General features: G+C 38.7%; 34 protein-coding genes, 5 long non-coding RNA genes and 5 other non-coding genes across 58 annotated transcripts; 23 read left to right on the forward strand and 21 right to left on the reverse strand.

Moving 5' to 3' along the window:
• Positions 1–787: 787 nt before the first annotated feature.
• Positions 788–859, reverse strand: Trnaa-ggc (transfer RNA alanine (anticodon GGC)). The gene has a single exon. It is a non-coding gene; the product is annotated as a tRNA-Ala (tRNA).
• Positions 860–18,858: 17,999 nt separating this feature from the next.
• LOC134754594 (uncharacterized) lies at positions 18,859–24,404 on the reverse strand. Its single transcript, XR_010128945.1, has 3 exons — positions 24,331–24,404; positions 22,599–22,664; positions 18,859–22,507 (listed from the first exon to the last, which is right to left on the reverse strand). It is a non-coding gene; the product is annotated as an uncharacterized LOC134754594 (long non-coding RNA).
• Positions 24,405–41,337: 16,933 nt separating this feature from the next.
• On the reverse strand, positions 41,338–42,416 carry LOC134754001 (uncharacterized). Its single transcript, XR_010128861.1, has 3 exons — positions 42,314–42,416; positions 41,964–42,198; positions 41,338–41,485 (listed from the first exon to the last, which is right to left on the reverse strand). It is a non-coding gene; the product is annotated as an uncharacterized LOC134754001 (long non-coding RNA).
• Positions 42,417–57,964: 15,548 nt separating this feature from the next.
• Positions 57,965–60,491, reverse strand: LOC134754121 (glycine--tRNA ligase). The gene has a single exon (XM_063690199.1). It carries the CDS (start codon positions 60,353–60,355, stop codon positions 58,157–58,159), a length of 2,199 nt encoding a protein of 732 aa, XP_063546269.1. The 5' UTR covers positions 60,356–60,491; the 3' UTR covers positions 57,965–58,156.
• Positions 60,492–60,818: 327 nt separating this feature from the next.
• LOC134755048 (homeobox protein extradenticle) lies at positions 60,819–77,796 on the forward strand. Of its 3 annotated transcripts, XM_063691525.1 has the most exons (9): positions 60,819–61,300; positions 61,916–62,068; positions 66,807–66,967; positions 68,116–68,216; positions 68,335–68,485; positions 69,407–69,503; positions 71,430–71,492; positions 75,437–75,626; positions 77,587–77,796. In XM_063691525.1, exons 1-8 carry the CDS (start codon positions 61,042–61,044, stop codon positions 75,616–75,618), a joined length of 1,167 nt encoding a protein of 388 aa, XP_063547595.1. In that variant the 5' UTR covers positions 60,819–61,041; the 3' UTR covers positions 75,619–75,626; positions 77,587–77,796. The 3 variants fall into 3 exon arrangements, with proteins under 3 accessions (XP_063547595.1, XP_063547596.1, XP_063547597.1); XM_063691526.1 differs by lacking the exon at positions 71,430–71,492 and having other exon boundaries at positions 60,821–61,300; XM_063691527.1 differs by lacking the exon at positions 71,430–71,492 and having other exon boundaries at positions 60,821–61,300; positions 75,443–75,626.
• A 9,449-nt stretch (positions 77,797–87,245) lies between these two features.
• LOC134755214 (small ribosomal subunit protein uS12) lies at positions 87,246–92,165 on the reverse strand. The gene is made up of 5 exons (XM_063691736.1): positions 92,033–92,165; positions 91,531–91,690; positions 88,577–88,775; positions 87,799–87,882; positions 87,246–87,329 (listed from the first exon to the last, which is right to left on the reverse strand). The coding sequence occupies exons 1-4, from the start codon at positions 92,034–92,036 to the stop codon at positions 87,814–87,816; spliced, it is 432 nt and encodes a 143-aa protein (XP_063547806.1). The 5' UTR covers positions 92,037–92,165; the 3' UTR covers positions 87,246–87,329; positions 87,799–87,813.
• A 2,018-nt stretch (positions 92,166–94,183) lies between these two features.
• Positions 94,184–94,697, forward strand: LOC134753822 (DNA-directed RNA polymerase II subunit RPB9). Its single transcript, XM_063689764.1, has one exon. The coding sequence runs from the start codon at positions 94,284–94,286 to the stop codon at positions 94,662–94,664; it is 381 nt and encodes a 126-aa protein (XP_063545834.1). The 5' UTR covers positions 94,184–94,283; the 3' UTR covers positions 94,665–94,697.
• Positions 94,698–99,057: 4,360 nt separating this feature from the next.
• On the reverse strand, positions 99,058–134,523 carry LOC134755150 (histone-lysine N-methyltransferase EHMT2). 2 transcript variants are annotated; one of them, XM_063691642.1, is made up of 20 exons: positions 133,645–134,523; positions 131,968–132,091; positions 130,887–131,099; positions 129,479–129,541; positions 126,444–126,565; positions 124,666–124,868; positions 123,630–123,832; positions 123,077–123,276; positions 121,587–121,754; positions 120,897–121,066; positions 119,787–119,950; positions 117,938–118,099; positions 116,291–116,354; positions 113,843–113,976; positions 112,411–112,555; positions 111,672–111,830; positions 107,631–107,747; positions 101,683–101,802; positions 101,152–101,336; positions 99,058–99,816 (listed from the first exon to the last, which is right to left on the reverse strand). In XM_063691642.1, the coding sequence occupies exons 1-20, from the start codon at positions 134,345–134,347 to the stop codon at positions 99,711–99,713; spliced, it is 3,525 nt and encodes a 1,174-aa protein (XP_063547712.1). In that variant the 5' UTR covers positions 134,348–134,523; the 3' UTR covers positions 99,058–99,710. The 2 variants fall into 2 exon arrangements, with proteins under 2 accessions (XP_063547712.1, XP_063547711.1); XM_063691641.1 differs by having other exon boundaries at positions 126,444–126,568.
• Positions 134,524–136,548: 2,025 nt separating this feature from the next.
• On the forward strand, positions 136,549–155,111 carry LOC134753879 (xaa-Pro aminopeptidase 3-like). Of its 2 annotated transcripts, none has more exons than XM_063689837.1 (10): positions 136,549–136,686; positions 136,930–137,198; positions 139,193–139,342; positions 141,257–141,393; positions 144,426–144,652; positions 146,165–146,335; positions 148,318–148,424; positions 150,171–150,308; positions 151,004–151,124; positions 153,169–155,111. In XM_063689837.1, the coding sequence occupies exons 1-10, from the start codon at positions 136,653–136,655 to the stop codon at positions 153,336–153,338; spliced, it is 1,524 nt and encodes a 507-aa protein (XP_063545907.1). In that variant the 5' UTR covers positions 136,549–136,652; the 3' UTR covers positions 153,339–155,111. The 2 variants fall into 2 exon arrangements, with proteins under 2 accessions (XP_063545907.1, XP_063545908.1); XM_063689838.1 differs by having other exon boundaries at positions 151,008–151,124.
• A 3,460-nt stretch (positions 155,112–158,571) lies between these two features.
• LOC134755130 (uncharacterized) lies at positions 158,572–166,178 on the reverse strand. The gene is made up of 2 exons (XM_063691608.1): positions 165,543–166,178; positions 158,572–158,832 (listed from the first exon to the last, which is right to left on the reverse strand). Exons 1-2 carry the CDS (start codon positions 166,093–166,095, stop codon positions 158,828–158,830), a joined length of 558 nt encoding a protein of 185 aa, XP_063547678.1. The 5' UTR covers positions 166,096–166,178; the 3' UTR covers positions 158,572–158,827.
• A 1,722-nt stretch (positions 166,179–167,900) lies between these two features.
• Positions 167,901–210,988, reverse strand: LOC134755232 (amidophosphoribosyltransferase-like). The gene is made up of 14 exons (XM_063691754.1): positions 210,831–210,988; positions 200,672–200,784; positions 186,368–186,476; positions 185,165–185,311; positions 183,246–183,369; positions 181,966–182,096; positions 180,230–180,348; positions 178,821–178,856; positions 177,932–178,021; positions 176,194–176,352; positions 174,337–174,464; positions 173,080–173,301; positions 172,376–172,496; positions 167,901–171,870 (listed from the first exon to the last, which is right to left on the reverse strand). The coding sequence occupies exons 2-14, from the start codon at positions 200,778–200,780 to the stop codon at positions 171,719–171,721; spliced, it is 1,647 nt and encodes a 548-aa protein (XP_063547824.1). The 5' UTR covers positions 200,781–200,784; positions 210,831–210,988; the 3' UTR covers positions 167,901–171,718.
• On the forward strand, positions 197,327–330,310 carry LOC134755243 (uncharacterized). Its single transcript, XR_010129020.1, has 2 exons — positions 197,327–197,369; positions 330,230–330,310. It is a non-coding gene; the product is annotated as an uncharacterized LOC134755243 (long non-coding RNA).
• On the forward strand, positions 213,091–234,026 carry LOC134755173 (bifunctional phosphoribosylaminoimidazole carboxylase/phosphoribosylaminoimidazole succinocarboxamide synthetase). Its single transcript, XM_063691678.1, has 8 exons — positions 213,091–213,246; positions 214,908–215,111; positions 218,868–219,125; positions 220,896–221,021; positions 221,904–221,989; positions 223,499–223,667; positions 226,316–226,533; positions 233,678–234,026. The coding sequence occupies exons 1-8, from the start codon at positions 213,228–213,230 to the stop codon at positions 233,873–233,875; spliced, it is 1,278 nt and encodes a 425-aa protein (XP_063547748.1). The 5' UTR covers positions 213,091–213,227; the 3' UTR covers positions 233,876–234,026.
• LOC134755194 (uridine-cytidine kinase) lies at positions 271,002–296,816 on the forward strand. 2 transcript variants are annotated; one of them, XM_063691714.1, is made up of 6 exons: positions 271,002–271,171; positions 276,322–276,581; positions 278,106–278,245; positions 278,591–278,688; positions 279,805–279,853; positions 296,037–296,816. In XM_063691714.1, the coding sequence occupies exons 1-6, from the start codon at positions 271,076–271,078 to the stop codon at positions 296,180–296,182; spliced, it is 789 nt and encodes a 262-aa protein (XP_063547784.1). In that variant the 5' UTR covers positions 271,002–271,075; the 3' UTR covers positions 296,183–296,816. The 2 variants fall into 2 exon arrangements, with proteins under 2 accessions (XP_063547784.1, XP_063547785.1); XM_063691715.1 differs by lacking the exon at positions 296,037–296,816 and adding an exon at positions 282,552–284,132.
• On the reverse strand, positions 319,896–381,267 carry LOC134755223 (receptor-mediated endocytosis protein 6 homolog). The gene is made up of 33 exons (XM_063691747.1): positions 380,968–381,267; positions 369,833–370,056; positions 366,266–366,433; positions 364,832–365,044; positions 363,088–363,271; positions 362,606–362,797; positions 360,443–360,549; positions 358,342–358,479; positions 357,063–357,247; positions 356,191–356,308; positions 355,401–355,542; positions 354,430–354,533; positions 353,544–353,649; positions 352,684–352,807; positions 351,509–351,609; positions 350,864–350,965; positions 347,452–347,525; positions 345,630–345,753; positions 344,673–344,767; positions 343,889–344,071; positions 341,198–341,428; positions 339,136–339,345; positions 338,139–338,275; positions 336,770–336,932; positions 335,731–335,842; positions 333,843–334,075; positions 332,666–332,811; positions 331,437–331,526; positions 330,546–330,660; positions 327,672–327,819; positions 325,618–325,731; positions 323,412–323,573; positions 319,896–321,768 (listed from the first exon to the last, which is right to left on the reverse strand). The coding sequence occupies exons 1-32, from the start codon at positions 381,259–381,261 to the stop codon at positions 323,430–323,432; spliced, it is 4,821 nt and encodes a 1,606-aa protein (XP_063547817.1). The 5' UTR covers positions 381,262–381,267; the 3' UTR covers positions 319,896–321,768; positions 323,412–323,429.
• Positions 329,876–329,948, reverse strand: Trnas-cga (transfer RNA serine (anticodon CGA)). Its single transcript has one exon. It is a non-coding gene; the product is annotated as a tRNA-Ser (tRNA).
• A 4,490-nt stretch (positions 381,268–385,757) lies between the features above and the next one.
• Positions 385,758–439,424, forward strand: LOC134755229 (dual specificity mitogen-activated protein kinase kinase 7-like). Its single transcript, XM_063691752.1, has 18 exons — positions 385,758–386,047; positions 387,582–387,664; positions 388,252–388,395; positions 389,441–389,531; positions 390,378–390,514; positions 391,186–391,365; positions 394,305–394,451; positions 397,637–397,713; positions 398,293–398,431; positions 401,509–401,636; positions 403,770–403,871; positions 405,235–405,316; positions 407,115–407,215; positions 412,039–412,121; positions 413,955–414,045; positions 415,865–415,971; positions 429,745–429,847; positions 431,750–439,424. The coding sequence occupies exons 1-18, from the start codon at positions 385,900–385,902 to the stop codon at positions 431,826–431,828; spliced, it is 2,022 nt and encodes a 673-aa protein (XP_063547822.1). The 5' UTR covers positions 385,758–385,899; the 3' UTR covers positions 431,829–439,424.
• Positions 414,343–414,415, reverse strand: Trnas-cga (transfer RNA serine (anticodon CGA)). The gene has a single exon. It is a non-coding gene; the product is annotated as a tRNA-Ser (tRNA).
• A 4,856-nt stretch (positions 439,425–444,280) lies between the features above and the next one.
• Positions 444,281–553,164, forward strand: LOC134755238 (uncharacterized). Its single transcript, XR_010129016.1, has 3 exons — positions 444,281–444,433; positions 447,052–447,490; positions 553,032–553,164. It is a non-coding gene; the product is annotated as an uncharacterized LOC134755238 (long non-coding RNA).
• On the forward strand, positions 450,339–452,602 carry LOC134754604 (uncharacterized). The gene is made up of 3 exons (XR_010128947.1): positions 450,339–450,415; positions 450,770–452,060; positions 452,210–452,602. It is a non-coding gene; the product is annotated as an uncharacterized LOC134754604 (long non-coding RNA).
• LOC134755236 (uncharacterized) lies at positions 457,928–470,882 on the forward strand. Its single transcript, XM_063691758.1, has 7 exons — positions 457,928–458,043; positions 460,538–460,681; positions 463,856–463,937; positions 467,041–467,190; positions 468,085–468,214; positions 469,118–469,207; positions 470,680–470,882. The coding sequence occupies exons 1-7, from the start codon at positions 457,946–457,948 to the stop codon at positions 470,865–470,867; spliced, it is 882 nt and encodes a 293-aa protein (XP_063547828.1). The 5' UTR covers positions 457,928–457,945; the 3' UTR covers positions 470,868–470,882.
• Positions 480,676–509,405, reverse strand: LOC134755154 (116 kDa U5 small nuclear ribonucleoprotein component). 2 transcript variants are annotated; one of them, XM_063691650.1, is made up of 16 exons: positions 509,102–509,405; positions 507,151–507,380; positions 505,289–505,540; positions 503,909–504,166; positions 501,702–501,943; positions 500,718–500,851; positions 499,203–499,389; positions 497,488–497,628; positions 495,442–495,654; positions 494,464–494,599; positions 490,769–490,967; positions 489,327–489,469; positions 487,703–487,839; positions 486,898–487,018; positions 485,595–485,787; positions 480,676–480,855 (listed from the first exon to the last, which is right to left on the reverse strand). In XM_063691650.1, the coding sequence occupies exons 1-16, from the start codon at positions 509,284–509,286 to the stop codon at positions 480,702–480,704; spliced, it is 2,925 nt and encodes a 974-aa protein (XP_063547720.1). In that variant the 5' UTR covers positions 509,287–509,405; the 3' UTR covers positions 480,676–480,701. The 2 variants fall into 2 exon arrangements, with proteins under 2 accessions (XP_063547720.1, XP_063547722.1); XM_063691652.1 differs by lacking the exons at positions 486,898–487,018; positions 487,703–487,839; positions 489,327–489,469.
• Positions 532,348–557,279, reverse strand: LOC134755183 (uncharacterized). 2 transcript variants are annotated; one of them, XM_063691691.1, is made up of 9 exons: positions 557,040–557,279; positions 545,214–545,442; positions 544,129–544,246; positions 543,102–543,191; positions 542,010–542,132; positions 539,385–539,432; positions 536,795–536,959; positions 534,988–535,156; positions 532,348–533,115 (listed from the first exon to the last, which is right to left on the reverse strand). In XM_063691691.1, exons 2-9 carry the CDS (start codon positions 545,422–545,424, stop codon positions 533,029–533,031), a joined length of 1,011 nt encoding a protein of 336 aa, XP_063547761.1. In that variant the 5' UTR covers positions 545,425–545,442; positions 557,040–557,279; the 3' UTR covers positions 532,348–533,028. The 2 variants fall into 2 exon arrangements, with proteins under 2 accessions (XP_063547761.1, XP_063547763.1); XM_063691693.1 differs by lacking the exon at positions 539,385–539,432.
• Positions 557,280–557,628: 349 nt separating this feature from the next.
• Positions 557,629–572,771, forward strand: LOC134755180 (delta-aminolevulinic acid dehydratase). Its single transcript, XM_063691686.1, has 9 exons — positions 557,629–557,910; positions 559,114–559,261; positions 564,912–565,049; positions 567,671–567,752; positions 568,573–568,661; positions 569,348–569,491; positions 570,344–570,460; positions 570,977–571,070; positions 572,620–572,771. The coding sequence occupies exons 1-9, from the start codon at positions 557,783–557,785 to the stop codon at positions 572,721–572,723; spliced, it is 1,044 nt and encodes a 347-aa protein (XP_063547756.1). The 5' UTR covers positions 557,629–557,782; the 3' UTR covers positions 572,724–572,771.
• Positions 559,948–560,664, forward strand: LOC134755025 (uncharacterized). The gene has a single exon (XM_063691504.1). It carries the CDS (start codon positions 559,948–559,950, stop codon positions 560,662–560,664), a length of 717 nt encoding a protein of 238 aa, XP_063547574.1.
• A 6,496-nt stretch (positions 572,772–579,267) lies between the features above and the next one.
• Positions 579,268–585,756, forward strand: LOC134755160 (endoplasmic reticulum chaperone BiP). The gene is made up of 4 exons (XM_063691662.1): positions 579,268–579,426; positions 579,955–580,093; positions 582,538–584,167; positions 584,428–585,756. The coding sequence occupies exons 2-4, from the start codon at positions 579,972–579,974 to the stop codon at positions 584,641–584,643; spliced, it is 1,968 nt and encodes a 655-aa protein (XP_063547732.1). The 5' UTR covers positions 579,268–579,426; positions 579,955–579,971; the 3' UTR covers positions 584,644–585,756.
• A 721-nt stretch (positions 585,757–586,477) lies between these two features.
• Positions 586,478–621,567, reverse strand: LOC134753793 (adenylate kinase 8-like). The gene is made up of 11 exons (XM_063689734.1): positions 621,441–621,567; positions 620,130–620,259; positions 619,206–619,291; positions 618,600–618,705; positions 617,469–617,653; positions 616,554–616,767; positions 615,570–615,694; positions 607,845–607,936; positions 588,614–588,761; positions 587,321–587,408; positions 586,478–586,581 (listed from the first exon to the last, which is right to left on the reverse strand). The coding sequence occupies exons 1-11, from the start codon at positions 621,531–621,533 to the stop codon at positions 586,478–586,480; spliced, it is 1,371 nt and encodes a 456-aa protein (XP_063545804.1). The 5' UTR covers positions 621,534–621,567.
• Positions 591,218–603,122, forward strand: LOC134755162 (uncharacterized). Of its 2 annotated transcripts, XM_063691664.1 has the most exons (6): positions 591,375–594,086; positions 594,522–594,640; positions 595,280–595,420; positions 596,225–596,938; positions 597,426–597,585; positions 598,925–603,122. In XM_063691664.1, exons 1-6 carry the CDS (start codon positions 594,023–594,025, stop codon positions 599,431–599,433), a joined length of 1,707 nt encoding a protein of 568 aa, XP_063547734.1. In that variant the 5' UTR covers positions 591,375–594,022; the 3' UTR covers positions 599,434–603,122. The 2 variants fall into 2 exon arrangements, 1 of the variants encoding a protein (XP_063547734.1); XR_010129010.1 differs by lacking the exons at positions 594,522–594,640; positions 596,225–596,938; positions 597,426–597,585; positions 598,925–603,122 and having other exon boundaries at positions 591,218–594,086; positions 595,280–596,192.
• A 690-nt stretch (positions 621,568–622,257) lies between the features above and the next one.
• On the forward strand, positions 622,258–634,768 carry LOC134754667 (folylpolyglutamate synthase, mitochondrial-like). The gene is made up of 9 exons (XM_063691006.1): positions 622,258–622,563; positions 625,204–625,284; positions 626,376–626,483; positions 626,712–626,891; positions 627,306–627,442; positions 628,403–628,490; positions 630,074–630,166; positions 630,539–630,954; positions 634,281–634,768. Exons 1-9 carry the CDS (start codon positions 622,474–622,476, stop codon positions 634,660–634,662), a joined length of 1,575 nt encoding a protein of 524 aa, XP_063547076.1. The 5' UTR covers positions 622,258–622,473; the 3' UTR covers positions 634,663–634,768.
• Positions 631,833–633,967, reverse strand: LOC134754666 (putative RNA polymerase II subunit B1 CTD phosphatase RPAP2). Its single transcript, XM_063691005.1, has one exon. It carries the CDS (start codon positions 633,853–633,855, stop codon positions 632,149–632,151), a length of 1,707 nt encoding a protein of 568 aa, XP_063547075.1. The 5' UTR covers positions 633,856–633,967; the 3' UTR covers positions 631,833–632,148.
• Positions 634,769–635,441: 673 nt separating the features above from the next.
• On the forward strand, positions 635,442–661,354 carry LOC134755186 (uncharacterized). 2 transcript variants are annotated; one of them, XM_063691696.1, is made up of 7 exons: positions 635,442–635,758; positions 641,108–641,259; positions 642,385–642,467; positions 649,451–649,528; positions 650,036–650,163; positions 652,154–652,249; positions 659,834–661,354. In XM_063691696.1, exons 2-7 carry the CDS (start codon positions 641,125–641,127, stop codon positions 660,220–660,222), a joined length of 909 nt encoding a protein of 302 aa, XP_063547766.1. In that variant the 5' UTR covers positions 635,442–635,758; positions 641,108–641,124; the 3' UTR covers positions 660,223–661,354. The 2 variants fall into 2 exon arrangements, with proteins under 2 accessions (XP_063547766.1, XP_063547767.1); XM_063691697.1 differs by lacking the exons at positions 635,442–635,758; positions 641,108–641,259 and adding an exon at positions 641,294–641,419.
• Positions 661,355–667,565: 6,211 nt separating this feature from the next.
• LOC134753814 (nucleolar complex protein 4 homolog) lies at positions 667,566–691,767 on the reverse strand. Its single transcript, XM_063689757.1, has 11 exons — positions 691,568–691,767; positions 691,392–691,500; positions 688,831–689,036; positions 684,037–684,167; positions 681,958–682,109; positions 681,162–681,359; positions 679,848–680,019; positions 677,590–677,753; positions 671,296–671,383; positions 670,819–670,924; positions 667,566–668,755 (listed from the first exon to the last, which is right to left on the reverse strand). The coding sequence occupies exons 1-11, from the start codon at positions 691,709–691,711 to the stop codon at positions 668,621–668,623; spliced, it is 1,605 nt and encodes a 534-aa protein (XP_063545827.1). The 5' UTR covers positions 691,712–691,767; the 3' UTR covers positions 667,566–668,620.
• A 5,065-nt stretch (positions 691,768–696,832) lies between these two features.
• Positions 696,833–704,987, reverse strand: LOC134754024 (uncharacterized). Its single transcript, XM_063690086.1, has 8 exons — positions 704,752–704,987; positions 704,273–704,569; positions 703,374–703,523; positions 702,412–702,500; positions 701,786–701,905; positions 699,676–699,777; positions 697,362–697,431; positions 696,833–697,132 (listed from the first exon to the last, which is right to left on the reverse strand). The coding sequence occupies exons 1-8, from the start codon at positions 704,872–704,874 to the stop codon at positions 696,956–696,958; spliced, it is 1,128 nt and encodes a 375-aa protein (XP_063546156.1). The 5' UTR covers positions 704,875–704,987; the 3' UTR covers positions 696,833–696,955.
• A 256-nt stretch (positions 704,988–705,243) lies between these two features.
• Positions 705,244–711,131, forward strand: LOC134753855 (iron-sulfur cluster transfer protein NUBPL). The gene is made up of 5 exons (XM_063689798.1): positions 705,244–705,449; positions 706,032–706,203; positions 707,063–707,228; positions 710,127–710,311; positions 710,741–711,131. The coding sequence occupies exons 1-5, from the start codon at positions 705,387–705,389 to the stop codon at positions 711,106–711,108; spliced, it is 954 nt and encodes a 317-aa protein (XP_063545868.1). The 5' UTR covers positions 705,244–705,386; the 3' UTR covers positions 711,109–711,131.
• Positions 711,132–714,896: 3,765 nt separating this feature from the next.
• Positions 714,897–731,575, reverse strand: LOC134755193 (surfeit locus protein 4 homolog). The gene is made up of 6 exons (XM_063691713.1): positions 731,416–731,575; positions 726,455–726,616; positions 723,718–723,819; positions 721,204–721,434; positions 716,649–716,828; positions 714,897–715,114 (listed from the first exon to the last, which is right to left on the reverse strand). The coding sequence occupies exons 1-6, from the start codon at positions 731,464–731,466 to the stop codon at positions 715,028–715,030; spliced, it is 813 nt and encodes a 270-aa protein (XP_063547783.1). The 5' UTR covers positions 731,467–731,575; the 3' UTR covers positions 714,897–715,027.
• A 450-nt stretch (positions 731,576–732,025) lies between these two features.
• Positions 732,026–733,047, forward strand: LOC134755219 (ubiquitin-like protein 5). Its single transcript, XM_063691743.1, has 3 exons — positions 732,026–732,165; positions 732,234–732,414; positions 732,992–733,047. Exons 2-3 carry the CDS (start codon positions 732,237–732,239, stop codon positions 733,033–733,035), a joined length of 222 nt encoding a protein of 73 aa, XP_063547813.1. The 5' UTR covers positions 732,026–732,165; positions 732,234–732,236; the 3' UTR covers positions 733,036–733,047.
• Positions 733,048–734,607: 1,560 nt separating this feature from the next.
• On the forward strand, positions 734,608–748,163 carry LOC134755205 (pre-mRNA-splicing factor 38B-like). 2 transcript variants are annotated; one of them, XM_063691727.1, is made up of 7 exons: positions 734,608–734,812; positions 734,882–735,007; positions 737,600–737,724; positions 738,348–738,483; positions 744,948–745,161; positions 746,895–747,020; positions 747,921–748,163. In XM_063691727.1, exons 1-7 carry the CDS (start codon positions 734,797–734,799, stop codon positions 748,126–748,128), a joined length of 951 nt encoding a protein of 316 aa, XP_063547797.1. In that variant the 5' UTR covers positions 734,608–734,796; the 3' UTR covers positions 748,129–748,163. The 2 variants fall into 2 exon arrangements, 1 of the variants encoding a protein (XP_063547797.1); XR_010129012.1 differs by having other exon boundaries at positions 734,609–734,812; positions 744,948–745,429.
• A 2,046-nt stretch (positions 748,164–750,209) lies between these two features.
• LOC134755190 (tRNA N(3)-methylcytidine methyltransferase METTL6) lies at positions 750,210–772,190 on the forward strand. 5 transcript variants are annotated; one of them, XM_063691703.1, is made up of 16 exons: positions 750,210–750,990; positions 751,158–751,312; positions 753,055–753,261; positions 754,546–754,569; positions 755,173–755,223; positions 755,970–756,013; positions 756,594–756,637; positions 757,230–757,276; positions 758,714–758,878; positions 759,859–759,909; positions 760,082–760,125; positions 761,299–761,345; positions 762,776–762,940; positions 764,916–764,970; positions 767,365–767,408; positions 772,094–772,190. In XM_063691703.1, exons 1-3 carry the CDS (start codon positions 750,332–750,334, stop codon positions 753,057–753,059), a joined length of 819 nt encoding a protein of 272 aa, XP_063547773.1. In that variant the 5' UTR covers positions 750,210–750,331; the 3' UTR covers positions 753,060–753,261; positions 754,546–754,569; positions 755,173–755,223; positions 755,970–756,013; positions 756,594–756,637; positions 757,230–757,276; positions 758,714–758,878; positions 759,859–759,909; positions 760,082–760,125; positions 761,299–761,345; positions 762,776–762,940; positions 764,916–764,970; positions 767,365–767,408; positions 772,094–772,190. The 5 variants fall into 5 exon arrangements, with proteins under 5 accessions (XP_063547773.1, XP_063547772.1, XP_063547774.1 ...); XM_063691702.1 differs by lacking the exon at positions 760,082–760,125; XM_063691704.1 differs by lacking the exons at positions 760,082–760,125; positions 767,365–767,408.
• LOC134755271 (small nucleolar RNA snR60/Z15/Z230/Z193/J17) lies at positions 755,026–755,110 on the forward strand. Its single transcript, XR_010129026.1, has one exon. It is a non-coding gene; the product is annotated as a small nucleolar RNA snR60/Z15/Z230/Z193/J17 (small nucleolar RNA).
• Positions 759,712–759,796, forward strand: LOC134755273 (small nucleolar RNA snR60/Z15/Z230/Z193/J17). Its single transcript, XR_010129027.1, has one exon. It is a non-coding gene; the product is annotated as a small nucleolar RNA snR60/Z15/Z230/Z193/J17 (small nucleolar RNA).
• Positions 772,191–795,140: 22,950 nt separating the features above from the next.
• Positions 795,141–868,075, reverse strand: LOC134755235 (innexin inx1). The gene is made up of 8 exons (XM_063691757.1): positions 867,753–868,075; positions 839,197–839,491; positions 834,049–834,156; positions 829,751–829,906; positions 806,647–806,804; positions 801,394–801,588; positions 799,685–799,846; positions 795,141–798,234 (listed from the first exon to the last, which is right to left on the reverse strand). Exons 2-8 carry the CDS (start codon positions 839,443–839,445, stop codon positions 798,177–798,179), a joined length of 1,086 nt encoding a protein of 361 aa, XP_063547827.1. The 5' UTR covers positions 839,446–839,491; positions 867,753–868,075; the 3' UTR covers positions 795,141–798,176.
• Positions 868,076–878,171: 10,096 nt separating this feature from the next.
• LOC134755234 (innexin inx7-like) lies at positions 878,172–888,307 on the reverse strand. Its single transcript, XM_063691756.1, has 8 exons — positions 888,198–888,307; positions 883,450–883,712; positions 882,580–882,757; positions 881,323–881,473; positions 880,789–880,978; positions 879,959–880,109; positions 879,265–879,454; positions 878,172–878,347 (listed from the first exon to the last, which is right to left on the reverse strand). The coding sequence occupies exons 2-8, from the start codon at positions 883,696–883,698 to the stop codon at positions 878,194–878,196; spliced, it is 1,263 nt and encodes a 420-aa protein (XP_063547826.1). The 5' UTR covers positions 883,699–883,712; positions 888,198–888,307; the 3' UTR covers positions 878,172–878,193.
• Positions 888,308–937,542: 49,235 nt separating this feature from the next.
• On the forward strand, positions 937,543–939,285 carry LOC134754078 (innexin inx2). Its single transcript, XM_063690154.1, has one exon. The coding sequence runs from the start codon at positions 937,643–937,645 to the stop codon at positions 938,729–938,731; it is 1,089 nt and encodes a 362-aa protein (XP_063546224.1). The 5' UTR covers positions 937,543–937,642; the 3' UTR covers positions 938,732–939,285.
• Positions 939,286–966,555: 27,270 nt separating this feature from the next.
• LOC134753916 (dual specificity protein phosphatase MPK-4-like) lies at positions 966,556–991,344 on the reverse strand. The gene is made up of 10 exons (XM_063689881.1): positions 990,851–991,344; positions 988,410–988,541; positions 986,514–986,613; positions 985,926–985,979; positions 983,314–983,437; positions 981,093–981,150; positions 979,537–979,710; positions 977,966–978,123; positions 975,795–975,981; positions 966,556–967,565 (listed from the first exon to the last, which is right to left on the reverse strand). Exons 1-10 carry the CDS (start codon positions 990,960–990,962, stop codon positions 967,462–967,464), a joined length of 1,203 nt encoding a protein of 400 aa, XP_063545951.1. The 5' UTR covers positions 990,963–991,344; the 3' UTR covers positions 966,556–967,461.
• Between the last annotated feature and the right edge of the window lie 23,082 nt (positions 991,345–1,014,426).

Below are 1,014,426 nucleotides of genomic sequence, written 5' to 3' on the forward strand. Positions count from 1 at the left end.
CTAACATATTTACGAAGGCTAATTTCGCTGAAATATTAATAATTAACATTTAATTTCATAGAATCAGAAACACGGAACTGCGCTCCAGAACTCGAGTTGTAGATGTAGGTGTCCAGACCGCTAAGCTTAAGTGGGACTGGGCTGGGCATGTCTGCCGCATGCACCCTGAAAGGTGGACCAAAATGGTTACCGAGTGGGACCCACGGAACACCATAGATGGTGCTGGCCGGGGTGCAGGCAGGCCGAAAAGGAGATGGCGGGACGACTTAGACGCATTTCATCCGGATTGGCGGGACACTACAAACGACAGGGTCGAGTGGAGGAAACGAGGGGAGGCCTTTGCCCAGCAGTGGGACACTAAATTAGGCTAGTAAAAAAAATAATAATATTTAAGTATATAGACTGTTGATAAGGTCATAGTTGTCTTTTTAAAGAGCGAGATTACGAAGTAATGAGAGTAAAACGGTTTGTTTACATTGTTCGCAAGTCCTATTGACGACGACTTTATAAAAACATGGGTAGCGTGCGCGAGCGCATTATATGTATTTTTTGGCCTCGTAAAGCCCAATGTGCATTAGAATGTTACTACACTTTTAATATAACAGGTGTCTGCGTGAAATAACAAAGTTACAATTTTATTTTATGCCAACGTGGTTTTGTTTTAAAAACATGTCATATCAACTTAAATGTTTTCCTTTTTTATTGTGGGACGGACCACATTATTACAATCTATAAATTGTATATACAGATGTCAATCACAATGAAAAAAATCAAGGATGATCAACTCTGGTCAACGTGGGACTCGAACCCACATCCTTGGATTGCCGGTCCAATGCGTTACCAATTGCGCCAGCTGACCATCCGTCAATCAACGCGATTCGCGCATCCGGCAGACCAGTTGTTGACCAGAGTTGATCATCGTTGATTTCTTCATTGTAATTGACATCTGTATATACAATTTATAGAACATGTCATATCATTCAACAGTTTGAGAAGGGTGGTCATAAACATGTCTAAATGGATCAGATTTAATACAATTTGCATCCAACACACTCTTTGATTACCTAAGAATAATTAAATAAAGAATAATACATAATTCAACCTGCCTAATAGTGTCCACGCAGGCCCAATGCGGGTCGGAGACTTCACATACACGTTTGAATTTCTTCACGGGTGTATGCAGGTTTCCTCGCGGTATGAATAATTGTTGATTCAGAACAGGCAAAACACCTATAATATGTTTTAATTTTTATGTAACCTCATCCTATTTCAGTATTAAATGTTAAAAAAGTGCAATACGAATACCTATATCTGTGTTATATAATAAATGTTAATATATGTGTGCTTAATTCTATATACCGATGGGATTGCCCGAGTGGTTATTATTTATTTAACCAAGTATTAATTAATGAACCGACTATCTTAACAGCTACTATCGCGCATATATTCTTATTAGTTTTTTAATCTATGAGATCATTTATTATAACTAGAACCTTAATCTTACCACACACGCGACTAACCTAGAAGAGAATTCATATCCATCGATTGTCAAATAAATTTCTATCAAATTGTAGCCTAGGAGGGATCATTTGAGCGGTTCTCGCCTTGAACATACGATAAAAAATATAGCTATTTTTTTTCACCTCAGCAGCTCGAACAAGCCTACTTTCGCGCCTAATAAAGTGCGACTTTCCTCACTCCTGGGAGTGAAAAAAGTATGTTTTTAATTTAGTGAAGGCCAGGAACTGCCACTTCATACTTTTATTACATTTTTTTTTTATTTTTTTGTTTCTGTATTATTCTGTGTAATTCGAAATACATTTTAACCTTTAATAAGTTCTCACTACTGAGGTGAAAGATTATGTGTGCAACACGAGAGCAAAGTTATTTTACATCTCGTGTTTTTGAGTCCCTCGCTACGCTCAAGATTCTAACTTAGAATCACTCGCTTCACTTGTGATTCAATTATAGAATCTTTTGCTTTCTCGGGACTCAAAATAAACACTCGTAAGAAAAACCAACTTTCCTCTCTTCTTGCACAATAGTTATTTGTGTGTAAGGCGCAAGGTTAAAATGTATTTAGAATTACACAGAATACTAGAGACGAAAAAAAAACCAAAGTAATAAAAGTATGACAGTTCATGGCCTTCACTAAATTAAAAAGCTACTTTATTTCACTCCCTGGAGTGAGGAAAGTCGCACTTTCTTCACACCCTGGAGTGAGGAAAGTCGCACTTTCCTCACTCAAGGGAGTGACGAAAGTAGACTTGTTCGAGCTGCCGAGTGAAAATAACTATAGCAGGCAAACGGGCAGGCTAATCGCTAGATGGTAAGCAACTCTTATGGCCGGCAAAACTAGAGGCGTTGCCATCCTTTAAAATGGGTGTACGCTCTTTTCTTGAACATTTGAAGGTCGTATCGGTCCGGAAATACCTCAGGCGACATTCATTCCACAGTTTAGCTGTGCAACGCAAGAAGTTTCTGGAGAAACGAATAGTTGAGAACTGCCAATCATCTATGTGGCGGAGATGGAAACGTTGTTGAATTCATTTTCTTCGTTCAAATAAATTTAATGTGAGTTGTACAGGAGTATCATAAGACAAAATCGTAAGCGAGTTTTATTACTGGCATTACTTGAAAGATGACGCCGATATGGAGAGGGAGCGCAGGGCTCTCGCGGTTCGGTGCAACATGTTGGCTAGACGGTTTGCGCGTTGTTCGAGTGAGGTAAAGGTGACCCTGTTCAAAGCCTTTTGCCAATGTTTTTATACTTGTCAGCTTTGGAACAGGTACACCAGGCACTCCTTCAACGCGCTGAGGGTACAGTACAACAACGCCTTTCGTATTCTGTTGAAACTACCGCGTTTCTGCAGTGCGAAGGGCATGTTTGCGGACGCGAGAGTCCCTGACTTTTTCGCCATTCTGAGAGCCAGGTCGGCTGCCTTCCGGGCGAGACTGCTAGCCTCTAACAATGAAATTCTGTCACTGGTAGCTAAAGACTACAGTGACGAATTTAACAAACATTGGCGTAAACTGCACCGGTCCGAGAACGGCCATCTTTAGACCATAAGTTTGTAAATGTTTTATTTCATTGTTTTAGGTTGTAAGTTTTAGTATTTTGCACTGTATTTTTTTTTTTTTTTTTTTTGTAAATTGTAAAAATTGGGTTTCTTGCCTGCCAAATAAATAATTTATTATTATTTATTATTATTATTACTGTAAACATTTTTGTACGATAATCACTTAGGATATGCGATATGATTTCTCGCTTCAAACCGTACAAGAAAGGCGTACGTTAATAAGTTTTAAAGGAAGGTTGGGCATATAAAATATTTGGAATGATTTAAATAAAGTTCACTTGACTGTTCAAGTGCTCCGTTGATGGTCACCCCGTAAAGCGCTATATATACATTGTGTGCTCTTTTGTACCAGCACAAAGGGCCAATTTTTGAAATTCAAGTGCAATCGAATCTCAAACATCAAACGCGAATTTTTGATCGAAAATAATCGCATGCGACCAATTTTAGCATGAATTTTATAAATACGTATTTTTGACTTCACTCAAAACACCGCACTCTGTAGCATAGAATAGAATGGACTTGCGAGCGCTATCGTCGCTGATGAGTTGTCAGTAGTCACTATGACCACCCCCATAACAAACCCCACGATCTCCCCCCCCCCCCCCCCCCCCCCATGACCACTAAGAGTCACGACGAGGGTATTTTCTATCGCTCTTATTTCAAAAACAGCATATCATCGTTTTCCACTGTTTTTCTCGAAATTTAAAAATCGGCCCCCTGATCGCGTTTAAAACGTACGGATGATGACACCACCGTCTCCTTCGCTCGAATAAGGCAAGGGCGATGGAGAGAGAGGGATAACGATAGGCTTTCAGGACTGACCGTCAGGAGCAGCAAACCAGCCTAAAGGGGTTTTTTTTAAACTTTTCAGAAGCCTCACTGTTGTGGATACATTTTGAAAGTTTTAATTTTGGACGCATTTTTTATTATTTGGTGAATCACCTTCAAGATATATTGTCAGTTGTATAAAATTGTGACCACTTCAGTGATTTGGAACTAACGCTTATAAGTATAATAAGCCACTGACGACGGTAGAGGATTTAAATGCTGCTAGGCCTTCGTATTGCTATGGAAGTAGTATCTCAAGAACCTTGGAAACTCATAAATAAGAGGGTAAAATTGTTAATTTAGTTTATATGTAAAAGAAAATATTCAACGATGTTCATTTGAATACCCTATATGCTTTTGGAAGCTAAAATAACGATGATAAAATATTTGTCGTAATGTTTTTAAAACCCAGGTGCTCTGAAATCGATTGTCATATTTATGATAGATTTGGACTCCTACTAGGCAGTCAATCAATTTGATTTATAGATCTTTCATCTCCTATGAGGCTGTATTATTACTTACTTTTCTAAAATCTGACAAGATTCTATTTGGCCCTGATATAGTGTCGCTACAAGCAGCTTATATATGGCAATAATATTATTATTATTATCATTATAGCCTTTGCTTCCATATTCTTTCTTATTGTTTATTTTTTGTATTTTTGAGCAAGTTGTTTTATTTGTCTTTATGGATCCCTCTCTGGGTGAAGGCCTCCTCCAGTTTTTTCCAACTTTCTCTATCTTCTCCTGTCTCCATCCAGTGTTTTCCGGCTATTTGGGTAATGTCTTCAGACCAGCGTTTCTTCGGCCTGCCTGTGGGGCGTTTGCCGTGTGGTCCCTTCCATGGCAATAATATGCGTACGTCATATTATATCATATTAAAATATCAGTCCTACCGACCGGTCATGTCAACGACTAATTTCAAAACATTATTTATTGGAATGCTACGCAATCCTTCGTCCTTTTATTGATGGAGATATTATTTTGTATTTAACATATTTTTTCTTGCACCTTTGACAATCTTTTTTGACATTTTTATGGTAAAATCGTTTATTGTCAGTGTCCTTGTCAGAAAAATAAATTAGTTCCACTGAAAATCCGCAACTTGGCGAAGGACAAATAAAATCTTGTCAGGGTATTTCAAGAATGACGGTATTGTTAAAGATAATTAACCTAGCAGGCACAAACCGGAATCGGATCTCGCCTGTCATTAGTGAATGTTTTTTTACATTTCTCTGAATGATGCGCCTGAAATCAGTACTTACACTTAACCTTAAACAAGAACGGTAGTATAAGCTTCTATATTAATAGTTATTAAGAATTACATCTAAGTTTATGATTAATCGAATATGATACAAACTATTCCACATCGCTTGGGTTAACGTAGCTGCCTAAATACAGTGAATGCTATTACTTATTACTAACTAACTTATTAGTCTTATTACTTACTACCTACGATGAATAAGGACCTAATTTTCGAGATAATTATCGAGTTCATAGACGCCGCCTTAAAATTTACCGAGTTCATCGATTCTTCGCCTAGTTGCGTCCCTACGACTACGAAGCTTAAACGAAATATCGATTTTTGGTGTTCTGATCGCTATCTCAATGAGTACTTGTTTGTCTTCACAAGAACATTTCGAGTCGTAACCAAGTCACATCAGTTATTGATTCGAGTACACGATCAAGATATTAACGACAGAAATCTTTTATCAGGAACATTATCCAGCTTTTTAAATGAACCGATACTAAATACCGATTTTCCGAGTCTTCTATAGCGTTACGACTATGATATCAAGTTCTTTCCGATCGAAATTATTATGATGCAACACTGAATCAAACACAATCTAACACTGATATTTTAAATACACTACAATATGGAAGTAGATACGAATATTAGTTATTGTTGAATTAAAAACACCGATACTTGACGACACTCACACGACATTAATATACCTATATATTGGCTTCTGCAGACTAGCTCAAAACGACTTATGATTATTACTTTTGTTAGTTGTCATTAGACCTATGCAACTTGACTACTTACACATAAACGGAAGACATGTAATTGTTATATAAAATACATGCCGTTACATATCTTACGAATCGTCAGTTTCTATCATCATTACAATCTTGTGTCCCACTACGGGGTACAGGCCTCTACTCATTTAACAAGATTTTTTCCCATTTTGCTTGGCTGTATCATCAGCATCAAATTCCGAGCGCTGTCCCGGCATTTTTATCATGGCTCTTTTGGAGCCTGTGGTTTTTGCAAGCGCACACACGACTGCCATCTGACCTAACCCAGGGAAACTAGACCTTATTGGGACTAGTCCGACTTCCTCACTATGTTTTCCTTTACCAAAAAGCGGCAAATGTCAAATATGTAGTGCACATGCCGTTACATATCTTACGAATCGTCAGTTTCTATCATCATCACAATCTTATGTCCCACTACGGGGTACAGACCTCTACTCATTTAACAAGAATTTTTCCCATTTTGCTTGGCTGTATCGTCAACATCAGCATCAAATTCCCAGCGCTGTCCCGGCATTTTTATCACGGCTCTCTTTGGGAGCCTGTGGTTTTCGCAAGCGCACACACGACTGCCATTTGATCTAACCCAGGGAAACTAGTCCTTATTGGGACTAGTCCGAACATGCCGTTACATATCTTACGAATCGTCAGTTTCTATTATCATCACAATCTTGTGTCCCACTACGGGGTACAGACCTCTACTCATTTAACAAGAATTTTTCCCATTTTGCTTGGCTGTATCGTCAACATCAGCATCAAATTCCCAGCGCTGTCCCGGCATTTTTATCACGGCTCTCTTTGGGAGCCTGTGGTTTTCGCAAGCGCACACACGACTGCCATCTGACCTAACCCAGGGAAATTAGACCTTATTGGGACTAGTCCGAACATGCCGTTACATATCTTACGAATCGTCAGTTTCTATTATCATCACAATCTTGTGTCCCACTACGGGGTACAGGCCTCTACTCATTTAACAAGATTTTTTCCCATTTTGCTTAGCTGTATCGTCAACATCAGCATCAAATTCCGAGCGCTGTCGAAGAGCTTTATAAGCTTAATTTTGAATGAATTATTAGAATTAAAACTTGAATATAGTACGAGACTTAGTGGATGATGTTGATTCCACTTAAAATTGTGTTTTTGCTAGGAAATGCAAGTCATAAACTGACCTTTTAATTCTAATTAAATCAATTCAAGTTAAATGTTGATGTAATTTGTATTAGCCGTAATAGTTTCCAATATTTCGGTAAATATTACAGTTACATTATGATCGCGAGATATTTAAATACTTTAACAGTTTTATATATATTTTAAATGCTTGAGGTACATTTTATTGTACAGTATGTATATTAACAGTGACCACGAACAACGATTAAGAATTCTTAAGGCTTATAGCTAGGAAGTGAGTCGATAGTCCGATATCAACTGCAGGAACATTTTTCTCTGTCGCTCTCACATATTTTAAGATGGATAAATAGACGAATTCTGTATCCCAAGTCCAATAATCGGTATGATGGGAAGTACGGACGTTTTGTGAATTGGTGTGGACTTGCCGCGCCCGTGTAATGGATGTAAACATGTCACGCCACGATTGTAGTGCTCCGAATCGTGGACCTGCGGTGGCAGCATGGTTGCATTTTTATCGCCTGTCACTTTCGCACTCATATCATTATTACGAGTATATGAATTTAAGAAAGTTGGTGTTGTTACTAAAGGAGAATTATAAACCCAATACATAAAAAAAACCATATAAGATCAGAGAAAATTTAAGTAAGAGAACAATTGATTACCTACTAGTCCGAACTAAACTCAAAATGGTAAATATTGAGAAGTAACTGAAAGCGAAATCTACTTACGTAATGTCAAAAATTACCGGATTATTGTAAACGGAACAATACTTGTAAGTGTAGATAAGTAAAGTTATTTACAGTACATATGGTATTACTTTCTCGCACTAGTGCGTAAAAGAGCACTTTTCGTGCATATGTCGAAAGTTTAAAGGGCCATATGTACTGTAAAACGTTGTACGATACACGTGCGAAAAGGTAATTCGCAACTCGTGTCGATTTAAAACACTCCCTGCGGTCGTGTTTTAATTTATCGCCACTCGTTTCGAATTTCCTCTTTTCCGCACTTGTATCGTAAATAACTATTTCGTTTAATCGTTTATTGTCAAAGTCATTAAAACGTCAAGGTGCGTCAATAGGGTATTACATTGTATTTAAAATAAATTATTTAACAACATGTATGAAATTCCTAGAAAATCGGTTATTTTTGAATGTGCAGTGCAGTAATGTTTTATATAAATTCCATATTAGCAAATCGTTTTGACAGTTCTAAAAAAGAAACTGATTTGACTAGTAGGAGAATACCCTATGGCGTCATAATCGTAAATATCGTAATACGTCAATATCCCGATGTCGTGTTGCGTCAGTCTTGACTCTTGACATGCGTAATCGTGAAATGTCAATGCTGTTGACACAATATAATATTTATCGGGATTTCGATGTGATTGTGGATGGATACCGAATGGGTCTCACAGTAAACAGGAGCAAGACGAAGCTAATGGTAGTAGACCGTGCCAAAAAACTGCCCAGAATAGTTAACATCGTCCCAGGGGTTGATATCGTGGACCACTATGTCTATTTGGGCGCACTTATCTACGATGATGGCGACTGCGTACCGGAGATAAAAAGGCGTATTGGTATGGCTAGGGAAGCTATGACCCGACTGAATGTCATCTGGAAGAAGAGAGGTATAACCAGCGCCACCAAGACCCGGCTAGTACGCGCTCTAGTATTCCCCATATTTCTGTATGGCGTGGAAACATGGACGATACGAGCCCGAGAAAGGCAAAGGATCGATGCATTCGAGATGTGGTGCTGGAGGCGTATGTTGAGGATACCCTGGACCGCCATGCGCACCAATGTATCGATCCTTTTACAGCTTCGTGTCCAAACTCGCCTATCCACAGTCTGTCAGCAGCGCATATTGTCCTACTTCGGCCACATAATGAGGAGGGGAGATGAAAGCCTTGAAAAGCTGATCATTGTTGGAAACACGGAGGGCAAACGAGGCCGGGGACGGTCTCCAACTAGATGGAGCGATCAAGTAAAAGGGGCCCCATCCTCAACCAGCTTTTGCTCGGTCGTCAGAGACGCGATGGACAGGCACCGATGGAGGCAGATTACAAGAACCAGGTGTGGAGCATCCACATCCACTGATGACCACGATCCTCAGTCATGAGGGAGCGACCACAGAGAGAGAGTAGATGGATTGTAGTGAGTAGTGAATATTGCTGTTTTATTAGCATAGGTATTAAACACGATATAATTGGAGTACTTTTAACAACGTATGTAATCTTAATTTCACATAGGTACAAACAGGTCTTAAATGTATAATACAGTATCACTATCTAATTATACCTATATAGGTAAATGACGCGATAACACGACAAAAGCCACAAGGTTTGTAATATTTGATAAAGTTATCGTATGTCGATATGACTGAAGAGATTAGTATTAGTTGAAATGTACGATGCACAAAAAGATGTAACTTAAGTTTTCATCAAAGCGACGGTGAAATGTTTTTTTTTTGTTTTAATTTTTTTTTTTTTTTTATTAGAAAGGTCTTAAGCAACATCTACCAATATGTAGCGAAGGATGTCTATGGCACAAAATGGTTTAGTTTGCATTCGATTCGAGTCCAGCCAACGCTCAATTAGAGATTTAATTAAACACACACATTTTTTAAGGTTTATATAATCCATATATAAGTAAGTCCATATAAACTTTCAAACACTTTTTGACAATATTATTAGATGTTCGAGCTACATACACGAGCTAAACTTATGGCAGTGTTTAAGTTTAAAATCGTAAAACTAAGTCATACCGGCACGGCAAAGAGGAAAAAGCCATAATGCCCCCAAAGTGCCCTTATGGGTGCACATCTATGTTGATAGGTGATTAAAACCAAAATGGAAATAGTTTGAGGTCATCGCTTGAGGTCGCTACGGAGCGCCTCTGATTTACTTTGTGTAGTCAAGAAGAGATAGACTTAATAGTAATTTTCAAGGATGCTGGCTAGTATATAAATATACTAGCGGTCCAGTACGGTTGTTACTATTAAATATCGACTTAGCCTAGGATAGTTTTCATATTGTTATCATAGTAACCAAGATTCCTTATTATAATATTTTCCGCGATCTGTCCGTGAAAATGAAGTTATGATTATGTTAGTTTTAAAAAAAGGCATAAAAACAAGTAGTACCCCTCAATTATAATTACGTATAATAATATCTAGATTCTTGACCCAGAGAACAGTTATGCTAGTTACTTTGTTCTGTTAAGGTATTTATTTATGAAACAATACCCAGATATTCGTAGTACGTAATACATATAAATACATAAATATGTTATTTTAAGTTTCCCTTATATTTATATAATTACAGAGCTGGCCTGAATGTGTTTATAGTAATTTTGAGGTAGAATATGTCTTTCATTGTCAAGCTACATTAGGTACCCTCAAAACGTAACCGGTTGGAGATCAAACTTTTAGAACATTACCCGCCTGTCCATGCATGTTTGAAAGATGGGTGGGATTTGGAATCAGAATCACGCCACTCATTCGCTAAGCAAGCGCCCTTTCTTCACGCAAAAAATCTTTACAAATTTAGAGCGCGAATCGCGTGTGAAGCCATTTCACATCTTGATTTTGCGCCTTTTCCCCCGTTCTTCGACTACAAAAAGAGTGAAATCTTTACTAGTATAAACTTAAATTTATCCGTGGTTCGTTTCCATTCGAGGCTTACACGCGCGATCACGTACTAAGAATGGATCGGGCTTTACAGACGATGGATTTATTGAACTCCCGAGTACAACCGAATCATCACGCATCTACACACAAAGCACATCACAATATTTGAGGCGGTAATCAGTAAACGACACTAGGCACATGTGTATAGCATAGCATTTAACATACTTATTTTCATATTTAAGGGCACCTAATTATCGGCTTGGATGTTCATGACAAGTTTACGCGTCAGCCACGTTTAATTTAAGGCAGTTAATGAAAAAGCCGACAAAGGTCACCTCATCTGAAACGTTACGTCGAATGCCTGATAAATCAGGGTTAAGTTGGACGTTAATTTATCATGTGAATATTGTAAGTATCGCTTGCCAGTCGAGTTAATTCTCCATTTTTGCACACAGTCATTTCCATGGATGTCACTGCCGTGCCGTGAATGTTAGTCTTATTTTAAGCAGTCATTGTATATATGGAAGTCACCTCCATATATATAATTACGCTTACAAAAGCATACCGTTAGGGTTTCCTAATGTGAAAGAGCGAGTAAACGGTAGTGATACCTACAGAAATGACCAAAAGCCAGTCACAGATTTGGTGACAGAATATTAGATTGTCGGGGTCGCCATGTGATACAACGCGTATAACAAATACTTAGCCAAAATGGTTATTGTAGATCGGAATGTGTACATATAGGATACTAGATACAATATGAGGATACACAAACTATACCTATTTATAATTAAGTACATTGCCGCCTCGCCCGGTATCTTACCTAATACTGAGATTTAAGAACTGTTATAAACATTGAAAAGGCGTATTACCCGTTTTTATTCCTACAATATAATTCTTTTGATAAATTAGTCGGCAGCTTTATATATGTGTTAAGTTAATTTTAACATACAAGCTAATCACATAAACGCCTAAACATGACACTGTATGTAATATGTATGTAGATACCTACTATATATGTAACCTCTAACTATTATTATGTTATACCTTATGATCCTATTTGCGATACATGTTATGATATATTATATGTGTTATATAGGATTCTCTCAATGAAGGCTTCCATGGTTTATATAATCTTTATGGTTTGATATATATAATTAAATACTTAGTAAATCATATTGATATAATTATTCTATTCATTGCAATTTTAATTTTACTACGGAAGTTGTACGTGTTATTTTAGTTAAATTTTAATAACGTTTATTTGCGTTGTAAATTATTGTATTTCAAATCATATTAACCCAAATTGTAATGTTTCAATAATGTTATGCTAACCAAAACTTAACAATTTCAACTAAAGCATTTACTGACTTATAAACACGAATACAGCAATAAATAAATATTAAATTATAAACTTGACCGTAGTTATTTCCAAACGTTACATCTATGTATAGGTTTTATTCATATATTATACATATTTATATCTAATAGCATACATTACATAGGTTGCAACAACTGTCCTGTTATTCAGTCCCTAGAATAATATATCTAGAGACTGCCTTGGGTTTTCAGATGTAGATCCCAATCATATTACCTAAGTTAATAGATATCTATATGTCTATGTATGTGGCATATTACATATAAATAAAGGAAGTGGGCATAGAGTGAATAAGCAACTGTATAGACATTGTAATAGCTAGGATGCTGACAGCGGAGCGTGAACTAGCTGTGGGCGAAGTGGCATCTGCGAGGCCCTTTTCTTTCAATGTGTCAAAGTAAAAAAAGGGTTGGCGTGGCCGTGAACGAGGGGCCGCTTCTCCCATGCTAACTACGCCACTGGACGCTGGTTATACACATAGGTATTAAATAGTATTTTTAAGAAGTATAGAAGACATTATTATGCAGATAGATTGATAAGTCATAATAGGAAGATTTGAAACCACGGAACAAACACACACTCATTCAAATGTATCTTTGTGGTCTGCAAGTAAAAGACCACGGAAAAATTACAACGAAATTAACAGGAGAATTCGCAGTGAAAATGCATGAGACTTTGTGGATGGAGGAGTACCACCACGAAAGGGCGCTAAATTCACGACAACGCATGGTTCCAAGACCTTGCCCTTGCAAAGAGGTACAATCCACCTGAAGCTGCAGCCGACATGCCTCCCTCCTTCAGCTGCCACAAATGCGGTCGCAAATGCCGGTCCCGAATTAGCTTGTACAGCCACGAGAATCGTTGTCCCTCGCATACAGACGCTGCATAAAACATTGTAAAATATTTTACAGTAAATATGGTGCTACTTTCTCGCACTAGTGCGTAAAGTGCACTTATTGTTCATATGTCGAAAGTTTAAAGGGCCATATGTACTGTAAAACGTTGTTCGATACACGTGCGAATAGGTGATTCGCAACTCATGTCGATTTAAAACACTCCCTGCGGTCGTGTTTTAATTTATCGCCACTATTTAGTTTCGAATTTCCTCTTTTCCGCACTTGTATCGAAAATAACTATTACAAAAGTATAAGTTGAAGTTCAGATCAGATATAGCCTGTTTAAGGCCAAAAGATAAGAAGAAAGAGATACAGAGGTTACAAAATGAGGACTTACTCGTACGAATCGCCTGATATTAAGCAATTAAGAGGGGATTCAAGTGCGTTTCCGGCGTTTAAGTTGGGAGTACGCTCTTTTCTTGAAGGTTTGGAGGTCGTATCAGTCCGGAAATACCGAGGACGACGGTTCATTCCACAGTTTAGCTGTGCGAGGCAGGAAGTTTCTGCAGAAACACAATTGAGGACTGTCAACCATCTAAGTGGTGGAGATGGAAATGTCGCGTAGACCCATCATGATGGTTCATTTTCACCGTTCAAATAAATTTAATATGAGAGTATTAAATGACAAGACAAAGTGACATCAAGATCGGAGAAACACATTCTCACACACATCACAGAAAATTCTCATTCACAACAAGTGAAGCATTTGCACAAATACACACTGAAGTAGACATAGATTTCAGAAAAAACCTTTACAGACATTCTGTTTAAAAAATAGCGTCATATTTACCACACTTTGCCTCTTTTACGAACGACACACAATATCCGGCTTTAGTACTTTCCGAAAATACTGATCTGCCAACGCAGTATTATAGCATTAATATCAACGATAAGATTAAGAAAAAAGAACAAACTTTCCTAGTCCTAAAGTCGGTCGCTTTGTCATTTATTGTCAAAATTGAAAAATGTCAAATGTATTTTTAAAACGTCTTTAAACGACTTGAATACAATTTATTGACATTATTCGACATAAACAAAAAAACGTCATGATCTCATGATTCAAAACGTCATTAACCCAATATGAAACAGTCACAAGTTTTTACGAAAGTGAGTGCCATGATGGAAGGTCAGGTCCAGAGGGGAAACTAAGGCCTTATTGGGACTAGTCCGGTTTCCTCACAATGTTTTCCTTCACCTCAAAGCGACTGGTAAATATCGAAATTCGAAAGATATTGTGTACCTGCATAAGTTTTAAGAAGCTCAGCCATTTTTCAACACGTATAATATGAAATTAACGCCCCCAGGTCAGCTGATACCAAAAAATTTAAAACAAAAGCGGAGCTCGTAGGTACGTTGCGTGAAATTTCCGCTCAGAAAATTTTCGAATGCATCTCATATTTATGTCTGTACAGGAATCGAAATTTTCTATTTCCAATATAAGGGATTCCTTTTTTTCCTGTGGAATTTTCCTGAAATTTCCGAGATATTTTCCATATTTTTGGAAACTTTCCGTTGCACATCTGTAGTTGCGCACCGTACCTGCTCCGTCAGTACCTACAGTTACCACAACTGTGAAAAATTAAACATATTGCTTAGATTAGAAAGAGTAAGATAGGAAGTTAATTTCGTAGATATTTGCGTCTATTTCACCCCTTTTGCATTCACTATATATTCAATTCAAAAATTTATCGAAAAATACTTTTTACATTCTGTTCATTCGACAATAAGATTTAGATAGAAAGAGAAATTTAGAGACAAGAATAGCTGTAGTAGAAGATTTAGTTATACATCGATTATCCATGGTTATATCAAAGTGAATAAATAGGTAGGGATCTAGATAAATATTTAGATTACATTAATTAGAAATATATATAAACATTGAGACACCTATTTCACATGCAAATGATTTAAGCATCGCCATCCAAAGAATCATAAATAGGTTAACTGTTTTATAAGATAATAGAATATTATAAATATTATTTTGTTTGTGTAATAGAAAAGAGCAACAGTGTCGATTTCATTAAGAGTTGGGTTGCAAATTGTATTTTTTCTTACACCATTCTAGACAAATGTATTCCGACTTCAATTATCTGTATTAAGTATGTCGCACATAACACAAATAATAAAATATCCAATGTATCCCAGGTAGCAAAATGACGCCATTGACGTCATAATGACGGCATTATTACGTCGCTGACGTCATTATGACGTATAAATGCTACTCGGGATATGACTTAGGAAACTTCTAAACATAATTGTTATGTCAGATGGTGATAAAATTATTAGATCTTGCGAAAAAGCCGAACGTTCATATTAATAGTAGTTAAATAATTCTTTTTGTAGTTATTTAGTCTCGCTCACTATGCTCAATCATTCACTTTAGAATACATTTGACAAAAATATTTACAAATGTAGACAAATGTAATGTGCGTTAGAGACAGTTATAATCTGTTTGCTTATTGCCTGTTATAGAAAAATATTTGAATTTATGTGTAAGATTACAAAAATTTGACAAATGAAGTTTACAATGAACGACCGTCAGGATTATTATTACCGTTTTAGTTATAAACATACCCATGTCGTCTAAATTGTAAAAAACATAAAATCGTGTCATAAAACAGTTGTAATTGTAACAAAAGAGTAAAAGTTTAAGTAGAAGTTTCGGTTACAAAGTATAGTTGTCGTGCTGGGATATATTTTTGTAGTAGTATCAATCATTGCAATCATTTCAACAAATCTGCACTGCTTGCTTTAATCCGACTTCACCCTTTAAGGATTTTTTTGGATAGTCTCGTTGGTAAACATCGAATTCGTCCTTCGACCATTCAAAATGTAATCCCCTTATACTTAAAAAATAGGTGCGTACTTTCATTTTATTATTTTTATAAAAAATACATTCATCTATTGACCCCTCCGTAGTTCGCGAATGGTCGTAGTTTTATCGTGGTATTCATGGTCTTGCGAGACTAAACTAGATGTACTTTCTTTGTATTTCCAATTTTCCCAAGCCAAACTAAGTATCCCGGTCATACACATGTTATAGCAAACTCGGTCTCGTTATTCCTGTATACATCGCAAAGTTAAGCAAATTTTTACGCGGCACCTTTCCAGGCGGGATACATTTTTTCAGTACTTGAGAGTCAAATGAGAAAAACGGGATATTTATGTACCACGACGATTAACTTTAATTGTATCGTCCACAGAAGTGACCTTTTTCTAAAATGTGTTTGATCCATCCGCGGCGTATCCGTTTGCTGAGAACATTTATTATATTTATTCTCTTTTGATGTAGGTAGCAGTTCTTTAAATATTTAAAGCCTTTTTAATTGTGCATGAGGCCAAAGCCTACGACAGTTCAGATCGCTAGGGCAAACACTGTCTTAATATGGCCTTTCGAATTGTAATACGGCCCGTAAGTAGAAATAAAATGCTGCACAATAAGTACGTTGAAATTGAAATTACACTCATTCAAAATAATTTGCATATATTCAAAATAACTACCTATACCCGTACCACAAGAACACTGAGATTGTCAAAACTGTCATATACGCTAATGTCTACGTAATTTACTTTCTATACATCTCGCTCGCACTAATATATGAGAGTACGAGAGAGATGCATAGAATAGTTATTTGTTATACAAGGGTGCAAAGTTGTATTTTACCTGCGAGTGTGGAATTGAAACACGAGTAAGCGAAAGGATTCTATAGTTGAACCACGAGCGAAGCAAGTGTTTCTAAAATAGAATTCTGAGCGTAGCGAGTGTTTTAACACACGAGGAGTAAAATACACTTGCACCCGTGTGTAACACAAAACTTTTCCCCTCACTATAGCGAGGAAAGTGCAACATCCACAGGCGTTAGATCATCTTCATCACTGGAATCACTCATTTTTTTACGATAATACGATATTATAACAGAAAACTCTGGAAGTTGTGTATTTTTACGTGTCGGAGTCGGTGAAAAAATTTTTCAAACATCAACATCAAACATTTATTCAGCAAATAGGCTACAGGGGCACTTTTACATGTCAATTTTTACAAACAATAAAATTAACCCAAAATAACTTTGTTGACAATGTTGACATTTCTGACGATGCGTTCTGAAATTGCATCGACTCAACTTGTGCGTTCAGAATTACATTCAACATCATATAAAACAACAAATGTTTCTTATGGAATTTAAGGTTTATGACTTAAAATCATTAAATAAAGCTAAATTTCGTATTTTTTATTAAATGCTCAAACCATTTATTTAATGATAATTAATATCGAGCGAACCATTATTATTAGCGTTTTACGTTTTGTTATCTGTCAAAAGCTACTTAAACACGCTCCATCCAAGGTCAAATTACTTTCCCCACTAGTGGATAAAATGGGTTTTTCCCCGCTTGTTTTAAAGGATAAAAGACGGCTTTCCGAGCTGGTGGGGGGAAAAGTAAGTTACGTTCTCGATAGCGTTTATGTCAGTGCCAAACTGGTGGTAGCCACACTAGTCAGAGTTATGTTACATCAGTTATTGTTAAATTAACTTTAACTGTAAATGTCACACACTAAGGTTCGGTTGCACCAAACTGTTTGTCATCGTAGAGTTCGCCAAATTTTATTGCATTATGTTTCATAGTAAACCGCCGCGGCGCGAAGTTAAAATTAGATTGGATGGTAAAAGTCGCCTGACATGTAAACCGGTGTTAGGACTGTCACTTACGAGTACCTACGTAACGCTTAATTCTAACATCATGTCTGCCGTCGTTATCTCATCCGAGAGTACCTTAGTCATCGAATAACTATTATACACTGTCAAGCTAACTTTTGTCAGTAGAAAAAGGCGCGATCCTTCGTGCCTACATTTTTCAAATTCACCCGGTTTCACTGACAAAGTGGGCTAACCAGAGTATAGTAGTAAGTTTACTAATCCGTAACACTAATTGTGTTTTGGGGAGGTAAAATAAAGATGACTCGGATGTTAACGACTTGAATTTAAAAGTTATTTTATGTAGGTAAAAATAACGGTAAAGGAGTTAATCAGTGCGTTGTTTGAGAGTTAATAAAAATGTGATATCAATAGAATAATATGTGCATAAGATCGATATTAAATCTAAGTTGAGATGAAAAAGATTATAAAATAAGTATATGAAAAACTTGGCTTAAAGACTAGAAACGGCCAAGATCCTTTGACTTGGAACAGTCATAAAAAGTGTTTGAGGACTATTTACTTGTATTGAAACATGGCCAAAAAACATGTGTTACGTGTAAATTGTATGAATGATATTCGCATGATGTAAACCATTTTATTATATAGGTCAAAGAGATTGAACATGAGACAAAAGGACAAGGGAGACGAAAAGATGTGCCAAGTTAAACGAATATTTGTTAAATGTTGAAGATAAGTTTTGAGTTTGTACCCTTCGCCTTAACATAAACTATCGATTTAAATAATTAGTCACATGCATTCATCAAAACTTGTGCATAAAACAAAGTAGTATCACACCCATTAAATAATTAAATTAAAATAAATAGATACCGCATATACACCACCCACCCTATTTCAGTGTGCAATATATAATAAAAATGTACCAGGAACAAGCAAGCAAAAAGTTACCGCGGATGTCGTGCGGTAAACCCACCACCCACCCTGTTCTCATATGTGCTCATTATAAAATATTTGTACCGAGACGAGACAAGATACTTACTAATCCAATGAAATTATTAAAATATGTTGCTGCAGATGATCGCGCAACAATCCCGCCACCCTCCCTGTTACCATGTGCTCTTTTATAATCGGTATCGTCTCGAAACAGCAAAAATCCAAAAATATACTAATATCTACCGTAGATGTACGAACGGTAAACCCTCCACCCACCCTTTAAACTTTGTACTCCTTGAATATATTTTTATAAAAACTCCAAAACTAACTAAAGAGGAATCTTCACGACAATAGTCGCAATATAATAATAAAAAATATATAAAAAACTGGGACTGATTTCTACAATGAAATGCATTGGATAATTGCGTGCGTGCTAACAATATTCAAACAAATTTACACCTAATAAAGCGGACGATGACAAAAAATCGTAAAATTAAGATGCTGGGCTTCATAATGTCACGGATTTGCCATATGTCTAACCGTTAATTTAAGATGACTAGCCTGAAACTTATTACATCAAACCTAACACAGGACACAGAATGGAAATAATCACATCAAACCTGAATACATAAATACATCAAAACTAACTAAACCCATCATAATATTCCGTTCTTAACTTTTTCAAAATCTTATGTCGGTTCTAGTACCTATCTGCTTTAAAATACGCTTGACCAAAACGCAACTATAAAAATAATGACAATTTCCAAAACCAAACGTCAAAACACGAAAACCCAAAAAAAAATAGGAAATCTTTGGCGTCCGACACACCACTATAGACTAAAAAAACTGGAAGTAGACAGATTTATTTCTTAAAACACATGTTTATGGGTAAAATTGGTCGGGAGCTGTCGTGTCTGAAATATTTCAGAGAATATTTGTAACTAGCAACTTTACCCAAAACTCATGTGCTTTAGGAGAAAAGTCCTTCATCACGTAGAGCTGCGAGTCACAGTGCGAATGATCGTTTGTAGAGATAAACTTTTCGCACATCCAGGAAAGATGTTTGCTTGTACGCGCGATTGCATAGAGATAGTAAAGATGATACAGTGTTTCTTCGACTCATCATAAGAAACGAGGCGAGTAGTCGCTCACGTTCCTCGAGGAGCCCGGCTTGGCATGGAAGCGCTGGTGCGCCTCTATACGGACCAAGCACTTTTGGACTCGGAACAACCCACGACCTTAACGACACCGAGAGGCGTTTGGATCTTAAGTTAGGTTCTGCGATTTAGCTACAGAACAGTGACTCCTTAAGAAATAAATAGCAGAATCGAAACCGATTAATCTCCATTGTCACCTAAGGTGTAATTATGCATCTCGTTTCCAATATTCGCAGCTGACGCAAATGTCTGAGTCGACTACGGCACTGCTCTCAAAGTAATTCCGTATCGAATTTGGAAATAAAGGCATTAGAAATTTTACACGCTTTTAAAGGTGCTATGTTACCGTTTTCCACTAAGAACGTATACGCATTCAAGATGGTGACGATATATATCAATACGAGTAATACGACAACACGGATACACAGCCTTTCGCCGCATTAAAAAAACCTGTAGTGGCCAGTACAGAAACGGAAAGCGAAGCGGAAGCGGTTATTCGCTTTAACTTCAGCAACCTTGAGGTTTTAAAAGCGTGCTCACAAATTTAAATTTCAATTAAAAAATCGAAGTCAACTCTTCCAACTGTTTGGCATTCAAGTTGAAAGGAATCACGGCGGCATCAAGATTCTCAAGGCTGTGCTCGACGTACTACGTACCGAATCTAAAGGATTTCGGCGACGCGAACAAGACAGTCGTCGCAGAGTTCGTCAACTCGATGCTGTTAGCGCGCTGCGACGTGGAAGCCAGCGGCGTATCAAAGTGTTATTGTTTTCTCGAAATATACAGAGCCACCCGTGCCAAGGGAGGATATATAATGTCAAGACACTGGGTTTCTCAGCCTCGTTTCGCTTCGCTCGCTCCACTTCGCACTCCGCAGCGCCCCGACGCGGACTGTGCCGAGAATCACACAACGCTACAAGTATGGCCGAGCTTGCGCGCGGGTGCCTCAGCCGCGCGAAAATTAGAGGCAGGACAAGAACGTAAGGACACATTCATGGTCAGCTTACTAGAAAATGAGCCTGCTCTTTCACCCTGCCTAAATTTACGCTAATGTTAAAGGAACGGGGTCTAATATTGTTATGACGAAAAGCAAAATCTTGGAAGATCAAGATTATAGAAACATTTTAAAGTGGTCGATCGGTACAAGACAAAATTAATTTACAAAGTTCTTAAAACTAGTTAAAAATATGACAAATAATTTCAATAAGACGCATCTGAATCCAATTAATTAATTAAGTAAAGCACAGAAAACTGGTCTGACCCGGTCATAAAAGATGTTATCTGACAAAAAGTTGAGCACACAGTTAAATGTCCAGCGGGTCGGACAAATCTGCCGAGCTAAAATATACTGCACTCAAACAATCTAAAATTGTAAAAATCACGACAACAAAAATACCTGATCAAAAATATAAAAGTCAATCCTGATCCGATGCCTGCAAGCAAATGTTTCACTTTTGCGCCTATTCATATCAGTAATGGTATTTTTTTCTGATCATAGTCCGAAAATTTCGCCAAAAGTCTACCTCGACGCACTGACACAACACAAATCACTGGATGGTCTCGTCAAGTATCTGTTCTCGCCAAGAACATGATTTCCCTGGTTGCAGTGAATTCGTCGGTGTCGTTCCATCGACGAATGCAATACACCGAGAAAAATCAAAGGCAAAAGCTGAAGATTCTTCGAGGCATTTCCTATATTTATATCCTTTCCATGGTTTTTATTAAGCCAAAACAAAAAGCTCTTATTACGCAGTCCTCATGAAATACATCGATTAAACGAGCGCTATTTCGTGGTCCATCCGGATCTAAATTTCTTTACTTTCACTGTGGCTTCATATCTGTCTCGTAAACTTATTCAGATGCTTTAGAAAGTTTTTACCGCGTTAAAAGCATGTCTGAACAAGTATGTTATTCCTTTCCATGTTTCAAATAAGATGTCTGTGAAATCATCATTATTTGATGCTTCACGGTGCCTTTGAAGAATGTGTGTGTATGATTTCAATAGCATCTTATTCAAATCACCGATAACATAAGATGTCTTGCTCTGTCCTTTGAACGATAATTCCTTTCCGTGATCTAAATCAGCTAAAACTGAAATCAGCATTATCATAGGTGGTCTCAATTGATTGTTTGATATAGGCTATTGTGATTTCAGTCAGATCTTATTCAAATCATCGGTAGTTATGATGTTAACTTCTTCTTTTTGTGATGATAATTCTGTTGTATTTACATAAATTCATCCTCGTTGCATGTGTTTTTGTTACCATTTTTAAAACCTTCCCATGAGTTCAATAAGAATGTGCCCAAAATTGTCATCTATGGTAATAGCACGCTCCGATGTCTCGTGAAATAATTTAGGTCAATCTTATTCAACTCACCGATAACTTGTTACAAAAACGATTACGGTCTTCCTTGTTTCAGAACTTTTCTCGATTTTCTATCTTCTCCAGCTTATATTTCTCCTGATTTCTTAACATCTTTCGTATAATTTCAATTGTGCCCGCTGGAAACCAGTGGTTGATGTCGCACCCGGGATAAGGTTTACAAAATAGCCCAATTGAAATAATATGTAATAGATGGTATCCTTAACTTTTCAGTCCGAAGATTCACGAGCCTTAATTTTGTCTCATTTTTTTTTGCGACTGGCCTGCTGTCAATCATAATATCTTGACCTCTTATTCCTTTCTTATTTTTTCGGCAAAGGGAGTCAAATAATGTTGCATAGAAGATCCTTTCGAGATAATGGAAGAAAATTGCTGCAGTTGGAGATAGTACAAGGCTCCAGAAGAAAGCTAAAACAAAAGTGTTTTCGTTACATTTCTTTAATCATTTGTCGTTTGTATTTATTATATCTCTTATATACCTAAGCAATGCGCTACTTACCTTAAGTAGGATATATTTTGATAAGGCCCAAATTAAGAAGGAACTCCATTTCGCTCAGAAAGACAGCTACAACAGAACAAAAAAGGTCATTATTAAACAATAATAATACAACATTTCCGTAAAACTAGACATATTTATTTGAATTTTTTTTAAGGACAGTGTTATCACTCTGGTTACTCGTTCTTAGTCAGTCGTAAATTGTCAAAATTAACAATTGTAAATATATTTCTTTGACGTCAATAATCGGTTTTTTTTTAATTTGCACGACAATAGTTATTTACGATACAAGTGCGGAAAAGAGGAAATTCGAAACGAGTGGCGATAAATTAAAACACGACCGCAGGGAGTGTTTTAAATCGACACGAGTTGCGAATTACCTATTCGCACGTGTATCGTACAACGTTTTACAGTACATATAGCCCTTTAAATTTTAGACATATGCACGAAAAGTGCTCTTTACGCACTAGTGCCCCATATGTACTGTAAAGACAATAATGGACGCAGGCTGGTTTTCATTCTATAAAAACAATTCAACAACCAGGCAACGTCGGATCACATCAAAGGATTTTAATATTTAATGTAGTAAAAGGCGGCAACGTCATTTATCGGTCCTGCACAACACTACCATAACCGGAATGACACATCACTAAAGGGGCCCACTGACTATCAGTCCGCCGGACGATATAGGCCTGTCAGTTAGAACAAAAATTTGACAGTTCCGAACAACTGGCAGGCCGATATCGTCCGGCGGACTGATAGTCAGTGGGCCCCTTAAGAGCGTCGTCTATCTTGTAGACCGGTTTTGGGCGTGTACCAGGCCACGTACTATCCAAGACTAAACTCTTATATTTTTTGATTCCCTAATAAATATTTGTTATAATGGTGCTCTGGTGTTTTTCCTCTTACAGTAGTTACCTATTTAGGAATTTTAATCTTTTTTTTATGTAGTTAGACCAAGAAAAGTCTGCAACGGTTTTGATACCTTACGTAGTGCAAGTGTAAAAAATAATAATAATAATAATACGTCATAATTTCATAGAAGTTTGACGTTTAAAATAACTTACTGCGTGTGCTATCGAGATTGTTGCAGACTTATTTTGGTCTAACTCTAGTTATTTAATATCTACTTCAGTTATACAGTAGTGCCTCGCTAATCCGGTAATCTCTGTAATACGGAGAGTCTTGGGCTGGAAAAAACTTCTTTGAGTCAGAATTTTTTTAAATTTCTTTTCCGATTAAGAGGGCCTTTAAAAAAAAGTACGAAAGGAGAAAGAATATAATTATGTGTTTTCTTTACTGCTAGAGTAATGTATATCTATAGTTTTATCAAAGTAATATTATATTACCACAGAATAAGTAATAGTATTATCATACAGAACGGCCACGCACCGCCCCTCCCCGACTTGAATTACCTCGCCCCGCGACACCAGGTTGACGGCCGTTTGCCGGCCGCTCAGTACTATTTTTGAGCAACTTACTCACACAATGACGCATAGAAACGCAAGTGAATTTTGATGTATAGCGTGTCCGCCCTGTGATATTTCATTTATAAATCATTTATTTATTATTAGAACATGAAAATTTTGCAGATGATAATCCGGAAAGCTCTCTAATCAGTCAACGGCCGGTATTTTGCGGGTCCGGATTAGCGTAGTCCTATTCCACAGTTAAACGGAAAATTTAAGCTCAATTTATTTATTGAGAATCGTTCATAAGAAAATAAATTGCTCACCATAAATAAGAGACAAACGAAGCTTGAAGACGGGAAATTGTGCCATGGTGACTTTAGAAACCAATATCAAATAAATCTGAAAATAATGACTTCATTATAGTAGGAGATACGTTATATATGGTCGACTTTCACCGATACGTCTGAAGGATGAAACTTATATTTTATGAAAGAAAATATGTTCCTGAATATAAATAAATAGGGTTGCCTAAAGAAATATGAAATGAAATGAAAGGAAATGAAATATATTTATTTGCATTAAGTGTGGTAACATTCATGGTCATAATATGTAAAATTAGATCACACACTTAGCTAATAATAAGCATGCAATTTTTTTTTTTATGGTCAAAAAATTTTTGATAGTGTATATTTTCGGAAATAATCCCTTTGAAAGAAACAAAATGTGTGTGACAATTTTTTTATAGTTTGAAGTTTGAACCCTATAGCCGTTGCCCTGTAGCGTTGTGGGGTGTCGTTGGGTAGGTCTTTCAAAATAAATAGGGGTCTTTAAACAACTTTTTTTGATAAAGTGAATCATTTCGGAAATAATCGTAATCAGTTAAGACGTTTTTGAGTTATCGCTAAAAGTCTTTCCTTCTTATTTTCTTTAAAAGCCTGGCAACCCTTATTTGTGACCGGATTTTTGCAGGCAACCCTATACCATTGTATTCGCAATAAAATTACCATTATTTTGATATATAATTCAAGCGTCAGACAGATGGCTGCAATTATCGATTTATACTCACATGTTTAAACACGGCAACCTCATGATAGTGACCGGAAAAACATAGGCAACCTAATTTATTTATGTTCTACAAGTTGTATACTTATTTATTTCGTTCGTCAGACAAATCGGTGAAATTTGAAGAAAAAAATATATTTTCAAAAATTTATTAAAAATAGCCTTGACCATATTTCTTTAGGCGACCCTATTTATTTATGTTCAGGAACATATTTTCTTTCATAAAATATAAGTTTCATCCGTCAGACGTATCGGCGAAGGTCGACCATATATGACGTCATAAAGTAAAACTTTTCTCAGTGCATTTGATAAATCATATCGTACATTGAATCACTACAATACGCAAGTATGCAAATATCCGTAGTTATAGGATACTACATTGTACAGCAATACACACTCTATATTATTCTTAAGTCCCCGGCAGAGATGGGCATTAATCGATTAATCTTTTAGTTAACTAATCAATCGATTAAAAATATCAATCGTCATTTTTTAATCGCGATTAATTTAGTTGCGATTAAATTAGTTGTGAGAATGTTCGACTAACAACTAAATAAGTTTTAGTTTCAATCGACTAAATTTCACGATTAAATCTATATTAAAACTACGTAGTCGCCCGTTTTTGCATTTTTTATCTTGCAATATGTAACTACAAGTACGTATGTATGTAACATACGGAGGTACTCGTATGTTGTAACTATGTTAGTTTGGGTAGAATTTTGCGACTTATTTTGAAGCAGATATCTTCATCCGATTGAGCTAAAATTATGTATACACGTTTAATTTGAAATGCTTGAATGACAATGCAAATAATGCCATAATATTATTAGAACGATATATTGGTAATAACGACAAATAGCGAAAAACTGCATTGTTTACAAATCGCAAACAATAAAGTAGGTTGGTGCATTATTAATACTTTGAATTATACGATACTGAGTAAATCTTAGACATAGAAACTGTCAATATTTTGCTGTCTCTGACAATAGTAAAACTCTTTTTAGTGTCACGCGGTGACAAAACAATGGGATAATCCTACTTACCTGGCCTGGAAGTTGTTTGTTGCATTTTGGTGCAAGTGCCGACGCATCTTCTAAAAATAACACGTTCTATTGAATGACACATCTGCATGTTGTTTATTATCTACGCGGTCTATTTTGTTTTCAACGTGTGGTCAACTGGTCATTAAAAATATTTAAACCACTTTGTAAAGAACTCTCAGCGTTAACTATGGTACATTTTCCTTGCGTCATTCTACATTCAAATATATCAATCAACATACATATTTTATTTATTACCGCTATTGCCAATATATTGGACCGGTAGCGAATTGGTCGATCAGCCGCTTGTTTCATATACAAAGTTTGATTTATTATAACTGTGTTTTTTAATGTTTTATCTTATCACATATAAACATCTTACTGTATAAACAGCGTTGATTTTTTTGATACTTTTTGCTTTGAATGTTTCATATACCTTCAAAGTTTGATTTATTATAACTGTGTTTTTTAATGTTTTATCTTATCACATATGAACATGTTATTGTATAAACAACGTTGATTTGTTGATAATTTTTGCTTTTAATTATTATTTTTACGATTGCAAGACTAACCTCATATAGTTTAACTAAATACATATCATGGCTGCTTTTATATTTAATATACAAAGTTTGATTTATATAATTGTGTTTTTTTAAGTGTTATTTTACTAATGCACAAAGTACCCAGTTCTTATTTACCCTTAGATAAGAGAAATTTAATCCAATTTCAGAGAGATGCACTACTTTAGTAGCAAAATAATAGTGAGAACAGATCTCACTCCTTAGAAACGGTCAAAATATCGTAAGTAATACATGACTATTTTATTTTTAAACATCCGTTAAGATATCCTAATCAGTCTGTCAACATAGCCATACCGAGGTATTCTATTCAATTTGCTTCTAACATTAGTCGCGAGAAAATAGTCTAACTAATTAGTCGATTACAAAATTTAGTTGTCCGAAATCAATCGGCAACTAATTTAGTTGCACTCTATACAACTAAGATTGATCAATCGTCGTTTTCAATCGTCAGTCGCAATTAATTATTGTAATCTTAATCGTTAATCGTTAGTCGATTACATTTTGCCCATCTCTGGTCCCCGGCAAGCTCGGTTCTCCATACAAACGTAGTTACGCTCTCATTTTAAAACGACTAGCTAATTTATTCCGTAGACTAAAATTACGTCTATTTAGACTAAAACGTTGTACTTACAATAGGATAAGGTATATCTATGTCTGTAATTAGTTTATGTAGCTTCAGATACCATAGTTAAACACTCTCTTTTTTGGGCAGTCGTGTAAAAAAATACAGCGAATTTAAGTTTTTCATGCAAAACTTGTTTTTGCTCTATTTCGTTTGTTTTATACTAGAGCTATATAAACTAATTACAGAACTATATATATACCTCATTTCATTATATGTGCAAAGTTTCATTGCAATCCAATACGTAGTTTTAAAATGAGAATGAAACTCCGTTTGTATGGGAAGTGTCAATGTCAAGTTTAAGTTTCTGATTTGAAATACGTACTCACCAGGTTAAATTTTTGGAGAACGTATTATTAAATAGTTACGCCATTACAGAGGGTATAATTGAAAACCTGTGGACAAAACGTATGATTACCACCATTGTCAAGAAAGTGCGATGACGTCACTATTATTATCATTATTATACCTATACATTATTATTTAGTATTCGATCAATATTTGATAAAAAACATTTTTTAAAGTTTTATAAATATGTAAAAAAATCGGCCAAGTGCGAGTCGGACTGGCGCACGAAGGGTTCCGTACCATTAAGGAAAAAAACAGCAAAAAATCACGTTTCTTGTATGGGAGCCCCATTTAAATATTTATATTATTTCGTTTTTAGTATTTGTTGTTATAGCGGCAACAGAAATACACCATATCACGGTTCATGAGATACAGCCTGGTGACAGACGGACAGCGGAGTCTTAGTAATAGGGTCCGTTTTTACCCTTTGCGTACGGAACCCTAAGAACGTGAATGCGAGGAAGATGCAATGAATACAATGACACACTTTTTACAGGAATTATTTTATTTATTGATAATATCAAAAAATAAGAATAAATTATCATTTTACCAAAACTACATTGGTACATACTTAACTAAATTATCACAAACAAAAAGGTTAACACTCGCCACATAACTCAGGTTTAGTCACGCTTACGTTTCGTTTAAATAAATACGATATGCGCAATATTCGTATTCGTTATGCCGACGACATTGTTCTGTTTGCCTCTTCTGCAGCAGGACTATAGCAAATGCTCCAAGACCTGAGCAACGCAAGCGTTCAGGTTGGACGGTACTTCAAATGGATCGTGCAAGGGTAGTTCTATGCGATTATTCAGTCGCACCAATCGCTTCATTACCATTCCCACAATAGCACTCCCGTGCTTCTGCTATTCTTGTCTTCTTCTCGTGTCGATGGTTTCAGACTTTTAGACTGTGCGGGACCAAAAGGCAGCGACATTTATCGCCCTGTCCGTCGCATCACGGAGATCCTGCTCTGAGCAGGATTGCGGGCACGCCGGGCAAGATAGCAAGTGTTCCATTGTTTGGGGAGTCGTCCCACATGGACATTGGGCGTCTGAGCCGCTTAGAGCGCCCCACTTCATGGAATTCAGGGGTGCATGGAAGGAGCGTCCCCGCACGACGCACTACGAGCAACTGATATTCCTACGAGGTATCCTAGCGTCTGGCGCACCCCGGGCAACGGTCAACACTTGTGCTTGATCCTTCCACCACGATGGTTTCACTGCTATTCTTGTCACAATGATCCTGTTTGTTTTTATAAAACGACCAATAATATACTCTTTATTTACAAAGTACCCAACCAATAATTGTATAAAAATAAACCCTTTATTTACAATATACAAAATTACCTACTTAACTTATCTTTCAACACACTTTTAGGCTCACAATCCTAGATATTAAACACGCGTGCTTTTTCATTATATTATAGATTATATTGTTAGGTAATGAATAATAATCCGACTGACTTGTATTTTGTATGGAAACAGTAGATTTTACAACACGGACTGGCGGGCGCCGTGGTGATGGTAATGGAGAATCAAAACGCAGTACAAAATCGCATAGAAATCACCCGCATTGACCCATAAATGACCAGGAAACTTGGGGTCGAGGTAGACGGACAGACTATACATTATTTTATTTTATTTTATTTTATTTTATTTTATTTTATTTTATTTTATTTTATTTTATTTTATTTTATTTTATTTTATTTTATTTTATTTTGATAGGTACAATAACATAATGCAGGCAAACAACATTGTAAAATATTTCTTACATAAGCAACTTACACATTACTTACATTACGATTACACTTACAATTGTACACAACATTATCGTGGAAGAATTATTGAGCTAAATACTAACTTTGACTATAAAATCTTCTGTTATTAAAGTTCATAGTAAAAACACAATAAATTGTTAGCACGATAAGATAATAAGTATTTACTTACAAATTTTGAGACAGTAAAACATTTTTGAACTTAAGTAAAGAAAAACTCAAAATATCAAAATCAATATCTAAGTTATTATATAAACGACACAGAGCTAAATACTAATTTTGACTATAAAATCTTCTGTTATTAAAGTTCATAGTAAAAACACAATAAATTGTTAGCACGATAAGATAATAAGTATTTACTTACAAATTTTGAGACAGTAATACATTTTTGAACTTAGGTAAAGAAAAACTCAAAATATCAAAATCAATATCTAAGTTATTACATAAACGACACAGAGCTAAATACTAATTTAGACTATAAAATCTTCTGTTATTAAAGTTCATAGTAAAAACACAATAAATTGTTAGCACGATAAGATAATAAGTATTTACTTACAAATTTTGAGACAGTAAAACATTTTTGAACTTAGGTAAAGAAAAACTCAAAATATCAAAATCAATATCTAAGTTATTATATAAACGACACAGAGCTAAATACTAATTTTGACTATAAAATCTTCTGTTATTAAAGTTCATAGTACAAACACAATAAATTGTTAGCACGATAAGATAATAAGTATTTACTTACAAATTTTGAGACAGTAAAACATTTTTGAACTTAGGTAAAGAAAAACTCAAAATATCAAAATCAATGTCTAAGTTATTATATAAACGACACATTCTAAAGACGGGCGCATTATTGGATACATTGTTATTAGGAACCGTAGGCAAGGCAAACAATTCGAGGTTCCGTGTTCTCTTACTGTTGGCTCTGATGGAAACATCCCGGCGTCATCCCATGGATATGATAGAGCTAATATCACTCTAAACTCCTACCATAAAAAAAAACTGATGGAAACATAATCCATGAGGTTATGTTGACGAGTATATTTACTTGGGCCAGTTAGCCTCTTTCAGGGAGAGACAGGAGATCAGGTCGAACGCCGGGTAATGCCTGGAAGAGCTACTGGTCCACGAAAGAGAAAGTTAATGGTTCCACGTTGAACCGATAGACGGCGCTGTGATTAGTTTACATTTAAGCGTTAAGTAATTGAAGCTACCAAAGATAATATATAAGATAGAGGCAGGGCCGGATCTAGGGTAGAGCAAGTGGAGCGGCCGCTCTAGGCGGATGGCAAGGGGGGCGCCAAAATGGCAAAATTGGCAAATGAGAAAAAAAAGGGTAAAAAGCTTTAACGAAGGGCGCCAAAACCCCATTTCGCTTTACCCTGATCAAGGACTCGGGCTGGCACTGGATAGAGGCCAGGGGTACTGTCATAGTAAATTCTGTAGTCACAGTAAATTTACTGCCATCTATCGACACACGATTAAAACTAAAAATATCAAAAAAATATTATTTATATATGGATAAATTATTTTTTTATTTGTATTTATTATTTTTATACGATTTAGAACCATGTTATTTCACTGATATGTGTTAAAATTGTTAAATAACAAACGAAACCGTCAACGCCATCTAGCCGAGAATAGGCCAAAGATTGGTATTGGTGGTAGCGCCATCTGTGCAATAATCAAATTTCCGAGGCACGTTTTTTCCTTAGACTGTATTCATCTTATACGGAGTTACATACATAGACATATATATTAAAGTATATATATCTATGGTTACATAGGTCTTTGAAGCTATTAATCATTGTATAAGCATAAATGCACGATAATTAAATCCATGAATTATTTTAAAAATGCAATTATTACAGTACTTTGTAGGAGTCTGCGTAAGTGCGTACAAAACATCAGATATTATTAAAATGTTTTTAAAACCCCACTCGAGAAGCGTCATTAAAAATCTGTTCTAAATTGGATACTGATTTGGCATTAAGCCACTATTCTCAGTGTATCTCGCTCACACTTATATAATTGGTGCTATGATATCAAATCAAGTTTAGATTTTTTAAGTTGGAGCTGGTTGGAGTGCTGCTCGTAGCTGCGCACTTCGAGCGACCTTTATTAATTTCGTAATAAAATTACTATACAATACAATACAAATACTCTTTATTACACACGGTACCTCATTACAGAAAACAATACAAAGAATACAGAGAATATGGATGGTATAAAAAGGATCGCAATCTCTTATGGCAGAATTGTTGTAAAAGTGACCGCGTTACGCTTTAAATAATAGTTCCTAATCTCTCCGGTGGCGCTAGTTAGGCTCCAGGACATGAGTATAACATGAACCATATAAGGCAACAAATAACCCGACCAAATTACGTAGGTTGTTTTCGGTAGTATTTCGGTGTATGGTGGCGCCGCCTAATTACTGTTTTTTGATGGACACTTTTCATACATAGAGATTTGGCTCCTTTATATAGTCTCCATGACAGAGAAGAAGAGGTTAAACAACAGACGGTAAGAACTATAAAAATATTCCTCTATTCCTTTCCTACTTCCCTTTTTAGTCTACACGCTTAAATTCCTTCTGCTTTAGTACAAAAAAAAATTAAAACACTTTTCACTGACAGATAAATTAAACTTCACTTTGTTTTAAAACCCATCCAAGAGATGGCGCAATTTTCCTTTATTTTTTAAGTTAATAAACGAATAACATACCGTAGTGTTATCAAGTTATATAAGTGAATATTTTTTAACGTAGCAAATGATTTGTTCTTAAAATCCTACACTCACACGCAGTCAATGATGCAGAAAGGTAATCACACAATTAAACGTCCACCACGGCACAAAAAGGAAATACACTGCCCAGACCACGACGGCACGACTTGAGTACAAAGTGTACTAACTGCTCGCGACGATCGATCCAGGTCTTCTAGTGTACCTATTACAGTGTTGCCAGATCGTCCCAGATAGGACGATTTTCCGTCCTTTTTAATGCCACGCCGTCCCTTTGTCGTCCCTTCCGAACTACCGTCCCTTTCGGGCATCGAGCGTCCAGTATAAAAGATTTTGAAAATCTTTACCAAAATACCGTCCATCGACGGTACATATCGAGTACTTAAGTAGCATGCGCCTATGTATTTGTCTATACATCGATAATTTGCCTGTTTTGAAGAAGCCTGATGTACTAACAACGCACTAACATTGATAATTTTGACCATTTGCATTGATCGCAGGTACACAAATTATGATAAAAATGTTCCAACTTTGTTTTCGTCCCATTGTGATAAAAACCGTCCCTTTTTAGATTACACATCGTCCGTAACTAGGGATACGGGCTGGTAACATTGGTACCTAAGCATGCGCATTAGGTCGGCATGCGCAGATATGTATAAGATTCCTAGATTTAAATCTGCGCGTTAGTCTATCCCTTCCTTCCCTAAGTAGGCCACTTTTAAGTTCACGTTTTGGCACGTCGAGCGCTGACATCACTTTTAGGACTATGGAACTCCGCGCGAGCTCGGATTTATACCTCTCCCATAGAGTAACTTATACTAGAGCGGTACTGTCATAGTAAATTTTGTAACCCCAGTAAATTCACTGCCATCCGTCGACACACTTTAAAACTAAAAATGAAGATTTATAAAAATACGATAGAATGTATTTAAATATAGATAAATGATTTTTTTTATTTGCATTAATCATTTTTATGATTTTGACCCATGTTCTTTCACTGATATGCGTTAAAATTGTTAAATAACAAACGAAACCGTCAACGCCATCTATACGACTGTAGGCCAAAGCTAGTAGCGCCCTCTGAACGAAAATCAAATTTTCTTGATTTTCGAGGCACGTTTTTTCCTTAGACTGTATCCATCTATTACGGAGTTATATCTATCTTTGGTTTTATAAAGGCCGTAACACACCGTTGCACCGCACCAAGGTCATTGTGCGACGCATCCATAAGTAAGAGCGAGAAAGCGATATCTCTTTCTCGCTCTTACTTATGGTTGCATCGCACAATGACCTTGGTGCGGTGCGATGGTGTGGTACGACCATAAGGTGTAGTGATGAGTGAAAGTATTTAAAATTTTAAATGTAACGTTTGAATTTAGAATTTATTGTAAGATTATAAGTATTAAAAGTAGCCCCGAAACGAATACTAACTGAATACTAACTGCTGTGAGGTCTAGACTGGACCGCTAGCGTCGGATGCATCCAGATCGATAGTTAGGACATGCGCTATATGCACTTCTTTGTTCCCGTATTGGATACATCCATACTGTGTAGGCCATAGACATAGTATAGTAGTTATAGACATGAAACCGAGCGATCAGGGGTAAGAGAAAGACATATTCATGTATTGACAGGTTAATGTATGGCAGCATAATCCTTTTCCTCTTTCACTCTTATAAATTTCGGTATGTCACCATCGCCTACCTATGCTGCCATAACCCGACCATGAAAAAAAACCCGGTCGGTGATAAGGACAAAGCATGGCACTATTTTCTCTTTCCTCTTATAGGAATCGCAATAAGACTATCTTTCTCTATCAAAGAGTGTCAGGCCCTTGGTGTAGGCCAACGGCAAGGAAGCAGGGGCCCTACCGCGCTCTTGCATATTCCAGCGATAGAGAGGCAGATAAAGAAAATTACGTTTTTAGCGGTAGGGTCTCAGTTATGTTAGAGTGAGATAACAGACGTTTGTTTGTTTGTTACCGTTGTTGTCGAGTTGTGCTATCTGCATCACTTTCATAAATACGTCAAACGAAAATGATGTAGCGACTCGCAGCGACGCAGTAAGAAACAAATAAGCATTCCATGAAGGGTTTCTTGCAATATGTGGCCACAAAACGATGCCCAAATTTCGGTAACTTTTATTGCAGTACTTAGCCAAAACATAACTTCGATCTCCAATATTTCATATGTACCTATAACATTAGCTACACAAACTATAATCTAATATATATAACCAAACACAATATAAAACAGACACCACAAACCTTATACTACACTTAGCCAATAGATGGCTCTGCAGATTACACCATGGCATTCATTGTAATTACTTGAACATTCAACATATCACTTTGTCCTCTTGTCTGTGCAGGATAAAGATCCTAACCGAATTTTGATAATATTTTAGCATTTTTTTCGAAAACGATTTTTTCTGCTCTATAGAGGTTTGAACTTTTAAACCCATGAATTTTGACCAGCACACACATATGAAACGTTAGACTTAAACCACATAACAGGACAATATTTTTCAAGATATAATTAAATGATTTCAACACTTATATACTTGTAGCCCGATGTATTATTTCACTTGTAGTGTAGGAGCCAAATAAACACATAATTTCACAATCCCACTCAATAAATTCAACACTTGCACTTGCATCTGTAAAGCTCAGGCTTTACACTATTATGAATTATCACTTCACAAATAACTAAACTATAATTCTTGTAAATGCTTGCTTTTTACGCCATTTTCATGTAAGTATTTAAACGTTTACTATAACGTTAACGATTTACGTATAACGTTTAGTTTTGTAAATAAATATTTTACACCTTGTATGAAAGATTGCACCAAAAGATTAATAGAAAAACGCAGACAGCAGTTATTTTTAGACACAATTTCTATTTTAAAACCCGTATAAAACTATAAAGAGTAGGTAATTTGATTGTGACGTTACATGATAGTGTTTCATATAAATTCCATAGTAGCAAAATCGTTTTGACAGTTCGAAAAAAGAAACTGATTTGACTAGTAGTCAAATATCAAGGGCCTGACTGGGCCTGACACTGATAGAGAAAGATAGTCTTATTGCGATTCCTATAAGAGGAGAGAGAAAATAGTGCCATGCTTTGTCCTTATCACCGACCGGGTTTTTTTTCATGGTCGGGTTATGGCAGCATAGGTAGGAGGCGATGGCGAAATACCGAAATTTATAAGAGTGAAGGAGAAAAGGATTATGCTGCCATACATTAACCTGTCAATACATGAATATGTCTTTCTCTTACCCCTGGTCGCTCGGTTTCATGTCTATAACTACTATACTATGTCTATGTCAAATACCCTATTGAATAGAGCCTGTGGAAGAAATGCAATACGCGTTATTCGAAGTTTTTCACTCGCAAGCTGAGCATAAGCAAATAATTAAAAATCGCTTAAGCATTTATGCTAATGAATGAATGAATGAAAGAAATTGAGTGCAACTGTAGATAGCTCTTTGATGGCACTCAATAGATACTAGAGTCTGGCTAATGAAAGTTGAACCTGAAAAACCGCGGCATTTTCAAAAAATCTGTAGCAGGTGGCTCTTTGATTACAAGGATTGCATAACTTTTATACTTTTTTATAATTTTCATATTCTAGAAATCATAAAAAGTATAAAAATTATGCAATCCTTGTAATCAAAGAGACTCTACCGCGAGTGAATTCGCCGCTAGGGGCGCCACTATGGCACGGGTCACTTCGATGCCTCTTTCTTGTGAGATTTTACGAATTATCGTGTTTATTTTGAAAAATTAGCAATTTCATAGTCATTGTGACAAATATATAGGACCGCATAGGACTGCTTGGTCATATATTATAAACGGCATGTAATAATGGCTTTAAAAAAAGCTTTACTACGAAGGTTCAAAATAACGCGGCAGTAAATAATAGCCAATTTTGAAGTTAAGTCAGGCTTGAAAGTCTAATAAAACCTATTTTTGTCAATTTCATTACTATCACTCACTAAATCATCACATCAAACTTGACAGTATTCTTTATCTATCAGCACCGAGAAATGAAGTTCTGAACCGCACTACAACAATCGTATAAAACACCTAATATTTTTCAAACGGCGCCACCTACCGGCAAACCATATAACTCTCTCGTTCCATAAAGTGCAACTTCACCTGCCCTGAAAAAAAGATGGCGCCTTTACCTTGCCCGACACAGGTATCACGCATGCGGTCTGCTGGGCCATAACGGCGAAGTCAGTTTTTCCAAGTGCCATAAAATTCCAAAAAAAACAAGAATTTGACAATTCTAGGGTTTGACAGGGCAAGCTATGCTCGCGCCATCTGTAAAATACTTCCACCGACCAATCCCATTTCGAAAAAAGTAGTTAGTTTCGCCAGAAATGTACCTGTATTTTTTTTCACCGCGATTCTAAACTTATGAGCCACGCTGCGCACGCATCAGGTAGATAAATAATACAGAAGTCTCTTTTCTTCCGTATATGTGTGAGAGAGAATAAATGCGCGTGTATAGAAGTGCAATACGCATGGCGTTTGTTTTTATGTAACGGCGCATATGCGCGCGCACTATTTTCTTGCGTCAGTGTTTCAAATGAGGACAGGTACTTCTTTTGCGACGCATAAACCGAAAATATAAAAATGAAAATAAAATCCAAATAGTATAAATTCATGCAAGTTAGGTACGTTAAAAAAAGCCGGACAAGTGCGAGTCGGACTCGCCCACCGAGGCTTCCGTACTTTTTAGTATTTGTTATTATAGCAGAAATACATCATCTGTGAAAATTTCAACTTTACAACTGTCTAGCATTCACGGTTCATGAGATACAGCCTGGTGCCGGACAGACAGACGGACGGAGAGACAGACAGTCAAGTGGAGTCTTAGTAATAATAATAGGGTCCCGTTTTTACCCTTGGGCACGGAACCCTAAAAAATTAGATACAATTCCTTGTTTAAAATAGAAGAGTAGCATAGAGACTGCATTGTGCTGCGTTCTGCCGTCTTCCTGCTTTTATCCTAAATAAAATAAAATAAAATAAAAACTTACTTTCTTTATGGGCGAACACTGGCCACCAACCGCTGCGCAGTTCCAAATTTAAAACTAAGCAAGCGCGAGCTATTTCGACGCAAAACTAAATTCAAATTTCGAAAAAACCGTTAAAAGAGCTCGCACGCTGAAAAAGAAAAGACTTCCAAACCGGTTACAAAGGAAGTAGAAAACTAGATTTAACCGGTTTGGCTACTCTACTCACCAAAAGAAGACGTCATGTTCGGAACGGAGGCGCGAGCGAAATGGACGAAGCTTAGTTAGAGCTTTAGGTCGGAAGCTGGGTCTAGACCTAATTTGCGCATGCCCATTGGCATCGATTGAACGGAGCCCCAGGACGTCTGGCGTTGCCTAGTAACCCTAGCCTCCCTAAGTGGGATGAGGGCTGTGGTGCTCAAAGTTTACGCGTCTATGTAATTGACAACATGATGAAATGCAGGATACTGATTATGTTTTATTTGATTCAGTGTGATGTGTTTTGATGTGCTTAAATATATATATATATATATATATATATTGTGACTAGCCATATGCTCTATCCATAAATATAAAGCAATTAAATGCTGGGAGGCCTTAGATTCAAAATAAAATTGGTTTTTTTTATAATATTCATTTGGGCTTATGTCAAATTATTTGATTTTATCTTTCTCTAGGGCTTTGACAGGGCATTACAATATAAATACAATTGTATTAAAGTAAAAACAATAAGAAAACTATTAGACAAAATCTTAGAAAATAATATCAACTTTTGAAAACAACGCCATCTGTGGGCCGAGTGAGAAATTCAGTGCATTATGATGTACGTATAAAAGTATTGACTATCGAAACATTATCAACGAGCTGTTTCACGTTCAAGTGGTTGCATAAGAGGGATCATAGATGGCTCTGATTAAGGTATTACATCGTGGTCAATCAAAAACATATCTTATGTATGGGGAATAAGGGTTACGCGAAAGACACGTTGTTACGACTTTTTGTTCTGAGAAATCGAGTGTTCGCACAGGTGCATGTTGTCCAACTTATGTCATTAAACAAAAATGAGACTTAAATTAAAGGACGTAAGAGTTATATTATGAAAATTGCAATCTTATATTTGGTAGGTAAATTCTAATGTAACCATAATGAGACCGTAATGCAACCATAATGCTACCATAATGCGTCCATAATGCGTCTAAAGACTTTCTGAGAATCATGTCGGCATTACGCAGGTGCACCGCAGGTGTTATTGAAATGACGACAAATGAAACCATATAAAAGGGAGTAGGGAAGGATCAGTTTTCAGTTTTACTTTGTGCTTCGGACCGGCAATTGACTCTGGTTTAATAGTGTTTGAAAAAATTACTGGTGGGTGGAAAATCTCTGTTCATTTTTCTAAGTGTTTGACTTTATTTAGGACAAGACTTAGTCTTTGACCTGATGAAGTTAGCCTTTGGAAATTGTGTCTTTGTTTGGCTTTGCGGAAACTATGTTTGTTTTCGTAATGGATAAACTTTGATACTATCGAGCAGTGTGTTTCCACTTTTGCTATTAATTTTAACAGGAGTTTTGTAATGAAGGTTTAACATCAAGTGAATACTCTGCCCATGATATCTATTATTTGGTTTTACTGAGGACAAACGTCTTCAACAAGGCTAAGTTTAGAAGATGTGTTATTTTTCGGACGAATGGGGTCAATGAACTCATATCGTTTGGACTTAATGCATCCGGGCTAAGTATTTCATTATCATTTTATGCCTTCATAAAATAATAATCTAATTAAATTGTTTTGATTAAATATTTGCGTTATGATTGTTTGTTTTAAATGTAAAATATAATGTCTATATGACATAATTTATAAAGTAATAAAAATTATTTGTTTGAGAATAATATCAGAAAACTCCTACTTGTTTTTCTTATGATTCAAAGCCAGATCAGTGTCTAGACAGACAGTAGTCTAGCCTTTCACTTGCTATCCAAAACGGTGACAAACGGCAAATGGAAGGAGGTCTTTCTTTTACCAAGATGAGGGTGTACTTGGCGCTTTCTCTTTACCAACATAGAAAGCGAAATATCTCTCCCTCCCTGGTCTCCAATGCCCAACTGTTAGACTAAAGCGAGGGCATCACGTGCGTGCCATTGAGTGTAAACTCTGCTCGTTTGAAACCTACAGTATTTGGAGGTCTTGTATTTTAAATATATTTATATGTGCCATTTATAGACATAATAGGGACCTAATCTATCCAAGTGCTGTCCCTGTCTCTGTGCAACCCGCCTTGGAGGGGATTAAAAACACAGGCCGTTTAGCTTTGATGTATCAACTTGGCCGGTTGAACGATTAGCTCTCTAATTAGGGAAATCACTTGCGTGTTTTTCAAAGTACTAGGTCTATGGTAAGTATGATCTGTGCTTTGATTACACTAGAATAGGCCATTGTATTAGGAATAGGGTAGCTTCACACTCACCATTTGTTAGGAGTTAGGGTCTCTTTTATTGCTTGATCTGACATATATATTTTTCTTCATTATCCTGAAAAGCGTACGTGTAATAGGCAAGGGGTTTAATTGCCTAGATATTCCTATTTTATAATGTATCTGCGTAAAAAGGTATTGTGGTATATAAAATCTTATACTATTTGGTTTTATTTTGCTAAAATTTCTAGTGTTTTGATGCGGGAGCGAGGTACTGAATATTTCATTCTGGATTCCAAGGTATATACAAAATAAATTCCTAAAATATCAAGCTGGGTTTAGGTATACATACCGTTCTGGAATGGAAGAATGGTTTGTTTTAGGGATCCCTTGGCAGGCAAGAGCAGTCCAATGGGAGGAGTCAAGAGTGGAATAATGCTCGACTTGATATTTCTGTCTCATAAAATAGTTAACAAATAAATTTGGTACTTCGTTTGTGCGTCTAAAAGACTGGAAAGAGTCTATACTTTCAGTTCTGGGTAGTGGAAAAGGGATTAGTATCCCTAGCTTTTGAACATAAAAAAGAAGTAATTTTGATTGACTGATGATACTTGGCGCTTCTTTCATCAGATCATCTAGGAATGCTTAGGTTGCGAAGCGTTGGTCATAGCCCATCTGGCTACAATGTTAGGATAGGTGACCCGATTGATGGTTTGAATCGGGATAAGGCTTTCTGACCCGCATCGAGCATGCGAAGCAGTACGTGTGAACTCACACATCGTTTAGAAGGTGATAGTATAATTATAACTTTTCCTAAAAAGTTAGGGTGTAAATGGGCTTATCCTGGGAGTGCTGCTTCGTATGTTATCCCGAAAGCTTAATAGGCGTAGCGGGACTTCACCAAAAACATTTTTAAACTCATTTTACCAACTACATTTTTAATCTTATACTAACCATGTATGCTGCAATTACCTAAATAACGTCAAATGTAATATGCCTTTAACAGCATTTACATTACACAAATAGATTTAACTAAATTGTAATATTAATTTCATCACTGCGCACGGGGTTCTATTTTAGAGTCCTTCACTACGCTCAGTATTCAATTGTGGAATCCTTCGCTTAGTTTAAGATTCGATGTTCGCCTCTCAGTAAATACGTCATTTTGCTCCCTTGTGACTCAATCTACTATTTCTATTCTTGTAACTATTAAAATATTCTTTAGTGTCATAATAAAATATATCTTCAGTACCATAAATATTTATTCCTTAAAATAAGGGTCCAAAATATAGTTGTTACTCATTAAAGAATCTAGGGTTCCGCGGTTCACTTCGAGGGGTTCTAACGCTAGACTAGACGATCACATGGCCAAATTTTAGAGGTAAATTCTTAAGGGGTAGATTTTTAAGATTTAGAATAAGATTAGTTTTAATGGTAATAGTTGGGGTGGTGACATTTTGGAAGCCGTGACCAGTATCTGAAATGTACCTTGGGGTACATTTTGGTGTAACGTGATGCAGGATTCATTTTACCTTACTATGGTTTTTCAAAATATATAAAAGTAGCCGTTGGCTACATTTTGTTGACGTGAAGCGGAGTGTGTACACTATATTTTGGACTTTTAAGAGAAAATGACTGACCTTTTGGAGATAAAAAGACAAATTTTGACTTCATTATTTAATAACAGGCTTTAAATACATATTTTCAGTTTTCAGTCTTAGTTCAGGGTAATGTTCTTAGAGATACTGCTGCCAGGAAGGTACCCATTTTTCATCTTTCATATTCTTTCATCACTTAGTCACGTTAGGGACTTTTAGGAGCAACCTTCATTTTTGTAACTGCTAGTGTATCTTGTATCTGAGAAATAAAAATAGACACATTAGATTGCCTTATTAAATAGGAAATTTACTAGTAGGTTAAAACTTAAGATGAGTTAAGACAGGATAGCTTTTAGCCGTGTCATGTAAGAGTACTTCAGTTTAGATAATGGGGGGTGAACCTTATTACATTAGCCACAAAACCGAAGTGTATTAGACTGATGATGATGAGCAGTGGGGTATAAAACACTTCAAAATTACAAGTAGTCTAAATGAATGGGGGTGAAGTCTAACTTTTTTTATTAATAACAACGCAAATGTGACACTACATTTGACAAATAGATAGCTAGTAGTGTGCAGCAGTTAAGTTCCAATTAGCTAGGGGTACAGGGGAGACATTCACATTGGGTTCCTTATCGTTAGGTGACTTATTGGTATTTCACTTTCATAGGCATCAGTATTTTATGAATGTACAGAACATATTCAATATGATCGAGTAGGATTAGACTTTAAGGTACCTGACGTTACGCGCTGCAACATATAAAGCCATCTTTCTTGTTGTATCCAGTATAAAAAGCAGCCTTCCTTCATAATAATACTAGAGAAGACATTTAAATACGGGCGTTTTTTCTTGATTTTCTGCTTTATGATCATTTTAACCTCTAACACTGCATTTTCCAATAATTATTGTTGTATTTCATCCATAATTCGCGGCAAAATCCTTTTGTAGATTCATGTGAGTGATATTTCAATCTGTAAATAAGAATTTTCATTGAAAGATTGACACAACGTACATAATTTTCACAAGATTGTTCATGCGGCATTACTGGAACAAAACAATATTTAAGGGCTAAAGTATAATACTAACTTGTTCTTTGAAATTAGTCACACTCCCAACATTTGTTTTATTTGACTTGGAATCACATATCGCCAGTTCACATTTTATGCGAACGTCCATGTTTTGTTTTGAAAGAAAACGTGCGGATGGTTGGTACCATTGGTACATATCACAGATATACTCTGACACGGCGACTTTGTCAGTAGAGGAAGGCGGCTGATTTGAAAAATATAGGCGCAAGATTGACAAGTTAGGTTCGTTTTATTATAGCAATACATCAAAATGACATTTATGCGTTTATCTCGTTACGTTGGTAGTATGAATTTAGTATAACTAGATGAAACTTAAGAGGGAGAGGGGAGATGACCGAGCGGGGTGGTCTTGTGTCTTTTGATAGGAGTAGCAGGGATAGTGCAATCATTGCGTATGTTCTGTGAATGGGTTGAGTTTATCTCGTTAACTTGGTAGTTAAGATGATTTTTACAAATGTGATCTTTTAGGGTTCCGTACCAAGGGGGTGCGAAGGGAGACTTTATGGTGCGACTCTGTCCATCTGTCTGCCACATTGCTAATTATCTCAAGCTGATTAAGCTATCGATTTTTTTATTTTATTTTATTGCTATTTAAGTAGGGTGGTATGAAGTAATTATAGGTAAAATATAGGGACGAAATGGAACAAGGAGGGTTTTGTGGTTTAAAAAATAAAACAAACATCATTTGTGTACCTACATTCATTAACAACTTAATTTTTTTTATATGGACAATATTCATTGGAGTACCTGAAACAAAAGAAAACTTATTAATGGTTACATTTAAATCATCCATTTGAGGGGGTACAGCATCATTTTGAATACTATTTTAATCTAGGAAATTATTAAACAGATCCACAGGAAATATTGTTTCATCTAGAACAAAACTATTCTTCAAAACTTTAGAGAAGTTTGAGAACCTTTGCTTTACAGGTTGTATTTCCATAAGTTTAGATCACGAATAAGCTAGAGATTAAGTTTAGTTAGTAAACAGAATTAGAATAGGGAGGATATGTAAGCCTAAAGACATTTTCATCTTTTCACTCTTTCATCGGGAACTCTCCGTTTAGGCTTTTTGAAATATTTGTGTCAGATGTAAGCATAAGTTTTAAGCATATAATGAGTTTTGTATTTATATAATAAGATAAAATACCTGTCATAAGTGGGAATAGTCAGTAGATGTACAGTGAAGGCCGATATGTTGATGCTGCGGGGGAATGTCAGTTCTCCAGGAAATGCTGGAAACAGAAAGAAAAAGAGTTAGCTAATAGGGTATATGTAAGAAAACCTATTTATAAGTTTTATTTAAAGTATTTATTATTTACTATAGGTATTTCTACTTAGGGTCTTCAGTTAAGAAAAGGGAAAATTAGGATATTTTTGCTTTACGGGGCAAATTTCTATAAATTAGGACACAAATAGGTTAGATTTAGATTAACAGGATTAAAACTAGGTTAGTTAACATAATTAAAATAATATGTATAACGCTAGGAATGTTCTTACTAGGGACCCTCTTCACTTATTCCTTGGGGTTTTGAAATAAGTGTCGGTCTTTGAAAACATTTTTTTTTGTCAAACCTAAGAGTAACTGTCAACTAGTAGTATGGGGTTGTACTTACTTTATATATTTATTTATTATTCTTTTATTCAAGACAATAAATAGTCCAATGAGTGAATGTTTCTTCAAAATACATTTGTCATGGTATCTTCATAATATAGAGCCAATTTATTTTGTTCCGGTAAACAGTTTATGCATCATATCAGCAGAGTTATTTGCTTGCTGTAAAAAAAAAAAGATCAGGTTGTAAGCTTAATTTTCTTTATTTTTATTATATTAGATAGACAACTAAAAACAAACAAAAAATGTTTTAAATACTCATCTTAACTGATTATTTTCTGTTTTGAAACATACAACAGTAGAGGGGAGCATTATATATAGAATTTTAACAACAGGGCTAAGTAGTTACTTATTATTCAACAAGAAACCTTAATGCAAGTCTGTAAGGGACAGGAATCATTAGACAGTAGATTTCATGACAGATAGTTCAATTTGTGATCAATTATTTAGTGCTAAAGTAGGTTTAACATCCTCTAAAAGACATTTTTATCTAACAAATAAATAAATAAAAAAAACCTTACCTTGTTTGTGCAATAAATTCTCCAAGTTTAAAACTCAGTTCATGCACAATAACGATATGTAAGCCTGTTAAACATCCTTTATAGACTGATCGTACGCTGGGTCATAGTAAAAAGCACTAGATTCATCCATAAGTTGACGAGAAAAGAGGAACATTGGCCATATAATATTTCTGAGTTCCCACGTCATTTTATTTTCTACCGATTTTACGATAGGCTATATTACGAAAATTACACGAGCGCTCTCAGAGGCAATCTTTGCTTTGCTTTCTGGTTTTCAAATTAGGTCCATCTGGACAATTTTGTTGTCGCAAATCACTTACGAAACAATGTCACATCGTAGATAGACACGACTTCCATTACAAGAATGGCGTCTTCAGTTTTGTTCCAGCGTTTATCGGATGTTTAGGTATTTGAAAAGTATAACGCCGGTAACTGGAATAGGTAACTGTCCTGAATAATAAATATTAAATAAGAAAAAATGAACGTCGACACGTCGTTTCAAGAAGAAAATAAATAGGTATTTAAACAATTGACAGTAGCGAAGGTTGCCATAGACAAATCAAGTTAAGCAGGTGTTAAACATTTCGATTCAGTCTAGGATAGCTTGGGGTTTTGAAGTTATTAAATTGATTATTTAAATTTTCCCATTGTATAATTGCATCTTTATCATTAAATTAATATGACGTGCAATTTTAAGGCCTAATTAATAATTTATTTTGCTGCGCCATCTATTAGAAACTTACTTAACTAAGTCCGTTACACTACATTCATAGACAAACAAACTATACCCGACCCAATTGCGTGGGTTGTGTTCGGTGTGTTACAGGGGATGTTGTAGCGTGTTTTTGATTTCGTCACATTATACCCACGTGCGCTCGCGCACCTCTAGAAAAGAATATTGTCTATGCGAAAAAGCGGTTTACACTGTCGTTTTCATACAGTATTGAAATTAATTAATGAATCGATTGCTAATTATTTCTTCATAAAAAACAGATTAGATTGATCTTTAGAAAAAATATATGACCAATTAAAAAATCATTTCAATAAAATTATTTCTTTTTGATATTTTGATCTGTCGTTAATAGTCTTGGGTGGTCTTGGGTTTTGGCAATAACCTGGCGGTAAATTTATTTGGTTTCAATTTTGACAGTTCAGTTTGATATTTAATTTGCAAAATAAACAAAGTGAATTTACGGATAAAAGATTGTTTTAGTGAAAAAGTGTAGAAAGTGTAGTGGTATTTGATTCAAATTATGTTAAAATGAGTATAATTTGTGATTATTGTTGTGCGCGAGTGATAAAAATTGGTGAATTTTACAATTAATTCTACTCGACTTTCGAAATCATGGCAGAGGCTTTATTTATCAACAACATTGAAATCTGTGGAATTGCCGAAAATGACACAAAGACGTGCTAGTGCTACAGCTGATTAAGGCGTTCACGCAGCTGCTGGACTTGAACCAGGCAATCAGGAGATATTCAAGAACACAGACAGAAGAAACCTTACCAGACTGAAACTCATCAGATCAAATTGCATATTAGGATCAATCCTTCAATCACGGTTTCCTTGCGCGACAGTAAACACGACGAATGATGTGCAGTTGCTTCAATAAAGGCTCAAGATTTGAATGGAGAAGGAGAGAGCAAGGTGTTCTTTAGATAATCATTGGTACTTACAACATCATAACTACTATGGATGATTAATAAAACAATCAAGGAAACCTCTTTGCAAGTATGTTTAAAGTCAAGATAAACAGGTGATTGCACGAGCCAAGGACGGAGAGAGAAGAATCTTTTAGGTACGCACTGAAGGTGAATTGTGCAAATTCACATCACACATGGAACTTCGGACACTTAGTATGTATTCATTTCGTTTCTTCTTTTGCCTCCTTTGTTTTTTTTTTTGAATTATGGAATAAACCATTTATATGTATGAAATTATCTATATACAGTGGATTTCATTTATTACAACCTTGGTTGTAGCGATTATTCGGCTATAGCGATGTAAATTCCAAGTCCCATGAATTAAAAGCATACTTTAGTGCTGGATTTATGTGAATATAGCGACTTCGGGAGTAGCAACAGTACTTTTAATAAACCATATTTGTAACAAGTTCTTAGAGGTCCCATGCACATATTGCGATCAGAGAGCTTTACTTTCTTAACTTCATTCATTTACCTACATCGACAGATGATTAGCAACTGTTGTGACTTTTGTTTATAGGTGGATAGTTCAGAACATACTCACGTATTTGTATTTATTTCTTTACTTTTGCCTATAACACGTGAATACAAATTTTAACAAGTCCAAAACAATTTCCAGGTTGTATTTAGTATAAAAAAAAATATTACCACTTGTTCACATTATATAAAATATAATACTAAGTTGACGGTTAGTTCTCTGGAACATTCGAATAATTTTATAATCACATGCTTTCTTTTTTATAATCAAATTTTTCTGATTGAAATTCGGTAGGTAACGCATTTACAAGAAATTCCAGAATTATTTGTACATAGGTATATGTGTAGTTATTTGCGTTATATTGTGTGGATTACAAAATTATTTTTTATTTTTTTTATATAAAAAAAAACAAAAAAAAAAACAGTTATTGACTGTGGAATAAGTTGAGTGCGACTCAGGATTATATTTTCATTATTTATATGTACAGTTAGCAAATAGTTAGTCCGTTTGTAGGAATGCAAGGTGGTTAATTTTTCTCTGCAACTGACTGTACAGTTCTCTGTGTCAGTTGTTAGTGTTTTATTTGGAGCGGCAATAGTGAGAAAAAAAAAAGGGGCTAAATTGGTGCATTTTTCTTTCTTTCGTATGAGTCAATTAATTATATTAATTATTTAGTCAAAATATTAACAGATAATGATGAATAAATAAGAAATAAAATTAAAATGATTAAAGGGTATACTCGGGATGAATGCCAATAGATTTTGTTTCATTTAGGGCTAGAAACAATGGGTCATTTATTGGGATAGGACAAGATAGGTGATTTTTTTTTTACTAAATATGTAATTGTGACTTTAATTTTTATTATTTCATTTTGATTACATAACGGAGCCTTGGCTGTCTGTAAAAATCGTGTGAAAGCGTAACTGAGGAGGAATGATTGTGTGTGTGTGTGATTGAGTGTTTATACTTAGTTATGAGTCTGTGATGATTTATGTGAGGGATGTATGATTATGAGATGACGAATGAAAAGTGGACGAATGAACCTTTATTGGAAAAAATGGATTGATACGGATAGACAAGGGCTTGAGTGTAGTCAAACTAGATTTGTCGGCATTTGCAATGGGAACAAAACGGGGGGGAAAATGGGACATCTGGCTGGAAAAATCTTATCAGTAGGTTAAAGTCCATTGGACTAGACCCATTTAAAGGGTAGATTTTTGTAGCCAGAACTACACATGGTAATAAGCCCAATACGAAATTCTACACACCTTGGCTTGGGTGGGATATATCCGACATTCGACATATTTTGATGGGCCGTGAGCGTCTAGAAAGGGCGAGGCTCTTTTCAAGAGGTTAAAGAAGTACAATTATGTTTTCATGAAAGTGAGGTATATTATTGAGCAAATAATTTTAATGTTATTTATTTTGGTTAAGCAATGCTTTAGTTTAGACGAAAAGGTTTTTATCATACCATGATGGGGTATTTATTTGTGTCAAATTTGAGTTTGTTTTGTATAAAAAAAAAACACCCAAACAAACTTAAGTCGGTATATTTTATTCAAGTACAAGACATGCGCCAAGAAAGTGTGACTGAGGGTGATAAGGCAGTGAAAATTGGTTCGAATTTTGGCAATGGAATTTGAAAGCTTCGTACTTATAAGAATTAAAGGTCTCTTCGTTTCGTGTGGGGAGTTCTTGCTGTCTCATTAGATGCTCTTCTACGGAAGTGTGCGGCTCACAGGGGGAAGGAATACCCGACGATGCCGGAATGAACTGGCAAGGAGGAGTTATTAGAACTTATCAGACTCACAACCTGGTATCTCATAGCGGAGCGAGGATTCTGGGGAAAAAGTTATCATGGTTCATTGACAGAATTCTGATGAACTTGTTTCAGAGCTGAGTCATTAACAGTCACTTAGTAATGGAAAACACACTACACGTTTAAACAGGGGGGGAAAAGCACCGACAAGTCTAGAAAAATAGATTAAAGTTTCCATAGCACACATTGTGAGCCATTACAAAACTTGAATCCATTTTGGGGGTGAGATGTGACTAGCCATATGCTCTATCCATAAATATAAAGCAATTAAATGCTGGGAGGCCTTAGATTCAAAATAAAATTGGTTTTTTTTATAATATTCATTTGGGCTTATGTCAAATTATTTGATTTTATCTTTCTCTAGGGCTTTGACAGGGCATTACAATATAAATACAATTGTATTAAAGTAAAAACAATAAGAAAACTATTAGACAAAATCTTAGAAAATAATATCAACTTTTGAAAACAACGCCATCTGTGGGCCGAGTGAGAAATTCAGTGCATTATGATGTACGTATAAAAGTATTGACTATCGAAACATTATCAACGAGCTGTTTCACGTTCAAGTGGTTGCATAAGAGGGATCATAGATGGCTCTGATTAAGGTATTACATCGTGGTCAATCAAAAACATATCTTATGTATGGGGAATAAGGGTTACGCGAAAGACACGTTGTTACGACTTTTTGTTCTGAGAAATCGAGTGTTCGCACAGGTGCATGTTGTCCAACTTATGTCATTAAACAAAAATGAGACTTAAATTAAAGGACGTAAGAGTTATATTATGAAAATTGCAATCTTATATTTGGTAGGTAAATTCTAATGTAACCATAATGAGACCGTAATGCAACCATAATGCTACCATAATGCGTCCATAATGCGTCTAAAGACTTTCTGAGAATCATGTCGGCATTACGCAGGTGCACCGCAGGTGTTATTGAAATGACGACAAATGAAACCATATAAAAGGGAGTAGGGAAGGATCAGTTTTCAGTTTTACTTTGTGCTTCGGACCGGCAATTGACTCTGGTTTAATAGTGTTTGAAAAAATTACTGGTGGGTGGAAAATCTCTGTTCATTTTTCTAAGTGTTTGACTTTATTTAGGACAAGACTTAGTCTTTGACCTGATGAAGTTAGCCTTTGGAAATTGTGTCTTTGTTTGGCTTTGCGGAAACTATGTTTGTTTTCGTAATGGATAAACTTTGATACTATCGAGCAGTGTGTTTCCACTTTTGCTATTAATTTTAACAGGAGTTTTGTAATGAAGGTTTAACATCAAGTGAATACTCTGCCCATGATATCTATTATTTGGTTTTACTGAGGACAAACGTCTTCAACAAGGCTAAGTTTAGAAGATGTGTTATTTTTCGGACGAATGGGGTCAATGAACTCATATCGTTTGGACTTAATGCATCCGGGCTAAGTATTTCATTATCATTTTATGCCTTCATAAAATAATAATCTAATTAAATTGTTTTGATTAAATATTTGCGTTATGATTGTTTGTTTTAAATGTAAAATATAATGTCTATATGACATAATTTATAAAGTAATAAAAATTATTTGTTTGAGAATAATATCAGAAAACTCCTACTTGTTTTTCTTATGATTCAAAGCCAGATCAGTGTCTAGACAGACAGTAGTCTAGCCTTTCACTTGCTATCCAAAACGGTGACAAACGGCAAATGGAAGGAGGTCTTTCTTTTACCAAGATGAGGGTGTACTTGGCGCTTTCTCTTTACCAACATAGAAAGCGAAATATCTCTCCCTCCCTGGTCTCCAATGCCCAACTGTTAGACTAAAGCGAGGGCATCACGTGCGTGCCATTGAGTGTAAACTCTGCTCGTTTGAAACCTACAGTATTTGGAGGTCTTGTATTTTAAATATATTTATATGTGCCATTTATAGACATAATAGGGACCTAATCTATCCAAGTGCTGTCCCTGTCTCTGTGCAACCCGCCTTGGAGGGGATTAAAAACACAGGCCGTTTAGCTTTGATGTATCAACTTGGCCGGTTGAACGATTAGCTCTCTAATTAGGGAAATCACTTGCGTGTTTTTCAAAGTACTAGGTCTATGGTAAGTATGATCTGTGCTTTGATTACACTAGAATAGGCCATTGTATTAGGAATAGGGTAGCTTCACACTCACCATTTGTTAGGAGTTAGGGTCTCTTTTATTGCTTGATCTGACATATATATTTTTCTTCATTATCCTGAAAAGCGTACGTGTAATAGGCAAGGGGTTTAATTGCCTAGATATTCCTATTTTATAATGTATCTGCGTAAAAAGGTATTGTGGTATATAAAATCTTATACTATTTGGTTTTATTTTGCTAAAATTTCTAGTGTTTTGATGCGGGAGCGAGGTACTGAATATTTCATTCTGGATTCCAAGGTATATACAAAATAAATTCCTAAAATATCAAGCTGGGTTTAGGTATACATACCGTTCTGGAATGGAAGAATGGTTTGTTTTAGGGATCCCTTGGCAGGCAAGAGCAGTCCAATGGGAGGAGTCAAGAGTGGAATAATGCTCGACTTGATATTTCTGTCTCATAAAATAGTTAACAAATAAATTTGGTACTTCGTTTGTGCGTCTAAAAGACTGGAAAGAGTCTATACTTTCAGTTCTGGGTAGTGGAAAAGGGATTAGTATCCCTAGCTTTTGAACATAAAAAAGAAGTAATTTTGATTGACTGATGATACTTGGCGCTTCTTTCATCAGATCATCTAGGAATGCTTAGGTTGCGAAGCGTTGGTCATAGCCCATCTGGCTACAATGTTAGGATAGGTGACCCGATTGATGGTTTGAATCGGGATAAGGCTTTCTGACCCGCATCGAGCATGCGAAGCAGTACGTGTGAACTCACACATCGTTTAGAAGGTGATAGTATAATTATAACTTTTCCTAAAAAGTTAGGGTGTAAATGGGCTTATCCTGGGAGTGCTGCTTCGTATGTTATCCCGAAAGCTTAATAGGCGTAGCGGGACTTCACCAAAAACATTTTTAAACTCATTTTACCAACTACATTTTTAATCTTATACTAACCATGTATGCTGCAATTACCTAAATAACGTCAAATGTAATATGCCTTTAACAGCATTTACATTACACAAATAGATTTAACTAAATTGTAATATTAATTTCATCACTGCGCACGGGGTTCTATTTTAGAGTCCTTCACTACGCTCAGTATTCAATTGTGGAATCCTTCGCTTAGTTTAAGATTCGATGTTCGCCTCTCAGTAAATACGTCATTTTGCTCCCTTGTGACTCAATCTACTATTTCTATTCTTGTAACTATTAAAATATTCTTTAGTGTCATAATAAAATATATCTTCAGTACCATAAATATTTATTCCTTAAAATAAGGGTCCAAAATATAGTTGTTACTCATTAAAGAATCTAGGGTTCCGCGGTTCACTTCGAGGGGTTCTAACGCTAGACTAGACGATCACATGGCCAAATTTTAGAGGTAAATTCTTAAGGGGTAGATTTTTAAGATTTAGAATAAGATTAGTTTTAATGGTAATAGTTGGGGTGGTGACAATATATATATATATATATATATATATATATATGTAATTTGCAAATAAAAATGTAATATAAATACTGCCATGATTCGCAATTCTTGAAAATTTGCAAGTTACTTGAAAACAAGCGTAATTCTTTGCCTGTGATAAGTTTTACTTAGTGGCAGCAGCAAGGTTAGCACAATAAGAACGCCGCGACGTATCTCGCCCGCGAGATAGATTACCGTCTTTTTCTAAAGGTATTATTTTGAGAGGGACAGGTACTTAGGCTACTGTCTACCGATTAATAATGTCTTCAGTACAGTCGCCATCAGATATATCGGAGCGGCCGAGTTGCTCAAAAATATCTGAACACTCACTTAACGCCTTGACAATAGAGGCGTGTTCAGATATTTGTGAGCACCTTGGTCGCTCCGATATATCTGATGGCGACAGTACCTACATATATGATATATCCTCTTGATCACAACTTCATCACTATATTCATCTTGTTGTCGCCATTATATTAACCGACTAAATATAATCTGGTTTATAGGTAGCAAAGTAGGTAGGATTGGTATATAATAGTATTAGATGTTAAGGTTTTTCGAACGTTCATTGAGTTTTTTTTAATGTTTGACAAGTGACACGGAGATTTCCCGCGTTTTAGGAAAATAATGACATTGACAGTTGAGAGAAAAAAAAGAGGAACGCTGCAAGCTTGTGTAGATGTCTAATAGAGATTGGATTTGTGATATTCAGTTATATTATCCATTTAACAAATAAACTTTTTATAAAACGTATTTCGGTGTTTACTTGAGTCTTCTTTTAATAGGTAGGTAGGATAACTCAAATAACTGAGGGCCTACCGCGAACACCGAATATCGCAAATTGCGGGAACCTTTCTTTTTTACTCCAATTAAGGCGTAATTAGAGTGACAGAGAAATATGCCGCAATTTGCGATCTTCAGTGTTCGCGGTAGAACCTCTGCTATCTAAAAGTTCTAATACATAATTATATACTAGGATAATACTATTAATTATTCTGTGATACTAGTAAACATACCTACATACGGTTTTCTCAATAAATGATTCTATTCTATATAAAGCCGGACCAGAAACATAATATGATCATTGTCAAGAGGGCGCTGTTATTCTCATGTGGTGACCGTTCAGTTTAGTATGAAAAATTTAGTTCCAATGAAATTCCGCAATATGGCGCGTGATCATATATTACTGGTCAGGCTTTAAAAACGCCCAAGAAACTTTGAGAGCCGCTGCCTCTCTCCCCTTTAAAGGAAGTTTCTGGAACCCTGTGCAACTGCATATACATACTATAAAGTGCAAGTGCTTGTATCGTATCACCTATAACACTACAAAGTTAGTTTTTCATTTGTAAAATGTCGCCACTATCGCAAAACAGAAACCAGTTTTATGTGGCAATATAAGTTCCAATTTTGTCCGCTGAGTATAATAATTTGGTATGACTGGGACGGGCCTCTGAAAAGGCAAGCTGCACCATTAAAATACGTCCTATACCTATCTACCATGTTATACTACCCAATGTTTACGCCTAGAATTACTGCGTCCCTTTTCATTCCCCTTCATCCCTCTTCGTCCTCTTTCAACCCCTTCGTCCCCCTTCATACCTCTTCGTCCCTCTTCCTCTTCCTTCGTCCCCCCTCCTTCGTCCCTTTTCGTCCCCCTACGTCCGTCTGTCCCCCCTCGTCCCTTTTTGTCCCTCTTCGTCCTCCTTCGACCCCCTTCGTTCCTCTTCGTCTTCCTTCGGGGATAATTTTTAATCCTTCATCCTATATCCTCCTTCCTCCGCCTTCATCCCCCTTCGTCCTCCTTCGTCCCTCTTCGTCCCCTTCGTCCCTCTTTGTCCTCCTTCGTCCCTCTTCCCCCCCCTCGTCAGTCGTCCCTTATCGTCCTCCTTCATCCCTCTTCGTCACTCTTAGTCCCTCTTCGTCCTTCTTCATCCCCCTTCGTTCCCCTTCGTCCCCTTTCGTTTTCCTTCATACCTCATCGTCCCCTTCATCCCTCTTCGTCCCCCTTAGTCTCTCTTCGTCCCTCTTCGTCCTTCTTCGTCCCCTTCGTCCCTCTTTGTCCTCCTTCGTCCCTCTTCCGCCCCCCTCGTCAGTCGTCCCTTATCGTCCTCCTTCATCCCTCTCCGTCACTCTTAGTCCCCCTTCGTCCCTCTTCGTCCTTCTTCATTCCCCTTCGTCCCTCTTCGTTCCCCTTCGTCCCCTTTCGTTTTCCTTCATACCTCATCGTCCCCTTCATCCCTCTTCGTCCTTCTTCGTCCCCCTTAGTCTCTCTTCGTCCTTCTTCGTCCCCCTTCGTCCTTCTTCGTTCCCCTTCGTCCCCTTTCGTTTTCCTTCATCCCTCTTCGTCTCCCTTCGTCCTCATTCGCCTCCCTTTGCCCTCCTTCGTACTCCATCCCTCTTCGTTCTTCGTCCCTCTTCGTCCTCCTTCGTCCCTCTTCGTCCTTCTTCGTCCCCCTTCGTCCCTCTTTGTCCTCCTTCGTACCTTTTCGCCCTCCTTCGTCCCTTATCGTCCTCCTTTATCCCTCTTAGTCACTCTTCGTCCCTCTTCGTTCCCCTTAGTCCCTTTCGTTTTCCTTCATCCCTCTTCGCCGTCTTCACCCCTTCGTCCTTCGTCCCCCTTCGTCTACCTTCATCCTTCTTCGTCCCCCTTCGTCTCCCTTCGTCGTTCTTCGTTCCCCTTTGTCCCCTTTCGTTTTACTCCATCCCTCTTCGTCCCCCTTCGTCCTCCTTCGCCCCCCTTCGTCCTTCTTCGTTCCCCTTCGTCCCCTTTCGTCCCTCTTTGTCCTCCTTCGTCCTCTTTCGTCTAATCATCCTCCTTCATCCCTCTACGTCACTCTTCGTCCCCCTTCGTCACTCTTCGTCCCTCTTCATCCTCCTTCGTCCTTCTTCGTTCCCCTTCGTCCCCTTTCGTTTTCCTTCATCCCTCTTCATCACTCTTCGTCCCTATTCATCCTTCTTCGCCCCTTTTCGTCCCCCTTCGTCCCCATTCGTCCCACTTCATCCCCCTTCGTCCCTCTTTGTCATTCTTCGTCCCCCTTCGTCCCTTTCCGTCTCTCTTCGTCCCCCATCATCCCTCTTCATCCCCCTTCGTCCCCCTTCATCCCCCTTCGTCCTTCCCCCTTCGTCTCCCTTCGTCTTAAAATAAGCATCTTTTATTGATAGAAGTTTTTTTTATAAACTGGTCCGTTTAGGAACTAGAGCGATCTGAAGTTTCGAGTTCGGACCTTACCTACGTTTTTTGTTTGGACCAATTTGGACTTAGAAAATTTCGTATACATATTTTTGAGCACTTTGTCCGTATACATATTTTTGACCATTTCCTTATTGATAGCAAGTCGGGTGTGTTGTAATGTAAACGCAAGATACCTAACACTCGGCGGTTAGTCTAGTCTAGAGCGGTAGTCCAACTGAAGAAAATAATAATATGGTAAAACTTTTTTTTTACTCTATTGTGTTAGGTCTAACCCTACCACAACCTAAGTAGGTTCTACCCCTACTCTCTATTCTCGTCGGCTCTAAACCGACTAGAACTTGTACATAGACTTATCTTCGCGGAGCGGCTGACTACTCCCTAAATATAAGCCGTAGGTCGTTCATTATTATCTTATTATCTTTTCCAGTGGATGGTAGTCAGCCACTCCTTTTTATAAAGAAGCCTCAGGTCATAGCGAGGACTTTCTAGGAGTGTGCGTCATAGAGCGTGAACCATCCCCTTCCTTTGTCAGACTTATGAATGTGTGATTATCTGATTATGACAGGCGATTTATGAGTGCAGGGAAGTTCCTCGATCTATTCATCTTCTCCATTGTATCACTCAACCTCTCATCCCATTATTCATCCTTACTAACGAACTTGCTCTTTCTTTCTCCTGACTTACTTACTTACCTACTTACTTAACTACTTATTTCCTTTGCTTTCCCCTAAACTTACTCTTTACAAAAAAGAAGCTTTTCCGTTTAAGATTGCGACAAAGTTTTTTTTCCCGTGGTTTTTGGGGTAATGTAGCATCTCATACCTGGGTCCTAACTCCTAGTCCTTACTCCCACGGGCTGATTCTCTGGATTCTCCAATCTGCTATAATTCCTTAACGCTTTGTTTTGTCTTCCTGTCTGATTCTCGTCTTCCAAATTACTCCCTGAAATTTTTGATTTAAAATGTTTACTTTCTGGCTACCATTTCTAAATTCTCCCTAAACTACTCCTACCCTAATGAGGCCCTGATCCATCCGGTTACTTACCTTGCTATTTTTCTATTCATTTCATGCTTTTAAGATAATTTCGAAGCTATTTGACCTAAATTTCACTATTAATTTTCTTTGACATATTTATTTTCTTTGACTGACGTAATCCGTCAAACTGTTAATTTATTCTAAATTCTTTAGCATGAGGTCGTATTTATTCAAAATGTATCTAAAATTTGTTACTGGTTAACAACTATTTTCAAGGAAAAGGGCGGGAAACTTCGACCTGTGCGCGCGTCTTTTTTCCATCTAACGAATTTTAAATAATTTTTGTGTTAATAATGGTCAATTCAGTGTACGTTTGGTGTAAATAGTTTGTAAATATCATTAGTAGTTAATTTTAGTTAATTATTTAACATCTCATTTATTTACATACAAGATATATACAGTGGTACTACGTAAACGAAATTAATAACTAGCTTAAATCTAAAATAGGCCCTTGAGGCATTGTACCAAGGATGCTGGCGGCATTTCCCCGCTGTATCGCAATGCTGATACGTTGTGCGAGAAAGCCGCCAGCTCTTCGGTCACCAGTTACGTCAACCAGACGCTTCGCGATTTCTGCAAACAACTTATGCGCGCTGGGACCCCATGGACCTACCTATAGAGTTTCAACTCCAAATGGAACGAAATGATACTCTCAAATTAGTAGTTAGTTTATTATATATATTTTGTATATATAAATTTATCATCTAGAGGGGAAACTAGGCCTTATTGGGATTAGTCCAGTTTCGTCACGATGTTTTCCTTCACCGAATCAGAGAAAAATAATAGTTATTTACGATACAAGTGCGGAAAAGAGGAAATTCGAAACGAGTGGCGAATTACCTATTCGCACGTGTATGGTACAACTGGCCTTTTAAACTTTCGACATATGCACGAAAAGTGCTCTTTTACGCACTAGTGCGGGAAAGTAGCACCATATGTACTGTAATAGTTATTTACGACACAAGTGCGGAAAAGAGGAAATTCGAAACGAGTGGCGATAAATTAAAACACGACCGCAGGGAGTGTTTTAAATCGACACGAATTGCGAATTACCTATTCGCACGTGTATCGTACGTTTTACAGTACATATGGCCCTTTTAAGCATTCGACATATGCACGAAAAGTGCTCTTTTACGCACTAGTGCGAGAAAGTAGCACCATATGTACTGTAAATATACTTTTCATTTCTCATACTCTGAAAGAGGGTCATTGTTGTCAAAGATATACTATGTCTATGTCAGAGATAGATATAACTCCGTAATAGATGCATACAGTCTAAGGAAAAAACGTGCCTCGAAAATCACGAAAATTTGATTCTCGATTAGATGGCGCCACTACCTTTGGCCTACTCTCGTGTAGAGGGCGTTGACGGTTTCGTTTGTTATTTAACAATTTTAACGCATATCAGTGAAAGAACATGGGTCAAAATCATAAAAATAATTGTTGCAAATAATAAAAAATTTTTTATCCATATTTAAATACACTTTATCGTATTTTTATAAATCTTCATTTTTAGTTCTAAAGTGTGTCGATAGATGGCAGTGAATTTACTGTGGTTACAAAATTTACTATGACAGTACCGCTCAATCGTATTATATCCTCTTTGGTTATATTTATCTGCTAAGGTGTGACTAGTTAGCTGTAAATCAGCCCGCAGAACGCAAAAAAACTAATAAAAATAGTAACGCAACAGGTATTTGACAAAAACGAACACAATGATGTAATTTTATGTTTATTTGTAGACTGCAAAATAAATACAAAGATTGTTCCAACTGAAAATATGATTACGTAGGTGAAAATTCTGAAACAAATGCACAATTAAGCTTAAGCTAACACTAAAGGAGAGTGCACCTCGATTGCGTCACATAGGACACTTGGACAAACATCTGTTTGCGTCAGAATGCCTCATACTACGCGGCCGCTCCCTTGGTCTCTTGCTGCTCAAATTTAGGGTATTTCCCCTCAACATGGGCCCAGGAGATCTTGCTGTTAGACAGGTCGCGGACGACGTTCGGGACGTCGGCTAGAGGGAGTCGGACCTGTGACATGCTGTCCCGCTCTCTCAAGGTCACAGTGTGAGGCTCCTTCGTCGTGTCAAAGTCGACGGTAATGGCGTATGGCACGCCGAGCTCATCTGTGCGCGCGTAGCGGCGACCGATCGAGCCGGAGGAATCGTCCACTTTGTGGGACACATCTGCAGATATTAACTCCTGAGAGAGCTCGCGAACAAACGGTTGGAACTCGGCGTTGCCGCTCAGAGGCAGCACTGCACACTTCATGGGAGCGACGGTTGCGGGCAGCGAGAAGTACGTTCTCTGTTCATCACCTTCGCGCATCTTGAAATTGTGCTCCAACAGGCAATATAAAATCCTTCCAACGCCAAAGGATGGCTCAATCACGCTGGGTATGATCTCTTCTACATGAATTGTCTTTTCTGACTTCTTGACGCTGACGAGATCGGCAGTAAGCTTGAATTCGCCATTTGGGGTAATGAGATTGTATGCTCCTTCTGCATTCAGTTCCTTCTGTAGTTGGTCCAAAGAGGCATTATCCATGGCTGTCAGGGTGTCATTGATTACTTTAGCATCTTTCTTGAAAGCTTTGCCAATAGCAGCTTTGTTAGCGACTGCTTCTACTACCACTATTTGTTTAGGAGCTGGCAGTTTCTTTTCGGCAGCTAATCTGACGCCGGTAGCTTTAGTGTGTTGTGTCAAGTCATAGGCAGATCTATCAGCACAGCCAACGCACTCAATCCAGCCATAACTAGACAGGCATTCAGCATCCCAGCAGTCACAGGCATAGTGAGCCATCTCATTGCCCATGTGCTGTCTAAACCTAAGCTTGTTAGCATCAATGCCTACTGCTAACAGGTACAAATGAATTCTGGCCATGAAGTAACCGAGGGTCTCATTGTTAACCATGCCTCTGGCCACAGCTTCTCCGATAGTAACAATTTCAGCTGGCCGCCCCTGCTCCTGGTTGTCAGCAGAATACAACAGCATCTTAGTGTCCTTGACTGCCTCAAACTTGGGATGGTCTTTGGAGTCACAGAAGTGCTCAATCTCACACATGGTGAATTCTCTCACTCTGAGCAGGCCAGAGCGGGGAGAGATCTCATTTCTGAACGAGTTCCCAATCTGTGCTGCAGCAAACGGTAGGCGACCCTGGTTGAATTCTAGGAGGCGCTTGAAATTAACAAAGATGCCTTGGGCAGTTTCTGGCCTGAGGAAGCCCTTGATAAGGCCTGATGGGCCAATCTGAGTATTAAACATGAGATTGAATTCAATTGGTGGTGTCAACTCATTCCCGCTGATTGGAGACTTCATTTCAAACCTCTTCATCAGTGCAGCCATCTCATCAGCAGTCATGCCATCGAGCTTCACAAGGATATCTTCAATCTCTGCTTTGAGCTCAGGTTTCGTATTCTTCTCACTCTTGATCTTCTCTAAATGCGCCTTGATCAAGTGGTCCAAGCGGAAGCATTCTCCAGATTTCACATCTTTAGTCATCAGGTCAGCAAATCTCTCCACATGCCCCGAAGCCTTCAGTACAGGCTCTGGTGTGAGAATAGAACAGTCCACTTCCAACATTTGCTCATGGAGAATGAAGTACTTCCTCCACAGCTGGATCATGTTGCTTTTCAGCGCGCAACCCATCGGCCCGAAGTCGAACTGGCCAGTGATACCTCCGTAGATAGCGAAAGATTGGTCGTAAAAGAATCTCCTCTTGATGAGATCTTCCATCTTGGCGCGATCGAAAGACTCTTCAGTAGGCGCCAGCGCCAGTTCCTTGTCTTCCAAAACTTTCTTTCTCGCTTTGAGCTCAGCGACGGCTTTCTTCACGTCGATTTCGGGAGCCTTCTCTTCTTTCAGTTTACGCACTAAATCTCCCTGCTCTTTCACGCTCGCGCGGAGCGGCGCCAGGATCTCCTCGATCTTGGGGTCAGCCATGATTATTTCACGAAGAGGATTGGGTATTTTGATCTTCCTGTGGATCTTATTGCTGCCCCACTGCTGCAGCTGATGCGGCAGGCGGCGCGGTGTTACGACAACTGGCAAAAGTTTACTAAGTACACTACACTTATGAAATAGGGAGGAAAGGTTTCTCATTTATATGAGGTGTGTGCGTTTACATATTATTCACATATGTTTGCCGGTAATTAGGTTTTTGTTCGCGTGGTGGCTGACGGTGAAAGAACGTGAGTGACGAAATTCATAAGCCACGTTCACGGTACATTCTTTTGCAACAGCTGTCAAATTTAATCTGCTCTGCGTTCATGCGAAAAGATTTTTTTATGTTGAACAATAACCATAAATCGGTTCTTGTAAGTCCTAAAATTCATGTTTTTATTAACAAATGCTCCATAACACAAATCACTGTAATTTCAAAATAAAAACAAGTGAGAGAATGTTGTGATAAAGTTTTATTGGCTAATTTTATCTGCATCTAAACAAGCTTTACGACGCGGCGACAAGCCATGAAATCAATTTTGTGCGTCTGTTGTATGGCAACATTTATTTAACCATCTCTTTTACTCTTTAAATCACAGCCTAAGCAATTGTGAGATGAAGCGTGATAGGAATAGTTTTAATTATTTGTTTTCTTTTCGGATACATATCTCAGATTTGACAGCACAAAGAAGTCGGCCATTTTATTGCTTGAGAAGCTGTGGCTATTCTCCCGTCGGGAGACTTGTATTTTTTATCTAATTATTTTTATTAGGCAATCGTTTTAACAGCGTACAAATCGGTATACGTATTTAGTGTTTAAGGATAAAGTTTATTTACGTGAAGAGATGGACGATCCGAATAGAATGATGGCGCATAGCGGCGGGCTGATGGGTCCGCAAGGGTACGGGTTGGCCGGGGGCGAGGGCGCGCCAGCAGCAGGGGATGGCGAGGCCCGCAAGCAGGACATCGGGGAGATCCTGCAGCAGATCATGAACATCACGGACCAGAGCTTGGACGAGGCGCAGGCCCGCAAGCACACGCTTAACTGCCACAGGATGAAGCCAGCGCTCTTCTCGGTGCTGTGCGAGATCAAGGAGAAGACAGGTGACTTCACTACTTTTTCCTTACCCTAATATTGACTTTGGAGTATGAAAACGATATTTAAAAATTGTGTTCATGCTTCACTTGGACAAAAGCCCACGAAATGTTAATTCCAGTAGCTGCAGTCACCTGAATACCTAGTTCAATGACTTTTGTTAACTGTCCTGTGCTAAGTTTTTATTACTATAGTGTGTTATGTAGTGATTTACACACATTACTGCAGATATTGATGTCTACTTTTACAGATATAATTATTTGGGCATCCATATAACACTGGTTCTTTATTATATGGCTGTTAATACATGCATGCATTATTTTGCACTGTTACAGTTAAATCCATATATCTAAAATACCATACTGCTTTTGGTACTACAAGTTGGCCTAATTAAAGTGTGTCAAACATAGTTTCAACGGGGTATTTTTAGGTATGGTCTGCATCTTCTCAAATGATTCCTAACATTCTCTAAGAAATCTAAAAGGTTTAAATTTAAAGAATCTTTAAATGTAATTGTATTTAATGTATTTAATTTTATTGTATGTGTAATTATAAAACTTTCTGTAGATAATCTTGAACAGATTTTTAACACATGTGTCCTCAATGTTTTTTTTTTCCTATAGTACTGTCACTGCGCAACACTCAAGAGGAGGAGCCCCCAGACCCACAGCTGATGCGCTTGGACAACATGCTGATTGCTGAGGGTGTTGCCGGGCCAGAGAAAGGTGGCGGTGCTGGCGCCGCTGCCTCCGCCTCCGCTGCGGCTGGAGAATGGGGTAATTTTCACTTTTGTATAACTGGACTTACAGCATGACATTTGCCTCTGGACAATGTCTAAACCAGGTAGAATTACTGACTTGAGAGCGGCTGTGTGTGAGTAGATGCGCACTAGAATTTTGGAGCCCTGCACAGGCCTTAAAAATATTTTTTTGTACATAGGGGAATATGTGAAGTTTAGTAATACAAAAAATATATACTAAACTCTCCTCATGTGTGTGTTGATAAACACTGACAGTGGCAAATTCAACCTGATCAATTTTGCATGGGTTAAAGGCAGATATAGTTTACTAATTAACATTAACAGTAACATTTTAAGTATTTGTTTGCTTACAATCAACATAGGTATGCAAGGTTGGAAATTATAAAAAAGACAGTTCCTATATATGCTTTATAAGTAATCATTAATTTCTATAGTATAATACTTTGCATATTAGCTGGAAATACTCTAATCAATTTGTATGTTAGGTTTGTTCAGAGGCTGTGGTTATGTTATATTTTGCCAGATCAAGGGTTGTAAGCCCTGATAAAATAAATAAATTGCTTATTCTTATTTCCTCACTTCTATCTAGTGATTAGTATAAGTTCATGTTTTAGCTATGTTTGATTCTTACTTTATTGATATGAATACTTATGCACTTTTCTTTTTGGTCCCAATGCATACCTATTGACCCAAAAAGGAGGTCAGTACTAGTTCTACTATTAAAGTGTTTGTTTCATGTAAAATGAAGCCACCATCTTTCACTTTCATACATTATGGTTTAATGTATAAAATCCATTCATGTATAGTGCCGAAATAAAAGGATATGGGAATGGTAACAAAGATATTAGGCAAAATACAGGATCACCAATCCCTTTAAAGAAACTCTTCATGTTAACTTTTGATCAGATGAAAGAAATATCGGAAATTTACAGAAGGTTACAAGAAAGGCAGAAGATATAAATACATACATATTAATAGCTTAATAGGATACGCATTTGGTGGGCAACATGGATTAAGGTTATGTTAAACTAATATGCTTTATTAACATTATGTACCTATTCTGTGTTCTTTACATTCCTAAGAAGCCGCAAACTTCTAATCATCATATGTAATATTTAATATAAATTTGTTTTTGATATATTTTTGAGCTTTATATAATCCGATATAGGATATTAATAACTTGCGGGGTACCATGGAGACAAGCGCTATTGTTGAGTTAGCCTGAAAAGTACCCTCTTACTTTTTTGATCTTATTATCTTACATTTCCGTGGTTTTCATTTGCTGTGGCACCCAGGTTCAGTTTCGAAGGTGTAAAGGCCCCAGTGCACAGTGGATGGTCCATGATGTACCATTGGTATACAATGGCGGATCACTGGCCATCAGCTGCCTATCGTGGGGCGCAATCGGGAAGTTGTAGCAAAGGAATCGTGGCGTAGCGTGGTCTGTGGTGTTCACACAGTCGCCCATGGCAGTGGCTTGGCGTGGCCCATCGTTAGCCACTTGTGCCTTAAACGTCAAACCACAAATATACGTAGATCGCGCAGATGTAAGCGACGTAACATTATATACAACTAGCTTTTGCCCGCGACTTCGTCTGCGTGGAATTAGTAATTTGGGTACCTTAATTCTTAAACAAATCTGCTTTTTAATCCACCCTTTTTCACCCCCAAATTGGTCCACACTATACATTTCCACCCCATTTTTTACACCCTTAAGGGATGATTTCGGGGATAAAAGTTATTCTATATCCTTTCCCACAGCTCAAACTATCCCCATACCAAGTTTCATCTAAATCGGTTCAGCGGTTATTGATTCCCCATACAAATTTCCACCCCCCTTTTCACCCCCTTGAGGGGTGAGTTCTGGGATAAAAAGTATCCTATGTCCTTCCCCGGGACTCAAACGATCTGTATACCAAATTTCAACTAAATCGGTTCAGCGGTTTAAGCGTGAAGAGGTAACACACAGACAGACAGACTTTCGCATTTATAATATTAGTATGGATAGTGATGGCGTAAGCTGTATACGCAACTGGTGTGTATTGCCTTTAAGATGGGAGTTTTTTTTATAATTACACAGCTATTATTGATAAAGTAAGAAACAAATAGATTTCAAGGAATACCACAACCGTTAGTTCATTTATGGGGACACCGTTTATAGCACTGATAGAAAACATGAACACTTGGTTGCGCTCAAGAAGACTAAATTATAGGTCCAGTGCTTAACTTAGAGACGGTTGGTGAGAATATTTTTTTTATACCACGTCGGTGGCAATCAAGCATACGGCCCGCCTGATGGTAAGCAGTTACCGTAGCCTATGGACGCCTGCAACACCGGAGATATTACACGCGCGTTGCCGACCCTAACACTCCTCTCCCTCGAGCTCTGGCAACCTTACTCACCGGCAGGAACACAACACTATTAGTAGGGTCTAGTGTTATTTGGCTGCGGTTTTCTGTAAGGTGGAGGTACCTCCCCAGTTGGGCTCTGCTCTAGATCTGGAATGACATCCGCTGTCCTGTGCCCTACCACACAAAGCGAGATATCATTCACAGTGCCCATGCCTCTCTTTTATGGGGACACCGTTTATAGCACTGATAGAAAACATGAACACTTGGTTGCCCTCAAGAAGACTAAATTATAGGTCCAGTGCTTAACTTAGACGGTTGGTGAGAAGTTATTTTAGCTTTAGTTCTAAAGTGTGTCTACCTTTTACTAGAATACCGCCGCGCAACTACCTCACTGACCGTCTGTCCTTGTACAATAGTTCGTTTTTTAAGGTTCCGTACCCAAAGGGTAAAAACGGGACCCTATTACTAAGACTTCGCTGTCTGTCTGTCCGTCTGTCACCAGTTTAGCGTAATGGTACGAATACGAAACCCTTCATGCGCGAGTCCGACTCGCACTTGCCTGGTTTTTTTAGCATTAGAAAGAAGGTAAGCGTAAAAATGACTTTTGAAAAATAAATCACAGCAAATATGTTACAATTATAAATCATATACGATCTTTTACATTCTTTTGCTTTCATAAGTAATATAAACAAATTTTTTAATAGCGTTTTTCAATATTTTTCAATAAAGAGAAGAGACGTCAAGATTATTTACCTTTTTTCTAATGCTAAAAAAAGAACAAACTATATGTTGGATACTTTGCTTGGCGATGGAGATGGCAAATAAATATTTCTTTGCGATTTATTTAGCTTTATGCTCCATAATAAAATATATATATATTTATTTATACCACGTCGGTGGCAATCAAGCATACGGCCCGCCTGATGGTAAGCAGTTACCGTAGCCTATGGACGCCTGCAACACCGGAGATATTACACGCGCGTTGCCGACCCTAACACTCCTCTCCCTCGTTGAGCTCTGGCAACCTTACTTACCGGCAGAAACACAACACTATGAGTAGGGTCTAGTGTTATTTGGCTGCGGTTTTCTGTAAGGTGGAGGTACTTCCCCAGTTGGGCTCTGCTCTAGATCTGGAATGACTTCCGCTGTCCTGTGCGAATGCTGGCATTCAGAATTGTTACACAGTAAAATTTGACAAATATATTATTCTTAAAAATAATAATGAGTAAAAGTAAAAATAAAAGTATTTTTAATTAAAAAAAGTATAAGTCTTGAACCCTATAACATTTATTACATATCGGGTAGTGTCAATTTTACTTCATTGTACCTCTTAATCTATATTATAGATTCTGTTTGAAGATTAGTTAGTTTTTTTCTTTCATTTCATTTGTGTTGTTTTATATTTAAATTGTATTACTTCTGGTACACTGGTAGTTCTAGTGTTGTCATGATGTGTTGGTTCAGTTGGTTGAATTAGAGTATTGTATCTAAATTTGAAGAACTATTCCATTTTACCAGACTTAATACTAGTAGCAGTAAAGAAAGTAAGCGTTAAAGTGGTACCTAACCCATGAATTTTACATGAAGGCAACGAATTTTGAGTATTTTTTTGTAAAAATAATATGTTCTCTGAAAAGGACTCAAATCTACAAAACTGTCCGGTCTCGAACAAGTTGAAAATAACTCTAGTCTAACCTAATAGGGAATATTACGCGTAGGTGATGGCGCCACTACCATAATCTGAGGGTCTATCGCGAAATAAGAAAATCGAAATTTCGTTATCTAACATTTCAGTAACTTGCATATTCGAGCGATTAAGAGGCAGATAGCGAAATTTCGGATTCGCGTTTCCCGGTAGGTCCTCTACAAACAAACCGCCTTGATGCATCAATGTCATATTTTATTATCTCTGAAAACTTGTCAAAAACCTGTTAAAGTACAGTATGTATAAGTCTTTCTATGGTTTACTAAAAAGGCTAGTGCTGCACTCTGATGGCAGAACATTGCAGTAATAGGGGGTATTACTGCAATGTTCTGTGTTAATATGAGTCTGAATGCAGGATTCGAATCGTAACCAATACTAAATGGATGATGATGACATTGATGACTGTGTGAGTGTTATTACTCAGATTTGTAAGCTCAATAGCACTTAACTCTGTCTATTATGACTTAATTCTGTCTATTATGTTATTGCTCTTGGCGAATTATTTTATAAAACATTAGCACTGACTCTGATCCTCTGTTCTTGGTTGCCTAGCGATTGTATAGTCAACTGTGATGAATCTTTCCCCAAAGGAAAGTGAAGGTAAAATTAAATATTATTAATTAAAAAAAATAAAGGTATAATTATACTGCTCTTTAATTTTACTTATTACACGTCTAACCTAACCCTTCTATTGCAGACAACGCGATCGAACACTCCGACTATCGCGCGAAGCTCGCGCAGATCCGCCAGATCTACCATCAGGAACTCGACAAGTACGAGAACGCGTGCAACGAGTTCACCACCCACGTGATGAACCTGCTGCGGGAGCAGAGCCGCACGCGGCCCATCACGCCCAAGGTCAGTCACCTTCTCTCTTACATCTGTGTGTCATAGGTCGCGCAGATCCACCAGCTCGACAAGTACCAGCGTGCAACGAGTTTACCACCGACGTGATGAACCTGCTGCGGGAGCAGAGCCACACGCGGCCAATCACGCCCAAGGTCAGTGACCTTCTCTCTTACATCTGTGTGTCGAAGGTCGCGCAGATCCACCAGCTCGACAAGTACCAGCGTGCAACTAGTTCACCACCCACGTGATGAACCTGCTGCGGGAGCAGAGCCACACGCGGCCAATCACGCCCAAGGTCAGTGACCTTCTCTCTTACATCTGTGTGTCGAAGGTCGCGCAGATCCACCAGCTCGACAAGTACCAGCGTGCAACGAGTTCACCACCCACGTGATGAACCTGCTGCGGGAGCAGAGCCGCACGCGGCCCATCACGCCCAAGGTCGGTGACCTTCTCTCTTACATCTCTGTGTCGTAGGTCGCGCAGATCCACCAGCTCGACAAGTACCAGCGTGCAACTAGTTCACCACCCACGTGATGAACCTGCTGAAAAGGATTTGCGCTTGTAATATTAGTTCTAGTTTATTATGCAACACGACCCTGAACGAGTTGAACTAAATCCCCAACCCAGATTACGCACAGCAGTTGCAGCATATTAAGACTTCTTCTTCCCAGTTCGCTCATTGTTGATGATCGCGACCACATGTGTTTTATGTGGTACTATGTGGACTGCACGGTGCAGGCTGTCGCCAACCGACGTTTTCACAGCGTTCGACCATCTCATACGTGCCTCTAGAGTTGTGCATGCTCGTTCACTGAAAAGATGGCTTCCCAACTAGTACAATCTCACAACTGTAGTTTCGGTTTTTTAGTACAGAGAGAGTCGACGTTTAGTTTTAGTTCGGTTGGATGAGTCGGATCACTCGGATCGCTTTGCTGTCATTGTCACTCCTCGGTCCTCGCTCCCATTCTGTTTCGTTCGCGTGTAGTGTACTAAAACGTACTAAGAGCAGAATCATTAGAGAATAGTTCGGTCTAATACAGTGGAGGGAATCGTGTCTTTTTGATTTTAGTACATGTAATACACAAGCCTACGTGCCTCACCTTGAGTACGTTTGCCATTCATTTGGCAGCATATTAAACGTGTGTCTGTATTCGCAGGAGATCGAGCGCATGGTGCAGATCATCCACAAGAAGTTCAGCTCCATCCAGATGCAGCTGAAACAGTCTACCTGCGAGGCCGTCATGATTCTGCGCTCCCGGTATGTACACCATCAAATACATAATAATTTTATGGTGAACCTGAAACTGAACGTTTTAATGGTGTTCTGAGATCTTTATTAGTCTAGTTTATAATATGCATTCTATTTTCTCCTCCAGCTTCTTGGACGCCCGTCGCAAGCGCCGCAACTTCAGCAAGCAGGCGTCCGAAATACTCAACGAGTACTTCTACTCGCATCTCTCCAACCCCTACCCGAGCGAGGAGGCCAAGGAGGAGCTCGCGCGCAAGTGTGGCATCACCGTCTCTCAGGTACGAACCAGAGATCTTTATTTCGATCTCCGACGGTTTGGTAAAGCCCTAAATCTGTGTGTACGACCAAAGATAGATATAACTCCGTAATAGATGGATACAGTCTAAGGAAAAGACGTGCCTCGAAAATCACGAAAATTTGATTCTCGATCAGATGGCACCACTACCTTTGGCCTACTCTCGTATAGAGGGCGTTGACGGTTCCGCTTGTTATTTGACAATTTTAACGCATATCAGTGAAAGGACATTTATTGAGATCCTGTGGTTCTCCACTGCTGGAAAAAGTCTTCCCTCCACTTTTCCATCCGTCTGGGCTCTGGCAATGAGGGCTACCGTTTTTGTGCTCACCAGTTGGCGCCACTGTAGATGTAGGCCCAGAAAAACAGATCTCAAACTTCTTCTATACTTATTTTTATAAAATCAATACGTTCTAATATACACAAAGGTATTTTAACGTCTAAATGTGCCATTTTTTCAACCTGTTTAATTTTGCATATATTTTAGTTGGCACTTTTTTTAAACCATTTATTGAGCTATATCTATTGTTTACCATGATTAATCAAAGATGGACAAAGATTTGCCACAATTATGAATTATGAGTGAAAATTCCCTATAAAAAAGCTTGAAACCCCCAAAACTATGCATTTGACATTTTGAAAGACCTCCATCTACACTAGCGCCCCTAGCGGCGAAAAACGCGGTAGCCCTCATTCCTTAAAAATAACACTAAACACGTTTGATACTGAGTCAAACTGCGGCAGACCTCGCCGACGATGGCGGGATAACTTATTGGGACTCCTTTTTGACTGGCCAGTTACATCTCAAATCCGGGACGAGTGGAAGAAGAGGGGGGAGGGGCTTTGCCCAGCAGTGGGGCACAATAGGTTCGCAATAATAATAAAACTATTGATACGTGTGCAGGTGTCCAATTGGTTCGGGAACAAGCGCATCCGCTACAAGAAGAACATCGGCAAGGCGCAGGAGGAGGCCAACCTGTACGCTGCCAAGAAGGCCGCCGGTAAGGGACACTTTACTTATTGCCCTTCTAAACGTGCGTCTATATCTAGCGACGCCCCGCTAGCTTAAATATAACGTCCACACATAACGAGCGGCTTACCGAGGATATTGATGAGCGTAGAAGATTCGTCTGTGTATTTCCAATTGTCCAATTTTTTCCTCACTTCGTCAAATGGGGTTGGCAACTGTCAAAGGTTTGCAGAGATGGCGCAATCATAGCTTGCCACTTTTTCTATGAGATTTGGCTTAAAGGGCATCCTTGGCATTAAAAAAACAAAAAATTGACACAATTCTAGGAATTGACAGGGCAAGCTATGCTGGCGCCATCTGCTAAACACTTCGACAGGCCAACCCCATTTGCCTAAGGCGCAAATTCGATTCGCACGTCGCTCCGATGTCTGAGTGAGACAACGCTATGTGATGGAATAGGATGCAGTGTGCCATGCGCCTTTTGACTAGGTAATTATACAGCGTGGAAAAAATTGATGGGCCATGGAAGGAAAGTACCTTGGAATCTTAAGTTAGCTCATTTTACTTAAAGGAAACATTCTTTTATTTGTAGAAATAAACAAAACTGCATTCTAAGTTTTTTTTTAATTAGCTTGTCTCGCCCGGGAATCGAACTAACTTAAAATTCAAAAAATACTGAATATTCGATGTTATGGATATTTTATACGATAGGCGAGTCTAAGACCTAATGTGTCTTGGAGAAATGTTAACATTAACTGTATCGACTAGTGGAATAAATAAAATAGCAAGTGTTTTATTTTAGTCGGTTTGATTCCCGGGCGAGACTAAGCGAATTTAAAAAAAAAACTTTGAATGCAGTTTTTTCCTTTTAAAAATAAAAGACAAGTTTCTGAAATTTTCCTATGTGTACACATAGGAAAGTTTCAGAAACTTACTACGTGATGCAAGTGAGTGCAAAAACTTACCCACTGCTCGGGAAAGTTTTTCGTGAAGTGGCGCGATCGCAGAAACTAGATGCACGTTTAGCCCTCGTGTCGAACTGGTGACGAGAAAGCGATGCGACTAGTAACTATTTCCTCATAAAAACTTTAAATCGAGTGTAAATAAAGAATTAATCTAAATTAAAAATCAATTGTCGCTACTCGTTTCTCGCTAAACGTCAGTAGGATAAGTAAAGTTGTAGCTGTAAGATATTTTTTTATGCAGGTTGGCTAAAAATAAGTGCATCCCCGTTGCCAGGGATGTTTTGGGATAATACCGAGCAGGGGTCCCTTTGTTTGACATAATTATTGAAAGTCAATGTAATGATTGTCATATTATCATTAGTCATAATTCTGAAACCGTTAACTTTTCAGGATTTTCCTCAGGTTATCCTATAGATAGGTTAGGTTAAGTTTGTTTTATGGCAATCCTGAAAAGTTACGCGTTTCTGAGAAAAACCAAATTGTACCGTAAACCGAAAATGTGGACAAACAATATATGATGACTTAAAACTATATAGCAAACAATAGAGATCCTACTGAGCAACTTTTACTATGGAACCAACCACGAAATCGCGAAAAAACATTACCCAAAGAAAATGGACCAGCCAAAATGTATGAAACAGCCAATTTTTTCGCGATTTCGTGGTTGGTGCCATAGTAAAAGTTGCTCAGTATAATCACAGGGCGGACACGCTATACATCAAAAATCACTTGCGTTTCTATGTGTGAACGGCACGTCTGTACACGCTTCATGCGTCATTGCTTAAAAAAAGTACTGAGCGGTCGGCAAACGGCCGTCAATCCTGCTGTCGCGGGGCGAGGTAATTCGTGTCGGGGCGGGGCGGTGCGTGGCCGTTCTGTATGATAATACTATTACTTATTCTGTGCTATAATCCTAAAACCTCCCTGGCAACGGGAATGCACTTATTTTTTAGCCACCGTGTATAAATAGTAAAGTGGTGGTTTTCACGCAGACCTGTCCTGGATCGGTGCAGCGCGCGAGCGCTCGCCCCCCGGCAGGGCTACTTCAAATTACAGTAAACGAATAATGATCAGTCATACTCAATATTTTTCTAAAATTACCTTTAAGAACTCTTTGACGTATCCCTGCATTTAAACATTGGGGGAATGGAGCATTCTAAAGTGGCCTTTACGAACGATACTCTTTTGATTTTACTGAGGAGGAAACTGAGTGCCGATTTCATAATGTAATCTTTAGAGTTGGTCAAAGACGCCTAGTCTTACTAAGATGGCATATAGTCGAGAAATTGTGACGGGTACCGCCGTGGCGAGGTGGCCTAGGGGTTCATGGCGTTAGCCGCGATAGCTAGACGCCAGTTCGAATCAGACCTTCACCATTGGAGGGCTGTCACTTTTTTAGGTTTCCGTACCCAAAGGGTAAAAACGGGACCCTATTACTAAGACTCCGCTGTCCGTCTGTCTGTCACCAGGCTGTATCTCATGAACCGTGATAGCTACACAGTTGAAATTTTCACAGATGATGTATTTCTGTTGCCGCTATAACAACAAATACTAAGAAAGTACGGAATCCTCGGTGCGCGAGTCCGACTCGCACTTGGCCGGTTTTCTTTAATATATGATATCTATTTCAGTTTATAATTGATAATGTTATAATACGAGTATACTGAGACACCAAAAATACGCTTTGTAGTATTTACAAGATTAGCGTTCGTGAAATGACACTATAATGTGAATGCTCCAAATTTTGAAAAAGCTCCCATCATATTATTTTACCTAATATGAATGCTACTTATTCTTAGGCTTCTTTACTAAAAAATGTGAATTGAAAATATTTTATTCAAGCCAATTCTGAATATGTCTGTTTTAGCTGGCAACTTTAGTATATTCAATTAAGAGTCCGTCAACGTGCACACTAGCGCCACTGCTAAATAATTGTGATTATTTAAATGTAACGATAGATATTTAAAAAAAGCCGCTACGTACTGTATTTTGTATTTAAGTACCTTTTGAATACATTATAATGGTTTTTACTATGGATGGTATAGAAAAGGATGTCAATCTCTTATGGCAGAATTGTTGCAATAGTGACCGCTTTCAGCTTTAAATAATAGTTCCTAATCTCTCCGGTGGCGCTAGTTAGGGTCTGGGACATGAGTATAACATGAAACAACAAATAACTCGACCAAATTACGTAGGTTGTTTTTGGTAGTATTTCGGTGTATGGTGGCGCCGCCTAATTACTGTTTTTTGATGGATACTTTTCATACATAGAGATTTGGCTCCTTTATATAGTCTTCATGGTTTTTACGTTGCTGGATTCGTCAATGTATGCGTCCGAAGTTAAAACGACCGTTTTTATTTGAGTTCATAGATCGACGAATCCAGCGACATAGAAACTAGTTTGATGTATTCAAAAGGTACTTAAATAGAATAATACTATCGTTAAATTTAAATAATCACAATTATTTAGCAGTGGCGCTAGTGAGCAGGTTTATGGGCTCTTAAAACTTAAGTCATACATGTTGCCTTACAAAATTAAAACACTTGCATTTTTCCCAAACTTAACCTTATTTTTGTACCACAGTTCTGTAACTAAAATTAAAATTACAGGTCATTGGCTAATTTACAGGTTAGCCCAAAAATACGTTGTCTTTTTTTACGCGGCATATTCTTAATAATTTTAACACACATTTGAGTAGTAGTATTAAACACTTTATTGCACAAAACAAGTACATAACACAGAGATAATACAGGAAATGTGTACAAAGGCTAACTTATCTCCTTAAGGGATCTCTTCCAGCTAACCTTTAATTAACATACGAAATGATAGTCAAACTAAGATAATATTTACATGAAGGCAAGACTTCAAAGAGATAGCTAACAAATAACTAGATACGATACGATGCATTAGGTGCATTGAGTTTGTGCGTTAAAGAAATATATTATGAATTTTATATTAAAGGAAAAAATGGAAAAAGTTACACTTCCGGCAGGATTTGAACCCGCAACCTCCGCAATCCGTGCGTTGCTCTTAACCAAAAAAATTTTTTTTTTTTTTTTACTAGCCCATTATGGTGTCCCACTGCTGGGCAAAGGCCTCTCCCCTTGTCTTTCACGACTCCCGATATAGTGCCTAAACAATATAACCAAAAAATATTAAATTAATATAAAATTTGGAGTATCGCTCGCAGACGTATCTGCATGTTGAAAAAAAAATTAATATATTATGAAGATAATAAGTTTTAGTTTAGTTAAATTATTGTAGTTTTAATTTTTAACAACATTTTGTAAAAGAAAAATTGTTCCTAAAATTTTATTGTCAACGTATTTTTGGGCTGCTCTGCGCTACTTCATTCATCTTGCTTTTGTAGTAAAATTACAGATTGGCTTAACAAATTGGGGCAAGCGATCTGTCATTTTAGTATAAGAACAAGGCTCAACCCTTTGAACGCTTCCTTGATCCCTGTTGGAAATGGACAGTTGATTTTGGGCTATAGCCGAGCGCGTCAGTTGACGTCTTTAGCGGTCAAAGGGTCCAGTCCCAATCCTTGGTCAGTGTACACCATAGACATAGTATACATATACATAATTATAGACATGAAACCGAGCGACCAGGGGTAAGAGAAAGACGTATTCATGTATGGCAGCATAATCCTTTTTCTCTTTCACTCTTATAAATTTCGGTATTTCGCCATCGCCTCCTTGCTATGATGCCATAACCCGACCATGAAAAAATGCCCGGTCGGTGATAAAGAAAAAGCATGGCACTATTTACTCTTTACATCTTATAGGAATTGCAATAAGACTATCTTTGTCTATCAAAGAGTGTCAGGCCCTTGGTGTACACCGATTTATACCGTGTAATTTAAACTTCGAACAAAAAAAAGTGGGTAAAAAAATTGACGACGCGACAGGTTTTCTAAGTGTAAGGCCTGAGTGGTCGCTCTTGTTGGGCGTGCGTTGGGGCGCGGCGTGCGGCGTGCATGTTAAACAAATGCAACCGTATAGGAGCGGCCTTACGAGCAGTGCACGCTGCTCACATCACTTGTGAGTCCGACGCCACGCTGCACGCCGAGCCGAGCGAGCGTCCACTCGGGCCTTACACTAAGTGCCAGTTGCACCATCCGCACTTGACAGATCAATGTGACTCGGCGCGCCGCTGCGGTTTACTATGAAACTTTCCATACAATAAAATTTAGCGAACTCTTTAACGGTGACAAACAGTTTGGTGCAACCGACCCTAAGACGGGCGCCCCGGGCGGACCGTCGCCCACAAGCAAATGTGTTCGAGAATTTGAATTTCGAACGAGAATTATAAATTGTTCGAAGTTGGACTACTGGGTCTAAAAGGCACCTTCCTTAGAGCGTTTTCACATTGTCCGACCGGATGTAGGATCCTACATTCGCGTCGTCAGGCCGCGGGGGCGCGCCCGGACGCCGTCTTTAGCGGTCACGCACACTACGAAAAGCATTATGCCTACACTTACGCAAACAAACAAATATTATCGGTCCGACAGCTGACGGGGGGCTCCGACATGGTTGAATTTATCGGAAGCGCTTTTCCGATATCGGATTGCGGAAGGCGCCTGTGACAAAAATAGCTGTAGGAGAGTGCCATTGGCATTAAGTCCGCTTTCTTGCGTTATTTATCGTTTTTAGGGTTCCGTACCCAAAGGGTAAAAACGGGACCCTATTACAAAGACTCCTCTGTCCGTCTGTCTGTCACCAGGCATCTCATCAACCGTGATAGCTAGACAGTTGACATTTTTACAGATGATGTATTTCTGTTGCCGCTACAAATACTAAAAGGTACGGAACGCTCGGTGGGCGAGTCTGACTCGCACTTGTTTTTTTAGTAATAATGCTTTATTAAATGCATAAATACAGGGAAACACATCTTACATTTTACTTCCTTCCGATATCTGATCGGGCAATGTGAAAACGCTCTAACACCGTGTCTTGGTTATGGAGTGAGGCTACATGAGGACGTTCTCCCTAGCCGCAGGCGCGTCCCCGTACTCTATGGGCGCTGCGTCCGGCACGGCGACTCCCATGATGTCCCCGGCGCCCACGCAGGACTCCATGGGGTACTCGCTGCCCGCGCCCGGCTACGACCAGCCGCAGCCCTCATACGACGGATCCATGGGCTATGACCCCATGCATCAGGACCTCTCGCCGTAGTCGGCCAGGTGAGTCACACATCAGTTATCTGCCTCTCCATCGCCCTTGCGTATTCGAGCGACAGAGAAGGAGGGCTACCGCAGTGCACGGAGTACAGCCGCCGCGGACACACGTGCCTGAGGAAGGATTCCCGACGAATCCGAAACCGTGAAACCGTACTGATCTAAATATTTTGAGGGCTACCGCGTTTAATTTCGCCGCTAGGAGCGCTAGTGTAGATGGAGGTCTTTCAAAGTTTTGGGGGTTTCAAGCTTTTTAATCGGGAATTTTCACTCCTTATTTATAATTGTGGTAAATCTTTCTCCATCTTTGATCAATTTATGGTAAACAATAGATATAACTCAATAAATGTGCCATTTTCAACCAAAAGGGTACTTATTGTCGCTTGTCAGTAAGGCGATATTTCCATATAGATTCAATTAGAAATCTACCTTATCGACAAGCGACAATGTGGTACCTTTTGGTTGAAAACGTCACAAATGTTAGTAGTTAAAAAAAAGTGCCAACTAAAATATATCCAAAATTAAACAAGTTGAAAAAATGGCACATTTAGACGTTAAAATACCTTTGTGTATATTAGAACGTATTGATTTTATAAAAATAAGCATAGAAGAATGTTGAGATCTGTTTTTCTGGACCTACATCTACAGTGGCGCCAACTGGTGAGCACAAAAACGGTAGCCCTCATTTGATAACGTTTTTCGGTGTTTGCGGTAGGCCCCCTAGGCTACTAGCTGCCCACGCCCGGTTAGAACCAAACATTCATTACCGTAACGTTAAAAGTATGCAGATAAACCCCCTTATTCATAAAACTTTACGGGACTGATTTACTAAAATTGTGTTCTATCCCTTTCTTACAAAGACACAAGTTAAAATGACAGATAAAGACAAACGATTCATAGCTGATTCAGGCCAGTAACGCTGTCGAACCAAATTCAACTTCGCAGCAATGAGGATATAATAGGATAGAGCGGTACTGTCATAGTAAATTTTGTAACCACAGTAAATTCACTGCCATCTATCGACACACTTTAAAACTAAAAATGAAGATTTATAAAAATACGATAAAATGTATTTAAATATGGATAAATGATTTTTTTTATTTGCATTAATTATTTTTATATGATTTGGGTCAAAATTCTTTCACTGATACGCGTTAAAATTGTTAAATAACAAACGATACCGTCAACACCCTCTATACGAGAGTAGGCCAAAGGTAGTGGCGCCATCTGATCGAGAATCAAATTTTCGTGGTTTTTCGAGGCACGTTTTTTTCTTAGACTGTATCCATCTATTACGGAGTTATATTTATCTTTGTTCGCAGTAAGCAATGCAAAATAAACCAATAAATATGTAATGTAACCTGACTTATGCTGACAGATACAGATCTGTGTCAGCAGAAGTCAGGGTTTGTGTATAACTAAACAGTTCAGTACCCTTACCACGAGCTTGACACTGATATATTCACTAGCTTGTGCGTAACTTACTTTCTATGCATCACGCTCGTACTGGCAAGAGCTCGTAGTGCGAGCGAGATGTATAGAAAGTAAGTTACGCCGAGCGATGTCAGTGTCAAAGTCATGGTAGCCGTACTGGTTGTGAAAATCTTTGATATAGTATATCCAGCCCCTTAAAACTGATAAAAAATGGGGCATTTTCTATGAAAAGGGACCTTATTATCGATGGCGCTTACGCCGCACAGTGTCGCGCGGCATTGTATTTATATCGTAGCATCGTTTATAATGGCGTAAGCGCCATCGACAATAAGGTCCCTATTTATAGGAAATACCACAAATATTTATAAAAAAATAAATAAAAGAAATCTGATTGTTTTACGACATTCCATTCTTTAATTTTATTTCATTCTTTAATTTCGCCTAAATAGTTTATTTAATACTTCAATATTTAACAAAATTGTTTTTTAATTCATCTGTCAAGGTGTGTTAATGAAACATTTTCTTTTTTCAGGCTACGGATATTATTCAATTGCGCAGCTTCCACAGAATTGCCATTTACGTAACTCTACTCTAGGTCCCTAACGGCTCCCAAGCCTTAGCATAATACATTGTATACTGTAACTTATACTAATACTTACAAACTCACATGTAGCGTGCTATTTTTGGAAAGACATGTAATTTCATCTTGTCTCACGTTCGATACGACTGTGTCCAGTATTTATTTATTTAGTTTCGGACGCAAAAAGTACTTAAAAACTTATTCGTACCTCAATTGTACTGTAAAATTGTAAATGGTTGTTGCGTGGATATTCATGCATATGCCGTCCTTGAGTGGCACTTCCGTGGTCGAAAACGGCCTGTTGGACGACATGACAATTGTCATCTGACATTGACAATTCGCCGTAAATTGCTGGTCCAAGAAGAAAGCATTGAAGCTACTACCGTCATTATTTATCGACCGGGAAACGTACAGGGAATTGTCAAGTGTCAGTTGACTATTGTCAGATTAGGTAAAATAGGCGTTATTTTGAAAACGTTTGCAGCAACTCACTCACTCACTCACTTATGATTATAATTAGTAAATGTGTAGCTAACTCGGGGTACGTATACTAAAGTGATGATTATTATTGAAGCTTAGATATGTGCTCATAGAAAATCCACATTTTTTTTTTAATACTACGTCGGTGGCAAACAAGCATACGGCCCGCCTGATGTTAAGCAGTCTCCGTAGCCTATGTACGCCTGCAACTCCAGAGGAGTTACATGCGCATTGCCGACCCTAACACCTCTCCCTCGAGCTCTGGCAACCTTACTCACCGACAGGAACACAACACTATGAGTAGGGTCTAGTGTTATTTGGCTGCGGTTTTCTGTAAGGTGGAGGTACCTCCCCAGTTGGGCTCTGCTCTAGATCTGGAATGACATCCGCTGTCCTGTGCCCTACCACACAAAGCGAGATGTCATTCACAGTGCCCATACCTCTCTTTTGGACGTAGTTTAAGGACATACCCGGGTCTAAAAGGGTATTACTATAAAGAGGTTTGATATTGCTAAAACATCACAATTTAAAATATACTTCACCTTGATATAAACCACAGACCTGTCATTTTTATGCTTACGCATAAAGACAGTTGAAGCGTAGCAAAGGGAAGCCATCACGTATATACGGATCCCATGAGTGCGAAAGAGTCAGACTACAAATGAGAAAACGTGACCATTTTTGAGTGACAGGTCGGCCGCAGTCGGCCTAGAGCGTATTGCCGTATTTTTTAATGTAAAAAATAATAAAGAAATCAGGAAGAAAACGTAGAATAAAGTAATGTAGTGAAGATGGTGTCGTGTAGTGTGCCGGATTGCAGTATCACAGGGCCAAATAAACCAGGCAAATACTCAATTATACATACCTCTTTGAAGGTGCACGGGTTTAGCGGTAAATTTAATATAAATAAGCTGATATCCCTGCCCCTTCCTTTACAGATGTCCAAAACTGTAACCGCCAGAGTACACCCTGGAGTCAGCTCTCAGCGATAACCCAGTTTAATATTTATTTACGGAGCCTGCTGGTTCAGAAATCCAATTCCTCCCCCTGTGGGACGTAGTCGGAGCGTAAAACAAACACCACTTAATCAGATTCTTATTTATTTAGCACTATAAAATACTCTTAACACACTCAGTCTAGACCTTAGGCACTAACTTTAAGCACTAAAAATACTAACACTATAGGTACTTTCACTTTAGCACTATACTAAGGTAAAATAACTAAGCGGTCCACGTAACAAGCACTAAACCAACTATTAACACTGATACTGTTCACTACTTTACTGACTTGCTTCGGAAATGGTTGCGTGCCATTAACAGGGAAACTTGGACTCCACATAAATATTCTGTTGTTTGTGGCAAACATTTTAATCCAAAAATAGTAAAAAAAAATCTCAAGATCGGCTCGATCCCAACAGAATAGTTTTCTTCATTTAAAAATTACCGTGATACTCTCTTGGTCATCCGCGGCCGTTGTCAAACTCAAAAATGGTCAGGTAAAAAAAAATTGATAAAAGAAACAAAGGGAACAACACGATTAAAAAAGTAGTCGATAAAGCAATCAAACACCGATAGATTATTAATATGTTGTAACATGACATCACTATTTTTGATCTCACATAGACAATTTACGCACACACTTGCATTTCATGTTTGGTCACACTTTTATAGCTTGACAGTTGTTCTTTTGTCATCCAGTTCTGTGATCTAAACAATTACATTTAATTAACTTGACAATTGGCAATTTTCGTTAACAAGAACGGCAGGGGGCGACATATTCGTTCACTCGAAAAAACCCTTTAATAAAGATTAAAAAAAAAAAAAGAAAAAGAACGGCAGCTAAAGACTGTTTATATTATCTTCGATTTGGAAACGTACAAATTGTCAGATGACAATTGTCAAGTTATTGAGAAACGGAAGTGCCACGAATAGTCCTTTATTATGGTATTATTTTTTTATTTCGACCAGTGAAATTTGAAATTATTGAAAGTTATTATTTGGCAGTATTAGTAGTGATCACTACGGATGGGTTTCGTTTCATTTTTGTCTTTCTGTACGGTGTATATGATACGATATTTAGATGTAAGCTATCTTATAGTAAGTGTTCGGATAGTTTGTGTTGATGTGGCGTAGCGGTGGAGCACTGGGGCTCACTATACTTATATACCCTGGCCACATACTCGACTAGTGACATGGGAAGTAGGCAGAGACGAGACGTAGTGTGGCCGCGCTACTCGTCATGACCACCGCTCCCTATTTTGTCGGTTTATGGCGCGAGCCAAAGTACCGGCAAATGGAGCGTCGTGGTTAATCGTGGCAGGATCGGGCAACATCGCGATTCGCGGCAGCGCGAGGAGCATAGTGTGGCCGGAGTAATAGATATGTACCAATACGGTATATCAAAGATTTTGTTTACAAATGGTTTTTTTTACATAATTGTTTCATATTTGTTCGAGCTTTCAACAGATACTGAAATCTGTATATAAAAATTTTCCCAAGCTAAACTTATTTTGAACTAAAAATATATAACGTACGATTTAAAACAGATACGCTTGCATTTAATAATTGTGCCATTTTCAACCAAAAGGGTACTTATTGTCGCTTGTCAGTAAGGCGCTATTTCCATATAGCTTTAATTAGAAATTAACCTTATCGACAAGCGACAATGTGGTACCTTTTGGTGTAAAATGGCACAATTAGTTAATTATTTAGACTGAAATACTATCAAATATAAATTGGAGTGTATTTTCTGTGAATCGGGTTTACGCTATCCATAGGGTTACCCTATTCATACTATGTCCGATTGTTTCACCGCACGCCCTGTCTTCTATTTGTGTGCAATTTTAAAGCGCACCGTATTCACTAGAGTATTTGCAATGTAACAATATAACGAAACATTTGTTATATAAAATGACATTAAATGTATGGGCAAAAATGTAAGCATTTCAGTTCCATAATCAGACACAGAGATCGAGCAGGCTCGTTTTAAAACTTTATTTACAAACATGTTTAGTTTAGTTGAAAATAATGAGAAATAGTACTTTTTTCACGCATTGATTATGTTGTGCCGCGGGCGGGGTATTTAACTAAAACCATATTGTGTATTTCTTTAGAGTTTAGACTCTAGTGGATATGGTTGCGCTGAATTTTAAATATTTTATTATTGTAAAGGTTGTGCCTATTAGCTCCGATATGCACTTGATTTGTTCATTCAACAGACTGTAGCTCAACTGACTTTGACCATAAACATGTATACAATTTTTAGGTACAAAAATATATACGCTATTAAATGGCAATTCTTAGACCGTATTGCCAACAAGGGTAACCCTTTAAACGACCTATAACGCGCCATGGAAACCTTATTGGAATGCATTAAGGTTACCCGTGCGCGTTTGTGGACGTCTTGGGCGGTCAAAGGGTTGAGTGTTGCCTTTGTATACATGTTTATGAACGTGACTGTATACGAATCTTCTTCAACCGCCTCTCTCGAACCGTTCTTAGAAGAGAGAGACAAACAATGTCAGCCTCGGACTCACAGTCAGTTGTGCAAAGATCGTTTCTTTAGAAACTTGATCGTACGGCTAAGGTAGGAGTTGCGAATGTCAAACGAAGTATTTTATTATCAAGGCGTTGTGACGAGCGGTGTGCTGCTAACATTTTTTAGAACACTGGTGGCAAACCACAGTAATTGTATTTTTTTACCAAATTTTTTTTTGTCTTAATTTCATAAACCACATCTTCTCTAAAATTAAAAGGCTCCAGCTACTTATGTCGAAGTCAATTATGATGGGAGCCCGTTCTTCATTTGGGTACGGTTTAAGATATTTAGAAAACAAAAAAAAAAAAAAACGAGTGAACAGGCCGTTCGCACAGTGGTTTGCCATCTTTAATAACTTCGTAAGTCCCCGTGTGTTTGTACAAGTACAAATTAAATTCGAGTTTTGAACTCATATAGAAATAAAAGAAAGTTCCAAATTTAAAAGCGCAAAAATTGTCCTGGGTCTTGTGAGGTACCATAGAAATGTATTATCAAATTTAAAAAGGGATTTCTGGTTGAACTTCAAATTGGCGAAACCGTTTCAAGAAAATTTATTGTTTTTTGCTCATTAATGTTGTTTAAAGTGAAATATTCATAGCTTATCATGTAGTAAAGTAACGTAGAAATGTGCAGCTGATGAAGAATCAATCTTGAAACGCATTTCACCATTCTTTAGTCAATACCCGGCAATTCATCTTAATTATTTGTAAAGTCACTTTACTAAAAGCAACTACCGAATAACGTCATGAAGATAAGATAAAGAAAGAAAATATGTATGAAGATAATAATAATGTAACCGCGCACCGCTCGCCAGCCTCTTCAACTCGGTGCTAAACAAACTAGCACAATTATTATTTAGCTATTAGTTTACTCCTGAATCCGTTCACTATCCGCACACCGCGGAATAGGTTATCATTAGCGTATTGGGACTTTAGCACTATCCTGCCAGTTCCTGTACAACCCACTGCTGCTTGTAAAAATGTTCATTCCTACAAACTGCAATAATTAGTCAAAAAAATATTGGTGGAAAAAGCGTGGTTAGTGAAAATATTGCATAATATTGTTCAAATGGCCGGCTTCATAAGCGGCGATTTATTTACCGTGCGCGCCAGGCTCGAGACCCATAAGCTGTCATACGTTTTAGCTAAAAACTATTTGTATGGTGGCCCGGCTTATTGAGCACGCTCGGTGGTTCTTGGTCATGAATGGTTTAAAACAAACAACTATGGGTTTCATATTCATTTTTTTGAAATAGAACCCCATTGTAAAGCGAGGTTTAGACTAGCGAGAACTTGCATGCAATTTACGTTACATTGCTGGTAACTAAGGTAAACTGCATTCAAAATGTTTATCGGATACCGCAATGTAATGAAAATTACATGCAAGTTTTTGCCGGTCTAAACCTCACTTAAAGACTGGCCGGCAATTTTCATTATATGAAATCGGTATCCATGGAAAGATGAAATATAAGCAATAGGGAGGAATAAGAAAGGAGAAAGAATCTCATTTTGGATTCAGAATTAAAGCTCCTAATTAAATAGATATAGAGATTTTAATAAAATGTATATCTATTAGTTTAGCTTGATTGACTATTATTTAAAATTTACCCTATTTATATATTATGTAATTTCAAATATGGACAGCAGTGGCCAAATCCAAATGCCATCTAAGGTGATAGTGCTATAGTTCCCACTTTTATTATTATGTTAGTCTCACTTCAATTAGACTTAGATCGGACTTGAATTCTAGCATTAAGTTGATGTGTTCTAAAACATTATATCTGAGACAGTATACGAATAACACAAATTTAAAAAATGTTTAAAAAAATTCTGAGGTTCGATGTTTTTCAACTGCGCCGCCTGAACGGGAAGACTCGTGGTCTGCATGTCACTTGTTGTTATTGTGATTGTACAGTGCCGGGTACTTGTAGTTAGATTTAGATGTGTTATTTATGTCTTATACACAACTATAATTATAGGATAGACTCATTGGATTAAAGGAGTCGCATCCAGGTTTTAATTGTTAAAATAAAAAGAGACTCATGTTTACCCTGATGATTACTTTTTAGGGACGCCGTAGACACAAATGTTATGGAAATCTGCCTAGTAGGGTAAGTAAGGACAGTAAATCTATGGAACAGTATGCACTTTAGTCTCGGGCGATGCCGCTTGGCACGATTGTTCCTTAGGTCAAACAAAGCTGATTAGCCACGATGCCTATTACTTGCCCTAGTTGCTAAGACCTGGACGATTTCGACCTGGGGAGCCGACCCTTTCCTCCTCCCTTTTTGGCGGGTATGCACGGTACGATCTCGTGGCTACCGGGCCAAATCAGCTTTGTTTCAGCCTGAGACAAAAGTGCATACTCAAGGCGTTACTTACCCTACTACTTATGGTATTTTTTTCTACACACTGTCGCCCGATGGGCTTTATTTTTATTTAGGAACAAGTACCTATTTTATTATATATTTATTTACACGTCCGGCACTACCGTGTGTAACAAGACTACATCTGTACGAGGCGGCGCTACAACATGTATACGATGATAAGTTCAACTTTATTGTGACCATCAGATTTGATTCAAATACATTTTTGTGTAGTTTAGCCGGTTGTTTTAATTATTTTTTCTTACTTTCTTGCGATAACCCGCAAATTTAGCGGGACCGCTCATACAAATGTGATGATCGTGGGTTGTGTCACGCACACGCCAACATCTTCGGTGCAAGCTAGCTATTTTGGCCACATTTGTAGTCGGCGATTAGTCAGCAACTAGTCGGCTAAAAAGGCCGATTAGTCGGCATTTTATAAGTGGCAGAAAAACAGGATAAAAAGAAATGAACAATATCAATATTTATTATTTACCATATATGCTTTAAGTCTAATTTACTCAAATATCTATTTAGGGGCCAAAAGAAAACTTGTTCATATTATTGACCTGGAGTTTTCGTCTACAGGTCGCACTTCTCTCAACCGATTTTCGTGTAATTTTGTGGGCAAGTTCGATGGTTATTTTTTTAAATTCAGTTTTTAAATTGTTTTTAATGGCGGAGCCATAGAGATACGCGAGATTTACCATGTGGGTCTCTTATAAAAAGTATGTTGCTGCTGGAGATAGGTTCTTGATTGGTAGGTAAGAGAAACAGCCTTCGAAATGCCCCCAACAAGGTGTACTCATTCTGGTCAGGATCGCAAATTAAAAAAAAAAATAGTTGAAATTGAATTAGAATCCCTGTGCTACGCTTTTGAACCTGCAAAAAGCACCTTTTAGCAAAGCTAATATGATGAGTAGCGCAACTGAAGGACTAAAATGATCGTTTGTCATATGGCCGACTAATCGGCCATTCGAGCGCCGATTAGTCGGCTAGTCGGCCAAATCAATAGTCAGTACATCACTAGTTTTTAGTGTTCCGTACACAAAGGGTAACCTGGACCCTATTACTAAGACTCATTTTTCCGTCTATCTGTCTGTCTGTCACCAGGCTGTATCTCATATCACCTACCTAGAAATTTTCAACTGTAGCTATCATGGGGGGCCAAAAATAGGCCAAATATGATCACATGATTTCTGGACGACCCCTTACCGTGGCGAGAGAGTGCCCTCGGCGTAGTGCTAAATACTCTGTACGTGTGATCAAGGCCTACGATGGGAGTTTAGTATGAGACAAATTTTCAGCTTGCGTCAAATACTTACCTATTCTACAATGTCTGGTAGACTCCAGCTATCATGTGTAAAGCGTGTGAAGGATAAAGAATGCGTATAACTGGGCCGTAACGCTGGGCCATCGTGTGGAGGAGCCATAACAAGGACAAACAACGTTTTTTTTGCTACTCCTACTGAACGATATACAGGATGTCCTTAGCCATTAGACAAAGCCGAAATGTACATGCATTAGGGTATTTAGAATCAGTATACCAAGTATCATAACAACCGGTGTAGCGGTTACGAAGAAGTTAACAAATTACGATTTTTTACTTTGGCCTGTATGTGTTAATAGCTCCCGAGGTAATGGCTACATAGTAATGGTACTGGTACATGGTACTCTCCAGCTATCATGTGATGTGTAAAGGATAAAGAATGCGTATAACGCTACAAACGAGGATAGAGCTAGGTAAAACAGTTGGAAGATTTGCAAAAAACTACATACTTCGAGGATTTCATTTATTTAATCTTTATTGCACAAAAGAAAAAACCTTACAGTACAAAAGGCGGAGACCTTAAGGCTAAGCAGGAGATTGTGGGCGGTTTATTATGAGGGCTACAAAGACAATTTCGCCTATCGCAAGCTTGGCCGCAAGATGAATTTGCTTTAAAGCTGACGGGTGGCAAAGTTATGTATTTATACCGCCGCAGGTGGAGTACCGCTGTGTTAAGGTACTCTATACATAGAGATGGTTCATATAAGTTGGTCAAGCAAATCTTGTCAGTAGAAAAAGGCGCGAAATTTAATTTTTTTATGGGACGATATCCCTTCGCGTCTACATTTTTTAAATTTGCCGCATTTTTCTACTGACAAGATTTGCTTGAGCAACTATACAAATTGTATAGTGTGTGATGCCCTTAACCCTTAAATGGATCTTGTCATTTATAAAGGACATCTTATAAACATGTCCACGATATTATTTCTACGCTTGCACAAATCGCGTAATTTATACATACTACACTATACTTTTTGCTCAAATATGCTAGATGTGAACTGAACAGTTTTTTTTGGAAAAAAAATCGGTTCAAAAACATCCAATTTCCGATGCTGTTTTCGCTCGTTGTAAGTATAAAAATAAAATTATATTGTAAATCAATATTATATATACTTTTTTCATACTGGTTATGTTAAATTATTAATCATTTTACTATTTTACGTAGTTAATGATTACAATAAGTAGATAATAGCGCCAGGCCACGGTGACCCATGTCAAATATATTTTTGGTATCTTTGAAATATGGATTTCTCTGTTTGCTTCTAACGCGTATGTATCTAGAATTTCAGTATTTTTACTATATTGCACTGATAAGTGTTCTGTTTTAATTTCAAAAAACGTGTTTATATTTTTTTATCCTAATATACCTGATAGAAATGGTTGTTAGCTTATATTATACTTACGTTACTACGTCAAATTAAGTTTCGTTTATTTTTAAAACAGAATTTATTCATGACTCGCATGCGAGTCACTGGCCCTGAATGGGGTAAGAACAAAAAACCGGCCAGTGCGAGTCGGACTCGCGCACCGAGGGTTCCGTACTTTCTGTGAAAATTTCAATTTTCTAGCTATCACGGTTCATGACATACAGCCTGGTGACAGACAGACAGCGGAGTCTTGGTTATAGGGTCCCGTTTTTACCCTTTGGGTACGGAACCCTAAAAACTATACTCTATTTCTTTTGGGTGCTAATACCAGTGTAAGACAAAGATAGAATGATTCTTTATGTTTGAAATGTCCTTTGAGTCAAACTATAGTATGTGACTCACCCACCCTATCCCTTGTCACATTTTCTTGACCCCTGCCCTCTAAACGTGTGAAGTAATTAATGGATGACCCCAAAGGATTAAAGGTTGTTTGCCCTACGAAGGAATGAAAAAGTATGCAAATAAAATACAATTTTGGAGTACGTAGAACAGTTTATTCTTACATGATTATCACTTAACCTACAACCTCTGTCCCGGACCCAGCCGCAGGTTATAACTGAAACAAGGAAAAATATGTTAATACTTTTTAAAATAAAATATGTTTTAATGTAGTGGTTTTCGGTCAGTAAAAAAGGTTACCTCATGGCATTCAGTAGTAGCAAATACATAATTTATGACATCATTTAGGAAAATTAGGGATTTGTATATCTAATTATGGTGTCAATTTATCCTCTTAAGTCAATCCAAGAAAAGTGCAGAGATTTCGACAGCACACGCAGTGCAAGTGTTATTTTAAACGTCAAACTTCTATGAAATTATGACGTATACATAACACTTGCGCTGCGTGTGCTGTCAAAATCTCTGCAGACTTTTCTTGGTCTAACTATTTATCATTTTACATTAAACAGTAGAAAAGGGAATCCCTTAAAAAATTATAAATACTTAAAGAATATTCAAATACTTGCGTAAAAAACTATTCTTGTATTTGAGGTGTAAAAAGGACTAAATATAGTAGGAAATTTTACCTGATTTTCACCATCTTACGATCTTGGCCTCTCCTTCTTTTCTTTGTACAGGGCTAGGAGTGATACGTTGGCTACCTTGACGACCTGTGAAACAAGAGTAAGCAGTCAGAATTTATGTTAGTTTGTCGTTCCACGGGTAAAGGTTCCTTATGGGCGTTGGCGCTTACTACGCCGTAGCACCGCGTAACGCGTATTGGAACGTCGTTAATAGTAGCGTAAAGTGCCAACCGCCATGTGCCGTGGAACATCATATATTGGCAATTTTTCTCTAATAATTTCATTAGAAGGCCTGCACTATAATAATCTAAATTTGTGTAAAAACGATCAAAACCCAGAGTTTTGTTATAGTAAAATATTACTTTGTTTCCAGGAAGGACTTACACAAAGTACTCATACTCATAATCTTTATTGCATATCACATTGTATCTTAACCTATACTTAACATAGAATTGTGTACAACATGACACCCTGTAGGACATAGCAAACAGTTTATTCAAGAGGAGACCAAGATTTTTGTACAAGGTTATATAATGGGTACTTTATTAATTAGAATTATTGGTCGTGAAAAAAATTCATTTAATGTATAGGCTTTTTAATCAGGTGTTCTGCTAATTTTTTAAAGAAAGAAAGAAAGTACGCATCAAACAGATGAACGGGTCATTTTATCTTGCATATCAAGCTATACATTTCAATTGACTACATAGATGGAAGCAGAGGGAAATTAACAGCCTTCATAACATAACTACCTAACCTAAGAAACCTTTAAGTGTTTACACACCTTGAACCTGACTCCGGGGATGTCACCAACAGCGTGACCCTTCCTACCGAAGCCAGCCACTAGAACTTCGTCATTCTCCTCGATGTGGTTGAGACAACCATCGCGGGGCACGAACGCCGTCACCTTCTTGCCGTTCTTGATGAGCTGTACCCTCACGCACTTGCGAATGGCAGAGTTGGGCTGTTTGGCCTCCACACCACTGTTGAACAGAGATGTTAATATTGAAATTATCTTAAGACAGTTTACTATTTTATTTAGGGATATTACAAAACCCAGACAAGGATGATAATCATTGAGAAAAATCGCTTATCGAAATGTAAATATTCATGTCTTTTAATTTATCATTTGTGTTAGATTGTCATCTCAGATAGGCCCCAATCGCCTAATCTCCGCTTCGATAAGTCAAAGCGGAGACCATGTGTGGCACTTAAAACATGTGTTATAATTAAATTAATAAAACTAATGTCTGACTGTTAGTTTAGATAAGAGTAAAAAAACTGTGTGTGACATGGTCAGCCATCAAGTTCTAGATAAAAATGATTTTGAAACATTTTAAGTTTACATTTGGAGAAGACTTCAATAATAGTAACAACAATTGACCGTAGTTATGCAGGAAACGACCAACTCCATTTCTTTATCAATGCAGAGAGCGACCAAATCCACTGAGTTATGGTATGAGTCACTGTGACAAAAATAAAAAGTTTGGTCGCTTACGACTGCGGTCATTTACGAGTCACACAAACTGACACACTGTGTGAATCTTAAGTACCTAGAAATATTAGAGCAAGATACAGTACAACTGTTATATTCCTATCAAGAATCCAGTAAACCATGTTAAGCTACAGGATGGTTGTGGGAGGGCAGACACAACATTAATGCATGTGTATAAAGCTTGCCATACACACTAGGGTATGCCTGCGTAGTTTTCCCTGTACAGTTCAACTGCACGGGTTAAACTGTATAGGAAACTGCACAGTTGAATGCCACACACGCTCCGTATTACCTGTGCAGTTGATAAAACTGCGCAGGCTTACCCTAGTGTGTATATTACATATAAATTTAAATTTATTACATTTGCCATTCTTAAAAATTTAGGAACATGTGTCCTTGTTCAGGTTTAAAGAATTTGCTGCCCGTGAATTAAATCAATGACCTCAAGCTAATTCATTTAAGAGATGATGTAAATCTGCATCATGAAATAACGGCACGGTTGAAAATGTTGGAACATGGTTACTATTTATTATAGATATAAAAACAAATATTAGATATTTAATTATTTAGTTCGGCATTTAAATTATTTAACAGTTCAATTAACTTTTGGCACTTCAGTTAGTTAACCCAATATAAGAGATTACAGATGCATTGCCATTGTAGTAAAGAATTAATTTCGCATTGGTTAATATGAAGCAAAACTACATGGATATGAAATACATAAATGGTTAGAGACTTGGAGTAGCAATAGCATTCTAAACATGATAGCTAATAAGCTAGAATTAGATTGTCCTTTGTTATGGGCAATGGGTCAGCGGACCAAGTCGTTTTTGTTTATAATTTATTAAATACTTGATTAGGCAACTGTTGTTGTTACTAACATAAGGTATAAGCTTATAACAAATTTATGGACCATATGTTGTCTCTCAAATAAATAAATTTAATTTATATTTAAATGTGTAATGACAAGCATATTTAAACTGTACATTCCAGTCAACCTTAAAAGTTACTGTACTACTACTTTTAACAGTAAAATGTCACAGCAGGTAAAAACGTCCATTCAAAACATTATAGTTAAGTTTAGCTACAGTTGAAGCAGACACCATAAAATGGTAATAAAAAAGGTAACAAGCGGACAAGAGCAGGTATAAAAGGTACCTCAGACAAAGGTAGGTCTAACGCTAAAACAAGGGCCATTAGGGCCGAGTTCGGGGAACGCCACGTGGGCCTAACGAGGCTAGGTTATGTACGCGATACTACAATAAATATTACGAACACGTGGTATTTACTACGTGAAAGTACGAGTTTAAGTTTTAAAAGAAGCATGGTGAAATTTTTGCCACAGATCAGCCTAGAATTAACTAAAATAGCCACATAGTAACACTACATTGCAGTTACTTGAAATTTAGTCAACGATATTATTTTTTTATTGTGCTTTGTTACTAGAACTGATATACTAAAGTTGTATTAGTAAAATACCATTTTGGATTAAATACACGCCTGAACAAAGAATTAAAAAGATTGAGAATTTAAGTGCTCCTTTAAATAAAAAAATTGTATTAAACATTAGAAATGCTGGTTACAGTACAAGAATTTTAAACCGTTAAGATTCAAACCATAATTAAACTGAGTAACTACACAAAATGGCGACTATTAAAAAAACTACCTTCCTAGAAACGATTCAGGATGGTGATTTAGCAGAATTAAATGTACAACTTTCCAACAGTTAATGGCATTGCAATGAATTAAACAACACGAATTTAAACTATTGTGAGACATACTAATTTTGTGGTTTCACTCACGTATTCGCGAGTGAAACCGCAATACCAGCTAAATTAAACAACTCGTTAGATGTTTCAACTAATGGAAAACAAGTCAACTAATTGAAATTACTTTGCAAATGTACAAGCTATATATGCAACAAAAAATCGATAATGTAGCACGCGACATGTGTTTATTTACTAAGCTTTCAAACAAAACTCACAAGAAATTGGATACAAACACGGGTTCATTGACCTGATGCGTGGAATCCGGAATCGTAGAGGCCGGGGGCCACCGCTCGCAGTATTATCCTGTGATTGTATAGGAAACACATTCACAGGAATAATACTACGCGCGGGAGCCCCGGGAGCACCCGACGCCGCCACCGGCCCGCAGCGTCGCGCAGGCGCGTCGTAACATTTTCTTCATTGGCCCAACCTAACACAAAATTCACATCGATCGAACATAAGTAGGTTACTCACACTTTTTCCAAGACGATGCCCTTAGCGTGTGATGCACCACCGAAGGGATTGGCCTTCCACCTCGTCCCCATGTGGGCCTTTTTGTAGTCCTTGTCTGCCCATCGCTGCTCTCTGCGATGGTTCACGTGCTTCCGCGCCGTGCGGATTCCCCTCGGTTTACCTGAAAGATCGAGACGCCGGTAACTAACAAGTCCCTACCAGGAAATTAACACACGATACTATCTATTACAATACTTCAGCCGAAATTATAGTGTTACACCTCCTAAACAGAGCCGCGAACTCAGGATGCAAATAGATTACTTTTACACCACGAGAAAAACATGTCGCCGCCATGGCCGACTCGGTACTAGGCGTGCACATAAGTTAAAATACCGAAATAGTAGGCTTAATGAAATAACAAATTCGCTGCCACAATATAAATACTCTTACAAAACACTTAATAACACGTTAAAATAAAAATATAATCAATAAACTAAAATAAAACCACAAAACTGCTCCTTACCCATTTGGATAGCACGACACCGGTCGGCTACAGATGGGAAAAGAAATTGTCAGCTAGACTGCAGCGTGAACTTGACAAAGCTGCCAACAGAACAAACAAAAAAATAGGGTTGCCAGTGTACAACTTTTTTTACCCTGCTACATATGTAACGGTTCTTAAATTATTATTATAATATTTATGAATGTACATAGAAGTTTTATGTCAAAGCAGATAAACAAGTTAATATTACAGAAGACAATACAAACCACTTGATTGTGCTTGCCCACATAGCTTGTTGTTAGGGCTAATAAGGCGCGTGCTACTTTTGCGCCTAATATTTAAAGATCAATAATATTTGAGATCAGTAGACCAAAAGTTTTTGCCTAAGATGACTCCTTATAACATGATAACAATATTATGTCATGAGAAGTAATGATTTTAATGCATTTTTTAATTTATTCTGCAGATAATGATTATGACCTAAAGTGACGCTTACGCGGTATTGAAATCCAATATTAGCCTTCATTACCGGAATTCCAGAAATAGAACCGGTGTCCACATTAACCATTTCTTCTTCTTTTTCTTTTTTTCTGTTTAAGTACATAATATTTTTGGATGCTGGAATTTGCTTTTCACAAAATACATACACAAAATATTGTCTTTCATATTTTTCTTTCTGATAATTCGGCATTTTGAGATTCCGGTATTCATGCCCGAAATTGAAGTATGATTGAATCCATACGTAAAGCCCCCTCCACACTCGCGCCGCGATTCGCGTACGAGTGTAGAGGGAGCTTAATATTAATATTATGAATATTTCATTAGTGCGAATGAGACAGGCAACAAATTAAACAACGTAACATTTTTTAAGTCTCCTTAGCGGCCACCAATGACGGTGGCATAAGCGGTGGGCATATGGCCTTTTGGATGTCCCATATGTACCTAGCACTATAAGGGTTAAAAAAAAACTATATCTTGGAAGAAGCTGTTACAAAATCAAAACCACATTAATTCTGAATTCTATAGGTACTTACAATGACACTAGATTTGATGAATCTTTTACACGTGTTATACTCTGGTAGGTCTACATGTGTTATACTCTGGCTTTTTATTATAGTTGAGAATGCTAGTTCAGTAGGCTACGAGCTACGAACTGTAGAACTTGCGCGACATCGGAAATTTGTGAAGGTGGGAAGTAGGGTCGCCCAGGTCAGACGCCCTCCGCCAGAATCACCTAAACGAATCTCATCATCCATGGCCTTTAACTACCACATCAGCAGCCGAAACTACCTCTGCGGCCCCGCTACTTTTTGCCGTGAGCCCACCTACGGTACCTCACTTGACCATTTCCCGGACTGTGGCTACCGTTTTGCCCGAAATTAGGGCCGAAGCAGACGTAAAACGCGGGTTGGCAATAGCTCAGTCGCCAGGATCCCGGCATCCCTGCTTACGGCGCTAAAATGTGCAGGTCCTAGCACACAACACAAGTGTGGATGTTAGCTGTGACTAGAAAGAGGCACGAATGCCAGTCGCTAGTGACGTTGCCCAGGGTGGACCAGAGGAGACAGGCGGACCTTTGGGCGGGCCGAAGCCCACCCAAACTTCCCCCTGTCTCCCGCTCGGGGAGGTCATCACACCACTCCACCCCCACCTGTAATTACATTATTGGGTAATTTATTAAAAAAGTTTCCCACATGTTGGGAGAAATAATGTAATGGGTAACACTAATTTCTACTATAAAATCCAAAATGCCATAAAATAAAATAAAAAAAGTTTAGAGAGGTTATAGTTGGTCAAACCATTTTGGCAATAAATAAGAACCAAAAAAAACTATACTCATCCTTTTTTTGTGGGTGCTAGTACTAGTGTAATAGTTTTTTAAAGGATTGTCTCATTTCAAACATAGACAGAGATAATCATATTATCTTCGTCTTACACTAGTACTAGCACCCAAAAGAAAAGGATGATTATAGTTTTTTTTTGTTCTTATTTACTGTCAATTTGGTTTGACCAGCTATATTCTCTTTGAGTCGTTGATGCTTTTTTTTTAATAGTTTGATAATGAATAAGAAGCTTTATGGATATCCAGCCTTAAAATTCCACGTGTAGATTCAGCTTAAATTATAAAATCATAGACAAACTAAACTGTCAATGTCAACGGTTGACAGCGTCAAGTCATTAGAAATTGGCTTGTGTTGCTGTTGCGGACCTACTAACTCGTTTTTTCATATATTTCAGTAATTATATTGTTATCCTGTTTAAATAATAGAATATGACGTTGAACTTGGGAAGAAAAGATGGTGGGCCTGGCTACGTCGGCATTCAGTTTTGCCAAGAGTGCAACAACATGCTTTATCCGCGTGAAGACAAAAACAACAAAGTTTTACTGTATGCCTGCAGAAATTGTGACTACAAACAGCTAGCCGACTCCAACTGCGTGTACGTGAACAAAATTATGCACGAAGTGGACGAGCTGACGCATATAAACCCTGATGTGGTGAGTGACCCGACGCTTCCGCGCACCAAGGATCACATGTGCCCGAAATGCAACCACAGAGAGGCGGTGTTCTTTCAGGGCCAGACCAGACGCGCTGAGGAAGAGATGAGGCTATACTACGTGTGTACGAGTTGTAAGCATAGGTGGACTGAGTAAAAATTGTGATTAAGAATAAACTGTTTTAGAATATCTTGTTGTTTCATTATTTTTTTTTTTTTTTTTTTTTTAATTTATTTAGGCAACAAACAGTCATATACAAAAATGATGTAATAATAAGCAATGTGTTAATAGACCTTGAGTGCCCTACCTTAATTAAATAATTTCTAATCTAAAGTAGCTAGTGTAGGAGCAGTAAGCGGAAAATAAAGTTATCATTAATTAACAAACTTATCAGTAACTTGAAGTGTATCTATATTCATTCATCCATGTATATGTATGCACGGGCAGGTTGCTTACTCGTACATACAACCACACGGGGTACACAAAGAAAGTTATAAATTATTTGTGCATAAGTTACCTATTACAATGTTAAATTATAGAAGTTGTTACAAAAGTTTAATTATACCTACTATTATAAATTTATTATTGAAAGCATTGCATCTGACATGTTTCAATTTTAATCTTGTTTACTTGAACATGCATCACTGTAAGATCTTTACTAATATTATAAATGCAAGTCTATCTGTTACCTCTTCTTGCTTAAAAGTACTTCAAACGCTGAATCAATTTAGATAAAAATTATTATGAAGTTAATAAGAGGCCCGGGAAAGGACATAGGATAGTTTTTATCAATCCACACAGACAAAGTAGCGACAGAAGCTAGATCCAATAGTGCCATTTTCAACCAAAAATTTGTGGCCGGTTGTAAATAAGGCACTATTTCCATATAGCTTCAATTTGAAATCAACCTTATCGAAAACCGACAATAATGGTTTGAATCTAAGGGGTTCTAAAAGGATGGTACTGCATCCCCTGGGTTCACCAGTGATCATAAAGGGGTTGATGTCAAGCAACCACTACCACTACCAGACAAATAAATTTTTTTTTATTCGTCCTCTTCAGGTTTGTGGGATGAAAAGTTTGAGCAGCCCCGATTACTCTCTCTTCCATCATATACAATGCATAATCATGGTGGCCAATAGGCAGTAATTTACTTTGCTTCTAAAACCTAAAAAGTTATTTGCTTCTCAATGTATCTAAAAGAAAGGCACTAAAAATATGGCTAGTTAAAAATATATTCATTGGCTCAGTTTAGTAGAACCACAGACAATATAACTCCGTAACAAAAAATAGTGGTCCTACCCACAGATATGAGAAAACTACTGTACTACTACTGGTTTGTTCTTTTTTGTGCTCCTATCCCACCGTAAATCTGAATGAGCGAAAAAAATGTGTCATACATTGTTAAAAATTTACAAAAACCCTTTTTCAAAAGTACCAGAAATCTTTTTCACTGAAAATGAACATCAAATTAGTGTTTATATATATAGCGTAAATTTGGGGTAATGATTACTTGGGTTTTAAATTTTTGGGAAAGATAGTTTGGGATATGAAAATTTGGCAAAAAAAAATCGGTAATGCATCAGTAACCGCCGTTCACACATAGAAACGCAAGTGATTTTTGATTGATGTATAGCGTGTCCGCCCTGTGGTATAGCGGCGTCCCTCTTGTTAGTCACTAAATTAGGATAGTGTAATAAGCTCTATATACTTCCTACAGATGTAGTGCATAATTATTTTCATCTCAGCAGCTCGAACAAGCCTACTTTCGTCACTCCCTGGAGTAAGGAAAGTGCGACTTTCCTCACTCCAGGGAGTGAAACAATGTAGCTTTTTAATTTAGTGAAGGCCATGAACTTCATACTTTTATTACATTTTTTTATGGTACGGTACGGTACGGTACGGTCCGGTCCGGTCCGGTCCGGTCTCGTATCGTATCGTATCGTATCGTATCTTATCGTATCGTACATATTATAATACTTTTTTCTTCTGTTTATTCTGTGTAATTCGAAATACATTTTAACCTTTAATATGTTCTCACTACTGAGGTGAAAAATTATGTGTGCAACACGAGAGCAAAGTTATTTTACATCTCGTGTTTTTGAGTCCCTAGCTACGCTCAAGATTCTACCTTAGAATCACTCGCTTCGCTCGTGGTTCAATTATAGAATCTTTCGCTTTCTCGGGACTCAAAATAAACACTCGCAAGAAAAACCAACTTTCCTCTCTTGTTGCACAAATAACTATTTCCTTCGTATTTTCTCGGAAACGTTCGTATTTGTCATGCTACTTTAGTCAACCTCAGTACTTTTTGTACCTTACTGATGCATTACCGAATTTTTTTTGCCAAATTTTTGATATCCCAAACTATCTTTCCCAAAAATTGAAAACCCAACTAATCATTATCCCAAAATTTACATAATCCAACCTAACCTAACCCAACCTAGTACGTGATTTTCATTTCCCAACTATGGGAAATGAAATGGTTGCGAAATAATTATATGGGAAAGATTGAGTTGACAAATGTGCAGTTTGTAAAGTTTGGTTGGGAAATGAAATTTGGTCAAAAAAAATCGGGATTCGGTGAACGGCACGTCTGTACACGCGTCATGAGTCAAGCGGCCGGCAAACGGCCGTCAACCGCCGCTCGCGGGGCGAGGTAATTCCAGTCGGGGCGGGGCGGTGCGTGGCCGTTCTGTATGATAATACTATTACTTATTCCGTGGCTATACGTGAGAAACGATAGGATGTATCTCTTAACGCGTCTCACCTACCTACTAACTACTAAAAACCTACTAATGGTAAAACATAAAATATGGAACTAACAATATGTGGATCTTGGATAAAAAACTTTTATTTATTTTATTTAATATGTGGATAAAGAACTTTTATTTATTATAGTGGCGTCCCTCTTGTTAGTCACTAAATTTAGTAAAGTGTAATAAGCCCTTAATATGTAACTAACAATATGTGGATCTTGGATAAAAAACTTTTATTTATTTTATATGTGGATAAAGAACTTTTATTTATTATAGTGGCGTCCCTCTTGTTAGTCACTAAATTTAGTAAAGTGTAATAAGCCCTTAATATGTAACTAACAATATGTGGATCTTGGATAAAAAACTTTTATTTATTTTATATGTGGATAAAGAACTTTTATTTATTATAGTGGCGTCCCTCTTGTTAGTCACTAAATTTAGTAAAGTGTAATAAGCCCTTAATATGTAACTAACAATATGTGGATCTTGGATAAAAAACTTTTATTTATTTTATATGTGGATAAAGAACTTTTATTTATTATAGTGGCGTCCCTCTTGTTAGTCACTAAATTTAGTAAAGTGTAATAAGCCCTTAATATCTACGGAAGTAGCTAATTCTTTTACCATTTGCCTGTGTATTATAACTATTATAAGGATCCTGAGTCTAACCGAATTTTTATTACTATCATACTCATCTTTTTGCATTTTATACAGAACTAGCTTTTGCTCGCGACTTAATCTGCGTTAGTAATTACTTTTTATCCAATCTGCTTTTTATCGATTCTCCATACAAACTTCCACCCCCCTTTTCACCCCCTTAAGGATGATTTCTGGGATAAAAACTACGCTATGTCCTTCCCCGGGACTCAAACTATCTATTCTGTACCAAATTTCCACTAAATCGGTTTAGCGGTTTAAGCGTGAAGAGGTAACAGACAGACACACTTTCGCATTTATAATATTAGTATGGATTGCTTTTTCTGCTGTACACCTGAGGCTTGAACTCACGATTTTTGATCACATCTATGCTTGTAACTTGGAGGTACTAACTTGTAATACAAGCGGATGTCACTTTTTGACAGCTTCTGTTAGAAAGGGACTTCCACTTGTATTACAAGCTACAATGCAATGTTAGCTTAGGATGCTTCCATCTGTCCAATATCTTGGCAATGTGTATTTGCGTCTCACATTCTGCTTAATGAGCAAGTGAGACGCAATGCACATTTACTTCCCGGCCTAGGCCTTCAATTTCGTATGAAATTCGTTTACAATTCTCTCGAGTTGCTCCGCCCGAAACGTGATACTTTGAAGCCTGTTTTGACGCACATAACGATATTTCATTGCATGTTTGAGAAAATAACTATTCTCTACCTGAGGGTGTTCAGATGACACAAAACAGGGGATTTGGTTCTCTAATTGTTATTGTAAAGTATTTACGTTTGATCTTTTGATTATGGTATGAAAATTATTGAACATAGCTCGAGGAATTTCTTTCAAAAAGGTTCGTCACAATAATATGTGCTTGTTTTTAAGAAAAAAATATAATTGAGAATAAATTAGACATCGTTAATGCTACAAGCTTTTGAGAAATGGGCCCCTGATGGCAATGATGTTAGATAAATGAACAAAATAAAACAAATTCGTCATACTTCATTACTGTATTCTCATTACATGTTTATATTACAATACTTATAAGTAAAAGTAATACGTAAAAGGTAAATTGAGATATTTTCGATTAGGTAAACTAATCTACAAAATATTATGTAAATAAAATTAGCACAAGCGCTTTATTGAAAGTGATTATTGATTTTAAAATAAATACAAAGATAAATCGGCATTAAATAATCAATACATATAAGTACAAGGACCTAACAAAAACATGCATTATGTCTCGTATTGCCAATATATGTAAAATTATCAGAAATATTTTACTTATGAATATTTTCCTACATTTATGGTATATCAAATTATCACTAAAGTTCCGTTCCGTATTTTATGTAAAAGTTAAGTCTTAAGCTTTTTCTAACTCTTACAATAGTTATTTGTGCAACAAGAGAGGAAAGTTGCTTTTTCTTGCGAGTGTTTGTTTTCTCGGGACTCGAAAACACGAGATGTAAAATAACATTGCTCTCGTGTTGCACACATAATTTTTCACCTCAGTAGTGAGAACATATTAAAGGTTAAAATGTATTTCGAATTACACAGAATAATATAGAGAAAAATATTGTAATAAAAGTATGAAGTGGCAGTTCATGGCCTTCACTGAATTAAAAAGCTACTTTGTTTCACTCTCTGGAGTGAGGAAAGTTGCACTTTCCTCACTCCAGGGAGTGACGAAAGAAGGTTTGTTCGAGCTGCTGAGGTGAAAACGTCTTATTGTTAAGAGCCCATGCGGCGAAATTAAACGCTTTAGCCCTCATAGAGGTGATCTGTGGTTCCCGGCTCACTCGTCGTCGGCGGACTGGTGCGGGTACCTGCACTCTGGGCTGCCGCACTCGCATTTCATCCACTTCGACTTAACCGACCAGAACTTGTCGCCGTAGTCGAAACTGGAAGGGAAATTTATTTTTTATTACAAGCTTTTAATGAACTTGACACGTTCGTATGTATACTTAACTTTTTTTTTTCAAATCTTTACCGCACTTTACTGACGAAACGCTTTTAACAAATTGGCATTACATTGTGACGTCAGCATGTAGCATCGTTATTGATTAGAAGCCGTGGCAAACAAGGAAATCGCGATTTTGTCGGTGAAATATTGTTGTCATACAATGAGGGCTATCGTTTTTTTGCTCACCAGTTGCGCCTCTGTTGATAGTGGTCCAAAAGACTATGGATGGTATAGAACGGATGCCAATCTCTTATGGCAGAATTGTTGCAAAAGTGACCGTTTTTAGCTTTAAATAATAGTTCCTAATCTCTCCGGTGGCGCTAGTTAGGCTCTGGGACATGAGTATAACATGAAGCAACAAATAACCCGACCAAATTACGTAGGTTGTTTTTGATAGTATTTCGGTGTATGGTGGCGCCGCCTAATTACTGTTTTTTGATGGACACTTTTCATACATAGAGATTTGGCTCCTTTATATAGTCTCCATGCAAAAGACTAAAGAACAGCTGTCAGTCATTGAAGTGACAAGTGACATTTGACATTTCGAACTATGGAAAAGACCACCATCTACACTAGCGCCCCTAGCGGCGAATTCATACGCGTTAGCCCTCATTGCGGGTGCCTAAATGTGACGTTTTCAACCAAAAGGTACCACATTGTCGCTTGTCGGTAAGGTTGATTTCTAACTGAAGCTATATGGAAAGGTACCACAAAGGTACCACAAGGTACCACAACCAACCAAAAGGTACCACATTGTCGCTTGTCGGTAAGGTTGATTTCTAACTGAAGCTATATGGAAAGGTACCACAAAGGTACCACAAGGTACCACAACCAACCAAAAGGTACCACATTGTCGCTTGTCGGTAAGGTTGATTTCTAACTGAAGCTAACTGGACATTGTATAAATTTATAGGTATAAATTGAACTATGTTGTAAGATAATTATTATAATTAAGCAGTATTATTCTTATATTCTACTACTCTACTACTGTTAGTAGCGAATCAAGCCAATATACAGTGCATGTACACCTGTATAGGTAGAATCTTAAACTCAAAATATTGTACCCAACACCTACATATGTAACCCAATATTCATATGCAAATAAATCATTCATTCATTGATTCATTCATTCATTCATTCATTCAATAGCGCCTTACTGACAAGCGACAATAAGTACCCTTTTGGTTGAAAATGGTACAAATACTTTTGAGCGGTAGTGTAGGTTGTAACCGCGTGAACAAACACTGAACGACACACGTGTATATATACTCACGAGAGCTCCTCGCCGTGCGCGATGTCCCTGGTGGCGAACAGGCACACGGCCGGCAGGCGCAGGTCGCGACTGCAGGTGAACACCCGCACAGGTGCCAGGTTCGGCTGACAGCTGTGGTTGATGAATCGCGCCGCACTGCCATAACGAGCCGCGTCCACGCACAGCTGAACTTTGTATTCACATTGCTGTGGAGAAACGAACTTATTGAAATACGTAGACCTAACATTACATAGATCAGCTATACACGTGCGTTCGTGAGGGACAAAACATACGCAATGCGACAATATGATTGGTCGAGTAGATTTGTGGCAACCATAAACCGTACAAATTTACGGTGGAGAATAAAAAAAACTGGCCAAGTGCGAGTCGGACTCGCGCACCGAGCGTTCCGTACTTTTTAGTATTTGTTGTTATAGCGGCAACAGAAATACATCATCTGTGAAAATTTCAACTGTCTAGCTATCACGGTACATGAGATACAGCCTTGTGACAGACAGACAGCGGAGTCTTAGTAAAAAGTGATATGACTACCTCCAGCAGGTCCGGCTTCACGTCCAGCGCGAACATGTAGTGGTCCGGGGAGCGCGTGTCGGCGTGGGCCATGCTGAGCAGCTCCCCACAGTACGTGGCCACCGGGGAGCCTCGGGGGACCTGTAGAAACAAAAACCGGCCAAGTGCGACTCGGGGGGTCCTTTTGTTTGACATAATTATTGAAAGTCATAATGTAATGATTGTCGTATTATCATTAGTCATAATGGGGTTGGCCGGTCGAAATAATTAGCAGATGGCGCCAGCATAGCTTGCCCTGTCAATCCCTAGAATTGTGTCAAATGTTTGTTTTTTTAATGCCCTGGATGCCCTTTAACCCAAATCTCATAGAAAAAGGGGCAAGCTATGATGGCGTCATCTCTGCAAACCTTTGACAGTTGCCAACCCCATTCTGAAACCGTTAACTTTTCAGGTTTTCGTAAGGTTATCCTATAGAGATTGAGGTTAGGTTTGTTTTATGACAATCCTGAAAAGGTACGCGTATCTGAGAAAAACCAAATTATGACTAACGAAAATGTGGACAAACAATACATTATGACTTAAAACTATTTGGGAAACAATAGAGACCCGCGAGTCGGACTCGCGCACGAAGGGTTCCGTAACCATTACGCAAAAAACGGCAAAAAAAATCACGTTTGTCGTACAGGAGCCCCACATAAATATTTATTTTATTCCGTTTTTAGTATTTGTTGTTATAGCGGCAACAGAAATAGATCAATTTGTGAAAATTTTAATTGTCTAGCTATCACTGTTCATGAGATCAATGAGGATATAATAAGATAGAGCGGTACTGTCATAGTAAATTTTGTAACCACTGTAAATTCACTGACTTATATGATTTTGACCCATGTTCTTTCACTGGTATGCGTTAAAATTATAAATAACAAACGAAACAGTCAACGCCCTCTAGACGTAGAGTATAGACGAGTGTAGGCCAAAACTAGTGGCGCCATCTGATCGAGAATCAAATTTTTGTGATTTTCGAGGCACGTTTTTTCCTTAGACTGTATCCATCTATTACGGAGTTATATCTATCTTTGATGAGACGTTACAGCCTGGTGACAGACGGACGGACAGCGGAATCTTAGTAATAGGGTACGGCTTTTACCCTATGGGTACGGAACCCTAAAAAAGTAAGTAATAGGGTATTTGGCTACTAGTCAAATCAGTTTCTTTTTACACGACTGCCCAAAAACAGGAGTGTATTGTTTTCAGGGTTCATGTTTGTATGTGAGTTTCTTTATTCCGCCATAACTTCTAAATGCCTTAACCGATTTAAATGTATGATATATCATTAGAATCCTTACGTCATTCCGGGTGACATAGGCTATATGACGTCATAATAAAATCAACATGGCGGACGTAATACACAAAAACGCGCGACAATTGGAAAAAAAAATCTTGTAATTTTATCGAGTGGGTATCAAAATGAAGAGCTTTGAGAGACGATTACAATTCCGCAGTCGCGTTTTTAATTTTGTAATTAATTTTGTTATTGGTAACTGCCAAAACGATTTTGCTACTATGGAATTTATATGAAACACTAGCAGGTCGTCAGAATCAAATTACCTGCTCCTTATAATTTTATACGAGTTAAAATAGAAATTTACATTTAAATTAACTAAAAAGGATAAATTTATTGGAACAAATTAAATAAAAATATAGTAACAAAACTTATAAACTAAAAGTAACTAAAATATACTACCTATCCTAAACCTTAACTAAAATAAAAATTCACCCCTCGGTAAGGTGCCGTAGATGCTGGCAGCATTACCCCGCTGAATTGCAATACTAATGCGCTGTGCGAGGAAGCTGCCAGCCCTACGATCCCCAGTCACATCCACCAGCCTCTTTGATAATGCTCCGAAAAATTTCAGGGCACCGGGACCCCACGGGCCGAGTGTTTCCACACCAAAAGGGGTAAAAAGATATTCTTGGCCGACACAGCTGTACTTGGCCCTTTTTCTCCGCTCAGCCGCATCCGCAGCCGCACCCGATAAGACGGAAGTGCCATGAAGATGGGACGGGGCTAGTGTATCCACGCAAGTAGCGTCCCACACCAACACCCGCCCCATCTCCCACGGAATCAATGACATTCCGTCCGGCCTCTTACCATCGTCCCTGAGGACGCCGGAAGGCTCCAGCAAAGCCGGCACGTTAGCGCTGACGAGCGCGCGTCGCAAGATGTCGTTGAGAGACGAGTGCCTGGAGAAACGCCCCGCACTCTTCTGGCACGAAAGCCCGTGGTGGCCTTGCATATCGACATCAGCACCACAAGGGCACCGGTGAGGAGCACAGACACGGACACCCAGCCGCAAACAGGTTGCCACGCGCATGGTGTTGGGTTCCAAAAAAGTACCGGTGTGCACCGAAGGAAAAGCGTGCAACCAGGCCCCGGCCTCTTTAGTCCCCACCGCCAAGAGTCTGGCACGTTCTGAACCAGTGCTGTGGCTAAGAAGGTCGTCGTACAGAATTTTGGACTGGACGTCATCCCAGGCCCTCTGTGATTCCAGATTCTCGGGCAATTCTTTGCCCGGGCAGGCAATAGACCAGGCGTTCTTGGCCTCCGCTAAGCCAACAGTCTCATAGTTTGATGGGAAATCCCGTAGTATCTTACCTATGAGAACTGCCGTGCTATAAACAGAAGACAAAAACGCCGGTGCGGAGACGCTCGAAATCTTGCGTACCCCTAGCCCACCGTATCGAATTGGAAGAGACGCTTGGGTCCACGATTCTTCGGCCAGCTGTAAATTCAAAACTGATTCCAAAGTTGCTTTAATCATGCTATCCACTGGTGTCAATAAACTTTGGAATTTAGTTAAAGGACAGCAGCGGAGCACATACGTCAATTTGGGTACAAAGAGACAGAACCTCATTATGGTAATAGCGAAATGAGGGCTAATTTCAAGAAGATGACTCTCATACCTTTGAAATTTAAGGACGGTATCCGAAATAAATCCCTGAAAAGACTCTTCAAAAATTGGGGATCCCAATAGGTGAAGTGAGCTTCTGTCAACTACCTTAATACCCGGCATCATGTCGTCGAACTTTTGCTTCACATCTTCCGAACGTAAAGATTCATTCCGAGTTAAAAGTTCGCACTTAGCAAAGTTAAGATCTAATCCAATGGAATGAAACTTAGAAACTACGTCCGACAGATCCGAGAGCACGGTCTCTAAGTCACCGCCTAAGGTTCCATCGTCCAAATACCACACATTGAATTTGGATTTCAAATTTTGAATTATGCGGTTCACGGCCAAACTGAAAATTGCTGGACCGAGTGGGTCGCCTTGTTGGCAACCGACCTCTGAGGATAAAACTTTTTCATGGTAAAGCAATTTTGTAGGGACTGCATAACAAAGGAGAAGATAATTGAAAATTTCCGGGACATTATTCTTAACCTCCGCAAGCAAAGCGTCTCTATTAACTGCATTAAACGCATTCCTAACGTCAATTTTGACCAGAACATCGCAGGGCCCGCAGGAAAGGTATGTGCGCAAAGCATGGACGGCAGCTTCACAGCCTCCCCTCACACCGAAACCAAGCTGGACTGGCTCAAAAAGAGGCCGTAACTTGGACGTTACATGTCTTACAGCAATTTTCGAGGCTAGACGTCTAAGTGTAGTACCAACGGCAATTGGTCTAACCCCACCATCCTTTTTTGTTAAGGCGATTAGGTTTGCCCCGTATAAAATCGGAACTATGTCGGGGTTTACCTTACCGAGATACATGAAATTGATTAATTTAGTAATTGAATCGATTAAACGCTCCCCCGCGTCACCCACGTAATGAGTCGTGAGATCTTTTAAATGCTGGGGTGAAAGCCCGTCCAGACCTGCCGCAGAACCTGCTTTGAAAGATGAAATTCCGTCTATGACATCCTTATTTTTTATTTGCAAGCAGGCTTGGTCTGCCAAGGGAAGGTCAAAAAAATAAGGTGTAGTGGGACCTGCGGGATGTTTTTCTTGTAATGACACAAGGGTGTCTGGGGTGTCTGGAGATAGTACATCACTCGAGAATAGAAGACGAGCAGCACCCTTCAGGTCACCGTCGCTAATCTTAGCCTCAACATTTTTTTTACGGTTGAACGCCGAGAAGGTTTTATTATTGCTTTCAGGTAGAGATGGCTGGTTAGAACAGTTGTTCTTAATCTTCTGTGTAAGCGATATCTTAGTACCATCATCCCGAACATGGAGGGTATGGTACACAAAAAGCAAAAGGTGATGCCAGTCCTCCGTAGAGTTATTTTCGGTGCACTGATCTATTAAACGAGATAAGTGCGAGGCGACGGAAATTCGAGCCCCACGGGGTATTCTCTTTACAACTCTAGTGCTCGACTTTAACTGACTAAGGAGAACGTGAAGAGGAGTGACCACCTGACAAGACGGGGAAATGGAGGACGGCGTGGTGGATGAACTGTTATCAAGAGGCGCTGCATTTTGACTGAGGCACTGTCTGTGGACTTTAGTGATGTGTATATTAAGGCCTTTAATAGTTTTAAAAGATTTTTGGCATAAATAACAATTGTGGTTTTCCTGTGAGCTAGCAACGGGCTGTGTTGCAGCCTGCATTCCAAGAATAGGTAAAACAAAATGCACTGAACACTACAGTACAAGCTAGAAATATAAAACAATTCTAAAAATACCTGGATCTACTAAAAACTAAAACGTACGTGATGTCAAAGTATCTAACGCATATAGGTAACATATATATAGTTTAAAACAATACCAAAGATCTGCAGTTGTAGAGGTATCTACCTAATTCCAATCATTAATGGTAAGAAAACCTACTTCTCAAAACCGTTAAATTAAATTATTTACAACCGTGTACATTAGACGTTAAAAAAGAAACACTAAGTACAACACGAGATGATAATAGACTTATTCAGTGGATCTATTAATAAAAGTGCTTGTTGTCTTCCACACAAAGTACCAATAGTAACCTAATTTATTCACTGGACACTGTCCTAATGCTGCACGGCGGGGTACGTTGGCACGCTAGATATTTAGTTTCTCACACGTTTCTCATAAACTGTGGTCAGTAGCAAGGCCAAATTTATAAGTAAACATTACAAATTTTTGGTTTTACTGTTTGTTTATTTTCTGTATGACAAAACTGATTAACTGACATTTCTTGTGTCAAACGGGCCATGCAGCGGCGCTCCTTTTAGGCTAGGCCTGCACTCTGCAGCCTGCGGCCTCCGCGTAGAAATTGTAGCCGATATGCAATGACTATAAATTTTCCAATTTATTTAACAAAAGATTTGTAGTTATATATTAAATTAAATATTTTTCTCGATGAAACTGATTTCAGTATCGTGTTTACCCGTTGCTAGGTAATAAAAATAGAAATTGTGTCTAAAAATAACTGCTGTCTACGTTTCTCTATTAATTTTCCGGTGCTTTATTTCATGCATGGTGTTAAATAATTTATTTTAAACACAGTCAAATACCCTATAGTATGCCAGAATTGCAGCAAAAATGCATTTTTATTATTTCATAGCCCATATACTAATTCAAAATATTTATCAGTACGGTTTTTACTCACTATTATTTAGTCGCTTTTGGCGACATGTTTCGGATTCTTTGGGAATCCATCCTCAGGCACGAGTGTCCGCGGCGGTTGTACGCCGTGCACTGCCCGCGCCGCCCGCCTCGTCGCTCGTTGCGCACGCGCTGATGGGGCGGGGGCGGGTAGGATGGATTCCCAAAGAATCCGAAACATGTCGCCAAAAGCGACTAAAAATAATAGTGAGTAAAAACCGTACTGATAAATATTTTGAAATATGTCTCACGATAGTTTAAGTGCGATCATATACTAATTATGTCGAAGGACCTTCGGCGGGCCGGATAAGATCCGTTCGCGGGCCGGAGCTAGCCAGCGGGCCGTACTTTGCCCACCACTGCACTAGGTAGAGTTCATAATAGTACCTTGGCCGTTGCGCGGAGCCCCCAACCCTTGGAGCCGCCGGCGCGGAACACGCAGGCGCGGATCATCATGGACCCGTTCTCCGTGGCGCGTGTCACTACCGAATTCGTGCACAGTTTCTGTAAAAATAGTACATTTTGCAGCATGGGGCGTAAGTTAAATATTGCAAACGAGAGTATAGTTTGCAATATTATTACGCCCCCAGTTACACACAATGTCTTTCATCACACTTGCGATACAAAAATGAAGACTTTTCGATGCCTTACAGTTAGTTAGTTTTGTTGTGCATTTTAAGCAAATCGACATCCAAATGTGCCTATTTTGCGTGAAACGAGGTAGCGCTACTCTAGCCACCCTAGCTCCTCCACGAAGCCTAGCAGTCTTCAGGTTGCTAGCTGCCTCCTTTAGTGTGCACGGATTCCCTACAACCCGGTCACAATAAAAATAAAAAATAAATAAATAAAATAAAAATAAATTGATTTTATTTCAGGCAAGCACCCATATAAAACACAGAATTACCCAGAATTATTATTATTACACAGAATTTATTATTATTAGAATTTGATGAGACAAGTGTAAAAAGTAAAAATAACAGTTAAAAATCAAAATCAATAATTATATATTTAAAATTACAATTTAAAATAAAATAAAACAACCTACTACTTCCGGTTCGCATCTTGATGCAGAGACAGCCAAAACCTACAAATTGGACTTCGCAAATCCTCACTAATTACGGCAAGGATACAGTTTTCAGTGCTGCGCATCCTACTCCAAAAGGACGCCACTCTCGACCGAATTACGGCAAAGAAATCGGGGACACGAGCCTCCGCAAACATACTCGACGCACTACACCACCTTGGCAACTTCATCAGGATTCTGAAGGCGTCGTTATATTGAACCCTTAGGGTGTTAATTGCTTTCCTGGTGAAGTTGGTCCAAAGTTGCCCTGTGTAGAAACTTTGACAGAATGCTCTAAAGAGCGTCACTTTGACCTCGTCGGAGCATCTGCCAAACCTGCGCGCGAGCATGTTGCACCTCACTGATAAGGCTCTTCTTTCTCGCTCGATGTCTTTGTCGTCCTTCAAGTTTTCGGTTATAATATGTCCGAGGTATTTAAACTGCTGCACCCTTCGAACAGGTAACCCGTTTAAAAATACGTCCAGTATCCTCTCCGGACCCTTTCCCGCTTTAAATACAAGGTATTCAGTTTTAGAGCCATTATACTTCATTCCGTGAGAAATCGCATATTTCTCACAGAAATGAAGCAACCTCCTGAGGCCCTCAGCCGAGGGGCTGAGGAGCACCATGTCATCCGCATAGCTTAAACTATTAACGCAGACGCCACCTATGTGACATCCGACTCTGGTGCTCCTCAACCCCACAATCAGGTCATTCACGTAGAGGTTGAAAAGGTCCGGAGAGGTTATTCCCCCCTGACGAACACCGCATTCTAACCTATACTCGTTAGAAGTCGCTTCACCCCATTTTACGTAGTTCGTTTGGTTTTCGTACCAGTATCTCAACAGATTGGTGACCTCCGTAGGAACTGTAGTGTTCCTAAGTTTACTCCATAGTAAATTATAATTTACCAAGTCAAAGGCCTTACTAAGGTCGAGAAAACATGCATACACTGATGTTTCACGTGTAGTGTAGTAGTTGACCGTGTGCTTTAGGCTCATTATGGCTGAATCCGTTGAGAGACCAGGACGAAAACCAAACTGAGCGTCATCTATAATACACCCCTCCTGAATCAAAGGTTGCAGCAGCCTCTCAAACACTTTACCGACCACTGTACCTAGAGATATTGGACGATAATTGCTGGCAGATCCCAGATTCCCGGTTTTGTTCTTAACAATAGGCACTACAACCGCCTTCATAAGTGCATCCGGTATAAAATTATACCGAATACACATATTAAACAGGTTGCATAGCCTAGTAGCAATCCACGGTCCTGCATGGAGAATGTGCTCAATACTTAGACCGTCATATCCTGGTGACTTGCCTTTGGTCATCGCTTTTAAGACGCTAATAATATCCTCAGTATTGAATTGCTTTACATCAGTCTTTTTAAATGTCTCATCTCTAATGCTAAGGTTGGGCACATTCTCCACGGCCAAGGGACTAACCTTGAATCTGCCAGCAAACATGCCCGCTATTTCCTTACCGTCCTGTAAGCCCTCCACTGAGACCGGTGACTTCTTGGAGAAATTTAGTTTTTTAACAGATTTCCAGAAATTAACAAAGTTTTTCCCTCTTTGATGGGTAGCCAGTATACTAAGTTTATTTTCTCTTCGTTATTTTGGCACCATTTAAGTTTATTTTTGAATGTTTTTCTATCTAACCTCATTTTGTCATACACCGGTCCAGTAGAGGGCTTACCGGCCTCCGCCCAGCACTGAAAACTGACCCTCGCCCGCTGATGGTGGTCTTGGACATGGTAATTCCAACCAACTACCTTTTTTGCCTGACCTCTGCTACCAAAATGCGACCGTGTACTCAGCTCGGCACCTTTCTGTAAAATATTTATTATATTAGTATAATAGTCATTTACAAATGCATAGTGATCTTTCAAATTACACGTTTCATTTATACATCTCTCACATTCAAATTCCTCTTTCATTTTACTTAGCCTAATATCACAGAACATAGCATATTTCTTTATCTGACTAGAGTTACGCGTTCCCCACAGCACATTATTTCTCTGGGGTAATACATCATTAGAGCTACAGGTTGAAGGATCACGGGCCACCAGTCCTATATCGCTTTTAACTATCATTGGAAAATGATCTGACCATAACACGTCATTCTTAACTGTTATTGATTTAATTGTGTCCCAGCCCGCTGCCGTTACTAAACAATGATCCAACCACCTGCGGCTACCGTGTGCTTCGCTGAGGTAGGTATAAATGTCTGCGTCGCGACCTAAAAATTTAAAGTCAGCGCATTCCCACATATCATTTTCTTCACAGAATTGAAAGAGTTCGCGTCCGAACCTCGCGGTAGGGTGCGCGTTAAAGTCACCCAAGACATATGCGATTTGAATGTCACTATCCTCAACTATTGCACTGATCTTAGATAGACAGTCCGTAAAATCCACAATATTTTCAGGTTCATCCGTCGGTAAATACACACTTAGCACGACAAAAGAACGCTCTCCTTGTAAGACCTTAATACCGGCAATTCTATCACTGCCACAGTCGATTACAGTCACACTCGGAAATCTAGATTTCCGCCACAGTATGCCTAGGCCACCATATGGGCGTCCGCGAAGAACACCGATCGACGTGTCCACAGATGTCGTTGCAATCCCATCGAAGTCCTTATGTATGCTATGTATCATGTCAAGGTCATAAGAAAGAAGCCAGGTCTCCTGTAACGTCAATATATCCACTGTGTCACACAACTCATTTACATACTGTAACGACCTTTTAATGGATTTACAATTAAAAGACGCGAGACAATATCTGTGCACCTGACCTCGTGACGTCATACCGCACCGCACCCCACCGCACCGGGGAGTGCGCGGAGAGGTGACAGGGGAAGCGGGAGAGGCGCCACATTCCAGCGAGGTGCACAGATATTGTGACCGGGTTGTACGTATTTGCTTTTATATACTTCTACCTGTTTACAGTCTAGGAGAATATGTTTTGTTGTTTCTTCTTCTTCCATGCACGCTCTGCACATGGGGCAACAAGTTGTTGCAGCCGCAAGTGTAGTTGCATTGGAACAGCATGGGCTGTTCATGGTAGGGGGGCACTAGCCAGCCCTTGTACCACGAGACTGTGTTTCTCTCTATATTGTTTATCTTACATTGTTGCAGCCGCAAGTGTGGTTGCATTGGAACAGCATGGGCGGTTCATGGTAGAGGGGGACCAGCCAGCCCATGTACCACGAGACTGTGTTCTCTCTATATTGTTTATCTTACCTTGTTGCAGCCGCAAGTGTGGCTGCATTGGAACAGCATGAGCGGTTCGTGGTAGGGGGGCATTAGCCAGCCCTTGTACCACGAGACTGTGTTTCTCTCTCATTAATGTTTATCTTACCTTGTTGCAGCCGCAAGTGTGGTTGCATTGGAACAGCATGGGCGGTTCGTGGTAGGGGAAGTCGGGCACGAGACGGCCCTTGTGGAACCAGCGGCGCACGCCGAGCAGCTGGCACGAGCACGTGTCGGCTGAGCACGTGCCGTCCGTGCACGTGCAGCCCTGGGGAAAAGTATACATCCAATACAAAACTATGATACAATTATTTTTTTCCTAATTTCAAGGATTTTCTAATGAATGCCCCGCAAGAAAATAGTAATATGATAGGATAGCTTTTGCCCGCGACTTCGTCTGCGTGGAATCAGAAACAGCAGCTAGAGTAAGGGTCGGTTGCACCAAACCGTCTGTCATCGTTAAAGCGTTCGCTAAGTTTTATTGTATGGGAAGTTTCATATATCTCTGCTGCGTGACGTTGATCAGTCTGTTAATTGTGTTTGGTGCAACTGGCTCTAAGTTTAGCGCCTGGAGAAAGTGTTATAGCAATCATTCAATTTAAGCATAATACAAATTACACAAGTCAACTCATTAATTATCTCAATTCCACCATGATTGCACCCCGCTTTTCACCCTCTTAAGAAATGATTTTCGGGATAAAAACCATCCTATGTCCTTCCCCGGGAATCAAACTGTCTCTATACCAAATTTCAACTAAATCGGTTTAGCGGATCAAGCGTGAAGAGGTAACAGACAGACAGACACACTTCGCATTAATATTAGTATGGATTTTTTGCCGCTACTATACCTGTAGTGTGTCAATGGTGTCATCGACGTCAACGCGTCGCGGCATCACGTGACGCACCACGTACGTGAAGTCTGCGGGTGCGGGCGTGTCGTCCACTTCGTTGATGCACGGGATGGGGTGTGGCTCGCGTCCGTTTGATATGTCACTGCGGAGGGTAGATATTAGTGTTGGAGGTTAATGGATACTTGAAGGCTGATTTAGATTTGTCTAAGCTAATGTTACTCATAAACGTTTTTCAAGTCTATTAAGCCTTTGTCGTTTGTCCTTGTCTGTCATTTTGACATTTGTGCTTGTTATAGTTCGTTTTTTCTAGCATTAGAAAGAAGGTAAGCGAACTCTGTGACGTCACTTTACTTACTTACTTACTCCTCTGGCGCAGCGACCCAAAGTGTGTCTTGGCCTGACAGTTCGCCACTGATCCCGGTCCTGTGCCGTTTCTCGCCAGTCTTGGACCAGCCGGGCTAGCACATGATTGGCGCGACAGTATCTCGCCGCGACATAGACTACCCGTCCCCCTTTAATTCATACAGTTAGTAAAAGACGGGTAGTCTATCTCGCGGCGAGATACTGTCGCGCCAATCATGTGCTCGGCCTACTGGAGCCACTCCACGTGACTTGGTGTGACGTCACTTTAACTTATTTAAATTATTTTATTAGCTGTACAGTTAAATAACAAGTTATTGGAACAATAATCGTTTTTCATCGTTTAATTTTCTTTCATAATCAGATTTGGGTTATAAAATTACTAATATTTCTTTTGTCAAAAATATTTTATCAAAATCAAATCAAAATTTATAAATAATACTTAATTCGATTTGCTGATCTCATTGAAAAAATGTGACGTCACACCAGGGGGGAGGGGTTTGCCAAATGTGACCAAGTGCAGACGTGTCTCGCTCCGCGATTGCGTCGCGTCGCTACAAGTACCTGCGGCCGCCTCAATTTTGAGGTTTTGCCATAGTAATTACTAATTGCCGCGCACCGCTATGGAACGGACGCCTGCACGCGCTTGCGCCGCCTTGCGCGTAGTATACGCATTTTGTTAGGGATCTGAATCTTCTATACCTAGTACTAATATATAATCTGTGCCAAGTGTGACAAGGAGGGGGGGAGGGGTCAAAAAACCTCGAAAATTATCTCTGTCTTTGTCTTTTGTATGTTATATATTAATTTTGTTGTTTTTCTTGTTACCTGTCGTGATTGTTTCACCGGAAGATAGCGCTGGAAGTCGCCAGCAACATGCTGAGGTGATACCATATCGTGGCACTTTTTCTTTTTTATGTTTCTCTGTTTTGTATAATTTTCTATTTATGTGTGCTAACGAATAAATTATTTCTATTCTATTCTAAATTTGTGTGACGTAATTAATGGATGAACCGAAAGCAGTTTTTTTTATAAATTCAAATCTTTGGCAATAAATTTCATACTAAACCTTGATAGCATCTTGTACCGCGTGAGTTGCTCTCGTGAGGCGATCGCCATTTGCATATTCAGCGAGATGGCGCTCTGACACTGTCCCGTACACACCTCCACTGGCAGCTCACCCGCTATGTTCTCTACGTCGGTCTGAAAGTATCCAACATAGCTTTATCCTCGTGAGTCTGAATGTACATTAAGATGTACATATTCATTGCAATCTAAATTGAACCTTCTGGTGAAACAAATAGAGTAGCATTTCTTTTGTTTCACTGTTTTGTAAAACAAACGAAATTTGTTCCAATTTAGAATAGAATAGAATATATTTTATTTGTAGTTATTGTACATCGTCATATTCAAAAATTATTTACAATTAGAAGAACAATACAATTATTATTACAATTATAAAATTAATAATACATTTAAAAGGCATATGCAAGTCAACATAGCAAGTATAAGTATAGCAGTATAAGTTACGCTATTAACATAGAGTAACTTATACTAGAGCGGTACTGTCATAGTAAATTTTGTAACCCCAGTAAATTCACTGCCATCTGTCGACACACTTTGAAACTAAAAATGAAGATTTATAAAAATACGATAGAATGTATTTAAATATAGATAAATGAAAACGGATTATATCGCGTATATTGAATTTATAATACATCCCGTAAACTGTATATCGGCGCTCTAACCTACTGAGCTAACGAGTAACGAGCTGACTCGTTAGCTCAGTAGGTTAGAGCGCCGATATACAGTTTACGGGATTTATTATAGATAAATGATTTTTTTTATTTGCATTAATCATTTTTATGATTTTGACCCATGTTCTTTCACTGATATGCGTTAAAATTGTTTAATAACAAACGAAACCGTCAACGCCATCTATACGATTGTAGGCCAAAACTAGTAGCGCCCTCTGAACGAGAATCAAATTTTCTTGATTTTCGAGGCACGTTTTTTCCTTAGACTGTATCCACGGAGTTATATCTATCTTTGCTATTAAGTTGATTGAACTATGGTGAACATAATTTTAAGCATGTTTTCATTTAATTGAATTATAAATATATAAAAAAAAATTGAAATGTCATGAAACGATTACATAAAATAAATTATAAGGTTTTGACATATTTAGTCATTCGTCTAGGAATTCTTTTACCGAGTAGTATGATTTTTTTGTGCAAAAAGTTTTGAGTTCGCGTGTGAAACGTCGTTCAGTACTAAAGTTTTTTATTACTTCAGGATTAACATTTTTATTACTTATAGAACAAGGTTAAAATTAAAAAAACTTTATATGTTGGGTCTTACGAGGTTATTCTTTAAACTTACCTGTCTAATTTTAAGATGTGTGTGTGTATTATTATTTCTAATATGTATTGTTGTGATCTGTTTTTCTTTAAATTGTATTTGCATGCATTTTTATGTGTTTGACGCAAATAAATAAATGAAATGAAATGAAATGAAATGAAAATTATACGATAGGTATAATGAGGGCTACCGCGTTTTTCGCCGCTAGGGGCGCTAGTGTAGATGGAGGTCTTTCAAAATGTCAAACGCATAGAAGTTATGGGGGTTTCAAGCTTTTTTATCGGGAATTTTCACTCCTTATTCATAATTGTGGTTAAATCTTTGTCCATCTTTGATTAATCATGGTAAACAATAGATATAGCTCAATAAATGTTAGTGGTTTAAAAAAAGTGCCAACTAAAATATATGCAAAATTATCAAGTTGAAAAAATGACACATTTAGACGTTAAAATACCTTTGTGTATATTGGAACGTATTGATTTTATAAAAATAAGCATAGAAGAATTTTGAGATCTGTTTTTCTGTACCTACATCTACAGTGGCGCCAACTGGTGAGCACAAAAACGGTAGCCCTCATTGATTTAACTTCTATCTTGTTCTATCTAATCATAGAGTAACTTATACTAGAGCGGTACTGTCATAGTAAATTTTGTAACCGCAGTAAATTCACTGCCATTTGAAGATTTATAAAAATACGATAAAATGTATTTAAATATGGATAAATGATTTTTTTTATTTGCATTAATTATTTTTATGATTTTGACCCATGTTCTTTCACTGATATGCGTTAAAATTGTTAAATAACAAACGAAACCATCAACGCCATCTATACGACTGTAGGCCAAAGCTAGTAGCGCCCTCTGAACGAGAATCAAATTTTCATGATTTTCGAGGCACGTTTTTTCCTTAGACTGTATCCATCTATTACGGAGTTATATCTATCTTTGATCTAATTCATTGATCTAGCCTCCTGAGACTCAGAAGCATTTGTTTTGTTTTTGAATTTGGAACCCTTAGTTACTCAACAAAAGTTAAAAATAGATTGTGGAATATTACAAAAATTTGTACGCGGGGTCTTAGAGGAGGTTAACTTCTATCTTGTTCTATCTAATTCTGGATGGGATTGTAGGCCGAGTGTAGAAGTAGGGGCACTTACCCTGGCTCCGTGTGCCAGCAATATGACGACGCACGCGTAGTGACCTTGTCTTGCGGCTACGTGTCTAAAACCAAATGAAAAAAATGTTAACCAAAAATTATAAAGTCCGTAAGTGTACTTTGCCGACTTGAATAGAACCAGGGCCAGGCGCGGCTCACTCCGCGATTTCGTGGTATCGCTACAAGTACCTGCGGCTGCGGTAAATATATTGAGCCTCAAATTATTGCCAAAGACATCCTGTAAAATTTCGAGTTTACTTTATGCAACGATTTAATAAACCCTTATGTACTAAGTTCATACGAAATAAAACGATTTTGTACTGGAAAACGAATTACGGATTTTTTTACGCTTGCCATTTGGTAAACAGGCAATGTACACGAATATTCTGCACTTCATTTTGAAGCTCGATATGTCAGTTAAATTAAAAAAGTAAACTGCACAAAAAACAACCTGTTACCCGACTACGACTTAGCGGTATAATTCTGAAAGTCGATTTTGTATACAATTGTATGGAAAAAAATACGTGTGCTTAAATAGTTATGAGCGGTGGTGTCACTTCGCAGTTTAGGTTCATTTGGCCGGCGCGCCTCCCGGGCAGGCGTATGGCGTTGGGCTGCCGCTCGGATCGCGCAAAATTGAAAGTACATAATGCCTTCGAAATCTAAATCTCGATCTAATTCGTATAAAAAATATTGTTCTGTTTACGGATGTCTGAATAAACGGAAGAACAAGGAAGCAGAAATATTTTTTTTTTTAAATTTCGGACTATAATGACGACATATTTTTAAAGGAATAAGTACTTAAGCTTTACTTTAAGCATAGAGTAACTTATACTAGAGCGGTACTGTCATAGTAAATTTTGTAACCCCAGTAAATTCACTGCCATCTGTCGACACACTTTAAAACTAAAAATGAAGATTTATAAAAATACGATAGAATGTATTTAAATATAGATAAATGATTTTTTTTATTTGCATTAATTATTTTTATGATTTTGACCCATGTTCTTTCACTGATATGCGTTAAAATTGTTAAATAACAAACGAAACCGTTAACGCCATCTATACGACTGTAGGCCAAAACTAGTAGCGCCCTCTGAGCGAGAATCAAATTTTTTTGATTTTCGAGGCACGTTTTTTCCTTAGACTGTATCCATCTATTACGGAGTTATATCTATCTTTGGTCTAAGTATACTTTGCCGACTTGAATAGAACCAGGGCCAGGCGCGGCTCACACCGCGATTTCGTGGTATCGCTACAAGTTACCTGCGGCTGCGGTAAATATATTGAGCCTCAAATTATTGCCAAAGACATCCTGTAAAATTTCGAGTTTACTTTATGCAACGATTTAAAAAACCCTTATGTACTAGTTCATACGAAATAAAACGATTTTGTACTGGAAAACGATTTACGGATTTTTTATGCTTGCCATTTGGTAAACAGGCAATGTACACGAATATTCTGCACATCATTTTGAAGCTCGACATGTCTGTTAAATTAAAAAAGTAAACTGCACAAAAAAAACCTGTTACCTAAACCTGACTTTTGTGAAGGAGTGAATTTTCTGTACTGTAGTACTATTAGTTATTCTGCGGTGGTGTATAGCTTTTTTGGTCCTTCGAACCGGATAAAAGTACTCGGTACTCACAGGGGGGTGTCCCTGTGCGCGTTGACGGCGGCCACGGCCCGCTGTGAGGCCTCCACCAGCAGCCTCAAGCACGGCCCGTGGCCGGCCAGGGCGCACCAGTGTGCGGCCGCGTTGCCTTCTATGTCCGTCGCTGTGGGGTCCGCGCCGTGCTCTAACAGCAATCTGGTAACAGAATATAAAGTCATTTAATATGATTTGTGTGAAATAAAACTATGAAAACGGATTATATCGCGTATATTGAATTTATAATACATCCCGACGTTTCGAACCCTTTACAGCGTTCGTGGTCAACGGGTGACTGAGGAAAAATTACAAAGTGCAAAAATACCCACATACTAAAATAATAAACAATCATAGACTACAAACTTTAAGGCTGGTTGTACATGCAAAATCGGTTCATAAGGCTATCCGTTTTCATAGTTTTATTTCATGAGTAACTATCGCGGTAACCGAAGACAATATTATGATTTGTGTGATTTAATACGTATTCAAAACGCAAAAGTATTAAATGTTATATAAAGTCATTGTTATATATGGGGCATTTTCTATGAAATGGGACCTTATTGTCGATGGCGCTTACGCCGCACAGCGTCGCGCGGCATTGTATTTATATCTTAGCATCGTTTATAATGGCGTAAGCGCCATCGACAATAAGGTCCCTTTTTGTAAAAAATACCACATATAATGTCATTGTTCTATAGTCTTATCAAAGATAGATATAACTCCGTAATAGATGGATACAGTCTAAGGAAAAAACGTGCCTCGAAAATCAAGAAAATTTGAGTCTCGTTCAGAGGGCGCTACTAGTTTTGGCCTACAGTCGTATAGATGGCGTTGACGGTTTCGTTTGTTATTTAACAATTTTAACGCATATCAGTGAAAGAACATGGGTCAAAATCATAAAAATAATTAATGCAAATAAAAAAAATCATTTATCTATATTTAAATACATTCTATCGTATTTTTATAAATCTTCATTTTTAGTTTTAAAGTGTGTCGACAGATGGCAGTGAATTTACTGGGGTTACAAAATTTACTATGACAGTACCGCTCTAGTATAAGTTACTCTATGGTCTTATGCAACGTATGTTCGTAAGCATGATTGATACTTAGGTACTTTATTAGTTGTGTATCCAATTGTTACTTTTGTGTATCTTTCTATTTATAGGCAGTGCCGAACAAGCCCTGTTCCTACTTGTTATCAATATCAGTATGTTATAATTAATGGAACTATAGGTCTATTTGTATATCTGCAAGGTTAAACTTATCTGTATGTGACTGTTTGTTTCCTAAATAAAAAAATAAAAAAAAGTGAAATAAAATTATGAAAACGGATTATATCGCGTATATTGAATTTATAATACATCCCGACGTTACGAACCCTCTAACTACTTGTATATACTATGTCCATAGAGTAACTTATACTAGAGCGGTACTGTCATAGTAAATTTTGTAACCCCAGTAAATTCACTGCCATCTGTCGACACACTTTAAAACTAAAAATAAATATTTATAAAAATACGATAAAATGTATTTAAATATAGATAAATGTTTTTTTTTTAATTTGCATTAATTATTTTTATGATTTCGACCCATGTTCTTTCACTGATATGCGTTAAAATTGTTAAATAACAAACGAAACCGTCAACGCCATCTATACGACAGTAGGCCAAAGCTAGTAGCGCCCTCTGAACGAGAATCAAATTTTCTTGATTTTCGAGGCACGTTTTTTCCTTAGACTGTATCCATCTATTACGGAGTTATATCTATCTTTGCTATGTTATGACCACACACACACACACACACACACACACACACACACACGCGCGCGCGCGCACGCACACCGTACCTCACTACGGCTGCGTGCGAGTGCTCCGCCGCCCAAACAAGCGGCGTCCAGCCGCCGTGGTCGCGGGGGTCGACGAGCGACCGAGCCGAGCTCAAGATGGCGGCGCACGCGTCCTTGTGCCCGTAGCGGGCGGCCGTGTGGAGCGCCGTCATACCTTCGGGGCCCTGAACGTGAAAATAAAAACTAAGTTATGCTTTAAGACCAGGGATGTTGCGAATATTCGCATCCGCATCAGCAACATCCCTGTTTAAGACGGAAGTGGATGGCGGCACGTGAAAGCTTATATATACAAAAGTAGTCCCCGATATGGGATAATACTGCAATGTTCTGCCACCAGAGTGCAGCACTGGCCTTTTTAGTAAACCATAGAGTAACTTATACATGCTGTACCATTAATAGGTTTTTGACAAATTTTCAGAGATAATAAAATATGACATTGATGCATCAAGGCGGTTTGTTTACAGAGGAACTGCCGGGAAACGCGAATCCGAAATTTCACTATCTGCCTTTTTATCGCTCGAATAAACAAGAGTGACAGAGATGTTAGATAACGAAATTGCGTGTTCCTTGTTTCGCGATAGACCCTCAGATTGTGGTAGTGGCGCCACCTACGCAGAGTTTCGCGTAATATTCCCTATTTCCTCTCTGGATATCAACATTATAGAAAATAATTTTAATACAATAGGGTAGTTGTCAATTTTTTCTAATGGTCTCATAATTAAGTCTCATTCGATCAGGTTTGTTTTGAGGACCAAATGTCTGTATGGGACCCATTGTCTTAAAGCAATACAAAGTCACAAATGATGGTCAAAGTCTGGCATCGCCACTTTACTGAGCAAACGCTCTAACACAAATGGCAACACGTCGTGACGTCACTTTGCTTAGAAGCCCGTCGTCGCTCCCCGTCTCGCTCTTGCCATCCTCCTTCTCATTTTCTCCTCACCTTCAATATTCTAAAATTAAAAACACAACAGGCAGATTGGCATCGCACCCGGCGGCGACCAGGTACCGTATGACCTTGAGCAGCTCATCACTTCCCGTCTCGCTCTTGCCATATTCCTTCTCGTTCTCTCCTCTCCTTCAATATTCTAAAATTAAAAACACACTCACAGGCAGATTGGCGTCGCATCCGGCGGCGACCAGGTACCGTATGACCTTGAGCAGCTCGTCATCGCTACCCGTCTCGCTCTTATCGTCTTCCTTCTCACTCTCGGGGTCCACGTCCATTTCCACGTCTGAGTCGGTGTGTTTGGGCTTCGATAGGTTCTTTTTGGAGAGAGCTGAAAAAAAATATTAGAATTTTTGATAAAAATATTGCAAATTTGTCGCATTTCGTGTACAATTGTAGTGGATACGATGGTAAAGAATAGGGTATTCCACAAATTTTTATTAATGGTATCAGTCGATCAGCAGGTTTGTTTTGGGGATCAAATATCTGTATGGGACCCATTGTCTTAAAACAATACAAAAGTCACAAATGATGGTCAAAGTCTGGCACCCGCACTTTACTGACGAAACGCTTCTAACAAATTGGCATTACATCGTGACAGATATGACCGGTAGGTGGCGCAATCTCGAGCAGGCGTCCGTTCCGTAGCGGTGCGCGGCAACCACTATGACTAGACACCAAAATTGGTGTGGGCCGCGTGTACTTGTAGCGGCGCGACGAAATCGCGGTGTGAGCTACCTACGTTTGACGCCAATGTCTGTCTGTGGCAACGTAGCTCTCAAAATGTCCTCGTTATTGCCTGCTGTACCTCCTGGTTGGTGTACGACACTGGGTGTAGCTACTAGACCCACCTCTGACGGCGCACATGAGCGGTGTGAGCGAGCGCGCGTCCTCCGCGTCCATGTTCGCGCCCGCGTACTGTACGAGGTACAGTGCGGCTAAGTGGCCTCTTCGGGCCGCTGCGTGGGCCACTGTGCCGCCGCTGGGTGTGACCGGCTTGTTTATGTCGGGGCAGGACACTGAAATAAAACATTACGATAATTACATTACTACATACTGTCCGCGCGCCAATTCCGTGCATTCGGAGGTCGAGGAAGTGGGAGGGTGTGCGCCGCACTCGTACGTACAAAATGAAACCACTCTGTCATGACGCCCAATATTCCTAACATTCCTCAGCCGGGCACGGAATTCGCGCGCGGACAGTACATAACATAGGTGGGTTTTTTTTTATTTGTTGATCGATTCAGATGTTTATAACTTTGTAAAGCACCTTATTTTAGGCGGAATAAATACAGAATTCAAATTTAGGACCATAAAGTGTCTTCGTAACTTTCGTAAGATTTCGTAGGACATTTAATCAAATTGCGCTTATATTGTGCAGAATTGGCAACTCTTAGGTGTCTATCCGCCAAGTTTTATGAAAATCACACGGAAAAAAAATCGACAACAAATAAAAAAAATGGCTCATAACTTACATGGCAAAAACACAATACTGGCATTCCAATTATATGTGGTATTTTCTATAAAAAGGGACCTTATTGTCGATGGCGCTTACGCCATTATAAACGATGCTCCGATATAAATACAATGCCGCGCGACACTGTGCGGCGTAAGCGCCATCGACTATAAGGTCCCTTTTTATAGAAAATGCCCCATGTGTGAGTATATTGCTTTTCGCAAAAATTAAACGAAAATATGACCTGACAACTGTAATTTATGAGTTCACCTATCACAGGCAGTAGTTCGTCAGCCTTAACCGCCAGTATAGCGGGGTAAAAATCCCCCGCGTCCGTAGCCGGAGGGTCCCGAGTCCGCAAACCCTCGATCAACCATCACCTAGAGATTGTAGGGTCATTATAACGTTACATGGCGACCCTGCCACTCACCTATCATAGGCAACAGTAACCCCTGCCAGTATAGCGGGGTAAAGATCCCTCGCGTGTGTAGCCGGAGGGTCCCGTGTCCGCAGACCCTCGATCAACCATCACCTAGAGATTGTAGGGTCATTATAACGTTACATGGCGACCCTGCCACTCACCTATCATAGGCAACAGTAACCCCTGCCAGTATAGCGGGGTAAAGATCCCTCGCGTGTGTAGCCGGAGGGTCCCGTGTCCGCAGACCCTCGATCAACCATCACCTAGAGATTGTAGGGTCATTATAACGTTACATGGCGACCCTGCCACTCACCTATCATAGGCAACAGTAACCCCTGACAGTATAGCGGGGTAAAGATCCCTCGCGTGTGTAGCCGGAGGGTCCGTGTCCGCAAACCCTCGATCAACCATCACCTAGCGATTGTAGGGTCATTATAACGTTACATGGCGACCCTGCCACTCACCTATCATAGGCAATAGTTCGTCAGCCTTAGCCCCCGCCAGTACAGCGGGGTAAAGATCCCCCGCGTCCGTAGCTGAAGGGTCCCGTGTCCGGAGACCCTCGAGGTCCACCGTCAGCGTCGGCAGTAGGTCTGGAGGGATTATGGGGTCTTGTTCTAAGCTCGTGGGATCCAGGGTGGAGAAGCCGAGATATGCTGGTGTGCTGTAGGAGAGATTAACGAATTGGTGAAACAAAGAAGATTCCTTTTAGCCCTAAGATAGTGCCGCTACAAACCGATTACAATTGCACATGTAAAGTCAAATAAAATGTCAGACTCCACTGTCTGTCTGTCTGTCAGCAGGCTATATCTCATGAACCGTGATAGCTAGACAGACTTGAAATTTTCACAGATGTATTTCTGCTGCCGCTATAACAACAAATACTAAAAACAGAATAAAATAAATATTTAAGTGGGGCTCCGGATACAAGTTTTTTTGCGTAATGGTACGGATCCCTTCGTGCGCGAGTCCGACTCGCACTTGGTCGTTTTGAGCTTTAGTTAGATATAAACTTACCATTGCACCCTCTGATCGGGCAAGAACACCCTCTTATTGGAACATTTAGCCGTTATCCGCACTCTACGGCACTCCCTATTGACTGGTTGCCATCGGTAAGAGTACACGCCGCAGTGGGGGCACCCGGGCTTCTGTTTGGGGTCGTTGGAGATGCCGCAGTCGACGTGGAAATAGTGATTCTTGTTGCAGCGGTAGAACACGCCCTGGGGATAACGTGAACAAACATGAAGTTGTCACGATTGCTATTTATATGGCAATTTTTTGACATGCGCATACGAAAGGTTAAGAGGGTCGAAAGCGGGGCGGGGTGTACCATGGTTGCAATAAAGAATTATGAATTTAAATAATTTATGAAGTTTTAAACTTTCACGATTTTTACTCATTATTATTTACAACGACGGGACTTAATCGCGTAAAATAAGTTTAAAATTTACCTCCGACGTTTCGAGGACGGCGTTGTCCCCGTGGTCTCGGAGAAGACTGGCAAAAGTTGACATCAACATTACGTCGGAGGTAAATTTAAAACTTATTTCACGCGATTAAGTCCCGTCGTTGTAAATAATAATTTATGAAGTGCCTAATAACTTGTGTACAGTCGCCATCAGATATATCTGAGCGGTCAATGCTCTCACAAATATCTGAACACGCCTCTATGAGGGCTATCGCTTTTTTGCTCACCAGTTGGCGCCTCTGTTGATGGTGGTCCAATAGACTAAAGAACAGCTGTCAGTCATTGAAGTGACAAGTGACATTTGACATTTCGAACTATGGAAAAGACCACCATCTACACTAGCGCCCCTAGCGGCGAATTCACACGCGTTAGCCCTCATTGTCAAGGCGTTAGAGTGCGTGTTCAGATATTGTGAACACCTCAGCCGCTCCGATATATCTGATGGTGACTGTACATGAGCAATTAAGCATATGCTCAAATTGCATGATTGCTATAACATTTTATCCAGGCGCTACTCTTACTCTAGCTGCGGTTACTAAGTTTGAAAATAATTTTCACGCCTCGCTTCGCTCGGACCTCACCCACCTGCGTGCAGAAGCAGCCGCAGGCAGCGCACGCCATGTGCAGCCGCAGCTGAATGTTGTGCTGGTCGCACGCGAGCACGTAGGGCGCGCGGGGGCCGCTCCGCACCAGCGGCGCCAGGCCCGCCGGCGTGCGCAGCGCGCTGTGCGAACAGCCGACGCGGATCCCATCCACCAGGTCAATGGCTTGGCAGAACACTGGCTCCTCTGTATAAAAAAAAATCATGTTTAATGAATTGTAATTTTTTTTTATGTACTATGTTGTGGCGTCAAATAAATGTATTTTCTTTCTTTCTTCTTTCTTTCTTTCTAATAAGATTAGTTTATTACAAAAACTCCGAAAATTCTTAATTTTTAGGGTTCCGTACCAAAAAGGTACAAAAGGAACCCTTATGGTTCGACTCTGTCCGTCCGTCTGTCTGTCACATCTCGAGAACTACTAAAGCTATCGATTTGAAATTTGGAATAGTTATGAACAACGCTAACCTAGACATCTTGGAAGTGCATTAAAAATATATATTTTTATTAATTATGGAAAATACCAAATTTAAAGAGGGGGCAAAATTTTAAACTCTAGTTACCAGGTCAAGTGGGATATCATTTGAAAGAGCTTAAATTGTACATTACGACGTCTGGGTGGGTTGTGGGTATAGCTATTCCAAAGTTCACATCGATAGCGTAAGTGTAAGGCCTGAGTGGACGCTCTTGTTGGGCGTGCGTTGGGGCGCGGCGTGCATGTTAAACAAATGCAACCGTATAGGAGCGGCCTTACGAGCAGTGCGCGCTGCTCACATCACTTGTGAGTCCGACGCCACGCTGCACGCCGAACCGAGCGAGTGTGCTTTAAGGCCTTACACTAAGTAGTTCTCGAGATATTCACCAATTCACAGTCGCACTATATGGAAGTAATTTTTGGTTCGGAACCCTGAAATGAAAATTGACAACATTTCTTATCACCCCATTTTTAAAGCTATAAAATTTACGATTTGTCCATTAACAGTGGGCGATGGCAGATATTGAATTCATCAACTAACGACTTGTCTAAAAGTTTGAAGTTAAGGTAAATGTGAGGAAGAATGGAATACAAAAATTTTTGGTTGACTAGACCGTCATAGCACTGATTTAATTTCACGATTTTTACTCATTATTATTCACAACGACGGCCTAGCGCCTAGAAGATGTTGATGTCAACTTTAGCCAGTCTTCTCCGAGACCACGGGGACAACGCCGTCCTCGAAACGTCAGAGGTAAATTTAATATTATTTTACGCGATTAAGTCCCGTCGTTGTGAATAATAAAGACTGTCATAGGGCAAGAAATCCCAGTCGCAGACAAACACAGTCAAAAAGGCAGAACTTCTTCCGCTCTACCAACCTTCTGTCGGTGGAATATGTGTGACACAAAGCGCAAGAGTGAAGCATTTTGTACTGAATATGCTTGTGCCTCCCACTGGTGGAATCACGAATAAGGTAATTGTCATTTTTTTTAATGGTATCCGTCGATCAGGTTTGTTTTGAGGATCAAATGTCTGTATGGGACCCATTGTCTTAAAGCAATACAATAGTCACAAATGATGGTCCAAGTCTGGCATCGCCACGCAACACATCGTGACGTCACTGTGTCACTTTGCTTAGAAGCCGTTCCGATGTATGGAAAACAAGGAAATTGCGATTTTGTCGGTGAAATGTTGCGTTTATTTATATTGTTCCTATACAATACTAAAATTAAATAAAATGTAAGGAATGTTATTTTTTTCATAATTGAAAGTTAAGTTATACTGACCGTCCAAGTCTTTAGGCGAGACATAAACGTTGCTGGTTGCCTCGCAGTAACAAGATGCTGTGACACCAGACTCTTCGTCCGGATATGCAGCCTCCGTATCATCAGCACCCGCTGGGTTCCTACTGCTGAAAAAAAAAAACTATAAAACTCCCTTGAGACACAGACATATTTAAATTATTTCAAACGGGTCGGTGCTACAGTTAAAGATTCTCAAAAACGGATCGAAACCTGTCCAGCGTTTAGAATCAGAATCAGAATATTTTTATTTGTGAAAACATAGGTTGTACAGTCGCCATCAGATATATCGGAGCGGCCGAGGTGGTCACAATATCTGAACACGCACTCTAACGCCTTGACAATAGAGGCGTGTTCAGATATTTGTGAGAGTCTTGGCCGCTCCGATATATCTGATGGCGACTGTACAATAAAATTGTGGTGTTAAATTATGTATAGTACAGGTTTCTCTATGTTTTACCCACGGGTGCAGGTATACAAATTTTTGATCGCATGCAGCATGCATCTTAACTATAGGCAAAGATAGATATAACTCCGTAATAGATGGATACAGTCTAAGGAAAAAACGTGCCTCGAAAATCAAGAAAATTTGACTCTCGATCAGAGGGCGCTACTAGCTTTGGCCTACTGTCGTATAAATGACGTTGACGGTTTCGTTTGTTATTTAACAATTTTTACGCATATCTGTGAAAGAACATGGGTCAAAATCATAAAAACAGTTAATGCAAATAAAAAAAAAACATTTATCCATATTTAAATACATAATATCGTATTTTTATAAATCTTCATTTTTAGTTTTAAAGTGTGTCGATAGATGACAGTGAATTTACTGTGGTTACAAAATTTACTATGACAGTACCGCTCTAGTATAAGTTACTCTATGCTATAGGGTAGCAATTTATATACAACGTAAATTACACCAAGTTAAAATAAGTGATGATAGGACAGGAGTTTATTCGACTTAATAATACGTGAGTACGTAACCCGTTTACCATAATTTTAATATGCCGAAAAAAGTCAATCAACGTAGCCGATATGGGAGTGTAAATAATTGATATGTATGATTGGGGGTCCATTTGTTTGATACAATTATTGAAAGTCATAATGTAATGATTGTCAGAGAATCAGATTATCATTAGTCATAACTCTGAAACCGTTTACTTATCAGGATTTTCCTCAGGTTATCCTATAGAAAGGTTAGTTTAGGTTTGTTTTATGGCAATCCTTAAGAGTTACGCGTTTCTGAGAAAAACCAAATTATGAATAACGAAAATCCGTACAAACTATACATTATGACTTAAAACTTTATAGGAAACAATAGAGACGCGGATGATTGATTTCAAGCGAACATGATGGGTCATTTGTATTATTTTATATCAAAGCAATTTTATACCAAAGCGGCGTGCAGCCCTGCTTTTACTACGAGCATAGAGTAACTTATACTAGAGCGGTACTGTCATAGTAAATTTTGTAACCCCAGTAAATTCACTGCCATCTGTCGACACACTTTAAAACTAAAAATAAATATTTATAAAAATACGATAAAATGTATTTAAATATAGATAAATGATTTTTTTTATTTGCATTAATTATTTTTATGATTTTGACCCATGTTCTTTCACTGATATGCGTTAAAATTGTTAAATAACAAACGAAACCGTCAACGCCATCTATACGACAGTTGGCCAAAGCTAGCAGCGCCCTCTGAACGAGAATCAAATTTTCTTGATTTTCGAAGCACGTTTTTTTCTTAGACTGTATCCATCTATTACGGAGTTATATCTATCTATGCTACGAGTATACCGCCTCATACGCCATATCCTAAATGCCACCTCATTAGTATAAAATAAACTAAAAATAGATAAGCTTACAGCAGAATAATACAATAAATATTATTTTATTCTGGCTTTGGTGTTCAATTCGACCTGAATGGCACGATTTTATATAACCATAGGGTTACCATCAATATAAAATACAATCAACAAGGTAAAATCATTTGACCATAAACATATCACAAAATCACATTTTTCACTCTTCGGCGTGTAATTAAGGCACAAATTGAGTACCTAATAAAATAGTACCCAAAAAACCGAATCCCTGGAAGCAAGTGTTAGTAGCAGTGCTATCTAAACCAAGCGGGTACCTATAAAACACCGTGAGTTACTAAAAATAGGGTATTTGACTACTAGCAGGGGTGCGAATCTCCTCGCTTCGGGCAAACTCGGCTCAGTTCGGCTCAGCATTGCTCCGAGCAATTATTAGGGTTGGCACAACTTGACGTCCCTTTGCGTGCACGAACACAGATAATGACTTGAATCTTGACAACCCTAAATAGCCGAAAGAGATAGTGCCATATATTAAAAAAGGGATAGCATGATTTGACCCTGAACCGCTGTCGAACTTCGGTTTTGTAGGAAGTTTCCTTTCCGTACGGTAGTACTATTATTTATTCTGTGCTACAGTCGAATCAATTTCTTTTTTCGAACTGTCAAAACGATTTTGCTACTATGGAATTTATATGAAACACTAGCATGTGACGTCACGATCAAATTACATACTCTTTATAGTTTTATACGGGTTTTAAAATAGAAATTGTGTCTAAAAATAACTGCTGTCTACGTTTCTGTATTAATCTTCCGGTGCTTTATTTCATGCATGGTGTAATATAATTTATTTAAAAATACAGTCAAATACCCTATGATTTTATATGTATAGAATTGAACAAAAATGTAAACCCGCAAATTTTTGTTTTTATCACAGAAAGACACTGTTGGAGAGATGGCGTAAACAAAATTTTGTCGATTTTTTAAAGTAGCATTTGTAAGCGGCTCGTGTATCGCCTGAATACTCGTATTTAGCCGGGTCCACACGGAGCGAGAATACGCGCGAGGCAATTTCCTCGCGCACAAAACGGCCAGTGTAGACGTGACACGCGCGCGGCTCCTCAGCCGAGGACGTGGCCGTAGACGTGCCTCGGCCGAGCTCGCTCTGTGCGGACCCGGCTATTGACATCCGTTTACCTTTCGGTGTCCGACATGTATTCTACACTCTTAGGTATCCTTGATGAGCGTCGCGGCTGTGATCTGTACGAACGGTAAATCACATAAATAAATACTTAGATATATGTATTATATAGGATATTAGGCGTGGGCGAAGCGGCCTCTCGCACATGGCCTCGCACTTTAACTTTTGAACGCTTCATGTCATAAACAAAAGCGTCACTAGCCGGGTCCACACATAGCGAGCATACGCGCGAGGCAATTTCCTCGCGCACAAAACGGCCAGTGTAGACGTGCCTCGGCCGAGGCGGCGCGCGCGAGGCACGTCTAAAATGTCGATACAACACGCGCGTCTCGGCCGAGGCAAGTCTACACTGGCCGTTTAGTGCGCGAGGAAATTGCCTCGCGCGTATGCTCGCTATGTGTGGACCCGGCTACTGACACGCCGAGCTAATGTGAACCTTAATTGAAAGTGTTTAGGTTACTTTGACGGCGTCCGCTATAACACCCGTAGTTGTTCCTGGCGCTGTGGGACACTAGTGAGGGGGGTGTGAGGTAGTGTGTGGCACTAGTGATGATGACTTTAGGCGTTCTTGGCGTTCATAAGGTTAAGGGGGGCGCGCGGACCATCTCTTTTTATTACCTTGGAACCTTAGAACATACACATTGAAAGGAAGGGGCCTCGCAGATGCTACTTCGCCCACGGCTAGATTAGTTCACGCTATGCCACTGGAGTTCAAAAACACATATCATATCACATTACTTTTTCAAAAACGTAATATTACACCGAGATATCACTGAGTACATCGCCGGAGCGTGAACAGCACACGGGCGCGCGCGAAATGGCACCAACTGAGCGCGAATAGGATAACAAAGTGATGATGGCATGGCTAACAAACATGACACTATCACAAGTGGCATTGTACATTACGCGCACTGTGTATATACTTAAACATGTTGAAAATCTATTTATTGTGATTCAATGTATATCTAGTTCCTGGTAAAATTATTATTATATAAATTATTTTTATATCGAACAAAGCAATCAGTGTTTACCACTTTATTGACCTCTCCCTTGAGTAGGGAACTATGATAGCACCCATGAGGCTGACATGTTCACCTAGAGTGTCCAAAGCCTCCATAAAAACCAGATAATTTTTTTAAAAAAAAAATTACTTTTTATTTTATAAATGACAGTTGGAGGAGGCCTATGCCTTACGGCACACCGAACTGAGAGATATGTTATAATATTAATAATCATAAAATATTCAATTGTAATTTATATTGTTCGGAATAAATGGCTTTACAATAATTAAAAAAAAAATTAGGGTTGGCATTGGCTATATTGTTGCCAACCCTGATTTTCAATGAATTGATTGATGATGGGGTGCTAGTGCTAAATCAGGCATATAATATACATGCTACTCACTTCCCATCTTCTGTCATTTCCTCATCGTCCTCTCCATAGCCCGAGCACAGTCTAGTAGACCTTCTAGGCCTCTCACCGCACGACGCGTCCGCAGCGCAGAAGAACTCGTCGTCATCATCTTCATCCTCGTCGGAACCTGTCTCCACTTCGGCTAGTTTGCTGATGAGCTCTTCGTCCAGTTCATCGTCTTCTAGTTCCTCGATGTCTTCGTCTCTGTTGATGTAAAATAAAAAAATAATATACTATGATGGATTGAGGTGGTACAAAATATTCTGGCCCTAAATTAGAACATTGAAGTAGTTGGCATCATACTTGTATCATAGAGTAACTTTTACTAGAGCGGTACTGTCATAGTAAATTTTGTAACCACAGTAAATTCACTGCCATCTATCGACACACTTTAAAACTAAAAATGAAGATTTATAAAAATACGATAAAAAGTATTTAAATATGGATAAATGATTTTTTTATTTGCATTAGTTATTTTTATGATTTTGACCCATGTTTTTTCACTGATATGCGTTAAAATTGTTAAATAACAAAAGAAACCGTCAACGCCATCTATATGACAGTAAGCCAAAGCTAGTAGCGCCCTCTGAGCGAGAATCAAATTTTCTTGATTTTCAAGGCACGTTTTTTCTTTAGACTGTATCCATCTATTACGGAGTTATATCTATCTTTGATACTATGATGGATTGAGGTGGTACAAAATATTCTGGCCCTAAATTAGAACATTGAAGTAGTTGGCATCATACTTGTATGCACCCAGCATTTCTGCGGTAACTGGATTTTTTTTAATAGGAGGTAAACGAGAAGCCAAATCGCGTAATGGTAAGCAATAGGGTGTTTGACTGTAATTAAAATAAATTATTTTACACCATGCATGAAATAAAGTAACAGAAGATTAATAGAGAAAGTAGACAGCAGTTATTTATAGACAGAATTTCTATTTTAAAACTCGTTATATTAGAACGTATTGATTTTATAAAAATAAGTGTAGAAGAATTTTGAGATCTGTTTTTCTGGACCTACACTTACAGTGGCGCCAACTGGTGAGCACAAAAACGGTAGCCCTCATTACCTGTCTTCAGCCTCCTGGCTGTCACTCAGGCCAGCAGGGTTGATGGCTCTGAGCCCCAGCTCGCAGAGGTGTTTCAGTTTCTTAACATTGTTTGATTGTACTGCCGCCTCCTCTGTCTGGTCTTCTGCAAAGTATTAAATATGTAAATATGATTTCATATAGGAAACATCATTTGAAGGGTACACGGAAAGAACATGTCGTCACTTTTTTCGGAAAAACATATTTTCATTTCAAAATGTAGAGCTCTTCTTCTTCTTTGTCGTAACCTCATGGCTGAGGGACGTGACGAGTGTGGACACTCTTCACCAGCCTGCAGTGTGGCGTTTGTCACTGATGATATTCTGTCCGCCCAACGCGTGGCCATACGTCCATCCCTACGCTTCCGTGCCATGCGGCCAGTAATTATGAGCCTTTCCAGGCTATCTGGCCCTGTCCTGCTCAGATGACCGAAGAAACCAAGTACACGTTGGGAGCAAACAGTGGAGAGCCTCGTTGTAATGTTAAGTTCGTCGAGAATAGACGCATTTGTATGGCATTCAGTAAATGTAATCCGGAGCATTCTCCGCCAGAGCTCTTAATGAACTATTAGTTATTACTTTTGCTACCACTGTATAATATATGTAACACAACTTTTTTTAGTTTAAAAATACCTGGTCACGGAATTACCATACATTTTGACATGTTTCCAAATTTTAAAACCGCGATTACTCAAAATGTTACTAAAGTGACTAGACATGTTCTTTCCGTGTAACCTTCATTTTGAATAATAAATGAGAGGTTTTTGTTTTCAATTTTTTTTATTGCAGATCATAATGTCATCAATCAGCTAGTTTAGCCATAATGAAATTTATCAAAACTAGTCAAACACAGTTAAATATAAAATGGGACTGGGCATAAAGTGAGATATGGTGTGTTACATACTCCTATCAATTAATTAAAATCTATTTTTAGGGTTCCGTAACCAAAGTGAAAAAACGGTACCCTATTACTAGTCTGCCCGTCTGTCACCAGGCTGTATCTCATGAACCGTGATAGCTAGACAGTTGAAATTTTCACAGATGATGTATTTCTGTTGCCGCTATAACAACAAATACTAAAAACAGAATAAAATAAATATTTACATGGAGCTCCCATACAACAAACGTGATTTTATGCCGTTTTTTTGCGTAATGGTACGGAACCCTTCGTGCGCGAGTCCGACTCGCACTTGGCCGGTTTTTATGCATAACACTGGGCACCAGAATCAACATTAGAATTTTTTTATATCAACAAGCTCTGCAAATTGTATATTTACAATTCAGAGTAAACAAGGACGGAAAATGTGACAAATTGATCACAGGAAATTGTTTAACAACAAACATATCAAAACACTAGACATTTATTCAGTAGGGTATTTGACTGTATTTAAAATAAATTATTTTAAAAATAAAGAAATGTAGACAGCAGTTATTTTTAGACACAATTTCTATTTTAAAACCCGTATAAAACTATGAAGAGTAGGTAATTTGATTGTGACGTCACATGCTAGTGTTTCATATAAATTCCATAGTAGCAAATTGTTTTGACAGTTCGAAAAAAGAAACTGATTTGACTAGTAACTAGTAGTCTATCCCTGTTGATCAGTAAAGTGGCATTAATATTGTTCAGCAAAATTAATTAATTATTGAATCAACCTACCTTCCAGTTCCATCTCTTCCGCCTCAATATCTTCTTCCTCCTCAAACACCTTCTCAACTTTCTTCTCCTCCACAGCTTCAAAGCTCTTCCTCCGAGCCGACCGTCGGGTCATCACACCGTCCTCCGACCTGTCTATAACATTACTCTGCGGCTGAGATTGCAGCCACCTCAGTTCCTTATTCCCTAGTACCTTAGGAGTCGGTTTTATCTGCCGAGAGGGCCTCTTGGTAGGTCCAGGGTCGTTATACTTCTCCTTCCTAGCTATGGCGTTCGCAATGACATTTTCAGAGAACTCCTTGCTTCTCCCACGCGCAGAGCGTTTGGGAGTGCTCCCGTCGGAAGCTTCCTCGTTTTCCGACACACTGCTTACAGCTTTTTCTTTCCTGGGCGACGTACAGTCAGCCTCCTCTTCAGAATCCCACATGACGGGTATTCTGATGCGGGTGGAACGGCGCGGCGAGATTTCCTCTTGCTTCTCCTCGGCCGAAACGATTTTCATGTTGCTAGAACGCGTTCCTGTCTTTTCCGAGCGAAATGTGAGCACTATTCGTGGTTTCGGGTCCTCTTCACTTGCCTTCGGTTTCGCGTCGAAATTGTCCAGCTCGGTCTTTTTCTTGTTGTCAGGCGCTGCTAGCATGTTGCTAGAGCGCTCGAGGTCGGATTGGGCCTCGCTCTCGCACTTTTCATCCACGGGTCTTTGCATATCAAAACAAAATACTCGTGAAGGCCTTCACTTTGTTCATATGAAACACATTCTTTCCCGCGACGCTAACATGTTGAAGGAGAAAAGTAAACTAATCTTGATTTATAAATGATCCACTTACTAAAGAATTAATTAAATAAGGTAAATCCAAAATATCCAACACAAAACACAAAATAAAATAAAAGACCATGAAAGTTGATGACAGCAGATTGCGACTTTAGGGCTCTATAGATATGACAATTTCAACAATGGGGTTGACCGGTCGAAATAATTAGCAGATAAATAAAATAAATAAATAAAATTCTTTTATTTGCATAAAATATGGTACAAGGTGATATTGGAAAGGTTTTCCCGTACAGTGACATATTTTGCTGGTTAAGCATGCAAATGTTATCTTAAAGTCTTAATCTATTACATTGTTTACTTAAAACTATGGATGGTATAGAAAGGATGCCAATCTCTTATGGCAGAATTGTTGCAAAAGTGACCGCTTTCAGCTTTAAATAATATTTCCTAATCTCTCCGGTGGCGCTAGTTAGGCTTTGGGACATGAGTATGACATGAACCAACAAATAACCCGACCAAATTACGTAGGTTGTTTTTGGTAGTATTTCGGTGTATGGTGGCGCCGCCTAATTACTGTTTTTTGATGGACACTTTTCATACATAGAGATTTGGCTCCTTTATATAGTCTCCATGCTTAAAACTATAATTTCTATTTAATATTACTTTAATATTTCTATTATATATTGGAAGAAACTTAGGTATGATTGTGCGGTTATATATTTGTATATATTTATTTATATACATACATACATATAATCACGCCTATTTCCCGGAGGGGTAGGCAGAGACCACGGATTTCCACTTGCTACGATCCTGACATACCTCTTTCGCTTCCTTCACTTTCATAACATTCCTCATACACGCTCGCCGGTTTAGGGTTTTCTTGACCTTATTTATATATATATATATATATATATATATGTCGAATAGGGTATTTGACTGTATTTAAAATAAATTATTTTACAACATGCATGAAATAAAGCACCAGAAGATTAATGGAGTAACGTAGACAGCAGTTATTTTTATATCCAATTCCTATTTTAAAACCCGTATAAAATTATAAAGAGTAGGTAATTTTATTGTGACGTCACATGCTAGTGTTTCATACAAATTCCATAGTAGCAAAATCGTTTTGACAGTTCGAAAAAAGGACCTGATTTGACTAGTAGTCAAATACCCTGTTGTGATGGCGGCGCCACCAGTTGTTTATTAATATTTTCATTTTTTTTTGTTTGTTTTTTTGTTAATCATAAGCAGTAGCTCGTGTAAACAATTCGTGCAGATCATAATTGTTCGATCGCTGTCAAGTAGTATGGTAGCGACACCTGTTGACTGTAACCATAAATCATTTAATTTTCTTACTTGCAACACCTTGTTCAAATCTTAATTTAAATAGCGTTACGTTGGCCAACCTGTATACGTGTTTCCGGCTGTTCTTTATTCTGATTTGGTTGTTTAGAACTAAGTTGGCCAACCTGTAGGTACACAGTTTCCGTTCTTGCTTTATTCTGATTGGTTCTTGTTAATTTAAATGGAAACTTTAATTTAGAGTTCAATTGGTCAAACTGATACTGTTTCCGGTCGTTCTATTTTCTGACTGGTTCTCGATTGTATGGCGCCAGCATAGCTTGCTCTGTCAAACCCTAGAATGGTGTCAATTTTTTTTTATGCCCTAGTATATATGATTGTGATTGTGGGTATCAAGAAATATATTTTTTTAACTCGTCCTTCTGGACAGGCTAAGACCATAGGCAATACTGCATGAATCTAGATAAAAGTTGATTTACTTGATTACTGACAAAACAAGATAGAAATTGTCATAGACATAGCGTAAAATGAGGTATAAAGATTGTTTTACACTTACCTCAAATTTGCTTCAGTGCTACAGGTGTGAAATGAAATGGCTAAAAGCTGTTAAAGTTATTACAGACGGGCGTACTACACTGCAACCTTGATTCGGTCAGCATATCTATTCCTCGGTCTCACTTATAGCTGCGTCCATAACGGCGGACCACCTTCCTCTCGATCGAAGAGGCCTCGGACCGGACCATAATCGCAGTCTGGTACGCCCGTCTGATTAATTTTGAACATATTTAATTTTTTTACGCTAGCAACACTTTAGTAAACGTCAGTCACATACAGCACCAAAATTCTTTCGTATTCTTCCACTGGCTCAAAACTCAAATAAACAAATTCCTTTTCTGTATCCTCTATTGCTAATTATTTCCAATTAAACGCAATGCATAATTTTCGTAAAACTTTATTTAATACAGGTATGTCCTAATACATAGGTTATTTCTATGTACAATAATAATTCAGAGGAAACATATATTTTTTGGAAAAATCGCGTATATGTAGTAAATTAATTAATATAAGTAAATTCCTGTAGAATTTACTTGTAATATTTGATCAATTACTTAGAAATATTGTAGTTTCCTTCAAAAATACAGAAGAAGTGAGTTTACGCAACACACATGGCTAGAGGAAAAAAACTTTTTATGATATATTTTTTTCAGTTCCCAAAAGCCGAAGGAAATTATGTGGGAAGCCGGAACAGATAATAAGATGCATGTCTGTCATTGATCATCCTTCTGACGAAAAATTAGTGTCTAAATTTCAAATACCCAAAGGAATAATGGGTCAGCCTACATTTCACACGCACCCTCATCTGATTGAGCCAGATTTCTTAACTTGCGGCATCACACAGATGGAATACAGAGAAAGGCGGGAAACATTGGTTCAGAAATTAGCCGCTGAAGTTCACAATGAGCATCAGTCTCATATAGTAAGTAACTAAATTATTAATTTAACTACTTAGGCATTCCCATTAATGTCACCAGCGTAAAAAAAACTAAGCACATTCTTGACTAAATATATTATACCATGTCAAGCCTGAAGTCTAGCACGTTGCTAGACTCCAGGACGAGAGGTGGATCTTACATGTGACAACCTGGAAAAGTCCATATGGAAAGGAAGAGAAGACCGCCATTGGCACACTGGTCTGACAACATGGTAATAACACAGCGGCTCGTAGATGCCTTAAGTGACCTGTACGGATAGGATGGCCGTTCTTGTGTATGTGAGAGCGTGATAAAACGGTGTCTGTCACTTTCTATCCCATGGTGTTAAAAAGTGACAGTTATTTTATAACATGGTTAAAGCTATCCATAACATGCCTACAGAGGGTGGGTAGCTACTTTGGCCAGAGAATAAGTCTGGCCATCCATAGAGGTAATGCTGCCAGCCTCTTGGGTACCAAACCCCACAAAGGAAACCTGTTATTAGTTTAGTTTTGTAAATAATAAGTATACTGTATTTATTTAATTGTTACTACACTGTGTTACTGTGTTGTTGTTGTTGTTTAATTGTTGTTGTTGTGTTAATAGGACTAGCGACCCACCCCGGCTTCGCACGGGTGCAATACATATAAACCTTCCTCTTGAATCACTCTATCTATTAACAAAAACTGCATCAAAATCTAAGCATACATAGGGACAGACATACAGCAGAAAGCGACTTTGTTTTGATAAATTATATATATTATATATTTGTTCAAATAAATTAAAACATTGATATCATTAGTATTCTAGCCTAAATCAGTGAAGCTGTCTGTAATTATTATGATATTTCTAGTTAACAAAGAAGAATATATATTTTTTAACTATTCAAAGAAAGACCCTTTTTTTTATTCATGTATTTATTTAGGGACTTTTAATCTTAAGATTACGCCAGTCCCATCGTACCTTAATCTAAATTACACTCATCTACGGCCTGTCAGTATACTGACTAATATAATTATACACAAATAAATATATCTCCTTTGCCTCTTCTGAGATTGGTGCCGCCAAGATGCTTTGAAAAGCGCCTACATCTAACCTATTAATATTTAGTGACTTAATCAACAATTGTCTTTTACCTTCGTTCCGTACACATTCCACCAGTATATGTTGAACATCCTCTACAATATTGCAAACTTCGCAGTTCGGGGATGGCTCTTTTTTTCATCATAAAAGCGAACTTCTTTAGAGGAATGTGTCCTGAACGAAGTCTTAACCCTATTTTAATTAATTTCCTACTTAACCTAGCACTCATAAACCAAGGAATATGAGGAGGTTCACATTGCATAGTCCTGTACCATATACCTTTTTCTTTGCAACGCTCATCAAAGTGTTCTTTCCATATCCCACGTACTTTCTTATTGTATTTATGTAACTTTTCTGTAAAGTCTGGTGTATTATAAACTTCTGCTCCAATTGTGCGGGCTTCTTTTGCTAACATGTCAACCTCCTCATTTCCTCTTAATCCTATGTGAAGAAAGACCCTTAAAGCTGTTCCCTGAGCCAGAAGGCGAAAAATTTCCTTATATGATCATGTTTTTCTAAGAGGCCTTGATATTGGTAGATATGAAAAAAATATATGTAGTTCTTGGCTATATTATCATTAATAACATAGCTCCGATACACAAATTATGACACTTCGCTCGATACAATTAATTCCTAAAGTAACCTTTAACTCGGACTTTTAATCAAACTTTACTCGGTTATTTATTATGTGATACTATAAACAAAAAAAAAAGAAAAAACTATCTTACCTTAAATAGTAATTTCATAGCTTTCGAATTTCGATAGTGTAATGTAACGTTTTTAAAATTAATAAAAATCGACAAAATTGATACTTGGCGCGCATGATCTTTCCCATTCTTTCTTGCGAAATGTGACCGTGACAGGGGCAAACCGATGGAACAGCCTTAAACATTAACTTGTATATGTACATTTTCAGATAGTAATACCAGCAGCAAACAAGCAATACATGTCGGACAAAATTCCATATGTGTTCCGACAGAATTCAGACTTCTTTTATCTAACGGGCTGCTTGGAGGCTTCTGCAATTCTAGTCATGGTTAAACCGGCACAAACTGACCACTTTAAGGTAAGTTAACTTTATTTATTAACACATTCACTGCCAGGCGGCGTAATTTTGTATAACGGTGAATGCATATATGGCGTTGCTGGCAGTGAATATGAAGAAAGTATATTTGGACCACCTGTAGTGACAAGAGAAAGTTGAATAACTCTCAGATACAAAACAATCTTGTATGTTAAGTATGCTATGCTTTTGTACAGTTTAACATATTCACTGCCAGAATTTATAAGTGAAAGAGAATAAGGATTATTGACACTTGGCGCGCATGGTCTTTCCCAATTCTATCATAGACTTAATATATATAATAGACCCAATTCTATAGTAGTTATACACATGAAACCGAGCGACCAGGGGTAAGAGAAAGACATATTCATGTATTGACAGGTTAATGTATGGCAGCATATTCCCTATTCTCTTTCACTTAAAAATTTCGGTATTTCGCCATCGCCTCCTACCTATGCTGCCATAACCCGACCATGAAAAAAAACCCGGTCGGTGATAAGGACATCAAAGAGTTTCAGGCTCGAACTGTCAAAACGATTTTGCTCCTATGGAATTTATATGAAACACTAGCATGTGACGTCACAATCAAATTACCTACTCTTTATAGTTTTATACGAGTTAAAATAGAAATTGTGTCTAAAAATAACAGCTGTCTACGTTTCTCTATTAATCTTCTGGTGCTTTATTTCATGCATGGTGTAAAATAATATATTTTAAATACAATCAAATACCCTATTGTTGATAACTTTAACAAACATTTGTGTGTGTGTATCAAAGCTAAAGCAGAATATTTTTAAGATAATACATTTTGTTTGTAGTTTTAATTTTTAATGACATTATGTATAGTCTATTACATCGTCTCAAATGATTTTTACGTTTAAGACGGTAATCTGTTAAACAAAAGCCATTGTCTCTTTTGTGCGAGCTGTCGGCCTTTGTGTGCCATTGTGTGTTGGCGCGTGCCACGGCGCGTGCGGCGCTCACACACAATGGCACACAAAAGGGCTCGCACAAAAGAGATGCATAGTATATAGATAAATTTTTCTCTACTGAGCTCGTTCACTTACCTGTACTAACAATGGCATTCTGTTAAACAAAAGCCATTATTTCTTTTATGTGCGCGCGTGACCATTGTGCCTGAGCGCGTGGCCATTGTGTGTGAGCCTCAGGCACAAAGGCCACGCGCTCGCACAAAATAAACAATGGCTTTTGTTTAACAGACTGCCATTGTTAGTACAGGTAAGTGAACGAGCTCAGTAGAGAAAATTTTATCTATACAAGATGAGTTTGCAGGAAAAATATTCTTAAAAACTGTGTGTCAACATATTTTTTGGGCCAACCTATAGTTATCTTTTCCTGGTTTATTGTTAATTAAGTGTAGTAGTTTATTCAAAACCACCGTTTTTTTTTTAAATCACATTTACAATCGGGTCGGGTTACCTTTATCAAAGATAGATATAACTCCGTAATAGATGGATACAGTCTATGGATAAAACGTGCCTCGAAAATCAAGAAAATTTGATTCTCGTTCAGAGGGCGCTACTAGTTTTGGCCTACAGTCGTATAGATGGCGTTGACGGTTTCGTTTGTTATTTAACAATTTTAACGCATATCAGTGAAAGAACATGGGTCAAAATCATAAAAATAATTAATGCAAATAAAAAAAATCATTTATCTATATTTAAATACATTCTATCGTATTTTTATAAATCTTCATTTTTAGTTTTAAAGTGTGTCGACAGATGGCAGTGAATTTACTGGGGTTACAAAATTTACTATGACAGTACCGCTCTAGTATCAGTTACTCTGTGCCTTTATAAATAAATTCGCGATAGACCCGATTGTAAATGTGATTTAATATGTGTTCAAAACGCGAAAGTTTTAAATGTTACACCATTTTTTTTTGTTATCCTCCAGTCAATCCTCTTTGTGCACGAAAAGGACGAGCACGCCGAGCTGTGGGAGGGCCCGCGGACCGGCTGCCACGCGGCCACGCGCCTCTTCGCGGTCGACGAGGCGCGCCCCGTCGGCAACTTCCCTAGCTACATAGCCAAGTGCGTACAGTGATGATGAATTTAGGGATGAAAATTACGGAAAAAAATCAAATGTTTTTTTCGGCAATTTTACAAGATCTCGTCCTTTTCGGTGTTTTTCCAGTTCTATTCAGTAAAATTTTAAATACGTCACATCACAGCATCACACTGATTAGTGATGCTGTGATGACAGTGTCAACCTACCTGTTTAAATTCCTAATTAAGTATATTAAAAAATACATTGTTTTTTTCGAAAGAAACCTGAAAAAAACGAGCCGTTTTGAAATTTTTCCGGTTTTTTCAACGCTAATGATGATCCTTCCGGCCGATTTAGACCATGGCGATGGCGACCACTTCAGCTCCTAGTAACTTTAGAGTTAACTGTTACTGTTAGCTCGGCGCTCGTGCGCCCGAATATGGCCGACGTAGCCGATCTTCGAGGCATACCCCCGCCACAGATAATATAATAGTTCTTACGAACAGATACTTATCTCTCAAAGAAAACGCAAATAGCTACCGATTTGATACCTACACAAAAATACAGTGGCCTTCAACGCGCCGGTCCCCGCACCGCGCGCGTCGACAGAACGCTAGGGTTGTCGACGCTTCTTTCAAACAGGTGTCTTAGGTAGATATCTAACTATAAATGTGTCGTAAAAAACATTACCTACATCTTTAAAACAATTTAACTAACCTACGTAGCTTGTAACTATCGTAACAATAATAATAGTAGGTGTAAGTACCTATATTGACAATGGTTACTTACGTTTCCTCATCTGTCGAAATAGGAAAAAACTATATTTTTTTAGTTTTGTTGTTTCTGCATCCATCCACACTACAAGCTGTGTTATTTGTTCGTTAGACATTACTTTGGCATAGCGCGCGGTGACGTGCGTGCGTGAGCGCGTGTGGCAACCAACTGGCTAGCTTTAGTACCGCCGGCGGGAAGCGAGTCGTAGGTATAAATCCGAGCTCGCGCGGAGAGTTTCATAGCGAGTGCCCCCGCGCACATTAAGAGCACGTGAGGACACCAACACACAGTAAACTTTACTTGACACGTTACAACGTTTTGAAATCCACGGCTATCGTGCGCGGTGCGTTGTTGTGAACCTGGTCGGAATGCAGGAAGGTGTCAGTCGGTCAAAGGCCGTCCGGGTCACGTGGGCTTGGGTGCGGGGTGTAGGTAAGATGTCGCACGCCCAAACTTTTTCATTTTAAAACAACATGCTGAAATAATATGTAATTTGGCATGATCATTAGCCGGGTCCACACAAAGCGAGCAGCCTCGCGAGAAGTTTCCTCGCGCGGCAAACGCCCTCCCTCTCGCGGCCGCGTGCTTGTGTAACTTTTGCCTCACCCGAGCCAATTTGCTCCAGTCAGCTGTTCAAAATGGCGCCGCACGTACTGACTGCCGTGGCTTGCGTTTCTGTTATTTTGCTTTTTGTGGTTAAATATTTTTATTGATCTCAAAAGAAATTTACATTTCACTTTATGAGATACATGCGCTAATTAATTTTATTCAATGTTAATTTGTTTGTTTACGCCCGTGAGCGATATTTTGATTCTATTTACAATTATAATTTTTAGTTTTATTACACTAGGCATACAAGTAGTAACAATATCAAAATACCAAACCTTAAGTCACAGTATAGTGGGTTGAAGTAAGTTAAAATACATACTTAAGGTAAATTCATACGCGCATTTTTATAGTAGTTCTAAAGAAAAGGAGGAAGAAAAGAAGGAATCATAGATTTTGGGGGTTTTGACAACTTTTGAAGTAAGTATGAACAAATAAATCACACGCACCATAAACGAACACGTCCACACTGGCGCGCGGCAAACGTCCGAGGCGCTTTTGAGCATGCCAAAAAACCGCCGCCGCTCGGGCGAGGCAAACGCGTGCGCCGCCTCGACCGAGGCACGTCTACACCGGCCGTTTTGGGCGCGAGGGAATTGCCTCGCGCATATGCTCGCTATGTGTGGACCCGGCTATTCAAGTAACATATGTGACGTTTTCAACCAAAAGGTACCACATTGTCGCTTGTCGATAAGGTTGATTTCAAATTAAAGCTATATGGAAATAGCGCCTTATTGATAACCGACAATAAGTACCCTTTTGATTGTAAATGGCACATATATCTGTGTCTGGTATTACTTTTCGTTGCTAAATATTGTAATACAAAGAAAACACCCTCTGTTTTCTTACTTACATTTTTGCTAGAAACAGTTCTATGTATTAAGAGGCCGGTGTCGATTTTAGTCGCAAAAATGTAAAATTGATAGATTTAGTCCGTGAAATTTTACACCTTTTGTTACCTAATTGAAATAACAAGTACTGGTTTCTATTAGCACGTCTTCTTATCTTACCTTTTATCAGATCAGTTTTTTGAAAACAGACTCACTAAATTAGTAATGTTTGCTTTTCTGATGGACGTTTAGGTAAACGCGCGTAAAGCACTGATTTTGTCGCTCTTATTTGTAAATTTCGTAATGTTTGGACGGCTAAACATGGTAATTTTGTATTACACATATCCTGTACTTGACGTTTATCAGACTACTTTTTTATTATTATGACTTTGAAGTAGTGTAAATGAAAGTTAGACGAAATCAATTTTCTCCAGAAATTACTTCAAAACAAGTGACAATTTCTCTGAAAATCGACTTAATTTCAACGTAATTTTGATACGTAAACAATCTACAACATTTGCTGAAACTATTCTTATACATCAATTTGTATAATTTACCACCATGATTTTTTGATGAATTTTTAAAAACTGCCCCTTCTCTTCATGCATTACCGGTGACGCACGCTCGCGACCTCATTATTAAAAGGCAGATGAGAAGACGTGCTAATAGAAATCAATACTCGTTATTTAGATATTACGTAACAAAACGTGTATAATTTCAACGACTAAATCTATCAATTTTACATTTTTGCTCCAAAATCGACTACGGCCTCTTAATTCAATTATTTATTCCAGGCAAATGCCCATATAATTTGTAAGTAATACAATTAAAGCAGCCACCTCTATCAATCTGCCAATACTTTCCAGAGTAGCCTCCACCCGCCCCTCCATCCTCTGGAGCCCCCGCGACGCCAACCGCGAGGTCAACGACCTGGTGGCCCCCGTGTGGCAGGCCGGGGCCGCGTCCGGGGACCCGCAGAAGGCCCTGCACGTGATGAGGTCGATCAAGAGCCCCGCAGAGAAGGAGCTCATGAAGGAGACCTGCTATATTGGGAGTCAGGCCGTTAACATGGCCATGGCGGTCACTAAACCTGGTGAGAACTATAGACTACGACTCAGCGGTCGGCAACAGGCGTCCCGCGAACATTTCACTTGCGGCCCGCAAGCCTCCCTGCCATGGTGACTATATAAAGGAGCCAAATCTCTATGTATGAAAAGTGTCCATCAAAAAACAGTAATTAGGCGGCGCCACCATACACCGAAATACTACCAAAAACAACCTACGTAATTTGGTCGGGTTATTTGTTGGTTCATGTTATACTCATGTCCCAGAGCCTAACTAGCGCCACCGGAGAGATTAGGAACTATTATTTAAAGCTGAAAGCGGTCACTTTTGCAACAATTCTGCCATAAGAGATTGGCATCCTTTCTATACCATCCATACTACCTGCCTATTTTGTATGTAATATTGACAAACGACAGTGTCTGATAAAAGTGATAAAGTCACAAATATTAACAAAGTGCGGCCCGCTTCAACTTCGTTAACTACTATGTGGCACGTGGCTACTAAAAGGTTGCCGATCCCTGCTAGGTGATAAGTTTTGATTAATGGTATCAGTCGATCAGGTTTATTTTGAGGGTCAATTGTCTATATGGGACCCATGGCACTCATAAACACACCACAAGCCTCTATAGGGAATATTACGCAAAGCTCTGCGTAGAGTGCGCCACTACCACAATCTGAGAAAATCGTTTTTTTTTTATACCACTTCGGTGGCAATCAAGCATACGGCCCGCCTGATGGTAAGCAGTTACCGTAGCCTATGGACGCCTGCAACACCAGAGATATTACATGCGCGTTGCTGACCCTTTAAAAACCTGTACACTCCTTTGAGAGTCAAATGTCAAATGAATTTAAAAGTGGAAAAATTACTGCCTTGAGTGAGACTTGAACTCACGGCCTCTGGATTTCAAGCCTCAGTCTCACTCAAGGACTTCGTCGTTGACCTCACTGGAGTTCAAGTCACACTCAAGGCAGTAATTTTTCCACTTTTAAATTTATTCTAAGCTTAATAGCATCGATCGCAGACGTTTCTGTTTGTTAAAAATTAAATGTCAAATGGACCACCAGTGCTGGATTAAAACATTTTGGTGCCCTAAGCATTTCTAGGCCAGGCTCACCCTAGATTTTTTCAGATTTGACTGATTTGGTAAATCAGGTGTGGCTGTAATGAAGGACGTGACCAATCTATGGCATTGCGTGGATTGTGGTTATTGTTGGTAAAAACTCGAGTCGAGGAACCCGACTCGCTTTTACGAGACTGACTTTACAAAACTTTCGATTCTTTGTACTCGTACCAAACGTAGTCTCGATTCGAGTCATTTGTTGAATCTATTTTAAACTCAACTCAAAAGGACTCGATCCTTGGAATAAAGAACCCATCAGAACCAGAACATCAACAGGTTTTACTATTAGTCAATTATAAAGATGTACCTAACTGCATGATTAGTGCCGTATTAACAAGCGACAATAAGTACCCTTTTGGTTGAAAACGGCACATTTTTTTGAATTCAGTCCTTTTTTCAAAGCTTAAATATTTTTTCAGGCGTATCCGAACACTACTTGACCGCGGTACTAGACTACAGCGCCCGCGCCTCAGGGGCGGAGCACCCCGCGTTCCCTCCCGTGGTCGCCGGCGGCGCCCGAGCCACGCACATACACTACGTCACAAACAACCAGCTGCTGAACGCCGAGGAGATGGTGCTGGTGGACTCAGGTATGCATTACATGCTCGTGTTATAAGAGAGAAACTTTTACTGCCATCTATCGACACACGATTAAAACTAAAAATAAAAATATAAAATTTTTTAATGATAAAACTTCCGTGAGACACAGACATATTAGACATATTAATAACGGGTCACTCACGTATTTTAAGTAAGTCGAAAAACAATCGACACGTCTCACATGCCTGATGACGCTCCTCGGTACGGAGTAAAACATGTCGAGCGTTTTTCGACTTACTTAAAATACGTGAGTGACCCGTTATTATTTTTTTCTTTATTGCAGATAATTAATATGAGATTAATAAGTTTAATAATATCAAAACCTGTATATATATGGATAAATGATTTTTCTATTTGTATTTATTTTTTATATGATTTTGACCCATGTTCTTTCACTCATATGTTTTAAAATTGTTAAATAACCAAAGAAACCGTCAACGCTATCTAGCCAAGAATAAGTGTTATTGGTGGTAGCGCCATCTGTGTGAGAATAAAATTTTCCTGATTTCCGAGGCATGTTTTTTCCTTACACTGTATTTATCTTATACGGAGTTTCATAGGTATTTGACACAACGAGCTGTAATGTACCGAGAGCTTGGTCTATACACGGTGGCTAAAAATAAGTGCACTCCCGTTGCCAGGGAGGTTTTGTGATTATACTGAGCAACTTTTACTATGGGACCACCACGAAACCACGAGATCTAATTAAATGTAATTATTTCTAATGGGGTTGCAACTGTCAAAGGTTTGCAGAGATGGCGTCATCATAGCTTGCCCCTTTTTAGGGTTCCGTACCCAAAGGGTAAAAACAGGACCCTATTACTAAGACTCCGCTGTCCGTCTGTCCTTCTGTCTGTCTGTCACCAGACATACAGCCTCATGAACCGTGATAGCTAGACAGTTGAAATTTTCACAGATGATGTATTTCTGTTGCCGCTATAACAACAAATACTAAAAACAGAATAATATAAATATTTAAATGGGGCTCCCATACAACAAACGTGATTTTTTTGCTGTTTTTTTCCGTAATGGTACGGAACCCTTCGTGCGCGAGTCCGACTCGCACTTGGCCGGTTTTCTATGACATTTGGCTTAAAGGGCTGGGCATTAAAAAAACAAAAATTTGACACAATTCTAGGGATTGACAGGGCAAGCTATGCTGGCGCCATCTGCTAAACACTTCGACCGGCCAACCCCATTAAATCCATATGGAAATAGCGCCGTATTGACAAGCTACAAGTACCCTTTTGATTGAGTGGCACATATGTGACGTATTCAACTAAAAGGTACCACATTGTCGCTTGCCATAAGGACATTCTGACAGCTTATTCGTATAAAGCCAAAATCCATTTTTGCCCTTAAGTTAAGCGACAAAGTTAAGCCCGCTGTACAACATGTGTTTTTTTAGCAACAATAGATTTAATATCAAGGCAATAAGTTTGTTTTCTTTCTGATCATACTCGCCTAGTGATTAAAAGTTCTTTCTTAGGCTCTTCTATTTTTTTAGCTCTCTCTCTCTTTCTCTCTCTTTAGCCTTTTTCTACCCTTTGGGTGTGGGCCTCCTTCATTTTGCGCCATTCGTCGCGGTTCTGTGCGACTTGGAGCCACTGTTTACCCGCAGTCTTCTTAATGTCGTCGTCCCAACGCATCTGGGGTCTACTATGAGGACGCTCTTCCCCCCATGGTCGTTTTATCTATCTGGACTAAAACTGTTTCTGTGTGCTCTGCCTGGCGCCCAAGTAAAATCTTTAATTTTTTTGTATTTAAACTTTCTTTTAAGGAATTTTCCCACCTTAAGCCTTTACCTTTTCTAGTAGACAGACAGTTCAAATTTTTATGGAGAACGTGGCGTGGTAGCCACCTCACTGAGCCATGGTCAGATTGAAAGAGCGACAGCCCCAAGTGGCTCGTTACATAAATTGGACCTTTTGCTTGAAAACCTCACATATAATGACAGTGGTATAATTGACAGGCAGCCAACGCTGGTTATACAACTCGGATATCTCCCGAACGTGGCCGGTGTCGGGGAAATTCACCAAGCACCAGAGAATACTGTACGAGCTCATTCTTAATGTACAAGTGAGTACAAGCACAACATTCACAACACCTGACTTTATTTATTCCTGAGGTGGATGAGCTTATTGTAATGTGACGAAGCCTACGCTGTGGATCTGATGGTATGCCTTTTTGTTTTTTTTTTGGTTAATAAATTTTTTCTTAAGTCAAGTTAGTTAAGTTTTTTTATTTATTTAATCTTTATTGCACAAAAGAAATACTTATCGTACAAAAGGTGGACTTAATGCCAAAAGCATTCTCTACCAGTCAACCTTAGGGCAAAGCAGAGAGATTGTGGGCGGTGCTACTACTACTAACAAAATATAATACGCAAAGCTAAATTAAAATTTAATATACATATGCAAGACCAGCAAAATACATATACAATATATATAATACCTAATATATACAATATAATATATAAATTATAAAACTAAAACTAAGAATCCTTCATTCTATCAGCAAAGACAGCAAGACTTTCTTATTTTTTATCTTTACATAATAACTCTACATTATTTTATACACTATATTTTTACTCTTAAGAACAAATTACATTATTTTCTATTAAAATATTTTAATTTGTGTTTTTTCAAGTAGACACACTACTTTAGGGGGCGCCACAAGCCTTCGGGAAATTGTCATATACTTGGAAATTTCGACCCATGCCACCGTGGCCGGATAGCCGAGTGGTTCAGGCACCTGTCCGGTAAACGGGGTACGCTGGTTCGATTGCAGCTCTGGACACTGGAGGCTTTGGTCATTTTTTCCTTCGTATATGACATTTATTTCAGTTTACACTATATTTTTAGCTAGATTAAATAATTGATGTAAATAATTGTATATACTGTATAACTGTATTTACATGTACATGTAATAACACAAATAAATAATAATCAGAATCTAAATCACCGTGTTGAGTTTTGGTTTCCTAGGAAAGCGATGCCGTCATATAGAGGACGCAAAAATACCGTCATAGTATTTCTGACGTAAATCGTCTATTAACTTACGAGTATGACGTATAAATAACACTTGCACTGCGTGTGCTATCTAAATCGTTGCAGACTTCACTCGGTCTAACTCTCTCTTTAAGAGTTTTGAATGATTCACGATTAGTTTCACTAATAGACAATTAAGAACTCTCGATATTTCAACGCAGTTACATGCATCTTGTTCACGGGTGACAGAATATAGCGCGCGCGGATAGGGTGCGTCGAAATATCGGCTCATAAACAATACAAAAGGTAATCACGGTCTATATCCCGGTCAATATAAGTGTATACTCTTTGGTCTTATTGTCTGCATACATTATTTGAGCGTTTCTTTTTTTTGCCATTTTTTTTTAATGTGACCTTTTTTGCAACTTTTGTGTTATATATACTCAGAATCACGAGCTCTTTCGATCCTAGTGGGATAAAAAAATATCTCAAGGTTTTTTCCTCTTGTGTTACCATTTCCCCATATACTTTGTATGGCGGTAACAAAAAGGAAAGTTTGAAAAATGTATGGAAATTTTGGGACACTTTTTTTCTCCTATAAGGATGAAAAGGGCTCGTGATACAACAAAAAGGAAAGTTTGAAAAATGTATGGAAATTTAGGGACACTTTTTTTCTCCTATAAGGATGAAAAGGGCTTGTGATACTGACTAGAAATAACACAAAAGTGGCAAAAAAGGTCTCATAAAAAATGGCAACAAAACAAACGCTCATTTCATTTAATAGAATAATGTATTATGTACTCGAAAAATATATTATTTTAATATCTTGTTCCAGAAGCGGTTAATACAAATATTAGGTGAGCACCGACCAGCTTTGGACCAGCTATTTGACTCGATGTGCAGGTTACTAGGCAAAAATCTGCAGCAGGAGGGCATTCTACCTAGGAACATAGACGGGAACGACCTTGTAGGCGTAAGTAGCTTTGTACTGTATACTAGTAGTTACCTAGTGGTTATAGATTCTAGTCTTTACCATTTATGCCCCTTGGGAACAGATGGAAATGATTTCATTTCCGTCTGTTCTCGGATCACTGATGGGAATGGAACTATTCCCTGACCATGGGTGACATATTGGAAGGAATTATTATCGGTCCCTGCTCCATTTAACTTTAGTAGGGACATGATACACCATTAAAGGCGAGCGTCGACCAGCATTGGACCAGTTCGACTCGATGTAGGTTACTAGTCAAACATTTGCAGCAGGGCATTCTACATAGGAACATAGACGGGAAGGATCTTGTAGGCGTAAGTAGCTTTGTACTGTATACTAGTAGTTACCTAGTGGTTATAGATTCCAGAGGTGTATTCTTTACCATTTGTGCCCCTTGGGAACAGATGGAAATGATTTCAATTCCGTCTATCATCACACCCATGACTCAGGTTCAGGTACAAGTGTCTGTGCTCATCACAAATAAATGCCCTTACCGGGATTCGAACCCGGGATCATCGGCTTCACAGGCAGGGTCACTACCAACTAGGTCAGACCGGTCGTCAAAATATGTGATAATATGTGAATATGTGAAACTTATTTTACGCGATGAAGTCCCGTCGTTGTGAATAATAATGAGTAAAAATCGTGAGTTTAAATTAAATATGTGAATATTTCAGAAAGCTTACCGCCTGTGTCCGCACCACGTGTCCCACTACCTGGGGCTGGACGTGCACGACACGCCGCTGGTGCGACGACACATGCCCGTCAGGACGGACATGGTGGTCACCGTGGAGCCTGGTACGTTCATTCGTCATTCACATCGTGAATCTTATCAGCATGCACTAAGGTTGATATTGGGTTGCAGCCGCGCGCGTCAGTTTACGTCTTTGGCGGTCAAAGGGTAAAATAGTATTATCAGTGCGGATTTAGGATTTTGATTTGGGAGGGGTATGTTGAATTCGATGAGGGCAAATGATACAGGGTGGACAAAACTAATGGGCCCCGGAGGGAAAGTGCCTTAAAACCTTAAGTTAGCTCATTTTACTTAAAAGAAACATTCTTTTATTTCGGAAAAGAAACAAAACTGCATTCATAGATCTTTCTTTTTTTTATCTTGCTTGTATAAAAATATTCTTGGGTATTAAATATTCGATTTTATGGATAATTTGTACGACAGACGAGTGTAAGACCTAATGTTTCTTGGAGTAATGTTTTAATATTAACTGTATCGAATAGTAGAATAAAATAGATGGTGTTTATTTTTTGAAATTTTTTGTCGGTTCGATTTCCGGGCGAGACAAAAGAATAAAAAAAAAAACTGAATGTAGTTTTGTTTCTTTTTAAAAATAAAATAATGTTGCCTTTAAGTAAAATGAGTTAACTTAAGGTTTTTTTTTTCGTTTATTCTGAAACCAAACAATCATATAACCATATCAAAAATGCGATACAAAAGATGTACCGCAACAAAAGAAAAATACAACAAAAAAGACCTGAAGGATCATATATTATACATTATGTTAACTGAAATAAATACATTTTTTTACTAATAAATATCTATATCAGAATACTAGATTAAGAACTGCTATCTGTACTTACTGTACATAGGTACTAAAACAACTTACGTGTAACAATATTTTTTAGACTAAGGTTTTAAGGTACTTTCCCTCTAAGGCTCATAATTTTTTTCCCCTCACTAGCTCGGAAAGCCGTCTTTTATCCTTTAAAACAAGCGGGGAAAAACGCATTTTATCCACTAGTGGGAAAAGTAATTTGACCTTGGATGGAGCGTGTTTAAGTAGCTTGACAGATACTAAAACGTAAAACTCTCATAATAATGGTTCGTTCGATATTAATTATCATTCAATAAATGGTTTGAGAATCTAATAAAAACTACCAGATTTAGCCTTATTTAATGATTTTAAGTCATAAACCTTAAAATTCCATAATAAACGTTTGTTTTTTAATAATTATGTTAAATATAATTCTGAACGCGTCGATGCCATTTCAAAACGCATCATTGACATTTCATACGTCAGAAATGTCAACATTGTCAACAAAATTTTTACTTAATAACTTCTCACGTAAAAGTACAGAATTTCCAGAGTTTTTTGTTATAATATCGTAAAAAAATGAGTGATTCCAGTTGATGAAGATGATCTAACGCCTGTGGATGTTGAACTTTCCTCGCTATAGTGAGGGGAAAAGTTTTGTGTTACACACGGGTGCAAATGTATTTTACTTCTCGTGTGTTAAAACACTCGCGGGTAAAATACAACTTTGCACCCTTGTATAACAAATAATTATTCCACACTGTATGTTAAACTGTTTATATATCCTTTGTTAAAGGGCTTATTACACTTTGCTAAATTTGTGCCATTTTCAACCAAAAGGGTACTTATTGTCTGTTGTCAATAAGACGCTATTTCCATATAGCTTCAATTTGAAATCAACCTTATCAACAAGCTACAATGTGGTACCTTTTGGTTGAAAACGTCACATTTAGTCACTAACAAGAGGGACGCCGCTATATATGAGACGCGATAAGAGATACATCCTATCGTTTCTCACGTATAGCGGCGTCCCTCTTGTTAGTCACTGAATTAGGATAGTTTAATAAAGCTTTTTAGCCTATAAATCCGTCATTTGAGACGTTTTCAACCAAAACGTACCACATTGTCGCTTGTTGATAAGGTTGTTCTAATTGAAGCTATATGGAAATAGCGCCTTACTGACAAGCGACAATAAGTACCCTTTTGGTTGAAAATGGCACATTTATGAACGTTGTCAAAGTTTTTACAAGAAAATATTTAAACCGGTAGTTGTAAAAGTACCTTTATTCCAGGTATATACATCCGTCCGGACGACACCTCAGTGCCTCCGGAATTCCGGGGCATCGGCATCCGGATTGAGGACGACGTGCTTATAACGGACGGAGAGCCGCTGGTGCTAACCGCGTCATGCGTTAAAGAGCCGGAAGACGTGGAGGCCGTCGTAGGGAAACATAGTCTGTGACTGAATTATATGGAGTAGGGTGTCCTTATTTTACGATTTTTTTCTATAATTATTTTTTATTTAGAACTTTTTTTCTGGTTTGAACTGCCATCAGTCTTTATTACGCGAAACTGCGTGGAGCCACTACCACAATCTGAGGGTCTATCGCGAAACAGTAAATTCGAAATTTCGTTATCTAACATCTCTGTCACTTGCATATTCGAGAGATAAGGAGGGAGACAGCGAAATTTCAGATTCGCGTTTCCCGGTAGATCCTCTGTAAACAAACCGCCTTGATGCATCAATGTCATATTTTATTATCTCTGATAACTTGTCAAAAACCTGTTAAGTATAAGTTACTCTATGGTTTACTAAAAAACCGGCCAAGTGCGAGTCGGACTCACACACGAAGGGTTCCGTACCATTAACTATAAAAACGGTCACCCATCCAAGTACTGACCCCGCCCGACGTTGCTTAACTTCGGTCAAAAATCACGTTTGTTGTATGGGAGCCCCACTTAAATCTCTATTTTATTCTGTTTTTAGTATTTGTTGTTATAGCGGCAAGCGAAATACATCATCTGTGAAAATTTCAGCTGTCTAGCTATCACAGATCACGAGATACAGTGATACAGCCTGGTGACAGACGGACAGCGGAGTCTTAGTAATAGGGTCCCGTCTTTACCCTTTGGGTACGGAACCCTAAAAAGGCTAGTGCTGCACTCTGGTGGTTAATTCAATGCACTCTAATAGGGGATATTACTGCAATGTTCTGTGCAGTAATATCCCCTGAGTGCATTGAAGTAATTGGGATTTGACATGTGGAACGTTTATTGACTCAAATCATAATTTGAAGTGAAATGTAATGGCATTATTCATAAACGCGCTACAAGTCACAATTAGATATTAATTGTTTGTCTTATATTCGAAGTTGAAGTTGTGGCGCTGTCTTGTGTCGGAGGCCAAGTCTCATTTTGGGTCGCTGAGCCAACGGAGTAAGTAAGCAAGTCAGTGTTTGTCTTATTCTGTCATTTTGTCTTATGTGTTTGTAAGATTGGGATAAAACATGAAATAACTAATTGAGTCTTGTAAATGTTTATGAATAAGGGTATGAAGTTCCTCTGAAAACGTCCTCTGGTATTAAACATTAAATTAAACTTTATTTGTATAGAAAAACAAATGTATTAGGTATATTTAAGTAGCCAGAAAATTGTGTAAATAAATTGGAATATACACATTTAAAAACCGTTTTTTTAGGGTTCCGTACCTCAAAAGGAAAAAACGAAACCCTTATAGGATCACTCGTGCGTCTGTCCGCCTATTTTCTCAGAAGCTACTGGACCAAGTTGAAATTTGGTGCACATATGTAAGTTTGTGACCCAAAGACGGACACGCAACGTAAACAAATGAATTTTAAAGATGGTGGCCACTTTGGGGGGGTAAATGAGAAAATTAAATAATAAAGTTTTTCAAACTATGTCGTGTTGGATATCACTGCGAGCGCTGGTAGCCTAGCGGTAAGAGCGTACGACTTTCAATCCGAAGGTCGCGGGTTCAAACACCGGCTCGTACCAATGTGTTTTTCGGAACTTGTGTACGAAATATAATTTGATATTTACCATTCGCTTTTCGGTGAAGGAAAACATCGTGAGGAAACCGGACTAATCCCAAAAAAGGCCTAGTTTACCCTCTGGGTTGGAAGGTCAGATGGCAGTGGCTTTCGTGCAAACTAGTGCCCACGCCAATTCTTGGGATTAGTTGTCAAGCGGACCCCACAGGCTCTCATGAGCTGTGGCAAAAATGCCGGGATAACGCGATTAAGATCTTGTTACATATGACCATTCTCCCCCCCCGTCCGCCCCTTTGTCTCCGAAACCACTGGGTCTAAAATTTTAAAAATCTTGTACCTTCAAATAACAATTTAGGTAAAGGTTGTTATGTATGGAATGGGGAGTTAATATCGAAATGGAAATTGTACAACAAATCCATTTAACGCCAAATTTTGACTGCTTATCATAAAAAATAAGAAAAAAACTTGGAAAGTAAAATTCTCTTGAGCAGAAACATATCACTTTCTGCACACTTCATAGAACAACAATTACCCACATTTAGAGCATGATAAACGAAAAGTTTTTTACTTTTATTCCGGAATTCATGCCCCAAGGGTGTGCCATGTTGGTTGCACTTTAGTACGGGAGTAGGGGATGGGATGGGGTCAGCTAGTTTATCGACTTTTACACGGATGAAACCTACGAAGTCGCATTCGCAGACACTACAGATAGTTACTGGTTTGGCTGTATTGTCTATAATATTGTCTTCGGTTACCGCGATAGTTACTCATGAAATAAAACTATGAAAACGGATTATATCGCGTATATTGAATTTATAATACATCCCGACGTTTCGAACTCTTTACAGCGTTCGTGGTCAACGGGTGACTGAGGAAAAATTACAAAATGCAAAAATACCCACATACTAAAATAATGAACAATCATAGACTACAAACTTTAAGGCTGGTTGTACATGCAAAATCGGTTCATAAGGCTAGTTATACACTATAATTATTTTTCAAGTAAAGATATATATATATACGCGATAAAAATAAACTATGCCGGCTCCAACCCTACACCACGGACCCGAGAAGATTTAATTCCCTCCTAAATTGTAGGAGGGTATCCCAATATGGGACCGGCAACAAACTCGGCGGGACACATCTTTTCAAAACATCAGAATGTCCAGCATCATCCAACACTACGGTCTCACAGTCTATGTCTCGCTTGCTCCTTTATCAGGTGGACTACAGGATCCCAAGCTGGTGGTAGAGAAAAGCCATCTTCCCTATTAAAGTTTGGATATTTCTTAATCTCAATGGCCTCGCGCAGCATTCTGGGTATGTAACGCTTCTCCTTGGCAAGAACCAGAGGCTTATCAAACTTGATTGAGTGATTGGCTTTATCCATGACATGCTCACAGACAGCAGACCTAGGTCGACGGTGCTTGACATCAGCTATGTGTTCCTTCACCCGAGTGGAAATGCTCCGTTTCGTCTGCCCGACATATGATAGGCCACACTCACAGTCCAGCCTGTACACTCCTGCAGTCTGTAGAGGGGTATTGCATTTTACAGGCCTCAGGAATTGTGACATCTTCTTCATTGGCTTGAAATATGTTTTTATAGAAGCACGCTTCAAGATGTGGCTGATCCTGTCCGTGACCCCCCTGACAAAAGGCAGAATGGCAGGCCTGCGCTCGACTGTGGGGATCTTAATGTGGGACCTCTGGGTATTGTCTATGTTTGAATAAATATTAAGTACTCTAAGAACAAATTAAATTACTTTCTATGAAAATATTTTAATTTGTGTTATTTCAAGTAGACACACTACTATTTCAATTAGAAATCGAAATAAATAAATGTCATATACGAAGGAACAAATGACCAAGGCCTCCAGTCATTTCGATTTTAAATATTAAGTATCTTCGCTCTGTAATAAATAAAATTGTCCTTATTTAAATTCTTACAATAACTATATAGTGAAGTCATATAATTAAAAATAAGTTAAATTTCATTTTTTTTTACAAGCTTTTATCGCTGACTGTACTTTTCTTTCCACAGGCAACTAATACTCATCGAGACAATTCCAAAAACCCCATACACAATAAAGTTTCGTTGTACTATCACAGTGTTCCTATGGCCACCTTTTGTCTCCATCATTAGATCAGCTAGGTACCATAATATTGCATTGTCACCCGACCTACATATATATGTATGCAAATTTTTAGCTTCATCGGAAACGGGGAAATGGGTCAAATTTAACTGGCAAGATTTGACCCTTACAAACATGTTACATACATACTTACATAGGTACATTGCAAGTTAAATAAAAGCTTGTAAAAAAAAACCGCGCCTGTATACTTGAAAACTTCACCATACAACTACCTAACTAACTATTAAAATTACATTATATAGTAGGGTATTTGACAACATTAAAAATATATAACGAATTGCTGTCATCCTGAAAGATAATAAACTAATAAAGTATATTTCACTATATTTGAATGTAAATTATGTTTATTTTTTGGAAAATAAATGAAAGAAAATTTAATATTTTTTGAAATTTCATGAGGGACGTGAACGCTCTGTGATTGGTCAACGCTCGGATGACGTCACACGCGGGTAAAAATTCTTGATTGCCATTAGTGTTTTAACTATTTTATTTGTATTTACTTAATTTTAGTTATTGTTCCACAGTTTTCTGATATATTCCGATTTATCCGTATATATATAGCACAATATTTATAAGAATCTCAAAATGGAGACGAAATATGTGAAAGCTGATAGCGCAACCTATCAGACAGACGCATTAATGGTTGCACTTTTCTTTAAAGATAATCCGGATTACTATGCTGCGGAACTTAGAAATGTAAAAACAGCTGTATGAGTATACGTACAAATAGTTTATTTACGAACATTTCGATTTCGATGATACGAATACGACGACGATATATATATATAGAATACGATGACGAGAATAATATCTTCATACTGCACTTTAGTTTGAAAGAAAAAGTATGCTACTAACTACCTACCTACTAATGCTGAAAGAGCTATGTTATGAGGTTATGTAGTAATACATTAAATACCTAGATCTTGTTTCGTGAAATAACAAAATCCGCTGCTTTAATTACTATATTTATTTACAGTTAAATATTACTTACATCGAAGTGGTCTTCACACATAAAAACATTTATATGCGCTAATATGCTCTTAACAAAGGATTTGTCTGGATTTTTTATAGTCGTACTTGAACATTGCGGAACTATACACCATTTATATACCATTTTACAGTGAAATAATGAATTCAATGCACATAAACCATAAGATTAACTAAGGTAATTGACTGAGTTTACTTGCGCGTGACGTCACACGTGTCACGTGATTAGCCCCTTTGCAAAAACAGCGTTTAAGACGCGTTCAAAATAAATAAACTAACATTGTTTTTTTACATTTAATACAGAAAATATCAATCTAGTGTTACGGAATTATTAAGTCATAACAATAAATTAAAACCATTTTCAAAAATTAGTCAAATAGCCTGTTGGTCAAGCAAATGTTGACAGTAGAAAAAGGCGCCAAATTTAACAAATGTAGGCGCGAAGGGTTATAGTCCCATAGAAAATTAGAATTTCGCGCTTTTTTCTACTGACAAGATTTGCTTGACCAACTAGGTATAACATGTTTTTTTGATGAAAACTGCTAGCTATTAATATAAATTACTGTCCTTCATTTGTAGGTCTACGTGCAGCTTGTTTGCTGTATAATTGCGCAATTGTGCCCATAGTGTCCATGAGATCGAGCACGTTGGCCGCACTCACGATGGTTTGCACGATGGAATTCAATCCGTTCTGTTTGAATATGAGCTTGTAGCTGTAGTTCTTAGCACCTATCATGCGCACCGCGCGGCGAAGAAAGGTGCACGTGTTCCCGATGTTCACGGCCTTTTCCTTTGCAGCTAGTCTAAATACAAAAGGAAGAATATAACGATAAGGTTAACAGTTAAGACTAAACTAAATACGATTATCTACTTACAGTAGCGACCAAAAGTATTTTGACAACGACAAACACTTTGGTATGGATGCTATGGATGGTATAGAAAGGATCGCAATCTCTTATGGTAGAATTGTTGTAAAAGTGACCGCGTTAAGCTTAAAATAATAGTTCCTAATCTCTCCGGTGGCGCTAGTTAGGCTCTGGGACATGAGTATAACATGAACCATATAAGCAAAGATAGATATAACTCCGTAATAGATGGATACAGTCTAAGGAAAAAACGTGCCTCGAAAATCAAGAAAATTTGATTCTCGTTCAGAGGGCGCTATTAGTTTTGGTCTACAGTCGTATAGATGGCGTTGACGGTTTCGTTTGTTATTTAACAATTTTAACGCATATCAGTGAAATAACATGGGTCAAAATCATAAAAATAATTAATGCAAATAAAAAAAATCATTTATCTATTTTTAAATACATTCTATCGAATTTTTATAAATCTTCATTTTTAGTTTTAAAGTGTGTCGACAGATGGCAGTGAATTTACTGGGGTTACAAAATTGACTATGAAAGTACCGCTCTAGTATAAGTTACTCTATGATATAAGGCAACAAGTAACCCGACCAAATTACGTAGGTTGTTTTTGGTAGTATTTCGGTGTATAGTGGCGCCGCCTAATTACTGTTTTTTGATGGACACTTTTCATACATAGAGATTTGGCTCCTTTATACAGTCTCCATGATGGATGCACTTTGGTATTGTATGAAACATATTAGTTTTTTCAACTTAATTTTTGATGGCTCAAAAGCTCTTTGAAATACGTAAAAAGTTTAGTTTCACTGAATGTTAAAGTTAACTTGGCAACATAATTATCAATTTACTGGTTCAAAAATATTTTGACACGTTTCTTTTACAATTTAATTTTTACAGTGGCTGCAGAATTTAAATATTTTGGACGTAAATACAGCAGAATACTTCTCTTAAAATGCCAAAACATAAAGCATAGGTATTCGAACGATTTCAAGCAAGCTCTTGCGGCTGTACTTAAAGGGCCCTCCACACTCGTGCGCAGAGCACAGTTCAGCATGGTGGCCGCGACGTAATGGCTTGGCGATATTTTTTTATTTTTTTCGCCATGGAGTCAGGCCTCTCGTACGAATTGATGGGATAATGGATGGTATGTATAATAAAATATACTCTACACACAAATGATACCCTGTACTGCCATAATGCCATCTCGCTGGGTGTTTCAGCATGATAACGACCCCAAACAATAAAAAAAAGCGTAAAACAATCAAGGTTTTAGCCCTGAGCAGCCCATTGTCCGCGTGGCCGGAGAAAATACAGTGAGTTTTTAAAATGCCTTTTATGGAAAATGATACTTAATAGGGCGATTAATATTAGGGTAAATTAATTTTATGGCATGTTATATTATGACTATTAATATTATGGAAAATAATGTGTATGCATTTTGAAATTATATGGAATATCAAAATTATGGCATATGAATTTATGGTAAATGAGATTAAAGCAAATGACATAACGGATGTCAAGATGTCATTAGCAGAGCCCGGAATTTTAACTATAAAACTCCCGTGAATTTTAACTATAAACATATTAAACCGGGTCACTCACGTATTATTAAGTCGAATAGCTGGACATGTTTCGAATGTTTCGATCCAATTTAACATGTCGAGCTATTCGACTTAATAATACGTGAGTGACCCGCTTTATTTTTTTTTTATTATTCTGGTTCACCAACAGTGGCAACAACAACTTATAGACTAACACACTTGCATACTATTAAATTATTATTGCTCCACCAATGAGGGCTATCGTTTTTTCGCTCACCAGTTGGCGCCTCTGTTGATGGTGATCCAAAAGACTAAAGAACAGCTGTCAGTCATTGAAGTGACAAGTGACATTTGACATTTGGAACTAGCGGCGAATTCATACGCGTTAGCCCTCATTACAGGCGAACACAGCAGGAATTAGTATTTTACTCAAAACATTTTAATAAGATAAGATTATTTAATATGAGCCCGAAATTCTGGACACGCTGGGCAAAACCACAATTTTTTTTTTCAGGTACTTTTTAGGTCCATATAGACGGAGAGCTGGTAGAAATTTGGAGTAGGTCCTTGAGGCAAGCTGAAAATTTGCCTGATGCTTCTCCTATCTTACCCTACCTCAGCACTACAAGTCTGGCTGCAGGGTAGCGGGTCTAAATCAACCTATAAATGTTTAAAGATTTTTTTTGGTGCCCAAAAAAGGTTCTTGAGGCAATCTGTAATTTCTACAAGTGAAAATTGAATATCTAAATAGTCATAAAAAAATAAGCCAGACGATTTGGTCTGGGCCTTCTACCTGCCAGACGATGTAGAAAGTTACGTATGGCACTTACTCGCACGCAAAATTAAGTTTGTTATCCTGTATAAATGTATGCTAATACAAAGTTATTTTTGTAGTGCAGAAAATTAAAGATAGAAAGGTACAAATTTGGATGTACGATGTGATTGTGAGTATGAACAAAGAGGATATAATAAGATAGAGCGGTACTGTCATAGTAAATTTTGTAACCACTGTAAATTCACTGCCATCTATCGACATACTTTAAAACTAAAAATGAAGATTTATAAAAATACGTTAAAATGTATTTTTCTACTCGTCGAGTATAATCTGTGTATTAGAACTTGATCATAAGCAACACTACAACCTTACTCTTGTCAACGTTGGATAGTCTATGGCACTTCCGACTCAAGTATAAGAATTTTATCGATACGGTTGTCAATTATAAAAATTTTGAAAATAGAACTTCATACATTTCGATTAAATATTTCTTGTTTAAGGAGACTCGATTCAATGCAAATTAGCCTACTTAAACACGCTGCTGCGTCGCATCTGCTTTGTGATTGGTTGACTAACAAAAACATTTTATTTTATGTTGTAGTAGAAACAATTGCTTCATAAGTCAGAAACGCGCATGTGACACCCTTCATATAGCAACATCCATACCCTACGAAAACCGCTTAGCGTTGCTTGTTACTCTATAGGCTACGGTGGCAAAATCGAGAAAAAAACTGTCTTAAAATTGAATTTAGCAAGGAGCAGGTACCAGGGCCTCATGAGTTACGAGGAGGTGTCGTTGACCAACCCGCCGGGGGCGCCGGGCCCGGCGGCCGGGGCGCGTACGAATATGAAGGTATCGCGGGCTGCGGCAGCTCGCGTATCTTAGCTGTATACTTTTGGTTTGTTTACCTATATGATTCTACTATGAGAATAAAATTCAATGTACTCGACTGAAAAGCTCTCTATTATATCACGATTGTATAAAATACTATTAAATACGGATAAATGATTTTTTTATTTGCATTAATTATTTTTCTATGATTTTGACCCAGGTTCTTTCACTGATATGCGTTTAAATTATAAATTACAAACGAAGCCGTCAACGCCCTCTATACGAGAGTAGGCCAAAGCTAGTGGCGCCGTCTGATCGAGAATCAAATTTTCGTGATTTTCGGGGCACGTTTTTTCTTTAGACTGTATCCATCTATTACGGAGTTATATCTATCTTAGGTATGAAGATGTGTATATTTATGATAATTATGTGTATAGAATAATGGGTATGAATAGGGTGTGGGCATATTACATATAAAATTAGCGACAATATGTCCGGTTGCATCTCTATTGTAGATCCATGGGTAGTTCATTAGTTATGACGACGGGAAGTATTTTTTCACCTCAGCAGCTCGAACAAGCCTACTTTCGTCACTCCAGGGAGTGAAACAATGTAGCTTTTTAACCGACTTCAAGATTTCAAAGGAGGAGGTTCTCAATTCGGTTGTATGTTTTTTTTTTTTAATGTTTGTTACTCCATAACTCCGTCATTTCTGGACCGATTTTGAAAATTCTTTTTTTTATTGTAAGTATATACATACAGATTGGTCCCGTTTTTGTCAAAAAGCAGTTCTGATGATGGGATCCATGAGGAATCGAGGGAACTCCTCAAATGTTAAAGACATACATATAGTGATTTTAGTATTTTCATCAACAAATCAAGCACTTACATTAAAAAAGTGACATTTGATGAAGTGGAAACTGCTGATAACGATCAGAATGGAACTCTTCGATGACAGTCCACGTTTGGCGATTTGTTTTCTTCCTTATGGACCCAGACCTAAACTTGGACCGGGACTCGGACCCGGACCCGGGTCTGAACATGGACCCCAACCGGACCCAGACCGAACTCTGACCCAGACTTGGACCCGGACAACCGGACACGGACCCGGACTCTGATCCAGACCAAGACCCGGACCCGGAAATGTTACTAGAAAAGTGGGTTAGGTGTGTGGTTGGGTTTTGAACTGCGATTCTCACAGAACAGAACTGCTATCAGAAAAGTAGGTTAGGTTAGAGCTGTGACCCTTACAGAAACGAAATGCTAACAGAAAAGTAGGTTAGGTTAGAACTGCGACCCTTACAAAAACGAAATGCTGCTAGAAAAGTGGGTGGTTTTACCTCCTTTTCTACATAATTAGGCAAAAGATGCTGTCTTTTTCATTTTATTGTCTGGAATCTGAGAGTGCACCATAAGTGAACTTTCAGCGGCCCCCATTGAAGTCGGTTTTTTTTTCTTAAAAATTATTAATTTAGTGAAGGCCATGAACTTCATACTTTTATTACATTTTTTTATGGTATGGTACGGTACGGTACGGTACGGTACGGTACGGTAAGGTCCGGTACGGTACGGTCCGGTCCGGTCCGGTCCGGTCCGGTCCGGTTCGGTACGGTCCTGTCCGGTCCGGTCCCGTCCCGTCCCGTCCCGTATCGTATCGTATCGTCTCGTATATATTATAATACTTTTTTTTTCTGTTTATTCTGTGTAATTCGAAATACATTTTAACCTTTAATATGTTCTCACTACTGAGGTGAAAAATTATGTGTGCAACACGAGAGCAAAGTTATTTTACATCTCGTGTTTTTGAGTCCCTCGCTCAAGATTCTACCTTAGAATCATTCGCTTCGCTCGTGATTCAATTATAGAATCTTTCGCTTTCTCGGGACTCAAAATAAACACTCGCAAGAAAAACCAACTTTCCTCTCTTGTTGCACAAATAACTATTATTTTATTTTAATGTAAACATGGCGTGCATGGCTGTGATCATAAACAGGCTAAAGAGCTGATTATTTTTTTCATCTTTAGGGGTCATATAATATAATTAAATAATAAATAATTAATTAATAATTATTCGAATTTAAACTGTTGTGAGACATACTAACATCAAAGATAGATATAACTCCGTACAACCACACGCACGCAACACACGCACGCACGCACGCACGCACGCACGCACGCACGCGCGTGTACGCAATACACGGTCGTCGTGAACGCTGCTCGCACTATTAGTGCTTGAGAAAGGAGACCTAGGCTCTCCGAAACATGTCGCGCGAGTGACTAAAACAAGTGAGTTTAAACCGTAAAATGATTTAAAATCTATAATAAATCAATTATTTTAGGGGTTTAATATAATTTTAGTCTAATTTAACTTTAATTTTAATCTTAACTGTAATATAATATTTTTTATGTAATGTTATAATGTAATATGTTATGATCCTAAGTTGATTGAAATAAATGAATAAACGAAATGAAATTAAGAACATCACACGTTTAGGGGGGAGGGGATCAAGAAAATGTGACATTTTGTGACAAGGGGAAGGGGGGAGTCACAAACTTTGTGACGTCACTATAACTTATTTAAATTATTTTATTCGCTGTACAGTTAAGTAACAAGTTTTTGGAACGATAATCGTTTAATTTTCTTTTCTCAAACATGCAATGAAATATCGTCCTTATGTGCGTCAAAACAGGCTTCAAAGTATCACGTTTCTGGCGGAGCAACTCGAGAGAACTGTAAAGGAATTTCATACGAAATTGAAGGCCTAGCCTGAGAAGTAATTTTTAATTTTAATGTAAACATGGCATCTGTGTTCATGCGAACAGGCTAAACAGTTGTTTTTTTTTCAGTCGTAGTGCAAAAATAATCAAAAAAATTTTCCCCCGTAATTAAGAAACCCTTAATTTATATTTAAAAAAAAAAAACGCAAAAAAAAACAAATTCTTTATAGGGCTGTATCTCCTAAACCATGCGTCGTAGCGCAAAAATAATAAAATTTTCGTTCCCCTCTAGGTGTCCCTTAATTCAAGGACCTACTCCAAATTTCTACTATTTTCTACCAGCTCTCGGACCAATAGCTTTAAGTTTTTGATAGGAACCAACTCCTCCGTCGGCCATATTTAATTTTAAGGCCGTTATTTTGAATTATAGTTAATTTTTATTATTTAGACACTATAGTCTGTTTTTTTATTCCTTAGACTAAAATGATATTTCTTGTGCTGCTAGATTTTTACGTCTTATATTTATATTAATAAGACGTAAAAAACCTAACAACACATACAATTTCATTTTAGTCTACGGAATAAAAAAACAGACTAAGTGATTCTACATTATTTAGAACTCGAGATATTAATGATATACGTATAATTAAAAATGCCTGAAAAAAATTGGTGTTTTTGCCGCACTATAAGTACCTAGGTATTTAGAAAACGAATATTCAATAATTTTAGTAACATTATTAGTATTGTCACGGAATAAATAATAGAACGTATTGTTACATACCTAAATCAGGGGCACTTTCTGATATTCGCTTCTTATTAGCAAGGCCATCTTTATCTGGTTCGGGCGAATGAATTTCTTCATCACTGCTAATAATAATAGCACTTCCCTCGTCTTGGTAAGTGACAAAATCGTCGATATCTTCACAACCCCGTGCGACAGGGTGTGTTTCGACAAATGAAGTGTCAATTTGAAAAGGACTTTTTGGTCTATCGATGACAAATGTAGTGTCCATTTGAAAAGAACCTTTTGGTCTATCGATGACAAATGTAGTGTCCATTTGAAAAGAACCTTTTGGTCTATTGATGACAAATGTAGTGTCAAGCCCTTTGGTTTTTGAATTGCTTGGGCCAGCCTCGCATAACAAATTTGAAGAGGGCACATTTTGGGTGAGTCCACTGGAGCCAGATAAAGTATTCATTGGAGGTCTCTGGCGTGATTTGTTCAGCAAATGGCCCGGCAAAGTTGGTAAAGGTGCCAGGGGTACAGGAATCCTTGTTCCCGCTTTCTTTGTCTGCTTTTTGTTTAAATTTTCTTTCTTCAGATGTTTCTCCATTTTATTAAGCACTTCAATAAAGTTTTTCTTACTGTTATATAATTCTTTTATCTTATTGCACTTCGACACGACCAGAGCGACCGTTAATATGTTTAAGCTAAAGATGAATTATGCCGGGTAGGTACATAAAAATCTCACAACGGCCACAACGGTTATAAACTACCCTCATATACTTCTCTTACCAAGGAACGTATAACAGGTATAATAACGGACTATCGATCGTATGGTATTTTTTTGTCACTTTATTTTGGCAAATAGCAGCGTTTTACCTGAAATAAAACGCATTTTAAAATACTTACCTCACTGGCTGTGGCAAGCGCTGGAAGCTTAGAATTCAGAGAGCATATCTGTTTACGTCGAATTATCACCAGTCTAGTGCTTTATTTGACTTTTGTTTCCGGCGACAGTGGCGACACCTGGCGGACCGTGTGTGTGAATGTCCGGTGAAGTAGGTGAACTGTTTGTCATTGGCTCAATTTTCACCAGGCAGAAATTAAATGAAAGCTAAGAAAGCTTCCAGTGAGGTAAGTATTTTAATATGCGTTTTATTTTAGGTAAAACGCTGCCATTAAATTACTTGACCGCCACTGGAAGCTTTATCTTGCTTGCGCTCGGGCATTGAGATCTGCCCGCCAGAACACTTTCTCCCAGCGAGGCATCACAGAAATATCCCGGCCGATTGGTTCAAGTTAGCGAGGAAAACCTATTAGAAATGTGTAGTCAAGCGTGGGTCGGACTTAACTACTTAGTTTTTGAACCGACCCCTACGGGTTTTTTAAAGACTCACGTTTCACATAAAAAATACATTGTTAAAAATTGTGTAATGTACGGAACCCTTGGAACGCGAGTCCGACTTGCACTTGGCCGTTTTTTAGGGTTTCGTACCTCAAAAGGAAAAAACGGAACCCTTATAGGATCACTCGTGCGTCTGTCTGTCCGTCTGTCACAGCCTATTTTCTCCGAAACTACTGGACCAATTAAGTTGAAATTTGGTATACATATGTAAGTTTGTGACCCAAAGACGGACATGTAACGTAAACAAATTAATTTTAAACATGGGGGCCACTTTTGGGGGGTAAATGAGAAAATTAAAAATAAAATTTTCGAACTCTATCGTGTTACATATCAAATGAAAGAGCTCATTTTGAGAATCTCAAATGTATTTTTATTATAATTTTAGGATAAACAATTTAGAAGTTATTCAAGAAAATAGGCAAAAAATTACATTTCATAACAACAAATACAAAAAAAACGAATAAATTAAATATTTAAGTGGGGCTCCCATACAAAAAACGTGATTTTTTTGCAGTTTTTTTTGCGAAATGGTACGGAACCCTTCGTGCGCGAGTCCGACTCGCACTTGGCCGGTTTTTTTATTTAAGACTTATAATTTCTTTAATTATTATTTCCTTTATTTATTTTGGGTCTTAGGTTAGGGTTTTATAACATGCATATAAAAGTAAAATATAAAAGCACTTACAAAACAGTACAAAAAATACATAAACACATTATAAAAAACCTAACCTAGGGTGCCGCCGGCAGCGGGGCAGGGCCCAAGCTGCCGGTGGTCAGGGCCGCAGAGAGAGGAACCGGCGGACTATTAACTAATTATTATTATTTAATTTAATAATTGTTTGATAGAACCAATTGAACTAACCATCAAAGATATATGTAACTTCGTATAAGATAAAGTTTAAGGAATAAACGTGCCTGAATATTTAGTAATAGTATTTCTTTCAAATAAATGTATTTTCTTCCTTTCTTTCTTCTATTAGTAGAGTAAATGCCCAGAAAAAAAAACACAATTACAAATAAGTAAATGATTTTAATTCATTCTCAATAATAATGTCGTAGAACATATTCTATACCAATAGGTGGAATGTACTTAATTCACACCTGCTGTCAACTGATCGCACGCAACGCGTTTCCAATATATACTATATTAGCCAGTTTATAGAGTTGAAAACATAATAAAGATACAACTACCTACGTAGCCTTTATACAATTTTACACATCGATTCACTAAAGGCGTAAATGAAATAAAGTAAACTAATACATAAGCATTTTGACTGACGTAAGATAAATGTTGAGAAGACCGACTATCTGATAGATTCTATTAGACAAGACCGTCCACAAGATCTTTCATCACTTTAAGACTCCCCGGCAAGCTCGGCAGAATTTCACCTTCCCATACAAACGAAGTTTCGCTCTCATTTTAAAACTACGTGTTGGATTGTAATGAAACTTTGCAAATACAATGACATGAGGTATATCTAGGTCTGTAATTAGTTTATATAGCTCTAGTATATAAAACAAACGAAATAAAGCAAAAACAAGTTTTGTATGATGAAAAACTTAAATTAGCTATTTTTTTTTTACTATTGTATCTGAAGCTGCAAAAACTAATTACAGGCCTAGATATACCTTATCCTATTGTAAGTACAGTTTCAGAGCAATCTAGCTAGTTGTTTTAAAATGAGAGCGTAACTACGTTTGTATGGAGAACCGAGCTCTACTTACAGAAAGTCATTAGGGCAGAAGGAGCGAAGCTTTCTTTCTGACTGTTTCTGAGTGAAGTAAAGTATTCAAATATGTAAGATCTTGCTCTAAGACGGTCTTCTCAAATAAAAAATATTTGTGTCGATTGCTTTTTCAATCATTTCACGCCAGTTTTGTATTAAAACATAACAATTTGCCAGACGAACAAGGGAATGGCAAAAAAAATAGACTTAATATTAAATAATATGAATCTGATAATCAATCAGTAATATAATTCTATGCCATGTAACTGTTAAGGTCCATAATTTTAACAAAACGTATAAAAATTATAAGTCGACATGGTAATTTATTAATTATATTTATTAAACATTTAAATACATGAACCTTAACGTCAGATCTAACTATTCGAGAATTATCTAAGATCAATAGTTCCTACAGTTTAAGGCAAATGCCTGACCGACGGAAACTACTCACTATATTGTACTCGCCAGCAATGTAAACAGTCACCGACCAATGATTAAAATGTACGTTTCTTATATAATCTACCTCTAACCGCTTTATCGCCGCTGGTCAGACAGTTGCCTAGACGCAGCATTAAAGCCGTAACTGACTACTGCAGCGGACCGCGACCTTAGTGCCGTCGAAATATGGGGCATTTTCTATGAAAAGGGACCTTATTATCTCTAGGTGATGTTTGATCTAGGGTCTGCGGACTTGGGACCCTCCGGCTACGGACGCGGGGGATCTTTACCCCGCTATACTGACGGTTAAGGCTGACGAACTACTGCCTGTGATAGGTGAACTCATAAATTACAGTTGTGAGGTCATATTTTCGTTTAATTTTTGCGAAAAGCAATATACTCACACATGGGGCATTTTCTATAAAAAGGGACCTTATAGTCGATAGCACAGCGTCGCGCGGCATTGTATTTATATCATCGTTAATAATGGCGTAAGCGCCGTCGACAATAAGGTCCCTTTTTATAAATACCACATTTTATCTTCTAACTTATAGCTGTGTCCTTAACGCACGTATGGCGACCACCTTACACATTATCGATACGTGCGCACCGCACCAAGGTCGCGTCCGTAAAGCTCTGGTTTCCTAATTGTCTTATGAAAGCGGTGTCGTCACACAGCGGCCGTCAACCGTCGTATAGCGGACGCGAAAACACGGCCGTCTTTACGGTCTTCACAACCGTCGCACTGTTATGAATCTAGTGTCAATTTGAAATAGTTATTTGTTATACAAGGGTGCAAAGTTGTATTTTACCCGCGAGTGTTTACGATAAGTAAAATACATTTGCACCCGTGTGTAACTCAAAACTTTTCCCCTCACTATAGAGAGGAAAGTGCAACATCCACAGGCGTTAGATCATCTTCATCAACTGGAATCACTAATTTTTTTACGATATTATAACAAAAAACTCTGGAAATTCTGTACTTTTACGTGAGAAGTTTTTAAGTAAAAATTTTGTTGACAATGTTGACATTTCTGACGTATGAAATGTCAATGATGCGTTTTAAAATTGCATCGACTTAACTCGTGCGTTCAGAATTATATTTAACATAATTATTATAAAACAAACGTTTATTATGGAATTTTAAGGTTTATGACTTAAAATCATTAAATAAAGCTAAATCTGGTATTTTTTATTAGATTCTCAAACCATTTATTTAATAATAATTAATATCGAACGAACCATTATTATAAGCGTTTTACGTTTTGTTATCTGTCAACCTACTTAAACACGCTCTATCCAAGGTCAAATTACTTTCCCCATTAGTGGATAAAATGCGTTTTTCCCCGCTTGTTTTAAAGGATAAAAGACGGCTTTCCGAGCTAGTGAGGGGAAAAGGACTTTTTGGTTTTGTTTTTTGAATTGCTTGGGCCAGCCACGCGTAACGAATTTGAAGAGGGCACATTATGATTGAGTCTATTGGAGCCAGATAACGTATTCATCGGGGGTCTCAGCCTTAATTTGTTCAGCAAGTGGGCCGGCAGAGGTGGCAGAGGTGCCAGGGGTACAGGGAACCTAATTGTTTTCGCTTTCTTTTACTTGTCTTACATTTTCTTTGTCTTGATGTTTATCCATTTTATTAAACACTCCACTAATTCTTATTCTTGTATAATTCTTTTATCTTTTTGCACTTCGGGACGACCAGCGCGACCGTTAATATGTTTAAGCTGAAGATAAATTCGCCCTGGATACGTTTCGTTTGACGTTGGTGGCTGACGGTGTGTTATGATTATGACGCCGTGGAACTGTCCACATGTCGTCACCATTGTGAGATTTTTATGTTCCACGGCGTCATAATCATAACACACCGTCAGCCACCAACGTCAAACGAAACGTATTCAGGAGACAAAATGGATTACCTTGATTTAGCTTTAATAATTTCGTTGGAGGATGAACTATCATCAGAAGAGGAAAATAATCGTAGTGCGTAACATCATTTATTCAAATCTCTTGGTGCATTTGAGATTTTAGTAAAAATGGCTTCACCGCTATTAAAAAAACGTTCACGAAACTATCGACACCGTCAAGACAGCCGTCGTGGAAATGGCGGCACCGCTTGTTGACGTTACGCCCTCTAGGAAACCGCGCCATTTTGTTTACATAGACAACGTTCTGGTGACGTCATTCACCGCTGTATTACGCTCGCTATAAGACGGCACCGCTTTACTAGGAAACCAGAGCTTTACGGCTTTTACAAATCACTGTACAGCCAGCATTCAAAGTAACGTATACGAAAATAATAGTCTTTTTCGTAACAAAATCAATGTTATGAAAAGAATTCTCTTTGCTAATATCAATTATTATACTGCGTCTGATATCAATTTAACAAAAATTTACTGTAATAAACAAAACTAATGTCTATTCATTTGTCGTAACCAGCACGACAATTCCTTACTCTAAAAAATACGTGTACTTAAAAAGTATATAAGGCACAGTGTATATGGAAAATGTGTACAAAAATAGATTCTAAACTATGTACTTTTAGGAAACAGTAAAAGTGGTCTAGTTGTACTAATGTCCCTTAAACAGGCTCGGGTTGTAACACATTGACCGTCCAAGACACGCAAAGCCCAAGGTTAATGGACTCGAGCCTAGCCTACAGTTCACCAGTCGGCCTCGGGTAGGCCCCCGGGGTAGTCGCCGGTGAGGCAGGCGGTGCAGTGACCGCCCACGCCGTCGCTCGGCGTCGACTTCATGTTGTAATGGATGGCGCTCACGAGGCCCTCCACGCTCAGGTATTCGAGACTGTCAGCACCTGAAAATAATCAAATGCTTGGTAACCTATGGCTAGGTGATAATTATTTGTTAAGAGCCCATTAACGTGCACAAACGTAGATCTTGACTATATTATCTTTAATAACATAGCTTCAGATACACGAATTATGACACTTCGCTCGATACAATTAATTCTCAAAGTAACCTCTAAATAAATAAATGTTCTTTATTTGCTTAAAATATGGTACAATAACTCGCTAACTCGGACTTTTAATCAAACTTTACTCGGTTATTTATTATGTGGTACTATAAACAAAAATAAAGAAGAAAAGACAATCTTAACTTAGTCATAGCTTTCGAATTTCGATACCGTAAGGTAACGTTTTTAAAATAAATAAAAATCGACAAAATTCGACCAAAATTGACGCTTGGCGCGCATGATCTTTCCCGTTCTCTTGCGAAATGTGACAGTGACAGCGGCTAAACGATGGAACGGCCTTCAGGGGCGCTATTCTGTGCACCCGTGGATATACATATGTACTAACCGACATGTTTGGCGAGCTTTGGTGCTTCCATCTTGTTCGCGATGAGTTCCTCACGCGTGGGTATGTTGATGCCCATGTAGCATGGGTACTTCAGGGGCGGGGACGCTATTCTTATGTGCACCTGTAAGAACATATGATATATTAATACCCACACAATAGGGCATATTACTGCAATGTTCTGCCACCAGAGTGCAGGACTAGCCTATTTAGTAAACCATAGAGTAACTTATACATAATGTACCTTCAACAGGTTTATGAGAAGAGACAATAAAATATGACATTGATGCATCAAGGCGGTTTGCTTACAGATGACCTAGCGGGAAACGCGAATCCGAAAATTCGCTATCTGCCTCTATGTCGCTCGAATATGCAAGTGACAGAGAATAGATGTTAGATAAATAAATTTTCTTGTTTCACGATAGACCCTCAGATTGTGGTAGTGGCGCCCTGGCACATTAATTTATTATTTAAATGATACATTTATAAATAAATTAATGTGCTAAACTTCCAAAAAAATATCTACATGTTGGAAAACATTAACGGGCCCTGAAGGGAAAGTGCCTTAAAACATTAAGCTCATTTTCCTGAAAGGAAACATTCTTTTTATAAAAAGAAACAAAACTGCATTCAAAGATTTTTTTCAATAAGCACAACGGGGCATTCCACGAGAATGTATGTAATACATCATGTAATTTTTAACTCACCTCAGCGGCTCCTGCGTCTCTCAGCAGCTTAATAATCGGTCCAATAGTGTTCCCTCGCACTATAGAGTCGTCAATGAGCACAATGCGTTTGCCATAGACGTTCTCTGAGAGAGCACCGAACTTCTTGGCCACGCCTAACTGGCGCAGTCGGGTGGACGGTTGGATGAACGTGCGGCCTACGTAGCGGTTCTTGCACAGGACTTCCATGAAGGGAATGCCGGACTGGTGACAGAAAAATGAGTGCCTTATAGGTATTACGCTTAATCAGACGAACCCTGTGAACGCTACGATTGTGTACAACTATAGGAATTCATTAAAGTTTATTCTGACTGGTATAGAAGGCATGACATTAAGTCCTGGAGTCTAGCAACATGCCTTGGCCATGTTGCTAGACTCCGGGACGAGAGGTGGACCTTACACGCGACAGCCTGAAAATGTCCAGATGGGAAAAAGGAAGAGAAGACGGCCATTGGCACGCTGGTCTGACGAAATAATTAAAGTAGCGGGGGCCAACTGGATATGGGAGGCCCAAAACCGAAATAAATGGAACAATCTGGAAGAGGCCTATACCTCTTAGGAGGGTTCTGGAGTAATTTTTGATACAGACAAATAAGGTTTAAATCCTAGATTAAGTCGTGTTACCCGGAAATAAAAAGCTTTTAATTTTTTTTTATTATGCTATTTAGTCAATTTTTTGTATTGTCTGCATCATCTCAAATGACTTTTCCGTCTAAGACGATAATCTGTTAATCAAAAGCCATTGTCTGTTTTGTGCGAGCAATTGGCCATTGTGCCATTGTGTGTGAGCGCCGCACGCGCCGTGGCACGCGCCAACACACAATGGCACACAAAGACCGACAGGTCGCACAAAACAGTCAATGGCTTTTGTTTAACAGATTACCGTCTTAGACGGAAAAGTCATTTGAGATGATGCAGACTATACGATACGTTTTTTTGTGCAATAAAAATTAAATAAATATTAAACCGTAACCTTGAGCGTCCTTGGCCTTCTTTAGCGTTCAAGGGGTTAATAAGATATTATAGATGACTACGGTGTGAAGGTTTGCATAATGCCATTAACGTAAATATGAAAAACGAGTTCTCGTTTTTAGGTATCGTCCGGCAAGAAAAGTACTGAGCGGCCGGCAAACGGTCGTCAATCTGGTGTCGCGGGGCGAGGTAATTCGAGTCGGGGCGGGGCGGTGCGTGGCCGTTCTGTATGGTAATACTATTACTTATTCTGTGCTTTGTACATACCTGTCTAGCGTAGCCGTGCGCCGCAGCGGTGCCGGATTCTGGGACCGAGGACACAATATCCGCGTCGACGGGCGACTCTCGCGCCAGCATACGGCCGCATTGCATACGCGCTGAGTACACCATTTGACCTGACGACGAATTGTTTATTGTATAAGGAGAGCAAACTAACATCTAAATCCTCGTACATATGTGTGTGCAATGATAGATATAACTCCGTAATAGATGGATACAGTCTAAGGAAAAAACGTGCCTCCAAAATCAAGAAAATTTGATTTTCGTTCAGAGGGCGCTACTAGTTTTGGCCTACAGTCGTATAGAGGGCGTTGACTGTTTCGTTTGTTATTTATAATTTTAACGCATATCAGTGAAAGAACATGGGTCAAAATCATAAAAATAATTAATGCAAATAAAAAAAATCATTTATCCATATTTAAATACATTTTATCGTATTTTTATAAATATTTATTTTTAGTTTTGAAGTGTGTCGACAGATGGCAGTGAATTTACTGGGGGTTACAAAATTTACTATGACAGTACCGCTCTAGTATAAGTTACTCAATGGTGTGAGGTAAAGTTAAGGTACCCGAAAATATATATTTTTTGGATTATTGGTTAATTTTGGCTAGTTTTTAAACTTATTTTTGTAAGTTCTCTCTTTTCACTTGCACTAACCTTGTGAAGTGCGTGTGTAGTGCACGTACATTACCGCTCAAAAGTATTTAGGCACCCACAATATTGTATACAAAAATAATTTTCAAAATCATACTGTTCGATCGCAGCAAATGACTCTCTTACATGTTGGATTGAATTTTTATTTAGGTAAATATATTGAGCCTCAAATTGTTGTCAAAGACATCCTTTAAAATTTCGAGTTCACTTTATGCAACGACTTTACCCTTATGTACTATTTCATACAAAATAAAACGATTTTTTACTGGAAAACGATTTATGGATTTTTTTACGCTTGCCATTTGGTAAATAGGCAATGTACACGAATATTCTGCACATCATTTTGAAGCTCGATATGTCTGTTAAATTAAAAAAGTTAACTGCACAAAAAACTGTTACCCGTCTACGACTTAGCGGTATAATTCTGAAAGTAGATTTTGTATACAATTGTATGGAAAAAATTACGAGTGCCTAAATAGTTATGAGCGGTAGTGTAGATGCAGAACGCCTGCTGCTTGCCCAAGCCTCTCCGTGCTAAGCCTCTACTGCCACCAGGACACATAAAAACACCCACTTGAGCCCTAAACCCTAAGTACTAACCTTCGAACATGGAGTCGGCACGCGCGAAGTACACATACTCGAATATACAAATCACCTGCTGCTTGCCCAAGCCTCTCCGTGCTAAGCCTCTACTGCCACCAGGACACATAAAAACACCCACTTGAGCCCTAAACCCTAAGTACTAACCTTCGAACATGGAGTCGGCACGCGCGAAGTACACATACTCGAATATACAGAACGCCTGCTGCTTGCCCAAGCCTCTCCGTGCTAAGCCTCTACTGCCACCAGGACACATAAAAACACCCACTTCAGCCCTAAACCCTAAGTACTAACCTTCGAACATGGAGTCGGCACGCGCGAAGTACACATACTCGAATATACAGAACGCCTGCTGCTTGCCCAAGCCTCTCCGTGCTAAGCCTCTACTGCCACCAGGACACATAAAAACACCCACTTCAGCCCTAAACCCTAAATACTAACCTTCGAACATGGAGTCGGCACGCGCGAAGTACACATACTCGAATATACAGAACGCCTGCTGCTTGCCCAAGCCTCTCCGTGCTAAGCCTCTACTGCCACCAGGACACATAAAAACACCCACTTGAGCCCTAAACCCTAAGTACTAACCTTCGAACATGGAGTCGGCACGCGCGAAGTACACATACTCGAATATACAGAACGCTTGCTGCTTGTCAGCGGGCCGCTCCACCACGTCCACAGTGCGGACTCCGTGTCGGGACATCTCCACTATCTCGCCGGGAAGCACTTCGCGTACGTATCGGGCGCCTGTGTAATGAATCGTAAAGTGAATATGTTATGCGACGATAGGTCTTTGGTCTTATCAAAGATAGATATAACTCCGTAATAGATGTTTACAGTCTAAGGAAAAAACGTGCCTCGAAAATCAAGAAAATTTGATTCTCGTTCAGAGGGCGCCACTAGTTTTGGCCCACTGTCGTATAGATGGCGTTGACTGTTTCGTTTGTTATTTAACAATTTTAACGCATATCAGTGAAAGAACATGGGTCAAAATCATAAAAATAATTAATGCATTTAGAAAAATCATTTATCTATATTTAAATACATTTTATCGTATTTTTATAAATCTTAATTTTTAGTTTTAAAGTGTGTCGACAGATGGCAGTGAATTTACTGGGGTTACAAAATTTACTATGACAGTACCGCTCTAGTATAAGTTACTCTATGGTCTTATAGTACATTGTGCAACATGGGGCGTTAAATATGCCAAACGAGAGAATAGTTAAATCGCGACGGCTTGCCGGAACGATTTATAGACTAGAGTTTGCAATATTATTACGCCCCGAGTTACACACAATGTTTTTCATCACACTTGCGATACAAAAATGAAGTATAAAGACAAAAAACTGTTAATTATAATACTAGAAACTAGAAACTTCATAACTCCCTAGGGAAAACGCTTTTTCTCTAGTTTCCGCTAAGCCTGCGTGCAATTTTACATTTACTGAGCGAGTGTGATGAAAAAGTATATTAAGTATTTTTGAAGGGAAATTGTGTCGCTTAACGTCATAATGTAACGAAGCTATTGCTTAGAAGCCGTTTCGATGAATGGAAAACAAGGAAATTGCGATTTGTCGGTGATATAGCGTTTATGTATATATATTGTTGCCATACAATATTTTTTATAATAAAATGTAAGAAATTGAATGGTACTTAACTTTTTTCGTACTTGTTTTTTTTTTTGAAACGTATTTTTTTATTATTCCCATATATTTTTTAAATCCCCGGCAAGCTCGGCCGAATTTCACCTTCCCATACAAACGGATTTACTTTCTCATTTTAAAACTACGTGTTGGATTATAATGAAACTTTGCACATACAATGACATGAGGTATATCAAGGTCTGTAATTAGTTTATATAGTTCCAGTTTATAAAACAAACGAAATAGAGCAAAAACAAGTTTTGTATGAAAAACTGAAATTCGCTGTATTTTTTTAACTATGGTATCTGAAGCTACATAAACTAAATCCAGACATAGATATACCTTATCCTATTGGTAATACAAAGTTTCAGAGCAAACTAGCTACTCGTTTTAAAATGAGAGCGGAACTACGTTTGTATGGAGAACCGAGCTTGCCGGGGACCCTTAACTTTCCAATTTATTGTGATAAATTGCTCATTTTCTATCTATTTAACTAGATTTACTTATAAAATTGGATAAGTTGCATATTTCCTACAATAAATAGTTATATTTTAAGATTTGTCTCGCCCTAGCAGGGTCCATGCTGTACTCCATAATGTTATTGTTATATGTAAACACCTTGTAATACCATGGTTGGCATTCAATAAATGATATGATATGATGAAGGTTCAAATTTCACTTACCAATAGACAAAAATCCGCACGACTCTGACGACACGACCCAACCTTCCGCTCTATCATCTATGCCGTTCTTAGAACTGCCGTTCATCAAAACTAAAAAAAAAAGATATTTTATTAGTATACACAAACACAGAAAGGCGGGATTCCAACAGTGTGGCAGCACTGTGCGGCACAAGCAAATAGGCTCGATGACAAAATATATTTTATCAATAAATGATCGTATCGTATCGTATCGATAGTTGGCAGGCTAATGAGCGGGAAATAATATGCGTCATGTGAATCATGCATTTGGGAGGGGTAACTAGATTAACTGCAAAAAAACATAGGTTTTGTTAGATTGTAAGAATTCTGTATCTTCCACACTGTTAAAAAAAGCGGTTAAAAATCAAAAGGTGTTATTATCCGAATAGTAAGTTAGGAAAAAACTCAAAGTTTGGATCAGATTACTTTGCCCCACATGTGGATAAAATGCAATTGTCTCATCAGTTTTAAAACAATCCAGGGGGCCTCCAGCTGGTGTGGTGAAAAAACATGAACTTTATAGTGGCACCACCACACTATGGCGCTGCAGTTAGCTTACACGTCTATGATAACAATCCTATTGTTAATAAAAACACTAACATAATAAACATATTAATAACGGGTCACTCACGTATTTTATGTCGAAAACGCTCGCTATGTTTCATTCCGTACCGAGGATAATCATCAGGAGTCTGCGCCGGCCCGTCACCGTCGACGCAAGCTCCTGATGACGTTCCCCGGTACGGAGTGAAACATGTCGAGCGTTTTCGACTTAAAATACGTGAGTGACCCGTTATTAATATGTCTGTGTCTCACGAAAGTTTTGACACTAACATAATGTTATTTATAATGGTAATGGAGCATGCTTTACCCTCGTTATGGCGTTCTGATGAGTTTTTGTAGGCATCTGAAAAACATTCAAAGTTGTCATGACATGCTTGTGATAGTAAAACTCCATTGAGTGATGTAATGATAAAAAATAATTAAATTAACAGTCAGGAAGTGTAATGGTCTTACGGTAGATGTCGCTAGTCGCGCCCCTAAGGCACATATGTGACGTTTTCATCCAAAAGGTACCACATTGTCGCTTGTCGATAAGGTCGATTTCTAATTGAAGCTATATGGAAATAGCGCCTTACTGACTAGCGACAATAAGTACCCTTTTGGTTGAAAATGGTACATATGAAGGATGTAGTGACAACATTCGCTGTCAACGGGGAAGTCCAGGCACAGGGCGGACACGCTATACATCAAAAATCACTTGCGTTTCTATGTGTGAACGGCACGTCTGTACACGCGGCATGCGTCATTGTGTGAGTTGCTTAAAAATAGTACTGAGCGGCCGGCAAACGACCGTCAATCTGGTGTGGCCGTTCTGTATGATAATACTATTACTTATTCTGTGGTCTACGTAGCTCACTTGGTAGAACGGCGGGATTGTATCCCCGACCCGCTAGTTCGAGTCTCGCCCGAGACAGTGAGTCCACTTTTTCATTATTTTCAAGCTTTGTAATAGGGTATTTGACTGTTTTTAAAATAAATTATTTTACACCATGCATGAAATAAAGCATCAGAAGATTAATAGAGAAACGTAGACAGCAGTTATTTTTAGACACAATTTCTACTTTAAAACCCGTATAAAACTATAAAGAGTAGGTAATTTGATCGCGACGTCACATGCTAGTGTTTCATATAAGTTCCATAGTAGCAAAATCGTTTTGACAATTTGAAAAAAGAAACTGACTTGACTAGTAGTCAAATACCCTATAGTTAAGAGTTGGGGGAAATTGCCCAAAAAAGGTAGAAATTAAATGAAACCCCGTGCAATGATATTTTCATAGCTATTTACGATACAAGTGCGGAAAAGAAGAACTCGTGTCGTTTTAAAACACTCCCTGCGGTTGTGTTTTAATTTATCGCCACTCGTTTCGAATTACCTATTCGCACGTGTATCGTACAACGTTTTACAGTACATATGGCCCTTTAAACTTTCGACATATGCACGAAAAGTGCTCTTTACGCACTAGTGCGAGAAAAAAAGTTGCACCATATGTACTGTAAAGTGTCATGCAGATGTCTTTTCATAAACCCACACTCGTATTTTTTGCCTCTTATTATGTAACAGTCTCATAAACTACTATTATTAGTATCCCTTGCTTTTAGCTCAAAATTTCAGAGGTCACGGCGCTGTTGGCTTCGGCCCCACACGCTTTCCAAAGGCCCAGGACCACATGGTTCCTAAATGTGAAAAGACATACAATTAATAATAAATAAACTTACATGATGAGCCTAGGGGCAGAATCTTGCCGAGGCAGAGCGGCCGGTTGCCGTACGGATCCCTCACTGCGTATATTTTGTCTTTCAGCATTATTACCAAGGAGTAACTGAGGGGCGCCAACCTGAAAAAAAAATATTTACATAAATATCAAATTTCAAAACTTCCGAAATAAAGTAGAACCTGCTTGGGAAGGGGCGTATAGGCAGGAAATTAGAAGGGAAGAAAAGATATGGCAACCTGCGTGAAACTTGCGATGGAATGGTTTTAAAGTTTTACCTCAACAACTTATGTTTAAAGTTTTGGTGGTCACCTCTCTCCGCTGTATCACTATAGGATGGTATTCCATTTGTCCAATATCTTAGTATTTGCGTTTCAAATTTTGCTTAATGAGAGAGTGAGACGCAATGCACACTGGACAAAGAATATGACATAGCTATGCAGAGTAACGGTAACAAAATCGAGACAACGTTAACCAAAAAAGGTTTTGGTTGGAGTTTGCCCTTGTAATGACAATCAAGTTTCCGTATATACCGTAAGAGTTTATACCGGGGTCCCTTTGTTTGACATAATTATTGAAAGTCATAATGTAATGATTGTCATATTATCATTAGTCATAATTCTGAAACCGTTAACTTTTCAGGATTGTCGTAAGGTTATCCTATAGATAGGTTAGGTTAGGTTTGTTTTATGGCGATCCTGAAAAGTTACACATTTCGGAGAAAAAACAAATTATGACTAACGAAAATGTGGACGAACAATACATTATTCCTCCTATCCTATTAGCCGGCCAGTCGGGCCGTCGGGCACAGCGCCTGTGTGATCACTTGATCAGCTCCGAGTCCGAGTGTGTGGAGAGGCCTATGCGCCTACCTCATGAGCTGGTTGATCCTAGCCGGCCAGTCCGGGCCGTCGGTCTCGCCCTCAGGGGGGTTGAGGCACAGCGCCTGTGTGATCAGCTCCGAGTCCGAGTGTGTGGAGAGGCCTATGCGCCTACCTCATGAGCTGGTTGATCCTAGCCGGCCAGTCCGGGCCGTCGGTCTCGCCCTCAGGGGGGTTGAGGCACAGCGCCTGTGTGATCAGCTCCGAGTCCGAGTGTGTGGAGAGGCCTATGCGCCTACCTCATGAGCTGGTTGATCCTAGCCGGCCAGTCCGGGCCGTCGGTCTCGCCCTCAGGGGGGTTGAGGCACAGCGCCTGTGTGATCAGCTCCGAGTCCGAGTGTGTGGAGAGGCCTATGCGCCTACCTCATGAGCTGGTTGATCCTAGCCGGCCAGTCCGGGCCGTCGGTCTCGCCCTCAGGGGGGTTGAGGCACAGCGCCTGTGTGATCAGCTCCGAGTCCGAGTGTGTGGAGAGGCCTATGCGCCTACCTCATGAGCTGGTTGATCCTAGCCGGCCAGTCCGGGCCGTCGGTCTCGCCCTCAGGGGGGTTGAGGCACAGCGCCTGTGTGATCAGCTCCGAGTCCGAGTGTGTGGAGAGGCCTATGCGCCTACCTCATGAGCTGGTTGATCCTAGCCGGCCAGTCCGGGCCGTCGGTCTCGCCCTCAGGGGGGTTGAGGCACAGCGCCTGTGTGATCAGCTCCGAGTCCGAGTGTGTGGAGAGGCCTATGCGCCTACCTCATGAGCTGGTTGATCCTAGCCGGCCAGTCCGGGCCGTCGGTCTCGCCCTCAGGGGGGTTGAGGCACAGCGCCTGTGTGATCAGCTCCGAGTCCGAGTGTGTGGAGAGGCCTATGCGCCTACCTCATGAGCTGGTTGATCCTAGCCGGCCAGTCCGGGCCGTCGGTCTCGCCCTCAGGGGGGTTGAGGCACAGCGCCTGTGTGATCAGCTCCGAGTCCGAGTGTGTGGAGAGGCCTACGCCTCGGCCAAGTACCTGAGCACAGAGAAATAGATTAATTTGTGACCCAAACTATTTTAAACAAATTAATTAGTTTTGTTCTACGCCCTTATTCGTTATTTTGTTTAATTTCTTCGCACGGGTGCAATGCTGATATAAATATAAACCTTCCTCTTGAATCACTCTGTTTAAAAAAACGCATCCGCAATCCGTTGCGTAGTTTTAAAGATCTAAGCATACATAGGGACAGACAGCAGGAAGCGACTTTGTTTTATACTATGTAGTGACAGTGATAATTCTTGCAGTATCTAGGAATCTCGATTCCCTCTGTGAGAATGCTTGTCTGGGGTTCAACATTGTTATTGTTGGGCTACTATAGGCCACAGATCCAATAACCATCTTCCTAAGAGTGGAGCAGTTGACGAGTTCGCCGTTGTGTGCCACGGCGAACACGCCGTGTGCACAACGAACGATTGGCAGTTCACCTCAGAGGCCACTCGAGTATTTACCCTCCGATCTAGAGGCGAGACAGCTCAAAAGGGCCCTTTGTATCACTGAGGTACCATAGAGAACACGTTGGCTACACTCCCCAGGTGGCAAAGTGACGTTAGCGACGTCATAATAAAGTAATTATGACGTCATAATGAAGTATAAATGCTGTTAGGGTCACCATTTTGCTAAGACTGGAGCAGTTGACGAGTTCGCCGTTGTGTGCGACGGCGAGCGCGCCGTGCGACTAACGGTTGGCAGTTCACCTCAGACGCTGCTACATCGAGTACCCCCGGATCTAGAGACGAGACAGCTCAAAAGGGCCCACTGAGGGACCATAGATAGTATGGCCAAACTAACCATCTTCCTAAGACTGGAGCAGTTGACGAGTTCGCCGTTGTGCGCCATGGCGAGCGCGCCGTGCGACGAACGGTTGGCAGTTCACCTCAGACGCTGCTACATCGAGTACCCCCCGGATCTAGAGACGAGACAGCTCAAAAGGGCCCACTGAGGTATGGTCATACTAACCATCTTCCTAAGACTGGAGCAGTTGACGAGTTCGCCGTTGTGCGCCATGGCGAGCGCGCCGTGCGACGAACGGTTGGCAGTTCACCTCAGACGCTGCTACATCGAGTACCCCCCGGATCTAGAGACGAGACAGCTCAAAAGGGCCCACTGAGGTATGGTCATACTAACCATCTTCCTAAGACTGGAGCAGTTGACGAGTTCGCCGTTGTGTGCCACGGCGAGCGCGCCGTGCGCCGTGTGCACTACGAACGGTTGGCAGTTCACCTCCTCAGATGCTGCGGACGTCGAGTATCTATAGAAAATAAGAGCTATTTGAAATTTACGCGATCAGGGAGTATTACTGCAATGCTCTGCCACCAGAGTGCAGCACTAGCCCGTTTAGTAAATAGAGTAACTTATACATACTGTAACTTTAACAGATTTTTGACAAGTTTTCAGAGATAATAAAATATGACATTGATGCATCAAGGCGGTTTGTTTACAGAGGACCTACCGGGAAACGCGAATCCGAAATTTCGCTATCTGCCTCTTTATCGCTCGAATATGCAAGTGACAGAGATGTTAGATAACAAAATGTCGATTTTCTTGTTTCGCGATAGACCCTCGGATTGTGGTAGTGACGCCACCTACGCAGAGTTTCGCGTAATATTCCCTATAGAAGTGGCCTAAATAAATAACAAATAATCTGAATTTCACATAAAGTGTTGTACACTATAGTAGACCCAAACCAAACGGACGACTGGGATCATATCTCTATCTCTCTCACCCTACTTTCGACCATGCGAGCGTGAATGAGAAGTTTGACCCCGGTCGTCCGTTTGGTTTGGGTCTACTATAGTTTTTAATGTAACATCAATATGAACTAAAAGGTGAAACACATAAATGTGCCATTTTAAACCAAAAGGGTACTTATTGTCGCTTGTCAGTAAGGCGCTATTTCCATATAGCTTCAATTAGAAATCAACCTTATCGACAAGCGACAATGTGGTACCTTTTGGTTGAAAACGTCACAAATACATGAGTTAATCATAGAAATAAGTCACAGTTTGTAATTTTACTTTGTTTACAATACAGATCACTTATTTTCTTACTTACGCTATGTCCTCTAGGTATGCATATAAGAAAAAAAAATAACATTAAATAAGATATCAGTAACGCGCAATAGCGACATGGATAACAGTTGATTTACAAGGAAAATACAAAAAGAAATTTTCACTGCACCAACGCGTAGATAACACTAACTGTAAAACATTACAAATCAAATTCAAATCATTCAAAACCATCACTTAAGTCAATTCTACCAGCCAACTTAAGGATATAGGATAAGCCACTCTGGTGGATAATGAAAGAAAGAAAGAAAGAAAATAATAATGCAACTTTCTCATCAGTTTTTGCAGTATAGAGAGCCTTGCGGTGTAAAATAAAATAAATCTACATAAACCGTACGGTTACACTGACATTTATTCCCTAGCGTGTGCGTAACTTACTTTCTATGAATCTCGCTAGTACTCGCATATTAGTGTGAGCCAGGGATGTTGCGGATGCCGATTTTTTGACATCCGCGCACGTGGATGCGGATATTTAAAGGCTCACATCCGCGGATGCGGATGTCGAGATTAGGCACATAAAAACGTCAAATATTACACTTTAGTATCAGTTTTGCTCCTACTCGCCCCATTTTACGGTAATTTTTATTAAAAAAAAACGAAACTTAGTATTTGAACAAGAATATAGGTGCCCCACAATCGCATTACTATACTAAAGTCCAAATAAAACAAATTATTCACTTCTTGTCGTTGTCCGTCATAGGCTAAAGTGCTCGATCGACGAATCACAAAAACGAAACGAGATTCCTATTGGCTAATGACGAAATAACCTAGCACTTACGCCGCCGCTAAGACGTTCCTGTACCTACCTGTTCCACATCCGCATCCGCATTAAGCTCCGCATCGATTTTATGCGGATGCGGATGTTGAAAATAATGCGGAATTTCCGCGGTTGCGGATGCGAATTCGCAACATCCCTGGTGTGAGCGAGAATGTAAGTTACGCAGACGTTAGCGAATATGTCAGTTTGACAATACTGACCTGGTGTGACCAATACCGAGGTTCCCTTTGAGCTTTTTCATGGCCTCGTCGTTGAATATGTTGTTGATGAGGCCCATGCCCTTGTGCGAGTTGAATGTGCGGGCGCTCTTGCCCTCTGACGTCACTATGCCGGCTGATTCTTGGCCTCTGTAATCAATAAACATATAACATGAGAGGGGACCCTTAACAAGCTCGGTTCTCCATACAAACGTAGTTACGCTCTCATTTTAAAACGACTAGCTAGATTGCTCTGAAATTTTGTACATAGGATAAGGTATGTCTAGGTCTGTAGTTTATGTAGCTTCATATACCATGTTAAAAAATACTGCGAATTTAACACATTCACTGCCCCCAACGCACATGTGCGTTCACCGTCATACAAGTTTGTTCCTAGGCCACGCCCCCTGGCAGTGAATGTGTTAAGTTTTTACAAAACTTGTTTTCGCTCTATTTCGTTTGTTTTACAAACTTGTAGTAACAAGTATATAGTAATATACTAATTACAGACCTAGATATACCTCATGTCATTGTATGTGCAAAGTTTAATTACAATCCAACACGTAGTTTTAAAATGAGAACGAAACTCGTTCGTATGGTAAGGTGAAATTCGGCCGAGCTTGCCGGGGACTTAAGGTTGACGAAATTTAAAGTGAGCCAATCTCTCGAACAAGTTTGAACAAGATCGGTTCACTTTATATTAAATACGTTTTGGTACACGCTTTAACCCTATGAACGCAACGCGTATCGTGCGCGGCGCGTCAAAGTGAACCTTGTGGGAATGCACGAAGGTTGATATTAGGCTGTAGCGGCGCGCCTCAGTTGACTAACCTGTGCTGGAGGGCGACGAGTCCCAAACAGATGACCTGCCCCACGTCGACCTGAGTGGGCCACTCGCCGGTGTCGATGGCGCCGAAAACGCCATATTCGTGTGTGAGTCTTGGGAACAAACTAACCTGTGTTGGAGGGCGACGAGTCCCAAACAGATGACCTGCCCCACGTCGACCTGAGTGGGCCACTCGCCGGTGTCGATGGCGCCGAAAACGCCATATTCGTGTGTGAGTCTTGGGAACAAACTAACCTGTGCTGGAGGGCGACGAGTCCCAAACAGATGACCTGCCCCACGTCGACCTGAGTGGGCCACTCGCCGGTGCCGATGGCGCCGAAAACGCCATATTCGTGTGTGAGTCTTGGGAACAAACTAACCTGTGCTGGAGGGCGACGAGTCCCAAACAGATGACCTGCCCCACGTCGACCTGAGTGGGCCACTCGCCGGTGCCGATGGCGCCGAAAACGCCACATTCGTGTGTAAGTCCTGGGAACAAATTTACGGTGTTATTCGATAGCAGTTTCTCAAAAATATGTTAACGTCTATTAGCGATGATGGTATTTTTTTTTATTTGTTGTCCATTTTTTTTTCCGTAAGATCTTGATGAAATTTGAAGAGCTCATTCTGGGCGGATCTACTGCCTAAGTCTATAGAGATGGTAATGGTGTGACGTTTTCAAGCAAAAGGTACCTAGTTACCACATTGTCGCTTACCATAAGGACGAAATTTGTTTGTATCTTTATACGAATAACCTGTCAGAGCGTCCTTATGGCAAGCGACAATGTGGTACCTTTTGCTTGAAAACGACACAGATAAACATTAAATAGCGTTCTGAACCCTTTTTATGGCGCCTCCTGTTTGCGGTTTTTAATACAATGTAGCCGGCTAACGAGAGCGGTAGTAAATGAAAACTATGTTCTTATAATAAAACAATATCATAATCAAAATATGTACAATAAAATAAACTAATGTCCGTCAGTACACGAGTCTAAACCAATAACTGAACGTTCTCGAATACCAATCTTCGTCGAGCTGATCGATGAATTCCGGCAGCGGGTGCTACTGCGGGCTACGCGGGCTCACCAGGCGCAAGCAGATAAAAACTCCAGCAGCCAATATCAAGAAAATAAGTAGCTTCAATTATGCGTCTTCAGTTTGCAACCAGAAAAAAGGTCTGCGTTAGAGGCAGCGCATTAGATACGAAGTAATTTTAACCAATAATAGAGCATTTAAGCTTTAAATAACATTAAATAAATGTAATTTGAGTTGTGCGATTCGCCTTCAAATTGTCAAGTCAAGAAACATTCACCCATAATTCACCCGAAAGTCCCGAAACAACAAAACATGCGCGCGTTGCAAAGAGTAAAGTAAGTATATAGAAACGCGCGGTGACTGCACCATGCAGGTTTGCCATGTTACAACAATTCTCTCCACAGTTGGAGTAGCTTGAAAACTAAAGACTATAACATTAAAGTATAATTATGATGTAAACAACTGCCGAGACTTTCTCGAACACTGCATAGGTTAATGCACAATTGATCTCGTCAATGAGACCTAATATAAGACAAGAGGTATAGGTAGCTTCATTCAACATTATCATATAAAACCAACGCCGGTTTTCGTGTATCAACCTACACAGATTATTTTAAAACGTGCGTCATAATCAAACCCCGTTATAAATGTTCCTGTTCATTGAAAATAAGGGTTGTGCAGCGGCGGTATCAATGGTCGCATTTTTATCACTTGTCATGTCATGCGTCACTTTCGCACTTACATAACTTGTTAGAACGTGACAGGTTTGATGACAGATGATAAAAAAACCGATCATCTTAGCCCACTAACATAGGCATAGTAGACATGAAACCGAGCGACCAGGGGTAAGAGAAAGACATAAATAAATAAATAAATATTATAGGACATTCTTACACAGATTGACTAAGTCCCACGGTAAGCCCAAGGAGGCTTGTGTTATGGGTACTCAGACAACGATATATATAATATATAAATACTTAAATACATAGAAAACACCCATGACTCAGGAGCAAATATCTGTGCTCATCACACAAATAAATGCCCTTACCGGGATTCGAACCCAGGACCATCGGCTTCACAGGCATGGGTCACTACCCACTAGGCCAGACCGGTCGTCTTGACCGGTCGACATATTTGTATTGACAAGTTAATGTATGGCAGCATAATCCTTTTTCTCTTTTACTCTTATAAATTTCGGTATTTCGCCATCGCGTCCTACCTATGCTGCCATAACCCGACCATGAAAAAAAACCCGGTCGGTGATAAGGACAAAGCATGGCACTATTTTCTCTTTTCTTTCCTTTAGCAGGGCTTAGATGGTCGGCTGTTTATCATCTGTCATCATGGCTATCACGTTCTAACAAATATATACGTATATTACATGTAAATGCGAAAGTGTCGCATGACATGACAAATGATAAAAATGCGACCATGATACCGCTGCAGGTGACCATCATTGATAGAAAACGACAATCGGAACAAATAATGTATGGAAATCATAGACACAGTATTATAAAAGTAGTTATAGACGCGCCACCTAGCGACTGGGGGTAAGAGAAAGAATATTCATATAAAATTTGGGCAGCATAGGATATTTTCTCTTTCAATCTTATAAATTTCGGTATTTCACCATCGCTACCTATGATGCCACCTGGTCGGTGATAAGGACAAAGCATGGCACTATTTTCTCTTTCCTCTTATAGGAATCGCAATAAGACTATCTTTCTTTACGACCATTCTTACAGTGTGTCGCACTCCCTATCTTTCTTTACGACCATTCTTACAGTGTGTCGCACTCCCTATCTTTCTTTACGACCATTCTTACAGTGTGTCGCACTCCCTATCTTTCTTTACGACCATTCTTACAGTGTGTCGCACTCCCGTGTAGCGTTTGGAATCGCAACCGGGACTCGTTTGTGCAATAAATCTAAACAAATAGGGCTCAAGTACAATTAAGTTCATATGTCCATAAACTCTTCCTATTTACAAGGAAGTCTGGACTGTACGCATGCGTGAGGCTATTGATCTAGGTTACCTAGGATGCAACGAGCTGCATCGATCAGGATTCCAAGGACTTCGAGAATATGCCAATGTATAACAGGCTTATGTTTATATAGCAACATACAAACTTAATATAAAGGGGCCCACTGACTATCAGTCCGCCGGACGATATCAGCCTGTCAGTTAGTACAAAAAGTTCCGAACAACTGACAGGCCGATATCGGAATTGATCGGAATGGCCCCTTAACTTGCATCGACTTGGCAAGCGACAGAGTATGAAGGCGTCATAATCCTAGGAAAATAATAAAGTCCTTATGGCGCTGTCGTTGTCGTTGGCGCTGGCTTTGTCGTTGTCGTTGCCCAGTCATGCAGAGTCCGACCACGCCAAGTTTTCATGCCAAATGCAACGTCAAGAATGACGCTACGTAAGGGCAAACCGCAGATCTAGAATGTTGCTTACGCTTATATTGTAGATATGAGGCGCAAACTTAGAGTAGTCGGAGAATAGAAACCGGACAAGTTCGAGTCGGATTCGCCCACCGTACTCTTTAGTATTTGTTGTTATAACGGCAACAGAAATACATCTATGAAGATTTCAACTGTCTAGCTATCACGGTTCATGAGATATAGCCTGGTGACAGACAGACGGACAGTGGAGTCTTAGTGTAAGGCCTGAGTGGACGCTCGAAGCGGAGCGTTCGGCGGGGCGTGAAGCGTGGCGTCGGGCTCACAAGTGATTTGAGCAGCGTGCACTAAGGCCGCTCCTATACGTTTGCATTTGTTTAACAAGCACGCCGCACGCCCCGCCCCGCTGCACGCCTAAGTCGAGCGTCCACTCAGGCCTTACACTTAGTCTCAAAAACTACGCATCAGACCAGTTAGCATGAATTGCGTTGTTGCGCGTGACTCCATACTTAAAGTCGCGCTTGACATGTGGCCAAGTAACGCAAGTCCAACGAACCAGAATAGATATAATATAAAAGTCTTACTAGAGCTCAATAACGACCTCACGTGACTTGTGCCGCTAGCGACTCAACTGTAAGAGCTCCTTCTCACTGGCGTCACAGAATAAATAATAGTATTATCATACAGAACGGCCACGCACCGCCCCGCCTCGAATCAAATTACCTCGCCCCGCGACAGCAGATTGACGGCCGTTTGCCGGCCGCTCAGTACTGTTTTTGAGCAACTTACTCACACAATGACGCATGCCGCGTGTACAGACGTACCGTTCACACATAGAAACGCAAGTGATTTTTGATGTATAGCGTGTCCGCCCTGTGCCGACGTCCAGCTTTTTGCGGGTACGGTTTTCTGCAGGATCCAGTTTTCTGTAGTATGCGTACAGTATCCCGCAAACAGAATGCTCGTGTGAACCTTACTATAGTAGCACGTATACTACTAAAACGGGATCCAGCAGAAAACCGTACCCGCAAAAAACTGGACGTCAGTGGGACAGCTTTAAAATGTGCAGCTTATAGTGACCAATCAGGTGCCAATCAGGCAATCACAACTCTTATTTAACAGCAGCAAAATTGTGTATAGGCGTGGCTCACTCCGCCATTTCGTCGCGTCGCTACAAGTACATGCGGCCCACACCAATTTTGGTGTCTAAGCCATAGTAGTTGCCGCGCAGACGGAACGGACGCCTGCTTGCGCTTGCGCCAGCTTGCGGTCATATCTGTCATAATAGACGCGTTTTGCGATTGCATAATATTTGGTTATAAATTCTAAAAATAAAAAAAAGCAGGGTCAAATTTTGAGGCCTATTCTGTGCCGATCTTTCTTTAGTAGCTAGTGTAAGTTAAGACGCATTACGAATATTAAAACTTCAAGATTGGTTTAAAATCGTAAAAACCTGCAGTAAAAAGTAGAATGACCTCTCTTTATCTTTATCTTACTCAGCTTCGTCCATCATAGACATTTGATATGTGATATTTATTGAAATATAATTTTACAGCATTACAGCTAAGGGCGCCAATGCGCTGTAAAACTAAGTAATTAAGGCTATATGTAATAAAGTTATAGGTGATATGCTGACAATAATTAATAAGGTAACTATGTTGATTCACAAAAACGTAAAAAATCTTTAAGACATAGTATAAACAAGTAGTTATAGACGCGCCACCGAGCGACCGGGGGTAAGAGAAAGAATATTCATATAAAATTTGGGCAGCATATGATTTTTTCTCTTTCACTTATAAATTTCGGTATTTCGCCATCACCTCCTACCTATGATGCCACCCGGTCGCTAAAACTGATAAGAACAAAGCATGGCACCATTTTGTCTTTTCCTCTCATAGGAATCGCAATAAGACTATTCTTCTCTATCAAAAAGTGTCAGGCCCTTGTCTATATGTATTTTTATATCCCGTCATAACGGCCAGACATGACTTGGACATGACACAATGACGTCAGCATTGCGAACTTCATGATGAAATTCGCCGAGGTCAGATCAGCTGACGACCCGCGATAAGCTATGGGACAAATTGGTATTATCTATTGGCTATCTGCCTCGCGTAACCATGGCGATATGTTTAAAATAGTTGATAAATTATGTAAAACTTCCTTAGAAACAGCGCAAAAAGGGCAAAGGGGCCCACTGATTACCAGTCCGCCGGACGATATCGGCCTGTCAGTAGTTCGGAACTGTTCGGAAGTTGTCAGTCTGATATCGTCCGGCGGACTGATCATCAGTGGACCCCTTAAATAACCCTTTGACCCAATATCAACCTTTGTGCACTCCGACAAGAATCAGGATGACGCGCCGCACACAAGATGCGTGGCTTTCAAAGGGTTGATTCAAAATGTTGACTATACATATACCTTATTTTCTAAAATTGCAATGTTAAGGGTAACCAAGCCATGCACAAAAAAAACTGTTTGTAGAAATAGTAGAAACAACCGGCCAAGTGCGCGCCGGACGCGCGCACGAAGGTTTCTGTATGGTTTCTGTATACGCAAAAACTGCAAAAGTGAAACTTTTCTATAGCCCCAAATTTTTTGGGCTATCTTTAGCATGTCGCATTACAGCATTAGCAAAATTCTACTTTATCCCTAGTACTTAGAGTTCATTCATCAGTTCAGTCTTTAAAATAAGCATACGACTATGTTTTCGAAAATCACGGATCCAATACTTCATTCATTAAGGCTGATATTTGCTTGTAATCTCATACACAATTTTAAGGACAGTAGACCTTATAAACCTTAAATACGGTGGGCTTCTGTCAAATTGAATTAGATTCATAGATACGTACGTTAGTCAAATTCAACTTTAATTCTAGTAGTTATAGTTCATAGTCTTTTGTCATTATTTTTGATGTTTATCTAGATTATCTAGAATATTAAACTTTGTAACCAAGCAACAGCTGTTGTTTACTGTCACACAAGTAAATGTCGTAAACAGAGATATTATAAGCTTTTTTTCTCTATTAATTTTAAAGTGTAATCAAAGAAAAATGGAGCAAGCATTAAACACGAGAATGATGTAAATAGGGAAACTAGCATCCCAATATTATACTTATAGTCCTCAAGGCAATTTTAATTTAGTTCACGACAACCATGTCCGAGGACATTCTGCAGAAAATAATGCGATTTGATTTGAAGTATAAATTTACCTATTTTACTGCAGTGTGAAGTTTTGTCCACTGCTACAGCAGAGGGGAGTCCCACTTATCCAACAACGCTATCATGATACTGTTAGCGCTGCCCCGAGTGCCCCGCCAGCGGCTAAGTAAAGAGGCGCACCGCTTCCGCACGATGGATGGATTTATAATTACAATCAACTCAAGTTCGGCGTTGTAAAAACTACCTTATTGGGAAGATATAAGGTTGGTATTATTATGTGTTTGAACAGGATAAGGTCCTAGGTCCGGGCTAACAGGCAGGGCGCATGTGATGCGATTAGTGCGTGCAGTTTCACTATGAGATGGAATAATTCGATAGGATTCATATTTCATATGGCTGTTGCGACGTAATTTGATTACTTGCTATGAGAGCGCAGGTAGATAGTATAGGTGAAGGCAGTAGGGAAAGTTGATCGTATTTAAATGTACTACAGTGGATTTCGGATATAACGACGATAATTTAAAAAGAAAGTTGGACGTGTCAATTCTTTTATTTTCTTTTTGTTCTTTAACAAGAATGCCTAGACCTTGGCCAGTGAGTCTTGTTTCAAGCTATGTTTTAACATTGACTTGGCATCAATTGTGGCTATAAAACGGGACCCTATTACTAAGACTCCGCTGTCCGTCCGTCTGTCTGTCAGTTTGTCACCAGGCTGTATCTCATGAACCGTTATAACTAGACAGTTGAAATTTTCACACATGATGTATTTCTGTTGCCGCTGTAACAACAAATACTAAAACCAGAATAAATTAAATATTTAAGCTGGGCTCCCATACAACAAACGTGATTTAATGGTACGGAAACCTTCGTGCGCGAGTCTGACTCGCACTTGGCCGGTTTTTTTCATATGACAACCCAAGCCAGATGGTTTTTTCATATTTAGAACATCTTTTGTGTCACGACTGGCCAACCGATCCGACCATAGAAATAGTATATATATACAAGTATTTATAAACGCGCCACCGAGCGACCGGGGGTAAGAGAAAGAATATATATTCATATAAAATTTGGGCAGCATAGGATCTTTTCTCTTTCACTTATAAATTTCGGTATTTCGCCATCGCCTCCTACCTATGATGCCACCCGGTCGGTGATAAGGACAAAACATGGCACTATTATCTTTTTCCTTTTATAGGAATCGCAAAAAGACTATCTTTCTCTATCAAAGGCCCTGACACCTTGGATCCGACCCATCGAACTTTCTTACTGCGCACTTCACTCCTGCCACTAGTATGATATTATTGCCGTCGATTTCCCCCATAATAAACAGAGATGCTGTACACGCAAACACCCCCCCCCCCCCCCCTACTGCATTGCATATAGACTTTACCACCAAAACACGTCGTATGAAACACGATACTTCCATCTGCTTACAGCCTATCAATACTGCATCAACTTATCATTCTTATCATTTATAAACCGTATCTCAATGCAATAAGATTCACTGACGGTTAATGTTCTAAATAATGCTCAGCCACCCTCATTTCTCCCCAGGCATTCTAAGAATCGAGGCAACACGCATCTAAACTATTTCATTTATGTAGGTATATAGATCGTGTGAATGTAATGGTTATAGCTTACCTTAGTTAATACATTGAATAGGGATGATGACACATGTTGAGTTTTATAACAAAATCTAGTAACATAGATAGCAAATGAGTAATTTATCACAATAATGTAGATATTAAAATAATATATGGAAATAATACAAAAATACAGGACTTAAAAGTCAAAATTTAAGTAATTTTTCAACTTCCAAAAAAGAAAAAAGTAAGGGTACCATTCGATTCCTTACATGTAACTTATACTAGAGCGGTATTGTCATAGTAAATTTTGTAACCCCTGTAAATTCACTGCCATCTGTAGACACACTTTAAAACTAAAAATAAAGATTTATAAAAATACCATAAAATGTATTTAAATATGGATAAATGTTTTTTTTTTATTTGCATTAATTATTTTTATGATTTTGACCCATGTTCTTTCACTGACATGCGTTAAAATTGTTAAATAACAAACGAAACCGTCAACGCCATCTATACGACAGTAGGCCAAAGCTAGTAGCGCCCTCTGAACGAGAATCAAATTTTCTTGATTTTCGAGGCACGTTTTTTCCTTAGACTGTATCCATCTATTACGGAGTTATATCTATCTTTGGTACGACTGTCTGGCTTTGATTATCATTTCTGACTTTTGTATTGCTTTAATGCAATGGGTCCAATATAGACATTTGATCCTAAAAATGAACCTGATCGATTGATACCATTAGTGAAAATTTGTCATCTAGTGTATTGACAATCGGCTTCACAGGCAGGGTAGTGGGTATTTAACTAGATTGATTAACAAGCGGCCTTAGCTTTGTGCAAGCAAATTGCACAAAGGCCGCTTGGATTGAATGCCAGGCGCTCACTCCGTTGTACTCACAGACTAAAATCGCTAGAACAAAGCTTAGGGTTAAACATGAATCCCAAAACCTAATAATATGGCTAAGGATTAATAACAATACTGTACTTGTAAAGGCCATTTCTATTGAACAGATTTAACATATGAATTCGCATATGCCATAGTAAAAAGAACAGTAATTCGCAATGCAGTCAACAGAAGTTAAAACTTTTAAATTTTATTTAATTTTTTTTTTGTATTTATTTGGGGCATCAACAGCAATACAAAAATTAATACAAACCATAGTGAACAGAAAACATAGCCAATAACAATTTCAAGATCTTAACAGTATATTCAATTCGATTTTAATCTTTTGGTACATTCAAGCGGCCGCTATGTAGCTTAAAAGTGGTCACGGTTTTAGGCTTACGTACTCAAAGGTTAAAAACGGGACCCTATTTACTAAGACTCCGCTGTACTACTGTCTGTCTGTCACCAGGCTGCATCTCACGAACTTTTCACAGATGATGTATTTCTGTTGCCGCTATCACAACAAATACTAAAAACAGAATAAAATAAATATTTATGTGGGGCTCCCATACAACAAACGTGATTTTTTGCCGTTTTTGGCGTAATGGTACGGAACCCTTCGTGCGCGAGTCCGACTCGCACTTGGCCGTATTTTTTTTTTCATTTGAAGTCTGCTTCTTTTACATACATACATACATATAATCACGCCTATTTCCCGGAGGGGTAGGCAGAGACCAATGATTTCCACTTGCTACGATCCTGACATATCTCTTTCGCTTCCTTCACTTTCATAACATTCCTCATACACTCTCGCCGGTTTAGGGTGCTCTTGACCTGGCCTTTCTTCAGGATTTCCCCGATCTGATCAGAGAAAGTTCGCCGAGGTCTGCCCCTTCCAACTCCCGTTTCTACCTCTCCCTTATACACTCTCTTTGTTAGCCTTCTTTCACTCATTCTTTCCACGTGTCCAAACCATCTCAACATACCTTTCTCAATTTTTGTCACTACATCTGCTTCTTTGGATTGGATGCCTATAAACATTTCATGAGTGCAAAAGAAGTTTAACACACTTCAACTACCGTCAACCGGGGTGAATAGGGACAAAACTTAAAATGCGTAAAACCCACGCAAATTGTATCATACAAAGAAGTCAAGGACATTGTCAGGTAAATCACAAAATAAGTTTTGTCCTTATTTCACCCCAGCCATCCCTATTCACCCCGGTTAGCGGTATCTTTAAGCGTAAGCGTCATTCTAGACCTGTGTTAAAAGGTACATAGCACATACCTATTACAGTGTAAAAAGTATAGGTACGTGGACCGACGTCTTTGACGTGTACCGAGCTACTAACAATGGCTAATGTATGCAGCTCGGGTGCGCACGGTACACCCCTCGCACCCCGCAAAATTGCCCTGTCTATAGTCTGTATCTTTAGGTATTTAAAAGAATATAAACAAATTACAATTAGGTATTTTATTGGGAAAATTCTTCAGGTCAATTAATTTAACTCGATGTGCCAAAACTTGCAGAATTTTTACTACGATATATTACTTAATCAACGTAACAACGACGCTGCTATAATCGTACTATTTTGTTAATAAGAATAAATCGAAATGATTTGATTAATCAATAGTAATTTAGTTTTGTAATATTTGCTTTTACTTCGCCCTAGTTATAGCAAATAGATACCTACAAACCAAAACGAGATCGAATATTTATCCATTTGAGGGTACATGAAAACATTCCACGATTAAATGAAATAGGTTAAAGCCAGAACTGATAAATGTTTCAAGCACCGGAAAAGCTAAAACACATTCTTTACATTTATTTAACTACCTATAGTCTATAAACTATAGACTATAGGTATAGAGTACTATAGAGCGCTGGTGGCCTAGCGGTAAGAGCGTGCGACTTTCAATCCGGAGGTCGCGGGTTCAAAACCCCCGACTCGTACCAATGAGTTTTTCGGAACTTATGTACGAAATATCATTTGATATTTATACCAGTCGCTTTTCGGTGAAGGAAAACATCGTGAGGAAACCGGACTAATCCTAACAAGGCCTAGTTTCCCCCTCTGGGTTTTTTTTTATTTAATCGTATGGCATTATGTTAATATATACAGATACAGAGAAATCATAAATCTAACTCCAGAGAATTAATCCACTTGATAGCTTCGTCGTTCAGTTTTATCAGGTCTTCCGGGGGGCCTCCAGTATATCGAGTAGATGGGCACTCTTGGAACCCTTGGACCCCTTGGACCCCTCTGGGTTGGAAGGTCAGATGGCAATCGCTTTCGTAAAAACTAGTGTCAACGTCAATTCTTAGGATTAGTTGTCAAGCGGACCCCAGGCTCCCATGAGCCGTGGCAAAATGCCGGGATAACGCGAGGAAGATGATGAGTCTATAAACTATAGACGGCTTCGTCGATTGACTATATTGTTTTATGGACTGTGCCTATAGTGTGACGTTGTCCCGGTCTTAAACGTCGTATGCGCCGCTTTATAGTCATTCATATAAGACCAAATACTTTTGAAAGAGCAGTGTAACACTAGACCGACCTAGATGTTCACTGACCTTAAATGGGCACTGGATTTGGTTCCTTTAACACAGTAGGTATCTATACAAATAGTAGGTAAGATAGTATTTCGTACCTACCAATAAAGAACAACATAGAACGAATTTAATCGCTGCATAAAAGAAGGTACGTACCCAGATCCGCTTAAAATAAGTAAGGTTGCTCCTATCTTCAAAGGAAAGGTGACACCGAAAAAAAAATCTGGTTGTTGTAACGAGAATTCGGTAGACCCTACAATTTTTATCGTAGTATATATGACAACTCTACAGATAGTAAACTCAACTATTAACTATTATATTAACAAATTGAACATTGTCCGTTACAAACGAATTGTAATCGCTTCAAATCAAATGGTTGGCTAAACAGAAAAAAATGTTAGGAGAACGCAAAATTTGTTACAAGAACAATACATTCTGGTAGTATTGTAAAAAATATTTTTTTCCGTGTAGCAGAGGAGGCATGGATGGCTATAGACCGGTATCGATTATTCCCGCAATAGCAAAAGTCTTTGAGCATGACTTTTTTTTTATGATGAATGGGCAGGCGTTTGACCACGATCCCACCTGATGGTAAGTGATGATGTGGTCTACGGTGGAGCACGCTTACCTATGAGATACCTATTAACTCTTGCCTTGAAGAGCTCCAAATTGTACTCATGCAGAAACACAGACTCGGGCAGGGCGTTCCACTCCTTGGCAGTTCGCATAAGAAATGTGGAAGCAAAACGCTTCGTGCGTATTTTTGGAATTCCTACCATGAAGCGATGCCGGAGTGCCGTTTGTCGTGTGGTCTGATGGTAAAAATGAGACGGAGGAATAAGGTTGTGCAGTTCCTCGGCACACTCTCTAAAATGTATCCTATAAATCGACAAATAGTATACCTGACAGACAGTACGCGTACCGTGAGGGTAGATCCACTACGTCTCTATCCCGCGAACTGGTAAGGCGCATTATGGCGGCTAGAGAGAGTCAGCAGGAGGTCGCAGTCCTGTGCTGTGACCTCTCAAAGGCATTCGATGCAGCCAACCATGCAGTGCTCATAGGTAAGCTGCGCCATTACGGCATTCACGACACAGGATTGTCCCTGTTCTCGAGCCTACTTTAAACTGTTGTGAGACATACTAACATTAAATAATGCATAACATGTCGCGCGAGTGACTAAAAAGTGAGTCTAAACCGTAATAGTACATTTCGATGCTAGTGCGGAAAGTATGTCATTTCTTCACGAGTATCTTGCCACGAGCCGTAGCCGAGTAAAGAATGACATATCCGCACGTGTATCGAACGACGTTTTTTAATACAGTTGCGAAAAAATAAGAAAACCAACAAGTAAGGAATGGAATTCGAAACTTTCATATTATTAATTCTGTGACACTGACATCATTGACATTGACATTATGAAGAGGTGTTTTTCTAGCTTTTATTTGACTAGAATAGATTTTGTTATTATTATTGAACCCACTTCAATGAAAGTTTTTTTTTTTCAAATGCATGTTCTATAAGACAGAAACAATTGTAAATATTAAAACATTGTACTACTATTACCTAAATATAGTTATTTACGATTATTTGTGTATCGTATATTTATAAAAACAATATAGAATGTTGCCTTTGAAAACTTAAAACATTCTTGCAGTAAGAAAATACGCCTCTTCTTTGACAGGCGTTCCGTTCCATTCAGACAACTTATTAAGAACGGTTTTTCAACATTAAAAAATAAACGTGTTATAATACTTATAATGATGAAGAGGTAAGTAATAAAATATTAAATATGCATATTTTTCGTATTCTTACATTAACAGTAGGTTTTTATGTTGATTACGACGTTTAAAGAAAACTAATATTAACACTCATCAATAAGTAGTCATGAATGGAACAAGTAAACATTTAAAAAAATTGGAAAAGTAAAAAGCACTAGTTCGCGAAAACCAACTTTCCGCACGCTAAAGTAGCACTTTTTGAGCAACTGTATTAAAAAATTATTTAACATAAAACGATACACATGTATATTAAATAGATACGCTAATAAGATATTTAATAAGTTAGTTTATAATTATATTTAACTTAGTTGATTTACTATAATATAAAGTGATATATGATAAAACGTTTCATATTCTGCCAAATTTAAAATACAACATTGGTAGTCAGACAACTTCGGGAGTATCTCCAATGTAATTTGGTCTAAACTTCGGCAATGAGAGCTACCGCGTTTAATTTCGCCGCTAGGGGCGCTAGTGTAGATGGAGGACTCAAAATGTCAAATACATAGAAGTTGTGGGGGTTTCAAATTTTTTTATCGGGAATTTTCACTCCTTATTCATAATTGTGGTAAATCTTTGTCCATTTTTGATTAATCATGGTAAACAATAGATATAGCTCAATAAATGTTAGCGGTTTAAAAAAACCGGCCAAGTGCGAGTCGGACTCGCGCACCGAGGGTTCCGTACTTTTTAGTATTTGTTGTTATAGCGGCAACAGAAATACATCATCTGTTAAAATTTCAACTGTCTAGCTATCACGATTCATGAGATATAGCCTGGTGACAAACCGACAGACGGACAGACGGACCACGGAGTCTTAGTAATAGGGTCCCGTTTTTACCCTTTGGGTACGGAACCCTAGAAAGTGCCAACTAAAATATATGCAAACGTAAACAGGTTGAAAAAATGGCACATTTAGACGTTAAAATACCTTTGTGTATATTAGGACGTAATTGATTTTATAAAAATAAGCATAGAAGAATTTTGAGATCTGTTTTTCAGTACCTACATCTACAGTGGCACCAACTGGTGAGCACAAAAACGGTAGCCCTCATTAGCCATTCACGCCTGTTAGTAGGCCGTCCAATAAGTAGCTAAATGCTTTAATTTTGACCACTATAGGCTAACTAAATTACATCTAATAAAATAAGATAAGAAAATTGTAATATATGTTGGAAGACTCGTGTTTCTACAATAGAGGGTAGATTTCGCACCATGATCGTCGATAGATTAAATGCAATACCAAACGTACTCATTAATAAAAAAAAAACTTACCAGATTCGACGGCGCCCCTGCCATGCCTCTTGCTTTTAATTGTGACCTCTCCCTCGCACTGGCAGTTGTCTGCTAGCCTCTCTTCACACGATCCCTTTGGACCGTCCATGGTTCTGCAACAAATTAAAAAAAAAGTCAGCATGTAGGTCACTAGGTCATAAGTTTTTTAGCAAAATTATGTTTAAGAGCCCGTCAACGTGCTCACTAGTGCCACTGCTTAATAATTGTGATTATTTAAATTTAACGATAGATATTTAAAAAAGGAGGCCGCTACGTACTGTATTTTGTATTTAAGTACCTTTTGAATACATCAAATTAGTTTCTATGTCGCTGGATTCGTCGATCTATGAACTCAAAAACAAAAACGGCCGTTTTAACTTTGTACGCATAGATTGACGAAACCAGCAACGTAAAAACTATTATAATGTATTCAAAAGGTCCTTAAATACAAAATACAGTACGTAGCGGCCCCCTTTTTAAAATATTTATCGTTAAATTTAAATTAGCAGTGGCGCTAATGAGCACGTTCATGGGCTCTTAATTAAGAGTACTACAATGTAAAGAAAGCAAATGTTTTTCGTTTAACAACTTCATGTGTTTTTGACGTAAATATAAATTAAGTTTTAGCAAAACTCCTTTTTCCACATTATTTTAGTTCCTGAAGTTTTTTGTTACTTTTTTTACACTCCTAATGGTATGGAGACTGGAGCAGCATAATAATACAGCAGCTTTAAACATATTCACCTTCCGAAAAACCGCTTGGATTATTTAATTTTTACAACTAAAATTATTACAAAAAAACTGCACATAAACTGTCAGTTCCACACACGCCCACCAACCACCAATTCCGCTTCAAAACAAAAGCGCGTTCGCAATTCAAAATTCCAAGATGGCGGGCTGACGTCAAGATGGATAGTGAAGACGAGACTCGTGCGTTGTGTTTTATATGCGATGTGTTGATTAGACCTAATTCGACGTCATTGATAAACAGTTACTTAATTTTTATGATCCAGATAAGAGGCGTCAGTGGACGTACCCTTGTATTTTGGGGTATTATTACGTACAGATGTAGTGCATAATTGTTTGCCATCGTATTTTCACGGAAACGCACGAACGTTATGCTATTTATTTCAGTCAGGCTCAGTAAAAAGTACTGAGGTTGACTGAAGTTAATATTCCCTATTTTGTCAATAGGGAATATTACGGGAAACTCTGCGTAAGGGGCGCCAGGGCGCCACTACCACAATCTGAGGGTCTATCGCGAAACAAGAAAATGGAAATTACGTTATCTCTGTCACTTTTGCATATTCGGGCGATAAAGAGGCAGATAGCGAAATTTCGGATTCGCGTTTCCCGGTAGGTCCTCTGTAAACAAACCGCCTTGATGCATCAATGTCATATTTTATTATCTCTGAAAACATGTCAAAAACCTGTTAAAGGTACAGTATGTATAACTTACTCTATGGTTTACTAAAAAGGCTAGTCCTGCACTCTGGTTGGTCAACATTGCAGTCATGGAGACTGTATAAAGGAGCCAAATCTCTATGTATGAAAAGTGTCCATCAAAAAACAGTAATTAGGCGGCGCCACCATACACCGAAATACTACCAAAAACAACCTACGTAATTTGGTCGGGTTATTTGATGCCTTTTATGGTTCATGTTATACTCATGTCCCAGAGCCTAACTAGCGCCACCGGAGAGATTAGGAACTATTATTTAAAGCTGAAAGCGGTCACTTTTGCAACAATTCTGCCATAAGAGATTGGCATCCTTTCTATACCATCCATAATTGCAGTAATATTCCCTATTGTTTACATTTTTTCCGAGAACGATTTGTTTTTGCTTTATATTACCCTTCGAACACGGTAGAAAACGCTGATTGTTACCAGAAGTATTACGTCATCGTGTTTCTGTGAAGTGGACAAAAAACTGTTCAACAAGCATATAAAGCGCTGATGCCAAAAATGCGACAAGCAAAATCATAAACGTTGGTATACGTATAACTGTTAGCCAAAGCCATAGTATATACAAGTAGCTATAGACGCGCCACCGAGCGACCGGGGGTAAGAGAAAGAATATTCATATAAAATTTGGGCACCATAGGATTATTTCTCTTTCACTCTTATAAATTTCAGTATTTCGCCATCGCCTACCTATGATGCCACCCGGTCGGTGATAAGGACAAAGCATGGCACTATTTTCTCTTTCCTCTTATAGGAATCGCAATAAGACTCTTTCTCTATCAAAGAGTGTCAGGCCCTTGTTTATCATTCACCCAAGCTCATCTGCTAACACTGCGTCTATAACCACTTGTATATACTATGTCTATGATGATAAAGGTGGTGAATGAACGAATAAGTGAATGTGATACGATATAATTATCGTAACCCAGCCCAGCCGTATGAGCCGTACAAGTCCAAAAATTTGCCAGTGAAATTTGAACCTATTAATGTAAGTAATAGAGTGGATTTTGTTATGTTTTAAAATTGAACAAAACAAAGGACTATAGGTACCTATTCTCCACAGCAAGATCGGCCGAATTTCACCTTCCCATACATACGGAGTTTCGTTATCATTTTAAAACTACGTGTTGGATTGTAATGATACTTTGCATATACAATGACATGAGTGATATCATAGAGTAACTTATACTAGAGCGGTACTGTCATAGTAAATTTTGTAACCACAGTAAATTCACTGCCATCTATCGACACACTTTAAAACTAAAAATGAAGATTTATAAAAATACGATAAAATGTATTTAAACATGGATAAATGATTTTTTTTATTGGCATTAATTATTTTTATGATTTTGACCCATGTTCTTTCACTGATATGCGTTAAAATTGTTAAATAACAAACGAAACCGTCAACGCCATCTATACGACAGTAGGCTAAAGCTAGTAGCGCCCTCTGATCGAGAATCAAATTTTCTTGATTTTCGAGGCACGTTTTTTCCTTAGACTGTATCCATCTATTACGGAGTTATATCTATCTTTATCTTTGGTGATATCTAGGTCCGTAATTCGTTTATATAGATCCAGCATATACAACAAACGAAATAGAACAAAAACAAGTTTTGTATGAAAAACTTAAATTTGCTGTAAAATTTTTTAACTATGGTATCTGAAGCTACATAAACTAATTACAGACATAGATATACCTTATCCTATTATAAGTACAAAGTTTTGATATCGGCACGAAGAAACGCTAATTTCATAATCCTGACTGTATGATTGTTAGAATAAGGTGGCAATGTATTAAAACCATCTGTAAGAAACCTGGGAGGAGTGGGAGGGCTACTGCGAACATCAAAATTTGAAGTTTTGTGTACGTCCGATTTCGGAAAGAAATCAGACGGATCTAGTGCGTAAATTACCATAGAAATAGTTCTACGTCTACTTCGGACTATATTTTCACGGATTCGGATCGGACGTAGTGCGAAACCGCTTTCATGTTGTATACCTTCACCGAAAAGCTAAAACAAAAGTGTATTAGAAACTCCGTTCACTCATTGTCGAGCGATCACTTTAAGATCAGAGGGCAGCCCGTACAAACTTGACAAGCTTGACAATGAACCCTATGCAATTACAATAAGGTTTACATTTACAAAACAACACGCAAGCGACGCCGATATGTCATCATACAGCGGGGGGTCTTTTATCACTTGACACCCGTACATTTCCAACAAACAACGATAAATAGCACGATAAACAGTATTTATACTGAGATGATGCAAATTGTTTTAATAACAATGTGACGCTCGGGACACAGATTGTGCAGAGGGGTGATTTGGGGGTGATAATGATAAACACACGTGACACACACATACGCTTATTTGAAGTAAATCTTCTTTAGGCGCGACCAGAGGGTAACTCTTTTTTTTTTTGACGGAAGTAACGCTCAGTAGTGACACACGCACAATAGGACACACGTCAAAGTGCCAACATACCGATAAACGTCATCGTCAAATAAGTTTTACTTCAATCGCGCGTTAACACGCACACACTTTTTTTATATTGGTTCTATTTCTGTTGGTTGATTTTATTCTAAAGCCTGACCAGTAATATATAGCTGGTCAAGCAAATCTTGTCAGTAGAAAAAGGCGCGAAATTCAAATTTTCTATGGGACGATATCCCTTTGCTAGGCGCAAATTTTTTAAATTTGCCGCCTTTTTGTACTGACAATATTTGCTTGACCAGCTATATGATCATATTAAATATATTAATAACGGGTCACTCACCTCCTCGGGTAGCAGGTAACGGGTCGGGATATATTTAATATGTCTGTGTCTCACGGAAGTTTTGTAATTAAAATATATGATCATTGTCAAGAGGGCGCTGTTATTCTCATGTATAGGGTGACAGTTCAGTATAGTATGAAAAAATTAGTTCCAGTGTAATTCCGCAACATGGCGCGTGATCATATATTCCTGGTCAGGCTTTACTTAGGCATAGAATCGCACTTTTTTTATTTGTTGCAACTATTATATTCTACTCTTTTTTAGGGTTCCGTACCCAAAGGACCCTATTACTAACACTCCGCTGTCGTTCCGTCTGTCTGCCCGTCTGTCACCAGGCACTGACTCATGAACCGTGATAGGTGAAATTCACAGATGATGTATTTCTGTTGCCGCTATAACAACAAATACTAAAAACAGAATAAAATGAATATTTAAGTGGGGCTCCCATACAACAAACGTGATTTTTTTGCGTAATGTTACGGAACCCTTCGTGTGCGAGTCCGACTCGCAGCCCTTGGCCGGTTTTTTTCTTATTATTACTAGTATTCTCGCGGAGCCCCAACAGAGGCTTTGCGGAGCCCTAGATAAATATCAGCATTGCGATACAGCGGGGAAATGCCGCCAGCATCCTTGGTACAATGCCTCAAAGGCCTATTTTAGATTTAAGCTAGTTATTAATTTCTTTTAGAATAGAATAGAAATAATTTATTCGTTAGCACACACAAACAGAAAAAATTTAGTAGTACCACTGTACTATATATCTTGTATGTAAATAAATGATTTTAATTAAATAATTAGAAAGAAAGAAGATATTACGGCCGTAGCATAAGCCATGAATAATACACCTACCTACTGAAGATGGTGACTCGATTGATCACAACCTTGGTCTTAAGGGGCCCACTGACTATCAGACCGCCAGACGATATCGGCCTGTCAGTTAGAACAAAAATTTGACAGTTCCGAGCAACTGACAGACCGATATCGTCCGGCGGACTGATAGTCAGTGGGCCCCTTTAGGGATTTGGACATTACTTCTCTAGTAAGTATATAAATAAAGACAAGTGCAAAACTTAGCTTAGGTGACTCGCGTTTTAATTTAAAACATGAATTTGTATGGACTCCGTTGACGAAACCTTTCAAAGCGATTGTAAGGTGCATTAGGATAACTTCGAAAGCGGGGTAATTTTGAAAATGGCAAATACTTATAAAACCATCAGAAGCATTTCATACTTTAGCAACACTTACGCTACTGCACCGATTATAGTCGTTCGATTTGTAGCTGGCCCCGAACGGCTAATCCTTTGTCTATTGTTAAGTAAAACCGCACGTGCTGCCATCTTCTTACTCTTGCTACTGTTGCTATAGAGTATTGCAGAAAAAGCCAAATGCCAATTTAAAACTGGCAGTGCCAATAAGGTATTTGACTGCTAGTCAAATCAGTTTCTTTTTTTCGAACAGTCGAAACGATTTTGCTACTATGGAATTTATATGAAACACTAGCATGTGACGTCACAATCAAATTACCTTACTCTTTATAGTTTTATACGGGCTTTAAAATAGAAATTGTGTCTAAAAATAACTGCTGTCTACGTTTCTCTATTAATCTTCTGGTGCTTTATTTCATGCATGGTGTAAAATAATTTATTTTAAATACAGTCAAATACACTATTCTAAATTAACTTAAGCACATCTATTTATAGGTACCAAGCAACCGGCTAAGTTAAAACACTATCTTCTAGCAATAAATGGGCCAATAACGTGACCCGCCAAGATAAGCCAACTACCTACTAGGGTTGATAGAGTTCGACTCTTAGACCCTTCAAACTGTAATAATAATAGTGTATTTGACTATATATAAAATAAATTACTTTACACCATGCATGAAATAAAGCACCAGAAGATTAATAGAAAAATGTGGACAGCGATTATTTTTAGACCGTATTACTATTTTAAAACCCGTATGAAACTATAAAGAGTAGGTAATTTGATTGTGACGTCACATGCTAGTGTTTCATATAAATTCCATAATAGCAAAATCGTTTTCACCTGAGCAGCTCGAACAAGCCTGCTTTCGTCACTCCCTGGAGTGAGGAAAGTGCGACTTTCCTCACTCCAGGGAGTGAAACAATGTAGCTTTTTAATTTAGTGAAGGGTATGGTATGGTATGGTATCGTGTCGTGTCGTATCGTATCGTATGGTATGGTACATATTATAATACTTTTTTTTTCTGTTTATTCTGTGTAATTCGAAATACATTTTAACCTTTAATATGTTCTCACTACTGAGGTGAAAAATTATGTGTGCAACACGAGAGCAGTTATTTTACATCTCGTGTTTATGAGTCCCTCGCAAGAAAAACCAACTTTCCTCTCTTGTTGCACAAATAACTATTTGACAGTTCGAAAAAAGAAACTGATTTGACTAGTAGTCAAATACCCTATAATCCAATGATTTATTATAACTCAAGATATGTTATAGGCGTTCCAAAATGGAAGCGCTTACCTTGTGACAAATTGTACAAGTTGCCTTTAGTCGCGCCTGGGCAACCGAGAAATGTGCACGTGCTAACGAGCTCCCGCTCACCGAAAGAAAGAGACAAGCTCATGTTTAACAACGAGTAAGACAAAGATGAATGGCATGTGAAAAATCAAATATAACAAATTTCTTCAAAGGTGTAGAAATAAGTATGGAAGTAGTTTTTGTGCTCCTTATGTTTGAGTATAAGTATAACCTATCTATAGATATACTAGCGACCCGCCCCGGCTTCGCACGGGTTACACAAAACCTTAACAAATTATATAAACCTTCCTCAATAATCACTCTATTGATAGGTGAAAACCGCATCCAAATCAGTTCAGTAGTTTTTGTGTTTATCGCGAAAATACATACACACAAACATACAGACGCGGCGGGGTAGTAATAATATCATTGTAATGATCAGATTCAAATTAGTTAATTAATTTGTATTAGGATATATATATTTTTTTTTTACCTGGTGCCAAAGAATTTATTTACATATAAGATATATACAGTGGTACTACGTAAACGAAATTAATAACTAGCTTAAATCTAAAATAGACCCTTGAGGCATTGTACCAAGGATGCTGGCGGCATTTCCCCGCTGTATCGCAATGCTGATATGTTGTGCGAGAAAGCCGCCAGCTTTTCGGTCACCAGTTACGTAGGATATTAAATTTTATTTAAATCTATTTACTAAGTAGATTTAAAAAGAAAGTAAATGTTTTCCCACCATACATTGTCTATGAAAATATCGTTTTAAAAAGTATATGTGACAGGCCATCTCTTTGTTTTATATTTGTTTATTGTAAAACTTATCTAGTGACCTAAGTACATACACTTATAATCTCTTAACTACAACATACTGTGTATAGATCACTCTGAACAGCTAGCCTGCTAAGGTACTTATACTGTTGAACACTATCCCTACTAATAATATGAGTTTTGTAACTGTCTGTCTGTGTGTCCGTCTGTTACCTCTTCACACCCAATTTAGATGAAATTTTGTATGGATATGTTTGAGGCTCAGGGAAGGACATAGTTTTTATCAATCATCATCATCATTCCACACAAAGGCAGAAGCTGGTATTATATATTTGTTCAACGGCATCTTCAAATTTCCAAATTAAAATGTCAGGGCTCAAGACCATATCTACCTATGTCTAGATGCCTATATTTTTGCATTGCACCGCAATATATCATACAACCAGTTTATGATAATAGTGTATTTGACTGTATTTAAAATAAATTATTTTACATCACGCATGAAATAAAGCACCAGAAGATTAATAGAGAAACGTAGACAGCAGTTATTTATATTATGTATATTAAAACCCGTATAAAGAGTAGGTAATTTGATCGTGACATTCGTGACGTCACATGCTAGTGTTTCATATAAATCCCATAGTAGCAAAATCGTTTTGACAGTTCAAAAAAAGAAACTGATTTGACTAGTAGTCAAATACCCTATTCTATGTTTCTAGGCAACCTGCCTCTCCTTTCTATAAACACTAGACTGACTACCTACTAGTGCCTTTTCGAAAATGCTTATTGCTATTATTAGAGTCTGTTCGTAAAGAGAAGAGTCGTGAAATATAAAGTCAAAGTCAAAGTCAAGTCAAAGTCTAAATATTCTTTATTCAAATAGGCCTATATGGGGCCCAATACATTCCACGACTCTTCTCTTTCCGAACAAACTCTATATCGACTGTCGCATGGCTGGCAGAAAGGCAGAATAAATAACAGAAGAGTCAAATCAGTTAAATATTTGATTTACATACTAAAAACAGAATATTGATATCAAATTTGATAAATGGACAATGAACTTTAAGAGGAAAGGGGATGGTTTTTCCTTAGAAATGTAGTCACTATTTTTCTCACTGTCAATATTTTTACATAATTTGATGTAGGTTTATTAACCATAGCTATGCCCCTACGTTAAGACTTTTTTCAATGTTTTTATTATTGTAAAAATTAAAAGCGAAAAACAGGTTTCATACAATCTATAAATTGTATATACAAATGTCAATCACAATGAAAAAATCAACGATGATCAACTCTGGTCAACGTGGGACTTGAACCCACATCCTTGGATTGCCGGTCCAATGCGTTACCAATTGCGCTTTTTCATTGTGATTGACATCTGTATATACAATTTATAGATTGTAATAATGTGGTACGTCCCACAATAAAAAAAAGGAAAAAATATATTAACATTTAAGTAGATTTCATACAAATTTGTAAATGCTCCTCTCTTAAAATAATTAAAAATTCGAGGAAAAACGAACGTATGAACGAGCTGTGGTTGATATACAACAAATTGTGTCAAAATATTTTCAATCATGTTAATATCCAGAGAGGAAAATTAGGATTATGGATGTATGAAACGGCGATTTCGCGCGAGTCCTCCACTTTCAGCTTAATGTTCGTAAGTAGGACAAACTAAGTACAATTTATAAAGATCAAAAGGTCATACAGAGGTATAATACTTATAATTAACTTCAGAAAATTGAAATAAATATGGTCCAGTTTAAAACACAGTTTACAATAATAGTAGATTGTTAATCAAGAGATGAAAAGACGCCTTTCACCCAAGTTAAACACTACTTTTCATTTCGAATACGAGGAAAGTAAAATGAATGTTTTTTTATAAAGTATACATTTTTAAAGTATTTCTTGAGGGTACTTTCAACTAAAAATTTAAGGAAAAGTATCGTTATTTATGGAATGGAGTCAAATATCAGAATGGAAATTGTATAACAAATCCATTAAACTCAAATTTCAATTGCTTATCCAAAAAAAATCGTACTTCAAACGTAAAATGCTCTAGTGCAGACACGTATCATTTTCTGCACACCTTTTAAAAAAACAATGACCTTCTTTCAGAGCATAAGAAATGAAAAGATTTATTCAACAATAGTGGCTGAATGTAAATGCAACACATGACACTAATATTTAACCAATAAAAGAAAATTAAATTAAAAAAAATACCCAGTACTCTTCCGATGTTTGTTGATTTTAACCACAAATGATCCAGTTATTCAATGCACTAAGTAACGCATTAGATTATCTTATGTTATGCACACTAATTTGTGTTAAAACAATTATTTAAATAAACAAAACACTAACCATTTTGTTATGAAAACTTAGAAAGTTGAAACCACATGGCTAAAGTTATGTTAGCATTGCTTCTGTCATTTGACATTTCACATTACAACAGTAAAATAAGAAGGAGTGGAAGAGCATTCACTTTTGGTCGTTTGAAATGCAATATTACTTGGTCGTATGTCGTATAATATAAAATAAATTTCGACAAACTTGTCTTGTTCTCAGCCTCAGCTGATCCAAGTATTTTAAAGTAGCAAACAGTGTCAAATAATGAATAAATGTATTTACCTGTTTTCTGAAGCAAACTGTTGGACTTTTAACTAGTTGTAAGTAACTTCGATTCGTTGCGTAGCGAAGCGACTTCTGCGTAAGTGTATCAAGAAATTAATTGATTGAATAGTAGTTGTATTTGAAGTTAACGTGCGACGGAGATAATAATCTTGAGAGAACGAAACAGCAATATATTACGCCGACTAATGCATCTTGATACTTTAGCACTTTTTTTTTTATACCACGTCGGTGGCAATCAAGCATACGGCCCGCCTGATGGTAAGCAGTTACCGTAGCCTATGGACGCCTGCAACACCGGAGATATTACACGCGCGTTGCCGACCCTTTAAAAACCTTTATACTCCTTTTTTGAAGAACTCCATACTGTAGCCCCTCGGGAAAACCTCGGCGGGGAGCTCATTCTACAGCCAAAGCGTACGCGGGAGGAAATTCCTCTTAAACCGCACAGTACGCGACCATTTAGATGCTATTAGGTATTATAGGGTGTGAGGATGAACACCCTGCCGATCGCGAGCGGTGCGGTGATAGAAAGCGGCCGTTGGCATCATGTCAAACAATTCTGTTTTGTTGTAAGCAGTTACCTCTGCTTAGAAAAAGTTCTTAAAACTAAACTGCTGTTAAGTGTTAGTTAAAATATTAATAGTAAGTCAATAAAAAAATATATGGTTGTCTGTAGTCGGTTTACGGACGATAATTTTGCGTGATAACGTCATAAGAAAATATTGATGAAAAGTGACGTACTTTTATTTATGAATTGAATTGAATTATTATGACTAAATTATCATTATTTTGTATAATACAAAGTTATTGAAAAATACAAACTTTTCAATAAATTAACATTTATTTGCCTTTGGCCGTAACGTTGCCATGGAGATATGACCACAACGTGACACTTTTTCGTGCATGCTACCGGTGTTCATCTATTGTTATCACGTCAAAAATTGAAGAGCGAATGAGTCATGAATTTCTGTTGTGATTTCCTTTTCAGCATTTCAATGAGGTTATACTCATAAGTGGTTCCAGCAGTTATAAACCAAAAAAGTCTAGTCTTGTATATGATTGTTTCTTCGGATTTGGCTTAATTATCTAATGGCACATTATTTTTTCTGTACACTTAATAGTCCCGGAATAGTATTCGGCATTGGAACTTGGATGGAACTTATGAAAAGTCAGCATAGAATAATATAAGCAATAGGCTACTAGTTAAATCAGTTTCTTTTTTCGAACTGTCAAAACGATTAGACAATATGGAATTTATACGAAACACTAGCAAATGACGGTCAAGTTACCTACTCTTTATAGTTCGTTAGTTTTTTTTAGAATCTAAACTAGGTCTGTAATTTAAAAAAAAACTAACGAAATATCTAAACTTTAGATATTTTTGTCAAAACTTGTTGCCTACGCCGAAGTTTTTCTCGAATATAGTGTCATGTCTATTGGTATAAAAATAAATAAAAAATCTTTGAAGTGCGAATTACGTCGGGAGTGCGTACGTTGCGTGGCGGAAAACTAAATTATAGGGCTACCACGAAAACTGAAGCTCGCAAATTGCAGGCATCCTTCCGACCGCAGTTTGGGAACTTCGTTGATCGCGGTAGGCCCTCAGCTCAGTACTCAGTACCCATCAGATATAAGTTCACACAGAAGAACTTATATCGTAGTAAGAAAAAGTAAAACTCTATTTAGAGTTAGATCTAAGCCTCTACCAAAATGGATAGCGCAGGCTGTGCAAGTGTTATTTTAAACGTCAAACCTATTAAATTTGCTTGCACAGTCTGTACTGTCAAAATCGTTGTAGAGTTATCTTGGTCTAACTCTAACTACTAATAAAATTAACCATTGTTTGAATATTAATTACTCATAAAATTTCTAAATTATACTAAATAAGTTACCAAATACAGATTGAACTAATCATATTACTTTTCTAAGAACAATAACAACGACGCGCGCAAAAAAAAAACCGGCCAAGTGCGAGTCGGACTCGCGCACCGAGGGTTCCGTACTTTTTATTATTTGTTGTTATAGCGGCAACAGAAATACGTCATCTGTGAAAATTTCAACTGTTTAGCTATCACGGTTCATGAGATACAGCCTGGTGACAAACACACGGACAGGACAGACGGACAGTCAGACTGTCAGACGGACAGCGGAGTCTTAGTAATAGGGTCCCGTTTTTACCCTTTGGGTACGGAACCCTAAAAATCAAAATTAAGGTACTGTACAATATTTCACCCGCTCAAATATCAACTAGTGTTGATCGCAACGCTTCCTTATCATACCGGCTTGAGCTGCGCGAGAGCACGTGGTGTTTATGCCGACCAGAACTTTATAAAAGGTTCCCACTCCGGCTTGCTCCCATCGTGCTGCCATACACTCCACGCTTCGAAACAAAAAATGTCGCAACCTAACGAAGGTAAGTTTAAAAAAAACTTTAAAAATATACTTTTTGTGTTCTATTATCCGACCAATTTTGATGCGCCGGTTTGAACTGGAACTCGCGGCTTTCGTGACGCTGACGCCATACGGTGACGCGTAATAGTACTTGATTTTGCCGGGTTACCTTGTACGATGTATTGTACATTCAATTACATTGAGTTTTTTCATTGGTGTCATTTAATCATCATTTAATAGCGCCATTTGTATTTACGCATAATTCGGACCTATCTATATGACCTTGAATAAAATTAACCGCCATTTTTGTGTATTATCAATATTAAGATCAGTAGAAAATGCGCGAAATTCAATATCTTAATGGCTGGGCAAATTATGTGAAATAAATACGATATTTCACGTCAATGTATTTCCAAATAGAATTTAGATAACCAACCAAGGGCGCAAAGTTGTTTAACACTACGGCTATTGCGTGAGACTCGATCAAACGAAAGCGGAATCCTAAGCGTTGGGAGGTTTTCAAGTCACGAGTTGAAAGACATCAAAATATGTGCCATTATCAACCAAAAGGGTACTTATTGTCGGTTGTCAATAAGGCGCTATTTCCTTAAAGCTTCAATTTAAAATAAACCTTATCGCCAAGATTTTTTGGTTGAAAACGTCACATTTTTTTGTACTCGTCGACTGTAATTGTTCAATTAAGATTTCGTATACGAAACTGTATTTGGATACTTTTCATGTATATGGGCTCCCAACTCGACTATAATATTCATTTCGAAATGGTTTAGTCAACTATAATGAATATGAACAATTACGTGGCGCCGCGGTCCAGTGGAAAAAACACCGACGCGCGACTATTTCATGAGTAATACCTATTCATATATTATGCACGCGTTGATGTCTTTTGTACTATTGAGTACTTACCAAAGATAGATATAACTCCGTAATAGATGGATACAGTCTAAGGAAAAAACGTGCCTCGAAAATCACGAAAATTTGATTCTCGATCAGATGGCGCCACTAGTTTTGGCCAACTCTCGTATAGAGGGCGTTGACTGTTTCGTTTGTTATTTATAATTTTAACGCATACCAGTAAAAGAACATGGGTCAAAATCATATAAAAATAATTAATACAAATAAAAAAAATCATTTATCCATATTTAAATACATTTTAACGTATTTTTATAAATCTTCATATTTTTCATTTAAAGTATGTCGATAGATGGCAGTGAATTTACAGTGGTTACAAAATTTACTATGACGGAGCGGCGCTCTATCTTATTATATCCTCATTGGTACTTACCTAATTTTCTTTAATTATTTAGGGTTTATAGTAGAAAAAGTATTATTTTAGATGACTCTTAGAAAAAGTATTGTATAGTAGTAGTAGTCATATAATCAAGCTTTTCAATTTCGTACCTTCATTAGGCCACTCAGCAAGCTTCGTGGCCTAAACACGGTGCTCGACTGAAAAGCTGTCTATTATATCACGATTGTATAAAATACTATTATACATTTCAGCTTTGTCAGACGCCTCAACAAGTGACATTCCTACATACGAATAATTGCAAGTTGAATAAAAGCTTGATCTTGACATAAAAAGCGCGAATTTAAAACATTTTACGCGCTTAAGCTAAACCTTATTTTTAAAACTTTTTTTTAATTAATTGTATTTTTTTCCAGTCGCCGGCTACAAGCTCGGAAAGCTGATAATCGAGGGCAAAACAAAGCAGGTCTTCGACCTTCCAGAGGACCCTGGATACTGCCTGTTGATCAACAAAGACCGCATCACGGCCGGCGATGGAGTCAAGGCTCACGATCTCGAGGGCAAGGCGGCTATCTCCAACCAGACCAATGCTAAGGTCTTCGAGATTCTTAACGCTGCTGGTAAGAAACGTATAGTTGGTCAAGCAAATCTTGTCAGTAAATAAGAACAAAAAAACTATACTCATCCTTTTCTTTTGGGTGCTAGTCCTAGTGTAAGACAAAGAAAGTATGATTCTCTCTGTCTATGTTTGAAATGAGAGAGTCCTTTGACAAACTTTTTATAGATAAAAAACACAGTACGGCCACCCCACACTAGCGGCTTTAAACTACAGGATGGCCAACTTGGAGGTATACAACATTTTTTGTCGGCATTTTGTTTTGGCGGTAAATATGACAGTTGTTGCATGAAAATTACTTTGTGTAGATACGATACGGCAAATTTGTTACGGAGCGTTTTACGTCGGAACAACGTGTTTTGACGGAAAATTGCGGCTAATTTTTGGTAGACATTTTTGATTGGCCCCCAAGATCGCCTGATTTAACAGCTCTTGACTTTTTTCTGTGGGGCTATCTAAGGGACGCGTCTATGCTAACAGGCCAATGAAATGAACCTTCAGCAATTAAAACAAAATATTCGAGAAACAGTCACTGAGATAATAAATGCAGGAAATGTGTGAAAATGTGATGAAAAGGGTTCACATCTGCCATGCTGCTATAGGTGGACATTTGTCTGACATTATTTTCCATGTTTAACTGCCGGCCCTAGTATTTAACAGGAATACTTCATATTTTTTATATTTCATAGAATAAAATTACAAAACTAAAGTGTATACCTGTTATTTGGCCAGCCTTTATTACTCTTGAACTATGCTGGGGCCCTTGGGCACTAAAGATTTTGGGGCATTTTTGGAAAGCAAAGAAAGCGAATTAACCCTTAAGGCCGTTCCATCGGTTTGCCGCTTTCTTTGTCACATTTCGCAAGAAAGAACGGGAAAGAACGTACGCGCCAAGTGTCAATTTTGATCGAATTTTGTCGGTTTTTATTTATTTTAAAAACGTTACCTTACAATATCGAAATTCTAAAGCTATGAAATTACTATTTACGTTAAGATTGTTTTTTCTTCTTTTTTTGTTTATAGTATCACATAATAAATAACCGAGTAAAGTAGGATTAATAGTCCGAGTTAGAGGTTACTTTGGAAATTAATTGTATCGAGCGAGGTGTCATAATTCGTGTATCGGAAGCTATGTTGTTAAAGATGATATAGTCAAGAACTACATATATTTTTTCCACGTCTACGAATATCAACGCCTCTTAGAAAAACATGATCATATAAAGAGATTTTTCGCCTTCTGGCTCAGTATACATTTGGTAACAATATGCATTTAAGGGTTAAACTAACATTTTACGACTGATGAGTCTAACTAACTATGAGTAATTACATATTTAATATGTCATTTGCTGCAGTAGTGTGAAGTCGAGGCCGTTGACGGTTCAGCATCTGATGTGTGCTTGTCATTTTCGTCAATCGTCACCTCTTTTTCCTAAGATGAAAAGTCCCTTAGCGTATTTGTTTCATCAGCCGTAAAAAACGAAGTAAGCTTAGGTAGTTTCTCCGCTATTTCTTGTTGAGCTATAACTTTTTAGGGTTCCGCACCCAAAGGGTAAAAACGGGACCCTATTACTAAGACTCCGTTGTCCGTCTGTCTGTCTGTCACCTGTATCTCATGAACCGTGATAGCTAGACAGTTGAAATTTTCATAGATGATATATGTATTTCAGTTCCCGCTATAACAAGAAATACTAAAAAATACGGAACCCTCGGTGCGCAAGTCCGACTCGCACTTGGCCGGTTTTTTTATATACATAGACTAGACTAAGCTCTCAGTAGGTACATTTATGAATTAGGAAAACGGTCCACATGACACACATGTATCAGCAAAGAGAATTAAGTAGACATAGGGTGCTCACTCTCTCTACTTAATGAACTTAATGAAATAACTTATTTTGATTACATCTATTGTATTATTATCGATGTTATTGGCAACCCGACCTCCGACCTGACCGATAAGCTAGCAAGGTTGGTTGCATAAGCTTGCTACTTATCGCAACGATGTTTGTCGTATAATGACGATATTGTCGCCTGTCAATGCAGTTGAACTGATATTGATGGAGTGTAATGTTTGTGGAATGTTCCGTTTATTGCGGGGATAAGACATATAGTTATTAATGGTCAGGGCAATATTGATGTGCCGTCGAAAATATGTCAGCGATTCCTAAATGATAAATTATGGACAGATCTCACGTGGAGAACGTAGTTTTTTCATTACTAACATGATATTGCTCGTTCCGCTGAATGGATGTCTAATTTCACCCTTCCAAGGAGTTTTTTTTTATACCACGTCGGTGGCAATCAAGCATACGGCCCGCCTGATGGTAAGCAGTTACGGTAGCCTATGGACGCCTGCAACACCGGAGATATTACACACGCGTTGCCGATCCTTTAAAAACCTGTACACTCCTTTTTTGAAGAACCTGGAAGAACCCCATACTGTAGCCCCTCGGGAAAACCTCGGCAGGGAGCTCATTCCACAGCCGAAGCGTACGCGGGAGGAAATTCCTCTTAAACCGCACAGTACGCGACCATTTAGGTGCTAGGGTGTGAGGATGAACACCCTGCCGATGGCGAGCGGTGCGGTGATAGAAAGCGGCCGTTGGCATCATGTCAAACAGTTCTTCAGAGCACAGCCCATTGTACAAGCGGTAGAACACGCATAAGGAGGCGAAGTATTAACATATATGGACAAAGAAGTACCTATGGTATAGCTACTTACCAAATATCCTAAACAGTTTTCCTATATTGAGGCTACGCTACGTATACCTATATAAGATTAAATGTATAACCAAGAAAACTTTGTTGAACTGAAAATCATAACTCTAATATAGAAATAAACATTATGCATGTACTTAATAAATTTAAATAAATAAACCTACTCGTCTTGGCTAAGAATCTAAAATAAATATAAATTAAGCTAAGTACTAAAAACATGTGTTGTATAATTCATTATAAGAAATAAACAGATGTTTTTAGGGTTCCGTACCCAAAGGGTAAAAACGGGACCCTATTACTAAGACTCCGCTGTCCGTCTGTCTGTCACCAGGCTGTATCTCATGAACCGTGATAGCTAGACAGTTGAAATTTTCACAGATGATGTTTTTCTGTTGCCGCTATAACAACAAATACTAAAAACAGAATAAAATTAATATTTAAGTGGGGCTCCCATACGACTAACGTGATTTTATAGCAGTTTCTTGCGTAATGATACGGAACCCTTCGTGCGCGAGTCCGATTCGCACTTGGCCGGTTTTTTATTTATTTATTTTATTAGAATTCCGAAAAAAATGGGTTCATCCTAGACCGATCAAAATACATTATACCATCTATTAGCGATTCAAGAAGACCTTGTGACCTGCAGCGAAACACAAATCAAAGAGCAACGGAGCGAGCTACGCTCGGTGTTTCGCTGCGTGATCAAATCAGAAATGAGGAGATCCGCAGAACTAAAGTAGTCGAGAATTGCCAGACTTAAGTGGTAGTGGGCGGGCCACATTGCTCGCAGAACAGATGGCCGATGGGGCAGAAAGGTTGTCGAGTGGCGACCACGTACCGAAAGACGCAGCGTGGGAAGGCCCAAGACTAGATGGACCGACGATCTGGTTAAAGTCGCGGGAAACCGTTAATTGAGGGCAGCGAATGACCGTTAGTTGTGGAGATCCTTGGGGAGGCCTTTCTCCAGCAGTGAACGTCTTTCGGCTGAGATGATGAAACGCAAATAAGTTATAAAAATACCAATTTTACCGTTTTTTTTTTTCAGGTATAAAATCGGCCTTCGTCAAGTTAGTCTCATCTACAGCTTTCCTCTCCAAGAAATGTGAGATGGTTCCCATCGAGTGGGTGACCCGTCGCCTAGCAACCGGTTCCTTCCTCAAGCGGAACGTGGGTGTTCCCGAGGGCTTCAGGTTTACGCCGCCGAAGCAGGAGACATTCTACAAGGATGACGCTAACCACGACCCTCAGTGGTCTGAGGAACAGATTGTGTGCGCGAACTTCAAAGTCAACGGGCTTACTATCAGTGAGTAAGACCATAGAGTAACTTATACTAGAGCGGTACTGTCATAGTAAATTTTGTAACCACAGTAAATTCACTGCCATCTGTCGACACACTTTAAAACTAAAAATGAATATTTATTAATTATTTATATGATTTTGACCCATGTTTTTTCATTGATATGAGTTCAAATTGTTAAATAACAAACGAAACCGTCAACGCCATCTATACGACAGTAGGCCAAAGCTAGTAGCGCCCTCTGAACGAGAATCAAATTTTCTTGATTTTCGAGGCACGTTTTTTCCTTAGACTGTATCCATCTATTACGGAGTTATATCTATCTTTGGTAAGACTTTCCAGATAAAACTAAGTAAATCTTTGTTAAATTTCGTCCCTTTCTAACAAACACAAATGGCAATATGACGGATAAGGACAAACGATTATCAAGGGCTAGTTAGACGTAACAGGCGGTTATGAATAACGTCATTAAACTTTATCTTTAATCGGGGATTTTTGAAGAACAGTTTATTGAAACAGTTTTTTTTTATTAAACTTTAAAAACTTGAAAATTTCGTGAGTAGTTATATCCCACCTTGTAGCAACGTAGACCCACTGCTGTAACTCTTCAAACGTCAAAAATAATTAATTAAAAAATAGCTATTTATGCAACAAGTGCGGAAATCATCTTTATGCACGTGCATCATACAATGTTTTACTATGCATTGTGCGAGTAAACAAAATAAAATCATAAAGGCAAATAAGTTTAATTATTAAAAAATTGAAAACAAAAAGCACTAGTGCGGAAAAGTGGTACTTTCCGCATGATATGGCTCCGTAGGAAACGCACTTTTCGAGCACATGCATTGTAAAAGATATTTATTTACCAACACAAAAAACAATGAATTGCGAGTACAATAAAAAATCAGATAGAATAACAAATATTTGTGCAGTAAAATGGATGAGACTCAGCGAGACCGCTGATTTTCAGTCCCCAACCAAAAACTTAAAGCTAATTCTTAACTAAGTTATTATAGTTATTTACAGTACATATGGTGCTACTTTCTCGCACTAGTGCGTCAAATAGCACTTTTCGTGCATATGTCGAAAGTTTAAAGGGCCATATGTACTGTAAAACGTTGTACGATACACGTGCGAATAGGTAATTCGCAACTCGTGTCGATTTAAAACACTCCCTGCGGTCGTGTTTTAATTTATCGCCACTCGTTTCGAATTTCCTCTTTTCCGCACTTGTATCGTAAAATAAATAACTTAATGTTGAGAATGTTGAGATCTCTTAGAAGTATTTCAAGTATCGAGCGATCGAGGTAGGAACTCGAGACCTTCGTATTTTGTATCGAATTAAGGGGCAGTAGGTTCAGCTAGCAGTTTTTGAAAAACCATAGCGCTTTTTCAAACCACAATATGTTTGCCTGGAATTTAATTAGCAATCTTAAGGCCTTTCTCTAGTAACTTCATCGATTCGAAACCTGATTTTTTGACTTTCGTTCGATAAGCCCACTCCAGACTACGCGGCGCGAAGCCGCGAACGCCAGTGTGGAGTCGATTTCGCTCCACACAGACTCCACACTCGCGTTCGTGGCTTCGCGCCGCGATTCGCGCACGAGTGTGGAGGGGGCTATAGAAAAAAAAACACGAACATAGGTCTAAACTAAAACGCACCTTAAAATTTGTAACAATTTTTGCACAAAAGCTAAAAAATATGAAAATTACTTACAGTTACACGTTTCAAAGTTACAAAAATTAACTAACGTTCATTTCTTGTCCACATATCAGCTCAGGATGAGGTGGATTACATGAGAAAGTGCACAATCCTGGTGTTCGAGATCCTGGAGAAGGCGTGGGCCCTCCGCGACTGCGCTCTTATTGACATGAAGATTGAGTTCGGAGTCGATAGTGAAGGTAAGTTGTTTAAAAAGCGAAAAAAAAAACATAGGGAGTGCCCACACACAGTGCAAGTGTTATTTTAAACGTCAAACTTCTATGAAATTATGACGTATAAATAACACTTGCACTGCGTGCTATCAAAATCGTTGCAGACTTTTCTTGGTCTAACTCTAGTCAACTTTTTTGCGATGTTTCCGAGAACGATTTTTTCTGATCTACACGGCACGACCGAGTATTGACCCATGGTTTTTGACCACCACACACATACGAAAGGTAAAAGTTATTAGGTGTTGGGGGGTTTTTAGAAAAAATGGTACCATTTACTTTTTTTGAAAAACCATCAACTTTTGAGTTATTTAGACTCAGAATCTATTGAATGAGACAAAGAAAAAAAAGTGTCCCCGGTTTTTCATACAAATTTTGGGTGTCAGTTTAGTAACGGTCCATACAAAATGGATGTGAAAAATGCGTTACAAAACTGACATATTTTTTCTTTTTTAATCGATAGTCCTAGTGATTCTGAGTAGAAATAACCCAAAAGCACAGAATAAATAATAGTACTTCCGTACGGAAAGAAACTTCTTACAAAACCGAAGTTTGACAGCGGTTCAGAGTCGAATCATGCTGTCCCTTTCTAATATATGGCACTATCCCTTTCGGCTATTTAGGGTTGTCAAAATTCAACTCATTATTATCTTATCTGTGGTCGTGCACGCAAAGGTACGTCAAGTTGGGCCAACCCTAATAATTGCTCGGAGCAATGCTGAGCCGAACGGAGCCGAGTTTGCTCGAAGCGAGGAGTTTCGCACACCTGCCAAAAGTTGATGGATTTCGAAAAAAGTAAACGGTACACTTTTAACTGAACGTGCCTGTTAACGTGTTTTAACTGTTTGACAGGCAACATCCTCTTGGCTGACGTGATCGATTCTGATTCTTGGAGGCTGTGGCCCTCGGGCGACAAGAGGCTCATGGTTGACAAACAGGTACGTTTTCACCTTTTATAATATAATTATACCCCCCCCCCCCCTTAATACTAGGCCATCGGCGATTTCAACTAGCTCCCCCTCCCAGCCTGTTAACCTTTTGGACGCCAATGACGGATATATCGGCACCCGCAGGTCCAACGCCAAAGACGGATTAATCGGTCAAAGACCACAGAGCAACATAGACCTACGTGCATGTACATAAAGCTCAATTTCAGTTTTGACACTTCGGTGACGTGGCGTCCGTGACAGCTTTTGTGTCTAACGCGGCGTCGAAAAGGTTAAATTGTGTCTCATTCTAAAGGGGCCCACTGACTCTCAGTCCGCCGGACGATATCGGCCTGTCAGTTGTTCGGAACGGAGTAGTCATTAACAGGCGTTCCCCTCTGTCGAAAATAGTCGGCCAATGGTCATACACAATGTATAGTGGCGGACTGATATAGTCAGTGGGCAAATAGAAATGTCAAAGTGCCGAATGAGAGCTACCGTTTTTGTGCTCACCAGTTGGCGCCACTGTAGATGTAGGCCCAGAAAAACAGACCGCAAAATTCTTCTATGCTTATTTTTATAAAATCAATACGTTCTAATATACACAAAGGTATTTTAACGTCTAAATGTGCAATTTTTCAACCTGTTTCATTTTGCATATATTTTAGTTGGCACTATTTTTAAACCACTTACATTTATTGAGCTATGTCTATTGTTTACCATGATTAATCAAAGATGGACAAAGATTTACCACAATTAAGAATAAGGAGTGATTCCCGAATAAAAAAGCTTGAAACCCCCAAAACTTCTATGCATGGAGACTATATAAAGGAGCCAAATCTCAATGTATGAAAAGTGTCCATCAAAAAACAGTAATTAGGCGGCGCCACCATACACCGAAATACTACCAGAAACAACCTACGTAATTTGGTCGGGTTATTTGTTGCCTTAAATGGTTCATGTTATACTCATGTCCCAGAGCCACCGGAGAGATTAGGAACTATTATTTAAAGCTGAAAGCGGTCACTTTTGCAACAATTCTGCCATAAGAGATTGCGATCCTTTCTATACCATCCATACTTCTATGCATTTGATATTTTGAAAGACCCATCTACATCTACACTAGCGCCCCTAACGGCGAAATTAAACGCGGTAGCCCTCATTGGGAGCGGTCATCAACGGTTTGTTATATTTGACACACTTTTATGAATATCGCCAAAAGTCTACCAATCTATGAATATTGTCAATGTTGTCTATTTACAGCAACTGCCTGACACTCTTTGATAGAGAAAGATAGTCTTATTGCGATTCCTATAAGAGGAAAGAGAAAATAGTGCCATGCTTTGTCCTTATCACCGACCGGGTGGCATCATAGGTAGGAGGCGATGGCGAAATACCGAAATTTATAAGAGTGAAAGAGAAAAAATCCTATGCTGCCCAAATTTTATATGAATATTCTTTCTCTTACCCCCGGTCGCTCGGTGGCGCCTCTATTGTATATACTATGTCTATGATTTACAGGTATACAGAAACCTGACCAAGGTCACCGCGGCCGATCTCGACACGGTCAAGCGTAACTTCACCTGGATCAAGGACCAGCTGGACCATTTGAGGCCGACCGTCCACCACAAGGTGGTTGTGTTCATGGGCTCGCCTGCTGACCAGGACCATTGCTTGAAGATCGCCAAAGGTATAGTCTAAGTAATAGTATTATCATACAGAACGGCTACGCACCGCCCCTCCCCGACTCGAATTACCTCGCCCCGCGACAGGTCGCCGTTTGCCGACCGCTCAGTACTGTTTTAAAGCAACTTACTCACACAATGACGCATGCCGCGTGTACAGATGTGCCGTTCACACATAGAAAAGCAAGTGATTTTTGATGTATAGCGTGTCCGCCCTGTGGTATAGTAACGGCACCAATCATGTAACATTATAACAGAAAATTTGAAGTATTTTTTTATTTTCACCGACTCCTGCAAAATTTCTGCCGCTTTATGCATTAAAAGTTGAATGTCCTATTCGTTCTTTATGTTTTTCATGTCATGTATTTAATTATAGATACTTACTATAGGTTTCAATATTATTAACAAATTAAAACAATGTGTTTTTGCCCCAATGTATGGCGCCATTAAATTAATAACTGTTTAAAATTTTAGGTATCTACGTTAAACGGTATCTGAGAAAAACGCATTTAACTGATTTGCAAGACCGAAGTGATCCCATAAGTGTTCCGTTTTTCAAAACAAAGTTTTGCACGGAACACTAAAAACTAATAAAAATCTATGAAAAATAAAACTTAAGCATCCCTATGGCTCTTGTTTTTTTTTTTAAATTTATTTCGTGACCATGGAATGTGGCTCTTGTTTATGGCACAATGTTGCCAGTTTTTAAAAACTGATGATAAATACTTATTACTTTACAGGATTTTTCTATACCATCCCATAACATTCTACGGGCTGTACTTTAGCAAAGAAAACTTGTAAACTTGTAATATAAAGCGTAAATCAATGCTAGTTAGAATAGTAAAGTATATTTAGCCAGAATTCATTACAAGAAACCGTACACTTGTCTAAGATCACGTTTTTTCCTTCATATGTTTACATACACAAAGCTTTTCTCTTGTAAGGTTAGGTTAGGTTACACATGGGAGCATTTCACAGAATTGTTTACCAATGCCCTGTACAAAAGCGAATTTTCTGAATTTTTTATTTTTATTTTTTTGTCACAATGTAAAAAAAAATGCTCAGTATAATAATCATCGAGTTGAAACTTGTATAAAAGGTAATACACGAAATAAAATGCGTTTGTACTATGTACGAGTGAGCTCATGGAATGTCCCCGAAATATCATGCCGACCCCCTTTTGGGGACCGAGATCGGGAATGTACTTATATTGTTCCTCGCACTTCACTGACCCTTTTTAGGGTACCGTACCCAAAGGGTAAAAACGGGACCCTATTACTGAGACTCCGCTGTCCGTCTTTCTGTCTGTCACCAGGCTGTATCTCATGAACCGCGATAGCTAGACAGTTGACATTTTCACAGATGATGTATTTCTGTTGCCGCTATAACAACAAATACTAAAAAGTACGGAACCCTCGGTGCGCGAGTCCGACTCGCACTTGGCCAGGTTTTAGTTCACCCTTGCTTTGATGCTATATGTCTATGTTCATAGCTATATGTCTATGAGTGTATGACGTTCTTTTATTCTGTCACTAATCAAAAGGCTTTAAATTGGATTCAAATAGGATTCGACAAGTTAACTAAGTGCTCGCTATTTTTAATGTCCCGTGCCTCAAAAATAAGTGCATTCCCGTTGCCAGGGAGGTTTTGGGATTATACAGAGCAACTTTTACTATGGGACCAACCAAGAAATCGCGAAAAATTAATTTACCCTCCCATAGAAAATGGACCGGCCAAAATGTATGAAACAGCCAGTTCGTGTTGTAAAATCTACTCAACAAATTTAAGAAGGCTCCGTTTCCATACATATTATAAGCACTTAGTTACCTTTTTAAGTCAGTCGGATTATCATTCATTACCTAACGAGTTCTATAACATAATGAAAAAGCACGCGTGTTTAATATCTATGAGCCTAAAAGCGGTTCAATAACTTGCATGTTACGATCAAGTGTGTTGAAATAGTTATTTACAGTACATATGGTGCTACTTTCTCGAACTAGTGCGTAAAGTGCTCTTTTTGTGCATATATCGAAAGTTTAAAGGGCCATATGTACTGTAAAACGTTGCACGATACACGTGTGAATAGGTAATTCGCAACTCGAGTCGAATTTATCGCCACTCGTTTCGAATTTCCTCTTATCCGCACTTGTATCGTAATAGTACATTATGATACAAGTGTGCTAAGTTGGTCATCACACACGAGGCGATATTGTGCGCGCGAGCTGTAAGCGAGCGCGCAATAAGAAAGCCGATGTGTGTAATGACCAATGCACACGCGTTTCATACGACGTTTTTCAACACACTTGCAAGAAAAAAAATAAACTCATATTAATCAAATTTTAATAGTTAAAACAGTTAGTATTGTGTGTTTCATCTGTCATACTCGTACTGCCGGCCGGCCCTCGCTCGCGCAGGCGGTCGGGCGCGCCGGTGCCCGCCAGTCCGACCAATTAAAGAAGGCTCCCTTTCCATGCATATTATTAGCAATCAGTTAGCTTCTTAACTCAGTCGGATAATATAATGAAAAAGCACGAGTGGAATAATACACTGAAAGAGCACGCGTGTTTAATATCTAGGATTATGAGCCAAAAATTGGTGGAATAAAAACGTCGTTTTGAGCAAGTGTGTTGAAAATAACTATTTCCATTTCCAGCGGCGCGCGAGCTCGGCCTCGACGTGGACCTGCGCGTGGCCTCCGCCCATAAGGCCACCGAGGAGACCCTCCGCATCATGCAGCAATACGAGGACACGCACGGAGCGCTGGTGTTCATCGCAGTGGCCGGCCGCTCCAACGGGCTCGGGCCCGTGCTGTCCGGCAACACGTCCTACCCCGTCATCAACTGCCCTCCACCCGCCGAGCGACTACCACAGGTAACACATCAATGAGGGCTATCGTTTTTTTGCTCACCAGTTGGCGCCTCTGTTGATGGTGGTCCAAAAGACTATGGATGGTATAGAAAGGATGCCAATCTCTTATGGCAGAATTGTTGCAAAAGTGACCGCTTTCAGCTTTAAATAATAGTTCCTAATCTCTCCTGTGGCGCTAGTTAGGCTCTGGGACATGAGTATAACATGAACCAACAAATAACCCGACCAAATTACGTAGGTTGTTTTTGGTAGTATTTCGGTGTATGGTGGCGCCGCCTAATTACTGTTTTTTGATGGACACTTTTCATACATAGAGATTTGGCTCCTTTATATAGTCTCCATGCAAAAGACTAAAGAACAGCTGTCAGTCATTGAAGTGACAAGTGACATTTGACATTTCTAACTTTGCGAATACCACCATCCACACTGGCAAATAGGGTATTTGACTGTATTTAAAATAAATGATAACACCATGCAAGAAACAAAGCGTCAAAAGATTAATGGAGAAACATAGCAGTTATTTTTGACACAATTTATATTTAAAAACCCGTATTAAACTATAAAGAGTAGGTAATTTGATTGTGACGTCACATGCTAGTGTTTCATATAAATTTCATATTAGCAAAATCGTTTTGGCAGATTTAAAAAGAAACTGATTTGACTAGTAGTCAAATACCCTATAGGTACAACAGCAAAACGAAACGTAGGTTTTTGCTATATAAAACAATTTAAAAATAAATTTTTAACAGCCTTAATAGGGGGTATTAATCCAATGTTCTGCCACCAGAATGCAGCACTAGCCTTTTTAGTAAACCATAGAGTAACTTATACATACTGTACCTTTAATAGTCTTTTTGACAAGTTTTCAGAGATAACAAAATATGACATTGATGCATCAAGTCGGTTTGTTTACAGAGGATCTACCGGGAAACGCGAATCCGAAATTTCGCTACATGCCTCTTTATCTCTCAAATATTCAAGTGACAGAGAACAGCAATACGAAACGAGACGTAGGTTTTAATATAAAAAAATAAATTTTTAACTGTCTTAATTAAAAGAGCGGAGTTAATTTATGAAAGTTTTCGAGCGGTAATGTATGTAGGTATTCCGTACTCGTGTCAGTTGTGACGTCGCCTCATTAACTGCATAACTGCGACGTTTTGAATAAAAACAAAAATCACTAGACTAGATGATACATTGCGTTCTAAATTATTTTATAAGGGAAAATAAAAGTCGTAATTTTTTAATAAAACATAATTGTGAGTCAATTCATTGATTTCTGCAGCTTAACATATCCAAACAGACAGTGTAAACTGGTATTGTGTGCCTAAACAAATCTCAAAGTGTGATGTTATGTTGGTAATATACAGGATGATGAGAGATGAGACGTGAGCAGGACTAATCCTGCACACTCAGTAACTGTTGATTGATCGTACGTCGTATTTAGTTGAAACAATCAATCAATCAATCAATGTTAATTTATTTTGAACAAAAGTCCATAATGTGTTAAACATTAAACATCAAACATTTATTCAGCAAATAGGCCACAGGGGCACTTTTACATGTCAATTTTTACAAACAATAAAATTAACCCAAAATTACAAAAAACAATTACATAAATATAAATGTTAAATTACACAAGAAAAAATAATAATAAAAACTATACAAATAACAGAAGTAATAAAATTGTTTAGAGATGTAAAAGTCTCTAGGTGTCAGAGATAAAATGTATATAATAATAAAAAAGATCATCAAATTATCCAGAGATGTAAAGGGTCTCCAAGACTTGAATTGTTATATACCTATAATTAATAAAAAGACAAAATATTAAATCAGACAAACAGACAAGAACCGAATGAAGTGCCTCACGTTAATGCAACTCAAAAGTAAAGTTACATAGGTAAAATGAAGCCCGTGTAAACTTAAACAGACCGGTCTCCACAAACAGCACCCGTTCACGAGTATGACGCGTATCTCAGTTAGTAACATACATACGAGCGAGAGCGAGATATGTTGTCCTTCCGGATCGATCCCACCGACTGGGAAAGGGAGGCTGATGACCGCGACCACTGGAGGAAAACCCTGGGCAAGGGAGCAGCTGCACACGATGAAGCATGGCTTGACCTCCTTCACACTAGGCGAGAACTAAGACACCAGCACGCTGATTTCCCACCTTCATCACCGGGCACAACATTCTCTTGCCCGCTATGCGCTCGCGGCTGCCGCTCTCGCATTGGACTTACTAGTCATTTACGTAAGTGCCGCAGTGCTTAAACCACGCTGTTTAAACCATCATTTAATTGATGTTGAAGGCCAATGATGATGATGAACATACATACTAATACTTAAATCTAGGGTTAGTACAAACATAATATTATGAGTATTATAACAGAATTTTACATAATGGGGCATGTAGCTGCACCTAGTGCTTCAGCCACAGTGTCCCACCGGTCGTCCAACCAAACATAAACACCACATCCCAGGTAGCAAAATGACGTCAAATGACGTCAGCGACGTCGTAATGACGTAATAATGCCGTCATTATGACGTCGCTGACGTCATTTTATGTAATTTTGCTACCTGGGATATACCGCACATTAACAACAACATATACCAGGTGTTTACTGTAACAGGTAACAGGAGCATTAAATTAAGCTGTAGGCTGTACTCCTCAAACTGACTAATATTTGTTCAGCAACTTTTAAAAATAACTTGTGTTTTGATTTTCATTACACTTTAAAGTTTATTCTAGGACGCAATGTATTGCAAAATTTGTTATGTTTAAAGGGTGACAAGCAACGTCAAACACACAGATGGCAGCGTACATTGAAAATAATATTTAATTAGTATGAAAAAGGTATAATCTAAAAATTTCATAATTTTAAAAAGTTGCTGAACAAATGTTGGTCAGTTTGAGGCGTACAGCCTCCAGTTTAATTTATTGCTCCTGTTACAGGAAACACCCGGTATACTACACTTATAAAACATATATACCACACTTTTTCAGATTTTTTGCTTTTTGGACAAATTTAATTCTCTACAATCATGGTTATCCTACAACACCTAATTAATAAACATATGACTACTTAAACCGTAATGGCAGCATTTTGATTATGAAGAAAATAAACTGTCAAACTTGAGTTAGATATGAGTTTTCAAAAGTAACCAGCCTCTGATGACAGACTGACTCAATGGGGTTGGCCGGTCGAAATAATTAGCAGATGGCGCCAGCATAGCTTGCCCTGTCAATCCCTATAATTGTGTCAAATTTTTGTTTTTTTAATGCCCTGGATGCCAACCCTTTAAGCCAAATCTCATAGAAAAAGGGGTAAGCTATGATGGCGCCATCTCTGCAAACCTTTGACAGTTGCCAACCCCATTTGACATAGAATATCGGTAGTTTAGTAAGTATTCTAATTTTAGGGCGACCATGCATGTCGTACATAAATTAATAACTTTTTTTTTCAACGTCTAAAAAAAACATTAATCTCACTAATACTGATACGAAACAGTTGTAATTTACGAAATGCGCATCGTTGATTCTGCTCACGTCTTCTGAATCAGCCTGTATATTACGTGGGTTTATTTCCAGCCTCTATTATTACAAGATCCTTTATGATACCCCGTATCAAAGATAGATATAACTCCGTAATAGATGGATACAGTCTAAGGAAAAAACGTGCCTGGAAAATAACGAAAACTTGATTCTCGATCAGAGAGCGCCACTAGTTTTGGCCTACGTATAGAGGGCGTTGACGGTTTCGTTTGTTATTTATAATTTTAACGCATATCATTGAAAGAACATGGGTCAAAATCATAAAAATAATTAATGCAAATAAAAAAATCATTTATCCATATTTAAATACATTTTATCGTATTTTTATAAATATTTATTTTTAGTTAAAGAAGAATAAAGAATAAAGATCATTTATTTTCAGCTAAAGGTTACAGACATTCCAGGGGTCTCCGCACTAGGCAGTGCCTGTATCGCGGGGAACCAATTATAATTTAAATATCAGACTTTGTTACAATTAAAACTACAAACTAAGGCTTAATCTAGACACAATATTGAAACTAAATTTTGTTAAATATGGCTTCTGTCTCGGCATAATTTTGTGAGTGCAGCAGTTTTAAAATGTGTCGACAGATGGCAGTGAATTTACTGGGGTTACAAAATTCACTATGACAGTACCGCTCTAGTATAAGTTACTCTATGCCCGTATATATGATAAATCAATATCCGACTGCGTCCCGGCGGAGCAACGACCTAGCACGAATGCGTGGGGGGACTGTTGTCAGTATACCTGTGTATTGACCTAAAACCTCGTCCTGGATGCGAGGGCGTTCCTAGTATGTACCTTGTACCTATACAGGGAGTCGTAGCACGGTACGCTTATCACCATGCCTGTCACGTTCTAACAAGTATGTGAGTGCGAAAGTGACGGACTTAGTGATAGGGGAAACCATGCTGCGCGGGCAGGATGTCCTTAGCCATTGGACAGAGCCGAAATGTACATATGCATTAGGGTATTTAGAATCAGTATACCAAGTATCATAACCGGTGTAACGGTTAGGAAGAAATTAACAAATTACGATTTTTTTTACTTTGGATCAGCTTGTATGTAATAAATAGTATGAAACCTTCTTCGACCTTATTGATTCTCTTTTTAGGGTTCCGTACCCAAAGGGTAAAAAGTAAAAACGGGACCCTATTACTAAGACCGCTGTCCGTCTGAGTTGAAATTTTCACAGATGATGTATTTTTGTTGCCGCTATAACAACAAATACTAAAAAGTTCGGAACCCTTGGTGCGCGAGTCCGACTCGCACTTGGCCGGTTTTTTATTTATGACATTAGTAAGATTCTGACTTTTGACAAATGTCATCATTGCCGCGCATTTTCGAACAAGTTGTCAAAAACACTGCCAATGATTAATACAGTATATTTCTTTTTGTTGTCGATCATTAGAATTATTTTTTGTTTGAAATTTATTTTTTATATCTTGTTCTAATTAAAAAAAATATTAACGTTAGAGCATTCCTGAGAAGTAACCCACCCTACGTGGGATTTCAGGGTTTGTCCAATGGCTAAGGTCACCCTGTATACCTATGCTTCACAATCACATACACCGCACTACCTACACCGTTTATGAAGACTGCAAACCACTCATAAGTGCAATTTTACTTGTACAGTCGCCATCAGATATATCGGAGCGGCCGAGGCGCTCACAAATATCTGAACACGCCTCTATTTTCAAGGCGTTACAGTGTGTGCTCAGATATTATTGAGCACCTCGGCCGCTCCGATAGATCTGATGGCGACTGTACCTACTACTGAATATGGCTTTTGTTCCTCCCTAGAATTAATTTCTTTGTAGATATTTCAAATTTACACGAGTACGTACTGGTGGACGCAACTGAAAAAAATTCCGATGAATTTCGATGAGATTTTCCTGAGATTTCCGAGAATATTTCCAAGTCTTTTTTTAACTTTCTGCAACCTACCAACCGTCTTTAGTCCTACGGGTCTAAATTTGCCAACCAATAAAGCAAGGTTGTAAATTTAGAATTTAATTTCGATTATCGTTTTATCGTTCACGACTTAGAAACACTCTAGACGCATATTAATCACATTTAAAATTGGGTCTATCGCGAAATACCCGATAAATTAAAAAAAAAAACAAAAAAAATCGCGATAGACTCTATTTTAAATGTGATTAATATGTGATCAACGACACTCTAGACGCTTCTGCTCCTTTTTTGTCAATAGAAAAAGGCGGCAAATTTAAAAAAAATGTAGGCGCCAAGGGATATAGTCCCATAGACAATTTGGTTTTCGCGCCTTTTTCTACTGACAAGATTTGCTTGACCAACTATATTACTTACGATTACGATTTACGGAGACTGAACGCCGCAGTGAGCTTTTGGGGTTCACCAGTATAGGTTTTATGAAGGATTATTAGTATGGCAGGATCTTCTGTATGGTTGATGATTATAATTGAGAACACTACTTCATTTATTAATTTATTTAATTAAATATGCAGGCACGAAAAGAAACACACAGAATGTCACTATTGTCAAAGATAGATATAACTCCGTAATAGATGGATACAGTCTAAGGAAAAAACGTGCCTCGAAAATCAAGAAAATTTGATTCTCGTTCAGAGGGCGCTACTAGCTTTGGCCAACTGTCGTATAGATGGCGTTGACGGTTTCGTTTGTTATTTAACAATTTTAACGCATATCAGTGAAAGAACATGGGTCAAAATCATAAAAATAATTAATGCAAATAAAAAAAATCATTTATCCATATCTAAATACATTTTATCGTATTTTTAAAAATATTTATTTTTAGTTTTAAAGTGTGTCGACAGATGGCAGTGAATTTACTGGGGTTACAAAATTTACTATGACAGTACCGCTCTAATGCTATTGTTAACAGTTTAGAATTAATCCAATTTTAAGAAGAATGCTCTGCACAGGATAGGTAAGTCTATGTAAGTATAAACACAACCACCGGATTAGTACAAGTCAGTTTTAGGCTTATAGGTTAGTCTATATCACACACTTGTTAGTTTTACTTGATACGCACATTCGCAAACACACAGATGAGCTAAAGGCTCGGCCGCCAACCTCAATTCCCTACAACTATGTAGGTGATGTGCTCGAGTAAGTATTTAGCAAGAAGATGAGCCACCTAAGGGTTCATCCTTTATATAATTACGTCACACTAATTTCGAACGTCCGGTGTGACGTCACATTTTTCAATGAAATAGGTAAATCGAATTAAGTATTTTTAATATTTTATCAAAATATTTTTGACAAAAGAAATATTAGTAATTGTATAACTCGAAACGGATTAGGAAAGAAAATTAAACGATTATCGTTCTAAAAACTTGTTATTTAACTGTACAGCGAATAAAATAATTTAAATAAGTTAATGTGACGTCACAAAGTTTGTGACTCCCCCTTCCCCTTTGTGTGATGTAATTGGATGACCCCTAAGGGCGCACCAGAGAGTGGATCTACACTCTAATCTAATAACGCGAATGAAAAATTGCCTACTCCGGAGCACACAGTCGCAGCATCATCATCATCATCATCATCACTTACGATTATTATCTCTCATGAATACAATTTGTTTCCAGGACATCTGGTCCTCGCTCTCCGTGCCCTCCGGCCTCGGCTGCGCCACGGTGATCTATCCGGACAGCGCCGCGCTCATGGCGGCGCAGATTATCGGCCTCCAGAACTACCTCGTGTGGGGCCGTCTCCGCGCCAAGCAGCTCGACACGGCCGCCGGCCTCCGCCAGGCCGATAAGAAACTGAGAGGCCTAAAGTTGTAAACAGTATTGGCTTTTGAATATCAACAGTTTGAGCGCGTCACGTTTTGACGAAAGACTTTAATTTACTTTTAAGTACGTATCCAGTTTACGTTTATGTTTATGCGTATATGTTTTGTATCTTACATTCCGTAATAAACTTTGTTATTAATAATGTTTTTGTTTACTTACCACAACCGTTACCAAAAAAAAATTCTAAGTTCATCATACTAAACTAGGAATTTCGATAGATGTCGACTACGAAAATAATAGACGTTTTGGTAACAAAACTGATGTATGGAGTGAGCACTCTATGCCTACTTAATTCTCTTTGATATATATAGTTACAGTTTAGAGTTACACCATGTTGGCTGCAATTTTGATACCACAGGCTATACAAGTGTTATTTTAAACATCATTATTTTATAGAAGTTTGGTTTACAATATGTGCTATTGCTGCACTCTGGCGGCAGAACATTGCTCGCAATAGATTCAGAATCTTAATTTCAGATCATGTGAAACGGTCGGGGTGGTCCAAATTATGAATGACAGTTAGTTATGGATATAGAAGAGGCGAAGGAAAGACAAAACAGGCACATCAATAAATGAAAAGAAACGCTATTCACACATGTAAGTTTAAACATTTATTGTCCCATCGACTTTGAGTATAGGTAAAAATACAATTAAATCACAATTCACAACATTCGATACAGACATTAATTGACACAAAGATGTTTTTACACAAACACTTTGTGTCGTTCCTTAGTAAAAGGGCTTTGCGAATTTAGGCCATTCGATGCTTCAATAAAAGGTTCTTAGAGAACGATATTTTTTGGTTTTTGCTAGAATTACAAATGGAAAAACACCTCAGGGGTAACAAAATTTGGTCCGAGTCTGAATACAATTTAAGGTTAATGATCATAATGACATCCGAAAAGTCCACCCCTTTATTAATGCGCGGTTACACTGGATCGAATGTCGCATCCGTAATGGGTCATACAAAAATTTCACCCTGGCCATGCCTATGCGCAAATTTCCAGGAAATTCCGTTTTATTAGCATCTCATTTTTAGTGACTGTAACTCGTGCCCAGTTCCATCTACAACCAAAACAGCTAAGCGGAATCCTTTGGGAATTTGCAAACAGGTAGGTGTATAGCCAGGGGAATGAAAGTAGAGTACTCTAATTTCGACCGTTGACATAACAATGCTTTTATAACATCGCGATGACGAATAATTGGCCTAGTGCTAAAATAAATGCGCTCAACTATTTCGTATTTTGTTACTCGGGCTACTGACGCTTAAATTTTACACTCGATAATTTAATTTCGAGTTAAATTTTAACAAAGAGTTTAAGTTATCCCCAAAGCGTCCTTCAAAAATGGTAAAAGAAAATAAAAATGCTCTTTAAGAGTTGATCTCTATTAGACTTGAATATCCTTTATGAAGTAGAATCACAATTTTATAGTCACACTGAAACAATATACCTAGTACATATTTCAGATAAATAGTGTTGAATTATACTTAAAAACTATTTGGCATTTGCTTATCCACGAAAAAGTCGCTGCTCACGGTTATACTCGTAACATCTAACATCAAAAAAGTATCTTAATTAGAAGGAGACATGTTAACACTAGCCCGACTGCCGCTTTCGACTGTGCATTATCAACAGACAGTCCACTGTCAAACCAAAAGAGAATTAAGTAGTATTAGTTGGGTATAATTTTAAATGACACTCTGAGTACGACTTTTTTATTCCTTGACAAGTCAACAGCCAAAAGCCAGTGAACCAAAGTGACCGCTGCTTATATAACTTTACAGAATGAATAACTGGTTTGAATGAATGATGGAATGATGTCAGTTGAAACATCAATCACATTACTAATTATTTAAATTACGAGTTTTATAAATTGAAATCTGAATTATTTAATTCTGACAACACTAACGGCAAGTGACATCATTCGACATAATAACAACAAACTTAATAATATTTATCTCGACACTACCCAGGTAGCATTTATACGTCATTATGACGGCGACGACGTCTTTATGACGTCATTATGACGTCGCTGACGTCACTGCTACTTGGGTAGATGTTCCGTGTGTCGCGACTGACAAAAAGTGTATTGCTCAACAATTTACAACTAATATCACAGAATATATAATAGTACTAGGTACAGAAGATTCACTCCCTAACAAAACGACTACTACGCGCAAGGCGGCGCAAGCGCGTGTAGGCGTCCGTTCCATAGCGGTGTGCGGCAATTACTATGGAAAAACCTCAAAATTGTGGCGGCCGCAGGTACTTGTGGCGACGCGACGAAATCGCGGAGTGAGACACGTCTGCTAATATCAATAAGTATAGAAGGAAAATAGAGTTCCGGTTAAACCGGTTATAATATTAGCTATAAACCGTTGAGCATTAGACTTTCCGTTCGTCGCGACATCTAGTGTCGAGTAGCAGTACTGATAATTCCGCTACTTGGTGCTAGATGTCGACTACGAAAATAATAGTCGTTTTGGTAACAAAACTGATGTATGGAGTGAGCACTCTATGCCTACTTAATTATCTTTGGTCAAACGCAGCAGTTGACTAAGAAACGCTCAAATGGCCAGCGCTCAAATTCTCACAAATATGTAAAGTTAATATATATTAATTACCGTCAAATGTAAAGGTTTATGAAATCCGACATAATTAACATCAATCACATTTATTTAATTAATGTTAGATATAATACTAAAGTAGCTAATTCCGACTAGATATATAGTTGTTTAATAGTAGGTACGTAGGTACCATTAAATCAGTAACAATATATTTCGCTCCGATGACAAAAGTCCAAATCCAAGAAGTCCAAATGAATCACAGAATATAATATTTTGGTCAACATAGTATCTACCCATTATACAAATTATAGGAACGTTAAACGTTTGAATTATTCTAAAATAGAAACGTTGTTTATAATATGCTTAAGTATCAGACTTCAGTAAATAAGTAGAATTTTCGATGTTGTATCTAAGTACGAGCTTTACCGGGTACCGCCTAGGTAGCAAAATCACGTCAAATGACGTCAGCGACGTCATAATGACGTAATAATGCCGTCATTATGACGTCACTGACGTCATTTTACGTCGTTTTGCTACCTGGGCGGGTTATTTATGAGCTTATTTTAAATTTAAGTACATAATTATATATAAAATAGAACAATCTTGAACAAACAGTGTTACCTACGATTTTAAAACCTTAGGTATATATATAAGTAGGTAGAGTGTAGCTACAATAATTATATTACAGACAACACTTAGGATATACATTAGTGGTCATTTTTCCATACAAAGTTAATTCAACGCTATCCGTAATTTAACTTTCCCAGTAAATACCTATATTGGGCTCTCTTACACAATAGCAGACGGAAAAATCTGGACTTATGGAGTTCGCTCTAGTCCTTGTTAAATAATTCGCATGTCCATGAAAAGTACATCGTGATACGTATATTGATAAAGGGCCTTCCACACTCATGCGCGAATCACGGAGCGAAGCCGCGAACGCGAGTGTTGAGTCGATTTCGCTGATCTGCGACGCTCGCTCCACACTCGTGCGCAAAGCGCGGGCTTAACGATTACAAACAGTTACTTTACTTTGTCGTCCACGGTATAGTTAACGCTATCTCTACTGAGCTCGTTCACTTATACTAACAATGGCATTTTGTTAAACAAAAGCCATTATTTCTTTTGTGTGAGCGCGTGCTGGCCTTTGTGCCTGAGGCTCACACACAATGGCCACGCGCCCAATCACAAAGGCCACGCGCTCACCCAAAAGAAATAATGGCTTTGTATAACAGAATGCCATTGTTAGTACAGGTAAGTGAACGAGCTCAGTAGAGAGCGTTAACTATACATGCAATGCGCGCGAGAAAAACAATAAATTATTCAATTTACAGTATAATTTTGACCGTTTACAAGTAAACAATAGTAGATTGTTAACCAAGGGATGAAAGGCACTCATTTCTGTCGAGGTATTTTAGCGCTCGAACGCAGTGAGAGCGCCAATAGTCCGAGGCTGAAATGAGTGCCTTTCACCCGAGTTAAACACTCTACTTTTCATTTCGAATACGAGGAAAGTAAAATGCATATTTTTTAACCATGACCAAGTGTATATACATTTTTATAGTATTTCTTGAGGGTACTTTCAATTAACAATTCAGGCAAATGTGTCGTTATTTATGGAATGGAGAGTCAAATATCAGAATAGAAATTGTATAACAAATCCATTTAAACTCAAATTTTAATTACTTATCTTAAAAAAATAAAAAAATCGTACTTCGAAAGTAAAATGCTCTAGTGCAGACACGTATCATTTTCTGCACACCTTTTAGAACAACAATGACCCTCTTTCAGAGCATGAGAAATGAAAAAACAGTTAAACACGCTATTAGCCGATTTGTATTCGCGGCTCGTGGCTCGGCTCGCGGCTTGTCTCGTGTCTCGCCTCGAGCTCGTAAGTTCGTCGAGCTAAGGATTACACTCCGCTCTTGGCTCGTCCCGTGGCTCAGCCACAGCTCGTAAGCTCGTCGAGCTAATCGATTTAAAACACAAACGGTATAAGGTTTGTAACCGAATGACAGCCGAACGCGAGCTAGGCGAGCGCGAGCCGAGCCACGAGCCCACCGTTTACACTCGCTTCTCGTGGCTCGCACAGGAATGTAAATCAGCTTTATTATATCGGCAGGGCCGCCATGATGAGGAAAAAGGCTTCGCCCGTCGCTTAGAAGTAGAACGCACGCGCATGCTGTTACCTTAATAATTCCCTAATGTCTGATTTTTCTGAGCATCAAATCTAAGTTCTAATGATTCAATTGATTCACATTAAGTATAAATCAGCCTTAAAAGCCTTCTTAACCTTTATAACAATTTTAGGATAAAGCTCTTTTGAAATTCATTACGACATAGGTAGTAATTAGTACTAATAGTACTACTACACGATTCTCACTATATATATAATAGCCCTGCATTGGTTGACAATATGGTCGTACTTAATATTATAGTCGCTATACGCATGCATTTGGCAAGGCGCTCTTACAAGTGTAATTTTGCTGCATTTGCGTAATTTCGTTACGCAATCTGATCAGTGGCGGATTAGCCAAGTGGCAAAAGTAGGAAAATGCCACGGGCCCCGCGCTTACGTATGCATTGTGGCCGTAAACAACTTCGTTCGTTCACTTCATCCGAAAAAAAAAAACGATCCATGGGCTCTATGATAGAATTTGCTACAGGCCCGCGCTGGCTTAATCCGGCACTAAATCTTATCATGTTTAGGGTTCCGTACCCAAAGGGTAAAAACGGGACCCTATTACTAAGACTCCGCTGTCCGTCTGTCCGTCCGTCTGTCTGTCTGTCACCAGGCTGTATCTCATGAACCGTGATAGCTAGACAGTTGAAATTTTCACAGATGATGTATTTCTGTTGCCGCTATAACAACAAATACTAAAAACAGAATAATATAAATATTTAAATGGGGCTCCCATACAACAAACGTGATTTTTTTGCTGTTTTTTTCCGTAATGAAACCCTTCGTGCGCGAGTCCGACTCGCACTTGGCCGGTTTTATTGTATTGTATTTTCGATGAAAGTTTGTTATTTGGGTCATTCCCTGAGAATATGTCTGTGGTTGCGTTGCGTCTAATTGCCACGACTCTTTTCATACATTTTGTATGGGTTGCGGCAATTGAACCGCAAACATATTCTTTGAGGATGACCCTTTTATCGTGTAGCCTTATATGATAAATACCTACGTATAATTAGAGTTTTGGCTAGGGGCTTAAGCTTAACAAAAAACTTAAAAACAAACAATGGGTAAATGCATGGCGTCACAATAGTGATATTCGCGTAGCAAGTACCTATATAAAATGTAAGTATTATGTCACATTTCCGGATCAACTTTTATATTCGACAGCGCCTAGCGAGCGAGATATTAACTGTCAAGTGCAGCAGTCTACCTAGTGTAAACGCTCTCTTATAGAAAAACAGTCGCTTTGCTCTAATTTCAAAAGAGAATCAACTAATGCTAGACTTAAAATTACAAGAAACACTATTTCAAAATTTTCAACTCACAACACAACTCTGTTTGACACTTAAGATATTTAATATCTGGGAGACCGAGCTTTGCTCGGAAAACATATAAAAACTCAAAAATGCGCATTTTCCCAGAGATAAGAATTAGCTACATCGATTTTTGGCCCCCGAAAACCCCCATATAGCAAATTTCATCGAAATCGTTAGAGCCGTTTCCGAGATCCCCGATATATATAAATATACATATATAGATAGATAGATATATACAAGAATTGCTCTTTTGAAGGTATAAGATATTTTGATATATGTATACCTAATAGATATTGGCGCGTTCACGACATAAAAAATTTAAAACACATATATATAACTAAACTTTTATGCTGGCACCACACTTCGTTGTATGTTATTCGTCCGAATACGACGAAGTGTAGAGGACTTAAGGATGACTCACGTTAGACCGGGCCGTGTCCGGGCCGGAGCTTCCGGCGCTTACTTTTCTATGACATGACAGGTGATCACGTGATGCTTTCCATAGAAAACGAAGCGCCGGAAGCTCCGGCCCGGACACGGCCCGGTCTAACGTGAGTCATCCTTTATTCGTCTGTATTTGCCTTATTCGCACGCATAACGCATAAGCGCAAATAGCAAATACGCGTATCCGTTCACTTGTCGGTTTTTTGACACGTCAAAGGACACGATAAAGACGCAGCGCAATTATTAGCCAAATACGGCTTAGAGCTCATTCATATATTATAATTAAACTTTTGCACATGACAGTCTGCAGGCCCACGATAAAAACAATGCACTTTCGATTGTCGAAATAGTCCTCAGGGTAAATGCGTTCTGCGTTTAGGTACCTAGGTTTGGATCTTTGTGCCTAAGGTTTAGGGCATCTCTTTTCTGCATCAATCACTTGTTTTTTAATACCAATAAGTAGCAGCTTTATCTGCATTTCTTCTTGACTACTTACAGAGGCGGTCGTAGCTTCGCCGGACTTCGGAGGTTTGAAGTTGCGAATAATTATGCATATCTCCTCATCGGCTTTGGATATTTGCTCGTTGGTACCAGTTAGCGTGAGCTGAGTCACAGGTTTATTCGACCGGCGGTTTTCTACTTTGATCTTTGCACCACTTTCCTTTTCTATTTCTCGGATTCTTCGTCCTCCTTTGCCGAGGATGCGGCCGATCTTTTCAGTTGGGACGAAGATAAAGCGTTTTGTTGGTCTCGCTGCGCGCTCGCGTCCGAGCGCGCGCTGTCTGTTCTCAAACTTAACTTGACGGCGTTCCGTTGTTGGGCTTGGTGGACTGGACCTGCGGAATCCTGTCGAGGTGGAAGGCGCGTTGATATCTTCGGCGAGGTTAAACAATCTGTCGTCGTCCACCCACTGCTCCCAGCAATCTTTGACGACGCTGTGAGCAGGTAGGCAGGCCGCTTCGCCTTCTTCAGAAGCCTCCGAGGGATCTTTTCCGTCCATCGAATCCGTTAATTCGGGATCAGGGCCTTCCAGACAGGTCTCCCTTATAGTTGTCCATGGACATTCCGTTAAAGATGTTGTCCTATTTTCAATTTCTTCTTTACTTTTATTTTCGTTGGTTAACTCTGCTTGCAACGCATCGTGGTCCGGCAGAGCCTGAGAATCTGATAAGTCGGAGAGCTCGCAGTCCGAGCGATCAGGGCTAAACAGCAGGCTCGTTTTAGCGGCTGTGGCTGCTAATTGTTCTTTTTCGCCTACTCCGTTGCTTTTCTCCTTGGTGGATTCATCGCTATCCGTTTTTTCTTCTTCCTTATCAATAGCTTCTTCATGAGAGGCAATTTCTGTAGCAGGGACATCAATTTTGCATTCTGTGCCTCTATTTTTTTCCAAATTCGTCTCCGGCGGTGGTTCTGGTGTATTAAACGTGTTTGGAGCCGAGATGCTGCACATAAATTGCAAGTCACCGTGGCCGTTGGGCGGCCCGGCTTGTTGCTGAAGCTCATGAGCCCATCTGCTCAGAATGTTTGGTCCTGGTGGTCTTATAGGTCCGTGGTCACGCACTGATCTTTGTAACTCGACATAATGACCGTACTGGGCTATAACGTCCCACAAGTACATGGGAGGGCCAACAAGAAGTGACGGAGGGATGATACCAGGGCCGAGCGTGCGTCGTTGAATGCCCTCTGGCGCTGACGATGGACCAGCAGCCCCTTCCGAAGCTGATGGCTTTAGCTCTGAGTAGGCTTCCGGGGTGGAGACAGAACGTTGAGGGTGAGGAGGATCTAGCGGCTTCTCATCTATGTCAGCCTCTATGCCGCCATCGTCTTCCTCAGTTGTATCCTCATCGGTACTGCCTACATCCTCCTCACTAGTTAAGTCGTCTCCCAAATCTATTATTTTCACCATTTTTATAAAACTGAACTAAATATTTTAAAATTCAATTTTATGAGCTGAACTGGAACCGGATTCAAACCAGGATTATATATGTTTTTTTATTGGGCGTTCAGACGGGACAACTTTTCGCAGAATCTGATTAAATTTTGATTTGTATCTACCGATCGTCCGGGCGCGACTGGCACAAGTGCCTAAGACGCTACCGTCACAGGAACTAAAGCTCGGACTGTAGTGAGATCATGATCATAGTATAATAACACCGGAACACAAACAAGCCGGACCGGCAAAATTCACGTGTTGCAAAATGCGCACTTTTAAACGGGATGCACTGAGTTCAAATTTGGTGATTTTCGCGATAAGTGCGGAAGCAGTGGGTGGGAGCGATATTTTCCTGCCAGATGTAAAAATAAAGAAATTCAGAAATCTCAGTCAAAAATGCTGAAAGAATATCTGATTCCATTAAATTAATACGTGTTCAACTTATTCATCTTGAATGAAATCCTGATTTGATCCAGATTATGAGAAATATAGTTGGTCAAACCAAATTGTCAGTAAATAAGAACAAATAAAAAACTATACTCATCCTTTTCTTTTGGAAGCTAGTACTATAGTTGGTCAAACCAAATTGGCAGTAAATAAGAACGCAAAAAACTATACTCATCCTTTTCTTTTGGGTGCTAATACTAGTGTAAGACAAAGATAGTATGATTCTCTCTGTCTATGTTTAAAATGAGACAGTCCTTTGACAAATTATAGTAAGACAAAGATAAATATGATTCTCTCTGTCTATGTTTGAAATGTTATGAAAATGTCCTTTGACAAACTATATTTGTAAATCGTTAGTCTTCTAAAACTGATCATTTCTATCATCGGTGGACGCTGTGGTACATTGGAAGGGAACCGCTAATACACAGCCAAATAATGCTCAACCCAAGAATGTACAGCCCAATAATTGGCGTCCATGATGTACGTCTATTATTGGGTCGTGTATTATTGGGTTGAGCATTCTCGGTCCGCGCAGGCTTGGTCCGGGGCGATAATACGAAGCCACTCTTTTCACAGGGCAATAATGTACGACCCAATAATACGCGTCCACTAATTTGAGTCCTTGGCTTTCAAATATTGGGCTGCGCATTATTGGCACACGTCGAGAAAGCCCGACCCAATAATGTACGACCCAATAATAGGAAGCCAAAAACCAGAGACATTCTTTTTTTTAAGAGAGCTGTCAAAATTAGTAGGGACGTTCTGACTCGAGCTCGTGACAGCTTAAAAATAATCGGTTTTTTCTAGTGACATCTTTCAGTGACATTGACAGTATTGACACTTGTTTGGTTTACAATTTGTTATAATTTTTTAATTTTTTGCAACAAAAGTCCTAATATTTTTCCGTACTTAATGTCTTCATTATATACAAGTATGCAAGAAATCATGGCAAGAGATCCTTAATCGTTTTGGAATTAAATGAATTCTAAAAGCAGTAGAGGTAGGTACGGAAAAAATATTAATTAATGGAGAACCTTTGTCCGGTGAACAAGTAATGAATTTGCTAGGTTTTTTCACTCCGTGGTCAGCGTGGAGAAGCCAAAGTTGGAGGTAAGTGGCAGCGAGCACCGAAAACAGCGCGGCGCGGGTTCAGGTTGACAGGCTAGAGACGTGCGGCGAGCCCTTCAACAACTTAAGCCAAAAAAAATCTTCTGGTCCGGATGGACGCGCGTATTCAAGGACTGTAGAATGGTGCTGGCGGAGCCGCTATTGCACATATTGTTAAATACGGTCTGTCTCAAGCTAGAAGTATTCCCAGAAATTTGGAAAATTTCTTGAGTGATTACCAGTACCAAAAGGAAGTACGGCTAGCAATCTTCTTAGTCATGTAGCACCACTGATACTGCTTAATTTGACTTTTAAAAAGCTTTCGATCTTGTTGTAAAACCAAAGCTTGGTAACTTTGACACCCCACATTACTTTTTTTTGCAGACTACATGAGGCACAGACAGCAGTATGTAGATTATGAAGGGCACAGATTGAAACCAGCAGTGACATGGGCCATTTGTTCAATAGAATATCTTGGTTTATCGAAATTGGCTGAGACAGCAAGGTGCAGGTCTCTGGAAAATATATTAGGGTGAGTCCATTGTTTGTGTAAGAATGTCCCTGTAATGTATGGACTGGGTCACTGGTCAATGGGTCAAACACCATCAAAAACTAGATCTTAAGAGCAAAAAATTTGTGTTTGTAGGTTCAGCAAAACTACAAAAGGATACATATGTTGGTGCATCCCCTTTATACAAAGAAACATAACACTTACAAAATATGTATGCTCTAATTATACTGCATAGATATAAATAAAAATAATAAGTACTTAATAATTTTATTTAATGATAATTTATAATGGTCATGTAACAACATTGTTAATGACTTAAGGTCAATGTGGGGCAGACTGGTATATCAACATATGGCCCGCCTGATGTTAAGCAGTTGCTGTAGACTATGGATGCCTCTCTCCTTCTTCTAGAGTATGTGTACAACTGCAAGATTTAAAAGGATCAAAAGAGCTTGTAGTCATACTGAGTGTTACCCCTGATCCATTGCACCCAGCAGCACTCCAGGTGTTCCAGGTCTTGAGTTGCATCTATCATACACTACCAGCGGCACGTTAAGTGTTAGAAGAAAAGAGAAGAGACGGGAAGAGAAGAGATGAGAACCCCCTTACACTCTTACGGGATGATTTTGGAAATAAAACCTGTTCTACAACCTTCCTCGCAACTAAAAATATTATCTCCATGCGAATTTCATCGACATAATATGTACTTACATACATCCGTTTTAATAGTTTTCCATACAAATTTCCACCCCCCTTTTCACCCCCATAAGGGATGATTTCTGAGGTGAGAACTATCCTATGTCCTTCCCCGGGAATCAAAGTATCTCCATACCAAATTTGATGTAAATCGGTTCAGCAGTTTAAGCGTATGGAGGTAACAGACAAACAGACAGACTTTCGCATTTATAATATTAGTATGGATGATAGAACCCTATGAAAGAAATACAATTGTGTACTATAATTGTAATTTAGTATCTTGCCTATTATTTCCAATCATTCCAATCAAAGCTTTGACCCATGTCATCCAGAAAAAAAAATCTTTTCTATAAGACGATTTTCGTAGCAGTGTACGAGTACCTACCTAGTCCATCATTCGGACTTTGTTGTTGATTGTTGACCAAATACTTGGTTTTGGTTGTTTGTTTGAGGCTCTAAATGATAGTGCCGCCCATGACAAACCAAGTTCGGTCAAAACTCAAAAATCAACAAATCCAAATGATGGACTACTAGTACACTCTGAGACGAAAAACGTCTTATAGAAAAGTTTATATTTTTCTGGATGGATGGGTTTAGAATGTTTAGATGTAAAGTTTTGATTGGTAATAATAGGCAAGATACTAAACTACATGAAAAAAAATAGCTTTACCTCTTCCAAAAGTAAGTTGTGTCCAATAACCCTTACTTTTTAAATGTCTCGTTTTAGGTAGAGGTATACCTACAATGGTTTTTATTGAAGGTACACTGAAGCGAAGGTACAATATAACTACATACATTTTGCTTGAAATAATACGAGATTTCATAAGTCCACCCGCCAACCTGACGTCAGGTTTTGAGCCTTGTTTTGAGCTTAGGTCGTTTTAGGGATAGATATACTGATTTCTATTAAAGGTTTATTTATTTTTTTATTTTATTTATTAAAGAGGAGAGCTTGTTACGGTAAACACAAATAGACAAGAATTTTTGGAAGGTCCTCCAATCCTAAAAGCTGAAATAGAAAAGGCAATCAATACCATGAAGGACGGAAAAGCTGTTGGACCCGATGGTATATACTCGGAAATGTTAAAGTTATTGGATGAGACAAGCATGCAAATTTTAGTTAGACTTTACAATGACATTTACGACACAGGACAGCTTCCAGAAGATTGGCTCAAATCCACATTCCTCCCATTACCCAAGAAAGTGAACGCAAAAACATGCGGAGATCATAGATTAATAAGCCTTATGAGTCATGCACTAAAAGTATTTCTGAAAATCTTACACATGAGAATATACAATAAAATAGATAAAAATATATCAGAAACTCAGTTTGGATTCAGAAGCGGGTTGGGAACGCGAGAGGCTTTAGTAGCAGTGCAGGTCTTGATTCAGAACAGCTTGGAATTCAGCAAAGATGTCTACGCATGCTTTATTGACTTTGAAAAGGCATTCGACAACGTGAAACATGACAAACTAATGCAAATACTCAATAAAACGGATGTAGACGGCAAGGATCAAAGAATCATCAGGAACCTGTACTGGAATCAAACAGCCAACATAAAAGTAGGAACATCAAGCGAGCAACGTCGAACGTCGAAAACGAGCGACCTCAATATCCTAAAAGGTGTAAGACAAGGTTGTATTCTGTCACCGCTGTTGTTCAACCTTTATTCAGAATCTATATTTCAAGAAGCTTTCGAAAACGTGAAACTCAGATATGCCGATGATACCGTTATTCTTGCCCACTCAATGGACGAACTTCAGCAGCTACTAGATCGTCTCAACTCTGTAGTAGAAGAATACGGCCTCAGAATGAATATAGCGAAGACCAAATGCATGATTGTGGGTAAGAATGTAACTGAACCGACCTCATTGACTATAAACGGTAATATAATAGAAAGAGTTAAATGTTATAAATATTTGGGTAGCTCACTTAATGAGAAATGGGATCCAGAAAAAGAAATACGCATCAGAATAGAAATTGCCAGAAGTACGTTAATGAAAATGAAGAAACTTTACACAAATAAGGATATTAACTTAAAGTTACGATGGCGCATGGTCAAATGCTACGTGCTGTCGATATTTCTCTATGGTGTCGAAGGGTGGACCATTAATAAGATTATGGAGGCTAAGATCAATGCATTCGAAATGTGGTTATACCGAAGAATGTTAAAAATTTCCTGGAGAGACAAAGTTTCAAACATTGAAGTTCTGAATAGAATGAACAAAAAACTTGAACTTTTGACCACCGTAAAGACAAGGAAAACCTCATATTTTGGACATATCTATAGACACGACAAGTATAACATAATTCGTAACATCTTGGAAGGGAAAATCGACGGCAAAAGGAGCAGAGGAAGGAGAAAGCTAACCTGGATAGACAACATTAAAAGCTGGTCCAATATTAATGACACTGCCAGTTTGTCTAGACTGGCACAGGATAGAACCAAGTTCCGTAAGATGGTCGCCGACATCCGCTGAGGATATGGCACAGCAAGAAGAAGAAGATTTTATTTATTTAAATGTGATTATATTTACAGAGGTACACTGAAAGTACAATATAACTGCATACTTTTAGTGCGGTAGGTATAATGCAAGATATATATCAACCCGCCATCCTGACGCTCACCAGTAGTGTAGTGATATTAGTCAATTGCAATATTTGCAATGTAGTTATGAAAGTAAATACAAGTTCATGTTGCACTGATAAAATCACTTTAAACGACGATTCTAATGGAAATTTACCTCAAATTTCAGGAGCTGATACAGGCAGTGTTGGCCGAAACGTTAATGCAATTAACCATTAACCAGTACAAACTGAACCGTAAACTGTAACTGTCCGTTACGGTTTACGGTTCAATTTGTACTGGTTAATGGTTAATTGCAATTAACGTTCGGCCAACACTGGATACAGGCAGCCAGAATGAGTCTCTGCTGAGTCGCCGTCTGACGTCTTCGTGCCAGGTGCCAGTCGCCAGTTGCAGGGGAAGATGCGAATAGTTATACAAGCGAGCATGATGACGTCTCTCAAAAACTGATAGACACAATACTCTTACTCGCCTTGTTACCAGAGGTAGGTATTACTCAAGTTCACGGGGTAGATTACAGGTGTAGTGCATAATCCTTTACCATTTTGACGACCGGCTTGGTTGGCCTTTTTTTTTTTAACGTAGGACTACCGTCTAAAACCACCAACGAATATCGACTCCGCCTTGTAGAGGAGCGCCGCAGGATCACTATCAGCATTCGACTGCGCCCCCGGCAGCCGGCTGAGCCGGCCCATGGGGGCTTGGTTGGCCTAGTGGGTGGTGATCCTGTCTATGAAGTCGATGGTCCTGAGTTCGAATCCCGATAATGTCCCGAGTGATGGGCACAGCTATTTGTACCTGAGTCATGGATGTTTTGTATGTGGGATTAGTCAATCTGTGTAAGAATGTCCCTGTAATGTTTATTAATTTATTTATCGTATTTTCACGGAAACGTACGAACGTGTCATGCTATTTCAGTCAGTCTTGACTGAAGTAGCATGACGAATACCAACGTTTCCGTGAAAATACGATGATAAAGGAATACAAACACAAAAACAAATCTTTATTTACCGATGTACGCCGAAGTTACAAGTCACAATAGGTACAAATGTAAGCCAATATATCAAACGAAATTATTCATACAGATTATTAATTATACATATTCATTATTCATTACAATGCGATCGTAACATTATAAGTTAACACAGCGTGTATTAAGTACATTGATAACTTATGTGTACGGTAGTTCAAAAAACTTCTCGACGCTGTACAAAGCTAAATTTAGGAGCCACTTTCGCAGTCTACATTTAAAAAAATAGCTGTGGATGCTGCATCTCTGACCGCTGCGGGTAGTCTGTTATACACGGACGGGCCCATAATGTACGGAGGACGCTCTGACTTTGAAAGCTTGTGTTTAAGGCCCATTTACATGGTGCGAGTTTCTCGCCTCGACCATGCGATTATCGTAGCACGAAAAAAAATATGGCATGATGTAAACTTTACGTACGATATCGTACAAGTAGGGGCGATAATCTCCTCGCCTTTGATGATTGGATGTCTCCGTGTAAACAAAACTTAAATGCGAGAATCGTATTTCGAGTTTATATGCTTTTCAGTCGTCATCATGAGTGCATTGCAAGAGGCTGTTATTACTAATATTTACATTATACGTATACCTAGTGGTAAATGATTAGCAACTAATCACTTAAGTTGACTGGCAAAACTCGTATGAAAATCGGCTCGGACCGATTCGTGCGAGTTCGTGCGATACTCGCACGTACGTGAAAAAATGTCATACGAGAACGAGTTTAGACGAGTCGAGAAATCGTAAGCAAATATCTCTCTAGAATGCGGCTCCTCGTGTAAACTATTTCGCCTGGCGATAATCTCCGTGCGAGTATCATCGAATGACATTATCGTAGGCGAGTTTATATTTCTCGCATGAATGTAAACATTTTTATACGATACTCGCCTAGCTATTATTGCATACGATAATGTCATACGATTTCTCGACCCAAAACGTGCGAGAAACTCGCACTCGAGAATCGGCCGCACGGGCCCACACCTCGGCACCGTTTTTTTTCAATTTATTTAGGTACACAAACAGCCACTACAAGTAATACATATTATACTAATTACTACAATGTCTACAATATGTGTGGCCCACACCGCTTACCACTAATTAACATGAATAATGTTCATTCAGAGTCAAACTAATCACCGTCAGTCTTAAGGACTACCGGTGTCAACAACAACATAGAATGGTTGATTATGCATAATATGTTGGGTAGGTACTTGGAATACAGTGTAAGAAACTAAAAGAAGTACTTAGTTTGTAGGGAGTGTTAAAACATCAATAATACGTTTTTTATATAAACACTTAAACGACAACCAAAATCATCAAGTGTATTAAAAGAAAAGGAGTAAAAACCGGCCAAGTGCGAGTCTGACCAGCGCACCGAGGGTTCCGTACATTACATCATTTAACAATGTATTTTTTATGCGAAACGTGAGTGAAAGGTAAATTGCGGTTTACGATTTATGACGTATTAAAAAAAACTACTTACCAGATCTCGTTCAAACCAATTTTCGGTGGAAGTTTGCATGTATATCATATATTTTTTTCAGTTTTATCATTCTCTTATTTTAGAAGTTACAGGGGGGGGGGGGGGCACACATTTTACCACTTTGGAAGTGTCTCTCGCGCAAACTATTCAGTTTAGAAAAAAAATGATATTAGAAACCTCAATATCATTTTTGAAGACCTATCCATAGATCAAACACGTATGGGTTGGATGAAAAAAAATTTTGAGTTTCAGTTCCAAGTATGGGGAGCCCCCATAATTTATTGTTTTTTTTATATTTTTGTGTGAAAATCTTAATGCGGTTCACAGAATACATCTACTTACCAAGTTTCAACAGTATAGTTCTTATAGTTTCAGAGAATTAATTAAAAATATTCTGTGACATACGGACGGACAGACAGACAGACATGACAAATCTATAAGGGTTCCGTTTTTTGCCATTTGGCTACGGAACCCTAAAAACGGGACCCTATTACTAAGACTCCGCTGTCCGTCTGTCTGCCCGTCTGTCTGTCTGTCACCAGGCTGTATCTCATGAACCGTTATCGCTAGACAGTTGAAATTTTCACAGATGATGTATTTCTGTTGCCGCTATAACAACAAATACTAACGACAGAATAAAATAAATATTTAAGTGGGGCTCCCATACAACAAACGTGATTTATTGCCGTTTTTGGCATAATGGTACGGAACCCTACGTGAGCGAGTCCGACGCGCACTTGACCGGTTTTTAAATTAAAATGAATTCTTGTAAAAACTATACACGGCTATTATTTAAATAAATTAAAAGTTTTTGACCAAATCCACCAACACTGTCCGCAATCACGTCTACTGCATCTGATACCGATCCTATCATTTACAGGCAACCTCCAGCAGCAGTGGGACCAGCGCGGCCCCCTACGCCCCCGCCCCGTCCCTCGCCCCTGCAGAGCGGACACCAGCGCCCTCTACAACTCTACCGGCGCCCGCCGTGTCTCCACCTTCTTCAAAAACGACAACCGGTGTTAGATCTCCAATTGACATGACAATACGATGGACCTAGCTAGGCTAACATTTTTATTTTACCTTTTTATCTCTGTATATTCCCAAGTCCCCAAGGGCACAGATGGGAATATCATAATATAGATTACTCCCATCCCCGTCCGCGCCCCCGCCTGATGTGTGGCGGCCGTCACGTGAAGCCTTGACAAATGTGAATACAACCGTTGCCGCCATAACAATAAATACTAAAAACAATAGATAATGGTACGGAACCCTTCGTGCGCGAGTCCGACTCTCACTCTCACTTTCACGACTTTTCTTTCTAAGATTATTTTGATTGGTTTGTCTACCAATTAATTTCTGTATAAATCAGTACCTATAACAAAATTCTTGCCCTTTTTATTTCCCAATTTATAATCTAATTATAGTCTTCATCTTCTCAAATCATTTTTAGCCTAAGAATACATTATAAACCTAAGTAATCTGTTAAACAAAAACCATTGTCTCTATTGTGACGGGCTCTAAGCTTCCAACTTGGGCACGTGGCAAAGCAACAATGCCGTTTAAAAAGCAACTGAATCGCGATAGTACTATAGTTCAAATCTTTTTGACAGCTCATTCAAGATAACACGGTTGCGTAATGTGGATGGTTCGGTCGACCACCCCGATATAGGCGAGAATACACAGCGCTCGTAAGATTTCAACTTTAGTACTATCGCGATTCAGTTGCTTATTAAACGGCAATGTTGCTTTGCCACGTGCCAAAGTTGGAAGCTTGGAGCCCGTTACAATAGAGACAATGGCTTTTGTTTATAGATCCAATCATATCAACTGAGCTAATGCACTCACCTGTACTAACAATGGCATCGTATTATTACAATACTATTATCCGCTTTTGTTCTCGTAGCCGCCACGCCAACTAGTTACTTACAAAATAAGTTAGAAGTGCATTGCATGTATATTCAATTTTCACATCACCAATTCGAAAAAGGGTTTTTTCTTCCCTGCTAGGAGGGATCAAAGTGGCACTTTTCTTCCCTGCTAGGAGGGATCAAAGTAACACTTTTCTGTTCTAGGACACTATTTAAAAACAATTGCACATTATTTTTTTAGCTTAAATAATATTTTTAAACATCATAATTACCTCATAGGTGATGTGAAAAGCAGTATGTGTCACATGGTAGCAAAATTATTTCCATCTTGGGCGTAACACACTTGAATCCCTCACTACGCTCAGGATTCTACTTTAGAATCTTCGTTACTCTCGGGATTCTATTATAGAAACCTTCGCTTCGTTTAAGATTCAATGTACGCCCTCGCCGTAAATATGTCATTTTGCTCCCTTGTAACACAATCTACTATTTTAACCTTATTCCTTGTTGAATGGGGTTAAAATGGTCTAAAATAAAAACATGTTGTAACATATGGTTTTCTACAGAGTGCATTCGTTTTGGGTGTCGACGGTTGTAGAATGCAAATAAAGTTATGTTAGCCATTATTTAGTTAGTGTATTTTGTAGCCTATTTAAAAAATAGAGTCGTTAATCTATACTAACATATCAAGGCGGTTATAATCTGCTTTTACTACGAGGTAGTTATCCTAATTTGTGGTTTACCACTTAATGGCATTGTATTCTTGAGACTCTTTGAGTAAACAGGTAAGTGCATTAGCTCAATTGATATGATTCCATCTATAACAGATTATTGACTTGGGCGAAAAAAACATTTGAGAAGATGAAGATTATTTGTGATGCGTATAGTTTTATATTACTTACCTTTGCCTTCTTTAGCTAAACGGAAAAAGTGGCCGCCATTTGCCGTTTAGATGATGAAGCAAAAAACCGGCCAAGTGCGAGTCGGACTCGCACACGAAGGGTTCCGTACCATTACGCAATAAACGGCAAACGGCCCCATTATTTTTTTTTGTTATTATAGCGGCAACAGAAATACATCATCTGTGAAAATTACAACTGTCTAGCGATCACGGTTCACGAGATACAGCCTGGTGACAGACAGACAGATGGACAGTGGAGTCTTAGTGATAAGGTCCACAAATTGCCCTGTCCCGGCCTCTGCAATAATGTACTATTTCTCAAACATGCAATGAAATATTGATATTATGTTCTTCATATTAGGCTGGAAAGTATCACGTCTCGGGTGCGGCCAGACGAGAGGAATTTAATTAAATTTCGTACATAGTTGCAGACCTAGGCCGGAAAGTAGCTCTTTTTAACCGACTTCAATTTCATAGAAGGAGGAGGTTCTGTATTCGGTTGTGGCTATTTTTTTTTTAATTTCCATTTCACATATATTTGTGACACAGCATCATGGCATTCAGCCATTAAAAAAAAAATTGAAGCAATACTTGCTTTTTGGTTCATTATGACATTCTGTCAATACGCCTATTAAAAAAATAAAATAAACGATGTTTGCTATACTTTACAGTTTTATTTATATAAAATTGACATGAACATAATAAATTAATAGACCGAACTCTCAGTGAAGTTCCGTTTGCAAAAATTGCGGACCGCAGTTTGACTTCTGATCCGTGTAGTGGGGTCCTTCGTCGCTCCTAGAAACCCGATGTTGACCGAGGTTACCCCCACTAGCTTTTTGAATTTCCCCCTTAAGATTCTCATTCTGCGCTGCTGCAGTTTCAAATCTTTGAAACTTATTCTGTTACGTGATGTGTAAGTAAAGATTTTTAATTTGTATTAACTTTAGACGATTCATCTAGTGGATAATCGCCTCATGCTTAACTCATATTACAAAACAGGAAGCAAGAAAGACGAAGAGACGTCATAATTCGTATTCGTATTTTTGTATTAACCAACCTTTTGATTAAATATTCAGTGGGGTAATTGTTGCCGGCTTTGAATAATCTATGCCCAAAAAAGTCTTCATGACATTGCCTCCATTCCATCATGCCTCCATCATTGCCTCGTAAAAATATAAAAAGAGATAGCAATAATAAACGTTGCCAGCTCGTCCTAAGGCACTTTTATACTAGAGAAGCAAACGTTATGTATTTATTATGTATGAAAAATTTTAAAAATTAAAATGCATAATTCTTCGACCTAGGTTGTAATAACATTTATTACTCGTTATGACCCCAGGAATGCGTAGTTCAATTTTTTCCCTTTCCTCATGGGCACCGTGTGTATATAGCTGGTCAAGCAAATCCTGTCAGTACAAAAAGGCGGCAAATTTAAAAAATGTAGGCGCGAAGGGATGTCGTCCCATAGAAAATTTGAATTTCGCGCCTTTTTCTACTGACAAGATTTGCTTGACCAGCTATATCTTTGATTTTATTAAGCAGTGTTCGCACGATCATACACGACGGTCGTTGTAAAGCTCCCCCAATGGAGTCGATTTCGCTGATTGGCGAACGAGATTCCACACTCGCTAGTGTTTCATATAAATTCCATAGTAGCAAAATCGTTTTGACAGTTCGGAAAAAGAAACTGATTTGACTAGTAGTCAAATACCCTCTATTTAAAAATATTTTGACACAATGAGGGCTAACGCGTATGAATTCGCCGCTAGGGGCGCTAGTGTAGATGGTGGTCTTTTCCATAGTTCGAAATGTCAAATGTCACTTCAATGACTGACAGCTGTTCTTTAGTCTTTTGGACCACCATCAACAGAGGCGCCAACTGGTGAGCAAAAAAACAATAGCACTCATTGGTATCAGCTACACCTACGTTTGATTTTTTTCGAATTTTTAATTGTTATAAGTTAGGAGCATTCACAAATTTGATAGATTTTGTTTTTCGCTTCTAATTTTCACAATATTAATCAAAAAAAGTCAAACGAAGGGACATAGCTATGGTATTGTTAATATACATCAAATCTCGATACGGTATCGAAGGCCAATTTCACAAATTAATTGAATCATTTTTAAGGAATCGTAAGCAGTGTACCTACGTTTTAAATGCAAAGTCTAAGCTGGAAACCATGGCTTATGCTGCTGTTCCCCAAGGTTCGACAATGGGAAATTACCTGTTTCTTTTGCTCGTCAATGATATCACATCAGCATGTATCGGCCCAGAGTATGTTATGTTCGCGGACGATACATGCATCATAGTTAATGCAGAAAATTTCTTAGACTTAAAATTCAAATTGGGAGAAGTTATGAAACTAATATCTCGCTGGTTCACAGTCAATGGTATGTGTCTAAAGTAAACGTAGATAAAACGAATATAATTCACTTTCAGCTGCGCAAAACTAACAACACAAAGCTCGACATAAGTTTGAACGATGTACTTGTGCCGCAAGTTGATAGCGTAAAATACTTAGGATTTGTAATTGATGAGGGGCTAACGTGGGAGTCACATATAGATGAAACTTGTAACAAGCTGTCTTCAGCGTCCTATGCCTATGCATTATCTAGGCTGGCTCCCAGTCTGTCTGTAGATAATATAAAGAAAGCATACTATGGATATTTTCATTCCATTCTAACCTACGGTATCGATTTGTGGTGTACCGCAGCTGATCGCGACAAGATCTTTAAAATCCAAAAAAGTGCCATCCGGGTACTAGAAAACCTGTTGATTACCCGGCGCAAGAATTATTTAAAAAACTCAAAATCTTAACTTTGCATAGCATTTACATCCTTGAGGCTTGCAAGTACGTCAGACTGAATCTAAGCTCATACATGAGCAGCGCGCAGCTTCTTGGCTGCGACGCGCGCCGCCACCCGCGCCTACTGCTCGCGCCGAGCGCGCGCCTGGCCAAGACGCGTAAGTCGCTCACTGTATATGGCGTTAAAATTTATAATGCTCTTCCGGCAGATATAAAAAATTCACCAAGTGATGCAATCTTTCTTAGAAAACTTAAACAATAAATCTCCTATCCTAAGCATGGCCTTTTATAGCACTGATGATTTTTTCAAATCATAAAGTAGATATCATCACTAATCCATACGAATCACAAGTAATTAATTATTAGATAGAAATATAAAATAAACACCTGCTATTTTATTCTTCTATTCGATACAGCATCCAAAAAACATTATACATTAAGCCCCCTCTAGTGCGCGAACGCCGCGTAGTCTGGAGCGGCCTCAACACTCGTCCGTCGTACAAAATATCATTAAAATCGAACATTTAGTATTCAAGAATATTTTTAGACAAGCAAAATTGAAAAAAAATTAAAAATCTTTGAACGCAGTTTTGTTTATTTTCTAAAATAAAAGAATGTTTCCTTTAAGCAAAATGAGCTAACTTAAGGTTTTGAGGTACTTTCCCTCCAGGGCCCATTCATATACACGGTGTAACACGAGGAACTGAAAGATTTTAACCACGCATTTCTGAGGCCAAAAGAAGAAAAAAATGTTTTTTTTTGGTTTTATTTAAATTTTTAATATAATCCAACAACGCTTGATAAAAAGCGCTACCGCCATCGTGTGAATAAACACACACGTTTCCATTTGTGTCATTCAAAAGGGCCCTCCACACACATGCGCGAATCGCGGCGCGAAGCCGCGAACGCGAGTGTGGAGTAGATTTCGCTAACCGTTTTAATAACCGTTTTTCCTGTGCTACTTTTGAGTTATTTGGCATTATTTATGTAAATAAAGTAAAATTTATGATAAAATATGCTTTTTCAGGGTTCCGTACCCAAAGGGTAAAAACGGGACCCTATTACTAAGACCGCTGTCCGTCTGTCTGTCCGTCTGTCCGTCTGTTATCAGGCTGTATCTCGTGATCTGTGATAGCTAGACAGCTGAAATTTTCACAGACGATGTATTTCGGTTGTCGCTATAACAACAAATACTAAAAACAGGATAAAATAGAGATTTAAGTGGGGCTCCCATACAACAAACGTGATTTTTGACCGAAGTTAAGCAACGTCGGGCGGGGTCAGTACTTGGATGGGTGACCGTTTTTATAGTTAATGGTAAGGAATCCTTCGTGTGTGAGTCCGACTCGCACTTGGCCGGTTTTTTTTAATCATTCAATTGAAGACGTGAGTGGATGAACGTGCTATGTTACAAAAACATAATTTTGAGTATTATTCAGCTGTAAAAAATGTTTAACAATCGATATGACGATGTTGTTTTTGTGAAAATGCAAGTTATACACTGATAGACCAATAAATTTAATCCTTATTTTAGAAATATACATATTACTATATTTATTTATGAAAAAAGGTACATAACACCTTCATCCACGTTAAAAATTGCCTTAGTATGTTTTTATCCTCTTGTTTTCGCTCAATGATCTAACATTCCATTACTTCGAAACTTGTCTTCGACATAGTCATATACCTATTCAAGTTCAATAAAAAAATACTGTTTTAACAGAAGAATAACCTAATCGCAATACTGACACTTTACTCTTATATGCGAAATTAAATACAACTCGACATGGATGAAGATGCTATGATTCAAACCAAACATGACACGTTCTTCCATGTCAACGGAGTAAAATTGGAAGCACATGCTATGTTGCGAACTTAGTATCTTCATCCACGGAGAGTTTAACTTTTTTGTGTACATAAAACTACCCGCTCATCATTGAATGCGATTTTAATATTTTAAACATCCAGTCTTTTGATCATATAGTTAAAGATAAGGTAATTTGGGGTAACCGAGATGTGAAACAGAGGGACGTGTTCACAAGTGAATGTCATGAGCGATTAAGTAGCATAGATCTTCCTGTTTGTTTCCATGAATGTGCATGTGCAAATAAGTTATGTACAAATTATGAGCATAAGGCTGCTATTGATATATTGTATACTAGCTGTGCCCGCGGCTTCGCCTGCGTGGAATTCGGTCTGTTTCAGTAAGCGGCTAATTCACCCCTAATTTATCTCCCTGTCCCCTGGAGACAGAACTTAAAGTAAAGTTGACAGATGGATACGCTAGAGGACTGTAGTCCAGATAAAATATTTTACAATTAGGTACCTACCACCAAAGATAGATATAACTCCGTAATAGATGGATACAGTCTAAGGAAAAAACGTGCCTCGAAAATCACGAAAATTTGATTCTCGATCAGATGTCGCTACTACCTTTTGCCTACTCTCGTATAGAGGGCGTTGACGGTTTCGTTTGTTATTATCTAACAATTTTAACGCATATCAGTGAAAGAACATGGGTCAAAATAATAAAAATAATTAATGCAAATAAAAAAGATCATTTATCCATATTTAAATACATTTTATCGTATTTTAATAAATCTTCATTTTTAGTTTTAAAGTGTGTCGATAGATGGCAGTGAATTTACTGTGGTTACAAAATTTACTATGTCAGTACCGTTCTATAATATTATATCCTCTTTGCTACCACTAAATAATATTACACTACAAAATGAATATTTTTTTTGCCCTTATTCAAATTTTTGACGTGATTTAAATGGCATAGAGTAGTAGGTGTATATCGAACGATACAGTACCATTTTTGTATTTTTACGTCCTTGACTGTACCTATGCAAATCGGGTACACTACATAATTCCGAAATTTTTTATTTCGAATTTTAGAATGTCGAATTTTAAATCGGAATGATAACCCATCAAAATTCCGACTGTCATAATTACGAATGATGAAAATCACGAAGATTTTTATTTCCGAAAACCCAAAAAGCCGAATATTGTAAATTCCGAACTACATAATTCCGACTATAACAATTCCGATGGTGGCAAACACCGAATTTAACATTTACGATTTTCAAAATCACGAATTCGGAATTGCCCTTATTCCGAATTAACGTGATTCCTATTTTAAATATCCCAATTTTTAAATTTCCACTTTTCTGGCAACAGTTCGTTTTCTTGGGGGTCGCAGTTCTAACCTAACCTAACCCACTTTTCTGGCAACAGTTCGTTTTCTTGGGGGTCGCAATTCTAACCTAACCTAACCCACTTCTGGCAACAGTTCGTTTTCTTGGGGGTCGCAGTTCTAACCTAACCTAACCCACTTCTAGCAACAGTTCGGGTTCGCAGGTTCGCAGTTCTGTCTAATTTATTTATGCCGAATTTTTATGCCAAACATATTTTATGCCGAATTTAACATGATGCGGCACGACAGGTACCCGTAATAATTACTAAAACGTGAGTCTTCATTTGAATATCACGGATTTCATTTTTCCGATCTTGTAAAAAACCGAATTTCTGAATACCGAATTATTTTATTTCCGATCGGACAATGATTTTTCGGAATTTAGGAATTCGGAAAAAAAATATTTTCGGAAAAGTGTAAAATCGAAACTTTAAGCTTTCTATCAAGTGACAATCGGATTTTAAGTTTTCGGAAATAGCACATTCGTGATTTTATTCCATCGTGTTCTTAAAAATCGTAATTTTGATATTTCGGACTTATAAATAATCGGGATTATGAAAGTCGTGGTTATAAAAATCGGAAAAACATATTTCGGAATATTTGGGTGTTCCCATCAAAATCATGTCATCCAAATCGGTCCTCCAGTCAAATCAGTCAAATGACGGGCAGCGTCTGCCCCTTTTTTTTTTGTTTTCGGAGTGGGAAATGCATCTGCCCCTACGACTTGTTGATGGTCATAGCGAAGCAGACGCTCACGGGGACCTGTAGGCGCTTGAAGCGGAACGGGAAGTTGCTCGGAATGAGAAGGATACGCGGGATGAACACGGCTTCTCCGGCGCCACACACCGTCAGGATCTGCGCCTACATATGTATTACGTACGATATATTTGGGATCACAATCGAACTCGCGCTGGCTTGCCGTTTCAGCCGAAAGCGAAGCGACCTGCCTGGCTAGAGCGCCACTGAGTCTCTCACCGTGGTTTTTCTCAGACTCCTGAGACCGTGCCCCTTGTGGCCGCAATGCATTGCGAGACTTTTGCGAAAGATTCGATTTTTTTCGGGAAGGCATGGTAACGCGTTTAAGTCCCAAATCGTTTGACATTTACTGAAAAATGTTTTTTTAAAGTACCCACCTTCGTGACCATTATTAAGAGGAAAGGGCACGGCCGCTTCTCCATGCAAACGCAGTCTCCATTTTTTTGGTTAAAAACTACCCTATGTTCTTCCACGGGACTCAAACTATCTTTATACCAAATTTTATCTAAATCGGTTTAGCGGTTTAAGCGTAAAGAGAAATTAAAAAAAGTTTTTTCATATTTTTTGTGTTTTCATTTGGGAATGGTGTCATTTTGATATCATAAATGAATTCGGCATACCCGATTTATACAAAATCGATACCTAACTTGGCCTAGTAGCTAAAATGATATAGTTATCAAGATAAAGTTTTTAACCGCTTTTTCACCACCATGGGGGATGAATTTTTAAAAACGCTGAAAGTAATTTTCTTGCTTTTTAATATAATAACGCTTTGCAAAGTTTTAAGTTCCTAGCTTAAAATAAAAATTGATCTCCATACAAACTTTCAACCTCTATTTCACCTCCTTAGGGGATGAATTTTCAAAAACGCTGAAATTAGTTTTCTTGTATTTCAATAATATATCTTCTTACGAAGTTTCAAATTGCTAGCTTAAAATAAATCTTGAACCCCATACAAACTTTCATCCCCTTTTTAACCCCCTTAGGGGTAAAATTTCTCAAATTTTTATAGCCTAAAACCTGGCCGTGGATTTTTTCGACAGATTAGTAAAGTTTGCATCAAAATCCGTTCAGCCGTTTTCATTAGTTGCGCGGTCAAATAAACAGACAAACAGATAAACAGACAAACAGATAAACAGACAAAAATTCTAAAAACTGTTGGAATTTGTTCTGTTATCGATTCTAAGTATCCCCAGGCAATTTTTTTTCGAATATCTTCCATGTACAGACTTTCGACCCTCTTCCGCTTTATTATATGTATAGATAGATGAATATCATAGAAGACTTGAGACGTTCAGCTGTTATTAGTAGCTCTAATGCTAAGTGTAATAGAAATAAAGCTGTTATAGGTTGGAATAAATATGTCCGCGAGGCTCACGGGGAGGCCAGACGTATGTTTCAAGCGTGGATGTGGTACGATAGACCTAATTCGGGCCCGGGTCCGGGTGGTAATGCCATGACTGAGAGCAGAAAGTTGTTTAAATCCCGATTGAAATGGTGCCAAAAAAACCAGGATCAAATCAAGCTCGATAAGTTGGCATCATTTCACTCTAAAAAGGATTTTAAGCAATTTTGGAAGTGTACGAATAGGATGAACACTAAACCTGGTCGTCCCGCGAGTGTCGATGGTATGTGACCCCAAACAGATTGCAGAGGTTTTTAAAAATAAATTTTTGGTTCGCTCACCACTAGGACCATCACTTGCAGGGTGCGAGGCTGAGACCATCGCGATCGGGACAAAAATAACCGCCGAGGATGTCACTAAAACGATAAAGAAAATGTCTGGAGGCAAATCCCCGGGTCACGATGGTCCCAGCATCGAACACCTACAATATGCGGGCCCACACGTACCTCGGGTTTCCAAGACACTTTCACAAGTCTTATTCATTCTAATGATGACATCGATAAGATAAATAAATTTCATTATTTAAGAGCATCGTTGGAAGGATCTGCGGCCTTAGTTATTAATTCTATTGAGTTTTCTGACAGCAATTACGAGGTAGCATGGACACTCCTGTGTGAGCGGTATGATAACAAAAGGTTACTACTGCAAAATCATGTATCAGCGCTGTTTAACGTTGAGCCGATCACGAAGGAGTCGTCCGTTCATTTAAAACGGCTTGTGGATCAAGTAAACAAAAATCTTAGATGCCTAGAATCCCTAGGCGAGCCTGTCAAACAGTGGGACACGCTCCTTATTCACATCATTAGCAACAAATTAGACACTACGACATTTCGTGAGTGGGAAGAACATAAAGGAAGCTTTGATAAGAATGTACCTATTTCATTTGATAATTTTATGACTTTTATGCGTAATCGTGCAGATTTGATTGAAACCTTAGAGTTATCGAGCGCCTCAGGCGCCGGTCAGTCTAGTCAGCCGGCTAAAATCGTATCTAAACATAGGGTTTTGCTTTCTACTCAACCCACTGAACACTGTGTCACTTCTCAGTCTCAATTATGTCCGAAATGTAATGGTGAGCATAGCTTAAATAACTGCTCTCAGTTTCTCGCGTTAAGCAACATCGAGCGGCTTAATTTGCTGCCGAATTATAAAGTTTGTTTTAATTGCTTCCGACGTGATCACTATGCAAACCATTGCAAAGGCAGGCTGTCGAATATGTAAGCGTAGGCATAATTCACTCGTTCATGTCACAGAGCATACGCAAAAAACGGAATTTAGTTCGTGCGAGCGGCCATCGTCGTCAGCGCCGGCTACCGCCTCCGTCCCTGCATTATCGGCTCGCATACGAGTAGCAACTCCACACTTGAATGCATCTGAACCAAATGTCGGACTACTAACTACTGCATTAATTAAAGTATATGGGCATGACAATCGCGAGATCATAGCCAGAGCAGTTTTGGATAACGGCAGTGCGTCTTGTTTTATGACTGAGAAGATGTGTCAGCAGTTAAATGTACATACTAATCGAGTAAATAAATCGATTACAGGCATAAACAAATTAAAGTCACGTAGGTAAAATGTGTCAGGTGCCAAGTAAATCCTTAGATGACACCTACTCGACTTATTTAAATTGTTCTGTTTTGTCCTCGATATCTGACGAGATGCCTTATCAACGGATGGATATATCACGAATGAATATTCCGTCTAACATCCGTTTAGCTGATCCTAACTTTCATAAACCTTCCGAGGTCGATTTTTTAATAGGGGCTGACCTATTTTGGAACTTGTTAGGGTCGCATAAAATTGAATTAAGCGATGGACAGACGATACTGTTTGAGACTAAACTAGGGTATACAGTCGCAGGCCCAACAAACAGCGGTCAAGTATCGGCCCCTTCGCGTATTAATTGTTGTTTCACAAATGTCACCTCTTACGCCAGTAATGAAATGCTTGACGATGAGACTCGAACCCAACTCACGCGGTTCCATCAGCAGCCTGCAAAGGTCTGCACTAAACAATCTCATTATTCCTCGAACAACAACGACTTAGATAGAAAATATTTCACTAAGGTTTTCACTCGGCGTCATTCACGTTAAAATAAAATCCATGTCTTCTGAAGATTTTACTTATTAGGTACATACTAATAATATAGCACTGCTATTATTAGTTAAGTTTTTAAATATGTAAACTCATTAGTGTACTAGCTTACTTTGGCTGTCATAAAAAAAGCTCTTGTGAAAGTGTTATATCTTAGCCATTTTTCGTATGTTTTCGTACTAAGTACATCTAGTGCTAGCAGGCGACTTTACTAGTTATATATTTACGAGTACTAGCTAGCATTACTCATTATTTCAGTTGTACTGTACATACAACGGGTGCATACAATGACTTATCTATAAGCGCAGCTATAATTCGCAAGCTAATGCTGCAGCTAGTGATTCGATTATTTTCTAATGTTAGTTCTGCGTGTCCTTCACATTGGAGTTTCATAGGAAGCTGGGGTAAAGTCAACCACATATTATTTAATGAGAGCTGGGTATTGTAATATAATGTTTATCGTCAATGACCTCAACACTGGTTTGGTTGCCACTTCCCACTGGCTTTAATTTCGTCCCACCCAGAAGAATATATTGCTGCCATTTATTTCAATGATGCTGCAAGGTAGCTGCTACCTCTCCATCGGTGACCGTCTTCTTTCATCGGCATCGATTCACGACCTCGAGGAGTACGCTACATTGGCCACTCACAGTCCGTCAGCATTGAGCAGTTGCGGCAGCAGTCAAATCATGAAAGAAGCTTTGGAACCTTCCACCAGAGCCTGAGTGATATACACACGCTCTGCAACTTGACGCCGTTGTGCTCGTAGAAGAGAAGATACCTCTTCACATTCAGTAACTTGGCGGCCCGCTGTTATGATGTACTTACTTCCTGCGTAGAGCAGTTTGGTTGAAAGGCAAGCTTTCAACGCCCGGGGGCATGTTCACAAGAAAGCACACCTCCGCGGATGCTGGCAGTTTATATATAAAAGATAATGTAGCTTCTTTTGTGCTTTTGCATGTCAAACGTCACTTACTCATTTTCCACAAGAAATATTAAACACATATATTTTTACATTTGGAGTTATTTTTAATATAAACCCGTCAGACCCGTAAACAGGTAGTGACCCTGCCTGTGAAGCCGATGGTCCTGGGTTCGAATCCCGGTAAGGGCATTTATTTGTGTGATGAGCACAGATATTTTTTCCTGAGTCATGGGTGTTTTCTATGTATTTAAGTATTTATATATTATATATATCGTTGTCTGAGTACCCATAACACAAGCCTCCTTGGGCTTACCGTGGGACTTAGTCAATCTGTGTACCTAAGAATGCCTATAATATTTATTTAATTATTTATTTATTTATAATAGCTTCAAATCCATATTTATCGCCTTAAATCAAAATCTGATAAATGTGACATAGCACGTTCATCCACTCACGTCTTCATTATTGTTATTTATATTTAATTTCTCTAAAACAGTTTCATTGGCTGAATGAGTAATGCCGTTGACTATTGGCAGTTTTAGAACGAAAAAGTAAAATATATTATAAAATTAGAGGCAATCCCGCTGATTTCTTTTACGAGTACTATAATTAACAAATCCTTTTAAAATTGTTGCAGTTTCCTAAAATATGTTTTTTCATAAATATTGCATTTTTATGTTTTTCGTTATGAAAGTACAAAGTCATGCAAAGTCTCATATTGAAAGTAGGTTCTAAGGAAAAAATCATGGCCATACTTCTTATTACCTTAATAAAGTACTGATTATGCAAATTTGCCTTGTCTTATTTTATCCCTTTGTTAACAATCTTCTATACTAATAGCTCTAGTTTAGCCTATTGTGTCTGATGGAAAACTACGGAACCCTACATTGAGCATGGCCTGACATGCTCTTGGCCAAGGTCGCGGTGCGGTGTAGTAGTCTGTTGTCACACTCTTACAATGCAGTCCGCCTTGCAGGACTGCGGAGTAGGATATAGCTCACACACTTCCTACATTGCAGTCCTATCTACCAGAGGATCTACCACGAAAGACGAAAATCGAAATTTCGCTATCTGCCTCCCTATCGCTCTTGCGATAAACTAGAATATCTAGAGGTCCCTCCACACTCATGCGCGAATCGCGGCTTCGCGCCGTGATTCGCGCATGAGTGTGGAGGGGCCCTTAGTGATAAATTGCTCCAGACTACGCGAACGCGAGTGTGGAGTCGATTTCGCTGATTAGCGAACTAGACTCCACAGTCGCGATTGCGGCTTCGCGCCGCGATTCACGCACGAGTGTGGAGGGCTTCAGGTTTTAACGCGACACTTTTTAAGCTCTCATACGAATGGGGCGTTAAAAAAGCGCTTGAATCTGCCCGCACTAAATTCGATTTAAAGTTGAAAATCCAACAACGCTTGATAAAAAGCGCTACCGCCATCGTGTGAATAAACACACACGTTTCCATTTGTGTCATTCAAAAGGGCCCTCCACACTCGTGCGCGAATCGCGGCGCGAAGCCGCGAACGCGAGTGTGGAGTCTAGTTCGCTAATCAGCGAAATCGACTCCACACTCGCGTTCGCGGCTTCGCGCCGCGTAGCCTGGAGCGGGCTAAACGCTTTTTTAACGCGCGTTAAAAAAACTCTCGTTCTTATGGGGCCTAATCAAAGTACCCCATACGCACGACAGTTTAAAAGCGTTGCGTTATCGCCCTCCAGACTATGTGCGTGAATATTAGCGGCGCGACTTCGCGGAGAGAACATTCGCGACGTTTACATATGATTTCACACTCGCACAATTTCACGGCGATTTCGCAGTTTGGTTTGCGGCACAAGCCCGGTCCAGACTACGCGGCGCGAAGCCGCGAACGCGAGTGTGCAGTCGATTTCGCTGATTTGCGAACTAGACTCCACACTCGCGTTCGCGGCTTCGCGCCGCGTTTCGCGCACGAGTGCGGAGGGCCCTATAGACATAGTATATACAAGCATCAGCTGATCGAACTGTTGGGCCCCATACGCATGAGAGCTTAAAAAGCGTTGCGTGTGTGACGCAACCATAAGTAAGAAGGAGAAAGAGATATCGCTTTCTCGCTCTTACTTATGGGTGCGTCCCACACGCAACGCTTTTTAAGCTCTCGTGCGAATGGGGCCTTAGTCATTTACGGCATCATACGTTTTAACCATGAATGTAGGGCCCGCTCCAGAAAGCCCTCCACACTCGTGCGAGCTTCGCGCCGCGTAGTCTGGAGGAGGCTGAAGGCGCCGCCGCGAAGCCGCGAACGCGAGTGTGGAGTCGATTTCGCAGATCTGCGACGCTCGCTCCACACTCGCGTTTGCGGCTTCACACCGCGATTCGCGCACGAGTGTGGAGTGAGATTTAACTGTATTGTTTGTCCTTGTCACATTTTTTTTAATTCCGCACTGTAAATTTAGTATGGTTTATGGTGGGCTACAAATCTTCTCGACCAATCATATTGTCGCATTGCGTATGTTCTGTCCCTCACGGGCGCACGCGTATGTAATGCTAGGTTTATGCAGGTTTATGCATAAAGCACTCTGCAATGGCTATACCAATTATGGATGGTATAGAAAGGATGCCAATCTCTTATGGCAGAATTGTTGCAAAAGTGTCCGCTTTGAGCTTTAAATAATAGTTACTAATCTCTCCGGTGGCGCTAGGTAGGCTCTGTGACCAAAGAGTATTGTAATATATAGGAGACTCTATAAGGCCCCTCCACACTCATGCGCGAATCATTCGCGCCCTTATGACATGAACATTATGAGGTATAATAATGTAGAGATGAAATGCGGAAGGGCCAGCAAATAACCCGACTAAATTACGTAGGTTTTTTTTTATCTTTATTTATTTATAGAGGGTTTTAAGTTTTAAACAAATGCCACCCTCATAGTGGCTCTCTAAAAAAACTACAACAGACTAACTTTTACTAGGGTCAATAGTATCCTGGCTTGTCCAGCCTCAGAAGAGGCTGGGCTTCTTTATAATATGGTCAAAGACATCATTTAATTTAGAAATTACGTAGGTTATTTGTGGTATGTTGTCAGGAATGTTAAAACGTGTTTTTAATTTTGTCGCATTGCGTATGTTCTGTCCCTCACGGTCGCACGGGTGCACATCTATATAAAATACTAGGTGTATGGTCTAGGTACTTCAGTGTATGGTGGCGCCGCCTATTTACTGTTTTTTACGGTCACTTTTTGATACATGAAGATTCATTTCCTTACCTCTACCTTCCATAATACCAATACCACAACCTCTTAAGGTCCCTCCACACTCATGCGCGAATCACGGCGCAAAGCCGCGAACGTAAAGGGCCCTCCACACTCGCGTTCGCGGCTTCGCGCCGTGATTCGCGCATGAGTGTGGAGGGACCTTAAGTGTGGCGTCACCTTAAGTGTGGCGTCGATTTCGCAGATTGTTCACGCCTTCGCTCCTAGTTCCCCGTTTTTTTTCTGTTTATTAGCCCGCGTCAAAGGAGACGCGAAGCGCGAACTGGACTAGGAAAGACTCCCATTACACACTATTTTGACTCATATGTGGCAAGACAAATAATAATTATATTATATAAAGCGGCTATATTTTACGGTTTTACAACAAAACAAAATAGAAAAATAGCTCAATCACGAATGATGCCATAGATAACTAGCAGTTAAACTCGATCAGCTGATGCTGTTCCGCCATCTTGACGCGAACCAAACTGCGAAATAGCCGTGAAGTTTGCTAGTGTGGAGTCATACGTCAACGTCGCGACATGTTCTCAGCGAAGTCGCGCCGCGATTCGCGCACATAGTCTGGAGGGACCTTTATCACCGGAATGCACCTAAAGGTCTATACAGACAGTGAGTATTATATTCTTTGATACAGACGGGGATAACTTTTCGCCAATCTGATAAAATTTACCGATCATATCAAGCCGTGCGGACGCACCGCCATTTTAAGCTCGCTCCAGACTACGCGGCGCGAAACCGTGAACGCGAGTGTGTAGTCGATTTCGCGTCGTGATTCGTGCATGAGTGTGGAGGGCCCTTATTTGAGCGCTCTAAATAGCTAAACAACATTATATATTTTGGTATCGTTGCGTGTGTGGTCCTTTGCGATACTCGCAGATTTCTGTCGGTATCGGCCGATATATGGGCCCTCCACACTCATGCGCGAATCGCGGCGCGAAGCCGCGAACTCGAGTGTGGAGCCTAGTTCGCTGATTAGCGTAGCGTAGCGTAGACTCGTCCTTATTATCGCTCCGTCTGTGATGAACTTAACTCAAAGGGCCTCGTGAACACCGTACCCACCGAAGTTCGCGAATTGCGGGCATCTTTCTCTGTCACTCCTAATGACGCCTTCACTGGAGTAAAAGAGAAAGTTGCCTGCAATAACGAACTTCGGTTTCCGCGGTAGGCATTCAATATTCTCACCAAACATGGCTACTATAAAGGGCCCTCCACACTCGTGCGCGAATCGCGGCATGAAGCCGCGAACGCGAGTGTGGAGTCTAGTTCGCTAATCAGCGAAATCGACTCCACACTCACGTTTGCGGCTTCGCGCCGCGTAGTCTGGAGCGAGCTTTAGACATAGTATAGTAGTTATAGACATGAAACCGAGCAACTAGGGGTAAGAGAAAGACATATTCATGTATTGACAGATTAATGTATGGCAGCATAATCCTTTTTCTCTTTCACTCTTATAAAAAAAAAACGGTATTTCGCCATCGCCTCCTACCTATGCTGCCATAACCCGACCATGAAAAAAAACCCGGTCGGTGATAAGGACAAAGCATGGCACTATTTTCTCTTTCCTCTTATAGGAATCGCAATAAGACTATCTTTCTCTATCAAAGACTTGGCTACTATAGTTTGTCAAAGGACTGTCTCATTTCAAACATAGACAGAGATAATCATACTATCTTTGTCATACAAGTACTAGCACCCAAAAAAAAAGGACGAGTATAGTTTTTTTGGTTCTTATTTACTGCCAATTTGGTTTGATCAACTATATATGAGCTACCTAATAGACCTAACACACTACCGCCCCGCACCGCGACCTTGGTGCGGTAGTGTTGTATGACTTTAAAAATATACTTAACTTCAGTCCAGACGGGGACAATTTTTCGCCAAATCTGATTAAGGTTCCTGTACACCATGGCCCAGCGTAGACCAGTCTAAGGGACGCAGCTATGCGGTGGAATGAGATAGGAATATCACTTGCTCCCTCTGACGCATAAATGCGTCCCTTGAAATGGCCTACAGTGGGCCATGGTGTACAGGAGCCTTTAAATTGGGCTCGCCCATAGAAGGTAGGATCATATAGAATTGGCCGACCGCGTGCGCCCGTGAGGGATATAACATACGCAATGCGAGTAATGCGACAATATGATTGGTCGAGTAAATTTGTACCATACAAATTTACGTTGGTGAATTTAAAAAAAATGTGAGACTGAAACAAGGACAAACAATTATAACGTTTTCTCTGCTACTCCTACTGAAAAATACTCAAGACTATCCTGTTCTGACAGTTCCCCCACCACTATTGCCTAATCCAGTTTTATACTATAGTTGGTCAAACCAAATTGTCAGTACATAAGAACAAAAAAAACTATACTCATCCTTTTCTTTTAGGTGCTAGTACTAGTGTAAGACAAAGATAGTATGATTCTCTCTGTCTATGTTTGAAATGAGACAGTCCTTTGACAAACTATAGATTCATGGGCTCGCTGATTAGCGAACTAGACTCCACACTCGCGTTCGTGGCTTTGCGCCGTGATTCGCGCATGAGTGTGGGGGACCTTTAAATTTAGAGCGCTCAAATAATGTGACGTAGCTTTAAACTTCCCTAAAAATAATGAAAATATTTTTTTTTATGCATAAAAAACCTATAGCCCCTCCACACTCGTACGCGACTCTCGGCGCGAAGCCGCGAACGCGAGTGTGGGGTCAAGGTTCGCTAATCAGCGAAATCGACTCTACACTCGCGTTCGCGGCTTCGCGCCGCGTAGTCTGGTACGGGTTCAATAATCATAAAGGGCCCTCCACACTCATGCGCGAATCACGGCGCGAAGCCGCAAGCACGAGTGTGGAGCCTAGTTCGCTAAACAGCGAACTAAAGGCGAACTAGGCTCCACACTCGCGTTCGCGGCTTCGCGCCGCGATTCGCGCATGAGTGTGGAGGGCCCTTTATAATAATTATATTTGCCATTAAAATGTCATAAGCCCGCTGCAGAGTACGCGGCGCGAAGCCGCGAACGCGAGTGTGGAGTGGATTTCGCTGATTAGCCACTCGACTCCACACTCGCGTTCGCGGCTTCGCTCCGCGATTCGCGCACGAGTGTGGAGGGTCTTTATGAAATAACCAGCACAGTGCTTATTTTTTGGCGCATGGCAACATTAATGAATCGTACACAATTTTTTTTTGCGCATGGCAACATTATTGAATCGTAATCCTAAAAATCGTCGCCCCATCCCTAGAATATCACTCTATGTGTCAAATATTTATAGTCTGTGGTCTGAAGCGGAAAGTGGACGCCAATTATTGGGCTGTACATTCTTGGGTTGAGCAATCCTGGGTCGAGCATTATCGGTACGGGCCAATAATATGCGGCCAACAATCGGCGTCTATTAAATGGATTCGAATTATTGGGTCGTGTATTATTGGGTTGAGCGTTATCAGGGTGTACAAGCTCGGTCCGAGGCAATAATATGAAGCCACTGTTTGAACAGGGCAATAGTGTACAACCCCATAATACGCGTCCAAAAAAGTGGTCGCCAATTATTGGGCTGTACATTATTGGGTCGTACATTAACCGGACTCCATTGGAAAGTGGGCAACATTTTCTCAAATGTCATGTCAGCAATACTGCAAGGCTGCCGTTTTGCTGCGCATTTCTTCAATAAAAACAGCAAGAAAATTCTATACATTTAAGAAAATGGCTGACAAAACAGTAGATTTTACCACTACGAATGGGTTGGAGAGCAAAACTCCATTCCTGATCGGTGTCGCAGGAGGAACAGCCAGCGGCAAGGTAAGGCTAGATAGACCACATGTTTTATTATTGATTTTCCATTTTATTCCCTACCAAATACAGTTACGTAACAGTCAAAATAAGAGATGAGATGCCGGCGCGATGGTTTAAGATTGGTCTTAGACCAGTTTTAGACGATATTCGAGGATTTAAGTCGAAATTATTAACATAACCTATGGGAATGTAAGGACTGTGATGTTGTCGCGTCAGAAAGATAACATCCGTCGTTCGATTGTTTTTTGCACAATGTATTGATATGGTACGAATTGAGAGCATTGTTAAGATGCTGACTAACTTCTTGATGCCTTAATAAATCAGAACAACTATTAATTTAAGAGTACACATGGCACACTATTTTAATAATGCCTTATGTTACCTATTTACAAAATCAACACATGGAACTAAATATCGATTCATATTGCCTCTGTTTAGGACAGACCACCCTTTCCCATGTCAGGGATATACAGTGCAATATAATAACAATTAATTAGCACTAGAGTAAATTGAGTTATTTTATTTATTTATTTTTAATTTTAATTTTTTTTATTTCTAAAAATACATTAAGTATAGACAGACCTGGGTTGTCGTGGGCTATCACCAGAGCCGCAAGCAAGCAAACAAACCAAGTAGTTGGTCAAAAAGGGTTCCCCTCATCTGGCAGAATATTATTTGTCACAAATTAAATTAAATATGTTTCATAACTTTGACAGAATCACAAATTTATTTACATACAAGATATATACAGTGGTACTACGTAAACGAAATTAATAACTAGCTTAAATCTAAAATAGGCCCTTGAGGCATTGTACCAAGGATGCTGGCGGCATTTCCCCGCTGTATCGCAATGCTGATACGTTGTGCGAGAAAGCCGCCAGCTCTTCGGTCACCAGTTACGTCAACCAGACGCTTCGCGATTTCTGCAAACAACTTATGCGCGCTGGGACCCCATGGACCTAGAGTTTCAACTCCAAATGGAACGAAATGATACTCTCTACCGAGGCTCTTATATTTATTACGTTTTAAAATTTCGGCGCTTTCCGCCGCTCCGCCCGCTTTTACATTAGTTAAATTAAATTAAAATTCATTTATTTCTAGCTATTTGGCTCATATATAACATTACAATTAAAAATACAATTAACATTAAAATAATAAATAACACATTAAAATAATAATAATATAATCAAATTAAATAAATTACTTACTAACTAGCCGATGTCCTGTCCTTACATGCCTGTTGCAACAGTGCGTGATGTAAGGACAGTCAAGACGATCTGCGATCATCGCCAGGACAGTGTTGGCGCTGGCCCGCACGCGCATGGTGGCGTGGAAACAGGCCGTGTGGGCCCCCGCGAACATGCCGGAAGCGCTGCAGTAGCGGTGCAGCCCCAACACCGCCCTGAATGCATTATTGTACTGGACGCGGAGCACGTTGTACGCTCTCTGCGTGTAGTCCGCCCACAGGCTGCATGTGTACAGCCACTTATCGCAGAAAACTTTTAGTCGTAATGATACTTTCGCATAAATATACACCCCAGGCCAAAAGTATGGAAACAAGCTTGTATTTCAATAGAAAAGTGTGATCCTTTAAGCGATGGATTAAAAATAATAATAGAACATTTTAAAAGTAAATTACTCTGGCTGTCATAGTAATTAAAGGGTAGGTATAATTATGTAACTTTTTCCTACTTAATTTTTTTAGCTTTTTGACAATATTTTTTCAATATTTTTTTTGGTTTTAATATTAAGCGTGTATTTTTAATCTTTTGGGTTTGCCTAATGTAAGTCTTAGTCTCTCGCAGGTCATGTAGCAAGATATCAGGATCAAAGGTGGATAAATCTTGTAACAAAATGGCCAGGCCCAGCTGGAAAGAGAAGAGCGGGAAGGCAAAGAAAAAGATGGGCAGATGACATTGTACAGGCTGCGGGAAAAAAATGAATGGATGTTGCCACCGACAAAGAGAGGTGGAGACAGATAGAGGAGGCTTATACCCTTGGGGACCACTAATGTGGGATAAAGCTAAATAATAATAATAATAATATTATAGTACCACGGAAGCGAAGAACTATAGACCCATAACGTGCTTGCCTACACTCTACAAGCTCCTTACATCCATTTTGAGAGCAAAAATTAACGCGCACATTGTCGCTAACAACATTTTGGCCTCCGCTCAAAATGGATGTAGGGTTGGGTCCCGTGGTACTAAAGAGCTCCTCCTCATAGACATGACCATATGCCAGCAAGTTCGGCGGAACAGGGGGGCCCTCTCGGCCGCCTGGATTGACTATAAGAAGGCCTATGATTCGGTGCCTCACTCATGGCTGAGAAGGGTATTAGAGCTGTATAAACTTGATGCAGCTTTAATATCCTTCCTAAGTGCGTGTATGAGGCAGTGGATCACAGTCCTTCGTCAACCAGGAGGTGGAGATGACCGCCCTGGCCCGCAGGACTCTATAAGGATTGAGCGAGGAATATTTCAGGGTGACAGTCTGAGTCCCCTGTGGTTCTCTCTAGCTCTGAATCCTCTCAGCACCCTGCTGAAGGATTCAGGGTCAGGTTGCCGGCTTCGGAGAGAGGGTGAAGTCATTTCTCACCTTCTGCACATGGATGACCTCAAGCTATTTGCGCCAAATAACCAAGACTTGATGGTGCTATTGAAAACAACAGAAGTTTTCAATACCGCCATCAGAATGGAGTTTGGTGTCGATAAGTGTGCGGTTATGCATGTACAGCAGGGGGAGGTTGTAAATTCAACAAATTTACAACTTTCTGAGACAATGTCTTTCAGATCTATCTCTGAATCAGAAACCTATAAATACCTTGGTATGTCACAGTCGTTGGGTATTGAGGGAGAGGGTATTAGACGGTCGGTGAAGGATCGCTTTTTCAGTCGGCTCACAAAAGTCCTTAACAGTCTTTTGTCAGGAGGCAACAAAGTGCGCGCCTTCAACGCCTGGGTAATGCCCATACTCATATACTCCTTTGGCATACTAAGGTGGACTCAGACCGAGCTGGACGCCCTGGATCGGAGGGTCCGTCTAATGCTCACCACACACCGTATGCTACACCCACGCTCGTCAGTTATGAGATTGTACATCTCACGGAAATGTGGAGGTCGAGGCTTCCTTAACGCCAAAGATCTCCACAACCGCGAGGTGTGCAATCTCAGGAATTATTTCCTTAACAACGAGTGTGGTGTGCATCGTGATGTGGTGGCAGTGGACAGGAACTTCACGCCGCTCTCCTTGGCAAACGAGAACTGGCACAAACCTGTGGTACAAAGTACTGCGGACCGCAGGGCGGTATGGGAGAGTAAGGTGCTACACGGGCGGTTCTACAAGGCCCTCATGGGACCCGATGTAGACCTGCTCGCGTCGGTGAACTGGTTACGATTCGGTGACCTCTTCGGAGAAACCGAGGGTTTTGCCTGTGCAATTGCGGACGAAGTTATGATGACGAACAACTATCGGAAATATATCCTGAAGGACGGTACGGTCGACATTTGTCGGGCATGCCGCCGTCCCGGAGAGTCACTCAGGCATATCATTTCCGGTTGTTCTCATCTTGCTAACGGCGAGTACTTGCACAGACATAATCTCGTAGCCAGGATTATTCACCAGCAGCTTGCTCTTCTATATGACCTTATGGACCGCGAAGTACCGTACTACAAGTATTTACCTGTGCCAGTTCTCGAGAATGGTCGTGCCACGCTCTATTGGGATCGATCTATCATCACTGACAGGACTATTGTAGCCAATAAGCCTGACATTGTGATAATAGATCGATCGCAGCGCCGAGCCGTGCTCGTCGACATCACCATCCCCCATGATGAGAATCTCGTGAAAGCCGAGAAGGACAAGTCCAGTAAGTACCTAGACTTGGCTCACGAGATAACCGCCATGTGGGATGTTGATTCGACGATCATTGTCCCGATAGTCGTTTCAGCGAACGGTCTCATAGCGAAGAGTCTCGACCAACACCTTGAGAGACTCTCGCTAGGTGGTTGGATCAAGGGTCAGATGCAGAAGGCGGTGATCTTGGACACGGCGCGGATAGTCCGCCGGTTCCTCTCTCTGCGGCCCTGACCACCGGCAGCTTGGGCCCTGCCCCGCTGCTGGCGGCACCCTAGGTTAGGTTTTTTATAATTTGTTTATATGTATTTTGTATTGTTTTGTAATTGTTTTTATATTTTACTTTTATATCCATATTATAACACAAGAAACATAACATAAGAAAATGAATAAATAAAGAGAATAATAATAAAAAGTCTTAGTCTCAAGGATAGAGTGAAATTGACCATAATTAGAGCCAGATCAAAGTGTGGGAGAGTAGTCAAAAAGGTCAAGCAACAGAAGTGGCGGTGGACCGGTCACATCATCAGAGAAGGGCTAGAAAAGTGGACAAGAGACCTTATAGAGTGGTACCCAAGGGGGCACAAAAGGAAGAGAGGAAAGCCTACTCGTAGATGGTCGGATGACTTTAAAAGGATAGGCGGAGTGGACTGGACCAGGAAAGCAAAAGACCGCGATACCTGGAAGGACTTGGAAGATGCCTATGTCGGAGGACAAGCTGAAGTTGTCGATGGGAACTAGAAAATAGTAAATAGTAATATATATATAATTATAGAGAAAAAATAAGGTATATTTTTAAGTAGATTGTTACAAAACTTCAGAAATAAAGGCTAGTTTTATTTATTTTATAATGTAAGTCTTAGTTTACAAATATATACAATAAAGATGAGATATTAAAGAAAACAACGTTGTTTCCATACTTTTGGCCTGGGGTGTATACTTGCCATAATAGTCATTAAGCATAATATTAATTTGGCAGAATTTTCTAAGTGGGTTAGGTTAGGGTTTTCTGCCAAATAATATTATGCAAAAAAAAATTCTGCAAAATAATATTATGCGAAAAGCAGTATGCGAAAGGATATTCTACCAAATGACATTTCTGCCAAGATTTAATAACTATCTATCTATGAAAAACCATAGAAAAATAACCCTTGTGTGTCTTTTCACAAGGCCTTTTTTTGTATGGTTTTTCATAGAGAAATAAACCCTTTTGAAAAGACACTCCTCAAATGATACATTAATTTTGTACTAGAGGCAAGTAAAATTCTCCTCATTTATCTATGTGAATTTCTTCCTTCCAGTCAACAGTATGCCAACGCATAGTAGAAAAGCTCGGACAACAACACAAGGAACAAACAGAGAGGCGCGTCGTCTGCATCAGTCAGGACTCGTTCTACCGAGAGCTCACACCGTCGGAGAGGCTCCGGGCCGAGCGGGGGCAGTTCAACTTTGACCATCCAGATGCCTTCGATGACAAGAAGTTACTGGCGACACTGAACGGTATACTTCAGGGGAAGAAAGTCGAAGTGCCTGAATATAATTACATCACCAATTCAATTAGGTAAGTACATATATGAATGGAATGAAGACGGAGTCGTCGTCAATGGAACTTGCAAATAATGTACACAAACCATTTTACCTTCATTACTTCGTAATCACGCTCTTTAAAAGGACAACCATGACCTTGTTAACAATCTATATACTTAAACATTTTATCTATATAAATTTTTAGTTAAATTGAATGTTAATTATTAATATTTGGGGGAAAATAACCTTCGTAAAAATGTTAGGTTATCTGTCAAATGCTAACAAAATCTGTCATATTTGTTTATAAGCATAGTTCTATTGATGACGACTATAGTAAAGTTAAAATTACTCATGAATTAGTGGTAAAGTCTATTTGATGCTGACTATACAGCCAGCAGTAGAAGTTGCTAAGCGGGCGAGATGTTCAAAGTTACCTTGACACACTCTTATTCTCTTAACAATAAAGTCGCGTCCAGATCATTTCAAATCAACTTTCATATTATTTTAACAATAGGCGAGATTAAAAGTTTTTTTAAGGGTGATACGGTCGATCCGGTTTGTTTTGAGGATCAAATGTCTATATCGGACCCATTGCATTAAAGCAATACAAAATTCAGAAACGATACTCAAGTCAGGCAACGCACAAAACCTCCCTTACTAAACGGTACGTGGTCGTGAAGTCACAATCACGATCACGAAGCCTTGAAGTATGGAAAACACGGAAATATACTATTTTTACCGTAAAATATTGCGTTTATGTATGTATTTGTACACTATAATAACCATAAATAAACATTTAAAATAAATAAATATTAGGGGACATCTTACACAGATCCACCTAGCCCCAAACTATGCAAAGCTTGTACTATGGCTGCTAGGTGATGATATACATACGTATATAGATAAATACATACTTATATACATAGAAAACACCCATGACTCAGGAACAAATATTTGTGTTTTTTTTTTTTTTTTTTTTAATTTATTGAATAAGGAAGCAAATTACAGTTTTTTAGATCATTACAAGACCCATCGTAGGCAAAACCTTATGGAGGTTTGTGTGCCGATGGGGAGTTCGAGAATAACATAAAGAAAAACAATATTATATCCTATATCTTATCATAAATATGATTCTTAGTATACATAGCTTGTGTCGTTAGTTTTTAATAAGTGCATTTTAACGACATTTTTTATATGTTTACCATTTAAATATTTAGCACAAACAACTTCTGGCAGATCATTCAATATTTTAGGTAATATATATGTGTACAGCCTAGTGCCATATATGTTGTTATATTTGGTATACAATATTTGTTTTGGTTCTGTAGACTTCTTAGTTTTGTACATCTTTTGTGTTCTTTTAGTTTAGTACATCACACAAATAAATGCCCTTACCGGGATACGAACCCAGCACCATCACACTTCGCAGGCAAGGTCACTACCCACTAGGCTAGACCGGTCGTCAGACACCACTAAATACACACAAATAAAAAACCCCTAAATAAAACAAAAAAATAAATGAATAAAGAATAAATTTAACACTAAATTTGTTTGTTAGCAACCGGACGCACACAATCTACCCCGCTGACGTGGTGCTCATCGAGGGCATCCTGGTGTTCTACTTCCCTGAGGTCCGGGAACGGTTCCACATGAAGCTTTTTGTCGACACTGACTCCGACACCAGATTGGCAAGAAGAGGTAACATTGCATTCTTCTGGACAACTATTAATAGCTGGGTCCACACAGAGCGAGCATACGAGCGAGATAATTTCGTCGCGCACAAAACGGCCGGTGTAGACGTGCCTCGGACGTGCCTCGTGCCTCTAAAAATGTCGATACGACACTCGGGCCTTACACTAATGTACAGTCAGTAAAACCATAGATATCTATCTTTGGTAAAACGATTAGCTTAGCACCTTTGCATACAAAATTGTACGCAGGACAGCTAGGCTAATAGTTTTGCTGACTTTACAATAAATAAATACAATAAAGTCGCAAGCTTCCGCTGAACTGGTTCGCTTTTAATGTTAATTTGTCGTCCAGTGCCGCGGGACATCATGGAGCGAGGCCGGGACTTGGAGCAAGTGCTAAACCAATACATGAACTTCGTGAAGCCCGCCTTCGAGGAGTTCTGTTTGCCGGTAAGTACGATACACACGACACCGGCGTATCGTCTACATTAGATCAATGGGGTATTTGACTACTAGTCAAATTAGTTTCTTTTTTCGAACTGTCAAAACGCATTTGCTACTATGGAATTTATATGAAACACTAGCATGTGACGTCACAATCAAATTACCATACTCTTTATAGTTTCATACGGGGTTTAAAATAGAAATTGTGTCTATAAATAACTGCTGTCTACGTTTCTCTATTAATCTTCTGGTGCTTTATTTCATGCATGGTGTAAAATAATTTATTTTAAATACAGTCAAATACTAATTTTGTATGACGAGGACATTTAATTAAATACGATATCTAACTCACAGTCTTTACTGGACATGACTTGATTAGAAATCATAGCACACGTTACGTACCTTAAACAATGCAATAATATGCTAACATGGAGCTGATCTGATGATGCAGTCGGAAGGTAGCCAAAGGAACGGAACTCCTCCATGGAAAAACACAAACACATCAGTTTAGGCTTATAGAAAGGCCACGAGAAGTACTTGATGGTCATGCAAATGAGAATAGATGGGCTAATAGTTTATGGTTGTTTTTGACGAAGCTAGTTGCAGAAATTATGATTTGTATTAGTGTTAGAATAAGGTAAGGACGATGCGTGTGCGTATTACGTTTGTGTTTAAACCACAGGAAACCGCCTATAGAAGCCTAATATTCCCCATTTTGTTCGCGATGCAAATCACAAACCTCTGAGGTGCGACACGTGTAAGCGTAGGGATGGGACATGTTCATTACAGGCAGTGGTACGTACCAGTTGTACCGTAATTTATTGTGGTAAAATTGTTATCAATAAAGTCTACAGAAACAATACTTAATAATATTAAAACAATATAATAATTCATTAAATACCTACGTACTTTATAAATTTATCAAAAAAAAAAAATACTTAGCATATTAATGATATAAAATTCTAAACGTAAAGTACCTAATAAGGGTCCCAGAAAATATGTATGAAATTGAATACTCGGTGTTGCATACATTTTGTGGTGAAATTTACATTCATGAGAGTATGTATGATCAACATTCATGTGTAAGGGGTCGCACATCAATTATTTCCCTTTCCATTTCAGACCAAGAAATTTGCTGACGTCATTATACCCAGAGGCGCTGACAATATCGGTGAGTTACTTTTACTACTATCACATCTCATTTTTCCAGTGTTGCCAGATCGTACCTTTTAAGTACGATTTTACGTACTTTTTGAACAGCATGCGTACTTAAAACGTACCCCGCCCAAAACCGTACTAAAATCGTACTTTTTGGCTAAACCGTACATTTTAGTACGATTTTACGTACTTTTCGTATGAGAAGTTCAAAAATATGCCAAAATAGCGTAGAAATAATAGTGACCGACCAAAAAAGTACGATTTATTTGCGTAAAAATTTGTGACTTTTTTGTTTTGGTATTTTTGTACCTTATTTTTTTGCTTACTAATGTAGTTTCCGTGAATTATCAGTTTAAAAAAATCACCCGTTTCTAAAACGCTTTTGCTATTTATATTGTTTTTGGAACAAAAAATGAAATTGTACTTTTTTTGGTAAAATCGTACCTTTTTTAGATCGGGGTCGAATTTTAGTTTTCAGTGCTCTGGCATCACTGCATTTTTCAGTAGGCGGGTCCACACAGAACGAGCCGCATCTGTGTAGACGTGCCTCGGCCACGTTGCCTCGGGCTAGGCACGTCTTCACCGACCGAGATGCTTCGCGCGGCAATTTCCTCGCGAGGCGGGTGTGTGGACCCGCCGAATATTCCATAGGTTAAAAACTAAACCAACCTGAACTGACCCAGCTGTGGAATAAACTGTCGCCCGCGGTATTTCCGGACCGATGCAACCTTCAAACCTTCAAGAAAAGAGCGTATTCCCATCTTAAAGGCCGGCAACGCACTTACGCCGACAAAGGCTACCCTTTGGTGTTGCAGGTGTCCATGGGCGACGGTAATAGCTTACCATCAGTGATTATTCTGCACGTTTGCCTTCATATGGAAGGCAAAAGTGAATCCAAAGTTCGTTAATTGCGGGCATCTTGATCTGTCACTCTTATTACGCCTTAATAGGAGTAAAAGGGGCATTCCAGGAGAATCTCGTTTACGAAATACTTTTGCCTTGTATGGCAGCTACCTCAATCAAATGTGGAATGCTTAAGAATATAATGTCGTTTTGTTAGCCAAGTCATGAAATATTCATTTCAGCATTTTCAGAAGTAATAAAAGAATGACGTCTCGTAAGCGACATTATCGTAGAATGCCTTAAAAGAGAACTATGCCCGCAATTTGAGAACTTCAGTGTTCTCAATAGACCCTCTCCCAGGTAGCATTTAGACGTCATTATGACGTCCGTTACGTCATTATGACGTATAAATGACGTCATTATGAGGTCACTTGTTCGTCGCTGACGTCACTTTGCGTTGCTTTGCTGTTTTGGACGACAGCGCAGCGGCGGTGGTCGCATTGATTGATTACACCTTTAGGGCGTCGTTATATGTATCAGTCGGCGGTATAGTTTGAAAACATAGTGCAACTATCATATGCCATTTAATATCGCGGTGCCACTTTTTTGGGGTCCTTCGCGTGCTGCGTATTGCGGTTCTTGGTTGTCATTTTGCTCCAGTGGCCCACGGCATTTACCTTTATTTCGGACGAGATAGTTATCGCGGGACTCAAAACGTTAAACAACTCTAAAATTTAGGGTTCTCACTCTTTTTATGTTGCACCTTCTGGCCTATGTTGTGCAACATTGGTAGTGATGTCACAGGGCGGACACGCTATAAATCAAGAATCACTTACGTTTCTATGTGTGAACGGCACGTCTGTACACGCGGCATGCGTCATTGTGTGAGTAAGTTGCTTAAAAACAGTACTGAGCGGTCGGCAAAAGGTCGTTAATCTGCTGTCGCGGGGCGAGGTCATTCAAATCGGGGCGGGGCGGTGCGTGGCCGTTCTGTATGATAGTACCTATTACTTATTCTGTGGTGATGTCGCGAAAGTTTGATGTACTCCAGCCAACGTGTCAACTTCTTGAATTTATCACACATTTTTCTATATACGTATTTATTTTATATGGTTTGTACTTTTTTAAAGGATTATATTTGTAAGTTTTAGTACTAAGCATATTATATTGTAACAACGGTAAGTAGCACAAAGTCATAGCCACTGCAATGAAATGAAAAGAAAAAAAAAGGTGTAATATGTACCATTTGACTAGCCGTCAAAAATAAATGTATAGTACTTTACAACCACAATTTTATAGACTTTATAAGTATGTATAATAAAAAATTACGACAAGCATTAGTCGCAAAATGAAATAAAACTATAGTCAATATATTCTTTATTCAAATAGGCTTAGCAACAAGCACTTTTAAATTGTCAAGTTTTAAAGCGCAAATCCTGGCCATTATAAAAAAAAAAATCGAACTCAATTTACTTTCCACCATTTGTGTCGTTTAACTTTAAAGTCGGGTAAATCCATTCAACCCTCTCGGGCAATATCTACCCTATAACCTTTTCTCAATACCAAAATCGCGTAATTAGACATGGATTTACCCGAATTTGAATTTAAGCTACTCATTTTCTTGTAAACTTTTCATAAAACGTGCCATTTTTAACCAAAAGGGTACGTATAGCTTTGTCAGTAAGGTGCTATTTCCATATAGCTTCAATCAGAAATCAACCTTATCGACAAGCGACAATGTGGTACCTTTTGGTTGAAAACGTCACAAATAGTTGTTCGCTTGTAGGGCGTAAATTGCAGCGGCTATGCCTTAAGTAGCTGCTAAACCGGACCTTACTCCCTCCACTCAAGGTCCATTTTTGTTGCAGTGGCTATTGACTTGATAGTGCACCACATATGGGACATTATGTATAAGAAGCGGTCGCCGCCGCGCCTGAACGGGTGCAAGCTCGAAGAGGAGACCGGGGCGAGGAGGATGTCCGGCAGCTCCGAGGACACGCTGAGTCGATAGGGGGAGGGTGGGGACTTTTGAGATGCACCAGGGTGAAAGGAGACTGAATGATAGTTCCATACAAAGTTGCACATGAGTTGTTGCTTGTTATACTTACTCAACCTCGTATCTGCAACACTCATTTGATGACAAAAACACCCGTATTTCGAATGAAAGAAAAGCGACATTTCCATCAAATGATTGTTGCAGATATAAGGTTGAGTAAGTATAGCGACGATATGTATAGATAAGTTGCACTTCTTAAGTGTCTGAGGATGGTATTCCATCTGTCCAATATCCAATTGGTCTAATGTATATTTGCGTCTCACATTTTGTTTAAAGAGTGAGTGAGACACAATGCACATTGGACCAAGATATTGAACAGATGGAATAAGAACCAACCAACGCAAAGACTTTATAAGTCCACAAAGTCGCACATATTCCCTATGCTGCATCTCGAAAGTCGCGTAGATTAAATCTATTTTAAGTACCTTCTATTGTCACAGTATAAAACAATACAGTGATTGGACTAAGCCGTCTAGACAGGGTATCGTGCGGGGTGCGAGGGGTGTACCGCGCGCACCCTAGCTGCATACATTCGCCATTGTTAGTAGCTCGGTACACGTCAAAGTCGTCGGTCCACTGTATACTTTTTAGACTGTGCTATTGTTATATGTAATAAGAGTATGTGTGATTTTTCAAATTACGAAAACTAATTATACATATATCAACGTACTCTATGTTTAACTATTCCCCACAAATATAACAGTAACTAGGTATATGGATATCATGAAAAAATTATGTCTAAAAATCATACATAAATGAAATAAAGGATATTTAGCAGAAATCATATAAACGCAATGTGCAATATTTGTTAAATTAGATATTTAAATTAGTCTCGTTCATTTCACTTAACAATTTTTTTTGAAAATAATCATGTTTTTTGAAAAATCACAAGTACGCAAGCGGCCCAGTAATAATATACCTATAAATCTGTATTTGTGCTACCTTATTTACTTAATCGTAAGTTACATTATGTAGGCCCTTATGTGATGAAATATATTATATGTGCAATTTTTACAACCAACATTTTGCTATCAATTCGGTGAAATAATTTTCTAGTACATGTACATTATGATTCTCTTTACAAACACGCAAGATTTTTATTTGTATAATCAATGTATTTTTATACAAAATTCCCAGTTAAGACTGCAGACTAGAACTAGAAGCCGCTTATATTTGACTTTTAGGTTATATTTTAGTTGTAAAACTCATTGCATTTCTTGAGGAAAGCATTATACATGTCCCGATATTTTAGGCTTGCCTGCCTCGTATTCAAAACTAATTAAGCCATTCTACTTTTCGTTGACCATAAGATTTCACACGTTTGCTTACCAGCTTTTAAAAATATTGTTTTTGAACAATTAATTATTTTAAATGATTAATGTACTATAGTTGGTCAAGCAAATCTTGTCAGTAGAAAAAGGCGCGAAATTCTAATTTTCTGTGACTTTTTCTACTGACAAAATTTGCTTGACCAACTATATTTTGAAACACAAATTTTATATACTAGTTAAAAATATAGGGTGGCTAAAAAATAAGTGCATTCCCGTTGCCAGGGAGGTTTTGGGAAAAAAAATGTACAACCATAGAAAATGGACCAGCCAAAATGTATGAAACAGCCAAAAAAAATTTCGCGATTTCAGGGTCGGTCCCATAGTAAAAGTTGTACAGTATAATCCTAAAACCTCCCTGGCAACGGGAATGCGCTTATTTTTTAACCACCGTGTAATTTTGCGCAAAAGTGTGACAAACAAAAAGTTGAATGACCTGTTTACCTCCCACACACATCCAATGACCCTGTTACGTGACTATGGCAGTGTAGAGTCAAGGGCATAAATATATATACATTCCCAAACTTTCAAAAATTTGTGTACGCTCTTACACCTTAGATAATAAAGTAGTGTTCACATATTTTGAGCCATTTGTCTGGATCGATATTTTTGCCTTCGACTGTACTGTTAAATTGAGTTGGAACGTGAGGCCTACGACTTGACCGATAATGTAATTTGTATAGTTATATATGGGGCATTTTCTATGAAAAGGGACCTTATTGTCGATAGCGCTTACGCCGCACAGCGTCGCGTGGCATTGTATTTATATCGGAGCATCGTTTATAATGGCGTAAGCGCCATCGACAATAAGGTCCCTTTTTATAGAAAATACCACATATTATATTACATATTACAGTCAGTCAGTTAACCTAGTGTTAAGTACATTGTACTTAACATTCGGTTAACATTTATACTTTTAAAAGGCATCGATTTAATGAAGATATTTGTGCAATATAGATGAAATAAAACGAACGCAATATATTTTATGTAACATAATAATTACGTGCAATAATATTTACACCTTCGGCAGGACACCACCGGTCCAATCGCTTCTGTCAGCTGACTAAGGCCTCAGTTGGCAGAAGCAATTGGACCGGTGTTCCGACGGTCGTAGGTTCGAGTCCTGTCGGTGTAATTTATTCCATTTTCCTTTAATTTAAAAATTTGGAGTAACGCTCGCAGACGTTTCTGCTTCATAAAAAAATAGTTTACGTGCAATAATAATTAATAATTTACATAAATATGGGTAAGAAGTTCTACATATTAGATGATTTTTATTCCGTTGCATAATTTCACAATTGAATGTATTGACTGTTTTTTGTCATACAAACCTATGACGTCACTATATGACTCAGTTCAGCGGTACTGCACTGCGTTTTCATATTGTCCGATAGCTGCTGGAGAATGTCCTATTATATTGGATCGGATAATGTTAAAACGCTCTTAGGCTTGTAATACTGAATTAATATGAATTTCACGGTTATTACATGATTGACACGTTGAATAATACGATTGTAAATGTACGTCCGACTCCTTATCCGACTGTAAAAAAGCAAGCCTGCTATAGTTTAGTTTTTTGTATTGCTAGATAGTCCCGGTGACAATGTAATTTTATAACTTTACTAGTTTAGAACAACAAAGAATTGGGCCGATATTACAACTATTTGTACTGTTTAGGCCAACAAATTTGACGTTCTCAATCTAAAGGTACCACATTGTCGCTTGCCATAAGGACGCTCTGACAGGTTATTCGTATGAAGATAAAAGCAAATTTAGTCTTTATAGTAAGCGACAAAGTGGTACCTTTTGATTGAGAACTTCACAAATGTCTATGCCCCAATATGTAATCCGTAGTTTAATGTTGAAGGTGTTGATTAGTTTATCATTAATGTGTATTTTAAGGCTGATTTTAATTTTGTATTACTTAGTTTCCATAAAGTTTGATACAATTTATGCCACATAGTAGGCCTTTTGCATCAGAAAACCATAGATATGATGATGGCATTATTTTTATGATGATAAAATACCACAATAAAACACCATCCGTTTTTAGGGTTTTGGTATCTCGCTTTTTAAGAGGCCGGTGTCGATTTTAGTCGCAAAAATGTAAAATTGATAGATTTAGTCGGTGAAATTGTACACCTTTTGTTACCTAATTGAAATAACAAGTACTAGTTTCTATTAGCGCATCTTCTTATCTTACCTTTTATCAGATCAATTTGTTGAAAACAGACTCACTAAATTAGTAATGTTTGCTTTTCTGATGGGCGTTTAGGTAAACGCGTGTAAAGCACTGATTTTGTCGCTCTTATTTGTAAATTTCGTAAAGTTTGGACGGCTAAACATGGTAATTTTGTATTACACATATCCTGTACTTGACGTTTATCAAACTACATTTTTATTATTATGACTTTGAAGTAGTGTAAATGAAAGTTAGACAAAATCAATTTTCTCCAGAAATTACTTCAAAACAAGTGACAATTTCTCTGAAAATCGACTTAATTTCAACGTAATTTTGATACTTAAACAATCTACAACATTTGTTGAAACTATTTTTATACATTAATTTGTATAATTTACCACCATAAATTTTTGATGAATTTTTAAAAACTGCCCCTTCTTTTCATATATTACCGGTGACGCACGCTTGCGACCTCATTATTAAAAGGCAAGATGAGAAGACGTGCTAATAGAAACCAATACTTGTTATTTAGATATTACGTAACAAAACGTGTATAATTTCAACGACTAAATCTATCAATTTAAAATTTTAGCTCCAAAATCGACTACGGCCGCTTAATATTTTAACGTTAAAACGTTTTATTTCTCTTAAATACCATTCAATGATATTTCCTAAATACCATTATGGAATATAAATAATATAAAATAGAGAATATCCTTCCATAAGATATAGTTTAATATTGCGCACAAATTGTTTATGTATAAAATGTATACATTTATATAACTAATACTGCCAAACGAATAGCATTTCTATTTTTTTGCTGTGTAGATATAGTTTTATCAATATCTGCATTTGTATTGTTTATTTAGATTTTATTTGTTCTTACTTGTAACTACTTAAAATAGGTTGTCGTGTAAAGTACAGATCATTTATATCCTGGCACATTAATATAAAATCGTCCAACTTTGAACTTATATCTTAACTTTGCCCAGTTACAACTACAAAAAAAAATTACAATTTGTCATTTAAAACACTCAAAAAAATTTTTTTACCTGATTGCGGGGCGCAAAAGGAGGGTAATGTGTGTTGTCGATATTCCTTTCCAGTTTTGAACTCAATAATATAAATACCCGGGAAAAGTTAAAATTGAGGCAAAATAAATTAATTAAATTAATTAATTATTATATTTATAATATATTGTTTCTCGGTGCTACAGAAGTATAGTATACCGGAACAATTCCGACGTAATTAAATTCCAATTTAAAAAATTGTAATGCATTAGCCTATATTAAAATATATACAATAGAAATGGCAAATAATGTAAAGAAATATGTCGGTATTTTTTTGCTTTTGTCATATAATTAACCTAACATTTTTACGAAGGATGTTTTCACTGAAATAATAATTATCATATATTTTACCTATAAATTGATATAAATAAAAGATTTGAGCATATAAACTGTTGATAAGTTCATGATTGTCCTTAAAAATGCGAGATTACGAAGTAATAAAGGCGAATTGGTTTGTTTGCATACATTCATTATTCGCTATTTCCATTGAACTCAACTTTAAATATTACCTTACCTATATTAAATTGATATGTCGTCCCCAATTGTCACCTAGGTTTTACATGCGATTAGCCTCATGCATGAAGTTTATATTTGAACGAAATATGTTTTATTCGGATGTTTGTTACCGTTATATCATGTTACAAATGCATTTCCGTTTTTAAATTACCATTTAATTGCTTAAAATTATAAATAAAAAGTACAAAAATTTGCCCGCGAAAAGCTAGTGAGCGAAACGCTCGAAACGCCACGTGACGTCACGCGTTCGACTAGTGTCATTAGTAGCACTATGTCGAATTCGCGCCAAAAATTATGAGCGTTTCAACCGCTCAAAAATTTACAACATTTTAAATATTTTTTAATAAAATAATGTTAAGGTTTACAAAAGTATTTTTATTATTTCCGGTGTTCCAACGATATAAATTATGAATCCAAAAATAAAAATAAATTCATGCATGGAGCTAATTACGTTTTGTGACATATCATTAGTTACTTAAATTTTGCAGAATTTGCAGACCTGAGGTAGAAATTTCTCATCAAATCTTTACAAAATAGAATATTAAACAGGTACAGTCAAGGGCATAAATATATTTACATTCCCAAAGTTTCAAAAATATGTCTACGCTCTTACACTTTAGATAATGAAGTAGTGTTCACATATTTTTGAGTCATTTGTCTGGATCGATATTTTTGCCTTCGACTGTACCTACGGCAAGTTATTTCATCCGAGTAAAACAAATAAATCCTTATTTTCTTGATATTTAACCTGATTTTCGCACAAAGTAAGTAACATACTTTTTTCGAAGCTAAACTACGCAGATACCTAATAACTACATACATTGCTAGAATGGTCAAGCTCAAAGTAAGTAACTAGGTTACATTGCGCTTACAGAACAACTACTATAAGTGTTGGTGGTACTTCAATTCATATTATTTTTACCATAAAGTAACTTATACTAGAGCGGTATTGTCATAGTACATTTTGTAACCCCAGTAAATTCACTGCCATCTGTCGACACACTTTAATACTAAAAATAAATATTTATAAAAATACGATAAATGTATTTAAATATGGATAAATGATTTATTTATTTGCATTAATTATTTTTATGATTTTGACCCATGTTCTTTCACTGATATGCGTTAAAATTGTTAAATAACAAACGAAACCGTCAACGCCATCTATACGACAGTAAGCCAAAGCTAGTAGCGCCCTCTGAACGAGAATCAAATTTTCTTGATTTTCGAGGCACGTGTTTTGCTTAGACTGTATCCATCTATTACGGAGTTATATCTATCTTTGTTTTTACTAACAAAAATGAAAGTAATTCTTACACTGTTGAAAATTACAAAACTATTATTTTAAACAGTTGCAATAGTTGGGACAAGAATAATACAAATGTTTCAATTTATTTTAAGGGATTGGTTGTATTCTTAGGAAATATAGGTTAAGTGTATTAACGATTACCTATGTATTGTCGTATTATAAATACCGTCTAATTAAAGCATATTAAACATGCATTGGCGTTTCTTCAATAGAAATCCTGCGAATTGTTGTGATAATTTGAAAAGGTTAGGGTATTCATTTTTACGAAAGATATAAATTAGAAATCAACTGTCCTAAATGTCCGGGCAAAGTTGACGTTCAAGCAAGGGACACTTGGAAGCGCGTAAGACTGCGTTTTCACCAGAGATATGCGAGGGATTGCCGACTAGAGCTGCGCTGAGCGAGGATAGGTAAATGATGAATAGATAACACATCTCTCGGTACGCATCCTCGCACATCTCTGGTGGAAACGCAGCTTAAAGGCGTGATCCTACTACTGAAAAACTTGATGCTGTGTTAGTGTTTTTATTCAAACAGTCAAACACAAAAGCTGTCACTCGGACGCCCCTTACCGAAGTGTCAAAACTGAAATTGAACTTTTTGCACATGCACTTAGGTCTATGTTGCTCTGTGGTCTGTGACCGATTAATCAGTCTTTGGCGTTGGATCTGCGGTGCCGATATATCCGTCATTGGCGTCCAAAAAGTTAACAGACACAATGTCAAAGTATGGTTCAGTAAAACCAATTTATAACGGCTTCGCTCTGATATTAGAACTTAATTTTATGATACGCAGCGTGTATAATGTAAGTAGTTTTTTACTACAAACGTTACATGCAATTTATGATCAATGTGGGTAAGACCGGCATATATAAAATATTGATGGAAAGACTTCCATACGTACGTCGCTCAGAAGCAGTCAGAAATGAAGAGGTTCACTCCTTCTGCTCTACTGACCTACACGAACGTAACTTAACGTATTTATACGAACGTAAGAGTTAAAAGCTACGCAATATCTTGTAGACGGTCTTCGCCACATTGACCTCCTACCTTGTATAAATTCGACACTGCATATTGTTTATGACTAATCTTGAAAGCAGACGGACGAATAATTTGAGTTTCTTTTGATTAACTTTATTAACTTCCCTTTATCACAATTTGCTTTGTTTTTAACTTTTTATTATTACGATATAAGAAATGTTAGTTTAGTTAGTTTATCGAATTAGGGAACAAATCAAATTATTTTTATGAAATATTTTGATTTGTGTTTTTTTTTAATTTGTCACACTACTGTATAGTGTGTATGATAGTTTTCTTAAGTGCATGATATCTATTTCAGTTTAGTTGGTTCATTTTAAGCTTGGTGAAACTTTTTCTATAATGTATTTTATTAGTTGCGCGATTAATTGACGCGTTTTTAGTTTATAACTTTACATATTGTATTTCCGGGGATGTGTACGTATATCAATGTTTAATGTATGAAGACTATATGTCTGTGTGTGTCAGGCATGCCTTAATCTTTCCTATGTGTTAGTGGTCATAAATCGTGAGTGTAAACTTCGGTCGCGCCGAATATGCGCCGCGTCGCGAGGGAATTGCCGCGCGTGGCAGCTCGGTCTGTGTAGACGTGCCTCGGCCGCATTGCCTCGGGCGAGGCATGTCTCCACCGACCGACCTGCCTAATAAAGCAGAAGAATCATGCGCAACCAAAATGTTAAAAGATGATTAAATTTTCAGTCAGGATCCTTGTCATACTCAAGAGGTTAATTTTAATCATCAGACTATGTATATTCCAGAATAGCTCACACTTGGTGGTTTCTAAGGTTTAGATTAGACTAGCAAGAACTTGCATGCAATTTAATTTACATTGCCGACTACTAAAGTAAACTGTATTTTCCCCTCACTAGCTCGGAAAGTTGTCTTTTAACCTTCAAAACAAGCGGGGAAAAACGCGTTTTATACACTAGTGGGGAAAGTAATTTGACCTTGGATAGAGAGTGTTTAAGTACCTTGACAGATAACAAAACGTAAAACGCTCACGATAATGGTTCGTTCGATATTAATTATCATTAAATAAATGGTTTGAGAATCTAATAAAAAATATCAAATTTAGCTTTATTTAATGATTTTAAGTCATAAACCTTAAAATTCCATAAGAAACGTTTGTTTTTTTATAATGATGTTTAATATAATTCTGAACGCACAAGTTAAGTCGATGCAATTTCAAAACGCATCCTTGACATTCCATACATCAGAAATATATTGTCAACAAATTTTTTACTTAAAAACTTTTCTCACCGACTCTTCTTTCTCTTTTTCTTTTCTCGCGTAAAAATACACAACTTCCAGAGTTTTCTGTTATAATATCGTAAAAAAATGAGTGATTCCAGTGATGAAGATGATCTAACGCCTGTGGATGTTGCACTTTCCTCGCTATAGTGAGGTGAAAAGTTTTGTGTTACACACGGGTGCAAATGTATTTTACTTCTCGTGTGTTGAAGCACTCGCTACGCTCAGGATTCTATTTTAGAACCACTCGCTTCGCTCGTGGTTCAACTATAGAATCCTTTCGCTTGCTCGTGTTTCAATTCCACACTCGCGGGTAAAATACAACTTTGCACCCTTGTATAACAAATAACTATTAAAAGGTTGATCAGATACCGCAATGTAACCAAAACTGCATTCAAGTTCTTGCTAGTCTAAACCTCGCTTAATACCTATATGTATTTTCTAAACTTATTCGATTAGGTTATTTGTAAATTAGACGTGAAAGTATAATTCTCATTTAAATGAATAAACACACGAAGATGAACTGATCAATGTGAACTTTTATTATAGTTATTCCTTAGAGGTATTTTGTTTTATTAATAATTTTTCAAAAGCATTCAAAGCTACTTCCTGAAAGTTAAGTAACTGTAACTGAGACCAAAATCCCATAGATGAAAATGAATTTGAACAATAACTGAGCTATACAATTGCGTCAATTAACTGTTATACTTATAAACAGGTACAGTCGCCATCAGATATATCGGAGCGGCCGAGGTGCTCAAAAATATCTGAACACGCACTTAACGCCTTGACAATAGAGGCGTGTTCAGATATTTGTGAGCACCTCGGCCGCTCCGATATATCTGATGGCGACTGTACCTACAATACGGGATTACGGGTCAATAATATATCACCTTTGTATGAACTTGTTTTATTCTACTTGTCATCTGAGAAATAATCATCATCATTGGTGATAAACAATAATTGTGGTATTTTCTATAAAAAGCGACCTTATTTACGCCATTATAAACGATGCTCCGATATAAATACAATGCCGCGCGACGCTGTGCGGCGTAAGCGCCATCGACAATAAGGTCCCTTTTCATAGAAAATGTCCCAATTAACAACAGCATTAGATTCATTAGGCTCATCTTTGAATTTTGTATGATGTCTTGTTCTTTTACTACACGACCCAGGTAGCATTTATACGTCATTATGACGTCAGCGACGTCATAATGGCTTCATAATGACGTCTCTTGACGTCTCTTTGCTACCTGGGGGGAGGAAAGTTATACTGTAAAAACATGGAGGTGATATATTATCGGAAGATCAGCGCTGGAAGTCGCCAGCAGCATGCTCAAATGGGGCCATTTCGTGACACTTTATTTTCATGTTCTTTTAATGTATGTCTATTGTCTGTGTGTGTTTACAAATAAAGTATTCTATTCTAAAGTATTCTATTATTGGCCGGTACTGTACATACGCGTAATAGGGACCGCGGGACCTAAATGCCGTTTGTAAGTTATTCACGGGTCTTAATTCGAATAAAAAAAATAGTAGGAAAACATTTTTTCAATTATTTTTTCATTGAATATTAACCTACCTGTTTTTACTGGCTTTGTCATAATAATATACAGGATGGCAAAAAAATAAGTGCATTCCTGTTGCCAGGGAGGTTTTGGGATTATACTGAGCAGCTTTTACTGAGACCAACCACGAAATCTCGAAATAAAATTACCCTCCCATAGAAAATGGCCCAGACTAAATGAATGAAACAGCCAAATTTTTTTTCGCGATTTCGGGGTTGGTCCCATAGTAAAAGTTGCTCAGTATAATCCCAAAACGCCCCTGGCAACGAGACTGCACTTATTTTTTAGCCACCTTGTATGGCTTGTATAATGTAATAATGGAATGTTTTGGCAAATAGAGAGAAGTAAATTATTCACACGTCATTATGATAATTATTATCAATCTTAACACGTAGATACGTAAATTTTAGTAATACAACCTCAATGAAGACTTCCATTTTTGTAGGTACTTTAGCGTTTTTTAACTACAGATTTACGTTTATTATAACTATTATAAGTAATAGTGTGCGATTTTTTTTCGTAATTTAAGTTACAATTTTACTCATAAACTCCCATGTTTCGTATATGTCCATGTCAACATTGCCCACAATTTTGCGTAGCGTGACTGTCCCAATAAGACTTGTATTTGTTCGAATCTTCGAAGCATTTAGTTGTTTGTATCCCTGTAATAAAGTGTGCAACCTATTAAATAGTTCTATTTTATTTTATCCTTCCCATTTTAATGAAATACAAAGTATCTCTAAAGAAAGTGGAATATCGCAAGAACATTCACATTCACAAGAATGTAATGTGATGTGATGCATTGTCTATTTTCATTAGCCAGACTCTAAGGAGAAATTCCGTACATTGACCTGCCAGTTTTTATCTCTATTGCACGCGCATAATTATATAGCTGTCCCGCTCGCACAGTGTCATTAACCGCCGACATCATGGGCGGGTCAATGTACATACGAAATTCCTTGTGCCAAGCGTTGTTTCTTTAGTAGGGTATGACTTAGAAAATCTAATTTTCGCAAATCGCCGCTATACTTACTCAACCTCATATCTGCAACAATCATTTGATGGAAATGTCGCTTTTCTTTAATTCGGAATACGGGTGTTTTTGTCATCAAATGAGTGTTGCAGATACGAGGTTGAGTAAGTATAGCGGCGAAATGTTAGTAGTGGGGCATTCCAGGAGAATGTCGTTTACGAAATGCTTTTTCCTTGTATGGCAGCTACCTCAATCAAATGTGGAATGCTCGTGAATATAATGTCATTTTCTTAGCCAAGTCATGAAATATTACCAGACCAAATATAGATTTTTCAGCATTTTCGGAAGTAATAAAAGAATCACGTCTCATCATCGTGGAATGCCTCTGTGTGAGATATCCGTTATTCTATTGGCAACGTGCGAAGTTACAGTCATAGGAAAGCAAATTGTGATTAATATTCATACATACACAGAATAACACATAACATCGTGCGACATACCCTACTGGGGCATGTCCACTGTGGCAAATTGATACGGCCAAGTTTTGCTCCAGAGGTAGTCACCTGAATGTTACTCTTCGACTGGGAGGATATAACCAAACGGAGCCGCCACGTCTGTAATTTTCTGTACAAAAAAGTCTGCCAATTTTTGCGGGGAGGGGAACGTCAAATGCATACGTAACGTAAATATAGCCATGTCAGATAAACGTCGGTCCATACATTGTGTATGACCATTGGCCGACTATTTTCGACAGAGGGGAATGGCTACTCCGTTTGGTCCTATCCGGGGTCCCTTTGTTTGACATAATTATTGAAATTCATAATGTAATGATTGTCATATTATCATTAGTCATAATTCTGAAACAGTTTACTTTTCAGGATTTTCCTCGGGTTATCCTATACATAGGTTAGGTTTGTTTTATGGCAATACTGAAAAGTTACGCGTTTCTGAGAAAAACCAAATTATGACTAATGATAATATGACAAGCATTACATTAAGACTTTCAATAATTATGTCAAACAATAGAGACCCGTTATATCCTCCTAATTTTTCGAAGGCCGCAAAAATATGTGACGCGTGTCACATATTTCTTATGGTTCTACAAATAAGATCGTGTCAGATATTTTCGCGGCCTTCGTTGTGTTACATATTATAGCAGGTACAGTCGTACCGTAAAACCACCCAACTATAGCAGTGGGGGGGACACTCCTTTCGGGTGAACTCTGCTTCGTTCGGCTCAGCATTGCTCCGAGCAATTATTAGGGTTGGCACAACTTGACGTACCTTTGCGTACACGACCACAGATAAGATAATGACTTGAATTTTGACAACCCTAAATAGCCGAAACGGATAGTTCCATTCATTATAAAGGGACAGTATGATTTGACCCTGACTCGCTGTCAAACTTCGGTTTTGTAGGAAGTTTCCTTTCTGTACGGTGTAGTACCAAGGATAGATATAACTCCGTAATAGATGGATACAGTCTAAGAAAAAACGTGCCTCAAAAATCAAGAAAATTTGATTCTTGATCAGATGGCGCCACTACCTTTGGCCTACTCTCGAATAGATGGCGTTGACGGTTTCGTCTGTTATTGAACAATTTTAACGCAAATCAGTGAAAGAACATGGGTCAGTCATATAAAAATAATTAATGCAGTAAAAAAAAACCTCCCTACCTCGGCCCGCGACAGCAGATTGACGACCTTTTGCCGACCGCTCAGTACAGTAAGCAACTTACACAATGATGAATGGCGCGTGTACAGACGTGCCGTTCACACATAGAAACGCAAGTGATTTTTGATGTATAGCGCGTCCGCCCTGTGGTATTGTGCGCGATCCGCTGTCCAGTCAGCTGCATAGATAAACTAACCCCCCCTGCATAAAAAGTTTTTGTCAACTCCCAGGTAGCAAAGTGACGTCAGCGACGTCACAATGACGTCGCTGACGTCATAATGACGTATAAATACTACCTGGGCTGTCTCTGCAGCTGACTGTACCTTTGCTTAATAGGTACTGAACAATTGAAACTTACCCTGACTTTAATGACTTGCTTTGCTTTCCAGTGGCGATCGACCTGATAGTGCAACATATATCGGAATTTCTGAAACGGAACGTCAGGGAACATAACTTCATGGGCGTGGATTACCCCGGGTTCTGTCCGTCTGTTCCGGGCAGCCCGCAGCGAGGGAAGATTGGACGGCCACACTAAACCGAATGATTTGTGACTGTGAGTGCTGTGACCAAAGTCAGTGGTAGCGTCGGTAAACGATATCTACGCAGTGAACGTGTTAATATCCAGATTATACACCCAGGCAGCAAAGTGACGTCAGCGACGTCATAATGACGTAATTAGGGCGTCATAATGACGTCGCTGACGTTAGGGCAGTTAGTACTCCAATTATAAAGGCTGGCGATGGTAACAAATCATGAGTGTGTGTGTCGATTTTAAAGAGATGTGATAGATGCCGTTACCCCGCCTTTCGATCACGTGATATTTGAACAAAAAAAAAACTATTAGATCGTTTAAATCAGATCATTTATCTACTATATTGACCATCGTGATCAAACGTTTAGAAGTAGTTTAATAGAAGTCATGGACTACTGTCTTATTCTAGCATTATAATACTTTGGACGGCGATGGTTTGTATAGCATGGCGGGCCGTATCGCCCTGCGTAAAAGGAATACATAGTTGTATCAATTGCAATAACTACCAGTACCTACGCCTTTTTAAATATTAAGTAATGGCCAAAGAACATGTGACGTTGCTTTTCGCACTAAATATAAACTAAATTTGGTTGTTAAAATTACATTCGCCATCAGATATTCAGAGCGGCCAAGGTGTTCACAATATCTGAACACGCACTCTAACGCCCTGACAATAGAGGCGTGTTCAGATATTGTGAGCGCCTGAGACGCTCCGATATATCTGATGGCGACTGTACATTTCTAGTAAAAATATGATCTGACGGTGATATTTACATATTGTACTAAATTATTTTCAGCTATGTACTATATAGTAACAATTTACACGCATGTAATGTTCCGACCCAGGTAGCAAAATGACGTCAAATGACGTCAGCGACGTCATTATGACGTAATAATGCCGTCATTATGTCATCGCTGACGTCATTTTACGTCATTTTGCTACCTGGGGAAGGCATACTCGGAAAACCTGTAAATCTAAATTCAAGTCTAATTATAATCGTCATGAAGTTGAGTAGAGTAGAAATATTCATCGCAAAAATATCTCGGGTGATATGGTTCACTTTATACCCTTGGTTAACAATCTACTATTTCAATATGATGATTCATTTATTTATGGATTTCTGCACAAATACTTATAATAATTACTTCAAGTAAATAACATTCAAACATTATTTTATAACAGCATCTCTTACATTACTACACTCTACCTTATGCTATATCTTCTTGCTTTTAGCATCTATTTATAAATAGAGTTTATTCATTGTGAATTTATTGAGGCTAAGTAGTTCCCAATAATATTAAGAGTTTATTAGGTTTTAGGGAAATTTGAGTCACCTATTTATTTAGCTAATTGCTTTGAATGTCGTATTTATTATGCCTATCCCATAACGGAACAATGGTGTTCTGGACCTTTGGGAGGCGTGCGCGTAGCCGAAGCCAACACGTAGAGTCCCTTTTTAACACTTTAATGAAATGTAAGGGGTACACCGAGCGGATGCCCTAGCCCGCATGGGACGCACGCAGAGGCAGCACCCACCAGGGTGTAAGGACTATTGGGAGTTTATGAAATCTAAAATGAAGTAGATTATTGGGTGAAAGGGATGGACTAAGTACTGAGCTATGGGATAAAAAACCGGACGCCTGCCTAATAAAATGGTATGCAATTTTATTCCCGGCAGGCGGTGACTCGCCCTCAAGATGGGCCCCCACAAAAAGCGACATCTAGGATGGCTCAAGGGCAACACCGGTGTTAGCGGCTCCGGGGTGTCGAGAGGTGTGCGCCGCTTTCTGTGGCAGTAACAGCCACTGTCCCAACTCGCGTCATATGCATAATTCACTTCCACCCCTGGAGCTTATAACTCTAACGACTCCACTATATTAATTATTATTATGAGCTAAGTGTATCGATATTGCCCTTAAGCCTTAGATGTCGCTATTTGTGGGGCTTATCTTGTGAGGGCGAGTCACCGTCTGCCGGAAATAAAATTGCATACCGTTTTATTAGGCAGGCGTCCGGTTTTTTATCCCATAGCTCAGTACTTAGTCCATCGCTTTCACCCAATAACCTAAGTTCATTTTAGATTTCATCAACTCTCAATAGTCCTTACACCCTGGCGGGTGCTGCCTCTGCGTGCGTCCCATGACACGGGCAAGGGCAGCATCCGCTCGGTGTACCCCTTACATTAAAGTGTCAAAAGGGACTCTACGTGTTGGCTTCGGCTCCGCTTATGACGAGATACATGATGTTTATTTTTGGGACTGTTAGAAATTTAATTAATATATTCCAAGAGAAAGTCGATTTTAAAGTGTTATTATAAATTCGTGAAAAGGAATAAATAACTTTTACGGCAATAGTATATACCTCAGTATAGGCCTAGCACAGGAGCGCCGTGACAGTATCTCTAGACTACCCGTCTTTTGCTAGCTGTATTGATTCGAGAGGGACGGGTAGTCTAGCTGGCTAGATACACTCGCGGTGCTTTTGTGTTAAGACGAAAGTGGAGGACTCGCGCGAAATCGCATTTTCATACTAACGTAGTCCTCATTTTTCTCTCTGGATATCAACATTATTGAAAATACGTTGACACAATTTGTTGTAGGTGTATCAACCACAGCTATGCCCCTATGTTTGATTTTTAGGGTTCCGTACCCAAAGGGTAAAAACGGGACCCTATTACTAAGACTGCGCTGTCCGTCTGTCTGTCACCAGGCTGTATCTCGTGATCTGTGATAGCTAGACAGCTGAAATTTTCACAGATGATGTATTTCTGTTGCCGCTATAACAACAAATACTAAAAACAGAATAAAATAAATATATAAGTGGGGCTCTCATACAACAAACGTGATTTTTTGCCGTTTTTTTGCGTAATGGTACGGAACCAGTCGTGCGCGAGTCCGACTCGCACTTGGCCGGTTTTTATAGATTTTTTAATTATTATCAAAGAGAATTAAGAAGACAAAGAGCGCTCACTCCATACATCGGTTTTGGTACCAAAGATTATTATTTTCGTAGTCGACATCTAGCGTCAAGTAGCGGAACTCTCAACTGCTAATTGACAATAGATGTCGCGGCAAACAAAAAGTGTAATGCTCAACGATTTTCAGCTAATATTATAACCAGATTAACCGTAGGAGTAGAAAATAAACTCTGATTATAAACGCAAAAAACAGATTTCATACATTTTTTTAAATGCTCCTAACTCATTTAAAAAATTGTATGAAATTAGTTTTTCGCTCCTAATTTTTACGATAATCAGAAAATCAAAAAAATTCAAACGTATGGGCATAGCTATGGTTAATACATATCAAATGTAAAAATATTTTCCATAATATTAAATCACATTTAGAAACGGATCTATCGCGAATTTATTTTGTTACCTTTATTTACCGACGTTTCGACACAGGTTTCACTGGTCGTGGTCGCGGCTAACTGACGTCCCAGCAAAATGTCAAAACAGAGATTTGTGTGACTACCCCACGAAAAGTGCATTTTTGGGATAGACCCGTTTCTAAATGTGATTTAATATGTGTTTAAACCGCGAAAGTTTTAAATGTTATATTTTCCATAATGTCAATATCCAGAGAGGAAAATGGGGACTACGTTTGTATGGAGAAGCGGCCGTTCCCTTTCCTCTTAAGCCTACTGAAAGATAAACTATTTTTAACTTATACCTAATCTAAGAACTTACACATGCCAACTACACTAGTTTCCACCTGAAGTAAATAAATAAAAAACGCACGACATCACTAGGTACATATCGGCGTAGACAATTTACTATTTCATCACGCTTGCTCGAGAAATATCTTATTTCATGCAGGTGTACTGAAGGGAAAAAGCCTATATTGTTCCCGCAGGAGTTATGGATTTAAAAAAAAAGCTATAACTCCCTAGGCAGTTACCACGTAGGTTATAAGTAAAATACTTCGTTTAAAGTCAAGGTATATGGGAGTTTTACTTTTAAAATACTGACGTTAATAATTTATTAAACTCCGGGGGTAAAAATATTGCAAACTCGAGTCTTTAATTCCTCTAATTATAGACCTCGTTTACAAAATCTCGCTTACCCCCCTCGTTGCACAATGTATTCATTGCTAGTCAACTTTTGATTAATTAAAATTGTAAATGCCCAAGCATTTAATTGCTTATTTGTTAGCCAAAGAGAGAACTTAATTGTAAAAAAATGGTTTACTGCAGTGGTTTAGATAGGTGTTTTAAGGTAACGTAAATAACTTCAACATTGCCTAGAAATACCTTATCAGCTTTAAACTTCAAGACAAAAACTTGCCACAGAAATAAATATACCATAGAAGGCGCAAATGCATCTACTTCGCGTGTCCGAACCCCGACCAAGCGTCGTGATTGACCGTCGCTCTTTACAGTCCACGCGCGTCAGTTGTTGCAGCCGGACGTCCGTGAAAACTTAAAAAAATGCTTCGTTGCGTGATAATTAACTGCAACAGCCCAACAATTGCGAGCACCCAAAGGCAAGAACATATTTCCTATCACAGATAAGTAAATTTAAAATTATATTATGCGTAAATTTTGTATGATAAAGTCGGCACGCTTGGTTTCAATACAAATCGTGGTATTTGCGTCATCTAGCGTACATATTAAATCTGTGGTTGAAGCTTACGTTACATGAGTCGAAAGGACCTTTACACTTGAGGTATTGAGTCACACAAACCATTTAAAAACGACATTCTGATATAACACGAAATTTGGCATGAACCAGGCGTGGCTCACTCCGCGATTTCGTCGCGTCGCTACAAGTACATACGGCTCACACCAGTTTTGGTGTCTAGCAGTAGTAGTTGCCGCGCACCGCTACGGAACGGACGCCTGCTCGCGCTGGCGCCACCTAGCGGTCATATCTGTCGTAATAGACGCGTTTTATTAGAGTTAACCTTCTGTATAGTATGAATCTTCTCAAATGATTTTTACGTCTAAGACCCTAATCTGTTAAACAAAAGCCATTGTTTATTTTTTGTGAGCGGTCGGCCATTGTGTCTAAGCGAGTGCCACGGCGCGTGCCATTGTCAGTTTCCAAGTACTATTATTTATTCTGTGCAATATCCAAGTAACATATATCATTTACGCCGGACATTTTATTTAGTTTTATTTCATTTTGGTTTTCTTCTTGTTAGTGATGTTTTTTATATTATGATTTGACAATGTTTTAAATTAATTAGCTATTATTAATAGTGCAATGTAATCATTAATGACATTAATTGTTAATTATTGTACTATATGGATCTTGTTATCCAAATTAAATATATATAAATAAATATCTATGTACTAGTACCAAGTTTTCGTTGCTAGAAATTGGGAGCCAAAGAAATTAGAGTGAATAAAGGTTTACATACAAAACTTAGTACCAGTACATAAATATAACCCATATATGCCCATAACTACCCAAGTAGCAGTGACGTCATAATGACGTAACAATGGCGTCATAGTGACGTCATAATGACGTGTAAATGCTGTTAGGGTAGTTCTGGACTCCTTGAGGTTCTAGGCTCACACCTACTAATTTTAATGCCTAGGAGCGAGTTTTATTCAGTGGGTCAAAAACAACCCAATGGGCATATATGGGATAATGTTACGTTAATGTTCACGCCTAGTTTCAAGTTTGATGTACATTAAGCATGTTGTTTTTAAATGAGAGCATAACTTGGATTGTTGTTGGTTCGTATGACTCAATAGTCTCAATATGGTTTCTTTGCTCCACATTAGAGTAGAGAGGATAAGAAATATATTTAAGTACTTATATCATAGACATGGTATGTATATACCACTTGTATAAGTAGTTATAGACATGAAACCGAGCGACCAGGGGTAAGAGAAAGACATATTCATGTATTGACAGGTTAATGTATGGCAGCATAATCCATTTTCTCTTTCACTTATAAATTTCGGTATTTCGCCATCGCCTCCTACCTATGCCGCCATAACCCGACCATGAAAAAAAACCCGGTCGGTGATAAGGACAAAGCATGGCACTATTTTCTCTTTCCTCTTATAGGAATCGCAATAAGACTATCTTTCTCTATCAAAGTGTCAGGTCCTTGACTTATATTGTACTAGTTTTAGTGTTATGTGTATGTCAGTAGCGCGCGTTGGTTGTGTATCGTAACAAAATAACATATTTAATCGACGTTAATTTTTACGATTTTATTTAGTATTTTGTTTCTAATTATATTAAACAGATGCTTTATTTATTTCGTTAAATTAAAATTATAATTCTTTTTATTTGCATAAAATATGGTACAATCAGATATATCGGAGCGGCCAAGGTGCTCACAATCTGAACACGCCTCTATTGTCAAGGCGCTAGGTGCGTGTTCACATTTTTTTGAGCACCTCAGCCGCTCCGATATATCTGATGGCGACTGTACAACAAGGTGATATTGGTAAGGTTTTCCCGTACAGTGACATATTTTGCTGGTTAAGCATGCAAATGTTAAGCTATAAGTCTTAATCTATTACATTGTTTACTTAAAACTATAATTTCTATTTAATATTACTATATTTGGAGGAACTCATTTGTATCCTAAAGGTGTATAATATGATAATGTTAATAATAGTTTTGTATTTCGTCGCTTAGCTAATTAAACAGCGCAAGTCAGATTCGATTACTTTTCAATAGAGACATATAATTGCATTACAATAGGCTAGATGTTTTTTTTTATTAATGGTATCAATCGATCAGGTTTATTTTTAGGATAAAATGTCTATATGGGACCCATTGCATTAAAGCAATACAAGTCAGAAATGATAGTCAAAGCCCGACAGTCGTACTTCACTCGTGAAACGCTTCTAACAAAACGATAAGTGAACGTGACGTCAAGTTCATTGAGAGCCCATTTTGAATGTATGGACAAAATAAGAAAATTGCGTTTTTGTCGGTGAAATATTGCGTTTATGTATATAGTTGCCGTACAATATTATTTTGGATAAAATGTAAGGAATCGAATGGTACTGTTACCTTTTTCCTTTTTTAAGTTGAAAAATTATTTAAATTTTGAAACTTTCAAGTCCTGTATTTTTGTATTATTTCCATATATTATTTTATTATCTACATTATTGCGATAAATTGCTTATCTGCTATCTATGTTACTAGATTTTGTTATAGAATTCAACATGTGTCATCATCCCTATTGGCGATCAATGAGGGCTAACGCGTATGAATTCGCCGCTAGGGGCGCTAGTGTAGATGGTGGTCTTTTCCATAGTTCGAAATGTCAAATGTCACTTGTCACTTCAATGACTGACAGCTGTTCTATAGTCTTTTGGACCACCATCAACAGAGGCGCCAACTGGTGAGCAAAAAAACGATAGCCCTTATTGTCATGGCCAATTTTTGACACGCGGTATTGTTAGCTAAGCGGCAATTTGTATTTTTTCTTTGTAACAGCATGTTTATTTTTGTGCCGTAATTAAGTACCTGCTAAATATAATTTGATATAATGAATATTATAATCTAGAGGTCCAAGCAGAGATTAGAAAAGAAGATTATAAAAGTCAAAGAAATATATCATGTGGCGCCATCTAGTGCACCTACTGTGTACAAAACAGTGCTTTTTCAACTTTAGCACGCCAATAAGGTCCTTTGGGGTAACTTCGAGAGCCGGATAATTTGGATCATAACAATTATCTACTAAAAACTAGAAGCATTTTCGGCTATAGCAATAATTAGCAAGATGCCTCGCTAAGTGTGGCAGTGGCGAGTAAAACTGGTTTCTTAGGAATATTATGGCCGTAATATTACGGACGCAAAAAGACGGCTTTTTTCATACCACGTCGGTGGTAAGCAGTCACCGTAGCCTATCGACGCCTGCAACACCATTCATTTCATTTTCGAAATTACGCCGCTTTCGAAGTTATTCTAATTCAATTCAATTCAATTTTATTCAATAAAGATAACATTATCTTAATTTTTGTTAGTATATTCTTAAAAATAATGTTAGTACTTAAAAATTAAATTTGATTTTACATTTAAAATGACCATTCAAATATCCTATGCTCTCGAAACCCAAGTCAAAAGTATCAAATCTCGTTGACTTTAAATATTAACTGTTTCGCGCTGCCATTTCGTTTTAAATATTTTAACTGTTTATCTAATTAAAGAACACCCTTTTCATTTTATTTGAACATAACATTTTATAGAGCAAAGTGAGAGTGTCATTTCAATCGTCATAATGTTATTTTTTATATTTTTTAGATATTTGCCAATAATGATGACACTGCCACACTCTGCTCATTGCAAATTCCATGCAAAGTTAGCTTTGTACTCTAAATATATGTATTTTTTTTTGTGTCCGGAAGTTAGGAACATGTGTGATTAAAATTCCCACAATTTTGTCACAGACCGTTATGGGCGATACTCACAATTTAAAATTAGGCAGCAGGCGTGGCTCACTCAGCGATTTCGTCGCGCCGCTACAAGTACATGCGGCCGCCCCCAGTTCTGAGGTCTAGCCATAGTAATGAGGGCTATCGTGTTTTTTGCTCACCAGTTGGCGCCTCTGTTGATGGTGGTCCAAAAGACTAATGAGCAGCTGTCAGTCATTAAAGTGACAAGTGACATTTCGAACTATGGAAAAGACCACCATCTACACTAGCGCCCCAAGCGGCGAATTCATACGCGTTAGCCCTCATTGCCGCGCACCACTGCGGAACGGACGCCTGTTCGCGCATGCGCCACCTAGCGGTCATATCTGTCGTAATAGAGAGTGAATATTCTGTACCCTAGTACTATTATTTATTCTGTGGCAACATTCTTTAGAACATACATTTTTGCTTGTGTATTGACACTATTGACTCAGTTGTGATGCAAGATGTCGCGAGAATTAACAATTAACTTGACATGCGTATTGCCAAAGAAATTTATTTCGTTAAATGTTTTCCTAGTTAATTTAACGTGTGTCTAAATTATTTATTACGCCATTGTTATAGCTTATTAGATTTTGTTTGTTGTTAATGTTTCATCTCATTATAGAAATATGGCATTGATTTTGTGAAATTGAAATGTGGGTAATAGTGAAAAAGAAAGCCGAACTAGAATTACATATATGAGGTACATTTATTGTAGAAACTTATTAACCACTAACGTCCCACCGTCCAAATACTAGTATTAGAACCATCAATTGTCGCGAGAGGTCTTTAATTAATTAATTATAATAAAATAAAACTATGAAAACGGATTATATCGCGTATATTGAATTTATAATACATCCCGACCTTTCGAACCCTTTACAGCGTTCGTGGTCAACGGGTGACCCCTTTTTCATAGTTTTATTTCATGAGTAACTATCGCGGTAACCGAAGACAATATTAATTATAATAAAATTTAATGATTATTAAATGGAATAGAGATGCTTTTGTTTTATTTCGCTCTATTTTAAAACAAAAATTCATTTCTATTTACTAATATCGTTGATTCTAATATGACTGCCAATGTTTCTTGTACGGTGGGCCGCTAGACGTTAATATTTCATGGAATCTTTTTTGTGTCTTGTAAAGTTAGCTTTCGGAAAAAACACATTTACTCATAATATTTATATTTTGGTTTGTTTTGAAGGCAACTATAAAGAGGCTAGTGAAATGATCGTTTCATCCTAGGGTTTTTGATAGTTGTCGATATAAATATGATTGTGTAATAAAACACGCGCATAAGAAGTTGGACAAAAAATAGAATAGATTCACAGCAGTTTAAAAATATATTAGTGACGAATCCGGGTATTTTTACGAAAAAAAAATAGATGTGTTTTCATGAAAATAAAAGGAACTTCATTTCATAGAAATGCATAGGATTTGTACCTGTTGCAATCATATTATATTCTCCTGAAAACATAAGTTCAAATTCACGTAATATTTTTTTTTACATTATGTAACAAATAGTAAAATACTAATGTGCCTTTCGGAAAGTTTCCAAAATAGCGAAATTTCGACTTGGAAAATTTTCGGAAACATCATATTTTTGTATAGTGATCGATATTGTCCATTTCCAAAACGAGTTTCCTTTGTTTCCTGTGAAATTTTTTAAAACTTTTTCAACTTTGTGAAAACTTTCCGTAACTTGCACATTTGTAGTAAAGTCAATACGGCTAAGTGTGGCTGGCCTTCACATTGGGGCCTGTTTACACATTGATTAGTGTTTATTGCTTCATACATTTGTCACTAAACCAGGCGTGGCTCATTCCGCGATTTCGTCGCGTCGCTACAAGTGCACGCGGCCCACACCAATTTTGGTGTCTAGCCATAGTGGTTGCCGCGCACCGCTACGGAACGGACGCCTGCTCGCGCTTGCGCCACCTAGCGGTCATATCTGTCGTATAGACGCGTTTTGTTAGAAAGTGAACCTGTACCTAGTACTATTATTTATTTTGTGACTAATAAACACAAGTAGCAAATGTTTCAACTCGCAATAAACACTAATTAATGCGTAAACAGTATTTATGTTACACAATATCGAATAGACTAATCCAAGGCCTGAACTATTAGGTCCTTACCTATGAAATTGGCGTTTTGTATGGAGAATTTTATGAAAACTGTGATTTTCACACATTGAATTTTGCGGATAATTCGCAATGTCAAATTCAAACCAAATTTTGTTTAGAATATTGAAAACTTTTAAGCTACGTTACACATATTTTAATTACTTAAAAATAGTTAGCATACCCAAACTATACGTAATTGAAACACTTAAACTGGCAGCACATGAAAAGGGAGTTTTCAAGCTTTAATTTGAAACACTAAATTAAACCTATTATTTGTATTTAAAAGCTTTGTCTGTACTACAATTGAAATTAAAAAATAATTTGCAAGTTGCAATTGAAATGAACGTACAAAATAATATCTGTGAAAAAGATGCCAATTTCATAGGTAAGGACCTAATATTTATTCTTTATTTTTAGTCTGTATTTTTAATCAAAATCTAACGTGCCTATAGTTGTTTGTTGTTGTTTTGTTTGTCCCGCCTCTAATCTCTAGTACCCAACGTACTTACTGGTTGTTATATAAGTATTTGTTCATGTACAAATGATTTTATTTTGAATAAAGCTATTTTGTTTAAATATCGGTTTTTGTGTTTATGCTTTAATTTTACCCGGATCATTTTTGAGAATACTTGACATACCTACAGTTTTTTTAGGGTTCTGACCAAAAAGATTAACCTTTTGGACGCCAATGACCAATATATACGCACCGTAGGTTCAACGCCAAAGACCGATTAATCGGTCATAGACCACAGAGCAACATAGACCTACATGCATATGCATAAAGTTCAATTTCAGTTTTGACACTCCGGTGAGCTTTTGTGTTTGAGTTGTTTGACACGGCGTCGAAAAGGTTAAAATCAACCCTTATGGTAAGACTTTGTCCGTCCGTCCGTCTGTCACATTGTCAACTTTCAGTCTAATTACTAGGTCTAGTGGGGTGTTATTTGAAAAAGCTCTACTTGTATCCTCGACTCCTAAACAATTATTTATACAACATTATCATAAACATTACACCAAAAATATCTTGGCAGATATATACAGGCGGCACGACTCCAGGATGATGATAGACAGAAATAAATGCAGAACACGTATTTAGATGTTGCACGGAGTTTATTCATTAAACAACAGCAAGATCTGGTACTTTAAATAATGGATGCATAACGATTAAAGACTTATCTTAATTAGAATTACTTAGCTATAGAGAAACGATGTTAGCCGAGCGCTGTCTAGATTGAAAGAGAGAGATACCAAATCTGTCAAAGCGTAACTGACAGCAAAAGCTATTCGAGACAGTATGAACTTATTTAGGAAATGGTTTACATCGCTTGTGATCCTATATTATTAACAAAATATAATTACACCTCTTATCTTGGTTTTTTTTAATCAACAATGCATATTATGTGTTAATCATACTGGAAATTTATATAAGATTGATTACACTTAAGATACCAAAATAAAGATTGTTTGAATTTGTTTACATAATAAAGAATTATCCCTGAAAACCCAACCTACATACCTATACATTAGGTGGCGCAAATTAGTTAGCCGATTTATTATTATTATTATTATTTTATTTTAGACAGGCAGCTGATGCTGGTACGTCTAAATCATAGTTCACTTAGCACAGCCGGTTTTTAGGGTTCCGTAGTCAACTAGGAACACTTATGGTTTCGCCATGTCCGTCCGCCTGTCTGTCCGAGGCTTTGCTCCATGTTCGCTAGTGCTAGAAAGCTGCAATTTGGCATGGATATATTAATCAATAAATCCGATAAAGTCGTACAATAATTTTTTTAGGGTACCTCTCCTACACGTTAAAGTGGGGATGTAATTTTTTTTCGCTTTATCCCTACAGTGTGGGGTATCATTGGATAGGTCTTTCAAAACGAATATGGGTCTTTAACAAACATTTTTTGATAAAGTGAATAATTTCGGAAATAATCACTGCGAATGAAAAAAAATGTGCCTAAATTTTGAACCATGGGTCCAAAAATAGGAAAAAAAAGCTTAATTAAATTAAAACTATAGCGTACATGGTCAGTTTAGCCGTTTTTGAGTTATCGCAAAAAGTGTCCCCTTCATGGTAAAAAGACGTATTGTACACACCACACACACCCACAGTTATTAAATACGACATTAAATGGATTTTTAAAGTTATTTGGCATTATTCATGTAAGAAAAGTAAAATGTAAGATAAAAAAGTTTTATTTTACTAATCAATTATTATTTAATATTTAATTTCTCTAAAACTGTCTGTCTGTTACCTCTTCACGCTTAAACCGCTGAACCGATTTAGTTGAAATTTGGTATAGAGATAGTTTCGAGTCCCGGGGAAGGACATAGGGTAGTTTTTATCCCAGAAGTCATCCTTTAAGAGGGTGAAAAGGGGGTGGAAGTTTGTATGGGGAATCGATAAAAAGCAGATGGATAAAAAATAAGTTACTCAAATTACCAAATTACTAACTCCACGCAGACGAAGTCGCGGGCAAAAGCTAGTTTATAATATTGCGAATATCTTATTTAACTAAGGTAGGTACTTATTTGCTTGCTAAACAGATTACAAATAACAGTTCGTTAGTCCTAATATAAGGTCAATGTGCTAGTTTCCGTCCATGCTCTAGTTTTCGTCCACTTGACGGATTAGCAAATAATATATTTCATTTTTAATTTGCTATTTGCGAAATATCTTTTTTATATTGCTTAGACATTAATTATAGCGCTTCTCAAATGCACGGAAACAGAAAAAATACCGGTCTTTGTGGCTCGTGACCTTCACCGGCTGCCTCCGGTAACGTTTGATTCAGTTGACGTTACTTGTTTGCTGAGGGACATCAACCAACTAAAATCAGATTTAAAGACCATCAAATTAAATTATGTCACAAATGACCAGTTAGACGAAGTGAAGAAAGAAATTGGCCAAACAAAGAATCATGTTCGCAGGATGACATCGCCGTTTTCAAACGTCAATCATTCAATTTCAAATCTGAACGTCAACTGTAAGAGAGGTGCCTGCGTAGATAGCGGTCCGATGGGGTTCTCGCATTTTGAAATCGACGAATCGCGGAGAACGGATGACAACCTGTCTCACGTAAGCAGCGGGGGAAACATCCTACTATCCCTCTCCCCCCCGCATGTACAGCTCAGTGAAGTATTAACGAGCTCCCACTCTAATGCAGCGAATCCCGAGGTGCATTCTCTCTCGACGACACTTGACGTTTCTAAGCAGTCGACCGACTGCGCGGGCGCGGACGGAATCGGACAAAATGCGGCCCCGGCCCCGTCTCCTTCTAAACCTGGGCGTGCGAGCGAGACACCGATAACGGAGAGTTGCGATGACAGCAAGATGGCGGCCAGTTGCCAAAACGTAAACAACGACCTGGCCGGCGTAGTTAGACAAGATAACTTGAGTATTTTAAATCCTCAACTAGTAAAATCGCCAAAATCGGTACAGAGTGAGATTGAGTGTAGATCGACTATGGCGGAGGTTGTGAAAGACGGCGTCTGGGAACAGGCGTTATCGCGTAAACGAGTGGCAAAACAAAGGAAAAATCAAAACCGCTTTGTGGGACATCGGGGCAAAGCCGAAGCCCTGCTGCAAGGGAAATTCAGAGCAGCGGAGCTGACGATACCTTTGTTTATATCTAATGTTCACAAGGATACTTTGGAGGATGATATCGTTGAACACATTAGAGCGAAAACAAATACTACAATCAAGTTATTGAAGATTAACATGCAAGACAAACAAAAGAGCCATAATGCCTACAAATTATACGTGCCGAGCGATAAAATGAGAATATTTCTAGACGCCAAGACTTGGCCTGAAGGCATTATATTTCGTCGTTTTGTGCATTTCAAGCACAGAAATATAAACAGAGGCAACTCTGAGGGAGCTAACACTGTGACGTAATATTAATGGGAAATAGTAGAACATGTACATTTATAAGTTTTAATTGTAAGAGCGTAAAAAGATCGGTAGATAGCATACGTGAATTATGTGCCTTTGCGGATATCATCGGAATTCAGGAGACGTGGCTGCTCCCAAATGACATACCGTTTCTTTCCACTATACATGAGGACTTCGCGTATACAGCTACATCGGCAGTTGACACTTCAGCGGGGATGCTCAGAGGAAGACCCCACGGCGGCGTCGCGTTGCTATGGAGAAAGAGTCTGTTTCCATCGGCGAGTGTAGTGGAGTGTAACAACAACAGAATTTGTGGTATTCAAATTAATGTAGGCTCTAAGCGCGTTGTGATATTCAGTGTGTATATGCCAACCGATTCCGCTGAAAATTTGCCAATCTTTGTGGAGTGTGTGAGTACTTTACATGCTATTATTGAGGACAGCGAGGTAGAAGCCGCTTATGTATTAGGGGATTTCAATGCCCACCCTAATGAACCCTTTCACAATGAACTTATGAGTTTGTGTGAGGACAGTCAGTGGATTTGTGCAGACCAAGAAATGCTTGGGCTCGACACCGGTACTTATACATATGTGAGTGATAGTCATGGATGTGAGCGTTGGCTGGACCACTGTGTTGTGACCCAGGCGGCCTGGTCTACTATTTCTAAAATATATGTAATGCATAATGTTTACTGGTCTGACCATTTTCCGCTAGTCATTGAATGTAACTTGGATGTGACCCATTCAAAAATATATAATTGTAATGTTGACAGGTCAAAAGTTTTCTGGGGTGACAAACAACCTAGTGATATTATTAAATATGAATGTAAATGTAATGATTTGCTAAAAGGTATTGACTTTCCTACACAGCTCAGTGAATGTGCAGATAGTTGTTGTTATGTCAGTAATGACAACCTGCATAGGGAAGTTATTAATAAGTTGTATAGTGACATCATTTGTGCCCTTAGTTCGGCCTCTGTGTTATGTACAAGTGACTCGCAAAATAGGAAAAATAAACACATTATGGGTTGGAATAAACATGTGGGTGAGGCTCACAGAGAGGCCAGGCTTAGATTTCAGACCTGGGTGGCTAGTGGAAAACCCCGTTCTGGCCAATTATACGAGTCCATGTGTGTAAGTCGCAAAGTTTTTAAAGCTAGATTAAAGTGGTGCCAGCAACACCAAGACCAAATTAAATTGGACCGGTTGGCTTCTTATCATGGTAAAAATGATTTTCGCAATTTTTGGAAGAGTACTAACAGATTAAATTATAGGCCAGGGCTTTCTGTGAGTATTGAAAATGAGACCAATCCTGTAAAAATAGCTAACTTGTTTATGAATCATTTTTCTGTCAAGTCTCCCCTTAGTGCAGAACCCAGAAGGGAGGTGGCATGGTCAGCTGGGTCCGAGTGTACTACCAAAATTACAGCAAATCTAGTAAGTAAAATAATTAAAAATATGAGGAGGGGCAAGTCCCCTGGGCATGACGGGCTGAGCATTGAGCATCTGCAACATGCCGGGCCACACCTGCCCAGGGTTCTTGCCATGCTCTTCTCGCTTTGTATTAGCCATGCTTACCTGCCACCCGATATGATTCGCACTATGGTTGTTCCTATTGTAAAAAATAAGACAGGAGACATAGCGAAGCTGGCCAATTATAGGCCAATTTCTCTGGCAACTGTAGTAGCTAAGGTGTTCGACGCGGTGCTTGATGCTGAGTTAGATAGATATATACGAATCAGTGATGCGCAGTTTGGGTTTCGACCTAAACTATCTACTGAGAGCGCGATACTGGGCCTCAAGCACACCGTCGAATACTATACACAGCGGAAGACTCCTATATATGCATGTTTCCTGGATCTATCCAAGGCGTTCGATCTGGTTAATTATGAGCTCTTGTGGGCCAAGTTAAAAAAGGCGGGGGTCCCTATGGATATTGTGCATATACTTAGGAGTTGATACTTGTGTCAAGTTAATGTTGTCAGATGGGGTAAAGAAGTGTCAGAGGAATACAGGTTGGAGTGCGGAGTGAGACAGGGTGGGAGAACGTCTCCTAAGCTCTTCAACCTGTACGTTAATGCTCTCATCGAGGAGCTCAGCAGCATACATGTCGGCTGCCATATTAGCGGAGTATGTATGAATAATATTAGCTATGCTGACGACATGGTGCTGTTGAGTCCCTCGCCGGGAGGACTTGAAATACTGCTGAAGGTGTGTGAGAAGTATGCATGTAAACATGGCCTCAAATATAACGCTCTGAAAAGTGAACTTATGGTTTTTAAGTCTGGGACGAAATGTCCATCTGTTGTACCGCCGTTATATCTAAATGGCACACCCCTTAAACGAGTGACATGTGTCAAATATTTAGGCCACTTAGTCGATGAAAATCTGCGTGACGACGCAGATATAGATAGGGAACGTAGGGCGCTGGCGATAAGAGCGAATATGATAGCACATAGGTTCAGAGGTTGTACAGCTCAGGTCAAAATAACTCTCTTTAGAGCCTACTGTACCTCTCTTTATACCTGCAGCTTGTGGGCTAATTATTCGCAAAGATCGATCAGCGCCCTTCGGGTACAGTTCAACAACGCCTTCAGGGTGCTGTTGCGTCTGCCTCGCTTCTGCAGCGCGTCAGGCATGTTCGCGGACGCGCAGGTAGACGGTTTCTTTGCCACAATAAGAAAGCGCGCCGCCGCGACGCGTCGCAGAGTGCTTGGCAGTAGCAACAGTATCCTGAGTGTGATAGCGGGTAGGCTCGATAGTCGCTATATGCAGCACTGGTCGAGCCTGCATCGTTCCCTAGCTAAGTATGTATTGTAGTTGTAGATATCTAGTAAGTTAAGTAATAATTAATTGTATCTAACATAGTTTTAAGTTCCTGCATGTTCGACTAACCTGTTATGGATTTCTGTGGTCCGAAATAAATGATTTTTTTTTTTTTTTTTTTTTATTAAGTATTGCAATAAGTCCAAATTTGTGCAGCAATGTAGGTTCATCTTCAAATTTCGTCGAGTGGATGAAAACTAGCGCAATGACCCTATATAATATTGTCTTCGGTTACCGTGATAGTTACTCATGAAAAAAAACTATGAAAACGGATTATATCGCGTATATTGAATTCAGTTATTTAAAATTCAATATACGCGATATAATCCGTTTTTCATTGTTTTATTTCATGACCCTATTGTATACTTTAGATGGAACAGGTCAATAAAAAACAAATTGGAACATGATTATTTATTACTAAATATTGGTAATTCATTGCCCGGATTACATAATATTACCCTAATTAGCAATACATAAGTAACATTTAACAAAAGGCAAGATTTGAAGTTCATGTGTCCAACTCTTATAAAAAAGATATTAAATTATTATTATTTTCCGAAATAAAGATATTTCTTTTATTGTAAATGTAATGCAATACTACTGCATCTTTGCCCTTGTGGCAACTATGCCCACGTTTATTCACAATGGAGACAATATTCACATATTATATAATATAAATGAAATATCAAAAAAACACCTAATGAGGGCTAACGCGTATGAATTCGCCGCTAGGGGCGCTAGTGTAGATGGTGGTCTTTTCCATAGTTCGAAATGTCAAATGTCACTTGTCACTTCAATGACTGACAGCTGTTCTTTAGTCTTTTGGACCACCATCAACAGAGGAGCCAACTGGTGAGCAAAAAAACGATAGCCCTCATTGAAAGAATAGGCAAAAAATGTTTTCACCTAAGCAGCTCAAACAACAACTACTACTAATGCTACTTGCTACTTAAACAGTGAGACAAAATGACATTCAAGTGACCTTTATATTCAAATGTCATTTCAACGTGCGGGGTTATATTCAAATGTCATTTCGACAAGTTCGAAATACTTGGATTCTATTCTCTCTGTCCCTTTCAAGTCGTTAACAAAAAGAAAGAGACAGAAAAAAGTTTAAACAACATTCAACGGTATATTGACGGTTTATAATAAACACGTACGTGTCGTACGAGTATGAATTCTTAATAATTAATTAATTAAAATAAAGTTTAAAATTTGATAAAAACACTACATTTTACGTATTTTATTGTACAATTTAAAATAATGATAAAAAAATCGATTATCATGTAAAGTAAATAACTATACATACTTTTAACAATCTCTACTATAGTTGACAAATCGTAGTATCCGCAATTTGGACAGTATCTTAGTTTTTTTTTACAAAAGAAAAGTTGTCGATCGAAGTGTCAATTGATGTTCGTTATTTCCATATTATTTTACGGAAATTAATTTCGTGTTGTTTTTGTGCTTGGTGCGGTAATTAAACTTCTTCTAAAAAAAAAAACTTTCTTAAGAAAACAAGAGTGAATAAGTGATGAAAAAGGATTAAATTTTTCAGGTTGTCATATGTTCTCACTGCTGAGGTGAAAGGTTGTGTGTACTACGAGATCAAAGTTATTTACATCTCGTGCGCTTTTGAGACCCTTACTACGCTCAAGATTCTATATTTTCTAATCTTTCGCTTGCACGGGACTCAAAATAAGCACTCGAAGAAATATCAAACTTTGCTCTCTTGTACAAATAACTATTTCATTGTATACACATATAAAAATAGTTAAAGATTTTCAACGAAGCACTTCGCGGTTGGCGGTGTAGGTATTCCCACGGTGGTGTTGTCCCCGCCCCCGCAGGGACGGCCCTGAGTTGAATTAAAGGTAGGGCATTGCTCCAGAATACCTATGCCTATTATCAAACTAGATGGTATTTCTTAAGGGGCCCATTGACTACCAGTCCGCCGAACGATATCGGCCTGTCAGCTAGAACAAAAATTTGAAAGTTCCTAATAACTGACAGACCGATATCGTCCGGCGGACTGATAGTCAGTGGGCCCCTTTAAGGTAAGGCAATGGGATTTTAAGGTAGGGCATTGCCCCATGACGCCCCCCTTACTAACGCCCCGGCGCCCCCGTGTGACCGCCGGCATACTACAAGAGGTGGAAACAAATGGAATTACATCCGGTACACTCAGGGGCTCGTTTCTCAAAAGCTTGTAACATGTAATACAAGCGGATGTCACTTTTTTACAGCTTTTGCTGGCGTGTATCACTCCGCGATTGCGTCGCGTCGCTACAAGTACCTGCGGCCGCCTCAATTTTGAGCTATTGCCATAGTAATTGCCGCATACCGCTATGGAACGGACGCCACGCGCTTGCGCCGCCTTGCGCGTAGTCGCGTTTTGTTAGGGAGTGAATCTTCTGTACCTAATACTATTATATATTCTGTGGCTTTTGTTAGAAAGGGACTTCCACTTGTATTACAAGTTACAAGCTTTTAAGAAACGGGCCCCTGGTATGGGCCGATCGGTCCGCAAACGTGCAAAAAAACAATTGCAATGTATGCGCCGCGGACTCCGCGCGATTGTCAAATTATACTCCGCCTTGACCGCATGGGAAAATTTGCATATTTTGGTAATTTCGCTTTCTTGCACATCTGGATAGCCATACCCAGCTCGTGTCGGTGTAAAATCAACTAATTATTTTCTACGAACTCATATCATGCCTGTTGCCAAACAAAAAGGCATTCCGATTATAATTCATTCGAGTAAAAATACATTTAGTAGATTTCTATCACTTTCTTTCCAATAGAGACCATCGTACAACCGATTGGGATAGAAATATAGACTTCTTTCTGGAGTACGACATCCCCTGCTCAATATATAGCTCATAGACATATATTACTTCGTAAAGACCGGCCTTACGAGCACTACGAATGGGGCCGATACATTGGAGTCAAAATCGCATTTAGTTACACCAGCGCGCTCAGTCGTGTGTCGAATTGCGCAGTGGAAAGACGTCGGTGTTCGGTCGGAATTGTATGCATACGCTTATACTTTGTTTACACCAATGGTGACGTGTTTCCACTGCGCAATTCGCCACACGACTGAGCGCGCTGGTGTAACTAAATGCGATTATGACTCCAATGTATCGGCCCCATTCGTAATGCTCGTAAGGCCGGTCTTTACGAAGTAATATATATGTCTGATATAGCTTCTCTTCGTATATAAATATATATGTACAGGTGCGTGATATAGTCTTTAATACATCTAAATAGAAGAATAAATGTTTGTTATACATTTTAGTACGTATATAGCTTAATATGTATGTATCTACATTACTTAGTGTAAGGCCTGAGTGGACGCTCGAGTTGGGCGTGCAGCGGGGCGGGGCGTGCGGCGTGCATATTAAACAAATGCAAACGTATAGGAGTGGCCTTAGTGCACGCTGCTCAAATCACTTGTGAGCTCGACGCCACGCTGCACGCTCCGCCGAATGCTCCGCTTCGAGCGTCCACTCAGGCCTTACACTAAGTGTTATGCACGTTGTCTACTAACTAAAACTAGGCGGACCCGGGCGCACTCTACTAAATTTAGGACATTATACAGTTCAATTTAATATTTAAGGTGCAGTAAGTTCATCCAGCAGTTTCTTAAACATCGTAGTGCTTTTTTTAGATCACAATACGGTTGCCAAAATTTTTATAAGCAATCTTGCGACCTTTAGTAACTTCATCGATCGATCGATCGATTTGAAACCTGATTTCTTACTAAATTACATTTACAATCGGGTCTATCGCGAATTTATTTTGTTACCGTTATTTACCGACGTTTCGACACAGGTTTCACTAGTCGTGGTCGCGGCTAACTGATGTCCCAGCAAAATGACCTGATTTCTTGACATTCGCTCGTTAAAAAAAAACACAAACATGGTTCTAAAACGCACCTTAAAATTTTGTAATAATTAGTGCACAAAACATAAAAAAAATATGAAAATTGCGTCTAAAAATGTGCAATTTCATTTATGATGGAACTCATTATTACTTTTTTACGCTTTTTTCGCCGATTACTTTTTTCTTAAAGCTTAAAAAAATTAAAAATATGATGTCTGTGGTCCCGGGCACGCACAGCCATCTCGCTCACGCTTACGCCCAGTGAGAGTGAGATAAGAACCTGAACCCACGGGGACTTAAATGAAAATCACGTCCAGGGATGTAAATGTAAGTATAGTAAGGGTTTGTTTATGTTTAAAAAAAATTTTTTGATTAATTTGTGACGCACACATTTATCGCAGCTTGTACTTCTTCTAACTTGTATTTAAAGTACTTTTAAGATCTTTCTAATTAGCGTAAACTCGATGTGTTTGTGTTTTTCCTTTGTGACCTAGAATTTTAATTATAATCATAAAAAACATGGCTAGTGAGTAGTATGTAATGTAATCGTTACTCTAGTTAGTAATCATACTAATTATGACGAAAGTTTTGTTGTAATTAGTACTAGTGCAAAAACATAACACGTCGTTATTACAACCAAATTTTCCTCGTAATAGGGAATATTACGCAAAACTCTGCGTAGAGGGCGTCACTAGCACAATCACAGGGCCTACCGCGAAACACGAAAATCGAAAGTTCGGTTTCTGCCTCTCTATCATTCTCGACCAGTAAACAAAGCGCCTTCATGCATCAATGTCAAAAAACTGTCTATGGTTTAGTATGTGCACTATATAGTGCTGCACTCTGCCGGCAGAACATTGCATTAATACTCCCTATTAGTATATTTAAAATTTTGGCAACTTGTATTATATAAGTATATCTATAATAATAAAACACGCACAAAAAATAATAATTAGACAATGGAATCAAGGTCTTAACGTAGTAATTAGTATAACCATTTTTTTCTATGGCATAACTGATTCGTATTCATAATCAACAATTTTCTAATCATAATTTCATAATTATTGCCAACAATTATAACAAAATATTTAAAACAATTTGCTACGACTAAGAAGCTTCATATAAAATTAACTTTCGAGATTCTTTTAATAAAATAATAGAGCCAATACGAGTTTTGACGGGTGTGAAATAGTTATTTACGATACAAGTGCGGAAAAGAGGAAATTCGAAACGAGTGGCGATAAATTAAAACACGACCGCAGGGAGTGTTTTAAATCGACACGAGTTGCGAATTACCTATTCGCACGTGTATCGTACAACGTTTTACAGTACATATGGCCTATTAAACTTTCGACATATGCACAAAAAGTGCACTTTACGCACTAGTGCGAGAAAGTAGCACCATATGTACTGTAAACTTTTTATTGTTACTCGTTGCAATGGTAACGTTGTCTTGGGACATGCTTCAAAACTTAGTTTTATGTTATGTTATAAAACATTTATTTTTCACTAAGAATTTTAATAAAACATGTTACAAGATTCCTTCTACCAAAATATCCTAGTATTGTCGCACAGCTCCCCTACTTCCTCGACCTCCGAATGCACGGAATTGGCGCGCGGACAGTAGCTGATCCCCCCTTTCTTGCACAACGTATCAGCATTGCTATACGAGGAATTGCCGCCAGCATCCTTGGTACAATGTATCAAGGGCTTATTTTAGATACTTACAAGCTAGTTAGTTAGTTGTATATTTAATTATGTTAATGGATGGCTTTTCAACCTAAAAAAATATATACCTAATGAATGAAATACATACCTAGTCTTTGTAAAAAATCATTTGTTGCTGACAGCATTGACCCATAATAACATTTATAATAATATAGAGTAACTTATACTACAGCGGTACTGTCATAGTAAATTTTGTAACCCCAGTAAATTCACTGCCATCTGTCGACACACTTTAATACTAAAAACGAAGATTTGTAAAAATACGATAAAATGTATTTAAATATAGATAAATGATTTTTTTTATTTGCATTAATTATTTTGATGATTTTGACCCATGTTCTTTCACTGATATGCGTTAAAATTGTTAAATAACAAACGAAGCCGTCAACGCCATCTATACGACTGTAGGCCAAAACTAGTAGCGCCCTCTGAACGAGAATCATATTTTCTTGATTTTCGAGGCACGTTTTTTCCTTAGACTGTATCCATCTATTACGGAGTTATATCTATCTTTGATACAAGCTAGTTAGTTAGTTGTATATTTAATTATGTTAATGGATGGCTTTTCAACCTAAAAAATATATACCTAATGAATGAAATACATACCTAGTTGTTGTAAAAAAATATTCATTGCTGACAACATTGATCCATAATAACATCTATAATAAATAAAATAATTAGGTTTAAAATATAATAAAATTTAAAATGATTAAAATCTAGACATTATTAATTGAGCATCTCATTCAAATTAAAATTTAATTCAGATTAAAATTCAGACTAAAATAAAAATCTAAAATTCAGTGGTTAAAATTATATGGTTATGCGAAGTCAAAAATAAATTAGAATGTCAAACTTTAATTAATATTAATTAATATACCTAATGAACGAAGGTATCTAAGTAACATAACTGAAACCACAATTGGTCGTTAACGTTTAGTTTTAGGTATTTCGTTTAATACGTAAATAAAGTTAAGGATCTCGTCCATTAGGTATATCGAACTTTCGGTATTACATGCATTAGGTATATCGATTTTAGGAATTCCGTGGTTTAGGTATATCGAGTTTAGGTATTTGATGATTATATTACTATTTATCGTCGCCAAAGGCGGCCCGCCATTTTATATTTTTATTATTCGTATATTTTATGGATGGTATAGAAAGGATGCCAATCTCTTATGGCAGAATTGTTGCAAAAGTGACCGCTGTCAGCTTTAAATAATAGTTCCTAATCTCTCCGGTGGCGCTAGTTAGGCTCTGGGACATGAGTATAACATGAACCATATAAGGCAACAAATAACCCGAGCAAATTACGTAGGTTGTTTTTGGTAGTATTTCGGTGTATGGTGGCGCCGCCTAATTACTGTTTTTTGATGGACACTTTTCATACATAGAGATTCGGCTCCTTTATATAGTCTCCATGGTATATTTGTTAAATAAAATGTAACTTTTTAGTCGTAGCATATTATTTCGTGTTCAACATGGTGTTTTAATACTAGAGTGCGAGAGGGAGGGAGTGCCGTTATGAGAGTACGCCTCTCTCGCTCTTGACCGCTCTCATGTGACGACATGGAAACTGGCACGAAATTAAATAGATTTGATTTATAACAGTAAAATAATTCTTTGATTTATTGGTTTTTACCTATCAATTTAATTTACATTCTAAAACTTCTTTAGGCGCGACTAGAGGGTAACTCAGTTTTTTTCTGACGGAAGTAATGCTCAGTAGTGACACACGCACAATGGGAAACACTTCAAAGTGCCAACATAGCGTAGTAGCAAGTTTTACTTGAATCGCGCGTAAAGATTACACACATATACTTTTTTAAAATGGTGTTTATTGATTTAGGCATAACATAAATAATGATTTCATATTAATTCACAAAACATAATAACATAATAAAATATTGGTTACACTTACATTAATTAGTCATCAAACATAAGCAAAACCATTTATAGTTAAAAATCGGTTAAATGCAGCTGTCGTCCCAGTTACCGAATCATCACTTCTTATTTCATTACACTTGAGTGCACTAAAATGGTACACAATAGTACTCTGGTCTACTTACGCTAGCTCCAACGGATGTACTTGTGATGTGTATGATGTAGTGCTTTTTTTAAATAATTTACGCCTAAAGGGTTCACCACACAGGCATTATTAAATTTTTAGACCTTTTAAACCTGCACAATGCGGATGAAAAACCAAAATGTATGTATAGTTCCACCGGCCGAATATTCGGCGGTCGCGTACCGAATATTCGGTCGATGGTCAGGCCGAACATAATTCTGTAACTTAAATTATATAAAATGAAGTTTTATTCTATTCTATTCTTCATCCGGTATCCGGCTAAACAACTACCCGTCTCTAATCTGTAGTATGGGGCCGCCAATGTGTGGTGACCTAACGTGCTAAGGCCAGAGCACATCGGCTAAATACGTGTGCGCAGACGGTGTGCCGTCTCTCATAGGATCTGTATATTACAACGCGCGCGCGCGTCTACGCAAACGCATCCGGTGTGCACACGCCCGTATATGCTGAAGCATCTCATGATCTTGTAACTAAAATTCAAAATATATAACTTGATACAAAACCGTCATTTGCACATGCATTCGACCGTCGTATGTGGCCAGAGTACATAAATTGTGTCACTATTGCGAGTAACCAAACGTTGCTATAAAAATCATATAGTGTGATGTCTTTTTTTACGAAACACGGAATACCACTGCTTTTCTGACTTCTTCCCACGCCCATTCTGTAATAAAACAGTGTATTGTTAAGTGATATTATAATATAATGAGACCTGAGACTATTTACAGTACGTATTGTATAAGAAAATACATATTGTGTAACGAAAAGTACGATACATAGTTCTATGCTTTACAGTACCTATATATAAGAAGTGCCGATTACATCACCTCACCACCTGCACTCACACGATCCCATACACCTACACACACACATACACACTCACTCTCTCTCTCACACACACACATACACATTTAATGTAGATAAAATTGTATTAGCTTAAGTTTTCTTTCTGCTTTTGTTAAACTAAAAACTACTTGTTGCTACGGAGGAGCGGGGCTTCCTGATACAGGTATAATATACTTAAAAGGAAGTCCCAACCTACTACCTTGTAATGTAACATTTTATTAATGAAATAATATATTTTTCATTTTTTTCATTTTCATTTCATTTTCAATGAGAGGTATGAAAATAGGAGTGTGGGTTTATGAAACGAGCTGAAAGCGAGTTTCATAAAAACATCACACTAGTGTTTTAATACCTGATTATACACAGTTACATACATTGCTCTATCTACACACATATTATAAACTCTCTATGACGTGTTCACGAACAGCATGTAGCAACCGCATTTTGCATTTTGAAATTATTATTATGCAATTAACATTTTCACGGTTATAAAATTAGTTTGTAACGAAACATTTATCTTAATGCTGGCCGAAATTTGCGGTTATTGAATGCATCATAAAAAATGGCAACCAATTAATTATTTTGGCCCATAGGGTATTTGACTGGACTTAAAATAAATTATTTTACACCACGCATGAAATAAAGCACCAAAACATTAATAGAGAAACGTAGACAGCAATTATTTTTAGTCACAATTTCTGGTAATTTGATTGTGACGTCACATGCTAGTGTTTCATATAAATTCCATAGTAGCAAAAACGTTTTGACAGTTCCAAAAAAGAAACTGATTTGACTAGTAGTCAAATACTCTATTGCATTAAACCAAGGTCCTGACACTCTTTAATAGAGAAAGATAAGTCTTATTGCGATTCCTATAAGAGGAAAGAGAAAATAGTGCCATGCTTTGTCTTTATCACCGACCGGGCATTTTTTCATGGTCGGGTTATGGCATCATAGCAAGGAGGCGATGGCGAAATATCGAAATTTATAAAAGTGAAAGAGAAAAATGATTATGCTGCCATGAAATGAAACTGTCAATACATGAATATGTCTTTCTCTTACCCCTGGTCGCTCGGTTTCATGTCTATAACTACTTGTATATAATATGTCTATGCATTAAAGCAATATAAAAGTCGGTAATGACAGTTGGGTTGACCTGAGTATGGATGGTATAGAAAGGATGCCAATCTCTTATGGCAGAATTGTTGCAAAAGTGACCGCTTTCAGCTTTAAATAATAGTTCCTAATCTCTCCGGTAGCGCTAGTTAGGCTCTGGGACATGAGTATAACATGAACCATATAAGGCAACAAATAACCCGACCAAATTACGTAGGTTGTTTCTGGTAGTATTTCGGTGTAAGGTGGCGCCGCCTAATTACTGTTTTTTGATGGACACTTTTCATACATAGAGATTTGGCTCCTTTATATAGTCTCCATGGCCCTGAGACTTGTGTAGTGTACCTGGGGCCGCACAGCGGGCTAGGAGTCCCCGTACTCCATGGTCTTGATGTACGCGACGGCGGAACAGAAGTGCGTCCACCAGTAGAGTGCAGGGCCCTGTAGCGCCGCGCCGCCCAGCGTGTTGACGAAATCGATCGTCGAGAGAAGGGAGGGGGGGTTGACCTGAGACATTGAAAAGATATTAATACAGTTGCTCAAAAAATTGTACTTTTTGTGGCTGCGTAGCGTGCGAGAAGCTCAATTTCTCGAACTAGTGCTTTTTACTTTTTAGTTCCAAACTATACTTTCGAAACGCAGTTAAAATTGAATTTAGCGCGGAGCAGGTACCAGGGCCTCATGAGTAGTGGTAAAAAGACATTCTTTTCACACTAGTTGTAAAATGTACTATTATTTTATTTTATTAGAAGACCAACAGCTTTTTCTCAAAAATGGACGGCAAAGTCGACGTTGCCGGTTAAAAAGTAGGTCGCGAAGTGCGTAGTTAATGGTCAGTCAAAAAATTAAAGTTAAAAACATTGCAGTCTCGATTTCGGGACTGCAATGTTGCATACAAATTACATTATTTGTCGAGTTCCAAACTTTTTAAAAGTTGAAGTGGCCATATCAAATGAAGGCATAGGTCCATTAAACAGCCAAACAGATGGTCAGTACTTATTATTACAATGTTGGTACCGCGACTATTTAGGTGTCTCAAATAGGTTGGCGTATTACCAGCAGAAAAATACACTTCTATTTCTTATAAAAAAAATAAAAAGGCGGCAAAGCAAAACTTTTTTTTTTTCTGTGAAAATATATACATAATAACGTTGCTTCTGTAAAATATTTCTATTATATTTGTGTTTATTGCGCCATTTTTGAGAAAAGCACTATATGTGACTCGGCTGGAAGGCTACTTGCTGGCTTTGGATTCAATTAAACGGACTCCCAAGGTCGTCCGTTTAAAACGAATCCTCAGCCAGGAAGTAGCTACTTCCGAGCCTCGACAATAACCAAACAAACAATATAGAAAAACAAACAGCAACAATAATTTACAAACAGCATAGACTTATAACTAGGATACAATCATGAAGCCAATAATAGGTCTCCCTAATAGATACAAATGAAAAAAAAAACCGGATTTGCTTAGGTACTAGGTAGGTAGGTATTACAAAATGGTGTGTTTCTGTGGGCGCGTGTGTGTGTGTGTGTGTGTGTGTGTTTACTCCTCCATTTGAATTTTTTTTTTATACTACGTCGGTGGCAAACAAGCATACGGCCCGCCTGATGTTAAGCAGTCTCCGTATTTTATTCGCAATAACATTTTTTTTACGGGTTAATAAAAACCGGACAAGTGCGAATCGGACTCGCCCACCGAGGGTTCCGTACTTTTTAGTATTTGTTATTATAGCGACAACAGAAATACATCATCTGTGAAAATTTCAACTGTCTAGCTACGGTCTAATAATAGGGTGAAATTTTAACCACCTGTCATACTCTACGTAGTGACTTTATAAGTCATACTGAACAACTTTTATTATGGGACCAATGCCGAAATCGCGAAAAAATGTTTGACTGTCCCATAGAAATCAGCGGCATCACATCAGCCGGAATGTATGAAACAGCCTAATTTTTTTTTTCGATTTCGGCATTGGTCCCATTATAAAAGTTGCTCGGTATGACCTATAAAGTCAATGGTTAAAATTTCACCCTGTATAACAAGATCACGCTTGTTATTTGATGGCGATCTAGAGCAGCGAATCAAGGAACTGAACCAAGAAATCACAAAGAAACCAAGGAAGTAGAGAAAAGAAAGGAGAAAAAATATCCGTCCGTTATGCGATTGGAAAGCCATTTTTAGGGTTCCGTACCCAAAGGGTAAAAACGGGACCCTATTACTAAGACTCCGCTGTCCGTCTGTCAGTCCGTCTGTCTGTCTGCCACCAGGCTGTATCTCATGAACCGTGATAGCTAGACAGTTGAAATTTTCACAGATGATGTATTTCTGTTGCCGCTATAACAACAAATACTAAAAACAGAATAATATAAATATTTAAATGGGGCTCCCATACAACAAACGTGATTTTTTTTGCTGTTTTTTTCCGTAATGGTACGGAACCCTTCGTGCGCGAGTCCGACTCGCACTTGGCCGGTTTTTTCAGCTTCATAGCCCATAGGCCTGCGTGAATGTAGAAAAAGGTTAGCCTACCTGCCTACTAAATGTACGTACCTTGAGTATAATGAACACGAGGACAGGCGTGAGGTCGTCAGCGGACGGCGCTGAGCCCTCGGTGAGCCCGAGCACTGCCATGACGCATGTGACGCACCGCATGACGCATTGCAGCTGTTGACAGATAACGCAACTTTTATTAAGCTACAGTACCGGCAAATATATCACCTCCATCATAGAGTAACTTATACTAGAGCGGTACTGTCATAGTAAATTTTGTAACCCCAGTAAATTCACTGCCATCTGTCGACACACTTTAAAACTAAAAATAAATATTTATAAAAATACGATAAAATGTATTTAAATATGGATAAATGATTTTTTTTATTTGCATTAATTATTTTTATGATTTTGACCCATGTTCTTTCACTGACATGCGTTAAAATTGTTAAATAACAAACGAAACCGTCAACGCCATCTATACGACAGTAGGCCAAAGCTAGTAGCGCCCTCTGAACGAGAATAAAATTTTCTTGATTTTCGAGGCACGTTTTTTCCTTAGACTGTATCCATCTATTACGGAGTTATATCTATCTTTGCCTCCATGTTTTTACGGTTAAACTTTCTTTTTATATTTGTGAGTGACTTCCACCTCACTGCTTTAGGTAGTCTAGTAGTATTCCTTTGTACGGGCGATGAGAAAAATTGGTCTCATGTAATGGTTTTTTCATAGTTTTTTTTTATGTGTCAACTTCATTTTTTCACTAGAGGTTTTTTTAGTAATATACTGAGCATCCTATTGTAATTCACAGTATTTCATTGCAGTGTTCATCATATATTTGTATAAAATGACTAGTAAAATATGCAATCTACAAAATAAACTTTATTGTTTACTCTATACAAGCTCATACAAAAACACTCAAAGGTGATATATTATTGGCCGGTACTGTACATAGTACAGGGCACAGATATAAATATATCATAGATGACGCAAATGCATCTACTTCGCGTGTCCTAACCCCGAGAAATCCTCGGGGTTGACTGTCGCTTTTGACAGTCCACGCGCGTCAGTTGTTGCAGCCGGACGTCCGTGAAAACTTAAAAAATGCCTCGTTGCGTGATAATTAACTGCAGCAGCCCAAAAATTGCGAGCACCCAAAGGCAAAAACATATTTCCTATCACAGATAAGTAGTATTAAAATTATATTATGCGTAAATTTTGTATGAAAAAGTCGGCACGCTTGGTTTCAATACAAATCGTGATATTTGCGTCATCTAGCGTATATATTAAATCTGTGGTACATCAGGGTGAAAAGTTATTACGTGCAAACTTTATGAGATGTCATTACAATGATTAATGATTTCTGACTTGAATTCAAAGCTTTTTAAGCTGGGAGTACTAAAGCCCGGTTAGGGTTGTCATATAAACATTTAGAGTATCCTGACAAAAATTCGGTGTGTATGTAGGTATGTACAAAGAGGATATAATAAGATAGAGCGGTACTATCATTCATATATATAAATTCACCGCCATCTATCGACATACTTTAAAACTAAAAATGAAGATTTATAAAAATACGTCAAAATGTATTTAAATATGGATAAATGATTTTTTTATTTGCATTAATTATTTTTATATGATTTTGACCCATGTTCTTTCACTGATATGCGTTAAAATTGTTAAATAACGAACGAACCGACAACGTCCTCTATACGAGTGCAGGCCAAAGGTAGTGGCGCCAGAATCAAATTTTGTTGATTTTCGAGGCACGTTTTTTCCTTAGACTGTATCCATCTATTACGGAGTTATATCTATCTTTGGTATGTATGTATGTAATGTTGTATCTTCTTGCTTGTTGTATTTAACTATTTGTTCATTGTATGTTATTTTATGTGTCTTTTCTTCTTGTCTGTTACCTTCCGTGATTCTTCTCACCGATGGTCTCATCGGAAGATCAGCGCTGGAAGTCACCAGCAACATGCTGAGATGAGGCCATTTCGTGGCACTTTAATCTTATTTTATGTTTTCTTTTGTATTATGTAATGTCTTGTTTGTTTGTGCTTACGAATAAAATCTCATTCTATTCTATTCTATTCTATTCTAATGAGCCCACCTTGTCCCTCGGGGTCCGGTAGACGGGCAGTTGTGTGAGCAGCAGTTGCGCGCGCGCGTACGGCGCCGCCCACAGGTGGCGCGCGCTCACGCCCGCCCGCGACGCCGTCATGCCCGCGCCGAGCCGACGTATGTGCTCCGACACCACTCTGTTTAACATACACTAACAACTCAATTTTGGTAACAAATCAAATTATTTTATTAATTTTTTTTTTTTTTTATTAGCCTACTTTGGTGTCCCACTGCTGGGCAAAGGCCTCCCCTCGTTTTCTACACTCGACCCTGTCATCGGCATTTTCCCACCATTTGGGGTAGAATGCGTCCAAGTCGTCCCGCCATCTCCTTTTTGGTCTGCCTGAACCCCGGCCTGCACCGTCTATGGTGCTCCGTGGGTCCCACTCAGTAACCATTTTGGCCCACCTTTCCGGGTGCATGCATCAGACATGTCCCGCCCAGTCCCACTTAAGCTTAGCGGTCTTGACGCCTACATCTGCAACTCTAGTTCTGGAGCGTAGTTCCGTGTTTCTGATTCGATCAGTTCTTACGTTTATTCATTATTTTTTTATTAAATGACATCTATTATAGTTTATAAACACTAACAAGTTATTACCAGACAGGAATCCGCGGGGCAAATTTTGTTGACAGGTAGCATAGACATAGTATATACAAGTAGTTATAGACGCGCCACCGAGCGACCGGGGGCAGGCCTATGGAACTCTCCGCGCGAGCTCGGATTTATAGGCGGGACTCAAGCTAGCCAGTTGATTGCCAACGTCACCGCGTGCTATGCCAAAGAAATGTCTTCGTCAAGAACAAATAACACAGCTTGCAGTGTGGATGGATGAAACAACAAAACAAATAAAAAATATAGTTTTTTCCTCTTTCGACGGATGAGGAAAAGCAAGTAGACAATCTCAATATACCTACTGTTTTTATTTTTTTACGATAGTTACAAGCTACGTAGGTACTATTCAATTGTTTTAAAGATGTAGGTAATGTTTTTTCCGACACATTTATAATATCTACCTAAGACACCTTAGTATTTGAAAGAAGCGTCGGCAACCCTAGCGTTGTGCCGGCGCGCGCGGTGCGGGGAGCGGCGCGTTGAAGGTCACTCCATTGAATTTGTGTGTAGGTATCAAAACGGTAGGCGTTTTCTTTGAGAGATAAGTATCTGTTCGTAAGAACTATTATATAATCTGTGCCGGGGGTAAGAGAAACAATATTCATATAAAATTTGGTCAGCATAGGATTTTTTCTCTTTCACTCTTATATATTTCGGTATTTCGCCATCGCCTCCTACCTATGATGCCACCCGTTCGGTGATAAGGACAAAGGCACTATTTTCTCTTTGCTCTTATAGGAATTGCAGTAAGACTATCTTTCTCTATCAAAGAGTGTCAGGCCCTTGACAGGTAGGGACTTCCTATATCGACAAATTAAATTATCTGTGTTCGCTCTATATACTAGTGACCAACATTGTGTGTTTTTTGTTCTATTGTTCAACATAGCATATTTTAAATAGGTTATACACGGTGTTTCATGACCCACTGAAAACCTAAAAACAGTTTGTTCAGAATCGATGTGAGAATCGATCGCGCTATGTTTTAATAGGGGTAATTTTTTAATTATTTTTAATTATTTTTACATGCCCATTCTACAGGTTTGTAATGCAACAATATCAATAACTAGCATTTGACACGTTATATGTCAATGAGCAACTGAGCATTGGCCATTGGTAAACCGTATCTCGTTGCAGTAAGGTATGCAAATGGTCAGTTAACAGTGTTTACGATGGTAACTAGCAATTGTTTGATGTCACTAAAACGACGAAGAATCTTGTGTAGAATTACCAGTGGAATAGGATTGTTAAGAAAACTAAACAACTAATATTTTTTTAAATATTTATCGGATTAAAAAATAAATACTCAAGATGAGTTCCTAATAAATAAAAACTGTTGGGGTGTCTCAGGTTTTCAGTGGCTCAAGTAACACCGTGTATAAAGGTAGGGTGTAATACCTATTGCACTAAAAAATCGTTAATATTATTTCAACCTCTTTAGATAATTAAATAAAAGTAAATTACCTACTTAGACACTCACTATAAAACAATAGATACTTCAATGTCGTCGGACAGTGTAATTTTATTACTTATAAACTGTAATAAATGTCATATATTAAAGAAAAAATGACGAAGCCCTCCAGTGGTGAAGGCCGGATTCGAACCGGCGTCTTTAGCTATCGCGGCTAACGCCATGAACCCCTAGGCCACCTCGCCACGGCGGCACCCGTCACAATTCCTCGACTATATGCCATCTTAGTAAGCAAGCGCTGGTGGCCTGCGGTACGAGCGCGCGACTTGCAATCCGAAGGTCGCAGGTTCAAACCCTGGCTCGTACCAATGAGTTTTTCGGAACTTATGTACGAAATATCATTTGATATTTACCAGTCGCTTTTCGGTGAAGGAAAACATCGTGAGGAAACCGGACTAATCCCAACAAGGCCTAGTTTCCCCTCTGGGTTGGAAGGTCAGATGGCAGTCGCTTTCGTAAAAACTAGTGCCTACGCCAATTCTTGGGATTAGTTGCCAAGCGGACCCCAGGCTCCCATGAGCTGTGGCAAAATGCCGGGACAACGCGAGGAAGATGATGCCATCTTAGTAAGACTAGGCGTCTTTGACCAACTCTAAGGGCAAGCAGTACGCGCTTGCACCTTATAAAAGAATTCCTTACGGAATTACGATATAGCGAGGGTTAAGCTCTGGTTTCCTATGATCACTCTCCCTCTTCCTAGAAATGCTTGCACGATTATCTTGCCGATGATACTATCAACTATCATCGCCGATAGTGTAGAGGTGGCATTATAATATACTCACTGGTCGCGGCCGTAATCGCCCTCGCCGATAGGAAAGAGCACGTTCAGGTAGAGACGTGCGAACGCGGCGCGCTCGACGGTCAACTCCAGCACTTCTATTGATGTTGCCGGCGCTCCTGAAAATATTCATATTTGTGATCATCATCATCATATACTTAAGAAGTCTCTTGTCGGTGGAGCAATTTCCGAGCAAGCGAGACATAGACTGTGAGACCAGGGCTCGGAACCGGTATTTAAAAAAACCCCGAAATAGCCCAATATTTAGAATTTTTTTATGCTCATTACGTAGGACTGAATCATGTATTTAGGAAACAATTTTGCATTATTAAAACGTCCCATTAAAAATGAAATTATAAAGAAAAGAACGAAAAAGAACGTAATAATACCGGTATTTTTGTATGGAGCAAATACCGGTTTCCGACCCCTGTGTGAGACCTTAGATGGTGGATGGTGATGGTGGTGTTGGATGATGTTGGACATTCTGAGGTTAATATGTTTTGAAAAGATGTGTCCCGCCAAGTTTGTTGCCGGTCCCATATTGGGATACCCTCCTACAATTTAGGAGGGAATTAAATCTTCTCGGGTCCGTGGTGTAAGGTTGGAGCCGGGGTAGTTTTTATCGCGTATATATAAATATCTCTTTACTTGAAAATAGTTGTATTGGATAACTAGCCTTATGAACCGATTTTGCATGTACAACCAGCCTTAAAGTTTATAGTCTATGATGGTTCATTATTTTTTGTATGTGGGTATTTTTGCACTTTGTAGTTTTTCCTCGGTCACCCGTTGACCGGCATACATTATTGCCATATTTAAGTAAGCTGCCAAATAGAATCTTGTTAGGCTTAAAAAATACACAATATTTTTTATTTTATTTAAGTGAAGTTCTAACCTTCCCATGAGGGATCCGCCTTGACTTCGGCGATGAGGGTTTTAATATTCGCCATCAATCTTTTCGCCTTCTCGTCCATCAGCTCTCCTCCTGCACACATGAACACAATAAAACGTATGCTAATAATCATCAATTATACTTAATCATGGGGCAAAATGAATGGACGGACTTTTGGTACGGAAACCCTTAAAAGTACGGGAGTAGCAATAGTAGATTGTTCACTAAGGGATGAAAGGGATTAACGCCTGCCGAGGTCGTTTGACGCTCGAACGCAGTGACAACGCCAATAGTCCGAGGCTGAAATAATGCCTTTCACCCGAGTTAGACACGCTACTTTTCATTTCGATTACGAGGAAAGTAAAATGAATCTGTTTTTTTTTAAAACATGACTAAGTATACATTTTTATAGTATTTCTAAAGGGTATACTTTCAATTAACAATTTTGGCAAATGTATAGTTATTTATGGAATGGGGAGTTAAATATCAGAATGGAAGTTTTATAACAAATTTATTTAAACCCAAATTTCAATTGCTTATCGTAAAAAAAAAATGTATTTCGAACGTAAAATGCTCTAGTGCGGACACGTATCATTTTATGCACTCCTTTTAGAACAACAATGACCCTCTTTCAGAGCATGAGAAATGAAAAAGTAGTTTTCTCAAAACTGGACGGCAAAGTCGACGTTGCCGGTTAAAAAGTAGGTCGCGAAGTGCGTAGTTTATGGTCAGTCAAAAAATTAAAAAGTTAAAAACATTGCAGTCTCGATTTCGGGACTGCAATGTTGCATACAAATTCCATTATTTGTCGAGTTCCAAACTTTTTAAAAGTTGAAGTGGCCATATCAAATGAAGGCATATTAGGTCCATTAAACAGCCAAACAGATGATCAGCTCTTATTATTATAATGTTGGTACCGCGACTATTTAGGTGTCTCAAATAGGTTGGCGTATTAAAAAAAAAAAAACGGCGGCAAAGCAAATCTTTTTACTTTTTTCTGTGAAAATATATACATAAGAATGTTGCTTCTGTAAAATATTTCTATTATATTTGCATTTATTGCGCCATTTTTGAGAAAAGCACTACCTATATATATGACTCGGCTGGAAGGCTACTTGCTGGCTTCGGTTTCAATTAAACGGACTCCCAAGGTCGTCCGTTTAAAACGAATCCTCAGCCAGCAAGTAGCTACTTCCGAACCTCGACAATAATGTACTATTATCTGTGGTTACCATTGACGGTGGCGTGGTTGTTGTGAGCGGAGTGGTGGCGCGCCAGCCGCCGCAGCGAGTTGCCGCGCTCCAGCTGCTGCAGCACCCGCGCGGCCGCGGCGGCGCGCGCGCACGCCGAACATTCTGCGCGGACTTGGTTGGTTTGTCTGTAAGCATAGAGTAACTTATACTAGAGCGGTACTGTCATAGTAAATTTTGTAACCCCAGTAAATTCACTGCCATCTGTCGACACACTTTAAAACTAAAAATTAAGATTTATAAAAATACGATAAAATGTATTTAAATATAGATAAATGATTTTTTTTATTTGCATTAATTATTTTTATGATTTTGACCCATGTTCTTTCACTGATATGCGTTAAAATTGTTAAATAACAAACGAAACCGTCAACGCCATCTATACGACTGTAGGCCAAAACTAGTAGCGCCCTCTGAACGAGAATCAAATTTTCTTGATTTTCGAGGCACGTTTTTTCCTTAGACTGTATCCATCTATTACGGAGTTATATCTATCTTTGCTGTAAGTAAAGTATGGTTTTTGAAAAAATAGTAGATTGTACAACAAGAGCACAAAGCGATCCATTTCTTTCCGAGGCAATTTATAAGTTCGAGCGCAGCGAGGACCAATATAGTCGAAAATAAAAATGGACATTTATGCCTGAGTTATACACTCTGCTTTTCACTTCGAGTGTGAGTAAAATATACAAAAATCTCCAATACTTTAGGATATTTTACCGTAGTTATTCAAGACTAAAGTAAATTGTACTCGGTTGTGTCGGGGGCGCGCCGGCAGGGCTGGCAGTTTGTATGGCAGATTTTGGACTTTATTACTAAGTCAATAACGGTCGTAATAGATGATTTTACTTTATGCTCTAGAACATAATAAGCAACTTTATGTCGTCTACGCACGACTTAAAGTCTTGCATCTAGATCTGCCCGCAAAACTGCCGCTAGTCGCTCGCAGCGAGCACCCGGGCTACTTCTACTATACACCTAGACATTAAGTAGTAAACTTACCGTCTGAGAGCGTGAAGCGTATGCGTCAACGCAGCCCGGCAGCTAGCCAAATACTTGGCATACGGCCGTCTTGCATCTAGATGTGCACGCAAAGCTGCCGCTAGTCGCTCGCAGCGAGCGCCCGGGCCACTTCTACTATATAGACAACTAGTAGACTTACCGTCTGAGAGCGTGAAGCGTATGCGTCAACGCAGCCCGGCAGCTAGCCAAGTACTTGGCATACGGCCGTCTTGCATCTAGATCTGCCCGCAAAGCTGCCGCTAGTCGCTCGCAGCGAGCGCCCGACGCCGCTAAGGCTCGAGCCACTTCTGCCGCTTGAGCGGACGCGCCGGTTTCGGAGGCGGCCGCGGCGGCGGCTCGCATCCACTCCACTAGGGATGTGCTTGTGCAGCGCTGCGGAATTATTTTGTAAATGTTTTTTTTTTTTATTGAGAAACAAACGGTTATGAAACATAAATTACAATGGTGATCATTGCAAAGACTAAACCTGGAGCTTCCTAATGTTAACAAATTAAGTGCAAACATATTAAAATCCGTAGGTAAACGCTTAGATCTTTAAACATTAAGGCGGTTCCCTGAGCCAGAAGGCGAAAAATCTCCTTATATGATCATGTTTTTCTAAGAGGCGTTGATATTCGTAGACGTGTAATAAAAATATATGTAGTTCTTGACTATATTATTTTTAATAACATAGCTTCCGATACACGAATTATGACACTTCGCTCGATACAATTAATTCCCAAAGTAACCTCTAACTCGGACTTTTAATCAAACTTTACTCGGTTATTTATTATGTGATACTATAAACAAAAAAAGAAGAAAAAACAATCTTAACTTAAATAGTAATTTCATCGCTTTTGAATTTCGATATTGTAAGGTAACGTTTTTAAAATAAATAAAAATCGACAAAATTCGATCAAAATGGACACTTGGCGCGCATGATCTTTCCCGTTCTTTCTTGCGAAATGTGGCAGAGACAGCGGCAAACCGATGGAACGGCCTTAAGTAACTTAACAAAAGGAGTGTACAGATTTTTAAAGGGTCGGAACGCGCGTGTAATATCGCCTGTGTTGCAGGCGTCCATAGGCTACGGTAACTGCTTACCATCAGGCGGGCCATATGCTTGATTGCCACCGACGTGGTATAAAAAAACATGTAATTTTAAAAAGTAAACATGAAATGGACGCCTTTGAAAATTATCAACCGTATCAATGCAGACGCTAGATAGAGCGGCGGATGCTCTGCACGACACGATATGACAGTACCATTTCCTACTTTGTAATCATAATTTATATCGTTTGAACACCGAAAGAAATAAAAATACTTTTGTAAAACTTCCCATTATTTTATTAAAAAATATTTAAAATAATGAAAAATTTTGAGCGGTTGAAACGCTCATCATTTTTGGCGCGAATCCGACAGAGCGGTGATGACGTCACACGTTGGACGGTCCAACTGACGTTTGCTACTAATGACACTCATGTGAACTAATCTGTCGAACGCGTGACGTCACTCGACGTTTCGCTCACTAGCTTTTCGCGGGCAAATTTATATGGGACCCTATTACTAAGACTCCGCTGTCCGTTTGTCTGTCACCAGGTTGTATCTCATCAACCGCGATAGCTAGACAGTTGACATTTTCACAGATGATGTATTTCTGTTGCCGCTATAACAACAAATACTAAAGAGTACGCGAGTCCGACTCGCATTTGGCCGGTTTTTATTTATTATTTTAAGCAATTAAATGATAATTTAATAACGGAAATGCATTTGTAACATGATATAACGGTAACAAACATCCGAATAAAAAAATATTTCGTTCAAATGCAAACTTCACGCATGTAGTGTATAGACGTCTCGAGCGCTTACGTCATGGTGACGTCACTGACAAATAGGGTCAGTCGATGGCAGACCGCGGGCAGAGCAGTTTGTATCACGTGTTGTTTGTGTTGGCGAGCCGTTGAAAATACAATTACATCGTATGATTTACTGTGGTAAATACAGTACTTTACAACGCATGAGGCTAAGTTCAGAATAGAATATCTTACATTGGGCACGTATTCTGTACACAACAGTTCAGGGTTGGAGAGCACGAGTCGCAGTTTCTTCTTCATGCTGTTAAACACCTCGGGGTCGTTGAGGTCCAGTACTCCTTCGCATCTGAAAAAGAAAAGTTTTTACATATTTTTTCTTGCCAATAGGGAATATTACGCGACACTCTGCGTAGGGGGCGCCAGGGCGCCACTACCACAATCTGAGGGTCTATCGTGAAACAAGAAAATTGCTTTATCTAACATCTCTGTCACTTGCATATTCGAGCGATAAAGAGGCACATAGAGAATTTTCGGATTCGCCTTACCCGGTAGGTTCTCTGTAAACAAACCGCCTTGATGCATCAAAGTTATATTTTATTATCTCTGAAAACTTGTCAAAAACCTGTTAAAGGTACAGTATGTATAAGTTACTCTATGGTTTACTAAAAAGGCTAGTGCTGCACTCTGGTGGCAGAACATTGCAGTAGTATTCCCTATTCGATTTATTTTAGGGGCCGAATTGTATGGGTTTTGGATCTATAGGTAGACATAATGTAGCACTGGAATAGGCGATTGAATTTGTCTACTCGTCTACTTTAATCTTAGAATTAGGGCTTGAATGACATACTTTTTAATGTTGAAAATTCTGACACTTCAAATTAAACGGAAATATTCATTATGCAACGATTTATAGATCTATAATATTCATTACATTACATATTCCTGCACTAGTGCGGGAATAAGCACTTTTCGTACCTATATGTCGAAAATTTAAAGGGTTCGTCGATTTAAAACAATCCTTTCGGTCGAGTTTTAATTTATCGCCACTCGTTGGGAATGTCCTATTTTCGCACTTGTATCGTAATATACTATTATGCAACGATTTATAGATGTGTAATATTCATTAATAACTGTCCGCGATGTCGGACACGCGCCGCTGTCCCCGCCGCCGCGAGTCCCCTGAGCTCTTACGCCGGTACACTGCTGGGTGTCGTCCGAGCTTTCAACGGGTTAATACACGGGACACTCCACCATCTACAGTCCATGTACATACCTGTCCGCGATGTCGGGCACGTCGGACACGCGCCGCTGTCCCCGTCGCCGCGAGTCCCCGGAGCTCTTGCGCCGGTACTTGGCGAGGATGTCGTCGGAGCTCTCGGCGGGCTCGGCGCGCGGAGCGTCCTCGCGGAGCGCTTCTTCTTCGGCTAGTTTTATGTCTGACGGAATAAAATCACATTGTAATGAACGGCGTTAAAAGATTCTGCAACTGGTTCATAACTAGTAGTTCGCCCCGAACTGAGAACCCGCGGTTCGCCAAATAGTTGGATCAATTGAATGCACCTACCTACTGTCCGCGAGCCAATTCCGTGCATTCGGAGGTCGAGGAAGTGGGGGGTGTGCGCCGCGCCCGTACGTACAAAGTGACACCACTCTGTCATGACGCCCAACATTCCTAATTCGCGTGCGGACAGTAGTTGGCAAAGGATTGGAAACTTTCATTTGATAAAAAACTCGACCATACTTTCTTGCAAATAAGATGACCAGAATAGCAAGACCCCTCACAAATAACTTTTTGACCTTCTACGCTCTTCTAGCTCCATAACCCCTTGATCGAGCCTGCTCATGATTTAATGACTAAAATATAATGCCTTCATCTACACGTTCACCCAATTTCATTTAAATTAGAACAAATTTACTTAAGTTATTGTCCATCAAACTATCCTATGATAGTTCAGCTTAAAAACATCGAAATGCCGAGACGTGCCCCTAGCCGGCCGTGTGTTCCCAATTGAATGTAAGAACTTCAGTTCGCTTCGCTCGCTCGTTCGATAAGGGTTCTTAAAATACAAGGGACGAAATTACAGAACGAAACGCAGTCGAGTTGTACACCTTGATCTTGTGGAGCAGGTTGCCGGCAGAGCGTTTCACGTTGTTTTCAACTTGTCCAGGTTGCCTACTTCTGTTATACCACGGTTAAAGACGTAGTTTACCGTTCGGGTGCTGGTGCGAGCGGCCCTTGGGCCGGCTGAACATCTTGATCTTGTGCAGCAGGTTGCCACCAGAGCGTTTCACGTTGTTTTCAACTTGTCCTGGTTGCCGACTACTGTTATACCACTGTTAAAGACGTAGTTTACCGTTCGGGTGCTGGTGCGAGCGGCCCTTGGGCCGGCTGAACATCTTGATCTTGTGCAGCAGGTTGCCACCAGAGCGTTTCACGTTGTTTTCAACTTGTCCTGGTTGCCGACTACTGTTATACCACTGTTAAAGACGTAGTTTACCGTTCGGGTGCTGGTGCGAGCGGCCCTTGGGCCGGCTGAACATCTTGATCTTGTGCTGCAGGTTGCCACCAGAGCGTTTCACGTTGTTTTCAACTTGTCCTGGTTGCCGACTACTGTTATACCACTGTTAAAGACGTAGTTTACCGTTCGGGTGCTGGTGCGAGCGGCCCTTGGGCCGGCTGAACATCTTGATCTTGTGCAGCAGGTTGCCGCCAGAGCGTTTCACGTTGTTTTTCAACTCGTCCAGGTTTCCCACGAGACTGTCTTCGGTTATGCGCCGTCTGGAATAGAACGAAATATAGTAATATTTTGTGGGCAATTTCAGAGAAACAGACGTGTGGCGTAACCGTTTAATTATTATTTATTATTAAAGCTGCGTATTTTACTCGTAATACTTTTTGCAAAATGACCAACGAATGAGAGCAACTAAGAACAGTTCCAGGAGAAAAAACCCGCGTCTCACAGTCAATATTTATGTATATTATGAATAGCTCTTTCTTTTCAAAGTACAGTCGCAATCAGATATAACGGAGCGGTCGAGGTGCCCAAAAATATCTGAACACGCACTCTAGCGCCTTGACAATATAGACTAGCGATGGGAAATTGCAGAGAATATTTCCGATTGAGAGAATATTCTCGGTAATGTTACCGTAACATTACCAAAACTGGCAAGTTCTGTATAGAAACTAGATTTTTCATCATCGGAGTTGACTCTTATATCCGTCTGTTATTAAGTATAGCATAGTGTTTACCTCCGACTCTTCTCTGAAGCTGATGCTCTTAGGTATGGCTCCGTGGACGCGGGCTTGGCGGGCGAGGGGCTGACTCGCCGCTCCGTCACGTTCGCGGCGTTGACGTCTCGGCTCGAACTGCGGTTGGATACTGACGTTTCGCTGTTGACTAACTTTTATATCTGTTTGTTAAGTATATTATATTTACCTCTGATTCTTCTCCGCTGTAGCATCGAAGCTGATACTTTTAGGTATGGCTCCGGTGGACGCGGGCTTGACGGGCGAGGGGCTGACTCGCCGCTCCGTCACGTTCGCGGAGTTACGTCCAGCTCGAGCTGCGATCGGACACTGCCGTTTCGCTGTTGACCGACTTTTATATCTGTTTGTTAAGCATATTATACTGTGTTTACCTTTGACTCTTTTCAGCGGTAGCATCGAAGCTGATACTTTTAGGTATGGCTCCGGTGGACGCGGGTTTGACGGCCGGGGGGCTGACTCGCCGCTCCGTCACGTTCTCGGAGTTGACGTCTTGGCTCGAACTGCGGTCGGACACTGACGTTTCGCTGTTGACTGACAGCGTGCTTAGGGACATGTTCGATGTATCGCGCTTCTTTTCGATCCTGGAAAGAATATTAGTGTCATAGGTAAGTAGAATATTCTTGATTATACATCGTAAGGCAAATCCTATAATTTTTAGGGTATTATGATAGATATGTTACATTTTTCAAGCGTAAATCATATGGTCGGTGATGGCAGAACGGTCATAAAAAAACATTTTTTTTTTCATTATACAAAGCTTTTTTATACCTGGAAGACGATATGCTGATAGTCATAAGGTCAGTGATGGCCGAACGGTCATAAATATCTTTCATTTTTTTTATTATAGGTAAAAAGTCTTCTCATATTACCTGGAAGACGATATGCTGACTATACTGGTCCATATCTCCGATTTCACAATCCTAGACACATTGTTGACCAGGTTCGCAGGGTGGATATGGTGGCGGACGATATCCTCGTCATAAGGTCGGTGATGGCCGAGAGGTTATAAAGATTTTTCATTTTTTTTTTTCAATTATAGGCATACCCCGCAATCGAACTAGCAAATCTGTAGCAGTTGTACATCAGGGTTGTCACTGTTGCCAAATGAAGATCAATGTCATGTTGGTAGAAAGTATAATATTTGCAACTTACTTTCTACCAACATGACATTGATCTTCATTTGGCAACAGTGACAACCCTGATGTACAACTGCTACAGATTTGCTAGTTCGATTGCGGGGTATGATTATAGGTACAAAGTCTTCTCATATTACCTGGAAGACGATATGCTGACTATACTGGTCCGTATCTCCGATTTCACAATCCTAGACACATTGTTGACCAGGTTCGCAGGGTGGATATGGTGGCGGACGACATCCTCGTCATAAGGTCGGTGATGGCCGAGCGGTTATAAAGATTTTTCATATTTTTTTTTTCAATTATAGGTACAAAGTTTTCTCATATTACCTGGAAGAGGATATGCTGACTATACTGGTGCATATCTTCGATTTCACAATCCTAGACACATTGTTGACCAGGTTCGCAGGGTGGATATGGTGGCGGACGACATCCTCGTCATAAGGTCGGTGATGGCCGAGCGGTTATAAAGATTTTTCATTTTTTTTTTTTCAATTATAGGTACAAAGTTTTCTCATATTACCTGGAAGAGGATATGCTGACTATACTGGTCCATATCTTCGATTTCACAATCCTAGACACATTGTTGACCAGGTTTGCAGAGGTGGATATGGTGGCGGACGACATCCTCGTCATAAGGTCGGTGATGGCCGAGCGGTTATAAAGATTTTTTCATATTTTTTTTCAATTATAGGTACAAAGTTTTCTCATATTACCTGGAAGACGATATGCTGACTATACTGGTCCGTATCTCCGATTTCACAATCCTAGACACATTGTTGACCAGGTTTGCAGAGGTGGATATGGTGGCGGACGACATCCTCGTCATAAGGTCGGTGATGGCCGAGCGGTTATAAAGATTTTTTCATATTTTTTTTCAATTATAGGTACAAAGTTTTCTCATATTACCTGGAAGACGATATGCTGACTATACTGGTCCGTATCTCCGATTTCACAATCCTAGACACATTGTTGACCAGGTTCGCAGAGGTGGATATGGTGGCGGACGATATCCTCGTCATAAGGTCGGTGATGGCCGAGAGGTTATAAAGATTTTTCATTATTTTTTTTTTCAATTATAGGTACAAAGTCTTCTCATATTACCTGGAAGACGATATGCTGACTATACTGGTCCGTATCTCCGATTTCACAATCCTAGACACATTGTTGACCAGGTTCGCAGAGGTGGATATGGTGGCGGACGACATCCTCGTCATAAGGTCGGTGATGGCCGAGCGGTTATAAAGATTTTTTCATATTTTTTTTCAATTATAGGTACAAAGTCTTCTCATATTACCTGGAAGACGATATGCTGACTATACTGGTCCGTATCTCCGATTTCACAATCCTAGACACATTGTTGACCAGGTTCGCAGAGGTGGATATGGTGGCGGACGACATCCTGGTCATAAGGTCGGTGATGGCCGAACGGTCCTCGTTGCGTTCCGTGTCGATGCCAGAGTCGAAGCGGCGGTCGTATTGGGAGACGGAGAGAGCGTTGAAAGAGCTCTCGCTGGAGTTTAGAGATCTGTGTAATTAATTACAATTATTATTATTTACAACGACGGGACTTAATCGCGTAAAATAAGTATTAAACCCACCTCCGACGTTTTCCGACCAGTCTTCTCCGAGACCACGGGGACAACGCCGTCCTCGAAACGTCGGAGGTGGGTTTAATACTTATTTTACGCGATTAAGTCCCGTCGTTGTAAATAATAATGAGTAAAAATCGTGAAAGTTTAAATCAGTGTAATTACAATTAGCTCTATAATAACAATTTATATCGTTTGAACACCGGAAAAAATAAAAATACTTTTGTAAACCTTCACATTATTTTATTAAAAAAATATTTAGAATATTTGAGCTGTTGAAACGCTTATAACTTCAGCCGGGCTAGCACATGATTGGCGCGAGAGTATCTCGCCGCGACATAGACTACCCGCCCCCTTATATTTCATACAGTTAGTAAAAGATGGGTAGTCTATCTCGCGGCGCGATAATGTCGCGTCAATCACGTGCTAGGCCTACTGGTGCGAATTCTACAGAGCGGTGATGACGTCACACGTTGGACGGTCCAACTGACGTTTGCTACTAATGACACTCATGTGAACCAATCTGTCGAACGCGTGACGTCACGTGACGGTTCGCGCGTTACGCTCACTAGCTTTTCGCGAGCAATTAAATGATAATTTGATAAAGGAAATGCATTTGTAACATGATATAACGATAACAAACATTGGAATAAAAAATATTTCGTTCAAATATAAACTTCATGCGTGAGGCTAATTTATGTTTTTGTATTTTTTAATTAAGAACCGCTTCTCCATACAATCTTAGTCCTCCTTTTCCTCCCTGGATATTGATATTATGGAAAATATTTTTATACAATCTATTGTATATTAACCATAACTATGCCCCTTCGTTTGACTTTTTCTATTTTTAGGGTTCCGTACCTCAAAAGGAAAAACAACGGAACCCTTATAGGATCATTCTTGCGTCTGTCTGTCTGTCCGTCTGTCACAGCCTATTTTCCGAAACTACTGGACCAATTAAGTTGAAATTTGGTATACATATGTATGTTTGTGACCCAAAGACGGACATGTAACGTAAACAAATGAGTTTTAAACATGGGGGCTACTTTTGGGGGACAAATGAGAAAATTAAAAAATTCAGTTTTAAAACTACGTCGTGTTACATATCAAATAAAAGAGCTCATTGTGAGAATCTCAAATATGTTTTGTTTATAATTTTAGGATAAACAGTTTAGAAGTTATTAAAGAAAATAGGCAAAAAATGACCATTCCCCCCCTTTATCTCCGAAACTACTGGATCTAAAATTTTGAATAAAATACACAAAATAGTTCTTTTCCTATAGATTACAGAAAAACCTATTAGAAATGTGCAGTCAAGCGTGAGTCGGACTTAATTACTTAGTTTTTGATCCGACCCCTACGGGTTTTTAAAGACATTTCACTAGTTTCTCATAAAAATTACATTGTTTAAATTGTGTAATGTACGGAACTCTTGGAACGCGAGTCCGAATCGAACTTGGCCAGTTTTTTGAATAATATAAGAGTTAGGAGCAAAACAGAACTTCCATACAAATATTTAAAAGCTTTTTAAGGGGACTCCCATAAAGGACATAGTACAGTTATAATAAAATTAACAAATAACTATAATAGGACATTCTTACACAGATTGACTAAGTCCCACGGTAAGTCCAAGGAGGCTTGTGTTATGGGTACCCAGAGAACGATATACATAATATATAATAAATACTTAAATATATAGAAAACACCCATGACTCGGGAACAAATATCTGTGCTCATCACACAAACAAATGCCCTTACCGGGATTCGAACCCAGGACCATCGGCTTCACAGGCAGGGTCACTACCCACTAGGCCAGAGTCCAGACCGGGGGATACCGCCGTTTAGCCAAAATATTTTTCGCCAAATTTCACTTCCCAACAAACTTATGGCATCAGTTTCATTTCCCAAATGAAATTTTAGCAAGTTTTTATTTCGCAACCATTTCATTTCGCAACCATTTCATTTCGCAACCCCATAGTTGGGAAATGAAAATCACGTACAAGGTTGGGTTAGGTTAGGTTGGATTATGTAAAGTTGGGAAATGAAATTCGGCCAAATGAAACTTTGGCGAAAAGTTGGTTGCCAAGTGAAATTCTGCAATGCAATTTTCGGCGAAAAGGCAGTAAACCCCAGACCGGTCGTCAATTTTTTTATTACGGAAATCATTCCTTGATTAGGTGAAAAGGAAATATAATTTACTATAGAAGAACTAACAACAGAAGCTAGTCTCTTATATTCCTATACCTACGGTCTGGGCCGTGTTGCATAATCAACTACAACTAGAGGAGTTACAAGCGGAACTCCTTTTCTAATTCTACTCATTAGTAAAGGAGTTCCGCTTGTAATATTAGTTGTAGTTTATTATGCAACACGGCCCTGCCCTGAGGATTCCTTACCTGTCCATAATATCGTTTTCATCGTAAGTCTTGGACGTGCTGGGCATGTCGTACTTGCAGAGGGGGAATGGCCGCTTGGACGAGTGGTGGGGAGGGGGGAACGAGTCGTCCACCCATTGGCTGGTCGCGTCTGACTGGCTGTTGGCCGCGCCTTCCAGCGTGGACTCTGATTGGCTGGATTCGCTGTGGAATAAAATAATCCGTATTAATATTACAAATGCGAAAGTCTGTCTGTCTGTGTGTTACCTCTTCACGCTTAAACCGCTGAACCGATTTCGTTGAAACTAGCTTTTGCCCGCTATAACAACAAATACTAAAAACAGAATAAAATAAATATTTAAGTTGGGCTCCCATACAACAAACGTGATTTTTTGGCGTTTTTTGCGTAATGGTACGGAACCCTTAGTGCGCAGTCCGACTTGCATTTGTCCGTTTTTAAGGTTCCGTACCCAAAGGGTAAAAACGGGACCCTATTACTAAGACTCCGCTGTCCGTCTGTCTGTCTGTCACCAGGCTGTATCTCATGAACCGTGATAGCTAGACAGTTGAAATTTTCACAGATGATGTATTTCTGTTGCCGCTATAACAACAAATACTAAAAACAGAATAATATAAATATTTTAATGGGGCTCCTATACAACAAACGTGATTTTTTGGCGTTTTTTGCGTAATGGTACGGAACCCTTAGTGCGCGAGTCCGGTTTTTTATAAACCGATATCAAACATTTTAATTCAATAAAGCGTTGGGTCATTGAAATTTGTGTGCAGACTTAAACAATCTTACCCGTTCTGCGGATTGTAGTCGAATAAGTTGGGCAGGGGCGCCGGCGCGGCGGCCCCGGGGCTCTCGGGCGCCGACGTCGCGTAGCAAGTCATCACCTATGGCAAAAATATACGTGACACTTAGCGCCACTTGCACCAACCACAATTCCACGAACCACCGACGACCGGTCTGGCCTAGTGGGTAGTTACCCTGCCTGTGAAGCCGATGGTCCTCGGTTCGAATCCCGGTAAGGGCATTTATTTGTGTGATGAGCACAGATATTTGTTCCCGAGTCATGGGTGTTTTCTATGTATTTAAGTATTTATATATTATATATATCGTTGTCTGAGTACCCATAACACAAGCCTCCTTGGGCTTACCGTGGGACTTGGTCAATCTGTGTAAGAATGTCCTATAATATCTATTTATTTATTTATTATTTATTTAATTAACAGACTGATTAACGTCAAGCAGCAGAGAGCTATGAAACTTTCCATACAATAAAATTTTGCGAACGGTAAAACGGTGACAGACGGTTTGGTGCAACCGACCCTTAGTGCCAGTTGCAACATCCGCACTTGACAGACTGAACAATCGGTAAATTTTTCATAAATACAAAAATACAAATACAATAGTTATTTACTGTACATATGGTGCAACTTTCTCGCCCTAGTGCGTAAAGAACACTTTTCGTGCATATGTCGAAAGTTTAAAGGGCCATATGTACTGTAAAACGTTGTACGATACACGTGCGAATAAGTAATTCGCAACTCGTGTCGATTTAAAACACTCCCTGCCGGTCGTGTTTTAATTTATCGCCACTCGTTTCGAATTTTCTCTTTTCCGCACTTGTATCGTAAATAACTATTACGACTAGTTATATTCGTTTTCATTTTCCATAGAGCTGACTAGACGCCGACGCTTAGGAGACGATAGTGTAGGGTGGCCCTAAACGGTTAGTAATTTGATATAACTCACGGGATATCCATTGACGAGTATGCTTTTCCTGTTCTCTGGGTACATGGGTGCGGCGGTGGAAACTAGGTCCAGCTCCGCGCCGCGCGATAGTTGCGCTGTGGCGCTTAGGTATCCGCTGCCGGACCTACAAAACATCAATCAATCAATCAATCAATCAATCAAATGTTTTATTCGTGATAAACTTAAAACTAAAATTACATACAAAGGTATAACTAAAGCTATATACATACTTCAAACTTCAACATTTGTGACGTTTAAAACGTTATATCTATCTTTGGTCAAAGATAGATATAACTCCGTAATAGATGGATACAGTCTAAGGAAAAAACGTGCCTCGAAAATCACGAAAATTTGATTCTCGATCAGATGGCGCCACTAGTTTTGGCCTACACTCGTATAGAGGGCGTTGACTGTTTCGTTTGTTATTTATAATTTTAACGCATACCAGTGAAAGAACATGGGTCAAAATCATATAAAAATAATTAATACAAATAAAAAAAATCATTTATCCATATTTAAATACATTTTATCGTATTTTTATAAATATTTATTTTTAGTTTTAAAGTGTGTCGACAGATGGCAGTGAATTTACTGGGGTTACAAAATTTACTATGACAGTACCGCTCTAGTATAAGTTACTCTATGTTTTAAACCAATAGGTACCACATTGTCGCTTGTTGATAAGGTTGATTTCTAAATGAAGCTATATGGAAATAGCGCCTTACTGACAATCGACAATAAGTACCCTTTTGGTTGAAAATGGCACATTTATTCAGCAAATTGGCCACAAGGGCACTTTTACACGTAAATAATTATAAAATCCTACTCACTGCAAATATCAATCCAAACTAAAGTGTTACAATTACTTAGAGATGTATAAAATCTCTAAATGTCGAATTACAAAATAATAATAATCAGTGGCGTAACTAGGGGGGGGGGGCAAGTGCCCCGGGCGCCATCCAAGCAGCAGGGAAACTTTTGTCAGTCGTCAGGGGGCGCAAATTTGGTGACTGCCCCGGGCGCCATAGTCCTTACACCCTGGTGGGTGCTGCCTCTGCGTGCGTCCCATGACACGGGCTAGGGTACATCCGCTCGGTGTACCCCTTACATTTCATTAAAGTGTCGAAAGGGCCTCTACGTGTTGGTTTCGGCTCCGCGCACGCCTCCCAAAGGTCCGGAACACCATTGTTCCGTGATGGGAAAATATGTAACATTCCATAAAGCGCACGATGGTGCATGGCGCGAGACTGTGGAGGCGGATCTACGCGAACTTCGAGTCACCAATAGGGGATATTACTGCAATGTTCTGCCACCAGAGTGCAGGACTAGCCTTTTTAGTAAACCATACCCAGGTAGCATTTATACGTCATTATGACGTCCGTTACGTCATTTTGACGTATAAATTACGTCATTATGACGTCGCTGACGTCACTGCTACCTGGGATAGAGTAACTTATACATACTGTACCTTTAACAGGTTTTTGACAAGTTTTCAGAGATAATAAAATATGACATTGATACATCAAGGCGGTTTGCTTACAGAGGACCTACCGGGAAACGCGAATCCGAAAATTCGCTATCTGCCTCTTTATCGCTCGAATATGCAAGAGTGACAGAGATGTTAGATAAAGAAATTTTCTTGTTTCACAGATTCAAAATTGTGGTAGTCGCGCCCCCTACGCAGAGTTTCGCGTAATATTCCCTAATGGCGAGAGGTCGCACAGGACCGAGAAAAGTGGCGCTGTCTTGTGTCGGAGGCCAAGTGTCATTTTTGTCATTGAGCCAACGGAGTAAGTAAGTATTATTATTACGCACGACTTACCTGTTCGGTTGGTAGGGACGCGGCGTATGCTTCGGACTGTTGCTCACTTCTGCTTTTTTGTACGCGCCGTTCTGCTGTAATAGTTATTTACGATAAATTAAAACACGACCGCAGGGAGTGTTTTAGATAGACACGAGTTGCGAATTACCTATTCGCACGTGTTTTACAATACATATGGCCCTTTAAACTTTCGACATATGCACGAAAAGTGCTCTTTTACGCACTAGTGCGAGAAAGTAGCACCATATGTACTGTAAAAATATAAATCCATAAATCCAAAGTTCGGCAAATTCTGTTTTGTAGAAACTGATAAATCACTTTTGTTACTTACTTATTTTTTTTGCGTGTAGTACACAGACTAAACCGGTTAGTTATAATTAAGTTATCTACAATTCTTTGTAATAGTTTTCTTAGTAATATGTGGTATTTTCTATAAAAAGGGACCTTGTAGATGGCGCTTACGCCATTATAAACGATGCTTCAATATAAATACAATGCCGCGCGACGCTGTGCTGCGTACATCGACAATAAGGTCCCTTTTCATAGAAAATGCCCCTTATATTAAACTTTAGGCCTATTTTTAGCATATTTTGTATGACATATTTGTAAAAGGCTGTTTGTTTAAAAAAAAAAACTAACTAAAACATAAAACGGAATCCTTACAGGATCATTTTGTTGTCCGTCCGTCTGTCTGTCAGTCAAGACCCTTTATCGTGGGAACGCGTGGTGGTAACGAGTTGAAATTAAAGCCATAAAATCAGATCTACAGCCCCTCGAAGCTGTGAAAAAATCAAATTTCTAAAATAACGTAAAAAAAAAAGATACGGCCGTTTATGTCGCAAAAAACGTAATATTTCGACACTCACGGTAATCTAAATTTACTTCCCGTTAACCTAGAACTGTGAAATTTGGCAAGTAAAATCGTCTTACACTCCAAGTACAGGGAAAACCAGGTATCGAATATATATATATATATATGTGTGTCGCAGACCAACTATTATGGATTTATGACCGCTGCGTTTGATGGAATGTCAAGTATTGAAGTTGTCTATGCTTGAGTGTGGCTGCGATACAGTGACTGTTATTTGAATGACCCGAACAGCTGCTTGAATGTATTGGTTCCTGGCTGATTTTGATGACAGCCCAAAAGGGGCTGGCATCCTGAAAGGAACAGTCAGTGAGATTTGAATTGGAAAGTGTCGCAGTCAACCTCACTACATTCCTATTATTTGTATTTTTATTAATTGTATCGTTTTAGCTATGGCATTCATCGAGTATCATTAATCTTCGTCATCATTCATCTATCGCCGACATATATTTCATACAAATTAACCGGTATTCAATTTCGGTATCTCGGTTATTTATGTATATCTTTCCATTTCATTTAGGTGTTCTGATAACTCATTGTTCTTACCTAAACATCATTCTACAATATCAAAGGAGTATTTCGTATGCTTCGTGATATTTTGATTTTAAGTTATACCGGTAACGATCCCTGAGAAAAACTCAAACTACAAATTTGTAAAAAAAAACCTGTCAAGTGCAAGTCGGACTCGCGCTCCGAGGGTTCCGTACTTTTTAGGGTTCCGTACCCAAAGGGTAAAAACGGGACCCTATTACTAAGACTCCGCTGTCCGTCTGTCTGTCTGTCTGTCACCAGGCTGTATCTCATGAACCGTGATAGCTAGACAGTTGAAATTTTCACAGAAGATGTATTTCTGTTGCCGCTATAACAACAAATACTAAAAACAGAATAATATAAATATTTAAATGGAGCTCCCATACAACAAACGTGATTTTTTTGCTGTTTTTTTTCCGTAATGGTACGGAACCCTTCGTGCGCGAGTCCGACTCGCACTTGGCCGGTTTTTAGTATTTGTTGTTATAGTAGCAACAGAAATATTACGGTTCATGAGATACAGCCTGGTGACAGACGGAGAGCGGAGTCTTAGTAATAGGGTCCCGTTTTACCCTTTGGATACGGAACCCTACAAAACCGTTTAATTTGTACGGAACCCTCGGTGGGCGAGTCTGACTCGCACTTGGATTTTCTTGTATGGGCCGCTGAAACCAAAGTAACAGTTTAGTGAAAACATAACTCGGTTAGTTTACACGGTGTTACTTGAGCCACTGAAAACCTGAGACACCCCAACAAATTTTATTTTTATTTTGAACTCATCTTCATTAATACGATAAATATTTAAAAAAAAATCGTTGTTTAGTTTTCTTAACAATTCTATTCGACTGGTAATTCTACACAAGATGCTTCGTGGTTTTAGTGACATCAAACAATTGCTAGTTACCATCGTAAACACTGTTAACTGACCATTTGCATACCTTACTGCAACGAGTAAGGTTTACCAAGTTAAGGCCGTTCCGTCGGTTTGCCGCGGTCTCTGTCACATTTCGCAAGAAAGAACGGGAAAAATCATGCGCGCCAAGTGTCAATTTTGATCGAATTTTGTCGATTTTTATTTATTTTAAAAACGTTACCCTACAATATCGAAATTCGAAAGCTATGAAATTATTATTTAAGTTAAGATTGTATTTACTTCTTTTTTTATTTATAGTATCACATAATAAATAACCGAGTAAAGTTGGATTAAAAGTCCGATTTAGAGGTTACTTTGGGAATTAATTGTATCGAGCGAAGTTTCATAATTCGTGTATCGGAAGCTGTGTTATTAAAGATAATATAGTCAAGAACTAAATATATTTTTTCCACGTCTACGAATATCAACGCCTCTTAGAAAAACAGGATCATATAAGAAGATTTTTCGCCTTCTGGCTCAGGGAACCGCCTTAAGGGTGTTGCTCATTGACAAATAACGTGTCAAATGCTAGTTATTGATATTGTTGCATTACAAACTTCTAGACTGGGCATGTCAAAAAAATAATACTCCCTTTAAATGTAACGCAATCGATTCTCCTATCAATTCTGAACAAACTCATGAAATAAAACTATGAAAACGGATTATATCGCGTATATTGAATTTATAATACAGTATCCCGACGTTTCGAACCCTTTACAGCGTTCGTGGTCAACGGGTGACTGAGGAAAAATTACAAAGTGCAAAAATACCCACATACTAAAATAATGAACAATCATAGACTACAAACTTTAAGGCTGGTTGTACATGCAAAATACATGTATATGGTTTGTAGTCTATGATTGTTCATTATTTTAGTATGTGGGTATTTTTGCACTTTGTAATTTTTCCTCAGTCACCCGTTGACCACGAACGCTGTAAAGGGTTCTAAACGTCGGGATGTATTATAAATTCAATATACGCGATATAATCCGTTTTCATAGTTTTATTTCATGAGTAACTATTGCGGTAACCGAAGACAATATTCTGAACAAAGTGTTTTTAGGTTTTCAGTGGGTCATGAAACACCGTGTATAACTTACCTGATTTTGTTTGATCGCCACCTGTTCCTCCTGCTGCGAAAGCCTCCGCGGCCAAGACGTGTCTGAACGTGCCGCGACCGACACGCAGTCGTCCGTGTCCACCTGAAACAGACTTTATTGTTATACGCGTAAACTTGCTTACATACAATCATAGAGTAACTTATACTAGAGCGGTACTGTCATAGTAAATTATGTAACCCCAGTAAATTCACTGCCATCTGTCGACACACTTTAAAACTTAAAATGAAGATTTATAAAAGTACGATAGAATGTATTTAAATATAGATAAATGATTTTTTTTATTTGCATTAATTATTTTTTGGATTTTGACCCATGTTCTTTCACTGATATGCGTTAAAATTGTTAAATAACAAACGAAACCGTCAACGCCATCTATACGACTGTAGGCCAAAACTAGTAGCGCCCTCTGAACGAGAATCAAATTTTCTTGATTTTTGAGGCACGTTTTTTCCTTAGACTGTATCTATCTATTACGGAGTTATATCTATCTTTGATACAATTAACAACTTGATCAGATAAAAGTTACATTTTGTACGGTAACGCAGCAGAAAAAAGTTTTCTCCCAAAGCAGGAATTGTCAATCTTTTTGACGTTCAAATATAAATAAATTATTATCTACTTTACCTCTGTGTTTCGATCGCTGTCCGACGCGAGAACGTCCATAGACCACGCGGACTCGCTCGCCGTTTCGGACACGTCCGGCGCATTCGTGTTCGCCACTACGTCTGTCAATAAAATGAAGATGTACCACAAAAATAAAAATAAGTTAGGCACATTTGGCACCACACAGAATATTCAGAATCCATACATTCCATACAGACTAGGCTAAAGCTGTGTTTTATAAAAATACTAGCTTTTGCCCGCGACTTCGTCTGCGTTGCATTAGTAATTTGGGTATCTAGATTTTTAAACAAATCTGCTTTTAAATCCATCCTTTTTATCACCCCCAAATTGTTTCACTATAAATTACCACCCCATTTTTAGGGTTCCGTACCCAAAGGGTAAAAACGGGACCCTATTACTAAGACTCCGCTGTCCGTCTGTCTGTCACCAGGCTGTATCTCATGAACCGTGATAGCTAGACAGTTGAAATTTTCACAGATGATGTATTTCTGTTGCCGCTATAACAATAAATACTAAAAAGTACGGAACCCTCGGTGGGCGAGTCCGACTCGCACTTGGCCGGTTTTATGTACAACCTTAAGGGATGATTTGGGAAATAAAAAATATTCTATATCCTTCTCCACAGCTCAAACTATCCCCATACTAAGTTTCATCTAAATCGGTTCATATCGTGTAATTATAATAGTTTTTTCTTCTAATTTTGGCTGTTAAATAAATCTCTCTTTGTAATTACCATGATTGATGTGGAAATGAAGCGCTGGTGGCCTAGCGGTAAGAGCGTGCGATTTTCAATCCGGAGGTCGCGGGTTCAAACCCCGGCTCGTACCAATGTGTTTTTCGGAACTTATGTACGAAATATCATTTGATATTTACCAGTCGCTTTTCGGTGAAGGAAAACATCGTGAGGAAACCGGATTAATCCCAATAAGGCCTAGTTTCCCCTCTGGGTTGGAAGGTCAGATCGCAGTCGCTTTCGTAAAAACTAGCCTACGTCAATTCTTGGGATTAGTTGTCAAGCAGACCCCAGGCTCCCATGAGCCGTGGCAAAATGCCGGGATAACGCGAGGAAGAGAGTTGTGGTAATGAATAAAGTGTTTATATATCTATCTATAATACTAGTATGGATTACAATGTTTTTCACGGAAGTATAGGTAAATGTCAGTTTGTCTACTTACTTTGATTAACGGCGACCAGCGTGTGGTCGCAGGTGTCGCCGATGGTCTCCGAGTCAGAAGCAAGCACGTCAGTGCTCCACGTGTCAGACATAATGCTGACAGTTTCGTCGCCTTCCAGGAGTTTCTACAATAAAAAAAATGGCCAAGTGTGAGTCGGAGTCGCGCACGAAGGGTTCCGTGCCATTACGCAAAAAACGGCAAAAAAATCACGTTTGTTGTATAGGAGCCCCACTTTAATATTTATTCTATTCTGTTTTTAGTATTTGTTGTTATAGCGGCAACAGAAATACATCATCTGTGAAAAATTCAACAGTCTAGCTATCACGGTTCATGAGATACAGCCTGGTGACAGACGGACAGACAGACAGACAGCGGACCCTTTGGGTACGGAACCCTAAAAATGTCATTGGTTATGGCGTGATCACACTGCAATAATTCAAAATTTGCCACTGAAGTTTGAACCTATAGTGTAGGAAATAGAGTTGATTTGCGTTGTTGGAATTAAACGAAACAAAGCCAAAGCGACTCTGTTCCCATTGAATAGAGTTTAAATTTCATCGAACTGAAGACTATAGGCACAATAAGTAATAGTATTATCATACAGAACGGCCACGCACCGCCCCGCCCCGAATGGAATGACCTCGCCCCGCGACAGAAATCTGGCGGACTTCTGGCGTGCTCTCAGTACTATTTTTAAGCAACTTACTCACACTATGACGCATGACGCGTGTACGGACGTGCCGTTCACACATAGAAACGCGAGTGATTTTTGATGTATAGCGTGTCCGCCCTGTGCTATAGGTAGGACCTTAGGCCTTAGGAGGATAGTGGACATTTTCTAAGATTACACAGTTAAATACCTTGATCTCGAATTTGCAGAACTTGTCCTCTATATCGTTCCTGGTTTGCTTGAGCAGCTTGGCCTGCGCGCTGTTCGCCTGGCTGACGGGCACGTTTTGCGGCAACCTGTACGATATTATAAGTAAGTCTAAGTTTAAGTTACAATGATGTCAAAATAAATCCCAATCACCATCATTCTAAGATCCCGGCTTCTTGTCACAGCACGTTAAGGGCATAATAAATAAAACAAGGGTTCCGTACATTACACAATTTAAAAAATGTATTTTTTATGTGAAACGTGAGTGAAATGTCTTTAAAAAAACCCAAAGCCTTTCAAAAACTAAGTGATTACGTCCGACTCACGCTCATCTGCACATTTCTGATAGGTTTTCCTGTGATCTATACGGTAAAGAACAATTTTGTGTATTTTTTTCAATATTTTAGACCCAGTAGTTTCGAAGATAAAGGGGGGGGGGGATTGGTAATTTTTTGGCTATTTTCTTGAATAACTTCTAACCTAACTTCTAAAATTATTAAAAAAAATTGAGATTCTCACAATGAGCTCTTTCATTTGATATGTAACACAGTATAGTTTGAATATACGCAAAATAGGCACATTGGATGTCGAGTTGCGGAAAATGCCCAGCAAAACTAACTAGTATAGTTTGAAAAACTTTATTTTTTAATTTACTCATTTCCACCACAAAAGTAGCCCTGTTTAAAATTCATTTGTTTACGTTACATGTCCGTCTTTGGGTCACAAACTTAACTTAATTGGTCAAGTATTTTTGAAGAGGAAGGCTGTGACAGACGGACAGACAGACAGACAGACGCACGAGTGATCCTATAAGGGTTCCGTTTTTTTTCCTTTTGAGGTACGGAACCCTAATAAGTGAAAAAAGTTACCGTCTAGCCGGCTCGCCCGCCGCGTCTCCGTCTGTGACTTGGGAAGATGGCGTCTCACGACCAGAGATGTTGGGGCTGCCGCGGCCGCTAACGTTGGCCGATACCTGCGTCAAAATCACAATATGTGGTATTTTCTATAAAACGGGACCTTATTGTCGATGGCGCTTACGCCATTATAAACGATGCTCCGATATAAATATAATGCCGCGCGACGCTGTGCGGCGTAAGCGCCATCGACAATAAGGTCCCTTTTCATAGAAAATGCCCCATATTACTTATAACAGTTTTGCAAATAGATAATGAAAGAACACTCTTTATTAATAATGTTTATTTCAAGAATGAGTCGATAGCTATAAATATTGATAACGCTTGGGTCGATAATTATGTAAATCGGATGCGAGTTCTAAATAAATCGGTGTAGTGCACTCACCATATCGGACAGATTATAATTCTGGTCTTCGGTCTCCAACTCCAAGCTGCTCACGCTGTGGTTGGAGGCTGCCTCCGACACTGCTTCCAAGTTGTCCGACGTGTTTCCTAAAGACTTCATCGGGGGACACTGGGATCCCGCTCATGTTTCCTGAATCACCCTGTATGCTGTGCACTCACCATACCGGACAGATTATCGTTCTGGTCTTCCGTCTCCAACTCCAAGCTGGTCACGCTGTGGTGAGGCTGCCTCCGACACTGCTTCCAAGTTTTCTGACGTGTTTTCTAAAGACTTCATTGTGCGACATTGGGATCCCGCTCACGTTTCCTAAATCACCCTGTACTGTGTAGTGCACTTACCATATCGGACAGATTATCGTTCTGGTCTTCAGTCTCCAACTCCAAGCTGGTCACGCTGTGGTTGGAGGCTGCTTCCGACACTGATTCCAAGTTGTCCGTCGTGTTTTCTAAAGACTTCATCGTGGGACACCGGGATCCTGCTCATGTTTTCTAAATCACCCTGTACCGTGCAGTGCACTCACCATATCGGACAGATTATCGTTCTGGTCTTCCGTCTCCAGCTCCAAGCTGGAAGTCACGCTGTGGTTGGAGGCTGCCTCCGACACTGCTTCCAAGTTATCCGACGTGTTGCCTAACGACACCTCATCGTGAGACACTGAAAATCTGAAATATACATAGTTTTATTAATATACTGCTTTATTATATGTACATATTATGTACTAGGAAAAAAAAATTACTGTTCTGTCTGTGCTGTCAATGAGCAATAAATGTTCGGTTTGTGCAAAAGCACATCACAAAGGTAAATATATATAAATAGCTCGTTATTTGTAAATATTCTGGGTTTTATCCGTGTTTGTGTATCTATTTGTATTATATACCGTCATCCGGGGTGAATAGAGATGGTTGGGGTGAATACGGACAAAATTAAAAATGTTATTTCCCAGCCGGGCTAGCACATGATTGGCGCGAGCGTATCTCGCCGCGACATAGACTACCCGTCCCCCTTTAATTCATACAGTTAGTAAAAGACGGGTAGTCTATCTCGCGGCGAGATACTGTCGCGACAGTCATGTGCTCGGCCTACTGGTAATTAAAAAAAATACCCACACAAATTGTATCATCCAAAATTTAGTTTTATTTCGAACCGAATGGCACAATTTGTATAAGTATTTTTTAAGATATCATCAGATAAATCACATTTTAAGTTATGTTCCTATTTACCCCAGCCATCCTTATTCACCCCCGATTGACTATTTCTGTAAAACAAAAGTTTTAAGCGTTTTATTCATCACCGGCGGCCCGATAGCCTACCTCGTCCGTTTCTGCACGGGGGCGCCTGGAGCGGCCGCCAGCGCGGAGCCCGCGTCCTCCGCGTCGCCCTCCGAGCCCCCGCAGTAACACTCAAGCACCTTCGACTCGGGCACCAGACCTGAACCACAGAATAAAAAAATAGTATTATCATACAGAACGGCCACGCACCGCCCCGCCCCGACCCGAATTACCTCGCCCCGCGACACTATTATTAAGCAACTTACTCACAACAAAGAGGATATAATAGGATAGAGCGGTACTGTCATAGTAAATTTTGTAACCACAGTAAATTCACTGCCATCTGTCGACACACTTTAAAACTAAAAATGAATATTTATAAAAATACGATAAAATGTATTTAAATATGGATAAATGATTTTTTTTATTTGAATTAATTATTTTTATGATTTTGACCCATGTCCTTTCATTGATATGCGTTAAAATTGTTAAATAACAAACGAATCCGTCAACGCCATCTATACGACAGTAGGCCAAAGCTAGTAGCGCCCTCTGATCGAGAAGCAAATTTTGTTGATTTTCGAGGCAAGTTTTTTCCTTAGACTGTATCCATTTATTACGGAGTTATATCTATCATAATCATAATATTTTTATTCAAAATAGACTCATACAGAACACTTTTTGAAAGTCAAAAAATTGTAGAGAATAATTAAAAATAGTTGACATTGAATATATAGGTCTATAAAATTATAACTTATATGCCACGCTTCGCTGTACAGATAAGGTATCCGACCATACGTGTTTGTCTGTTATATAATCGTCTACTCTGTAATAGCCTTTCTTTAACTCTTATCTATGTTTCTGTATCTTTGTTATGTGTTTATCTTACTTATGTTTTATCTTTTATAACGTACCGACGTAGTCGCTCTCATCCTGACGAGCCATCTGTATGACGTACACCTCGGGTTCGGGTTCCGGGGTGTCGGTCGCGAGTGACGTGTTCGAACTGCCGCTGCGAGGCAACCGAGGTTTAGGCACTTTCGCCAGAATACTCTTCTTTTGCGTCTCTGCCGCGTCTGCGGGTTGAGGCGGAGATTGTCTGAAAGAACGTAGCAGGTTACAAGTTGTTCTGTGAGTTGTGTGCGAATACAAATCCGCAATAGGGTATTTGACTTTATTTAAAATAAATTATTTCACACCATGCATGAAATAAAGCACCAGATAATTATTAGAAAAACATACATAGCAGTAATTTTTGAACACGATCTAATGAAGGCCGCCGCTGTCACTGTCACATTTCGCAAGAAAGAACGGGAAAGATCATGCGCGCCAAGTGTTCATTTTGATCGGATTTTGTCGATTTTTTTTTTTTTTTAAAACGTTACCTTACAATATCGAAATTCTAAAGCTATGAAATTACTATTTATGTTAAGATTGTTTTTTCTTCTTTTTTTTGTTTATTGAAATTGAAATCAGATGATTGAAATGAGTATCACATAATAAATAACCAAGTAAAGTAGGATTAAAAGTCCGAGTTAGAGGTTACTTTGGGAATTAATTGTATCGAGCGAAGTGTCATAATTCGTGTATCGGAAGCTATGTTATTAAAGATAATATATTCAAGAACTACATATATTTTTTTCACGTCTACGAATATCAACGCCTCTTAGAAAAACATGATCATATAAGGAGATTTTTCGCCTTCTGGCTCAGGGAACGGCTAAATCGGATAGAAATACAAAAAGTAGGTGAGTTGACCGTGACATCATTGTGTAATGTTTGTTTGTACCTCGACTTGCTCAAGATCTTCCTGAGCAGGTCGTGCAACCTGCTGCGGTAGATGGGCTCCATGGTCCGCAGGAAGGCAGTCTGAAGTGGAGGAATGACCCTGCTAGTTGGATGGTAAGGCTGGTGTTACCTCGGCTTGCTCAAGCAGATATTCCTGAGCAGGTCGTGCAGCCTGCTGCGGTAGTTGGGCTCAATAGTTTGCAGGAGGGCGGCTAAACTGGACGCGCAGGCAGAAGTATGACACTGCTAGTTGGTAAAGCTGGTGTAACCTGGGCTTGCTCAAGTTCGGCATCTTCCTGAGCAGGTCGTGCAGCCTGCTGCGGTAGTTGGGCTCCATGGTCTGCAGGAAGGCAGTCTGAGGTGGAGGAATGACCCTGCTAGTTGAATGGTAAAGGCTGGTTATACCTCGGCTTGCTCAAGTCCGGCATCTTCCTGAGCAGGTCGTGCAGCCTGCTGCGGTAGTTGGGCTCCATGGTCTGGAGGAGGGCTGCCAGGCTGGACGCGCAGGCGTCTGAGGTGGATGTGTCGCTGCCAGATTCACTGCTGGAAATGAAAATTAATTATGTAATTACGTATTAATAAAAAATCGCCCAAATGTGCTCATAAACTGGCATTGAGGATGTAATTAGGGAAATTATAGTTATAGATTGGGCAACAAAAGTAGAAGTAGTCACCGACGTAACGGAACGTACAATATTGTGACACTTTTTTTGGTGAAAAGTCTAGTGAGTCTGAGTGAGGTGATCCCAAAAGAGTCCAGATATGCGATAAAAAGTTTTACAAATTATTTTTCATTTCTCATGCTCTGAAAGAGGGTCATTGTTGTTCTAAAACGTGTGCAGAAAATGATACGTGTCTGCACTAGAGCATTTTACGTTCGAAGTACGATTTTTGACATTTTTTTTACGATAAGTACTTGATATTTGAGTTTAAATGGATTTGTTATACAATTTCCATCTTGATATTTGACTCTCCATTCCATAAATAAGGATACTTTTGCCTAAATTGTTAATTGAAAGTACCCTAGAGAAATACTATAAAAATATATAATTAGTAATGTTTTTAAAAAAACACATGCATTTTACTTTCCTCGTATTCGAAATGAAAAGTAGAGTGTTTAACTCGGGTGAAAGGCATCATTTCTGCCTCGGACTATTGGCGCTCTCACTGCGTTCGAGCGCCAAAATACCTCGGCAGGAATGAGTGCCTTTCATACCTTGGTTAACAATCTACTATTTCATTTATCATGCTCTGAAAGTGGGTCGTTGTTGTTCTAAAAAAGTGTGCAGAAAATGATACGTTTATGCTCTAGGGCACTATACTTTCTATTTATGTTTTTTTATTCTTTTTACGATAAGTAATTAAAATTTTGGTTTTAAATGGATTTCTTGTACAATTTCTATTCTGATAATTAACTCTCCACGATATTTTTACCAAAATTGTTAGTTGAAAGTACCTACCCCCAAGAAATACTACTTAGCCGTGTTTTTTTTAAATGCACATGTATTTTACCAAAGATAGATATAACTTCGTAATAGATGGATACAGTCTAAGGAAAAAACGTGCCTCGAAAATCAAGAAAAATTGATTCTCGTTCAGAGGGCGCTACTAGTTTTGGCCTACAATCGTATAGATGGCGTTGACGGTTTCGTTTGTTATTTAACAATTTTAACGCATATCAGTGAAAGAACATGGGTCAAAATCATAAAAATAATTAATGCAAATAAAAAAAATCATTTATCTATATTTAAATACATTCTATCGTATTTTTATAAATCTTCATTTTTAGTTTTAAAGTGTGTCGACAGATGGCAGTGAATTTACTGGGGTTACACAATTTACTATGACAGTACCGCTCTAGTATCAGTTACTCTATGATTTTACTTTCCTCGTATTCGAAATGAAAAGTAGTTTTTAACTCGGGTGAAAGGCACCATTTCAGTCTCGGACTATTGGCGCACTCAATGCGTTCGAGTGCCAAACTACCTCAACAGAAATGGGTGCCTTTCATCCCTTGGTTAACAATCTACCATTACATTAGCGACCCGCCCCGCCCCAGCTTCGCACGGGTTACACAAAACCTTAACAAACCTTAACCTTGACTTTGTTTTGTAAGGTCATAGAGTAACTTATACTAGAGCGGTACTGTCATAGTAAATTTTGTAACCCCAGTAAATTCACTGCCATCTGTCGAGACACTTTAAAACTAAAAATGAAGATTTATAAAAATACGATAAAATGTATTTAAATATGGATAAATGATTTTTTTTATTTGTATTAATTATTTTTATGATTTTGACCCATGTTCTTTCACTGATATACGTTAAAATTCTTAAATAACAAACGAAACCGTCAACGCCATCTATACTACAGTAGGCCAAAGCTAGTAGCGCCCTCTGATCGAGTGTCGAATTTTCTTGATTTTCGAGGCACGTTTTTTCCTTAGACTGTATCCATCTATTACGGAGTTATATCTATCTTTGGTAAGGTGTAGTGATTTATTTACCTATAAGCAGTAGCGTCGGCGGGCCCCGAGCCGCTGGACATCTCCTCTGACGTCACGCTCGGCGTATTGTTGTTCAGCTTTGAGGATATTCGCTTCAGGAATGTTATCTGTAAGAAAAAGATTTACTTATTTTCTGTACAGTCAGCAGCAGAAGTTGCTAAGCGGGCGAGGTGTCCAAAATTACCATTTCATTTCTCATGCTCTGAAAGAGCGTCATTGTTGTTCTAAAGTCGTCGTCAATAGAACTTGCTAATAATGTAAACAAATATGACAGATTTTGTTAGCGTTTGACACATAACCTAACATATTTACGAAGGTTATTTTCAAAACACTGATTTAAACTTTCACGATTTTTACTCATTATTATTTACAACGACGGGACTTAATCGCGTAAAATAAGTTTTAAATTTACCTCCGACGTTTCGAGGACGGCGTTGTCCCCGTGGTCTCGGAGAAGACTGGCTAAAGTTGACATCAACATCTTCTAGGCGCGCGAGTTTTTCGAACTACCCGGACTTGGTCTTATTTATTAACTCCCGGGTAGTTCGAAAAACTCGCGCGCCTAGAAGATGTTGATGTCAACTTTAGCCAGTCTTCTCCGAGACCACGGGGACAACGCCGTCCTCGAAACGTCGGAGGTAAATTTAAAACTTATTTTACGCGATTAAGTCCCGTCGTTGTAAATAATAATAAGGTTATTTTCGCTGAAATATTAATAATTAACATTTAGAAGAAGATAAGATAGTTATTTAAGTTTATTTTTAAGTTAACCGTAGTTATAAGTTTTACTTAACAACTAACAAAATATGGACAATGTCTGAAATAAATGTTTTTTTTTTTTTTTTTTTAACAAAAAAATTATATAAATAAAATATTTAAGTATATAGACTGTTGATAAGGTCATGGTTGTCCTTTTAAAGAGCGAGATTACGAAGTAATGAAGGTAAAACGGTTTGTTTATGTTTGCAAGTTCTATTGACGGCGACTTTAAAATGTGTGCAGAAAATGATACGCGTCTGCACTAGAGCATTTTACGTTCGAAGTTTCTATTTTTTTACTATAAGCAATGAAATTTTGAGTTTAAATTGATTTGTTATACAATTTCCATTCTGATATTTGTCTCCCCATTCCATAAATAACGATACTTTTGCCTAAATTATTAATTGAAAGTTCCCTCAAGAAATACTGTAAAATTTATACTTAGTCATGTTTTAAAAAAAACTGTCAAACACACGGCGTGACGCGATGCCTGTTCAAACAGGTCGCGCGCGGATCGCGCCGGCCTCGCGCTCTCAACACGCCCTCATCGCGCGCGAAAACGCAGCGTGGGCGCGGCGCGATGCGGGCGTGACTCGCGCCCGATACAGCATGCGCGCGCGGAGGGTTTCTCATTCCTTCCGAAGCCATCCATCCATCCAAGGGCCTGACACTCTTTGATAGAGACAGATAGTCTTATTGCGATTCCTATAAGAGGAAAGAGAAAATAGTGCCATGCTTTGTCCTTATCACCGACCGGGTGGCATCATAGGTAGGAGGCGATGGCGAAATACCGAAATTTATAAGAGTGAAAGAGAAAAAATCCTATGCTGCTCAAATTTTACATGAATATTCTTTCTCTTACCCCCGGTGGCTCGGTGGCGCGTCTATAACTGCTTGTACATACTATGTCTATGGATAGATCAGTGTTTTTTTTTTTCTTCTTCTTGATAGCCAATGACACGTAAAAGGGTAGGAACAAAATAAATGCTCTTAGAGCACGACGCTGTCCGGTGGTTGTTGTAGTTGTCTCGTAAAACCGATAGCTGGATTTTACGAGAAGCACGTGGACTACCGGCCGTTGACTCCAAAATGGTGGTTAAACACGCTTTGAGATTAATTCTCCATTCACTGCACACTACCACATTAGATAATTGTATAATAAAGCTATCGATATTACACTTTAAACAATATTAATGAGCAAATAACAAAGGAATTAATCGCGAGGCTACTATCAAGATGGCGTTCGAACCGGAAGTCGATCAGTGTGTTTGTTTGTTGCTACGCTCGCACTACGCACCTGATGTGACCCAGCGCAGCGCCGCGTGCCGCCGTGACGCAGTCTGTTTGACGTCGCTAACCTGTTAGCATGAGCGGCGGTCCGTCAGTTTACTAATCATTGCTTACAAGGTGATGCAGGTCCTGGTGCGAGTAGAGCGCGGTGGCGGGCGCGCACGGCGCGTCGGTGCGGGGGGCGGCCGCGTCGGCGGGGGGCGCGGGCGCGCGGGGCGCCAGCGCGTCCCCGCACACGCCGTCCACCAGCGCCCACACGCACGAGCGGGGGAACAGCGAGTACAGGTCCGTCAGTTTAGAGTCCACCTTGAACAGAAATAAAGTTTTTAGCGAAAATTTCATTTTTTGTACAAGCTTTTATCGCTCATCGAGACAATTCTAAAAACTTACACAGAACCCAGACACTCAAACCACCTCAGTGTACTTGCTGAGGCACAGAATCTGCGCGATCTGCATGAGATTAGTGCGCGCTATGTACGATAAGGGCGCGTCGACCACGCCGTGCGCCTCGGGGCGTATGAAGCTGTTCAGATACAGGTACCGTCCTACTAAAAATTTACCTTATTGCGAACACATAAGGTCCATCAAAGACTCACCTCATTGTGCTTGCTGAGGCACAGAACCTGCAGAATTTGCGCGATCTGCATGAGATTAGTGCGCGCTATGTACGACACGGGCGCATCGACCACGCCGTGCGCCTCGGGATTCAGGATCGCGGGGCAGATGAAGTGGTTGAGCACGAGATCCGTGCATACGCCGTGCAGCTCGCTCTCTGGTATTCTGTACAACAAGTAAAGTTACTGTAGTTTGGATAGCGATTTACGCTACCGGAAAAAGGCAACTTATTTTAAGTCTCGTTGTGGTATAAAAATGCTAGTATTTTGTAACATTAATTTTACAACTCTTCTATAAACGCTTACCGAGAGTGTTGTTTGATGAGATGCACGCTCTGCTGTATCAGCCACGCTATAGACGCAGGGAAGTTAGCCCAATGTTCCCGCAACGACGTAATGAATTTGTTGGTCAGTGATAGACTTCTCTAGTTATATAATAAACACTTACCGAGAGTGTTGTTTGATGAGATGCACGCTCTGCTGTATCAGCCACGCTATAGACGCAGGGAAGTTAGCCCAATGTTCCCGCAACGATGTAATGAATTTACTGGTCAGTGATAGACTTCTCTAGTTATATAATAAACACTTACCGAGAGTGTTGTTTGATGAGATGCACGCTCTGCTGTATCAGCCACGCTATAGACGCAGGGAAGTTAGCCCAATGTTCCCGCAACGACGTAATGAATTTGCTGGTCAGTGATAGACTTCTCTAGTTATATTATAAACACTTACCGAGAGTGTTGTTTGATGAGATGCACGCTCTGCTGTATCAGCCACGCTATAGATGCAGGGAAGTTAGCCCAATGTTCCCGCAACGATGTAATGAATTTACTGGTCAGTGATATACTTATCTAGTTATATAATAAACACTTACCGAGAGTGTTGTTTGATGAGATGCACGCTCTGCTGTATCAGCCACGCTATAGACGCAGGGAAGTTAGCCCAATGTTCCCGCAACGATGTAATGAATTTACTGGTCAGTGATATACTTATCTAGTTATATCATAAACACTTACCGAGAGTGTTGTTTGATGAGATGCACGCTCTGCTGTATCAGCCACGCTATAGATGCAGGGAAGTTAGCCCAATGTTCGCGCAGCGACGTAATGAATTTGCTGGTCAGTGATAGACTTCTCTAGTTATATAATAAACACTTACCGAGAGTGTTGTTTAATGAGATGCACGCTCTGCTGTATCAGCTACGCTATAGATGCAGGGAAGTTAGCCCAATGTTCCCGCAACGATGTAATGAATTTACTGGTCAGTGATATACTTATCTAGTTATATAATAAACACTTACCGAGAGTGTTGTTTGATGAGATGCACGCTCTGCTGTATCAGCCACGCTATAGATGCAGGGAAGTTAGCCCAATGTTCCCGCAACGACGTAATGAATTTGCTGGTCAGTGATAGACTTCTCTAGTTATATAATAAACACTTACCGCGAGTGTTGTTTGATGAGATGCACGCTCTGCTGTATCAGCCACGCTATAGATGCAGGGAAGTTAGCCCAATGTTCCCGCAACGACGTAATGAATTTGCTGGTCAGTGATAGACTTCTCTAGTTATATAATAAACACTTACCGAGAGTGTTGTTTGATGAGATGGACGCTCTGCTGTATCAGCCACGCTATAGATGCAGGGAAGTTAGCCCAATGTTCCCGCAACGATGTAATGAATTTACTGGTCAGTGATAGACTTATCTAGTTATATCATAAACACTTACCGCGAGTGTTGTTTGATGAGATGGACGCTCTGCTGTATCAGCCACGCTATAGATGCAGGGAAGTTAGCCCAATGTTCCCGCAACGACGTAATGAATTTGTTGGTAAGTTGAAACAGACGCTGCACGATCCATTTGCGATAGCGCGCTACTTTAGCGTTGTATTCCGCTGTGTTGGACTGGCCGAATTTCTTTACGCGATCTTGGGGTGAGAATCTGTGGACAAGACAGTGCTCATTAGTTGATGCCAAGACTAAAAAAATACTACCTAAGTCTAGAGTAATGTATAAAATAGATGCAGAGATTTGATGTGTATAGATTAGTTTTATATATATATAATAGTATAATATAATTATATACCTAATAGTATTAAGCAAACGCGGATCGGACCGCGCGAATTCGCCAACTATTACATAAACCAAAGAGGTTTACAAAAGTGGCATGCTGGCAAAAGTTGTATGAATATTTAAAGTGAATAGATAAATAAATAAAAAATAAAAAAAGTTAAGAATGAATAAACAAATAATTATTAGTCCCACATTGAGCTCAATAAGGCTCGTGCTGTAAGTACTAGACGACAACATATACATATATAACAAACCAATTATGTCAATAACAGAAGAATATAAAAAAAAACTATTTATCTCTCTTTCTGGGGTTATGTATTATAATTAATAATACTAGCGCATAAGAAAGATAATAGAATTCTGTCTGCCTATGATCGACTGTCAAGCAACTCTTAACAAAGCGTTCAACCCTAGCCACAAATTATATAATAGTTATTACGAACAGATACTTATCTCACAAAGAAAACGCAAATACCTACCGTTTTGATACCTACACAAAAATACAATGGAGTGACTTTCAACACGCCGCTCCCCGCACCGCGCGCGCCAGCACAACGGTAGGGTTGCCAACGCTTCTTTCAAATACTTGGGTGTCTTAGGTAGATAATGTAGATATCTAGCTATAAATGTGTCGTAAAAACCTTAACTTTATCTTTAAAACAATTTAATAGTACCTACGTAGCTTTTGTAACTATCGTAAAAATAATAACAGTAGGTGTAAGTACCTATAATGAGAATGTCTACTTACTTTTCCTCATCCGTCGAAAGAGGAAAAAAACTATATTTTTTATTTGTTTTGTTATTTCTGCATCCATCCACACTACAAGCTGTGTTATTTGTTCGTGACGAAGACATTTCTTTGGCATAGCGCGCGGTGACGTGCGTGCGCGAGCGTGTGGCAACCAACTGGCTAGCTTTAGTACCGCCGGCGGGAAGCGAGTCGTAGGTATAAATCCGAGCTCGCGCGGAGAGTTCCATAGACCTGCCCTAGCGTTGTTTCACCAGCGCGTTCGGTTAATGACCCGCTGAAGGTCGCCCTATTGTATTAATGTGTAGGGATTCACTTACGTCACAAGTATTTGTTACTCACCGCTCCATGGCGCGGTCGGGGTGGATGTCCAGAAAGAACTCGTCCTCGTGCAGCGCCGCCATGACGGGCGCGTTGAGCGCCGCCACCAGGAACTGCCGCGCCGGCGCGTGCCCGTCTCGGAACACGCCGTATAACGACGCCAGCGCGCATTTGCCGGAGCGGAACAATCTGGAACAGTTGGGAATAGGCTAGATCACAAGTTTTTAGGGGTCAACCATTAATTACATAGCATAAATTTGAAGATCTTATGACCAGTCCTTCCCTCCTTGTCACACCTGGTCACATTTGGCTAACCCCTCCACCCACAGATTTAATATATAAGCTAGATGACGCAAATACCACGAGTTGTATTGAAACCAAGCGTGCCCACTTTTTCATATAAAATTTACGTATAATATAATTTTAAAATTACTTATCTGTGATAGGAAATATGTTCTTGCCTGGGTGCTAGCAATTTTTGGGGTGTTGCAGTTAATTATCATGCAACGAAGCATTTTTTAAGTTTTCACGGACGTCCAGCTGCAACAACCGGCGGCGTAGACTGTAAAGAGCGACGGTCAACCTCGACGCTTGGTCGGGGTTCGGACACGCGAAGTAGATGCATTTGCGTCATCTATGGTATATTTATATTATTTTTTTAAGTTTTTATTATTTTAACAAAAGCAATGTTAGAAATTTATAACACGAAGCCGATAAGGAATAAAAATACGTCCATAAAAACGATTATCATTGCAAAAACTAGTTATTTAACTGGTAACAGCGATTAAAAAAATCAAAACAATTTTCAGTTACAGATGTAGTTAAGGTGACGTCACAAAATTTGCGACTCCCGCCCTCCCCCTTGTCATATGTCACATTTTTTTGACCCCCTCCCAACCCCTAAACGTGTGACGTAATTAATGAATGACCCCTTATTAATGGTGCCAGTCGATCAGGTTTGTTTTGAGGATCAAATGTCTACGAAAGACCCCTTACATTATAACAATCCAAAAGTCAGAAATGATAGTCAAAGTCTGACAATCGCACTCTACGCAACGCAACGTACTCGCTACGCTTGTGGTTCAATTTTGGAATCTTTCGCTTGCTCGGGCAATCTTGTAAAACAAATAACTATTAACTGCCGCTCGTCGTTGTAATAAAGTTAATTCGCAAAGGCAAGAACGTTTTAAACATACGTAATACCAAAGATAGATATAACTCCGTAATAGATGGATACAGTCTAAGGAAAAAACGTGCCTCGAAAATCAAGAAAATTTGATTCTCGATCAGAGGGCGCTACTAGCTTTGGCCTACAGTCATATAGATGGCGTTGACGGTTTCGTTTGTTATTTAACAATTTTAACGCATATCAGTGAAAAACATGGGTCAAAATCATAAAAATAATTAATGCAAATAAAAAAAATCATTTATCCATATTTAAATTGTATTTTTATAAATCTTCATTTTTAGTTTTAAAGTGTGTCGACAGGTGGCAGTGAATTTACTGGGGTTACAAAATTTACTATGACAGTACCGCTCTAGTATAAGTTACTCTATGGTAATACGATATCGCATAAACTATAGTAGGCATGCATTTACTAGCATGTTTATCGTCGTCTAGTCATAATACAGTCACGGATAAAGGGCTACTTTCCTACAAGTCAAATCAGCTACTTTCTTAGAACCTTAGAACTGTCCAAACCATTTGCTAATATGGAATTTATATGAAAACGAGTGACGTCACGGTCAACAACTACTTTTTATATTTCAATCCGATAATTGAAGTCCCCGACAAGCTCGGCCGAATTGCACCTTCCCATACAAACGTAGTTCCGCTCTCATTTTAAAACTACGTGTTGGATTGTAATGAAACTTTGCACATACAATGACATAAGGTATTCTAGTTTATAAAACAACCGATAAAACAAACGAAATAGAGCAAAAACAAGTTTTGTATGAGAAGCTTAAATTCCCTGTATTTTTTTAGCTATGGTATCTGAAGCTACATAAACTAATTACAGACATAGATATACATAGATGTACGGAACCCTAAAAAACACTCGAAAAAATATAATAAGTATTCTACGAGACACTAGGAAAAAAAAAAAAAAAACTATGTTACCCACCCTGAGGTACACCTGTCAAATAATAAACTCTCGTATAGTCGCATAGGCCAGTACTAATTTAATGTTACCTATTCAAATTGACATGCAACTTGTTGATTTCCGCACTTTTATTTACATAACAATTACAAAATACTAAATTAAATTAAAATAAAAAGCAAACGTCAGTTGGACCGTCCAACGTGTGATGTCATCACGCTCTGTCGAATTCGCGCCAAAAATTATGAGCGTTTCGACCGCTCAAACTTTTTCATCATTTTAAATATTTTTTAATAAAAAAATGTGAAGGTTAACAAAAGTATTTTTATTTTTTCCGGTGTTCAAACGATATAAAGTATCATTACAAAAATTAAAAAAAGTTCATGCATGGAGCTAATTCGAAGACCTTATCTTAATCTCAGAGAAATATAATTCAAGAATAGTAAGGTAAGACTATTGCAGTATAACTTCGCTTGCATTTTATATTAAAGGAAAAAATGGAAAAAGTTACGCTTCCGGCAGGACTTGAACCCGCGACCTCCGCAATCCGTGCGTTGCTCTTAACCAAATGAGTTACGGAAGCCTACCAGAACCTTACAAATCAATTAAAAAAATAAATTTAAAAAAATTGGTTTCGCTTGCATTGTTAGCTCTCGAGGCAGGGTAAACTTTCGCATAGCAAAACTAAGAGAAATGGAATTTCTAGTATCGGAACATTTTTGAATATCGTCGCTATACATCCTCAACCTCATATCTACAATCATTTGACGGAAATGTCGCTTTTCTTTCATTCGGAATACGGGTGCTTTTGTCATCAAATGAGTGTTGCAGATACGAGGTTGAGCGGACCAGATTCCAAATCGAAGGTAGCGAGTTTGAGTCGCCCCTCGTAGTCAAGGTGTTAAATATCGACACGTAAAACGCGCCAAAAATATGTATACACTACCCTATACACGGTGGCTAAAAAATAAATGCATTCCCGTTGCCAGGGAGGTTTTGGGATTATACTGAGCAACTTTTACTGTGGGACCAACCCCGAAATCGCGTAAATAAACGTGGCTGTTTCATACATTTTGGCTGGTCCATATTCTGTGGGAGTGTACATTTTTTTCTTACGATTTCGTGGTTGGTCCCACAGTAAAAATTGCTCAGTATAGTCCCAAAACCTCCCTGGCAACGGGAATGCACTTATTTTTTAGCCACCCTGTATAATGTATGGCCAATAACTGTGTCTATATATTTTTTGGCATATAGTGAGAATGTGTTAACTGACGAATATTTTTCTTACATATTACGGCATTTTTTAAGTTTTCACGGACGTCCGGCTGCAACAACTGACGCGCGTGGACTGTCAAGAGCGACGGTCAACCTAGACGCTTGGTCGGGGTTCGGAAACGCGAAGTACGCTGGTCCATCTTAGTGGGCCAGTATGATGGCCCATCGTGTAGAGGAGCCATAAGACATAAGGTCCAACTCAACAACTCACTTCCGAGGATCGCCAGACGTGGCCAGCTGGTGTTTCAGCAGCGACCGTATCACGGCCAGCAGCCGCGTCCGGTCGGCCGGAAGACGGCAGCTGCCGTACAACCCGGCCACCAGCGCGCACGGTAGAGTGGGGGGCATGTGTTCTTCCCCCAGGAGAAGGCAGAGGGAGACGAGGTGGGGGGAGTCGCGCAGCCATCCTAGCAGTTCGCCGAGGGCTAAGGCTTCCTGTGAAAGAAAAAAACTTGTGAGAAATAATTATGAATGAAACTTAAGAGTAACGGACTTGAGTGGACCAGGACGGCCACGTTATACATCAAAAATCACTTGCGTTCCTATGTGTGAACGGCACGTCTGTACACGCGTCATGCATCATAGTGTGAGTAAGTTGCTTAAAAATAGTACTGAGCGGCCGGCTAACGGCTGTCAATCTGCTGTCGCGGGGCGAGGTAATTCGAGTCGGGGCGGGGCGGTGCGTGGCCGTTCTGTATGATAATACTATTACTTATTCTGTGCATATAGATAGAAAATTTATAGAAAGACAATATATTTAAAAAAACCGGCCAAGTGCGAGTCGGACTCGCGTTCAAATGGTTCCGTACATTACACAATTTAAACAATGTATTTTTTTATGTGAAACGTGAGTAGAGATGGGCGCCGGCGGGTATTTTACCGGGAAAATACCCGAAACTACCCAAACTACCCGATATTATATATTATATTATATATACCTATAGATACGGGTTATCTACCCAAATTGTTGGGTATTAATAATTTGTTCGTACAATTGAAAAGATTCATTATATAAATTTAGATATATCAATATTATTAACTTATAAATATGAAAATAAATTAAAAAAAGTATAGAAATCACAATCACACGATATTTTCAGACACAATTAATATATATTTTTCGATGAGTTCATTTTGTTAACTGTTTTGTGGTTTAGAAATGTTAAATTAATAAAGCTATTTTAAGAATAAGAATTTTATACCGTAATATTTACATTTCTTTGTTAATGGGGAAGGCGGCTGCCAAACTTTGCTACTAGGTGGCGCCACTAGTGTTTGTGACATGCATAGACATAGTATAGTAGTTATAGACATGAAACTGAGCGACCAGGGGTAAGAGAAAGACATATTCATGTATTGACAGGTTAATGTATGGCAGCATAATCCTTTTTCTCTTTCACTTATAAATTTCGGTATTTCGCCATCGCCTCCTACCTATGCTGCCATAACCGGACCATGAAAAAAAGCCCGGTCGGTGATAAGGACAAAGCATGGCACTATTTTCTCTTATAGGAATCGCAATAAGACTATTTTTCTCTATGAAAGAGTGTAAGGCCCTTGGTGACATGACATTAGTTTGGCCCCACATTTCTTTGAATAAAAAAAAAGATTAGTTTGGGCTGTGGCGTCGCTTGACAGAAAATGAACAAAACACTTTTTGTCTTCGGTTACCGCGATAGTTACTCATGAAATAAAACTATGAAAACGGATCACCCGTTGACCACGAACGCTGTAAAGAGTTCGAAACGTCGGGATGTATTATAAATTCAATATACGCGATATAATCCGTTTTCATAGTTTTATTTCAAAACACTTTTTATTTGGATCGTAATATATGTATTAACCTGAAATAAACAGGAAATCAATTTTAAATGTTGATATTGTACATTTTCCTTGATATTTTAAGCATAATATTTTCGAGTGAATACAGTACATAGCCAAATATACTTAACCTTTCTATGAGGTCTTTTTTAGGGTTCCGTACCCAAAGGGTAAAACCGGGACCCTATTACTAAGAGTCCGCTGTCCGTCTGTCTGTCACCAGGCTGTATCTCATGAGCCGTGATAGCTAGACAGTTGAAATTTTCACAGATGATGTATTTCTGTTGCCGCTATAACAACAAATACTAAAAAGTACGGAACCCTCGGTGGGCGAGTCCTACACGCACTTGGCCGGTTTTTTTTTATTAGATCGTGCCCCTTATAAAATTTTAAAATTATACCTGACCGGACCTTTTTTTTTATACCACGTCGGTGGCAATCAAGCATACGGCCCGCCTGATGGTAAGCAGTTACCGTAGCCTATGGACGCGTGCAACACCGGAGATATTACACGCGCGTTGCCGACCCGTACCTTTAGTCTAAATAAAAATGTGCCTCGAAAACAGTACTTGGAATTCAAGAGCGATAACAGAACACAATGTAACATGATTACTTACGTTTATAACAAAACAATGCTGCAATATGGTTGAATTTAGAATAGGTACATGAACTTGTACTTATGGATAGTATAGAAAGGATGCCAATCTCTTATGGCAGAATTGTAGCAAAAGTGACCGCTTTCCGCTTTAAATAATAGTTCCTAATCTGTCCGGTGGCGCTGGTTAGGCTCTGGGACATGAGTATAACATGAACCATATAAGGCAACAAATAACCCGACGAATTTCGAACTATGGAAAAGACCACCCATGGAGACTATATAAAGGAGCCAAATCTCTATGTATGAAGTGTCCATCAAAAACAGTAATTAGGCGGCGCCACCATACACTGAAATACTACCAAAAACAACCTACGTAATTTGGTCGGGTTATTTGTTGCCTTATATGGTTCATGTTATACTCATGTCCCAGAGCCTAACTAGCGCCACCGGAGAGATTAGGAACTATTATTTAAAGCTAAACGCGGTGACTTTTACAACAATTCTGCCATAAGAGATTGCGATCCTTTCTATACCATCTATAAGACCACCATCTACACTAGCGCCCCTAGCGGCGAATTCATACGCGTTAGCCCTCATTGAATTACATTGGCTTATAACTTATTTAACATCATAATTTTGACACTTACAGTACCGGCCAATAATATATCACCTTTGATTGTTTTAGTATGAACTTGTATAGAGTAAACAATATAGGTTAATATTGTCTTCGGTTACCGCGATAGTTACTCATGAAATAAAACTATGAAAACGGATTATATCGCGTATATTGATTTTATAATGTTGACCACGAACGCTGTAAAGGGTTCGAAACGTCGGGATGTATTATAAATTCAATATACGCGATATAATCCGTTTTCATAGTTTTATTTCATAATATAGGTTAAATTGTAGATTGCATATTTTACTAGTCATTTTATACAAATATATGATGAATATTGCAATGAAATACTGTGAATTAGAATAGGACACTCAGCGTAGTATTACCAAAAATAGATATAACTCCGTAATAGATGGATGTCTAAGGAAAAAACGTGCCTCGAAAATGAAGAAAATTTGATTCTCGTTCAGAGGGCGCTACTAGTTTTGGCCTACAGTCGTATAGATGGCGTTGACGGTTTCGTTTGTTATTTAACAATTTTAACGCATATCAGTGAAAGAACATGGGTCAAAATCATAAAAATAATTAATGCAAATAAAAAAAAAACATTTATCTATATTTAAATACATTCTATCGTATTTTTATAAATCTTCATTTTTAGTTTTAAAGTGTGTCGACAGATGGCAGTGAATTTACTGGGGTTACAAAATTTTACTATGACAGTACCGCTCTAGTATAAGTTACTCTATGGTATTACTAAAAAACCTCTAGTAAAAAAAATAAGTTAACAATACATTAAAAAAAAACCTCTATGAAAAAACCATTACATGAGACCAATTTTTCTCATCGCCCGTACAAAGGAATACTACTAGACTACCTAAAACAGTGAGGTGGAAGTCACCCACAAATATATAAATAAAACCGGCCAAGTGCGAGTCGGACTCGCGCACGAAGGGTTCAGTACCATTACGCAAAAAACGGCAAAAAAAAATCACGTTTGTTGTATGGGATTAAATATTCATTTTATTCTGTTTTTAGTATTTGTTGTTATAGCGGCAACAGAAATACACCATCTGTGAAAATTTCAACTGTCTAGCTATCACGGTTCATGAGATACAGCCTGGTGACAGACGGACAGACATACGGACAGCGGAGTCTTAGTAATAGGGTCCCGTTTTTGCGGAACCCTAAAAAGTTATACCGTAAAAACATGCGATGCGAGGTGATATATTATTGGCCGGTACTGTATATTAACACACCGATTCGCACTGCACTTTACATCACTGTAAACTTTCAAAAAGATAGTTATTTATTACTTTTTAGGGTTCCGTACCCAAAGGGTAAAAACGGGACCCTATTACTAAGACTCCGCTGTTCGTCTGTCTCTCTGTCACCAGGCTGTATCTCATGAACCGTGATTAGCTAGACAGTTGATATTTTCACAGATGATGTATTTCTGTTGCCGCTAAAACAACAAATACTAAAAACAGAATAATATAAATGGGGCTCCCATACAACAAACGTGATTTTTTTGCTGTTTTTTTCCGTAATAGTACGGAACCCTTCGTGCGCGAGTCCGACTCGCACTTGGCCGGTTTTTTATTTCTATTTATTTTTACTACTCATTAAAATAGTATTTTATACAATAGTGATATAATAGAGAGCATTTCAGTCGAGTACCGTGTTTAGGCCACGAAGCTTGCTGAGTGGCCTAATGAAGGGGTTGAAAGTTTGTATCGAAAACAAATAATATTTATTTGATTGAGGGACTTAAAATTTCGTAATATTTAAGACATTGTGCCAGACAAATATCAAATTATAAACCCAACGACAATTTTTTGTTGCAAGGTAGGATTAAAACAACCAACATAAAATTCCACGCGAACGAAGTCGCGGGCAGCAGCTAGTATTCTATACAGCCCAGACAACGTCATAACCTTTATCCAGGGTAACATTTTACTGGTGACCGATTTCATTGTCGGAAAATGTTTAGTGAAGGACTTTAATATGTGTTCAATGCTTTACAATTTACATAATCGGTAAACATGTGCAAACATGTCATTAGGGCTTACATACGTCAGAGTACTAGACCTTTATACCCATTAAAATAGTATTTTATACAATCGTGATATAATAGAGAGCTTTTCACCGTGTTTAGGCCACGAAGCTTGCTGAGTGGCCTAATGAAGGGGTTGAAAGTTTGTATCGAAAACAAATAATATTTATTTGATTGAGGGACTTACAATTTCGTAATATTTAAGACATTGTGCCAGACAAATATCAAATTATAAACCCAACGACAATTTTTTGTTGCAAGGTAGGATTAAAACAACCAACATAAATTTCCACGCGAACGAAGTCGCGGGCAGCAGCTAGTATTCTATACAGCCCAGACAACGACATAACCTTTATCCAGGGTAACATTTTACTGGTGACCGATTTCACTGTCGGAAAATGTTTAGTGAAGGACTTTAATATGTGTTTAATGCTTTACAATTTACATAATCGGTAAACATGTGCAAACATGTCATTAGGGCTTACATACGTCGGAGTACTAGACCTTTATATATTTCAAGAGTTGGTTAACGCAAACACGAAAATAAATTTAATAAGACATGTTTTCGTGATTTTTAGGGTTCCATACCACAAAAGGAAAAAAACGGAACCCTAATAGGATCACTCGTGCGTCTGTCTGTCCGTCTGTCAGGGGTCGGAAACCGGTATTTGCTCCATACAAAAATACCGGTATTATTACGTTCTTTTGTTTATAATTTCATTTTTAATGGGACGTTTTAATAATGCAAAATTGTTTCCTAAATACATGATTCAATCCTACGTAATGAGCATAAAAAAATTCAAAATATTGGTCTATTTCGGGGTTTTTAAAAAATACCGGTTCCGAGCCCTGCCGTCTGTCCCAGCCTATTTTCTCGGAAACTACTGTACCAATTAAGTTGAAATTTGGTACACATATGTATGTAAGTTTGTGACCCAAAAGACGGACATGTAACGTAAACAAATAAAATATAAACATGGGGGGTAAATGAGAAAATTAAAGAATAAAGTTTTTCAAACTATATTATGTTACATATCAAATGAAAGAGCTCATTGTGGGAATCTCAAATATATATTTTTTTATAATTAGAGGATAAACCGTTTAGAAGTTAAAAACTGTAATAGTTGTCATATATTAAAGAAAAAGTGACGAAACCCTCCAGTGGTGAAGGCCGGATTTGATTCATCTATTACAGTTTTTAATTTATATATAGTAGTGTGACTACTTAAAAAAACAAAAATCAAAATATTTAATAAAATAATTTGATTTGTTCCCAAACTTGTTCTTAGTTTAGAAGTTATTCAAGAAAATAGGCATAAAATGACAATTCCCCCCCTTTATCTCCAAACTACTGAGTATAAAATTTTGAAAAAAAAATACACAAAATAGTTCTTCACCTGTAGATGACAGGAAAACGTATTAGAATCGTGTTGTCGAGCGTGAGTCGGACTTAATTACGTAGTTTTTGATCCATGGTCACTGCCATTAATTTTTTAATTTTTTATTTATTCTATATTAAAATCTTACATTAAATCAAACAGAAAAGTGCCGTGAAACCCTATCGGGTTTGTATCGACACTGCATTCGTGGATACATTTCACATTTAAACATTGTTGTGTTGCGATATATAGGATAAACATTATATAAAGTTAAATGAGATTACTTAATTACAAGAAATATTATTATCGGCGGGTAAAACTAAATAGCTCCCACTCAAGTACACAACCGGCCGTGAATCCCTTATCACTGGGCGACTTACTCGTAATTAGGCGAATCGCTTTCATAATTGAGCACTTAGTGAACCAACTTAGAACGTTTAGCCAGTTGAGAACTTACCCTTAACGTAATTAGGAATGTAACCGGTAGCAAATGGGCGCAACTACTTATGTGCAAAATGGCCGATGTACAACGTAAACGTTTAGCTTGTGAGAGCTTAAATCGATAGAATTAAGGTTCAAAGTTGAGTGGAAATAAATAGGTTTAGGTCTTTTTGGCTCTAGAGAAGTACTGAAGGCAGCATTTCTGAGTAATCGAACGGTATATTGATATGGGCTTTGATCACATTCTGAAAGCTGAGGGCCTTACGCGAATAACTAAATTTCGTTTATGGTCCGAATGTTGTTGGCTGTTCAGCTAAATTTGTTTAGAAAACGCTTAAATTTAGATATTACATAGACAACAGAACTAATTTATTATTAATAAGCATCACTGAAAGGGTCTCCACTCAGCTTAATGTCAAGATACCACTTACGGCCCGGCCACGAGGCGGCGGCAGCGGCGAGCGGCGGCCATAGGTTGGAGCGAGACACAGCAATCGGACCTTTCGTTCCCACCTATGGCCGCCGCTCGCCGCTGCCGCCGCCGCGCGATGTCGTGGCCGGGCCGTTTTAAGGATCTCGACGCTGGTCTTCCGTGGAAACCCTACCGACAGAGCGCGATTTGAATATTATTCATACGATTTTTTTTACGAGAAAAAAAGTCAGCGTGGTGAAACAGGGTTCTGGTGGAGGCAGGACCTATTGTGTCAAAGTCAAGTTAAAGTTATCGATTTAAGCCACCAGGTGGCAGACCCTGTGACACACGGTATTGTAATTATTGTATGCATTCTAACTCGGCAAGGGCATGGCGCTCGTTAGTGAATTATATATGATGTTTGTATTACGGCCGCACGTTCTGCTAGGTTGCCTTTTGTATGTTGATGTCATTATTGAGCTAAGGGGCCATTAATCTTAGAAAAATTTAAAGGATAATCTGGATAATGCGTTACAATATCTACAACGCATCAAGCTACAGTTTAATAAAGTTTATGCCCATCGTGTAAAATCACTTAATTAGTGTTGCTAAGATTAAGATTAAGGATATGATCAAAAGTAAGGACATTAGGGAAAGAACGAAAGTTATCGATGCACTATAATGCGTCAAGAAAATGAAGTGGAGATGGGAAGGACACATAGCACGCTCGAGATGGGCCAAGCGAGTGACAGAGTGGAGAGGACCAGGGAGTGGGGATTGGGGATAGACAAGCGGGACGCCCGCTCAAGCGCTGGGTTAACTATTTATTAATCTGTGGCTGGGTGGATGATATTAAGAAAATTGCCGGCATGGGATGGCCCCATGTGGCCCAAGACCGAGACAGGTGGCAAAAGCTGAAGGAGGCCTTTACCCAAAATAAAAATACTTACAATACGAAAAAAAAAGAAACTACATATACAGAAAATTTTGAAAAACTTGACAATCGCCGGGTCCACCAGGTCTCCGGGATGGAGAATGCTGTCGATTCTGAGTAGAATGAGCACAAGAATGTCCAGATCAATATTTCTTTTAGAAAACACAAATTTCGTCAAGAGTACGAAACCTAGAGCTGGACGAAAACTAACGCACCTATCCTATATTGCTAAAGAATTTATGAATAAAAAATTTGTTGTAAGTCATGATTGCTTGGTAGGGTGACCAGAAGGCTGGCATTGCCCCTCTAGATACCTGGATAGCAATACTGATTCTCCGAGTTTACAACGAAAGTGTAGAGAAAACACGAGTCGCTTAAGGCGGTTCCCTGAGCCAGAAGGCGAAAAATCTCCTTATATGATCATGTTTTTCTAAGAGGCGTTGACATTTGTAGACGTGGAAAAAATATATGTAGTTCTTGACTATATTTATCTTTAATAACATAGCTTCCAATACACGAATTATGACACTTCGCTCGATACATTTAATTCCCAAAGTAACCTCTAACTCGGACTTTTAATCAACCTTTACTCGGTTATTTATTATGTGATACTATAAACAAAAAAAGAAGAAAAAACAATCTTAACTTCTTAAATAGTAATTTCATAGCTTTTGAATTTCGATATTGTAAGGTAATGTTTTAATAAAAAATAAAAATCGACATAATTCGATCAATATTGACACTTGGCGCGCATGTTCTTTCCCGTTCTTTCTTGCGAAATGTGACAGTGACAGCGGCAAACCATAGGCAAACCGATGGATGGAACGGCCTTAAGGGGATCCCATGCCCCAATGACCTTCGATCTGAATCCCTTAGTTTTCTTATGTTTTTTGTAGCTTATCATATTAACAGCAACAGTTTTAAGCAGTATAGTATCCCATATTTACTTCGAAGTTCATTGTTTTCGAGATATTTGGCATAAAAGTTGAAAAATCTTAGGTCATAAAACTGGTTTTCTGGCCATAACTTTTAATTAATCAGTTTAAAATTAAAACCTTAGACAAAAAAAGACGAACCCAAATATCTAGATTTCGTATATGTAGGATCTTTCACAGCAATCGAGATACGAAAAAAGTGTTTTTTTAGATAGTGTTTAAAAAAATCATAAATAGATAAGTATTCATTTCTTTCCAAATCCGGTAGACAAAGGATTGAAGAACCGACAGCCGTTTGTCTTATTATTCTATATGTAGAGCAAAAGTAGGAGATACGATTCAAAATTTCGATGAAAACTTCGGGTAGCCCCTTAACTTCAAACTCAGATAAATCCGACAGTCAGATTGAAGGATTTTGGTATTAAGAAAAGGTAATAGGGTAGATATTTCCTGAGGGTTGAATGGATTTATCCGAGTTTGAAGTTAGGCAACACACATTTCAAAATTACAAAATTATATGTAACACACAGACCCAAAATGTTTATTTAAAAATATTATGTAGTGTACTTTCAATTCCTGTACTCGAGCCAGTGCAGAACTGGTCCGAACAGAGCGGCCGGCCGGCAGAACAATCGGATAAGGAAAAAATGTGTTAATATGCGCTCAGTGCAAAGTGTCGGATTGTTGTAATTTAAATAATAGATTACTTAAATTGAGCATGTTATGAACTTTCCTATGTTGTTGTTATATTTTATTATTGTATCAAATCTACTGCGGATGGTGTACCGAGACAAACCTTACTGGTTTAACGGTACTTTTGTAATTAAGTTGTATATTATGTATTACCTGATTAAAATAAATAATTAAATTAAAAATTGTTGACTAAAAAGCCGCATGTACGTCACCCCTGTCATGTACTTATATTCATAATCATTGTAGGATTTCATAAGCTTAGTATGTATGATAGCTGGTGAAATTCAATCCATACCATAATCAACCTTATGTTTATATTAGAATGATACCTATACACAGTACAATGATATCATAGTCATGCCTGTTCTTGATTCTGCATAAATGAAATATATTCTATCACTCTAAGAACAAATTAAATTATTTTCTATGAAAATATTTTAATTTGAGGTTTTTCAAGTAGACACTACTATTTAAACTATAAACTGAAATAAATATCATATATGAAGGAAAAAATGACCAAAGCCTCCAGTGTCCAGAGCTGGAATCAAACCAGCGTACCCCGTTTACCGGACAGGTGCCTGAACCGCTCGGCTATCCGGCCACGGTGGCATGGGTCGAAATTTCCAAGTATTTGACAATTCCCGAAGGCTTTGGTCATTTTTTCCTTCGTATATGATATTTATTTCAGTTTATGAAATATATTGTTCAGTTTAAAGAAATCTTTATTCTCATAAGAATTACAATAAATTCGCATACATGAGAATTGTACATATTAAGTTATAATAGGTATTGTTATAATTTTTTATTGCCTTATTTTTTATTTATTTATGTTTTATTATTGATAGTGACATTTATTTATTCTGTGTAATAATTGGTATCTGTGAGTTCTGTGACTTAACAATACTGATAATTTTGCCGACATTTTTATAATAACATGTTATCCTCAACTTAATATGCCTGTTATGCACAACTGTTTAGTTTTAAGGTTTTTTTTGTTGTATACCGTGTAAGCGTTTTGGTGAAATACTGTTAGCTTGTGGGAAATAAATAAAATGAAATGAAATATCAATGTTACTTAAAAAGTGGGTGGACATGTAGGGCAGTGCAACAATTTTGAGTTTTTAACACATTTTAACTTGGAATACTTAATTGAAAGTACAAAATTATTGCTTTGATGTTCAGTTTTGATAATTGTTTAGAATAAAATTCATACTTTCACAATTAAAAAACAATTTTGAATAAATATATTAATAAGGGGTCACTCGCGTATTTTAAGTCGAAAAACGCTTGACATCGGTACGGAGTGAAACATGTCGAGCGTTTTTCGACTTAAAATACGTGTGACCCGGTATTATATTTAATATTTCTGTGTCTCATGGAAGTTTTATTATAATTTTTTTGAATAAATTTGATTTCTAAGGTTCTAAGCTTATGAACAATATAAGATAATAAACTGACCTTGTATTTTAGTACTTTGTATATGTCTACGAAGGTTGTACCTTCGAGTGAGCTGACTCTCTGGCAGGCCGCGACCGAGTCAGCCTCGCACCGAGAGTTTATCAGGTCCGTGAGATTCTGTCGTTGTTGAGAGCATATCCAGGCAGCCTGTAGCAATTCTAAGGCACTCTTCTCCACTTCCTCGTTAAGGTTTTGCAGCAACTGCCTTTCTGAACTTATAAATATCTTCTCTCGAGTCAGCTGGTTGGCCAACTCGGCGATATTTAAGCAATCATCTGTCGTCGACTGCATCATACTTCTTTACAATAAAATATATTACAATTACACATGTCGTAAATAGTTTGATTTAGTCTTGCCTGCTTACAAGCAAAGCAAATAATGCGATATACGATAAATGCAAGCTAAGTGAATGAATTGAATGGCACTTTCGTTCTGAAGGAAGCATACGTCAAAATGTTAGGGGCGTTAGGGGTGTGAGTTTCGTAGGAAATGATTACATCAACTGGAAGAACGAAAGTGTTAAGTCGCTCCACACTCGTGCGCGAATCGCGGCGCGGTCTAGTTCGCTAATCCGCGAAATCGACTCTACACCTCTACACTTGCGTTCGCGGCTTCGCGCCGCAAAGTCTGGAGCGACTTTAAAGTGTGCGAGAAATTATGATATCAAAGAAACTTATAAAGGGTCCTCCACACTCATGCGCGAATCACGGCGCGAAGCCGCGGACGCAAGTGTGGAGCCTAGTTCGCGATTAGCTCCACACTTGCGTTCGCGGTTTCGCGCCGCGATTCGCGCATGAGTGTGGAGGGCCTTTAAGCGTTATGATTAAAGAGCTTATTTATTACACTATCCTAATTTAGTGACTAACAAGAGGGACGACGCTATACGTGAGAGACGATAGGATGTATCTCTTATTAGTCATTATTCTGAGTGTGTTCTAAGTCTTATCGCGTCTCACCAGTGTTGCCAACTCGGAATTTAAAAAAATGCTAGACTTATGTCTAAATGAGGGCTAACGCGTATGAATTCGCCGCTAGGAGCGCTAGTGTACGTGGTGCGCTAGGGTAAAAAAACGATTGCCCTCATTATGCCAGAATTATGCTAAACTAGCAAAAAGCAGAGCTTTTTAAGGGCTCGCGGAGTTTTTCTGCCTCTTCATCATATATTTAAGAGACTCTTGTTGGTGAAGCGATTTCCATGCATGTCGGTTCTCTGCCTTCTTCTTGACAGCCTAATACGACGACGCGACGACGCCGTTGAGTTTTTACTTTTTAGGGTTCCGTACCCAAAGGGTATAAACGGGACCCTATTACTAAGACTCCGCTGTCCGTCCGTGTGTCTGTCTGTCTGACCGTCTGTCACCAGGCTGTATCTCATGAACCGTGATAGCTAGACAGTAGATTTTTTTTACAGATGATGTATTTCTGTTGACGCTATAACAACAAATATTAAAAACAGAATAAAATAAATATTTGTGGCGTTCTCAATCAAAAGGTACCACTTTTGCCAGCAACCGCTCGATGTAAGTGTCAAGAGGGACTCTACGTGTTGGCTTCGGCTCCACGCAAGCCTCCTAAGTGTCCAGAGCCATTGTTCCGCGATGGGTGAAAGCATAATTTTCACCAAGTTATGCCGTAGGCTCAGGGCCGGATCTAGGGTAGAGCGAGTGGAGCGGGCGCTCTAGGCGCCGGATGGCAAGGGGGGCGCCAAAATGGCAAATAAGAAAAAAAGGGTAAAAAGCTAAAGCTAAAGGGTAAAAAGAAGGGCGCCAAAACCCCATTTCGCTCTACCCTGATCAAAGACTCGGGCCGGCACTGTGTAGGCTGTAAGTATAATTCGCGTTTAGAGAGCTGTTTTCTATGCTTCTGTTAAAGGTACTTATAGATAGTTACCTCATGATGACTGACGCTCCAATAGAATAGTTTTTCTACCACTACCTTCACATTTTAATATTCAACGATTTTGTTTATTATTGTAACCAGGGTGCGTAGCCCGCATGCCTATCGTTTCCGATCCGTAGCGAAGGAAACGCAGCTGTCACTGTCGCACTAATATGGAAGAGTGATAGAGAGACAGCAAATTCGGCCGAATTTCACCTTCCCATACAAACGGAGTTTCGTTCTCATTTTAAAACTACATGTTGAATTGTAACGAAACTTGTTACGATCCATAACCATGTTTCACTTACCACAGCAATATGAACTTTTTGAAATCTTAACAATTCTTGAAACGATTTAAGCTTGCCTAACAGACTCTGGGCATTCCATTGGATAATATTTAAACTAATGGAATTACTATAACTAGCCATAATTAACAAACTGTAAAAAACCTTTAATTATACTTGAGTCTGAAAAGAATCCTGCCGCCAGAATCACCAGCCATTCCACACATAATTTAATAACGCTTTGAATTTTATCTTGGATACTTATACTATTTAGGAAAATCACCTCCTTTACCCGTCTTAACAGCTCGTTAAATGTCGTTTTCCGATCGTTCTCGTTCTCGTGAGGTCCATTGACATTGTTACTTTGAGCGTTAATTTCTGCATTCCACTCTATCTTGGGAGGGTCAACAGCGGTTTTCTTCCTTTTCTCGTTTTTAGCTTGAATTTTTATTTTTTGTTCTGACGATCCAGGCTTGGAAGTACCAGGTACTGGATCCTGAACTTGATGATTCAGAATAGGATTGACTCTCCCTTCTGAAAGATCATTACTGTACGATAAAACACATGGCGATTTATCAGAGCCTGGTGGAGGACTATGCTTGACTGGAGGGAATGAGTGACTATTCATGTACGGATTTTCTTCCTCCAGTGGTCTTGGTATAGGGGCTGCGTAAAGGTTCAATGCCTTTCTGTATGTACAGTTGAATTCGGACATCAACTCCCGTAGCTTCCTCTCTTTCTGGTATACTGGGCAGATCTTCGCCATCGATATGTGGTTACCACGGCAGTTGACGCACTCGAAAGTTGCAGTTACGCAGTTGGGATGATCGCCTCCGCATTTAGGGCACATAAATAATTTTGATGTACAATTTCTAACGCTATGACCAATTTTCCAGCATTTGAAACATTGGTTCACAGGGTGAACATAGGGCTCTACTTTAATTCGTAAGCCATCTACGTAAACGAAAGGTGGCAGCTTCGAGCACTTGAAGGATAGCCGTGCCACCTCACTCGGGCACCAATGGCCATCGCCTTTATCTCGACGGTTTAATCTTTTGACTGAAATGACATTCTCAGTGCAAGACACTAACTTTAGTATATCTTCCTCGCAAAGATCAAGGTCTACGTTTCTGATGATGCCATAGCTCAGTCCAATCTCCATTGGTCTGTGTAAAACCCAACCTTGTTTAATAATGTTTTCACATTGAAATATTTGGTACATATTTTCCTTGTCAATAAACTCCAGCCGAATTTTATAAGGGTTTAAATATTTTATTGCACAAATACCTTTAATGTTATTTTCTTTTAAAAAACGAGCCATGGCAAATTGTTTGGGTAGTTTTTCTTTATTCGAGATATACACCTGAAGGTTAGCTTTGTCGCTGTCATCTTGAGCCATTGTGATGTTTCTCTCCTTTTTCCTTTTCCTTTCCACTGTATTCCACTCTGGCTCTCCATCTTCACTCCCATTTTCCTTTTCTCTATGTCTTTTGATAGTTTGCCTGCTCATCTCCATCTCCATCAAATGTTCTTCATCATCACTTTTGTAATAGTCGGAATCATCATGGGAATCAGTCGGCAGTCTTACCTCCTGTCCCTGTGCCATATTTTTAATTTTGAGGCTATACGACGAAATAGACTTTGTCTTTGGGAATTTATCTGGCAAAATATTACTAGACGTAGCGTCTTGCCATTTCAGTGTTTGGCCGAGGGCCAACTCAGAGTCCTGAGAATCAGTATCAGTATGTGGTAAACTAGAAAATGAGTTGCTAAGGGCAATACCCGCTTCCTTGTTACTTCCAGCAATCTTGCCATCTGTTTTAGACTTATATTCGCTAATGGGGATGCGGAATCTGGTCTTAAGGTCGATATCCGGCCTTAATCTGCGGGCTGAAATATCGCGGCAGATATCGTTCCTGACAGTTACAAACGCAGCGGGAGACGGCGGGGTCAGAACTGGAGGGTCTGTTGACCCTCCAGGATCGCCGAGGGAATCATTCTCCATTTATAAAATTTTAGGTTCAGTAAGAATACCTACATAAATGGGAGAATAGATCTAGCTACACCAGGTGCTAATCTGATAAATTTAATATATTTAAAAAAAAAAAATATTCGCGTTTGACGCTGTCAATCGAATGAACCACAATCACATCGTAGCTTATTTTTGAGCTTTTATTTTAGCCCGGCTATTTTGCTTTAGTTATTATTCTGAGGGACTAAGGAGGGAACAATGTCATGAATTCGACGTTGTCATTTAGTTCATTCCATTCCTATCGTTTCTTTTAGCATAATAAAGCCTAAGATTCAGGTTTATTCTTTATTCTCATACCATCTCACTTCATTTTTAAAGTTTTTGGTTGCCTAAGTAAACCACTGCTTAAGCAACCAAAAACTTTGAAAATGTAGTATGTAGCTAAGTAAGAAAGCAAATGGGAGAAATTTAAAAAGGGATAATTAAATTATTTTTAGAACTAGTAAATTTTTGTACTTTATAAAGGACAAAGCTTCCTCCACACTCGTGTTCGTAGCAGCGCCGCGATTCGCGCACGAGTGTGGAGCGAGCTTATTCCTAATTTGACCTGTCATGTCATACTATATTAATGTACACAATCTGTGGCACTGCGTCTATAGTCTGTGGTCTCATGGAAGGAAATAAGGATATCCTTGGACTGCAGCTCTTTTTTGATTGTGAATTTGTGTATCAAACAATCAATGTAATTTCACTAATTTCTTAAATGTGTTTAATCGTAGGGCAAACGTGTTATTTATAATGTCGAACCACACAATAGATGGTAAACTGAAAGGTTTAGAAGAGCGCTTCCAGAACGAGTTGCGTATGCGAAAAGAAGGTTCTTTTCATAGTCAAGGTGCTCTCGGATCTAGTAGACCTGGCAGCGGACGGAGGCCTAACAAGCCCTGTAAGTACTACCGATTATATACCGATTTTGGATATCTAGTCGTGAAAACCCATTTTAGCCATTGGCTTTATCCAATTGTCGATGGAGTCATGGTCGTGTGTTTTTTTACGTAAATACATCATTTTGTGTGCTCTAAATTTGATTAACGTATCCACAAGACGCTGATGTTTTGTTAAAAATAAAAACTACAATGGAAATCGAATACGAGGAAATTAAAATGCATGTGTTTTTTTTAAAACATGACTAAGTATACAATATTATTTCTTGAGGGGACTTTCAATTAACAATTCAGACAAAAGTATATTTATTTATGGAATGGAGTCAAATATCAGAATGGTAATTGTATAACAAATCCATTTAAATATATTAATATCTCACGGAAGTTTTGTTATTAAAATCCATTTAAACTCAAATTTCAATTGTTTATCATAAAACTTAAAAAAAAAATCGTACTTCTAACAAAAAATGCTGTAGAGTCTAGTGCAGACACGTATCATTTTCTGCACACCTTTAAGAACAACAATGACCTTCTTTCAGAGCATGAGAAATGAAAAATCAATTATTTAGCCAATGAGCATTTAATAAAGTTGAGTTTTAGTAGTAGTTATGAACCACTTTCCTGATATCTGACTCAGTCGAATTTTGGATGACAATGCAAACTGAACTTGCTACCAAACGGAACACCTTGACGTAAAAACGCACACATCGAGACTAGGCTCATAGAATGTTCTCCACAAGTACTTTATAGACATGCACATGCAGCTATTAAAGTGTGTCACAATGTTTTTTGACAGAAACTTGTATAATTTCAATTTCTTTGGTGTTTTTATTGTGAAATATCTGAGATTTGCATGAAAACTGATTTCATTGTTTTGCAATAGTCAAATTTTGATGATGATTTGATGATTTTTCTGAAATTATTAATTTTCACTAAACATATAACGCATTGTTAAGGTGTTAGAGTGTGTGTTGAGATATTTTGACCACCTGGGCAGCTCCGATATATCTGATAGTGACTGTACCTTGTCACAAACAATAGTATGAGGTCCCTAGCGCCTTTCATATTAATTGTCACTATAACAAGGTACGAAATGGTACGGAAATTAAATTATTTTACTGTATCTATAAAAAGACGGGGTTTGCCGAACCCTGTCCTTAGGAAATAGGGGCTTCAGACTGGAAAATGCTTGTGAAGCGCTGCTGGCCTAGCGGTAAAAGCGTGCGACTTGCAATTCCGGAGGTCGCGGGTTCAAACCCCGGCTCGTACCAATGAGTTTTTCGGAACTTATGTACGAAATATCATTTCTTTTCGGTGAAGGAAAACATCGTGAGGAAACCGGACTAATCCAAACAAGGCCTAGCTCCCCCTCTGGGTTGGAAGGCCAGATGGCAGTCGCTAGCGTTAAAACTAGTGCCTCCGTCAATTCTTAGGATTAGCGTACCCCAGGCTCCCATGAGCCGTGCAAAGAACGTGAAGATGATGATGAGACTGGAAAATGCTTGTTTTGTAAGAAAAAATCACTGTTTGTTGCAGTATTCGGCAAAGATATACCGGCGTTCCCGCCGCGGTCGCCACATGCGGCGGAGACGGAGAACAGGATGAGGGAGGTCCACAAGGTATGTTACATGTAGGCAGATTACATTTCATTAAATTATGACTAATTACAGTTCCTAACTGAGCGTTTTCCAAAAAAAAATTTGAAAACCTGGTTCTTATAAATCAAAATCACTAGCATATTCAATCCTGATGCAAAAAAAGTCCCAAGAATTTGTATGGAATTTTCAGTTTCCACTATGTCACACTCATACAAGTGAAAAGAGATTTCACACTAGAATGTGACTTAATGGAACGGATATTTTGGGACATCTTTTTTTAATGGTAGGATGGGTAATGCTGACGATTCTAAGTAGAATGAGCCCAAGATAATCCAATCAGGTTTTCAGTATTTTTTTTTAAAAACGCTCAAACTTACATAAAAATTGTTTTGCAATTCACTCATACAGTAATTTCTCTAATTGTGTTTTTTTTTCTTCAAATATTGATGTCCGAGCGTAATGATTTATTTATATTTATCAGGATGATTGGTAATTTGAGACAGTCTTTTAAATAGTTGATCAAATGATGTATTAGAATTCTTCATATGGTGATGAAACAAAATACTATTGCTATGCTGCAGTAGTAGACTAAATTGTTATGTGATCAGGTAAGCGGCAACCTGACCGTGAACAACGTGCAGTACCGCTCGAACGTGGACGACCTCATCCACCTCGGCGAGCTCGGCAGCGGCACCTGCGGGCATGTAGTCAAGATGCTGCACAAACCCTCGGGCGCTGTCATCGCCGTTAAGGTATGTAGTCAGGTAACCTGACGGACAGTACCGCTCGAACTTGCACCTCATCCACCTCGGCGAGCTCGGCAGCGGCACCTGCGGGCATGTAGTCAAGATGCTGCACAAACCCTCGGGCGCTGTCATCGCCGTTAAGGTATGTAGTCAGGTAACCTGATAGACAGTACCGCTCGAACTTGCACCTCATCCACCTCGGCGAGCTCGGCAGCGGCACCTGCGGGCATGTAGTCAATAATGATGCTGCACAAGCCTTCGGGCGCTGTCATCGCCGTTAACGTTACGAAGGCTATTTTCCCTGAAATATTAATAATTAACCTTTTGATGTAACTAAAAAAATACATAAATAAGTATATACTGTTGATAAAGTCATGGTTGTCCTTTTAAAGAGCAAAATTACGAAGTAATGAAGGTAAAATGGTTTTCCCCTCACCTGCTCGGAAAGGCCGTCTTTTATCATTTAAAACGAGCGGGAAAAAATGTATTTTATACACTAGTGGGGAAAGTATTTTGACCTTGGATGGAGCGTGTTTAAGTAGCTTTTGACAGATAACAAAACGTAAAACGCTCATAATAATGGTTCGTTCGATATTAATTATGATTAAATAAATGGTTTGGGAATTTAATAAAAAATATCAAATATAGCTTTATATAATGATTAAGTCATAAACCTTAAAATTCCATAAGAAATATTCGTTTTTATATAATGATGTTGTATATAACTGAACGCACAAGTTGAGTTGAAAACTTCCCACCGACTCGACTCACGTAAAAATACATCACTTCCAGAGTTTTCTGTTACAATATCGTAAAAAAATGACTGATTCCAGTGATGAAGATGATCTAACGCTTGTGGATGTTGCAGCACTTTCCTCGCTATAGTGAGGCGAAAAGTATTGTGTTACACACGGGTGCAAAGTTGTATTTTACTTCTCGCGTGTTGAAACATATATATACAACTTTGCACCCTTGTATAACAAATAACTATTGTTTACATTATTTGCAAGCTCTATTGACGACGACTTTAATTAGCTTCGTTTGTTGACAGCAAATGAGGAGATCGGGCAACTCTGAGGAGACGAAACGCATTCTGATGGATCTTGATGTCGTTTTGGGCTCACACGACTGCCTATACATAGGTAAGTGGGATCGGAAGCTAATATGTGGTTTGCAATGACAAAGTTTAGCAATCTCATCGTTATATTAAATATATTAATAACGGGTCACTTTCAAGTTGGTGCAAAGTTAGCTTAGGCGGATTCTGAATATCAGTTAACTGATGCTGTTCATGTATGAAACATGTTTTTAGGGTTCCGTACCCAAAGGGTAAACACGGGACCGTATTACTAAGACTCCGCTGTCCGTCCGTCCGTCCGTTTGTCTGTCTGTCTGGCCGTCTGTCTGTCACCAGGCTGTATCTCATGAACCGCGATAGCTAGACAGCTGGAATTTTCACAGATGAAGTATTTCTGTTGTCAGAGGGCGGTCACGCTATACATCAAAACTCACTTGCGTTTCTATGTGTATTCGGCACGTCTGTACACGCGTCATGCGTCATAGTGTAAGTAAGTTGCTTAAAAATAGTACTGAGCGGCCGGCAAACGGTCGTCAATCTGGTGTCGCAGGGCGAGGTAATTCGAATCGGGGCGGGGCGGTGCGTGGCCATTCTGTATGATAATAAATAAATAAATAAATAAATATTATAGCACATTCTTACACAGATTGACTAATTCCCACGGTAAGCCTAAGGAGGCTTGTGTTATGGGTACTCAGGCAACGATATATATAATATATAAATACTTAAATACATAGAAAACACCCATGACTCAGGAACAAATATCTGTGCTCATCACACAAATAAATGCCCTTACCGGGATTCGAACCCAGGACCATCGGCTTCACAGGCAGGGTCACTACCCACTAGGCCAAACCGGTCGTCACTACTAATACTATTACTATTACTTATTCTGTGCTGTTGTTCCCAGTGCGTTGTCTCGGCTGCTTCGTAACCGACGCCGACGTGTGGATCTGCATGGAACTGATGGCGTCCTGCTTCGACAAGTTGCTCAAGCGCCTCGGCGCTCCCATCCCCGAGGCGATTCTCGGCAAGGTCACCGTCGCGGTAAGTTGTCGTTTTTGAGGTTATTGACCGTATTACTTGTAACAAGGTCCTTTAAGTAAGGCTAAAGAAAACGCGTCTATGTATACACTACCGCTCAAAAGTATTTAGGCACCCGCAATTTTCACCATACAATTGTATACAAAAATTCTTTTCAAAATCATACTGTTCGATCGCAGGCAAATGACTCTCTTACATGTTGGATTGAATTTTTATTTAGGTAAATATATTGAGCCTCAAATTGTTGCCAAAGACATCCCTTAAAATTTCGAGTTTACTTTATGCAACGATTTAAAAAACCCTTATGTACTAGTTCATACAAAATAAAACGATTATGTACTGGAAAACGATTTACGGATTTTTTTTACGCTTGCCATTTGGTAAATAGGCAATGTACACGAATATTCTGCACATCATTTTGAAGCTCGATATGTCTGTTAAATTTAAAAAAGTAAACTGCACAAAAAACTGTTACCCGACTGCGACTTAGCGGTATAGTTCTGAAAGTCGATTTTGTATATAATTGTATGGAAAAAATTACGAGTGCCTAAATAGATACAATTTAGAGGAATGATTGAACCTCCTTTTTACTACAATTTTTACTTGTTTCGATGATTGCGTTCATTTCATCCGTCTCTAACTGACTTGATGTAAAGTTATTTATTTACTTTCAGACGGTGAACGCACTATCGTACCTGAAAGACACCCACGGCGTCATCCACCGGGACGTCAAACCGAGCAACATACTACTGGACGAACGCGGGAACGTGAAGCTTTGCGACTTCGGTATCAGCGGGCGACTGGTCGACTCCAAGGCTAAGACTAGGAGCGCCGGCTGCGCGGCGTATATGGCAGTATGTTTAGTAGACTCTATAACGGTGTAGTAAGGTTGATATTAACTAGCAACATACTACTGGACGAACGCGGGAACGTGAAGCTTTGCGACTTCGGTATCAGCGGGCGACTGGTCGACTCCAAGGCTAAGACTAGGAGCGCCGGCTGCGCGGCGTATATGGCAGTATGTTTAGTAGACTCTATAACGGTGTAGTAAGGTTGATATTAACTAGCAACATACTACTGGACGAACGCGGGAACGTGAAGCTTTGCGACTTCGGTATCAGCGGGCGACTGGTCGACTCCAAGGCTAAGACTAGGAGCGCCGGCTGCGCGGCGTATATGGCAGTATGTTTAGTAGACTCTATAACGGTGTAGTAAGGTTGATATTAACTAGCAACATACTACTGGACGAACGCGGGAACGTGAAGCTTTGCGACTTCGGTATCAGCGGGCGACTGGTCGACTCCAAGGCTAAGACTAGGAGCGCCGGCTGCGCGGCGTATATGGCAGTATGTTTAGTAGACTCTATAACGGTGTAGTAAGGTTGATATTAACTAGCAACATACTACTGGACGAACGCGGGAACGTGAAGCTTTGCGACTTCGGTATCAGCGGGCGACTGGTCGACTCCAAGGCTAAGACTAGGAGCGCCGGCTGCGCGGCGTATATGGCAGTATGTTTAGTAGACTCTATAACGGTGTAGTAAGGTTGATATTAACTAGCAACATACTACTGGACGAACGCGGGAACGTGAAGCTTTGCGACTTCGGTATCAGCGGGCGACTGGTCGACTCCAAGGCTAAGACTAGGAGCGCCGGCTGCGCGGCGTATATGGCAGTATGTTTAGTAGACTCTATAACGGTGTAGTAAGGTTGATATTAACTAGCAACATACTACTGGACGAACGCGGGAACGTGAAGCTTTGCGACTTCGGTATCAGCGGGCGACTGGTCGACTCCAAGGCTAAGACTAGGAGCGCCGGCTGCGCGGCGTATATGGCAGTATGTTTAGTAGACTCTATAACGGTGTAGTAAGGTTGATATTAACTAGCAACATACTACTGGACGAACGCGGGAACGTGAAGCTTTGCGACTTCGGTATCAGCGGGCGACTGGTCGACTCCAAGGCTAAGACTAGGAGCGCCGGCTGCGCGGCGTATATGGCAGTATGTTTAGTAGACTCTATAACGGTGTAGTAAGGTTGATATTAACTAGCAACATACTACTGGACGAACGCGGGAACGTGAAGCTTTGCGACTTCGGTATCAGCGGGCGACTGGTCGACTCCAAGGCTAAGACTAGGAGCGCCGGCTGCGCGGCGTATATGGCAGTATGTTTAGTAGACTCTATAACGGTGTAGTAAGGTTGATATTAACTAGCAACATACTACTGGACGAACGCGGGAACGTGAAGCTTTGCGACTTCGGTATCAGCGGGCGACTGGTCGACTCCAAGGCTAAGACTAGGAGCGCCGGCTGCGCGGCGTATATGGCAGTATGTTTAGTAGACTCTATAACGGTGTAGTAAGGTTGATATTAACTAGCAACATACTACTGGACGAACGCGGGAACGTGAAGCTTTGCGACTTCGGTATCAGCGGGCGACTGGTCGACTCCAAGGCTAAGACTAGGAGCGCCGGCTGCGCGGCGTATATGGCAGTATGTTTAGTAGACTCTATAACGGTGTAGTAAGGTTGATATTAACTAGCAACATACTACTGGACGAACGCGGGAACGTGAAGCTTTGCGACTTCGGTATCAGCGGGCGACTGGTCGACTCCAAGGCTAAGACTAGGAGCGCCGGCTGCGCGGCGTATATGGCAGTATGTTTAGTAGACTCTATAACGGTGTAGTAAGGTTGATATTAACTAGCAACATACTACTGGACGAACGTAACGTAAAGCTTTTAAGAATTCAGTAACAGCGGGCGAAAATTAAAGAGTAATACGTCATTGTTGGAAGAGAGGTAATGTGTGACGACAGAACTGAGACTGCATGTGTTTGTTTATTTATGTTTGATAAGCAAGGTTCCTTTTATACGCTTTTGTTGGGTCGAGCTGTATGTAACTATGTTATGGAATCTAAGGTAACTAATTTAACCATCTTCCAAGGATTGTAGCGTCATGAAAATTGGCAGCTGTATGTAGTTCTGATGACAATACAATAATATGGTACTGTCGAACTGATCTGATGATGGAGCCGGAAGATGTGAAGTGGAACTTCATGATGGAATCGACTAACTATGTAATGGAATCTAAGGTAACTAATTTAACCATCTTCCCGGTTTCCGATGAAGCTAAATATGTGCATATGTATGTAAGTCGGGTGACAAAGCAATATTATGGTACCATTGAGCTGATCTGATGATGAAGACAGGAGGTGGTCATAGGAACTCTGTGATAAAACAACGCAATCTGATTGTGTTTGGGGTTTTTAGAATTGTCTCGATGAGTTTTGGTTGCCTGTGGAAAAAAAGTACAGTCAGCGATAAAAGCTTGTACCAAAAATGAAATTTTTGCCAAAAACTTATTATATTGCTAGGGTTTATCGACCTTAATATCAACCTGCGTGCATTCCCACCACGTTCACGATGATACGCTGCGCACAAGGGCCTGACACTCTTTGATAGAGAAAGATAGTCTTATTGCGATTCCTATAAGAGGAAAGAGAAAATAGTGCCATGCTTTGTCCTTATCACCCACCGGGTGGCATCATAGGTAGGAGGCGATGGTGAAATACGAAAATTTATAAGAGTAATTGAGAAAAAATCCTATGCTGCCCAAATTTTATATAAATATTCTTTCTCTTATCGGTCGCTCGTTGGCGCGTCTATAACTACTTGTATATACTATGTCTATGGCTGCGCACCGCGACGTTGATAGAGTTAAATAGCGCTGTTTTTAAATTTCAACAGTAATATTCCCGTTTACCGTTAGTAATTATCTATACTATTTGCAGCCTGAACGAATCGATCCGCCGGACCCTCAAAGGCCCGACTACGACATACGCGCTGACGTCTGGTCGCTCGGCATATCGCTGGTCGAACTAGCCACCGGCGTGTTCCCCTACAGGAACTGTCAGAACGATTTCGAAGTGCTCACCAAGGTAGGACATCTCTAAAAAGGCTGAATTAAGTTAGAGCTATGTGCCTGTGCCACGGCTCCCCAAACGATGCACATGCTTTCCTGCACAGCGAACCCGCACACATGCTCCGAGCAAGATCTACGGGACGCGACAGACTGGGCGTTAAGCGACGCTACCTTCTAGTCCCGCTTAAGAGCCCGGTAACGATTTTAAGAGCAAAAATGTAATTTTGACACCCACCCGCTATCTTCAGTCACCCGTGAACAAGATGCATTTAACTGCGTCGAAATATCGAGAGCTCGTAAACAATACAAAAGGTAATCACGGTCTATATCCCGGTCAATATAAGTCTAGTGAAAAATGTTAAATTGATAGATTTAGTCGTTGAAATTGTACACCTTTTGTTACGTAACATCTAACAAGTATTGGTTTCTATTAGCACCGCCGATTAGCACGTCTTCTCATCTTGCCTTTTTATAATGAGGTCGAGAGCGTGGGTCACCGGTAAATATGGGGTGGGCCAGTGATATATTCTCTTTTCGTATTGACGTCTTTAATTAAAATGCATTTATCATTGGCCGAGAAGAGAAAGGGGCAGTTTCTAAACATTCATCAAAAAATTATGCTGGTAAATTATACAAAATGATGTATAAGAACAGTTTCAGCGAACGTTTTAGATTGTTTAAGTATCAAAATTACGTTGAAATTATGTAGATTTTCAGAGAATTGTCACTTGTTTTGAAGTAATTTCTGGAGAACATTGATTTCGTCTAACTTTCATTTACTCTACTTCAAGGTCAAAATAATAAAAATGTAGTCTATTAAAAGTAGAGTACAGAATACAAAATTACCATTTTTAGCAGTCCAAACTTTACGAAATTAACAAATAAGACCGACAAAATTAGTGCTTTACGCGCGTTTACCTAAACGTCCATCAGGAAAAAAAACATTACTTATTTAGTGTTTAAAAAAAAAACTATTAAACGGCAAGAAGAAACCAGTACTTGTTGTTTCTATTACGTAACAAAAAAGGTGTACAATTTTACCGGCAAAATCTATCAATTTTACATTTTTGCGACTAAAATCGATACCGGGCTCTTAATATGAAACACGAAATCATCGACACGAGAAGAAGATGTTATTTTCTTCTAGCGACCCGTCCCGGCTTCGCACGGGTATTTCAACTAATTCACACAAAACCTTTACAAATTATACATATAAACCTTCCTCTTGAATTACTCTATCTATTAAAAAAAACCGCATCAAAATCCGTTGCTTAGTTTTAAAGATCTAGGGACAGACATACATACTGAGCGGAAAGCGACTTTGTTTTATACTATGTAGTGAAATATGTTCTAGAATAAATGGTTAGTCGTTGAGCTCCTCCCAAGCATCCTGTAACGTGACTATTAATATTGCACTGGCAACACTTTGCTAGCTAAATTCATAGTGCGACTGAAGGACTTGTATCCATGGTCATGAAATAAATTAAAAAAAAACATAGTGAACGAATGAATACGTTACATCCGGTCGGTGACAGAGTTGTTATATATTCTGGGTGCCGGTTGACAGTTGACACTTCGGAACGAGATGTCTTCGCGTAAGGTTAGTGATACTTTGAATATATTAGTATTTGCTTTGAATAGTTGAATATTTTGTATAATAAATTCGTTAATTGTTGTTTAAAACTATATTTTACCTTTGAAATATCAGAAGTAGGGAAACGTTGCGAAAAAATAAACTTTTCGTACGTACCACGCCACTAGCTCGAACGTTATTGAATTCAAATTAAATTTAAAAAAACGATTAGCTATACTAAAAATATTTGCGAAAATAGAAATAATTTTAATATTTAGACATTATATCGAGTACTGTTTATTTTAAAAATAATCTGTTAGTGAATTGATGCATGTTGGTTTTAAATTGAAATCCTACCGACGTCATTAATTTTCTTTTTTTTTGAAAACGGCCAGTTATTGCCAAAATATAAGTGAAATATTAAAGAACTAACATTATTATATGAATTTATTGTTTTTCATAATAATTATAATACATTTTGAAGGAGATGACCATGGATTAAAGAGAAACGGTTGACAATTTTTGTTTCTTTATTACTTCAAATATCGATAAAATACAAAAATATAGTTAACTACAGAAAGAATAAATATATTTATATAGATTATGTACAATTAATCGTGAAAATAAACAGACATTGATTGGATGTATATGGATATAACAAAGGAAAAGATAACTTTACAACAACGTGCTTTTTTGTGACTTACCCTCACTAATTAATATAGTTGCCTCATAAGTTTCGGCCGATCATGTCAGTGTTTTTTTATGGAACACCAGATTTTTTTGTCGCGATTTCGGGATTGGCTCATTTTTAGGGGGAAAGGGTAAAAACGGGACCCTATTACTAAGACTTCGCTGTCTGTCTGTGTGTCTGTATGTCTGTCTGTCTGTCACCAGGCTGTATCTCATGTACCGTGATAGCTAGACAGTTGAAATTTTCACAAATGATGTATTTCTGCTGCCGCTATAACAACAAATACTAAAAACAGAATAAACTAAATATTTAAGTGTGGCTCCCATACAGCAAACGTGATTTTTTTGCCGTTTTTTGCGTAACGGTACGGGACTCTTAGTGCGCGAGTCCGACTCGCACTTGGCCGGTTTTTAAAAAGTATGGCCAGACATAACAAAATCACCCTGAATTTACATCACGTGCATGTAATACCTAGTTTTATCTGAGTTTTATACATTTTTCAGGTATAGCCGTGTGTAATTTTACGGTTTTACCTATTCTCGTACTAATTTTAGCCATTACGATTATTATGTTTCAAAGCCAAGCGCCAAGGTGTGCCCTTGATAATTCTGTATATGAAGGGTACACTGCAAGAACATGTCTAGTCACTTTTTTCGGAAAATGATATTTTCATCTCTAAATGTACAGCTCTTATTGAACCATTAGTTATATCTTTTGCTACCACTGTATAATATATGTAACACAACTTTTTTTTTAGTTAAAAAAGACCTGGTCACGGAATTACTATACATTTTGACATGGTGCCAAATTTTAAATGATTATTACTTATTTATTACTCAAAATGTTACTAAAGTGACTAGACATGTTCCTTCCGTGTACCCTTCATATATTGAATTTGGTATTTTTTAACCGTAACATTTTCATTGTTCATAACCAGGTGATATCGGACGACCCGCCGCAACTACCGGAGGATAGCAACTTTTCACCGGAATTCAAGTCTTTCGTATCACAATGGTATGTTTTGATCTCATTTATTAATTACTAGCTACCCGCCCCGTCCTCGCGCAGATAGTTCAACAAATTTACACAAAAGCTTTACAAATTATACATATAAGCCTTCCTCTTGAATCACTATCTATTAAAAATAAGGGTTCCTTTTGTACCTTTTTGGTACGGAACCCTAAAAACCGCATCAAAATACGTTGCGTAGTTTTAAAGATCTAAGCATACATAGGGACAGGCAGCGGAAAGCGATTGTTTTATACTATGTAGTGACAATAAAGTAATTCTTTTTAGGGTTTCGTACCCAAAGGGTAAAAACGGGACCCTATTACTAAGACTATATCCGTCAGTCCATCTGTCTGTCTGTCATCAGGTGAACCGTGATAGCTAGACAGTTGAAATTTTCAGATGATGTATTTCCGTTGCCGCTATAACAACAAATACTAAAAAGTACGGAACCCTCGGTGCGCGAGTCCGACTACGGCTCGACTTTGCCGGTTTTTTTTGTTCTTATTTTCTGACAATTTGGTTTGACAAACTATAGTATGCCGTCGATTTACTGTTTGTTTATGGACTGTTTCTTTTGCACAGTCTAACGAAGAACTATAGACAGCGACCGAAGTACGCAAAACTATTGGAACACCCGTTCGTAGTGAAGGCGGCGAGAGGCAACGTGTCCGTGGCGGACTGGTACGCCGACATCACGGGGGTACACCCCACTCCGGCTAAGGTGAGTGTTCAATCAAAATATTTATTGTTGGTCATGACTGTCATGAGTTACAGAGATGTTATTCTAATGTACAACGGTCTTCATGTCCTGCCTCAGAGAGGCGTACAATATGGAGACTTAATTCTAAATGAGATCATTTATGTAAATATATTAACTTGTGCTACACATTACAAAATTGGTTAACATAGTGTTTTATATTATTCTGTTAAAAAATCGGAGATGCTGTAAAAACATTTCTCCACAAGCCAGTGAAAAATTAATGTGGGTGAATAAGTCTCAAAATCCATACTAATATTATAAATGCGAAAGTCTGTCTGTCTGTCTGTGTGTTCCCTCTTCACGCTTAAACCGCTAAATCGATTTAGATGAAATTTGGCATAGAGATTGAGTCCCTGAGAAGGACATAGGATAGTTTTAATCCCGAAAATCATCCCTTAAGAAAGTAAAAAGCGGGGTGGAATTGAGATATTTAATGAAGTGCCTGCTAATTTGTGTGCATAATATACTCAAATTGAATTGCTATAAGAATTTTTCAAGGCGCTATACTTAATTTAGCTGCTGTTACTAAGTCCACGCAGACGAAGTCGCGGGCAAAAGCTAGTAGGGAATATTACGCAAAACTCTGCGTAGAGGGCGTCACTATAGTCTGTATCTTTAGGTATTTAAGAGAATGTAAACAAACCACAAATTTATTTGGGCAAAAATAGATATAACTCCGTAATAGATGGATACAGTCTAAGGAAAAAACGTGCCTCGAAAATCAAGAAAATTTGATTCTCGTTCAAAGGGCGCTACTAGTTTTGGCCTACAGTCGTATAGATGGCGTTGACGGTTTCGTTTGTTATTTAACAATTTTAACGCATATCAGTGAAAGAACATGGGTCAAAATCATAAAAATAATTAATGCAAATAAAAAAAATCATTTATCTATATTTAAATACATTTTATCGTATTTTTACAAATCTACAATTTTAGTTTTAAAGTGTGTCGACAGATGGCAGTGAATTTACTGGGGTTACAAAATTTACTATGACAGTACCGCTCTAGTATAAGTTACTCTATGATTTGGGCAAGAAAATTCTTCAAGTCAATTAATTTAACTCTAAATGCCAAGAACAGAAGTTTCACTACGATATATTACTTACTCAACGTAACGACGAAGCTGCTATAATTGTGCCATTTTGTTAATAGAAATATATTTATTTGATTAATCAATAGTAATTTAGTTTTATAATATTACGCTATTACTTTGCCCTAGTAAAGAATCTAAAACGAGTACGAATATTTAGCCATTTGAGGGTAGATGAAAACATTACACGATTAAATGAAATAGGTTAAAGCCAGAACGATAAGGAACTAATCCAGGCAGTTTTCTATTGTATCAAAGAGGATATAATAAGATAGAGCGGTACTGTCATAGTAAATTTTGTAACCACTGTAAATTCACTGCCATCTATCGACATACTTTAAAACTGAAAATGAAGATTTATAAAAATACGTTAAAATGTATTTAAATATAGATAAATGATTATTTTTATATGATTTTGACCCATGTTCTTTCACTGATATGCGTTAAAATTATAAATAACAAACGAAATCGTCAGCGCCCTCTATACGAGAGTAGGCCAAAACTAGTGGCGCCATCTGATCGAGAATCAAATTTTCGAGGCACGTTTTTTCCTTAGACTGTATCCATCTATTACGGAGTTATATCTTTGATTGTATATATATATATATATATATATATATATATATATATATATATATATATATATATTGTATATATATATTGTATATATATATATATATATATATATTTACATTTATTTAACTACCTAAAGATACAGACTATAGCACAATCACAGGGCCTACCGCGAAACATGAAAATCTAAAGTTCGGTTTCTGCCTAACTATCACTTGTATATTCGATCGATAGAGAGGCAGATGACGAAATTTCGATTTTCGGGTTTCGCGATAGGCCACCTGTAAACAAACAGCCTTGATGTATCAATGTACATAGTGAATACTTGTCAAAAAACTGTTAAAAGCATAGTATTACTTACTCTATGGTTTAGGATGTGCAGTAGTGCTGCACTCTGGCGGCAGAACATTGCAGTAATAATCCCTATTGCGAAATTTCGTCGTTGATAATTTTCAGAAACTCGCATTCTTGTATGGGGATCGAAATTATCCGTTTCCAAAATGAAACTTTTTTCTTAACTTGTTATAACTTGCAATGCACCTATGTATGTACGGGTCAAAACTTCCAAGTTAAATTTGACCCACTTCCCGACTTCCAGTGAAGCTGAAAATTTGCATACGTATGTAAGTCGGGTGACAATGCAATATTATGGTACTATCGAGCTGATCTGATGATGGAGACAGAAGGTGGCCATAGGAACTCTGTGATAATACAACGCAACCTAATTGTGTTTGGCGTTTTTAGAATTGTCTCGATGAGTATTAGTTGTCTATTAAGTAATTAATTAAGCGCTGGTAAGAGCGTGCGACTTTCAATCTGGAGGTCGCTGGTTCAAACCCCGACTCGTAACAATGAGTTTTTCGGTACTTATGTACGAAATATCATTTGATATTTACCAGTTCCTTTTCGGTGAAGGAAAACATCGTGAGGAAACCGGACTAATCCCAATAAGGCCTAGTTTCTACTCCGGGTTTGAAGGTCAGATGGCAGTTGCTTTTGTAAAAACTAGTGCTTACGTCAATTCTTGGGATTAGTTGTCAAGCGGACCCCAGGCTCCCATGAGCCGTGACAAAATGCCGGGATTACGCGACGAAGATGAGAAGAGTATTCGTTGTCTGTCTGTCTGTCCGTCTATCTGTCACCAGGCTGTATCTCATGAACCGTGAAATCTAGACAGTTGAAATTTTCACAGATGATTTATTTCTGTTGCCGCTATAACAACAAATACTAAAAACAGAATAAAATAAATATTTAAGTAGGGCTTCCAAACAACAAACGTGATTTTTTTGCCGTTTTTTGCGTAATGGTACGGGACCCTTCGTGCGCGAGTCCGACTCTCACTTGGCCGGTTTTTAATCCCATGTTATGTTTACAGACGGTGACAACAACAGCGACGCACACAGTGACAAGTGCGCGGGAGTTCGAAGCGCCCGTGACGCCCCAACCCGTCAGGAACATGGTCACCAGCCAGTGGAACGTAGAGCTCACGCCCACGCCCGCTAGGTATTTATTTTACTTACTTACTCCCGGTTGCACCATCCGCACTTGACAGACTGATCAACGTCACCCGGCGCGCCGCGGCGGTTTACTATGAATCTTTTCATACAATAAAATTTTGCGAACTCTTTAACGATGACAAACATTTCGGTGCAACCGACCCTTACTCCGTTGGCTCAGCGACCCAAAATGAGACTTTGCCTCCGACACAAGACAGCGCCACTTTTCTCGGTCCTGTGCGGGCTCTCGCCAATAGGGATGTTGACAGTTTTTTAGATCTGTTTTCATTTTATAAATACACACGTAATTATTGCAAAAAAAATATATTTTTTATTTTTATTCATTGATTTTTAATAAAAAATTAACTTTAATTAGGATAGTATTTAAATTTCGCGCAAAAATTCCCCAAGCCTAGGAGAATATAACCAACGGAGACGCCTTATCTGTAATTTGCTGTACAAAAACTGCCAACTTTTGCGGGGGAGGCGAACGTCAAATGTATACGTAACGTCAAAATAGCCATGTCAGATAAACGTCAGTCCATACATTGTGTATGACCATTGGCCGACTATTTTCGACAGAGGGGAACGCCTGTTAATGGCTACTCCGTTTGTTTATATCCTCCTAGCTCCAAGCTGTCACGTGATCTTGATGACGTGACGGTGTGATAAACAAACTGCTGTCAGTGCCACCTCTGGCACTGACCTGGTGGTCATCACCACCAGGTTTGACAACTTGTCTGTGCGTGTTTCTTACAACGTGACGTCACGCGCTCCGATTTGCGTTTGCAGTCACGTGATGCTGGGCATTATTTTAAATTATTTTTAATTAATTTATTACGCATATTTACATTTACAAAATATGATTTTCAGCATTCTAATATTCCCTGCTATGGTAAAAATATACATTAAATATACATTTTATATTTTCGCGATTCATGTCAACGTCCCTATCTATTGGTGACTCGGAAGTTCGCGCAGATCCGCTTCCACCATGTCGCACTAGCGATACCTGGGGCGTCCGATAGGACGTCTTCCTGGGCGGCCCAGGTATGCTCTTTTCACGTTCCGATCTTCATCCATTCTCTCAAGATGGCCCAACCGACGGAGTCTGTGAGCTTTAGTCTCTCCCATAATGTTAGGTTCAGCCACTAGGTCTTCAATCTAGGTGTTTGAGGAGTGTCATTTCAAAAGGGTTTATTAGTCTATGATAAACCATACAAAAATAAGCCTCGTGTGTCTTTTCACAAGGTTTATTTTTGTATGGTTTTTCATAGAGAAATAAACCCTTTTGAAAAGACACTCCTCATTCATTTTAGTGCGATACATATCGCATATCGGTCTTTTTTAGGGTTCCGTACCCAAAGGGTAAAAACGGTACCCTATTACTAAGACTCCTCTGTCCGTCTGTCTGTCTGTCTGTCACCAGGCTGTATCTCATGAACCGTGATAGCTAGACAGTTGAAATTTTCACAGATGATGTATTTCTGTTGAATAAAAACAGAATAATATAAATATTTAGATGGGGCTCCCATACAACAAACGTGATTTTTTTGCTGTTTTTTTCCGTAATGGTACGGAACCCTTCGTGCGCGAGTCCGACTCGCACTTGGCCGGTTTTTTTTATTTGATATAGATGGTCCCTCTATCCTATATATTTTCTTTGCTACTAGTGTAGTGCAGTCTTCATCGTATGATATGTATTGAATTACCTATTCGCACGTGTATCGTACAACGTTTTACAGTACATATGGCCCTTTAAATGTTCGACATAGTGACGTAATGTGCTAATTATCGCACTAGTGCGTTAAAGTAGCACCATAATATATGTACTGTAATAGTACATAATGCAATATGGGGCGTAAGTTAAATATTGCAAACGAGAGTATAGTTAAATCGCGACGGCTTGCCAGAGCGATTTTTAGACTCGAGTTTGCAATATTATCACGCCCCGAGTTACACACAATGTTTTTCATCAGACTTGTGATACAAAAATGAAGTATAAAGACAAAAAACTGTTATATAATACTAGAAACTTCATAACTCCCTAGGGAAAACGCTTTTTCTATAGTTCCCCTTAAGCCTGCGTGCAATTCCACATTTACTGAGCGAGTGTGATGAAAAATAATGTAACGTGCAGGGCGTGGTGGGCGTCGGCGGGTCCGCACGCAGGAGGCAGCTCCTCTCAGCCCGCGAGCCTCGAGACAGACTTCGCAAACCACTCTCCATATCCTCGGCGCAGGTAACTATGCCTCAGTCAACTAACTAATAGACTTGATGACAAATTTTTAAGGTTCCGTACCCAAAGGGTAAAAACGGGACCCTATTACTAAGACTCCGCTGTCCGTTTGTCCGTCTGTCTCTCTGTCACCAGCCTGTATCTTATGAACCGTGATAGCTAGACAGTTAAAATTTTCACAGATGTATTTCCGTTGCCGCTATAACAACAAATACTAAAAAGTACGGAACCCTCGGTGCGCGAGTCGGACTCGCACTTGGCCGATTTTTAGGGTTACGTAGCCAAATTGCAAAAAACGGAACCCTTATAGATTAGTCATGTCTGTCTGTTTGTCCGTCCGTCCGTCCGTATGTCACAGCCACTTTTTTCCGAAACTATAAGAACTATACTGTTGAAACTTGGTAAGTAGATGTATTCTGTAAACCGCGTTAAGATTTTCACACAAAAATAGAAAATAAACAATAAATTTTGGGGGTTACCCATACTTAAAACTGACTCAATTTTTTTTTATTAAACCCATACGTGTGGGGTATCTATGGATAGGTCTTCAAACATGATATTGAGGTTTCTAATATAATTATTTTTCTATACTGAATAGTTTGCGCGAGAGACACTTCCAAAGTGGTAATGTGTCCCCCCCCCTGTAATTTCTAAAATAAAAGAATGATAATGCAAACTTCCATCGAAAATTGGTTTGAAAGAGATTTAGTAAGTAGTTTTTTTTTACATACATACATACATACATATAATCACGCCTATTTCCCGGAGGGGTAGGCAGAGACCACGGATTTCCACTTGCTACGATCCTGACATACCTCTTTCGCTTCCTTCACTTTCATAACATTCCTCATACACGCTCGCCGGTTTAGGGTGCTTTTTTTTTAATATATCGTAAACCGCAATTTACCTTTCACTCACTCACTCACTCACGTTTCACATAAAAAATACATTGTTTATATTGTGTAATGTACGGAACCATCGGTGCGCGAGTCCGACTCGCACTTGGCCGGTTTTCTTTATTACGGTATTTTTATTCGATCAGGTTTGTTTTTGGAATCAAATGTCTATATGGGACCCGTTGCGTTAAAGCAATACAAAAGTCAGAAATAATGGTCAAAGTCCGACAGTCGTATTTCACTAGCGAAACGCTCCTAACAAAACGGTAAGTGAACGTGACGTCAAGGTCACTGAGAGCCCATCTTCAATGTATGGATTATAAGTAAAATTGCTATTTTGTCGGTGAAATATTGCGTGTATGCGTATAGTTGCTGTACAATATTTGAAAAACTCCGTTCTCGGAGCCTACTTTACCTTAAGTAGAACACTCCCCGTTTGATATGAATTTGAAATAAAAATTGTTTCGCAGGACGCTAGAGGCATGCGTGTCGCCGCCCCCGCCGCCGGCCCGGCGGGTCTCCGCGGACAACCGGTGGAGGCCCTCGCCCGCGGTACGTTATACCAAAGATAGATATAACTCCGTAATAGATGGATACAGTCTAAGGAAAAAACGTGCCTCGAAAATCAAGAACTTTGGCCTACTGTCGTATAGATAGCGTTGACGGTTTCGTTTGTTATTTAACAATTTAATCGCATATCAGTGAAAGAACATGGATCAAAATCATAAAAATAATTAATGCAAATAAAAAAATCATTTATCCATATTTAAATACATTTTATCGTATTTTTATAAATCTTCATTTTTAGTTTTAAAGTGTGTCAATAGATGGCAGTGAATTTACTGGGGTTACAAAATTTACTATGACAGTACCGCTCTAGTATAAGTTATTCTATGGTTATACCAAAGATAGATATAACTCCGTAATAGATGGATACAGTCTAAGTAAAAAAACGTGCCTCGAAAATCACAAATTTGATTCTCGATTAGATGTCGCTACTACCTTTGGCCTACTCTCGTATAGAGGGCGTTGACGGTTTCGTTTGCTATTTAACAATTTTAACGCATATCAGTAAAACATGGGTCAAAATAATAAAAATAATTAATGCAAATAAAAAAAATCATTTATCCATATTTAAATACATTTTATCGTATTTTTATAAATCTTCATTTTTAGTTTTAAAGTGTGTCGATAGATGGCAGTGAATTTACTGGGGTTACAAAATTTACTATGACAGTACCGCTCTAGTATAAGTTATTCTATGGTTATACCAAAGATAGATATAACTCCGTAATAGATGGATACAGTCTAAGAAAAAAAACGTGCCTCGAAAATCACAAAAATTTGATTCTCGATTAGATGTCGCTACTACCTTTGGCCTACTATCGTATAGATGGCGTTGACGGTTTCGTTTGCTATTTAACAATTTTAACGCATATCAGTAAAACATGGGTCAAAATAATAAAAATAATTAATGCAAATAAAAAAAATCATTTATCCATATTTAAATACATTTTATCGTATTTTTATAAATCTTCATTTTTAGTTTTAAAGTGTGTCGATAGATGGCAGTGAATTTACTGGGGTTACAAAATTTACTATGACAGTACCGCTCTAGTATAAGTTATTCTATGGTTATACCAAAGATAGATATAACTCCGTAATAGATGGATGCAGTCTAAGGAAAAAACGTGCCTCGAAAATCACAAAAATTTGATTCTCGATTAGATGTCGCTACTACCTTTGGCCTACTCTCGTATAGATGGCGTTGACGGTTTCGTTCGTTATATAACAATTTTTACGCATATCAGTGAAAGAACATGGGTCAATATAATAAAAATTATTAATGCAAATAAAAAAATCATTTATCCATATTTAAATACATTTTATCGTATTTTTATAAATCTTCATTTTTAGTTTTAAAGTGTGTCGATAGATGGCAGTGAATTTACTGTGGTTACAAAATTTACTATGACAGTACCGCTCTATAATATTATATCCTATTTGGTTATACACAATAAGGCACTTTCAAAATGACTCTTACTGTTTTATGTACACACATATGGCCGTAGTTTACTGAAACGGATCCATCCTCTACAATTTATCATTTAAAATGAATGACTTGTTTTGTTTTTGAACGATAGTTCAAATTATAGGTAGTTTAAAAAAAAAAAACATTTATTGTCGCAGTAAGTATACAAAAAAAAACCAGTAAAAAACAGTAGTAGGTACTTCTCTAAATAATGTGCACATATATCTCCCTATGACGTAATCTACTCTAACATGTGTGTAGATAAAAATTGAAATTTATTATATTTTATTCTAATTAAAACTAAATTGGTTATTACAGAGCTCGGGAAACACAAGTCCTATAGTCCTTCAAAGGTTCTACCACCAGAGCCAGCAGCGGCGGTCGCGGGTCGACTTGCACGCCACGCCCCGCCACCGGAGGTACGTAAAGCTTTGATTTCATACTCTATACGTTTAGCTATTTCTATAAAAGTGAACAAAATCTACCCTCAAATGGCTCCTTAAGCCAGTTGAGGGTAGTTGAAAACGTTACATGATGAAATCATCATCTTCCTCGCGTTGTCCCGACATTTTTGCCAGGGCTAATGGGAGCCTGGGGTCCGCTTGGCAACTAATCCCAAGAATTGGCGTAGGCACTAGTTTTTACGAAAGCGACTGCCATCTGACCTTCCAACCCAGAGGGGAAACTGGGCCTTGTTGGGATTAATCCGGTTTCCTCACGATGTTATCCTTCACCGAAAAGCGACTGGTAAATATCAAATGATATTTCGTACATAAGTTACGAAAATTCATTGGTACGAGCCGGGGTTTGAACCCGCGACCTCCGGATTGCAAGTCGCACGCTCTTACCGCTAGGCGACCAGCGCTTCACATTACATGATCAAATAATGTAGGTTAAAGTCAGGTCGTTCAGTGACAGATCCAAACGGTTTTGTATTTGGTTGGTTAACCAATGAATGTTATAACTACCCGAAAATGTACAAATTGTTTCTTTACTTTTATTTAAATACCTAAAGATACAGAGTATAGGAAAGCGAGGACGCAAAAAGACGTCCGTCTTTACGGTGACGACATGTAAAAAGTTCCATGGCGTCATAACACACAGTCAGCCACCAACGTCAAACGAAACGTGGACGAGAAAATGGATGACCTCGATTTAGCTTTAATAATTTACTTGGAGGATCAACTATCATCAGAATAGGAAAATAATCATAGGGCGGAAGATCATTATTTGTGACGTTTTCAACCAAAAGGTACCACATTGTCGCTTGTCGATAAGGTTGATTTCTAATTGAAGCTATATGGCAATAGCGCCTTACTGACAAGCGACAATAAAGTACCCCATTGGTTGAAAATGGCACATTTTATAAGCTTCTTTAAATAATGCTTTCTTTTGGTTTTCAAATGCATCGCTTACAATATTTTCCGCTTTGCCCTAAGGTTGTTTAGTTAGAATGTCTGATGGCAACTTTCACTTTTCCTTTGGCGAACTTTCGCCTATTGTACATTAAGTTTTCTCTTTTATGCAATAAAGATAAAATGTGGTATTTTCTATAAAAAGGGGCCTTATTGTCGATGGCGCTTACGCCATTATAAACGATGCTCCGACATAAATAGAATGCCGCGCGACGCTGTGCGGCGTAAGCGCCATCGACTATAATGTCCCTTTTCATGGAAAATGCCCCAAATGAATAAATAAATTGATGGTGACAGTTAAACATTTCGATCGATCGATAGGGTCGATAAATGTATAGACAAGTTTCCTATTAAGAGAATATCTACTCAAAGGGTATAAGCGCTAAATCTTGATTCAGTATTTTCTACAACAAGATGTATTTATACCGCAAACATATCTAGGACTTTTTTATGTAGAATTTAATAAGCTTTAATGTTGCCTTACACCATATTTTTATAGAAAACTTAGATTTAGAGCAACATGCGAATTTCTCCAGGATGGTACACATTTTCTAAGATTATAGTGACAGTTTAACATTTTACCATTGCAATGCGAGCGGCGTCGACACGCTATGCCAACTTATATTTCATATATATCTATAACTAATGCGAATTACTTAAGCGAAGCGTGTTCTTAAGCTCCAACCAGCGGTTGATGTGTTTCAAAAAGTATTTTGAGAATTTTTGATTTCATTCTCATCTAACAGAGATACAAATACAATTTTTAAGAAGCTTATGCTAATTATTAACAAGCATAAACGTCTGCGATCGATGCTATTAAGCTTAGAATAAATTTAAAAGTGGAAAAATTACTGCCTTGGGTGAGACTTGAACTCACGGCCTCTGGATCGATACTCCAGCGCTCTGCCAACTAAGCCACCAAGACCTCATCCATAGTCAGCAAATCTTCCCACTATATGGGTCTAGGGGACCCTAGCGACATCTACCGTAAGAGTGTTCCGTTTCCGTTACCGTTTTCCACTCTGTCTGTCTGTTGTTACTTTTAACCGCTGAAACGATTTAGATTAAATTTGGCATGGAAATAGTGTGAGGCCCGCGGAAGGACGAGCAAGATTTATTAGCCTTAAGCTATTTTCGCATTTGAATACAGGAAATGATTACCAAAGTTTGCACTTTCTTATTAATTTGACCATTCTGATTTTGCTGAGCGACTTTGAAATATATTTACTATTTAATTCATTACGCAATCGAACGTTATGTTTTACATGCACGACATTGAAATATGTTGGTTTAATTTTTGAGAAAAATAGTTTGTCTATGGTTTCGCAAAGTGTATAAAACTTCTAAAATGTTTACACAGTATACTGCGTATGTTTGGATATGTGTTCTTCAAATCTTGCAACTTAAATTTGAACCACTTTCTAGTATCTGAACTTATAGTTATGTAATTTATGTAAACGCACACAATACGTTAAGAAATGAGTGTATTTATTCGCCACAAACTGTTTTGCGGTTTGCAGAAATTTCAACGATGTAAAATTTGTTTGTGTATGTTAAAAAAAAGTGATGCAGTTGAAATTTGGAGTACTTACGTAATTCCGATGACAATGCATTTATATCTGGCTCGGAAGGTAATCAAAGGAATTCCTCGATAAAAAAAACAGAGTTAAGGCTCATTCGAAAGCTATCGAGAAGTAGATATACATACAAATGCGAAGATGTATAGCTAGCAATAAAAGTGTGTAACAATTTTTTTTTGACAGTTGATAGATATAAAGCAAAGCTTTATCTGAGTTTCCGCAAAGCGATATCTATTCTGTAATATTAGTTGCCAAGCGAACACTATATGTATATACTTTTTAAGATGAATATATTTTACTCTAGTAACATCAAATAAACTGTGTGTATGTTGGCATTACATACTGTATGTTACTTCCTCTTCCGTCTTACCGTTGCAATAAAAGAACGTGTTCGTTAACAACTCTCGCCTTGTTTTATTTATAATACTCGCTATGAGCTGTGGCAAAAGTTACCAGTCGCTTTCGTGAGTAAACCGAAATTATTCCAATAAGGCCTAGTTTTCTCTCTGGTTTAGAAGGTCAGATGGCAGTCGCTTTCGTAAGAAGTGCCTACGCGAATGTATGTCGTCTATTTGTAATTCTGTGCATCCTTGTATAAGTTTAGTGAGTTTTTTTGTTTCCAAAAAGCTGTGCGATTTTCTTACTGTATAAGCAAGGTGTTTATTTGAGACACATAAATGTGTCGCTTAATCAAACTGATAAATCCATTGGACCTTCTTAGCAAATATCTACCCTATAACCCGATAAAAGCCGATTTTCATGATATTTTTTTAATACTTCCAATATTATTTAAGGCCGTTCCGTCGGTTTGCCGCTGTCACTGTTACATTTCAATTTTGATCGAATTTTGACGATTTTTATTTATTTTAAAAACGTTACCTTACAATATCGAAATTCGAAAGCTATGAAATTACTATTAAGTTAAGATTGTTTTTTCTTCTTTTTTTGTTTAGTGTCACATAATAAATAACCGAGTAAAGTTTGATTAAAAGTCCGAGTTAGAGGTTACTTTGGGAATTAATTGTATCGAGCGAAGTGTCATAATTCGTGTATCGGAAGCTATGTTATTAAAGATAATATAGTCAAGAACTACATATATTTTTTTCACGTCTACGAATATCAACGCCTCTCAGAAAAACATGATCATATAAGGAGATTTTTCGCCTTCTGGCTCAGGGAACCGCCTTAAGTAAAGGTTACAGCTAATTTTGAAACAATCTCAAGTAATGCAGAAGAATTATAAAAAAAGATCCAATATAATTGATCTAAAGTTATAGTTTTTCCCTAACTTTCTTTTTCCTATTGACTGCTATTATATTGCACACGGATGTACAATGATGGAACATAATAATATGGAATCACCATGGTCTTGCCATTAGGCGTACATACAGTAATAGAACAAACCTCCTGAGACCCAGAAGCATTTCTTGTTTTTGAATTTGGAACCCTTAGTTACTCAACAAAAGTTCAAAATAGATTGTGGAATATGTACAAAATTTTGTACGCGGGGTCTTAGGAGGTTACTATAGAGGCCGGGAAACGATGGGTTGCACCAGGGCCTCATGAGTTACGAGGAGGTGTCGTTGACCAACCCGCCGGGCCGCGGCTGCAGTTCAAAACAAATGAAGGTTGCTTTACAGGCTTAGGTGTGTAGTGTGTAAGGCTGTATGAAATTCCTTTACATATCATCTTCACTCATCGCACCGGATACGTAGTATTTCCGGACCTAATTCGAATTTAAGTCATGTCAAACATAGATATAACTCCGTAATAGATGGACACAGTCTAAGGAAAAAACGTGCCTCGAAAATCACGAAAATTTGATTCTCGATCAGGTGGCGCCACTATCTTTGGCCTACTCTCGTATAGAGGGCGCAGACGGTTTCGTTTGTTATTTAACAGTTTTCACGCATATCAGTGAAAGAACATGGGTCAAAAACATAAAAATAATTAATGCAAATTAAAAAAATCATTTATCCATATTCAAATACAATTTATCGTACTTTTTAAATCTACATTTTTAGTTTTAAAGTGTGTCGATAGATGGCAGTGAATTTACTGTGGTTACAAAAATTACTATGACAGTAAATTTCTCTATCTTATTATATCCTCTTTGGTCATGTCAACATTTCATTGAAAGTTTGAGAAAAACTTATAACTAGTTAAAACGTTATCACTTTATGCCCCACTCTAACCCCCCCACCGTGTAGAAGTTCGTGGGATCTAAAAACCCCCCATTTGTTTCAGTCTAAGCCGGGAGCACAGCACGGGGCGGTCGCCGGAGCCCCCGCCGCGCACGGGCCGCCCGCACCCCATGCTCGGACACGAAGGTAATTACAACTATTATTCCCTTAGGGTCAATGGCCTGACACTCTTTGTATTTATTGTTATAGCGGCAACAGAACAACATAATTTGTGAAAATTTCAACTGTCTAGCTATCACGGTTCATGAGATACAGCCTGGTGACAGACGGACAGCGGAGTCTTCGTAATAGGGTCCCGTTTTACCCTTTGGGAACTTTAAAAATAAATAGCCAAATACCCGAAACTTTTCTGGAATGCCCCCGTGAATCGCTAGCGTACTGTCCACGCGCGAATTCCGTGCACGGCTGAGGAATGTTAGGAATGTTGGGCGTCATGACAGTGGTGTAATTTTGAACGGGCGCGGCGCACACCCCCCCACTTCCTCGACCTCCGAATGCACGGAATTGACGCGCGGACAGTAGATGAGTTTGTAACTATGTAATAATTATGTTGGCGTGTGTAATTTGTATTTATTTATTGCGTGTGGTAATTCAGGTTACAATAGCAGGTACAATATTGCATATTACAACATAGTTTCACTGAACACTACCTTTACAGATGTACACGCTTGTATATACTTATTACTCTATTAATAAAAACTAATTATAAAATGTCAAAATAAATTAATATTAAGAATACCGTTAAATAAAAAAAAATATATAATAATTAGCTCCATGCATGAATTTATTTTTATTTTTGGATTCATAATTTATATCGTTGGAACACCGGAAATGATAAAAATACTTTTGTAAACCTTAACATTATTTTATTAAAAAATATTTAAAATGTTGAAAATTTTTGAGCGGTTGAAACGCTCATAATTTTTGGCGCGAATTCGACAGAGCGTGATGACGTCACACGTTGGGCGGCCCAACTGACGTTTGCTACTAATGACACTAATCTGTCGAACGCGTGACGTCACGTGGCGTTTCGAGCGTTTCGCTCACTAGCTTTTCGCGGGCAAATTTTTGTACTTTTTATTCATAATTTTAAGTAATAAAATGGTAATTTAAAAACGGAAATGCATTTGTAACATGATATAACGGTAACAAACATCCAAATAAAACATATTTCGTTCAAATATAAACTTCATGCATGAGGCTAATTATGTCGGTTCAATGTCCATGTATTCTCTTAAACTATAAAAACATTTGTTTATAAGCCGATCCTGAACTGCTTTTTTTTTATTAGCCTACTTTGGTGTCCCATTGCTGGGCAAAGGCCTCCCCTCGTTTTCTCCACTCGACCCTGTCATACTGAACTAAACTTTTAAATTGTTTTATGTCTAATATCTTAAAATTATTGGGCAATCCATACTAATATTATAAATGCTAAAGTCTGTCTCTCTGTCTGTGTGTTACCTCTTCACGCTTAAACCGCTAAACCGATTTAGTTGAAATTTGGTATACAGATAGTTTAAGTCCCGGGGAAGGACATAGGATACTTTTTATCCCAGAACTCACCCCGCAAGGGGGTGAAAAGGGGGGTGGAAATTTGTATGGGGAATCAATAACCGCTGAACCGATTTAGATGAAACTTGGTATGGGGATAGTTTGAGCTGTGGGAAATGATATAGAATAACTTTTATCTCCGAAATCATCCCTTAAGGGTGTAAAAAATGGGGTGGAAATGTAAGTGTGGATTAAAAAGCAGATTTGTTTAAGAATTAAGGCACCCAAATTACTAATTCCACGCAGACGAAGTCGCGGGCAAAAGCTAGTTTATTATAAATGTCAATGCACATCATGAAACAATTTTTGGATGTTAACTTCAGTCTTGCATAGGGCTTATATAGCTTGTATTCGTATTGACTTCTTACCATTCTAGAAGAAATTGCCTGAACCAAATGCCTGTTTCAGCAAACGGTGTGGACTTGGAGCCGCCGTCGCTCCACGACCGGTTGCACCCTCACCCACCGTCGCCTCTCCTGCTCAACAATAGGTACGCGAGGTGAGACAGAATGATCGATACAACTTTCATTGTAAACAATAGAGTTAATGAAAAATTTGCTTGAACAAGTTTGGAATTGGCACTATTATATATGTGGTATTTTCTATAAAAAGGGACCTTATTGTCGATGGCGTTTACGCCATTATTAACGACGCTCCGATATAAATACAGTGCCGCGCGACGCTGTGCGGCGTAAGCGTCATCGACAATAAGGTCCCTTTTCATAGAAAATGCCCCATATAAATTATAAACTGTAATAGATGTCATATATTAAAGAAAAGTGACGAAGCCCTTCAGTGGTGAAGGCCGGATTCGAACCGGCGTCTTTAGCTATCGCGGCTAACGCCATGAACCCCTAGGCCACCTCGCCACGGCGGTACCCGTCACAATCTAAAGACGCCGGTTCGAATCCGGCCTTCACCACTGGAGGGCTTCGTCACTTTTTCTTTAATATATGACATCTATTACAGTTTATGAAGAATTTGCTTATTAAACTTTAAACGCTTGCTTAGTATGTTCTAAATTGCATGTTCCACGTAATAGGGGGTATTAATGCAATGTTCTGCCACCGAACTGCAGCACTAGCCTCTTTAGTAAATCATAGAGTAACATACATACTGTACCTTTTAAGATTTGCTTGAATAAAAACCGGCCAAGTGCGAGTCGGACTCGCGCACGAAGATTTCCGTACCATTACGCAAAAAAACGGCAAAAAAATCACGTTTGTTGTATGGGACTTAAGTTTTTTTAGTATTTGTTGTTATAGCGGCAACAGAAATACATCATTTGTGAAAATTTCAACTGTCTAGCTGTCACGGTTCGGCTATTTTGTCGGGGGGTTGCCTGGTGACAGACGGACAGCGGAGTCTCAGTAATAGGGTCCCGTTTTCACTCTGGGTATGGAATCCTAAAAAAGTATTAAATATATTAAACCTGGTATCACGTTTATAAAGTCGATGATTGCTCGCTCCATAACGAGGAGCATTTTCAATGAGCGCTCGCGTTGGTGGCCCCACGCAGACTGCTGGCTGTAGCTTTTCGCGACATAATAATATGTTTAATATATTTAATATGTCAGCATAGTATAAACAGGGCAAAGTATGTTATCTTCATACAAACGCACCGCGCGCGACTTGTATCTATGGTCGCCGCACGCACACTCAAACAAAATACGGTCTAAGAAAAAAACGTGCCTCGAAAATCAAGAAAATTTGATTCTCGTTCAGAGGGCGCTACTAGCTTTGGCCTACTGTCGTATAGATGGCGTTGACGGTTTCGTTTGTTATTTAACAATTTTAACGCATATCAGTGAAAGAATATGGGTCAAAATCATAAAAATAATTAATGCAAATAAAAAAAAAATATCCATATTTAAATACATTTTATCGTATTTTTATAAATATTTATTTTTAGTTTTAAAGTGTGTCGACAGATGGCAGTGAATTTACTGGGGTTACAAAATTTACTATGACAGTACCGCTCTAGTAAAAGTTACTCTATGTATGAAGATAACATGCTTTGCCCTGTTTATACTATGATGTCAGTGCCTCACGGAAGTTTTGTTATGAAAATTCCTAAAACAGTATGTTTATAAGTATGGAGCCATTAACCTTTTCGACGCCGTGTCAAACACAAAAGCTGTCACTCGGACGCCACGTCACCGAAGTGTCAAAACTGAAATTGAACTTTATGCACATGCACGTAGGTCTATGTTGCTCTGTGGTCTGTGACGCATTAATCCGTCTTTGGCGTTGGACCTGCGGTGCCGATATATCCGTCATTGGCGTCCAGAAAGTTAAGAAACCTTGTGTTTTCCCAGGTTATCTGAAGGCCGCAGCCAGAGCCTAACACGCGCCGAGCCCCGGAACGGGTTCCGTACGGACCTTCCCGCTCCGCACGCTCCGCGGCACCGCCACGACGACCAAGGTACCGTGTCACGACTACGTGTCGTCGTTAGCTGAAAATGATTCATTGATTGTGTTAGATGCATTGACATATATATTACTTCGTATAGACCGGCCTTAACATTAACCTTAATGGGGGCCGATACATTGGGAGTCAAAATCGTATTTAGTTACACCAGCGCGTTCAGTCGTGTGGCGCGCAGATCATTGTTGCGATTTCCAAAGGTATAATGTGCTCGACTTTTGATTGAAAAATAGTTAACAAGTTTGTGAACAAATCAAATTATTTTATTAAATATTTTGATTCGTGTTTCGTCACTTTTTCTTTAATATATTACATCTATTACAGTTTTTTTTTTATTATAAACTGATCGGCGATTGGCCCTAGTCACACCTGATGGAAAGTGAAGACAGGGCAGTTACTTATCAATGAAACACATAAGCTATTAATTCATATGATTAAAATCGAGCAAATATCAGATTTTTTAAGCGCAACGATTGCATCTAATACAGTCAATCAATCTTTGCCTAAACGATGTGGTTAAAAACTATAATGCTTAATAGAGGATAATAGAAAAAAAATGTTTCTTTGACAATGTGACTGCTGTCTTTATGCATATTGCAGATAATTGAAAATTTGAATACCTCGAAAGAGCTTCTAGTTTTTTACTTTGATAACACTTGTTATATAGATTCATTTTAATGATAATAATGATATTTTAATATAATAAAAAAAATATGTCTAAGTCTTATAATTAAATTGACTTTAAGTCTTACAATGCTGCAAATATGGTCAGTTCTAAAAGTCCTAAGTATTATCAATGTTATTTTTGTTAAAAATTTATATTAATTTAATGATATTTTCGATTAGTTACTTTGGATTTTAGTCTGATCAATACAATTCTTATAAACTGCATATTATACCTATACTCAATATTTATGAATAAATTTGTTTTCTTTTTTATCATATAAAATATAGAGAATAGAGAGTTATAACTTCTAGCCACCCAAAAGTTTAAAAGCCATTCCATTTTATTTTTAATCTTTAAACAAATCAAAATTGTTTTTGTTTTGAGTAAATTTGGAATTGTGGGCGCCTAGAAGATACTGCGAAGGAAAGCGTGACGTATAATGCGTTTTATTACTCTGATTTTATTTTTTAAGAACAAATTTAAAACTATCTGCCATTAGTACCGATTTTGTCAGATTAGCTGGACAAATTGTGACAATCGGCACAATTATATTAGTATATAGGAAATTGGGACATTTCACAAAAAGGTCTATTTTGTCGGGGACGTGACGCCAACTAGCAGCTACCTTGATAACCTAAAGGAATTAAGAACGCCAAGAACAGCTCCATCGCTTTGCCGCTGTCACTGTCACATTTCGCAAGAAAAAACGGGAAAGATCATGCGCGCCAAGTGTCAAGTTTGATCGAATTTTGTCGATTTTTATTTATTTTAAAAACGTTACCTTACAATATCGAAATTCGAAACCTATGATATTACTATTTAAGTTAAGATTGTTTTTCTTATTTTTTTTGTTTATAGTATCACATAATAAATAACCGAGTAAAGTTTGATTAAAAGTCCGAGTTAGAGGTTACTTTGGGAATTAATTGTATCGAGCGAAGTGTCATAATTCGTGTACCGGAAGCTATGTTATTAAAGATAATAGTCAAGAACTACATTTTTTTTTTCACGTCTACGAATATCAACGCCTCTTAGAAAAACATGATCATATAAGGAGATTTTTTGCCTTCTGGCTCAGGGAAAGTCGTGCCCACCGCGCCATGGACACCTATAGGTGTTATGTCGGACGCTGTCAAACTAACTTTCACACAGTAAGGTTTACATTAGCTCAATTGCGCCCGGGACGTTGGCGTGTCAGTGACGTGAGGGGATTTTTTTAGTTACTCGAGCGCGTCAGATTAAGATATGAGTGATATTTTGCTACCCCGTGGAGTCTAACTTTACCACTTTTAGCCGTCTATGTTGAGCAGTTGGTTGGCGGGGGGTTCAACAAATCGTTAAGCATATTTTGAATTTTGTCATATTAGTCCAAATTAATGCTATAATTTGTGCTATTACTAAATCTGATGATTATTTTTACGCATTTTCTTAATCTGACGGTTACAATGTGAAAATCGAGCGTCGAACTTGTGGTCGTAGTTATAGAAAAATTCTAGCATTAACTTGGATCAAAACGACCAAATCCACAATCTACTTAACGATTTTTCAACCCTTTTTTTAAAAAAAAAAGTGACATTTTCAACTAAAAGGTACCACATTGTCGCTTGGCAATAAGGTCGATTTTCAATTGAAGCTATACAAAAATAGCGCCTTATTGACAACCGACAATAAGTACCCTTTTGATTGAGAATGGCACAAATTGCGTCACGTACCTGACTTTTTTCTGAAATGCCCCTATTAAACGAGGTACTAAAAAAACCCGCTTTTCCTCTGACCTTAGCATTATATTATAACTCTGTATTCCTACCCGAGGTAGCCAGCCTCCCGGTACGTTCTAATACTGCTGCTTCTCACTGCTGTCATTCACATTAAAGCTGTAGAATGTTGAACAACCCGGCGACACTAGTGCTATCGCTGTCTAACTTGATGGGCTAGAGTAGGATAGCTGCGAGCCATATTAGAGTGTGGTTGACGAAAGTTGAAACAAATAGATTTATGGAGACAGGTGCATAACACTATTCTCCTTTTAGGTTATCATCTACAATAGGGAATATCACGCAAAACTATACAATACAACAATGAGGGTTATCGTTTTTTTGCTCACCAGTTGGCGCCTCTGTTGATGGTGGTCCAAAAGACTAAAGAACAGTTGTCAGTCATTGAAGTAACAAGTGATATTTGACATTTCGAACTATGGAAAAGACCACCATCTACACTAGCGCCCCTAGCGGCGAATTCATACGCGTTAGCCCTCATTGTATACAAAATCGACTTTCATAATTATACCGCTAAGTCTAAGTAGGGTAACAGTTTTTTGTGCAGTTTAGTTTTGAAAATAATTTTTGTATACAATTGTATGGTGAAAATTGAGGGTGCGTAAATACTTTTGAGCGTTAGTGTATTATCTAATAATGTATAAAATTTGATGTTTTTGTTGTGTAGGCTTCATCCATCGCTATGCATTTAACGGTTAATAAGTTCTTTAGTAAGATCTAGTACGGAAAAACTTAAAACAAAATACATTATGCCGAATCATTTGCTCCATAATTGTATCCAGTAGTTAGACTTTCGTTATCCAGACTATTAGAGCGTTTTCACATTGTCCGATCCTACATCCGCGTAGTCAGGCCGCGGGGGCGACGGCTTTAGCGGTCACGCACACTACAGAAAGCATTATGCCTACACATACGCACACAAACAAATAATATCGGTATAACAGCTGACGGGGGGCTCCGGCGTGGCTGTTTTTATCGGAAGCGCGTTTGGATGTCGGAAGGCGCCTATGACAAAATAGTTATTTACGATACAAGTGCGGAAAAGAGGAAATTCGAAACAAGTGGCGATAAATTAAAACACGACCGCAGGGAAGGTTTTTTAAATCGACACGAGTTGCGAATTACCTATTCGCACGTGTATCGTACAACGTTTTACAGTACATATGGCCCTTTAAACTTTCGACATATGCACGAAAAGTGCTATTTGACGCACTAGTGCGAGAAAGTAGCACCATATGTACTGTAAACGTATTTATCGTTTTTTAGTAAATTTGTTTTATTAAATGCATAAATGTGACGTTTTCAACCAAAAGGTACCACATTGTCGCTGGTCGATAAGGTTGATTTCAAATTAAAGCTGTATGGAAATAGCGCCTTATTGACAAGCGACAATAAGTACCCTTTTGATTGAGAATGGCACAAATGAATACAGAGAAACACATATATCTTGCATTTCACTTCCTTCCGACATCCGATATCACATCGGATACAATGTGAAAACGCTCTTACGCTAAAGCAGTTTTCTAAAACAACCAAAGAATGAATTGACTTTACAGAAAAGGTTGTAGAGTCTCTGATTCTGTGATCTTAGTGTCTAATGTTATCTGCAGGGTTTGAACTTTTAGTGCAGATGACGTAAAAATGACGTCGTTTTGCACACAGGGAGCATTCCATCGTTACGTAAGGGACCATTCGGACCCATTTTTTCGACTACGAGCCCAGTTCTTTCCTGGCCTTTTTACAGTGTAATATGGGTATCATCTTAAAGCTGCTTGTTTTCTTAATAAACTGTTTAATTTACTTTTACTATAATACGCAAGTCGACAAAGTTATTCGGAAAGCAAATATTTCGTTAGCGATTCGCATGCAAAATACGCCAATGCTTTGTCCTACACGTAGGCGTTGCATAAATAAACAATTTTGTTAAAAAAATGTAGATGAAAAACTTACCTTTTTCATGGAATGTTCCACAGGAATGAAGTATTATATGTCGGTCGCTGAAAAATGTGAGTTTACCGAGCGAAATTGTGACGAACGACCCAATACTACTCGTATTACTTTATAAAACAAATGCATAGCGGCCGATACTGTCATTGTAGCGGCGAGCGGACGAGACGATACTTACATATGACTGAAGTATTTGTGTCATTTTCAACCAAAAGGGTACTTATTGTCGCTAATCAGTAAGGCGCTATTTCCATATAGCTTCAATTATAAATCAACCTTATCAACAAGCGACAACGTGGTACCTTTTGGTTGAAAACGTAACATTTTTATCGTGGTTTGTCAGTTTAATGTGAGTACTGTCGAGTTAACAAACATACAGGCCAACATTCCAAAATAGTTATATACGATACAAGTGCGGAAAAGAGGAAATTGAAACGAGTGGCGATAAATTAAAACACGACCGCAGGGAGTGTTTTAAATCGACACGAGTTGCGAATTACCTATTCGCACGTGTATCGTACAACGTTTTACAGTAGGCCCTTTACACTTTCGACACGTGCACGAAAAGTGCTCTTTTACGCACTAGTTCGAGAAAGTAGCACCATATGTACTGTAAATATATTTACAGAACCTTACTATCAGTGTCTTAAGGGGCCCACTGACTATCAGTCCGCCGGACGATATCGGCCAGTCAGTTAAAGGGCCCACTGACTATCAGTCCGCCGGACGATATCGGCCCATCAGTTGTTCGGAACTGTCAAATTTTTGTTCTAGCTGACAGGCCGATATCGTCCGGCGGACTGATAGTCAGTGGGCCCCTTTAGAACCAAAAATTTGAGTTCCGAACAACTGACAGGCCGATATCGTCCGGCGGACTGTTGGCTTGTAAAGATGTATTGTAACTCGACTGAACAATCGTCCACAGTTAAACGCTAGGTCTACCAAAGTCCAGTGTTAGTACAGTTTACAAAAAAAGTGTTGCCGCGTATATGGTTCTTGATTGTCACAAAGGTGATTGGAGTTTACTATGATAATTATTAATTATATACAATAATTAGAATCAATCGTCTTTGTGATATTAATTACTGTGTTCAACCTTCGAAAGCCCGAATTGTGTGTGTATAAGTGTGGTGTGAAGTGATTGTATGTGTGCACAATACACACTATAATTATACTTGTACAGTCGCAATCGGATATATGTGAGCGGTCAAGGCCAGGGGTCGGAAACCGGTATTTGCTCCATACAAAAATACCGGTATTATTACGTTCTTTTTCGTTCTTTTGTTTATAAATTCATTTTTAATGGGACGTTTTAATAATGCAAAATTGTTTCCTAAATACATGATTCAGTCCTACGTAATGAGCATAAAAAAATTCAAAATATTGGGCTATTTCGGGGTTTTTAAAAAATACCGGTTCCGAGCCCTGGTCAAGGCTCTCACAAATATCTGGACACGCCTCTATTGTCAAGGCTTTAGAGTGCGTATCTGAACACGCAATTGTGAACACCTCGGCCGCTCCGATATATCTGATGGCGACTGTACCTATTATTTTTTGTTATCTACGCGATCTGAAACAGAACACATCTAACATATCGAATCACTCACTATTGAACAAAAACATGGCTGATTAACCTCTTGCCTGTATGATAAGGATGCTAACTGAATTTTTAGATACCTTGAAATAAAACTTTGAAAACGGATTATATCGCGTATATTGAATTTATAATACATCCCGACGTTTCGAACCCTTTACAGCGTTCGTGGTCAATTTGTGACTGACTCCCGACCACCCAACCGGGTCAGTCACCCGTTGACCACGAACGCTGTAAAGAGTTCGAAACGTCGGGATGTATTATAAATTCAATATACGCGATATAATCCGTTTTCATAGTTTTATTTCATGAGTAACTATCGCGGTAACTTTTAGGTACCTTGTTGCATTTTTTTTTCGAGATCGAGTTTTTCTGCTATATACACAACTGAAGACCCACGATTTTTGACCTCCGTAGTACGTATGGAAGGTTAATGTCAAGCAACAATTCTTTTTTTCGTATTTTCATTTAAATCACCCCAGAAAAATCATTTTTCAGTAAAATAAAACGGATCACACCATGAAAATTTGGATCAATAAATAATATGTTACGCAGAATGCCTGCAAATTAAAATATAAGCTTCGTTTGCAACTGAACGTTTTATACAATAAGCATGTACAAAATTCATTTGTTCATTTGCACAATTTGTTGAAATCGAACGAGATATCTACGAAACTTTCGCTTACCATAGTGTTTATTTATTAAAAAAAGAAGTACCTACTATAGGTTAGGTAATTGCCTAAATTGGTTATGACAAATAAGCCATTTTAATATCAAAACACGCGACAGCATGCATTGGCGGAGCCTACGTCCATCCGCCAACGCGTGATCCCGCCGGAGCTCCTAGTTATGGAGCGAAATATGTCGAGCAATCTTCGACTTACTTAAAAACACGTGAGTGACCAGTTTTAATACAGTTACCTTTAAATAATTAGCTCCATGCATGAATTTATTTTTATTTTTGGATTCATAATTAATATCGTTGGAACACCGGAAATGATAAAAACACTTTTGTAAACCTTAACATTATTTTATTAAAAAATATTTAAAATGTTGAAAATTTTTGAGCGGTTGAAACGCTCATAATTTTTGGCGCGAATTCGACAGAGCGTGATGACGTCACACGTTGGGCGGCCCAACTGACGTTTGCTACTAATGACACTAATCTGTCGAACGCGTGACGTCACGTGGCGTTTCGAGCGATTCGCTCACTAGCTTTTCGCGGGCAAATTTTTGTACTTTTTATTTATAATTTTAAGTAATTAAATGGTAATTTAAAAACGGAAATGCATTTGTAACATGATATAACGGTAACAAACATCCGAATAAAACATATTTCGTTCAAATATAAACTTCATGCATGAGGCTAATTGAATAAAATGTGCATACATACAGTCAGTTCACGATATCACCCATGTCATTCAGTTCACAGCCACACAAGGTGAGCTTTCTGGGGCCTGTTCGAGAACGGTATTAGACTTATATTATTAGACTTTCTTTAAATCTACCCTTGCGAATATAATTTCGTTGCCGTATATTTTTTTTTCATAACATTTACCTTTGTAAAAACGTTTAACAAATATTCCAAAATTACAATATTGCGTCAGCTCCCTCTTAAACTTAATATTTACGCTTCGCGCCAAAAAAACTTCGGGCTCCTGTCCCCCCCCGTACAGTTCATACAATATGTGTCCATGTCAACACTAGCAATATGAGTCTGGCCGTTTGAGATACGGCCCCTGATCTCAATAGATGATAATCATATAGGGTATTTGACTGTATTTAAAAAAAAATTTACACCATGCATGAAATAAAGCACCAGAAGATTAATAGAGAAACGTGGACAGCAGTTATTTTTAGACACAATTTCTAGTTTAAACCCGTATGAAACTAAGAGTAGGTAATTTGATTGTGACGTCACATGCTAGTGTTTCAAATAAATTCCATAGTAGCAAAATCGTTTTGACAGTTCGAAAAAAGTAACTGATTTGACTAGTAGTCACCCTATTGCTTCCTACCGTGAGTCTTTTATTCGTTTTTCGATGCTACTGACTCATAGACATAGTATATACAAGTAGTTATAGACGCGCCACCGAGCGACCGGGGGCAAGAGAAAGAATATATAAAATTTGGGCAGCATAGGATTTTTTGTCTTTCACTCTTATAAATTTCGGTATTTCGCCATCGCCTCCTACCTATGATGCCACCCGGTCGGTGATAAGGACAAAGCATGGCACTATTTTCTCTTTCCTCTTATTGGAATCGCAATGAGACTATCTTTCTCTATCAAAGTCAGGCCCTCGTACTGACTGCAGGCTCGCGTTCATTAGAACTTGCCAAGATATATATAAAAAAAAATAAGCGTGTTCGAATTAACCAGCCACAAAACAACCCAACTGTAAATTAATTTTTAACAACGCCTCCAACGATGTTATTAAGCTTAGAATAAATTTAAAAGTGGAATAACTACTGCCTTGGGTGAGACGTAATATTCTTTCAATCGGAAATATTCTAGGCAAATTCCTATCACTAGGATACTTAATTTACTCTTTGGTTTGCATGGATGGCCCCACCATAGCTTGCCCCTTTTTCGATAAGATTTGGCTTAAAGGGCTGGCATCTAAGACATAAAATTACATTTAAAAAACTGGCCAAGTGCGAGCCGGACTCGCGCACCTTTTAGTATTTGTTGTTATAGCGGCAACAGAAATACATGATCTGTGAAATTTTTAACTGTCTAGCTATCACGGTTCATGAGATACAGCCTGGTAACAGACAGACGGACAGGAGAGTCTTAGTAACAGGGTCCCGTTTTTACCCTTTGAGTACAGAACCCTAAAAACACCATTAAAAATGTGTTACTATTTTTGCACAAAAGCTTTTAACCTGAAAATGAAAACTTTTAGTAAACTATGCAGTAAACATCAAAATACCTTGCACTATGCTCTCTTTGACCGACGCCAGTAGATGTTTGTCGACCTATCTAGGGACACATTTCTAGGGATTGACAGGGCAAGCTATACTGGCGCCATCTGCTAAACATTTCGACCGGCCAACCCCATTAATGATTAATTTGAAGACAAGTCACATTTCCCGAAAGTGCAATCTATTTTAGACCTTGAAGCGAAATCCTTAAGTTGAAATTCTATTGGCGCGTATGTGGTCGATAAAACGTACTATTGACTGGAAAAGGGTTGATAAAAATTCTCTAATAATCTTTAATATCAAAATCGCTGTTTTGATTATAGCAAAGAGGATATAATAGCATAGAGCGGTACTGTCATAGTAATTTTTGTAACCACAGTAAATTCACTGCCATCTATCGACACACTTTAAAACTAAAAATGAAGATTTATAAAAATACGATAAAATATATTTAAATATGGATAAATGTTTTTTTTTAATTTGCATTAATTATTTTTATGATTTTGACCCATGTTCTTTCACTGATATGCGTTAAAATTGTTAAATAACACGAAACCGTCAACGCCCTCTATACGAGAGTAGGCCAAAGGTAGTGGCGCCATCTGATCGAGAATCAAATTTTCGTGATTTTCAAGGCACGTTTTTTTTTCTTAGACTGTATCCATCAATATCTGAGTAATCAATGCTTGGCATTTTCTAATCTCAATTCGAATATAATTCTCGAGCCTGGACCGATATACATGTAAACACACGTTCTTATAGCGTATCAAACCGACTGCTTTCACTTTCCACTGCAATTATGTCTAAACGGCAATCTAATTACCGCCACCATTTTTATCCATTGTAGACCACAGTCATATTTTCTGATGACGTATAATTTTACACAGGAAAGTGGAAGCGACGCTCATCTACTAGTATTACCTACTTGTTGCTAGCTACATGCCGAAAATACGCCGTATTGCAGTATAATGACATGGCCAGCGTAGTATTTAAACATGTACAAAATTATTCTAGAAAACGCTTTCTTGTATACTGATTTAGCTTTAATTACTTATTAATTTTTTAATTCTGCTTATAAAGTGGTAACTTAAGAGTCAATCTGAGAGGAATATGAAAAAATGTCGTAAATATATTAATCAATCAGATCAAAGGGTTATATATGTGGTATTTTCTATAAAAAGGGACCTAATTGTCGATGGCGCTTACGCCATTATAAACGATGCTCCGATATAAATACAATGCCGCGCGACGCTGTGCGGCGTAAGCGCCATCGACAATAAGATCTCTTTTCATAGAAAATGCCCCATATAAATTATCAATGCGATAACGAAATTTCGTGAAAGATAGAGAAATTTCGTTTTTCGCGGTAGGCTCTCGGTATACAGGATAGCGTCTTCTGGTCCAAAATGTGTTTAGTTCTCACTAATATAAGCTAGTGTGTTATCATTTTTAAATGTGTAGTGCTTGCAATGCAAATAATTTTAATAACTGACATCACTGAACAACTTTGGAAACAAATTTAATTATTTAATTAAATATTTTGATTTGTGTTTTAAATAGTCACACCACTATATATAAATTATGAACTGTAATAGATGTCATATATTAAAGAAAAAGTGACGAAGCCCTCCAGTGGTGAAGGCCGGATTCGAACTGGCGTCTAGCTATCGCGGCTAACGCCATGAACCCCTAGGCCACCTCGTCACGGCGGTACTCTTCACAATTTCTCGACTATATGCCATCTTAGTAATCGAGAAATTGGGACGGGTACCGCCGTGGCGAGGTGGCCTAGGGGTTCATGGCGTTAGCCGCGATAGCTAGACGCCAGTTCGAATCCGGCCTTCACCACTGGAGGGCTTCGTCACTTTTCTGTTTAGTCAAAAACAAATTCAGTAAAATAAATAAGTGTGAATGCTTACACATTCTCCTTTTGACCAAACTTGTCACTTGACGCCTATAGCCGTACCACGAGTTGACACTTGACGTTTACGTTAGCGACTGCGTGAACTCGATCGCATTCCCTCTGTATCGCACCAATTAATTTTACACATCGTAAATTATCTGATCTTGAATATAAATCATGGAAAAATCGCATTGCACTCACTAAACATTGGCTGTATTTGTCTGTATAAAACCCTGTGTATACTGTATTTCTGTCGGACGTTTGAACAAACATTCACGAATGTTTGTCCAAGCGTCCCTCGCTTTGCTCTCACGCGCCCCACATCGCCTGCCCATCTGTTGCTCATCACCCGCCTTGCCACACTAAAATACACCTTAACACCTTGCTAGTACGGGCTGAAATCGAACGCTGCAGAAGGAATAAAGTTTAAAGTCTTTTCCGACAGAATTTTCTTTGTATTTGGCTATTGATTGTTTGCAATCTAATTGCCACAGCTCCATAGAAACGACAATGGAAAGTGGTCATAATTAGGTTTTGGTTTAATTGCACCTAATTTTAGTTTTATAATTACTAGATCCCCAAAACAAAATAGTGTCAAAATGCCCGAATCCCAGAATGCCTAAATTTGTTTCTCAAAATACCACATTCTCATAAATCTCATAATGCTTAAACTTCAAATCGACGTGGTATCATAATACCTATATGTCAAATTACCTACATTATTCTATATTACCGTGTTTAGTTTCTGCGGACTGTTAAAAAAAAAACAACAAATTAAACTATAGTTGGTCAAACCAAATTGTCAGTAAATAAGAACAAAAAAAACTATACTCATCCTTTTCTTTTGGGTGCGTGTACTTGTGTAAGACAAAGATAGTATGATTATTCTGTCTGTCTATGTTTGAGATGAGACAGTCCTTTGACAAACTATAATTGTTAATACGACAAAGGTTATAAAATTGCGCTTAAGGCATAGTCAAACTTGTATATTAAAAAACCGGCCAAGTGAGAGTCGGACTCGCGCGCAAAGGGTTCCGTACCATTACGCAATAAACGCAAAAAAAATCGCGTTGTATTAGAACCCCACTTAAATATTAATTTTATTCTGTTTTTAGTATTTGTTGTTATAGCGGCAGCAGAAATACATAATTTGTGAAAATTTGTGCGGAGTCTTAGTAATAGGGTCCCGTTTTTACCCCTTTTTTATGGAACATGATTTAATAAAAAAATTTTTTTTAATATTTAGGTATTTTGTGATTTGGATGATATGAATAAGTCATATGACGTTCGGCTATTTTTGAAGTAAAAACATTGACATTTAGACTCTTTGGGATTAATTTGTGTTGAATTTTGGGATAAATAAAGCCAATGGCATTATATTTAGTTGCAATGAAACCAAAGCATAATTAGATGCAACCGCAGACGTACGTAAGGGTCTTATTACACCTATCCAATGTGTATTTGCGTCTCACATTTTCCCTAATAAGAGATTGAGACGCAATGCACATTGGACACAGAAATTATATAGGTGGAATACCATCCTAATGCCTCCTATACACTACCGGCGATGATCGTTGGTAGTATCATCGGTAAGATCATCGTGCAAGTATTCACATGATCGTCTGTACAACGCAACAACCCGGCGATTTCTTGATGCTTGCCCAAAAAACCGACAACTCACGGGTCGCTGGCGGGGACTATCGAGTATGCCCTCTACATTATCGTGCCCACCAGTCATCGTCTATCATCGCCGATAGTGTAGAGTAGAAATACAGCCAATTATAGCTCCTCGCCTGCGACCCGTGTGTTGTCGGTTTTTTGGGCACGCATCAAAGGGAATCGCCGGGTGGTTGCGTTGACAAACTTACTACAGGCGATCATGTGGATGCTTGCACGATGATAGACGATGATACGTTCAACGTGCAGATAGTTGAAAGTGTAGAGGAGGCATAAAACGAGTGTTCAACGGACAATGAATGAAGATAGTATTCCTTTCATCTGCAGTGTTTTGTTGTAATGGCTCCTCTACACTATCGGTGATGATAGACGATGATACTATAAACGATCATCGCCGATAGTGTGGAGGAGCCATAATGCTTGCGGGCTAGTGGTACTTTAGCTGTACTTAAGTTGATTGTGGATTCACTGAACATATTGCAATAAGTCATTTTTTCTTGCTTTTGTAAATGACAATCTAGTATCAGACCTGTCAGTATTGGTACGAAGGCGATTTATTCCGAAACCGAACATTGCTTTCACGCAGTTCGATTTCGTATACAACTACCGTCGTGCCGAATAATACCATATTGCACAGGCATTAAGGTTGCTTTCTGTATGTGAGCTCACAATCCGGCCTGCTTCTAGCGTGGTGTAGGTTTCATGTCCATTATCATCGCTAACAACCGGGCACATGGCAGTATGCGCAGCTCTTTGGTTCAAAAAATAGTTTATTGTGATTTCCCCAACATTACTTTATCCCTTCCTGATTATTCATTATTCCTATTATGATTGTGACAAGTCAGTTCCACCATATTCGTGTCCCACCTACGTAATAACTACCACCTTTTTATTTTCTATGGACGCATGAGAAACTCACCGCAGATTTCTTTGAAAAAGGCCGTTCACGAACAGTAACATACTGCCCTCTTATATTTAGTACACACATAACTTTAGTAACCCACTTTCTATCATGATACCTAATCTATAGATTTCTCGTCATAATTACCACCGCCTTATAATTTTCTTGACTGCGCTATAACCATTTATCGTCATATTTATGACTATGACCCTGTCTCAATTAATAATAGACACTTTAACTCCTCAACCTTGCCATAATTACCAAATCCTTTTCAATACCTATCACTTTTTAATTATATAAGTATGTAACGATAAAATTGAGAGAAAAATGACCAAAGAGCTCGCGTTGCGGTACGGGGCGTGACCGTATGTCGCGTCGCAGGCTGGCTTCACTCGCTCGCTGGACTCCTCAAGAGGAGGCTGAGCGGTTACGTCAAGTGGCATCACGTTGCAGGCAGGCGGGAGCCGCACCCGCACTCCAACAGGTGAGCTGATACTAGCTAGTTTATACAGGCGGCTTCACTCGCTCGCCTCCTCAAGAGGAGGCTGAGCGGTTACGTCAAGTGGCATCACGTTGCAGGCAGGCGGGAGCCGCACCCGCACTCCAACAGGTGAGCTGATACTAGCTAGTTTATACAGGCGGCTTCACTCGCTCGCCTCCTCAAGAGGAGGCTGAGCGGTTACGTCAAGTGGCATCACGTTGCAGGCAGGCGGGAGCCGCACCCGCACTCCAACAGGTGAGCTGATACTAGCTAGTTTATACAGGCGGCTTCACTCGCTCGCCTCCTCAAGAGGAGGCTGAGCGGTTACGTCAAGTGGCATCACGTTGCAGGCAGGCGGGAGCCGCACCCGCACTCCAACAGGTGAGCTGAAACTAGCTAGTTTATACAGGCCGCTTCCCTCGCTCGCCTCCTCAAGAGGAGGCTGAGCGGTTACGTCAAGATGCATCACGTTGCAGGCAGGCGGGAGCCGCACCCGCACTCCAACAGGTGAGCTGAAACTAGCTAGTTTATACAGGCCGCTTCCCTCGCTCGCCTCCTCAAGAGGAGGCTGAGCGGTTACGTCAAGATGCATCACGTTGCAGGCAGGCGGGAGCCGCACCCGCACTCCAACAGGTGAGCTGATACTAGCTAGTTTATACAGGCGGCTTCACTCGCTCGCCTCCTCAAGAGGAGGCTGAGCGGTTACGTCAAGTGGCATCACGTTGCAGGCAGGCGGGAGCCGCACCCGCACTCCAACAGGTGAGCTGATACTAGCTAGTTTATACAGGCGGCTTCACTCGCTCGCCTCCTCAAGAGGAGGCTGAGCGGTTACGTCAAGTGGCATCACGTTGCAGGCAGGCGGGAGCCGCACCCGCACTCCAACAGGTGAGCTGATACTAGCTAGTTTATACAGGCGGCTTCCCTCGCTCGCCTCCTCAAGAGGAGGCTGAGCGGTTACGTCAAGTGGCATCACGTTGCAGGCAGGCGGGAGCGGCACCCGCACTCCAACAGGTGAGCTGATACTAGCTAGTTTATACAGGCGGCTTCCCTCGCTCGCCTCTTCAAGAGGAGGCTGAGCGGTTACGTCAAGTGGCATCACGTTGCAGGCGGAAACAGGCGAGTCTAGTTTGTTCAATTACCTGGTTCGAATACCAAGCACCGTAAAACCATCACACAGAAGAGTCTTAGCTGGAGGAGTCTTACCCGATCGTAACAAGACGCTAGTTACAAGTGAGATATTAATACCCTTAAAATTTAAATAAGACCATTTCCAAAGCCATTTTGAAGTTACTGGTACCCGTTATTATAATTATCATGATCTCGTCACAATTACCGTCGCACGTTCATATGCAGATTGGTAATTATACAGGTGACTAAGACTATCTCCATTCACCATCTAATCCCGTTATTTTAAATTCTCCGATACGGAGAAATGGTTATTAATCTATCTTTAAAGATGCAGTATCTAAATCGAAACGCATACTTTTCTAGTTAACTTACTATACTATCAACTAACCAAATTGACGGCCGCGGTAGTATAACTTCTCATTCACGCTTACCTGATCATGGCAAGAGTGAGAGGGTTAGTGATATGACCTCGGTCGGCAGTTTGCTTTGCGGCAAGTTTATAGTCTGCATCTTCTCAATTGATTTTTACGCCTAATACGGTAATATGTTAAAAATCCATTGAGTCTGAGCGCGTGCTACGGCGCGTGCCATTGTCAGACACAATGGCCGACCACTCACTGAAAAGGAACAGTGGCTTTTGTTTAACATATTACCGTCTTAGCGTAAAAATCATTTGAGAAGATGCAGACTATGACGATGTGCCTTTCAATAACAAAAAGAGCTCAGCATGATCTATGACGTCACAAACCGATTCTAAACCTGAACTATGTAATACAGATGGGCGCCAGCGGAGAGTTGGAGTGTGCCCGCGTCCCCCCTCCCCCCTCGGGCGCCGCCCCCGCGCCCCGCGGACTAGCGCCGCGACACGTGGTACGTCGACAAGTGGCTCCACCACGTCGCGTACTGCACACCGTAGAGGTAGAGCCACCCACAAACAAGTCACAGTTACGCTTCAAGGTAACCTTGCGTCATGAGATTACAGTCATCGTTTGACATTACAGCTTGAACATCATACTCGGCTTGAGATTATAAAAAGTTGAAGCAGGCAACCCCGCGTTTCAAAAAACTCTACTCAATAGGCGGACTTGTTGTTTGTGATGACATGATTATTTTTTTATTGTATAATTGATAGTCAAGCTTATGTCAAATTTGAGGCAATAGCTTGTTATGGTTATGTCAAACACATTATGTCAAATTGAGTCTCGACTAAATCAAGTCAAACTTTGTACGTCACATTTAACAGTTCGGGTCTATTTGCTTAGATTGTGCTTCATTTCTCGGTTGTTGTCGGCAAGGCTAAGAGTGATCTTGGTTTAAATAAAATTAATAATAAATGTATTAACAAGACTTGACATAAATTGCTTTTTCAAGACTTGGATCATTGTATTTAAAATATTTCCTGTCATTTAAAAAATCTGTGCTGATAACAACCAAGACATGACGAATGAAAAAAACGATCTACCCGTATTAACTTTACGATTTATTGGAATACTATGTATAAGCGACACGAGTCAAAGTAGGCTGTTACGTAGTTTCACAGTTGGGCAACGTATAGTTTGATTTTAACTGTGCTTCAGTTTAGTCTTCACCAAATATTTATCGTTAAATTAGGACCGGAAATACCCGCACTGTCATTGAATTTATTGTTTTGCTACTTTCTGCTTCATTCTAATAAAATGCATGAACATGATGACTGAAAAACACTGTTTATACAATATTTGATTGATTAGCGAACGAAAGTTTATACAATAACTTAACCCTTAAATGCATGAATCTATTTTTAAAATCCAATAGGAAAGCTAAATCGTAAAGAGTTAAAATAATCTATAGATGTGTACTAAATTACGAATATTTATTTCCAAATCAAAATTCTAATCGTATCAGACTGAAGCACACAAACGCAGATAAATCCGGTACTTACGCCGTTTTTTAGATTGTTGTCTCTGTAAGATTTCTTCCAATGTCCTATGCAAATAAAGATGATAATTTTAGACGAGTACTAAGCTGTAATCAAATCAAACTATGCACGGCCCTTGTATTAACAGGTTTATACAAATTAAATCAAGGATACCTAGCCACAAAATTAAATGTAGGTACGATTAAAGCTGTGCGTTGACTTCCAAGTTATGTACATCAATTTAAAAATATTTTAAACGTGTTACTCACGTGAGTATTATTAAGTCCAGTAAACGTTAGAAATGGTTCGATCCGTTTTTGAGGATCGACTGCAGCACCGACTGCACCGTTCGACCTAGACTTAATAACCCTTTAATATTTTCGAGTCTCACAGAAGTTTTATAGCTATATCAAGTGATTTACAAGTTAGGCTAAAAAGTTGTATAATTTTAGACTTAGTACAAACTATGTCAAGTTAAGACTTATTAGAGTATTGCGAATGATAGTATAACAAGTTATCCGAGGGCCATGACATTTCCGAGCGAGCAGCGAGAACCACCGTTCATGTATAGGACATTTTATAAGTTGTACGCTTATCTTATTTCTATTCAGAATCACGAGCTTGTTCTATCCTTATAGGAGGAAAAAATTGTCCCAAGATTTTTATTTTCATTCCGTTACCATTTTTCACAGACTGTATGAAGGTAACGAATTGGAAGGAACGAAATTATATGGAATTTTGAGACACTTTTTCATATATTAGGGTCGAATAGTCGTGATTCTGAGCAGGAATAAGATAAAAAAAATCGAAATCTGATTTTAAAATAAAAAGGCCCGTGTAGTCGACGCTGGCTGTATTTACGTGGCCCTACAGATTTAAATAAAAGCAATTCATTAATGGCCTATGCATTGGTTTGTGTAGACACAATGTACGAGTGTTTTTGTGTATTTGTAAGTTGAGGGCGGGTGCCCTGCGCTTTACAAAATTCGCTTCATACACGAGTTAAGATGATACAAGCGTAGATTTAGGCAAGCTTTAAGAGTAATACATATTTTGTACAGTCACAAGGCTCTGATATTTATTTGCTGTGTATAGTCGTCCGTTTTTGCCTTGTCACTTTTAACTACGTAACCGTGTTGCGACGCGCCATGCTGACAATTGTCGCCTAACATTGAGAATACATTGACGCTATGTACCATACGACCCAGAAATGTACAGAGAAATTTCAGTGGCAGCGGAGGTGCGAAACTCCTCGCTTCGGGCAAACTGCTCCGTTCGGCTCAGCATTGCTCCGAGCAATTATTAAGGTTTGCACAACTTGACGTCCCTTTGCGTGCACGACCACAGGTAAGATAATGACTTGAATTTTGACAACCCTAAATAGCCGAAAGGGATAGTGCCATATATTAAAAAGGACAGCATGATTCGACCCTGAACCGCTGTCATACTTCGGTTTTGTAGGAAGTATCCTTTCTGTACGGTAGTACCATTATTTATTCTGTGAGGGCAGGTGATATTATATACCTCTGTGTCTTGTTACTTTCGGCCCGCCAACGAGGTCATGTCATTTGAATTTATTTGAATTTATTTATTGGAAACAATGTAAGTTTACAGTTTAAAACCAATTCACTTACATGCTAGGAATACAGAAATGAATAGGAACATACAAAGTAACCATATCTAACCTTAACATAAATACTTATAAAAACATGCGCATAAAAATGTCACAACAAATTCTAATTGCAAATTTACTTACATACTAGGAATAAAAAAATCGGGAATAATATGAAACAATGTCAATAAATAAATATGAAACAATGTCAATAAATAAAATCATAGAGTAACTTATACTAGAGCGGTACTGTCATAGTAAATTTTGTAACCCCAGTAAATTCACTGCCATCTGTCGACACACTTTAAAACTAAAAATAAATATTTATAAAAATACGATAAAATGTATTTAAGTATGGATAAATGATTTTTTTATTTGCATTAATTATTTATAATATGATTTTGACCCATGTTCTTTCACTGGTATGGGTTAAAATTATTAATAACAAACGAAACAGTCAACGCCCTCTATACGAATGTAGGCCAAAACTAGTGGCGCGAGAATCGATTTTAGTGATTTTCGAGGCACGTTTTTTCCTTAGACTGTATCCAACTATTACGGAGTTATATCTATCTTTGATAACATATACAAAATACATGTCATAATTAACAAAAGACGAATTTTTTTAAAGTCACTAATACATACAAAATACACAATTATAAGGTTAATCGAGACGTTAATGTACAGAGCATGAACTGAAGTTATATTATGACTACATTAATTTCATCAAAATAATAAGGGTTAGTCAGAAACTAAGGTCAAAGTACAAAGTGTTGCGTTTGTCCCCGCTCTCCCCTACCTATATATGGCTGGTTTTAGTGTCACGCGGACCATTCGTGCGGATTGCTCCGAATATGTAGCGTTTTAGAGTGGTCCGCGCGGACGACCGTCCACGCGGACAGCTTTCTCATACAATTTGACGGTGCAGAGCGATCCGCACGGACGGTCCGCGTGACACTAAAACCAGCCTATAGTCATAGTATAACCAGAGCAAAGTGCTCGCGCTGGTCGTCCCGAAGTGCAATAAGATAAAAGAATTATACAAGAGTAAGAAAAACTTTAGTGAAGTGCTTAATAAAATGGATAAACATCTGGAGAAAGAAAATTTAAACAAAAACCAGACAAAGAAAGCGGGAACAAGGATTCCTGTACCCCTGGCACCCCTGCCAACTTTGCCGGGCTATTTGCTGAACAAATCACGCCAGAGACCTATATGAATACTTTATCTGACTCCAGTGGACTCACCCATAATGTGCCCTCTTCAAATTTGTTATGCGAGGCTGGCCCAAGCAATTCAAAAACCAAAGGCCTTGACACTACATTTGTCGTCAATAGACCAAAAAGTTCTTTTCAAATGGACACTACATTTGTTGTAACACACTCTGTCGCACGGGGTTGTGAAGATATCGACGATTTTGTCACTTACCAAGATGAGGAAAGTGTTATTATTATTAGCAGTGATGAAGAAATTCATTCGCCCGAACCAGATAAAGATGGCCTTGCTAATAAGAAGCGAATATCAGAAAGTGCCCCTGATTTAGGTATGTAACAATACGTTCTATTATTTATTCCGTGACAATACTAATAATGTTACTAAAATTATTAAATATTCGTTTTCTAAATACCTAGGTACTTATAGTGCAGCAGAGTGCTCGAACAAATTGTCGTAAATGTGGACACGCTGGACAAAAGCACCAATTTTTTTCAGGCATTTTTAATTATACGTATATCATTAATATCTCGAGTTCTAAATAACGTAGAATCACAAACTTATAGTTTTTTTTTAAATTTATTTATCTCAATGTACATCACAACAATTTTCTTATAATTATATTCCTCGCCAAACTGCGATTGCAGTTTGTTGGCGAGATAGCGCTCATTTTTACATTTTAAACATTTATGCACTTAAAAAACTAAACTTAAACTTAAACTAAACAAACTTAGATACTATTCCTACTTACTTACCTACCTACCTACCTATACCTACTTAGATACTTAGATTCCGTAGACTAAAATGAAATTTTATGTGTTGTTAGGTTTTTTACTTCTTATGAATATAAATATAAGACGTAAAAATCTAGCAGCACAAGAAATATCATTTTAGTCTACGGAATAAAAAAACAGACTATAGTGTCTAAATAATAAAAATTAACTATAATTCAAAATAATCATAATGTGAGCATATCTTCAAATTCGTTATGCGTGGCAGGCCCAAGCAATTCAAAACATAAAAGAATTTTTATTATTAATAATTCATCTTTAGCTTAAACATATTAACGGTCGCGCTGGTCGTGTCGAAGTGCAATAAGATAAAAGAATTATACAACAGGAAGAAAAACTTTATTGAAGTGCTTAATAAAATGGAGAAACATCTGAAGAAAGAAAATTTAAACAAAAAGCAGACAAAGAAAGCGGGAACAAGGATTCCTGTACCCCTGGCACCTTTACCAACTTTGCCGGGCCATTTGCTGAACAAATCACGCCAGAGACCTCCAATGAATACTTTATCTGGCTCCAGTGGACTCACCCAAAATGTGCCCTCTTCAAATTTGTTATGCGAGGCTGGCCCAAGCAATTCAAAAACCAAAGGCCTTGACACTACATTTGTCATCAATAGACCAAAAGGTTCTTTTCAAATGGACACTACATTTGTCGTCGATAGACCAAAAGGTTCTTTTCAAATGGACACTACATTTGTCATCGATAGACCAAAAAGTCCTTTTCAAATTGACACTACATTTGTCGTAACACACCCTGTCGCACGGGGTTGTGAAGATATCGACGATTTTGTCACTTACCAAGACGAGGAAAGTGTTATTATCATTAGCAGTGATGAAGAAATTCATTCGCCCGAACCAGATAAAGATGGCCTTGCTAATAAGAAGGCCTGATTTAGGTATGTAACAATACGTTCTATTATTTATTCCGTGACAATACTAATAATGTTACTAAAATTATTGAATATTCGTTTTCTAAATACCTAGGTACTTATAGTGCGGCAGTGCTCGAACAAATTGTCGTAAATGTGGACACGCTGGACAAAAGCACCAATTTTTTTCAGGCATTTTTAATTATACGTATATCATTAATATCTCGAGTTCTAAATAACGTAGAATCACAAACTTATAGTCTGTTTTTTTATTTATTCCGTAGACTAAAATAAAATTTTATGTGTTGTTAGGTTTTTTACGTCTTATGAATATAAATATAAGACGTAAAAATCTAGCAGCACAAGAAATATCATTTTAGTCTACGGAATAAAAAAACAGACTATAGTGTCTAAATAATAAAAATTAACTATAATTCAAAATAATCATAATGTGGGCACATCTTTAAATTCGTTATGCGTGGCTGGCCCAAGCAATTCAAAACATAAAAGCGTTGGCAATAGACCAAAAAGTCCCGTTCAAATTGACACTAAACTCGATAATCGAAAACATCGATAATTTTGTTGCTTACCAAGAAGAGCCAAGTGACCCAATTATAATTAGCAGTGATGAGGAAATTGATTCGCTATGTAACGTACCGTATTTACCTCAGTATATCATACGATGTAATGTATTTCCAACGATTCGCCAACACAAACATCACGCGGTACGACTGGCTCTGCTCGCAGTATAACATCGACTGACCCTAACTGTCGGTGACGTCACCATGACGTAAGCGCTAAGTTAATCATAACAATACATAATTACATACCCAACGTTCTATGAATGCGCTGGTACCATTGCCTTGGGTGGACATCTCCAAGACTCCGAGATCTATGACTTACCCCACTTGGGACTTTTGTAATCTTCAACTTCTCTACTGTATTGTCGATAGCTCCTGTAAGTCTGATACCTGAATCCCTTTTCCTTTCCCCCTTTTTCCGTATAGTCTAAGTGCTTACACTTAATCCCCTTGTTTTTATAATCGTCAAAACAGTTCCTAAAATGTTCGTGATATGGATAGTGGACTACATCATCGGGTAATGCCTAACAAAACAATCCGTAGCCTTATTAACTTAAAATTAACTTATTTAGGTACTGAGTTTATTATCTGTATTAATTATGAAATGATTTCATGAAGCTCCAACTGCTCCAAGAGTTAGTAGTTTCCCTCTAGAATCCTCTCATCTAAGTCACTGCATGAGCTAGTGAGCTTATCATTTGCTGAGTGGTCTGTGTGGAAATACTATGATGCAAGGCCTTTAATTTTTCTTCGCCTAGTTGTCCAAAACAGTTCTACCAAAGATAGATATAACTCCGTAATAGATAGATACAGTCTAAGGAAAAAACGTGCCTCGAAAATGAAGAAAATTTGATTGTCGTTCAGAAGGCGCTACTAGCTTTGGCCAACTGTTGTATAAATGGCTTTGACGGTTTCGTTTGTTATTTAACAATTTTAACGCATATCAGTGAAAAAACATGGGTCAAAATCATAAAAATAATTAATGCAAATTAAAAAAATCATTTATCCATATTTAAATACATTTTATCGATATCAGATGGCAGTGAATTTACTGGGGTTACAAAATTTACTATGACAGTACCGCTCTAGTATAAGTTACTCTGTGGTTCTACCAAATAAAACTGTGGCCCCAATTCTTTATATTTGATTAGCTAGACAGGCATACATATACTATTATACTCTTTGATCACTACTAAGATTCAAATCAGTCCAACCGTTGTGCCTTGTGCCTTTGAAAATTTGATCTCAAATGAAAGTGTCTAATTTGTTAGACAATAAGAGCTGAACAATCATTACAGTATTAATGACATTCTTCAATTTTGGTGACAATGACGGTTCTTTTTTTTGTCTATAACCCATGACCATTGAATGCTGACATGATGATCATGTTTTGGTTTATCTCTGGTCCGTTTGTTATTTATTTACATTTCCTATTGTTAAATTTAAATTAAAATTATCAACTGACCTGATTTTTATGTACCTACCCGGCATAATTTCTCTTTAGCTTAAACATATTAACGGTCGCGGTGGTCGTGCCGAAGTGCAATAAGATAAAAGAATTATACAAGAGTAATAAAAACTTTAGTGAAGTGCTTAATAAAATGGATAAACATCTGGACAAAGAAAATTTAAACAAAAACCAGACAAAGAAAGCGGGAACAAGGATTCCTGTACCCCTGGCACCTTTGCCAACGTTGCCGGGCCATTTGCTGAACAAATCACGCCAGAGACCTCCGATGAATACTTTATCTGGCTCCAGTTTACTCACCCATAATGTGCCCTCTTCAAATTTGTTATGCGAGGCTGGCCCAAGCAATTCAAAAACCAAAGGCCTTGACACTACATTTGTCGTCAATAGACCAAAAAGTCCTTTTCAAATGGACACTACATTTGTCGTCAATAGACCAAAAAGTCCTTTTCAAATTGACACTACATTTGTCGTAACACACCCTGTCGCACGGGGTTGTGAAGATATCGACCATTTTGTCACTTACCAAGAAGAGGAAAGTGTTATTATTATTAGCAGTGATGAAGAAATTCATTCGCCCGAAACGGATAAAGATGGTCTTGCTAATAGGAAGCGAATATCACACTATTTGACATTTGGGGACCTCGAGGAGTTGCAGCCATCTTGGAAAATGTGTACCATCCTGGAGAAATTTGGGTTTTACTCTAAATATACGTTCTCTATGAAAATATGGTGTAAGGCAACATTAAAGCTTATTAAATTCTACACAAAAACGTCCTAGATATTATTGCGGAAAAAGTACATCTTGTTATAGAAAATAATACCTGAATCCAGATTTAGCACTTATACCCTTTCAGGGGATATTCTCTTAATAGGAAACTTGTAGGAATATGAATTCCACTTTTTGTACACGTTATACCCCAATATCAACATTTTACTCGACTGCGACTTAAACATGTGGATTTCAATGAAATATACATCTGTAGATCCATAATTGGTACACGAGTGCTATGCAATGCAATAAAAAAAATTGTGTTGCATAGCACTCGTGTACCAATTATGGATCTACTGATGTCTATTTCATTGAAATCCACTCAATAGTTTAGGCGCTAGAAGTAAAAATATGATTTAATATTCGGCACCCTCTCAAGGCGGCTGTATTGATTTTTCATTAATAAAAAAGTGTAAACAGGTTGTGAAGTTCGAGAGGAATCTACCGATAAGTCATTTAAAAAAAATCCGTCCAGTATCCTGAGCTACAAGATGTACTGATTATCAGTATTTAAACCCATAACCCTACTTTCTGTTTGTCGCAGTCGAGTAAAATGTTGATATTGGGGTATAACGTGTACAAATGTATAGACAAAAGTGGAATTCATATTCCTAGAAGTTTCCTATTAAGAGAATATCCCCTGAAAGGGTATAAGCGCTAAATCTGGATTCAGCTATTATTTTCTATAACAAGATGTATTTTTTCCGCAAAGATCTTTAGGACTTTTTTGTGTAGAATTTAATAAGCTTTAATATTGCCTTACACCATATTTTCATAGAGAACGTAGATTTAGAGTAAAACCCAAATTTTTCCAGGATGGTACACATTTTACAAGATGGCTGCGATTTCTCGAGGTCCCCAAATGTGAAATAGTGTGGACATGAAAAAATAACCTTTAATTAACATACATACCAAATTTCATAACTTTGGAAGGATTTCGAGGTTAGACTTAATCCGATTGTACTAAATGTGCCCTCTTTAAATTTGTTATACATGGCTGGCCCAAGCAATTCAAAAAGCAAAAGCCCAAATAATAGACCAAAAAGGCCCGTTCAAATTCACACTAAATTCGTAACAGTGCGACGGGGTTGTGAAGATTGCGACGATGTTGTTGCTTATCAGGAAGAAGAGCCAAGTGTCATTATTATTAGCAGTGATGAGGAAATTGATTCGCCCGAAAAGGAAATATATATCACTGATAAAGATGGCCTTGCTAATAAGAAGCGGATATCAGCAAGTACCCCTGATACGACGTTTTTCAACACACTTGCGAGAAAAAAAAAGATACTCATATTATTCAAATTTTAATAGTTAAAACCATAAACATCTATGGTTAAATGCCCGCCAGTCCGACCAATAGGCTATTTGACTAATTTTTGAAAATGGTTTTAATTGATTGTTTATGACTTAATAATTACACTACATTGATATTTCCGTGAAATTTACTGTATTAAATATAAAAAAACAATGTTAAAGTTTATTTATTTTGAACGCGCCTTAAACGCTGTTTTTTGCAAAGGGGCTAATCACGTGACACGTGTGACGTCACACGCGAGTAGACAGTCAATGACCTTAGTAAATCTTATGGTTTATGTGCATTGAATTGATTATTTCACTGTAAAATGGTATATAAATGGTGTATAGTGCCGCAATGTTCAAGTACGACTATAAAAAATCCAGACAAATTGTTTGTTTCCGTTCCAACGAATCACAAAAAAAGAAAAATGTGGTTAAAACTAGCGCGAAGAGACCCAAAGAGCATTTTGGCGCATACAAATGTTTTTATGTGTGAAGATCACTTCGATGTAAGTAATATTTAACTGTAAATAAATATGGTAGTTAAAGTAGCGGATTTTGTTGTATTTAACGAAACAAGATCTGGGTATTTAATGTATTACTACATAACCTCATAAATAAATAAATAAATCAATAAATCATTTATTGCAGACTAAAAGCTCCATACATGGTTAGCAAACATTACAATCTTATTACTTGTGTTAGTAGCGCATAAAAACTAAAACTAAAAACTAGACGGCAAGTGCATGAAGCCCCTGCCAATGGGGCCATTTTCGCGCTCCATGAACACGCCCAGAATGCTGTTGGGGCTGCCGCGCAGGCGACGCATCAGTGAAGCGCACCTCTTGCGCATTATCGCCGCAAAGCTGTCAACTTGTGCCTCCGCAAACATACCAGAGGCACTACAAAGCTCTTTCAGCATTAGTAGGTAGTTAGTAGCATACTTTTTCTTTCAAACTAAAGTGCAGTATGGAGATACTATTCTCGTCATCGTATTCTATATATATATCGTCGTCGTATTCGTATCATCGAAATCGAAATGTTCGTAAATAAACAATTTCTACGTATACTCACACAGCTTTTTTTACATTTCTAAGTTCCGCAGCATAGTAATCCGGATTATCTTTAAAGAAAAGTGCAACCATTAATGCGTCTATGTCTGGTAGGTTGCCGCTATCAGCTCTCACATATTTCGGCTCCATTTTGAGATTCTTATGAATATTGTGCTACTAGATATACGGATAAATCGGAATATATCAGAAAACTGTGGAACAATAACTAAAATTAACTAAATACAAATAAAACAGTTAAAACACTCAAGGCAATCAAGAATGTTTACCCGCGTGTGACGTCATCCGAGCGTTGACCAATCACAGAGCGTTCACGTCCCTGATGAAATTTTAAAAAATATTAAATTTTCTTTCGTTTATTTTCCAAAAACTAAACATAATTTACATTCAAATCATCATCATCTTCCTCGCGTTGTCCCGGCATTTTGCCACGGCTCCATGGGAGCCTGGGGTCCGCTTGGCAACTAATCCCAAGAATTGGCGTAGGCACTAGTTTTTACGAAAGCGACTGCCATCTGACCGTCCAACCCAGGGGGGAAACTAGGCCTTGTCGGGATTAGTCCGGTTTCCTCACGATGTTTTCCTTCACCGAAAAGCGACTGGTAAATATCAAATGATATTTCGTACATAAGTTCCGAAAAACTCATTGGTACGAGCCGGGGTTTGAACCCGCGACCTCCGGATTGCAAGTCGCACGCTCTTACCGCTAGGCCACCAGCGCCGGTCGCTAGGCCACCAGCGCCGGTTTACATTCAAATATAGTGAAATATACTTTATTAGTTTATTATCTTTCAGGATGACAGCAATTCGTTATATATTTTTAATGTTGTCATATACCCTATTAAAGAAGGCTCCCTTTCCATGCATATTATTATCAATCGGTTAGCTTCTTAACTCGTTCCAATAATATAATGAAAAAGCACGAGTGGAATAATACACTGAAAGAGCACGCGTGTTTAATATCTAGGATTATGAGCCAAAAATCGGTGGAATAAAAACGTCGTTTTGAGCAAGTGTATTGAAAAATAGATAAACATCAAGACAAAAAAATTAAATCAAGGATTCCTTTACCCCTGGCACCTCTGCCGGACCACTTGCTGAACTAATTAAGGCAGAGACCCCCGATGAATACACCCCAGGTCAAAAGTATGGAAACAACGTTTTTTTCTTTAATATCTCATGTTTTTATCTTTGTTGTATATATTTGTAAACTAAGACTTACATTAGGCAGACCTAAAAGATTAAAAATACACGCTTAATATCAAAACATCCTAAAATATTGTCAAAAAGCTAAAAAAATAAAGTAGGAAAAATTTACAAAATTATACCTACCCTTTAATTATAGGTACATGACAAAATGTTGAATTGGCAACTATCACAGCCAGAGTAATTTACTTTTTAAATGTTATATTATTATTTTTACCAAATTGTCAATGAGTAGTATAAAATTCATCGCTTAAAAAATCACACTTTTCTATTGAAATACAAGCTTGTTTCCATACTTTTTCAACTCAAACTCAAACTCAACTCAAAAATTATTTATTTCAAGTAGGCTTAAAAATAAGCACTTTTGACAAGTCATACAGTCATAATCAAGAGAAAATAAAATATAACAAACATTCACTGAATAAAATAAAATTTTGAACAAATACAATTGGTTACAATTAATAAATTAATAGAGAATTTACATACAAGAATTTACATACTTTTGGCCTGGGGTGTACGTTATCTGGCTCCAATGGACTCCATCATAATGTGCCCTCTTTAATTTTGTTATGCATGGCTGGCCCAAGCAAATTAAAACACAAAAACTTTCTCAATAGACCAAAATTTCTTTTTCAAATTGACACTAAATTCGTAACAGTGCGACGTAGTTGTGAAGATTCCGACGATGTTGTTGCTTACCAAGAAGAAGGAGAGCCAAGTGTCATTATTATAAGCAGTGATGAGGAAATTGATTCGCCCGAAAAGGAAATATATTTCACTGATAAAGATGGTCTTGCTAATAAGAAGCGGATATCAGCAAGTACCCCTTATTTATGTAATGTTAATGTTTGTAGCATGGACAAAGAATACATGGGTGATATTCTATCCTACCTTCTACAGTCGCCATCAAATATATCAGAGCGGCCGAGGGACTCAAAAATATCTGTACACGCACCTAGCGCCATGACAATAGAGGCGTGTTCAGATATTTGTGAGCACCTCGGCCGCTCCGATATATCTGATGGCGACTGTACAAGCCGAAACGAAACCAGTGGCCCTCCCATGGGTTAACTGATGACTGATGAAAATTAATTCAGTCCGCGGTGTGGTAACTCGGGCCCGTTTATCAAAAACTTGTGCTGGTAATACAAATGGAAGTCCCTTTTTGACAGCTTTTGTAAGAAAGGGACAGCCACTTGTATTACAAGCTACAAGCTTTTGATAAACGGGCCCCTGGACGCGGTGCTGGCTACGGGCATAGAGTAACTTATACTAGAGCGGTACTTTCATAGTAAATTTTGTAACCCCAGTAAATTCACTGCCATCTGTCGACACACTTTGAAACTAAAAATGAAGATTTATAAAAATACGATAGAATGTATTTAAATATAGATATTTTTTTTTTTTTTTTGCATTAATTATTTTTATGATTTTGACCCATGTTCTTTCACTGATATGCGTTAAAATTGTTAAATAACAAACGAAACCGTCAACGCCATCTATACGACTGTAGGCCAAAACTAGTAGCGCCCTCTGAACGAGAATCAATTTTGATTTCGAGGCACGTTTTTTCCTTAGACTATCCATTTATTACGCAGTTATATCTATCTTTGCTACGGGTAAAGTGAAGCAAAACATGCAGCTGGTGGCCGCGGCCGCCTACTGGGTCGCGTCTAAATTCCGCGAACCGCGCACACCTGCATCCAAGCTTATCGAATTCGCAAAACATGCCTTCACGCACCAGAGGCTGATGGACGCGGAGAAATTAATATTGGTTACATTGGTATTGGTATGTGGTATTTACTGTTTATACTTTTACAATGCATGTGCTCGAAAAGTGCGTTTCCTACGGAGCCATATCATGCGGAAAGTACCACTTTTCCGCACTAGTACTTTTTTTTTTTACAGTACGTATGGTGCTACTTTCTCGCACTAGTGCGTAAAGAGCACTTTTCGTCGAAAGTTAAAAGGGCCATATGTACTGTAAAACGTTGTACGATACACGTGCGAATAGGTAATTCGCAACTCGTGTCGATTTAAAACACTCCTTTTAATAATTAAACTTATTTGCCATATGTTTTTTTTATTTACTCGCACAATGCATAGTAAAACATTGTATGATACACGTGCGTAAAGATGAAACACTTTCCGCAATTGTTGCATAAATAGCTATTTCAGTACATATGGTGCTACTTTTCCGGTTATTTATTGTAGAATAAAACTAATCAAAAAGGCGGCATATGTTTTGTAGTAACTTCAAAAGTCAACATTGACAACCAGACCGCGTGCGACAAAGCGCCTATCGCCCGCGACTTTGTACCACAGAATAAAATAGTACTACCGTACAGAAAGGAAACTTCTTACAAAACCGAAGTTTGACAGCGGTTCCGGGTCTAATCATGATGTCCCTTTCTAATAGGCACTATCCCTTTCGGCTATTTAGGGTTGTCAAAATTCAGGTCATTATCTTATCTGTGGTCGTGCACGCAAAGGGACGTCAAGTTGTGCCAACACTAATATTTGCTCGGAGCAATGCTGAGCCGAACGGAGCCGAGTTTGCCCGAAGGTAAAGGGCTTCCTCTTCCGGTACTCTCACTACAGACGTCTGTTTTGATGTATATAAATGTATTACACTTAAAGTGAAGCCATTTAAATTTAAGAATGAAGTATTACCGCTTATCACTGTATGTATGTACATAGATCAGCTTATGGTACCTATTGGTATCGGATATTCGTAGTCAAATTGTATTGGACTGCACGGAAACCCGACTCGCTGTTTCACAAAGGAAGATATCGAGTATAATAACCTCGTAAGGCCCAATGTGCATTACAATGTACACTCTGTTTCAATCTAATTTGAACCTTACACTAACTGAATTAAGTAGCATTTCTTTTGTTTCATTGTTTTCTAAAACAAACGAAAGTCACCCTGATCTTCTATACAACAAGGTTCAATTTAAAAATAGGTAAACTTTGTATGGTGGGCCTTAGGAGGTTAAAACGCGTAAAGATAGGTGACAAAGACACTTTGAATTTCAAGATCAAAATTGTGCTATCACTGCTGTCAGTATCACCTATGTGACTTGGAATGTATGAATTGATTTTTGACAGTTCTGAAATGACCCTTTTCTAAGTATATACATACTAGCTTCTGTACGCGACTGCGTCTGCGTGAAATGATGATTGATAAAAACTACCCTAAGATAAAATACAGTTACTTTCGCATTATAATATTATACCCCGTTTTTTTTAAGATTAGAATTTTTCTAACCCAACAGTTTAGGTTAGGTGATAAAAACTCTCAAAAGTATTACAAAGATGATAAGAGAAGATATTCAGAGCCAAGCGTCATTATTATTAGCAGTGATGAGGAAATTGATTCGCCCGAAAAGGAAATATATGTGACGTTTTCAACCAAAAGGTACCACATTGTCGCTTGTCGATAAGGTTGATTTCTAATTGAAGCTATATGGAAAGAGCGCCTTACTGACAAGCGACAATAAGTACCCTTTTGGTTGAAAATGGCGCATATTTCACAGATAAAGATGGCCTTGCGAAGCGGAGGTGCGGTTTTAGAAGCGGATATCAGCAAGAGCCCTCGATTTATTACAAGCTTTTATTTAACTTGCAATGTACCTATGTAAGTATGTATGTAACATGTTTGTAAGGGTCAAATCTTGCAAATTAAATTTGACCCACTTCCCGGTTTCCGATGAAGCTGAAAATTTGCATACATATGTAAGTCGGGTGACAATGCAATATTATGGTACCATCGAGCTGATCTGATGATGGAGACAGGTGGCCATAGGAACACTGTGATAAAACAACTCAACCTAATTGTGTTTAAAGTTTTTAGAATTTTCTCGATGAGTATTAGTTGCCTGTGAAAAGAAAAGTACAGTCAGCGATAAAAGCTTGTACCAAAAATGAAATTTTTGCCAAAAACTTATGTATTGTTAATGTTTGGAGCATGGACAGAGAAAACGTGGGTGATATTCTATCCTACCTTTACATGTCGAAACGAAACCAGTGGCCCTCCCATGGGTAACATGGGTTAAGAGCGAGTGATGATTAACGCCATTGATTTGTAGGTATTTAACTTTTTCTACCGTAATGCTAGGGTTCCTATGATATCTAATGTTGCGGTACAATAATATGTTAACGACATTGTAATTCAGTGCACAGTTACTTAGATTTAATTTGGTAGGAAAAAGTTACCACTAATTTTGAGGTTATAAAATTTCTAATCTGAAATAATACGGGGTATTGTATATTTAGGTCATTTCTTAACTGTCAAAAATCAATGAGGGCTACCGTTTTTGTGCTCACCAGTTGGCGCCACTGTAGATGTTCAAAATTATTCTATGCTTACTTTTATAAAATCGTTTTAATACACAAAAGTATTTTAACGTCTAAATGTGCCATTTTTTCAAACTTTTTAAACCACTAACATCTATTGTTTACCATGATTAATCAAAGATGGACAAAGTTTTCCACAATTATGAATAAGGAGTGAAAATTCCCGATAAAAAAGCTTGTAACCCCCAAAACTTCTATGCATTTGACATTTTGAAAGACCTCCATCTACACTAGCGCCCCTAGCGGCGAAATTAAACGCGGTAGCACTCATTCTTACATAGCTCCAATTATAATAGGTACTTGGTGAACTTGGTATGTTGCTTCCGATTCGGGTATCTATGGCAAATGGCCTAGAGGCGTGCTAATTTATGTGTGACTATTCGATAAAATAAAATATGTTATTGAATATCGCGTTTTGACATGGACTTGCTCTCATTAAATACTAGTAGAGGGTATTGACAGGGATACCTCAAGTAAGTCTTATTTTCCTATTAGTTTGATTTTGGTTGCCACTATCTATTTTTTTCACAACCGTATCGTATGTTGATACTTTTATGAACAAGTCGCTATTTTTAAATTCGATTCAGCCTCTGGCTGGCTAACGCCGCGTTTTTATCAAGTTGATAAAAACGCGGCGTTAGCAGTTATCAACAATTAATTGAAAGAGACGAGCAACGAAATGTTCTGATAAGTGTCGGGTACGTGACGCTATTTTTTTGTCACCTGCGGGCTCAGCACGGTCGCATTATTATCGTTTGTCACCATGCCTGTCACGTTCTAACTAGTATGTAAGTGCGACAGGCGATAAAAATGGAACCATGCTGCGCCCGGTGATATAGATAGCCGATATTTGGCATGATAACGTTTGATAATTACGCTTTAAATTCAACCGTATACAATACAGGTTATTAAGGTATCTGCTATACGCGTCACCGACACAGTGGAACTTTGTGGAATTTAAGGCTTTACTGTGACGTACCCAAGTTTGTACCCTCATCTGTGTATACCAAAGCAGCTGACTGCAATACAATCGGCTAACAAGTTTCTAATGAGTGGCCCGTTTATGTTGGCATCTAATAATGAGTGGCCCGTTTATGTTGGCCTCTAATAATGAGTGGCCCGTTTATGTTGACATCTAATAATGAGTGGCCCGTTTATGTTGGCCTCTAATAATGAGTGGCCCGTTTTCGTTGGCCTTGACTATACTTGAACGTGTAAATAATCGAGCTTCATGCAAGGCTGGTACTTTTTCACTGCTCCTTAACGAGTCTTGGAAAGCGAGAAAACTACCCGCAGTAATTACTATTCTATAATAACTATATAGATAATTATAAACTGAAATAGATGAAGAAAAAGTCACCAGGTCCACCCGTGTGTGCACAGTTCTTGACACATTTTGAGTTTCTTTTTTTTGCCATTTTTTTTATGTGACCTTTTTTGCAACTTTTTTGTTATTTCTACTCAGAATCTCGAGCTATGTCGATCCTAATGGGATGAAAAAAATGTCCCAAGGTTTTTTCCTATTGTGTTACCATTTCCCCGTATACTTTGTATGGCAGTAACAAAAAGGAAAGTTTGAAAAATGTATTTAAATTTTGAGACACTTTTTTTCCCCTATAAGAATGAAAAGGGCTCGTGATACTGAATAGAAATAACACAAGTGGCAAAAAGGTCTCATAAAAAAAATGGCAAAAATTTTATTTTATCGTGCTTCTTAAAATAACCTCTTACATCTAATATAGTAATTACTGCTCGTCTGTGTCATGTTTACACTCCTGGGGACCTAGTCAAATGACAATCGTTTGCAGTACGACAAGGAAATGCTATCACTCTTACATGTTAGTGCGATAGAGACGGATAGCGTTTCGTTTCTCTGCGACCGATTGCCATTATGGCTACGGGCCCTAAGTCCGTCTAAGCGAAACTACACCGACCAAACGTTAAAAAATGTTTGGTCCTTAAGAGCTTAGTGACTAACAAGAGGGACGCCGCTATACGTGAGAAACGATAGGATGTGTCTCTTATCGTGTCTCACGTATAGCGGCATCCCTCTTGCTAGTCACTAAATTTAGCAGTGCTTTAGCTTAGACGAACTGTGAGCTGATAAAAAACGTGTCATATTTTACGCCCCCATGTTACACGTACTACTTCCAAATGTTACTTGTCGATGTTGGAATCAATTTAGTGGAAGTTCTTTTTTTTTTGCTTAAATTTCCGGTCGTAAGGGCTTCTACTTAACTTTTATTATCGTCGGCAACGCCCCCTCAACATGGCATGAATTTAACGTTTTCGTTTCACGTTTTCAACCGGTAGGTATCTATATAGACTGAAATAAATGTCATATACGAAGGAAAAAAAAACCACCACCAACCAACCATACTGTTCTACCTTAGAGATGGCCAGGGGGCGCCACAAGCCTTCGGGAATTGTCATATACTTGGAAATTTCGACCCATGCCACCGTGGCCGGATAGCCGAGCGGTCCAGGCACCTATCCGGTAAACGGGGTACGCTGGTTCGATTCCAGCTCTGGACACTGGAGGCTTTGGTCATTTTTTCCTTCGTATATGACATTTATTTCAGTCTATAGTTTAAATAGTAGTGTGTCTACTTGAAAAACCACAAATTAAAATATTTTCATAGAAAATAATTTAATTTGTTCTTAGAGGTATCTATATTTTTATAAATGTTCGTTGGGGTCCTAATTAAAGTCATTTCTACAGAATGGATTCCAAAATCGACCCAATTTTGTCGTGATTATAAGTGCAAACCGATTTTGATCTGTAAATATTATGGATTGTAATTAAGCATATATTTAATGTTCTATAGATGTCATATTTAATTTTTTTATTTTATTAAAACCATTTTTGAGATAAATTCGATGCTTATTTTTTATTGTAAAACTTTATTATGTAATTTTAATTTTTATGACCAAATGTAGGTTTTAAACAAATGTTCTATTAAAGGATTGCCGAATGCGAAGAGTTTCATATATTGACTCTCTACTAAGCGGTGTTGTGCGAGTGTGACAGCATTGTAGTATCGCGCCTGTAAGAAGAACATATATACAGGGTTGCTAAAAAATAAGTGCATTCCCGTTGCCAGGGAGGTTTTGGGATTATACTTAGCAATTGTTACTATGGGACCAACCACGTAATCGCGAAAAAAAATGACCCATAGAAAATGGACCAGCCAAATTTTTTCGCTATTTCGGGGTTAGTCCCATAGTAAAAGTTGCGCAGTATAATCCCAAAACCTCCCTGGCAACAAGAATGCACTTATTTTTTAGCCACTTTATCTTATGGTCAATGAATGAAATTCTTCATCGCTTGGCGACTGTACCTTAGCTTTAGGGGTTATTCTGACAAAGTAAAACTGATTAACAACTACAATTTAAATGAAAACCTTATTACAGTGAACATATGGTCCATAATGACTTGGCGTTGTTACGTCATTTTACTTTGAATAGTAATCGGCTGATTTAAGTTTATCACGAATAAAACATTTGATTGATTAATTGATTTGATAATATCTTCATAACTACGTGATTTTAAATAAAATATTAAAAATATATGTTTTTTGTCCCTTGTACAGTCGCCATCAGATATATCGGAGGCGTTCACAAATATCTGAACACGTCTCTATTGTCAGGGCGTTAGAGTGCGTGTTCAGATATTGTGAACAACTTGGCCGCTCCCATATATCTGATGGCGACTGTACAGACGAGGTAGACCTAATCTTAACGCTCAAGACACAGATATAATAGATACTTCGCGTCCGAACCCCGACCAAGCGTCGGGGTTGGCCGTCGCTACTGACAGTCGTTGGCCGACGTAGCCATCATGTGTGGGTGTCACTAGATCTAGACGTGTTTGTATTTAAAGTATTTAAACCAGCCGAAACCCCAAAGCGTATCGGAAAAGAATGGCGTTCGAGGTCGAATGACAAATGTAACATATGTGGTATTTTCTATGAAAAGGGACCTTATTGTCGATGGCGCTTACGCCATTATTAACGACGCTCCGATATAAACACAATGCCGCGTCGCGCGGCGTAAGCGCCATCAACAATAAGGTCTCTCTTCATAGAAAATGCCCCATATTACGAGTATTTACATGTAAAAGAAATGTTTTACTAAACGTAGTCCTTAAACCCGTATCTTTATATAGTCGTTCGACCCCATACTGGTCCCTAAATACACGGCAACGTCGCGTGCAAGTATGTTGAAATAATTATTGCGAAATACAACTGTGTGAATCAATCATTCATCACAGCATATAAGTTTAGGTGGTGATGAGTCCGACCAAGATAAGTTGCTTAAAAACAGTACTGAGCGGTCGGCAAAAGGTCGCCAATCTGCTGTCGCGGGGCGTGGCCGTTCTGTAAGATAATACTATTATTTATTCCGTTCGAAAAATGGGCTCCAGCGGTGGCAGCATGGTTCCATTTCCAACTGTTACTATGCCCGTCACTTACGCAGTTGTTAGAACGTGACAGGCATGGTGACGCGATAAAAATGCGACCGTGCTGCCGCCGCATGTGAGACTTGCATTCGGCGTTGCCTGCAGCTGTGAGTTCTAAGTAGTGAGCCAAAAGTCATACGGAATTGTTCTAAAATTGTATTATGATACACTAACCGCCATTGCATATGACCGCCATTTGTCATATACATTAAACCTTTAGTCCATAGCGGCAACTTGCCATCATACTTAAAACAAAAACGCATATATAAGAGGTTTCACATTGACGCGAACGCGAGTGTGGAGTCTAGTTCGCTAATCGAAATCGACTCCACACTCGCGTTCCGCCGCCGCTTAGTCTGTAGCGGGCTTTAGGTATATTTCCTTGACATTGGCACAATTGGAACTCTTCGCTCGTGTTTGCCTAGTTTGGACTACGTTAGGAGTATTTGTGACTGCATGCTTAAAGGGTTCTTATGCTCCATGTGAAGCATAGTCCCTTTAGGCATGCAAAGTCACAAATACTCGGCTAAATTACTACACGTAGTTCGAACTAGGGTTTAGGGCCTGTGACGCACCTAGTCGGCACATCGTGCGAGGTAGTTTAGATGAATATATTTTAATATTTAAACAACGATTGACTTGTTTTTTTATTGTAATTATTTTAAAGTGTACTGTAATAAAGGAGGATCAAAGTTTTGTGCTGTTTTTTTTACAACCTGTGGGGCTATCGCGAAAACCGAATTTCACAAATTGCGGGGATCTTTCTCTTTTACTCCAATGAAGGCGTAATTAGTGACAGAGAAAAAAGCCCGCAATTTGCGTACTTCGATTTTCGCGGTTATAGCCCTGATACTTTGTTATATCAAAGAGAAGTAGACATAGAGTGCTGACTCTATAGTTTTGTTACCAAAAATACCATTATTTTCGTAGTCTAAATCTAGCGTCAAGTAGCGGAATTATCAGTACTGCTACTTGACACTAGATGTCACTTGTGTCGCGACTGACCAAAAGTGTAGGTATTGCTCAACAATTTACAACTAATATTATAGGGGCCGTGCGCGTTGGAGGGTCTGCCATCTTGTGGCCTGAATCGGAAACATAAACATGTACATTGCCAAAGCAAGTGCTGCCATCTACCGTTCTCGTACGTTTTGTTGTGCATAGTAGGTTCCGCCATCTTGTGGGCTACATCGGAAGCATTAACTTCACATTTACGCCTCGGGGCAAAAATCTGACGGCACCTGTGCTGCCCCCTATAGTTCATGCACGCTCCCTATAAGCAGAAGGAGTTGAAAACAGTTACCGTTATAATATTCACTGGAAATCGTTGAGCATTAGACTTTCCGTTCGTCGCGACATTTATTGTCGACTAGCAGTACTGATAATTTCGCTACTTGACGCTAGATGTCGGTTACGAAAATAATATATTTATGTATACTTAGTTCTTTTTGGTGATATTGACATTTAAGTCAGGGACCGGCCCGCTATCCCTTATAGGGGTTTTATAAGGGTATTGCATAAGGCTTAACTCACCATACCCTTTGCCAGACGAAACCCTTTGTTTTGGTTTTAAAAACCCTTATATAAAGCTACCACATTTGAGTAATCGGTAACCCAAATACCCTTACAAAACCCTTATCATCCGCTCACCAACACCTTGCATATTGCTTATAAGGGTTAGCCTTATAAAGGGCTTCCCTTTTAGCATATAAGCGTGCTAATTTAAGTCGTCTACCTTGTTCATAAAGCGCACATTACTTCGAATCCGAGCGATCGTCGGCGGCGACGGCGGCGTTCTTTGACTAGGCACTTATTTTCTTTCCTTTTCATACACTACCGTAGATATATACTAATCCTGTCTCTTTCACGCAAAGGGAAACCTTTATAAAAAGCGCTTAAAGATAAGGGTAACCCTTATTAAGTGCTAGCCTTATTTTTGGTTAGCTTTTCGGTTAGGGTTAGTCAAAGGTAAGGGTATGAATAGGCTTGCAGTTCAAAAGGGAAAGTCTTTCAATATGTTAGCCGTGTTTAAGTGTCACCCATTGAAAGGGTTTTATCGCGGAAAGGGTTATCCGGTCCCTGATTTAAGTATGGCTAGCTGGCGTCTATTTCAAGACGCTGACAATTATGATTTTACTGATATTTTCAAATAGTCAATCGATTTTTTTTTTCAAGTAGTCAATCGATTTTTTTAGGGTTCCTTACCTCTAAAAGAAAAAACGGAACCCTTATATAGGATCACTGCGTCTGTCTGTCTGTCCGTCTGTCACAGCCTATTTCCTCCGAAACTACTGGACCAATTAGATTGAAATTTGGTACATATATGTAAGTTTGTGACCGAAAGACGGACATGTAACGTAAACAAATGAATTTTAAACATGGGGGCCACTTTTAGGGGGTAAATGAGAAAATTAAAAAATAAGTTTTTTCAACAATTATTATTTATTCAAAATTTTAGGATAAACCGTTTAGAAGTTATTCAAGAAAATAGGCAAAAAATGACCATAAAACTACTGGGTCTAAAATTTTGAAAAAAATACACAATATAGATCACAGGAGCAACAGAGATTACAGGAAAACCTATTAGAAATGTGCAGTCAAGCGTGAGTCGGACTTAATTACTTAATGAATGAATCGATTTGCTTTGATTTTGTTGGTATTTTCCTTGTCTTGGTGTGGTGAAAAAATTTGTGTTTCACTCGGTGGCACAATTTATTTAACCCTCATGCCTTGAAACACTCGCAACGCTCAAGATTTCATTTTTCGAACCACTCGCTACGCTGATGGTTCAATTTTGGAATTTTTCGCTTGCTCTGGTGTCTATATTAACACGAAAAGTTAAACAACAACTTTTCCCCCGTTTCGTGTGAGGCTTTAGATTTCGGCCACAAAATGGCAGGCAAACCCTCCAACGCGCAAGGTCCTTATTTCGCGTGTTCCTTATGTAACATTGACTATACTGATTACTTACCTAGGCTATTGTCACAATATTCACAATGCTGGAAAATTTGATTAAAATCAACCTAAACCCGCATGGAATAAGAACGTCTTTAGCTGAATTCTCAAGCACGCCAGTTTGTCTACCTTCTAGAACCAGTTTATACAATATTCAACCTTATTTGTTTACGATTAGAACGTCACGGTCCGTATTAGAAGAACAGTCATCGTTGTCGCCTTCCAGCAGTCTGTTTACAGGAATACCGACTTTAAAATCAAGGAATAACGGCGCCGACGACCGCATGGAATGGAAGAAAAGTTGTTTGCGCAGGACCGAGCTTAGCGCGTGCGTGGCAAGGGTTGCAATTTCCTCTGCATTCGCAAAACATTCTGCAATCGATGATGTTCATCCCTACTGTAGCTTGGTCTTTATTTACGTGGTAAGTATAAGTGGGGGGAGGTCAGGCTTACAATGGTTGTTTTGAAGAAGTAATCGGTTAGTGTTGTGGATGACAGAGATGGGAGGGTGCCTTTTGCAATGTAGGAAAGAGATTGTTAGATACCAGATACCCAAAACGGAAGTTTAACAAACCCTGGATTAAAGTATGAGTCATCATTCGCTTGCCCTTTTCCCACCACTTTTTCCTCCATACCTCTGTCGTTCGTCATCTCATCATTTATTACTTTCTTTTCATATCATCTCTCACAGTCCATCCGCTTTTTCCTTGATTTTCCTTTCCTCTTACATACTTTCACATGCATTCCTAATAGCTTTCGCGTCATATAACTTTCATGATATGAAAGAAAGAAAGTGAATGATGACATGACGAAAATGACAGAGTTATGGAGGGAAAAGACATGCTCAATTGATGAAAAAGGGCAAGCGAATGATTATGTGTTTTAGGTATCTGCGTATTTAGTATCAATAGGGATCATCCATTCATCATTCATTACATTCACATTCCATTCACAATATACGTTTAGGGAGAGGGAGGGGGTCAAGAAAATGTGAAATGTTGTGACAAGGGGGAGGGGGAGTCACAAACTTTGTGACGTCACTAACTTCATCAGTAACCGAATTTTAGGGTTCCGTACCCAAAGGGTAAAAACGGGACCCTATTACTATGACTCCGCTGTCTGTCTGTCTGTCCGTCTGCCACCAGGCTGTATCTCATGAACAGTGATAGCTAGACAGTTGAAATTTTCACAGATGATGTGTTTCTGTTGCCGCTATAACAACAAATACTAAAAACATAATAAAATAAATATTTAAGTGGGGCTCCCATACAACGTGATTTTTTTGCCGTTTTTTTGCGTCATTACGATTGTACGGAACCCTTCGTGCGCGGATCCGACTCGCAATTAGCCGGTTTTTTTTATTCCTTAGTAAGTTAAATAACGAGTTTTAGGAACGATAATCGATTTTCTTCGTTAATTCTTTCCTAATCGCTTTTGTGTTATAAAATGACAAAATTACTAATATTTCTTGTATCAAATTTTTTTGAAAAAATATTTAGGTACCCAATTTCGTTGAAAATTGACAACACACCAAATTTGCTTTGCCTAATGTAACCAAGTGTGACAAGGAGGAGGGAGAGGTAAAAAAACCTAGAAATTCGCGTGACATAATTAATGTATGACCCCATATCTCCCGGTATTTCAGTGGTTCCTAACCTTTTCAGTACCCCTTTGAGTAACAAGGGAACTCGATTTTACCCCTCCTCCATAATCATTAATATTCTTTCTTATAGATAGAGTTAGACCAAGAAAAGTCTGCAGATTATGACAGCACACGCAGTGCCAGTGTTATTTATACGTCATAATTTCATAGAAGTTTGACGTTTAAAATAACACCTGCACTGCGTGTGCTGTGAAAATCACTGCAGACTTCTTGGTTTGACCATAGAGTAACTTATACTAGAGCGGTGCTGTCATAGTAAATTTTGTAACCACAGTAAATTCACTGCCATCTATCGACATATTTTAAAACTAAAAATGAAGATTTATAAAAATACGATAGAATGTATTTAAATATAGATAAATGATTTTTTTTATTTGCATTAATTATTTTTATGATTTTGACCCATGTTCTTTCACTGATATGCGTTAAAATTGTTAAATAACAAACGAAACCGTCAACGCCATCTATACGACTGTAGGCCAAAGCTAGTAGCGCCCTCTGATCGAGAGTCAAATTTTCTTGATTTTCGAGGCACGTTTTTTCCTTAGACTGTATCCATCTATTATGGAGTTATATCTATCTTTGGTTTGACTCTAGGTCTTTATCTGATTTTGAACCCCGTAAAATACTAGTTTTATCCCCACGGGACCCTATTACGGCGCTGCGCAGGGATACGCTGTGATACCACTACCAGATACCGGGTATCTGGTATCACAGCGCCTCCCTAGTATCGCAGGCCGGTATCCGACAGTAAGCCCGCGGCATGTCACGGCCGCGCGACGTCGAGCTGGTGCCACTAAAGTCTGCGCTGGCCCGGGACGACCAATATGCGAGGGCGAAACCAGTGCCTGTCTCTAAAAGGTGATGTACAACAACTAATGGTAAAAAAATGTGCCATCCTCAATCAAAAGGGTACTTATTGTCGGTTGTCAATAAGGCGCTATTTCCATATAGTTTCAATTTGAAATCAACCTTATCTACAACCGACAATGTGGTACCTTTTGATTGAAAACGTCACAAATGTAGTTTATATATGGGGCATTTTCTATGAAAAGGGAACTTAATGTCGATAGCGCGTACGCCGCACAGCGTCGCGCGGCATTGTATTTACATCGGAGCATCGTTTATAATGGCGTAAGCACCATCGACAATAAGGTCCCTTTTTATAGAAAACACCACATATTATATTACGTTGCACGTATTATCCTCTAGGACCTCTGGCCCATGTAAAAATTTGTCCCGTTCCATTCTATCTTTTTAAATCTTTATTTTGACAAATTAAAATGCCATAATGTAAACACATATAAAAAACCGCCCAAGTGCGAGTCGAACTCGCCCACCGAGGGTTCCGTACTTTTTAGTATTTGTTGTTATAGCGGCAACAGAAATACATTATCTGTGAAAATTTCAACTGTCTAGCTATCACGGCTCATGAGATACAGCCTGGTGACAGACAGACGGACAGCGGAGTAGTAATAGGGTCCCGTTTTTACCCTTTGGGTACGGAACCCTAAAAAATGCCTTCGTCTTGATAAGTTTTGACTTGTGGGCCGCTAGAAGTTATAGCAGATATTGCAGTAAAAAAACCGGCCAAGTGCGAGCCGGACTCGCGCACGAAGGGTTCCGTACCATTACGCAAAAAACTGCAAAAAAATCACGTTTGTTGTATGGCAGCTCCACTTAAATATGTATTTTATTCTGTTTCTGGTGAAAGACGGACAGACAGACAGACGGCGAAGTCTTAGTAATAGGGTCCCGTTTCTACCCTTTAAGTACGGAACCCTAAAAACAACAACCACAATCATAAAACATCATAAGTTGGCATATTAGATGTTGTTGGGGATTGGCGATCGTATCGACCACATACGCGCCAATATAATTTGAACTTTAGCATTCCGATTTAAGGTTCAAATTTGATTGCACTCTCGTGAAATGTGATTATAAAGGCCGGTAGCGCACTTATAACTTACAATCCCTCTGGTGTTTCGGGTGTCCATGAGCGACCCATCGCTTACCATCAGGCGAATCAACTGCTCGTTTGCCTCCTACTTACATATAAAAAAAAACATTATTCAAGTCGGTAGCTGAATCTAAGTACTTACTATGTTGAGACGCAAAGGTGCGGTGCGATGAGTGACCTTATTAAGATAAAAAAGATATGTCTGTATCACGTTTATCTACCCTTGAAGTAAGTGTAAGGCCTGAGTGGACGCTCGAGTTGGGCGTGCAGCGGGGCGGGGCGTGCGGCGTGCATGTTAAACAAATGCAAACGTATAGGAGCGGCCTTACGAGCAGTGCGCGCTGCTCACATCACTTGTGAGCCCGACGGCACGCTGCACGCCCCGCTGAACGCTCCGCTTCGAGCGTCCACTCAGGCCTTACACTTAGAGGTCGGCGCGGCGCGATGCAGATGTCTCTGCGGTGAAAATAATTGACTGCCAACTCCGACGTTAAGCGCAACATTACTAACTAAAACCGTAAAACTACAACTATGGACATTTACAGAGAACTGTTCTAATTGAACATGGTTTAGATTTTGTTAAATTTTAACACAAAACATAATCAACTAAAATTTTGGTCTTTAGGGTTCCGTACCTAAGGAAAATACGGAACCCTTATAGGATTACTCGTGCGTCTGTCTGTCTGTCTGTCCGTCTGTCACAGCCTATTTTCTCCGAAACTCATGGACCAATTAAGTTGAAATTTGGTATATGTAAGTTTGTGACCCAAAGACGGACATGTAAGGTAAACAAATGAATTTTAAACACGGGGGCTACTTTTGGGGGGTAAATGGGAAAATTAAAAAATAAAGTTTTTCAAACTATATCGTGTTACATATCAAATAAACAGTTTAGAAGTTATTCAAGAAAATAGGCAAAAAATGACTATTCCCCCCCTTTATCTCCGAAACTTCTGGGTCTAAAATTTTGAAAAAAATACAAAATAAAATACATATAGATGACAGGAAAACCTATTAGAAATGTGCAGTCAAGCGTGAGTCGGACTTAATTACTTAGTTTTTGATCCGACCGCGACCCCTACGGGGTTTTTAAAGACATTTCACTCACGATTCGCATAAAAAATACATTGTTTAAATTGTGTAATGTACGGAACCCTTGGAACGCGAGTCCGACTCGCACTTGGCCGGTTTTTCTTGTATGTCTGGGCCTTACCTAAGTAGCAAAGTGACGTCAGCGACGTCATAATGACGTAATAATTACGTCATAATTACGTCGCTGACGTCATTATGACGTATAAATGCTACCTGCCTTACCGATAGTATACCGGCCTTGATTCTTAAGCTGTGGAGTGTGTATCAAAACAAACGGTTAAAACTACAACTTCTTCAACGCAGGTTGTTGGCAAACAAAAAAACCCCGACTGCCCCCACGCAATTGGTGACACTATGCGGCGCGCCGCCCCCCTCCCGCCGCCGTGAGGAGCGCGCCACCATGGACAACCTGCGGAGGAAGGTGGCCCCCGCGCTGCTGCATCACAAGTAAGGGAACCCCACTTCAGTTCTCTTGTCTTAATAGATAGTCACCTTTTCTTTTCAACTTCTTTTACTACCGTAATTTTTTTTATACCACGTCGGTGGCAATCAAGCATACGGCCCGCCTGATGGTAAGCAGTTACCGTAGCCTATGGACGCCTGCAACACCGGAGATATTACACGCGCGTTGCCGACCCTTTAAAAACCTGTACATTCCTTTTTTGAAGAACCCCATACTGTAGCCCCTCGGGAAAACCTCGGCAGGCTCATTCCACAGCCGAAGCGTACGCGGGAGGAAATTCCTCTTAAACCGCACAGTACGCGACCATTTAGGTGCTAGGGTGTGAGGATGAACACCCTGCCTATGGCGAGCGGTGCGGTGATAGAAAGCGGCCGTTGGCATCATGTCAAACAATTCTTCAGACCACAGCCCATTGTACAAGCGGTAAAACCCCGAAACTATACAAAAACCCAAGTGCACCATCACCATTGGTCATAATATGCGGCGCGCCGCCATGGACAACCTGACGAGGATGGTGGCGCCCGCTCAAGAGGACGCCAACACATAGGCACGACGCACATATAAAGCTGGCCTACACCGAACTCACAGCCGTCCCCAAAATGACGGCGAATGACCACCCCACAAGGCGGGGTGCGACACTATGCAGGCTCCACAGCAGGGATGCGGTAGAGCCCCCACACACCCTCCCAAAAGGGCGTCGAGAGAAACACTGACTGACCGCTCAAAAGGGAGTTGCGGGGAAGGATATTTCACACGGATGATGAAGTAAGGACGCAATGTTAGCTCATTTCCACAGCGAAGATAAACATTATAATTTTTAGACTATCAAAAATTGTGACGTTTTCAACTAAAAGGTCGATAGTTGATTTTAAATTGAAGCTTTATGGAAATAACGCCTTATTGACAACCGACAATAAGTACCATTTTAGTTGAAAACGGCACAATTTGTATTCCGATCTCACTTTTGAAAAGAAAAAATATTAAAACCGGGCAAGTGCGAGTCGGACTCGCCCACCGAGGGTTCCGTACTTTTTAGTATTTGTTGTTATAGCGGCATCAGAAATACATAAATTGTGATCAACTGTCTAGCTATCACGGTTCATGAGACAGCCTCGTGACAGACAGACAGACAGACGGACAGCGGAGTCTTAGTAATAGGGTCCCGTTTTTACCCTTTGGGTACGGAACCCTAAAAATGGTAATGATTTATTTAATTGATGTCTTCTATATCGCAAACTTTTTGAACCCTCGTATCTGCTGACTAAAACTGTTTACCACTACACACCACACCATACACCGCACGTTCGTGAGATTGGTGAGATTAATCAAAGTTAAGGAAATTACATTAAACAGTAGGTTGTACCGAATTTGGTGAAATGTGCCCGAATTTCACAAACTTAGGTACTTTTGCTACGAACACGCTACAAAGCAAAGCAAAAAGTGTTTGAATGCAAACCAGCATACATAGAGCTCTGATTGGGTGTAATATGTATATATGTTATAGGTTTAGTTATATTAGAGAGGTTTAGTGGAATTAAAATGTTTTCTTGAATATTTTAGTTGGTGGGGCGGGCAATTTATTATGTTAATCTATCGCGCGCACTGATGCCCCGGCAAAGGGGAAGCTTGGCATAACACTGAAATTCCATTCAAAATGCTATTTTATTTTCATTGGCATAAGACATTGTTTATAATGGCAATTCGTAGTGTTTGAGACATCGATTTGTTACTTAATCGCAGGTCGCCATCACAGCCTCGCGTTTTTTTTATAATTTACTTATTCCAATTCATATATAAAATTAATAAATTTTGAATTACTGAACGCCCATGATACTAGTTATATGTATGATTTAATGATAGTTATTAAGGCGAAGTTACGTTCTAAAGGCGAATTAATTAGAGTTGGTACCTAATTATTAATAATTGTTGGTAATAATTTTTTTGGCAGTTTAATAAGCATCGAAGGCACAGACCCATCGGTATTCAGCCACAATTGAAAATTGTGTAAAAATATTTTAAACGGCTATTAAATTAATCAAATTAAATATTTTTAAACATAAACAAAAATATTAAATTATAAACGTCAGTATTTTATAAGTAAAACTCATTTATACTATACCTAGTTTTTTTTTCACAATCCATAACTCACGCGGGAACAATAAAGGCCTTTGTCCTTCAGTACACCTGCGTGTAATAAGATTTCTGCTTTTTCAAGCAAGTGTGATGAAATAGTTATTTGTTATATAAGGGTGCAAAGTTGTATTTTACCCGCTAGTGTGGAATTGAAACACGAGCAAGCGAAAGGATTCTATAGTTGAATCACGAGCGAAGCGAGTGGTTCTAAAATAGAAATTAATAAAGAATAAATATTCACCACTACCTACTGGGTAAGAATAATTATAATGTAAACTGCTACACCCTAGTAGGGTCCATGTTTGTACTTAATTAGACTTTTTACATCTTTGTAAAATACCATGGTTGCATTGAATAAATGATATGATATGATATGATAGAATCCTGAGCGTAGCGAGTGTGTATATACATTTGCACCCGTGTGTAACACAAAACTTTTCCCCTCACTATAGCGAGGAAAGTGCAACATCCACAGGCGTTAGATCATCTTCATCACTGGAATCACTCATTTTTTTACGATATTCTAACAGGAAGTTGTATATTTTTACGTGTCGGAGTCTGTGAGAATTTTTTTGTTGAAAATGTTGACATTTCTGACAATGCGTTTTAAATTGCATCGACTCAACTTGTGCATTCAGAATTACATTCAACATCATTTAAAAAAACGAATGTTTCTTATGGAATTTAAGGTTTATGACTTAAAATCATTATAAAGCTAAATTTGGTATTTTTTATTAAATTCTCAAACCATTTATTTAATGATAATTAATATCGAACGAACCATTATTATGAGCGTTTTACGTTTTGTTATCTGTCAAAAGCTACTTAAACACGCTCCATCCAAGGTCAAATTACTTTCCCCACTAGTGGATAAAATGCGTTTTTCCCCGCTTGTTTTAAAGGATAAAAGACGGCTTTCCGAGCTAGTGAGGGGAAAAATAATACATACATGTAATGTATGCTCCGCCTTTCGGCGATACCAACTTGCAATTTTTTTCGAGTGTGATATTTGTCGGTTGTTACAGACGCGCAGCACACAACAATAACAACGAACAAGTGGACAACGAACCGGAGAAACTGGACAACAGGCCTAAACTACTGCAAAAGGTACATTACTCACTGCTTACTGCTAGCCTTTCTCCGCAGACGTATTGTCTGGTTGTTCTTGGCATAAACACAGGGCGGACACGCTATACATCAAAAATCACTTGCGTTTATATGTGTGAACGGCACGTCTGTACACGCGGCATGCGTCAATGTGTTAGTAACTTGCTTAAAAACAGTATTGAGCGGCCGGCAAACGGCCGTCAATCTGCTGTCGCGGGGCGAGGTCATTCGAATTCGGGACTAAGTATTTTTTTCAGTTCAAGTACCTATTCTGATGTTTGATATTTCGTGAAACGTTAAACCTCAATCCGGCCTTCGGAAATCCATGGTACACCGGCACAGAATAAGTAATAGTACTAATAGTATTATCATACAGAACGGCCACGCACCGCCCCGCTCCGATTCGAATGATCTCGCCCCGCGATACCAGATTGACGACCTTTAGCCGACCGCTCAGTACTGTTTTTAAGCAACTTACTCATCACAATGACGCATGCCGCGTGTACATACGTGCCGTTCACTCATTCCCATCTTAAAGGCCGGCAACGCACTTACAACCCCTCTGGTGTTGCGGGTGTCCATGGGCGGCGGTAATCGCTTTCCATCAGGTGATCCGTCTGCTCGTTTGCCTCCTATTTCATAAAAAAAAATGGAAACGCAAGTCATTTTTGATGTATAGCGTGTCCGCCCTGTGACGCGGGCCCCCTTTCGAAAGTGACTTAAAACAGGGTCGATATAATAAGTACGAGATTCATATAGAAACTCAACATTGGGCTTTAGTTCACACTTTAATATTATTTTTATAAAGGAGAAGGTAACTCCAGAATGCTGGCGAAGTTTTGCGAAAACACTTGGATCGCTCAGCTGACTTCAGCGTACCTAATGAACGAACTTTTCGAGCAGCGTTCGTGTGGTCCCTATTTCAAGCGGGAGCGGAACTCATTTTTGGTTTAGTTTCTATTATTATTATTACGAGCTCATATTGTCCCACTGCTGGGCAAAGGCCTCCCTCCCCAAGTGGCAGTGACGTCAGCGACGTCATGATGACGTAGTTATGGCGTCATAATGACTTCTCTGACGTCATAATGACGTATAAATGCTGTTAGGGTCCTATTCCTCCACGTAGCCGTATCCCCTTGAAATCTCCCACCAGTCTCTATCAAAGGCGTCAAGCTCGTCTCGCCATCTCCGACAACCGTGACGCCTTACAATTTGTGGGGCCTATAGGGTGGCTGTTTTGGCACACAGAGCATCCGGCATACGGCAGACGTGTCCCGCCCAGTCCCATTTAAGCTTTGTGGCAGTTCGAAATGAATTTAATTAATAACAACCGATTATGTTCAATATTTAGGGATGGATGTATTTTAAAAACCGGCCAAGTGCGAGTCGGACTCGCGCACCGAGGGTTCCGCACATTATACAATTTAAACAATGTATTTTTTATGTGAAACGTGATGAGTGAAAGGTAAATTGCGGTTTACGATTTATGACGTATTAAAAAAAACTACTTACTAGATCTCGTTCAAAGTTTCAAACCAATTTTCGGTGGAAGTTTGCATGGTAATGTACCTACATCATATATGTTTTTAGTTTTATCATTCTCTTATTTTAGAAGTTACAGGGGGGGACACACATTTTACCACTTTGGAAGTGTCTCTCGCGCAAACTATTCAGTTTAGAAAAAAATGATATTAGAATCCTCAATTTCATTTTTGAAGACCTATCCCTAAGATACCCATAAATATGGTCATAAAATTAAAGATGGCCGACGGAGAAGTTGGTTCCTATCAAAAACATAAAGTTATGGACCTTACAAGTACCTGAAAAAAAATTGGTGCTTTTGTGGTGCTAGAGCGCAAATCAAATTGATATTTGACAAATTCCCACATCGCATAGGTGGGAAGCCAGCCGCCCATAGCTCGTGTCTTAAGCCGCTCGCCGGTTTCCTTTGTTTTCGCACGCTATTTTTGCTGAGCGACCCTCGGCCCAGCCGCTTCAGGCGGTCGAGTCAAGGTTTTCTTAAATGGCACAATTACGCGGAAAGGTTATAAACACTTGAAGAAAGAGTTTTGATGAGGTCTTGAGGTTAAATCAAAGGGTCCGTAGCATAATTTCTAAAATCAAATTTCCTAAATGATAGGTTGATTAACCGTAGGACATGCGTCTTTAGGCATTTCATACATTAAACATTTTGATTTTCGATGTTCTGTCTTTAGGAATTTCGTACTTAGGATACTTATTTGATTTTAGAAATAATTCTATTCTACATACCCAAATCATAGTATGGTAAAGTCGGACGAAGATAACTGCAAGTACATTTGCAATAATGTCATCATTAATATCACATTTCTTTAAAATATGAAGTTTATTTTTACCACCTCACTTTGTTCTGTTAAAATCGGTGCAGCGTTCATCATTTTCGCTTGCCCTTGTCCCATTCACTTGGGGTCGGCGCAGCATGTCTTTCTCTTCCATACCTCTCTGATACCCGTCATCTCATTATTCACTTGTGTTCATTTCATATCATCTCGCACACAGTCCATACACCTTTTCCTCTCCTCTCGTATCTCCCTCCACATTCATTCGTAATACTTTTCTCGTCACATGTCATCCTTCCACATCACATGCCGATTGCAAATCGGTACAGCGTTATTATTAGTAAATTATTTTTTATTTAGTTTATTATGGCTTTAATAAGTGCTCGGTATCAAGCTTCAAGATCGAGTAAGGAATGTCGAGATCCGTCGAAGCACCAAGGTGCAAGACGTTGGTTTCGCCATTACTAAACTAAAATGGAGTTGGGCGGGACATGTTGCTAGGCAGAGTGATGGCAGGTGGACTAAAATGTTAACGGAATGGTGGGCGCTTTCGAATGAAAGAAGCCCCTGGCGTCCGTTGGCTCGTTGGGTAGACGACATCCGGAAGATTGCGGGTCACTTCTGGATGAGATTAGCTCAGAACCGGGGCAAGTGGCGTACTAGAAGAGAGGCCTATGCTCAGCAGTGGGCGATAAAGGGCTGATATGATGATGATGATTAGTAAGTAACGAAAAAGCCTGTCAGAGAGAGACATTTCCAATATATGTTTGCCCCTTCGTCCGCAGGTCCTCCAAACGAAGCCAGTTACCATGGTGGTGCAATGGAGTGAGATCCGCACAGCCTGGCAGGACAGTGACTTCATCACCGAATGCCTGTGCTGGCACAACGTGTACCGCCAGCGGCACGGCGCACCGCAGCTCTACATGGCCCCGGAGGTAGTTACTTCTCACACTCAGCTCAATGTGGGTCGTGGGCGACCCACAAACGAAGCCAGTGCAATGGAGCGAGATCCACACAGCCTGGCAGGACAGCGACTTCATCACCGAATGCCTGTGCTACAACGTGTACCGCCAGCGGGACGGCGCGCCGCAGCTCTACATGGCCCCGGAGGTAGTTACTTCTCACACTCAGCTCAATGTGGGTCGTGGGCGACCCACAAACGAAGCCAGTGCAATGGAGCGAGATCCGGACAGCCTGGCACAAACTGAACGCAAAGTGTATAGAAAAATGTTTCGACACTTTGTGACCGAAAAGTGTACACACGGCGACCACACTTTAGTTACTGAAACAATTCTGGTCGCATTATGTACACACTGTTACCACACTAAGTAACCACAAAACTGAACACAGTCGCAATGTGTACTAGCTGTTACGACACCGGTACGACATATCTGACATTTAGTTACTACTTTGATGATTTCTGCGACCGGAATGGTTATAAGGGACACTTAGCATCAGTCACAGCCTGTCAGGACACATCATCTACAATCTACATGGCTCCGGAGCTACCTCATTCCCAAAGCTGTGGGCCGCGCGCGACCCACAAAAACGAGCATAGCAAGCTTCCAGTATGTTTGTAGGTACACGCCAGATATAACATTACATCGATTGGCCAATTTAAATAATTATTTTGCGCCAATCTTGTAGTATAAATGGCAGATCGAATAGACAAATTAAGACAATTATAGTATCTACTTATTTGAGATTTAAAAAAAATATATTTCCCAGCCGTGTAGGCCACCGGGGACCCAAAATATCTAGCGCAGCAGGGCTCTATGATTTTTCACCTATAAATCCGCTTGCTTTTAAACTGTTACAATGTTTTTCAGCTATGCGACTACGCGCAAGCCTGGGCTAACCATCTCGCTCACACCAATAAGTTCTGCTACAGGAACGACAGGGACGTCGGCCAGAACCTCTACCAGCGGCCGGTGAGCGCGCTGCAGCCTGACGTCACAGGTATGACGTCACACAAGCCAGGCATCTCGCATTATACATTCAGTTACAGAGTGCTAAACGGCCTCCTAAGCCAAGTTTTTTCCTCATACCTACAAAAAATACCGGTATTATTACGTTCTTTTTCGTCCTTTGGATTATTATTCCATTTTTAATGGGACTATCTAATAATACGAAGTTGTTACCTAAATACACGATTGAGACTTACGTAAAGCCCGCTCCAGACTACGCGGTGCGAAGCCGCGAACAAGAGTGTGGAGTCGATTTCGCTGATTAGCGAACTAGACTCCAGACTCGCGTTCGCGGCTTCGCGCCGTGATTAGCGCATGAGTGTGGAGGGACCTTAAAGAGCATAAAATAATAATATTGGGCTATTTCTGGTTCAAAAAAACCGGTTCCAAGCCCTAGGCTAGGAGGTTCGAATACTCGAAAATCGAATCGAGAACATCCACAACTCGGGTACAAATTATACACTAAAACCTTCCTCAAGAATTACTCTATTGATAGGTAAATACCGCATCAAAATCCGTTGCGTAGTTTTAGAAATCTAAGCAACGGATCTAGGCTACAGGTTTTCAAATATTTACTCGTGTAATAATTGAACCATAATTTCTCTTTTCTGTACATAGTGTTCGTTTGTCTGTTATTTTTAATTGTCAGTCGCTCAAAGGTTGACTGGAAGAGATCCCTTACAGGGATAAGTTCGCCTTTCTACATTGTATACTTTCTGTTTAATTGTATATCTTAACCTGTCTTATGTGCAATAAAGTGTTTACATACATACATACATAGGAACACACAGCGGAAAGCGATTTTGTTTTATACTATATAGTGACGAACATTCGGGCAAACAATACATGAGAACCAATAGAGACCCATTTTCTAAATGCGTGTGTGTTCCCTCAGGACAAGAAGTATCGTCGTATTGGTACGCAGCAGTTCGCCAGTACAGCTTCTTCAAAGAACCAGACATATTGCATGCCAACGTCAATGCGGGTACGCTATTTCATTTTTTATATACCTTTAAGGCCGTTCCATCGGTTTGCCGCTGTCTCTGTCACATTTCGCAAGAAAGAACGGGAAAGACAATGCGCGCCAAGTGTCCATTTTGATCGAATTTTGTCGATTTTTATTTATTTTAAAAACGTTACCCTACAATATCGAAATTCGAAAGCTATGAAATTACTATTTAAGTTAAGATTGTTTTTTCTTCTTTTTTTGTTTATAGTATCACATAATAAATAACCGAGTGAAGGTAGATTGAAAGTCCGAGTTAGAGGCACGGATTTAGATTATGGTTAGAGGTTACTTTGGGAATTAATTGTATCGAGCAAAGTATCATAATTCGTGTATCGGAAGCTATGATATTAAAGATAATATAGTCAAGAACTATAGGTACATATATTTTTTCCACGTCTACGAATATCAACGCCTCTTAGAAAACATGATTATATAAGGAGATTTTTCGCCTTCTGGCTCAGGGAACCGCCTTAAACGAGTAAACAATTCTTGTATTCTATGTATATATATTTACCCTTCCAGGGTCCATTATGTACCTATGTAACATAATGGTATGCAAATAAATATCTCTATATTTCGGGGATTTCGGAAACGGCTCTAACGATTTTGACGAAATTCGCTATATGGGGGTTTTCGGGGGCGAAAAATCGATCTACTTAGCTAGGTCTTATGTCTGGGAAGACGCGCATTTTTGAGTTTTTATGTGTTTTCCGAGCAAAACTCGGTCTCCCAGATATTTTATCTAATTTCAAGTACAAGCATGAAAACAGTTAATGACCAAGTAAGTCTTATTACAACGAGATAAAATCTACGATTAAAAAAAACTTTTTAATATTATTAAATGTACGATGGAAATAATCACTTTGCCACTGACAAGATTCGAATAGGGGATATCACTGCAATGTTCGGCCACCAGAGTGCAGCACTAGCCCGTTTAGTAAACCATAGAGTAACTTATACATACTGTGCCTTTAACCCTTAAATGCATAATGATGTATATATGCATCGTATATTTGATGGTCCGTGGCTCAATATGCGGCTATCCAAAATATTATTCCCTCAATCTATACAACATGACACATCTATTTCAATTTATTAAAAAGTTATACAAAAAATCATGCATTTAAGGGTTAACAGGTTTTTGACAAGTTTTCAGAGATAATAAAATATGACATTGATGCACCAAGGCGGTTTGTTTACAGAGGATCTACCGGGAAACGCGGATCCGAAATTTCGCTATCTGCCTCTTTATCGGTCGAATATGCAAGTGACAGACATGTTAGATAACGAAATTTCGATTTTCTTGTTTTGCGATAGACCCTCAGATTGTGGTAGTGGCGCCCCCTGCGCAGTACTTAGTGTTTAGAGCGATCGAACCGCTATTCCAAAGGGTAGCGAATTCAAGTTTTAAAATTTCCTTAAAGTGATTTTATGTTTGTTCTTCGTAGGTCACTTCACTCAAATGGTTTGGGTGGCAACTCGATACTTCGGCGTGGGCAAAGCGCGTTCCCGCGCGGGCAAAGTCATCGTCGTTGCAAACTATTCGCCTCCCGGGAACTACTCGGGGCAGTTTGAAACCAACGTACTCCCGCCGCTGCCCGAGAACATGCCCGACGTCCCCATACCGGAGCACTGACAATTTTCTATAAAGGGTAGGAGGTTTTTATTTTATTTTATTTTATATTATTTTATTTATTTTTAATTTTTATAAAAAACGACATGTAATATGAATTATTATGAATATACGAATATGAATATGTTTCAGGCTGACGTGAGGATGAAGAAATTGGGGGTTTAAACCATTAAACCTCGTCAGACCCAGGGCAATTTTTGCGCTTTCGAATTTGGAACTTTCTTTTATTTCTATATGGGTTCAAAACTCAAATTTAATTTGTACTTGTACAAGTACACGGGGACTTACGGGGATGACTTTGCCCTTTTGTCCTAGCTTTGCCAACATAGTGAATGGAACAGAGTGATTGTATGGCACATGAGAAGACAAAAATAAATATTTGGCGTTGATAATTCCTAGGATGTGAATATGTTATAATAAACTTTTTCAAAACTAATGGATATGTAACACACGACACACTTTAAAAATACTACTAAATATTATTATTGTATTGGCTTTGTGCTGCGTAAGGACGAAAGGGCAAAGTTAAATATATTCATAGATATCACATGCAGTTGACGAGACAAAATATGTTACCGTTCCGGCGGAGCCTATCCTTTATAAATATTTTGTGGAAGAGTAAGATGTGGTAGTAAACATTAGTCATATCATATTTTGTTTATTCCTAATTTAATTTTAAATATTACCCGTATTTTTACCTCAGATAAAATCCCAGCAAATGATGAAATAAATATCTGTCCATGACTGCGCGGCCACACACTCGACGAGTGGGATGGGAAGTAGTGAGGGAAGTATGCAGAGCAGTATGGCGGCCGATGACGAGTAACGTGGCCTACTACGTCTCTGCCTATATTTTGCATCTTCTCAAATGATTTTCACGCCTAAGACGGTAATCTGTTAAACAAAAGCCATTATTCCTTTTCTACGAGTGCAGTCCATTGTGTATTGACTGACAATGGCACGCGCCGTAGCACTCGCTCAGACTCAATGGCACACAATGGCCGACCGCTCACACAAAAGGAACAATGGCTTTTGTTTAACAGATTACCGTCTTAGCTACACAGCTACAGCTACAAAACACAGCTAAAAAGGCTAGACCATGTAACTTTTATAATATCTATGTAAAAACCCTTTTTATGTGCAAATAAATGATTTATGATTAGGCGTAAAAATCATATGAGAAGATGCAGACTATAGGGACCGTGCGCGTTGGAGGGTCTGCCATCTTGTGGCCTGAATCGGAACCATAAACATGTACACAAAGATAGATATAACTCCGTAATAGATGGATACAGTCTAAGGAAAAAACGTGCCTCGAAAATCAAGAAAATTTGATTCTCGTTCAGAGGGCGCTACTAGTTTTGGCCTACAGTCGTATAGATGGCGTTGACGGTTTCGTTTATTATTTAACAATTTTCACGCATATCAGTGAAAGAACATGGGTCAAAATCATAAAAATAATTAATGCAAATTAAAAAGAAATATTTATCCATATTTAAATACATTTTATCGTATTTTTATAAATCTTCATTTTTAGTTTTAAAGTGTGTCGACAGATGGCAGTGAATTTACTGGGGTTACAAAATTTACTATGACAGTACCGCTCCAGTATAAGTTACTCTATGATGTACATCACATGTACTTTGACACTTCACACCAAAGCAAGTGCTGCCATCTTGTGGGGTACTTTGGAAGCATAAACTACACATTAACGCCTCGCGCCAAAAACCTGACGTCTCCTGTGCTGCCCCCTACAGTTTATGCACGCTCCCTATACTTCCCATAGGTACCACTCGTCCAGTGTGTGGCCGCGCAGTAATATGATGATTTAGTTCCTAGATACCGTCCGTAAAAAAAGGATTACGATAATAGTTTACTGAATAACTAGGAGTACACTTAGTACAAAGACGTCATACCATGATCATGGTTATAACATTATAATTTACAATTTAAAAATAATATTATACAAACAAAGTAAAAGTAATGTAGTCGATGAGTAAGCATAAGTGGCGGATAAGCCACGTGGCAAAGTACCAAATGCCGCGGGCCCCAAGTTTCACTTCGTCAGACAAAATTAAAACAAACCATGGGCCCCGTGATAGAATTTGCTACAGGCCCCGCGCTAGCCTAATCCGGCACTGGAACAGATTCACAAATCTCTAGTCTCTATATTTACTAACTAGCGAGTCTAGCGACCCGCCCCGGCTTCGCACGGATAGTTCAACTAATAAAACGAACGAATAATTTACACAAAACCTGTACAAATTATACATATAAACCTTTCTCTTGAATCACTATTTAAAAAAACCGCATCAAAATCCGTTGCGTAGTTTTAAAGATCTAAGCATACATAAAGACAGACGGACGGACAGACAGCGGAAAGCGACTTTGTTTTATATTATGTATTGAGTCTGGCAATGTTGCCGTATCCGCAAAATTGTATAAAAATGAAATCAATCAAAAATGATATTTTAAGATGTGGGTAGTCTGCCGTGGTTGTTACATACAGTATTTCATTAGTAAGCTAGTATGTGAGCTATTATATATACCCTGTTAAATTATTTGTAGATTAATCTTAATACTTTGGCAATGTCTTCCCTGATGGTTGTATAAATTCAGTAGTTTCCCGAGCTTCCTCGTATTTGACATTAGGCTTATATTGAGTTTAGCAACATAAAGTGAGCTGATGACAGTTGTAAAAAAAACTTAGTTGCAGTTTTTTTGCTATTTTTTTTTTAACAAAAACTCAATCACATCAACTGGTAATACTTCATCATATTGTAACATTTTTTTTATAAAACCGGCCAAGTACGAGTCGGACTTGCGCACGAAGGGTTCCGTACCATTACGCAAAAAACGGCAAAAATGTTTGTTGTATGGGAGCCCCACTTAAATATTAATTTTATTCTGTTTTTAGTATTTGTTGTTATAGCGGCAACAGAAAAACATCATCTGTGAAAATTTCGATTGTCTAGCTATCACGATTCATGAGATACAGCCTGGTGACAGACGGACAGACAGACAGACAGCGAAGTCTTAGCAATAGGGTCCCGTTTTTACCCTTTGGGTGCGGAACCCTTAAAATGGTCAAACAGAAAATATTTGTAACCGGAATACAGTAGCGAGTTTTTGTTACTTTGCACCGGTGGGCAAAGATGATTATTGCAATGTCAGCTCAAGATGAAGTTTAGTCTAGAAAGAGACATGCATGATAAATAAATGTACAATTTATTATTACATAAGATCATTATCCATTGAAGTCAATTTCACTTTACTAGCAGAAGTATATTAAGTATATTTCACACACATGCACAAATAATAATGACAGATTAACAAGTTTTTTTTTTAATAATACAATTCATCCAATATGCCTTTTCGGTAGGTATATAAAATATTACAAATGCAATTGAGTTTGATACTATTCTAAATATTTATACTTATAGTTGGTCAAGCAAATCTTGTCAGTAGAAAAAGGCGGCAAATAAAAAAATGTAGGCACGAAGGGATATCGTCCCATATAAAATTTGAATTTCGCGCTTTTTTCTACTAACAAGATTTGCTTGACCAACTATAGATGTCTTGAAGTGTTAGAGTTGGACCAAGCTAACTCTGCACAGTGTGGGAGTGTCAGCAAAAATGTCGAATTCCCATGAGAACATGATTACGTTTATAGTAACACATACTTTGTAATTTCAGTTACATAGTGAGGAGAACAATTTATCTTTAGACGTACTAATGGCATAAAATAACATATCTTATAAATCGATAAAAAATGGCAAACTAATATAGAAAGGCCTAAATTAAAGCAGTATTCGTGTTCGCTAAGTAGTCTCTTTTTTGCTTATTTAATTTACAGTAGAAAAAAAGGCAGATAGAAATGAAGTAAGAAATTATTTTTATTTATTATTTTTATTTTATTACAAAAAGGCAAGCATTTGACCGCAATCTCAATTTTAGAGTTGCTTCGGTGTTTATACCATAATATGGAATTATTGTATTAGTTAAATACTAGTATATATATTTTAATTGCATGCCAATTAAAATATTACATTTTGAAAAATGTATGTTACAAATAGTTGATGCATATTTATATTGGAAAAATATTTTGTAATTCATTGTAACGACATATATTTTTTGGCTTAAATATACAGTTCATAATTTATTAACCATTCGCCGCAGTGATAACAAAAAATTATAATTAGGATCTTACACTTTTAAGGTAAATTTTACAATGTACACGCCAAATAGTCTGACAAAATTGTTACATAATATTTGATAATAATAGACAATAGGTAGCCCATATTTTTCATTACATTTCAGTCATATAATATTCATTGTATTTCGCATTTTTTGTTTACAAATATAGATAAATATACCAAAACCGGGCAAAGTTATAAAAAACAATTTAATAATACATATTTATATATTATCTGAGATTTTTGTATCTAAATTGTTTTTTTTATATACTTACCCGTTTAGAGGGTTATCCAAATTAAATATTTATTTAATGCTTATCTTGTAGGCACTAAAACTTTCTTACCTTAATACTGTTGTTACATTTGTACTAATGTTATCTTTGCAATACGCGTTTCTCGTCTAGTGAATGTCATAAAAAATATATTTTAAATTTGTACTTTAAGAGCGTTTTCACACTGTCTGGCCGCGTAGCCAACATGCCAATCGCTTACGCTCCGTAGCGATCGAAACGCAACTGTCACTGTCGCACTAATGTAGAGAGACACAAAGCGTTTCGTTGTCGAAGCGATAGCGATTGTCACCTTGGCTAGGCCGGCTGGTCAGATATCGGATGTAGGATCCTACATCCGCGTAGTCAGGCCGCGGAGGCGCCGTCTTTAGCGGTCACGCACGCTACAACAAGCACTATGCCTACATATACACACTCAAACAAATACTATCGGTCCGACAACTGACAGGGGGCTCCGACATGACTGAATTTATCGGAAGCACCTTTCCGATATCGAATGTCGGAAGGGGCCTATGACGAAAACAGCTGCAGCAGAGAGCCATTGGCATTAAGTCCGCCTGTTTTGCGTTATTTATCGTTTTTTAGTAATAATGATTGACATATCTTACATTTTACTCCCTTCCGACATCCGATATCGGATCGGAGAATGTGAAAGCGCTCTAATATTTAGCTGTCATTAAAGTTGAATATTATAACTGCCATATATGGAAAGCGATTCGCGATTTCGTGGTTGGTCCCATAGTAAAAATTGCTCAGTATAATCCCAAAACCTCCCTGGCAACGGAAATGCACTTAGTTTTTAGCCATCCTGTATATCAGTTTAAGATTTTCGTTACTGGCTGTATTTCACGCCTATAGGTAGTCTAAGTACAGTGTAAAGGGACCTCTACAAGCTTCCAAGGCCTATTTTGTCATTAAGTTCTCATAGCATTTTTGCTGAATAATCTACTTAGAATAATAATAGAGCATTTAAAAATAGAGCTTTCTTAATATAAAATTTACATTTCACGACTCACTTAGACCTAGCCGGCTTAACTAGTTAAACATAGACGTATATATACTTCGTAAAGACCGGCCTTACGAGCACTACTAGTGGGGCCGACACATTGGAGTCAAAATCGCATTTAGTTACACCAGCGCGCTCAGTCGTGTGTCGAATTGCGCAGTGGAAAGGCGTCGATGTTCGGTCGGAATTGTATACATACGCTTATACGTTGTTTACACCAATGGTGACGCCTTTCCACTGCGCAATTCGCCACACGACTGAGCGCGCCGGTGTAACTATATGCGATTATGACTCCAATATAGCGGCCCCATTCGTAGTGCTCGTAAGGCCGGTCTTTACGAAGTAATATGCATATATGTCTATTGTTGTAAATGTTGTTAAAGCAGTGTTGTTGTAGTAAGACACATAGACTTTTGAAGATCTGTTTGGAGTACGCCTCTTGATTTAATAAGTACCATAAAAAACATATTATGTTTATGTGAATTTGGCCAACTTTGACCTTGGGGCAAAGCGTAGCCACCAAAACGAGTAAGTAACAATACTAGAGTTAGACCAAGACAAGTGCAACGATTTTAATAGGACACGCAGTGCGTTATTTTAAACGTCAACCTTCTATTAACTTATGACGTATAAATAACACTTGCGCTGCGTGTGCTATCAACATCGTTGCAGACTTCACTTGGTCTAACTCTAGTGTTGTTAAAATCAATACCAAACTTTAGATAAGTAAAATGAATATCCATGGAAAAGATACCCCGCTGCAGAAATGCTCTATTTGACGTTATTTGTATATTAATAATTTTACAGTGTTATGTTAATGTATTATTCATGTTGATAGTACATATAGTAAGTATAGGCATAACACTAGCATATAGACAATAAACTGCACAACAATAATAAGTAAAGTATAGTTCGTCAAGCAAATCTTGTCAGTAGAAAAAGGAGGCAAATTTAAAACATGTAGGCGCGAAGGGATATCGTCCCATAGAAAACATGAATTTCGCGCCTTTTTCTACTGACAAGGTTTGCTTGACCAACTATAACTCATCTGTTGTATTAAAAAGTATTAGATTGTGCCAAAATAACACTTTAAAATTACCTGCAACTAACATTGGGTGGAAACCGACGTGAAGAGAAATAACAAGACTGTCAAGAATGGATCAATATGCGTAAATAGAAAAAATATTACTCATAACATAACTTGGTCAGCAATCACCATATTAATTTCTACGACATTATATCCCTATTATATTAGTAAAAAACCGGCCAAGTGCGATCCGGACTCGCGCACGAAGGGTTCCGTACCAAAAAATCACGTTGCATGGGAGCCCTACTTAAATATTTATTTAATTTTGTTTTTAGTATTTGTTGTTATATCGGCAACAGAAATACATCATCTGTGTAAATTTTAACTGTCTAGCAATCACGGTTCGTGATTGCCTGGTGACAGACGGACAGACGGACAGTGGAGTCTTAGTAATAGGGTCCCGTTTTTACCCTTTGGGTACGGAAGTTCCGTAACGGAACCTTAAAAATTATCATAATTTGTTACCTTGTATTGTTAATAATAATAATGTTAAGATGATTTAGATATAAGTAAAGCCTGACCAGTAACATATTATCATTGTCAAGAGGGCGCTGTTATTCTCACGTATAGGGTGACAGTTCAGTATAGTATGAAAATATTAGTTACAGGGAAATTCCGCAACATGGCGCGTGATCATATATTCCTGGTCAGGCTTTATACTAATATGCCTTCTTAACTCAGCGCAGTCGAACCGGCAGACGCTTGAAAAAACTGGTTGAATTTTATTGGTTTATAAATTGTAATTCTCAATAAGGCAATAATCAATTATATTCAATGACTAATTGTTGTTATCTAAAAATTGCCATCATGTTCTATCTTTGCCCAAAAATATGATATTAGAAATATATAAAATTTTATCGCTTTCATGTCTTATTAATTGTTTTGTTGTGTATACTTGTTGACGAGATTCTAATGAATACTTTCCTGGGCAAAGTTAACACATTGTGGGTAAAGATATAATTTAATGTTTTCGAAATAAAACTTCTTTAGGCACTAGAGGGTAACTCAAGTTTTTTTTTCTGACGGAAGTAACGCTCAGTAGTGACACACGCACAATAGGATACACGTCAAAGGGCCAACATAGCGATAAAAGACATCCTCAAAGAAGTTTTACTTCAATCGCGCGTAAAGATTACACGCACACACTTTTTCTTTCAGAAGCCGGTGTGATTTGGCCTGAATATATTATAAATTATAATACCTATTGTAGCTAAGTACGTATTTAATTTGCTTCCGTTGTCCATGTAAGAAAAGCTTATTTATTTTATGGAAGCATAATCAAATTATGTTTTTAAATTTAGTGGCTTGGCGAAGCAGGCTTTAGGTTGCTTTTCGCTCATGTCGTCGCAAATATGGACTTATTTGGAATCAGTGTATTCAGTGTGATGTCCTGATTGTCCTGAACACAAATATATGAGATGACAAGCGCGAAAGTGGTGGGGGTAGTTGCTGTGACGTCAAAAAGTCGGCAGTACGAAGTTTTTAACTTTTTTTTATCATACCATGTGGGGTATCAAATGAAAGGGCTTTGTGAGTAGATCACAAATATATAACATACTGTAACATTTTCACTACTTCGTCTAACAAATTATTAAAAAACGTTCAAAAATTTCACAATCCACAATTGACTGAACTGCTCTAAATCGAAAATGACTGAATGGATCATTCCAAAATAATTAACCAGATATAACCAAAAATAAGAAAAGTACATCAAGTTGAAAAAAAGTATAATTTTCTGTTACATTAAACTGCAACTATTATTAAAACAAACAAAAAACCAGACTATTTACATATATTTTTGAAATGGTCTTTTCACTAGCTTTCATTTGATACCCATATTGCTATAGTAAGAAAAAAAAAACAATCCCTTTTTTCATTAGCGGGCGCCATTTTTAAAATTTATATAGCCCATATGAGATGTGGTTGAATTCGTCAAAATTGTGTTAGTTACATGGGTACCAAATGAACGCTAGTGAAAGACCATTTCAAAAATAAATGTAAATAGTCTGTTTTTGTTTGTTTTAATAATAGTTGCAGTTTAATGTAACAGAAAATTATACTTTTGTTCAACTTGATGTACTTTTCTTATTTTTGGTTATATCTGATTAATTATTTTTTAACGTTATATAGAGGATATTCACAGTCACTTGGTATGTATTTTGGAATGATCCATTCAGTCATTTTAAATTTAGAGCAGTTCAAAGTCAACTGTGGATTGTGAAATTTTTGACGGTTTTCTAATAATTTGTTAGACGAAGTAGTGAAAATGTTACAGTGTGATATTTGTGATCTACTCACAAAGCCCTTTCATTTGATGAAAAGTTAAAAACTTTGTACTGCCGACTTTTTGACGTCACAGCAACTACCCCCCACCACTTTCGCGCTTGTCATCTCATATATTTGTGTTCAGGATATTACACTGAATACACTGATACTAAATATGGCCATATTTGCGACGACATGAGCGAAAATCGATTTCCAGAAGACTTCTAGACCGAAAACCGCCGTACTAATTGTACTTATAATGGCTGTGAACTGTTACTGTTATAATAAGGTTAAATGTGGCTTGGCGATATTTTAGTCAAATAAACGTACCTCCTGTATAAATAACGTTGTTGTTATTGCAAAACTGCCTAACCCACAAATCTACATCTACAATGACGCTTATGTCATCTGCTTTCGTCATCACACTGCATCCATCAGTATCTTGGTCGAATTTTAGTCATCTTATTCCATTTTTTTCGAGAATCATTGTTTCTGCTTTATCCAGGTAGCATTTATACGTCATAATGACATCAGCGACGTCATTATGACGTCAATATTACGTCATTATGACGTCGCTGACGTCACTGTAACTTGGGTATACACCACAACCGGGGTTCGGGGTTTGAACCCACAATGTTCGACCACCACGCACATATGAAAGGTACCTATGTCTAATTTTAAGATTTGGGTGTGCTATGTTCTATTGTTTCCCATATAATTTTAAGTCATAATGTATTGTTTGTCCACATTTTCGTTAGTCATAATTTGGTTTTTCTTAGAAACGCGTATCTTTTCAGGATTGCCATAAAACAAACCTAACCTAACCTATCTATAGGATAACCTAAGAAAAATCCTGAAAAGTTAACGGTTTCAGATGACTAATGATAATATGACAAAAATTACATTATGACTTTCAATAATTATGTCAATCAATGGTATCCAGAAAAAGAATGATGATATTTTCTCACATTTATTCACAAGTAAACTCTAAAACTAATTAAACTGCACGTCCTGCCTCGCCAACTCGAGCAACATAGGGTCGTCGAAGAATTTGTTGATGGACACGTCTTCGCTGAGGCCCTTGCGGCGCCGCGTCTTCACCATGAACTCTCGGGCCAGATGCGTGGCGGGCTGGGGCTCCAGCGGCCTGACAATAGGGATGATGACACATGTTGAATTTTAAAATCTAGTAAAATAGATTGCAAATGGGCAATTTATCACAATAATGTGGATATTGAAATAATATATGGAAATAATACAAAAATCATAGACCTAGCATTACATAGATCAGCCCGTGAGGGACAAAACATACGCAATGCGACAATATGATTGGTCGAGTAGATTTGTAGCCCACCATAAACCACACTAAATTTACGGTGGGGAATGAAAAAAATGTGAGACTGTGACAAGGACAAACAATAACAGCGCTTTCTCTGCTACTCCTACTGAAAGATACATAAGACTATCCCGTTCGGTCATTTCCCCCCACCCCTCATGACCGATCCAGTTATACTAGATTCATAACAAAAATACAGGCAGTTTCAAAATTTAAATATTTTTTTAACTTCCAAAAAGGAACAATGTAAGGGTACCATTCGATTCCTTACATTTTATACAAAAAAAGTTTGTATAGCAACTATATACATAAACGCAATATTTCACCGACAAAAAAACAATTTTCTTGTTTTGTCCATACATTCAAGATGACCTCGATGTCATGTTCACTTATCGTTTTGTTAGGAGCGTTTCGCGAGTGAAGTAAGTTTGTCGGACGTTGACAATCATTTCTGACTTTTGTATTGCTTTAATGCAATGGATCCCATATAGACATTTGATTCTAAAAACAAACTTTATCGATTGATATCAATAATGAAAATTTTACATCTAGCATAAACAACTTTAATATTAGAGTTTTGAATGATTCACGGTTAGTTTCACTAGACTTATATTGACCGGGATATAGACCGTGATTACCTTTTGTATTATTTGTGAGCTCCCGATATTTCGACGCAGTTACATGCATCATGTTCACGGGTGACTGAAGATAGCGGGTGGGTGTCAAAGTTGTGTAGACAGCGCTCTGTCTACCCTCATTCTTGCGCGTCGGCTGCGTTCACTTTCAACGTTACCAACGGTCGCATTCACACTTGTTGGTCCGGTCGCGTTCACACTCGTTGGTCTGTCCAAACACACTACACTCACGGTGTCACTACGCGTGTTTGATTCGGATATCACTGGTTTTTTACACAAACAAATCACAGGATTCCACACATTTGACAGTTTAAACCCATCTTCACGATTAAAATTTTTGTATTTGTGAATTTCAACGGCTTCTCTTACCAATCTTGGTATATAGTGGCGTTCTGTCGAAATGACCTTGGGACTATGCAACTCGATCCAGTGATTTGTACCCGACTCAAGGAGATGCTGAGCAATAGCTGACTTGCGAACGTCATTGTTCTTGACCGCAGCAATGTGTTCTTTAATTCTGCAGGCAATAGTGCGTTTGGTCTGCCCAATGTACGAACTACCGCAGCTGCACTCAACTTTGTATACACCAGGTTTTTCCAGGGGAAAATTGTCTTTGGGCGACCGCAGAAATTGTGCAATTTTCCTGTGCGGGGTGAAGATAGTTTTTACAGAGTAGTTATTTAGTATTTTTGATATCTTGTCTGTCACACCCTTGACGTACGGCATAAACGCTGGCTGTCTCTCAACGCGATGAGTAAGGCGCTTGGTTTTTGTGTCCCGCTTGTCCATGTTAACTCTGTAGCCATTCATCCTCAGGACACTCTGAACATGGTTCAGCTCCTGGTTTAGATGTAGCGAGTCACACAGAGCGTGTGCTCGATTAGTCAGTGATGCCACAACCGAGTTTAACTGTCTGGGATGATGGTGCGAGCTCGCGTGTAAATAGCGGTCCGTGTGAGTCGGTTTCCTATAGACTGAGTGTCCCAGCATGCCACAACCTGTAACATTCAGTCTCACATCCAGAAACGCAATACTCCTTTCTTGTTCCATTTCCAATGTAAACGACATAGATCGGTGCATGCTATTAAGGTGTCCTAGCATCAGTTCAGCTTCCTGTTTACCACCCTTAATTATGCAGAACACATCATCCACGTACCTCTTCCAAATTTTAACGGGAACTGGGGGCGCAGAAAGGGCTAGGTGCTCAAAGTGTTCCATCCAAATGTTAGCCACCACTGGAGCCACCGGACTGCCCATCGCTACTCCCTCTGCCTGTATATAATATTGCCCGCGAAACAGAAAGTAATTTGTAGTGAGGCAGTGTTCAAGGAGCCTTACGTATTCTATTGGCATGCCGTTCTCCTGGATCTTGTTTCTTACTACCTCAATGCTATCAATTACAGGTACGTTAGTGAACAATGACTCTACGTCAAAACTGACCATCACTTCATCAGGTTCAATCCTAACGTCCTGTACGATCTCAATAAAATGGCGAGAGTCCTTCACGTACGATTCCGTCTGCCCAACCAACTGTTGCAGCACCTTTGCGACGTGTTTTGCTAAGTCGTACGTAGGAGAATCAATCTGACTTACAATAGGCCGTAAAGGAGAATTCATCTTATGTATTTTAGGCAAACCATATATTTTGGGCGGCAGCACATTTCGGGGTCGCAAAAGAAACTTCACTGTATCCTCGCTTAACACCTGTTCACACTCCTTGACTAGTGTCAATGTAGAGCGATTGTACCGGGCTGTAGGGTTGTAATTTATTTTCTTGTACGTAGCCTCGTCACTAAGTAGTCCATTAATTTTGCTCTCATAATCACTGACATCCATAATTACTGTGGCATTGCCCTTGTCCGCCTTCAAGGTCAAAATGTCAGGATTAGACCGCAAATCATGCAGAGCTTCCCATTCCTCCTTATTAAAATTACTCCGAGGAGGTTTTGCATGTCTCAGAACTACAGCAACATCTTGTCGCAATGAGTCAGCATCGTGAGGTGGGATCTTATTGCGTCTGATTACCTCTTCAGTGCTCCCAATCACCTCTTCAAACGGTATACGTTTCGGGGTCGGAGCAAAATTTAAACCCTTCTTAAGTACACTAAGAGTAGGGTCTGTCAACTCAGTGCTGGATAAATTGATAACTGTTCGAGTTTCATGCGAGTTATCATAGTAGTCAGTATTACCCAACTTAGGAGCGACTAACTTCTCAAATTTACGTTGATGTTTGTTCGCGCTTAATTCACGTGACCTTTGAGCGCTCATATACGTAATTCGATCACATATGTCAAAATCATCTCTTGACAGCACAACACTACACTTAAGATGTAAATTGTATGACTCACACTGCACTTTGTCTAATAGGTACCGACAATTACGAATTGCCCGTCGCAACAACTTTACACTCGCATTCTGCAGAACAATGACGTTCGCAAGTCAGCTATTGCTCAGCATCTCCTTGAGTCGGGTACAAATCACTGGATCGAGTTGCATAGTCCCAAGGTCATTTCGACAGAACGCCACTATATACCAAGATTGGTAAGAGAAGCCGTTGAAATTCACAAATACAAAAATTTTAATCGTGAAGATGGGTTTAAACTGTCAAATGTGTGGAATCCTGTGATTTGTTTGTGTAAAAAACCAGTGATATCCGAATCAAACACGCGTAGTGACACCGTGAGTGTAGTGTGTTTGGACAGACCAACGAGTGTGAACGCGACCGGACCAACAAGTGTGAATGCGACCGTTGGTAACGTTGAAAGTGAACGCAGCCGACGCGCAAGAATGAGGGTAGACAGAGCGCTGTCTACACAACTTTGACACCCACCCGCTATCTTCAGTCACCCGTGAACATGATGCATGTAACTGCGTCGAAATATCGGGAGCTCACAAATAATACAAAAGGTAATCACGGTCTATATCCCGGTCAATATAAGTCTAGTGAACTTTAATATTGTCTTCGGTTACCGCGATAGTTACTCGTGAAATAAAAGTATGAAAACGGATTATATCGCGTATATTGAATTTATAATACATCCCGACGTTTCGAACCCTTTACAGCGTTCGTGGTCAACGGGTGACTGAGCAAAAGTTACAATGTGCAGTATACACATACAAAAATAATGAACCATAATAAACTAAACTTTAAGGCTGGTTGTATAGTTAACGCTATCTCTACTGAGCTCGTTCACTTACCTGTACTAACAATGGTATTCTGTTAAACAAAAGTTATATTTCTTTTGTGCGAGCGCGTGGCCTTTGTGCCTGAGCGCGTGGCCATTGTGTGAGCCTCAGGCACAAAGGCCACGCGCTCACATAAAAGAAATAATGGCTTTTGTTTAACAGAATGCCATTGTACAGGTAAGTGAACGAGCTCAGTAGAGATAGCGTTAAGGCCGTTCCATCGGTTTGCCGCTGTCTCTGTCACATTTCGCAAGAAAGAACGGGAAAAATCATGCGCGCCAAGTGTCAATTTTGATCGAATTTTGACGATTTTTATTTATTTTAAAAACGTTACCCTACAATATCGAAATTTGAAAGCTATGAAATTACTATTTAAGTTAAGATTGTTGTTTCTTCTTTTTTTGTTTATAGTATCACATAATAAATAACCGAGTAAAGTTGGATTAAAAGTCCGAGTAAGAGGTTACTTTGGGAATTAATTGTATCGAGCGAAGTGTCATATTTCGTGTATCGGAACTACATATATTTTTTCCACGTCTACGATTATCAACGCCTCTTAGAAAAACAGGATCATATAAGGAGATTTTTTGCCTTCTGGCTCAGGGAACCGCCTTAACTATACATGCAAAATTGGTTCATAGTACAGTTGAGTTGCTCGCGTCACAATACACGTGGGATGAACTTATAGCACCATTGAGACTTATAGTTATTCTAGTTGATTGTTGTTACCTGATGACAATGCTCTTGTCCAGCGGGTCTCCGGGCACTATCTGCCAGTGATGGAACACCTGCAGACAGAAGGCCTGCCCCTGTGTGTGCGTCCGTAAGTCCGTCTCGAAGCCGAACGAGTCGATGGCGGGCACGAAAGCTTTGATCGTGTATAGTGGCGAACCCGGCACGGGTGCGTCCTGAGTCACGTGGCCTGCGAAAAGTGGGAGGTTAATATCGGACAAAGATAGATATAACTCGGTAATAGATGGATACAGTCTAAGGAAAAAACGTGCCTCGAAAATCAAGAAAATTTGATACTCGATCAGAGGGCGCTACTAGCTTTGGCCTACTCTCGTATAGAGGGCGTTGACGGTTTCGTTTGTTATTTATAATTTTAACGAATATCAGTTAAAGAACATGGGTCAAAATCATATAAAAATAATTAATGCAAATAAAAAAATCATTTATCCATATTTAAATTCATTTTAACGTATTTTTATAAATCTTCATTTTTAGTTTTAAAGTATGTTGATAGATGGCAGTGAATTTACTGTGGTTACAAATTTTACTATGACAGTACCGCTCTATCTTATTATATCCTCTTTGATATCGGATAATTCTGAAACCGGATATTCGGCCTGATGGTCGGCCGAATTACCGGTATCTGGCAGCCGAAACATTTTGAGTATTGCAGTAGGTCGAGCACATGATTGACGCGACAGTATCTCGCCGCGAGATAGACTACCCATCTTTTACTAACTGTATGAATTAAAGGGGGACGGGTAGTCTATGTCGCGGCGAGATACTCTCGCGCCACTTTTTTTAAACCACTCATATTTATTGAGATATACGAGTATCTAATGTTTGCCATGATTAAGATGGACAAAGATCTACCACAATTATGAATAAGGAGTGAAAATTCCCTATAAAAAAGCTTGAAAACCCCCAAAATATGGATGGTATAGAAAGGATCGCAATCTCTTATGGCAGAATTGTTGTAAAAGTGACCGCGTTAAGCTTTAAATAATAGTTCCTAATCTCTCCGGTGGCGCTAGTTAGGCTCTGGGACATGAGTATAACATGAACCATATAAGGCAACAAATAACCCGACCAAATTACGTAGGTTGTTTTTGGTAGTATTTCGGTGTATGGTGGCGCCGCCTAATTACTGTTTTTTGATGGACACTTTTCATACATAGAGATTTGGCTCCTTTATACAGTCTCCATGCCCCAAAACTTCTATGCAATTGACATTTTGAAAAACCTCCATCTACACTAGCGCCCCTAGCGGCGAAATTAAACGCGGTAGCCCTCATTTTACCTCTCCGCTTGGCGAGCACGGTGTAGACGGCGGAGACGCAGTCGGCGGGCGCCTGCACCTCAACGAACAGGTAGGGCTCCATGAGCCGCGGCGTCGCCATCAGGAATGCTGAATATGCCACCTGCACAATGGTAATTATTAAAGTTAGTTTTACGGTTTAATTCACGTATTTTTAGTCACTCGCGCGACACGTTTCGGAGAGCCCTGCCACTCTATTTTCAATCACCAAAGCTCTGGTTTCCTTTAAAAGCGGTGCCGTCATATATATAGCGGCCGTAATATCAAGGACGCAAAAAGACGGCCGCCTTTACGGTGACGACACTTGGAAAGTTCCACGGCGTCATAACACGCCGTCGGCCACCAATCATTTATTCAAATCTCGTGGTACAGAAGGTGCATTTGAGTATCAAATAAAACGTTCACGAAACTATCGACGCCGTCAAGATGGCCGTCATGCAAATGGCGGCACCCCTTGTTGACGTTACGGTGTCAATCGCCGCCCTCTAGGAAACCGCGCCATTTTGTTTACATAGACAACGTTCTGGTGACGTCATTCACCGCTGTATTACGCCCGCTATTATGAGGGCACCGCTTTACTAGGAAACCAGAGCTTAACAGTGCATGAGTCATTGAATTATTAGAACTATAGAGATGCCATACCAAACAGTTAAATTGTCGCCATCACAACCTGTACCACGCGACCAAAGCAAGGCAAAGATAAATTGTATATAACAGGAAATTAAAATCAGTTATAACCCACCGAAATCTAAATGTGGGTAATAGGTACAGAGAGAGAGATACTCACCCGGCGAGCTGTGGGAATGATTTGTCCTCCTCCTCGGTGTAACGGCTCCTGCGCTATGACCGCGTCGAGAATCTTGAACTTCACGTTGCGGATCGGCTCCTCGCATAGCGGGCCTTCGCGTGTGCCCCATTGGAACCCTGAGACAATCAAATTACGGGTATAATCAACTGACGCGCGCGGCTAATGTTTATTATCAACCTTCGTACATCCCAACAAGGTACACGATGACGCGCCGCCATAAGAGCGGGCGTAAAGCCAAAAAATTTGAAGGGTATAAAAGATATGGCAATCGCACGGGTTTTTTTTTTTAACGTTTTACCTGGATAACTCTGAAAATATATTTCTGTTTAAAATTTTGGACACTGAAAATGATTAAAACTAAAAATAAAAACCGGCCAAGTGCGAGTCGGACTCGCGCACCGAGGGTTCGTACTTTTTAGTATTTGTTGTTATAGCGGCAACAGAAATACATCATCTGTGAAAATTTCAACTGTCTAGCTATCAAGGTTCGTGAGATACAGCCTGGTGACAGACGGACAGACAGACAGCGGAGTCTTAGTAATAGGGTCCCTTTTTTACCCTTTGAGTACGGAACCCTAAAAACACCATTAAAAATGTGTAACTATTTTTGCATAAAAGATTTTAACCTGAAAATTAAAGCTTTTAGTAAACTATGCAGTAAACATCAAAATACCTTGCACTATGCTCTCTTTGACCGACGCCAGTAGATGCTTGTCGACCTCGGAGGGAAGTGTGTCGTCGACCAGAATGTTTGGTCCGGTCGCCGTCGGGCCGAACGCCCATATCGAATGGGCGGCTAGCAAGTCCCAGTCGTACCTGAGATGTTATTTAGTAAACTATGCAGTAAACATCAAAATACCTTGCACTATGCTCTCCTTGACCGACGCCAGTAGATGCTTGTCGACCTCGGAGGGATGTGTGTCGTCGACCAGAATGTTTGGTCCGGTCGCCGTCGGGCCGAACGCCCATATCGAATGGGCGGCTAGCAAGTCCCAGTCGTACCTGAGATGTTATTTAGTAAACTATGCAGTAAACATCAAAATACCTTGCACTATGCTCTCCTTGACCGACGCCAGTAGATGCTTGTCGACCTCGGAGGGAAGTGTGTCGTCGACCAGAATGTTTGGTCCGGTCGCCGTCGGGCCGAACGCCCATATCGAATGGGCGGCTAGCAAGTCCCAGTCGTACCTGAGATGTTATTTAGTAAACTATGCAGTAAACATCAAAATACCTTGCACTATGCTCTCCTTGACCGACGCCAGTAGATGCTTGTCGACCTCGGAGGGAAGTGTGTCGTCGACCAGAATGTTTGGTCCGGTCGCCGTCGGGCCGAACGCCCATATCGAATGGGCGGCTAGCAAGTCCCAGTCGTACCTGAGATGTTATTTAGTAAACTATGCAGTAAACATCAAAATACCTTGCACTATGCTCTCTTTGACCGACGCCAGTAGATGCTTGTCGACCTCGGAGGGAAGTGTGTCGTCGACCAGAATGTTTGGTCCGGTCGCCGTCGGGCCGAACGCCCATATCGAATGGGCGGCTAGCAAGTCCCAGTCGTACCTGAGATGTTATTTAGTAAACTATGCAGTAAACATCAAAATACCTTGCACTATGCTCTCCTTGACCGACGCCAGTAGATGCTTGTCGACCTCGGAGGGAAGTGTGTCGTCGACCAGAATGTTGGGCCCAGTCGCCGTCGGGCCGAACGCCCAGATCGAACGGGCGGCTAGCAAGTCCCAATCGTACCTGAGATGTTTGAAAGAAAACAAAAAGAGTTAGAACCAACCACAAGTAACAGACTAATTAATGTCAAGCAGCAGAGAACGATGAAACTTTCCATACAATAAAATTTAGCGAACGGTAAAACGATGGCAGACGGTTTGGTGCAACCGACCCTTAGAGTGGTATTGGTGGAACACCACCATAAAGCGAGGTTTAGACTAGCAAAAACTTGCATGCAATTTTCATTAAATTGCGGTATCTGATAAACATTGTGAATGCAGTTTACCTTAGTAGTCAGCAATGTAAGGTAAATTGCATGCAAGTTCTTGCTAGTCTAAACCTCGCTTAAGAATTGTTTTCTCTTTAAGCAATAAAGGCGAGAAATTCGCACCATCTAAATGGGCATTAACCTTCTCGACGCCGTGTCAAAAACAAAAGCTGTCACTCGGACGCCATGCCAACGAAGTGTGAAAACTGAAATTGAACTTTATGCGAATGCACGTAGGTCTATGTTGCTCTGTGGTCTGTGACGGATTAATCGGTCTTTGGCGTTGGACCTACGCTGCCGATATATCCGTCAGTGGCGTCCAAAAGGTTAACAGCCCCGTTATACAGACAATGCACCGCCGAAACAGTTATACGAGTATGTAGAACCTTGAAATTTGAAACATCTATTTCAAACATTGTAGTTTCGCCAAGAATCATAATTCAGCATATACAGTGTGGAAAGAATGAATGGGCCCTGGAGGGAAAGTACCTGAAACCTTAAGTAGGCCTGTGGAACTCTCCGCGCGAGCGCGGTTTTATGCCTACGAATCTCTTCCCGCGGGCGGTACAAAACCCAGCTAGTTGGTTGCCTCACGCGCTCACGCACGCACGTCACTGCGCGCTAAGCCAAAGAAATGTCTTCGGCACGAACAAATAACACATTTTGTAGTGTGGATGGATACAGAAACAACAAAGTAAATAAAACAATATCCTTTTTTCCTCTTTCGACAGATGAAAAGTAAGTAGAAATTCTCAATATAGGTTACTACTGTTATTATTTTTACGATAGTTACAAGCTACGTAGGTACTATTAAATTGCTTTAAAGATGTAGGTAATGATTTAACGACACATTTATAGTTAGATATCTATCTGACACATAAGTATTTGAAAGAAGCGTCGGCAACCCTAGCGGTGTGTCGGCACGCGCGGTGCGGGAGATTCTTAAACGAATACGACGCGGACCAAGTCGCGCCTGTCGCAGTCACTCCAAGACTCAGCTGTGGCTAGCTTCAGTCTAGACACACTAGTGTCCCTACGACTAGACATGTACTGACTTGTTCTGGAAGAACTCCCCCAGCTTCCGCCTGTCCCACGTGACGCACACGGCGCCCGCCTCTATGTCCTCGGCAAGTCCTCTCTCCAAAGGCTCAGCTATCATTGTGAGCTTGTTTCGTTTGTTAGGAGTCTCCGCGAAGCACTTTAGTGAGGATGTTTCTACTACCGTCTCGCAGAAGGATACTACTGGGTCGGCGACTGAAATGGAATTGAAATGTGAATTAAAAAAAAACCGGCCGTGCGAGTCGGACTCGCGCACGAAGGGTTCCGTACCATTACGCAAAAAACGGCAAAAAATCACGTTTCTTGTATGGGAGCCCCACTTATGTTTATTTTATAGTGTTTTTAGGATTTGTTGTTATAGCGGCAACAGTAATACACCATCTGTGAAAATTTCAACTGTCTAGCTATCACGGTTCATGAGATACAGCCTGGTGACAGAGAGACAGACGGACAGCGGAGTCTTAGTAATAGGGTCCCGTTGAACGAATAACGTGAGAACAAATAACATTTATTTGATTGAGGGACTTACAATATATTTAAGACATTGTGCCAGACAAATATTAAATTATAAATCCAACGACAATTTTTTGTTGCAAGGTAGCATTAAAACAACCAACATAAAATAGCTATCACGGTTCATGAGAAAAAGATGTCACTACTATGGAATTTATATGAAACACTAGCATGTGACGTCACAATCAAATTACCTACTCTTTATAGTTTTATACGAGTTTTAAAATAGGTAATATTGTATTGTAGGGACAACCTTGAGCATTGCAGGATACTTGACAATCTGTACCTCAAAATAACATCCTCGCTATGTGAAGCTTCTTCATACAGTAAGGCCGTCACGAGCGGACAAGGCAGGGTTAAAAAGAAGGTAATAGGATGGAATAAGCATATCAGCGATGCGCACAGAGAGGCGAGGGCTAGATTCCAGGAGTGGGTCTGGTACGGCAAGCCCAGGGTGGGGTCCGTTTTTGATGCTATGTGTCACAGTCGAAAAGTATTTAAATCGAGACTAAGGTGGGTTCAGAAGCATCAAGAACAGATAAAAATGGATTTGCTTGCCACTCACCATAAAAATAACGATTTTAGAAACTTTTGGAAATGCACGAAAAGAATGGAATCTAGGCCTGGTCTGTCTGTAAGTGTTAACGGTATCTCGGATCCTAAGTGTGTTGCTAACGTGTTTATGGAACAGTTCAATGTGAAGTGCTCTTCCACCGCCGTCGGCGAGGCCGAGCCGCAGCAGGTGCTCGATGCTGGCGGAGTGGACGGGGAGTCGCAGACCAGGTTCAGTGCTAGCGACGTAAATAAAATAATAAAAGGTATGAAAAGGGGTAAATCACCCGGTCACGACCACTTGAGCATCGAGCACTTGCAGTGTGCCGGTCCCCACCTGCCTCGAGTACTAGCGATGTTTTACAACTTATGTATATGTCACTCTTACCTACCGCCACTTATGACAAAAACAATTGTAATACCTATTGTCAAAAATAAGACGGGTGACATTTCAGACAGTGCCAACTATAGGCCTATTTCTCTGGCAACTATTGTAGCGAGGGTGCTCGACGGCCTGCTCAACGTACAACTAGATAGGTACTTAAAATTGCACGACGCGCAGTTCGGCTTCCGTGCCGGCTTATCTACCGAAAGTGCTATTATTTGTTTGAAGCAGGCTGTTGAGTACTATACGTGTAGGAAAACACCTATATATGCGTGTTTTTTAGACCTTAGTAAAGCCTTCGATCTCGTTAATTACAATTTACTTTGGAAAAAACTTGACGAAGTGCAATTTCCTCGAGAACTCACACGCATATTTAGGTGTTGGTACTCTGGCCAGAGGAATAGTGTGCGTTGGGGTGACGTGATGTCCGACGAGTACGGACTCGAGTGCGGGGTAAGGCAGGGGGGGTTGACCTCTCCCAAGCTGTTCAATCTGTATATGGATGCCCTGATCGGTGGGCTCAGCAGTACTCATGTCGGTTGTCATGTAGATAGGGTGTGAGTTATGCCGATGACATGGTACTGCTGAGCCCATCGGTCGGTGGTATGAGAATACTAATTGAGAAGTGCGAGTCTTATGCCCAAAAACATAACTTACGATATAATGTCGCGAAAAGTGAGTACATGGTTTTCAAGGCGGGGAGCAGGTGCCCATCATACGTCCCACCCATTCGTTTGAATGGCGAGCAGCTGAGGAGGGTATATTCATTCAAATATCTTGGGCACTTGATCACCGACGATCTGCGTGACGACGCGGACATTGAACGCGAACGTAGGGCATTAGCTATTAGGGCTAATATGATCGCCCGTAGGTTCAGCGGGTGTACAGCGCAAGTTAAAATAACACTTTTTCGAGCGTACTGTACTTCGCTGTACGCCTGCAGCCTGTGGACGAGGTACACGCAGCGTCCTATGAATGCCATGCGTGTACAGTACAACGACGCGTTCAGGGTACTGTTGCGGCTGCCGCGATACTGCAGCGCGTCGGGCATGTTCGCCGACGCGCATGTGGATGGTTTCCACGCGACGCTCCGAAGGGTGCGCGACAGCCGCCACAGTCTCCTGGCCGTCGTGGCAGGGAGATGGGACAGTGCACTTATTAGGCACTGGACCTCCCAACATCTTAGTTTAGGTACTAACATAGTAATTTAAGTATAATTGTAAATAACAAAATATGGATTGTACTATCGTCCGAATTAAATGTTTTTTTTTTTTTTTTTTTTTTTATTGTGTCTAAAATAACTGCTGTCTACGTTTCTCTATTAATCTTCTGTAGCTTTATGTCATGCATGGTTTAAATAAATTTAATATACATCAAACTAGTTTTTATGTCGCTGGATTCGTGGATCTATGAACTCAAAACGGCCGCTTTAACTTCAGACGCATAGATTGACGAATCCAGTAACGTAATAACTATAGTATTCAAAAGGTACTTAAATACAAAATACAGTACGTAGCGGCCCCCTTTTTCAAATATCTATCGTTAAATTGAAATAATCACAATTATTTTGCAGTGGCGCTAGTGAACACGCGCGTTGATGGCAGGGACCGGCCCGCTATCCCTTATCGGGGTTTTATAAGGGTATTGCATAAGGCTTAACTCACCATACCCTTTGCCAGACGAAACCCTTTGTTTTGCTTTTAAAAACCCTTATATAAAGCTACCACATTTGAGTAATCGGTAGCCCAAATACCCTTACAAAACCCTTATCATCCGCTCACCAACACCTTGCATATTGCTTATAAGGGTTAGCCTTATAAAGGGCTTCACTTTTAGCATATAAGCGTGCTAATTTAAGTCGTCTACCTTGTTCATAAAGCACACATTACTTCGAATCCGAGCGATCGTCGGCGGCGACGGCGGCGTTCCTTGACTAGGCACGTATTTTCTTTCCTTTTCATACACTACCGTAGATATATACTAATCCTGTCTCTTTCACGCAAAGGGAAACCTTTATAAAAAGCGCTTAAAGATAAGGGTAACCCTTATTAAGGGCTAGCCTTATTTTTGGTTAGCTTTTCGGTAAGGGTTAGTCAAAGGTAGGGGTATGAATGGGCTTGCAGTTCAAAAGGGAAAGTCTTTCAATGTGTTAGCCGTGTTTAAGTGTCGCCCATTGAAAGGGTTTTATCGCGGAAAGGGTTGTCCGGTCCCTGGTTGATGGGCTCTTAAATAAAATCATACCTTTGATGTCTATCTCAGAGTACATGTCCCTGAGGTCGTGCATGACGCAGTCTAGGTACAGCTCCCCCGTGCCGAGGATCACGTGCTCCCCACTCTCCTCTACGCGCGTCGAAAGCAGGGGGTACGACTTGTTCACCTGAAAACATGCGCGTAGTAAGTACAGATCTAGGAGACGGGGGAGAGTTGTGACATAGTAGATTTTATTGGAATCTATTGACTAAAAACCGGATAAGTGCGAGTCGGACTCGCCCACCGAGGGTTCCGTACTTTTTAGTATTTGTTGTTATAGCGGCAACAGAAATATATCATCTACGAAAATTTCAACTGTCTAGCTGTCACGGTTCATGAGATACAGCCTGGTGACAGACAGACGGATAGTGGAGTCTTAGTAATAGGGTCCCGTTTTTACCCTTTGGTATATTAATATATTATATTAATATTGAGATCGCTACTTCAAATCCGCTCTCTAGTTCACAAAGACACACTACTTTATTAGTATAACACACTAGCTTTTGCCCGCGACTTCGTCTGTGTGGACTTAGTAACCTCAGCTAGAGTAAGAATAGCGCCTGGAAAAAATTTCATAGCAATCTAAATTTGAGCATATTATGCACACAAATTAGCAGGCACTTCGTTAATTATCTCAATTCCACCCCTCTTTTTACTTTCTTAAGGGATGATTTTCGGGATAAAAAACTATCCTATGTCCTTCTCAGGGACTCAACCTATCTCTATGCCAAATTTCATCTAAATCGATTCAGCGGTTTAAGCGTGAAGAGGGAACACACAGACAGAAAGACAGACAGACAGACAGACTTTCGCATTTATAATATTAGTATGGATTAACTAAATCAGCGGCATTATAATGGTCGCATTTTACTTGTCATGTCATGCGTCACTTTCTCAGTCTCGTCGGCACCGACGAACGTGCAGGTCTTCACTATGCGCTGGTCGATGAGGGATAAAGGCTAGACCTACCTTCCTCAGCCCGTCCAGCATCTTGGGCAGCTCCGAAGGATTGACGGGCTCCACGGCTATCTTCACGACAGCCTGCGTGTCGAACCGGAGCGGTCGGAACGTGTGGAGTTCCTCAGTCTCGTCGGCACCGACAAACGTGCAGGTCTTCACTATGGGCTGGTCGATACCTTCGACCAGGGCCCAGCAACCGGCAGGGACACGATTCAACTCCACCTTATAAATATTAGTAATTTATAAACTGAATTAAATGTCATACAGTTCAGGCAGGTGGCTGGAGCCTTCTGGAGAAGACAGGCTCTGGACAGGGACTCGTGGAGGAATATGGGAGAGGCCTATGCCAAGGGCAACCAGACAAGACGTCTGCGGAGAAAGGCTAGCAGTAAGCAGTAAGTAAGTAAATGTCATACACTACCGCTCATAACTATTTAGGCACTCGTAATTTTTTCCATACAATTGTATACAAGATCGACTTTCAGAATTATACCGCTAAGTCGCAGTCGGGTAATAGTTTTTTGTGCAGTTAACTTTTTTAATTTAACAGACATGTCGAGCTTCAAAATGATGTGCAGAATATTCGTGTACATTGACTATTTACCGAATGGCAAGCGTAAAAAAATCCATAAATCGTTTTCCAGTACAAAATACTTTTATTTCGTATGAACTAGTACATAAGGGTTTTTTAAATCGTTGCATAAAGTAAACTCGATATTTTAAAGGATGTCTTTGACAACAATTTGAGGCTCAATATATTTACCTAAATAAAAATTCAATCCAACATGTAAGAGAGTCATTTGCCTGCGATCGAACAGTATGATTTTGAAAACATTTTTTGTATACAATTGTATGGTGAAAATTGCGGGTGCCTAAATACTTTTGAGCGGTAGTGTATACTAAGAAGTAACCAGCCAAATACGAGTCGGACTCGCGCACGAAGGCTGCTGTACCATAACGCAAAAAAACAGAAAAAAAACATGTTTGTTGTATGGGAGCCCCACTTAAATATTTATTTTATTCTGTTTTTAGTATATGTTATAGCGACAACCAAAAATGTGGAAATACATCATCTGTAAAAAATTCAACTTTCTAGCTATCACGGTTCATGAGATACAGCCTGGTGACAGACAGACAGAATGAATAAAATGTGAATGTGACGGACAGACGGACGGGCAGCAAAAAAACCTAACCTAACCCACTTATCTAGTAGCAATTGTATGTTGCCATATTTGTCCGGGTCTCGAAAGGTTAAAGTACCACAACTTCCGTTAAAAATCTCGCATTTGAGTAAACCAAAGATAGATATAACTCCGTAATAGATGGATACAGTCTAAGGAAAAAACGTGCCTCGAAAATCAAGAAAATTTGATTCTCGTTCAGAGGGCGCTACTAGTTTTGGCCTACAGTCGTATAGATGGCGTTGACGGTTTCGTTTGTTATTTAACAATTTTAACGCATATCAGTGAAAGAACATGGGTCAAAATCATAAAAATAATTAATGCAAATAAAAAAAATCATTTATCTATATTTAAATACATTCTAGCGTATTTTTATAAATATTCATTTTTAGTTTTAAAGTGTGTCGACAGATGGCAGTGAATTTACTGGGGTTACAAAATTTACTATGACAGTACCGCTCTAGTATAAGTTACTCTATGGAGTAAACTTTATGTTGCGTTTAACGTTGTTAAATGCATTATTAAAATACATGTCAATTTATAAAAAATAACCATGTTGTTTTTATTTAATACGACATTTAATTTTGTCGAGATTTCACGGTACCTTTAAATCTCTTTATATACATACAAGATATATATACAGTGGTACAACGTAAACGAAATTAATAACTAGCTTAAATCTAAAATAGGCCCTTGAGGCATTGTGCCAAGGATGCTGGCGGCATTTCCCCGCTGTATCGCAATGCTGATAAGTTGTGCGAGGAAGCCGCCAGCTCTTCGGTCACCAGTTACGTCAACCAGACGCTTCGCGATTTCTGCGAACAACTTGTGCGCGCTGGGACCCCAGGACCCCATGGACCTAGAGTTACGGTACCTTGTATCTGGCCTCGTATATCCACAGCCGGCCGACGTTCATAATTCTCGAATCCTCCTCGTCCTGCGTGCTGTAGTTCTCGCCGAGAACGCGCACTGACTGACCCGCGTACAGCGTGCCGGACATTATGCGGGCGAGCACCTGAAATAGTACATTTCGATGCTAGTGCGGAAAGTAGGTCATTACTTCACGAGTACCGAGATATGCGGCTCGTGGCAAGACTCGGGACGAGTGAAGAATGACATTTCCGCACGTGTATCGAACGACGTTTTTTAATACAGTTGCGAAAAAATAAGAAAAACTACAAGTAAGGAATTCGAAACTTTTATATTATTAATTCTGTAAAATTATTGTAATACAGTCGAAAAATAATGTAATTGTAATAAAGATGTTCAAAAATCAATTTCCTGGCCAAAAGGGCCGTGGCTTTGGGCAAAAACGGGGCGTGACAAAAAGGGGCGTGGCTTGGGCCAAAAGGGGGCGTGGCACAACATGGGGCGTAAACAGCTACGTAAAGTAGCACTTTTTGAGCAACTGTATTAAAAAAGTGTTTTAATAGGGTATTCCACAAATTTTTATTAATGGTATCAGTCGATCAGGTTTGTTTTGAGGATCAAATTTCTGTATGGGACCCATTGTCTTAAAGCAATACAAAAGTCGCAAATGATGGTCAAAGTCTAGCACCCGCACTTTACTGACGAAACGCTTCTAACAAATTGGCATTACAAATACAAAGTTCACAACAATTAAACTCACCAAGAAGAAACTGCAGTCATCAGTGGGATACATCTTGGTGGTGTGTGCGATCAGTCGCCCCGACTGGTCGCAGGCGCCACAGTACGTGTGTGCGACTTGTTCACAACAACTATACTCACCAAGAAGAAACTGCAGTCATCAGTGGGATACATCTTGGTGGTGTGTGCGACTTGTTCACAACAACTATACTCACCAAGAAGAAACTGCAGTCATCAGTGGGATACATCTTGGTGGCGCCTGCGACCAGTCGCCCCGACTGGTCGCAGGCGCCACAGTACGTGTGTGCGACTTGTTCGCAACAACTAAACTCACCAAGAACAAACTGCAGTCATCAGTGGGATACATCTTGGTGGCGCCTGAGACCAGTCGCTGAACTGGTCGCAGGCGCCACAGTACGTGTGTGCGACTTGTTCGCAACAACTAAACTCACCAAGAACAAACTGCAGTCATCAGTGGGATACATCTTTCGCAGGCGCCATAGTACGGGTGTGCGACTTGTTCGCAACAACTAAACTCACCAAGAAGAAACTGCAGTCATCAGTGGGATACATCTTGGTGGTGTGTGCGACTAGTCGCCCCGACTGGTCGCAGGCGCCACAGTACGTGTGTGCGACTTGTTCACAACTATACTCACCAAGAAGAAACTGCAGTCATCAGTGGGTCACATCTTGGTGGCGCCTGCGACCAGTCGCCCCGACTGGTCGCAGGCGCCACAGTACGTGTGTGCGACTTGTTCGCAACAACTAAACTCACCAAGAACAAACTGCAGTCATCAGTGGGATACATCTTGGTGGCGCCTGAGACCAGTCGCTGAACTGGTCGCAGGCGCCACAGTACGTGTGTGCGACTTGTTCGCAACAACTAAACTCACCAAGAACAAACTGCAGTCATCAGTGGGATACATCTTTCGCAGGCGCCATAGTACGGGTGTGCGACTTGTTCGCAACAACTAAACTCACCAAGAAGAAACTGCAGTCATCAGTGGGATACATCTTGGTGGTGTGTGCGACCAGTCGCCCCGACTGGTCGCAGGCGCGCATGTCGTCGTGCAGCGGGCCCTCGGTGCCGCGGTACGTGTGTGCCACTTTGCGAGGAGCCGCGTCCAGCGGAGAGGGAATGTGACGGACCACCATCTCTACAAAACCTCTGGAACCAAACATAGGTACTATTTAATTAATAACGAAAATGGCCTGAATGGCTTCGAGAAAAGGATGGTACGGCCGTGCCTCTTTTTTTGCTCGACTTGGCGGATACTTTTGTGGCGGATATTAGTATTTTCTGACATTGGAGACCTAGTACATTTCCAAATTTAATGAAATCCTTTGATTTAGAGACTATACATTTTTTATGTGATAGTAATTATGTATTTTAAGATTATTATAATGTCATGCCACGTATTGGCTGTTGTATTTATAAATGTTGCTATGTATTTTTCATGTCACTATACAGAGTGATCAATCCAAAAGGGTCAGTAGGGAGAAGTCAGAAACTATGAGAGGTAGCGACATCTGTTCTTAGGAACCATGGCTTCAATTTTCGATTTAGTTGTTCTTAAGAACCATGATTATGTATACCTAGGACAAACAGTCCAGTTAGGTAGGTCCAACTTCGAGAAAGAGGTCACTCGTCGAATCCAACTCGGTTGGGCAGCGTTCGGGAAGCTCCACAGTATCTTTTCCTAAGTCAAACGTCGTCGTCAATCTTAAGTCAAAAGTCTTTGACCAGTGTGTGTTGCCAGTGATGACATACGGATCTGAGACGTGGGCGCTAACGAAGGGCCTCATAAGAAGGCTCAAGGTCACGCAAAGGGCAATGGAGTCAGAAATGATGATATCCGCAGTAGAACTAGGGTCACCGACATCTCGCAGAATTGCAAATCTTAAGTGGCAGTGGGCGGGGCACATTGCTCGCAGAACTGATGGCCGCTGGGGCTGACGGTTCTGGAGTGGCGTCCGCGTACCGGAAGACGAACTGCCGGTAGGCCTCCAACGAGATGGAGCGACGACCTGGTGAAGGTCGCGGGAATTCGGTGGATGCGAGCGGCACAGGATCGGTCGGAGTGGCGAGCCTTGGGGGAGGCCTATGTCCAGCAGTGGACGTCTATCGGCTGACATGATGATGATGATGAAGAACCATAGCTTTCGATTTAATCCTTATACTTTCATGATCAATTATACAAACAAATACTACACGCGATTACATAAAGAATATTGACCAGGTTCGATTCCCGGTTATGTATGAGTTTAAAAAAAGTTTGAATTATTATATCTAAAATCGACGCCATGGTTCCTAAGAACAGATTTCGCTATCTCTCATAGTTTCCGACTTCTCCATACTGACCCATTTGGATTGATATCCCTTTATAATGTCACTGTAAATTTTGTATTGACTTGTGAAAGTGTCCTTGAAGCCTACTAACAAGTAACAGAATATTTGTTGGATTTTGGCCTCTACTTATAGAGCAGCAAACGTACCGGAAGTCTCCGAAAAGGCGGCTGCACACGAGCCGCAGAAGCGGGCGCACGTTGAGCTTGGACTCCTGCTTGGACAGCTTTATGTCCAACTCGGCCAGCACCGCCGGCAGCGTGTCGTCCACGTCACCCACCACCTGCACAATGGATTGAGACTTATTTCATTATGCGATGACAACCTACAGTACCTATTCAAGCCATTATCACAATTGCATTTCTATGTGTGAACGGCACGTCTGTACACGCGGCATAGTGTGAGTTGCTTAAAAACAGTACTGAGCGGCCGGCAAACGGCCGTCAATCTGGTGTCACGGGGCGAGGTAATTCGAGTCGGGGCGGGGCGGTGCGTGGCCGTTCTGTATGATAATACTATTACTTATTCTGTGCAATTATGATCGTCGTCGTGAACCTCCTTGTCTTTGAGGTAATGGCTTCTACACTATCGGCGATGATAGACGATGACTGGCGTACACGATATTGTAGAGGGCACAGATTTAATATATACGCTAGATGACGCAACCACGATTTGTATTGAAACCAAGCGTGCCGACTTTTTCATACAAAATTTACGCATAATATAATTTTAAAATTACTTATCTGTGATAGGAAATATGTTCTTGCCTTTGGGTGCTCGCAATTTTTGGGCTGTTGCAGTTAATTATCATGCAACGAAGCATTTTTTAAGTTTTCACGGACGTCCGGCTGCAACAACTGACGCGCGTGGATTGTAAAGAGCGACGGTCAACCTCGACACTTGGTCGAGGTTCGGACACGCGAACTGGGTGCATTTGCGTCTTCTATGGTATATTTACTCGGCAGTCCCCGCCAGTCATCGTCTATCGCTGGCGACCCGTGGGTCGTCAGTTTTTAGTCACACATCAAAGGGAATCGCCGGGTGGTTGCGTTGTACAGACGATCATGTGGATGCTTGGATGATAAACGATGATACTATCAACGATCATCGACGATAGAGAAGGCATTACATACCTGAGCGAAGATCTTGTAGAGCGGCTCAAGAATGAACTCTACGAAGCTTCGCTGTGCGGACGAGTGTGGCTGTTTCTTCGTGAAGCGCCTCGTCTTAGTGTTGAAGTAGACATCGCCCCACAGCCACGTGGCCATGTCGGCGGCGCGGAGCCCTGAAGCGGGGTGAGCGGCGGCGTACATGGCGGCGAACGACTCCAGAGTGAAGCATACGTCGTAGAGGGAGGAGGCGAAGCAGACATTACCTGTGAAGCAAAGATAGATATATAGTTTTTCAAAGGACTGTCTCATTTCAAACATCTTCTTCATTTCCTGTTACCCCCTGCTGGGGTGTAGGGCTCGAATCTTGTCTTTTCATTGACTACGGTCTTGGGCAGCTTGGGTAACCTCCCACCCCATCCCCAATACACCCAGCTCTTGCTCCACAGATACATTTCATTTCATTTCAAATATAGACAGAGATAATCATACTATCTTTGTCTTACACTAGTACTAGTACCCAAAAAAAAAAGGATGAGTATAGTTTTTTTGGTTCTTATTTACTGCCAATTTGGGTTGACCAACTATAACTCCGTAATAGATAGATACGGTCTAAGGAGAAAAACGTGCCTCGAAAATCAACAAAATTTGATTCTCGATCAGATGGCGCCACTACCTTTGGCCTACTCTCGCGTAGATGACGTTGACGGTTTCGTTTGTTATTTAACAATTTTAACGCATATATCAAAATCAAAATTATATAAAAATAATTAATGCAAATATCGCAAATAAAAAAAATCATTTATCTATATATAAATACATTTTTTTGATATTTTTAGTTTTAATCGTGTGTCGATAGATGGCAGTGAATTTACTGTGGCTACAAAAATTACTATGACAGTACCGCTCTATCCTATTATATCCTCTTTGCTATGAAGTGATGGATTTAAGTAGAGATGGGCCGAATACGGAGTTTGTCGAATACGAATATTCGGCCGAATTATTCGGTTCAACTGTATTATTATAATAAACCATTTGAAAACGCTTAATTTATGTACATTAGCAGTTAAAGTGAAAGATGAATCGCTTCCTAGGCAATGGGGTTGGCAACTGTCAAAGTTTTGCAGAGATGGCGCCATCATAGCTCGCCCCTTTTTCTATGAGATTTGGCTTAAAGGGCTGGCATCCAGGGCATTAAAAAAACAAAAAATTGACACAATTCTAGGGTTTGACAGGGCAAGCTATGCTGGCGCCATCTGCTTATTATTTCGACCGGCCAACCCTATTCCCTAGAAACAAACACATCAAAAGGCAAGGATCACTCCAAATAATCAAAACATTCATAGATTCAACATATTTCATATTTCATCATGTGTTTCAATGAAAATGTTACCTAATGAAAGGGAATAAGTATGAAAAGTTGTGGAGGAGCTTATTTACATTTTATTTTAGTGTTGCAACAAGAAAAGTATATTAAAAAATATTTGCGGAATATACGGCACTTTTAACCGAATAATTTGGCCGAATACGAAAATATGCGTCTGCCGGCGGTAGTTTCAGCTCTGACATGAGACGGTCGATCTTGTTGTTGCTAGAGACACCTGCTCTAAGGAATTGTGACTTACCCAGTAAAGGCGAGAACACTGTAGCCGGCTCGTGAGGGTTGTCTTGAGGCTGGTTTGTTTCTATCAAAGAATTCACCTCGTCTATTATATGCCTGAGCTTGTAATACGTGTCTGCCGGCGGTAGTTTCAGCTCTGACATGAGTCGGTCAATCTTGTTGTTGCTAGAGACACCTGCTCTAAGGGATTGTGACTTGTGACTTACCCAGTAAAGGCGAGAACACTGTAGCCGGCTCGTCAGGGTTGCCTTGAGGCTGGTTTGTTTCTATCAACGAATTCACCTCGTCTATTATATGCCTGAACTTGTAATACGCGTCTGCCGGTGGTAGTTTCAGCTCTGACATGAGACGGTCGATCTTGTTGTTGCTAGAGACACCTGCTCTAAGGGATTGTGACTTGTGACTTACCCAGTAAAGGCGAGAACACTGTAGCCTGCTCGTCAGGGTTGTCTTGAGGCTGGTTTGTTTCTATCAAAGAATTCACCTCGTTTATTATACGCCTGAGCTTGTAATACGTGTCTGCCGGCGGTAGTTTCAGCTCTGACATGAGTCGGTCAATCTTGTTGTTGCTAGAGACACCTGCTCTAAGGGATTGTGACTTGTGACTTACCCAGTAAAGGCGAGAACACTGTAGCCGGCTCGTCAGGGTTGTCTTGAGGCTGGTTTGTTTCTATCAACGAATTCACCTCGTCTATTATATGCCTGAGCTTGTAATACGCGTCTGCCGGCGGTAGTTTCAGCTCTAGCATGAGTCGGTCGATCTTGTTAATACAGATAGTTATAGGCACTCGCTCTTGCACGGCATGCCGGAGCAGACGCTCGGTGTTTAGCATTATGCCCTCGGCCGCGTCAACGAAAAGCACCGCGCCTGTTGGGAGAGTACAAAAATAAGTTTACTGGTTTCAATAAGCGGGTCTTAATTCATTGGGACTTTGATTTTTTAGCTTTATTTATGTATGCTTCTCGATTTCTAGATGATTGCTGGAATGATTTAAAAATTATTTTATTTTAATACTTTAGGATGATGGGATCCTGGAGGGAATTCTTTGTTGCATACAAAATTTGTACAGCATTACAGTGAAAACTATACAAATTAATGGATAAAAAAAAATTATACAAGAAATAACAGGAACTTTATGATTACAAGTGACATCCAGAGTTATGAATATATTAAGCACATCTACAGTAACTTGGGTATGCGGAGGGATGAAAGTCATGTCACGAGAAAGGTACTGAGAATGCATGTGAAAGGTACGAGGAGAGGAAAACCGAGGAAAAGGTGGATGGACTGTGTGAAAGTTGATATGAAACTAACGCAAGTGAATGATGAGATGACGGGTGACAGAGAGGTATGGAAGAAAAAGACATGCTGCGCCGACCCCAAGTGAATGGGACAAGGGCAAGCGAATGATGATCTACAGTAACTTGGGTATTTTTATAGAAGCACCATTTGGAACTACTGATGATGACCATAAAATGATTGTATGATAATAGTCTGTTTTGTGTCCATTCTTTTGTTAAAGTTTCTTCAATCTTCATATTGCAAAATATAATTTTTACCTTTATTTTAAAACTAGGTATACTGTAATAGTTATTTACGATACAAGTGCGGAAATAGGAAATTCGAAACGAGTGGCGATAAGGAGGAATTAAAACACGACCGCAGGGAGTGTTTTAAATCGACACGAGTTGCGAATTACCTATTCGCACGTGTATCGTACAACGTTTTACAGTACATATGGCCCTTTAAACTTTCGACTCATGCACGAAAAGTGCTATTTGACGCACTAGTGCGAGAAAGTAGCACCATATGTACTGTAAACTCATTTTTCCCACTGTATAGATACTTGTGTTCCAACAGTTTTTATTATATATGAAAAAACTCATTTAAATATTATAACATGATAGTAATGAATTAATGATGGTCTACTTTAAATCGGCATAATTTAATTTAATTTTGCAAAAATACCTATATACAAAAGAGACTAACCGTCAGAAATCCTCAAAGCAGAAGTGACTTCATCGCTAAAATTCACATGGCCTGGGGTGTCCATGATATTCAGCAAGTGAGACTTTCCCTTGATATTCTTCAGCATAAGTGTGACCGGCATGGCTTTTATGGACACCCCGCGCTCCTGCTCGACGAATAGGGTGTCTGTGTATCGCATGGGGATGGTGGTCTCGTTATTCACGGTGCTGGGGTGGGTCTGGCGCATTAGGCAGTCCACAAACGAAGTTTTGCCTAAAATAATAAAAAACACTTTATTGCAGACATCACATAAAGCTTGTCCCTGAAAAAACCGGCCAAGTGCGAGTCGGACTCGCTTTCCAAGGGTTCCGTACATTACACAATTTAAACAATGTATTTTTTATGTGAAACGTGAGTGAAATGTCTTTAAAAAACCCGTAGGGGTCGGATCAAAAACTAAGTTATTAAATCCGACTCACGCTTGACTGCACATTTCTAATAGGTTTTCCTGTGATCCATAGATAAAGATCTATATTATGTATTTTTTTACAAAATATTAGACCCAGTAGTTTCAGAGATAAAGGGGAGGGAACGGTCATTTTTTGCCTATTTTCTTGAATAACTTCTAAACTGTTTTTCCTAAAATTATAAAAAAAACATATTTGAGATTCTCACAATGAGCTCTTTCATTTGATATGTAACAAAATATAGTTTGAAAAACTTTATCTTTTAATTTTCACATTTACCCCCCAAAAGTGGCCCCCGTGTTTAAAATTCATTTGTTTACGTTACATGTGGTTTCCGGTGATCTATAGGTAAAGATCTATTTTGTGTATTTTTTTCAAAATTTTTGACCCAGTAGTTTCGGAGATAAAGGGGGAGGGGGGGGGGTGGTCAATCTTTGCCTATTTTCTTGAATAACTTCTAAACTATTTATCATAAAATTATAAAAAAAAAATTGAGATTCATTTGACTCTCAACACAATATAGTTTGAGAAACTTTATTTTTTAATTTTCTCATTTACCCCCCAAAAGTGGCCCTCGTGTTTAAAATGAATATGTTTACGTTACATGTCCATATTTGGGTCACAAACTTACATATGCATACCAAATTTCAACTTAATTGGTCCAGTAGTTTCGGGGAAAGTAGGCTGTGACAGACGGACAGACAGACAGACGCACGAGTGATCCTATAAGGGTTCCGTTTTTTTCCTTTTGAGGTACGGAACCCTAAAAAACGTCGTTTTTCGCACCAGTTGCACATCAGACTTCTGACCAAAAGGCTTAAGGAGACTGTTATATGTTAAAAAAATACCTGTTTTCTTATTCTTTATAAAAGGAAATCTCTTTGGTTTACATTTTCGAAGATATCGCCATCACAGAAAAGACTACATGAAAAAATGTTGTACAAACACTTACAAAATCGAGGCATTTCCACGAAAAACTAGCAGTGAAGTTAATCTATGTAGTTACTTAGTAAGACCATTCAAAGGGTGTTCAAACAATTCTAAGAAACTGATGGTAGTCGATGGTGGACTGGAAATCGTCATAAGCCCGGGTTTTCTTATAAATAATACAAATACATCGTATGCGTTGCAAAAAACGCCTATTACCCTGTCTACTATATTTAGCCAGAAGTGCAAAACGTACAAATGAACAATGCAGTCTTTAAAATGTCGGACAAGGTAGTGGACATCCACCAACCTGCTGGCTGGACGCAGTAAAGAAGGCCTGGTAGGGATCTATTCGCTATTATCAGGAAGGCGGAAAATCGTGTACAACGGAGAGCCTTGGTACACAAAATAACGACCTCATGTGGTTGCTACTGCGACCCGCAGTCATGAGGAATCGAGGAAGAAGGAGAAAGAATTTTTGATCCTCACCATTGTGCAGATGCCCCATAAGCGTCACGTTCCTCATAAGATTTGTGTTATCCAGCATGTCAGCCAAATACTCCATATCATATGTGGTCTCCAGCAACTCCTGCTGCTGAATCTGAAACTTCTTGTGCTTGACCGGCTCCACCAGCGGCTTATCCAGCGCTTGGGTGTCTTCCTCCTGGACTACCGTCTCTACATCTGGTCCGTATACTTCAACTGCTTGTGGGTAGTATCTAGATTACAAACATATAAAAATAATGTTTTCAATCAAATGGTCATTGAAGTCAAAAGAGTAGGCTTTTACCTAACAAAGAAGTTTAACAGGGGCATTCCAGAAAAGTGTCAGGTATGTGAGCAACAGCAACAAGCAACAGAAGTGGCGGTGGACCGGTCACATCATCAGAGAAGGGCTAGAAAAGTGGACAAGAGACCTTATAGAGTGGTACCCAAGGGGGCACAAAAGGAAGAGAGGAAAGCCTACTCGTAGATGGTCGGATGACTTAAAAAGGATAGGCGGAGTAGACTGGACCAGGAAAGCAAGAGACCGGGATACCTGGAAGGACTTGGAAGAGGCCTATGTCGGAGGACAAGCTGAAGTTGTCGATGGGAACTAGAAAATAGTAAATAGTAATATATATATAATTATAGAGAAAAATAAGGTATATTTAAGTAGATTGTTACAAAACTTCAGAAATAAAGGCTATTTTTATTTTATTTATTTATTATGTGACACTATTTTATGAACACTCCTGATAAAACTAAGAAGCCAATATTTTACATACTTATTTTTTATTTTAACTAACTGGGACAAATATTTGAAATTGAAAAAGGTTTCGCCGAAACTGAAACCAATCAATGCACGCCTCCTCTAACATTCCTGATGAGCTACAGAAGTATGGCAGTCCCCCTCTAACATTCCTGATGAGCTACAGAAGTATGGCAGTCCCCCTCTAACATTCCTGATGAGCTACAGAAGTGAGGCAATCCCCCTCTCTCCCGGAATGTCTTACTATATTGGACTACCTGCTGTGAATACTAAACCCGAAGGCTGCAGGTATACAGGGCAGTACAGAAAGCTCTAAAGAGAGAGATCCTTATCCCCTTGAGCCCCGTAAACCTCTGAGCTATCATATTCACAGTTTACACGCACTGACAAGGCACTGCACTCCCGTTCGATGTCTATATGTCATCCTTTAGACCCAAGCTCAAGCGGCCTAAATATTTAAATTGGATTACCCTGTCCATAGGACTGCCATTAAGATGATTGCGGCCTAAATAAGCACATGGACTCTATGGGGAAACTTGACATTGCGCGGTGAAGTGGGTGGTGCAGACTGAATGGAGGCAGAGGAGACGCCCTTGCACATCCTCACAGAGTGCCCTTGCCTAATGCATACTCGTGACTTAATCCTGGGTGGACACATATTGCGCCCGGAGAAGTTAGTCTCTCCAGATCAAAAAGATCCTGCAGCTGCTTGAAGTTGCAGGTCTGGATCGAGAGTTGTAGTGTAGTGTGTAGTGGCGATCACAATAGATCAGGGATGGTCGCAGTTGATACATAAGCTCTGGAGCCTTATATGAAGAAGAAGATGAATCGCACTTAAACCTGCCTGAGGATGGATTCCCAAAGAATCCGAAACATGTCGCCAAAAGCGACTAAAAATAATAGTGAGTAAAAACCGTACTGATAAATATTAAGAAGATGAATTGTGGGGAACTCTTAATACTTGTTGCGATCGCACTCGGAGACAACCTACTGGCTTTTTTTCATATTGTATTTTAGACCAAGTCACACCCTAGAATACAAAGTTGCTGCTACTTAGGCCACGCACACTTTGAGCAATGTACGTACACCACAGACCGAGGTGCTCAGAATCACCATGTCGTCCGCATAACTTAAGATATCGCACACTTTGTAACCAATTATTTAGCGATATGAACTTTCAACGCTCACCGTTTGTCTTCATGCAGGACTACCGACATAGGAGCGGCCTCCGGCTCCACATCCGCGTCCTCATCATCGTCCATAGCATCCTCGTCGCCCTCCCGGTTATCATAGACGCTCTGGTCATCGTCAGAATCTGAATCCAGATCAGGTCCTATGTAATTCCCGAATTCGTCATACAAATCACCGTCCATCTCGACGAGGATTAGCTATTTACAAGCGTGTTAAATTTAAAACTAAACTTGCAATTATGTAAAAATCAACAATCAAAACAAAAGCCGCTGAGAACTGCGACTTTTCCAAGATAACCTCAAAATCAGAGTTCGTTGCGTTTAGTTTAGCGTCATTATTGTTGCCAGTGTCACAGATAAAACAAGAACAAACAAGATTTTTTTAAGAAAAAAAAGAAATTTTTCTATAGTTGTCAGTAAATGGTAAATAATAACAAAAAAACTATACTCATCCTTTTTTCTTGGGTGCTAGTACTAGTGTAAGACAAAGATAGTATGATTCTCTCTGTCTATGTTCTAAATGAGACAGTCCTTTGACAAACTATAAAGTTTCGGAATCGCGTTTCCGGTAGGTCCTCTTTAAACATGCTACTTCTTTTTTCGAACTGTCACAACGATTTTGCTACTATGGAATTTAAAGCCTAACCAGGAATATGATCATTGCATATGGAGAATTAATTTTGAAGCGCGTTTAACCACCATCTTGGAGTCAACGGCCGGTAGTCCACGTGCTTCTTGTAAAGTCTAGCTATCGATTTACAAGAGCTAACAAATCACCGTACACTGTCTTGTACAACCGTACAAATTTTTGTCGTTTGTAAACCTCTTAATACCTTGACACTGGCGAAATAGTCCCACTGGGCTGAAGCCATAATTTTAAAAGAAGAAGAAGAAGGCCTAGCAACAAGCACTTTTAAATTGTCAAGTTTTAAATATTACCTTTATGGATGGTATAGAAAGGATGCCAATCTCTTATGGCAGAATTGTTGAAAAAGTGACCGCTTTCAGCTTTAAATAAAAGTTCCTAATCTCTCCGGTGGCGCTAGTTAGGCTCTGGGACATGAGTATAACATGAACCATATAAGGCAACAAATAACCCGATCAAATTACGTAGGTTGTTTTTGGTAGTATTTCGGTGTATGGTGGCGCCGCCTAATTACTGTTTTTTGATGGACACTTTTCATACATAGAGATTTGGCTCCTTTATATAGTCTCCATGATTACCTTAATCTAAATATCAGAGCAATTTATTGATGCAGTTATTATTATTCTTAAAAACATTGAATTATTATAGATATGTCAAACTTAATAATAAGAATTCACAAAAGGATCGTCAAACACCAAAATTGTATAATAAATACTAGTCTAGAAACTTTCTAGAATATTCAGTATTCAGTATTCATTTATTTCTTGCTTCCATGGTACATTTTTGGGTAGTATTTACATATTTCTTATGGTATCACATGGACCCTGAATAGGGTGTAGCAAATACAGATAATTAAATTAAATTACAGTTACTTAACTATATCTAGTGGCTTTTACAAACTTATAACTACGTATATAAACTTTGTATATGATATAACACAAAATTATTACTAGTAACAACAATAATTATAATATATATGTATTACGAGCATATCGATCAATAGGGGACGTAGGGGAGGGGGTAGGTGGGACGACCTATGACTATAATTTCCTTTCTTCCATAAATTCGGTTATTGTATAATATGCTTTTGTTAATAAATGCTGTTTTAATTTCTTTTCAAATGTATTGTTGTTTTCTTCTGATTTGATAAAACTGGGGATATGATTGTAGATTTGTATCGACGTGTAGTATGGGCCTTTTTTATAAATGTCTATTTTTGGTTCTGGTAGAATTAGATCTAAATTACGGCGGGGGTTTGTACTGAAATCAAATAGATGAATATTTTTACGAACAAATATGGCTGACTCTAAAATGCAAATTGAAGGTAAGGTTAAAACTCCTAGTCTAATAAAGTGTGGTTTGCAACTAGTTCTTTGTTTGATATTTACGATTATGCGTATGCATTTCTTCTGCATGACAAAGGCATCATGTGCGTCAGTACTGTGTCCCCACAATAAAACTCCGTATCGTAACAAGGAATGCGCATATCCATAATATGCTGTAAGCGCACATGATTCATTTGTGTTAGACTTAAGTACACTTAAGGCATAAATAAATGAAGCTAGTTTATTTTTAAGTCTTGCTATATGTCTTTTCCAATCGAGATGTGTGTCTATAGTGATGCCCAAAAGCGAACAATCCGATACCTCTTCAATGTTTAATTGTTTTGCTATGTAACTTATGTCTATGGCGCGTTTTTGGTGTGGTCTGAACTGGATAATTTTAGACTTTTTGTTATTGATTACAAGGTTGTGATCTTTTAGCCAGTTTACTATTGTGACGTATGTTTCGGTTATATTTATATAGGCGTCGTTACTCGTGGGGCTTTTGAAGAGTAGTGAAACATCATCGGCAAACATTACGCACTTGTGTTCTGTAATTTTTGGCAGGTCATTAATATATATTACAAAAAGTACACAACCGAGCACGCTGCCCTGTGGAATTGAATTGTTAATGGATATTAAATTAGATTTGTATGTTTGTAACTGACGCGATTGTTCATTGTAATATTCTATTTGGACATACTGTTTTCTGTTATTTAAAATAAAAATCTAAATGTCAAAAAATACAGATTACCTAATATAGGTATTCATTGAATTATCAATTTCATCATTATTAACACAATAATAAATAATTAATTATTTTCAATCACAATCCCACGGTGTTTCATCATTCATGTAGTCTTGTGTGCTATGTATATATCTTCTAGCGCAGCGAGCATGTGTTAATGTAATGTACATTCTCGTGTTTTGTTATATTTTTTTTGTTATTTTTTTATCGTTGCATAATGTAACTCAATGGATGACTGTTATTGGCCTTGTTTTATGTAAACATAATTATGTCTTAGTTATATTTACGGCTGTTGTTATCCTTAATACCAATAAAATAAAAAAATAAAAAAAAATATACCACTGCTTATATCTTGTATGTAAATAAATAAAAAACAACAAATGCTCAAAAAAAGGTCTTCGTATTTAACAACTTTCCAAGAATACATTTGAAATATTAAATATACCTAGCTTTTGGTTATTTTTATTGTGTAATTTTTCTTTTCAGGTAGGTGCAACATTCGGCCGAATACCGAATAGATGCCGAATATTGCTACGATCCTGGCATGCCTCTTTAGCTTCCTTCACTTTCATGACATCATACACGCTCGCCGGTTTAGGGTAAAGAAATATAACACTGCATAATTGGTAATATATTTAATAAAAAAATTATTATAACGATTAATAACAAAACTCATTTAAGAAAACAACAAAAATATAGTAAACTGATTTAAAAATAAAATAAAAATATTCAGTACCTATCTACCAGCTTCTGGGTACATAAGACAAGAACTTAATATGAATAAAAACAAATCAATCAAAATCTAAATCAGCGTTAGAATTTAAATAGGCTAAATATATATAAAATATACTTTCCTAACATTCTTGAAATGTCGTTTCGGTGTCTGCATCTTTCTTCTTTTTTCTCGACGGTGCGTCATCCCTTGAATCTGATCTTCTTTTATGCGCGTTTGAATCTTTTGGCAAATCTTCAAGATTTACCTTCACCGGCGACACGGACCAAAATTCATCAAACTTTCTAGCATAATCTTTTAGATTTTGAACGTTATGTTCTACGCTCTTTTCTTTTTCTCCTTCAATGGAAGCGTTGATTTCAGTGGAGTCGGAGGAGATATTTTCAAGTCTATCTGCACCTGGAAATATACAACTTAATGTGAAGTCAGTTTAGAAGATAAGCCGAGCTCCACGTAGGGCCGAAGGCCAGAAATGTCCAGAAGGTTATATAGTGCTCAAACACAGAACATTATCTAGTACACTGTTTAGTATAGTGTGAAGGGCGCCATATAAATAAATAAATATTATAGCACATTCTTACACAGATTAACTAAGTCCCACAATAAGCCCAAGGAGGCTTGTGTTACGGGTACTCAGACAACGATATATATAATATATAAATACGTAAATACATAGAAAACACCCATGACTCAGGAACAAATATCTGTACTCATCATACAAATAAATGTCTTTACCGGGATTCGAACCCAGGACCATCGGCTTGACAGGCAGGGTCACTACCAAAGAGTAGTAGAATATATGTCACTACCCACTAAGCCAGACCGGTCGTCAAATGTATATGTATGACAGAGCGCGCAAACCTTATAACTCGTCGCAACACAATATCAATAATAATAATTAAGGATCAAATTGAGGGGGTCAAGCTTAATCTCACCAAAACTCACGTGGGGGAGATAGGGGTAGTTATGTTTTTCCGCAAAGAACTTAAGGTAAATTCCAATGTTTCTATACTTAGATATGTATCCAAAGTCTTAATTTGACAATATGTTGATTAATTAATACGCACTTCATTCGTTTATTTGTTTCTAGCTGTTGCCTGCGACTTCGTACGCGTGGATTTGTATGTTGGTAGTTATATATTCTACATGAGCATAACATTAAAACATTATGCAGCAAAATATATCAGTAGGGATGATTAATCATTTGTTAATAAATTAAAAAATTAAATTATGATCTAATAATGAGAAGAAAACAGTAAAATTTCATCGTGTATAAAACCACTTTCTATAAATAGGAAGGTAAACACTAAAAATCAGTCAAAATAATTAAGAATATAAACAATGGTGCCCTATTGATATGCCGAAAAAAAATTCGCCGATTTTTGTTTCGCCGACAACGATTCGCCGACGGGTTCTTTGGCCGAGTAACGATTGGCAGAATCTTATTACGCATAATAGTCGTTTGAAAGAGTAATGAATAAGCATAGCAATTGATACGCATATTTACTATTCGTAGGATTCATAGAATAATCATTTGGAAACTGTCATAATTACCCGAGAAACCATTGGTCGAAACACAATAGGTCGAATGTTCATATTGATTAGCAGAACTTCTCTCTTATTTATGGCTAGAGGACATGACTAACCTACACAATAACTTTTAGTTTGAGTCTGATAAAGATGGTTTTGATACATTTAATTGTCTACTTATGTACCATAAAATTAAAACCTATATTGTATAGGTTTTAATTTAACCTATACCTATACTATGCTTTTGTTCATAGTTAGGTTAAAAATGATCATATATTACTGGTCAGGTTTTATGTTCACCGATTACTCCGAGACCCGTGGTTCGATATGATTTTTTTTTGTCTGTTTGAAAGGAGGTACCTTCAAGGTGGTCCCATAATAATCTGGTTCTGATCTGATGATGGGAACCTTGAGGAATTGAGGTTCAAATTTTAAAGGCACGTGTATAGTGATTTCGTTGTTTTCTAAAGTAACTAAAGCATTTCCTCCCGATAACCACCAATTTGATGTAGTGCAACTGTAGCCTTACCACGAGTTTGGCACTAAATTTTCGCTAACGTCTTCGTAACTTACTTTTGATATATATACTTAACGCATATACTTAAGAAAGGATTATTTTATTTCATCCTTTTTGAAGACGGTTTTTTTGTAACAAGTTTTTATTTCGAAAATAACGATGTATAAAATGTGAAACGTTATTCGACTAAACATTGCTTAAACGAAAAGATTACTCTGCCAAATGAAAATCGTCCAATAATAGTTCTGCTAATTTACACAGAAGCGAACTAAATAGTATGCGAACCAAGAGTCTGCGTAACGTTAGTCGACCAAAAGTTACATCTGCAAATAAATCACTGCGAACCGATGTTCGGCGAATCGTTGTCTGCGAATCGATAATCTGCTAAAAATAATTCGGAGAATCATTAGATACCCATAAACAATATCATAGAGTAACTTATACTAGAGCGGTACTGTCATAGTAAATTTTGTAACCCCAGTAAATTCACTGCCATCTGTCGACACACTTTAAAACTAATAATAAATATTTATAAAAATACGGTAAAATGTATTTAAATATGGATAAATGATTTATTTATTTGCATTAATTATTTTTATGATTTTGACCCATGTTCTTTCACTGATATGCGTTAAAATTGTTAAATAACAAACGAAACCGTCAACGCCATCTATACGACAGTAAGCCAAAGCTAGTAGCGCCCTCTGAACGAGAATCAAATTTTCTTGATTTTCGAGGCACGTTTTTTCCTTAGACTGTATCCATCTATTACGGAGTTATATCTATCTTTGACAATATGAATGTCCAAAATAATTGTAAAAATATACGACGACTTAGTCAGGCGCCCCCATATGTAGATAAGTCTGAATTACAATGTGTAATATGATTACTTTAGTAAAACTAATTTACTTAAGGATATATCATGATTTAACTTACTTTTCTTTGTTTTAAATGCTGGCACAGGACTTGTTTGCTCCGTTTCTCCATTTACTTCAAAGTCGGAGTTTTCACTGTCATACATATCTGAAACATGTAAAATACTAAGTTTTATAATCAACAAATAAAACACTTCTTCTTTTCGTGTCTAGGTTCCTTTCAGGGTTCCGTACCCAAAGTAAAAAGGGGATTACTATGACTCCGGTGTCTGTCTGTCCAACCCAAACACAATTAGTTTGCGTTGTTTTATCACAGAGTTCCTATGGCCACCTCCTGTCTCCATCATCAGATCAGTTCTATGGTATCATAATATTGCACTGTCATCCGATTTACGTGAGCCGTGTGCAAAATTTCAGCTTCATCGGAATACGGGAAGGAGGTCAAATTTAACTCGCATGATTTGACCCGTACAAACAAAGTTACTACATACATATTTACTTACATAGGTATATTGCAAGTTAAATAGAAGCTAGGTATTATTAGATTAGAGTATTAATGTTACAAGACTTCAGTCATCATCTACCTCGCTTTGTCCCGGCATTTTGCCACGGCTCATGGGAGCCTGGGGTCCGCTTGACAACTAATCCCAAGAATTGGCGTAGGCACTAGTTTTTACGAAAGCGACTGCCGTCTGAACTTCCAACCCAGAGGATAAACTAGGCCTTATTGGGATTAGTCCGGTTTCGTCACGATGTTTTCCTTCACCGAAAAGCAACTAACAAAATACAAACAAACCTAAAACACACACACAAAACTTCAGTAATAATAGTAGGTACATTGTGATACAAGTGTGCTAAGTTGATCACTACACACGAGGCGATATTATGCGCACGAGCTGTAAGCGAGCGCGCAATAAGAAAGCCGATGTGTGTAATGACCAATGCACACGCGTTTCATACGACGTTTTTCAACACACTTGCGAGAAAAAAAAGAAACTTTCATATTAATCAAATTTTAATAGTTAAAATAGTTAGTAGAAGTCTTGCATTGTCATACTGCCGGCCGCCCCTCGCCCCGGCTGCGGGCGGCGCGGCGGGCTGGCCGGCCAGGCTGCGCACCGCGCAGGCGGTCGGGAGCGCCGGTGCCCGCCAGTCCGACCAATTAAAGAAGGCTCCGTTTCCATGCATATTATTAGCAAATTTTACCTTCTTAACTCAGTCGAATGAAAAAGCACGAGTGTTCTAATATACTGAAAAAGCACGCGTGTTTAATATCTAGGATTATGAGCCAAAAATCGGTGGAATAAAAACGTCGTTTTGAGCAAGTGTGTTGAAAAGGCTATTTTTTAACACGCTTTTATTAGGTCGACCTGTATGTAACTATGTAATGGAATCTAAGGTAACTAATTTAACCATCTTCCAAGGATCGTAGCGTCATGAAAATTGGCAGCTGTATGTAGTTCTGATGACAATACAATAATATGGTACTGTCGATCTGATCTGATGATGGAGCCGGAAGATATGAACTGGAACTTCATGATGGAACATCGTATCATAGTTGTGTTTGGATTTGTTAGAAAAGTCTTGTAATGAACTTTGACCACGATTAGGTTTCAAAGGTCGGATGATGAAGCCAGAAGATAGGCACTGGCATTCCATGATGGAATCATAATATATCATAGTCGTGTTTGCACTTGTGAGAAAGGTCACGTAATTGGTTTTTACGTGCATTTATTAAAGCGTGTTTTTCTAGTGATTTTAAACTAATTTTTTTTTATTACATAGAAAATAATAAAATAGAAAGTTCTTTATTGTTGCATTTTTAGGGTTCCGTACCTCAAAAGGAAAAAACGGAACCCTTATAGGATCACTCGTGCGTCAGTCTGTCTGTCTGTCCGTCTGTCACAGGCTATTTTCTCCGAAACTACTGGACCAATTAAGTTGAAATTTGGTACACATATGTAAGTTTGTGACCCAAATATGGACATGTAACGTAAACATATTCATTTTAAACACGAGGACCACTTTTGGGGGGTAAATGAGAAAATTAAAAAATAAAGTTTCTCAAACTATATTGTGTTACATATAAAATGAAAGAGCTCATTGTGAGAATCTCAAATATTTTTTTTTATAATTTTATGATAAATAGTTTAGAAGTTATTCAAGAAAATAGGCAAAGATTGACCATCCCCCCTTTATCTCCGAAACTACTGGGTCAAAAATTTTGAAAAAAATACACAAAATAGATCTTTACCTATAGATCACCGGAAAACCTATTAGAAATGTGCAGTCAAGCGTGAGTCGGACTTAATTACTTAGTTTTTGAGTTACTTGGTTTTTTAGACATTTCACATAAAAAATACATTGTTTAAATTGTGTAATGTACGGAACCCTTGGAACGCGAGTCCGACTCGCACTTGGCCGGTTTTTGTTACATACAAATATGTCCGCCAAAGGGGTGTGTCCTTAATGTAATATGTCTTAACCCTTAAATGCATATTGTTGCCAAATGTATACAAAGCAATAATGATGCATTATTAATTAATTATATTACATTAATAAATTTAATCATGCATTTAAGGGGTATTTCATCTACGCAATATTTTTATTTATAAAAATTACATTCGTTTTAAGACAAAATGTCGGAAAATTTGTAACATCCTGAATTTGATGATGTTTAGTATGTGATTTTGGACGTTCTTTTTTCGGGGTTTGTAGGTAATTATTTCATATTTAAAAACTTTATCATAGGTGTATTACAAATAGTGTACCTTTCTGATGTCAGTAAGATTTTTCATATATCTCTTGCTGAAAATTATATATTTACATAAATATGATTTAGCCTGTGCAACTTCTAACACTGATTTTTCAGCGAAAATCGATGTTATAATTTTTTTACAATTTTTCCCATAATCAGCAAACAATTACGTGACACATATATTAATATCGGGCAAAAGGAAAAAATCATGCATTTAAGAGTTAAAAATCAATACATTTATTTTATTCGCGCAGTCTGGAGGGCGTACTCTGGAGTACCAAGTGGCCGAAGACCGTCTGGACGCCCTAGGTACCGCTGGAGAGACGAAGTGCAGAAAGACCTCAGCGAACTCGGCGCCGTCGACTGGACAGAAACGGCTTTGGATTTGGACAGAGTAGCATGGCGGTCTTTGGTGTCGGAGGCCAAGATCCACTTCGGGTCGTCGCGCCACAGCAGTAAGTAAGTACATTTATTTTATGTCGTGTAGCCAATGTACAGCTCACAGGAAAGTGTTACGTTAGTAATGTAATTAGGTACACCTTTTATCATGACTTACCTGGATGAAAGAGCTGGCGATAGTACCTCTTCATCCGTCGTTCTAGACCGACGTAGAACGACGGCGGGTCGTCATGCCGGTTCGGCTCCGCCTCCACGATCAGATCCGGCAGGCTGCTGTCCGGCGACGAGCGGCCCGCTTCAGGTATAGGTGATAGTTCGAACCCTAGCGAAAACTAATTATCAGCAAAGAGGATATGATATTATAGAGCGGTACTGTCATAGTGAATTTTGTAACTACAGTAAATTCACTGCCATCTATCGACACACTTTATAACTAAAAATGAAGATTTATAAAAATACGATAAAATGTATTATGTTGTTGCATGTTTTTTATTTTATTTGCATTAATTATTTTTATTATTTTGACCCATGTTCTTTCACTGATATGCGTTAAAATTGTTAAATAACAAACGAAACCGTCAACGCCCTCTATACGAGAGTAGGCCAAAGCTGGTAGCGACATCTAATCGAGAATCAAAATTTCGAAGTACGTTTTTTCCTTAGACTGTATCCATTTATTACGGAGTTAAATCTATCTTTGTTATCAGTAAAACATAAAAAAACCGGCCATTGTTATAGCGGCAACAGAAATACATCGTCTGTAAAAATTTCAACTGTCTAGCTATCACGGTTCATGAGATACAGCCTGGTAACAGACAGACAGACGGACAGCGGAGTCTCAGTAATAGGGTCCCGTTTTTACCCTTTGGGTACGGAACCCTAAAAACCGGACAAGTGCGAGGTGCGAGTCGGCCTCGCCCACCGTTCCGTACAAATTTAAGTTCTTTTTTTACAAATTAATAGTTTTGAAATTTTTCCCTGTAGCCTGTACCAAAGACTATATGTTACTCCGTATTATATGGATGACAGTCTAAGGAAAAAACGTGCCTCGGAAATCAATAAAATTTGATTCTCGAACAGATGGCGCCACTACGTTTTACCACCATTGGCCTACTCTCGAATAGATGGCGTTGACGGTTTCGTTTGTTATTTAACAATTTTAACGCATATCAATATCACCATATCAGTGAACGAGCATGGGTCAAAATCATATAAAAATAATTAATACAAATATAAAGAATCATTTGTAGTATTTTCTATAAAAAGGGACCTTATTGTCGATGGCGCTTACGCTGTTATAAACGATGCTACGATATAAATACAATGCCGCGCGACGCTGTGCGGCATAAGCGCCATCGACAATAAGGTCCCTTTTCAAAGAAAATGCCCCATTTAAATAAAAGTTTTAATATTTTTATTTTTAGTTTTAATAGTGTGTCGATAGATGGCAGTGAATTTACCGTGTTATCCTGTATGCCTGTACTTTTAGTGTCTTTTTTTTTAAGTTAACTTAGGAGTTTGATTTTTTCACAGCTTCAATGGAGACCTAAGTACATATAATTATCGTTTTAATTTCAACTCGATACCTCCACGCGTTACCTAGATAAAGGATTTTGACAGACAAACGGACGGACAACAAAGTGAATATATCACTTTAAAGTAGGCATTCATAAATTTTTTTCGTATAAAAATTTTTATAGTGCGTGGCGGTGACAATTTCCATACAAATGGAACTATGGCCAAAGTCAAAGATTAAAAATGTTTACAAAAACACTGAATTTGGCATTTTAAAATTAAAATCGTCGTCGTCGTCGAATCGAATTTACCATTCATAGTAAATGTATAGAAGGCGAATTACTGCGATTCAATTCGATTCGCCTCGGCGAGTCTAGTGGACGCCAGCCTTAAGGTACTGCAAATAGGGGCTAGGCACGGTACGATCTCGTGGCTACCGGGCCAAATCAGCTTTGTTATCTAGATTAATTCCTCATCATCCGCACACTTCCACATTAGTTTACTGCATAATAAGCTATCAGTATTACACTAAACAACGTTAATGAGCAAAACCAAAAATTAATCACGACCCGAATCAACAAGATGGCGGTCGACAAACAAATCCTCAAAAGTGTTTTATATAATTAAAATAAAAAGTCGAGTGGGTTCACTCACGAGGGTTCTCCAGGAAGTCCCATGTTATGCGCCGCGGCGTCTTCTCCCGTCTATTGTGAGGAGTCTGCATGTTTCCTCAAAATAATTGCAGCAAAATCACAAAGTTAAACTCGTCTCTTCTCGACCTTCGATGGTATATATGATTGTGAAATTGTGATTGTGGGTATCAAGTTTTTTTTTTTAATTCGTCCTTTTGGACAGGCTAAGACCATAGGCCATACAGCATGAATCTAGTATAATGGGCATAACACATCATCGCACCGCACCAAGGTCATTGTGCGACGCACCCATAAGTAAGAGCGAGAAAGAGATCGCTTCCTCGCTCTTACTTATGGATGCGTCGCATAACGACCTTGGTGCGGTGCGACGGTGTGTTACAACCTTAACTGGATCGGTCATGAGGGGTGGGGGGAAATTATCGAACGTTATAGTCTTATGTATTTTACAGTAGGAGTAGCAGAGAAAGCGCTGTTATTGTTTGTCCTTGTCACAGTCTCACATTTTTTTAAATTCTCCACCGTACATTTAGTATGGTTTATGGTGGGCTACAAATCTACTCGACCAATCATATTGTCGCATTGCGTATGTTTTGTCCCTCACGAACGCACGTGTATAGCTGATCTATGTAATGCTAGGTCTATGCCATACTGCCTCGTCTTCGGTAAGATTAAATTTCACAAGTCAGTTATATAGTTTGTCAAGCAAATCTTGTCAGTAGAAAAAGGCGCGAAATTCAAATTTTCTATGGAACGATAACTCCGCGTCTACATTTTTTTTGCTGCCTTTTTCTGCTGACAAGATTCAAGTAAAGCCTGACCAGGAATATATGATCACGCGCCATGTTGCGGAATTTCACTGGAACTATTTTTTTCATACTATACTGAACTGTCACCCTATACATGAGAATAAACAGCGCCTTCTTGACAATTATCATATATTACTGGTCAGGCTTTAAATCTTAATCAACCCAACTATATCTATAGTTGGGTTGATTAAGATTTAAAGCCTGACCAGTCTTCCTTTTGTTTATGGACGGTATACACTACCTCCACTACCTTTTGTTATATCCAATAATTTGCTTTTTTTTAGCGAACTAGACTCCACACTCGCGTTCGCGGCTTCGCGCCGCGATTCACGCACGAGTGTGGAGTACTATAAGTAGTCCAAATCAATTTCTAAGAAGGTAATATAATAAAATGGTAAAATAATAATATTCTCGTAACAATATTAATATTAGTTTAAATATACAGCAATTAGAATTTTAATTATGTATTTATTTAATTGTCATTTTAGTAAAGATGAAATGGGGTCGGCCAGTCGAAATAATGAGGGCTATCGTTTTTTGCTCACCAGTTGGCGCCTCTGTTGATGGTGGTCCAAAAGACTAAAGAACTTCTTCTTCTTCTTCTTTTAAAATTATGGCTTCAGCCCAGTGGGACTATTTCGCCAGTATCAAGGTATTGAGAGGTTTACAAACGACAAAAATTGTACGGTTGTACAAGACAGTGTACGGTGATTTGTTAGCTCTTGTAAATCGATAGCTAGACTTTACAAGAAGCACGTGGACTACCGGCCGTTGACTCCAAGATGGTGGTTAAACGCGCTTCAAAATTAATTCTCCATTCACTGCACACTACCACATTAGTTTACTGTATAATAAGCTATCGATATTACACTTTAAACAATATTAATAAGCAAAAAACAAAGTAATTAATCACGATGCTAACTATCAAGATGGCGCTCGAACCGGAAGTCCTCGACTAAAGAACAGCTGTAAGTCATTGAAGTGACAAGTGACATTTGACATTACGAACTATGGAAAAGACCACCATCTACACTAGCGCCCCTAGCGGCGAATTCATACGCGTTAGCCCTCATTAGCAGATGGCGCCAGCATAGCTTGCCCTGTCCTGAGAATTTATGCATGTGACGTCACAATCAAATTACCTACTCTGAATAAAATTGTGTCTAAACATAACTGCTGTCTAAGTTACTCTATTAATCCTCTGGTGTTTTATTTCATGCATGGTGTAAAACAATTTATTATAAATACCCTATTAAATCAAATGCCTACTTATAAAAACAAATGTATAGGGGAGAGCGGGGACAAAAGTAACGGCGGGTGAAAACTTGAAAGTAACTATTGCTCTGTAGGTTTATCTAATAGTCAAAACACCACTCCGCTGCTATTAGGTTAAATAAAACTTCACTTAAATCAATCAATAATTTAAAATTGTATTAATAATTATTGCTCTAAACAAAAAATGTACGAATAAAAGGGTCTAATATAGGATAATAGGTAAAAAAGCTGTCTTAATCGATACAAAAATATGTACACGTTTTCTAAATAGGTATAGTAGTGGTTAGATAAAGATGACATTTTAAATCCACTCTCACGGTCCCGCTTGCACACGAGAGGGAGAGGAAGGCAGCTATATGCTAGAGTGAAATGGTCTCTTATTTTCGCAGTTTTGCAAATAGAACCGTGAGTAAGGTCTAAGTCCTAAAAGTTATATATAACTAGGTCTAAACCATAATTTTTATACAACCGCAGGAGTTATAATGAGGGCTATCGTTTTTTTGCTCACCAGTTGGCGCCTCTGTTGATGGTGGTCCAAAAGACTAAAGAACAGCTGTCAGTCATTGAAGTGACAAGTGACATTTCGAACTATGGAAAAGACCACCATCTACACTAGCGCCCCTAGCGGCGAATTCATACGCGTTAGCCGTTAGCCCTTATTAGTTTAGTTTACAATTTTGATAAGACTTTGGATATATTCTACATTTACATTAAGATATTTTATAATAATATTAAATTAATATAGTCACATTGGCAGTCTTTTTCGAGACTATATTGAATAGGGATGATGACACATGTTGAATTTTATAACAAAATCTAGTAAAATATTATAGCAAATCAGCAATTTATCACAATAATGTGGATATTAAAATAATATATGGAAATTATAAAAAAATACATGATCTAAAAGTTTCAAAATTTAACGTTTATTTCAACTTCCAAAAAGGAATAAAGTAAAGATACCATTCGATTCTTTGCATTTTATCCAAAAAAAGATTTTATACCAACTATAAGCATAAACGCAATATTTCACCGACAAAATCGCAATTTTACTAATTTTCCATACATTCAAGATGGGCTCTCAGTGACCTTAACGTCACGTCCACATATCGTTTTGTTAGGAGCGTTTCGCGAGTGAAGTACGACTGTCGGACTTTGACTATCATTTAATGCCTAATGGTCGCATACAGACATTTGCTTCCAAAACAAACCTTATCGACCATTAATAAAAATTTGTCATCAAGCCTATTGTTGGCGGTCTTCACATTGGATGCGAACTCGCACGTCGCTCCGTTGTGTGAGTGGGACATCGCTATATGCGCGCATAGCGCTGTCACGCTCATACACCGGAGCGACGTGCGAACTCATGTCAGTGTCATAACCGCGTAAAACAACTGTGACAATGATAACACGACACGAAGAACACTAAGGCCAGTTACCGTTAACCCAGTGTCAAATTGTACTGGTAACCATGGTAACTCCAGGTTTAACCGGTTAACCCCGGGTTAGTGGGATGGTGCAAGTGGCGCTAACTGAAAACTAAAAGATATGTACAAGAATTGACAAAAGTATGGGAACAAATAAATTGAATCTAACAAGTTATTTTACTTATTTCATACAATCTAAATAATATGTATACATGTATTAACTTAACAAAATACATACAACTAAGAATATACTTAATATTGTGTCCAAACAGATAAAAACGCGCTCCAGGCCATAATTGTTAAAAAAAAAGGGGCATGCTACACTTACCTGATTTGATCAGACAATTTAATCAGTGGGCAAAAATTTACAGGCCTGGAGAGATGAAGTTTTATTTATATTTCTTTTTTTACATTTAATTTAGGTGGTTAGGTTATCGTTATTTGGAAAGGTATATTGTAAAATCCCATGCCAGGATAAAAAAAAAACATTTTGACTAGTCATATTCGCCGGCATATACTCATTACCCCGGTAACCATAAAAAATATTCTATTTAAATTTGTACATTTTACTTTTTTTTTTCAAATTTCGATGTTTTATTTTATTTCTATTCAGAATGAACTCTTTCGATTCTAACGAGAAAAGTGTCCTAAAATTTCCATAATCTTTACGATCCTTCCATTTCGTTAGTGTAAGGCCTGAGTGGACGCTCTTGTTGGGCGTGCGTTGGGGCGCGGCGTGCGGCGTGCATGTTAAACAAATGCAAACGTATAGGAGCGGCCTTACGAGCAGTGCGCGCTGCTCACATCACTTGTGAGCCCGACGCCACACTGCCGAACGCTCCGCTTCGAGAGTCCACTCAGGCCTTACTTACTTACCGTTTTACAAAGTCCATGAAAAACGGTAGGTAACGGAACTGCATGAAAAACAGGACACATTTTTTTCTCGTATTACGATTGAGAGAGCTCGTGACTTTAAAACGGCCCACTAAATAAGCAATGGCTTCTACAAAAATGGCCTTTGAATTCCAGCTCTAATTTGCTTGTTTAGCGTTGGCACAACGGATTTAAGTCTTATTACAATTAAAATAATTTATATTTGGTTAACCAGTATTGTCACTAGAAAAACGCGTGAAATCGAAACCTTCTGTATATACAAAATGAAATTGTAGGAGTTACAGAAGACAGGATTGTTTAGTATAATGACAAATAGCTAGTCAGACCAACAAAAACACACATACATTTACGTGTAAGAATATTATCAAATGTGACGCTTCAACGTCCAAACATTGTTGACACGCGTCATTTGTTATCATATTGTTACAAATTTATGTACTAGAGCCTGTCTAAGCTAACTTCGCACCGATATGAATAGAACGAAATGAGTGTCATTTTAAACTACATATTTTCATAGAAATTTGACATGAATGATGACATTTCCACACGTTATCATTGCTAATGCCATGCAGAGTTATTTAGTTCCGACTCTATGTCCGAATGTTACTTAAGAACTCTTCCTACCATTGGGAACTATTATATCTACACGTATGACCGAAGTATGCTTAAAACTGAATGCGTCACATGTTGACATTGATTTTGTGACGCTTGTATAAAATTCTAGCTCTATGGAAGTAAGATTGATATTCAACACTATTACAACATTGCTTGCTGATATTAAGGCGTACAATATAACATTGATAAAGCTTATTTCAGCATTGCTTTCTGGGAGCTCACGGAACCCACAACAGAGGTTTTCAATAAAAATATTAAAAATAATTAGACAAAATACTGCACTGATAAAATACTGGCGTGAAGTGGCGCAGAATAGGGCAGAGTGGCGCTCTCTTGTGTCAGAGGCCAAGATCCTTTTTGGGTCACTGAGCCAGTGAAGTAAGACAAAATACAGATACTCGAAATACATTGACCTCCCACTGTCAGCTACGAAATACAATAAAACCCGCTTAACGCGTTAAACTTTAAGATTTAGCAGTACGGCTATCACCGTAAGTACCGCCGCCGAACGTGTTAAGAAGATTCCGAAGGGACTACGCCAAAAACACGTCTTAAGCGGAATAGCCTTTGACAAAAATGTATAAAAATAATTTCGGTTTTCATGTATTTTTACTTCCCATATTTTTTTTCCATGGTTTCCCATAATGTGACTCAGTTGACTGTTATTATATTGCACAAAGCTGTATGGGTTAGGGGCCTAGAAATAATAATCGGCTTAAACATAGATAGTGTTTGTAGGAAGGCTTATTTTAGACTTGACGTTTAGTTTCGTCCATGACTTTACATCACTATCGCCTCCGTTGCGGAGTTGTGAGCTCAATCAGTCTAGCACAAGGCCACTGTATGTCTATACTACTATTAAATCGATAAGCTAAATTAATCAAGGCATTAGTTTGATCGGACCTGCTATGACCCTATGTCGTTATCATGATATGCTATGATTTTCTATAAACCATTATTACGTATGAATATGGATATAAACACGTACTATTTTGCAGTAATACCTACATGAAAAACAAGCTTTAGTTTGTACTACAAAACACTATTACTGTGTACTTTAAATTATTACAATTCTTGGTACAGTCGCCATCAGATATATCGGAGCGGCCGAGGTGCTCAAAAATATCTGAACACGCACTCTAACTCCTTGACAATAGAGGCGTGTTCAGATATTTGTGAGCACCTCGGCCGCTCCGATATATCTGATGGCGACTGTACTACAACATTTAAATACAGACATTAGTTGATAAAGACAGATGGATAAATAGTTTAAAAAACATTACCACACGAAATATATCAAATAAATTCCAGCTATTCAGAATTCAAAATGTCACAAATAAGCCTAAAATTAAAAATAATCATAGTCAAATTATTAAACGAGTCCAACTTTACTGTCCGCGCGCGAATACCGTGCACGGCTGAGGAATGTTAGGAATGTTGGGCGTCATGACAGAGTGATGTGACTGGTGTCATTTTGTACGTACGGGCGCGGCGCACCCCCCCACTTCCTCGACCTCCGAATGCACGGAATTGGCGCGCGGACAGTATGTCACATTTAATAATATTATAATTAAAAGTGACACAAATTTATCATGCGTCACATGCGATAATACACTGTAATTAACTCTCGTATCGAATGGTGGTGCCTATGACAATTCCATCAAGTCTTCTTTTGGTTGGGCTTAATAATATTTTTTTAAGAAATATATTATGATTTAATTTAACCGTATTTTTATTACTTAAATGTTACATTCCTGAATAAAATAATGTACTAAACTTCGAAAAAATGTCTTCAAACATTTTACGTGACAGCTACTCCATATAAAAATTAACTGTCACAGGGACCATAATTTGTGACGTTTTCAAGCAAAAGGTACCATTAGGACGAAATTTGCTTGTATCTTTATACGAATAACCTGTCAGAGCGTCCTTATGGCAAGCGACAATGTGGTACCTTTTGATTGAAAATGACACGTTTAATGCGACAGGATTTAGTGGGATTGACGGCAAGCTCGGTTCTCCATACAAAAGTAGTTACGCTCTCATTTTAAAACTACTAGCTAGATTGCTCTGAAACTTTGTACTTACAGATAAGGTATATCTAGGTCTGTAATTAGTTTATGTACAAAACTTTAAGTTTTTTATACAAAACTTGTTTGCTACATTTCGTTTGTTTTATATCTTCTTCCTCGCGTTATCCCGGCATTTTGCCACGGCTCCTGGGAGCCTGGGGTCCGCTTGACAACTAATCCTAAGAATTGACGTAGGCACTAGTTTTTACGAAAGCGACTGCCATCTGACCTTCCAACCCAGAGGGGGAACTAGGCCTTGTTAGGATCAGTCCGGTTTCCTCACGATGTTTTCCTTCACCGAAAAGCGACTGGTAAATATTAAATGATATTTCGTACATAAGTTCCGAAAAACTCATTGGTACGAGCCGGAGTTTGAACCCGCGACCTCCGGATTGAAAGTCGCACGCTCTTACCGCTAGGCCACCAGCGCTTATTTCGTTTGTTTTATATACTAGAGCTATATAAACAAATTACAGACCTAGATATACCTCATGTCATTATATATGCAAAGTTTCATTACAATCCAACACGTAGTTTTAAAAAGAGAACGAAACTCCGTTTGTATGGGAAGGTGAAATTCGGCCAAACTTGCCGGGGACTAAGATCCTTATAAGAATAAGATATATAATTATATCATAATGCCTAAAGACAGAATACAAACTTGTGTCAATCATTTTGAACTCGAATACGTATTTCTGTCGAATACGTTGTTATTCGAGTGTGAATTTTCTTAAAGATACTACTAGACTGTGGTATTTTATTTTTCTGTTTAGTTTGTACCGTAACTTGACGCTAATGTTTATTAAAACTATTGCAAATCGTCATTAGCCGGGTCCACACGGAGCGAGCATACGCGCGAGGCAATATCCTCGCGCACAAAACGGCCAGTGTAGACGTGCCTCGGCAGAGGCGCGCGTGTTATCGACATTTTTAGACGTGTCCCGCGCGCGCCGCCTCGGCCGAGTCACGTGTACACTGGCCGTTTTGTGGGCGAGAAAATTGCCTCGCGCGGATGCTCGCTGTGTGGACCCGGCTATTAACGCTGCGTTTCCACTAGAAATGTGCGAGGATGCGTATAATCGGACGGTTTTAAATTGTCGGAATCCACTTAAAGGATTACCTACCGATGAATGGCATTGTTGTCTTTTGTTGGCATTGTTGTGACTCACATAAACAAACGCTTGGGTGACCACGGCCCTGCATTCCAAAAGGTTCTATATCGAGTACCTGCTATTGCAATTTTAACTTTATTCTTCAAGCGATAAGGTTGTTATCTGTATGGAATCTTTTGTTGTTATTGCATTCCATTTTGCACAGCCAATAAGCGGTTGGGCTTAACAAAAGACAACAATGCCATTCATCGGTAGGTAATCCTTTAAGTGGATTTCGACATTATAAAACCGTCCGAATATAACGAGGGATGTTTGTTATGAACCAATAGAATCACTACACGCTGAGCGAGGAAAACAAATGAAGTGATTCTATTGGTTCTTAACAAACATCCCTCGCTACGCATCCTCGCACATCTCTGGTGGAAACTCAGCCTAATAACTCTAAGTCTCACTTGTGGTATTTTAGATTCTGTTTTCTATCAAGCGAACTTTATAATGGTATACACCGTGTTTTTTTTGAACTCCGTTAATTTCAAAGATTCCTGAGTTTGGATAGGGTATTTGACATTTTTTTTATTAATCGTATCAGTCGATCAGGTTTGTTTTTAGGATCAAATGTCTGTATGGGACCCATTGCCTTAAAGCAATACAGAAGTCAGAAATTATAGTCAGCCTGACAATCGCGCTTTACTGACGAAACGCGTTTAACAAAATGGTAATACATTGTGACGTCACGATGTAATGTCCCTATTGCTTAGAACCGTTTCGAAGTATGGAAAACAAGGAAATTGCGATTTTGTCGGTGAAATATTGCGTTTATGTATATTGTTGCTATACAATTAATGTTTAAAAAATAACTTTAATTTTGAAACTTTGAGGTCTAATAATTTTTATTATTTCCGTATGTTTTTTAAATCTCCTTTTTATTGTGATAAATTGCTCATTTACTAGATTTAGTAATGATATTCAACATGTGTCAACAACGCTATTAAGTTGATTTTTCAAAGACACTATTATTCTAATAAACTCCATTTTGAAGATACACATTTTTTATATTTTTATCTGTTAAGGCCCTTACGAGCGTGTACACTTGCGTTAGGGCCTATTTACATATTCATTAGTGTTATGAAATTAGCGGAGTTTAAAAAAACACGGTGTATATTACGAGACACATTTCGCCAGAACATTTTATTCAATGAAAATACAAACACAGTTCTATTTTGCTTAGTTATTGTTTATGGCAACTCAACTTGAAATATAAAACTTCCTATTCTATTTCATCCACGCAACTTAAAAAACATTATTGCATATATTATGATGACAAATTAAAACGAGTCATCATTTCCACTATTAAGGCATCGAATATTCATATTTCTGTACATCTATTATGTCCATTTTACATTACGATTTTTGAAGTAAAACTTCTTTAGGCGCGACTAGAGGGTAACTCAGTTTTTCTTTCTGACGGAAGTAACGCTCAGTAGTTGACACACGCACAATTAGGACACACGTCAAAGTGCCAACATACCAATATAGCGATAAACGTCATCGTCAAAGAAATTTTACTTCCGCGCGTAAAGGGGCCCACTGACTATCAGTCCGCCGGACGATATCGGCCTGTCAGTTGTTCGGAACTGTCAAATTTTTGTTCTAACTGACAGGCCGATATCGTCCGGCGGACTGATAGTCAGTGGACCCCTTAAAGATTACACGCACACACTTTTTTGTAATACACCGAAAATATGCAAGATTCCAATTAATTATCTATTTAAAACATTTTTCCAAAATGTTTTAATACCCGAGTGAAAGATGTGACAGTCAGCAGCAGAAGTTGTTAAGCGGGCGAGGTGCTCAAAATGATCTTGACGCGACTTTATTAAGAGAATAAGAGCCTGCTTAATAACTTCTGCTGCTGACTGTACCAGGGATGTTGCGAATATTCGCATCCGCATCCGCATAAAATTAATGCGGAGTTTAATGCGGATGCGGATGTGGAACAGGTAATTTCGTCAGTAGCCAATAGGAATCTCGTTTCGTTTTATCGAGCACTTTAGCCTATGACGGACAGCGACAAGAAGTGAAAAGTTTGTTTTATTTGGACTTTAGTATAGTAATGCGATTTGTGGGTCACCTATATTCTTGTTCAAATACTAAGTTTAGTTTTTTCATAAATAAAAATTACAAAAGTGTAATATTTGACGTTTTTTATGTCCCGACATCCGCATCCGCGTCCGCGGATGTCAAAAAATCGGCATCCGCAACATCCACTGGACAACATGGACTGTACCATAACACTATTTCTCTGACAGTCACTTTAACCTATCGTGCGCGGCGCACCATCATGGACCTTATCGCAAGGCACTAGGGTTGATATTGGGCTGAAGCCACGCGCGCCAGTTATCGTCTTCGGCCGTCAAGTCAAGTCTTAATGAGACCTTAGTTCAGTCAAATAAAATCGGTGTATTATAAAAACAAAACCTAACCATTTACATTTATATTATACAACCTTCACGATACAAAAGGGATGTTAAACACTTATACATACTATGTGTGTACAATTGTACAATAAGTATAAATAATAATTAATAATAATGTAAACCTCCAATTTCATTCCCGCCAGTCTTTTTTTTTATTCAATTATTTTCTCGATTAAATATGTTACATGTGTATACATACGTGAAAGTTGTGGAATTCTTTCCAAAGTTTAGAAAAGTTCTAGGAAATTTCATTTCACAGGAAACAAGGCTCATTGCGGAAATGGAAATCGATTCCCATACAAAAATATGAAAATGTATCGAAAATCGCATGCTAGTTCTTAAACCGTCAAAATGGGGCTTTCTTTACTGAATTCAATTGCACTAGATGTCACGAATTAATCCGTAATGGCATAAAAACTACGCAATTATTACTAACAGGTATAATAGGGTATTTGACTGTACTTAAAATAAATTATTTTACACCATGCAAGAAATAAAGCACCAGAAGATTAATAGAGAAACGTAGATAGGAGACACAATTTCTATTTTAAAACTCGTATAAAACTATAAAGAGTAGGTAATTTTATTGTGACGTCACATGCTAGTGTTTCATATAAATTCCATAGCAGCAAAATCGTTTTGACAGTTCGAAAAAAGAAACTGATTTGACTAGTAGTCAAATACCCTGTTACGGCCTTCAAGTCTATTACAGACTACACAAATTTGTCAGACAGGGAGACAACGTTTTTCATGACTGTGTTAAAAGTATCCAATCCACAAAAAATTATCAATAGAATTTGAACTTTCTGTCAAAGAGAAGACATTCATTTAAATGACAAATTTTAGAGGATGGTCTTTTGCAAACTTAATAATGCCAATACTTGATAAATCGTAAGTTTAATAATGTATGCCTAAGTCCATTAATATTTATTTCATTAGTAAAATATGTTATTCATTACAGAAGATTACCTTCAATGATTACGCGCATCAGCGTACCTTTTTTTTGATGTATCATTTATGATACAGACAGAATATAGAGGATGTATCATATACGATACAGTGCTCAACTACTACTACTTCACAATCATGTGTAAAAATACCTCCATGTCAATGTGAGCCTTATGTGCCCGCGTTTAAGGTGCTTTTCTGGTCGTCTCACGCCTGTCGCTTCACCGTGAATGAGTAAGATTAGCACCTGTTTCAAAATGTTCTTAAGCTAAAATACCCGCTACTGCCATGTCAAACTGAGCCTTATGTGCCTGTGTTTAAGGTGCTTTTCTGGTCGTCTCACGCCTGTCGCTTCACCGTGAATGAGTAAGATTGGCACCTGTTTCAAAATGTTCTTACGCTAAAGTACCCGCTACTGCCATGTCAAACTGAGCCTTGTGTGCCTGTGTTTAAGGTGCTTTTCTGGTCGTCTCACGCCTGTCGCTTCACCGTGAATGAGTAAGATTGGCACCTGTTTCAAAATGTTCTTACGCTAAAGTACCCGCTACTGCCATGTCAAACTGAGCCTTGTGTGCCTGTGTTTAAGGTGCATTTCTGGTCGTCTCACGTCTGCCGCTCCGCGGTGAAGGAGTAAGAGTAGTCCCGGTCCAGTTCGAAGCGAGTACGCTTTTTGATCATAGGAAACCGAGTCTGTAAACAAAGTATTAAAATGTAATTCGATAATAGTTATTTACGATACAAGTGCGAAAAAGAGGAAGTTCGAAACGAGTGGCGATAAATTAAAACACGATCGAAGGGAGTGTTTTAAATCGACACGAGTTGCGAATTACCTATCCGCACGTGTATCGTACAACGTTTTACAGTACATATGGCATATGGTTAAACTTTCGACATATGCACGAAAAGTGCTCTTTTACGCACTAGTGCGAGAAAGTAGCACCATATGTATTGTAAAGTATTTTATACACTTTTATTTAGCTTCACTGGCGAGATTTAGAGATATTATATGTATACAGGGTGGCTAAAAAATAAGTGCAATCCCGTTGCCAGGGAGGTTTTGGGATTATACTGAGCAACTTTTACTATGGGACCAACCACGAAATCGCGAAAATATTTATTAGAGATGCCACGAATATTTAGCAATTATTCGGTATTCGGCCTATTCGGCCACTTAGCCGAATATTCTGTGTTTGACGGAATGTTGCCTACTATTCGGCCGAATACCAAATATCTGTTGCACCTACTTAAAAAGAAAAATTACATAATAAGAATAACCAAAAACTAGTTATATTTAATATTTAAAATGTATTCTTGGTAAGTTATTGTTATTAAATACGAAGACACTTTTTTTATCAATCATGAGTCTGATTTGATTGACTCTTGACTACATTAATTAATTCTGTTCAACAAAAATATATCTTAGCAAACGTTGTGCTTTGTTGGCGAACAGTTTTCATAATAATTGTGATTTAAACTATTCAGTGTTCGCATGTCATGCCGAATATTCGGCACTTCGGCCGAGAGAGGGGCCAAATAAATTGTTCTCCACGCCATTGTATTAGTTTTAAGAACTAGCTTTAAGAACTATTTTTAAGAATATATGTGCTATACCCTGTCAGGGTCCATGTGAAACTTTATCAACTGTAACAACATATGTACCATGGTTTGCAATAAACATTTATGATTTATGATTCAAATATTCGGTATTCGGCCTAAACCACAACTCGGGGCGTCTCTAATATTTATTATACATGGGTGAATTAACTTTTTCTTGTCACTCGTTGCCATGGTTACGTTCTCCTGGCTCACTCTTAAAATCCCGATTTTATGGTAATTAAAATAACCAAACATGCATTTTTGTGGTAGATATAGGGCCTTTCCACTGAGCTACCACTAATAAGCACGTTTGTGGATGGTTATACAACATTCCGTCTAACAAACTGTGCTAATATTGTCCCCTGGCTGACGGGACACAATAACAACAAGAAATGTGACGTTTTCAATCAAAAGGTACCACATTGTCACTAGTCGATAAGGTTTATTTCAAATTGAAGCTATATGGAAATAGCGCCTTATTGACAGCCGACAATAAGTACCCTTTTGCTTGAGAATGGCACAAATAGTTGATTCACCCACATAAATAGCCATCCTGACTGTAACAGGTTCTCACAAAGAGGGTCTACAGTATAAGGTTCTTCAAAACACGAGTGTACAGGTTTTTAAAAAGTCGACAACGCGCATGTAACACCTCTGGAGTTGCAGGCGTCCATAGGCTACGGTGACTGCTTACCATCAGCCGGGCCGTATGCTGTATGCTTGTTTGTCACTGATGTGGTATAAAATTAAAAAACTGGCCAAGTGCGAGTCGGACTCGCGCACCGAGGGTTCCGTACTTTTTAGTATTTGTTTGTTTCAGCGGCAACAGAAATACATCATCCTTGAAAACTGTCCAGCAATCACGGTTCATGAGACACAGCCTGGTGACAGACAGACGGACAGCGGAGTCTTTGTAATAGGGTCCCGTTTTTACCCTTTGGGTACGGAACCCTAAAAAGTACTTACTAAAGCGTCGTCCGGAAGCCCCCTAAGCCTAGAGTTGAGCACGAACGGCACGCCCTCTAGGCCGCTGTAGCCGCCGAGCGTCTGATAGTTGTTACGCGGAAGCGGCGCGGGGCCCTTCTTGCGGATCTGGGGCGGCGGTGACGTCACGGGGGACTCCGTTGACGGAGGCCTGTACACATCATAGACCATTACATAGAGATATACGCGTGCGCCCGTGAGGGACAAAACATACGCTGTCGCATTGCGTATGTTAGAAACGGCCTTCCACTTGTATTACAAGCTACAAGCTTTTCATAAACGGGCCCCCGCTGTAATACAGTTCGAGAAATGGGCCCCTGCAGTAGAATCGAGTTGTATTTTACACCATTTTTACACACTTTTATTATTATTATGTACAGTCAGCTGCAGAGAAAAGGTACCCCACGTCCATACTAATTTACAGAACTTTTTATACAGGGGGGGTGCCTTTTCTCTGTAGCTGACTGCACCTGTTGCAACAATAGTACATTATATAGGTAAGTTAAATATTGCAAAGGAGAGTATATAGTTAAATCGCGACGGCTTACCGGAGCGATTTATTGACTTGAAATGATTTTTTTACGCTTGCCATTTGGTAAATAGGCAATGTACACGAATATTCTGCACATCATTTTGAAGCTCGATATGTCTGTTAAATTAAAAAAGTAAACTGCACAAAAAACTATTACCCGACTGCGACTTAGCGGTATAATTCTGAAAGTCGATTTTGTATACAATTGTATTGAAAAAAATTACGAGTGCCTAAATAGTTATGAGCGGTAGTGTATAACCAATGAGGATATAATAAAATAGAGCGGTACTGTCATAGTAAATTTTGTAACCACAGTAAATTCACTGCCATCTATCGACACACTTTAAAACTAAAAATGAAGATTTATAAAAATACGTTCAAATGTATTTAAAAATGGATAAATGTTTTTTTTTATTTGCATTAATTATTTTTATATGATTTTGACCCATGTTCTTTCACTGGTATGCGTTAAAATTATAAATAACAAACGAAACAGTCAACGCCCTCTATACGAGAGTAGGCCAAAACTAGTGGCGCCATCTGATCGAGAGTCAAATTTTCGTGATTTTCGAGGCACGTTTTTTCCTTAGACTGTATCCATCTATTACGGAGTTATATCTATCTTTGATATTATTTTTTTACGCTTGCCATTTGGTAAATAGGCAATGTACACGAATATTCTGCACATCATTTTGAAGCTCGACATGTCTGTTAAATTGAAAAAGTAAACTGCACATAAAACTATTACCCGACTGCGACTTAGCGGTATAATTCTGAAAATCGATTTTGTATACAATTGTATTGAAAAAATTACGAGTGCCTAAATAGTTATGAGCGGTAGTGTATAACCAATGAGGATATAATAAAATAGAGCGGTACTGTCATAGTAAATTTTGTAACCACTTTAAATTCACTGCCATCTATCGACATACTTTAAAACTAAAAATGAAGATTTATAAAAATACGTTCAAATGTATTTAAAAATGGATAAATGTTTTTTTTTATTTGCATTAATTATTTTTATATGATTTTAACCCATGTTCTTTCACTGGTATGCGTTAAAATTATAAATAACAAACGAAACAGTCAACGCCCTCTATACGAGAGTAGGCCAAAACTAGTGGCGCCATCTGATCGAGAGTCAAATTTTCGTGATTTTCGAGGCACGTTTTTTCCTTAGACTGTATCCATCTATTACGGAGTTATATCTATCTTTATTATTTTTCTCTTTGGTATAACAGAATGAACTGCAGGTACCTGGGCGCCGGCCTCGCCGGCTTGATGTTGTAAGACGGACTCAGGGCCTCGTAATCGTGACCCGTGGTGAAATCCTCTATGTTCGGATACGCGCTCACGTTCATGTTCTTCAAGTCCGATATGATCGGGGACAGCTTCGGAGGCCTCTCGGGCGCCACTCGCAGTCTGAAATTAATAGCATTATTGTATGCCTATTCACTCACTTCAGTTTAAATAAGAGTCACGAGACGGATTCTTTAACATTTTAGAGTGATAGGGGATATTACTGCAATGTTCTGCCACCAGAGTGCAGCACTAGCCCGTTTAGTAAACCATATAGTTACTTATACATACTGTACCTTTTAACAGGTTTTTGAAAAGTTTCCAGAGATCAAAATATGACATTGATGCATCAAGGCTGTTTGTTTATAGAGGACCCACCGGGAAACGCGAATCCGAAATTTCGCTATCTGCCTCTTTATCACTCGAATATTCAAGAGTTACAGAGATGTTAGATAACGAAATTTCGATTTTCTTGTTTCCCGATTATGTTAGTGGCGCCCCCTATGCAGAGTTTCGCGTTATATTCCCTATTAAGGGAATGATTAAAGAGACAAAAACGATTTTCTTAATTTTCTTATCAAGCAGAAACGTCTGCGAGCGATACTACTTTTAAATTAAAGGACAAATAAAAAAAAATACACCGGCAGGACTCGAACCTGCGACCATTCGCAGACGTTTCTTTCTGCTTGATAAAACATTAGCTTAGTATGGTTTATCACGTTATTACTGGTGAATTCTCAATATAATTTAAGACTTCAGTGCCTGTTAAGAACATTAAGGTGCTTAAGCATTAAGGGAAGGAATGGAAATTCGCACACAACTGGTAGAGCTCCGTGGCTCAGTTGGCAGAAGCGATTGGACCGGTGTTCCAATGGTCGCAGGTTCGAGTACTGCCGGAGGTGTACATTTTTCCAATTTTCCTTTAATTTAAAAATTTGTTTCAAAGAGACTGATATATTCCTCCGCAAGTAGACCTGCGGGCGCAGCACGGTCGCATTTTTATCGCTTGTCATTGTCACCATGCTTGTCACGTTCTAACAAGTACGTAAGTGCGAAAGTGACGGGCATAGGACAGGCGATAAATGTGGAACCATGCTACGCCCGCTGAACTATGCGTCAAATACTTTTCAAAGTTGGTTTCGTTCAAAAAAAAAAAGTTACACACTTTACGTTACACATTCCATCAAAGAGTAAATTTTCGAACGAAAAGAAAGAATAGGTATTAGACAGTATTTAAAATAATTTATTTAACACCATGCATGAAATAAAGCACCGGAAGATTAATACAGAAACGTATACAGCAGTTATTTTTAGACACAATTTCTATTTTAAAACTAGTATCAAACTATAAAGAGTAGGTAATTTGATCGTGACGTCACATGTTAGTGTTTCATATAAATGAGGGCTAATGCGTATGAATTCGCCGCTAGGGGCGCTAGTGTAGATGGTGGTATTTTCCATAGTTCGAAATGTCACTTGTCACTTCAATGACTGACAGCTGTTCTTTAGTCTTTTGGACCACCATCAACAGAGGCGCCAACTGGTGAGCAAAAAAACGATAGCCCTCATTCCATAGTAGCAAAATCGTGTTGACAGTTCGAAAAAGAAACTGATTTGACTAGAGTAGGTATGGCTAATGAAAGTTGAACCAGAAAAAACGCGGCAATTTTAAAAAATCTGTAGCAGGCGGTTCTTTGATTTTGCATATTTTTTATACTTTTCATGATTTCTAGATAATTGTCACTTCATAAATAACTAGTTTAATAATGCATGTTTGATTAAAATAATAATGAACAAGTTTGGGAACAAATCAAATTATTTTATTAAATATTTTTTTTTTTTTTAAGGAGTCACACTACTATATATAAATTAAAAACTGTAATAGATATCATATATTAAAGAAAAAGTGACGAAGCCCTCCAGTGGTGAAGGCCGGATTCGAACCGGCGTCTTTAGCTATCGCGGCTAACGCCATGAACCCCTAGGCCACCCCGCCACGGCGGTGCCCGTCCGAATTTCTTGACTATATGCCATCTTAGTAAGACTAGGCGTCTTTGACCAGCTCTAAGGGCAAGCAGTCACTTTTTCTTTAATATATGACATCTATTACAGTTTTTAAAATAATAATGTCAATTAAACTTAAATTTAGTATAATTTTTCAATTTGCATGGCTTTTTAAAGTCTAAATGTGTATGGCTCTATAAATAATAATGTAACACCACTGTATACCACATTTAATGGCAAATAAATATAATTTGTATTTTGTTAGAATATGAAAATTATAAAAAGTATAAAAGTTATGCAATCCTTGTATTCAACGAGCCGCCTGCTACATATTATTGAATTTGCCGCGTTTTTTCAGGTTCAACTTTCATTAGCTAGACTCTAGTAGTTAAATACCCTACTGTGTTTCTTATGACTCGTATTTGTGCGTGGCATGCGCTGCAGTGGGATCCCAATCCCACAGATGATTGATACAGTATGTAACATTAGGTGATGAAAACCGTTAGCAAATTCGAAAACATCAAACTCAGGCGACACTAAATACCTATTTGTCCAAACTAAGATGTCATGATACAGTTTCGAAGATACAGAACTGGAAATAAATAATATTTTAACATTACATACATAAATATACATTCAGGGTTACGCCTTTAACATAATTAAGTTCACAACTTCACATACCCATTTAATTATTGTTAGAAAATAGATAGATAAAAGAAATAATCTTTATTGCACACCTAAAAAAAAGTTTCAAAAAAAAGAACACAAGTGACTACACAGGGTGAAATTTTAACCACCGTTTAAACTCTGCGTAGGGGTCGTCCAGAAACCGTGTGATCATATTTGGCCTATTTTTGATCCCCCCCCCCCTCCCCCTTGGTGATATTTGGTGATTTTAACGCAACGCGATTTCGGCATTGGTTCCATAATAAAAGTTGTTCAGTATGACCATAGAGTAACTTATACTAGTGCGGTACTGTCATAGTAAATTTCGTAACCCCAGTAAATTCACTGCCATCTGTCGACACACTTTAAAACTAAAAATGAAGATTTATAAAAATACGATAAAATGTATTTAAATATGGATAAATGATTTTTTTATTTGCATTAATTATTTTTATGATTTTGACCCAATGTTCTTTCACTGATATGCGTTAAAATTGTTGAATAACAAACGAAACCGTCAACGCCATCTATACGACAGTAGGCCAAAGCTAGTAGCGCCCTCTGAACGAGAATCAAATTTTCTTGATTTTCGAGGCACGTTTTTTCCTTAGACTGTATCCATCTATTACGGAGTTATATCTATCTTTGGTACGGTGGTAAAAATTTCACTCTGTATAGTAATATCTATACATCTTATAAAACAAAGTCCTCCTCTGTATGTATGTTCGCGATAAACTCAAATACTACTAAACGGATTTTCATACGGTTTTCACTTATCAATAGTGATTCTTGAGGAAGGTTTAGGTCACAGATTTAATATATACGCTAGATGACGCAAATACCACGATTTGTATTGAAACCAAGCGTGCCTACTTTTTCATACAACATTTACGCATAATTTTTTTTTTTATAGGGACATTCTTACACAAATTGGCTAAGTCCCACGGTAAACTCAAGAAGGCTTGTGTTGTGGGTACTCAGACAACGATATATATAATACTTATACAAATACTTATAGGTAAATACATAGAAAACATCCATGACTCAGGAACAAATATCTGCATGTGTTCATCACACAAATAAATGACCTTACCGGGATTCGAACCCAGGACCATCGGCTTCATAGGCAGGGTCACTACCCACTAGGCCAGACCGGTCGTCAATATCATTTTAGAATTACTTGTCTGTGATAGGAAATACGTTCTTGCCTTTGGGTGCTCGCAATTTTTGGGCTGTTGCAGTTAAATATCATGCAACGAAGCATTTTTTAAGTTTTCACAGACGTCCTGGCTGGCTGCAACAACTGACGCGCGTGGACTGTAAAGAGCGACGGTCAACCTCGACGCTTGGTCGGGGTTGGGACAAGCGAAGTAGATGCATTTGCGTCTTCTATGGTATATTTATTACTGTGGTTTAAGTGTATAATTTGTTAGGGTTTAGTGTTACCCGTGCAAAGCTGGGGCGGGTCGCTAGTAATAATCCCAAGTATTTAATTTTCAATTGATGACCTTTGTTAAAGAGTTAGTGTCAGACCTAACTTTTTGTTTCGGTTTCGGCCAGTTTCGGCCAAAATATAATGTTTAACCGAAGAAAGGTTAGTCCCGTCACAGGGCGGACACGCTATACATCAGAAATCACTTGCGTTTCTGTGTAAAGTGCACGTCTGTACACGCGTCATGCGTCATAGTGTAAGTTGCTTAAAAATAGTACTGAGCGGTCGGCAAACGGCCGTCAATCTGGTGTCGCGGGGCGAGGTAATTCGAGTCGGGGCGGGGCGGTGCTAATACTATTACTTATTCTGTGGTCTTGTGTTCATCCGCATTAAAGAATAAATTAAGAAATTCAGGACAATACTCGGGCGCTGCTCGTACTGACACCGTATATAATTTTGAAAGGGCGGTCATAAAGCGATTCCATTGTTGAACCGTGAAAAATGCCATTGAAGTTTTCGTTTACATTACAATGTACTTTCAACTTGCTTTTTAGTTTAAAGAAAGTTTTTAGCCAAAAATAAACGATAAAATCCAAGCATGTTTTATTTCCCTGCTCAGAATTATTTAATAATCATCATACGAGTACTAAACCATTAGCCAAAAAAAAAAATCGTGAGCCCATGCCTCGCTTGCGCCTGATAGAAAAAAAAAAAAACGGCCAAGTGCGAGTCGGACTCGCCCACCGAGGGTTCCGTATTTTTTTAGTATTTGTTGTTATTGCGGCAACAGAAATACATCATCTGTCAAAATTTCAACTATCACGGTTAATGAGATACAGCCTGCTGACAGACAGACGGACAGCGGAGTCTTAGTTATGGGGTCCCGTTTTTACCCTTTGGGTACGGAAACATAAAGATGCTCTTAGAAAAAAACACAAAAAGAGGGTATAAAATTATATATCTTATAAGATACATTGCCAAGAATTGTGCACTAAAGAGTATTGTGTTGTATTACGAGCATGTGTGACTTTTAGGATTGTGTATTTATGAAAAGTTTGTGAAAAAACTAACCTTCTATTGGCCTCAGGAGTAGTATTGGAGACGACGTTCTCGTACTCATTCTGTGTGTGCGTTGGCGAGGACTCGACGCTGCCGTCGCCGACTTTGTAGCATACCATCTTGCCGTTTATCTCACTGTGAATAAGGCACAGAATTGTGTGTAAGTTTATGATATTTATCCTGGTCACGGCACCAAAGTGCCGTATACGTAAACAGTAAGTAAATATTTTAAGTATTTTATTGTATGTAAAAACAAATTTAAAACAGATTTACAATGTAAATAAAGGTAGCAACGGGCGGTGTAAGCAATCATTTCATTTCATTTATTCATATACAATAATACATTGTGTTTGAATGTTTACATTATTAAATAAAATATGCTTATTTACAAATAATTTACAAATAAATAATTTCATTTACAATTATACAATCCCGTCCGTTATACAGTCTCTTCCCGACAACCTTAGGGTAACAGTAAGCATACACAGTGGCATAATGGCATTACAGCAATAAGAAAACAAGATAAGATAAGGGATATTTTTCTTTACTTCAGTAGCGAATGATATAACATACTAGGATTCATGAAATAAAACTATGAAAACGGATTATATCGCGTATTATGAATTTATAAAACAACCCGACCATTATGAACCGATTTTGCATGTATAACCCAGCCTTAAAATTTATAGTTTAATATAGTTCATTATTTTTGTATGTAATTTTGCACATTGTAGTTTCTCCTCAGTCACCCGTTGACCACGAACGCTGTAAAGGGTTCGAAACGTCGGGATGTATTATAAATTCATTATACGCGATATAATTCGTTTTCATAGTTTTATTTCATGAGTAACTATCGCGGTAACCGAAGACAATATTATATACTTTGATTCAACAAAACAACATGTTTTAGTATTAATATGGGGATTTCCATTTGGCAACCACATAATATTAATACCAAAGCAAGTTCTATTATCGAATCAAAGTGTTTTCTATGTTCCATCACTGAAGTAAAATGGAAAATATGTTGCTTTTTCTTATTCAAACCAGTCCAAAAAAACTTCATAATGTACAGAGTCCTTTATTAGTCTCAGTGAAATTACTCACCCAGCTAATATAAATCCTCGCGGCGCCTGCCGCATCCGCGAGCATACGATCACGTCCGTCACGGGTGGCAAGCGCGTCTCTGCCGCCCCTCTGAATATTAAAATAATATATTAGTTGTTGTGAAAGTCAGAGACACTAATTTAATTATACTGTGGTCAATTTCAGAATGTTTCAGAGAATAGACTATCACTTACAAACTAATTTCCACATAGCGTCTTAGGAAACCATACCATCACACCACACCACACTTTTGAAGCTACTGCAATAGGGGATATTACTGCAATGTTCTGCCACCAGAGTGCAGGACTAGCCTTTTTAGTAAACCATAGAGTAACTTATACATACTGTACCTTTAACAGGTTTTTGACAAGTTTCCACAGATAATAAAATATGACATTGAGGCGGTTTGCTTACAGAGGACCTACCGGGAAACGCGAATCCGAAAACTCGATATCTGCCTCTTTATCGCTCGAATATGCAAGAGTGGCAGAGATGTTAGATAAAGAAATTTTCTTGTTTCACGATAGACCCTCAGATTGTGGTAGTGGCGCCCTGGTGCCCCCTACGCAGTTTCGCTTATATTACCTATTATTGTTGATATTTGTAACTAGCTTTTGCCCGCGACTTCATGTGCGTGGAATTAGTTCCAGCAGTTAAAGTATAGCGCCTGGATAAAATCCAATGGCAATAAAAAGCAGGCAACCTATGTTCGTGATATTTTCTATCGAGCGTAAGTTGTATAATCTGGTTTTGAATCAATTAAGTTACTAGAGAGAGACCTCAAGATTGCTGTTCACATTTTTGGCAACCGTTTCGATTTTTCAAAACTCTGCTGCCCGTGTTATTACAGGTCAGGAACGCCTGTGGATGCCTGTGCGGCTATCCGTCGGGAGTGGGTGAAGACAGGAGACCACAGGCCTCATTGGATGCGACTGTTCCCACGATCTGAGGCGCGGTTAGATCTGTGAAACAACGGGCCGTGGGAACCCACCTTGGAGAATGCACGGATCAATAAGAACAAATGTACCTTGACACTCGTGTACACAAACGCCGCTTGCCCGCCCGCCCGGCCACACTGTAGCCAGACGGGGCCGCCTCGCGTTCGCCGACCACTGCTATACCGTCCATCACGTAGCCCGGGACGCCTGGAACAATAGAAAAACGTTATTATTGTCAGACATCGGATTCTAGAGAGCAAAATTTATGATAGCTATCGATAAGTTAAATTATACGCCCCGTATAAACGCGCTATATAATGTACCTACCTATACTGTCCGCGCGCCAATTCCGTGCAATCGGAGGTCGAGGAAGTGGGAGGGTGTGCGCCGCGCCCGTACGTACAAAACGACCCTGTCATGTCATGACGCCCAACATTCCTAACATTCCTCAGCCGTGCACGGAATTCGCGCGCGGATAGTACATACTATGCCTATTTACACAGAATATTCACTTAGCTTCAGACTTAGGCCGCAGACTCGGCAAATTAAGGCCGTTCACACACTTTGGTCGAGCGCAATGTCTGAATGACGCGGGCTTAGTCTGACAGATGCCGCAGCAGACTCATGTCTCGGGCATTTGGCTACAGTCTAATATCAAGAGAGTACTTGTCTTTTTAGAGCTCTTCCTCAAACTTGAACAGGCAGATATAGTGAGTGGGCTTCCTGCCGAACAGCCCGTTCTGCCGCAGCAGCCGTCGGCATCTTCGTGGTAGGTCCGACTGACAGCATATCCGGGGCATTTGGCTACAGTCTAATCTAGAGAACTTGTCAATTTAGTTAGAGCTCACCCTCAGACTTGGACAGGCAGATGTAGTGAGTGGGCTTCCTGCCGAACAGCCCGTTCTGCCGCAGCAGCCGTCGGCATCTTCGTGGTAGGTCCGACTGACAGCATATCCGGGGCATTTGGCTACAGTCTAATCTAGAGAACTTGTCAATTTAGTTAGAGCTCACCCTCAGACTTGGACAGGCAGATGTAGTGAGTGGGCTTCCTGCCGAACAGCCCGTTCTGCCGCAGCAGCCGTCGGCATCTTCGTGGTAGGTCCGACTGACAGCATATCCGGGGCATTTGGCTACAGTCTAATCTAGGGAACTTGTCAATTTAGTTAGAGCTCACCCTCAGACTTGGACAGGCAGATGTAGTGAGTGGGCTTCTTGCCGAACAGCCCGTTCTGCCGCAGCAGCCCAGCGTCGGCGTCTTCATCGTAGGTCCGGCTGACGGCCACATAGCCGGCGGGGCACTTGGCGATAGTCTCGACTATTTGGAGCGAGAGCAGCGGCCGCGAGTCCGGCAGCGCCCCGTTCAGCGCGCTGAGTACGCGCGACATTCTTACATCGTTCGGGTTCTAGAAAAAACGAAAAGGATGTACCTTGTTTTAGACAATAGATTATGTAGTTTTTTTGGTTATGGTGTAAATCAATCCTAATTACTTTAACGTTGAAATTGGACATTCGAGCAATATAAAAGCCTGAGTGCCCTAAATTGAACGTCTAAGTCGGACCTGGTCATCGTCCTCGCTAGATGGCGCGGTCACACGGACCCGGTGAGCGGGTTAACGAAAAATAGTATGATTACGTCACACGAATTTGACAATTTTTTTACCCCTTCTTGTCACACCTGGTCACATTTGGCAACCCCCTCCCCCCGTGTGACGTCAAATATTTGGCAATTTTGTCTTCAAACGAAATAAGCAATTTAAATAAAGTATCATTATTTTAATTAAAAACATATTTTTAATAAAAACAATATTCGTAATTTTATGACATAAAATCGATTAGGAATAAAAAAAATCACGAATATGAACGATTTATCATAGTAAAACTCTATTCTTTAACTGTACAGCGAATACAAAAAAATCCAAAAAGTGTTTGGAAACAAGTGATATTAAAGTGACGTCACAAAGTTTGTGACTCCCCCCTCCCCCATGTCACATTTTCTTGACCCCCTCCCTACCCCTAAACGTGTGATGTAATTAACGGATGACCCCTAAATGTGAGCTGTGACTTCTTAATAAACAGGTTTAAGTCGGTTTCACAAATGTTTCTTGTATATTTATTTGGTGAATGTCCCTCCTGAGGCCGTAGTCGATTTTGAAGCAAAAATTTAAAATTGATAGATTTAGTCGTTGAAATTATACACGTTTTGTTACGTAATATCTAAATAACAAGTATTGGTTTCTATTAGCACGTCTTCTCATCTTGCCTTTTAATAATGAGGTCGCGAGCGTGCATCACCGGTAATATATGAAAAGAAGGGGCAGTTTTTAAAAATTCATCAATAATTTATGGTGGTAAGATATACAAATTGATGTATAAGAATAGTTTCAGCAAATGTTGTAGATTGTTTAAGTATCAAAATTACGTTGAAATTAAGTCGATTTTCAGAGAAATTGTCACTTGTTTTGAAGTAATTTCTGGAGAAAATTGATTTCGTCTAACTTTCATTTACACTACTTCAAAGTCATAATGTCATAATAATAAAAATGTAGTCTGATAAACGTCAAGTATGGGATATGTGTAATACAAAATTACCATGTTTAGCCGTCCAAACTTTACGAAATTTACAAATAAGAGCGACAAAATCAGTGCTTTACGCGCGTTTACCTAAACGTCCATCAGAAAAGCAAACATTACTAATTTTGTGAGTCTGTTCTCAAAAAAATGATCTGATAAAAGGTTAGATAAGAAGACGTGCTAATAGAAACCAGTACTTGTTATTTCAATTAGGTAACAAAAGGTGTACAATTTCACCGACTAAATCTATCAATTTTACATTTTTGCGACTAAAATCGACACCGGCCTCTTACATAACGGCTACGCTTGCTACAATCACAAGTAGCTTGCTAAACCAATAAATAATGAGGTTAAGGACTTAGCATTATCTACTGGAGTCAAATCTGACTCGCCAAATGTGACCAAGTGTGACAAGCAGGGGGGGGGGAGGGGGAAAAAACCTAGAAATTGGTGTGACATATAAGTGACCCGCTAAGCGGTGTCTGTGTAGTTTGTTTGTGATGTGAAGTATTTCAAAGGATAGTTTCCAGTCGCCATCAGATATATCGGAGCGGCCGAGGTGCTCAAAAGTATCTCAACACGCACTCTAACGCCTTGACAATAGAAGCGTGTTCAGATATTTGTGAGCTCCTTGGCTCCTTTTTTCTTCAAGCTGTTGAAATAAATGTCGCATAATGTACGCATGTTATACGGTCGTATTATTTTATGATATGAGGTACGAGTTCTACTAAAAAAACCGGCCAAGTGCGAGTCGGACTCGCGTTTTAAGGGTTCCGTACATCACACAATAACAACACCACGTTTCACGTAAACCATTGCGGCTGTGTCCATAAAACAGCCTAACCGCATTTTTGGTCTTAAGTCCGACTCACGCTTGAATGTAAATTTCTAATAGGTTTTCCTGACATCTCTAGGTAAAGAACTATTTTGTGTATTTTTTTCAAAATTTTAGACCCAGTAGTTACGGAGATAAAGGGGGAATGGTCATTTTTTGCATATTTTCTTGAATAACTTCTAAACTGTTTATCTTAAAATTATAAAAAAAAATATTTGAGATTCTCACAATAAGCCCTTTCACTTGATATATAACACGATATAGTTTGCAAAACTTTGTTTTTTAATTTTCCATTAGCCCCCCAAAAATGGCCCATATGTTTCAAATTTATTTGTAGACGTTACATGTCCGTCTTTGGGTCACTGACTTACATATATGTGTGACAAATTTTAACTTAATTGGTACAGTAGCTTCGGAGCAAAGAGGCTGTGACAGACGGACGGATGGACGGACAGACAGACGCACGAGTGATCCTATAAGGGTTCTGTTTTTTTCCTTTTGAGGTACGAAACCCTAAAAAGACCGAGTCTGAACGTAGCCGGTTTGATAAACTTTTAAACTGAAGTTACGTAATAATTAACATTAACTGATAATGTTATCTTAGTTTCAATTCAATGAGCCAATGTATCCTATGCGCGGGTAATCGTTTTACCCGACTAGATAATGAGGAACATTCTCTATATAAGATAAGGTGCGTTGGGATTTTGAAAAAGAACTAAGGTGCGTTGGGATAACTTCGTATACCCCGCATTTGAAGTTATCCCAAGGCATGCAATTTAAAATGGCAAATATCTATAAAATCAGATGCACTCACACTTCACCAACACTGACTCTACTGCACCGCTTACCAAGGCATCTTGCTTACTGTTGCAAGTAAATATTCTTTATTGCACCAAAATTATTACATTTTAAAGAAAAATGCGGCCTGATCGCTAAAAAGCAATCTCTTCCAGACAACCTTTGGGTAGCAGGAAATGTAGAACTCATACAAAAGTCAACAGGTAGTGCATGGAGCTAAATATGGAGACTATTAAACACAAACACACATACTATACATACTACTAAGCCCCCGTACTAGACCTCCAGGTTTCACTACCCACCGACGTGTCTGGTGTCTGTTGAACCGCTCCGGAAGTGGGTAACTCCGCATACCACAGGAATAAATGGGGATGGTGTGAATCGGCGGCATGCGGATGTGGAGAACCGGAACAAACTATCCGTCACATGGTGCTGGAATGCCCTAACACCAAATTCGGTGGCAACTTGGAAGAGCTCAAGACCTTGACTGGGAAAGCCGTGGATTATTTTAAGGATTCTAGTTTTAAATTTTAATTTTATAATGCAGTGACATGTAGAGATATGCCATACGATAAATAAATATACATACTACTTATAAATATAAGTATTAAAACAAAACCTAACACACAAAAAAATATACAATACACAGTACAGTAAAAGCGTTTCTAGTTTATAAGATATTTGCCATTTAAAAAAATACCCCAGTGAGTTACAGTAGAATTCGCAGATATTGACATCAAAGGGAAGTGTCAAATACGTCATTGATAAAAATCAACGCAACCACCAAGTTGTTAGTTGGTTACTTGACGACCGCCATCTTGGCGACATCGAGTCGGGATTAATTTTTTGTTTTTGCTCATTAACGTTGTTTGAAGTGTAATACTGATAGCTTATTATGCAGTAAACTAATGAAGACGTGTGCGGATAATGAAGAATTAATCTAGATACGAGTTTATCCAACGTTTTGGCGTCAACGCCAAGTAGCTCCACGTGGCCCTTGTATAGTCGCTATCGCTATACAAGAGCTCATATCACAACTACCGAACAACGTCGTGCTCTAAGAGCATTTGGTATTTCTACCTTTAACCGTATCTGGATAGAGCCCTAGAGGCCATAATTGTATTATTTATACTTTTACCGTACACTGGCTGATTTACATCAAGATTGAAGAAATATAACACGATCCCACGTGGATCCCACTTTGACGTTGGCGAAATCATCGACAGTATCGATGGAGCCATTCTACATAAAGATTGATTGAAGTTGTTAGTTGCCAGTTGAAAAGTCGGCGATAAAAAAGCAATTATTGTTTTATCAAAAAAATTACTTATTTTCATGTTTCGTTAAAAGACAAGCGGAGAACCATCGACCGAAACACCACGAAATTAAATTTTATATTTCAAACTATGTTAGTCACAGTGGTTTCCTAGTAATGCAAATAAATTTATTACTAATAGTTTAATGATAAGCCCATTAGTTAATGTTGTTGGTATCCTTGTTGAGACAAATGAATCATCACTCATTAAGCTATTAAATACCTTTTAATTGTTGTTTATATATTACCCGTGGAATCTTAGAAATATTTAACTTCCAAAAAGGAAAAATTAAGGGTACAATTCGATTCCTTACATTTTATCCAACAAAAGATTGTATAGCAACTATATGCATAAACGCAATATTTCACTGACAAAAACGCAATTTTCTTGTTTTGTCCATACTTCATGATGGGCTCTCAGTGACCTTGACGTCACGTTCACTTATCGTTTGTTAGGAGCGTTTCGCGAGTGAAGTACGACCGTCGGACTTAGTGTCATTTCTGACTTTTGTATTGCTTTAATGCAATCGGTCCCATATAGACATTTGATCCTAAAAACAAACCTGATCCATTGATACCATTAAAGAAAATTTGTCATCAAACCTATTGTGGTTTGTTTACATTATTTTAAATACCTAAAGATACAGACTTGGATTCGCTCATGATAGGTATCTTTGACCTCTCGGTGTGGGTCTAAACAGTTATTTAGAAAGGAGGTCATTTGTCAATTAGCAGAGCAGGTGATCGACTTAACAAATTAACACCAACGTACTGGTTCCTAACACGATGGTTACGGAGTATTATTGACTGACGGATCTTGAGTTAAGAATAATTTCTTAAGAGGATAGTGGACGACCCAGGGACCGGACAACCCTTTCCGCGATAAAACCCTTTCAATGGGTGTCCCTTAAACACGGCTAACACATTGAAAGACTTTCCCTTTTGATCTGCAAGCCCATTCCACATTCATACCCCTACCTTTGACTAACCCTTATTGAAAAGCTAACCAAAAATAAGGCTAGCCCTTAATAATGGTTACCCTTATCTTTAAGCGCTTTTTATAAAGGTTTCCCTTTGCGTGAAAGAGACAGGATTAGTATATGTCTACGCCAGTGTATGAAAAGGAAAGAAAATACGTGCCTAGTCAAAGAACGCCGCCGTCGCCGCCGACGATCGCTCGGATTCGAAGTAATGTGTGCTTTATGAACAAGGTAGACGACTTAAATTAGCACGCTTATATGCTAAAAGGGAAGCCCTTTATAAGGCTAACCCTTATAAGCAATATGCAAGGTGTTGGTGAGCGGATGATATGGGTTTTGTAAGGGTATTTGGGCTACCGATTACACAAATGTGTGTACACAAATATAAGGGTTTATAAAAGCAAAATGAAGGGTTTCGTCTGGCAAAGGGTATGGTGAGTTAAGCCTTATGCAATACCCTTATAAAACCCGGATAAGGGATAGCGGGCCGGTCCCTGGGACGACCGCTTTTCCATACAAACGTTTCCATTTTCGTCTCTGGATATTGACATTGTGGAAAATATTTTTTAGGGTTCCGTACCTAACGGGTAAAAACGGGACCTATTACTAAGACTCCGCTGTCCGTCTGTCTGTCAGCAGGCTGTATCTCATGAACCGTGATAATTTATAATTTATTTGCTAGAATCATGGTTAACACAGATGTTACATCGAAATATTAGTCCAGCACAATTCTGCCTACTTGTGGCGTGCAAATTTTACACACAGCTAGACAGTTGAAATTTTTACATATGATGCATTTCTGTTGCCGCTATAATAACAAAAAAACCGGCTAAGTGCGAGTCGGACTCGCGCACCGAGGGTTCCGTACTTTTTAGTATTTGTTGTTATAGCGGCAACAGAAATACATCATCTGTGAAAATTTCAATTGTCTAGCTATCACGGTTAATGAGATACAGCCTGGTGACAGACAGACAGACGGACAGCGGAGTCTTAGTAATAGGGTCCCTTTGGGTACGGAACCCTCGGTGGGCGAGTCTAACTCGCACTTGTCCGGTTTTTGAATAATAAAATGTTGACTGACAACGGACTAGGTGACAAGTTATTTTAACCCTTGTATAGTCGGCATCAGATATATCGGAGCGGCCGAGGTATTTACAATATCTGAACACACACTCTAACGCCTTGACAATAGAGTGCGTGTTCAGATATTTGTGAGCACCTCGGCCGCTCCGATATATCTGATGCCGACTATACAAGGGTTAAAATAACTTGTCACCTAGTCCGTTGTCAGTCAACATTTTATTATTCAAAATCGACCTTCGGGCATTGCGACAAGGTTCACTATGACGCGACGCGCACGGTCAATGGTTTAGAATAAATTTAAAAGTGTTAAAATCCACTTTCACTTTTAAATCTATTTTAAGCTTAATAGCATAGTTCGCAGGCGTTTCTGCTTGTCTGTCTGTCTGTCACAGCCTATTTTGTCCGAAACTACTGAACCAATTAAGTTGAAATACACATATGTAAGTTTGTGACCCAAAGACGGACATGTAACGTAAACAAAGAATTTTAAACACGGGGGCCACTTTTGGGGGGTAAATGAGAAAATTAAAAAATTAAGTTTTTCAAACTATATCTTATTACATATCAAATGAAAGAGCTCATTGTGAGAATCTCAAATACATATTTTTTATAATTTTGGGATAAACAGTTTAGAAGCAATTCAAGAAAATAGGCAAAAAATAACCATTCTCCTCCCCTTTATCTCCGAAACTACTGGGTCTAAAGTTTTGAAAAAATCCACAAAATAGATCTTTACCTATAGATCACAGGAAAACCTATTAGAAATGTGCAGTTAAGCGTGAGTCGGGATTAATTACTTAGTTTTTGATCCGACCCCTACGGGTTTTTAAAGACATTTCACTCACGTTTCACATAAAAAATACATTGTTTAAATTGTAATTTACGGAACCCTTGCATGCTACCGGTGTTCATCGATTTATAAGACGTTATCACGTCAAAATACTGTCAACCATGGGCGTATGATGATGATGATGAAGATACATAATTTTACACCCTCCTCTTTTCTAAGAGAATTTCTAAGGCACAAACGAGGCTTGAACCCACGTTTTTTTTTATTTGTTAAGAAAATGGTTACTAGCCGGGCAGTGGCGTAACTAGGGGGGGGGGGCGCCAAAATGGGCAAAAGGCAGCAGAAGGGAAACTTTTGTCAGTTGTCACTGTCGTCAGGGGGCGGAAATTTGGTGACTACCCCGGGCGCCATATCCTCTAGCTACGCCCCTGTAACCGGGTCCACACAGAGTGAACATACGCGCGAGGATATTACCTCGCGCGTATTGCTCGCTCTGCGTAGACCGGGATACTGACAAATCTATTTATTAACACGCTTTTATAAGGTCGACCTGTATGTAACCAACTATGTAATGGAATCTAAGGTAACTAATTAAACCATCTTGCCGGTTTCCGATGAAGCTGTATGTCAATGCAATATTATGGTACCATCGAGCTGATCTGATGATGAAGACAAGAGGTGGTCATAGGAACTCTGTGATAAAACAACGCAACCTAATTGTGATTGGAGCTTTTAGAATTGTCTTGATGAGTATTAATTGCCTGCGGAAAAAAAGTAATTAAAATTTTTGCCAAAACTTATTAAATAAATTAACTTACCTATGTGGGTCATTTGAACAACTCAATATATGCATTATGCATTTCGTACCTTGTCACAGTGAAATTCAATATGAAAGTCGCCAGAGACCTCATACTATTGTCACTGTGACAAGGTACGAAATCGTACTGAAATTCAATTCCATGGCTGTACTAAGGTGAACTCAGGTTATCCCAATCCCAAAACACTCCCGAATTCTGGTTATTTCGAAAATCCATCATATCGAGAGTCCATTCCACTCCATTAGGTGATTTTCTTGATTACAAGGTGTGTTACTGGTCCATTCACCCTAATTAATTATAGTGTTTCACGCTCGCAGAGCACACAATCGCAATTGCATTGTATTTTAAAGGATTTCAGAACATTTCCATGAAAAATATAAATTTATAGGTTGTGTTTCTTACTGTTTCTTCAAAATTAAGCCTATATGGGGCATTCTCTATGAAAAGGGACCTTATTGTCGATGGCGCTTACGCCGCACAGCGTCGCGCGGCATTGTATTTATATCGGAGCATCGTTAATATTGGCGTAAGCGCCATCAACAATAAGGTCTCTTTTTATAGAAAATGCCACATATTACCAACCAATATGAGTTTTGTATGGAGAGTAAGAAAGAGCTGTTGAAAAATCAGTGACACAAAATGGATGGAAGAATATCTCTCTCTCTCTCTCTCTTTAGCCTTTTTCTACCCTTTGGGTGTAGGCCTCCTTCATTTTGCGCCATTCGTCGCGGTTCTGTGCGACTTGGAGCCACTGTTTCCCCACAGTCTTCTTAATGTCGTCGTCCCAGCGCATCTGGGGTCTACTTTGAGGACGCTCTTCCCCCCATGGTCGCCACTCGAGTAGTCGTTTGCTCCACGAATCGGTCTTCCGTGCTATATGACCAGCCCATTCCCACTTCAAATTGGCTACGCGTTTTATAACATCATTGACTTTGCTCTGTTGTCTCAGCCATTCATTTGTTTTACGGTCTCTCAATGTGATCCCCACCAATTTTCTCTCTAACGCCCGCTGGGCAACGCTCAATTTACGTAGTATGTCTTTGGTGAAAACCCAGGTTTCAGCTCCATAAGTGAGCACAGGCAGGATACATTGGTCAAATATGCGTGCTTTTTGTTCGGCCTTAAGGTTCATTTTGAAGGCAAACTCGAGATTGGAATAGGCTGCCCAGGCTAGTCGTACGCGTCTGTTGATCTCATTGGTTTGGTTCTTTTTTCCAGTCACTATCTCTTGTCCCAAATACACGTATTTATCGACAGTTTCGATGGCGGTATGGTTAACTGTGATATTCGCCTTGACATCTGTGTTGGTCATAACTTTTGTCTTGTCTAGATTCATTTCCAGGCCACACCGTATGGAAGCATCGCTGAGTTCTTGGATCATGCTTTGAAGTTCAGCGGGGTCGCTTGCCAGCAAGACAATATCATCAGCAAACCGTAAATTATTCAAGCGACTACCCCATATACTCAATCCACGCTTTTCCCAGTTCAGGCTTTTTAAGATGTCCTCTAGGACCAGAGTAAACAGTTTTGGTGAAAGCGTATCACCTTGTCGTACGCCCTTCTCAATCCGAACTGGCTCGGTCAGCGGGGGTAGGTTCACTTTTAGGGTGGCTCTTTTGTACATATTTTCGATTAGAGCAGTATATCGGTGATCTATGCGTGCATTTTGTAGTGATTCTATGACCGACCATGTTTCAACACTGTCAAATGCTTTTTTATAATCTATAAATGCTAACCACAAAGGCATTTGATATTCAGTCGTCTTTTCTATAATGATTCTCATTGACAATATATGATCCAATGTGCTGCTACCACTTTTAAATCCGGCTTGCTCCATTGGCTGATATTTTTTTTTTTTTTTTTTTTTAATCTGGTTTTTATGGAGGCTTTGGACACTCTAGGTGAACATGTCAGCCTCATGGGTGCTATCATAGTTCCCTACTCAAGGGAGAGGTCAATAAAGTGGTAAACACTGATTGCTTTGTCCGATATAGGCTCTGCCAACCAACAATTGATCTGTCCATTGTGCATGGAGCCCAGACTACCAAAAATTCTTTTTGTCAAGTCCGAATTCCGGACGCATTCCAACAACACGTGAGACAAGTCATCAGTCTTCTGACAGTTTGCACACAGTGGTGACGATTTAACACCCATCATGCACAGAAATTTGTTTGTAGGGATGTGTCCGGACCGGACTCGGAAAGCTGAGACTAACACTTTTCTAGAGAGGTTGGCAGAATCAAACCAGGGTATCCACAAGGGTCTATCTTGAATTGTTCTGTACCAATTGGCTGATATGAGTCAAGTTTTTTTGGTAAGGCGTAGAGTAATGATCTTGGTAAAGAGTTTATACAGGTGTGAGAGCAGACTGATGGGGCGATAGTTGTTTAAATCTGCTTTATTTCCTTTCTTATGAAGTAAGATGACTGTGGCACAGTTCCAGATCTCTGGTATAGTTTGTTCCTCCAAGCATTTGTTGAAGGCCGTTTTAAGTAGTTCAGTCACTCTATCTCCTCCATCCTTTACCATCTCAATAATAATGTTATCACTGCCGGGTGATTTGCCATTTTTCATTTTACTGAGAGCATGTTCGATTTCGCTTGTTGTTATTTCCGGAACATCTTCAGAGCCAACGTTCATGGAAGAATATATATTATACAAACACAATACCAAGGTGTCTTGATTTTGAATGCGATATTAATTTCCATTAAATACAGAAGAATTAACAGAAATATGCGATAAACATTGATTATAATATGAATTATCTGAGATGATTTTTTTGGGCTCGGGCCCTAATTTGTTAAACAAAAGCCTTTGTTCCTTTTAAGAGTGGTCTTCAGCGCGTGCCAAATCAGCCATGTCGTTTAAAAAGCAACTATTGTGATAGTATTAAGGTTCAAATTTATGTGACAGCTCATTCAGAGAACAATCAGGGTGGGTTTTTTGGAGATAACAAAACGTGTTATCTCCAAATGGGCTGTTTTATGAATTTGAACCATTAAATGAACGGTAAATTTGCTTAATACCGTTACATACGCAGGGGTTATTAGCAGTAAGCAGTGTCACCACTGCATAAAGGAAACAATACCTTTTATTTAACAGATTAAGGCCAAACCCAAAAAATCATCTGAGATAATTCATACTATAATAAAGGGGTTTTTATGCTACTGGTCTTAGTGGTCATCATTAACATGGAAACATATGTAACTACTTAGTATGTAATGTTTGACGATCATGATAAGAAGATAAGCATAATTTTGACATTGATGCAAATTTATAGTGTAATTTTTATCCTGAAATAAATAAATCTAAATCTAAGTGTAAAATTTCTAACTAAATTTCCCACATTACATATGATTTGCTTACTCAAACATATTTCAAATGCTTTATTTGAAACATCTAAATATAGGCCGGAAGAGTTGACAGTATTTTGTAAGAAGCAGTTAAAAATAAAGATAACAGTCATACCATTTTATCAGCCATTGACAATCGCCCACATGAATAACGCACTGGCACATTGATTGTAACTTTTTTACCGGGATTATGACTTGGGCATTGTATAGCATGCATCCATAAACAAACTACTTACGAGAAACAGGCACAGTACGAATTTCTTGTAAAATTACCAGTTTTATTACGCATTCAGTTTAGTTACGTTCGAACGGCCGACTTGGCACTAGTCCATGCCCCATGCACTCGCGAGAAAAGTAATTAAAATCAATTGAATACTCGAACGATTCTGCCCGACTCACGAGTGCAGCGGAGACTGTATGATAATGACGCTTAATCCGTTAATAGTTCTGTACTCACCAATTTATGACATCACGATCGCCTGAGAGATGCTGAGACCTTTCTTTTCGATTGTATCCTTCAAACAATGAACCACTTAACGGGATATGTAAACAAATTTTAATCAAATATATTGAATTAAAACTTCTAAAAAATCAATTATACTATCACGTTGTCCCACATTGTACTATTAAAGTTATTATGTAAAGATTATTTTATAAATTCATTAAATTATTATGACAACAAAACAGCCGAAATAAAATGGCAGGTTTGGCAGCGACGGCCGACGGGCGGTGCTGCCAGACGCCAGACTCACTGACACCGCTCAATCAATCCATTGTCATTTCAAACCTCCAGCTCCAGCCAATACCAGAATAATTTAAAGTAAACAAAATGTACATGTATTATAAGTTGATTTCTGCGTCCATTTATATTTTGAAATAATAAGTGAACACGGTGAATTTGATTTCTCTAATCTGCTTAATTAGCGATTATAAATTCGATTCTTGATTTTATAAACATAACCACTTTTGCAATAATAAAACGCAAGGCCGTCAGTTTGACATAAGTCAACCAATGTCATTATCGTCCCACAATGTGGTCCCAAGTCCCAATAGTGCCGAGTCGTACTCGTAACCAGTTTTCCTTATTGTTCAATTAAAATAAATTAAATACCAATAACCTCCGACTAAGGTCGTCGCCGCTCTGATAAACTGGCATCTTCCCTTTGAAAATTTTCCTATTTCGTTATATTTAACGAGAGAATGAGTGATCTTTTTGTAAGCCGCGAACATGTATTGCAGGGGGGCTATTTCCATTCCACATTGCGAAAACTTCAAGAGCCCGACACCAGTATTGAGCCTCACAATATTATGTACCCAGTTTTCTTACTGTAAGTATGTTCATTACCCTAGAGTTTCTAAAGTTCTTCTGCTTCTAATCTTTTCGTAACTTCGGTAAATCAAAGTTAATCGTTAATCACGATGAGTTGTAGTTTTTAAGTAGGTATTTAGTTATACGTACGGTAACTGCAGCATTGTTATATTTGTAATGGCTACTTAGCGCTGGAAATGCCCATAATATACTGCAACAGATTTTTAGTATTGTTGATTTCTTTTCAAACCATATTCCTGTCCTCAATTAAGCCCCCAATGACCCTCGATCTGAATCCTTTAGGTTTCTAATGTTTTTTGTAGCTTATCATATTAACGGCAATGGCCTTAAGCAATATAGTATCCCATATTTACTTCAAAGTTTATTGTTTTCGAGATATTAGGCACCAAAGTTTAAGCCAAAAAACTGGTTTTCTGGCCATAACTTTCGTGTTAATTACACGAAACACTGAGCTACGAGACATACTCTTAATAGCTTAATAGATAGATAGATAATTACAGTGTAAACTCTATATAGCGACACTCAAGGGATCATACGTTTTTTGACGCTATAGAAAGTTTTCGTTATATAGAGAGAAATTAACATTAAAGTAAAGCAATATAGATAACAAATGTATACGTTATAGTGACTGAATTGTTATATCGAGTGACGTTATATGGAGTTTACACTGTATCTGGATAATTTGGAATCCTGAATTCTATAGTAATTTAAATTGTATTTTTTCTTATTTACTCGTAATGCATGTTATTTATAAGATGTAATGTTTTGAAAAGACGTGTCCCACCGAGTTTGTTGCCGGTGCCTTTTTGGGATACCTTCCTCCAATTGAGGGGGGATTTAAATCTTCTCAGGGCAGAGGTGTAGGGTTAGAGCCGGCGTAGCTTTATTTGACGTGCATAAGCGCATTGTAATATGTCTACTTGAATAATAAACTATCTTTACAGCACATATGGTGCTACTTTCTCGCACTAGTGCGTAAAAGACCACTTTTCGTGCATATGTCGAAAGTTTAAAGGGCCATATGTACGGTAAAACGTTGTACGATACTCGTGCGAATAGGTAATAAGCAACTCGTGTCGATTTATAACACTCCCTGTGATCGTGTTTTAATTTATCGCCACTCATTTCGAATTTCCTCTTTTCCGCACTTGTATCGTAAATAACTATTATCCTTGTAAAATGTTACCTCTTCTGATTACAGGGAAAATGATGACGCTATCCAACCCGTGGCCAGCCTGCCAAACGTGAACCGGTATGGTCTGAACCAGCTCATCCCGGTGCTCACTGAACTGGTGGAGGAGGGGCTTAAGTCCATACTCATATTTGGCATTGTGGAGACTCTACCTAAGGTATAATTATTTATTATTATTATTTGTCTGTGACCATGGGGTCCGGGACCTTTGGAAGGCATGCGTGGGGCCGAAGCCAACAGCACAGAGGCCCTTAGACAAATTAATCTAAAAGCAAGGGATACTTATTATTATTATTTCTTTATTATTGGGATTATTATTTCATTTAAGACAGGCAGCTGATGCTGGTACGTCTAAATCATAGTTCACTTAGCACGATTTCACAGTTATTTTTAAGCTTTTAGAATAGAATAGTGGTATTTAATTTTTAAACACAAATGGCGTTATTCATAAATGGTTGTCAAGTATAACAAGACCTTGATAATCGAATTGTTGGTCTTTATCTTACATTTTGACATTTGTGTTTCTTAGAAAGGGACAAAATTTAACAAAGATTTGCTGAGTTATAAAACATAGTACGTGATAGTATTGACAGAAATCGTATGGGGAGAACCAACTTGTTCAACGGTTCAATTTTGTCAAAGTTCATCTAGCTATAACATGAATATGGTGCATCATATCCAAAAAATAATATAACCTTTTTTTTATTACGAATTTAACCTAGTAAGTCCTCGTGTACTTGTACAAGTACAAAATTACAAATTAAATTCGAGTTTTGAACTCATATAGAAATAAAAGAGTTTCATATAGAAATTCAAAAGCGCTAATATTGACATGAAAAAGAGATGCAGATTCAAACCGACTTAATAACTAACAGGATAACGGATAAAATAGATGAAAAACTGAAACCTTTAATGGAACAAAATGAAACATTAAAAAAGAAGGTGGATCAATTGGAAAAGAAAATAGAATATATGGAAAAAGAGAAGAAAAGCAACAATTTAATAATACACGGGCTACAAGAACGGGAAAAAACCACAACAGAACTAATAAAATATGTGCAAGAAAAATTCCTGACAGAATTAAACATATCAATAGAAGCTGCCGACATAAACAAAATTTATCGTATCGGAAAAAACAAAAAAGGAGAGAAGCCAAGACCAACACTCCTATCCTTTGTGAGTGGATGGAAGAAAATGGAAGTACTTAAAAACAAGAGCAAGTCAAAGGAACTACAGCTCACGGAGGATTACTCCAAGGAAATTTTAGAAAAGAGGAAGGCATTAATACCACAACTAATTGAAGAAAGGAAAAAAGGAAAGGTCGCCTACATAAAATACGATAAACTGATAGTTCAAGAAAACGAAAACTCAAAAGACAGTAGAAAAAGAGAACTGTCTATTTCCCCATCAACTAACCCACAGTCAAAAAAACTACAAACCTCTACCTCATCAGGGAATAACAGAACGAACGCATTTGATCTAATGAGGGCTAGATCTAACTCAAACTCCTCTGATTATGTGAGGCAGCGGCCAGTAAACGGACCGGAAGAATCGACATAGCAACTAAAACCACAAACAACTAAAACATTAGGTCCCAACCCGGCTGGTCTCCGTGGGACGTCAGACCATCACCCTCCATCAAAGAAAAATAAATCCCGAATAAACAGAGAACCCAAACTCAACTGCCACAAGCTAAACAAAACTATAAATATATGCACTTATAATGTGAGATCCCTGGCAACAACAACAAGGTTGCTAGAGTTAAACAATGCCATTAAAAAACTAAACTGGGATATCATAGGCCTAGCCGAAGTGAGAAAAATGGGAAGTGCCATAGAAGAACATAGCGACTACATTCTTTGCCACATTGGAGAAACCAAAGGACATCATGGTGTGGGTTTTCTCGTGAAGAAAGTATATAAGACCCAAATAACAAGCTTTATAGGCATATCTGAAAGAGTGGCTTTACTAAAAATGAACTTAAATCATGGCCCACTGTCATTAATTCAAGTATATGCTCCAACCGAAAGTGCGGATGAAGAAAAGATTGAGAAATTTTATCAGGACCTGAAAAAAGCACTAGATATGGCAGACAAGACCTTTCTAATCATGGGCGACTTCAACGCGAAAATTGGCCAACCAAGACAACACGAGAACCCAATAATGGGCAACTATGGATATGGACAACGAAATGCAAGGGGTGAACGCTTGATAGCATTTGCTCATGAGAATAAACTCTCCATACTGAATACCTTTTTCAAGAAGAAGGAATCTAGAAAATGGACCTGGAGATCTCCAAATAACAAATCAACAAATGAAATTGATTTCATACTTAGCCCAAACCCCAAAGTAGTAACAAACATAGAGGTCCTCAACAAAATAAATTTCCCATCAGACCATAGGATGCTGCGATGCTCACTGAAAACAGAACAACCTAAAATCAGTAGACGAAAATTTACATCCACAACAAATAAGCTGCAGACTGCGCAAGACAAAGAAAAATATATACAAAATTTAAAAAGAAACATAAAAACTCTGAGTGAAACAACTGAAAACAGGGAAAATGTTCAAATCATCAGCAACACATTAGAAGAAATAATAATAAAAAGCATGAACATAGCCAAAATGCCTGATAAAAGTAATAATTATAAAATTATCAGCGAACAAACATTCAAGTTAATTGAGAGGCGGACAGAGCTGCTAGCTACAAAAAATAAGTCAAGAGAAATGAAGAATGAACTTGGAGAACTATTCAAAAAAACAAGTAGAGCACTCAGAGACGATTACGAGGTCTACAGAAAAACAGTAGTCGAAAAAAATATGACAAAATTCCGTAGCACCAAGAGAGCATATAAAGACCTCTCAACACATAAGAACTGGATACAGGGTTTAAATGATAAAAAAGGTGAATCAAGAGATAGAAATTATATAATAAAACATGCAACAGCTTTCTACTCCGACCTATATAAACAGCCTACAGATACAATACAATATGAACAAAATAACCCTGCTCTACAAGTAATGGCACGAACATCAACAGTAAACCCAATAGACTCAAAGGAAGTAATGGTGCATATCAAAAGATTAAAACCTGAAAAGTGCCCAGGCCCGGACCAAATCACAAATGATGCCTTAAAAATCGGTGCGCCTATATTAGCCGAACACCTTGTCAACATTTTCAACAGAGTATTGGTAGAGGAATTAGTTCCGACACAATGGTGCCAATCCAACATCATATTGCTTTACAAAAAAGGAGACCCGCTGGACATCAGCAATTACAGGCCAATCAGCCTACTTTCCTCAATCTACAAGCTCTTCTCATCAATATTACTAAGCAGAATAGCACCAGAAATTGACAAAAACCAGCCGATCGAACAAGCCGGCTTCCGGCCACAATACTCAACAATCGACCACATACATGCCATCGAACAAGTTGTAGAAAAATTCAAAGAATTCCGAAGACCACTGTATGTGGCATTTGTGGACTACTCAAAAGCATTTGACAGCTTAATACACGCATCAATATGGAACACATTAAATAAGAACAAAATTAATGAAAAATACATCAACATCATAAAGAACATCTACTCCAACAGCGTCAGCAGGGTGAGACTGGAAAGGCTAGGAGAGAAATTCAAAGTCGGAAAAGGTGTGAGACAAGGAGACCCCCTCTCTCCAAAACTTTTTATAGCGGTGTTGGAAGAAATCTTTCAAAAACTTCAATGGGAAAAGGAAGGCATATGGATATCAAATAAAAAACTAACACATTTGAGGTTTGCGGATGATATAGTTTTATTCAGTGACACTGCCAAAGGTCTGGAGACAATGTTAAAGAGGCTAAATTCAGAGAGCCAAAAAGTGGGCCTACACATGAACGCGTCTAAAACCAAAGTTATGACGAACAGTCACAAAAAAAGTATAACTGTAGAAGGAAAACAAATAAAATACGTGGATAACTATGTATACCTAGGTAAAATGATTTCCTTTGACCCCAATAGCAACATAAACGAGGTGGAAAGAAGGATAAACATAGCTTGGAGAAAATACTGGTCACATAAAGAAATCCTAAAAGGAAACTATAGTTTAAAAATAAAGAAAATAGTTATGGATTCCTGCATTCTCCCCAGTTTAACCTACGGATGCCAGACATGGGTCTTCACCGAGAAAGTTAAAGAAAAAATTTTATCATGCCAACATGCAATGGAAAGAAGCCTATTGAAACTAAGAAGAATAAACAAAGTAAAAAACATAGATATCCGGATGAGAACAAAACTGACAGACGCACTACAGTTTAGTTTAAGACAAAAATGGAGATGGGCTGGACATTTGGCTAGATACAAGGACAAGAGATGGACCATACAAACAACCAAATGGAAAGGCCCACTGGGCAAACGTAACTCAGGAAAACAAAGAAAAAGATGGGTCGATGACATCATAGCAATTGCAGGAAATACTTGGGAGAACAATGCTACAGACAAAGAGAAATGGAAAAAGATGGAGGAGGCTTTTACCCTCAAGGGATCACACATCATAAAAACATAACAAAAAAAAAGTCAATTTTATAATAGATGTGCGAGAAACAAAGCTTAAATAAATAAATAAATAAATATTGACATGGGACTTACGAGGTTAGTAAGGATTATTTCTTTCATTGACACTTTTTTCCTACATACATTGTAATATACTTTCCCCAAAAAAAAACTGTCATCCGGGGCATATTTCATGCTAAAGGGGGGGGGGGGGGGGTTTGCGTCAGGTTGAGGGGATGGGACACTAGTGTGTATCATACTACATTTATTTCAAGCTGGCTATAATTTGTTTTTCAAAAAACACAATTTGACCGAATCACACTAGGAGCATTCCATCGTTACGTAAGAGACATTCGGACCCATTTTTTCGACTTTCCGAGCCTGGTTCTTTTTCGGCTTTCCTTTTTACAGTGTAATATTGGTATCATCTTAAAGCTGCTTGTTTTCTTAATAAACTATTTAATTTATCGACAAAGTAATTCGGAATTAAAGCAAATATTTCGTAAGCAATTCGCAAGCAAAATGCGCCAATACTTTATCCTACACGCAGACATTGCATAAATAAAGAATTTTGTTTAAAAAAACTAGATGAAAAACTTACCGTTTTCAAGGAATGCTCCACTACTGGCTAGGCTTTGGGAGGCAGGAGGCCGTGTTTACGAGGTAGTTTAAAAAAACCGGCCAAGTGCGAGTCGGACTCGCGCACCGAGGGTTCCGTACATTACATAATTTAAACAATGTATTTTTTTTATGTGAAACGTGAGTGAAAGATAAATTGCGGTTTACGATTTATGACGTATTAAAAAAAAACTACTTACTAGATCTCGTTCAAACCAATTTTAGGTGGAAGTTTGCATGTTAATGTAAATCATATATTTTTTTCAGTTTTATCATTCTCTTATTTTAAGGGGGGGGGGACACGTTTTACCACTTTGAAAGTTCGCGCAAACTATTCAGTTTAGAAAAAAATGATATTAGAAACCACAATATCATTTTTGAAGACCTATCCATAGATACCCCACACGTATGGGTTTGATGAAAAAAAAAAAGTATAGTTCTTATAGTTTCAGAGAAAAGTGGCTGTGACATACGGACGGACGGACAGACAGACAGACATGACGAATCTATAAGGGTTCCGTTTTTTGCCATTTGGCTACGGAACCCTAAAAAGTGTGGCACTGTAATGATAAATATGAGTTTACTTTTACAATCGCAAATCTGTTTTAAGCCATATCGAAACCCTGAGAAATCTCACAAATTAAACTTCTTATATTTCAGGATCCAACAGGCTCCAGTGCGGACTCACCATCCAACCCAGTTGTCAAGGCTCTCCCCATCCTGAGGGCTACATTCCCTTCTCTGCTCATAGCTACGGACGTGTGCCTCTGCCCGTACACTTCTCATGGCCATTGTGGGGTGAGATTGAATAGGCTAGATGACAAATTTTCATTAATGGTACTAATCATATTAAATATATTAATAACGGGTCACTCACGTGTTTTAAGTCGAGAACGCTCGACATGTTTCACTCCGTACCGAGGACCGTACGAGGAGGAGGAGGGGGAGGGAGGTTAACACGTGAGTGACCCGTTATTAATATATTTAATATGTCTGTGTCTCACGGAAGTTTTGTTATTAAAATGGTACTAATCGATCAGGTGTGTTTTTAGGATCAAATGTCTATATGGGACCTATTGTATTAAAGCAATACAAAAGTCAGAAATGATAGTCAAAGTCCGACAGTCGAAACTCACTCGCGAAACGCTCCTAACAAAACGATAAGTGAATGTGACGTCAAGGTCACTGGGAGCCCATTTTGAATGTAATGTAAAATGTTTTGAATAGTTGCTATACAATCTTTTTTTGGATAATGTAAGGAATCGAATGGTACCCTAACTTTTTAGCTTTTTAGAAGTTAAAATTACTTAAATATTGAAATTATTATTTTAATATGCATCTACAATATTGTGATAAATTACTCATTTGCTATCTATGGTACTTGCGCGATGACCCAAAATGTTACTAGATTTTGTTATAAAATTCTAAGTGTGTCATCATCTCTATTAGCTAGTTCCAATTAAATATATGACTGAGCCGATAGCTCTACAACACCATCAGAAGGTCCAGGCTGTGACCCCATAGTGGGCGGAGGGGGGTAGCTAAATCACACACACGAGTCCACAGTACAATGTTTATAATGAATAATAAGAAATCACTACCACTGGTTACCTAAAACACAACAGTGTGTAAATAAGTTTCAAATAACACGAAGAATTCACAATGAGTTTATAAAAGTTCTTAGACTAAATGTTATCTAGAAACGGAAACGAATCCGTGAGTCAAGTGGCAGGTACTTAACGTTCACACGAATCACACAGCGCCGCGGCTACGAGAGAGCGCGCGACATGGCTTATTAACCGTAGCCCAAATCTTAATGCGCGCTCCGCACCTCTGGCAAAGTTTACAACAAAGAACTAATAACTAATTTCATTATACGTACCATACCGAGACTCACGGCTACGTTCAGCGGTGTTTACAATAACCGCCCCGTTTCAAGGGACAAAGGCAACCTCTGTGACGATCACGCTTAATGTTGTTAACGTAAACATTGGGCCAGGAATGCGGCGGGTCACCTGTCACGGGCCCCTGGCACTGTAAGCTTACAGAGTGCCCCGCGCCGACATATATATATACTCATATGTAAAACCATTATCTACAATATCTTTCCCGTCGAATGATAGTCCCTGTCACAGGAAAAAATAATTGGTGGAACATGTTTCTACCATATTTTTGTTACTTAAATCACACACATTTGGACCCGGGTATGTCCTTAAACTACGTCCAAAAGAGAGGTATGGGCACTGTGAATGACATCTCGCTTTGTGTGGTAGGGCACAGGACAGCGGATGTCATTCCAGATCTAGAGCAGAGCCCAACTGGGGAGGTACCTCCACCTTACAGAAAACCGCAGCCAAATAACACTAGACCCTACTAATAGTGTTGTGTTAAAAAAAAACAATAAAATAAAGTACTAGGTACAGAAGGTTCACTCTCTACAAAACGCGTCTATTACGACAGATATGACCGCTAGGTGGTGCAAACGCGAGCAGGCGTCCGTTCCGTAGCGGTGCGCGGCAACCACTATGGCTAGACACCAAAATTGGTGTGGGCCGCATGTACTTGTAGCGACGCGACGAAATCGCGGAGAGAATGAACATTTGTAGATTTTTTTTGGTTGTTTACTTCCAAAAAAAATTCTACAAACATTCTAACGTGACAGCTACTTCATATAAAAACGAACTGTCATAGTGAGTATAGGGACCATCATGAGCTACGTGCCGTCCTAATATGGCGACTAAACAAAGAGAAAAGCCAAGCTCGTGCAAGGTATTCTCAATACAATATACTGTTAGAGTTAGACCAAGAAAAGTCTGCAACGATTTTGTATACGCAGTGCAAGTGTTATTTATATTTTTTTTTTTTTTTGGGAAACATACAGCACATAATAATACAATAAGGTAAAATATATAGTTAGAACATAGGCCAAAAGAGTTTCCACTTATAGTTAATTACAAAATTCCTTTGCTCCGAAAAAAAAAGTACAATTATTAGGTATTTTGAATAAGTAGTAAGTTGAATTTAACAATAACATCCAGTAATATTCCACGAGCACGATTAAAAATATAACAAGCATAATTTAGAATTTGGAAAATAACAAGCACAATTTTCAATTTAGAATTTGAAATCAAATAGTTACAATTACAATAACAATCATAACAAGACAACACAAGATTACGTTTTTTTTTTACAATTTTATTACTAGCTACAAGTTAACGAAATTTGACATTTTTTTATATATTTTTGATATGTCATAATTTCATAGAAGTTTGACGTTTAAAATGACACTTGCACTGCGTGTGCTATAAAAATCGTTGCATACTTGTCTTTGTCTGACTTTACGCTGTGATTTTGCTCCAGACCACCAACCAAACCACCAAGGCTCTGTTGGGTAAAATTCAAAGGTCGCTTTGTATCAGGTACTAACTGACGCTGGTGCCATCGACCACGCAGCGAGCGTCAAGAGAATAGCCCAAGTCGCCCTTGCCTACGCTAAAGCAGGTAACATTTCGAAATGTTTGTGTTTTTTACCAAACCTTCAGTACTAGAATGTATTTTAAAAGCAGATCGCATAATTAACTCGTCATCACCATACATTGAGACTCCCATACTAATGATGATGATGAAGCTCTCCTGACCGATTTACCCAAACTAATATAACATGATTAAGGTCCCCGGCAAGCTCGGTTCTCCATACAAACGTAGTTACGCTCTCATTTTAAAACGACTAGCTAGATTACTATGAAACTTTGTACTTACAATAGGATAAGACTTATCTATGTCTGTAATTAGTTTATGTTGCTTCCGATACCATAGTTAAAAAAATACAGCTAATTTAAGTTTTTAATACAAAACTTGTTTTTGCTGTATTTCGTTTGTTTTATAAACTCGAGCTAAATATATAAACTAATAACAGACCTAGATCTACCTCATGTCATTGTATGTGCAAAGTTTCATTACAATCCAACACGTAGTTTTAAAATGAGAACGTAACTCCGTTTGTATGGAAAGGTGAAATTCGGCCGAGCTCTCCGAGGGCTCTTAATAAACACAACCGCCCATTTTAGTAGCGTCCGCGTAACAATCTGTACCTACATTTCTAAATATTCTTCACCGGAATTACGGATGACAATTTGAAGCCTTAGGCCGAAGAAAATCAATTTCCCATCTGATTTTGAACGTTATTTCAAAGTGATAGGGTTCAATTTTGCATAATTTCTGACACCCATATGCTTTATAAAGAGTTACTAAAAACTGTATGTATAGGTAGTTAGTTACTAAAGGTTAGACAGGAAATCAGAAAGAAATGCTATGGTTACAGGCGCTCACGTGATCGCTCCGTCGGACATGATGGACAATAGAATAAAAGCTATCAAGGACGCTCTCATTGCCTCCAAATTGGACAACCAGGTAATCCATACTAATATTATAAATGCGATAGTCTGCCTGTCTGTCTCTGTGTTACCTCTTCACGCTTAAACCGCTGAACCGATTTAGAAATCAGACCAGAGAAGACTCGAACATTTTGCAACAATTTTCAATACCAATTCTTTGTTGGCTTACTTGCTACATTATACTCTTTATAATGTATACTAGCTTTTGCCCGCGACTTCGTCTGCGTGGAATCAGTAACAGCAGCTAGAGTAAGTTTAGCGCCTGAATAAAATGTAATAGCAATCATTCAATTTGAGCGTAAGCTTAATTGCTTGACATCAATTATCAGGCAATTCATTAAATTTCTCAGTTCCACCCCCCTTTCTCTTTAGGGATGATTTCCGACATAAAAACTATCCTATGTCCTTCCCCGGGACTCAAACTATATCTATACATCTCTATGTCTTCTCTGGTTTGGTACAGATATAGTTTGAGTCCCAGGGAAGGTCCCTGTGTCTGGAGTTAGCAGTTCTCGCGCCGTGTAAATGGGGCTTAAGTTTCTACAGAAGGCTCACAAGCTTAAAACAATTAAAGTTTCGGCATATTGACTATAGAGTCCAAAAAGTAAGTAGGTAGGTAAAACGAGGAAGCTAACCACGAAGAACCCTGTAAAACGAATCCCTAAACCAGTAGTGACTATTACATATTTTATTATTTCCTAGGTTTCTGTTCTATCGTACTCGTGCAAGTTCGCGTCGTGCATGTACGGCCCGTTCCGCGACACGATGAAGAGCTCCCCGATGGAGGGCGACCGGAAGTGCTACCAGCTGCCGCCGGGGAGCGCCGGGCTCGCTGCCAGGGCTGCGGTGGGTTATACTGGCAACTTAGTATCTTGCCTAGTCCATATTATTGCCTTAGCAATTGATTTTAAACTTGGAACTTAGCTAAGCCTTTGACACTGTTGGCCAATTATAATAGTTCTAAAAGGTATATTAATTTTGTAAATTTGTAGTAAAAGTGCGAACAATCTTAAATTGCTTTTAAACTACTCATGAAACTGGAAACAATGTGTAGGAGTGCAAAGAAACAGAAGAACTACACAAAGTGTTTAAGGCGCTATTACTAAAGGGAGTACCGCAAGGATGAATTTTAGGCCCTGTATTATTTTTATTCGATAAGTTACTAATAAGAGCTCGCGCTCTCTCATATTACTCGTGCAAATTCGCGTCGTGCATGTACAGCCCGTTCCGCGACACGATGAAGAGCCCCCGATGGAGGGCGACCGGAAGTGCTACCAGCTGCCTCCGGGGAGCGCCAGGGTTGCGGTGGGTTATAACTACTAGCACCATGTACCTTGCTCAGGCCATATTATTATCTTAACAATTGGTTTTAAACTTGAAACTTAGCTAAGCCTTTGACACTGTTGACCATATAAAATAATAGGTATATAATATTTCTAAGAAAGGTATAATCTTAAATCTGTTGTAAAAGTGGGAAAAAATCTTAAATTGCTATAGATGTGTACTCTCTATGATTAAATACATTAAATTTAGAGTTGTAAAAGATTTTCAATGTCATAGTAGAGTACTAAGGGGGCATCCCCGAATACTAACAAGATTTGGTGGTGTAAAAACTATCCAAGCGTCAAAATGTAATTATATGAGATACATGTTTCGCATTCCGAATAAGTTTCTATAAGATATATGTATTTGATACAGGCTCGCGATGTGGCTGAGGGCGCAGATTTTTTGATGGTAAAACCTGGCCTGCCGTACCTGGATATCGTTAGGCAGACCAAGAACCAGTTTCCTACCCATCCACTGTTTGTCTACCAGGTATGTTAACATGTTTTTGTAAACTGTAATAGATGTCAAAGAAGAAGTGACGAAGCCCTCCAGTGGTGAAGGCCGGATTCGAACCGGCGTCTTTAGCTATCGCGGCTGACGCCATGAACCCCTAGGCCACCTCGCCACGGCGGTACCCGTCCTAATTTCTCGACTATATGCTTTAGTAATCTAGAAATTGGGACTTTTACTATGGGATCAACCCCGAAATTGCGAAAAAAATATTGGCCTTTTCATAAATTTTGGCTGGTCCATTTTCTATGGGAGGGTAAATTTTTTTTTCGCGATTTCGTGGTTGGTCCCACAGTGAAAATTGCTCAGTATAATCCCAAAACGTCCCTGGCAACGGGAACGCACTTATTTTTTAGCCACCCTGTTATCATAATTTTAATTTCTTTTCTCTTCTTCTTTGTCGGTTTTGCAGCTCCTGTTACAATTTCTTTATTTCCTTTACATCTTCGTTGCAGGTTTAGTTCAACTTTGTAACTTTTTTTTATTGCTGTGCAGGTGTCCGGTGAATACGCGATGATATGCAAAAGCGGCGACACCAGTGAGATCCAGAATACATTGATGGAGACATTGACGTGCATGAGACGTGCAGGTAAGCCTTATGCCTCGTCTACACTATCGGCGATGATAGGATGACTGGCGGGCACGATAGTGTAGAGGGCATACTCGGCAGTCCCCGCCAGTCATCGTCTATCATCGCCTGCGACCCGTGAGTTGTCGGTTTTTTGGCACGCATCAAAGAGAATTACCGGATGGTTGCGTTGTACAGGCGATCATGTGGATGCTTGCACGATGATCTTGCCGATGATACTATCAACGATCATCGCCGATAGTGTAGAGGCATTACATCCAAGCAAACATCTGTGTTGACATAGACTAGATAAAATGTTTAGCCGTTAGACGTTACCATAGAGTAACTTATACTAGAGCGGTACTGTCATAGTAAATTTTGTAACCCCAGTAAATTCACTGCCATCTGTCGACACACTTTAAAACTAAAAATGAAGATTTATAAAAATACGATAAAATGTCTTTAAATATGGATAAATGATTTTTTTTATTTGCATTAATTATTTTTATGATTTTGTCCCATGTTTTTTCACTGATATGCGTTAAAATTGTTAAATAACAAACGAAACCGTCAACGCCATCTATACGACAGTTGGCCAAAGCTAGTAGCGCCCTCTGAACGAGAATCAAATTTTCTTGATTTTCGAGGCACGTTTTTTCTTTAGACTGTATCTATCTATTACGAAGTTATATCTATCTTTGACGTTACGTAATTTTTTTACATTCATAAAATGGTAAGTGATAAATATTTAAATGCTTATGTATGACATAATTTGCCGGAACAGAGAATGGTACATACTTTTGACTTGTAGTCTGATCGGCTACATTACTTAGGATGCTGACTGTATTACGTATCGTTTTCAATTGTGTGATTCATTTCTAAACTAAATATTTGTAGCAATAGAGGCTAATTGATACCTATTAACAATCATCTGTTGGCTGTGTGGTGCGGGTGCTTATGCTCCATTTGCAGAACGTCCTAATGTACACGGAGCATAAGGACCTTTCTCTGATGGAAAGCCACGCAAAAGTAACTGCTTGTCTGTCTGTTACCTCTTCACGCTTAAGAGTCCCCGGCAAGCTCGGCCGAATTTCACCTGCCCATACAAACGAAGTTTCGTTCTCATTTTAAAACTACGTGTTGGAATGTAATGAAACTTTGCACATACCTATACATTGACATGAGGTATATCTAGGTCTATAATTAGTTTATATAGCTCCAGTTTATAAAACAAACGAAATAGAGCAAAAAAAGGTTTTGTATGATAAACTTAAATTTGCTGTAATTTTTATGTATGGTATCTGAAGCTACATAAACTAATTACAGACATAGATATACCTTATCCTATTGTAAGTACGATGTTTCAGAGCAATCTAGTTAGTCATTTTAAAATGAGAGCGGAACTACACGCCACACGACTGAACGCGCTGGTGTAACTAAATGTGATTTTGACTCCAATGTATTGGCCCCATTCGTAGTGCTCGTAAGGCCGGTCTTTACGAAGTATATATATATGTCTATGATAAGAACATGAATTTGATTGTATAATTATATAGACTTATCTCTACAGGTGCCGACTGCATTATAACCTACTTCGCTCCACTGGTGCTCTGCATAATAAACAAAAAGTTAAATGTGTGGTGTATGAAAACCTCCTCTAGCTATAGCGGTTAGCAAAATGAAACTGCACTTTATGTAGAAAGCAAGCCGCTTTGCCCAGTGATAATAATAATAATAATAAGAAAAAGAATAAATAAAGAGAATAATAATAAAAGCCTTTATTAACAATCTAACTTATTTGTAGCTCAATAAATAAAGTAAATATGTATTATTTTCTTTTTTTACCTTTAAATATAAAGAAATATCATCAAAGTTGTCAGTTTTGATGAGAGGGGGCAGTTTCGAATGGGTGTTACGCGCTTTTTGTAATGCGTATAGTTAAAAAACTACTCAACGGATTGTCAAGTTTTTTATTTTATTTTGTAGCTAATATTATCAGGTTTCATTTAAATGAAAGAATATGTGACCATACTATAGAACATTTAGTTGTTATTTTCAGTAGAAGGAAAAAAATAAAAAAATAAAAACATAATTTTCTTAATATTCGGCCGCCATCTATAATTTCTTAAATGGTATATTTTTTTCCGATTACAGGTGTCAATACGAATTGATTGATATATCAATCACTAAAATCGGTGCACCCGTTTAATGTCTACAATTATTTTTAAATTTACAGCCGCCATTTTGGAAAAGGTCCGCCATCTTGAATTCTAGTGGATGAAATTTGTGTTTCCTCGGATGAAATCATTCTGATTGGTCCCTAGTATCACTGGGCAAAGCGGCTTGCTTTCTGCATCAAGTGTAGCTTTCGATGCTAATATCGCCGTAACCGTGTGTGCGTGTCGCATAAGCATAATAAATTATATAAGATGTCTCTTGATTAAATTTGACAGCTGTAATGATGATATACGAAATAAATAGAATATAAAGTCTGACCAGTAATATATGATCATTGTCAATAGGGCGCTGTTATTCTCATGTATGGGGTGACAGTTCAGTATAGTATGAATAAAATTCAGTGACATACTTATTACAAATTTCAAAAATGGAATGTCAATTCGAACACTTCACTCACACATTCAAAAGGGGCTTTAGCTAAGTTTTTTGTAGGGTAGTCTTTTAATATTGGCATTAAGAAAGTGCCCTTTTTATATTTTTTTATACATTTAATTACTGTTTTTTTTTTTAATCATGCTTTTCTCTAACTCGAAAATGTAGAATCTCAATAACAAACACACTGTTTGTTGTCCAAAAGAAAGTGTTAATGTAAAAATAAAAGCACTTGATGCCATAGGGCATTTCTAGCATCTGTTTTTCTCCATAGGTCATCCGACATCCGATATCGGATCGGGCAATGTGAAAATGCTCTTAACCTTTTCGACGCCGTGTCAAACACAAAAGCTGTCACCCGGACGCCACGTCACCGAAGTGTCAAAACTGAAATTGAACTTTATGCACATGCACGTAGGTCTATGTTGCTCTGTGGTCTTTGACCGATTAATCCGTCTTTGGCGTTTGACCTGCGGTACCGATATATCCGTCATTGGCGTCCAAAAGGTTAATCGTAACATTCGTAACGTACATATAGGTTCGGTGACTATAGTTTTAATTAAAATTTTGACGAAAAATAATGGTGCCTGATACAATTATAAGTACAACGACTGTTTTGTTTGTTTCTATTTTTTTATTTTATTAAATGGGTGTTATTAAGCTGGTGTTTTATTTTTGCACACTTTTACCACAGAATACCCCGCCCCGATTCGAATGACCTCGCCACGCGACACCAGATTGACGGCCGTTTGCCGGCCGCTCAGTAAGTCAGTACTGTTTTCAAGGAACTTGTGCCACACAATGACGCGTGCGGCATGTACAGACGTGCCGTTCACACATAGAAACGCTAGTGATTTTTGATGTATAGCGTGTCCGCACGATAGGACGTGGATACAACCTTCGAAGAAAATAACGTACCCCCACCTTAAACGCACTTATAACCCCTCTGGTGTTGCGGGTGTCCATGGGCGACGGTAATCGCTTACCATCAGAGGATTTGCCTGCTATATCATAAATAAAATCGGCCGGCGAGTGTTCCGTACTTTTTAGTATTTGTTGTTATAGCGGCAACAGAAATCATCTGTGAGAATTTCAACTGTATCACGGTTCATGAGATAGCCTAGTGACAGACAGACGGACAGAGGAGTAATAGGGTCCCGTTTTTACCCTTTAGGTACGGAACCCTAAAAAGGGAGCTCTGATGATACAGACGAAAGCCCCAAATCCCATACATTTTATTTTTAAATTCAATATACGCGATATAATCCGTTTTCATAGCTTTATTTCATAACTATCGCGGTAACCGAAGACAATAATAATATTGTCTTCGGTTACCGCGATAGTTACTCATTTGAGTTTAGCTCATATTAGGAATGTCTCTGGAAGTACTTGATCAAGTAAGGACGCTAAGCACGGAAGAATTTCGTACATCGACCCGCCTGTTCCTATCTCTATCGCACGCGCGTAATTATATTACTGTCCGAGTGTCCAGCACGTGATGCCGGCGGTCAATGATACTGTGGGAGTGGGAGTCAATGTATACCTACGAAATTCTTCGTGATAGCCGGGTCTACACTCCACACTCGCGCTCGCTACTTCGCGCACAAGTATGAAGGGGGCTTTAGAGATGCAAAGGAGAAGAAGCACAGTCAGCAAAAAAAACGTGCGTCACAAATCACATGTTCATCGTTCATTCTGCCCTCGTGTTCGAATCGAAAATCCGTAACAGACTACCGCACCGCGACCTTGGTGCGATCGAAATATCTCTTTCTCGCTCTAACTTATAGCTGCGTCCTTAATGCACGTACGGCGACCACCTTACACACTACCGATACGTGCGCCGCACCACACCAAGGTGGCGGTGCGGTCCGGTAGGTTGTCTGTTAGGTACGGCTTGAACTGTTTCTCGATTATTCCCGAAAACAGCTGTGGAAGCAATGTAAATCAACCTTACGTGGCTTTTAACATTTGTGATGTTTTCGACAGGTACCACATTGTCGCTTGTTGATAAGGTTGATTTCTAATTGAAGCTGTATGGAAATAGCGCCTTACTGAAGCGACCATAAGTACCATTTTGGTTGAAAATGGCACATTTGTTTATTGGTAACGGTATTTTACGCCTTACGATTGTCTTAATTCCTTTTGCAACAACTATTCGTGTACGTGTAGGTGCTTCACTTATCGGTCATAGAGATACAGATAAGTCGTGTTATTATATACTCTATCTCACGTTTGACCCCGGTGTCTGGATACCTTTTCTGACTGTGATTATAGGACTCAGTCAGTTCGGTCTATTTTATTTATATAAATCGTAAATCCCAGACTATTTTTAAGATTTGGAAATAGTACAGTCAACCAATGGAGTTGGCCGGTCGAAATATTTGGCAGATGGCGCCAGGTTAGCTTGCCCTGTCGCTATGCTGGATGCACCTTGTTGGCTCATTGGAAATTAGACCTTATTTTAAAAGGCATTACAATTCAGAATCACTTAACGGGAATCTCTAGCGAGCGCCTCTTGCTGAGCTCATTCGTAAGCGAAAGGTTGGTCTTCTCTGGATGCACCTTATTTTAAGGCATAAGAATAAGAATCACTTATGATGACTCTTCATACTGGGTTTCTGTAGAGAGCGCCTCTTGCTGAGCTCATTCGTAAGCGAACGGTTGGTCTTTGGATGCACCTTGTTGGCTCATTGGAAATTAGACCTTAGTTGAAATGGTATAAGAATAAGAATCACTTATGATGACTCTCCATATTGGGGTTCTGTAGTGAGCGCCTCTTGCTGAGCTCATTGGCAAGAGAGGGATTGTTTTGGTTGGTCTCCTCTGGGTGCACCTTTTGGGACTGCTGGGTATGAGGTTTGTGCTTATTTCTAAACCGGTCTTCTGCGTTCTCGTTTTTCTGTTGAATTTAATAATTAAGCCGTATTTACTAAGACGTATTTAGTTTCGAAATCAGATTGACTTGACCACGGACATAGTCGAATTATAGAAGTTTCGTTGACCTTATACACGGTGGCTGAAAAATAAGTGCATTTCCGTAGCCAGGGAGGTTTTGAGATTATACTGAGCAACTTTTACTATGGGGCCAACCCCGAAATCGCGAAAAAAAACATTTCCCTCCCATAGAAAATGGACCAGCCAAAATGTATGAGCCCCATAGTAAAAGTTGCTCAGTATAATCCCAAAACCTCCCTGGCAACAGGAATGCACTTATTTTTTGGCCACCCCGTGTAATTATACTTTTTTAGAAATACTACAACTAAATGATTTGATCAAGTTAGTAAAGTTTCGACGCTACTATGGAACACACACACACACACACATAAACATAGGTAAACCTACAAACAAACACCTATATAATAAACACCTTGCCCTGCTGAAGTCAGATAAAAATGTAAAACAGATATGATTAATTCAAGATTATCCAGGTTTTATCGAGTTCAATAATAAAAACCGGCCAAGTGCGAGTCGGAGTAGTCGGACTCGCGCACGAAGGGTTCCGTACCATTACGCAAATAACGGCAAAAAAGTAACTTTTGTTATTGTATGGGAGCCCCACTTAAATATTTATTTTATTCTGTTTTTAGTATTTATTGTTGTAGCGGCAACAGAAATACATCATCTGTAAAAATTTCAACTGTCTAGCTATCACGGTTTACGAGACACAGGCGGGGACAGACGGACAGACAGACAGCGGAGTCTTAGTAATAGGGTCCCGTTTTTACCCTTTGGGTACGGAACCCTAAAAAGCGCAACACAAGTACTGAGCTTAAATATGTGCCTACATTTTTGTAATAGCAAAGTATCCCGTACGGTAATTCCCGACAATAAAATTATAGGTATTCCCTGCCTGCAACTGCTGGGAATTTTATTCAGGATTTTCATACAACTAGGTATTTTGATTGTAGTTCCTCTCCACCTTAGGCTTACTTACCCATTGTCCAGAAAAAACTACAGCGAGCGTTAAAGGCGGGGCCTGTAGTCCACTTAGCAACTCATTTTAAGGAATTTAACTACTCAAAAGAACGTGTTTCAAACTTTCTGATACTTTAGATCATGCCCTGACGCCCCTGACCCTACGAACCCCAGTTTGGAAGCGAAACTGCGCTCGGCTAAAAGTGCTTGACTATTGCAGGTGACTATACTAATAGTAGGTACGTCTGTTTGGTCGATAATTTTACTGTAGATGGGAATGCCATATATACAAGTGCGAGTCGGACTCGCGCACCAAAGGTTCCGTACTTTTTAGTATTTGTTGTTATAGCGGCAACAGAAATACATCATCTGTGAAAATTTCAACTGTCTAGCTATCACGATTCATGAGATACATCCTGGTGACAGACAGACGGACTCCGGTTCCGTACTCAAAGGGTAAAAACGGGACCCTATTACTAAGACTCCGCTGTCCGTCTGTCTGTCACCAGGCTGTATCTCATGAAACGTGATAGCTAACACAGTCGAAATTTTCACAGATGATGTATTTCTGTTGCCGCTATAACAACAAATACTAAAAAGTACGGAACCCTCGGTGGGCGAGTCCGACTCGCACTTGGCCGGTTTTTTAAATAGATAGTGATTCAAGAGGAAGGTTTATAACTATAGTTTGTAAAGGTTTTGTATAAATTAGTTGAACTACCCGTGCCAGAAAGAGTATCAGTTGACCCTTACTTGTCACTGGTTCCCGCCATCTTGAATTGTTATTAAAAGGTGGGTACACTGTGACAAGGGGCAGTTCGTGTACAGACGAGTTACAGTGTAGACGTCTTGGAATATTTATTGTAAATTGGTTGTTAGTATGTTGGTAGCGAACGAATAAAGTTAAAATATTGGTACAAGTATTAGTTTTCATCATCAACCCGGTGGTAACCTAACATATAAAATGCGCGTACCAACTACCAACTAGCGGACAGATTCTAGACAAATAACTAAAATAACTATAAGTGTTATTATAATAAGTAAATAGAAATTCGCACCTCACAGGGGCGACCACAGCGCCGGGGCATAGGACCTTCGTGCTCCATTAAATAAAATGTTAAACTTATAATTTATCTTTTTCTCATTTTCTAAAATGTAGCGCTTACTTGTGTATTTAGGTGTGTTTACTGTCAGCTCAGTATATAATATAAGTTACTCTATGCTGTCAGCGTTCATGGTGTGACAGTTCCATGTGTTCACAGATATTAGAACATTTTTGACTACATGTAATGCCAAACTGGCCTGATCCAAAGAGACCAAATAATTTCACCTCAAAGGAAGTCGTGGTCATCAATTGTCATCAATCCTCCAGGTTCTTAAATTAAATGTTGCATTCAACTTTGTTGTCAAGAAATAAAGCCCACTCAGAAAAATATTTTAGAAAATTCTAGTCATATCTGGAAATATTTCCCACGTAAACATTGAGAAATTGTTGACAAACTAGTATGAGTAACAAAATTTAAAAATTACGCCAAAGAAAGTGTAACTTTTCTAAGATGCCAGTTACAGACGTGGGCCAATCACGTTGAGCCAGATATGTACACTTGGCGCAATCGCGTGCGAGCATCAAATACGTCACGATTCGGTGGACCAATCACGTTCGCCCACGATCAACGCTAGCGCTAAATAATAGCGGCGGCGGCGTGCGAAACTTCAGTTAACTCTGGAAAATCGAAAGCAAAGGATCACAGAATATCGTTACTGTAGAAGCGTTACTCATTCCAGTGCTGTCGTGGCTGTGAATTACTTATTATCTGAATTATTACTTTACTTTGGTTATCTAATTAAATCGGTAAGTGATTTTCTTCATTAATTTCTCTAAATTGTAACTCATTGTCAAATTCCTGAGACTTTAGCTTGCGTTAATTATAACCTGTCTTTGTGACAATATGTCAGTTATTGTAAGAGAAAAGTTCCAGTTATTTATAATTTCAGCATTGTAGAGTCAAATAAATGGTCTTATTGGAATTTGTCTGGTATTAAATGAAATTTTGATTAGCATACGTAGAGAAAATTCTCGATGCGCGAGACAGGCCGGCGCACTGTCCTACTTAGTCGTAGGCGTATAAACGTACCGTTATCAAATTTTATCCCGTTAACCATCGTTTATTGTACCGGCTTTCCCTTTCTAAAGTCTTTACCGGTCGCTAAATCAGTTCGGTCAGTAATCGGCATTCCAGTTAGGGAGTGACGTGTCCATCCGTAGATACCACGTATACCGTTACCGCGTTGACTGATACCTACCCAAAGACAACTGGTGCTTTCTCTAAGTTTTTTTTTAGTTCAAGTTTTTTAAAAGTTTTTCTTTTCATTATTTCAGTTAATATAGGTGCAACAATGCGGTGGAGTTTACTGGCGTTAGCGTGTGTCGTGGCGGCAGTTTGTGCCGACGACAAAAAAGAAAAGGATAAGGACATCGGCACAGTAATCGGTATTGACTTGGGAACAACATATTCATGGTAAGTTATTCTTCAAAATCTTCATTGTCATTTTTAGGTTATGTTTCCCATAGATGATGTGGTACTTTTTTACTGGTGCCTTTGAAGCAGGGCTAAGATTAGATCCCATTCAGGTGGATATTGTAGAATAATGCAAAGCAAACATATTGTTCCATTTTCAGTAATTATCAATGAAAAATCAAAATTTTTCTGTATCAATGTTATCTCATTTGTAACACTGCAAACTTTGTAAAGCCTCTTGTGAATTCTGTTATTTAAAAAAATGTGACATTTTCAAGCAAAAGGTACCTCATTGTCGCTAACCATAAGGACGAAATTGGATTGTATCTTTATACGAATAACCTGTCAGAGCATCCTTATGGCAAGCGACAATGTGGTACGTTTTGATTGAAAACAACACAAATATGCATGCTGGTCTTAGGATATGCTAGCATATGTGCTTTGAGCATAAATCTATCTGACAACTAATACATAGTTTAGCAAAAAGGATTCACCTCTACAATTTCTCATTTAATTAATGAATTTTCCTTTTGATAATAGAAAGTTTAAATTTTATTGAGCGTTTCGTGGGTTGGATTTTTTTCTCTCAATTACATTTAATTATATTCAGCTTTTGCTTGATTAATTTTTTACATTAATTTTGACACATTAGCAAACAGTGAAAAGAAGCACAGCTGTGGAAATACCTCTAAATAAATCCATTTTAAAGAATTTATAATAAAGGTATAATAACATGCCATTGCCAACTGAAAACTAAAAAAAACCTGGCCAAGTGTGAGTCGGACTTGCGTTCCAAGGGTTCCTTACATTACACAATTTTTAACAATGTGTATTTTTTATGTGATATGTGAGCTACGTGAGTAAAATATCTTTCAAAACCCATAGTGGTCAGATCAAAACTAAGTAATTAAGTCAGACTCACGCTTTACTGCAAATTTCTAATAGGTTTTCTGGTTATCTGTAGGTTAAGCACTATTATGTGCATTTTTTTTTTCAAAATTTTAGACCCAGTTTTAAGATAAAGGGGGTGGGGGGGAATGGTATTTTTTTGTAAACTATTTATTTTAAAATTACAAAAAAATATTTATTTGAGATTCTCAAAATTAGCGCTTTCATTTGATATGTAACACGATATAGTTTGAAAAACTTTATTATTTAAATTTTTCATGTCCCCCAAAAGTGGCCCCCATAAAAATTAAAAATCATTAAAATTAATTTGTTTACGTTACATGCCCGTTTTCGAGTCACAAACTTACATATGTGTACCAAATTTCAACTTAATTTGTCCAGTAGTTTTGGAGAATAGGCTGTGACAGACGGACAGACAGACGCACGAGTGATTCTATAAGGGTTCCGTTTTTTCCTTTTAAGGTATGGAACCCAAAAAACCTGGTAACAAGCAGAAACGTCTGCGATCGATGCTATTAAGCTTAGAATAAATTTAAAAGTGGAAAAATTACTGCCTTGGGTGTGACTTGAACTCACGGCCTCTGGATTGATACTCCAGCGCTCTGCCAACTGAGCAATAGCTGAATTTTCTCCAACACAAAAAGTGTTCAGCATTCAGCTTTATACTCAGATAAATTTGAAAAAATTTGACCAATCAACACTCCAAATCCCATGCTTTGCAAAGCAGAGGCATACCAACTAAATATTTCGTTTAACCAATATTTTTTCGGTAAAAGTAGGCAGTTATTTTTGGCGAGACTTGTGTTTATTCGGCAAACAGTTGTTTCAATTTCAATTATGTCACGTTATTGGCATAGCAACAGTTATGTGTGAGGTCATCAATCTTATAAATTAACTGTTTTAAGCCTAATAGGCAAAGATTTAGTTGACTAAGGTCTAGAAAAAATTGTAGGTAATCCTATAGGGACATAACTTATCCATTATGCTTTTCATTTGATTCAATATATTTTGTTATCATATTTATTTGGAGACACGTGCTTTTTCACATTAACAGGTATATTATAGTAATTTTCTTATCACTCATTAAAATCCATATCAAATAACATACCTTTACCACTGAGATAATAAACTCACTTGTAAGTCTTGTAACTAAAAATAGCTAAAGTGTCAGTTTCTTATTTGCTTTCAGATTCATGATTCTAAAACAACAATAAAGCCAAATAAAACCCAACCCAAGTTTGTTTTGCAAAAGTCTAAATCACTAGAATTTAAACCTAGTATCACACGAGTCATGATTATAAAAACCTCTTTTCACTGAAAATAACTTAGTCAAAATTGTTCAAACTGGTTCTCCCACGCGTTTTTTTATTAATCGTTATAAATATTCATCTAAGTCCACCAACAGATTTTTGTATGCCAAGTGCCAAGTTTCATTAAAATCTGTTGGGTAGTGTAGCGGTAAAAAAAGGAAAAAGCGTCGATTTATGTCGGGTGTATTATGCACCAGGCTAACGAATCAATGTCTTTGTCCACAGTGTCGGTGTGTACAAGAATGGCCGCGTGGAAATCATCGCCAACGACCAGGGTAACCGTATCACTCCCTCATACGTGGCCTTCACCCAAGACGGCGAGCGTCTTATCGGTGACGCCGCCAAGAATCAACTCACCACCAACCCCGAGAACACCGTCTTCGACGCCAAGCGTCTCATTGGTAGGGAATGGAGCGACACCACCGTACAACACGACGTCAAATTCTTCCCCTTTAAGGTCGTAGAAAAGAACAGCAAACCCCACGTCTCCGTCATGACCGCCCAGGGCGACAAGATCTTCGCTCCCGAAGAAATCTCCGCCATGGTCCTTACCAAGATGAAGGAAACCGCCGAGGCGTACTTGGGCAAAAAGGTAACTCATGCCGTCGTCACCGTACCCGCCTACTTCAACGATGCTCAGCGTCAGGCCACTAAGGACGCTGGTGTCATCGCCGGCCTCAACGTCATGAGGATCATCAACGAGCCCACCGCCGCCGCCATCGCCTACGGTCTCGACAAGAGGGAGGGAGAGAAGAACGTTCTCGTATTCGATCTTGGTGGCGGTACCTTCGACGTGTCTCTTCTCACCATCGATAACGGAGTATTCGAAGTCGTGGCCACTAACGGAGACACCCATCTTGGTGGTGAGGACTTCGATCAGCGCGTCATGGAGCACTTCATCAAGCTGTACAAGAAGAAGAAGGGCAAGGACATCAGGAAGGACAACCGTGCCGTGCAGAAGCTCCGTCGTGAAGTAGAGAAGGCCAAGCGCGCCCTGTCTTCCAGCCACCAGGTCAAGATCGAAATCGAATCCTTCTTCGAGGGTGAAGATTTCTCCGAGACCCTGACTCGTGCCAAGTTCGAGGAGCTGAACATGGACCTCTTTAGATCTACCCTCAAGCCTGTCCAGAAGGTGTTGGAAGACGCCGACATGAACAAGAAGGACGTCGACGAGATTGTGCTGGTCGGAGGTTCCACCCGTATCCCCAAGGTCCAACAACTGGTCAAGGAATTCTTCAACGGCAAGGAGCCTTCCCGAGGCATCAACCCCGACGAGGCTGTAGCGTACGGTGCCGCCGTCCAAGCCGGAGTCCTCAGCGGAGAACAAGACACTGACGCTATCGTACTTCTTGACGTCAATCCTCTTACCATGGGTATCGAGACCGTCGGAGGCGTCATGACCAAGCTCATCCCTAGAAACACCGTCATCCCCACCAAGAAGTCCCAGATCTTCTCTACCGCCAGCGACAACCAGCACACCGTCACCATCCAGGTCTACGAAGGTGAACGCCCAATGACCAAGGATAACCATCTCCTCGGAAAGTTCGATCTTACCGGCATTCCTCCCGCGCCTCGCGGTATCCCTCAAATCGAGGTCACCTTCGAAATCGACGCCAACGGTATCCTCCAAGTGTCTGCAGAGGATAAGGGCACAGGAAACCGGGAAAAGATCGTGATCACCAACGACCAGAACAGGCTGACGCCCGAGGACATCGAGCGGATGATCAAGGACGCGGAGAAGTTCGCTGACGACGACAAGAAGCTGAAGGAGCGCGTGGAGGCCAGGAACGAGCTCGAGAGCTACGCCTACTCCATCAAGAACCAGCTCCAGGACAAGGAGAAGCTTGGTGCTAAGGTGTGTATCTTGAATTTTATCTTCATTTTAACTTGATTATTGTTCTCTTAAAATTGTAACCATGATTAACTATTGAAATCCTGAAAATGCCACCTGCATTTATCACATAAGAAAATAAGTCAGGAATGCCATTACTAACAACGAAAATGCCACTACTGCCAATACTGAATTGTTTGAAATTATATGACCACAAGTCAATGTTTTTTCTAGTTATCAAAACATTACAAACAAAACTAACCCCTCCTCTCTATTGTCAACAGGTATCTGATGATGAGAAGAGCAAGATGGAGGAAGCCATTGACGCAGCGATCAAGTGGCTCGAAGACAACCAAGACACAGACGCGGAGGAATACAAGAAGCAGAAGAAGAGCCTAGAAGATGTTGTCCAACCCATCATTGCCAAGCTGTACCAGGGAACTGGTGGAGTACCACCCCCCGGAGCTGGAGAAGATGAAGACTTCAAGGATGAGTTGTAACCACAAGGCCTGCACGGACGGAGACTGCCAAGCTTGGATGAACCGGATCTGAATGTTGATGAACTGTAAAACTGGATAGATTCAAATTCTTCAGAGCCGGCACAGGTCTTTTGTGATCTCCTGCCTATACGGATTATAAACAGTACAATTTGTGGATAACCCGTATCTAAACAGCGTGTAGTGGATATTTATTGTGTGTATGGGGACCTCAGCGCGCGCGTTTAGGTGAAGTATTCTTAATTTAAACTTGCGCGTTTTGGATTGTGTGTGTGTTGGGCGTGTGGGGGCTAGTCGACGGCGTTTTAAATCTAGCGATCAAGCCGGTGGCTGCCTCGTAAATGCATTTTTATTAGATTTTTTTCAATTCTGCTCTCTGTTACTCGTTAGATAAGGGCGTAAGTCCCTTGATTAGGGACTTATGCTCATTTGTGATCACTTTTTGACAACTTCTGTTCGTTTTTTATACGTATGTTATTTTTTTTAATGAATTGATGTCTCCGGACATTAAAATTTGAGATTTTGTTAAAAAGGGATACGAGTAATAGACAACCAAGTCTCGGGTGGTGGCGCGCTGCGTCTATTTGCGTCCCTTTCGCAGTAGACCTGTTAGACAGAGATGGAGCCGGTAGACGCCAGTGTGCCGCTGCCTCAGGTTAAGTGTGTCTACAGTTAATGTATTCAATAATGCCAATTTTAAAACAAATTTAAAAAATATATTAACTAAATAGGATAAATAGTTAAATGTTAAATACAAATTTTAATGCTCTCAATAGTAACCGTTAGTATTTTCATAGTCCCAACGATTAGACGATTGTAAAAAATAGTTGCTTCAAGTATTGGCAGTTGTGGCATTTCTGTTGTTGGTTATGGCATTTCTGTTGTTAGTTGTGGCATTTTCATGATGTGGCATTTCTGCCAGGCTTGATGCATTTACCAGTTGGGGCCTGTTTTCACCTGGATTCCGTGGACATACCGCTCGGGGCGACCTCATTATCTGTATTGTGTAATTATTGTGAGACTGCATCCTCTTTAGGTATAATTAGCAAGTTAATTATGTAGAAGTTAATTTCAAATTGAAGGAGGGAGGGGAGTTACATAATAAAAACATTTTTTATGTAAATTATATTTTTAATTTCTAAATACCTTATTTATGTACTTAGCTGTATAATAAAAACGCACCTTTTTACTACTATTCGTCATATGAAAACTTCACTCGCACGCCACTATACAGAAATATACATACATATTTAAGAAGAGAGTGAACATAATACATAATAACAATAAAAGAACAAGAAAAACAAAATAGTATTTTATACAATAGTGATATAATAGAGAGCTTTTCAGCCGAGTACCGTGTTTAAGCAACGAAGCTTGCTGTTGCCTAAGTGAGGTAAGAGATTGAAAAGCTTGATTCTGGACTGGAGTCCATACATGAAATGTACGCAAATATAGTGGTATACGAAATCTTTATTCGACCATCACAATCGACGAGTAGAAAAGTTAAATGAGGCTTGTAGTTTCATTCATGATTAAGGGGTTAGTGGTTGGTCTTAAGAGGATAATGGGCGACCGCTTCTCCATACAATCGTAGTCCACATTTCCCTCCCTGGATATTGACATGGAAAATATACCGCGCGCCTCTGGGCTGTAGTTTATTCCGTTTATTCTTTGAACCTTGTTGTGGTGCATCGAGAAATTTACGTACGATCGCAGTGAGCGGGGTGCGGGTACGGGTACAGAGATGCTCAAGGCCAAATGAGCGAGTATCGTTTTAATATCGAGAGAGGAAAATGGGAACTCCGTTCGTATGCAGAAACGGTCACGTGACTTTGTCTTAATCGACGCGAGCATTCTCCAGGCCCCCTCCGCTTTGGTTGAAGTTCATGTCGCAGGACGGAGCCGCCATGATAGCCGCCTGAAGCTTCGTCTGCACGTGGTCTAGATATAAAACGGGGCTTATTGCGATTTTCGTTATATGAGCACAGTCCAGTGTACACAACAAGGGCCTGACACACTTTGATAGAGAAAGATAGTCTTATTGCGATTCCTATAAGAGGAAAGAGAAAATAGTGCCATGCTTTGTCCTTATCACCGACCGGGTGGCATCATAGGGACATAGTAGGCGATGGTGAAATACCGAAATTTATAAAAGAGAAAAAATCCTATGCTGCCCAAATTTTATATGAATATTCTTTCTCTTACCCCCGGTCGCTCGGTGGCGCGTCTATAACTACTTGTTATATCTATGGTACACAAATATTTGAACAAAATATATATTAAGGCCTGTCCAGACGGGGACAATTTTTCGCCAATCTGATTAAATTCTCCGATCAAATTTTAAATTTATGGTGATATTTGAGCACTCTAAAAACCGGCCAAGTGCGAGTCGGAATCGCGCACGAAGGGTTCCGTACCATTACGCAAAAAAATCACGTTTGTTGTACGAGCCCCACTTAAATAATTATTTTATTCCGTTTTTAGTATTTGTTGTTGTAGCGGCAACAGAAATACATCATCTGTGCAAATTTCAACTGTCTAGCTATCACGGTTCATGAGATACAGCCTAGTGACAGACGGACAGACAGCGGAGTCTTAGTAATAGGGTCCAGTTTTTACCCTTTGGGTACGGAACCCTAAAGATCATGCATTTAAGGGTTAAAATAACTAGAGAGATTACCGATTGGTTGGTTGGAGTCTATCTCCCAGGCACTGAGTCCGGCAGCCGCCCGCATCTCGGCTATGCCGTCAGAGAAGTAGAAGTCAAGCTACACAAACAAAATTATTTAAAATAGTCTACTATTTTTAGGCCCCTGCGACAGGGGTGCGAAACTCCTCGCTTCGGGCAAAGTCGGCTCCGTTCGGCTCAGCATTGCTCCGAGCAATTGATAGGGTTGGCACAACTTGACGATGACGTCCCTTTGCGTGCACGACCACAGATAAGATAATGACTTGAATTTTGACAATCCTAAATAGCCGAAAGGGACAACATAATTCGACCCTGAACCGCTGTCAAACTTCGGTTTTGTACGAAGTTTCCTTTCTGTACGGTAGTACTATTACGAGCAGGGCTCGGAACCGGTATTTTTTTAAAACCCCGAAATAGCCCAATATTTTTAAATTTTTTATGCTCATTACGTAGAACTGAATCATGTATTTAGGAAACAATTTTGCATTATTAAAAGTCCCATTAAAAATGAAATTATAAACAAAAGAACGTAATAATACCGGTATTTTTGTATGGAGCAAATACCGGTTTCCGACCCCTGATTACGAGTATTTATTCTGTGCCTGTGACAAGAGCGGGATGTAGAAAATTACCAATCGAGTGTAATATCATCGTATACACTGTTAAAGTAAGAACGAAGAATTTTGAACATTGAAATTTTTTAAATAAATAAATATATAGGACATTCTTATACAGATTAAGTCCCACAGTAAGCTCAAGACATGTCTTCTTGCAAGAAGGCTTGTGTTATGGGTACTCAGACAACGATATATATAATATACAAATACATACATACATACATAGAAAACACCCAAGACACAGAAACAAATATCTGTGTTCATCACACAAATAAATGCACTTACCGGGATTCGAATCCAGGACCATCGGCTTCAAAGGCAGGGTCACTACCCACTAGACCAGACCGGTCGTCAAAAAAGCAGTACTAAAGAGTACCGCTACTTGACGCTAGATGTAGACGATGTATGAAGTGAGCACTCAGTGGCGTAACTAGGGGGGGGGGCAAGTGCCATCCAAGAGGGGTCGCCAAAATGGGCAAAGGGCAGCAGTAGGGAAACTTTTGTCAGTCGTCAGGGGGCGCGAATTTTGTGATTGCCCCGGGCGCCATATCCTCTAGCTACGCCCCTGTGAGCACTCTATGCTTCTTTGATTACTTCAATTCAACCCTCGGCCACTGCTGGCACGCACGGCAATGTTGTGTGTGGAATATATTATTTCTGTCATCACCTCAGCCTCGACAACTTCTTTCGTGTCCTTTGGATGAGGCAGCGAGCGCGGAGCGCCGCGTGCTGTCATATTGCCGGTACACCAATCCACGCTGCGCGCCAGGATGCGACTCTTGCACGTTTCCATGTCGGCGTTCATGAAGATTATGCTGCGAAAAATAAGTTCATATCTAGACGAGAATTACATCAGCCTGTCTAACAGTACTAGAATCGGACAGACAGACGGACGAACGAACGTTGATGGACATGGCTAAACTAAAAAATAAGGGTTCAGGTTTTGTTATTTTGGCTACGGAACCCCAAAAAGAATGTAAAAGTTACTAGCATGGAGACTGTATAGTTACTAGGTATTAGAAAGTAAAATTGGGAACAAAAAATTATAGCCAAAATCTTTAATTTAAACCGCTATTCTTTACTGATCTAAAAAACTTCGACCAAAAAAAGGTTTGTAGGTTTTGTAGCATTTTACAAAAGTACAGTTTCATCACTGTACATTTCTTTGTGCTTACTTGCAACCTACATTTTCACCTCAGCAGCTCGAACAAGCCTACTTTCGTTTCGTCACCCCCTTAACAACAAACAACAATGTAGCTTTTTAATTTAGTGAAGGCCATGAACTTCATACTTTATTACATTTTTTTAATGGTATGGTACGGTACACTCAGAGAAAAATCCGGAGACAAGGCTGCAGTTTTACGTTGCGAACGAATTATTGATAAAAACACAAAACTACTTTGGGACATTGACAACCTAGCCTTTGCTAGCGCAGCAACTTTTTTTTTGCGAAACGCAATTATTGCGAAACTAACAATAAAAATGTTGTTAAACTATCAATTTTTCGATGCCTTGTCATAATAGCATAGTTAAAAATGCGAATTTAACATAGTTTGGCTTTGCTCATTGCACAACGTGTGATTTGTGAGTTGTGGTTTTAGCAACTTTGAGGACCTTTGTCAAAATAACAAAAGATAACTCTGCGAAATCTTCACAGTTAAAGTTTGTGCGGTTCGCAATGTTCGCCGACACATTGTTTTTTACTTTGTGACAATAGCAGCTTCAAGAGCCTTTGTCAAAATAACAAAACAGAACTCTGCGGAATCTACACGGCTAAAGTTTGGGGGTTGACAGTGTTCACAACCACATTGATTTATACCTTGTGATGTTAGCAAATTTGAGGACCTTTGTCAAAATAACAAAGAATAACTCTGCGAAATCTTCACAGTAAAGTTTTGTGAGGTTCGCAATGTTGGCCGCCACATTGTTTTTTACTTTGTGACATTACCAATTTCAAGAGCCTTTGTCAATATAACAAAATAGAACTCTGCGGAATCTACACGGCTAAAGTTTGGGGGTTGACAGTGTTCACAACCACATTGATTTAAACCTTGTAATGTTAGCAACTTTGAGGACCCTTGTCAAAATAACAAAGAATAACTCTGTGAAATCTTCACAGTTAAGTTTTGTGCGGTTCGCAATGTTGGCCGCGACATTGTTTTTTACTTTGTGACATTAGCAACTTCAAGAGCCTTTGCCAAAATAACAAAATAGAACTCTGCTGAATCTACACGGCTAAAGTTTGGGGGTTGACAGTGTTCACAACCACATTGATTTAAACCTTGTAATGTTAGCAACTTTGAGGACCTTTGTCAAAATAACAAAGAATAACTCTGCGAAATTTTCACAGTTAAGTTTTGTGCTATTCGCAATGTTGGCCGCCACATTGTTTTTTACTTTGTGACATTGCCAATTTTAAGCGCCTTTGTCAAAATAACAAAATAGAACTCTGCGGAATCTACACGGATAAAGTTTGAGGGTTGACAGTGTTCACAACCACATTGATTTAAACCTTGTAATGTTAGCAACTTTGAGGACCCTTGTCAAAATAACAAAGAATAACTCTGTGAAATCTTCACAGTTAAGTTTTGTGCGGTTCGCAATGTTGGCCGCGACATTGTTTTTTACTTTGAGACATTAGCAACTTCAAGAGCCTTTGCCAAAATAACAAAATAGAACTCTGCTGAATCTACACGGCTAAAGTTTGGGGGTTGACAGTGTTCACAACCACATTGATTTAAACCTTGTAATGTTAGCAACTTTGAGGACCTTTGTCAAAATAACAAAGAATAACTCTGCGAAATTTTCACAGTTAAGTTTTGTGCGGTTCGCAATGTTGGCCGCCACATTGTTTTTTACTTTGTGACATTACCAATTTTAAGCGCCTTTGTCAAAATAACAAAATAGAACTCTGCGGAATCTACACGGATAAAGTTTGAGGGTTGACAGTGTTCACAACCACATTGATTTAAACCTTGTAATGTTAGCAACTTTGAGGACCCTTGTCAAAATAACAAAGAATAACTCTGTGAAATCTTCACAGTTAAGTTTTGTGCGGTTCGCAATGTTGGCCGCGACATTGTTTTTTACTTTGAGACATTAGCAACTTCAAGAGCCTTTGCCAAAATAACAAAATAGAACTCTGCTGAATCTACACGGCTAAAGTTTGGGGGTTGACAGTGTTCACAACCACATTGATTTAAACCTTGTAATGTTAGCAACTTTGAGGACCTTTGTCAAAATAACAAAGAATAACTCTGCGAAATTTTCACAGTTAAGTTTTGTGCGGTTCGCAATGTTGGCCGCCACATTGTTTTTTACTTTGTGACATTACCAATTTTAAGCGCCTTTGTCAAAATAACAAAATAGAACTCTGCGGAATCTACACGGATAAAGTTTGAGGGTTGACAGTGTTCACAACCACATTGATTTAAACCTTGTAATGTTAGCAACTTTGAGGACCTTTGTCAAAATAACAAAGAATAACTCTGCGAAATCTTCACAGTTAAGTTTTGTGCGGTTCGCAATGTTGGCCGCCACATTGTTTTTTACTTTGTGATATTAGCAACTTCAAGAGCTTTTGTCAAAATAACAAAATAGAACTCTGCGGAATCTACACGGCTAAAGTTTGGAGGTTGACAGTGTTCACAACCACATTGATTAATACCTTGTGATTTTAGCAACTTTGAGAGAGCCTTTGTCAAAATCACAAAAGAGAACTCTTAACTACAAATTTTAAGTTGATTTACAATGTTTGCAGGTGTTACAAGGGTAAATAATCCAATAATAGGTTTTTGTTTTAACCTTTTCACCGCCAAAGACGGAAAATCACGTCAGCGGAAAGTCGTACCACTGACGCCACGACATTTGCTCCTATTAGAAAACCATACATTTGGTTTATTGCTTGGCGTCTGGTCTGAGTCACGTCGAATTACTTCGCTGCTTGGCGTTGAAACGGTTAAGACATATTAAATATACTAGCTGTTGCCCGCGACTTCGTACGCGTGGATTTGTATGTTGGTGGTTATATATTTTAAATGAGCATAGAACATTATGCAGCAAAAGATATCAGTAGGGACGGTAAATCATTTGTTAATAATTATACAGCGCATGAAATTTGTCTTTCACAAAGTACAAAGTTTCAAGCCCCTAGCTGAAAAAAATTGTTCGCGATATAAACCCTCTCAACACTCAGATTTTCAAGTCCACTATTTAAAAAAAATGTTCGCTCCCACTGCAAACTTTATTAATACAAACTTTTCAAACACGGTGCAATCAGTTTTCGTCTATTTTAATATAATGCCCTTTTACCAAGTTTCATGTTCCTAGCTAAAACGAAAACTTGTACTACATATAAACTTATATACATCCCCTTTTTAACACCCTTAAGGGTAGAATTATTAAGAACGTTGAAATAACCTTTTTTGTAATATTATACAATGCCTTTCTGAGAAATTTCAATAAGCATTTGTAATGAATTCAAACTTTCAACCCCTTTTTAACTCTTTTAAGGGATGAATATTTAAAAACGCTTAAATTACTTTTCTTGTATTCTAATAATATGCCTTCATACAAAGACTTCTTAGTCCTGTACTCAAAAAAAGGTTTGATCTCCATACAAACTATCAAATAGGGCTTACAAGTTACAAGGGAAGCTTACAAGTTTCCACACATTTTTTTTTTTCGTGGTTGGGTAGATAATGTGTTTGTGTTCCAAAAATTGGTAATTTCTAGAAAAAGGCTTCGTTTTTGGGACATGGTGTTGTATAACTTTTTAATGTGGAATTTAACAAGCTTTCGTTTCGCTATACACAGTATTCACATTAAACCCAGATATTCCGAGAAAAAAAGAAAAACCAAAAAAGACTTATACTTTTCAAGATGGCGTTTGATCCCCGTGGACCCGAAGCTCCAATTTTATGACACGCAAACAGGGATCCCTGAAATTGTAGGTGTCAAATTTCATTACTGTCACTATTATTTAAACCCCATTTAAGACCTAAAATCTGTTTTTGTAGTCACATTTTTAAGTTTTACACATTTTTCCTCCACTTATTTTAGTAAATTTGTATTGCATAGCACTCGTGTACTAATTATGGATCTACTGATGTCTATTTGATTGAAATCCACTCAATAGTTTAGGCGCTAGAAGTAAAAATATGATTTACTATTCGGCGGCTATTCAAGGCGGCTGTATTAATTTTGTCTGAGTCGTAGCACGGTACGCTTATCACCATGCCTGTCACGTTCTAACAAGTATGTGAGTGCGAAAGTGACGGACTTAGTGATAGGGGAAACCATGCTGCGCGGGCTCTAGATTTAGCGACAGCGTCAGTGACAACGTCATGCTCGCGGCCCGCCAGCGCCGCGCTCACAACCCGCCCGCACCGATCTCTCTAGATAAGCAATTATTACCTAAAATAGTTTTTAATCTAACTGCTCTTTGAATCTGTCAAATGCTCACACATAATAAATTATAACCTTCTGTACGTACTACGTGCTGCCCGCACAGCATGGTTTCCCCTATCACTAAGTCCGTCACTTTCGCACTCACATACTTGTTAGAACGTGACAGGCATGGTGATAAGCGTACCGTGCTATGACTCCACTCTCCAGGTTTGCAGTTTTTTATAAGGAACAACGTACTTAATTATTATTATTTGTACTTAGTACCTACTTACTAATGCCTTTACCCTAAAAACGGAATTCTAAGAAAGGTATTTGATTGCTCAAGTCGCAATGTTAGAATTGCGGAATTTACAAGGGAAAAATTTCTCAAGTTAATAATTTCACAACTTTTACATTGCGAAATAATATAAGCATTGCTAGAAACACAATGTTAACTTTGTTAAAATAGTGATGTTGACTAGTCCTTTGCAAAATTGACAAAAGAATCGTTCATTTCGCTGGCAACATTCGTACGGTTAGGATGCGTGACAAATCGCTAACAACGGAACGTATTTATTTAGTGATTATTATTGTCTTTTCAAACAACGAACCGTTCACGTTGTTAAAAATATAAGGAAATAGTTTCTTTAAAGTTAAGACAGTTATAGGTAAATAGTAAATATAAAGGATGGACGACTTAAGTGTGTTTCTGTTCAACTGTGATTTGATACACCTTTTTGGATCGCTAAACGGTAAGTTATAATTTGTATTTACATAGTTCTAACTAGTTACTATTGTAGTTAATGTAATGTGACTGTCGTTGCTAATCGATATTTGTTTCATCCTAATAAACTATTCGAAGTCGAAGATTTCTTAAATCGAATTTAAAACAATTATTTTTAGGTTATTTTTGAATTGCAATGTTGGACCATTTTTTTTTACACGACTGCCCAAATAAAGCAATGTATTGTTGTAGACATTATAGCTCCATCGAAATGGCCATTTACTTCTTATTTTTCTTGAAATCATGGAAAATACACGTTGCAATGAAATTATGGCACTTTGAAGCCCCATGGACAAATATATCTGCAAAAATATTGCCGGCATTGTTACCGCCATGACAGTGCAGTGTAGTGGGTTAAATTTATGCAATATGCAGTACTTATTATTTATCTCTATGCTTATAGATCAGGGCGCGGATCTCGATTTTTTATTGAACGCAAACGACCATGAGTTGTCGTTATTGGTCCCGGCAGCAGTTCAAAAAGGGAAACTGCGTATGGCGTTAGACCGTGAGAGAGAACGCGTGAGCAGTTTCATTTTTTCGTATACCTACTTGATTCAAAATTTAGATGTTTTCATTACTTTGAATCAATTTTTAACCGACTTCAAAAAAGGAGGAGGTTATCAATTCGACCGTTTTTTTTTTTGTATGTATGTTACGTCATAACTCCGTCATTGGTGAACCGATTTGGAAAATTGTTTTTTTTGTTTGAATGTGTATAGTCCCAAGTTGGTCCCGTTTTTGTCAAAACCCAGTTTTGATGATGGGATCCATGAGGAATCCAGGGAAAAATTCTTGAATCTTATAGGCATACATATAGCGATTTTTGTATTTTCATTAATGAATCTAGTATTCACGTTCAGAAAAACTGACATTTAATGAAGTGGAACTGCTGATGATGATCAAAACGAAACTCTTTAACGATGCATAGTTCACTTTGACGATTTGTCCTCTTCGTTATGTTTACTAAGCCAGTAAGATTTATAAAGAATTTTTTATCAAGGTTAAGTCTGATGATGGAGATACAGCGACTTTTGTATTTTCATCAATAAACTAAGCATTAACAATTAAATAGTGCCATTTGATAAATAAATAAAAATAAATAAAATAATGTGAATGGGCATTATGGTTAAATTAATCACTCCTAATTTTATTTTATAGAGAGGAGTTACAAAAGATCCGAGGGATGTAGATGTACAGCAAGTTATAGCTCCAATTAAAAAGCAAGACTCCTTTGTGATTCCATCAAGTAGCCAAAAATCTAGTACATCCTCTGTTGTTACAACATCAACTGAATTATTGGTAATTATAATAATATTTATCTTTACTCTGTATTTAAGGTGGATCATGTTTTTGTTATGCAGAGGGAGTCAACTGTCTGTTCAATCCCCGGTCAGGGCAAATATTTGTGTGATAAACACGAGTATTTGTTCCTGAGTCTTAGGTGTTTTCTATGTATTAAACTATATAAGTATTTATATCGTCACTAGTACCCATATTACAAGTAGGCCAGGAAATAAATACATTTCACAGAATAATTATATTAAGGTACATTATTATTTTGGGTCAAATTATTTCAACTTATTTTAATACGAATTACTCCGACTAATTTATAATACATTTAATTATAATCATATATTTTTAGGGTTCCGTACCCAAAGGGTAAAAACGGGACCCTATTACTAAGACTCCGCTGTCCGTCTGTCTGTCTGTCACTAGGCTGTATCTCATGAACCGTGATAGCCAGACAGTTGTCATTTTCACAGATGATGTATTTCTGTTGCCGCTATAACAACAAATACTATAAAGTACGGAACCCTCGGTGCTCGAGTCCGACTCGCAATTGGCCGGTTTTTTACTATCCAAAAGATTAAAAGTGTAAGCTATTTCTATCATATGTAGTCAATATGAATGTTTTGTTTTTAAGTCTAAAATAAATAAATAACGTTTAGTTTGGGACTAGGTTGATTTTCTGAATAAGATTGTCTCCAAATATTTATTTTATGTATTTATTTTATGTAAATATTATGATTGTGCCCAAATAGTAAATACCCACATGACGTGACTTCTAGTTCTTTAGTAACTTAGTGCTTACTTGATTTTCAGGAATGGGACATCAATTGTGACGATTTACAGTTTATAGATGCAAGCAAACTCATAGGGGCTATAACTGGCGGAAATCTTAAACAAATTTTAGAGACATCCAGTATTGGGAAACCTCTAATCAATAAAAAGGTATTATCGTCTAGTGACCGAAAGATACTGACGGCCCTTATTGTTGAGGCTGAGGTGCGGAAATTGAAAGAAAACACTGACCCAATACGAAAAGAAACCTGGGATACGTGGACATCAGAAATTATAAAGCTTTTCCCAGGTGAAACAAAGGGGGTATATTATAATCCTTTTCGTCTTGTTGATGGAAAAGCTATCCAGGCCAGTGGCCTGATAGTGAACCGATTAATAACAGTACGCAGAAAATTAAATGCAGAAATCCGCAGCCGCAGCAGAAGTCGTAACAGCAGTAATAGCGACAAGAGCAGCGACAGCAGCGGAGACCAAAACAAGAGAAAAAAATCTGCTGTCAAATCTTCTAATGCACGGGTTAGACCTTTTCCTGACACCTTTCAAACAATAAGTACCAATCAAGACTCTGAAAAAGATACCGTGCAGTGGTTGAAGCACTCTTCTTCACCGAGAGAATTGGTAGAAACAAAATGGAACAGTTGTCTACATGAACGCATGGCTGCACTGCAAGAAGGCGACCATGTTAGTTATTTGAGCATCTTCCCAGCACTGCAATGTCCTTGGGGCTATGAATTGGTGAGTCAATGATAATACTAATCAATCAAGTGTCTTCATGCCAGACTTCATGACATCACCAGGCAGAAGTCATCAATTTGTGTTAAGTTATTTTTATACCCAACTGCAGAAAGGAGGTTAAGTTTTTCAAGCGTATGTATGTATGTATCTTTAATTATTTGGCACGCTCTACTGCCTAAACCATTTAGCGGAGTTTAACATATGAGGTGTCATTACATTTGTCTCAGTTTTGCGAGTAAATCCATACTAATATTATAAATGCGAAAGTGTGTCTATCTGTGGCGGGTGGAGTCGCGGGCTAGTAGATTATATTATTATTATGCAGTCGGGTTATTGATTTTCATTTTAAATACTCATATATACACTAGCAACATTTCTCGTTGTATGATTATGAATGATGATTGATGACTAGCAACATTTTTGATTTTGTGAAAGAGCTTTTAAGCTCTAATTGAATAACAAATGTTTGATTTCTGTTTATTTTCAGCTGGCCAGTGACTTTGACAAAATATACCCTGAAATAGAAGGAAAGTTCGAAGAAAATTTCCCGGTAGTGAAAGGTCGCCTGCTATCATTACTAGATGAGAAGGCTCAACAGCTAACACGACCTGACACTTCTATTCAAACTGTTTTGGATCTTGCAACTTGTAAGTTATATTATCGTTTTTTTGTCAAATAGTGTCTTTATTGCCTCTATATGTAAATACAGTATGTACAGTGAGCTTCGAAATTGCATACACTGTACATACTAGGGTGGCTCTAAAAAACCTTTTGTTTTATTTTGTTACACTCATTTTGCTGAAAAAATATTCCCAATTTTGTAACTTTAACTACAAGAGGATGCGTATTTATTATTTAGATTTTTATTTATGTATCTGTTTACACACCATTTGAATATTTGATTTATAAGTTTTGAAGTAAAAAAAAAAAACAATTTCATTTCTATTTTTTGTAATTTTTCAAAAGGTAGATTTTTTTAAATTCACCTAAAAATTCATAAAAATTTGAAATAAAAATGTTTTTTTACTTAATAACTTATAAATCACATTTTCAAATTATGGGAATAAAAATTGTAGTTGAGATAAAGTTGTGATTGATCAACAAAATAAGGGGGTAGAGCTTGAATTTTTCCCATACACACGTGAACCACCCTGGTACATACGTTTTATTTGTTCAGCCATATAGATTATATAGAAGTAAGTACCTAAGCATAACGTTCAAGTTCTTGCAAGGGGCTCGAGTTTGTTAATATTCTTACTCCCGGAGTAACACAGAATCACACTTGCGAAGAAAAAACTAAATTTTATGCGAAAAAATTCTTAAATACGGTGACATTTCAAACATTCGTCCGCCATATTGTGATTTTTTGCCAAGTTAGGCATCTAAGGCACATACCCATCCGGCATTCAGCCACGATTGAAAATTGAGTAAGAATATTATTTTGAACAGCTATTAAATTAATTAACCGAAATATCTAATTATAAACGTCAGTATTTTAAAAGTAAAACTCATGTATACCTACTTGGTTCATATTAAGTAGTAATAGTAGTAGTTATGACATAATAAAAAAAAAGCTGTAACTCCCTAGAGAGTTACACCTTTTTTTCACAATCCATAACTCCTGCGGGAACAATATAGGCCTTTGTCCTTTAGTACACCTGCATGATATTAGATCTTTTTCGAGCAAGTGTGATGAAAATAACATATTATATACAGGGTAGATTTTTTTAACGACACCTGTAGGCCGAGCACATGATTGACGCGACAGTATCTCGCCGCGAGATAGACTACCCGTCTTTTACTAACTGTATGAATTTAAAGGCGACGGGTAGTCTATGTCGCGGCGAGATACTCTCGCGCCAATCATGTGCTAGCCCGGCTGGAAGTGAAGTAGGTACTATAGATAGAGGAGATGACGAATTTTACTCAATAGAAACTTTACCTTAAGTAACCGTTAACCATACTAAGTATTAATTATTTTTGCAGCGGGGGAGGAACAAGCGAATGTTGCGACTTTTCTGGCAGTTCCCCTGTTGCTGAAACAAATGCACACTGTTCCCGTGAAAGGAGTCAGAAAACCCTGGAACCCGTCTAGATTAGAAGTAAGCAACGCGTTTTTAAGCTTGGTGCCATCTACATCGGACCTTCAAAGCCACTTCAGTGAACGGAAGGCCACATTGCAGGAAAAAAAATTGCCTGTTCTTCCATATTTGGTTGCTGTTGGGGCTTGCTGGCAGGATGTTACGCAGTATGATTTAATAATCTCTGAAGACATCAGGTACACGTTTCCCAGCATTTGTAAAGCTGTTTCAAATACTTTTAAGATTCTATGGGCATTAGACTTACCATATTCAAAAGATTGTGCCCCAGTCTGGATGTTTATCCAAAGAAGTATATATGTAATGAAGAGCAAGTTTGACACTGAAGGCACTCCTATGCTAGATTTGCTTGCTTCTGTTTCTAACAGGCACGATGGTGCTGTGTGCAATATGTAAAAGGTCTTTTGTCCAAATGAAGCAATTTAAAACCCATTTTACATTTTATCATCCAGGTAAATGTTATATTTGTCCAAACATGGATTGTGGGAGAACTTATCAACTCTACAATTCATTTAGGCGTCATTATTTGAAAGAACATTCAGATTCTTCTATGTTACAACAGGCTTCAAGTGTACAGGATTTTGCTATTGGACAAGAGACCTCTCCCGTGAATAATGATCCATTACATAATGTGTGTAGCGCAACCGAGTTTCAAATTAAAGAAAATAATAGTACTATACAGAGTGATAGCAAACACAACACACCGCCGCTAAGCGACAGTTTAGGTCAACTTTTCTCATCCCTGTATAGTAATCCCCATTTGCCGAACAATGTGCTAGATACAGTTTATAGCGGTATTCACAACATGTTCACTATGTCAATCAGACCTCTGTTACCAGTAACTTCTAGCTCTGCCGTAGCAAAACTGACAACCGATCTAGAGATGTTTAGTTCAACTTATAAACGACATCAGTTCTTTGAAAGTAAGGGTACTTTAGTTAATCCTGAGCCTTATACTGTAGGGCGACGATTTGATTACGTAAAAAAAAAAGGTAAAACTTATTACCAAGCAGTAGAGTGCATAGCCCATAAAATACCTATTAGAGATGTGTTGCACAAATTTTTTTCGTTGCCTAACATACTTCATGAGACCATCGATGCTATGAAAAAACTGATGGCTCATGACACGTCAAACAGTATAGAGCATTATATGCATGGTTCATTTTGGAGACAGAAAAATCATGGAGATAAGATAGTCATGCCCATATTTTTGCAAATTGACGATTTCGAGACTTTGAACCCTTTGGGTAGTCATAGTGGTGTGCACAAACTAGGAGCCGCATACATTTCTCTTCCTTGCCTGCCGTACTATTGTGCCTCTCTGTTAGGTAACATATTTTTAGTCTTACTCTATCATTCCACTGACAGAGTGGAATTTGGGAATCGTATAATATTTCAGCCCCTGATTGACCAGTTTAATGATTTATTTAAGCATGGAATAGTTTTTGATTTGCCAGATTTCAAGGGCACAATTTACTTTGAGTTGTCATTAATTTTAGGAGATAATTTAGGCTTGCATAGTGTTTTAGGATTTGTTGAGAGTTTTTCAAGCAATTTTCCTTGCAGAACATGCAAAGTAGAGAAAAAAGTCATGGCTAATCAGGTTTATGAAGATGAATCTCTCTTAAGGACCGAGTCAAATTACCAGGATGATTTAAAAACGAATAATTCATCTCTGACAGGCGTCAAAGAAAAATGTATATGGCTCGACATAGAAAATTTTAATTTATTTTCGCAAATGGGTTTTGATGTAATGCATGACATGCACGAAGGCTGTGCCAAATACGTCATGTGCTCTTTACTTGTGGTTTTTGTAGACAAAATGAAATATCTTACAATTGATATTGTTAATAACAAAATTTCCTCATTTCAATACGGTCCCGATAAAAAAGATAAGCCCGTCACGCTGGCCATGTCCAATTTACGAAAAGGCAATATACGTTTAAATGCTGCCGAAATGAGCACATTTTGCAAGTATTTTGGTGTAATGTTTGGTGATTTCATTCCAAGACATAATAAATATTGGCAACTGTATATTCAATTAATGACTGTTTTAGATTTTATTATGTCACCCCGTTTTGTATCTGAGCAAATAGACTATTTTAAGTATATGATCGCTGACTTTTGCGAAATGTACATCACACTGTTTAACCAAAGTCTTAAGCCTAAATTTCACAATTTACTGCACTATCATTCGGCAATGTTACGTTTTGGTCCCTTGAGATTTCTGTCTTCAATGCGCTACGAAGCTAAACATCGCTTCAACAAGTTAGCTGCAAAATCAACAAATAACCGAATTAACATGACACTGACAGTAGCTCGAAAGCATCAGTTGATGTTAAATGACATATTCTTGAAAGAAACTATTCGTTCGCCTCTTTCGTTTGGGGGCCAAGCAGAAGTACCAGTTAGTGAATGTAAACAGATTTTAGATCAAATGCAATGGTCAGATATTACAAAATTATATAAAGTGAGTTGGGCGGCAAAGTGTTCCGAGCGCTACCAAGTAAATTCTGTAATAGTTACTGCTATTAATGAAGAAAACATTTATTTTTCCAAAATTGATGACATATATGTTGATGGAGTGTCTAAGATTAGTTTCAAGGCTAAGCCTTTACAAACAATTGGTTTTGATAATCATTACCATGCTTATAATGTACTGGACTCATTACAATCATCACACATATACATTGATCAAGACACCATGCAGTATCCGTTTTTGTGCAACTGTGTAGTCATTGGGCATAACATTAATCTTCCTGAGTATCATATCGTACTCAGTAAACCGATTTAATTAACCCAACTAGAGTAAGATTTAATAATTTGTAGTAATAGTAAGTATGATTACAATTACTTATGCAGGTATAATGCATACCCTAACTCAGTTTAGTAAATTAAGTTCAAAAGGGCCGTGGAACATTACAGTGTTAACAATTCCTATTTTAAACATATTTTTGTTCGTATTTTATTTTACAGGAAGTAATCAAATGTTATATTACGGTAAATATGTAATGATTATTGATGGGAATAGCCCTCATTATGAAAACAGTTTTGTTCATGCAGTGATAATATGCTAATAACCCAAAAAAAAATAAAAAATCTGCGGATATAATTCGTGGTTTGGAAAATCCCCCCCCCTACACCCTCGAGGACTTTTAGTATGTTTATCTGGACACCACAAGGTATAAATAACTATACCAATTTTCAAAACAACACGAATTATTTCTGCTGATTGATATTTTCGGCTTAATTTGACGTGGCTATAAGTTTAGTTTCTATTTAAACGATATGTAACTACAGTTGTGGCCCTAAGCGCCACTTGCACCATCCTACTAACTAATGAGGGGTTAACCGGTTAACCCCTCATTAGTTAGTAGGATGGTGCAAGTGGCGCTAGATTGTTGTGTTAGGAAACACCTTGCATGTAAGTAGTGACCTGATGTATGAATAGCGTTGTCACTATAATATTGACAGTAAGGTACAGAACTGCACGGGGTGGGTCACGTTATACTGTTGTTGGTTATTACCAGTACTTAGGTTAGGTTAGGTTAGGTTAACAGCAGGTAGATATATCGTCGGGTGATAAGCAAAAGTCACTAAGTACCACCACAAGTTCATAGCCATAGTGAACCGTAATATTATGCGAATAAGGTTGATTTTTGTTTAATTATTTTTCAGTAGTTAGTGAGTTTTGCTTGTTACCTGACGGTATGCTAATTATTATTATTTGTTCACATTTAGCGGGTTCGATTCCCGGATCAGCCAGGCGATTTTTCTTAATTATTTGCAATTCGTATTGTTTTGAAATAAAAATGAAAGGAAGCTATTTTTACTTCTACTCGTCAAATATATGGTCATACTTCTAATCCATTCGCATCCATTTAACTTTGAAATAGTAGGTACAGTCAGCTTCAAATAGCCAGCCAAAGTCGCCAAATATGTCGCAACACACCTTTCTTGCCATGGGAATAAGGTTGTGTTTCGATATATTTGGCGAGTTGTCACCAAATATTTGACGAGTGGAAGTAAAAATAGCTTCATTTCTATATTTATTTAAAAACAATACGAACTACATTCAAAGAATTTGAAAAAAGTCGCCTGGCTGATCCGGGAATCGAACCCGCTTTTTTAGTACTTCTAAAGCGGGTTCGATTCCCGGATCCCGCTGACGGTACTTCTGTATAGTGGCTAGAGGGTAAATAGTATTTAAATAGGTATTTTAGTGTTGAATAATAATCACTTTTATATTCGACTCCGTATATTAAAATAACCAGTTAACTGTACAATGGTTCAGGCGGGACTGGCGTCCCGTTGATCCGTTCCTACGGATATGGGTTTTGGCTAATCAGATCAAATCGCGGTGCACGCGCGCTTGAATATGAGCTGACATAGCTTAACTGTTACTATACCGCTAAATGTGAAAAACAAAAAAAACCTTTCAATTTTACTGTACCGATCGAAAGGCTCAATCAAAGGGTTCTTCAAAATAACATAGCATCTTAAATAAATGTATGTAATTAAGCCTTCCGATCGGTACAGTAAATTGCAGGTCTTTCTTTCATTTAGCGGGTTCAATTCCCATTTTCGAAACACCGAGTGTTTGTTTTTGATTTACATATTAGTAAATAGTTGATTTTTCACTGGAAACTTTTAGTTTCCCATTATTATCTACATTATTTGTATTTTAGTGGGCAACATTTTTTTCTATTCTTACGGACCTGCAAACGTTTTTTAATAATAAAAGTTAGTTTTATAAATATTGTTGTATTTTTTCAGGTAGCTATTGTCGTTCGCGACTTTTGGCATTGCTAGTTCTGCAATGTTGAACGTAAACATTGCTATCCCCGCGATATTCCACTGCGGAGCTAGCAACGTCAGCATTGCTATCCCCGCAATATTCCACTGCGGAGCTAGCAACGTCTGAATTGCTATCCCCGCAATATTCCACTGCGGAGCTAGCAACGTCAGCATTGCTATCCCCGCAATATTCCACTGCGGAGCTAGCAACGTCAGCATTGCTATCCCCGCAATATTCCACTGCGGAGCTAGCAACGTTAGCATTGCTATCCCCGCAAAATTCCTCTGCGGAGCTAGCAACGTCAGCATTGCTATCCCCGCAATATTCCTCTGTGGAGCTAGCAATGTCAGCATTGCTATCCCCGCAATATTCCTCTGCGGAGCTAGCAACGTCAGCATTGCTATCCCCGCAATATTCCTCTGCGGAGCTAGCAATGTCAGCATTGCTATCCCCGCAATATTCCTCTGCGGAGCTAGCAATGTCAGCATTGCTATCCCCGCAATATTCCACTGCGGAACTAGCAACGTCAGCATTGCTATCCCCGAAATATTCCTCTGCGGAGCTAGCAACGTCAGCATTGCTATCCCCGCAATATTCCACTGCGGAACTAGCAACGTCAGCATTGCTATCCCCGCAATATTCCACTGCGGAGCTAGCAAAGTCAGTATTGCTATCCCCGCAATATTCCACTGCGGAGCTAGCAACGTCAGCATTGCTATCCCCGCAATATTCCTCTGCGGAGCTATCAACGTCAGCATTGCTATCCCCGCAATATTTCACTGCGGAACTAGCAACGTCAACATTGCTGTCCCCGCAATATTCTACTGCGGAACTAGCAGCGTCAGAATTGCTATCCCCGCAACATTCCACTGCGGAGTTAGCAACGTCAGTATTGCTATCCCCGCAATATTCCACTGCGGAGTTAGCAACGTCAGCATTGCTATCCCCGCAATATTCCACTGCGGAACTAGCAACGTCAACATTGCTGTCCCCGCAATATTCTACTGCGGAACTAGCAGCGTCAGAATTGCTATCCCCGCAATATTCCACTGCGGAGCTAGCAAAGTCAGTATTGCTATCCCCGCAATATTCCACTGCGGAGTTAGCAACGTCAGTATTGCTATCCCCGCAATATTCCATTGCGGAGTTAGCAACGTCAGCATTGCTATCCCCGCAATATTACACTGCGGAGCTAGCAACGTCAGCATTGCTATAACCACAATATTACACTGCGGAGCTAGCAACATTAACATTGCTATCCCCGCAATATTATTCTGCTGAGCTAACAATATCAACATTGATGACTTCTCTATTCCGTCTTTCAACTTTGCTAAAACTACGACTTCAAAGTAGTTTATATAACGAAGTTCACTTGATAAAACCACAAAATAAAAATTGCTAAAATAGCTATGTTCGGAATAGGCATCAAAGAAAAATTGTTAAAAACTAAATTTGTTAAATTAACAATGTTCATATTGCAATGTAAAGATTTGCTAAATTAGCAATGTTATAAATCACAACTTTTACTATGTATTATTGTCAACGTTATTTCACAATGTCGACATTGCTGAATATTCACAAAGTTAAAATTGCAAAATAGGAGCAGACAGAGTCAAATTGCGAGAAATGTTACGTTGTGAAATTAGCTATATGATTTTTCACAAAGTTGAAATTGCGAAATAGGAGCCGACAGAGTAAAATTGTGAAAAATTCGACTTTGTGAAATTCGCTATGTGCTTTTTCACAAAGTTAACGCTTTCGCTTTGTCATTTACGCAATTTTTTTTCGCAAAATTAAGCTTGCTGCGCCCGCAATTTGACTCTGTCGGCTCCTATTTAGCAACGTTTTTTTGTTATTTTCACAATAGTTTTCTCTGAGTGTACGGTACGGTATATCGTATCTTATCGTATCGTACATATTATAATACTTTTTTTTCTGTTTATGTTGTTTACGTCCGTCTGGCCATCGAATATACACGACATATGCTCCGTTTTTTTGCGACTGATTTTAAGACCATTATTTTCGAGCGTTCTTAACCAACTGTTGAAGTCGCTTTGCAGGTCTTCCACCGAGTCCGATATCAGAGCAACGTCATCTGCGTACAATATACTCCATGGCACAGGTTTCTAGGATTTCTTAGTAAGGTAGTCCATGGTGACATTAAACAGAAGGGGGCTTAGCGCTGAACCTTGATGAACTCCAACCGTGATTTCAAACTTGCCGCAAGTTCCTGCTGAGTTGTATAGACAACACAACACATTGTATGTAACTAGGGGCGTAGATAATAATATTGTAAACTCGTGTAAATCGCTCCGGCAAGCCGTCGCGATTTAACTATACTCTCGTTTGCAATATTAACTTACGCCCCATGTTGTACAATGTACTATATTAAGTAGGACGGTAACAGCGATCAGCAACATGTTAGGTAATAAAACTAGAAAGCCATAATCAGATACAGCTACGCATCTAGATTTTTGAGATAGATTCAAATAAGTAATTGGTGTGGGATGCTACCTGCGTAGACACACTGGCACCGTCCCACCTCCAACGGACTAATGTAAAAGCGGGCGGAGCGGCGGAAAGCGCCGAAATTTTAAAACGTAATAAATATAAGAGCCTCGGTAGAGAGTATCATTTCGTTCCATTTGGAGTTGAAACTCTAGGTCCATGGGCTCCCAGCGCGCATAAGTTGTTTGCAGAAATCGCGAAGCGTCTGGCTGACGTAACTGGTGACCGAAGAGCTGGCGGCTTTCTCGCACAACGTATCAGCATTGCGATACAGCGGGGAAATGCCGCCAGCATCCTTGGTACAATGCCTCAAGGGCCTATTTTAGATTTAAGCTAGTTATTAATTTCGTTTACGTAGTACCACTGTATATATCTTGTATGTAAATAAATTTGTGAATATGTATAATAATAATAAGTAATTACACTTTTACTTTACATAAAAACTGCATGCTTAGATACTTTTGTTATGTGGAATCGAATGCTAAAACCTAAAACGAACCAAAGACCTATAAGGGTCTCCGGCAAGCTCGGTTCTCCATACAAACGTAGTTCCGCTCTCATTTTAAAACGACTAGCTAGATTGCTCTGAAACTTTTTACTTACAATAGGATAAGGTATACATATCTAGGTCTGTAATTAGTTTATGTAGCTTCAGATACAATCATAGTAAAAAAAATACAGCGAATTTAAATTTATCATATAAAACTTGTTTTTGCTCTATTTCGTTTGTTTTATAAACTGGAGCTATATAAACTGTGTACAGACCTAGATATACCTCATGTCATTGTATGTGCAAAGTTTCATTACAATCCAACACGTAGTTTTAAAATGAGAGCGGAACTACGTTTGTACGAAAAGGTGCAATTCGGCCGAGCTTGCCGGGGACTCATAAGCTATATATAACTCTATATAAGATGAATAAAGTCTAAGGAATTCTATAAGATTCCTATAAGAGGAAAGAGAAAATAGTGCCATGCCTTGTCTTTACGAGGCATTTTTTTCATGGTCGGGTTATGGCATCATAGTAATTAAGGAGGCGATGGCGAAATACCGAAATTTATAAGAGTGAAACAGAAAAAGGATTATGCTGCCATACATTAAACTGTCAATACATGAATATGGTCTATAACTACTTGTATATATATACTACTAGCTTTTGCCCGCGACTTCGTCTGCGCGGACTTACTAACAGCAAGCATAGCGCCTGGAAAAAAATTCATAGCAATTATTCAATTTGAGCATATTTTGCACACAAATTAGCAGACACTTCATTAATTATCTTAATTCCACCCCGCTTTTTACTTTCTTAAGGGATGATTTTCGGGATAAAAACTATCCTATGTCCTTCTCAGGGACTTAACCTATCTCTATGCCAAATTTCATCTAAATCGATTCAGCGGTTTAAGCGTGAAGAGGGAACACACATACAGACAGACAGACAGACTTTCGCATTTATAATATTAGTATGGATAGTATGGATGTCTATGCTCTAAGGGCTAACCGATTGGGAGGGATCTCCATGTGTTCAAAAAGCTCGAATTCGGCCCCCGAAGCTGGAAAGCCGGTTATGATGTACCCGTAGTCAATACAATCCTGATGAACACAAGATGAATCACCAACCACACATACTTACTAAATACCTACCACAAACCTTTCAGTTCAGCCAAAGATATCCGTAATAGATGGATACAGTCTAAGGAAAAAACGTGCCTCGAAAATCACGAAAATTTTATTCTCGATCAGTGCGCCACTACCTTTGGCTTGCTCTCGTATAGAGGGAGTTGACGGTTTCATTTGTTATTTAACAATTTTAACGCATATCAGTAAAAGAACATGGGTCAAAATCATAAAAAAATAATTAATGCAAATAAAAAAAACAATTATCCATATTTAAATACATCTTATCATATTTTTATAATCTTCATTTTTAGTTTTAAAGTGTGTCGATAAATGGCAGTGAATTTACTGTGGTTACAAAATTTACCATGACAGTACCGCTCTATCCTATTATATCCTCTTTGGTTCAGCTAACTGCTAGACTAAAACCACAGAATAAGTAATAATATTATCATACAGAACGGCCACGCACCGCCCCGCCCAGACTCGAATGACCTCGCCCCGCGACACCAAATTGACGGCCGTTTGCCGGCCGCTCAGTACTATTTTTAAGCAACTTACTCACACTATGACGCATGACGCGTGTACAGACGTGCCGTTCACACATGGAAACGCAAGTGATTTTTGATGTATAGCGTGTCCGCCCTGTGGTAAAACGCTATTGATAATGCAATCCCGATTTTTTAGGGTTACGCTGCGTCTTATGGCTCTACACTATCGGCGATGATAGACGATGACTGGCGGGCACGATAGTCTAGACGGCATACTCGGCAGTCCCCGCCAGTCATCGTCTATCATCGCCAATGATCGCCTGCGACCCGTGAGTTGTCAGTTTTTTGGGCACGCATCAAAGAGGTAATCGCCGGGTGTTTGTGTTGTACCTACAGACGATCATGTGGATGCTTGCACGATGATAAACGATGATATTGATGATCATCGCCGATAGTGTAGAGGAAGCATCATCGCATCATTTATTCCTAATAACAATTTTACATTGTGTTTTGTCTTGTATAAGCATTACGTAAGCGAACAACTCGTGAGCCCACGCGCGTTCGCAACGGGACCGCCCACGTAGGACACTTCTATAGGTATCAAAGTATTGATTCACAGCGCGCCGCATCGACTAGCAAATAGTGAGTGTAAAAAAATCAAATAATGGATCCGTCCGATATTAGAAAGAAAGAAAATACATTTATTTAACGCCACAACAGATTACATATATGAAAAAAAAAACATACAGACAAAAAACATTGGACGCTAAAATAGGACCCCACTCAACATAATGCCGCCGCGGTAATCCGCGGCGCTGGTTTTCAGTGGGGACCTGACTTAAAACTATGAGTTGGTGGCGACACATACGCCAACGACACAAACAATAATTTTTAAGAAAAAAAAAACGACTTCAATGGGGGATGCCGCTGAAGAGTGATGGTGCACTCTTAGATTCCACACAATGAAATGAAATAACAGCATATTTTGCGTAATTATCCTAATCCATCTTTTGACTAATTTTGCCTAATTGCCTAATTATTATAATATTGCCTAATAATGTAGAAAAGGAGGTAAAACCACTTTTCTAGTAGCATTTCGTTTTTGTAAGGGTCGCAGTTCTAACCTAACCTAACCTAACCTACTTTTCTGATAGCATTTCGTTTCTGTAAGGGTCACATTTCTAACCTAACCTAACCCACTTTTCTAGTAGCATTTCCGGGTCCGGGTCTGGGTCCGGATCCGAGTCCGGGTCCGTGTCCGGCTGTCCGGGTCCAAGTTTGGGTCAGAGTTCGGTCCGGGTCCGGATCCGAGTTGGGATCCATGTCCAGACCCGGGTCCGGGTCCGAGTCCGGGTCCAAGTTTGGGTCTGGGTCCATAAGGAAGAGAACAAATCGCCAAACGTGAACTATGTGTCATTGAAGAGTTCCATTCTGATCATCATCAGCAGTTCCACTTAATCAAATGTCACTTTTTTAAATGTAAATGCTGGATTTGTTGATGAAAATACAAAAATCACTATATATGTATGCATTTCACATTTGAGGAGTTCCCTCGGTTCCTCATGGGTCTCATCATCAGAACTCGAGCTTGACAAAAATATGCCTTAAAAACTTAAGTTGCTTAACAAACATAAAGAAGAGGACAAATCGCCAAACGTAAACTATGCGTCATTAAAGAGTTCCATTCTGATCATCATCAGCAGTTCCACTTCATCAAATGTCACTTTTTAAAATGGAAATGCTGGATTTGTTGATAAAAATACAAAAATCACTATATGTATGCCTTTCACATTTGAGGAGTTCCCTCGATTCCTCATGGATCCCATCATCAGAACTCGAGCTTGACAAAAATGTTTCTTGAAAACCTAACTTGCTTAACAAACATAACGAAGAGGACAAATCGCCAAACGTGAACTATGCGTCATTGAAGAGTTCCGTTCTGATCATCATCAGCAGTTCCACTTCATCTAATGTCACTTTTTCAAATGTAAGTGCTTGATTTGTTGATGAAAATACTAAAATCACTATATGTAAGCCTTTAACATTTGAGGAGTTCCCTAGATTCCTCATGGATCCCATCATCAGAACTGCGTTTTGACAAAAACGGGATCAATCTGTATGTATATACTTACAATCAAAAAAAGAATTTTCAAAATAGGTCCAGAAATGACGGGGTTATGGAGTAACAAACATTAAAAAAACAAAAAAAAATAACAAAAAAACATACAACCGAATTTATAACCTCCTCCTTTTGAAATCTTGAAGTCGGTTAAAAAACACAGACAAAAAAGTAAGTAACTACCAAAAAAAAATCTATATACTAAACAACAAAAGAAATAAAATAAAAAAACTAATGAAATATAAAATGCACAATGAATTAAGTATATATAAAAAACAAAGAATGAAAGCTTACAAAAATTTACAAAAAAAAAAAAACTAAAAACTTAAAGCTAGCCACAAAACAGATATTGACAATACTAGGTGATCATTTCAGCCATCAAACAATAAAATATTAGACTAGCAAAAATGCCAACGACACCCCATCCAAGTACTGACCTGGCCCGACGTTGCTTAACTTCGGTGATCGGTCGAGAACCGGTGTATTCAACATGGTATTGCCGTTGGCGATGGTAAAGACGAATGTTTTCATCCATATATCAATTATGACGTCATTTGCAAGAAAATTTCGTTTTTTAACCGACTTCAATTTCATAGAAGGAGGAGGTTCTGTATTCGGCTGTGGCTATTTTTTTTAGTTTTTTATTATTATTCAGTAACATTGGGGAGAGATGGTTTTATTGGCAAGGTGCGTAGTTGCTGGAGGGAGAACTGGCGCTGATTGTCACAAATGAACGTAATTTTATGGAATGTCCCACGTCTCACATTAATGCTAGCGGCGAACTAATTTGACTCCATGGCATTAAAAGTAGAAAAAAGACCACAAAAAAATGATGGCCGTACCCGTCGTGCATCTAGCACTGCAACAGAGATGCGATTTATTTGAAATACTTCTATTTAATATTAGGTACAAATACAAGATGCAAAATACCTATTTTGCCTTTTAGTAAAAAGCATTTTGTATTTTATTTGAAATACTCATACTCATAATCTTTATTGCATATCACATTGTATCTTATTGTGTACAACATGACACCCTGTAGGGCACAGCAAACAGTTTATTCAAGAGGAGAACGAGGTTTTGTACAAGGTTATATAATGGGTACTTTATTAATTATAATTATTGGTCGTGAAAAAAATCATTTAATGTATAATAGGCTTTTTTAATCAGGTGTTCTGCTATTTTTTTTAAAGAATTCATTGTCGGACTTGGTGTTTTTTATTTCGTTACTAATTTTATTGAATATTTTTATTGCCATCGAGTTAGGACTTTTTGAATGTAGTTTTAGTTTCGAGGGGATAACCTGCACCAACTTATTTTCAAACCTGCTGGCGTAGCGTCGGGGTATGTCTGAATGTTTGGTATAAAATTGAGGGTATTTTTTTACAAACTTACATGTTTCCAAAATGTATATTGATGTTAAGGTAAGTATTTTTAGATCGATGAAGTGGGGCTTACTACTTTCCCGTATATATATGTATGTTAGCCAAGATTCGAACACATTTTTTTTGTAATATTAATAGGCTTTCTACATCTGTGCTATTCCCCCATAAAATGACACCATAGGTAAGCCAAATACCTTTTGAGATGTATTTTGCATTTTTAATATTCATTTCAAAATGCAAAATACTTTGTGATTAAGGTTAGCCAACATTACCAGTCAAACAAAATGAAATGAACGAATGACGCATGTATTGACGAATTTGGCTGATAGAGGCGCCTGCTAGCCATGCGCGCCATTTTTAGGGTTCCGTAGCCAAAGGGCAAAAAACGGAACCCTTATGGATTTGTCATGTCTGTCTGTCTGTCCGTCCGTCCGTATGTCACAGCTACTTTTTTCCGAAACTATAAGAACTATACTGTTGAAACTTGGTAAGTAGATGTATTTTGTGAACCGCATTAAGATTTTCACACAAAAATAGAAAATTAATATAATAAATTTTGGGATTTTTTATTTCATTAAAGCCATACGTGTGGGGTATCTATGTATAGGTCTTCAAAAATGATATTGAGGTTTCTTATATTCTTTTTTTCTAAACTGAATAATTTGCGCGAGAGACACTTCCAAAATGGTAAAATTTAAAGCAAGTAGTTTTTTTTTAATACGTCACAAATCGTAAACCGCATTTTACCTTTCACTCACGTTTCACATAAAAAATACATTGTTTAAATTGTGTAAAGTACGGAACCCTCGGTGCGCGAGTCCGACTCGCACTTGGCCGGTGTTTCTTCTTTGGTCAGAGTGCGCGCCGCGCCTTATGTCGTTCGTCTCTTTTTTCGTTAGTCGAATTTTTAGGGTTCCGTACAAAAGAGTAAAAACGGGACCGTATTACTAAGACTCCGTTGTCCGTCTGTCTGGCTGTCACCAGGCTGTATCTCACGAACCGTGATAACTAGACAGTTTAAATTTTCACAGATGATGTATTTCTGTTGCCGCTATAACAACAAATACTAAAAAGTACGGAACCCTCGGTGCGCGAGTCCAACTCGCACTTGGCCGGTTTTTTATTTTATTTATTTATTTATTTTTCGGAGAACCAACAGCTATCAATTATACAATAGTTATATAAGTAAATAACAAAAAGCCAATTATAGGTTAGGTTATTATTATTAATAATAACCAAAGAGGATATAATAAGATAGAGCGGTACTGTCATAGTAGATTTTGTAACCACAGTAAATTCACTGCCATCTATCGACACACCCTAAAATTAAAAATGAAGATTTATAAAAATACGATAAAATGTATTTAAATATAGATAAATGATTTTTTTATTTGCATTAATTATTTTTATGATTTTTCACTGATATGCGTTTAAATTGTTATATAACAACGAAACCGTCAACGCCATCTATACGACAGTAGGCCAAAGCTAGTAGCGCCCTCTGATCGAGAATCGAGACGCACGTTTTTTTCCTTAGACTGTATCCATCTATTACGGAGTTATATCTATCTTTGTAATAACATAACAGAATTTATTGATACGCGTACCCGCGTATCAATAAATATGACCAAAATGTCGTGCATAAGGTGCCCCATATTATTAGACGTTATTGTTCGGCTCGGCATTGTATCTCTAATTCTCATGATAAATATCTAAAATAAATAAAAATGTCTGAGATTTGGTCAAAAGGTATTTTATTTCGAAAAAGTATTTTGAAAATACCTATTTTTAACCGACTTCAAGATTTCAAAGGAGGAGGTTCTCAATTCGGTTGTTTTTTTTTTTTTTATGTTTGTTACTCCATAACTCGGTCATTTCTAAACCGATTTTGAAAATTATTGTTTTGATTGTAAGTATATACATACAGATTGGTCCCGTTTTTGTCAAAACGCAGTTCTGATGATGGGATCCATGAGGAATCGAGGGAACTCCTCAAATGTTAAAGGCTTACATATAGTGATTTTAGTATTTTCATCAAGAAATCAAGCACTTACATTTAAAAAGTGACATTAGATGAAGTAGAACTGCTGATGATGATCAGAACGGAACTCTTCAATGACGCATAGTTCACGTTTGGCGATTTGTCCTCTTCGTTATGTTTGTTAAGCAAGTTAGGTTTTCAAGAAACATTTTTGTCAAGCTCGAGTTCTGATGATGGGATCCATGAGGAATCGAGGGAACTCCTCAAATGTGAAAGGCATACATATAGTGATTTTTGTATTTTTATCAACAAATCCAGCATTTCCATTTTAAAAAGTGACATTTGATGAAGTGGAACTGCTGATGATGATCAGACTGGAACTCTTTAATGACGCATAGTTCACGTTTGGCGATTTGTTCTCCAGACCTAAACTTGGACCAAAACTCGGACCCGGACCCGGGTCTGAACGTGGACCCCAACTCGGACCCGGACCCGGACCGAACTCTGACCCAAACTTGGACCCGGACAGCCGGACACGGACCCGGACTCTGATCCGGACCCAGACCCGGACCCGAAAATGCTACTAGAAAAGTGGGTTAGGTGGGTGGTTGGGTTTTGAACTGCGATTCTCACAGAACAGAACTGCTATCAGAAAAGTAGGTTAGGTTAGGTTAGAACTGCGACCCTTACAGAAACGAAATGCTATCAGAAAAGTAGTTTAGGTTAGGTTAGAACTGCGACCCTTACTTTAAACGAAATGCTACTAGAAAACTGGGTGGTTTTCCTCCTTTTCTACATAATTAGGCAGAAGATGCTGTCTTTTTCATTTCATTGTCTGGAATCTAAGAGTGCACCATCAACAATAAGTGAACTTTCAGCGGCCCCCATTGAAGTCGGTTTTTTTTTCTTAAAAATTATGCATTTAGCATTTGAAATACAAAACGCAAAACTATTTGGTATTTTGCATTTTTAATAAAGTAGTAAAAATAAGTAAATCTGAAATGTATTTTGCATTTTGTATTTAAATGCTTTTTTAAAACTATTTTGTACATCTCTGGTTGTTTGCCTACGTAGTACGCTGCGTAACCCATCTGTCTGTCCGTCCACGGCTTTGCCCCGTGATCGTTAGTGCTAAAAGCCGCAATTTGGCATGGATATATAAAGGTAAATCGACAAAGTAAAATAAACAATAGAATAAAATGTTTTCAGGGCACCTCCCCAACACAAAAAGTGGATAATTGGGTAGGTATATATATTTTTTCGCTTCAACCCTATAGTGTGGAATATGGTTGAATAGAACGTTCAAAACATGCCCCGACATGCTCTTAGCCGGTTTTTAGGGTTCCGTACCCAAAGGTTAAAAACGGGACCTTATTACTAAGACTCCACTGTCCGTCTGTCTGTCACCAGGCTGTATCTCATGAACCGTGATAGCTATACAGTTGAAATTTTCACAGATGATGTATTTCTGTTGCCGCTATAACAACAAATACTAAAAACAGAATAAAATAAATATTTAAGTGGGGCTCCCATACAACAAACGTGATTTATTGCCGTTCTTTGCGTAATGGTACGGAACCCTTCGTGCGCGAGTCCGACTCGCACTTGGCCGGTTTTTAGACAATACTGTTACCTTCTCCAGTAGACGCCTGCGCACGATCTGCGCTTTCATTTCCATGCTGGGTCCGTGCTGGTGCAGCCACTTTCCAATGTCGTCATCACGGGCGGACGCTTCGGCGAACAACTTCTCAAAGTTTACTAGAAAGTTTCTGAATGTTGGTAGGAGCAGAGTCTAGTAAATAAATAACACTGCTGACAATGACAACCCCCATAGAACGTCAATGTTTCAGATGACACCAGAAATATTAGTTCTTTGCGTAGACCTAGCATCACATAGTTCAGCTATACGCGTGCGCCCTTGAGGGAAAAAACATACGCAATGCGACAATATGAATACAATATGATTGATCGAATAGATTTGTAGCCCACCATAATCCATACTAAATTTACGGTGGGGAATTAAAAAAAATGTGAGACTGTGACAAGGACAAACAATAACAGCGCTTTCTCTGCTACTCCTACTGAAAGAGACATACATACTGATGATAAGACTATCCCGTTCGGTCATTTCCCCCACCCTCATGACCGATCCAGTTCCAGTTATACTAGATTCATGGTTCTTTGCCACCCCTACTAACAATTATAATTTAAAAACGTTAAATTGGACTTGACTGACCGCAGTTATATTCGCAAAAGTAGATTTAAAGCAAAAATAAAGTGTTTTGAGCCCTTCGAATTGGTTTGAAAATTTTAAAACTAGATGGCGCCTTTAATTAAAAATATGCCTATATTGCTTTTATCACGAATTAAGTGGCTTTTATTGTTCTTTAAGTTTACTTTTGTGCACAGAAAGGTGGCCAGGAAAGATGGATTTTAAGCCCCCTACACACTCGTGCGCGAATCGCGGCGCGAAGCCACGAACGCGAGTGTGAAGTCTAGTTCGCTAATCAGCGAAATCGACTCCACACTCGTGTTCGCGGCTTCGCGCCGCGTAGTCTGGAGCGGGCTTTACATTAAAAAGTCATTGGAGATTCTTGATGTGATGATGATGACTTACAACAGACTAAACCGAACTGCTTCGCCAAGGCCGCTGCTTGAGTCTTCCTGCCGGCGCCCCGAGGCCCAATCAGCGCCACGCGGTAGGCCCCCGGAGCGCCTGTAGCGTGGAACCCTTGTTTGGGGCCCTGAGCGCCCGCGGAGCACGCCCGGATTGCGTTGAAGCACTTGCTGGATATGGTGTCGGTGGAATCTGACGGTTCGATGTGGACTTCCTGTAATAACTATTTCATTGAACGACACCCAAGCCTAAATAAAGCCCTATTTAGACGGTTCAAGAACTTATTGCAAATTAAATGGGGCTTTAAGATTTGGGTCAGTATGTTTCAAAAATGACCTAGTTATTTTACGGTGGGGATCCGTTATCTTGCTGCGGGTCTCGTGCGTGCGTAATAGTTTAAAACAAGCTCACACACATGCAGAAGAACAGAGTTGTTCCTGTTCCCAAATATGAAAGGATTATATACATAGGATAGTTACATCGTCTTTTTGCAGGTTTTTTGCCCTCTACAGAGAAGCATATATGTTGATCGGTAATTCGGTAATGCAATAACAAATAGGATGGAAGGACTCGGCCAATGTTTTTATTGGTTTTTGCTATTAAGGCTGGCGTCCACTAGACTCGCCGAGGCGAATCGAATCGAATCGCAATAATTCGCCTCCTATATTTACTTATACAACTGCGTCCATTGGCGAAGAGCCGCGGCGCGCCCGTCAATGGACGCAGGACATGATACTTGGAAACCTAATACTGGCAGTCCATGTATGTGACAACAAGTATGTGAGTGCGAAAGTGACGGACTTAGTGATAGGGGAAACCATGCTGCGCGGGCAGATATGTTTGACGCGCTATCCCTTGTCACTATTAAATTATCAATGCAATCGTGCTTAAATTATAGAATAGTCAGTCCAGGACCTTAAGCGACACTTTATACGCGTATTGAAGGCCCTCAAAGTCCTGCTGAAAAAAGTTCCTCGGCTTAGTGCGGTTGTTAATCGCGGGGGGCGCCACGGGCGGCGTGGGCATGATCGCCAGCGTCACGGTGGGGATCACGCCGTCCTGCTGCAGGCAGCGGGCCTCGCGGAGGGTACAGGGATGGTCTGGAACAGTAACGTGTTTGAACAGGTGGATATTAATATGTACAGGGCGCGCTGCCACCGCTCCCATGCCAGGCGCCCTCACACTAAAAAAACCGGTCAAGTGCGAGTCGGACTCGCGTTCCAAGGGTTCCGTACATTACACAATTTAAACAATGTACCTATTTTTTATGTGAAACGCGAGTGAAATGTCTTTAAAAAACCCGTAGGGGTCGGAACAAAAACTAAATAATTAAGTCCGACTCACGCTTGACTGCATATTTCTAATAGGTTATTCGGTGATCTATAGGTATAGATCTATTTTGTGTTTTTTTTTTCAAGATTTTTGACCTAGTAGCTTCGGAGATAAAGGGGGGGGGGATGGTAATTTTTTGCCTATTTTCTTGAATAACTTCTAAACTATTTATTTTAAAATTATAAAAAAAAATATATTTGAGATTCTCACAATAAGCTCTTTCATTTGATATGTAACACGATATAGTTTGACAAACTTTATTTATTAATTTTCTCATTTACCCCCCAAAAGTGGCCCCCGTGTTTAAAATTAATATGTTTACGTTACATGTCCATCTTTGGGTCACAAACTTACATATGTGTACCAAATTTCAACTTAATTGGTCCAGTAGTTTCGGAGAAAATAGGCTGTAACAGACGGATAGACACAGACAGACGCACGAGTGATCCTATAAGGGTTCCGTTTTTTCCTTTTGAGGTACGGAACCCTAAAAATACGTCGTACTATAGGGCCGGATCATACTAAGAAAGGTGGGCGAAGCCAGACGTACGAGGCGTGTTGGGCGCGCTCCAGTAGGTAATAGGTACTTATACAATAAGTACTTATAGCTTATACTCTTATAGAAACTACATTTTTTTATTATTAGGAAGATAGTTTTTTCTTGTGGTTTGACCAAAATCCAAAGAGCGTTCGTCAGGTTTAAAGTTCACGTACCATACATGAGCCATCCGTTCTGCATCACCTCGTCTTTAATGGTGAGCGCTTTCGTCACCTCCGACATCAGAGCCGGGTCCACGCAGCCTGGCTTATAATCGTCGTGCTACAACAGAGCATATGGTTCAACTCGTTCCCTACTGGAGCACTGGAAGCCTATAAGCTAATTGACAAGCCTAAATTGCACATACCCCGGTATTTTAACCCATCTTTCATGACATTTTATCTACAGTCAAACTACAATTCCATCAGGACTCACGAGGGCCACGAGGCCTTACCGGGATACAGGGAAAAACAAAAATCGAAATAGCTCTTGCATATTCGAGCGATTCTCGGCAGATAGAGAAATTTCGGGTTTTGTTTTTCGCGGTGCCTCAGGTTCCCTTCAATGTGCCGCCTCGGGGTGAAGTAACTCAATATTGGGCGAGCTGGGGCGTCGCCGTTACCTATGAAATTGACTTATTCTGTGCAAGTTACCGTGATCAAATACCTACATACGCTCATAAGCTCATATTAGCTTGTAGGTTTCCCACAAAAGGTGAGCCAAATTGGCTCCGTAGATACGCCCAATGAATTGTTTGGAACCCTGGCAGCTTTTGCTTTTACCTTCTCGTAGTGGTCTAAAATAGTTCGCCTGGTGATCACGAAGAATCCAAAGTCCCTTATCATAGCCTTAACAACGCTGGGCACATCTGTGAACAAATATTTCTAAAGGCCCCTCCACACTCGTGCGCGAACCGCGGCGCGAAGCCGCGAACGCGAGTGTGGAGTCTAGTTCGCTAATCAGCGTAGTCTGGAGGGAGCTTAAAGGTAGGCAAATTTAAAAGTATTAACGTCCGTGTCACATCGTTGTGTTACCAGGCCACCACGTCTTTGGAGGTGGGGGCATCAAGGAATATTTCCAATATGATGTTAGATGTACGACGGCACGACCCTTGGAAGAATAGGCACCAATATATGGCACTGACGCAACGGTGCCTTAATAAATGTACGGCCACAGTGACGAGCGACCAGCGACGCATTCGGCGAGGTGTGCAGCGTTGCGTTGAGCATCCAAGGGCTTTGAGCAGCGTGCACTGAGGCGAACCGCACACGTTTGCATTTGTTCAATATGGACGCCACCGCACGAGCGTCCACCCAGTTTAATACCCTTCGGAACGCTCGCCTATAGCCAAGGACCATACACTCGGAGCCTGCATGCTCGACGCTATTGCCGACCCCGACCAACATACACTTAATGTTAAATAAAACAAATATGTAAGGGGAGGCGTAAGGCCCCATTCGCACGAGAGCTTAAAAAGCGATATCTCTTTCTCGCTCTTACTTATGGGTGCGTCAACACGTAACGCTTTTTAAGCTCTCGTGCAAATGGGGCCTAAGAGAACATACACATTCAACGTTGAAGGGAGTGCGGGGGGTCATCAAATACTACGCTTGGTCACAGGAGCTGGGGAGGGGGCTTAGGTTTTCGTCACGTAGTCAATGTCTGCTAGGAAAAACTCGAGCTTCTAGTTTGTATAAAAGTCTTACCAAAATCCAGTTCCGGCGATACCAGTAACATCAGCTTGATGGCGTCCGTGCCCTCGCGGTTTTTAAGGAAGTTCTTCATGTGCTTGAGAGGGTCCCTTGGCAAGTTCACTATCAGGTCTTGCATCATGTCCTAAAAATTCATTCTGGACCGTTGTAGTTTATAATTGGGTCTTGGATGGAGCAATTTTTAGATACAAAAATTATTCATATTATTACGCTATAACATTAGTGCTGAGTGGTCTTGTCTTTGCTTAGCTTAATTACGACTCGTAATTAAGCTAAGCAGGAATGTCTAAAGACGATTGCCACAATTAAAAAAAAAAAAAAGACATTACGAGCCCTCCGCACAGTGGCGCTTGCGTAGCGTGAAGCCGAAGTTGCAACTGCGTGCCCCTTTTTTTAATGTGTATACCCAGTTAGTTAAAAAAACTGGACAAGTGCGCGTCGGACTCGCCCACCGAGGGTTCCGTACTTTTTAGGGTTCCGTACCCAAAGGGTACCCTATTACTAAGACTCCGCTGTCCGTCCGTCCGTCTGTCACCAGGCTGTATCTCATAAACCGTGTCTGTCTGTCCGTCTGTCACAGCCTATTTTCTCCGAAACTACTGGACCAATTAAGTTAAAATTTAGTATACATATGTAAGTTTATGACCCAAAGACGGACATGTAACGTAAACAAATAAATTTTAAACATGGAGGCCACTTTTGGTGGGTAAATGAGAAAATTAAAAAATAAAGTTTTTCAAAATATATCGTGTTACATATCAAATGAAAGAACTCATTGTGAGAATCTCAAATGGTTTTTTTTTATAATTTTAGCATAAACAATTTAGAAGTTATTCAAGAAAATAGGCAATAAATGACCATTCCCTCCCTTTATTTCCGAAACTACTGGGTCTAAAATTTTGAAAAAAATACACAAAAATAGCCACAACCGAATACAGAACCTCCTCCTTCTGTGAAATTGAAGTCGGTTAAAAATAGATCTTTACATATAGATTACAGGAAAACCTATGAGAAATTGCAGTCAAGCGTGAGTCGGACTTAATTACTTAGTTTTTGATCCAACCCCTACGGGTTTTTTATTTCTCTTTCACTTATAAATTTCGGTATTTCTCCATCGCCTCCTACCTATGATGCCACCCGGTCGGTGATAAGGACAAAGCATGGCACTATTTTCTCTTTCCTCTTATAGGAATCGCAATAAGACTATCTTTCTCTATCAAAGAGTGTCAGGCCCTTGATACTAAGCAATTTAAAGAGGAGGGCCTATGTTGACCTGCATTTATGGGACTGGGTTCCATTGCTTACCTTAAATAACTTGTAAAGCCTATATTTCTCCAGGTAGGGTAAAAATGTTACGGGTATATCAACAGGATTCGCTGCTGCATCTGTTTCAGTCATGTTTTATTAGATATTAGTAATAATTTTCATTTAAAGTATAGGTATATTTACGTCCGCCAATGTGACAATCAACTCTCATTTAAATTAAATATAACCAAATATAACTGATTAAACCAAAGAGTTTGAATTAAACTGCCAATGGTGCATTTCGTGCATTCATACCAAAGAATATAATACTCACTAGGATTGTTGTCTCACTCACTCATAGATAAAAAGTGATAGCGTGTTGTGAATACGATACCTTTTACCAAGCTTTTATTTTTGCCCGGCTTCTTTGCTTTAGTTATTATTCTGAGCTTTCACACTATACCTAGCTGGTCAAGCAAATCTAGTCAGTAGAAAAGCCGGCAAATTTAAAAAATGTAGGCTCGAAGGGATATCGTTCCGAAGAAAATTTTAATTTCGCGCCTATTTCTACTGACTAGAATTGCTTGACCAACTATATACTGACTATACTCAAAGAGTTTATAATGCTGGCACCACACTTCGCTGTATTTGGCAAATATTCGTGTTGCATCCCTTTTGTTTTGTATGTCAAAGGAAAGAGATGCAACAAGAATATTAGCCGAATACAGCGAAGTGTGGTGCCAGCATAACAGTATATAACCACATCCCTTAGTCCACTTCCGATATAAAGTTCGCTACAGACTACGCGGCGCGAAGCCGCGCGCACGAATGTGGAGGGCGCTTAATGAGTAAACAGCTGATTGTCAACATAACACGCCGTAATTTGAGGTTGTTATGAAATTTCAAACAATGTTCAATTTGTACATTCCGGTATTAATTGGTTTCACGTTATGACGATGTGAGAGGTCAGATGTCAGTTTAATCGTGAGATAAGCTTGGGGGCTCGAGCCACGTTCGCGCACCATGTGATTGTACCGTAGGCAAACAGTGTTTTTTTTTCTATAGTTAACCTTAGAAAACACGCATACAGCCGATGATTTATACCTCATATAAATCAGCATTCGCCAGTCTAGGCTCGATTCGTTTCGCGAGAAGGATGTCTTCGTCTAAGTATTCTTACGAGGTATGTTTATAATGTTTATATCACTTTATTATAAATCATGTACACTAGTGCTTATTCTCTTGTTAAAGATTTGTTGTAAACAAATCTGGCAGAAAATGTTTGTGTTTACTATTTAAATGGTTAACACATAAAAAAAGTCATTAAAATGCACTTATTAAAAACTAACGACACAAGCTATTTATACTAAATATCATACTTATGATCAAAGAGTATAATAATATATGTGATAAGATATATTATTGTTTTTTTTCTTGAACTCCCCGTTGGCACACAAACCTCAAGGTTTTGCCTACGATGGGTCTTGTATTTACTTTCTGGACTGTAATTAGTTTGTTTGTTCAATAAATTAAAAAAAAAAAGGTTGAATATGATTTGAGTACTTAAACAAAGTTATGATTGTTTACTTAAGTTTTGAGTAGTGTAAAGTTTTTATATAGTATTTTGTGGTTTCGTTAACTTTTAAATCAAATAATGAATACGAATAAAACTAATCAATGGAGGAATTTAACATAGCTTATACTTTTAGTAATATATTACATTATACATATATCCTTAGCTGCTTGTGGCAATTTTTCCTTATTTAGAGTTTGTTGTTGAAATAATAGCTATTGAGATGTTTGTAGAACTGATATATATATTTTTTTTTAATTAATCTTAATGACATAAGATTCATAAGAAAGTCTTAATTGATTTATTTATGTAGTAGTATATACATTTGACATAACTACAATGATAAACTTTTTTATACAATGCTTCACTTATTTAGATCAGCTTTTCTAAATTGCTTTAATGGAAAATTACCCCAAACATTTAACTTTGTATTTAAATTTAATTGATTATTTACCAGCTCTATCTAGTAGTAATAGCCTTTATTTCATGCTTCTTTTTTACAATTACATTAAATTTCATATTGGTTTATTATTTGCATGTCGCTTGTGCGGAAAAGGCCTCCCCCAGTTTCTCCCATTCCTTCCTATCCTGTGCTGTTCTCCACCAGTATCTGTCGAAGTTCACTAGCTCGTCTCTCCATCTTTTATTTGGTCTTTTTTGCTTTCTCGCTATTCCTATTGGTGACCATTCTGTGACACGTTTAGTCCACCGGTTATCCGTTGTTCGACATATATGGCCAGCCCAGGCCCATTTGCTCTTTTTTATTGCGTATATTATATCTTTTACTCCAGTTTTCTCTCTTATGACTTAGTTTCTGATTCTGTCCTTAATTTTAATTTTTAACATTGACCGTTCCATAGCTCTTTGACAGCTCTATCTACCAGCTCTAAATATAATATATATTCCTAATTAGTCTGGCCCAGTATGAGAAAACTAAATTGGCTTAATGGTCAACAATGAATCTAAATATACATTATGATCTAAGTAGGTATTATAAACACCTAACACATACATATATGTAGCACAGAGTGTATCACAATAAGATCACACAGTCAAGGTCTGTGATGATTTACGTATATATAACTTATGTTAAATGTTTTCAGCCAAACATTCTTGATTTTGATGTTATAACCATCAAACTTTAAAGTAACGGCACCAAACATGAGAAAAATTTAAATAATTTGTGACGTTTTCAACCAAAAGGTACCACATTGTCGGTTGTCGATGAGGTTGATTTGTAATTGAAGCTATATGGAAATAGCGCCTTACTGACAAGCGACAATAAGTACCCTTTTGGTTGAAAATGGCACATTTAGATATTTTACTGATGCCTGTAAAATTTCTACCGTTTTGCACGATATAAGTTTGTTGTTGTTGTTGTCCTATGGCACCCCGGAGGTGCAAAGGGACTTCACAAGCTTGCGCCACGCCTTCCTATCGTCAGTGACACTTCTTGCCTCGCTCCAGCTCAACTTGACCGCTCGTACCTCACGCATTACGGACCACTGCCAAGAGTGTACAGTCGCCGTCAGATATATCGGAGCGGCCAGGGTGCTCAAAAACATCTGAACACGCACTCTAACGCCTTGACAATAGAGGCGTGTTCAGATATTTGTGAGCACCTCGGCCGCTCCGATATATCTGATGGCGACTGTACAGGGCGTTCGTAGCCATATAATTTTGTCTTTCATGAACAGTGAGCAGCAGAAGTTGCTAAGCGGGCGAGGTGTTCAAAATTACCTCGATACGCTCTTATTCTCTTAACAATAAAGTCGCGTCAAGATCATTTTGAACACCTCGCCCGCTTAGCTACTAATGCTGCTGACTGTGACGTGATTATTGAAAGATACTGCAATTGGTTTCAACATGATTTAACAAAATAAAACTTTTTTCCTTTAGTCATGGGCAGTATGGCGTATGGCGCCATTTGGACTCGCGCACCAAGGGTTCCGAACCGAACCGAAAAATCACGTTCGTTGTATGGGAGCCCCACTTAAATATTGAATTTATTCTGTTTTTAGTATTTGTTGTTATAGCGGCAACAGAAATACATCATCTTGGAATATTTCGACTGTCTAGCTATCACGGCTCATGAGATACAGCCTGGTGACAGACGGAAAGACAGACAGCGGAGTCTTAGTATTAGGGTCCCGTTTTTACCCTTTGTGTACGGAACCCTCGGTGGGCGAGTCCGACTCGCACTTGTCCGTTTTTTTTTTATTGGCTAACATATATTATTATATGTTGCAGGAGGCGGTGCGAAAGCTGAACCTGCTGCAGTCCAACAAGTCAACTATAGACCAAATACGGAAGAACATTAAAACAGGAAAGGTGAACTATATGTTACTTTACTTAAGTTTTATAAATATACTAGCTTTTGCCCGCGACTTCGTCTGCGTGGAGTTAGTAATTTGGGTACTTTTTTTTTATCCAATATGCTTTTTATCGATTTCCCATACAAACCCCACCCCCCTTTTCACCCCCTTAAAGGATGATTTCTAGGATAAAAACTACCCTATGTCCTTCCCCGGTATCTTAAACTATCTCTATACCAAATTTCAACTATATCGGTTCAGCGGTTTAATCGTGAAGGCCGTTCCATCGGTTTGCCGCTGGCACTGTCACATTTCGCAAGAAAGAACGGGAAAAATCATGCGCGCCAACTGTCAATTTTGATCGAATTTTGTCGAATTTAATTATTTTATTTACGTTACCTTACAATATCGAAATTCGAAAGCTATGAAATTACTATTTAAGTTAAGATTGTTTTTTCTTCTTTTTTTGTTTATAGTATCACATAATAAATAACCGAGTAAAGTTTGATTAAAAGTCCGAGTTAGAGGTTACTTTGGGAATCAATTGTATCGAGCGAAGTGTCATAATTCGTGTATCGGAAGCTATGTTATTAAAGATAATATACTCAAGAACTACATATATTTTTTCCACGTCTACGAATATCAACGCCTCTTAGCTAAACATGATCATATAAGGAGATTTTTCGCCTTCTGGCTCAGGGAACCGCCTGTAGGAGCAATGCTGAGCCGAACGGAGCCGAGTTTGCCCGAAGCGAGGAGATTTGCACCCCTGAAGGGGGTTAAAAATGAGCTGTCATAAGGACTTTGACTTGACGCGAGAGGTATAGTGCACTTGATGCAAGGGCCTGACACTCTTTGATAGAGAAAGATAGTCTTATTGCATTCCTATAAGAGGAAAGAGATAATAGTGCCATGCTTTGTCCTTATCACCGACCGGGTGGCATCATAGGTAGGAGGCGATGGCGAAATACCGAAATTTATAAGAGTGAATGAGAAAAAATTCCTATGCTGCCCAAATTTTATATAAATATTCTTTCTCTTACCCCCGGTCGCTGGGTGGCGCGTCTATAACTACTTGTGGCTTGATGGCAATATGTGGTTTTACAGAAATGCAACAATTTGGAAGAAATGGCGAACTACCTGCAGAGGACCGGGGTGTCGTTGGACCGTCTGGACGGGCTGTCGGTCATACACGTCGCTGGAACTAAGGGGAAGGTGCGTTAATGCGGTTAACACATTTGCGGATTTATGCGCCGCTCTGGCGTGTGAGCAAGACGGCACTATTCAAGTATAAGCGACCCGTCACAGTCTTTGTACAAGTTGAGGTTGTACTCGTGTTACACGATCTCGCCGCCAAGGCTTCTGAGTATGAAATGTGTTAACGATGAAATGAAATCTCTTGTCCGTCTGTTTGAGACTAACATTATTTTTTCTTTTAATCAGGGTTCAACGAGCGCAATGTGCGAGTCAATATTACGCGCGCACGGCCACCGCACAGGCTTCTACTCGTCGCCACATTTGTGCTCCGTACGCGAACGAGTGCGGCTCTCCGGACGCGTGCTGTCGCGGGAACAGTTCGCCGCGCACTGCCATCGTGTGTACGACGCGCTCACAGCAACTAAGGTATATAACTAACTACAGTTAGAGATAGTTTATTATTCAAATAGGCATATTACAATGCACTTATGAACGTCAAATAAAGCTATGCCGGCTCTAACCCTCTGCCTCGAAGAGTTGGCAGTTCTCAATGTGCGCTATACGCTCCTAAGTCCCAGAATAGATAGTTTCGTTTTTGAATTTGGAACCTTGACTTATTTATATCAAAGTTAAAATTACGTTTTAGAATTAAGCCTTTATAAGGGCCTCTAGGACTCAGGAGAATATATATGACGTTTTCAGGCCAAAGGTACCACATTGTCGCTTATCATAAGGACGAAATTTGCTTGTATCTTTATACGAATAACCTGTCAAAGCGTCCTTATGGCAAGCGACAATGTGGTACCTTTTGACACAATATAATGTTTTTTTTTGTCTCAGGCATTCGAAGGCGACATGCCCAAGTACTTCGCCTTCCTAACCGTTCTGGCGTACAACATATTCCTCGAAGAGCGAGTCGACGTCGCCATAGTAGAGGTCGGGATCGGCGGCGTCGTGGACTACACGAATGTGCTCAGGTATTGTGCCTTATTGCTATAGGGATAAAGTTGATATTACCAAGGCGACATGCCAATACTTCGTCTTCACCGTTCTGGCGTACAACGTATTCCTCGAAGAGCGAGTCGACGTCGCCATAGTAGAGGTCGGGATCGGCGGCGTCGTGGACTACACGAATGTGCTCAGGTATTGTGCCTTATTGCTATAGGGATAGAGTTTATATTACCAAGGCGCCATGCCAATACTTCGTCTTCACCGTTCTGGCGTACAACATATTCTTCGATGAGCGAGTCGATGTCGCCATAGTAGAGGTCGGGATCGGCGGCGTCGTGGACTACACGAATGTGCTCAGGTATTGTGCCTTATTGCTATAGGGATAGAGTTGATATTACCAAGGCGACATGCCAATACTTCGCCTTCACCGTTCTGGCGTACAACATATTCCTCGATGAGCGAGTCGACGTCGCCATAGTAGAGGTCGGGATCGGCGGCGTCGTGGACTACACGAATGTGCTCAGGTATTGTGCCTTATTGCTATAGGGATAGAGTTGATATTACCAAGGCGACATGCCAATACTTCGTCTTCACCGTTCTGGCGTACAACATATTCTTCGATGAGCGAGTCGACGTCGCCATAGTAGAGGTCGGGATCGGCGGCGTCGTGGACTACACGAATGTGCTCAGGTATTGTGCCTTATTGCTATAGGGATAGAGTTGATATTACCAAGGCGACATGCCAATACTTCGTCTTCACCGTTCTGGCGTACAACATATTCCTCGATGAGCGAGTCGATGTCGCCATAGTAGAGGTCGGGATCGGCGGCGTCGTGGACTACACGAATGTGCTCAGGTATTGTGCCTTATTGCTATAGGGATAGAGTTGATATTACCAAGGAACCCGGCCGGAGGCCTTCACCGTTCTGGCGTAGGTATGAACCCAGAATATAGTTTTTTATCTCAAACCTGAATGTTTGTTGCAGACGGGTCCCAATAGTGGGCATAACGACGTTGGGGCTGGACCACACTTCCATCCTTGGACACACATTGACAGAAATCGCACGAGCAAAGGTTTCATTATTTATTATTTAGTTATGGATAGCAAACATAATTGCTACAATAATATATAATAGTCAACTGTGATAGTTGGGACATTGACGTAATAGTATTTCGTGCAATAGTTACATAATAAATTTTCTTAATATCTTATACCTTTAAACGAGCAATTTTTGTATATATATCTATCTATCTATATATATTTTGGATACGTCATTACCAAACTTAAATGGAGCTGGGCGGGACATGTTGCCAGACAGAGTGATGGCAGGTGGGCCAAAATGTTAACGGAATGGTGGCCGCTTTCAGACGAAAGGAGTGCCTGGCGTCCGTGGGCTCGTTGGGTGGACGACATTCGGAAGAATGCGGGTCACTTCTGGATGAGATTGGCTCAGGACCGGGATAAGTGGCGTACGCGAGGAGAGGCCTATGCTCAGCAGTGGGCGATAGAAGGCTGATATGATGATGATATATATTTCGGGGTTCTCGGAAACGGCTCTAACGATTTCGATGAAATTTGCTATATCGCCGCTATACTTACTCAACCTCGTATCTGCAACACTCATTTGATGACAAAAACACCCGTATTCCGAATGATAGAAAAGCGACATTTCCATCAAATGATTGTTGCAGATATGAGGTTGAGTAAGTATAGCGACGATATAGGGGTTTTCGGGGGCGAAAAATCGATCTAGCTAGGTCTTATCTCTGGGAAAACACGCATTTTTGAGTTTTTATACGTTTTCCGAGCAAAGCTCAGTCACCCAGATATAAAGTTACAATACGAGACGAGAATTTTAAGACCTAATTAATTATGTACCGTTGCACACAATATATATTTAAAAGACCGCAGTAAACACATGATAAATAATTACAGGATTAAATCAATTTGGTTTGTAGATCTTTGCCTAGTTAGCATTAAAAAAAATACAACAGTTGTACTATATTATATGAATATTCATAATAACACTTTTACTCGAAACATTATTATGAGTGCAAGAGAGGTTACAAATTGGCTGAAGACCATAACCTATGATGAGACAGAGACGCTATTACATTGATCACACACTCTCACTCACTCACTCACTCGCGCACGCACACACGCACACACACAGAGAGAGAGACATACATTTCTTTTGGACTCATGTATACGATACCCAGCTTTTTTTTTTACCATTCATTTAAATACCTTAATTCTAAACTGTAACCTTAGTTGTAAATAGTATAAACTAGAATTTTTAGCTAGTAAGTAAATAACAGTTAATTAGTTTAGCATAAGTATAATATACTTATAATATAGTAAATAATATAGTTAATAATATAGTTATGTAACCTGAAGGAAGAGCGGCGCCACCCAACACAGTCATTTTTGCTTACCGGGTGGCTCCATCACCTTATATTATGAAATAAGTGTGTCTTACGCAATAAAGAATTTTGAATTTGAATTTTTTTGAACACTGCGGCTTGTCTCACGCGCCGCCGCCACGTTCTAATGAAGTCAAGTTAAATAAGTTAAGTCTATTTTATAGAAATTCTTCGATTCATAATAATTATAGGCATTTCAGAATAGTTTAATAAACTTTTATTATTTTTTGAAGGCAGGGATCATGAAGCGGGGCTGCGAAGCGTACACGGTGGATCAGCCCGAAGAAGCGATGGATGTTTTAAAAAGTGTAGCTAGCGACGTTCAGGTAATCACAGAAAAAAATGTAGATGCAAAATATCAAAATTGTAAAAAAAAATACTAGTCCGTCAAAAAAAGGACTCTACAAGTATAAATAGTATATACAAGTAGTTATAGACGCGCCACCGAGCGACCGGGGGTAAGAGAAAGAATATTCATATAAAATTTGCTCAGATTTGGGCAGCATAGGATTTTTTCTCTTTCACTCTTATAAATTTCGGTATTTCGCCATCGCCTCCTACCTATGATTCCACCCGGTCGGTGATAAGGACAAAGCATGGCACTATTTTCTCTTTCCTCTTATAGGAATCGCAATAACACTATCTTTCTTTATCAAAGAGTGTCAGGCCCTTGCTACAAGTCATCCGTTTTCTTCCAGTGCCCACTGAACGTCGTTCCAACATACGCAACATACAACCTACCAACCGACAACATTCTCCAAGTGGACCTCCCAGCATACCAGACGAACGCCTCTCTAGCCATCCAACTCGCGCACGCCTGGCTACGGCACGCGAAACGGAACGCACTCTTAGAAAAACAAAATTCGAAAAAAGATAAAGTTGGCGGGAAAATCTTAAAGTCAATGTCCATCGACGCCATCTTTACTGAAAATAGAAAGATTAGCGATTCTTTTGATGGATTTATTCCTGTTGAAACTATAGTTGGTTTGAAAGAGTGCCACTGGCCGGGGAGGTATCACAAAATAGACGCGGAGTATGCGACTTTCTACTTGGACGGAGCACATACAGCTGAGTCTATGGATATTTGCGCTAAGTGGTTTCGCGATACTGCAAGGTAATTTTTTTTTACATACAAGAAAAATTTTGAGTCGAAATTGAAATCTATTGCGATAGAAATATGGTTGAATTAATTTTGTTTTTATCTTGAAACAAAAGAAATGCCACTGTAATCCAAACATACATGATTTAAATTACTTTGAAATAATTAGTAAGTACTATTGATAGCTAATATGAGTATATGATCTAATGGGAATAGGTAATTTAAAAAAATTGGCTAAGTACGTGTGAGTAAGCAGACAATGTATAATTCCGTACTGCCCCTCGGACCGCGTGGCCTTGGTCTGGACGGACCGTGTAGACAGTTGTTTCCAAGAAAATTTCATACAAACATTACCAAGGTCAGACGGTCTGAAGGCTTGTCAGCGACCGTCTAGCACACGCTTAAATTAACAATTCATACATTTGCAATGCATTGTGAAATAAATATATTATTATGTAATTCAGTTAAACAAAATTCGCTATGTGCAATACGGCTGCGTTTCCACCAGAAATGTGCGAGGATGCGTAACGAGGGATGTGTGTGTTAATACCAATAGAATCACTTCATTTACCTATCCTCGCTAAGCAGAGCTCTTATAGACAATATTCTATTGGATACTATGTTATTGAAAAACACATCCCTCTACGCATATTTGCACATCACTGGTGGAAATGAAGCCTAAGTCCTATGTTAGTAAATTTCATCAACATTATTTTAAATATTATACACAAATTACGGTGTTCCTTATTCGATTGACCTAAAGTTCTAACCTATCTGTCAGTTTAATCGGTGTTTCTGTATCAGATTTGACACCTCTAAAAAAATAGAATATCATTATTAATAAGAATAGTTTATTTTATCATCATATAATTATACATACATACAATAAAAGTGCAACATGGGGTTCTTCAAGAAGCAGGTATTTAGGGTTCTCAAAGGTTCTTAACGCATAAGTGGCTCCTCTGACGTTGCTAATATCCATGGGCGGTGATGACTGCTTCCCATCAGGCGGCTCGTCTACTCGTTTGATTATTATTAAATAAAAAAAAGTGCATAATCATTAATCATAAAGGATGTGGTGTAAATATTCACTGTCAACGGTCTCAGTCGCTCAGTTGGTAGAGCAGTTTGATATCGAGTTTGAGTCTCGTCGGAGTCAGTGAGTTTTTCCACTTTTTCTTTATTTCAAAGCATTAAATAAACAGATCTTCAGTTCAGTGTCATTTGCGTGCCATTATTATCCAGCAGCCTGTCAATGTCAGTCAACCAGGATATCAGCCTGTCCACATATCCACCGTCCTGCTTATAACTCAGCAACAACAGCTGCATATGCTGGAACGCTGTTTGTTGCTCCAAGTGATATTCTAACCGTTTATCCCGCAAAGAAAGTAGCTTTAACACTATTATAGCTATTAGAGTCCATTGGATTGGCTTAAACATAATGTTATTTGCACTTAACTTAAAAGTGTTTACGAGTAATTTTAACTCTGCACTGACAGAGAAAGTTGATAAACCTAGTGAACGTAACAAGTCTGGTAACACTTTATTCAAATGCTGACAGACTATATTTCTTCGTAGTGCATTCTGAGCATTCTTGTCAACTAACGGTAACTGTGTTACGTTTGAATCCTCGCTGGTGTCATTGGTCTCTGTTAATGACGGTTCTGGTATCTCCGTTTTGCCTTCTAAATATGCCTTTATTTTTAACTGCATTCGTTTGCTCTCTTCCTGTAGTATTGAGTAGTCGGGCAATGGCTTTAACTCCCTCTTCGTTGCTTTAGCATCAATCTTTCTGTCTTCGAGCTCAAGCATGTTCAGCTTTCGGCATAAAGCTTGATATTGATCATAGTTGTTTGAGTTATAGAATATGCTTTGGGCATAGTTGTTCATGTATTCTTTAATGCATTCACCTTTATCTGTGACGAGTTCTCTTACTTTTTCTTCTCCTAATAAGAACATCATGGTATCTATGGTGAACCATTCGGTCAAGCATTTCTCTACTTCAATCGTAATAACAATAATGGCAGGTTGCTTCTTTTGTTGGACCTTTTTACTCTGTGACACTTGAGTTTTCAATTCCGGGGGCTTATTTGTGAGAATGGGGTCTATTTTTCGCTCCGGCCTCTCTACAATTTCTCCCACAATGCTTAGTGGATTCGGAGTAACTTTTGGTTTCATAACTTCCGGTGTTTTTACATTTTCTTGTACTGGTTTTGTTGTACTTGAGCCTGATTCGTCATTTATATTGCTGGTGTTTTCTATACTATTTTTCACTTCAGATTCAGCATCTATTGGTTTCTTTTCAACTTCGTCATCATCTTTATTTTCATCGTCTCCGATTTCATGCAAACTGGCCTTTGCAAAGTCATTAATAGATGTAAATGCTGGGCGCTCCACTGTCTTAACCTTTTCTATGATAGACACGTCTACCTCCTGCCCCATGCTTCCAACGGAGTCCAACGGGAGCAAATGGAACTTTGGTATAACCTCATACTCTCTAAACCATAGAGGACTTGTCAACATCTGTTTTTTCACATGCATTGCTGCATTATAACAGTGGTTACTGCAGAAGCTCTTCCTGTCAGTTATATCATACACCTTGTTCGTTTTCACCGATATTCGGTACTTTTGTTTAGGAATATCCTTCACAGAGATAGGCTTGTCACATAAAGGATAACCACAGATGTGTAGGATGGATCTCTCTTCTATGACGTCCTCGAAGTGGCTCTGGTTGATCTCAGGCAGGCATTCCATTAAGTACGTCTCGGAAATATTGGTTTCTAACAAATTCTCCACGATGGTTAGAGCTTTCGCGTTACTTTCACGTTTCTTAAGGATCGCTTGTCGAACTTGTTCCTTAGTCATCTCCTCGATCTTAGTTGGTTTCTTTCTAGGTTTTGCTGCAGGGGATTCCATGTTAATGTTAAAACGAGACAAGGAGGAATTATTTTATGTGATCTGAGGATTTCTCTCGCTTATTTCCTTTAAAATTGTTGTTACAAAAATATCACTATAAACACGATGGTGCAGGTTTGACACTTGGCGTCCGTTTAGAAACTATCAATTTATCAAATCACATCAACCACGTTCATACGATTTGATTCATTTATAAGCCAGTGGCCTGTTTTAATGTTTAGAATATAAATACGTTTTTTTATAGAACTTCATACTTTAAAATTTTGTGTGAAATTAATGTTAATGTCATGACTCGAATTTCCTAAACGCAAATTTCTGAACGCATCGTAGTCGTTTATAAAGATAGGTAGCAAACAGCCGAGCCGAATAATCGATTAGCCTATCGATAAATTATTCAACACATTAAAACATTTTTTTCTTTGCAGGTCTGAAAACCGAGTTCTCATATTTAGCGTAACAGGAGACCGGGACGCCGAAATTCTTTTAAAACCACTGAAGATGTTGAATTTCAATGCAGTATATTTCGTCATACCAACTGCATACAGTGATGTTACGAAGAAAAATGACAACTATTCTATAACGGAACAGAAAGAGTTGGTAGAAAGATGTCGAAGCTGTGCTGAGATCTGGAAGGCAAATTATGACAGTAGTTGTGAAATATATACTAAGGAAAATGTTTCTGAGACATTAATAAGTATTAAGCATTCCTACAATTCTATAGATAAAAGTTCTGTTCTTTTTACTGGTTCTTTGTATTTAGTGGGAGCGGCTCTGTCAATTATTGACCCAAATTTAACAAGAGATTAACAATTTTTTTTGAGAAATTTGTATTGACCGTAGGTACAGTTGGGTTTGACGTTTTTCTTAGTATGTAAGTAGGCAACAGCGATGTGGCGAATTATTCCTGCACATTAATTTTATTTAGAAAATGATATGTAATAATAAATCGATTATTATTTTTTCTTGTTGTTTTGATTAATAATGCCACTATACAAAAATAAAACTCCATGCATCATTTAGAGATAAAAGTATGACCTATCAAAAAACACTTAGATTGATCTACTCTAAGGACACTTGTTGAAAAAAGCTTTGTCGCTATAATAACTGGATTTGTTTTGTGATATGGAACTGATGGTAGTAAAATTTTTCATATATCTCTTACTGAAAATTATATATTTACATAAATATGATTTAGCCTATGCAACTTCTTACACTAATTTCGCAGTGAAAATCGAGGTTATAATTTTTCCCATAATCAGCAAACAATTACGCAACACATATTCATTTCGGGCAAAAAGAAAAATCATGCATTTAAAGCCCGCTCCAGAGTAAGCGGCGCGAAGCCGCGAACGCAAGTGTGGACTCGATTTCGCTGATTAGCGAACTAGACTCCACACTCGCGTTTGCGGCTTCGCGCCGCGATTCGCGCACTAGTGTGGAGGGCCTTTAAGGGTAAAATCATCGCATACCCTTGGCCATCGTGTTGAATCGATTATTATTTATAATACATACCAGTCCCTAATTTCTCTAAAGCAAACCTCGTAATTGCTCCTAAACGTCAGATTGACATTTGGCAGATTCAAATCAAATTATTTCTTTTCTTCGCACGGTCCGACCTTCCTTTCTCTATACGAATTTTAATTGAAAAACTCACTTTCACCTTATTATCGCGATTTAAATGATATCACGCGCCTCGCATTCCTACCTTGCTGAGTACTATAATTTTCGCTAATAGTTCCATAGTATTATTTACCTAAAATAAGTTCAAAAGTATAAAGATATCTTGTAATTATACTATTTATTTTCTGTTTATCGCATTGATAAGGATGTAGGGCTGTGATAAGAAGTGTGCTGATGGTAAACAGAAGATATTGGAGTTTCAATTGACAGAGGCAACATACAGGTACGCTTTCTAATAAGAAACGGTTATTTTTATATATCCTTGAACTTAGACTTGTGTTTTTAATTTGCTACGATGTATGTGCAAACTATATTAGTACATAAACGAACATTATATATTATATGCACATATTTATATGAAGTACTTGTATATATGTTATACATCTTATAGATATAAAGTTTTGTTTTATAACTTACACTTTGCTTGCACTAGTTGCACTGAATATCATCGAAAATTATTGAATATTGTATTGTATTGGATTGGATGTTAATAAACTTACTTTTGATCTTTATAGGGTTCTGTTTCCAAAGGATAAAAATTAGACCTTATTGTAAGACTCCCCTGTCTGTCTGTCACCAGGCTGTATCTCATGAACCGTGATAGCTAGACAGTTGAAATTTTCACAGATGATGTATTTCTGTTGCCGCTATAATAACAAATACTAAAAACAGAATAAAATAAATATTTAAGTGGGGCTCCCATACAACAAACGTGATTTTTTTGCCGTTTTTTGCATGGAACCCTTTGTGTGCGAGTCCGACTCTCACTTGGCCGGTTTTATTTCTAAATATAAAGCCAAACTCTAGCTATAGGGCATTAACTGATAAGCTATATTAGATAAAGATAATAGATACACTGATACAAGTGTTATATCTTCCTTATTATTTTAATCCCCCTTTAGAAATATATCAAGGATTTCTCCTTTATATACGAATAATGTGCATGTTTCATTATAAACGTAACAATAGCACATTATTTTTTTTAGAAATATACCATTTAAGTAAAAAATATGGTAAAAACATATTTCTTCAATTATTTGGGGCATTCTCTATGAAAAAGGACCATATTGTCGATGGCGCTTACGCCGCACAGCGTCGCACGGCATTGTATTTATATCGGAGCATCGTTAATAATTTATAGAAAATACCACATTTTTTTAATTAACCCCTACCAGATGAGACTTATACCTTAGTACTACCGTACAGAAAGGACACTTCCTACATAAGTTTGACAGCAATTCAGGATCGAATCATGCTGTCCCTTTCTAATGTATGGCACTATCCCTTTCGGCCATTTAGGGTTGTCAAAATTCAAGTCTATCTTAACTGTGGTCGTGCACGCAAAGGGACGTCAAGTTGTGGAAACCCTAATAATTGCTCGGAGCTATGCTGAGCCGAACAGAGCCGAGTTTGCCCGAAGTGAGGCCATGTGTGATGATGGCCATCAAAATTTATAATAAAATCAGCGACGACATTAAATTGCAGACATCAGAAACGCTATTCAATAAGCAGTTAAAGGACTTTTTAATTAATAAGTGTTATTATAGGCTTAAAGATTTTTTGGAAGATGAAATGTAATTCTTTTGTAGTTTAGTGTATTTATTGGACATGTCTCATTTTACAATTTTTAATTTAAGCTTGAAATTGACATTATATAGGTATCGATATTTTTGACATCAACTTACAATCGTTTTAAGCATGTATATTATTATTGTATATTTAATTTTAATTTTATAAATTTTGGTAAAATAAAATCAGTTATTGACTTTAGAAATAACTATATATTATATAATACAACTATGAAATTATTAAAAGTTAAATAAGACACTGTCAAATATATTGTACATATATAAATTAATCTTTAGATTTAAGATAATTGCCTTGCCCTACCAGGGCCCATGTGAAACTATTATATGTGTAACACCTGTGTACCATGGATGCAATAAATAAATATGAATATGAATAAAATATGAATAAGTATCTCCCCACTGACTATATAAAATGAACTGTCGTATTCGTAGAGACCATCATCCGACGCGGGGGTATAGGTTAGAGATGCACCGGATATTCGGTTACTATCCGGTATCCGGCCTAACCGCCCCTTTTTTAATATCCGGCCGATTTCCGGATAGTGACCTACTATCCGGCCGGATACCGGATAGTAACTGCTTGATTTCGGAGTAAACAAATTGAATTTAAGAAACAGTCACGGTCATAATCGTACTCGTTAATTATTTTAAAACAATTTAACCTTTTGGACGCCAATGACCAATATATACGACCGATTAATCGGTCAGATCAACATAGACCTACATGCATATGTACAAAGTTCAATTTCAGTTTTAACACTTCGGTGACGTGGCGTCTGGAAGACAGCTTTTGTGTTTGACACGGCGTCGAAAAGGTTAAACATTCCACTCACTTGCACGCGCACTAATTTCGACCCCTAGAAATGAGTCCGCGCACTAATTTCGACCCCTAGAAATGAGTCCGCGCGAACGTTCACCACGAAACAGACAAAACCTGCACAATGCGCACCTGAAAAATCGAAATGTACCTAAGAATAGTTCCGCCGGCCGAATATTCGGCGGCCGGATACCGAATTTCGGCCGATGGTCAGGCCGAACTGCCGGTATCCGGCCAAACAACGATCCGTTGCATCTCTAGATAGGTACACTACCGCTCAAAAGTATTTAGGCGCCCGCAATTTTCACCATACAATTGTATACAAAAACTATTTTCAAAATTATACTGTTCGATCGCAGGCAAATGACTCTCTTACATGTTGGATTGAATTTTTATTTAGGTAAATATATTTAGCCTCAAATTGTTGCCAAAGACATTCTTTAAAATTTCGTGTTTACTTTTATTTATGCAACGATTTAAAAAACCCTTATGTACTAGTTCATACAAAATAAAACGATTTTGTACTGGAAAACGATTTATGGAATTTTTTTACGCTTTGGTAAATTGGCAATGTACACGAATATTCTGCACATCATTTTGAAGCTCGATATGTCTGTTAAATTAAAGAAGTAAACTGCACAAAAAACTGTTACCCGACTGCGACTTAGCGGTATAATTCTGAAAGTCGATTTTGTATACAATTGTATGGAACAAATTAAGAGTGCCTAAATAGTTATGAGCGGTAGTGTACTTAGCTAATTTGTATTACTTCAGTCGACTCCAAGATATCGTAAATAGATAAACATTCGTTCTTTGACCCGTTCCGTCCATAGTCATTGTTATTAGTTATTTTAGTTTGACACGGTCTATTGTTCTCGCTTGACCGTTCTGATCTCGTGACGTCATGGCGTGTGTCACGTGTATTCATATGAATACAACATGAGATATATAGTTTGTCAAGGGACTGTCTCATTTCAAACATAGACAGAGAGAATCATACTATCTTTGTCTTACACTAGTACTAGCACCCAAAAGAAAAGGATGAGTATAGTTTTTTTGTTCTTATTTACTGACAAGATTTGCTTGACCAACTATATATCTACGAGTATATTATCAATTAAGTACTTCAGTCGCGCATACCTATAACTTTTGATGCAATTTTTACGGCCCGGTCACGACATCGCGCGGCGGCGGCAGCGGCGAGCGGCGGCCATAGGTTTGAGTGAGACACAGCGATCGGACCTTTCGTTCCCACCTATGGCCGCCGCTCGCCGCTGCCGCCGTGGCCGGGCCGTTAGGGCGAGCTAGCTGCTCGGAGCGCACGCACGCTGGTGTCATTGTTGATAAAATCCGTCGCACGCGTCCGCGCCAGTTAGCGTTGCTCATAATATTTTTCGTTAACCCGCTCCGTGTAACCGTGCCGCTAGAGGACGCCCTTAGGGTTCCGTACCCGAATGGTGACAATCGGAGCCCTATAGGTCTATACTGTTTAGCTCAGGCGGTTGGTGAGTTACTATGGCCAGCCATGGATTAGTTTAAGGCTTGGCAGCAAGATACTGATTTGTACTATGTTATTTATAAGTAAATATGAAGGCCGCCAAGCTAAAATGGGACTGGGCGGGCATCCGGAGCACCCGGAGCGCTGCGCTTAAACTACTCAAACTATCCACTGACTGGATCCAACAGGATGGATTTCGGGGCAGAGGAAAACCAAAACGGAGAAGGCGGGGCGACCTAGACGCATCCTCCTCGGTTCTAACGCCGCCACTGGGGTTACTACAACTCTGGCTTGACCGTTTTAGGGCTCCGTAGTCAACTAGGAACCCTTAGGAGAAACCCCGTTTCAAAAATGAATATTACCACTGCCATGCCAGTACATTTTAACTATAGCCATCTTTTTTTTACTAGCCTAATTTAGTGTCCCACTGCTGGGCAAAGGCCTCCATGCATATAGCCATCTATGCATGGAAAAACAGACATTTATTTAAATGAAATGAAATGAATATTCTTTAATTCAGACCATGTCCATATACAATTAAATTACATGTAAAATTAATATTAAATTATATAATAAATTTCATTTGTTAGTAGCAGTATTAAGCCTTACAACTAAGTCTTAAGCCTTACTTTTTTTTTAAAGAGACTCGTAAAACAATATCGATCTATGATCCCTCCCTCAGAAATAATTTTTTTATCAAACAGTCCTCAATATACAGCTATAAGGATATAATAATAAGTTACCAAATAACATAGTCAGTAAAGTGCTATTACTCCTTAAACGAATTCATTACTGACATTTTTAAATAAATAATAAAATTGTGCAAATTAAAATAATGAATATAAAATTGTAAATTTGAAATAACTGAAATAAGCAAGTAATTTGCCATGTTAAATATTAGGTATACCTATGTTAAGTATAGGATTAAGTAGTACAGTCAAGTGTAAAAATATGGGTGCATATAACTTACTCAAAAAAATGTCCCATAGTTCTTAATTCGATGACATAAGAGCTATGGGACATATTTTTGAGTGTGATAAGTGCACCCATATTTTTACAGTTGACTGTACCTATGTAAGTACCTATGTTGTTAATTGTTATGCCCTGACGGGTGCATGTTGTAACCTAAACTATAAAACAATACCTATTGTAACACACATGCAATAAACGATATGATATGATATAGCAAAGATTGATATAACTCCGTAATAGATGGATACAGTCTAAGGAAAAAACGTGCCTCGAAAATCACGAAAATTTGATTCTCGATCAGATGGCGCCACTAGTTTTGGCCTACACTCGTATAGAGGGCGTTGACTGTTTCGTTTGTTATTTATAATTTTAACGCATACCAGTAAAAGAACATGGGTCAAAATCATATAAAAATAATTAATGCAAATAAAAAAATCATTTATCCATATTTAAATACATTTTATCGTATTTTTATAAATATTTATTTTTAGTTTTAAAGTGTGTCGACAGATGGCAGTGAATTTACTGGGGTTACAAAATTTACTATGACAGTACCGCTCTAGTATAAGTTACTCTATGGATATAGTTTCGCCATGTCTTTGATAAAATGAATATTTTCGGAAGTTATTGCTCCTACTCCTATTTTTCTAATAATGTCCTATAATATTGATTTATTATAACGTTTTCTGTCCTCAGGAACATAACCGTCAGCCATGCATATGTGGATGTGGTTTGGTTACGATCTGGGGCCTTTCCTGTTCTCCGGCCTCGACATCACTACGCGCTGGCAGTTCGCTCTCACCTGGATAGTGCTGTTTGTGGTGGCGCTTCTATTTGAAGCTTCTAAGGTATGTCCATTGAAATATAACCACAAGCCATGCGTGGATGTGGTTTGGCTACGATCTCGGGCCTTTCCTGTTCTCCGGCCTCGACATCACTACGCGCTGGCAGTTTGCTCTCACCTGGATAGTGCTGTTTGTGGTGGCGCTTCTATTTGAAGCTTCTAAGGTATGTCCATAGAAATATAACCACAAGCCCTGTGTGGATGTGGTTTGGCTACGATCTCAGGCCTTTCTTGTTCTCCGGCCTCGACATCACCACGCGCTGGCAGTTCGCTCTCACTAGGATAGTGCTGTTTGTGGTGGCGCTTCTATTTGAAGCTTCTAAGGTATGTCCATAGAAATATAACCACAAGCCATGTGTGGATGTGGTTTGGCTACGATCTCGGGCCTTTCCTGTTCTCGGGCCTCGACATCACCACGCGCTGGCAGTTCGCTCTCACCTGGATAGTGCTGTTTGTGATAAGAAGTGCCACATATGAAGCTTCTAGTAAACTAGGCTTTCTAGCAGTAGTTTTTGTAAAAAAAACGCAAAAATATTATTATCAGGGCTTCAGCTCTCAGCCGTTTTCACAAAATATTTTATCTTCGGGTCGTCGTGCTTATCGATCTCGATTGACCATAATTTCAAGAGAAATAATCCAATAATCAATGAAGCTTTAAAGGGCGTCCGCTAAGTGTTGGCCGAAACGTTAATGCAATTAACCATTAACCAGTACAAATTGTCCTCAGGAACATAACCGTCCGTTACGGTTTATGGTTCAATTTGTACTGGTTAATGGTTAATTGCAATTAACGTTCGGCCAACACTGCCACTAGCTGGCGCGATTGCGAGGTGGCGTCCGCTAGCGCGCTTAAAAAACGAAAAAAAAACAGGGGCATCGCTATGGTCAATATACATTAAATTGTGTAAAAGTATTTTCTATAATGTCAATAACACAATACCCAGATGGAAATGGGGACTTCTTTTGTAGGGAGAAGCGGGGTCTATTCCCATTTGTCCGCGCCCCACGTGACCGCCGCCGTACATGAGGTGGTTACAGCTGGGAATGATTTACATGAAGCGCCTATTCCCATCTTTGCCCGTCGGGGACAAATGGGAATACACCGTTCACTATAGTCTTAATTCCACAGGTGTACTTGGCGAGAGTGCAGCGCGCCGCCCAAAAACAGCTGTATCCTTACAGGTCTGACGAGCGACGGAATCTGCTGTGCCGGTAAGTTTAGCGTTTTGCACCTTAATGTTATATGGTGATAGAGTTGATATTAAAATACAAAAAAACCGGCCAAATGCGAGTCGGACTCACACACGAAGGGTTCCGTACCATTAACTATAAAAACGGTCACCCATCCAAGTACTGACTCCGCCCGACGTTGCTTAACTTTGGTCAAAAATCACGTTTGATGTATGGGAGCCCCACTTAAATCTCTATTTTATTCTGTTTTTAGTATTTGTTGTTATAGCGGCAACCGAAATACATCATCCGTGAAAATTTCAGCTGTCTAGCTATCACAGATCACGAGATACAGCCTGGTGACAGACAGACAGACGGACAGACGGACGGACAGACGGACAGCGGAGTCTTAGTAATAGGGTCCCGTTTTTACCCTTTGGGTACGGAACCCTAAAAATTGTGTCCCTGATGTTTGTATGGGAGAAATCTTTTTTCTGCTGCGTTACAGTACAAAATGTTACTTTTATCTGATCAAGTTGTTAATTTTAATGTGTTAAATTAAATTAATACTCATGGATCTAATAATGCCCGTGTAGACAAAAAAGTAAAAAAATCAACATGGTTTTTGAATAATCGATTTCTCTTTGCTAGGGAGTCTAGGGACACGAAATTAAGTGTTCTAAAAGTTGATTACAAAAAAAACAAAAAAATACAAAAATTCTTTATTTAATAAATTAGCTCTTCAAATTTATTTAAAGGGATGGAGCCGCCCAGTAAGCATAAAAATGCCTGTGTCGGGAGACACCGCTTGGCTTAAAGGACTCGCATCCAGGCCATAAATGTTAAAAAAAAAAAAAAAAAAAGGAGACACCGCTCTTCCTTAACTATGTTTTTAAATAAAGACAATAACATGACTAATACAAGCAATTCTAAATGTAACATGCTAACTATAAACTATATAACTATGTAAACAAAGTAACCTAAACTAAACAAACATATAGATTAATCTAACATTTTAGAATTGTTAATTAAATTTTATTTACATACAAGATATATACAGTGGTACTACGTAAACGAAATTAATAACTAGCTTAAATATAAAATAGGCCCTTGAGGCATTGTACCAAGGATGCTGGCGGCATTTCCCCGCTGTATCGCAATGCTGATACGTTGTGCGAGAAAGCCGCCAGCTCTTCGGTCACCAGTTACGTCAACCAGACGCTTCGCGATTTCTGCAAACAACTTATGCGCGCTGGGACACCATGGACCTAGAGTTTCAACTCCAAATGGAACGAAATGATACTCTCTACCGAGGCTCTTATATTTATTACGTTTTAAAATTTCGGCGCTTTCCGCCGCTCCGCCCGCTTTTACATTAGTCCGTTGGAGGTGGGACGGTGCCACTGCCAGTGTGTCTACGCAGGTAGCATCCCACACCAACATCCGTCCCAAGCTCCAAGGAACCAAAATTTAGAATTTAGATTTATATTACATTAGAATTTAAAAGAAACACAATTTAAAAAGTTACATGTAGATGTATGAAATAATACGAGCTTAAAGAGAGATCTTTTCTGTGTGTGTGTAAGAGCGTGTGTGGATGTGTGATGTGAGTGTAGGTGTGTATGTGCGCGCGTGTGTGTGTGTGTGTGCGATTGTTTAGATTCAACGTAGTAAGTTCTCTGTCTCATCATATGATTAAGTTTTTAGCCTATATGTTAGGAGCTTTTTACAATCATGGTAAGATTTTGAGTGTATGTCTAGTAATTTATTAATTTTATTGTAAAGGTGTGCGGATTTTATGTTAAACTGTGAGCTAGCAAATGAGGTTCTAGTTTTAGATGGATTAGCTATATTGACGATCAACCTTTTCTTTTTGTAGTTTGGGTTGAATGGTAGAGTCCTATGTTTTTTTAACCTTTTGAACGCCAAGCATTGACGTAACTCGACGTGACACCGCAATGAAGCAAAATAAAACCTTAGAGAACAATAGTGATTACAAAACAGGATATCGATATTTTCACTGATTTCGTTTTTGACATACTTAGATTAGAAGAACCACTACACAGGTGTTTTACAATATAATATTAGATAATTCTGGCTTTTAGCTATACTAAAAACCTTTAAATAACGTATTTAACCTTTTGACCGCCAAAGACGGTAAATCACGTCGTCGACATTTTGTGCCACTCACGCCGCCGACGTCATTTGCCGTCCAAACTTAATTTATCAAAGACTCTTTAATAAATAACTATATTTCTTTGTTTGTATTTGCATTATTTTATTTTGCCCTTCTACTTTATTGTATAACTTTATTACAATTCAACTATGAATAGAAGGTTAAAAAAAAACAACATTATGTTATAATACGACTTACCCAGTAAATAGCATAGCTAGCCACGCCAAAAACGGCACTTGACGTCGCCTAGTGATGTGACCGAGTCATGGAGGAATAATATTATTATATGAAAGTAACAATCTCCTAATAGAAATCGTTTCGCGCAGTTCCAACCAGAGAGATTTGAGTGGAAGTTACAAGTACATTTTGATATTTAAATACGTTATTTAAAGGTTTTTAGTAGAGCTAAAAGCTAGAATTATCTAATATTATATTGTAAAACACCTGTGTAGTGGTTCTTCTAATCTAAGTATGTCAAAAACGAAATCAGTGAAAATATCGATATCCTGTTTTGTAATCACTATTGTTCTCTAAGGTTTTATTTTGCTTCATTGCGGTGTCACGTCGAGTTACGTCAATGCTTGGCGTTCAAAAGGTTAAATATCAAAATGTACTTGTAACTTCCACTCAAATCTCTCAATAATGCCACATCACTACTTGGTGGTGACGTCAGGCATCGGACGTGAAGTGCCGTCATGGGCGCACGGAACACTGATAAGCGCGCGTTACTCAGAGATGTGCAAACCCGTTGTCGATTATTATTACCTACTAATTAGCAAACTGCAGTATCTTTACAATAAAATAAATGCATAAGGGGTTACATTATCACAAAAGGTCAGTACCGTCTTTCAAACCAAGTTGTTTAAATTAAGCACGAAAACAAGTACCGTAACAGCACAAATAGCAGTTATTTTAGCAAAAACAACTCCTATTACAAAATGTATGGGATTAAGCCATATCTATTATTGATGGCGCTAGCGTGTTTGTCGGAACTGCGCGAAACGATTTCTATTAGGAGATTGTTACTTTCATATAATAATATTATTCCTCCATGACTCGGTCACATCACTAGGCGACGTCAAGTGCCGTTTTTGGCGTGGCTAGCTATGCTATTTACTGGGTAAGTCGTATTATAACATAATGTTGTTTTTTTTTAACCTTCTATTCATAGTTGAATTGTAATAAAGTTATACAATAAAGTAGAAGGGCAAAATAAAATAATGCAAATACAAACAAAGAAATATAGTTATTTATTAAAGAGTCTTTGATAAATTAAGTTTGGACGGCAAATGACGTCGGCGGCGTGAGTGGCACAAAATGTCGACGACGTGATTTACCGTCTTTGGCGGTCAAAAGATTAAGGAAGTCTGCAGAATGTACAATTTTCTGACAGATAGAAGTCCACTAATTTGGTATAGTAGTTCGGTAGGAAATCTATTCTTTTTGAAATACCTTCGTGCTCTTTCAAGGTCTATGAACCGGCTTTTAGCACCCCCCCCCCCAGACAGTCACCCTTTATCAAAAAAGTGTAGTCTAAAACTTTTTCATCTCTCATGCTCTGAAAGAGGGTCATTTGTGTTCTAAAAGGTGTGCAGAAAATGATAGTACGTGTCTGCACTAGAGAGAGCATCTTACGATCGAAGTACGATTTTTTAAATTTTTTTACGATAAATTAGAGTTTAAATGGATTTGTTATGCAGTTTCCATTCTGATATTTGACTCTCCATTTCATAAATAACAATACTTTTGTCTGAATTGTTAAATGAAAGTACCCTCAAGAAATACTATAAAAATGTGTATTTAGTCATGTTTAAAAAAACACATGCATTTTACTTTCCTCGTATTCGAAATGAAAAGTAGTGTTTAACTCTGTTGAAAGGCATCATTTCTGCCTCGGACTATTAGCGCTCTCACTGCGTTCGAGCGCCAAAATACCTCAGCATGAAAGAGTGCCTTCCATCCCTTGGTTAACAATCTACTATTACCCACTTACTCGTATATGAAAGGTAGGTCTATTTAACCAACTCCATCCACCAATATGTACTTGATCGTACGTTCATTGTTTTTAAAATTGAACACAATGGTCATAATACTAAACAATTGCTAGTATTTTAAAACATAAATACGGCCCTCGTGTAATGAAGTCATTTCTGTGCCTGTGTGAGATAATGTGTTAGGTTGGTATTCCAACTGTCTAACCGGACAAGTGTCACAGTCCCTTAGATCTTTGGTCAAATTATTATATACTTTAATTCCATACCCAAAGGGTAAAAACGGGACCCTATTACTAATACTCCACTGTCCGTCTGTCTGTCACCAGGCCGTATCTCATGAACCGTGATAGATAGGCAGTTGAAATTTTCACATATGATGTATTTCTGTTGCCGATAATAACAACAAATGCTAAATAGTACGGAACCCTCGGTGGGCGAGTCCGTCTCGCGCTTGTCCGGTTTTTTTTTAACCGACTTTCCCAATCGTTTCGATGTAATTGTGACGTTTTCATCCAAAAGGTACCACATTGTCGCTTGTTGATAAGGTTGATTTCTAATTGAAGCTATATGGAAATAGCGCCTTACTGACAAGTGACAATAAGTATTACCCTTTTGGTTGAAAATGGCACAATTAATGAGCTGTGTTTTGTATTCTGCCTGTTCACGCCCGATTGACTCATTAGTGCTAATTTATTTGTGTTTGTTTGATTGTGTTATCAGCAACACGATACGTGTAGAAGCGTTTTAAACTATCTATTCACACAGCTGATGTTTTATTTCAACAAAAAAAGTTTGAGTAACTTTAGAGTTTTTGAATGATTCACGGTTAGTTTCATTAGACCAAAGATAGATATAACTCCGTAATAGATGGATACAGGCTAAAGAAAAAACGTGCCTCGAAAATCAAGAAAATTTGATTCTCGTTCAGAGGGCGCTACTAGCTTTGGCTTACTGTCATATAGGTGGCGTTGACGGTTTCTTTTGTTATTTAACAATTTTAACGCATATCAGTGAAAAAAACATGGGTCAAAATCATAAAAATAACTAATGCAAATAAAAAAAATCATTTATCCATATTTAAGTACTTTTTATCGTATTTTTATAAATCTTCATTTTTAGTTTTAAAGTGTGTCGACAGATGGCAGTGAATTTACTGTGGTTACAAAATTTACTATGACAGTACCGCTCTAGTATAAGTTACTCTATGATTAGACTGAATATCGGGAGCTCATAAATAATACAAAAGGTAATCACGGTCTATATCGCGGTCAATACAAGTATAGTGAGTACCTTTATCTAGAACTCAGTCTTTTACACAAAATGATCCACAAAAGATAGGCTTTAGATTAAATAAGAGTCACGAGACGGATTCTTTAACATTTTAGAGTAACAGGGGATTTTACTGCCATGTTCTGCCACCAGAGTGCAGCACTAGCCTTTTTAGTAAACCATAGAGTAACTTATACATACTGTACCTTTAACAAGGTTTTTGAAAAGTTTTCAGAGATAATAAAATATGGCATTGATGCATCAAGGCGGTTTGTTTACAGAGAACCTACCGTGAAAAGCGAATCCGAAATTTCGCTATCTGCCTCTTTATCGCTCGAATATGCAAGAGTGACAGATGTTATATAACGAAATTTCCATTTTTAGGGTTCCGTACCCGAAGGGTAAAAACGGGACCCTATTACTAAGACTCCGCTGTCCGTCTGTCTGTCACCAGGCTGTATCTCATGAACCGTGATAGCTAGACAGTTGCAATTTTCACAGATGATGTATTTCTGTTGCCGCCATAACAACAAATACTAAAAAGTACGGAACCCTCGGTGCGCGAGTCCGACTCGCACTTGGCCGGATTTTTGTTTCGCGATAGACCCTCAAATTGTTTTAGTGGCGCCCCCTTCGCAGTTTCGCGTAATATTCCCTATTTAAAAAATTACACTATTCATTGATATAGGTTAAAGCCAGAACGATAAGGGACATGTCCAGGCAGTTTTGTATTCGGTATCGGTTAATTAAATAATAAATGTTTTAAGCAGGGACCGGACAACCCTTTCCTCGATAAAAGCCTTTCAATTGGCGTCCCTTTAAGACCGCCAACCCTGTAAAAGACTTACCAGTTCGAACTGCTAGCCCATTCATTTGTCTATCCCTTACCGAAAAACTTACCAAACAATAATGCCCTTTGCATTTGCTTACTGCTATCCTAATATGACTTGCAATCCCTTTATAAGGGTCACCCTAACAATTTAGCGCTTTTCCTAAATCTTTACCTTATTGCTTATTAATTCCAAATACAACTTTTGCAGGTGGCCAGTAATGATTGGCATTTATACATATGAATCCTTTTACAATCTCTAGTAAAATGTACACTGTCAATTCCGAGTACAGTCAAGGGCATAAATATATATACATTCCCAAAGTTTCAAAAATATGTGTACGCTCTTACACCTTAGATAATAAAGTCGTGTTCACATATTTTTGAGGCATTCGTTCGACGATCGTTCGCTGTCGGATGCGAAGTAATGTGTGCTTTATGAACAAAGTTGACGATTTAAATTAGCACGCTTAATGTGCTAAAAGGGTAACCCTTTATAAGGCTAACCATTTAAAGCAATATGCAAGGTATTGGTGAACGGATGATAAGGGTTTTGTATGGGTGTTGGGATACCGTTTAGATAAGGGCTTTAAAAGCAAAAAGGGTTTTGTCGGGTAAAGGGCATGGTGGGTATGCAAAACCCGTACAAAATCCTTTATAAGGGAAAACGGGCCGGTCCCTGGTTGAAAGTATCCGAAATAGTAAAAAAAAACAACGTAAATAAATACACACTAAAATATTAATTGCTTCGTTCCAGGGACCTCCCCGTCGAGCCCGGTACCAGTCGCAACGCCAGCCACGGCCAGGTCGGAAGATGGGCGTCTTTAAAGACCAGGTATTTTTTATTTATGAAATGTGTACCATTTACTTTTCTTCGAAAAACTAACAACTTTAGGGTTATTTCGACTGAATCACGAGGATAAAAAGGAAAAAAAATGTCCCCCAGTTATTCATACAATATTTGGGAGTCAGTTTTGTGACGATTCATACAAAATAAATTTGTATTTGAAAATGCGACACAAAACTAAGAAAAAAAAACGTGCCACGAAAATCAAGAAAAAATTATGCTCGAAAAGATGGCGCCATACCTTTGGCCTATACTCGTGTAGATGGCGACACCGTTTGATATTTAACAAATTTAACACATATCAGTGAAAGAACATGGATCAAAGTCATATGGCGTTCTAAAAGTTTTAATCCTGTGTCGATAGATAGCAGTAAATTTACTGTGACTACAAAATTTTATGACAATAAGCCTCTATACACTCTATTCTCTTTGGTACTATTCACTACATCTGTAAATAATGTATTCGGTGTTGGTATAGATGTTTTTCTTTTTCAGGATGCTAGTGAACACCCACCAAACAACCGTGTTCTTGCTTCACAATATAGTCGGTTATCTTCTGATGTTGGCTGTGATGGTGTACAACGTGGAACTAATGCTAGCAGTGGTGCTTGGCATGATGTTAGGTAGGAGAATAGTATCATATCATATCATTTATTCAGTAATAATCATACACTGTCATTGGTATATACATTTCACTGAAAAGTAGGGTCACATTTGTCATTATCAGTAGAGATGCAACGAATATTCGGCCACTATTCGGTATCCGGCCTATTCGGCGACAATTTCACCTTTCGGCCGAATACCGAATAATGGCATAGTATTCGGCCGAATACCGAATAGTACGTTAACACGTAGATAACGGTAAACGAGGGGTAAAAAAGTAACACTTTTGGTTGCCATGTCTTTATATTCCTGCTATACTATACATTTATAGTAAACAAACACTACACACAAACAGTTTTAACCCTTAAATGCATGATTTTTTGTATAACTTTTTAATAAATTGAAATAGATGTGTCATGTTGTATAGATTGAGGGAATAATATTTTGGATAGCTGCATATTGAGCCACGGACCATCAAATATACGATGCATATATACATCATTATGCATTTAAGGGTTAAAAGACAAAATGATAATACTCGCTACAAACATATTTTTTACACACACGACCAAAAGTAACGCACCGCAATATCCGCAATACTGCGTGAAGAATAAGCGCAATTTCTATCAAAGACATGCCTACAGCGAGAAACAAGTTGCAACTTGCACAGCGCACGCACGCGCGCGTTCGAATTTACTTCATTTTAGGTAAAACTTCGGCCGCCGAATATTCGGCTATTTGGCCGATGGCTCCGCCGAATATTCGGTATTCGGCCAAGCCATTATTCGTTGCATCTCTAATTATCAGGGCTCGCCCCACACTAGCGTCTAACATCAAACATTTATTCAACAAATAGGCCACAGGGGCACTTTACATGTCAATTTTTACAAGCAATAAAATCAACCAAAAGTTACAAAAACACAATTACAAATATGGAATCAATAAAATATAAGATACTTTGTTAGAGTTGTATCCAGTCTAAATGTCAAATTACACAAAAAAAAACTAGTAAAAAATATACGAACAACAGACCAGATATAGATGACGCAAATGCATCTACTTCGCGTGTCCGAACCCCGAGAAATCCTCGGGGTTGACTGTCGCTCTTAACAGTGCACGCGCGTCAGTTGTTGCAGTCGGACGTCCGTGAAAATTAAAAAAATGCGTGATAATTAACTGCAACAGCCCAAAAATTGCGACACGCAAAGGCAAAAACATATTTCCTATCACCCTAGAAATAACTGAATATGTTCCAACGTTTTTTTGTTACTCAAATGTTACATTTCTATATCAATTAATGTATTGAACTTCCAAAAAATATCTACCAACATTTTACGTTACTCCATATGTCATATAACAAGTGCGAGTCGGACTCGCCCACCGACGGTTCCGTACTTTTTAGTATTTGTTGTTATAGCGGCAAAAGAAATACATCATCTGTGAAAATTTCAACTGTCTAGCTATTACGGTTGATGAGATACAGCCTCGTGACAGACAGACGGACAGACAGACAGACAGAGGAGTCTTAGTAATAGGGTCCCGTTTTTACCCTTTGGGTACGGAACCCTAAAAATGAACTGTCATATGTCCCAGCACTTGACGCGAGAGGTAATACTATAAATAGTGTTAGTTTTTAGGGTTCCGTACCCAAAGGGTAAAAATAAAAACGGGACCCTATTACTAAGACTCCTGTGTCCGTCTGTCACCAGCCTGTATCTCATGAACCGTGATAGATAGACACTTGAAATTTTCACAGTTGATGTATTTCTGTTGCCGCTATAACACAAATACTAAAAACAGAATAAAATAAATATTTAAGTGGGGCTCCCATACAACAAACGTGATTTCTTTGCCGTATTTTGCGTAATGGTACGGAACCCTTCGTGCGCGAGTCCGACTCGCACTTGGCCGGTTTAAATGTATATTAAATGATATGTGTATGATTTATTTGTGATATAGTCCTTATTGCCTTAATAAACTACCTACATGTACCTATATTTTGCTCGGCAGGTTACTTCCTATTCGGTCCGAAGCTGACGAGACTTCAAATGCAATGTTTCCGCACAAAACGCGTCGTGATATGCACTCCAGAGTGCGATGACACAGGTACCTACCCCCCACACTGCTAACTTACAGTTCGCAACATATCGGATACCGGTATATTTTTCATACAAATTAACCGGTATTCAATTTCGGTATATCGGTTTTTTTGAGTATATTTTTCCATTTCATTTAGGTAATCTGATAACTCATTGTCCTTACCTAAATACCATTCTACAATATCAAAGAAATATTTCAAATGCTACGTGATATTTTGATTTTAAGTTATACCGGTAAAAATCCCTGGTTCGTAAACTAAATGGCCCGTATATGGAACTATCTGTTTGTAACTGGTACATACAAACAGCAGCACTGTCCATTCGTGGACTTTATGCCCTTTCTGTAGTATGAATTATATGAGATGATTTTTTTCGGGCTGGGGTACTAATATGTTAAGGCCGTTCCATCGGTTTGCCGCTGTCACTGTCACACTTCGCGAGAAAGAACGGGAAGGATCATGCGCGCCAAGTGTCCATTTTGAACGAATTTTGTCGATTTTTATTTATTTTAAAACGTTACCTTACAATATCGAAATTCGAAAGCTATGAAATTACTATTTAAGTTAAGATTGTTTTTCTTCTTTTTTTGTTATAAATAGTATAGTATCACATAATAAATAACCGAGTAAAGTTTGATTAAAAGTCCGAGTTAGAGGTTACTTTGGGAATTAATTGTATCGAGCGAAGTGTCATAATTCGTGTATCGGAAGCTATGTTTTTAAAGATAATATAGTCCAGAACTACATATATTTTTTCCACGTCTACGAATATCAACGCCTCTTAGAAAAATATGATCATATAAGGAGATTCTTCGCCTTCTGGCTCAGGGAACCGCCTTAAACAACAGCGTTTGTTTCTTTTATGCAGTGGTTACACTGCTCACTGCTAATAGCCCCGACATAAGTAACGGGAACAAGCCCGTTTAAAAAGCAAATTTACCCTTATATTTATATGGTTCAAATTCATGAAGCAGCCCATTCGGAGATAACACGTTTTGTTATCTCCAAATATCCCTGATTGTTCTCTGAAGCTGTCACATAAATTTGAACCTTAATACTGTCAAGATAGTTGCTATTTAAAACACATGGTTGCTTTGGCACGTGCTGAAGACCGCTCTTAAAATTCCGAATTGTCCGAAATAAATGTTTTTTTTTTTGTTTCTTTTTTTAAAGAAACGCTTTTGTTTAACAGATTAGGGCCCGAGCCCGAAAAAAATCATCTCATATAATTCATACTATAGAAAGGGCATAAAGTCCACAAGAGTGCTGCTGTTTGTGTGTACCAGTTAGAAACAGATAGTTCATTTGTGTCACAAGGGAGCAAAATTACATATTTACGGTGTGGTTACTGTGGTTAGGGACTCAATTGTTGCCCAAGGTGGGGTTAATTTTGCTACCATGTGACACATACTGCTATTCACATAGTCTACGGAATAAAAAAACAGACTATAGGGCTCCGCAAAGCCTCTGTTTGGGCTCCGCGAGAATGCTTGTTAAAATCCGCTCTTCTATAGGAATATTTGGGTGAATCAACTATTCCATGTTGTTATTGTGTCCCGTCAGCCACATTAATTAAGTTATTTTAATTACCATAAAATCGGGGTTGTAAGAGTGACCCAGGAGAACGTAACCATGGCAACGAGTGACAAGTTGATTCACCCATATGGTCCGCAGTGACGAGCGATAATGTTAAATTCGGGGCTCCGTGAAAATATTTCGCTTTCCAAAAGGGTTCCGTCGTCAAAAAAGTTTGAGAACCGCTGCCCTAACCTAACCCTGTCCTGTCATTCAAGACCGTTGCAACACCACCAAGTGTACGTGGGAGGATTGCGACGGCAAATTGTGCAAGTTCATGGACGGAGTGGAGATGCAGACGCGAAACACGAACCTGAACAAGTCAGACATGTCCCATATATTTTGTAGACTTGTTTGACCTTTTGAGCGCCATGTGTCACACGGACACGCTATACATCAAAAATCACTTGCGTTTCTATGTGTGAACGGCACGTCTGTACACGCGGCATGCGTCATAGTGTAAGTTGCTTAAAAATAGTACTGAGAGTACGCCAGAAGTCCGCCAGATTTCTGTCGCGGGGCGAAGTAATTCGAGTCGGGGCGGGGCGTGCGTGGCCGTTCTGTATAATACTACTTATTCTGTGGTCACACGTAGAATTACGGGGTAAAGTTAAAAAGTTTTTTGTTCTAGTAAATATTAATAACTGTTATTGCCCATAAGTTATAATATGCTTATTTTACACAAGTGTCCGGCTTTAATTAAGACAAAATGTGTTTTTTTTTAAATAGCAGCGACCCAATTCATGACAAAATATATATTCATTATAAGTATAATTACATTATAAAACGTTTTTGTGCTAAATAGGTAACTTGACAACCGATCGGCCAATGACATGGTGGTATAATATTGTCTTCGGTTACCACGATAGTTACTCATGAAATAAAACTATGAAAACGGATTATATCGCGTATATTGAATTTATAATACATCCCGACGTTTCGAACTCTTTACAGCGTTCGTGGTCAACGGGTGACTGAGGAAAAATTACAAAATGCAAAAATACCCACATACTAAAATAATGAACAATCATAGACTACAAACTTTAAGGCTGGTTGTACATGCAAAATCGGTTCATAAGGCTAGTTATACACTATAATTATTTTTCAAGTAAAGATATATATATATATACGCGATAAAAATAAACTATGCCGGCTCCAACCCTACACCACGGACCCGAGAAGATTTAATTCCCTCCTAAATTGTAGGAGGGTATCCCAATATGGGACCGGCAACAAACTCGGCGGGACACATCTTTTCAAAACATCAGAATGTCCAGCATCATCCAACACTACGGTCTCACAGTCTATGTCTCGCTTGCTCCTTTATCAGGTGGACTACAGGATCCCAAGCTGGTGGAAGAGAAAAGCCATCTTCCCTATTAAAGTTTGGATATTTCTTAATCTCAATGGCCTCGCGCAGCATTCTGGGTATGTAACGCTTCTCCTTGGCTTGGGATGTATTATAAATTCAATATACGCGATATAATCCGTTTTCATAGTTTTATTTCATGACATGGTGGTAGTTAATGCTTGTAAAATTGAAAAAGAGTACTATTCGTATTAATTTGATAAAACATCTATAAAAAATAAAGTTCTGTCGACGTGATATGGCGTCATTGGCGCTCAAAAGGTTTAATTTCAATTTAGCGCTCTTTAACTCACAGGTAAATGCTACTCATCATCTTCCTCTTATCCTATCCCTTCCTTTCAGTCTCTTATCCTATGTATCTTGAGTAATTTTCGTTTCATGGTATGTTATTGCGTTGTGTCACGGCGTCACTTTCGTTTGATAAACCGAGGAATGAGATTGTACATACTCAACTCTATAATAAACATGAAAAATATTAGTGGTATATATATTAGTAGTTGGAATTTTCTGAGATGATTTCTTGAGCTTAAACTAATCTGATCTGCTAAACAATAGTACATTGCGTAACGTAACGGTGTTTAAATAATTGTTTGCAGTAATAAGGGATCGGAATGTAACATACTGAAATTACTTAAAATTCAGCTTATCAACAACTTTATTCATTAAAAATGCCCAAAAATATGCAAAGTTGACGAAACGTTTTTCATTTCAGTTGCAAGTCCGGTCCGCTATTACGTGATTCTTCTCTTATATAACTCCATCTAGCTAAAGAGATGTCTGTCTTTATTAATGTTGCACATAACACACATTTTAACCTTTTGAACGACACGTTCATTTTAAAATTTATCCATTTTCATGTATAGCCGTCGTTGGCATTCAAAAGGTTAAAATTAATTTTAAAAATCAATTGCTTGCGCGAGTTTTGAACTCGCGACCTGGTAGGCCGACTGCTATGGTTATTGGCCACTTCAATTCATTGTAGTGGCCAATAACAATATCATCCTATACCAGGGATGTTGCGGATGCCGATTTTTTGACATCCGCGGATGCGGATGCGGATGTCGAGATTATGCACATAAAAAACGTCAAATATTACACTTTAACAATTTTTATTTACAAAAATGAACTTTTAGTATTTAAACAAGAATATAGGTGACCCACAATCGCATTACTATACTAAAGTCCAAATAAAACAAACTTTTCACTTCTTGTCGCTGTCCGTCATAGGCTAAAGTGCTCGATCGACTAATCACAAAAACGAAACGCTTTTGTGATTCGTTCCCTATTGGCTAATGACGAAATTACCTAGCACTTATGCCGCCGCTAAGACGTTTCTGTACCTACCTGTTCCACATCCGCATCTGCATTAAGCTCCGCATCGATTTTATGCGGATGCGGATGTTGAAAATAATGCGAATGCGGATGCGGATGTTAAAAATAATGCGGAAGTTCCGCGGATGCGGATGCGAATATTCGCAACATCCCTACTGCCTTGTATAGCCAGTCCACTTACCCGTAAATCTGCTATATCATCAGGTCGGGATTTAAAGTAGGCGTGTCGCATGAAATGGAGGTTGAATTCGGACGGCGGCCGCGCGATTACTGAGCTAATAAGGTGTTTAATTTTGATCTATGGCGTTTATCAATAGGGGATATTACTGCAATGTTCTGCCACCAGAGTGCAGCACTAGACTTTAGTAAACCATAGAGTTACTTATACATACTGTAACCTTTAACAGGTTTTTGACAAGTTTTCAGAGATAATAAAAGATAACATTAATGCGTCAAGGCGGTTTGTTTACAGAGGAGCTATATACCGGGAAACGTGATCCGAAATTTCGCTATCTGCCTATTTATCGCTCGAATATGCAAGTGACCGAGATGTTAGATAACGGGATTTCGATTTCTTGTTTCACGATAGACCCTCAGATTGTGTAATATTCCCTTTTGTCCAATGTAGTTAATTTGGTAGTCTTACATGTATTTGTATTTCTGTTTTTATCTATTATGCTACTTTTCTGCCAGATATGTGCGAGGACGAGGGGTGTGTTTGTTAAGGGGCTACCGGTTTTAATCGATTTTTGACAAGTTTTGAATCGTATCTCCTACTTTTGCACTACATATAGAATTATAAGACAAACGGCTATCGGTTCTTCAATCTTTTATCTTCATTTTTGTCTACCGGTTTTTGAAAGAAATGAATACTTATTTATTTATGATTTTTTTAAACATTGTCCAATAAAAAATATTTTACAGGTCACACTGGACCATTTTAAATATGATAGTTATATTATAGGACATTCTTACGCAGCTTGAATAAGTCCCACGGTAAGCCCAAGGAGGCTTGTGTTATGGGACAACGATATATATAATATACATATAAATACTTAAATACATAGAAAACACCTACTAATAATGAAATTATCACATGGACGTTATGGTAACGAAAGTAACCAAACTACTAAATTTTAAATTTTCAATGGACAACCTAATTTTATTTTTCACCAGTTTATAGTTTTTATCGTTTTATAGTTTTCTAGAGATAGAAAATCTTTGGTAGGTTTTATCGAAGAACGGTATTGTTAGCCAATGCGCGAACGCGAGTGTGGAGTCGATTACGCTGATTAGCGAACTAGACTCCACACTCGCGTTTGCGGCTTCGCGCCCCGATTCGCGCACGAGTATGGAGGGGGCTTAAGATATACGGTCTTAGGCAATCTTCACACCGTCATCGGATCGTGGGATAACCGCTTGTAGCAGTAGTTACGGTAAATGCTGGTAATTTCAACCAGGGATGTTGCGGATGCCGATTTTTTGACATCCGCGGACGCGGATGCGGATGTCGAGATTAGGCACATAAAAAACGTCAAATATTACACTTTAGTAATTTTTATTAAAAAAAAAACGAAACTTGGTATTTGAACAAGAATATAGGTGCCCTAAAATCGCATTACTATACTAAAGTCCAAATAAAACAAACTTTTCACTTTTTGTCGCTGTCTGTCATAGGCTAAAGTGCTCGATCGACGAATCACAAAAACGAAACGAGATTCCTATTGGCTAATGACGAAATTACCTAGTACTTACGCCGCCGCTAAGACGTTCCTGTACCTACCTGTTCCACATCCGCATCCGCATTAAGCTCCGCATCGATTTTATGCGGATGCGGATGTTGAAAATAATGCGGAAGTTCCGTGGTTGCGGATGTGGATGCGAATATTCGCAACATCCCTGATTTCAACGACCCATCAAACTGAGCTTTGATTATTATAGTTGATACGAGTGTTGGTGTATTAAAATCGGGTAGTCGGATCGGATCCAGTGCTAGTAGTAGTGGTATCTAGTAGAGATGGGCCGAATATGGAGTTTGCTGAACTTTTTTTTATTTTATTTTTTAAATACACATAATATACAACTTAATTATAAAAGTACCGTTAAACCAATAAGGTTTGTCTCGGTACGCCATCCGCAGTAGATTTTATACAATAATAAAATATCTTATAACAACAACATAAGAAAGTTCATAACATGTTCAAGTTAAGTAACCTATTATTTAACTTGCAACAATCCGACACCGTTGCACGAATATTCGGTACAGACCTTAACGAACTAATCTGTATAGTTCTAAAAAACCATTTGAAAACGCTTCAATCCAATCACATTAGCAACCGAAGATAAATCGCTTCCCTGGCATTCCTCAGAAACAAACAGGTAAAACAAGACAAGGAACGCTTAAAAAAAATTCCAACTCTCCATATGGTCAAAACATACTATTGATCGAACATGTCTAATCATGTGTTAAATGACAACGGAAACCGTAACTTGTTGGAAGAGAGTACTTTAAAAGTTTGGTGGAGGAACTAACGTTTTATACTTTTTATAGTGTTGCAACAAGACAAACAAAATAATAAATATTCGGGACTTTTAACCGAAAAATTCGGCCTAATACGAACATTGGAAAACTTGCCGAATATTCGGCCCATCTCTAGTGGTCTTTAGCTTGAATAGTGTAAGAATAATATATTTTAGCAGTTTAGTTTCAGTGCTACTATAACACGTATTAAAATTAATTTGATTCAATAGGGGATATTACTGCAATGTTCTGCCACCAGAGTGCAGGACTAGCCTTATTAGGAAACCATAGAGTAACTTATACATACTGTGCCCTTAAAAGTTTTTTGACAAGTTTTCAGAGATAATAAAATATGAGATTGATGCATCGAGGCGGTTTGTTTACAGAGAACCTAACGGGAAACGCGAATCCGAAATGTCGCTATCTACCTGTTTATCGCTCGAATATGCAAGAGCTACAGAGATGTTAGATAACGAAATTACGATTTTCTTGTTTTGCGATAGACCCTCAGATTGTGGTAGTGGCGCCCCGTGCGCAGTTTCGCGTAATATTCCCTATAGAAGCGTGTTAAGATATTTGTGACCACCTTGGCCGCTCCAATATGTCTGATGGCGTCTGCATGTCGTCGCTATACTTACTCAACCTCATATCTGCAACAATCATTTGATAGAAATGTCGCTTTTCTTTCATTCGGAATACGGGTGTTTTTGTCATCAAATGAGTGTTGCAGATAAGAGGTTGAGTAAGTATAGCGGCGATATGTACAGTATAACTAAAAAAACACTTCTCTTACAGCTGAAACCTCCACACCGCCGCTCCTGGACGCCTCTCTCACCACGGAATCTGACTACTTCATCTGTCAGACGCGTACCTGCATCCAACCCTCCCATTATTTCCGCGCCAGCTCATCCCAGGACACACCACCCAGCTGTCACTTCGGAGCCAAATGTCCGTCTAAAGTGGCTAAAGTTAAAACTTTACAGAAACACTGTCACGAAGAGGAGCCGAACGTGGAAGACGCGCAGTTGCTCGGTGACAGTTGTTGTAAAGATAAGGTGGAAGTCCATCAGCCTTCTAGTTCGTGCTGTAAGGAGGATACTGAACAAGTAAGAGAGAATAGCCCTAAAATAACTTGCTGCAGCGCTAAAGCGACGCCGACTGATAGTCAGGAGCAGATTATTTGATAGGTTTTTTCAATGAAATGGGAGGTTTAAGATATTGATTGGTGAAGATATTTCTGGATATTTAAAATGAACTTTGTAATTTTGGATTGTGTTTTTGTCAAAAATTGACTACCAGAGTCGGACCAAACTATCTTTGCACAGAGTTTGCAGTGAATGTGTAACTGCCAAAATATACGTCCATTATGAAAATATGTGACCTTTTCAACCAAAAGTGACCACATTGTCGCTTGTTGATAAGGTTGATTTCTAATTGAAGCTATATGGAAATAGCGCCTTACTGACAAGCGATAGTAAGTACCCTTTTGGTTGAAAATGGCACATATGAGGTTTGTAATGGCACCACGCTTTGTCACTTCAAAGTCTGTGTATGGCGTTCGGTCTATATTTTTTTTTTACATTTTTAATTTACGACTGATACAGATAATTGATGGGTTTTTGTTTCGAAGAAGTTGTAAATATTTTTTGTAAAATATTTATTTTTTGACGTTTTGTAAAAAAAAACCGTCCGAGAAAGAAAAGTAAAAAAATGTGTTTAGAGTCGATTTAGTATTTTATTGAAGAAATTCAGAATAGGTTACCTATCTAGGTAGTCAGAATAGAATTATTCTTGCAAACAATATATAGTTGGTCAAGCAAATCTTGTCAGTAACAAAGGCGGTATATTTAAAAAATATAGGCGCGAAGGGATATCGTCCCATAGAAAAATTGAATTTCGCGCCTTTTTCTACTGACAAGATTTGCTTGACCAACTATACGTACTCGTAGATTGATTCACGCCAGACCCAGAAGCAGTTGTTTTGATTTTAAATATATTTAGAACCCTCTGTAACAGTGAAATCAAGGGCCTGACACTCTTTGATAGAGAAAGATATTCTTATTGCGATTCCTATAAGAGGAAATAGTGCCATGCTTTGTCCTTATCACCGACCGGGGGGCATCATAGGTAGGAGGCGATGGCTAAATACCGAAATTTATAAGTGAAAGAGAAAAAATCCTACGCTGCCCAAATTTTATATGAATATTCTTACTCTTACCCCCGGTCGCTCGGTGGCGCGTCTATAACTACTTGTTTATACTATGTCTATGAGTGAAATAGAGAAATTTATTTGATTGGGTCAAAAACGTGCTCACTAGCGCCACTCGTTAAATTTAAATAATCACAATTATTTAGTAGTGGCGCTAGTGAGCACGTTGATGGGCTCTTAACGTTTAACCGGTTAACCCCGGGTTAGTGGGATGGTGCAAGTGGCGCGAAAGGCCACATCCACCCAGGGTTAGCCACTAACACGTAGTTATCCGTTAGCACAGGGTTTAACCGGTTAACCCCGAGTTAGTGGCTAACCCTGGATGGGGCAAGAGGCCCTAATACGCACAAAATGACGATTTTATTATTTTAGAATAGTTTGTAGTATAGAAAATGTTCCAATGTATATTTTTGTATATCTAGGTGCTATAATGTATATGTTGTTAAACTGTTTGCATGTAGTGTATAGATACGACTGATCCTATGTAATTTTAACATGACACTATATGTTTTTTTATGAATTTAAAGCCTGACCAGTAATATATGATCATTGTCAAGAGGGCGCTGTTATTCTCATGTATAGGGTGACAGTTCAGTTCAGTCTGAAAAAATTAGTTCCAATGAAATTCCGCAACATGGCGCCTGATCATTATTCCTGGCAAAGATAGATATAACTCCGTAATAGATGGATACAGTCTAAGGAAAAAACGTGCCTGGAAAATCAAGAAAATTTGCTTTTCGTTCAGAGGGCGCTACTAGTTTTGGCCTACAGTCGTATAGATGGCGTTGACGGTTTCGTTTGTTATTTAACAATTTTAACGCATATCAGTGAAAGAACATGGGTCAAAATCATAAAAATAATTAATGCAAATAAAAAAAATCATTTATCTATATTTAAATACATTCTATCGTATTTTTATAAATCTTTATTTTTAGTTTTAAAGTGTGTCGACAGATGGCAGTGAATTTACTGGGGTTACAAAATTTACTATGACAGTACCGCTCTAGTATAAGTTACTCTATGTTCCTGGTCAGGCTTTAGTATAAAGGGCGAGAAAGAGATATTGCTTTCTCGCTCTTACTTATGGGTACCTTGGTGCGGTGCGGTAATGTGTTAGCCGCTTTATACTCGCATGCAGGTCGATATTACGCCGCACACCCGGACATGTCGCCGCTATACTTACTCAACCTCGTATCTGCAACACTCATTTGATGACAAAAACACCCGTATTCCGAATGATAGAAAAGCGTCATTTCCATCAAATGATTGTTGCAGATATGAGGTTGAGTATAGCGACGATATGCGGATTTCCTCAATGAAATTGGCTCAACGTTATTTTAGTGTGGATTCTAGTTCATATTTTGTATTACTTATGTACCTCTCGCGTGATGATGATTCCTATAACAGATCCTTTAAGTATCTACTGTCCGCGCACCAATTCCGTGCATTCGGAGGTCGGGGAAGTGGGGGGATGCGCCGCGCCCGTACAAAATGACACTACTGTCATGACGCCCAACATTCCTAATATGGATGGTATAGAAAGGATCGCAATCTCTTATGGCAGAATTGTTGTAAAAGTGACCGCGTTAAGCTTTAAATAATAGTTCCTAATCTCTCCGGTGGCGCTAGTTAGGTTCTGGGACATGAGTATAACATGAACCATATAAGGCAACAAATAACCCGACCAAATTACGTAGGTTGTTTTTGGTAGTATTTCGGTGTATGGTGGCGCCGCCTAATTACTGTTTTTTGATGGACACTTTTCATACATAGAGATTTGGCTCCTTTATACAGTCTCCATGATTCCTAACATTCCTCAGCCGTGCACGGAATTCGCGCGCGGACAGTAGGTTGGCCTTAATAAAAAAATAATTGAAACGTGTTTTTACTGTATTTTTATTGGGTTCCCCTCATCTGCCAGAAAATTATTTGTCAGAAATACACTTCGTATATAGTTAACGCTATCTCTACTGAGCTCGTTCACTTACGTACTAACAATGGCATTCTGTTAAACAAACGCCATTATTTCCTTTGTGTGAGCGCGTGGCCTGAGGCTCACACACAATGGCCACGCTCTCAGGCATAAAGGTCACGCGCTCACACAAAAGAAATAATGGCTTTTGTTTAACAGAATGCCATTGTTAGTATAAGTGAACGAGCTCAGTAGAGATAGCGTTAACTATAACACGTATCGCAGAAAACTTTTACTCGAATGATACTTTCGCATAAATATATACTTGCCATAATAGTCATTTCGCATAATATTCATTTGGCAGAATTTTCTAAGTGGATTAGGTTAGGGTTTTATGCCAAATAATATTATGCAAAAAGAAATTCTGCAAAGTATTATTATGCGAAAGGTAATTCTGCCAAGTAACATTATGCAATACAAAAATATATCAAAAAACTTTCTGCAACAGGACATTTTTATTACTTAAAAATTACATTTCTAAATAAATTAATATCTTACTCCCTGAAAATGTCTACAAATATTTTCCATGACAGCTACTCCATATAAAACTGTCATATGGATTATTATTTAATTCAGCCCCATTTTGACAATTCTGTCATATGGACCATCATGCGCGACTGCAGATAGCGTTAAAGGGTTAAATGAAATTTGACAGCTGTCTGTGCCATTTCCTATTCTTAGGGCCACTTGCATCATCCAAGGTTAGCCACTCGGAGTTAACACAGGGTTCAATCGTTCTGGTAACTCCGGGTTTAACCGGTTAACCCCGAGTTAGTGGCTAACCCTGGATGGCGCAAGTGGCCCTTAGTATATTTTTGTTCGCTGTAATTGTCAGCTTATTAAAAAAAATACCTTTAAAAGTGCCAAATATACCTATTATGTTTACTTGTGTTGTATAACCACTTAGAAATAGAGAAATAAAAACGATTTTCACATTTTTATAGACTTTTACTTATCATAATAAGAACATGTAAATACAGACACTGAGACACTGGACTACATAGTCTATTCAACGAGGACTGGACCTCAACAATAAACTTTCCAGTCCCGATTTTTTTCTTAACCTTTTTTTTTCAGTGCCTCAATATTGTTGAGATCGTACAAAAATAATCCTCCACTTAAGAAGTAATAACGAATTAACCTTTTGGACGCCAATGACGTATATATCAGCACCTCAGGTCCAACGCCAGACGGATTAATCGGTCACAGACCACAGAGCAACATCGACCTACGTGCATGTGCATAAAGTTCAATTTTAGTTTTGACACTTCGGTGACGACGAGTGACAGCTTGTGTTTGACACGGCGTCGAAAAGGTTATAATATACACAGTTATAGTTAACTAGGTTCTGCCCGCGACATTGTCTTCGTAGAAATATGATGATGGATATAAACTATCCCATCTTTTCGCTGGCCTTGAACTTTCTTAATAACAAATTTCAACTAAATCTGTTTCATTCATTCATAGTACTAGCTCCAAATAATTACTTTTTCTTCTTATTTTCCCCTCAAAACTTATACATGTACAATTGATATCAATAGTTTATAAAATATCGTTGGACCTACTGATTAGTAGATCAGATACAGACATAGGTACAACACCGCACTACAGACAATATCCGCAAATTGACTAACATTGTGTCCATTTTGCGTTTTTTTATCATAACTTACTCTACGGGTAATCTTTTGATCCAATGTAACATTTATTTAACAGCTAAACATCGTCACAACAAGATAGAGCTTAAACCTACGGCACAAATAATTCTCTGACGTAAATCTAACGTAATCACTGACGTAAACATAGTGAAATGTATACGTTTAACAGCTAAATCGTACAGTTACTTTTAGATTTAATAAGTTAAAACAGAAAATTCGAGGAATTAACACGAAATAAAATTGTAATTCGAAATAACAAAATGCGTGTTGCAAACACGTAACTAGAATGTCTAGAAACATCAATTAAGTTAAGGTCAATCAGACACATGGAATACAAATTCACAAAGGTGAATAGGCCATAGAATTCTTACTATGAACTAATGACTATAGACTAAGATTAAGTCCGCAGCAAGCTCGGTTCTCCATACAAACGTAGTTCCGCTCTCATTTTAAAACGACTAGCTAGATTGCTCTGAAACTTTGTACTTACAATAGGATAAGATATCTATGTCTGTAATTAGTTTATGTAGCTTCAGATAACAGTTAAAAGAATACAGCGAATTTAAGTCTTTCTTACAAAACTTTTGTTTGCTTTATTTCGTTTGCTTTTTTTTTGTTGAAATTGAAGCCAAAACTGATGCATTTTTACATAGAAAGTGCCTTTTCTTTTTGTATCTGAAATTTTGTGGAATGCCGGCGCGACAATGAATGTAATGTAAAAACAGTTTTTTCGTAAACTAGGCCACTCGAACATATTGTACACGTGATCACATTTTTGAAGTGATGGCGAGTGTGCTTTGATATAAGATTTTTCTGTTTTATATCTCGATTTACTTATTGTGATAGCTGGTACTGTCGAGATTCTTGTCGCCCTTCGTAAAGTTTTCATTTCCCATACATTCCTTCACATTTTGAATGTTACAATTATTTTTAATGCAGTCTTCATTTAAAAACTAATATAGTAAGAATTATCCGCCTTTAGCGTGGCCATTGAAATTGCTTCTCTTATAGTTTTGGTGCGTTGCGCCTTCCTGCCGTCCTAAAGGCGCAGTGGAGTATTTTCTGCGTTCTTCGTTTCGACAGTTGTTTAGCGGTTATGATAAACACATGTGATGTAGCAACAGCTGATAGGTTTTATAAAAACGCATTGTTTTAAGACTAATACATAGTTGTTTATTAGTGATGCATCGTTTAGAACGCAGCGCAAGTAAGCCCGTTACATAGGCGTAATTAGCTCCATGCATGAATTTATTTTTATTTTTGGATTCATAATTTATATCGTTGGAACACCGGAAATGATAAAAATACTTTTGTAAACCTTAACATTATTTTATTAAAAAATATTTAAAATGTTGAAAATTTTTGAGCGGTTGAAACGCTCATAATTTTTGGCGCGAATTCGACAGAGCGTGATGACGTCACACGTTGGGCGGCCCAACTGACGTTTGCTACTAATGACACTAATCTGTCGAACGCGTGACGTCACGTGGCGTTTCGAGCGTTTCGCTCACTAGCTTTTCGCGGGCAAATTTTTGTACTTTTTATTTATAATTTTGTAATTAAATGGTAATTTAAAAACGGTAATGTATTTGTAACATGATATAACGGTAACAAACATCCGAATAAAACATATTTCGTTCAAATATAAACTTCATGCATGAGGCTAATTGTTATGTTAAGGAACACAGGAGTTGCCCATGTTTTATGGTGTAATAAGACTTTGGATTTAGTATTAACAATATCAACCGCATACACCAGCTATAAGGTATTTGTACACGTTTTTTTAAATAAACTTATTAATTTATAAACGGGAGCTATATAAACTAATTACAGACATATACCCCGTGTATGTGCAAAGTTTCATTACAGTACAACACGTAGTTTTAAAATGAGAACGAAACTCCGTTTGTATGGGAAGGTGTACAGCCAAGCTTGCTGGACTCTTACAACGGCACGCCCTTTTCTGAAAGGTCGTACATATATCCAACTTGCTCGCAGTATAGGTTTATATTATCTACCCCATGAAATCCCCCATAGGCATGTGACCCTCCTATGCCTATGGAGTCATCCGTTTCACTGGGGGAGATATCTTATTCTAATTGTCTTAAGTAATACTAACATTAAGCTAATTTTAAGGTTTAACTTGCGTATATTTAATCACTCGCGCGTTATGTATCGGAGGACCCGAGTCTCCATTTTCAAACACCTAAGTGAATAAAGAGGGGTACTGTCGTAGTAAATTTTGTAGTCACAGTAAATTGTGACGTTTTCAACCAAAAGGTACCACATTGTCGCTTGTCGATAAGGTTGATTTCTAATTGAAGTTATATGGAAATAGGGTTTTACTGACAAGCGACAATAAGTACCCTTTTGGTTGAAAATGGCAAAATTTACTGCCATTTATCGATCGAATAGATTCCAAAAAATCGACGATGTCACAACTTACCTCGGCCTCCCCTACTATAGTTAGTTTTTTTTGCATTAGAAAAAAGGTAAACAATCTTGACGTGTCTTTTTATTGAAAAATATTGAAAAACGCTTTTACAAAAATTATTTTATATTACTTATGAAAGCAAAATAATGTAGAAGATCGTATATGATATAACATATTTGCTAAGACTTATTTTTCAAGTGTTTTTTTTATAAAAAGGCACATCAAGTTTTCTAATGCTAAAAAAACGATATAGATAAATATTTATATAGTTTAAAAACAGCCATAACTCGGAACAAATCATCTTCCTCGCGTTGTCCCAGCTTTTTGCCACGGCAACTAATCTCAAGAATTGACGTAGGCACTAGTTTTTACGAAAGCGACTGCCATCTGACCTTCCAACAGGGTAAACTAGGCCTTACTGGGATTAGTCCCGTCTCATGTTTTCCTTCACAGAAAAGCGACTGGTGAATATCAAATATTTCGTACATAAGTTCCGAAAAACGAATTGGTACGAGCCGGGGTTTGAACCCGCGACCTCCGGATAAAAAGTCGCACGCTCTTACCGCTCGGCCACCAGCGCTTCTTCATAACTCAGGAACAACTATTGATAAACACACAAAAAAACGACCTTAGCTGGATTTGAACCCGGGACCGCTTGTTTCGTGGGATGGGTCACTACTGACTAGGCTGAGAGGAGTAGGATACGTAAGTTAAACCGTAAACTGTGGCGTTATCAATAAAAAGGTACCACTTTGTCGCTTACCATAAAGACGAAATTAGCTTGCATCTTTATACAAATAACCTGTCAGAGCATCCCTATGACAATCATCACATCACATCACAGCGACAATGTACCCTTTTGATTGAGAACATCACAAATAAGCAGGGTTCCAAAGGATAATTATCAATGATAGTTATCTTGATAATTATCGTCATTTTTATGCCTGATAATTATCGATTTGATAATAACCTAAAATTTACGAAATATAATTAGATTGTTAAATGATGGTTATTTATTGGTTATCTTATCTGTATCTTGTATTTCAATTGTTAATAAAAAAAACTAATCAATATTAGGTCAGTTTTTGTTTGTAAATAGCACATAACGCCGCAATCATTATTTTTTACTATCAAATAATTCAAAGAAAATAAATAAAGTGTATCCGGGTAATACCGACATTTCGAAGTAGTCGGAATTACCCGAACACACCTTATAGCACCATCCATACTTGGGATAATTATCAGACTATAATTATCTGGATAATATCGAACCCTGCAAATAAGCTTAATGTTTCATTCCCGATTACAAATTTTAAATGAAGTCGGGGATCCGATGCCAGAAAGCGTTCATTTTCCAGTCCTCTTGATCCCAGTAGCGAGTGGGCGACACCTTCACGAAGTTCATCGCTATTGTCCTGAATCGCTTCTTAATCTCCCCTTCGAATTGCTGTGGCGAAAAAAAAAAACAATTGTACTAATGAATAGAATCAGTAAAGCTACTGTTACACATGCTGATTACTGGCACGAAAGTATGCCACTATTCAGCAATTGCTACTTACATAGTAGCATGTGTGTCTAAACATTGCTAATAATGAGCATGCTTATTTCGAGTTTGCTCAAAAATTGACGGTCGTACGATTTTTGCTTTTGAGCGCGTGTCAACAGTACTAATGAATAGAATCAGTAAAGCTACTGTTACACATGCTGATTACTGGCACGAAAGTATGCCACTATTCAGCAATTGCTACTTACATAGTAGCATGTGTGTCTAAACATTGCTAATAATGAGCATGCTCATTTCGAGTTTGCTCAAAAATTGACGGTCGTACGATTTTTGTCAACAGATTTGCTTATTGAGCATGCTAGCTTCGTTCACAGCAGGTGTACGATTTCGCGCTAAAAATGTCTCGCTGGCGCGATGAAAACAACGTAGAAATTTGTGATTTTATATCGGAACAATGAGTGTCTATAGAATCCGCGCATATCACAATGCAAAAACAATTTGCAAGAAATAATGCATAGCAGAGAACACGCTATCAATTGGCATGTGTATTGAAGTGTTTGCTTTGAGCAGCTTATTCAGGAGCGTAATTAAAATGTAGCATGCTTATTGCTAGCAAATGTAAACAGTTCATAAGCATGCTCATATTAAGCATACTGATAGCACGCTTTTTAGCATGCTATTATAGAGCATGTGTAACAGTAGCTTTTGCGGAAATCCATATTAATTAATACAAAAAAATTTTACTTTGCTAATCCGCGAAAAGATAACATGCTATTTGTGCCATTTTCAATCAAAAGGGTACTTATTGTCGGTTGTCAATAAGGTGCTATTTCCATACAGCTTCAATTTGAAATCAACCTTATTGACAAGCGACAATGTGGTACCTTTTGGTTGAAAATGTCACATTTAGTCAGTCAGTGCTAACCCGTTATACTTAATTGCGTATTTTTAACATGCAATTAATGTTCGCACCCTCCCGCCGCAAAATAAAATAGGGTGTGTGGGAATATTATTATTACCCAACTACCGATATCGATAAAAAATGTTTCTAACTGCAAGGTTGCGACAGTCTTTTTTTTTGCCGCGAAAATTGAATGATGATACACAATATGATGCTAAACCGTTGTATAATGGATTGTAATTGAGGTGTGTCTTTCCAAAAGGGTTTATTTATCTATGAAAAAACCGGCCAAGTGCGAGTTGGACTCGCGCACGAAGGGTTCCGTACCATTACGGAAAAAACAGCAAAAAAAATCACGTTTGTTGTACGGGAGCCCCATTTAAATATTTATATTATTCTGTTTTTAGTATTTGTTGTTATAGCGGCAACAGAAATACATCATCTGTGAAAATTTCAACTGTCTAGCTATCACGGTTCATGAGATACAGCCTGGTGACAGACAGACAGACGGACAACGGAGTCTTAGTAATAGGGTCCCGTTTTTACCCTTTGGGTACGGAACCCTAAAAATCATACAAAAATAAGCCTTGTGAAAAGACACACGATAGGCTTGATGACAAATTTTGATTAATGGTATCAATCGATCAGGTTTGTTTTTGGGATCAAATGTCTATATGGGACCCATTGTATTAAATCAATACAAAAGTCAGAAATGTTAGTCAAAGTCCGACAGTCGTACTTCACTCGCGAAACGCTCCTAACAAAACGATAAGTGAACGTGACGTCACGGTCACTGAGAGCCCATCTTGAATGTATGGAAAATAAGTAAAATTGCGATATTGTCGGTGAAATATTGCGTTTATGCATATAGTTGCAATTCAATCTTTTTTTGGATAAAATGCAAGGAATCGAATGGTATCTTTACTTTATTCCTTTTTAGAAGTTAAATTTTCAAACTATTCGATCCTGTATTTTTTTATTTTCATATATTATTTTAATAATCACATTGTTGTGATAAATTTCTCATTTCCTATGTATTTTTACTAGATTTTGTTATAAAATTCAACATGTGTCATCATCCCTATTGTATTGTGTAATTACGTACCATTTCGTCGGAAAAGGATGGCAGTAGGTCGGGCGGTTGAGCCCCGCTGTCCGCTAGAGCGAGCACCTTAGCTGCGCTTGCGCACACTTCTGGCGTAAAGTGTTGCCTGTACCAAAAATATAATAAATGTGTCGTTCTCAAGTAAAAGGTACCACATTGTCGTTTAACATAAGGGTGAAATTTTCTTGCATCTCTATACGAATAACCTGTCAGAGCGTCCTTGTGGTAAGCGACAATGTGGTACCTTTTACTTGAGAACGACACAAATAAGTAAATCTTATAGGACATTGTTACACAAATTGCCGTTAGTCCTACAGTAAGCTAAAGAAGGCTTGTTGTGGGTACTCAGACAACGATATATCCCTACTAATATTATAAATGCGAAAGTGTGTGTCTGTCGATATTCGGCCGAATACCGAATATTCGGTAAAGTGGCCGAATAGGCTGGAAAGGTTAAATAACAGCTTGTTAACTCACTTTAGCGCGGCGACCTCCCACAGCGAGGACTGTATGGCGTTGGTGGCGTTCGCTCTAGACTCTTCCATCTCGAACGGATCTTGCGGCACTGAAAGAGACCGCATATTAATAATACGGATACCAACTATATCTAAGAGTCCCCGGCAAGCTCGGCCGAATTGCACCTTTTCATGCAAACGTAGTTCCGCTCTCATTTTAAAACTACGTGTTGGATTGTAATGAAATTTTGCCCATACAATGACATGAGGTATATCTAGGTCCGTAATTAGTTTATATAGCCCCAATTTATAAAACAAACTAAATAGAGAAAAATCAAGTTTTTGTATGAAAAACTTAAATTCGCTGTATCTTTTAACTATGGTATCTGAAGCTACATAAACTAATTACAGACATAGATATATCTTATCCTATTGTAAGTACAAAGTTTCAGAGCAATCTAGCTAGTCGTTTTAAAATGAGAGCGGAACTACGTTTGTATGGAGAGCCGAGCTTGCCGGGGTCTCTTAAACTCATTAAAACCCGTTGTATATAATGGGTGTATCAATTTTTTTTGTTGCTGTTCTGTCCCGTCAGCCAGGCGACAATAGGGAATATTACGAGAAACTCTGCGCAGGTGGCGCCATCGCCACTACCACAATATGAGGTTCTATCGCGAAACGAGAAAATCGAAATTTCGGTATTTAACATCTCTGTCAATCTTGCATATTCGAGCGATAAAGAGGCAGATAGCGAAATTTCCGATTCGCGTATCCCGGTGGGTCCTCTGTAAAAAAACACTTACTTGAATTACAACAGCGATATATATATATCTATCTACAAACACACACATGACACACATGTACAAATCCCGTACACCACCAGCTACCTATTCATCCAACTACATTAACAACGACCGATGACACTCGTAAACAGTTACAAACACACGATACGCTAACCGCTTCACTGTAATATTGTAACAATTGTAACATAGTTCTTTATACTATTGCTTTTCATAATTGCTCATCATTTTACATATAACGGGCCAGAAAAGATCAACATGCACTTCGTCAGACCTCCAATACAGGGGCCAAACTGAAAACCAGCGCTGGACTTCCAATTTGATCTTGTGTACTGTTTCATTTCAACTGTGGTTACTCATAGAGTACGTCTGAATGTCTGCCAAATTAAACCAGTTAAATCAGCGCTGGAGTTCAGTCTAGCACAAAATTTGATTATCTATTCTATTAGATTAGACAATAAGTTAGTACTACACTTAAACTAGAACTTTTGTATTGTATTATTGTACTAGCTTTTGCCCGCGACTTCGTGTGCGTGGACTTAGTAACCCCAGCTAGAGTAAGAATAGCGCCTGGAGAAAGTCTTATAGCAATTATTCAATTTGAGCATATTATGCACACAAATTAGCAGACACTTCATTAATTATCTCAATTCCACCCCGCTTTTTACTTTCTTAAGGGATGGTTTTCGGGATAAAAACTATCCTATGTCCTTCTCTGGGACACAACCTATCTCTATGCCAAATTTCATCTAAATCGATTCAGCGGTTTAAGCGTGAAGAGGGAACACACAGACAGACAGACTTTCGCATTTATAATATTAGTATGGATTGCTATATTAGTACTATCATGTTTTGGCAATAAAGTGATTTGGATTTGATGCATCAATGTCATATTTTATTATCTGTGAAAACTTGTCAAAAACCTGTAAAGGTACAGTATGTATAATTTACTCTATGGTTTATTAAAGAGGCTAGTGCTGCACTCTGGTGGCAGAACATTGCAGTAATGCTCCCTACAAGAGATAGTAACGTAAATTTAAGCCGTTTCACAATTAATAAGAGTAGATCGTGCGATTTCTTTATTTGTGAATTAAGTAAGCCAACAATGAATGCCGAAAGGGTGATGTCGTTGTTTTCTGCATTAGATTTGAGTAAATTAAACGAAGAGGAAAATAAATCCATTGAGAATATATGCGCAAAATATCCGGATGTCTTTTTCCTACCAGGTGATAAATTAACCACTACAATGCTTTATAACCAGACGATAGAATTAAAACCGGGTAGTTCACCAGTTTATGTAAAACCTTACAGATTACCTTAGTCGCAAAAGGCTGAAATTGATAGGCAGGAACGTTAGATGATGGATAGTCCGATATTGTTAGTTCCCATAAAATTATATTCCTCGAAACAGAATAAATGGCGCGTGACCACCTCCTGTCTTTTTTAATTCATAATTCGTTTATTGTCTGTAGAACATGGGTATATACAATGATGGAACATAATGATATGGAATCACCATGGTCTTGCCATTAGGCGTACAAACAGTTAAACTTATAACTAACTACTACTACTTAAAACATAAGTCATGCAAATTGCAATATATTTACATATAAGTTAACAAAAGCGGTCTCATATGTAATATCTTCATCATCAGATCAGCTCGATGGTATCATAATATTGCATTCTCACCTGACTTACATGCGTATGCAAATTTTCAGCTTCATCGGAAACCGGGAAGATGGTTAAATTAGTTACCTTAGATTCCACTAAGTTCCATTTCACATCTTCCGGCTCCATCATCAGATCAGTTCGACAGTACCATATTATTGTATTGTCATCAGAACTACATACAGCTGCCAATTTTCATGACGCTACTATCTTTGGAAGACGGTTAAATTAGTTACCTTAGATTCCATTACATAGTTAGTTACATACAGGTTGACCTAATAAAAGTGTATTAAAAACGAGGTATAAGAAGGCCTTGTACCACGTTCTATTAAACGCTTAGTATAGTAGATGGCCAATTATGGAAAGGGCTTAAAAAATTTACAATGAAACAAATATTGACAGTGAAGCTAAATAAACGTGTGTAAAAATATTCTACAAACAATGAGCTACTCACCGTTCTGAACTGGCAATCGAAAGACTTGAAAAAGAAAAAAACTCAATATTAGGAGCCGTCTCGTCTTTGCGTGAACTTGCCTCGCCCGAGGCAACCGTGGCTCAACGGACGAGGCACATGCATATACCAAAGATAGATATAACTCCGTAATAGATGGATACAGTCTAAGGAAAAAACGTACCTCGAAAATCACGAAAATTTGATTCTCGATCATGGCGTCACTACCTTTGGCCTACTCTCGTATAGAGGGCGTTGACGGTTTCGTTTGTTATTTAACAATTTTAACGCATATCAGTGAAAGAACATGGGTCAAAATCATAAAAATAATGAATGCAAATAAAAAAAAATCATTTATCCATGTTTAAATTCATTTTATCGTATTTTTATAAATCTTCATTTTTAGTTTTAAAGTGTGTCGATAGATGGCAGTGAATTTACAGTGGTTACAAAATTTACTATGACAGTACCGCTCTATCTTATTATATCCTCTTTGATAAACTAACCTACTAAACGGATCACATTAAGACAATCGAGATCGCAAACTCAAATATAAAAGTTCAGTCATCAAGGGGTGTTGGAATCTGTTACAGAACAATTCAAGATAGATCCTTGTGGATGTTGATTCTGCCAACCTCTCTAGAAAAGTGTTAGTCTCAGCTTTCCGAGTCCGGTCCGGACACATCCCTACAAACAAATTTCTGTGCATGATGGGTGTTAAATCGTCACCACTGTGTGCAAACTGTCAGAAGACTGATGACTTGTCTCACGTGTTGTTGGAATGCGTCCGGAATTCGGACTTGAGAAAAAGAATTTTTGGTAGTCTGGGCTCCATGCACAATGGACAGATCAATTGTTGGTTGGCAGAGCCTATATCGGACAAAGCAATCAGTGTTTACCACTTTATTGACCTCTCCCTTGAGTAGGGAACTATGATAGCACCGATGAGGCTGACATGTTCACCTAGAGTGTCCAAAGCCTCCATAAAAACCAGCTTAAAAAAATAAAAAAAAAGTTCAGTCTTTCGTCGCTTTATTATGTCAGTAAATGTAGTCAAAACTGAGATGTTATGATCGAAGCCCGGAATTTTCGCTGCAAAACAAAAGACTGTCGCAATCTTGCTAGAGTTAGAAACATTTATTTATCGATATCGATAGTTGTGTAATAGAAGAAAAAGACGGTCAACCAAATAAAAACATTATTTCAAAAATAAGTGAGGTTTGTATAAAATTATAATTATACAAACAGATACAATTAGTATACATAATTTAATAGTATACATAAATGGCTTTATAGTGATAAACGAAACTGTTTACTCTCAGAGAAGTTTGAGAAATTCTTCTTCTTCTTCTTTTAAAATTATGGCTTCAGCCCAGTGGGACTATTTCGCCAGTATCAAGGTATTAAGAGGTTTACAAACGACAAAAATTGTACGGTTGTACAAGACAGTGTACGGTGATTTGTTAGCTCTTGTAAATCGATAGCTAGACTTTACAAAAAGCACGTGGACTACCGGCCGTTGACTCCAAGATGGTGGTTAAACGCGCTTCAAAATTAATTCTCCATTCACTGCACACTACCACATTAGTTTACTGTATAATAAGCTATCGATATTACACTTTAAACAATATTAATGAGCAAAAAACAAAGTAATTAATCACGATGCTAACTATCAAGATGGCGCTCGAACCGGAAGTCGTTTGAGAAATTAATGATAATATATGATTGTCTAATCCTGTAACTGTCACAAACCATATATAATGTCATGTGCTGCTGTGTACTGACGTAGATTTTAATTACATAAAAACCTTGCGTAAATTTTCTTATTCAATATTTTTTTTTAATTGGTGGGCCATTTATTTCTTTCATTACCCAACTTTATAGAGGATACCTACTTAGGTACAAATATAAATTTTAATTCGTGTGAAATTCGGTCCTGTTTAAATCAAACCACATCAAACTAACATTAGAACTTGCCATAAGGTACGTATAGGCAAAGATAGATATAACTCCGTAATAGATGGATACAGTCTAAGGAAAAAACGTGCCTCGATGATCAAGAAAATTTGACTCTCGATCAGAGGGCGCTACTAGCTTTGGCCTACTGTCGTATAGATGGCGTCCACGGTTTCGTTTGTTATTTAACAATTTTTACGCATATCAGTGAAAGAACATGGGTCAAAATCATAAAAATAATTAATGCAAATAAAAAAAATCATTTATCCATATTTAAATACATTTTATCGTATTTTTATAAATCTTCATTTTTAGTATTAAAGTGTTTCGATAGATGGCAGTGAATTTACTGTGGTTACAAAATTTACTATGACTAGTATAAGTATTTTTCTCAAAAATGGACGGCAAAGTCGACGTTGCCGGTTAAAAATTAGGTCGCGAAGTGCGTAGTTTATGGTCAGTCAAAAAATTAAAAAGTTAAAAACATTGCAGTCTCGATTTCGGGACTGCAATGTTGCATACAAATTTCATTATTTGTCGAGTTCCAAACTTTTTAAAAGTTGAAGTGGTCATATCAAATGAAGGCATAGGTCCATTAAACAGCCAAACAGACGATCAGTACTTATTATTATAATGTTGGTACTGCGACTATTTAGCTGTCTCAAATAGGTTGGCGTATTTTCGGCAGAAAAATACACTTCGTTTTTCAATTAAAAATAAAATAAAAAGGCGGCAAAGCAAATCTTCTGTGAAAATATATACGTAAGAACGTTGCTTCTGTAAAATATTTATGTTATATTTGTATTTATTGCGCCATTTTTGAGAAAAGCACTATATATGACTCGGCTGCAAGGCTACTTGCTGGCTTCGGATTCAATTAAACGGACTCCCAAGGTCGTCCGTTTAAAACGAATCCTCAGCCAGCAAGTAGCTACTTCCGAGCCTCGACAATAATGTACTATTAATACTATTATGCTCTAGTATAAGTTACTCTATGGTATAGGTAACAGCATATCGTAAAATATGCCAATAATTATAACATTCCGTACTCATTTTAAAAGATCATATCATAGATCATATGTCCCTGCAGTAACCGCAGGGTTTACGCCGTTTTATAAACCGCGCAATGAACCCAGCAATAATTAGTTTTAAAACTTCGTATAATTTTAAACCAGATAGAGTTGAGATGTTACTATAAATTTGTCGTAATAGTAATAAACACTACATGTTTAATTAAATAAATTCAATAGAAAGTAACTACGTAGCTTGTAACTATCGTAAAAATTGCCGGTGTGGCAACCAACTGGCTAGCTTATCTACCGTGAACGGGAGGCGATTCGTAGGTATGAATCCGAGCTCGCGCGGAGAGTTCCATAGGCCTGGTCAGACGGGCGAGCCGTTTGGCGAACGACATAAGGTCTTATATAGGTATGTTACTCACGTATAGCGGGCTGGTCGTTCTTCAGCATTCTCTTGAGCCCCGGGTGCCTGTACACCATGTTGGCGATCAGTCGCAGCAGTTCCTGCGCGTCCTCAGGGGAGGCGACCAGCGCCAGGCGGGCGAGCCGTTTGGCGAACGACGCTATTATGGTCTCGGGGACGCGGCTGGAACAATAGGGAGTATTACCACGCGGACATGCTATACATCAATAAAAACCGGCCAAGTGAGAGTCGGACTAGCGCACGAAGGGTTCCGTACCAATAGAATAGAATAGAATAGAATAGAAATCATTTATTCAGACAACGCATCAATACAACACATATATAGCAAATACAAGACAAAGATAAACGAAACAGTAGAAATAGAGATGTGAAACCGAAATGGTCTCCACTCAGCAATGGTTTTCTGTGGAGCCAGCGGAGTGTGCGGGACAGCATAGTTCGGGACGGGACACGTTGTGAACGACGTGACATAATAACATAGAGTACTAGTAATATAAATATATACATCTAATTTATATATATATATACAAATATACATAACTTAACTGGTGAATAACTAAAGAACAGAACAGAATAGGTAATAATGACGATGACGGGATCCGGATTTTTTAAATATTTAGCTTATAGCAATACGGAAAAAACAGCAAAAAAATCACGTTTGTTGTATGGGAGCCCCATTTAAATATTTATATTATTCTGTTTTTAGTATTTGTTGTTATAGCGGCAACAGAAATACATCATCTGTGAAAATTTCAACTGTCTAGCTATCACGGTTCATGAGATACAGCCTGGTGACAGACAGACAGACAGACGGACAGCGGAGTCTTAGTAATAGGGTCCCGTTTTTACCCTTTGGGTACGGAACCCTAAAAATCACTTGCGTTTCTATGTGTGAACGGCACGTCTGTACACGCGGCATGCGTCATTGTGTGAGTAAGTTACTTAAAAACAGTACTGAGCGGCCGGCAAACGGCCGTCAATCTGGTGTCGCGGGGCGAGGTCATTCGAGTCGGGTGTATGATAATACTATTACTTATTCTGTGGTATTACTGCGATGTTCTGCCGCCAGAGTGCAGCACTCGTGCATATGCTAAACCATATAGTAACATATGGGGCATTTTCTATGAAACGGGACCTTATTGCCGATGGCGCTTACGCCGCACAGCGTCGCACGGCATTGTATTTATATCGGAGCATCGTTAATAATGGCGTAAGCGCCATCGACAATAAGGTCCCTTTTTATATAAAATACCACTATGCCTTAAACAGTTTTTTGACAAGTTTTCACTACGCGAAAATCGAAATTTCGTTATCTGCCTCTCTATCGATCGAATATGCAAGTGATGGAGAGGCAGAAACCGAACTTTAGATATTCGTGTATCGCGGTAGGCCCTCCGATTGTTCTAGTGACTCCCTCTACGCAGAGTTTAACATGCCGTACAGACGGTCTTAATGTCCGGGAAGTCGCTACGCTACCTTATTGTATTAATATAGTCTATATACTTACGTGGAACTTAAAAAAACGTCGGCGATGTGTATGAGGCGCCTCTTGGAGCGAATAGCGAACATGTCCGGTTCGAACATGCCGTAGAGACGGTCGTATATGTCCGGGAAGTCGCTACGCTACTTTATTGTATAGTCTATATACTTACGTGGAACTTAGAAACACGTCGGTGATGTGTATGAGACGCCTCTTGCACCGTGTGGCGAACATGTCCGGTTCGAACATGCCGTACAGCCGGTCGTATATGTCCGGGAAGTCGCTACGCTACCTTATTGTATTAGTATAGTCTATATACTTACGTGGAACTTAGAAACACGTCGGTGATGTGTATGAGGCGCCTCTTGGAGCGAATGGCGAACATGTCCGGTTCGAACATGCCGTACAGACGGTCGTATATGTCCGGGAAGTCGCTACGCTACCTTATTGTATTAGTATAGTCTATATACTTACGTGGAACTTAGAAACACGTCGGTGATGTGTATGAGACGCCTCTTGGACCGCGTGGCGAACATGTCCGGTTCGAACATGCCGTACAGCCGGTCGTATATGTCCGGGAAGTCGCTACGCTACCTTATTGTATTAGTATAGTCTATATACTTACGTGGAACTTAGAAACACGTCGGTGATGTGTATGAGGCGCCTCTTGGAGCGAGTGGCGAACATGTCCGGTTCGAACATGCCGTACAGAAGGTCGTATATGTCCGGGAAGTCGCTACGCTACCTTATTGTATTAGTATAGTCTATATACTTACGTGGAACTTAGAAACACGTCGGTGATGTGTATGAGACGCCTCTTGGACCGCGTGGCGAACATGTCCGGTTCGAACATGCCGTACAGCCGGTCGTATATGTCCGGGAAGTCGATGTCGTGTTCGATGACCAACTCCATGACGCCGCGGAGGGCTATCATGCCTATAGCGGAGCCTGAGGAAATAGGGTTGTATTAATTTTGGAAATAAAATCGCTCGATTAAACTTTTGTCAATAATCTGAAAAAAAGCGGCCAAGTGCGAGTCGGACTCACACACGAAGGGTTTCGTACCATTAACTATAAAAACGGTCACCCATCCAAGTACTGACCCCGCCCGACGTTGCTTAACTTCGGTCAAAAATCACGTTTGTTGTATGGGAGCCACACTTAAATCTCTATTTTATTCTGTTTTTAGTATTTGTTGTTATAGCGGCAACCGAAATACATCATCTGTGAAAATTTGAGCTGTCTAGCTATCACAGATCATGAGATACAGCCTGGTGACAGACGGACAGCGGAGTCTTAGTAATATGGTCCCGTTTTTACACTTTGGGTACGGAACCCTAAAATAAGCGAAATTCATTTATACATATAAGATATCCTTGAATTTTAGGAAAGCTATCCTTCCTAAAATTTTACTAGTGGGATATTAACGAATCGTGTAACCAGCAGCGGCACTCATGGTTAAATATGTACGACTGGCTCACTGTACAACAATACCATGGTTTGCAATAAAGATTTACTTACTTACCGCAATCCAAACTGTCGCACAAGAAGTAGGTAGCTAGCACCAAAGATAGATATAACTCCGTAATAGATGGATACAGTTTAAGGAAAAAACGTGCCTCGAAAATGACGACAATTTGATTCTCGATTAGATGTCGCTACTACCTTTGTCCTACTCTCGTATAGAGGGCGTTGACGGTTTCGTTTGTTATTTAACAATTTTATCGCATATCAGTGAAAGAACATAGGTAAAAAAATAATAATAATTTATGCAAATAAAAAAAATCATTTATCCATATTTAAATACATTTTATCGTATTTTTATAAATCTTCATTTTAGTTTGAAAGTTTGTCGATAGATGGCAGTGAATTTACTGTGGTTACAAAATTTACTATGACAGTACCGCTCTATAATATTATATCCTCTTTGCTAGCACTGGCTTGGTTAATTACGGCATGATACGGTCGACCAGCACGACTAGAGCCCTGCGGTGGTTCTTCTTGTTGGCCCGGAGAGGCATTTGCATGTAAAAGCCCCAGAAACCCATGGTTAACTGTGTACAACTGGCTCACTGTAGAACAGTACTTACCGCAATCCAGACTGTCGCACAAGAAGTCGGTAACTAGCACTGGCTTGGTTAAATACGGCATGATACGGTCAACCAGCACGACTAGAGCCCTGCGGTGGTTCGTCTCGTTGGCCCGGAGTGGCCATTGCATGCAGAAGCCCCAACAGCGGTTGATGTTCTTCTTGCATATATCTGGGTCGAAGATGTCGGACACCATTCCTATAGAAAATAAAGTCAATTATATAACTAATCCATACTTATTATTTATTATTATAAATGCGAAAGTCTGTCCGTCTGTCTATCTATCTGTACTACTTCTACTATACTTCTTAACGCTTAAACCGCTGAACTGATTTAGTTGAAATTTGGCATTCCGGAGAAGGACATAGGATAGTTTTTATCCCGAAAATCATCCCTTAAGAGGGTCAAAAACGGGGTAGAATTGAGATAATTAATGTAATGCCTGATAATTTGTGTGAACAATTAAGCATATCGTCAGGTGACAAGCAAAACTCACTAATTACTGAAAAATAAAATACTATCTATCTATCTATATAAGCCCTTTATCCTGAACTCAGATTTTTCTTCCTTTCTTTGGTAGTTTTCTATTTTTGTTATAATATGTCTCTAAGTTCAGTGTGCCTCCTGGCAAAGGCCTCCTCTAACTCCTTAAAATAAAATACAATACAATATAAAAATCCGACGTCAGCGACCGATGTCAGCGTAGGGGGGAATCAAGCTTAATAAACACACAAATAAAATGCTCACACCATGGGTAGAGTAGTAGAGTCAGAGGTATAGTTAGTAATAAACTTACGGTCTCTCCGAATAAGATAGCTGTCCGCGGTATAAACCTTCTTGTCGTAGTACCTCTCGGGCTGTTGCGGGCGCTCGTTCTGGTTCAGACCTGGTTTCATTATCATGTCGAATAGCTCCAGATAATTTTGCACGTATATGTCACTCGGAGACCTATGGATGAGAGAAAATACCACTTTGTAACTTGGCTGTATTTTTATATTGCATACAGGTTAACAATAGTTATTTGTGCAACAAGAGAGGAAAGTTGGTTTTTCTTTCTTGTTTATTTTGAGTCCCGAGAAAGCGAAAGATTCTACAAATGAATTCTAAATTAGAATCTTGAGCGTAGCGAGGGACCCAAAAACACGAGATGTAAAATAACTTTGCTCTCGTGTTGCACATATGATTTTTCACCTAAGTGGTGAGAACATATTAAAGGTTAAAATGTATTTCGAGTTACACAGAATAATACAGAGAAAAAAAAGAATCTGTAATAGAAGTATGAAGTGGCAGTTCATGGCCTTCACTAAATTAAAAAGCTACTTTGTACGAAAGCCTACGAAAGTAGGCTTGTTCGAGCTGCTGAGGTGAAAAATACATTTTATATATTTTTGAATATTCTTACATACAGTATTTTAGGTAGTGTCCGACTGAAGATACGGTTTCGGTTTCGGTCAGTTTCGGCCAAAAAATCATGTTTCGGTTTCGGCCAAAAAACGGCCTGACCTTTCGGCCGGACCGAAACTTTCTAAAACGTACTTCGGGTCGCGTACGTCTAACTTCGGGTGCACTCGGCACAACCGGCAATATGGCGTAGCATAGAAAAATATGCTTGCTTAAAATTTATTGAAAAAAATTTAGTAACTGTAGTAAACTTTATTTTTTACAACCTTCATGATTTTAAGGTGTGACATTGTTAATATGCGTATAACATTTTATGGTTTCATGACATTTTTTCCACGATTTTAACAGGTCTAAATAAGTTTCTGTTTCGGTTTCGGCCGAAACTAGAGCCTAAGCCGAACCTTCGGTTTCGGCAAAAATACATGTTTCGGTCGGACTCTAATTTTAGGTAAATACCATAAAGCCAGGGTTTTAAGTGACACAGGTGGCCGTAACCATGGCAACGAGTGACGAGAAATGTTGATTCAGCCAGACACTTGTTATACTTCAAATCGGCTAGCACTTTGACCGCGTTCTGCTGTAAATCACGGTACTCTGCAAAGGACTCGACGTATCGGATGAAGACGCTCTGGGACTGCTAAGAGTCCAGTATGACTTGTAAGTTGTATGTAGCCGTGTGTTCACCTCTCCTGCCGTCTATATGTGCCCTGTATGTAAGACTCACTTGTTATACTTCAAATCGGCTAGCACTTTGACCGCGTTCTGCTGTAAATCACGGTACTCTGCAAAGGACTCGACGTATCGGATGAAGACGCTCTGGGACTGCTAAGAGTCCAGTATGACTTTTAAGTTGTATGTAGCCGTGTGTTCACCTCTCCTGCCGTCTATATGTGCCCTGTATGTAAGACTCACTTGTTATACTTCAAATCGGCGAGCACTTTGAGCGCGTTCTGCTGAAAATGACGGTACTCTGCAAAGGACTCGACGTATCGGATGAAGACGCTCTGGGACTGCTAAGAGTCCAGTATGACTTTTAAGTTGTATGTAGCCGTGTGTTCACCTCTCCTGCCGTCTATATGTGCCCTGTATGTAAGACTCACTTGTTATACTTCAAATCGGCGAGCACTTTGACCGCGTTCTGCTGAAAATCGCGGTACTCTGCAAAGGATTGACGTATCGGATGAAGACGCTCTGGGACTGCTAAGAGTCCAGTATGACTTTTAAGTTGTATGTAGCCGTGTGTTCACCTCTCCTGCCGTCTATATGTGCCCTGTATGTAAGACTCACTTGTTATACTTTCAATCGGTGAGCACTGAGCGCGTTCTGCTAAAAATCACGATACTCGACGAAGGACTCGCTGTAGAGACGCTCTGCGACTGTTTAAGAGTCCAGTATGGCTTCTAAGTTGTATGTAGCCGTGTGTTCACCTCTCCTGCCGCCTGTGTATTCCCTGTATGTAGTATGTATGACTCACATGTTATACTTCAAATCGGCGAGCACTTTGAGCGCGTTCTGCTGAAAATCACGGTACTCGGCAAAGAACTCGAGGTATCGGATGAAGACGCTCTGGGACTGCTTAGGGTCGAGGATCACTTCGAAGATACTCTGGAAAGGACGGTAGCGATGAGAACACAACTTGATTTCAACCCCCGACGGAAAAAAAGGACATACACTACGGACAAATATTTAAATAGGGTATTCCACACTTTTATTAAGGTATCAGTCGATCAGGTTTGTTTTGAGTATCAAATGTTTGTATGGGACCCACTGTCTAAAAGCAATACAAAAGTCACAAATGATGGTCAAAGTCTCGCACTTTACTGACGAAACGCTTCTAACAAATTGGCATTACATCGTGACGCTCGTCGTTTAGAAGCCGTGGAAAACAAGGGAATTGCGATTTTGTCGGTGAAATATTGCGTTTATGTATATTGTTGCTATATAATATATTTTTTAATAAAATGTAAAGAATCGAATGGTACCTTTATTGTTTTCCTATTTGAAAGTTAATTTTTTTTTCTAACAAAGCTTGTATTTATTTATTATTCCCATATCTTTTTTAAGTTTCCAATTTTTTGTGATAAATTGCTCATTTTCTATCTATTTAACTAGATTTAGTTATAAAATTCAACTTGTGGAAATAAAGGACCGAGAGGAAAATAGGGACTATGTTTGTATGGAGAACAGGTCGTGCCCTTTCCTCTTAACAGTTGTATCTGTGTTTGTATGTGGCTTTGTAGCTCCAAAACATCTGATCGGTGGAGAAATTAAGAGCAGTTTCGATTAAGAATTAGCTCCATGCATGAATTTATTTTTATTTTTGGATTCATAATTTATATCGTTGGAACACCGGAAATGATAAAAATACTTTTGTAAACCTTAACATTATTTTATTAAAAAAAATTTAAAATGTTGAAAATTTTTGAGCGGTTGAAACGCTCATAATTTTTGGCGCGAATTCGACAGAGCGTGATGACGTCACACGTTGGGCGGCCCAACTGACGTTTGCTACTAATGACACTAATCTGTCGAACGCGTGACGTCACGTGGCGTTTCGAGCGCTTCGCTCACTAGCTTTTCGCGGGCAAATTTTTGTACTTTTTATTTATAATTTTAAGTAATTAAATGGTAATTTAAAAACGGAAATGCATTTGTAACATTATATAACGGTAACAAACATCCGAATAAAACATATTTCGTTCAAATATAATCTTCATGCATGAGGCTAATTGGTGGTACGGTCGCGTTCGCGAACATAATCACAAGCTAAGGTTCCAAAAATATATCTACACGGTCTTAATGTCAGTCAGTTGACCTAGGTTGGCCCTAGCTATGTATACATTGACATCTTTTTTTGTGAAATTTGTTTTATTTTTTTATTTTATTTTTACTAGCCTAATTTAGTGTCCCACTGCTGGGCAAAGGCCTCCCCTCATTTCCTCCACTCGACCCTGTCGTTTGTAGTGTCCCGCCAATCCGGATAAAATGCGTCTAAGTCGTCCCGCCATCTCTTTTTCGGCCTGCCTGCACCCCGGCCAGCACCATCTATGGTGTTCCGTGGGTCCCACTCGGTAACCATTTTGGCCCACCTTTCAGGGTGCATGCGGCAGACATGCCCAGCCCCATGTTTTATTTATTTATTTTATATTCTAGTATTTGATTTCGGTCCTAATGTTTAGTTGACGATCTTTTAGTGAAAGCCTTTGTTTTATCCCTTTTTGTAAGACACTGTGCCTTTTTCTTTAAGAAATAAATATATCTAATCTAATCTAATCAGTCCATACATTGTGTAAGACGTATGGCCATTGGCCGACTATTTTCGACAAAGGGGAACGTATGTTAATGGCTACTCCTGCCATTAGCCTACTTATTATTATACGACATCAATAAATTAAAATAATAACTATTAATAATAAAATTTCAAATCAATTCAATTAATCATTTACCAATATAATTATTTTTGACGATATATTCTTAGATTTAGTTTTAAGATTTGCGGTCATTTATTTTATTTTAATTTAAATTTACTACTAATAAGTAAATGTAATTAGCCTAGAATAATATTACTATTGTGTGCCCTTACAAGGTGTCATGATCTGACATTATATTATGTAACACCTATTATGTATAATATTGTCTTCGGTTACCGCGATAGTTACTCATGAAATAAAACTATGAAAACGGATTATATCGCGTATATTGAATTTATAATACATCCCGTCGTTTCGAACCCTTTACAGCGTTCGTGGTCAACGGGTGACTGAGGAAAAATTACAAAGTGCAAAAATACCCACATACTAAAATAATGAACAATCATAAGACTGTAAACTTTAAGGCTGGTTGTACATGCAAAAACCGGTTCATAAGGCTAGTTATACACTACAATTATTTTCAAGTAAAGATATATATATATATATATACGCGTTAAAAAAAAAGAGATATATATATATATATATACGCGATAAAAAATAAAATAAAAAACTTATTATGTACATGACAATACAATAAATAAATGATGATATCCTCTAAGTATCAACAAGTACGGCTAAAGGAGGGTACAGAAGTCGTAGCACGGTACGCTTATCAGGTATGTCTGTCACGTTCTAACAAGTATGTGAGTGCGAAAGTGACGGACTTAGTGATAGGGGAAACCATGCTGCGCGGGCGGGTCAAAGGGGAGGGGTGTTATTAAACGCATGTCAGTTGGATTGGATGCAGGTCGATATGCATGCAATCAATATATCTGGGACACGCAGTCGTATTTCAAACTGCAACAACGAGCGGTGGGAGGTAAAAGGGGAAGGGTGAAACAGTGGGCTGGTAAATAGGGAGGGGGTGATAGACACAAGCGAACCGCCCCGGCTTCGCACGGGTGCAATGCTATTGTATTATACATATTAACCTTCCTATTGCATCACTATTTAAAAAATCCGGCTTAGTGCGAGTCGGACACACGCATGAAGGGTTCCGTAACATTACGGAAAAAAACAGCAAAAATAATTATGTTTGTTGTATGGGAGCCCCATTTAAATATTTATATTATTCTGTTTTTAGTATTTGTTGTTATAACGGCAACAGAAATACATCATTGTGAAAATTTCAACTGTCTAGCTATCACGGTTCATGGGATACAGCCTGGTGACAGACAGACGGACGGACAGACGGACAGCGGAGTCTCAGTAATAGGGTCCCGTTATTACCCTTTGGGTACGGAACCCTAAAAACCGCATCAAAATCCGTTGCGTAGTTTTAAAGATCTAAGCAAACATAGGGACAGATAGACAGCAGGAAGCGACTTTTTGCCTCCACTATTTGCCTCCAGTTTATGTGGTGTTAAATTTGGTGTTTCACCAGGGCTGCAAAACTTGTTCACTTCAAACCCTCGCAACGCTCAAGATTCAACAGTTTCATGTTAAAAGAATGAGATAGTTAGTTACAAAGATTGAAATGTCAGAAAATATTGTAACATACAGTATATTTTTTATTTTGAAAATATTTAGCAAAAAAAACGGCCAAGTGAGAGTCGGACTCGCCCACCGAGGGCTCCGTACTTTTTAGTATTTGTTGTTATAGCGGCAACAGAAATACATTATCTGTGAAAATTTCAACTGTCTAGCTATCACGGTTCATGAGATACAGCCTGGTGACAGACGGACATCGGAGTCTTAGTAATAGGGTCCCGTTTTTACCGTTTGGGTACGGAACCCTAAAAACAACTAGCAAAATAAATGTCAAATGATTTTATATACCTATAAATCCGGGTTAGAAGCCGTGCTCTTATCGTTAATAATTCGCGTAGCTCATACATTAAAATTATATAAAATCGCACTGCAATGCAAAGCAATAAAATAACTCGCTTCATCAATATTCGCAAGAGCCGACAGTTAGCAGTAGCAGCAGTTTCAAGTGTATTTTGATTGGGATTAATTTAAAAAATCTATAAAATTCTTCACTTATAAATGTCGGTATTTCGCCATCGCCTCCTACCTATGATGCCACCTGGTCGGTGATAAGGACAAAGCATGACACTATTTTCTTTCTCCTATTATAGGAATCGCAATAAGACTATCTTTTTAATACAGTTGCTCAAAAAGTGGTACTTTTTGTGGCTGCGTAGCGTGCGAGAAGCTCAATTTCTCGAACTAGTGCTTTTTACTTTTTAGTTCCAAACTATACTTTCGAAACGCAGTTAAAATGTAATTTAGCTTGAGCAGGTACTGGGGCCTCACTCGTTACTCCTCGGTGTCGTTGAGCAACCCGCGCCGGGCCCGCGGCGGCCGCGGCCGGGGCGCGCACGAGTATGAAGGTATCGCGGGCTGCGGCAGCTCAAGTATCAAGGGCTGTATAGGTACTTTTGGTTTTGGTTTGGTTTGGTGGTATGATTCTACTAATGATATATTAATTTATTATTTTTTCGCAATTGTATTAAAAAACGTCGTTTACAACACGTGTGAAATGTCTTTTCACACTAGTTGTAAAATGTACTATTCTCTATCAAAGAGTGTCAGGCCGTTGATGTTATCAATATTCGCATGAGCCGAAAGTTAGCAGCAGTTTCAAGTGTCTTTTGATTGGGATTAATGCGGGGTGGCTCTGTGTGGTATATGTACATATATACAATGACCTAGATTATGCTTACTTAGGTATAGGGTAGTTGTAGTTTGTTAGTCTTTAATTAAACCTCCTACGAATCGCATCTAGTCTTCGTACTTACTACGGATACTAGACTTCCTCCATCCTATGTTCCTTGATTTTATAACTAACTTACCTTGAGACGCCATTCCGGAAAGCACATAATCCCATGTATGGACAGTGTCGGATTCTCCCCCTCAACGGCCAGCATCTTCAAGCAGGAAGAAAGTGCTTGCTTGCGTGAGCTCTCTTCGCCGCGGCTCATGCAGTCCAGCACACGATTAAACGCCAGGTGGTAGTTCTCACGAAGCCAACGCACGTGAATGAGACCCGGGTTTCCTCCTGTGTATAGTCACAGAATAAATAATCAGAGGCGTAACTAGGGGGGGGGGGGCAGAGGGGGCAAGTGCCCCGGGCGCCATCCTATGGGTGGCGCCAAAATGCCGGGATAATGCGAGAATGATGACGAAATTAAAAAGTTCAAGCTACAATAACATTTGTTTTTGTTAAAAGTTCAATAATATTTAAAATTAACAAAATCCAAAAGGGTTGAGATAAATATTCCCTTTCTCCCATATTCCCCTGAAGGTAGATGATGATGGTGACGGAGTAATCTCAAAACGCAAAGCGCAAAACGTTCAAGTTAATAAACAAGACCAAGTGCGGGTAGTTCGAAAAACTCGCGCGCCTAAAAGATGTTGATGTCAACTTTAGCCAGTCTTCTCCGAGACCACGGGGACAACGTCGTCCTCGAAACGTCGGAGTTAAATTTAAAACTTATGTTACGCGATTAAGTACTACCATACTAACAGAAGAATATCACCATGCTACTAAACTAAAAAAACACAAAAGATGTACAAAACTAAGAAGTCTACAGAACCAAAACAAATATTGTATACCCAAATATAACAACATATATGGCACTAGGCTGTACACATATATATTACCTAAAATATTGAATGATCTGCCAGAAGTTGTTTGTGCTAAATATTTAAATGGTAAACATATAAAAAAAGTCGTTAAAATGCACTTAATAAAAACTAACGACTCAAGCTATGTATACTAAGAATCATACTTATGATAAGATATAAGATTATAATATTGTTTTTCTTTATGTTATTCTCGAACTCCCCATCGGCACACAAACCTCCATAAGGTTTTGACTACGATGGGTCTTGTAATAATCTAACAAACTGTAATTTGTTTCCTTATTCAATAAATTTAAAAATAAAGCCTTTGTTGTGAATAATAAGGAATAATCTCAGACTGAACCTGTCCTGCGGGCCTAAGAAATAAGATCTCACTTTCCTTGGTTCTCATCATGACCACCACTTTCTAACAACTAAGTGTGTGAGACATGACATGCTTAATAATAAAATGTTTATTGCAAAATATACATATAAAATACAATTTACAATTTTAGTTTCAGTTCTATTCCAGTTTTCCAAAGTTTCAAACTTAATGCGCTACCTTTAGATGTTGATTTAGAATAACAAAATAAATAAACCCGGTCAAGTGCGAGTCGGACTCGCGCACGAAGGGTTCCGTACCATTACGCAAAAAACGTCAAAAAAAATCACGTTTGTTGTATGGGAGCCTTTTATTCTGTTTATTGTTGTTATAGCGGCAACAGAAATACATCATCTGTGTAAATTTCAACTGTCCAGCTATCACGGTTGATGAGATACAGCCTGGTGACAGACGGACAGACACAGACAGACAGACAGCGGAGTCTTAGTAATAGGGTCCCGTTTGTAGTATATTCATAAATATGTATGGTGTGGGTAGATTATTAAAAATAATAAATCAGTCTATACCTAGCTGTCTTTATCTTTACTTCATGGTGGCAGGGATTCTAAAAAATGAGTTTTTTACTCCACCCTTACTCACACTTCACTAATTTCTTAGAAGAGTGAGACAGCACAATACGGTATGAGCAAACAAGTAAGATAGGTAAATAAAATCAATGCAGATTTCTATCCCAGACTGCCTGGGTTGGAAAGAGATGGTATGATAATCAATAGTGCACCCACTCATGTCCTGTATGACCTAGAATTCCTAGAAACAACTCTGGCAATGAGTCAATAATCGAGCCATACTTTTTAAAGGAGGAAAAGCAGTTACACATATTGTTTTACCAGGGATGTAAAAAACCGGAGAAGTGCGAGTCGGACTCGCCTATCGAGGGTACCTTTGTAGTATTTGTTGTTATAGCGGCAACAGGAATACAAAATCTGTGAAAATTTCAACTGTCTAGCTATCACGGTTCTTGAGATACAGCCCGGTGACAGACAGACAGACAGACGGACAGAGGAGTCTTAGTAGTAGGGTCCTGTTTTTACCTTTTGGGTACGGAACCCCAAAAAAGGAATAACTAATCACAAAAATGTGTGCCCTAAAACCGCAAAATGTCTTAATAAAAGTTACATTTTATTGCACTCCTTTAAAACATTAATATCTCCATATGTAACATTTGAAACAAGACAGTGCTCCTTTACTAAACAAATTTGTAACCTATAAAGAGTACAACAGGTAGATGCAAGTCTAGATGTCAGAATGCAACAGCATGAGAAAATCAATACAGCTAGCCTAGACGACCTAGATGTTTATTAAAAAAAATAATGCCGGGGAGAATCAATAACTGAAGGATAAATAACCTAACCTTCAAGTGGCCTTGACTATAAAAAAAAAACTTACCGTCCGGCCCTGTGCCTTTGCCTTGTTCATACATTTCACCGCGCTTTAGCAACGACGTGAAGATTAATTCTACAGTTAACAGGAGCGGTGTATAATTCTTCTCATCTTTCTGAAATAAAATAACACATTACAGAACCAATCTAAGCTAAAATAAAGAACAAACCCACTTTACATACGTTAAACATCTCCAAAACTTCACATAAAACATTCGCATTTTTCTTGGAATCGAGGATGAGTTCCGCTTTAGCGAATAGCTCGTTCGGCACTTTCCTCGGCTTCTGAGGCCGACTGTTAAAGTGGCAGATGACTACAGGACGCATCTCGGAGCCAGTCGAAAACAGAATGACCGGTTATCTGGTTATTTGCCGACAACAGTGGACGCAGGACAGTGTTGCTAGGTCCAATCTGAAAAATCCAGAAAATACATGTCCTAAAAATCAGGAGATTTGAAATAAAATCAGGAGACAAAATTTATGTCAAGGGCCCTCCACTGAATGTTAATTATTTTTATGAAGGATCGCGGATCGCGGCGCGAAGCCGCGAACGTGAGTGTGGAGTCTAGTTCGCTAATCAGCGAAATCGACTCCACACTCGCGTTCGCGGCTTCCCGCCGCAAAGTCTGGAGCGGCTTAAGAGGAAAGATAAAATAATGCCATGCATTGTTTGTCCTTATCACCGACCGGGTGGCATCATAGGTAGGAGGCGATGGCGAAATACCGAAATTTATAAGAGTGAAAGAGAAAAAATCCTATGCTGCCCAAATTATCTGTGAATATTATTTCTCTTACCCCCGATCGCTCGGTGGCGCGTCCATAACTACTTGTATGTATATACTATGTCTATAGGACCCTCCACACTCATGCGCGAATCGCCAGTGCCCATGCGGCCGTGATTCGCGCATGAGTGTGGAGGGCCCTTATGGTTCACACGATGCTATTATTTAACTTGCTGACAAGACTCAAGCCCGCTCCAGACTACACGGCGCGAAGCCGCGAACGCGAGTGTGGAGTCGATTTCGCTGATTAGCGAACTAGACTCCACACTCACGTTCGCGGCTTCGCGCCGCAATTCGCACACGAGTGTGGAGGGCCCTTAACACTAGTCTCTGTTTAGGTGCATTCACACGATCATACAATTATTTTTTAGCTGTAGTAAAAAAATAATTTAATGCAAGAAAGGACTCATAAAGATCTTTTGTGTAAAAACTCATTTCCGATTATTAAATGAATGAGTTTAAAAAAAATATATCCCAGTTCGAGCAAAACACAACGAATCGAAACATTCGTCATTCGTTAACGGAACCGGAACCGAACGCACGTTCAGTTAACCGTTCTGGCTAGCTAGTTTTATATTATAGTATTTCTTTATTGACCAAACAAATAAAGTTCCACAGTGAACTGCATAAGAAGTTGTGTTTGGATGTTTACTAATTTATGAGGTAATATGTTTATTCACTTTAGTGTGAGTTACGAATTATGATAATGACTTGGTAACGAGCGTTAAGTTTTACGTCAAACAAATTAACCTATAGGTCTCTCCACACTCGTGCGCGAATCGCGGCGCGAAGCCGCGAACGCGAGTGGGGAGTCTAGTTCGCTAATCAGCAAAATCGACTCCACACTCGCGTTCGCGGCTTCGTGCCGCGTAGTCTGGAGCGGACTTATGACTCAATACCGAGAATAAACAATGGAAACTCAGTGCGTCGGGATTGATTCTCTTCGAAGTTTCATATTCATATTTATTTATTGCATCCATGGTACACAGGTGCTACATATATAATAGTTTCACATGGGCCCTGGTAGGGCAAGGCAATTATCTTAAACCTAAAGATTAATTTATATATGTACAATATATTTGACAGTGTCTTATTTAACTTTTAATAATTTCATAGTTGTATTATATAATATATAGTTATTTCTAAAGTCAATAACTGATTTTATTTTACCAAAATTTATAAAATTAAATGTACAATAATAATATACATGCTTAAAACGATTTTGTTCAGAAACTGTGGCATACTACGATATAATTTAAGGCGGCCTACACTCACTTTAAGAACGTTGACAACGAGACCACAGAAGGGCTACCGCGAAAACCGAAATTCGCAAATTGCGGGGATCTTTCTCTTTTACTCCAATGAAGGCGTAATTAGAGTGACGGAGACAGATGCCCGCAATTTGCGAACTTCGATTTTCGCGGTTATAGCCCAGATTCTTAAGGGCCCTCCACACTCATGCGCGAATCGCGGCGCGAAGCCGCAAACGCAAATGTGGAGCCTAGTTCGCTGATTAGCGAACTAGGCTCCACACTCTCGTTCGCTCTTTTCGTTTCGTTCAGAAACTGGCAAATGTTGATGTTACACACTACGATTGAATGTAAGGCCGCCCTACACTGGCTTTAAGAACCTTGACGTAAAATTTATGTAATAATATTAAATGGTTGTGAACACAAGTGAACTTCTAAAATCCAGAAGATTTTTTGGAAAAATCAGTAGACCAGGAGATACACCCTGAAATCAAGAAAATCTTGGAAAATCAGGAGATTTGGCAACACTGACGCAAGATTTCGCGCACGCCGCGCGCACGTTGCGCAGTGAAGTGAATCTGTCAATTCTGTATCCATGGTCAATTCTGTCATTGTCAGGTCAGCTCTCCGTCGTTTGATTGGCTGTTATTGCTGGTCACAGATAAAGAATATATAAAAGCATCGAGTAATCGTGAATCGGTGCTAATCGATTTTTAAAAATGATGCTCGGAAGAAAATAATTCGTGCCATTCGTGGTATTATTTTATACAACGAAACGGGTTTGAAATTTAGTACTATAATTTAATCTTTAGCTTTTATAAGTAGATTTTATTAAATATTAGGCCGCGCTAAAATATTAACCGACTTTCAAAAAGAAGGACGTAGTACAATCGGATTAAGTTTCACCTCGAAATCCTTCCAAGGTTATGAAATTTGATATGTATGTTAATTAAAGGTCTCTTTTTTATGTCCACACTATTAGACATTTGGGGACCTCGAGGAATCGCAGCCATCTTGGAAAATGTGTACTATCCTGTAGAAATTTGCGTTTTACTCTAAATATACGTTCTCTATGAAAATATGGTGTAAGGCAACATTAAAGCTTATTAAATTCTACACAAAAAAGTCCTACATAACTTTGCGGAAAAAATACATCTTATTATAGAAAATAATAGCTGAATCCAGATTTAGCGCTTATACCCTTTCAGGGGATATTCTCTTAATATGAAACTTGGAGGAATATGAATTCCACTTTTGTCTATACATTTGTACACGTTCTACTCCAATATCAACATTTTACTCGACTGCGACTTAAACAGAAAGTAGGGTTATGAGTTTAAATACTGAAAATCAGTACACCCTGTAGCTCAGGATACTGGACAGATTTTTTTTAAATGACATATCGGTAGATTCCTCTTGCCCTTCACAACCTGTTTACACCTGTTTTATTAAAGAAAAATCAATACAGCCGCCTTGAGAGGACGCCGAATAGTAAATCATATTTTTACTTCTAGCGCCTAAACTATTGAGCGGATTTCAATAAAATAGACATCAGTAGATCCATAATTGGTACACGAGTGCTATTTATATATTTCACTCAATATATATAATATTGAGTAAAATATTTGTAAATTAGGATTTATGTAAGCGAATAATAACATCGATATCGATAAGTTAAGCGTAATGCCAGATATTGGGCCAACCTCAACAAGTTAATGATCAGTTATGTGTTAGAGAGAGCAAGCCTGATTTCGATTTGTTGTTATAGCGGCAACAGAAATACATCATCTGTGAAAATTTCAACTGTCTAGCTATCACGGTTCGTGAGATACAGCCTGGTGACAGACAGACGGACAGCGGAGTCTTAGTAATAGGGTCCCGTTTTTACCCTTTGGGTACAGAACCCTAACAACGAAATTCAAATGTTCCAATTAAGAAGGATGTCAGGGTATCATTAAAACAACCTGTATGTTCTAAATGTTCTAATAAACAAATAAAATAAAACAGTATATTACAGTGTGATGTAGATAGCTACAATGATTTACAGTTATTGCTCATGAATAGGCGGGTCCACACAGAACGCGGAGCAGACGCACTCCCGCCCGCTATGCCTCGGACGAGGCACGTTTCCACAGACCGAAATGCTTCGCGCGGCAATTCCCTCGCGAGGCGGCTCGTCCTGTGTGGACCCGCCTAATAGCACGAATGTTTGTCTTAATGCCAATCAACACGTATGTAGATATACAAAGAGATATTTTGTTCGTAATATTATTTATATATCGAATAACAATAGTCAATTCGTTTTGAATTGTATTAAAATTTGCCTTTAAGGCAAACCCGATAAGAGTCACTTTAATTTAAGCAACAAAACAAGCTTTTAACAATAACAACAGTATTTATACATAAAAATACGAAACGTGACACAAATGCGCTAAATAGCGGCAAAATTTACTTCATGGCTTACAGCCACAGTGACAAAATACCAGCTGACATTTCAAAAATTGTCCCCACAAATAATCTACTAAGTATGCTGTGTGCTGTTTTAAAACGAAAAGCTTAAACTTGAGAATTCGACCAAAAAAATCTACTCTGCCATTTGAAGTGTTAACTGAGACAGCTAAGTCTGGCTGCGGGGTAAGTGTCCTTCAGAATGTTTACACATTGATTAGTGTTTAGTGCAAGTTCATACATTTGTCACTATAATACCCCATCGCGTCCTATGATGGTCCCTATGACAGTTAATTTTTTATGGAGCTTTAATGTAACATTTCGGTATAAAAAAACGGTAAAAACCTATTTGTCGCTTGTCGATAAGGTTGATTTCTAATTGAAGCTATATGGAAATAGCGCCTTACTGACAAGCGACAATAAGTACCCTTTTGGTTGAAAATGCCACATTTTTTAAAATTAAGTCCAACTATAAGATACAGTCGACCATCATTCGACGCGAGAGGTATAAACACATGTCCCTATAGATAAATACCAAGGAAAGTCTGCAACGATTGTGTGCAATTGTTATTTTAAACGTCAAACTTCTATGAAATTATAACGTATAAATAACACTTGAACTGCGTGTGCTATCATAATCTTTGCAGACTTCACTTGGTATAACTCTAGTAAATGTATGAACTTGCAATAAACACTAGACAATGTGTAAACAGGCCCTAATGTGAAGACCAGCCAGCCGTATTTACCCCAGTGGCGGATTAACCACGTGGCAAAAGTAGCATATACCATGGGCCCCGCGCGTTTGTGGGCCCTGCGCACCTACGCGTTGTGGCCGTAAAAAACCAAAGTTTCACTTCGTCCGAAAAAAATAAAACAATGCATGGGCCCCATTATAGAATTTGCTACAGGCCCCGCGCTGGCTTAATCCAGCTTGATTGACTCAATGTTGTTTTGAAATGTTAGCAGATATTTCAATAGGTGATATTTCTCAAATGGGCCAAAGTAATTTAGTTTGAAATGGCCAGCACAACCTACTCTATTATTTTGAAATGTAGCTTAATTTGTCTACTTTGATAAATAGCTAGATTTCATTATTCGACCGTTTTAAAAGGCAGCGCAGTGAGTTCATTTGTGCCTGCCGACGCTGTGAAGTATGGGGATACGTCTGACAGATAGTTGCGTGGTATGAGTCCTATGAGAAGGGCGATCTTGGCTGCTATGGGCGCTTTCTCTTCGTCGTCTATTATCGTGTCCTGGTCCGGCATTACCTGGTGACAATTAAAAATAGAACACATGTTGTTAGGAGGTGGACATAGGAAATCTGTGATAAAACAACGCAACATAGATATGTTTGCGTTAGAATTGTCTCGATATGCAGTCAGCGATAACAACTTGTATCAAAAATTAAATTTTTGACAAAAACCTTATCGTATTTTTGCGCCGAGGAGATTTGAACTCCCGACCTTTCAATTTAAGGACTAAGGGTAGCTTAGGTACCTTATCAGCAACATGTTTCTGGATGAGCCCGTCGCCTCCGACGTAGAATGTGGAGAAGCCGTCATACCATCTAAAACAAATTATTATAAGCTTTAATAAAAGAAGAAATGACTTCACATAACGCACGACATCTATTTATGGTCTTTATGGGGGTCCACACAGAACGAGCCGTCTAGCGAGGAAATTGCCGCGCGAAGCAGCTCGATCGAAGGAGACGTGCCTCGCCCGAGGCAATGCGGCACTCCCAGGTAATAAAAAAGTGTGTTGAATCACATTTACAATTGACAAGTGAAACCTGTGTCGAAACGTCGGTAAATAAACGTAACAAAATAAATTCGCGGTAGACCCGATTGTAAATGTGATTTAATATGTGTTCAAAACGCGAGTTTTAAATGTTAAAAAAAAGTGTGAGCGTGTAATCTTTACGCGCTCAAGTCGCGCCTAAAGTTTTACTTCAAAAATATAACCTAGTCGACCCCTCTCTCCCAACAAATTATCTTACGTAATAAATGAATGGCGCCTTTCCGCGGGCCAGATTGGCAGAAATGGCAGTCTAGGGGGCCGTAGTTTAAAGGCTCCTGTTCTTTCCCTGGTTTCAAAAGACTTACTAAAGTAAGGAAGGACGCTAAGCACGAAGAATTTCTCATTACCTATCTCTATCCCTCGCGCATGCTGCCCCGCTCGCGCAGTAGCATTAACCGTCGGCATTAGAGGGACAGCGATATAATTATGCGCGTGCGATAGAATTAGGAACAGGCGGGTCGATGTACGAAGCACGGATGCTTAGCGGCCTTACTTTAGGGCAAAGATAGATATAACTCCGTAATAGATGGATACAGTCTAAGGAAAAAACGTGCCTCGAAAATCAAGAAAATTTGATTCTCGATCAGAGGGCGCTACTAGCTTTGGCCTACTGTCGTATAGATGGCGTTGACGGTTTCGTTTGTTATTTAACAATTTTTACGCATATCAGTGAAAGAACATGGGTCAAAATCATAAAAATAATTAATGCAAATAAAACAAAATCATTTATCCATATTTAAATACATTTTATCGTATTTTTATAAATCTTCATTTTTAGTTTTAAAGTGTGTCAATGCCAATAGATGGCAGTGAATTTACTGGGGTTACAAAATTTACTATGACAGTACCTCTCTAGTATAAGTTACTCTATGCTTTAGGGTCACCCACCACCTAGCGTCCTCTGAGTGTCAACGTCTAGTTAGCGCTATGGAAAGTGGCGTCGCTGCGCAGTTGCGCCAACGTTGCGTCGAGCAGCAGCCATAGAGTTGACTAGATGTCAACGCTCGGGAGACGCTGGTGTGTGGGGTGGCCCTTAGGCAGTGGCGTAGCGTGAACCAACCTATCCGGGTCACTATCAAATTGACCTTATTTGCTGACTGAGTATTCTACTTTCATGTCGTCGCAGCTGAATTGACTATATGCTGACTGTGTATTTAAATTTTATGTCATCTAGTTGAAATGGTCGTTTAGTTCAGCTGCGACGACATGAAAGTAGAATACTCAGTCAGCAAAAACACAGTTTAGCTGGATGGCTAAGAATTAGAATGAATAAGTAGCCAAACGTCTGAAAATATAAATAGTCCATATGATTAGAATATCTAATGACCCGAAAGTGAAATTAGTTAATTGACATAAACACAGAACGAGTTAATAGCAAAACGTCATGAAATAAAAACATAAATAAAATGCGTTTATTAGTCGCGCATAAACTCGAGAACCGCTGGACCGATTTAGCTAATTTTGGCATTGAAATGTTTGTATTAGACCGCAGAAGGTTTAGACAGTGTAAAACACGGAAAGATTGTAAGGAATATTAGCAATAAAAACATTACACAATCCAGACTTTTTGCTACTTGACTGTTTAGCGTTCATGTCTGTTTAGTAATTAAGACGTTGTAAGATACAAACGTGTTGCTACCGGACCTTTTAGCATTTGTGTCTATAAAGAAATAAAGACATACGAAGATAAAGATGTTTTGCTGCTAGATCATTTTAAATTGTTACGTTCTAAGATCCAGACGTTATGCCAAAGAGGCATTTAGCATTCATGTCTATGTAGTTACAAAGACATAACACAATCCAGACATTTCAGCTATATTGTCCTTTAGCGATAAGGTAAATTTGATAGTGACCCATCTAGCCGTGGGCGAAAACCACATCTGCGAGGCCCTTTTCAATGTGTTTTTCCAAGGTAATAAACAGGTTGGCTTTGCGAGGCCCCCCTAAGTGCGAGGCCGTGGGCGAACGCCCCATTCGCCCACGCCTAGCTACGCCACACCTAGTGACTTACAGCTCTTGATCAGCGAAGGCCTCCTTCATGTTCCACAGCTTGTATTTCCAGAACATGAAGAACACTTTGAACCCGGAGATGCCGCGCACCCGCCACCTCATCCTGAACATAATATACGATTAATTAATCTATGGATCGGACATTTGGTGTCAGTTTGAAGAGGACAATGGAGTGAATGGAGTTATAGTCTGCATTTTCTCACATAAATTTTTCGCCTAAGACGGTAATATGTTAAACAAAAGCCATTGTTCCTTTTGTTTGAGCGGTCGCCCATTGTGTACCATTGAGTCTGAGCGCGTGCCATTGTCAGAGACAATGGTACACAATGGGCGACCGCTCGCACATAAAGAACAATGGCTTTTATTTAACAGATTACCGTGTTAGGCGAAAAAATCATTTGAGAAGATGCAGAATATACCTAGTTATATTTTATGATGGAAGAATATTAATGTAACCACTTATATGCTTAGACAGGGATCGTGGGAATTTAAATCTATTGTTTTAAATGTCAAGGTCACTATTTTAATAATCAAATTTGACAGACGGCACACAATGGGTTAAGACGATAGTAGACGACCGCTTCTCCATACAAACTTAGTACCCATTTTCCTCTTTTCTGTATATTGAATACTGGATAGCATTATCCGTTGTCATAACTGTCTGCCTGCTTATTAAATAATTAAATTAAATGTTTGAGTTTAAACGAAATAGCATCCCCTATGCCTAGATTTTTTTAAATAGTACCTAAAGATGAAATGTGTCGTTTTTAAGCAAAAGATTCTCGCTTGCCATGGCAGGTTTTTCGTATAAAGATACAAGCAATTTTCGTGCTTAGGCGGTTGTCACACTGCCCCCGCGTCTCGTTGCGAGACGCGGATCAACGGACTCGCATGCGGAGACAACGCACCAACGTCCGAGTTTTCTCCGCATCTCCGTCCGGAGCTGCGATGCGCGACGTCCCGCGTTACTTCCGTCTCGCGTTCATTTCACATTCGAACGTTGTACAATCGAGTCATAAAACGCAGAAGACACCGGGTACATCCCTATTTACAAACCAGACCTATAAATGGGTCTTTTGCTAGAGATTACCAAGATTTAAGGCAACACGAAGAAAAAAATGTTAATTGCACCCGTATGTCAACCGCGTCATTTGATTATTTGCTAAGCAAAATTGGAGTGATTATTACTGGCGCGGACACAAATTTTCGACGTTATATTACGGCGGAAGAAAAGCTTTGGCTTACACTCAAGTAAGTAATAATCTACTAAACATATTAATAACGGGTCACTCACGTATTTTGAATGAATGAATGAATGAATATTTTTTATTTCGTGTAACACATGGACATTTTAATATGTTTAATATGTCTGTGTCTCACGGAAGTTTGGTTATTAATAATCTACTACTTCAATCTTTAATTATCCTATTTGCGTGGCGATGGACGGCAGTGTATAATGAATGCCTGAGATTCTGTGAGGCGATGGATGCTAGGTGCTCAACTGTTCCAACATAATTTGTCTGTCGGTCTATACTAATTTTATGTGATATTATTGTTGTTATAATTGTTGCTGTTTTATGTATTATTATTGCTGTTAGTTTTAAGTTTCGTGACGCATTGGTTCAACTGTAATGTCATGTAAACATTCTTATCAATAAAATAAAAAAAGGAATTCCATAAGGAATTTAGATTATGATTAAAACCGATACTATAAAACTAAATACATTTGGAATGAAATAAAAACAATATTTCGAATAAGTAGCATTGGACTTTCAATTTCAAAAATAAACTTATCGATTTCGATATCCATTGCGCCTACGTCCTTGCACTAAAATCCGTACGGCACTGCGGAGCTCGGTGTGACATACCCTGCGGCACGCACCGCGTCTCCGTCCGAGCGCGCGAGACGTCGTGCGTCTCGCACCTACGCGCGTCGAGGCGGAGCCAGTGTGTCGTAACATGCGATTTTTTTATACAAAATCAAGATTACATACAAAGTTAAAAAACACATCAACGGACGCCGCTGCGAGATCGGAGCAGTGTGACGACCGCCTTATGGTAAGCGACAATGTGGGACCTTTTGATTGAAAACGTCACAAATAACCACTAACTTGACAGTAGAGTCCTCCGGGTGCTGGGTTATCTTCATCACTTCGAGGCGCACGTACGCGAACTTGAGATGCCCCACGGTACGAAGCAACGCGATTTGTTTCACATAGTGTATTAGACCGCTGCAATAATAATACACATTGTTCCAAATAAATTTTGAATTGGCGAGTCCACACAGAACGAGCCGCCTCGCGAGGAAATTGCCGCGCGAAGCAGCTCGGACGGCGGGGACGTGCCTCGCCCGAGGCAATGCGGCCGAGGCACGTCTACACAAACAGAGCAAGTCGGACTTGCCCACCGAGGGTTCCGTACTTTTTTGTATTTGTTGTTATAGCGGCAACAGAAATACACATTATCTGTGAAAATTTCAATTGTCTAGCCATCACGGTTCATGAGATACAGCTTGGTGACACACAGACGGACAGCGGAGTCTTAGTAATAGGGTCCCGGTTTTACCCTTTGGGTACGGAACCCTAAAAATTAAAGTGTTTTAAACCAGTCAACTTTCAACGCAATGAGTTGGCAAAGTCAGCAGTGCAATAATGTATGATTTGAAAAATCCTGTGATTTTAGGTTTATGGCATTTCAAAGTGGCAGTGGATGCTTGATGTTTTGACCGAATACATACACGGTGGTCATTCCTCTGATGTTGTTGACAAAAATCAGATTGGGATGGTATATGGAGTAGTCCAGCGGCTTAATGAAGAGCTTGGGCATCTGCAAAAAAAAGGTTGTGAAAAAAAAACTATTAGCCAGGTCCACACATAGCAAGCATACGCGCGAGGCAATTTCCTCGCGCACAAAACGGCCAGTGTAGACGTGCCTCGGCCGAGGCGGCGCGCGCGAGGCACGTCTAAAATGTCGATACAACACGCGCGCCTCGGCCGAGGCACGTCTACACTGGCACTGGCCGTTTAGTGCGCGAGGAAATTGCCTCGCGCGTATGCTCGATATGTGTGGACCCGGCTGCAAAGCTGCGTACGCATTTGAGCGGCTCGGCCCGAGGCATGCTCGCCCCGAGCGGCGAGATGCGCGTGCTGATGTGTTTATGACAGAGTGACACATAATATCAACAAACCAATACTATGTGTCACTCTGTAAAAGTTATTTTTGAGGTGGAATAAAGAGGATTTGTATTGTATTGTATTAAAAACTGAAATAAATGTCATATACCAAAGAAAAAGCGACCAAGGCTAGAACCGAACCCGCATCCTCTGCAATCGTGGAAGATACCTAAAACCACTCAGCCACTTGACCTGGGTCAGTGTGGCATGGGTCGAATTTTCTCTAGTGTATGCATTTCCTTATAGCTTACCAATATTACTTTTAAGGATTTGCCACACTGGATGCGTTCTGCAGTCAGCGGTCAAGTCAAACCCGCATTATGTATGAACAACATTGACAGCAACCTTTGAAGTTGAAGTTTTACCTGACCGCCTCCCGCTGAACACATCCAGTGCGGCAAATCCTTTATGGTACAGTACCTACATGGTCATAGATGCCTCAGATCACGACCATAGTACTAAACTTGCAGTGTTCTGAGGACTAAGTAAAAGCCATTTATTAAAGTAAAAAAGGGATACAACTTACAGTGTCCGACAACACATGGAACACCTTAGCGAGCTGCTCCTCGCTGGGCTTCCCTTCTCTGTCTTGTTCGGAGGGTGCGGGTGCTGGGGTGCCTCCCGTGCTGTACACGGCATTGTACTCGAAGGTGGAGAGGCAAGTTGGTTGCAGTGACTGGAGGATATTTCGTTATATAAAAATACAGTGCATTATGAAGTGTTTACTCATAAAATGCTACAATTAGGGCAGCACAACTGAGTTGTATTTTATACTATTAGATAATGTGACAATTATCTTCAGTCTAATGAGAGAAAATAACAACAAGAAATAGTTAATTTCATTGTAGTTTTACACATATGTAAAATGTATAATTGTTGGTGTAATAAAGAATATTTTACTTAATTTCATACTAAATACATGGGACAACATGAGATTGGTGGTTAAATGAAAGAAAACCTAGATTGCATTAGAGATGGACCGAATATGGACTTTGCCGAATAGAAATATTTGGCCAGATATTCGGTTCGGTATGGGCTGAACCGAATATTCGGCCAAATATTCGGTTGGGCCTAAAACGCTGAAACTAAGTTCATACAGGTCCACGGTCTGAACTCATAATGTGTTTTTGACCCTTCTCTTCCCGACCGACCGGGAATATTTATGAAAAGAAACGGAAACTACTCATACCGTATCGCGAAGTGCATCCGCACTAACTACAGACACCCTAAAAAAAATTAAATATTCGGCAGTTCCGACCAAATTATTCCGCCGAATATGAACATTGAAATATATGCAGAATTATCCAATATTTGGCCCATCTCTATATTGCATCATGTAAACAAGTTTTGTAATGATATGCATCATGTACATAATATTATCTGCCAATCTATGTTTACAATAATAAAATAACTGAATGAACTCACCTCTACATCTTCAAATTTGGATAAATCTATATTTCTAATACTATCATGTGTGTCATTAAACTCAAAAGGTAAGGTCTTCTCCACATAGTCATCCGACGTCAGCCCCAGAGACCTCACAGCTATGCCGTCTTTATAGCAGCTCAGTGAGTTGTACCCATCCCGGTCGGGTCGCTCCTCGCGGTAACCTCGGAGCGAAGCCGCCGTGGTCAGTTCGTGAATGTAAACATTGTCTATATTCGAGTCTACGGCACATCTTGACGGCACTGGACAACTCGAGATGCGCCGGCGATGGAGGAACTGCGAAATTGTGACACACCCTCTAATTGAGTCAATGTCAAGAAAATTCCTATATGGCACATGATAAAAATAACGTGGTTATACACGTAATATACAATTATTTACATCAATTTTAAAGTAAATTATAGTCTATTGTTTAATTAAGAAATTTATTTATAATAAATATATTGTAATATACTCACATCTTCCAGAAATTGTGACCGCACGGGGATTTTTCTAGACAATCGGCTGGAATGATTTTTTGTAGAAACAATACCGTTTATAGGTGAGATTTTGTGGGAAAACGTGCGCAAACATAGCGCCATTTTCACATCGATCGTTTATTCACTTACTAGCACGAGAAATTCGATAATTGTTCGAAAATGTGTCGTAGAAAAATCCGACATATCGCATAAACACATGACAGATGTTCTCTTTTCTTAATTTTAGAATTATCGTATGTAGCGTTGGAATCAGCCATACAGCCACTTGAGTTTTATAAATATTAATATCGTAAATTGATATGAATATCATGAAAATTAAACCTTGATGCGCATTGATAAAAGAATTGAATTAAAATTATAAGTTTACTTATAATTATAAAGGCATGTTAAGCGTTTTGTAACATTTTAAACATGACTGCGTTCCGTTTCACATTTGCGTCAGCGAGCAAGCACTTCAGAGCGAGCAGTCAGTCAAGTGTCAGCTGAGCGCTAGCAATCGTAGCAACCAAACTAATACAAATTTTAACGTATTTCTACGATTTTAATTGTAACACATTAAATAGCGCGTAATTAGAGTTATATATATTTAATCCCGTGTACGATCTCTTCAAACCATGAACGTGCAACGAGTTTTCCAGCGATTACACGGGCAACTATTGATCTCTAATACCTACAGCGTAATACTTTTGTTTTTTCTTTATTATATCACTGATAAATATGTGAATTTGCTTTTTATCACTGCTAGCGAGTCCGAAGTACTACATAATTATGATTGTAGCTTCCTAAGACCTTACTTTGACTGGTAGACTGATGCCAAATGATCCCACTTACATTGAAAGCAGATAAATCTGGATTTAACTATGTATCTTCCAGCATCCTGTTCATATATAATGGTAGAGCATGTGTCTATACAAATGGTTCATTATTCACTTGTACTTTAAAACTTACTAGTTAAAGGTGATAAAAATTAACATTAATATAGGTATAGTCGTTCGTTTTGTAGCTGGCCCAGAACGGCTAATCCTTTGTCTATTGTTAAGTAAAACCGCACGTAATTGGCGTATAATTCTAATTGGCATCTGAGTACGGGCTAGTAAAAAAAAACAGTGCAGCGAAGCAAACACACTCGCGGCTGCAATGCCTCGGGTGAGGCACATGTCCAACTCTCCACCGACCGAGCTGCTTCGCGCGGCAATTTCCAAGCGAGGCTGCTTGCTAATATTGTACCCATTAAAACCAAAGTAATTCTTTCCCTCCAGTCTCTCTCCTGCTTCAGCCAAACACGTCTGAAGCACAGCAAAAATGATCTGGAACAGCACAAAGCCAAGGTGATGGCGCGCGGGTTGCCGGAGAAGAAGGCTCTGCCGGGCGTGAAGAGCATCATTCTGGTGGCCTCGGGGAAGGGTGGTGTTGGGAAGACTACCACTGCCGGTGAGCATTTAAATACCACTATTCATTAGGAGTATTCATATTTGAAAAGTGAAAGGATTTGAAGGGTTTAAATTGACAGTGTAGGCCAGCGATACCGAACCTGCGGCCCGCCGGCCTTTTCTAGGTGGCCCGCCAGGTGATCAAGGTATAGATACCTAACCTTGCCATGCCAACGTCACCTTTAAGCAAATTCATCTTGCGGCCCGCGCGGCCAATCTTTTTGTTTCTCATAAAAAAAAGGTTGAGTATGGCTGGCCTAGGTGTTCATTTGGATTATTTGAATTTCAGGTTAGTTGGGAGGTCAGTTAATTTTTTTCACCAGAACCATGTGATTCAGTTATTCTGCCAATGAATACGCAAACGACTCGTGCTCGTGATTTCGTGGTTGGTCCCATAGTAAAAGCTGCTCAGTATAATCCTAAAACCTCCCTGGCAACGGGAATGCACTTATTTTTTAGCCACCCTGTATACGTCTATCACAAAATGATAGCCATGTCAAAAATCATGATGTGATTTGATTGTCGAAATTAAATTATCGTGAGACATGTTTCAAAATATTTAGATCAGTACGGTTTCACTCACTATTATTTTTCACGCGACGAGGCGGGTGGCGCGGGCAGTGCACGACGTACAGTCGCCATCAGATATATCTGAGCGGTCAAAGCTCTCACAAATATCTGAACACGCCTCTATTGTCAAGGCGTTAGAGTGCGTGTTCAGATATTGTGAACACCTCGGGCGCTCCGATAGATCTGATGGTGACTGTACAACCGCCGCGGACACTCGTGCCTGATTAAGGATTCCCGAAGTATCCGAAACATGTTTTTTTTTTTTAATGATGATTTGTTTGTGTTTTCAGTGAATCTCGCCTGCGCTATGAAAGTGATAGAGCCGGACAAGGACATAGGGCTCCTGGACGCGGACGTATTCGGGCCCTCGGTGCCGCTCATGATGAACATCGGTGGCGAGCCCATGCTGAACGACGACCATCTCATAGAGCCGCTGCTCAACTACGGAGTCAAATGGTGGGTACAGATTAGGCTAATCGTCAACGACTGGCCACTGTTTAATAACTGGGCACTGTTTGATAACTGGACACTTGTTTAATTACTGGCCACAGTGGCCGCTGTTTAATAACTGGTCACTGTTTGATAACTAAAACATAAAAAGGTTTCAAGATGTCTGCTAATTTATTAAATGCCGCCCAACCCAGCTGGATTCTCCTGGAGATCTCCTTCTGCTGGTGTGTTTTGTCAAATGATAGATCTCTATTCACCTATTAATAAAATACATTTTAGTATAAGGTGTCAATAACTGGCCATTCTTCAATAACTAGCCACCTTACGCTAAAATGAATTTTGTTTATAGGTGAATAGAATTCATTTTTGGTATGAGGTGGCCAGTGATTAAACAGTGGCCAGTAATTGACGGTTTAATTGTCTGGATTGAACGAACTACATTAGAACCCGTTTAAGATGATTCTTAGGGGACCTAGCAAAAAACGCGTCTTAAACGGGAAATCGTGTTAAACGTGGAAAAAAAAGTTTGTTTATTTAGCATGGAAGACACAACAAAGATTATAAATCAACATTAGGGTACACAATTTTACTTACATAATTGTAGTATTTTGCGATAAATAAATTCTGTTTATGTTGATATTAAATAACAATGTAATTTCTGTTTTACTTAAAGTAATTATCTATTTTAGTTAGCTTTTAATATGAGTTCTGAATGATTCACGGTTAGTTTCACTAGACTTATATTGACCGGGATATAGACCGTGATTACCTTTTTTATTGTTTCACGGTCTATATCCTGGTCAATATGAGTCTAGCTTTTAATATGGTTACTTTTTCTTGCAGTGATAATGCTTTTCTTTTAATTTTTGAAATCACTGAACTAACTCTAACACGAATGAAGGTAAGAATTTAATAACACATCAATTGAAACTTAAAACAAATCAAAACACCGTAGCGATGATAATGAGCGAATAAAATCTAAATGGGCCCACTGGGCACTGACTATCAATCCGCCGGACGATATCGGCCTGTCAGTTGTTCGGAACTGTCAAATTTTTGTTCTGACAGGCCGATATCGTCCGGCGCACTGATAGTCAGTGGGCCCCTTAACTGTAGCTAGGGTACGAACCAATGAGGGCTAACGCGTATGAATTCGCCGCTAGGGGCGCTAGTGTAGATGGTGGTCTTTTCCATAGTTCGAAATGTCAAATGTCACTTCAATGACTGACAGCTGTTCTTTAGTCTTTTGGACCACCATCAACAGAGGCGCTAACTGGTGAGCAAAAAACGATGGCCCTCATTAGCCGATCGCTTAGTCAGGGCTACAAACTTCTCTGGACAGGCGGAGGTGTCGCGGGAGTCGCGTCACCTTGCGTAATATTAGTACGGCATGGTTACTTGTTTAGTTCCAATCATAAAGGAAGGAATTGAAAGATTTACACGCTTCTGGTTAGCATCCTAAGAAGGACCGGTGTTCCGAAAGTTATACCTAAGTTCGAGTCTTGCAGGAGGCGGTAAATATTTCCATTTTTCCTATAATCCTTTGATCGTTTTATATCATAAACACAAACATCACTCAAACGCCAAGGTCCAAGGCGCGCAAGGTAGAATCGAAAGTGTGAAGGTTACTTTGGCAGCGTCCGCCATACCTATAGACGTCCTTGGCGTTATAGGCACTACTAATAGTAACGACGACTTTAGGCCCCATTCGCACGAGAGCTTAAAAAGCGTTGCGTGTTTGACGCACCCATAAGTAAGAGCGAGAAAGAGATATCGCTGGGTGCGTCGCACACGCAACGCTTTTTAAGCTCTCGTGCTTATGGGCCCTTAAGGTATTCTTGGCGTTAATATAAAAACCGGCAAAGTGCGAGTCGGACTCGCGCATGAAGGGTTCCGTACCATTACGCAAAAAATCACGTTTGTTGTATGGGAGCCCCACTTAAATATTTATTTTATTCTGTTTTTAGTATTTGCTGTAATAGTTAAGTTTTAGTAAAGTTCCTTAATCGTCTTAAATATAAATTCAACTCCTTCGTTGGTGAAAATATAGAAAGTCTTCAGATGCGTAGAAAAAAAAGGGATATCACGTTCTTGTATAAGATTTTGAACAATATGGTTGACTCCGAATATTTTGTAAACAAATTGTCGTTTAGATTACAACCTTTCGTACCAGGTCCGCTTATTTGTTTTCTATTCCATTTAGTCGTAAAAGATATTCAAACAACAAGTATTTAGTAAGAGCATGTAGTACTTATAATAAGAAATATTTACATATAGACATGTTTCACTTAAATCCCCGTAAATTTGTATCTGCAATGAAAGCATCAAATAAGCAAACAAATGATGACAATAATAATAATAAAAAAAAACACTAAACAATGAGCACTAATTTTTATTTATTATTGTTTTCCATTTATTTTGTTACACTAGCAGCTCTTGGAGCTGATGCGTGTTAATGTAGTAAATCAGTTTAAAATTTCTTCTTCTTGCTCTTTTTTTTAAATATTGTCATTAATTTACTTGTTCATAAATTTTGTCATTAAATTGTATAATCTTAGTTTCAGTTTTAGTTTGTAATTGCCTTGTTAATTTACGAATGTGCATGTACTGCATGTTGTTTCTCTCAGAGCAATAATTGTGTTACCTATAAGTGGAAACTGTTCTGGCTGTTGTGTCAACTCAATTTACTATATGTGTAATTATATGCTGTTTGTTTCCCTTTGCAAAAAAAATAAAAATAGCGGCAACAGGAAAATTTCAATTGTCTTAACTATCACGGTTCATGATATACATTACAGCCTGGTGACAGACGGACGGACAGAGGAGTCTTAGTAATAGGGTCCCGTTTTTAGCCTTTGGGTACGGAACGCTAAAAATAACTATACCTAGATACATTTGTTTCAGCATGTCAATGGGCCTATTAGTTGCCGGTGAGAACGCAGTAGTATGGCGCGGGCTGATGGTGATGCAGGCTTTAGAACGTCTAACTCGGAACGTGGCGTGGGGCCCGCTCGACGTGCTAGTAGTCGACACCCCGCCCGGCACTGGGGACACGCACCTGTCGCTGGCACAGAACCTTCCCATTGATGGTCAGTATAGCTAGTAGGAACTTACACGCGTGTGGGGTCGATGTGCCAGTAGTTGACACCCCGCTCGGCACTGGGGACACGCATCTGTCGCTGGCACAGAACCTTCCCATTGATGGTCAGTAAAGCTAGTAGGAAGACATGCGTGTGGGGTCGATGTGCCAGTAGTTGACACCCCGCCCGGCACTGGGGACACGCACCTGTCGCTGGCACAGAACCTGCCCATTGATGGTCAGTAGCTAGTACGGACGTAGAGAAATTCAAATTTTCTATGGGAAGATAACACTTCGCGCCTACTTTTTTAAATTTCCCGCTCTTTTCTACTGACGGAAATTGCTTGCAATATACTTTGCAAATTAAATAAAAGATTCAAAAATTCCATCATCCATCTACTTAATCTACCATAACATAAACATAATTTACTTGTTCCAGGAGCCCTAATAGTAACCACACCGCAGTCGGCCGCCCTCCAAGTCACAAAACGGGGCGTGAACATGCTCGAAAAGCTGAAAGTACCCATCATAGGAATGGTAGAGAACATGTCACACGCAATATGCTCGAAATGCGGCGAGAGAAACTACATATTTGGCAACGAAACGAAAAAAACAGCTCAAGACATGGGCCTTGAGATAATCGAAAGTTTCGAAGTCGATCAAAGCATGTCAGAGTGTATCAACAGTGGAAAACCTGCCATATACGCACTCCCTGATAGCATACATGCAGAGAAGTATAGGCGGCTAGCGAATAAGGTGTTTAAATATGTGGAAACTAGGAAGGAGAAAGCTGAGGCTGAGCAATAGTTTTGAATAAAGTTATGCATGTTGATAGATGTGGTGTTTTTATTGGCTGGTATTTAACTGATCACGAGATATAGTAAAATTTAACACCAAAAAAATCATTTTACCACCAAAAATAATAAATGATCACCAAAATTAGAACTCCATTTTAATGTGAAATGATTACCAAATTTTTTACATTTTGCTATCCTTAAAACATAACACCAAAATAATCATTATTAACCCAAAAATTGTAAATGATCACCAAAATTAGAACTCCATTTTAATGTGAAATTATAACCAAAATTTAAAATTTTGCTATCCTAATAAAGCAACTGACTCCAAACTAATAAACCCAAAAATAGTAAATACCATCAAAATTTTAACCACATCTCGTTATCCCATTAAATTAACTAATCCGTCACCTTTTTTAGTAGCATTTCTTTTCTGTAACGGTCGCAGTTCTAACCTAACCCACTTTTCTAGTAGCATTTCGTTTCTGTAACGGTCGCAGTTCTAACCTAACCCACTTTTCTAGTAGCATTTCGTTTCTGTAAGGGTCGCAGTTCTAACCTAACCCACTTTTCTAGTAGCATTTCGTTTCTGTAAGGGTCGCAGTTCTAACCTAACCTTACCCACTTTTCTAATAGCATTTCGTTACTATATATATTTTAGTTTTTGCACTTGTACCCGTTAAACTGTTATAATATAATTGAGTCAAAACCGAACCTTCAGTTTCGGATTCGTACAAAAAATCCCGGTTCCGTCGGACACTAAATTACAATCAAGTAAAATGTATGAAACAAGGGTGTCTGAAGTGAAAATGAAAAAGCAATTATTAATGTAATTTTTATTCAGAACAAGTCGAGGATTCCAAACGGATCGAAGATTAAATCAAAATAATAAAAAAAATATAAAAATAAATATCATAATTATAGTCTTTTAATTGAAAATATATTTTTTTGTTTAAATCATATATTTTACGTTTATAATGTTACGTCGTGTGATGCCAACCCAGTTAAGTTATGGCTAATGGAATTATACCCACTTACATTAAAACTACTTATTTCATAAAGATTACATCTTTGAATTTTGATTATTTTTACCGCCGAGGAAGGTTGCTAAATAACGTGTAATTATAACTTTTAAAATATAATCTTTACAAAATAAGTAGTCGCTAGAGCTCTTACAACCTTAAATTTATACAATTGTTAAGGGTCCACACGATAAGTACAAAATATATATTTACAACATCACAACAGGGTATACGGAATGAAACATATTGCTAGATAAGGCTCGACAATTTATATAAAATGCCGACGCGCCGACTGTCTGACGCGCGCGCCGACATTTGCACGTGCACGCCGATTAGTTTTCGACGGCGGGCGACTTGGAATATCGCGTTCACTACAGTAAGTATTCAAAATAGCGCACTGCTACGGCGCGTCAAATACAAATATTAAAAAATGGCGAGTCTTATCGTTAACTACGTAAAGGGATCCCTCAGTCATTAAGCTTATATATAAACAATCCGATTACAAAATATCACTCGTTTGTGGAAAAAATCAGTTATAAATCAGTGTATGGAGCGTGGTTATGTGTGCGAATTACATTTAGCGTTATATTATTTAGCACCTACATATTGAATTAGATATTATGCCACATACTTAAACACCTGAACTATGTAAAAAATGAATATGAATTTATAAAAATTGGCAAATTAATTTAATAATGTGCTTATTGTGTCTGTTTCTAAACACCCCGAGAAGTGACCTAATCACTTACGCGCAGATTTCAATCAGACCAAGATCTCTAGCGGACCACTGAGATAACACACTTACAATATATACATATAATTAATAAAAACACTCGGGAATATATATAAGCACAGACCTTAGTGTTAAATGAACATCTACTTAAATGATTCCGAAGAGACAGAGCGTAAAAGTAAACTTAAGCAGGGAAGAGAAATATCCCATAATTACTAAGAAAATAACGGTGGAAAACCATATTAAGCAGGATGTACAAAAAATATCCCGCAATTCGCTTAGCTGTTTAATGTGTGTACTATATAAATTTTAATTTTAACGGTGTTTTTCGCAAAAATAATTAGACATACGCACACACCACCACAAAACTATGAAATACTGATAAAAACAAAAAAATAAGAAGGCTTCGCCTCCATGTAAGAAGACAAAATGACATGGCTGTGTAACAATAAGGTTGAGACCCAGTAATAATGGGGAGTATTCGGAAATTGTGGTCATCGTCAACTGTGCCCACATTATTATTGTCGTCTCGTTAATTAATAATAATTACCCGCGCGTCGGCTATTGAAAATAGAATCTTATTCTCTTAATATTACAGACGATTATGGAGCGCCGCCCGCGCGGGTTAGTCACAAAACATTAGGGAGCCGGCCGCGGCCGCATGATGGCCAGTACAATTCAAAATGTCTAAGATTAACGGCCCGGCCACGACTTTGCCCGACCAGCGGCGGCGGCGGCGGCAACCATAGGTGGGAACGACAGGTCCGATCGCTGTGTCTTGCTCCAACCTATGGCCGCCGCGCGATGTCGTGGCCGGGCCGTAAAACTCATATAATTTTACAGCCTAGGTTACATCCAACAATTCCTTTACGACGCAGTCTTGCGTTATTCTAAGCTATTGTTTCTTGAAACTATTCTGGACAAGGTGATGTTTGAACTGACTTAATATCTGACGTGGACGCCGTAACCATCTTTTAGACGGCGTCGGCGTTTACACATAAAACATTTCACAAGGGACCTAAAACTTAATGATATTGTGACCGGTAAATATACCGGTATCCCACAATGGTAAAATAAATCGCTTAGCTCAAAAAGGTAGTTTTATAAAGGGTTTAAAAATTACTAACACAGACATACCTTTTAGGATACAGGTTACACACCGGTCCCTAATATTCACAAACACACTTTTGACACTTTAATGTTGTAGAGTGACGTTAACATAGACACTATTATATTTAATTGTATACAAGGTAAAAAAAAATAACGGACCCTGGAGGGAAAGTGCCTGAAAACCTTAAGTTAGCTTATTTTACTTAAAGGAAACATTCTTTTATTTTTAAAAAGAAACATAACTGCATTAAATTTTTTTTAAATCCCCTTAGTTTCTCAGAGGCCTGTGCCAAAGGGCAGACTGAAGAATGAAAACATATCGGATGTCAGGAACACAATTAGATTAAGTTAAAGAAATGTTAAAGAGATTCTTTTTACTGTAAAATAATAGTAATAAAGGCTTATTTTATTTGGGTTTTGGACATGTGAATTAAAAAAAAAATCTTCGAATACAGTTTTGTTTCTTTTAAATAAAATTACGTTTCCTTTAACCCTTAAATGCATGATTTTTTCCTTTTGCCCGATATTAATATATGTGCCACGTAACTGTTTGCTGATTATGGGAAAAAATTGTAAAAAAATTATAACATCGATTTTCGCTAAAAAATCAGTGTTAGAAGTTGCACAGGCTAAATGATATTTATGTAAATATATAATTTTCAGCAAGAGATATATGAAAAATCTTCCTGACACCACTATTTGTAATACACCTATGATAAAGTTTTTAAATATAAAATAATTACAAACCCCGAAAACAACGTCCAAAATCACATACTTCAACAATTTTTCAAATTTTCCGACATTTTGTCATAAAACGAATGTAATTTTTATAAATAAAAATATTGCGTAGATTTAACCCTTAAATGCATGATTAAATTAATTAATTATGCATCATTATTGGGCAACAATATGCATTTAAGGGGTTAAGTAAAACGAACTAACTTAAGGTTTTAAAGCGGTTTCCCTCCAGGGCCCATTAATTTTTTCCACACTGTATATAGAGGCGGCCGCGACGCTCCTTTGTCAACGTCATATCGCACCATGTAACGTTCGTACCGCACTGCCTACCACTTCTTCTTGTGTTCGTCCATGCTAACGCCGCCGGGGCCCAAATAGACAATCATGAGCAGACCGCCGATCACGGATAGTGTCTGTGGACAATATTTATAGCATAAAATAATATAAAAATAAATAAATAAAATAAAAACCGGCCAAGTGCGAGTCGGACTCGCGCACCGAGGGTTCCGCACTTTTTAGTATTTGTTGTTATAGCGGCAACAGAAATACATCATCTGTGAAAATTTCATCACGGATCATGAGTTACAGTCTGGTGACAGACAGATGGACAGCGAAGTCTTAGTAATAGGGTTTCGTTTTTACCCTTTGGGTACGGAACCAAAAACGATTTATTCAGTAACTTAATAACTTAACAATATGCAGGTTGGTGTCTCTTTTTAAGTATACAAGATACTTGTGTTACAATACACCGCTCTTCCTTACTGGTTTGCTTAGTAACAATATCAAATATATGTGACATTTTCATCCAAAAGGGTTGGATTGTTGGATTGTCGGTTGTCAATAAGCCGCTATTTCCATATAGCTTCAATTTGAAATCACCCTTATCGACAAGCGACAACCTTTTGATTTACTCAATATTACGTTTATTGATCAAAATGTAAAATTATAAAATAAAAAAAAAACAGAAATGAGCAACGACAAGAAAACGACGCTAGTACAGGTTAGAGGTAGACGGGTTGTGTAGGGCTGCACCGTCATTGAAACCGAAGAAATGTTGGATGGATTTTAATCTGTGCCGTGTCCCACGGATACACATGCTGGTGGCTCGGATTATCGAAATCATAATTTTGGATCTGAGCCAGCCCATTACTACACTAAGGGATCTGTTCCACCGGTCAGCGATGGCTTCACCGAGATGTATGATGAAGGTGGACATTTGCGGAGCGAAGACTCCATGGACGGATGTGACGAGGGAAGTGAAAGTTGCGTGACGTTTTTCGCAGGCGTTCGTGTATTTTCTTTTTTTCTCTTCTTCGGCGGATTTTAGGACGGATGCTACCGGACTTGAGATATAAGAGGGAGCGTCGGTGTCTACGACACGGATATCAAATAACGCCTCCCTCTGTGCATCCCAGACGCCACGGCAGCAGAGATCCCCGCGAAGTCCACCGTCGCCTTCGGTGATGATGGGTTCTTTGACCACGTTCCCCCAAGCGTGCTGGCATAACTCACAAAAAAGATCTCTAATTTCGTTGTGGCGTAGTGTTATTAAACCACCCGTTTTGCAGCAAAGGGCGTGGTCAACGTTGAAGTCATCATTGCCGCAGCCATCACATGATTTGGGCATGGAGACAGGTGTTCTGTGGTATCGCAGTGCCAGTGCGTCTCTAAATTCTAGTAGCGATAAGTCAAAATGGTCTTTCCTTGTCGGTATCAAATTAACGTAATTAACGGCGTCTTTAAAAAAAATAACCCAAAAGTTGATCGATTTTCGAAACAAAGTAAATGTGACGTTTTCAAGCAAAAGGTACCACATTGTCGCTTACCATAAGAACGAAAATTGCTTGTATCTTTATACGAAAAACCTGTCGGAGCGTCCTTATGGCAAGCGACAATGTGGTACCTTTTGCTTGAAAATGGCACAAGTGTAAATGCTTATAGTCTTACCTGGAAGAAGTCGTATTTAAGGAAGTCCCTCAGCGGCTTGTAGCTCGGCACTGCCCACCACGCGTTGTGGTACAGGTTGAGCACGGTGAGAACCAGCACGAGCATTAGCGCGGACAACTTGGTACGGTACCCGATTGTTACTAGGACCATAAGGATGCTGCCGAGGATGTCTTGGACGATCTGTAATGGGAAAAATAAAGTTAGCTTGAAATACCCAACTGGGGAACAAATGAAATTATTTTATGAAATATTTTTTGATTTGTTGTGTTGTTGTTAGCTTGAAATAGATTTAAATGTAGTACATAATAGTAAACACTATTGCACAATACAGGGTAAAGTTGGGTAAATTCTTAAAACTAATAATAATAATAGGCCTTTTCATCTGTGCCAGATGTTTTAAGCAGCATCCCGGTAACGACACTTGCGTTCGTGGCTGTGTAGCCCTATGCGGGAGAGGATCCCTCGTCCACACACGCGGCAGGTGTATGCTCCCCCAGGTGGGCGGGGATTGGAGGCCTGCTCGTGGCGCCCCAAGCGTTTTTCTTTCAAATAGGTAAACCAGGCATCGTCGTGCTTGGATTGGCCATCATGGACAACACGACGCCACATAGGTCGGTGTTCGGCCAGTTTCTGCCATTGGTTGCATGAGATATTAAAGGCAACCATATCACGCTTGACACAATCTTTAAAGCGCACAATCTTAAAAATACTTAATAAAATATTTATAGGAAAATGCCCCGCCCCGCCCCATCTGAATCACATCATCAGTACTGCTGGTTCGGCTGCGGAGTATGCGGCCAAACAGAAGCATATAAAGTACTCTGCCTTGGAACCGACGTATGAGTTCATACCGGTGGCGGTGGAGACTGCAGGATCTTGGGGTGCGGAGGCTAAGGAGTTTGTGTGGCAATTGGGTCGGCGACTAAGAGAAAGGGGTGGCGATCCTCGCTCCGGATCGTATCTGGTCCAACAGATCTCCTTGGCAATTCAACGGGGCAACGCTGCCAGTGTCATGGGGACTTTTGAACCGGCTACGGTCCGAAGTGGGGACTTGGCCTAGTTTAATTTAGTGTTTAAGATTGACAAAGCCTGTTGCGGATTATATCATTTGTTAGTAGGTGACGAAGCCTGTAGCTGATTTATTGTTGTAAGCACTTGACGAAGCCTGCGTTGCTGATCATGAACTATGTGTTGTATATAATAAATGTTTATAGGAAATATATTTAAAGTAGTTAATTCATTTTAGCTGTCAAGTACTACCATTAGTTAATGTAAAGCGAGGTTTATACTAGCAAGAACTTGCATGCAAATTTACGTTACATTGCCGACTACTAAGGTAAACTGCATTCAAAAGTTTGATCAGATACTGCAAAGGCGAACTTATCCCTATAGAGGATCCCGTCCTGGTAACCTTTGGGTAAATGAGTGGAAAACTCAAATTTTAGCTATTGTCATAGCCGTAAGATGTTTATTTATTTATATTTTACATGAAGCACCAACAGCTATAAATATGCTAATAACGACATAAATAGTGATACAGAGTATTATAGGGTCTCACATATAGCAACATGATAATACGAGTAAGATAATAATAACATGATAATAATTTTGTTACGTTAATACTTATATAGTCTCCATGGTTAATACTTTAAAATGGTCTTCCTTGCAAATGGTTTCAGTTTGTTTTAAATATTTTTGTGTTTTTCACACAACTTTTATTACTAGAGTAAACAGGGCCGGATCTAGGGTAGAGCGAGTGGAGCGGCCGCTCTAGGCGCCGGATGGCAAGGGGGTGCCAAAATGGCAAATGAGAAAAAATAATAATCGGCCAAGTGCGAGTCGGACTCGCGCACGAAGGGTTCCGTACCATTACGGAAAAAACCAGCAAAAAAATATCACGTTTGTTGTATGGGAGCCCCATTTAAATATTTATATTATTCTGTTTTTAGTATTTGTTGTTATAGCGGCAACAGAAATACATCATCTGTGAAAATTTCAACTGTCTAGCTATCACGGTTCATGAGATGACAGACAGACAGACGGCAGCGGAGTCTTAGTAATAGGGTCCCGTTTTACCCTTTAGGTACGGAACCCTAATAAGTTTTAAAAGACGCGAGTGTGACGAAGGGCGCCAAAACCCGATTTCGCTCTACCCTGATCAAGGACTCGGGCCGGCACTGAGAGTAAAGCCGTCGCGTCCCTTATAAGTATACGTATAATGTAGCTGGGTGAATCAACTTTTTCTTGTCACTCGTTGCCATGGTTACGTTCTCCTGGGTCACTCTTAAAACCCCAATTTTATGGTAATTAAAATAACCAAACATGCATTTTTGTGGTAGACATAAGGCCTTTCCACTGAGTTACCACTAATAAGCACGTTTGTGGATCGTAATACAACATTCCGTCTAACAAACTGTGCTAATATTGTCCCCTGGTACAACAACAAGAAACAGTTGATTCACCCAGCTAACATTTGTTCCACAATGATTTAAAATTTAAGCGAAATGTAGCTCTCATTTCAACTTCATCTTCCACCCATGAGGCTGACATGTTCACCTAGAGCAGGGGTCGGCAACAGGCGGCCCGCGGGCCGCATGTGGCCCGCGAACCTCTCACTTGCGGCCCGCGAGCCTCCCTGGCTATTTTGTATGTAATTTTGACAAACGACAATACCTGATAAAGTCATAGATATTAGCAAAGTGCGGCCCGCGTCAATTTCGTTAACTGCTATGTGGCCCTTGGCTGCTAAAAGGTTGCCGACCCCTGACCTAGAGTGTCCAAAGCCTCCATAAAAACCAGATTAAAAATAAAAAAAATACGTCATCTTCGTATTTTTTTTGTGATATTCATAATTTCTGTGCGCTTAAAACATTCAAATCACTTTTATACTTAAAATTATTTATGTAAAAAAAATTGAAAACAATTCATAACACTCGCAACCAACACAAGCCATACAACATAACACATTTCATCCAACGCAAGCCATGAATAAATTACCGTTATCCAAAACGGAACGAATTGGAAACTCAATGTTCAAACAAATTTGATGTAGTCTAACTACGTCACGACAACATAACTGACGTCACTCGCCTATCGTCAGAATATTTACCTGTCAAATACTACGAGTATGGGTCGATCAACTTTAATGAGACTTAATATTATGTACGTCTCTTCGAGATAATAAAGGAAACATTATGCTGAGGCAAGCACCTATTTAACACTCATGAATATTTCTTTCTTATGTGCAACTCAATTTCTTAGTTTTTAAGTTTAAATTTAAGGTTTATCTGTAAAAAATGTATTACGCTATCTGTTAACTGCCATTTCATGTAATGTTGAATAAAAATTTTCTATGTCTATCTCTATGAAAATACAGAAATCTTCGTGTCTCTATACACAAGTGACAAAAATATTGTCAGATGCGACTAGGGTTGCCATACGTCCGGATTTGTCCGGACATGTTACGATTTTTGAACCTCTGTCCGAATTGCGGCCGGACTTGGCAAGTGTCCGGATTTTTAGGAAAGACCTCACGATTCAGTACACCGCAGAGTGCAGCGCGTGAAGCGCGTCCCCGGGGCGTCGTTCAAGCTACGCCAAATCTCTGTTACAAGAAATGTCCGGATTTTTAGGGTGATGTCAGGATTTTTATCAGGACATTTAATTTTTTCCATATGGCAACCCTAGATGCGACTGAAGTACAATTACTAGTGGCTATGGGAACTCCAGACTCTAAAAAAAAAGTAAATCGACAAACTTTCCATATAATTATCGATCCAGCAGCAAGTTGAGAAAAGTTACCTGTAGAGGATAACAGCCGGACTTACAAAAGCATTTTTGCCCAAACTTAAATGGAGACACTTAGCGCTCGTTCGGTGAAAATCTTTGGTTTTACTGTAGATACCAGCGGATGAAGCTAGCAGCGGCTGCTAATGGGGTTGGCGGGTCGAAATAATTAGCAGGCGCCAACATAGCTTGCCCTGTCAATCCCTAGCATTGTGTCAAATTTTTTTTTTAATGCCCTGGATGCCAGCCCTTTAAGGCCGTTCCATCGGTTTGCCGCTGTCACTGTCACATTTCGCAAGAAAGAACGGGAAAGATCATGCGCGCCAAGTGTCAATTTTGATCGAATTTTGTCGATATTTATTTATTTTAAAAATGTTACCTTACAATATCGAAATTATGAGTGAAAGCTATGAAATTACTATTTAAGTTAAGATTGTTTCTCTTCTTTTTTTGTTTAGTCCGAGTTAGAGGTTACTTTGGGAATTAATTGTATCGAGCGAAGTGTAATAATTCGTGTATCGGAAGCTATGTTATTACAGATAATATAGTCAAGAACTACATATATTTTTTCCACGCCTACGAATATCAACGCCTTTTAGAAAAACATGATCATATAAGGAGATTTTTCGCCTTCTGGCTCAGGGAACCGCCTTAAGCCAAATCTCATAGAAAAAAGGGCAAGCTATGATGGCGCCATCTCTGCAAACCTTTACAAGTTGCCAACCCCATTGAAAATTAGGTTAACATCTCTTAGCACACTTCGCCTCACCTGTACGAAAGACACCTCGAACCGCAGCAGCGTTATGAACATGAACGCGAGAAGGATCCTCCCAGCGAGCTGGAGGTACGTCTTCGGTTTGTTCTCTCCCAGGGACGGCACGCCGGCGAACAGGCTCCGGCCTTCCGCACGGGCTTCTGCGACCACTAGTAACAGGGCGCCGATGAGGGCGAGATTACGGAGCAGGAATTGCATGTCCCATAGTATGCTGTAGGCGAATGTCTGAAAGGTTTCAATGAGCTTAGATGTAAAATACTCTTTGTAGTCCTATACATAAATGACAGTTCTATAGACTAATTCAAGTGTTTAAAATGTTTAGCGCCCGCTGTTCCAGCTCGTTTTGAGACTATAGCACTAATTTGGCTCGAATGGAATCTCATACCTCAGGTATTGTGACGATAGCTACATTATACTTATTTTATTTATTTTATTTATTTAAGGATCACCAACGGATAATACATCTACACTAGTACATTAGCACAAGGATAATTAACATTGACTGATGTTTAGCCACTTATAGGTGACCACAGCTCACACATGTATATTTCAAAGAGAGTATATAAACAACTAATATAACTTATTGAATAAATTAACTTAAATATTAGATTTACTTAAGGTAGAGAAGATAATCATGCAGACATGCAAACATAGACTTATAGTAACAATAAAAGACCATGGGATTAAATGTAGTGACAATTCCTCTAATGTGGCTTTAGGTGCGAGACAATAGAGTTTCTGTATTTTATTTCAGAATCATTAAATATATCTATACTCCCGGAGTCAGGGATTGAGTTGTATAGCCGTACCATTCTAGAGATTGGCGAATTGGTGCCTAGCCTTGTCCTCCTAAAGCGCTCTTTAAACAATTTGTAGGTTCCTTTTCTAGGTAATCTACTAGGTATGGTAAAGTTTACAGATTTTAGCAACTCAGGACAACATATACCTCTGCAGTTAACTAGCTTATAAAGGAACATCAAGTCGTGAACTTTTCTTCTGTTACTGAGGGATGAGAGTTTGAAAAATTTTAAACGGTCTTGATAGGATCTCAAACACCGGGCTTTTCCGGATGTATAACTCAATATAGCCAAGAAGCGCCTTTGCACTCTCTCAATCCGGTTCTTGTGGACTTCGTAACAAGGTGACCAAACCTGAGGACAGTATTCCAGGTTGCTTCTGACGAGAGTCTTAAATAATAGAAGCTTTGTACGGGCTTGTTTAAAATCCTTGGTGTTCCTTGTCACAAAGCCCACCATTGCAGAAGCTTTATTAGTGATGTAATCAAAATGCGCATTGAAATTTAGTTGATCATCTATCATTATGCCTAAGTCACGCACAACTGTGACTTTTTGTAAGATTAGTCCATTTATATTGAACTCTGTTGGTACTGGGATTTTGTTTCGCGTAAACGTCATGTGGTAGCATTTTCCAGCGTTTAGTGCCATTTTATTACTTTTGCACCACTCGGTTATTCTGTTAACATCGTCCTGCAACATTGCACGGTCTACGTCATTGTTAATAGGTCTTATAATCTTTAAATCATCAGCAAAGAGGTAGGCTTCAGAATTCTTGCAACAGTTGACTATGTCATTAATAAAAATTAAAAAGAGCAGGGGGCCTAAATGTGATCCCTGAGGTACGCCTGATGTGGCAGAAAATGGCTTATGTCCGTTATTTAGACTAATGTTGGTCTCTGACAGGTAAAGATACAAGCCAATTTCGTCCTTATCGTGCTTACGATAAGATGGATTGTCGCTTAGCAATGTGGTAACTTTTGCTTGAAGAATTTCTATAATATAAGAAAGAAAACTAAAGTAACTGACATCATAGAGAGAATACGAAGATTGAAATGGAAGTGGGCTGGACATATTAGTAGAATAAACGACAATAGATGGACAAGGAAAATCATAGAATGGACCCCACCAAAAGAAAAAGGAACACGAAAGCATGGTCACCCAAAGACACGATGGGCAGACATATTTAGGAAACGTTGTGGAACAGTATGGAGAAGATTAGCTCAAGATAGAGACACATGGAGAACACTGGGGGAGGCCTACGCCAAAGAGGCGACTTCCATAATTAATGAAGAATAATTGTTTTAAGTATTTAAAATTAATGTTTAAGTATGTACTAGTAATTATTAAACTTATACTAATATTAATATAATATATTTCATACCTAGTTGTAATAGTGAAAATGGCTTTAAATTTAAAAGACTGTGATAAAAATAGATAATGAAATTGAAATAGAATGTTAAAATAAATCTTTATATTTTATAAATAATACCTACTACTAGTCACTTACCTATGTTATACAATTCTATATTCTAAATACAATACAAAAATGTGCAACTAGAATCTTTATGCATGCAGAGGAAATACAAGAAAAAAAAACTGTACTTAATTATGGTGGAATAAAGGCTATTTTTATTTTATTTTTATTTAACTTCTGCTTGAAAACGTCACAAATGTTCGCTGCCGCTCAGTTTTCACACTAAAAAGAACATACCTGAAGAACTACAATGAAGAAGAGCACACCGCAAGCGATGTCCACCTTCAGCCTTCCGAGCACCATCACGCATCCTCCGATCTGACCCAGCAGATTTATTATCTGTCAACAAAATAAGTTTTGGCAAAAATTTAATTTTTGCTTTTATCGCTGACTGTACTTTTCTTTCCACAGGCAACTAATACTCATCGAGACAATTCTAAAAACCTCAAACACAATTAGGTTGAGTTGTTTTATCACAGTGTTCCTATGGCCACCTCCTGTCTCCATCATCAGATCAGCTCGATGGTACCATAATATTGCATTGTCACCCGTCTTACATATGTGTGCAAATTTTCAGATTCATCGGAAACCGGGAAGTGGATCAAATTTAACTTGCAAAATTTGACCCTTACAAACATGTTATATACATATTACATACATACTTACATAGGTACAGTCGCCATCAGATATATCAGAGCGCCCGGGGTGCTCAAAATATCTGAACACGCACTCTAACGCCTTGACAATAGAGGCGTGTTCAGATATTTGTGAGCACCTCGGGCGCTCCGATATATCTGATGGCGACTGTACATTGCAAGTTAAATAAAAGCTTGTAAAAATACAGTCGCTCATTTACACTTTATGATAATTAAAAATAATATTTCCGCAAAACTAATAAGCCTTGGTGTAGACATGTGCGCTGACAAAAATTGCTCGTCGGCGGCGTTTTGGGAAAAAAATCGGCGTCGGCGGCGCGGTTTCGTCGTTCGCATCTTTTGATAAAAATTTATACAATAATCAAAAGTGGTACAGTCAAATAATTAAATTGCCGACCCATTTTTTTAAATATAATAATAATAATTTAATCAGCTACAATCTACATTGTATATAGTCAAGGAAATATAATTTAAAACACCGATCTCTTAAACTACTCGTACGGCGAATCGGTACATTTGTATTTCGTAAACTATACTCGTTAGTTGTTAGACCATCATTTGATTATTTCACTCGAAAGTAAAGAAATAACCGAATATAATAGCGTATTAAATCGAATCAATTTACAATAGGACGCCCGTATTAAGTAAATCAATGAAAGTTAAATATTTAATTGGTATAAGGGTCACGCGTTGAAAGAAAAGATACCCTCATATTTCCAAAAATAGACAAACTGCCCAAACTGGCTTAGGTATTTATGTATTTGAAAATTTACTCGTATCACATACGACGACTCCTGAATATGTATTAAAGGTAAAGGAAAATTATTTATATGTGTTGTACTTGTACTCTATTAGTAGATGAAGTCGTGTTCTGATATTTCATGCGATAATTCTGTCAGCAAATAGATAGTAACCACAGATGACGCAAATACCACGATTTGTATTGAAACCAAGCGTGCCGACTTTTTCATACAAAATTTACGCATAATATAAGTTTAAAATTACTTATCTGTGTTAGGAAATATGTTCTTGCCTTTGGGTGCTCGCAATTTTTGGGCTGTTGCAGTTAATTATCATGCAACGAAGCATTTTTTAAGTTTTCACAGACGTCCGGCTGCAACGACTGACGCGCGTGAAATGTAAAGAGCGACGGTCAACCTGGACGCTTGGTCGGGGTTCGGACACGCGAAGTAGCTGCATTTGCGTCATCTATGGTATATTTATTTCTGTGATAGTAACGGTCAAAGTGACCAAATATATCGGATCATATCCTCATTTCTATGGTAACAAAGGTGTGTCACGTCGTCACTATATATATTATTTGGCCACTTTGGCCGTTACTATCTAGTCCGTTAGTCTCGCTTCAAAATCGTGGTGAATTAATGTCTCTTATCGGCATATGAATGTCACGACTCAACTTATATCGGATAATAAAAACAACAAACGAGAAATTATAAAATGCAATCTAGACACGAATTCTGTGCATTTTTGAGTTAAACGCATAGCACTTATCTTCCAATAGAATTTGAACTATAGTCGAACCACGCTAAGTTTTTATCCCAATTGCTACGAAAAGTATGGAGCCTATAGGGATATGCGTGTTATTTTCTATAAAAAGGGACCTTATTGTCGATGGCGCTTACGCCATTATTAACGGTGCTCCGATATAAATACAATGCCGCGCGACGCTGTGCGGCGTAAGCGCCATCGACAATAATGTCCCTTTTCATAGAAAATGCCCCATGTAGGTATTCAGGGTATTCTTACTGCCAAGTTCGTGCAAAATTAAGGTGGCCAGAGTCTAACATTCCTCTATCTGAACATTGGGAGACAACACCTTTGCAATAATGTTTAGAAATTGTCAGTTAACATCGTGAACAAGGGCCTGACACTCTTTGATAGAGAAAGATAGTCTTATTACGATTCCTATAAGAGGAAAGGTAAAATAGTGCCATGCTTTGTCCTTATCACCGACCGGGTGGCATCATAGGTAGGAGGCGATGGCGAAATACCGAAATTTATAAGAGTGAAAGAGAAAAAATCCTATGCTGCCCAAATTTTATATGAATATTCTTTCTCTTACCCGGTCGCTCGGTGGCGCGTCTATAACTACTTGTATATACTATGTCTATGATCGTGTACGATACTACGACGCTCACAATCAGGAGCCTAGCCAAGATGCCAATCGTTTTTGCCATAATCGCCATAGCGAACGAAACGCGAATGTCTCTCTGTCGAACTTATATGGAACGCACGTTTCGTTCGCTACGGCGCAAACGATCGGCATATTGGCTAGGCCCTTTGGAAAGATGACTCACCACAAACATGGTAGCGAGGAACTTGCCGCATCCCCACGACATGTCCATGTAGTCCCGCTGTTCCGACCACTGGAACCACATGCGGAGCCCGTCCTCGAGGAACGTACTGATAAGACACAGCCTGGCCACCGTCGGCAGGACATTCTTGCCTTTGCGTATGACCTGGTAAAAAAAAAGCAAAAACAATAATGTCCTCCTCGCCGTGTCCGACGACGGCGACTCCAACCGTTTTTAATGGGAAACATGGAAAGCTCTAATGTGGCTTGCGAAGCCAAACTTGGTTTTGAAGATGCGATTGCATTGTACGCAATGGAGCTGGCCGGCTGAATTGTAGGTATAGGTGTACGAAGGCTTCGGGCGCGTCTTACGGAGATGGCGCTTAGCATCCAAGTCTTCTAAGCGCTGCTGCTCGTATTGCTCTACACTTTTATGAACAGTTGCGCGCCATGCCGTTCTACACATCGCGCTTTCCTCCCAGGAATCGCTCGGTATACCGCAAGTGGATAGGTGACGCTTGAGGACGTCTTTGTGGCGCAAGTACTGACCCCCCTGTTTCCTTTTTCCGCTAGAGAGCTCGGAATAGAACACAGCTTTGGGTAATCTGTTATCTGTCACATTGTCGCTTATGGATTCCGAGATATCAATGATTTTGTAAATCAAGTCGAAATTGACGAAATTTTGTTTTGTTCAGAAACAGTCCAGAACGAAACAGTTCAGAAGCATAATAGTTAATGGCGTAAGCGCCATCGACAATAAGGTCCCTTTTTATAGAAAATACCACAAATAAACGGTACATTACAGCATGTGTCATGTGTTTATCTAATGACCTTGACTGGCCATTAGGAAACCCGCGGCAACATCATGACTATTAACAAACGACACAAGAAATTACACGTTGAAATGTGAATTAAGTAATACTGATAAAAAAAATACTGTCACATAAGCATGATACACGTTTTATATCATATTTAATCAAGGTTATATGATAAAGCGTGATGACCCAATCATTGACTAGTGCCAAATACGCAATTTCCAGTCTAGACTAGATTTGAGGCAAATTCGCATAATAGAAAATTGACACAAAGAAAATATTTTTACATAATTTAATGTAAAGCTGCGTCTTACCAAAGATAGATATAACTCCGTAATAGATAATCAAGAAAATTTGATTCTCGTTCAGAGGGCGCTACTAGCTTTGGCCTACTGTCGTATAGATGGCGCTGACGGTTTCGTTTGTTATTTAACAATTTTAACGCATATCAGTGAAAGAACATGGGTCAAAATCATAAAAATAATTAATGCAAATAAAAAAAATCATTTATCTATATTTAAATACATTTTATCGTATTTTTATAAATCTTCATTTTTAGTTTTAAAGTGTGTCGACAGATGGCAGTGAATTTACTGGGGTTACAAAATTTACTATGACAGTACCGCTCTACTCGCTCTAGTATAAGTTACTCTATGGTCTTACGTAGGCGATCGCGAAGCGGCGCGGCGCGGCGAGGCGCGACGGGCCCAAGGCGTTCGCGTTCGCAACGAGATCGCCCACGTAGGACACTTCTATAGGTATCAAAGGATTGATTCATCCCGCGCCGCGCCGCGCCGCTTCGCGTTCGCGTGCTGTTCGCCTACGTAGTACGCTGCGTAAGTATATTGACCAAAACTATGCCCGTTCGTTAGACTTTTTTCTATCTAGTTATTATTATTATATTACAGTTAGAAGTGAAAAACATATGCCGCACTCATTTTAAAAACTTTTATAACAAAGAAAAAAAGTCTAACGAAGGGGCATAGCTATGGTTAATATAAAAATATTATGTACTATCATGTTAATATCCAGACAGAAAAATGGGCGCTTGTATGGAGATCGACCACTATCGCCGCCGCCGTCATACATGAGGCCTGAAACCTATTGCCATCTGTGCCCATCGGGGACAAATGGTAATTCACCCCGATTTCTTGTCAATCTTGTCATTCAACGGGTTAACAATATTTCATATTTATTTATTCCATTTCATTCCATTAACATTACAAGATTGTGTTTGAAAATATATAACAATAGCACATAACAAATAATTCCTTTTATTTTAAACAGTAACACTTAAATTATATACAGCTAAAAAATAAGTGCATTCCCGTTGCCAGGGAGGTGCCACCCTGTATGCATATGTGAAGAATTGGGCATGTATTAATATATCCAATAAAAATAATATAATAAACATGTCTCAAGTAAAAAAAAATTAAGATTAAACAAAAAAATTAATATTAACATGAAATAAAACTATGAAAACGGATTATATCGCGTATATTGAATTTATAATACATCCCGACGTTTCGAACTCTTTACAGCGTTCGTGGTCAACGGGTGAATATTAACATTCAGATTTAAACATCCACCGGTCAATAGTATTACATATTCATGCCTTAAACGTTTATGCACCTTATGCGTTTGAGATAAGATCGAAAACATGTACACACATGTAACCATTTACTATACAATTGGTTTAAAATCCTTGACCTTCTACCGAGTCAATTACATTCGAGTTCTTAAATATGTATACATTTTTTAACCTTATTGCAATGAAATAAGGTGAAGAATGTATTCATATTTATGAATTCGACTGTACTTAGATGTCCATTTGTGATTCAATTACGCGGTTGTGTAAGGGCCTATTAACACCGCGTTTTTTTAACGCGCCATTGGCGCGCGTTCTAGGAATGGCGTATTTTATTCCACGGCTGGCTGTGAATTCTCCAGGAGAATTCGATTATAGCTGAAAATGGAATGGAAATGCAGGAATTAGGCCAAGAAGGTTGCTCAGGACAGAAAGGCGTGGAAGGATCTTGTGGAGGCCCTATGCAACTCCGGGGTGCCCTAGGACATACAACAATACCAACAATGCTGGAAATACCTGGCAACAGCAGATCCCAAGCAGATGAAACGTCTTAACATCCGGTCTGGCCTAGTGGGTACTGACCCTGCTTGTGAAACCAACGGTCCTGGGTTCGGTTGGAATGATTTATTTATTTGCATTAATTATTTTTATGATTTTGACCCATGTTCTTTCACTGATATGCGTTAAAATTGTTAAATAACAAACGAAACCGTCAACGCCATCTATACGACAGTAAGCCAAAGCTAGTAGCGCCCTCTGAACGAGAATCAAATTTTCTTGATTTTCGAGGCACGTTTTTTCCTTAGACTGTATCCATCTATTACGGAGTTATATCTTTGCTGCTATGTAGCTCTTTGCCAATATTATTAGCATAAAGAGAAAGTTGCCTGTGTGCTACTACCTCAATTATAGCCCAATTTTCACTGAATTTGTACCACTATAACTTAAATGTATGTATGTTTGTTGTATTTTCAACATATTGACATCAGGTTACATTGTTAACTGACTGAAAGGCTTGAATTTCACTAGACTTATATTGACCGGGTCTTGAATTTATTAAGAAAAATATTTTTCATATTAAATAAATTAACCGTGATTGTTGTTGGTCAGTGCCTCCGAGCCGGAAAACTGTTTCGGGTACTATGTCGGTGGACAGTGTGGACAAACCATAATGACGTGAGTGTTGTGTGCAACTCATCATTTGATAATAATGCTGTAAACGAGGGTAGTTTCTCGCCCCGAATCATCGGGCACGGAGGGCTGCTGCCCGCAGTCTTTAGCGTTTTTAGACTTAAAATACATGAGTGACCCGTTATTAATATATTTAATATGTCTGTGACTCACGGAAGTTTTGTTATTAAAAATATTTTTCGTCAAAAATTTCATTTTTGATACAAGATTTTATTTATGATTGTACTTTTTAGGGTTCCGTACCCAAAGGGTAAAAACGGGACCCTATTACTAAGACTCCGCTGTCCGTCTGTCTGTCCGTCTGTCACCAGGCTGTATCTGATGAACCGTGATAGCTAGACAGTTGAAATTTTCACAGATGGTGTATTTCTGTTGCCGCTATAACAAAAAATACTAAAAACAGAATAAAATGAATATTTAAGGGGCTCCCATACAACGAACGTGATTTTTTTCCGTTTTTTGCGTAATGGTACGGAACCCTTTGTGCGCAAGTCCGACTCGCACTTGGCCGGTTTTTTTCAACAGGCAACTACTCATTAAGCCGATTCTAACAAACCCGAACACAATTAGGTTGCGTTACCTGTGACTGTGTGAATTATGACTAATAATAAACATGCACTTAATATTTTTTGAGTAGAGTTATGGCTGTCTCACTCTCATGAAAGATAAAGTGAAAGGAAGTAACTTAACCTTTCATGTGCCTTGTCCCGTATACTAACCACACAATTTGGACTGCAATAGGGTATTTGACTGTATTACTCTGGAAATGGCATAGTGATGAAACATAAATTTCAAACTACCTACATTTCGCATTTATGTAACAGTGAAAGTTATCAATGTTGCATCCTGAACGAGTTTACAGAGAAACTCTTTTTCGGTATAAAAAATACATGTTATTTGTCTCTAGTCGTAACTTTTTTTAAAAACATACTTTGGCTAAGCTGCAGTGACATCAATCACATTGTAATTTATCAGTTTATACGTGAATGCAATAAGAAGATAAGTAGGTTAAAAGGGGCAACATCTGTAAGCCCGAATGTATTAACCCCTTCGTTTTCGACCCACTGAATAAAACTCGCTCATACTCATTAAAGTTAGCAGGAGACAGTCGGTAACGTAACCTGAAGAAGCTAAAACAAGTTTTGGGCATATGTGGGTTAATGTCGACACAGAACACTATGTAATTCGCTGATATCTTTTTGGCACACGCAGCAAAACGTGCCGGAACTATTTTTATTATTTACATTCATAAATCCGTGCAACAGGGTGCGAGCCAACAGGAAAGTTCGGTGACGTGACAGAACCAATCCAAAGTACGACCTGACTTAAGACTAATTGTTATAATGAAACACCCCGAAAGCTGGTCCTCACCTGATCTGCAACATCTTCCGCAGTAGAAACGTATTCATTTGGAATTTGCATTTTCCTCGGCGTATTCACAACCACAATGTCCACATTCAATGAAAAGAAATTCACTTCACTGACTTCTTACTGTCGCTGTCGCTGCGAGTGACGTGTGGATAGTTGGAAGACACTTCCTGTTCAAGCACCTGACTTTATAACTACATTTATGACATTATTGACATTGTTGTAAATTTGTAAATTGTATCATCATTTTTTAATCATGTTTTTGAAATATTTGTTGAAACATGTTTTATATAAACTAATTTCAACATTGTTTAAAGTTTCTCAATTGGGATGTGACGTCAAAAGAAGGTAAAAAATAAGAACGTTTTGATTTCACAAAGTAATGTAATGACAGTGAAAACTTTATCGCACAGTACTCACCAATAATTAAAAATAAACATATCTATATGAACCTGTATGTGTAGGTCATTTTTACAACATGCATAAATGTATACCACGAAATCAGTTTCATATGATAATAATCCGCTTGTTTTACCGACTTATACGTAATTCTGGTAAAGCTTAGACACTTAGATTTATAGCAATATCTAAACGCTCATATATTTAAATATCTATTGTCAGACTACGACATCGATGTCGCTGCATGTTTTATTATTATTGTTTTGTTGACATAACGAAACGTATTAAATAGTGACAAGCACAGTTTTGCTCCAAGAGCAATTAAATTAAATACTGTCACCAATAATCTAAGCTGTAAGTAAACCACACACAAAACGTACTACTAGAAAATAACCTAGCTGACGTTGGTTTTGTTGTCCCAGAAAATGCTAGAAGTTACTTGCAACGATCGTCTTGGGAAGAAGGTGAGGGTGAAATGCAATCCTGACGACACCGTGGGGGACCTTAAGAAGCTGATTGCTGCGCAGACCGGCACGAGATACGACAAGATAGTTCTGAAGAAATGGTACACCGTGTTCAAAGACCACATCAAACTATCGGATTGTATCCTTTATAAAGTTGTTTCATATGTTTCCAATGACTTAAGTTCCCAAGAACGTTTTGTGACCAATGACAACAATAACAAATCATTATGTTTTCATTTCTCATGCTCTGCAAGAGGGTCATTGTTGTTCTAAAAGGTGTGCAGAAAATGATACGTGTCTGCACTAGAGCATTTTACGTTCCAAGTACGATTTTTTATATTTTTTTTACGATAAGCAATTGAAATTTGGGTTTAAATGAATTTGTTATACAATTTCCATTCTGATATTTAACTCCCCATTCCATAAATAGTGATACTTTTGCCTAAATTGTTAATTGAAAGTACTCTCAAGGAAAACTGAAAATGTATGTCATGTTTTAAAAAAATGCATTATACTTTCCTAGTATTCGAAATGAAAAGTAGTGTTTAACTAGGGTGAGAGGCATCATTTCAGCCTCGGACTGTTGGTGTCTGAGCGCCAAACCTCGGCAGAGATGTGTGCCTTTCATCCCTTGGTTAACAATCTACTATTTTAGCCACAGAGTTGGAAGATATTATTTATTATTATATAAAATATTTTCTTAACTCCATACACAGATGAAATCCACGACGGGATGAACCTGGAACTCTACTACCAATAAGTCGTTAATCAACATTACTTTTAAGTTAAATTTAAATCAATGTTCTTTATACCTGTAGATTTACTTTTAATAATATAAATTAACTGATGAAGATACTCGTTTATTTCATCAATTTCATGCCCAATTTTATGGAGTAAGGTGTATTAGGGTAATTCCAAAAGGAAAGAACACAAAAATGTGTAATAAAAAAAAAAAGGTGGATTTCCGAAAAGGGATTTTGAAATGGTTTTCGGAATTATCAGAATACACCTTATATTACTTTAATTAAATTCAAGTCGCCCAGACCAGTGGCGTAGCTAGGCATGGGGAAGTGGGCTGTCGCCCACGGCCTCGCGCCCCAAGCGGAGCCTCGCGCGAGGCCCTTTCGGGCACAGTGAAAGAAAAGAGCCTCACAGATGCGATTTCGACCATGGCTAGGCTAGATTAGTTCACGCTACGCCACTGCAGAGGCCTATCAGAAGGCCTCTTTATTTTAATCTATATCTGGGCGGCTATAGAGTATGTACAACTTCTAGAAAAACGCCTAGTTAATCCTGTAAGATGGTAAGTTTGAAGCCTGGGTGACTGACATAAGACTGCGCCAATGGGGTTGGCCGGTCGAAATAATTAGCAGATGGCGCCAGCATAGCTTGCCCTGTCAATCCCTAGAATTGTGTCAAATTTTTGTTTTTTTTAATGCCCTGGATGCCAGCCCTTTAAGCCAAATCTCATACAAAAAGGGGCAAGCTATGATGGCGCCATCTCTGCAAACCTTTGACAGTTGCCAACCCCATTTAGTAGTAGTAGGATGCGTAGGCAAAAATCCAGGGCAACGCTGTGCTAGGTAGAAGACAGTAATATAGTCTTGTCAAACAACTTTGTCAGTAGAAAAAGGCGCCAAATTCAAATCTTCTGTGGGACGATAAGACTTCACGCCATATATTTTTTAAATTTGCCGCTTTTTTTCTACTGACGGAAATGGCTTGATAAACTATATTTACTACTAATCATAACTAGCGGCAAGATTTATACAGAAACCGCAAACAATGACATTGTGGTAACAATTAATAAAACAAGAATTTAAACTAATAAATTTAAGGGTAAACAAGGTATAGTTTGTCAAAGGACTGTCTCATTTCAAACATAGACAAAAGAAAAGGATGAGTATAGTTTTTTTTGTTCTTATTTACTGACAAGATTAGCTTGACCAACAACTTTATTTTGAGAAAACTGCAGTTTTGCTGCCGTTACAATAAACTATAGTTGGTCAAACCAAATTGTCAGTAAATAAGAACAAAAAAACTATACTCATCCTTTTCTTTCAGGTGCTACTACTTAAGACAAAGGTGTAAGACAAAGTATAAGTCTCTTTTTACGTGCTTTTTATATATTTGAAATGAGAGTGTTTTGACAAACTATAGTAACAATCGATAATTATGAAATATATAGTCGATTCGATTAGCCATCGGCAGAAACACCGTGAATGTCTAGCTTTAGCAAAATGGGGTAATTTCTTTTTACATATGGCAACATTGGACATGGATTCGGTTTGTGTATTCGGGTCATGAAAAAAAAAAATCGGTTTATGTTTCCGGTTTAGATCGTGCGCCGCCATTACTGCATAACGTCATGTCAACCGTGCGTGTGTAGTCAAGACTCAAAATTGTTCAACCCTTATTAATTGTATTATATTGATTGATTTCGTCTTTAAAACATTTTTTAATTTAGTTGACACGGTGCTATAGACTATTCACAACAAGTTTTAACGATAAGTATATTACAATGTCCGAAACTGAAGGTAGATATCGTACCAATTCATCGTATGAGAATGTTTGTTGTTTGATGCTAAACGTGACGTGATTTTCAGATCAACAGCAAAAGGCTGCGAAGACGAGCAAACAGCACAACGTACTACCAATATGGGGTAGTCAGGAAACCATGAATTTGAACCATTTAATATTAGCTAATATTCAGGGTTCGAGTTACTTCAAAGGTAGGTAAGCAAACATAACGACGCAGTGGAGTTTCGACAACAAAACGCATATTTTTTTACTTTCACTACCATTCGGAAAACATTAATTTCTTAACCATTTATAGGACACAATAAGGGAAAAATCACCACCCTAGAATATTATAACGACATCATTTCGTTATTTTTTTTAAGCAGAATTTTTCGAATTAATGTGGCATTGAAGCTTGAATTTAGAATTTATTATAATTTGTTAGAGTTTAACTTTCACATGTGAATCTAATTAAATGTATTGTAATCATGACAGGGGTCGGAAACCGGTATTTGCTCCATACAAAAATACCGGTATTATTACGTTCTTTTTCGTTCTTTTGTTTATAATTTCATTTTTAATGGGACGTTTTAATAATGCAAAATTGTTTCCTAAATACATGATTCAGTCCTACGTAATGAGCATAAAAAAATTCAAAATATTGGGCTATTTCGGGGTTTTAAAAAAATACCGGTTCCGAGCCCTGAATCATGAGCTTTAGGTACATTTATACAGTGATATTTTTGTAAACTCAATTAACCTTAATAATTATAATGAGTGATTCACATCTAATCTAGCAGCCTACTTAATATAACTAAATCTAGTTACTATAACTAATTATGATTCTGGCATAACCCACATAATTAGTATTTAAATGTATTTATTAATATAAATTGGTTTGTTTTTTATATACACGGTGTTTCACGACCCACTGAAAACCTAAAAACAGTTTGTTCAGAATCGATAGGAGAATCGATTGCGCTATATTCTGATGGAGGTAATTTTTTTATTGTTTTTTATTATTTTTACATCTCAGTCTACAAGTTTGTAATGCAACAATATCAATAACTAGCATTTGACACGTTATTTGTCAATGAGCAACACCCTTAACTGGCCATTGGTAAACCTTATCTCGTTGCAGTAAGGTATGCAAATGGTCAGTTAACAGTGTTTACGATGGTAACTAGCAATTGTTTGATGTTACTAAAACGACGAAGTATCTTGTGTAGAATTACCAGTCGAATAGAATTGTTAAGAAAACTAAACAACGAATATTTTTTAAAATTTTTATTGGATTAAAGAATAAATACTCAAGATGAGTTTAAAATATAAAAAATCTGTTCGGGAGTCTCAGGTTTTCAGTGGCTCAAGTAACACCGTGTATAGTATAGTTATCCAGACTCCGGGGCTCAAAAAAAAAAAGAATAGAACATCACACTCACACGTGGGTTTACGCATTTGACCAACAATATTACTTTCATTTATAACTTTTTCATTTTTTAAACCAGGAGTGTCCAAACGCTTATTTGACCTTAAAAATAGCCAAATTTCAGACAGCCTGGGCCAAGGTCATGGTCAATTAGGAGACTCCAGCCTTAAGCCATAGATTATTTTATGAAAAAATGTGCCATTTTCAACCAAAAGGGTACTTATTGTCGGTTGTCAATAAGGCGCCATTTCCATATAGCTTCATTTTGAAATCAACCTTATTGACAACCGACAAGGTTGAAAACGTCACAAATAATGATGTGCCGTCGGAAACTTTCCATTCATTTTTCATCGTTTTTGTATAGGAATATTAGGAATCAAAATTTTTCATTTCAAAAATACACACTATATGATGATTACACATTAAACACCTACACAATAAGAAGAAAACTAAATTATAGAAAAAATACTTGATTTTCCTTTATATGTTTCAGGCTTAGGACTGTAAAGGCTGGCGTCCACTAGACTCGCCGAGGCGAATCAAATCGATCGCAATAATTCGCCTTCTATACATGTAAGGCTGGCGTCCACTAGACTCGCTGAGGCGAATCGAATCGCAATAATTCGCCTCCTATATTTTCTAATGCAACTGCGTCAATGCCTGCGACTCTTCGTCAATGGACGCAGTTGCATTAGAAAATATAGGAGGGGAATCTTGCGATTTGATTCGATTCGCCTCGGCGAGTCTAGTGGACGCCAGCCTTTACTATGAATGGTAAATTCGATTCGACGCGCCGCGACCCTTCGTCAATAGACGCAGTTTCATAGTAAATGCACGTAAATGTATAGAAGGCGAATTATTGCGATCCGCCTCGGCGAGCCTAGTGGACGCCAGCCTTAATGTTAATGCCATTCTTTTATCTCATTCGCACTTGCGCCAGCGTCATTGTGAAACATTTCTTTCCATCTGTTTTTCGTTTCACTCTATCAATCAGCTCACCAATCTCACTGAACTAAAGGACCTAAAGACCGATTAAGAGCATGCAAAAAGATTTAGTTTCTTTCGGTCCTTTACGGGATTTCATTCTTGACAGTCCGTAGTTAGGTTAGCTTAGGTTATACCTATTAGCTGGGTCCACACAGAGCGAGCATACGCGCGAGGCAATTTCCTCGCGCACAAAACGGCCAGTGTAGACGTGCCTCAGACGAGGTGCGCTTGTATCGACATTGTAGACGTGCCTCGCGCGCGCCGCCTATGCGTATGCTCGCTCTGTGTGGACCCGGCTATTTACGAAGCAGTTTCTAGTTTTAAGGCAATCATGTTTATGAAAATAAAAAAAGATATAAAAATATACTAACAACCATCATGTTTCCAGTTCACTTGTTCAAGCTGAAGACCTACCATGAGGTGGTGGACGAGATCTACTACCAAGTGAAGCACCTGGAGCCCTGGGAGCGGGGCAGCAGGAAGACCGCTGGCCAGACGGGCATGTGCGGCGGTGTGAGTATGAGTATGAATTTAACATTTAGTTTATAAGTTAATTGACATGACTAAGAGGATAATGGACGACCGTTTCTCCATACAAACGTAGTCACCATTTTCTTCCTTGAATATTGACATTATGAACAGCCGGGTCCACAACGCGCGCGAGGCAATTTCCTCGCGCACAAAACGGCCAGTGTAGACGTGCCTCGGCCGAGGCGCGCGTGTTATCGACATTTTTAGACGTGCCTCGCGCGCGCCGCCTCGGCCGAGGCACGTCTACACTGGCCGTTTTGTGCGCGAGGAAATTGCCTCGCGCGTATGCTCGCTCTGTGTGGACCCGGCTAATGATTATTATAAAAACAAATTTCTCATAGATGTGGTTAATATACATCAAGTATTTTACAGTACATATGGTGCAAATTTACCGCATTAGTGCGATAATTAGCACATTACGTAACTATACTACGTAACATAACTGTACTATGTCGAAAATTCAATGGGCCATTAATGTACTGTGAAACGTTGTATGATATTTTTTTCATTATTTTTCGCACTTGTATTTCTTTGTATTTTTCGTAATGTACTATTAAATACGGTCAAATACCCTATTATAAAGTCAATAACATATGTATCTCCAGGTTCGCGGCGTGGGCGCCGGCGGCATCGTCTCAACCGCCTTCTGTCTCCTATACAAGCTGTACACCCTGCGTCTCACCAGGAAGCAGGTCAACGGGCTGCTGCAGCATACAGACTCACCGTATATTAGAGCGCTGGGTAAGTTTAACATAGTACTAATAGTAATAGCCTTTATTTCTTCTTCTTCATTTCTTGTTACCCCCTGCTGGGGTGTAGGGCTCGAATCTTGTTTTTCCATTGACTACGGTCTTTTTTTACAGTTACATAAAATTACAATTATTATTGGTTTATTATTTGCATGTCGCGTGTGCGGAAAAGGCCTCCCACAGTTTTTCCCATTCCTTCCTATCCTGTGCTGTTCTCCACCAGTATCTGTCGAAGTTCACTAGCTCGTCTCTCCATTTTTCATTTGGTCTTTTTTGTTTTCTTGCTATTCCTATTTGTGACCATTCTGTGACACGTTTAGTCCACCGGTTATCCGTTGTTCGACATATATGGCCAGCCCAGGCCCATTTGCTCTTTTTTATTGCGTATATTATATCTTTTACTCCAGTTTTCTCTCTTATTTATGACTTCATTTCTGATTCTGTCCTTAATTTTAAAAACATTGACCGTTCCATAGCTCTGACAGATTTTCAGTTTATGAATATGTTTCTCAATGGGGCTCCAGGTTTGGGCACCGTAAGTTAAGGTAAATAGGACAGCAGTATCAAATACCTTTTTCTTTATGACCATCGACATATCACTCTTCAGAATTCAACATACTCATGTTTAACCTTTTCGACACCGTGTCAAACACAAAAGCTGTCACTCGGACGCCACGTCACCGAAATATCAAAACTGAAATTGAATATGCCGTAGGTCTATGTTGCTCTGTGGTCTGTGACGGATTAATAGGTCTTTGGCGTTAGACCTGCGGTGCCGATATATCGGTTATTGGCGTCCAAAAGGTTACGAAAGTGGACGTTCGAACCGGTCGTATAAATTGTCAGTGTTCGGATAATTGAGGTTCTACCACAGAATAAATAATAGTACTACCATACAGAAAGGAAACTTCCTAACAAACAGAAGTTATTAGGGATAGCCTTTCGGCTATTTAGGGTTGTCAAATTCAAGTCGTTATCTTATTTGTGGTCGTGCACGCAAAGGGACGTCAAGTTGTGTCAACCCCAATAATTGCTCGGAGCAATGATTAGCCGAACGGAGCCGAGAACACCCGCAAGGAGGAGTTTCGCACCCCTGGTTCTACTGTAATAAAATGGCCACAAACTTACTACTAACAGGAGATTCTTTTTGAAAAATGATTATTGTTATTGATTTTCAGAGGTTTTTAGCGTTACGAGCGTTCGCGTTTGCGTTATGTCTTTTTTTGTAGGGGATTTTGAACAGCGCGCCAAGCGGGACGTTTTGGAAACTCAAAATCCCATACAAAATGACACTTAACTCAAACGCGTAGGTCACGTCACGCTATCAAATGAAATATACACTGCGGGTACTGTATTATTTATCAAGTTAACTGTGTAAAGACATGAATACTGTATTCAATGTATAATTTTAATATTGTATAATCATGCCACAGAATAAGTAATAGTATTATCATACAGAACGGCCACTCACCGCCCTGCCCCGGCTCGAATTACCTCGCCCCGCGACAGCAGATTGACGGCCGTTTGTCGGCCGCTCAGTATTATTTTTAAACAACTTACACTATGACGCATGCCGCGTGTACAGACGTGCCGTTCACACATAGAAACGCAAGTGATTTATGATGTGTAGCGTGTCCGCCCTGTGGTCATGCATAAGCAATATGTTTTACCATATTCATTGCATTGCGAACGTCATTCGTCTGCAATTCTGTATCAAATTGTAATGATTAGCATCCTGTATATTTTTCTGTGGTTACAAACAAGCGTGCGGCCGCTCTGATACTTAGCTATCCATCATAAGAAGGGGACGACCGAAACACTAAGCCCCCATTTTCCTTCCTGGATATTGACATTAAATATTTTCACATAATATAATGTATATTGACCATGTCAATAAACGCACCTCGGTCTCCATCATCAGAGGTTCCTAAAACTGTCATTATTATTTAATGTTTGTTATAAAACATACACCAAGGCACCTGCGAATGCGAACTATGTTAGTTATTTAAGTCTTATTTGTGACTTTCCATCAGATAATGATCCTTTTACTTCTTAACCCTTTCTGATGGAAAGCCACAATTATTTTTGATGCGCTTGTAGTAAACTAGAATCTGCCGAAGCTAACTTTGCACGGATTTAGAAGAAAGTTATTTGTCTGTATTATCACAGAATAAGTTATAGTGTTATCATACAGAACGGCCACGCACTGCCCCGCCCCGACTCGAATTACCTCGCCCCGCGACAGCAGATTGACGACCGTTTGCCGACCGCTCAGTACTATTTTATGACGCATGACGCGTGTGATTTTTGATGTATAGCGTGACCGCCCTATGCCTATGCGGTATGAATACTTTGGATATTTGATTCTAACTACTAGCTTCTGCCCGCGACTTACTATGCATGTAATGTCGATGTTGATGATTGATAAAAGCTATCCTATGCCTTTCCTCGGGCCCCAAACTAACTCAATACCAAATTTCACCTGAATCGGTTCAGCGGTTTAAGCGTGAAGAGGTAACTGACAGACAGAGTGACTTCCGCTGTTAAAATATTTTTTTTTATACTACGTCGGTGGCAAACAAGCATACGGCCCGCCTGATGTTAAACAGTCTCCGTAGCCTATGTACGCCAGCAACTCCAGAGGAGTTACATGCGCGTTGCCGACCCTAACACTCCTCTCCCTCGAGCTCTGGCAACCTTATATTAGTAGGACGTGAAGTAGCTATGCGGGTTATGTAAAAAAAAGACGCTTTGTACAAGGAATTTGGTACTCTGACCCGGCCTGTTCCTCTCTATCGCACGGATGCGGCACTAAAGCACAGAATAAGTAATAGTATTATCATACAGAACGGCCACGCACTGCCCCGCCCCGACTCGAATTAGTATTATTTTTAAGCAACATACACTGACGCATGACGCGTGTACAGACGTGCCGTTCACACATAGAAACGCAAGTGATTTTTCATGTATAGCGTATCCGACCTGTGAATAAATTATGAATGCCAGTCCTTACTTTAGTGAAAGTAAAGTTTTAGCCCTGGCGAATTTATCTATATGCAGTTTCTCTCGGGTCAAAAACTTTTGCCCCGCGCAGCGCAGCTCGTGGTAACTGCTCAGCGGAGCGAGGTTTTTTTACATACTTATCTCTGTAAATCGCGCATTTTTTAGTTTTTAGGGTTCCGTACCCAAAGGGTAAAAACGGGACCCTAATATTACTAAGACTTCGATGTCTGTCTGTCCGTCTGTTACCAGGCTGTATCTCATGAACCGTGATAGCTAGACAGTTAAAATTTTCACAGATGTATTTCTGTTGCCGCTATAACAACAAATGCTAAAAACAGAATAAAATAAATATTTAAGTGAGGCTCCCATACAACAAACGTGATTTATTTGCCGTTTTTTTGCGTAATGGTACGGAACCCTTTATGCGCGAGTCTGACTCGCACTATGCCGGTTTTTATATGTTTTCCGAGCAAAGCTCGGTCTCCCAGATATTGTAATATTGTAATGTGTAAAATGCTTTAGCGAATGAAACGTATTTATTTACTGGAATAACACACACTTGTACCTAAAGTACTTAATAGAGATAACAATTCTAAATTAATTTTACAAGTGGGCAAAGTTTTTGTTTAACCTCTCGTGCTAATATTGACACCCGAGCAAGTGAAAGATTCCAAAATTGAACCAAGAGCGTAGAGAGTTGTTCGAAAAATGGAATCTTGAGCGTTGCGAGGGTTTAAAGTTGAAGGGTTAAACAAATTTTGCCACCGACACGCGTGGCTCACTCCGCGATTTCGTCGCGTCGCTACAAGTACACGCGGCCCACACCAATTTTGGCGTCTAGCCATAGTGGTTGCCGCGCACCGCTACGGAACGGACGCCTGCTCGCGCTTGCGCCACCTAGCGCCATCTGTCGTAATAGACGCGTTTTGTTAGAGAGTGAATCTTACTTCTCACTATTATTTTATCTTTCACTCACTATTATTTTTATAATAGTGAGTGAAACCGTACTGATCTAAATATTTTGAAATATGTCTCACGATAGTGAATCTTCTGCAAAGCCTGACCAGTAATATATGATCATTGTCAAGAGGGCGCTGTTATTCTCATATAGGGTGACAGTTCAGTATAGTATGAAAATATTAGTTCCGGTGAAATTCCGCAACATTGCGCGTGATAATATATTCCTGGTCAGGCTTTACCTAGTACTATTATTTATTCTGTGCCACCGAGTGAAATACAGAAATGTTCACTTTAGTGAGTTAGTCCTGCCCCGAGTGAAATAAACTATGTTAGTCTTACCCCACCTTACCTGAAACTGAAATAGATTTTAAATAAATATTATAGGTGATTCTTACACAGATTGACTAAGTCCCGCGGTAAGCCCAAGGAGGCTTGTGTTATGGTTACTCAGACCATATCTGAGTATAATATATAAATACTTAAATACACAGAAAACACCCATGACTTGGGAACAAATGTCTGTGTGCTCATCACACAAATAAATGCCGGATTCGAACCCAGGACCATCGGCTTCACAGGCAGGGTCACTACCCACTAGGCCAGACCGGTCGTCAAAAACGAAAGAAAAAGCCGACTAAGCCCGGTGCCGAGGCCGGAATCGAACCGCCGCGGCGTCTTCAGTTTACGCGACTAACGCCTTGACCACTAGACCATCCGGCCAGCGAAGGGCTTTGTCACTTTTTAGGGTTCCGTACCCAAAGGGTAAAAACGGGACCCTATTACTAAGACTCCGCTGTCCGTCCGTCTGTCTGTCTGTCACCAGGCTGTATCTCATGAACCGAGATAGCTAGACAGTTGAAATTTTCACAGATGATGTATTTCTGTTGCCGCTATAACAACAAATAGTAAAAACAGAATAATATAAATATTTAAATGGGGCTCCCATACAACAAGCGTGATTTTTTTACTGTTTTTTTCCGTAATGGCACGGAACCCTTCGTGCGCGATTCCGACTCGCACTTGGCCGGTTTATTCTTTAGTATATGACATCCATTTCAGTTTATAAGATCCCGAAAAATAGAGAAAAGGACTCCTCTTCCGAAATTGGGTACAAAGTGTCAATTAGCTCGTCACATGTTGCCATGGTAACGTTCTCGTGGGGGTCACCCTTAAAACCCCGGTTTTATCGTATTTATATTTAACAAACATACATTTTTGTGGTAGTTATAAGGTCTTTCCACTATAGGTCATCTATTAAGCATGTTAATTAGATCGTTATACAAAAATCCTGAAAACTTTGCTACTATTGATTGTCCCCTGACCGATGGAACAGAATAACAACAAGAAATAGATGATCCACCCTAATACCAAAGAGGATATAATAGGATAGAGCGGTACTGTCATAGTAAATTTTGTAACCACAGTAAATTCACTGCCATCTATTGATACAATTTAAAACTAAAAATGAAGATTTATAAAAATACGATAAAATGTATTTAAATACGGAATTTTTTTTTTTATTTGCATTAATTATTTTTTTAATACAGTTGCTCAAAAAGTGCTACTTTACGTAGCTGTTTAGCGTGCGGAAAGTTGGTATTCGCTTCGCGAACTAGTGCTTTTTACTTTTCCAATTTTTGAAATTAATACTTGTTTTAATTCATGACTACTTATTGATGAGTGTTAATATTAGTTTCCTTTAAACGTCGTAACCAACATAAAAACCTACTGTTAATGTAAGAATACGAAAAATATACATATTTCATATTTTATTACTTACCTCTTTATCATTATAACACGTTTATTTTTTAATATTGAAAATTGAAAAACCGTTCTTAATAAGTTGTCTGTATGGAACAGAATAGCTCTGGAAGGTAGAGGTAGGAATAGCTGCCGAAACGCCTGTCAAAGAAGAAGCGTTTTTTCTTACTGTTTCCAAAGGCAACATGCGATATTGTTTTTATTCCTTACTTGTTGTTTTTCTTATTTGTGCCGTTTTCAACCAAAAGGGTAGTTAATGTCGGTTGTCAATAAGACGTTGGTTCTTCCCATAAAGCTTCAATTTGAAATCAACCTTATCGACAACCGACAATGTGGTACCTTTTAGTTGAAAACGTCACATTTTATCGCAACTGTATTAAAAAACGTCGTTCGATACACGTGCGGAAATGTCATTCTTCACTCGTCCCGAGTCTTGCCACTCGCCTACGGCTCTTGGCAAGATATCTCGGTACTCGTAATGACATACTTTCGCACTAGCATCGAAATGTACTATTATGATTTTGACCCATGTTCTTTCACTGATATGCGTTGAAATTGTTTAATAACAAACGAAACTGTCAACGCCCTCTATACGAGAGTAGCCCAAAGGTAGTAGCGCCATCTGATCGAGAATCAAATTTTCGTGATTTCCGAGGCACGTTTTTTCCTTAGACTGTATCCGTCTATTACGGAGGTATATCTATCTTTGCTAATACTAATTTTGCCTTCCAGGCTTCATGTACATCCGCTACACGCAACCCCCGGCCGACCTATTCGACTGGTTCGCCGAGTACCTTGACGACGAGGAGGAGATTGACCCTCGCGCCGGCGGTGGCGGTACCACGACCATAGGGGCCCTGGTCAGACAAATGTTGATCAAACTTGACTGGTTTAACACGCTTTTCCCGAGGATACCAGTGTCTATACAGAAGCAGATGGAGCTCAAGTAAGTTTATGTTCTTTCAAGGTCGGTACCACGACCATAGGGGCCCTGGTCAGACAAATGTTGATCAAACTTGACTGGTTTAACACGCTTTTCCCGAGGATACCAGTGTCTATACAGAAGCAGATGGAGCTCAAGTAAGTTTATGTTCTTTCAAGGTCGGTACCACGACCATAGGGGCCCTGGTCAGACAGATGCTGATCAAACTTGACTGGTTTAACACGCTTTTCCCGAGGATACCAGTGTCTATACAGAAGCAGATGGAGCTCAAGTAAGTTTATGTTCTTTCAAGGTCGGTACCACGACCATAGGGGCCCTGGTCAGACAAATGTTGATCAAACTTGACTGGTTTAACACGCTTTTCCCGAGGATACCAGTGTCTATACAGAAGCAGATGGAGCTCAAGTAAGTTTATGTTCTTTCAAGGTCGGTACCACGACCATAGGGGCCCTGGTCAGACAAATGTTGATCAAACTTGACTGGTTTAACACGCTTTTCCCGAGGATACCAGTGTCTATACAGAAGCAGATGGAGCTCAAGTAAGTTTATGTTCTTTCAAGGTCGGTACCACGACCATAGGGGCCCTGGTCAGACAAATGTTGATCAAACTTGACTGGTTTAACACGCTTTTCCCGAGGATACCAGTGTCTATACAGAAGCAGATGGAGCTCAAGTAAGTATGTTCTTTCAAGGTCGGTACCACGACCATAGGGGCCCTGGTCAGACAAATGTTGATCAAACATGATTGTAACACGCTTTTCCTAAGGATACTAGTGTCCATACAGAAGCAGATAGCTCGAGTAAGTTTATGTTCTTTCAAGGTCGGTACCACGACCATAGGGGCATTGGTCAGACAAAGAGGGCTATCGTTTTTTTGCTCACCAGTTGGCGCCTCTATTGATTCGAAATGTCTAATGTGACAAGTGACATTAGACATTTCGAACTTTGCGAAGACCACCATCTACACTAGCGCCCCTAGCGGCGAATTCATACGCGTTAGCCCTCAATGCTTATCAAGCTTGACTGTAATGTCACGCTTTTCCCAAGGATACCAGTTCAAGTAAGTTTATGTTTTTTCAAGGTCGTTACCACGACCATAGGGGCCCTGGTCAGACATATGCTCATCAAACTTGCTGTGCGTGTACGAACTTGTTCGGTGCGCCGTCTCATAGGGAACGCCATTCAACACAACATCATCACTGCAACGTTGCCGCTCCGCTCTGTGCATGCGTGCATGCAGCCGGTTTGTCCCGTCGGAGCTGCAATGACGACACACGCGCATGCCCACGTCACCCAAGCGGTGTGTCGTTTCTTATGGGGTTTCTTAAATTACAACGCAGCGGAACACAACCGGTGTGGCCTGGCCTTAAAGCTAAAATGGGAAAAAGGCATGTGAATCGTCTTGAATATTCTATTCTCTGTTTTTTTTTTAAGCCTACTAAGTATCCCACTGCTGGGCAAAGGCCTCTCCCCTTGATTTCCACGACTCCCGATTTGGTGTTTCCACCGGCCAGTTGTTCAGGAAGTTGTCCAGGTCATCCCGCCATCTCCGTTTGGGCCTGCCCCGTCCACGCCCCTCTACCGGCATCCACGTGGTGGCTAAGCTAGCCCACCTCTCCGGATGCATGCGGTGGACTTGACCGGCCCAGTCCCATTTGAGCCTAGCGGTTTTCTCGCCTACGTCAGCGATGCCGGTTTTTGAGCGCAGTTTATAATAAAGAAAGAAATTTACGCAGGTTAGGAGAACACAACAGGAACACAGCGCCAGCCAAGCCGGTGGCGCGGGCCTACAACCCGGGCAGGGCGGAGCCCGACCGGCGCGACCACGACGACCGCGACCGCCGGGATTACGGCGACGACAGGTAGCATTATAATCCGTCACTTAATTAAGATATAAAGGACCACAACCACACACATTAATCTATCCGATGGGTAAAAGTCGCACAATGTTTAAAGACATGTTTTGACTTCTAATTTAAAAAACTACTTCCGGTCGCTGTGAGGTGTTGTAAAGGATTCTTTGAAATTCGACATTATGGACGGTATATAATATCCATGTTCGATGTTTGCGAATGCAAAGTTATCTTGGTCAGACTCGTAACCCATATACAAACGAGACAGAAAATGAGCAATTTATCGCACGAAATTGGAAATTTAATTTTTTTTTTATTATTCCCATATAGAATAATAAAAAAATACCTGTTTCGAAAAAAAAAACTTTTTTTAAACTTTCAAATACGAGAAAATAACGGTACCATTAGATTCCTTACATTTTATTTAAAAAAATATTGTACTGCAACAATATACATAAACGCAACATTTCACCGACAAAATCGCAATTTCCTTGTTTTCCATACATCGGAACGGCTTCTAAGCAAAGTGACACAGTGACGTCACGATGTGTTGCCATTTTGTTAGAGCGTTTCGTGATGTTTATTATAATGTCTGGTTAATACAATTTAATTAAGCAATTAGCATTGTTCATTTTTTTTAACCCCCCATTTTTATTTTATTTTCTGAAAATATAGGTTCATTTAAGATACCAATTTGAATGATTTAGTAATTCATGGCTCGGTTGAATATTATTAATATTAAAACTGTTATTAATATTACAAGGCCATATTATTTGCCAGTGATTACTTAATTATTTAATACCGAAAAAAAATATATATCTCGTATTCGTATTCTTAAAGACATGTCCTCAAATAGGGACAGCGGGCGTAAATGGGTTAATTAACTAAATCTGCATTTTACTCTTACAGATCAAAAGAGAGACAACGAGAGCCTCCAAAGCGCGACGACAGATCGCGAGAACACGACCGCACGCGCGACCGCGATCGGGAGCGGGACCGTGACCGCGACCGCGACCGGCGCGACCGCGACAGGGAGCGCGACCGCCGCGACAGGGACCGGGACCGCAGAGACCGTGACCGCCACAGGTCGCGGTCGCGCGACCGCAGATATAGATAACGTGTAAAGAATAAAGAGTAATTGATAATGTTTTAGGTGATGTTTTACTAGCTCAACCTCATACCCTATCCCACTATACCTCTCGCGTCAAATGATTGTCCAAATGACAGTTCATTTTTTAGGGTTTCTTACCCAAAGGGTAAAAACTGGACCCTATTACTAAAGCCGCATTCACATTTGTCTGTCGTGTTGTGTTGTGACGAGTCCAAGACGAGTCACGTATCGGTTTCGTAAGGGCCCTCCACACTCGTGCAAGCCGCAAACGCGAGTGTGGAGTCTAGTTCGCTAATTCGCGAAATCGACTCCACACTCATGTTCGCAGCTTCGCGCCGCGTAGTCTGGAGCGGGCTATAGATTTCATATGGTTGCGTTTACATTTGTCTGATGCTCCTCGTGAGTATTATATTCTTTGGTCTGATGCCTGATGCATCAGAAAAATGTGAACGCAACCATATTAAATGTATGAAACCCATACCCGTCACAACAAAGCAGAGGGGCTACCGCGAAAACCGAAATTCGCAAATTGCGGGGATCTTTCTCTGTTACTCCAATGAAGGCGTAATTAGAGTGACAGAAAAATGCCCGCAATTTGCGAACTTCGATTTTCGCGGTTATAGACCAGGACATACAAATGTGAATGCAGCTTAAGACTCCGCTGTCCGTCCGTCTGTCACCAGGCTGTATCTTATGAACCGTGATAGCTAGACATTTGCAGTTTTCACAGATGATGTATTTCTGTTGCCGCTATAACAACAAATACTAAAAACGGAATAAAATAAATATTTAAGTGGGGCTCCCATACAACAAGCGATTTTTTTTTCCCGTTTTTTGCGTAATGGTACGGAACGGAACCCTTCGTGCGCGAGTCCGACTCGCACTTGGCCGGTTTTAATATGGAATATCTGTCTCGTAAAATGTATCAGACACTTTGGAAGTGTAGCACATTCATTTATATAGAAATGTAACATTTGTAGAATAAGTGTAATAGCGTAACACACCATCGCACCGCACCAAGGTCATTGTGCTCCGTGACCTTGGTGCGGTGCGATAGTGTGTTACGACTATAAGGTTGCTTAAACTTTAGTTTGTCAAAGGACTGTCTCATTTCAAGCATAGACAGAGAGAATCATACTATCTTTGTCTTATACTAGTACTAGCACTCAAAAGAAAAGGATGAGTATATTTTTTTGTTCTTATTTACTGACAAATGACAATTTGGTTTGACCAACTACAAATGCAGTGTGCAATGCAAGCACTTTATTAACCCATTCTGCGCTAATTACGACACGTCGTTTTGCCTCTACCTGCGTAGCATTATAGCTACATACCGGGAAACCCATGTTAACGGCTACGACCGTAGCTCAACAATGAATGTGTTAAGCATTCATTTGGCTTGATGTTAATCGATTTACATTCGTTTTGTTAGGTTTGGTTTAAGCTAGTTGAACTGTCACCTGTCAGGCTGTCAGTGTCAATTCAATTCATTCTTTCTTCCAGTGTTGCCAACTTGGCATAATTGGTGCCAGATATGGCATAATTTCACACTCTCTGGCATCGAAAATTTCCATTTAGCATCTGGCATCTTTTTTAGCATAATTTAGTGAATCAAGTGATTATGTCCCTAAGCCAAGTTTGAAACTTACTTGTCAGTGATAGACAATCCATGGCACAACCGTCGAAGGAAATTTTATACATACGAGGAATTATAATAAGCCGCACCGCACCGCGACCTTTTTTTCATACGCGTTACTAATTAAATTGTCAATCAGATTGTGCGAAAAAATTGTCTCGTCTACACCCACTAATCTTTTTGTGTTATCTATGGTATAGTCAATGTCATGTCATATGTCATAATGGCCGGTTTTTAGTTACCTATAATATTTTAGCATCTTTTTTAGCACATTTCAAAATTATTTAGCATATTTATGGCATAATTTAGACATAAATCTGGCATTTTTTCAAATTCTGAGTTGGCAACACTGCTTTCTTCAAAGAGCATATAATCAGTACGTTCTATCTTTCTTCTTTGCGTCGCGGTAGGCATCGGTCGGTCGGTCGCCCTCAGAAAACTTTTTGTAAGTTCTTTGGATATTATAGTGTTTTTAACTTAGATTTATTTGAAATAGAGCCGTCAACGTATAGCTATACAGCGTTTAAATCAATCGCTGTAACTTTTGTGTGAAAATACTAAATAAAACGCGTGATGCAAACTGATGAAAAAGACGTGTTCGGTCACCGCTTGAAACAGCTCACCGACGAAGAGAAGCAGCGTTTAGAAGCGCAAAACTCCCGCTTAATAACCGAAGCGAAGGCTCAAAAGCTCGAACGCGACGCCAAGCGCCACTGGGACATTTTTTACAAGCGAAACGAGACCAAGTTCTTCCGCGACCGCCATTGGACCACGCGCGAATTCCAGGAGCTAATTAACTTCGATCCAGAGCAGAAAATCACATTCTTAGAGCTCGGTTGCGGCGTCGGCAACATGCTGTTCCCTTTAGTGGAAGAAGGGTTCGATAATTTCTATTTCTACGCGTGCGATTTTTCGCCGCGTGCTGTCGAGTTCGTAAAGAATAATAAGCTCTATGATCCTAGCAAGATGACTGCTTTTTGCGCTGATTTGACTACTGACGAGTTGTTCGAGAACGTTCCGGAAGCCAGCGTGGATATAGCTAGCCTTATTTTCGTCCTGTCTGCCATTCAGCCGGCATGCTGGGAGATAGTGGCTAAGAACGCATTGAGAGTTCTTCGCCCGGGCGGGATTTTGCTGTTTAGAGACTACGGTCGCTACGATATGGCTCAGTTGAGATTCAAACCTGGGCACAAGATTGCTGAGAATTTCTATATGCGGCAAGATGGAACTAGGTAATAATACCTTACTTTAACATTAGCGTAGCTTAACTTCTCAAGTCATCATCACAATGTTGTTCGTATGAAACGGCTACCTTTTCTCTGCAGCTGACTGCTCCCTTAATTTCTCAGTTACCAAAACAGAATGTAATTCTCTTTAGTAAACATACCCTTAATTTCAGGAGCTACTATTTCAATGAAGAAGAACTGGCGTCTCTGTTCACCGATGCGGGCTTCGAGATCCTCACCAACAGCTATGTGCAGCGGAGAACCGTCAACTTCAAGGAGGGTGTGGACGTGCCTAGGATCTTTGTGCAGGGGAAATTTAGGAAGAAGGGTATGTCGCATGCTGCTTAAAGAATTTTATCTCCTGAAATGGGTTGACCATACTTTGTCAAACTAAAAAGCTGCTAATTCTTTGGACTTACTTGACGTTTTAGTTTGACAAACACAGTGACCAGGGTTTACACACACCATGTGTTTTTTCCAGTCTCGCAAGCATGGTCAACTCTTTTAAGGGTTTCGTAGTCACCTAGAAACCCTTATAGTTACGCCATGTCTGTCTGTCTGTCCGAGGCTTTGCTCCATGATCGTTAGTGCTAGAAAGCTGCAATTTGGCATGGATACATTAATCATTCATTGCGACAACGGTAAAATAAAAAGTATAAAAATATTTATTTATTATTATTTATTTGATACACTAGCAGCTCTTGGAGCTGATGCGTGTATATCGAGCACAAAATACAAAAAAAATTTAGCGTATACAAAATGTTTTATTTTGAATTTTTTTTGCTTTATCCCAATAGTGTGGGATATCGTTGGATAGGTCTTTCAAAACGAATACGGGTCTCCAAAAACAATTATTTGATATACCTAATTACATTTTCGGAAATAATCGCTCCGAAAGAGAAAAAAATATGTGGTCCTCTAGATTTTGAACCATGGGTCCAAAAAATATGAAAAAACTCGTGAAACAAAAGCTTAATAAATACTTTCAATGAAAACTATAGCAAACATGATCGGTCAAGTCGTTTTAGGAGTCTGCCACACTTAGATTTGTGTATAATTTTTTTATTTCTAATTGGGAAATTTTGCAATGCCTCCGGCTCATACTAGAACTGTTGCCACATATTCACACACATATTCGAAATAACAGCGTCCGTTGCTGAAAACCTTTGGGGCTGCTGTGCCCCGAAGCCTCTTTGGCACAGACATCAGCTGAGCCACCTTCCATTTCAATTAGTTTGTAATACTTTGTAAGCATTATCGTGTACTTTTATTATGTACCTATGTTACAACTTCTTAAATAAACGTCTTTTATTTATTTATTTATCTTCTGGAGATAGACGTTTAAACAAACTTTGACACATCTTTTACTGTTGTTACATTGGCCTGTTTTATTGTAGATAGTCGTTTTTTTAAGGATGTTAGATCCATGATTATATTTAGTTGTGACCATGGGCATGCTATTTTTCCATTTTTTTTTTAAGTATAGTAATCAGTAGTTTTTTGGCAGCTTTGTGTAGGAATTGATATATTTTTTTTTGCATTTGAAAACATGAAAATTTGTGAACATTTGTGGATTAATCATAGTCTAGTATCTAGTTCGTATGGGTAGTCAAGTCTGTTGTACAGTCGCCATGGTACTCAATATATATATCTGATGGCGACTGTATTAGACTTACTAATACCTTGAAAAAAAAACATTGAGGCGAACCTCATTTAAAGTTTAGAAAGTAGTATGTAAAGATATCATTATCAATAACATGTCTGCTGAGCTATAACAGGGTTATTTCGATCCCATGCAAACGGTAATTGTATTAAAGTTGCTTGCAACATACTTTAACCTTTCAAGACCTGGACCCATATTCTAGTAAATATAGTTAATATGGCTACCCAGGGAGCCGACGGGTCTTGAATGAAGAAATATAAACTGGCAAATTTTTTTTAATGATGAAAAATGCTAACCATTGATGTACCTGATTTTTGCATGTATATTAGCTCTATCTGAATTAATATGAACAGTAGAGGAATATTATGTCTATCTGGACATCTTTTAATGCAAAATGCTTGTTTCAGACTGAGAGTTGCCGAGAAGATGTGTGAAAAGTGGAAGGCGCAAGACCACAGGGCCCTCCACCAACTAGATGGTAGTTAAGAAGGCCACCTCAGGCAAACTAAATCAAGCGGTGAGGGCTACGGGAGTAATCACAGGAGCTGCAAAACCAAGTGGTCATGATCCTCAGTAAAGAAGTGTGACTAAACAGGAAGGATTATATTCCATGGGTATGTAATGTAGTACTTGTTTTTGCACATTTGCTATATGTTTTTTTAGGGACATTATGTCCTTGCCTGTGACGTTTCTTCGGTGACATGGTTAGGAGTATTCCACGGGCTGTCCCGTACAAACGCATTGTATTTCCTGTGTTGCGACTGTTTTTTCAGCGTTTAAAGCGGATCATTATTTTTCTGTGCATATTTTTGACCGATTGTCACAGAAAAGGAAACTCTTATATCTGCAAATCATGAGAAAATTCGCGTTCGCACGGGACAACGGTAGACAATTTCGTGGAATGCTCCGTTAATTTATTGTGTACCTTGTTAGAATGCACGAAGGTTGATAATCTCTGTCCACCCGAACTTTGCACAAACTTGACAGTAAGAATTCATCCCTATAAACTATACTTGGCATGAAACACTATAGTTTGAATCTTCTCAAATGATTTTTACGGCAAAGACACTAATCTGTTAAACAAAAGACATTGTTTCTTTTGGGTGAGCGCGTGGCCATTGTGCCTGAGCGTGTGCTGAGACAACGGCCACGCGCTCAATCACAATAAAAAAAAAAATGAGAAGATTCAAACTATACTGGGCTGTAGCTGCGCGAGTCAGTTGAAGTCTTTAGCGGTCAAATGTTTAAAGATGTGTGAGCCTGAGATTTTAGTTTGATCAGCTTGTTAGTAATTATTGTAGTAAATTATTTAGAAATTCATACCTATTGTATTTAAAAAAGTACAATTTTTATATGCTTAGTCCGACAAGAAATTGTAGAAAATAAATGAGGGCGCCACTTTCTACGTAACTGTCACATTTTTGACGTAAAATACTTAAACATGGCAACAATTAGTATGGAATATTTTTAGTTTTATTTTATTTAATTTCTACTATTTTTTGTCGCACTATATATGTTTATTTTTTTTAAAACAACTAGCATGCTGTATATCTCGTAGATTGGACCTAAGTTTGGTTAGATGTATTATTGCATCATGAGCATGGTACAAACAATACCAGTCATGATGACAGCGCAGTGCAGCTGAGACCCTCGGACACCTCACAAAAATGTTTACACAGATAGTTAACTCCAGTGTGACTGCGGTGTTCCAGTATAAAGTATGACTAGGCTGAGTGAATAAATGACTGAATGAATGAGTTGCAATAGTTTAGGGCCATTCTTGTGAGATCTGATGCACAAATTGCTCTAAAGCAGACTGAACTGGTTAAGTTTTTTGTTTTGTGTTTATACTATATCTTGTATTGTTGTGATTGTAATTTTTTATTTACTCTTTACAGGTACTAACGTGGCTCCTCTGCATGGTGAGTAATTGCTGTTTATTTTTCTGTTTTGTTCTTAAGTCTCCGGCAAGCTCGGCCGAATTGCACCTTCCCATACAAACGTAGTTACATTCTCATTTTAAAACTGCATCTTGGATTGTAATGAAACTGCACATACAATGACATGAGGTATATCCAGGTCTGAAATTAGTTTATATAGCTCCAGTTTATAAAACAAACGAAATAGAAACGAAATTTTGTATGAAAAACTTAAATTCAATGTATTTTTTTAACTATGGTATCTGAAGCTACATAAACTAATTACAGACATAGATATACCTTATCCTATTGTAAGTACAAAGCAATCTAGCTAGTCGTTTTAAAATGAGAGCGGAACTACGTTTGTATGGAGAACCGAGCTTGCCGGAGACCATAATTTCTTGTAATATGTGACGCATATCGTCAAAAAATATGTTGGTTGAAAATGTTGAATTAAAATCCGATTAAATGATGACTTCATAGTTCAGCTGAATGTTTTGATGTATACTCTGCTTATGTCTTTCGCTCCTATCTGATAATCGTATCTACATAACGGAGCTATACACATATGAGTATGCGATTTATTTACATACATTTTCTTTGCAGAAACATGAGAAAGAATACCAGCCAATGGAGACTACTGAGCACTTTCGATCGGTGATTATATTTTTTATTATACAAGAGTTAATTATTAATATAATTATACAAAAAAATATTGGTTACCAATGACGGAATATAAAATAGACTAAAAACCGGCCAAGTGCGACTCGGACTCGCGCACTAAGGGTTACGTACCATTACGCTTAAAATCGGCAAAAAATTACACGTTTGTTGTATGGGAGCCCCACTGAAATCATTATTTTATTCTGTTTTTAGTATTTGTTGTTCTAGCGGCAACAGAAATACATTATCTGTGAAAATTTCAGCTGTCCAGCTATCACGGTTCTTTAGATACAGCCTGGTGACAGACGGACAGACAGCGAAGTCTTAGTAATAGGGTCCCGTTTATACCCTTTGGGTACGGAACCCTAAAAAATCAAAGTCTAGAGTAATAAAGTTTAAACAAAATCCAATTACTTTTTACAACAACAAAATTAATATTTAGGTGGGGCTTCCATACAACAAACGTGATTTTTTTGGCCGTTTTTTTGCGTAATGGTACGGAACCCTTCGTGCGCGAGTCCAACTTTCACTTGGCCGGTTTTTTTTTAAATAAGATTTGTAATATGATGAATTTTGATAGGGACATCTGATTATGATGCTGTTAACATAACTATCCCTACTGATTAGTTTTTATTTTTGAATAATTGTTATTTTATTTTGAATAATTGTTATTTTATTTTTGAATAATTGTTATTTTATTTTTGAAAGTGCTTTATTCATTATTTTGTATTTGGTTGCAGACGGCAATGGTTTGAAGATCGGTACTAGCTGATATTTCCTTTAGGTAAGTTTTAACGCTCTTTAATAAATAAATAAATCATTTCGTATTTAAAATAAACTTTTGTAGAAAAGAGTAGTCAGAATAAAAAAGTAATTGGATTTTGTTTAAACTTCATTTTCTAGACTGATTTTTTACGGTTCCGTACCCAAAGGGTAAAAACGGGACCCTATTACAAAGACTCCGCTGTGTCTGTCTGTCTGTCTGTCCGTCTGTCACCAGGCTGTATCTCGTGAACCGTGATAGAAAGAGAGTTGGAAATTTCACTAATGATGTATTTCTGTTGCTGCTATAACAACAAATACTAAAAACAGAATAAAATAAATATTTAAGTGGGGGGCTCCCATACAACAAACGTGATTTTTTTGCCGTCTTTTGCGTAATGGTACGGGCACCCTTCGTGCGCGAGTCCAACTTTCACTTGGCCGGTTTTTTTTAATAAGATTTCTAATATGATGATTTTTGATAGGGACATCTGATTATGATGCTGTTAACATAACTATCCCTACTGATTAGTTTTTATTTTTGAATAATTGTTATTTTGTTTTTGATGATGCTTTATTCATTATTTTGTGTTTGGTTGCAGAGGGCAATGGTTTGAAGAGCGGTACTTGCAATTATTTCCTCTTGGTAAGTTTTAAGACTGCTTAATAAATAAATAAATCATTTCGTATTATTTAAATAGTTTTGTAGAAAAGAGTAGTTTCAAAATAAAAAGTCATTGGATTTTGTTTAAACTTTATTATTCTAGACTGATTTTTTATAACATGTGCCATTTTCAACCAAAAGGGTACTTATTGTCGCTTGTCAGTGAGGCGCTATTTCCATATATCTTCAATTATTAAAATTATAAATATTAAAAGGGACCTTATTGTCAATGGCGCTTACGCCGCACAGCGTCGCGCGGCATTTTATTTATATCGGAGCATCGTTTATAATGGCGTAAGCGCCATCGACAATAAGGTCCCTTTTTATAGAAAATACCACATTTATTTGATAGAAGATACAAATAAAAGTGTGACAGTGGTAGAAACAAGACAACTAAAAGAACTTTGACCCGAATACAGCGGCTATGTGCATGATGACTTGACCTTCAGGTCTCCCTCAACAGAGAGAACCCAAACTACACTGTTGACCACCCTTACGTCTGATTTACCAATTGAAATCGAGTATTAAGTTAGTTTGCATACTTTATATTAACAAAGTTTTTCTTTGTTTAAAGGTATTCATCAGAAGCGGGACCATAACTTTACTGCTTAAACATTGGAGGTAAGAACAATTTTTTTTAATACATTTCCTTGAATAATTAAACACATTTAATCCCTGAGGGGTCATCTACTCGTATTAACTACATCACACGTTTAGGGTAGGGAGGGGGGTCAAGAAAATGTGACATGTTGTGACAAGGGGGAGGGGGAGTCACAAACTTTGTGACGTCACTTTAACTTCGCTTGTTTCCACACACTGGATTTTTTGTATTTGCTGTACAGTTAAATAATATTGTTTTACTATGATAAGTCGCTCTTTCATGTGTTTTTTTTTGTTCCTAATCGATTTCATGACATAAAATTATTAATATTGCTTTTATAAAAAAAAAATTGTTATTAAAATATTATTGTTATTAGTATTGTCTTCGGTTACCGCGATAGTTACTCAAATACTCACCACCACGACCACCAACGCTGTAAAGGGTTCGAAACGTCGGGATGTGTTATAAATTCAATATTGTTTCTTGTTTCATAATATAAAAAAAATACTTTATATAATGCGTTTTCATAGTTTTATTTCAAAATAATGATAGTTTATTTAATTTGCTGATTTCGTTGAAGACAAAATTGCAAAATATGTGACGTCACACCAGGGGGCGGAGGGGTTTGCCAAATGTGACCAGGTGTGACAAGGAGGGGGCAGGGGTAAAAAAAATCGTCAAAATCTGTTCAGTAGTTTCATCTTGACAGACAGTAGGTATCCCGCGCTCGCCAATCCGGACGCCCAGTAAGCCGGCAATGTGGTTGGCCGGTCGAAATAATTAGCAGATGGCGCCAGCATAGCTTGCCCTGTCAATCCCTAAAATTGTGTAAATTTTTTGTTTTTTTAATGCCCTGGATGTCAGCCCTTTTAGCCAAATCTCATAGAAAAAGGGGCAAGCTATGATGGTGCCATCTCTGCAAACCTTTGACAGGTTGCTAACCCCATTAGCAACTCACGTGACCCGAATTTAGGCAGTTTATTTATGGGGGTTTTCTGAAAAAATGTTACCATTTACTTTTCTTCGAAATACCATTATGTTTTGAGTTATTTAGACTCAGAATTACGAGTACTGTTGAATGAGACAATGAAAAAAAGTGTCTCCAGTTTTTCATACAAATTTTGGGTGTCAGTTTTGTAACGTTCCATACAAAATGTATGTGAAAATGCGTTTCAAAAATGTCATTTTTTGGTAACATTTTTTTTTTCTTTTTAAATCGATAGTCCTCGTGAATCTGAGTAGAAATAGCCACAAAGTTGATGGATTTTCGAAAAAAAGTTAATGGTACCCTTATACAGCCGAACGCCGGATTACAGAGCGACTGCATTTGATATGTATAATTTGTGACGTTTTCAATCAATAGGTACCACATAATTGCTTGTATCTTTATACGAGAAACCTGTCAGAGCGTCCTTTTGGTAAACGGCATATTTATTGTCTTTTTTTTTATGTAATAGGAAGCAGACGACCCGACCCGCCTGATGGAAGCAATCATCGCCCATGGACTTAAACATCAGAGGAGCCACGGCATTTGGGCAACCTTTGAGAACCCTAAATACCATGCTTCTTGAAGAACAGAACCACAGTCCACATGTCATAGCGCAAGGGAAACGCTTCAGAAGGTACTTTCCACAACTTGCACATTCTGGGCTTTTGCCCAGCACGAACGATACTCGCTTGTTTTGTTGTCTATACAGGGTAACTAAAAAATAAGTGCATTCCCGTTGTCAGGGAGGTTTTGGGATTATACTGAGCAACTTTTACTATGGGATCAACCACGATATCGCAAAAAAAAAAATTCACCCTCCCATAGAAAATGGACCAGCCAAAATGTGTGACAGCCAAATTTTTTTTTGCGATTTCGTGGTTGGTCCCACAGTAAAAGTTGCTCAGTATAATCCCAAAATCTCCCTGGCAACGGGAATGCACATATTTATTAGCCGCCCTGTATAAATCTAATAATTCGGCAATTCCAGCAATTCGCCTTGGAAAAATTTCAGGTGCCGAATTACCGAGCGCCTACTGTATATGTGCCGTTCTCAATCAAAGGGGTACTTATTGTCGGTTGTCAATAAGTGTCATTCTCATTTTAAAACTGCATCTTGGATTGTAATGAAACTTTGCACATACAATGACATGAGGTATATCTAGGTCTGAAATTAGTTTATATAGCTCCAGTTTATAAAACAAACGAAATAGAGCAAAAACAGGTTTTGTATGAAAAACTTAAATTCGATGTATTTTTTTAATTGGTATCTGAAGCTACATAAACTAATTACAGGCATAGATATACCTTATCCTATTGTAAGTACAAAGCAATCTAGCTAGTCGTTTTAAAATGAGAGCGGAACTACGTTTGTATGGAGAACCGAGCTTGCCGGAGACCATAATTTCTTGTAATATGTGACACATTATATCGTCAAAAAATATGTTGGTTGAAAATGTTGAATTAAAATCCGATTAAATGATGACTTCATAGTTCAGCTGAATGTTTTGATGTATACTCTGCTTATGTCTTTCGCTCCTATCTGATAATCGTATCTACATAACGGAGCTATACACATATGAGTATGCGATTTATTCACATACATTTTCTTTGCAGAAACATGAGAAAGAATACCAGCCAATGGAGACTACTGAGCACTTTCGATCGGTGATTATATTTTTTATTATACAAGAGATAATTATTAATATAATTATACAAAAAAAGATTGGTTGGTATGATGCTGTTACCATAACTATCCCTACTGATTAGTTTTTATTTTTGAATAATTGTTATTTTGTTTTTGATGATGCTTTATTCATTATTTTGTGTTTGGTGGCAGAGGGCAATGGTTTGAAGAGCGGTACTTGCAATTATTTCCTCTTGGTAAGTTTTAAGACTGCTTAATAAATAAATAAATCATTTCGTATTATTTAAATAGTTTTGTAGAAAAGAGTAGTGTCAAAATAAAAAGTCATTGGATTTTGTTTAAACTTTATTATTCTAGACTTTGATTTTTTAAAACATGTGCCATTTTCAACCAAAAGGGTACTTATTGTCGCTTGTCAGTGAGGCGCTATTTCCATATAGCTTCAATTACTAGTCCAGTTCTTTCAACACGTTCACTGTCCCAATCTGAATTGTCAACTGTACGGCTATTTAATAGAGGCTTGCAGTGACCCATATACGGGGCACACAGTTAACGTGTTAAGCTTTGGAGCGCTAACATTTAGCGTTGCTACACTTTTTTAGGTCCCAAAGGGTAAAAACGGGACCCTATTACTGACTCCGCTGTCCGTCTGTCACGGCTGTATCTCATGAACCGTGATAGCTAGACAACTAGACTACAACAAACGTGATTTCTTGCCGTTTTTTGCGTAATGGCACGGAACCCTTCGTGCGCGAATCCGACTCACACTTGTTTTGTTTGCACACCAAATTGATCAAGCTGTTTTCTTACCTCCGCCATTCTGTGTTGGCCTGGCCGCCATCTTGTCGACCCTAAACCATGAGGGGTCGAAATACTCTTTTTTTTCTCAATCGGAATCACAGCATGGTAAAAAGCAATTTAATTGAATATTCTTTTCGTAGTCTTCTTTTGTTCCCAAAAAATGTGACTGAGTGGAGGAATGTAATCTGTAGATAGAAAAAGATACAATAGCACTTGAATTTTATTATTTGGGGCATTTTCTATGAAAAGGGACCTTATTGTCAATGGCGCTTACGCCGCGCAGCGTCGCGCGGCATTGTATTTATATCGGAGCATCGTTTATAATGGCGTAAGCGCCATCGACAATAAGGTCCCTTTTTATAGAAAATACCACATTTATTTGATAGAAGATACAAATAAAAGTGCGACAGTGGTAGAAACAAGACAACTAAAAGAACTTTGACCCGAATACAGCGGCTATGTGCATGATGACTTGACCTTCAGGTCTCCCTCAACAGAGAGAACCCAAACTACACTGTTGACCACCCTTACGTCTGATTTACCAATTGAAATCGAGTATTAAGTATGTTTGCATACTTTATATTAACAAAGCTTTTCTTTGTTTAAAGGTATTCATCAGAAGCGGGACCATAACTTTACTGCTTAAACATTGGAGGTAAGAACAATTTTTTTTTTAATACATTTCCTTGAATAATTAAACACATTTAATCCCTGAGGGGTCATCTATTAACTACATCACACGTTTAGGGTAGGGAGGGGGGTCAAGAAAATGTGACATGTTGTGACAAGGGGGAGGGGGAGTCACAAACTTTGTGACGTCACTTTAACTTTGCTTGTTTCCACACACTGGATTTTTTGTATTCGCTGTACAGTTAAATAATATTGTTTTACTATGATAAGTCGCTCTTTCATGTGTTTTTTTTGTTCCTAATCGATTTCATGACATAAAATTACTAATATTGCTTTTATAAAAAAAAAATTGTTATTAAAATATTATTGTTATTAGTATTGTCTTCGGTTACCGCGATAGTTACTCAAATACTCACCACCACGACCACCAACGCTGTAAAGGGTTCGAAACGTCGGGATGTGTTATAAAGTCAATATTGTTTCGTGTTTCATAATAAAAAAAAATATACTCGATATAATGCGTTTTCATAGTTTTATTTCAAAATAATGATAGTTTATTTAATTTGCTGATTTCGTTGAAGACAAAATTGCAAAATATGTGACGTCACACCAGGGGGCGGAGGGGTTTGCCAAATGTGACCAGGTGTGACAAGGAGGGGGCAGGGGTAAAAAAATCGTCAAAATCTGTTCAGTAGTTTCATCTTGACAGACAGTAGGTATCCCGCGCTCGCCAATCCGGACGCCCAGTAAGCCGGCAATGTGGTTGGCCGGTCGAAATAATTAGCAGATGGCGCCAGCATAGCTTGCCCTGTCAATCCCTAGAATTGTGTAAAATTTTTGTTTTTTTTAATGCCCGGGATGCCAGCCCTTTAAGCCATATCTCATAGAAAAAGGGGCAAGCTATGATGGCGCCATCTCTGCAAACCTCTGACAGTTGCCAACCCCATTAGCAACTAACGAGACCCGATTTTGGGCAGTTTATTTATGGGGGTTCTCTGAAAAAATGGTACCATTTACTTTTCTTCGAAATAACATTATGTTTTGGGTTATTTAAGACTCAGAATTACGAGTACTGTTGAATGAGACAATGAAAAAAAGTGTCTCCAGTTTTGCATACAAATTTTGGGTGTCAGTTTTGTAACGTTCCATACAAAATGTATGTGAAAATGCGTTACAAAAATGTCATTTTTTGGTAACATTTTTTTTTCTTTTTAAATCGATAGTCCTCGTGAATCTGAGTAGAAATAGCCACAAAGTTGATGGATTTTCGAAAAAAAGTTAATGGTACCCTTATACAGCCGAACGACGGATTACAGAGCGACTGCATTTGATATGTATAATTTGTGACGTTTTCAATCAATAGGTACCACATAATTGCTTGTATCTTTATACGAGAAACCTGTCAGGGCGTCCTTTTGGTAAACGACATATTTATTGTCTTTTTTTATGTAATAGGAAGCAGACGACCCGACCCGCCTGATGGAAGCAATCATCGCCCATGGACTTAAACATCAGAGGAGCCACGGCATTTGGGCAACCTTTGAGAACCCTAAATACCATGCTTCTTGAAGAACAGAACCACAGTCCACATGTCATAGCGCAAGGGAAACGCTTCAGAAGGTACTTTCCACAACTTGCACATTCTGGGCAAAAACGAACGATGCCCGCTTGTTTTGTTGTCTATACAGGGTAACTAAAAAATAAGTGCGTTCCCGTTGTCAGGGAGGTTTTGGGATTATACTGAGCAACTTTTACTATGGGACCAACCACGATATCGCAAAAAAAAAATTCACCCTCATAGAAAATGGACCAGCCAAAATGTGTGACAGCCAAATTTTTTTTTGCGATTTCGTGGTTGGTCCCACAGTAAAAGTTGCTCAGTATAATCCCAAAATCTCCCTGGCAACGGGAATGCACATATTTATTATCCGCCCTGTATAAATTTAATAATTCGGCAATTCCAGCAATTCGCCTTAGGGGAAAAATTTCAGGTGCCGAATTACCGAGCGTCTACTGTATATGTGCCATTCTCAATCAAAATGGATTCTCAATCACTTATTGTCTGTTGTCAATAAGGCGGTATTTCTATATAGCTTCAATTTGGAATCGACCTTATCGACAACCGACAATGTGGTACCTTATGGTCAGTGATCGGAATAGGCAGAGTATAAATACCTAAACTTGGTAGAACAAAGTCATAAAGTGGAGACTGCCTTGCGATAACATTTTTTTCGGGACTAAAGTCCCGGAAACGTACGGAGTAAATAATATTGTTATAAATACGGTAAAAAACAATGCATTCCTCGTTTTTGTTCAATACAAGCAATAGGCGTAAAATAAAATAACCAATTTGTTTCTGCAACTTTCCATATATATTTCTTAAATCTAAATACACACATATTGTCAATTAAATGTTAGTTGCGAATATGATCCTGATTCTGACGACATATACTTAGATTTAAGAAATATACACAATCATTATTATTATTTTTTAATGTTATAAGCTTTATTGAAAAGATGATAAATAAAATTTACATTAATTGTATAAAACAATCATTGTACGTCGCGAGACACATTACAGAGAACAATAGTATTTTATACAATAGTGATATAATCAAGCTTTTCAATCTCGTACCTTAACTTAAGCAACTCAGCAAGCTTCGTTGCTTAAACACGGTACTCGACTGAAAAGCTCTCTATTATATCACTATTGTATAAAATACTATTGTTCTCTGTAATATGTCTCGCGACGTACAATGATTGTTTTATACAATTAATGTAAATTTTATTTATCATCTTTTCAATAAAGCTTATAACATTAAAAAATTATAATAATGATTATGTATATTTCTTAAATCTAAGTATATGTCGTCAGAATCAGGATCATATTCGCAACTAATATTTAATTGACAATATGTGTGTATTTAGATTTAAGAAATATATATGGAAAGTTGCAGAAACAAATTGGTTATTTTATTTTACGCCTATTGCTTGTATTGAACAAAAACGAGGAATGCATTGTTTTTTACCGTATTTATAACAATATTATTTACTCCGTACGTTTCCGGGACTTTAGTCCCGAAAAAAATGTTATCGCAAGGCAGTCTCCACTTTATGACTTTGTTCTACCAAGTTTAGGTATTTATACTCTGCCTATTCCGATCACTGCTTATGGTGGATATCATATACTTCAAGAAGTATCAAATAATGATAATTCAGTGATAATAATTCAATTCATAAACAATTAACTAAACTAAAACTACTATAAAACTAAAAATCTAAATCTAATATGGGCCCCCGTGGCATGGTGCCGAGGATGCTGGCAGCATTTCCTCGCTGGATCGCTATGCTCAAGCGTTGGGCGAGGAAGCTGCCAGCTCTCTTATCTCCGGTCCCATATCCCTTACCTTATGGTTGAGAACGTCACATATTAGATTTGTATAGATATTAATGATGATCTCGACCTTCAGGTCTCCCTCAACAGAGCGAACCCATAACACCATGTTGACCACACATACGTCTGATTTAATTCGACCCGTACATTATATACTTTACGCTTACCTTTAGTAGTAAAAAACATATTCTTTTGACACAGGTACTGAGGAGCGGAGACATGACAATACAGTAAATTGCGGAGAGGCTTCGTACAGGTACATATTCGTAGTGGGTTAAAAAAACCGGTCAAGTGCGAGTCGGACTTGCGCACCGAGGGTTCCGTACTTTTTTTATTATTTGTTGTTATAGCGGCAACAGAAATAAATCATCTGTGAAAATTTCAACTGTCTAGCTATCACGGTTCATGAGATACACCCTGGTGACAGACAGACAGACAGACGGACGGACAGCGGAGTCTTAGTAATAGGCTCCCGTTTTTACCCTTTGGGTACGGAACCCTAATTATCTACGATACAACTAACTAAATTAAGTCCTAAGCAAGCTCGGCCGAATTTCACCTTCCCATACAAACGGAGTTTCGTTCTCATTTTAAGACTACATGTTGGATTGTAATGAAATAGTTTTTTGGCCTAAAATTGTTCAACTTTGATGCCAAATATCTTGAAAACAACTGTCTGTAACTTGTTTTGTGAGCAAAATAAATAAAATAAAATAAAAGCCGAAGCTTTTTTTTTTTTTTTTTTAAATGAAAATGAAGCCTTTGCTGTTATATAATATGACTAGCTTTTGCCCGCGACTTCGTCTGCGTGGACGTAGTAACCCCAGCTAGAGTAAGAATAGCTCCTGGAGAAAGTCTCATAGCAATCATTCAATTTGAGCATAATATGCACACAAATATTAGGCAACTCATTAATTATCTCAATTCCACCATGATTCCACCCCGCTTTTCACCCTCTTAAGGGATGATTTTGCGGATAAAAACTATCCTATGTCCTTCCCCGGGACTCAAACTATCTCTACGCCAAATTTCAACTAAATCGGTTCAGCGGTTTAAGCGTGAAGAGGTAACACACAGACAGACAGACTTTCGCATTTATAATATTAGTATGGATTTAATAAGTTAAAATGATGACCCGACCATCAGGTCTCCCTCAACAGAGAGAACCCATTAAACCCTGTTGATAACTACACGTCTGAACAACTAATATGGTCAATTGATCAACCTATAGTTTAACCAATCAATCGATCAATCAATCAATGTTTTTATTTGTTAAACATAGGTAATAATAATAGCCTTTTATTCAGATCCACTTAACCTAGTAACATTAAACTGATTTTAACAAAAGATAAACATAAAAACTTATTCTAGTATTTGCTGCTTGCTTATTTTTTGTAGATCTGTTTGCCAATCGGCAAAGGCCTCCTCCAACCTTTTCCATTCCGATCTTTCCCGAGCGACTCTGTTCCACGTCACTCCTGCCACCTGTCTAATATCATCATCCCATCTTTTTCGTGGTCTACCACTCTTCCTTTTGCTGTTCCTGGGGTACCATCCTGTCACTTTCTTACTCCATTTATCATGACCTCTAATCATGTGCCCTGCCCATTTCCATTTGAGTCTCCTCATTTTCCGTGTTACATCTATGGTTTTTGTTTTATTTCTGATGACATGGTTTCTCAGTCTGTCTGATTTCTATTTAAGAAATCAGACAGAAATCAGAAACATAGGTACATAGGTGTTACAATAATTACTTAGAATCACTGTCTTACCAGCATCAGGTATACAAATTTGTTTGTGTTGTTAAGTTTAATAATAAATTGCATGCATAAATCTTACTCTAAACATTACATTATATTAAATTATTGTCTCTTTTATATTCGTCAATGGAGTAATACGCTTTGTTTGATAAGAATGCAAACTATTTAAAATGCTATTTGGTAAAATATTAAAAATTCTTGAAGCCATTCCAAAAAACACTTTTAAAGGGCCCACTGACTATCAGTCCGCCGGACGATATCGGCCTGTCACGTAGAACAAAAATTTGACAGTTCCGAACAAATGACAGGCCGATATCGTCCGGCGAACTGATAGTCTGTGGGCCCCTTTTGATAACAAGGCCGTGTTAGATGAGATAGTCTTGCTAATCTTCCCCTGTTCTCTTGTTAACCGGAGTAATATGTTTAATAGTAGATTGTTAACCAAGGGATGAAAGGCACTCATTCCTGCCGAGGTATTTTGGCGCTCGAACGCAGTGAGAGCGCCAATAGTCCGAGGCTGAAATGATGCGTTTCACCCGAGTTAAACACTCTACTTTTCATTTCGAATACGAGGAAAGTAAAATGCATTTTTTTTTTTAAACATGACCAAGTATAAACTTTCATAGTACTTTTTAAGTGTATTTTCAGTTAACAATTTAGCCTAAAGTGTCGTAATTTATGTAATAGAGAGTCAAATATCAAAATGGAAATTGTACAACAAATCCATTTGAACTCAAATTTCAATTGCTTATCGTAAAAAAAAATTAAAAATCGTACTTCGAACGTAAAATGCTCTAGTGCAGACACGTATCATTTTCTGCGCACCTTTTAGAACAACTATGATCCTTTTTCAGAGCATGAGAAATGAAAAATATATTTCTTTTTCGTAGGTATTATGCCGCCCTTCGTACAGAAGAATTCGTGATTTGATGAGGTTTGTACTTTTTTAACTTTCATTTTTGGCTCATCTCGCATAATTTGTGTTGCAATATCATTTTCGTCTACGACATTTCCTGCACCTACCTGTTCCGCATCCGCATTAAGCTCCGCATCGATTTTATGCGGATGCGGATGTTGATAATAATGCGGAAGTTCAACAAGATTTGTGTTACAATATCATTTGCGTCTACGACATTCCTGCACCTACCTGTTCCGCATCCGCATTAAGCTCCGCATCGATTTTATGCGGATGCGGATGGTGATAATAATGCGGAAGTTCAAGCAACATCCCTGATCCGAACGTCACCTTAAAGCAAATATCACCAACTGTCAAGAGTTCAGTGTTAAGGTTGTAATTTTACATATTCATTACTAATGTGCCTGCGGAAGGTTTCCAAAATTACGAAATTTGCCAGTTGAATGAGCTTCCAAAGTTTTATGGCGTATAAATTTTAACTTTTTGTAAAACAAAAAAAAATTCTTAGAACTTTTTTGAAAACTTCCCGCAAGTACAGCAATACAGTCGCCATCAGATATTTCGGAGCGGCCGTGGCGCTCAAAAATATCTGAACACCCACTATAGCGCCTTGACAATAGAAGCGTGTTCAGATATTTGTGAGCACCTCGGTCGCTCCGAAATATCTGATGGCGACCGTACATATCTATTCATAACTGCTTTTGATACAAATATCTTAACACGCTTCTAATTGTCAATGCGCTAGAATGGGTGTTCAGATATTTTTGAGCGCCACGGCCGCTCCGAAATATCTGATGGCGACCGTTTTCATAACTGCTTTTGATACTGGGCGAGCTTGTCAGAGACTGGGCACGGTGGCGAACTAATTACTGCTTCTCATTATACCGACACTAACCACATTTTCATACGCTTACTAACTATGTTAAGGGTTATGTTATGAAGTATTTCATGGCATAGGCGACCCGCCCGGCTACGCACGGGTGCAATGCTGATTTGATTTAAACTTTCACTATTTTTACTCATTATTATTTATCTCCACGGGACTTGATCGCGTAAAATAGTTTTAAATGAATAGAGTGCGTAAATAGTTGTCGGAGGTAAATTTAAAACTATTTTTCATTTCTCATGCTCTGAAAGAGGGTCATTGTTGTTCTAAAAGGTGCGCAGAAAATTATACGTGTCTGCACTAGAGCATTTTACGTTCGAAGTACGACTTTTTTAATTTTTTTACGATACGCAATTGAAATTTGAGTTTAAATGGATTTGTAATACATTTTTCATTTTGATATTTGACTCTCCATTCCATAAATAACGATACTTTTGTCTGAATTGTTAATTGAAAGTACCCTCAAGAAATACTATAAAAATGTATACTTAGTCATGTTTTAAAAAAAATACATGCATTTTACTTTCCTCGTATTCGAAATGAAAAGTAGAGTGTATAACTCGGGTGAAAGGCATCATTTCTGCCTCGGACTATTGGCGCTCTCACTGCATTCGAGCGCCAAAATACCTCGGCAGAAATGAGTGCCTTTCGTCCCTTGGTTAACAATCTACTATTACGCGATTAAGTCCCGTGGAGATAAATAGCAATGCTGATTTATTATACATTCAAACCTTCCTCTTGAATCACTATTTAAAAAAACCGCATCAAAATCCGTTGCGTAGTTTTAAATATCTAAGCATACATAGGGACAGACATCCATCCAGACAGCAGGAAGGGACTTTGTTTTATACTACAGCACCGGCCAATAATATCAATCACCTTTGAGTGTTTTTGTATGAGCTTGTATAAGGCATAGAGTAACTTATACTAGAGCGGTACTGTCATAGTAAATTTTGTAACCACAGTAAGATTTATAAAAATACGATAAAATGTATTTGAGGGCCTGTTTCACAATGTCCAAGTAAATTATTAGATAGCTAATTAACAAATAAATTAACTGGCAGATAAAATTTCCTACAAAAAACGCCAACGATGACTTTATTCGTCAGATAAGTGGCAAGTAGCTTATTCAGGACTTTACTTGGACATTGTGAAACAGGCCCTAATTATGGATAAATGAGTTTTTTTATTTGCATTAATTATTTTTTATGATTTTGACCCATGTTCCTTCACTGATATGCGTTAAAATTGTTAAATAACAAACGGAACCGTCAACGCCATCTATACGACAGTAGGCCAAAGCTAGTAGCGCCCTCTGATCGAGAATCAAATTTTCTTGATTTTCGAGGCACGTTTTTTCCTTAGACTGTATCCATCTATTCTATCTTTGTATAAGGTAAACAATATAGGTTAGTTTGTAGATTGCATATTTTACTAGTCATTTTATACAAATATATGTGTCGTATCCACCATAAGGTACCACATTGTCGCTTGTTGATAAGGTTGATTTCTAATTGAAGCTATATGGAAATAGCGCCTTACTGACAAGCGACAATAAGTACCCTTTTGGTTGAAAATGGTACATATGATGAATATTGCAATGAAATACTGTGAATTACAATAGGATACTGAGCATATTACTAAAAAACCTCTAGCAAAAAAATGAAGTAAACAATACATTAAAATAAAACCTCTATGAAAAAACCATTACATGAGACCAATTTTTCTCATCGCCCGTATAAAGGAATACAACTAGACTACCTAAAGCAGTGAGGTGGAAGTCACAAGTCTCAAATAAATAAATAAAAATCCCGTATAAACATGGTGATACGTTTATTGTCTTCGGTTACCGCGATAGTTACTCATGAAATAAAACTATGAAAACGGATTATATCGTGGTCATGGTGATATGTTATTGGCCGGTACTGTAGGTAGTGAAGTTATGCGGATGCGCGTACAAGGAAACTATGTATGTATTTGAAATAAATAATCGCGGCACACGATAGGATATATTGTTAAGTGGAAGTTAATACAACACAACTTGCCATAAACATGGGTTTACTGCAAGGCAAGGTTCGAGGCCAAACAGCCATTTCGCCTGATCAATATTTTTTGTGTTTTATGGAACAGCCAAAATATCTTTGTTTTTAGAAATTTGATCAGTAAAAGTTGTTGAAACTGAAATAACACCATCCATACTAATATTATAAATGCGAAAGTCTGTCTGTTTGTCTGTCTGTGTGTTACCTCTTCATGCTTAAACCGCTGAACCGATTTAGTTCGAATTTGGCGTAGAGATAGTTTAGTCCCGGGGAAGAACATAGGATAGTTTTTATCCCGAAAATCATCCCTTAAGAGGGTGAAAAGCGGGGTGGAATCATGGTGAAATTGAGATAATTAATGAGTTGCCTAATAATTTGTGTGCATATTATGCTCAAATTGAATGATTGCTATGACTTTCTCCAGGCGCTATTCTTACTCAGCTGGGGTTACTAAGTCCACGCAGACGAAGTCGCGGGCAAAAGCTAGTTTATAATTTTTTTGTATATACTATTTTTTTTAATTAAATAAATACATCAATATTATTTATGTCCAGTCCAATCCAATAAATCATTTGTTTCTCATAGCACTGGACGGGAAATTATAATAATTAATTAATTATCGCACATTTCCTCGACCTCCGAATGTACGGAATTGGCGCGCGGACAGTACTACCCACCGAGTTGTCTTTTGTATATGTGGCACAAGTTGGCGGCGCCAGTCGATAAATTAAACGGGTGCGTGGGCTGTAACGGGCAAACCTTCCGCGAGTACTTTCGCGGAGCGGTCGACAGATGTGGATGTAAATTCCCCCTAGGTATCGAGTTTAATTTCAATACCCAAGGCCTCAAATTTGTTCCCCTCGTCCCTCAACCGCCAATGCCCGTCTGACAAGGTCACCCAGTGTCTCCGGACACTGTCTGACCTTTGGGAGTACGGTCTTCCTGGCCGCACCCCCTGTACACAGACGGATAATAAAGTGGTCAAAACTGCCGCGCCAGCACACGTGGCTGGTGCGGTTATATGGACGCACGACACGGTAAACTAGACTTCAGTGAGGTTACGGTACGTCCAGGCTCATATTTCACCAACTGATAATTGTTACTGATCATAATTTCTTGTACATGTTTGGCTCGATAAGCAGATTGTACAGCGAGGTTCGAAATTACATGGAGAAATTATGATTCCTTTCATAATTTCTCCATGCAATTTCGAACCTCACTGTACCTAGCAAGGCACGGTGAATTGACACTGTCCGCGTGGTCAAACAGAGGCCAGAGGCCCTACCGCGAAAAACGCTGTACCTTTCCATGGCTCGAATATGCAAGAGCGATTGAGAGGCAGATATCGAAAGTTCGATTTACGTTTTTGCGGCAGGCCCTCTGATCTTGCCTAACTAATGCCGCTACTAGCGCCCCATTCGCGAATGGATCTTCAATTACTCGCGTGAATTTCGTTATACAGTCGCCATCAGATATATCGGAGCGGCGGAGGTGCTCACAAATATCTGAACACGCCTCTATTGTCAAGGCGTTAAGTGCGTGTTCAGATATTTTTGAGCACCTCCGCCGCTCCGATATATCTGATGGCGACTGTACAACGATGTGTAGTGCGAACACTTCGCGGATGACACGTTCGCCAGTTTTGGACGCACCGCACCCTTAATTCTTCCATTCATGGGTTCTAACTGCATGTATTCATATGTTGTTATCTGGTTCGTGTATTGATTATTTTGAATAGGCTTATTTATTATTAAAAATACATTTTTTATTTACAGGTACGGAACTCTACGGGACATATCGGAACCGAATGATATAATTTATAAATTTAATTTGATTGAATTTGATTTTTAAATTGGCATGTATTTAACAGATCACCAGATTTAGTAAAATTTAACACCAAAAAATTCGTTTTTACCACCAAAAATAATGAATGATCACCAAAATAAGAACTCCTATTTAATGAGAAATTATTCCCAAATTTGTACCATATTTTTATCCTTTTAAAACAAATAACACCAAAATAATCATTTTTAACCCATAAATTGTAAACGATCACCAAACTTAGAACTCCATTTTAATATGAAATTATAACCAAATTTTTTAATCTTGTAATTTTTTAAAGCAGATGACGCCAAACTAATCATTGTAAACACAAAAATAGTAAATGATTACCAAAATTAGACCTCCATTTTAATGTGACATTATAACCAAATTTTTTAATTTTGCTATCCTATTAAAGCAAATTACTTGACTGAACTTAATTGCGTGACTGAATTGAGGATTGTCAGGTGAGTGCGGCGCGTGCGGTCGCAGTTCTAACCTTTTTTTTTGTTAGGAGGGAAAAATGCATTACGCATACCACCCGGGTGCGGGGGGTGACCCGAGTGGTTATGTGGGACTCCCGTCTAGGCTAATGAGGCCCACGGTGTACCCACTAAAAAAACCCCCATATGCCGCCTCGCCGCCCTATTGGTGGGGTTACAGAAACGCTTGCGCTTGTCATCTGCGACCCCACCGGCGGCAGCCGCCCACTGGCGCGGCTCCTTCGCGAATGCCCGAAGGCCCTTCACGCTAGGCGCGCCAGATGGTAAGACGCGCCTTCCTCCTCGGCTTCCATTCTGTATTGTAGCGGACCCCCCCGAGCCCGCCACAAGGAAGCCACGGGCGCCAGGAATTTCCCCGGCGCCCGGCGACAGATCAGGTCTATGGTTCTGCCGCAAAACCACAACTCGGCTGCAGAGGACAGGGAGAACGGCACATCGTAACACCGACACTCCTCCTCCTCTGCAGCCCCACCAACGCCGCTACAGCGGAACGGCCCCGCCAAGTTCGCAGGGGATAGGGAGAGTGGCGCATCGAAATACCATCACTCCTCTTCCCCTGCGATCCCACCTCGGCCGCCGAGGATAGGGAGAACGGCTTACCGCAATACCTCTCCCTCGACGGTCCACCTTCGGCGCATCACAAGCGGGCTAAACCAGCCCACTTGGAGCGTCCTCAGGCCAGCCCGCGACCCAAACAGGCCGGCCCTGGTTGCCTCTTCGCTTCACCGTGGGTGACCAAGCCACGGTTACTAAGCCCCTCCACCACGACAAGGTGAGCAACCCGCGGGGGGCGCAGTTCTAACCTAACCTAACCAAATTATCTGGTAGCATTTCGTTTCTGTGACGATCGCAGTTCTAACCTAACCTTACCCACTTCTCTAGTAGCATTTCTTTTCTGTAAGCGTCGAGCGTGACAGGATTGGCGAGCGCGGCACGTGCGGTGCGATGCGGTGTACGGGGGATTGAGCGGGAGGGGCTAGTAATTTTGTCATTATTTTACTTAATTTGGTAATATGTATACATTTTTTGGTAATCATAGTGGTTTATTTAAGTGAAAATATCGCATTAATTTGCTCTTCAAGATTTGGTGATTGGTTCATTAATTATATTTGGTGATCATTCATGATTTTTGGTGTTTGAATACAATGAGGGCTAACGCGTATGAATTCGCCGCTAGGGGCGCTAGTGTAGATGGTGGTCTTTTCCATAGTTGGAAATGTCACTTGTCACTTCAATGAGTGACAGCTGTTCATTAGTCTTTTGGACCACCATCAACAGAGGCGCCAACTGGTGAGCAAAAAAACGATAGCCCTCATTTGAAGTGCAGTCGTGATTTAAACGAAACACGAAAGTCTCTCAGCGCCCTACGGCGTCCAGTATAACGATGCGTTCAGGGTGATGTTGGGGCTGTCGCGCCGCTGCAGTGCATCGGGCATGTTCGCGGAGGCGCGCACCGCGTGCTTCTTCACCACTCTGCGCAGGCGCGTCCATGCTCTGCAGAGTGCGTGCTAGCCCCAACACCATCTTGAACATGATTTCCAGCAGGTTTGACTGCCCTTACTACATGAACCACTGCATGCAAATACATATACGCAATAATGTAAAGTAAGGACTAACTATTAGGTTTAAAGAAAATGTATATTTTTATTCTAGATATGATTGTATGTTTTGAAATTGCTGACATTTTTAAGTATTATTTTTAACATTTATATTTTAATTTTTATTAATCAATGATTTTACAATGAATTTTATTTTTTAACAACTAAGTTTTTATTTTAATGATTTTATAAATGTCATCAACGTCCAAATATTCTTTATAAATTGCTGTTCTGTTTTAATTTAATTTATTTAATTTTAATTATGATTTTTTACATTGTGATGTGTGGACCTTATGTTGTCTTTTAAATAAACGGATTTATTATTATTATTATTTAAACAGGTGGTGGTTTTGTAATTTTAGTCCTTAGTTTTTGGTGTTTAGTGTTTAGTATTTTTTTTTGTTTAGTATTTATATTTGGTGCCTTTTAAATTTGATTGATTTGATTGTATAATAATAAACAAATTTACAATGTAAATAAAGGTAGCAACAATAAAGGTCGCAATTTGCCATGGTCGCATAATAAAGTGAACGTACCGAATTTTATTGTTTAATTCTCCACTGACCCCCTGAAATCTGGTTTATATCTCAAACTTTTCAACCTTTTAGGTCACTCAGTCAAGATTCACCACAGAATAACTAATGATTCACTATCAGGTGAGTATCAGGATGGCGGGTGTACATCAACAAATGGAGCTGCGGTATACGTCAGGAGTTAGTGCTAGCAATGTGCCAAATGTGCGCCAAAATTGGAGCAATGTGCTCTTTAAACTGAGATATTTAAGATATAAAAGACGTCCGCCAACCTGACGTCAGTTTGGCGGTTGCATTTCCAGTTCTAGCTAATGGCTGCCTACTCAAGGGTGAAAGTACTGCCTACGGTTAGTGCTCGCAATGTGCTTCCACATGTATGAAGCACAATCAAATTCATAGAGCGGTTAAAGAGTAATATGGAATTGAATAGGTATATATATAGACGCCTGCTTATTTGAAATAGCGATATCAAATCATATATTTATTGCTATTTCAAATAAGAGAGACAGAGAAGTAAGAAGTAGCAACTCGGGCTGCTCGGAGGAGATTTGGAGAGGCGTACCTATTTATTTATTGAATCAAGTTGTATATCACTAGGTACAGCTTACGACAAAGCGTTACATAGATTCATAATTTAAAACTACTTATTTACAAATTAAAAACTAACTTACATCTACGAAGGGGTTATCCATTAATTATTGGGGGTGGCGGGGGAGTCAAGAAAATGTGACATGTTGTGACACGGGGGAGGGGGAGACACACTTTGTGACGTCACATTAACTTATTTACATTAAATTATTTCATTCGCTGTACAGTTAAATAACAAGTTTTTGGAACGATAATAGTTTTTAATCGTTTAATTTTCTTTCCTAATTTGTTTCTGGTTATAAAAATACTAATGTTTCTTTTGTCAAAAATATTTTGATAAAATACTTAATTCGATTTGCCGATTTTATTGAAAAAAAAATATGACGTCACAACAGGGGGGAGGGGTTTGCCAAATGTGACCAAGTGTGACAAGGAGGGGGAGTGGTCAAAAAACCACGAAATTAGTGTGGCGTAATTAATGGATGAACCCGAATATCTGTCTAGCATCCTTTCAAGCACTCCCTTCCACTCAGATATTAGCCTCCCTATTAGCACAGTTTAATAAATAGTTATGCTATTAGCCCTGTCGCAAGCAAATCACTCTCAGGTAGTGCCTAGTGCCGTGAGTAAGGAGTTGACGAGCGCAGTTGCGCGCAGTACGGGGGTGTAGGCGCCATAGAGTAACTTATACTAGAGCGGTACTGTCATAGTAAAATTTGTAACCCCAGTAAATTCACTGCCATCTGTCGACACACTTTAAAACTAAAAATAGATATTTATAAAAATACGAGAAAATGTATTTAGATATGGATAAATGATTTTTTTTATTTGCATTAATTATTTTTATGATTTTAACCCATGTTCTTTCACTGATATGCGTTAAAATAGTTAAATAACAAACGAAACCGTCAACGCCATCTATACGACAGTTGGCCAAAGCTAGTAGCGCCCTCTGAACGAGAATCAAATTTTCTTGATTTTCGAGGCACGTTTTTTCCTTACTGTATCCATCTATTACGGAGTTATATCTATCTTTGGTAGGCGCAGACGAGTGCGTGTGTGCACTATGGTTGCGCCGTGGGATGCGCGCAGTACGGGGGAGTGAAGGCGCATATGTCGGAGGATATGTATGTAGTTGTGCACGCACACATATATACTTAGTTTCAGAATAAAATCAGAGATGGCGCTTTCAAATCAGTTTCCATAAAATGCTTCAAGAGAGCTCTCTTGACTTATTGCTCTTTGGATCCCTGTTTGCGTGTCATAAAATGTGGTCATAAAATTGGAGCTTCGGGGACCACGGTATGGATGGTATAGAGTAGAGTATTATATAATCTCCACGTAAACAATGTTCAAAATAACAACACATGCAACACATGGTCAGACAGAAGAGGTCTGTAAGTTTTACTGACACTGTCAGTCATTAGTGTTTTGATACGGTTTTGTGTATGTTGCACAGATCTACATGTTGCGAATCAGTTTAGTTCTTAATGTTCTGTAATCATGATACTTACAAAGGGGTAAATAATTACACAATTAGTATAGTTAGATGATAGTTGGCCCACTGACAAATTCGTCATTACAAAAATCTAGCATGTCATGGAATTCCTGGATCACAATTTGGTTGATTGTAACTGCGGGCAGATATAAAACCATTCGTGCACGATAAATAATCTAGACTATTTGATTTAGTTGGCCATGCCCACACCATAATATGAATAACAAGGTCAATTTGTAGAATAATATTTTTGGTTGGGATGACCGTCATACGGCAATAATTCATATTTGTAGGTGTAAGTACGTACCTCGCTTAACGTCTGAAAGGAAGATCTTCGCTCCTTCTGCTCTTTTGACCTGTAGTATGTGTAGAAGCGCTGTGGCCTAGCGGTAAGAGCGTGCGACTCAATCCGGAGGTCGCGCGAACCCCTGCTCGAACCAATGAGTTTTTCGGAACTTATGTACGAAATATTTGATATTTACTAGCCGCTCTTCAACATCGTGAGGAAACCGGTCTAATCCCAATAAGGTATAGTTTACCCACTGGGTTGAAAGGTCAGATGGCAGTCGCTTTAAAAACTAGTGACTACGCCAATCCTCGGGATTAGTTGGCAATCGGATCCCAGGCTCCCACGAGCAGTGGCAAAAGCCGGGACAACGCGAAGATGAATGTACATGGAGTCAATACGTGTACAAACGCAAGAATTTCAAGCGACCCAGGTAGCAGTGACGTCAGCGACGTCATAATGACGTCGCTGTCGTCATAATGACGTCGCTGACGTCATAATGACGTATAAATGCTACCTGGGGACGAAAGAACTAGACGGTCTTCTCCACATTATACAAAATTCTTTTACAGTAACTGGTGACTTTTCAGTTTGCCTTGTTACGCCTGCAGGCCAGGGAGAGATTGGTCTGATTATCAAGGGCTGCTTGCTAGAGGAGACGTCGGTCTCACTATTTATCGATACCATAGAGTAACTTATACTAGAGCGGTACTGTCATAGTAAATTTTGTAACCACAGTAAATTCACTGCCATCTGTCGACACACTTTAAAACTAAAAATGAAGATTTATAAAAATACGATAGAATGTATTTTAATATAGATAAATGATTTTTTTTATTTGCATTAATTATTTTTATGATTTTGACCCATGTTCTTTCACTGATATGCGTTAAAATTGTTAAATAACAAACGAAACCGTCAACGCCATCTATACGACTGTAGGCCAAAACTAGTAGCGCCCTCTGAACGAGAATCAAATTTTCTTGATTTTCGAGGCACGTTTTTTCCTTAGACTGTATCCATCTATTACGGAGTTATCTTTGTCGATACAGACCGCCACCTGACGTAAGTTCTATAATAAGCTAATAGAGTTACACCAAGTCTGAAACGATTTTGATAGCACACGTAGTGAAAGTGTTATTCTAAACGTCAAACTTCTATGAAATTCCCCAACAGGATTTATACGTCACTATGACGTCAGCGACGTCATTATGACGCCATTATTACGTCATTATGACGTCGCTGACGTCACTTTGCTACCTGGGTTATAACGTATAAATAACACTGGCACTGTTAGTGTTTTTCTAGGCATTTTTGACCTCAAACTATTCTGACAGAGAGTAGATATTCTGTCAGAATAGTTTGAAGTCAAAAATAAATGTTAGGTGAACCATGCCCCTGTTTTTATTTAGTTTCACTGCGTAATTTGTAGGTTTGATGTGCTTCTAATCTTGTAACTTAAATTGGAACTACATTCTCGAATGATATTTGTCTAATGTCTAATATTATCAGTGTGTCATGACAATCCATACGATTTGAAAGTTCGTGGACTAATGATATAAAGGGACCCACTGACTATCAGTCCGCCGGACGATATCGGCCTGTCAGTTAGAACAAAAATTTGACAGTTCCGAACAACTGACAGGCCGATATCGTCCGGTGGACTGATAGTCAGTGGGCCCCTTTAGTCTAAAATAGTTTGAGAAATACCTACCTATGCCCCAAAATATCTCATTTAGTTTAAACTTGGAATTCCTCCGTGATTCCGATGACAATTTAGTAATATGCTAAATTGAAGCTGATCTGGTGATGCAGTCCAAAGGTTTTTATTTTTATTTTTTAATCTTTCATTTATTTATTAACATGTCACACATTTCACATATAAAATTTATAAAATATTAAAAACTAAAACAAACACGTACACATAAAACTAAACTAAAACACTAAAACTAACTAGAAAATATACATTATCTATACTAAGTATAAACCCCATTCCGACCCCCACCCTGTCCTAATCCAAACGCACCAAATATACTAGCGGCATTGCCGCGCTGGATAGCAAGCGATATTTTTTGGACCAAGTAGGAGCCTGAACGGGGATCGCAACCTCTATCACGTAAACGGCGCCCCAAGTCTCTCCAAAGGCAAAGATAGATTTATAACTCCGTAATAGATGGATACAGTCTAAGGAAAAAACGTGCCACGAAAATCAAGAAAATTTGATTCTCGTTCAGAGGGCGCTACTAGTTTTGGCCTACAGTCGTATAGATGGCGTTGACGGTTTCGTTTGTTATTTAACAATTTTAACGCATATCAGTGAAAGAACATGGGTCAAAATCATCAAAATAATTAATGCAAATAAAAAAAATCATTTATCTATATTTAAATACATTTTATCGTATTTTTACAAATCTTCAATTTTAGTTTTAAAGTGTGTCGACAGATGGCAGTGAATTTACTGATGTTACAAAATTTACTATGACAGTACCGCTCTAGTATAAGTTACTCTATGCCAAAGGTAACCCAAGGAACTCCGATGGAAAAACACAAACACTTCGAGTTTAGGTCTTGAGAAGTATACATACTTGATAAAGATGCAAACGAGAAAGTACAGTCAGTAAGGCCTCCTAAGGCCCAGCCATACAAATAAAAAATTTAAAATTTGCCACTGAAATTCGAACCTATAGTGTAGGAAATGGAGTTGATTTTGCGTTGTTGAAAAATTGAAAGAAACAAAGCAAAGGCGACTTTCAATTGAATAGGATTTAAATTTCATCGGACTGAAGAGGTAAAGCTTGACCAGGAATATATGATCATTGTCAAGAGGGCACTGTTATTTTCATATATAGGGTGACAGTATGAAAATATTAGTTCCAGTGAAATTCCGCAACATGGCGCGTGATCATATATTCCTGGTCAGGCTTTACTATAGGAAGGACCTTGGGTCTTAGGAGGATAAATGTGTCGCAATAAAGATGTTTTCTACATTGTGGCAACCACCAGTTTGGCAGTGACATAATCGCTATCGAAAACGTAATTTACTTTTCACCTCAGCAGCTCGAACAAGTCGAGAATGCAAACCGGTTTTTAATCGTATGAAAAAAACGGTTATTCGCCCAAATTTCATACAAATAAAGACCGGTTTGTATTCCCTACGAACAAGCTTACTTTCTGCACTCCCTGGAGTGAGGAAAGTCGCAATTTGGAGTGACGAAAGTGCGACTTTCCTCACTCCAGGGAGTGATACAAAGTAGCTTTTTAATTTAGTGAAGGCCATGAACTGCCACTTCAGACTACTATTACAAATTCTTTTTTTTCTCTGTATTATTCTGTGTAATTCGAAATACATTTTAACATTTAATATGTTCTCACTACTGAGGTGAAAAATTATATTTTCAACACGAGAGCAAAGTTATTTTACATCTCGTGTTTTTGAGTCCCTCGCTACGCTCAAGATTCTAAGTTAGAATCTTTAGCTTTCTCGGGACTCAAAATAAACACTCGCAAGAAAAACCAACTTTCCTCTCTTGTTGCACAAATAACTATTCTATACATCTCGCTCGCACTAAGTCGCTTTCCTCAACCGATTCGATTGTAATTTTGTGACACGTTTGCGATTTGCTTCGTCTATTCATATAATTTATTTGTCAGAAATCAGAAATCAGAAATATTTATTGTGTAAACTGTGTCGAATCAGTTTATGATTTTTCTTATGATGGCGGAGTCTAAGTACAGCTCACAGAGCCACTAATGTTATTGTAAATAAGCCCTAACCTCTTCTACATTTTGTTAGGGCAATCGTACCAGCAGAAGAGAAATGTTTATTTTATACACAACGAGAAACATTCACGCAGAGCGACACGGACAGATGAGTCTTGAATTATGTGAAGCAGATTTGCGTAACTATTACTCGTACTACACTGTAAAATACAATGAAAACAAATCGTAAACACATTGGCCTAATCTCTTTGCTCACTTTCTAGCGAAATGCGTAAATTACTGCCCGAGATGCAAAGAAATGATGCGACGAATAGAAGCCCTCTTCAACAGGTCTTCCACGACCACGACCCAGCGGTCAGATTTATGCGAAATGTTCTCCTGCCCGCCTTGCACAGATATCGTACGTAAGTTCCGTAAATTCGCCGCCGATACTTCCATCAGAGAACGTGATTCCGAGCTTATACATCTACAGCGTCTCACAGCATCTGAATACGACCTAGAACTCAAAATAAGAAGATTATTCGATAAAGCTGGACTTTTTAAAACGGCCAGAGGTTTAAAAGATAAAGATGGCAATATAATATATAAAGATGAAGACGGCAGTTCAAAAGATAAGGAAGGAATCAACAAGTATGGACGAGTAAGTTTTAAAGATATATACGGAAGTTTAAAAGATGAGGAAGGAATTAATAAAGATGAAGCAAAAAGTTTTAAAGATAAAGACGAGAGTGTAAAATATAGGGAAGGAATCAGTAAAGATAGAGAAAAAGGGGCATCAGGAGCGGCTCGATTACCAGAAAATTTAGAAGGAAAGACACAAGGAAGTGAAGCTAAAACGTCAAAAACAAGCAATTTAAAAGGTACTACGGGGAAAGCAAAAGAAAAACACGATACACAGGGAAGAGAAACCGAAACGTCAAAACAATACAATTTAAAAGAAACTACAGGAAAAGCAAAAGGAATACATAACACACAAGGGAGAGAAGTCGAGACGTCAAAAACAAATAATTTAAAAGATAATGCGGGGAAAGCAAAAGAAAGACAAGATACACGAGAAGTTGAGACGTCAAAAACAAATAATTTAAAAGGTAATGCGGGGAAAGCAAAAGAAAGACAAGATACACATGGAATAAGAAACGCTGAAACGTCTAAAACAAACAATTTAAAAGGAACCACAGGAAAAGCTAAAAGCACTGAAGAGGGATCCTGTAAAACAAAGGAATACGATGAAATAAATAAGGATGTTAATTTACGGAAATCAATAGACGAGGGCAGCAAAGTCACGAAGAAAGCTGCCGTCAGTAACAGTAACATAACAAAGAAAGAAAGTAAGCTAGGAAAACGAGGTGGCATTCAAAACAATGCGTCTGACAGTAGAATAATTGCCAACGAATTGGATGCGTCTAAATCAAAAGCGGGAGACCAGGAAATTGGTAGACCCGTGATCAGGAAGAAAATCGATGAATATACGCGTCAAACACTTCAAGCTAAAAAAGTGGCAGAGGAAGCGGAAAGACATGCGAGGGCAAATGCTGACAAGACGAGGCAGATGCATTTTAATGAAGCAATGCAGGCAATGCAGGTTCTGCTAGCGGCGGGCGACGAGCAAAGTGTAGATCGTACTGAAGATCAAATTGAATGTCCTCAATATGAAGAAAGACAGGATATTATAATAGGAAACAGGGTATATAAGATGAGTAAAAGTGATGCAGCAAAACAAGAGAAGGTAGGACCAGCAATAGAGTTGCAGCCGGTAAAATCTTGGAGTCCACCGCCTGTGCGCGCGCGCCCGCTGTCAGTCAATAAAACAAAGGTAAGAACAAATATTCATTCATTGTCTTAGATGTGTATACAGTTTACGACATACGAATAAATAGTATTTTATACAATCGTGATATAATATAGTTTTTCAGTCGAGTACCGTGTTTAGGCAACGAGTGTGAAAAGCTAGATCATATCACTATTGTATACAATACTTTTTTTTACGAGTTATCTAAAATAATACTTTTTTTTAACTATAAAACCTAAATAATGAATAAAAATTGGTAAGTGTCATAGACCAAAATGTACCTACTCGTAGTACAAGACATAAACGCGCGACTAGTTCATGAGCATTATAAAATAGTTGCCCGTTTATGTCCTTTCTATTCAGGTTTTTAAAGGGTCGGCAACGCGCGTGTAATATCTCCGGTGTTGCAGACGTCAGGTGGTGCAGATAGGCTACGGTAACTGCTTACCATCAGGCGGGCCGTATGCTTGATTGCCACCGACATGGTATAAAAAAAAAGCGCTGCGGCGGCACTTGATTGGTTAAATTTTTTATAGTTGACTACAGCGTATCGAAATGTATATTATAGTTAAGTTGGGAGCTCATACATGAAAAGTACCTAGTATGGTTTGGTATACGAAATCTTTTAATTCAACAATAAAATTACAGACGACGACGTCGAGTAGATAAACTATTTCTTTCTTTGGGGTCATCCATTAATGACATCAAACGTTTAGGGGGGGAGGGGGTCAAGAAAATGTGACATGTTGTGGCAAGGAGGAGGGGGGAGTCACAAACTTATTTAAATTATTTTATTCGCTGTACAGTTAAATAACAAGTTTTTGGAACGATAATAGTTTTTAATCGTTTAATTTTCTTTCCTAATCTGTTTTGGGTTATAAAATTACTAATATTTCTTTTGTCAAAAATATTTTGATAAAATATTATTAATAGTACTTAATTCGATTTGCCGATTTCATTAAAAAAATGTGACGTCACACCCGGGGGGAGGGGTTTGCCAAATGTGACCAAGTGTGACAAGGAGGGGGGAGGGGTCAAAAAACCTCGAAATTCGTGTGACGTAACGTAATTAATGAACGAATCCTTTATCTTATCTAAACTCAACATGACCTTAGCTGTGATGTCAGGTGAACTTTTCAGCTTACTGTTAAGGGGCCCACTGACTATCAGTCCGCCGGACGATATCGGCCTGTCAGTAATAACAAAAATTTGACAGTGTCGAACAACTGACAGGTCGATATCGTCCGGCGGACTGAGTGGGCCCCTAGAGTGAAAAAAGGTACGCTGTTCAAGAATTTTTTCGTGTAATCCAGGTCCAGTCCAGCGCGTCCATAACCAAACGCGATGGCGTGCTGAGGTACAGTTTGTCAGAACGGATATACATCAGCAAAGGCTGGACTATGCTGCCCAAAGAAATCGTTATGCGGAAGGTAAGTTGTTGGTAACCCAGGTAGCATTAAGACGTCATTATGACGTCCGTTATGTCATTATGACGTATAAATGACGTCATTATGATGTCATTTGTACGTCGCTGACGTCACTTTGCTACCTGGAAATGGTTAACGAGCTTTTAGAGTTCCGTACCCAAAGGGTAAAAACGGGACCCTATTACTAAGACTCCGCTGTTTGTCTGTCTGTCACCAGGCTGTATCTCATGAACCGTGATAGACGTTTGAAATTTTCACAGATGATGTATTTCTGTTGCCGCTATAACAACAAATACTAATAATAGAATAAAATAAATATTTAAGTGGGGTTCCCATACAACAGACGTGATTTTTTTGCCGTTTTTTTGCGTAATGGTACGGAACCCTCCGTGCACGAGTCCGACTCGCACTTGGCCGGTTTTACCACGAACCTGTTTAGAATGCACAGTATCCGGATCCGGACCGAGTAAAAGGGGCATGTCGCTAGGTATGTGACACAATTTTTAGGGTCCCGCAGTCACCTTAGGAATAAATCCGTGATTATGATCAATACCATAAATATTTCAGGTACCAGTGTTCCTCATGCGCCCAGCGCGCCAAAAATACGACTGGTTGGAAATGAACAAGCACAAAAAACTGCTGGTGTACCCTTCAGGAGAATCGCTGGCGACGTTCGAGGAGAATAAAACGCTACTGTATTATAGGAGTGGGAAGGTGGCGCTGGAGTTTTACAAAGCAGAAGGTATATAGAACTATCAATTGTTTTTTCAAATCGCGCTTATAATGGGGCCCACTGACTATCAGTCCGCTATCTCTAACTATTCTCCTCGAAAATCGCGAGTGGTTAGTGAAGGGTCGGTCGCAAGACGTCTTAAGGGGCCCACTGACTATCAGTCCGCCGGACGACATCGGCCTGTCATAACTACTATACTGTCTATGGCCTGTCAGTTGTTCGGAACTGTAAAATTTTTGTTCTAACTGACGGGCCGATATCCTCCGGCCATGGAGACTGTATAAAGGAGCCAAATCTCTATGTATGAAAAGTGTCCATCAAAAAACAGTAATTAGGCGGCGCCACCATACACCGAAATACTACCAAAAACAACCTACGTAATTTGGTCGGGTTATTTGTTGCCTTATATGGTTCATGTTATACTCATGTCCCAGAGCCTAACTAGCGCCACCGGAGAGATTAGGAACTATTATTTAAAGCTTAACGCGGTCACTTTTACAACAATTCTGCCATAAGAGATTGCGATCCTTTCTATACCATCCATACTCCGGCGGACTGATTGTCAGTGGCTCAGTGGGCCCCTTAAGACGACTTGCGGTCAATGAGCAGGCATAAGGTATTGCTTTTGGTGTACTTCACTTACCACTCGCGATTTTCGAGGAAAATAAAACGAGGGGAGTAGGGCACTGGAGTTCTTAAAGCAGAAGTTTAGGCACAGTAGACACACTGGAGCAATTAATTTGAAATTGGGTACTTATATGTAAGACGAACATTTCAACGAATATAAATGAATTTTGTACATTGCAAATTATTTCCCCTAACAGCAGTGACGTCAGCGCCGTCATAATGATGTCATAATGTCGTCATTTTGACGTCATAATGACGACATTATATCCTTCGCGGGTATGTATCAAAAGAAAATGTTGTTGTAATTCTTGTTCTTTATAAAAAATAAACAGTTAATTTTTTTTTTAAAGGGCTCATTGTGGGAATTTCAAACATATATTTTTTATACATAGTATAAACAAAGAGGATATAATAGGATAGAGCGGTACTGTCATAGTCAATTTTGTAGTCACAGTAAATTCACTGCCATCTATCGACACACGATTAAAATTAAAAATGAAGATGTATAAAAATGCCATAAAATGTATTTATATATGGATAAATGTTTTTTTTTATTTGCATTAATTATTTTCATATGATTTTGACCCATTTTTTTCACTACTGTAGTATTGTACTGTACTGTGTAATTCACCTAAACTTTCCTACCTAATATAGATACCTATCCAGTTAGTGTTTTAATATACAGTCTGTGCGGAAAGAAAACCTAAGTACTATCAACATCGAATCCAAAATAGTTCTCCCAGGTAGCAAAGTGACGTCAGCGACGTCTTAATGACGTCATTATGAAGTCACAATGACGTCGCTGACGTCATAATGACGTATAAATGCTACCTGGGCTGCATCTCTAACGAACGCTGTATCATATCATATTCACGCGATAGACAGACAGATAACGAACATCGTATTTGTTGAAAAAAAAATTAAGAATTTTGAATGATTCACGGTTAGTTTCACTAGACTTATATTGACCGGGATATAGACCGTGATTACCGAAATATCGGGAGCTCATAAACAATACAAAAGGTAATCACGGTCTATATCCCGGTCAATAGATAGTTTCTGTTGCTTGGGGATCCAGACACGGGCGGCGACCGCGTGGTGGTGTACAGCGCGTGCAAGCCTGTGGCCGGCCGCGCGCAGCCACGCACTGTGCTCGCTGTGTTCGACTATAGCGGCAACGGGGCCGTGTACGACCACGCCGGCCAGATACGGTAAGGTCTTTATATTCATAAACTCTGTTCAACCCACTGCACCTTAAGACACCTGCTGCTTGGATACAGACACAAACGGCGAGCGCATGTTGGCGAACGCTCAGCGTCAAATACTCTGTAGCAGTTAAAGTGGCCAAATAGGTCGGTACACCATACTAAATATATGGTGTGCCGAACTATTTGACTACTTTGGTTGCTACAAAGTATTTGACGCTGAGTGTACAGCGCGCCGGCCGCGCGCAGCCACGTACTGTGCTCGCTGTCTTTGACTATAGCGGCAACGGGGCCGTGTACGACCACGCCGGTCAGATACGGTAAGGTCTTTATATTCAAAAACTGTTCAACCCACTGCACCTTAAGACACCTGCTGCTTGGATACAGACACAAACGGCGAGCGCGTGTTGGGGAACGCTCAGCGTCAAATACTTTGTAGCAGTCAAAGTGGCCAAATAGGTCGGTACACCATACTAAATATATGGTGTGCCGAACTATTTGACTACTTTAGTTGCTACAAAGTATTTGACGCTGAGTGTACAGCGCGCCGGCCGCGCGCAGCCACGTACTGTGCTCGCTGTCTTTGACTATAGCGGCAACGGGGCCGTGTACGACCACGCCGGTCAGATACGGTAAGGTCTTTATATTCAAAAACTCTGTTCAACCCACTGCACCTTAAGACACCTGCTGCTTGGATACAGACACAAACGGCGAGCGCGTGTTGGGGAACGCTCAGCGTCAAATACTTTGTAGCAGTCAAAGTGGCCAAATAGGTCGGTACACCATACTAAATATATGGTGTGCCGAACTATTTGACTACTTTAGTTGCTACAAAGTATTTGACGCTGAGTGTACAGCGCGCCGGCCGCGCGCAGCCACGTACTGTGCTCGCTGTCTTTGACTATAGCGGCAACGGGGCCGTGTACGACCACGCCGGTCAGATACGGTAAGGTCTTTATATTCAAAAACTCTGTTCAACCCACTGCACCTTAAGACACCTGCTGCTTGGATACAGACACAAACGGCGAGCGCGTGTTGGGGAACGCTCAGCGTCAAATACTTTGTAGCAGTCAAAGTGGCCAAATAGGTCGGTACACCATACTAAATATATGGTGTGCCGAACTATTTGACTACTTTAGTTGCTACAAAGTATTTGACGCTGAGTGTACAGCGCGCCGGCCGCGCGCAGCCACGCACTGTGCTCGCTGTGTTTGACTATAGCGGCAACGGGGCCGTGTACGACCACGCCGGCCAGATACGGTAGATCTTCATAATTAAAAACTCTGCTAGCTGAAATCAATGCACCTTAAAATACCCTCAGTTACACACGCCGGGCGAATACGATAAGGTCTTCATATTCATAAGCTTTGCTGGCTGCACCTAAAGAAGAAAGTAGACGGCCGCGCGAAATCGTCTTTTCATACAAACGTAATCCTCATTTTCCTCTCTGCATAATTGGATATTAACATTTTATTAAATATTTTGACACCATTTGATGTATATCAACCACTACTGCCCCTTCGTTTGATTTTTTTTCGTATTTTTAGTTACTTATTATAAAAGTTAGGAGCATTCAAAAATGTGTATGGAATTTGCTTTCGCTCCTAACTCTTACAAAAAAGCTATGATCAATATACATCAGATTACTTTTCCTCTCTTGTGGACAAAATGCAACTTTCTAATCAGTTTTTGAAGAATAAAGAGAGCCTTTACAAGCTTGTGTGGTGATAAAGTAGGTACTTTTGTGGTCAGCTACGTAAGTTATTATAAATATACTATCTTTTTGAAAACAATGGTAAGAGTACGTTATGCTCACTACACCCGATTGTTTTCAGATTAAAATACACTCAAAGCGAAGGGGTAGTCATCGACCGCAGCATCGGCCCCCACACCCACTGGAAATGGCACAACCTGAGCGACTCCCAACTGTTCCAAACCGTCCTCATAGAAAACCAACCACCCATCAAAGACCACACCATTCTTGAGTACGAACAGGAAGAAGAAATAAAATCCAAAAAGCCGATGCCTAACGATAGTGATGATGCTGTCATGAGAGGCATTGAAGCTCAGAAGGTTATTAAAAAAACAAAGAAATTGTTAAAGAAATACGCTCCGTTCGAAATCAAAATGAAAGCTGTTAAAATAAACGAGTATTTCTCACTTAAAATCTTTGAGCAACCTTCAATATTTTTATCGTTCTCGGATGGAAAAACTCATATAAAGATTAATGTAGGAATGGTTTTGGATCCCAACGTCGTGGTGGGTGAGGATTTTGTGGAAGTCGGTGAAGTGCCGGGTGGTGTTGAGGGGAAACTGGCTTGTTCGGAGAGTGTTGAGAGGCTGCAGAGGGTGGTGCAGGGGGCGAGGGAGGCCGAGCGCGCGCGTGTACAGCGCGAAAGGAGGCTTAATGACACGCCGTCGTACCTCTTTCAGAAGCAACAAAAAAAGACGTCAGTAATTTAGACATGGATTGTCTGCTTAGTATAGAGTAACGATGTAAGTCGTTCCTTGGGTGATTTACAAACTGACACCTCATCTTAAGCGAGCGGAGAGATATGAATATTTTCACGCGTGGAGTCCTTAGTGTTGTCAGTAAGACCAAGTAAGACCCTTTCGGGCATTCTCGGCTCCGTTCGGCTCAGCATTGCTCCGAGCAATTATTGCGGTTGGCACAACTTGACGTCCCTTTGTGTGCACGGCCACAGATGAGATAATGACTTGAATCTTGACAACCCTAAATATCGGCAACAATTCTAAAAGGGATAGTGCCATACATTAGTAAGGGACAGCATAATTCGTCCTTGAATCCCTGTCAAACTTCGGTTTTGTAGGAAGTTTCCTTTCTGTACGGTAGTACTATTATTTATTCTGTGGTGTTGTTTCACACTTTTTGTTGAGACTGACAATATAACTAACTACCAATTGTTTTTAAATATTGCCGTGAAACTGTGATTATCTAGTTATTTTAGCATTTAAGTGTTTTGTTAAGCATATTTTTAATTTATTATTTTTTAATAAAACTATGAATTAAAAGTTTTTTTTACCTACACGTAAAAAGGTTGTTTAGTAAGAATAAATAAAAACAATGTATACAAAAATCAAAATAGTATAATTCGCTTTTAACTTAACTTACATTGAGAAATGTGGTTGAAGATAAAAATTCTTTTAAAAATAAATAAAATCATATTTTGATTGTACACATACTAATATTAATGGAAAAAGTTGAGATTCCATTTCAGATTTTACATGTTAAAAATATTTAATTATTACTGTTTGAATTACATACAATTGAATTTTCAAATACAATCAAAAATACCAGTCAGCGAGATACCGTGTCTTAAAAATAAAAAATAAATGTCAAATTATTAAAAACTATGCCTTGGAAGCATCTTGGAAGATAAGCCAATTTTGACATATGTCATTTAGTACATTTCAATTTCTAATAAATTTAAAATTACGTTTAGTTATCAAATTTATTGAAATTCCCAATATTAAATTCACTCTGATATCATTGAATATGTGTATTTTATTTTCTTAAAAACAATAGGGGGTATTACTGCAATATTCCGCCACCACAGTGCAGCACTAGCCCCTTTAGTAAACCATAGAGTAACTTATACCTACTGGACCTTTAACAGGTTTTTGACAAGTTTTCAGAGATAATAAAATATTGTTGCATCAGGGCGGTTTGTTTACAGAGGACCTACCGGGAAACGCGAATCCGAAATTTCGCTATCTGCATCTTTAACGCTCGAATATGCAAGTGACAGATGTCAGATAACGAAATTTCGATTTTCTTGTTTCGCGATAGACCCTCAGATTGTGGTAGTGGCGCCCCCTACGCAGAGTTTCGCGTAATATTCCCTATTACAAATGACATAACATTTATAAATGAAAATATGTCTCATACAAAGTAGCTGCTTATTTCTCTCTCTTCACAAACTTCCATAGACGATTAAATTAAAATAAATTACTGTAAATTGGCTCAACATTGCCTTCAAAACCCTACTTTGCCTATGTTAAAAAATCGTTTATATATATATATATATACCTTGCTTTTCTTATAGCAAAGCAGTTTGGGTAGGCCATGTTGGGACACTTTCCAGTAATAACCAACTAACGATTTTGAATGTTATAAAAATAATAATTGTTTCTACTATTCCCTTAAATAACGATTAAATGTCCTACTTAATTATATTAAAATAAATGCGAGTCGGTTTGTGGTACGTTCACCTTAAACAAAATACATATCATTCGGGCCATATTTCAGTACAGCGGCATATTTCCGCGGGACAAATGTTTATAGTAGCCATCAGAAATATCGGCCGCGGTGCTCACTAATATCTGAACACGCCTCTATTGTCAGGGCGCTAGAGTGCGTGTTCAGATATTTTTGAGCACCTCGGCAGATCCGTTATATCTGATGGCGACTGTACAAGTGTCACCTTAATCGTCAAATTCCTACGAAAATATGACGTTTAAGACGATATATACAGGATGGGAAAAAATTATGGGCCCTGGAGGGAAAGTGCCTCAAAACATTAAGTTAGCTCATTTTACTTAAAGAAAACTTTCTTTTATTTTTAAAAAGAAACGAAACTGCTTAAAATTTTTTTAATTTGTAAAATCCATAAAATCGAAATCGAAGTACTCAAGAATATTTTTAGACAATCGAAATAAAATAAAAACTAACCCTTAAATGCACGATTTTTTTTTGGTTGGAAAAAATGTTTTAATTTGGATGTAGGATCTGTGAGCTGTGTGAGCTGTCCAATGCTTTGTATACATTTGGCAACAATATGCATTTAAGGGTTAATGCAGTTCTGTTCCTTTTAAATAATAAAAGAATGTTTCCTTTAAGTAAAATGAGCTAATTAAGGTTTTAAGGCACTTCCTCCAGGGCCCATATTTTTTTCCACTCTGTAATATGGACGACCGCTTCTCCAATTGTAGTCCCCATTTTACTCCGTGGACAGACTTTTTGGAAAATATTTTTACAAAATTTATTACTTTTTTCGGGTTTTTGATTATTACAAGACATATGAGCGAAAAACAAATTCTTATATTAATTAAATAAATAAATATTATAGGGACATTAGGGACATTTCTACACAAATTGACTAAGCCACACGGTAAGCTCAAGAAGGCTTGTGTTGTGGGTACTAACGATATATATAATATACATAGAAAACATCCATGACAGGAACAAATATGTGTCATCACACAAATAAATGCCCTTACCGGGATTCGAACCCGGGACCATCGGCTTCTGGTAGTCAGAATTAAAAATTCGAAAAAAATCTAACGAAGGGACAATCTTTTGTTGTTAATACCCAGGGAGCAAAATGATAACTACACTTGTGCCATTTTCAACCAAAAGGGTACTTATTGTCGCATGTCAGTAAGGCGCTTTCCATATAGCTTCAATTAGAAATCAACGTTATCAACAAGCGACAATGTGGTACCTTTTGGTTGAAAACGTCACGTTTGTATGCAAAGGCGATATCGCGCGGGTCACCCATTTTCGTCTTAAAAGTGGAACTGCGAGAGTTAGATCTGCCAGTGTCTTAAAAGAAATACCTGATACAATAGTCAGTAGTTTCCCAATTATAATTTTCTTATTATAAAAGTCGAATCCGTTTTTTTTTTCACAACATAATGTCAAAATCACATGTACTCATAAGAATATGGATAAAATTAATTTTATCTAATGATAAAAAATGCTCTTTAAAATTGTGAGCTTTAACCGCCAAATATTAGCGAAAAACATTAACATTAGCTCTAATGTATCTGATTCGGAAATACCGTTAATCGCTTGAAATTTATAACATACCATACTGATTCAACCAGTGTTGTCCGAAACGTTAATGCAATTAACCATTAACCAGTACAAATTAACCATTTAACCATTAACTGTAACCGTCCGTTACGGTTTACGCCTTACGCCTTACACTCTAGCGCCTTGGCAATAGAGGCGTGTTCAGATATTTGTGAGCACCTCGGCCGCTCCGATATATCTGTAGACGACTGTACCTATTCCCATTCGTTTGTTCTTGGAGTAAAATCGAAAATCGAGATATTAATTAGCCACTATAAAAAATAGTCTTCAAATTTAAAATTGACCTCATCAGATACAGTTGAGCGTGAAAAATCTAATCTAAATTCACAATATACAAATAAAATTTAGTCCAAACATACATACAAATTTAGTACATACACGTGCAAAGTCGGTCAACTTTTATGATGAGTTTCATACAATTTGAGTGTTCTGATTCTGATTAATTCAGTCCTTTTAAGGAATGTAAAAATAAGGGAAGTATAAGTCATAGCATAAAATGGTCCTTATTTCACATGAAACATAAGGACCCTTTTCAGGAGGCGTTACTTTGCGGAAAGTAAAATTGTTATGACACCTGGTAAAACGTTGGTGGGTCTATGGTGGGTCACAAATAATTTTGTACGTACATTTGTGTGTGCGTTCATCATTTGAAACACCTTGTTCAGGTAAAAAACAAAAGCTTGGAATAAATTTAAAAGTGGCAAAATTACTGCCTTGCGTGAGACTTGAACTCACAGAATAAATAATATTACTAGGTACAGAAGTTTCACTCTCTAACAGAACGCGTGTATTACGACAGATATGACCGCTAGGTGGCGCATGCGCACAGGCGTCCGCTCCGTAGCGGTGCGCGGCAACCACTATGGCTAGACACCAGAACTGGGGGCGACCGCATGTACTTGTTGCGGCGCGACGAAATCGCGGAGTGAGTCACGCATGCCCAAGGCAGTAATTTTTCCACTTTTTTATTATAAGCTCAATAGCAATTATAATTGTTCGCGAACATTTCTGCTTGTTAAAATTAATTGTTTGCGACCATGTGTTCAAAATTCATAAAAGACCAGTACCCTCACCATGATTTACGCGGCCTTAAACGCTAGCGACTGCGTCTCAAACGCAGTGCATCTCGCTTGCACAAATGTCAGTACGAGGGACAAAACATTATGTCAGTGTCAAACTCGTGGTAAGGATACCAGGCACTTTGTAAGCTTTCGACCAATGTATATTTCTGTCATTTCTCATATCAATATCAAACAACATACAAAATACGCACACAACACGTAATGACAATAATGTAAAAGTATCAAAAGCCCTCAAAACAGGGTCAAAATGAACACTTTAATTTGAGTTGGTTTACTAACTAAGGTCCGTCCAATTTATTGGTCCATTTGCGTCTCACATTTCGCTTAATGAGAGAGTGAGACGCATCGCACATTCGACCAAGAAATTTGACAGATGAAATACCACTCTAACAGCTACAAATATAAGGCCCAAAATTTTAGTCGTCTAAACCAACTAAGGTTAACATGATTCAAACGAATTTCAATCTTATTAATAACAGCCCAATGTCTTATTTTGCTTGCTTCGCTCACCCTACTTATGGGAGTTATACTATCCTTTTGATGCTGTCAGAAGTGACAGTAACAACTGTCACTGATATTGTAAAGTTAGTCTTATACGTTTATAGTCTTATGTCTTAAAAAAGCCTTTTTCAAAATTTCATCAATTTATGATTATTATAAAACGGGTACATTCCGTATAACAAACATTTATAATTAATACAATTACATACATATGTATCGGTCTAGATATAAAATTATTTAATTCTAAATGGATATATCACAATTATATAGTTATGCGTCAACCTGGTGAGTTTGGTTCTGATTGATGAATTTGAATAAAAAAGGGTACAGTTTATATAACAGTATTAAATAAAGCGTACCCCTTTCTAAGTTGCTCAATTTTTTATGAAATAATGTTGATACGAGAGTACTTTGTAATATTGATGTGATTTTGTGCTGGAAAAGCTCGTTTCGCTTCATATATTCAATAGCAGTGGCCAATGTAAACAAAATACTGATTTAAACTAACACGATTTTCACTCATAATTTAAAATGAATACGGGACTTAATCCACCTGCCTGCCTGTGACCACGAACGTAACGTCACGTTCGAAACGTCAGGCCATAAATAAACGTAAGTTTGTACGCGATTAAGTCCCGTATTCGTTTTAAATTATGAATGTAAACAAAATTAGAGTAAAGTACTTTTTTTTTGTATTTTTTTTTTCAATATAGGTACATCTAAATTACGTGCCAAATACTGTATATTTGTTTACATTATATGCCACTTCAATGAACACAATATCTAAAAAATTCGAGATTCTTACATTACGACACCCAATAAGGGCTTATAGTAAAATGTTTTGAATTAGATTTGTAAAATGATGTTGATGATTTAATGATGTATTGTACAGATCTCGGTCAGATCTATGCTTAATTTATATTCAATGCTTCAGTCCATAGTATTACTTGGTAGGGTCAGACCAAGATAAGTCTGCAACGATTCTGATAGCACACGCAGTGCAAGTGTCATTTTAAACGTAAAACTTCTATGAAACTATGAAGTATAAATAACACTTGGAATGCGTGTGTTATAAAAATAGTTGCAGACTGATCTTGGTCTAACTCTAGATATTTTGTAGTGTGATAAAATAGTTAAGAATGTCATAGTAACAATTTATAATTCGCTTGCCCTTATCCCATTCATTTGGTATAACAATTATTAACTGAAAATAATCATTTGAGTCAAAATTATTTCCGTTTTGTTTTTGTCCCCAAAAAGGGTTGAAGTGAAGCTTTTTGTAAGAGATGATCGTTTTTAATTTTTCTCATGTAAAATATAGTCTACAGCTAAAAAGACATGCGATAGCACTCTTTTTATTGATTTATTTGATAGAAAACGCAAATACAAGCGTGACAGAGTGGTCAGAAACAAGACAAGAATTTTGACGCATTTACTCAAAATCTAGCATGCCGATACTGTCCATTATAACATTTCATTAATATAACATTTGAATTGATTTATTTATCATCTTGACATTTTTATCACACTATGAAATACCAGAATCAATTTATTGTCACGATCTTAATACAAAGATTGGTAGAAAAAGTCATGTTACACTAAATATTATTTACTCACGCGGTATCATTCAAAACTCGATCTTATGGCAACCGAATTAGTGATAAAATGTCGAGTATAAGCTAAATATTAGGCTTATTGTTCCAAATTCGGAACGGTTATTAGTTCATTACAATATGAGAACTATTATCAAGAGGAATATAATGGAAAATGGGAAAGTAGTAAAATAAATAAAACTATATTATTATAAGTAGAGGGAAAGTAAACAGGGTTTTACAGAATATTAGATTTAGAAACAGTTCTTAAATTGGAATGAACTTTTTACAGACTTGCGCTCAAAATAGCACAGTAAGCAGGGATCACGAATATACGGCAGTGAGCGGCCTCCAACTTACAATATCTTAACTAATCGAGCTAAACTGAAGAGGACTATGTAGTCAATTAACGAGGAACTTGATAGTAATTTTTCCTACTCGTACTGTTTTGGTAGTAAAATATATCACAATACCAGCCTATATGTATATTTATCCTTATTGTATTCAGTATTTAGATTAAATAGAGAAATCTCACACATTTTCGAATTCGCTGAAGTGTGAAGGTTTTCTTGGGATATTAGTTGTACAACCAAAGTTAATTCCTCACATCACAATGGAACTAGAGAATTTAACAAATGAATACTCGTCGCCTTTTTAATCAATAACTAGGTATTTTACTCTACTTAAACTGTCAATAAAAATACAGGAATGTTACTGTCAAAATGACCATAGAATACGCTGATGCTAAATTAGTACCAAATTGTAAAGTACTCATAAGTTTTTGAAACATTCATAATTCTCTTCAGTGTAACTCACCTTAATTATAAATCCTGTCAACATTACACTAAGCGATTATAAAAACAACCTACATACCTAAATTTGAATGAATTTTGTACACTCCTGGCAACACTAAATGTATATATTAATAGATTATATCGTGTATATAAAATTATAGGAATATCGAACTTTGCAGTCCTTTGAACCCCTTTCAGCTTTGACACGCACTCATACATTTTCTATAGAGTACAACCAATTTAAATTAAAATGGCATTTATAAGTGACGAAAAATTTATAAAAGTCAAGGAGCAAAATTTATATTTCGCATTAAATATGAAGGCGAAATGTCAAATAGTAATAAAAATATTACTTTCGGCCACTTTCATAAAAACAGAGCTACGGGCTTATTCGACACAGCTATAATTCTGATGTCTCGAATAAACCCTTGGCCATTCTAGGCTTTATGTACCTAGAAATAAGCTTAAAAACCAGCCTACTTCCCCACATAAGCCATAGACTTCATCAGTCTAAAAGCTTCAAGAAACTTAATTTATTAATAAAACCTTAACTAAAACTACTTGAAAAATCCCGAATAAAATTGAGCTTGTATACTTTAAAAATGTCTAAAAAGCTGCTAATTGCAGCAGGCGTTTTGCCCGTTAATTTAAATTGCACCAAAATTCGAACGATATAACGTCATCCAAAGTCCAAGTATTTGTTTCGAAAAGGACAATGTACCTCTCATCCCATTTCGAAAACTAACCTTATATTTAAGAGTATTACTTGGTTTTCAAAGTCCTGGTTACTTATAAATAAACGCGGCAAAACAAACTATGGTTACCAATATCCGAACTAGACTTATACAGTTTGTACCCCATCAACAAGATACACAGTAGGTACCATAAACTTAAGCGAACTTTTTCATGGTTTATTTTGAACTAAAATTATTTTATAGCAACCTAGATTTTAAAGGTGTACTTTGGACTTTGGGCAATCTATACACATTGTACCTTGCAATTATACAAGGTGTATTGCACTTTAAACATGTTAAGGGTCCCACTGATTATCAGTCCACCGGACGATATCAGCCTGTCAGTTAGAACAAAAATTTGACAGTTCCGAACAACTGACAGGCCGATATCGTCCGGCCAAAGATAGATATAACTCCGTAATACTGGATACAGTCTAAGGAAAAAACGTGCCTCGAAAATCAAGAAAATTTGATTCTCGATCAGATGGTGCCACTACGTTTGGCCTACTCTCGTATAGATGGCGTTGACGGTTTCGTTTGTTATTTAACAATTTTTACGCATATCAGTAAAAGAACATGAGTCTAAATAATATAAAAATAATTAATGCAAATATTGCAAATAAGAAAAACATTTATCCATATATAAATACATTTTTTGACATCTTTATTTTTAGTTTTAATAGATAGATGACAGTGAATTTACTGTGGCTACAAAATTTACTATGGCAGTACCGCTCTATCCTATTATATCCTCTTTGGTCCGGCGGACTGGTAATCAGTGGGGCCCTTAATAGAGGGTGTACCTTCACGGTATACAAAGTGTACCTAATGAGCCAGTTATACGAGGTGCATGTACCTATTTATTTAGGATGTACCTAGAAGTTATACAAGGTACGGTACAAGGTACGTTACGAAGTTGTACCCTAGACTCGGAGCGGGCACGGGCGCGTCACACGCCGACGAAGGAGACGGAGGGGGTGGCTGGTTGTCACGCACGCGAGGAGGGCTTCTCATCGAGTCGTTTTGAGAACTCCGCTATGAATTCCCTGGAAATGAAAGGATATTTCGACTTACGATCGGTCGTAGAGCGACATCTAATGTTCACTTGTATATTGTGTAGGTTTATTACGTCTACAGTTTCCATTACACTGCAAACATGTCATACTCGCACACTAGTGTACCTCGTAGTAACTACGAGGTACACACGAGGAAGATCTTGTATAACTATTATACAAGGTCTTCCTTGTAGTTTTACAGGGTGTACCTCTCAGATGCAAGGTGTACCGCGCAATTAATGGCGTATGTGTCGCCACTAACTCATAGTTTTAAGTCAGGTCCCCACTGAAAACCAGCGCCACAGATTACCGCGGCATTATGCTGAGTGGGGTCCTATTTTAGCGTCCAATGTTTTTTTATGTCTGTATGTCTCCTTTTCCCTATGTAACATTGTTCTGGCGTTAAATAAATGTATTTTCATTTCTCAGGTTCTGAAAGAGGGTAATTGTTGTTGTAAAAGGTGTGCAGAAAATGATACGTGTCTGCACTAGAGTATTTTACGTTCGAAGTACGATTTTTTTTATTTTTTTAGGATAAGCAATTGAAATTTGAGTTTAAATGGATTTGTTATACAATTTCCATTCTGATATTTGACTGTCCGTTCCATAAATAACGATACTTTTGCATAAACTGTTAAATGAAAGTACCCTTAAGAAATACTATACAAATTTATACTTAGTCATGTTTTAAAGAAAACACATGCATTTTACTTTCCTCGTATTCGAAATGAAAAGTAGAGTGTTTAACTCGGGTGAAAGGCATCATTTCAGCCTCGGGCTATTGGCGCTTCCACTACGTTCGAGCGCCAAAATACCTCGGCAGAAATGAGTGCCTTTCATCCCTTGGTTACAATCTACTATTTCTTTCTTTCTTTTCTTACAATTATACAAAGTGTTCCATGCAGTTATACGGGCTAAACCTTGCAGTAATACAAGGCGTACCTTGCAGTATACAAGACGTACCTTGCAGTTATACAAAGTATACCTTGCAGTTGTACAAGGTGTACCGTGCAAACCATGAACCTTTACCTGTATATGATCGGGTTCATGTTCCTCGCCAGCATGTATAACAGCCACCCATCGCCGACGTCGGATCGTCTGCTAACCGCGGCGGCGGTATGCATTGCTATGGAGCGTGCAAGAGCCGCGGCCGGATGGACGACGTATCTTGCAGTTATACAGGGCGTACCTTGCAGTTATATAAGACGTATTTTGCAGTTATACAGAACCCTTACCTGTATATGATCGGGTCCATGTTCCTCGCCAGCATGTATAACAGCCACCAATCGCCGACGTCGGATCGTCTGCTAACCGCGGCGGCGGTATGCATTGCTATGGAGCGTGCAAGAGCCGCGGCCGGATGGACGGCGTATCTTGCAGTTATACAGGGCGTACCTTGCAGTTATATAAGACGTACCTTGCAGTTATACAGAACCCTTACCTGTATATGATCGGGTCCATGTTCCTCGCCAGCATGTATAACAGCCACCAATCGCCGACGTCGCAGCGTCTGCTGACCGAGGCCGCGGTTTCCATTGCTATCGAACGCGAGCGAGCGTGCAAGAGCCGCGGCCGGATGGATGGCACGAACAGTATCATCAGTCTGCGAAAGAAAAGATCAGAGTTTGTTTATTTTAGTTGGATTCATTGAATTCATTGCCATAAGTCAAAACACCCATAATAATGAAATACGGTCATTGATATTTCAAGTTAAAATTTAAGACGGAAATGGACGACCTTGCGAAACAGTCTTTCCATACAAACGTAGTCCCCATTTTCCTCTCTGGATAATAACATTATTGAAAATATTTAGAAACATTTTGATGTATATCAACCAAAGCTAATGCCTCTCTTCATTTGATTTTTTTCAGTCACACATATATCGTGTGTCTGTAGATATATGACACAGTCTAAAGTTACTTATTCTATGACTATGTCTACAGTTTACCTGTACACTAGCAGCATGAACAGCAGCGCCGCGAGCGCGACGTACCAGAACCACAGGAACACGTAAGTCTTCTCATTCACCATGTTCAGCGGCAGCACACACAGGCTGTCGTGTGCCTGTAGATATATGACACAGTCTAAAGTTACTTATTCTATGACTATGTCTACAGTTTACCTGTACACTAGCAGCATGAACAGCAGCGCCGCGAGCGCGACGTACCAGAACCACAGGAACACGTAAGTCTTCTCGTTCACCATGTTCAGCGGCAGCACACACAGGCTGTCGTGTGCCTGTAGATATATGACACAGTCTAAAGTTACTTATTCTATGACTATGTCTACAGTTTACCTGTACACTAGCAGCATGAACAGCAACGCCGCGAGCGCAACGTACCAGAACCACAGGAACACGTAAGTCTTCTCGTTCACCATGTTCAGCGGCAGCACACACAGTCTGTCGTGTGCCTGTAGATATATGACACAGTCTAAAGTTACTTATTCTATGGCTATGTCTACAGTTTACCTGTACACTAGCAACATGAACAGCAGCGCCGCGAGCGCAACGTACCAGAACCACAGGAACACGTAAGTCTTCTCGTTCACCATGTTCAGCGGCAGCACACACAGTCTGTCGTGTGCCTGTAGATATATGACACAGTCTAAAGTTACTTATTTTATGGCTATGTCTACAATTTACCTGTACACTAGCAGCATGAACAGCAGCGCCGCGAGCGCGACGTACCAGAACCACAGGAACACGTAAGTCTTCTCGTTCACCATGTACAGCCACACATTTGTCGTGTGTCTGTAGGTATATGACACAGTCTAAAGTTACTTATTCTATGGCTATGTCTACAGTTTACCTGTACACTAGCAACATGAACAGCAGCGCCGCGAGCGCAACGTACCAGAACCACAGGAACACGTAAGTCTTCTCGTTCACCATGTTCAGCCACACATTTGTCGTGTGTCTGTAGATATATGACACAGTCTAAAGTTACTTATTCTATGGCTATGTCTACAGTTCACCTGTACACTAGCAGCATGAACAGCAGCGCCGCGAGCGCGACGTACCAGAACCACAGGAACACGTAAGTCTTCTCGTTCACCATGTTCAGCGGCAGCACACACAGTCTGTCGTGTGCCTGTAGATATATGTTACAGTCTAAAGTTACTTATTTTATGGCTATGTCTACAGTTTACCTGTACACTAGCAGCATGAACAGCAGCGCCGCGAGCGCGACGTACCAGAACCACAGGAACACGTAAGTCTTCTCGTTCACCATGTTCAGCGGCAGCACACACAGGCTGTCGTGTGTTTGTATGCTGCCTGACGCACCGTATTTGTGGAAGGTGCATTTTGTGACCCGCGGGAATATGTAGATCATTGGATCGAATCTGGAATTGAAATGATATTCACGTGAATAGGGACTTTCAATTAGGAGGTCGCGGGTTCAAACCCCGGCTCGTACCAATGAGTTTTTCGGAACCTATGTACGAAATATCATTTGATATTAATACCAGTCGCTTTTCGGTGAAGGAATGAAACATCGTGAGGAAACCGGACTAATCCTAACAAGGCCTAGTTCCCCCTCTGGGTTGGAAGGCCGGATGGCAGTCGCTTTCGTAAAAACTAGTGCCTACGTCAATTCTTAGGATTAGTTGTCAAGCTGTCCCAGGCTCCGATGAGTAGTGGCAAAATGCCGGGATAACGCGAGGAAGGTGATCATATATATTCATGAGAATAGGGAAAGATCGAGAAACTTTTTAGAAAAAACCGCAGCAAATTTAAAATTAGCAATAATAGCTCAACTAGGAGGATATAACCAAACGGAGTAGCCATTAACAGGTGTTCCCCTCTGTCGAAAATAGTCGGCCAATGGTCATACACAATGTATGGACTGACAAATTATCTGTCATAGCTATTTTGACGTTACGTATACATTGGACGTTCCCCTCCCCCGAAAAAAATGGCAGACTTTTTTGTACAGCAAATTACAGATAAGGCGTCTCCGTTGGTTATATCCTCCTAGTAGTTAAAAGAGCACTGCCCGCGCAGCATGGTTCCCCTATCACTAAGTCCGTCACTTTCGCACTCACATACTTGTTAGAACGTGACAGGCATGGTGATAAGCGTACCGTGCTACGAACCCTGGTGTGTGTGTGTGACAGTGGCGTAACTAGGAGGACGGGGCAGAGGGGGCAAGTGCCCCGGGCGCCATCCAAGGGGGGCGCCAAAATGGGCAAAATGCAGCAGCAGGGAAACTTTTGTCAGTCGTCAGAGGGCGCAAATTTGGTGAATGCCCCGGGCGCCATATCCTCTAGCTACGCCCCTGGTGTGTAAGCAGTGGTTTAAGAACTCGCAAGTCTTATTTCTTAGGCTTCCGTACCCAAAGAGTAATAACGGGACCCTATTATTTAGGGTGAAATTTTTGCCGTTTTTTGCGTAATGCTACGGAACCCTTCGTGCGCGAGTCCGACTCGCACTTGGCCGGTTTTTATTTGTGTTTCATATGCAGATAAGCACAAGTTTAGTTTTAGATTGTATAACATAGTTATAAGGACATTTGTGACGTTTTCAATCAAAAGGTACCACATTGTCGCTTAACATGAGGACGAAAATTGCTTGTATCTTTATACGAAAAAACTGTCAGCTTCTCTATGGCAAGCGACAATGCGGTACCTTTTGCTTGAAAACGACACATTTGCTACACCCCACCTGGGTCTATGTGAAACTTTTCATACTTGTAACACCTTTGTAGTCAGCAGCAGAAGTTGGTAAGCGGACGAGGTGTTCAAAATGATCTTGACGCGACTTTATTCTTAAGAGAAAGAGCGTGTTAAGGTAATTTTGAACACCTCGCCCGCTTAAGGGGCCCACTGACTATCAGTTCGCCGGACGATATCGGCCTGTCAGTTGTTCGGAACTGTCAAATTTTTGTTCTAACTGACAGGCCGATATCGTCCGGCGGACTGATAGTCAGTGGCCCCCTTTAGCAACATCGGCTGCTAAAATCGCCATTGCCAATGATTTACATAGATACGTACGACAAAATGTGTTAATAAATTAACAGTGTATGGTATAAGATCAATATCGAAAAGAAATTCGTGAGCTAATAGCAGCATACTTAATTCGCAATGCAAAAACTTAAAAACTTTATCGCTATGCAAACACAAATTAATTATAAATAATGTACGAAAACATATTAGAAGGTTATCTCGGAGCCAGCAGGCGACGTCACTCATACCCTTTTCTGCTGCAGTAAAAACACTCTCCCAAGTATCACCTTTAAAAAGGATCACTGTACTGTATCATCGGCATAGCAGATTATTTCCGCTTGGGAAAGGGGAATTTTGTGAATGTCATTAATGTAGATTAAAAATAATGTGGGGCCAAGCAAGCTGGATGGCCAAATAGCCAAGCAGGATGAGTATAGTTTTTTTTGTTATTTACTGACAATTTAGTTTTGACCAACTATATATTAACTCATTTGAAGTAGCTCGGCTACTGGCCGGTGACACAAAAGAGGTATAGAAAAACAAACATTTCAGTGTCATTACAAACGCGAATAAAACCAGCACGAATACAAATCAAACTCAGTGAAAAAAAACTCTATTTATAGTTTTCCAAATAAAGAAAGAACCAGAAAGCAGCCATCAGTGCCACCACCAGCAGTCCTCTGGCAGCAGCAGACCCCAAACCATACCGGTAAGCCAAGCTAGGTTCTTTTGGATTAATATATATATAGTAGAAAATATGCCATACATAGTAGAACAGTTATAGATACAAATTTAGTCCAATCAGCCACTCGATGGCCTCGTCGCTAAGGACTATCAGGTCTTCAGGAGGTCCATTGGCATAGCGCGTTATGTGGCAATCCTTTTGGACCCGGGTATGTCTTTAAACTGCGTCCAGACCCGGACATGTGCTTAAACTACGTCCAAAAGAGAGGTATGGGCACTGTGAACGACATCTCGCTTTGTGTGGTAGGGCACAGGACAGCGGATGTCATTCCAGATCTAGAGCAAACCCAACTGGGGAAGTACCTCCACCGGTTGGACTAAAGCAAAGGGGGTGCCGACACCGGAGTTTCAACGGAGTGATGTTATTATGACACCTATTTTTTATTGTGTTATCGTAGAGAATACGCTAAAATAAGCATGATTTCTAGGAAAAACTTCTCTAAAATAAAAAATGGCCGAGATATTTGACCCGCAAGTTGAAACCACTATTTGACAAATTAAAATCAATCATATGGAACAGTAAATTTAAGTAACAGAGACAAGATAGGTGCGACGACGAGCGAAGCGAAGAGGAGTGTGTTAGGTTGACCGCGATGATCGTTCCAGAACAGACATGTTATTGTACCTACTAAAAAAATTCTAAGTCTTTTTTTTGCACCCCCTTTGCTTTAGGCCAACCCCTCCACCTTACAGAAAACCGCAGCCAAATAACACTAGACCCTACTGATAGTGTTGTGTTCCTGCCGGTAAGTAAGGTTGCCAGAGCTCAACGAGGGAGAGGAGTGTTACGGTCGGCAACGCGCGTGTAATATCTCCGCTGTTGCAGGCGTCCATAGGCTACGGTAACTGCTTACCATCAGGCGGGCCGTATGCTTGATTGCCACCGACGTGGTATAAAAAAAATCCTCTATTATATGTTTAATTGTTTGTGCGGATTGTGCAGCCTCGCCACAGCTGCAAGCCGCCGATTCCACCCATCCACAGCGGTGTTTGTAATAATTGTACCAACAATTACAGTCAATGACCTTTTAATAATAGACGCGTGACGTTCATAGTTGGCAAAACTGAAATGCAGGCAATATTTAGTAGATGATTGTGATAATCTTGACACATTGGCGTCAGCCGTACGACTTACTCAATATAGATTCCGGAACCTATATTTGGTGGCTCACGATCGAACGCCTGGTGCCATATCTACCTCCCTTTACTCCCTTTACGAAGAAATACGTTGACAACACTTAGGTTAGAGATATAAAGTAGATTCAGTTGAAATTTGGAGTACTGTCGTAATTCCGGTGACAATGCCATAATATGCTAACATGGAGGTGTTCTGATGATGCAGCCGGTAAGCCAAAGGAACTCCTCGATGGAAAAACACAAACACATCAAGTTTAGGCTCATTAAAGAAAGGTCTCAAGAAGTACTCGATAGACATGCAAATGAGAAGAAGTACATTCAGCAATAAGTGTGTCACAATTTTTTTTTTGACAGTTGTTTAAAGAAAAAACCACGAGGTGAAAGACATTCCAAGCGTCAAACGTAGGGGGCAGCAAAATTTTCATAATGTATACCTATAAAAAAACCACGTTACCTCAACTCTTGAGGCACGTCGCTGTAGCCCAGCACCTTGGTGCCGTAGTTAAATAACTCGCCGCCCAGGTGTCCATCAGCCACATCTGCTCCAGGATGATGAGGCAGCTGACACCGAAGTAGCACTAATAGGGCCAGGTTACCTCAACTCTTGCGGCACCTCGCTGTAGCCCAGCACCTTGGTGCCGTAGTTAAAGTACTCGCCGCCAAGCTGTCCACCAGCCACATCTGCTCCAGGATGATGAGGCAGCTGGCAACCGAAGTAGTACTAATAGGGCCAGGTTACCTCAACTCTTGAGGTACGTCGCTGTAGCCCAGCACCTTAGTGCCGTAGTTAAAGATCTCGCCGCCAAGCTGTCCACCAGCCACATCTGTACCAGGATGATGAGGCAGCTGGCAACCGAAGTAGAGTTGTGCCGTTCCCGGTAACATTACCTATTTAGTATGGGGAATGTTACCGAGCAAGAAATTTCCCCATACAAAATGGGGAATGTTACCGGGAACGGAACAACTCTAAACCGAAGTAGCACTAATAGGGCCAGGTTACCTCAACTCTTGCGGCACGTCGCTGTAGCCCAGCACCTTGGTGCCGTACTTAAAGAACTCGCCGCCAAGCTGTCCACCAGCCACATCTGCACCAGGATGATGAGGCAGCTGGCAACCGAAGTAGCACTAATAGGGCCAGGTTACCTCAACTCTTGAGGCACGTCGCTGTAGCCCAGCACCTTGGTGCCGTAGTTAAAGATCTCGCCGCCAAGCTGTCCACCAGCCACATCTGCACCAGGATGATGAGGCAGCTGGCAACTGAAGTAGCACTAATAGGGCCAGGTTACCACAACTCTTGCGGCATCTCGCTGTAGCCCAGCACCTTGGTGCCGTAGTTAAAGAACTCGCCGCCAAGCTGTCCACCAGCCACATCTGCACCAGGATGATGAGGCAGCTGGCAACCGAAGTAGCACTAATAGGGCCAGGTTACCTCAACTCTTGAGGCACGTCGCTGTAGCCCAGCACCTTGGTGCCGTAGTTAAAGAACTCGCCGCCCAGGAAGCTGTCCATCAGCCACATCTGCAGCAGGATGATGAGGCAGCTGACACCGAAGTAGCACTAATAGGGCCAGGTTACCTCAACTCTTGCGGCACGTCGCTGTAGCCCAGCACCTTGGTGCCGTAGTTAAAGAACTCGCCGCCCAGGAAGCTGTCCATCAGCCACAGCTGCACCAGGACGTTGATAAGGCAGAGCAGCTCGCAGCCGAAGTAGCGGAGTGCGTACATCTTGTGCTCCTGGAAGATGACGAGAGGTTGTTATAGTTATTGACGTAAAGCCGGTTATACTCCAGATAGGGGGCGTCCATTATTGTTCAGGGGCGAGGGGGGGGGGGTCAAGCCGAATACTTTTCTGGCAAAAATTTTGCAATAATGCGAGAAAAATAAATATATTAAAATATATTTCTAGACTAAAATATGGCAAAATCTTACACAACCTTCCGCTTAACAAAATAATGGAAACCGTGTAGTTTAAAATAAATTCAACGCATCAAGATCTCACGTGAGATTCCTATTCTCACAAATACTTACTACACGATTAAAAAAATCCACAAAAACATCTCACTTAGTTCATGGACTTTAATGAGAGGTCAATAGTCCAATTTGTCACCCTAGTTTTCTCGGTCACGATCCTGCAGCCTACACAAAGCTGGGCGTTGTTATTACTTATAAAATCAGTTCCTATATAGTTGGTCAAGTAAATCTTGTCAGTAGAAAAAGAACGCAAATTTAAAAAAATGAAGGCGCGAAGGGTTATCGTCCCATAGAAAATTTGAATTTCGCGCCTTTTTCTACTGACAAAATTTGCTTGACCAAGTATAAGTGCATTTGCAAAAAATTAGCTTTTAAATAAATTTATAATATTAAAGACTCAGGAGGTCGGGGGTTCAAACCCCGGCTCGTACCAATGAGTTTTTCGGAACTTATGTACGAAATATCATTTGATATTTACCAGTCGCTTTTCGGTGAAGGAAAACATCGTGAGGAAACCGGACTGATCCCGACAAGGCCTAGTTTCCCCTCTGGTTTGGACGGTCAGATGGCAGTCGCTTTCGTAAAAACTAGTGCCTACGCCAATTCTTGGGATTAGTTGCCAAGCGGACCCCAGGCTCCCATGGAGCCGTGGCAAAATGCCGGGACAACGCGAGGAAGATGATGAAAGACTCACGCGTCTTCGATCACAGTTCATTTTTACATTGATTAGCTGTCACTTAAGTTTGTAGACACTTTTTAGAAGTTTACCACATTAAGGGCCTGTTTCACAATAAAGTCCTGAATAAGCTACTTGCCACTTATCTGACGAATAAAGTCATCGTTGGCGTTTCACAATCTCCAAATAAGCTTTATCTGCTGGATAAAGTGCTTTTTTGTAGGAAATTTTATCTGACAGTTAATTTATTTGTTAATTAGCTTTACTTGGACATTGTGAAACAGGCCCTAATTTATTTAGAAATGTAACATTGAAAAAGAGTGTCAATTATTTTATAAATTAAGGGTCGGTTGCACTAAACCGTCTGCCACCGTTTTACCGTACGCTAAATTTTATTGTATGGAAAGTTTCATAGTTCTCTGCTACTTAACGTTAATGAGTCAGTTAATTGTGGTTGGTGCAACTGAGACATTAATAATCTGTCATATTAGGGACCATTATCGGACTCGAGAGGTATACGGTAATTGACTACTAGCAATGAGGATATAATAAGATAGAGCGGTACTGTCATAGTAAATTTTGTAACCACTGTAAATTCACTGCCATCTATAGACATACTTTAAAACTAAAAATGAAGATTTAAAAAAATACGTTAAAATGTATTTAAATATGGATAAATTGTTTTTTTTATTTTTATATGATTTTGACCCATGTTCTTTCACTGGTATGCGTTAAAATTATAAATAACAAACGAAACAGTCAACGCCCTCTATACGAGTGTAGGCCAAAACTAGTGGCGCCATCTGATCGAGAGTCAAATTTTCGTGATTTTCGAGGCACGTTTTTTCCTTAGACTGTATCCATCTATTACGGAGTTATAATCTTTGCTACTAGTAAAATCAGTTTCTTTTTTCGAACTGACAAAACGATTTTGCTGCTATGGTATTTATATGAAACACTAGCATGTGACGTCACAATCAAATTACCTACTCTTTATAGTTGTATATGGCTATATGGGTATTAAAATAGAGATTGTATCTAAAAATAACTGCTGTCCACGTTTCTCTATTAATCTTTTGGTGCTTTATTCCATGCATGGTGTAAAAAAAATTAATTTTAAATACAGTCAAATGACGACCTGCCCGCGCAGCATGGTTCCCATATCACTAAGTCCGTCACTTTCGCACTCACATACTTGTTAGAACGTGACAGGCATGGTGATAAGCGTACCGTGCTACGACGCCTGGTGAAGGTCGCGGGAATTCGGTGGATGCGAGCGGCACAGGATCGGTCGGAGTGGCGAGCCTTGGGGGAGGCCTATGTCCAGCAGTGGACGTCTATCGGCTGACATGATGATGATGACAGTCAAATACCCTAATGGGTATCTTTGGAAAACAGAGTCTTATGGTATACCATAAGACTGTACCTGTCTGACTGTGTCTGTCTGTCTGTCTCTGTGTGTGTTTTGTGTGTGTGGTTGTTGTGTATGTTGTGTGTGTTTGTTTTTGTGTGTGTTGTGTTGTGGATAGTTATAACTAACAAGCCCTGAAATAAAACTATGAAAACGGATTATATCGCGTATATTGAATTTATAATACATCCCGACGTTTCGAACTCTTTACAGCGTTCGTGGTCAACGGGTGACTGAGGAAAAATTACAAAGTGCAAAAATACCCACATACTAAAATAATGAACAATCATAGACTACAAACTTTAAGGCTGGTTGTACATGCAAAATCGGTTCATAAGGCTAGTTATACACTATAATTATTTTTCAAGTAAAGATATATATATATATATACGCGATAAAAAAAAAAACCTATACAACAAAAAACAAAACAAGCCCTATTTTAAACTCCACAGTGCATCTAAATTCCAAAATTCCTATCTCATTGTAAATGGGTCTCATGTATGCATTGATCAAATGATCATAAACGCCCATTCACGACAGATCAGGGGTCAATGGCCACTTGTTGGTAAGTGGCCGCATACCTCACTTATCGGCTCAATTGATCACTGGACATAAGTATGAATGTATAGTTTTTTAATTAGATGTATTCAACTCTAGAAGGATATTACCAAACGGTGTAGCCATTAAACTCTACTACACTTCTACTACTACCAAAGATAGATATAACTCCGTAATAGATAGATAAAGTCTAAGGAAAAAACGTGCCTCGAAAATCAAGAAAATTTGATTCTCGTTCAGAGGGCGCTACTAGTTTTGGCCTACAGTCGTATAGATGGCGTTGACGGTTTCGTTTGTTATTTAACAATTTTAACGCATATCAGTGAAAGAACATGGGTCAAAATCAAAAAAAAATATTAATGCTAATAAAAAAAATCATTTATCTATATTTAAATACAGTCTATCGTATTTTTATAAATCTTCATTTTTAGTTTTAAAGTGTGTCGACAGATGGCAGTGAATTTACTGGGGTTACAAAATTTACTATGACAGTACCACTCTAGTATAAGTTACTCTATGCTACTACTTACATAGACATAGTTTATACAAGTAGTTATAGACGCGCCATCGAGCGACCGGGGGTAAGAGAAAGAATATTTATATAAAATTTTGGCAGCCTAGGATTTTTTTTCTTTCACTCATAAATTTCGGTATTTCGCCATCGCCTTCTCCCTATGATGCCACCCGGTCGGCGATAAGGACAAAGCATGGCACTATTTTCTCTTTCCTCTTATAGAAATCGCAATAATTCTCTATCAAAGAGTGTCAGGCCCTTGACTACTTATATATACTTTTCATTTGCTCACACGCCAGTGACTGCGTTGTGAAGATTTCGGTTTTGACTTTTAGAAATATCTGTCTTCCCGATACATTCTAACTTTTCGTGGCGTGTGTTGTCATCTTGACTAGACCCCCTGGTCATAGAAACAAGAGATGAACTATTTAGCACCATCGTCCACTGCCAGATGCAAACCTAAATGCAACCACATAAGGTCGACATTAAGTCAACAGTTTAATTCAGCAGGGGTCCGACCCCATTGAGCGAGATGAGGGGAAACGGCAGATGCTATATCTAACAATGACATAAAAACTGATATATTCTCAGTCTTATGGCAATAGAGATAAGGTCTGTAAATAGTTGCGTTAACTATATATCTGTACACCTGGTATTTTTTTATAGGAAGTGCAAGAATTGTGAGTATCATAATTCATAATTGTGTGATGGTTTGCCTGATAGGTCGCAGATAATTAGTTAAACGACAACATTTGCTACTACATATGAATAGCAATGAGACAGAATTTTCTAAAATTGCAGTACTCATGAAATTAGATTAAAAAAACCGGGCAAGTGCGAGGGTAAATGAGAAAATTAAAAAGTAAACTTTTTCAAACTATATCGTGTTACCTATCAAATGAAAGGGCTCATTGTGAGAATCTCAAATATATTTTTTTATAATTTTAGGATGAACAGTTTAGAAGTTATTCAAGAAAATAGGCAACCTATATATACCATCCCCCCCACCCCTTTATCTCCGAAACTACTCGGTCTAAAATTTTGAAAAAATACACAAAAGATGACAGGAAAACCTATAAGAAATGTGCAGTCAAGCGTGAGTCGGACTTAATTACTTAGTTTTTGATCCGACCCCTACGGGTTTCTTAGACATTTCACTCGCATTTCACAATTTTGTACGGAACCCTTGGAACGCGAGTCCGACTCGCACTTGGCCGGTTGTTTCTTTAGCCTACAGCATATCTTTTTCTTGGTATTTCAGGGTGCAAGAGTGACCACCAGTGTCGACCCGCGGGCGATCAAGTCATCGGGTTAACTCGGTATAATGGTTTACTGTTACATGCACAATGGACAGACAGACATAAGGCTCTTGTTGCTCTGGTATTTTATTACGAGATCAGACATTAATATTGCGATATCGGTAGAAACAAACAAACGTTTGAAAAGCTTTAACTCGGGTTTTTTCGTAAAATTACCAGAGCAATTTCATTTGAAGTTGTACACTACACTTTTTTTATTTATTTAGGTATTTTTATGTTATTACTAGCTTTTGCCCGCGACTTCGTCTGCGTGGACTTAGTAACCCCAGCTAGAGTAAGAATAGCGCCTGGAGAAAGTCTTATAGCAATTATTCAATTTGAGCATATTATGCACACAAATTAGCAGACACTTCATTAATTATCTCAATTCCACCCCGCTTTTTACTTTCTTAAGGGATGATTTTCGGCATAAAAACTATCCTATGTCCTTCTCAGGGACTCAACCTATCTCTATGCCAAATTTCATCTAAATCGATTCAGCGGTTTAAGCGTGAAGACGGAACACACAGACAGACAGACAGACAGACTTTCGCATTTATAATATTAGTATGGATTTTTAAGGGATATAAGAGATTTATATAAGCGCCTATTTACTCTTTAGGTGTACGTCCACAAACATAAGCGCGCTTAATATGTTTGTGGACGTTATTGGCCTAGGAAGGCAGGCCGCCCGATAAGGCCAGATACTGCAGGCGGACTGGTAATCATAAGGCCCCTTAAGGCCGTTCCATCGGTTTGCCGCTTTCACTGTCACATTTCGCAAGAAAGAACGGGAAAGATCATACGCGCCAAGTGTCAATTTTGATCGAATTTGTCGATTTTTATTTATTTTAAAAACGTTACCTTACAATAACGAAATTCGAAAGCTATGAAATTACTATTTAAGTTAAGATTGTTTTTTCTTCTTTTTTTGTTTATAGTATCACATAATAAATAACCGAGTAAAGTAGGATTACAAGTCCGAGTTAGAGGTTACTTTGGGAATTAATTGTATCGAGCGAAGTATCATAATTCGTGTATCGGAAGCTATGTTGTTAAAGATAATATAGTCAAGAACTACATATATTTTTTCCGCGTCTACAAATATCAACGCCTCTTAGAAAAACATGATCATATAAGGAGATTTTTCGCCCTCGGGCTCCGGGAACCGCCTTAAGGCAATTGAAGGAACCAGTTCGCATTGTCTAGTTTATAGTTAGTTGCTGTATTGTGTAATGATAACTTCGGTTGATTGACTTCAAAAAAAATCATACCTGATTAAAGCCATAGTAAAAACTAAGGCTATCGACCTTATAGATTAAAGATTAAAATAGCAGCCTAGTAAAAAATACTAGCAAAAACCTTTTTTACGCATTTCAAATTGAACTTTACTCGCATATGCTTTAAGTTGAAATTGCAATGAACGCAAGTACACCCTATAATTTTGGTAGAAATAGCGAGGCTCATAAGATAAGTTCAAAGTTAAATGAACCTTATTATTGTCGCGCTGAGTCTATTTTGCTTTGTATGGATAAAAGAAAGCTTTAATTAGAATGTAAAGGAGTTGAAACTCAAAGATTCGGTAATAACGGTTGTGCCAGTTTTGGTGTTTTTTTTATACCACGTCGGTGGCAATCAAGCATACGGCCCGCCTGATGGTAAGCAGTTACCGTAGCCTATGGACGCCTGCAACACCGGAGATATTACACGCGCGTTGCCGACCCTTTAAAAACCTGTACACTCCTTTTTTGAAGAACCCCATACTTAAGCCCCTCGGGAAAACCTCGGCAGAGAGCTCATTCCACAGCCGAAGCGTACGCGGGAGGAAATTCCTCTTAAACCGCACAGTACGCGACCATTTAGGTGCTAGGGTGTGAGGATGAACACCCTGCCGATGGCGAGCGGTGCGGTGATAGAAAGCGGCCGTTGGCATCATGTCAAACAGTTCTTCAGAGCACAGCCCATTGTACAAGCGGAAGAACACGCATAAGGAGGCGAAGTCTCTCCTTAGACTTAAAGGTTCAATACCGCTTGTGAGTTTGGGATCGTCGACGATTCGTACAGCGCGCCTTTGGACTGAGTCGAAGGGTCCAAGCTGGCATCCAGGTGCTCCTGCCCAAAGGTGACAGCAGTACTCCATATGGGGTCTGACCTGCGATTTATATAGCAGCAGTCTTTGCCCCGGAGTAAAGTATCGCCGTGCTTTATTGAGCACACCGAGTTTATGTACATAATACGCTACTTTGCGAAGATAATGCTCCAAAAACCTCAAACCTTAGTAAAGATATCCTGAGATCTCATGGAATATGTACTTAATATAAGGAAAATCATACTATAACCGTTATACTCGCCCTCAACCAAAATGACGACTGAGGCCATAAAACTCGAGGCAGGGGTAATCAAGCTCGGCGGTCGTAGTGATGGCAATGTGTCGATTACGAAGTGTTTTAAACGTCGATGTAATTCTATTCTGCACAAGAAATGTACCTATTCACTCACTCAACTTATCGACAATATCGACATTCATGTGGGTTTACTACCTGCACTAATGGTCTCAGCTCGCTCCGTGCAATACAATGGGAAACTGATAGAGCTCAAGGGTTTTATTGCCCTAGTCGTCATTTTGGTTAAGGGCGAGTATAACATATTTTGAATTTTTTTTTTTAATACTACGTCGGTGGCAAACAAGCATACGGCCCGCCTGATGTTAAGCAGTCTCCGTAGCCTATGTACGCCTGCAACTCCAGAGGAGTTACATGCGCGTTGCCGACCCTAACACTCCTCTCCCTCGAGCTCTGGCAACCTTACTCACCGACAGGAACACAACACTATGAGTAGGGTCTAGTGTTATTTGGCTGCGGTTTTCTGTAAGGTGGAGGTACCTCCCCAGTTGGGCTCTGCTCTAGATCTGGAATGACATCCGCTGTCCTGTGCCCTACCACACAAAGCGGGATGTCATTCGCAGTGCCCATACCTCTCTTTTGGACGTAGTTTAAGGACATACCCGGGTCCAGACGTAGTTTATGGACATACCCGGGTCCAAAAATTGTGGTTTTAGCAATTTGGTAGTTAAACCAGAACACTGCAAAGTACTATATTATGTTGCCAAATATATGCATGTTTCGTAGGCACAAATTACGTTGGCGGTGTCTTACTTTCGGGCACAGAATAAAATAATAATAGTACTACCGTACAGACATGACACTTCCTACAAAACCGAAGTTTGACAGCGATTCCGGGTCGAATTACGTTGTCCCTTTTCTAATGTATGGCACTATCCCTTTCGGCAATTTAGGGTTGTCAAAATTCAAGTCATATCTGTGGTTGTGCACGCAATGGGACGTCAAGTTGTGCCATGTCAACCCTAAAGGCCGTAACACACACGTAATGACCTTGGTGCGGTGCGATGGTGTGTTAAGGCCTTAATAATTGCTCGTAGCAATGCTGAGCCGAACGGAGCCGAGAATGCCCGAAAGGATCAGTGTCGCCCTACTGCTTTCTGTAACTCGTATGACTAAATTAATTGCTAAATAAATTAACTTAGGTAACTACTCGTATGTACCTACGTTATATAATTGACTTACATAAAATTTACCTCTTGGGATGTAATTATTAATTCTTCGTTTATTTTCAAGTATTAAGATACATCTGCACTATATCCTGTCAGGTGTCTATAACTTTACTTTTTCGAATGTCCGTTTCAAACGCATTTTAAGCTTTATTATCTAAGCCAGAAGGCTTAAATTGTAAAAGTATTGTACCTGTAGAATAATTTGAACTATAGCATCTGTCGTTTTTTGCACTGTTCTATTCATCGCAGAAATACAACATAAAAAACTCGGGCCTTGTTTTTGAACCTGTTTTGTTTAATTAATGATGGGATTTAATTGTTAAATAAAAATTGTCTTTGGTTACCGGGATAGTTACTCATGAAATAAAACCCGCCGGTCCCATATTGGGATACCCACGGGATACCCTCCTACAATTTAGGGGAATTAAATATTCTCGGGTCAGAGGTGTAGGGTTCGAACCGGCGCGGCGTAGCTTTATCGCGTATATCTTTACTTGAAAATAGCTGTATTGTATAACTAGCCTTATGAACCGATTTTGCATGTACAACCAGCCTTAAAGTTTATAGTTTATTATGGCTTACTATTTGTATATGGGTAGTTTTGCACATTGTAGCTTTTCCTCAGTCACCCGTTAACCACGAACGCTGTAAAGGGTTCGAAACGTCGGGATGTATTATAAATTCAATATACGCGATATCATCCGTTTTCATAGTTTTATTTCATCACTACATAGTATACATAAAACAAAATCGCTTCCTGCTGTCTGGATGGATGTCTGTCCCTATGTATGCTTAGATCTTTAAAACTACGCAATGGATTTTGATGCGGTTTTTTTATATAGATAGAGTGTGCTAAGAGGAAGGTTTATATGTACAATACATCAGCATTGCACACGTGCGAAGCCGGGGCGGGTCGCTAGTGTTTAATAAAAGTTATACACGTCAAACCACTTGGGGGTCAATACAACACGTGGGGTAATTTTTGACCTCTACTAGTTACTTGTTCGTTGATCTAGGTCATTCAAGACCAGTTCTAGATTAGCCTAGCAGTGGCATCGCATACTCAGTGGGATATCCGTTCCTTAAACGGTTGACCTACTGATTGATAAGCGTTAACTGTCGAAAAAGGAGATAAAATTTGGCTTAGTGAAAACTTATAACAAACAACAACACAAACAAAGAGAGTGAGGTAGAAACGGGACCCAGGTAGCAAAATGACGTCAGCGACGTCATAATGACGGCATTATTACGTCATTACGACGTCGCTGACGTCATTTGACGTCATTTTGCTACCTGGGGAGTTGGAAGGGTCAGACCTCGGCGGACTTTCTCTGATCAGATCGGGGAAATCCTGAAGAAAGGCAAGAGCACGCTAAACCGACGAGCGTGTATGAGGAATGCTATGAGAGTGAAGGAAGCGAAAGAGGTATGTCAGGATCGTAGCAAGTGGAAATCCGTGTCCTCTGCCTACCCCGCCGGGAAATCTGTGTGAAAACTTTTTTCCCGAAAAAATAATTAGATTTTTTTTCCGGGATATAATCCCGGTCAATATAAGTAGTGAAACTCCTTTGAGTTTCTTCGCAGGTGTCTTGAAGTTTTCCTCCGTACAAAAAACTCGTAAGTCGTAACTTCCGAGAAATTGGTACAGGCCGGGGACCTACTGGTCCAAACATATTAGTCACTTACATCAACATCAAATATTTATTCAGCAAATAGGCCACAGGGGCACTTTTACATGTCAAGTTTTACAAACAATAAAATTAATCCAAAATTACAAAAAACAATTACATAAATATAAATGTTAAATTACGCAAGAAAAAAAAACTAATAAAAACTATACAAATAACAGAAGTACTAAAATTGTTTAGAGATGTAAAAGTCTCTAGGTGTCAGAGATAAAATGTATATAATAATAAAAAAGATCATCAAATTATCCAGAGATGTAAAGGGTCTCCGAGACTTGAAATGTTTTAATAATTAATAAAAAGACAAAATATTAATTCAGACAAACAGACAAGGAACCGAATGAAGTGCCTCACGTTAATGCCACTCAAAAGTAAAGCTACATAGGTAAAATGAAGCCCGTGTAAACTTAAAACAGACCGGTCTCCGGTCTTAGAAAAGTTTCTAAAACTTTCGGCACCTGACACGTACTGTAGTAGACGGAGGCGCCCACCCCTATTGGCCGCGATTTCGTGGTTGGCCCCATAGTAAAAGTTGCTCTGTGTAATCCCAAAACCTCCCTGGCAACGGGAATGCACTTATTTTTTAGCCACCCTGTATAAAAACGCAGTATAGGAATTTCGTCTCTTCATTCATTCACTTAGTAACAATCACCGTCGCATTCATGAGTAAAACACAAAAAAATGCCTAAAAACATAGTCACACTTCACTACCCATTCAGTTTTACCCAAAAAAAGCAACTCGAAAGTGAAACGGTTTCTAAAATACCGTTAGGGAAATGACATCTGCTCTAAAACACTTGAAGACAGTAATTAAGTCAAGTGGTAGCTACTGGAAGCTATGGAAGACAGTGGAGGGTTGTTTAGTAGCCATCAGATATATCGGAGCGGTCAAAGCGTTCACAAACATCTGAACCCGCCGCTGTCGTCAAGGCGTTAGAGTGCTTGTTCAGATATTTTTGAACACTTCGGCCGCTCCGATATATCTGATGGCGACTGTTCCTTGCACCCTGTTCTCACGATGTTATTTGTCCAACTTCAAAAGGTTCAAGTTATCGGGTTAATTTTATAAGCTTTTATGTAACTTGCAATACATGTACCTAAAGCACAGAATAAGTAATAGTATTATCATACAGAACGGCCACGCACCGCCCCGCCCTGACTCGAATTACCTCGCCCCGCGACACCAGATTGACGGCCGTTTGCCGGCCGCTCAGTACGTACTGTTTTAAGGCGGTTCCCTGAGCCAGAAGGCGAAAAATCTCCTTATATGATCATGTTTTTCTAAGAGGCGTTGATATTCGTAGACGTGGAATAAATATATGTAGATCTTGACTATATTATCTTTAACAACATAGCTTCCTTAATTATGACACTTCGCTCGATACAATTCATTCCCAAAGTAACCTCTAACTCGGACTTTTAATCCTACTTTACTCGGTTATTTATTATGTGATACTATAAACAAAAAAAGAAGAAAAAACAATCTTAACGTAAATAGTAATTTCATAGCTTTAGAATTTCGATATTGTAAGGTAACGTTTTTAAAATAAATAAAAACCGACAAAATTCGATCAAAATTGACACTTGGCGCGTATGTTCTTTCCCGTTCATTCTTGCGAAATGTGACAAAGACAGCGGCAAACCGATGGAACGGCCTTAAGCAACTTACTCACACTATGACGCATGACGCGTGTACAGACGTGCCGTTCACGCATAGAAACGCATAGAAGCGAAAAAATTGCACATTTTGACGCTAAAAATACCTTTGTGTATTTTAGAACGTATTGATTTTATAAAAATAAGCATAGAAGAATTTTGAGATCTGGTTTTCTGGACCTACATCTACAGTGGCGCCAACTGGTGACCACAAAAACGGTAGCCTTCTTCGTAGCTTATTTTTATTTCTGAGTGAAAGTGTCACATTTAGCTTCTAATAAGTACTAGACTTTTTGGTGGCATCTTCCAAGGACTGCAATTTTCGTAATTTTGCGTACGATAATGCTCATTGGAACGTACAGTCGCCATCAGATATATAGGAGCGGCCGAGGTGCTCAAAAATATCTGAACACGCACTTAACGCCTTGACAATAGAGGCGTGTTCAGATATTTGTGAGCACCTTGGTCGCTTTTATATATCTGATGGCGACTGTACATCGTACCGGAGCCCAAATTATCGTAGGTAGGATAAACTCGCACTATTTGGTGACACGCCTAATTCGGTGATACAAGTTTTGAAGCATGACACCCAGTAGAGCTAGTGAATTAGGGCCTTTTAAATGGGACCGTACGGCTTCACGGCTTCGGCGGCTTTGCCGTGAGGCCCATTTAAAAGGCCCTAATTCACTAGCTTTCCTCGGTGTCATGCTTCAAAACTTGTATTACATAATTATTTTTTCCCCTCACTAGCTCGGAAAGTTGTCGTTTATCCTTCAATACAAGCGGGGAAAAACGCGTTTTATCCACTAGTGGGGAAAGTAATTTGACCTTGGATGGAGCGTGTTTAAGTAGCTTGACAGATAACAAAACGTAAAACGCTCATGATAATGGTTCGTTCGATATTAATTATCATTAAATAAATGGTTTGAGAATCTAATAAAAAATACCAAATTTAGCTTTATTTAATGATTTTAAGTCATAAACCTTAAAATTCCATAAGAAACGTTTGTTTTTTTTTATAATGATGTTAAATACTGAACGCACAAGTTGAGTCGATGCAATTTCAAAACGCATCGTTGACATTTCATACATCAGTAATGTCAACATTGTCAACCTTTTCTCACCGACTCGCGTAAAAATACACAACTTCCAGAGTTTTCTGTTATAATATCGTAAAGAAATGAGTGATTCCAGTGATGAAGATGATCTAACGCCTGTGGATGTTGCACTTTCCTCGCTATAGTGAGGTGAAAAGTTTTGTGTTACACACGGGCGCAAATGTATTTTACTTCTCGTGTATTGAAACACTAGCTACGCTCAGGATTCTATTTTAGAACCACTCGCGTCGCTCGTGGTTCACCTATAGAATCCTTTCGCTTACTCGTGTTTCAATTCTACACTCGCGGGTAAAATACAACTTTGCACCCTTGTATAACAAATAACTATTTACTTGTATCACCGAATTAGGCGTATCACCAAATATTGCGAGTTTACCCAACTCTGCGTAGTCGTTTGTATTAACAGTAAGTATAACACTTCTAGCTGTGAGACACAACATTTTATGTTGTGTTGCCTCCCTGTCACAGTAACGTACGAATTTACAAGTGCGACAGAGAGGCAACAAGTCGAACGTTGTTCGCCGCACTCGCTTACAGTATATGACAGCATATGTATGTAAGTATATGTATTTGTATCAATATGTGTTTGTTTGTGAATTTCTTAAGGGGCCCACTGACTATCAGTCCGCCGGACGATATCGGCCTGTCAGTTGTTCGGAACTGTCAAATTTTTGTTCTAACTGACCGGCCTATATCGTCCGGCGGACTGATAGTCAGTGGGCCCCTTTATGATTGTATTGTGTTCGTTCAGGTACCTAATTGTATCATCTATATTACATGTTTTTGCATCGCCTATTACAACTTATCTGCACCGCAAAAAAAATCTGGTTGTTGTAACGAGAATTCGGTAGACCCTACAATTTTTATCGTAGTATATGTGAACAACTCCACAGATAGTAAACTCAACTATTAACTATTATATTAACAAATTGAACATTGCCCGTTACAAACGAATTGTAATCGCTACAAATCAAATGGTTGGCTAAACGCAAAATTTGTTACAAGAACAAATTCCCATTTACAATACATTCTGGTAGTATTGTAAAAAATATTTTTTTCCGTGTGCTCTGCTCTGCTTAATAAAGGTTGACTGGTAGAGAATTACTTATGGCATTAATTTCGCCTTTTGTACAGTGTGTTTTCTTATGTGCAATAAAGATTAAATAGATAAGTCTTATAGTAAGTGAACTGTCGCGACAGTTGATCAGAAAACATAAAATCTCGAAACCGGATAGGCGGGTTACGCAACGGCGCTCGTTGCACTAAACTTAAAGGAAAAGAAATACAGCTTTCTTAACTAGTACAGTACAGTAGTTTTAAGGGCATACCTGGGACGCCCCGCCCGGTGGGGCGGAGGCCGATCGGACGTCCCAGGTCACAGGGCGGACACGCTATACATCAAAAATCACTTGCGTTTCTGTATGTGAACGGCACATCTGTATAGCGGCATGCGTCATTGTGTAAGTTGCTTAAAAACAGTACTGAGCCACAGAATAAGTAATAGTATTGTCATACAGAACGGCCACGCACCGCCCCGACCCGACTCGAATTACTTCGCCCCGCGACACAAATCTGGCGGACTTCTGGCGTACTCTCAGTACTATTTTTAAGCAACTTACTCACACTATGACGCGTGTACAGACGTGCCGTTCGCACATAGAAACGCAAGTGATTTTTGATGTATAGCGTGTCCGCCCTGTGACTGAGCGGTCGGCAAAAGGTCGTCAATCTGCTGTCGCGGGGCGAGGTATTTCGAATCAGAGATGGGCAAAATGTAATCGACTAACGATTAACGATTAAGATTACAATAATTAATTGCGACTGACGATTGAAAACGACGATTGATCAATCTTAGTTGTATAGAGTGCAACTAATTTAGTTGCAACTAAATTAGTTGCCGATTGATTTCGGACAACTAAATTTTGTAATCGACTAATTAGTTAGACTATTTTCTCGCGACTAATGTTAGAAGCAAATTGAATAGAATACCTCGGTATGGCTATGTTGACAGACTGATTAGGACATCTTAACGGATGTTTAAAAATAAAATAGTCATGTATTACTTACGATATTTTGACCGTTTCTAAGGAGTGAGATCTGTTCTCACTATTGTTTTGCTACTAAAGTAAGTAAGTTTAATGACCACACGTTGAAAACAAAATAAACCGCGTAGATAATAAACAACATGCAGATGTGTCATTCAATAGAACGTGTTATTTTTAGAAGATGCGTCGGCACTTGCACCAAAATGCAACAAACAACTTCCAGTTCCAGGTAAGTAGGATTATCCCATTGTTTTGTCACCGCGTGACACTAAAAAGAGTTTTACTATTGTCAGAGACAGCAAAATATTGATAGTTTCTATGTCTAAGATTTACTCAGTATCGTATAATACAAAGTGTTAATAATGCACCAACCTACTTTATTGTTTGCGATTTGTAAACAATGCAGTTTTTCGCTATTTGTCGTTATTACCAATATATCGTTATAATAATATTATGGCATTATTTGCATTGTCATTCAAGCATTTCAAATTAAACGTGTAATCATAATTTTAGCTCAATCGGATGAAGATATCTGCTTCAAAATAAGTCGCAAAATTCTACCCAAACTAACATAGTTACAACATACGAGTACCTCCGTATGTTACATACATATGTACTTGTAGTTACATATTGCAAGATAAAAAATGCAAAAACGGGCGACTACGTAGTTTTAATATAGATTTAATCGTGAAATTTAGTCGATTGAAACTAAAACTAATTTAGTTGTTAGTCGAAGATTCTCACAACTAATTTAATCGCAACTAAATTAATCGCGATTAAAAAATGACGATTGATATTTTTAATCGATTGATTAGTTAACTAAAAGATTAATCGATTAATGCCCATCTCTGTTTCGAATCGAGGCGGGGCGAGGCGGTGGCCGTTCTGTACGATAATACTATTACTTATTCTGTGGCTTCGTCACTCCGCACCAAGTATCACCTCGATGTCTGTTTGTCAGTAGATCTGTGACTAACCTAATCTCACGCATTTATTACGTAAGCCAATCAACCATGAACATGAAACCGAACATCAAACTTATCCTCTTTCCAATACGGTTCACGATAGATCAACCAATTATACCTTTAAAAAACTGTCAATTATAAAACTGGACCTTACTCTCATCCGGGTAAGGTTCAATGTTCAATCAACAAGCTTAAAAGGAGTTATGCAAGAGTCGTTGACCGCCATGTCCATCGAAGGACCAGCATAGCTGTATACCGGTATTGTGGTGCAGAACCAGCAATGGACGTTGAAGGCAATGACCGGCACAAAAAAGCGTGCCGCTGATCACGTCCAATACGGGTCGGAATGCCCTTAGATCAGGCTTTTTGTGGCAGTTAGTTTGTCCAAGTTTTTTTATGATGTAGGAGGGAAACCAGCAGTCCCGCGAAGCGATTACCGTAGCTCATGGACATCTGCAACACCAGAGGGCGATAAGTGCCTTGTCAGCCTTAAAAAAAACTGGCCAAGTGCGAGTCGGACTCGCCCACCGAGGGTTCCGTACTTTTTAGTATTTGTTGTTATAGCGGCAACAGAAATACATCATCTGTGAAAATTTCAACTGTCTAGCTATCACGGTTCATGAGATACAGCCTGCTGACAGACAGACAGACGGACAGCGGAGTCTTAGTAATAGGGTCCCGTTTTTCCTTTGGGTATGGAACCTTAAAAAAGGGTAAGGGGGGTTTTACGGATGTCAAGTTTAGGCGATTCCGCGGCCGCCGGTTCCCTGACATAGCGGGGTTGTGAAATGCATCGCATGCATGTGCGTTTTACTATAAGATATATTGTATAATATGTATGCTAGTTTTAAGGTATTTATCTATGGGCTGACTGAAAATAAAGATTTTCATTTCATTTAAGATGGGAGTACGCTATTTTATTGAAGGTTTGAAATTGGTATTGCTCGGGAAATACCGCAGGCGACAGTTCATTCCACAGTCTAGCCGTGCGAGGCAGAATATTTCTGGAGAAAAGCAAAGTTGTGTATATTTTCAATATATTAAATCTTTCTTCTATCAAAACCTGACGTTTAAAATAGCACTTGCAAAGTCTGTGCTATCAAATTGCTGCCAACTTAGCTTAGTCCAACTCTATTAATATACTACATTATGTCAAAGCCCTTAAGGTTCATAATAAAGTCACTTAATTGCTATGTACATATACATATGCTTAGGTCCGTTTAACGTAAGATTCCCAGAATTCATATCACAAGGATGCCTAGAATACTAAATTACTTGCGCATGGGAAATATGTTGTTTGAATGCTAATAATGAGGTTTACTGGATGTATAATAGATTTTATTTCGTTGCAGTAAGGTTTATTTTGGCTAGAAGGAAAAGCGTACTGTACCTATGTGTACAGAATGCACGACTTACGTTATGCCACAGAATAAGTAATAGTATTATCATACAGAACGGCCACGCACCGCCTCGTCCCGACTCGAATTACCTCGCCCCGCGACCACAGATTAATAAATAGTTACTACGTAACAGATACATCATTCCCATACAAAAGCGAAAATACCTACGCTATAATAGCCTACAAAATCTTAATAATAATACCTGCTGCTCAGGACGAGAAGAAATGTACCATAAGTATGCGCACAAAGAGTCGAGACTGCCTTGCTCGCCGCGCGAGCCACGTGCCAACGCGTCATCGTAAGAATGCGCTAGGGTTGTACTGTTACTTATGTTATTATTGTAATAAAACGACTGTTGCGAATCAACCATATTTTATATTAGTCAATCAAATATTTAAAAACAACACTTATAATACCTGACTCAAAAAACTCCTTAATTTACGATTTATCTACTTATGTTCAAAGAAATAAATAGTGACAAAATTCATAAAGATAGATTTAAAATACTACTCACCTTTCTTCGTCTCTCGGAAATGAAAAAACCGGCCAAGTGCGAGTCGGACTCGCCCACCGAGGGTTCCGTACTTTTTAGTATTTGTTGTTATAGCGGCAACAGAAATACATCATCTGTGAAAATTTCAACTGTCTAGCTATCACGGTTCATGAGATACAGCCTGGTGACAGACGGACAGCGGCAGCGGAGTCTTAGTAATAGGGTGCCGTTTTTACCCTTTGGGTAAGGAACCCTAAAAAAACGACAAATTTTCTTTTGTTTTTTGACTTTTACACCCATCTACTGCACAATAATTACGTGGTTTCGGCATTTCGAAGCGAAGCGCGGGAAACGTGCGGTGCGAGCGCTCAGGCGGGCGTTCGGCGGCCCTCTGTCAATTATATCGTCGACGATACGCCGAGCGGTAGGCATATAGCGCGTGGCTTTGAGCGAGTGAAGGAGGCCTGCCGCGACAGCAGATTGACGGCCGTTTGCCGGCCGCTTAGTACTATTTTTAAGCAACTTACTCACACTATGACGCATGACGCGTGTACAGGTACAGACGTGCCGTTTACACATAAAAACGCAAGTGATTTTTAATGTATAGCGTGTCCGCCCTGTGCTTTTGTTAAGTGCCCTGCAAGCTCGGCCGAATTTCACCTTCCCATACAAACGGAGTTTCGTTCTCATTTTAAACCTACGTGTTGGATTGTAATGAAACTTTGCACATACAATGACATGAGGTATATCTAGTCATGTAATTAGTTTATATAGCTCCAGTTTATAAAACAAACTAACTAGAGCAAAGCAAGTTTTGTATGGTAAACTTAAATTCTAGCTAATGAGGGCTATCGTTTTTTTGCTTCACCAGTTGGCGCCTCTGTTGATGGTGGTCCAAAAGACTAAAGAACAGCTGTCAGTCATTGAAGTGACAAGTGACATTTGACATTTCGAACTATGGAAAAGACCACCATCTACACTAGCGCCCCTAGCGGCGAATTCATACGCGTTAGCCCTCATTAAGCTACATAAACTAATTACACGACTAGATATACCTTATCCTATTGTAAGTACAAAGTTTCAGAGCAATTTAGCTAGTCGTTTTAAGAGGCCCACTGACTATCAGTCCGCCGAACGATATAGGCCTGAAGGAGCCCACTGACTATCAGTCCGCCGGACGATATCGGCCTGTCAGTTAGAACAAAAATTTGACAGTTCCGAACAACTGACAGGCCGATATCGTCCGGCGGACTGATAGTCAGTGGGCCCCTTTAAAATGAGAGCGTGCTCGTAACTACGTTTGTATGGAAGAACCTTTGTCTCTATAATAATATGCTACATGAATGTTCATTACGCTTTGATGTGCCGCAAGCTTTTTGTTTGTACAATCTTTACTTACAAATCTTACAATCAACACGTGTGGTAAATCTTGAAGTTCATTGAAAATTAGGGTTGGCAAAAATACGTACCCTTAAATTCGCCTTTACTTCACCTTGACTAGCATTAAATCGTAATTCCGCTATAAATTGTATCATGGAATTCATGGGCGTATTCAACATTAAGGATTTGGAATAATTTAAGCAAAATAATAAGACGGAAGTTGGGAACGAATTTTTTCTTTGTTTATTTTGAAATTATTTCTACGCAGCACATTTTATTGTGAATACAATATATAATCTATTTCTTGGTAAAATTATTATTTTAATATTTTTCTTGCGCGAAGTTGGGCACCAACGGCAAAGTTAGGGTTACCTACGGAAGATACTTTTGCCAACCAAGATTTTCAATGAATTGCAACATCGACTACGGGGTTTGAATATAACGCAACGAAGCAAATTTATAGTGAAATCATGACGAAACATGTTGCAAAACTCTAATCTCAAATTGCTGTTGTTTGGTAATAAAAGGGACGAGTAAATAATAGAGACTGTATACCTCTTTAGGTGCTCAGCATAGTCAGCATTTTTAGGGTTCCGTACCCAAAGGGTTAAAACGGGACCCTATTACTAAGACTCCGCTGTCCATCTGTCTGTCACCAGGCTGTATCTCATGAACCGTGATATAATAGCTAGAGAGTTGAAATTTTCAGATGATGTATTTCTGTTGCCGCTATAACAAATATAGCAACAAACACTAAAAAGTACGGAACCCTCGGTGGGCGAGTCCGACTCGCACTTGTTGTTGATTGTTAGCACCGCGCACCTCAGTGTTGGTGGCCTGGCGGTAAGAGCGTGCGACTTTCAATCCGGAGGTCGCGGGTTCAAACCCCGGCTCGTACCAATGAGTTTTTCGGAACAGTCGTAAAGTTCGACTTTAGGTCGTGCGTAGACGACATAAAGTTGCTTATTATGTTCTAGAGCATAAAGTAAAATCATCTATTACGACCCTTGACTTAGCAATAAAGTCCAAAATCTGCCATACAAACTGCCAGCCCTGCCGGCGCGCCCCTGACCGGCGCGCTCCCGACCGGTGTGCCCCGCGCCCCCGACACAACCGAGTACAATTTACTTTAGTCTTGAATAAATACGGTAAATTAAGCCTAACATATTGGATATTTTTGTATATTTCACTCACACTCGAAGTGAAAAGCAGAGTGTATAACTCAGACATAAATGTCCATTTTTATCCTCGACTATATTGGTCCTCGCTGCGCTCGAATCAATAAATTGCCTCGGATAAAAATGGATCGCTTTATGCCCGTGTTGTACAATCTACAATAAATATAATAATGCGAGTGCAATAGAGATGTCAACAGGCGGATCAATGTACCAAAATCGATGTGCAAAGCGTCACTTCTTTAGTATAAAATTGCGAGTCTTTATATTTCACTTGTCTCTGGGAATGTCTTACTCCAATTGTTAGGTGATCACTGATCAATGAGCTCAATGTTGGCAAAAAATGGGTACAATCGTGTTTGAGATTTACGCCAAAACGTTTTGTTTGTTGAATAGGTCAAAATCTGTTAGTTAAATAGTTTTAAGAAATACTATTCTTTTAGATACTTACTTATATATTTATTTCACAACCTTTTGGATAGTTCCTTAATAAGCTTTAGGGCGCTTGGACCCCACGGGCCAAGGGTCTCAACGCCAAAAGGTACGAAATTGTATTCGGCGCCGAGACACCTATATTTAGAAATTTTTCATTTTTTGGCCGTTCTGCCGCCGCGCCGACCTGAGATGTGCCGTGGAGATAAGACGGGCGTAGGGTGTCTACACAGGTGGCGTCCCACGTGGAGATGAGACGGGGCTAGGGTATCTACATAGGTGGCGTCCCACGTGGAGATGATACGGGGCTAGGGTGTCTACACAGGTGGCGTCCCACGTGGAGATGAGACGGGGCTAGGGTGTCTACACAGGTGGCGTCCCACGTGGAGATGAGACGGGGCTAGGGTGTCTACACAGGTGGCGTCCCACGTGGAGATGAGACGGGGCTAGGTTGTCTACACAGGTGGCGTCCCACGTGGAGATGAGACGGGGCTAGGGTGTCTACATAGGTGGCGTCCCACGTGGAGATGAGACGGGGCTAGGGTATCTACATAGGTGGCGTCCCACGTGGAGATGATACGGGGCTAGGGTGTCTACACAGGTGGCGTCCCACGTGGAGATGAGACGGGGCTAGGGTGTCTACACAGGTGGCGTCCCACGTGGAGATGAGACGGGGCTAGGGTGTCTACACAGGTGGCGTCCCACGTGGAGATGACACGGGGCTAGGTTGTCTACACAGGTGGCGTCCCACGTGGAGATGAGACGGGGCTAGGGTGTCTACACAGGTGGCGTCCCACGTGGAGATGAGACGGGGCTAGGGTGTCTACACAGGTGGCGTCCCACGTGGAGATGAGACGGGGCTAGGGTGTCTACACAGGTGGCATCCCACGTGGAGATGAGACGGGGCTAGGGTGTCTATACACAGGTGGCGTCCAACGTGGAGATGAGACGGGGCTAGGGAGTCTACACAGGTGGCGTCCCACATCAGCACCCGTCCCATCTTCTAAGGAATTAGAGTCATTCCGTCCGGTCTCTTACCATCGTCTCTTCAAATGCCGGGGCGCTCAAGTAGAGCTGGCACGTTGACGCTGGCAAAAGACCGGCGGAGAATAGCGTGTCTAGAGAACGTACTATTATACTATTCTTTACATTGAAAAACTACAAAAAAATAGTTGCACCGAAAAAAAAAACTGGTTGTTGTAACGAGAATTCGGTAGACCTTATCGTAGTATATGTGAAAACTCTACAGATAGTAAACTCAACTATTAACTATTATATTAACAAATTGAACATTGCCCGTTACAAACGAATTGTAATCGCTACAAATCAAATGGTTGGCTAAACAGAAAAAAAATGTTAGGAGAACGCAAAATTAGAACAAATTTCCATTTACTATACATTCTGGTAGTATTGTAAAAAATATTTTTTTTCCGTGTGTCACCGACGTTACGTAGGCAATGTAGGCATGCTAAATTTTATCTAAGTCGGTCATCGACATCTGGTACAATGATTTCTATTCGTTTATACAAAAAAAAAGTAATTGTGGTTTTATGAAACCACGATGCAAGACTTTTGTTCGGATTGTAGCATTTGAATAAAAATTTTCGGAAAATTAATCGATATAGGCTATTAAAATAGCGTCTTTAATCTTAACTTAATAGATATCCTTTTTATTTATCTTACAAAAACTCGCCCAACGCCAATGTAATTCAGCTACCCAACACAAAATCGCTGTTATAAATTATTAATATCGCTTACGTATCAGCGAGTCAAGGACTAATGAAACCTGTATAAGAAAGCTCTCCGACATTAACCGTAATTTTTGTGACGATTGTTAACGGCCGTTAATAGTATACACTACACAGTTAAGTAAAAACGCCCAAATACAGAAATACCAAATATTTAACCAAATATTTATTTCACCATATTGTGTCGTCAAGATTAACCTTTTGGACGCCAATTACCGATATATACGCACCGTAGATTCAACGCCAAAGACCGATTAATCGGTCATAGACCACAGATCAACATAGACCTACGTGCATTATGCAAAAAGTTCAATTTCAGTTTTGACACTCCGGTGACGAGTTTTTGATACATGGCCGGCCCAGTCCCATTTCAGCTTGGCGGGCTTACACTTACAGGTCAGCGGGGCGCGTTTAAACTGGAGCTATATAAACTAATTACAGGACTAGATATACCTCAATATATGTATGTGCAAAGTTTCATTAAAATTCAACACGTAGTTTTAAAATGAGAACGAAACTCCGTTTGTACGGGAAGGTGAAATTCGGCCGAGCTTGCCGGGCACTTTAAAACTGTAAAAGCTTACCGTCTGATATCTCAGCAGATACCCGATGAGGAGTTCCTTTTTCTTCTCCTTCTCCTTGGTTTTGCAGACTCCAACATTCAGCCCCATGACGATAGTCCTCATGAGCCCGCCTTCGAAGAAGTCCCACAGGAACTTGGGTGTGTAGCACATTATAGCCTGTGGACAATAATGCTTGTATGCGGTTAAAATGCCGAAAATTAGGCAAGTTGTGTCAACCCTAATAATTGATCGGAGCAATGTTGAGCCGAACGGAGCCGAGTTTGCCCGAAGCGAGGAGTTTCGCACCCCTGACGCAAGTGACGCAACCAACCTGCGATTCCCATTGATGCGTGCCCAAAAACCGACAACTCACGTGTCGCAGGCGATGATAGACGATGACTGGCGGGGACTGCCGAGTATGCCCTCTACACTATCGTGCCCTCCAGTCATCGTCTCTCATCGCCGATAGTGTAGAGGAGCCATTAGAATAAAAGACAAAACCCATTTCATATCTGGGTTAAATCGACATGACGCGCAAAACATACCAAATTGGTACTACAAACACATGAATCACACAATAACTGTTCGGAATATTGACTCGACCAACTGACCAGATTTTTCACGACTGTCAAATTAACACTTTGCTGTCTGGTTCACTGTCATACTCTAGGAGGATATAACCAAACGGAGTAGCCATTAACAGGCATTCCCCTCTGTCGAAAATAGTCGGTCAATGGTCATACACAATGTATGGACTGACGTTTATGACGTTAAGGATGAGTATAGTTTTTTAGGGTTCCATACCCCAAAAGGGTAAAACGGGACCCTATTACTAAAACTCCGCTGTCTGTCTGTCTGTCCGTCTGTCACCAGGTTGTATCTCATGAATCGTGCGAGCTAGACGATGATGTATTTCTGTTGCCGCTATAACAAGTACTTAAAACAGAATAAAATAAATATTTAAGTGGGGCTCCCATACAACAAACGTGATTTTTTGCCGTTTTTTGCGTAATGATACGGAACTTCGTGCGCGAGTCCGACTCGCACTTGGCCGGTTTTACGTTACGCAGTACATTTGACGTTCCCCTCCCCCTCAAAAATCGGCAGACTTTTTTGTACAGAAATTACAGACGTGGCGTCTCCATTTTGTTATATCCTCCTAAGTCATACTGTTAGAACGTTTACAAAATAGTGTAAGATATAAAATAGATGAAAATAAGTTATGAAAAATACATAAATGAGGGCTACCGCGTATGAATTAGTCGCTAGAGGCCATTGCGTTATTATTATTATAGAGAAGCCATATACCAATCAATGAAATTGTTGCAATCGCAACCTGTACCCCGCGACCAAAACTTCGTAAGCGCCGGAAAAAATCATGGCGCTTACGCGTTCGCGAGATTCACGCTCCGCTTCTATGGTTTAATGTCAAAACAACATCAACTTATTGCGGAAAATATTGGTTCTCTGTGCCGGTTCTATACGTTACTAAAGGGGCCCACATACTATCAGTCCGCCGGACGATATCGGCCTGTCAATTGTTCGGAGCTGTCAAATTTTTGTTCTACCTGACAGGCCGATATCGTCCGGCGGACTGATAGTCAGTGGGCCCCTTTAATAAAGCAGTCTTACGAAATGTGAACAACTCGCGAACGCGGCGCGGCGCGGCGCGGCGGGCCCACGGCGTTCGCGTTCGCAACGAGATCGCCCACGTAGGACACTTCTATAGGTATCAAAGGATTGATTCACCCCGCGCCGCATCGCTTCGCGTGTTGTTCGCCTACGTAGTACGCTGCGTAATAGTTCAGTACCGCGTATGAATACGTCGCTAGAGGCGCTAGCATTAGACGCGAAGTATAGTCATGCTAATAGAGTTACTTTCCGTGATCTAGAATGAGGAAGTCCGTAAGGATACCGTTAAGATCTTAGTCATCTTAAGTAGCAAAGTGGTCGTACGTATGCATACGTAATGATCCTTATCATAATCATTTACCATCTTTTTCATAGAACTTAGCAACCTCTTACAAACCTTTGTTAAAATACAACCGGGGCCTATTTCTCGTAACAGTCGTAACTATTCGTTTATGCATTTATTAGTTACTAGTGTAAAAATTACAAGTATTAATATTATCTGTTTCCCAAATAATTTTACTAGGCTAGTCACTAATAGTAGCGGACTGATAATGTTATTGGTGTTATTTGGCTTAATGTACCACCACCCTTGCCATTTGGCTAATTAAAACAAAAAATCCCGTGTTGCTGTGGTATTATGTATGTTGATATGTTCCAGTGCCCATCCAATTTGTAACGAGAATCTTTGACTTGGACGACAAAACTTGATTTCTCTCTGTAATAAATAAATAAATAAAATAAAAAAGCCTTTTATTTCGAGTCCAAGTTAATATAACTTATAATAATATAACATTAAATAAGTCAGTTTCGTTACAGTAAAGCATTTATATAATTTTATGTATTTTTAGTATGTCAATTTAAATAAGTCAATTTTTCACATATATTATTAAGTAATTTGATATTATAATCTTATAACAAAAATTTAGTTTGCGGACAAGAACCCCTCATCGGGTGAAGGCCTCCTCCAAGGACTTCCATCTATCCCTATTTGCAGCTACATGTCTCCAGTTTGTTCCGACTGTTTTATTTATGTGATCAGTCCAGCGGCTATTTGGTTTCCCGGAGCGTCGTTTGCCTGCAGGCCCTTTCCAGGTGGTAGCTAGCAAGGTCCAGCGCGAGTCAGACAGTCTGGCAACATGTCCTGCCCATCTCCATTTTTGTGTTCTTGCGAACGTCTTTAAGTTTTGTTACAGCCCTTATATTTATATTTATATGTATTTCTCTCTGTATGTCGCTCTAAACCAGGCGCGATGGCTAAAACAAGCGGAACCTTTTATTCAATTCAAAGGCCCCTTAAACGAACTATTTCGTATTTATTCCTCGGAACGGAACTCTCGAAAGGAAAACTTCGGTGGCGAATAGTTATTATTTCATAGTCAAAACTTTCAGAATCTGAGTACATTTTCGCAAATTTGTTTCTAATAAATTTTGCTAATAGTTTTTACAAGCCTTTTGAGATTAATAGCTTTACGCCTGTAATAGTGCCATTTTCAACCAAAAGGGTACTTATTGTCGCTTGTCAGTAAGGCGCTATTTCCATATAGCTTCAATTAGAAATCAACCTTATCAACAAGCGACAATGTGGTACCTTTTAGTTGATAACGTCACAATTTACAAGTGTAATTATTAGCGTACTCTTTTGTGAAACAAGACTGTATTTGGGACATTCCATGAAAACGGTAAGTTTTTCATCTAGTATTTTTTAAAACAAATTTCTTTATTTATGCAATGTCTACGTATAGGAGAAAGTATTGGCGCATTTTGCATGCGAATCCCTTACGAAATATTTGCTTTAATTCTGAATTACTTTGACGAATTGCGTAAAAGTAAATTAAACAGTTTATTGAGAAAACAAGCAGCTTTAAGATGATACCAATATTACACTATTAAAAGGCAAGCCAAAATGGAACCAGGCTAGGAAAATCGAAAAACTGAGTCCGAATGTCCCTTACGTAACGATGAAATGCTCCATTTACTCTTGTTTTTAGCTATTATTATTACTATAGGTATTATTAGCTAATATTTATTGGTTAAAGACTAGTAACAAATAATTTATACGAGTAGCTTTGAGAAACCTTATTGTCGATGGCGCTTACGCCATTATTAACGATGCTCCGATATAAATACAATGCCGCGCGACGCTGTGCGGCGTAAGCGCCATCGAAAACAAGGTCCCTTTTCATAGAAAATGCCCCATATTATAATGGAGATGGACTAACTTAGAGGATATAACCAAACGGTGTAGCCATTAATAGGTGTTAATGGCGAAAATAGTCGGCCAATGGTCATACATAATGTATGGACTGACGTTTATCTGACATGGCTATTTTGACGTTACGTATACATTTGGCGTTCCCCTCTCCTGCAAAAATTGGTAGACTATTTTGTACAGCAAATTACAGACGTTGCGGCTCCGTTGGTTATATCCTCTAAGTGGACTTATATTATCAATTTATCAGTCTAATAATAACGTACGAGAAATAGGCCCCTGTAGCTATCTGACCGTTTTTTAGCATATCGTCGCTATATTTACTCAACCTCATATCTGCAACAATCATTTGATGGAAATTCGCTTTTCTTTCATTCGGAATACAGGTGTTTTTGTCATCAAATGAGTGTTGCAGATACGAGGTTGAGTAAGTATAGCGGCGATATGACAGTTAGAAAGGGACAGAACATGTTCTAACCTGAAAGAAGAGCACGAAGCACACCCACTGGTAGTAAGTGTAGTATTTTTTCTCTGTCGTGCCATCGTACGGGTTCCTTATGCCTGGGTGTGCCACTTCTTTGCCGACCTGCGAAAAATAATATGTTTTAATGGATAATAAAGGTAGAAAAGAAATCTAAGTAAGGCTCTGGGACACCAGCCTATCGCTAATAGGGTACTCCACAATTTTTAGGGTTCCGTACCTCAAAAGGAAAAAACGGAACCCTTATAGGATCACTCGTACGTCTGTCTGTCTGTCTGTCCGTCTGTCACAGCCTATTTTCTCCGAAACTACTGGACCAATTAAGTTGAAATTTGGTATACGTATGTAAGTTACACACGAGCAAGCTACACACAACAACTGAAAGCGAAAGCAAATGTCGTGTCTTACAGGGACCTAAAGAACCTGGCCGAGGACCGAGAAAACTGGCGCATACTCCACCGACAAGAGCCATGCTCTTAAATTATGATGATGATGTAAGTTTGTGACACAAAGACGGACATAGAACGTAAACAAATGAATTTTAAACATGGAGGCTACTTTTGGGGGGTAAATGAAAAAATTAAAAAATAAAGTTTTTCAAACTATATCTTGTTACATATCAAATGAAAGAGCTCATTGTGAGAATCTCAAACATATTTTTTTTTATAATTTTAGGATAAACAATTTAGAAGTTATTCAAGAAAATAGGCCATTCCCCCCTTTATCTCCGAAACTACTGGGTCTAAAATTTTGAAAAAAATACACAAAATAGATCTTTACCTATAGATTACAGAAAAATCTATTAGAAATGTGCAGTCAAGCGTGAGTCGGACGTAATTACTTAGTTTTCGATCCGACCCCTACGGGTTTTTTAGACATTTCACTCACGTTTCACATAAAAAATACATTGTTTAAATTGTGTAATGTATGGACCCCTTGGAATGCGAGTCCGACTCACATTTGGCCGGTTTTTTATTTATGGTATCAGTCGATCAGGTTTGTTTTGAGGACTTTACTGACGAAACGCTTCTAACAAATTGGCATTACATCGTGACGTCAGCATGTCACGACGCTACTGCTTAGAATAGAAGCCGTGGAAAACATGGAAATTGCGATTTTGTCGGTGAAATATGCGTTTATGTGGAATCGAAGCGAAGCGAAGCGGCGCGGCGCGGCGCGGCGCGGCGGGCCCAAGGAGTTCACGTTCGCAACGAGATCGCCCACGTATGACACTTCTGTCGCCCGCCGGGGCGCATGCGGTCGAATGCTGATAGCGACCCTGCGGCACCCCATCTAAGGCGGATTCGGCACTCGTTGGTGGTTTTAGACGGTAGTCCTCTGGTTAGTCCGTCATCCCTCCTGGTTCCCCCGGACCAGGTGGCATGCGTAAACGCATTTCCCCAATGTTAAAAAAAAAAGGTATCATAGGATTGATTCACCCCGCGCCGCGCCGCTTCGCTTCGCGTTCGCGCGTTGTTCGCCTACACCTAAAGATGCACTGACTTATGGACTATTTTCGAATGCGTTAAGCACTAAATAAGCCAGTATACGATGACAGGAAATTCAATTATTGGCAGCACCCGCGCAAGATACGCGCGTGAGCGAAAATTAACTTTAATAGGGCGGGGTTAGGTTGAAATCGGCTTGACAAGAGTAGTTAGGACGTATCGACATTTATAAGGGGTTTTTGAGGTTGTCTTGCATGCATGCTAAATACTTTTGCTGACTGTACATGTGACTTTTAGACTGCAAAACCTTCCTTAGACTGTAGCTTATCAGGGTGTGTGCTTGTTGCCACCATATTGTAAAAAAACCGGCCAAGTGCGAGTCGGACTCGCGCACGAAGGGTTCCGTACCGTTACGGAAAAAAACAGCAAAAAAATCACGTTTGTTGTATGGGAGCCCCATTTAAATATTTATATTATTCTGTTTTTAGTATTTGTTGTTATAGCGGCAACAGAAATACATTATCTGTGAAAATTTCAACTGTCTAGCTATCACAGTTCATGAGATACAGCCTGGTCAGACGAACAGATAGAGAGATAGAGTCCCGTTTTCACCCTTTGGGTACGGAACCCTAAAAACAGGCCAAGCGCGGACAATAAAATCACGTTTGTTGTATGGGGGCCCCACTTAAATATTTATTTGATTTTGTTTTTAGTATTTGTGACGTTTTCAACCAAAAGATACCACATTGTCGCTTGTCGATAAGGTTGATTTCGAATTGAAGCTATATGGAAATAGCGGCTTGTTGACAACCGACAACCGTACCCTTTTGGTTGAGAAAATTTCAGCTGTCTAGCTATCACGGTTCATGAGAATCATGAGATACAGCCTGGTGACAGACGGACGGACAGCGGAGTCTTAGTAATAGGGCCCCGTTTTCACCCTTTGGGTACGGAACCCTAAAAACGAATTCTGAGAACTTATCACAGCCAATAGCCTCTGTCACACGACACGATACGCATATTAATGCACTTGCATTTATACGCTACTCATGTATATAAAACGCATACTATCTTATACCTTATTGTAATAAACATAAGTGTCATATTGAGTAAGGATTTAAGTAGAGATATGGGTAATTTTCTATAAAAAGGGACCTTATTATCGATGGCGCATACACCACACAGCGTCGCGCGGCATTGTATTTATATCGGAGCATCGTTTATAATGGCGTAAGCGCCATCGACAATAAGGTCCCTTTTTATAGAAAATACCACATGTGTAGATTTGTGACAGGTAACGGATTCTCGAACGTGATTTTGGCTATTCTGGTAGCATTAGCATCTAACACCCATTTTGTACTCGTGCGTTTGTCTGTCCGTCTGTCACAGCCTATTTGCTTCGAAACTACTGTTACTAACTCCCTATATTGTGGAAAACGTAAGTCTGTGACTGACCAAAAGACGGACATGTATATAATGTAAACAAATGATTTTGATGAAATTTCTTTCAACTTTAGCGTTTTCACATTGTCCGCTTTGATTGAAGATTTAAGATAATTTAATTTAATTTAAGATAATTTTGGTAAACCTTGTACTTAATGGAAGAGCGGAGCCTTCTGGCACAAGTATCTTTTTACTTAAAAAGAGGTTCTTGTTTCGATCCTAGTTAAAACCTGTTGTGTACCCAATAAATCATTTTTCATTTTCATTTTCATTTTCATTTCATTTCATTTTCATAACCGATATCGGATGGGATGACCATTGGAAAAAGATCTAGAGTTCTCCATGGCATCGAGTACTTTAATTTCGCACTAACGCTTTTAACAATAAACATTTATTGAATCCATACTAATATTACAAATGCGAAAGTTTGAGTCCCGGGGAAGGACATAGGATAGTTTTTATGTCGGAATTGTCGGAAATCATATCTAAAGAGAGTGAAAAAGGGGGGGGGGTGAAATTGATAGATTTAATGAATTGCCTGATAATTGATGTGAAGCAATCAGCTTGTGCTCAAATTGAATAATTGCTATTACACTTTATCCAGGCGTTAAACTTACTCTAGCTGCTGTTACCGATTCAACGCTGACGAAGTCGCGGGCAAAACCTAGTTAGTAAATAAATATAAAAAGGCACTTCCAGAAACCTACGTGACTTCCAAGCGGCTGAATGGCGTCGGATCGCACAGGACAGGAACGAATAGCGAAATCTAGTATCGGAGGATCCACTTCGGGTCGCTGAGCTAGCGAAGTGAGTAATTTTTCTCTTTACATTGTGTTTCTTTGTGGTCGTATCCAACTAGGGTTGACATACGTCCGGATTTGTCCGGACATGTCAGGATTTTTGAACCTCTGTCCGGATTGCGGCCGAACTTTGCAAGTGTCCGGATTTTTAGGAAAGACCTCACGATTCAGTACACCGCAGAGCGCAGCGCGTGAAGCGCGTCCCCGGGGCGTCGTTCAAGCTACGCCAAATCTCTGTTACAAGAAATGTCCGGATTTTTAGGGTGATGTCAGGATTTTTATCAGGACATTAAATTCTTCCATATGGCAACCCTATATCCAACTGACTAGCCCACTATATCATGCCACTTTCCTCGTGAGCTAACGAGGGTGAATCAAAAGTGACCCCGACGAGATTGATCAAATTAGTGGTTTCCGGTCCGGTCTTTCAAGAACACCGTTGTTTTAAATGCTGAGACTTATGAATCAGATGACCTAGGAATTATGAAAGAAAGGAGACTACTTTTATTAACCGACTTTAAACTGAACTGGCTGGCTGGAAGTTGGTTCCATTCCTGTCATAAACCAGTTCTGATGATTGGATCCAATCGAGGGAACTCCCCAAATCAGGCATAGTTCCCCCTTCTGTACAAGGGCATTTTCATTTAAAAGTGTACCATTTGCTTTTTTTTTCGAAAAACCATCAATTTTTGGGTTATTTCTACTCAGAATCACGTACGTACAAATTACTACAAATGCGTACCTAATACCTATAGGTACTTCCACCGCGCAGATATGGTAACAGCTAACAACATATTTCACGCTAGAAAACTCTACAAAACATTGGATTTCAAAACAAAATGATCCGTTTCTTTTGAAGCGTTAATAGTTTAGTTAGGTAATAATAATATAGGTATAAGATATAGCACTTACCTTGAGTACTTAGTCAATCAAAACAAAAATTATAAGTGTCATACATACTGCATATAAGTGGTCATTGATATCAAGTGGTTATCTAATACTTTAGTTTATCTAATGAAGCGACACACGTAGACCACATTTGTTTGATGGGCCAGTAGTTTCAGTACCTGACAGTTTCCAAGGCAATAGGTTTCTGTGGAGCTACGTATAGTCCGACAAGAAATCGTAGAAAATAAACGAGGGCGCCACTTCCTACGTAACTGTCACATTTTTGACGTGTCAATTCATTGGATCATATAAGGATTGGCTAAACTGTCTACTATAGTTCCTAGAGCTGAACCCTAAAGCACTTCTAAGGTGGCTTGAGCAAAAGACCTGATTTCATTAATCAATACACTACGAGTTGAGTCCTGTTTTCTAATAATGAAGATGAAAGAGTATGAGATTTGTTTTTTATACCTACATCCAACTTGACTTCGAAAACGCTGTAGTTGACTGTATCGAAAGCTTTCGATAAATCGCAGTGAATTAAATACATGTTTGGAGATTCTTACCTCTCTAGCGAAGGCATCGGGCATCGCGAACGTCGAAGTTATCCAGCAAAACGTGTTGACCACATGCGCAGGTATCCCGCTCACTATACATTGTATGGGCTGCCCCACAAACTGGCTGGCCGTTATTATTATCGAGAACGTGAGTAGCAGCACTGTCGTGAACGTGTTGTGAAGTCGGAACAAGGCATTGTCGGTTCTGATGTCCTGGTACTTGAAGTATACACTAAGGTTCCCTAATAGCTTGAACATCTTGTTGGATCACAGCGTCATGGAGGAATGTTGAGTGGTGAGGGATCTGTAACAATGGAAGAAATAGTTGAAATTTATAAAATTATAAGAGCATAATAAACATTAGATATAGACAGATTCGTAGATGAAAGGGTAATTTATATACAGGTGGGCTGCCGCGAACTTCTGAATTCGAATAATGTTTCCATCGTTTCAAAAGGTTTAATAAAATAACGGCGTCGACAAGATGAAATGCGCATAATCTCACACAAATTTAAACTGAATCACAGGGCGGACACGCTATACACCAAAAATCACTTGCGTTTCTATGTGCGAACGGCACGTCTGTACACACGGCATGCGTCATTGTGTGAGTAAGTTGCTTAAAAACAGTACTGAGCGGTCGGCAATAGGTCGTCAATCTGCTGTCGCGGGCGAGGTAATTCGAATCGGGGCGGGGTGGTGCGTGGCCGTTCTGTATGATAATACTATGACCTCTTCTGTGACTGAATTGCATTAAAATTTTTGAAACTAGGGTCACCATTAACTTTCATGAGATTTCATAATACTGCGATGCGTTTTGACGTCAATACGTTTGAAATGGAAATGGATGGTTTTCATAAATGCAATTGTGTCTGCATCGTATGCATAATTCCCTTGATATTCAGTGAAACGAAGGTAAGGAATATGTGCAATTTCCAGAAAAAGTCATTCGTTGGACAAAAACAACCATATCACTATACGTAGTCTGTTTTTTAGGGTTTCGTAGTCACCCAGAAACCCTAGCTTAGTTGCGCCATGTCTATCTGTCTGTCCGAGGACTCCGAGGCTTTGTTCCGTGATCGTTAGTGCTATAAAACTGCAATTTGGCATGGATACATAAGGCTGCGTTTCCACCAGAGATGTGCAAGGATTTTTTTAAAAATCTTTATTTATTTATAGAGGGTTTTAAGTTTTAAACAAATGCCACCCTCATAGTGGCTCTCTAAAAAAACTACAACAGACTAACTTTCACTATTTCTAAGTTGAATGATGTCTTTGACCATGTGCAAGGATGCGTAGCGAGGGGTGTGTTTTTTAAAAACCAATATAATCACTTCATTTGCTTTCCTAGCTCAGCGTGTAGTGATTCTATTGGTTCTCGACAAACACATCCCTCGCTGTGCATCCTCGCTCATCTCTGGTGGAAACGCACCCTAAATCATGCATTGCGACAGAACGGTAAAATAAAAAGTATAAAAAAATCTTTAAGAGTACCTCCTACACAAAATGTTTTTTATTTTTTTTTTATTTGTTCCAATAGTGTGGGATATCGTTGGATAGGTCTTTCAAAACAAATAAGGGTCTAAAAAACCATTTTTTGATAATATCCAGGGAGGAAAATGGGGACTACGTTTGTAAGGAGATGCGGTCGATTGTCTTTACCTCTTAAATCCCAGTGCAGTTTAGTTTCATAAGTTTTAATATCTGCGTAAGTTTGTCCTTTTAAAAGGACATCAGGACGTACGAGGTGAACGTCGAGAGTACAGTTCCCTCTTAGTTATTATAAGACTTAGTTGAATGCCCTCTTATCGCACCTGCACTGCGATATGAAAATAGGTTGGACACCTGGACTAGGATGTCCATAATTCATAATTCAAATAGGAATGTCTATTTTCGTGACGAAAATAGCAACACTTATTTATTTATGTTATGTAATTGTAGGCATTGTGTATACATTTATGCAATGTTTTCAAAACGTATTAATGGAATTCATGTTCGTTTATTCATTCCTTGTGTAAGTAGGTCAAATCCAATATTGTGATTATTTTTCGTTTGTCAATATTTTGCTTTAAATTTATTTCGTTATTTTTATTGCCAAAGTAGGTACTTTGGCAATAAATAATAGGTATTGGATTGGAGGCCAAAATAATATAATTACTAGGATGGAGCGAATTTTTTTTTTTTTTGTTAACTCCTGTATCGCCATCTTAAGTTTCCATGCAGAATTTCAAAATTGTAAATCGACATTTTCAGGTGGCGCATTAAGATTAAAATTTTGGATATCTGGAACAAAAATGAAAATTCAAAATGTTATTTTATTCACTTACTATTGTTTCCTGACGGGAAAAAAATAACAACAAAAAAAGTTGATCCCCCTGTTACATTCGAAAGTTTTTAACTCTTTTTTGCTAACCATAGCTATTAGGACATAAACGCCTCATGACAGAAAAATTTGCGATTAATTACTTTAATCTACGACCGGTCTGGCCTAGTGGGTAATGACCCTGCCTGCGAATCCGATGGTCCTGGGTTCGAATTCCGGTAAGGGCATTTATTTGTGTAAGGAGCACAGATATTTGTTCCTGAGTCATGGGTGTTTTCTATGTATTTAAGTACATTATTATATATAATATATCGTTGTCTGAGTACCCATAACACAAGCCTCCTTGGGCTTACCGTGGGACTTAGTCAATCTGTGTAAGAATGTCCTATAATATTTATTTATTTATTTAATCTACACCGCATGGTAACCCTACTCCCTCGATATTTGCGCTCAACCTTACTACAGTAGCTTTAAAGTTCAGAATAGCTTGGCATGTAAAACAATTGTATAAATATAATGTCAATATATGGACCTATTGTCTCAAGTTTCAGGTTAATTGTACACTAAAGCAATGACAATATTGTTATATTAAACAATTTATTGTTTGAGCAGTAAATATTAAATAATGTATTGTCAAAGTTGGATATTTGTATAAATTAGTATTCATTCATTTCTCAATAGGTCATGGTTTGGTTTTAATTGTTGGTAAATTACTCAAGAATAAAATTACTGTTACGCAGCGAACAACACGCGAACGCGAAGCTATGCGGCGCGATAGAAGTGTCCTACGTAGGGATGTTGCGGATGCCGATTTTTTGACATCCGCGGATGCGGATGCGGAAGGCTCACATCTGCGGATGCGGATACGGATGTCGAGACTCGAGATTAGGCACATGAAAAACGTCAAATATTACACTTTAGTAATTTTTATTAAAAAAAAACGAAACTTAGTATTTGAACAAGAATATAGGTGCCCCACAATCGCATTACTATAATAAATTCCAAATAAAACAAACTTTTCACTTCTTGTCGCTGTCTGTCATAGGCTAAATAAGTGCTCGAGCGACGAATCACAAAAACGAAACGAGATTCCTATTGGCTAATGACGAAATTACCTAGCACTTACGCCGCCGCTAGGACGTTCCTGATGTACCTACCTGTTCCACATCCGCATCCGCATTAAGCTCCGCATCGATTTTATGCGGATGCGGATGTTGAAAATAATGCGGAATTTCCGCGGTTGCAGATGCGGATGCGAATATTCGCAACATCCCTGGTCCTACGTGGGCGATCTCGTTGCGACGCGGACGCCGTGGGTCCGCCGCGCCGCGCCGCTTCGCGTTCTCGGACGCAGCGTAAGAATGTCCAATATTTATTATTTTATTTTATTTAAATACTAGCTTTTGCCCGCGACTTCGTCTGCGTGGAATTAGTAATTTGGGTACCTTAATTCTTAAACAAATCTCCTTTTTAAACCATCCTTTTTTCACCCCCAAATTGGTCCACACTATACATTTCCACCCCATTTTTACACCCTTAAGGGATGATTTCGGGGATAAAAGTTATTCTATATCCTTTCCCACTGCTCAAACTATCCCCATACCAAGTTTTATCTAAATCGGTTCAGCGGTTATTGATTCCCCATACAAATTTCAACCCCCTTTTCACCCCCTTGAGGGGTGAGTTCTGAGATAAAAAGTATCCTCTATGTCCTTCCCCGGGACTCAAACTATCTGTTTACCAAATTTCTACTAAATCGGTTCAGCGGTTTAAGCGTGAAGACAACACACAGACAGACAGACAGACAGACAGGCAGAATTTATTTATTTATTTATGTTAAGGAGAACCAACAGCTATACACTTACAATAAACAACAAGATTAAAACAGGAAGCCAATTACAGGAACTCACAGGTAGTAACAAAATATTCAATTTTAAACTAATGCTAACACTTACGCACACACACATGCGTACAAAAAAGAGAGAAAAAATAACATAAAATAAAAAACATACCAAATTGAAAATTAATGGCGATGGAAGCCTTACAATAATCCTAAGTTTTGAACACTTAGTTCATTAGCCCCTCTAGGGGCTTCTACTTATAGGTATACTTATTCAATAACAACAGAGGTCACATAGTTCCAGATAAAAAACACTCTAAAGTAAAATTGATCAGATTCAAATGAAGAATACATATCTAGTGACAAGGCGCCAATACACTAAGTTGATAAATTCCATGCATTTCATCGCGTAATGATATTATAATATTAGTATGGATAAATGTTGTGACTGTGAGCTATAGAACTAGGGATCTCCATCTCCCTCAACATAGTAAAAGTTGCTCAGTATGACTTGTATATTCCACCCTGTAAATTATTGCAGGTGACTAAATAAACAGCGTATGTAGTTAATATTTCATCCATTTCACGAAAAAATATAATAGGTCGAAAATTATATAGTATATATGTATAGTGGAGAGGAGACCAGCCAGACAGACATACGAAATAATTTTTGCGTAGTTCGTCCGCGTTAAAAATGCAGTAAAATCATCGTTGTCTGCCGGCCTAGCGATGCTCGTAACGGCCGTAAGCCGTAACCAATCAAATGGTTCCTAATAGGGGATATTAGTGCAATCATGCAATGTTCTGCCAACAGAGTGCAACACTAGCCTTTTTAGTAAACCATAGAGTAACTGTAACTTTAACAGGTCTTTGACAAGTTTTCAGATATAATAAAATTGATGCATCAAGGCGGTTTATTTACAGAGGACCGGAAACGCGAATCCGAAATTTCGCTATATGCCTCTTAGCAAAATCGTTTTGACATTTTGAAAAAATAAACTGATTCGACTAGTTTTCAAATACCCTATACCTCTGAATGTATACTTCCGTTTACGATTTTGCTAGTCCAATCGCTCGGCGGTATCATGATCTATTGTACTGCTATGGTAACAATTAACTAACCACCGAAGGACCTTATGTCCTTCCAATAAGGTCTACCTTCAGTTAATAGCGTGGGTCTTATTCGGTACAAAGTCCGTGAGTCCGAGGTGTCAAGTGCACAGAATTAAAACAATTGCGTAACTCAAGACACCGGCTTAATAAAGAATCCAATATCGCCGCTATACTTACTCAACCTCGTATCCGCAACACTTTAGATGACAAATACACCCGTATTCCGAATGATATAAAAGCGACATTACCATCAAATGATTGTTGCAGATATGAGGTTGAGTAAGTATAGCGAGGATATAGTATTATCTGCGTTATGTAATAAGTTCTGAGCTGTTTTTAAATATTATGACTATTGTTCTGTTCTTTGCAATTCACCTATGACGGTTATGGACATTATGGTGTACCTATAAGGTAGGTATATACATATGTAAATTGGGTGACAATGCAATATGGTACCATCGAGCTGATCTGATGATGGAGACAGGTGGCCTTAGGAACTGTGATAAAACAACCTAGTTGTGTTCGGGTTTCTTAGAATTGTCTCGGTGAGTATTAGTTGCCTATTGAAAAGTACAGTTACCGATAAAAGCTTGTTTCAAACTGATTTTTTCGAGTGAAAACTTGTTTAGCGGCGCTGTGCACTTTTTGTGATGGGGGAAAAAATGAAATGTTTTTTTTTTTCGCTACAGATTTCGCGACAGGTCACGTGACCGACAGATTGAAAATTCGTAAGACAGACACGTGACCTGATCGAAATTATGGATGGAAGTTGATTTTTCTCAGAGATAAACTTTTTAATGTTAAATAATTGTAATAGTTCTGAAGGCGGTTCCCTGAACCAGAAGGCGAAAAATCTCCTTATATGATCATGTTTTTCTAAGAGGCGTGGATATTCGTAGACGTGGAAAAAATATATGTAGTTCTTGACTATATTATCTTTAACAACATAGCTTCCGATACACGAATTATGACACTTCGCTCGATACAATTAATTCCCAAAGTAACCTCTAACTCGGACTTTTAATCCTACTTTACTCGGTTATTTATTATGTGATACTATAAACAAAAAAAGAAGAAAAAACAATCTTAACATAAATAGTAATTTCATAGCTTTAGAATTTCGATATTGTACGGTAACGTTTTTAAAATAAATAAAAACCGACAAAATTCGATCAAAATTTACACTTGGCGCGTATGTTCTTTCCCGTTCTTTCTTGCGAAATATGACAAAGACAGCGGCAAACCGATGGAACGGCCTGAAGTGTAATTTTTTAATGTAATCAAAATTTTTATGCTTGTGTACGATAGCGCAATAAATGAATATTGTTGAAGTGATTGATATTTTGGAATGGTTAGGGAATAATTTTGCACGAATTGCTTTAATTATCAGTATAAAAGTACAATTATTTGTGGTATTTTCTATAAAAAGGGACCTTATTGTCGATGGCGCTTACGCCATTATTAACGATGCTCCGATATAAATACAATGCCGCGCGACGCTGTGCGGTGTAAGCGCCATCGACAATAAAGTCCCTTTTCATAGAAAACGCCCCATTTATGTGGTAAAATAAAATATTCAAGTTTTCACCCGTTGTTTTTTTGTCAAAAACATTTTGTAAAATATCAATCATAATAAGAACGTCTTACACCAAGTGAAGCTTTGTTTACTTGTCAACATGGAAATCATGGAATAGAGGGCACAATGTTCATTAGTTTTAATTACGCACATGACCATCTGTCATCAGTCTCCCGCGAATAACATCTGGCTTTACAAGACATACGTACATATTCATATACACTATTACACATACATTATACACGCATATATTATATTGTATGTATGGCAGTCTTATACTATAACGCAGGACGTCGCGCATCGCGGCTCCGGACGTACATGCGGATAAAACTCGGACGTTGGTGCGTTGTCTCCGCATGCGAGTCCGTTGCTCCGCGTCTCGCAACGAGACGCGGGGGCAGTGTGACAACCGCCTAAATCACTATAAATCTATTGACAGCAGATAAGTGTGGACGATGGTTGCAAAAAACGTAACCCAATTACTTTTAAATAAATAAGTATTCGTATTTCTTCCGATAACAACAAGTTTAATTATCATAAGTACTTCGTCTCAATCTACAAATAGGAAATTAATTACAGTATCAAATATCTAAAGTATTCGGTTACAATTTCCTATTATTAATTCATGGTCGTATGGAAGGAATTAATACACGTTTTGTTATTCTTATTTAAGCCTTTCACCTCTGGCAGTCATTTTTATCTGTTATTATTATTATTTGTCTGTCTTACCATATCTCGGGACCATGGGGTCCCGGACCTTTGAAAGGCATGCGTGGGGCCGAAGCCAACAGCACAGAGACCCTTTAAGACAAATTAATCTAAAAGCAAGGGATACACGTGGCAGATACCATCCCCGAGCGCACAATATAATACATCCGGAGATGGTCCCCGCCAGGTGCAAAGACTATTGCAGTGCAGCACTTTTGTGCTGCGATGGAATCTAAGGTTATATTCTATTGATATGCAAGTTGGATGGACTGGATAATGGGCTATGGGAGGAGACTATCGGACACCTGTCGTGACAATCAGTCTCAAAATTGTGTAAGACAGGTGGTGACTCGCCAACTCATTTAGTGGGCCCTACAACGGCCGCACGCACAGTGCGACAATAGAGCAACACTTCAGAGCGGCTGTGAGGTTGTCGAGAGGTGAGTCTGCGGTAGCCAGATCCCGGTAATCCGTTCAGCAGGCCGCCGGCGTTATGACATTTTACACTTCCAACCTGGAGCATAGGTCCCGCTCTTGCGACTCCACTCTGGCCGGCCAGTCAAGGCAAGCACAGAGGAGAGGGCCAGATGACAGGGCCCTCTGGAATAGGGGTCCGCGGTGTCGCCACTCACCGTCAGCTCGCCACAAGCTGCCCCCGCGGGGTTATTATTATTATTTGTTTATGTGATAGCAAACGAGCAGACGAGCCGCCTGATGGGAAGCAGTCATCGTCGCCCATGGACATAAGCAACATCACAGGAGCCACCCGCCACCCTAAATACCCGCTTCTTGAAGAATCCCATGTCGTAGCACAAAGGAAATACTCAGGAGGTAACTCATTCCACATTTTGCACGTTCTGGGAAGAAACGAGCGAGATGCCCGCTTATTCTTGGTGTGCCATGTGTCTAAGAAGTGAGGATGAGCTTTGCTCCTTTGGCGGGAGGTGCGGTGATAGAAACGAGACGATGGCACCAGATCAAACAGTTCCTCGGAACATTCCCCATTGTACAGACGGTAGAACATGCAAAGAGAGCCAACGTCTCTCCGAAGACTAAGAGGTTCTAAGCCGTCAGTAAGTTCGGGATCGCCGACAATACGAACTGCCCGCCGTTGGATGGAGTCAAAAAGAAGGAGCTGGTATTGTGGAGCGTCAGACCAGAGATGAGAACAGTACTCCATATGGGGTCGAACCTGCGCTTTATATAACAAAGTACTGTTTGGCTCTGTTAAGCACCCCAAGCTTTTTGGAGGCCAGTTTGGCTTTTTGTTCCAGATGACTACGAAACTGGACTTCGTTCGTAATGTCGACACCAAGTATTATAGTGTTCAGAAATAATAAATTTATTTCCTCTGAATTGATTATGGCATCAGAGTGACAAGTTTTAGACGCGATTATGCCCCTAATGTCAAAGAGTCAAAGTGCTATAATGGCGTAAAGATCTGCGTAATTGTGCCAGGTACAGAAATAACAGAAACCATTATTAATGAAATACATTTTCCAAGTAAATAAACATTTGCAAGCGTCAGTGCGTAATAAGCATTAATAGAGATGATGTAAAACACATGTTAAAGTTATTATATTGCTCCATAACGTAACACGAACAGCAACACAACTGTCCATCGGTGGAACTTATTACAAAAGCCATAAGGTCCATTTTTATCGCCTGTCACTTTTGCACTTACATCCTTGTTAGAACGTGGCAGCCGTGGTGACAGGTGATAAAAATGCGACCGTGCTACGGCCGCTGAGACGGAATATAAGGTACAGAGATAGAGGAAGCTCTCAATACATTTTTGACTTCGAAAAACGATAGTGACGCTTATTTCCTCCCGCGGACGCTTCGGCTGTGGAATGAGCTCCCTGCCGAGGTTTTCCCGAGGGGCTACAGTATGGGGTTCTTCAAAAAAGGAGTGTACAGGTTTTTAAAGGGTCGGCAACGCGCATGTAATATCTCTGGTGTTGCAGGCGTCCACGGTGACTGCTTACCATCAGGCGGGCCGTATGCTTGTTTGCCACCGACGTGGTATAAAAAAAAAGTGACGTATCATTAAAAGTTATCCCTTCTCCATATACACCGCTCGTGGCTTTGTGTGTGTAATCTTTACGCGCGATTGAAGTAAAACTTCTTTGACGTTTATCGCTATGTTGGCACTTTGACGTGTGTCCTATTGTGCGTGTGTCGAGCGTTACTTCCGTCAGAAAAAAAATCTGAGTTACCTTGTAGTAAAGAAGTTTTACTTCAAAAACTTGAAAATGATGTCGCATATCTATGTACCTTATCTGCTTACCACATGCTCAACATATGCACATATGTTGCAGTTAAACGAGTCTTACCCAGATCTGAACCCACGACCTCGCGCAGAGGCCGCGGCGATAACATCAGTGACGAAACTACAATAATATGATGATGATATACAATAATATACTTGTTTAAGTAAAATACAATGATTTGACCCGGTTAGGGCAATAATTGTTTAATTTAATAACTTCCGGTGTTTGACATTTTTGTGATTTAGATTTAGCCATTTCCTGATTATGGGAGCATAAAATGTACGAATCACAGAACACCTATTTCTAAAGAACTCGTATAGAGCAATTATTTCATGAAACCTATGCTGCCAAAAATACAGGGGTGCGGGGGACGACGTGAGCGAGTCCAGTGCCGCGATTGGTCCGTTCAAACATATTATGTGGTCCGCCGACTGAAGTAGGATTGGTGGTGTGATTCCAAATTCGAAAATTTATCGAGTAAAACTACCGTATGCGTGGCAGAGGGGGTAGCGGGACTATGCTATGTCTTTAGAATACATGGTCTGTGCTTGCCATAAAGACGCTTTAACAGGTTATTCGTACAAAGATACAAGCAAATCTCGTCCTTATGATAAGCCACAAAGTGGGGGTTCTTTGACTAGACTTTGAACATATGCAGACTGTAAAAAAAGTAATTTTTAGGGTTCGTACCTCAAAAGGAAAAAACGGAACCCTTATAGGATGACTCGTGCGTCTGTCTGTCCTTCCGTCTGTCACAGCCTATTTTCTCCGAAAGTACTGAACCAATTAAGCTGAAATTTGGTACACATATGTAAGTTTGTGACCCAAAGACGGACATGTAACGTAAACAAATGAATTTTAAACATGGGACCACTTTTGGGAGGTAAATAAGAAAATTAAAAAATAAAGTTATTCAAACTATATCGTGTTACATAACAAATGAAAGAGCTCATTGTGAGAATCTCAAATATATATTTTTTATAATTTTAGGATGAACTTATTCAAGGAAATTGGCAAAAAATAACCCTTCCTCCATTTATCTCCGAAACTAATGGGTCTATAATTTTGAAACGAAAAATACACAAAATTGTTCTTTTCAGAAAACTCATTATTTTTACAATAATTTTAAAATGCATTTTCTTTTTGTAAAATTCATTTATTCAACACTTACTTTCTTTACTAGCCTATTAGTATTTCGATAAAACCTATAACATAGTTGACGGGGTCATTATTCGGAGGTACCGAGTCCTTTTGATTTACGCTTAAATAAGACTCACTCACGACTCGGGACTTAGGTACTTAAGGGTCCCCGGCAAGCTCGGTTCTCCATACAAACGTAGTTACGCTCTCATTTTAAAACCAGTAGCTAGTTTGCTCTAAAACTTTGTACTTACAATAGGATAAGGTATATCTATGTCTGTAATTAGTTTATGTAGCTTCAGATACCATAGTTAAAAAAATACAGCGAATTTAAGTTTTTCATACAAAACTTGTTTTTGCTCTATTTCGTTTGTTTTATAAACTGGAGCTATATAAACTAATTACATACCTCATGCCATTGTATGTGCAAAGTTCCATTACAATCCAACACGTAGTTTTAAAATGAGAACGAAACTCCGTTTGTAGGTATGGGAGAGTGAAATTAGGCTCAGATGCGGCGTGGGACCCGTTGATTGTACATTTTTTTTTATGAAATAGGAGGCAAACGAGCAGACGTATCACCTGATGGTAAGCGATTACCGCCGCCCATGGACACCCGCAACACCAGAGGGGTTGTAAGTGCGTTGCCGGCCTTTAAGATGGGAATACGCTCTTTTCTTGAAGGTTTGAAGGTCATATCGGTCCGTTCCATACCTCTACTAGAACAAAAATTAGATGCTGACTCTCATAATGACTACATTGAGCATGAAGCGGACCCGAGGGAGCTACCTACGCTGGCTGAATTTTTATCATTCTTAGAGGCCAAATTTATTGCGCTAGAATCATCTCGTCGAAAACAAGAGCAAACGAAACCTGCTCAACATACCAACTACGAAAAAAGGTTTGGTGGCAAGCCTTCGTCATATCAAAGCCCCCGCTCCGAAGGTTATATCAAAGAAAACCGAAATTATCATTATTCGCCAAACAAGAAATCAAGGAAATCAAGCAAAAAATTTCAAGTGCCCTTGTTGCACTTATAATCATGATCTCTTTCGTTGCTCGAAGTTTCTAGATATGACACCCGAGACGAAACTTACAACAATAACAACAAATGAAATATGTCCGAACTGCTTATACAAACATTACGACAATCCAGCATGTTTGTGGGAAAAACGTTGCAAGCAATGCAGCGGCGAACATGATACGATACTCCGCGAGGCCTTTGTCGGCATGAAAAAGGGGGCCACAAATAAACAAAGTACATCAAAATGCGTGGTACACGTGTTTAAAGATGAATATTTGGACACTTTATTATCAACTGCCCAAATTAAGGTGCAGACAAAGGATGGGTCTTATACCAAGCTAAATCTTATATCAGAAAACGCTGCCCAATTGCTAGGCCTACCACGCCAAAATTACAGTGGCACGGTCTTTGGAATCCGAAAAAAGAGGAGTAACTGCAAAGGATATACTATTATCAAGGCCGAATCTATTCATACGGATTACATATTTATCACAAAAGTTTACATAATGAACCGTCTTACCATAGACTTACCAAATTAATCATTTATCAAGCCTTTATGGCCGCATCTTGAAGGCTTACAGCTGGGAGACTCCGAGTTCAATGTCAGCAACCCCATTGACATTTTATTGGGCGCAGGCGTTTACGCAAGGATCATTTTGGGCTCTATCCTTAGGGTAGATGACGTAACCCCTATAGCCCTGGACTCTTGGGTGGCTTCTCTGCGGTGACATGAAGTCATATCATTGCAACATGGTTCTAAACAACATTGAAGATATCAGCAGATTTTGGGCAATAGAAGACATTGCCGAAAATTCGGACAACTTATCATCAGAAGATCAACATTGTGTCAATCAATACAAATCAAAAACCACGCGCCGAGGAGACGGTCGCTGTGGTAAGATTACCCCTGAAACCTGACATTGAAGAAAAATTGGGGGTTAAGAAACAAGGCTGTAGCACAATTTCATCAACTTGAGAGAAGTCATGAAAAATTATTAGAAGATTAGCTTGACGAGCTTGCCGGGGACTCTTAAGGCTGAAGTTTTTTTTTAACTGCGCTATAAAAATCTACATTTTACGTGACAACTAATATAAAAATCATTCGACGAGTGAGGTAACTTGTTATAAAAGTATCACATGAGAATCATAATTTTTAAGTCAGATTTTAGACCGCACAATTGGATTGTCTCATTGGAACAAAAGATCGATAGGCATAACACTTACTTATTATCATAAACAAGTGTATGGACAAAGGTCTGTTTGTAGATACAGAACAATAGTAATTATTCGAACTAATGCTCGATTTGAAATTGAATTGATAATATATCTGCTAATCTATAGATTAGATTATCACGTATCACAAAAGACAATGCAATGTGTGCTATGAGGAAGTGTGCATAAATATTGAACATTTACAAAAGGGGTCATCCATTAATTACATCACACGTTTAGGGGGGTCAAGAAAATGTGTCATGTTGTGACAAGAGGGAGGGGGGAGTCGAAAACTTTGTGACGTCACTTTAACTTATTTAAATTATTTTATTCGCTGTACAGTTAAATAACAAGTTTTTGGAACGATAATCGTTATTATTCGTTTAATTTTATTTCCTAATCAGTTTTGGGTTACAAAATTACTAATAAGTATTTGTAATAAGTGTTTGTACGGGAGTTGGAAGGGGCAGACCTCGGCGGACTTTCTCTGATCAGATCGGGGAAATCCTGAAGAAAGGCCAGGTCAAGAGCACCCTTAAGCGGCGAGCGTGTATGAGGAATGTTATGAAAGTGAAGGAAGCGAAAGAGGTATGTCAGGATCGTAGCAAGTGGAAACCCGTGGTCTCTGCCTACCCCTCCGGGAAGTAGGCGTGATTATATGTATGTGTATGTATATGTAATAAGTATTTCTTTTGTGCAAAATATTTTGATAAAATATTAATAATACTTAATTCGATTTGCCATTACATTGAAAAAATGTGACAACACACCAGGGGGGAGGGGTTTGCCAAATGTGACCAAGTGTGACAAGGAGGGGTGAAAAGACCTGGAATTTCGTGTGACGTAATTAATGGACGAACCCAAACACTCGAAGGGTAAGACAAACAAGACCGCATTGGAAGTAGGGCGCTCTGATTCGGGATTTGTATGACGCCGCCTATGTTGAATTTTCTTATGGAATTCGTTTTCGCTTCTAACTTATATAATAATCAAATTAAAGTCAAACGATAAAGCATAGCTATGGCTAATTTTCAATATCCAAAGAGGAAAGTGGGGACTACGTTTCAGATTCAGATTCAGATTATTTATTGGTAAAAATAATACAATTTTTTACACGTCATATTACCAAATGCTTTAAGATTAGACTTAAATGTACGATAGATATAATTAAATACAATTTCAATATGTCAGTTATTGGTTCAAGTTAATAATCATAGAATAATGTTATAAATTAATAATTAAATTACAAAATGTCAGTGTCATCGATTCGATTAAATTACAAACAAAAGATGCATGCAACAAATATCCACTACAAATATACAAATATGCAAATTATCACTTAGGTTTTCAAATTCATTTATATCGTAACAAGCACATTTAATTATTAACGCCTTTAATTTATTTTTGAAAATTGTGTCACTGCCTGCATTTCTTATGTCAATTGGGATTTTATTGTATAATTTGGGCCCGAAGACGCCGAGAGATGTTCGGGCCTTGGCCAACCGTCGCCGCGGGGGCGCAAGTAGATTTAGCGCGCGACGCCTATCGCTTCTAACACCGTAAGCTGAGTAGTTGTGCGTATTTGCTTTGTATAGACAAGCGGGTGTCCACTTGTCCAGTATCGTCAGTCGTGGGTCACTCCGCGATTTCGTCGCGTCGCTACAAGTACATGCGGCCCACACCAATATTGGTGTCTAGCCAATCTAGTCACAGTAGTTGCCGCGCACCGCTACGGAACGGACGCCTGCTCGCGCTTGAGCCACGGTCATATCTGTCGTAATAGACGCGTTTTGTTAGAGAGTGAACCTTCTGTACCAAGTCTTAAGGCCGTTCCATCGGTTTGCCGCTGTCTCTGTCACATTTCGCAAGAGAGAACGGGAGAGATCATGCGCGCCAAGTGTCAATTTTGATCGAATTTTGTCGATTTTTATTTATTTTAAAAACGTTACCCTACAATATCGAAATTCGAAAGCTATGAAATTATTATTTAAGTTAAGATTGTTTTTTCTTCTTTTTTTGTTTATAGTAGCACATAATAAATAACCGAGTAAAGTTGGATTAAAAGTCCGAGTTAGAGGTTACTTTGGGAATTAATTGTATCGAGCGAAGTGTCATAATTCGTGTATCGGAAGCTATGATATTAAAGATAATATAGTCAAGAAATACATATATTTTTTCCACGTCTACGAATATCAACGCCTCTTAGAAAAAACAGGATCATATAAGGAGATTTTTCGCCTTCTGGCTCAGGGAATCTCAGCGTCATACCGACTTTGCGCCAAACTTAGATACCTATTTGCGTTACTAAGTAGCTAAGTAATATTCCAATAGTTTTAATTTATTGTCACAGTAATTAGATAATTGTTGAAACAACGACCTGTCTAGATAAGCAGTTGGAAGAATTAATTTGACTGTCACTCTATTAATAGGATCATTATCATTAACTTGCTTGTCAACAACTGACATTGTCTAAGCTAACGCAGCGTACTACGTAGGCGAACAATACGCGAAAGCGAAGCAGCGCGGCGCAGCGCGGCGCGGGGTGAATCAATCCTTTGATACATATAGAAGTGTCAAAGATAGATATAACTCCGTAATAGATGGATACAGTCTAAGGAAAAAACGTGCCTCGAAAATCAAGAAAATATGATTCTCGTTCAGTGGGTAGTAGCGCTTTGGCCTACTGTCGTATAGATGGCGTTGACGGTTTCGTTTGTTATTTAACAATTTTAACGCATATCAGTGAAAGAACATGGGTCAAAATCATAAAAATAATTAATGCAAATAAAAAAAATCATTTATCCATATTTAAATACTTTTTAATATTTTTTTTATAAATCTTCATTTTTAGTTTTAAAGTGTGTCGACAGATGGCAGTGAATTTACTGGGATTACAAAATTTACTATCACAGTACCGCTCTAGTATAAGTTACTCTATGGAAGTGTCCTACGTGGGCGATCTACTTGCGAACGAAAATAGTTATTTGTGCAACAAGAGAGGAAAGTTGGTTTTTCTTGCGAGTGTTTATTTTGAGTCCCGAAAAAGCGAAAGATTCTATAATTGAATCACGAGCGAAGCGAGTGATTCTAAGTTAAAATCTTGAGCGTAGCGAGGGACTTAAAAACCGGAGATGTAAAATAACTTTGCTCTCGTGTTGCACACATAATTTTTCACCTCAGTAGTGAGAACAGAATAAATGTTAAAATGTATTTCGAATTACACAGAATAATACAGACAAAAAAAACACATTTGTAATAAAAGTATGAAGTGGCAGTTCATGGCCTCCACTTAATTAAAAAGCTACTTTGTTTCACTCCCTGGAGTGAGGAAAGTCGCACTTTCCACACTCCAGGGAGTGACGAAAGAAGGCTTGTTCGAGCTGCTGAGGTGAAAAATAAATAATTTGATTTATTTCCTTGTTCAATAAATTATTTAAACTACATAGTTGACAGTAGGCATATATGTATATTATAATGGTCTTCAAGCCCATTCTTATTGCCGGACTACACCAGTAACCAGACACAATAACAGCAAAACAACAATACGTGAATGCAAGAAGCCCTGGAGTGGCATTCGGAATAAAAAGTCGGTTCTCGATTTGATATTTACTAGCGGGGCATTTCGCGCGCACTTATTTATTATATTACGCTGCACACAGGGTAATTGGACGCCGAAAAGCGGTCATTATAGTCCAGACAAAAAAAAAACAAAATCGCTCTCCTCCTTGATGCGACTGGCAACTCATATTACTTTTTGGCAACCGGGTTTTTTAACGTAATTAGACCCCGCTGAATCCGAATTTGCCGGTTGCCCGAACGAAATTTTGAGCGGAATGGAGATATTCAAGATGGCGGCCATTATTACTATACATAGCGACCCCAATGAGTTCCTTGTATGGACACTCATATTTTTAGGGTTCCGTAGCCAAAGGGTAAAAGGTGTCTGTCCGTTTGTCAACAGGGTGTATCTCATGAACCGTGAAACAAATTGTAAAGAAAAATTCGGGGTTTTTGTAGGGTTCCGTAACTCAAAGGAAAAAACAGAACCCTTTGAGTATCACTGGTGCGTCTGTCTTACCGTCTTTCGCAAATAAATTTTAATCATATCTTTTTTTAGGGCTAAATGAGAAAAATATTTGCAATTTATATCGCGTTATAGTATATCAAATGAACGAGCAAATAAGTATTCTAAAAACAGAATAAAATCAATATTTAAGTGGGGCTCCCATACAATAAATGTGATTTTACGGTAAGGAACCCTTCGTGCGCAAGACCGACTCGCACTTGGCCGGTTTTTCTAAAATGTGTTTTGAATAGGAGGATATAATCAACGGAAACGCCTTGTCTTGCTGTACAAAAAAGACTACCAATTTTTGCGGGGGAGGGGAACGTCAAATGTATATATGCACGTCAAAATAACCATGTCAGATAAACGTCAGTCCATACATTGTGTATGACCATTGGCCGACTATTTTCGACAGAGGGGGACGCCTGTTAATGGCTACTCCGTTTGGTTAGGTTTGATTGACCCATTAAGCGGGTACTGTTCAAGTTTCTTACAATATCAAATCAATATTTTCAAACTCGGAACGTCACTAAACGGCCGCCGATACCGGCATTGTGTCGGCGAGGCCGGCAAATTGACCAATTGCTGTCATTGTGGGCATTGTGGCCAATTGGTATCAAGCGATGCGTAGGGACCAGGGACGGAAATATAGACATAGACGGAGCTCAAGAGCTACTAATAACTTACACAGAATATTGTCTTCGGTTACCGCGATAGTTACTCATGAAATAAACGGGTGACGGGTGGGACACCCGTTGACCACGAACGATGTAAAGGGTTCGAAACGTCGGGATGTATTATAAATTCAATATACGCGATATCATCCGTTTTCATAGTTTTAAATTTAATTAAAATTACAATTAACTATTTACATTAAGTACACCGTGCCTCTAGAACTAGAACCCATATGTAGGTCATTCCAGTGTCCCCAAAGTGTACCGCAGCTGGATTTCCAGGGATGAGCTGAAGCAGACTGTTGGACTGTGTTGTTGTTGTTGTTATATTTGACGACCGGTCTGGCCTAGTTGGTAGTGATCCTGCCTGTGAAGCCGACGGTCCTGGGTTCGAATCCCGGTAAGGGCATTTATTTGTGTGATGAGCACAGATACTTGTTCCTGAATCATGGGTGTTTTCTATGTATTTAAGTATTTATATATTATATATATCGTTGTCTGAGTACCCATAACACAAGCCTCCTTGGGCTAACCGTGGGACTTAGTCAATCTGTGTAAGAATGTCCTATAATATTTATTTATTTATTTCATAACTTACACAGAATATTAAGCTCTGATGGAATTCTTTATAAAATGCATAATCAAATCTCGGCGACAGCGACGCTATCGATCCGAGTCCGTAATCCAAGATGGCGCATGCCAAGTGCTAGTGGTGGGGCATGCTTAAAAAAAACCGGTCAAGTGCGAGTCGGACTCGCGCACCGGGGTTCCGTACTTTTTATTATTTATGGCGGTCAGCAAATATTATCAGCGCGTGTCGATAACTTATAGGTTAGAACATGCGCTGATTCGGCGTAGATTAAGGGTGTAGAATTCTGATTACTAAACTATATATAAGCACCTAGTTAATACGGTTACGGAATAAATCAGTCTAAGTTAACCCGTCAACGGTACCTTTCACTCAACCAACCACGATCCCCTAAAGTATTTGTTGTTATAGCGGCAACAGAAATAAATCATCTGTAAAAATTTCAACTATCTAGCTATCACGGTTCATGAGATACAGCCTGGTGACAGACAGACGGACAGCGGAGTCTTAGTAATAGGGTCCCGTTTTTACCCTTTGGGTACGGAACGGAAAAGTTAACACTCATCAATAAGTAGTCATGAATTGGAACAAGTATAAATTTAAAAAATTGGAAAAGTAAAAAGTACTAGCACTATCCGCACGCTAAACAGCTACGTAAAGTAGCACTTTTTGAGCAACTGTATTAAAATAGTAATTTACTATACAAGTGCGGAAAAGAGGAAATTCGAAACGAGTGGCGATAAATTAAAACACGACCGCAGGGAGTGTTTTAAATCGACACGAGTTGCGAATTACCTATCCGCAATTGTATCGTACAACGTTTTACAGTACATATGACCCTTTAAACTTTCGACATATGCACGAAAAGTGCTCTTTTACGCACTAGTGCGAGAAAATAGCACAATATGTACTGTAAAATTTTTTTTGGAACAGGTATTTTTTATTAATTCCCATATATTTTTTAAGTTTCCAATTTCACTATTTCACTAAATTTAGTTATAGAATTCGAACATGTGTCAACAACCATATACTAGTTATACCAGGGCAGGCGTGGCTCACTCCGCGATTTCGTCGCATCGCTACAAGTACATGCGGCCCACACCAATTTTGGTGTCTAGCCATAGTAATTGCCGCGCACCGCTACGTAACGGACGCCTGCTCGTGCTTGCGCCACCTAGCGGTTATATCTGTCGTAATGGACGCATTTAGTTAAAGTGAACCTTCTGTTACAGGGCGGACACGCTATACCTATACATCAAAAATCATTTGCGTTTCTATGTGTGAACGGCACGTCTGTACACGCGTCATGCGTCATAGTGTGAGTAAGTTGCTTAAAAATAGTACTGAGAGTACGCCAGAAGTCCGCCAGATTTCTGCCGCGGGGCGAAGTAATTCGAGTCGGGGCGGGGCGGTGCGTGGCCGTTCTGTATCATAATTCATAATACTATTACTTATTCTGTGCTTCTGTACCAAGTACTATTGTTTATTCTGTAACCAGGGTAAACTTGAGTTTAATTAACCTTGTAACAATACCAGTAACATATCTATTCACATAAGTCCTGACCATCTAGATCAACTGGATACAACATGGCGATGAGGTAACATTGAACATTTACAAACTGGTTGTGGTACGGTCAAGGCGAGCGAGTTAGGGCTCAAAGAAAGGGCTATATGGGGCATTTTCTATGAAAAAAGACCTTATTGTCGATGGCGCATACGCCGCACAGCGTCGCGCGGCATTGTATTTATATCGGAGCATCGTTTATAATGGCGTAAGCGCCATCGACAATACGGTCCCTTTTTATAGAAAATACCACATATGTGGTGTCGACCGTGTGGACTATAGTAGTAGCTAGGTCAAGTGCGAGGGCCTATTTGACACAACTGGTGACATATATAGGTATAGCCATCGTATGTCTGATTTATATGACAAGTGAAAAGTTGTCACATTTATTAGGGTTCGTCCACATATTACTTCTTTACGTCACAGCAACAAGGGAGGGGGTGTCATGCCAAGTGTGACAGTACATATTAAACACCTATCTTTTTCCTATGAAAACGTGTGACAAGGGGGTAGGGGGGGTGGGGGTCTAAAAATCTAAATTTTGTGTGATGTAATTAACGGACGACCCCTCAGGTATGGGAGGGCTAGAATGTATGTAGGTTTGGGTAGAAAATATTAAAAGGATGGTGGATGGTCGCTTCGCCATACAAATGTCCTCATTTTCCTGCCTGGATATTGAATATGAAAATATTTGTGACATTTTGAACCAAAAGGTACCACATTGTCGCTTGTCAATAAGGTTGATTTCAAATTGAAGCTGTATGGAAATAGCGCCTTATTGACAACCGACAATAAGTACCCTTTTGATTGAAAATGGCACATTATTACACAACTAGCTTTTGCCCGCGACTTCGTCTGCGTGGACTTAGTAACCCCAGCTAGAGTGAGAATAGCGCCTGGAGAAAGTCTTATAGAAATCATTCAATTTGAGCATAATATGCACACAAATATTAGGCAACTCATTAATTATCAATTCCACCATGATTCCACCCCGCTTTTCACCCTTTTGATGATTTTCGGGATAAAAACTATCCTATGTCCTTCCCCGGGACTCAAACTATCTCTACAAAAACCAAATTTCAACTAAATCGGTTCAGCGGTTTAAGCGTGAAGAGGTAAAACACAGACAGACAGACAGACAGACTTTCGCATTTATAATATTAGTATGGATTTATTGTTTACTAATAGCTTTGCCCCATCTTTTGACTATTGTAAGTTAGGAGCGAAAAATTCCACAATGGTTTTTCGCTCCTAACTCTTATAATAGTATTGTATAAAATAAACTATAAATACGGAGGTAAAATAGTTATTTACGATACAAGTGCGGAAAAGAGGAAAGTCGAAACGAGTGGCGATAAATTAAAACACGACCGCAGGGAGTGTTTTAAATCGACACGAGTTGCGAATTACCTATTCGCACGCGTATCGTACAACGTTTTACAGTACATATGGCCCTTTAAACTTTCGACATATGCACGAAAAGTGCTCTTTTACGCACTAGTGCGAGAAAGTAGCACTATATGTACTGTACAGGGTATTTATTGTCGGTTGTTAATAAGGCGCTATTATTTCCACGCAGCCTCCATTTGAAATAAACCTTATCGAGAACCGACAATTTTCCTTTTTTATTTTACTATTACTAAGACCGCTGTCCGTCTGTCACCAGGCTGTATCTCATGAACCGTGATAGCTAGACAGTTGAAATTTTCACAGATGATGTATTTCTGTTGCCGCTATAACAACAAATACTAAAAACAGAATAATATAAATATTTAAATGGGGCATCCATACAACAAACGTGATTTTTTTGCTATTTTTTCCGTGATGGTACGGAACCCTTCGTGCGCGAGTCCGACTCGCACTTGGCCGGTTTTTGTGGTACGTAGCACATTATCTATAAATTGTTTAAACAGATGGTCAGCTGGCGCAATTGGTAACGCATTGGACCGGCATCGGCAATCCAAGGATGTGGGTTCGAGTCCCACGTTGACTAGAGATGATCATCGTTGATTTTTTCATTGTGATTGACATCTGTATATACAATTTATAGGTGGTACCTTTTCGTTGAAAATGTCACATTAGGATTAAATACAGCAACTATAAATACATGGTAATTAATTAAACAACCTTACACTGCATTAACATTAATGAATCGAGTTTTGTATTGAATTACAAATAACAAGAACCAATATGTATTTCAACCATTTACATCACTAATTTTGGTCGTTTGGATTTTAACTCTATTAATAACAACATTAAGTTGATTTTGGCTTTTGTATTTTAAAGTAAAATCATGCTTAGTAAATTTCGAGGAAAATGCCGGTGGTATTTAATGATTTTGCGATTTATATGTTTATGTTTGACATATAAAATGTACATGTACGAAATATCATTTGATATTTACCAGTCGCTTTTCGGTGAAGGAAAACATCGTGAGGAAGCCGGACTAATCCCAACAAGGCCTAGTTTCCCCTCTGGGTTGGAAGGTCAGATGGCAGTCGCTTTCGTAAAAACTAGTGCCTACGCCAATTCTTGGGATTAGTTGCCAAGCGCCCCATGAGCCGTGGCAAAATGCCGGGACAACGCGAGGAAGATGATGATGATTGACATATAAAATGTGCTAAAATATCTTAAGGCCCCGTGGGTCCGAGATTTTTTTTTTCACAGCGTTTTCAGTTTTTTATTATTTTTGTAAATTTTAACTGAAATGTAATCTATGAGTTCGGTCAATAATAAAATTGAAAGAAAGCAAGAAAGAAAATACATTTATTTGACGCCACAACATAGTACATAAAAAAGAAAAGCATGCAGACAAAAACACATTTGGACGCCAAAAAGGATCCCCACTCAGCATAGTGCCGCGGCAAACCGTGGCGCTGGTTTTCTGTGGGGACCTGGCTTAATCTAAAAATTAATGGCGACACGTACGCCAACGTAACACAAATAAATTTACATTGACATAAAAATACAAACATTATTAAACAGAAAATTTTCATATTCTGTTTTGCAAATTTTTTTTAGGGTGGGTTTTAGGCGAAAGTCAAGAAATCAAATTTCGAATCGATGAAGTTTAGACTAGAAAGGCCTTAGGATTAATAATTAAATTCTTGACAACCGCTACGCTACAAGCTACGACTACGCTAGCGCTACGATTAATAAAAAAACCGGCCAAGTGCGATTCTGTTTTTAGTATTTATATATATAACGGCAACAGAAATACATCATCTGTGAAAATTTCAACTGTCATGACATACAGTCTGGTGACAGACAGACGGACGGACGGACAGCGAAGTCTTAGTAATAGGGTCCCGTGTTTACTCTTTGGGTACAGAACCCTAAAAACTTGGCTGAACCTAATACTCCACCCAGTGGCGTAACTAGGGGGGGCAGAGGGGGCAAGTGCCCCGGGCGCCATCCAAGAGGGGGCGCCAAAATGGGCAAAAGGCAGCTTTTGTCAGTCGTCAGGGGGCGCAAATTTGGTGACTGCCCCGGGCGCCACATCCTCTAGCTACGCCCCTGACTCCACCATAAAAAGTCACACGAACTTAGCCGCCGCCGCCATACAATCTGTTACACTCACATTTTAAAGCGACATATTGAAATTTCACATAAGTCATGAACATTCATAATGAAATAAATAATATATTTAGTGCCAGTTGCACCAGCCCCACTTGACAGACTGATCAACGTCACCCGGACCGCCGCGGCGGTTTACTATGAAACTTTACATACAATAAAATTTTGCAATAGTAATACAAAGACATTATTGCGAGTGAAAGTTTTTACATACATACAAAACTTCAACTGTGTGTTTCCATGTGATTTTTAGTGTTCCGTGCAAAACTTTGTTTTGACAAACGGAACACTTATGGGATCACTTCGGTCTTGCAAATCAGTTAAATGCGTTTTTCTCAGAGACCGTTTGACATAGATACCTAAAATTTGAAACAGTTATAGCAATTACCACCACTAATATTGTAAATAAGTCAGAACCGCTTATTTCTTATTTTAGGCGGTTGAGAGAACCTGTTTTTTTTTTCATGGCATTTGCCTTTTTAAAACGGTATAAAAATTCAATATAATAACTAAAATTCTTTAAACATAAATTATATATGAATAATAATAATTTCGCATCAGCATCTAGTAGGGATCGGATACCGGTATTTTTTATATGAGTGCGAAACCGGTATTTTTTCGTTCTTTGTTAATTATTTCATTTCTAATTGGGCAATCTAATAATACGAAGTAGTTACCTAAAAACACAACTGACGCCTACATTTGGAGTATAAAATAATTCGAAATATATGGTTATTTCGAAGTTTTTGCATAAAACCGGTTCTGATTCCTGGCATCTAGTTCATAAGACAGCCTTCTTTTCATAAAACTTTTGAGCCAAAAAAACCAGACCCGGTTTTTTCCAGGATAATGACCAGATGATTTCCTTTCGGTAATCGCAAGGCGGGGCCGGTTTTTGATTTATGTTCTAAAATATAATCTATTACTGTTAACAATTCGTAAACCTTATTATGAAGACGTTAAGGTCCAACGTTAAGCTGTTTGAATATTAAGGGGACTTGAAAGAACTGTGAAGAAGTGTTTTAATGTTTCGTACAATCGTCTACTAAATTCGCTTATCTTTTTCGTATATAAACTCCGAAGGTGACTAGTTGGCCACCGAGATAAGACGCTGACATATATCATTGACATAAGTCATAACATACGACTGACATAATAAATTATTTACGACAAAACGTGGTCTTTCGAATGATCCACAGAACATGGCGGATCGTGCTCCAGACATTTTTTATTTATTTTTTGCATTATGCTGTTCAACGTATAATTTTGATAGGATCGTAATCGCGACCAAAACGTCGTAAGCGCCGTAATAATTCATGGCGCTTACGGCCCGGCCACGACATAGGCCCACGGCCACGGCCACGGAGCGAGACACAGCGATCGGACCTTTCGTTCCCACCTATGGCCGCCGCTCGCCGCTGCGGCCGCCGCGCGATGTCGTGGCCGGGCCGTTACGCGTATAGGTCGCGGGATTCACGCTCCGCTTCTATGGTTTATTGTCAAAACAACATCACTCATGGCGCATAATACTGGTTCCATACGTTAGTAAATTATTTTAGACATTATTTTAAAGATATAAGGCCCAACAATAAAATATATAAGGCCCAACAATAAAAGATATAAGGCCCAATAATAAGTGTGGCTGTTTATATGTACATAGAATGAGCATGGAGTACGAATCCGAAATATTAAGAGCCCCCAGCAAGCTCGGTTCTTCATATAAACGTAGTTACGCTCTCATTTTAAAACGTCTAGCTAGATTTCTCTGAAACTTTGTACTTACAATAGGATAAGGTATATCTATGTCTAAAAATAGTTTATGTATCTTCAGATACCATAGTTAAAAAAAAAAATTTTCATACAAATTTTTGCTATATTTCGTTTGTTTTATAAACTGGAGCTATGTAAACTAATTACAGACCTAGATATAGCTCATGTTATTGTATGTGCAAAGTTTCATTACAATCCAACCCGTAGTTTTAAAATGCGAACTAAACTCCGTTTGTATGGGAAGGTGAACTTTGGCCAAGCTTGCCGGGGACACTTAAGAGTCACACGAAGCCGCCGCCAAAAAGCCGCTCCCATACAATCGAAGTTACGCTCTCATTTGTGACCTTTTCTAGTAAAAGGTACTTAAGGTACCACATTGTCGCTTACCTTAAGGACGAAATTTGCTAGTATCTTTATAAGTAATAGGTACTTAAGGTACCACATTGTCGCTTACTATAAGGACGAAATTTGCTAGTATCTTTATAAGTATAAGGTACTTAAGGTACCTCATTGTCGCTTACCATAAGGACGAAATTTGCTAGTATCTTTATAAAAATAACCTGTCAGAGCGTCCTTATATCAAGCGACAAAGTGGTACCTTTTACCTCACGTGTGAAAGTCAACACTGACATTGGAAAATTTACCCTGTACAAAATGAGGGCTAACGCGTATGAATTTGCCGCCAGGGGCGCTAGTGTAGATGGTGGTCTTTTCCATGTCAAATGTCACTTGTCACTTCAATGACTGACAGCTGTTCTTTAGTCTTTTGGACCACCATCAACAGAGGCGCCAACTGGTGAGCAAAAAAACGATAGCCCTCATTGCATGAAACTTGAACATTTACCTCACGTGTGTCAACATTGGAAAATTTACACTGTGCAAAGTGGGAGGGAGTAAAAGCCAGACGAAAAAAAAAAGTGTTAACTGGCAACACAGGTCAAAGGGCAACTCATCATTAGTCAAGCAAGTGTCAATAGATTTTATGTAACAGATATACACACATAATAAAATTATAAATAGGGTTCACACTGTAATATTATAAAATATACATTCGCTGTGCATTGTAACCATAGACTTAGTAATACAAGTAGTTATAGACGCGCTACTGAGCGACGGGGGGTAAGAGAATGAATATTCATATAAAATTTGGGCAGCATAGGATTTTTCTCTTTCACTTATTAATTTCGGTATTTCGTCATCGCCTCCTACCTATTATGCCACCCGGTCGGTGATAAGGACAAAGCATGGCACTATTTTCTCTATCCTCTTATAGGAATCGCAATAAGACTATCTTTCTCTATCAAAGAGTGGCAGGCCCTTGTTTGTAACACTAAAGTTGGACCAAGTTTTTTTTTGTGAGAATGGCTTTTGCTGCCAGGGATGGCATTTGCAATGAAGTGTTGCAATGTCAAATTTCTATGAAAATTTGAAGTTAATAATGTCACTTTCTCACTTTGATCTATATTTGGTGCAATGTTAACTTGAACAAACACTATCAATAATGCTAAGACGGATTATCTTAGAACATGTTTTATTAAAGAACTAGAAACAAAATTCCAATATCCAATACAACATTGTTATTCTATAAATCAAAGAATTTGCCTTCATCCTTAATAAAATATTTTATATAGTTTGTCAAGGGACTGTCTCATTTCAAACATAGACAAAGAGAATCATACTATCTTTGTCTTACACTAGTACTAGCACCCAAAAGAAAAGGATGAGTACAGTTTTTTTGTTCCTATTTACTGACAAGATTCGCTTGACCAACTATAGTTGAAATTACTAATAGTAACTAAGTAGGTATCTAATATATTTACTGGAGTAACGATGGTAAATGTCTGCAGTATTTTAGACTTTTTTTATTAATATTTTTTTTTTAAATGGGGTTTTGTCACATTTTAGACTGCCTCTTAGTTTTTCTCCTCGCTTACGGGTCATTGGGCCAGAAATGCAAACAAAAATTCAATTTTAAATGGACCATTTTACTGAATGTTGTAGACTAAGTATTTTCACATTTGGGATTTATGATATTTCTACCCGGAAGCATAGGCTATTTCGTTCCTAGTAGTTTTTTCTTCTCACTTTTGTGGTATTGCCCTTGTGGGCCTAGCCGCAACATGCTATCCACCCCACCGGCTGATCAAGGACATGTGATTTGGAAATTATTTGTGTAGTCTCGAAGCAAAAGGTACCACTTTGTCGCTTGCTATAAGACACTGACAGGTTATTCTTATAAAGATACTAGCAAATTTCGTCCTTATGGTAAGCGACAATGTGGTTGGTACCTTTTACTTGAAAACGTCACATTTGTCTATTGTTTAACAGGTATGGTCATATATGGCAAAACATACTTTTTCTATTCTAATCTATCTGGACACTGATTGAAGCAACAATGATTCTGATTTTGTTTTAATTCTTATTAAGTTTTGCCTAAATATACGAGTAATAGGATGTTTACTGAAAGCCAATTTTGTATTAAAAAAAATTGTAATAAAATATTGAATATGATGTCTTTACCAGACCCAAATTGTTCCTAATGAGGGTTAATGCTTTAAATACACAGTTTTATGCTTTGGTGTGAATATATGTGTGGGAATATTAGAAATAGATTAGATAAATTCAAGTTATCATAGTTCAAAAACAGTGTTAGGGAAGCCGTAATTAAACTTGAAGCCATTGAAGGTTAAATTAAAAAAAAAACATGCCCAATTATAGAGATGATATTAAGAAGATGAATATGCGATATTAAATTATTGCTAGCATACGATTTTCTTTTAAGAACAATAACATAAAAATATATAATAATTGACGTAATTATGTCAAAGATAGAAATATATAGATTTTGATAACAATTAAATATAAATTAAGAACTCGTTAGCCACACGAAAAATAAAAAACAATTTAAAAAGCTACGAAAGTCCCAGGCAATTAAAAACAAACAACTGAAATGCGCTTAGTGGGACGATGTACAATTTTAATAATCTTTCATTAGCTGGCACAATAGAACTGGGACATTCGAAAATTCTATGAACATTTACTGGTACGTATACAAGTGTAAAGCGGCCTTGCTGTTAAAACTAATCTAATGAAGTAAAAGGTACAAAAGTTACTTACCGATTTAGAGACGTCCCTCCTTATCATGTATGTTTTTCTTTAGGAAATATTTTCCGCAAATTACGCGTTTTCCAGAGCATGCAATACGAGCTCAGCTTCGATGTTGTCAATAAAAATCACAATAAAGTTCACAGGACGCGATGTAAACAATAGTCTTTCACGTTTTGTCAAACAATAAACTCGCTATTTTTGTCAATTTTAGTCGTGTATACGGAAATTAGTTCATTTCATCACTCGACGTAGTCATACGACCGCCACTCTCAAGTACTCTAGCTCGCTTGCACAATTTTGTATTACTAGCCAACCAGCGGTGCATACTGCCACCACAGATGTTCTATAGCTATATATATTATACTGAGAGAAAGAGGCAGCGTGACACGATTACATTGAACACTGCACGGAACGAACCACTTAGTGGAAGCGAGAACGCAATAAGCATTGTATAGCATCTTCTCCATCAGGAGACAATCGGTTCGAATAGAGCATCCTTGTCAGAAAGAGACGTAACTATTTCATCATATTCAGCTGTTGCTGGCGACAGCGCGCGCGTCGCCATTTTGTTGCCAGTGTTGCCGTTATTATAAAAACGTTAAGTTTTAAGCAGAAGTTTTTGTATTTTGACATTTACTGCAGAGAATGCGAGGGTTGTCTGTAAAGTAAATAGTGGATGAATTAAAATTAATAACCATTTATATCTGCAATATTTCAAACTATATCTCAGTCAAGTTCAAAATAAAGTTGTACTTGATAATTTATTACTGTTTGATACTTTTATTGCACGACTGAAAATGTGTCTGACTTCGTTGATTAGGAGTAAAATTAATGGAAAGAAACGTTCAATATTGCCAAACAAAAACAAATAATAAATGGGTCGGAATAATTTTAAATTTAAACTATTCGTAAAACAATTAAAGTCACTTATTTTTTCTCGTTTCAATTTCTCCACGCTCTAAACCTAAGTTTCGAAGTAAAAACAGATACGATAGGTACCTACGTTTCATTTTTACCAGATACACAGATTGCGGGTTTACAAACTGGTTTGAGGCACTTCCCCAAAGGTCAGTGTCTCCTGAGAGCTTCAGGTTTTGTATTACGCAATTGGGACGTGGGCTTGAGCTCGATTAGACTTCGAAACTAACAGTACAGTACAGATTCATTTCAATATTTTGGAAACATTCTTTAGGAAAGAATACGACGTACTCGTCTATACAAATAGAAAACATTTTTATATGTTTTTCCACTTCTAAATATTTTCTATTCTCCATGATTTTTAGTACGTTATTGACACAATGAAAGACTAGGTTTATAGGTTTTCATTAAAAAAAAAAATGCATTTTTTTTAAAGCGAAACCTATAAAACCTAGAATATATTATATTATGCTGAAGCGATCGATATCAAAATCAAAGTGATTTGTTAAGATTTAGTCAGTGGATACCGTTTTCTCCCGAAATGGAAATTTCATCAAAAAAGTACCTAGAATCGCAAAGCTTTGCTCCCTCTTAAGAGCCCGGCAAGCTCGGCCGAATTGCACCTTTTCATACAAACGTAGTTCAGCTCTCATTTTAAAACTACGTGTTAGATTGTAATGAAACTTTGCACATACAATGACATGAGGTATATCTAGGTCTGTAATTAGTTTATATAACTCCAGTTTATAAAACAAACGAAATAGAGCAAAAACAAGTTTTGTATGAAAAACTTAAATTCACTGTATTTTTTTAACTATGGTATTTAAAGTTATATAAACTAATTACAGACATAGATATACCTTAACCTATTGTAAGTACAAAGTTTCAGAGCAATTTAGCTAGTCGTTTTAAAATGAGAGCGGAACTACGTTTGTATGGAGAACCGAGCTTGCCGGGGACCCTTAACGCAAAATTGTAGTATTTTTAATAGCTAGTCATAGTCTTACGTTTAGTTTAAAACTCCAAATATGGAACGTCTATCAAAACACTTCGTCAGATACTACGTCGGCCACCGGTGGACTTGGTCACTTTTTCTTAGTTTATGATATCTATATCAGTTTATAATATGCTAATAGAAAGTAAAAGAACAATACACACTTGATAGTAAATTTAAAGGCCAGTCCAGACGGAATGATAAAATCAACCCATTTGATCAGAAAAGAAAATTGGCGTCAATTGTTTAGCTATTGTTTAGTTATGTTCTAGAGAGTAGAAGATATTGGTCATAGTCATTTAGTTTAATGTTATTATAAATTGTTATAAACTAGCGACCCGCCCCGGCTTCGCACGAGTGCAATGCTGATGTATTATATAAACCTTCCTCTTGAATCACTCTATCCATTAAAAAAAAACCGCATTAAAATCCGTTGCGTAGCTTTAAAGATCTAAGCATACATAATATCGCGTATGAATTCGCCGCTAGGGGCGCTAGTGTGGATGGTTGTCTTCGCAAATTTCGAAATGTCAAATGTCACTTGTCACTTCAATGACTTACAGCTGTTCTTTAGTCTTTTGTATGTCTTTTGGACCCATTTGGACCACCCAAGGACCACCATCAACAGAGGCGCCAACTGCTGAGCAAGAAAACGATAGCCCTCATTATATACCTATAGTATGACGACCGGTCTGGCCTAGTGGGTAGTGACCCTGCCTGTGAAGCCGATGGTCCTGGGTTCGAATCCCGGTATGGGCATTTATTTGTGTGGTAAACACAAATATTTGCTCCTGAGTCATGGGTGTTTTCTATGTATATAAGTATGTATATCGTCGCCTAGCACCCATAGTACCTTTGCGTAGTTTGGGGCTAGATTGATCTGTGTAAGATGTCCCCTAAATAAAATACATTTATTTGCTAGAATGCAGGTCTAAAAAGGTACAAAAAGGGTAAATACAGTTCCAAATACATTCCGCCACATAATGGCATGCAAAATGAGGGCTATCGTTTTTTTGCTCACCAGTTGGCGCCTCTGTTGATGGTGGTCCAAAAGACTATAGAAAAGCTGTCAGTCATTGAAGTGACAAGTGACATTTGACATTTCGAACTATGGAAAAGACCACCATCTACACTAGCGCCCCTAGCGGCGAATTCATACGCGTTAGCCCTCATTACATTCTTAATTTAATTCTAAGCTCAATTCTAGGAGCAGGTCAATATTAATTCAGTCTAGGTGCGTCAATTATATTAAATTTATACAAATGTCAAAGAGAGAAGTACAAATATTTATTTATAGGGATAGACATCCATCCAGACAGCAGGAAGCGACTTTGTTTTATACTACTAATGTAGTGATAATCATTTTGTCCGGTAAGCATCATTGTCGCTGACGTCATTTTACGTCATTTTGCTACCTGGCATTTACCCACTGATATATTGACACAAAAAGCGCATACCTATAAGATACAAGTAAATGTTTACTTAGTTTAGGTATTCTTATCGAATTTCCATTAGGCACAAAAAGTACAAATTCGTTCGGTATTAAAGTTTTTAACGACTAGTTACTTTAAGTTGAATCTATGAATGTACTAGTATTTAAGTATAAATTGTATAATTACCATTGTATAAATCCAATTGCGTGAAAGAAATGAAAAGAAATGATGATATCCGCAGTAGAACTAGGCCCTAGGGTCACCGACATAGCTTGCAGAATTGCAAACCTTAAGTGGCAGTGGGCGGGGCACATTGCTCGCAGAACTGATGGCCGGTGGGGCCGGAAGGTTCTGGAGTGGCGTCCGCGTACCGGAAGACGAACTGCCGGTAGGCCTCCAACGAGGTGGAGCGACGACCTGGTGAAGGTCGCGGGAATTCGGTGGTTGCGAGCGGCACAGGATCGGTCGGAGCGGCGAGCCTTGGGGGAGGCCATGTCCAGCAGTGGACGTCTATCGGCTGACATGATGATGATGATGATGAAATCCAATTACCATAAGTTTTAAATGAATAAATATTATATCTTATCTTAATCGTGATATTTGAGCGCTCTAAATTTAAAAAATGCCCCCAAAGGCGAATACTGGCGTCACAAATTAGTATTCTTGCGTCCGCACCTCCATTTTATCGAGTTCCGACTATGTTAGTAATTTAGTCGAGTGGCGAGTATTTCGGTTAATTTTTTTAACAAGTGAGTGGTGGGGAAAGGCTGACTATCGAGAAAAAACCGGCCAAATGCGAGTCGGATTCGCGTTCCAAGGGTTCCGTATATTACAATGTATTTTGTATGTGAAACGTGAGTGAAATGTCTTTAAAAAACCCGTAGGGGTCAGATCAAAAACTAAGTAATTAAGTCCGACTCACGCTTGACTGCGATTTCTAATAGGTTTTCCTGTAATCTATAGGTAAATATCTATTTTGTTTATTTTTTTCAAAATTTTAGACCCAGTAGTTTCGGAGATAAAGGGGGGTAATGGTCATTTTTTGCTTATTTTCTTGAATAACTTCGAAATTGTTTATCCTAAAATTATAAAAAAAATATATTTGAGATTCTCACAATGAGCTCTTTCATTTGATATGTAACACGATATAGTCTGATAAACTTCATTTTTTAATTTTCTCATTTACCCCCCAAAAGTGGCCCCCATGTTTAAAATTCATTTGTTTGCGTTACATGTCCGTCTTTGGGTCACAAACGTACATATGTATACCAAATTTTAACTTAATTGGTCCAGTAGTTTCGGAGAAAATAGGCTGTGACAGACGGACAGACAGACAGACAGACGCACGAGTGATCCTATAAGGGTTCCGTTTTTTTTTAAGGTACGGAACCCTAAAATTAGAATAAAATGGATCCACACGACTAATTTACTTACTAATCTACTCGACTAAATTTTTGGTGTTCGGACACGTAATACTTGCCATTGCCACTCGACTAACTAACGACGTACGAACTAGGCTTAATATCGCACCACCTGATTTGTTGGCGAAAAATTGTTCCCGTCTGGACTGGCCTAGATAGTATTGCGATTCCTATAAAAGGAAAGAGAAAATAGTGCCATGCTTTGTCCTTATCACCGATCGGGTGGCATCATAGGTAGGAGGCGATGGCGAAATACCGAAATTTATAAGAATGAAAAAGAAAAAATCCTATGCTACCCAAATTTTATATTAATATTCTTTCTCTTACCCCCGGTCGCTCGGTGGCGCGTCTATTACTACTTGTATGAGTTGTATGTACTATGTCTATGCCTTTAATTGATCTCATTGTTAGTTATCAGTAAAAAAAAACGGAAACACCTTGAAACTAATTGCATTTTTAAACGTCATATTCATGTGATGTGATCTAATATTGCTATGTCATTGTATGTTGTAGGTATACACGCGAGCCGAAATTACGACTATTAGATAATGAATAGTTTCTATCCTGAGTTCACAAGGCCAAAATATAACAAGACTAGCTTCTGACTTTTATTTTTTTTATTTGTTATGATTTGTTTAATTGTTTTTATTTTTTAATTATTTCACTGAATTATTATTTTTTACAATTTGACGATCTTTTTGTGAGTTCGTGTTATTTAGAAACATTGTGACATTGTTAAATATTTCCAATGAGAAACAAATTAATCTAATCTAATCTAATCTAATCTGCTTGCGACTTCGTCTGCGTGGAATTATGGTAAAAACTATAATACCTATGTCCTTCCTTGGGCGTCAAACTATATTCATACGGTTCAGCGGTTTAAATATTTCGAATTTAGGGATATAGGATATGGGATTGTTAAGACCCCTACCACAGAATAACTAATAGTACTACCGTACAGAAAATTCACTCCTTCATAAAAGTCTTTCGGGAGGAGGAGTCCTTAGAGTTCTAGAACTTCTATTGAATGCCTCTTCCATATTTGCGTAATTTTGTCCCCGTTACACACTTTGAATCGCAAAACGTGTTTTACTCGCAGTTATCGAAAAGTGCTGATGTAGGTTTGACACAGTTCCACAATATTTGTTATAATTTAAATTAATTCAATATTTTAGATGACTTGACCGCCCAAGACAGCGATCGCCAGCTGCATATCGAAAAGAGCAGAAAGAGGTGCCCCCTGCATAGACTGATTGTATGCAAGGGGGCTCACCTCTCTGCAGCTGACTGTACGACGTCATCTTGGCTATGCCCTCTGCCTCTGCAGTACCCAGAGCTGGAAGCCTTTTTTAGGGTTCCGTACCCAAAGGGTAAAAACGGAACCCTATTACTAAGACTAAGACTCCACTGTCCGTCTGTCCGTCTGTCTGTCACCAGGCTGTATCTCATGAACCGTGATGGCTAGACAGTTGAAATTTACACAGATGATGTATTTCTGTTGCCGCAATAACAACAAATACTGAAAAGTACGGAACCCTCGGTGCGCGAGTCCGATTCGCACTTGGCCGGTTTTTTGAGTTTTAAGGAAAAAATCATTTAACGATAAATAAAATTTATTCATAAATTCACGAACGACAGTAAACTTAACTTACTTTAAATTACATAGTTATTTATATTTTTCAATACCTTACTGTAATCGCACTTAAACTATCGTGAGACATATTTCAAAATATTTATCAGTACGGTTTTTACTCACTATTATTTTTAGTCGCTTTTGGCGACATGTTTCGGATTCTTTGGGAATCCATCCTCAGGCACGAGTGTCCGTGGCGGTTGTACGTCGTGCACTGCTCGCGCCGCCCGCCTCGTCGCGCCATGTTTCGGCGAAACATGTCGCCAAAAGCGACTAAAAATAATAGTGAGTAAAAACCGTACTGATAAATATTTTGAAATACCTTACTGTCTTAATTATTGCAGTGTTTGACGTTTGTCAATGAAATAAAAATACAATTTTCGAGTATTACAAACATAGTTTGAGCTCAGTCTACTTCTAGCCACGCTTGGAAAAACTTAATAATTAAGTAAAAAATATGGCTTTCTTTAACCCTAAATACTAAATTCATGAATATAGTTGGTCGAACAAATCTTGTCAGTACAAAATTAAAATTTCCTATGCGGCGATATCCCTTCGCGCCTACATTTTTTTAATTTGCCGCCTTTTTCTACTGACAAAATTTGCTTGCTAAATGCTTATGTTACTGGCAAGAGTAGAATGAGTAAAATACAGAAGTATAATTTCTCTTTAGTTATTTTGTCAGGTTTTGATAAAATTTGGTACCTACCTAAGTTTAAAGAGCTAATTCTGGGCGGAATAAACGAAATCCCAATTTAGGGATGACTCACGCTTCAACGGTGCGGGCCCGGGCCGGGGCGTCCGACACTTCAGTTTTCTATAGAAAGCTTCACGTGATCCCCGTCACTTGCCGTAGAAAAAGAAGTATCGGGCGTCCCGGCCCGGGCCCGCACCGTTCTAGCGTGAGTCATCCTTTAGGGAAAAATATATGCGTAATTTTCCGTCGAAAACTCCATACGAAACAGGGGATTTTTTTAAGACATACGGTGAAATTGCGCTTATAATGTACAGAATAGGAAACTCTATACAGGTCCCTAGCCATTGGACAAAGCCGAAATGTACACATGCATTAGGGTATTTAAAACCAGTTTACAAAGTATCATAACAACCGGTGTAGCGGTTACGAAGATATTAACAAATTACGATTTTTTACTTTGGAGCAGTCTGTATGTGTTAGTAGCTCCTGAGGTCATAAATAGTATGAAACCTTCTTCGACCTTTATGATTATCTTTTTTATTTTATTTTATACCACGTCGGTGTCAATCAAGCATACGGCCCGCCTGATGGTAAGCAGTTACCGTAGCCTATGGACGCCTGCAACACCGGAGATATTACACGCGCGTTGCCGACCTTAACACTCCTCTCCCTCGTTGAGCTCTGGCAACCTTACTTACCGGCAGGAACACAACACTATGAGTAGGGTCTACTGTTATTTGGCTGCGGTTTTCTGTAAGGTGGAGGTACTTCCCCAGTTGGGCTCTGGTCTAGATCTGGAATGACATCCGCTGTCCAGTGCCCTACCACACAAAGCGAGATGTCATTCACAGTGCCCATACCTCTCTTTTGGACGTAGTTTAAGGACATATCCGGGTCCGGACGCAGTTTTTATTTACACTATGATCCTGACTTTTGACAAATGTTGCATTGCCGCACATTTTCGAGCAAATAGTCAAAAGCAGTGTCAATGATTAATACAGCATGTTTTTTTTGTTGTTGATTATTGGAATAACTTTTGTTAAAAACATTTTTTTTAATCTTTTGTTCTAATAAAAAAAAATGAACGTTAGAGCATTCCTAAGAAGTAACCATACGTGGGATTTCAGAGTTTAATTGTCCAATGGCTAAGGACATCGTGTATATTCACCAAATGTCATCGAAATCAGACGAACAAAACAATAAAAGTCGGCCCACAATGATTTTATATACCTATTATGTACCTATTTGTGTACATCAATACGTAATGTGTGCCATTAATAGTCATTATCTACACAGAGCAATAATACAATACGAGCTTGTATAGCTTTTACTTATATACCGAAGTATTTTCATTATCCTAAATCATTAACCCTTAATCCTAAAATGTCATAGACGTCATAGTTTTCTAAATGCATTCCAAAATTCTTATAATAATAAACAATAAATCTCATATTCATAACATAACAAGGCTTGATTTCCTCTTACGCTGACGTCGGCGCTGACGTCGGTCGAGCGTACGGTACGAATAGGGGATATTACTGCAATGTTCTGCCACCAGAGTGCAGGACTAGCCTTTTTAGTAAACCATAGAGTAACATACATACTGTACCTTCAACAGGTTTTTGACAAGTTATCAGAGATAATAAAATATGACATTGATGCATCAAGGCGGTTTGCTTACAGAGGACCTACCGGGAAACGCGAATCCGAAAATTCGCTATCTGCCTCTTTATCGCTCGAATATGCAAGTGACAGAGATGTTAGATAATAGTTATTTGTTATACAGGGTGCAAAGTTGTATTTTACCCGCGAGTGTGGAATTGAAACACTAGCAAGCGGAAGGATTCTATAGTTGAACCACGAGCGAAGCGAGTGGTTCTAAAACAGAATCCTGAGCGTAGCGAGTGTTTTAACACACGAGAAGTAAAATACATTTGCACCCGTGTGTAACACAAAACTTTTCCCCTCACTATAGTGAGGAAAGTGCAACATCCACAGGCGTTAGATCATCTTCATCACTGGAATAACTCATTTTTTACGATAATACGATATTATAACAGAAAACTCTGGAAGTTGTGTATTTTTACGTGTCGGAGTCGGTGAGAAAATTTTTGTTGACAATGTTGACATTTCTTCGACTCAACTTGTTGTGCGTTTAGAACTACATTCAACATCATTTAAAAAAACAAATGTTTTTTTATGGAATTTAAGGTTTATGACTTAAAATCATTAAATAAAGCTAAATTTGGTATTTTTAATTAAATTCTCAAACCATTTATTTAATGATAATTAATATCGAACGAACCATTATTATGAGCGTTTTACGTTTTGTTATCTGTCAAAAGCTACTTAAACACGCTCTATCCAAGGTCAATTTACTTTCCCCATTAGTGGATAAAATGCGTTTTTCCCCGCATGTTTTAAAGGATAAAAGACGGCTTTCTGAGCTAGTGAGGGGAAAAGAAATTTTCTTGTTTCACGATAGACCCTCAGATTGTGGTAGTGGCGCCCTGGCGCCCCCTACGCAGTTTCGCGTAATATTCCCTATTACCATAATGTTCTATGGCCCCCGCACAGCGACGCTGACGTCCGCGGCAGTTTTTTCTTCCGACGGTACGCTCGACCGACGTTAGTGTAGGAGGAAATCAGGCTTAAGCCTCGATTTAATTTATTATTTGGTTTTACGCTATAAAGTATGTAGACATATCGAAATATTCATTTTAAATACCGTTCTATCTAATCTATGTACCGTAACATTGTCCTACTTTTCTCCCCTATGGGTAAATAATGCTAATATTATATATATAATTAAGTATTATATAATATTCATAATTTCCCTAATTTGGAGCAATGTTAGAGCAAAGTAGGGCCATTTTACGGTTAGGATGACAAGTACTAAAAATTAAATTACAATCACAAATGTAAAATAAGTACTAACACCTTGTTGTTTAATTTTAAAACAAGCACGTTCAAGTAATAAACCGATCATTAGGAGCATTTACTAAACCAAACGTCAAAAGGGGCATTCCATGAAAACGGTAAAGTTTCATCTAGTTTTTTTTAACAAAATACTTTATTTATGCAATGTCTACGTGTAGGACAAAGTATTGGCGCATTTTACATGCGAATCGCTTACGAAATATTTGCTTTAATTCCGAATAACTTTGTCGACTTGCGTATTATAGTAAAAGTAAATTAATCAGTTTATTAAGAAAACAAGCAGCTTTAAGATGATACCAATATTACACTATAAAACGCAAGCCAATAAAGAACCAGGCTCGGAAAGTCATAATGGGACCGAACGTCCCTTACGTAACGATGGAATGCTCCAAAACTCAAACGCCCCCTCAACGCTCATAACGCAGTCTTTTCTTTTAGAGGCAGTGTTTCATCATCATAGTCAACTCTGCCCACGAGGACTGGCTCGGCCCCCTTCTTCTCATGACCACTCTGTGGATAGGGCATGTCTCTCTTCTCTAATTCTTCAGCTAGACGTGCGAAGAGCTCTCTGAAAACATTTATTAACTTTATCACTAACTTATTACGCCTATTACGAACAGCCAAGTCTAATACACGGGGCGGTATGGGATTACTTATTCTGTGGTATGGGTCGAATTTTCTCGAGTACAATACAATACAATACAATCCGAACGTCACTTTTAAGCAAATTCATCTTGCGGCCCGGGGTTATAAGGCAAACTTTTATGGCCCTCATAAAAAAAGGTTAAATATGGCTGTCTTAAAGGCTTACGGCGCCTACTCCAAGGTAGAACAGTATGGTTCGTATCTCCTATCCAAATCCACTCAGGTGATTCCGGAATAGCAAGAGAGATGGCCCTGCCATCAATATTACTAATGGTAAAGCTGGATTATTTACTTCACTACATAGTATAAAATAAAGTCGCTTTCCGCTGTCTGTCCGTCCGTCTGTCCCTATGTTTAAAACTACGCAACGGATTTTGATGCGATTTTTTTAATAGATAGAGTGATACAATAGGAAGGTATATATGTATAATTTGTAAAGATTATGTGTAAATTAGTTGAACTATCCGTGCGAAGCCGGGGCGGGTCACTAGTTTTCTATAAAACATGGTATTTCGGTACCAAATTTAATTATCTCTTTAACCGAACCAGCCCAGCAGGACAGCAGACTATATGCTAAGGTCAGTATAAGAGAAACAGTATGAGGATTTCCTACACGTTTCTCTTGCCCCAGTGTTTCTCTTACCCTTCTTCTTCTTCTTCTTCAAGTGCCTTCTTCATCCCAGAGGTTGGCGACCTTATGCCTATATGCCGTTCTATCCGAAGTCATGCGAATTAATTTATCTGTACTGTCCACGTCTAACCAGTCTCTTATGTTCCTTGTCCATGATATTCTCCTGCCACGTCCTCTCTTACCCTATCTAACCTTATAAAAAATCTCACCTGAATATGAAGCCCTGCATATTCTTCGCCAAATAATAAAGGAACAGCCAGTCCCCATACTGACACCCGTTGACCACACTGATCACGTTGTATGGGTTGAATTTACCCCCAGTCACTTGACGGAACATCAGCTCGTTGAACCTCAGAGAACGGCGATAGAGGAAGAAGGAGCCAATTCTCCAAATCACAGCTGGAATGAAAATCTGATTTAATCACGATTTGCTTCCCCGAGCCGATCCGAGCCGAGCCATGTCTTTTTATCTCTTATTGCGTAGACATTAAGCTTTTTTCTATTGGCTATTGCCGATTCCGCGTCGATAGATGTGGGGAGATCCTTAACAATTCATTATTATGCCCACCCGCGGACGCGTCGGTGAGGAATGCGTCCCTGCTAGTGCAAGGCTTTCTACAGCCAACATGAGGAAACGACTCAAAATTTCCATGAAATTACTTTGCGACTCTTGTGGACCAAATGTAACTTTCTCGTCAGTTTTTGAAGAATAAAGAGACCACTAAACCATCTAGTATTAGTACTGCTCACTAAGCACAGACACGATGAACAGGAACAGGAACCAGAACCAAAGTATGACGTAGATCTTCTCGTGTATGATGTTCAGGGCCATCACATCACACAGAGGACATCGTGGAAAATACAATTTGTTTAGATACTTTAGATAGTATTAGTACTACTCACCAAGCACAGACACGATGAACAGGAACAGGAACCAGAACCACAGTATAACGTAGATCTTCTCGTGTATGATGTTCAGGGCCATCACACAGAGGGCGTCGTGTTGTTGTATGGAGCCGCTCGGACCGTATTTGTGGAAAATACACTTTGTTACCTGCAAAAACATTTCTTAATTTCATGATATTAATGCAAATATAATGTCTAAATTATGTTTCTCGTCTCACCATATTTGCTTCAGAATTTTCTCCAATATTTGATTTCTTTATAATTATTATTTTGTGGTATGTTGATATATATGGCGATTTAAAGTAGACTATCACTAATATCACGTTGTAACACTTAACCTTTTCGACGCCGTGTCAAACACAAAAGCTGTCACTCGGACGCCACGTCACCGAAGTGTCAAAACTGAAATTGAACTTTATGCCCATGCACGCAGGTCTATGTTGCTCTGTGGTCTTTGACCGATTAATCCGTCTTTGGCGTTGGACCTGCGGTGCCAATATATACGTCATTGGCGTCCAAAAGGTTAAATGAGGTCGTGATATAGTTTTAATGCATAGTATCCTCACACCCTAAAAGGTCGCGTGCTGTCGGTTTAAGAGGAATTTCCTCCGGCGGACGCTTCGGCTGTAGATTAAGCTCCCGCCCGAGGTTTTCCCGAGGGTCTACAGTGGGCTCTTTACGAGTGTACAGGTTTTTAAAGGGTTTATCGCGCATATCTCTGGTGTTACAGGCGTCCATAGGCAACGGTGACTGCTGCAATTTCTTGATCCAATGTGTAATGTGTATTTGCGTCTCACAATTTGCACAGAAATTCTACAGGTACCAACCTTAGGAAACACAGTTTCCAAGGGATCAGCGATGAAGTCCCAGTTCCCGAAACCCACGACCCTGGACCCAAGGTCCATGAACTGGCCGTTCAGGAAGCAGTCTGAGATGTAAACCTGCAGCATCACGTGTAGCATGTTCCCTATCTCCATGGCGACCAGCCAAACGGACCAGGTTCTGGTTATTCTTAATCTGGGGGTAGAAGGGAATTTTTAGATCTTGCTTATCACTTGCACATAAAGCCTGACCAGTAATATATGATCATTGTCAAGAGGGCGCTGTTATTCTCACGTATAGGGTGACAGTTCAGTATAGTATAAAAAAAATAGTTCCAGTGAAATTCCGCAACATGGCGCGTGATCATATATTACTGGTCAGGCTTTAAATACTAATGGCTCTGTGAGCATAGCTTAAAACTGAATTTATAATGTGATTCTTCTGTACCTACTACTATAATTTATTCTGTGCCCCTGGTTAGTTAAGTGAAAATGATTGGAACGACAATGCTTGTACATGATGATTTTAAAAATACTAACCTCATAATGATATCCTTCCTGATGATATCAAGTTTCTTGTCCAGACTCTTCTGCGATGGCACGATCTTGCCACTGACGGTCATATCGTCGCCATCTTGAATCGCGATGCTGGCGTACTGGAGCCCGTCCACCAGAGCTTTGATTCTGCCGCCTGAAATGGGGGCTTCTTATTTATTTTCATTTCTCATGCTCTGAAAGAGGGTCATTGTTGTTCTATAAGGTGCGCAGAAAATGGTACGTGTCTGCACTAGAGCATTTTACGTTCGAAGTACGATTTTTTTAATTTTTGTACGATAAGCAATTGAAATTTGAGTTTAAATGGATTTGTTATACAATTTCCATTCTGATATTTGACTCTCCATTCCATAAATAACGATACTTTTGCCTAAATTGTTAATTGAAAGTACCCTCAAGAAATACTAAAAAAAAGTATACTTAGTCATGTTTTTAAAAAAACACATGCATTTTACTTTCCTCGTATTCAAAATGAAAAGTAGAGTGTTTAACTCGGGTGAAAGGCATCATTTCTGCCTCGGACTATTGGTGCTCTCACTGCGTTCGAGCGCCAAAATACCTCGGCAGAAGTGAGTACCTATCATCCCTCGGTTAACAATCTACTATTGAATCGCTTTGTCGCGGCCAATCATTAGATATCTAAAAACCATTGCACTTGTTCAATTCTTGCACTTCTCTTCTTCTTCTCTTCTCTTTCTTCAACCTCATACCATCAACCACATTCTGCATTTGACCGTTTTGGCAATTATCCGTCCTTATAAACCAGTACCTTTTGGAGGAAGTTAATTATTTATTTATTTATTTTATACATGAAGGTACAAATGGCGGACTTAATGCCTTAAGAGTCGGCCGAATTTCACCTTCCTATACAAGCGGAGTTTCGTTCTCATTTTAAAACTACGTGTTGGTTTATAATGAAGACATGAGGTATATCTACATCTGTAATTAGTTTATATATACCTAGCTCAAGTTTATAAAAAAAACGAAATAGAGCAAAAACAAGTTTTGTATGAAAAACTTAAATTCGCTGTATTTTTTTTACTATGGTATCTGAAGCTACATAAACTAATTACAGACCTAGATATACCTTATCCTATTGTAAGTACAAAGTTTCAGAGCAATCTAGCTAGTCGTTTTACAATGAGAGCGTAACTACGTTTGTATGAAGAACCGAGCTTGCCTGCTTACAAATCGTTTTATTTGAGTCGTCGAAATCCTGACCTGCAGGGTAGCTACACTGACCTTCCTTCTTCTTCCAAACATAATGCGGCATGTAGAAGGCTATGGACTGCAGGAAAAGAACGAACGGAACCCACTGGTAGTACGTGTGGTGTAGGGTCTCGTCGTCGTCGCTAAGGGGTCCCACGCCGGGGTGTGGGAGGAACCCTGACTGGAGCAGGCTCTCGTTGTAATGGCGGACCTTTGAGGAAAAAGTGTCGTTTTGAGACACTAAATTATTTGAACACTTGATAAATGTTAAAATACGACAGCAAACAGAAAGCGACAATTTAATAAAACATTGGGAAAACTCAACCTATGAATAAAAGGCAAGACTCACGATGGTAAAAGTCGCCATGAAGAAGCAATACGTCTGTATAACATGGTCCGGCACGCCCTGATCCGAAATGCACTTGATGTGGTCTCCGAAGAACTCTCTCGCGCACACCAGGATCACGAACACCACCAGTAGTGTAGCTTTATAGTGGAGTTTGAAGACCCGGTTCTAATCTCTATTGGATATAGTCCTCCAATTTTTAGAGTTCCTATAGCCTTTTCATATTACATTGTCGGACCAGATGGCTACTTAAATTTAAGAAGTTTCATCATCATAAGAGACGAATGATGTACTGTTGGACATCTACTCTACTTACACATCTACCCCCTTAAAGATCTTGACAACAGCCGGTCGAGCGCAGCAATCAACCAGTGTTTCTTTGGCATCTTGCCCAGATCAGACCTCTTTTCTATGACCGAAAGCTAAAATTCTAACATAAATATGCATGGTTTTAGAACACTTGATAAATATTAAAATACAACGACAGCAAACAGAAAGCGACAATTTAACAAAACATTGGGAAAACTGAACCTATGAATAAAAGGCAAAATACTCACGATGGTAAAAGTCGCCATGAAGAAGCAATACGTCTGAATAACATGGTCCGGCACGCCCTGATCCGATATGCACTTGATGTGGTCCCCGAAGAACTCTCTCGCGCACACCAGGATCACGAACACCACCAGTAGTGTTACAGTAGCTTTATAGTGGAGTTTGAAGACCAAGTTTTCTATTATTGGTTTGGATTTGAACTTGAATTGTGGGGCTACCGCGGCGATTGTGGAGGCGAAGAGTCTGCCCTCCATTTTTGATGATTACGCTGAAACTAAAATAAGAGTATTAAAAAATTGGATCTGGGGGCCGAGTTTTAAATTGTGAGCGCTCGATTTCGTCACTCGAAAATCTGTAGAAAACGCCGAATTTCATACAATATTTTTTAAGTGGTCATTACACGAAGTATTAAAAAGTTCCAAAAAGATACTGCGTGTACGCACAAAGGCGTTTTTGGGGAACAGACTAAAGACTTGTCTTGAACTATAATTTTGGTGTTTGACGATCCTTTTGTGAATTCTTATTATTAAGTTTGACATATCTATAATAATTCAATGTTTTTAAGAATATTAATAACTGCATCAATAAATTGCTCTGATATTTAGATTAAGGTAATATTTAAAACTTGACAATTTAAAAGTGCTTGTTGCTAGGCCTATTTGCATAAAGATTATATTGACTTTGACTTTGACTTTGGTAGAGTTTTAAAGATGTGTGCATGACCCTTTATATGACAAATAAAAGTACGGGAGTAGAAAAAAATAGTTTTCTCATCACCAATTCGAAAAAGGGGTTTTTCTTCCCTGCTAGGATGCACCAAAGAAACACTTTTCTGTTCTAGGACACTATTTTTACATTTTTTTGCACATAATTTTTTTAGCTTAAATAATATTTTCTAACATCATAATATTCATAATTACCATATCGTCGCTATACTTACTCAACCTCATATCTGCAACAATCATTTGATGGAAATGTCGCTTTTCTTTCATTCGGAATACGGGTGTATTTGTCATCAAATGAGTGTTGCAGATACGACGTTGAGTAAGTATAGCGGCGATATTAGGTAATGTGAAAAGTTGTATGTGTCACATGGTAGCAAAATTATTTCCATCTTGGGCGTAACACACTTGAATCCCTCAATACGCTCAGGATTCTACTTTAAAATCCCTCGTTGCTCTCGGGATTCTATTATAGAATCCTTCGCTTCGTTTAGGATTCAATGTACGCGCTCGCCGTAAATATGTCATTTTGCTCCCTTGTAACAGAATCTACTATTAACACCTGCACTGCGTGTGCTCTCAAAATCTTTGCGGGCTTTTTCTATCTGACTATCTCTCCTAGTTATGTCATCGCAACAAGCAACAGAAGTCAATAAACTCATAAAACTTAAGTTACCTACATATTGTTTGTAAATGTTAGTATTACACGCCCAAGCTGCAGGTAATTCGGGTCATAATCGTAAAATGCTATTGATTTGTTATCGCTCACTGAGGGCTATTCGAATTATCAATCCGATATCAAAATTATGTTATTTTAGTTATCATGCGCGCGTGCATTTCGCTCGTATAGGCGCAAGCGTGACGCGCGGCCGAATAACAAAACTATATCCATCAATTTGATATCAATGGTTCGAATTAGCCTCAGTAACTGTAAGTGTAATTAATCACATGCACACAGTTACGGTACGATAACGGTGTAAGTGAGGTTAGTTAGTTAGTTTTTCTGGGCATTTTCCTATCCAATGTATAAAATGAGAGCGAAACTTGTTTGGTAGCGGCTAGGTTCGCCTGACTTAAAAATATATCAAATTTGTTGTATTTTCTATAAAAAGGGACCTTATTGTCGATGGCGCTTACTCCATTATCAAAGATATAACTCCGTAATAGATGGATACAGTCTAAGGAAAAAACGTGCCTCGAAAATCAAGAAAATTTGATTCTCGTTCAGATGCCATTATTAACGATGCTCCGATATAATTACAATGCGCGACGCTGTGCGGCGTAAGCGCCATCGACATAAGGTCCCTTTTTATAGAAAATGCCCCATTTTATAGCTTTAAAGCGTAAACAAGTGATTTAAAGCAACAGGATAGTATAAAACAGTCGCTTTCCGCTCTGTATGTATGTCTGTCCTATGTATGCTTAGATCTTTAGAACTACGCAACGGATTTTGATGCGGTTTGTTTTATTAGACAGAGTGATTCAAGAGGAAGGTTTATGTGTATAATTTGTAATGGTTTTGTGTAAATTAGTTTAACTAACCGTGCAAAGGGGCGGGTCGCTAGTTTTGTCAGCCTGAAATTAGCTTATCCCGTGACGCGATAGTTCAATGCATTCGCAATAGATGACAGCACTTGTGTATTTATGAAGTAAAACAAAATTCGCAAAGCAAGGTATTATTATATTATTAATTACATATAACCAAAGATAGATATAACTCCGTAATAGATGTATACAGTCTAAGGAAAAAACGTGCCTCAAAAATCAAGAAAATTTGATTCTCGTTCAGAGGGCGCTACTAGCTTTGGCTTACTGTCGTATAGATGGCGTTGACGGTTTCGTTTGTTATTTTAACGCATATCAGTGAAAGAACATGGGTCAAAATCATAAAAATAATTAATGCAAATAAAAAAAACATTTATCCATATTTAAATACATTTTATCGTATTTTTATAAATATTTATTTTTAGTTTTAAGGTGTGTCGGCAGATGGCAGTGAATTTACTGGGGTTACAAAATTTACTATGACAGTACCGCTCTAGTATAAGTTACTCTATGCATATAACAAAAGAATGATATTCATTTAGTTTTTGCGGAAATCGCTAATATGACGCTTTGATTTCCTTGTAATACGTGTCAGCAAAAAAATAGGTGATTTGAACTGTCTCTCTCTCTCTTATCGTCTCTGTAAGAAAATACGTGCCTGTTATTTTAGACCAATCTCTAACATTTATCAAAATAATTAGCTGAAAATAGAGTTCCGGTTAATCCGATTATAATATTAGTTGAAAATCGTTGAGCATTACACTTTCCGTTCGTCGCGAACTCGCGACATATATTATCGAGTACCAGTACTGATAGTTCCGCTACTTGACGCTAGATGTCGTCTACGAAAATAATAGTGGTTGATATTGGTTTTGGCAAAGATAGATATAACCGTAATAGATGGATACAGTCTAAGGAAAAAACGTGCCTCGAAAATCACGAAAATTTGATTCTCGATCAGATGGCGCCACTAGTTTTGGCCTACACTCGTATAGAGGGCGTTGACTGTTTCGTTTGTTATTTATAATTTTAACGCATACCAGTGAAAGAACATGGGTCAAAATCATATAAAAATAATTAATGCAAATAAAAAAATCATTTATCCATATTTAAATACATTTTATCGTATTTTTATAAATATTTATTTTTAGTTTTAAAGTGTGTCGACAGATGGCAGTGAATTTACTGGGATTACAAAATTTACTATGACAGTACCGCTCTAGTATAAGTTACTCTATGGTTTTGGTAACAAAACTGATGTATGGAGTGAGCACTATGCTTATTTATTTCTCTATTAGGGCAGAATAGCGAGCGAAAGAGTGCGTGCCGCCCGGCTCCATAACAACTGTCAACTCCAAAAAAACCATAGAAATTGGACATTACCACACTTTGTCAATGCAAATATAAGCCATATTTGTCATCAGCTTGGTCCGAATCGTAAGCCTGACCAGTATAGATTTAGATTTATTTATTTCAGGATAAAAATTACACTATAAATTTGCATCAATGTCAAAATTATGCTTATCTTCTTATATGATCATTGTCAAGCGAATAACTGTGAAATTCTTGTCGCCATAGAAAACATCTGACTAATCTGACAAGGATGTCATGATTATTTTTAGATAATGACAGTTACAAAGGTGATGCTGACAGTTTTTAACGCGGACCACTTGGGGAGCTCGTAATATATTTGTTTATTAAGATCACCAACTGAAGATGCAATTTACATATTAGAATTAACATACTAAGAGGGCACATATTTTATTGTTCCCCCACTTAAAGGCAATCACAGCATGCATTATTAAAGCCTGACCAGTAATATATGATCATTGTCAAGAGGGCGCTGTTCATTCTCATGTATAGGGTGACAGTTCAGTATAGTATGAAAATATTAGTTCCAGTGAAATTCCGCAACATGGCGCGTGATCATATTCCTGGTCAGGCTTTACTTGGCTGGCGCGATGACCCAAAATTAGTCTTGGTTTCCAACATAGCATGCCACTTTGCTCCGTCAGAATCGTAGCTTTTTGTGTAAGCGTAGCGTTTCGTAAGGGGGTTTTAATAAATAATAAATAAATTCAACACTAACACTTACACGCCCTCCAGACTGCGCCGCCGCCGCTGCTGCGGCGCCGTCGACTGGACAGAAACGGCTTTGGACAGAGTAGCATGGCGGTCTTTGGTGTCGGAGGCCAAGATCCACTTCGGGTCGTCGCGCCACAGCAGTAAGTAAGTAAGTAACACTTACACAGATTAACAGTCCCACAGTAAGCTCAAGAAGGCTTGTGTTATGGGTACTCAGACGATATATATAATATACAAATACATAGAAAACATCCATGACTCAGGAAAAAACATCTGTGCTCATTACACAAATAAATGCCCTTACCGGGATAACAGCCGGACCATCGGCTTCACAGGCAGAACTACCCACTAGGCCAGACCAGTCGTCAAATCTATGTATTAAAAAATCTGTTAAAACATACCTTTTATCCTTATCTAAGAGCGAGACATGCTTCGTGAGACGTAAGGTGAGGACTGACGGTAGATTCTTTGTCTTGCCCCAGTATTGATGATAAGATAAGTTTTGATAAACTGATTATAGAGCGATTTCATAGAGAATCGAGGTGGACTGGTTTAGGCTGTCTTGAAATAGTGGCGAATGAAATTATTGATCGGAATGGAACACACAAAATTATTAAAAATTAATAGGGTAATTTGGGCAGCTTATTTTTAAAATGAGTTTTAGGTAAAGAACACATATACCAAATTTTTTAGTTCCGTACCCAAAGGGTAAAAACGGGACCCTATTAAGACCGCTGTCTGTCTGCCTGAGGCTGTATCTCATGAACCGTGATAGCTAGACAGTTGAAATTTTCACAGATGATGTGTTTCTGTTGTCGCTATAACAAAATACTAAAAACAGAATAGTATGTACAAATATTTAAGTGCGGCTCCCATACAACAAACGTGATTTTTTTGCCATTTTTTGCGTAACGGTACGGATTTACGGAACCCTTTGTGCGCGAGTCCGACTCGCACTTGGCCGCTTTTTTTATATTCGGAGACCCAATAGCTGTTATCATGTCTATAGGTTGTCTGTTGTCTTATAATTGCCACAAAGAACAACACTCATGTTTACCGATACACCTATAGTTTATTATGAGTGTCGATAACACAAGTTAACAGTACAAAGATGTGTACAGTGAGCATCAAAAGTAGCGGATCAGACTTAGGAATGTGCCAGAGAATTTCCAATAATTGCAATGTTCCCATGTACCCTGTTTTGTGGCGCACAACGCGATTTGATACCAACGTACTGGCCGGACTGGCCTTCATCGTTTAGCCCGTAGTGTCCCGTAGGGCCCGTCTTTACGAAGTAACGTATACGAGTAAGTCAATTTGTCTAATATAATAAATAACATAATAATAACATTTATTATTATCTGTTGATAACCTCAGCTAGCTCGACTAACTTACCTTAGTTACGTTGTGTGGAATAGTTATTGTTAATATTAAGTATTTTTAAGTCTTGTTAATTAGTATTTTATACTTATTCTAATCTTCTTTTGTCTGTGTAATCCTTGCACCAACTGTTTGTGATCGTTAAAGAGTTCGCTAAATTTCATTGTATGGAAAGTTTCATAGTAAACCGCCGCGGCGGACCGGTGACGTTGATCAGTCTATTAAGTGCGGATGGTGCAACTGGCACGAAGTCTTTTTTTGAGTGTTAACTTAATGTTTAAATTAATATAAAGCCTGACCAGGAATATATGATCACGCGCCATGTTGCGGAATTTCACTGGAACTAATTTTTTCATACTATACTGAACTGTCACCCTATACATGAGAATGAACAGCGCCCTCTTGACAATGATCATATATTACTGGTCAGGCTTTAATAATGCATGCTGTGATTGCCTTTAAGTGGGGGATCAATAAAATATGTGCCCTCTTAGAAAGTATGTAAATTGTATCTTCTGTTGGTAATCCTAATAAAGAAATAATAAATGTGGTATTTTCTATAAAAAGGGACCTTATTGTCGATGGCGCTTACGCCATTATAAACGATGCTCCGATATAAACACAATGCCGCGCGACGCTGTGCGGTGTAAGCGCCATCGACAATAAGGTCCCTTTTTATAGAAAATGCCCTATACTGTCAGCATCACCTTTGTACCTGTCATTATCTAAAAATAATCATGACATCCTTGTCAGATTAGTCAGATGTTTTCTATGGCGACAAGAATTTCAGTTTTTCGCTTGAAGTCCGCTATCATTTCGCGATATCGCACATTCAGATACGTTGAATGTTGAATTATACGACACATGGATTATGTAAGATTTCCGGTATAGTAATAAATGTTTTATTACTAGCAATGTGTAAAATTTCCGCATTTTTTTCAAATTTTCATGAGAAAATTCTCATGTAAAATTTCACTTAGAAAGTAGTTGAGGTGAGGTGAACTGCGACCATTGTCCACGCAGCAAGCTCAGCCGTATTTCACCTTCCCATAAAAACTACGCATGGATACAGTCTAAGGAAAAAACTTGCCTCGAAAATCAAGAAAATTTGATTCTCGTTCAGAGGGCGCTACTAGTTTTGGCCTACAGTCGTATAGATGGCGTTGACGGTTTCGTTTGTTATTTAACAATTTTAACGCATATCAGTGAAAGAACATGGGTCAAAATCATATAAATAATTAATGCAAATAAAAAAATCATTTATCTATATTTAAATACATTCTATCGTATTTTTATAAATCTTCATTTTTAGTTTTAAAGTGTGTCGACAGATGGCAGTGAATTTACTGGGGTTACAAAATTTACTATGACAGTACAGCTCTAGTATAAGTTACTCTATGGTGTTGGATTGTAACGAAACTTTGTATACATATACAATGATATGAGGTATATCTAGGTCTGTAATTAGCAGGCATCGTAAACTGCGAGCAAAATCCATTGAAGTACTAGGGTTGTAACTGGTTGTCATACAAAGATAGATATAACTCCGTAATAGATGGATACAGTCTTAAGGAAAAAACGTGCCTCGAAAATCAAGAAAATTTGATTCTCGCTCAGAGGGCGCTACTAGCTTTGGCCTACTGTCGTATAGATGGCGTTGACGGTTTCGTTTGTTATTTAACAATTTTAACGCATATCAGTAAAAGAACATGGGTCAAAATCATAAAAATAATTAATGCAAATAAAAAAAATCATTTATCCATATTTAAATACATTTGATCGTATTTTTATAAATCTTCATTTTTAGTTTTGAAGTATGTCGACAGATGGCAGTGAATTTACTGGGGTTACAAAATTTACTATGACAGTACCGCTCTAGTATAAGTTACTCTATGCTATGACAGTACCGCTCTAGTATAAGTTACTCTATGTTGTCATACGTCATTTCAATGGATTGGCTCGCAGTTTACGATGCCTGGTAATTAGTTTATATAGCTCCAGTTTAAAAAAACAAACGAAATAGAGCAAAAACAAGTTTTGTATCATAAACTTTAATTGGCTTTATTTTTTAGAGTAAAGACGGGACCCTATTACTAAAACTCCGCTGTCCGTCTGTCCGTCTGTCTGTCTGTCACCAGGCTGTATCTAATGAACCGTGATAGCTAGACAGTTGAAATTTTCACAGATGATGTATTTCTGTTGCCGCTATAACAACAAATACTAAAAAGTACGGAACCCTCGGTGCGCGAGTCCGACTCGCACTTGGCCAGTTTTTTTAACTATGGTATTTGAAGCTACATAAACTAATTAGACATAGATATACCTTATCCTATTGTAAGTACAAAGTTTCAAAACAATCTAGCTAGTCGTTTTAAAATGAGAGCGGAACTACGTTTGTATGGAGAACCGAACTTGCCGGGGACCCTTAAACGTCATTGCAAAGGCATTAAGACCCACCGATAGTGATAGCGACCAACGTAACTAGACCTTGAGTTGACTGACTACAACCGTCGCCATCATATATATCGGAGCGGCCGAGGTGCTCAGAAACATCTGAACAAGCACTCTAGCGCCTTGACAATAGAGGCGTGTTCAGATATTTGTGAGCGCCTCGGCCGCTCCGATATATCTGATGACTGTACAGTGTATAGAGACCTCACATTTTGAGCTTGAGATACTGAACCTTACTGCAATATTGCACCTCCAAAGTATGCAGTGTTGAGATTTGCAATAGGAGCTTTGGCCAGCTTATCTTGACCCCTTTACCCTTAGCTACTGCTTTCGGAGAGAGGCCTCGCGTAAACTGGTTATTGGCTATAACGAGATTGAAGCTTCAGCTTGACAATAGTAAACCTTACTGCCATGATATAAGGTCCAAAGTATGAAGTGTTATTTGTAATGGGCGCTTTGACCAGCGTATTTTGAGCCCTTCGCCCATAGCAGCTGTGTTAGGAGAGAGGCCTCATGGCCCGGTTATGTGGTAGGGTTGCCACCTTTTTTCTATACACATATAGTATTTTTGTCAAAATATTGAAAAAATTTACTGGATAATTTGAAAAAAATAGGGCCGATTTGAGGCGAATTAAAAATCCAAGTCGCATACGATGCGATATCGGTGACATTTGTATACCCCATTCTTGAGTGATGAAAATATAGTATTTTTCGTACTATATTGTTTTTGTATAATATATAGTACAAGTGACTATAAAATATAGTACGATACTATATATTATAGTATGGGTGGCAACCCTATTATGTGGCTACGAGTTTAACCTGTGTAATTTGTTTTGCTTGAGCTTGACAATATTAAACCTTACTGCCGTGATATAAGGTTCAAAAGTGCATGGAAAGTGAGATTTGCGACGGGGGATGACAAGCGTATCTTGACCCCTCCACCCATAGTTTTTCCCTTCCAAGTGAGACTGGTATAAACTGGTTATGTGGCTTGGAGTTTGACCTGTGTAGAGAATAGTTAGCGACCGTCTGGGCGAAGGAATGCAGTCGTACAGGCTACGAATGAGCATACAGGCGCGGTGGTACCGTTGCAACTCGATCGCAACTTTTGACGATTTACGTTTTCATGACCCCCAACGCAAAAAGGGGGTGTTAATAAGTTTGACTCCAATGTCTGTCTGTCTGTGATATCTCAAAATCGATGCAGCAGTTTGAAGAGTATTAATTAGCTATTTTCCAAAATGATGGCATGTACGCGTACGCTTCGGCTGTGGAATGAGCTCCCTGCCGAGGTTTTCCCGAGGGGCTACAGTATGGGGTTCTTCAAAAAAGGAGTGTACAGGTTTTTAAAGGGTCGGCAACGCGCGTGTAATATCTCCGTCGTTGCAGGCGTCCATAGGCTACGGTAACTGCTTACCATCAGGCGGGCCGTATGCTTGATTGCCACCGACGTGATAAAAAAATAATCTTTGGTATAAAATGTTGTTTTTGGTGTAGGGATTTTTTGGTTTTTTCAATTAAAAATATCAAGTTATTGTAGCATCAGGTGCATGGCTTATCGAGGTTTTCATGAAATAAATAACAGCGTGTGGTAAAAAAAGAGGGGAGAGTGGGGTACAGTGGATCAATTTTTTTGTACGAGTTGCGCTATATTTTCAGTTCAAATTGAATTCGTTTTCTTATCTTAATAGCCTAAAGTATCTAACTCTCACCTAATAATAAAAATACCAGGTAAGGAAGGTTATAAATAAAATAAAATACGTGCCTAGTCAAAGAACGCCGCAGTCGCCGCCGACGATCGCTCGGATTCGAAGTAATGTGTGCTTTATGAACAAGGTAGATGACTTAAATTTACACGCTTATATGCTAAAAGGGAAGCCCTTTATAAGGCTAACCCTTATAAGCAATATGCAAGGTGTTGGTGAGCGGATGATAAGGGTTTTGTAAGGGTATTTGGGCTACCGATTACTCAAATGTGGTAGCTTTATATAAGGGTTTTTAAAAGCAAAACAAAGGGTTTCGTCTGGTAAAGGGTATGGTGAGTTAAGCCTTATGCAATACCCTTATAAAACCCCGATAAGGGATAGCGGGCCGGTCCCTGACCAGCCAGCAGTTAGAACAAAAATTTGACAGTTCCGACCGAACAACTGACAGGCCGATATCGTCCGGCGGACTGGTAATCAGCGGGCTCCTTTAAAGCTCACAGAGCCACTATTTGGGGGCATTTTCTATGAAAAGGGACCTTATTGTCGATGGCGCTTACGCCGCACAGCGTCGCGCGGCATTGTATTTATATCGGAGCATCGTTTATAATGGCGTAAGCGCCATCGACAATAAGGTCCCTTTTTATAGAAAATACCACATTTAAGTAGGACTCGTTTCTCACTTTGAACTCGACTGTAATAAGACTCATAGTAACGCCTGTAGACTTATGCCTGCCGCGTTGGACAGTGGACTCTAAGCAAATATACCCACTTGAAAGGATAAAAAGCTGTGCTTATGGTTTTTAAAACATTTAAACTTAGATATTTTATAAACTGAAATAGAGATCATACACTAAAGAAAATGTGACCAAGTCAATAATTTGATTTGTGATTGGATAGATGGCAGCACCATCTCTCTCGCTATACGTTTTGCGTATTCGTAAAGGAGGTGCAAGCACACACAGCTAGCCGAGTTGCTCAAAGGCGCCTAGCCTTTAGCCCGCTCCAAATTTCGCGGCGCGAAGCCGCAAACGCGAGTGTGGAGTCGATTTCGCTGATTAGCGAACTAGACTCCACACTCGCGTTCGCGCACGAGTGTGGAGGGCCCTTTTCAAAGATAGCATACACCAGTGAATTTGGGACGGGTACCACCGTGGCCGGGTGGTCTAGTGGTCAGGACGTTAGCCGCGTAAGAAGACGCGGGTTCGATTCTCGTTTCGGCCACCGGTGGACTTGGTCACATTTTCTTTAGTGTATGATATCTATTTCAGTTTATAATTTAATAAAAAGTAAGTTCAAAAACTAAAACCCGATTACTGAAAACCGCGCTCTAAAAAGTATGAAACATGGTAGGATTCTTATCTGAAATTATCATACGGAAAATATTATACATTTAACATTTTTTTATAAAAAATACATGGGTATACAATTTACTAAATAAAAAAAACAGTCAACATAAAAGCACAATAACAACTAATCAAATAACCCACCCCGGGTCAATCCAGGCGCAAAAGTTCCCAACACGCTCGCTGCGTTTCCGCGTTGAACCGCAATAGGTAACCTTTGCACCAGGAATGACCCGGAGCGGGGATCCAGTCCAGACCCCTCTCACGCAAGCGAAGCGAAGATTTACTAAATTTCATATATATTTACAGAGACTCAGAGATTAACCGTATGCCACTTTACCTTAAGTTTATAATCGTGGCATACGACCACCACACGACCACGATTGTCCTCTGAATCTCTGCAATGAGGATATAATTAGATAGAGCGGTACTGTCATAGTAAATTTTGTAACCGCTGTAAATTCACTGCCATCTATCGACATACTTTAAAACTAAAAATGAAGATTTATAAAAATACGTTAAAATGTATTTAAATATGGATAAATGATTTTTTTTTATAAAATGAACTGTCATAGGGACAATCAATCGACGCGAGAGGTATAGATATATGTATTATGGCAGTGGGGCGACACCTCCGTTCGGGCATTCTCGGCTCCGTTCGGCTCAGCATTGCTCCGAGCAATTATTAGGGTTGGCACAACTTGACATCCCTTTGCGTGCACGACCACTAATAAGATAATGACTTGAATTTTGACAACCCTAAATAGCCGAAAGGGATAGTGCCATATTAGAAAGGGACAGCAAGATTAACCCCCTGAACCGCTGTCAAACTTCGGTTTTGTAGGAAGAGTTCTTTCTGTACGGTAGTACTATTATTTATTCTGTGATTATGGCTTGCAGTCAGAGAGCGTACCGCGAACCACATTCGACGTGTTGCCTCCCTGTCACACTTACATACGAATTTACAAGTGCGACAGAGTGGCAACACGTCGGACGTGGTTCGCGGTAGGCCCTCAGGTAGGAATGGTAGGATTGACCGCTTCCCACGACGCCGTGGAGTTTTTGTGACCGTAGTAAGGCGCACAGTCGATATACATTATCGATAACTTGCGTTGTCAATACCAGCGTGCCTTAGCTTTATTAGCTACCAACAGATGGCGTTACTATTACAACAAAATATTTTGTTACTACATACACAAAAAATAGGACTTTGTTGCTTGTGTTGCTTAATTTCAATTCAATTCAATTCATTTATTTATTTCGAATCATTTCGATCCATATAGTGTTAGTAAGTACAACAAAACTTAAAATTAATTAAAGTTAGTGACATACAATTACAATTTACAAAACACACACATAAATTATAAAATAACAAATAAAATAAATAATATATAGTTAATTGAAGATATTTATGTTTTTACCGCATTTTTATTCAAAACAACGTCGATCATGCGAAGGTTAATTAGCAGTGAAAATGGTATCCTAAGATATTTTCTGTAAAGTGGATGCTCCATTAGAAAGACATTGTAAATTTGGAACATTCTACATTGTACTGGATCCGTGAATGACTGACGGGGTGTCTAATACAATTATTTATTTTTAATTTACTTACATATTATGTTACTAACCATAGTTTTATGTCTTGTAGATGTGTAATTCATCATCATCATCATCATCATCATGTCAGCCGATAGACCTCCACTGCTGGACATAGGCCTCCCCCAAGGCTCGCCAAGGCACCGGAAGACGAACTGCCGGTAGGCCTCCAACGAGATGAAGCGACGACCTGGTGAAGGTCGCGGGAATTCGGTGGTTGCTAGCGGCACAGGATCGGTCGGAGTGATGTGTAATTACTAACAATCATATGGATATTTGTCTGAATTAAATTAAATTGATTGATTACTTAATGTCACATTTCTAAATAAATGAATGTGATAAACTACAAAAATAATACCAATACGTGATAGCTACTCTATATAAATATTAATTGTCAGGAACCATCATTCGACACGAAAGGTATTAGTGCATGTTCGCGTGTGCTAATCTAAAGTTCGTCTCGTGACCGTGGCTCCTAGTTTGCTGAAACTGTAGACGTGCATTAAGAGGCCGGTGTCGATTTTAGTCGCAAAAATGTAAAATTGATAGATTTAGTCCGTGAAATTTTACACTTTTTGTTACCTAATTGAAATAACAAGTACTGGTTTATATTAGCACATCTTCTTATCTTACCTTTTATCAGATCAGTTTTTTGAAAACAGACTCACTAAATTAGTAATGTTTGCTTTTCTGATGGACGTTTAGGTAAACGCGCGTAAAGCACTGATTTTGTCGCTCTTATTTGTAAATTTCGTAAAGTTTGGACTGCTAAACATGGTAATTTTGTATTACACATATCCTGTACTTGACGTTTATCAGACTACATTTTTATTATTATGACTTTGAAGTAGTGTAAATGAAAGTTAGACGAAATCAATTTTCTCCAGAAATAACTTCAAAACAAGTGACGATTTCTCTGAAAATCGACTTAATTTCAACGTAATTTTGATACTTAAACAATCTACAACATTTGCTGAAACTATTCTTATACATCAATTTGTATAATTTACCACCATGATTTTTTGATGAATTTTTAAAAACTGCCCCTTCTCTTCATGCATTACCGGTGACGCACGCTCGCGACCTCATTATTAAAAGGCAAGATGAGAAGACGTGCTAATAGAAATCAATACTTGTTATTTAGATATTACGTAACAAAACGTGTATAATTTCAACGACTAAATCTATCAATTTTACATTTTTGCGACTAAAATCGACTACGGCCTCTGAAGAAGTTAACACGTGAGCAATAAAGATTAATGAAATGACACGCGAGTTTAAGCCGCGGTCCGACGCACGCGACCGGCGGGGCTACGAGCGGTATATCAAGGCCATTCATACATTGTGGCCGGCCAAATGTATGATTGATTTACCGCTCACCGCCTCGCCGGTCGCGTTCGTCCATGCCGCGGCCATAGCGGACTTTACATATATATAGTCCATTCTAAAAGATGGAGTATAAGGTTTTTAAACTTATCATAGGTAATTAAGGCGGTTCCCTGAGCCAGAAGGCGAAAAATCTCCTTATATGATCATGTTTTTCTAAGAGGCGTTGATATTCGTAGACGTGGAAAAAATATATGTAGTTCTTGACTATATTATCTTTAACAACATAGCTTCCGATACACGAATTATGACACTTCGCTCGATACAATTAATTCCCAAAGTAACCTCTAACTCGGACTTTTAATCCTACTTTACTCGGTTATTTATTATGTGATACTATAAACAAAAAAAGAAGAAAAAACAATCTTAACGTAAATAGTAATTCCATAGCTTTAGAATTTCGATATTGTAAGGTAACGTTTTCAAAATAAATAAAAACCGACAAAATTCGATCAAAATTGACACTTGGCGCGTATGTTCTTTCCCGTTCTTTCTTGCGAAATGTGACAAAGACAGCGGCAAACCGATGGAACGGCCTTAATAAATTAACCATTCATTTGCAGATTAGTAAGTTAAAGAATTGTAAAGCTTTTTAATTATAAAACTCCCGTGAGACTAGAACATATTAAAATGATTTTAAACGGGTCACTCACGTATTATTAAGTTGTTTATTCGACTTAGGCCACTTGCACCATCCCACCAAAGATAGATATAACTCCGTAACAGATGGATGCAGCCTAAGGAAAAAACGTGCCTCGAAAATGACGAAAATTTGATTCTCGATCGGATGGCGCCACTACCTTTGGCCTACTCTCGTATAGATGGCGTTGACGGTTTCGTTTGTTACTTAACAATTTTAATGCATAAAATAATTAATGTAAATAAAAAAACATTTATCCATATTTAAATACATTTTATCGTATTTTTATAAATCTTCATTTTTAAGGCAGTGAATTTACTGTGGTTACAAAATTTACTATGATAGTACCTCTCTACCCTATTATATCCTCTTTAGTCCAACTAACCCGGAGTTAAGCGGTTAAACCGTTAACCCAGTGTCAAATTGTACTGGTAACCACGTTAACTCCAGGTTTAACCAGTTACCCCGGGTTAATTAATGGAATGGCGCAAGTGGCGCTTAATAATACGTGATCGTGTAACCGACTCAGAATAATTTTAATTTGAAAGCTGTTTAATATATATATTTTTTTACTATTTTATGTATTATAAGTATTATAACCTGTGCCTCATAAATAATGTATTACTATATTAAAAAAGTAGGATTTACGAACAGCATCGCCTAGCAAGTGTGATGAAAAAATACATTACAGCCCTAGGTCGAAATATGGGATTTAGGGACCGAAATTTTCCTACGCAAGTGTGATGAAAACTATAATACTTCTACGCTGGACGGACTATGACTAAGTTCATGATAAGACCTCGTTTAGCAATTATGAATGAAGGAGGCCTAATAAAGCCAATTATATTCGCAAATATCTTCTCACGTAACTATGCTTATACGTAACTAAAGATAGATATAACACCGTAATAGATGGATACAGCCTAAGGAAAAAACGTGCCTCGAAAATCACGAAAATTCGATTCTCGATCATGGTGCCACTAGTTTTGGTCTACTCTCGTATAGAGGGCGTTGACGGTTTCGTTTGTTATTTATAATTTTAACGCATATCAGTGAAAGAACATGGGTCACACAAAATCATGGCGGGAATAAAATCATTTATCCATATTTAAATACATTTTAAGGTATTTTTATAAATCTTTATTTTTAGTTTTAAAGTATGTCGATAGACGGCAGTGAATTTACATTGGTTACAAAATTTTCTATGACAGTACCGCTCTATCTTATTATATCCTCTTTGTACGTAACGTACTTACTCCAGGGGAAATGATGGGCTATGGTTTCATCCAGATGATATGGTGTTTTGTATTGTATAATTTGTATACCTAGAGGTATTTTTGTACCAAACCCAACGGCGTTTGATAACGATCAATGTTGAAATTCATCAGTATTAGCAAAAGTATGTACACAACGGAACTTTAACATTGCCGTTATTGCCTAACTTCTACCCAGTAAAATATTAATGATAATATTTTATCAATAAATAGATATCCATTAAATTTACATTAAAAAGAGCCGCGTAAAAATAGTATAAAACTAAAAAAAAACTAAACCTATATTCGCCTCCCGTTCTTAACTTCGCTTTATCACAATCTCTCTGCTTTGCCCTAAGGTTGACTGGTAGAGAATGCTTTTGGCATTAAGTCCACCTTTTGTACAATAAGTATTTCTTTTGTGCAATAATGATAAAATAAATAAATTTTCTTTATTTTGATTTATACTAAAAAAAATATGGTTGTCAGTAAAGTCGTTTTACGGGCGATAATTTTGCGTGACAACGTCATAAGTAAACATTGATGAAAAAGCCGTAACGTTACCACGGAAATATGTCCACAACGTTACCATGGAGATAGAGCTACCGGTGTTCATCGTTTCATACATGGAGACTATATAAAGGACCCAAATCTCTATGTATGAAGTGTCCATCAAAAAACAGTAATTAGGCGGCGCCACCATACACCGAAATACTACCAAAAACAACCTACCTAATATGGTCGGGTTATTTGTTGCCTTATATGGTTCATGTTATACTCATGTCCCAGAGCCTAACTAGCGCCACCGAAGAGATTAGGAACTATTATTTAAAGCTGAAAGCGGTCACTTTTGCAACAATTCTGCCATAAGAGATTGGCATCCTTTCTATACCATCCATAGTTTCATAAGACGTTATCACGTCAAAAACATTACCCAGGTAGCAAAATGACGTAAAATGACGTCAGCGACGTCATAATGACGTAATAATGCCGTCATTATGACGTCGCTGACGTCATTTTACGTCATTTTGCTACCTGGGCTAGACCTACTAGCATTACATAGATCAGCTATACGCGTGCGCCCGTGAGGGACAAAACATACGCAATGCGACAATATGATTGGTCGAGTAGATTTGTAGCCCACCATAAACCATACTAAATATACGGTGGGGAATAAAAAAAGTGATACTGTGACAAGGACAAACAATAACAGCGCTTTCTCTACTACTCCTACTCAAAAATACATAAGACTATCCCGTTCGGTCATTTCCCCTCACCTCTCATGACCGATCCAGTTATACTAGATTCATGGTTATAATATAAATCCACAAATAATTTAAAACCAAGAAAACATCGATACTTGTCCCCGCCCTGTTTCTGCGTAAATCTAGTAGTCGAGATTTCTAACGGGACCTGCCGTCTCTTTCGCACACAGGCGTTGGAGAGGCCATCTCTGTCCCGCGTAGGCGTGGAAACGTACAAAAAAGGTGAGAATGTATTAAGGCCCTAAGGGGATCTAATTTGGTCCGAAGTTAGAAAAAGACTTGTCTGCTTGGATTAATGTTAATAACGCTCTTTTAATAAATGGTATAATTTGTTTTAGATAAATCTGTTGTGTGTAAACACAACACGGTGGCAAAAAAATAAGTGCATTCCCGTTGCCAGGGAGGTTTTGGGATTATACTGAGCAACTTTTACTATGGGACCAACCACGATATCACAAAAAAAAAATTTGGCTGTTTCTTACATTTTGGCTGGTCCATTTTCTATGGGAGGGTAATTTTTTTTTTCGCGATTTCGTGGTTGGTTCCATAGTAAACGTTGCTCAAATAATCCCAACAGGGTGGCTATAGGGGCCACTAAATCATTACGTGAAAAGTACAAGCGCGAAACGTCACGTGACGTTACGCGTTCGACAGATTAGTTCACATAAGTGTTATTAGTAAACGTCAGTTGCACCGTCCAACGTGTGACGTCATCACGCTCTGTAGAATTCGCGCCAAAAATTATGAGCGTTTCAACCGCTCAAAATTTTTCAATATTTTAAATATTTTTTAATAAAATAATGTGAATGTTTACAAAAGTATTTGAATTTTTTCCGGTGTTCATACGATATAATATAAATTATGATCACAAAATTTAAAAAAAATTAATGCATGGAGCTAATAGGGTATTTGACTACTAGTCAAATCAGTTTCTTTTTTCGAACTGTCAAAACGATTTTGCTACTATGGAATTTATATGAAACACTAGCGTGTGACGTCACAGTCAAATTACCTACTCTTTATAGTTTTATACGGGTTTTAAAATAGAAATTGGGTCTAAAAATAACTGCTGTCTACGTTTCTCTATTAATCTTCTGGTGCTTTATTTCATGCATCGTGTAAAATGATTTATTTTAAATACAGTCAAATACACTATTGTTGATAACAATGATAAAATACAAACATATTTCACACACTCATCCTCAAGTGTATGCACTTGTACTAATTTCATTGTGTAGGAGACACTTTGGCCATACTTGGTTTATGTAGTACTCAAAATGACCTATTGATGAGTATTGACTAGTTTGTTGCTCTTTTGATACCTACAATACCGTTTATTTATTTATTTATACTTTATTATTGTCTTCGGTTACCGCGATAGTTACTCATGAAATAAAACTATGAAAACGGATTATATCGCGTATATTGAATTTATAATACATCCCGACGTTTCGAACCCTTTACAGCGTTCGTGGTCAACGGGTGAACGGGTGGCGGGTTTTCATAGTTTTGTCACCCGTTGACCACGAACGCTGTAAAGGGTTCGAAACGTCGGGATGTATTATAAATTCAATATACGCGATATAATCCGTTTTCATAGTTTTATTTTATTTATAGGTACTTTATTACATAAAGATATATACAAAAGGGGATATTACTGCAATGTTCTGCCTCCAGAGTGAAGCACTAGCCTTTTTAGTAAACCATACAGTAACTTATACATACTGTACCTTTAACAGGTTTTTGACAAGTTTTCAGAGATAATAAAATATGACATTGATGCATCAAGGCGGTTTGTTTACAGAGGACCTACCGGGAAACGCGAATCCGAAATTTCACTATCTGCCTCTTTATCGCTCGAATATGCAAGAGTGACAGAGATGTTAGATAACGAAATTACGGTTTTCTTGTTTCACGATAGACCCTCAGATTGTGGTAGTGGAGCCACCTACGCAGTTTTGCGTAATATTCCCTATTGGCAGTATATTTTCGAGCTTTAGCTGCCATACAAGGCAAACAGACATAGTATAGTAGTTATAGACATGAAACCGAGCGACCAGGGAATCCAGGGATAAGAGAAATACATATTCATGTATTGACAGGTTAATTGGCAGCATAATCCTTTTTCTCTTTCACTCTTATAAATTTCAGTATTTCGCCATCGCCTCCTACCTATGCTGCCATAACCCGACCATGAAAAAAAACCCGGTCGGTGATAAGGACACAGCATGGCAATATTTTCTCTTTCCTCTTATAGGAATCGCAATAAGACTCTTTCTCTATCAAAGAGTGCCAGGCCCTTCAAGGCAAATCATCTCGTAAGGGACATTCTTGTGTAATGCCCCCCCAATGAGCGGTTCAATTAAGGTCCGTAAGATTGTTCATTAAGAAGTTCATAGAGGCCAAGTGGACGTATCAATCGGGACCATTCCATACCTATTGATGGGCCATGCTATTCAAAGTTGTACACAAAAAAAATATTGGGACATTTTTAGGGTCCCGTACCCAAAGGGTAAAAACGGAACCCTATTACTAAGACTCCGCTGTCTGTCTGTCCGTCTGTCACCAGGCTGTATCTCATGAACCTTGATAGCAAGACAGTTGAAATTTTCACAGATGACGTATTTCAGAAGACACACTTTCGCATTTATAATATTAGTATGGATTACATTAATTACCCTAAGTCTTTAATGAAATTAAGGACCACACAGGCCACACAGCCACACAGTAAGTAATAGTATTATCATACAGAACGGCCACGCACCGCCCCGCTCCGATTCGAATTACCTCGCCCCGCGACAGCAGATTGACGGCCGTTTGCCGGCCGCTCAGTACTGTTTTTAAGCAACTTACTCACACTATGATGCATGAAGCGTGTACAGACGTGCCGTTCACACATAGAAACGCAAGTGAGTTTTGATGTATAGCGTGTCCGCCCTGTGACACAGCTTTTGTATGTAGGTCCGTACTATTTGTAAATACTTGTACAAGGATCCCTGCTTAAGAATTCCAGATATGATCAATCGTATTAGAAATTGAATACATCCACAATACTTTATACTCAAAATAAACCATATCTCAGTCATAAAGTCGGTTTTGCGGTGAACCTTGAAGCGAAATGTATTTTTATAGAATTTTGTTATTAAGCTCGTTTAAGTATGTACTTAGTGATAACTGATAAGTTATTTAATTTAAAGTTGTGGTATTTTCTATAAAAAGGGACCTTATCGTCGATGGCGATTACGCCATTATAAACGATGCTCCGATATAAATACAATGCCGCGCGACGCTGTGCGGCGTAAGCGCCATCGGCAATAAGGTCCCTTTTCATAGAAAATGCCCCAGTTAAGAATAAAAGTGTTCGTGAACTAAATATGTTTCTAGAAACTAACCTAACCCTAATGTTTAGTTTTTAGGGCCGTAAAAAATGTATTACTATATTTACTAAAAATGTGCCATTTTCAATTAAAAGTGTTGTCAATAAGGCGCTATTTCCATACAGCTTCAATTTGAAATCAACCTTATTGACAAGCGACAATGTAGTACCTTTTGATTGAAAATGTCACAAATATAGTTACTTTCTAGATTATTAGTAGACATCGTTGCCGTTAGCTCGAATAATGGGGTAATTAGGGTTCCGTACCTCAAAAGGAAAAAACGGAACCCTTATAGGATCACTCATGCGTCTGTCTGTCTGTCTGTCACAGCCTATTTTCTCCGAAACTACTGGACCAATTAAGTTGAAATTTGGTACACATATGTAATATGTAAGGTGGACATGTAACGTAAACATATTAATTGTAAACACGGGGGCCACTTGGGGGGTAAATGAGAAAATTAAAAAATAAAGTTTGTCAAACTATATCGTGTTACATATCAAATGAAAGAGCTCATTGTGAGAATCTCAAATATATATTTTATATAATTTTAAAATTAATAGTTTAGAAGTTATTCAAGAAAATAGGCAAAAATGACCATTCCCCCCCTTTATCTCCGAAACTACTGGCTAAATTTTTTGAAAAAAATACTCAAAATAGATCTTTACCTATAGATCACCGGAAAAACCTATTAGAAATGTGCAGTCAAGCGTGAGTCGGACTTAATTACTTAGTTTTTGATCCGACCCCTACGGGTTTTTTAAAGACATTTCACATAAAAATACATTGTTTAAATTGTGTAATGTACAGAACCCTTGAAACGCGAGTCCGACTCGCACATGGCCGGTTTTTTATAAGTAAATCTTCTTTAGTCGCGACTAGAGGGTAACCCAGATTTTTTTTCTGACGGAAGTAACGCTCAGTAACGTAGTAACTATTTATTAATCTGTGTCAGTAGTGACACACGCACAATAGGACACACTTCAAAGTGCCAACATAGCGATAAACGTCATCGACAAAGAAGTTTTACTTTCGCGCGTAAAGATTACACACACACACTTTTTTTAAATTAAAAGTTGTACTTACCTATACTAAACTTTTTAGGGTTCCGTACCCAAAGGGTAAAAACGGGACCCTATTACTAAGACTCCGCTGTCCGTCTGTCCGTCTGTCCGTCTCTCTGTCTGTCACCAGGCTGTATCTCATGAACCGTGAATACCGTGATAGCTAGATAGTTGAAATTTTCACAGATGATGTATTTCTGTTGCCGCTATAACAACAAATACTAAAAACAGAATAATATAAATATTTAAATGGGGCTCCCATACAACAAACGTGATTTTTTTGCTGTTTTTTTCCGTAATGGTACGGAACCCTTCGTGCGCGAGTTCGACTCGCACTTGGCCGGTTTTCTACATATTTGAGATTTTTCATGTTATTTTTACTCAGAATCACGATCTCCTTCGAGAAGGAATTTACGTGCAATTTACGATACATTGCTGATTGCTTTTCTATACCTACATCTCGCTTGCACTAATATGCGAGTACGAGCGAGATGCATAGAAAGTAAGTTACGTAGACGTTAATGAATAAGTCAGTTTTGACACTGTCAGTGACTCATGGTAAGGCTACTTATATGGCGTTATTTCGTAAACGCGCTGCAATTACCCCTCAACTACAATCAGGCAAAAAAGAGTAGAAATTAAAAAGTGGCAACACTGTAGTGTTGTCCCTATTAAATCAATCTAAGAAAAACGGGACGACACTACAGTGTTGCCACTTTTTAATTTCTACTTTTTTTTGCCAGACTATAACTAGACTAGAGGTCATAAACATAAGTAAGCATAGAGTGCTCACTCCATACCACAGAATAACTAATAGCACAGATTATATAATAGTTCTTACGAACAGATACTTATCTCTCAAAGAAAACGCAAATACCTACTGTTTTGATACCTACACAAAAATACAATGGAGTGACCTTCAACGCGCCGCTCCCCGCACCGCGCGCGCCGGCACAACGCTAGGGTTGCCGACGCTTCTTACAAATACTTAGGTGTCTTAGGTAGATATCTAGCTATAAATGTGTCGTAAAAAACATTACAAATCTTTAAAATAATTTAATAGTACATACGTAGCTTGTAACTATCGTAAAAATAATAACAGTAGGTGTAAGTACTTATATTGATAATGTCTACTTACTTTTCCTCATCCGTCGAAAGAGGAAAAAAACTATACTTTTTATTTGTTTTGTTGTTTCTGTATCCATCCACACTACAAGCTGTGTTATTTGTTCGTGACGAAGACATTTCTTTAGCACAGCGCGCGGTGACGTGCGTGCGTGAGCGCGTGTGGCAACCAACTGGCTAGCTTGAGTCCCGCCGGCGGGAAGCGAGTCGTAGGTATAAATCCGAGCTCGCGCGGAGAGTTCCATAGGCCTGCTAATAGTTCTACCGTACAGAAAATTCACTCCTTCACACAAGTCAGATTCAGGTATAAAATTATACCTATACTCGCCGCCTGCAAGCAAAATTGAAACTTATAACCGCGCACGAACCGTGAATCTTCTTTGCGCGCCGCAGTTTTATGACCGAGCGGCGAGTGTCGGCACGGGGTTGTCACTTGACAAGTTTTTGTACCTATACCTACTGATTTATTATTTTAAGATAAATATGTCATCAGTTTTGTTACCAAAACGACTATTACTTTCGTAATCTGTTTAAAACGTCTCATCTTCGCTATAGCAGACTCCTCGATCCATGATGGCGGGCAGCAACATCCGCATCCTCAATAGACGAGGGCACAGAGTATATAATAGTTCTCTAACGCCGCGGCCTTGCACTTCCGGCCGCTATAAATAAAATAGTAAATAAACTGTTGGGTCGTGTGTCCGTGAGCCGTGGCATAGAGCAAACTCAATTCAATATACGCGATATAATCCGTTTTCATAGTTTTATTCCATGAGTAAAGTAATTATCGTGGTAACCGAAGACAATATTAAATTAATGTGCTCAACTCCAAAAAAAAAACCGGCCAAGTGCGAGTCGGACTCGTGTTCCAAGGCCCAAGGGTTCCGTACATTACACAATTTAAACAATGTATTTTTATGTGAGACGTGAGTGTAATATCTTTAAAAAACTCGTAGCGGTCGGATCAAAAACTAAGTAATTAAGTCCGACTCACGCTTGACTGACCCAGTAGTTTCGGAGATAAAGGGGCCCGTTCATTTTCTGCCTATTTTCTTGAATAATTTCTAAACTGTTTATCCTAAAATTATAAAAAAAATATATTTGAGATTCTCATAATGAGCTCTTTCATTTGATATGTAACACGATATAGTTTGAAAAACTTTATTTTTTAATTTTCTCATTTACCCCCCAAAGTGACCCCCGTGTTTAAAATTCATTTGTTTACGTTACATGTCCGTCTTTGGGTACAAACTTACATATGTGTACCAAATTTTAACTTAATTGGTCCAGTAGTTTCGGAGAAAATAGGCTGTGACAGACGGACAGACAGACAGACAGACGCACGAGTGATCCTATAATATAAGGGTTCCGTTTTTTCCTTTTGAGGTACGGAACCCTAAAAATGTCTACAAACATCCTACCGTGACAGCTCTCTATATAAAAATGAACTGTCATAGCATAGGGACGACGCGAGGGGATGGGATATACATAGGCGTGTTGTCTCCGGATGTCCTGGGTTCTAACTTCTAACATTGGCTCGTGCCAATGATCAACTCTTGAAAGAATGTGAATTTGAATGATTTGTCAACTGTTCAACTACGCAGCACTGACCCAAATAGGACACGACTATATCACACGATATCTCCAAGGACTCAGCTTGTCAATTGATAAGGGTATCTTTGAGATCTATTTGATATCCATGAAAGCCAGACGATACGCATTTAACTGAATTGTGACTTATCGCAATGGAATAAGGTATATTAAGAGTTGGTTGCTGTTTGTACACTTTGTACAGTCGCCATCAGATATATCGGAGCGGCCGAGGCGCTCACATATATCTGAACACGCCTCTTTTGTCATGGCGTTAGAGTGCGTGTTCATATATTTTTGAGCACCTCGGCCGCTCCGATATATCTGATGGTGACTGTTCAAATCGTGGGGCCTGAGAAGGAGGTAATTTCATCTTGTAGTTTTGACAGTTTGTGATACGGGTAACACAGCGTTTTATAGGTAATAGCAAGGGCGTAGCTAGAGGAAATGGCGCCCGGGGCAGGCACTAAATTTGCGCCCCCCCCCAACCGTAGCCTGTAGACCCCCGTTCGACGCGGCGGGAACAATCAGTTTTTGAAAATAATTTTATATTTTTCGCCCGTTTTGGCGCCCCCCCCCCCCTTGGACGGCGCCCGGGGCACGTGCCCCCCCCCCCCCCCCTAGTTACGCCACTGGGTAATAGGTATCAACGGATTGACCCCACGACGCGCCGCTTCGCTTCGCGTTCGCGAGTTGTTCGCCTACGTAAGACGCAGCAGGCCTACCGCGGACGCGTGATCAAGGGCCTTGGTCAGTGAGGTCGAGGCATCTATTTAATTATTTTACTTATATAAAATAAAAAAATATTAAAATCAGTGTCCACCGTATGGCGAGACAAAATGTGCATTTCGTGTTAAAATATTTTAAGTAGCCTCACGGAAACAGGTATTGATAATTTGTCTATATTAAATTCGATAAACGAAAGTCAACACTCGAGAGGATTTAGGGTTACGCAAAATCGTCCTCTTGGGATACCAAGTTAAAGGGGATATTACTGCAATGTTCTGCCACCAGAGTGCAGCACTAGCCCGTTTAGTAAACCATAGAGTAACTTATACATACTGTGCCTTTAAGAGCGCTATTACATTTCGGCGTTGAGCGAGTTTAGGTATTTTACGCGCTGCGGCAGGCTGTGCGAGCTCAGTATGCCGATCCCTTCTACCACGTTTTCCCTCTCGCTCGCACTACAATGGTGGATTAAATAATCTTGATCCTTCGTGAAGCATACTGGAAACAATTATAACGACACTAACTGTACTTAAATTTTAAAATCCTAATTATTGTTATTTGGTACGAAAATACTAAATCCAGTGCAAATGTACTTACTTTTGTATTATAAAAGAATTATTTTATACTAGAAAGAAATTATACTCGCTTGTTTATGTTTCGTCATTACATTTGGTACAGGTACAGGGTAACCGTACCGCTTGGGTAGCGAAACTATTTTACCTATATGTAGCAGTGTTGGCCGTAATTGTTAATTTTAATTAACCATTGATCAATTGCATTAACCATTAGTTCCGCCATTACCCAATTGCATTACGCACCAATTGCATTAAAGTTAATTCGAATTAAATTTTTGAGACGTTAATGGCCATTGAAGTTAAAGTTTTGTTTAGTGTTGTTTGACATATCAGTTAAATTTGACAGATTGACAGTTTTTGTCTTTTTTAGTGAAAATGAACATGGTTTGTTTGCTAAATTATATCCCAAAAAGATAATTTTCACTGAAAATGACAAAAACTGTCAATCTGTCAAACTTGACTGATATGTCAAACAACACTAAACTATGTCACTTAGTACAAAACTTTAACAAAACATGTTAATTTTCACTAAAAATGACAAAAACTGTCAAACTGTCAATTTTGACAGTTTTGACAGATGTGTCAAACTACATTTTCCATCCCATGACTAATGTTGAAGGTCTTATCAAAATTGGACAAGCCGTTTCGATCTGGGATCCAAAACTGTCAAAAATGTCAATTTTGACAGATAGCATAAATCTACACAACAATGTTACTTGGCGCTAAATTCTATCCCAAAAAGATAATTTTCCCTGAAAATGACAAATACTGTCAATCTGTCAAATTTGACTGATATGTCAACCAAACCTTAGTTCCACTAGGTACTGCCAGGGTTCAGCATCAGCTCTATCATGGGTACTGCTCTCCTAAGTGCTCATCAAGACGAGTCGGATGACTAAAACAGCGTGTGCCTATGTTGCACCAAACCTTAGATCCACTAGGTACTGCCAGGGTTCAGCATCAGCTCTATCATGGGTACTGCTCTCCTAAGTGCTCATCAAGACGAGTCGGATGACTAAAACAGCGTGTGCCTATGTTGCACCAATCCTAAGTTCCACTAGGTACTGCCAAAGTTCATAAGGAGGATGAGTAAAACATACTCAAAACTTATACAAGTTCAGTCTTAGTTATATCGGAGCATCGTTTATAATGGCGTGAACGCCATCGACAATAAGGTCCCTTTTTATAGGAAATACCAAATTTTATTCTGTTTTTAGTATTTGTTGTTATAGCGGCAACAGAAATACATCTGTGAAACTTTCAACTGTCTAGCTATCACGGTTCATGAGATACAGCCTGGTGACAGACGGACAGACAGACAGACAGACAGCGGAGTCCTAGTAATAGGGTCCCGTTTTTACCCTTTGGGTACGGAACCCTAAAAACAGAATAAAATAGATATTTAAGTGGTGCTCCCATACAACAAACGTGATTTATTTACCGTTTTTTGCGTAGTACGGAACCCTTTGTGCGCGAGTCCGACTCGCACTTGGCTGTTTTTTTTTTTAATTTACTACCTATAAAATGTCAGGTAATTTCAAATATTTTTATTGTTGTTCGGAAGTTTGTTATGTTACTATACTATATTATAATACTATAACAACAAATACAGTACTCGGATCAAAGTTTCTCAGTCGCAGTTTACACGCACACAGTATAGCGTTTTACACGGCGCCTGCCGCACACAACGATAAAAAACCTCGTTGTCGCCGTCGAAAACGTGCGGAGCCGACCGACACAGGTCCAACCTCTTCAAGCTCTGCCGCGGTACTGAGATCGCTAGCGCGCGTCATCGGCAATATAGAGTAGTTTTCAAAAAATTGCCAAAAAATTAAAGTAGAATTTGATAAACACAAATGTATACCAACAGTATAAGCAAACGTTGTAGATTGCTCGTGTATAAAAATGACTTCGATACTAAGTAGATTTTCGTAGGAATTTACACTTGTTTCGAAGAGAAAATTCAATTCGTTTAACATTGATTTTCTCTTTCTTAGACCGATAGTGGGACCCTATTTTTGACCTTAAAGTTATGATAATTCTAAAGAAGGAAAAGTGATGCTTATATGGCAGGGGACATGTTTTTAAGCATATTTGTAATTTAAGACGAAAAGTTAGAACGAGCGTTAGGTATAAATTAGGTATTTATATATTTTGATTGATGCTTTTTGAATATTGAATTAAAGTGCAAAGTTTAAGCTTCATCGTTTAAATTATGTATGACTCTTTAAACTGTTACATTTTTAGAAAAAAATTTAACGTGCTTCTTTGTCAAACTAAAATTAGCTTATTATTTTGTCGATATTGAATTAAAGTTTTAAAAATCCACAATAATATCTCTAAATTCTTAAGTTAATAGACAAAGCCGAAAAATTAGAAAAATAGGATTGCTGCTTAAATTTTAATATGCGTTTTCTGTCCTGTAAGGTCCAATATTGAATTAAAGTCTATAAAGATAAGTTTCATACTATAAAATAATATATGCAACCATATTATGAAAAGTAAGAAATTTCTGTGTGTAGCTTCCATTGTTATAGCCAAATCTATTTAAAAAGGCGCGAAATTCATACATACGCCGCGCTGGTCCGTCAAGGTGCCGGCGCGGCACGCGGGAGCCTATCGTAGCATTCGTATCTATCTATACCTATAGGTACCTCGCCCGGTCGCCCCACCCCCCGCTCAGCTTCGTAAGCGCTGCTTGAGTTTTCTTGTCATTCATTAGTTTGTTTACCGTGCACATAAATTAGATGCCGATATTACGTGAAATTAATGTAATTATGACTTCAAAATGAGTACAAAATGTTTGTTATGTGGACTGATTATTTGTAGTTACTTAGTGGTCCGAGAGCTGGTAGACATTTTGGAGTAGGTCCTTGAGGCAACCTGAAAATTTGCCTGATACTTCTCCTATCATACCCTAACTCAGCACTGGAGGTCTGGCTGCAGGGTAGCGGGGCTAAATCAACCCTTATATTTTTTAAAATTTTTTAGGGCTCCAAAAAAGTTCGTGAGGCAATCTGTAATTTTTACAGGTTGAAGTTAAGTATCTAAATAGTCACAAAAAAATAAGCCTGAACATTTGGTCGGGTCTTTGACCTTGCCAGAAGATCTAAAAAGTAACGTATGGCACTTACTCGTACGTAAAATTAAGTTTTTCTACTATAGTAATTGTATGCATTACAAAGTTATTTTTGTAGTACAGTAAATTAAAGACTACTAGGTAGGATGTACAGTCAGCAATACTATTCGCTTGGCACCGTTGCATACAAACTTCTTTAGAGGGGTGGTATCTTTTCTCTGCAGCTGACTGTACAATGTGATTGTAACTATGACGATGGTGTATATTTATGATGTATGTTATTTATTGTGGTTTTTGTATGTTACTTAAGGGCTTCTGTTAAGGGAACGAAAATTTGATTATTTTTGCGCTACAACGCACGGTTTAGGAGATACAGCCCTGTAAATATTTTTTTCTGTTTTTTTTTCTATTTGTTTTTTTTTTTATGTTTATTAAGGGTCCACTGCAGGCGAACGAAAATGTTTATTATTTTGCGCTACGGCACACGGTTTAGGAGATACAGAATTATAAGGGTTTTTTGTGGTTTTTTTTAAATATATTAATTAAGGGTTCTTAGTGGAACGAAAATTTGATTATTTTTGCGCTCCGTCGCGTCGCACGGTTTAGGAGATACAGCCCTCTAAAAAAAAATTTTTTTTTCTTTTCTTTTTAAATGTTAATTAAGTTGAACGAAAATTTTATTATTTTCCGCTACGTCGCTATTATTAAATTATGTTAGATTTTGAAATTTTTATATTAAATATATCCACATATATAAAGTTGAAGTTTGGTTATTGAATTTTATATTATATAAATATACAAAAAAATAAATATAGGGCTGTATCTCCTAACCCGTCCGTCGTAGCGCAAAAATAATAAAATTTTCGTTCCCCTTTAAAAACACTTTTTATACAAAAAACACAATGAAACACAATAAGAAAAAAAACTCTACACGGCTGTATCTCCTAAGCCGAGCGTCGTAATATTAAAAAAAAAAACAAACAAAAATACCAAAAAAATCTTTATAAGGCTGTATCTCTGAACCGTGGGTCGTATAGTAAAATAATAAAATTTTCGTTCAACTTAATTAACATTTAAAAAGAAAAGAAAAAAAAACCATTTTTTTTTAGAGGGCTGTATCTCCTAAACCGTGCGTTGTAGCGCAAAAATAATCTAATTTTCGTTCCCCTTTGAGAAACCCCTAAGTAACATACAGAAAACACAATGAAAAACTAAAAAGAAAAACAAGGAAAAAATCTTTATAGATTGTATCTCCTAACCCGTGCGACGGAGCGCAAAAATAATCAAATTTTCGTTCCACTAAGAAACCCTTAAGTAATATATTTAAAAAAAAACAGAAAATCTTTATAAGGCTGTATCTCCTAAACCGTGCATCGTAGCGCAAAATAATAAAAATTTCGTTCCATTGCAGTGGACCCTTAGTTAACATTAAAAAAAAAGAAGAAAAAAAAAAACAGTACATTTCGATGCTAGTGCGGAAAGTATGTCATACTTTACATACTTTCGAAGAATGACATTTCCGCACGTGTATCGAACGACGTTTTTTAATACCGTTGAGAAAAAATAAGAAAAACAACAAGTAAGGAATTGGAAACTTTTATATTATTAATTCTGTGACATTATTGACATTAGACTTATATTGACCGGGATATAGACCGTGATTACCTTTTGTATTATTTGTGAGCTCCCGATATTTCAAAACCACCGTGAATCATTCAAAACTGTAATTATTGACATTGACATTATGAAGAGGTGTTTTTATAGCTTTTATTCGACTAGAATGGATTTTGTTATTATTATTGAACCCACTTCATACAACATTATACACATTGTATTGTTTTACAAATATAAAACATTGTACTATTATTACCTAAATATCGTTATTAACGATTATTTCAATACTCAATACTCAGTAATCAACAAAAAACCTACTGTTAAAGTAAGAATACGAAAAATATACATATTTCATATTTTATTACTTACCTCTTCATCATTATAACACGTCTTTTTTTTATATATTGAATATTGAAAAACCGTTCTTAATAAGTTGTCTGAATAGAACGGAACGCCTGTCAAAGGAGAGGCGTTTTTTATTTCTGCTTTAAATTTCCAAAGGCAACATTCGATATTGTTTTTATAAATGTACGATACACAAATATTTGGGTAATAATAGTACAATGTTTTATATGTACAATTGTCTTATAGAACATGCATTTAAAAAAAATCTTTCATTGAAGTGGGTTCAATAATAATAACACCCAGCTAAAAAAACACCTCTTCATAATGTCAATGTCAATGATGTCACAGAATTAATAATATAAAAGTTTCGAATTCCTTACTTGTTGTTTTTCTTATTTTTTCGCAACTGTATTGAAAAACGTCGTTCGATACACGTGCGGAAATGTCTAATAATGACATACTTTCCGCACTAGCATCGAAATGTCCTATTACAGGGCTGTATCTCGTAAACCGTGCGTTGTAGCGCAAAACTAATCTAATTTTCGTTCCCCTTTGAGAAACCCGTAAGTAACATTCAAAAAACATAATCGAACAACAAAGAAGAAAACAACAAAATAAAAAATCTTTATAGGGTTGTATCTCCTAAACCGTGCGTTGTAGCGCAAAAATAATCTAATTTTCGTTCCCCTTTGAAAAGCCCCTAAGTAACATACAAAACACACAATGAAAAACTAAAAAGAAAACAAACAAAGAAAAAAATGTTTATAGGGTTGTATCTCCTAAACCGTGCGACGGAGCGAAGAGCAAAAATAATTAAATTTTCGTTCCACTAAGAAACCCTTATTAATATTTAAAAGATACAACCCTATAAAGATGTTTTAATTTTTTGTTTTCTTTTTTGTTTTTCATTGTATTTTTTGAATGTTACTTACGGGTTTCTCAAACGAGAACGAAAATTAGATTATTTTTGCGCTTCAACGCACGGTTTAGGAGAGACAGCCCTGTAAAGATATTTTTCAGTGCAGTGGGTCTGCAGTGGACCCTTAATAAACATAAAAAAAAAAACAAATAGAAAAAAAAACAGAAAAAAATATTTACAGGGCTGTATCTCCTAAACCGTGCGTTGTAGCGCAAAAATAATCTAATTTTCGTTCCCCTTTGAGAAACCCCTAAGTAACATACAGAAAACACAATGAAAAACTAAAAAGAAAAACAAGGAAAAAATCTTTATAGATTGTATCTCCTAACCCGTGCGACGGAGCGCAAAAATAATCAAATTTTCGTTCCACTAAGAAACCCTTAAGTAATATATTTAAAAAAAACAGAAAATCTTTATAAGGCTGTATCTCCTAAACCGTGCATCGTAGCGCAAAATAATAAAAATTTCGTTCCATTGCAGTGGACCCTTAGTTAACATTAAAAAAAAAGAAGAAAAAAAAAACAGTACATTTCGATGCTAGTGCGGAAAGTATGTCATACTTTACATACTTTCGAAGAATGACATTTCCGCACGTGTATCGAACGACGTTTTTTAATACCGTTGAGAAAAAATAAGAAAAACAACAAGTAAGGAATTGGAAACTTTTATATTATTAATTCTGTGACATTATTGACATTAGACTTATATTGACCGGGATATAGACCGTGATTACCTTTTGTATTATTTGTGAGCTCCCGATATTTCAAAACCACCGTGAATCATTCAAAACTGTAATTATTGACATTGACATTATGAAGAGGTGTTTTTATAGCTTTTATTCGACTAGAATGGATTTTGTTATTATTATTGAACCCACTTCATACAACATTATACACATTGTATTGTTTTACAAATATAAAACATTGTACTATTATTACCTAAATATCGTTATTAACGATTATTTCAATACTCAATACTCAGTAATCAACAAAAAACCTACTGTTAAAGTAAGAATACGAAAAATATACATATTTCATATTTTATTACTTACCTCTTCATCATTATAACACGTCTTTTTTTTATATATTGAATATTGAAAAACCGTTCTTAATAAGTTGTCTGAATAGAACGGAACGCCTGTCAAAGGAGAGGCGTTTTTTATTTCTGCTTTAAATTTCCAAAGGCAACATTCGATATTGTTTTTATAAATGTACGATACACAAATATTTGGGTAATAATAGTACAATGTTTTATATGTACAATTGTCTTATAGAACATGCATTTAAAAAAAATCTTTCATTGAAGTGGGTTCAATAATAATAACACCCAGCTAAAAAAACACCTCTTCATAATGTCAATGTCAATGATGTCACAGAATTAATAATATAAAAGTTTCGAATTCCTTACTTGTTGTTTTTCTTATTTTTTCGCAACTGTATTGAAAAACGTCGTTCGATACACGTGCGGAAATGTCTAATAATGACATACTTTCCGCACTAGCATCGAAATGTCCTATTACAGGGCTGTATCTCGTAAACCGTGCGTTGTAGCGCAAAACTAATCTAATTTTCGTTCCCCTTTGAGAAACCCGTAAGTAACATTCAAAAAACATAATCGAACAACAAAGAAGAAAACAACAAAATAAAAAATCTTTATAGGGTTGTATCTCCTAAACCGTGCGTTGTAGCGCAAAAATAATCTAATTTTCGTTCCCCTTTGAAAAGCCCCTAAGTAACATACAAAACACACAATGAAAAACTAAAAAGAAAACAAACAAAGAAAAAAATGTTTATAGGGTTGTATCTCCTAAACCGTGCGACGGAGCGAAGAGCAAAAATAATTAAATTTTCGTTCCACTAAGAAACCCTTATTAATATTTAAAAGATACAACCCTATAAAGATGTTTTAATTTTTTGTTTTCTCTTTTGTTTTTCATTGTATTTTTTGAATGTTACTTACGGGTTTCTCAAACGAGAACGAAAATTAGATTATTTTTGCGCTTCAACGCACGGTTTAGGAGAGACAGTCCTGTAAAGATATTTTTCTGTTTTTTTTTTCTTTGTTTTTTTTTTTAAATGTTTATTAAGGGTCCACTGCAGGCGGACGAAAATGTTATTATTTTGCGCTACGGCGCACGGTTTAGGAGATTAAGCCTTATACGGATTTTTTGTGTTTTTTTTATACCTATATTAATTAAGGGTTTCTTAAAGTGGAACGAAAATTTGATTATTTTTGCGCTCCGTCGCACGATTTAGGAGATTCAACCCTATAAAGATTTTATCTTTGTTTTTCATTGTGTTTTTTGTATGTTAATTAGAGGTTTCTCAAAGGGGAACGAAAACTAGATTATTTTTGCTCTACAACGCACGGTTTAGGAGATACAGCCCTCTAAAGATTTTTTTTTCCTTTTTTCTTTTTTTTTAATGTTAATTAATGGTCCACTGCAGTTGAACGAAAATTTTATTATTTTGCGCTACGACGCACGGTTCAGGAGATACAGCCTTATAAAGATTTTTTCGTTTTTTTTGTGTTTTTTTTTTAAATATTAATTGAGGGTTTCTTAAAGTGGATCGAAAATTTGATGATTGTTTTTGTGCTACGACGCGCGGTTTAGGAGATACAGCCGTGTAAAGTTTTTTTTTTCTTTTTGTGTTTCATTGTACGACCGACGAGTCTGGCCTAGTGGGTGACCCTGCCTGTGAAGCCGATGGTCCTGGGTTCGAATTCCGGTAAGGGCATTTATTTGTGTGATGAACACAGATATTTGTTCCTGAGTCATGGGTGTTTTCTATGTATTTGTATATTATATATATCGTTGTCTGAGTACCCATAACACAAGCCTTCTTGAGCTTACTGTGGGACTGTCAATCTGTGTAAGAATGTCCTATAATATTTATTTATTTATTTATTGTGTTTTTTGTATATTGAAAGAGGGGAACGATTTTTTTTTTATTTTTGCGCTGCGACGGACGGTTTAGGAGATACAGCCCTATATATTTTTTTTTGTTTATTGTTGTTTTTTTTGTATGTTATATAATATAAAATTCCATAACCAAAATTCAAATTTTTATATAAGTAGATATACTCAATATAAAAATTTCAAAATCTAACATAACTTTTAATAGAAATGTCCTCATACATCATAAATATACACCATCCTCATAGTTACAATCACATTGTACAGTTAGCTGCAGAGAAAAGATACCACCCCTGTATAGGTTTGTATGCAAAGGTGCTAAGCGGATAGTATTGCTGACTGTACATCCTACCTAGTGGTCTTTAATTTACTACAAAAATAACTTTGTAATGCATACACTTTGTTTAGTAGACAAACATAATTTTGCGTGCAAAAATAACTGCGATGCATACGCTTTGTATAGTAGAGAAACTTAATTTTGTGTGCAAAGATAACTTTGTAATGCATACAATTTGTATAGTAAACAAACTTAATTTTGCGTGCAAGTAAGTGCCATACTTTTTAGATCGCCTGGCAAGGTTAAAGACACGACACGACCAAATGTTCTGGTTTATTATTTTTATGACTATTTAGATACTTAATTTTAACCTGTTAAAAATACAGATTGCTTTTAGAACATTTTTTTGAATTTTGTGAAATATTATTTTGCACGCGTCTAGCAAGGTTAGGTTACCCGCTAGCCCGTTGATCTATATACCGTTGATCTACCTATATATCAATACCGTTTGATCGCTGCCTCGGCGGCGCACAGCGCGGCGCGCGCAACCATGCCGCGCGTTTGAAATGTAACGTAAATATAAGCACGGAATGCATACGTATCAGTATTTAGTGACGCACAAATTTTATATTTCTAATCTTTTGTGTGGGAACTAAGATCATTGTCATGACCGTTTAATATTAACTCTACAAACTTTAATTCAATATTGGCTATACTGCTTAACCAGAAATCAATATCTAGAGAAGCACATTGTCTACATTTCTAATTTTTTACAAGTATAATAAGCTGATCCATAATATCGTAATTTTGCAATATCAGCTACTCTAATTATTTATTTACAAAATAATTCATGTTTTTAAGTTAACCAGAAAGCACATGTTCCAGATTTCTAAAAACCGAATATTGTGTATAAATTAAAGTGGTATTGAATATGTTAAAGTTTTTTGTAACTTTAATTCTATATTTACAAAGTTATTAGCAGAAATTAAAATATTTCAATATATCCGAACGCTCACCCTAAAAATTTCTAACTTTTTACGAAAGTCTTATTTAACATGCTAACAATGACATATCGAAAAAGAAAAAACTTTAATATTATCAAAACCCATTTTTGTTCCACCGCTGGTCTATTCTTAAAAGCATGTAGGAAGAATATCGTTCGATATTCCTAAAGTACAGGATATTAGTAATACAAGATATCCAACTTTAGCAGAGTAAACTTCTCAAAATTTACAAATAAGAGCTCACAATTCAGTGCTTCACGCGGTTTTTCGTAAACGACCATCAGAAAAAAGATCATTACTAATTTAATTAGTCCTTTTTCTAAAATGTACAACGATATTCCTAGAGATAAGAAGACGCTCTTACTGGAACAAGTACTCTTTATTTCTAATAATGAGCGTAAAATCTTAAATGTTGTCGGGAATATCATCAATTTTACATTATTTCGACTTTTCTTGTAAGAACGCTCTTAACAGTTTTTTGAGAAGTTTTCAGAGATAATAAAATACGACATTGATGCATGCATCAAGCTTGTTTAGTACCTACTGGGAAACGCGAATCCGAAATTTCGCTATCTGCCTCTTTATCGCTCAAATATGCAAGTGACAGAGATGTTAGATAATGAAATTTCGATTTTCTTATTTCGCGATAGACCCTCAGATTGTGGTAGTGGCGCCCTCTGCGCAGTTTCGCGTAATATTCCCTATTTAAATTAAGTAATTATTATAACTAAATGGCTCACGCTAGCCGTATGGAAATTGGCTCTTTTTCCGATGTACGATTGTCATCTCCCGTTAAACCATCTCATCTCCCGGTCCCAGGGTCCGGAGGTCCGGTAGCCAACAGGCTAGGACCAGGAATTCCGGAAATCGGCACGGGACCGTCGACCCGGGGACGCGCAGTACAGAGCTTAGCGGACTGGTGTCGTCTGACCACACCACCTAGGGTTAGCACCGATGTAGCAAAACTGTTGACAAATAACGTTAATTTACCACTGCTAGGGGCCTAGCACAGTAGCGGCGAGATACACTACCCGTCTCTTTCTAACGGTATTATTTAGAAAGGGCCGGGTAGTGTATCTCGCGGGCGAGATACTACCGCAACTGTGCTAGGGCCAGGAATTCCGGTAATCCGCACGGGACCGTCGACCCGCTGACGCGCTTAGCGGACCGGTGTCGTCTGACCGTGACCACACACAACTAGAGCACAGAATAAGTAATAGTATTATCGTATTATCGTACAGAACAGCCACGCACCGCCCCGCCCCGACTCGAGTTACCTCGCCCCGCGACAGCAGATTGGCGACTGTCTGCCGACCGCTCAATACTGTTTTGAAGCAACTTACTCGCACAATGACGCATGACGCGTGTACAGGCGTGCCGTTCACACATAGAAACGCGTGATTTTTGATGCGTGTCCGCCCTGTGCCTAGGGTTCGGACCATTTTAGCAAAACTGTAGAGAAACAACGTAAATTTAGCACAGGAGTGACGCGATAGCAACTCGTCTGCGATATAGACTACCCGTCTTTTTCATACTGTATTAATTACAGAGGGACGGGTAGTCTATCTCTTGTGCTAGGCCCCCAGGAATTCCGAAAATCGGCACTGGACCTTAATATTATAGCTTTTAAAAATTGGTATGGAATTTGTTTTTCGCTCCAAACTTTTATAGTAATTTAAAAAAAAAAAAAAAACAAAACAAATATAGCTGTGACAACCCTAACACAAAGCGGACTCCGTAGAAACCAGTCGGTTATTCTCAATTAATTCCATAAACCTGACTCATCCGAATAATAATACTGCATCGTCTGCATCGATAACAGACTGACAATCATAACGACGACACCACAACCAACCCGGGGTTTTGGGCGCGGGAATGAATTCATGTATTTATAACTTTGTTTATTGTAAAACAGTTACAAAACCCATCATCATCATAAGGACGTGGTGGCTTTGTGGTAAGAACGTGCGACTTTCAATTAGGAGGTCGCGGGTTCAAAATCCCGCATCTCGCGGCTCGTACCAAATTACCAATTACCAATGACTAGATATAACTCCGCAATAGATGGATACAGTCTAAGGAAAAAAATGTCCCTTGAAAATCACGAAAATTTGATTCTCGATCAGAGGGCGCCACTAGTTTTGGCCTACACTCGTATAGAGGGCGTTGACGGTTTCGTTTGTTATTTATAATTTTAACGCATATCATTGAAAGAACATGGGTCAAAATCATAAAAATACGTAATGCAAATAAAAAAAGTCATTTATCCATATTTAAATACATTTTATCGTATTTTTATAAATATTTATTTTTAGTTTTAAAGTGTGTCGACAGATGGCAGTGAATTTACTGGGGTTACAAAATTTACTATGACAGTACCGCTCTAGTATAAGTTACTCTATGCTAGATATAACTCCGTAATAGATGGATACAGTCTAAGGAAAAAAATGTCCCTCGAAAATCACGAAAATTTGATTCTCGATCAGATAGCGCCACTACTTTTGGCCTACTCTCGTATAGAGGGCGTTGACGGTTTCGTTTGTTATTTATAATTTTAACGCATATCATTGAAAGAACATGGGTTAAAATCATATAAAAATAATAAATGCAAATTTAAAAATCATTTATCTATATTTAAATACATTGTAACGTATTTTTATAAATCTTCATTTTTAGTTTTAAAGTGTGTCGATAGATGACAGTGAATTTAAAGTGGTTACAAAATTTACTATGACAGTACCGCATTGCAATGACTTTTCGGAATGATATTTATCAATTACCGTATTGTAATTTTTAATAATAGGTATTAATGCATGAATGTGCAGGCAAAACCCATTATGCTCCATTTTCCTGTTTTCGTTAAGAAATTAGTAAATCCCCGTATTCCTGAAACCACAATTCTTCTTACGCATTGCATATTTCTGTGAATTGTCATCAAAAGTAAATGTAATTTATGAACATATGGTTGTTGTTTTTCATTTTTGCCAGATTTTGATAAAATTTGGTGGAAATATAGTTACCTATTCTGTACAACATAAGTGCAATTTTACTGTATGTCCTACAAAATCTTTCACTGAGTTACGAAAACTTTTGCAACTGAACGGGAATTTACATAGGTAAATCTTGTGTCCCAAAGTGGAATTTCGTGTCTATTCTGACCAGAAAGAATCTCTTCAAACCTACAAATTTTTATCAAAATCTGACAAAAAAAAATCGGCCCAAATAGTTAGATATAGTTGTTAATAGAATACGAAAATAATTCCACACAGTTTAAATTTTAAAATAAAATAAAACTAAAATCCCTATTATTTCCTACTATGTCGTTTACTTCTACTCTCGTCTGGTACTAGTTTTCTTCGCTAGAAATTGTAATAAAAATTGCTCGGAGCAATGCTGAGCCGAACCATGCCGAACGGAGCCGAGAATGCCCGAAAGGAGTGTCTCCCCACTGCTTTAGGTACATTTAGTGTTCCCTCCTCAAATTCTTGAACTGTTAAAACCCATTTCGGATACATAATTTGACACAACAAAAGCCAATGCCCCAAAAGGTATGATGTATATGAGACAACTTTGATTCTTGGGTCCTTTTTGTTTCGTTTGCATACAAACAGCACAACTCTAACTGTCCATTGGTGGACCTCTTCACATTGTCCGATATCGGATGTCGGAAGGAAGTAAAATGTAAGATATATCTGTTTCTCTTATTTATTTATGCAGTTAATAAATCATTATTACTAAAAAACGATGAATAACGCAAGAAACGCTGACTTAATGCCAATGGCACTCTCCTGCAGCTGTTTTTGTCATAGGCGCCTTCCGACATCCGATATCGGCAAGGCGCTTCCGACAAATTCAGCCATGTCGGAGCCCCCCGTCAGCTGTCTTACCGATATTATTTGTTTGTGTGCGTATGTGTAGTGTGCGTGACCGCTAAAGACGGCGATTTATTAATCTGTGGCCCGGGCGCGCCCCCGCGGGCTGACTACGCGGATGTCGGATCCTACATCCGACATCGGATCGGACAATGTGAAAACGCTCTAAGGGTGAGGATTTACATACATACATTGGATTTAATAACAATTTGACTACTCAGCAAGAATTTTCGGAAATATAGAGTAAGTATGGGACCAATATCGCGCTACGTTCCTTTCGTGTCTTTCGCCATACAAAAAAAGAGATGCAGCATTTTTAAACAAATACCATGTGTTGTTGGCATGAGAAACGAGTTGCGCTCAAAAAGCTCACATACAGAACTCAGACGCAGGGGGGTGAGGGGGGAGTAACACGGAACCCGTCAAGCCACATCCCCACCATGCGAAATGCCTTCGCGAAACTACAAACAATTTACAACTTTAAATCAAGAGAGTTATGGTTCAATTTGAAACGATAAGAAGGCAACCGTCTCACCTTTCTAGTCTTCCTTTTACGACGTTTAAAGAGCCTTAAATGAAACTTTCAACTCACTATGTCTTTGACATAAGATCACTAGTACTGTGCACTTTTAAACACGTTCCAAAAACAACCTTAACGAAATAGTGATAAAGTATATTTTCTATTGTTTTTAAAATTGATGGTACGATCTTATTTGAATGGATGCGCGTAAGTTGAGAACCATGTTCGGAATTCAAAATTCTGAGAACGGATGGGTTCGTTATTTAAAAAGAATTAAGTCATTTTGAGTAATAAAATAGAGGCAATAACGTTGAAAAAAAATTCTCGCTTTGGTTAGTTTTTTTGACTGTTGTTGTTTTTTTTTAATGTGACTGGCTGTTAAGTTTTTGGCTACGAGTTTTTCAGAAGCTATCGCTGTTATGGATGTGGAAATTTGCGCTCTATACCGTAGGAAATATGGTGTAGGTAGTTTAAAATCTTCTCTTTTTCAATTTAACAAGACGATTTTTCATAAAAGAAAAGGATGAGTATAGTTTTTTTTTGTTCTTATTTGCTGACGTTTTGGTTTGACCAACTATAGTTTTAAAATGAGAACGAAACGGGTCTCTATTGTTTCCCATATAGTTTTAAGTCATAATGTATTGTTTGTCCACATTTTCGTTAGTCATAATTTGGTTTTTCTCAGAAAAGCGTAACTTTTCAGGATTGCCATAAAACCAACCTATAGGTTATAGGTTTTCGCGGGCTTGGTTTCCGCAACTCGACGTCATATTTTGCGTGATGGGTTGACGGCACTACTCTTGCCAACCCAACTCTTCCAGGAAGCCTAGCAGACCCTTGATGTTGCCGACGACTTCTGGGAGAGACCCCGGCGAATCGAGGTATTGTGCCCGGTATTCTGCCACCCCTGGACATTCGAGGATGACGTGGGCGGCTGTCTCTTATGCCTCCATGCATGCCCTGCAAAGGGGGCTATCTAACACGCATGGTTAGTAAGTGCTTGTTTAGTGGGGCGTGGCCAGTTATCGCTCCAGTTAGTAGCCGGAGCTGTAGCCTCTTCAGCAGTCGCAGCCTCCGTGACAGACCTGGGTTGATCATCGGGAGGGCTTCCTTTGCCTGTCTGCAAGTACCTAGGTTAGTCCAGTAGTGTTGGTGTTTTACCTTGGTGTTGTGTCGCAGCATGTTCCGGAGCCAAGCATATGGCAGAGGTAGGATTGGCTCCGGTCCTGCCACCTTCAGTTCCGAGCCTCCTCTTGCTAATATGTCGGCTGCATCGTTGCCTCGCGAGTTGCTGTGTCCTTTAATTAAAGAGTTACGCTATTGTTGGTACCTACCTCTGACAGAGCTTTGTAGCATTCGTAGATTAGCCCTAAGGTCAAAGTATAACTTTGCAGGGCTTGTAGTACCGACCGACTATCGGAGAGTATGCGGATTGGGTAGTCCAGTACTTTCCTTGAGACGATTGCGTGTGCTGCCACTATGATGCCCATACATTCTGCCTGGAAGACTGTGTTATGTGTACCAAGTGGTGTCGAGATGTGTATGTTTAGGTCCTCTGAGAATGCCCCAGCGCCAGTGCCTGACCTTGTCTTTGATCCATCCGTGAAGATTCTCAGCCCCCTTGGGTTGAGTCCTTCATGGGGTTCTTCGTATAATTGTACTTTTTGTCGAAGACGAATTGCCTGGGTATCTTGTTAGTCACCGCCTCAATTAGCGGTTCCTTACCTATGGCCTCGTAGAGGATCTCGGTGTGTGGCACCCTAGGCGGTCTCCACAGATTAGATTTTTTGAGACGTACCGCCGCAGCTAACGCTTCCTGTTGTATAAAGAGGTGCAGCGGCGGCAGGCCCAGTAGGGCTTCCAGGGCCGCAGTTGGTGTTGTCCTCATGCAGCCCGTGGCCGCCATACAGGCCAGCCTCTGGAGTCGTTGTAGTCTAGCTTCCACTGTGGATAAAACCAACCTAACCTATCTATAAGATAACCTGAGGAAAATACTGAGAAGTTAATAAACAGAATTATGACTAATGATAATATGACAATCATTAACTCAATAATTATGTCAAACAAAGGCACCCCGAACGGAACTGTTTTGGGAAGGTGAAATTCGGCCGAGCTTGCTGCACAAGCGAAATGATATCATTTTGATGTCACCATGTTTGAATTAGCCTCAAACATCAATTTATTCAGCAAATAGGCCACAGGGGCACTTTTATATGTAAATTTTTACAAACAATAAAATTAACCCAAAATTACAAAAAAAAACAATTACATAAATATAAATGTCAAATTACACAAAAAAAAACTAATAAAAAAATATACAAACAACAGAAGTACTAAAATTGTTTAGAGATGTAAAAGTCTCTAGGTGTCAGCGATAAAATGTACATAATAAAAAAGATTATCAAATTATCCAGAGATGTAAAGGGTCTCCAAGACTTGAAACCTCCAAAGCGATGTAGTCGCAAAATAACGGGAATAATCGAATTGAGTCTATGATGTTGATGTTTGTATTCGGCTCACGTTTAAAGTGTTGAAACAATGGAACGACCAGAATCGTATTACCGCGACTCGGCGTGGGAACATTCGAATCCCTACTATCCCTAGTGGTAATTTCATTCGACAGCGTGACGAGCGTACGCGTTTGCGTTGTAAGGGTTCCGTGGCCAAATGGCATAAAACGGAACCCCGTATAGATTCGTCATGTCTGTCTGTCTGTCTGTCCGTCCGTATGTCACAGCCACTTCTCTAAAACTATATTAAGAACTATAGAATAGAATAGAATACTTTTTATTCGTAAACACACAGACAATAGACATACATTAAAAGAACATAGAAACACTGTTGAAACTTGGTAAGTATTAAGTATTCTGTGAACCGCATTAAGATTTTCACACAAAAATAGAAAAAAAAAGTAAATTTTGGGGGTTTCCCATACTTGGAACTGAAACTCAAAAAAAGTTTTTTCATCAAACCCATACGTGTGGGGTATCTATGAATAGGTCTTCAAAAATGATAATTGAGGTTTCTAATATAATTTTTTTTTTCTAAACTGAATAGTTTGCGCGAGAGACACTACCAAAGTGGTAAAATGTGTCCCCCCCCCCCCTGTAACTTCTAAAATAAGAGAATGTTAAAACTGAAAAAAATATATGTTGTACATTACTATGCAAACTTCCACCGAAAATTGGTTTGAACGAGATCTAGTAAGTAGTTTTTTTTATTACGTCATAAATCGTAAACCGCAATATACCTTTCACTCACGTTTCACATAAAAAATACACTGTTTAAATTGTGTAATGTACGGAACCCTCGGTGCGCGAGTCCGACTCGCACTTGGCCGGTTTTTTGTATGGGATTTTGAACAGCGCGCCAAGCGGGACGTTTTGGAAACTCAAAATCCCAAAATGACACTTAACGCAAACGCGTTCGTGACGACACCTCACGACACGATATCAAATGAAATTTATACTAGGGGTACAGAAAAAAAACCGGCCAAGTGCCAGACGGACTCACGCACCGAGGAATTCGTATTTTTTAGTATTTGTTGTTATAGCGGCAACAGAAATACATCATCTGTGAAAATTTCAACTGTCTAGCTATCACGGTTCATGAGATACAGCCTGGTGACGGACAGACGGACAGCGGAGTCTTAGTAATAGGGTCCCGTTTTTACCCTTTGGGTACGGAACCCTAAAAAACATGGCGAAAATTGGACTTTTGGTCCCCATTAGGATAGTGGACGACCGCTTCATACAAACGTAGTCCCCATTTTCCCTAGATATTGATATTATGGAAATTATTTTTATACAATTTATTGTATACACCGTGTTTTTATTGAATTCCGTTTTGTCTTTTGTTTTTTTTTATAAATGTAAGCAATTAAATGTTGCATATAGCGTTGTTGTAACATGGGCCTTACATTTCACTCAACCAAACAATTGAATACTGTGACATATCAATGTCATTTCGAACATCGATCGTCCGAGATAGTATGTATGAACTCATACTAAACACTAATCAATATGTAATCAAGCCCTAAGGCAAGTGTACACGCTCGTAGGGGCCTAATCATAAACAAACAAATTATTGATTATCACCGAAATGGAGTTAATTAGAATATCGGTGTCTTTAAGAAAGTTATTTGATTTAAGCTCAGGTGCACCCTTGCACCCTTGAAATTAACGGAAATAAAAAAAAACACGGTGTGTACCATAGCTTTTACGTAACATATATATACAGGGTGATTCAGAAGACGTGAGCAGGATCAAGTATCAACCCTGCGCATTTCGTAAATTGCGAGCAACCGTTTCGTATCAGTATTAGTGAGATTAACGTTAATTTTTTAGTCGTGTTGAAAAAAAAAGTTTGTAAATAATTTACGACATGCATGATCGCCCTACAATAATTAGAATAAGTACTAAACTACCGATATTCTGTGTCAATTAGAGTTTTGAATGATTCACGTTATAAGTCTAGTGATTCTGTCAAATTCAATGTCATCACTATATGGTATAGAAAGGATGCCAATCTCTTATGGCAGAATTATTGCAAAAGTGACCGCTTTCAGCTTTAAATAATAGTTCCTAATTTCTCCGGTGGCGCTAGTTAGGCTCTGTGACATGAGTATAACATGAACCATATAAGGCAACAAATAACCCGACCAAATTACGTAGGTTGTTTTTGGTAGTATTTCGGTGTATGGTGGCGCCGCCTAATTACTGTTTTTTGATGGACACTTTTCATACATAGAGATTTGCCTCCTTTATATAGTCTCCATGGTACAGATTTACCTACTACCACAGATAAGAAAGTTCTCATAGTAAAATTGGTCTCCATGGTCATCACCATTTCATTACTGTCATCAGAGTCTGGTTACTTTTGAAAACTCGTATCTCACTCACGTTTGACAGTTTATTTTCTTCATAATCAAAATGCTGTCTTTACGGTTAAAGAGGTATTATGTAATGAGGGTTATCGCGCTCAATTTCGCCGCTAGCGGCGCTAGTGTAGATGGAGGTCTGAAAGTGCCAACTAAACTATATGCAAAATTAAACAGGTTGAAAAAACGGCAAATTTAGACGTTAAAATACCTTTGTTTATATTACAACGTAAGCATACAAGAATTTTGAGATCTGTTTTTTTGGACCACCATCAACAGTGGCGCCAACTGGTGAGCAGAAAAACGCTAGCCCTCATTCACTGAAGGACGCCTTTTGCAATCATCAGTCAAAATTGATAGTAACATAAATTAGATTGGAACATACATATAAAACTCTTCAAATCTCTAAACTTATCTGGCTTTAGATAAGTATTTGAAATGATAATAACAATATAAGCCGCACCTTTTTAATACCGTAAATGTATAAAACAGGGTGCGGTCGATTAAATGTAATGATTGTATCATGATTGTCACAATGGTGTGTGAGCGAGACGTCACGTCTATAGCGCTGTCCCGCTTGCACACCGGAATGACGCGCGGATTCGCGTCCAATGGTTGGCCGGTCGAAGATGGCGCCAGCATAGCTTGCCCTGTCAATCCCTAGAATGAGGGCTAACGCGTATGAATTCGCCGCTAGGGGCGCTAGTGTAGATGGTGGTCTTCGCAAAGGTTCGAAATGTCAAATGTCACTTGTCACTTCAATGACTGACAGCTTAGTCTTTTGGACCACCATCAACAGAGGCGCCGGGACTTCCGGTTCGAGCGCCATCTTGATAGTTAGCATCGTGATTAATTACTTTGTTTTTTGCTCATTAATATTGTTTAAAGTGTAATATCGATAGCTTATTATACAGTAAACTAATGTGGTAGTGTGCAGTGAATGGAGAATTAATTTTGAAGCGCGTTTAACCACCATCTTGGAGTCAACGGCCGGTAGTCCACGTGCTTCTTGTAAAGTCTAGCTATCGATTTACAAGAACTAACAAATCACCGTACACTGTCTTGTAAAACCGTACAATTTTTGTCGTTTTTAAACCTCTTAATACCTTGATACTGGCGAAATAGTCCCACTGGGATGAAGCCATAATTTTAAAAGAAGAAGATGGACCACCATCAACAGAGGCGCCAACTGGTAAGCAAAAAAACGATAGCCCTCATTGTGTCAGTTTTGTTTTTTTAATGGAGTTTTATGCCCTGGATCATGGCACCCTGGATGCTCTTTAAGCCAAATCTCATAGGGGCAAGCTAATATAAACGTATATATAATATAACACATAATGCTCTTGACCGTTATCAATGCACTATCAAAGAGGTCAAGGTCTGTTGAGCTAAACTAGAACTTATTTCGACGCAGTAGTGATTAAATATGCTTGAAATTAAGAGTTTGTCATTTAATCTGTAAAGGTCGTTGTATTTTTTATTTAAGTCTGAAATTATCAAAAACATTTTAAATTAAATATTGTGTAAGTTACTTAAGAACAGTACTGAGCGGTCGGCAAAAGGTCGTTAATCTGCTGTCGCGGGGCGAGGTAATTGGAATCGGGGCGGGGCGGTGCGTGGCCGTTCTGTATGATAATACTATAACTTATTCTGTGGTCCTGATATCTGATTATGTAATTTCTATGCCAATGTAATATTTTTAACATAATGGGCTAACTCGGAGCTGATCTGTTGATGCAGTCGGAAGGTAAGTAACCAAAGGATCTTCTCGATGAAATAACACAAAACACATCGAATTTAGACTCCCTTTAAACCAGCATTTCTTGTATATATATTTATATAAGTTAAGTAGCATAGCAAGTACATGCAGACAAACTGTGAGAACAGTTTTGCAGGAAACTGTATAACCTGTATGTATGACTTTTGAATAATAAATGGGGCATTTTTCTATGAAAAGGGACCCTATTGTCGATGGCGCTTACGCCGCACAGCGTCGCGCGGCATTGTATTTATGTCGGAGCATCGTTAATAATGGCGTAAGCGCCATCGACAATAAGGTCCCTTTTTATAGAAAATACCACAAATCTCTATCTATCTGTCTATATTTCGGGGATCTCGGAAACGGTACTAACGATTTCGATGAAATTTGCTATATGGGGGTTTTCGGGGGCAAAAATCGACCTACCTAGGTTTTATATCTGGGAAAACGCGCATTTTTGAGTTTTTATGTTTTCCGAGCAAAACTCGGTCTCCCAGATATTAGACATTCAAATGAGAAGTACAGTCAGATTTTTTAAATTATTTTTTTAATAAAATACAGAGTATTCATACAATAATCATAGCCCCGCAAAACTCAATAAAGAGTTTGACTGTGGGGTCATCAGTCTCTAGTTACATATGTACTTAACTTAAATTATATAGTAGTGTAATTACTACAAAATATTTAGGTAGTGTATTTTCAACATAGTTTTTTTATTTTTATTTATTTATTTATTTGGAGATCCAACAGCTGTGACATTAACATAAAAATTATATTTGATACAGGAAGCCAATTATAGGAACTCACAGGAGTCACAGGTAGTGACATGATACAAACTAATAGGTACTATACTAATGTTGCGCACTATCGCAGCCACATATGTAAACAGAGCGTATACAAATGAATTTAAATTTAGACTTCTTATTTTCACATCTTATGGCTTCGGGTAAACTATTAAGTAAATATGGTATTCTTTTGAATGAATATGTATGTATGAATGAATATGTATTTATTGCTACAACAGCGAATACAGAAAACACAATATCAAAAAGTTAATTAACCTATAAACATTATATCTATAATCTATAATCTTAACCTTATATCTGTAACTTAATAACTAAACATTTGCTGTGACAAATGGTTTGGGCGTCAGCATAATGCTGCCAGCATCAGCTCAGCGTAAGTGACACTGCAGCGCTGTTTTTCAGCCCAGACCAAGATACCAAGTAAAATAAATTAAATTAGCTCCGTATTTAACTACACAACACAAATACAATTCTTACTTAACCAAATCTCAAACTTCAATTTATATAAATAACAAAGTGCTTAAAATCTCTAAGACTACTCATCTATTTTTATTTATTTTATTTTTACCTAGGTACGCAGATTTGCCGTTTCCAGTTGTTTATTAAATATTAAGCGTTTGCAGTGTTTTTTAAATGTAATCAAACAACGTTTATATCTAATCGGTGGTGGTATATTGTTCCATATTTTTGAGGCAGCGTACCTAAAGCTACCCTTAAACCCTGCATAATTATGCTTAAACATCATTAAATTTAGCTTTATTGTCTCTCGTGTGGGGTATCGATTTTCTTTGTGGAGGGATAGTTTTTCAAAGGCTTTTCCTAAGGGTTCCATCTTGTCACATTTTTTTGAAAGCAACCAACTTGTTTTCTCTGCGACTTTAAACGAAGTAAAGTAATGTCACCAAAATGATCGCACTCCTCAGTTAACATAAAGGTCCTATTTTGAAGTTAACTGTTTAAAAGATGAATACATCGCAGCTACCTGGGGTTTCCGGTGAGTCAGGTACACAAAAAGCTAATGATTCATGGGTACCTTATTCACAGAGTATATGTGGTATTTTCTATAAAAAGGGACCTTATTGTCGCTTGGCAATGTTAAAAATGAAGATTTATAAAAATACGATAGAATGTATTTAAATATAGATAAATGATTTTTTTTATTTGCATTAATTATTTTTATGATTTTGATCCATGTTCTTTCACTGATATGCGTTAAAATTGTTAAATAACAAACAAAACCGTCAACGCCATCTATACGACTGTAGGCCAAAACTAGTAGCGCCCTCTGAACGACAATCAAATTTTCTTGATTTTCGAGGCACGTTTTTTCCTTAGACTGTATCCATCTATTACGGAGTTATATCTATCTTTGGTATAGGTATATTTGCCATGATAACCGTCTTGCTTTTTAAAGCTAATCGTAATCATCCAAATTACTATTCGTGTAATTCAGTATTCCTATGTTTTATCTAATCGCATTGGTATGAGTATTTATTGATTCATTGCTAATGATAGTTTTATTTCGTAGTCTGTATATATTATTTATTACACATGAGCAACATATAGCGAGAAAATATATGTCATGATGTCACCTTCGCACTTGGTAATTTACGGACAAATTTAGAGGAACGCAAAAAAACCGGCCAAGTGCGAGCCGGACTCGCGCACGAAGGGTTCCGTACCATTACGCAAAAAACTGCAAAAAATCACGTTTGTTGTATGGGAGCTCCACTTAAATATTAATTTTATTCTGTTTTTAGTATTTGTTGTTATAGCGGCTACAGAAATACATCATCTGTGAAAATTTCAACTGTCTAGCTATCACGGTTCATGAGATACAGCCTGGTGACAGACAGACGGACAGCGGAGTTTTAGTAATAAAGTTCCCTTTGGGTACGGGACCCTGCAGAAAACCGTACCCGCAAAAAACTGGACTACAGTGGGAAAGAGTTATTAAATGTTGTTGTGTGTCAAAATTAAAAAACTGGCAGTGTCCAATACAGGTTGTGTCCACATTAACATAACCGTTATTCGGCATGGCTTGTTAAGCGCGCGTGGTGCGAGAATTGTGAAATGGAGCAAATGTATCCGAAATATACAAATATACTCTGATTTGTAATTAAATTCCAAAAAAACTAACCTCACTCGGATCCTTTTTCTTTCGTAATAATGGAAAATATGTGAAGTAACCTCAAATTTACCTTTTGCATACTCTAGCATTTAAAATAAATATAGATGTATCCTTTTAGCTTTGTTTAGTTTCTTAAAACATAACGGAAAAGAGAAAAAGTGAGGTTAGATTATTGGAATTTAATTATAAATGCGAAAGTGACTGTCTGCATGTCTGTTACTTCTTCACGCTTAAATCGCTGAACCGATTGAGCTATGGTGGGAAGGACATGATAGTTTTATCAATGATCATCATCATCCAACGCAGACGAAGTCTCCCCTTTAAAGGTGAGGCCGATATTTAGCCAGTGGACTTCACCACTTGGAGTTCGGAAACGGCCCTAATAATAATGATAAAGATGAAATGTGTAGTTTGATCGCACTTAAACTATCGTGAGATATATTTCAAAATATTTATCAGTACGGATTTTACTCACAAACAACCCGAAACATGTCGCCAAAAGCGACTAAAAATAATAGTGATTAAAAACCGTACTGATAAATATTTTGTTTAATTTGATGTCCAAATTTCATGAAAGATGGCGCTGTTACGAACGCAAACTAGGTAACGGTAGTTGATCCTAGATTATTTATACAGGATGGCCAAAAAATATGTGCATTCCCGTTTCCAGAGACGTTTTAGGATTATACTGAGCAACTTTTATTATGGGAATAACCTCGAAATCGCAAAAAAATTTGGCTATTTCATACATTTTGGCCGGTCCATTTTCTATGGGAGGGTGAAATATTTTTGCCATTTCGAGGTTGGCCCCGTAGTAAAAGTTGCTCGGTATAATCCCAAAACCTCCCTAGCAACGGGAATACACATATAAAACTGTCAAATGAAATAAACGATTAATAACGTAGCAACTTGTATCTTTATAAACATGATGAAATGAATATATTTTGTCAGCTTAAGTTTTGCTTTTCAAATCTCAAGTTTATTTACTTAACTAAGTATCTTCGAAAAAAACGGGCCATGTGCGAGTCGGAGCCCACCGAAGGTTGCGTACAAACTTTTTTTTTACAAATGTATAGATTTCAGATTTTTCCTTGTACTTGTAGTGTAAGACGATATTACTTGTCAAATTTCATAGTTCTAGGTCAACGGGAAGTACCCTATCAATTTTGATTCCCTTGAGTGCCGAAATATGTAGGTATACGGCATAAACGGCCGTATCTTTTTAGGGTTCCGTACCCAAAGGGTAAAAACGGGACCCTATTACTAAGACTCCGCTGTCCGTCTGACCGTCTGTCCGTCTGTCCGTCTGTCCGCCTGTCCGTCTGTCCGTCTGTCTGTCTGTCACCAGGCTGTATCTCATGAACCGTGATAGCTAGACAGTTGAAATTTTCACAGATGCATTTCTGTTGCCGCTATAACAACAAATACAAAAAAGTACGGAACCCTCGGTGCGCGAGTCCGACTCGCACTTGGCCGGTTTTTTATTGTGTGATAATGACACAAATGCTGCGATTATAACTATTTGTAAAAGTATTAAGTATGTATGTTTGAAATGGGGCACAAATATTTGCCTGAATACAGAACGTCTTCAAGATAATATCATTCTGCCAGTTTTTGTACTTTTATTTATTCGTCTTCTTAGGTTAGGTATTTATAATATGGATATAAAAGTAAAATACAAAAAGAAATACAAAAACAATAAAAAAACCGGCCAAGTGCGAGTCGGACTCGCGCACGGAGGGTTTCGCAAAACGCAAAAAACGCCAAAAGAATCACATTCGTTGTATGGGAGCCCGACCCGAATTATTTTATTTTGTTTTTAGTATTTGTTGTTATAGCGGCAACAGAGAAAATTTCAACTGACTAGCTTTCACAGTTAATGAGATACAGCCTAGTGACAGACAGACAAACGGACAGGGAGTCTAAGTAATAGAAAGATAGATATTAACTCCGTAATAGATGAATACAGTCTAAGGAAAAAACGTGCGTCGAAAATCAAGAAAATTTGATTCTAGATCAGATGGCCACCTTTAGCCTATTCTCGAATAGATGGCGTTGACGGTTTCGTTTGTTTAATGATCGTCGGGTCCAAAAGGTCCAGACGGTGTTCCAAAAGGACGCAGGTTCGAGTCCTGTCGGAAGCGGTGAATTATGTTTTATTTTTTAAATTTATATGTCTATGTCAAATCAATAACAGGTTGTTGAAGTCCGAATGCCTCTCAATTTATGTTACGTGGTATTTTAACAATATTATTAAATGATCTTGTGGTATTTTCGTAAAATATGGAGAATGGATTAAAGGCTTTTATCGTAAGATGCTGAGTTCTAGATACCTGTATGAGATTAGATAAGGTTATTGAGACTGACGGAGGTAGGTATCTTTTATCAAAGAGTGTCTGCGTATAATAGCTGATTATTGGTCCATTTAATATAATTTGACATTTATTTAAGTTAGTTACAGCGGGGAAATGCTGCCAGCGTCTATATATCGGGGCGGCCGTGGTGCTCAAAAATATCTGAACACGCACTCTAGCGCCTTGACAATAGAGACGTGTTCAGTTATTTGTGAGCACCTCGGACGCTCCGATATATCTGATGGCGACAGGTCATACTACGGGGGGACAATTTATATTAATTTATTTATTTTAAGTTTAGCTTTATTTATTTTTAGATTTTAATTTTAAGGTTCAAGCAAAAAAGCAAAATCATTTAAGCACAGACATACATAATATATGAGTAAATACAGATATACAATACTGAGTAAGTAATGAAAAGTTATATTCTAATTTGTTTTATGTCGAGATTTATGTCTGACCAGATAATTATAATTATTTATTTAATAATACTAATACATTTATCAATAAACACATAACATTAAAACTACATATAAAGTAACAAATAAAACTAAAGTAACATTAAAATAAAACTACTTAAAAATTTAATTATTATAGAAAAATACCCAAATACGAAAGGTCCTCAGTCTGTCCCCTGCGGAAGGGTGCCCATTTAATATTTTTTTTTTTTACATTTTTACATAATTACATTTAATTACAGTGGTACTACGTAAACGTAAAAAAATAAGGCATTGTACCAAGGATGCTGGCGGCATTTCCTCGCTGTATCGCCATGCTGATACGTTGTGCGAGGAAGCCGCCATCTCTTCGGTAAATAAATAAATATTTGAAATAAATAAATTATAAATATTTGACACTAATTCATGCGAATTGTGGACCTTTACTTTGCATTTTATAATTTATATAAATGCAAAATAAAAATTATCACGATGCAAATTTCCACGAAATCAACGAAATATAGTATTTAAATTTAACTTTTATATACAGGGTCGAAAAAATTAATATAAAGCGAATTAAAAAAATCTTTAAATGCAGTTTTGTTTCTTTTTAAAAATTAAAGAATGTTTCCTTTAAGTAAAATTAGCTAACTTATGGTTTTAAGGCACTTTCCCTCCAAGGCCCATTATTTTTCTTCACACTGTATATTTGTGTATAACCCAGATGTCATATAGGTACCTAGTACCTACACTAAAGAAAAAAATACAAAAACCTTCAGTGGCTTCAGTCCTGCTTGTTTTTTTATACTACGTCGGTGACAAACAAGCATACGGCCCGCCGCCTGTCTAAATTTAAGCTCAGTACTGTGTATTAATAATTAATTAATAATAAAATAATTCGAAGACGCGTCCCAACTTTCAGGATGACGATGACGCAATTATCATTCAATTTGTCTAAGGCCTGAATTACACTTGTAAGTTTTACTTACGTAAGTAGGGACAAAGCTATTTGCTAAAATGAGATAACGATATTCATATCTCATTCTGTAGTATAGCCGTGTCCCTACTTACGTAAGTAAAACTTACAAGTGTAATTCAGGCCTAACTGTATGTTACTATGTCCTCAGGCATAGATTCTTCCTCAAGCCAGGAATACTGTGTTCCCCGCGTGACACACAGCGGTCCTACATTGTTTACAATCCTTAATTACAGAGTTATTGCGTAAGTGAATCGGACATTTGACTTCAAGACTCGGCGCGGATGCTATTGGGGTCACTTCGTATTCTGTATTCTCGAGCCTGCCCGTCCCGCCCCGCGCGCTCGTGCCCCTTGCGCCTCGAGCGCTCCCCTCCGCGCCACCGCACCGTCATTACTCGGCCGACGCGCGACCCGATCGCGCGCCTCTCTCTCGCGACTCAACGACGCGCCGCGCGCTCGCGGCTCCGACGCCATGTTTGACGTTTTCGGCTCCGTCAAGGGCCTACTCAAGCTCGACTCCGTCTGCATCGACAACAATGTGTTCCGCCTCCACTACAAAGCCACCGTGATCATACTCATCGCCTTCTCTTTGTTGGTCACCTCCCGACAATACATCGGCGACCCGATAGATTGCATCGTCGACGAAATACCCCTCTCTGTTATGGACACGTACTGTTGGATTTACTCGACGTTCACGATCCCGAACCGCCTCACGGGCACCGTCGGACACGATATCGCGTATCCGGGCATCGCGTCGCACGTCGACGGCCAAGATGAAGTTAAATACCACAAGTATTACCAGTGGGTGTGTTTTGTGCTGTTCTTCCAAGCTATTTTGTTCTACGTGCCCCGTTATCTTTGGAAGACATGGGAAGGCGGGCGCATAAAGATGCTCGTTCTCGATCTAAACTGCCCTATCGTCGAGGAAGAGAGCAAATGCGATCGTAAGAAGCTTCTAGTCGACTATTTCCACGCGAACCTGCACACGCAAAACTTCTACGCGTTCCGCTTCTTTATATGCGAAGTGTTGAACTTTATCAACGTCGTGGGACAGATATACTTCATGGATTTCTTCCTGGACGGCGAGTTCACGACGTACGGCCGTGATGTGGTGAGTTTTACCGAGATGGAGCCGGAGGAGCGTAGAGACCCGATGGCGCGCGTGTTTCCAAAGATGACGAAATGCACATTCCACAAATACGGTCCCTCGGGCACGGTGCAAAAGTTCGACGGGCTGTGCGTGCTGCCGCTGAACATCGTGAACGAGAAGATTTACGTGTTCCTATGGTTCTGGTTTATCATCCTTTCTATTCTGAGCGGCATATCTCTGATATACCGAGCGGTGGTGGTCGCCGGGCCGAAGGTTCGTCTGTACCTGCTCCGCGCCCGCAGCCGCCTCGCCCTGCAAGAGCAGGTAGAATCCGTTTGCCGTAAACTCCAAATAGGGGATTGGTTCGTCCTTTACCAGCTCGGAAAGAACATCGATCCTCTTATTTACAAAGAACTGATGGGGGAGTTATCCGAAAAGTTCGAGGAAGCGAAGGATTCGGTTGTCGCGTAAGCGTTGTTGCGTCTTTAAGATGCATTCGGTCGAATGTGTTTTAAAGATGGCCGGGCGCTGGCAACGTCGCGTTCCCACATTCCATTAGTGCCCGGGCATGCTCCCCAGACTGCTTTGTTCTTTCCAAACTATACTAAGTTCCGACTGAGGCGTGCCAGCGTATATTGTAGTATCTCTGAGGCAGGTCGCGGTCAGGCCGCCGTGGCAGCGTTGCGAATGGGTTCTTGACATGTCTGGACAAAATGGAAGCCTCGGCGCCTGATCTCGTGCCTTTTAGTGTGACTATGGGATGTCTCATTGTGATATTGTAATTAATATAAATCTAAATTAAGTGTTTATCGTTTATGAATGAACTGAACAGCGTATCCCTAAGTTTTAAGATAGATAACTTCGTTATGCTCGATACGATTGTAAAAAGCAATAATTGACTATTATAAGTAGGAAATTAGGGTTTCCATCGACAATAGATTGTACTTTTATCTTGTCTACACTTTTTTATTACGCCAGAACGGCGATACGGTTCATATTTTCTGAATATATTTACTGCCACATATTATCTTTGTTTTATTTTCTGAATCATCCCGTTCTTTGTGCTCGGTTGTACCCGTGGCGCCATCTATGCTCCGTGGCCGGAACTAAAGGAGCTCCGCTACTGAACATTAGATGGCGCTGCGAGCGTTCATGTAATCGTTAAAATGATTAGTTAATGACTCAAAATATTGCATTGCGAACTGTAATTGATTATTAATATATTGTAATATGCCCTGCGAATGTGCTGTCACGTCTTAGGTATTTCTTGAATGGACTAGTTTATACTTACTGCATAGCTTTGCAAATTGGTTTCTTATAATTTAAGTCCCCGGCAAGCTCGGCCGAATTGCACCTTTCCATACAAACGTAGTTCCGCTCTTATTTTAAAACTACGCGTTGGATTGTAATGAAACTTTGCACATACAATGACATGAGGTATATCTAGGTAATTGGCTAATTTTGTATGTTAAACTTAAATCCGCTGTATTTTTAGGGTTCCGTACCTAAAGGGTAAAAACGGGACCCTATTACTAAGACTCCGCTGTCCGTCTGTCTGTCTGTCACCAGGCTGTATCTTATGATCGGTGATAGCTAGACAGTTGAAATTTTCACAGATGATGTATTTCTGTTGCTGCTATAACAACAAATATTAAAAAGTACGGAACCCTCGGTGCGCGAGTCCGACTCGCACTTGGCCGGTTTTTTTTTAACTATGGTATCTGAAGCTACGTAAGCTAATTACAGACAGATATACCTTATCCTATTGTAAGTACAAAGCAATCTAGCTAGTCATATTAAAATGAGAGCGTAACTACGTTTGTATGGAGAACCGAACTTGCCGGGGTCTCTTAATATAAAACGTTTATGAAATAAAACTATGAAAACGGATTATATCGCGTATATTGAATTTATAATACATCCCGACGTTTCGAACTCTTTACAGCGTTCGTGGTCAACGGGTGACTGGTTCGATATACGCGATATAATCCGTTTTCATAGTTTTATTTCATGAGTAACTATCGCGGTAACCGAAGACAATATTATAAAACGTTTAATTTGCTGGGATATATCGACAACTGTCCATCTTGATATTTAAATTTTTAGACATTATTTCAACGATATAGTCACAATTACGTTAAATTGGACGCGTCAGGAAAAATAATTTAATTACCTGGACCAAGGCTCGGAACCGGTTTTTTCTTCATATAAAAAATACCGGTATTTTTATTAAATTTTTAATGGGACAATCTAATAATACGAAGTTGTTACCTAAATACATGGTTCAGTCCTACGTAAAGAGCATTAAATAATTCAAAATATTTAGCTATTTTGGGATTTTAAAAAAAACCGGTTCCGAGCCCTGACCTGGACTATTTACACTATAAACGGTTATAAGACTATAAACGATTTTATACTTTTTCTATATACACTTACACTTTTAAGCAGTTATGAATTTACTTCAGCATATGTTAACAATGTCAGCACACCTAGAGCAATAGAGCATATTCTAATTATAAAAACCTGCTTTTGATATGATATTAAGGCGGTTCCCTTAGCCAGAAGGCGAAAAATCTCATTATATGATCATGTTTTTCTAAGAGGCGTTGATATTCGTAGACGTGGAAAAAATATATGTAGTTCTTGACTATATTATCTTTAACAACATTGCTTTCGATACACGAATTATGAAACTTCGCTCGATACAATTAATTCCCAAAGTAACCTCTAACTCTGACTTTTAATCCTACTTTACTCGGTTATTTATTATGTGATACTATAAACAAAGAAAGAAGAAAAAACAATCTTAACTTAAACAGTAATTTCATAGATTTAGAATTTCGATATTGTACGGTAACGTTTTTAAAATAAATAAAAACCGACAAAATTCGATCAAAATTGACACTTGGCGTGTATGTTCTTTCCCGTTCTTTCTTGCGAAATGTGACAAAGACAGCGGCAAACCGATGGAACGGCCTTAACTTCTAACCGCCAAGTGGCTTGCAAAAGACCTACCATTCATTCAGTAAAATGTTCATTAGATATAGTTTTTAGGGTTCCGTACCCAAAGGAACTCAATACCCATAATTTGTGACTTTTGTATTGCTTTAAAACAATGGGTCCCATACAGACATTTGATCCTTAAAACAAACCTGATCAAGTAGTCGATCAGGATCAACTACCGTTACCTAGTTTGCGTTCGTAACAGCGCCATCTTTCATGAAATTTGGACATCAAATTAAACAAAATATTTATCAGTACGGTTATTACTCACTATTATTTTTAGTCGCTTTTGGCGACATGTTTCGGATTCTTTGGTTTGGTTTTGGGTGCACGACGTACAACCGCCGCGGACACTCGTGCCTGAGGATGGATTCCCAAATAATCCGAAACATGTCGCCAAAAGCGACTAAATATAATAGTGAGTAAAAACCGTACTGATAAATATTTTGTAATATGTCTCACGATAGTTTAAGTGCGATTACTTACCATCAATAAAATATGTGGAATACGAGCTTTAGTTTAGCTCAGACGGGAATGACGGGATCTAAACGAAAATTTGTATGACCAGCCTCGTAAGGGTATACAATCGACAGTCCTCTCTCAACAATACCAGATAGAAAGAGACAACACAAACGCTAACACAAGTACTTGTCAAACAAAGGAGACAAAGAAAGATACCTGGAAACGTTTACCTGACTATTTGTGTGGTTCCATGGATAAAGGTACCTTATGGTGGTCGGCGCTTAGACCACGTAACAACGCATTACTATAGTTCGTTTTTTTTTGCATTAGAAAGAAGGTAAACGATCTTGACGTCTTTTTTTTTTAAATCACTTGAAAAATAAGTCAGCAGATATAATATTGTCTTCGGTTACCGCGATAGTTACTCATGAAATAAAACTACGCCAAGTATCTTGCCGGTCCCATATTGAGATATCCTCCTACAATGGGGTTGGCCGGTCGTAATAATTAGCAGATGGCGCCAGCATAGCTTGCCCTGTCAATTCCTAGAATGAGGGCTAACGCGTATGAATTCGCCGCTAGGGGCGCTAGTGTAGGTGGTGGTCTTTTCCATAGTTCCAAATGTCACTTGTCACTTCAATGACTGACAGCTGTTCTTTAGTCTTTTGGACCACCATCAACAGAGGCGCCAACTAGTGAGCGAAAAAACGATAGCACTCATTGTGTCAAATTTTTGTTTTTTTAATGCCCTGGATTCCAGCCCTTTAAGCCAAATCTCATAGAAAAAGGGGCAAGCTATGATGGCGCCATCTCTGCAAAGCTTTGACAGTTGCCAACCCCATTTAGGAGGGAATTAAATCTCGGGTCAGAGGTGTAGGGTTAGAGCCGGCGTAACTTTATCGCGTATATCTTTACTTGAAAACAGTTGTATTGGATAACTAGCCTTATGAACCGATTTTGCATGTACAACCAGCCTTAAAGTTTATATATTATGGTTCGTTATTTTTGTATGTGGATAGTTTTGCACATTGTAGCTTTTCCTCAGTCACCCGTTGACCACTAACGCTGTAAAGGGTTCGAAACGTCGCGATATAATCCGTTTTCATAGTTTCATTTCACAGCAAATGTTGCAAATATAAATCATATACGATATTTACATTCTTTTGCTTTCATAAGTAATATAAACTATTTTTTTAAAGCGTTTTTTCAATATTTTTCAATAAAAAGACACGTGAAAAAGAGATTGTTTACCTTATTTCTAATGCTAAGAAAAACGAACTATAGAGAGTCGTTAATAATAGGGAATATTACGCGAAACTCTACGTAGGGGGCGCCAGGGCGCCACTACCACAATCTGAGGGTCTATCGTGAAACAAGAAAATTGCTTTATCTAACATCTCTGTCACTCTTGCATATTCGAGCGATAAAGAGGCAGATAGCGAATTTTCGGATTCGCGTTTCCCGGTAGGTCCTCTGTAAACAAACAGCCTTGATGCATCAATGTCATATTTTATTATCTCTGAAAACTTGTCAAAAACCTGTTAAAGGTACAGTATGTATAAGTTACTCTATGGTTTACTAAAAAGGCTATTCCTGCACTCTGGTGGCAGAACATTGCAGTAATATCCCCTATTGCGTAAGCGCCAATCGCCATAAGGGACCTTTATCTGTGGAACGTCACATTTACAGGCCGAAAGCCATGCGGCATATGTCTACGTCGTTCTACACAGGATTATAGCCTTTATTGTCAGTGTGTTACAATGGAGCTGGTTTGGTTTGTTGGTTTTCAAAAGGTGTGATCTCTTAATGCGAAGAAAGTTGTAAGTATATCTGTAGTATTTTCTATAAAAAGGGACCTTATTGTCGATGGCGCTTACGCCATTATAAACGATGCTCCGATATAAATACAATGCCGCGCGACGCTGTGCGGAGTAAGCGCCATCGACAATAAGGTCCCTTTTCATAGAAAATGCCCCATTTATGTTCCGAGAATGTACCTTACGGCTATGGCGTAATAGTAGATTGTTAACCAAGGGTTGAAAGGCACCCATTTCTGCCGAGGTAGTTTGGCGCTCGAACGTAGTGAGAGCGCCAATAGTCCGAGACGGAAATGGTGCCTTTCACCCGAGTTAAACACTCTACTTTTCATATCGAATGCGAGGAACCCAAACAAGACAAGGCAATTTTGCTAAATCAGTAATTTTAGTACCTAATAGACTTACGGCCATGCTCTTTTTTCCTAAGGACTTACTTGCAATCGGAAACTTTTCATGTGTGAAGATAAATAACCCCTAGCGAAAAACATTTAAATTGCAATATTTATAAAAACACACATATTTTAACAAACTGCAGTAATTTTAAAATGATTTGTGCATTATATTAGTATCAAAATCAGCAGGATTGCCTCTAGCTTTTTAATTTTTTACTTTTTAGTTCTAAAACTTCCAATAGTCAATGGCATCCCAGTCATTTAGGCAACATAATAAAAGTATTTTTTAAAGAAATTTAAATATTAAATAACAATTTAATGAATAAAATAAGCAATTTTAATTTTTTTTTTTTTTTCATGAATTCAGTGCTAAATAACTTTAAAACCCCATTTAATATCGTACAAACGTTTAACTGTGGCTGTATCAGATTCTGCCTTTGCTCATTTACGGAAGCGTAAGGTTTAAAAAAATATTTTTAGTGTATTCCTTTTGGTTCCCACCTTATAAAATCGAGTAAATACAATTTAACAAAAGAAATCAAGAATAATTTATTTTAACAATCTGCTTACATCATTTTTGATAAAAAACGATTCAATGCGGGATTAGTAAAATTAGAACAATTACCAATTGTTCCAGGCGGGGAATAAAGACACTATTTTTCAATTTTGTTCCCACTCAGTTGCTCGGGGGACGGGGACGCAGAGGAGTACACCACTTTTCTGCACTAGAGCAGAAACGTATCACTTTCTGCGCACTTTTTAGAACAACAACGACCCACTTTCAGAGCATGAGATATGAAAAGTAAGTTTATTAGTCCAGTCGCCAACAGATACATCGGAGCGGCCGTGGTGCTCACAAATATCTAAACACGCCTCTATTGTCAAGGCGCTAGAGTGCGTGTTCAGATATTTGTGAGCACATCGCCGCTCCGATATATCTGTTGGCGTCTGTTCCTAGTTTTACGTTAGGCATTTTGAAAAGTGCTTTTGAAATAATTTTTTAAGCATACGGTACAGTCTGTACCTCCTTTTTTAGGGTTCAGTAGTCAACTAGGAACCCAAAAGTGTCGCCATGTCCGTGTCCGTCTGTCCGTCCGTCCGCGGCTCTGCTCCAAGATCGTTAGTGCTAGAAAGCTGCAATTTACCATAGATAAGTCATAATACATAAGTCATGCATGGCGACAGAACGGTAAAATAAAAACTGCGACAATTTTTTTCTTAAAACTTTAACCCAATGGTGTGTGGTGGGTGTCGTTGGATAGGTCTTTCAAAATGAATAAGGGTCTGCATCTGCACAACCATTTTTTGATAAAGTGAATATTTTCGGAAATTAGTCGCTCCGAAACAAAAAAAAACCGGAGTGCGAGTCGGACTCACACACGTAGGGTTCCGTACCATTAACTATAAAAACAATACACTCCTTTTTTTGGGCAGTCGTGTAAAAACTGTCACCCATCCAAGTACTGACCCCGCCCGACGTTGCTTAACTTCGGTCAAAAATCACGTTTGTTGTATGGGAGCACCACTTAAATCTCTATTTTATTCTGTTTTTAGGATTTGTTGTTATAGCGGCAACCGAAATACATCATCTGTGAAAATTTCAGCTGTCTAGCTATCACAGATCACGAGATACAGCCTAGTGACAGACAGACAGACGGACAGCGGAGTCTTAGTAATAGGGTCCCGTTTTTACCCTTTGGGTACGGAACCCCAAAAATGTGTGAGCCCTCTTAACTTTTGAACTATGGGTTAAAAAAAAAATACTTTCACTAAAAACTATAGCGAACATGATCGGTCCAGCCGTTTTTGAATTATTGCAAAAAATCTTCTCTTCGAAAGGGGCCCACTGACTATCAGTCCGCCGGACGATATCGGCCTGTCAGTTGTTCGGAACTGTCAAATTTTTATTCTAACTGACAGGCCGATATCGTCCGGCGGACTGATAGTCAGTGGGCCACTTTAGTATAAAGACGTGCAAAGCGCTGTGAACCTCCCTTGTGCTTGTAATTTATTTTTATTTTATATTTATTGGTTTACCAACAATTGTTTACACTTTGTTAAGTATAACTACAAACGTTTCAACTATTATCGCTATCGATAACAACGGATAATAACAACCTCCAACGGACTAATGTAAAAGCGGGCGGAGCGGCGGAAAGCGCCGAAATTTTAAAACGTAATAAATATAAGCCTCGGTAGAGAGTATCATTTCGTTCCATTTGGAGTTGAAACTCTAGGTCCATGGTGTCCCAGCGCGCATAAGTTGTTTGCAGAAATCGCGAAGCGTCTGGTTGACGTAACTGGTGACCGAAGAGCTGGCGGCTTTCTCGCACAACGTATCAGCATTGCGATACAGCGGGGAAATGCCGCCAGCATCCTTGGTACAATGCCTCAAGGGCCTATTTTAGATTTAAGCTAGTTATTAATTTCGTTTACGTAGTACCACTGTATATATCTTGTATGTAAATAAATGTTTTTATCGCTTAGCGTAACAATTACTTAAAGGTAAACACCACATGCATTGAATGAAGTAAGAAGACTGCATCTACGTGACATATTTTACAATAATAATAATAATGCATTAATTATAACAGGAACTAATACTGTTTACAATCGAAATTAACTATCCTATCGTGAGACATATTTCAAGATGTTTTGATCAGTACGGCTTCACTCACTATTATTTTTAGTTGTTTTACAATAACAATAACAATGCAGAGATTACTAATAACTACCTTAAGTGGATATCATTAACTTATACTATACTATTATCATAGAGTAACTTATACTAGAGCGGTACTGTCATAGTAAAATTTGTAACCCCAGTAAATTCACTGCCATCTGTCGACACACTTTAAAACTAAAAATAGATATTTTTTAAAATACGATAAAATGTATTTAGATATGAATAAATGTTTTTTTTATTTGCATTAATTATTTTTATGATTTTGACCCATGTTCTTTCACTGATATGCGTTAAAATTGTTAAATAACAAACGAAACCGTCAACGCCATCTATACGACAGTAAGCCAAAGCTAGTAGCGCCCTCTGAACGAGAATCAAATTTTCTTGATTTTCGAGGCACGTTTTTTCCTTAGACTGTATACATCTATTACGGAGTTATATCTATCTTTGCTTATACTATACTATTATTTTATGCTAAGCAGGAGCGTACACATTTTTTAATAAAGTAATGGTCATAAGACTTACTAATAGCCCCCGTTGAGCCTATTCTGGCAGAATGGTAACTACGGAACCCTTCACTGAGCATGGCCCGACATGCTCTTCGCCGATTTTTTACACTAAGTAACATTAAAGAGGATAGTGGAAGCCGCTTCTACATACAAACGTAGTCCCATTTTCCTTTCTGGATATTGACATTCTGGTTGTTACGTTACCAGGTTACCACTGGTAAAAACTTGGTGGTAACTAGTGGAAATAAGCCATCGAGGTGCCACTGTGCTTTATGATTGTGCCTGTACATTATGACGTCCGTAAAACGTCCTCGTTCGTCCAATTATGACGACGGCGTCATCTATTGAGCCAGCTAGGTTGGACTAAAGCAAAGGGGGTGCCGACAGAATTTTTTTCATCGGAGTGATGTTATTATGACACCTATTTTTTATTATGTTATCGTAGAGAATACGCTAAAATAAGCATGTTTTGTAGAAAAAACTTTTCTCTAAAATCAAAAATGGCCGAGATATTTGACCCGCAAGTTGAAACCACTACTTGACAAATTAAAATCAATCATTTAGAACAGTAAATTTAAGCAACAGAGACAAGATAGGCGACGACGAGCGAAGCGAGAAGGAGTGTGTTAGGTTGACCGCGATGATCGCGATCAAACAGAGCGCGAAGCCGAGCGAGCGAAGCGAGCGTGCCTCGGTAGCGGCCGGCGAGCGCCAGAACAGACATGTTATTGTACCTACTAAAAAAAATCTAAGTCTTTTTTTTTGCACCCCCTTTGCTTTAGGCCAACCGGGCTACCGCCATCCGTACAATTACAGTAGTAGTAGCGATGACATAGAATAGAAAAACATTTGATCATGACAATAAGGGGTTTCAGCAAAAAGTATACCTACCATTTGCTCTTTTTACTTTTGGTTTATTTCTCTCAGGATTTCTCCTAATTACGAGGAAGAACAAATAAAAAGTAACCTAAAAAATTGACAGTTTGGTGACGCATTTTCAAATACATTTTGTATGGACACCTGCACCTATACCTCGTTTTTTAGCATTAGAAAAGACCACGATTTTGACATGTCTGTTATTCTTTTGCTTTCATAGGTGGTTAGTTACTGATTTTTAACAAGCGTTTTTCAATAACTATAGACACGTCAAGATTGTTTACCTTTTTTCTAATGTTAAAAAAACGAACTATAAAATTTGTATAACTTCAAAAACTTAACTCTTCTGGTTTAATTTATTGCCCGTATTGGATTTACACATTGTATACCTACTTAGCTGATTTTCTGTTGGGTGTGGTACCGTACGGATTATGTCGTAAGTACCCACGAGAGCATGGAAGAAGAAGAAACAACAATAGTTATTTGTTATACAAGGGTGCAAAGTTGTATATTACCCGCGAGTGTAGAATTGAAACACGAGCAAGCGAAAGGATTCTATAGGTGAACCACGAGCGAAGCGAGTGGTTCTAAAATAGAATCCTGAGCGTAGCAAGTGTTTCAACACACGAGAAGTAAAATACATTTGCACCCGTGTGTAACACAAAACTTTTCACATCACTATAGCGAGGAAAGTGCAACATCCACAGGCGTTAGATCATCTTCATCACTGAAATCACTCATTTTTTTACGATATTATAACAAAAAACTGGAAATTCTGTATTTTTACGTGAGAAGTTTTTAAGTAAAAATGTTGTTGACAATGTTGACATTTCTGATGTATGAAATGTCAACGATGCGTTTTGAAATTGCATCGACTCAACTTGTGCATTCAGAATTATATTTAACATCATTATAAAAAAAAACAAACGTTTCTTATGGAATTTTAAGGTTTAAATTTGGTAAATAAAAAGTATTAAATAAAGCTAAATTTGGTATTTTTTATTAGATTCTCAAACCATGTATTTAATGATAATTAATATTGAACGAACCATTATCATGAGCGTTTTACGTTTTGTTATCTGTCAAGCTACTTAAACACGCTCCATCCAAGGTCAAATTACTTTCCCCACTAGTGGATAAAACGCGTTTTCCCCGCTTGTATTGAAGGATAAACGACAACTTTCCGAGCTAGTGAGGGGAAAAACATATTCTCCTAGACTGTAAACAGGTAGAAGTATATAGGAGCAAATACCTAGGGAATCCATGCACACTGAAGGAGGCAACTAGCAACCTGAAGACTGCTAGGCTTCGTGGAGGAGCTGGGGTGGTTAGAGTAGCGCTACCACGTTTCACGCAAAATAGGCACATTGGATGTCGATAATTTGCGGAAAATGCCCAGCATAGTAGTTTCGTTTTGCCGTGGCAAGCAAGGACAAATGATCAAAGATGATGACACAATAGTTATTTTCACCACCACCTGGTAAAGGCCCTCGGCCCTCTTGATTGTTTAAAAACTGAATTTTATCCACATGTGCGGCAAAGTAATCATAACGCAAATTTTGAGTTGTTTCCATATATTGCCTGGTAGAATTGACTAATTTATTTGAATAATTTATTCACCGCGATGGAAGACGTGAAAGTTTGCCGAATATGTCTTGTTATGGGAGTAAAGTTGTACAACCTGCATACGTAATCATTATATGGTTACGTATAATTGAATAATAACATTTATATTTATCATTCAAAATCATTTAGGCAAGTCAATTCTACCAGCAAACATAAGAAAACAACTCACAATTTGCATTTGAAGTAACCTTATGTGAATAAAATGCAACTTTCTTATCAGTTTTTGAACAATCAAGAGAGCCTACCAGCTGGTGGGGTGAAAATAACTATTACAATGCATGTGCTCGAAAAGTGCGTTTCCTACGGAGCCATATCATGCGGAAAGTACAGTCGCCATCAGATATATCGGAGCGGCCGAGGTGCTCAAAAATATCTGAACACGCACTTAACGCCTTGATAATAGAGGCGTGTTCAGATATTTGTGAGCACCTTGGTCGCTCCGATATATCTGATGGCGACTGTAATACTTTTCCGTACTAGTGCTTTTTGTTTTGAATTTTTTTACAGTCCATATGGTGCTACTTTCTCGCACTAGTGCGTAAAAGAGCACTTTTCGTGCATATGTCGAAAGTTTAAAGGGCCATATGTACTGTAAAACGTTGTACGATACACGTGCGAAAAGGCAATTCGCAACTCGTGTCGATTTAAAACACCCTGCGGTCGTGTTTTAATTTATCGCCACTCGTTTCGCATTTCCTCTTTTCCGCACTTGTATCGTAAATAACTATTACAGTACATAGGGTGCTACTTTACCGCACTAGTGCGATAATAAGCACATTACGTAACTACGTAACTATGTGGTAAATTTAATGGGCCATATGGGGCAAAAGGGACCTTATTGTCGATGGCGCTTACGCCGCACAGCGGCATTGTATTAATACCACATATGTACTGTAAAACGTTGTACGACACATGTGCGAATAGGTAATTCGCAATTCGTGTCGATTTAAAACCCTCCCTTCGGTCGTGTTTTAATTTATCGCCACTCGTTTCGTATTTCCTATTTTTCGCACTTGTATCGTAATGTACTATTGAAATACAAGGGGGCAAAGCTGTCGTGCTAAAATTGATACCGGAGCAAGCGAAAGATTCCAAATTAAGCCACAAGCGAAACGAGTGATTCAAAAAGCGGAATCTTGAGCGTTGCGAGGGTTTCAAGGCACGAGGGTTAAACAAACTGCTCCCTAGTAAAAAAACCCTTTGTTTACCGTGAACCGATTCAAATGAACCGTGAATGAATGAATAATCTCTCGCCTTCGGTCTTCAATTTACACACATTCGTAAAATCTTGTTTACCGCCCTTTACACAATTTTATTTACTATTTCAGCATTCAAGTAGGTATAGCATTCGATAGCGTGACGTGACGTGATGTACGCGTTTAAGTGTCATTTTGTGTGGGATTTTGAGTTTCCGAAACTTCCCGCTTGGCGCGCTGTTCAAAATCCCATACAAGAATAGACGCAATGCAAGCGCGAACGCTCGTCACGCTATAATGAAATTTACACTAGGTCAGGGGTGCGAAACTCCTAGCTTCGGGCGAACTCGGCTCCGTTCGGCTCAGCATTGCTCCGAGCAATGATTAGGGTTGGCACAACTTGACGTCCATAAAATAAAAAAAAGTCATTTATTTCGGACGATAGTACAATCCATATTTTGTTAGTTACAAATATACTTAAATTACTATGTTAGTACCTAAACTAAGATGTTGGGAGGTCCAGTGCCTAATAAGTGCACTGTCCCATCTCCCTGCCACGACGACCAGGAGACTGTGGCCTTTGCGTGCACGACCACAGATAAGATAATGACCTGAATTTTGATAGCCCTTTAGAATGGCACATGATTCGACCCTGAACCGGTGTCAAACTTCGGTGTCAAAAGGCGGCATCGTCATTTATCGGTCCTCACATCACTACCATAACCGGTATGACACATCACTAGGAGCGTCGTCCATCTTGAAGATCAGATTTGGGCGTGACCCACGCCATGTACTATTCAAGACTAAACTCATATTTTGTGATTCCCTAATAAATATTTGTTATAATGGTGCTCTGGTGTTTTTAGTCTTACAGTAGGAAGTTTCCTTTCTAGTTTAGTACTATTATTTATTCTGTGACGTTGTTCTGTAATCTGTTCCATAGCAACAAGGTTTTCTAGCTCAAAGCCATCAATAGTAAATAACACCTGCGCGTTATCAACATCAAACTAACAATGTTTCCATAACAAACACGTAATGCTTACAGATCGAAATGTGTATCAACAATTCAACAGGGTGCGAAGCCAACGTGCCAATACTGCCAATCGTTCTCTGAGGTTCTCCTTATATTGATCATATTTTTCTAAGAGACGTTGATATTAGGGCTTCCAAATACCGGACCTTCCGCAATGGCGACTTTAATACCGGGATCATGGGATTTTATAGTTCCTACCAAGTAATTTTAAAATAAAAATACAAAATTTTAATTAAATACTTTTTTTATTTTGCATGCGTGGTACAATATATAGTAAGTATTATGATATCACTTAATAATAAGCGTCTTTTTCTCTCTATTGACTAGTCTCTGCACTTGCAGCTCAATCGAATACATAATAGTACATTATGATACAAGTGTGCTAAGTTGGTCATTACCAAAGATAGATATAACTCCTATCCTCATTGCCACTACACACGAGGCGATATTGTGCGCGCGAGCTGTAAGCGAGCGCGCAATAAGAAAGCCGATGTGTGTAAAGACCAATGCTCACGCGTTTCATACGACGTTTTTCAGCACACTTGCGAGAAAAAAAAAGAAACTCATATTAATCAAATTGTAATAGTTAAAACAGTTAGTATTGTGTGTTGCATCTGTCATACTGCCGGCCGCCCCTCGCCCCGGCCGCGGGCGGCGCGGCGGGCGGGCCGGCCGGCCGGGCCGCGCACCGCGCAGGCGGTCGGGCGCGCCGGTGCCCGCCAGCCCGACCAATTAAAGCAGGCTCCCTTTCCATGCATATTATTAGCAATCAGTTACCTTCTTAACTCAGTCGGATAATATAATGAAAAAGCACGAGTGGATAATACACTGAAAGAGCACGCGTGTTTAATATCTAGGATTATGAGCCAAAAATTGGTGGAATAAAAACGTCGTTTTGAGCAAGTGTGTTGAGTTGAAAACATTTTTAATATAAAAGGTGAAATGATTTTCTAAGATAAATAAAGTAGCACTTACAGTGCATTGTATAAACGAACAACATTATAACTTCTAAACATTGACTTAATCATTGTACTAAAATTGAAATATAATAATTTAATTTGTTTAAGCTAATTTTTAAGGTAATTGTACAATTGAAATGCAAAATAAAATAAATTTAAAAATCAATAAATAATTAGCAATATCCCCACTTGTAATATATTAAAAATCAGTGTTTGATATTCGTAGAAGTGGAAAAAATATATGTAGTCCTTGATTATACCAGTATTATCTTTAATATCATAGCTTCCGATACACGAATTATGACACTTCGCTCGATACAATTAATTGCCAAAGTAACCTTTAACTCGGACTTTTAATCAAACTTTACTCGGTTATTTATTATGTGATACTATAAACAAAAAAAGATGAAAAAACAATCTTAACTTAAATAGTAATTTCATAGCTTTCGAATTTCGATATTGTTAGGTAACGTTTTTAAAATAAATAAAAATCAACAAAATTTAATCAAATGATCTTTCCCGTTCTTTATTGCGAAATGTGACAGTGGAAGCCTTTAGCGGAAGCCGCTCGACCCCAATTACAAAGAAAACCTCATATCGATATACAGGTTAGCCGTTTGGCACACGCATACTAGAGGTCAAAACAAAATTTTTGACCCGCAGTTCCTAAAAAAAAATTCCCGGGGGGGGCTTTTGAGGCGATTCTAAAAATATATCACATCATTACATTTCGGCCATTTTTTTAAGTTAAAACACGTGGCACGTTGGCTAAGCACCCTGATCTCGTAATGCGGAGACGTAATCCCATATTGTTTTAGACTGTCGTGACATCACATGTCGGTCATACACATTTTGTTTATATCCATTAGGGTGATTCAAACTATCCATACTTATATTATAAATGCGAAAGTCTGTCTGTCTTTGTGTTCCCTCTTCACGCTTAAATCGCTGAACCGATTAAGATGAAATATGGCATAGAGATAGGTTGAGTCCCTGAGAAGGACATAGGATGGTTTTTATCCCGAAAATCATCCCTTAAGAAAGTAAAAAGCGGGGTGGAATTGAGATAATCAACGAAGTGCCTGCTAATTTGTGTGCATAATATGCTCAAATTTAGATTGCTATGATATATTTTCCAGGCGCTATTCTTACTCTAGCTGCGGTTACTAAGTCCACGGAGACGAAGTCGCGGGCAAAAGCTACTAGTTGTATATTTTTAGCATTAGAAAGAAGGTAAACGATCTTGATACTTGATACGTGTCTATTAAAAATCACTTGAAGAAAGTCACAGCAAATATGTTACAATATAATAAGATAGTATGGATGGTATAGAAAGGATCGCAATCTCTTATGGCAGAATTGTTGTAAAAGTGACCGCGTTAAGCTTTAAATAATAGTTCCTAATCTCTCCGGTGGCGCTAGTTAGGCTCTGGGACACGAGTATAACATGAACCATATAAGGCAACAAATAACCCGACCAAATTACGTAGGTTGTTTTTGGTAGTATTTCGGTGTATGGTGGCGCCGCCTAATTACTGTTTTTTGATGGACACTTTTCATACATAGAGATTTGGCTCCTTTATACAGTCTCCATGTAAGATAGAGCGATTAGAGCGGTACTGTCATTGTAGATTTTGTAACCACAGTAAATTCACTGCCATCTATCGACACACTTTTAAACTAAAAATGAAGATTTATAAAAATACGATAAAATGTATTTAAATATGGATAAATGTTTTATTTTTATTTGCATTAATTATTTTTATGATTTTGACCCATGTTCTTTCACTGATATGCGTTAAAATTGTTAAATAACAAACGAAACCGTCAACGTTAACGTTAACAAGCTAGAAGCGCCCTCTGATCGAGAATCAAATTTTCTTGATTTTCGAGGCACGTTTTTTCCTTAGATTGTATCCATCTATTACGGAGTTATATCTATCTTTGCCGTAGCCTATGGACGCCTGCAACACCAGAGATATAGACACGCGCGTTGCCGACCCTTAAAAACCTGTACACTCCTTTTTTGAAGAACCCCATACTGTAGCCCCTCGGGAAAACCTCGGCAGGGAGCTCATTCCACAGCCGAAGCGTCCGCGGGAGGAAATTCCTCTTAAAAACCGGACAGTACGCGACTATTTTAGGTGCTAGGGTGTGAGGATGAACACCCTGCCGATGGCGAGCGGTGCGGTGATAGAAAGCGGCCGTTGGCATCATGTCAAACAATTCTTCAGAGCACAGCCCATTGTACAAGCGGTAGAACACACACAAGGAGGCCACAGATTATATAATACTATACTAGGCTGTATACTTTTGGTTTGTTTACAATGTTTACTTATATGATTCTATTAGTTGAAAGTATTATTTTTTTGTCTCGTAGAAAAAGTATTGTATACAATAGTGATATAATCAAGCTTTTCAATCTCGTACCTTAACTTAAGCAACTCAGCAAGCTTCGTTGCTTAAACACGGTACTCGACTGAAAAGCTCTCTATTATATCACGATTGTATAAAATACTAATTTTAGTAGGTTGGATGAAATAATGGGGTGAGAGTTAAAAAAAATAAAACTTCGATTAAGGCATGCCTTCAGCCTTCTAGCACTAACGATCACGGATAAAAGCCGCGGACGGACAGACGGACATGCATGGCGAAACTATAGGTAAGGGCTCCTAGTTGACTACGGCGGAACTCTGAAATCGATGATTAATGTTTCACCGCGAATTAAAGGTTACTAAGACTCCGCTGTCTGTCTGTCAGTCACCAGGCTGTAACTCATGAACCGTGATAGCTAATAGGTGAAATTTTCACAGATGTATTTCTGTTGCCGCTATAACAACAAATACTAAAAACAAAGACAAAGCATTTATTGTCAACATATTACACCGTACATAATTACATTATGGACCCTGAAAGGGCGCAGCAATCTTACAACGAAATAACAAAATAAAACTAGGTATACTGCAATGGTTTACATTAAATTATTTCTAATATATATATTAATTAAACATTCTGTCTTCAAAAAACTCCTGTAGCGTGTAACAGAATGAAATAAATATTTAAGTGTGGCTCCCATACAACAACCCTGATTTTTTGCCGTTTTTTGCGTAATGGTTTAGTCCGACTCGCACTTGGCCGGTTTTTTCTCTAATTTTGAAGACGATAATTAATACTTTGGTTGCAAGTGTTTATTGCGCATAGGGGACACATGGCAGGAAGCGTGGGTGATAAAACCGTGTCTAAAAACGGCGTAGAGCTCTGGCTATAAATAGCCACTCTCAGACGTATAGTCGACTCGTAAGACATTGTACACTCGCCATCAGATATATCGAAGCCGCCGAGGTGCTCACAAATACCTGAACACGCCTTTATTGTCCAGGCGTTAGAGTGCGTGTTCAGATATTTTTGAGCACCTCGCCCGCTCCAATATATCTGATGACAACTGTACGGTTCTACCTACAAACATCAATAGTATTACATAAAATTTCATACTAAACCCCAGTAGCATTTATACGTCATTATGACGTCAGCGACGTCATTATGACGTAATAATGCCGTCATTAAGACGTCGCTGACGTCATTTTGCTACCTAGGAATTGTTGCCATGTGTGCAGTTCCGTAGGAAGTGGCGCCCACAATAATTTTCTACAATTGTGTCATTTTCAACCAAAAGGGTACTTATTGTCGGTTGTCAATAAGGCGCTATTTCCATATAGCTTCAATTCGAAATCAACCTTATCGACAAGCGACAATGTGGTACCTTTTAGTTGAAAACGTCACAATTTCTTGTCGGGCTATAGGTATACTAAAAATCACCAACTTTTCCAGACTCCGCAATTTCGTCTTGAAACAAATATATTTTTCACCTCAGCAGCTCGAACAAGCCTACATTCGTCACTCCCTGGAGTGAGGAAAGTGCGACTTTTCTCACTCCTTGGAGTGAAACAAAGTAGCTTTTTAATTTAGTGAAGGCCATGAGCTGTCACTTCATTCTGAATTATTCTGTGTAATTCGAAATACATTTTAACCTTTATTATGTTCTCACTACTGAGGTGAAAAAATATGTGTGCAACACGAGAGCAAAGTTATTTTATATCTCGTGTTTTTGAGTCCCTCGCTACGCTCAAGATTCTAACTTAGAATAACTCGCTTCGCTCGTGATTCAATTATAGAATCTTTCGCTTTCTCGGGACTCAAAATAAACACTCGCAAGAAAAACCAACTTTCCTCTCTTGTTGCACAAATAAAGTTATTTCAACACACTTGCTCAAAACGACGTTTTTATTCCACCGATTTTTGGCTCATAATCCTAGATATTAAACACGCGTGCTTTTTAGTATAATATAACACTCGTGCTTTTTCATTATATTATCCGACTGAGTTAAGAAGGTAACTGATTGCTAATATATGCATGGAAACGGAGCCTTCTTTAATTGGTCGGACTGGCTGGTACCGGGGCGCCCGACCGCCTGCCGCGGCCTGCCGGCCCGCCCGCCGCCCGCGGCCGGCAGTATGACAGATTTTAGACTTTTACTGTTTTAACAATTAAAATTTGATTAATATGAAAGTTTATTTTTTTTCCTCCCAAGTGTGTTGAAAAACATATGAAACGCGTGTGCATTGTTCATTACACACATCGGCTTTCTTATTGCGCGCTCGCTTACAGCTCGCACGCACAATATTGCCTCGTGTGTTATGACCAACTTAGCACACGTGTATCACAATGTACTATTACGATACAAGTGCGGAAAAGAGGAAATTCGAAACGAGCGGCGATAAATTAAAACACGACCGCAGGGAGTGTTTTAAAGCGACACGAGTTGCGAATTACCTATTCGCACGTGTATCGTACAACGTTTTACAGTACATATGACCCTTTAAAATGAATGACCTGAGAAAGTAGCACCATATGTACTGTAATAGTTATTTACAGTACAGTACATATGGTGCTACTTTCTCTCACTAGTGCGTCAAATAGCACTTTTCGTGCATATGTCGAAAGTTTAAAGGGTCATATGTACTGTAAAACGTTGTACGATACACGTGCGAATAGGTAATTCGCCACTCGTGTCGATTTAAAACACTCCCTGCGGTCGTGTTTTAATTTATCGCCACTCGTTTCGAATTTCCTCTTTTCCGCACTTGTATCGTAAATAACTATTTTGAACGTTAGCTTATGTTTGTGAACTCGACCGTACCATCAGAAGCGCTGTACTACATTTGATTATACCTACTTAATGTTGATTGTAATCACAAGGTTGACATTGGATCTCCAATTTGCAATGTTATTGGGAACATATGCGGGTACTAACAGTACCTAGTGTACCTACCTAGCGAAGCTAGAAACTGGTCTAAATGTGACGTTGTCAATAAGATAAGATAAGATAGACCTGCCAGAGCGTCCTTATGGCAAGCGACAATGTGGTACCTTTTGCTTGAAAACGACACAAATTTTCACGAGGCTCAGCGCTTAAAAAACTTCCGAGTCCCGAGTTAAGTCCTTTTAAGGAGTCTTTTCCTCCTCCGTCGTTCCCTCATTACTGAGGATTAGACGCACCGGATATTCAGTTACTATCCGGTATCCGGCTCTTATGCTAACATCCGGATATCGGATAGTTACCTACTATCTGGCCGGATACCGGATAGTAATTTTGCGCGATTTTGGAGTAAACAAATTGTATTGTATTGTATGTGCAAAGTTTCATTACAATCCAACACGCAGTTTTAAAATGAGAGCGGAACTACGTTTATATGGGAAGGTGCAATTCGGCCTAGCTTGCCGGCAGTGTTGGGCATTCAAGAATAAGATCATTATTTGAATAAGAATTCATCGGAATAAAATCGAGTTGATTTTATTCCCGTCAAAATTATTCCGCTAATTTTGGCCGGGACTAATTCGTATGTGACAAAATTGAATAGGAATAACTTATTCTTATTCAAATAAATGTAATCATGATTTTTTATTCCAAATAATATTCCTGGAATAAAAATGTGGTCTGGGTACCGTATAGGCGTTACGTATAGATAGAGGTAAATAATTGTAGTTTCTTGTCTAATTTATACCTATTTGAATGCAATATAATCTTACAAACTGACTGTCACGTAGTCTTGGTACCCGTATTGCTTCTAATGTGATAACTAAATCATCAGGTACAATTCAGCTGATCTGATCGAATGGTTGGTAGCGAAACTTCAAATGGCTGATTGTACCTAAACTAAAGTAACAAATAAAAATACATGTTTCTAAAGGTATGATGAGTAATGGCTCGATGTGGTGTATTCCTATTTCTCCCCGCCGGGCGCATATGTGAATAGGCGCTTCATATAAATCATTCCCATATGTCACCGTCTCATGTATCGCGGCGGCCACGTGGGGTAGGAACAAATGGGGAATCTCACTTGATTTTATTGTTTTCGAATTATGTTTAGTAGCTTTACTGTCCGAATTACTAACGAGACTTATGGTGTTTTTTAAAAGTTCTTTTGATATTTAAAATTTGCATTTATTATCAGACGGAAAGATAACAGGAACAGTATTAAAATCTTTCGACACCCGGGTGCCGCAGTGCTAACAAAGAATTCACCAGCCACGACTTAATCCTATTGTTATTGCTAAATTGCCAATGAGTAAACAATGACGGTCACACGTGGAAATTAACACGTCAAATAATACAATACAACTCATGCTGCGACTTTCGGTAAATCTAGCGATAAGCGGAGGACTCTTTTCTTACCTGCTCTAATTTACTTTCCGTGGGTGTGAAAGAGATAGCATACTTAAGAGTAATCTATGTAAAATCCTAGCAAAAATACAGTTACTTGTCTCGTCGATCGATACTTATAATGTATATATGATATCTATATATATTATGTATACCATATATATATAACCATGGATGAATTAAGTGGTGATTCTGTGATGTCAATGGACAGTTGTGATAAACAAAATACTACGCGACCGCATGTTGCAGTTTCCGTTAGCACAAACTCTGAAACCAGTGCCGTATTAGACATAGAGTTCTTTGAGCTCCATTCAAACAGTTCAAATGGAAAAATTGTAAATGCTATATGCAAAAAATGTACACCAAACAAAAACAATAAAGTAAAAGGAACCAGCCGTTCAACTTCTAACTTCCTTAGTCATCAGAGGAGTAAGCATGGCTCCGGTGTGATTGAAGAGTATCGTCAGTATTTACAGCATAGAAAACAACAAAAGCGCACCAATAATGACAAAACTGGTGTGGTGAATTATTTTTTATGTTGCAGTTAATGTATATAAATATTTAATACACATTTTTCATGTTAAACTAATACTTATACTTTCAAATAATCGCATTAAATCATTGCAAATACTTTTATAGATATAGATATAGGTATGATATTTTTGCTTTTGTATGTACATAGTATAAAAAAATTATTTTGTGTATTTTATGTGATTTTTCGTCATACATACCTACTTGTATTGTATAGTTTCTCGTATGTATACATACCCCGACTATTATGTTTTAAGTTTGATTACAACTAAACTCGTATAACTCATATTACTTGCATTTTTATTCCACTATCCATATCTACACCTTTATTATATAGATACCTGCAATGCTTGCAAGCAATTACAAATAAGTCAAATACATAAAGGTACTAATTTCATTGTAAATTACTTACTAAAAAGCCGCATTAACCAGTCACTAACCTCTTTATAACTAAACAAATTAGCCCAAATTACTATACTTTCCACAAAATTCTGGGTCCATTACGTTTAGTCATTATATAGTTTCCTTGTTCACTTTATAGCTTTATCACACAGCTACAAAGTAAGAATTATGAAGTTTCTATAAAGTCTCTGATAGGAATTCAAAATTTCCATTTGTTATGAGACGGAAAGATAGGTAAAAAAGAAACAATATCAAAAGCGTTTGAAACACCGCCTGCCGCACGCACGTGTTTATTAGCAAGTGCTAACAAAGAATTTAACAGGTACGACTTAAACCTATTGTTATTGCCAATGAGCAATGGCGGTCTTAAGTGCAAACACGACAAATAATACTATTCATGCTGCGACTTTCTACACATCTAGCGATAAGCGCCGCAGGTTCTTTTTTTAACCTGTCATTTACTATCTCTTTTTACTGTCCTTAGCTAGATACAATTACGGCGGTGGCAGAATAACAGCGTCCGTTGCTGAAAACCTTTGGGGCTGCTGTGCCCCGAAGCCTTTTTGGCACAGACATCAGCTGAGCCACCTTCCCTTTCAATTAGTTTGTAAGCATTATCGTGTACTTTTATTATGTACCTATGTTACAACTTCTTGAATAAACGTCTTTTATTATTATTATTATTATTATCTCTTTCACTGTCCGTAGGTGTGACAGAGTTAGCATATGTAAGACCTTAAGGTTGATAGGAGTAATAAACAAAATAAATAATACGCAAAGGATAATACATTGAACCATCACAGAATTTCGCTGTTTACTTTCTATGTAGCTTCATCATCAAATTATCATCAACGTTTCAAAGGCACCAAAAAAATGTTCCTACCTACATATTAACATAAAATCTTTTTACGCTAAAAAAATTTCAAATCTATCCCACCATTGAAAAGAGGGGTGAAATTCATTTTACAAACTACAATCAATTGTACTACAAAAGTTAATCCAATTCAGAATAACATTTTAATTGAATAAAACGTTATTTGGGATAATCCTACATCGGGACTAATTAGTCCGCTTTTTATTCCTCATTTAAGATAAAAGTTACATAATTTAGTCCCGTTCATTTTATTCGGGACTAACGAGTGCAAGAATTCTTTTATTTCAAATCGATTGGAATAAGAATAACATTTCTGTTTTTATTCTTATTCTTATTCAAGTTAATTTTTGCCCAACACTGCTTGCCGGGGACTCTATCGCCGATTTGCATCGAATTTGAATCGAGGGCCTGACACTCTTTGACAGAGAAAGATAGTCTTATGTCTTATTGCGATTCCTATAAGAGGAAAGAGAAAATAGTGCCATGCTTTGTCCTTATTAACGAGGTAGGAGGCGATGGCGAAATACCGAAATTTATAAGTGAGAGAAAAAAATCCTATGCTGCCCAAATTTCATATGAATATTCTTTCTCTTACCCGGTCGCTCGGTGGCGCGTCTATAAGTACTTATACACAGGTAGCAAAATGACGTCAGGGACGTCATAATGACGGCATTATTACGTCATAATGACGTCGCTGACGTCATAATGACGTATAAATGCTACTGGGGATACTATGTCTATGATTTGAATTGACGCGGCCGCGTATGATGAGGGTATAGGATGTTCTATAACAAATCATATCCGTAATTCGGTTAAAATGTTATACCTAACTGCCCTAATTAGAATAAGGTACTTACACAATTGAAAAAAAAAAACAAGCAGTTGGCGTATTGATATAATTAACAAATATACATTAAACTAAAGCTTCGTCTTACATTCAAACATATTTTAAACATTTTACAGCATATTTTATTTCATTATGTATGTGTAATTGTGTATATCCCTAATACACAATTACACATATCAGTGTGTGTATCCCTTTCGTCTAATCGTTAAGTTTCGTATTGTCAAAGATAGATATAACTCCGTAATAGATGGATAGTCTAAGAAAAAAAAGTGCCTCGAAAATCAAGAAAATTTTATTCTCGTTCAGAGGGCGCTACTAGCTTTGGCCTACTGTCGTATAGATGGCGTTGACGGTATGAAAATGAAATGAAAAATCGTTTATTGGTCACAATCATTGTGTTACAATTTGAGAAAGGGTTGGGACCTCCTAGTAAGTATTGCAATACTTGTGACAGGAGACCCCGCTCTTCCAGCAGCAAGTTAAGGGTACAACCAATACAATAATAGTTAATTATGTAGGTACAGAAAGTAACAAATTGAATTATAATTAAATTAAACTAATAGTTAAGATAACAGTTCAATGCAATGCAATAATCTGAGAGTAGGTACAGAGGAAATAAGTATTTAAGTATATGCATTTAAGTAAAGCATGAAGGTATCGTTTGTTATTTAACAATTTTAACGCATATCAGTGAAAGAAAATGGGTCAAAATCATAAAAATAATTAATGCAAATAAAAAACAAATCATTTATCCATATTTAAATACATTTTATTGTATTTTTATAAATCTTCATTTTTAGTTTTAAAGTGTGTCGATAGATGGCAGTGAATTTTCTGTGGTTACAAAATTTACTATGACCAAAGAGGATATAATAAGATAGAGCGGTACTGTCATAGTAAATTTTGTAACCACTGTAAATTCGCTGCCATCTATTGACATACTTTAAAACTAAAAATGAAGATTTATAAAAATACGTTAAAATGTATTTAAATATGGATATATGATTTTTTTATTTGCATTAATTATTTTTATATGATTTTGACCCATGTTCTTTCACTGATATGCGTTAAAATTATAAATAACAAACGAAACCGTCAACGCCCTCTATACGAGAGTAGGCCAAAACTAGTGGCGCCATCTGATCGAGAATCAAATTTTCTTGATTTTCGAGGCACGTTTTTTCCTTAGACTGTATCCATCTATTACGGAGTTATATCTATATTTGCTATGACAGTACCGCTCTAGTATCAGTTACTCTATGGTATTGTCCACAGGTTGGAAACGCCCGTTATACGGAAGGTAGTGAGTTGTATCCATAGCGCCAAGAACGCTTATAAATGTTATGCAAACGATGACAAAATAAACTTCACGCTTTCGAGTAAAGTTTATATTTGACAGCTTGCCTCAATAATGGCGTATGCGTGACATTTTTAAATGACAAAAGGCGGGCAAAAGAAATGACAAGCAGTTGTAGTTCTCAAGTAAAAGGTACCACATTGTCGCTTGTCACAATGAGGCCATGACAAGTTATTCGTATAGATGCAAGCAAATTTCACCCTTGTTTTAACCCTTAAATGCATAATGATGTATATATGCATCGTATATTTGATGGTCCGTGGCTCAATATGCAGCTATCCAAAATCACATTTATTACTTTTATACAGCATGACACATCTATTTCAATTTATTAAAAAGTTATACAAAAAATCATGCATTTAAGGGTTAAGCGACAATGTGGTACCTTTTACTTGAGAACAGTTATGGATAATTTTGAAACATTGGGATTTTTTCAAGGTAACTGAAGATAATCGAAGTAATTAACTGATATTTTTTTCAAAAAAGGCTTCTTGTCGTAACAATACAGGAAGGCCTATTTAAAAAAAAAACACATACTAATTAGTCACTAGATAAGTTTTTCAATAGACAAATATGAAACAAAGAGGTATCAGTATCACATATACTTTTTACATAGACAATAATTGGCCGGAAAACATTAATTTTCTATTTAAAACTACTTATTAAAAAATCTCAACTTTGTATGAGATGAAAATATTGTATAAAAAATTCGTAAATCGTCCTTAGCCCACGCTGACGTTTTTAAAATTTAGATCTATTTTTCAATAAGTAAATTTAAAAAGATGTTTTCCGGCCAATCATTGTCTGTGTAAATGTGGTATTTTCTATAAAAAGGGACCTTATTGTCGATGGCGCTTACGCCATTATAAACGATGCTCCGATATGAATACAATGCCGCGCGCCGCTGTGCGGCGTAAGCGCCATCGACAATAACAAAAATAGTTTAAAAAAGTATATGTGATAGGCCACCTCATTGTTTCGTTTCATATTTGTCTATTACTTACGTAAATTAAAATGATATTTTGTAAAAATATACAAGCTTTATTGCAACAATAAAAAAATACTATCATATCTATTTCGTTTCTGCATCCAGTAAAGAATCATGTTTCATTCATCTATCATTCATGTAACATTTATTTACTTTATTCAAAGAAAAAACATGTGTTTGACGGTTATTGAAAAACGACGACGACAGATATATTAAGAATAATTTATAATACAAGATTTTCAGTTTTTCCTATATTAAGAAGGCCATCAAAATATTATCGAATGTAAACAGTTAACATTAGATATAATACTAGCGACCCGCCCCGGCTTCGCACGGGTAGAAAATACCGAATTATACACCAAAATCTTCCTCAAGAATCACTATTGATAGGTGAAAACCGCATGAAAATCCGTTCAGTAGTTTTTGGGTTTATCGCGAACATACAAACAGACAGACGTGGCGGGGGACTGTTTCATAAGGTGTAGTGATAACATGTATTATGGTTGATGTCACGAGTTGCAAGTGTTAACTGAAATTAATTTTGAATAGGCTAGATGACAAATTTTCATTAATGGTATCAATCGATCAGGTTTGTTTTTGGGATCAAATGTCTATATGGGACCCATTGCATTAAATCAATACAAAAGTCAGAAATGATAGTCAAAGCCCGACAGTCGTACTTCACTCGCGAAACGCTTCTAACAAGACGATAAGTGAACGTGACGTCAGGGTCACTGAGATCCCATCTTGAAATATTGAATGATGTCAAATTGCGATTTTGTCGGTGAAATGTTGCGTTTATACATATAGTTGCCATACTTAAAATCTTTTTTTGAATAAAATGTAACGAATCGAATTACTTTATTCCTTTTTGGAATAAAACTATGAAAACGGATTATATCGCGTATATTGAATTTATAATACATCCCGAGGTTTCGAACTCTTTACAGCGTTCGTGGTCAACGGGTGACTGAGGAAAAATTACAATACGCAATTATACGCGATATAATCCGTTTTCATAGTTTTATTTCATGAGTAACTATCGCGGTAACCGAAGTCCTTTTTGGAAGTTAAAAAAACTTTAAATTTTGAAACTTTTAGGTCCTGTATTTTTTTTATCATTTCCATATATTATTTTAATATCCACATTATTTTACTTAACTAACTTAGCGGTTTCACTCACGTGTTTTTAGTCACTCGCGCGACATGTCACGATAGTTAAAATTCGATTATCCACATTTATGCGATAAATTGCCCATTTGTTATCTATTTTACTAGACTCTGTTATAAAATTCAACATGTGTATCCCTATTATGTATTATCCCTATTACCTATGTGCAAAATTTCGCAGTTCCTAAGTGAAAATTAATTTTCACCAAGGCGTTTCGGAAAGTTCCATATTTTTTTTTTAGCAACGAGTTTATGCTACAAATATTGTTGACGGCGACTGCTTCCTCCATCTTCCTCTTAAGCCCGTTATGCTGTTTAGCGTGTAGCGACTCCATCTTGGCCATGCCGTTGGCTTCCGGTTCTCATTGAGCCGTACCATGGAGTATATTGTCAACTCCTAGCTTACCTTTAGCCTCTTGTTGACGGCGACTGCTTCCTCCATCTTCCTCTTAAGCCCGTTATGCTGTTTAGCGTGTAGCGACTCCATCTTGGCCATGCCATTGGCTTCCGGTTCTCATTGAGCCGTACCATGGAGTATATTGTCAACTCCTAGCTTACCTTTAGCCTCTTGTTGACGGCGACTGCTTCCTCCATCTTCCTCTTACACCCGTTATGCTGTTTAGCGTGTAGCGACTCCATCTTGGCCATGCCATTGGCTTCCGGTTCTCATTGAGCCGTACCATGGAGTATATTGTCAACTCCTAGCTTACCTTTACCCTCTTGCTGACGGCGACTGCTTCCTCCATCTTCCTCTTAAGCCCGTTATGCTGATTAGTTAGATCCTATTTTAAATAGAAAACGCTCGACATGTTTCACTCCGTACCGAGCAGCGTCATCAGGAGCTTGCGTAGACGGTGACGGAGTGAAACATGTCGAGCGTTTTCTACTTAAAATACGTGAGTGACCCGTTATTAATATGTTTAATATGTCTGACTCTCACGGAAGTTTTGTTATTAAAATAACATTTGTAAAAATATTAGGTTATGTGTTAAACGCTAACAAAATCTGTCATATTTCTTTACACTATTTGCAAGTTCTATTGACGACGACTTTACCTTGCGTATCCTGCGCTTTTTAAAACTTAATACTTATTATATGGAGCAGCTGTCACGTAAAATTTTTGTAGACATTTTTTTGGAAGTATAGCACATAAATTTATTTATTATAATATGTGGCTTTCCAGGGTCCTTATGCACATGGAGCATAATATCAGACATATGCGACATTTTCAACCAAAACACATTGTCGGTTGTCGATAAGGTTGATTTCAAACTGAAGCTATGTGGAAATAGCTCCTTATTAACAGCCGACAATAATTACCCATTTGTCAGGTGTGGCTCACTCCGCGATTTCGTCGCGTCGCTACAAGTACACGCGGCCCACACCAATTTTGGTGTCTAGCCAGTGGTTGCCGCGCACCGTTACGGAACGGACGCCTGTTCGCGCATGCGCCACCTAGCGGCCATATCTGTCGTATTAGTGTCGCCTAGACGCATTTTATTAGAGAGTGAAGTTCTGTACCTAATTATATTATTTATTCTGTGCTTTTGGTTTAAAATGGCACATATGATCATCACCAGAACCCGGAATTTTCGCGGCAAAAAAGATTGTCGCAATCTTGCTAGAGTTAGAAACATTTTTTATCGATATCGATAGTTGGGTAATGGAAGTCAAAAACGGTCCACCAAATAAAACGGTCTTTTGTTATGCCGCGAAAATTCCGGGCTGTGATCATAACAGCCCGTTGGATACTAGACCGTAATCTGTACGTTTTGGACGATATTGGACCATTCCACCTTTGACGGTACGAGGTAGAAAGCGGGCGCAACTTTCTGACCGCACGGACATTTGCAACCTGAAAACAGAGAACATAATGTTAAATATGGGACTCTATTGTTTCCCATATAGTTTTTAGTCATAATGTATTGTTTGTCCACATTTTCGTTAGTCACAATTTGGTTTTTCTCAGAAACGCGTAACTTTTCAGGATTGCCATAAAACAAACCTAACCTAACCTAACCTATCTGTAGACGACGCAATAAACTGGACCTGAAATGAATAACCTGAAACATAAAACTTAGTAATTAATATACATTCTAGTTTAATATTATAAAAATAATGTAGGTACACCTTACTTACCCCTGTTGTTTTCTAATCTATGTATGTGTGAATAAAGTGTGCGCGAGAGCATGCATATGTGTGCAACGAGCCTCGGCTATCGACCAATCATGAGTCAGTTCCCTATACGCCGCCGAGCGATACACGCATGTCCATGCGCTCTAACACTTACCTCAAAAAGTATCCCTAGTGTTCTTATTTAGCTCCTCTCCACCTGTGGCTGCAATCGTCGGCTACACATGGTCCTTCGAACCGGATTCTGAGGAGCACAGATGACAGGACGCAAAGGAATGTTCCACACACCTCCGCACACTACAGTTAAAACGCGGGGTGCTCTCGAAAGAGAAAAGTTGAAACATGCCACGGATGCTCAGAGTGAAGTGCATTCGCATAAATCGTGCCCACGGAACTCCAAAGAAGACAAAATTATGGATCACGCAAGCCAGTTCAACGCGAAGGCGCTCAGTTTGCAGGTTAAGCCCACCGCAAAAGAGGGTAGCATCAAAACTGAAACCGAACATGGATATCACCGATCCAACTCTTCGAATAAAACTTCGATGTCTTCACTACAAGCAAAAAGAAAACAATTAGAGTTAGAGGCCGCCGAAGCTAAAGCTAGGATCGAGAAGGAGTTAATAGATAAAAAGCTAGACGCTGCACTCGCTAAGCTGGACGAGGAATATTCTCAGAAGTCCCGTTGCAGTGGAGAACAACGATCTATTTTGTCCGAAACATCTCAAAAAGTGGAACAGTGGCTCGAGAAAAGTCGCCAAGACGATCAAGACGAACGCGTTCTCGCGACCCCTTGGCAGGAATCGAACCCCGGACCGAGCTCACTTCAAAACCTAGCACAAGCAATGGAAAAACTAGCTACTACAACTCAAAGTGCTAATACTCGCCTTTTATCTCGATTAGCCACGTCTAAGGACTTACCGTTATTTTCTGGTGAATCGCTCGAGTGGATACAATTTAAAAAATCATACGAACAATCCACGAAGTTATGCAAATATAGTGATACTGAAAATATCGCGAGATTAGAGAAATGTCTACGTGGTGAAGCTAAAGAAACTGTCTCATCTTTATTTACGACCGATACCTCACCACGCGCCATCCTAGAAGCACTAGAGCTACGATTCGGAAGACCCGACCTAATCATAAATAAAATCTTAACACAATTTAAGAAATTGCAACCTTTACCGCAAGCGTATCATATCGAGTTAGTGAACTTCGCCGTCAGAGTAAAGAATTACGTGGCAGCTGCCGAGTCTATTAAACAGACCGATCATCTTCGAAGTCCTGAGTTACTAAGCACCGTTATATCAAAGTGTCCCAGTGCGCTTATCAACAAGTGGGCAGACTATATATACGAACATAGCGATACAAATAAAGCTAAATTGCAGTTATTTTCTGAGTTCCTGCACAAAGAAGCTACGAAGATCGCCGCCGCTGGTGTAACTCATATCCATTCTCAAAATGAACATAAGTTTCCAAAAAAGATGGAAGACCGAAAACTTCAGGCTCACCCCATTTTAAATACCGATAATGATACAAACGCGAAGTGCAAGTTTTGTAAAGTGTCTTATCATCCGCTGACTAATTGCAATAAATTTAAACGCGCGCTACGCAGGGATAAATGGCGCTTTGTTAAAATAAACAGAATATGTCATAAATGCCTGTTGCTAGGCCACGGGAAAGAAACCTGCCCGGCCGCATCGTGCGATATCGACAGCTGCGGGCTGCCCCACCACCGCCTCCTTCACTGGCCGAATAAACCTAACGCAGACAGCGCAGCGCCCCGCAATAGCAGCAACAACGAAGACCTAAACAATACGCCAATATTAAGTGCGACAGATGAATCTGCCAACAATAATCCCACGACCGCAATCGTAACCAATACTTTCGTGGAACCTAGTGATAGTGTTTACCTAAAGTCTGTACGAGTGAACCTTCATGGACCTAACGGCACTATTGCTACATACGCCCTTTTAGACGATGGGGCCGCAGTGAGTTTGATATCAGCTGATCTTGCTAACTGTGTCAACCTTCAAGGTCAGCCAAAGACAATAAGTATGAAATGTGCATGGAAATCTAAATTCGAGTGTAAAATCGAAACTGTGAACTTTAAAATCTCGAACTCAAATGGTGAAATGTACGATTTACGTGCGCGAAAAATGAGTGAGCTAGACTTACCAACATTGGACCTATCTAACGTGAACTTAGACTCTTACGATTATTTACGCGACCTAACAAGTGTTTTACCCCGCTGTAATATGGAACCGAAGTTATTAATCGGACAGGATTATTACCATTTAATAATGCCGCTAAAAACTGTTTATCGAGGCGATTTTGAACCTTGTGCCACATTAACAAAACTCGGTTGGTGTTTACATGGAACCTTACCTCACTTACCTGCAGCTGCACTCGGCCGACCTTTGACCGCCGATCACGCCTTGACAACCGTGCTGTATGAGCGCCCTAAGCCGGCCGCCGAAATCTGCAACGCATGCACTCCGCCCTCCATCGCCACCCCCGCGGACGTACTTACCGCGCGGCGGGAGACCCACACATGCACAGACGCAGACACACACTCATCGCCACAATGGTCAAGCGATGTACTTAGCGACAGCGCAGATAAACAACTTCATGAACTGGTTCGCCGATCGTTTGCGCTCGAATCAATAGGAGTGAACTCTAAGCCACGCGTAAATAAGGACGACATTCGTGCCGTCAACATCATTGATAACTCTGCAAAAGTAATCAACGGGAGTTATGAAGTTTGTTTACCATGGAAAAATGATGCTAAACTGCCTGACTCTTACCCAAATGCCTATAAGAGACTTCTCGCTGTGGAAAGAAGAATGCTGTCAGATGAAGGATACGCCTCTAGGTATACGGAGCGTATTAATCATTTACTTGAAAACAATTACGCCCGATTGTTATCCGACGACGAATTGTTAGCGCCACATGAGCGCGTATTTTATTTAGCCCATTTCGGAGTGGATAACAAAAACAAGAAAAAATTGAGACTTGTGCATGACGCTTCAGCCACCACTGCCGGTCGCTCCCTGAACGACTACCTACTCCAGGGCCCTGACCTACTTCAGTCTTTACTGGGCATCATGCTACGCTTTCGAGAAAAACCAATTGCAATTATGGGCGATATAAAAGAATTCTTCCTTCGCATCAAGATAACGAGAGAAGATCAGCACGCACTACGATTTTTATGGCGCGAAAACGTAAACAGCGAACTAAAAACCTACGTTATGACGTCATTGTTATTTGGAACCAATTGTTCTCCATTCATTGCACAACATATTAAAAATAAAAATGCAATGCGATTCCAAACAGAAATGCCTCAAGCCGTCGAGGCCATCCTGAAATCACATTATATGGATGACTACATCGAGAGTGTGGACAATGAGCAGTTGGCTATCAAGATGATAAAAGAAGTTTCCGAAATTCACAAACAAGGTGGTTTCGAAATAAGAAATTGGATATCTAACAAACCAGAAGTCTTAGAATGCACGCCAAAAGAAACCTTAAGTGATAAGGCAATAAGGTTCAAAACCGGATGCGACGACTTACCTGAAAGAACGCTCGGGTTGCTATGGTACCCGACCAGCGACACATTCGGCTTCGATTTATCACTTAAACGCATTCCGACGGAGATAATTAACCTGCAAAGAAAACCCACGAAGCGGGAACTCCTGCGCATCTATATGTCAATATTTGACATTTTTGGCTTTCTTGCACCATTTACTGTCAAAGCAAAAATAATGCTACGAAATATCTGGAGAACGGATACTAAATGGGACGATGAGATTCCTACGAATGAATATACAGTATTTCGCAACTGGATAACAGAATTACAAACATTGAAAGATTTGCGCATTCGGAGATTTTATTTTCACGGCGAACAAGCTACGAGCGAGCGCGATAATACTAATAACGCTCACTGCAACACCTTGCACCAGAATGAGACGACTATAGAACTCGAACTTCACATTTTTTGCGATGCAGCTCCTACTGCATACGCTGCCGTCGCTTATTGGCGTAAAATATGTAACATCAATGAAGTACAAGTTTCATTCATCGCGAGTAAGTGTCGTTCGACCCCCGTGAAGAAATACATAACTATACCTAAACTTGAGATGGAATCAGCCGTTATCGCCTGCAGACTCGCCGACACAATAGCGCGCGAACACAGGTTGACCGCCTGCACTCGGTATTTCTGGACCGATTCTTTAATCGTTTTGCATCAAATAAAAAACGATACGCGCGACTATAAAGTTTATGTCGCTAATAGACTTGGCGAAATTGATGAATTATCTCAATCCTGTGAATGGAATTATATACCTACCGACTTGAATATAGCTGACAAAGCCACAAAATTAAATACCTACGAGTTGAATAACGACTGCGACTGGCTCCGTGGCCCTGAATTCCTGTACTCGCCGCGGGACACCTGGCCAAAGTATGACGCTGCAAAACAAAAAATAAACAAAGATCAGCTGTTACAAGTAAACACGCTATATGAGATAAAGGATGAAGACTTACCTGTTGTTCCTGATTTGAATAAATTCTCTTCGTGGACCAGACTATGGAGATGTATGGCAAACGTTTTATTGTTTATTACGAGGTGCAGAAGACCTGGTAATGCGCAGATTAATGCCGACACGATGCACCGCGCTAAAACTGAATTATTGCATTACTCACAGATGAAATCGTTTCCAGAAGAGATTTATGCACTGAAAAATAATAAGGCAATCGAACCAAGCAGCCGATTACGCAAGTTAACGCCAATAGGTACTAGATGATTCAGAACGCTTACCAGACCAGTGGCGCGTTTAGCGTTGCTCCCCACAGATGATGATGATTGTCCTTGACGGACAATGGGGCCGAGAATGTAGACGACGCAATAAACTGGACCTGAAATGAATAACCTGAAACATAAAACTTAGTAATTAATATACATTCTAGTTTAATATTATAAAAATAATGTAGGTACACCTTACTTACCCCTGTTGTTTTCTAATCTATGTATGTGTGAATAAAGTGTGCGCGAGAGCATGCATATGTGTGCAACGAGCCTCGGCTATCGACCAATCATGAGTCAGTTCCCTATACGCCGCCGAGCGATACACGCATGTCCATGCGCTCTAACACTTACCTCAAAAAGTATCCCTAGTGTTCTTATTTAGCTCCTCTCCACCTGTGGCTGCAATCGTCGGCTACACTATCTATAGGATAACCTGAGGAAAATCCTAAAAAGTTAACGGTTTCAGAATTATGACTAATGATAATATGAAATTGTCTTCGGTTACCGCGATAGTTACTCATGAAATAAAACTATGAAAACGGATTATATCGCGTATATTGAATTTATAATACATCCCGACGTTTCGAACCCTTTACAGCGTTCGCCCGTTTCGTGCGTTTGCAGCGTGGTCACCCGTTGACCACGAACGCTGTAAAGGGTTCGAAACGTCGGGATGTATTATAAATTCAATATACGCGATATAATCCGTTTTCATAGTTTTATTTCATAATGATAATATGACAATCATTACATTATGACTTAATAATTATGTCAAACAAATGGGCTCCGTTAAATATAGATTGTCAAAGGACCAGGGATGTAACGGGTGTGGTTTTATCGGAACCGAAAGCGTAACCAGATGTTTTAAATTTAGTTTATCGGAACCAGAAGCGGAATCGGAACCGAAACCGGAACCGGAACCAGAATTGGAGCCCGAGTTAAATGTGGATAAGATATTAAGAGGTATAAACTTGTTTGTTTCTGATGCCGCTCTAAGCTTTGACAACCGATATAGCTTCCGATTCAAAAATAACGGAATCGGAACCGAAGCGGATGTGGATACCAATCGGAAGTTCCGACTTAACGGAACCGGAGCTCCGTAACATCCCTGCAAAGGACTGTCTCATTTCGAACATAGAGAGAATCATACTATCTTTGTCTTACACTAGCACCCAAAAAAAAGGATGAGTATAGTTTTTTTTGTTCTTATTCACTCACAATTTGGTTTGACCAACCATAAATAAATAAATATGGGGACAATCTTACACAGTAAAACCACGCCCCAAACTACTTAAAAGTTCGCAAGCTCGGCCGTGTTTCACCTTCTCATACAAACGGAGTTTCGTTCTCATTTTAAAACTACGTGTTGGATTGTATTGAAACTTTGCACATACAATGACGTGAGGTATATCTAGGTCTGTAATTAGTTTATATAGCTCCAGTTTATACAACAAACGAAATAGAGCAAAAACAAGTTTTGTATGAAAAACTTAAATCCGCTGTATTTTTTGTAACTATGGTATCTGAAGCTACATAAACTAATTACAGACATAGATATACCTTATCCTATTGTAAGTACAAAGTTTCAGAGCAATCTAGCTAGTCGTTTTAAAATGAGAGCGGAACTACGTTTGTATGGAGAACCGAGCTTGTCGGAGACCCTTAAGGTCAACGCGATCGGACCAAAAAATTTGAAAATCAAGATGGCGACCACTTACATTTTGTTTACCCTTGCAGAGTCTGTTTCGTGATTTCGCGGGAATTTTGAATAAATATTTATTCTTAAATGAGAATATTTAAAAAAAGGCTATTACAGGTGAAGCTGCTAATCTTGTTGTTAGAGATCAAAGCGAATATCCGTGTTTCAAACACAAATCTTGGACACTAAATCAACGATCAACGCTTAACAACGCGATCGGACCAAAAATGAAGAAAATCAAGATGGCGACCATTTTTCACTTTTTGTTTACCCTTGCAGTCTGTTTCGTGATTCCGCAGGAATTTTATTTTATTTTATTCATTTATTTATTTAAGAAACAAATTTTATAGTGATACAAAACACTGGAAATTCTCTTAAAGCTACACTCACAGTTTCAATTTAGTTTTTTTTTTGGGAAGTATTTGAGAATATATTAAATATATTAATAATGGGTCACTCACGTATTTTAAGTCGAAAAGCACTCCTTGGTACGGAGTGAAGCGAGCCGAGCCTTTTTTCGACTTAAAATACGTGAGTGACCCGTTATTAATATATTTAATGTCTGTCTCACGGAAGTTTTGTTATTAAATATTTGAGAATATTTGTGCCATTTTCAACAAAAAGGTACCACATTGTCGCTTGTCAATAAGGTTGATTTCAAATTGAAGCTGTATGGAAATAGCGCCTTATTGACAGCCGACAATAATTACCCATTTGTCAGGTGTGGCTCACTCCGCGATTTCGTCGCGTCGCTACAAGTACACGCGGCCCACACCAATTTTGGTGTCTAGCCAGTGGTTGCCGCGCACCGTTACGGAACGGACGCATGTTCGCGCATGCGCCACCTAGCGGCCATATCTGTCGTAATAGACGCATTTTATTATTTATCTTCACGGGACTTAATCGCGTAAAATAGTTTTAAAATGTACCTCCGACGTTTCGAGGACGGCGTTGTCCCCGTGGTCTCGGAGAAGACTGGCTAAACCTTCGTAACCTACCTTCGTTTAAGATCTCATCCACATGGAACCCAGTCATTAGTAAGTGTAAGCGAAACCAAATATCGAAAGTTGAAAAATCGAATATTGTGAGTGTTGTGTGTCGACCCGGTAGCATCCCTAGTGCGCAAAACGTTCAAGTTAATAAACAAGACCAAGTGCGGGTAGTTCGAAAAACTCGCGCGCCTAGAAGATGTTGATGTCAACTTTAGCCAGTCTTCTCCGAGACCACGGGGACAACGCCGTCCTCGAAACGTCGGAGGTACATTTTAAAACTATTTTACGCGATTAAGTCCCGTGGAGATAAATAATAATGAGTAAAAATCGTGAAAGTTTAAATCAGTGTTTAGACGCATTTTATTAGAGAGTGAACTTCTGTACCTAATACTATTATTTATTCTGTATTATATACCCTTTTGGTTGAAAACGTCACATTTAAAGAAAGTGTATTACCGCACACCCAGCTGAAGCTGCCAATCTTGTTGCTGCACTTGGGACAGTGCAGTTTTCCCTGAGCGTCGTGTGTGACGCCGCTCATCCACGCCATCGGCTCCACGAACAGCATCAGGCGGCATGCGTCGGTGCAGTCGCGAGGCGCTATGGCCGCGTCCACTAGGTTCTGTTCGTGGTAACCGTCCAACTGTTGAAATAATAGGGATAATTACGCGAAACTCAAAAAACCGGCCAAGTGAGAGTCGCGTGTTTCATAATAGCAAAGATAGATATAACTCCGTAATAGATGGATACAGTCTAAGGAAAAAACGTGCCTCGAAAATCACGAAAATTTGATTCTGGATCAGAGGGCGCCACTAGTTTTGGCCTACACTCGTATAGAGGGCGTTGACGGTTTCGTTTGTTATTTATAATTTTAACGCATATCAGTGAAAGAACATGGGTCAAAATCATAAAAATAATTAATGCAAATAAAAAAAAATAATTTATCCATATTTAAATACATTTTATCGTATTTTTATAAATATTTATTTTTAGTTTTAAAGTGTGTCGACAGATGGCAGTGAATTTACTGGGGTTACAAAATTTACTATGACAGTACCGCTCTAGTATAAGTTACTCTATGATAATAGAATCACACGAGTGTTTTAAGGCCTCAAAGTCAAAGTCAATATAATCTTTATTCAAATAGGGGCCTAGCAACAAGCACTTTTAAATTGTCAAGTTTTAAATATTACCTTAATCTAAATATCAGAGCAATTTATTAATGCAGTTATTATTATTCTTAAAAACATTGAATTATTATAGATATGTCAAACTTAATAATAAGAATTCACAAAAGGATCGTCAAACACCAAAATTGTAAAAAAAATACTAGTCTAGAAACTTTCTAGAATAAAAATCTAAATGTCAAAAATAATTATGTAGAGTTGCATACACTACTTTATCTACATACATATACAATTGTATGGAAAATATTACGAGTTCCTAAATAGTTATGAGCGGTAGTGTAGTTTGAATACTTTTAGCACGTGACAACTGTAGTTTGAATACTTTTAGCACGTGACAACTGTAGTTTGAATACTTTTAGCACGTGACAACTGTAGTTTGAATACTTTTAGCACGTGACAACTGTAGTTTGAATACTTTTAGCACGTGACAACTGTAGTTTGAATACTTTTAGCACGTGACAACTGTAGTTTGAATACTTTTAGCACGTGACAACTGTAGTTTGAATACTTTTAGCACGTGACAACTGTAGTTTGAATACTTTTAGCACGTGAGAAATTTCTTACACAAAGGATAAAAACGGGACCCTACTAATTCTCCGCTGTCCGTCTGTCACCAGGCTGTATCTCATGAACCGTGATAGCTAGACTGAAATTTTCACAGATGATGTATTTCTGTTACCGCTATAACAACAAATACTAAAAACAGAATAATGTAAATATTTAATTGGGGCTCCCATACAACAAACGTGATATTTCTGCCGTTTTTTGCGAATGGTACGGAGCCCTTCGTGCGCGAGTCCGGCTCGCACTTGGCCAGTTTTCAGACCCTAAATAGTACATTATTGTCGAGGCTCGGAAGTAGCTACTTGCTGGCTGAGGATTCGTTTTAAACGGACGACCTTGGGAGTCCGTTTAATTGAATCCGAAGCCAGCAAGTAGCCTTCCAGCCGAGTCATATATAGTGATTTTCTCAAAAATGGCGCAATAAATACAAATATAATAGAAATATTATACAGAAGCAACGTTCTTATGTATATATTTTCACATAGAAAAAGTGAAAAAATTTGCTTTGCCGCCATTTTATTTTTTTTATTAAAAATAGAAGTGTATTTTTCTGCTGAAAATACGCCAACCTATTTGAGACACCTAAATAGTCGCGGTACCAACATTATAATAATAAGTACTGATCATCTGTTTGGCTGTTTCATGGACCTATGCGTTCATTTGATATGGCCACTTCAACTTTTAAAAAGTTTGGAACTCGACAAATAATGGAATTTGTATGCAACATTGCAGTCCCGAAATCGAGGCTGCAATGTTTTTAACTTTTTAATTTTTTGACTGACCATAAACTACGCACTTCGCGACCTACTTTTTAACCGGCAACGTCGACTTTGCCGTCCATTTGTGAGAAAAATCTATTTATCCATGTGTACTTACATGGTTAGGTCCCTCGCTCTCCTGCGTGGCTGGGACCCCTGTGGTCTCTGTATCGTCGTCGAGGATCTGACATGCCAGGTTTTTCAGCTTCTGAATGAGGACCTGGCCGTTCTCGGAGCACGGGAGACCAGGCAGCTTGGATATGGATGGCCTGATACCTAGAAAGGAATGAGGAATCATTCTCAAACAATGCGTTGAAATATGTAATGTATCATTGTTGGTTGTCGATAACATAGAGTAACTTATACTAGAGCGGTACTGTCATAGTAAATTTTGTAACCCCAGTAAGTTCACTGCCATCTGTCGACACACTTTAAAACTAAAAATGAAGATTTATAAAAATACGATAGAATGTATTTAAATATAGATAAATGATTTTTTTTATTTGCATTAATTATTTTTATGATTTTGACCCATGTTCTTTCACTGATATGCGTTAAAATTGTTAAATAACAAACGAAACCGTCAACGCCATCTATACGACAGTAGGCCAAAGCTAGTAGAGCCCTCTGAACGAGAATCGAATTTTCTTGATTTTCGAGGCACGTTTTTTCCTTAAACTGTATCCATCTATTACGAAGTTATATCTATCTTTGTCGATAAGGTTGATTTCAAATTGAAGCTTTATGGAAATAACGTCTTATTGACAACCGACAATAGGTAGCCTTTTGGTTGAAAACGGCACATATTATCATTAAGGGTCCCCGGCAAGCTCGGTTCTCCATAGAAACGTAGTTACGCTCTCATTTTAAAACGACTAGCTAGATTGCTCTGAAACTTTGTACTTACAATAGGATAAGGTGTATCTACGTGTGTAATTAGTTTATGTAGCTTCAGATACCATAGTTAAAAAAATACAACGAATTTAAGTTTTTCATACAAAAATTGTTTTTGCTCTATTTCGTTTGTTTTAGAAACTGGAGCTGTATAAACTATTACAGACATAGATATACCACATGTCATTGTACGTGCGAAGTTTCATTACAATCCAACACGTAGTTTTAAAATGAGAGCGTAACTACGTTTGTATGGGAAGGTCCAAGGCCCGAGCTTGCCGGGGACTCTGAAGTGCGTTCAAACAACAGAGGTTATGAAAAATCGTAGCGATATTTAGCGTGACGCCTTTGAAACCTGATTAAACAACTTTCGCTAGATAGAAAAAAAAACACGAGCATAGGTCTACAACCATTCAAATTGTACTTTATTTTATTTAATACTAGCTTTTGCCCGCGACTTCGTCTGCGTGGACTTATTAACCGCAGCTAGAGTAAGAATAGCGCCTGGAAAAATTTTCATAGCAATCTAAATTTGAGCATATTATGCACACAAATTAGCAGGCACTTCGTTAATTATCTCAATTCCACCCCGCTTTTTACTTTCTTAAGGGATGATTATCGGGATAAAAACTATCCTATGTCCTTCTCAGGGACTCAACCTATCTCTATGCCAAATTTCATCTAAATCCGTTCAGCGTGTTCCCTACACACAGACAGACTTTCGCATTTATAATATTAGTATGGACTAGCTGTCGCAAAAGTTTTTTAACAAAGGAAAAATCACAAAAATCATACCTTTCTTCGCCAACTCGACTTTAACCTGCTTGGGTACGTGTGGTATAATGTTGTTCTGACTGGCGACAACCCGCCGACACTTTTTACAACGGTACACGATCGGGTCCGGACGCTCGCGTACCAGACCCGGGTCCGGTTTGATCAAGTCCGCAAAAAGTTGAGGGAGGATTTTTACTGAAAAGGAAATAGTTATTTGTGCAACAAGAGAGGAAAGTTGGTTTTTCTTGCGAGTGTTTATTTTGAGTCCCGAGAAAGCGAAAGATGCTATAATTGAATCACGAGCGAAGCGAGTGATTCTAAGGTAGAATCTTGAGCGTAGCGAGGGACTCAAAAACACGAGATGTAAAATAACTTTGCTCTCGTGTTGCACACATAATTTTTCACCTCAGTAGTGAGAACATATTAAAGGTTAAAATGTATTTCGAATTACACAGAATAAACAGAAATAAAAAGTATTATAATATGTACGATACGATAAGATACGATACGATACGATACGAGACCGGACCGGACCGGACCGTACCGTACCGTACCGTACCGTACCGTACTTAAACTAAGTTAAATCTTCACTAAATTAAAAAGTTACATTGTTTCACTCCCTGGAGTGAGGAAAGTCGCACTTTCCTCACTCCAGGGAGTGACGAAAGTAGGCTTGTTCGAGCTGCTGAGGTGAAAAATATATACTTACACTACCGCTCATAACTATTTAGGCACTCGTAATTTTTTTCCATACAATTGTATACAAAATCGAATCAGAATTTATTATATAGTCGCAGTCGGGTAACAGTTTTTTGTGCAGTTAACTTTATTAATTTAACAGACATATCGAGCTTCAAAATGATGTGCAGAATATTCGTGTACATTGCCTATTTACCAAATGGCAAGCGTAAAAAAATCCATAAATCGTTTTCCAGTACAAAATCGTTTTATTATGTATGAACTAGTACATAAGGGTTTTTTAAATGTGACGTATTCAACCAAAAGGTACCACATTGTCGCTTGTCGATAAGGTTGATTTCTAATTGAAGCTATATGGAAATAGCGCCTTACTGACAAGCGACAATAAGTACCCTTTTGGTTGAAAATGGCGCAAATAGTTGCATAAAGTAAACTCGAAATTTTAAAGGATGTCTTTGGCAACAATTTGAGGCTCAATACATTTACCTAAATAAAAATTAAATCCAACATGTAAGCGAGTCATTTGCCTGCGATCGAACAGTATGATTTTGAAAATAATTTTTGTATACAATTGTATGGTGAAAATTGCAGGTACCTAAATACTTTTGAGCGGTAGTGTATAACAATAACATATACACGGTGGCTAAAAAATAAGTGCATTCCCATTACCAGTGAGGTTTTGTTTTGTGTCCTATGTAATAACTAACCATAATTTAATTACCTATGTTACATATAAATATTAATTGTACCTATACTAACACACTATGGACCACGGTCTGCAATAAATATTTCAATTTCAATTTGGGATTATACTGAGCAACTTTTACTAAGTATACGAGGGATTAAGCCAATTCAGAAAATGTGCAATTTCAACTTACCTTGTTTTAGTTTCTGTCCCGCCATTTTAAGTCGAAATTGTTTGTATCTTGGGTCGTCCTGAAATCATAATAAATTTAGTAAAAAAACGTATTTTTTTTTATTCAAAAATCTGTATATGTTATTTCTTATTGTGATTGTTAATAAATCTCTAAACTCTGATTTATAATTAAATTCCAATAATCTAACCTCACTTTTTCTCTTTTCCGTATGTTTTAAGAAACTAAACAAAGCTAAAAGATATCTATATTTATTTTAAATGCTAGAGTATGCAAAAGGGAAATTTGTGTTTACTCTTTCAAATATTTTCAATTATTGAGAAAGAAAACCGGCCAAGTGCGAGTCGGACACGCGCACGAAGGGTTCCGTACCATTACGGAAAAAAACAGCAAAAAAAAATCACATTTGTTGTATGGGAGCCCCATTTAAATAATATTTATATTATTCTGTTTTTAGTATTTGTTGTTATAGCGGCAACAGAAATACATCATCTGTGAAAATTTCAACTGTCTAGCTATCACGGTTCATGAGATACAGCCTGGTGACAGACAGACAGACAGACGGACAGCGGAGTCTTAGTAATAGGGTCCCATTTTTACCCTTTGGGTATGGAACCCTAAAAAAAGGATCTGAGTGAGGTTAGTTTTTTGGAATTTAATTACAAATCAGAGTATAATTATGATATTATATTTATCTAGCCACCCGCTTATCAAATATTGCTGTGATAAATGCATATACGACCGGTCTGGCCTAGTGGTTAGTGACCCTGCTTGTGAAGCCGATGGTCCTAGGTTCGATTCCCGGTAAGGGCATTTATTTGTATGATGAACACAAATATTTGTTCTTGAGTCATGGGTGTTTTCTATGTATGTAAGTATGTATTTATCTATATAAGTATGTATATCGTCGTCTAGCACCCATAGTACAAGCTTTGCTTAGTTTGGGGCTTGGTTGATCCGTGTAAGATGTCCCTTAATATTTATTTATTTAATTCGTCAAAATAAACTCAGTGTGTAATGTGATTTTCGAGGCACGTTTTTTCCTTAGACTGTATCCATCTATTACGGAGTTTTATCTATCTTTGCTAAAACCATAGAGTAACTTATACTAGAGTGGTACTGTCATAGTAAATTTTGTAACCCCAGTAAATTCACTGCCATCTGTCGACACACTTTAAAACTAAAAATGAAGATTTATAAAAATACGATAAAATGTATTTAAATATAGATAAATGATTTTTTTTATTTGCATTAATTATTTTTATGATTTTGACCCATGTTCTTTCACTGATATGCGTTAAAATTGTTAAATAACAAACGAAACCGTCAACGCCATCTATACGACTGTAGGCTAAAACTAGTAGCGCCCTCTGAACGAGAATCAAATTTTCTTGATTTTCGAGGCACGTTTTTTCCTTAGACTGTATCCATCTATTACGGAGTTTTATCTATCTTTGCTAAAACCATAGAGTAACTTATACTAGAGTGGTACTGTCATAGTAAATTTTGTAACCCCAGTAAATTCACTGCCATCTGTCGACACACTTTAAAACTAAAAATGAAGATTTATAAAAATACGATAAAATGTATTTAAATATAGATAAATGATTTTTTTTATTTGCATTAATTATTTTTATGATTTTGACCCATGTTCTTTCACTGATATGCGTTAAAATTGTTAAATAACAAACGAAACCGTCAACGCCATCTATACGACTGTAGGCTAAAACTAGTAGCGCCCTCTGAACGAGAATCAAATTTTCTTGATTTTCGAGGCACGTTTTTTCCTTAGACTGTATCCATCTATTACGGAGTTTTATCTATCTTTGCTAAAACCATAGAGTAACTTATACTAGAGTGGTACTGTCATAGTAAATTTTGTAACCCCAGTAAATTCACTGCCATCTGTCGACACACTTTAAAACTAAAAATGAAGATTTATAAAAATACGATAAAATGTATTTAAATATAGATAAATGATTTTTTTTATTTGCATTAATTATTTTTATGATTTGGACCCATGTTCTTTCACTGATATGCGTTAAAATTGTTAAATAACAAACGAAACCGTCAACGCCATCTATACGACTGTAGGCTAAAACTAGTAGCGCCCTCTGAACGAGAATCAAATTTTCTTGATTTTCGAGGCACGTTTTTTCCTTAGACTGTATCCATCTATTACGGAGTTTTATCTATCTTTGCGTTTATCTTTGTAAAAACTTACCTTATTAAGCACATAGCCCATCTGTCCATACAATTTCAGTTGGGCGACGAAACCAGGATTGGGTCCCACAAACCGCCGATGTGATTTCACCAACCTGAAGGCATCCTCGTAGTCCAGAAAATACCTAAAAAATAACAATCATCATCACTATGAGGCGTAAAGGCAGGAAATTAGAAAGGAACAAAAGATATGGCACGCCGCGCGAAACTTGCGACGGAAGATTTGGCGCGGGTTTTAAGAGGACAGTGGACGACGTCCGTAGTTCCCATTTTTTTAACCGGATATTGACATCATGGTAAATATTTTCACACATTAACCATAGCTATTTAATTTTATTTGGAAGTTTTGTTATTACTATTAGTGCGTTTTCTAAAATAAATATAGAAAACCTGATTCTCACAGATCCTGGTGTTTTTGGGTTCTTTCAACTCCTGATGATAAAAAAAATGTGCCAAAAACTTGTATGAAAATTGTACATTCCACTATGTCCCACACATATAAGTGAAAAAAGAAATTCACACTAAAACATAATGGAATAGACATTTTGGGGCATCTGGTTAGGGTTCCGTACCCAAAGGGTAAAAACGGGACCCTATTACCATAGAGTAACTTATACTAGAGCGGTACTGTCATAGTAAATTTTGTAACCCCAGTAAATTCACTGCCATCTGTCGACACACTTTAAAACTAAAAATGAAGATTTATAAAAATACGATAAAATGTATTAAATATAGATAAATGATTTTCTTTATTTGCATTAATTATTTTTATGATTTTGACCCATGTTCTTTCACTGATATGCGTTAAAATTGTTAAATAACAAACGAAACCGTCAACGCCATCTATACGACAGTAGGCCAAAACTAGTAGCGCCCTCTGAACGAGAATCAAATTTTCTTGATTTTCGAGGCACGTTTTTTCCATAGACTATCCATCTATTACGGAGTTATATCTATCTTTGCTATTACTAAGTCTCCGCTGTCCGTCTGTCTGTCTGTCACCAGGCTGTATCTCATGAACCGTAATAGCTAGACAGTTGAAATTTTCACAGATGATGTATTTCTGTTGCCGCTATAACAAGAAATACTAAAAAGTACGGAACCCTCTGTGTGCGAGTCCGACTCGCACTTGGCCGGTTTTTTAACACTACGAGTGAATATCGAATTTCATACAACATTTAAAAAACTCCTAACTCTTATCATAAATTAATAAAACGAAAAAGTCTAACGAAGGGGCATAGGTGCATTACCTACACTATGTCCATTCATTCCCCTTCATTTTAGCGTGTTCCTCAATAATTCAATAAATTATTAGTTTTCTACTCTTATTTGTATATTAAATGATTGCCAGTGAGATCGAAATCAACTTTATAAGAAGCGCGGCGCGCGGGGCCCCGGCGCAGTGTTATAAGGATCCTAACAGCAGTGTTGTTAGGGATATTCATACAATATTATGCAACTGTTATTTTTTTTTTATTCGGACTTCCAGGCAAAGATCTAGAATAGTATTTTATACAATCGTGATATAATAGAGAGCTTTTCAGTCGAGTACCGTGTTTAAGCAACGAAGCTTGCTGAGTTGCTTAAGTTAAGGTACGAGATTGAAAAGCTTGATTATATCACTATTGTATACAATACTTTTTCTACGAGACAAAAAAATAATACTTTCAACTAGTAGAATCATATACTTAAGTAAACAAACCAAAAGTATAGTTAAAATACTCGAGCTGCCGCGACCCGCGATACCTTCATACTCGTACGCGCACCGGCCGCCGGGCCCGGTGCCCCCGGCGGGTTGGTCAACGACACCTCCTCGTAACTCATGAGACCCTGGTACCTGCTCCGCGCTAAATTCAATTTTAAGACAGTTTTTTTCTCGATTTTGGCCACCGTAGCCTATGGAGACTAACAAGCAACGCTAAGCGCTTTTCGTAGGATATGGATGTTGCTATATGAAGGGTGTCACATGCGCGTTTATGACTTAAGAAGCAATTGTTGGCCAACCAATCACAAAGCAGATACGACGCAGCAGCGTGTTTAAGTAGACTAATTTGCATTGAATCGAGTCTCCTTAAACAAGAAATATTTTACTGAAATGTATGAAGTTCTATTTTCAAAATTTTTATAATTGACTAAACCGTATCGATAAAATTCTTATGGTTGAGTCGGAAGTGCCATAGACTATCCAACGTTGAAAAGAGTAAGGTTGTAGTGTTGCATGTGAAGTCGTAATACACAGATTATACTCGACGAGTAGAAAAACAATTATTTACTTTGATTTTATTTGTAATTTTAGGTGTTTGCTGCTGTCTTAGAAAAAATATTGTTTGCAGCGATACATAATTACTAATTATTAATTAGGTCTAAAAATTATCGGGCCTGTCTTTACAAAACTCAACTTCGTTACGAGAACAATAGCGAAAAATAGGAATTCGGTAGTGTTTTAATTAATCGCCACTCGTTGCGAATTACCTATTCGCACATGTATCGTAAAACGTTTCACAGTACATATGGTTATTTAAATTTTCGACATAGTTGCGTTATGTGCTAATTATCGCTCTAGTGCGGTAAAGTAGCACCATATGTAGTGTAAAATACTATTATTTTACTAACCTTTTCATAATGTAACCGATGACAACCGCAGCCGAACGCGAGACGCCAAAGTAACTGCAACATCAAATATAAATACCATACAAAGGGAAGGTTAAAATAGTATCAATATTAGTACGAGGGGTTAAACAACAACTTTGCCTCCTTGTAAAACAAATAGGGTTTAAACAACCACTCTGCCACCTGGTAAAACAAATAGGGGTTAAATAACAACTTTGCCCCCTTGTAAAACAAATATGGGGATAAACAACAACTTTGCCCGTTGTAATAGGGGTTAAACAACAACTTTACCCCTTGTAATAGGGGTTAAACAACAATTTTCCCCCCTGGTGAAACAAATAGGGGTTAAACAACAATTTTGCCCCTAGTAGAACAAATAGGGGTAAAACAACAACTCTGCCCCCTTGTAAAACAAATAGGGGTTAAAAAACAACTTTGCCCCCTTGTAAAACAAATAGGGGTTAAAAAACAATTTTGCCCCTAGTAGAACAAATAGGGGTAAAACAACAACTCTGCCCCCTTGTAAAACAAATAGGGGTTAAACAACAACTTTGGCCCCTTGTAAAACAAATAACTAATGTAAATGCGTACCAATGGACCAAGACGTTGCCACCAGCTTCCACGGCGTTCTCGATAAATTCGTTGCATTCTGGCAGATGGGAGATCAGATCGTCTTTTGGTACATCAGCCACTGTAAATATAACAAGAAATATTAAGGCGGTTCCCTGAGCCAGAAGGCGAAAAATCTCCTTATATGATCATGTTTTTCTAAGAGGCGTTGATATTTGTAGACGTGGAAAAAATATATATAGTTCTTGACTATATTATCTTTAATATCATAGCTTCCGATACACGAATTATGACACTTCGCTCGATACAATTAATTCCCAAAGTAACCTCTAACTCGGATTTTTAATCCAACTTTACTCGGTTATTTATTATAAACAAAAAAAGAAGAAAAAACAATCTTAACTTAAAAAGTAATTTCATAGCTTTCGAATTTCGATATTGTAGGGTAACGTTTTTAAAATAAATAAAAATCGACAAATTTCGATCAAAATTGACACTTGGTGCTCATGATCTTTCCCGTTCTTCCTTGGGAAATGTGACAGAGACAGCGGCAAACCGATGGAACGGCCTTAATGGGCGTTTTCTAAAATAAATATTGAAAACAAAAAAGCATGCATTTATTTAATAACCGAACAAGTTAATTTTGTACACCTGCATAGTTCAGTTCAGTTCATTTATTTTGTTAAACATAGGTTACATGAAAGATGGTAGATACATAAATATATATACGTTAGATCTCTATGTTTTACCCACAAAACTGTGAAAATTTCAACTGTCTAGCTATCACGGTTCATGAGATACAGCCTGGTGACAGACGGACAGCCAGACAGACAGACAGCGGAGTCTTAGTAATAGGGTCCCTTTTTTACCCTTGGGTACGGAACCCTAAACAGATGCCCCAAATTGTCCATTCCATTATGTTTTAGTGTGAATTTTTTTTTTTCATTTGTATGTGTGGGACATAGTGGAATGTACAATTTTTCATACAAGTTTTTGGCACATTTTTTTTATCATCAGGAGTTGAAAGAACCCAAAAACACCCGGATCTGTGAGAATCAGGTTTTCAATATTTATTTTAGAAAACGCACTAATAGTAATAACAAAACTTCCAATTTGAAACCAAATATAAAAAAAATACTGCCCCCTAGCCTAGTCGGTAGTGATCCTGCCTACGAAGCCCGGGTCCCGGGTTCGAATCCCGGATCCCCAATTTATCACGGATGTTTGTTTTTGAGTCATCGGTGTTTTCTATGTAAGTATTTACAAAGATATATGTAACTCCGTATAAGATAAGTAAAGTCCAAGGAAAAAAGTGCCTCGGAAATAAAGAAAAAATTACGAATAGTTGGCACCATACCTTTGGCCTATACTCGGTTACATCTGGTGACACCATTTGATATTTAACAATTTTAAGGTGTTCTAAAAAAGAAAAACCATATAGATTTTCATTTATAGATCTGTGTCGATAGATGGCAGTAAATTTACTGTGACTACTAAATTTACTATGATAATAACCGTCTATAAAGTCTATTCTCTATGATATTAATAAATATTTATTATACATTATATATATCCTTGTCTAAGTACCCACAACCACAACACAAGCCTTATGTAGAATAAGCTCAAGTGTCAGAATGTCTTATAACTTATAATATTAAATAAATAAATAAATATTATAGGGATATTCTTACACAAAATGACTAAGTCCCACAGTAAGCCCAAGGAGGCTTGTGTTATGGGTACTCAGAAGACGATATATATAACATATAAATACTTAAATACATAGAAAACACCCATGACTCAGGAACAAATATCTGTGCTTATCACAGAATCGAACCTAGGCCCACCGGCTTCACAGGCTGGGTCACTACCCACTAGCCAGACCGGTCGGCCATAAAGTAATAATATTATACTTACATTTGACATACTTGAAGACAACTTTGATCCTGTCCTGCAGACTCCTGGGCAGGGGCACCAGGTCTATCGTCAGTATGTGGGTGATCCCGAGGGTTTCCAGGGTTTTCTGCTCCCGGGCACATGCTAGGTTCCCTGGAATATTACAATGGGCAGAATAAAGGCCTCCGCTAATCGGCAGAGCGCAGCGCAGATCACCGAGGAATTACTCCGGGAACATTAACTTCATCAACGGCCGGTTAACTTCACCCATGTTAAATATTAAAGAATGAGTTTAGCAAGAAAAAGATTATCATTCGCAATGAAAATTGGATTCGCAATGAATAAATAGAGCTGCGCAAAATATGTTAAAAATAATTGTCTTCGCCTAGTCATTTCTTTTTACTAAAACTTATTCCAAATGTTTAATTAGGTACTAAACGGCCATGAAGTGGCGAAGTTATACTGAAATTATGATTTAATGTAAGGCGAAGTAATATATTAAAGGCGAATTTAGTGTACGTATTTTTGTCAACCGTTATTTTCAATTAACTGTAACATTAAAAACGCGGTTTGTTCATAAAACTTCTTAGCCAAGTAAATAACGAATCTGCAAACCTTACGTCAAATTACAAATATGGAACGTCTATTAATACTAATTACACAAGCAAAAGGGGCTTTAGCTATAGTAGATTGTTAACCAAGGGATGAAAGGCACTCATTTCTCCCGAGGTATTTTGGTGCTCGCAGGCTAGCATAGCGAGTTAAACACTACTTTTCATTTCGAATACGAGAAAAGTAAAATGAATGTTTTTTTTAAATACATGACTAAGTATACATTTTTTTAGTATTTCTTGAGGGTACTTTCAATTAACAATTTAGGCAAAAGTATCGTTATTAATAGAATGGAGATTCAAATATCAGACTGGAAATTGTATAACAAATCCATTTAAAAGTGCTTGTTGCTAGGCCTATTTGAATAAAGAATATATTGACTATTGACTATAAATACCATCTCACTTTTAAAAGAACAAATTAAATTACCTTGCAAAAACATCATTTACGTCACATGTTTGTCAAAAATAATACATTATAGTTAAATATTACAAATTCATAAGAAAAAAACACAATTTTAATTGTAAGAAATACCAATATTACTCATTCGCTTGCCCTTGTCCCATTCACTTGGGGTCGGCGCAGCATGTCTGTTTCTTCCATACATCTCTGTCACCCGTCATCTCATCATTCACTTGCGTTAGTTTCATATCATCTTTTACACAGTCCATCCACCTTTTCCTCGGTTTTCCTCTCCTCGTACTTCCCTCCACATTCATTCTTAATACCTTTCTCATCACATGACTTTCATCCCTCCGCATCACATGCCCGTACCATGCTAGGCGATACCAATATTACTATGAAGTCTTAATGGATTTACTTACGTTGTTTCCCACATGCTGCCATTGCTGGCCACTAAGAACAAATATGGCGTATGGCTTATAAAATAAATAAGATTAAAAAAAAAAGAACAAATATGGCGACTTGGTTTCGTTTTATTCAACGCGTGTGACAGGGACAAATATATAAACACTAATGTAATGGGGTTTAGGTCTAAAATATCGCAATAAAGATAAAAAATTGATTTTGTTCTTTTAATATGTAGTTCAGTCATAACGAGACCTGTAATTTTCAAATCGTCAGGACTTAACAATGGTTGCCATTTTGTACTATTAAAAGCTAGTTCAGTCTTTCTAACAAGTAATATTTTAAAAGCCCGGGTCTTAGGTTAAACTCAAATTTCAATTGCTTATCGTAAAAAAATTAAAAAAATCGTATTTTGAACGTAAAATGCTCTAGTGCAGACACGTATCATTTTCTGCACACCTTTTAGAACAACAACGACTAGGCTTGTGCCTGCTCGGTCACTACAGAGAGCGCTCCGCTCTCGGTCAATCGGTCAAACGAACTAGTTCGGTCTTTTAGTTCCTTTAGTTCAGTTCGGTTGTTGAGAGCCGGGAATTGGATTTTTTCCAATATTTAGTAACTGAATACAATTTAACTTGTACAATACGATTTGTCGATATCAAACATTAAAACACCTTAACAATACAAAAAAAAAAAAAAACAAATATCAGATTTATGAAAAATATTTGATTTTCCTTCGTATTTTACGGGCTTAGGAGTGTCACGTCGTTCATTCATCTCGTTCACACTCGTGCCAGGGACAGTGCCAACCGTTTCGTTCCATCCATTTACCGTTTCACTCAGTCAAGCGCTCTCCACTCCCACTGAACTATGCAAAAAGATTTAGTTCCTTTCGGTCCTTCACGGGATTTCATTCTTAACAGTTCTTAGTTCATGACCGACTCAAGCCTAACAACGACCCTCTTAGAGCATGAGAAATGAAAAGTTTTTCACCTGGTCATCTTAGCCTGTCCAATAAGTAAACAGAATGTTGATCAACTCACCAAGAAACAATCCCTCGTCAATCTTGTCCACACTGATCTCTAAATCGAGTTCTTGGTCCTCCGCGTCCGCCTCTGCAGCGTGGATGTCTGCGTCCGTAGAGCACTGAGCCATATCCGCGGCTTTTTCATATACACAATCAATACGTATTACACAATTTTGAAGCCTTTTAGCATGTGAAAACGGCGCTTAAGACGCATTATGAACTCAAATAAATCAAATAATACCAATTTATAGTCAATATTACGGGTAGAAGTGGCACTTGTTAATTTATTTTCACATTTTAAACGTGCAACTGCAGTTTCGTATACAACCTCCAAAAATCAATAATGTCATTTCATTTTGTTGTTGATAACTGTTCACACAATTCGCGATATACCTAGTTTGGTATGAAAACTTAGCACGCTATTTTGATTGCTTCTAAGTTATTTTCTATACAGCTACCACATTTTTTTACAATTTCTCCCGCGAAAATGTACGATAAATTAATAATTTTGACATCACAATCACACAAACTAAATGCTATTGACGCTATTAAATTCAAAGACTTGAGATTTTTAGTTATTATTCCTAACATTGCTAGAGCAACTAGAGCTTTACGGTATTATAGACAGAGTTCATTTTTATGAAACTAGATTGACAAGAAATAAATACGTTTCACGCAACTGGTATAACTTAACATTTTTCACAACAAATTTCTCCCAGCGCTCCCAGCTATTGAGACAGGACACTGACATATTGACAAACTGACAACGGACTTCTTAAAAAATAATTATCGCAAAAGCTACACGTATATTATTTGATTCCGCAAATATATCATCGCTCCCGCCGCATACCGCAAGAAATGGAAATAACCGCTCAAGAAGATTTATTTTGGAAAATAGACGAGGACTACGGACTAACGGGGTAAGTCACCTGCGAGTACAAATTTCTCTTTACACTAAACTGAAACACGAACTGGATAATTAAATAACAGAGGGCCTACCGCGAACTAAGTTCGACGTGTTGCCTCTCTGTCGCACTTGTAAATTCGTATGTAAGTGTGACAGGGAAGCAACACGTCGAACGTGGTTCGCGGTAGGCCCTCAGGAGCTGGAGTCGATATTGCGCGACTCCAGCTCCTATTATTATCCAGTTCGTTCGTCAAAATTCTAAAAGTCTTTACGACAATCTTCATCACGTGTAGTCAAGGGCCTGACACTCTTTGATAGAGAAAGATAGTCTTATTGCGATTCCTATAAGAGGAAAGAGAAAATAGTGCCATGCTTTGTTCTCACCGACCGGGTGGCATCATAGGTAGGAGGCGATGGCGAAATATCGAAATTTATAAGAGTGAAAGAGAATAGTACATTTCGATGCTAGTGCGGAAAGTATGTTAGTTCACGAGTACCGAGACTCGGGACGAGTGAAGAATGACATTTCCGCACGTGTATCGAACGACGTTTTTTAATACAGTTGCGAAAAAATAAGAAAAACAACAAGTAAGGAATTCGAAACTTTTATATTATTAATTTTGTGGCATCATTGACATTAACATTATGAAGAGGTGTTTTTTAGCTTTTATTCGACTAGAATGGATTTTGTTATTATTATTGAACCCATTTCAATGAGTTTTTTTTTTTCAAATGCATGTTCTATAAGACAGAAACAATTGTAAATATAAAACATTGTACTATTATTACCTAAATATCGTTATTTACGATTATTTGTGTATCGTATATTTATAAAAACAATATCGAATGTTGTCTTTGGAAACTTACAACATTCTTGCAGTAAGAAAAAACGCCTCTTATTTGACAGGCGTTCCGTTCCATTCAGACAACTTATTCAGAAAGGTTTTTCAACATTAAAAAATAAACGTGTTATAATACTTATAATGATGAAGATGTAAGTAATAAAATATGAAATATGCATATTTTTAGAATTCTTACATTAACAGTAGGTTTTTATGTTGATTACGTCGTTTAAAGGAAACTAATATTAACACTCATCAATAAGTAGTCATGAATTGGAACAAGTATAAATTTAAAAAAATTGGAAAAGTAAAAAGCACTAATTCGCGAAAACCAACTTTCCGCACGCTAAACAGCCACGAAAAGTAGCACTTTTTGAGCAACTGTAATAAAATAGTTATTTGTACAACAAGAGAGGAAAGTTGGTTTTTCTTGCGAGTGTTGATTTTGAGCGTAGCGAGGGACTCAAAAACACAAGATGTACCTAAAATAACTTTGCTGTCGTGTGACACAGTATATAATTCTTCACCAACTTTGTAATAGACCCCGAAGTATGAAGTGGCAGTTCATGGCCTTCACTAAATTAAAAAGCTACTTAGTTTCACTCCATGGAGTGAAGAAAGTAGGCTTGTTCGAACTGCTGAGGTAAAAATAATACTGACAGAAGGCGAAAAATCTCCTTATATGATCGTTTTTCTAAGAGGCGTTGATATTCGTAGACGTGGAAAAAATATATGTAGTTCTTGACTATATTATCTTTAACAACATAGCTTCCGATACACGAATTATGACACTTCGCTCGATACAATTAATTCCCAAAGTAACCTCTAACTCGGACTTTTAATCCTACTTTACTCGGTTATTTATTATGTGATACTATAAACAAAAAAAGAAGAAAAAACAATCTTAACTTAAATAGTAATTTCATAGCTTTAGAATTTCGATATTATTCGATATTTAGGTAACGTTTTTAAAATAAATAAAAACCGACAAAATTCGATCAAAATTGACACTTGGCGAGTATGTTCTTTCCCGTTCTTTCTTCCGAAATGTGACAAAGACAGCGGCAAACCGATGGAACGGCCTTAGGTATTTATCTTGCGGCGCTCCGCAGGGCAATAAATGATTGCACATGTTAGCACTTACGTGATAATGTTTTCCAATGTGCCAGACATGTTTCTTGTAATTGAATTATTATCAAGACAATCCTAGGGTTCTCATTGCTCAAGTTCTTATTCAGTTACATGCAAGATTTACCCATACAGAACGGTGTGTTTTTGCCTTTATTATGATTGAGACTACGTCCAGTGCTGAAGCGAAGCGATACTGTCATCCGTCTAAGCTATGTTCGCAGACTACAAATTTTAATTTAATTTTTTAAGTTTTTATTTTTTACATATAGTGCTAATTTGCTAAATAAAATAATAGAAATTAAATAAAGCGGAACTAAAAAAAACCAAATCACAAAAAAAACGAAGTTTCGCTCTCATTTTAAAACTACGTGTTGGATTGTAATGAAACTTTGCACATACAATGACATGAGGTATATCTAGATATGTAATTAGTTTATATAGCTCTAGTATATAAAACAAAACGAAATAGAGCATTGTATGAAAAACTTAAATTGGCTATCTTTTTTACTATGGTATCTGAAGCTATACACAAACCAATTATAGACCACTCATGGATTTAAGTAAAGGGAGGTAGAGATGGCACCAGGCGCTCGATCGTGAGCCATCAAATATAGGTTCCGGAACCTATGTCGAGTAAGTCGTACGGCTGACGCCAATTGTGTCAAGATTGTCACAATCATCTACTAAATATTGCATGCATTTTAGTTTTGTCAACTATGAACGTCACGCGTCTATTATTAAGAGGCCGGTGTCGATTTTAGTCGCAAAAGTGTAAAATTGATAGATTTAGTCGGTGAAATTGTACACCTTTTGTTACCCAATTGAAATAACAAGTACTGGTTTCTATTAGCGCATCTTCTTATCTTACCTTTTATCAGATCAATTTGTTGAAAACAGACTCACTAAATTAGTAATGTTTGCTTTTCTGATGGACGTTTAGGTAAACGCGCGTAAAGCACTGATTTTGTCGCTCTTATTTGTAAATTTCGTAAAGTTTGGACTGCTAAACATGGTAATTTTGTATTACACATATCCTGTACTTGACGTTTATCAGACTACATTTTTATTATTATGACTTTAAAGTAGTGTAAATGAAAGTTAGACGAAACCAATTTTCCCCAGAAATTACTTCAAAACAAGTGACAATTTCTCTGAAAATCGACTTAATTTCAACGTAATTTTGATACTTAAACAATCTACAACATTTGTTGAAACTATTCTTATACATCAATTTGTATAATTTACCACCATACATTATTGATGAATTTTTAAAAACTGCCCTTTCTTTTCATATATTACCGGTGACGCACGCTTGCGACCTCATTATTAAAAGCAGAGATGGGCAAAATGTAATCGACTAACGATTAACGATTAAGATTACAAGAATTAATTGCGACTGACGATTGAAAACGACGATTGATCAATCTTAGTTGTATAGAGTGCAACTAATTTAGTTGCAACTAAATTAGTTGCCGATTGATTTCGGACAACTAAATTCTGTAATCGACTAATTAGTTAGACTATTTTCTCGCGACTAATGTTAGAAGCAAATTGAATAGAATACCTCGGTATGGCTATGTTGACAGACTGATTAGGACATCTTAACGGATGTTTAAAAATAAAATAGTCATGTATTACTTACGATATTTTGACCGTTTCTAAGGAGCGAGATCTGTTCTCACTATTATTTTGCTACTAAAGTAAGTAAGTTTAATGACCACACGTTGAAAACAAAATAGACCGCGTAGCGCGTAAATAATAAACAACATGCAGATGTGTCATTCAATAGAACGTGTTATTTTTAGAAGATGCGTCGGCACTTGCACCAAAATGCAACAAACAACTTCCAGTTCCAGGTAAGTAGGATTATCCCATTGTTTTGTCACCGCGTGACACTAAAAAGAGTTTTACTATTGTCAGAGACAGCAAAATATTGATAGTTTTTATGTCTAAGATTTACTCAGTATCGTATAATTCAAAGTATTAATAATGCACCAACCTACTTTATTGTTTGCGATTTGTAAACAATGCAGTTTTTCGCTATTTGTCGTTATTACCAATATATCGTTATAATAATATTATGGCATTATTTGCATTGTCATTCAAGCATTTCAAATTAAACGTGTATACATAATTTTAGCTCAATCGGATGAAGATATCTGCTTCAAAATAAGTCGCAAAATTCTACCCAAACTAACATAGTTACAACATACGAGTACCTCCGTATGTTACATACATACGTACTTGTAGTTACATATTGCAAGATAAAAAATGCAAAAACGGGCGACTACGTAGTTTTAATATAGATTTAATCGTGAAATTTAATCGATTGAAACTAAAACTAATTTAGTTGTTAGTCGAACATTCTCACAACTAATTTAATCGCAACTAAATTAATCGCGATTAAAAAATGACGATTGATATTTTTAATCGATTGATTAGTTAACTAAAAGATTAATCGATTAATGCCCATCTCTGATTAAAAGGCAAGATGACGTGCTAATAGAAACCAAAACTTGTTATTTAGATATTACGTAACAAAACGTGTATAATTTCAACGACTAAATCTATCAATTTAAAATATTTGCTCCAAAATCGACTACGGCCTCTTAATGAAAGCTCATTGGATATGGTACTATCCTATTGTATCAAAGTTTCAGAGCAATCTATCTAGTCGTTTTTTTTTTTTTATTATAAACTGATCGGCGATTGGCCCTAGTCACATCTGATGGAAAGTGAAGACAGGGCCTAAGATGGAGCTCACCGGTTCAGTAACAGCATATTCACTCTTGTTTTAAAGAGACCGAGGTCATATTGATCAGGGAATACAGATGGCGTGAGCGCATTCCATTCCTTAGCCGTCCGTACCAAAAAGGAGGAGGCAAAACGTTTCGTCCGTACGAATGGAATGTTTGAAAATGAGCTACTTTTGTATGAGAACCAAGCTTGCCGGGGAGTCATTGACTCAGGCCCCTTTAGGCCCCCACGCATACTATAAATTAACTAGCATAGCATTAGCATTGGACTGTGATATCAACGCGCATAACTCGCAAGATGCTCATTATATAACCGTACTCGATTTCGAGCAAATTGCCATTAAGAAACACTTATTTAAATCGCTCTTAACGCTATACACATAAACACGCTTTTCCTTTAACAACACTGGTGGGAACTACGTAATCTGGTAAAGTATAATGGCGTAACAATGGTGTTTAGGGTTCCGTACCCAAAGGGTAAAAACGGGACCCTATTACTAAGACTCCTCTTTCCCTCTGTCTGTCTGTCACCAGGTTGTATCTCATGAACCGTGATAGTAGATATTAATTTTCACAGATGATCGTATTTCTTTTAGCCAGGTGACTGATGTCAAACAGACGGATAATGGAGTCTTATCTTAGTAATAGGATCCCGTTTTTACCCTTTGGGTACGGAACCCTAAAAAGTTATGTTATTTTTTTATATTTTTGCCAGGCAGAGTCCAAAAGGTTAAGTTGGCCTAATAGAAAAAAAAAACATGAAAACATGTCTAACTTTCATTTATCTTCAGAGTAATAGGGAATATTATGCGAAACTGCGTAGGTGGCGCCACTACCATAATCTGAGGGTCTATCGCGAAACAAGAAAATCGAAATTTAGTTATATAACATCTCTGTCACTCTTGCATATTCGAGCGATAAAGAGGCAGATAGTGAATTTTCGGATTCGCGTTTCCCGGTAGGTCCTCTGTAAACAAACCGCCTTGATGCATCAATGTCATATTTTATTATCTCTGAAAACTTGTCAAAAACCTGTTAAAGGTACAGTATGTATAAGTTACTCTATTCTATGGTTTACTAAGAAGGCTAGTGCTGCACTCTGGTGGCAGAACATTGCAGTAATATCCCCTATTGTGATACAAGCGATACAAGGTAAAAAGGTAAAAACCCGCGCGATGTAAATTTCTTCCGTAGCAAGTTTCGCGCGGAGCCTACATATTTATTTCGGCTTCACTATGGGATCTCTTTCACAATAGGTGGTATTTTCTATAAAAAGGGACCTTATTGTCGACGGCGCTTACGCCATTATAAACGATGCTCCGATATAAATTGTGCGGCGTAAGCGCCATCGACAATATAAGGTCCCTTTTTATAGAAAATGCCCCATATGTATTAGTTTCTTAAGTTACTAATAGTTTTTGGCAAACATTTCATTTTTGGTACAAGCTTTTATCGCTGACTGTACTTTTCTTTCCACAGGCAACTAATACTCATCGAGACAATTCTAAAAACCCCAAACACAATTAGGTTGCGTTGTTTTATCACAGAGTTCCTATAACCACCTCCTGTCTCCATCATCAGATCAGCTCGATGGTACCATAATATTTCATTGTCATCCGACTTACATGTGTATGCTAATTTTCAATATTGGAAGTGGGGAAGTGGGTCAAATTTAACTTGCAAGATTTGACCCTAACAAACATAGTTTAGTTACATATTTATTACATACATACTTACTTACATAGGTACTTTGCAAGTTAATAAAAAGCTTGGAAAAAAAATGCTTGTAAAAAGAACGCCATGAAGAAAAAACAAAACAGAAATGTTACATCGACATTCTCTAAGAACAAATTAAATTACTTTCTTATAAAAATATTTTAATTTGTGTTTTGTGAGGCGCCACAAGCCCTCGAAAATTTCGACCCATGCCACCGAGCCCGGGTGGCCGAGCGGTTGAGGCATCTGTCGCGTAAACGGAGGACGCTGGTTCTATTCCAGCCCCGGGCACTGGAGGCCTTGGTCATTTTTTCCTTTATGTATGATATTTATTTCGTTAACATCGACATTATACAAATTAAATGACTAAGCACTTCATTTTAACTATTTTTTACACAATTTGTCGACCTCGAAATTTTAATTTCCTCACGGTGCAAAAAGATGACTCAGCATTTTAACTCACATGTGATTAGATGTGAGTTAATTGAGATTGCTATTTGGACGATGGAGAAATATGTTGTCATACTTTAGTAAACTATTTTATTTACACAATTTATCGACCTCGAAATTTTAATTTCCTCACGGTGTGAAAAGATGACTCAGCATTTTATCTCGCATGTGATTAGATGTGAGTTAATTGAGATTGATATTTGGACGATGGAGAAATATGTTGTCATACTTTATTAATAAATAATAAATTTTATTTATTTCAAGTAACATGACTCATAAAATTTGTTAGTTTACAATATTAATTCTTATCCCTAATGTTAGTACATAATTAATAAGTTACACAAAATATGGGCTGCAAGAAACATGCATCTCACAGCAGTGCCTCAAGTATGGACAGTCAAACCTGTCCGCAATAGAGCGCAGGATGGGGTTGGGGCTGGCCCGCACCCGGCGCACCAGGGATGAGCATCGCTTGCGTATGGTCGCGTAAAAGCAATCCATACGCGCCATCGCAAACATCCCAGATGCGCTACAGAAGCGGGGCAGCCCCACCAGCACCCGGAACGCGTTGTTATATTGGACCCGGAGGGCTCCATAGGCTCTCTGCGTATAGCACACCCATAAGCTGCACGTGTACAAAGATGTACAATAGGCTCTAAACAATGTAACTTTAACTGCTTTTGTACAGCGCGCAAACTTACGTGCGATCATGTTAGCCCTCACAGATAGGGCCCTCCGTTCCCGCTCTATATCCATATTATCCTTCATATCAGATGAAACAATATGGCCTAAGTATTTGAAACCATTCACCCTCTCCAGTGGTGTGCCATTTAATTGTATTGGAGGTACCTCCCCTATCCTGTATCCTCTCGGCTCAAACACCATGTATTGGGTTTTGGTAACATTATACCTAAGGCCATGCGCAGTCGCATAGTTCTCACATACGAGAAGTAATTTACGTAGTCCGCAAGCCGACGCGCTGAGCAAAACCATGTCGTCTGCATAGCTTATATTATTAACACACACTGAGTCAATATGGCAGCCTACATACATTCCGCTCAGCGCCTCGAGCAGCCCATTTATATACAGGTTAAAGAGTGTGGGCGAGGACAACCCTCCCTGCCTCACTCCACACTCCAACCTATATGGACTCGAAAGAGTACCTGACCACCTAACGCAGTTGACCTGGTTTCCATACCAGTACCTTAGAATACGAACTGTTTCGGGTGGTATATTCGTCGCTCCTAATTTTTCCCACAAGATATTGTAGGAAACCAGGTCAAACGCCCTAGATAGATCTAAAAAGCAAGCGTAAACCGGGGTTCTCCTATCTACATAGTACCTGACAGTATGCTTAAGGCACAGTATGGCGCTTTCAGTGGATAACCCGGGTCGAAAACCAAACTGGTTATGATTAATACAGCTATTTATTTACACAATTTGTCGACCTCGAAATTTTAATTTCCTCACGGTGTGAAAAGATGACTCAGCATTTTAACTCACATGTGATTAGATGTGAGTTAATTGAGATTGCTATTTGGACGATGGAGAAATATGTTGTCATACTTTAGTAAGCTATTTATTTACACAATTTGTCGACCTCGAAATTTTAATTTCCTCACGGTGTGAAAAGACGACTCAGCATTTTAACTCACATGTGATTAGATGTGAGTTAATTGAGATTGCTATTTGGACGATGGAGAAATATGTTGTCATACTTTAGTAAGCTATTTATTTACACAATTTGTCGACCTCGAAATTTTAATTTCCTCACGGTGCAAAAAGATGACTCAGCATTTTAACTCACATGTGATTAGATGTGAGTTAATTGAGATTGCTATTTGGACGATGGAGAAATATGTTGTCATACTTTAGTAAGCTATTTATTTACACAATTTGTCGACCTCGAAATTTTAATTTCCTCACGGTGCAAAAAGATGACTCAGCATTTTAACTCACATGTGATTAGATGTGAGTTAATTGAGATTGCTATTTGGACGATGGAGAAATATATTGTCATTGTCATACTTCTGTAAGGTATGGTCGGGTAATTCCGAAAATGGATTAAAATTATAGGTGACTAGCTTTTGCCCGCGACTTCGTCCGCGTGGAATTAGTAATTTGGGTACCTTAATTTTTAAACAAATCTGCTTTTAAATCCATCCCTTTTTTCACCCCCAAATTGGTCCACTCTTTAAATTTCCAGCCCATTTTTTACACCCTTAAGAAATGATTTCGGGATAAAAATTATTCTACTTTCCCACAGCTCAAACTATTCCCATACCAAGTTTCATCTAAGTCGTTTCAGCGGTTATTGATTCTCCAAACAAATTTCCACCCCCCTTTTCACCCCCCTGAGGGGTGAGTTCTGGGATAAAAAATATCCTATGTCCTTCCCCGGGACTCAAACTATCTGTATACCAAATTTAAACTAAATCGGTTCAGCGGTTTAAGCGTGAAGAGGTAACAGACAGACAGACACACTTCGTCTGCGTGGAGTCAGTAACAGCAGCTAGAGTAAGTTTAGCGCCTGGAGAAAGTCTTATAGCAATCATTCAATTTGAACATAATACAAATTACACACAAGTTATCAGGCAACTCATTAATTATCTCAATTCCGCCATGATTCTACCCCGCTTTTCACCCTCTTAAGAGATGATTTTCGGGATAAAAACTATTCTATGTCCTTCCCCGGAACTCAAACTATCTCTACGGCCAAATTTTAACTAAATCGGTTCAGCGGTTTAAGCGTGAAGAGACACACTTCGCATTTATATAATATTAGTATGGATTAGTATGGATTCTGTGGCCAGGCTCTTAAAATTATGACGATGATCAGGATGTGAAGTTTCATTTACTCTTACGTACAACATTGACCCTCTGCTTGCCTAATCGTCATATTAAGAACCCACTACACATAACTACTTACGTCACTTTCGCAACCACCTATCTATTCTCAACTTACAATCATAATTGAACCTTAAGACGTTACAGTTAAGGTTGTGTTTTGTGGATAAAGGCGATCCGTTAGGAGAAATGGTAGTATATGCAAAAAGTAACCTTGATATACTAATACGTAATTATATGTGTTACGTGCCGTTTCGATGTCTTCATATTTGCAAATAGCTGGTGTGTTCTCATTTGTCCCCGCCACATGTGACCGCCGTACATGAGGCAGGGACAAATGGGAACGATTAAATCTTCTTCTTCTAGCGTTTGTTCTGGTTTATTGCCACGGCTCATGGGAGCCCGGGGTCCGCTTGGCAACTAATCCCAAGAATTGGTATAGGCACTAGTTTTTACAATTAAACCGACTGCCATCTCACTTTGCAATCCATAGGGGAAACTAGGCCTTAATGGGATTAGTTCGGTTTCCTCAGGATGTTTTAATTTACCGAAAAGTGACTGGTAAATATCAAATGAACATGAGAAAGATTTATATGAAAACACAAGTTTTGGACTCGTGTATGTCCTTAAACTACGTCCATGGACCCGCGTATGTCCTTGAACTACGTCCATGGACCCGCGTATGTCCTTGAACTACGTCTATGGACTCGCGTATGTCCTTGAACTACGTCCATGGACTCGCGTATGTCCTTGAACTACGTCCATGGACTCGCGTATGTCCTTAAAATACGTCCATGGACCCGGGTATGTCCTTAAACTACTTCCATCGACCCGGATATGTCCCTCAAAGGGATAAGTTCGCCTTTGTACATCTTATTATTTGTACCATGTAATTTTTAATATATATTTTTGTACAATAAAGAGTTTACTGCTACTACTACTACTACTATGTCCTTAAACTACGTCCATTAAAGAGGTTATGGGCACTGTGAATGTCATCTCGCTTTGTGGTAGGGCACAGTACAGCGGATGTCATTCCAGATCTAGAGCAGAGAGATCTATCGCACTTACATACTTGTTAAGGGGCCCACTGACTATCAGTCCGCCGGACGATATCGGCCTGTCTTCTTCTTCTTCTTCTTTTAAAATTATGGCTTCAGCCCAGTGGGACTATTTCGCCAGTACCAAGGTATTAAGAGGTTTAAAAACGACAAAAATTGTACGGTTGTACAAGACAGTTTACGGTGATTTGTTAGCTCTTGTAAATCGATAGCTAGACTTTACAAGAAGCACGTGGACTACCGGCCGTTGACTCCAAGATGGTGGTTAAACGCGCTTCAAAATTAATTCTCCATTCACTGCACACTACCACATTAGTTTACTGTATAATAAGCTATCGATATTACACTTTAAACAGTATTAATGAGCAAAAAACAAAGTAATTAATCACGATGCTAACTACCAAGATGGCGCTCGAACCGGAAGTCTATATATCGGCCTGTCAGTTAGAACAAAAATTTGACAGCTCCGAACAACTGACAGGCCGATATCGTCCGGCGGACTGATAGTCTGTGGGCCCCTTTAGAACGTGACAGGTGATAAAAATGCGACCGTGCTAAGGCCGCGGCGCGTTGATGTCTATTGTTCTATAGTACAAATCGATTCACAAGAGCAGGCACAAATGGAACAATAAGCGAATGAAAATAAAATATCTATGTGTGTGTGGGTGTATCACATTAACCTATAAAATGGTGGCTCTGACTGTATACTAGGTGTCACTCATACAATGAAACTTTCGTTCGTTCCATTCGTGGCAGCTTTCGTGAATATGCTCACAAAATATAAAATAATTTTAAACTGTTATGAAATTCTACGTTGACCTGTTCGCGAGATTTGTTTATTTGTTTATTAGGATCACCAACAGAAGATACAGTTTACATACAAGTATTAACTTACAAAAAGGGCACATTTTTTATTGATCCCCCACTTACAGGCAATCACAGCATGCATTATTATATTAATTTAAACATTAAGTCAACAGTAACACCTAGAAAAAGACTAAGTATACATTACAATAATTTAGAATAAGTATATAATACTAATTAACAAGACACCTAATAGTTAATATTAACAATAACTAAGGTAAGTTAGCCGAGCTAGCTGAGGTTGTCAACAGACAATAATTTATTTTTAAATAAGACTTCACTATCGTGAAACACATCCACAGAAGGAACATTATTAGCATGCTTGTTGTATAGGCGAGCCAGGCGAGGCAAAGGGGAATGAGCTAATATAGCTATATATATATATATATATATATATATATATAGGGGAATTAGGGGAGATGTAGGATTTTTGCTAGTTGTACAGCGCTATCTACCAGGATATTTGGTAATCACATCAAATTGATCGTTTTATACATATCGGCGGCCGATCGTAAAGTCCCTGTGTAATGTTTCGACGGTATAATATGAATTATATAAATTATATTATTATATTCTGGGCCAATTCAGTTGACAGAGAGGTGGCATTTAAAGCGCAAAAAAGATGTATTAGATCATTATGTGGAATCCAGCAAATGGATTCATGTTTACCATACTTTAAAAACTTACGAATATTAACTTTACCCTGTTTATATATTTTTGAAATTGTAGTTTTTGTAAAATGCAATCCGCAGCTATTTCAGCAGTTTAAGAGTATACGTCTTAGAAACAAAATCAATTTGTTCCCTTCCAAAACGGCGTTATTTAGAAAAAGTACCTATATATTTGGAATGGCTCCAAATTTTTTTAATAAAATTCCAAATGAGCTAAGGAATACAGATGACATGATTAGTTTTAAAAGTAAGTTATTGAAATTTTTAATTGACAAAGCATATTATAGTGTAAGTGAATTTTTGTTAGATGATTTTGATAAGTAATGGTAACTGTGCTCAGCATGCAGCCACAGTCCATAAATGGAAAATTGTACGCCTTACGGCACAACATAGTGATACAATGATTATGTGAGACCTGTACTTATGTACCTTACCTATGTTGAACAAATAAATGCTTTTGACTTTTTGATTATCTCAGATAATATTATCGGGCTCGGGTCCTAATCTGTTAAACAAAATGTATTGTTTCCTTTATGCAGTGGTTACTATTTGCCTACTGCTAATAGTAGGGTAAACTCGCATTGTTTGGTGACACGCCTAATTCGGTGATACAAGTTTTGAAGCATGACACCGAGGAAAGCTAGTGAATTAAGGCCTTTTAAGGGGCCCACTGACTATCAGTCCGCCGGACGATATCGGCCTGTCTGTTAGAATAAAAATTCAGTGGGCCCCTTTAAAGGCTGGCGTCCACTAGGCTCGCCGAATCGAATCGCAATAATTCGCCTTCTATACATTTACTATGAAACTGCGTCTATTAACGAAGAGCCGCGGCGCGTCGAATCGAATTTACCATTCATAGTAAATGTATAGAAGGCGAATTATTGAGATTCGATTCGATTCGCCTCGGCGAGTCTAGTGGACGCCAGCCTTAAATGGGCCTCACGGCAAAGTCGCCGAAGCCGTGAAGCCGTACGGTCCCATTTAAAAGGCCCTAATTCACTAGCTCTTCTGGGTGTCATGCTTCAAAACTTGTATCACCGAATCAGGCGTGTCACCAAATAATGTGAGTTTACTCTACCTACATAAGTAACGGGAACAAGCTTGTTTAAAAAAAAAAAAAAAAAAATAGCCACAACCGAATACAGAACCTCCTCCTTCTATGAAATTGAAGTCTGTTAAAAAGCAAATTTACCATTCTATTTATAGTTCAAATTCATAAAACAGCCCATTCGGAGATAACGCGTTTTATTATCTCCAAAGAAAATACCACCCTGATTGTTCTCTGAATGAGCTGTCACATAAATTTGAACCGTAATACTATCGCGATTTTAAATTTATATAAATTTACTTTGTACATACACTAACAAGCATACAGCACACACTACTTGACAGTCTTGACACTTAAGGGCCCCACTGACTATCAGTCCGCCGGACGATATCGGCCTGTCAGTTGTAGGGAACTGTCAAATTTTTATTCTAACTGACAGGCCGATATCGTCCGGCGGACTGATAGTCAGTGGGGCCCTTTATACAGATCTGAGAAAATTCATACTATAGTCACATTATACCAACAAATATTAGTTGATAGGTTCAGCTGCTTCATGTTTAACAATATACCTAGGAATTTCACGATCTGGCGGATATTACTATCAGCCGCCTACACATTTCTATAAGTACGGAAATACAAGTGCACAAAACGTTTAGCAACGAATTCACCCCGATACTGTAATTTATGTAAGAGATTACTCAAGGTGTGTTTACTGAGGTAATAATACAGTATTATGTTTACACGACACGGATACGGGACGATTAGGGCTTGACCCCCCTCCTAAACGTGTGATGTAATTAATGGATGACCCCTAGGCACCCACTGACTATCAGTCCGCCGGACGATATCGGCCTGTCAGTTGTTCGGAGCTGTCAAATTTTTGTTCTAACTGACAGGCCGATATCGTCTGGCGGACTGATAGTCAGTGGGTGCCTAGGGGTCATCCATTAATTACATCACACGTTTAGGAGGGGGGTCAAGAAAATGTGACATGTTGTGACAGGGGGGAGGGGGGAGTCACAAACTTTGTGACGTCACATTAACTTATTTAAATTATTTAATTCGCTGTACAGTTAAATAACAAGTTTTTGGAACGTTAATCGTTTTTAATCGTTTAATTTTCTTTCCTAATCTGTTTTGGGTTATAAAACTACTAATATTTCTTTTGTCAAAAATATTTTGATAAAATATTAATAATACTTATTTAATTAGCTTTGGCGATTTCATTAAAAAAATGTGACGTCACACCAGGGGGGGTGGGTTTTGCCAAATGTGACCAAGTGGGACAAGGAGGGGTCAAAAAACCTCGAAATTCGTGTGACGTAATGAAGGGATGAACCCTTAAGACAAATGGGGTTATTCTTATTTATTTATGAACCAACTTACATTGACAGTTTAACCAAACATGCAAGTTATGGCTTACAAAGATATGTGGTACTTAAAACTATTTATAATAAGCTTACTCGTAACACTAAAATGAATTAAGTTGAATAGTTGTGGGTGTAGATATTGACTCTAGGTAGCGGGCTGCTGCGGCTAGAAATATCGCTTCTGTTTGTGAGAATATGTCAAAAGTGGGATTATGTAAAATAATGTTATTAATATGGTTAAGTCATAAAACGTCACTTATTCTCTTTGCTATATTCCTAGAGCTTCGTGCCAGGGGCGTAGCTAGAGGAAATGGCGCCCGGGGCAGGCACCAAATTTGCGCCCCCCCAAACGTAGCCTGTAGACCCCTGTTCGACGCGGCGGGAACAATCAATGTTTTTGAAAATAATTTTATATTTTTCGCCCGTTTTGGCGCCCCGCCTTGGACGGCGCCCGGGGCACGTGCCCACCCCAGCCCCCTCCTAGTTACGCCACTGCTTCGTGCGAAATGTAGTCGTGTCGTATCGTGTAAAGGAGCCCCAATAAGAGTGAGGCGGCGGTGACGCGAGACTTGTAATTCTACTGTTACCATTGTTTGTGCGGCCCCTACCACGGTATCTGATTCATTAGCATAGAAAAATATAAGATAAATTAAATTTATTTCATTGAAAAATATATTAAGTAAATAGCTTTTGCCTTCAACTACGTGGAATTAGTGTCATCAGCTAAAGTAAGTGTAGCGCCTGGATAGTCTCATTCAATTTGAGCATATGCTTAATTCAATTAACAGGCATTTCATTAATTATCTCAATTGTACCCATGATTTCCGAAATAAAAACTATCCTATGTCCTTCCACGGGACTCAAACCATCTCTATGCCAAATTTCAACTAAATCTGTTCAGCGGTTTAGGCATGACGAAATGACACACAGACTGACGATGGCTACACTTTTTTCAGATTTGGGATTTTTATGCTATTTCTACTCAGAATATCTACACTAGTGTCTCCCGAGCGTCGCCATCTATTAGTCAACTGTACCTATAGGCCCGAATATGTGCGCTAATCGCGGCGCGACTTCGCGGAGAGAACATGTCGCGACGTTGACGTATATGACTCCACACTCGCACAACTTCACGACGATTTCGCAGTTTGGTTCGCGCCAAGATGGCGGAAAAGCATCAGCTGATCGAGTTTAACTGCTAATTATCTATGGCATCATAGCTGTTTTTCCACTTTGTTTTGTTGTAAAACCGTAAAATATAGCCGCTTTATATAATATAATTGATATGTTCGGTTACTATTTATAAACCCTTAATAGTTAGTAGCGGGGTATTCTGTCACAAGTATTTACAATACTTACAAGGAGATTCTAAGCATAACTAAATTGTAAATTGTGAAATGTTGTAACCAAAAATTTTTTTTTTTTTTTTTCATTTTTTCATTTTCACATATGAGTCAAAATAATGTGTAATGTGGAGTCTTGCCAGTTCGCGCTTCGCGCCTCCTTTGACGCGGTCTAATGAACCGACAAAAAACGGGGAACTAGGCGCGAAGGCGTGAACAATCTGCGAAATCGACGCCACACTTACGTTCGCGGCTTCACGCCGTGATTCGCGCATGAGTGTGGACAGAATAAATAATAGTACTATTAGATACAGAAGATTCACTCTCTAACAAAACGCATCTATTACGACAGATATGACCGCTAGGTGGCGCAAGCGCGAGCAGGCGTCCGTTCCGTAGCGGTGCGCGGCAACTACTATGATTAGAAACCAAAATTGGTGTCGGCTGCATGTACTTGTAGCGACGCGACGAAATTGCGAAGTGAGCTACGCCTGGCGCAACTGCGCAGTGACGCCACTTTCCATAGCGCTGACTAGACGCCGCGCTCAAAAGACGCTAGTGTCGTGGCCCCAACGGCCCGGCCACGACATCGGCGAGCGGCGGCCATAAGTTGGAGCGAGACACATCGGACCTTTGGTCCCCACCTCCCACCTATGGCCGCCGCGCGATTTCGTGGCCGGGCCGTAAAGGTTCATGGCATTCAAAGGGTTACATGAACTCGTCAAAATCTCACTTTCGATCACGCGAGTTTAAATGGTAGGTACCATTGATAGGGAAATGATATAGGAAACTGTCCCGGCCGAACTCCTACAAACTATGGCATTAACAACACTTAGAGCCACAAGGTCCTAACACTCTACTAGCTATTTACTGTTTGGGACTTTTCCATATTATGTAGTGTGTCGTGGTGTTTAGTAAACATACATGCTAATATTAGGTTGCTTAATCATGATGACGATGTTGTTATAGTTACGCATCCTTTGCGTAAGTGATTCTGGTTAAGTTTTTTAAAAGACACGAAAATTTCAATGGTGAAGGATCTACAAAGAATGGAGAAGTACTTGGTTAAGTTGGTTTTTACGAGTAATAAATAATGTAATGATCCCTATGACAGTTAATTTTTTAGGGTTCCGTACCTCAGAAGGAAAAAACGGAACCCTTTTAGGATTACTCGTGCGTCTGTCTGTCTGTCTGGTCACAGCCTATTTTCTCCGAAAGTACTGGACCAATTAAGTTGAAATTTGGTACACATATGTAAGTTTGAGACCCATTGAGACATGTAACGTAAACAAATGGATTTTAAACATGGGGTCCACTTTTGGGGGGTGATTGAGAAAATTAAAGTTTTTAAAACAATATCGTTTTACATATCAAATGAAAGAGCTTTTTATGAGAACCTCAAATATATATATTTTTTTATAATTTTAAAATAAATAGTTTATAAGTTATTTAAGAAAATAGCCATGCGTCATAGCATAGAGTAACTTATACTAGAGCGGTACTGTCATAGTAAAATTTGTAACCCCAGTAAATTCACTGCCATCTGTCGACACACTTTAAAACTAAAAATATATATTTTTAAAAATACGATAAAATGTTTTTTTTATTTGCATTAATTATTTTTATGATTTTGACCCATGTTCTTTCACTGATATGCGTTAAAATTGTTAAATAACAAACGAAACCGTCAAGGCCATCTATTCGACAGTTGGCCAAAGCTAGTAGCGCCCTCTGAACGAGAATCAAATTTTCTTGATTTTCGAGGCACGTTTTTTCCTTAGACTGTATCCATCTATTACGGAGTTATATCTATCTTTGGTCATAGCTTAAATAAAACAGTACTGAGCGGTCGGCAAACGGCCGTCAATCTGCTGTCGCGGGGCGAGGTAATAAGTAATAGTATGATAATACTATTACATATTCTGTGCCCACGGGCTATAAAGCAGATTGGTTGACCTTGTGACTTTGTCAAAAGGTTTCATAACTTTCCCACATAAGCTATTACACCGAAAACGAGCTAAAATGAACTCTGTTGGCTACTTTTTATAGTTAGTCTACGTGTATTATTATGGTTGATTTCTGAACTTGTTTTGGCCAAAAAGAAAAAAAAATCACTGACTTATTCTTAAGGAGTTAAAGTTGAATTTTCAATGGATTGTATGTTGGCCAGCGGCCCATTTCTCGAATGATATTAGACTAATGTTATTAGTCCACGAACTGTCAAATCGTATGGGTTTTGCCATGACATCACACTAGTAACATTAGCCTAATACCGGTCGAGAAATGGGCCCCTGGAGGTAATGAAAATAATATGTTTACTAAATTTATTGGTGCGAGAATTAATAAACGTTCTCCATACAAACGTAGTTCCGCTCTCATGTTAAAACTACTATCTAAATTGCTCTAAAACGTTGTACTTACAATAGGATAAGGTATATCTATGTCTGTAATTAGGTTTTTAGGTGGCGTAGCTAAGGGGGGGGGGGGGGGCTGGGGGGGGGCAAGTGCCCCGGGCGGCCCGGGCGCCATCCAAGAGGGGGCGCTAAAATGGGCAAAAGGCAGCAGCAGGAAAACTTTTGTCAGTCTTCAGGGGGCGCAAATTTGGTGACTGCCCTGGGCGCCATATCCTCTAGCTACGCCCCTGAATTTAAGTTTTTCATACAAACCTTTTTATTTGCTCTTGTTCGTTTGTTTTATAAAATGGAGCTATATAAACTACGAGTAATTACAGGAAATTTCATTACAATCCAACACGTAGTTTTACAATGAGAACGAAACTCCGATTGTATGGGAAGGTGAAATTCGGCCGAGCCTGCTGCGGACTCTTAAGATAAAAGTAAAAAACCCGCTCAACGGCCATATCATTCGTTGCAAGCTTCGTGCGGCGCGCCATATCTTTTGTTTTCTTCTAATTTTCTGACATTACGCCCTTTTAAGTTTAAATTGGCGTTTGATAACTTTACTCGTAGGGAATATTACGCGAAACTCTGCGTAGCCACCACAATCGTGAAACAAGAATATTTCTTTATCTAACATCTCTGTCACTTCATCTTTGAGCGATAAAGAGGCAGATACCGAATTTTCGGATTCGCGTTTCCCGTTTCCTCTGTAAGCAAACCGCCTTGATGCATCAATGTCATATTTTATTATCTCTGAAAACTTGTCAAAGACCTGTTAAAGGTACAGTATGTATAAGTTACTGTATGGTTTACTAACAAGGCTAGTCCTGCACTCTGGTGGCAGAACATTGCAGTAATATCGCCTATTGTCGCTTGACTAGACCCCCAGGAACCGGATAAGAATTACACTAGTTAACAGCCTACTATTAAAGGTTTACTTGTCATTATGTCTGTTCGGCCGTAGAGCCTAAACGTAGAGCTTTCGCCGTGACCACGGTTCCGTGCACTTCTTTCCGTATCATAGACTAAAACAGCTCGACCACATGAAGAAAAAAACCGGCCAAGTGCGAGTCGAACTCGCGCACGAAGGGTTCCGTACCGTTAAGCAAAAAACGGCAAAAAAATCACGTTCGTTGTACGGGAGCCCTCTTAAATATTTTACAATAAATATTTAATTGGGATAAGACAGTTGAAATTTTCACAGATGATGAATATCTGTTGCCGCTATAACAACAAATACTAAAAACAGAATAAAATAAATATTGAGGTGGTCCCGTACAAGAAACGTGATTTTTTTGCTGTTTTTTTCGTAATGGTACGGAACCCTTCGTGCGCGAGTCCGACTCGCATTTGGCCGGTTTTTAGGGTTCCGTACCTCAAAAGGAAAAAACGGAACCCTTATAGGATCACTCGTGCGTCTGTCTGTCTGTCTGTTCGTCTGTCACAGCCTATTTTCTCCGAAACTACTGGACCAATTTAGTTGAAATTTGGTACACATATGTAAGTTTGTGACCCAAAGATGGACATGTAACGTAAACATATTAATTATAAACAAGGGGGCCACTTTTGGGGGTAAATGAGAAAATTAAAAAATTAAGTTTGACAAACTATATCGTGTTACATATCAAATGAAAGAGCTCATTGTGAGAATCAATCTCAAATATATTTTTTTTATAATTTTAAGATAAATAGTTTAGAAGTTATTCAAGAAAATAGGCAAAAAATTACCATTTCCTGACCATACACATATTAAAAACCTAAATGCCTCCTCCGAGTCCTCCGGTTCGTAAACAAAACAAAACCCGTAAATTATTTGAATTTGAAACGGAAATCGCTGAGTCTACCCAAAGTCAAAATACTTCCACATCCGCTCAAATAATAACAATATTTCATTCTGCCATTCATTCAAATGACCACTAACTTCCTTGAATACAAAAAACAATTGAAACACGATGCACAAAATTGCAGAGTCCGCCATATTGTTTTGAAAACTGCTATTCGGGTGTATGTTACGGCAAAATATTTGGACGTGGAATGAGCAAACTTTCCCACAACGCATACGACATACTCGTATTATGTATTTAATTTATTTAAAGTTTGATTTGATTAAGGTTTGATTTGATTAAAAAGATCCATATTACAAATAGGGTGACTGCTATAGTTACGGCCATATTAGTAATTGGTCACTCGGCAGAAAGAAACAATAAGGTAAATACATATAAACTCGAATTAATAAGATCAAAAGCGCCACTTGGCCCATTCCATTAACCCGGGGTTAACCGGTTAAACCGTTAACCCAGTGTCAAATTGTACTGGTAACCATGGTAACTCCAGGTTTAACCGGTTAACCCCGGATTAGTAGGATGGTGCAAGTGGCGCTTAGACTGACTTTTGTCAGGCTTTAAAATGGGCACTCTTTGTACAATGTACTTTACAACACACCTGCTCAAAACGACGTTTTTATTCCACCGATTTTTGGCTCATAATCCTAGATATTAAACACGCGTATTATTCCACTCGTGCTTTTTCATTATATTATCCGACTGAGTTAAGAAGCTAACTGATTGCTAATAATATGCATGGAAAGGGAGCCTTCTTTAATTGGTCGGACTGGCGGGCACCGGCGCGGCGCGCGGCCCGGCCGGCAGTACGAGTATGACGGATGCAACACACAATACTAACTGTTTTAACTATTAATATTTAATTAATATGAACGTCGTATGAAACGCGTGTGCATTGGTCATTACACACATCGGCTTTCTTATTGCGCGCGTACAATATCGCCTCGTGTGTAATGACTGTAATGACCAACTTAGCACACTTGTATCATAATGTACTATTATGTGACTCCGCTTATACTGACCAACCGCTTACTATGACGTTATTGCTGTGCGAAGTTTGGTGTTCATATAAAATTCTTTGTGACAGTCTGTTAAGATGACTTCGCTTATAGTGCTTACTATGACCTAGAACTTATTTTCATGAAATTATGTCCGGTTATACTGGCACAATGACACATTCGCTGGTTTTCGTGGCCGTCCCCACTCCCTGCGAGGACGTTTGGTGCGTGGGTGGCGTGTAATTCTCAGTGACAAGTTATTAATTGGTGATTACAATGTTAGTAAAACTCATCTCTCACAAAGGATTTTGAGATAGGTAAAAAACCGGCCAAGTGCGAGTCGGACTCGCGTTCCAAGGGTTCCGTTTTTTCCTTTTGAGGTACGGAACCCTAAAAACGGCAAAATAATCACGTTTATTGTATGGGAACCCCACTTAGACAATTATTTTATTCTGTTTTTATTAGTACATGTTTGTTGTTACTTATAGCGGCAACAGAAATACATCATCTGTGAAAATTTCAACTGTCTAGCTATCTCGGTTCGTGAGATACAGCGTGGTGACAGACGGACAGACAGACACACAGACAGACGGACAGTGGAGTCTTAGTAATAGGGTCCCGTTTTTACCCTTTGGGTACAGAACCTTAAAAACGAGGGGCAGTTTCACTATGGTGGATCGGCCAGCCAGCTTACATATAATTATGTCAAGTATATATAAACACTATTAAATTTATTTCACGAAATACAAGACCTTACGTGATACAGAAAAGGCAATATTTGCAAAGGCAAACTCATGCTGCATTCGGCATGCTGAGATGGGGCAATTACGTGACACTTTATTTTCACTGTGTTCTTTTAATGTCTATTGAACTCTATTGTCTGTGTGTTTACGAATAAAAACTATTCTATTCTATTCTATTCTATTCATTTCTATTCTATTATATTCTATTCTATCCCTTCAAGGTATTTCTTCCAGTTAACCTTGATACATCTGTGACAGTGACGAAACCCGATTAACAAGGGAAGGGACGCACGATTGGAAGTTATGAAAGTTGTTGCATAATATTACGGGTGTTGTATGCAAACATTACTGCGCTAATTACTGCGTAAGCGAGCCAACTAGGATGTCTGTAGTGATGGGACCTTTAGGCCTCGGCATTGTGCCAACTTTTAGGCCTCGGCCACCTACCTGAGCTTTCAGCTTTCGGCCTAGAACTGTGACGTGTCTTGTTGCCAGCATTAGAGATCTTTAGTTGCATAAAGGTTACTTAGGATGAGCATAGTGTTGGGATATGAGGCTTTTGGCTTCGCCCTTTTGATCAACTTCGGTTTAGACTTTCTGCTTGT

This window comes from Cydia strobilella, chromosome Z (genome assembly GCF_947568885.1).
Source record: "Cydia strobilella chromosome Z, ilCydStro3.1, whole genome shotgun sequence".
NCBI lineage: Eukaryota > Metazoa > Arthropoda > Insecta > Lepidoptera > Tortricidae > Cydia > Cydia strobilella.

Coding starts and splice junctions, on each gene's coding strand:
- LOC134754121 (XM_063690199.1), bottom strand. CDS start 60,355: ATGAGAAACCTTTCCTCCCTATTTCATAAGTGTAGTGTACTTAGTAAA.
- LOC134755048 (XM_063691525.1), top strand. CDS start 61,042: ATGGACGATCCGAATAGAATGATGGCGCATAGCGGCGGGCTGATGGGT. Junction 61,301..61,915: donor CGAGATCAAGGAGAAGACAG/GTGACTTCACTA, acceptor TTTTTCCTATAG/TACTGTCACTGCGCAACACT. Junction 62,069..66,806: donor CGCTGCGGCTGGAGAATGGG/GTAATTTTCACT, acceptor CTTCTATTGCAG/ACAACGCGATCGAACACTCC.
- LOC134755214 (XM_063691736.1), bottom strand. Junction 88,776..91,530: donor GGCATCGTCTTGGAAAAAGT/GTGAGTAACCTA, acceptor TCTGTTCAACAG/TGGTGTGGAGGCCAAACAGC. Junction 87,883..88,576: donor TCCCCGGAGTCAGGTTCAAG/GTGTGTAAACAC, acceptor CTTGTTTCACAG/GTCGTCAAGGTAGCCAACGT.
- LOC134753822 (XM_063689764.1), top strand. CDS start 94,284: ATGACGTTGAACTTGGGAAGAAAAGATGGTGGGCCTGGCTACGTCGGC.
- LOC134755150 (XM_063691641.1), bottom strand. CDS start 134,347: ATGCAAAGACCCGTGGATGAAAAGTGCGAGAGCGAGGCCCAATCCGAC. Junction 121,755..123,076: donor CGAACTATTGCCTATGATAG/GTGAGTGGCAGG, acceptor GTTTTATTTCAG/TGTCCTGCCCCGACATAAAC. Junction 99,817..101,151: donor GCGCACGGCGAGGAGCTCTC/GTGAGTATATAT, acceptor TTTCCCTTCCAG/TTTCGACTACGGCGACAAGT.
- LOC134753879 (XM_063689837.1), top strand. CDS start 136,653: ATGCATAATTTTCGTAAAACTTTATTTAATACAG. Junction 150,309..151,003: donor ACGGGAACGACCTTGTAGGC/GTAAGTAGCTTT, acceptor TGAATATTTCAG/AAAGCTTACCGCCTGTGTCC. Junction 151,125..153,168: donor GGTGGTCACCGTGGAGCCTG/GTACGTTCATTC, acceptor CCTTTATTCCAG/GTATATACATCCGTCCGGAC.
- LOC134755130 (XM_063691608.1), bottom strand. CDS start 166,095: ATGGAGAAACATCTGAAGAAAGAAAATTTAAACAAAAAGCAGACAAAG.
- LOC134755232 (XM_063691754.1), bottom strand. CDS start 200,780: ATGGACGGTCCAAAGGGATCGTGTGAAGAGAGGCTAGCAGACAACTGC. Junction 180,349..181,965: donor AGGATCAACCAGCTCATGAG/GTAGGCGCATAG, acceptor TTTTTTTTTCAG/GTTGGCGCCCCTCAGTTACT. Junction 172,497..173,079: donor GAGACGCAGGAGCCGCTGAG/GTGAGTTAAAAA, acceptor ATGTTCTTACAG/GTGCACATAAGAATAGCGTC.
- LOC134755173 (XM_063691678.1), top strand. Junction 215,112..218,867: donor CGAGATTCTTAACGCTGCTG/GTAAGAAACGTA, acceptor TTTTTTTTTCAG/GTATAAAATCGGCCTTCGTC. Junction 219,126..220,895: donor AGTCAACGGGCTTACTATCA/GTGAGTAAGACC, acceptor TCCACATATCAG/CTCAGGATGAGGTGGATTAC.
- LOC134755194 (XM_063691714.1), top strand. CDS start 271,076: ATGGCTGACAAAACAGTAGATTTTACCACTACGAATGGGTTGGAGAGC. Junction 271,172..276,321: donor GAGGAACAGCCAGCGGCAAG/GTAAGGCTAGAT, acceptor TCTTCCTTCCAG/TCAACAGTATGCCAACGCAT. Junction 276,582..278,105: donor TACATCACCAATTCAATTAG/GTAAGTACATAT, acceptor TTTGTTTGTTAG/CAACCGGACGCACACAATCT.
- LOC134755223 (XM_063691747.1), bottom strand. CDS start 381,261: ATGATGCAGTCGACGACAGATGATTGCTTAAATATCGCCGAGTTGGCC. Junction 345,754..347,451: donor CGTCCCTACCAACCGAACAG/GTAAGTCGTGCG, acceptor GATGTTTTGTAG/GTCCGGCAGCGGATACCTAA. Junction 344,768..345,629: donor TACTCGTCAATGGATATCCC/GTGAGTTATATC, acceptor TTTTTGCCATAG/GTGATGACTTGCTACGCGAC.
- LOC134755229 (XM_063691752.1), top strand. CDS start 385,900: ATGTCGAACCACACAATAGATGGTAAACTGAAAGGTTTAGAAGAGCGC. Junction 405,317..407,114: donor GGTGGAGGCCCTCGCCCGCG/GTACGTTATACC, acceptor TGGTTATTACAG/AGCTCGGGAAACACAAGTCC. Junction 429,848..431,749: donor CCGCACCCGCACTCCAACAG/GTGAGCTGATAC, acceptor TATGTAATACAG/ATGGGCGCCAGCGGAGAGTT.
- LOC134755236 (XM_063691758.1), top strand. CDS start 457,946: ATGTCACGGCCGCGCGACGTCGAGCTGGTGCCACTAAAGTCTGCGCTG. Junction 463,938..467,040: donor GGCCTAAACTACTGCAAAAG/GTACATTACTCA, acceptor CTTCGTCCGCAG/GTCCTCCAAACGAAGCCAGT. Junction 469,208..470,679: donor GCATGCCAACGTCAATGCGG/GTACGCTATTTC, acceptor TGTTCTTCGTAG/GTCACTTCACTCAAATGGTT.
- LOC134755154 (XM_063691650.1), bottom strand. CDS start 509,286: ATGGACGGTGATTTGTATGACGAATTCGGGAATTACATAGGACCTGAT. Junction 504,167..505,288: donor TGCTTTGAGGATTTCTGACG/GTTAGTCTCTTT, acceptor CTCTCCCAACAG/GCGCGGTGCTTTTCGTTGAC. Junction 494,600..495,441: donor TGCTGGACGGGCTGAGGAAG/GTAGGTCTAGCC, acceptor GCATGTTTTCAG/GTGAACAAGTCGTACCCCCT.
- LOC134755183 (XM_063691691.1), bottom strand. CDS start 545,424: ATGTCGCGCGTACTCAGCGCGCTGAACGGGGCGCTGCCGGACTCGCGG. Junction 543,192..544,128: donor TTGTGTACACGAGTGTCAAG/GTACATTTGTTC, acceptor TTTAATATTCAG/AGGGGCGGCAGAGACGCGCT. Junction 536,960..539,384: donor ATCTTAGTTTGGACAAATAG/GTATTTAGTGTC, acceptor TATTAATTTCAG/ACTGCGAGTGGCGCCCGAGA.
- LOC134755180 (XM_063691686.1), top strand. CDS start 557,783: ATGAGTGATCTTTTTGTAAGCCGCGAACATGTATTGCAGGGGGGCTAT. Junction 565,050..567,670: donor CTTCTCATGGCCATTGTGGG/GTGAGATTGAAT, acceptor GCTTTGTATCAG/GTACTAACTGACGCTGGTGC. Junction 571,071..572,619: donor GACGTGCATGAGACGTGCAG/GTAAGCCTTATG, acceptor TTATCTCTACAG/GTGCCGACTGCATTATAACC.
- LOC134755025 (XM_063691504.1), top strand. CDS start 559,948: ATGCAGATTCAAACCGACTTAATAACTAACAGGATAACGGATAAAATA.
- LOC134755160 (XM_063691662.1), top strand. CDS start 579,972: ATGCGGTGGAGTTTACTGGCGTTAGCGTGTGTCGTGGCGGCAGTTTGT. Junction 580,094..582,537: donor TTGGGAACAACATATTCATG/GTAAGTTATTCT, acceptor CTTTGTCCACAG/TGTCGGTGTGTACAAGAATG. Junction 584,168..584,427: donor AGGAGAAGCTTGGTGCTAAG/GTGTGTATCTTG, acceptor TATTGTCAACAG/GTATCTGATGATGAGAAGAG.
- LOC134755162 (XM_063691664.1), top strand. CDS start 594,023: ATGGACGACTTAAGTGTGTTTCTGTTCAACTGTGATTTGATACACCTT. Junction 594,641..595,279: donor TAGACCGTGAGAGAGAACGC/GTGAGCAGTTTC, acceptor TTTATTTTATAG/AGAGGAGTTACAAAAGATCC. Junction 597,586..598,924: donor TGTTTTGGATCTTGCAACTT/GTAAGTTATATT, acceptor TTATTTTTGCAG/CGGGGGAGGAACAAGCGAAT.
- LOC134753793 (XM_063689734.1), bottom strand. CDS start 621,533: ATGACTGAAACAGATGCAGCAGCGAATCCTGTTGATATACCCGTAACA. Junction 619,292..620,129: donor ATCGCCGGAACTGGATTTTG/GTAAGACTTTTA, acceptor ATTTGTTCACAG/ATGTGCCCAGCGTTGTTAAG. Junction 618,706..619,205: donor TTTTAGACCACTACGAGAAG/GTAAAAGCAAAA, acceptor GCTCTGTTGTAG/CACGACGATTATAAGCCAGG.
- LOC134754667 (XM_063691006.1), top strand. CDS start 622,474: ATGATTTATACCTCATATAAATCAGCATTCGCCAGTCTAGGCTCGATT. Junction 625,285..626,375: donor AGAACATTAAAACAGGAAAG/GTGAACTATATG, acceptor GTGGTTTTACAG/AAATGCAACAATTTGGAAGA. Junction 627,443..628,402: donor GACTACACGAATGTGCTCAG/GTATTGTGCCTT, acceptor TGTTTGTTGCAG/ACGGGTCCCAATAGTGGGCA.
- LOC134754666 (XM_063691005.1), bottom strand. CDS start 633,855: ATGGAATCCCCTGCAGCAAAACCTAGAAAGAAACCAACTAAGATCGAG.
- LOC134755186 (XM_063691696.1), top strand. CDS start 641,125: ATGCATATGTGGATGTGGTTTGGTTACGATCTGGGGCCTTTCCTGTTC. Junction 641,260..642,384: donor TTCTATTTGAAGCTTCTAAG/GTATGTCCATTG, acceptor TTAATTCCACAG/GTGTACTTGGCGAGAGTGCA. Junction 649,529..650,035: donor TGGGCGTCTTTAAAGACCAG/GTATTTTTTATT, acceptor TTTCTTTTTCAG/GATGCTAGTGAACACCCACC.
- LOC134753814 (XM_063689757.1), bottom strand. CDS start 691,711: ATGCGTCCTGTAGTCATCTGCCACTTTAACAGTCGGCCTCAGAAGCCG. Junction 691,501..691,567: donor AAGTTTTGGAGATGTTTAAC/GTATGTAAAGTG, acceptor ATTTTATTTCAG/AAAGATGAGAAGAATTATAC. Junction 668,756..670,818: donor CATCCTTTTCCGACGAAATG/GTACGTAATTAC, acceptor TTTTCGCCACAG/CAATTCGAAGGGGAGATTAA.
- LOC134754024 (XM_063690086.1), bottom strand. CDS start 704,874: ATGGCGCTATGTTTGCGCACGTTTTCCCACAAAATCTCACCTATAAAC. Junction 704,570..704,751: donor GGTCACAATTTCTGGAAGAT/GTGAGTATATTA, acceptor ACAATTTCGCAG/TTCCTCCATCGCCGGCGCAT. Junction 703,524..704,272: donor CCAAATTTGAAGATGTAGAG/GTGAGTTCATTC, acceptor AATATCCTCCAG/TCACTGCAACCAACTTGCCT.
- LOC134753855 (XM_063689798.1), top strand. CDS start 705,387: ATGAACGTGCAACGAGTTTTCCAGCGATTACACGGGCAACTATTGATC. Junction 707,229..710,126: donor CTCAACTACGGAGTCAAATG/GTGGGTACAGAT, acceptor CATTTGTTTCAG/CATGTCAATGGGCCTATTAG. Junction 710,312..710,740: donor ACAGAACCTTCCCATTGATG/GTCAGTATAGCT, acceptor TACTTGTTCCAG/GAGCCCTAATAGTAACCACA.
- LOC134755193 (XM_063691713.1), bottom strand. CDS start 731,466: ATGCAAATTCCAAATGAATACGTTTCTACTGCGGAAGATGTTGCAGAT. Junction 726,617..731,415: donor CGGAAGATGTTGCAGATCAG/GTGAGGACCAGC, acceptor TTTTTTTACCAG/GTCATACGCAAAGGCAAGAA. Junction 723,820..726,454: donor TCCTCGCTACCATGTTTGTG/GTGAGTCATCTT, acceptor TTTTGTTGACAG/ATAATAAATCTGCTGGGTCA.
- LOC134755219 (XM_063691743.1), top strand. CDS start 732,237: ATGCTAGAAGTTACTTGCAACGATCGTCTTGGGAAGAAGGTGAGGGTG. Junction 732,415..732,991: donor CCACATCAAACTATCGGATT/GTATCCTTTATA, acceptor CTCCATACACAG/ATGAAATCCACGACGGGATG.
- LOC134755205 (XM_063691727.1), top strand. Junction 737,725..738,347: donor AGACGGGCATGTGCGGCGGT/GTGAGTATGAGT, acceptor ATGTATCTCCAG/GTTCGCGGCGTGGGCGCCGG. Junction 745,162..746,894: donor CAGAAGCAGATGGAGCTCAA/GTAAGTTTATGT, acceptor AAATTTACGCAG/GTTAGGAGAACACAACAGGA.
- LOC134755190 (XM_063691703.1), top strand. CDS start 750,332: ATGCAAACTGATGAAAAAGACGTGTTCGGTCACCGCTTGAAACAGCTC. Junction 750,991..751,157: donor ATGCGGCAAGATGGAACTAG/GTAATAATACCT, acceptor CCTTAATTTCAG/GAGCTACTATTTCAATGAAG.
- LOC134755235 (XM_063691757.1), bottom strand. CDS start 839,445: ATGTTCAAGCTATTAGGGAACCTTAGTGTATACTTCAAGTACCAGGAC. Junction 829,907..834,048: donor GCTTCGTGCTCTTCTTTCAG/GTTAGAACATGT, acceptor TATTGTCCACAG/GCTATAATGTGCTACACACC. Junction 806,805..829,750: donor ATCTGCTGAGATATCAGACG/GTAAGCTTTTAC, acceptor GTCATCTTCCAG/GAGCACAAGATGTACGCACT.
- LOC134755234 (XM_063691756.1), bottom strand. CDS start 883,698: ATGGAGGGCAGACTCTTCGCCTCCACAATCGCCGCGGTAGCCCCACAA. Junction 881,474..882,579: donor TGTTTGGAAGAAGAAGGAAG/GTCAGTGTAGCT, acceptor CCCCCATTTCAG/GCGGCAGAATCAAAGCTCTG. Junction 880,110..880,788: donor TGGAAACTGTGTTTCCTAAG/GTTGGTACCTGT, acceptor ATGTTTTTGCAG/GTAACAAAGTGTATTTTCCA.
- LOC134754078 (XM_063690154.1), top strand. CDS start 937,643: ATGTTTGACGTTTTCGGCTCCGTCAAGGGCCTACTCAAGCTCGACTCC.
- LOC134753916 (XM_063689881.1), bottom strand. CDS start 990,962: ATGGCTCAGTGCTCTACGGACGCAGACATCCACGCTGCAGAGGCGGAC. Junction 988,542..990,850: donor TGACGAGGGATTGTTTCTTG/GTGAGTTGATCA, acceptor GTAATATTCCAG/GGAACCTAGCATGTGCCCGG. Junction 985,980..986,513: donor GGCAACGTCTTGGTCCATTG/GTACGCATTTAC, acceptor TTGATGTTGCAG/TTACTTTGGCGTCTCGCGTT.